Source organism: Halichoerus grypus, chromosome 3, assembly GCF_964656455.1.
Source record: "Halichoerus grypus chromosome 3, mHalGry1.hap1.1, whole genome shotgun sequence".
NCBI classification, from domain to species: domain Eukaryota; kingdom Metazoa; phylum Chordata; class Mammalia; order Carnivora; family Phocidae; genus Halichoerus; species Halichoerus grypus.
Genome location: NC_135714.1, coordinates 3291293 through 4421724, shown reverse-complemented (window position 1 = coordinate 4421724; position 1130432 = coordinate 3291293). Strand labels below are relative to the sequence as shown.

The following is a 1130432-nucleotide window of genomic DNA, read 5'->3' as shown; positions in this document are numbered from 1 at the left end:
ACGCATGCACACACACACACACTCTCCTACAAGCAATTGTTCAACCAACCTTTACTGAGCATGTGTGAATCATGCACAGGCTACACCTGGGGATGCGATGTGGCCACAGCACACCTAGGCGTGCCCTGGGAGCTCACCTGTGTGGAGGACACAGGTGTTCAAGAAAAATAATACGACCTGTGATTTCATCATGATTGAGCTGGGGGCTGTGGAGGAAAGTTCTGGGTGAGAGATGCCTACAGCAGCAGGTGGGTCAGGGAGGGCTTCCAGAGAGAAAGTGGGTCGGCATGCCACAGGGAGGCAGGGAGCAGGCTGGTGGGGGGCGGAGAGGATGTGATGTGACACGTCCACCCCGCCTGTGGGAGCCAGGCCCCAAGGACTCGCTGTGCAGAAACTGTTCCCTTAGCGAAAGACTCTGACCACAGCCCTGCCTCACGTCCCCCTCTATTCCCCATGTCATCTTTTTTTTTTTTTAAGATTTTATTTATTTATTTGACAGAGAGAGACACAGCAAGAGAGGGAACACAAGCAGGGGGAGTGGGAGAGGGAGAGGCAGGCTTCCCACCGAACAGGGAGCCCGATGCAGGGCTCGATCCCAGGACCCTGGGACCATGACCTGAGCCGAAGGCAGACGCTCAACGACTGAGCCACCCAGGCGCCCCTCCCCATGTCATCTTGCAATTCAAGCAGGAAAAGAAAGAGCCAACCTGACCCATGCATAGGAAGTTCAAACACAGGTGGAAACAAATTCATAGGGAGAGGAATCAGAACAGGGGTTGCTTTGGGGAGGGGGAGGGGAGTCTGTAGGAAAGGGACTCGAGCTGTCCTGATTGGAGCAGTAGTTAGGAGCGTATGCAATTGGCCAAACTCACCGAACACTCAGATCTGTCAATTACACTCCAGGAAATTATTTTTAAAAGAGAGAGAAGGAAGGAGAAAGGAAGGAAAGAGAAAGGAAGGAAGGAGGGAGGGAAGGAAGGAAGAAAAATAGGTGACAAAACAATATGAGATGAAGTATCAGAAAGAATAAGTAAAGGAGCCAACCCCGTGACCTCAACAAGGTCGTTTAACCTTTCTGAGCCTCAGTTTCCCCTCCTCTAAAACCAAATCCTCACCTGACCTCAGAGGGCTCTATGAGCCTGCACATCTTGTGCCCAGGGCTGGTGCACAGGGTGGCTGGGGCGTCTGGACCCCTCCGTCTGTCCCTCTCCAGGCTGCACCATCCCACCGATGAGGGGATGGGGGGCCGCCGGCGGCTTGGAGAGGCCCTTGTGGGCTCTAAAAGGATCTCTGCCCAAGACCAGTCTCCGCATCCTGTCACCTCCTTGGCCATGTGTCAATCTTTAAAACATTTCTCAGGGCGCCTGGGGGGCTCAGTCGGTTAGGCGTTTGCCTTCGGCTCAGGTCGTGTTCCCGGGGTTCTGGGATTGAGCCCCACGTTGGGCTCCCTGCTCAGCGGGGAGTCTGCTTCTCCCTCTCCCTCTGTGCCTCCCCCTACTCTTGTGCTTTCTCTCTCTCTCTCAAATAAATAAATAAAATCTTCAAAAAATTTTTTAAAATTAAAAACAAAAAACAACGTTTCTCTTTGTTTGCTTTCTAAAGCACGCATTACAGCAGAGAACTCTCAGCAGCCGTCCCACTGGGACATGCAACCAGTTTCTCCTCTGTGGACGGGTCCTGGCTCAGCGCCTCCACCCCATCTCTGTCTTCTTACTGCTTCTGCCACAGGGGAGGACCTCACAGAGATGGGGACAGCCAGGGCACAACAATGAACAGCCCCACTTTCTCAGTGCCACCAGTAACCCTGGGACCATGCTCGGCCCTAGAAAGCTCACCTGTTCCTTCCCATATACCTTGGCCTTTACCTGAGGTCAGACCCTGGCCAGGGCCCCGAGGGCACCTGAGTGACCATGAGCAGGAATCAGGTCTGGGATTCCTGGAAGGAATGATGTTTTAAAAATATTAATCAGGGGCGCCTGGGTGGCTCAGTCGGTTGAGCGTCTGCCTTTGGCTCAAGTCATGATCCTGGAGTCCTGGGATGGAGCACTGCTCAGCAGGGAGTCTGCTTCTCCCTCTGCCTCTGCTCCTTCCCCCACCCCTGCTCATGCTCTCTCTCTCTCACTCTCTCTCTCAAATAAATAAAACCTTAAAAAAATATTAATCAGATCGTGTGTCTGCCCTGTGGCTTCCCACTGAGCTTAGGAAAGAATCTGCACTGACCCCAAGACCTACCCTTCCACTCTCCCCAGTTTTCAGATGAAGAAACAGGTGTAGCAACGAGTCTGAGAAGGTGGCTCTGTTGGGCCGGCAGATACGGAGATGGTAAGCAAGACATGCAGTGTAGACCCTCCCGGCGCCCCTGGTCTGGGGGGAAACCCAGACATGTGAGCCAGTAGCCGAACCATGGGGCTCTTTCTCTCCTCAGAACCTTCCCACATGCTGTTCCGTCTTGCTAGCTGCTCTTCCCTTCGCTCCCCAGTGAGTTAAATCCTGACCGGTCTTTGGGCCTCCCTCAGAAATCATCCCCCGCAGGGAAGCCCTCCTTGGTTCCTCCAACCCCCCAATCTATGTTAGTCCTTTGTTATATTCTTCTAGCCAGTGGTGTGCTGGAAAGCTGGGGGTGGTGGAGAGGGGGGGGCGGTGCTGATTGGCAGCATTTACCAGTTTCCATAGTGTGGATGCTCTGGGTACAGGCAGCTTCGAGCTACCAGTATGAATGACGCCACTGAACGCAGAGTGAAGACCCGTGCGCGACCAGCCCCCGAGAACTAGCCGAGCCCAGGCTGCAAGTACCAGCGGGCTTCGAGCCAGGGCTCCCCATTCACATGCACACGGCCCTGTCCTTGCGAGTCTTCCCCGCTGGACTGTGCGGTGTCTGCCGCGCCCACCTCTCCCCACCTGCCTGGGTCTAGCACAGTGTCGGGACGTCACGGGCCCCCAGTCAGCTCTCCAGGAAGGAAGGGGAAGGTGGAATGGGGACGGGACGCCCGTTTCCTGCTTTCTCAGCCAGCTTCCACCGGAGAAACAGAGATTTATTTTAAGGAATTGGCTTATATGATTGTGGGGTCTGGCAGGCACGTCTGGAATCTGCAGGACAGACCTGCGAGCCAGAGAGACTCTGCCATCCACGGGCAGAATCTCTTCTTTCTTACGAAAACCCAGTTTCGCTCCTAAAGTCTTCAACAGATTGGATGATGCCCACCCACATTACTGAGGATGATCTTGTACTTCAAGGCAACTGATTATAGATGCGAACCCACTGACAAAAGGCCTTCACAGCAACGCCCAAGTGAGTCTAACCAGCACACCCCCCTTAGGCGAGGATTCTTTTCCTTGCTCTTTGAGGTCCCTGCTGGAATCATTTCTCCCCAGGGCATGTCCAGTGCCTTCAGAGTGAGTGCTGGGGTGGCCAGCCCCCCGCAACCAGGGAGCTTCCTGATGCACCTTGGGGCCTGCATCCCAGGAGCACGCCCCCTCTGGGAGGTCACCGCACCCAGATTCTGGTGTCTGAGTGCAGGGCCCCAGCCAGGAGCCCCTGCCTCGGGACAGACTCAGCTTCATGGCACCAAGGTGGGAGGCCCTGGGAAGCTCCTGGGGACTCACAGGAGACTGAACTGTTAAGCCCTGGGGCACTTCCCGGCCTAGCTGGGCTTCCTCCCACTGGCTCAGGGCCCGGCTGCCTTGCTTTCCTCCCTAGCCGGCCACTGCCCACTCCTTCCCCTGAGACCCAGGCCACCGCCCTCCTGATTCTAAAGGGACCCGAGCAGAGCTGATAAGGGGCAGATGTGGCAGAGTCCAAGGTTCTGGGCTTTAACAGTTACTCTCCCCACGTTCGGCCCCCTCTCTGAGAGGGTCCAGGGCCCATCAGAGACTTCTAGCTCCTCTTTTCGTAGCCCTGAGCTTGTTTCCCTGTCGTCATGACGCCTGCCCTCAGAGAGGCCCAGCAAGACCCTCCCGGGGTCAGCAGGGGCTGGGGGAGCACCAGGGACTGGGGGAGCACAGCTGACGGCTTCCCCCAAGTCCGCGTTGGAAGCCTCTTCATCAGGCAACTCCTTTCTTCCTGGGGCCTCAGCCTGCCCCCTGGGGTCCCTCCACCCCAACAGTTTTCAGCGTCTGTCCCCAGAGCCGGGGGAGAAAGGGCACCCCCTCCTCGGGGATGGGAGGAAGACGTTCTTCCTCTGTCGAGCCCGTCACAGACACTGACTCACCTTTTCCAGGGCCATGTTAGGCCACTTTCCAAAAGAGGAAACAGGCTCAGGAAGCTTAAGTAGCTTGCCCAAAATCTCACAGTGGAGTCAGGACTCAAATTTAGCTCTGACACTCAGGCCACCTGTTCCATACCAACCCCCACAGCAGGCCCGCTCCACGGTGGAAAGAGGCACACGAGACCGTTACCCTTTAGACAGGAGCTGTGCATAAACCCCAGGCCCTGTAGTAGCGGGAGGGTCCTGCAGAGCCCCGTGCCACTAGGCATGAACCAAATTCAGATAAATACAAGAGCCCTGCTGCTCATGCGAAGTTCTGATCATCCTTTGGCTTCCCAATAAAGCCCTCTAATCATGATGAGTAATGGTAGCAAGGTGGGGCTGATGGGCCCCACGGCAAGGATGCAGTGTTCCCATCCTACCCGGGGATCACTGAGGTGCTGTCCTTTCTAGCTGGGAAAAGGGTTTTATGTACACTTTCTCACTTAACATGTCTATGAGGAAGAACTGTCATGCCCATTTTTCAGGTGAGGAGACTGAGGCTGGGGTCATTATTTGTCCGAGGTCCCATAAACAATAATTGACAGAGGCAGGTCTGTCTGGCATCAAAACCCTTGCTCTTTGAACCATATCACACCAACTCTTTACAGAAGCTTGTCCCAAGTGATCTTCCCCAAAGTGATCTCCAGTGGGGGCTTCCAAGTTCTTAACCAGAATTTGATTCTGTCCCGGGGGAGCGTGACTAGCGACATGATTATTCTCTGCTGTACAGACCTGTGGCTCACTGGCTCACTGTATATCGATACTCTGGCTTCCAGAACTGCCATCGGGTCCTTGTGAGTCTGGTCAAGGAAGTCAAGCCCTCCAGAGCGGGGTAAGGGGTCCTCTGGAGCTCGAGCCCATTCCTGTCCCGCATCCTGGGCTCCCTGCCAGGCCTGCAGCCCCCTTCTGCTCCCTTCCCAGCCCAGGCCTGAGCAGCTGCAGCCAAAATGGGCCAGCAGGCCAGCGACATGGGCGTGTCCACTCCCAGGAGCCCAGTGTGGTGCTGATAGCAGGTTCCCCAGGCCAGGCCCCGCCTAGGATGGAGCGCCCCAACTGTTTCGGGATCCCAGTGTGCAGCCTGGCTCACTCCCCAGGTTTGGTCGGTGTCCACGTCCAGCTGGTGGGACGGGTGTGGGGTGGTGGACAGAGCCTGGCATTGAACAGAGTGACTGTGGTTGAATCAGCTCTCTGGATCTGTGCCTTCTGACTGTTAGAGATGGCGTGCTGAGAGCTGACAGTTCCCGGAGCTGCCCTCTGTCCTGCCCTGTACCCGTCACTTCACGGAGACCTCGTGTCTTCTGACGACAAGCCCGTGGGTGCAGCTACTATTCTCACTTCCATTTGCAGGCAGAAAACTGAGGACCAGGGAGCTCAAGTGACCTGCCTTAGGTCACAGAGCCAGTAGGCAGCTGAGCCGGGCCTGGAACCCAGGTAGTGTGGCTCCGGGGCCTGCAGTCTGAGCCCCCCCAGTCCCTGTGGTGGGAGACTGTGGTCATGCCTTAGAGAGGAAGCCGCTCCTACCTGTCCGTGCCTTGGTTTCCCCATCGGCAAGATGCCAGATGTCCCCTTATCCGTTACTGAAGCGAGTGATCATTCAACGGATCTTCAACAGACAGCTCCCACGAGCGAGCCAGGCGGTTCCAGGCGCTGGGGATGGAGTGGTGAACAGATCCGAGAAGCCCCTGACCTCCTGGGCCTGGCATTCTAGCGCAGGGACAACGGACAGCGGACGAGCTAGCGAGCGTGTTCTATGTCAGGCGACTGAGTGACGTAAGAGGTGTGAGAACTCAGAGCAAACTTACAAATGACTCCATCCTCCCCAGAAAGGATCTCGAGAGCCCAGTGCCATGTCTGCACAGAAACGGGGCCCAGGGTGTGTTAGGGCTGTTGTGGGGTGGATATGGTTTTATCCTTATCTGCCAGGTGCTTTAACCGGATCCACCTGATTTTGCCCTTCCCATGACCTGTGCGGTAGGTTTTATTATTTCCGTCTCACAGACGAGGAAACAGGGTCAGAGACATTAAGCAACTTGCCCAATGTCACACACTGTAAGTAGGACAACTGGGATTCAGGGGAACACCCTGATCTGAAGTCCAGGGCCTCCCACTCCCGGGGCTACCTACATAGGACAGAATTTCAACATGCCGAGAGTTCTTATTTTATGAGCGTAGATTCAAATCAGCAATGCCTGATGTCAGAGGAGCAGAATTTTTCATGCATTCATCTGACCTTATTCCAGGCTCTGTCCCAGCAGGGCTGTGGTGGGGGTGGCGGGGACGGGACCGCAGAGGTAACTAGCTGTGGGGGGCCCTGCCCTGCGGAAGCTCGGGGCTTCGTGAGAGGGTTCCAGACCTGGGACTGGGAATCCCAGCGATGTTTCGGGGTACCCTGATAAGGCACAGGTCAGCACCCTTTGCAGCACTGATTAAACATTTCCCATATGACGGGGTTGGGCAGGGCTGGCTTCCACTCTGGCTCTGGGCCTGTCACTCCCTTGCTGTGTGACTTAATGCTAATCCCTGTTCTCTCTGGGTGTTAGGGCATCACATGGGGGAGGGCTGCCTAGCGTGGGTCCTCCAGCCTGACGCTGGTCACTCCAGGAGGAAGATAAGGCCCTGTCAGGTGTGTGGGAGGCTGGGTAGATACACTCCTCCCTATTGATCGTCCAAAGGATGTGAAGCCTGCGCAGGGACAGCCTCGGTGCTCCTGTCATACCTGGAACAAGAGACGCTTGTCCCGAGCACGTGTGGGGTCAGACAGCACAGTGGCCTCAACAGGGAAGCTCAGTGGCTCCGAGCACCGACTCTGAGCTTCCAGACTGGGGCCTGACTCCTCACTCTACCACCAGCCAGCTATGTGACTTTGGCCAAGTCACCCAGCTTCCCTGAGCCTCCGTTTCCTCATCCGTAAAATGGAGATAAGATTTGCAGGGAGCCCAGCACAGTGCCTGGGAGCTGCTCACTCGATGCACAGGAGCTGACCGCGGTGGTTAGGAAGCCGATGATGACAGGCGGGGAAGCGTAAAAGCTACCACTTTTGAGCACCAACTGCATGCCAAAGCACGGGGCGCAGTTCAGGTTCTCCACCGTGGTGAGATGTGTGTGTGTGTCTAAGTATAAACACACACACATATATTCTGATAAACAACCTCCGGCTCTCTGTGTGAGAGAGAGAGATAGAAGGAGGGGAGGGAAGGGGGGAGGGAAGGAGTGAGGGAAGGAGGAGAGCGAGAGAAAAAACAGCCACACTGGCAGACTTTAGGGAAGCTAGCCAGCTGGCTGCCTAGGGATGAGGACTGGATTGGCACTGAGTATAATACTCCTTTTTTTTTTTTTTTTTTGCTATGACAATCCCAAATTATATATTTTTAAAATTAATTCTAGCATAGTTAACATACAGTGTTATATGGATTTCAGGTACAATATAGTGATTCAACACTTCCATACATCACCCGGTGCTCATCATGACAGGTGCGCTCCTTCATCCCCAACACCTGTTTCCCCCTTCCCCACACTCACCTCCTCTCCAGTAACCATCAGGTTGTTCTCTAGAGTTAAGAGTCTCGTTTTCTGGGGTGCCTGAGTGGCTCAGTCGTTAAGCGTCTGCCTTCGGCTCAGGTCATGATCCCAGGGTCCTGGGATCGAGCCCCACATCGGGCTCCCTGCTCAGCAGGGATTCTGCTCCCTCTCCCACTCCCCCTGTTTGTGTTCCCTCTCTCGCTGTGTCTCTCTGTCAAATAAATAAAATCTTTAAAAAAAAGAGAGTCTCGTTTTCTGTTTGTCTCATTTTTCCTTTGTTCCTTTGTTTTGTTTCTTAAATTCCACCTATGATTGAAATCATATGGTACTTGTCTTTCTCTGACTAACTTACTTCGCTTAGCATAATACCCTCTGGTTCCATCCATGTCGTTGCAAATGGCCAGATTTCGTTCTTTTTTAGGGCTGAGTAATATTCCATTGAGTATATATACTGCTGCTTTATCCGTTCACCAATCAATGGACAATGGGCTGCTTCTGTAATTTGGCTCTTGTAGGTAATGCTGCTATAAACATGGGGGTGCATGTATCCCTTTGAATTAGTGTTTTTGTATCCTTTGGATAAATACCCAGTAGTGTGATTACTGGATCGTAGGGTACTTTTATTTTTAACTTTCTGAGGAACCCCCATACTATTTCCCAGAGTAGCTGCGTCAGTTTGCGTTCCCACCAACAGTGCACGAGGGTTCCCCTTTCTCCACATCCTTGCCAGCATTGTTTCTTGTGTTTTTGATTTTAGGCATTCTGACAGGTGTGAGGTGATAGCTCATTGTGGTTCTATGAATACGCCTTTCTAGATTTTGCATTTTGAATCATGTGACTGTTTTCCCTATTTAACGTGACATTCCAGTTAGACTTATCGCCTTATCATTTGATCCTCAGAATAATCTGCAAAAGAGGGCTAGACCCCACCCATCTGGCAGAGGAGGTGACATGCGTGACTTGTTCAAGGTCACACAGCTCTACCTTAGGGGACTCTGCCCAGGCGGTGAGCTGGTGTCTGCGGTCCCTGGTGGCTCTAAGGTTCAGTTCTCCGGCCGAGGTCAAGGCGCTGTGCTCCGGAGGAGGAGCCCCCACGGCCCCTGCGGCTGCCTCTGGCTGGGGCAGCACCCGCAAGTGCCTTCACTCTGCCTGGCTGGTCTCACTGGCTCCGTTTGAGAACCTGCCCTGCAGGCCTCAGCTCTGCAGGGGGAAGAAATAAAAATAGCCGGGTGGAGAGGCCAGGGGCTGGGCTGTGGGCAGCAACGCGTGCCTTTCCCATGACTCGGGTTCTGTAGAGCAGAGTCTTCCCCTGAGCCCGTGCGTGCCAGGCCCTGGGCTGGGTGCCCAGGAGGCAGACCCGAGTCTCGCACAGCTGCCCCGCCCCCAGGAGCTCATGTCGAGCCCAGCACCGTGAGGTGGGGGCCCAAGAGGGGCTAGCATGCAGGGGATGCTGCGAGACAGACCTCTCCCCCAGCCTGGCAGTGGGGGGGTAGCAGGGAAGGGTTCCCAGAGATAGGTCACATGGGAGACACAGTAGTTAAGAAGAGGTGTGGGGAGCATTCCAGGCAGTGGGAACAGCATTTGCAAAGGCAGAGAGGTGTGATGAATATGAGCCACGGAGAAGTGCGAACGGCTGGGTGCATGTGGAGGGTGGGTGCCTGTGGGGCAGGATGTAGGGTTGGGCTGGGGAAGCAGGCAGACCCCATCACAGGAGAGGCAGGATGGGACTGCGGGGCAATGCAGAGCCAAGAGAGTCTGCAGAGCAGGGGGTGAAATGTTGGATCAGCATCTTAGAAAGACTGTGGACTCTGGAACTCAACCAGACAGTCACACCACGGCCTCGATCCACCGGCTCGTCCCTGTGTGCTCCCTCTAGATGCCGTGGAGGCCTCCTTTACCAACCTTCAGTTTCTAGCACCTGCAGCTCTACCTGGTGGCTCTCTCTGGCTGTCAGAATTCATGCCCCTGCTGGTCTCTGCTTACTCCCACCAGGAGCCCGGGCCCCTGCGTTGGGAGGACTGGGCTCCAGGTGCCTCTCACAGAGGAAGCAGCCCGGTTCGGCACACCTGCCCCGCCAGCAGGAGCTCACAGCCGTGGAAGCTTCTAGAGGCTTCTGGCGTTCCTTGGCTCATGGCCCCTCTTCCATCTTCTCACCCCGCAGGTGAAGTCTTCTCCTACGGCATCTCCCTGATCCACTCTTCTGTCCTTGTCCCCCTCTTCCAATTTTAAGGACTCGCATGATTAGATTATCAGATAGATAATCCAGGATAATCTCCCCATCACAGGGTCCATAACCTTAATCACCCCTGCAAAGTTCCTCTTGCAGATGCATAGGTTCCGGGGATGTGGAGGTGGACATCTCTGGGGGCCATTATTCTGCTGACCTCACCTCCATCATAAAACATTGGCACTGAATCTTTCCCCTAAGGCCTGTTTATGGTCAAAGAACCCCAAACCTCAATCCTGATCCCTCACTCCACTGACCCCAGCTCTGAGGGTCTTGGCAGCTCAGACTCAACAGACATTAGGTTTTGCTGACCTTGCACCCTGAATCACCTTCTCCGAGCCCCTGCCCCTGACCAGGCCCCACCCACTACAACCTCAGACTTTCTCTTGAACCAGAACGATTGAGGCAAAAGGCCAGGAAGGGAACGGACGCGACACTCAGGGTGGAGAAGGGGCACATCTTTGGCTTCGGCCAGAGCTGGGTTGGAATCCTTTCTTGGCAGCCTCCTTGCTCAGCAGCCTCGGGGGACTCACTCCCTGGTCCCCTCAGAGCCTCAGTGTGCTCACCTGATAAAGGGGGTGGGGGCCTCGAGGGATCACCGGGCTGGCAGAGAGTGGATGGGTGCGAATACCGGGCTCACAGTAGGCTCGCAAGAAAGGAGAATTGTTGTCAGTGAGCAGGTAGTTCTAGCTCTGTTATCCTCTCCTTTACAGAAAAGAGTAACAAGGAATAAATGCTTCGCTTCCTCCCCAAACTGCCAACTGCTTAGGGGTAAAAGAGGTCTGTTTGTTTATTTGTTTCCTGGATGCAAAGAACCGGCTGATTTCTCCAAGCCTGGTGCAGCTGACAATTGTATCAGCCAACGCGGACGAGGCCCGGAAGGTAGCTGAGACTTCCAGCTTGAAGGTCTGGGGAGGGGAGAGATGGGAGGCCCAGGTCCGTTCTTAGGGCTCCACGGGAGAGGGCTCTTCTGAGGACCCACCGGGACCTCTGCCTCAAAACCAACACCAGTTTCTGGTCCTGTGCCAGCCACAGGGGTAATTAGGCCAGATGGTCTCAAGGCAGAGATTCCAATGGTCCTGGCGCTGCTATAAATCAAGCCACAAATGGGGAGGGTGTCTGATGGACACAGGGTGTGGTCATTTTAGGGCAATTTCCCCCTTCAGGCAAGGTTTCCATGGAGATGCATCCAGCTTTCCCCCCATCTGACTGTGGAAATGAGTTAGGTGATGGGTCCTTTTTTTTTTTTTTTTTAGAGAGAGAGAGCCCGAGAGCGTGCATGTGAGCAGGGCTAGGGAGGGGCTGAGGGAGAGGGAGAGGGAGAGGGAGGTAGAGAATCCCAAGTAGGCTCCACATCCAGCATGGAGCCGGACGAGGGGCTCGATCTCATGACCCTGAGATCATGACCTGAGCCGAAATCAAGCGTCAGACACTCAACTGACTGAGCCACCCAGGCGCCCCTAGGTGACGGGTTCTGATGGTTTGGGTGTTAAATGAACACATCCCTGTGAACATAATGTTTGATATTCCCTTTGATGGTGTCAACTAGACAGAATGTAGGGTTTTCTAGCCTTTTTTTTCCCCAAAGAGATGTATGAAATAGGAGTTTTCACATAATTCCTACATGGGTTTTGTTGTTTTGTTTTTCAGAATATGGGTCGAACAGAAATCTACTTTGCAGGAACAAGTGGGCACCTTCTGGCCAAGTAGATGAACTGCAGAACCTTCTAGCATCTTTCTCCATCTTCCTCCCCAGGACAACTGGAACTGACCCCCTCCCCCCCACTGGGCCTGTGGTGGTGGGTTGTGAGGACAGCCCCCTGTGGATCCATGAACACACTGCACTCGGCAGGTGGGAGGGATAATCCCAGCCACGTGGCCGACCCTGCTTTGGTGAAATGGGATAGTGATGGCACCTGCCTCATAGGACTGTGAAGCATTTGCTTCATAAGTACACGGAGAGCCCACAAAATTGCCCATGGCACGCAGTGAGTCCCCAGCAAATGCTAGCGTTCTCCTCCTGTTTAGAAAGGCCTCCGTGGCTCGTGAAGCAAATAGCAGGCAAACGAATTCATGTAAGCATATGAGGACAGGGATACCATTTCTCAAGTGAGGAATAAGCCTTAAAAAGAAATGAACCATAGCAGCATGATTCACAATAACCGAGAGGTGGAAGCCACCTAAGTGACCATCCGTGGACGCTCGAGCCGATAAACCAAGTGTGGTGTGTCCGTGCGGTGGAATGTTCCTCAGCCCTAAAAAGGAAGGGCATCCTGGCACCTGCAGCACCTTGGATGGAGCTTGGAGACACTGTGCTCAGTGAGGTAAGCCGGTCGTGGAAAGACACATTCCGGATGATTCCACTTTACATGAGGTCTCCAGACGAGTCAAACTCCTAGAAACAGAAAGGAGACGGTGGCTGCCGAGGGCTGGGGGCGGGGGAGGGCGGAATGGGGAGTGTTCCCCTCGGTCAGTTTCCGTTTCGCAAGATGAAGATTATGGAGATGGACGGTGGTGGTGGTTGCACAACATTATGAATGTGTCTAGTACCACTGAACTGTATACTTAGAAATGGCTGAGAGAGTAATTTTATGAGACGTGTATTTTACTACAATTAAAAAAAAGTTTGACCCAATTTGCTCAGGTCCCTTCACTGGCAGGCGTGAGAGGAAGAATTCAGACCCGGGTCTGAGTGGCTTCCCCACCAGCAACTCCCCACCAGAAACCTCCTGGCCAGGTGCCCGTTGAGTGGGTAAAATTCAGGGGGAGAGGGTGGCTTCCAGAAAGAGCCGAATGCTTTACTGGGGGAAGACTCAGAAGGCAACCTGGAAGAGAGGAGGAATCAGTGGGCATGGAGTCAGGAGAACGGGGTGCCAGGTGACTTCTGCTGTGTGAGCTTGGGCACACCACTCACCTTCTCTGGGCTTTGTGTCTCCACTCCTGCATGAGGGTTAGATTGGGAGGGCATCCGGGCCCTTCCAGCTTGAAGGTCTGGGGAGGGGAGAGATGGGAGGCCCAGGTCCGTTCTTAGGGCTCCAACAGGCCTGAGGGCCCTCCCCGACCAGGGACCCTTGCTGGGCGCTGGGAACGGTCTTCTTCCTCGAGCATCTTCTGTGCACCAAGCTCTGTTCTGGGCCGGGTCCCAACATCGTCTTAGGGAGGACAGGCAATAGACAAGCAAACAAACAGGAATAGATCCTGCGAAGAAGGGCAGACCGCTATCGGGTAGGGTTTTTCAGAGGCCGGTCAGTGGAGTTCTTGGTAGAGAGGAAGGCTTCACTCTTCCTTCACAGGCCCCAGAAGGGCATCCTGGAGGAGGTGGCATTTGGGTCAGGCCTGGAGCCTGGTTCCACAAGCCCCTGTGGAGCACAGACATCAGCTGGGCGTGAGGGGCTGGAGATAAAGAGACTTGTGGGGACGACAGACAGGGCAGCTAACGCATCGCAGTACCAGGGGTGGGGGGGTGGGGAGGAGACGGGGACAGCAGGGCACCTCTCGGGAGATTTGCCCAGAGAAGAGGACACATGAGCTAGACTTGGGAGGACGAGTGAGTTCATCAGAGCCGAGAAGCACACCAGGCTTGGGGAACAGCACGTGTGAAGGCCGGAGGACCCACAGCAGAGGCACCACGCAGGGTGTGGTGTTGAAAGGCAGCACTCGCCCGGAGCTTCGTATGCTGGGTGACCCTGCTTCAGGTGACTCACTTCTCTGGGCCTCGGTTTACCCGTTTGCACAATGAATGGGAGTACTTTTGAGAATGCAGCGAGGTGATGTAGGGACAGAGCAGAAGCTCGATGGCATGGGTTTTCTTTCTTGTTCCTCTCCATACTGCCAGATCATAGTGTATCAGGGGAACGGGGCGTGAAGGGCCAATTTGCTGAATTTGCTCCATTCGGCTCCTGCCAAAACCCCTTCACTTACATTGGCTGCCCACCCCTCTGAGTAGAGAATCATCTTCTGGGAGCCCCACATCCCCACGTGGAGCCTACCAGCCCCAACCTCCAAAATCTCCCCCCATTAGAAGCACTATCCTGGATGTCATGCTTTTGGGGACCTTCTTTCTTACACAGCAAGTGATGGCTAAGGGTGAGCGGAGTTCCTGCTCAAGGTGAGGGCTGGACCCAGATCCTGTCCATTTACCTCCAGGGGGATGCCACTCAGCTGTGGAAGTCCCAAGCTCTGGAGAGGCAGTAGAGAGGGTGCCTCTGGTCAGGAGAGGCAGGGCAGGTGGCGTTCCTGCCATGGATTCTCCTGGTCTGAGCCAAAAGGCATGGGTCAGTCGGTAAAGCGTCTGCCTTTAGCTCAGGTCATGATCCCAGGGTTCTGGGATCGAGCCCCTCGTTGGGCTCTCTGCTCGGCGAGGAGTCTGCTTCTCCCTCTGCTTGCCGATCCCCGCAACTAGTGCTCTCTCAAATAAATAAATAAAATTAATTTTAAAAAAGGGCCTTAGCAAGAAAAGAATTTCTTTCTTTCTTTTTTTAATGTATTTATTTATGGGGGGGGAGGCGCAGAGGGAAAGAGAAACCCAAGCAGACTCTGGGCTCAGGGCAGAGCCGGATGCAGGGTCGTGAGATCACCACCCGAGCTGATACCAAGAGACAGAAGCTCAACCGACCACGCCACCCAGGCGCCCCAGGAGAGGAACTTTGCCCGAGGCCCTGCAACTGCCAAGTGGCCGAGTCACCCAGTCCAACTTCTCCACGTTGGCTCTGAGAAGCCAAGCCACTTGCCTCTGTGCCATGAGCATACCTGATGTACCTTCTCACTTCTTTCTGGAAGATGCTAGCTTCCTCCAAGGATACTTAAGCATTGTCATCAGACTATGACATAATTATGGCATACAAACATTAATATCCATTTTAATAAGTATCAATTATATTCATTTTCCCTATAAACACTATAGCATCACGAGCTGTTAGTAACAATTCTTAGGAATGACCCAAACAGAGCTGTAAATCTTTGGCATCCTCTGGTCTTTATTTAGTCGTTCAACAAATCCTTATTTGAGCACCTGCTGTGTGCGAGGCCTGGTTTTAGGGGCGGGGGATACAGCAGCGCACAATGCAGACAGAGCCCTGCCTGCCCTCCTGGGACTTACAGTTAGAGCAGCGGAGCGAGCCAGAGACAAATAATCATGCAAGGAAGCATGCGATGCTTAGTGCTAGGAAGAAAACCCAGGTAACACAGGGGTTGTGCTATTTATGACCATGGAAGATTCCTAGGGACATAATACAATGGATTGCACAGTGGACCCAAAAGATAGATCCAGGGATGCCTGGGTGGCTCAGTTGGTTAAGCGCCTGCCTTCAGCGCAGGTCATGATCCCAGGATCCTGGGATCGAGTCCCACGTCGAGCTCACTGCTCAGCAGGGAGCTTCTTCTCCCTCTGTCTGCTGCTCCCCCTGCTTGTGCTCTTTCTCTCTCTCTTTCTTTGTGTCAAATAAATGAACAAAATCTTAAAAAAAAAAAAAAAAAGATATGTCCACCAAGAATCTCTGAATGTGACTGTATCTGGAAAAAGGTCTTTGCCAATGTAATTAAGTGACAGATCTTGAGATGAGTTCATTCTGGATTTATCCAGGTGGGTCTTAATTCTGATGAATAGTGTCCTTTTTTTTTTTTTTTTTTTTTTTAAAGATTTTATGTATTTATTTGTCAGAGAGGGAAAGAGAGAGAGAGGGAGAGGGAGAGAGCACACAAGCAGGGACCCTGGGACCATGACCTGAGCCGAAGGCAGGTGCTTAACCAACTGAGCATCCCAAATAGTGTCCTTATAAGAAAAGAAGACGAATACCCATAGAAGGCCACGTGAACGCCCCAGTGACCACGGAGGCAGAGAGATTGGAGTGATGTGGCCACAAGCCAAGGAAAGTCTGGAACCAATAGAAGCTGGAAGAGACAAAGGATTCTCCCTTAGAGGCTTCGGAGGGAATGCGGTTCTGCTGACACCTTGATTTCAGACTTCCTGCCTCTGGAACTGTGAGAGAATAAATTTCTGTTGTTTTAAGCCCCCCAGTTTGTGGTACTTTGTTACCGCAGTCCCAGGAAACGAATATTCATAACTTCTGACCCACCTTGAACCCAGTGAGGAAGTAACCACATAGGTATGTGGGGGAAGAGTATGACAGGTAGAGGCAATTCAGGTGCAAAGGCCCTGAGGCTGACTGGGCAGACTTGGGGAAGAGCAAAAGCCAATGTGGCTACTGCAGGAGGCTTGGAGGTCTGTGAGAGCAGGTCAGAAGGAGCCTGTTTACCGGAGGGTTTAGGGTAGGAGGGAGACATGATCCGATGTGGTCCAAAATCAGACCGCTCTGGCCGCTGACATGAGTACAGACTGAGGAGGTGGGGGGGTGGAAGCCCACTTTGCATGCCCCCCAAAGTCACACTGGATTCCAAAAGCATTTTCAAGCTCACATGCTTTACGGAAGGTCTGGTGGGAAAACAAAAGGGGAAGTTACACAGCACACGCTGAGCAAACCCTGCCCTCCTTCCTCTTTAAAAAACTCAGCTCCTTTTTTCTTTTTAATTTTAATTTGCATCCCGAATCCTTTTAATAACAAGCTAGGATCTGGGGTTAGGTTTGTTTGTTTGTTTTTTTTTTAAGATTTTATTTATTTGACAGAGACACAGCGAGAGAGGGAACACAAGCAGGGGGAGTGGGAGAGGGAGAAGCAGGCTTCCCACTGAGCAGGGAGCCCGATGTGGGGCTCGATCCCAGGACCCCGGGATCATGACCTGAGCCGAAGGCAGACACTTAACGACTGAGCCACCCAGGTGCTCCTCGGTTTTGTGTGTTATATATATTCACTCTCTATTTGTAGCTTGTCTTTTTTACTTTCTTTGTTTTCAGATTTTTTTTAACATTTTAATTTTTATGTAGTTTATTACTCTGTATATGGTTTGCCATCTTTTTTTTTTTTTTTTAAGATTTTATTTATTTATTTGGCAGAGAGAGACACAGCGAGAGAGGGAACACAAGCAGGGGGAGTGGGAGAGGGAGAAGCAGGCTTCCCGCTGAGCAGGAAGCCCGATGCGGGGCTTGATCCCAGGACCCTGGGACCATGACCTGAGCTGAAGGCAGACGTTTAACGACTGAGCCACCCAGGCGCCTCTTGCCATCTTTTTATACTTTGTTTTTCATACCTTGTTAAGGTTTGCCCTTAACATCATAATGATAGTCCTTTTTATTTTACCTTAAAGTTATGCTGTTCACTTTTTTTAGTCTACCAGGAGTTTTTGGGTTTTTTTTAAGATTTTATTTATTTGAGAGAGAGAGATTGTGGGTGGGGGGGGGGTATGGGGTGGGGTGGGGTAGAGGGAAAAGCAGACTTCCTGCTGAGGAGGGAGCCTGATGTGGGACTCGATCCCAGGACCCTGAGATCATGACCTGAGCCAAAGGCAGACGCTTAACCGACTGAGCCACCCAGGTGCCCCTGGGGTTAGTTTTTGTAGCGGAGGCTGGCTGGGCCACCCCTGATGCACTCGAACTTCCAGCCCTTGGCTCTCATGTAGGATTTGGTGTGGCTGTGCAGGATTCCTGGGACTTTGCCGAAAGGCCTGAATAATTCTCAGCCCTCATGTGGACCAGAGAGCAAGATGGTGCCACAGCCCTTGGGGGACTCCAGGGCCAACTTCGAAGGCCAGAATCTTGCCCCCAGCTTTGAGGACGCTGCTCTGGGAGGGCCGCCCACTCGCAGCGTGCATGCCTTCCGTTTGGGCACCTTTTGGACATGCACCTCATTGGTTACCTTCCCTACAACTATAGCTGTTTCTCCCCTTGGCTAGGAAGAGCTTCATATTCCCCGTCATCTGGGAAAGGGCCAGAGGCCACCATCGGTGCAACCCACGAACACCCTCTTCAACACAACTTGGTTAAACGTGGAGTTAGTTTGGCCAGAAACCTGTTCAGCTTGACCAACAGTCCCAGGTAGATGTCCTGGCTCTTGGGCTCTTTGCACCTAACCTTTCCCTCCTACTAGTGGCCGATGTCGGCTCCCCTGATGGCCCCTCCTGTTCAGCCAGGTCTGGAAAGATCTCTCAGCTCCTTTTTGAATGCATTACCCATAGAGGCCACGGGTTCTCTCTCCAGTCAAAGTCCGCAGTAGCCAAACAAAGCCTTCTGCGAGCCCCAGGAAATGACATCGGCCTTCCTGAGGATCATAAGCCACATCATCTCCTATGGTTTAGATTTTGTGCCAGGGAGCAAGCATGTTACATAGATTATCCAACTCCCTCCAAAGTCACAACAACCTAGGAGGTGGATACTATTATCCTCATGTACTTTAGAGATAAGGAAGTTAAGTCTCAGAGCGGGGTGGGGGGGGTGGGGGGGGAGGGTGGGAGGGTAGGGAGGAACTTTGCCCAAAGGCTATGCAACTGACCAGTGGAGGAGCTAGTTCTCTGAACTTGGAGTTAACGGTAAATGTAAACTTGGGTGGGACTAGAGGTGGTGAAGTAGCAGTACGTATTCACGCAAGCATGACCTGGCAATAGCATCCACCTGCTACCCTTTTCATCAGGTCTTCACGGTGGCCTTGGGAGTGACCAAGTGCAGCCAGGAGACTCAACAGTGACCTGCCTGGTATTAGGAATTTCCAGGACCCTGGGGGAAATCCCAAAGTGATTGGGCCTTAGGCCTCCAGACTCCAACTGTGATCACAGCCCTCCCTGCCTCCTCCCCAGGGTGTGGCTTAATAAATGCCCTCTTTAGCCACCCTTCAATTCTGTTCCAGACTTTCAGGGTTGGAAGGCTCCTGGGATATCATCCTGTTCAGACCATACCAGGTACTTCAGTATCTCCTACAGGATCTTGGCTAAGTGATCAGGCCACGTACAAATACTCCCCTTGCAAGTTGCTCCTGAGAGGATCCATCCCATCTTGGGGCACCTCTGGCTGCTGGAAGCGGAAAGAACACTAGAAGAGGAGAGATGACCTGGCTCGTGTTGCTGGGCCCAGTGACCTTGGACAAGTTACTTCCTCTCTGAGCCTCAGTGTCCTCACCTGTAGAATGGGAACTTCTGAGGTGGTGGGTGAAGTTGAAATGAAACAATACAGGTGAAAGTTCTTTTTTTTTTTTTTTAAGATTTTATTTATTTATTTGAGAGAGAGAGCAGAGCCAAAGAGAGAGAGCACATGAACTGGGGGGAGGGGCAGAGGGAGAGGGAGAAGCAGGCTCCTCGCTGAGCAAGGAGTCTGATGTGGGGCCCAGCCCTGGGGCCCTGGATCATGACCTGAGCTGAAGGCAGACGCTCAACCGACTGAGCCACCCAGGCGCTCCACAGGTGAAAGTTCTTAGCACAATATCTGCACATCGTAGGTGCTCAGTAAGAGCATTCACTGCTAATAGTACAAATATGTTCGACCTTCCTGGAAGACGATTTGGGGTGTAATAAGAGTCCTAAACCCTCGTTCTCTGTGCAAGGCATGTATGTTAATACCCCTTTACAGATGAGGAAACAGGCGCAGTCGCCACCCAAAGTCAGACGGCCTGAGCCAGAGTCTGGCTCTTGACACTATATAAACTTGCAACTTCACATGAGTCTTGAAGTCAAGGGCATAGGGTCACCAAAGGGATTGTCCTCATTCTCTCCACTTCAGAGGTTCTGAGAATGCATACAAGCACGACAGCTTTGCAAGGAAGGAGGCAAGAGCCCCAAGCAGGGGCACAGCTTGCCCGGAGTCACCTAGCCAGCAAGACTCAGAACCCCAACTCCTCCTGTGTCATTGCTCCTTAGTCAGATGCTAACTCCTGAATGGTGGCCTCGCCTTGTGGACATTTTCCAACTAAGATCTGACCCGGCACTCATGAGACTTGAGACTCCGAACACCCCCAGAGCCAAGAGCTAGTCTTCCTCAGCCTCGAACTGACCGGAACATGAAGCACGTCATGTGAGCTCAATCCAGACTTGCTGAGTAGGTACATGAATTGCTCCACAGCGTTATCTGCCATAGATCCACATTTCCCGTCTGTACTGTGAATCAATTCCAAAGTCCTTGCTTGATCTGCACTCTGTTCACACTTTCACACACACATACACACACCCCATTTTTCCAAAGTCATCTGCCATGCCCAACCTGCTTTCGGTTTCTCGGTGCACGGTGACCTTTCCTGCCACAGGACCTTTGTATGTGCTATTCCTCTGCCTGGAACACTCTGCTGGGCCTCCCCTGCCCTCCTGACCATGAAGAACCTCATTCTTCCCATTCTTTAAGACTCAAACTGGATATCACTTCCTCAGCGAAGCCTTTTGCTGACTAAGCTAAAGTAGCTATAGCTAAGAAGAGCCTCCTATTTGCTGCTGCTTGCAACTTTTATCACAGTTAGTAATGGTATATTTCAACATTTTATAGTCCTCTCCAGCCTCAGATGGGAGGTTCCATGAAGCTATGTTGGCCTTATTTCCCAGTGCCTACGAACAGTCCGGCCCAGGGCCTGTCCCACTGCACTCAGGTTTGCTGATTGGATGGATGGAAGGAGAGAAGGGATGAAAGCTTGGGGTCCTGGTCATGGCACCAGCTGAACCATGGACCTGTGAGAATCACTTCAATTCTCTGAGGCTGAGTTTCCCAATCATTGAAACAACAACAAGAGCCCCTCCCTTCTCCAGATGGTCAAGTGAGGTAGTGTGTGTAATGTGCAAGGTCAAGAACATAGCAGGTGTCAGGGGTTAAACTGTGTCCCCCCAGAAAAAATATGTTGACATCCTAACCCCCAGCACCTCAGTGAACCTTTTCGGAAATAGGGTCTTTGCGGATGTAATTAGTTAAGATGAGGTCATCCTAGAGTAGGGTGGGTTCCTAATCCAATATGATTAGCATCCTTATAAGAAGAAAAGAGAAACAGGAGAGGGATGCCCTGTGCTATGTTTGCAGAGATTGGACTTACACATCTGTGAGCCATTAAGCGCTGGGGAGAGCTGCCAACAGCAGAGGTTGCAAGAGGCAAGAGAGAAGTCTCCAGAGGCTCCAGAGGGAGCACGCCCTGCTGACACCTTGAATTCAGACTTCCAGCTTCCATTGCTGTGAGTCAACACATTTCCGGTGTGTAAGCCAGCTCGTTTGGGGTACTTTTTACAGAAGTCCTAGGAAACGGATCCAGTAGATACTCAATAGATGTCAGGCCAGTGTGCCTTCCTTCCTTTTGTGCTCTCGGATAGTTAGGTCTCTGTTTATGGCCATGTAGTCTCCAGGAGTCAGTGCAGTCCTCAAAGGCTCTGTGTCCGATTCACCCTGGTCCCCAACATGCAGCACAGAGCTCGCCCACGAGTGCTTGTGAAGTGTGACTTGAACACATTAGCTCCTTGCATTGAGGGTTGGGAAGAGAAGGCCAGTTTCCTGTTGTTCTTGCCTGGCTGAGATCTGCCCCATGCTGTGCCCTGGGAAGCAAGGTGCAAGAACTTGTCCAGACTAAGACATGGGGGTAAATGGAGAGGATCTGGGTCCAGCCCAGGTTTCCCAGCGGGGGGACCTGCTTCTCTGCACAGCATTCTGTCCCATAATTTCTCAGGCCCTCCTGTTGGTATGGCAGCTGGGGAGCCTCTTCTGATGGAGAAGAGGGGATGACAGCCTTCCAGATCACGGCTCCAGGCCTTTAAGTATCACCTGGGTGGAACATCCCCTCCTACAAAAGGCCTGGCTGCCGACAAGCTGCTGGTAGGCTATATTCACAGTTTAATATCTTTTTTTTTTTTAAGATTTTATTTATTTATTTGACAGAGAGACACAGCCAGAGAGGGAACACAAGCAGGGGGAGTGGGAAAGGGAGAAGCAGGCTTCCTGTGGAGCAGGGAGCCTGACGCGGGGCTCGATCCCAGAACCCTGGGATCATGACCTGAGCCGAAGGCAGACGCTTAACGACTGAGCCACCCAGACGCCCCCACAGTTTAATATCTTGATTAAAAATCACCTCCAAGCCTTTTACATACCAATCACTCAGACACAGAGTCCTCTTGGGCGTGGAAGAGCAAACCAGGGCAGAGGAAGTCTCATGAATTGCTTCCTGTTATTAATGACAAGCCATCAGGGCTGAGGCAGGGAGATTGGGAGAGAGCTGTGGTCAATGTCTAGCCATCGGCTCCAGTAGCTAGACTTTGGCCTCGCTTCCCACTCAGACTTGCAAGGGGGGTGGATTCCCTAAGTGTCAGAATGGGATTCATATCCTGGGCAGGCGAATCAAGAGATTAGTGTTTGCTCCCCGAGGGTGCTCTGGTTGTTTCTATTTTGGAGATATGGAAGCCAGCTCAGAGAGGGGAAGTAACTCGTTCAAGGTTGCACAGCTGCTGGACTCACACCCAGCCTGACTGCCAATTCATTTCTGAAGCAGATTCAATAGGGCAGTGCATGAGGGCTCTAGCTCAGCAGTGGGGAGAGGGCAATGCCATAACATGGAAATGGGCGAGGGGGTACGGCTTGTGTGGGAAAGGCCACGAGTCAGCTGAGGACACGCTGGGCTAGAGGCCTCACCCAGCAAGGTGATCAAGTGCAGGAGACGAGTCTGGGGCCTCGGAGAAAGGTCCAGGTGCGGAGAGAGAGAGAGGTGTCCTTCTGTCTCCTTGTGAGTTCAGGCTGCAGAGTGGATGAAAGCACCCAGGAGCATGCTGAGTGGCAGGGATGAAGCAGTAGGGTGACAAGGGGTGGAGGAAGAGGGAGCCAGAGAAGGGTTTAGGATCAGGGCAGGAGCCAAGGGAAAAGGGTTGCATGTTTGCTGTGTGCCGGGGACTGGTCTGACCCTCTATGTGGATTTACTTATCCCCTCACTACAGCTCTCTGAGGTAGATACTGTTATAGTATGTCCATTTTACAGATGAGGAAACTGAGAGGCAAAATAGTTTCCCTATGTCAGCAAGCTAAGTGGTAGAGCCTGGGTTCAGCCCAGTGGTCCAGCCTGTGTACTTAGCCAGCATGCCACCCTGCCTATAAACTGATGGTCGCTGGTGATCCTGTTGAATTTTCTGTGAATTGGGGTGGAGGGGCAGGAGTGAGGATAAGGCCATTAGCCCTTGAAACAAGTTTGAAAAAAGATAACGAGACCAGACATTTACGTGGCATCTTTGAATCTACAGAGGACATCGTACCTCTGACTATGTTTGGCCCTAATATACCTGACAGATGAGCAGGACAGGGCCATTATCCCTCCACCATTTCATACACTAGGAAATGGAAGCCCTGTGAAGGTCAGTGAGGTACTCAAGGTCATACTGTGAGGCTGTGTCAAAGGCTTGACCTCAACTCTTTATTTATTTTATTTTATTTTTTTAAGGTTTTATTTAAGTAATTTCTACACCCAATGTGGGGCTTGAACTCACGACCCCGAGATCAAGAGTCGCACACTCCTCTGACTGAGCCAGCCAGGCGCCCCTTGACCTCAGTTCTTCAGATGCTGGAATGGCATTTACCACTCCTGAAGGGAATGCAGGGTTGCTGAGAGGAGAGGTGTCAGGAGGGGTGGTCAGCCTGGGGAGATGAAGGGAAAAAGCCAAGAAGGAGGGGGTTCATTGACTGCCTTGACTGGCAGCATCTGAGCTGAGATGACCAGTCAGAATCCTAAATGAGGGTGTTGGGCCTGTGGGGAGGCAATGGGGGAGCCTCTCCGGGGTTCTTATCTGGGCATCATTCATCTAAAAGCTGACTCAGGAAGGACTTTAATGGAAATGTGTTGCATAGTAGTGAGAGCAGGGCTACAATCAAATCCTGGTGCTTGCCACTTAGTAGCAGTGTGGCCAGGGGCAAGCCACGTAACCTGCCACTTAAGGAGCCACTAACCTGTCCAGAGTCCTCCACGTCTCTAACTGCAAGTGGGAATCACCTCCCCCTGCCGACTATGTTGGGGTTAGGACAACGTGAGTTGAGCACTTGGCTGGCAGCTGGGGTCAGTAAACAGGAGGAAGTATTTTGAGTGTTGGGTGGCAGCTGAGATTGGTACATATTCTTTTATTTTTATTTTTTTTTATTTTTTATTTTTTAAAGATTTTATTTATTTATTTGAGAGAGAGAATGAGAGACAGAGAGCATGAGAGGGAGGAGGGTCAGAGGGAGAAGCAGACTCCCTGCCGAGCAGGGAGCCCGATGCAGGACTCGATCCCGGGACTCCAGGATCATGACCTGAGCCGAAGGCAGTCGCTTAACCAACTGAGCCACCCAGGCGCCCAATATTCTTTTATTTTTAAAATCAGGCTTTTTTGGGGGGCAGTTTTAGGTTCACAGCAAAACGGGGCAGAAAGTACAGACTTCCGGTATCCCTCCTGCCCCGCCCCCCCAGCCTCCCCCTCCTTTTTATCAAAGTTGGCTTTGTTGAAATTTTGTTTCCAAAGTTTAAAGGGAAAAAAAACAAAACAGGAGGATACTTTTGAAATCTTCCTGCTTAAATCCCTTGCTGTGCAGAAGGAGAGACAGCCCCAGAGAGGGAGATCTCATACATACCCGAGGGCAGAGGACGCCTGCCGGTGTGCCGTGCGGCATCCTGGACTCATGAACATGGTTACAAAACCACTGCCCCAGCTGGCATCAGCCCAAATCCTTGCTGGCATCCAGAACATCCAGGTCAGAGGGCACTAGGAGTTGCCATATGCCCCTTCTCACCGCCTCACCCTCATGCAGGGGTCAAAAAGCTGCAGCAGGTGGTCCTGGGGCCGGAGAGCTGAAATGAAGGATTGCAGCGCACACTGAGACCAAGATGCTTTCTCTTTAGAAAATCCTCAAGTGGAACTCCTCTGAATCCACCCTAGTTGTGCCTCAATGCCAGAGTCCTCTGGCCTCCTTTCATTCCCTGCGGATCACAGCCCTCCAGAGCCAAGGAACTACTGTTATTCCGGGTTGAATTCTGCCGATCACTGCTCAAGAGCTTTAAAGAAGTTCTCGGGCGGGGTGGCCCACTAGAGTGAAGGGTTCGTGTTTGAGACGCTGTTCCCAATTGCTCACGTGAGTAAGCCGGGTCGTTTTCTCTCATATAGACACTCGGACTGCATTACAGATGGCCATTCAGTCATTTGCCCACAAACTGGCAGGTCTCAGGATGGGTAGGTGACCACCACGGACAAGATGACAGCTCTCCTGGGATGCAGGTCTTGGGGTTGGAGGGAAGCTGAGTTTATTTATTTTTTATTTTTATTTTTAAAGATTTTATTTATTTATTTGAGAGAGAGAGAATGAGAGACAGAGAGCAGGAGAGGGTGGAGGGTCAGAGGGAGAAGCAGACTCCCTGCTGAGCAGGGAGCCCGACGTGGGACTCGATCCTGGGACTCCAGGACCATGACCTGAGCCGAAGGCAGTCGCTTAACCAACTGAGCCACCCAGGCGCCCTATTTTTATTTTTTTAAAGATTTTATTTATTTATTTGACAGAGAGAGACACAGCGAGAGAGGGAACATAAGCAGGGGGAGTGGGAGAGGGAGAAGCAGGCTTCCCGTCGAGCAGGGAGCCCGATGCGGGGCTCGATCCCAGGACCCTGGGATCATGACCTGAGTCGAAGGCAGACGCCTAACGACTGAGCCACCCAGGCGCCCTGAAGCTGAGTTTAATGACCAAACATACAACCAAGATAATTGCATATACTGATAAGAATGATGAATAAAAAGCCAAAAGAGGGTGGTTGCCTCATGACTGGGAAGGCAGGCCATTCTAAATTGGGGATCAGGGAGGTGTCTCTGAACATATGACATTATAGCTGAGCCCTGAACAAGAAGGAGCCAGCTATGCAAAGATATGGGAAGAGAGAATTTAGCAAGTGCAAAGGCCCTGAGGTTGGAGTCAGCCAAACCTTCTAGCACTTTTATCAAAACAAACAATCTGAAGGACGGAACTATTTTGTTAAGGAAACAAAGTAACCAAGATACTTTCATTCTCTAATCTGTAATCTTCCCCTACCATCTCTAAATCCTACTAATCCTAGTTAATTCCTGCTCAATTTAAATACTTTGTCCCCTAAGAAGCCTTCTGATTTCACTACTTTATGGTTTAGAAAATCTGGTCTGTGGCAAAATGAGAAAAACAAGGCCAGTAAACTCCATGCCTGTGTTGTGTGTGTAGAGCTGTAATATTGCCAACTGTGTTTCCTTCTGAGAATATCTGAGATACATTGTTACTATTTTTGTTTTTTGCTGTTCATAAATTCTTTCACAAAATGATGAGTGTAGATGGCAGCAATGTTACCAATGTAACATGTTGATCACTCTGCAAATCCCTCATATTTGGAGGGAGATTTCACTGGTTTGTGAAATCGAAATCCCCGGGTTTGGGGGCACCTGGCAGTTAGACTCCCAAACTCCTTTATTTGCCTCTCTTTTGCTCCAGACCATCCTGGCTTTCCCACACCCTTTCATCCTCTCCCTCCCTTTTTTTATTTTTTATTTATTTATTTTTATTTTTTATTTTTTTTTAAAGATTTTATTTATTTGAGACAGAATGAGAGAGAGAGAGAGAGCACATGAGAGGGGGGAGGGTCAGAGGGAGAAGCAGGCTCCCTGCCGAGCAGGGAGCCCGCTGCGGGACTCGATCCAGGGACTCCAGGATCATGACCTGAGCCGAAGGCAGTCGCTTAACCAACTGAGCCACCCAGGCGCCCCTCCCTCCCTTTTTTTAAAGTGAGCTCCAAGAGGGCAGGGCCACCTCTGCCTGGCTTGGAGCCAAACCCAGCACAGCTGCTCAGAAGGTGTTGATTGAACACACTGACTTGAGACGAACCTCAGAAAACAAAATAGCCAGCAAGCTGATGAGAAAGAGCTGCCCAAGGGAAGACCCCAGAATTCAGAACCAGAGCCTGGATTCAAATCCTACCTCCTCCAAGAGGCAGTGTGGTTCAGGGGAGTCAGAAGCCTCCCCCCTGACCCCTGCTAGTAGCAAGGCTTCAGAAAAATCACTTTCTCTGAGCCTCAGCTTCCTGACCTGTGATATGGGCATGACAATATCCAGGATTCTTCTGAAGAGCAAAAGAAACGTTTGCAGAAAACCACTTTGTAGGAAGTATGTAAATGATAGTTCTCCGTGGTCGGACCTTCAGCACCCAGCACAGTGCCCAGTTGGCCCCTTCCCAGTCTGTACTTCCCCTTCTGCATGAGCCTGTGAGCCGGTTGACTTGCAAGTTCTGAACAGAAAAGCTCAGTGCCTGGTGGCACCTGGTGGGTGCTAAATAAATACATCAATGGGAACAATGACCCCAGGCAGGTCACTCCCCCTCTGGACGGGTTTCCTCTGGGTTTCCTCTTTGTACGTAGGTAATCTCCCGGGCTTCACCCCTCTGGTGCCTATCATACTTATTTGCTTTTTAAGGACAGGACTAGGAATCACATTTAAGGAAGGTGGGTGTGAAGAGAGACGTTGATTAAAAGGTTAGTGCACATTTTTGGTTCCCACTTTCGAATGTTCCAGAATTTATTTTTGCCTACTTAATAAAAAGAGCCATGTCACATTTCTTTAGCTTGTCTTCTGGGTTTCTTAAAAAAAAAAAAAAAAAATTAAAGTCTTTATTTTAAACCGCCCACTCCAGCCATCCCAGGACGCGGTTAGGAGGGGGCGCAGACAGGTGGAGCTTGCACCCGGAAAGGCGGGGGCTGCACCGGGCGGCTGGTGGGGCGGCGCAGGGCGAGCCGCGCGGCCCCAGCGGGGTCTAGGGTCCGGGGAGGGACAGCCGCGGAGTTCAGGGGCTCTCGCCCAGAGCCGCCCCGCGTGCCCCCTCCGCAGGGGGCGTCTGTCCTCCGACGGCCCGCACGTGGGGTGGGCTCCCACGGGCAACCCTCCACCTCCCGGCGGCACCCAGCGCCCACGCCGGGCCGCTGGGCTCGGCCTAGCCCGGTGCCCTCGGCCCGCCCACTGGGCTGGCCGGCCGGAGGGGCGGGGCGGGCCGGCGCTGATGTAATCCGGCGGCTGGGCGGAAGGATATGGAGCGCGCCGGGTTGGCGGGGCGCTGAGGCCAGTTGCCGGGTAACGGAGCGGAGCGGCCGCGGCGCGCCGCCTCCCGCCCTCCGCCGAGTGGCGCCGGAGCCGCCGCCGCTTTACGTAAGGCGCAGGCCAGGGCCGCCGGCGCTCGGCAGCCGCTTGGAGCCCTCGCCGCGAGAGGAGGCGCCCCCGCCGGCCGCCGCGCCGCCCGGCCACTCGGCAGGTACCGCGGGCCGGGGCCGGGGCCCGGGCCGGGGTCGGGGCGGGTGGCCGCAGGCCGGGCCGGCCGCCGCCGCAGAGGGGCCCGAGGCCGGCCTGAGGGAGGCTGGGCTGCCCCGGCAGGCTCGCGGGTTCCCCGGGCACCCCGGCCGGGCCCGGGGCGTGCGGCGGGCCGCGGGTCCGGAGACCCCCCCCCGCCCCGACCCCCGCGGTCGCGCTCCGGGCGCGCTGGGGCCGGACGATGAGTCCGCACAATGGGCCGGTGCCGCCGCGCTGGGAGCGGCTCGCGGCGGGGAGGCGAGGCGGGGTGCGGACGCGGGGCCGGGGCGCGGAGCCCGGGGGCTGGCGGGCGGGCTGGCGGCGGGGCTCCCCAGCGGCCGGCGGGTGGGCGCTCCCCGCGCTGCCCTCGGCCCGCGCGTGCCTCCGCCCCTCCCCTCCAGCATTGTCCTTTGGGGGCCCGGGCGGGGAGACCGCCGGCGGGGGAGGGGCCGCGCGGGGCGGGGCGGGCGCTGATTGACGGGTGCGCGGGCCTGTGGCGCGGGGCGGGCGCGGGGCGGGCGGGGCGCGGGGTCCCGCGAAGGTTACGGCCGCGGGCGGGAGCTGCGGGCCCCGGGAGTCGCGGGCTCCGGCGCGATGCGGGGCTCGCGCGGCCGCGGCGGCCTTGCGGAGCCCCCCGCGCCTCCCGGCTCGGGATTCGGGGTTGTCGCGTGCGAAGGGCCGCTTGCTGCCCGAGGGCGTACCGTGACAGGTGACAGGGCCTGCCGAGCTCCGGGAGCAGACCCCCCAGTCGTGGCAGAACCCAGTTTTGATTTCTCTTTCGCCGCCTTTCAGTTTGGGGCTTCTGTGGGCGAGGTGTAGAGACTTAACCTAGTAGAAGGTATAGGAGATTAAGCGGGGAGGGGACGTGCAGTTCCTTGGAATGATTTAATTGTGATTCCTGCTAGTAATTACCTGGGTTGGATACTTGGATTCATTGTCCCAAGTTTCTAAGAATGGGTTTTACATCTTTGGGCCTTTGCTTGTTTAAAAAAAGAAAAGAAAAAAACCTGGTGGTAGAAGATGGGTGAGGGGGTGGGGGCAGGCAGTTTTGATAATAGAGGGGGTGATGTTGTGGGTAAAGCTATACGGTCAGATCCCCAGGCTAGATTTCTCCTAAGCAGTGTGAGACCCGGGCAGAACTCCTTGACCGTTTGGTAGACTATGCACTTAAAGCGGGGGAACCTACCAGTCTGCATCCTGAAGGTCAAATATTCTGTCATTCGTTCTTTTGGATCGATCCATTCTTAAATGGGTGTCAGGATCTTTTTATGCCATTTCTTTGTGACAAAAACCATTTCCAAAATTGTGCCTTTGCATACCTTTAGGTAAGCTCTTTGCAATCATGACTTACTGTATATACTAGATGGAATCGCTGTACTTGCTAAATCGTGAATTTTTAATTATTTCAAAAGTTAGTTTACTTCTTCAGTTTGGGCACATCTATCAGTTTATGTTTGCCAGTTTGGCCACTGGAACATTGAATGGAGGGGAGAGTACTACTCTTAAGTATCTAAATCCATAGGGAGTGGAATTAGAGGGTTTTTTTGTTTTTTAAAGAAAAGTACAGGTCTTTAACATGGCATAAACATGAAAGAAATCTGTAATTATTTTAACTGTAATTAGCTTACTTGTTACACAAGCTGCCAACATTTCAGAAAATTATATGGATTTTTGGCATTTCTTAATGGTATATTTAGCATTTCTCTAATAGTATACCTTTACTTCAAAACCAGTAGAATTGTTTTTAATTTTGCATAGTGTGCCTTTTCTCCCTGTTTTAGCAGCATTTGACTTGGAGCAGTTAATGGCCTCTGAGTCAGTTTTCTGGTCTGTAAAATGGAAGGAATGATGATACCTGTCCCACAGGGCGGTTGGGGTGATCAGGTGATGGGGAGATGTGAAATAATTCTGTCAACAGCCCTTTGCTTTTAAAATATTAGATTAGTGGTAGTTTGCGAAGCCGCAAATTCCTCTCTTGGCTGATGCTCTCTCTTTAGACTCCTCCCCACCCCTTCCTGTGCACACTTTGCCTGGCTGCCAGAGTCCTCTGTCCTAAACACAGATCACATTTTGCCAGTCTTTGGCTCAGAAAGCTAAGACTGCCTGTTGTTTGGAGCCTAGATTCCAGACCCACCAGCATCACATTCAAGGCCCCTCATTGTGGCTCGAATCATCTGTAAACTTTACCTGTCTGCTCTGTCACCTTTCCACACTGTCCCACTGAATGGGAGTATGCTCAGTTCTCTAAATGTGCCCACCTACTTCCTTCTTTGCTTATGTCCTTTTCTCTGATTGCAACGCTCTCACTCCCGCCCTCTCGGGGTTTTTAGAAGTCCACACCCGATTTTATGTCCTCTGAGCCCTTTAGAAACCTTGTCAGTGTGAATTATTCATTGCTGCTGTCATAACCCTCTCTTTGGCTTTCATCGTTACCTGTGTCACCTTGCATTGTGTATGTGAGACTCTGGCTGTGGTGGCCATACCAGTATTTCACTCCCACCACCTTGCTCAGGCTCTTAAACATTGAAGTGTTCAAATGTGTGCTAAATAAAGTCAGAATCTGTCATCCACCTTGTGGTATATTATTATGATCAAGTATTTTAATAACAAATATAAGGGTACCAACCACAATGTTCGAAATGCAATTTTACTACATTGAAGGTATTTAATACTTAGAATATTTCTTTTCCATTATGTTTGATGTCTCACATAATACCAGGTGGGATTTTTATACAAAGTAGAAACAAATACCTCTCTCATCTGTGTCTAAACTTCCAGGGTCCATGAGCCTGCACTGCTGACTGGGAAGTCCCTCTCTTGGGTAGAGGGAACCAGAGCACAAGTTTTAAAATATGTTTTTTTAAAGATTTTATTTATTTATTAGAGGGGGGGAGAGAGAGAGAGAGCAAGCGAGCGCAGGAGTGGGGAGAGAGAAGCAGATTCCTGGCTGAGCAGGGAGCCTGATGTGGGGCTCCATCCTAGGACTCTTAAGATCATGACCTGAGCTGAAGGCGGACGCTTAACTGTTAAAAAACACCACCCCGGTGCCCCAAAGTATTACTTACCTTCGAAATAAAATTGCACTCACAGCAGATTAAAGCTTTTTTTTAGTTTTTTTTTTTTTTAAGATTTTATTTATTTATTTGACAGACACAGCGAGAGAAGGAACACAAGCAGGGGGAGTGGGAGAGGGAGAAGCAGGCTTCCCACTGAGCAGGGATCCCGATGCAGGGCTCCATCCCAGGACCCCGGGATCATGACCCGAGCCGAAGGCAGACGCCCAACGACTAAGCCACCCAGGAACCCCATAAGCTTTTTTTGTTTAAAGCTTTTTTTGGGGGGGGGAGGGACATTTGTTATACATATAAAAAGTAACTTGCTTTTTGGGAGGCTTATTTAAAGAACATTAGGCCTGGATTTGCAAGACTCGGGTTGGTGTGTCTTGGCTCATCTCTCACCCCCTGTGTCACAGTGGGCAAGTCGGTTAAATCTCTCTTGGACCTCAGTGTCTTTATTCTGTGAAATTAGAACAGTCTTGTCTGTGCTATTTTTGCTTTGCAGCGTCACTTAAAGTGGTTATACTTTGTGTGCGGCACGTCCTTGTTCAGATAGAAGCTAATAGGATGTCTTCGCCACACATTTGTCCTCCTCATTACCGTTTCCCAGGCTGGAAACTTGTCGAGTCTTCCGTGGCCTGACAAGGTTTTTACCAGGTCTGCCCCCCCACGTCTCTTTTCCATCAGCCTTTTTCTCAGCGGTTCCCCTAGCCAGCCCTTCTAGTCCTCCTGTAGATTGTTACTGTAGGCCTGCTGATGGCCTCCCTTTCTCTGGTCTCCCTGGTCTTCCTGTGTTCTCTTACCAGAATTGCTCAGTGGGTAAATCAAATCCCATCATCCCCGCCCCCAGTATGCAATGCGGAGGTTCTCGGCATTTCCCCCGCATTCCGCCACACCTGAGGGATATGGCCTAGTTCTTTTGGTAGGCTTACTCCTACAAAGATTTTCACCTTAGAGACACTACCACCAGTTGGACCTTAGTGATAGAGAAATCCTGCTAAGACCATGGCTACCTGGCCTCGTATAACTCTCAGCCCCGTCTCTACTGCCCCTCTCTTGCCACCTTGTAGTTCAACACTAGGCCTCTGGCCACTTTCCTGCTTGTTTTGTCCAGTTCCTTTACTCTGGAATGTCCTTTGTGCCTCTCTCTTCCTATCAAAATCCTTAATACTGGGAGCTTGGCTTAAATGCTTCTGCTTCCAGGAAAGAAACTTCTCCCTTGATTTTCAGAATTAACTCTTCGTCATTCTTCTCCCACACGGTGCTTGCCTGATGCCTCCACACTTTTTCCTTATGACATTTTAGTGTGGTCTTTACGTGGAGCCCTTTCCTGGATTATAAGCTTCTTGAGGGAAGAGCGGAAACCTTATCCATTGCTGATTCTTTCTAGTGTGCAGTGCGATCTTTTATGTAGTACTTGCTCATTAAATGCTTGACTGAATTAAGTCTGTCACCCTGCAGTCTCTGATTTCAGTGGAGGGGGTGTAGGGTAGGAATGGTTCTCTGTGAGAGCTCCATGCGTGCATGCACGGGACACACAACAGGGCCCAGCACACAGTAAGTGCTCAGGAAGCAGCAGCTGTTAGCCATTATTTTAAGCAGGTGTAGAAAACACTAGTGGTTGGGTAAGTTGATAGATTGTATATGCTGGTTTACTGTAGCAATGTTCACAGACTATTCCTGGGGGATCCTTCTCTAAGTGTGTGTGTAAAGAAAAAGTTGTCTGGGTTTTCCACCTGCAACCCTGTTCTTTCATTAGTTTGATAATAAACAGAAAAGTGAGTACTTCGTTGGAGAGGGCTCTTGCACAAGCAGATTAGTGACAGTGGTCCTAAATTATTCTGAAGACATGCAGACCTATCTGTAGGTGAGCCACATTTTTTGCATGTGGCTTAAGAAAGTCAGTGGAAAATTGGGAATTGTCAAATTTCACACTGTGTTATTTTTCAGTAAAGCAGATGTTTTCATTTTAATCTTATATGTCTTGTAATTATTAAATTATAGAATTTCTCTATTTAGAATTTGGAGTGACTGTTGAAATTCTGATTTGCGTATTATCTCCAAAGCATTCTGGGTCACTAGGCTTTCCCATAGCTCTGTGTCTCTTCCTTTGTCTGGTCATCACTGTTACCTCCTGGCTCAAGAGGGGGAAGCTAGGTGAGGAAAACCAGCTGTAATTTTGAAACTTTTTTGTTTTAAAGATTTTTTTCCCCCCCGAAGATTTTACTTATTTATTTATTTGACAGAGAGAGACACAGGGAGAGAGGGAACACAAGCAGAGAGAGTGGGAGAGGGAGAAGCAGGCTTCCTACGGAGCAGGGAGCCCGATGTGGGGTCATGACCTGAGCCAAAGGCAGAAGCTTAACCAACTGAGCCATGCAGGTGCCCCAATTTTGAAACTTTTTTTTGTTTTTTGAAGTATTTTATTTATTTATTTGACAGAGAGAGCACGAGATGGGGGAGGGTCAGGGAGAAGCAGACTCTCCACCAAGCGGGGACCCCTCCCCGGGACTCGATTCCAGGGCTCTGGGATCATGACCTGAGCCTAAGGCAGATGCTTAACCAACTGAGCCACCCAGGTGCCCAATTTTGAAACTTTTTTTTTTTTTAAAGATTTTATTTATTTATTTGTAAAGATTTTATTTATTTATTTGACACACAGGGAGAGAGACAGCGAGAGAGGGAATACAAGCAGGGGGAGTGGGAGAGGGAGAAGCAGGCCTCTCGCAGAGCGGGGAGCCTGATGGGGGGCTCGATCCCAGGACCGTGGGATCATGACCTGAGCCGAAGGCAGATGCCCAACACTGAGCCACCCAGGCGCCCCCAATTTTGAAACTTTTAATTAAGTATTTAGTTACTATTTTTTTTTTTTTTTTTAAAGATTTTATTTATTTATTTGACAGGGAGAGACACAGCGAGAGAGGGAACACAAGCAGGGGGAGCGGGAGAGGGAGAAGCAGGCTCCCCGCCGAGCAGGGAGCCCGATGCGGGGCTCGATCCCAGGACCCTGGGATCATGACCTGAGCTGAAGGCAGACACTTAACGACTGAGCCACCCGGGCGCCCCATTTTAGTTACTATTTTTAAGTTTATATGCATTACTGATTGAAAGATGTATCCAGAAACTTTGAAAAGTGGTAACTGTTGGTTCTAACATAATATGGAATTCCCTACTTTGAGCAACATTGGTGTATGGGTTGATTGTTATTTAATTTACATTGACTGTATTTAGGATTATGAGCTTTTTAAAAAGAAATCATTGAAAATCCATATATTCCTTTTTTTTTTTTTTTTTAAGATTTTATTTATTTGTCAGAGAGAGCCCTTGAGGGGGAGTGGCAGGCAGAGGGAGAAGCAGGTTCCCCGCTGAGCAGGGACCCTGATATGGGGCTCCACCCCAGGACCCTGGGATCATGACCTGAGTCCAAGGCAGATGCTTAACCGACGTCCCGGAAATATGTATATTCCTAATAAATCTCTTAGAACCTGCCTCAGAGAATTGTGGATGACAGTATCGCAGTGGATGAACTAGTATCTGTATTAGAAATAATGGCTATAGGATAGTTAGTTTAATAATTACAATATGCTTGAGAATGTGCTACTTTTGTTTCTAGCTAGAGTGCTAAAGAAATGGGAGTTCTGTGAACACAGGCATTGTGTGTGTGTGTGTGTGTGTGTACACATGTGCATGTGTGTGTGCGTACGTGCATTTGCTCCTCCCGTGACTGGAGGCGAGCCAGGCACCGGCTGCAGTCTTCATGGTTTCTGGCACAGGGGAGTGGTTACTCAGTACATAGTGAAATGAGTCCATCACCTATGGAGAAAAAAATCGTGGAGATAAATAAGTATAAGGAAATGTGCCTTAGTGCGTGTTCAGATTTAGTTTTTGGTGATGGTGATGCAGTTGTTACCTTAGTTAAGGTGGTGGAAAGTGAAGAGGGACTTACTTTCCTTTTCAGCCAGGAGTTAGTTTCTAGCTCAATTACATTTTCCAGAGTACCTTTGGAATCTTAATAGCCAGTGCATAGCTATTTCAAAATTGTTTGTGCAGTTTGGGGATTTATTCAAGCCCTTAATTTAATTTAATTTAATTAATTTATTTATTCAGTTACTGCTTTTTCTTAGGTGTCTGATTAACATTTTGTTTCTTAGCATCTTCTGTGAAGATTTTAATGGAGAGAAAGCTGAAATAGAATAGACACTTTTTTAATTCTTTTTTTGGTCGTGGTTATTTGCCACTGTTTTCTTTGGTTACCACCATAGATAATTGAGTACTGATTACATTTTTTTTTTTTTTTTTTTTTGCTAGTACCAGTAAAGGAGTTTCTTGTTTTTATAAATTTAAAAGCTTTTTTTAAAACTGTTAAAGTGGGGGTGCCTGGCTGGCTCAGTCAGAAGAGCATGCGACTCTTGATCGTGCCGCTGTGAGTTCAAGCCCCATGTTGGGTATAGAGATTACTTAAGTAAATAAATATTAAAAAAAAAAAAACCCGTTGAAGTATATTTTGTATGATTCATCAGAACACTGTTCTAGGAGCGTCTGGGTGGCTCAGTCCTTAAGCATCTGCCTTCGGCTCAGGTCATGATCCCAGGGTCCTGGGATCGAGCCCTGCATCGGGCTCCTTGCTCAGCGGGAAGCCTGCTTCTCTCTTTCCCACTCCCCCTGCTTGTGTTCCCTCTCTCTGTCAAATAAATAAATAAAATCTTTAAAAAAAAAAAAACAAACTTGGGCGCCTGGGTGGCTCAGTTGGTTAAGCGACTGCCTTCGGCTCAGGTCATGATCCTGGAGTCCCTGGATTGAGTCCCTCATCGGGCTCCCTGCTCGGCGAGGAGACTGCTTCTCCCTCTAACCCTCCCCCCTCTCATGTACTCTCTCTCTCTCTCATTCTCGCTCTCTCAAATAAATAAATCTTTAAAAAAATCAAAAAGAACAAAAAAAAACCTGTTTATTTTTTTTAAATTATATGTTAAATCTAAAACAATAGATTATAAGATGAAAAGTAAGTCTCCTCTTCACTCTCCTCCCCCTCCTGTACTCATCCTGTATTGAAAAAAACACTGATAAGTTTCTTGGATGTCCTAGGCAAAAAATACGCCAATGTTTCTAAAAAATGGAGTCATTGTTGAGGGTGTTCTATTTTTTTTTTTTTAAGATTTTATTTATTTATTTGACAGAGACACAGCGAGAGAGGGAACACAAGCAGGGGGAGTGGGAGAGGGAGAAGCAGGCTTCCCACGGAGCAGGGAGCCCGATGGAGGGCTCGATCCCAGGACCCTGGGATCATGACCTGAGCCGAAGTTAGAAGCTTAACGATTGAGCCACCCAGGCGCCCAGAGAGTGTTCTATCTTTAAGCAAACCCTGAACTTTGTATCTTGGAGTGCTTTCCATATCAGCACGTACAGATCTTTATGTACAGATCTACTCACTGTGGTTTTTTTTATGTGCCTAGTATTCATTCCATTGTATGATTATGTCAGAATTTATTGAGCTAGTTGATGGGATGGGCTTCCGTGTTGCTGTGAACATTTTTTTAAAAGATTTTATTTATTTGTCAGAGAGGGGGAGAGAGAGAGAGAGAGAGAGAGAGAGCGAGAGTGAGCGTGCACACAAGCAGGGGGAGCAGCAGACAGAGGGAGAGGTAGGCCCTCTGCTGAGCAGGGAGCCCGATGCGGGACTCCATCCCAGGACCCTGGGATCATGACCTGAGTCGAAGGCAGACACTTAACCAACTGAGCCACCCAGGTGCCCCTGAACTTTTTTTTTTTTTAAAGGAAGATTTTTTTTTAAGATTTTATTTATTTGTCAGAGAGAGAGCACAGCAGGGGGAGCTGCCTTGATACTCTTAATAATTTTGATCAAGGGGCCTACATTTTCACTTCGCACTGGACCCTACCAATTATGTCAGTCCTGTAAAGGCTTTTTATTTTTATTTATTTATTTATTTTTTATGGGGGGCTGTGTGTGGAGGGGGAGGAGAGGGAGAGAGAATCTTTATTTTTATTTTTAAAGATTTTATTTATTTTTCAACAGAGAGAGACAGCGAGAGAGTGAACACAAGCAGGGGGAGTGGGAGGGGGAGAAGCAGGCTTCCCGCTGAGCAGGGAGCCCGATGTGGGACTTGATCCGAGGACCCTGGGATCATGACCTGAGCTGAAGGCAGATGCTTAACGACTGAGCCACCCAGGCGCCCGGGAGAGAGAATCTTTTTTTTTTTTAAATGTTTTATTTATTTATTCATGAGAGTCAGAGAGAGAGAGAGAGAGGCAGAGGCAGAGGGAGAAGCAGGCTCCCCGCCTAGCAGGGAGCCCGATGCGGGACTCGATCCCAGGACCCTGGGATCATGACCTGAGCCGAAGGCAGACGCCCAACCATCTGAGCCACCCAGGCGCCCCCCGGGAGAGAGAATCTTAAGCAGGCTCCACACCCAGTGTGGAGCCCAACGCAGGGCTTGATCGCACAACCCTAAGATCATGACCTGAGCTGAAATCCAGAGTCAGATTCTTAACCAACTGAGCCACCCTGGCGCCCCAGTCCCGTAAACACTTTTTTTTTAAAAAGAAGCACCCCTCATCCTCATGCCTCCCTGTGAGTGACCACCACTAACAATTTAGTTTATCAACTTGGAAACTTTCTGGAATGCATAATAAGTGCACATACATCATTCTTGAGTCTTCTTAAAAACTACTAATTAAGTCTATGCAAACTCACTGTGTATTTTCTTGAAAAACTTAATGATCTCGAATGCTAAAACTTAAAAAAAAATTCTTTAAAGGAGCTGTAAAAACAGCAATAGGAAGTTGGTACTGAACTGCAGTTTTAGATTTTGTATTGGTTTTGAAAGTGTGCTTTACTTGAAGCTTTAGGGAGACAGTTTTAAGTTTCAGACTGTTAAGATCCCTATCTCTGGTATTTCATTTTCTAAAATCTAGTAAAATGATGGGGCGCCTGGGTGGCTCAGTCGTTAAGCGTCTGCCTTCGGCTCAGGTCATGATCTCAGGGTCCTGGGATTGAGCCCCGTGTCGGGCTCCCTGCTCAGCGGGAAGCCTGCTTCTCCCTCTCCCACTCCCCCTGCTTGTGTTCCCTCTCTTGCTGTCTCTCTCTCTGTCAAATAAATAAATAAAATCTTAAAAAAAAAAAAAAATCTAGTAAAACAAATCCTAGCCCATCACAGGCAAGTCAGGAATGAAAATAAAGTTTAACCATCAGTTAGGCTCAATTGAACAGGGCATCACGAGTGGGTATATAGGATTATTGGGGGCTTTATTTAGTTAAAAAGTGGTCAGAATTCTTGATGATAGGGAAAGGAGTCTTAGAAACGGCTACGGAGAGTGGGTAAGGAGAGTGAGCCCACCTTGTTTGGCAGCTCCTAACCGGCAGGCCTGGCATGAGGGACCTCAGGTAATTCCTGTATCCTGACAACCCTGCAGAGACGTGGTATCTTCTCCATTTTATAAAGGGTCCAGCTGTGGCTCAGAGGCCTCAAGAAGCTTCCCTAAGGTTACAAATGATCTATGGCAGAGCTGGAGCCCAAATTTCTTTTTTTTTTTAAATTTAATTAATTAATTAATTAATTAATTAGAGAGTGAGCGGGAGAGAAACAGCATGAGAGGGGAGAGGGTCAGAGGGAGAAGCAGACTCCCCATTGAGCCGGGAGCCCGATGTGGGACTCGATCCCAGGACCCTGGGATCATGACCTGAGCTGAAGGCAGTTGCTTAACCAACTGAGCCACCCAGGCGCCCGGAGCCCAAATTTCTATCCTCGCAACTTAAAGTCCATTTTCTTTCCACTGCCCTCCTCTTCCTGGAGGTTTATTAGTCCCCACAGGCCTTGTTGACGCCAGTGTCCGAGGCACAGGTGCTGCGATGCTGAGACGTATGCAGGAGACTGGCCGGGGGAATTGTCGTGGAAGGGAGAGCGAGGGAGCAGGGGTGTGGAGGGGCAGCCTCTGACCCCTGTGCCAGTGGGACCCTGTGCAGGGGTGCGAGGGGAGAAGGGACTGGGTGGGGGTAGCTTCAGGCCCTTGCAGTTCTGAGAAAGGCTTGGCTGGGCTACTAGGGGATCTGTGACAGCCTGGGTGGCCGGGGTCTAGTACCCCCCCCCCAGCATTGCTGGCGGTGGCCGGATGTCCTTGCCCTGGTGACTCTGAATGTGTAGCCGTGGGAGGCTTGGGTCAGCTGGGCTCCCCACAGCAGGTTCTCCTGAAGGGCCGTGAGAGCAGGGCAGCCCCTGCTCACCACACACACGCAGCGCTGCTCTGTCCTGACAACATGAGTAAGCAAGTGGATGTTGTATAGGTGGACAGGGAAGGGCTTGAGCCGAGACCGGAAGGAAATAAGGGAGAGAGATAGGAGCTATTTGAGGAGCAGGGCGTCATCCAGAGGGAGAGCAGAACAGGTGAAAGACCCTGATTCTGGCTGTGTTAGGAAGGGAGAACTGGGGATTTGCTGGTGGGTTGGGTTTGGGATGTGAGAGGAGGATGAGGGGTCTGGATGATGCCAAAGTTTTGGCTTGAGCAGTGGAAGCAGGAGGTTGCCTCGGCTGACATTGGGAAGGTCTCAGCAAGGATGGTGGTGGTGAGAATTCAGTTTTTGTGTTTTTTTTTTTAAGACCTATTATAAGTTGAGATGGCCAATGAGACACCTGTCTAGTAGTTTGATGACTCTAGAATTCCGGGGTTCACGAGAGAAGCAGAGCACAGTTTGGAGTAATCGCTACATAAGTGGTGTTTAAAACCCTGGGACTGGAGATCAGCCGGGATTGTGCTGTTCAGTCAGCTAGCCACGGGCCGTATGCGGCTTTTGAGCACCTGAATTGTGGCTCGTTTGACTTGAGATGTGCTGTGTCAGACATGCACCGGATTTCCAAGACTTGGTGTGGGAAAAAAGAATATAAAATACCAATGATTTTTTACCTCAATTATGTTTGGAGTGATAATTTTTTTTTTTTTTAAGATTTTATTTATTTATTTGACAGAGAGAGCGAGAGAGCACAAGCAGGGGGAGCAGTAGGAGAGGGAGAAGCAGGCTTCCCACTGAGCAAGGAGCCCGATGCGGGGCTCGATCCCAGGACCCTGGGACCATGACCTGAGCCGAAGGCAGACGCTTAACGACTGAGCCACCCAGGCGCCCCTGGAGTGATAATATTTTGGATCTATTGAGTTAAATAAAATATATTACTAAAATTAATTTTACCCATTTCCTTTTTAACGTGGCTACTGGAAAATTTGAAATTGCATACTGGTGACTTACATTTTGCTATTGGATGGTGCTAATGGAGGAAGCCTGTGTTGGTAGAGAAGTCCAAGGACAGCCTGGAGAGCTGGCTGAGGAGGGGAGCTGGAGAAGGGGGAGGGGCGATAATAGTTGTGGTCTGTGGGCAAGTGAGCCTCACTAAAACGTCTCTAGACCTCGTGGAAAAGAATCGGAGAGCAGCTAGGCCTGGCCACTGTACGGTAGATGGGCTTAGCTCTTTAGACCGGAACAGATCTCAGAGACAGTCTGGAGGATCAGGATCTTTCCCTGTAACTTCTTTTGTTTTTGGTTTTGTTTTAAAGTGAGTTTCATCAAGATGAGGATGCAGCCTGTTCACTGAGAGCTTTGATGTAATGTGGCCTTTGCAGAAGAACCACAGTCGGAGAAAGCGCACACGTAGGAACTTTGACGCAGTTAATGCAGGCAGGTGCCTCCAGTGACCCTCAAAACCTTGGTCTCAGGCTCTCTCCCACCTTTCAGCCTTTGCTTGATGCAACTCCCATAAGAATGTCTTAACCTCCCTTCAGCAGAGTACCTTTTTTTTTTTTTTTAAAGATTTTATTTATTTATTTGAGAGAGAGAATGAGAGAGAGAGAGCATGAGAAGGAAGAGGGTCAGAGGGAGAAGCAGACCCCCCGCTGAGCAGGGAGCCCAATGCGGGACTCGATCCCGGGACTCCAGGATCATGACCTGAGCCGAAGGCAGTCGCTTAACCAACTGAGCCACCCAGGTGCCCCAGCAGAGTACCTTTTAACACTCACTCAGGCCTAACCCAGGAGTGGTCTCAGCCACCCCGAGGGAGGGCTTTGTTCCCATCCTTCTTGTCATTCAGTTCCTTTGGTCAGCATGATCTCGTGCCCAGGCCGGGCCTGTCCTGAGCGGCTCCCAGAGACCTGGACCTGGGAGCAGGCGGGGGCCCGTTGCTGACCCCAGGTGGTCGGCGCCACTCGGGGAGCTGCTGCTTCCTGCCTTGGTGGCTCTCTTGCTCCAGTATCAGGCAAAGATTTCTGCCCTTCCACGGGATACTTTTTCCCCCTGCATTTCATTCTCCCATTTCCAAACACACATGCACATTTAGGAACAGTGTTTATAACCATTTTCCCCCTAGCTGTGGGGTAGAAACTGTCATGGAAATTGCAGCTCCTCGAGTAGACTTACCCAGGCCTTGCCAGGGCAGGGAAAGGAGTACCTTGAAAAGGATCAGGTAGCACCCTGCAGTCTGCCGTTGGCTAAAGTGGGGTCAGAGCTGGTCTCACTTTCCCTCTGGCTCAGGGTTCAGGTCTGTCAGCTTCTCAAAGTGTCTCTAGGTCTGTGGGGATGGTGAATAGTTGTGGCCAAACCAAAAGCTCTGATTAAGAAGGATATGGTAAATGCAGAGTAAAAAGGCTTTGCTTTGATCCTTTAAAATTCTGTGACAGCAAGGCTGCAAGTTGGATGAGGGGTGAACAGCAGCTTCCCAGCTGGACCGCGGTGGCCCTGGTCTGCACCCGCCATGGGACCCGGGCCACGTTAAGTGTCTTAATCTGTAAAATGCAGAGGTTTGGTTTAGCTCCGTGTTTTTCCATGCTGTGAGAGCCATGTCTGGCACAGAGCAGGTGCTCAAACGTTTATGGAATGAACAGATGAGTAAAAGGATTCTAGGCATGAGGCAGGAGTGGGTGGGGAGACGGGAGTTTGGGCAGTTCCCGCGCTCCTCACCTGTGCCCCTGGAATGTGTTTCAGGCGTCGTATTGGGGTTTGCTTCTTTGAGAAATGTTTGAACAGCCCTAGATCAGGCGATGTCTCTGAGTATAAAGTCAGCACGCTCCCGACGCTGACGCCCACCCGTTCCTTTCTCCTCACTGTCCTGTCGCATATACTCTTCGGAAGGCGGAAGTTGCAGAAGCGGAAATGGGCCTTCGGTCAGGTGTAAGGTAGGAAGTGCTGCAGGAGCTTCCCCGGGCTGCTGTAAGGACGTGCCACGGCCCGGGCAGCGGACACAGATGTATCCTTACGGTTCTGGAGGCTGCCAGTCTGAAAGGCAGCTGTCAGGAGGCTGGGCTCCTTCTGGAGGTTCTGCGGAAGGACCTGTTCTGTGCCTGTCTCTTAGCTTCTGGTGTTCCTCAGCTCCTATGCACCTCACTCCCCTCTCTGCCTCTGTCTGCGTGTGGCCTCCTCTGTGGGTCTGTGTCCCCGTTTCCCTCATCTTGTAAGGGTATCAGTCATTGGGTTAGCGGCTGAACAGAGGTAGCTTGACCAGTGGTTAGAAGAGAGTGGAAAGGAGCTACTAATTGGAAGTGACTATGGTTCCTAGGACTTTGATTAGCATATCCATGTTCCTAAACCAGAGCGGAAATGTGGATTCTGGTTTATCTGCAGAGCAAATGGATGACGTGGGCCGTTGAGGATGATTTTTTCGAGCATGCATTGAAATCACATTCTCCTAGCTTTAAAATTACTAGAGAACATGCCACCATTGCTTCCCAGATGAAGCTGCTTTGTCACCCCCACTGTGTCTTGCATATTCACCAAATGGTGGTGGTTTCTGATATTTAAATACAATTAAGGGTCACTTGAAACTGATGGGCAGTCCGTTCCTCTCTGAGTCTCACAAGTTTGCGTCTTTGGGAAGTGAGTTCTCTGGAAAGCAGCCGTAGCAGGTTCAGGTTCGGAATGCTGATGTTGCTTAAGAAGTACCCGGGGGGGCAGCACCTGTGTGGCAGTGCCAGTTACGTGTCTGACTCCTGCTCTTGGCTTGGGTGTGAGATCGAGCTCCATGTGGGGCTCTGTGCTAAAGGTTCCCTGCCCCCCTCGCATGTTCTCTTTCTCTCTCTCTCTTTTTTTAAGATTTTATTAATTTATTTGTCAGAGAGAGAGAGAGCAAGTACAAGCGGGAGGAGAGGAAGAGGGAGAAGCAGGCTCCCCACCGAGCAGAGAGCCCGATGCGGGGCTCGATACCGGGACCCTGGGATCATGACCTGAGCCGAAGGCAGACGCTTAACGACTGAGCCACCCAGGCGCCCCTCTCTTTCTTTAAAAAAGGTCTTAAAAAAAGGTCCCTGGAACAATAGCTCACTCTCAAAATTTTGGGGCTTATTTCATGTGAATTTAAAATTCTTTAAAATTTAATCCTACCTTCCTTTCCCCCCATTTGAATTTGTCCTGCTTTGATGATTTGAAGGACTCCTGAAGGGGGATCCTTGGTCAAATGGGACTACCCGAGAGCAGAATGTAACTCCTGGACAGCCGGAGTTAGGTGCAGACCATTGCTGCTCAAGTCCTCCCCTTTGGGGCCAGAAGGACCCCCTTTTTTTTTTTTAAAGATTTTATTCATTCATTTGAGACACAGAAATACAGAGAGAGAGAGCATGAGCAGTGGGAGAGGCAGAGGGAGAGGGAGAAGCAGACTCCCCGCCAAGCCAGGAGCCCGATGTGGGGCTCGATCCCAGGACCCCGGGACCATGACCCTAGCCGAAGGCAGATGCCCAACCATCTGAGCCACCCAGGCGCCCCCAGAAGGACCCTTTGGGTGGTTGCAAGTTGTTACCAATCTGTGGTGGTGAGGAGCTTGACTCTGGAGTTAGCTTAGCCTGCTTTCAGATCCAAACTCTTCCTCTTTCTTGCTGTTTGGAGAAACAAAGTTTCTGTTCTGAGTTTCCGTGTCATCATCTGTACAAAGGGAATAATAACGGTGTCTACCTCATGGGATGTTCGAATGCAGTGAGCATGCATGTAGAACACTTTGGTAGTAAATTCCATAAACATAAGCTGCTTCTTCTGTCACTGGAGGAGAAACAAAATTATGCTATAAGAAAGGAAGTACCTTCAGTCACTAACCCTAGACCTAGGTGACTGAGCCGCTATAGCTATGATCTTAGCAAACTGTAAGTAGAAGGAAATGTTCCTAGCCAGTAAAGGATGTCTACAGAAAACCTACAGAGAACATCAGTTTTAATGAGGAAGTGTGGAAACATTTCCTGTATAGGACAGAGGACACCCTGCTGATAGCACCTGCTGAGGGGACGGTGGGCCAGCGCAGCCAGAGAACAGCCCTGACCTGCCCAAGGATCGCAGCACTAGAAACAGAAAATTGTTGTCATCTGCAGATGTTGATTCTGTATAAAACCTAGGAGAGTCTGTGACCTAGTATCTAGGAATAAATGTGTATGCTGAACATGAAAACTTACTTGAAAGATCTAGGGGGAGACCTAAATAAATGGAGAAATGGTCCTTGTTCATAAATGGGAAGACTCCGTAGTGTAAAGCGGTCTGTTTTCCTCAAATTGATCTATATATTTAATGCATTTCCAATTAAAACCCCAGCAGGGTTTTTCACAGAATGTGGTGGCTGATCCTAAAATTATAAGAATGAACAAAGGGCCAAGCACGGGGAAGACACTGCTGAGGAAGAGTCTCGATACCTTGTGTAAAAGTCTGGTAGTTCAGACAGTGCGGTGTTGGCGTGGGGATGAGTTATGTTGAGCACAGAAGAGAGCCCCAGACAGACGTGTGGTTATGTGGACTTGGGTCTGGTAGAGAAGTGCAGTTACAGATGGGGACGGAGGGCTGATCCATTAGTGACGCTGGCACAGTTGGTTTTCCATGTAGAAGAACACGCAATTAGGTGTGTGCTTCACTAATTCTAAATAAAGGTCTCTCGTAGATGGATTAAGAACGTGAATGTTTTCTTAGATTTTACAAGGTTGCACTGTGGTGACCGAACCCCCGAATCTCAGTGGCTTAAGCACCAGACAGCTCTTCGTGGCTCACATCACACGTTGGCAGCCGTGAGTTCATTGCTGTGGTGGCCTTCCAGGTGTCTTCTCGTCCTGAGACCCATGCTGAGGAAGCGGTCCCGTCTGGGTCCCGTTCTTCCTGTGATAACAGAAGAGGCCAGTAATCCAGTGATCACTTTTAAAGCTGCATGGACGTGGTGCAGGTCATGTCCACTGTGGTCCACTGGCCGCACCAGTCACAGGGAGCAGTGCAGGGACGTGTCCTCAGCCTTCAGGGAGGCTCCGCCAGTACACTTGTCACCTGGGCACCTTGGTAAAATGGAGATTCTGATTCAGTGGGTCTGAGTAAGAGCTGACGTAAAACCTGCCACCACAGTGACCATCTCCCCTCCGAAGCCCTCTCCTCCATTGCTCTTGTAGTAAAGGTCTCAGATCCTGGGGTGGGGGTGGGGGTGGGGGTGGAGAATTGGTTTGTAGGCAGTGATTTCTGCATAAATTACACCGGTCTTTGACCTTGTCTGTGAGGGGCTGAAACATGAGTGTTCAGGGATCTATAAAACAGCTCTGGGCCCAGATCACTCCTGTGGTTCTAGTTACTGGTCGTTAGGTAACACCTGAAAGATGCATCTGGATGAGATTACTCTCGTTTATCAGGTATTTCTAGGGATTATTATCTTTTTTCCCAGAGTTGTCTGATTTCATATTCACTGGAGTAGAATACTTATTACTAACCCCTGAATTAAATATTTCATGTGATAGAGAACTTGACCAGAATCTATAAGAAAAGCATAATAATCAACTTTATATTTAACAGGAGTCATTTGAAAGGTGACTTTTATTCATGTTCAGTGTTTGGATACTTAACTTTTTGTTTATATCCTTTTCTCAGCTGTGCGTGTATATTTCTATTGGGTGCCTATGTTTGCTACTTTTTACTTTATATTTACCTTTGTAATATTTATGATTTGAACATATCAGTGAAATTTTAAAGAGTTTTGACCTCTATAGATCTCTACAGATGGTCATGCCAGTCTATTTTTGGAGGAGAAGGTTTTTTTTTTTTTTAAAAGATTTTAAAATTTTGGGGCACCTGGGTGGCTCAGTTGGTTGAGCATCTGCCTTTATCTCGGGTCATGGTCCCAGGGTCCTGGGATCGAGCCCTGCTTCGGGCTCCCTGCTCAGGAGGGAGCCTATTTCTCCTCCCTCTGCTGCTCCCCCTGCTTATGTTCTCTCTTGCTCTCTGTCAAATGAATGAATAAAATCTTTAAAAAAATTTTTTTTAAATTTTATTTATTTGTGGGGGGGTGCTGGAGAGAAACCAGAAGACTCCTCACTGAGCCAGGAGCCCAACGTGGGGCTCAATCTCATGACCTTGAGATCATGACCTGAGCTGAAATCAAGAGTTGGACTCTTAACTGTGCCACCCAGGTGCCCTGAGAAGGGATTGATTGATTGATTGATTGAGATTTTACTTTTTTATTTGAGAGAGAGAGAACACAAGCAGGCGGAGGGGCAGACGGAGAGGGAGAAACAGACTGCTGAGCAAGGAGCCTGACTCGGGGCTCGATCCCAGGACCCTGGGATCATGACCTGAGCTGAAGGCAGACGCTTAACTGATTGAGCCACCCAGGTGCCCTTGAGAAGGGTTTTAATTAGTGTAAAATTCCAATCCAAAATCTTTCACCTTTGTGTTGTACTTTGCTGGGTATTTTATTTTATTGTATTTTTTGAAACTATTATTATTTTATTGTTAAGGAGTCCACTTCTGTGACCGTCAAGAAGCCCAGGCTGGGTTAATAGTAACGAGTCCTGGAGGTAACTCCACCTGACTCTGGAATTGCTGGTTGTGAGCACTGTCTTCTCTAACTCAGCTGAAACCCAGGCTCATGAGGCCTCAATCCCTGCCTCCCTATTCCTGGAAGATGCTAAAGCCAGCTGTGTAGGAGTCTTTTTCAGAGGAGAAGACAAACCTCTCCTTTGCTTTATGAGGCAGATAGCAACCCCAAACCACAGACAGGTTGGGACCTGTGCAGGCCGCTGGGTATTTTAAAGATTTTGTTTATTTTTAGAGAGCAGGAGTGCGTGGGCATTGAGGAGGTGGGGAGGGGAGAGGGAGTGTCCCAAGCAGACGGCACTGAGTGCGGGGCTCCATTTCACGACCTCAAGATCACAACCTGAGCGGAAATCAAGATGTGGACACCTAACCGACTGTGCCACCCGGGTATCCCAGCCGCTGGCTATTTTAAAATATATTTTTGGTAATATTGCATTAATAATATAAATACTTTAAAGTATTTATATTTTGGGTCTTTAGGAATATCACCGATGTAGGGAGAATTCCATAGATAAACAGTCATATTAATGCTACTCTACTTGACCTCTAAGAGTAGTGGGGCTTCTCAGCATGTTTCTCAGATTCAGGGATGCCTCAAAGTACACTTAAAATCAGTAGCTTTTCGGGCGCCTGGGTGGCTCAGTCGGTTAAGCGACTGCCTTCGGCTCAGGTCATGATCCTGGAGTCCCGGGATCGAGTCCCGCATCGGGCTCCCTGCTCAGCGGGGAGTCTGCTTCTCCCTCTGACCCTCCTCCCTCTCGTGCTCTCTGTCTCTCATTCTCTCTCTCGCAAATAAATAAATAAAATCTTAAAAAAAAAAAAAAAAAAAAATCAGTAGCTTTTCTTTTTCTTTTTTTTTTAAAGATTTTATTTATATATTTGACAGAGACAGTGAGAGAGGGAACACAAGCAGGGGGAGTGGGAGAGGGAGAAGCAGGCTCCCCCCTGCGCAGGGAGCCCGATGCGGGGCTTGATCCCAGGACCCTGGGATCATGACCTGAGCCGAAGGCAGACGCTTAACGACTGAGCCACCCAGGCGCCCAAAATTGGTAGCATTTCTAAATTTTTTAGCAGCTGTACTTGACCCCCGGCAAATGTTCATGAACTACAGGCACTTCTCAGTTAGCTTGCCCTCCCACCAGCCCCTGGAGCATGCCCTCTGAGCGCCATACTTGGCCTTCTGTGCTGTGGAGCCACTGGCCTGCTTGCTGAGTTTCCTCCTCGTGGTGGCTCTGCCGTTAACATCCTAGTAGATCTCTGGCTTTTGAGCCACCACAGAACAGCTTGGTGGTTTTGTGCAGTGGAAATAAGCCCAGGGTCATTTCAATGGCTGTAAGCACCTCCTTGACACCCTGGGTGCTTGCCTTGCTGTTGTGCCTGTGACGGGCGCTGCTGTGACGTGGTGTGCGCCGAAGGCGTTGAGTGCAGGCACAGCTCCTCGAGGGTATGTGCTCCGAGATCATAAATGAGGACGGAGGTGTGCCTAGGAGAAAGGGGGAAATCTGGAAGGTTCTGATCCCACGTCAAAGGGAGTTCTGACTGATGTACTGTATAGCACAATATAATTTATGCGGATTTTTAAAAGAAAAATAAAGGGGGCGCCTGGGTGGCTCAGTTGTTAAGCGTCTGCCTTTGGCTCAGGTCATGAATCCGGGGTCCTGGGATCGAGCCCCAAGTCGGGCTCCCTGCTCAGCGGGAAGCCTGCTTCTCCCTCTCCCACTCCCCCTGCTGCTTGTGTTCCCTCTCTTGCTATGTCTCTCTCTCTCAAATAAATAAATAAAAAATCTTGGGGTGCCTGGGTGGCTCAGTTGGCTAAGCGACTGCCTTCAGCTCAGGTCATGATCCTGGAGTCCTGGGATCGAGTCCCGCATCCGGCTCCTTGCTCGGTGGGGAGTCTGCTTCTCCCTCTGACCCTCCCCCCCCTCATGCTCTCTCTATCTCATTCTCTCTCTCAAATAAATAAATAAAATGTTTTAAAAAAGTTATTTTAAAAAAATAAATAAAAAAATCTTAAAAAAAAAGAAAAAGGAGGGTGTACTTAATGATCTTATTCCTAAATGGTATCTTCAGTTTAACTTTTCAACCCTAGGAAATTGATGATATAAGGACCCTAGATGGTCTAGGTCTTCCTTATAACTTAGGGAAAATGTTAAGGCTTTTCTTTCCTTTTTTTTAAGACTTTATTTATTTATTTGACAGAGAGAGAGACAGCGAGAGAGGGAACACAAGCAGGGGGAGAGGGAGAGGGAGATGCGGGGCTTGATCCCAGGACCCTGGGACCATGACCCAAGCCTTGGCATACACTTAACAACTGAGCCACCCAGGCGCCCCTAAGTCTTTCATAAAAGGTCATATTTCCCAAAGTGTGTTCTCAGGAACACAAAAGAGGTCTATAATTAAATAAGTATGGAAAATGCTATCTACTTTGTTTCCTTCCTGGAGGTTCCAGATTCACATTACCATATTAAAAGTTTTAAGATATCCTAAAATAAATAAGCCTACTTTTGTTTCAGCTCTGGTATTTCCCTAATTAATGCAAGAGGAAGAATTTCTGCAGCAAAAATAATAAATTTTTATATCACCTAGAATAAATACACTTTAGGGGAACTGTAGCAGGTTATACTTTAAAGGATGACGCTATTCATTTAAATAGCTTCCTAGGGACTGTAACTATATCCTAAGAGTCACAGCTAAAGACTTGATTCAATCTTTGAAGCATATAATTAATGGATGAAAAATACATGTACTTTGAACCTATTCTGAGTTCTCAAACGTGTATCTTTTTGCAAAATCAAATAGAGAATTTTATTCTGATCCTTTAAAATTTATAACTAGTAGGGTATGTATCAGATAATTATATAAAAGTTTTATATTGAATTAGGTAGCTCTTATTGAGAGATACAAAATCTTACCAAAATATTGTTTACTACCCAATTTCATTTTGGAGAACTTCAATATGTATTACTTAGCTTATGGCTTTATATTAGTATTTTAAAAATGGCACTGTCTTACCAGTGAGCTTCAGAATTTCAGGTCATTTCTTCCCCCACCTATCGAAACTCAGAAGACCACTTTATAATTTTGAGGTCAGTAGTTGAAAGCTGTAGAATTTAAAAAAAATTTTTAAAAAGAGTATGTGCCCGTGTGCACGCTCGGGGTTGGGGGAGGCTGGGGGGGAGGGACAGAGGGAGAGGGACGGAGAGAATCTCGAGGCTCCACTCTAGGTAAGGAACCCGATGACACGGCTTGATCTCATGACCCTGAGATCATGACCTGAGCTGAAATCAAGCTTAACTGACAGGAGTCCCAGAAGCTGTAGAATTTTTTGCAGAGACATTGGACAAGCAACAGTATTACTTTGAGAAACTATTTTAATACACCATGATCTAGTATCTCTGATAAATGCTTCATCCTTGATTAAATGGGTTTCTTCATGTTAGAGCCTTTTGCATTTTCAAAATTCTAAAAATCTGCTTGTTTAAATTTTTTGTTTGTGAATAAACTTGCTTAGTGTTTTTGAAAATTTTTCTTAGAGTTGAAGGTCTGTTTAGTTTCTCCTAATTGAAGTTTTTAAATTTCTGAAATTCAGTTTTATCACTTTCCAACAATTTTTCTAAAAACTTTTAGGATTTCGTAATAATGAACTTTGTTCTAATGTTTGGATTTTGTTTGGTGGCTGTTTTATCGTTTGCAGGAGGACTATTTCCGATGTCAGTGTATACATTTACTGCCTTCCCTCTGACTCAAAGGGCTTTCCTCATGGTTTTTCATTCTGTAAACTGCCTGACGTGTGGTTTGCCCCTTCCAGGGAAAAACGACATTTTTGTAAGTCTCCAATAAGGACTTTTTTGAAGGCATAAAAACTGCCATTTTGTAGCCCTGCTGATGAAATTCTGATGTCTAATAGATCTAGGTGAGTGATAAACACTGGTTATTGTAATGTGATAACCTGCAAAGAGATTTCAATCTGGGAAAATAGGCCTAGCTTTTCAAACCAGAAAAATTAACAGATGAGAATGAATTATTAAATAACTGGCAGTTGTGGATTAAAAGTTAGAAATAAAACAATGTTACTTTGCATGAGCAGTTTATCTCCTTCTGGTTAGGCCCATTACAACTCTGAGAACTTAGAGGCTGACCTAGACTTTCAGTTCTGTTAGCACTTGGCAACAGCACACCAGCAGGGGAGAATTCATCCAGGCTGGACTGAAAGCTCTTCCCTTTTATTTAGTCTCATTACACACGTGATCTAGTTCCCATTTGTTTTTGCTTTAGTGGGAGTCTATCTTGTACTTCTGATTCTCTGTAGAACCGGGTCCTTTCACCTGTTATCATTAGTTGGTTCTTCCTTTTTCTTATCTTTTCAATTTAGAGATTAACTGGGTCTGTAATGTGTCTGCAGTTTAGTAAGCACCTTTGCTAGTTCCTGTTACTATCGAGTAATACTCTTATCTAGAAGAAGAACCCTACATTCATGAAAAGAATTCATTTTAATTGTCACTGGAGAATATACACTAATCAGTTCATTTCTGATAGCCTGACTAGTAAAAATGGAATTTAATCTCTATGCAGCTCTTCCTATTTGCATGGAAAGCACTCATGTCCCACACTAGTCTTATTGATTATATTGTCTTAAACAGAAGCCTTATTCATTTCCTAGGACTTGGCACGTTTCTAGATGGGGAAGCGACTGTAGGTCAGACTCTCCATATTTATGTCGTTTTTCAGATGCAGAGGCTAAACAGGTGTATATGATCAGCTTTTAGCCTGTCATTCTTCAGTAATAAGAGTTCTGGTTTAGGCTGTAGATTCTCTATGGATTTTCTCTTCTGGCAATCGATTCTCGCTCTGAAGGCATGCTCTCTACTAAAGAAAATGAGCGATCCCTTATGTTCCAAACTGATGCACTGAGAGTGTGTATATGTGTGTAACTACCTGGTTATAAATGTGCCCTCTCTGATTTGCCAGGCAAATATTTAGGATCTTTGTGAAAAGTAGTAGAATCTAAAAGCTAGAGTTTTAGTAGTTCAAACATCTTTCTTTATTATTCTGTTTTCTTCTATTTATATTTTGTATATCCTTTACCCCTCCCCTTCAGAATATTTTGTGTGTGTGTGAAAATTGTATTGATACCGAAATGAGGAATTATGAAAAGACAGTTTCAGGTAGTTCAGGCCCTTGAATATTGAGCACTTTGTCAAATTTATTGTGAAATTTGTAGTGAGGAAGACCAGGTAAAGATCCGTAATTAGTGTGAAGGCATAAATTGCAAAAGTACCAAACTAGATCAGAGGGAAGGTGGAAGGGGGTGGGTTTCATTAGGAAGAAGTGTAAGTTGATTACCGAAGGATAAAGCCCAAAGCCCATTAATGTAGGATGGTAAATACAGAAGGAACAGACCTGAAGGTCATTGATTTTGTGTCACTGACAGCATGTCCACTGCCTGGCACGCATGACGCCTCCAGCACACATTGGGTGCTGGCAGAATGAGCGGGGGCTCCTAGGTTAGGGTTGTTTACCACCTGGCAGCTGAGAACTTGCCTGGGGCTCATTGTCTTCCCACACATGCTTAGTATTTTGAATATTGTATTTCCCAAGGCTGTCTTTCAGAATTTATTCCCCCATTTGGATTTGGAAAGTGTTTAGTTTGACACAGTTTTGCTCACCTGCCAAGGCCTGAGCATTTTGCTAATTAGCATGTGGAATATGTCACAGTTTGGCTTTGGAGAACTTTCAGCCTTGTCCTCACACACAGGAGGCAGTTGGGAGGATAGTGTAGATGCATATGATTGAAAAGCAGAGAGTAGGGAGGACAGTGAGTGCCCTCAGTGACACAGGAAGAGAGCAGTGTGGCCTTAAGTAGTTAGGGATGGCTTCTTAGTGGATGGCAGGGATTGGCTCGTTGCCATTTAAGGTGTTAATGTTTCAGCAGTGCTCATGCCTTCTGAAACCTTCCTGAGCATGTTACTTTTGTCTCTTTTGTGGGTTGTTTTGTTTTTGCAGTGTTTTAATTCATCTGCCTCAAATATTCCACCCAGGTTGACCAGAATGCTGGTTTCAATAGTGTTAGACTTTAGAGTTGTTTCCTATCAAGAGTCCCACATTTTGCCCCTTTAAGAGTCCTTAGGGCTGTTGACACCTGTAACTGCTCTTCCCTCCTCCCTGGCATGGGAGAGGAGTGGTCCCCCCAACCCCTACTGGGAGTGAGGCCATGAGATTTGCTTTGATGGGGGTGAGGGGTGGGGGGGATGTGGGGCTCACTTCCGGGAGGGAGTTTCCAAAGCGCTGGTGCATGCTTTCAACAGATTTCCCTCCACAAGATTTTCTTTGCCCCTGGTTCCTGGACTAGCGGGGTTCAAGCTTGGTGACTGTACTGTCATACTGTGTGCAGAGTCCCAGAGTGGTTGTGCTGGGATCGTGCTGAGCATTCCTGCCAGTCCAGGGTGGACATGGCTACTGTGATTTGGGGATCGTTTGTTTCTGCAGCATAATCCACCCTATTTTGACTAAATAACCTTTCTTCCTGAATTTTGAAAACCTTGAAATTTGGCCCCCATCTGGGTTATTCTCAGTTTTCTTTTTGCTTTGTCAGTAAGCTTCATAGTTCTTGGTGTTCTGCATACAGTTTGACATTGTCACTGAACCTTCCATGATTACTTTCTACTGTAATGACATTTGCCCTGATGAAATTTGAGACCCATCAAACACAAAGGCAGATGTTTTCCACTTCCTCACACCATCCCTCTGGTACATTGTGCTATCTCAGAAAGGCTGTGCTTAGCATCCCATCTTCCGGGTATGAGGAGGAGTGTCTCCTACAGTCCACAGGTACATGGAGGAGGGTACATGGATTCTGTTAAGCCAGTGACTCTTTGTTAAGTTCAACATAGGGAATCAAAGCTAGTTCAGTAGAACTTCTGCAGTGACAGAAATGTCCTTTATTTGCACAGTAGCCACTAGGTACATGTGGCTTTGAGCTCTTGAAATGTGGCTGGTGTGGCCAGTTTTTAATTAAAATGTAAATAGGCACATTTGACTGGTGGCTGCCATATTGGACCCTAGCACAGCACTGGGAAGATGTAATGTTAGGTGGAAAACAGAGAATACAGAAGTATGTATTATTATTTAACCTGCTGAAATAAGAAAACATTTTAAGTTCTATGCAAAAGAAAAAAAAACACTGATAATGACCACATGGAAATACCATGAATTATATTAGGGTAGAGAAATTGTGTGTGGGTGTCCTTCTGTTTTGATATTTAGAAAACTACTTTAGCAAACTTTTGTAATGAAAGTAGATGTGATCCACTTGAGCAGAAAAGCAGAAGTGCATGGAGAGTAGAAGAGTGAGTCTGTCGGTTGAACAGATTTCCCTCCACAAGATCTGCACTTTGCATTTTGCGCAGAGAAGCGCGATTTGGAACTGTTGACGGGTGCTCCTCATGATCAGTTGTGCTGTCACACGACAAATGGAGGACATGCCACAGATGAGAGCTGTGTTCCATGTTAGAGAGAGATGCTTTTGAAATAATTTTAATGTGTTTTCAGCAAACCTAAAAATATATGCACCATATTACAAAAGAAGAAGGGAAACACTTTGACATTTAAATTCAGCTGGTCACTTGTCTGCCTCTGAGCTCCAAAGAAACTGAACTACAGAATGTCTGTTTCTTAGAGCTTATAGGAATCACTGCTGCTTGCACCCTAGATGACTCTTTAGGAACACAAATGGGGCTGTAATTTGAATTACTTCTAGGAATGTGTGTGGTGTTACAAAGAGGACAGAAAGACAGCATTATATTTCTTGGAAAATTGTTACACAAGGGAAGAGATTTTGGAAGATCAGTGAACTCCTTCAAAATGACCCTTTATTCAATACCACAAAAAGAGCCTTCATTACTGCATTACTCATTTGAAACTTGTGGTCATGTCTTAATTATTTGTTGAAAAAGTACTTGGTAATAACTTAAGTTCTAGATCTGTTTTCTTTTTTTCTTAGTGGACAAATCATTTGGGACTAATTATATGACTCTGAAAACATATAGACTAGATAGTTGAAGTAAATGCTTTTATTTTTATTTTTTTAATTAACATATAATGTATTATTTGTTTCAGGGGTACAGGTCTGTGATTCATCAGTCTTACACAACATCCAGCTCTCACAACAACACCTTCCCCAATGTCCATCACCCAGCTACCCCATCCCCCCCACCCCCGTCCCCTCAATGCTTTTTGTTTTTATTTTTGTTTTTATTTTTTTATTTTTATTTTTTTATTTTATTTTATTTTTTTAAAGATTTTATTTATTCATTTGAGAGAGAATGAGATAGAGAGAGAGCATGAGAGGGGGGAGGGTCAGAGGGAGAAGCAGACTCCCTGCTGAGCAGGGAGCCCGATGCGGGACTCGATCCCGGGACTCCAGGATCATGACCTGAGCCGAAGGCAGTCGCTTAACCAACTGAGCCACCCAGGCGCCCAATGCTTTTTGTTTTTAAAATTCAGTTTGTTACCCTAGTCCCAGGTCTAATCCTAAACGTCCCAGGCCCCAGGGCCCTGACTCCTGGAGACCCAGGGTGGTGTGAGGTTTCCTGGGGGTATATCGAGAGTGAGCAGGGCATGATGGGTATCCCCCCACCCTCAGCCCTTTCACTTCCAGTCTCAGATTAATATTAGGCCTGGAGGCTTTGATCGATCCCCAAGCCTGCACAGAGTCCCCCAGTCTTGGGGGAAGATTTTCATTCACCACCAGGGCTATTTTTAATCCTTGATTAGAAATAGAAATTTCTAGAAATTGTATACCAGGCCACAGAAAAAGCCCAGGGTGTGCTGAGCTCCTCTGGGTCTGTGCTGTTTGGGGATGGTGAGGCTTCTCTGTGCAGAGACCGCTCTGCAGGTCTCTGCACGTGTGTACATTTCAAAACAAAAAACTGGGCATCAAAGGGAGCCATTGTATTTTTGTGTTCATCCTCTGCACCTTAACCACTTTGAGTTCTTTGCAGTGTAGCAGAGAACTAACATGTTATCAAGAGGGAAGGCTTTGATGTGACTAGAAACTGGTTCTTATAAATGAAGGAGATTTCATAGTTTGTTGTTTGTTTTAAGGATAGTAAGGAAATCGAGTATTTTTTGTTCTAAAAGGGTAACACAAATACTACTCTTAACATAATCCGATCAGCGAAGGAACATGTAAGATAAAGCAGATATAAACAATTTGAGGAGGGGTAGTTTGTAACAATATCTTCCATTTGTATGACAGTTTATGAAATGCAAAGGCCGCAGAAACATAGATGTACTTCTCCTTTGCTCATTGCAACAACCTTGTGAGAGATTGAGGTGTAGAGAGAGCACGTATTTATTATTCTGTTTTACAGGTGAGAAAACAAAGACCCCAAGAAGTAATGGGCACAAAACCAGCTATTAAGTAGCACAGGTGAGACTGATTACAAAAACCTGGATGTTATGACTGTTAGGATGGTGTACTTTCCTACCTGCAAGAATTAAAGAAGACATAAGTGGTATAGAAACTTCCATGGGCATATAATTATAGCTGTGTATATTTTTTGCATCCTTAATGGAAACCATTTAAAGTTTGTTGTAAAAAAGACAAATATTCTAAAATAAGTGTGTTATTGTGGGACTTTTTTTTTTTTTTTAAAGATTTTATTTATTTGAGAGCGAGCAAGAGAGCATGGAGGGGAGGGGCAGAGGGAGAGGGAGAAGCAGACTCCCCGCAGAGCAGGGAGCCCGATATAGGGCTTGATCCCAGGACTCCAAGATCATGACCTGAGGCAGAGGCAGACGCTTAACGACTGAGCCACCCAGGCGCCCCTGTTTTGGGACCTTTTAAATGATCATTTATGCAGCCCAGTCTTTAGGATGATTTGGGTTAGTTTTGCATGGGAGAAAGATAACTCAAGATGATCCGAAGGTCGTCTTTTCTCTGTAAACCTCTGGAGAATCAGATGTTGAAAAAATTAAGTGAAGCAAACAAAAAGCCTTTGAGTATATACAGTGGTGCTTTTTCTTTAAAACTCTTTGGGAGGAGCACCTGGGTGACTCCGTCGGTGAAGTATTTGACTTTGGCTCAGGTCATGATCTCAGGGTCCTAAGATTGAGCCCCTCGTCAGGCTCCCCACTCAGTGGGGAGTCTGATTGTCCCTCTGCCCCTCCCCCCGCTTGTGTGCATGCTCTCTCTCTCTCAAATAAAAATAAAAAAAATCTTTAAAAAACTTTTGGAGAATTTAGTTAAACCGAAATGAAATTTAACTTCATACTGACTAAATTTCACATTTGGGGAATGAGCATAACAGTTTGAAATTTGGGTGTTTGCCAGCTGTGTTCTTGAACTTGTCAGGCAGACATTAAATGGGTTTTGCCTAGGTTTGTCAGACCTTTCCTCTGCTTTGACCATGTAGTAGATCGTCCCCAAAATAAGTTTTAATTAAAAATCATGAGCCCACGTACCTAGGAGACTCCTTTCAGTTCAGAACTGGAAATAGAGTCTCTCATTTGGTCAAATTTCCCCCCCCCTCTATCGAAGGCTTGCTTCTTAGGGAGAACCAGCTTAGTTATGGCCCAATATTCTGTCCCTGGTTCATCTGCTAACAGTTTGAGGTTCAAATTATGGAGAATGGACACTGGCTCCAAGAACATTGAGACCTGCCATTATGGTACAGGAAGAGCCATCTTGTAGCGCTTCTGGCTCAGACCCTGTTACTAGGATCCACTCAGTTATTACACAGACAACTGCCAAGTAGCCTGACGGTACCAGACTTACCAGCCCCTGCTCTTTCCCATGGTCCTCTGCAGTCCCAACTACAGAACTAAAAACTAAAAAAAAACGTCATAACTGCTAGTGACTCTAGGGATATGGCCCATTATTTAAAGATGATATGACATCAGCTATTGAACAAGTTCGAGGAAGAGTTTTGTTAGGAGTGAAAATGCAAGGGCAGATTTTAACCAGCTTTGATGAGATCTTGGGAGTTCAGTGTACTTCATTTTGCATTTGTATGCTGATTTTTTGTCTCACCCATTTCTTGAATCCTTGCACTTGGCTAAAGAAGTGTGAAATCTCTTAATGACAACAGAGAATCCTATGGTTGGGTTGAAACTTTTTTTTTTTTTTTTCTTTTAGAGAGAGAGAGCTGGGGAGATGCTAGGGAGAGAGAAAATCTCAAGCAGGTTCCATGCCTATCATGGAGCCTGACATGGGGCTCGATCTCACAACCCCTGAGATCATGACCTGAACCAAAATCAGTTGGACACTCAACAGACTGAGCCACCCAGGTGCCCCTGATTAGTTTATAATTTAGTTCCCTGTGGTCAGAGAATATATTTTGTATGATTTGAATCCTCTTAAGTTAGTTGCAACTTTCTTTAGAGCCCAGAATACAGTCTTCATTCTGATTGATGATAATGTTGCTCTAGTTTCCTAAATCCTTATTGATTTTCCATTTACTTCTTTCAGTGATTGAGAGAGGGATTTTGAAATCTAGTACGATCATGGATTTGTTTATTTCTCCTTGAAATTCTATCGTTTTCATGCATTTGGAAACTCTGCTACCAGGATATAATAAATAGGACTGTTACATCCTCTTGGTAATTGACCCCTTTATCATTTTGAAATGACCTTCACCTCTATTAACCCTCTGCTCTGAAATCTGTCAGATATTAATGTAGACATTCCACCTTGTACTTTTTTTCTTTTTTTTTAAGATTTACGTATTTTAGAGAGAGACTGAGTGTGAGTGAGAGAGGGCGAGCAAGAGGGCCAGAGGGAGAGGGAGAGAGAATCCTCAAGCAGACTCCCTGCCAAGTGCAGAGCTCAACACGGAGGCCAGTCCCAGGATCCCAAGATCACAACCTGAGCCAAAATCAAGAGTTAGCTGCCCATCAGACTGAGCCACCCGGGGCCCCTCCACCTTGCTTTTTATCAGTGTTGGCCTGGTGTATCTTTTCCCATCCTTTTACTTTGGACCTGTCTGTGCCTTTATATTTAATGTGGATATTTTTATAAGTAGCATATATCTAGGTCTTGCAGTTTTAAAATCCAGTCTGACCATCTGCTTTTTAATTGGTTGGTTCAACCGTTTACATTTATTGTGATTATTAACAGCTATCATATCAGTCTGTCTCCAAGTGCCATTCTACCATTGCAGGGAGTATGGAAGGAGCGGGTAGTAGTAGTAGATTTTCCCCTTCGGCCTTCGTGCTCTGTTGCCCTCCATTTTGCTTCTACGTATGTTGCAAACCTCACAATAAATTGTTACTATTTTTGTTTCAATAGTGGAATTATCTTTGAAAGATACTGAAATAATAAGAAAAATGTAGTTATACTGTTTCCGGTGCTCTTTGTTCCTTTGAGTGGATGCACGTTTTGTTCTGGTGTCATTGTCCTTCTGCCCAAAGGACTTCCTGTAACATTTCTGATGGCTGCTGCTGCTGCTGCTGCTGGAATCTTCCAGCTTTTGCAAATCTGAAAAAGTCTTTGTTTCACCTTTGTTGTGGAAGATTTTGTGATGAGTATAAAATTCTAAGTTGATGGGTTTTTCTTCCAGTCCTTAAATATTTTTTGCCCGATTATCTTCTCCTTTCCACGTTTCTGACAAGAAACTTGGTGTCCTTATTCATCCTTTGCTCTGTTCTACCTAATGTCTCTTCTCCCCGGTGGCTTTGAGCTTCTTCTCTCTACTGTTTGTTTGGACGGTTTTGCTGCAGGAAGCCTAGGTGTCAGTTTCTTCATGTTTCTTGTGTTTAGAGTTCAGTGAACTTCTTGGATCTGTGTGTTTAGCGGTCATCAATTTTGGGAAAATGTTGGTCATTATTTCTTCAAATATTTCTTTGACCCCCTTCTCTTTGTTCTCCAACTAAACATATGTTAGATTTCTTAAAATTGTCACACAGCTTGCTGAAGCTGTGTTAATTTATTCCTTTCTCTCTGTTTCATTTTTGTATGGTTTCTTTTGCAGTTTAAGACTCTGGACTCTTTCCTTCTGAAGTGGCTGATCTGCTATTGCCCCACGCTGCCTGCTCTGACGTTGTAGTTTTCATCTGTAGATGTTTGACTTTCAATCTTTATATTTTCCGTTCTCTACTCATCACATATATGGCCTTTTGTCATAATAACTGCTTCAGAGTTCTTTCTGCTAAGTCTCACTTTTGTATCAATTCTGAGTTGGTTTCAATGAATTTATTTTTCTCTTAATTTCTACTTCCTTTGTGCTGCTTCTTTGCATGTCTGCTAATTTTTTATTAGGTGCCAACCATTGTAAATTTTACTTTTTTTAAAAAAAAAAGATTTATTTATTTGAGAGAGCACAAGCAGGGAGAGGGGTAGAGGGGGAAGGAGAAGGAGGGGGAAAAAATCTCCAGTAGACTCCATGCCAAGCTTGGAGCCCAATATATGGCTCAATCCTATGACCCTGAGATCAGGACCTGAGCCAAAACCAAGAGGCAGACGCTCAATCGACTGAGCCATCTAGGCGCCCCTAAATTTTACTTTGTTAGGTGCTAGGTATTTTTTGTGTTCCTATAAATTTCTTGAGGTTTGTTCTGGGACCATAGTGAAATTAGAAATAGTTTGGTCCTTCCAGGTCTTCCTTTTAGGATGTGTTAAGCACACTCTGTTCTGTCTAGGGCTAGTTGCTTCCCCTTACTAACTTAGGAGCCTTCTGAGTACCCAGTGTCCCTGAATTAGGAGGTTTTCAAGTCTGGCTGGTGAGCATCAAGTCCTTCCTGGCCATGCTGAGCATCAAGTCCTGTTTCCGCCTAGTCTTCGTGATGATCCTTTCCTGTGCTCAGGGAGTTCCTCATATGCATGCCTTGGTTAATACTCTGCTGAATTCTGGAGGGCTGCCCTCTGCCAATCTCTGGTGCTGTTTGCTGTGAGCTCAGGCTGCCTTAGATCTTTCATCCAGCTCCTTCAGCTATTGCTTCGTCTGCTCTCAGTCTTGGTTGATCTTCATTGAATGAGTACCAGCTTGTTACCTTGCTTTAGGTGATGTCCCCAGAATTCAGTGTATTGTTTACTTGATGATCTGTCTGCCATCCTAAGATCCAAAAATATTAAAGAACTAATGAAAAATGTTTTAATTTTGAGAGTTAGCTGGAAAATTTCACCAGGTGAAAATTACAGAAAAACGTTTGCTTCGGGGCGCCTGGGTGGCTCAGTTGTTAGGCGTCTGCCTTCGGCTCAGGTCATGATCCTGGAGTCCTGGGATCGAGCCCCGCATCGGGCTCCCTGCTTGGCGGGAAGCCTGCTTCTCCCTCTCTCACTCCCCCTGCTTGTGTTCCCTCTCTCACTGTGTCTCTCTCTATCAAATAAATAAAAATCTTAAAAAAAAAAAAAAAAAAAAAAGTTTGCTTTAATTTATCTGTTTTCCATAATTCACACTTTTTTAAAAGTTTTTATTTATTTATTTGACAGAGAGAGAGAGAGAGAGCACAGCAGGGGGAGCGGCAGGGAAGGGAGAGGGAGAAACAGGCTCCTGGCTGAGCAGAGAGCCTGACGTGGGGCTCGATTCCAGGACCCCAGGATCATGACCCGAGCCAAAGGCAGACACTTAACCGACTGAGCCACCCAAGCGCCCCTATTTTCCGTAATTCAGAAAAGACAGTATGGTAGAGAAAATTTTTAAAAATAGAATATACATTAATGACAACTTAATCTAATAACTTATTCCTATGATAGATTTAAACAGTTTTTCTTTATATTTAATGTATGTAAAACTTACTGTGTAGTTATTCATGAAATGAAAGAAATGGAGTCTTAAATCTTTGGTGAAGAGTCTTTCAGACTTCATGTTTTACTAATAATTCTCCTTTAAAAGTCACTTTTTAAAAAAGATTTATTTATTTATTTATTTATTAGAGCGAGAGAGCACGCATGCACAAGCAGGGGGAGCGGCAGGCGGAGGGAGAAGCAGGCTCTCCACTGAGCAGGGAGCCTGATGCGGGACTCAATCCCAGGACCCTGGGAACATGAGCTGAGCCGAAGGCAGATGCTTAACCGACTGAGCCACCCAGGCGTCCCTAAAATCACTTTTTTTTTTTTTTTAAGATGTATTTATTTATTTATTTATTTATTTTTTATTTGAGAGAGAGAGAATGAGAGAGACAGCACATGAGAGGGGGGAGGGTCAGAGGGAGAAGCAGACTCCCTGCCGAGCAGGGAGCCCGATGTGGGACTCCATCCAGGGACTCCAGGATCATGACCTGAGCCGAAGGCAGTCGCTTAACCAACTGAGCCACCCAGGCGCCCTATTTATTTTTTTAGAGAGAGAGTACGTGAGCAGGGTGAGCGTTAGAGGGAGAGGGAAAGGATCTCAAGCAGACTCCCTGCTGAGCAGGGAGCCTGACATGGGGCTGAATTTCATGACTGGGAGACCATGACCTGAGCCTAAATCAGGAGTTGGATGCTTAACTGACTGAGCCACCCAGGTGCCCCTAAAAGTCACTTTTGGTAACCCTCTTATTGTCTGCTAAAATTCATGTAGAAGCTGAGCTGATGAGATTTACCTGTCACTGTGGTAGTTTTCATCTTCTGGTGGCATGAGTGATTTAATAAGGCCATTAGATTAGTTTGACATGTTGAAAGTAGCTTAACTTAAGGGAAAGCTATTAAGAGCATGGCTTCTTTCACACAAGTAGGCAAACTGTCAACCGAGGTATAGTAGAATAAAGCAGGTTTAACCATCTAGCCTGGTGTGGCTATGAGCCAAATCCATGTTTTACCTTAACTTTTATGAAATAATTAGCGAGCAGCCGTGCAAATCTTTTAGCCATACGAGATGATTACCTTTACGAAACCTTCAATTTAAAAGACTACTTTTTAACCATTGTTTAAATGAAATTACTATTTAGCTGCTTGTGTCTATTACACTAAAAAATTGAACTAGTGATTTGTTACCACACAGATTCTTTCAGCATTACCGATGAACAAAATTTTATTAGCCCAGTCTCTTGAGACAGCAAAATAAACATTGTTATGATTGAGCACAAGCACAGCAATGTAAATTTGAGAGTTTTCCTCTTAAATGATATTAAGCTTAAAATTTTGAAATGTCACTTGTTTTAAAATGTCAAACATTACAGCAAAAAGAAATCGTGTTCTAAGACACCAAATTTCAATAAAGTTCATTTGGATTTTTTTCCAAAAGATCAGTAATTTATCATACCTTTTTTTCTCTCTCACTTTTGTAGGTTCTGCCGGAGACTTCCATTTGGCCTCAATGAAAGTAAAGTAGAAAATCACATCTACATGTGTATTGCTGTCAGGATGTTGATTCATTGGTCATGCCTGAAGAGGGAAATTCTGTTCTAATGGCTGACTGCCAGCAAAAATAGATGCTTATCCTAGATGTCAAGCATCTCTCCTTTTTACTGGAGTGAAAATCCCCTCCAGATACCAACAGAACATCAACTGCAGAAAATGCTTCACATTTTAAGGATGTCAGCAACCTAAATTCATGCGCCCTATCTGTACAGTTGTTGTGGATGGTTTACCATCTGAAAGCTCCTCAAGCTCTTATCCAGGCCCCGTATCTGTTTCTGAAATGTCTCTCCTTCATGCTCTGGGCCCAGTGCAGACCTGGCTGGGGCAGGAGCTGGAGAAATGTGGCATCGATGCCATGATTTATACCCGCTACGTCCTCAGTCTTCTGCTGCACGACAGCTACGACTACGACCTGCAGGAACAGGTACTTCCCTCTTGTCATGTTTTGTGACAATTCCTGGTTGTGTCCGCACGTTTGCATTTCTCTTCTAGAGCGCTCTTACGCTCCAGGACGGGCTTGTCGGCCCATCAGGCCACAGACTCCTAACCTGTTGGGCGGCGTTGAGAGAGCTGTCCCGGCACAGCGGTTGGTTCAGCTGCTTTCTCTGTCAGGAGACTTTCTCCATGTGGACCGCGCCCTAGCTCAGATCTGGTCTCGGGCAGGGAGGGTGGTGACCCGCCGCCTTGGAGCAGCGCTGCTCTCTGCCGGTTAGGAGCCTCACACGTGACCACCGGGCCTTGTAATCCTGGGGTCTGTGATACTTTTTAACATTCCAGGGTTGAGTACTTCATTTTCATGTTAAATTGCTGGTTAACCAAAGTGTGTGTTACCAACCAGTGGACTTAGAAGCTGGGTGAAGCACGTAACATTGCTGTAAGTCATTGTAGGTCACCCTGTCGGCTGGCCATTACAGATTTTATCTGAGAAAGTAAGCACATCTAGGTTCTTGAGAGAGAAAAACAAAACAAAACCCAGTTCTAGTCCCACCCTCCCAGAGTTGCTCCTGGAAGCGAGGCCTCCCGAAGGGTGGCACAGTTGTCACCAGTGACCACATGGGCTCTGGGTGCCTTCTGTGTGCAGAGTTCACATTAAACCGAGTGTTCTGTGGCTGCTTTTGTTGTTGTTGTTCTAAACCATTGTTACTAACACTGAAAGCAGGAATAAAGTTTCACTGATAGAGCAGAGTGGCTTCCAAACCACAGAAAAGCCTCCAAGTACTATAAATACGGCATTTCACCGCTGTGTTTAACGTTCCTCACTCATCAGCTATATAGAGTGTGTCTTCTTACTGCTGGTGTTCCTTATCCTTTCCACCTGGACACGGCTGTATTTCCCCTGCTTCCAGTTGCTTGCTGCCTTGGCTGCTGAGAATTAGGTTAGCATTTTCAGGGGGTTGAGATATAACCTAATAATCATGTTGGTAATCACAATTTTGTATAATTTCTTTACTAAGGCTCTGCTATTTTCTATCATCTTCCCAATAAATGTAATATATATATATATATATATATATATATATATATATATATATATGTTTTTAAGGGCAAATAAAATGTTTAATCTACAAACATCAGAATTTTTATTTCCAGGAATGAGGAAGATACGTCTCTTAACTCAAAAATCGTGTACTCTTAGGATTTTGTGTTAACAGTATCTGCCTAGAATATTTTATCAACACCAATAAGTTTATTCACACAAAGTATTTATGTACTGCATGCTCTAGGGCATTGAGAAGGGAACGAAACACAAGGCCTACTATTCGGGTTCTAGTTGACACCTCTCTGATGAGACGTGTTTGCGATTCCTCTGCTTTCTTTCTTGGGAGGGCCTGGGGATCAGGGGCAAGGCAGCTCTCCATGTCCAAGTGCCCAGCTTGATCCTCCTTCCAGAGTGCTGCTTCATCTTTAGGAGGCAGGACAGATAAAGGTTAGCGAAAACAGAACTTGTCTGGAGTTGCAAGGGGAGTCGAAAGGGAAATAAAGGCTCCTAAAATACTCTTCCCCTCAGCCCAGTGCCAAGTCCCGTGCCGATGGGGAAGGTCAAATTGAAAACAATACTTGTTTTAGTAGAGGTGGCCTAGGAGGTCAGTTGGCCCTGATGTTACTTTCCCATGACTCCAGGAGAGGCTGTGCTCACTGTACGCCCAGAGGAGAGTTTGGGCTCAGAGCCGAGGGCAGTCTCCCTAGCAGGGGGTAGGGGAATGGAGGGCCTTGTCCACCTTCTGTGATTCAGACGCTGGCCAGTTGTGGTTCTTGATCCTTGGGTCAGATTGTGGTGGCCTACCTCCCCATCTGGAGGCCAGACGACTCCAGTTTGGGGGGGGGGGCTGTTTCCTTGAGTCTCTTCTCACCCTCCGTCCGTGAATAGTCTAATCTTGACTTGCAGATGGCCAGTTTTAAGGCTATTGCTGCAGCTACGAGCCTTATCTGCCACGTTTAATCCCTCATTTTTCCTAATCTTGGTGAAAACAAACCCATGAAGAGCTCCTGAGTTCTAAGAAACAGATTCTGCACAAGACCTTGGTCTCAGCTGCCCAGGGTGATTGGGTAGGAAGAAAGGCTGACCCGCCGTGGTCCCGGGAGGCGGGACACCCAGCAGAGTGGAGCGCAGGCCTCTGCTTTGAGCAGGGCTGTAAATGCAGCTGTGGCATCACCGGGGTCCCACGCGGCCCTGGAGAGCAGCACCTCTGACGTGTGGATGCTAGGGATGCTCCACAGTCACTTTGTGTCCACAGATTCTTCTCTCTTTCCTTCCTTCCTTTCTTCTTTTGCTTGTGATTACCATGCTCCGGTAAGGGCACTCGCAGCTCCTCAGGAGCTCGCTACCTGTCACTTTCAGATGTAGGTATGAACCCCGGTTCTGACCTGCCCTGCAGGGCCCCCGTGGCTGCACCCTGCGAGTCCTCTGCTGCTTCCCCAAGGACCCGCGTCGTCTGCTTCCATACTTGATGTTTCTAGTGGAGAGCTCTTCTTCGCAGCTATTAGAAAATATTATCTTTCCCAGTAGATCATAATGTCTTTGAGCACAGAAATCAGATATTCATCATCTTTTTTTTTTTTTTAAGATTTTATTTACTTGAGAGGGAGAGAGAAGGCACGAGCAGGGAGTGGGGTAGAGGGAGAGGGAGAAGCAGGCTTCCTGCTGAGCAGAGAGCCCAGTTCAGGGCGATCCCTGGGCCCTGAGATCATGACCTGAGCCGAAGGCGGACGCTTCACCGACTGAGCCCCACCAGGCGCCCCCAGATACTCCTCTTCTTAAACATTTTTTACTTCTTTTTCTTTTCTTTTTTTTTTTTTAGATTTTCTTTATTTATTTGACAGAGAGAGAGAGACAACGAGAGCGGGAACACCAGCAGAGGGAGTGGGAAAGAGAAGCAGGCTTCCTGCTGAGCAGGGAGCCGGATGCGGGGCTCGATCCCAGGACCCTGGGACCATGACCTGAGCCGAAGGCAGACGCTCAACGACTGAGCTACCCAGGCGCCCCAAACATTTTTGACTTCTTCTGAAATAATTTCAAAAAACGTCAGAATGACAACACAGGATGAGGAACTCTTGTGTACTCTTTTTTAAAACCCAATGAAGTATTTTTTTGTTTTGTTTTTCGTTTGGGTTTGTTTTTTTTTTTTCAAAGATTTTATGTATTTATTTGACAGAGAGAGAGACAGTGAGAGAGGGAACACAAGCAGGGGGAGTGGGAGAGGGAGAAGCAGGCTTCCCGCTGAGCAGGGAGTGGGATGCGGGGCTCGATCCCAGGACCCCGGGATCACGACCTGAGCCAAAGGCAGATGCTTAACGACTGAGCCACCCAGGTGCCCCTCTTGTGTACTCTTTACTCAGTCACCTGTTGCTCATATTTTCCTGCTTTTGCTTTATTTCTCCCCTCATTTTGATACTTACCCTGATTAAATCAGCATATGTTTCTTAAGATTGGACTTTCTCTTAGATAGCCATGAGAGTTATAAAATTCAGGAAAATTAACACCAACCCGTTGGTATGTAATATATGTCAGTGTTCCCTTTTTATCCATTGTCCCAATAATGTCCTGCATTACAGCGTTCCCCTCGTCCGGGATCCAGCTGGAGACCACGCACTGACTTCAATGGGTGCTCCTCCTGGGTCCTTTAATCAGGAATAGTTCCGTGTCTTTCTTCTGTGGCTCACGACGTTGACATTTTTGAAGATTACCGACCTGCTGTTTTGCGGCACATCCTTTACCTTCGGGTTCGTCTGATGTTTGCTCCTGTTTAGCATCAGCCTCTGTGTTGATGGCAGTGACGTTGCATGAGCAGTGGAGTCCCCTTCTTCTCCCTGCACCTCAGCAAACGCACATGACGTCGGTCGGCTTCCTGGTGGCAGCGCTGGCTTGGCCGACGTCTGCCGCGTTTCTCCAGTGCGAAGCTGAGCGCTCTTCACCGGGTGACCTGTGACCTGTGCGGGAGACTGGCACTTCTGCTGGGCCTAGGTGACTCCGCCCGGATCACCTGTACCCGGTGACTGCTCTAGCTCTGTTGTCCCTCTGCATCTGCTGGTTGGCAGTCTAGTGTAATGCCTTTCTCCTTTAAAGATCCGCGGCCCCGTCACGTGGAGAGCACCACAGCAGGCCCAGGGCAGCGGCAGCCGCGTGCCGAAGGGCCTGTCTCAGCCTTCCTTCCGTACCTTGAGGGTGAGGAGTATTCTGTCTCCACTCGTGTGGAAGTGGACATTCCGAGGAGGTTCGGTGAGCTGCCTGAGGCCACACAGTAAGGAGTCAGGATGTAAACTCGTGTCTGTCAGACCCAAATCATGTGCCCAGTGTTTATCATTAGAGAGCTTTGTTGTTTCTGTTTGTTTTCAGATATAACAAATAATTATTGGATGAATAACAACACTTTGTTGTAAAGGCAAACTTTAGAAACTAGGTGGAATTGGTTTAATGTTTTTTAATGTACTCGGGGTTTATAGAGGTGGGGAAAAATTCATGCATGTTAGTTCACATTTGAATTAGGAGTTGAGTCCCTGCAAAGTAAAAGTGAGTCCCATGGCAGCACGCATTGCCGGGAACGCAGAGCATAAAGTCTCTAACTGTTAAAATAGATTTGAGTTAAGTTGTTTAAAATACATATATATATTATATATAATATAAATACAAATATATAATGTAATATAAATATAAAGAAATATATATATAACATATAAATATAAGGGGCGCCTGAGTGGTTCAGATGGTTAAGCGTCTGTCTTCGGCTCAGGTCGTGATCTCCAGGTCCTGAGCAGGGAGTCTGCTTCTCCCTCTTCCTCTGCCCCTCCTCACTGCTCCTACTCTCTCTCTCTCTCTCTCTATCTCTCTGTCTCAAATGAATAAATTAAAAGAATTCTTTAAAAAAAAAAAATATATATATATATATATATATATATATGTATATATAAGTAGGCTCCACGCCCAGTGCGGAGCCCAATGCAGGCTTAAACCCATGACCCTTAGATCAGGACCTGAGCTGAAATCCAGAGTTAGACGTCTAGGCGACTGAGCCACACAGTTGCCCCTCAAAAATATTTTATTGTCTTACTTAAAATTGGCTAAAAGGGAAGCTTACGGTAAAACTGTAATTGAAAGGTGGGAGTTTACTTTTCTTGCCTCAGGGTTGTGCTGGGTTGCTGGTCAGCAGCAGATTCCCCATAATCTTTCATGAGTAGGAAGAGTTATTTTAGGAAGAGACGACTGCCTTTCTTTCACTACCCCATTCTTGGAACCCCACACCTTCTTAATTTTCTTTCTTCTATAATTAGTAAATTAAAACTATCATCCAAGAGTTTATTAAAACATTTTTTGTGTCTTTATATATTAATGTTCTCAGCATAATGAAATCTGTGTCAGGGGCGTGTGATGATGACAGAGAGCCGCGCTCGGTCTTGCTCACACAGAAGTGGTAGTAAAGACAAGCACACGCACCCTGTGTACAGTGAGCCAGCCGCGAGTCCGCGCGCTCACTCTCCCTGCCCTCTACCTCACCGTTGGCCCTGTGCTCTCAGCCCCGCAGGTGGAGGCACTTAGACGTGGTGGCAGAGCTACTCGCCCAGGATCACACAGCTAGTCAATTGGGAGCCTTTATGGATTTAAAAACTTCAAATGTCCAGGGGCGCCCAGCTAGCTTAGTCCGTGGGGCCTGCGACTTTTGATCTCAGGGTTGTAGGTTTGGGCCCCATGTTGGATGTAGAGATTACTTAAAATCTTAAAAAAATAAAAATAAAAACTAAAAACTTGAAATGTCCAGAGGCTAGGGCTGGCCTCAGTGGCAGCCTGACCCAGGGCCTTCCATAGAATCTGTGCCCCCCCCATGAAGCTTGCCTTATCTATTGCCTGTATTCTCAAGCATACCCCTGCCTCCCCCACCACCCAGCCCCCTCCACCGCAGCCCCTCCTGGTAGGACAGCTTGGTCATGGCGCGATTCCTGACCCAACTACTAGGACGAGGGGACTTTGGCTGGGCTACAAGCACCTGGCACCATAAGGACTAAGAATTGGAGAAGATGGTGCCCCAGAGGTAGTCTGGAGTGATTAGGGTGCTGAGCTGTCAAAAAGCCGTCCTCCGGGCTCCTGGGTGGCACAGTCAGTTAAGTGTCCAGCTCTTGATTCACCTCAGGTCTTGATCTCAGGGTTGTGAGTTCAAGCTCATTGGGCTCTGCACTGGGCTTGCAGCCTACTTTAAAAAAAAAAAAATCCTCTCAAAGTACCTGCATACAAAGTAGGATTTTCTTCTAAAATGCTTTTCAGTTTGGGGAAATCTTTCCTGGTTGTACTACATTCTGAGATTTGTGTTTCAGACGAATAAACCATTTGCAGTGTTACCTACTCGTCATGATTTTGTTCTCCTTGTTTCTTCCCAGGAGTTTTCTCTTTGCACACCTCCTCCGAGATGGTCCTTTCGTGGTCGTCCCTCAATCTGTGTGATTGCTTTAGGTGTTCTTAGGATGTCAGATTGTTTTAGCTTCCAGAGGTTCACTAACTGTTCCAGATAGGGAGCAACCATGGATTCTGCACAAAAATACAAGAGGGGTTTTTTCCTTATGCTTTTTATTGAGGCCTAGAATTTATACCAATTAGGGTAGTAATGGGTGAATAGTCACGAAGGTCATATCTATGTAATGACAGCCAGATAGACAATTAACACATGACCATCAGCACGGAAGCCCCGGGTACCCTGCAGCTTCACCATGCTCCAAGTGCCCAGAGAGGAACCCGGCAGTGTGGCCTGTTTTCCACTCCCTTCCTCTGGGCTGCTGGCACCTGCCTCACTAGTGTGTTCTGTCCAGGCCTGAGAGGCCGCCCCCCCCGCCCCCCACTGGTTTCTCTGTCTCTTAAAGGGCCACCTTTTTCTCTACCTCCTGTCCTGTGCCTGGAACGGGTACATTCCCAGAGGGGAGAACAGGCTCAGATGTCCGTCCCCTGTGCCACCAGCTGCCCTTGCCTAGGACGGGTCCCCCTCCTTGTCTTCTCAAGGCCTCATGCTTCGACAGGCTCTTAATGTTTCAGCCCAGGTGTTCTTTCTTGCTTTGGTTTTGCATTTTTTCTGGCTTTTCTGGTTAGTGCGGGCAGGTGAGTTGGTCTGCTGCCAGTGACATTTTGGTTCCCAGTAAAATTGAGAAGAAGAGATTTCCTCCCTACGCCCTGCTCCACACGTGCAGAGCCTCTCCCGTTACCGACCCCCCACCCACGAGTACCTTTGTTAGTGAACCTGCACGGACACATTATCACCCGAAGGCCATAGCTCACGTTAGGTTTCACGGTCTGTGTTGAACAGTCTCTGGATTTGGACAGATGCAGAGTAAATGCCATGTATCCAACATCACAGTATCTTACAGAGTAGTTTCCCTACCCCAAACACCCTCCGTGCTCCACCTGTTCATCCCTCTGTCCCCCAATCCCTGGCAGCCTTTGGTCTCTTTACTGCCTCCATAGTTTCGCCTATTCCGGAATGTCATAGAATTGGGGTCACACAGCATATGACCTTTTCAGATTGGCTTCTTTCACCAACTAATAGGCATTTAAGTTTCCTCCTGGTCTTTTTGTGGCTGGATAGCTCATTGCTTTGTGACACTGAATAATCCATCATCTGGATAAATTACAGTTTGTTTACGTACTGAAAGACATCATTCATGTTGTAGCATGTGTCAGAATTTCCTTTTTTTTTTTTTTTAAAGATTTTATTTATTTTTTTGACAGAGAGAGACATAGCGACAGCAGGAACACAAGTAGGGGGAGTGGGAGAGGGAGAAGCAGGCTTCCCGCAGAGCAGGGAGCCCGATGTGGGACTCGATCCCAGGACCCTGGGATCATGACCTGAGCCGAAGGCAGACGCTTAATGACTGAGCCACCCAGGCACCCAGAATTTCCTCCTTTTTAAAGGCTATATAATATTCCATTGTAGGAAAATGCCACATTTTGCGTATCCATCTGTCAGTAGACACTTGGGTTTCTTCCATGTCATAGCTGTTGTGAATGACACTGCCATGAATATGAAACAGTATTTCTTTGAGACCCTGCTTTCAATTTGCGGGGGGGTATGTACTCAGAAGTGGAATATGGTAATTCTATTTAAAAAAAAAATTTTTTTTTTAATTTTATTTATTTGAGAGAGAGAATGAGAGCACGAGAGGGGGTAGGGGCAGAGGGAAAGGATGAAGCAGACTCTCCTGCTGAGCAGGGAGCCCGACATGAGATCATGACCTGAGCCGAAGGCAGATGCTTAACCGACTGAGCCACCCAGGCGCCCTTCTGTTTTAAATTTTTTGAGGAACCTCCAGCAGCTACACCATTTTGCATTCCCACCAACAGTGCACAGGGGTCCAATTTCTCTGTAAAAATGACTCACACTTTCGTTATTTTCTAGTTTTTTGATAGTAGCCATCCTGATGGGTGTGAGGTGGTAGGTATCTCATTGTGGTTTGATTTGCATTCTCCCTGATGATCAGTAATTGCTGAACATCTTTTCCTGTGCTCACGGGCCATCTGGGTGTCTTCTGTGGAAGACCATCTGTTCATGTCCTTTGCCCATTTTTTAATCGAGCTGTTTCTTGCTGTCGTTGAATGTTGGGAGTTCTCCATATGTTTTAGTGTTAATCCCCCCATTGGAGACAAGGTTGGAAATATTTTCTCCCATCCTGTGGGCTGTCTTTTCACTCTGTAGATACAGAGTGCCTTTAACGTACAAAATTTAAAAATTTTCATTAAGTCCAATTTGTCTGTTTTTTTCTTTTGTTGCCTGTGCCTTTGGTGTCCTGTCCAAGAGATCACTGCCAAAACTAATGTCATGAAGCTTTACCCTGTTTCTTCCCAGAGATTTATAGATTTAGCTCTTACATATACACCTTTGATCCACTTCTGGTTAAATTTTGTATATGGTGTGAGGTACGGATCCAGTGTCATTCTTTTGCAGGAGATGTCCAGTCTTCCCAGCACCATTTCTTGAAAAGACTGTCCTTTTCCCATTGAGTGGTCGTGGCACTGTTGTTGAAAATCATTTGACCACGTGCACGAGGGTCTATTTCTGGTCTCTCTGTTCTATTTCTTTGGTCTAATATCTGTCTTTCTGCTAGTACCACTCTGTTTTGATTAGTGTAGCTTTGTTACAGTTTCTTGTAGATCTCCTAATTGAGTTGTATCTTCTACCTCAGAGTCCATCATTCTAGAAATATAGCTGCATTATTGCATTATTTGTATTGCAGGAGGCTAAATAAGAATATCCCAGTACTGACTGCTGAGTGGGACTGATGACTTCTGCATTGGGCACAGCTTGTTTATTCCTGGAACCACTTGTGACATGCTCTTGCGGTCTACCACCATTAGTTGCGCGTATCTCTACCTGGGGAAGCTAGCATCTGCAGTGTTCCCCTGGAAGATTATGGTTGTCTTTCACAGTAACTACCACAAAATCTGACCCGTCCTGGGTTCCTCAGGTGTCTCACCACGTATGCTGAATTTCAGCATACGTTTACTCAGCAGACCGTGATTAAATAAACCTTACACGTAGGGAACATGACAGTACCGTCAGAGTAGGAGTGAGCACTGTGGATGGTACACAAATTCATGTCCACAGACTCCCTAAGACACCATAATAAAAATGTGGGTTTTTCGGGGGGAGAACCTTTTTTTTTAAAGATTTTATTTATTTATTTGACAGAGAGAGAGACAGCGAGAGAGGGAACACAAGCAGGGGGAGTGGGAGAGGGAGAAGCAGGCTTCCCGCTGAGCAGGGAGCCCGATGCGGGGCTCGATCCCAGGACCCTGGGATCACGACCTGAGCCGAAGGCAGACGCTTAACAACTGAGCCACCCAGGCGCCCAAGGGTAGAACCTTTAAATGGAATAGAGAAAAGGTTTTGAATATAAGTAATTGCATTATTTTTTTAATATAAATAATTGCATTTTTTAAATGCACATGTCTGCTCTTTCGCTCACCACGTGGATGCCCATGACGTGTCAGACACTGTGACAAGCACCAGGAGTACAGGGCTGACTAGTGATGGTTCTCCAGAGATAGCTGCTGGTTTTGGGATCTGTGAAACACTAGCTGTGCAGAGCTGGGGGCACTGTGGATGGGGGACGATGGCAGTGGGAATGACAGAGGAGAGACCAGTTGATCAGTTGAAGGAAGGAGGAAGGGAGAGTGCATGCGAGGTCATGGAAACAGGAAGGGCCTGTGTTGTGAGGCCGGAGACGAGCAGGGCAGGGGCGGGAGTGGGGGGTGAGACTGGGAGAGTGAGCAGACCGATCCCAACGAACCTGACGTGCTGTGTCGGGGGTTGCTCGTCAGCCCCCGGGACAGACCAGTTCTCTAGACCCCTGGCACTGCAGGATGGCATGTGCTGCTGGGGAGACTGGTTAGGCAGCTGAGTGTAGGGAGGACAGTGAAGAATTGTCATTGTTGACTGAGGACCTAGCTGGAGTTAACCTGAAATAATGTTTGTTTTTTAGAGACAAGTCGCCCTTCTGTTGAGCAGCGAGAAGTGGATTCATTACTTAGGCCCTTCCTCAAATTCTAGCTGTAACTTTTATTCACAAGCAACCAAAAATTTAGCCTAAATTGGCATACAGGGAGGTGGGGTAGGGAAAGTCTCCCATAACTGAATTTCCAGAAGTAAGGCTGCTGGCCCGAACCTGGTTCAGTTCAGAGCTGTCCCGGTGTCATTAGAACTTCTGCCCTGCCTCGCTGCCTGCCTCCCTCTGGCAGCTTGGTTTTGCAGCCAGCTCCCAGGGACGTGGGGGGCAAGTGAAAATGAGCACAGTTCTGGCAGCCAGAGCGTGTGTACCCCCCCCATTTTTGCTCATTTTCAAGTGCCCAGGTCTGATTGGTCCCAGGCCTGTGTCAGCCAATCTTTGTGGCCAAAGGGATGAAACACGCAGATTTGTATTAAGCCAGTTAGGGCCTGAAGATGGGGGTGGTACTAGACCCATTCAGACACTTCATGATTTTGGTTTTTCAGGGTGCTGTTAACAGGAAGGTGTGGGAGGCAGGGGTGGATGCCGAGCAGCTCACGGCAGACGTCATTATCCCAGCTGTAATTTCAGAATGGCGTGTTCTTTCTCTTCCTCCGGTTCCTAGTGTTTCCTTTTTGACAGAAGGCAGCAAGAGAGAGTCAATCAAAACTCTAGCCTTATGTCACCTCACAGTAGTGTCTGGAAAAGTACTTGGTAATAGATTTTCATGCTGAGAATGTTCTTTAGCTGTATCTTCTTTTGGTACTTGGTAATTTTCTGTCTTTAAGATTACGACTTTGAGAAATCATCCTTGATTTTACTGAGTTTATCGAGTAGATATTTGGCACATGGCCAGTATTTTATGTTTGTGCCTAAGTGGACTTGTAATGAGTGTAGCATAGGGGACTAAAAACATAATAAAATAGAAATATCTTGAACTATCTTTTTATACTGTGTTCTTTTAAAAGCTGATTATTAGCTTGAAGCTATTGTTTAAATAAGTCCTAATACATTCACACAGTACATGAAACCAGAAAAAAAGGGAGCTCTCAAATACAGTAAGTGGAAGAACCAGAATGCACAAAGTGTATCTACTACGCTGTTATGTAACTTTAGCTACACACTTGATAATGTTTCTGAATGAAGTCAACCTAAAATTACAAGGCAAAACAGCATGTATCTGCAAAATTTATAAAGCCATCCTAACAGCTAACATTGTTTGACTCACAAATAACGGCAAGCTGCTTTGTACGTTTTCATTCTGTCAAAGTGAAAACAAGAAGCAAGCTCCCCGCTCCGGCCCGGCTTGGTGGTGGGATTTGTCCAGGGTCACAGTGCAGGACCAGCTGTGGTTTCCCACTTGACACGGTGCAGAGCAGTCGTCTGTATCCTCACATCTGTTCACAACTGTTCAGCTGAGAAGCTTCCACCAAACTTTTACTTGGGGGTGACTAATCTGCACTATAATGACATGTGAAAAGGCAAATATTAAGAGAAGAATCTCACAGAATTTTATAAATGTCTTCTAGGCAATTAACATGCCTGCAGGTTAATATCAGTATTTGGCAGTATCTGTTTGTGTGAAAAGACATTTTCAAAGACGAAAGACACTGTGTCGTCTTATAGATCAGCATGAACAGGGCAGCTAGGTAAGGAAAAGAAAAGACCTCCAACTTGGAAAGGAAGAACTACAACTATCTGTGGTTCGCAGATGACACAATCTTGTATATAGAAAATCGTAAGGAATGAAATTAAGAAAATTCCATTTACAACAGTATCAAAAAGGATGAAATACTTAGGAATAAATCTAACAAAAGAAGTGCAAGACTTGCACACTGAAAACGTCACTGAGAGAAATGAAAGAAGACCTCGTAAATGGAAAGACCTCCCGTGTTCACAATCAGAAGACTCCGTGTCAATAAGCAGCGCCCCGCACACTGACGCGCACCCAGCGCAGCCCTGTCAGAGTCCCTGCCGCCCATGGGGCCGAAATTGGCAAGATGATCCTAAAATCCATATAGACCTCTAAAGGGACTCAGAATAGCCAAAAAAAAAAAAAAAATCTTGAAAAGAAGAAAAAAGTTAGAGGACTCACACTTCTCAATTTCAAAACTCACTACAAGGCTCCGGTAAGCAAGACCACTTGATACGGTGTACATACGCTATAGAAGATGGAAGTGAGCGTCAGGAGTGAACCTGTGTATTTATGGTCTAACAAGACCGTTCACGGGGGAAAGAATGGTCTTTTCAACGAAAGGTGCGGTGACAACAGAGTAACCACCTGTAATGGAAGTTGGACTCCTACTTCATACCACATGCAAATGTGAACTCCATCTGGTCTCTAGACCTAAATGAAAGGAGCTAAACCATGAGGCTCTTGGAAGAAAATGTAGGAGTGAATCTTCATGACTTGGAGGAGGCAGTGATTTCTTGGGACACCAAAAACAAGCAGCCAAAGACCTCAATAAATGAGACTTTATCACAATGAAAAACTTCTCCACCTCAAAGGACATCATCAAGAAAGTGAAAAAAACCTATGGAATTGGAGAAAATGTTCTCAAATCCTGTATTTAATGAGAGACGTGTGTTCAGAATAGATCATTTAAAAATGGGCCAAGTATTTGAATAGGCCGTTGGTATATCTTCTCTGCACAAATGACAGTAAGCACATGAAAGGATGCTCCATGTCGTTAGTCATTAGGGAGATGAAGACCATGATGAGACACACTTCGTGCATGCCGGGATAGCTAAAATAAAAACCCAGGAGATGACGAGTGTCAGTGAGGATGTGGGGGAGGTGGAGCCCTGAGACATTGCTGGTGTGATGGTGAAATATAGCTGCTTTGAAAATAGTCTGACAGTTATTCAAAAGGTTGAACACAGAGATGCTGTGTGATCCAGCAGCTCTACTCCTAGGTGTATAACCGGGAGAACAGAAAATATACGTCCATACAAAAACTGGTATGTGAATGTTCGTAATAGCCAACAGGTAAAACAATCCAAATGCCCATTAATGAATGCATGCACAGATGAAATGCAGTGGAATATTACTCAGTCAGAAAAGGGAATGGAGCACGGATACATCCCACAACCTGTATGAAGGATGAGCCTTCAAGACCTCGCACTGAGGGTTAGAAGCCAGACACAAAAGGAAGTCTGTTGGATCATTTCATTTATATGGAATTTCCAGAATAGGCAGATCCATAGAGACAGCAGGTGAGTAGTTCCCCAGTGACTCAGGAGAGAGCAAAGTAGTGATGGGAAGGAACTGGTAACGGTACAGGGTTTCATTTGGGGGCGACGAACAGGTTTTATTTTATTTATTTGTTTATATTTTTAAAAGATTTTATTTATTGTCAAGAGAGGGAGAGAGCACTAGTTGGGGGGAGCGGCAGAGGAAGAGGGAGAAGCGGGCTCCCTGCTAAGGGGCTCGATCCCAGGACCCTGGGATCATGACCTGACCCGAAGGCAGACGCTTAACGACTGAGCCACCCAGGCGCCCCAACAACTTTTGACTACTAAAGAGTGTGACCTAAGTGTAAGAAAAATCAGAAAATAAGATTCGTTTCCTTCTCCTGCTCACCAAGAGGTAAGCTCCTCAGTGACCTCTTAGTTCATGTGCACACATTCACACGAAATGCGATTGTACTTTTATTTATTTATTTATTTTTTAAAGATTTTATTTATTTGCGAGAGAGAGAATGAGAGACAGAGAGCATGAGAGGGAGGAGGGTCAGAGGGAGAAGCAGACTCCCTGCCGAGCAGGGAGCCCGATGCGGGACTCGATCCCGGGACTCCAGGATCATGACCTGAGCCGAAGGCAGTCGCTTAACCAACTGAGCCACCCAGGCGCCCCTGCGATTGTACTTTTATTATAGACTATTTCTCTTGTGTATGCTGTGGATAGCTTTCTTTGTCAATAAATAGGCTTCATAATCTCCTTAATGGCTGTAATATCTCATCGCCTGGATGAAGCATAACTTATTTAACCAAGTCTGCCTTATTTGGCGTTTAAATTGTGTCTGCATGTTTGCCTTGATTGACAGCACTATTATCAACACACAGTAGCTAAATGTGTGAGCAGAGTGGTGATTATTTTGTTAGGATAAATTCTCAGAAATAGAATTATTAGATTGAAAGTACACGGCCATGTTTAAGATGTGATATGTATTGTCAGACTGCCTCTATAAAGAGCACCTGTCCATGTGAACTGAGTTTTGAAAGTCCCTTCCGTCTGCATAATAAAACTTCATTCAGCCCCTTGAATGTGGGTGACCTCTGCTGAGCCATAACTTCAGTAGGGAAACGTGTTCATAATCTCAAGAAGGAGAAAGAGCCAGTCTGAGCAGCGCAAACAAAAAGGAGTCCTGTTTTCCACTAATACACAGATAACTTCTCTACTTTGTTTTATATGCTATGAACAATAGAATTACAACATTTCTTTCTGCCTTTGGAAGCTTCGAGTCAATGTTGTTACGGTTCTGTCCACTGTTCCTGTTAGAGGACAAACCCTATCACCAGAAGATACCACTGATAAGGAATGTCTGGTTTCAGGTGTAGTCCAGCCAAACCCATCAGATAAATGGAAATATACTGATAGTACTTACTTGGCCATTAAGCACATTTTCCCTTGGAAAATTGGAATTGACACCACTCAGCCAGAAAATATGTTTTTCGGGTTCATGAGATCTGCAAACATGCCTAAGACATTAAGAAAAAGTATGCTAATTATGATGGGTGTGGAGGGAGGGACTGTTCTCCCACTCTTATCTGGTGGCATAAAAGTAATTTTTATGTATTGGATCAAAGTAAAAATTGGGTCACACAGTTGATGGTGTATGATTTGATCTTTTCAAATCTTTTGTGTTTATTATGCTTTTCCTTCTTTATCTCCTCTTATTTATATATTTATAACCATGTCCTGAGGGTCTGCTGTAGGCCACATCATCTTCTAAGTAATTTTTAAAATTTTTCCATTGTTTGTCTTTCTGATCCTTTTTTTTCTTATGTCTGTCCACTGGTTTTAATCGTAATTTGTCAAATGGAAGTCTATTTATTTATTTATTTTCAAATGGAGGGGTTTTTAAAAGGCAAAACAAAGTAGCAAAGCAATTAAAAATATTACTTTAAAGTCCCAGTTTCGTGAAATAGCTATAAACTTACATCTTAGAATATTCTATAGCCAAAGAATTTGTGGTAATGTTGAGGTGATGCTTACAATTTAGTAAGTTAAGTCAAATACAATATTCTATGACTAGCATGAATTCAAATCTGTGATTTTTAAACCATACAGAAAAGACCAAATGAAGCAGACCAAATTATTCTAGTTTTCACTGGGTGGTTGGATCGTGGATGATTTTGCTTTCTTCCCACTTTTCAAATTTTCTTCAGATTTTTATTATGGGCCTATGTAACCAAGGAGAAAAATAAACTTGTCATGCCAACATAAAATTGTTTTTTAGACTACAAGGTAAAGAAATAGGGATTGAACCATTTAACTGTTAAATGTTAAAATCTGATAGTAATATAAATACTCATTATCGAGGAGTGAGAAGCACAGAAGAGAAGACAATTAATTGTGTATGTAGTTTGGAATTTATGATGTACTTGCATTTACATACAATTGTCTGAAGTTTATTAGCACTTACTGAATGTCAGTGGGCCATATTCCTTCAGATCATAAGTAAATCATAAATAATATAATGAGAATCTGGGTAATAGATACCAACCGAACGAATGATTATTCCACAGCGCTCAGACTGACCATGTTCTCTGGTCTCTGAACTTACTAACGTGAATGTACTTGGGAGGGGAATGTGTGAGCATGTGGGAAATAACAGTGCTTGAAACATGCTTCTTAGTCTTGTTCATTGAACTCTGTCTAATCTTATTTTAGGAGAATGACATCTTCCTGGGCTGGGAAAAAGGAGCTTACAAGAAATGGGGAAAGAGTAAGAAAAAGTGCTCAGATCTGACTCTGGAAGAAATGAAAAAACAGGCTGCTGTCCAGTGTCTTCGCTCTGCTTCTGATGAAGTAGGTTCACAGTTCATCTCTATTACTTAACAAAATAGAGGCGGGGGGGATTTTTTTTAAAAAGTACGCAAATAGAAAATCTTGACCAAAGAAACTTAGAAAAATAAACTACTCATTATCTTACCGCTGTAGTGTGAACAGTATCACTTTTTCCTCTAGGGCATTTTAATGCGTAAATGAAGTTGTATTAAAATATATTCTTCTAAAATACTATTACAATTAGAGTATACACCAAATTATATATCCTTTTTTTCCCATTACGTCTTTTTATTACATTATCTTTATTCTTTGTAGTGGCTAAGTTCTGTTTCATCAAATAATATTCCAACAGCAATATAATACACTCTTTATTAGTGGATATTTACTTAGCTTGCTCTTTTTTTTTTTTTAAGCAACCTCTGTGCTCAAACTCATGAATCCTGAGATCCCAGAGTCGCATGCTCTACTGACTGAGCCAGCCAGGCACTCCTGTTCATCTTGCTCTTTATTTTCTGTTATGCTCTCCAGAATATTTTCATATGTGGCTCTTCCATATTCTAGATTATTTCTTTGGGATCCTTTCCTAGAAGTGGGATAGCGGTTTAGTATTTTAAGGACACTACATTTGCTTATGATTCATACTTATTTGTTTTTAGAAAATATTACAAGATTTTTTTTTTTTTAAGATTTTATTTATTTGACAGAGAGAGACACAGCGAGAGAGGGAACACAAGCAGGGGGAGTGGGGGAGGGAGAAGCAGGCTTCCCACCAAGCGGAGAGCCCAATGTAGGGCTCGATCCCAGGACCCTGGGATCATGACCTGAGCCAAAGGCAGATGCTTAACGACTGAGCCACCCAGGCAGCCCAAGATTTTTTTTTTTTTTAAGTAAGCACTACACCCTTGGGGCTTGAACTCATGACCCTGAGATCAAGAGTCGCATGCTCTACTGACTGAGCCAGCCAGGCACCCCATATAAGGTTATTTTATTATATTAATCTTCTAATACTTCATATAAAATATTTGTCATGTCCTTTAGCACCCTGAAAAACAAAATGGTTTTAGAATATAATCACCCATTTAAATTACTACTATACAATTCTTTTTTTTTTTTTTTTTTTAAAGATTTTATTTATTTATTTGACAGAGAGACATAGCGAGAGAGGGAACACAAGCAGGGGGAGCGGGAGAGGGAGAAGCAGGCTTCCCGCAGAGCAGGGAGCCAGACGTGGGGCTCGATCCCAGGACCCTGGGATCATGACCTGAGCCGAAGGCAGACGCTTAACGACTGAGCCACCCAGGCGCCCCTACAATTCTTTTTTCTTTAAAAATTTTATTTATTTATTTGACAGAGTGAGAGAGCACAAGTGGGGAGGGGGGGTGGGAGAGGGAGGAGCAGACTCCCCGCTGAGCAGGGAGCCTGATGCAGGCTCAATCCCAGGACCCCTGGATCATGACCTGAGCCGAAGGTAGACGCTTAGCCAGTTGAGCCACCCAGGCGCCCCGGTACTATGCAGTTCTTACTAACTCACTATAAGATGTACTCTCTGAGATCCCACTACTTTGAAAATTATTTTATTTTGCTTTTACCAGTTATTTGAGATGGTGTGGTTTAAGTACCTTTTATGAAGCAGAGTTGAATTGAAAGGATTCTGTCCTCTAGAACCTTCTTAATTTAAATGGGTGATTATATTCTTTTTTTTTTTTTTTTAAGATTTTATTTATTTATTTGACAGAGAGCAGAAGTAGGCAGAGAGGCAGGCAGAGGGAGAAGGAGAAGCAGGCTCCCCACCAAACAGAGAGCCTGACGCAGGACTTGATCCCAGGATGCTGGGATCATGACCTGAGCCGAAGTCAGGCGCTTAACCATCTGAGCCACCCAGGCGCCCCTAAATGGGTGACTATATTCTAAAACCATTTTGTTCTTTCAGGATGCTAAGGGACATGACAAATGTTTTATGTGAGTATTAGAAGATGACTAAAACAATCCTAGGAGTTCTCTAATGGCTGATGTTGGGGTGACCGGCTTTGCTACATTGGGTAGTCTGTGCAGGTGTCCTCTTGTGGCCACCGCCTAGCGCACATGCCTCCTGAGGCTTGTGCAGTACGTCCCAGCTGTGCGTTCTCCCCCTGCCAGCACGTTCTCAGAGCCCGAGCCCCTGGCACCGTCTCGTCCTGCTCACATCCTCAGTTGCACTGGCTCATTTCTGTCTTCCCTTCGTGACGTGCTCCTTGGGGCCCGAGACCGTGAGCTCCCTGTGTGCTGTCTGGTGCCTGACGGCTCGCGAGTGCCGTCTCGGGGGAGGCGCCAGCTGTCTCTTGAATGCAGTGGTGCACTCGGATGTTCAGGAGTCTCCCCTTGGCGTCCCGACCCTTCCTGTCCTCTCCCACTGGGTTCCTCTCTTGATTGCACGAAACTGCTGCCTCCCCAACTGTGGGAGAGGGATTTGCAAGTTACCGCTCATGTGGCTGACTGCGGAACTGTTTCATCACAAGTGGGAACATCAGGAACCTAGTTTAAGAAAAGGCGGGCATATGCATGAAGGGCGTAGGGTTATCTCCCTGAAACAGGCCTGGAAATGCACAGCCTGAGGAGCGGCCTCAACCGGGAACGAAATAATTGGCAGCTAAAGTCATTTACTCAATGATCCGCAGTCTCTCATTTGCTTCTCTCTCTGCTTCTGGGTCATTCTGCCTCTCTCTCTGAAGTCTGGCTTTCTCTCCTTTAGCACACACAGTGAGAAAACCACCCTGCCAGCCCCATCCCAGCACCACTGCTGAAGGCTAGTATCCACTGTTCAGCTAGGGAGAAATGTCATTGGCTGGGCTTGGGCAGAAGTCCTCCCACCCCCCAAATGGGTGAGCTGCAAGGAGGGGGCAGAGTTGCCTGGGGGTCCACTCCTGGAGCAGGGGCAGTACTGAGAGAGAAGGGGGTGATGTTGGGTAGTTTCCCAAGAGGTATTTTCTACCTGACACTAAAGGGAAAGTAAGTTGGAGTTGAAAATGGCAGATGGTTTTTTTTTTTTAAAGATTTTATTTTATTTATTTGACAGAGAGAGAGAGAGAGACACAGCTAGAGAGGGAACACAAGCAGGGGGAGTGGGAGAGGGAGAAGCAGGCTCCTGGCCGAGCAGGGAGCCTGATGCGGGGCTTGATCCCAGGACCCTGGGATCATGACCTGAGCCGAAGGCAGACGCTTAACGACTGAGCCACCCAGGTGCCCCAGCAGATGGTTTTTTAAAGGAGAGGTTAGTTCAGGTAAATTCTTTGAGTAAAATCCAAAGAAGCTGCTGAGTCATGCTTGGGAGGAAAATGTGAGTCAGGAGTTTCAGTCTGGGAGAGGATCTTATTTCTTTGGACCAAAGTTGCTGAGAAATGCCTCTTGCCTTCGACTCGTGGTGAAGGAAAGCCGAGTGGAAAACCAGGGCGCCCAACGTGAACCGCGGAAGTGAGGAGTACCCGCACCTTCTCCTAGCCTAACACAAGACCCTGCTCCCCCCTGCCTTGTGGCATTCATGTCTGGTTCCTCCTAGCTGAGCATGATGTGTGCTGGAAAGGACTTGGTGTCAAGTAGGAACAGTGCAGGCAAAGGAGAGTGGTTCTTTCCATTGTTGCTTTGGAAAAAATGCATTCCTTTGCCGGAAAGTCAAAGGGGGGATTTTTGTTTTCAAGCCCAGTGAAGTCTTCTTGTTTGATTTGTTCTTCTCATTTCATAAAAAATTGTTGCATTGCTTTTTCCTAACAATGATGGCTTTTAATCTTACCAAATGAAAATGAGCTGAGTAAGTGAATTTGCGAGGCATGTACCGGGAGCTGGGGATGTGCCTGCAGAACGAAGGAAGAGGAAGCACGAAGTTCTCAGGCCTTCTTCAGGGCGCTGCTGCTGTGTGGGCATCAACACACACACTCTTTTTTTTTAAGATTTTATTTATTTATTTGACAGAGACACAGCGAGAGAGGGAACACAAGCAGGGGGAGTGGGAGAGGGAGAAGCAGGCCTCCTACGGAGCAGGGAGCCCGATGGGGGGCTCGATCCCAGGACCCTGGAACGATGACCTGGGCCGAAGGCAGACGCCCAACGACTGAGCCACCCAGGCGCCCCGACATACAGACTCCTTAAGCCAGCTCTCTGGGTTTTGGGGAGTCAGTGGAAAGAACTTAAAAAAAAATCCCTCTTTCCTTACGGCCTGTGACGGTAGAAAGGAATCACTGTGGATGTTCATAAACTGTAGGCTGTATGTCCCCAAGCTTTCCTTTCTAGAATCTGTCTGGCAGCTTCAATGAAAATAAAGGTATGAAGAGGTCCTACATAGGAAATTAGAATGCAAAAGGTTTGTTTTCTGTTTTGGCCACAGTGAGTGTTCGTGTATGCGTATGATGTTCATTTCCTAAACATTGAGGATGGTAAACATGGTGCTGTGCTTTGCTTTCCCACCCAGTCACTACCAACTGGCCAGAATCAAAAGTCTCGAACGAGTTTACAACCCGATTAAAATGTCAGTGATACAAGCACAAGACAGTAACATAAATGTGGCTGTCGTCGTATCAGGTCGGTGGGTAGGGGTGATGTTACGCGTTACCCATGAATTCTTTTCTCATGACTTTCATATGTGTGCGTGTGTTGTACTGTTACAAGGTACAGTGTTAGTTGTTTCTTTAAAAGCATCCATAGCATCAGGCTCTTCACTGCGTCGTGGTTGCAGGAGGATGGCCGACTTCCCTGACTCCACTTTTACATACTTGTGAGGTGACACGGTGTCTCCTCCCACTCTCTCCCTGCAGCAAGTTGTACCCCCACATTGCAGCACATCTCTTTGACCCGCTCAGCCCAATATTTTGTCTAAGGGACGTCTCCAAAACAGTCGGAAACTCCGTTATGTCCAATTTAATTTTAGACATTGAATAAAGTTTAGCAGCACCTGCACAGACTTGACCTTCGTGGGCTTTGCCTTGGTGAGGTCCCGGTGAGGTCCGGGTGAGGTCCGGGTGAGGTCCGGCTGAGGTCCGGGTGAGGTCCGGGTGAGGTCCGGGTGAGGTCCGGCTGAGGTCCGGGTGAGGTCCGGGTGAGGTCCGGGTGAGGTCCGGGTGAGGTCCGGCTGAGGTCCGGCTGAGGTCCGGCTGAGGTCCGGGTGAGGTCCGGCTGAGGTCCGGGTGAGGTCCGGGTGAGGTCCGGCTGAGGTCCGGGTGAGGTCCGGGTGAGGTCCGGCTGAGGTCCGGGTGAGGTCCGGCTGAGGTCCGGGTGAGGTCCGGGTGAGGTCCGGCTGAGGTCCGGGTGAGGTCCGGCTGAGGTCCGGGTGAGGTCCGGGTGAGGTCCGGCTGAGGTCCGGCTGAGGTCCGGCTGAGGTCCGGGTGAGGTCCGGCTGAGGTCCGGCTGAGGTCCGGCTGAGGTCCGGGTGAGGTCCGGCTGAGGTCCGGCTGAGGTCCGGGTGAGGTCCGGCTGAGGTCCGGCTGAGGTCCGGCTGAGGTCCGGCTGAGGTCCGGGTGAGGTCCGGCTGAGGTCCGGCTGAGGTCCGGGTGAGGTCCGGCTGAGGTCCGGCTGAGGTCCGGGTGAGGTCCGGGTGAGGTCCGGCTGAGGTCCGGGTGAGGTCCGGGTGAGGTCCGGCTGAGGTCCGGGTGAGGTCCGGCTGAGGTCCGGCTGAGGTCCGGGTGAGGTCCGGGTGAGGTCCGGCTGAGGTCCGGCTGAGGTCCGGGTGAGGTCCGGGTGAGGTCCGGCTGAGGTCCGGGTGAGGTCCGGGTGAGGTCCGGGTGAGGTCCGGGTGAGGTCCGGCTGAGGTCCGGGTGAGGTCCGGGTGAGGTCCGGCTGAGGTCCGGGTGAGGTCCGGGTGAGGTCCGGCTGAGGTCCGGCTGAGGTCCGGCTGAGGTCCGGCTGAGGTCCGGGTGAGGTCCGGCTGAGGTCCGGGTGAGGTCCGGGTGAGGTCCGGGTGAGGTCCGGGTGAGGTCCGGCTGAGGTCCGGCTGAGGTCCGGGTGAGGTCCGGGTGAGGTCCGGCTGAGGTCCGGGTGAGGTCCGGGTGAGGTCCGGCTGAGGTCCGGCTGAGGTCCGGGTGAGGTCCGGGTGAGGTCCGGGTGAGGTCCGGCTGAGGTCCGGGTGAGGTCCGGCTGAGGTCCGGGTGAGGTCCGGCTGAGGTCCGGGTGAGGTCCGGGTGAGGTCCGGGTGAGGTCCGGCTGAGGTCCGGGTGAGGTCCGGGTGAGGTCCGGCTGAGGTCCGGCTGAGGTCCGGCTGAGGTCCGGCTGAGGTCCGGGTGAGGTCCGGCTGAGGTCCGGGTGAGGTCCGGGTGAGGTCCGGCTGAGGTCCGGCTGAGGTCCGGGTGAGGTCCGGCTGAGGTCCGGGTGAGGTCCGGCTGAGGTCCGGGTGAGGTCCGGCTGAGGTCCGGGTGAGGTCCGGGTGAGGTCCGGGTGAGGTCCGGCTGAGGTCCGGGTGAGGTCCGGCTGAGGTCCGGGTGAGGTCCGGGTGAGGTCCGGCTGAGGTCCGGGTGAGGTCCGGGTGAGGTCCGGGTGAGGTCCGGCTGAGGTCCGGGTGAGGTCCGGCTGAGGTCCGGGTGAGGTCCGGCTGAGGTCCGGGTGAGGTCCGGCTGAGGTCCGGCTGAGGTCCGGGTGAGGTCCGGCTGAGGTCCGGCTGAGGTCCGGGTGAGGTCCGGCTGAGGTCCGGGTGAGGTCCGGGTGAGGTCCGGGTGAGGTCCGGCTGAGGTCCGGGTGAGGTCCGGGTGAGGTCCGGCTGAGGTCCGGGTGAGGTCCGGCTGAGGTCCGGCTGAGGTCCGGGTGAGGTCCGGGTGAGGTCCGGCTGAGGTCCGGGTGAGGTCCGGCTGAGGTCCGGCTGAGGTCCGGGTGAGGTCCGGGTGAGGTCCGGCTGAGGTCCGGCTGAGGTCCGGGTGAGGTCCGGGTGAGGTCCGGCTGAGGTCCGGCTGAGGTCCGGGTGAGGTCCGGCTGAGGTCCGGGTGAGGTCCGGGTGAGGTCCGGCTGAGGTCCGGCTGAGGTCCGGCTGAGGTCCGGGTGAGGTCCGGGTGAGGTCCGGGTGAGGTCCGGCTGAGGTCCGGCTGAGGTCCGGGTGAGGTCCGGGTGAGGTCCGGCTGAGGTCCGGCTGAGGTCCGGGTGAGGTCCGGCTGAGGTCCGGGTGAGGTCCGGGTGAGGTCCGGGTGAGGTCCGGCTGAGGTCCGGGTGAGGTCCGGGTGAGGTCCGGGTGAGGTCCGGCTGAGGTCCGGCTGAGGTCCGGGTGAGGTCCGGGTGAGGTCCGGCTGAGGTCCGGCTGAGGTCCGGCTGAGGTCCGGGTGAGGTCCGGCTGAGGTCCGGGTGAGGTCCGGCTGAGGTCCGGGTGAGGTCCGGGTGAGGTCCGGGTGAGGTCCGGGTGAGGTCCGGCTGAAGCTGCTGTTGCCGATTCCCTTCATCTGCACCAGCACGTGACCTGCACTTCTCCGGGCGCTCATTTTCTCTAGCACGGTTGCATCTGCTTTGGTTGCAGTTGTACTGGGGCCTGTAAAGGGGACGGTGCCCCTCATGCCCCCCACATGGCTGGTGGCATTAAGGGATGCTCTCCTGAGCTGTCTCTCTTTGTCGTCAGTGGACAGGCCATGTGCCTGCTGTCAGTTACATCCAGACCTCTTGCCCCATTTTAAAAACGATAAAACAATGTTGGAGTTTGCCGGCTCTTGTTTTTGGAATCCTCAAGTTTCCGTGCTTCTGTTTTCTCAGTCCCCGGAGTTGGAGCTTTTTGTATTGTTTTTGTTTTCATTTTAACAACGAGTTCTGTTTCTGGTTATTTTAATGGAGCTCCTGAAAGCTGTGTCAAAGCTAGTATTTCGTCGCCCAGTTTGGGCATCAGTGGAAGATGAGGAACCGCAGCAGGCCCTGTTCGGGGAGTAAGTCAGGCTCGCAGCGATGACTTGGTGAGGTTCTGGAAGTAGTGCTGCTGCTCAGCCTGGGCAGTCGCTCGGCCTGAGGCTGCCACGGAGCCTCACGGAGGGATCGATGCCCCGGGTACCGTAGGGGCTTGTTGCAGTCGCTCATATTCCCACATTGACCGAAGCCCACCAGTGAAAGCACGTCGTGCATCTTCGTTGCGCATGTGTTGTTTATATGCCGTATAGGGTTGCGTATACAAAAACTGTTCCATGGCAGTCTGTTGTTGAAGTTAATTTTGACAATATATATTAATTGTGTCTTTGCACACTGACTTTTGAACTTAACTCATTCTGGATAAATAGCATCAAAACAATGATAAGTAACATTTATGGAGCACTTAAAATTAGATTCTGAACATTGCAAGAGGTGAGGCTGTGCTCCCTCTGTAGGCCAGAGCCCTGAGAAGCCGGTCAGTGGTCGCTAAAGCTGTGGAGACTCAGGTGGCTGTGCTGTCCCCGCCAGCCTTGGCAGGGAAGCCTCGGCCGTATCTCAGTGTTGATGGTGGGAGGCATTCAAGGACACCTGTAGGCCTTTGGGAGGATTTTGGCTTTTCCTCTGGGAAGCAGTGAAGTGTTGGAGGGCCTGGAGCAGAGACTAGTGTAACCTGACTTCAAAGCTGATAGGACCCCGTGGGCCGCTGCACTGAGGCAGGACGGGACAGGACAGGGCACGGGCAGACTCTGAGAAGGTGGTGGTCTGGAAGGTAGAGGACAGTGAAAACTAGTGGGATTCTAAATACATTTTGACGGGACTCAATTTGGGGTGGAGAAAAGGAAGGAGTTGGAGAGGATAGCTACAATTTTTGGTCTGAGCAACTGCAAGAATGCAGTTTTCAGGGATGCCTGGTTTGAGGGGCTCAGTCGGTTGAGCATCTGACTCTTAGATTTCAACTTAGGTCATGATCTCAGGGATGGGACATCAAGCCCCATGTCGGGCTCTGTGCTCAGCACAGAGTCTGCTTAGGATCCTCTCCCTCTGCTGTTCCCCCCTGCTCATGCTCTCTTTCTCTCTCAAATCTTTTTTTTTTTTTTTTTTTAAGATTTTATTTATTTATTTGTCAGAGAGATAGCACACAAGCAGGGAGAGGGGCAGAGGGAGAGGCAAAAGCAGTCTCCCTGCTGAGCAGGGAGCCCAATGCGGGGCTCAATCCCAGGACCCCGAGATCATGACCTGAGCCGAAGGCAGATGCTTAACCGACGGAGCCACCCAAGCGCCCCTCAGATAAATCTTTAAAAAAAAAAAAAATGCAGTTTTCATTTCTGAGGAAAGGAAATTAGGGAAAAAACACTAATCTGTGGGTGGAGGTATGAATAGAGCTTTGAACGTGAGCTTGCTGGGAAGAGGGCCACATGGAGACTCAGAAAGGATGGTTGGGTGTGTGAGGGCTGATGGGGCTGCGTGGTTCAGGGAGGATGTGGAATAATAGACCTTTGGCTTGTTTGTGTAGCTCACCCAGACCCGGAGATCTCCTGTCTCCAGGGCCAGGTAGGAGGCTGGATATGTACGACAGTAGAGAGCGGTGAGGCCTGATGGGGCCAGATCTTTTGGTCTCTCTTTAGAAAAAGTGGGAAATTGTGTGTGTGTGTGTGTGTGTGTGTGTGTGTGTGTGTGTGTGTGTGTGTGTGTGTGTGTGTGTTTAAAGATTTTATTTATTTGACAGAGACACAGCGAGAGGGAACACAAGCAGAGGGGGCGTGGGAGAGGGAGAAGCAGGCTTCCCGCGGAGCAGGGAGCCCGATGCGGGGCTCCATCCCAGGACCCTGAGGTCATGACCTGAGCCGAAGGCAGACACTTAACGACTGAGCCACCCAGGCGCCCCGAAATTGTGGTTTTTACAAGAAATTCTTGAATATCAAATGTCGAGAAGTGCGGATATGAGAAAAGGAAAGAAATGGGAACTGCTGAAATCTGTGGCCAAGGGGGCAGGAGGGCAAGCAAGTGGCCTGTGGGGGGTTGTGGCGTGGGCCATAAATCGGGCTGCGTGCACGAGGGGGCGCGTCGCACCCCCTGCGACAGACGAGGCAAAGAGAGTTATCTTTTTCTAAGGCTTCATTCCTCACTTTATTTGATCGTTACTTGTAACAGATGCTGACATCCTCTACTTCTTATGATAAATAACTTTTTTTGTCCATCATTCTAAGCAGAAGTGGATCTTGTCTTCCCTGGCATGTGGTAGGCATTTGATAATATTTATCCAATGGATACGTCTCCCCTTCTCTCTACCATATTCTAGAGAGCAGCTGTAAATAAGAGCTGGAGGCAGCCAATGGGTAGATTTTCGTAGATCTTCCTGTGGTCAGGGATGGGAATCACGACCCTCATGCAGGTGCCTTGGCAGAAACAACTTTTTGTTTGGGTTTTTATTTATTTATTTATTTTTATTTTTTTATTTTTAAGATTTTTATTTATTTATTGAGAGAGAGAGTGATAGAGAGCATCAGAGGGGGAGAGTCAGAGGGAGAAGCAGACTCCCCGCCGAGCAGGGAGCCCGATGCGGGACTCGATCCCGGGACTCCAGGATCATGACCTGAGCCGAAGGCAGCCGCTTAAAACAACTGAGCCACCCAGGCGCCCCTTGTTTGGGTTTTTAAATATATATATATATATTTTGAATGGCTATAGGCCCGAGATGTTTACTCTGTCTGCATGGTGCGTGCTCCCTCCCCCACTGTCTATTGCGTTATAGCTGGCCACGTCACATACTTCTGCTACTTCCATGGCCACTGAAGCAGGAGCTTATGAACCCTGGTATAGATTCTTCAGTTGTGTCACTTGGTGCTCTTCTGTTTATTGGCTTAACATTAACTTAGTTTTGAATTTTAAAAAGTCTTTTAAAATGGAAGTGATCCTTTACAGTTTATCGGCACCAGTCATCGTTCCTTGGTATTTAGTTGGGTTTCCTCCCACTAATCTTCCAACTGTGCTTTAGAAATTCAAGTCTGAGGGGCGCCTGGGTGGCTCAGTCAGTTAAGCGTCCGACTCTTGATTTCAGCTCAAGTCATGATCTCAGGATTGTGAGATTGAGCCCTGCATTGAGTATGCTCTGGGTGTGGAGCCTCTTTAAGATTCTCCCTCTCCCTCTGCTCCTCCCCCCCAAGCTCATGTGAGTGCACTCTCTCACTGTCTCTCTAAAAAAATAAATAAATACAAATAAAAATCTGAGATCTGAAAAATAGTAAATGAGCTCCATCCATGTGCAGGGTAGGAGTATTCGGAAGTGTGTACCTTGGTTAAGTACCCCAAAACTTAATGACTTACACCAACAGTCCTTTTTACTTGCTCACAGTTGTGTGGGTCAGCTAGGACTCAGCTGGGAGGTTCTGTTGATGGTCTTGTGTGGGGTCTTATGCGCTTGCAATCAGATGGCAGCTGGGCCTGGAAGATGCAAGATTGCTCTCCTCACTTGTCTGTGTCTCTGTGGGGATCACTAGCTGTGACCTCCACATGGCTAGTATAGGGCTCTGTGCAGGCAGGTGGAGCCCAGGAGGTAGCATCCCGAGAGCACGGGCATCACACTCGCTGGTGTGCCACCATGGGCGGGGCCTGCGCTGGGCTGAGTGCCAGGAGACATGGCTCATCGGGAGCCCCAAAGCGCTAGGCTTTCCCCGTCCTGACACATACTTTCTGGAGCGATGGAACCAGGCAGGACACCAGGCACCTGAGATGGTGTGAGACGCCTTACTGGAAATTGCAGACTATAAGTCAACAGATTGGTGAATGAATCCTCCCCGTCCCTTTCTTCCGTCCAGCTGCCATGGTGCCGAAGGTCGGGGCTGCTGTGAAGAAGAGACATTCAGGGGACAAAGTGATGTCTTCAGTTCTGAACACATAGCAGAGATGAAAAAGCTCAGCAGAAGGGTTGGAAGGGAGAGTGGAGGGACTCCCCAGGAAGTAGAACAGGAGCACTGCAGAAGCAGTGGGCAGGAGAGAAGTTGGGGGGCTGGTGTAGGAAGTGCAGTAGCCGCCCACAGGAGACGCATCATCCCTGGTGTCACCATTTCCCGGCTGTGGAAAGACAGGGGTGATCTGTGAATGATTTAGGTAGGCTTGCGTGGTGAGCCCTGGCATGACGTTCAAACCCAGGTCTTTTTGACTCCCCTTTTGTGCCCTGTGAATGGAACACCCGAGTGTCCTGTTGGTTAGTGACCACGGGGTTGGGGTGGGAGTGCCCGTCCAGCAGTTAGGGAATGTCCAGTTCACGTGATCTCTCCATAGAAGATGAACCTCTGAGATGGATAGAATAGCGACAGAAACCTTTGAATGTGGAGAGGAGAGAGGATGGGGGACTGAGTGCAATGGCCTTTGTTTCCTTCATGATGACAAGGATGGGTACTGTGGAGAGGCTGGAGAAGGACTGAACACACTGTGGAAAGGGAGCACATGACCGAATTCTCCAGGAGCAGTGAGGTAGTAGCTACCGCATGTGACGGAGGTTCGGGCTCCATGGGCACGTCTGTGTCCTCAGCACCACTCGCGGCCTCCGGCAAGGGAGTGTGGCCGTGCTGGGGCCTCGGAGTCTGGGCAGAATCCGGGGGACTTGGGCTGATCTGGGTCAGGTTAATTACCTTTCTTACTCCTTCAGTTTCCAACTCAAAGCAGAGCAAAATTTAAAGGCATTTTAGAATCAGTGAATCCATTAGTGAGATTCTGGAAAATGGAAAACATACACAAAATCTAGAAATGGCACCAGCGTTTAGGTGACTGATGTGACAGGCACTCTGATGGCGCCTCACACGTCCGTCATCCTAGTTTGCCCTCGCGAATCTCGAGGGGAAAGTGTAGTGTTGTCAGCGTCCCGGATCAAGTTCATTCACCTGCTGCTCAGTGCGTATGTGCAAGGGGGGAATTCAGACCCAGCCCGGTGGGACCCCAGGGCCAAATACATTCCACTCGGCTATTCCCTCTGACCAGCAGGACAGGGCCCTGTCTCTCCGGGGGTCACGCCTGGCCCAGGGTGCTCGTGACCGTTCGTTGACTGAGTGAGTGCTAAACCAGTGGGTGCTCATGCATTCAGAAACTGGCCAGTCCCCACGTGTGCTTCCCCAGTCTGGATTTGGAGGACAGTTGCTTGAGTTTTAGCGTGCTCCTACTGCTCCGGGGGGTGGGGGGCATTTCTACACGTTCATCGGATGCTGGGCCGTGACCGTAGGTGATGCCGCTCGAGAAACAGCCCATGAGTTCAGCGAGGGGTAGCGGTAGTTTCACCTGTAGCGTGTCCTCCCTTACAGTTGTCATCGTTAGTTCATTCCTTTTTTTTTTTTTAAGATTTTATTTATTTATTTATGAGAGAGACAGGAGCAGAGGGAGAGGGACAAGCAGACATGGGGCTTGATCTCACGACTGAGATCTTGACCCGAGTTGAAACCAAGAGTCAGATGCTTAACCGACTGAGTCACCCAGACGCCTCTAATTTACTTTATTTCTTAAGATACGGTAGGCTCCCAGTATTCTTGAATGCCCTCGGGATATGATACACTATGGAAATACTAAAATACCTAATAGTTTATATCATAATTGGGAAAGTAAATGGAATTTCTCATTAACAGCAACAAATTCACATTGTAGAATGCCTGCTGGGAGATGAGCGGGTACAGTGCTGCTTTGGGTACCCCATTTTGTGTCTCAGTTTACGATTACAACCCCGCAGTCTAATGATTATGTGTAATGTAAGCAGGATGCTGCAGGAGTCAGGGAAGGAAGACAGAAGCCTGGTGGGGAGAGCTTGCCTTTATGTACAGAGTTAAGAGCAAGCTCCCTGTTTTGTTGCCATTTATATATGAGAGCAAATATATATACTTCTAAGCTGCATTACTGCACAGAACAACTCAACTTGACAGATGTGTGGACGCAGTTTCCGAGACAAAGCATGAAACATAATATCTCGTCCCTTGGTTCTCATGCTTGTTCCGTGTAGATTGAAACGGCTGGCCGCTATAGGGTCCCGAACGGACTTGAACAGGCGATTCCTAGAGGCTCGGTCTTCGGCACTGGAGCCTGGCACTAGGTTTAGAAACACAGTGACCTGGGCTTGCTGTACCGAGCAGCATGCAGCAAGCGGCGTGTCAGCTGACACCAGTGTTAGGTTCGTGGTCTGGGGGAAGTGCAATAAAACAGCCACGTCGTGCACACCTTGAACGTTATGGTAAGCGGAGGCTTTCTGACGGGACTGTGGCTGCCGAGCAGGGTCTGGGACTAACATCTGCTGCGGGTTTTCTGAGTGGTTTTAAGGGAAGGACGGCTCTTTTGTGGCCCATTTCCCTGTCGCCCTCTGGCCTGTCTCCCCACTAAATGCTGTGATCTGCCGTAGATAGAGTGTAACTGTTCCTGTCTACAGTTAACCATTTTCTCTGTGCTCTGTTTCTTGCTGTTCAAACTGGAGCTGTGCGGTTTCTTCTTTAGGATATCTATAATACTTGTGCTGAGTCATTTTGAGTTCAGTGAATGGGGAAAAGTTCTATTTTTAGCCCCTCAAGAACCCATGAGGGCAGCGGGTTGAGCAGAGTCATGTGCACCTGTCCGGGTCGGGCCCACCTAAGAGAGACTCACTTCCAATTTAAACAGGACTTTTGACCACTGAATAAAGGTTCTCAGAAATATGTTTGTTCTTCTCATACCCTGTGAAGGGTTTTTCTTTCTTCCTTGAGAACGAGAAAATTGTTAAAGTTGAAAAGTCTACATAGTGAAAGCTGATTTGTTTGTGCCAGTTTGCAGTATTCCTCTTTCTTTAACCTTTGGCTCTTCTGGTTAGCCTCCCCATTCCAGGCTCCTGTGTGCACTGTCCTTAGCTGCCCCCCCCCCCCCCGCCAGTGGAGCCTAATGCCCTGCTCGTGACCGTTCAGAGAAAACCGAGCTTCCGTGCCCGCTCTCGGCCGTGGGGGCCGTGCACTGCGCTCTCTGTTGCCGTCATCAGTGTTCACTTCCCATAAGAAAACATTGGCCTTCTTTTCTCTAGACTGTGAGCTCCTAGAGCAGCTGCATGAGATTTGTGTGATTTCCCCCACCCCGTGTATTGAGTCTGATAAAAGACCTTGCTCACGTAGATATCGAATATTGTTTTGGATGGTGACTGACTTGTAGCCGTATGATGGGCACATAGGTGTGTCAGCCGCGCCGCAAGCAGATGGTACGCCCCTGGGAGGCAGGCCGTCCCGGGAGGCACATTAATGTTCTCACGTTTGATCAGTAAGTGCCAGTGACTGTGCTGGATTCGTAAAATACGTCTGCTAGGTCTGATGGGCAAACCTGGAGTGTTCCAGCTCTTGTGTGGTGTAAATATTGCTAACGTATTTCATGTGGAACAGGGAAGATCGGTAAAACCTTTATATTAAACTAAGAGTGTACAAGGGCCTGGTAGTAAACTAACGGGTATTTCTGTTCTCACACAGAGCTCTGGCATCGAGACCTTAGTGGAGGAGCTCTGCTCCAGACTCAAAGACCTTCAGAGTAAGCAAGGTGAGTGCACAGCCTCCAGAACCCGTCCGCACACAGTGGGCTTCGGGCACCAAGGGATTTGACTCAGGAGATGCTAGAATCGGCCAGAGACAGACAACAAGAAGCAAGTCTCTGTGTCCAGTGTGTCGCCGTCCAGCAGCGTGCTGCGCCTGGAGCTGCAGGGGCTTCTTGGTCACCCTCAGCAGTCACTTGTAGATAATCCCTGCTCTCCAAGGAGCAACTCAATTCACAGGTGCCCTCATTGGGGGTGGCGGGGGGTGGTGGGTATGTTTGGTGTCCTCTTCACATTGAAGTACAGGGATCAGGAGCAATATTTTCACTTTCCCATCCTTGCCCCCCCGTTGGTATCTGCCTGTTGACATCAGGGCCTCCAAAGGTTTCGACTCTATTTCAGGCCCAAAAGGAACTTCTGCCTTGGCTGTCAGGTTTTTTTGGAAAGGTGGTCTTGGGGCTCGTTAAAGTCATTTTGACTCATGAAGCCTCACAGCTTCTTGTGGCAACTTTTCTGCAAGCCCTTGGTGAAAGCTACGTATTAAGGTCAAGGGTCTTGGTTTCCTTGTCTTCTCCATGGCCATTTTTGCTCCCCGCCAAGCCTTGAGCCTTCCTGAAGAGTTTATTTGTTTGTAACCGAAGGCAGTCCCGGGAGCTAAGCTGAGAGTTCAGCCCTTCGCTTCTGTTTTAGTTGACACACAGCCCTTGCTCACCTAGATGTTGTAACAGAGCTGATTGTAATGGGTTTTCTTTCTTTCTTTCGTTCTTTCTTTTTTTAAAAGATTTTATTTATTTACTTATTTGACAGAGAGAAAGGGAACACAAGCAGGGGGAGAGGGAGAGGGAGAAGCAGGCCTCCCGAGGAGCAGGGAGCCCGATGTAGGGCTCGATCCCAGGACCCTGGAACCATGACCTGAGCCGAAGTCAGAAGCTTAACGACTGAGCCATCCAGGCGTCCCTATAATGGGTTTTCTTTACAGATTAGTATCAGTCAGGATGAGTCAGTACAGAGTCCATGGGTGCAGAATTTTGTGAGGATCTCAACAGATGTTCTCTCCTTCTGGTGAAATTAATAGAGGATTTCAGTCTTCTAATCAGGTGCCTCTAGAGCGCTCAGTCAGTGATGAGGCGAGTTCTCCCCTCCCAGCCCACCGTTAGTGTGGTTAAGCCAGAGAATTCCCTCTGGGACTGTGAAGAAAAGAGATTTTTTTTTTTTTAAAGATTTTATTGATTTATTTGACAGAGAGAGACACAGAGAGGGAACACAAGCAGGGGGAGTGGGAGAGGGAGAAGCAGGCTTCCCGTTGAGCAGGGAGCCCGATGTGGGACTCGATCTCAGGACCCTGGGATCATGACCCGAGCCGAAGGCAGACGCTTAACGACTGAGCCACCCAGGCGCCCCAAGAAAAGAGATTTTTATTAAAAAGACAGATGGGTCTAGAGTTCTTTTTAAGCCATAAAGCCTATATAAGTTCTGATTAAAGTTACTTGAGAAACTTTAAAAAACAGGAGCATTTATTAACTAGATATAAGACCTATCTTTCTGAATTTTTGTTTCGTAACAGAAGAGAAGATTCACAAAAAGTTAGAGGGGTCTCCCTCTCCAGAGGCAGAATTATCCCCTACAGCAAAGGATCAAGTGGAAATGTATGTAAGATTGTATTCAGTAATAAAGTGTGCATTTGTTAAAATCAGACTAATAACTGCTATGTGGTTTACAGTTTTTGTTTGTTGTCTTGTATTTAATTTTATAATTCAGTAAACACTCATTGAGCACTTACTATGTGCTTGACACAGAATTCAGACGTGAATAAGATGGTCCTATCCTTATCCTACATATTGAATCAGTATTTGTGAAATGAATGAATGGAGCAAGCAAGGTTATTATATACAGTCCATTCACATGCTATCACACCAGTCCTTGGAGACAGCTGTGAGAAAGTGTGCTCATCCTTGTTGTACATACAAGGAGACCAAGTTCTCTCCCGCTGATTACAAAGAAATGTGGGCAAGTCATTGACCTTGTCAAGCTTGTTTCCTGAAGATGCTCCTGGATCTTTCTATGTAAATGGTTAGTAAAATCAGCTACACTATAAGCAGAACTTCCTTATTATACATTTTATTTGAATCTTTGGAACTTCTCGAACTTAAGGTGAAAATAGCTCGTATTGGCTGGTGTGGGCCTGTGCCGTCCAGTCTGGTCTCCATGAGCCACGTTTATTGGCTGGTGTGGACCTGTGCCGTCCAGTGTGGGCTCCCTGAGCCACATGTGGCTATTTAGCCCTTGGTATGTGGCTTCTTCAAATTGAGATGTGCTGTAAATGTAAAATTCTCACCAGATTTCAAAGACTTGGTATAAAAAAGAATGTAAAATACTGCATTAATATCTTTAAATATCAATTACATGGTGAAATGGTAATGTTGTGGATGTATTTGTTTAAGTAAAATACATTATTAAATTCAGTTTCACCTTTTTTTCCTTACACTTTTAATGTGACTCCTAGGACATTAAAAATTATATTTGAGGCTCACCATGTATTTCTGTAGAAAGCTCTGGTAGAGGCTGAAAAGGAGAATCAAGTATAGGCCCTTTGAAAACATGGCCTTTTTTATCACTTCGTGTGTGACCTTGACTGTTGCCTCCAGAACGACAGTCCCCTCGGTAGGCAACCCGACTCCAGATTCTTGCTTTGGCAGTCTATCTTGCTCTGAAATCTGTGATGGCCACCAGCTTCTTGGCAGATTGGAAACAACTTCTTCTTGTTTTCAAGCCCTGTAAAGGCAGCCTCCCCGGCTTCTCCTATCCTGCATTTCCTGTAGTCGCTGGTCTCCTCGGGTCTTGTGTCCGCACGCAGGCGCCCGTCCCTCACAGGCTGTCGTCCCCAAACTCCGTTGCCGGAGCGTCCAGGCTCTGCTGTGGTCCTCTTGTTCTCATGGTCCTCGGCTGCACCAGCATCCTCTCTTTGACCCCTCAAGCACCCTGCATAATCCCTCCTGTTTCCGAGCGCCTGCGGATGCCCGGCATTTCTCCTGAGAACACGTGGTGAGGACAACCACGTAATGTCCTGGCTCCACTTGCACATTAATTCCTTTACTCCTCCCAGCTCTGTGAGGTGGCTAATTATATTCCCCGCGTCTCGCAGGCCATGAAGAGGTCCTGTCACGGGCCTGAGGTCACACAGCTGGTCAGGGCGGAGTCAGGGCTCACAGTCCGGGAGCGCGGCTTCAGAGCTCATGCTCTCCGGCTTTCAGCTCCCTCTGTTTCCCCTGCTCCCAACGGCCTCGGGAGGTAAGTCCTGTCCTCACCAGTTTGCAGCTGAGAGTGTGGACCAAGACATCAGATAATGAGCTGAAAGTCACATGCATAGTAAGTGACCGGAGCTGAGATCCAAATTCAGATGTTTCTTCTCACGATGATGTTCTTAATTAAAATGACAACTTTAAAGATAAAAACTGTCCTCTTCCCTATTTTCTAAATATTTCTAAGTCAGTGCTGACCTCAGTGCTGAACATAAAGGTGCTTGATACATGGGACTAAACGTAAAGCATATTTCACTGTATTGTTCTTTTTTTTTAAGTTTTAGTTTGTGGATGACGTAAATGTTGACCGTTAAAGGGAAATACCCCGTCACTCCACCTGGGAGGGAATGTTGTTTTGCTGTATCTCGTACATCTGAGTGCCTGCTTTTGAACTCTGTCCTCTGTTTTTCAGGTACTATGAAGCATTTCCACCACTGTCTGAGAAACCAGTTTGCCTGCAAGAAATCATGACTGTGTGGAACAAGTCTAAAGTCTGTTCTTACTCTAGCTCTTCTTCATCATCCACAGCCCCACCAGCTAGCACAGACACATCCTCCCCCAAGGACTGCAACAGCGAAGGCGAAGTCATCAAGGAAAGAAGCAACGAAGCACCCACCTCTGTAGACGCGGAAACCCAGAGCAGAAGTAAAGGCGAGAAGGAGAACAAACTCAGTAATGGCACAATGGGAGAGAAGCCTGCTTTGTACAAAAAGCAGATCCGACACAAACCTGAAGGAAAGATTCGCCCTCGCTCATGGTCTTCCGGCTCGAGTGAAGCAGGCTCAAGTTCAAGTGGCCATCAGGGAGAATTAAAAGCATCCGTGAGGTGTGTGAAAGTCAGACACAAGACACGAGAGATTCGAAACAAGAAGGGGCGGAGCGGGCCCAGCAGGCTCGCGCTGAAGCCCGGCGACAGGGCTGAGCGGGGCATGCCCGCGGGGGGGGGCAGCGGGGGCTCCTTCAAGCCGCTGTGCCGGCGCGGGAAGAGGCCCTTGAAGGACCCGGGGAGAAGGGACACTGGGAGCGCCGAGGGAAGAGACCTGTCCCTGGAGAGCAGAAACGACAGAGAATATAAAGAGGAACCACTGTGGTACACTGAACCAATTGCTGAGTATTTCGTTCCTTTGAGCAGAAAAAGTAAACTAGAGACCACATACCGAAACCGACAGGACACGAGCAATCTGACGTCAGAGGCGGTGGAAGAGCTGTCAGAGTCCGTGCACGGTCTTTGTCTCAGCAACAATAATATTCATAAAACATACCTCGCAGCAGGTACTTTCATTGATGGTCATTTTGTAGAAATGCCTGCGGTTATCAATGAGGATATTGACCTCACTGGGACCTCATTCTGTTCTCTCCCAGAGGACAACAAGTATCTGGATGATATTCATCTATCAGAATTAACGCACTTCTATGAAGTGGATATTGATCAATCCATGTTGGATCCTGGTGCCTCAGAAACAATGCAAGGAGAAAGTCGGATTTTGAATATGATTCGACAAAAAAGCAAAGAGAAAACAGATTTTGAGGCAGAATGTTGCATAGTGTTAGATGGAATGGAGTTGCAAGGGGAACGTGCAATATGGACAGATTCCACCTCTGTGGGTGCCGAGGGCTTCTTCCTGCAAGACTTGGGCAATCTGGCTCAGTTTTGGGAGTGCTGTTCATCCAGCTCGGGCGATGCCGACGGAGAGAGTTTTGGGGGAGATTCTCCAATTCGACTCTCTCCCATCTTGGACGGCACAGCGCTCAATCCGCATTTGCTTGCTGGCAATCAGGAGCTCTTTACAGATGTTAATGAAGGATCTGGCCTAAACTCGTGTTTTTCAGTGTTTGAAGTGCAATGCAGTAATTCTGTTCTACCATTGTCGTTTGAAACTCTCAATTTGGGAAATGAAAATACAGATTCTAGTGCTAATATGCTTGGGAAAACCCAGTCTAGATTGCTAATATGGACCAAAAATAGTGCCTTTGAAGAAAATGAACATTGTTCTAATCTTTCAACCAGAACTTGTAGCCCATGGTCCCATTCAGAAGAAACACGTTCAGACAACGAGACATTAAATATTCAGTTTGAAGAGTCCACGCAGTTTAATGCAGAAGATATTAATTATGTAGTTCCTAGAGTCTCGTCAAATTATGTAGATGAAGAACTTCTAGATTTTTTGCAAGATGAAACTTGCCAGCAAAACAGTAGAACGTTAGGAGAAATTCCTACCTTAGTTTTCAAAAAAAAATCGAAACTAGAATCTGTCTGTGGTATTCAGCTCGAACAAAAGCCGGAACACAAAACCTTGGAAACTGCTCGAGGGTGTGGCGAAAGCGGTCCACGTGGAGGCGGCTACAGCTCAGGGGTTATTAAGGACATTTGGACAAAGACGGCAGACGTGGAGAGAATCGACGAGGAGCTGTTCCCGGCGGACGCCAGTGACTGCTGCCGCTGCCTGGAGGCGGAGGCCGAGGGCCTGCGGGCGCCCCACAAGGCCGTGCAGCGGTCCGAGTACCGCCTGTGGGAGGGGCACAAGGAGAGCATGGAGAAGAGAGCTTGCGGTTCCGGGGCGCTCTCCAAGGTGGACGGCGGCGACTATACTACACCCTCGAAACCTTGGGGTGTGGCCCAGGATAAAGAGAACACGTTCATCCTCGGAGGAGTGTACGGAGAGCTCAAAACCTTCAGTAGCGACGGGGAGTGGGCAGTCGTGCCGCCCAGCCACAGCAAGGGAAGTCTCCTACAGTGCGCGGCCTCCGACGTCGTGACCATAGCTGGTACCGACGTCTTCATGACCCCAGGCAACAGTTTCGCTCCCGGTCACCGGCAGTTATGGAAGCCCTTCGTGTCCTTCGAACAGAATGATCAGCCGAGGAGTGGGGAGAATGGATTAAATAAGGGATTTTCTTTTATCTTCCATGAAGACTTCCTAGGAGCTTGTGGTAACTTTCAAGTTGAAGATCCTGGGCTTGAATATTCCTTCTCTTCCTTTGACTTAAGTAATCCGTTCTCACAAGTTCTTCACGTAGAGTGTTCGTTTGAACCCGAAGGGATTGCCTCTTTCAGCCCTAGTTTTAAACCGAAATCAATCCTCTGCTCTGATTCAGACAGCGAAGTTTTTCACCCCAGGATCTGTGGCGTGGACAGAACACAATACCGGGCTATTCGCATCTCTCCTAGGACTCACTTCCGCCCAATTTCTGCGTCCGAGCTGTCCCCAGGAGGAGGAAGTGAGTCGGAATTTGAATCTGAGAAAGATGAAGCAAATATTCCCATTCCTTCTCAAGTTGATGCATTTGAAGACCCACAGGCCGATCTCCAGCCACTGGAAGAAGATGCCGAGAAAGAAGGCCATTACTATGGAAAATCGGAGCTTGAGTCTGGAAAATTCCTTCCCAGGTTAAAAAAATCTGGCATGGAAAAGAGTGCTCAGACATCACTGGATTCTCAGGAGGAATCAGCTGGGATTCTGCCAGTGGGGAAGCAGAATCAGTGTTTGGAATGTAGCATGAATGAATCTCTGGAAATTGCTTTAGAAAGCTCAGAAGCAAATTGTAAAATAATGGCACAATGTGAGGAAGAAATTAATAATTTTTGCAGTTGCAAAGCAGGTTGTCAGTTCCCTGCTTATGAAGATAATCCAGTTTCTTCGGGACAGCTGGAAGAGGTAGGTGGTTGTCTGTGTGTGTTGGTGCTTGATAGAAGTTGTTGATTGGACTTGAATGCAAGAGCAGCCGAATCAGGCAATGAAAGGATAGGGTGAAATTAATTGGGAAATTAGCTTCAGTGTCTGAAAACTTACATGGTTATGATTTTACATAAGGGCTTAAAACGGGTTTGATATTTATAAATTGGAAGTAGACCGTGGACCTTTTCTGCAGAGGAAAGACATTTTTATATCATAAGGTGGAAGATTTTGTCTTAATACGCACGTACCGTGCTGCAAACCGAATACACTGGCATTCCAGCCTTCGAAGCTGATGGATCACAAAGTGGCTGTTTACTCCTCGGAAGGCCCTGCGCGCTCTTCGGAAGCAGAAGCAGAGGGTCTCTTGAGGTAGCAAGCCCATCTCATGGTCTCCGAAATGCTGATCAGTTTAGAACTTAGGTTTTTCATGTAAAATAAATTACATCCTGTACAGAGTTCTCTAAAGCAGATGGTGGTACGTGTAAAAACCCACAATCCTAATGCAACAAAAGAGCTGTTACAGAACCTACGTAGATGGACCTCATCTTATACCAAGTGCCTATTCCTAAAGCTATGTGACTCACACATTAAAATGAGGCTAATAGTGGTAGTTTTGTGAATGGGAGTCATTGTACCCTTTTGACTATTTCTAAGAAGTGGTTTGAGGTTAAATTGAGTGTGCAAGAAATATCACTGAAGGTCATAACCTGTTTCACAGAAAAGCACAGCAATCTGCCCATTTCTCAGCCGTTACTTGGTCAGCGGTGCCTGACCTGTGTCCAGGAGCAGCTTAGTGAAAAGGCAGTTGGAGGTGCTCGGAAGTCATGCCGCCTGTGGCCGGAGAGCAGCTGAATGTCCCCCACCCCCTGGCCCGGTGCACGTTCCCCTCACCTCTGCTACCGCTAAATCCTACCCAGGTAGCAAGGCTACCTTCAGACTGCCCCCCGCTTCTGATCCTTGTCCTAATTCCTCCTCTCTCCCCTCTCTCCCACCCCCACCTACGTCAGAACTAATGCCTCCCTTCTCTCTTCATGCATGATGCCTCTTTTCCTGTTGCAGTTTCCACGTTTCATGAGTCATTATGTACTTTCTCTCGTTAGATTATCCGCTCCTAATGGAAACAGACTGTGCCTTCCTCGCTTGTGGGGCCAGGGCCTGGGGCGACCTGAGTCGTGTGGTGGGAGGAAGCCCCACAGAGGACTCGAGGGTCACTGCTCTGAGTAGCCTGCCCAGAGACCCTTAGGGGGTCTCACCGAAACACTGAAACCGAGCTGCCAGGAATGAAAACAATAATGTTGTTAGCCTTTACCTGTTTGTTTATTGCCCCACTTTTTATCCTTGAATATTCCTTTATGTACTTTGTATTTCACCTGGTTCCAGATTGGGAAGAAAGAAAAAGAGGGAAGAAGCGAGATTCTACATCATACCACTGCCATATTCCTTCGCTTTCTAGTATGTTGATGGATTTATGTGTTATCAGAATTCTGGGTTGTCTTGGAAGGTCTCAGTCGCTAGTAAAGTCCTGAGGGACATTGTGGGGTTGTCTGCTGGGGTCGGCGTAGCCGCTCCTATCAGCTCCAGCCTCTGGGCGCCGGTGCTACGGTGTTAGTCAGGGTGGAGCTCACGTCCTAGATGGATCTGAGGTACGGAAAGGTTGAGTGACCTGAAGGGACAGTGTGGGGACCAGGCTGGGACTAGAGTGTATGCCTTTCCACTCTCACACTGCCTGGGCAGTCTAGGGGAGCTCCTACAAGGGTCTTCTTCTCCCTTTTCCTGAGAGAGGGCACTCTGGGAGCCCTGTTGTAAAGGTCACTGTTGAAAGGCCACCTGGTCCAGAGCAAATGGACTAAAATGTAGGAATTCTAGGGACACCTGGAGGGTTCAGTTGGCAGAGCATCGACTCTTGATTTCAGGGTGGTGAGTTCACAAGCCCCATGTTGGGCGTAGAGTTTACTTGAAAAGAAAACACTTAAAATGTAGGGATTTTAATGGAATTGGTGTCCAGGAGCATGGATTCTTTTCAAAAGCTTAGTTCAGTCAGTTCAGCAAACATTTTCTGAATACCCGTTACATGCCCATCACTAAGGTAGGTGTCCTGTGTGAACAGGTCACCGTCTTTGCGCTGGAAGCAGTCAGTCTAGTTACAAAGACCACCTTGGAAGTAGACAATTTACTTTAATTGAAATAGGTCATTTATTCACATGGCTCAAATTCAGAAGTTACAAGAGGGTGTGTATAGACAGTGAACAGGCTCTCCCCAGCGGCAGCTGTGAGCTTGCGTCCTGGCCCGTCTTTCAAGGGTATTTGTGCATGTAGAAGCAAAGGCATGTTCACATACGTTTCCTCTTCTTTTTTCTCTTTTCACAGAAATGGCACTTTATTATAATCACCCTTCCCTTTTGGTTTCCTGCATCCTCTTCCGTTGTATGGACGGATGTATTAGGATTTACCTAGCCAGTTCCTTATGTTTTAGGGCATCTGGGCAAATGTAATCGTAGGGAACAGGGGAGGTGGCGTGGTGGAGGTGAGCACAGAATGCCTCGGGAGCCCAGAGGAAGCCGTCCCGACAGTGAGAGTTGAGGGAGGCTTGTTGCACACACCTGAGCATCCCGGGGCAGAAGGGAGAGGAGGCGGGGCGCTCGAGGCAGAGGGAACAGCATCAGCAAAGGGGAAGAGGCACCTGCCGGCAGTTAGTTTGTGGCTTGTGAAATATAAAATGGGAGGTGAGGAGCAGCAAAGAGTGCCTCGGGTTCCATTTGGGGGTAAGTTTGTGGCGTAAGTGTGCTCCTTGTCATTGACTTAGTGCCAACCCGGTGTCGTGTGCTCTGGAGCACCGAAGAGCAGCAGAAGGCTTGGCCTGTCTTCAGGAGTTGGCGGTCCTGTCCCAGAGAGGAGGCCGTTTTAACCGCAGAGGGTGTGCGGTGGCATCAGAAGGCTCTGATGAGTAGAGGGGGTGGGGGGGCCATCCTTGGAGTGTGGTACCTGGCCCCCCCGTGCCAGGCGCTGTGCCCACTCTGCTGTCACCGTTATCCCACTGAATGCCCACAGTGACCTTCTGCAATGGATTTCTGTCCCCTCCTCCTGACTACGAAGGCCATGTAGGCCCAGAGGGGTGGAGTCCCTGCCCCTGAGCCCAGCGTCAGGGACAGAGCCTGAGTTCTTTCCGCTGCTTTGCCACGCAGGGTCTCTTGTTGGTCTCAGTGGCCCTCGGCAGCTCTTCATCTACATGGGCTTTCTTTTCCTCTTGTGACCCAGATGGGTGGGAGCTGACTGTGGCGAGGGCCCCTTTTCCGTGCTCTTCCGAGAGTAGAACTCAAAGAGGAACACCAATGACCTCTGTCTTCCCAAACCCGGGAGGACTTAGTAAGAGTTCGGAGAGGTGCCTCTACCCAGCGTCAGATGTCTAAGGACTTTCTGAGTATCCCGTCTTTTGCTGAAAACATTTCTGGTCAGGCTTTCTGGCTTAAATTTATGTCTTCTCTGTTTTTTCACGGGTTCATTCATTGTCGAGTATTTTTGGGGAGCCCTACTCTCGGTGCCGGTGTGGGTGCCGGGGACAGGCGCAGAGCCCCGCCCTGGCCGGTCACATGCAGCAGCGGCACGCTGTCCGTTAGTCGGTATGCGGTATGCTGGTGTACTAGTGCCGTGGAGGGGCCGAGAGCTGGCTCAGGGCTGTAGCACAACGGGGTGCTTGGAGGACTTGCCGCAAGAAGCAGGGGCTCGGGGCAGGCTTCTCGGCAAAGGTGCCATCTGAAGACAGGCTTGCGGGTGAGAAAGCAAGCCAAGCAGCTGTCAGAGAGGGAGAGCGGCACAGTGACAGAGGTGCCCGGCCTGCCCACGGCCGTGTCCTCGTCGGGTTTCCTTCCCTCCGTTCTCCGTCAGCCAGAAGTTGAATCCGTGCATCCAGCAGAGGTTATTTAAGCCAAGCATGGTCATCTTTGCTGTGCAACCTAGAGGTTGGAGACAGTGGACTGGAATGATTTCCTAAGATAATGCAGGTTCATTGAGTGTGTATTCAGTATAGCAAAGAACAGGACAAAGAAGTCTCTGCCTTTGGAATTGACTTTCAAGGGCAGGAAGCAGAAAAATTCCTAAAACTATAGCAGAAACTGGCGTGACTTTAACAGTGGTTTCAGCCCGAGGTGGGGGCGGGGGAGGTGGAGGATGGTGGGCCAGATAATCCTGGACCTGCGTTCGTCCGGGTGGAGCCTTTTCTTCAGGCCAGCAGACATTGAGCATCCCGCTTTGTGTAGGCCCTGTGCCCGGAGGCGCACGGGTAAATAAGACATGAGTCCTGCTCTTAAGAAGCTTCCTGCCTCTCTGCTCCAGTCTCGTCTGGCCTGCTCTCTGTTCATGCTGACGCCTCCAGCCTGCTCTCCCGGCCCTTTCCCACCCTCCGCGATGAGTTCTCTCTCCCTCCCTTTCTTACCCTTGATGGTCTCCGGACAGGGTCGCAGGAATAAACACTGATTGCCCGCAACAGCCTGGGACGTTTTCTTTTGCAGGTAGACACGTGCCGCCTCCGAATCCTCTGCCTTCAGTGGTGCTTTGGGGATGGGGGCAGCTGCTCTGTCCAGGGAGCCTTCTTGCTCCTCCCACACAGCACTAAATTGTCATCCCACAGAGTAGGTGCGCCTTGCAGAGTAGATAAGGCCTTTCTGGAAAGATCTAGGGGTTCTGGGAATTACGTGCCAGATGCAGTTAATTTCCTTGAACTAGCTGTAGACCTTGGCTGTTGTGGCTTCCTTTGCATGAAGTCAGCGGGGTGCTGACTACTGTCCTTGGAGTAAGCTGGGGGAGAGCGCAGTGAAGGTGAACTGGCCACTCTGGGTACCCAGTACCATTTTCCTTCAGTGTCTAATTTGAGAGTATTTCCTTTTACAAAATTATGTTAAGTGAAAAATGAAGGTTGGAGGTGTTTCCCATTAGTTAAATAATAAAAAACACATTATTGAATCAAAAAGTCTTTGACCCATAAGACAATTTACATGTAAGAGAAGAACAAAGTCCCATCAGAGGATTGAAGGTCGTTGGTTGCCAAGACTGCTCAGGCTTTAAGCTTGAACACACGGTGAAATGTCTTCTGAAGCAGTGGGCACATGCAGTGTCCACAGGCCTTACTGGGATTGAGTCCCAACGTCCTCTGGTTCTCAGCAAAGCACATAGTTGAGTTAAAAAGACACGTAGGTTGGTAACTCTGCCTACACAGTTTCCTTCGTCCCGTACTGTCGTCTTCGACTCCCTCCTGCCCGAGTGTGTAAAGGTGAAGAGGGTCCTCTCTCTTCCCTGGAGTGTCTCACACCAGTGGAGACTTGGGGCCACCCCGTCATTTTTCTGCACGTCCCAAATCTAGAAATTTGCCTTGCCTGGGGATATTCATTGGGGATATTTTGCCTTGTAAGGGTTTTATTGTGTTTTTTAAAAAGATCTTCACTCCACTTCCAATATAAGTCCTTCTTAAAAGCTTCCTTTATATGTTATGAACAGTTTGGCTTTTTTTTTTTTTTTAAGATATTTATTTGAGGGGCGCCTGGGTGGCTCAGTCGTTAAGCGTCTGCCTTCGGCTCAGGTCGTGGTCCCGGGGTCCTGGGATCGAGCCCCGCATCGGGCTCCCTGCTCAGCGGGAAGCCTGCCTTTCCCTCTCCTACTCCCACTAATTCTGTTCCCTCTCTCGCTGTGTCTCTCTCTGTCAAATAAAAAAAAAAAAAAAAGATATTTATTTGAGAGAGAGTGAGAGAGAGCACGAGAGCGGGGTAGGGGCAGAGGGATAAGCCAGACTTCCCGACAAGCAGGGATCCCCATGTGGAGCTCAGTCCTGGGACTCCGGGATCGAGACCTGAGCCACCCAGGCGCCCCAACACTTTAGCTTTTTAAATTCACCTTGTTGGGGTGTCTGGCTGGCTCAGTCAGTGGAGCGTGTGACTCTTGATCTCAGGGTCGTGAGTTTGAGCCCCACATTGGGTGTAGAGATTACTTAAAAATAGTATCTAAAAAAAAATTAATAAATTCACCTCGTCTAGAACAGTATTAAAAACAAAAGTCATCAATTTAAAAAATCCTGGATTTGTAGTTCCTAGTTAATAATGTTTGAATTTTCTCCTTTATCCTGAAAGTTTGTAAACTTTTCTGTTATTTGTTTAACCTAAACAGTTTCCCGTATTGAACACTGATGTTCAAGGAATGAATAGGAGTCAAGAAAAGCAGACCTGGTGGGAAAAAGCCTTGTACTCTCCTCTCTTTCCTGCATCAGAGTGTGAAGGTAAGGAGGCCTGTGTTGGGTCATTGGTTCATCCACTCATTCGGATTTCTAATTCATTAAGAGCAATACATTCTTTCACTATGAATAGCAGTCCGAAAAGCACTTACCAAGAGGCTTTTGTGTAGCCAGCATTTGTCAGGCACTGAGGACACAGAGATGAGTGAGAACCGGGGCCCACCCTTAGCCTGATGTGGGGGAAGGCGTGGAGATACACAAAGGCAGGACTGACCTTTGCCAAAACCTGTTCAGGATCGCAGTGAATCGTGAGGGGAGTGGGGGGTGGCGGTGATCAGCTGGGTGGGGGGAACTTCAGGAAGCCGCCCGGGCGGGAAGGGCAGACCCTGTGAAAGGAACAGCTTGCACGGGGGTAAGATGGACTCTGGCAAGTGGGCCCAGCTGGGTTGTCGCTGAGGCCAGGAAGGCCATTGAGAAGATGGCAGATTGGAGGGTGTCAGGTCCGGTGTGTGTTTTAGAAGAGTTCTAGAAGCAGTGGAGAAGGGGTTTAGCAGCTGGGGTTCTGGGCCCCCGCCGCGGCTGTCTGGGAGGCCCAGGGCCAAGGCTTGGCCTCAGGACCTGCAGGGGGAGTAAGGGAGAGAGCAGCACGGAGAGGTCTTGTTGAGGATGCTGGCTCCTCGGGAGTGACTCTCCGTGAGGCGTGGGTAGCAGGAGGGGTTTGGGGGGTTCCGGCAGGGGGCAGACAGAACAGTAGCACATTGGGTGAAGGTGATTTGGGTCTGTGAGCCTCCCGGGAGGACATGCCCAGCAGCTGTAAAAACTCTCGAAGTCTGGGGAGGAGTCAGGGCTGCGGAGGGCGCGCCGCCAACTCCCGGGCTGCCCTGGGCTGTGGCATCGACAGTCTCTGCCGCTGGAGCTGGAAGGGGCACGTACGCCGTGGGTTAGTATTCACACGTTCACGGGTCTGGCGTGTCTCCCGGTTCGTCTGTAATGAACGTGGAGCCTCACCGCTTGCTGCCCACCGAGCCTGGCGCGCTACGGTGCTCGGGTGCTCGGGACGCTGGCGCCCACCTCCCTCCGCAGCCCAGCCTTCCCCACTGGGGGGACGGCGGGGCTGTTTGCTTCTCTCTGCTCTGAGCCCCAACACGCCTTCCCCAGAGCCTGCCTTCCTCTTTCCCAGAGGTTCACTGGGTCAGAAAGAGAGCGTAGAGCGGAGTCTTCGTTTTTAGCATCTTTGTTTATTTAACTGCATTTATTAAAGACCTGTCATTCTACCGTTAGCTAATGTCTGGGTTGCCTTTTATGGTTTACAAAGTGCTCCCAGTCTTTCCTTTTACGTAGGCCGCACCACAGTCTTGTGAGATGTCAGCCTTAGTTTTCAGATGAGGAAGCTCTAAGACTCAGGTTTGACAGTTTGTCCAGAATCCTGCATTAGCCGTCAAGTTCAGGTTTGCATCCAGACTGTCTTCCTGTGGCCAGAAGCTTTGCACTCTACAGTGGCTGTCTGCGCTCAGTGCCCAGGGAGGCGCCAGGGTGAGGGGAGCACAAATCTGGCCTTGACGTAGATCCATTCTGTGCGCCCGGTGAGTGTCCAGTCACTGATGAGTTAACTGGAATACAGGTAAGGGGGGCCGAGGGCCCCAGAGTAGTGCCACCAGAGGGAGAGAGAGTGAGAGGGAGGGAGGGAGGGGGAGAGAGAGGGAGGGAGAGAGAGGGGGAGAGAGAGAGGAGGGGGGAGGGGGAGAGAGAGGGAGACAGGGAGAGAGAGAGAGGGTGGGAGGGGGAGGGGGAGAGAGGGAAGGAGAGAGAGGGAGGGAGGGAGGGGGAGAGGGGGAAGAGAGGGAAGGAGAGAGAGGAGGAGAGGGAGGGAGAGAGGGGGAGGGGGAAAGAGAGGGAAGGAGAGAGAGGGAGAGAGAGAGGGATGTGGCAGCAGGCAGCACCTGGGGTCAGGAAGACCAGTCCCTGTGAGGGTTTAGTCTAGTTTTCTTTTTTTTTTTTTTAAAGATTTTATCTATTTATTTGACAGAGAGAGACACAGCGAGAGAGGGATCACAAGCAGGGGGAGAGGCGGAGGGAGAAGCAGGCTTCCCACTGAGCAGGGAGCCTGATGCGGGGCTCGATCCCAGGACCCTGGGATCATGACCTGAGGCGAAGGCAGACGCTTAACGACTGAGCCACCCAGGCGCCCCAAAGATTTTATTCTTTTTTTTTTTTTTTTTAAGATTTTATTCTTAAGTAATCTCTACACCCAATGTGGGGCTCAAACTCACAACCCCAAGATCAGGAGTTGCATGCATTACCGACTGAGCCAGCCAGGCAGCCCTAGTCTAGTTTTCTGTCATTAGTTAGTAAGGAGTCAGTCCCAACCCTTAGCTCTGGGTCCTGGGTTTCTGTGCAATCCCGGGTTGGTGCTGTAAGGGATGGTTAGTGCACGGTGCTTTTTTTATTGTGAAGTGGCAAATAGAGAAACTCTCAGTGGGTAGATAATGGTAACCAGGCTTTGGAGTGACCTTCAACTCACAACCGTGCATTAAATCCCTGCAGTTGCCTTGTGATGGTGACGTGAGGAGCCTCACTCTCTCAGCCTGTGGGGGTGGGGACGTGCAGTCTCAGGAGCAGGTTGGCCAGGAAAACGAGTAGCCTCTTGCCTTCTCAGCAGGAGTGACTGGAGCCTCTTGTCTCCACCGCTGAAGCTCCCAGCCTGGCTGGTGGTTAATAACAAGCAGATGCTGCTCCGAGTCAGGGACTGACCTGGAAGCTTTTGGCCTCCCTGGGAAGGAGGGGGGCTGTCCCTTTTTACGGTGAGGCAGGAGATGGAGGCTCGGAGTGAGGCGGCTTGTCCAGGCGCCCTGCAGCGGGGCGGGGGGGGGGGGGGGGGGATCTGGCCTGGAAGCCCCGGCCCTGCACTCTGCCACCTGCCGGCCTTGCTCTGCCTTCATAGACCCGTGCCTGCCTTGTGCCAGGCCCTGGGAACACTCCAGCTGAGCTGATGTCCTGGCACAAGCGGAGGGAGTGAGGACGCGAGCCCTGTGCCAGTGGGGCTCCCTGCAGTGGGAGGTGCCAGGCAGCAGCCCTGGCTGGTGCGGGAGCAGGATGCATTTGCTATGCCCCAGTGTGCCTGGCTAAGGGGAACGGTACGAGAGTGCGGTGGGGACAAGGTCCGCCGGAAGCCAGCAGCCGGAGCGCGAGGGCCTTGCACGCTCCATGCCACGACGGGTCTGTCCTGAGTGGCGGTCTCCAAGCTCACGCACTGGATTCTGAACATTTGGAAGGCTCATTGTAAGTGTGTGGGTGTTATTTTAGTCTTATGGAGAAAGCCCTGCAGGGAAAGTGTATAGATAACAGTTAAGGGCTCGGGAGACAACACGGAGCTGGAGTCCAGGGCCTGTGTTGCCAGCTGGTAGACCTGGGGCAGTGACCAGACCTTCTGTGTCTCCATTGTCTGTATTTGTAAAAAGAGGCTAAAGATAATACTTCCCTGAGGGGGTACTTGTGACAAGTAACATGCATAACACAGGCCTGGTACGTGGTCCTAACCTGGAACACAGGAGCTGTCCACGGGCGGATCACGAAGAACGTGGTCTGCAGTCAGCACTCCCTTTTCCTAATGCCTGTGGTGTCCCGAACTTCTGTACATACAGAATCCCGAAAGCAAGGCAGGAAAGTGCAGTAGTCCGGAGGAGGGCTGGATCCGGCTCCACCCCAGGGTGTGTCCTAGTCCAGGAGATAGTTAACCTCCTGACGGTAGCTAGCTGGCAGGGCGCGTGGGGCCCGAGAGAGCTTGATCAGGCGAGCCGAGGCACGGATGGCCGCCCCACGGGGGTGAGCAAGCTGGGGACTTGGTTAGTAGCCAGCGTGCCGACGCTGTTCTGGAGGCTGCCCGCACGTCGTCTCTTTAAACTTGCACGGGGACCCCATGAGGGCAGATGGTGACCCTGTTTTAGAGATGAGGGAGCTGGGGCTCAAAGAGGGTCGGTCATCTGCCGAGTTACATCACAGATGAGTGTCAACCAGGGATCCACTCATGTCTGTGTAGTCCCAGAGCCTGGGTTATTTTCATGAACCTGAGCTGGTAACTTCGAGGTCCTGAGGCAGGCAGAGAGGGCTAAAGATCATGGAGAACATGATGTGGCCAGCACCTGATGGTAGGAGGGCACAGCGGTCACTGAGCGTCGGGCCTGTCCTCCCCGGTGTCACGCCTGGGTAGCATGTCATCTCATTGGACACCTCGTGGTAACTGGACCGCAGGCAACAGGAAGCAGATGCTCAGTTGGGGCATTACAGGACTTGCACACAGTGATTCAAAGCCAGGGTCCACGTCGGGCCTACCGGCCGTCTCTCCTCTCACCGCTGTGTCTGCAGCTGCGTGGGGGGCTGGTCTGGGTTAAGACTGGGGGGGGGTCAGCCGTGGCTGCGCATCAGAACACCTGGGAGCTTTTCAGACCAGTTCAGTCAGGATCTCAGCTGGGCGCCTGGGCTCGCAGACTTGGCTTCAGTGAAGCTCCCAGGGCTGAGCACCTTTGCACTAAATGATTTATTTGATTCCTTCTAATTCCAGCTTCCAGTTCCATCCCCTTCTGCGGGCCACTACTCAAACCACTAGCCTCCTTTCTCTTCCCTGTTCTGCAGATACAGGAAAGATGTACTTTAGTGCGGTGTTGGCTTGGGAGGGGACAAATGAGGTGGTTACCCTGTTTTGTCTTCCCCACGGCACTTCCCGTCTGCAGTCCCTCTGTTTAGTTGTTAGATGAACACACGGTGCATCGTCCGTCTCCCTCCGTACGCTCTTGGGAGCTTGGCCTGTGTTCGAGGGCTTACCCCACTACAGGTGTGACTGTGTTTGTTGAATGAATGTCTCGTGCTGGGATCACAGGCATGTCTGGGTTATGCCAGCCTATTTTTTAAAAACTCGATAAACAGTGTATTAGAATTTTTGAATGGCATAGCATTTTGCTCGTGCGTACTGGCTCGGCTGGTGCTGCCCATGTCTGCTTTTGTGAGTACTTAAAGTCTCCAGAGGGTTGGTACACCTGACTGATCTGACTTCAGCAAAAAAGGAAACAAAAATGTCTGTTTCATAACCGTGTCTTAATGAAATTTCCCCCCCTTTCCCTCTTTTCCCTTCTCCATTCAAAATGATTAAGAATGTTATACAAATGCCAAGGGAGAGAATGGTATAGAAGAGTGTCCAGATGGTAAAGACATACCCAGTAACGAAGAGCGTCTGTTAGATTTTAATAGGGTAAGTGGACTGTCCTCCTCCTTACTAACTTACTAACGGCCACACCCCCTTGCCACTCAGTCTGGAGCCTGGGAGCCCTGGGAGCTCCCCCCACCCGCCTTCCCAGGTCAACCAGCTCCATGGCCCTCAGCCCCCGCCTGCATCGCCTCCCACCCCATCCGCTGACTACCAAGGCTTCCCACGCCCCCGCCCTCACTCCCCCCCTCCCCCGTCCTTCCCAGTGCTGCCACAGGGAGTCTCTGCATACCAGTTGGACCTTGTCACTCCCTCAGAAGCCCTTGGGTGGGCACCACCAGGGAGCCCTTCGGGTGCGCTCTGCGGATGGACCCCACCGTCCTGTGCCCTCACCACGCCCAGTGTGGCACTCTGGTCTCAGCCTTGGCCCCAGGCTGCTTTCGGTTTCTGTTACCACCGCCTCCCCACCAGGCCATTGAGCTCCCGTTAGGCAGGCAGGCGGCTGAATCGAAGGAAACGTGTCTCTCTTCTCTGTGTCAGCTCAGGTCCTGTGAGGACTTTTCCCCCAAAGCACCCTAGGGTGTTGGCACCCACGGTCCTGTCTTTCCCACCCCGGTGAATGGTACCCTGCAGCGTACCCCGCTGCCGCAGCCACGCCTGGGAGCCGCTCTCTGGCCCCTGGCCGCCCCGCCTGTCAGCCGTCGCCCTCCTCCCTCCTCCCGTCTCCCGCACCCTGTCCAGGCTGAGCACCCGCTCGCCGGTCCTCACAACCCCTGACGGGCGCCGTCACTGTGCCATCCTGCACAGACTCGGGACCTCCTGTCTGAGGCCGTGCAGCCACGGCGCAAAGTGCAGACCTGAGCCGTGAGCCTCAGCTGGGACTCGGCGACTCTCGCTCTTCACCATAGTGGCCTTCCGTCACTGCGCCTTGCCCAGGAAGGCCCTGTGGGCTCTGCCGTCACGTGCCTCTGGCCCCACATCCTCTCTTCTCCCCTCCGTCCTTGTGGCTGTCTTCTGCTTCTGCCTCGGGGTCCCAACCAGGGATGGTGCTGCCATTTGGAAATGGGGGGTGTTGGTACTATGACTGGGGGGTGCTGGGTACTCTGAGGATGGGGGTGTTCCTTGTTTCTGTGATGGGGGTGTTGCAGGTTCCTGTGACTAGGGGGGCGGGGGTGCTGCTCGTTACTGTGACTGGGGGGTGCTGGTTACTCTGGGGGGTGGGGACATTGCTCCTTATTGTGACTCGGGGAGGTGGGGGGATGTCGCTGGTTACTATAATTGGCCAGTGGGGGTGGCATGTTTCTGGTCACTGTGAGGGAAGGGGGCTTTGCTCATCACTTCAGGGGTAGGGGGAGCATTACTAGTTGCTATGGAGGGGGGAGAGTGGTGTTGCTAATTACTCTGACTGGGTTTGGGGAGCATTGGTAGTTACTGTGACTAGGGAGGGGCTGCCATTTGCATTCAGTGTCCTGGGGGACAGAGATGCTGACCATCTGGTGTGTGGGGGACAATCCCACACAGTGAAGAGTTTTTAGAACTCCAGTTCTGAAGCCCGGCCCCCCGGCCCCCAGGCAAGCTCTTGGCTGTACTTTGCACAAGGCTTGCTTCTCAGCCTTCAGGTGAGGACGCTTCTCAGAACTCCCTTCCCTGTCACAGCTGTCTGGCGTGTGTGTGTCCTGTCTGCGCCACATCACCTGGTTTACACCGCAGCGTGCAGTTGTGTTGGTTGGTCGGCTTGCTGTGGGCTCTCCTGGAAGGCGAGCCCGGGGAGGACACGGCCGTGCCGACCTCCCTGGGGTTCCCGGTGCTCAGCCCAGCCCCCAGCTGTGGCCAGGCCTTAGACATTGGTTTTGTGCAGCCTTCACACGTGGAACGTTTTGTCCCAGGGACTGAACATACAGAATTAGGATTTGGGACCCTTTATGGATCACGGAGGAGAGGTGGTTGGGTTTGCTTTGAAGCAGTGCAACTCTGAATTCATATTCTTTAGCTCTGCCAAGAAAGCCAGCGATTTGCCGTGTGACCTCTGTATATCAAGAGTGTTTCATGTAGCCCTTTTGGAAAAAAGTCTGGCTTTTGATCTGTTGAAAACTGTTCCTTTAATCCCAGGTGTCTTCTGTTTATGAAGCAAGGTGTGCCGGAGAGAGAGATGCCGGAGCAGAATCCAGTGGCTTCCGCAGAAAGATCTACTCCAGCGCCGGCTCCGGCTCGGAGGGCTCTGGCTCGGAGGGCGGAGGCGAGTGGGCGGACCCTGGCGAAGAAGAGCTCTTTTCTCGAACTCATCTCTAATCCTGCAGAGTAGTACAGATTATTTTTTGAGAGTGATATGTGATGGCAAATTACCCTTTTGTGAGGCCTGTTAATCTAAAGCAACAACTTAGGTTTCTTCTTCAATTAACTGATTCAGATCAGCAATTATCTTTCTCTTCTTGCTTATTTTAGAGTTGAGGACAGCTATCCTGTTGAAGATTTTTTGTTTTCCAAGCTGTTGAATTCTTGGCTATTTGAAATAGACTAGATTGTGTTGTCCAATCAAGAATGGGTGTGCATGTGCTTGTCTAGAAGCATCCCTGCTTTCCGCATCTTGACTGCAGTTGCTGTCTGTCCTTCCAGCTGCAGCCCGGTCTCTGTCACCTTAGCTCCGCGGTGTCCGCAACCACTTCTGCTCTCCAGAGACTTGAGCTTTGGAACCTTTAGGCTTTGTTCTCTCAGAACTGGGATATAAATACCTACCCCTGCAATGGATCGGGGCCTTTCTCAAGGCAAGAGGGAAGCATGGGTGACTCATCCACGGTCTTCATTCAGTCAGATCTCATGTACATTTGACGTAGGAACCACAAGGGTGTGCTTTTAGAGACTTAAAAAATACTGTGTTTTCTCTCTTAGGATTCTCCCCCCCTCGAGTATCATGGAAGACACTGTGGTTTGTGATTTTCTTGCTAACTGGAGGAGCCAAGGCTTTTGGGGTGTGGGCTAGCAGAGGAGGCCGAGTGGGGCAAGAGCGTACCCCCAGCCTGTTCTTACGTTGCAGTTACTTTTACGCCAAAACACCCCTTCAGGGTTACTCGTGGTGAGGGTCTTAGTTGCGAATTATGATTTTCTGGTGACCTCCATTGAATCGAAGCCTCCAGAACTCAAAATTATAAATGTTTGACATGCAGTAAAGGCCACCTCGTCACCCCGAAGCAGCCCTGGCTGCAACAGCTAGCTGCTGTCATGGCCGTGATTCGGTCGAGCTTAGATCGCATTTTGTGTTGGAGAGAATGTTCTGGGCAAGTTCTGTGTGGTGGACTGGGGGCGGGCAGAGATGTCCTTTCTCCCAGACCTTTGTGATGGCTTCAGGGGACTCGCTTCCCGCTTCCCGTGGGGGCCCAGCTGTCAGTCTGTCTCCTACAAGTCCTGTCCGCTCAGGATGGCCGCCGCCTCGGGTTTTCACGCCAGCGGGCAGCAGGTGGAGCTACGAGGAGCGGTGTTTGTGAAACCAAATTGTTGTCCTATTTTTAAAAACAAACAAAAAAACAAAACCTAATGTGTAAAATCAGTTTAGCGTGTCTGTAACACCAGGAACGGCAGAGAAGTCTGACGTGGACGAGACAGCTTCACCACGAATCGTGGCAGGTAGTACATACCATGTCCAGTTCACTAGCTGGAGGCTGGAGCGGCTGAGAAAGCCTGGTTTGCTTCGAGCCCCAGGTGTGGTTGCCTGTCTCGTAACTGAGAACACAGACAACTCCAGGGCTGGGGCGTCACCCCGGGTCGTGTGTGTCCTCCCTGGGAGAAACCTGGTGGGCGGTCGGCTTGGATCTCACCACATGTCAGGGTTTGTTCTTACACAGCACATCTTAAGACACTTTAAAGTGTGTGTGTGTGTGTGTGCACGTGTGTGCGTGTGCGGGTGTGTGTGTGTATGTGTGTGCAAGGTTTATGTTGCTGTTATTTATTTACAGACTTTATAAGGTTTTATGTATTTTTCTTTCTTCCGGAGCTTCCTAAAAAGTGATTAGCATCTGCACTGAAATATAATTTAACAGCAAAGGCAAAAAAGAATTGGAAGTTGTAAATTCCTAAAATCACTACAGTGACGATCCTTCTAGAAATCGTTGCTTATGTAGCAGAGACCAAATAAATATATTTCAGATACAACCTTTAGCTCAGTTGATTTTGGACAGCTGCTTTTTATCAAGACAGGGCTCCAGGTGGCAGAGGCACCGACTTCCTCCCGCACTGGCAGGAAGACGGTGCACCTTCCACGGGGGAAAGGGGATGGATTATAAATGGGCAAGGGGATTAACAGATTATGTATTTATTTGTTTTCATAGCTAAGTGGCTGAAGCCCGGAGGCTTTCAGCAACAGAGTTGAAAGTGTGGTTTTTAGTTTTGTGAATGGATGATCACAAAGAAAAAGCATTTTTTAAAAAGTTGGCAAAACGCTGAAACGCCCTGTGGTATGAAGCGCATTGCGTATCCGTAGCACTGAAGTATCCGTTTTCCATTCCTGGGCTGAGATTTTTTTCCCCGTGGTTGTATTGTTCTGATTTCACGTACACCAGAGTAACTGATTTTTTGTTTTCTTGTGGAGTTAACACCAAATAAAAATTTCGAAAAACAGTTGGTTGTCTTTGTTTATCATAGCAAAGAATCTTTTGTAACAAGCCCCAGCCTTGTCTTAACGACCTGCGTCAGGAGAAGATAGAAAGTGCCCAGGTCACATCATTCCAGATGAAGGGGATTTAGCTCTTACAGGCATCGCTCAAGATGGTGGCATTCTGCTTTGCTGGAAAAGGAGGAGGGGTCCTGCTGATAAACGAGTCGCTCCCCCCCCCCAACCCCAGCTCCTACCTGAATCCTGCAAAGAACACAGCATTTTTGTCCGTAGGTATAGACAAAACTTCCATCTTTTTGTTATGGAAAAAAAAATTTATTAGCAGGATCAGTGTTCATTGTAGAAAAAGAAATCAGTGTGTTTTTAAAATATAAGGGAAAACTGGGGCGCCTGGGTGGCTCAGTCGTTGAGCGTCTGCCTTCGGCTCAGGTCGTGATCCCAGAGTCCTGGGATTGAGCCCCGCATTGGGCTCCCTGCTCGGCAGGAAGCCTGCTTCTCCCTCTCCCACTCCCCCTGCTTGTGTTCCCTCTCTCACTGTCTCTCTCTCTGTCAAATAAATAAAATCTTAAAAAAAAAAATATATATATGTATATATATATATAAGGGAAAACTCCTCTGCGCTGCCGCGGCCGCCGGAGCTGGTGGCTGCTCCCGTTCGTGCCCAGCGCCTTCTAGACGTCTAGCTGAGCGTCTGTAGGCCTAGAGCGCGCGCTGTGGCGGGGCCGTGCTCTCCCTGCTCTTCGGGACCTCAGAACACGGCCTCCCGCGGACGTCTCCTCGGGACTGTAGGCGTACCTCAGTGTTTTGTTTGTTTTGCCTCTGTTGGAAGTCGGACTTCCTTTCTCTCCCCATCTGTAAGCTGATCCTCAGCTTGGGTTATGTCGGGCAACTACTTTCTCCAGTTAGCATTTGTCTTTCATCTGGGGCCGAGGACAAGTGGATTCTATACAGAAGCATTTCAGTGTTGTTTTTATCCTTTTTTTTTTTTTTAATGGTTTCTGGGATGTGTGTGCATGTTTTTAAATGCTTTCTTCACCTTGAAAGAGTATAAAGATACACTTCTGTGTTTTTCTAGAACCCATATATTTCATGTAGAGTAGATTTTTTTTTTATTTTAAGTAAGCTTTTTGCCCAGTGTGGGGCTCGAACTCACGGCCCTGAGATCAAGAGTCACATGCTCCTCCGACTGAGCCAGCCAGGCGCCCCTGTCGAGTTGGTCTTTGAAGCACGTAAATTATACACAAGGAGTGAGGCTTAAGGATTCAGCCTCCCTTTTTCCCGGCTAGTTGGCCAGCTGCCCCAACTTGGTGTGTGATCACGGCTGACTGCCTGCGTGTGGCCCGAGTCTTCCTGGGCACAGCGGCAGTGCCCAGTTGGACGGGGAGCTCCCCTCCCGGAACTGCCTGAGGCAGGACTGGAGGGTGTTCGTGCAAGGTGGCCCCTTGTTCGGGTTCGATAGGTCGTCCATGGGAGGTGTGCCTTGGGGCCACCTTTGACTGTGGTCAGCCTACTTGCTTCGCCGATGCCCACACTAGACCGTTGCTCTGTGCACACGGTCACCTGGAGATTCGGCTCTGTCCACAGGAATTGTGACATCACAGCTAAGTGCTTCTCAGCCAAAGGGGTGTAAAGCCCTCTGTTTTTTAAAAAAAGATTTTATTTTGGGGAGGGGCTAAGGCAGAGGGACAGAATCTCCAGCAGACTCCCCTCTGAGCGCCGAGCCTGACGTGGGGCTCCATGTCACACCCTGAGATTGTGACCTGAGCTGAAACCAAGAGTCAGATGCGCAGCCCGCTGAGCCACCCAGGCGCCCCTCAAGCCCTGTCTGTGAGCCGCTGCTCTGGTGGCTGTGTGTGCCCGGGGCCCGCACCTGCTCCGCCGTCCAGGAACGGGAAGGGGTGCCCAGCCCCGGGTTTCTCTTGAGAGCAGCTGGCGGCTGGGTGGCATCACCGGCCGCACTTGCGAGCACAGAGGCCGGGAAAGGCGCTCCCTCTTGAGAGCCCGCCACTAGCCTTGCGTCACCGGTGTGGGGAAAGAGGATCGCCGGGGACAGTTGCCTCACTGGACTGAACTAGCAGTGACTGGCAGTGACCTCACCACCTAACACGTGGATGGTGTCCGCCAGTCTGCTAGTAACAAGAACAGCGGGCATCCTTCCAGGCATCAGGTCGTGTTAACGGACAGCCCCATGAAGTCGGTGCATTTGCCCATTTTACAGGTGAGAAGACTGAGGCACTTCCCTGCAGTCTCGCACCTGCTTCGAATTGGGGTCAAGATTTGAAGTCCGTGTAAGCGGAGATCGTAACAGGACCTCCTGTAGGGTAGGTTTGTAAAGATAAAATAGCACAGCCAGAACACAGAGTCGGGGAGACGCGGTCCCGTCCTGGGGGTGTCCCGGGGGTGCGGCCAGGAAAGAAGCAAAGCCGGAAGTGCAAAGGAGAAGCTGCTGCACCCCAGTCGGTAACTCTCAGAAGAAAATCACGTCCGCAGGCTGCCCCTTCCTTCCCTCTTCTCCCCCCGCACGGTGGGGGATGGCAAAGGGGGGGGGAGCAGAGCCTCAGGGTCAGGCCCTGCGGAGGCCAGTGCGGCTGCCCTGTCCTGCTCTCTCCCTGACAGGAGGTCACACTGTCCCCCTTCAGACAGGAAACCAGCTGCCCTGGGCGGCTCCAGCTCCGGGTGGTGTCTGGGCCAGGGGGCAGTGGCTGGGGCCACGGCACAACCGGGTGTCCCCTCAGAGCCGCGTCTGGGGTAAGGGGGCAGGCACGTGGCCTGCTGCAGCTCAGGCAGACGCTGGGCCTGCCACTTGGTGTCACAGTCCAGGGGACCTCTCGGGGCCTGTCTGGGGAGGTGGGAGAGGCCCCTCCTTTTGGCCTGCCACCCAGCACGCCCTGGCCTCCCCCGCACCCAGCCTGCAGTCACAGATGGGGACGACCGCCCTCAGCTTCCAGGTCCTCGGCCGTCCCCCAGCCCTGTGACCCTGGGTGTGCATTTCAGGCAAGGCTGGTGACAGGGCAGGTCAGGCTTCCTCCTCACCAGCCCGAGGACAAGCTCCAGAGCGCGCCTCGCCCTCCCCTCTGGCTTCTCTCCCCCCCCCACATGCTTCTCTCTGTCCCCACACGCCCCTGCGTCCTGAGCCGGTCCTGGAGGCCAGCTCCGGCCCCCGAGGGGCTCTTGCTCTGACCCTGCTGCTCCCTCAGCCAGAGTACATTGACCGCGCGCCCACCATCCAGGGTCCTTCCCAGCCATCCGGGCTCGTCCATTGCCCCAGCTTGTGCCGAAGGCCCCAGGCCGAGTCCGCTACTGGCGCCTCGCTCTCGGGTCTGGGGCCCACCTTCCCACCACTGTGGCTTCTACTCTGTCCTTCGGGCCCCCGGGCAGAGCCCCCGCAGGAACTCGGGCCGCTGTGGGCCTGACCTGCTGGGAGAGGTTGTTGGCCCAGCCGGGGGGCGGCTTCGGGCACATTCTCCCTTTGCTGAAGAGGAAGCAGCATCGAAGGAGCCCCAGCCTGAGTGCCCTAAACCCCAGGCTCGAGCGACCTCAGGGCTCCCAGGGGTCACTGAGGACCTTGAGCAAGTCCTGCCCCCTTCTGGGCTTGACTCTGGCCCTTCTCACAGACCTGGGGCCCCAATTCCTGCTCGTCACAGATGTCAAACATGCTCACGGCCGCCTCCCACAAACCGCAAGCTGCAAGCCAGCGATAACGGACAGCCCAGCCCCGTGGCTCCCCAGCTAGGCCGCCTCACTCCAGCCCAGTGATCACAGACCTGGGAACTGCTCAGAGACATTAGGGACCCCCAGCTGACAGAACTCAGCGGTGGCAGACCTGGCCCTGAGCCCCGCGCTGCCCTGTGCTCATGCTGCCCCCTCCCCCACACCTGCACCTGTCTCGATGACCACCCTTGGGAGCTTGCATTTGCCTGGCAGCTCCCCCACCACATAAGGCCCTAGCCAGGGTGCTGGGTGAGCCTCTTTCCATGCAGTTGGGGGGCCCTGGGCTCCCCATCCCCGCCTCTTTCACCCCCTACCTGCGCTTCCCCTTCCTGAGTGGGGGAGGAAGTGAGAGACCTGGACCTCTGGGTGACTTCCTCATGCTGAACCTGGGCCCCCCACTCGCACATGCTTCCCCCAGACTTAATGCCATCACGCGTGACGCTGTTACCTGGACGAGGCTGACAAGCAGTGGAGCCTCATTGCCTACTGATCTGTGCCTTGAGCTTACTGAGTCCTCACAGTGGAAATGGCGACTGCAGGTTGGGGTCTTTTTGGGGCTGGGGTGTCTTGTTCATGTTGGCATGAAGCTGCTAATTAGGAGGAAAGGAGGTCTCTGGGCCTTGGTCATAAGCGGGGTTTAGAAACATTCATTCATTCAACAGATATGTATCAAGATCCTACTATGTGCTAGGCCCTAACCCTGATGCTGGTAATAAATTACTGTTTTTCTAAATCAGTAAACCTCCCGCAGCCCTGGTTCTCTGGGAAGAAAGCTCTCACCACATCCTCTTCCATCTCTCCAGCCCACCTGAGCCACGGCCATTCTTGAGGGGTCTGAAGGGAGGCGTGAGGATGCCTCCAAGTCCAGGCAGCTCTTTACATCTGGAGACTCTTCCTTATCTTAACCCCCAAGTTTCCCTGCCTGGTGGCTGCTCAACTCCAACCAACTCACACACCACAGGAAGACCACACGCTGGGGGGGGGGGCACGCAGGGTGAAGTGGGTGAGGCCCTGCTCTGCCCTGACCAGCTGGGCAGCCTTTCCAAGGTCAAGGGCATCTCTGGGCAGGGCACGGGGAGGAGGGAGGCGCGACCATCGATTCCACACACTCAGGGGGCGTGGCCCTTCCCGCAGGACGAATAACACATTTCATCCCAGAGAGACTGCCGAGCCTCCGTCTCCACCCATCACTGCGGATGGGCTGCTGACGACAACGTGGTTTCCTCCGTGGCAGCGTCTGGCTTTCCGGCCTGGCTACAGATCCCAGAAAGCTGGGCAAGCCGCTGCCTGGGCACGGCCTCCCTGGGCCTGGAAAACCGGATGGAGTGTGCAGTGGGGAGCCTCCACTTACCAGCCGACGGAGGGAGGCCACGTGGCGCAGCTGGAGGAGCCCAGGGCTGGGTCCAGACTGCCTGGCTCTTCCGCCGCGTGGCCGCCTGCAAGCCATTCACCCTCTTGAGCCTCAGTTTCCCCCTCTGTACAACTGGCAAAGCGAGACCGACCGCCAGGCTGAGCAGGAATAATGTACCTGCACGTATAGGGTGGTGGATAGGTGCTAATTCCCTCCATAGTGGCCGCCCAAGTCAAGTGGTCAGACCATCCCAGAATCTCTGGTTAGTTTGTCAGAGTCTGACCGGCAGCGTCCAGGTGGGTATGGCGGGGGTGGGCACCGTCATTCGGGAAGAGATGGAAATAGGGAGGTGGCGGGGGTCAGTTTGTGAGAGGCCTTGAATGGCTCTTGGGAAAGCCTCATCCTGGAGGTAGCAGGGAGCGTGGAGAGGTGTGAACGAGCACCATTTGTGTTGAGGGTACAACAGTGGTCTCTGAGGTTGGGCAGGGATGTCAGAATCAGCTGACGCCCAATACTCTTCTAGAACTTTTATAGCTTTTAAAAGAGGCTCATCACAGCCTTTCCTCCCTTCCCTACAGCTGGATGAGCTCCTTATACTCCTGTGAATGGGGCCCTGGGCAGGTGATGGTGCCTGGGCTTAGCCAGGTGCTGTTGTTGACCTCTGGGGTCTTATGCAAGCCACTTCCCTGGTCTGACCCGTCTCCTCGTCTGGAGAAAATCATTCAGAGATTATCCAGCCCGCCTCCAGCATAGCAGTGAATTTGGCTGTTTCATCCTGGATGGAAAAGCCCTTTGTAAACTGTGTGTGAAGAAGCATTAAAGTCATAACTGCATTATGCTAAAAATAACAGGTCTCACCATTCTGCGGCCCTAATGATGATATTAAGCCAGCAAGGTGACCTCACTCAAGGTGAGGCGAGCCATCCCCTCCTGATGGCACGTGTAGGAAGTACACATTTGGACCCTGGGAGTGACCCCGAGATGGGTTCCTGCCTCCATCCCCCACTCGGAGCTTCCTAAGGGACCCACTTCAGAGGACTTGGCAAAATTGCCCTTGGCTGAGAACCACTGCTTGAGTTTATCGGAAATGGGGGGCAGGGAGGATGAGCTCATTAAATACCACCACCAGGCTACAACCAGCCAAATCCACAAGGTGGAAAATTCTACAAGATAAGGGATCCGGTGTCACCACAAGTATATGGCACAGGAAAAACAAAGGAAGGGGGAACTCCTTCGATTAGAAGAGGCATAAGACGTCTCTCTACCGAGCGCAGTTTGTGGCCTTTGGAATTTGATTTGAACACGATAAAAAGACAGAAGGATAACGGGGCAAACTTCGTGCTGGAGATGGGCATGGGACAAGCTGTGATGCGAGCTGCACTTGACACAGCGGTGTGAGCGGGGAGCAGCAGGACGCGGGCCCGCGCCCCTCCCCTGCTTTGTGTAGATTTGACATTTTCCATCATTAAAACTGTTGGAAAGATGAAAACCAGTAAGCCCGAAGTGGGAAACGTGAGGTTTTCGCTCAGCAGTGGAGCCTCATTCTGAAGGGCCCAGGTCGGGTCAGAAGGGCCCGAGGTGGCACAGCCCGGCCCCTCGCCCTCCGTTGGGAGCGGGCCCCCTGCTAGACGCAGACCCCGTGGACTGCGAGGTTCCCGCACCCCGTCCGCACTGGGAGGGGGCACCCGCAGCACTCTCAAATGGTGCCGCTGCTTGGGGCGGGTATAAAATCGGTGTCCGCGCCCTTACACGGGTCACCCCAAGCCTTGCTGAGCTTCACTCCCCTGGGCCAGGCCGATGCGGTGGAAACAGAGGGGCCTCCCCACCCCTTCAGACCCGGGGCCTCCCACCAGCTGTGTTAAATGCACCGCCCCCATCATCACTCAGGTGTCGTGAGTCCTGGCTCTGAGCCTGGGTCTCTTTCCTCACCGTCCGTGGTCTCCCTGCGTAAGCCCCGGGAGGGGCTGGAGGGGGCCTCTTGTGCTTCTTCTATGTTTTCCGTTCAGACATCCACTTGGAGCCCTGATAGGGAGCTGAGGCAGGCTGGGTGGCCTCTGTGTCCCCCAGAATATGGCCCCGAGTCCATGCGCCCTGGAACCACCCACTCACCTCCTCAGAGTGATGCTGCATGTGCCCCCTCCTACGCGCACACCCCCACCTGCTCCTCCCTGATCCCACTCCAGCCCCCGTCTCTCCAGGGGCCACATCTCCCCAAGTCCTCCCAAGAGCCCAAGATGTGGTGATCGAGGGCATCTCCATTTTACAAGTGAACAAACTAAGGCTCAGAGGGGTGTGAGTCGTGTGGGTGGGGCCTCCCCCTCAGGGACAGGAGGTGAATCCACCATATGGTACAGCGGCCCAGAGCAGGGCTCTGGAGCTAGAGGGCCTGGGTTCACATCCTGCCTGTGTACTTAGCTGCTGTGGGGCCTTGGGCTGGAAGGTCCCCCTGTCTGAGCCTCAGTTTCCTCTCTGCGACACGGGCAGGTGCCAGGATGAAGGGAGTGGACGCATCCATGTTGCAGGAGGCGGTAAGGCTTTGCCGTTTGCCCTCCTCGGGGTGGGTCCCGGGCTGCCTGCTAGGGACCCGAGGACTGTACGGAGACCCGACAAGGCAAAAGGGTATCTGGGAGGGTGGCCTGGGCATCAACACAGGCATAATCGGGGTGGGGATGGTGTGGGTCTGGCAGCGCCTGGGGTAATGTTGGGAGCCCCTGGCCGGAGGGACCAGGAATCCAGGCAAGAAGGGCGTCTGGGAGTTCCGGGTAGCGGGCAGAGCAGGGGCAAAGGCTCATTTGCGAGGACAACCCCAGGTAGTTCTGTGAACCTGGACAGACCTCAGGCACAGTGACAGAGCCTCATGTGTGGCCAGGAGGGGTGCCCCGCAGAGATCATCGCGTGTGGGAAGGAGCTGCCCCTCCCCCGCCCTCCCCTGCCCTCCTCCCCACAGCTTCTAAACCAGGCTTTGCTTTCTGAGGGTGACAGCAGCAGGCAACTGGATGATCCTTTAAAAAACACGGCTATTTGGAACATTCCGCTGTGGTGTGCATGCACGGGGGTGGGGGGGTGGCCTGCCCCCAGGCACTGTTTCCTTTATATCTAGAACCTTTAAGGCCTCCAGCCCCTCTTAAGATTCAGTAAGCCTGAGGGGCGCCTGGGTGGCACAGTTGTTAAGCGTCTGCCTTCAGCTCACTCATGATCCCAGGGTCCTGGTATCGAGCCCCACATCGGGCTCCCTGCTCCTTGGGAGGCCTGCTTCTCCCTTTCCCACTCCCCCTGCTTGTGTTCCCTCTCTCACTGTCTCTCCGTCAAATAAATAAATAGAATCTTTAAAAAAAAAAAAAAAAGATTCAGTAAGCCCGAGGCCACAGGGGGTCCCCTGGGTCTCACCCCCCCCCCCCCCCGCCCTGCCCTGCCCCGCCGCCTCCAGCAAGGCCATGCATTCCTTAATTCAGAGGGTCTGTTGGTTTCATTGTAACTCACTTTGTCCAGCCAATTACTTGGGATGCTCTGGGAATGAGTGACCTTTGATTCTGGGCCAGATCCACCTGGGTTCAAGCATGCCCAGTGAAACGGGGCAACAGTGGTGCATTGTAGAGTCACTGGGGGCCTAGAGACGCTGTGACAGAGGGTGGGCCGCACAGACCGCCGCCACGCGGCTCTGTTGTGCTGCCTGGCTGTGCACGGATCCCTACCTCTTGGAGCGCAAGCACGGATCGTTGCTTGCTTTTTAAGGGCTTTGGTAAGAAGGGGCCCCGGGCACGGAGCCCTCATCGGACGGTTTACCATGCTTCTCGAAGTCTGCCGGTTACCCCTCAGTGAGCATCCTAGCCCATCTGCGTTATAAATAGAGCATATCCTTGTCATGGGGAAATCTAAGTTTCAAAAATATATAGGGACAGAATCAATTGTGTGTTCCGAGACTCATTTCAGTGTTACTTCTTCCTGTTTATGCCTGTGGATGATACGTATTCCATTTTCTTTGCTTATACTTTACTTAAAATTCAGTTATCACTCTTACAACTTAAGCTTTTCTTCTGTGCTATAATAAACACTTTTTAATGGTTGCCTATGAGTCTCTCTGTTTAATCTCCCCTATGATCAGACATGTACGTTATGTCCATTTCACTATTGCAAATAACACCGGTGAACATCTTTTTACAATAGTCTTTGCCTGAAATTTGGGGTAACTTTCTAAGGCTAGCTCCTTTCAAGTGTTTTAATAGACCAAAGAGATTCTGCGTGTTACACTTTTTTTCTTTTGCTTCCTTCTCTGCTGGAGCTTCTTTCGTTCACGAAAGTGTTGCTACGAGGACATCTGCCTCCCTGCATTCAGTGAGTTGAACCTAGTGCAGGTAGGAAACAGGTAAGTGCACCTGTTAAAACTGGGAGTGAAATGCCAGGTGATGGCTCTGGTGTGAGGGTCTGAGGGCCGCTTCTTGAAGCCAAGTGCAGAGGCTTTGTGGTGGCTTCCTTGGTGGTTCACTCTTCCATCTCTGTGTCTCTGGCTGTCTTCTCTGGGCTGAGGCTGTGGGAAGCCTGGCCTCCAGCTTTCCCGGGCTACCCCTGCCTCTGTTTTTATTTTTTTATTTGTTACTTTTATTATATTGCTCAATTTCCAGAAGTAACAAGAGAACCCCAAATTCCAGGCATTTCCAAAAAGTGAGCACTCCCATGTCCGCGGTGAAGGAGGTAGCCCTCCAAGGAATAAAGGCAGAAAAGATGAGTTTTCTGTTGGATTTCGGAAAATGCTTGGGCTGAGCGGAAGCTCTTTTGAAATAAATGAGGGCTGGGCACTCTGCCTCTGCCCCGTGGGGATGGTCTGGCCCTGGTGGCTCGAACAGAGGCTGGGGACAAGGAGGATGGGAGGGGGGATGGCGAGCGGGCGAGGGCTTCTGGGCGGTGGAAAACATGCTGTGAGCCCTTGGACCGGGCAGCCTCACTGCCCAGCGCCTGTCTCCTTACCTGCAAAATTCAAGTCACTGTGCGAGCTTGGCAGGTTGTGGGGCTTGACTGTGATAATGGGGTGAAACAGCCAGGGTGGCACAGGGTGCCTGGGATGGTGCAGCATTGAGCAGCATTTATCCAGCCATTCAGCAGATATTTATGGAGCTCACACTCGGGGGGCTGGGTGGGGAAAAGTCAGGGGCAAAATGTGTGTTTGGGAGACTAGATCCCCGTATCTCCTGAGAAGAGATGCAAAGGGGCATTGCAGGGCAAGAGGCCTCTGGCCTCATCCTATGCCCACCTCCTACCCCACCTGCCCTTTGGGCCTCAGTTTCCCCTCTGAGGGATGGGCTTGAGGATCTGTAAGGGTCCTGACGCCGTGCTTAAGACCCTTCTGGGGTCTGCATCTGGTCAGCGAATCATTTTCCTTGCAAGGAGATGGGGCTGAGTTGGTGAGGTGACATGTCCATCTGCCCCTCGAGACTGGGGATCTGTGAGGGCAGGAACTGTGGGCTGTCAGTCACCCTGGTGTGGCCAGGGTCCAGCACGGGGCTGGTACGGGGGTGGTTTCTGTGGGTGTCTGGCACCTCCTGCTTAGTAAGCCCAGGGAGGCTCGGAGGTCAGGCCTGAAGTCCCTCCGTGGGCTCTCTGAGGAGGTCCACATCCCCCCTCACCTCGGCGGGTTGACCAACACACTTTCTCTGCACCATATTACTGGGGAGGTGCCAAGAGCTCCCCAAACATGCCAGAAACTGACCAAGCCAGACAGTTTTTTACATTTCACCGTCACTGCCACTTACTTTGTCTTTAATCCTCACACAGCTTGGGTGGTGGAGGTGCTACGAGCCTGGTAGATCGGGAAAGGCTTCTGGACACAGCCAAGGACAGTCAGCCAGTCCTGGGCGTGGGACTGAGCCAAGGGAGCTGACGGCCAGTGCTCGTCTACTTCACGCAATGGCTTTGCAGCCCTCAAAGGAACCACTGGGCTGAGAATCATTCTGCGGATCTCGGGGTTCAGTGTGCATGGGGGAGGCTGGATGGCTTTGCCAAGGCAGCCAGCAGTGAGGCCACAGAGCTGGGACGTGGCACGGGCCACCCTAAAATATATACGGATGGGCGCTGGGAGGCGCCTGGGTTCTCACAGGTGACGGGTGCAGGCGCCCACACAGCTTATCTCGTTCCTTGTATTTTTAATTGTTAGGCTCACTGAGGGTGTAAGTGACTGATGGGCCCCAGGGAGGGGGGCTCTGGGCTGGGGCAGGGAGCTGGGGGTGGGTGGCAGGATAGGGAGAGGGTGAGGAAAAGGCAGACAGAGGGCGCCACATGTCAATCTGTGGGCCGTAATTTTTATTTTTTTAGTTCTGGCTTCAGAACAATGGTTCCTAGTCATTGCGGGGTTTTAAAACCCTAAGACTCAGAATGAGAGCAGGAGGGGATTTGGGGGCGTTGCAAGGAACACTGTTAAGGGCAGACTTAGTAATCCTATTTATTAAGTTGCTAATTAAGTCAGGCCCGAAGCAAGTCTGTACTTTCCTGTTAGTGTTTCCTTAAAATAAGCAGGGGAAGGCGTGTTGGAGTTTGAAGGAGACCCAGTGTTTGTTCCTTAAAACCACCCAGAAATGTAAGCATTCGTAAAACTTCTGTGTTGCACCAAGCACTGTAAGGGGTGTTAATATATTCTCTTAAGAGATTGCCTTTTTATTTCTCACCTCTCCTGCCATCATAACTAATAGGCGCTAAGAGTTTTTTGTTTTTTTTAAGTTTTTATTTATTTATTTGACAGAGAGCACAAGTAGGGGGAGTGGGAGAAGGAGAAGCAGGCTCCTCACTGAGCAGGGAGCCCATTGGAGGGCTCCATCCCAGGACCCTGGGCAGGTGCTTAACCGACTGAGCCACCCCGGTGCCCCACGAGAGTTTTTAGACCGAGGACGCAGGCAGGAGAAACAAGCCAGGGGTTCCTTGGCCCAACACTAATGACCTTGGCTCCGACAAATTCATCTTCCACTGCAGTCTTCCAGATAGTCTGTGAAGGAGACATTACCCTTCCTGTCCCTGACTGCTCTGCCAATTCAAGCCCTCCTTCAGATTCAGCTGATCCGTCTCTCGTATGTTTCCTCTCTGGTTAATTCTGCCACGGACAGCCTGAGGGCTCCAAGCCTAGTGTGGGGCCCCAGGCCTCCCGGGTCCCAGCCACTGAAGTCTTTCCTCTGCTCTTGATGTCCCCCGAATATAACAATGCAGCAGGTATTTAAGTGCCAGCTACGTGCCAGCCCCGGGAACGCAGCTGGACACAAGATAACCCCGCTTTGGCCCCAGGAGCCCAGATTCTCGGGGGGAGGGCTTCGCCTGGTCTTGGAAGGCCGTTCCGGACGGGGCACCTGGCTTCTGACCGCCCCCTGCTCCGGCCCCGTTCCGGGACCCAGGGCCAGCGACCTCCTCTCCCTCTCTGCAGGACGGCTTTCACCACAGACCCGGCCCAAGCTGTATCCCACCTCCAGAAGCTGTGATTTAATAGGGCTGGGGCGTGGCATGGGCGTCGGAATTTTCAAAATTCTCAGGCGACACTAAAGTGCAGCCAAGTGTGGGAAGTACGGCGCTAGGCACCGTGAAACAGCTCGGCGAAGGAGAACTACCAGAAAAGCCCGTTTCACAGATCAAGAGACTAAGGCCGGGCCGGGATGACGCCGACCCCAGTTCTCCGGGCCGCACGTCCCGGGCCCGGGCCCGTCCGCCCCGCACACCTGCCCCGGGGCAGGGGCGCCCATCGATGCGCTCCGCCGCTCGGCTCCCCACGCCTGGTCCCTGCCCGCTCGTGCCCCTTCCCCCTCCCGGCCGCTTCCCACTTCCAAGATGGCCGCGGGTGGAGCCGACCAGGTACGGAGGCCCCTGGCGGGTGTCCACGGGGGCTGGGCGGACCCGGAGATCCCCTCAGCCCTCCCCTCGCGGCTCCACCGGGCCCTCGGGAGAGAAAAGGGCCGGCGACGCCGCTCCGGGGCCGGCGGCCGGCGCGCCACCGGCCGAGGAGTGGCAGCGGGGCGAGCGTCGAGCTCGAGGAGCGGCGGCGGCACGGCGGGGGGCGGCAGCCGGGCGGAAGAGCGGCGGCAGCCGGCAGGGGGCGGGGCGAGGGCGCGCGGGGCGGGGCGGGCAGGGGGCGGGACGGGGGCGCGTGGGGCGGGGGCAGGGCGCGCGGGGCGGGGCGAGGGCGCGCGCCGCTGTCGGCCGCAGGCAGCTCGCGCGCACCTGCCTGCCCGGCCCACCGCCTGCGGCGCGCCGAGCGTCCTCGCCGCGCAAGTTGCGGGTCCCGGGGGGCCGGGCTGCGGGCCCGCGGGCTCCGGGGATGGCGTCGGAGCCGCGCTGATTCCGGTACTGAGGGCCTCCGGCGGGGGGTCGGGCCGCGAGGGAGAGAGGGGGGCCGGGGCGCGCGGGGCCGCTGCCACCTGCTGCTGCGTCGGCGGGAGCGGGAGGCGGGCCGGGCCGGGGCGCGCGGGTTCGGGGCCCGCCGGGGCGCCCCCTCGCCGCGCGGCCGCCGCTTCGCCGCGCACCGGGGGAGCGCGTGGGGCACGGGCGACATCGCGGGGCCGGCGGCGCTCGGCTCGCCAGCCCTTCGGGAGAGACGCGCGCGCTGACACGCTTCTTTTCCGGAACTTGACGAAAAGTTTTGTCCCTGAGACGCGCGGGGCTCCCCAGCCCGAGAGGGGCTGGCAAGGGGCGCGCAGCCGCCCCGCCGGGCCCCTTCCACCTCCGGGGTCCCCGACTCCCGGCGCCCAGGACGTCGTTCGCTTCGGGACCATGGACCCCCCCCCCGGGAAGACCCCTCCACTTTGGGGCCCCGACTCCCTGGACTCCCCTCCACCTTGGAGCTCCCGATCCCCTTTTTTCTTGGAACCGCTGTCGCTAGACCGCAGGACCCCCCCATTCTCAGACCTCCTCTTCCGGGCGCAGGGACTCCGCTGGCCTTGGAGACCCCCTTTCTGGGCCACAGACCCCTTCTGTGCAGGAGAAACCTGAGAGCCCGGGCCTGGGGATCCTTCCGCTGGCGGGCGGAGGGGCCGGGGCTGGTGTGTCGGCCGGGGGAGGGAGGGGGTGCTCCGCAGGCGGCCCTTCCTGGGCTCGGAGCTGCCAGGAGGAAGCTTCTGCGGTGAGGCCATGCATGATGTGGAAGCCTCAGGAAGCGGCAGGACTGGCCCCACAGACTCCAGGCCCTGGGCTCGGGTAGTGGGCATTTAGTGGCCAGAGCCCTACGTGGCCAAACCCCCCACCCGTTTTGTTTTTGGTCTTGAGATTGCACAGCACCGTTTTCTCCAGTACGGAATTGAAAGCTTTGCTTCGGAAAGTTCTATGTGCAGGAGGCTCCTGGGCATCCACTTATTTCCTGAGGCTAGTTGAGAAGGGTGGCGTCTTTGGGACCCTACCAGCAGGATGTTAGCACCTCCTTGTTGTCTTGACATCATTTATTTTTAATGTTTTAAAAGATTTTATTTATATATTTGTTTATTTGAGAGAGAGAGAGGGAGATTGCGCGACAGAGCGCGCACATGCACACGAGCAGGGGCAGACGGAGAGAGAGAATCCCACTGAGTGCGGAGCCAGGTGGGGCTTGATCAAGGACCCTGAGATCATGACCTGAGCAGAAACTGAGAGTCAGGTGCTCACCCAGCTGAGCCCCCCAGCCCCCCCCTTTCCTTTACAGATGGGTTATACATCTGCACACTGGTGGGTGCTTTGCCTGGACCACACTGCCTCTCGCCCAGTTTATCTGGCCACTACCAGCCCATGCCTCAAGTGTGGGAATGACTTCTTCCTGACTTCTTCTTAACCCCCCGTCCAGCCTGTTCTGCCTCGCCCCAGGCTGTCTTAGTTGTTGTATATATTTGATCCCTGCAGATTGTGGGCTCCACTTGATCCCTAGCCCTAATGAGAACTTGGCTCAGGGTTATTGAGTGAATATACCCTTTAGGAAACATTAAAGGAGGTAACATAAATGGTCCGGGGTCACCCAGCTGGCGAGAGGCATGGGTGAGATTCAGACTGCGCCGGGTCACTAGGCCAGGTTCAGCTCACCTTAGTGTCCAACACGGTCCCAGCAGGCTCCTGCTCAGCACTTGGCTTCGTGCTGAGCTGGGCTTGCTTCCTGCTTGTGAAACGGTTTTCACAGTGTGCCCCCAGCCCGCCCTCTCACATCCAGCATCAGCGCTGCCTTGCCTGGCCTCTGTTGATCCTGACTTTCCTCTCCATCCGTCCGGCCCACTCTCCTACTCCCCTCTGTGCTCTGTTGAAATCCTCTCTGGCAGTGAGGACCTGCCTGTCAGAGCAGCTTGCTTCAGAATCTGCCTCCCCTGTGGGTCAAAGCTTCTGACCATCGTGTCCACAGCCTCAACACAGCAGATGCCTGCCCAGCATATTGTGGGTGCTCGTGGAGCTCTGGGACCTTGGAGGAGATTTGCCATCAAAATAGGCATTTATACATAATACGTAAAAGAAGATTTTAGGAAAATGAGTGGGTGTCATCTGTTAATGTTTGTTTTAGGACGGTTATGAAATTTCTGGGGCCTGAATTGTTAAGAATTCTAGATTGCCAAGCTGGAAGGACCTCAGGTAGATCAGCTGGACTCATCACCTTATTTTACAGATGGGAAGTTGAGGCCCAGAGCTTAGTGCCACAGAGCAGGTGTGAGGAGAGATGTTAGTGACAGGAAGAAACCATACGGTGAGGCTTGCAGGCACAAAGTGGCTGAGTCTTGGCTTTGTTTATGTAAATGAGTTGCTAAAATAGTGGGCCTGAGCCACCTGGCCCTATCTAGTGCCCAGGAAGAAGTAATACCAGCCAACATCTTCTGAGGTTTAACTCGTGCCAGGCGTGATTCTAAAGGCTTTATTTGCCTAAGGAGATAGGGTCTATTATTGTTCTCATTTTACTACATGGAAGTTTGGGCACAGGGGAGTTAAACTAGTCCAAGGTCACATAGTTTGTAAGTGGAGGAGCCAGGATTTGAACCCTGGGCATTCTGCCTCCAGAACCTGCATTATTTTTCCCCCTTGTGTATTTCATTTTTAAAAACCTTTTCCCTGAATTCTGACATACAGAGATGTGTAAAAATTGTTAAGCCTTTGGGTTATCGATTATCACAAAGCTTAGGGTCTGTTTTCGTAAGCATTCCAGCAAGCTGGTGTGGGCTTTGAAGTCAGACCTGGTTTGAATCCAGTTTCTGTTGCTTTGTGATCTTAGGTGACTTACTCAGCCTCAGTTTCTTTACTGAGCTTGGAGGCTTGTGATGAGAAGAGCATGTGATAGCACTTAGCAGGTTTGGTAGCATGGCAAATGCTCAATAAATGTTTTTCTCTTATTAATAATTAAGATTATAAGTTGTGCTGGTTTTGTTAAGCGGTATGAATATCTTCCTCATCTGTCAGTTGCCTGTCAGTCCCCTTATAGGTACTTAGGATGAGTCACTTTGGAAAGTCACTATATGTAGCTGAAACATTTTGGGGTAGTGGCCCCCAGTGCCCGTGCATTGAAAGTCCTTAATTTAAAATGTCCCACCTGGGGCGCCTGGTGGCTCAGTTGGTTGAGTGTCTGCCTTCAGCTCAGGTCATGATCCCGGGGTCCTGGGATCGAGCCCCGCGTCAGGCTCCCTGCTCGGCAGGAAGCCTGCTTCTCCCTCTCCCACTCCCCCTGCTTGTGTTCCCTCTCCCACTGTGTCTCTCTCTGTCAAATAAACAAAATCTTTAAAATAAAATAAAATAAAATGTCCCACCTGTGCCTTTTTTAACATAACCACTTTGGGGCAGTGAAAGTTACATGTTTTCTCCTTAGGGTTGTGAGGGAGCCTTTGGGGACCCTTAACAGCTTAACCCCAATTTCTGCCTGGCTTGCTAGTGGGCCAAAACTTATTTAAACAACATTAAGTTATGGGGCGCCTGGGTGGCTCAGCCATTAAGCGTCTGCCTTTGGCTCAGGTCATGACCCCAGGGTCCTGGGATCGAGTCCTGTGTCAGGCTCCCTGCTCCACAGGGAGCCTGCTTCTCCCTCTGCCTCTGCCTCTGCTTCTCTCTCTGTCTCTGTGTTTCTCATGAATAAATAAATAAAATCTTAAAAAAAAACAAAACAAAATAACATTCAGTTATGTTATAGGCACCTGAAAGTTGCCATTCACTTTCCAGAGGAATATATTGAACTTCTAGGAAATTCTTTTTTGGGATTGTTTTTATCCTGAAGAATAACCCATTTAAAAATCAAATTACTGTTATGGTTGACTTTTCCATTCTGCATAATGCAAATTGCCCCATTATTTTCGGCCGCTCGAGCAGCAGTAGGGATGGCAAGCCCGTGGGTGTCCTCCCAGGTTGGCCCCGGCCGGCCGCTTCATTACACAGGCCTCTCGAGCCTCGTCTCCGTGTCTGTGCGGTGATAATGCGGGAACCGTGAGCTCTGCGGGTTGTTGTGAAGGTTACAGAGACGCCGGGTGTGGACTTTGAAGGCCGCGCCCAGCATACAACGCACACGTGGTGAGCTGAGGCAGCAGCTCCCGTTAATTGGTAATGCCGAGGCACCCGAGTTCCAGAACATCCTGTGCCTCTCTTTCCAGGGTCCTTTTTTCTAAGCCATGACATTAAAAAGAGAAAGCGACTCAGGAGTGGTTGGTGCTTGTGGAGTCCTCTACAAAGCAAGCTAATTGACATGGGACATGCCCCGTAGTTCAGGGGGTTTTCCTGGGCGGTGGGACCTCGTTTCAGAGGCTGAACTAGCCTGTTTCTCCTGACTGGTCCTGTCCTCCAGGGTCAAGGTGAAGGCCTGGGGTGTGTGTGTGGGGGGGCACCAGTCCTGCCAGGAGGCTGGTGTTCTCACCAAAAGTCTCCCCAGGAAGCATGAAGGACCCTGAGGGGCCTTGTGCGGAATGACGTGGGTGTTGGAGAGAGAAGGGCTGGGGCCTTGCCTGTGTGTAATCACGGGCAGGTCACTGCATCGGGCTTAGCCCGGCTTTGTTCCCATCTGGGAAATGGCAGAAGACAGTCTGCTTTTTCACAGGAGGGATGAGGATTTAGGGAGGTTCTCGATGTCTGTGTTAGGGCCGCGTGAGTAGCAAAGCTGGCCAAGGGGCCTTGGAGTCATGGACTTGGATTCAAGTCCCCGCTGCTGCATCGTAAAAGTGGAGCCCTTGGGTATGCCGTGGGCCTCAGTGTCCTCTGTGCAGTGGGGTAATGCCTAGCACAGAGGGCTGTGCGAAGAATGGCATGGGAGGAGCTTCGAGCAGGGCCTGGTGCTCATATGGTGATGCTCTGGTGTTCTCCATGTTGCAGACCTGGTCCTGCCCTCTTGAAACTTTGGCTCTGGGACGGATGGGTTCTGAGGCTGTGGCTGACAAAGAGCAGTGTCTGTCTTCTCTTAAGATTAAGGGTATGGGGGCGCCTGGGTGGCTCAGTCGGTTAAGTGTCTGCCTTCAGCTCAGGTCATGATCCCGGGGTCCTGGGATCGAGCCCCACATTGGGCTCCCTGCTCAGCGAGGAGTCTGCTTCTGCCTCTCCCCCTAGCTCATGCTCTCTCTCTCTCTCTCTCTGTCAAATAAAATATTAAAAAAAAAGATTAAGGGTATGGAGGAGCGCCTGCTGGCTCAGTCATTGAAGTGACTGACTCTTGGTTTCAGCTCAGGTCATGGTCTCAGGGTTATGGTATCAGCCCCGCATTGGGCTCTGCACTCAGCGTGGAGTCTACTTGAGCTTCTCTCTCCCTGCATTTGTGTGTGTGCTCTGTCTCTGTCTCTGTCTCTCTCTCTAAAATAAATATGTAAAAAATGAAAGATTAAGGTTACAGATATCAGGGGTGGAGCTGGGCGGATAGGACACTTGGCAGCAAAGGCAAGTGCACCCTCCTTGGAAGATCAGGGAGAGCCGTAGTGTCTCTGGTGCTAATGGGGGTGTGAGGAAGCGGTCCCCTGTGGCATCCAGAGAGGAGCCCAGACGGGGAGGGCTACGGGGAGCAAATGCCCGGGGGCAGGAAGCAGCCACAGGCAGATGAGTGCCAGAGGATGTCTTCTGCATGGGTGGGCAGCATTATTTCTCCCTGAAGCCACCCATGAGTGGAGGTTTTCCTGCCAGGAACATAACTAAATCATTTGGATTTGGCCTCATAAACTGCTGATTTACGAAGACTTGGTCAAGACCTTGTCCCACTGCTTTTTTTTTTTTTTTTTTAAAGATTTTATTTATTTGACAGAGAGGGAACACAAGCAGGGGGAGTGGGAGAGGGAGAAGCAGGCTTCCCGCTGAGCAGGGAGCCCGATGCGGGGCTCGATCCCAGGACCCTGGGATCATGACCTGAGCCGAAGGCAGACGCTTAATGACTGAGCCACCCAGGCGCCCCTGTCCCACTGCTTTTTAAAGAGAAGAAAATTAAACTGTTGTTCAGGATGGACTTGTTTTCCAAAGGCACATTCAGAGTCACTGGCAGAGCTGCCGTGGGCTTTCTGACTTGTGTTGAAGGCCTAGTCCCGGCCAGGGGAGGGGTGTGCCGATCTCTCTCGGGGCTCTTACCCTCTCCACTTGCTGCAGAACGCCGGTTTTGTGACTGGTAAATAAAATGCAGATTGTCTTGCTGCCTGGAGTGAAAACAGCCTTCCTCTGATCTGAACTTGACGTCTTGTGTGTTTTTCCCTTGTCGGGGACGTGATGGCTGGTCATCCTGAAACTTGTATCGTGTGGCTGGCCACCTGGGCCTGGAGGAGGTGGGGGGGCCTGCGGGGGCTGCGTGGCCACTGCTGGGGGGTGGGGGTTGTCTCAGGCTTCGGGAAGCAAGTGTAGAAGGAGGAAGTCTCTTACGTTCCCGGACTGTCGCGTGTTGACCGTTCCTCCCCAGTAGTGCGGCGGCCGGCGCGGCTCAGGATGGTCATCCCGGACTTGCTGCCGGGAACTTGATGGGAGGGAGTTTCTTCCTCATCTCGTTATGTCCATGGCTCACCTTGTTCTTGAAGCAGAACCCACTCGCCATGGATGTTTCTTGGACGGACTATCCCCGAAACCTGCCCTCTTAGAACCTAGTTGTTAGTAATAATTAACTCAGCAAATAGATTTTTGAATCCTTAATCCATGCCAGGCATTTGGCCAGGCAGGGGTGTCTGGAACCTGTTAGCCCGCTGCCTGCCCGAAGCTTAGAAACCAGGGGAGGGACGGGAGCAGTTGTCTTGGCCGTGGCCAAAAGGAACCTCAGAGGAAAGAGGGCCTGCAGCTTCCTGGGAGAGTAGGGGACAGCTTCTCAGAGGAGGTGGCCTTGGGAGTGTGCCGTGTCTCCCTGTGGCACCTGCTGCCAGACCCCCAGGGGCGCTGGTGGCCCGGCCGGGGAGAGCACCCAGGCCATGGGGTTTTGAGAGGCGAGGGTGGCAGCACAAGGCTGCTGAGGCTGGCAAGGCTGGGGCGGGAGGGCCCTGTGCCAGCTCGGGGAATTTAGGCTGATCCTGTCTTTAGAAAACGTGTGACTTGGAGGCAGGCCATCTGCAGCTGGCCTCCTGGCAGGCGTCCAGCGTCCACCCTGCAGCCTCTCTGAGAAGCGAGCGCTTTGTGCATGCAGCCCCCCCTTCAGGGCACCGTCGGAAGGCAGGTGCTCTGGCGGGTGCCTTCTGGTTTCATAGGACTGGTGGCCCCAGGCGGAAGGGTTTGAGGACAGGTGGCCTTGGCCCTTGTGGGGTTTGGTTTGAGAGTATGTTGCAAGCAGAAGGACATTTTTGCTTTTAGGTTTATTTCCCTGAAGGCTGACAACCTTGTTTGTGGGGCTTAAGGAACTTCACTTGGACTTGGAACCAGCGGAGGCGTCAAAGGTCATTCATCTTCTCCCTGGAAGAGGCCCTTGTCCTGCTGGCCTGGCCCCCAGCAGAGAGGCAAGAGGAGTGGAGAACAGGCCACGGCCAGGCGGCTTTGGACCCTGTCACACCTGCTTTGCCGCCCTCGTGCTCTCACGGTGGCGATTCTGAGAGGGGGTCCTTGCATTCACTCAACACACACGTTTTGTGTTCTGTGTATTCTAGTATCAGAACTGCAGTTTAAAGGCGTTTTTTGTAGGTCCTTCAGCTCTTCGTGCGGCTGAAGTAGAGGAAATTCACATTTACGGGGCACGTACTGTGCTCAGACGTGGGGTGTCCCGGCACTCTCGCCGAGCCTTGTCATTTCACGTATGAGTTTTGTGGTGTCGCCCACTTTCCTGCTGGCCAGGAGGCAAGTTGAGGTCCAGGAAGGTTCTACTTCTCCCCGTGGTAAGCGGCGGAGCCAGAATGTCAGCTGGGCTGGTCACCTGGCTCTCAGCTCTGTTTGCTGTGAGGATTTCCTCTCGTGTTTCTGGCTTTTTGCCAGTTTGACCTGTCGGACTATTGATGGTGTTTGGGTAATTCTAATAACTCTTGACATTGCGAGTGATTAGCTCTTCACCATGTGCTAGAAATGTTTCTTGCCGTGTTTTCCTTTTAATTAAAAAAATGTAGAAGTCTCCAGTTTATGTGCATTGGAATGTCCCTGTGTCTTCCTGTTGTGAATCCTGTTGTTCCACAGCGTGGTTGAGTTCAGGGATTTCCCAGGGCAGGGGCTTGGGCGTAGGTGGCGGTGACTTTGCCTGGAGGAGCTCAGGGCTGGGGACTCGGGCTGGGGACTCCAGCCCAGGAATTCGAGGGCAGTGTGAACTGTGGCCTGAAAATGTGTTCATGTGTGCTGAGGCGGTGCCCGGATTCTTTGGGAGGATGAACTGAGGTTTGCTCAAGTAGGTTAGAGAAGCACTTGATGGAATACTTGATGGAATTTTTTTTTTTTTTTAAGATTTTATTTATTTATTTGACAGAGAGACACAGCGAGAGAGGGAACACAAGCAGGGGGAGAGGGAGAAGCAGGCTTCCCGCAGAGCAGGGAGCCCGATGCGGGGCTCGATCCTAGGACCCTGGGATCATGACCTGAGCCGAAGGCAGACGCTTAACGACTGAGCCACTCAGGCGCCCCTGGAATTTTGTTTTTGTATTAAATCCTAATTTTGTGTTTTTGTTTTGGCTTAGTACGGTGTGTTTCTACTTTCTAAGAAAAATTGATAATTGATTAATACAACATCATGAATAAATAATCCTTTCTCATTCACTGGGTCATATTTCAAGTTTTTATTTTATTTCTTTAAGATTTTTATTTATTTGACAGAGAGATAGCAAGAGTAGGAACACAAGCAGGGGGAGTGTGAGAGGGAGAAGCAGGCTTCCCGCGGAGCAGGGAGCCCGATGTGGGGCTCGATCCCAGGACCCTGGGACCATGACCTGAGCCGAAGGCAGACGCTTAATGACTGAGCCACCCAGGCGCCTGTCAAGTTTTTATATATAGTTCCGTCTATTTCTGAATTTTGCATTTTGATTCATTCCTTCATATTTTTTATTTTTTATTTTATTATTTTTAATAAGGAAAAGGAAATGCTTTTTAAAAAGATTTTATTTATTTGACAGAGAGAGTGAGCTCAAGTAGGGGAAGCAGAAGGCAGAGGGAGAGGGAGAAGCAGGCTCCCTGTTGAGCAGGGAGCCCGATGTGGGGCTCGATCGCAGGACCCTGAGATCACGACCTGAGCCAAAGGCAGACACTTAACGGACTGAGCCACCCAGGTGCCCCACATTCCTTCATATTTTTATTTTTACTCCAATGCCACACTGTCTGGCTGGTTCCTTCGATTTCTGGGAGGGAGGGAGGGAGATGACCCCCTTCCCTGTTCTTCTAACAAATTTGCTTTTGCTGTGTTGACTGGAGAAGGACCAGGCTTCCTGAAGGGGAGCAGGAAGGCTCAGTGACACCCAAAAGGGAGTGGCTGTCACTGTTCCCAGTGTGCTCCAAAACCTTCACCCACTGACTCTGATGATGGCAGCTACCAGCAGAGCGCCTGCCAGGGGCTACTGCCTTGGGATGCTTTCCTCATGGTACCGACTGAATTCTCCCCAGGCAGTCAGTACAGCTGGGATTAGAGCCCAGGAAAGGTCCCAGGAGAACCCAAGAAAGTGGGGCGTCTGGGTGGCTCAGTCGGTTAAGCGTCTGCCTTTGGCTCAGGTCGTGATCTCAGGGTCATGAGATCAAGCCCTGCACTGGGGTCCCTGCTGGGTGTGGAGCCTACTTAAAAAACAAACAAGAAACAACCCAGGAAAGTACCATTCTTTATGTTGTTCTACACAGTGGATCAGATTTCAATAACCCAACCAGATTTCTTTAGTTTTGACATTTTGAAGGACAATAGAACCTTCTTAAGTAGGGTTCTCCAGCTGCTGGGGGCTGTGCTGTCCAGGCCCCATCGTTTCCACTTTGTCTTAGGCCAGAGAACCATAGGCAGATGTGTGTGTGAGTGACAGCTTTGACTCTTGTCGCTCAAGTCTTTATTGTAGGTTTATTGTCTTTGTTTTTCCTTTTTTTTTTTTTAAATTTTATTTATTTAGAGAGAGAGGACGAGTGGGGGGGCAGAGGGAGAGGGAGAAGCAGGCTCCCTGCTGAGGGAGGAGCCTGATGTGGGACTCGATCCCAGGACCCTGGGACCTCTGAGCCGAAGGCAGATGCATAACCAGCTGAGCCACCCGGGCGCCCCTTTATTTTTCACTTACTGATTATCTGCTTCTCTGAGCCAGCCTTCTACCTGGGTTTTTATAACTCCAATGCTAAGCTATTCATCCACTAGGTATGGCCTATTTTGGGGCTAGTCCCATAGATCCCAGCTGTGCTGCTAAATAACGCTATGGTCTTGGGCCCATTTCTTAACTTCTCTGAGCTTTGGTTTCCTCCCTGGTAAGGGGGATAACATGCCCTACCTTGTGGACGTGCGGAGGGCCATGGCTGACTTGGATGTGGTTGGGGTCATCTCATGCCGCATGGAGTATACACCATTTATCTTGTTTTCCTGTCTTGATGACGACATCTTGATTTTAATGCTGTCTTGGAACAAGTAGAACTCGACTTACATGTGGGTTATGAATTCATGTACTTTTGACTGAGGTGTTCTGTTCATTTATTTTATTTTATTTTTTAAGTAGGCTCCATGCCCAGTGCAGAGCCCAGTGTGGGACTCGAACTCATGACTGCGAGATCAAGAGTTGGCCCTTCCAACTAACTAAGCCACCCAGGCACCCCTTCTGTTTATCATTTTTTAAAAAACATGAAAAACAACGGTTTCTCTGCCTGGCCCTGTCCTCACATCCCCTGTGCCGGCTTGGGGGTCAGACATGTGACTGGTGGGGTGCTGGTGATGATGAACAAGGGGACTGTTTAAGTATTTTTACCCTAGCTGTAGCCTTTGTTTGGGTTATGGTCCTGTTATTTTATATCGTGGTGATACATGCTAAAACTCTGGCTTCTGGTCCTGAATTAAAACTTGGATATGTAGGACTTTTTTCAAGGATTCGTCCCTAGAAAGGGCGTCAGAACATTTGAGCTGTATAGCAGGAGTGTGTCAGGCTTTTAGGACCACTGTCTTAATTTCCATTTTTGTGATTTTTTCTAGTTTCTCCTTGGACCAAGATGACTGATGGAAATCTCTCCACCTCTACAAATGGTGTAGCCTTGATGGGCATTCTGGATGGTCAGCCAAGAAACCACATTCAGAACCTGCCACACTTGAATCTCAAGGCACCCAGGTCCCTCTCATTGCCAGAGTATGGGCCCAAGCTGAAACTTGGTCCTTTAGAAGATCGGCACAGCCTTAAGTCCGTGGACTCAGGCATTCCCACCCTCGAGATCAGTAACCCGGAACCCGTCCCCTGCAGTGTGGTCCACGTGAAGAGGAAGCCATCGGAGTCGGAGATCGTCCCCGAGCGAGCTTGCCAGAGCGCGTGCCCGCTGCCATCCTACACGCCCCCAGCTCCCAGCAGCGCCGAGTGGGAGCAGAGCGTGCGGAAGTCGTCCACGTTCCCCAGGACCGGCTACGACTCGGTGAAGCTCTACAGCCCCAGCTCCAAAGCCCTGAGCCGCAGCGACGATGTCTCCGTTTGCAGCGTGTCCAGCCTCGGCACAGAGCTGTCAACCACACTGTCCATCAGCAATGAGGACATCTTGGACCTCGTGGTCACGAGCAGCTCCAGTGCCATCGTGACCCTGGAGAGCGACGATGACCCGCAGTTTACTGACGTCACCTTGAGCTCCGGCAAGGAAACCGATGAGCTGCGCCAGCAGGACTGTGTGGATGGAACTGAGGATGGGAATAAACTGAGAATTTTGGGACCACTTAGTAGCTTCTTCACCAGGTAACACCGTCTTTGTCTCTACGAGAGTTAGGTTATCCGGACCGGCTGCCCTGTTCTCATCCGAAATGTGCTATGTGCCTCCTGCCTTGCTAAGCAGGCCCGGAGTCATGCAGGCGACTGTCTTCTCCCCGTAGCCCAGAGTCCTGTGCAGTTGTGGGTAGGACTGGTCTGGAGGTGATTCTGCTGTTTGAGCCCTCACCACTCGCCGTCACCTCTGTGTCTTTCCCTGGCTCACTCGCACACTTTGTTGTCATTTCCCAGCCTCTGACCTGCTGTGGCGGGAGGGTGACCCGCAGGTGGCCAGTGCTAATAGATTAGCGGCCTTACTTTGTCAGCCTCGTCCTCTGCAAGGCCCTTTACGCTCATCACTTGAGCTTCTTGGGCCAAACAGAGGGTTAGGAGCCCACGTTCCACCCCAGCCCCCACCGCATAATGCAGGGCTGGTGTTTCCAGGCAGCTCTGCCCTGTGTTCCCGCAGGGCTGTGCACTGGGTCCCTGTTCTGACGCTGGCCCTGCGGCCACCGCTTCCCCTCCTAGGCTGGGACCAGGCCACTCAACTGAGGCCCCAAACCAGGGCCTGTAGGGCCCCTGTGTCTCCCCTCCGGCCCTGGGGGCACAGCTCCCGCACGCCTGCCTCTTACCTGTACTCTCGTGTTTTCGTTCAGCAAGTGTGTGTGTCCCCGGCTCTGCTGTTGGCAGGGAATATGGGAGTAGTATGACCATCGAAGTGTTACAGGTCATGCCTTCGGGTCAGGTTCACGGGCTGGGGACACATCAGCCAGTCATACGAGCGGCCGTGGACGTCTGGGCTGTGCGGCGCTGTGAGGAAGGGCCCAGGGCTGAGAGACAGTGTGCAGGGGCGCGGCGGCCCGTCCCTAGCTGCTCCTCGGGGGCCCCGTTGCTGTGGGCGATGCAGCTGCCCGTGTGTGTGTGCTGGAGCAAAGCCCGTGTAGGACGCTTTGTGGTACTGGGTGTCCCCTTTTTTCTTTTTAAAGATTTATTTATTAGCGAGAGCACGAGTGAGGGGAGGGGCAGAGGGACGAGGAGAATCTGCAGCAGACTCCCTGTTGAGCATGGAGCCCGACCCGGGGCTCAATCCCACGACGCTGAGCTGAAATCAGGAGGCAGACACTAAACCGACCCAGCCAGCCTCTCGGCCCTGGGCGTCCCTTTGCGGTGGCGTGCTGTGCTGGCTGGGGTCCGCTGGAGACTTCTGTGCCTACGGGCACGGAGCTTAACTCACTGCAGCCCCAGCTGCTGCTGCATCTGAATGTGGACATCGTTTCGAGTGAGCCTAAGACCAGTTTTGCGTGAGAAGATCTCTGGTGTAGGCTGTGGTCTGTGGGCCGCCTCTTCTCTCTGATGTGCCGGCAGCCAGGCGTCAGGCTTCCCTAGTCCCAGAACTCCGTAACCCAGGACCGCCTTCAGTGGGAGGAGCCCAGGAGCCCTGGGGGTGACAGTCACTGTCCCTTCTGAGGCCATAGCCCTAAAATAGGTGGTTGTGGTTCCGATTAGTGTGGCCGAGCTGTTGTCTTTTCATAGATCGGTGTTTTCAGCATTTCCTGTCTGTAGATACCACCTGGGTACCTGTTAACCAGCTGCGGGGTCCTCAGGATCCATCCCAGAACTCCAGAATCAGAATCTCAGGGGAAGGGCTTGGGAGACAGGTTTTTGGAACCATGTGGGGGTTCTTGGCAAGTTTGGAAACGTGGTTTGGAATGGGGATGGCTGGGAAGCAGCCTAGAGGAAAGAGCTGAGCTTTGGATTGAACAGACCTGCACCCACATCCTAGCTGTGTGACCTTGAACAAGTTACTTCACCTGTCTGAGTTCGTTTTCTCATCTCTAAAATCGCATTGAGTAAGTGCCCAGCACAAGGTGCCTATTATGTTGTTGATGTACAAGGTCCTCGTACGAGACCTACTGCGTGTGGTGGTCACGGGAATGGGGTGGGTTCACGTGTGAAACAGGATCGACCCAGACAGTGAGCTGTCAGGTCTCAGTCGTTTGGGATCATCATGGCTGCGCCTTGTTTTGTCTGCTGCCTTGTCTCACCGAGTTGGAGCCTCTTCTCCCTTTGAAAGGACATGCCATCAATTACTGTGGATCATTGCTAAAACTGTGTGTTTTTTTTAATTGAAGTGTAGTTGAGGTATGGTATTATGCTAGTTTGAGATGTAAGACAGTGATTGAACTTTCTCATACGTTTACTAAATCATCGTGGAGATGGATCTCAGCACCATCTGTCACCCTACAAAGTTGTTACCTGGTGTTGACTACGTTCTGTTCCCTGTGTTGTACACCGTGTTCTTTTGTCTTGTTTTATAACTGGAAGTTTGTACCTTTCAGTCCCCCTCCCCTGTTTGGCCCCTCCTCCTCCTCCCCACCAGCTTGCTCTTTATATCTCAGTCTGTTCCCCTGTTGTTTTGTTTTTCAGAGTGTGCATATAAGTGAAATTATATAGTATGCTAGAGCTGCTGTTTCTTGAAAATCTTTTGTAGCTTTGTGCCACAGAAATGAAAAGTCTCCTCTTTGTTTTATTCTCTGGTTCTTGTCTCCTTACCCCTTTTATAAAACATTAAAATTTTTTTTAAATTTTATTTATGTATTTAAGTGATCTCTACACCCAACGTGGGGCTCGAACTCCCGACCCTGAGATCAACAGTCGCATGCTCCACTGACTGAGCCAGCCAGACACCCCCTCCCTTACCCTTTTAATGGCTGTGACATTATTTGAGCCATTATTAAGCACTTCGGGGAAGCAGATGGAATGTTAATGACAAACAGATCAAAATACATGATCTCATGAGCTGAGTCTAGTGAGTTTTTTTGCCCTAGAGTCTTAAAGTGTTAGAGGAGAGTTCCAATCTAGAATTCCTTTGAGGGGGAAGGTTCTGTGGCAAGAATGTTTGGAACCCACTACACATTTTATAGGTGAATTACAGAGGGGGCCTGGCTCACAGTAAGGCCTGTATGAGTTTCGTCGAGGGCAGGGCTGGGGCTAGAGCCGGGCCTCTGGGTTTCCAGCCCAGGCTTCTGAGTCCTCCTGTTTCTCCACTTTACCCCCTGTGCCCAGGCAACTTCCTTTACCCTAGTGCCTGTCTGTTCTCCTTGTCCTCACTGAGTCGATTTCTAGGAAATTGCCGGGGGGAGCATGGGCAGTAGTGGAAGGCTCGTTTCAGAGAATGGGGCTCAGAGGAAGGGCTGGACACGGTCACGGAACGAACTTGTGGCCCGAGGGGGCAGACCAGTTGGTGGCCCTGACTGCTTGATGGAGGATGGTCTGGGTGAGACAGGAGCAGAGAAGTGACAGGATGGCAGGCTGGGCCCGACCACTGCCCCGTGGAAGCTGCGGACCCAGCTCCCTCTCTCCCTTTGACCCGCTCTTCATCCGGGCTGTCAGAAGCCCTGTGGTGCAGATTCCACCTTGCGCTGAGAGGTAGTCCTGGGCCTGAAGGGGCTCACAGCTGGTGGGGGAGACCGAGCAGGCACGGCGGGGGAGGGGTATGAGCGTGTGAGCCTGTGAGGGTGCCCGCGCCAGGGCTGGGTTCAGTGTGAGCTCTCCTGCTTAAAAGCTGTGTGACATTGGGCAAGTTACTTTACTCCTCTCTGAGTGTTAAATGGGGCATAAAACTGCTTACGGTTAGAGATCAAATAGGTAAACATCTAGCACACTTCTTGATAAGTAGTAAGTAGTAGCTATCTATGATTCTAACAAAAACGTTATCACTTCTAAGAAATACATTTTTCTGAAGTTTTCTCTAGTTCTTATCCTAATGTGGTGTTTATTTCAATCAAAAGTTATTATTGAAAAAGTTAAATCAGGATTTCTGCACTGTTGACATTGTGGGATGGATAAATCTTTGTGGTGGGGGCCGTCCTGTGCCTTGAATGCCGGGAGCCCTTCCCAGTGGTGCAGCCGGGCATCACCTTCTGTCCTGGGCAGGGAGGGCTGGGAGGGCTGGGCAGAATCACCCAGCCTTTGAGAACCATCCTGCCCGCAGGTTGTAAATGTTGCTGTTTCCCTGAAGGAAATTTACTAATGTAATGTAATTTGAGCAGGATCCTCCTAGTTTGGAGAGAGGGACTATGTTAAGGGATTCTGTTCCACCGGTGTAGTTGAACAGTGTTTGTGTAAACACTTGGGTGGCAAAGACCAGAGGCATCCAGTAACACACGTTTTCCACAGGAGACGGGTTGTTTCTGTGAAGCCAAGGGCTTCAGGCTGCTAATCCGCACGGGCCTGGAAGGTGATAATCAGCTTTGACCTTTCGGCTTCTTTTGGCGGCCCTTTATGTTGCCCTCAGCAGAGATGGTCTGGGTGTCCTGCTGAGGAGCGATGCCTGGGCCACAGTGGAAGCAGGAGGAGGGGCTTGCGGAGGGGAGCTGTGGGGAGCTGCGGGGGAGGCTGGGAGGCACGGTGCCCCGGCTGTGCGGATGCATTTCTCCGGTCTGCTCCCTCCCCACCCCAGCCGAGGGCCCCCGGGGCACAGTCTGCCTGCATTGGGCTCACCCCAGTGGCCGTGAGCTGTAACACAGCGAGGAGTGTGCTGGGTGAGCTGGAGCTGCTCGGACCCAGGTTCGAACCTGGGCTCTGCCATTTTCGACCTCCAGAACCCCCTCTGGTCTGTGGTCCCCTGTGTGTACTGGGTGGCGGGGGTTCATTGCGTCTCTTGTAAGCGGCAGACAGAGTCTTACTTGAGATGCTATGAGAGCAGCTCTGGGCAGAGGTCATCCCCAGCGTGCCGCTTGGATTTCTGGCCCTGCTCTCTGCTTTTGTTGGGGATTCGCATAAGATTCCACAGTTTTTAGGGGTCTGTATAAGGAAAAACGTGAAACCATTGTTTTGAGAAAAACATCTTTAAGGCATTTTGACTTGGTGTGAATGCGTTCAACTACAATTTCTAGGCTTTGGGGATTTGATAACTTGGAAGGTGCCTTGAGCAGTGCTGAGGAAGAAATGTGCTCCTTGCTTTCTTATTTCTCTTCTTTTTTTAAAAGAAACTTTTTTTTTTTTTAAGTGGGGGGGGAGAGGGGAGGGAGGAGGGACAGAGGGAAAGGGAGAGACAGAGAATGTTAAGCAGCCTCCGTGCCCAGCCCAGAGCCCAACGAGGGGCTCAGCTTCCCAATCCTGAGATCATGACCTGAGTGGAAACCAAGAGTTGGAGGCTCAACCGACGGAGCCGCTCAGGCGCCCCCTCCTTGCTTTCTTTCTGGAGAGGTGAGTTTGTTTACCAGCAGGGCAGATGCACTTCGGAGGCACCGGGAGTGACAGGTAGCGGTGGTGGTGGCCGTGTGCCCTTCTGAGCGCGTTCACATGGTTGCCGGACTTGGTCTCAGCCACCGTAGGAGAGAGTATGCCGTGGTAGGTAGGCTCTGCGGGCGGGCTTGTGCATCCTCCAGGCCACCTGCCTTCCAGGGCGTGCTCCTTCCCTGTGTGTCTTCGGGGTCTCTTGGAGCTGGGGTTCTGGGTGGGAATTGGGTGCCATCAGATTCTCCCAGGAGGAGTGATTCGAAGCTAGGTAGGCGGAGACCATGAGGCTGTGTTCTGCCGTCCGGCGGCGTCAGGCTGTGCGGCTCTCCGGCGTCGGCCCCGTGCTCATCCCCTGGCTGGTGCCAGGCTGCTCTGGTGGCTTCCCGGCCCCGCTGCATTCCCGATTTCCGGGGTTCGAGGGGCAGCTCTGACACAGCAGCTCCCCGGGTGCGGGCGGGTGCCTGGGGGCCCAGGTTAGAGCCCGTGACTTCAGCCCTCGTCAAGATTGTGGAATCACCTAAGTCCTTGAGTTGTTAGATCCTTTCTGCTTAAACTTTTTGGAGTGGTTTCTATAACCTGCACTGAAAGCTGATGGATTTGGGTAAGTCCTGTGAGTAATTCTTACTCAGAGGTGGGGAGACTGAAGCAGGGTGTGGTTAAGTAGCCTGCAAGGGATACAGCCATGGCATAGGGCTTGGGTCTCTGAACTTAGGGTTCTCATCTGGAGAATAGAAATACGTGCACGCGTCAAAGGGAGGAAGTGTGAGTGGATAAGCACCAAGCACGGAGGAGGCTCACCAGCGTCTACTTACTGACTTTTGCCCAGATGCGTGCGCGCCATGCGATCCCTGGGAAACAGCCCTGGTGGGTGTTCTCTGGACCTAGCTGTTTGCTGGCATGTGGGCTCAGGCAAGGCAGGCACTCAGCCTCGCTGGGGGCTTAGTGTCCTTGTTCGCAGAAGGAGCCGAGGGCATCTACCGTACAGAGCTGTGCGAAGGAAGAGGAGCTGCGTGGCCCAGGTGCTGAGCTCCGAGCTCCAGGCGGCAGGGGAGGCCAGAGTTAGGGGGCCGCCGGGGAGGGCCCTGTGCGCTGTGATGGCGGCTCCAAGATAGACGTCAAAGTCCGGAAAGAAATACTGGGGCTGAGAGGTCAGTGGGTCTTGACAGTGTCTTGTGTGGGCACAAGGTCGAGACAGTGTTCCTCAGGCAGAAGATCAGCATGTGTGAGGTCATCGCAGGAGAGAGCTCAGCATTTCTGGGAAAGTGCCGTGGCCTGCGGTGCTCAGGATGGAGAGCAGAAGGCTCACGTGCCCAACTCCAAAGTCACCTCTCTTTCTACCAGAGACACCACACTACCTCTTTTAAAAAAAAAAAAAAATTATTTTTAAGAAATCTCTATGCCCACGATGGGGCTCAGATTCACCACCCTGAGATCCAGACTCGTCTGCGGGGCGCCCCGGTGCTGCCTCTGGGAACACGTGTGCCCTGATCAGATGCGGGGGGCGGGGGCTGGGAGAGCAGGAGGACTCGCGCTGCGCTCCGGGGCAGGGTCTGCAGGCGTGTGGCTGGAGCACACGGGGGCACTGCGCACGGTCACGGGGGTCAGCTCTGCGGCTCCCGCTCGGCACGGAAGTTCCTCAGTGCGAAGAGAGCATCGTGTGTGAGCAGGTTGAGAATGCTCTCCCCTCTCACGGTGTTGGAGTTAGCCGAGCTCTGAGTCCTGAGGCCTTCCTGGGCTGGCTGGGGGCGGGCAGAGCGGAATCAGTGACAGGCCCCGGGCGGCCAGGAGCAGAAGCACAGAAGCTTTCAGCGAGGACACTAGGAGGGCGGTTGCCATCGTACTAACCGCACATCTGTGAGGTGTCCCGATTATTCAGAGTCCTGTGCTCTGTGCAAGGGGGGCTTTCACTGGCGTGCACTGACCCTGTTTGGATCACCCCACTCCCGGGTGTTCAGTTCCTCTGGGACTTGTCGTACTTGGGTTTTCAGCAGCTCAGCCCCCGCATCATGGAATGCTTGCCTTTCTTTTCCCACTGCTGACCGACACCGCTGAGCTGCTACCAGCCCTTGTTTCAGCAGCGGCCAGGTCCTTGGTGCCCTGACTCCAGCTCAGGTCATTTCGAGGGGGTTCTCCCAGGTGGGGAGGGTGCGGCGGATGGTGTAGGAGCCACAGGCGGCCAGTGTCCGTGCGGGGCCCGCGCTGCTGCAGGGACCGTTGGGGGAGCCGGGCCGACAGCGGCCCGCCGTGCTCACCGCGAACGGCCGCGCCCCGCTCCGTCGGCTGTGCTTCCTCTGTTTCCTTCTGGCCGCAGATCGCGCACACGCAGGTTCTTGAGGGTGTGCAGTGTGCCACGCGTTGTTCCGGGCCCTTAAACATGCTTCTCATCATGCGGTTTTTCAAGAAACATTAACCGAGGGGCTCATGGGTGGCTCAGTCGTTAAGCGTCTGCCTTTGGCTCAGGTCATGATCCCGGGGTCCTGGGATCGAGCCCCACATCGGGCTCCCTGCTCGGCGGGGAGCCTGCTTCTCTCTCTGCCTGCAGCTCTCACTGCTTGTGCGCTTGCTCTTCCTCTCTCTTTTTCACAAATAAATAAAAAATATTAAAAATTTTACCGAGCATCTACCCTTTGCCAAGGCATTGTGTTAGGTGCTTGGAATTAGGCTGTGGACAAGACAAAGACCCTTGTCCCTGAGGAGCTTCTATTCTAGTGGGAGGAGGCGGATAATACCCACGTAAGTACGTGGAGCACAGACGTTGGCGGTGATCCGGTGCCGTGGGGAAAACGAGGCAGGAGGAGAGACTGGCCAGCGCGGGCTGTAAAACAGGCTGGTCAGCAGCGCCCACCAAAGCAGGGCCCGCCAGGTGCACAAGCGAGAGGGACTTAAGCAGAGACGGAGGAGGTGGGGACGTTGACCCAGCAGACCCCTGGTGGAGCAGAGACAGGCAGGGAAGGGCCCGGGCGGGCCTGGTGAGAGGAACAGCACAGAGGCCGAGGGATGGACCGAGTGGGCCACGAGGGGGTGGAGATGCGGGCCTGTGGGCCATGTAGGGCTGCCTTTGACCCAGAGGCGGGGGGAGCAGCTGCAGAACTTGGAGCAGAGGAGACGTACTAGTCATCTACTAGTTTGCTACATGGTAGATGCCAAGTAACCAAATAGCGGATTAAAAACCTCAGTGGCCCATCATCACACAGCTGGGTTCTCTCTCGGGGTCTTACAAGGATGAAACCCAGGCACTGACCGGCTGAGAGTAAGGAACTGTCGGCTTCCCGGCTCAGTCGGGTCGTTGGCAGAGCTCAGTTCCCTGTGGTTTTAGGACTGAGTCCTTGGTTCCTTGATGGCCATCAGCTGGGGGCTGCTTCTGGTTTCTAGATGCTTCTCCTATTCCTTGCCGTGTGTCCCCGCAGTCTTCAGAGCCGGCAACAGAGAATCCCCCTTGTGTACAATCCTTCTCACACTCTGAATCTCTTGCCAGGGACAGCCCCAGTTGGTTTTTAAGGGCTCACTGATGAGGTGAGTCCAACCAAGAATAACCTCCCTTTCCTGAAATGATCTGTGCCGTGTGACACAACCTGACCATGGGAGCGACTGTCCCGACGTATTCATAGTTGATACCCACACTCGAGGGACACTGGAGGGGCGGCGGGCAGCGGGGTACCCTGGACGCCGAGGAGGGAGTGAGGTGGGGGGCAGCGTCCGTGAGTTCGAGAAAGAGCAAGAGGAGGGGAGTTGCTATCAGCAAGGCAATGGGAGCAAACCAATGGAGGAAGGAGTGGCGTGAGGTTTCTTTTTTCTAAGGCTGGAGAAATGGGTGTTTTTGTTTACTGTTAAGAGCAACCTAGTAAAAGAGCAGCGGCAAACCTAACTAGAGAGAGGAGGACTTGCAGAGCGGTGTCCTTCAGCGGCATCTGAAGGAGTGGGATCTGGTGCTCACGTGGACAAACTGGCTTCAGCTGCGTGAAATTCTCTAGCTTAAGAGGCGGTAAAGCAGAGGATGTGGGCGCAGAGGCTGGAGGACGGATGTGGCTGCGGGGGTCTGTGGGCGTCCTCGCTTTATTTAGTGTAGGTGGACTACTTTATTGTTTTTAGTGCTGTCTCATTGTTTTTCTGTGTGTGAATATAGATTTTTAATTTCAGCATATTTCTTTTTTTAATAGACTTTTTTTTTAAAGATTTTATTTATTTTTTGACAGGGAGAGACACAGCGAGAGAAGGAACACAAGCAGGGGGAGTGGGAGAGGGAGAAGCAGGCTTCCCACCAAGCAGGGAGCCCGATGCGGGGCTCGATCCCAGGACCCTGGGATCATGAGCTGAGCCGAAGGCAGACGCTTAACGACTGAGCCACCCAGGCGCCCCTTTAATAGACTTTTTTAGAGCAGTTTTACATCACAGCAAAATTAAGCAGGCAGTGCAGAGTTGGGGTGTCTGGCTGGCTCAGGCGGTGGGCACGCGCCTCTTGATCTCAGGGTCGTGAGTTCAAGCCTCCAGGTTGGGCGTGGAGCCTACTTAAAAAATGAGAGAGTGCAGCCTCCCCCGTATCAGCATCCTGACCAGAGAGGTACCTCGTTACAGTCAGTGGACCTGCACGGACGCGTCATTGTCAGCCGGAGCCCACAGTTAGAGGCAAGGTCACCGTCGGTGCTGTGCGTTCCGTGCGCAGTGACCCGTGCCCATCGTTATGCTGTCGCACGAGGAGCTGCACTGCCCTAGACGGCCTCCTCCATGCTCCACCTGCTCCCCGCCCTCCCCACACACCCCTGGCAACCACCCATCTTCTTCCTGCCTCCATGGTTTTGTCTTTTCCAGACTGTCGTGGAGCTGGAATCCTAACAGCGCAGCCTTTTCAGATTGGCTTCTTTGGCTTAGTAGTGTGCATTTAAGGTTCCTCCCTGTCTTTTCACACATTGATGAAGCTCATTTCTTTGTAGCACGAAATACTATCTCATTGTCTGGACCGGACCCTTTATTTTACATTCGTCTACCTAAGGACATCTTGGTTGCTTCCAGGATTTAGCGGTTATCGTTAAAGTGGCTGTAGATAACCGAGTGCGGGGTGGGGGGGTGGGGGAGGTGGGAGGAGGTGTTTGTGTTGACATGAGTTCTCAGCTCCTTTGGGTAAACACCAGGGAGCCTGGTGCTGGATCGAATGTAAGAGTATGTTGAATTTCGGAAGAAACTGCCAAACTGCCCTGTAGGGCAGCCATGCTATTTTGCGTGCCCACCCACAGTGAGTGAGTTCCTGCTACTCCAGGAAGTACATGTTCTTGTGAAGCAGGAAGCAGGGTCCTCTGCTGACAGCGAGGCCAGGGATGGGCCCCTGGGGTGAAGGAGGTGTGATGAAGGAAGAAGGTGTGAAAGTCACGATGGGGAGTGTGATTGCAGGGGTGGGGGGGCAGGATCTGGCTGTGCGGTGGGAGAGCAAGCAGTGAGCCTCCTGGGGGGTATGTGTGCTGGGCCCGCGTGTGCGTGGGCCCTGGCTGTCATTGGACTGAGTGAGTCGGGTGAAAGGAGGGACAGGCAGGGGAATCGAGGGAGCGTGTACGCTGGGTAAGGGGTGAGGGATGTCAGGAGGGTGAGCGGCAGCAACAGGAGGAAGGACCAGTGGGGACCTTGGTGGGTGGAGGAATTGGAGGAGCCGGAGGGGGGGAATCCAGGCCTGAGGGTAGTGGGGTGCCTTCACGGTGTGGATAAACGGGCTTAGGTCACACAGCTAGCTGGCTGTCGAGCTTGGAGGGGTCAGTCCCCACCTCAACCCCTGCCCTGCTCTGTCTGCCAGTAAAGCTTGATCAACCCTGGGCAGTCACATGGTGTTCCAGCTGCATCTGGTGAATCCTCCAGGGAGGGTTGCAGAAAGGAGGCAAAGCGCCTTCATTCATCCCCTTTCTGGTGCTGGGTTGGGGGAGGGAGGCAGCAGTTCATCCCAGGGGCATTGTTATGACAGGTGCTGCTTCAGTGGGCTGGCCACGGGCACAAGAAAACCCGTTTATGAGCAGCACCTCGTCCTAAGGGAGAGGTTGGCGTGGGTGCCCTGCTCTGGGCACTGTGCCTTGGCGTGGACACAACCTCATGTGATCCTCTGGAGAGGCCCAGGCCGGGATGGCAAGAGGGGAAGGAAATGCCAAGAGGAAATGTCCAGGAGGAACATGGACCATCACCATGCAGGGCGTGGGCCGTCACTTCCTCTTCTTTAGTCCTTGGCCTTCTCCAGGGGACCCCGTCCTCCCTCCAGCTGGCTGCTCGTGGCCGATGTTCCTTTGGCATTCCCCACCAGACACCAGCCTGGACAACCTCCCTGCTATAGACGGTGGGGGCTCTCTCACTCAGGAACACCTTCTCCGTGCCTCTCTGAGGATCTGCATCCTTGCATCGTTTCTGCAAGTGCTTACCCACCTCCAGCCTCCACATGAGGACCAGCCTCACGGGCCTTCCTTGTGCCCACCAGAGGGGGCGTAGAGAAGACGCTGGGGGTGGGTTTGCGTGTGTCCCAGAAGCTGCCCAGGGGCTGTGGCTTTGGCTCAGCACCCGATCTCCCAGCTGTTCAGGTCCTTGGGTCCCTCCCCTGCATCCGCGTCCCCGGAGCGTCTGTTGGGGCTGGAGCCCCTTGAGGTCAGCGTGGAGTGCGTGCAGGTGAAGATGTGGATGCACAGGGAGGTCCCGGCAGCTGCCGTTGTGCGGGCTGTCGTGGGCTGCAGCCCTGTGTGGGGAGGGCCGTGGAGGCCGCAGTGAAGCCTCCCAGATGTCACAGGGGTGGATATCATCACTCCCTCCCCGCTGCACTGACAGCAAGTTGCCGTGTCCCACGTGTCAAACGGAGAATTGGGCAGGTGGTCGTCTGCAGCAGGAGGAACCTTCCTGAACCAACGCCTCATCTGCTTGCAGCCCTCCTTTCCTCCTCCCCCAGGCTCGGCGACCCCCTTATGGAGCAGGTTGCACTCCTGCCCACACCGTGAGAGAGGAGCCCACTGAAGATTCCCGGAGGAGTGGGGCCCCGGCTCCCAGCCCAGGCAGCCAACATTGTTCGGTGCCGTCGGTGGGCCCCCCCCAGCCTGGGTGCCCCTCGAAGGCCTGCATCTTACCCGTCCCATGCTGGCACCTAGTTGGAACTGAGTAAATGTTTGTCAGATGGTTGAATTGAGACGTCTTCCATGTCCTCGGCGAACACCTACCCAGGACCGAGTGCTGAGGATGCGGCCGCCAACAGCCCTGTCCCCCAACTGAAAGTAACAGGCACCCCTTGTGGTCCACTGTGGGTGCACGGTTGCAAGTGATGCCCATGTCAGGCTTCAGGTGCCGGGAGAAATCGTCCGCAGGGTGTCAGGAGAGGAACGAGGGATGGGGAGGGGCGGGCTTAACCCCCTTGAGAAGCAGAAACCAGTGGGCTCGGGTCCCTCTTCCCACCTGTACGCGCTTCGTCCTCACCTCTTCTGTCATCCGGGGTCTCACTTGGGGTGTGGTTGTCACCTGAGCTGTCCGGCGTGTCAGCCGCTGGCCACGCACAGCAGTTCAGACGGGACTGGAGTTGGAAACCTGACTCTTCAGCTGCACAAGCCACATTACGGGGCTCGGCAGACACCTCAGGGACAGCCCAGATTTGTGCTCTTCCATCCCTGCGGGAGGCTCCGTTGTTCGGCGCTAGTCTGGATGGACTAGGTGACGATCTGGGACTTGACTTTTAGCCTTTGTTTTCGTCGACATCAAAAAGCAGCTCATGCCAGTTGTGAAAGAAGCGAATCCGGAGTGAAGCGAATGGAGCCGCGGGAAGCCTGCAGAAGGCACCATGGGCTAGGACCCCAGGGGGAGGGCAGGAGGCTGAGGCAGGGTGCCCTGCTCCTCGTAAGGCGGGCCCAGGGGAGGGGGGCAGCAGCTGCCTGGCAGGGTGCTGAGAGGCTCCCTCGAGGTCCTGTCTGACACCGCCTCTGAGCTCTAGGGCACATTTTAGCATCCGGGGAGCCGCACACAGTGGAGGTGGGGGTGTCCCGTGGTGCCTCCAGCCCGGAGACCGAGAACCCGGAGGGCATTCAGAGAGGGCAGTCGTAGAGCGGGAGTATCTGTTCTGCCCATCTGGTGGGTGGCTGGGCTCCTGGCTCTGTTTTCCTGAACCTTGGTTTCTTGTCTCCAAAATGGCAACAGCAAGGCCGAGCATACGGAGTGCTTGCCATAGTGATCGCTGTGTTTGCGCCTCACCAGAATTTATTAGGGGTCTCTTTCCTGCTTATTACATGAATGAACGAATGAGTGAGCAAATGCTAGTAAGTGCCAACCTGCCCAGGAGATGAGCAGCAGAAAGGGGAGAACCGAGAAACAAAGGATTTAATCAGTCCCAAAGGGTGAAACGGGATTGACTTCCTCTGTGTGATCGGTGACTTGGGGAGGAGCTGGTCACCAGCCGGGCGTTCCCGTGATCCTGCCAGTTCACCACTAGATGTTGAACTTAAGGGAATGCGAACATGTTCTGTGTCCCATTTGGGTCTGATGATATGTTGTCCTTCCCTTGGGTGGGTTAGGAAACTTCTATTTGAGGAAAGAAACCTTTAAAGTTTGGCCACTTTTCGTTGGGTGTGGACACTGGAATTCCCAATTGTCTCAGGTGGGGCGGGCAGGTGCCTTCACTGTGGGGTGTTAGAGGTGATCGCTTTCGGGAGTGGCGTGAACTGAACCAAGAAAGAACTTCGGCCTGCACATCTACTTACGTGGCCAGATCGTGTTCCTGGTAAACCTCGCAGGCTGTAGTGTTTCTGCCCTGGCTTCTGGGAGGTGCAGGTGTCCTTAGAGATTCCACACCTGGGCGCCTGGGTGGCTCAGTCGTTGGGCGTCTGCCTTCAGCTCAGGTCATGATCCCAGGGTCCTGGGATCGAGCCCCGCATCGGGCTCCCTGCTCAGCGGGAAGCCTGCTTCTCCCTCTTCCACTCCCCCTGCTTGTGTTCCTGCTCTCGCTCTCTGTCAAATAAATAAATTAAAAAAAAAAAAAAAGAAATTTCACACTTGTGAGGTGCCTGAGTGGTGCAGTCGGTTAAGTGTCCAACTCGTGATCTCAGGGCTGTGAGTTCGAGCCCCACACCAGGCTCTGCGCTTAGCATGGAGTGTGCTTAAGTCTCTCTCTCTCTCAAGTAAATGAATCTTTTTTAAAAAAAGAAATTTCACACCTGTAAGCAAGATAGTTTTGGGGAATGGGGGAAAGGAGAATGTATTCTGTGCAAGATTCATTCGGCTTTCTGCGTGTGTGCCCCGCCCTCCGTGTGCTGGCACTACTGGGAAATCATACACTGAGTCTTTATGGGAACTCCCAGATTTCTGTGTTTAGATACTTTGCCAGTCTGCCTTCTTTCTGTCCTTGGTGAGGTTATGGTCAGCCTGGGAGGAGTGATTCGGTAGGAAATGCAGGACACTGTGGGAGCGCAGCAGTTTGTGGGGTTTGGAGAAACCCACAGGCCACCCTGTTCCTACAAAGCAGTTCTCTCGCCACCAGCTGCTTCCTGCTCACAACGTTGATTTCCCTTTGCCCAGGTGGGTGTAGAATCTGTTCTACTTAAAAAATGTTCACAGAAGAACAGAACAATTAAAGCTATCTTGTTCTATTTTCTACCTATCAGTGCCTATTCTAAAGTGTTTATGGATTTATTTTGTTTGAGTATTTGGCATGGGGAACATTAAATTCTCTTATGTCTTCTGTATTTTTCGTGTGCACACAGACCTACCAGATTGCCACATCACATAGGCTAATTCCTGTTGATGTTAAGTGAGCTGAGTTTGTAACCGAAAGTTGTTTTGATTTCAGTTTTGCTGATTCTTTGTTGTGAGTAGTTGTGGTTTATCTCAGGATTCCTGTAAGGTTCTGTAAATGGAAGAGTGATGAGTCATCCAGATTTGCCTAATAGCTGTTCGGAGCCTGCAACGGTCCAGTTTTCCTGTTAATTCCCCGTTCTGTCCAGCCAGAGGCTTTTCAGACCTAGGCTCTGTGTACACACTGTTACAGGAATAGCGCATGTCTGCAGGACTTGGAAAACTAGGCTTGGATTTCAGTCCTAACTTCCTTTAGGTTTCAGGTTTGGGTGTGAGACCCATTTCCCACCAGGAGGGGAGATACGGGAAAGTGGTTCAGAGGTGGAGGGGGCCTGGCCTGGCGGGGGGCGGGGGAGGGGGAAGCGGCTGAGAGGCCAGGTGGACAAGGACACCGGCTGCCGGGTCAGCCATTGTCCTTACACCTGAGGAATCTTTATCCCAGAACGAGCCCCTCTTAGAAGCTGCTTTGAAAACAGGTATTTTTTTTTTTTTTTAAAGATTTTATTCATCTATTTGACAGAGACACAGCGAGAGAGGGAACAGAAGCAGGGGGAGTGGGAGAGGGAGAAGCAGGCTTCCCGCGGAGCAGGGAGCCCGATGTGGGGCTCGATCCCAGGACCCTGGGACCATGACCCGAGCCGAAGGCAGATGCTTAACAACTGAGCCACCCAGGCACCCCGAAAACAGGTATTTTTAAAGCAGAAGAAATTGAGTGGTGGTCTGAGTTGGTGGGGAGGACAGCATGTTTACTTGTGGGATTAGCTGCTGTAACAAACTTGAAATCTCTGTGGTGGTGCGGGTGGATGCAAGTTCACTTGTGGCTGGTGGTCTCCCAGGGTCTTGTCATCTCATGGCTCTGGCAATTGCCCCCCCCCCCAGTTCTGTGGAGTCCTCTGCCTCAAGCCATGAAGGGGAGCGGTCAGAAAGGGGCTGGGGGGGGCCCACCTGTAAGGGACGTTGGGAAACCCGGCCAGTGTCCGGCACAGTGAGGAGGTGGGTTTGGCAAATAGCCGGGAGCCTGGGCCATTTTTCAGGATCATTGTGGTTTTTGTTTGTTTTTTTTTTTACAACCCCCCCCCCCCCCATGAGGATTAAATGCCTGGAGTTGATGAGTTGAATGCATTGTTATTCTCTTGCCTAAATGGTAGTCCCCACCACTTGTGGGAGAAATTCCAAACTACTTGGTGTGGCATAAGGAGCATCCTGGATCCAGCCCTGTGCACCTCTTGGACCTCCCACTCCCATTTTGTGCTGTAGCCATATTAGAGTTCTCTGAACCAGCTGTGTCTTTTCTCTGCACCTCGGTCCATTCCGTTCCCTCTGCCTCGCAAACTCCTGTTTGTCCTTTAGGAGTCCACTTAAGTGACACCTCCTCTAGGAAGTCTTCTCTGATCACCGCAACCCCTTCCAGGGCCTTCATTTGGATCCCACAGCCCCTGGACTTCTGAGACCGCATTGACACCCTTCCCACCCCCTCGAGGGACCGTGAGCTTCTTGAAGGCAAGGGCCACATCTTATTCCTTGTTTTCCTAGCCGGGGCAGACACTTAGTAGGTGTTCAGTAAATAATCTGAAGTGAATGATATAGGTAGACTATACATTTTAAAAAGTAAAAATCTGATATGCTTTTAAATCTAAATATTTTCCTTTTTCATTTTATTATTGTTCTAGATAAAGGGGGAAGACTCTCCCCATCAGTTTGGTCTTCCCTGTCAGGTCACACAGTTTGTGTAGGTTTTGGATTACGTGTGCAGCATCCATACCTGTGGTGTCTGCAAAGCTGGAATGTTCTTCTGAGAGATTTTTGGGATTTTTTGTTTTTTTGGATTTTTTTTTTAGGATGATAAACATTTTTTTTTTTTAACGTATGTTTTCTTAAAGCTTCTCTTTGTTTAAAAATACACAGGAAAATTTTGGTTTTTTTATGTTCATCATTCTATTTTTGCCCTTTCCACTTTTATACCTACTACCAATTTTTCCCTCCTACTGTATTTCCTTAAAGACTTTTTATGAATTTTAAACCTAAAAATGTGTACTGTTTTATAGTTTGGTATCCTTCTTTTTACTCCTAGAAGACATTTTCCCACATAATTAGAATTGTTCACACATTTATTAATGTCTTTGTGGTATTCAATCCTGTGAATCATTTACTGGTTCAACCATAAGGAAATGGATTTTGTACCTGCTTTTGGATGATAAAATTATCTTTGTGCATGTCACACTGTGCGTTATCATCTATTTCCATGATTTCCTGGGACAGAATCCCAGAAGTGCTTCTTGTTTCCATGACCACTTTCCCGACCCCTGGTCAGCTCTGACCTGCCCTCTCCCGTGGGCATGGATCGTGAACCCCCCTGGAGCTCTCGGACCATGGTGTGATTTTACTGGCAGTGAAAATCCAGCCTCTGTTTGTTTTTTTTTTTAAAGATTTTATTTATTTATTTGACAGAGAGACACAGCGAGAGAGGGAACACAAGCAGGGGGAGAGGGAGAGGGAGAAGCAGGCTTCCCACCGAGCAGGGAGCCTGATGCGGGGCTCGATCCCAGGACCCCGGGATCATGACGTGAGCCAAAGGCAGATGCTTAACGACTGAGCCACCCACGCGCCCCCCAGCCTCTGTTTTATGAATGAGGATGGTCTCAATGAGGGTTGAGGGAGTGTTAGAATTTGTCATAGCTCTGGTCGCAGGTTACTGGAAATTGGTGTTGGGGACGATTTGTCTTCCTGGGGACTCCGGTCTACAGAATGAAGAGATGCCTGTGGTTTTCTCCTCTCCTGCTGCGCCCTTGCCTGGGCTCATGAGACTGACCCTGAGCCCAGCACTGCTGGCCCACACTTTCTGCCTTTGCCTGAGATGCCCCCTTCCCCTCTGCCCCATGTCGCCTTGGCCTGTTTCTGCACATGTTTAAGGCCCGGTCTTGCTGACACCTCTTCTCTCAAGCCTTCCTGGCATCCCCAGGACAGAGGGGACCTCCTCCAAGGGCACGCTGTCTGGGCCTACTCTCCTGTGGCCTTGCTGTTGTCTAGTCTAGTTTTGTATGTCCCAAACCTGGTAACTGAGGGGCGGTGACTCTGTTCCACAGGTGGGAAAACTGAGAGGTGGTTCATTTCTTACCCAGAGTCAGACAACTTGCCATGAAGCTGGCATCTGAGCCCAGGTCTGCCTGACGCTAAATCCCACGCATACTGTCTGTATCTTAGGTCAGATCTTATTCCTTAAGGTTCCTAAAATGGAAAGGACGTAGCCGTTCATCCCAACTCTCAACTGTTTCCAGTCCGCAGATGGCTCTTGCTTTGTGATGCTTTCAGGCTGTCGTTAACTAGCAACTCTTCTTTCCTTCTTTTCCTTTCCAGTGGGAGATTAAAAATAAATTTGCAATTTTCCCCTTACAGGCATTTTCGCCCTGCCTTTTGTCTCCTAAGCTGACATTAGAGAATGCGTCCCCGTGTAACTTGTGCCTCTGTGTCTGACTGTTGGAGAGCATTTGAAGGAGGTCGTAAGGAGGTTGTGGTGACACAGGAGAGCACCGGGTCTTGTTTTGGACTCAGTGACTTAGCAGTGAGAGGCACACAGCTGGGGTGCAGGCCAGGGTTAGTTAATGAGTTACCGGTGGTGCCTACTTTCCAGATTTTATGCCAGGCACTGGGGATACAAAGGCCAAGGAGGCCGTGCCTTCCCCGCCCCCAGCGAGCAGGGAAGTGATCACTAAAATAGGATATCCCAGTCCTCTGGCCAAGATGAGTGTAGGAGTGCTCTGGGAGCACGGAGGAGGGACGCGGTGGGGAGGGTGTGTCAGCCCGAGAGGGCCTGGAGGAGTGGTTGAGCCGAGCTGGCAGTGACTGAAGGGGACGCAGAGTCTCCCGTATAAAGGAAGCGCGCTCACGCGCCGGCCCGCAGAGAGTATTACCCGCACCCCCAGAAGTCTCCGTCCTGTGCCTTCCCTGTCAGGACCTCACTCCCCAAGGGCGACCTCTGTTCCGACTTCTGTCACCATAGATTAGATTTGTTTGTTTTTTTTAACTTTAGATAACTGGAATCATACAGCATATCCTTTTGTGGCTGGCTCGCTTTGCTCACCTTCCAGTGACATTCACCTGGCTGGTTGCTCGGCGGCAGTATTCATTTACTTGCATTATGAATGTTGCAGATGTACCCCAGTGCGTGTTCTCCACGGAGGGACATGTGACCTGTTTCGGTTTTGACAATTCGGGAGAACGCTAATCACAGTCCTTTTGCACACATGGTGCACAGATCCCGGGGGTGGGGAGTGTTGCTTAGCCTGCTTTAGTCGACGCTGCTGAGTGGTTTCCAGTGCGCTTGGACGACAGGGTGGTTGTACACACTTCTAGCGTGTGCAAGGGTTCTGGGTGCTGTATATCCTCTCCAGAATTTGTTAGCTTTTTGTTTTTGTTTCTTCCATTCCGGTGATAGGGTAAAGGGCATTTGGTTTTCATTTGCATTTCCCTGATGACTAATTTGGTGGATTTTTTCAAATTTTATTGACCATTTGGAATCTGGTGGAGTATCTACGGTTGTCTCACTGACTTGTGGGCAAACTTCACATGTTCAGGAGAAGAGACATTTGTGAGATGGACGTATTGCAAATATATTCGACACTATGGTTTATCTTTTCATTGTCTTAACGTTTTCTGTTTTCTTAACCAACAGAAGTTCTTAATTGCAGTGCATTTTAGTTTTTTAGAATCTTTTGTTTTTATGATTGGTGCCTTTTGTATGCTGTTTAAGAAATTCTTCGTTCTTTTCCAGGAGCTTTGTTTTGCCAACTATATCCGTGATCCATCGGAATTAATTTTCTGTATGGTGTGAGGTAGTGGTTAATGTTTATTTACTGTAAAGATAATCCTGCTCACTGAACCTTTGAAGTAAATCAGGTGACCATGTATGTTCCATTTTTCACTAATAATAGCTTATATATTAGGTCTTGATATCTCCTAGAGTAAGCCCTTCTACTTCTTTGTTCTTCTTTAGGGTTATTTTGACAATTTTAGGTACTTTTCATGTCCATATAAAATCAGCTTGGTAATTACCACAAAAAAAATCTGCAGTTTTGTTTGCAATTACATTGAATCCAGTGATCATTTTTTACTATATGAAGACTTCTGATCTCTGAATATGGTATTTTCTCCCATTTATTTACATTTTCTTTAATTTCTCCACAATATGTTATAGTTTTTTTTGGTAAAGGTCTTGTGTGTCTTTCATTAAGTTTATTCCAAGATAATTGTTAATTTCTGATGGTTTTACAGATGCCATTCTATAAATGTTTGCTGGGAATCCAGTTAATTTTGTATAGAGAACTTGAATCCTGTGATCTTGCTAAACTCAATTATTCTAATAGTTTATCTGTGGATTCTTCTGGATTTTCTTTATAGAAGATACGTTGTCTGTGGATGAGCTTTACTTCTTCCAGTTCTTACACCTTTCATTTCACTTTCTCACCTTATTGCATGACCAGGAACCCCCAGACAATGCTGCATTGAAGTGGTGTTGGTGGAAACCCTTGTCTGGGTCCCGATCTCTGGGAGAGCTTTTACCATTTCCCCATTGAGTGTGGTGTTTGTTGTAAGATCCCCCTTATGAGACACCTTACTTTTTCTTAGATACCTCTGATCAGATTAAGGAAGTTCCCTTTGATTCCCAGTTTTATGATTAAAAAAAAATCATGACTGTGTTGCATTTTTATCAAATGCTTTTTTTTTTCTGCATCTGTTGAGGGTTATATGTGTTTTCTCCTTTATTTTGTATAGTAAAGAATACTGCATTTTTCTAACATTAAGTAAGCTAAATTTGTATTCTTGGAAAAAATCCCAACTTGTTCGTGATATATCATCCTTTTATACCTATTATTGGGTTTGGTTTGCTAATATTTTATGAATTTTCTGTCTTTATTCATAAGTGCATGACCTGTAATTTTCCTTCCTTTTAATGTCCTCATCACGTTTTGGTATCAGGATTATGCTGGCTTTCTAAAATGGGTTGAGTGTTCTGCTTTCTGTTTCTCAAAGTTTCTATAAGATTTTTCTCTGGTGGTTGAATGAACCTACCAATACGTTACAACTTATAGAACCATACACCAAAAAACTCAATTTTATTGTATATGAATTTGATTTACGTATGTATTTTTAAATTTTTTAAAGTAGGCTAAATCACGACCCTGAGATCACGATCTCAGCTCAGATCAAGAGTCAGACGCTTAACCCACTGAGCCACCCAGGCGCCCCTCCTGTGAAGCCTATTTATTATTTTTTAAAGTTCTTGTACAGTAGGGACGCCTGAGTGGCTCAGTCCTTAGGCGTCTGCCTTTGGCTCAGGTCATGGTCCCAGGGTCCTGGGATCGAACCCCGCATTGGGTTCCCTGCTCAGTGGGGAGTCTGCTTCTCCTTCTCCCTCTGCTCCTGCTCTCTCTCGCTGTCTCTGTCGCTATCTCTGTCTGTGTCTCTCAAATAAATAGTCTTTTTTTAAAAAGACTTTATGTATTTATTTGACAGAGACACAGCGGGAGAGGGAGCACAAGCAAGAGGAGTGGGAGAGGGAGAAGCAGGCTCTCCGCCAAGCAGGGAGCCCGATGTGGGGCTCGATCCCAGGACCCTGGGACCATAACCTGAGGCCGAAGGCAGACGCCCAACGACTGAGCCACCCAGGCGCCCCAAATAAAAAATCTTCAAAAAAGTTTTTTAAAAAGGCTTCATGGGAATTTTTAAAATACAGACACACCCACGTACACAATGTCAAATGATCCCTGTAGGGGCATCAGAAAGTCCTAGTTGAATACATTTTTTTCTTGGTGAACAATGCCTATAAATGTTTTTATTGAATGACCTAATACATTTCCTTGGGGGGTTCAAGGGAGGAATAAGAGGTTTGTTCTCTGCGTTTGTGTATTTCTTCCTTAAAGATTTGGAAGAATTCATCAGTGAGGCCATTTGGACCTGAGTATTCTTTGTGGGTTTTTAAAATATAGATATTTTTGGATTTTTTTTTTTTTTCTGAGATACAATGGATAAAACCCTCATACTGCAGGTTGAGGAAGAATTGGGAGGGACACAGGCACATGAAGCTGCAGGTGGCTAGCGTGGGAGAGCTCAGCGTAATGAGAGAGTGATGGGGAGGGGGGCGAGGGGTGGGAGGGCTTGCCTATTGTGTCCCTACAGCCCCTGCCTGCCTGCCTGGTCAGGAACTCCCAGCCCCAGTCTCCTACTCAGAGCTGCTGGGCCAGACCAGGACTCCTGGGGAGGGGCGGGCAGCAGGAATTTTAAGTTCATGCATTTAGTCAAAACAGTCCTTCTCAAACCCGAGTGAGCATCAGCAGCACCTGGAGAGCTCATTCAGGGCCTGCTGGCCTTACCCCCGAGTGTGATTCAGTTGGTCTGGGCAGGGCTCAAGAATTTGTGTTTCTTGCCCCTTCCCAGGTGATGCGGCCTCTAGTCCAGATACCCCACATTGGGATCTGTGGTGCCAGAGGACATTCGATGGTCAGCACCTGTCCACCATCAGCTGCACTGGGGCCGGCATTCCGTTCGCCATCCCAGAGCCCGTTCCTGTGCTGGGTTGTCTCTCATATTTGATTGTTTTCTTTTTTTTTTTTTTGATTGCAAAAGCAAGACATGCTTTTTTTTAAGCAGTACAGAAATTTGTAAAGTAATTTTCTCTTTGGCCCTCACTGTCTCCTCCTGCCAGAGAGGAGACCTACTGACTTTCTGCAGTCAGATGTTTCCTGTGCCGATGTAAACGCACAAATGCACAGAGCACCCTGGCTGGGGTATGTGGAGGATTGTTTTACCACGGGCGAATTGTTGACACATGACTGAATGATACCCTAGTGACGCCCTAGGGAGAGCCGACCTAGAGGAACTTCTTGTGGGTTTACAGTAGGTCATTTTTGTTGACCTTGAAGTTGTTAGTTAGGTCTTGTCATTTTTTTATACTTAACGGTACTTGAAGTCAAGAAGGTGGGGGAATCCTCTAGTGATGGTTCTAAATTTTATTTTATTTTTTTAAATTTATTTTTGAAAGATTTTATTTATTTATTTGACAGAGACACAGTGAGACAGGGAACACAAGCAGGGGGAGTGGGAGAGGGAGAAGCAGGCTTCCCACTGAGCAGGGAGCCCGATGCGGGCTCGATCCCAGGACCCCAGGATCATGACCTGAGGCCGAAGGCAGATGCCCAACGACTGAGCCACCCAGGTTCCCCTAGTGATGGTTCTAACGCAAGTTTTTGCCAGGGATTTATGGGACAGCGTTTGGGACTCCCCTACATACCTGATCGCTTCTTCACAAAGCATGATGTCTGGCACACAGGAGATGATGTGCCAGATGGGATTCCGCTTTATTCCTCAGGCAGAAGAAGCGCCTGTAGGTTTCGTGGCTAGTTAGCCCACCCTGGCTGGCAGGGCGTGGCTCTGGGTCTCTGCAGAGATGTGAGGGAAGAGCTGTGCTGGGAACCCGGGAACCCGGTCACACAGGCTTTGCTTCCCAGACTGCCCGCCCTCCTCCCTCCCTGTGACTAGCTGGGAGTCGGAACACTGCCCGCCTCACCCCTTGCCTTTCCAGCTGGCCCGCCTCGGCCCACGTTCCTCAACCTTGCAGGCTGTGGATCAGGGCCCCGAAAGGTGCCCATGGTGCCTCCCCGGGACTGTGGCGCCGGCTCCAGGGATGTGGCCCAGGGAGAGTCTGCGCTTCTGGGGCTGGCCTTTCAGAGCCACGTGGCTGCAGTTGACCCCATGGCGGCCTCCCCAGTGCTCCTGTTAATGGACAGGTTAGTGGTTGCAGTCTTGCCTTTCTTGCTTTTGTAATTGGAGGCCTCACTGGAGCGTGGTTTTTGCCGTGTGTAGGGTTTAGTATGGTTTAGCCATCCCCCCGCCCCCCTGGGGCAGAGTTGTTTCTTTGGGTAATCCTCGGTTTGAACTGGGTGTGGTCCCAGGAGCTCTGGGGCCTGCGCTTGTATTCGGCAGGTGGTATCTGATGCTCGCTACGCTCCCCTGTGTTGACTGTTCTTCTCTTTTTAGGGATCAGCTTTTTAAAGATTTTATTTATTTATTTGACAGAGAGACAGCGAGAGAGGGAACACAAGCAGGGGGAGTGGGAGAGGGAGAAGCAGGCTTCCCGCTGAGCAGGGAGCCCGATGTGGGGCTTGATCCCAGGACCCTGGCATCATGACCTGAGCCAAAGGCAGACACTTAACGACTGAGCCACCCAGGCGCCCCTAGGGATCAGCTTTTTAGCATCAGATACTACTTGGGTAACATTTTCTGAAGGAAGAGAGATGCCAAGTGTTTCCAGCTCTTGGGTACTTTTAGTCCTGTGTGGAACTAGGAATTTTGAGCCTGCTGTTTGGTCACAGTAATAACACCTCAGTGTGTGTCTTACTCACCTCGTATTTCCTGTAGGGGAGGAGGTTTTGTCGTGCAGGAGGCTGGCTTTGTAGAGTGCGGTTTTGTGTTTTGTGTTTCTGTGACAGCTGAGTGGGCTGGCCCTTGCCCTGGGGTTTTCAGGGCAGAGTTAGGCCCCGTGGAAGTGTACGTGGCCGTGGAGTGTGCCAGTTTTTGAGGGCTGGAGATGTGGAAGAAATACCTAATAGGCTTTAGAGGAATCATTCAGGAGTTTTGCCTTTTGCCCCAGGGGAGTGCCAGGATTTATATGTTCCTTCGGAGCAAATTCCTTGACCTCACCGAGACTCAGTTTCCCATCTGTGCCATGTCGACTCTAATACTTCTCTGATAGGATTCAGACCCGGGTGGTGTTTCCATGTGATGATGACACGCCAGCAAGGACTTCTGTGCTGAGTTCCGTCCCTCATGTGGAACGCGTGTGACGGGCCTGGTGCAGTATTAGGCACCAGACAGGTGCTCTGTGAAAGGTGAGTGTGGCTCAGAAAACGGTGGAGATGCCCATCTGTTCTCCTGGGAACTGAATGCGAGGTGTGTTAGCATATTTCTGATGACTTTGGAATGAGCTTTGGAAGGTCTCGTTTGTCAGTGGGACAAAAGAGGGAAAGAGCCAGAAGCCCCAGGGAACTATTATTGAATTAGAAGCAAGAGTTCAAATGTACAGTCTTGAAGGAGGAGGACTTTGGAGGTTTATTTTCCAAGATTCCGAGAGAAGTTTTGAGAAATCCGGTGAGTGTGGCTTGCAGAACCTGCTCCACCGGGTCAGGGAGGATTGCGTCCTTCCACTCCTGCTGCCCTCTGCCAGGTAGCAGCCTCGGATCCTCAGGTCCAAGTCTTGGTTCTCTGTTGCTTAGCTGTATGTCTCTGGGCGGGACTCCCCAACCTCCCTGAATCCTGGCTTCCTGTCCTTTAAGTGAAATAATTCTTGTGTGATCGTTCTGAAAATTCCTCCAAAAAGCATGCATTCAATACATATGTTTTCCTATATGCCAGGAACTGTTCTAGATCCGAGAAGGACTACAGTAAATAGAAGAGACAGGATTCACTTGTCGTGGACTTCACATTCTGCTGATGAAAGCACAGGAAATAACAAGCTGATCATTCTCAACTTGAAATACACTGGAGTGCTTGCTCTCTGTAGGGCGCCTGTTCTAAGTGCTTACCCTCAGCACACACTTCAGGGGCTTTGAAATACACTGGCACAGGGACCCAGATCCAGCACCTCATCTTTGTTGTCAGCTAGCCTCTTAGATTGCTCCTGAAATCACCCTATTTTGACTTCAGTAATGTCTGAAAGTGAAGTAAGTGGGGGTGGGGCTGAAAGTAATACCTCACCCCACAGCATCTAAGAAGAAAGGGGGTCAGTCCTTGGAGTATACTGTTTCTTGTCGGAAAGCGGAGAGATGGAACTTTGGGTAGAAGTCCTTGCTGGAGTGCCCTCACATGAGGTTTTGGTTTCAAAAGTCAAAACACGACAGTGTTGGAATTGTGATGTTAGTGATGCTTAGCCTTCAGGACTCCTCACTTGTGCCTAATTTTGTGTTTATAATTAAACATAATTTTCTTTCTCAAGAGGATTCCCTGGGGCACCTGGGTGGCTCAGTCGGTTAAGCATCTGCGTTCGGCTCAGGTCATGATCTCAGGGTCCTGGGATCGAGCCCCGCGTCGGGCTCCCTGCTCAGCAGGGAGTCCGCTTCTCCCTCTCTTGCTGTCCCTGCTTGTGCTCTCTTGCTTGCGCTCTTGGTCTTAAATAAATACATAAATAAAATCTTAAAAAAAAAAAAAGGATTCCCCAAAGTGAATAAGCTTCAAGGCCCCCTAAAGCCCGGATCTGGCCCTGCAGGCAGGTGAGGGGCACGCTGCAGTGGCAGGTACGCTGAAGCCGGGCCAGCAGACGGGCGGCCAGGTGCAGCGTGGCCCACCCGGGAGCCGCGGCTTCACTCCGGGCTTCGCTCCGGCTCTGGTCGTGCGGGAACACGTGCCCATGGGGCCGGATCTTGCAGCCCTTCAGGAGAAGCCAGAGACCCCGGGTTTTATTGTGATTTCTCGATCAACACAAAATGTTAACAAATATCTCAAACTGGAAAACACCGTGTACAGAAAACACAGGCTGCTGGTGTGTCCTCTCTCCCGGTGGTCCCTGCACACACGCCTGCCCTGGTGGTTTGTGTGCGCTTTCGCTTCATCCTCGCAGTGGCCCCAGGAAGATTTGTCTTCTCTGTTTACAGATGAAGAACGTGAGGCCCAGGGCTGCCGCTGCTTCCGTGGGGGGTTGGGGGTGGGGGTGGGAAGCCCTGATTGGAACCCCGTGGGTTCAGATTTGGGGGCCCGCTTGCTAGGAAGGCCGCTGTTCTGCCTCTGCCTGAAGCTGCTGGAGCAGGGGTGGCTACGGCAGTGTGAGGGGACAGCAAGGAGCTTGGGCCCCTTGGTTCTTTCACGTTCCGCCCCCATGTCCTTGCAGCCGTGCTGGCTCGTAGGAGGCTCGGGAGGGAGACGGGAACGTGTGTGCGCTGCCCGGTTAACCACAGTGCTGGCTCTCTGCTCTTCTGGATGGTGGCCGCCCACCAATCTCATCCGTCTGGGGGGAGGGGGCACTGCTGGGAGGCCTGCAAGGGCCGGGGTTTGAGTCCCTGGTGGGTGATCTTGGGAACTTGCCTGACTTGTAGGCCACTTTCCTTGGAGTGCTGTCCCCAGTCTCACGCTGCCCCTGCTCTCAGCTCAGTGGCCTGAAGCCCCACGTGGGCAGGCCCTCGCCCCAGCAGAGCTGTCGTGTAGGCCGCGTGGGCTGAGCACCCGGATCCCTTCCCGGGCATGGCTTGCCATCACTTTTCGCTTCTCTCTTCCGAAAGGCTTCATGTTTTATACCAGTAGAGTACTAACGAGCATGTTCATTTTCTTCTCACCGTTTTGCTCTTATACGGCACTTTCCACCTGACACAGCAGGGGCTCCTGGAACTCGCCACCTAGTGTTGTTAGGACTTCTAGAAAAATCGGGCACTGTTTTGGGGTTTGGTGAAGTCTTACTGATTTGAAAGATGGGGGTGGGAGTGATGCAGAAGCACTGTATTTGTTTACTTATTTATGATTTATTTGAGAGAGAGAGCGAGCGAGCAGGGGAGGGACAGACAGACAGGGAGAGGGTATCTCCAGCAGACTGCGCTGAGCACAGAGCCTAACGTGGGGCTCGATCTCACAACCCCGAGATCATGATCTGCTCGAGCCGAAACCAAGAGTTGGATACTCAACTGATTGCACCACCCAGGCGCCCCAATTTATTTATTTATTTATTTAAAGGTTTTATTTATTTGACAGAGACACAGAGAGAGAGGGAACACAAGCAGGGGGAGTGGGAGAGGGAGAAGCAGCGCTCGATCCCAGGACCCTGGGATCATGACCTGAGCCAAAGGCAGACGCTTAACGACTGAGCCACCCAGGTGCCCCTTTATTTATTTTTTTAACCATCTCTACACCCAGCGTGGGGCTCACACTCAATCCTGAGATCAAGAGTCGCACGCTCCACTGACTGAGCCGGCCAGGTGCTCCTCGCTTCATTTCTTATTGGCAGAAATTCCTAATTTAGCAACGGTTTTTTGTTTATTAACTTTCTTCAATAGGTGATGCAGTTGCGTGGTACAAAATCCATAAAGTACGGTAGAGTATTTGGTGAAAAGTTTCCTGTGCCCTGTGCCCCCCGGTAACCTGTTGCGGGAGCAGCGAATGCCGTTTCTGTCTTCTCCCAGGGGGGGTCTGTGCCGTACACCCCTACGCATCTCGCATTCCTCCTTTAACAACAGGTAGCTCATCGTCTTTCGGACAAGTGCCCCCGACCCATCTTAATGCTGCATATGGATGTGTCATGAACCCTTGGGCTGTTTTCAGTCTTTTTGTGACGTTTTAAAAAACCAGTTTGTTCCAGCTGGAGTATCTCATCAAGATGATGTGCACATTTCTCATGCGTTCAGTTGCATATGTGGCTGGGGGCCCCGTCCTGGGCGGCAGAGTCAGGAGGCGAGGGGTGTGGAGGTCCTCGGGCTGTCTGCTTCCCCACTCCCTCAGCCCCACTTGGCCCCTTGGCAGCCTTCTCTGGGTTTTCTGCCTACGGGGGCGCACTGGACAAGCCTGTGGCTCATAGCGTGGAGGAGGCGGGGGAAGGGGAACTGTGGTCAGGGTCTGTGCAAACCCAAGCTTGACTCTTCTTGGTGAGGACCGGGTCCTGATGGGCCATTTTGTCCTGGTTAAATGTGTTCGTGCCTGATCTTGCTGCTAATTGTGATGAGGCACTTTACTTGTGGCCTGGCGCCCTACAGCTCACAGGAGAGCTGGTGGGCAGAAATTAACACACCATTATTTTTAGCATTACTTTGTCATTGGTGTCCCATATCTCCTCCTCTGAGTTGTTACCTCTTGAAATGAAAAGAATTATTTTGCAAGCCAGGGGTAAGGGCCCCAGTGAAATCTTGACTCCCTTTTCCTGCGCAAGGGTCTTTTGCCCCCACAGGATGTGAGGATTATTCTTTATCCTCGTAGTGGGTGTGGCTCAGTCATCAACCACCGCAAAGTGTATTTCCCAAGGCCTCTTAAGCATTTTTGTAAAATGCGTCTGGATAGGCCTTATCAGCAGATCCCCAGTGGGGCCAGCACCTTTTGAGTCACCTTCCTTCAGCCCACCATTCCCGTAAACCTGGCCTCTGCCCCCCGGGTCCCTCTGATGCCTTCAGGGTGTGGAGTGCTGGCTCAGCTGGAGGGGATTGAGTGGAGGACAGGGCTGTCAGTCCCCTAGAAGAGAAGCCCTCACACGGTGATGGGGACAGCAGCGACTGTCCCCTACTGAGTGTGCGCGCGAGGCAGAAGGCCAGGCCTGTGAGGTCCCTCGCATCGTTTGGTCCTCGAAATGTGCTTCTGATCAGGAGCACATCAAGGGTAGGGGGAACGGCACGTGTGGTGGTGCCACAAATGGGGAAGCCATTGAAGGGATTGGGGGACAGGGCTGGTGGGATCCGTCTGTGCTCTCAGAAGATGGTCCCGCCCGCCGTGTGGAGGAGATTTCTGGGGCGTTGTGGCAGATGCAGTGGGAGTTCCTCAGGGGCCCAGGGCCTGATGGTCATGTCCTGTGCCTGAGGGACACCTGAAGAAAGGGTGGGGTAGGCACATGTGGGGTGTGATAGGCTGTCTGCAGGCCCGTTGTGTGTAGGCCCCGGAAAGACACAAAGAGCAGGGCTGGGGAGGGGGGCCAGACCCTTGCCAAATCAGGTGAGGGCTCGAGCTAACCTGAGGAGAGATGGAAGGTTTCTGAGCAAATAAGACCACCTCTTTTGTTGTTCAGTATAGTTGAGGCCCTCAGAATGATTCCCTGGATGAATGCGGCCTGGCAGGTTGTTGAGAGAGCCTCCTGCCTGCAGGGGGGCTCCTGGGGCAAGGCTCATGAAGGATTGTAACGCCATTGCTCGCCTCTTAGGGGACCTCTTTGGAAGAGTCTTCAGCGGCTTCCTCTTCATTACTCAGCCCTGCCAGCTGCAGGAGGGTGGACCCGAGTGGGCATCACAGAAGAAGGGGGATAGTCAGGAGGAGAGCCATGCCCACTCCCAGGTGGGCTGCGTGTAGGTCAGAAGTGCCAAGTGGGTTTGCGGTTTGCTCGCCGGTGTGGGTGGGTGGGGCTGCAGCCCTACCATCCTCATGGCTCTGCACCTGCCTCCCCTGCAAACACATATGGTCGCTACTCCATTTGCCAGCAAACAGGTATGGGGCACCTGCTGCATGCTGGCCGAGATTCTGGGGTTGCAGAGGGGCCTCTGCTCTGCCCTCCTGGCAACCCCACCCCCAGGGAGAGGTGTGTGGAGAGGAGAGGGGACAGGGTCCCTCCAGCAAGCACAGAATAACTTGGTGAGTGCTGTGGGGACAGCTACTGTGGGAGCCCAGGCCCGGGGGTCCGGCTGGTGGCAGCCAGTCAGGGAAGGCTTTGCAGAACCAGGGCAGACGTGAGGACTTCCTGAAGCTGGTGGTGGGACAGGTGCATTTGAAATAGTTGATGAAACAGGAAGGCTGAATCAAGCAGTCCCCGTGTTTTGCCCCCTGGTGAAGTATCACAGATGGTGTTGATGGCTGGGGGTATGCTAATTCGCTGGGGCCCAGGGCTTGAGAAGCCCAGGGATCCATGGCTGTGTTTCCCTCTGGGCTCTCCTGGACTGGGGAGAATGGCAGCACTGTGTGACTCTAATCCAGGACGACCCCAAGGGTGCCTCCTGGTCAGCCAGACTGCACAGGAGTCAAAGGGCGCGGTTGGGGCTCCTGGGCTCTCCCCACCCCATCCATGTGCCTGGCCTGGGAGTGGGGTTTGGGCACATGACGGGCAGAGGCAGGTGCTTGGCTCTACCTGGCCTCCTGGGCTCAGCGGCCAGCTCCGTGCCAGGCTTCCAGTGACCCACTGACCTGGAAGGGAAGCCAGAGACTGGAACCTTTCTCTGGGCCGCTCCCTGTTCCCTGTGCCGAGGACACAAAGGGCTGAAGCTCGGGCGGGATTTCCTGTCCTTTCAGAGCTCCTCGGCCTCTGATCCACAACAAATAATCCAACCAGGGATACCTCTCATGAGCCTTTCAGAAGTCGTAGCCTGTCATGTATCATGATTTTTGATAAATTCTATCTGTACTACATTTGTACAGACTTAGAGAGCCTTCGCAGGGGATGGAGAAAGCAAGGTTTCTGTTCCTCTTGCTGCTTCTGCTGGCCGTCTCGGTGACTAGCACCACAGGTCCGGTTCGCCTCCCGGGTCACAATCACCCAGTCGCTTCTGTGCGGTTCTCTATCCCAGTCCTTACTCCTCTAGACCCTCAGTGACCTGCAGCTCTCCACATTAGGGTCGGGGTTCATCAGGAGGTGTAGGCCTTGCTCCTGGCCCCTCCCCTTCCAGGTGCATTTAGTTTCCTCACCTTTTGTCCCTCGTGCCCCGTTCCCTTCTCCAGAGGCATCGCTTCTTTAGCAAAATGTAAGCCGTTAGTGAACCAGGCTCTTAGTGCCCTTCTGGGCACCTGAGGTTTTAGCTCGGTTTGAATTGTGTGTCTTCCACCAATGGCTGAGTCTTAGATGTTAAATAGGCTGGGCCTGGGGACAGCTCAAAGTTAATTTCTTACAATGGTGTATAGAATTGCCTTGGGCTATGAAGTGGTTTCTGAAATGGGTTCTATTATAACCACAACAGAAAAGCAAGGAAGAGTACGTGAAACCATTTGTTTCCTTTTGGGAAGTTTTTATACCTCTATTTATTTATTTATTTTAAGATTTTATTTATTTGACAGAGAGAGACAGAGAGAGGGAACACAAGGAGGGACAGAGGGTGAGGGAGAAGCAGGCTTCCCGCGGAGCCCAATGCGGGGCTCGATCCTAGGACCCTGGGACCATGACCTGAGCCGAAGGCAGACGCTTAACGACTGAGCCACCCAGGCGCCCCTATACGTTTATTTTGATATGATTTCAAATTTATTGAAAAGTTGCAAGAAAAATAAGGAACTTCCACGTATCCTTTACCCAGATTCATTGTACGTCTCACTTCATGTGTTGTTTTTTTTTTTTAAGATTTTATTTATTTGAGTGAGGGAGAGCAGGAACAGGGGGAGAAGGAGAAGCAGGCTCCCCGCTGAGCAGGGAGCCCAGTGCGGGGCTCGATCCCAGGACCCTGGGATCATGACCTGAGCCGAAGGCAGATACTTAACCGACAGAGCGGCCCAGGTGCCCCCCACTTCCTGTGTTTTATCTGTTTTGTGACTCTGGTATATATGCCATGTAAGCAAGTAGGTATTTCTTGGAAGCATTAGCAGAACCAGTTGGAGGTACCAGTACATTCCCTAAGAACAAGGGCATTGTCTTACATAAGCACTGTGCAGTTACCAAGATCAGCAAATTTAACGTTAATCTCGAGCCGTTTCCTAGTCCACGGTCTGTATTCACATTTCGCCTGTTGTTTCAGGAATCTTCTCTGATAGTCCGTCCTCTGGTCGCTGCCATCGGCGTGGCGGGCCGTTGGCAGCACGCCGGAGGGGGAGGCGCGTGCTGGGAATGCCGGCTCTGAGCACCTGCCCGAGGAGGCTTGCCTTTGTAGGAACAAGGAATTTGTGGGAGACGCTTTCAAGCTAGGTGGAAACTCTCTTCCTCATGCAGCTGTGAGCTGCCAGGCCGAGCGCCCACTGGCCCTTGCCCGTCACCGTGCGTCCTGTGCTTGTTAGGCTGCTTTCCCTCTTCCCCCGCTTCTTTGTGTTTGCTCGGATCCATATGGGCTCTTGGATTTTCGCTTTATTCAATGGATGAGAATCCCTTGCCCTCATTATTTATTCCGATGGCTCGATTGTTCCAGATTTAGCCAGTGGGAGTCCTTGTTTCAAGCTGGCTACTGTTTGCTTTAAACATGTCCCCGTATTTCTCTGGGCACTTTCTTACTTTCTAGCACAGGAGATGCTGTGGGTTCATTTTATACTTTCCAGTGAAACCCTTTGTTTTTAATGAATGCACCAGCATGTACATTCCAAAACGTAGTTTATTGTGTACTACCATTGGGGATTTATCTGTGTTCTTTGGGACTTTTGTGTACATGTTTTTGGGAGAGAAGACCTCATGACTGTCGCCTGAGTGGCTCTCTCTTCATGATAAGTGGGTAATGCAGATTTACCTTAGAGATAACTTAAACTGAGCTAGAGGTTAATTATTAAAGCAACTCTTATTTTTTTTTTAAAGATTTTATTTATTTATTTATTTATTTAGTGCATGAGAGTTGGGTGGGGGGAGAGGGAGAGAATCTCAAGCACGCTCCACACTGAGCACAAAGCCTGATGCTGGGCTTGATCTCCTGATCCTGAGATCATGACCTGAGCTGATACCAAGAGTCGGACACCCAGCCGACTGAGTCCTGTGGTGCCCAGCAGCTCTTACTGTTTAAGCACTGACTGTGTGCCTGTCATTTTAATTCTTACAAAGACCCTTGTTAACCATAAGGAAACTGAGGCTCAGAGAGGTGAATATACTGGTCATAGTCACACAGCTAGTGAGTAATTGGGCCAGGGTTTCAATTCAGTTCAGTCTGATTTTAAAGCTACCTTTTTCTGAAATATTTTGTTGTGGTATAAGGTATTTCCTTACTCCGAACTGTAGAATTTGTACATGTCACAGTTGACCAACAAAAAGCTTATTTGTGGTTTTAGGGGCTTTTTCCCTACTGCATAATTCTGTGTCTTCTATGATGACAAGTCTGCAGAGTTAAAGCTTGTGGTTCATCACAGTGTTCTCTCAAAGGAAAGGCCCCTTGTTTTCATTAGAGAGTGACTCGGCAGTCCTGGTGTTTCTGTGAATACCCAGAAGTTCCCTAACCCTCTTATTTTCTTCCTATAGGAATTTGCTTGCTAGAAAACAGAATGCAAGACTTGACAAACAAAATGACTTGGGATGGAAGTTATTTGGAAAAGTACCACTTCGAGAGAATGCTCAGAAAGATTCAAAGAAAATACAAAAGGTATACGACATACAAAAACGCAGAAATACGCTGTGCAGCATATATTTATGAACCTTGCCAAAATACCTTTATGGAGGCTTTGAAATTAGAAAACTTTGTGTTGATCTGCATGCCAAGTTCCTAAAATTTAAGTCTGTTTTCAGAAAGTTGATGTCTTTAACCTTTTCCATTCCTTGTTGCTTACCGCATGCGCACGAGAGCGCTGGCTTTAGCTCTTCGTAACGTCACTTGATCGGTTTTTCCACTACTAGTCGCAAATGTGTTTATTGTCAAATTTTTATTAATTGTGTTCCTTATTAAAGCACTCTCCCTCTCCGGTCACCTGGGTTTCTTGGAGCTTAATCCTTCCAGTGCTGATTTGGCCAGGAATGCAGGGGCCATCATTCAGCCTGGCTGTAGTATGACCCCCTGCCCCTTGCTGGCTCGGGAGCTGCCCCCGTGTCCGAGTGGGGGGAGGGCCTGGGGTTATCTCATCACCGGGCTTCCTCGCTCTCCATGCAGGGAGTGACGCCAACAGCTGGAGGCAGGTGCTCATCTTCTCAAAGACGGCTCATGTGCAGACTCCACGAGCCCAGGGGTATCTGTGGCCTCGGACCCTGACTTTTACCGCCTGCGTCCTCCCCTGGGCTCTGAGTCCCAGCCATCCTCACAGACTGCTGTGTGCCCAGGGCTGCAACACTGCCCCCCATCCCCAAGCAGGCTGACTCCTCCCACCTCAGTTTTGTATTCACTGACAGTCGTTCAGTGAATATTTTTGAGGACCTACTACGTGCCAGGCCTCGTGTGTGGTGCTGGGTTTCGAGAACTGACCACGGCACCTTGCTCCAGAGCGGCCCTCTGGTAAGGAGAGGCCTCCAGGGCAGGTAGGGAAAGGAGCACTACGGGTGTGTGTAGGGGTGGGGCAGGGCCTGCTGGGCCAGGCTGCACCCAAGGTCGAGTTCAGAGGTGTGGCAGAGTTAATAATGTGGGGGATCATGAGCTGAGTGATTACCCTGTGCTGGTTTCAAATGAGTCAGCACTTGGGCTTCTAGTTCATGTAAAGCCTTCTGAAGAAGGTACTATTATTGTCCTCATCTTACCGAAGAAGCACTTAAGACACAGGCTGAGTGACTTGGGCAGAGCTGGACCGTACCCCGGGGCCCTCTCTGCTCCTCTGCCGAGGGCCTGTGTGCCGCACGAGCCCGGGGAGCAGTGGGAGGGGCGGTCCCTGGGGCTTGTGCGCTCTGCTGGGCCTGGAACCTGTCTCTGACCTGAGGGCTCGGGGGAGCCCCTCGAGGGTTTTACTTACCTCCGGAGTGATAAGTGCCCCTGGCAGGAATGTGGCTCTTGGACTAGTCCAGAGGAGTAAAGTGGGGTCTGGCCTGGCGCTGTGGTTGTTGTGGGTTGCAGGGGACAGCCCCTTTGAGTACCAGACACGTTGGGTAGAGGGGTGCAGCGTGTGCGGGGAGGCGGTGAGCGCATGTTGGGGCCCTGGCTTGAACAGCATGAGGGATCTGCACGAATTTCAGGTGTTTCTGCCTCGACAAACTGAAGGTGTTCTGAATGTTGTCCCAACATTCCCTGTAGCAGTTGTCTGGGCCCAGGACTCTCACCAAGTTAGAATTCGTTTTTATAGATTGTTATATTTTGAATTCGAATCACTTATTGTGTAGGCTTAATTCAATAGCATACAATTAAAAGGTGATGTGTTTGTATGCAAAGCTCAACTATAAATTCTTAGAAACTAAATAGCCAAGCTGAATTTTTAAAAGAAATCCACGCTTTGAAAAAAGTAACCATTATACTTAAATTTTCCCATGACTCAGCGTGTTTGAATTTCTTATCTTTTTCGTTCCCTTTTTTTTAAGGTAAACATGGATTATGTTCTTGAACCTAAAGAATTTTTGTGAACCAAAATGACTAGGTCCGCTAATTATGTATTAACACAATACTGCAAAGAAGAGGACCATCTGGCTTCAGCCATCAATAATAAAGATGTAATTGTACCTGCATGAGTTACACGATCCTGCCCGTGTCCTGTTCGCTCATGCTTTGTGTCTCTGGCCCTCTATCCCATGTCTCCCTCCCTGGGGCTGGCAAGGCCCATGCGGGATCCAGGGCCAGGGACCTGCCACTGTGGGGATGCTCCTGGGCATCAGGCTGGAGCTGGCTGTCCAATGTCAGCTCACAGCCTTTAGAGAGCGCAGAGCTGGGGCTGACTGTCGGGGCCTGTGATCTCAAATGGTGCCGACAACTCCAGTTAGAGCCGAAGCATAAGGAAGGGTTTAGGAAACTCTATTTCCTTTTCCCATTCTCTTTGAAATGTTTTATCACACAGTGATTGAAGAGCATGGACTTTGGAGTCAGACTGCCAGAGTTGGTATCCCAGCTCTGCCACAGCTGAGCTGTGTGGGCAAGTCACATAACCTTTCTGAGCCTCCTTTCCCTCCTCTCTAGAATTTGGAGAACCATAGTACCAGCCTTGGAGGGGTGAGGATTAAATGTGCGAATGTACATCGTGCTCAGAACAGCGCTGAATGTCGTAAGTGCCAGAAAGCGTTTGCTGTTGTTACTGTGACACACAAGAAACAGAACGCAGTGTGAGAGAATGAGCCTGAGGCCTCCACAGAGCCCTTCACTTGCATGTTCAACAAACACTGCACCACGCTGAGGCCAGGCCTGTGGTTGGGTCGGCACGCTTCAGGGAGCCTGTGGCTGAGCCGAGGGGACAGGTGCACGCACCAGCCAAGGTCTTTGGACTGGAAGACTTGCATTCGATTTCCCACTTCACCTCTCCTTATCTGTATAACCTTGGGCCAGTTACTCCTTGGCAACTAGGGCATTACGAGTCCTACTCACTGGATTGTTATACATTAAGAGATCACGTATGTGAAATATTTTTGTCCCGTGTTTAGCACAGCCTGTGGCCCAGAGTTAGTAGGCAAGGAGAGGCAGTCAGGACTTTTCATTAAGAAATCGGTCCAGCAAGTGGCGGGTGCTACCTCTGGTTTGCCCAGGACATCCTGGGACACATCCAGCATCCTTGTAACGGGGCCAGATTCTCTTCACCTGAGCCTTGTGTGTACATGGCTGCCATTTTTAGGAAATGCTGCAATGTTACTTTCAGTTACCTTTTCAGATTTCATAAAAGTTTTGGAAAGTAATGTTCTCTCAGCTTACATTATTTCAGAGAGATGTTCTAAATAGGGGAAACAAAAATGACCCAAGGATAGCTATGAGAATGACACTAAAGCGGTGGTTCTCAAAGTATGGTCCCCGGACTAATATTATGACCATCTGGGTGTTTGTTAGAAACACAGGTTCTCAGGCCTCACCCTAGACCCACTGAAGGAGCTGTGGGGCTAGGGGCACCACAAGTTGTGTTCTAGCAAATGCTCTAGGTACTGGTCACGTGCATTCACATTGCAGAAGCACTGCTATTGGAGAAGGGGATGCTGGATATTAAGAGGCAAATAGCCATCTTTGCCTACAACAGGTTAAATAAATGGTCCAAAGTACACTAGATACACATTGTGGCAGCTGCTGGTGAACTGGAGAGGTCCCCGAGAATAAAGACAGGGAGAACGCATTTGAAGACAGCTGTCTTCGGGTCTCCTGTCACCGGGTTTGTACGGGCCAGGGCTCTGGCCACATTGGCCCATCGGGGCAGCACACCCTTTGCCTTGTGAAGAAAGAGGAACCTTCCTTCTTGGATTCCACAGTCCTGTGTTCCACAGATTTGAGCCACTGTGGGGGTCTGTCCTGGGATTACAGTGAAGGGCAAGACTTATGTGGCCCCTGCCTTCGTTGGACCTTACCGTAGATCGGGGGCAGAGATTAAAGCACCCTAACTCTACAGGTAATTGCAGCTGTGATAAGCCTTGTGAAGGCAGGTGGCGTGTGGCCATCCTAGAGTTTCTGCACCACTGGTTTTTTCAAGTGACCGCCCGTTCCCAAGTCCAAGGGGCATCCCATGTCTTATCAACCTCTCCTCTGCTCCTTGCGAGCCTTTCTGACCTTGACTTCCAGGTCACCACACTCTCCTCTGCGGGGTGCCCTCTAGATTTTAGAGTGCCTCTCAGGTGCTTCTCTGTCTGTGGTCACCCCCTAGGAGACCTCAGCTGGACTCGAGGCTCCACTGGCCGCCCCCACATTTGTTCCCAGCCAGGACCTCATCCCTGAACTGTAGACTTCGGCCGGGTGCTCCACTGGGTGTCCTCCAGCCACTTCCTGTCTGACTCTTACTTTGTTTTTTTCCGTACCGTTGGGCCTCTTCCTTTTGCATGTTTCCCCATTTTGGAAGGCGATGGACTTAGCCTTCTTCTTCAGGTCTAAAACTTGAGAGTTGTTCTTGACTTCTCTCTTCTCACATCCTCCTTCCAGGCTGACTGGCGTTTTGTTTATGTTTGCGTTCTGTCCATGACTTTGATGTGCAGCCAGGTTTGGGAAGCAGTGATTTGCTGGGGAATTTCGATGCTCCGGTGATGTTGTGAGGAGGAAGTCTTATTAAAAGATCTCACTGCCATCGCCTGGCGTGAGGTAGTTGTGGTTTACTGTTCCTCAGTTGCTCGAACTATTGGAAACGGGGGGTGGATTTGTAAAGATAAATTAGCAATACTTAATTATCCTGGTTATATTAATTGGTAGAAGACGTAGAAGACGTTAGCAAATTAAGAAAAAGAAAACACTTGGCGTCTTATTGCCCTGAAATAACCACTGTTTGCATTTTGGTATTGTTCCTTTCAGTAATTTTCTCATGCACTGTCTTTTTATTTTTATTTTTTTGAAGAAAAGACCACTTAAAAAGTAAAGGTGAGTCTATGTAATTTGAGGAGATGTGGGAGGAGCTCAGGGCTGCACACATTTGGGGGATGCTTCAGAGCAGAGTTTGTGAATCTTTTAGACGTAACACTGGGAACATGGACTTGAGGGATTCAGGCAGTGTGCTGTTGGCAGCTGCTGATGCAGCTGCTGACGGGCAGGGACCACCATAGGGAGTACGGGCTTGCGGGCTTCCTTGTCCTGCGCAGCTGCTGACGGGCAGGGACCACCATAGGGAGTACGGGCTTGCGGGCTTCCTTGTCCTGGATAAAACATGTCCTGTGAGCCAAGAAGCATACATGTGTTTGTATAACCTGGAACGTGTTGGACGGCCTTCTGGAATTTCCAGTCAGCTCTTAGATATGAAAGAGAGAATCCCAGAAGAAGGCAAATCCAGAACAGCCTGAAGTGGTATTCATTCTTCTCACCTCTGGGTTCTGTGAAGTCTGGGTAATCAGAAAAGCATAAATCATCAAAAACTGCAGAAAAGACAAGCCTGGATGGTCAGTGCAGGTGGCTGGTGATGGGCCTGCAGGTAATTCTAAAACAACAATGAGAAAACTTCCTTCATCTTCAAAATGGGTTTGAACCAGTTTACAGAACAGAGCAGTTCCCAGTTCTGGGTAAGGAGTAAGCATACTCTAACCTGTCTCCTGATGAATACAGCTATCAAACTGGCAGGTGGACTGGGGGGAAAAAGACCACAATTCAGAATACCTCTGAGTTGATTGACTTTACCATTTTTCCCCTCTGATATTCCCCAGGCCAAACTCAAGGTATCCTAAAACCCAGAGATGGGTGTTAATGAGCACTAGGTATTAGAGGTGGGTTAGATGGGTGTTGGAGAGCACTAGGAAAGCCTTTCTAGTTCGTGCTGAGGAGTGGTACTCTCACACTCAGAGAGAATGCAGAAACCCTACTTTTCATTTTTTTCTTTTCTCTGTTTTCTCATTCCCTAGCGCCCATGCAGTCTTCTGGCAGCAGAAACGGGCCAGCAGGAGCCTGAAACTCTAAGGAAGGGGAACTGATTAGAGGAGGTTTATTCCCAAGAAGGTGGGGCAGACCCCTGATGCCCTATTCTCTCTCCTCCTACCACTTGGCCCAAGGTTGTGGGAGGTGTGTGTCTGGCTAGAGAACCAGAAAAGTGGTGACCCAGGAAATCTGCAAGTTCTGGAGACATTGTGGAGAGGAAGAGCTCAGGAAAGTGACCTTTAAGGTTGTTATGAACTCCGAGGCTGACTCTCAAGTTGTGGATACATGGATCTGACCCTAACTAGCAACAGTAGACTTGAAAACTGGACTTTGGGAGTAGACCAGGACCCACGCTGGCCACTGGGCGGTGCACATGGGGGTTATAGTCAACAGGTGCTATGAAGGCTTTGCAAAGTCAACTGACTTTGGAGCCATAACCCACAGAAGGCTATTTGGAACATGGGGCTGGAATCCAACCAAATCAATTGTCTATTAAAATAAAAATGTCAACATTCTCCAAAGGGTTTAGACAAGACCCCCGAGTCTTGTAACACAATAGTCAAGATGTCTAGGATGCCATTCAGACATACTAGGAAAATCTCAACTTCCGTGGGAAAAGATAATTAACAGACACCAGTACCAAGATAACACAGGTACTGGTGAATTATCCAGCAAAGACTCTAAAGCAGCCATTATAAAAATGCTCCAATAAATAAGGGGGAACGTTCTTGAAATAGGAAGGTAGAAAGTATCAGTAAAGAATTAGAAAATATAAGGAGGAACTATGTGGAACTTTTTTTTTTTTTTTTTTTTGAGAGAGAGAGAGAGCTGGGTGGGTGAGGGGAGACAGAGGGAGAGACAGAGAATCTCAAGCAGGCTCCACGCCCAGCACGGAGCCCGATGCAGGGCTCGATCTCACGACCCTGAGATCATGACCTGAACCAAAATCAAGAGTCGGATGCTTAACCGACTGAACCACCCAGGAGCCCCTACACAGAACTTTTTAATGAAAAATAACAGTAACAATAAAAAGCTAACTGGATAGCCTCAGTAGCAGAATGAAGATGATAGCAGAAAGAGTGCGTAAATTTTGAGACAGGTCCATAGAAACCATTCCATCTGAACAATACAGAGCAAAAAGATTGGAGGAAAAATGAACAGAGCCTTAGGGACACGTGGGGCAGTACTAACAGGTCAAACGTTTGTGCTCTTGGGGTTTCAGAAGGAGAGGAGAAAGATGGGGTGCAGAAAAAAATATTGGACAAATAATGTCTGAATACGTCCTAAATCCGACAAAAGATCTAAACTTACAGATTTAGGGAGAGGGGGGCTCAGTGAACTCCAGACAGGAGGAAGCCACAGAGGCCCATGCCCAGACACATCATAATCAAACTGCTGAAAATAAAGACAAAAAGTATCTGACAAGCAGCCAGAGAAAATGCGTTACCTATTGGGGAATGACAATTTGAATGATTTTTCGCATCGGAAACCCATTTTTAATGTATTGGAAGAAAAGAGCCCTCAGTCCCAAATTCTGTCGGGCATGATACCCTGCAGGGGTGAAGGAACACAGCGCTCTCAGATGAAGGAACAGTGGGAGAATTTGTTGCCAGCAGATCTAACTCAGTGAGTTGCTAAAGGAAGTTTTTCAGACGGAAAGGTCATTACACCTGAAGGAGACTTGGAACATTTGGAAGGAAGAACAGGAGAACAGTGAGGGTCTAGGTAGGTACAGTGGACCCCTGTTGTCTTAGCGAGCTCTTTAAAACATGTTCTACTGACAGCAAGGATGAGACCGTCGTCTGGTTTTCAATGTCTGTAGGTGTCACATAGAGGGATATATATGGTGGTAAGAGTGTAAAAAAATTAAATATGCATTATAATCCCTAGATCGACCACCAAATTATACAAAGAGTAAAAAACACAGCAAATTAAAATGAAATTCTAAAAAGTTCAAAAAACAAATCAAGGCAGGAAAGAGCAAATAGAGGAAGGAAAAATGTAAAACAGACAAGATGATAAACTGAAACATATCAGTAATTATGGTAATATAAATGGTCTGAACACACCAGTTGTGTGTCTGAATGCCTAATCCTGACAGATTGTCAGAATGGGTGAAAAAATTAAAAAGACCCAAATGTGTGTTGTCTAAAAGAAACTCACTTCACATGTAAAATACGTAGGTTAAAATGAAAGGATGGGAAAAGATACACCACGAAAGCACTAGTCAGAATGAAGATGGAGCAGATAGAGTAGCATAAGAAAAAGTAGATTTCAGAGCAAGGGAAGTTCCCAGGGACAAGGCGGGACGTTACCCAGTGAAGACAGAAGGACTGAATGTGTGTGCACCCACAAGAGCTACGGAATGCATGGAGCAGGGCAGAGCTGAAACAAGTGTACAAGTCCACAGTTATTACAGTTATTTAGAGAGTGTTGACTCTCTAAACAGTGATCCATGGACCACTGACAGAATCAGCCAGGACACAGAAGGACTGACCATCACCCATCGGCCAGCAGGACTGACCTTTGGAGAATACTTCGGCCTCCCGCGAGCGCACAGCACACATTCTTGACAAGCGTGCATGCAACATTCACCAAGATAGACCATAACCTGTGTTATAAAAGAAACCATAAAGCTGGAAGGATTAAAATGACACAAAATAGGTTCTCTAACCACAGTGGAATTAGATCATAAAGCCGTGACACAAAGATAGCAAGAAGCTTCCCCAAAACTTGGAAATTAAATACGTAACACACTTCTAAATAAATCATGGGACAATGAGGAGGTCACAAAGTTAGAAAATATTCTGGACTGAACGAAAATAGAACATACCAAAATTTGTGGGATATAATGCTTAGAAGGAAATTTATAGCATTAAAATGCTTATATTAGAAAAGAACAAAGGTCTCCAGTCAGTAATCTGATTTTCTACTTTAAAAGCCATGAAAGAAGCAAATAAACCCAAAGCAAGCCAAGGGGGGGGGAAATAATAAACATAAGAACAGAAATCAATGAAACTGAAAATGAAAAAATAATAATGAAACCAAAAGCTAGTTCTTTGAAATGATGAAGAAAATTGATCAGAACTGACAAAAAGAGAGGTGAATCAAATCATCAATAAGATGAGTGAAAAAGGGGGATACCACCACAGACCCTACAGAAATTAAAACAATGATGAGAATGTCATGGATAACTCCACATTCTTAAGTTTGATAATTTAGATGAAATGGTCCATTTCTTTGAAAATCACAAATCACCAAAACTCATCCAAGATGAATAGATGACCTGAATCATCCTCTAATTATTAAAGAAATGGAAATCTCCAAGCCCAGGGAGTGTCATTGGTGAGTTCTACCAGTATTTAAAGAAAAATAACATCAATTTTAGAGGAGAGACTACCTCCTGATGCATTTTATGAGGCCTGTATTACCCTGATACCAAAACAAGACAAGTGCAGTACAAAAAAAGCCAATTTCAGACCTCTGTCCCTTACGAAGACACACATAATCCCCAATAGAATATTGGCAAGTTGAATCCATTAATACTTTAAAAAAAAAAAATGGGCAATACACCACAACTAAGTGGCATTTCTGCCAGGAACGCAAGGTTGGTTTGGCATTTGAAAATCACTCAGTGTAATCCCCCATATTGACAATCTTGGGTGAGTCTCAGGGGTATTATCTGAGTGTAGGAATCTAATCTCAAAAAGTTGACAGGCTATACGATTCCATGTATGTGACACGCTTGAAAATACAGAGCCGTAGTGCCAGGGAGGGCCTAGGGTGTGAGGAGCAGGGAGGAGGTTTTGGGGATGGTAGGACGGCTCTGCATCTTGGTTGTGGTGGTGGTGGCTGGAGGAAAGTTGTAGAACTTTATGTTCTGTGGTGGTTGGTGGTGGCTGTTAAAAGTCGTAGAACTATGTACATCAAAAAAGCTGTTTTAGGGGCACCTGGGTGGCTCCATCGTTAAGCGTCTGCCTTCGGCTCAGGTCATGATCCCAGGGTCCTGGGATCGAGCCCCGCATCGGGCTCCCTGCTCCGCAGGAAGCCTGCTTCTCCCTCTCCCACTCCCCCTGCTTGTGTTCCCTCTCTCGCTGTGTCTCTCTCTGTCAAATAAATAAATAAAATCTTTAAAAAAAAAAAAAAGCTATTTTAATGTAAAAAAAAAAATAATGAAGAATGAATGAGTCCATCAGGGCGTTTCCATTTCTAGGGATTCATCCTAGAGATGAATCAGTATGTAAGCAAAATGTTGGTTGCTAAGGGTATGGATTGCAGCACCAAAGGTTGGAAGCAAGCTAAATGCCTGGCAATGGGGATTTGGTTAAATCCCTAAGTGAAATAAAGTGCAGCTCTTGAAAAGCAAAGTGAATAACCATTCTGTGAGTGTCCTCTGTATTTATAAAGGTACATGCATATCTTTGTAGATGCAGAGACTCTCTATGGAAGGATACTTATACGACTGATCATGATAGAATTACTTTGGAGAGGGTAATGAACTGGGGATGTGGGAGATAGGGAGGAGGGCAACCTACTTTCTCTGTATACCCTTTCATACCTTTTGGATTTTGTTCTGTATGTGCATGTCTACTCTAAAAAAGATATTTTTTTAAGATTCTGTCTATCTATCTATCTATCTATCTGTCTATCTATCTATCTATCTATCTATCTATCTATCTATCTATCTATCTATCTATGAGAGGGAGAGGGGCAGAAGCAGAGGGAGAAGTAGGCTCCGCGCCGAGCAAGGAACCTGATGTGGGACTCGATCCCAGGATCCCGGGATCATGACCCAAGCTGAAGGCAGACGCTTCACCAACTGAGCCATCCAGGCGTCCCAGTCCAAAAAAATACTCTTTAAAAATGTGTGTAGGGGGCACCTGACTGGCTCCCTGGTAGAGCATGCAACTCTTGATCTTCAGGTTGTATGTTCAAGCCCTACATTGGGTGTAGAGATTATTTAAAAATTTAAAAATCTTAAAAAAAAAAAAAACAGTTAAAACAATATTAAAAATGTGTGCAGAATGATAGAGGAAAAATTTGAGGAATTTTGGGCACAGGATAGCCAGATGAAGCCAAGGGTGAATGGATGTCCCAAAATACAACCCACGAGGTCTCATGTAACTCCAGAGGCACACTACAGATTTGGCATTGAGCTTCCCAGTGGCCAGAGGAAAGAGGGATACGTTAGACAGCTGTGGCGATCCCTTGTCGGAAGCTGAACCTGTTCTGGAAGTTTGGGCTTGTCAGGGTGCTAGGCAGCATGTTTGTATGCAACAGGGACCTTCTGGTGGAAGGTGAGTCTCAGGAGATGATCACAAAACATGTGCAGTCCCCCTTAATTTGGGTTTTTGGAGAAGAAGCAGGTTAAATACTTATCAAACCTGTACATCATGCCTTTCTGGATGAGAAGGGAAAGGAAGCGGTGGGAAGTTTCTGTAGGGGAAATGGCAAGGTCATTGCATTTGACCTCTGTGTTTATTCTTGGGATAGGTTGTCTCCCACTGTTGTGGTAATGGTTAATTTATTCTGAGAAGTGTAGCTCTTGTACTTCAAGTGCCTTTCAGTGATATAAACTGAAATTCCAGCACATAGTGCCTCTTATGGTTTGCTTATTTTTCCTAATGTGGAAGTGATAAATTCCCCATCTGTCTGCCCACGTGGTTCCCAGGAGGAGAGAGGGATTCTGGAACAGGAGCCTACGTGTTAGTTCTCCTGCACATCTTCCCTGGGGGCCTCTGACAGGGCAGGGGTCAGAGGTCTGCGGTTTGGGAAGGCAGGGGGACCACGAGAGGACTCTGACTGGGATCACGGGTCCCCGAGTATGGTCTTGATTCTGTTGTCCACAGTCAGTTGTGTGGCCCTGGGCCAGCGACTGCCTCCCCAAACTTCGGTTTCCCACTCTGCAAAGATCATGTGCACCTAGCCTGTGCTTGGGAGGGTCAAGTAGGATGAAGGCACTCCCGGGGCAGCGGCTGGCATCCATTGGGAGCTCAGTAAAGGTCAGTGGCTCCTCCTGTTCTGGTCTAACCTCATGGCTACACCTTCACTCTTGTGGGTGATTAAAAAAAAAAACAACAACCAGCTTTGCTGCAGGAATGTTCGATGTGGTTTGGAAATTGCAGTTGGCAAAATCAGCCTTGAATTCCATCTGAAGTGGCTTAAAAAATGTTTTGTTTTTTTTTTTTCAAATGACGAAAATAATTAATGAAAAAAGACCCAAATGATCAATGTAGGTAGGGTAAAACAGGAATGCCCTCTGTACCCCAAGACTTCCCAGCCCCTCCTGGTGGGAGTCTCTGACAGATTAGTGCCCACCCTCCCAGAGTACGTACGTACATTTTTCATCCACGTAAATACAGTTACTACAGAATCATAGGCTGTGTGAGTTGTGCACATTCTCGTCGGTGTGCACACGCCAGGTACTCAGGAGATTGACAAAGAAGCAACTTAAAGATGCCGTAGGCTGTGCTGAGCTGGAGAGCACCACCCGTGTTCTGAAGCCAGTTTCCCACTGACCTTGGGCTCTGGCGATGGCGTCTGCGTTCTGGTGGCCCGTCCTGTCACTGGAACCAGAAAGATGCATTTCATGGTAGCAGCTGAACGGAGGCAGCTTCCTAGGAAGACCCGGACAGATGGCCCCTGGGAGCTTTCGAATGCTTTTGCCCTTCTCTGGGCAGTTCAATGTGTTGTCATGAAAACAGTGACAGCTGAAGAATACTGCTCTTCCACTGATCTAGTTCCCAGTGGAAGACTGAGATTTTCAAGTATTTTGTAATCTCTCAAACACAGTTGGAGCAGCAGGAGAGACACTTCCAGTGGCCGAGGGGCCCAGGTCTGGCTGGCTTGCCCTACGGGTCCAGTGGGGAGTGCAGGGCCCAGTGCACAGTAGGCTGCCTGAGGAGGCCTAATCAGCAGGTATAGGGGTGGAAAATTTTCCCTTCTCCCCTTCTAGGTTCTTTGGTCCGTCTAATAATGAAACAGACATAACAGATTAACAGGAGAAAAACTAATTTTGTATGTATGGGAAACTCAAAGAAGTGACCAAAGCAGGCGGCTTTTAACACCTTTTAGACAAAGAGACAGTGAAATTGTAAAGAATTGACAAGATGAGGGGGTTTGGACTTGGGGTAGTAGATTAGTGAAGACGTAAAAGGTTTGTTTACGCAGCCTTCTTGGCCCTGAATTCCCTGTCTCTGGTGGCAAGGACGCCTCTGTCCCTCCTGGTGCAGGGAGGGTACCTCCCACACGGGAGACTTATTCCTGCTTTCAGGGGGACAGAGGAAGGTCAGAGTGTCCTTGCACTCACTGTTTCTCGAGAAACTTGAATTCAGAACAATCAGTGTGCCAAAGTGGCATGTTTGGGGTGGCATATTCTATGCTTCTTCATAGACGACTGCGTAGGACTCTGAGAAACCTCAGATTGGTGGAGACTGAGGCAATTTCCACACCTCCCTGTAAGTGACTTGTCTAACTTGAACTCAGAGTGTTACTTCTAAAAGACATCTCGTTGGCGTGGAAGCACTTTGGATGGGGCCTTCGTATTGGCACTAGAAACTCCCGTGGTGTTCCCAGAAGTAATAGGCGAGTGCTACATTTATTCCTTGGTCTCATGCCTGGGTCTGATCGTTAATGTGGCCTCGGGCCCGTGAAGGGAGCACCGGTGAAGGAAACTGAAATCTTGGTTCAGAGGCAGCCCACCAGAGAAGTTGGCAGTTAAGAGGCCCTGGAGTCAGACAGCCTGGGTTCAGATCATGCCCTGCCACCTCCCATCTGCTGCTTCTCCGAAGAGGCCCCTCAGAGCTGCAGGTGCTGTGTTTGGGGACAAAGAGGTAGGGGAGGGGCCGCTGTCACAGTGCCACAAACTTGGGGGCTGAAAACACACATTTATTCTCCTATAGCTTCGGAGGTCAGAAGTCTGAAATGTGTCTTCCAGGCCAAAATCAAGGCGTTGGCCAGGCTGGGCTTTCTAGAGGCTCTAGAAAGGGGGGAGTCTCTTCTTTCCCTTCCAGCTTCTGGAGGCTCCTGGCATTCCTTGGCATGTGGCCGCCTCACTCCAACCTCTGTGTCTGTGGACACATGGCCTTTCCTTCTATAGTCACATCCTCATTTGCGTCCCCCTCTTAAGGATACCTGTGGTTATTTTGGGCCCACACAGATAATCCAGGATAATCTCCCCATCTGAAGGTCCATAACCTTAATCACACCTGCAGAGCCCCTTCTGCCATAGAAGGTAACATTCACAGGTGCTGGGGATTCCGACACGGTTTTATGTGGGGGCCATCGCTCAGCCTAGCACAGTCCCTACCTTATGGGATTGTTAGGACTGAATGAGGCTCACTGGGTCTCAGCTCAGGGCTCCCTCCGAGATGATGTTCTGAGAGGTCTTCCCTGCCCTCCTTGTCTGAATAACCACCCAGCACACCCCCATCGGTCATCATGGTCACAGGACTCTGCTATTTCCCATCTTAAGTTCTTGCTCAGTTGTTTCTTTACTGCCTGCCTCTCCACCCCTGCTAGACTACGAACTCAGGAGAGCAAGGTCTAGAACTTGTTTGCTCAACCATTGCTTTATCTCCAGGGCCTGGAACCGTGCCAAGATTTAGTGGGTAGTTAATACATATTTGTTAAGTGGATGAATGAGTGTCAAAATCCAATACATACCACTTTGTAGGCATTTTTCTTCATGTTTTTATGACAACATAGGCATTTTCCCATATCCTTAAATATTCTTTCAGGATCTCATTTTTACTAAGTAAGTGGCCTTCTGTGTAATGTGATTTTACTTAACCAGTCCCCAGGACTGGGAAGTTGTTCCTTTGGTAACCTTTTGATCCCTGCTCGCAGCGGTCTTCGGCAAGGTTGGGTTTGTCAGCATCTCTGCTAGGCTGCTGCATTGAACAAGTGGGTCGGTCTTACCTCCTTGACCTCAGAGGGTAAAGACAACGATGTCATAGATTAATCAAATAAGCAAATCCCCTGTGCTGATAGAGATACAGGAAGCCTGGGAATGAGCTCTGGTTAGCTCAGAACACTTCAGGAGGAAGAGTTCTTTAGGCGGATGAAGGTGGATCTAAAGCCACACTGAGATGGAAAAAAGGCTCTGTTAACTTCTGATTTTTGCTTTAAGTTTCAAAATTTAGTAAAAGGCAACCTGTTATCACATGGTATAATATATAGTTAAAACTTTGTAAGTGGTCCTCAATTCTAAAATAATGCAATAGAAACCTGTTAAAGTAACTTGCAGGCTCCAATCTGCCAGAAGAGATAAGCAGTATGTTTTGGTAAGCATATCTTAATGCATATTTAACACATGCTTAACACGTATCTCTCTCGTATTTAAATTTGGTGAGACTGTGGGCTGAGGTTGGCTGATTACTAAAGCGTATGCGGCCCTAGGTGTCTAGGAGGCATGGAGAGCAGAAAACCCCCTCATCTGTGAGAAAGGAGCTTTATGGTGTTAGTCCTCTCTGGCTCCAGGAACTGCTTCCAGAAAGCCAGCAGTAAGCCCGCAGGCCGGTCCACTGCCTCCTGGGGCTCTGGAAATCTGGGAGGTTTCTCGAGCACCCCTGTGGTATAGTTGTTGTCTGCTTGCTGGTCTGTGAGTGATGCAGAGGGCAGGGACTGTGTTCATCTTTGTTCCTCGGGCCAAGCACCAGAAGTGCGTGGATGGCTGGAGGAAGGAAAGAAGGGAGAAATGACTGATAGCACAGATGCTCCGTGTGTCCTCTGTACCATGTATGTTGTTGGCCTTCAGTGGTGAAGAGACCACCAGAGTCCCCGCTCTCATAGGTTTTCTGGTCCCCTGAAGGAAATACATCTTTTTTAAAAAAATTTTATTTATTTATTTGAGAGAGAGAGAGAGCACAAGCAGGGGGAGAGGCAGAGGGAGAAGCAGACTTCCCGCTGAGCTGGGACCCTGATGCAGGACTCGATCCCAGGACCCTGGGATCATGACCTGAGCCAAAGGCAGACACTTAACCGACTGAGCCACCCAGGCGCCCAGAGGGAAATACATCTTAAATAAACATGTAATTACAAGTGTGATTAGTGCTGTGAGCAAACGGAAGCTGATGCTGGGAGAGAATGATGGGGCCTTGTTCTGGCTCCGGCGGGCAGGGCAGGGGCAGCTTCTGTGCCAGTGACTATTTAGGACATGATCTGAAGGATGGTCACCAGCCATTGCATAGTGTCTTTTGGTGTGAAGAAAAACTCTAAACCTACAGAAGGGTTCCAGGAGTAATTCAGTAAGCACCGTATATACTCCGCTGAGATTGAACAGTCGTTGACATGAGGCTATTCATTTTATCGTGCCTCTGTTTTTTTTAAATGGAATCATTTGAAAGTAAGTTGCAGGTATTGTGACATCTTACCCCTAAATACGTCAGCATACAGGTCTTCAGGGTGACATTGTCGTATATCAGCATGAGGCTGTTACCACACCTAGGAGAAGGATCAGTAATTCCATTTGACCGTGACCGTGTTCCCGACCAGACCACATTCTGCTTTTCCCCAGTTGCACCGAACTGTTCTTCATGAACCAGAATGCAGTCAGGCTTGTGTATTGCCCTTAGTTTTTTGTTCCTTTATTCTCTTAGTATAAAACAGTCATTCTGCCATTTTTTTGTGACATTCACCTTTTCCTTTTTCCCTCCCTCCCTCCCTCCCTCTCTCTCTCTCTCCCTTTCTCTTTCTTTTTCTCTTTTTCTTTCTCTCTCTCTCCCCTTTTCTTTCCTTCCTTCCTTCAACCATGGGTCAAAGATGCATTTAACACATTGAGAAGTTGAGTGAGATGGTAAAATTGATTGTAAGGGCATTCGAGAAACTAGGTATTTATTGGCATAAAAACAAGAAAAGAATTAGAATAAGATTGTTAGGTTAGATTTAAACCAACAGACTGGTGGGGAGAAGAAAATAAAACCTCTGGAGTTTTTTCTATTGGACATCAATGTACAAGTTAGTGTGTCTATCACATTTTCCGGGCTCTAATAAAGTAATAAGTAGCAGGGACACATCCTCCTGGAGGACTGAATAAACTTCTGGTGGATGTGTTAAAAGTGCCCAGGTATGAATTGAAAGGACACCCCACCCCCCAATGCTTTTGTCTTCCAAATTTTGAGTAATTTCTCTTAAGGCTTTCCCTAATCCTTCCATCCAGAATCAACCTCTCCCCCTTTATCCTTTTATTACTTTTTGAAACAGCTTTATTTAAGTATAATTACCATAAAATTCCTCGTTGTCCATGTTCAGTGATTTTTAGGAAATTTTTGCAGTTGTGCAACTGTCCGCGCACTCCAGTGTTAGGATGCTTTTCTCTAGAAAGTTCCTTCAGGCCTGTTGGAGTGGGTCTCCACTCCCTCCTCAAGCTCCAGGCAAACACTAATTTGCTTTCTCTCTAGAGATTTGCCTTTTAAAGAAACTTCACAGACACGGAATCCTGCAGATTATCTTTGGTGGGTCTTCCACTTCGGGTCATGTTTTGGGGTTTGCCTGCATAGTAGCCTGCGTCCATGGTGGCTTCCTGTCCATCAGTGTCCTCCGTTCATGTGCGGTGGCCTTACAAGTATTTGCATCAAGTCTCTTTGCGGACGAGCGTTTTATGTCTCTCGGGCAGGTTCCCAGGGGCGTGGTCGGTGGACTGGACTGTGTAGGGGACTGCCAGACTCTTCCAAGATGGCTGCACCTGCCAGTGACCAAGGCCATTCCAGGTTCTGCACATACACCCCGTTCCTCCTCCTCCTCCGTCTTTCCGAGTATAGTGGGGTGGTATCATAGGCTTCTTCCGAGTGAGGAAGTTTCGGCTGGCGAGTTGAGAGTGCTGTTCTCCAGAAAACCAGCTGGGGAAGGCCCGGTCCTCCTGGTCCGGGCACTTAGAATTTACACCCCAGGGGAGTCTTGCGTTGTCTCAGTGAGTTTGTTCAGCCCTTGGACGTTGGACCCACGGGCTGCCCAGAAAGAATTTTGCCCCTGCGCGGATTTTAAAGATTTCTGTAGATCGATTTACAAACAGTGGGATGCTCTCTTCTGAAACGCGCTCTCGGTTGGCTCGGAGGAGTGCGCGCGGACGGGTCGGCGGTGTCACCGCGCGGAGCCTCACGCCCCTTCCACCGACCCCGGCGCCGTCGTGAGTCCGGTTTCCATCGGGATGGGTTTCGGAGTGCGGCCTGACGTCCGGACTGAACGCATCCGCCTGCAGAAACAAGATGAGCAACCGTACAGAGAATGAAAGTTGCTCGTAGCCCACTACCCGGAGCGTGGTCGTGTGGACGCTTTACATAGCTCCTTCCGGTAATACAGGTTTCTTATTTTATTAAAGATGTTGTTTATTCGACACAGAGAGCGGAATCGCGAGGAGGCAGAGTGGCGGGAGCGGCAGAGGAGAAGCAGGCTCCCCGCTGAGCACGACGCAGGATTCTTACTTTAAAAAGCGTTCGGCAGCAGAGCGTTGCGCGTGCGGGGTTTCGCCGCTCCCTCTGTGGAGCGTGCGGCTCCCAGCGCGATGCTGCTGCGCTGCGGTGGCACGGTCCCTGTCCCTCGGTGCGAGCCGCGGGCCGGCGGGTGTGCACCCGGGGGGGGAGGGCGGAGGGAGCCGGGAGCCCTGGGCCCGCCCCGCCCCCAGCGCGCGCCCCTCGCCCGCGAGCCAGGCCTGACGCGCCGACACGGAGCGCGCGATCGGATAGGCGGCGCGGCATCTGCGCGCCACTGAGCGGCCTGCCGCCCCCGCCCCCGCCCGCGCCCGCGCCCGCCGAGCCGCGTCCGAGCCGCCGCCCGAGGTCCCCGGAGCCGCCCGCCGAGCCCGCCCGGGCATGGAGCCGCCGGCCGCGCGCCCCTGAGCCCCGCGGCGTTCATGGTGAGTGCGGCCGGCCCGCCCACCGGCCCGGGCGCCTGCGTGGGTGCGCCTGGGTGCGTGTGCGTGTGTGTGTGTTGCACACGACTGCTCCGGCGAGCCGAGCCTTGCACGCGGCCGCCGTGCTCCCCGCGTGCCTCCCAGCAGGCTTTGTGTGTGCGGTTTTGCGAGATATTCTCCCAGGGTCGGTGTTAGTGGGGGCCGTGAGAGGCCGAGGGGGCGCCGCCGCGTCCTGATTGTTGTCACCGCGCAGGGGACTGCAGCCTGTTCTCGGCTCGGGCCAGGCCCGGCCCCCCTCTCCCGGGCCCGGGGGGCCTTGCCCGTGGTCCTGGGGGAAGCCTTTGTGCGGGGGGCGGGAGGGGGCAGCCGGCACCGTTTGGGCGGATGGCAGCAGCGGCCGGGCTCGGTAAAACCCACAGTCCACCTCTCACGTTGCATTCGGCAGACCGCACATTAACTTCTGCGTTCTGCGTGTTCTGTAAGGAGCACGACAATCAGAAGAGCTTCCCGAGGGTTGCCTTCCCAAACGCCGTCTCCGGTAAGGTGGAGAACGCTCTCTGGGACAGCGCTGCCGGGGGAGCAGCCCGGGAGGTCCTCGGGGCCTCTTTACTGTGAGTTCAGGCCGCCGTGGCCACCAGGACGGTCTCCCGGAAGGCTGAGCACTTGTGAGACCTGGACAGGCCACTCCTCCGAAAATGTCCAGACCAGCGCCCCTCTCCCCCAGAACTGCCTGTTACCGATGGCAAAGTGTGACACCAGCTGTGGCCTTCCAGGCGCTTCCCTGTCGCGGCATTTTCCCCACGGCCCTGTTGAGTACCCCTCCTAGTGGGAAATACTGAGAAGGGTAATTTTTTAGTAACACGACAACGGAAATAATTCCCAGCCATTTTCTGGGCACCTGCGGCAGCTCTTACGGTAATCTGTTTTCACAGGAAGGGCGAAGGAATGCGCTCAAGGTCACGCTGCCGGTGGTGGTCCTTGAGGTTGAGGTTGAGACCCAGGCCTGCCGCCGCGCCGGCGCTTCCCCTGCAGGCTGCCCGGGCCCTCGGCCTGTGCAGGTGTGGCTGCTGCCCTGCCGTGGACGGTGGCTCATGTGGATCGTATGGGGACCACAGCTGTCTTGCTGGGAACGGCTAACCTTGCCACAGTATACAGTTGAGTCAAGGACTGAAGCACAGGTCTTGGCTGACGGCGGAGTTTTCCAGGCAGTCAGGGGGCTTCCATTTCTGGCCACGCGCTCCTGGCGCTGTCGGTAGCATTGACGACCCCTCCTGCCGTCCTGCCAGGAATGCTTTCTCTTCATCATTTGAGAAGCTTGATCTTCGTCCTTTTAAAACAAATGTCTCTCGAGGCCACCTTTTGGTTTTCCTTTTTAATGGCAAGTTAAACACTTACCTCAGGAGGCTGTCACCCTTATTCTCGCCCTCAGCACTGCTCCGATCACACTCAGGATGTGGATCCCGCGTGGGGCGCATCTAACGGGCTCGTCACGCCTCTCACAGGTTACTTTCCAGCTCTGCACCAAGCCCAGCTTCTCCCTCTTGGGACTAGTCCCACCAGCTCTAGGTAGCTTGCTGTTGAGACTTCGACTCAGCATCATTGCCCACATGACGCCCTTGCCCTGACCCACGGATGAGCCTGCCCGAGTGTGTCCCTTGGCTGCTGCTTGCCCTGTCAGGATGCCTCTCCCGCACCCAGCCCAGATCTTCCCTGTCCTTTGTGCACTCGTATGGCACCCTTTATGAGATGCCTTCCTTGATTCCCGCAGCCGTAGACATCGGTCCTGGGGCTTGCTCTCTTGTGGCATTTTTCCTGATCTGCTCCCATCAGCTCTGCCGGCATCTTACTGCCTCTCCCAGAGCCCTTCAAGGCTGAGGTCTGGGTCTCCTCAAGTGCCGACCCCGTGTGGTCCCTTCACAGATGAGGTCCCTTTCCCTTTTCCTCCTGCCTGCTAAATCTGTTTTGCTTACGGTCCCTGAATGAACCTGGGGCCCTGCTCCTGCCTCCTGGCTTTTTTCCTGACCCTTTGCTGGGTCATCAGACCACACCCACAGCTCAGCCCCTGGTTCCTTGTGGCAGGTTTGTTTGCTGCTCTAGCTGGCGTTCGTCCACGTGGTAAACTCCTCAGGGCAGGGGCTGTGACCTACCATGCTTACAAATGAGTGGCTTGTGAACTTTGTTGACCCCCATCCCTCCCCCCCTCCCCAGACAATTTGAAACTCTGGACGCAGATATAACTAGGATAGAACTGGTAACTAGGATAGAGCTGAAAGAAATTGTCCTTACTATGTGGACTCTGCGTTTTTTTTAAATTGTTTGATTTTTAAAGAAAATGTTGACATGACCACCTAAATGGATTTATCACTGGAACTTTGAAAAACCCTGTTCTCAATTCCCTCTGTGGCTGGGCAGGGTGTTGGCAGGGTGATTTGTACTGAGCAGCCTGCAGGCTCATCAAAACTTGATCCCGTAGGGGTCCCAAGAAGAGGAGAAACTTTGTGAGGATAGATTGGCCTGAGGCTGGGCCTGGCCCACAGAAGGGGCTCACGCTTTAGTGGCAGCTGTGGAACGGGCCTCACTTCACCTCCTCCCAGGAGCCTTCACGGTTGATGCCTTTTCAGAGATGAGGAAGCAGGCTGAGTGAGGAGCAAGAGGACTTGCCCCAGGTCAGAACCAGGCTTACAACTCACTGTTCGCTTCCAGAGACCTGGCTCTTACCCCATCACGTGCCACCCCTAACGCTGATAAGTCATGGCCAAAAGTTGTTTCTCCAGGGATGCTTTATTTGCAGCCCTCCCGCCCATCCCCCCAAAGGATTCTTCTTTTCCTTCTTTTTTTTTTTTTCTGGTTAAACAATGATTTTATTGCTTGAGTGCGTAGACAAATTTATGCAACCAGGGCAGAGGCTGTGGGTGACTCGTATTTCCAACTGAGGGGAAGGGACAGGACTCTCTTGGTCTTACGAATATCAAGCCAACCATTAAACACGGCTCTGGGTCAGAATGAGCCGGAGTTTAGCATCCTTATCCTTTCTGTTCCTCTCATGCTGCTTTCAAACAGCAACAGCTTTCTTTTTTTTTTTTTTAAAGATTTTATTTATTTATTTGACAGAGATAGGGAACACAAGCAGGGGGGAGGGGCAGAGGGAGAAGGAGAAGCAGACTCCTGGCTGAGCAGGGAGCCCAATGCCGGGACTCCATCCCAGGAGCCTGGGACCACGACCTGAGCCAAAGGTAGACGCTCAACCAACTGAGGCACCCAGGCACCCCGCAACAGCTTTCTTAATTAAATGATAGGGATCCTCAGGAAGATCAGGAGCAAGTCCTTTGGACTTCAGAATTCTCCAGGTTTTATTTGCCTGTCACAGAAAGCACTTGGGCAAGGCCACATGAGCCTCTCGGGATCACACCGGTTCCTGAGGGAGTCAGGCCCTTCTCAGCCAGTGTGTACATCTGTTCCTCCGTATCCTCAGCCAGGTGGGGACGCTGGGCGGTGAGGCAGGGCCGGCTGGATCGGGCCCTTCTCGGGAGCGGGTGTGCGGCCCATGGTGGCCGCGGTCGCGCGGCGGAAAAGGGCAGTCAGTCCTTTTTGGTTTCTGAAGTCGGTTTGTCGTATTGGGAATATGAGCTAACTGTTGACACCTCCATGTGAGCCTCTGGAAGAACTAGGTGTGAAGCAAGACCTGCGACCGTTTCCAGTGCCATTTACACCTGCAATGCTGTTGGGAGTTTTGGAAAGGCTTTCCTTTCGCTTTCAAGTATGGGCAGGACAGGCCGCCTCTGTTTTTGTTTTGTTTTGTTTTGTTTTGTCTTAATCATGCAGTGCTCTGTGTGATTAAAACAAAAGTATTTGCCCTACATCTGCCCTTAATTCAATATTACAGGTTTCTGTCATGGTTGAAAGCTTTCTTTAGACAGAATGTGAGTGATTGAATTACTTCCACATCATGTCTGTGAGCGTCTCTCATGCATCCTGGAGAGTGCTGGAAACTGTGGCTGCAGAGCCAGATGCTTGGCTTCTGATCCCAGCCCCCCGCTCCCCAGCTGGGCCATTCGCTGACATCTCTGGGCCTGCACCTTTCCTCTGTGACATGGGGACAGAGGTGGTGGCTCCTCGCACAGAGGGCTGGCGGGAAGGTGACCTGTGTGTGTGTCACGTCCGCGCAAAGCTCTCTGCTCATTCACGGAGCTGTTTGTACTTGTTGTTGTAACAGAGCTTCGGAGTGCTAACTGAAGAGACCTGATATTTTTTGGTTACAAATCAAGGCATTTGGTTAACTTTACTCCTTTTTGTGTTTGTGCTGTTTGTAGACTTTGCAGGCTCCTTGATTGTTTGGCCCAAGAGCTAGCTTGCTTGCTTGCTTGCTCGCTCGCTCCCTCCCTCCCTCCCTCCTTCCCTCCCTCCCTTGTTTCAGGTCTAAGGGTAATGGCATTCAGCAGCCAGGGCTACGCTTTATCAAGAACTTCCTGTACGCCAAGCCTCTCCCTGTTCCTTAGATAGTCCTATCTGGTTGGTATGGCTTCCCTTCCGTTTCCGCACATGCGGACATGAAGCTCAGGGATTCTAAGTAAGTGTTTTGCTGGAGGTCACAGCTGGGTCTTGGTGGATCTGAGTTTTATCCCACACCGATCTGGCTCCAGGGGCCACACCTAACCTGTGTAGGACTGGGCCTTTTCCCTCTAAAACTGCACACGTGTTTGAGTGTATTCACAAAGAGATTGGGCTGGCACAGAGTGGGCAACCCCAGCCCCTTGCTGGCTGTGTACTTGGGGATAAGACACTTCACCCTGAGCCTCAGTTACCCTATCTGTAAAATGGGGTGAGACTTGCCATGGAGATTGTTACGGAGATAGAATGAGACAGTATGTGTAAAGCACACAAAAGCAAATGGAAATGGGTGTCCACATTCTGGGACATTTAACTTGGGGCTTGTCATCTTTGGCCTTGGCATATGGTTCACTAGACCATGGTCAGCAGATGAGTAGCACCTTACAGGGCATTCATTACTAATTCTTGTTAAAATGCAACATGCCTCAGAATCTTGCTCAACACACAGCTTCTGGTAGATTGTCTATAAAATCCAAGACTTTGACATCCTGGTGCTCGATGTGAAGCTTCCAGTGGCTTGGTGCTGTGTTAGGTCACAGCTGAGTGCCTGAAACAGTGTGTGCTCAGGTGTTGACGCGATGAAAAAGGGAGTCTGTTTTCCCACTTAGGGGTAGGCAGAAGTCATTTTGGTATTTCTGTGGGACCATTTCCTGGTAGACCGTGATGGCATCTAATCTTGTGCCCCAGATGCAAGAAACTGCCCCACCCACCTGCTTCTTGGTGTGCCCCTTCTCACAGCCTGTGTGTTTTGAGGAAATAAATATACCTTTCTACTTTTTAGAAGCTTCTATAGGCTCTTGTGGTTGAGAGAATAATTGCTGGCCAAATCATGTTACCAGTAACAACCCCCTTGGCAGTGAGTGTCAACTTAATTCATTTTGCAATTAATTGCTTTCCACTCATGATATTGCTTCTGTTGTTATCTGGAATGGTTATTTAAATCTTGGGTTAGCTATTCATTTGTCTGTCCTGTCTTGCCAATTAGATTGTCTTCCCTTACGTGGGAGGATCCCGAGAGCCTCATCTATAGGCAATAAGAAAGTATTGGTTCTTTTTTTCTTTTTGGCAGAGGGCTAAGAGCGTGTACACACACGCACGCGCACATGCACACGCTGTTTCCGAAGCTAGGCTCTTTGGTCCCAGCTTGCTTGACTCTCCTGAACTCTTCTGGTTGGGCATTTGGAATGTGGGTCACCAGGTGTGACCAAGGGACACATTAGTTACCCAGTGCTGGTGAGGCTGCTCATGGCACAAATATTTATGTAACAACTTGCAGTCATGGCTTCATACAAAGATGTTAAAGAATTTTTTTTTTATGTTTCTGCTTTTAAGAAAATGAAACTGCATTTGCACAACGTGGATGGACCTGGAGTGTGTTATGCTAAGTGAAATAAATCAGACTGAGAAAGACAAATACCATCTGATTTCACATATATGTGGAATGTAAAAAACAAAACAAATGAGTAAACAAAAAGCAGAATCAGATCCATAATACAGAGAGCACACTGATGGTTGCCAGATGGGGGCGGAGGGACTAGATGGTGAAGGGGAGTGGGAGACACAGGCTTCCAGTTATAGAATGAATAAGTCGTGGGAACGAAAGGCCCAGCACAGGGAACAGAGGCGGTGATGCTGTAAGAGCGTTGTATGGTGACAGGTGGCCGCCACACTCGTGGTGGGCACCGGTCACATACAGAGAAGCCGAATCACTGTGTCGTACACCGGAAACTAAGGTAACATTGTGTGTCAACTGTACTTCAATAAAAAATATATATCTGTGAAAAGAAACACTTTTAATCATCTTCTCCAAAAAATGTTTAACCTTTTCCTCATTTCAGAAACTATTTGAAGGGCTAACAAAAATACATAAAATGCCATGAGATAAAAGGAAAGGGGTTTGAAATTTTGGTTGGAAGTGGGTAGGAGCTGAAGCCAGGGGGTCAGATGAATGCTGGAGTTGGCTATTGCTCTGGCTCCAAGCTTCCCAGTGGTCACTGCAGTAACGAACAGAGGTTGACATTGTCCAGAAGCCAGAGGACACCTCTTCCCTGGAGCAGCGCAGAAAGCCTGAGGTGGGACTGCTGGGATGGTGGGCCTCAGTGACCACCCCCTCCCCCAGCAGCAGGGGAGGCCGCAGTCCTCACTGCAGAGCTGTATGACCCCTTTAGTTGCCAGTGTGTCCTTCTGAAAAGGAAGTATTTTGGATGTGCTATCCTCAAAGTGACTTGAAAGATTTCATTAAAAAACTGCTTTCTTGCACTCAGAGAGGCTTCATAATATCAGAACTGGCGAGGTCCAGAGTTACCCCTTGTTTCTTTGTCCCAGGAATATGAAGACAAGGCTGGACGACCTAGCAAGCCACCCTCTCCAAAGCAGAATGTGAGGAAGAATCTTGATTTTGAGCCACTGTCCACCACCGCACTCATCCTGGAAGACAGACCAGCGTGAGTCTTTTTTTTTGACAGAGAGAGACACAGTGAGAGAGGGAACACAAGCAGGGGGAGTGGGAGAGGGAGAAGCAGGCTTCCCGCCGAGCAGGGAGCCCGATGTGGGGCTCTATCCCAGGACCCCTGGATCATGACCTGAGCCGAAGGCAGATGCTTAACGACTCAGCCACCCAGGCGCCCCCCAGCGTGAGTCTTAAAAAGAATCTCTAGAACATTTGCTCGAGTTGATAAGTACAATTTGCTGATCACCTCTGTGTTACAAAAGAGCTCAGGTCACCAGAGGGAAGAAGAGTAAGCCCTAGCACGTATTAAAATCCTCAGTTCCCCATTATTTCCTATAACATGTGTGCTATAATAATAATAATAAAGAATTGATTTGCAAAACCGTCCTTTAACACAGAAGTTTTGACCAAGGTTTTCCACTGAGGTGGTTTTTCATTTTAATTTAGCATTTAGAAATACTAAGTAGCCACTGTAAATTATGGGCTGGCTCCTGACGGTAAGAAGCGCAGGGAAGTGTCCTGCAACGGGGGTGTTGCGGGGGCATCCCAGCGTCGTAGGACAGCTCCTGGCCTGGCCAGCTGGCTTCTTGGGGGTCGGCGGTACGTGGGCTGAGTGATCTTACCAGGCCCGCCTCTCCCTCTAGTGTCCATCGGTGGATAAGATGGGCTTTGATGACTGGTTCACACATCGCCTTTGGGGGTCTCAGTGAGGTGAAGGGACTGCTGCATTGTCCCAGGCCACAGATTGTCTCTCCTTAAGTATGGAGCTTCCATGAACATTGTGTTTGAATAGAAAGATCCTACAGCTTTGAAAAGAGGGAGAAAGAGAGCTTGTTAAAACAGTGGTTCCTTAGGTCCCTGCCTACCCTGAAATCTAAAACTGATGAAATCTGAAGAAGAAATGGGTTTTCTTCTTCCTTTTTTTCTTTTTTTTAGGTTTTATTTAATTATTGAGAGAGAGAGAGAGAGTGCGTGCACATGTGAGTGGGGGGAGAGGGGGAGAGAGAATCGCAAGCAGACTCCATGCCAAGTGCGGAGCCAGAGGCGGGGCTCAGTCTCGTGACCCCGAGATCACGACTTTGAGCAGAAATCAAGTCGGATGCCTAACCCAGAAACGGGTCTCCTAATGTTAACTCGGTCCGTGGGAATTGTGGCCGTGTGGTGGATGGGGAGAGTCCTGCCGTGCAGGAATAGGAAGATGGATGGGGACCCAGAAAGAGCCCATTCGGGACCACCCTCCCAGCACTGTCAGAAGGCTCCATGCCGGGGCGCCGGGGCGGCTCAGTTGGTTAAGCGGCTGCCTTCGGCTCAGGTCATGATCTCAGGGTCCTGGGATCGAGCCCCGCGTTGGGCTCCCTGCTCAGTGGAGCCTGCTGCTCCCCCTGCTTGTGCTCTCTCTCTCTCTCTGTGTCAAATAAATAGATAAAATTTTTTAAAAAAAGGCACCATGCCCTCCGGCAGAAAGCCGGGTGGTCATTCAGAATATGCCGGAACGCGGGCTGCTCTGTGTGAGGAGCACAGCAGTGGGACCTGCCGCCTCCCAGGTGTCAAGCACCCGCAAATTCACCAGCACATTTCTGGAAGAGCCTGTGCATTTGAGTTTTTTTACCCAGGAATCAAATTGGACACCCATTTAGATGCTCAGAACTGTGATGCACATTTGTATGTAAAAGAAACAAAACAGATGAGCTCAATGAGCCCATAGTGGAAACAAAGCTCATACACCTGAGAAACTGGTCGGGGAGCGGATTCATCCAAATGCGCGACACTTGCCGTTAGGGTCCCTACTTCCTGGTCACTGTGACAGCTGGGGTGCCCTGTGGTCAGCGCACGGTTGCCCTGGAGCCGGACTGAAGAATCCTGGGAGATCAGCGTTGATGGGAGCTGTGGGCAACTGTTCCTTTCTTTCTACTAATCTTTCTACTTCAGGGTTTTTTAATAATGAGCTTGTTTTATTTCTGTAAATAAATATTTTTAGTTTATGAAATTGCTGCGTATTGGGTCATCTTAACAAATGTAGTTTTTTGGTCTTTTGAGTTTTTCATTTTTTTTAGTAAATGATTCTTCAAGTTTTATTTTTCCAAGACTTTTATTTGATGTTTATAATAGTGAAAATCCTCTATTTTCTATCAAGAAACCTCCCAGCGAAGCCAGCTGAAGAAGCTCAGAAACACAGGCAGCAGTATGAAGAAATGGTGGTTCAGGCCAAGAAACGAGGTAATGGAATCTGCACATGTTGGTTATGTAAGACGGCACGAGATTTCGTGTCTTTCAGGAGATTTTCTTTTTACCTCCTGGAGCCCTAGATCCTGAACTTTGGTGGATGCCTAAATATTTTGAAATTTGTAATTTTCCATCAAAAGCGTATATTTCCACTAAAACTGTCCATTCCCGGTAGCTTTCTTCAAGGCAATAACACTTTGGTTTTTTTTTTTTTTGAAGATTTTATTTATTTGTCAGAGAGAGAGCAAGTGAGCACAAGCAGGGGGAACGGCAGGCAGAGGGACAGGCAGACTCCCTGCCGAGCAGGGAGCCCGATGTGGGACTTGAACCCAGGACCCTGGGATCATGACCTGAGCCAAAGGCAGATGCTTAACTGACTGAGCCACCCAGGGGTCCCAAGGAGATAACACTTTTAATTTACACAAGAAAAGAGATCACTTAGGACAGAAGTGCTAGGTTGGGTAAAGCTTCAGCCCGAGGTGATGGGCAGACTTCCTCCCCTCTCTGGGCTCCGCTTTCCTCATTTACAAGAAGATGTGATTGGTTTGATAAAATCCATGCAACACTTAAAAACTCTAAGATGGCAGCATGTTTAAAAAGTATACGTAATGAACACAGTGTGGCCCCATGCCACAACGAATATTAAGCGTAAACCGGAAGGACATTCATTCTGACACCTGCTGCAGTGTGGACAGGTCTGGAGGGCATTTTGCTCAGTGAAATCAGGTACTCACTCAGGGACACATACTGTATGATTTTACTGACATGAAGCCCCCAGAGCAGTCAGCATCCTAGAGATGGAGAGTAGAATGGTGGGGAGCTTCAGTCGGGGAAGGTGAGAAAATTCTGGAGGTGGATGGTGCCGACGGTCGCACCACCGTGTGAATGTACTCAGTGCCCCTGGTTGTACACCTGAAATGGTTAGCATGCTACTGTTTGTTTTAGGGGTTTTACCACCGTGAAAGAAATACCGCAAAGCATGGGTAGATTAAGATGCATGGTATTTCCCAGAGTTGCTCCTCACAAGCTAGGAGTTGTGCCTGAGCCGTGAGAGGCGAGGCTAGAGGTTTGATTGGGAAGGAGATCTGGCAGGCGGCACAGGGGGCGTCTGGTGGTTGGCAGTGTTCTGGGTTTTGGCTGGGGTGGTAGTTTATGGGTTTCTCCCTTGTGGTAGTTTAACTGTGTTCTTACTTGTGTACTCTTCTGTCTGTGCGTTCTACTTAAAAACTGAGAGGTAGATGAGGCCTAAGCATTCTACACCCCATGAGGCCTGAAACGGGTGTTGGGAGGGAAGCTTCGTAGCTCCACTTCGGTTGCTTTTTCTGGGGGGTTTCGCAGCAGGACTCTGAGCAAAGTCACCCTGCGTGGAAGCAGCGGGGGTCGGTTAACAGGTGCTCTCTCCTTGGTTGTGATCATGGTTTGCAGAGCTGAAGGAGGCCCAGCGGAGGAGAAGGCAGCTGGAGGAGAGGTGCCGACTGGAGGAGAGCATTGGCAACGCTGTCCTCACCTGGAACAACGAGATTTTGCCTAACTGGGAAACGATGTAAGTTGTGGTGTGGTGGGCACAGCTCGACGGCCGGGTGTTTCCCTCTAGAACCTACCGCAAGTGGCCGTGTAACCGGAGCTCCTGTCATAGGCTTTGGTGGATTTACCCTACACTTAACGTGGCGTGGGGTCTCCCTTCCCACCTTGGTTCAGCCCTGCCTGCTGTTCCTTGCCTGGACACCGTGACATCCTCCATCTGACCCCCAGATTGTCTTTGCTCAGTGTCCTGAGGGATCTTCTAAAGCCTAGGTCTGTGTCCGTCCCCCCCCTCCCCCCAGTGTAGAATGTCCGTGACTTCCTACTACTCTGTATACAGTATGAATTCCTTTGCTTAGCTGGTGGGATCTTTTGTGAGATAACCTGCTCCTTCCTCTCTAGGCTCACAGCTTTCCTGCCTTGATGAGCCCTCTCCTTAGGGAGCCGCAGGACCTTTGCATGTTCTATCCCCTCTGCTTAGCGTGCTCTTGCCCTGTAGCGCCTCATCCAGCTAACCCTTCGTTCTCTAAAGCTCAGGCTTCCTTGGGGAAGACTTTGCTGCCCAGGTGACTGTGGGAGACCCCTGGCTACACTGCACCCATCTGCTCCAGCATCTGTTGTCCTCTGAGGATGGGGACGGGGTCTGTGAGGACACCCCCAGTGGCCAGTACCCAGCAGAGTCTGGCAGCTGCTGTCATCTTAACACCCAAGGGACAGCTGTAGATCTATGCTTCCTGCACGTTCAGAATGGGGGAGGGGCAGCGTGTGGACAGCAGTCCCAGTCCCAGGCCAGGAGCAGACGCGGGTGGCTCCTTCTGGGCCTCAGCCCGTTAGTGGGCCCTGCCGGGGAGCGAGGATGCGAGTTTCCCTTCAGGCTTGTCGCTTTCCACTTGAACTGGATGTTAGGATGTTGGGGAGTTGCTTCTGGCACTTTCCTGGGTGTTACTGGCTCTCGTTACAGGGGTCAGACAGCCCTGTTGAGGATCTCTGCTAGGAAAACAGGCTATTTTTGGAGCCCGACTTTCTAGGCAGTGTCTTTAATAGGCTGGACACAGGAAATACTTTCTCTCAGAGGGGACCCAGGAACAGAGTGGAGGTGCTCCGAACCCCTAGGCTGTGACCCTGTGTGGCTGCAGAACCCCCTGCCCCCGCAGTGCCTCCTGCCCTGGCCGATGCTTGATGTGAGCTAGACGTGGGCGCTTCCACAGCAGCCCACATTTAGGTGCACCGGCCGGGCGCCTCTGTGCCCTGTCCCACTTGACCTTCACAACGCCCTTCTGGGGAAGGGTTTCAGCAGCTGGATGGCAGAGGGGAGAAGTCATCTGCTCTGGGTTCCGCAGGTAAGGGTGGAATTGGGCTGCAGACCTGGTTTCGGTCACAGCAGCCCATGCTCTTCCCCCCCTGCGCCGCGCTGAGAAGTCCCAGGGGAGCCCTGGCACCTTCACGTTAGTCCCGGCTGTTGGCGGTGCGTGAGCATCGTGGCCCGCACACTTCCGCGGTGTTGGGGAGCTCATTCCCCGAGTGACTGGCCTGCGTGCAGTGCGGCGGCCGGCCGCTGGGCTCTCGGGGCTCCCCGGCACCCCCACGCCGCGCCCAGCTGTCCGCGGTTCCTGCAGCGGCCCGGGCTCTTTCTTGCTCCGTGCCTTCTGCTCTGAAAGCCCTTCCCGTCCGTTACCTGCTTAAACTGCTGCCGGTCACTCAGGATTCAGCTCCCGAACAGCCATTGTTGTTGCTCTCCCGGCCTCTGGAACGCTGGGCTGCAGCTCCCCGAGGGCAGGGGCTGCACGTGCGACTCCGTATCCCCCGCTCTTCTGGTCTGGGGCTGGGTGCACAGGTGGCCAGATGTTTCTTATGGAGAACAAACTTCTAAATCCACGCTTCCGTTTTTGTGCAGGTGGTGCTCTAGAAAAGTTCGAGATTTATGGTGGCAGGGAATCCCTCCCAGTGTGAGAGGCAAAGTCTGGAGCTTAGCCATTGGCAACGAGTTAAACATCACCCATGGTGAGTAGCTTGCCTGGTCCTAGGTTTGGAGAATGTCTCCTCTCCCCCTGTCTCCTTCCAGCCCCAGTCCTCTGGCTTCTCCAGTCCCCTCTGCCCCGTGAGGAAGAAAAGTAGCCGCTGCCATGAAGCCGAGTCTTTTGAGAGGCCTGGTAACTGTGTCCTCCAGGAGGGAGAGACAGCGGGGCAGCCAGGGTCACTCCCACGTGCCTCAGTTACCTGGGAGTCCCAAGCACACACCTCCCTTCTTCCTGATACCTGTCCTCTTCCCTGAATAGACAAGGTGGCACATATGGGTTTCAAAGCAGCGGTGGGCTGGGTCACGTCAGGATCTCTTCTCCAAGTGCTGTGGAAAGCCAGCCTTGATGGGGACATGACAGTGGAAGGAAGGTGGGTGTTCTTTCTGTGGAGGCATTCTATCTAGGGTACTGTGGGGTTTTTTCACAACATTTTGTTCCAGGCAGCTTATATATAAGCACCGTAGAAGGACAGTTGCTGTGCCAGGCCCGGGGTCCCTGAGTCCTAGTAGCTGAAGTCCGGAGGAGAGGTTGAGATCTGTACTCCACTTTCTTCGGGCTGTTTGTCTTTCTGGATGCCCCGTGCGGTGTGCAGGTGATCATCCCCCGGCAACCGCGCGCGCCCTGGACTGGCTTCCTGCTCCGTGCCCGGCACCCCACGAGGCTGCGCCCCCAGAGGGAGATTGACACCGGAGCTCAGACACTTAGAATCTAGTGCTTCGTAACTGGTGGTCACTCGTTCTCCCTTTTCTCCCTGGCTGCGGTCTCGGCCGCTGAGACAGGAGCCTCTTCCTCCTCCCGTCCTTTGTGCTCGTGCCCAGCACGCGCTCGTGCGGTTGGTGGTGGCGGTTTTCACCCCGTGGAAGGCGTTCGAGCGGAAAACTGATTTGTATCTTCTCTGTGTAGCTAGGGTTCATATTTTTTATTACTGTTATTTTTTTTTTTTATCTTACAAGACACTGATCTCATCCCATGATGGGAGCCTTGTCCAGGCAGCGTTCTCCATCTTGAGTAAGGTCAGCTGGTTGTGTGGATGGTTACTGGTTTCTGTTTCTAGTGACCTCCTCCAAGCTCCATTTCTGGCTCGTTTTAACTTCTTTACCTGAGAGGATTGTATGTGACATTTAACTTGTAGGACTGGTTTGTAGGGCTTTGGAGAGATTGCTGAGTATTTGCCTCAGTCCTTGTTCTTGAAAAATTTCTAAAGTCTATCAAACAGCTGAACGTAGTGCAGAGAGAGAGAGAGAGAGAGAGAGAGAGTGTGTGTGTGTGTGTGTGTGTGTGTGTGTGTGTGTGTGTGTGTTTCTCATTGATGCCTGGGTTGATTTTAGGGAAATTAGAATCTTCTGTGGACCGTATCCGAGTAGATGGGGCTAAACAGCTAGTTAATCGATTATACATCTTGAAAGTTGTCTAAATGCTGGTATTGGTTCATTTTATTTACGTCGCATCTTTCTGGTACAGTTAGCTGCCTGGTGTCCGTTGCGCCCGCCAGAGCACGTGCTCCGGAAGCTGCGGTCCCACCTGTCCTGCTCTCTGCTCTGTCACCTGGGCCCAGCCCAGCTCTCTGCACATGGCAGGCTCTTAAGAAGTATTCACTGAATGAATGCATGCCACCTTCTTGGGTTCTCCTTAATCTCCGTTTTGCTGAACAATTAAGCCAGTAACGCAGATAGTCGTGAATTCCAGTTGTTGAGGCGGGCATCACGTTCGGTTCTTTACTTACCTGTCTTCTGTAACATCGACAGCCATCCTGAAAAGGTTAGGGACTGCCCCCCACCCTGTTGCGTGCTGGAGTCAGGATTCGATTCTACCCCTGGCTGAGCCGGAAGCCTGCGTTCCAACTTGGGAAGCCCTGGAGATTTGCTCTTAAAGGTTGTGCTTGTGAGATCGGAAGCGTTGTGCTTTTGAGATTGGAAGCTTCTAGGAAGTCAGTGTAGTACTATTATTAAACCTTTGCTCTGTGGGAAGTCAGCCTTGGGCTTTGAACCCGGGTCTGGGAGGAAGGTGTGTTTGCTGTTCCCCTCGTCACTGCAGACACAGCAGCAAAGCCACAGAGATACTTTTAGGACTCCGACACTCTGACCCATTCTTCCCCGAGGCTGCCGGTGTCTGTGTTTGAACTGTCACATACCTCTTACGTGGAGGTGGTTCCCAGGGGTCAGGGGCCATGGGGTGGTTTCCTTCCGTCTTCTGCTGAAACGATCAAAGCCAAGCCCACCTTCTGGAAAGAGAGGAGGCACAGGTTCTCCAGACCCTCTCGTCTAGGGATAATAGTATGAAGTTACATTTCACAGTCGTACCCTCTTCTGCCCTGGTCGACCAGTGTGTTGTGAGTCAGATCTGTAACAAGGCTGGAAAAAGGTCAGTAATCCAGATTTCACTTGTTGGATCACAGTACTGTTACCATAGCTTGGCTTATGCTTTAATAAAATAGCATTCACTGTCTGGGAGGCGGTCGTGCTCTTTTGTATTTTCCAAAATAATGATGGGAAAAGTAAAGTGACAGAAATTCTCTGGGTAGCTGCAGTTAAAGTCTTAGTGATCCATCGGTGCTCATCAGCGACATGGATGTGGATGAGGGACCCGGGGCTGGGGTGAATGGCCCGGGGGCCCTGGGAAGTCTCTGCAGGTAGAGTCTTCACTTTGGTTCCTTCAAGAATGGGGTGTGGATATACCCGCGGAGGGCTGTCTATGACAGCAAAATTTGTGAGCATGAGGTATTATTTCACTGTTTGGAAGCTACTCAAAGAGAAGACTTACTGAAAAAGAAAGTTGTTAGGATGGGCGGGGGAGATTTGGAGCCCACCTTATGGGGGCTTATCCTGGGAATTGGCTGCCAGTAGGAACCCTGGTGTCGTGAAGCCTCTGCCCGTTGTGCTCGGCCCCCTCCCCACTTCCGGTAGCGAGATGAGGGAGCCTGGGCCATGGCGGTAGGGGCTGCCTCTTGTCCTTTTCTGAAACCAGATGAGTTTCTGCTGGTCTTGCTTCCGTCCATCAGTCCGATGTTCGTTGATTATATGGATCTGTGTCAGTCCCAGCGCCCTTTGCTCTAGACACATAGGTGAGTGAGAGACCTTTATGGTCTCACCCCCAAGGAACTCCCAGGCTGGTAGAGGCAGTTAACTCAGAAACAAGTCAGAACAGAGGCCTTGTAGGGGCGGGTTGTGTAATTTAAGTCATACCCGACATCGTGGTAATATTTTATGAATTCTTCCTTAGTATGTGCTGATGTCTTTAGGCCACAGTAGGACCTTCAGGCCATGTTGGGGGGAATTGTTCATGTGGTCTCGTGAGCGTGCGGACTGAGGTTGAACTGTCAGTGTTGGAACGAGGCGGTTGTGTGCTCTCTGCCCATGTGCCCGTGATACTTACCCTGAGGCTTTTCTTCCAGAGCTCTTTGACATCTGTCTTGCCCGAGCCAAGGAGAGGTGGCGGTCCTTCAGCACAGGAGGCTCTGAAGCGGAGAACGAAGGTACACACCCTGCTAAACCGGGTGGGGTGCTTGGGTCAATTGTATGTCATTGTTTATTATACAGTAGACTTTCCTTTACCGAAGTAGTGGTTGGTGCAAATTTATAAAAAGTTTCACGGGAAAAAGGATTTTTTTTTTTTTTTTAGAGCAAACAAGTTGACGAAAAAGCTTACGAGAAAGACCATTTCCTGAGACGCATTTGTGTGCAGACGGGCAGGGAGGGCCAGTCAGAACCAGTGTGGTTTCACTGTTCCCCTGGTTTCAGTAGCCTGGCCCCCAGGACCGGTCGAGTATTGGCTCCTACAGGAGCTTGGTAGCTAGTCCGTAGAAACAGGAACACCACACACGTGCTAGATGGTGCTTTTAGAATGCCCCCGGACGCATGGGAGTGATTACGGCTGGTGCTTAAATAGCGTCTTTTTTACTGATCTTTGTTTATACTGTTCATGTAGTACTGAGGGAATTCCAAAATACAAAACCAGTTATTCGTAAACGTTTGTCAGAAATAGTATGCAGGAGTGTTCCCCCTTAGTAACTGCCATGCGTTCTAAGTTCACACCAGGGAGGTTTTAGGGCAAAGGAAGGTGTGTCTTGTGAATATTTACTTATTCGTCCTTCCTTCCACTGAGCGTTGTTGATGTCAGGTAATATCAGATGAGATTTCGATTTCAGACTCTGGGAAGTCCCTAATGACGATCCAGCCTCAGCTGGTGCTGCGAGGTTTCGCTCTTCAGAAGCCCACGGTGGACTGTGTGGGCTCCCGCTGTAATCCGGCCCGTGTACTTGTGCAGAACGATGTCCCGTGTCCATCCCTGTCACACTTGAGAGCCTTGTGATTGTGTGTGCCTGTCTCTGAGCCGTGTCCTGACTCTTCGTCTTTTGACAGATGCCGGGTTTTCAGCCGCAGACAGAGAAGCCAGCTTGGAGCTTATTAAACTGGACATTTCGAGGACGTTTCCTAATCTCTGCATTTTCCAGCAAGTAGGTGGCGGTCATTTGTTGCTTTAAGTATGTTTTGAGTAAACGTCATAGATGCCAAACTGCACGTGTTTGTAATCAAGTTTGAAAAGCACTAGGGGTTTTGGGCGTGGGGGAGGGCAGACTTATGTCATCACGTTTAGACCTTTACAGACGAGGCTAATTCATCCTTCTGCTTTCAAAGGCAGCTCTGGTTCCTTTTACGATGCATGTACCCAAGCCTTGGAAGGGAGGAAGGGCCTGGTGTGCTGCTCCATCTGACGGAGCTTCCCGGCTGCGACTGCGTTTTCAGGGCTGCACAGAGTAGCACTCCCTCAGAAGACGATCCGGGTGGGGAGCCTGGGGTGCGGGTGGGGGCGTGCGGCAGTCCTCAGCAGCTGCGGGCTGTGGTGAGGGTGGGCTTCTGAGCAGATGGCCCAGGAGAGAGTGGTGACACCCCCAGGTGCAGAACCAGCCGTGGGAGACAAGATAGAGTACCCTCTTCTGGATGGCAGTAAAGAGGACCGTGGCTTCTCCCGTGGGCCTCTGAGCTAGCACAGGCAGGGCTCAGGGCTGCCGCCTGTGGATTTTGGAGTCATCAGAACAGAGGGGTGTGAAGACCTTTTCTTCTGACAGCAGACATTTCCCCGGGGGTCTTTCCCCGTATCCAGTCTGTAACGGTTTTTGCCAGTTCTACTTCTGAAATATCCTTGAATCTGTTCTTGCCCTGTTCCCACGGCCCCTTCTTGGTTCAGATTCCTGTCTTTTTGTGGATCGCTGTGCCAGCCTCCACACATGTCCCTGGCCGCCTCCGTGTCCTCACCTCGGCGCTTGCCAAGCATCTTTGGAATCCCCGACATGATTCTGTCAGGCCCGTGTTTCTGGTGTCACGCATGCACACACTGGGTAACCAGTAAAGGATGGTGGAATGAACCAGAACAGAGAGTTCACCAGCCATGTGGAAGGAGGCAGGCATGCGGGATGCACATGTTAGACACACGGGGGCTTTGCAGAAATGTAGGTGTGTCCCAGCACAGAGGAGCTGGGGCCACTCTGCTGGGAGTCCGGCGTGGGGGCGGCGGGTGTCGGGAATGGGGTTGCTGGGGAAGGGGCCCTCAGGCTGTGCTTGGACTAGGTTTGAGTGACAGTCTGACCAGACGATGGGAAAGACATTCCAGGCAGAAGGAGGACTAGAACAGAAGCATCAAACAGCGGGTGGTGCAGGGGATCCCACTTCCCTCCGAAGGAATGAACAGAGAGCATGGGGTTCAGTGCTGGGGCCCCCGCTTACCGCCCCTGGCCGCTGGGGCCGCACCGGGAGCCTGTGCAGTTCAGCTGTGCCCTGGAGGAAGGGGAGCGTCAGGACAGTGCTGTGAGATACACACCTGCCCTGCAGCCGACAAGGGCAGTCGGGGAACCGGAGCGGGGCCTGAGAGGGTGCTGGCGTCTTGCCGACGCTGAGGACCAGCGTTCCCAGACTGGGGACCCACAGTGACCTCTGTGCAGTCTGTCCTGGGGACTCAGCCTCATTGACTTTGAGATTCACAAGGCAATTATCTTGGTGCAGGGAGATGTGTTCAGAAGAAGAGGAGGGGCTCTAGGGGTCTCTCAGGTGTGGGTGGGGGCAGATGGCAGAGAAGTTGGCTTTTCTCCTTCCCCCTGGGTTCCTTTGGGTGTGTCCCTCAGTCTGTGGTGCCCTCAGCTCTGAATTCATAAGTGGGTAGTACCAAAAAACAAAGTGCAGTGGGAGGAGAGAGTGTGGGGAGATGTCCAAAGCAAGGGCATCTGAAATAGGGGGCCGCCATCCACTGGAACCCTCTTTTCTTCAGAGAAAGGACATTCAGCACATAGAACGGTGGAGAATCTTCTAAGTTAAAAGCATTTACCTTTAAGAGGAGTTCAGCGTGACATTCTAGTCTTTCTCATTCAGTGACGGTCAGCGGTGGTGGTCAGGTGGGCATTTGGCACTCTGTCACCGAGCTCCGTGCCCGTCCCCCTTCTGCCCGCTTGGCACCGGATGCCGTCTTTGTTACCTTCCCGTGTGGGCTTTCCTTCTTTCGTCCGTCTGATTTAGAAGTGTCTCTTCTTTTACTTCTCGTATATGCCAGAATGTGATGGTTTGGGCCATGGCGTTCTTTTGTAAGCCACACACGGTCACGTGCAGAGTGACTTTCTCGTCACATGCCACGTACGCTTTTTATTCCTTAAGTTGACTGTGTACCCTTAGCCGAAGGGTAGCTATGGACAGGGACTGTGGGATCTGGTCACGACCGCCTCTTTATTGCAGCCACCCAGGCGTCCCATATGTATGTCCATTCACGGTGCCTTCAGACACACTGACATCGCGGGAGGTACCTGTGTGCTTGCCTCTGTGCTCACTTAGGAAACAGGAAATTCCAGCACAGGTCTCGGGTGGCAGGACCGGGAGAATGTTAATAAAATGGTCGCTGTCAGGACTCGACACTTACAGGGTATTTCTTAAATCTGCGGTGCTGAATGAAACACACAAAAGAAACAGACGAGGATCATCGGGAGGAGAGGAGACAGGCGGGTCACCTGCTCTGAAGCGCCCTGGGGTAGCTGGCTTGCCTGCTGAGCTGTGGAGGGGAGACACGGTTACGCAGCAGGAGCCAGACTAAGGATGCTTTCCGAGCGAGGTGTTCATGCCTGACCCACCAGCTTTTTTCCAAGCAGCTTTGTAGGCTGAGCTGCAGTCTCTGGTTAACCATGGACTGGTCGTGAACTCGTTGAGTCATGCAGGATGCGTAGAGCTGCGAGCATAATGCTTGGCGACTGGTTCGTCCTCCGAGAGCAGCTGGTGTGACCGGCAGCCGCGTCAGATGTCCATCTGAGCACTAACCAGACTTACACACGTGTTGTTTTTGGTGTGTTGATCCTTTTAGGGTGGTCCATATCATGACATGTTGCACAGTATTTTGGGCGCTTATACTTGTTACCGACCGGATGTGGGTTATGTAAGTGAACCTTTTCAATATCTTATATGTTACCATCTAAAGAGAAAGTCAGAATATTGCCCAGCACAACTTAGCTGCAAATGTCAGGTTGAGTGGTGCCTTCGTTTTTTTGTTGTTGATGTCGGGGGGAATGGAGAGCTTCGTGGTCCGTGAATTGCCTCCGCTTTCTTGTAAAGGGGTTGAACTGACACGGCCGCTCTGTGGCACTAATCACATTGTGATTGGATTTGATTTTCATTTTTTGCATGTGATTCTTTTTTCTTAGCATTAAACCAGAAAAGCTTTTAAGCAGTAACCGTTTACACGCTGCGCTGCTGTTTCCACGGCTTAGCAGCTGTGCGCGCATGATTGGAGCCCTAACGCCTCAAGTTAGAGCCCCATGTCCGCAGCGCTGGGCACCGTCCGTTCTGCAGGGCAGCCTGTCAGGTGCCAGATGCCATCGTTCATGGTCTTCCATGTGGCCGGAGGCGGGGGCTGAGGGAGCGCAGGCGGGGGGCCGATGTGGCTGAGCAGTCGAGGGAGGGCAGGTGGGCGCCGCGGAGGCGCTCAGTTCAGCGGTGGGTGGTGGTGGGTGGGTGGCCCTGTGGGCCCTCCTAGCTTGAGGGTGTTTGGTTCCTCTTTCAGTCCGTGAAAGAGCAGGTCCGACCGTGGTGGCTGCCGTGAGTTTAATGCCCCCTTCTCTCCTTCCTCAGGTGCAGGGCATGTCCTTCATAGCGGCCGTGCTGAGCCTGAACCTGGACACTGCGGATGCCTTCATTGCTTTTTCTAATCTTTTGAATAAACCCTGTCAAATGGCGTTTTTCCGAGTGGACCATGGCCTTGTGAGTATCCCCAGTATGTGTGCCTTCACACAGCCAGGGTTGCTGATCGGTCTGTTTTTTCAGAGGAAAAAGGAGTATGTTTTCCAAATACATGGTTGATAGACATTTGTATGTTTTTTTTTTTTTAATTCATTTATTTATTTGTCAGAGAGTGAACACAAGCAGGGGGAGCAGCAGGCAGAGGCAGAGGGAGAAGCAGGCTTCCCCACAGAGCAGGGAGCCCGACGTGGGGCCGATCCCAGGACCCTGGGATCATGACCTGAGCCAAAGGTAGACGCTTTACCGACTGAGCCACCCAGGCGTCCCATATGTATGTATTTAACACGTTCTTTCAGAAGTATTTCTGAAAACACATTCTTTAAACGAGGAAGGAGGGGCAGCTCCTGCCCGAATACACATACTTGTGTCACAGCAGAAGCTGAGGGGTGCCCTCCACATTTGGGTCCATCAGGGAGAGCATGGCATCACCCACTCTGTTGTTGCTCACTGCCACCCTGGGGCTCTGCCTCATGCAGTGTGCCCCCACATGGGAGAGGGGACGTGGTCACGACCGCCTCTTTATTGCTGTCGACACAGACCAGGTGGGAGGAGCTGACAGGAGTTGCCCTGGGGAGGCCCCTCACGTGCTTCCAGAGGTGGGTCTCCTGCAGGGCGCCGATGAAGAAGCAAGGCCCAGAAATGACATGATCCATCAGGGTACATAGCTGGTGAGTGGAATTGCTGGGATCTTAACCCATTCTGCTTCCTGAGCCCGTGGGCTTTCTACAGCCCGGAGAGCCGCCCACTCAAGGGGCCCATTGTCTGATTTGCTGATAACGGTCACCAGTACTTCAAGGAGACAATCTCAGGCATGTTTCTTCCTTAATATCCTAAGGACTCTGGAGTGTTTTCTTGCTCAGGCAGTACCTACATTTAAAAAAAGTAGTATTTCAACACTGCTGAGAGTGTGGTAGCTATTAGGGGAGCTATAAATTGGTAGAGGCCTTTTGGAAGACAGTTTGGTTTTAACTATCAGTAGTGGTAAATGGCACGGGTATGTAGTTCTGCTTGTGCGAATCAATCCTGAGAAAGTCACAGGTATGGACAAAGATGGTTATTACATAACTATAACTGTAATTATTTAAAATCATTTTTCATCGTAAAGATGAAAACATTTTTAAAATGGGGGTTTAAGGGGAGGCAGATGGTTACTTAAAATCCAGCAGTAGAAACAACAGATGTTGGCAAGGATGCGGAGAAAGGGGAAGCCTCTTACACTCATGGTGGCAATGCAAGCTGGTGCAGCCACTCTGGAAAACAGGATGGAGGGTCCTCAAGGTACTAAAAGTAGAGTTATCCTATGTAGCGCAGTAATCGCACTACTGGGTGTTTACGCAGAGTGAGACAGCACCGATTCAGAAGGATACGTGCACCCTGATGTTTAGTGCAGCATTACTTACAACAGCCAAATTGTGGAAGCAGCCCAAGCGTCCATCTGCTGATGAATGGATAAAGAAGATATGGGGGGGTGTACATACACAGACATACGTATAGTGGAATATTACTCAGCCCTGAAAAAGAATGAAGTCGTGCCATTTGCAACAACATAGATGGAGTTAAGAGAGTGTTATGCTAAGTGAAATAAGTCAGAGAAAGACAAAGACCATATGATTTTTCTTATATGTGGACTTTAAGAAACAAATGAACAAAGGGAATAAAAAGAGATCAAAACACAGACTCCTAACTCTAGAGAACAAACTGGTGGTTATCCCAGGGCAGGTGGCCAGGGGGATGGAGGAAATAGGTGATGGGGATTAGGAGCACACTGAGCACTGAGTGATGTGTGGAGTTGTTGAATCACTCACTATATTGTATGTCTGAAAGTAAGGTATCGCTGTGTGTTAACGTACTGCAGTTAAAATAAGAAAAATAATAAAATCTGGTAGCATATGCGGTGCATATGTGGAAAAGTAAGATTAGAAAGCTGATTCTTTTTTAAGATTTTATTTATTTATTTGACAGAGACACAGCGAAAGCAGGAACACAAGCAGGGGGAGTGGGAGAGGGAGAAGCAGGCTTCCCGCTGAGCAGGGAGCCCGATGCGAGGCTCGATCCCAGGACCCTGGGATCACGACCTGAGCCAAAGGCAGATGCTTAACGACTGAGCCACCCAGGCGCCCCTAGAAAGCTCATTTTTTTTCAAAAGTATCTGAAGCAGAACATGTGCTGTAACAGCTACCATATTTAACAATAGAAGGAAATGAACAATATTAATAGTATTTATGGATGATCTTTTTTGTGTCTATGCTAAAGTTTTCTACAGGGAGCATTTACAGGGTTTCGTAGTCAGGAAAATACTTGTTATACATAATAAAATGATTTCTATTTCAGTATTTCCTAATTGTGAAGATAAGACCCCACCTTTCTCTTTAGACACATATGATAAAAACTGCGCTTGTGAATTTCTGTGGTTCTGGAATTTAAGGCACGATCGTAGAATCGTAGTGTGGAACGGGACCTTCCTGACAGCAGGTCTCCTGACAGTGCCGTGCACGTGGGGGCCGATAGGTGTGGGGGGGCGTCCTGTGCTGCAGAGGAGACCAGCAGCATCCCCAGCCTCTCCCCGCTGAATGCGAGTAGCACCTCCCCGCTAGCGTGTCCATCAGAAATGTCCTCCGACATTGTCAGGTGTCCCCCCGGGAGGCAGAGTCGGGACCCGCTGGTTTACAGTACATCCCTTCGTTGAGTCGGAGAGTCGCCAGTTGCCCGCGTGCATCCAGGTGAACGGCCCAGGAGGGGGCCGCCGCTCTGACGCGGGTCGTTGCTAATCCCACCCCGGCTGTTCTTCCTGTTCCAGCAGCGCTCCCCTGCTCAGTGCGTGCTGTTTTCCTGCAAACCTCTCGGAGCTGAAAAGCATGTGCCTTCACCATAGAGGCTCTGACTGCTTACTTTTCCTTAATATTTTCTCCTTTCGCTGTATTAAAAGGGCTGCGTTTTGGGGCCAGAGTGGCGTTGCCTGTGCCACGCACGTCAGGATGACACTCCCTCGGGACGTGTGCTTTCTCGGGTTCCTTTAGACAGTTCTTCCTTCCTGGTTCTTGGGGAAGAGCCAGCCCACGACCCTCAGCCTTTGCAGTGGGCCAGGCACGGTTCAGGTCCCAGCCTTGCCGCACACCAGGGGGCCTCTGCCGCCTTCTGTGTAAGCGGAGGGAATACGACCATGTAGCGGGTGATGTTGTGGAGAGCAGAGAAGGGGCTCAGGTAGGAACTGCCCAGGCCCAGTGAGACGTGTACGCAGCTGCGGATGACGGTTGTCCTGTCCTGAAAGTGTCCGTATGTCGTCTTTCTGCTGTAGAGTGGAAGTCTGTGCTGATAACTGGGTGATTGGTCTATCTCACGTTGTCTCCCCAGATGTTGACCTATTTTGCTGCATTTGAGGTGTTCTTTGAAGAAAATCTGCCGAAATTATTTGCTCATTTCAAGAAAAACAACTTAACTCCAGACATCTACCTGATTGATTGGTAAGACTGAATTTTCTATGTGTTTTCTCCTTTCCCTGCCTGCTTTTCGTTGTCCTCACTGCTGGCTTCTTTCTGGGCTTGGCCGGACTCCCTCCCACATCCTGTTTTATCGTCTTCCCCACTGCCCTGCGTCTGAGGTGCCCTCTGCTTTTCAAGCTCCTGCATCTGCCAGGCGCTCTGAGGTCTGTTTTACTGTGTCCTTCCTTATTCCGCCAAGGAGAGAAACGGTGTTGTGGACCTATTTGTTTTCAGGGTGCCGTTTATCCGTGCAGTAAGTGAGATACCACTAACCACAGGTCTGTGCTGGGCTCCCTGCTGGGATCTAGTGATGAGCGGGGAGCAGGACACAGTGCTTGCCTGTCCGGAGCTCTGTCCAGAGGGAAGAGCTGCGCCCACGGACAGCTCTACAGTGTGTCGTATGTGTTGTCTCTTAGGAAGGGAAGATGGGCAGGGCCCTGGACCCCGGCTCGGCTCAGAGTACACAGAGGTGACCTGTGAGTTTGAGCCAAGGCGTGACGTGAGCACGTGGTGGCCCAGAATTAGCAGGGCTGTAGCGGTCAGTTTGGTGATGCTGGAGCCTACGGTAAAGGGGTGAGAGATCGTGTGGGACTTAGGTCCCATGCCGCGGAGCTTGGGCAGGATTGCAGGGGCCAGAGGGAACGGTTGCAGGCTTTTGCTCAGGGTGAGGATGGAGGCGGGTTATATCCAGAAGTGAGCTTTAGGTTACTTGGGAGCCTGGAGGCAGGGACACATGAAGGCCAAAAGACCAGGGCTTGAACTGAGGTGTGGGGAGCTGGTGGACGGTAGGGGGGCCAGAGGCCGAGGGAGAGGAGAGCTGCCGGTCCCTGAGGGAGTTTGCGGACGTGTGAGGGAAGGCCGAGAATCATCAGCACTCGAGTGTCCAGCTAGTGAGGGGCTTGCGGGTGCTCCCAGCTGGGAGCAGGTTTGGCAGTGTGCTTCATAGATTGGATTTTGGACACTGATTTGGAAGTACCTGCTGGACATCTAAGTAGACCTACAGACAGGAGGCCCCAGAGAGTTCTGGGTGCAGCAGTAGGCCAGGCAAATCTTCATGCAGAGGTGGATGTGGTCGCCTGAGGAAGGGGTGGGATGTCACCCCCGAGAACACCCGTGTTTGGGGGCAGGTGAGAAGGCTAGCAGCAGACGTGCGGAACAGCGGTGGGAGGAGTATGGTGCTGGAACCCTCAGGCCTGGTCCTCTTCCCTGCTACTTGCTTCCTGCCCTTGGTGATGGGCATTAATCCCCTCCGCACACGTTTTCTCCTCCGTCGCCTGCAGTGATGAACCTTGTCGGGCCTTATAAGGTGATACCCCTGGCCCCTGCCACCCGGCTCACAGAGGGGCTCTGCAAAAAAAAAGATGTCACTCGGCCGAATGGCCCGGTTGGGCCTCAACGGTGCTGGCCGTGACTCTGCACGGCGGGGAGGGTGTTCGGGGGGGTCAGACCGTGACTCTGCACGGCGGGGAGGGTGTTCGGGGGGTCAGACCGTGACTCTGCACGGCGGGGAGGGTGTTCGGGGGGGTCAGACCGTGACTCTGCACGGCGGGGGGGGTGTTCGGGGGGTCAGACCGTGACTCTGCACGGCGGGGAGGGTGTTCGGGGGGTCAGACCGTGACTCTGCACGGCGGGGAGGGTGTTCGGGGGGGTCAGACCGTGACTCTGCACGGCGGGGAGGGTGTTCGGGGGGGGTCAGACCGTGACTCTGCACGGCGGGGAGGGTGTTCGGGGGGTCAGACCGTGACTCTGCACGGCGGGGAGGGTGTTCGGGGGGGTCAGACCGTGACTCTGCACGGCGGGGAGGGTGTTCGGGGGGGTCAGACCGTGACTCTGCACGGCGGGGAGGGTGTTCCGGGGGGTCAGACCGTGACTCTGCACTTTGCACGGCGGGGAGGGTGTTCCGGGGGGTCAGACCGTGACTCTGCACAGCGGGGAGGGTGTTCGGGGGGTCAGACCATGACTCTGCACGGTGAGGGGGTGTTCGGGGGGGTCAGACCGTGACTCTGCACGGCGGGGGGGTGTTCGGGGGGGTCAGACCGTGACTCTGCACGGCGGGGGGGTGTTCGGGGGGGTCAGACCGTGACTCTGCACGGCGGGGGGGGTGTTCGGGGGGGTCAGACCGTGACTGTGCACGGCGGGGGGGTGTTCGGGGGGGTCAGACCGTGACTCTGCACGGTGGGGGGGTGTTCGGGGGGTCAGACCGTGACTCTGCACGGCGGGGAGGGTGTTCGGGGGGGTCAGACCGTGACTCTGCACGGTGGGGGGGTGTTCGGGGGGGTCAGACCGTGACTCTGCACGGCGGGAAGGGTGTTCGGGGGGGTCAGACCGTGACTCTGCACGGCGGGGAGGGTGTTCGGGGGGTCAGACCGTGACTCTGCACGGCGGGGAGGGTGTTCGGGGGGTCAGACCGCACCAGAGCCTTCAGCTTCTGCCTCAGCTGTGTTAGGCCTCCTACTCCGATTCGTAGGATTTCGGGCTAAAACTGAAGTTGGAAAACACTGTCTGGGATAGTGTCTTTCAAACTCTTTCACCCTGACTCGTAAAAGGAAAGGGATTTTATGTTGTGATGCGGTGCACGGCCGTTATGTACGGAAACTTCCTCTGTGTACCCGACCGAGACAAGTTTCAGACAATACCCAGCCCTTGCTTTGTCAAGGTAAAGCATTCTGAAACTTCCTGTTCTCTTTACTTAAGAAAAACTACTGGTGGTCATCCACCCTGGTTGATTTCCCAGTGCAGTAATCTTGACTGGGTCACGAGGGGCAGCGCCAAGAGCACCGTCCTAGAGGACCCGCTCTTCTCTGTTCTCGTCTGGAGACCACTACCATCCAGATGGGGGCAGAGGCCAAGGGCGCCTGCATTCATTGACTGCAGTGCTGCTCACACAGGATCTCCTGCAACCTCAGAACAACCCCTTGGAGTGAAGTGTGACAGCTCCGGCTCCTAGATGGGGAAACTGAGGCTCAGAGAGGCAGAGCGGCTTGCCCGAGGTCCTATGGCTACCTGGCACTCAGCGTTCACGTTCACTCCTCCGGACCTTGTGTGCTTGCCCATGGAGCCCTTCTGAGGGATTTGGTGGGGACTCAGCGTACCCCGAGAGCTGGGTCCCAGAGCTTGGGCTCCAGAGATTGAGTCTACGTGCTGATGATGCTCCTGGGAGTGTGAACCCTGGACCAGACTCGTCCATGATGAAAACTGATACAGCGTACAGGGTGTCTCCATGAAAAGGAAGCTCCAGGGTTCGTGATGGGTCATGGCTGGTGCCTGATGCCTCGTGAATGCTGCCCAGCCTGCTTTGGGGAGGCCTCTGCCCGGCTGCTCTCTGGAATAAGGACCAAGGAGAACACTGTCTACGTTTGCATGGCGGTGGAGGGCTAGCGGAGAGGTGCAGTTGGGCCCAGCAAAACCACGTGCTCCTGGCGCGCTCCTTGCGGCCCAGATTTGTGGATGGTCTGCGCTGATTCGGGTTCTTAGTTGGGTGCTCCCAGGGAACAGCCCCGGTGGGAAGCAGGGCAGGCAGCGAGGAGGAAGCCGGGGAAAGCACGGTCGTGCTCAGGACGTGCCCTGGAAACCCACCGCTCAGAGACGCTCACGGCTGGTTTTGTCTTCACAGGAGCCACCAAGGCCCCTGCCCAGTCACACCCGGGCTGGTCGGACGCCAGAGCCTTTGCTTTATCACCGTGCTACACGAGCCCGAAGCCACATCCACCCTGTTAGCAGGGCGCCGCCTCGGCAGGGCTGGCGGGCGGGCGCGGGGCACATGTTCCGTGAGACAAGGGACATCCCAGGCTTCCGGGTGCTGGCTGCCCGATGACGAGGCCTCTCGCTCCTGTCCCCGGTCCGATGGTGGACAGGTCTGTGTGGCTTGGCTGGCTGAGGGTCCCTGGGGGAGCTGCGTGGGCACGAAGATGACAACAGCTCCTTTCCTGCCTCGTTCCCAGGACAGTTCCTGTGTCCCCGCAGTAGGACAGGGTAGCTTTCTCGGCCCTTATGTAGTTGGAGAGGGGTTCCTGCAGAATGCTCTCATTCCTCCCCTCCACCCCTGCAGCGGACGCTTCCCTCCCTTCACAGCGCTGACCCGCTCTGAGGCTGTCTCTGTTTCTTGCCGTTCCGCTCCCAGACGGAGCTTTGTTGGGTACCTGTGTGGCCTTGGTGTCCGGCCCCACATGTGGCTCCGAGTCCTAGGTCAGGGTCCCTTCCAGAATGCAGCCTGAGGCCGCTCCGGTGCTTGTCACTCTGTGCGGACTGGGGGACGTTGGTGCAGAGACCTCATGGTGGAGAATTAGATCTACCTGCCAGTGCCACCTTCCCGGAGAGAGGGGCGTGGGTGTGGCGTGTCACTCTTCTCTGCGCGTGGAGGTACGAGGGCCAGAGCACGGCCTCCCCAGCAGTGTTCGTCTCCCTGCAGAGTTTTGGGTGTTCAGTCAGGTATCCTGTTTTGTGTGAGGATTGACACGTGGTCGCTGAACTTCTTGAACTCTTTCCCGCTGATGTCGAATGGCAGGATTATCTGGAGGTGTGAACGGGGGTTGTAATAAACGGTCTGGATTTGTGGAAGAGTCCAGCAGTGCGTTCCCTGTCACGCATGGTGTTTGTTGAAGTGAGGTCTGGGGGTCCTTGGCGATCGCACCATCCCACTGAATCTCCACCTTGAAGGAAGGGTTCAGGGTGAAGGTTGTGGTTGGCAGGTTCCAGTTTCTGTTGCATCTCGCTCTCATTTCATTTGTAGGTTTTAACGTTGGGGTGACAGGTCCGCCATGAGCTCCTGAGGAGCAGGGGCTTGTCCTGCCAAGCGCCCAAGCGCCCGGGCTAGCGGCTGGCGCACCCGGGGCCCTCGTCAGCGTTGGGGGAGACGGGGAGGGTTGCAAGCTCGCAGTGGGAAGCCTACACTGCAGTGCCGGGGCCCCTGCACCGTACCTGCTGCCTGCCGGCCCCGCTGGGGCTGCAGCACGAGGGCCCAATGAGAGGGTGCTCTGTGGGCACGGGGGGCGGGGGGGGATCTTACTGCTTCCAGGATTCGGGCGGGGGCTGGACTTGGGAACTGAGTTGGAACAGAGTCATGACTATCTCCCAGCCTTGTCTTTTTTTTTTTATTATTGTTTTTTAAGATTTTATTTATTTGAGAGAGCGAGCAAGCACGAGTCGGGGGGAGGGGCAGAGGCAGGAGACGCAGGCTCCCCTCGGAGCAGGAAGCCTGATGCGGGGCTGGATCCCAGGACCCCGGGATCATGACCTGAGCTGAAGGCAGATGCTTCACCGACTGGGCCACCCAGGCGCCCTGCTATCTCCCAGTCTTAAACGAATGCAGTTCATGTTTGGCATTAATAATTCACGTAGCCCTTGCGACATCTAATCGTCTTACTTAGCAATGTCTGTTCTAACTGCTCGTCTCAGTTTGTGAGGAACACGGGGAGCACGTGGTGAGGGAGGGGCTCGGGGGCACTTCCTAAGCCAGCTGTAGGGGCAGAGGCTCATAACTCTGGGAACATGTGGGCACGGCCAGGAATGGTGGTGTCAGGCCTAGAAGGTCCAAGTCTCTAGTTGTGGCTTCTCCACAGGGGAGGCGCTGGATGGCGCCTCCACCTCAGGCTCAGATCCACTTCCCACAGGCTCCCTTTCTTCGCAGTTTCCTCGTCTGTGAAGCGGATGTGATGGTACGTCCTCGTGGAGTTGCAGCGGGGAGAAATTGGAGAAGCTGTAGAGTGTATAAAGCCGTGTCCAGCGCGGAAGCCAGTTACCCCATCAGCTCAGTTACCCCATCAGCTCAGTTACCTGCTCGGGGAGTGGATGAGGGAAGGGCTGGCTTCTGAGAATGAGCCTTGGCCTCTGTGAAGGCTTTGGGGGCTGTGGAACCCCTTTCTCCCCCTTGGTGTACCCCCTCATGTTCCTGCAAGCTCGGACCATCAGTTACAGCGACGTTGCAGATCAGGATGTTTTCTGGAAGTTGGGAGGGCTTGGCAGGAAGAACCTGACCTGTTCTCCCACACACATGGGGGAAGCAGATGCACACAAGGTGTGTTTGAAGTCTTTTGTAAGCAGATAGCCACTTCCTTAGTTCCGCAACATAGAAATACGTTATTTTGCATTAGTGAATGTGTACCTGAAGTTACCATTTTGACGTAAGGTGCAGTAACCTGCAGCGGTCCAGGGAAGAAGCCTTGAATTCTCTCTTGCTGCCATGGCTAGAAGCCTGCAGCGTCCTGGGCAGGCCCGGGGGCCCTGCCTCTCCCGCACTCACGGGTCCAAGCAGGAGGAAGCCGAGTGCTGAGGGCGCGGTGAGGGCACTGAAGGGCTGGAGCTCTCTTGTTCCTGCTGCTCTGGCAGGAGCCATCCCCGTCCCCATCCCAGGGCTGCCACGGGGCCAGGGCAGAGCCTGGTGGCCGGAGCTGAGTGCTCTCTTCAGCTGCTTGAGTGGTGTCCGCGTGAGCTCCTCCTGGGAGGAAATCCGGGGAAGAGAGGTTCAGTGGCCTCTTCACAGTGGCGGTTTGAATCTAAGTGGGGTTTGAAATGCAGGCAAGCATCCTAAAGTGTGGGCTCAGAAGTGGTCTCCAATGAAGGGGAAAGTGAGGGGTGGGCAGTGTCAGCAGGAGGGGTGGGAGGAGGGGAGCGGACAGAGATGTGTGCCCCGGAGCAGGAGGGGACGCAGTGATGTGACCCTGGGGGGTGAGGGGCTGTGCCCTGGTTGCTGAAAGCCTGAGGAATCTACAGGCTTGGGGACAGTGAGGAGGCAGAGGGCAGGGCCCCGGGCGGCCGTCCCAGGGCGAGCTGCCTTGTGTCGGTACTGTGCTGTCTCAGGGACACCGTGGGCCTGGTTGGTGACTGTTAGGACAGATGTGAGCCTCGGTGCCAGCACTGAGCAGGAAGCCCCGCCGAGCCCAGATTAGAAGGGCTTAAACCTGATAATACAGTCAATCACCCAAGATTCCTGCCCTCCGGAGGGCCGCACCTTTGTCCATTTTGTTTGATGCCATGTACCCTCACCAGCCAGTGGTGATGAGCATGTACCAGTAGGCTTCAGAAGGGAGTTTTGGTGGGTAGACTGACCTGCTGGGCGCCAGAAGGACTCAGGTCTGGGCACTTGTCTCACAGAGAAACGGTAGGTGCCTCGGGTGGGTGTGAAGACCAAGCGGGTGCGTCGAAGGCAGGGGCTGGCGTTCTTTTTCATTTTACAAAACCCAGGACGTTAAGGTAATTTGTGGAGACACATGCGTGAGTCTGAACCCGGGAGCTTCACGTCACAGGCATTCTTTTGCAGTTTTTCTCCCTCTTCTTTGCCTGTAGCTGGGTTTGTTTCCTGACCGTCTCTCACTTAAGACTGCTTTCCAGATATTAAGGGTTTGTGGGTGCCGGGGTGGTGCTGTCGGTTAGGCGTCCAACTCTTGGTTGCAGCTCAGGTCGTGATCTCACGGTCGTGAGTTCGAGCCCCAAGCTGGGCATGGAGTTTACTAAAAATAAATAAATAAACTTTAAAAAAAAATCTCTTGAATCTCTTTGTTTTCTCGGCTGAGCGATGAGATGGTTTTCCATCTGAAATAGCAAGCTCGGGCTGAAGGCTCGTTGTGACTTGTAAAGATAAAGTGTCCTACCAGGGTTACACCGGTGGGTCGCCCAACTCCTTAGAGCGATCCGGACCTTCAGGGCCTGGGCTTCGGGGTCAGGGTCACAGTCTGGCTCCAGCTCTTACGGTGGCAGGACCCGGGGCTCCGTTCCCTGGGGTGAAGTCGGAAGAGCCCGCCTCCCACGGCAGTGCTGGCTGTGGTTCTGGCGTGCCCGGGGTGGGGGGGGTGCCGAGCACATAGTGGGGCCTTCATCGAAGCTCAGCTGTCGTTTCTGTGACGTGGGGCCTTTCTGTGATGCTCGTCTCCTATGTCATCTCCTGAGTTGAATGAAATCTAAATTGGCATGCCTTCCTGAAGTCTCTCATTAGAGTTGGCTGGCCTTGCATGGCTTGGGGTCTTAATTAGCATGCCGTGTTCGGTACATGCCCTTGACTGCATGACACGTCCCTCTGGGTCCCGGAGGAAAGGCTGGGGCCGAGCGTGCTGCCAGGTGAGAGTTCGGAAAGCCGTGCGCAGGAGCCTCGTGAGCACGTTGGCCAGGGTGGCGTGGACTCTCTGGTGGCATCTATTCTAGGAAGCCGGGAGTCCCGCTGTTGAAGGCTGGATGACAGTCCCTCCTGACCAGGCCAGCCCCATAGTCGGGGTCCGACGCCTGAGGCCGGATGCCTTTACCGGCCCCGCGTATCTCTAGAGCTGGGGCCGCGGGCGCCAAGGCAGTGCTGAAACTGTGGACGGGTGATTTTCCAGGAGGAAGGGGGGGTGTCCCCCGGCAACTGAGAATCCCCGCTTCTAGTGAGCGCTGCCGCCCGTGAGGAGGTGGTGAGAACCACCACGTCTAGGACCCCCCGAGCAGATCTGCGGTGCGTCCACCCATCTGCTTCCTCAGCAGAGATTGCCAGGTGCTGTGCTAGGTGCCGAGGTGGAGGGAACCTGCTCTTGGGCATCTCCATGGGGAGGACCGAAGCAAACACGTGTTCTGATAAGCACTGGGGTCAGAGGGAGCATCCGGCCAGTCCTGGGGGTCAGCAGACACCCCAGGGCTGGCACCCGGGCTATGTCTCCCAGCCGAGGAAGGAGAATGGGGTCACGGAGAATCTGTTCGACCTACGTCGCAACCTGGCTTCGCCTCGTTTTGTGATACAAGCACGTTCCAGATTAGAAATGCTTAAACCTGGTAATACAGTCAGCCACCCAATATTGTATTTGTTTTGGTAGTTTGGATGGTGATTATCACAATATTTTAAGATCGTGCCTATCTGCATTTCACTTTTTCATCTGATTGTTTGCATTAAGTATAAGATCAGTTTCTTATCATCTGCATTCAGGTTTATTTGGAAAATTTTGCTTTGTTCCTCTGCAGACCCCTAGTGGGAGAAAAGTATACAGTGTTCTTCAGGAGTGGGGAGTACGTGTGTGCACTGGTTATAGTCCCTGGACTGTTCTTTTTTTTTTTAAGATTTTATTTATTTATTTGAGAGAGAGAGACACAGCGAGAGAGGGAACATAAGCAGGGGGAGTGGGAGAGGGAGAAGCAGGCTTCCCGCTGATCAGGGAGCCCGATGTGGGGCTCGATCCCAGGACGCTGGGATCATGACCTGAGCCGAAGGCAGACGCTTAACGACTGAGCCCCCCAGGCGCCCCCCTGGACTGTTCTTATTTCCCGCAGACTCTAAGGTCTGTGCACCTTACTAACCTTGTGTCCAGCACCTCCTACGGAGTAAGCACATGGTAGATTCTCAATAAATATTTGTCGCATGTATGTGTGATCAGCATCAGCTATTCAGCAATTGTTCAGTGTTTGGGATTCCGCGTGAAAGCCGAGAGATGCTTTCTTACTGAATTGGCCTTCAGAATGAATCCAGGCCTCTTGCCTGCTCCCCCTCCCCTGCCATGTGTCTTAAGTATGAAAGTGACTGACTCCGGGAGCATTTTCAGTGGATTAGACCTGAATTCAGAGCTCTTTGTGCCATCCAAAACCTGAAACACTCAAAACTTTTTTTTTCCCCAGGATCTTTACCTTGTACAGTAAATCTTTGCCCCTGGATCTGGCCTGTCGTATCTGGGATGTGTTCTGTCGTGACGGGGAAGGGTTCCTGTTCCGGACGGCCCTGGGCATCCTGAAGCTGTTTGAGGACATCCTGACCAAGATGGACTTCATTCACATGGCCCAGTTCCTGACAAGGCTCCCGGACGACCTGCCGGCGGAGGAGGTGTTCGCTTCCATAGCTACGATTCAGATGCAGAGTCGGAACAGGAAGTGGGCCCAGGTAAATGGGCCTTTTGTTCTCTTTTTTTCCTGCGGAGTAGCCCAGCCCGGTGGCCTGACTGAGGAAGTCATTACTCCAAGTGCCTTTTGAGAAAACAGATAAAGTCCTTGGACTGGACACGAGGAGCCTGGGTTTGAGGCTTGGCTGTGCTGTGCGGGGTCTTGGGCAGTCCTTCCGTCTCGGAGTTTCAGAAGGAGGGTGGGTAACAGAAGGCTCCCCAGCCATCCGTCAGTGCCATCGGGAGGTCAGGATCTCTTGCCTGCCAGTGCTGTGCTGTCCACACGTTAGAAGGCATTTTCTAAACCAAGCACCCCTCCCCGCCCCCGCTGTGTCCTGGGGCAGGGTGGTGGGATTGTCCCCCATCACTGGTAAATAGAGGAGGCCCACAAAGGTCACTGGAGGACAGGAGACCTGAAGGACGGCTCCTCTGGGATGGGTCGAGCTGGCCCTCTGGTGGCTGAGTCAGGGGAGCAGCTGAGTTGACGGTGTGCGGGTGAGTCCAGCCTGGGCCTCCTCCTTCGAGATTCCTCTCGCCCTTTCTGGGTGTCCTGCATAGGGCTTGGCCCCGTGGGATTGGCCGGTGTTAGCTGGCTCCAAGTTTTTATGGTACGAGAAGGGAAAAATAGCCTTGCTTCTTGACCCTGTATCGGCTCAAAGCTTGTCCAAGCATCAGATCAGTTGGAGACTATCTGTGGAGGCTCGTACTCTCCTGTGACCTTTTTTATTAGTGGGAGATTTCAAATACATACTAAAATAGAGTAAACTAGACAACGGATCCCACGCCCTTGTCAAATATCCAGGCGTTTTTAAATTTCTGTCTCAGGTGTTCGCGGCTTTATAGTTTGTTTGAATCAAGATCCAGGTAAGGTTCACACTGCCATTAGTTGAAAGATCTTGTTAGTCTCTTTGTATTATATGGGTTACCCCACCTCTCTTTTTATCCCTCCTCCTCTATTTACTGAAAAAACGAGCTCATGTGTCCTGCGGCGTCTCCCAGAGTCTGGATCTTGCCGGGTGTATCTTGGTGGTGGTGTTCAGCATGGTCCCCAAAACTCTGTATTTCCTGCAAGGTGACTGTTAGATCTAAAGATTACTTCATGGGCGATCAGGCTGTCTCTCTCTAGCAGCCTGTTTGTTTTTATTTTTTATTTTTATTTTTTTTTAAAGATTTTATTTATTTATTTGACAGAGACACAGCGAGAGAGGGAACACAAGCAGAGGGGGTGGGAGAGAGAGAAGCAGGCTTCCCGCTGAGCAGGGAGCCCGATGCGGGGCTCGATCCCAGGACCCTGGGATCATGACCTGAGCCGAAGGCAGACGCTTAACGACTGAGCCACCCAGGCGCCCCACCTGTTTGTTTTTATAACACAGACAGCTCTGTTGAGATGTGATTCACATACCATAAAATTCACCCTTTTGAAAGTGTACCATTCAGTGCATTTATTAACAGAGGAAAGTTCCCCTGTTACCTGGGTCCTTCATCCTGGCCCTTGAGCTGGCCCTTCCTGTCCTTCCTGTCCTGTTACATGATGTTCTCTTTGGCTGCCAGACTCCCTCCCTGTGTAGGTCTTTGGGGAAGAAGCATGGCTGCTGTATGGGAGCTTGGATAATACTAGGAGGGGGTCCGTGGGGAGGGGCACTGTTTTGTGCTTGGGTGATAGGATTTGCATTTTTGAAAAATTAAATACAATCTGTTGATGAAAGGAAGGACGTCCTAACACGCTACAACATGCATGACCCTTGAAAACATCATTTGAAGGGACAAAGCCAGACTCTAAAGACCACACTCTCTGTGATTCCATTTGTAGGCGAGTCCAGAACAGGGTCCTCTGTGGAGACAGGAAGTCAGCGAGTGGTCGCCCTGGCAGCGGGCGGGGTCAGGCAGGGTGGGGAGGTCGGGGGAAGCGGGAGCATACGGGGTTCTCCGAAACGGACCGTGGCAGCGTCGCACACATCCGTGGATACACTGAAAGCCCTTGAACTGTACACTCTAAATGGACAAATTATAGGGTAAGGAATTATATCTTATAGTGTGTGAGCAGGCCTGGCTGTAGGATTATCAGGGATCTGGCGAGAGGGAGAAAGAGCCTTTCTCTGGTTACAAGTCAGTGGACGGTGCAAAATGGAAATCTGGGATCACTGTTCAGAATCACTAAGAGTTTCAAGAAGGTGACTGCACAGCATTCAGCTCAGTAGGCCCCTCTGGGTGGGGACCCCATGTGACGGCCTGCGTGGCGTGCCTGTGAAGCTGGCGCGTGTGGGAGGGCGCGCTGAGGTCTCCGTGGCTCGCTGGCTTGAGGGGTTTCTGGAGTCGCTGCAGAAAGCCAAGGCCTTTGTCCCACACGTAGCTCGGTCACCACTTGACTTCACGCTTGCAGTCGAGGGTCCGCCGGTCTGCCGCTCCTTGTCGCTGGTCTTTGCGCCCCACCCACCCCGAGCGTCCCCCACATGGGCACACAGAGGGCAGGACTAAACCCGGGTCTGTTGTTGCCCTTCTCGTGTTTTGGGGACAAGGTAAAAATGTTCACTTCAAACTAGGTCAGCGGTTGTTGGATAGCGGGGCATTTCTAATCACGGGGTCACAATGGGAATCAGCCTGACGGTGGGGGCCGGGGGGCGTCATCGGATTTATACGGTGCTGGGCTCCATGGGAACTGTGGTCTGTACACATTCCTCTTACAAGCTCCTCAGGTCGGGACCCCGGAGAGCTTTACAGACGAGTAAGTGAATACGTTTGCTCGGCAGTCCCATCGACTCAGAGGTAGAGAGGGGGACTTCCTTCTGTGCGGTTTGTTCAAAACCTCCCTAAGGTGTTTCTGCTTCGCCCCCCGTAATCTGTAATTCAGTGACAGTGACGTACTACCTGACGGCAGTCGGCGAGCCCCCGGGTTTGAAGTCCCACCAGTCTAGGTGGGAGCACGGGCCCGGCTGAGTGCCGGTTGCTCGGGGGCCTCGCCGCGGGGGTTAGCCCCCCGGAGCCCGTTTGCACTTGGAGCCGCGCGCGGGAGGCGCCGCACTTGGGCGGCCGGTCGGAGCGCACCGCTGTTCCTAAGCGGGCAAAGTGTCTTTAGAAATGAAGGTGTGAACCAGGAGCTGGGCGAGCACAGAGCTGGGGGCTCGGGCCCTTGGGGAAAGCCCGGGCGGGCGTGAGAGCCCACGGCTGTTAGCCTTCGGGGGACACCTGGGTTGCTGGTGCCGCGGACAGAGGGGCTGCGCGGAAAGGCCCAGGGGCGCTTGTTAGCGTCCGGGGAGCCGAGAGCCTGGCTTGGGGGGTGGCGAGTGCCGGGGCTGGAGCCGGACTGGAAGGAGAGCTCCGTAGCCGGGTCCTGACGGTGGTCCTGTGGCCAGTGGGACGGGGCTGTAGGACACTAGCCCAGAGATGGCGCGGTTGGGTTCCACGCTAGGAGGAGGGCTGTGGCCGCCGGTGTGGCGGGAGGAACGGGAGCCGCGGAAGTGGGGGGGAGAGACGCCAGCCGGGAGGCTGCAGGACCCGTGTCCAGTGTGTTTGCAGATCACCCACGGACGTCTCCCCTGTGATTCCCAGGTGCTGACGGCCCTGCAGAAGGACAGCCGGGACACGGAGAAAGGAAGCCCGTCCCTCAGACACTGAGCGGCCGGCGGACTCGCACTCGGCACCAGAGCAGATCTCCGGGGGGCACCTGCGTTGTTCCGGACGGACACACGGACAGCCGAGAACGGGCTCTTTCCATGTTGGAGCCTAACACTGGAGTTGGCCTTAAAACAACTTTTAAAGGACTCAACCAAGGCGTAGCCTTAAGAAGCTCGGTGGCACGATGAGCTGGTGTGACCACGGCCAACGCTGTGTGTTCTGCATGGTGTAGAAATAAGGCAGCAGCTACCCCCCCACCTTATTTCACAGAAGTTAATTAAATTGTCATGCTTTTATGTCACCCGATGAAAGGTACCTTACAATCTTCCGTAGCCAAGGTGCGGGAGGAATGCGACTTAGGAGGTCTGGGAGGTGTCCCCGGCTTGTTGACCTACTTGAGCGAGGAAGGAGTTGTTGGTTTAGTTAACCGGGAGAACCGTTCCGGGGCTGGGGGTCCTGTTTAAAGCCCACCTACCAAAGATAGCACGAAAGGAAAACGGGCTCTCACAGGGTGGTCACCCAGCATGCCCGTGGGCTCCCTGGGATCCGACCTGACCTTCAGGTTGGCCTTTCTCCATTGTCACCTTGACAGAATCCCAGCGTGAGGGCTGAAAGTGGCCGCTTGGGTTCCGGGGGACCCCTGCTCTCCCCTGAGATTGTTCCCTCCGTCTCCTGAGCAGGAATTGCTGCTCACCCAGGAGGCCGGAGACGGGAGACAGGCTCCAGCCCCCACGCCTCCTGTGTGCGGAGGCCGGGGTGGCGGGGCAAGCCTGCGCCCTTGCTCTTCCAGAATGCCGCTCTTCCCTCTGTCACCCGAACAGCAGGATCAGCCCCGAGGACCAGCGGTTCCCTCCCCGCCTTTGGTTTAAAAGATAGACCGTTGTGCGGGCCGAGGAGCGGGCCGCATGCATGCAGTCCCGTCAGCCTCTCCCCGTTTTAGCTGGCTTTCCCCCAAGTTCATCCGCAACTTTCTCGTTCGAGCTTCTTCCTAACTTTAAGAATTCTGTTAAAAGCGCTTTTGGTCATGCACATTCAAAGACGGGAACGGTTTTCACACCGAGGAGCCCAGAGGACAGGCAGATGTGTGGAGACCGGTCCCCACGCGCTGATCCGGCGTGTGCTGGGGTCTGCGAGTGCTCGGGAGACCGGCTCCCCTCAGCCACACTCCCCCCGGGCGGGCGGTGCCCCCCGGCTGCTCTCGGTGCTGATGTGGGGAGCGCCCCGGCTCCGAGAGCGGGCTGGCCACAGGCGGCACGGGATGGGGGCCTCCCTGCGGCCTGGCTCTCCGGGGCCTTCTCTGTCTGCCACGTTCATGGCTGGCACGGGCTGGGGGCCGCGCCGTGGCCGTGGGTCCCGTTTCCTGGAGTTGCCTTTGTCCCCCAGTCTTCTTAACTGAATTCTCCTGGAAGGTTGCGGGGCATCTCGGACCCACTCTCTGCCTCAGCCTGGAAGTGCTGACCCGGCTGCCCTCTCGGAGGAGGCGTCCGCCCGCCCGCCACTGTGCTGCCGAATGTCACCCCGCCGGCCCCAGCCCTTCGCCCACACGGGCTGAGTGTCGTTCCCGGACGTGGGCTTTCTGTTCTGGAAGGTGTATATATTTTCTTACTGTACATACGGATGTTCCTCAGTCGGGACAGGAAGCGCCGCTGCTGCGGGATGCGTTCACGGCTCGTCCGCGCGTCCAAACCCAGCCCTTAACACTTCCGTCGGACAGCCTGACATCCGTCTCTCGGGACTTATGTCACCGCGTATGCATTACCTTTTTAGACGGGATTCCGTGCCGATCCGGAACACGTACCAAATCTCTAGCTCACAAGAGGTTTCCGTGGCCTGTTTGGGGACCGCCCGGGGTCTTCCCGGTTGGCCATGTCTACCTGACGCCGGGAGCTCGGGCCGCGTGACGCACGTGGCCCCTTTCCGCGGGGTCGGGCTGCTCTGTCGGATGCCATCGCTTAGGAAAACGGGGGAGCCCGACCGAAAGGCCGCGCCCGCTGCAAGTCTGCACTTTGCCAGCCCGGGCCGCCGGCTGTCTGGATCTAAGACTTGGGGTTTGGGACCTTGTGCAACTGGCACTTTAGAGTCGAAAGCTGCGTCCCTACCAGTCCCTGAAAGCCCATCTAGAAACAATGTTCACTTTAAAAGGTACTTTTTAACCGCTCAGTTTTTGACTATTTTGAATAGTTTGCTGATAGAAACTTCCTGATAATACTTGCTACATACCACGTTTTAACTGCTTGTACAGTTAACCTTTAATTTTATTTAGTAAAGTCTATCAAATTAGGACTTTTTGAATTGTAAATATGTGGTTTTATTAAATAAAAGTCATGTAAAATTGTTACTTAACGTTCACTGTGGTTTGGTTTAAAATTGAAGTTCTCACCTTCAAGTATGGCAAAATTTGACTTTGAGCATCGCATTATTTTTTTTTTAAAGATTTTATTAGAGTGTGCGTGCGAGAGAGCCCAAAGGGAGAGGAAGAGGGAGAAACAGGCTCCCCACTGAGCAGGGAGCCCGACACGGGGCTCGATCCCAGGACCCCGGGATCATGACCTGAGCCAAAGGCAGACGCTTCACCGACTGAGCCACCCAGGCGCCCCGAGCATCACATTTTGAAACCCACTTGTTATGCTCGGTTAAATAAAAAAGGTGTGGTGGTTATGTTAATTTGGTACCGGGATTTGGGAGTTTAGCGTGGCCCTTGCACGCCCAAGGGGAACCTCAGACTCGCTGACCCCATTCCTGCCCCCGATCCCAGCAGTGAGCCCGCGCTCACCCTGAGCCAGCTGCTGGGCTGCACGCTCACCCCGGCACCTGCTCAGAGCCTGGTCGGCCAGGTGCTGCCCTGCAGGCCCCCCACCAGCCTGCGGGGGACTGTGGGCACCTCCGTTGCCGGCTCCGGGGTGGAGGTCAGTCCAGCCACCCCGCCACGGTGACGGTGAGCAGGATGCGGCCCGAGAGGTCACTTGGCACCGGTCAGAGCGAGTGCTCACGCGTGACGCCAGCCATTCGGCCGAGGGCAGGCGGCCCAGCCAGAAGGTGGGGGGCTGTCAGGGCTGCCACCTCTCTTGTCCCTGGTCCCCCAGGAGAACCCCTTCTTGACCTGCAGGAACAAGACGGTGCTGGCCCTCCTGGGGCAGCGAGGCCGACGGCCTGCGCTGGGCCACCACCCTCCGCCCTGTGACTGCTCCCCCCGCTTCTCTCCCCCAGAGACCGCGCGGCTCCGGTCAGGGTGTTCGCTCCCGTGTCTTCGGCCCCCAGCACCAGGCTCCCATCTTCTCACCAGGGGATCCCATGGCTGCTCTGCTCCACTGTTACCTGTTCTCCACTTGGCCCAGGCCGGGGGGTGCCGTGGCCGACGAGGGTGGCCGTGCTGGACGGCTGTCGTGTCCCGGGGCTTGCTGCCTGTCGCACCCGCGCCCGCCCCAGGCCGCGTTCTGTGAATGGCCTCATTTCTCTCCGCAGCAGCTCTGTCACTGTCCCCATTCCAAAGGTGTGACACAGAAAGCCGATCTGCTTGGGCTGCTGCGGCCAGTTAGCAGCGGGGCTGGGGTTCACACCCTTTCCCTGTGGCCCCTGAGCCCTTGCTGCCCGTCTCCCCAGGGAACAGGTTTGCTCTGCGGCCTTTGGAAGCCTTCCTCCTCTCGCTCTGACCTCAACTCCCCAGTGCAGGGTTTGGGGCGAGGCCTGGATTCACTCACCCCAGTGCCTGTGTGCAAGGCCCCGGCCCACGCCCGACGGCCGGCTCGGGGACGGCCTTGGGTTGCACCAGGCTTGGGGTGGAAGCTGTGGACCGTTTTCCCAAGAGAAGCCAGGGGGCTGACAGTTCAAAAACCACCCCCCGGGGTGTGGAGCCTGCCACCAAGGCCCCGAGATGGAACGAGATTCTACCCCCGTACACGGCAGGGACTGCGTTGGACCTGAGAGGAGCCACTGGTCATCAGAGGAGGGGCGTGCGTGGCCAGCAGAGCTGCGGCAAGTCCTCAGTCGGGGCCCACGCAGGAGCTCGCCGTGCCCGGGTCCTTCCGAGAGGCGGGGAGCGCGGGGCTGGCTCAGGAGCCCGTCTCCCCCATGAGCGGCGCCTGCGGCCAGCGGGCTCTAGAAGGTTGCTGCTCCGTGGGGCCCGGCCGCACCAAGGCCCCTTCTCCCAGAATGCCTGGGCCTGTGGAGGGAGCAGCAGTAGTCTTCCCCCCAGACAGCACGAGTTACCCGCACCCCTGCCCGCCCCCCGCCCCCCGGCCTGAGCCGTCTCTCGGTGCCTAGACGTCGTTCCTGCGGCTTCTCGACCCCGCTCCCGAGCTCCCGGGAGAAGCTGCTCCGGCCAAAAACAACTCCTGTTTCAGATGTCGTTTAGTTAGAGGTCAGATCAGGAGTCTTTAAATTCTCTGAGCCTCATGTTTCTTTTCTGTAACCAGAGCTTAAAAAGGGCACCAGGATCTGTCCACTGGCTTGTGAGGATTAAAATAGGTTGCTGAATTAATTGTGTTATTAAAAGAAACCCATCACCAGAGATAGAATCATGCTCTTGACACGTAAACTTTTAGTATCTGAACTCTTGGGGGGAATTTGGGGATTTTAAAAATCGGTATTTCCCTCTCGTTATTAAAATTGCATGTTCATTGTATACAATTTGGAAATACACAAAATAAAAATGCTAATTTCACCACCTAGGGAAGAGATACTTTGTTCGTATAATGACTTTTATAAATTTTTCCCCCATTTTACGGGGGAGCACACTGAGGTTTAGAGAGGTGGACTGTTGGCCCAGGTCACAAACAGAAGAGATTGGAATCCAGGTCAGCCTGATTCCAAAGCCCTTATTTGCGAGTGCGACGCTGTGTCTTCGTCCTAGATGCACCTTTGTACTCAACCTTGGCATCCTTTGGGTGAAATATTAGAAGGCTGCATCAGGTAAAAAGCTGGGGCAGGTGGAATGTATTCATGCAAACCCACGCCTGTGTAGACAGGGTTACGGTGGGCAAGCAGGAGGTGTGGACCAGGAGCGGTGCCCAGCCTGCGGCCCCCACCAGCCGCTCAGCTCAGCCGCAGGGCCCCCCGGAGTCCTTCCCAATCATGCCCCTTGCGTGACTCATCCTTCTCACGTGAAGACGGTCTTCGAGTTTAAAACCCAAGTTGCAGATCGGGGTTCATTAACTCTGCTATGATTTTATCAGACAGGCATCCCCGACGATTGGCAAACATCTAAATTACGGCTTCAGACCCACTTAACAAAAAAAGAAAGCATGTTTCTCCACTTATGTCATTTAAAAATCTCAAATGCGGGAAGCCGCCAGAAATGACATCCAGCTACCAATGAAAAGCGTTTCCTTCTCCACGCAGGCGGCGCCCGATTCCCTCCTGCCCGCGCTGCCCAGCCACACAAGCGCCTGTGACACGCAGGGGACACTCCCAACTCCGACCCACAGGAAGTCGTGTCGTGTGACAGCTCAGGTAGTACCGTAGCTGCGTTCTGCAGGCACTCTCTTTTGACGAGATGTCAGAGGTCTCGACTTGAGCCGCCACCCGCCCCTTTATCTTCTAGAGGGAGGCGGGCTCCCTGGAGGCGGTCTCTCTAGAATGGACCGTCATTTTCCTCATCGGTTCTAGTTCTGGAAACCTCTTTCTGCCTGTGGTTATTTCTCGAGTCTGATACAGGACTAGCAGCGTCTGCCTATTCTAGGCATTCGAGCAACACTTTTGCCAGAAAATGAGAATGCTATGATGTTGATGTGTTAATAATACAACAGATTACAGAGCATCGATTATGGGCTAGGTAGGCATCGTGCGGGCTCCGAGGGAGGATGACCGTCTCGCCTCCCAGGCGTCTGTCTCCCCGGGGCCCAGAGAACTACGCACACAGTCACAGAGCAGTGGGCCAGAGGCTGCGATGGGGCCCGTCAGCAAGACCGGGGGTCTGTGGCCTTCTTCCTCAGAGGCGAGCTGAAGCAGCACTTCGTGAAGGGGTTGCTGTTTCATGATCTAGAGCTCTCCTGTAATTTAATTAGAAGGAAGCTCGTTGTGAAGTCATCAACAGAAGATTATTTATCTTCTAATGAACTGTAACATCTCTAGCGTGGCAGAAGGTAATTTGGGAGAACACTGGTAACTTAGCAGCTGAGAGCAATGCCAGCTTTGTCAGTCTCTGTATCTCGTGCTCTCGAGAGGCCGGTCCGCCCGGCTCCAGGCTGCCGAGGGAGGGCTTGGTGCGGCCTGCGTAACTGCCGGTGGGTCCGAGGCCGCTGAAAATACCTCCTCTCCCGCTAGTGAGCCCAAGGGACAGGCACTGTGGCCATGAAAACTGCTAGCTGCGGGGAGCCACCGAGCACGACGCCAGGTTCAGTCCGAAGCCTTCCCAACCGCCGGAGACCCCGGTGGGTCTGTGCCGCTCCTAGCATGAGGCACAAAGAACACGAAGGGCTGCTTGCTGGTGATTTGCTACGTCACTTTGGCCTTGATGAACGGGGTAGAGGGAAGACAAGTGTAAAGGATGAGGAGGATGGAAGAGGAAGCAGGAAGTGTATGCTTTTTACTCCCCTCATGGTTACGTGTGTGCGGTGTGACAAGTATGATCCTATAAAAGAGTGTGTCCAAGCTGTAAAAGTTAGAAAAGGAATTTTAATCAGCCTTTATTGGCTTCAAAGGGAACACACCTTAGAAAACAATTGCACCCCCGAAAGCTAAAGTCATCGTGACCTTCTCACGACGAACTGCGTCATCGGCCCGGAGAGGGGTTTCTATCCTTCTTTGCAGGTGTTCGGCACCCAAAACTAGCTCATCCTTCTTATGACCTACTTAAGCTTAGGGATGGGAGAATACTTCTAATCCCAAATCTGCCCAACTCAAAATTCCACTGAAAGCTAAAAAGAAATAAAGCCAAGCCCCTAGCTCCAAAAGCACCAAAGAAAACTGGAAATGGAATCACTGATTCTGGATGAAAGAGGTAGACCTATCAGGTGTTTCTTACATTAACACAAGGAATAGTAGACACTTTAATATTTGATACAGAGTAAAATCACATGCATAGTGAGGGTCCTCTTGCCGAGATCCAAAAATACCTTGCCAAGAACAAAAGGCTTACGGACAACAAAGTTTCATGTTTTTGTATAGATAATTGCGTTTCTTGAGAGGATCCCAGAAAACGTTTCATTAGAATTGCAGACTGTCATTGAGCCAGAAGCAAGCGCTAATGCTCAAGCGGACCGAGCCTCCTCTCGTGGAAAAGGGAAAGAGGACAGAACCTCAGCTCCTTTTCCTATTTATCATTTCTCTCGTTTCCCTCATCTTGTTTATTACCCAGAAGCCAGTGCTACTTACATACAAAACAAGTTTAGATTCATCGAAGGAAACTAGTGAGCTTTGAGTTGAGGATGTGACTTAGAACTACACAGTTTAATACATTCAAAGGAGACTTGATAATTAGCTTAATGCACAGGACATTTCTTGGTTCCGCGCCTGTTTGTTGAACCCTCTGACGTATGGACGAGGAACAGTTTTCCTCAGGATCAGGTCATTGAAATGACGGAATTGCTCAGCTACAACGAGGCTTCTAGAAGTCAGGTACATTAAGTCATCACAGCTGTTTCTTTGGGCCTGTTTTACTTCACCCCGTGTAAAACTGATGGCTAGCCCAATTTTGCTCAGGACTAATTTAGGAGCTGAAAATGATGAGATCAATACAAAATACAGCATCATCCCCAACATTGTAGGCCTTTGAAAGAATGGCCGCAAGTGGTCTGCTGACTCTTCCTATCGTGGGTGTTAAGATGGGAGAAAGGCTTTGGCCTCCCTGATCTTCTGCTTCACACCTCTGCAGGACATAGTAAGGCCAGCATGATGGCGCTTCAGGTACTCTATGCGCTGGTTGAGCACTTCTGTCCTGTCCACCTTCTCTTCCATGTCCCGAAGGAGTAGCTCCTTGCCCAGAAGCCCGCACTTCTGATTCAGCTTGATGTTGTCAGCCCGCAGGCTGTCCCGGACCTGCTTCGTCCTGGTCAGGATGTCCCTCCTCAGGGCCACCTGAGCCTCAATTTCCAAAAGCTGTGTCTTTTTGCACACGTTTTCTATGTCCACGAAGTGTAACTTCTCTTTCACGTGGGTTATTATTTGCACGTTGTTGGTCACCTTGTTGTGCAGTTTTAAAAGTTCCTCGTTTCGCTCCTCCACTTTCTCATTGAAGGTCTGGTTCTCAATCTTCAGCTGTTCAAAATCGATGAGGAGCAGCCCCTCCGTCAGGTCCTCCTGGGCCCTCATCCGCGTTTCAAAATGCACCAAGCTCTGCTTTAGCTGCACGTTCTCAAGCCTCACGGCACTCATCTCCTTCTCCTTCTTCTCCTCCAGCGCCTGGATCTGCTCCACCTCTCGCAGTGCAGCCTGGCGACCGCCGCGCATGCGACAGCTGCCCATGGCCTGCATCACCACCTGCTTCTTGAGCGCCTGGAAGCTTGCCCACTCCTTCTCCACGCTGGAGAGCACCTCCTTGCACTGCGTCTTCAGCTGGTTCAGCTCCTGGTGATACCAGTCCAGGTCGTCTGCCTGTTGCTTCCTCAGCTCCTCCAGCAAGGCCAGATGGCGGAGGTATGCTTGCTCTTTCTCTGGGGCCTCGGGCTCCATGCCCTTGTCGGGCACCTCGGCGGCATCCAGGCCCTTCTTGCGCAGCGCCTCGGAGATCTTGTGCTGCAGGTAGGCGTTGTAACGCTGGTAGTTGCTGCGCTCCACCACCAGCGACTGGTACTGTTCCAGGAGCTCAGCGCGCAGCTGGTGCTCCTGCAGCTTCTTCATCTCCTCGCTCCATTCATCCTCCCCCTCGTCCAGTCTCTCACCTTCCTCCTTTTCCTTGCTTTTCACCGGGCTTCCTTGCACACCCCTCTCCATGATTTCCTCGCTTCCCTTCTCCTCCTTCTCCCCGTCCTCCTGCTCGGCCTCCCGGGTTGGCGCAGCCCCTTCCTGGCCGGTGGTGGCCAGCGGCACAGAGACCGCCGAGGGGGCTTTCTTCCTCCTCCCCTTGACCGCCGCTGCCGCGGCCTCCTCTCCCTCCTCCGACTCCTCCGACTCCTCCCCCTCCTCCTCCTCCTGCGCCTCCTCCCTCTCCTCCGGTTCCGCGGACCCGCCTTCGGGCCCCGGCTGGGCTGTCTCCTCAGGCCCGGCGTCGGCCGGCTCCCCGGGTTCCGGCTCGGTCTCAGCCTCGGCCGGCGGCTCCGGCTCCCCGGGTCCCGCCTGGTCCACAGCCTCCGTGGCCGCCGGCCCTTCCCGGGGCTCGGCGGGCTCGTCCTCGGCGGCGCCTCCCTCCGAAGCCTCTACGGTCCCCGGCTCCGGCACCGGCGGTTCGGCCGGGGAGTGGGGGCCAGAGGTGGCCTTGATCCCGGACAGCTTGGGGGACAGGTTAGCCACATCTCCGTCTTCCCCCCCGGGGTCCCCACGGTGCTCGGAGCTGCGGTCCATCTCCCTCCAGGTCGGCGGGTGCGGCGGATCCCAGACGCCGGCTGTTGGGTTTCCAGGGGCAACCAGGGGCGCGCGCGGTGGGCCCGGCGATTGGCCAAGAGGCAGGCAGACGCCCGGCCCCCTTCTCCCCGCCTCCGGAGAGAGCTGACCAATGGGAAGCCGCGAGCGGGCGACGAGCGGCATTGATTGGAAGGGGGCGCGGGCTCGCGCCGCGCGGCCTTCCCGCCCATTTCCCGGCGCCCGGCCTGGGGCGGGGTGGCTGGGAGGCGCTAGGAGGGGCGGGCGGCCGGCGCGAGGGGCGCGCAGGCGCAGCGCGGCGGACCGGGTCCCCGCGAGGTGGCGCGCGCGGAGCGCCTGCGCGGTGCGGCCGGCTGCGGCGGCGGCGGCGGCGGCGGCAGCGGCGGCGGCGGCAGCCGGGCCGGGCCCGAGGGCGCCTGCGTGCTGAGGCGGGACGCGGCCCGGCTGGCCGGCTCCGGCGGCGCCTGGGCGGGGCGGCGCGGTGGCGGCGGGCGCGGGCGGCGGTTGCTCGAGCGCGGCGGCCGGCGCGGGCGGCGGCGCGCTGACGGCGGCGGGCGCGGGCGGCGGGCGGGGGAAGATGGCGGAGCTCGGTAAGAAGTACTGCGTGTACTGCCTGGCCGAGGTGAGCCCGCTGCGCTTCCGCTGCACCGAGTGCCAGGACATCGAGCTGTGCCCCGAGTGCTTCTCGGCCGGCGCCGAGATCGGCCACCACCGCCGCTACCACGGCTACCAGCTGGTGGACGGCGGGCGCTTCACGCTGTGGGGGCCCGAGGCGGAGGGCGGCTGGACCAGCCGCGAGGAGCAGCTGCTGCTGGATGCCATCGAGCAGTTCGGCTTCGGAAACTGGGTGAGCGGCCGGCACGACGCGCACCTGCTCGTTCCGTGCCCGCGCCGGCTGGGAGGCGGGCGCGGTCGGCGCGCCGGTTAGGCTCAGAGAAGTGGCGCGACATGCCCAAGGGCGCACAGCCAGGAAGTAGCAAGGTGGGGGTTTGGGCTATGGCTTGGCGACCACAGGGCCCTGTTCCCGACCTTAGGAGCAGTTGCACGGGTGCTTGCAGAGTGCAGGCGCTTCGGGCAAGCCCGCGCCGGGCCCGAGTCGCGTTGCTGGACGGAGACAGGTCCGCAGACTTGGCCGAGCAGTAGGCGCCCTGAAGGACTTGGTTCTGCCAGGAGCACAGTGGTGGTGAAGGCCAGGCAGCCTTCGCACACGCCCCGCGGCTGCTCTCCCTTCTCCGTGCGCTTGCTTTGTACGCGGCCCGGTTGGCCCTGCGCCGTTGTCAGGGCGTGTGCCCTGGGTCCCCTGGCAGGGACTTGTTTATCCTGGGGTCCCCGCAAGGCCCAGGACGTCGTGTGAGGAGTGCTCGGTAAGTACTGAACAAAGGAGCACAGACCCGGAGGCGTTTGTCCTGGGCTTTTGCTCTCATCAGAAGGGCTGTGTGGAGACTGAGCTGAGTGGAGAAGGTGAGAGCGGGCTCCTTTCGGTTAGCGGGATAGTGTGCTGGGCCGCCCCGGGGGAGAGTGGGTGCTCTTCTCTGGACAGTCTCTGGGGAGCTCTCTTTCCGCTCGGGAACAGGAAGCTTTCATCCGTGTTAGAAAGGGAAGATCTCTGGCTGGATTCTGGGCCATCTCTGCCAAGAGCTTGTGTCCACCTGCAGGCATCATGAGAAGCAGGGAGGAGTGGGCATGACCCCAGCTCCCTCATCCCTCCAGACCCTTCTACATGAGGTCCTCCTACTTCCCTGAGCCAGTATTTCATCTTGCTGTCATTTCTCCAGCAGTGCACCCCTCCTCCTGGGCTTCTCCCCTTATTCCCAAACCTGGCCTGCTTTCCTTTCCATAAAGTGAGCCAGCCTTCAGGGACTAACAACACCCATGCTGCATCCCGGGGAATCCTTACTCCTTAGAGACACACTGCTGCACAGATTCTCACCTAAGCGCCAACATGGTGATCACCATCCTCTGAAAACCTCATTTTGTCTTGAAGTGCATCGATGTGCGTCGAGCCTCTGCACTGTGCACGTTGTACAATGGTGAAGGACTCTGCAGGGGAGAAAGGCCTCGTCCCTGTCTTCAGGGGCTTAAAGTGTTGTAACCGTTTGAGTCTGAGCCAGGACCTCTTCCCTAAGTTCCAGCCTTCGGTGAACCGCTGGCGGACCTCCTCGCTGCTTATCTCACGGACATCTTGACCCTCCGTGAACCAGCTCTCCTACCACCTCACTCAGTTACTCGGACTGCACTCAGAGGCATCCATCCTCAGGTCCTTCTTGCAGGCCCAGTCCAGCAGCAGCTCCATCTCCAGCATATTTTCAGAATCTAACCACTGGTCACACCCTTAGTCCAGGCTGGTGTTTATCTCTTGCCTTGACCACCTCTGGGGCCTCCCAGCTGGTCTTTCTGCTTCATTCTTGTGCCCTCCAGCCCATTCCGTGCGCCATAATCAGAGTGATCTTTGAAGACATGCCGCATCCCATCAGCCTTCAGTGGCTTCCAGGCCTACTTAGATTAAATTTCATGGCCCACAGGGATCTCAGCTGCTACCCCCCCAACCATTTTTTATTTCTACTGCTTGGAGCGCTTTTCCTCCAGATCATGGCTCGTGACTGGTCTTTCGGCTTCCATATCAGCGCCTCCAAGAGACTCCCGCCCCCCGCCCCCTGTTCTCAGAGCGCTTATCTCCACAGCCATTGCTAAAAATAGCTGAGGTGGACCCAGAGCTTTGCCGAGTGCCAGGCACTGTGCTGGGCAGTTTGTTTCCTGGGACCTCTTCCCAGCCGCCCTGTGCAGTCGGCTTTGAACTGAGGAGTTTCACATCAGAGCCTGCTGCCCGCTGCACTCCTCGCTGGTCTCCACTCTGCAGCACTGTGGGGGACGCCCGAGGACTCGGCCACTTAGAGTGTGTCGGAGGAAGCGTGGGCCAGGAAGGGGGGCGTCCTGACCCAAAGCAGTGCTTTTGGAACTGGAGTGTGCCTAGGAATCACCTGGGGAGCTTGTTAACATGCAGATTCCTCTCCAAGCAAACAGCAATCTCAGCTGTTAGAGGAGACCAAGCCGGAGGAGGGGCTTGGGCCTGGGTGCTGAGGGTCCTCTTCCTGCTGAACCCGTGGGGGGTCCTGGGAGGAGGCAGAGATTCTGCACGCTAACCACACCTGGAGTGCTGCCAGGCTGCGGGCGCTGGTATCCCTTTAGCTGTGCGCTCTTGGGCCACCTGCTCTGCCCACCAGCCTTCACCATGCTTCCCCCGAGGCTCTCTGCAGCTCCGAGACGTGCGGTTCCCTTCTGAGCAGATGCCCAGCTGCGTGCACGGAAGCGACCTGCCCCACGCGTGCCCCGTGCAGCCTGTTCCAGTTCTGAGCGGGGCTCCTTCGTGCACACCTCGTCTCGTGCCCTTCACCACAGGTCTGGGGCTGGCTTTGTAGTTTCCAGCTGCAGAACAGCGCCTCGGAGAATTGAAGATGCTTGTCCGGGATGCCTTGGCTTTTCTCATGGTAAAGCCAGGGCTCAGGTGCAGGCCCGTCTGATTCCAAAGTCTGCGCCTTAAGCTCTGGGTGTAAGAGCATTAAGTACTGCGGGTCAGAGGCTGGGAGCTTACTGCTGCGGCCAAAGGTGTGGCTGGCCTGGTAGGGCTTTTCAGGGGGACGTCGGTCCGTGCCTGGGACGGGAAGTGGGGAGATGACCAGGGGAGGGCGGGAGCTAGGTTTCGCGGGCTGGGTGCGGTGTGGAGAGAGGCAGCACACGAATCAGTGGCAGCTGTGTAGACGAAGGTGAGCCCGGTCGCCCTCATTTTTCAGATGGCACGCGTGATCTGTCACCTCTGGGTGGCACTGCTTTGTGTGGGATTCATGGGGGTGGGGCGATTTCAGCAGATCCTGGGGGAGAGGCCGCTGCTGAAGTCTGGCGCCATTGCTCCCTTTCGTCCTGGGGCTGAGGCACTGGGACCGACGGGGCCGGGGGTGGCTGAGGGATGCTCGCTGTGAGGCCGGGAGGGTTTGGGGGCGAGCTGTGTATCTACGCACTGACACCGGGCCCCTGCCTTTGAGCTTGGGTGGGGAGATGCCTGGGAATGCGACAGCGGGGAAGGGTGGGCAGGTGGTCAGTGACCTGGAGTTACGTCACCAGGGGTATCCAGAGCCTCGAAGCAGCCGGTTTTGTGGTGGGTGCTACTTGTGTTCAGAGTTAGAAGATACAGATCGTGCTGGAAACCGCTGGGGTGGGTGAAGGAATGTGGCAGAGCCAGAAGTTGACCCGGTCCTCTGACTCCATGCCCAGAACCTCACTGAGTGCGGGCAGAATCCTGGATTCTGCGGAGTCCCGGAATCCCAGGGGCTCCCCAGATCTCCTGAGCTGGCATCTGTATGGGTGAGGTCTGGAAATAGGTATTGATAGAGTTCTGGTGCGGCCCACGGTGCCATGTTGGGGAACCATGGGAACATTCACTTCTCGTGGAAGGGTGTTGGTGGGAACGGGTAAGCCCATCCCTTGAGCATCCTGACAATGGGGAGGGAGGAGCCTGGGTGGAGAAAGCAGCTAGAGGTAATAGGGTTCTGCAGGGCAGTGGTTTCAGAACACCCTGGAAGGCTTGTTAAAACGCAGATCGTGCCCAGTCCCCCCCTCCTGGCTCTGCATCAGTAGATCCGGTCTGGGATCCACATGAGAATTTGCATTTCTAACAACTTCTCGGGTGTTGCTGATGAGGCTGGTCCAGGGACCCTACTTTCAGACCATCGATGTAGAGTAAGGCATGCCACTTTTTATTGTAGTGAAATATACATAACATTTATCATTTTAACCATTTTTTTAAGTGAGCTGTATGCCCACCGTGGGGCTGTATTCATGACCCCAAGATCAAGAGTCACGTGCTCTGCCGACTGAGCTAGCCAGGCGCCCCCAGTTTTAGCCGTTATAAAGTGTCCAGTTCAGTGACATTAAGTATGTTCACACTGTTGGGCCGCATCACCACCGTCCATCTCCAGAACTTTCTCATCATCACAGACAGAAACTGTGCCTGTTACACAACATCTCCCCGCTTACCCCCGTCCCCAGCCCTGGGCACCCACCGTCCTGCTTTCCATCTCTGTGAATTTGACTACTCTTGGGACCTCATATAGAGAAATGCTACACTGTTTGTCCTGTTGTGAGTAGTTCATTTCACTCAGCTTAACGTTAGCCCTCGAGGTTCATTCACGTCGCGGGTGTCACACGTCCTGCTAGTTTAAGGCTGAACACCATCCGGCCGTTCGTCCATCCGGCCGGCCGCCAGGGGCGCTTGGGCCGCTCCCAGTTTTGGCTGTTGGGAGTCCGCCGCAGTGAACATAGGTGTGCAAACATCTGAGTCCGCGCTTGTCATCATTTTAGATCAATATCTAGAGGTGGCGGGCCAGGGTCACCTGGTTACTGTTTTGAGGTGTGTCCTTCTGTCCCGCACTTGGTGAAGTGCGCTCTCAGGCTTATCTGACCCGAAAGGCTCCGTCCCCTTGAGGGCCAGTCACAGCCGTGTGAGCTGGTGAGTTCTCTTGAGCTGAGGGAGGAGGACAGGGAACCTGGAACTGAGGCTTGCAGAACTTTGCGTGTGAACAAATCCAACGAACAGGAGCAGTGGCCAAGGGAAATAGGGTCCCTAAATGGCTGGTGACCTGTAAGGACAGATGACAAGCCGCTCTTGGTCCTCGGCCTCTGATGTGGGAGGGGGCACCGCCCACCAGTGTGTCTGTGGCAGAGGCTCAAGCCGTGGGCTGGGGGCCGCATGGGGGGGGGCAGGGTTCGCCCCAGAGCAGCGGGTGCCCAGCCCTTCCAGCCCCCGCGAGGCAGGCGGCTCTTCTGTCCCCTCTGAGGATGACTGAGCGAGGCTGGAGTGGGCGGGCCCGAACCACATCCGAAGCCGCGTGGGGTCAGCTGGGAGAGGAGGCCCAGGTGGCCGGGCTGGCGACTGGTCAGGCAACACTGGGCCCTGTGGGTGCATGTCCCCAGCTCAGGAGGGACAGGTGGGCATCCCGCCGCACAGGCTCATCCCTCCTCTTTCCTCTGGGCCTGAGCGGTCCCTCCTTGTCCTTTGGTCAAAGCCCATCGCTCAGCTCTTCATTCTTCCCTGGCCCCGTGCAGGCCTTTGCTCCCTCCTGCTGGCTTGGGGCTGGGGCTGCCCCCTTGTCCCCAGCTGCTCCTGGGGTCTCTGCTCCCAGGGCGGCTCTGCCCGCAGAACCTGCTCCCCCGGGGCACCGCCACAGGTTTGCATGCTGGGCCTTCTGGCTGCTTCTGTCCCTTTGAAGCTTCTTGCCTTGAAGAAGGAAGCCCCACCTCTGAGTCTGGCTCCCAAGCTCTGGGGAGGAGAGGGTGCTGCTGGTGGGGGAGGGGCCGAGGTGGCACTCAGTGCTCTCTGGGAAGCTCTGGGGAAGGAGCTGGTTTGTACACAAAGACTGACTGTCACTCTGCTCGGGAGGAGAGGGGAGGAGACGGCCAGCACAGTGCCCCAGCCACGTGCCCCAGAGGTTAGAGGTGGAGTGGCCGAGCCACAGGCGAGGTGGTTCTAGGAGCGTGCGGGCCGTGGTCTGGCCTTGCTCTGCCTTTCTAAAGGACCAGGAAGCATTTGATTGCAGAGGTCTCCCTGCGGTGTGCACTGTGTCACCGCCCCACGAGAGGCCCCGTGGTGACAGGGCGAGTGCTCCGGAGCGAGACTGTCTGCTACAGAAGCCCTGGGGGGAGCGTCACCTGAGGTTCCAGGTGCTACATGCAGAAGCACATACCTGTCACTGTGATGAGTTTTATTTCCTCCCGACGAAGCGCTGGCAGGGGAGGGATTACAGGCCCAGAGGCAGAAGGTGAGAGGATAAGAATCACAGGCCACGGGTGGTTGAGCCAGAACCTGCACCCCGCCCAGGGTTGGGGGGCTACGACAGGCCTCCAGAGGGGAGGGGGGCGGCTGCGGGTGCGCCCAGGCCATGGCGCCAAGGGGGGAGCCGGCCGGCACATTGCCGGTGACTTCTCCGCACTGCCCTCCCCTTCCCGTGCTTGCTCCGGTGCTGGAGGCCGCTCCAGTGAGCCATGGAAAGGCCGGGAAGAGACCAGACCAGCCAGAAAAGGCCGTGGAGTCCTGACTCCCTGGGATGCTCACTTCTGTCCCGGAGAGCCAGCGTCCTGGTGGGAGTCTAGTGACCTTGGACAGTAGACTTGACAGCCCGTTCAGTGTCCTAGAGGCGTGTTTTCCTTCATTTCTCTGAGGACTCTAAGGAAGCAGCATACCTATCCTTATCTTTTTCCAGGGGCGGGAGGCTAAAGGACCAGAACCTGGAATTCTGTCTCCGCAGACTGTGGGCTACTCACCCGAGTGCCGCTGTGTGTCGGGGAAAACCAGCTGCAGGATACAGTTGTGGTCCTTGCGTAGTTGTAGTTGCCCCTGAGTTGTCCTTGTCTCTCCACATCTGTCCCCCCAAACCCACTTTTGTTGCTTCTGCCTGCCCACCCTTCTGTTTGCCCATCCATGCGTGTGTCTGTCTGTCCGTCCATCCATCATCTAGATTAAGCAGAAACTTTGACCTTGAGCACATGCTCTGCTGCTGTCATATGTGACTCTGGGGCTGTGACAAGACACTTGGGCCCCTTGCGGGAGGCAGGCAGGTCTCGTGTGACTGCTGACGCGTGCAGATGGGAGAAGACAGGGTGTGCGGGCAGGATGCGGGCATGTGGTGGGGTTCTGCAGCTCTTGCTATTTTTAATCATCTTTTAAGGTATGTTCCTCCCTGTCATTCCTCTGTGGATTCTGGTTAGAACCAGAGCTGTGTCGTCGCTCTTGTTCAGACCGTTCCGTCGTGATCTTCCTCTCTTCCCGAGTCTTTGAGAAATTAGGGTTTTGGTGTTTTCCTGGGCCTTTCTCAATGGTCCTGAGACAAACACAGTGGCCTGGGGGCGATTCTCCTTCAGCGGCAGCTGCTGGCCAGTGTCTGTCCTGGCCGTGGCCTTGCAGCTGTCATCGGGCAGTGGGTAAGGTGGATTGATGACAGAGACTCCTGGGCTCCTGGTGACGAGGCGCTGGCCACTCTGATTTGATTCATGGCTTCATAAATACTCATAACCTGGGTCCATGCGAGAGCCAGAGTCCGCCTCTTTATGTGAAGAGGGTCTGGGCAACCAAAGTGCCAGCGCACGGCTGGCCAGCCTGCACCCGTGTGGCCCTGGGGGGGGTGGATGTTTGTGGAGCAGGACATTGCCCTTGTCACCTGCCTGTGACCATGGAGCCACGCCGCACTCGCCACGGCCAGGGAGCTTGTCCATGGGACAGAAGAGTCCTCTTCTGAGTACTCTGTGTTTTCTTTTCTAATATTTGGATGTCAATCTTAGACCTCTAAATAGAGAATTATGAGGCAGAATTTAACGTTACTTTTTAGGGGCACCTGGCTGGGCTCAGTCCGTGAAGTGCCCAGCTCTTGATTTCGGCTCAGGTTGTCATGGTCTCTGGGTTGTGAGATCGAGCCCCGTGTCGGGCTCTACGCTCAGCATGGAGTTGGCTTGAGATTCTCTCTCTCTCTCTCTCCCTCTGCCCCTCCCCCACCGCACTCTCCCTCTCTCTCTCTCTAAAAAAAAAAAGAATTTATTTTTTAAAAATAACTTTTCTTTTCAATTTACCCAAAAAAGTGAAAAAATAGTATGCAGAGTTCCCGTATATGTTCATCCCATAAGCCTCCTGAAGTGTTAGCGTCTTGCAGAGGTACGACGTGGTTCCAGAAGGCAGGATGCTGATGTGGATTCAGAGCCCTTCCCTCGTGCACAGACCGGCCCGGGGTCCCCGCCAGGAAACCCCAGTGATGTCGCTGACATGTCTCTTGCAGTCACAGTTCTCTGTCTCGTGGCTGACACGCTGGAGGGCTGCTGGCTGCTACTTTGTGGAACGTTGCCGGCCTCTGGTGCCGGGCCCGCCGCCGTGAGCAGCGTGGGACGGGGTCGCTCTTCTGACACTCCCTCCCGTTGGGGGATTTCTCCTTCTGACTTAGAACCGGACACAATATTCTTGAGGATGAGGACAGGCCGTAGGCGGGTGTCCAGTGCAGTGGCCCCTTCCCGCTCAGCGCGGCCGCCCTGGCTGGCCCCTGGTGTCCCGATGTGGCCCAGCAGACAGCGCCCGTCTTCCAGCCCTTTGCACAGCGGCAGCGGCGTGTACTCGCTCTTCTGGGCCGTGCTGCTCGCTGCCTGGCCTGTGAGCGGGAACACTTGCTGGGGGCGGGCGGGCCCAGGTGTCCCTGCCCCGGCCCCCGGCGCTGAGGGCCCCGGCGGTTTCCGGCGCCTGCGCTCGCTCCCACGCTGTCAAAGTTGATGGCAAGAACCTCCAACCGATAACACACCTTGGTTTGGCCAGATACCGACTTGACTTCACTTCTCAGAATCCTTCTGTTTTTCAGGATTTCAGTTTTCTCCGAAATGTGGTGCTCCGAGCATCCAGTCATTTTTGAAAGGCAGGTTGCTGAGGTTCAGGGTCAGCGGACTTTTGTTGGGGGGGGCACCTGGTGCTTCTGCCCACTCACGGGGCAGCCCGCTCTGCAGGTTTTCTCACGGGGCCAGGGCGGGGGGCCAGGCCTGGGGCCCGGCTTCCTAACCAGGCAAGCCTGGATGGGCAGCCCAGGCCCCCGAGCCTCTGGTGAAGGGGCACCTCAGGTCCCTCACACGGGAGGCTCCCTGGACACTTGACTCTGAACTGTGTATGGCTGCAGGCTCGCCCAGAAGCTGCGGTGAGGGGTGGAGAAGCCTCTGGGCCGGGCTTGGCCATACCTCTGACCACGTGGCCGGGCCCTGGAAGCTCAGACCGGGCGCATGTGGGCATTTCCGCTCTCTGGACACCCTCATGAGGATGTCCTTTCCTCCTGACCGGGCAGGTGTCAGGGATGGTGTTTCCAGTGTAGCTCATCAGGGTGGAAGAATGCCCACCGGCCTGCTCGCCCCTCTGAGCGGGACCTGAGCTGGGCCCCTCGTGTGCACGAAGCCTCTGCGCGTTCTGTCCATAGTGTTCGCAGCAAGTGTGGGGTGCGTGGTAGGGCTGTCTCCTTACTCCTGTCTCCCTACTGGTAAGAACCCGAGGCCCAGAGATGGGAAGTGACCAGCTTGGGTCACACAGTGGCCGTAGATGCTGGGGATGGTTGTAACGCGGTGTGTTTTTTGGGGTTTCTTTTTGGGTAGGAGGAGGCAAATGCTCCCTGGGAAAATAAAATGAACAGATTTGATGCAAATAGTAATGGTTTAAAGAAGTTAATCACGTACGCAGTTCTTCCCCGTAAGACCAGAATCTGGTGTTTGCTCTAATCTTCTGGTTCTCAGAAATGGTTCCCCCCCGTTAGGCCCCAGCGTTGCCCTGTCCCCGGGCCTCGGAGCCCCGCCCTCAGCGCTCAGTGCCCTGGGGAGGAGTCCCTGAGGCCAGGCCACAGGAGCGCTTCCCTCCCTCGGTGCCCTGTGTGTCCTCAGTCCGCAGCCCCAGTGGACTGGCTGGTTTTCTGGAATCCAGTTGGGCCTTCGGGGGTGCAGAGACCAAGCTGATCTTGCGGGGGTGAGCGGGCGAGGGCGCAGAGTGGCTGGCGTGGCGCCCCGGCGGCCAGCAGAGCCGAGTGCAGGGGGAGTGGGGGCTGGAGGCAGGGGGCTGAGCGGCTGCCGGGGAATGAGTGCGCATTTTGGGCAGCTACTCTGTGGAGTGGCTTTAGCGGTTGACTGAGGAAGAGGCCTCTTGGCAGAAGGAAAAGATTGGGGGAGTTGTACAATTTCCTCTCGTTAATAACCCTTGTGTTCGTGGGTCACCTTCTGTGGGAGCGCGCGCTCGCAGCCCGCGGCAGGCGTTAGCTACCTACCCGTGGAGGCTGTCATCGGTGACGGCCCCCGCCGCTTTAAAAGGCACGCCTGGTCCTCTGTCCCACCACCTGGGAAGGGGACAGGCTGCCGCCCCCCTACGCCCTGGGGGCCGTGTCCCTTTCGGTTCCTGGAGGCAGGCAGCGTGGTCCAACAGGGTCCCTCCTGTGTCGGGAGCGGAGGGTGGGAGCCCTGGTGGCCCTGGGAAGAGGCGGGGCAGCGGGGGTGGTCCGCCCCCCCCTTCCCCCCCGCCCCGGAGTGCAGGCTTTGCGGTGGGGCAGGCGGCACCTCCCCGGATCGTCCCCGCCGGGCCCGTCTAGTGTCCACAACCGCCGGGTGAGCCCGGCTCCAAAGAGCGCGCCGTCCGGTGCCCTGTGGGAGGGGGGATGCCGTGGACTGGAAGCGGTCCAGGCCGACCTTGGCGAGCGGCGCGCGCCCCCGAGCGTGAGGCCGACTTTCGGAGTAACCTGTGACCCCTGTCGTTGTAGGAAGACATGGCCGCTCACGTCGGAGCTTCCCGCACGCCCCAGGAGGTGATGGAGCATTACGTAAGCATGTACATCCACGGAAACCTGGGGAGAGCCTGCATCCCCGACACCATCCCCAACCGGGTGACCGACCACACGTGCCCCGGCGGAGGGCCCCTGTCCCCCAGCCTCACCACCCCCTTGCCTCCCCTAGACATCTCGGTGGCCGAGCAGCAGCAGCTGGGCTACATGCCGCTGCGTGACGACTATGAGATCGAGTACGACCAGGACGCCGAGACGCTCATCAGCGGGCTCTCGGTCAACTACGACGACGAGGACGTGGAGATCGAGCTGAAGCGCGCGCACGTGGACATGTACGTCCGCAAGCTCAGGGAGCGGCAGCGGCGCAAGAACATCGCGCGCGACTACAACCTGGTGCCCGCCTTCCTGGGCAAGGACAAGAAGGACAAGGAGCGGCCGGCCAAGCGCAAGGTCACCAAGGAGGAGAAGGAGCTGCGGCTGAAGCTGCGGCCGCTCTACCAGTTCATGTCGTGCAAGGAGTTCGACGACCTGTTCGAGGGCATGCACAAGGAGAAGATGCTGCGGGCCAAGATCCGCGAGCTGCAGCGGTACCGGCGCAACGGCATCACCAAGCTCGAGGAGTCGGCCGAGTACGAGGCGGCGCGGCACAAGCGCGAGAAGAGGAAGGAGAACAAGAGCGCGGCCGGCGCCAAGAGGGGCAAGGAGGACGCCAAGGACGGCGAGTTCGCGGCCATCGAGCACCTGCCGGGCTTCGAGCTGCTGTCGGACCGCGAGAAGGTGCTCTGCAGCTCCTTGAACCTGAGCCCCGCGCGCTACGTGACCGTGAAGACCATCATCATCAAAGACCACCTGCAGAAGCGGCAGGGGATCCCCTCCAAAAGCCGCCTCCCTAGTTACTTGGACAAAGTCCTCAAGAAAAGGATTTTAAATTTCCTCACGGAGAGCGGGTGGATATCCAGGGATGCGTCCTGAAAGCGGCGCCGGGCTCAGGGCGCTGGCCAGCGAGCCCCGAGGACTTGGGGTGAGGGAGCGAGGACTTGGGGTGAGGGAGCGGAGCGGCAGGAGATGCTTCCCCCGCCCCGCCCCGTTGTTGCTCTTTTTTAAACAAATTGAGTTCCTTTCTTTTAGGCTATCAATTCTTTTCATGGTCCTCTGAAAAAGAAGCAATAGTAACGATTTTATGTCGGATCGTGGGGGAAGCCGATATATGTATATTTTAACTTAGTCCTAAAGTCATACCTTAAGATGACGATTTGCCTTTACGTGTTCAGTTTGGGGAATATTATGAGATTGGGCCATTTCCTTTTGTGTCTTCCCCTTGGTACGCGACTCTTGGGCTGTGGGTAAGAGGAGCAGCTTCCTGCTGGGCCCGCCAGCCACCAGCTTGACCCTGTGACGTGACCTCTGGCTGGCCGCCGGGGACGCCCTCGGGGGGCCCGCTGCCACCCCCACGGACACCCCAGCACAGCCCCAGCACGCGGCACTTTAGGTGGGGGCCGGGGCGGGGCAGGTGGGCAGCGAGGCTGGAGAACCGCGGGATGTTTCCCGGGAGCCTCAGAGGAGGAGTCGGGTGGCACACCGTGTCCGAGCGAGCTTCCCCCGGATTCCCGGCCGCAGGCAGTCGGAGCCTGCCGATGCCGAGCCCGGAAACCACCCCTTGCCTCACTTACTGGGGGCGGAGCCTGCGGGCTCACGGCGGGCAGGCTCCCTGGTGTGTGGAGGGGGGCTCCGGGGGCGCCGGCAGGACTGGCGTGGGCGCCAGAACTCAGAGCCGGTCTTCCAGGGGGCTGCTGCTTGCCGCCCGTAGGACTTGCAGTACCGAGCACCCCATTTGACTCGGAAGAACTCGTTTTAGAAATTGGAGGAGGGCTCTGAGTTCTGGAGTCCACGTCCTCCAGGATTTCATGGCGGTTGCAATGACCTTTTCCACTGCAACCCTGACCTTGACCGTGCTGGCCTGGCTAAGCGTCCTACTTCCGGTGGTGCCCAGCGCTCTGCGGACCAGAGCTGGACTGGGCTGCTCGCACACAGGCTCCGGCAGCGCAGGAGGGGGCCTCCGGGGCGAGGCCCTGCGTGGCTTCTCTGGGTCCCCGTCTTGGGCCGCTCAGCTTGTGCCCAGCCCTGCTGTGTGCAGGGGCCCCGCTTCCGTGGATGGACGCGGTACCTTCTTCCTGGAACTTGAGTCAGTCATTTGTCTTCCTGCTGCTCAGGGTTGGTTCTCCTGTCTAAGGCCCTGCTTTAGAGTCGGGGTGACTGCAGACCGCAGCACTCCATTCTTCCTGGAGCCCATCCTGCCTCTCCTGCCCCCCCCATAGCTACCAAGAGACTGTTTACCTCCCAGAATGCTGGGGCTTGAAGTTACATTAAAGTGAAGTTATTTGAAAGACGAAAGAAAAAAAGACCCTCATCATTTCCAAGGACTTAATTACGGTGCCTTTTCCTTTCTTTTTACATTCTTCTGTCCCCCAGGGTAAATTTTTCAGCATTAAATAAAACCTTTCAAATATATTGTACGTGGCTTTAGTTGTGAAGTACGTCGCGTGCTGGCAGGTAGTGGTCCCTGTGAGCCGCGCCCGGGACTCCTAGGCCCTAGGAAGACACAGCGAGCAGGGGTGGTGCCCCCTGGAGGCTCACTGCAGCGACTGAGCAGTGACGGGGATGGCGCCTCTCCCCTGCGCTTCCTGGACCAGCGGCTTCTCTGCCCTGGGAACCGACTAGAACTGCAGACCCTCAGGCCCTGCCCCGCCCTGGATGCTCCCTGGACGCTCGGAAACCGTGTCACCGTCCGGGCCTCCGGAGCGCAGGCTACAGCTCCTCCCGCCTTTGGCCTTCACTCAGTCCGTGTCAGGTTCCTGGTTTGGTGAGGTTCTCAATTTGGTATTTTTGTATGAAATGGCTGCCAGACTTAAGCTGGAGAAGCAAAAGATCCCGGTCAGCGTGTGGCCCAGGCCTGCCGAGGGCCGTCCAGTGAACAGTCTGTGCTTAAGCAGGTTTTCAGTATGTGGATCTTCTTCAGTGGTACGAACAATCCATTTAGGCTTGGCTGTTTTAGAACCGTGAACGTGTAACTGATGTTAAAGCACTGGCAGGTTGTCCGAGGAAGAGGCACCTTCATCACTGGGCGCCTCTTACCCCGTCCCCGCCGGCTGTGCGGCCCGTTGGCCCTTACGCGGCCGCCAGCGCAGGGCCCTTAAGCTTCTGTATTTAAAATTCGTTCCCCTCATCCCCTGAAATCAGGGTTTTGCCAAATGTAAACTGACTTTGAGTCCAAAAAGTTAGTTAGTTAATTCAGCCATTCAAAATAATGTTCTCTGGATGGCCCACGTGCCAAGGATGTGTAAAAACCGAAACTCTACAATTTTTATTTTTTTACACAATTCAGCAAGTGGGGAGCAAAGCGGTGTCACTGCTGCGTGGGCGCGCCCGGTCAGGGGACAGCGTGCGCGAGACCCGTCTGAGCTCGCGCCTGGCGTCAAACCCGTTCCTCCTCGCAAGTAGGAGTTAAACTGGCTGTGACGCAGAAGCCCGTTTGCACCAGGCCTCCGTCCCCGCCAGCGGCAGACCGCCCGGGGGGGCACGCACCTTACTCCGATCCCGGCCACGAAGGCCCCTCGTGGGCAGACGGCTCCGCACGGGAGGACGGGGGTGCAGTCGGCAGACCTCACCTCCAGCGCGGAGGGGCGTTTCCCTCTCAGTGGCGACGCAGGGTGACGGGAAACCACGGTGCAGCCCCTCAGCGGTCGTGCCCCAGCTGCCGAGGGAGGGGCTGCACACACGGGGAGAAGTTTGTTTGAAAATTACGCACGCAGCTTTGGGTTTAGAGGAGTTCCAGAAGGTGAGGCGAGATCCTCGCAGAGCTCGGACGCCTGTGGGTTTTCTCCGTGCGCTGCGCTGCCTGAGGTTCTGGGCAAGTTTCTGACCAAGCAACTTAAGACTGCTTCGTGGAAAAGAGGAAAATACTTTGAAACAGTATAAATTAAATTTTTAATTACGGGAACACTACCTACATCTTTCAAAATTACAAGCAAAGTAAACTGCCCCACCTTTTCTATGCCATAAACGAATTTAACAGTGTCGACCTTCAATCCTAGAAACCCCTCTCTGCAGCGGACGGCGGAAGGCTGGGTTTTCTCTGGTTTGTAGCCGCTCCCTCGCTCGACCCCCAGCATGAACGAGGACGGAGGGGGCTGCGGTGTGGTGCGGCGCGGACCGTGGGTGACCTGCCGGGCTCCTGGTGTGTGCAGGCCCTCCCTGGTCCCCTCCCCGGGGCCGTCTGCCCCCAGTAGAGGCCCGGTTCCTCCTGCTCTCCCTTCCCACAGGGAAGCTAACGTGTGTGGCGTGTCTAAGTGTCAAGCCCACGGCTTCAGAATTTGAGCCGAGAGCGGCAAAGCTAAGTCATGCTTAGTGTAGGTGGATCTCCTCCACCGAAGTACATGAAATAGTTTCCAAAAAGTAGGAAAATAAACATATTAGGGCTTTAATCCTCTTAAATAAAATTTAAAAATTCAACATTAACATTTAAAATGTACCAAGCATGCAATTCTTGGATTTTGAGCAAGTCCATCTCACTGGGGATACATTCAGGTCATCAGTAACTAGCTGAGAGAGATCTGAACATTTCTACAAACAGATGAACAACGGGGCAAAAGTGACTGATTTTGTCAAATTCAGTAACTGGCAAAGTAAGGTGGTGAGATCTGTTCAGGTGTGTGTGCTCACTTCCAATCTCCAGAAGGAAGCCGGAAGTTGGGCATTTTCGAAGCTAGACGGTGACAATTATAAATGAACTCATGTATGTTCTTCAGCGAGGGCATGGGGAAACTTCTCTGAGCAGCCGGCTCTCGCCTTCCCTTCACTGGATGAAGGTACGGGCTGAGCACCCAGGACCCCGTGTGCCACAGTGTGCCGGAGGGCCCGGCGAGGCTGGGTGGCCAGCCAGCCCAACAGTGGGGTTCCCGAAGCCATCTGACTCATTTATGGTACTTGGACGTCGCCAGGCTTTGAGCAGCTAGAGCGTGATTCATGACCCTCTAGGGTCCAGTCGTGTCCCGCTGGCCTGTTCTCTAAGCGTGTGGAGCGATTAAAGGTATATTAAAAATCAACGAACAGACTCCCCAATTCAAGTTCATTCACGCATCTGCGCAACCGGCGTAATTTTCTGTTTAGGCACTGGTTACTAAAGCTTTCCAACAAGGACTGGGGAAGGGTCAGAAATACTCATAGAGAAGATGAACCAGCCTCTCAAGAGTTACAGCAAGTGACTACAAAGAGCCCACAGAAGCCCTCGCGAGGCCGCTAAGCCTCCTTCACCACCCCCACCAGGGCGGGCCTCAGGGTGCGCCCGTGCAGCTTGTACCCCACTTTGCTGACCAGCGCCACCGTGCCGGGCTCCTGCCCCTCCACCGGCGCGTGGAACAGGGCCTCATGCTCGTAGGGGTCGAACCTGGCCCCCACGGGGTTCAGCCGCAGCAAGCCGTGCTTCGTGAACACCTTCTGGATCTGGACCTCAGTCATTACAAGCCCCTCGTAGAGGTTCTTCAGATGAGGATTGTCGTCTTTAACCTCCTCCTTTGGGACACTCTGCGTCGCCTTCTCCAAGATGTCCGCGACCTCCAGCAAGTCCTTACAGAAGCCCTGGATGCCTAGACGAAGTGAAGGACACCGTCATCTGCAGTCCCACCGCCAGCGGGGCACCCGAGAGCTGTAACCCCGCCGACCTCTCACACAAACTCCTGAACGATAACCTTTCAAACTATTCACTTGTCCTCAAATTTCAATGGTGTGTTAAAAAACAAAAACAAAACAAAAACAAAAACACACACACAAAAAACACCAAAACCCAAAAAAACTTCTGGGTTTAGATGAGAGCTAATTAGGCATGAAGACAAACAGTTCCCAACGTGCAGAAGCATCTCCCCATCAGTCCTGCCCCCCGCTAAGGAACCCCGCCCCCGCGGCCGTTCTGTGGGGAGGGGGCGGCTGCCCTGCCAGCACCGTGGGGTCAGAGTTCCCAAGACACACCCAAGCCTTAACCCTAATCGAACAAAAGAAATCAGAAGAAAAGTCCCTCCAAATTCAAGGCAGTGTATTACATCAGATTGTTTGTGGTTTCAAGGAAATGCTTCAGATGCTGACTGGAAGTCAGGGGTGACCGCAGCGCCCCGGTGGGCATCTGCTTCCACCCAGGCCCTGACCGGACCCAAGGGCACCAGCCCCGCTCGACTCTGCGGGAGGCAGCGCCTGTGGGTGACTTCTTGTCGCAATACTTTCCCCTCCTCCTGGAAAATGAAATAAAAAACTTTCTACCTATCTGATAAGAACATGGGCGTCTACCATGGATTAAGCTTGTGCCAATTCTTGGGGGATGGTCTGTCCTCATGGAGTGTATGGTCCGAGACAAGCGTCAGATAAGCACACCAGTGACAAACACAATCACAAATCCCACCTCCACGAAGGAGCGTTTCTCGGTGCTGAGCAAAGCTTATACTAAGGGACTTCATTTAGACTGGAGAGTCTGGAGAGGTCTGTGAACCAAGGCCTGAAGAGTTATCCAAACATTCGAGGACTGAAGGGCGCCCAGTGCACAGGGAAGAGGCAGACCCAGAGAAGCTGAAGGTTCCAGACGGGGCAGCCGAATGGGTGGATGGCGTGGTCACACTGTCCAGGCACAGGGCAGAGATACTGCAATTCTAGCTGCAGACACCCCAGCAAGGCAAAGAGCTCAGTAAAGGGAGTCAAATGCGCTTTCTGGTGTCTCAGTGCATATAAAAATTATGTTTACGCTGTAGTCTATGAAGTGTGCAATAGTATTATGTATAAAAAAACACATACAAACCTTAAAAAATACATTTTGCTAAAAAATGCTAACCATCGTTTGAGCTTTCAGTGAGGTGTGATCATAGACCATAACAAATACAATAATAACGAAGCGTTGAAACTATTGTGAGAATCACTGAAATGTAAGAGAGACACGAAGTGAGCAGATGCTGGTGGAAAAATGCTTGCTCAACGCAGGGTTGCCACGAACCTTCAATCTAAAAACCGCATCATCCGCGGAACACGGTAAAGTGAGGAATGGCTGTATTTTAAAATCGCTTTGCCTGGGGCATGGCGGCGCAAGCGCCGGGGCTGGGATCAGGGCAGAGTGGATGGACGGGAGGCCAGCTGCTCAGCGCTCAAGGGCCAGGGGAACATGGGGATGGGAAAAGAGAACTTCAGATTCCTGCCCTAAATAAGCACCAGGAAAGATCACAGTATCATTTACTAAAGTGAGGAAGAACAGCACAGATAAAGGGAAAATGAAATTCGAAATACCCGTGAGGCATCAGATGCCGACGCTGGGGAAACGACAGGACACACGGGACTGGAACTCAGAAGAAACATCTGAGCCACAAGAACCTGTGCGTGGGCAAGTCGCCTGGGCAACCTGGCGAGAGGAGGGGAAGCCTAACCCCAATCCCTGGAGGCCAGGAATAAGCAGATTTCAAGCAGAATCTGCTGCCTGTGGGGGCACAAGATTGGATCTCGGTTTCTACTTGGCCGTGCACCTGCCATCTGTCCTCAGGCGAAGTAGCTATGGTCTCACCGTGAGCCTTAAGAGGCTCTTCCAGAACGCGGGGGAATGGCGCCCGCGGGTCTGTACAGAAGGTTCTGCGAGTACTCGAACTGTACCTGACGTTCAGCGGACACCAGCATGGGCGTGGCGTCGGGGGGGCACTGGCCTCCGCATGGCCACCGCAACTTCCCAGCTTCGTGAGGAGTGCCAGCCATTTAAGCCTCAATGATCTCAAATGTAAAATGGGAAGGACAGCGACAAAGATATCCAAATGCTGACAGTGCAGACAGCATCTTAGATTTTCATGTGTGTGAATGCTGAGCTAGCTACGGAAATGCCCATCCGGGAGGCTGACCTGCGGGGACTATCTGCGGGCTCAGACGGCCTCAGGTTAACCGAGGTCCGCCTGGGGAAGAGCAACACACACACTCCTCACCAAAGGAGTCACACTTGCAGTTCTAAATGCGGGTCCCAGCTGCGACTTCTCCTTGCAGACTCCTCTCCACTGGAGGGAACGCACCCAGCGGCCTCCCCACCTCCTCACCCTGGCTGACCCTGCTGTTCCACACTCACACTGCCACCCCCCCCACCCTCCCCGCCCTTTATTTTTCTAGGATCAGTATCAGATAGTGTCTACCGTTACCATATAATTTTGCCTCCTCCACCAATTTCTGGCTCCTCTGCCTCAAGTTCTCGGTGTCTGCCAAAGCTCGCTTATATTTTTCCTAACAAAAAAAGGGGGGCGGTAAAGAGGAAACATACATGAGTAAAGCAAGGAACAAATTCGTAAGAAAGCAAATCTGATATGAACAAATTCCAAGTCCAAGTAACATGTGTTACGTCTGACATTTCAGAGCACAGGCAGCAGAGCTTAATGGGTGGAAAGAAGTTACATCCGTGTCACTATTTCCAACGATTAAGAGATCAAGGGGTCACGTATCTGTGTAGCCCCCAGTGAGCAGCTGGACAAGGATGAGGAAAAACTCTCATGGTTCTGATGGTCTCATCGCCCCTCAAGGACGGACCACTCACTCCCACAAAATTTCCAACTTCAGGGAGTCCTAGAACGCTGGTTGGGGCGGACGCACCCAGAGCCCACAGTTCCAGGAGAGGTTTAGGAGAACCGCCAGCCCACTGAGGAGAGAAAACCCCATCCGTGAACCTCTGGTGTTTTGACTGCTGCCCGGTGGCCCCGTCCCAACACTTGACTGGGTAACAATCACCGATTGCTGGCGCCCTCTCCATTTCCCACCAATTTTCCTGTTACGCCACTCATCTCCTGAGCACTTCTAGCTCCGGGGCCTCTGTCCTCCAGTTACAGGTGATTCTAGTGCAGTGGTTTAGAACATGGCTCGTGAGGCTCAAACCTGGGCTGTGCCTCAGTTTCCTCGTCTGTAACCAGGGCTCTAACCGTTGACTCACAGGGTGTTATGAGGATTAATATAAATAAGGTGGTTAGAAAAGAGCCAGCATAGATCGTTTGATATATTTTCAAATCCCTAAAGAACCTGATTTGTGCCACCTGTGCCTTTTCACGTGGAGTAATAACCTGTCCTTCTAACTGGTTCACTACACCCCTCCCTCCTTATGAAGAGTTCCACATAACCACATCTCTGGTCCCAACACCTGGCTTCCCGTAAGACCCAGCTTAAGGACTGCAGTGAGTGTGCTTCACTTGTAAGGACCACCTCAAGTCTTAATTCAATATCATCTATGCAGCGTGTGAAGAAGATTCTCATGACAGAACCAGAGCCACAGAGGATTTGCGTTCTAGTCCCTTCTTCAGCAGGAACTTGCTGCAGGACCCGACCGCAGTTCTCGGACAAATGACCCAACTCATCTGGCCAGAGGTCCTCTGAAGAACCTCACCTGAGTTCAGCAGATCACACTTCCCCACGAGAGCCTGCGTGACCTTACCACGGTCTCCTTCAGCTGCTCCTCTAGCTTGACCTTCTCGTCCATGAGTATCTTCTCTGGAGAGGGGGTATCTGTCTTCTGTTCGTTCTGACCCACGTCCTCTTCCAGGTTCCGGCCGCTGTTCTTCTGTTTCGTGGCTGTGCAGAGCAGCCGAGGAGATGGTCTAAAACAAGTCCCCGACACTATGAATTAAGACTGGGCTTTTGCTTAAGAGTCAGATATATCAGTTTAGAAATTTGAGATAATTTAAAATTATTTGCTACTGACCTGTGAGGGAGAAAGAGTTTATCTTAGATCTAATAAAGGCAAAGAGTATATTATGTACAAAGGCTGCTAACTCACATAAAAGCTCCTGTAATGTGTCTAAACTAGCAGGTCAATGTACCAAGGCCCTGGAACTAACCTCTTCTTTCCATTCCAAACACCTCCTTCTGAGATATGGTCGTCTAGACCCATCACATATTGGAGTAGCTACTGTCAGAGGTGAGGTCCAGTGCTGACGTTGATGACAAGGATGGACTGGGCAGAGATCCTGCCCTTAGGGTACTTACTGTCAAAAAAGGTATCTACAGACAAAGTATTATAATTTTGGGTTTAAAAGTGATAAAAGAGGAATCATGCTTTAGGAGGCTCAGAGTAGAATGTTTCTAGCTTTGGAAAAGTGGAAGCCCATGAATGGCTTTGTACAGAGGGGCTCTGAAGGACAGTTAAGAGTTACACATAAGGAGTCGGCACTGGAGATAAAAGCAGGGGGATACACAGAGGGAAACAAAGAGCTCTAAACCTAATACTGGAAGTGACTCAAGACCTCATCCAATCTGATCCCCACATGAAAAAGGTTAAGGGATAAGCCCAAGGTCACAAAGTTATTAATGAAGGACAGAATGGTCTTAAACTCAGACTTCTTCACCAGGACCAGATTTCTCCTCAAGCTTAAAACTCAGACTTCTTCTAAGAGCTCTTCTTAATTGCGCCATATTTCAATCTGAAAATAAACTACAGTCAATTTTCTTCCCAGATTAAAGGAAACTGCCTCAAAGAACAGGCGAGCTAGCGGTACACGGAATGTGTGTACAGGGGTGTTTATGACAGCAGCAAGCTGGGGACAGTGAATACACTGTCACTTCCACAGTCTGGAATATTCTGCGGCTGTGAAGAAGAATGTCGAACTCTCACCTCTGGGACACACTACAGGTATACTGTGCGGTAAGAGGGGCCACTGAGAGGAACAGAACACGAAGCCTCTTCTGTCAGGACAAACCAGAAATCCTGTGTAGGCACACTCGGGTCTAGGCCTGGAGAAGCGTGGAAGGAGCCGCTAGTCTGTGGAGTGCAGTAACCGGTCCATCGTATTTTACTTCTGTGATTTAAAAAAGCTCATAACCTAGCAACTGAGCATGCTGTTGCGAGGCCTGTCTCGTCTCAGTCGTGCTGGTCCCCGGGCGTGAAGTCCCCGCCTTCCTACAGCCCCGCTCCTGGGGCTGAGCCAGAGGGGCTGCGAGCGGCGTGGGGATGCAGCCGGACAGCTCAGGGAGCGCGGCTGCTCTTAGAGCTACGGCTCCCCCCCGAGCCTCCTTCCACAATCAACTAGTTCTCAAGGACAGAAATTAATGCTACCTTGGTGATCGCCTTCCTGGCAATTAATTCAGATAGAAAACCACAAATTACCCGAGAAAACACGGAAGCCCTTTCCCTCAGGGAATCGGGTGGTCACTGCTCTGTTTCCGTGTTTTGGTTTATGTACTTTACGGGGCTAGCAATCCCACCGTCGTCCCCTCCCACCGCAGGTAATCCTCGCCCGCCAGCCGGGTCCCCGGTCCACGTGAGCAAGCTCCTCCGGGGAGACGTCCAGCTCTGGCTCCGCCCAGCTCCCGCCCACCGCCGGGCCCCGAGCAGCTCCTCCGGTAGGCACCTTGCTTCAGAGCCCTTCCTCCCGCAGAGATGCTGAAGACTCGCCGAACCACCTCGCGAGCTAGGACTCTGAATCAGCAGGGGCCGCAGATTGAAAAGAACAAACGGGGAGGGCCCCGACTCTTGCGAGCCTCCCCGCGGACGACTGCACTGCTCTACCTAAATTCCTCACTCCACGGCGGACCTGGGACTCCGGAAGGAACCGGGGCCGAGGCGGACGTGCCCGAGCGGCCCCGCGGCCCCGGCCTGGCGCTGCTCGGGCACGCGCGCCTGCTCCCGCGCGCAGCTGGCCTTGGGAGGGCCGCCGGATCCCGGGCGCGAGCGCGCGTGGGGCCGGTACGCGGGGTCGGTCAGCCCCGGCCGAGGGGCAGGCCCCGGGCGGGAGGGCCGCGCGCCGCGTCGGCGAACCGCGGGACCCACGACGCCCCTCTCCCAGGCCGGAGCCACGCAGGGCTCCCGGCGCGGCCTCGGCCCGAGTAGGAGCCGCACTGAGGATAGCGTCCTTCTTCAGCCACGGGCAGCCGGGCGCCCCTTACCTGAGAGACAGCGCCAAAGCTGGGAGGCTGTGCCGCGCCAGCCTCATGCACCGAGCCGCCATGACTGTCGCTGCCACCGCCGCCGCCGCCGGCACTGCGCACGCACCGGGCATGCGCGGAGGCCGCTGGCCCGCCCCCTCGGGGCGCGTGGCCACTCGCGCAGACTCTGTGCTTCCTTCCCCGCCCAACCACTTCCTTTCAGCCAATCCGTAACCGCTTCTCCTCTGATGGACAGACAGTAGTAACCAATAATTGTGGGCCGCTTCAGAGCACTCTCTCGCCACCCCACCCCCGCGCTTCCCCTCCCGGTGGGCGAGATCTGAGGCTTCCGGCCCTCAGAAGGTGAGGAGGTGAGAGGTGAAGGGAACCGTGGGAGGAGACGCTCGCGGGCGGGGCGCGGTCCAGGGTTGAACCAATGGGGAAGAAGCGTGGGGGGGCGGGGCCGCCGGAAGTGCGGCGCTCGGCCCGCGAGACTGGCGTCGGACCGACCCTTCGGCGCTTCCGCCGCCCTTCGCTCTGGGAGCGGTTTCGGGGCGCCGGGTGTGCCTTCTGCGGCGGTGCGGACTCCCCGGACGCCGGGCGCTGTCAGACGCCGTTTGGGGGGCCGGGTCCGCGGCGGGGACGGAGGGGGACTCCGGCGCCGCCCGGGAGCCCTGTTAGAGCGGGTGCCGGAACCCAGGGGCAGATGTGCCCGCGTGGACGCTGGAGGGTGGATGGAGAGACGGGCGGACGCTGGTTGTCTCCGCGCTGTGCTCTCAGCTGCACGTCTCGATAAAACACAAATCGTGACGATGAGAACCGCACCTAGGAATGCTCTGGGGACACAGAGCTCAGACATCCAGGCGTTTTCGTTGATCTGGCAGAGGCCTTGCTGCGTGGTCACATGCCCTGAAGCCGAGGCGCTGGGAGGGGAGGTGGCGCTTTTCTTAACGCCCCTGGCGGCTGTCCCTCCAGCGAGGGCCGGCTCCTCTCCGGCACTCCTGGCCCGCACCCCGTCCGCCAAGAGGGAGGGCTGGAGCCCGTGGTCTCCCCCAAGGGGGAGGGCTGCCTGCAGGTCACATTTGCGAGGACAAGCCTCTATTCTCTGCGCGCATTGAAAGTGTTGATAATGTTGGACGAACATCTACACTGTGCCAGGGTCTTGTGACACCTGCCGGGGAGGCAAACAGCCAAATCCAGAATGTGGGCTGTTCTGTGGAAGAATGACCCAGTTTATTAATTAATTAAGGGGCTGGGGGAAAAGAGAGGAAGTAGGACTGTTTGACAATTAAAGCTTAAAAGACATAATTAAATGGTGTGTGGACCTTGTTTGGATCATGATAGGACAAACCAGCTGGACACGGTGAGGGGAAATTTGAATATAAACAGTATTATTAAGGTTTATTGACACTTGTTAGGGAGAGAATGTGGCCTGGTGGTTAGGTCAAAATGCCCTGATTGTTTAGAGATGCAAACGGAAGTATTTACACTATATTGCCACAGTGTTTGGAATTTGCTTTATAAATACTCATGTAAAAAAAATGAGGATAGGAGAAGCTCAGTGGCAAAATGTTGATAATGGTTGAGGCTGGATGGTGAATACCATCTGAGTTATAACTCCTCTTTTGTATATTTGAAATTTCCTGTACTAAAATGTAACGCGATAATGTCATGTTTCTCACTGGCTGTGACGTCGGGCAAGCCACAGTCCTTGATCTGCTCACCTGTAAAACTGGGATCATATTTTTTTAAGATTTTTAGTTTTTTTAATTTTTATTTTATTTTATTTCCTCCGCACAGAGGAAACTAGGTTTCCCAGGCTGAGAGACTTGCCAGGACGAGGGACCTGACGTCTGGCAGCAAATCTCACCGCCACTCGTCCCTAGCACGCTGGCTCCAAGCGGGAAGGATGTTCTTGGTAAGAGAATGCCACCAGAAGGGGCCACAGATATTCCTGTTGAAATAATTTTCTGCAAATAAAAGAGCACACAAGCGGGGGAGGTGGCAGAGGGAGAGGGAGAAGCAGGCTCTATGCTGAGCAGGGAGCCCAACGCGATGCGGGACTGAATCCAAGGACCCTGGTATCGTGACCTGAGCCAAAGGGAGACACTTAACTGACTGAGCCACCCAGGAGCCCAAAAACTGGGATCATATTTATTGTGAAGTTTAAAAAATACTCATTTCCTAACTTCTTTGGGCTCAGAGGGAATCAGATGGGCATCCCAAATAGCTCACAGTGCAGCATGAGGACAATCAACGGAGAGGTATAGCCACTGGGTTCCGAGACAGAGACAAGCACGGGTTGTCACAATGCGATGCCACGCTGGGGACACTGAACTACCAGTTGCTCCAGGGTTGCCAGGAAGCCATACCCTGGATCTGTGCCCTGCCCCTTGCAGTCTCCCTGAACAGGGATCTGCCTGTGCTGCCACCTGGTGGCCACATTGGGAACTGCTCCAAAAGGGAGCTGGGGCGTCACAGACCAAGGTGACATTTTGCCACTGCTCTTGGGAGCCTGCTCAGGTAGTTAGTTCCCTGAGATCTTCATCAACTCAGTGCAAGTCCTCTCCTCATGGAGAGGAAGCTGCTTGTATGGGAAGACTCCTGGATCAACCCACAGAACACACTTTTAGCAAAGGGCACGGGTGGCCCGGGGGCAGGGATGCGGGAAAAGCAAGCTCAACAGCGCATGGTGCCCCCAAGAAGGAGGGGCTGACGTTTAAGAAGGTGTCCTCAGGTGAAAGTTGTGCGGATGGCTCAACAGCGTGTGGACCATGGGTGTGATCCTCACATAACAGCCAAGTGCTGGTGGGTGCTAGGCTCTGGGCAGATGTCCTTTTGGATCAGCACACAATACGGTGATGAAGGGACAGAGCCCAGCCAGGTTAGGGGGCTTGTTCAAGGTCACGAAGGCAGAAGAAGGCAGAGCTTTTGCATATTTTTCTCAACTAATCTCAACTTCCACGGTCAGAGGCGAAGCCAGAGGCTGCCTCCGTCTACCCAGAGTGCTGGCCGCTGCCAGAAACTGCATTATTATTATTATGGTCCCTCAGCATGGACGGGAATCTTCCTCCTTTAATCCAACTCGAAATAAGCCAATTAAAAAAATGGGAGGGGCACCTGGGTGGCTCAGTCGGTTGAATGTCCGACTCTTGATTTCAGCTCGGGTCATGATCTCAGGGTTGTGGGATCGAGCCCTGCATCGGGCTCCTCGCTGAGCGTGGAGTCTGCTAAGATTCTTTCTCTCCCTCTGCCCTTCCCCTACTTTCTCTCTCCCTCTTCCTCTCTAAAAAGAAAAAGGCATAATAGGTGTGGTAGACACAATTCTGAAGATGGGCCCCAAGATACCCATCCTCTGGTTATCCAGCCCAACACAAGTCCCAACGCTGCTCTGAAGGCACTTTGCAGATACAACAAAAAGCCCAAGCCAGTTGGCCTTCATGGAGATTATCCGGTAGGCTTGACCTTGGTGGGTGGAGAGGTTCCTCCAGCAGGCGACCCCAGAGAGCCTCAAAGCGTGAGAACATGTCGGATGGCCAGTGCTGCTTTGGAGATGGAGGGGTCGTGTGGGAGAGAAGGCGGTGTGCGGCCTCTGGGAGCAGAGGGAGGCTCTCAGCTGTTGGTCAGCAAGGAAATGAAGATCTCCGACCCACTGTTGCCAGGAGCTGGACGCCACCAGCAACTTGAAGGAGCCCCCCAGGAGCCCAGCCTGCCGGCACCTGCTGTTAGGAGGCCTGGAGGGCACCGAGCCACCGAATAATCCTGTGAGGTGGGCATTACCTCTCTTGGCTTCATTGGATCGTGTTTTGGCTCGCAGCACATGGAATGGATTAATCATAAGCCTGGCTCCCTTTTTCATCACCACTGCTCATTCTTGGCCCACTTCTGATTGTTCCTTTGTTTTGGTGGCCGACCCCTCCGCCCCGAGGAAACCAGGATTCCCAGGCTGAGACACTTGCCCGGACAAGGGACCTGATGTCTGGCAGCAGATCTCACCACCACTCGTCCCTAGCATACTGGCTCCAAATGGAAAGGATGTTCTTGGTAAGAAAATGCCACTAGAAGGGCCACAAACGTTCCTGTTGGAATAACTTTCTGCAAAAAGAGCCCCATCATTTGCACGGGGAGAAGCGAATGCAACAGAAACTCCCGGCATGTCCCCAAGAACTTTGGAAAGATAGCGGTTAGAACTGGCTGCCCCAGGTGTGGTCAGGGGCCTGCCATGGGCACAGTCTTTTCTTCCCGCAGAGCTGGGGAGAGGGTGGCCTTGGCTTGCCCGAAGGACAGGGCAGGAGGGAGGAGGCAGCAAGCCCCTCAGATCCCGGGGAGAGCGTCTTACAAGGCCTGTGGACATGAGAGAGAATTTGTATCTAAGGCTGATTAAATTGTTCACCACAAGCCCCCTGCATTTCGAACCCTCCTGTGTGTTGGTCGAATTCATCATCAGCCAGAAAAAAGTCAGAACCATGAAAAGCGCTGTGGGTGAGGATTGGCAGGAGGGATGGTTTCTCATTAGAAAAATAATGGAGATTATTATAGCGGCGTTGGAGGGCGTGAACAGTAGGGTAGCCCAGGCACATCAGCCTTCCCCCACCTTCTGCGGCTGTCGCGCGCGTCCCCGTGAGGAAGCTGAGTGCCTGGGCTTTGTCTCCCCTTGGCTCTGCGCTTGGATCGGTCATGAGCCCAGGACCGGAGCCAGAAGCATCTTGAGGTGACGGCCGTGACCCTGCGGGACCACGGGTCAAGTGGGTCTCTCCCCTGAGTAATGAGGCTAAGGACACTCGCGCTATCGTGAGGAGCATGTGGCTTTGCCGCACATCCCCCAGACGATGACCTGTCACAGTGACAGTGGCTGCCACCAGTAACGGTGTTCGGGAAAGCGGTGTCGCGTTGGTGATGGATGAGGTGTGTGGTGCCTTCTCAGGAGCGGTGCTCGAGGGCGCAGGGGCTCGGGGGAGCTACGTCTGAAGCTGGGGCGTGCAAGAGCCTCCTCTGTCCCTTCCCCCGCTGCTGGCAGCGGGGGCGGCTGTCAGGGAACACCTGTGCTGATGCGGGGCCCACACGGGACAGCCACGGACGCAGCGGGTGCACCTGCCCTGCTCTCGTGCCTGAGCCCTCCTGGGGCCAGGGAACCAAACAACTGTCCCTGAAGCCAGAGACACTAACCTCCCCCCTGTGCAAACGTCTAGGGGTGGGCAGTCCACGGCTCCCAGGGTGGCTCCGGGGCCCAAGGTTATCAGGGGCCCAGACTCCTTCCCACTTGCTGCTCTCTGCCCTCCCCCAGGTGTGGCTCTCGCCCTCACTATGAGGATGGAGCTCCGGCCGTCACAGCAGCATCCCCAACAGCAGACCCGCAGAGTTGGGGGAAGGGAAAGCCCACACTGTAGCGATCTCTCAGGGAAGTTCTGTGCAGGGGGGCTGTGAGCTGGGGAGCGGGGTGCTGTGGGCCCAGCCTGCCGGCTTGCCCCTTCATATTCTGTCCCGCCCTGGCCTCCCCCTGCATTCACCGATTGGACGGCTTTTCCCTGAGGTGTGAAAACTTAGAAAGCACCTTCTCCAAAGGGAGTTTCCAAAACTGAAGATGTTCCTTCCAGAAACAAAGCCAGTGACCTGAGGCCACAGGAAAGCAAACTGGAACTGGGCCAGGGCCTGCGACCCCAGGAGGAGCCCTGCTGCGCCCCCCGCCGGGGGAAGCCCGCCTCCTGCCGGCCGCAGACAGCAGGGGAGCAGCCCCCCTTGGTGCCACAGGTGGCCGGCGCTGAGCCCGGTTTCTGGAACAAGCAGCGTCGGGGTATGAAGCAAACACACTTCAGTCCAGAACCTGCTTCTTGGAAAAATCGGGTTGCAAAACATGCACAACGTTTTAAAGAGGGTTTTCAGGATGACTCCCCGCTGCTGGGGCTGGTGATGGCTGGGGGAAGGGAACTTTTTGCCTGTCCTTTATCAGGCTGGCGGATGCCGAGGACCCACTGTGCCAGACGCTCTTCCAGAGTGTCGCAGAGCTCTCTTTACGCATCGAATCTTGCAGCCACTGTGGGGCGGGGGGCGGGGCGGGGGGAGGTTGTTATTTTGTGATTGTTTTGCTTTTTCTGTTTGTCTGCGCTCACTGGCCTAAGTTTGATGTTCTTCCTGGGACAGGCTGGGCCCCCACCACCCCCAGCCTGCGGCTCTGCCCATCACCTGGCCTCTTACGGAATCCCATCCTTCGGCAGAAGTGACAGGCCCAGAGACAGGGCATGCGACCCAGGCAGGGCCAATCAGATCCTTCCCTGGACGTGCTGTGTGGAAGCTGGGGGAGCAGGTCTCTCCCGCCAGGGTCCCCACGTGGGGAGATGGGCTTCTGGAGCCCTGCGCCCCTGCCCACCGCGCCCCAGGGGGCGGACCAGCAGAGACACGCGGGGAGGGGAGGCTGGAGACACAGATCCCCATCCCAGAGCCTGAATCCTCCCCCGGAAGCCCTTTCTTCACTCCCGAGGCCCGTCAGCACCCGTCCCTGCGCGGGGAACCAAGTTCCGATTGGCTCCATTTGCCTGCGGGGCTTTGCGTCGGTCTTCCGTCCCTTACCGCTAAGGTTGTCACCACAGTGTCCCTGCACGTCACTGTGACCCCCGTGGACAGAGGAGGGTGCTGCGGGGAGTCCAGGTCCCACCCTCGTGCGCTGGGGACCGCACGCTCTTTCCAGCACCCGCTCTTCTCTCTCTCAGTAAGTCCATCGCGGCCCCCGCACTGTGGCTGTTTCTCCGTAACCTCCATGAGGAATGCGGGGCCCAAGCTTAAGTCAGAGCTGTGTGTGCGCTCGTGTGCGCTCCGGCTCTGGAACCTCGGTCCCCGTGTTACTTCATTCTCAGATCCAACGGACATCTGACCCGCGCTGTGACGTTTGCTGCCGCTGTCACCGCAGGGCCCTTTCCCCAGCACGCTCCTGCTGGGCTTTGCTTCCAGCTGGGTCCGCCGGCTCAGGCAGTGTGAGCGGGGCCTACCGTCCGTCTAACCATGAGACCGTGCGCTGCTGTGTGGAAACCCCCAGGCCGCCCCCAACCGCGACAGCGAGCCTCAGGGGCTCCGTTCCCTCACCTCCCCGGCGGCTCGGGGGAGAGTGAGTGAGGCCGTGCAGGTAAGCCCAGGACGCAGACACCAGGCCTCGGCCTCCCCCCCCAGAGAGCTGCTGAGTTTCCCCAAGTTTACCTCTAGAAATCCATGGCCGAATGTTTTGGGTTCTACCAACTTAGACAATCAGGTAAGATCCAAGTGCATAGTCCTACAGACTTCTGAAAATCAAACGCATCTGGGATGAGAAATGGCACCCCTGGGCATTCCCCCGAGGGACTCGAGAGCGGGAACCGAGACGTCTGTACCCTCATGTCCCTGACAGCACTGTTCCTAGGAGCAGAGAGGTCGGAAGCGGCCCCCAGGTCCTCGGAGGGAGGGTGGACGGCCAGTCTGTGGTACTTTGTTCCATCCCTAGGAAACTCAGACGGGTGGCTTAAAACGACAGAAATGATTTCTTGCTGCTACGTCTGTGTTCAGATTGCCCTCTTCCTTGAAGGGCACCGTCAGAGCGGAGGAGAGCCCCCTCTACTCCATTATGGCCTCAGCTTAACTGATTCCATCTGCAAAGACTTCATTCCCAAAAAGGTCACAGTGACAGGCACTGGGGTTTAGGACTCCAACACACCTTTCGAGGGGATACCATTTAACCCGTAACAGTCTGCCCTCTGGCTCCCTAAATTCATGCCCTTCCCATATGCAAAGTATATTCACATTAGCCCGATAGGCCCCCAAAGTCTTAACCATTCCAGCATCGAAATGCCGTCAGGTCGGACTCAGATCTGGACTCCTCTCTGTGTCTGAGGCCTGCGCGGGGGACACGCTCAGGGAACATTGGGTGGAGAATCCAGATCCAGGAGCCACTCCCGTGCCACTCTGCTCTGGCGCAAAATCCCAACAGCCGCCACCACAAGCATTCTCGGGCTTGCTCAGCGCTCACTGCCCACCTCGGGGGCTGCCCTCGGGATCCTGCGGGGCACCGATCCGACGGAACCCCTGAGGCTGGAGGGAAGCCCAAGACAGAGACTGGTGATCAGAATAAAATGTAATACCTGGCTTCTTCCATCAAGATGCTTAGCACACTCTTTTGTGATTGCTTACCTAAAGCAACCCGAAAAACTGCATGAGACTGCATTTTTGTAAAACAACGTGAAACTGTTTCTACTGACTTTTTGTTTGCTCTTGTGGAGACTTCACGTCTCTCCTCCAGGACAATGTGGTCTTTTGTCTTCTCAGAGCTCACGGAGCTGTATCGTCCGGCTGGGCCTCCCCCTCTTCTCTCCCCCGATGGCTGGGCTCACTGGGGTCCTTCCGCCTGCTCGCCTGCAAGGGTGGCCCCACATCTCTTCTCCTTTATCATGTGCTGTGAATGCCAATGCGAGGCCAGGCCACTGTCTTTGGGGAACAACTGAGGGAATGGGCTGTTCAAGTGCAGGCGGCCATCTGGGAGGGTGGGAAGGGAGGGAACACAGAGAGAAGGTTCTGGAAGGAAGAGCATGTGATGCATGCAGGGCGGTTGTTGGGGAAGCCAGTGAGAAGACAGGCTGGGCGGGGTGGATGTCTGTTTCTGCCTCTGCAGGATGTGCTCTCCAAAGGGGCGAAGGTCTCGGTGGAAGGAGGCAGTGCCACTGGTCTCCAGGGTGACACTCTCTTGACTCTCCAGGACTCAGTTTCCCCATCTGTGAAACGGGACGAGGAGAACCCACTGAGACGTCACACAGTTGTGGTTCATGCATTCGGTCATGTGCTGAGCCATTCCAGGGGCCGGGTGGGTATCGGACGCAGGGGCGCTGCAGGGTAGTAGGAGGGACGTAAGGCTCTCAGTCTGTGGTAGATAGCTGTAGTTATCGGTCGACGTTGTGCCTTTCAAGTCAAGCTTGCATCGTGAACCAGGGCCTGTGGGTAGAAGGGAGGGATTTGGGACCAACATAAATAACGTGATCACCATAGGTAGTGAGCTTGCTGTCAGTGGAGGAAGTCAGGCAGCTGCTGGCTGCCCTCGCAATTACAATCCAAGGTGATGTGGCATGTGGTGAGGACCTGGAGGAAAGGCCCAGCGAGTGAGGGCAAAGTGACAAAGGGGTCACCTGGATCAGATTTTAATTCTACCCCCAAAGTAATGGGGATCTGGAAAGCCACTTGGGCAGAACTTCCAAGTCATCAGGATGGCGGGTAGGTTTTGCGGGGGGATGTGGGGGGGGGCCTGCAGGGCCCCTGGAGGGAGAGGAGGCTGCCTTCCGGCTGGGGGAAGGGAGCCCTGGTGGCCTGGTGAGGCCTCCTTGGTGGTGGGAGAGGGTGACAGCCCCTGAGACAGAATCCCCAGAGGGAAGGACAAACTGTGTTCCACTGGACTGTGGGGTCCTTGAAAACAGGCATGGGGTCTTTTATTTTCATTTCTGTATCCCCAGCACCCAGCAAGGAGAGGGCTGGGCCCACATGAGGTCTTTGGAAACGGTGGCAGGGTGGCCGACTGCCTCGGGACGCACGGTGTTTTGTGATAGAATCAGAGCTAGAACCTTGTGATGGTCAATTTTCTGGTTCAGTGTGGCTGGGCTCAGGGACGCCGCAGAGCTGCTGGAACATTTTCTGGGTGTGTCTGGAAGAGAGGAGCGTTGCAAGCAGGTGTGCGCTCCCCAGTGTGGGGGGCCCCACCCCGTCCACTGAGGGCAGGAACAGAACACACAGGTGTGGAAGGGCGAAGTCGCTCTCTCTGCTTGAGCTGAGACGTCCGTCCCGTGCCCTGGCTGCGTGCACAAATCTCCAGGGTGTGCAAATCCTCAGGGACAGCTGCAGGTGGAAAGCGCTGTGCGGGATAGAGCTGTGGGCAGGGAGTCAGGACCTGCGTTCCCAGCTGGCCCTGTCCCTGACTCAGTGTGTGACAAGGACAGCGTCTATTTCGGGGCGCCTGGGTGGCTCATATGGTTAAGCGTCTGCCTTCGGCTCAGGTCATGGTCCCAGGGTCCTGGGATCGAGCCCCGCATCGGGCTCCCTGCTCAGCGGGGGGCCTACTTCTCCCCCTTCCTTTGCTTCTCCCCCTGCTTTTTTTCTCTCTGTATCTCTGTGTCTCGAATGAATAAATAAAAAGATCTTTAAAAAAAAAAAAAAAAGAACAGTGTCTATTTCTCTCTGGTCCTCAGTTTCCCGGGCTCTAAAACACAGCCCTGGCTTACATGGTGGCTGGAGCCCACTGTCACTCCTGACAACGCATGAGTCCCAGGCATGGTGGGGAAGAGAGCTCGTGGGGGAGGTCTGCTAGCAGGGACCCCACATTGTTCTCTGGGCCCCCTGGCGAAGGCCTGCCCATGCTGGGGAGGCTCAGGGCTCAGAGTGTGGAGACCCACCGGCCAGCAGATAGAAGCCACATTCTCCAAAATCAGCTTCCCCTGCAATGAAGGGAATATTCTGGTTTCCCATCTGCCAAGTGGTTTTCCTGATTTCTCTTCTTGTTCAGGACAGAGAGGAGCCATTGGCTGGGCCCCCGCAAACGTCTGATCACGTAATTCCTCTTCTCTGTCTCCGGGTGGCTCCCTGCTGCTGCCAGGATGAAGCGCACATGCTCAGAAGGCTGGCCCCAGGGACCTCTGCCCTTAGTTCCCCAGCCCCCATCAGCAAACTGAGCATCTTGCAGACCCTCTGTTCTCTAGAGTCTTGGCCTGGAACATTCCTTCCTCTCCTTCTGAATTCCCTGCCCCCAAGTCCTTTTGCCTGGCTAATAGCTATCTTTTGACTCAGGTCCTAACCTGACTGTCACCTCCTCCAGGAAGCTTTCCTGGATTGCCCAAGCTACTTTATCCTTCCTCCATCGGGGCCCTGGTCACACTGGGAGGTCTTTGCTCTTGTCTGGGCTGAGGATGAGGGCTGGGCTTGACTCCTCTTGGGGCTGTTGAGCAGGACAGAATGACCAGAGCTAGCAGCCACCCTGGGACGTCTGAAGGCACTGTTTCCCCCCCTCCATCCTTCCCCCATCACTGTTCCCTCCTCGTCCCTTCCTTCCTCACTGGGTTCCTTTTGTCCTCCACTCTTGGATTCCCTCACGCCCTGGGATAGGGATAGCACTGCAAGGAGGCCTCCTTCTGAGCTCCTGACACCCCCTCCTGGAGCCCAGCCTTCTCTGTGGGCCACCCCCGCCTTCAGTTCCCCGTGTCAGTCTTGATTTACTGGACATGTCGGGCCTGCTTGCCAGGTGTCTGGCCCCGTCTGGAAGTAAGCGTTTGCTTCCAGGTGATAAACGGGGCTCACCGGGGCTGGGCCCTCAGCCAGCACCCTGGGCCAGTCCCCCGCCGCCCTGCTCTTTTCCCCGACTCCGCTGAGTTCAGCCAAGAGAGATGACTTAAGTAAGTTGTCCCCAGTTTTTCTTTGTTCGTTCCTGGAAATATCTTGCACACACTATTTGTGTTTTGAAAAAATCAATGCAACAAATGGCGTTCGATATGCTCCATTGCTGGGAAGGATGGAATCGTTTCTGTCCCTGCATTTCTACTCCTGCCCATAGGGAAGGCATCTTGGCAGATGGATCCCCGCAGGAGAATGCTGGAGGTGTTTGGAATTTGTCTTCACAAAGCTGGGGAGGAGCAGGAGCTCCGATCGCCTTGTGCGTCAGGGGAAAGATCTGTGCCCCTAGCAAAGCTCTAACTTTGTGGAAACTCGTGTGATGAGCTTTGCGAGCTGCTTGGGGCACCGAGCCGAGGGCTGTCCCTGGAAGGCCCGGGGCCTCTGGCCGTGCCCCCGGTGCCAGCCTGACTTCCAGTTGCCCGCACCTGTGGCTCTCTGCCGGGCCCGCCCTGTGGCTTCCGGGCCCAGCTGTGTACATGCACAGTGGCTGCAAATGCCTGGGAATCAGCCCATCCCTGGGGCCGCCCTGACCCAGCGCCAACACCCATTCAGCAGCTGGCTGACCCGCCAGCTCCGTGCCCGGCGCCACCGTTGGAGGTCAGCCCGCTCCTGCCTTCAACATGCTGACTGTGCACGGGTGAGACCATTGGAGCAGAGGTTTGTAAGGGAGAAACCTTCCCCCGAAGACCTTTCCAGAGTCATCCATCGCGGGTAGGGCCAGCCTCCTTTGCGGGCTCATTCCCCAGCGGGCCCCATCTCCACACAATCCTCTTTTCTCCACCCTCTCCCTCCCCACCCCTGCGCCGGTGTCCTGACCTCCAGCCCCCGCAGACTGGCCTCCAGTCCCTTCACAGTTTACAGCGCTCTGGGTTTGCTGTCCATGGGAAACACCCATTCCTTTTGCTTGGGCGCCTTACTCATCCTTTAAGCCCTCCTGGGCAACCTCTCTATGGGTCACGTGTCTCCTGGGCCTCCCCAGACTACCATACTTCTCTGGCCCAGCCCTATCAACCTTCATCAGTGTTGTCTTGTTGCATTTCTGTTTCTACCAGCCTGAGCTTCTTGAGGATGGCTCTCAGCACAGAGGAGGTGCTTAGTATTAAGTTCTTATGGAAAGAATGGATGGTGGATGGATGGATGGATGAATGGATGGGTGGGTGGATGGGTGGATGGATGGATGGATGGACAGTGAATGGATAAATGATGGATGAATGGTTGGTGGATGGATAGATGGGTAGTGGGTGGATGGATGGATGGATTAATGAGTGGGTGGACAGTGAATGGATAAATGATGGATGAATGGATGGAAGGAAGGATGGATGGATGGATGGGTGGACAGAGAATGAATAAATGATGGCTGAGTGGTTGGTGGATGATGGATCGATGGATGGATAGATGGATGGACAGTGAATGGATAAATGATGGATGAGTGGTTGGTGGATGGATGGATGGGTAGTGGGTAGATGGATGGATGGATGATGAATGGGTGGACAGTGAATGGATAAATGATGGCTGAGTGGTTGGTGGATGGATGGTGGATGGATGGATAGATGGATGGATGGACAGAGGGATGCATGGCTGGCTGGCTGGCTGGCTGAATGGATGGAAGGGTGGATGGATGGATGGATGAATGGGTGGACAGTGAATGGATAAATGATGGTTGAATGGATGGATGGATGGATGGATGGACAGAGGGATGCATGGCTGGGTGCTTGGCTGTATGGATGAATGGATGGAGTGATGCTTGAAGCCAGTACATTTCTGAGCGAGCATGCTCTCTTTAGTCTCAAGTTTGCATCCTGTCTAGCTGAGCCATCCCAATCTTCCCCTACTTCAGCCCCCCTCTTCCTTCGAACACCCAAGTCAGGGTGTCTTGCGGGCTTTCCTGGGCAGTGCAAGTCTTCTTCACCATCTGCCCCAGGAGGCCCTGTGGCTCTGCAGGCCTGGAGTTAGCAGGGCGGGCATGCAGGGGTGCTGGTGGGCTCTTGCTGCGCTGTCAGCTGCCACATTTGGTCCCCCACCGAGTCTGGGGGCAGTAGAGAGAGTGAGAAGCCTGGGTCAGTCCGTTTTATTTGAAACATGCTCTGTTTCCTCCTAATGGCAGCCCCAGGGTCTCAGGACATGCCCCTGAGTGGCAGGGTCATCACGTCTGAGGGGTGGAGGGAGCTGGTGGAAACAGGAGGGAAGCCTGGAAGGAGGAAAGAAGGAAGCACCATGACATGGATACAGGGAGGACCTCTCAGTCCCTGGGGAGACCAGATGGCACACGGACAATGGACACCAAGCCGGGAAATTCCTCTGCATCATCCAAGCCCTGGCCATGGCATGCAGATAAAGAGCTTAGAGAAGTGTAGCCTGCAACCCTACCCAGCTGCCCAGGGGCCAAGAGGTCAGATTGTCCAGACCCAGCTTTCAAGTGGTAACAGAGAACATCACTGCCATCATCCCTTCCCCTGGCCCCCAGGCTCGTCCTTGACCCATGGCTGTGAGGGATGAATCAGATCTAAGAGAGTATTCAGAACACCTGCCTCCCTTTCTCCCTCTCCCCCCCCCCACCTCTTTAAAGCTATGGGAGATACTTAAAAAGCACCTTGAGAATTTCCAGGACCTGCACGGGTCTGCCAAGACTCTGGGACTCTGGGAAACAAACAAATGGCAATGATCCTTCAGCTCAACCGAGGAGAGTCTGAGAACAGAGTCACCCTCAGCCTCCTCCCTGACTCCCCACCAAAGACAGAACCCGGCCCCAGGAAGGTCCCAAGGGGGGCCACCAAGGCTGTCCTCAGTGGGGTGCTCGTGGGCTGAGGTTGCCGGCTCCCCCTGGGTGGCTGGGGAAGGCCATATGGCTCTGTGGGGAGGGACCATGAACACCAGAGGGAGTGTCATCGTTCCCAGCCCCGGGCCTCCGGGTCTGATTGCAGGCGGACTGAGGGGCGGCCAGGAGGCAAGCAGAGGCCCACAGGATGTCCGAGAGCCAGGTCACAGTGTGGACGGGAGCCGTGGGCTGCGGCCACAGCCCCTGCTGTTCCTTTAAGGCTGAGCAGGGACACCTTCCCCCTTCCCTCCTCCCTGCGGCACAGAGTGGGTGGTGGCTCTGGGGTGGGACAGCTCTGGGAGCCCCTCCTCGTCAGCCACTTCATTCCCTGAACCCTATGTCCTCTTCTCCACAGGGGATTATGTTCTTGGTGAAATGATGCTGCTGTGACAAAGGACTGCCCAACCCCAGGGGCCTGAAGCAAGGGCTGATTTCTGTTCAAATCCCATGCCCCTCACGGGCCAGCTGATGGCTGCGTGTGAAGTCTTTCTCATTCTGTGTCTCGGGTCGGGTTTCCCAAAAGTCAGCCTGGAGATAAAGCTTTGACCTTGGCAGTCACCTGCCCACACCCTTCCAGGCCTCTGCCCTGCCCTACACCAGGCACGTGGATGGACTTGGGCTCTGGACCCTCGCTGCTCTGGACTCGCTGCGTCTGTCCCAGCAGCCCCTCCCCGCCCCCTTCCCACCCGGCGGGATCAGGCCCCTCTGTGCTTGGCTCTGGCCAGCCTTGCATGCCCACGAGAGGGGGTGCGGCGCCCCGTGGCTGACACGGGGGGGCTTCGGAGCTGGGCTGCCGGCGTCCGGACCCCAGCTCTGCGGGAGGCCGAGCTGAGACTTGTCCGCTCCCACGGTGTCGCCAGAGCCCAGGAAGCGTGTGGGAAAGAGCGGGGACTGTGTCGTCCACACTGCGGCGTCCCTGCATGGCTCTCACTGGAGGGTAGAATCTCCAGCAACTGCACTGGGCTCATTTCCATTCTCCTGCCGCCGCCGAGAACTAATGCTTTTGATGATGACTTGATTTTGCCTCCAAGGACTAGCAATTAGTGATGGATGCACAAAGCCCTTGCTGGGCTTCCCTGCCCAGTCTCTCCTGGGTCAGTACCATGCTGACAGTCATCCCCCCAGTCTCATCCTCTCCCCCCTGCTTTGCCCCTCCTTCCCCACCCCTCCCTTCTTTCCATATTTAGTTAAGCCCTGGTTTTGGTGTTAGGTGCTCGGGCATCCAGAGGTGGAGGAGCCACCGCCTTGCCCCTGTGCTATGGTCTTCTGGGACAATGAGTCATAGAGGTCATCCCCGCTGGCTTTCAATGCAGGCAGAGCGCGGTGTGACGGTGCAGAGGCCCAGCTATGGAGGCTGGGAGGGGGAGGCCCAGCTATGGAGGCTGGGAGGGGGAGAGGCGGCGGGGGGCGGCGAGAGGCCTGGCTCCCGGAATTAGGAAGTGCCGGTGCTCAGCGGGTTCTGGGCTCTGCTGCACGTGGGTTGCAGGCCCCAGGTTGTGCCAGATTCATCCCGTTCTGGCTGGACGGTGACCTGAGTCTCATCAGCACCCCCTTTCCCGTCTCCTGTGCCTCCCGGGGTCATTCTGAAGGCCAAATAAAGCAGCGGCCGTGTAAGGTCTCTCTAAATACAAAAGCCTGTACACGTTTTTGATATTCACAATCCTACCTTCCCTCGTAAACAAAATTTTCTTGTTTAAACATGTTTTTAAGTTTCGGAACTAAATCGCGCGATTGAAAAAACGTTGAACCACACGCTGATCAAATGTGCAATGTGGAACGTGAAGGGTTTCCCTCGATTTCCAAGTTCACCACTGTGAACATTGCATATGCTGTGAACTCAGAAATATCTAGAAGGTAAGAAAGCTCCAGCCAGAGAGGCTGGGCTTGGCTCTGCCCTGCTGCCCCTCGCTGGCCTGTGTTCCTGGCTGGTCCCAGAGCTATGGGGACCTTGATTTTGCCAAGTTCCAGTTGGGAGGAGCATCGTCTCTGCCTCCTTGTGCTTGCGCGGGGATTCCGTGCTGTTCACCAGGCCCAGCCTGGCTGCAGGTGCTGTGAGCTGGGCCCACGGCCGCCGGCCAAAGCCAGGGCAAGCGTTCAGCGGAGCAGGCATGAGTCGTGACTAGAGCGCTGCAAACGCCAAAAAAAATCATGACTCCTGTCATGATTCCAAGAGTGATTTTCATGGCTGGTGAACAAGCTGTGTTGTTGGGCTTCCCTGTTTGGTTTGCAGAAGCCCTTTAATGCGTCCCGTTCAGCATAGTTCAAGTCACGCTTCCCAGGTTTTAAAAAACACTGTGCTAAAATCCACATAACCTAAAACCATCTGAGCCGGTGCCGAGCGGCCTGTCCAGCCACTCGGCACTGAGTGCATTCAGAGGAAAGTGTCGTGGAGCCCTTCCACCCTCCAGCTTTCCAAACTGAAACCCTGTCCCCAGTGAACACGGACTCCCCGTGTCCCTCCCGCGGTCCCGGCAGCTGCCCGCCTCCCCGCTCTACCGGCTCTGGGGCTCAGGACTGGTCCTTCCGACGGCCTCACGTCACCGGGCACAATGGTTCAGCCATGTGGTAGCATGGGGCAGGATCCCCTTCCTTTTCACGACTGTGTAATATTCTGTTGTCTGGAGGGACCGCGTTGCGTTTACCGGTCCATCTGCATTGACGGGTGCTGGGGCTGCGCCTGCCATTGGTTCTGGGGGAGCACTGTTTCGGGCGTGGGTGTGCAGTGCTGGTCTGGCCCCCGCCTCTCACTTCCGTCGGACGCCCACCATCCGGGTTTCTCAGGCCCCTCTGGGCGCCAGGCCCGGCGTCAGCTGTGGGGGCAGGGAGGTGAGGGGGACGAGCGTCCTGTTCTCGAGGGGGCTCTGGGAGAGATGGAAGGTGCCGCTGCTGTGGGCCCTGCTCTATCTGGGGGCCGGGCTGTCCCTGCTTCTCTCCCCACTTTCCTGGTCTGGCCTTCCTCCCTGCCTTGGCTTCACTCTACGGTCTTCTGGGCAGTGAGGGGAGGCTGAGTGTCTGAGATCCAGGCTTCTGTGTCCTCAGAACTTAGGTTCCAGGGCAAGAGAGGGCTCCCCCATCCAGCTGGGTCCAGGCAGCCAATCCGTGGGGTCATTCTCAGGCCCAGTGCTGGGTCAGGAAGACAGGGGTTGGGTCAGCAGGCTCAGCCCATGCCGGACAGACAGCCCAGAGGTCCCAGGAGCAAAAGAGTTGAGAAGCAGGAGGGCAGGAAAGGCTCGGATGTCCTCAGGGGGCACGGAGAGCTTTGATGGAGGAGCCCAGATAAAATGGAAATGAAATACAAAACACACAAGTCAGCTGTGGGCCACGGAGGCCCACAGGCTTTTCATCTTGGGTGCACCCGAACCCACTCTGACGACGGGCTGAAGTAGAAGGAGCCGCCTTTTCGAGTGCCTCGCTGAAGTTGATCATGCAGAGGGATTTCTGTATGAAAACCTTTCATGTTTTGGGTACAATATTTTAACTTTGCTTCTTCGGTGTGCAGATACGGACTGCTGCCAACTCTTCTTTGAGCAGAAGGGGCCTCCCACTTCCTTTACGGAGCGTCCCCGCGGGCTGTGCTGGCCACGTGCATCCCGGCCAGCTTGCGGCCTGGGGCCCGGCTGGCGTCCGGACCGAGCCAGGCCTGGCGCCGGCTCTGTGCCCAGGCTGCTGGTCCGCCTCTGACGTGGAGGTCCTGGTGCTCAGCTCCCTGGGTGAGGTTTAAATCCGATGCTGATGAGAACACTTTACAACCAGAAGATGGTGGGGATTTGGACGCGGCAGATGATCTTTCTCTTTCCCCTCTTCCAGCAGGAGTCCCCCTGCCCCTCTGGGGCTCTAGGTTCTGCAAACCCCCAGTCATTGGAGCGAGGAGAGGAGTTGGGGTGGTGGCAGGGGCGATGGGGGCGTGGATGGAGGGAGGTCTCACCCGGGGACTGTGTTAGGGTTGCTATGGTTTAGCTGAGGGGTGGGGCAGAACCTGGGGGCGGTAGGGCCTTGGCTGAGCCACGTGGGGAAGGGGTGGGAAGCAGGTGCAGGGGAGAGAACAGACGCCCCTTTCTGAGCTGCACATGCCAGGTTTGGACACCTGTGGGAAGCCAAGGGGACCACTGAATCTCTGAGCTCCTCTGTTTTATTTCTGGGGCTTTCAGACATTTCTAGTCATTGCTCTGCTTCTTTTGGGGTGCTCAGGAACCCCCAATCTTCTTCATGCCCCAAACAGGTTTTAAGCTCCGAGTAGGTAGCAGGCGCTGTCATAGGTGGTGGGGATCCATCCATGTGACACCTGCTGTGTGGTGCGCATGGTCCAGTGCGGAGAAGGGACAGCAAACAGCACAGGAAGGGAGTGAGCACATCCTATCCATCGTCTGGGAGAAGACGTGGGGACATCTGTGCAGAAGGGAACATGGAGGAAAGTGATGGCTGGGTTAATGGGAGGAGCTGGGACAGGCCCCCCCTCCCCGGGGCGGGGGTGAGAGGGAGCTAGAAAGCCGGGGGGCAGAGTGGGGGGCTAGCCACGAGGTGGGGGGAAGCTCAGTCCAGGAGGGGATAGGTGGTAGGCAACACAAGGCCGGGGGGGCCAGAGCACACAGCGCTTCCCAGGACTTCTGTCTTCCCCCCTCCAGGTGAAACAGGGTCCATGGCCTCTTTAAAACAATGAACAGCTTTATTGGGATATAATTCTCATGCCATGTAACCCACCCACTTTACAGGCAATTAAGTGGATTTTAGCGTATTCACAGAGCCGTGCACCATCACCTCGGTCCATTTTCCGAACATTTTCATCTTGTCAAAAAGAAACCTGGTACTTTTAGCTGTCAGCTGTGTCTCTCCCGTTCCCCTGCGGTGGCCCTGAGCAGCCACGAGTCTCCTTCCTGTCCCTCCGGATTTCCGTTCTGGATGTTTCGCACGGACAGAATCACACACGCGTGGGTCTGGCTCCTTCCACTGAACGTCGTGTTCTCGGGGCTCGTCCAGCCGTGGCGCGTGCAGGGTTCCGTCCCTTCCCAGGGCTGTGCACCGTGCCCCCGGGGAGATAGTCCACACACCGCTCACGCATCGTGCGCTTGGCTACTGTAAACGGCGCTGCTCTCAACACGCGTGTAGAGATTGCTGTGTGGCCGTGTTTTCATTCACGGCATCGTTCTGATGGGAGGAAGGACATGACAGCGGTTCTTGTTAAAGTCTGTACTTTCATCACACGTTGGTGAAGGAGAAAGGGAGTGTCGGCCCTAAATTCGAAAGTGGAAGCCAGGTGGCTGGCCTGGTGGGGGAGGTCGGGCACCTGTGGGCCCGTGCGGAGCTCTCTGGTTAACTTGGAAATGGTTTCAGGCAAGCTGAACATCAGCTTCCCCTGATGTTAACATCGAGTCTCATTTTTCAGAGTAATTATTTTAGAAATTAAATAAGTAACTCATGTACGTAGCACAAAATTCAGAATGCACAAAAGGTGTGCCCTGAGAGGCCTGCCTCCCTCCCAGCCTGCCCGGCCCCGGGGCTCTCCCCAGGATTCTTCCCAGGACGCAGCACAGCCAGCCCCAGGTCCTCCGCTGACCCCGCACCCCTGTCCTTGGGAATAGGATTGCCGGGGAAGACACAGGACGCTGAGTTACATCTTGAATTCCAGACAGACAGTGAATACTTTTCAGTATAAGTATATCTCAAATAATGAGTGGGACATACTTACACTAAAAAAAAAATTATTTGTTGTTTAATCTGAAATCCACATTTAACTGAGTGTCCTCTATTTTTGTTTGCTAAAACTGGCAAGCCTACCAACGAGGGAAAGAGGCCCACGAGAGATTCGGCTTCGACTAAAACAAGCGACTCATATGCAAAGTCGTGTGTTCCCGAGGATTTTTGTTTGGGTTATTTCATTCATATCCAGCAAATTGTTTCTACGTATCTCATCTTGTTTTCCGTTTGTTCATTCCTTTATTCAACCAAGGAACCTCCTGCGTGCTGGCCAGGTAAGTTCGTAGGACACCCTTGCAGGGAGATGTCTCTGCCGACTTGCCTCTCTCAATGACGCGACAAAAGTCGGGGTCCCTTGCCATTTTATCCGTGAACAGGTCTGCTGTGCCCCAGGGGGATTCTGGAATCTCTTCCATGCAAACCTGTCCTCGTGGGGCCCCCTGAAGGTGTCATACAGCCTGGGTGGTCCCCTTCCCTCACCTCCTGGGGGCAGTGACCTCCACACGGGGTCCTGGGTCCTGAAGGCAAGCCCTTGCCTCACATTTCCAGGTGTGTGGGCCGTGAAGAAAGGCAGAGCGGGGAGCAGGCGGAGTGACCTTTCTTGGCATGTGCACGGAGCATGTGATCAGGGCGGGGACATGGACTGTGCCGTGGGCAGGACACGAGATAACCTGGCGGGGCGGCCCGCACTGCCCCTCCATGTGAGGTCAGCACCAGCAGGCGCCCTTCCCCGTCCTGAGTACTCGGTCGGCCACTGCGTTCTCGGCCTGAACTTGGCAAACATCACCTTTGAGTGTGTGCACGAGGCGAGCTTTCCGGGGGAAATGAGAATCTGGCAGTAATGTGGCCGAGAGGGATTTTTATAGGGCGTGTCCCGTGCGGGCCCCGGCTGCCCCTTCTGCAGACCAGCAAGCCCCCTCCAGGCCCATTTCCCTCCGTGCTGTCCACACTTCCTTCCACACCTGGGTCCAGAAACCAGTCTCTCTGGAGACTGAGTGAAAACCACGAGGCGTGCAGCCAGCCGCCAGCCTGGGGCCACGGTAAGGGCTTTTATTTGGGAGGGGGTGACTGTTGGTCTCTCACAAAAGTGGAGGAGCTAAATGGTGCTCACAATCTTGCCCTACGGGCAGAAAGCCTGTTGTCCCCGTGATGCCCACGCCAGGGAGACAGGGGCTCATCTGCTCCTGATTTGTCTGCCCAGCATCCCTGACTTTTGGGAACTCCCGCACCCTTCCACGTGACTGCAGCGGGGCTGTCAGTCGAGGGGCTGTGACTTCCCCGCACAGGCAGGTCTGAGGGCCCGTAGTCCTGCGTGCAGTGACTGGGCCAAGGCTGAGCGCAGGACCAAAGCAGGGCCCAGCATCCCTGTCCTAAGAGGTGGATTTGAGGCCCAGAGAGGTTAAGTTACTTGCCTTAGGGCACACAGCTAGACTAGAAGCAGGGAGGCCCCCAAGGCTGTGGCATCTACCGGGGAAGAGCCGGAGGCTGAACCCTGGGCCCATGAGCAGGGAGGGAGCAATGGCGGGGTTCGGACTCTGACCTGAGGGTCCTGGAAGTGGGAGATGGGGGGTGCCAAGTGGGACCCCCAAACACAACCCTAACCTTCCGTCAGAGACAGAGGCAGCCCAACAGTTCCCACGGGCCGAGGAGGGCTTGGGCTGCGTGGGGGTTGCTGGCGCGGAGTTACTGCCTGGGGAGGCTGCCGGAGTCACCGCCGGGACCCCGGTGCCTGCACAGGGAGAGGGGCCCACGGGAGGCTCAGCAGGAGAGGAGGGGCCGGCTCCGCCCCTCGCCCCGCCCCTCGCCCCGCCCCTCGCCCCGCCCTGCGTGAGGAGCCCGTGGAGCCGGGAGAGAACGGGGCTGCTGGGTGTGGCCGCAGCAGGGCCACTGGGCCACCGTGGCCAGGATGCCCAGGCGGGGCGGAGATGGGCGCGGGAGCGTCTGCGGTGTGCGAGTACACGTGCACACGTGCGTGAGTTGTGTGTGAGCGTGTGTCCTTTCGGGCCGGGCACGCAGAGGCCCGGACAGGGCGGGGCTGCAGGGGAGATCCTGGAGGGGTAAAGGTGAGCAGGACAGCGAGGGAAACTGAGGCAGGCTCAGGCAAGTGCCCATTAGGATCTCGCCACCATCGAGATCTCGATGGTGGCGTGGGGGGGGCGGCGAGGGGGAGCGGGGACAGGGCTCTGGACGGAGAAGACGGCTCAGTTCTGTGTCCCTGTGGGCGCGGGCGCCACCAGCCGCCCAGGGACCACGCGGAGCAGGGGCCGCCTGGGGGCGGGGGCGTGGGCTGAGAATCTCCCAAACGGGGCGCCTCCTGGGGCGAAGTCTTGGCACAGGCCTGCCCCGAATTTAAACCTGGGAGGAGATCAGAGAAACAGCCCTCCCACCGCAGCCCTCCAGCCTGAGGGTGCTCTAAACCCTGCCCCCAGCGAAGCGAGCCGGTGGGACTTCTGCCCAAGGAATGTTCCCCAGCACCAACCACAGGGCCCACTCCGCCTCCCTGGCCGGTCCTGCTCAGCCCTCCCCACGGGACCCCTCCTCCGGCCCGGGCCTGGGCTGGGCACCAGGACAAGGATGCCTGGGTCAAGCTGGGAGGCTGAGGCGCAGAGGACAGAGGACAGAGGGAGGCTGCTGTGGGAGGGCCCATGGCCCCACAGGCCTGCCTCACAAGGTCCGGGGCCTCGGCTGGGGCGGGTGCTTTGTCCAGCTTGCTCCTCCCACGGACCAGGAGACTGGTGGCCTGGCTGTGTGGTGTGATGGCCTCTCCTCCTGCCCCGAGGCTTTCTCAGCTCTCACCAGGACCATTGCCCTGCTCCCTCCCCGGCCTCCTGCCTCCAGTCTGATCCTCCCATCCATCCCACAGCCACACAGCTGGAAGAGGATGAGTTGCCTACCCAAAATTCCCTTCCCACTTTACATAAGTCAGAACCTGATTTTGTGTCTGGTGGCGCTGTGTCCCGGTAAAGGACAGACTCCCAGGCTTGCTTGCACTTTGGGTGGCCATGTGACCGAGTGCTGCCCTTGCGATCTGAGTGAATTTCTGCGACATAGACTTTGCCTTCCTGCCTGGTATGGTGATGTGGTGCCTGGTGTTCTGGCAGCCATCTTGTGAGTATAAGGAGGGAAACTGTGCTGAAGATCCTAGAGCAAGAAGATAGGAAAAGCCTGGGTCCCTGAACAAATTCTGGGACTTCCTGATGAGCCCTGGACTGCCGCTATCCAGCCTGCTTTAGAAAGGCTGGTGGGAGAGTCTTCTAGAGCCTTCCAGTGGAGGGAACAGCCGTGAAAAGGAATGGCGATCAGAACATTAGCTGGAGAGTCTGGGGGATGGGATGCATCCCCTTATTCTGTCTGGTTCTTTGCCTGAGTCATTCTGCTCTGTTCCCTCTGGCCCTTGCTCTCCCTGACGGAGCCCTGGCTCTGTGCCAACTGCTCCCCTCTTCTCCCTCCCTGCACTGCTGGCCTTGCACGCACCTGGGCTGTACCCTTGGCCCCCGGGACCTGTCCTTCCTGGTCTGGTCTGGTTCCTGAGACCTTCTGGTCTCTTGTGTGGCCCTTGCATTTCTTCCTGAGTCTGTGCTGAGACCTGGCCTTGTTCCCCAAGTGTTCACAATGCACAGCTTCCACCACATTTCTTGGGGTGCAGGTGACACGTCCTGGTGTCCCAGGCTGCGCTTCCTGGGAAGCCAACTCCAAGGTGGAGTGTAGCATGCTGGGAGGGTTTTAGGGAGCACCCTTGGGACTCAACTCCTGGGAAAGGAGGGGAAGGAAGCAGATTCAGCAGAGGAAGGCGGCCAGCTGAGATGCAGGTCCAAGGCCAGCCCTGCTCAGCCCTCTGGAGAGCTCCGGAGCTAAAAGACGCTTCAGGTTGTGAAACGTTGGGTCAAAATGGTCGGGTCCTTCTACCCCAGCCTGGATCACATTTCAGATGTGGCTGCGCCTGGAAGGGTGCGGCCCAGCTGCAGAGCCTCCCAGCGGAGGCCTTCCCTGAAGGGGGTGGGGATTGAAGGCCACCCACCCCCTTCCCTGACGGTGAGTCTGGGAGGTGCATCTCCATTCCACCCCGTGGGTCAGTTTTCATGGTGTAGCTCTTGAAACCCCACCCTCTGGTGGGAGCAGAAGGTCCACACGTCCCCCCAGTGCCCTTCCAGGGGCCGCTCCTCCTCCCAAGGAGGGTCCCAAGGGACTAGAGGTGTCCAGTGGGAGCAGTGGCCAGCTCGGCGGAAGCCGTCTGGGGGCTCCGAGTGTGGAAGATGAGGTTGCCATCTGTGCAGCCGCATGAAGGCCTGGTTATAGCGGATTCTGGTGCCCAGAGGCAGGATGCCATAAGTAACACCACCAGAAACGTGAACTCGGCTGAATGGAAAAGGGAGCCAGGGCGATGTGTGGTGTAGCCTCGTGGCAGGTGGGAAAGCTGGTGACCCGCGTCGTGCAGTGGTGAGGCGTTCCATCTAACTGTCCTCCGCTCGGCTTTGGGACAATGACCACGTGCCGTCGGGGTTGTAGTGCGAGGGGCATGGAGGGAAAGGTTCTGAATATTGGCATATGTGGGTTCCTCGTGGAGAAGTCCCACAGGAGAGGGGGAGCTGAGGCCAGACCCAGGCTGTCTCCGAGGACATGGAGCGAGAGGCCCAGCTGGCATTGCCCGCGACCAAGCATCCTGCCCCCAGGGGCTCTCCAGGGCCGAGAGGGCAGTGCTTTTCTACCCCACGCCGACCAGATGCGAGCAGCCGTGGTGGGGCTGCTGCCCACTCCTTCTCCAGGGCCCTTGAGAGAACCCGCCTGTCATGGTCCAGTGAGGAGGGAGGTGTTTCTCTCTGGAACTTGGTGTCTCGAATTACCCCAGGACAAAGGTGACTGGGTCCAGGCCAGGGCAGTGGGCGGGGCCCAGAGCAGGAGCCGCTCGGAGTCTTCAGGCTTCAAGTCTAAGCTTAGACAAGACTGTTGAGGGTGGATGCATGTGCATGGAAAGGACCGGAAGCTTTCTAGATTTTTGAGGGACTTAGATTGCGAAGAAGCTCCGGACCTGTCTGTTCAACCCGCAAGGCTGTCCCCAGCTCCCCAGGCGCACCAGGAGGAGGTGGGCGGTGAAGGCGGTGAAGGGGGTCGGCCCCCAGGAATGCACGGCCTTCTCTCCAATGCCCAACTTGGAGGTGAATATGGAGATTCGTGGGCCAGCAGGTTCCCCTCTCCACCGAGCACTGGCCCGGGGCCATGGAGGACAGTGGACAAGGGCGGGTCTCCCAGAGGAGGACGGGGGTGGCCAGATTGGCTAACCAAGGAAGGATTACTGTGCGGGCTTGACAGTTGCCTCGGACGGTGTGGGTTTCCTGTTCGGCGTGCTCTAACTGGGGCTGCTCCTGGGACCCCAGATCCCATGCCCCGGTGACAGCAAGCGTCTTGCTCTGCTGTTTCCCTTCTGAGCCCGTGCTCATCCCCGCCTTTGTTCCTTGCCTGTGGTTACTCTATCTGCCTGGAACAGCACCTGACTTTCTCCCTTACTTGATGTCACCTCCTCCCAGAAGCCTTCTCTAGCTGCTTAGGATTTCCTCTGAGCTCTGACGATACCTCCCACCAAGCCGTGGCTGTACCGCGGAATCATTATGTATCAGTCAGTTCTGGTTGCAGTCATACCGCGGAACAAGTCACCCCCACCTCTGGCGGCTTACTACAGGAAATACGTCATCACTCATGGATCTTCAGGATGGCCGCAGCAAGTCTGGCTAAGGCTGCGGGCCAGCAGGGTCTGGCTCCGGGCCTGGGGCCGGTTTCAGGTCCCCTCCACGTGTCTTGTTCTGGGCGCCAAGCTCACGGTGGGTCCCCAGAGCACAAGAGGCCGAGTCTTACAATGCAAGTGCATTTAAGGCCTCTGCTCGCACGACCACCTCTGACACAGCGCTGCCCCCAGCCAAGCTCCGCGGGGCAAGAACTATCTTCCGGCTCGTGCTGTGTCTGCGTCTGGGTCTTGTGGGGTCCGAGGGCCAGTGAAGAGTGGGTGCGCTCAGAGTCTGTGAGGAACGGAGCCCAGCGCCTGGGGCTGCCTGCTTGCCGGCCGCTGCCCTCGCCAATGCTGGGGCTGTCCACACGAGACTCCTCCCGCTGGGGCTGTCTTTCGTTAAGTCCTGTCTCGTCTTCCCCACGCACCTGAGTCCCTCTGGTGGACTACCCCTCCCATCGAGGAAGGAAATTTGTCCGTGTGAGGGGGACAGGAGTCACAGAGGCGCAGTCCCTTTATCCCAGCACACAGTGGTGTGGCGGCCCCAGCAGGTGCTTCATCAGCGTTGGCCCCTGAGAGGTGGGCCGGGGCAGGAAGTGTCATCGGGTTCAGGCAGGCCGCCCGCGGGCATGCCTGGGGTGCGTGTGTGGGGCTGGCACTCCGTGGCGCCACTCTCCTTCCCTCCGGTGGCGCCCCTCAGAGCAGAACCCTTCCCAGGCCCCCTTCCCCCCTTCCTTCTCTGCTCCCACCCGGCTGGCTCACGCCCGCCCTGGCCTCCTTCCCTGCTGGCGGCTGCACGCCTTCCTTCTGAGCGCATCGCTTCTCCTGAATGCTGAGACTTGGGGAACGTGGTTGCCAAAAACGCAAGCTGGAAACCAGAGATATTTTTTTTTCAAGAGGGAAGAGGATTTAAAAATCTTGGCCAGAGAGTTTTGTTCAAGGAGAAAGTGAATAGCAAATCTTCCTTTGCAACTTAGTTCCTCTCCAGCTCCCCAGTTTGAGATGAGTTTAAAAGGGAGATTCGTCGGGGACTTGAAGGGCTCTATTTTGACCTGCAGCTTTGCCCCCACCTCTGAGCCTTAGCTCATACTTTTCCCCTTTCAGGGAAAGACCTTTCCCTGTTCTAAATGCCCCTGGCTCCTACTCACCCTTTGATGCAGAGTGTAAATGCCTCCTCCTCCAGGAAGCCTCCCTGATCACTTCAGCTTCTCTCTGCCCTCAGTGCTTACCGATGAGCGGCAAATGAGTGAACTTAGCACTGGGTTTAAGTCCAGGCCCTGCCAGCCTGCCTTTGCTGCAGCCACCTGCAGAAGCAGAAGTTTCTGGACTCTGCCTCCCTGGCCGGGGTCTAAGATCTACCCTGGGGTTTCCGAGACCCTGACAAAGTTTGACCTTTCTCTCCCCCCCGCTCCCGCCTAGTGGTAAGATTTCTTCAGCTTATTTTATTACACACAGACAGAGATTGTCATCTGGCAAAGGCTTTATTTAAATTAATGTAGCATAAAAAGATGGAATGTCACTTATCAGACTTGGCAGCCGTGAGACGAGATGGCTTTAAAGCTAGTGACCCAGTCCCTGGGTTTTAAGAATTACAGAAACATTTTGCTGGTCGGTGTAGGGGTCTCCCCCTGCCTGGAGCAGGGTGGGTGATTTGGGCAGTATCACACCTGGGTGCTAACTCTCTCCTAACACTTGGGGCGGCAGGATGCAGCGAAACAGCCCGGTTTGGTGTCCCCCTGAATTCCTGCTGTGCTCCTGATCAGCTGGGGGCTGGAGCAGTGGCTTCCCTGATCCGTGCCCCAGGACTCATCTGGAAAAGAGAGCACTCTCTCCCTCGGAGGGGAGCTCTGTGCGCCCGCTGAGACGGTGTGGGCCCTGGCTGGCTCCTGGTGGAAGCTTGGAGGATGCCGGGCCCCCCTCTGGGCCCCCTAACTACCACATCCAGGCAAACCCCCTAAAGTGCCAATTTCATTAGATGACTCTTTTGGTCAAGATCTCGTGACTTTATTTTTTATTTTTGTAAGGAGGCTCCATGACTAGCATGGAGCCCAACACGGAGCTTGAACTCATGACCCCAAGATCAAGACCTGAGCTGAGATCAAGAGTCAGATGTTTGGGGCGCCTGGATGGCTCAGTCGTTAGCATCTGCCTTCAGCTCGGGTCATGATCCCGGGGTCCTGGTTTCGAGCCCTGTGTTGGGCTCCCTGCTCAGCCGGGAGTCTGCTTCTCCCTCTCCCACTCCCCTTGCTTGTGTTCCCTCTCTCACTGTGTCTCTCTCTCTCAAATAAATAAAATCTTAAAAAAAAAAAAGAGTCAGATGTTCAACCAACTGAGCCACCCAGGTGCCCCCAAATCTTGTGACTTTAAAAATACAGTCAACATTCTTCCGCTTGCCATTCCAGTCCCTCTGGGATTTGAGCCCTTCTGTGCTCCAGCACTGTGAGCTCCAGATCTGACCCCGCCGTGCTCCTGCACTGTGACCCCCTGATCTGACCCCGCTGTGCTCCTGCACTGTGACCTCCGGATCTGACCCCGCCGTGCTCCTGCACTGTGACCTCCAGATCTGACCCCCCGGTGCTCCTGCACTGTGACCCCCCCGATCTGACCCCGCCATGCTCCTGCACTGTGACCCCCCAATCTGACCCCGCCGTGCTCCTGCACTGTGACCCCCTGATCTGACCCCGCCGTGCTCCTGCACTGTGACCTCCAGATCTGACCCCCCCCCGTGCTCCTGCACTGTGACCTCCAGATCTGAGCCCTGCTGTGACCTTGGTGTTCCCACCCACGAAGGGAGTGGGAACTTATGTCTTGGAGCCCCAGCCTCTGCTCCACCTTCTCTCTCATCTCTGTCTCCAAGCACTCCCACATTCCTGTCTTGGCACCATTGCTCATTGGCAGGCAGACCTGAGTTCAGGCTCTCCTGTCCATCATCAGGAGTGGAGAGTCTAATGCAAGTAACTGAAACCAACTCTGGCTGGTTTTTTTTTTTTTAATTAATTTATTTGAGAGAGAGAAGAGAGAGAGAGAGAATGAGTGAGCAAGCACGGGGGGAAGGGAGAAGGGCAGGGGGAGAAGCAGGATCCCTGCTAAGCAGGGAGCTGGATATGGGGCTCAATCCCAGGATCCCAGGATCATGATCTCAGTAGAAGGAAGATGCTTAACCCACTGAGCCACACAGACGCCCCTCAACTCTGGCTGATTTAAGCAGAAAATAAGTTTGCTAAAAAGGAGAGTGAGCCGCCATGGAATTGCTGGAGAACTAGCTGGGAGGCCGTCAGGGGCAACTCAGGATGACTAAGACAGTAAGGAAATTCACAGTTCCCTGTAACAAGCTGCAGCCCGAGGGCAGGGCAGCCCCAGGGGTGGTTCATTCAGGGGCTCTGTGATGGACACCCAGGGACCGGGCTTTCCATCTCGCTGCTCTGCCCGGCCTCTTGGTGGACACAGGGTGGCTGGAGCGTCGTGTGCAGACGCAGAGCAGGGCCGTCCGTCCAGTGAGTCAGGGTTAGGGGTTACGGGTTAGGGCTTAGGGCTGGGGCTAGTCAGTCCTGGGATTTGGAGAAATCGCCGGCATCCCCTGGGCAGCTCTCTTCTCATTGGCCACGTGGGCGTCACATGCTTGGCATCGACCAATCACCGGCAGGATGTGGGCCAATCCGGAGGCCTGCGTGTAGCGGGCGCCCTGGCAGGCGGGTGCCGCCCCTCTGGGAGCCGGCTTGGCGGGACCTCGTGCCGGGGGGCGTTCGCGGGGCTCCCCCGGCGGCACGAGCCACGTGGCCGGGTGTCCCAGCAGCTCTCGGCTCAGTCGCTGGGGCTGGGCGCCACCCCAGGGCCCCTCCGCTGGGCGGGGAGGAGCCAGCGACGGCTCGGGCGCCCGCCAAGCGCACCAGCGGGCAGAGCCCGTAGCTCGACAGCGGGGTCTCCAGGGAGCGGGTGTGTTTAAAGGAGCAGCAGGCGCCGAAGCCTGCGTCTCACATCTAAAAACAGATGAAGTGTGCACCTTTCGGCCGTGCCTGCGGACGACAGAGTCCCCCTGCGAAGGAAAGCCGGGGACTGTCGCCGCCCCGGGTCCGGGGGGGGCAGACCCTCCCTGCGGGGCTCCCGTTTCCGCGCTGCGAAATGGAGCCGAGCGCGCCCGGCACGGGCTGGGGGTGAGGATCCAGGGGGGCGGGGAGGCTGGCTGTCCCCCGGGGTCAGGCTCTCAGAGCTCCCCTCCCGGAGGCTCCACCGGACGCCCGCCTCCAGGCCTCCGCGCCGCCTCTCCTCCGTGCGGAGCACCCTGCAGCCATGCGGGCCCCTCTCGGAAGGGCCTCCCCCGCCCGACAAACCCCTTCTCAGCCTTCAGGGCCCAGTTCAGAGGTCACGCTCTCTGTGAGAGACTCGTGAGGGTGCGGCTTGGGATGGGAGGGTCTGGTCTGACTTCGGCTGTTGAGGACAGACCGTCAGGGGCAGTTAGGAGGTGAGGACGGAGTCAGGTCCTCGGCCCGGTGCTCGTGGCCTTGCGGCTGCTGGGCCCCGCGCCCCTCTCCAGCATCACCTCCTGCCCTGTTCCTCTCTGTCCCTCAGCATCTTCACACACACCGTGACTGTCTGCCTCGGTGACAGCTGCTCGGGTCACTGTGTCTCGCCGTCCTTCCTGGTCTTAGTGACCTGGTGAACTTCAGCCTTCAAGGTGGAGTAGGTGCCCCTTCCCGGATGAAGCCTTTCTCAGCTCCTGTGCCTCCTGATGGCTCGCTCACCAGTTCCTCCTCCCAGTGTTCCAGAACCTTCCGTGTCCCTCCACCACCGGGTACCATAACAGCAGTGACCCTTGACTGAGCATTTCCCATGACCGGGTCCCATTTGACTTCAAAACAGTCACACAGGGTAGGTCCCTCCACTGTCCCCATTTCACATATGGGAGAATTGAGACTCAGGCCACCTGCTGAGGGGCACAAAGCCCACAGGTGGCCAAAGCCTCGGACCACTGTGTGTGTGTTCCCTCAGTTAGGCTGGGGACCCCAGGGGCCCTGGGGGCAGGGACCTGGCCCCATTCATCTCTGGGTCCCCAGACCCACTCTGGCAGCTGCTGGGGGCTGTCTCTGGCCTGCATGGATGCCAAGCGGGCGGCCTGTCTTTGGGTCTCAGGGCTGGAAGCGTCCCCTCCGTGCTGAGCCTCATTCTTGCTGTGCTGGGGCAGATGGAGCTGTGTTCTTGCTTCTTTGTGTGAACTCTTATCACATAGCACCTTCTAGCAATCTATTTGTTTTACTTATTTATCTTGTTTACTGTCTCTCCCCTAGAATAGGGCTTCTCCACCCTGGCGCTGCTGGCTTCTGGGGTGGATAACTCTCTGCTTGGGGCCATCCTGTGCCTTAAAGACTTTAGGGACATCCCTGCTCTCCACGCGCTGGGTGCCCGTAGCACCCTGACCCCCCAGGGTTATGAAAATCAAAACTGTCTCCGGATGTTGCCAAGTGTCCTCTGGGGCACAAACTGCCCCTGGTTGAGGCTCTGGGACATCAGCTCCACTGGGGCAAGGAGTCTGGTCTGTTTTGTTCACTGTGGTGTTCACCCCTGCCCACCCCCTCCACCCCCAGCCCCCGCCCCAAGGACAGGGCCTGGAACATGGGGCGGGGGGCGCTAAATGCTTGCCAAGTGCTGCTGAGAGAATGGAATGCTTCTGAGATCCCATGCAGGGGCGGCAGTTACTGTTGTCCCATTTCCCAGGTGAAGGGAGTGAGACCCCGAGGGTGGCGCCTGCCGCAGGTCAGAATGTGGGTAGGAGGTGCCAGAAACAGGTCACAGTGACCGTGCCTTTGGTGGTCCCAGTGCAGAGAGCCTTCCGTGAGCCGATGCCAAGCACAGCGGGGCCACGGGAGAAGGAGGGAATGACTGAGTGTGGTTCTTGGGCAGACGGTGTCGCGGGCGGCCGAGTGCGGCCGAGTTAACAGGGAAGAGTCCGCCTCCCAGTACTGCTCAGCTGCCTGCAGCGGTGGGGACGGGCCTGGGGCGCGACGCCGGGAGAACTCAGCCCCACAGAGAAAGACTAACCCTGCACGGTGTCACTTGCGTGAGGAATCGGAAACAAAGTCCAACTCCTGGAAACAGAGCGGAAGGGTGGTTGCGGGGGCTGGGGGCTGGGGCAAGGGGGGCAGTGGGTCGGAGGGCACGAGCTCTGAGCTGTAAGATGAGTAAGGCCCGAGGAGCTCGTGTAAAAACTATGAGTGGAGCGGATGACTCTGTGTGATGACGCTGTGTTGTAGGATCGACCTTTGCTGAGAGTGGGACTTTGGGGTTCTCACGCACACACACGGGAGAGATGATGGCTGTGCTAGCCCATCTGATGGGGGCCGGGGGCCCTTCCGCCGTGGGGCCGTGTATCACATCTCACCGGGGCGCGCACTTTAAATAGCTTACATGTTGTCTGTTCTACCTCAACAAAGCTGACCAAACCCCCATATCAAGTGGAGGTTCCTGGGGGAGTTCTGGCGAGTAAACCCAGGGGAGGGCTTGGAGCCGCCTGTTTGGTACAAAGCCCCTGCACCCCGGCTGGAGGCGCTGGGCCCCTCGCAGAGAGCCGCCTGGCTGCCCGAGGGGCTGGCGGGCCACGGGGGGCCCCCGCGCTCCTTGACAGGTTCCGGGAGACAGGCTGCCATCCCTCTGAATCATTGTGGGGCCCGATTTGAAATTCAGATCCTGGCTAAACAGAACATTAATATGAATTTGTATTCTGTTATTCTCGCAGGCCCAGCTGTGTGTGTGCCAGGCCGGCCCGGGGCGCGGCAGGCTTCACGGCGCAGGACCCCCGCCGCCTCCCCGCCCCGCCACGGCCCTGCGCCCCGGAGCCGTGGGCGCTGGAGGAGAACGGCTGCTCTCTGCGGATGTTTCTCCCACGGGGAAACAGCAAAACAGAACAGAGAAATGACTGGGGCCAGCCTCCCCCGGCAAAGGTAAAAAGGGGACTTCTGGAATGGGGGGGTCCCAGGTGGCATCTCTAATACTGCCAGCATTTCAGAGCTGCCCGAAGGCCTGGCTTTGAACCCCAGGGTCTCTGGGGAACAGGGAGGAAGCAGCACGGGCCTGGCCTGGCAGGGGGAGCTGGGCAGTGCAGCGGGCCCGGGGGCCACCCGTCCTCATGAGGTCCTCTTGGCGCCCCCCACTATCTCAGGGTTGGCATGTCACCACCATCACTGCAGAACCCGAGTATGGCCTGGCTCTGTGGTCCCTGTGCAGCTCCTTCCTGCAGGGGACCGGGCTGTGCCCAGGACTCTGCCCCCAGCCTCATTCTCCACCCCCTTCCACCCAACCCCACACAGAGAACCAGCCACCCCCACACTCAGTAACCTCCCATGGCTCCCTATTGCCGGAGAGGCATTAGGGCCTGGGCTTGGTGGGGGTGGGATGGGGGTGTCAAATCCTGGCTCAATCAGTGCATTAGTCTGGTGGCCTTGGACAAGTTTCTTAGCCTCTTTGTGCCTCAGTTTCTTCATCTGTGCAGGAGGATAAGGTCACTAACTTCCCAGGGTTGTTGGAGAGTCAGGTGCATGTGTGGGAAGCACCAGGACCCTGCTGGCCTCACCTGGGGTCTGCCCACCTCCCAGCGTCGGCCCGTGGCCCACCTCCTCGCACTCCGCACAGGGCCAAGGACCTCTGGCTCCCCTCTTCCCCGTGCTCAGCTCCGCCCGGCCTTCCCACCTGCTGCTCCCTCTGCCTGCCTCCTCCAGGTCTGCCTCAGTCTGATGCATCCTTCCAGCATCTGTCCTAGGAAGCATCCCGTTTGTATCTGTCAGACCGTGGGCCCCTTGGGGACCGGGCTGGCCCATACTCATCTTTACTGTCTCTGCACCTAGCCTGACCCTCCACTGTTTGGTGAGTCTCTGGACTTGTCCCTCCAAGCCTGGCTCAGCCCTGCTCATCTTCAGGGGGCACCTACCGAGGGTGGGCTGCTTCTGAGCCTCCCGGAAGCCCACTGGCACGCCCAGCGCCCCCAGCAGGGGGATTTGGGCCGGGAACCTACAGCTAGGGTTCCTCCGCGTTGGCCTTGCTTCCTGGGCCCAGCAGCAGAGGGTGGGCATCCTCCTGGGTCCAGATGTGGCTCTGGGCTCCGTCCTGGGCTCCCTGGCGGCGGGAACAGCAGGCTTTCCCAGAGTTGACCGACTGTTACCGTGGTTAGGCCACGTTGGTGTGCGTGGGGAGGGCTGTATCTGGCGCGGCGTTTGTCAGCGTGCTCCGTGGAGCAGGGTCCAGAGCCCAGCTCTGCCTGTCCCCGCTGTGTGCCTGGCACCCGTCCAGTGCCAGACACACAGTAGTGCTCACTGACGGAGGCCAAAGAAGTCAGTGGGCTTTTCCCAGAAGCTGTCCTTGCTGAATCTTACTCTGCCTGAGTGTCCCCGCAAATGGCGTCTGTCTGGGCCTAGCGGGTGGGCACCGTTGGCACCAGCCAGGTGCCTTCCGAGCTGGAGTGCCTGGGCCCTGGCATGCGGGTACAAAGCCGGCTCCGTTCTGGCGCGGTCCCCCGTCTCCTCAGTTGTGCCTCTGGGCTGGGGCTGTTGCCCTGGGGGCCCGCTGACCTGCCTCTCACATCCGTGACCCCAGGACCGGCCTCCCTCGGGCTGGCCACCTGCTGACCGGCCAGTGCTGCGGGCTTCGGCCACCAGGGGGCAGCGAGGGGTGGCTGGCCGTCTGCCCCTCACCTGTCTCTGCCCTGGCACCTCCTCCCGGCCCCCAGTGCTTTGCTTAGGGCCAACTTGTGGGGCTTGCTAAATCCTTCCTGGATCAGGCTCCATTTATCAGCCTCGCCTAATGGGAGCGCTGACCGAGGCCTCATCACTCTCCTGTCCTGCCTTCCTCCTCCAGCTTTTCCCGGGAGGGGAGGGGTGGGGAGTCGGAGGGGAAGGAAAGTTACTTTTCTTAATGGTTGGAAGAACAGTGACTCCTTGAGGGCTCACTGTGCAGCTGCTGTGCATCATCTGTTTCTACCCCTGGCGGACCTGTGGGGTGGCCATGGCCACCCGTTTACAGCACAGAAACAGAGAGGTTGTCGGCCTCCCTGATGTCACACAGCAAGGAGTCAGGGGCTCTGAGATTTGAACCCAGGTGGCCTGGTCCACTGCATCGCTGCTCTGCACCTGCCTTGTTACCAGACAGAGGCCGCGGCGAGGTGACGGAGGCAAAATCCCTCCCCAGGCAGTCACTCGGCAGGTGTCTCTGAGACCCTGGGCACTGGGGACACAGAGATGATACATTCCATTAATCTTTTTTTTTTTTTAAAGATTTTATTCATTTATTTGACAGAGAGAGACACAACGAGAGAGGGAACACAAGCAGGGGGAGTGGGAGAGGGAGAAGCAGGCTTCCCGCGGAGCAGGGAGCCTGATGTGGGGCTCGATCCCAGGACCCTGGGATCACGACCTGAGCCGAAGGCAGACGCTTAACGACTGAGTCACCCAGGCGCCCCTCCATTAATCTTCTAAAGTAATATGTGCATGCGTAAGCTGCTATGACCAGCCCCATTTTACAGATGAGGACAGAGGCACAGAGGTGTTCGGAGACTCGCCTAAGGTCACACAGCAAGGAAGTGGGGAAGACAGGGCTTGGGCCCGGCTGTCTCCTGCCTTGGAGATGGTGGAATCTGGCCATCACCACAGGGCTGTAGGATCCCAGGGAGCACCGAGGAATCTGAACACAGATAGGAGCCCGACAGGCTGACCTGTGGAGGGACGGCTATCCTGGGAGGCGAGGGTGGGAAGTGCCCTGTGTGGAGGCCCGAGGGTGCCCAGTCTCCACCAGTGACACATGCACCCCTCAGACAGGCTCCCCTGCTACCTCACTGGCCACCGGGGATGCACTGTGAGTGGGCTCGACCCCTGACTCTCCGGCTCTTCTGGGACCAGGGCAGTGGGAAGGGCAGGCCTGGCTGCCGACGACCTGGTGCTGAGGACCTGTGGCGCACTGGGCGTGGAGTCCTCCATTCCCCTGAGGACTACCTGCTTCCCCGGTGGGGTGGGCTGGGAACCAGGTACCCCTGCTGTTGGGGACGTGGATGCTTTGGGGGCAGAGCCGGGGACTGAGGCCAAGAGGTGTGGCCCAGTCTTTGATGTTCCCACCCCAGCACCTCGTCCAGCCCGAGGCTTTCCCATGGTTCCCATTTCCACTCACTCCAGCCACTACAGATTTGCTGCCCTGTATTATCGTGTCTGATAGAATTCAGATGTGCCATCGGAGGCCTTATTTCTCTGAACCGTTTAAAAGTCATTCTTCAGTGCTCACGTGATTTCAGCTCTCCCCTCCTCTCCCCTATTACCCTCTGTGCACGTCCTCGGCTCTGGGCTGAAGAGAAAGGAAAGAAGAGTTCATGGTGGGGAGAAGGTGTTTGTGCTGTGACTCTGGACACATAACTTGACCTCTCTGTGCATCAGGGCTCTGGGTTGGAGAAACCTATGGGTGTGGGGAAGGTTATTGGCCCCACTATGTACAGAAATGTTCTAACTTCTCTGCCTGAGAACCTGTGTTAGTTTTTATCTAGTAGGGTCACATTAGTATATTAGTGGAACCTCTCTCATCCATCCTGGCCTCTGTGGCCAGTGACCCTACCCCCTAGCTCAGCCCTTGGTATGGGGTAGTGTTTTCCTGAGTATCATACACATTCCACTGGGTACACAGGACGCTGGGCCCAAGACGACAGCTCCTGGGATGCAGGGGAACTACCTGGACCGATGGAAATGCTCTCTATCTTGACTCTGGAGGTGGTTACATGACCACATATATTTGTTAAGATTTGTACAACTATATACTAAAAAGGGTAAGTTTAACTGTATGTGTATTATACCTCAGTTAAAAATATTTTCCCATGAAAGTCTTGTGCACAATTATTAGAGTTACTTCTAGGTAGTTAATATTTTTTGTTATTATGCATGCTATCTTTTTAGGATTACATTTTCTGTTTGTTGCTGATGTGTAGAAAGGTAATTGATTTTTCTATGTAGAGCTTAACTCTAAAAATAGTTTTGGATTCTCTTAGTACTTTTAATACTTTGATTGTAGATCTCCTTTGGGTTTTCTATGTAGATATTTGTGAATAACCAGAGTTCATTACTGTCTTGTACTTTATTTCTTTTTCTTTCCTCATTGCAATGGCTAGGATCTCTAGCACGACGTAACAGAAGTAGGGAGTATCAACTTCTTGTTTTTGATGCCTAGTAGAGGGACTGTTTCTAGTTTTCACCCAGGAAGGATGACAATTGTTGTAGGCTTTTGGTAGATATACTTTTCCAAGTTAAGAAACTGTCTTTCTGTTTCTCGTTTACTAAAATTTTTTATTTTGCTTTGTTTTGTTCCAAATCATCCTGTTGAATTTCATCAGATTTTCTTCTGCATTATTGAGATGACCGTATTTCCTTTAACCTGATGGTATGGTGATGCACACTTAGGGTTTCTATCGTAAAATCATCCGTGCATTCCCAGGATAAATCCATCATGCTCATGATGTGGTTATATTTCCACTTACTTTGTACAAAAGGTTCAATCCTGCTCATATTTTGTTTAGGATTTTTCCATCTTTGTTCATGAGTGCGATTAGCTACATTTTTCTTTCTCATACAGTTTGTCTCTGGTTTTGGCATCAGTCTTGTACAGGCTTCAGAGACGGGGGATGTGGAATAAGACGAATGATCCAGGCTCAGAGCCTTGCAGCTGAGAGAGGATTGATTCTTACTTTGGGTTTTAAATCCTGGGGCTCTTCAAATGTTAATTTCTTCCTCTGCAAGTTCAGTAAGGAATGTGTCTATTTCGTTTTGTATTAGAGGTATTGTCATTAAAATTTATTTTATTAGCATTTTAGTCTGTGACATATCTATAGTCACACCCATTGTTTATTCCAAATATTGTTTATGGACTCACTTTGTTTTTCTTGATCATTTTTTTTAAAGATTTTATTTATGGGGCACCTGGGTGGCTCAGTCGTTAAGCGTCTGCCTTCGGCTCAGGTCATGATCCCGGGGTCCAGGGATCGAGTCCCACATCGGGCTCCCTGCTCGGCGGGGAGCCTGCTTCTCCCTCTCCCACTCCCCCTGCTTGTGTTCCTGCTCTCGCTATCTCTCTCTCTGTCAAATAAATAAAATATTAAAAAAAAAAATCTAAAGATTTTATTTATTTATTAGAGAAAGAGGGGGTGGGGCAGAGGGAGAGGGAGAAGCAGTCTCCCCACCGAGCAGGGAGCCTGATGTAGGGCTCGATCCCAGGACCCTGAGATCATGATCTGAGCTGAAGGCAGATGTTTAATGGACTGAGCCACCCAGGCGCCCCTTTCTTGATCATTCTTATCAGAGATCAGTGGATGTCAGCTTGGTTGAGTATTTGCATCATTCCTTTTTTTCTGTTTCATTCATTCATCCTCTTCCTTCTTCCTTTGGGTTTATTCAGTTGTGATTTTTGTATCTTAAGTTGGATGCTCAGCTTATTAGTTTTCAGCCCCCTTTTCCAATGTAAAATGTTAAGATTACACATTTTGCTCTAGGAACAACTTTTGCTGTCCTTTGCAAGTTTTTCACATGTGGTGTTTTCATTACCACGTGATTCCAGGAATTACGAACATCCAGGTTTTTCCCTGAGCCCAGGATGAATCTGTTTTCCAGAAGGAAGAAAGTGGGGGAATGGCGTTACCAGCGCCGCCCTGTTGAGGCTTTCCAGAGGCCCCAGAGGAGTTGTGGTGGTGTTTTGTTTTGTGTTTTAATTCAGTTGGGAAGGAGCAAGTTGCAGAATTAGGCTTTAGATCATTCACATGCATTTTGAAAACACAAAACATTGTGAAAACGCATTGTGTTTAAAACCACTAAGTTCCCTATTTTTTTTTTTTTTTTTATGGACACATAAGCAGTGAGAGTGAAGACTCAGGGTGGGCGTGTATCAGCCTCTAAGTCACCACCACCCTGGGACAGGGAGGGAGGAGGTCGGGCCCTGGGGAGGAGCTGGGGGGAACCCCGGGTCTGCGGTGTTTTCTTTCTTCTAACAAGATGATCTCAAGCCATGACAATGACAACTGTAAGAAACTGTAAGAATGTAAGAGCTGGGAGAACTTTCTTGAACTGTAACCTAAAACAACCGTTTTGAAATCTGGACTGGCGAGTACGGCATGGGTGCACCTGGCTCTGCATTTGACTGGAAGGAAGTTGTCATGACAACTTGGTGGGAGTCAGAGTGGAGGGAGAACAAAGACCAGAGCCGGAGACCAGCGCTTCGAGCGGCCCCTGTGGTGCGCCCAGTGGGCTCCCCAGTGGTGGTGGCCGGGGCGTGGCCAGCACCCAGCTTCAGGCAGCCAGAGTTACTGCAAGATTTGGGGAAGTGACTTGTCCCTGTTTGTCAAGAGCCAGTTGGCTTAGGAATTCCACGTTAGGGAATGGAGGCAAAAAAGAGTTTGGACAAAGAGATAAGTAGATGAGAAGATGTTTATCAGAATCGTTTAGGAGAAAAAACATTTGGAGATAGAGGACAATCAGTAAGTCCTGTATTTACATGTTAAAAGATTTTGTATCATCTTAACTAAAGTGATAGTGATGAAAATGTTTAATAATAGAGTAAAATGCTTATGGTTACATTTTAAGTGAAAAAAAAAAAAAGCAAAAGGCAACATTATGCATACCACAAGATGTGCATGTATGGAAAAAATATGAATTAAAAACATCCAGAAGAGATAGACCAGAACGTTATCAGGCGAGTCTCCAGCCGGTGATACCTGCCGCTGTCTACTTCCCCAAACAGACTATTTTAGGTCTAATGTAGGAAAAGAAGAGCTGTGTCCTGGGCAGCCTGGTGATGCAGCAGGACAGGTCACTCATTTCCAGCGAGGTGAGTTCTAGGTGCTGGTGTGTGCTGGTCTTGCTTGAGCTGCACGCCGTCTCCCCTGAGGACACAGGCCCGGAGCATTTCAGTGATTTGCCCAACGTCACACACTGAGCAAGTGGCCGAGCTGAGGCCTAAACCCCGAGTCAGGGGGAGAGAGCCATCAGGTGACCTGGCCCCACGCCTGAGCCCCGCTTCTCCTGGACTGGCCGTTCCCTGCTGGGGCCAGGGTCTGCCTGCTGGGCCGGACTTTCTCCCACATCCCTGGAGCCCACCCCGTCCTGATGGGTCTCCTGTCCGCAAGCCCCCAACCCTCCTATTCCTGCCTCTGCTGCAGTCTGACTACCCGCCTCCTGCGGGAGACCATTCTGGCTCCCCGCCACTCCCGGTGGGTGGGGGCGGGGGGGCACCTTTCCCCATGCTCCCGCCATCCTCCATCACTAGGCGGTTTCTGCAGCACGAAAACCTAGGTCGCCGCCATCCCTGAGCATCCCAAGGGCGGGCACTTGCCTCCACTTCCAGAAGGGAGCCTCGCTCCCATTTTACAGGGGAGGAAACTGAGGATCAGCCATGTCACGCACCAGGGTCTCCCAGGTCTCTAGCCCGGCCACTCTGCTGTGTGGGCCCTCAGGTCCTCCAGGGGTCAGCGTGCCGAGTCCGATGTCACTCCCTGTGGGAGCCCCCTCTGATCCTCCTCACTGAGGTGTAGTATGTAGGGCTGGGGCTGAGCGCCTCATAACCTGTGTCTGAATCCCAGCTGCACTGCTGCTGTGACCCTGGGTGACTCACTTAGCCTTTCTACCTCGGTTTACTCACCTGGGAAATGGGCGTTGTATTGCTGAGAGCATGCGGTGAGCGGTCTGTATGGGACTTAGGACGGTGCCCGGCCTGCAGTGGCTCCTGTTCATGCTCTTTAGGATCTGCCCGTTTGCCCAGAGAGCGGGAGAGCGCTTGGGACCACGCCCAGCCGGCGGGGTGCGGGTGGGGGCCTGTGGTTGTTCAGACCTCCTGTGCCTCTGGGAGTGAGTTTCATTCTGAGGTCTCATCATGGCTTAGTTGTGATAAAGCCCACATTCTCGGTGAGGCGTGCCTAAACCCTGCATCCGGCTCTCATTTGGTCGGGGAGAAGGGGCTGTCTGCTGATCCACGCCCCACATCACGGCAGGGGCTCTCTGGGGGCAGGGACAGTGTTCTCTGCCACCACGTCCCCTACCCAGGGCCAGGCCCACGGGGGACCCTAAGAACAAATGTGCATCGACAGGGACCCCACGATGGTTAATGTTATAGCTGCTGGGCCGCGGCACCCAGGTATTTGGTTAAACATCAGTCTAGATGTCACTGTGATGATATTTTATTTTTATTTTTTTAAAGATTTTATTTATTTATTTGACAGAGACACAGCGAGAGAGGGAACACAAGCGGGGGAGTGGGAGAGGGAGAAGCAGGCACCCCACTGAGCAGGGAGCCCAATGCAGGGCTTGATCCCAGGACCCTGGGATCATGACCTGAGCCGAAGGCAGACGCTTAACGACGGAGTCACCCAGGCGCCCCTGTGATGATATTTTAAAAATGAATTAACATAAAATCAGCAGACATTCAGTAAAGCAGATGACCCCTTCATGATGTAGGTGGGCCTCACCCAATCCGTTGAAGGTTTTAGCCAAAAAAAAAAAAAAAAAGACCAACGTCCCTGGAGGAGGAGGGAATTCTGCCAGCAGATGGCCTTGGGACTCAAGCTGCAGCATCCACGTTTCTCTGGGTCTCTGGCCTGTCTTGCAGACTGTGGATGGGCCGACCCCCACAATCTCGTGAGCCAATCCCTAGAATAATCTTTCTTTCTCCACACGCCCGTGCACACACGTACACAGGCTCTGTCTCTGGAGAACCCTGACTGCTACAGGCCTCTTCGAGGGCTGGGTCACAGAACCACCTGTCACCTCCATTAGGACCCGTGTCCTGTGTCCCCCCACATCCCCACACCCCCCTGGCTTCCCCCACCAGGAGAGTGCACGGCCAGTCCTTGTGTTGAACATCCTGAGCGTGGGCCACGCGTCTCTGCTTCTTGTGCGTGAGTCCCTGTGACCTGGCAGGAAAGCCCATCCCCACGTCAGAAAGTTCCTTCTTCCTTTCAGACTGCATACTCATTTGTCAGCTTTCCTCCTGGTTTCACCCCAGAGATCAGCCCCCAGTGGAGCTCCTGGCTCCTAGCGTCCCCCTGTGCCCCGTGCCCCGGTTCTGACGCTCTCACCCCTCTGGCTCTCCAGATTCGGGTCTTTTTAATCTTTCCTCATAAATCAAATCCCCTGGCTGTTAATCGCATCCGTCTCTCAGAGCAATCCTACCTCTGTCATGTGGGTAACAACGATTACCCCTGTTCCCGCCCCAAACGGAGACTGATGATCTACACTCATGTGCAGGGACGCGAGAGGCACCGTGCCGCGTGCTCACGCGGGGCCGCGCGGGGTTTGCTGCTGGTCCGGCTCCCGTGTCCCTGGCCAGCAGTGACCTCGCATGGCAGAGCCTCAGCACTCTGCCGGGCCCAGGCCGTGCCTGCAGAGGCGATGGATGGGGAGGGATGGTGTCAGCGGGTCCATGCCCCCTCGGCCTCACTGCGCCCACCTTAGCACACGCTTGTTCTTACTGTTTCTCTCTCTTGGATGGCTCTTGTCTCCGCAGCAACCTCCTCCAACCTGCCGGGCCCAGGTTCCCACCATCTCATACCGGGATCCTCGAGAGCCTCCGCCTCCCTCATCCGCCTCTCACATCCCAGTGTGTCCTTCACACTTTAGCGAGAGCGATTCCACCCACAGGGAAATCTGACTCTGCCACGTCTGTTCAAAACCCCGTTGCACTCAGAAGGGCCTCATCCTTCCTCGACTCTGAGGGACTGTCTTTGTCACGCTCACCCGTGCACTCCTGCTGCAGCCGGATCCAGCTCCTGGGGTCTTGAGGGTGCTGCCCCTCTCTCTTGCCTGGGGGCCTTTGCAGCTGATGCTCCTGTTCCTGGTTGAAGTTTCTACTTAGAATAGCAGCAGTGATGACAATGACGGCTGAGATTCACTGTCTTCTTGCCCTGGGCCGGGAGCTGTGCCTGTAAGTACTTTATATTCCTCTCCTTTGCCTCTCACACGACCCCGCAGCTTTGGTGTGACTTTGGGCCCCACTTTACAGGTGAGGAAACCGAGGCTCAGAGGGTTTAGAATGGACCTGGGTCTCGTCACTGGTGTAAGGAGAGCTGAGGTTTCCAACCAGTGTGCCTGGATCTGGAGTCTGCCTTCCTGCCCTGCACATTTGGGGAGCCCCCCTGATGCTGGGGCCAGGACAGGGCCCTTCCCTCTGTCGCGGGCCCCACCACACCTGTGCCCTTGCCTGGTCACCTCTCTCGTTTGCTGACCTGTGAGCCCCCCCAGCTGCAGAGCCTGGCATGTCGCGGCACCCAGGAAGCATTTGTTTGGAGAATGAGAGGAGATTTGGCCACGCGGATGGATGCTGTGCACAAGGTCCGTGTGTTGGAGCCCCGTCGGCACTGGGGAGGGATTGGTCACTGAGCGAGTGTCTGGTCCGTGGGGGTGTAGGACAGCGTTCGGGTCGGCCCCGGGCTGGGGAACCAGGCCCGCTGAGGCAGTTCTGGGCAGTACCATCATCCGGCCATCGTGGGGACCCCACACCAGTGTGGCAGCAGAGCAGCATGTCCCTGTTGCAAAGGCTCATGGCATGCTGCTGCCCTCCGAGGCGTTCTGGACCTTTCTGGAGCTATGGTGTGGAGAGCCAGCCCCTGCTGGGGGAGGGGCAAGGTCAGTGTTGGGGGACTCCATGCCCCACGGTCCACAAGCCACATGGCACGCTCAGCCTGGCTCTCTGCACCCACTGGGACCCCCGGCCCCTGCCGGCCCCACCCCCCTCCCACAGCACCTCTGTGCGCTGCCCTGGGCTATTACGTAAGCCAATTCGTTCAAGTTCAAGTGTATTCGCTGGGGAATACAAGCACCCAGGAAGACGTGAGTTTGTTAAAGGGACGGAGGTGTGGGTGACCGTGGTTTGGGCTTTGGATGAGCAGGAATGGCAGGAAAATTTGGCTTAACCTTGGAGACCCCGTGTGCGCTGGGTGGGAGGCCAGTGTCAGATGAACAAAGTGCAGGTGGGGGCTTGGTCTACGCGGTGCCTCTCTGGGTCTCTCACTGTGTGGTGGAAATTAGGCTTTTCCCCTCCCAGGGGCCCACCTTCAGGTCAGTTCTTCCCGCAGCCTTGCGTTTGATCAGGCAGGCTCTTTAAGGGGGAGAGGTCATCGTTGGGCCGTTAGAAACCATGTGAGCGTTTGTTCAAATCTTAGTGGGCTTGGGTTGGGGCCCAGTCCGGTGGGGCAGAGGAGGGAGTCTTTTGCCACCGGCCAGGTTAGCATTTGGGATGCCCTGGAGGTGGGGCTCTGTTCAGGGGCGGGGGTGGGGGTGGGGGGTGGGCTTCTGCCTGCAGCAGAGCCCCCCTCCTCCCATCCCCAGGGCCTGCTGTGCACTCGACCAAATGCAAAAGATGAAATCCCATGAGGCCTTGGGATTCGCTGAACACACTAAACCCACAGAGGATAAAGTCACCTGCCATGGGCTAATGTCACCCCCAATTCCTATGTTGAAGCCCCAGCCCCCAGTGCAGCTGTTATTTGGAGACGGGGCCTTTGCAGAGGTGGTTAAGGCTAGAGGAGGTCACGAGGTGGGGGGCCCTGAAGGAAGAGACCCCAGAGCTCGCTCACTGTCCACTGTGTGAGCACAGAGCCAGCAGGCGGCTATCCAGGGACGGCCTGCAACAGGGCCCCCACCAGAAATGCGCCCCCGACACCCCGATCTCAGACCCCAGCCTCCAGAGCTGTGAGAAGTGGAAGTCTGTTGTTTAAGCCGCCCGCCGTGGCCCTTGCTACCACGGGCTGGGCTGACCCAGACAGACCCAGGGGCAGAGTGATGGGAGGGGAGGTCCACACCCAGAGAAAGCCGGGCCGAGCCTGGCAGAGCCCGAGCGCCCGCTGTGTTTTCTTGGGCGGAACCGTGCTTTTGCCAGATTGTGGCATGTGTCTCCGGCGGCAGCTTCGTGCTGCTCTGAGCCACTGAAGACGGGGTGCTGGAGACTTGGGGGTGGATGTCCTGGCATGGGCCCGGAACCTCCTGTCCCTGGGTTGTGGCTGGCGGGGCTGACGGGTCACTGCACGGCTGCTCCGGCAGCAGGGGGCTCTGTGGGGCTCCCCGGGGTGGCTGGCGCAGGGCTGTGGATGGAGGAGGTGGGCTTGTTGCCCCCGGGGCGGAGTGTGGACATTTGCAGGGAATCTGAGACAGACCCGGGGGTCCCCTTGGTGCGTCTCTACCCTCTGGAGACGGGGTCCTTTGAGCTGTGTGTCTGTCCTCTGTCACGCCTTAAACTCAGGACCATCTCGTCACGAGGTCCCTAACCCAACTACATCTGCAAAGACCCTGTTTCCAAGAAGGTCACCATGACAGGTTCCAGGGGTTAGGCCGTGGGCGTACCTTTTTGGGGCCACCATTTAACCCATTCCAGAGAGGCATGACAGGAAAGGCGTTAAGGAAGTCCCCGTTTATGGAGCCGGGGTGGGGGACCCACAGGGCAGGTGAGGCTTGGGGAGCAGCAGGAAGCCCCGACTGCCTGCAGTGGCCGACAGCGGGAGGCTGGGACCTGAGCAGGTGGTGGCTGTGGTCACGGGAGAGGGGCTGTCCCCCGCCCGGCCAGAGCTGAGGCCACTGAGTGGAGCGCAGTGACCCTGGTCCACGGCATGCTGCGGGGGGCGGGGGGTGGTGGTGGTGGAGTAACCCCCACTCAGCTTGCTTCCCTCCATCTCCCGCTGGCTGAGCCGTCCTGGAAGCCAGAGGGCAGGGGAGGTGGGGATGGGTTCCTTGGATGAGGTCCAGCCCCTGCGCAAAGGGGAGTCGGGGGCAATCAGCGACTAACCAGAGGGAAGCAAGAGAATTCTACCAGGGGCAATGGGGCACAGGGCTGCCCTTGTTACCTGTCAGGTGACCTCCTACCTCTCCCTCCCCTCCCCTTCTCTCCCCCACTCTCCTCCCCCTCCTCCCTCTTCCCTCCCCTCCCCCCTTTCCTCTCCTTCCCTTCCCCCCTTTCCCTCCCCGCCTTCCCTCCTTTCCTTCAAGAACCACACCTGAGTGCTAATATAGCCAGATGAGAGGACACATTACCCATCCCCGGGCGGGGGGTGGGGCGCCCTTGACCCGATCCGTGGGTGTAACAGGTAAGTGACCCAGTTTTGACCCAGCTACGTCAGGGCCAGAGGGTGGTTTGTGGGTGGGGGCGGGCTTCTCGCCCACCGCAGTGCTGTCTGTGCTGAGTTCTGAGGGGTGAGGAGGGGTCTGCTAGGCGAGGAGGGGCAGGAGGTTGGACTGGGGTGTGCTCCAGACCCGGGGGAGCTGGCTGGCCAAGGCCAGAAGCAGGACATGGGCACTTCAGAAGAACTCCATGCCTTGCAGAGTCTGACTTCGGAATCGCTGATGACTCCCTCGCCGGCGGATCGGGTTAAACGTTTGCCCTGTCTTTCTTGGCACCTCATGCCAGGAAGCACGTGCAGCCTTTTGTCCCTGTAGGTGAGGCGAGGTTTGGTGGCCTGTCCTGGTATGTAGAGGCCTGTCCCCTGACCCCGGGTTGTTGGCCATCTCTCAGCCGTTGGTGGGGCGGGGGGCCGGCCCCCATCAGTGTGTCGCCCCCATCAGTCTGTCACCCAGCGGTTCTGGCGCGTCCATCTCTGGGCCTTGCCCGAGTCAGTGCGTGCGCTGATGGTGGTCAGATGGTGATTTCCTAATGAGATTAGCCTGCCTCCCGTTAATACAGACCCTTCTCCAGAAGGGAGCAGCATTCCCTCCCCTGGCCTGCACCCAGCGTATGGCTTCCCTCCCCACACCCCCAGAGTGTTATCATCCGTCATTGTCACGGTTCATTTCAGAGATAAAGTTATCCCAGATTTGGCCAGCAGGAGCCCCTCCTGTTTTTTCTGACATCTCCCCGTCATTTAAAGACATTCTTCATCAGTTACTCCTCATCACCCACAAGCTGTTGCAGACCCACACCGCCCCTTGTCCGCCCCGGATCTGGAATCGGCCTTTCCCCCCAGCAGCTTCGTTCCTTGTAGATGATGTTTTTTTTTGAAACCCGGGTCTTGGTGCTAGGTGAGCTCATTTATCAAAAGGTGTTAAGCTCCAGTGATTGATCTGTTATTGACGATCCCTCCTTTCTCACAGCAAAGCACCAGAACGAGAGCACTTGGTAGTCGTTGCCGACAGCTATTTCTAGCTGGCTCTGGCCCCCCACGAATCCTCCGCCCCTCCCCAGAGATTCTTCCTAAAAAAGTAGGTTCCCCTCATCCTGGCAGCGATATTGCTGGATTCAAGCTGTCTGTCTTTCATTGGGTTTCCCATCTGCTCCTTCTGGCATCCCCAGCGACTGGAGATGGTCCTTGGTTAGGCTCCAGCCATGCTGGGGCCCCTGGATAGAGTCTGGAGGCTTCCGGGACTCCCAGGCCACACAAGGCGGCCCCACCACAGCTCCGTCCCTGGGCAGGTCACCTCCTCCTCACTCAGGAAGGAAGGAGGGGATTTGTGTGAGAGGTTTCTGGGAACTCTTGGAAGGAAGGGTTCTCCCTCAGAGGTGGGTGGAAGCGTCCTGTGTCCATGATCGACTCACCTGGGCCACGGCAAGCAAGCACTGAAGCTGGGAGAGGCAGGATTTGAAATGAGGTAGCCCAGCTCCCTGCATACTCACTGAGTTGCCTCGCTCAAGCCTTCCGCATGTGTGTGCTCCAGGCACAGAATAAGGAAGCACGGAGGCTTTGGAGTCAGAAATGTTTGTGTTCAAAGCATCGCTTTGTTGCTCGCCTGCTTTGCAACCCCGGGCAGGCCGTCCACGCTCTCGGGGCCTCAGTTTCTTCATCTCATGGTGACGACAGTGGTCCTCACACTTAGGGGTTAGTGTGAGCGTTAGAAGTGAGAATAATCGGGAGGGGGCTTGCCCAGAATCCGGTGTCTAGTTTGTAGTAATAACTAGTGGTTATAATTGTTACTAAATGGAATACTTCATACAAATCCTAAAGTGCTCTATAATTACGAAGAGTCGATAATCTTAAAATCAAGGGTCCGGGGATGTGGAGAACCTGACTCCCAGCCCTTGGGGGATCTCCCCTGGGGCCTGACCCTGCCCACTGTCTGGTCATCATGGAAAGAACATGACGAACTTCCCTTCCCTAGACGGAGGAACTTACCTGTTCACAAGGACAACTAGGAGTACAACAATAAAAACAGCGCTTGTGGGTTTTAGAGAAGCAACAAGACAGGGAATGCCGGGCAAGATCTCAGAGCGGGGTGGTGGTGGAGGGGGGGTGGACAGAGGCTCAGGCAGCAGAGCATGGCATTTGGGGCCATGGTGATCTAAGCATGCTTTCCGAGATGGTGAGAGGTGCCTTGACAGGTTCATACGGCCAGGGGACAGGAGTCCAGGGTTGTGGTCGGCGCAACAATGGCCCCCAAGGATAGCAAGGGCTAATCCGGGAATTTGTGAGTATTTCCCTTCATTGAAAATGGACTTTAGCAGGTATGATTAAGGCTCTTAAGATGGGGAGATGATCCTGGCTTAGTTAGCTGTACCTAAACATAATCCCAGAGGGAGATTTGACACAGAAGATGAAGGCCTTGTGACCACTGATGTGTGATGCTGGACTTCCGGTTTTGGAGATGGAAAGAGGAGCCACAAGTCAAGGAACATGGGCACCTCTAGAAGCTGGAAAAGGCCAGGATTCTTTCCTAGAGCCTCCAGAGGGAGGGCAGCCCGGCTGACCACTTGACTTTGTCCCAATAAAACTAATTTCAGACTTCCGCTCCCCCGAACAGTAAGAAAATCAGTGTGTGTTGTTTTCAGCCACCGAGTTGGTGGTAATTTGTTACAACAGCCTGGGAACCTGACCTGGCAAGCCTGCCTTGTTCTGAGTTAGGACTACAGGGGGCTGACCTCATACGTGAGGGCGAGCCAGAAGCAGACAGACCCCGCGGATGCTGCACTTTAGCTCTACATAACCAGAACCCCTGAAACTGTGGGGAGACCATTCGGACTCCTGGTGCCCCAGATAGCCGGCAGACACAAATGTAAATCCTTTCTGGACAGGGGTAACATCATCCTAAACTCCTATGTCATAAGTCCGGTGTTTGTGCGCAGTAATAGACTACTAGGCACGCGAGGAGACTGGGCAACATGGAAGCTCAGCAGAAACAACAGACCACAGACACAGACCCTCAGGAAACCCAGCAACGGAGTTACCAGATGAGAACTTCGACATGACTGTTTTCTGTGCTCGAAGAGCTTACAAGACAGGGTTGAGAGTTTCAGTGAAGAACTGGGAGCTATAGAAAGCAGCGAAGTGGAAAGTAAGAACTCAGAGTACAATATGTGGTATTAGGAGCCTGGTGGCTGGTTTAACAGCAGGTGACACAGCTGAAGAGAGATTCAGTGACTTGGGAGAAGGGTCGAAAAGAAAAAACCAGAATGAGGTGCAGGGTCAAAGGATAGAAAACACCAGAAAGAGGGTAAGAACCGTAGCAGGTGGGATCCAGTTGGACGTCTATCGTACATACGATTGGCGTTCCAGAAGAAAAAGCAGGGAAATGGGCTGGAAGCAATATTGAAGGGTTGATGGCTGGGATCTGGGGCGAGACTGCCCTCATTTGCTGGGTCCATTGTAACGAAATCCCACCGCTGGCGTGGCGTAAACAACAGAAATCTACTTTATCGGGGCGCCTGGGTGGCTCCGTCATTAAGCGTCTGCCTTCAGCTCGGGTCGTGATCCCAGGGTCCTGGGCTCGAGCCCCGCATCGGGCTTCCTGCTCGGCGGGAAGCCTGCTTCTCCCTCTCTCATTCCCCCTGCTTGTGTTCCCTCTCTCACTGTGTCTCTCTCTGTCAAATAAATAAACAAAATATTAAAAAAAAAAAAAAAGAAATCTACTTTATCGTGGCCCTGAAGCCAGAAGTCTGATCCAGCTGATGGCGGGTTTGGGCTCTCCTGGGCCCTCCGTCCTTGGTCTGCAGGTGGTGGCTTCCCACTGCGTCCTCACATGGTCTCTGTGCACACACATCCCTGGTATCTCTCTGTGTCCACATCTCCTCTTAGAAGGACATCAGGTTGGACTAGAGCCCACCCCAAAACCTCAGTTTCACTTAATCACCTGTTTATGATACGACCTCCAGTCATATCCAGAGGTGCTAGGAGTTAGAGCTTCAACTCATGCCTTTTTGGGGACGTGGAGTGGGGTAAGGCACACAGTTTAGGCCGTAGCAAAGATAGTAAGCCATGGATTCGGGAGTGTCTGTGAATCCAGAGCAGGACAAGTAGAACAAAACCGCATCTCTCCACCCCATGCCAACTGCCAAATGCTGAAGACACAGAGGAGCCTTCCGAGCAGCCAGAAATAAAGGACGTTTGCTTTCAGGAGAGTGACCGCTAGCGCGTCAGCTGACTTCTCAGCAGAAACTGTGGAATCCAGGAGGCGGTGAGCAATATCCTTAATGAGCGGGAAGAAGGAAAGGCCAGCCTGGATTCCTTCAGCAAGGATGTCCTTCCAGCTCCTGGCCAGAGTCCGTGTAGCAGCCTGGGGTCCCGGTGGGTCAGCCCGGAAGTGTGGTGGGACGGACCTGTAAGCTCTGGTGAGTGGCTGTGACGTGGAAGGGCTCTATGTGGTGCCCTGGGGCCGAGAGGGGAAAGACAAGCAGGAAGGATCGTGGAGGGGGCCTCCCCAGGTGGGGTTCAGACCTTCGTGGAGAAGGTGTGGTCCAGCCTGCTGGACAGCGGAGAAGCTTGCTGGGTTTCCCAGATGGGAGCCGGTCTGGAGTCCTGGGGCAGGCGGCCACCCTCCTGTGTGCAGTCAGGGCCCAGTGATCAGCAATGGGGGGGGTGCTGATCGGAGAGGGTGGGGGTCTGCGGTGCAGGTGAGCTGTGTGGGGACTTGCAGAGGGACAGTGGCCTGGTGGGAACCCTCTGTGGAAAGCAGATCAGTGGCTTCCAGGGAGAAGAGGGGATGGGGGGGAGGGAGAGACACATATGTATAATGGGGTCAGAACTTATCATATTTTATGCCTTGAATAAGGACGATTTGTTGCCTGTCAATAATACCACGATAATGCTGTTTAAGGAAAGCACAGCGTTTAAGGACGCAGGCTTGGTGGCAACTCTAAAGAGGAGGAAGTGTTTCACGTAAAAGTCAGGATAGCGTGTTAACTTTGGGAGGGGTTTGGACTGGGAGGGGGGCCCTGGCTTGGGGAGGGGGGGCTCCTGGAGCCCTTGGTAGTGCCCTGTTTCTTGACCTGGATTGTGGTTTCGTGGCTGTTTACTTTGTGATGAATTTTTGAGCTTTGGGACTGGGAAAAAGTAGGACCTGGTATTGCAGAGGAGAGGTCTGTGCTCAGCTCCCTTCCCAGCTGCTCCCTGAGTGCGGGCCTGGGGGGTGCCTCGAGGAACCCCTGCCACGTCTGCAGCCCTCCCCTCCCCTCCCTCGCAGGACAGACACCGGGGAGAGTGTGAGCTGAGAATAGGATGGGGGTGGGGGCAGCGTGGATGGGCCTCTCCCACGAGGAAGTGCAGGTGCAAACAGGAAGCAGGGTGTCAGGGCCGTGGAGGGTCACGTGTGGCAGGACACCAGTAGTCCCCAGAGAGGGGTCGTGGGTCTCACTGGTCACGGTCCACGCCCGGGGAGCTGATTCACTTACAGCTCTGGCCTCTTCCCAGCCCGTGGCCCCTGGCTGGCCATTCAGGAGGCCGGAGCCCAGGCTCCAGATGCGATGTCTTCTCTTCGTCTGCAGGTGCGGGGCCCGGGCACAGGTGGGTGCCCGCTGGGAGGCAGGGGCCCAGGGCTGTGGGCACACACCCGGGCCCGGGCCCGCCTTGCTCTCTTTCCTGCCTTGTGTTTTCCTCGGAGCCTAGTGTCTGACATACTCTAGAGTTTTATTTATTTCTGTGTTTAGTGTCTCCCTCTCTCTACTTGAAAGGAAGCTCAAGAGAGCAGGAATTATTGCTGTGTTTCCTGCTTTTTCTTACTGGTTAGAGCAGTGTCCGCTCCCACATAGGTACTCAGGAAGTATTTGTGGAATGAAGGAATGAAAGCAGATTTCTGTTTGATCGACCCAGAGAGGATTCTCTTTTGAGTAGTAGGTTTAACGCGGTAGGATTCCTTTTTTTCCCTCTCTTATACCGTTTCTTGATTCTGTGCAGCGGATAATATTTATTTAGCCACATTGTTATGAATGAGGAGTATTGGATTCTATGTAATAGAGCCTCCCTCTAGACAAAGTACACAAGACTTGGCTGGGGCTGGGTGACAGAATGTGAGTGTTTAAACCAAGCAGTAGTAAAATAAATAAGTGTGTGTGTGTGTGTGTGTGTGTGTGTGGTGGGGGGCAGATAGCGGGAAGGATCCATGCCCAGTTCATAGTGCTGGGCGGGAGGGGGGCAGCAATTACATCATTGCTTTATGTACTTCTTTCTATACCTCTCAACTGTCGGGTTCTTTTTTTTTTAACAAGCACGCGTTACTTCTTTATTAAGCATTTTGTTTCTAAATTAAAAAAAAAATGTCCAGTTGAGGATCTGGAAAAATGACCCTCAGTCCTGAGTCCAGGCGAGGCCCCTGGTTTCAGAGTGGTCACTCCGGCCTCTCTCAGGTCCCTGGGTGTCCCCGGGGAGGCTGCCTGGGGCCAGAGCTCTGGTTCTTTCTGGAAGGGACATCTTGGAGGCCGGCTTGTTTTCCGGTTTTCGAGGCTGATCGCCGGCAACCTCCCCCCTCTGCCTGTTGTCCCTGCTGTTAACACAAGGCTGGACCTTGGATGCAGACAGTCAGGACGTCTGCGCAGGTGGAGCAGGGGTGACGTTGGACAAGTCACTTGGCTCATTCATCATTCCCTGCAGGTCTGCTTTGCACCGAGCCTTGTGTGTGATGAATAAGACATGGCCATGGCCCTTAGGGGACTCATAGGCTAGTGGGGGAGACAGACACACACCTGGGTTTATTCCCTGCTTGTCTCCCACAGGGTAGGCAATGTGTAGGCACTGTCCTAGAGGGGAGGGGTCTGGAGTCCCACAGGTAGGCTTCCTGGAGGAGGTGGTGCCTGAGCTGAGTCTTTGAGGCATAGCCAGGCAGATGGGGGGGGGAAGAGGAGTGGGGCCAGAGGATCACCTCTGTGTTCCAGAGGCAGAGGACAGGCAGTAAGGGGCCACTTTATCACCTGGTGGAAGGAGGTGGGGTTGAGGGTAAATAGACAACACCTGGAAAGGGGGCCCAAGGTGGGGCTCAGTATTCAGTACCCCATCCCCTTTTGGGAGAGTTGGGGCTGGGGCAGGGCCTCCAACCCTGATCTTGCCCCTTGACGACCTTGATGAGGTAGGCCAGACACCTTTATCCATTGGAAAAGTTGACACTGGTCACGGATCATAACTGGCTGTCCCGTAGATTATGTCGCATAGATCACCAAACCCCATGAAGCGGTATCATGTGTCCTCGGACCCTTGGGACTGCATTATACATAGTGTGCTGCTCTAAGGGAAATCTAGGACTCAGACGCCCGCCCCCCAGGAGGGCGAGGGCGGGAAGGGGGTCGTGTGAGTGGGCTGAGGGGCAGTGGAGGGAGACCTGGCGGCTGGACCACCTGGACGGAGGGACGGAGTAACCCTTGGTGACAGAGTGACAGAAACGAGTACCAGGAGACGTGTGGAGATTTTCTCAGGGTTTAGTCCAAATTCTTGGATTTTTAAATGTCCGTCCCACATATCAGAACCAATTAAGAAGATTTTTAAAATACTGAAAACATGCAGAAAAATTCAGAAAATAACTAAAAAGCATCCATGGACCCCCCCTCCCACTAACGCTATTTACGGTTTTAGATTTCTTTCCAAAATGGGAGACGTGATGTTGCTGGTGCCCATCCCCCTCCCCTGCCCCGGAAGTAACTGGCGCTCCCGAGTTGGCGGTTATCATTCCCACAAGGCTTCGTACTTATGCCATGCTGTGACAGTACCCGGTTAAGGTGGCCGACGTTTGCACCCCAGCATAAAGCTCTCGCACATCCCTGCTGAGCGAGGGGCCGTGCCTCGGTTTCCCGGGGCTGCTGTACTAACGTACACATACGGGGGGCTCACACACTGGGAATGTAATCTCTTGCAGTTTTGGGGCCAGAAGCTCAGAATCGAGGTGTCGGCAGGGCTGCGTCCTTCGGAGGCTCTGAGGGACAGCCTGTCCCGGGCCTCTCCTGGTTCCTGGGGGTTTGCTGGCATCCTTGGTGCTCAAGGACTTGTAGAAGCATCTCCCCCTTCTCCGCCTTCCTCTCCACATGGCGTTCTCCCTGTGTACCTGTCTCTGTCCAAATGTCCCCTTTTTGTAAGGACACCAGTCATATTGAATGACGGTCCCCCTGCTCCAGTATGACCTCAGCTTAATTAATTACTCCTACAATGGCTAGTTCTAAATAAGGTCATGTTCTGAGGTCTCAGAGGTTAGGACTCAACCTATAGTTTTTGAGAGGACACAAGTCTACCCGTCATGGCCGGTTATTACTGTTACTAACCTCACTGTTTCATTGAATTCCCTCTCCATCACACTGCTCCCCCATGCAGACTGGAAGCTGGGATGTCCCCGGTCCCGTGCCTGGAACCCTGGGACGAGTGAGGGAGCAGGGCAAGGCGGGGCTCCAGCTCTGGCCCTGCTGTTCCCACTGTGCCTGGGGCGCTTGGCGTAGCACCCCGTTTTCTCCTCAGGTGAAACAGAGCCAAGCCCCCTTCCTCTCCCCTGGGATGGCCCGGCGTGTCCCCTCGCTGCGAATGGGCTTTGTAACCCCAAGAGTGCTGGCCATGGGTCATTCTGGGTCAGAGGCCACCAGAGCCTTGGTCATTGAGAAGGGGAGGCCCGCAGGGACAGGGGCAGGCTTGGGCGCTAACGGCTTGAGCCGAAGACGCATCTCGGGAGGATTCCGTTTTGGATTCCATTTCGGATTCCATTTCGGATTCTGTTTCGGATTCCCCGTGGTTGCGCAGATCTGAAATGACTGCATGACAGAGGTCAGGAAGGCAGGGAACAAAGCCCACCTTCTCTCCAGGAATGAAGTCTCTGAGATTTCTCCGGTGAGAGCAGCTGCTCAGAGGTTTCCGGGAGAGAGAGGAGTGGTCCCCTTGCTAAGCAGCCCAGCAGTAACGCGCATCGCTGTGCTCCGTTAACATGTGCTCGCGCTGCTGTCTGACCAGGCTTTCTCAGGGGCCTCAGCTGTAAGTCGTGAAACACAAAACACATTTAAATTGCCCTGCGGTTTTAACACATCCGAGACAGCTTGTTGGAGTCAGAACACGGCCTTCGCTGAGGTCCAGGAGCTACTAGAGGGAGGGATCCGGGCCGGGGAGGATTAAGTGGTCTCTCGCCGGTTTAGAGCCAGCCTGCCCCGCGCTGCCCCTCGTGACTGTCTGCTCAGTTCGCCCCTGGAATGAGGCTGTTAGATTTGAAAACTTCTCCTGTTCCCTGGCTTGCCTTTCCTTCGCATTTAAACACGCACAGGGTTTAGCAGTGAACAGGCCAGAGTTCCAGTCTCAGATGTGTGTGTGACCTTGGACAGGTCGCCTGACCCCTTCACCTGTCACCTGTGAAGCATCTCACCTGTGAAGGGGGGCACCTGGACGGCACCTTTCAGGGTGGGGAGGAGACGATGCTCAGTAAAGTTGATAAATGCGTGGCACAGGGCTGACGTCCAGAAATGGCCAGCCCTCCGGGGGACACTGGGAGCCGTGCTCTTGAGAACAGAAGTCCAGCTTCTTCTGGATGTTCTTTTCCGTTCTGCCTGCAATTCACTTTGAGTCAGGGCCAGCTGTCAGGACAGGGCAGGGGGGCACGTGCAGGCCGTTCCCGGCAGCCTGTCTGCAGAGGCCCCCATGGGGACAGCCAGAGGGGACGGTGCTGTGTCCACACGGTGGAACGGATGTAAGCACCGCTGTGTCCACACCGTAGGACCCTCTGGCAGGGGGTCATAAGGGGTCAGCCTTATGAATATGGTGTTACGTGGAAGAAGGCAGACTCCAGGGTATGATTCCGTTTATGTGATGTTCGGCTAACAGGCCAAGATGGGCTCTGGGTTTGGACGTGCAATGGGGGCACGCTACCCAGCCCAGCAAGGCCACCATGACACCAGTGTCAGGATCCTGGTGACCTCTGGGGCTTACCATCAGGAAGGGCCCAGGGGCGCCCGGGGGCCTACCATGTTCTCCTTCTTGACGTTGGAGGAGGTCCCATGGGTTAGAACCGCTGTGAAGCTGGACGCTTCTGTTTCACATACTTCTGTGTGTGTGTATTACACTGTGTCTGGATTCAGATGTGTCCCCCGCTAACTCATGTGCTGGAGACCTAACCCCCAAGACCTCAGAATGTGACCTTATTTGGAGACAGGGTCTTTACAGGTGTTCAGGTGAAAGTGAGGCCGTTAGGGTGGGTCCTGCTCCAGCGTGACTGGTGTCCTTACGAAAAGGGGAAGTTTGGGGCCAGAGACAGACATGCACAGGGAATGCACCCCATGCAGATGAAGGCGGAGGTGTCCAGGCCCAGGAAGAAGGCCAGAGACGGCAGCAAACCCAGCACCTCGGAGGGAGGCCTGGAGCCGATGCTCCCACAGCCCGCGGAAGCCATGATCCAGAACCTCCAGCCGCCAGGGCTGCAGGGCGATAAGGTCCTGTCGTTGAAGGCCCTCAGGGGGTGGCACTTTGTTAGGGCAGCCCTGGGAAATGAATAAACACCGTGGAATAGGAAAGGGGGGAGAAAAGCACCTTGCATTCAAGTGTTGGGCCAGAGTACTTCTGACTTGGGTCACGGTGGACAAGGGACCTGTGCCCCCAACCTGGATCCCTGTGTCATTCTCTCTGCCACCTGTTTTGGGCCGTGAAGCCCTGAAGAGACCTTAGTTCCCCAGGAAAGGGCCACGGTGGGTTTAGAGAGGAACCGTCAGGGTGACTCCTGGGCCAGCGTACCCCAATCACCCAGAATTCTGATCTAGGGGATTAGAAGCTGTTGTCTCCCTCCCCTCCCCATGAAACAAGGGGCGTCTGCTTAGCCGGGAGAGGGGCCATGGGAACTTCCAGCAGCTTGGTGTTGGGCAAATCCCTTCCTTTGACCCATGCTACTTCCCAATGGACAACCCAGAAAGGGTGATGCTCGCCAGTCAAGAGGGGCTGTGTCCCCAGGCCCCCGTGTCAGCACAGGACAGAGACTGGGAGCCATCCCTCCAGGCAGAGAAAGGGGGCTCTGGTGTCTCTCCCTCTCTTACAAGGGCACAGATCCCATCCCGGGGCGGGGGGCCCACTCGCATGACCTCCTGACCTAGTCACCTCCCAAAGGCCCTGCCTCCAAATACCACCACACTGGGGGACATAACTCCATTCCGGACAGAGGGAAAGACCTGACTTCTGGCCCATCTGTCTCTAGGCTTCTCAGAGCACCATGAAATCCACTTTCTCGTGTATTTGAAATTTGCTGATTTTACCAAACATGATCAGCTGCTGGGAAACTCGTGCCCGCCCCCTCCCCCTCTTCTCTCGCCCCTCACCCCGCTGGTCTGCACAGATGAGGGGAATTGTTCACCGCGGAAGTCCTGTGCTTCTAGAGGAAAAAACACCCTCTAAATGCACATTATTGTTATTTTTATTACAGGCATAGAGCAAAACCAGCAGTTCAAAGGAGCTAATTTAGTTAGATCAGGCATAAGTGCTACTCGAGTTAAAAACTCATTCTCCTCTGCGGTATTTTCTTTCGGGTATAAATCAAGATGAGTGCTTTAAAAATATTTTTAGTACAAACGTATTTCAATCATCTGGTCAGTCACCTCTTAGCACACTTAACCACCGGGACCGCCGTGTGATTTCCCTGGTTGAACTTGCCCGACAGCCCTGCCCTCCTCCCTCCGTTCCAACCCTATCAGATTTCGTCAGTTCCAAAAGGGAGCTGGGAAGAGCACCCACTCCATGTGGACCTGGGGAGTGTTGTCCACATTTCCTGTGGGGGCTCCAGCAACGTTCCCTCTCCCCTCGCAGGTGCCTCGCCAGACCGGCTCCCCTGGGCGACATGCATGTCCCGGGTGGTCCTCCAGCAGGATTGGTGTGCAAGCCTGAGCCCTGGGCGCCCATTGCTCCTGGATCAGGCTCTGCCTCCTGCTGAAGCCTGATTTCCAGCGAGCTCCGGGCACGAGAGTCAGCAGGTCCTGGGTGGAAACCCGTAGCCACCCCAGCCTGACCCCGTGATGGGGATGAAGACGAGGATGAGGAAGGTGGGGGAAATGATAAAGGTGATGGTGGTAATTCATAACGTGTAAAAAAAAAACAAAACAAACCGGCAAAGAACACATCACATAAAAATTACTATTGTAACGGTTTTTTGAGTTTGTAGTTCAGTAGCATTGAGTACGTTTGCATCATGCCGTCTCCCCACCCAGCTCCAGATCTCTCTTCATCTTGCAGGATGGAAACTCTGTCCCCATTAAATGACAACCACCCCAGCCCCTCCCCAGCCCCTGGCACCCACCACCAGAATACTTTCTGTCTCGGAGTTTGACAACTAGATTCCTCGTGTCACCAGACTCGCTGGATTTGTCCTTTTGTGCCTGGATTATTTCACTGAGCACCGTGTCCTCTCCAGGTCCAGCCATGTTGTAGTGTGTGTCAGAATATCGCTCCTTTTTTTTTTTTTTTTTAAAGATTTATATATTAGAGAGAGAGAGAGCAGCAGGAGGGGCAGAGGGAGAGGGAGACAAGCAGACTGCCTGTGGAGCAGGGAGCCCGACGCGGGGCTCGATCCCAGGACCCCGAGATCAAGACCTGAGCTGAAATCAAGAGTTGGATGCTCAACCAACTGAGCCACCCAGGCGCCCCTCCTTTTTAAGGCTCAATAGTATTCCATCGTGTGGATTTCCCACACTTTGTTTATCCATCCATCCCTCGGTGGACACATGGTCCATGGTGGTTTTGGACTTTAGCTGGACTTACGAAGCCCCTCACGTCTCACTCGGTCCCACAACAGCCCGCTGGGTGGGCATCGGGAGCAACAGTACTGGTTCTGGTGCTGCTGAGTGGTCACGCACCCAGGCCTGCACGCCTCTAGACGTGCCACGCCCTCTCTGTCTCCATCCCTTGGGACTCCTAGAGCTCCTTGCTCTCCCCGAACTGTCTAGAGCTCCTTGCTCTTTATTGCTTTGACATGAGTGCTCAGCACCCGGATGGAATGTGGGACTCTTGTCGATGCTGGGGTACTGTGCACGTCTGAGATTCAAGGCCCCCGTGGGACACTCTTACTCTTGAATCCAAGTCTTGAGCTCAGGGCCCTTGTGGATGGCCCCTGGAGGAAAATGTCCATCTGGGGAAGCCAAGACATGCGCCATTTACCCATGCATCACCTGGACAGCAGAAGCCTCAGGCAGATTTGCATGGCTTTTGATGTCCCTGGCTCACCTGTCCACGTGGCCCACTCACCTGCCCGTTACCCTAACTGGGGGGTGGTGGCTAAGAAGGGGCTGGACAGAGATGAGTCTCCCTTCCACAGTGGACACGGCAGGGAGCATGAGACTCATTGTCGAGAGAATGGGGTAGAGCTTCTGAGACAGTCAATGCCTTCTTCAAAGCCCCCCGGCGAATAGGAGATTGGTCAGCGGTTTGAATCTTTCAGTTGTAAACATGGACAGCTTGTCCCTGACCGGGACTCAGAGCTGCAGGACATGGGTGGGCAGGTGGCCGGAGGAGGGAGGAAGAACGTCCTGATGGACATCAGTGGGCTCTAGGCAGTTAGGGGAGAGCAAGGAGCAAGGGGTGGCCAGACGGGGGAGTGAAGGTGGTTGTGCAGAGCAGAATAATGGCCCCCCGAAGATGTCCTTACCCGAGTCCCCAGAACCTGTGACCGTGTTTTCTCCTATGGCAAGAAGCTTTGCAGAAGTGGAAAAGTTAGGGATCTTGAGATGGAGAGGCTCTCCTGGATTAGCCCGGTGGGGCCAGCGGGATCACAAGCATGCTCACAAGAGGGAGACGTGAGGTCGCAAGCAGAGGTCAGAGACAGGTGGAAGACGCTGCCCTGCTGGCAGGGATCAGCAAGGAGCCCGGTGCCCCTACGAGTGGGAGAAGACCAGGACTCTCCTCTGGAGCCCTCAGAAGGGACCCGCCCCACCAGCCCCTTAATTTTGGACTTCTGGCCTCCAGAAGTGAGAGAGAATGAATTAGTTTAAGCCCCCCAGCTCGTGGGGCTTTGTGAGGGCTGCCCTGGGATCTAGTATGACCGACCACACACAGGCTGGTCCATAACCGCCGCTGTCCTGTCTGACGTGGAGACCCCTCTCACTTGTAAGGTCTGCGTTGGCCACTGTCCCCCAGATGGTGGGACTCTTCCCAAATCAGGCAAACATGACGTAGACAGCGGGGGAAGCTGTGACTCCCAGCAAAGGGGCAGAGTTTGGCAGGTGGAGCCGGAGAGCCTCTGGGGTCACAGGCAGTTGGCCCGCCAGGTCTGTGGTGTCAGACGAGGAGCGGGCACGGAATGGGGGATCGGCAAGGTGAGCATGAGGCGGGCTCCCCAAGAGGACATTCAAATATGGTCGAGAAAGAACTCTCTGGGGTGGTTCTATTAGCCAGGGTTCTCCAGAGAAACAGAGTCGGTGGGGAGACACATCTAGGAACATAACCATGTGAGCCAAGTCCTTATAATAAATCTCATTCTAGATGTTGGCTCACATGACGTGACGCAGGCTGGCGGTGTGGTTCGAAGGTGGGCCTGAGAGCTGGTGGTGTACGTTCAGTCGGGTCTGTGGTCCTGAGCACAGGGAGACCAGTCGCAGGGTATCAGTGTCTGGGCCCAAGCACAGAACGCGAATGCGCCCTTCCTCTCCCTGTTTGTTCTGTCCAGGCCTCCACTGGATTGGACGAGGCTCACCCATCTGCTTTCTTCAGTCTGCCAATCCAGATGCTAATCTCTTCTGGAAACTCCCTCAGACACACTCGGAAAGAATGTTTAACCAGCTATCTGGGCATCCAGTGGCCAAGTCCAGGTGACACGTAAAATTCAGCATCACAGTGGGGCTGTCAAGGAAAAAGGACACGAGGGACATTGTATCATGCCCTCACAGGACTTTGTTGGAAAAATCACCCCAGGAAACACGCCCCTGTAAGCCTCGACTTATATTTAGCTGGTCCTAAAAGTCAGCACTTCGTTCCAATTTTATCTAAAGTTTCGTTGCATTAGGGTGAAATAAGTTGATGTTCCTAATTCTTGGCTCCACTTGTAAAACTTCTTGCGGCACTAGCACCTACAGGTACTCAGAAGGGCACATATGGTGAGGACACACTGTGCTTTCTCAGCCTGAACACACCTGTGTCACCCGCACCTGGAGCCCGAAGGAGAGCGTTCGGCTCCAAAAGCCCTCTTGTGACTCTGTTTATGCTCAGTGTTGTTTCAAAGTCCTTTCCCACTTGTCCCTACTACTTACCAGGACATTTGATTTCTGATCTCAGGGGATTCATTCTAAGTGGTCTCTCTCCTCTACTGTTTTATAGGGATGACAAGAGCCTCTTGCTCTAAATGTGGCGAGGTGCTTGCCATAAAGAAAGGCAGATGGAGTCCAGTGGATTGCTGCTGTGACATCAGAGTTTCTAGAAAAGAAAAAACCAATCCTCAGACCGCTCTGAGCATGTCAGGGAGGGGCTCCAGGTGATGAATCCGAGAGGCAAGGAGGTTTTGACTCACACATGCTTCTGGTTCATCCAGATGGGGCCAGCCCTGTGTGGGACTGGCAGTGCAGTGAACGGGGCATGGACCTTGTGTGTGTGTGTGTGTGTGCTTAGAGAGAGAGAGTGTGTGAGGAGGGGGAGGGAGAGAGAAAATCTTAAGCAGGCTCCACACTCAGTGCAGAGCCCAATGTGAGACTCCATCTCACGACCCTGAGATCGTGACCTGAACTGAAATCAAGAGTTGGACGCCCAACCGACTGAGCCCCCCAGGCGCCCCTCCACACACACACCGTGTGAGTTTTCTGAGGTTGCCATAACAAATGACCACAAACTGGAATTTATGCTCTCAGAGTTTTGGAGGCCAGAAGTCCAAAATCAAGGTGTTGGCAGGGTTAGCTCCTTTTGGAGGCTCTGAAGGAGGAATCTGTCCAGGTGTCTCTCCCAGCTTCTGGTGGCTTCCGTGGTGTTCCTTGGCTTGTAGACATGTCGCCTGATCTCTGCCTGCATTTTCACGTGGTCTTCCCCTCTGTGTCTTCTTTTCTGTCTCTTATAAGGAGATTAGTCATTGGATTTAGTGCCCCTCCTAAATCCGGGAAGACTTCATCACGAGATCCTTGACTAAGTCCATCTGCAAAGACCCTCCTTCCCAGTAAGTCATATTCACAGGTTCTTGGAGTTAGGACTTGGACATGTCTTTTGGGGGGACATGAGTCAACCCATTACACACTCCACTCCACTGACCAGCCCTCAAGGTCTGGTGGGGCAGGGAGGACAGGCACACCAAGAATCAGGCCAAGGCACGAAGAGGTTCCCCTCCGAGTGGGAGCTGTGCTGTCGGGAAGGAGGAAGCTCAGGGCAGGAGGCTGTGAGAGTGGGAATCCTGCTCCGCACGCCTGGAGAGGGAGTATGTGCGCAAAGGCCCAAGTAGCCAAGGGCGGGGGGGTCTGTCACCCAGTGGGAGGGCGGGGAGCTCCCAGGGTGGAGGCTTTTAGGCTGGCTCTGCAGTGACAAGCTGGGCCCAAGCAGGGGAGAAGGGGGAGGAGGGCGAGCTCCTTGAGGGCAGAGGGAAGGGGGTAGGAGTGTGGGCTGGGCTTGACCCAGACTGTTACTCCCTTATTTTACACAATAGGTACAGCTTCTCTGAGCCTCAGTCTCTCCATCCACACAATGGGGATGACGAGAGCAATACCCACCTCACAGGGACGTTGTGGGGCTGATGAGGGTGACGAGGGCGAGGTGAGAAATGCTCACCTCTCGGTCACCTGCCATTTCACCTTGTACCAGCAGCTGGTACAAGTGGCACAGCGAAGATGCTCCAGACGTGGTAGGTGACCGCATGGAGGATGAAAGGTGAAAGTCCCACTGAGGCACATTTCTTTCTGTCTTAAAAACAGACTTATTGAGGTATAATTTACACATCATAAAATCCACCTGTTGTAAACCACTTGGTGACTTTCAGTACACTTACAGATTTGTGCAACCATCTCTTGACCCCGGTCTCCCAGCCTGTGCCCGTTGGTGGCCATTCCCCACCCCCACCGGAGGCAGCCACCGATCTGCTCTCGGGTTCTATGCATTTGCCTTTTCTGCACATTGCAAATAAATACAATATGTAGACACATGATATGTGGTACTTTGAGTCTGGCTTTCTTTGGCTTGGTGTGTTTTTGAGGTTCCTGCATGTTGTGGCACGATTAGTTAGTCATTCATTTTTCAATAAAACAGTGTTTTATTGCATGAAACAGTGTTTCTTGCACGCGTCTGGCACATTTTATTTATCTGTTCTCAGTTGTGGACGTTGGGAGAGTTTCCAGGTTGGGGCTGTTATGAATGTTGCTGCCATGAACAGCCATGGGTACGTCTTTGTGTGGACGCAGGTTCTGGGTCTCTTGGGTGGATTCTTGGAAAGAGTGGAAGCGCGCTTACGTCCCTGTGAAGTGGGCACTGCTATCAAGTTGATCTCACCGACGAGGAGCGCGAGGCTCCAAGATGTGGAGGGTTGCATAGAGCTCATGAGAACTTTTTCAGAAACCATCAACTTGTTTCCAGAGTGGCGGTGCCACTGGACGTTCCCACAGCGAGGTGCGTGGTTCCAGCTCTTGGTCCTTTCCACCTGTCCTTCGTTGTGGCCCCTGAGTGGGCATGCAGTGCTCTGTCCCTGTGGTTTTGATTTGCATGTCCCTAGTGACTAACGGTGTTGAACATCCTTTCATGTGCTTGACCATTTGTCTGTCTTCCTTGGTGGAATGTTTGTTCATTTCTTTTGCCCATTTTTCAATGGCGTTTCTCCCACCCCCTGTCTTCTTAAGTTTTAAGAGTTGTTTATATATTCTGGATCTAAGACTTTCCTTCACTCCATCGAACTCTCTTAGCACCTTTGTTAACAATCTATTACCCTTAGGTGTAAGGGTTTGTTCCTGGACTTTTCATTCTGTTCTATTGGTCTATATATCTATCCTCCTACAAATGTCGTCTCCTCTTGATTGCTGAAGCTTAGCTGTAAGTTTGAGATCAGGTAGTGTAAGTCTCCCAACTTTGTTCTTCTTTTTAAATCTTTTTTTAAAAAGGATTTTATTTATCTATTTATTTATTTATTAGAGAGAGAGAGAGCAGGGGGAGGGGCAGAGGAAGAGGGAGAGAGAATCTCAAGCAGACTTCACGCTGAACATGGAACCCGATGTGGGGCTCGGTCTCACAACCCTGAGATCATGACCTGAGCTGAAATCAAGAGTCAGATGCTTAACCGACTGAGCCTTCCAGGCACCCCTGTTCTTCTTTTTAAACATTGGGCAATTCTAGTTCTTTTGCATTTCCATATAAAATTTAGGATCAGCTTACCAATTTCTACTAAAAAGCCCAATGAGATTTTGATGAGGATTACATTCAACTTGTAGATCAATTTGTGGAGAACTGCCACCTTGACAATATTGAGTCTTCCAATCCATGAACATGGAATGTTTCTGCATTTAGTCACATCATCTTTAATTTCCCTCAGCGACATTGGTAGACTTCAGTGTAGGTCTTGCACCTCATTTGTTAAAATTATTCCTAAGCATTTTACTCTATCTGATGCTATTGTGAATGGAATTGATATGTTAATTTCATTTTTGGATTTTTGTTGCTAGTATACACAAATACAGTTGATTTTTATATATTGATCTTGTATATCATGTGGTCTTGCTAAATTTGTTTATTGGTTCTATTATTGTGTCTTTATGGGTCTCTGGGGATTTTCTATGTAAAGAACCATGTCATTTGTGAACAAAGATAGTTTGATGTCTTTGAATCTGGATGCTTTTGATGATTACTTTGCTTTACTGCCCTGGTGAGAATCTGTGAATAAAAGTGGTAAGAGCAGACATGCTTGCTTCTTTCTCATCTCAGGGGGAAAGCATTATTTTTCTTTCACCAACACCAATGGTAGCTGTAACTGTGGATATTTGCATTGTCTTCTGCCGGTCTGAGAAGTTCCTTTCTTCTTCTAGTTTGTCGAGAATTTTTATCATCAATGGATACTGAATTTTTTCAAAGACTTTTTCTGCAACATAATCGTGTGATGGAAATCTTTGTTCTATTAATATGGTACATTACATTAATTGATATTTGGATGTTAAACCAACCTTGCTTTCGTGGGATAGATCCCATCAGGTCATGGTGTAGAATCATTTTTCCATGTTGATGGATTCCATTTGCTGATATTTTAAGGATTTTTGTTTCAATTTAACAAGGAATAAATGAATTGGGAAGTGTTACCTACCTACCCCCTCCATTTTCTCAGAGAGTTTGTGAAGGATTGGTGTTCTTTAAATGGTAGAATTCACCAGTGAAGCCAAGTGGGTCTGGGCCTTTCTTGTGGGAAGATTTTAAATTCTTAATTCCATTTCTTCTTTGCAGCTCTGTTTAGATTTCATGTTTCATCTTGAGTCAGCTTGGTAACTTGTGTATTTCTAGGAACATGTCCGTTTATCTATGTTGTGTGTTTTGTTGGTGTCGTTCATGGTGTTCCTTTATAATCTCTTTCATTTCCGGGTGGTTGGGATGATGCCGCCTTTTTCATACTTGATTTCAGGAATTTGTGTGTCTCTATTGTTTTTTTTCTGTCTAGCTAAAAGTCTGTCAATTCTTTTTTTTTTTTTTACCTTTTTAAAGAACCAGCTTTCAGTTTCATTGATTTTCTCTCTCACTTTTCTGTTTTCTCTCTCACTGATGTATGGTCTCATATTTCTTGTTTGCTTTCTTCTGCGTGCTTTGGGCTTAGTTTGCTCTTTGTTTTCTAGCTTCTTTAGGTGGAAAGTTTGATTATTTAAGACCATTCTTTTTTCTGACCTAGGCGTTTGAGGTTACAAACTCCCTGCTAGGCATGGTGTTGATTGCACGCTGCACATTTTTGTATATTGCAGGGATTTTCACCAATTTAAAAATAGTCTCTAATTCTCTTTGACTTCCTCTTGACCCTTGAGTTACTCAGAAGTGTGTTGTGCAATTTTGAAATATTTTGGGCTTTCAGGGATCTTTCTGTTGTTAATGTCTAATTGAATTCCATTGTGGTCAGAGATCATGCTTAGTGTGAATTCAGTCTTTTTATGTTTATTGAGGCTTGTTTTATGGCCTGGTACATGGTGTGTCCTGGAGAACATTCTATGTGTGCTTGGAAAGAAGGCATGTCCCAAAGTCACTGGGTCCACTAGTTGTATGATCGGGTCCTCCAGTTTTCTGCATCTTTGCTGATTTTTATTTTTTTATTTTATTTTTAAAAAATTTTTTAAAAAAGATTTTATTTATTTGACAGAGAGAGACACAGAAAGAGAGGGAACACAAGCAGGGGGAGTGGGAGAGGGAGAAGCAGGCTTCCCGCTGAGCGGGGAGCCCCATGTGGGGCTCGATCCCAGGACCCTGGGATCATGACCTGAGCCGAAGGCAGACACCCAACGACTGAGCCACCCAGGCACCCCCTTTGCTGATTTTTAAAATCTAGTTGTTCTACCAATCATCAGAAGTGGGGTATCAACACCTCTTCTGATGCTGTTGTCAAATTGTCTGTTTCTCCCTTTAATTCTGTTTAGTTTTTGCTTCATGTATTTCGAGGCTCTGAGGGGTGTGTACATTTATAATTTTTATATTTTCCCAATAGATTGACCCCTCTACCATTATGAAATGTCCCTCTTTGCCTCTGGTAATATTTGTTGTCTTAACATTTGTTTCATCTGATACCAAGGGGGTCACTCCCAGCTCTCCTATGGTGGTTGTTTTCACAGTGTGTCTTTGTCCCATCCTTTTCCTTTTAACCCGCTGGCTGGCATCTTTGAATCTAAGAGTTGTCTCTTGTAGCTAGTGTGCATTCGTATCTGGCTTATTCATCCAGTCTGACAATCTCTGCCTTTTGATTCAAGCGTGTAAACTTTCACATTTAATTAAAACTTAAATTAATTTACTTTAACTAATTAAATTAAAATTTCTATTACATGATATTGACATTTTCCATTGTGCTGTTTTCTCCATGTCTCCTGAGGTTTTTTTTTATTGTTGTTGTCTTGTTCTTCTGATTCTCCCTTACTGTTTTCCTTTGTGCTAAATGTTTTTAGTGTCCCCTTTTAATTCCTCTTGTAAAAAACCATATACTGTGGATGATTTTCTTTTTTTTTTCAAGTGTCATAGTTTATTTTATTTTTTAAATTTTATTGTTATGTTAATTGCCATACATCATTAGTTTTTGATGTAGTGTTCCATGATTCATTGTTTGTGTAACACCCAGTGCTCCATGCAGAACATGCCCTCTTTAATACCCATCACCAGGATAACCCATCCTCCCACCCCCCTCCCCTCTAGAACCCTCAGTTTGTTTTTCAGAGTCCATCATCTCTCATGGTTTGTCTCCCCCTCCGATTTCCCCCCCTTCATTCTTCCCCTCCTGCTATCTTCTTCTTCTTCTTTTTTTTTTTTTAACATATACTGTATTATTTGTTTCAGAGGTACAGATCTGTGATTCAACAGTCTTGCACAATTCACAGCGCTCACCATAGCACATACCCTCCCCAATGTCTATCACCCAGCCACCCCCTCCCTCCCACCCCCCACCACTCCAGCAACCCTCAATCTGTTTCCTGAGATTAAGAATTCCTTAAATCAGTGAGGTCATATGATACATGTCTTTCTCTGATTGACCTATTTCACTCAGCATAACACCCTCCAGTTCCATCCACGTCATTGCAAATGGCAAGATCTGATTCCTTTTGATGGCTGCATAATATTCCATTGTATATATATACCACATCTTCTTTATCCATTCATCTGTCGATGGACATCTTGGCTCTTTTACTGTGGATGATTTTCTTAGTGGTTGTTCTAGGGACAGCAAAAATACATTTGAGCTTGTCTCAGTCCACTTTGGATCAACACTAGCTTCCTTCTGGTCAAATGTGGAAAGTGCACTCCATCCTTCCCCCTTCCTTGTGCTGTTATTGCCATACATCTCGTGTCTTTTAATGCTATAAACTCAACAGTACAGCGTTATAATTACTGCTTATGTCTTTTAAAGAATTTAAGAGAAAAATTAAGAAAAATGTATTTTTAGAGTATTTTATATTAACCCTCATATTTACCAGTTCTGCTGCTTTTTATTCCTTCTCATGGATTTAAGTAATCATCTGGTGCCAGTTCCTTTCAGCCTAATGGACTTCCCTTTAGTGTTTCTCACAAGGTGAGTTTGCTAACAATATATTATCGATCTTTGTTTATCTGAGAATGTCTTTACTTCACTTTTAGTTTTGGAGGATAGTTTTGCTGGATATAGAATTTTTTGTTTACAGTTTTGTTTTTTTTTCCTTTTAGCACTTTGAATGTGTCATTCCAGTGCCTTCTGCTGTTTTTTTTTTTTCTTGATGAAAAGCCATCTGTTAATCATAGTGTTATGTTGTTTCCCAATACATGAAGAGTTGGTTTTCTCCTGCTTCTTTCATGGTTTTCTCTTTGTCTTTCAAAAGTTTTATTAGGATAAGTATAGCTGTATATCTCTTTGTATTTAACCTACTTGGGATTTGTTTAGTTTCGTGGATGTTTGATGTAAAGTTATTCATCGATCTGGAAACATATTGGCCATTATTCCTCATGGTTTATTTTTTAGCCCCTTTCTCTCTTTCTTTTGGGATTCACATTATACATGCTGTTGTGCTTGATGTTGTTCTACATGTCTTTGAGGCTCTGTTCAGTTTTGCTCAGTCATTGTTTTCTCTCTCTTCTTTGTAGTGGATAATTTTCATTACTCTGTCCTCAAGTTCATGCATTCTTCTGCTATGTCAAGTCTGCCCCTGAGCCTCTCCAGTGACCTTTCATCATTATTGCATTCTTCAACTCCAGACTTTCCATTTGATACATTATTATTTCTTTTTCCTTTTAGAGAATCTCTATTTGTTGATTTATTATTGTCATACTTCCCTTTAATTCTTTGCTTATGTGTGTGTGTATATAAAATAGCTGCTTTGAAGTCTTTCACTACCAAATCCAACTTCTGGGGACCCCTGAAGACAGAAGAATGCTCTTTTTTTTTGTCCCCCCGACTATAGGTCATATTTTCCTCTCTTTGTATTTCTCACATTTTTTTGGATTAAAAACTGGACACATCAACTCTGGATTTTTATTTTCTTCTAGAGGTTATTTCTGATTTTTGCTTGTTCATTTGACTGTTTTTTGAAGTAATGTACCTGGGCTAAATCTTTGAAATCTATCCCCCTTGCTGTGTGTAGCTGCTGGTGCTGTTTTTTCTTTTTTTAATGTTTAATTTTAATTTTTAACTTATGGCTTTTGTACCCCTGTGTCTGCCTAGCTTAGGGATCAGCCAGTATTTGATCAGAGGTATTCTCAAATAGCTTGAGTTAGTAAACCTTCTATCCGCTGTCAAAGACCTTTGTGTGGGTGGAGGAGCACATTCAAAATTTAGGCATTTTCAAATCTGCCTGGCTTTTGCTTTTCACTGGGTTGCTCATGTTTCTTATGTGAGTACGCATGGCCTTAGAGTCAGCTGGGAGTCTGTGTCTGGCTTGGGCCATTTCCAGAGGCATTCTAAACAACCTCCAAGACGATCATTTCCACTGTGACTGCTGCTAGGCAGGGGTGTCATCCATTGGTCCGAATTGAGTGAGTCCCTTCAGCTCTGGTATTGCAGCTGCTGTGCCCATGGGTACCCTTCCCTGAAGTGCAGCGCTTTTCAAGCATGAACACTTCTAAGATGGTTGCATGCTCTTGGATGATTTCCACCATGTGGAAATGGCTACTTTTGTCAATTTGTGCAGTTTTATAATTGATTTTTGGAAAGAGCATTTGCCAAACTCCTCACTTGGCCACATGTCAAAGTTCTGCCTCCCCAGAGTGCATTTGTGACTGGGAATGTGGGGCAGATCTGAGGGTGCTTAGAGGGATAGAGGAAGGGGAGAAATGGCTGTATATGAGGCTGTAAGTGTTGGTTGGGGTAGAGGAGCCTTCATTTAGCAGAGAAAGAAAATGACAGTGCCCACAGGGAAAGGGATTTTTCCCAAGTTCTTGAAGCTCAGTCAGTAGAGAGTGGACACTGGAACCTGGCCCTCCTGACTCCCAATCCAGTGCTCTTTCCCTTCTGCCAAATTGCTTCAGCAGTTGTTGTTTAGAAGTCTGAATTCCTAGGAGTTTTCAATGTGGCAGATCCATCATCCATCCTTCCATCCATCCATCTTCTTTCCATCCTTCTATCAATCCATCCATCCATCCATCTTCTTTCCATCTATCCATCATCCATCCATCCATTATCCTTCCATTCATCCATCTTCTTTCCTTCCACCCATCCATCCATCCATCCATCCATCCACTTTCCATCCATCATCCATCCATCCATTATCCTTCCATCCATCCATCCATCTTCTTTCCATCCATCTATCCATATCCTTCCATCCATCCATTATCCTTCCTTCCTTCCTTCCATCCATCTTCTTTCCTTCCATCCATCCATCCATCCGTCCATTATCCTTCCTGCCTTCCTTCCATCCATCCATCCATCCTTCATCCATTCATCCTTCATCCATCCATCCATCATCCATCCATCCATCATCCTTCCTTCCATCCATCCATTTTCTTTCCATCCATCCATCCCTCTGTCCATTATCCTTCCATCCATCCATTATCCTTCCTTCCTTCCTTCCTTCCATCCATCCATCCATCCATCCTTCATCCATCCATCCATCCATCCATTATCCTTCCTTCCATCCATCCATCCTTCTCTCCTTCCTTTGGTCCATCCATCCATCCATCCATCCATCCATCCATCCATCTATCCATCCAGTATTTATTAAGTACCTACTGTGTGCCCAGCACTGTGCTGTGCTCTAAGGCAAAGTAGAGAACAAAAACTGATGTGGCCCCAGTGTTATGACCCTCATAGTCTCAGAGTGGGACACCAGCCTCAGGAAAGGGCCTTGCAAGATCCATGTTGAAGAAGTATCCCATGTTTCTCTGTTAGTGTTAGTTAAGGCAATAGCCCTTTCAAGGGAAAACAACAAGTTTTAATTAATCTCCAAGCTGAAATCCCTCAAACCATGATTTCAATCAAATATAATTTGTGGAAAATATTTGGTAGCAAAAATTTTGATTTCTGAAATGAATTTCAGAGGCAAGCATACTGTGGATTCTCTTTCAGAATATTCATTAAAATGGAAAGCTCTGAAAACTCCTCCTCCAGAGAAATCTATAACCCTGAGGCCCTTGGCCTTACACAGAGGGAACGTTGCGGATCAGCATGGTACTTAGACACTTTGCTGCCTGTGCTATGCCAAGGTGCCATATGGAACCTGAAAATTTCAGGAAAGACCCTGGATGCTTTGTCCACATGACCACAAATAATTGGATACTTGGAAATGAGATTTTGGACTCTGTCTTGAGTCATCCTGTGGGAATTCCTAAATACAACCTCAGAGGGATTAATGGAATTTTGTATCTCCTCTTTCTTCCTTCTCTGTTTCTTCCCCCCTGGGTGATCTCGTTCCGTAGTCACGTCCAGGTCTGTGTCTCAAGCCCTGATTCTGTCATGGGCTCCATTTCTCAAGGCCCCTGGAGCCTCCCTGCCGGTGTGCCACCAAATGTCCCTGTGTTCCTGTATCTGCCAGGCTCCCTTCAGCTAGGTCAGGCCGTGAACCCGCGCTCCGGCTGATGGGCCGTGAGTGATGGCGGGTGACTCCCAGATCCAACCCCACAAAATATCCTGTGTGGTTCTCCGGCTTTCTCCTCTGCCACAATGACCTTGCAGGCTACATGTTCCAGATGGCAGAGCTACAAGTTGGAGGGGGACGTGCCTGACCCGCATCAGACTTTGTGAATGAGAGCAATGCACCCTTCTTGGGTGATTTACCCCACTGAGATTTGGAGTTCATTTGTTACTGCAGCCCAGCCTAGCCTAGCCTGACTCATAGCTCCAGGATGCCCCACAGACACCTTGGAGGCTACACGTCCAAAGCTGAGCATCCGCCTTCTTCGAATTTGTTCCCTAACCGTGCAGTGGCATCGCTGTTGTCCCAGATGCTTTTGAGTCTCTTTAGAGAGACTTGCACGGGAGGAGCCCACCTCCCTGTCCTCCTTCCCACTGTGCTTGCTCACATCTCATCATCTCTTACCTGGACTGATGCCATGGCCCCTGCTGGCCTCCCTGTCTCTTTTCCAAGCTTTAGCTTTCAGGAGCTACCAGAATTATCATTCTGAAACACAAATCTGATCGTGTCGTTCCTGTTCTTGAAAGCCCTGGAAGGTTCTCTTTCACCTTGGAAGAAGGCACAAGCCTGGAGCTTTTGGGCCTGGCTTCCCCCCAAGTCTTACAGTCTTGTCCTGCATGGCCAGGCTGCTTGCCCCTCCCTGTGTGGGTGGTAGACCTTTGTCCTTTGTCCCTTGCAGGTCCTACACTTTGTGTTTTACTTCATCCAGGTCCTGGCTTATCATTCAAGACCTGCTCAAATGTATTTTTCTCTTTGCCAACACCTCAGGCAGAATAAATTCTCCCTTCTTCCTTCCGCCGTACTCAGCACATATTTCCATAATAGCCTGCGTCCTCCTGGGTGCTCATGCCAGTAAGCGGGAGGAAAGAACTACAGGGTCAAAAAGGTGGGGGAGAAACTGAATTAGTCAACGTCGAACAGATTGTTAAATCGCAGAACTTTTCCGTCCTCCGTACGCACGCACCACGTGAGTCGGTGAGAGGGGTGGCGAGCCAGCCATGGGGCTTAGAGCACAGATGTGCTTCTGGGGAGCATGTCATGGGGCTCATGTTCTGGGGAAGTCGTAATGTTGTCCTTCCCCTCATTTTACAGGTGGGGAAACTGAGGCCCAGAGCACACGGCTGCCAGAGGCGGAGGCGCGTGCTTGCTGGGGCCTTGGCGCTGCTGACATGGGGCGGCACGTCCCTTGGGCTGCCTGCCCCCCAGCATCCGTGGGACTTACTGCTCAGCCCCCGGGCCTCGCCCTACGAATGAAGACACACCGCACCCCAGCCCGGCACTTGGGGGATGGTGGAAGACTTCCGAGGGGACGGTCATGGGCCATTACCTCAGCGATGGATGAGATGTGCGTCCCACAGACGGACCTACAGTGGGTTATTCTGTCACTGTCTCATGGGACAACCTTCCATCAATGCGGTCCAGGTGCTCTTCTGAGCTTTGTACAGACACTCCTCACCCTGCTCCACAGCCTGTGACTCAGGTGCCATTTCTGTTCTCGGTGGACGTGGGAGACTGAGGCACAAAGACTCTTGGTGACTTACCCAGGGACCTGCAGGACCAGGACCTGCATTCAGGCCCCCGCCTCGCTCCCGACCCCCACTGTGAGCTCGTCGGCCCCCCGGCGCGCACCCGCCCCACACTGACCATGGCAGGTGCTGGTGGACCCCGCCTCTGGGGCCTCAAGCCGCTCCTGAAGCATGACCAGTGGCCCCAGTCCTGCAGATCCACCACTCCCGCGCTATGTGCTCCAGGACAGGTTACTTAGCCTCTCTGGGCCTCAGACGCCTGGCTTCTAAAATCAGAATCTATGTGCCAACACGCTTGGCCCATGGGAAGTAATTGGCGGATGCTGCCCTCCCGCCGCCAGTTCCAATGAACTGTGGTGTATGATGCACGGGGGGAGCTTGCCTTCAGCTCCGGGGGTGAGTCTGAGGAGAAGCGGGGTCCACCAGAGCTGACCTTGGCCTCTTTCGTCCTGTCCCTCACAGACTCCTACTGGGCCAGGGCCTGTGCATTTGGAGAGACTCCTGGCTGCTGCCCTCTTTCCCAGCTCCCGGGAATCCCCAGGGACGGTTTCTGGCTCGTTGTATGCCTCTCCTCAGTCCAGCCCTCCTTTCCTCTGCCCTGCCCGCTGGAGTGCCCAAAGTGGGCTCTGGCCCCTGCAGACTGATGGGGAATCCCTCTTCCCAGGGCCCGTGCGGGCCACTTACTTTCCAGGGCCTTCCCTGGTGCACATCAGATGACCAAGTACCGTAAGGCTCCAAGGAGCTGAGGGCTCACTTCTCAGCCACACTGCTTCCCAGTAAGAGGGGTGGTGCCTGCACTGGTCAGAGCTGGTCACTGCCCCACTCCCTGTCCCCATAGTGCTTTATGTATGTACACAGGTGGGGAGCAGTGGGGCTCGGGGCAGGCCCCCCTGCCTGTGCCTACCTGCCACGGGGGTCGGGTGGGTCACTGTCACTCTGGGAGCCCCGGTCTCAGAGTATGTCAGTGGAGTCGATAATCATCCCAGCCCCGTCCCAGCTTCGCAGGGTTGGGGAGGATGGGTGCACGTGGAAGGCAAGGGAGAGGGGCCTGGCAGAGAGGAGGGCGCCCCAGGCCTACCCCACCCCTTGCCGGGTTCTTTAGCCACATGCTTGGGGTCACGGCCCGCTGACCCCCCCTTGCTGCGGGTGGAACCTTGGCGAGCCCCTCTGCCTTTTTGTGCTGTGCCTCTGTTTCTTCTTCCGGGAGAAGGAGGTGATGATGAAGCCCATCCCCCAGGCAACGCAGGGGCCAGCAGGGTGACATTGCAAAGCGCCCCGGGGCAGAGGACGCTGGGGAAGCCTCACCAACTCCGGACACCCTGCGGTGTCATTGACCCGCCTGCCCCCATCACTACGGCTGAGCTCCCCACGGCCGGTCCCTTGTTCTGGTCATCCCCTGGACCCCAACACCACACTAGATGCTCCAGGGACCAGGATGCCCCAGTTGTCGCTGCCCTACCCCCCCCCCCGGCCTGCACTCTGGCACCCTGAACTCTGTGTCCACGTCCTCACCTGTCCCCCACACTGCCTTCCCCCAGGTCATTACCCACGCCGGTCCCTCCGCCGGGAGCCCTCTCCCGCTCTCTCCACCTGTTCACCCTTCCAGGCATTGATTTGTTCCCTGCCGTCTCCCTGGGGCCTTGAGCCAGGCGCATGATAGGTGCTCTGTGAACACCCGGTGAATGGAAGAGGGACACCAGCCGGCCGCGTGGCATCAGCCATGCCGTGTCTACGACGGGGAGCGACCAGCACCATCCTGGTCTCTGCCCGGTTCCGGCCTCCTGCTTGGTGAGCCTCTCACATCCGGGCTTTGGCTGGCCCACGCCGTGGTGCTTTGGGGCAAAGCACCCCCGCCGCACTTTAAGATGTCCCATCCACAGAACGGCCACCGCCTTCCGCCCTGTCTCCCTCCCTCTGCGCAGCGGAGCGGCCAGACCACTGTCTCACTGTGCGGTCTTTTCTTCCTTCTCCATCAGGACACATTTCCCTTCGGCCTCCGGATCACACTTCTGCTCCTGGCCCAAATGAATATCCTGAGCAGCCCTCCCTGCCGCTTTGCTCCTTCCCCTTGACAACTTGGTAACGAGATCGCTGTGCTTGATCTTTCTCCTGCAAGCCGCCACTTCCAACCCCTTGTCATTTGCTGAAAGTCATTAGGAGACTCCTCTGCGAGGCACCGCAGCCCCCCCCCCTGCACCTGGCAGCTTCCCTACCCCCACCCTGCAGCTTACCCCTGCCCCAGCAGCTTTCCCCCCAACATCTGGCAGCAGCCCCCCAGCTCCCCCCACACCTAGCAGCCCCCCCTTCCTAACCTGGCAGCTTTCCCCCTCCACCTGACAGGTTCCCCACCCCCCACCCCTGCAGCTTCCTCTCCTCACCTGGCAGCCCCCCTGCACCTGGCAGCTCTCCCTACATCTGGCAGGCCCCCTCCCCCCGACCGGCAGTTTCCCCACCCCCCACCAAGCAGGTGCAGACTTCTTAGTTTTGCTGGAGGCCAGGCCAGGGGCACAGTGCAGGGGAGAGGCCCCCCTCTGTAGTCTGGCACCCTAACGGCCTGTGCCCTCAGTCTCCTCCTGCTGGCTCCCCCAGCATCCCCGAGAGCATCGCTCATGGATTCCTTGATGGTCTCTGAATTGGGCCCATGCAGACAATTGCACAAGCTGAGCTTTGTCACATTTATAAGGATAAATTAAAATATTATCACTAGAGACCTTCAATAATTTAAAAAAGCCTGAGACTTTTAATGAGTAAGTGGTCTGATTAAAAGTTGGAGAGAAGAAGTATTTCTCCTCCTTTTTGGGTGGGGAACATTGCTGTGGGATGAGGAAGCCAGTCTGGATCTTGAAGCTAAAAGGCTTGGACTGGGGCTCAGTGGGACCCCCACTCACCTCTCAGGGAAAGCTCCGTTTCGTGGGTCCAACCATGTGCCAGGCACTTGGCATCTAGTCTTTCAAGGATCCTTATAAAAAGCCGTGCGGGGTCAGTGGCTCATGCTTGCTGCTCATGGAACTGCCCAGCAAGTTTGGGGGAGGTCAAGAGGTCATTGGCATTTTTCTAAAGTTCTCCCACGTGGTTCTCACATGGAGCCCAGGCCCAGAACCACTGGGTTAGCACAGTGGCTCTCGAACTTGGGGGCATGTCAGAACCACCATGGGGCGCATTGAAACACAGATCCTGAGGCCCCATCTCCGAGTTTCTGGCTCGGTGGGTCTGGGGTGGGGCCCAGGAATCGGCATTTCTAACCAGTTCCCATTAATGCTGATGCTGCTGGTCCAGGGACGCCCCGCAGAGAACCACCGAGTCCAGGCAGTGCTGGTGGGGCGATTACAGAAACAGAGAGGGGATGAGTCTCCCGTAGGACACCCAGCCGGCACATGGGGACGTGTCCCTTTGAATCTTTTGGGTAAATTACTGAACCCCAGTGTGCCTTCACCTTCATCTTCAAAATGGGAAAAATAGTGCCCAGTCTCTGTGTAGATGCTATATAGGTACTAGATGGATGTGAGGTTCAATGAGGTCTTCCTTCTAGAACAATCCATGGCCCAGAGTAGGCTCAAGTCCTAATCCCGTTTATTTTCATTACTGCTTCCTGAAGGATCAGTTGAAGGGTGTCCCCCTCTGAGCAGCCTTCCTCCCTCAGCCCCAGACGGGGGCTCCCTCTGCCGTAGGGAGCCAAGCAGCTCTCTCTGAGCACCTGCCTCCCCGACGGCGCTGCCTACCGTGTGTCTCCCCCATCCCACTGTGGGCTCCCCACGAGGAGGGGCCAGGTGTGATGGGGTCTGGAGCCCAGTGCCCCACGTGGAGCCTGGAACGAGGAAGCAGCGAGGGAGGTGGCTGGGGCTGCTTTCCCCGTCTTAGGATGTTCCTGTTGTGAATGATCAGAGGTTACAACCCCGGAGCGTGTTTGATATTACCCCACGCACCCGGAGCACGGATGCCGGACCCAAGCATCCGCGCACCCGGGGCCTCCGCCGGTGCTCACAGCCACGCGCCCCGGGGAGCTCCACAGATGCTGCCCCTGTGGTCTCCCCAGGCTTCTCTCCAGCGGGATGCCTGACTGCCACCTGCTCTCCTTACTTCCTGCACGCAAGGCCCCTGAGTCCCTGACTTGGTCGCTAGTGAGCGTGACCGCGGGGGCCCAGCAGGTGCTGGAAGTGGGCTTCCCTCCGTCCTCCCCAAGTCCCTTGCTGCCTGCCCGGGCCCAGCCACCAAGGCCTCTCTCGAGCTGGACAGGAGCCTCCTAAGTGGCGTCCTGCACTGGTCCTCACCCGGGCTGGAGGGATGGCTCTGAAATGTCGCTGGTCTCACTCCCCCGCTTAAACCCTCCAGCGACTGTGCACCAGTCTGTGAATACAAATCAGGCCCGCTGCCCGCCTTCCCTGAGCGGCTGCACCGTCTTGGGGGGATGGTGGCTCTCATGCTCCAACCCCCGCTGGGACAGCTCTTCCCACTCCTCCTCCCCTTCCACTGGCTCAAAGTTACCCGGCCCCTCAGTGACCCCCTCACCTCCATGTGGGGACTACCTTATTTTTTCCGGGGTCCTCACTCCTGTCTGAAATGAGCTTTCCTCAGGACGTGTCTGCATGAGGACAGAGCTCCTCACCCACCTGGGGAACTCTGTCTCCTTCATCACTGTGTCCCCGCGTCCCGCAATGTTTGGGAGCCGAGTGACCTCGGGGAGTCACCACGTCTCTGAGCTTTGGCTTCAGAGAAGGGATGAATCAGTCCTGCTCTTTTGCAAGCCCTGCAGCCTTATCAGGGCAGACAGAGGCATCCTGTCGACTGTTCTGGAAAAAGCACAGGTGAAGCATCCGCCCCTCCACCCGCATTCCAGGTCTGGGCCCTCCCCCCACTCCGTCGCGGACCTTCACCAAGTCACCAATAATGTGGGCCTCCGTGTGAGCCTGGGTGGTGGTGGTGATGTGCCCGCGGCGGAGAGGCTCCGTCTGCGCCTCTCAGGGGCAGCGTGCCCGTGAGCCCAGCCCCCAGACCACAGGTAACGTGGGGCCGTGGAAAGGACGCCGCCGTGGGGCCAGAAAACCTGGGCTGGAATCTGGTCTCTGACCTGCTCTGGCCTGGGGAACTCAGGCAGTCTGTTTCCTCAACTGTGGAAAGGGGACCATCGCATGCACCCCACAGCCTGGTCGTGAGAATTACATACAGTAACCTGCAACGTCCCCCCCTGCCCTTGAGAGCAGACCCCCCCTCCCCCGCTCCAGGCCCCTGGGACAGTGTCCAGCCCAGAGTAGGTGCTCAGTCACTTGTCATGGTCAATTTTTCTTGAGGACAATGCTTAGGGGCTCCCTTTTATTAAGACAAGCGAACAGACGGGGAGAGAGCTCAGAGCCTATGCGGCTGCATCACTTTACAGCTCGGGAGGGGAGGTGGAGACTGGGGTGTTGGGAAGGCCCGTTGGGGCACTGGGTCGAAGCTGGGACTCGACCCACGTCTTTTCTGACTGCTGGCCCTGCCTTCCCCGCCAGCCACGATCTGCTGCATGCTTTGCTTGGAAGCTCCTTCCTGGGCCCCTGTTTGGCCGGCTCCCTGGCTCGCCTCCCTCAGCCCTGCACTGACCGGGGCCTGCTCCTCTCTGCTCCCTGTGCCAGAGCACAGGTTCCCACAGCTGATGGCCCCTGCTTCCCTTCCCGACCCTGGGCCTGGGCTGGAGATTTCGTCTGACAGGTTGGGAATTTACACCACCGAGGGGGAGGGCCAGGGCACATTTCGGGGGAGGAGACTTCTTAGACATCTGCCCCCCCCACCCCCCGCATCCTACCCCCAAGCCTGGGCACAGACAGCAGGGGCCCCAGGGATGCTATCTGTCATGGAATATGACTTCCGGTTGAGCCTGGGGGGTAGGGTGAGCCAGCATTAGAAGACAGGGTGCTGGGTGCTTCTCCTCTTGGGGGCCGGAGGGAACCCCCCACACTCTCTACCCTTCCCAAATGTTTAAGGCTTTGCTCCTTTGCCCCATTTGGCTTTCTCTCTCTCTCTCTCTTTGGAGCGAATATATCCAGCTGGGCGGCAGGTATGACAGAGACCCTGGGCCTGCGGATTTTTACCTAATGCAGAGGCCTCTGGGGGAAGGATGGAGGCAGGCTGCCCGCCCCCGCGCCCCCCAGGCCAGCTGAGGATGCAAAGCTGGCCTGGCCTCAGTGAAGCGCCCCCTCCTGTCCTCCCATTTTCCCTCAGGCCAATACGGAGCACATGGTGGGAGCTCAACAAAGTTCTAGTGAAACCTGCCTAAAGTAGCCCATGACCTTGGGCAGGGACTTCCTGGGCTCTGAGCCTCAGTTTCCGGCTCTAGCTCTCTGCTGTGGCCTGTCAGGCTGTGCCCTGGATGGGACCTTGCCCCCACAGCCCTCTAAATGCTTCTGCACCCAGGTGCCTGTCCTCATGTTCAGAGGCTGCCAGGTTGGTGGCCTCTGGGGTTGGAAACTACACTTGCACAGCCTAGGGCACCGGCGTGGCTGCCCGCGAGTAGGTTGTGCTGGGGGCAGCCTCAGGGCCTTTGCAGTGCCTAGAGAGTCCCCTGGGTGCTGTCTGTACTCTGTCAGCTCTCCGGAGGGCCCTGCAGGAGAACACCTCCCCACGTCCACTCCGTCCTAGTTCTGGCTCTCTGGAGTTATTTTGTCCGTAAAGGCGTTCGCAGGGGCGCCCTCTGTCTCCCTGGTCAGACTGTCGGCTCCAGGGCCTGGCACCTGGCTGTCTGTCGTTCACCCCCGTGCCCCCAGTGCCTGGAACTGTGCCTGGCCCCGAGTAGGTGCTCAGTGAGTACAGGAAGAAAGGGAGGGCGGAAGGGAAGAGGGCAGAGAGGAGGGCGGGCGCAGGGGAGGAACGAGGAAGGGAGGAAAGGGCTCTGTGGCTTGGGGCTCCTGGGGACCTCGGCCCAGGCCCTGAGCCGGGTAGGCGCTCGCTCGGCGGGCGCGGGGCCGGCCGGCAGGTGGCGGTGCGCCCTCGGCTGCGCGGGCGGCGGCGGCGGCGGAGCGGCGAGTCCCCTCCTCCCGCCGGCTCCCTCCCCTCGCCGGCTCCTTTCTCTGCGCTCTCGCTCGCGCTCCCCAGCGCCCTCCCGCTCGCCCGGCCGCGGTCTCCCTCGCCCGCGCCGCCCCGCCGCCGGCCCCGCCGCCGCCCCTCGGCGACCATGGCGCACCGGGGGCCCCCGCGCGCCCCGAAGGGCCCCGGCCCCGCCGCCCGAGCCCCGAGCCCCGGGGCGCCGCCGCCGCCGCGCTCGCCGCGCTCGCGGCCGCTCCTGCTGCTGCTGCTGCTGCTGGCCGCCTGCGGGGCGGCGGGGCGCTCCCTCGAGCCCGGGCGCCTGGGTCCCCGCGCGCTGCTGACCCGGGCGCCGCCGAGCCCGCCCGCGGGGCGCACGCTGCCTGGCGGCGGCGAGGACTGGCAGGCGCGCGGCGCGGAGCCCGGCGCCCCGGGTCTCGGTCCCGCTCCGGGTCCCGGCGGGGACGCCGCCCCCGCCGCGGGCCGGGGGCGCCGGGCGCGGGCGGCGCCCGTGGCCGGAGCGGCTTCGCGGGCGCAGGTCTCGCTCATCAGCACGTCGTTCGTGCTCAAGGGGGACGCGACGCACAACCAGGCGATGGTGCACTGGACGGGCGAGAACAGCAGCGTAAGTGACCTCCGCGCGCCCCCCGCGGCCCCTGCCCCGGACACCTCGAGCCCCCACTTCCGGACCGCCCCGCGGTGACCCCGGGCGTTCTCGGCGACTTGGGGACGCGAGTCACCTCGGCGGCGCCCCTACCGGACTCTGGCCACCGGTTTCTTGGGGAGAGGTCCCTAGATATGTGAGCACCCTGCCTCACAGGGTTCTGGGACCCCGAGCCACCTCGGAGCCGCCCCCTCTGGCCTCCAGATCCCAGGTTACGGGGTGGGGGTGTCTCCCGAGGCTTCGGGACCCTGGTCACCTGGGGTGCCTCCAGGTCCTTTAGGACCACCCCAACTCGGTGTCGCGCCCCGACCGCTCTCAGACTCCACCCGGGATTTTGGCTGCGGGACCTTCTCCACCCAGGTCTACCCGGGACCTCGCTAGTGGTCTACCCTGGAGCTCGCTCCACGGGCTCCAGGAATTCCCCGGTCAGCTCGGCGCCGGATTCTGGGACCCCCCCCCCCTCCGGATTCCCCTAGTGCCACCCGGGGCTGCACCCGGAAGCGCAGGGATCTGCGTACGCACGGAGTTGGGCGCCGCGCTCTCCATCCGCGGCCGCAAACTCCCAGCCCTCCCTTTACCTTCCCCGCCGCTCTGGAAGTTGGGCTCCCCCACCCCCGCCACATCTGTTAGGGTCCTGGGCGCCTCCTTCCTCCAGCGCTGCGCTGTGCTTCCTATCCCTCCGGATACCGGCCCATCCTTTTTTTTTTCGTGGTGCGTCCGGATGGGGGTGTGTGTGTGTATGGGGATGCCCTCAGATTCTTCCCTGGGGAGCTGCCTCAGCCTCGTTTTTCCCCTGGGCATTTGACCAGTGGTCACGCATGGGTCCCCTTCCAGCAGCCCTAGTGGGTCATGTCCAGTTTTGGAAGAGTGCAGAGAGGTGGCAGCTGTTGGGGGTGGGGTGGGGACTGTTGTGTGGGGAGTAGAGATGGGACTCTCCGCTTACTCCCTTCCATCATTGTTCACTAGGGTCTCTCCCAGTGGCTGACCCCCCAGCTCTTCTGGACAAAGTTCTGAGGAGGCAGCAGGGGGCCAGGACCCCTGCATGCTTTGGGAGTGGAGGAGTGGGGATCTTTGCGCTTCCCTAGCCAGGAAAGGGCTGTAACACGGGCTGGGGGCACTTTTTTCCCCTCTCTGTCTAGCCCTGCTGGGCTAATGGGGATGGGGGTGGGGCGGATTCTGCTGGAGAAGGGAGGGGTGGGGGGACGAACATGTTGGACCACCCTATCGCTCCTCCTGCGGAATCCAGGGGCAGCGCATCAGGGGGCAGCACTGGCCGCACTTGATTGGTCCAGAGCCCAGAGCCCTGCCAGTCCCCCTCCTTAGCCAGCTGGGGGCTGCACCCGCCCGACACCAGGTCTCTGGTCTTTGGTCATTTCTGCAGCCTCCAGGCAGACTAGAAACCTTGGGGGAGGGTGAGCGGCTGTTGAGTTGACTCCCCGGAGGCCAGCAGGGGGCGCTCAGGGAGGCAGGTGGAGTGGGGGTGGGGAAGGTGCCTGGCCGAAGGTAGCAGCACCCCGTCCCTAGAAGAGCCCTAGGAGCCCGTCCCCATCTGCGTGGTGAGAGAGGGGTCGGACCCCAGATGAACGGCTGGGCCCGGCCCTTCATCACCCCCATACTGTGAACATACCCTGTCCGCTGTGCTGTAAGCTGACTTAGGGACTGAAAGGTAACCCGGAAACCAACAGCTGGAGGAACACGTGAGCATTTAAGGTCATCCCGTGGAGCCAGACTGTCTCAACTAAGCCCCCACCCCACCGGCTGAGGTGGTTGAATCAGCTGCTGATCCAGTCCCTCGTCATTTTCCCTTCATGGGGTGGGGGAGGTGGGGGTGGCAGAAGGGAGAGAGGGGCAGTCAGGGGTGGGACCAGCACCTTCAGGACTCACTGGCTCCCAGCACCCACCCCAGCATGAGCACAGAGCCAGAGGACTGTGCACCTTCCTTGGGGGGAGTGAGGAGGGGGCTCAGGCCAGCGGGGCTGGAGCTCCGGAGTGGGGGTGGGGAGCAACAGAGGAGCCTCCCTGGCTTTGCTCCCTGGGGACGCTGGCTCCCGATGAGTGACCGCTTTGTAACTAGGAGGATTGAATCCTGGCTGTTGGCAGGTGAATTCCTGGAGAGGGGGCTTGGGAGGGGAGGGGATCTGGCTTCTCTTTGGTGGGGGTGGTGGTGGCAAGAGGTCCAGAACAGGAGGGGAGCTTTAAAGGCTGCATCTCTTCTCCGGCCCCCTGCCAAGGGGAGGGCAGGGATAGCGTGTGCAAAGCAGGGCCCAGCCTGGCACTTAGCACACACTTAGGAGGTGGAAGTCAGAAGTACCTTATTACCATCAGTGAGTGTTGTTGTCGGTGAGGTAAAGAGAAGGCAAGCAGCATTGAAATGTTGACCCAGCCTCTGGAATGAGATGTTGAGGCAGACTGAGTTCTCTCTGGAACAAAACAGGTCATCTTCTGGCCTGGGGAGCAGGTGGTGCTTAGCTCAGGGGGGGAGGGAAAGTGGAACCGAGCACTAAATGAAAATGTGTTTCTAATTGTCACTTGCTCCGCACACAGGTGCGTGTCTGGTGCAGGCATGGCATTGTTTTCTGGGCACGAGAAGCTCTTAGAGATGGGCTTTGCTCCCTCTGTTCTCAGCGGGCGGCCACGGGGCCAAAGATACTAGGCAGCATTCTGCACTTGGTTTCGCCCGCGCTTGAAGCCACCATCTTTTAAGGCTACAACAGGGAAGAAACTAACTCGAGGCCAATTTGCAGAGCGGAGTCTTTCACAAATTTTATTTCGCTTCGTTTGTCCAGGTAGGGCGACCCCGGAAACTGCTTTGCAGATGTGGTCCCTGGGAGCAGAGGAAGAGTTTGCTTTCAAAATTAAAAAAAGCGTTCGCTGAGAGGGGTAGACTTTCTGAAATAGTATTTTCGAGCATCTGCAAGAAGGAGTCACAGGATTGCAAGAGACAAGCCCTTGTCCCCGAGCACTGGGAACATGTGCACATTTTCCTTCCCACGGCCTGATTTCTTCCTGCTCCCGTGGAGATAGGGATGTGGACTTGCCTGGGAGTTCAAATACTGCCTTTCTGTCTGTTGAGCCGTAGAAACAAATCGTTATGTGTGAGATTCATGTTTCATCGAAACCACTGGGCATTGCCTTGGAGGGATCCAGGATGGGCTTTGCCCAGAGGCTCCAGGTTCCGCTTCTCTTGAGCCGCCCTCGAAGGCACGGGTGTGATTTGAAGGTGGAAATCATGTGCTTATTTTGCTTATTCTAAGTAGAGCTCCCCTGTGTGCCTTCCCTCATGGCATTGAACTTCAACTTCGGTGCATTCACGTCACTTGAACGTGAGCTTGCTTCGACCAGACCTAGTTGGTTCAGCATTGTCACTGCTCTCAGTAGATGAGCCCCTCTCCCTGTCCCCTTCCATCCCCGTCCTCACCCCCCCCCCCCACATTTTGCACATTTGCTCTGTGCTGTTGTGCCTGCAGGATTGGGGATGTCCAGGGGAGTTGTATACAAAGGTAATTTTGAGCTGGTTATCCATGTTCTCTGCTCTGGGGTCTTGAGGAACTTGATATTTGTGTATATTTTAGACCCAGGGAGCCAGGGCTCCAAATCGAGGGTATGGATTGGGTCACGACAACTTGCCAGATGTCAAGTTCCTGGAGGGCAGGTGCATTAGTGTGCTTGGGTTTTCGTATCGAAGCAGCCCAGACCGGGCGGCTTCAACGACAGAAGTGTATTTCCGCCCAGGTCTGGAGGCTGGGAGTCTGAGATCCAGGCGTGGGCAGGTTGGTTCCCTCTGAGGCCTCTCCTCTTGGCGTGTAGACGGCCGCCCTCTCCCTGTGTCCTCACGCGGTTGTCCCTCTGTGCGTGTCTGTGTCCCGATCTCCTCTTCTGAGGACCCCCGTCAGATTGGATCAGGCCCACCTGACTGGCCTCATGTTAACTTAATTTGAACCTCTTTAAAGACCCTATCTCCAAAATACAGTCACAGTCAGAGGGACTGGGGGTTAAGATTTTTTGGAAGGGGGTACAATTCAGCTCATAGGGTCAGGGAAGGGGTCTCTGTTATCTTTTCATGCCCCGAGCGTAATGGCGGTGGATCTCAGGGTGGTCCAGTGGGAGAGAAGGGAGGGACACCAAAGCTCGGGGACAAGGGGTGAGTTCCATCTTCCCTGGGGGGGAAATCAGAGGAGGTGCATGGAAGAGGTGGTACCAGAGTGGGCCTAAGGAATGGATAGGAGAAGCGCACGGGAGATGGAGAAGAGCACTGAGCGGGGAGGAACAGCTTGGGCAAGCTCTGGGGGGTGGGAATTTAAAGGTGTGTTCGTGTTGTATAAGGAGACCGTGAATGCACTGTGCATGGAGGCGGATCAGAGGGAAGAAGTTTGGGAGAAATAGGTCGAAGTCAGCTCCTCACGGAACCTAACATGAGGCTGGAGAGCCCAAGATGGCAGCATGAGGCAGTGGTTTTTTTCGTTTTGTTTGAAGGTTAAAAGCTTTTATTTAGAGAGGCTGAAATGATTGTGTGCTAATTGGAACAGCTAAGTTGTGCAAGAAATGACTTGAAAATCTCCTTTTGATACCCCTGAAGAGCTGAATTCCCTTATATGTGCTCTATTCTTTCTGCAGACTTCCGACCTCAGGTGGAGTCGAGCAGAAATAGGGCTTTGGCTCCCTGCCATTGCTGCTGGGCTCTGGACCCCTGAGCTTGTAAACAAGGAGGTTACTGGGGATGGTGCCCAGGGGAGGTTGAAGCCGTGGGTGATCCCAGTTCCTGCCACACGGTCCCCTCTGTGCCGGTCTTCTCACCTCTCAGGCAACCACGTGCTTTCCTGTGTATCACAGTGAGCTGGTGGGATTCATCACAGAAACGGTGGTGGCGATGGACACGTGAGCCTCGGAGCCAGCTGGTCTGGGGTACCCCCAGCCTCATCCTTCCTGGCTTGGAGATCGTGGGCAAACTGACTAAACTGGGCCTTGCTCTCTTGGAGCTGGGCTGTGAAGGCTCGCAGGCTTGCTTTGCACATTTGGGAGGTGATCCATGTCGTGCTCCGACAAGGGCCTGGCCCACAGCGAGCACGCAGGAAGTTGGGGTCCCTTCTGAGCCTCTGCAAGCACCCGGGGGGTGGCGTGCCTATGCGGCTGGTGAGGGGCCTTGGAGGGGAGGCTTCGGGACAGAGGCTCAGAGGGGAGGCTGCTGTGAGACAGGCCTGGGCCGGACCCTGGAGGGGCGGTGGGAGGGATGGCACGTGGGAAGGCTTTCCAGGTGCGGACGGACGGGCCGTGGCGGCCCCCGCTCTGCAGGCCCCTCTCTTTCCCAGGGCCGTGCTGGCTTCACGGCTTCTGGCCGGCCTCCAGCGTACAGAGACCATAAAGGCCTTCTCATAAAGCACTGCAGGTTCTTGAATGAACAGGTCCAAATCCGGTGACAAAGCTGACCTGCAGCCTGTGTCTGATGCTGCGGTTTCTCGAAGGCGAGCTTGGTAGCTCCAGGGTGCAGGTCTTACGTTCAAGCCTGCTGAACGTTCGGTGATACTTTGGGATTCTCAGGCCACCACAGTGCAGGCCTCCCGGCAGTTTGGGGGTGGGGGCTGGACTGGAGAGAGAAGTCTGGTCCACGGGAGGCTGAGCTGTGGCTGAGCGGCATGTAGATGGTGGGCAGATGAAGTGCCCACCCTTTACCAAGGGTGACCAGCGGCCACCTAGGGAGAGGCAGAGGCAGACTGAGGTCAAGGGGTACGGTGACCAGGGCTGAGTACCTGTCACATTTGCTTTCCGGATGAGAGCCGTGCAGGCCCCTCAGGGACCGTGGGCCTGGTGGCTGGACCCAGAACAGTGCTAAAGTGAGGGAAGCCTGTGTTAGGACAGGCGACAGTAAATGGAGGTGTGTACGTGGTATGCAGAGTCTAGGGAAGTGCCATACTTAGGGAGATGCCCGCCCTTTGCCCAGGGTGACCCAGGGTGACCCAGGGTCTTCTGCAGTTCTCCCTGCAATGCTCTCATGGGGAGAGACCCCACGAGTTTGAGAGCCCCAGGCGAAAAGAAGCTTCACGTTAGCTCTTACATCAGCTGCTTTCTCTGGAGGGTTAGGTTCTGGGAATACAGTGATGAGCAAGATCAAACACGGCCACTGTCCTGGTGAGATGTTTGGTCTGGACAAGCATTCATCGTAGGGCATCCCGGTGCCGTGAGAACCTGCCCTGGGGAAGTCAGGGAGGACTTCCTGGAGGAGGTGGTCATGAAGCGGCTCTGGAGGACCAGTGGAGTCCTTGTCACCTGGGCTGAGGAGCAGATTGGGGTGGAGAGTATGAAGGCCCAAGGAGAGGCATGGGGGCCTGAAAAGCCTGGAACACTAGGACAGAGAAAGGACATCCATCAGTCAAGAAGCCTGGCTTGAAGGCAGAAAAACGGCCCTATTAATAAAGTTCCTGAACACGTTGCATGAATCTACTTTTACTTTAATAAAGTGGCTATTTAATTTGTAGTTGCATGAGAGTTCCTGAGAGTATTTTAAAGAGGTCATAAATTAACTCCATCCTTCTGCACGCCCCTTCAGAGCAGAATGTGGCCCAGCGCATAGGCCTTCTGGAGGGTTGCCGTTGTTTTTAATTTTTATCTTATTATTATGTGTCAGAGGCAGGCTCAGGCCCCGGAGCGGGGAATATGGGGTTGGAGGCGTCGGAAAGCACCCTGGGATGTTGCTGAGCACTCTTGTGCTTTTCTCGGTCCAGAGAGACACTGGGGTGGAGCTTATGCGTTGCCCTTTATTTGGGGGCATCTTCTTGTTTCTTGATTCAGCCTCCAAAGATGGAGTTATTTATAGATTCTTACAAATGGCCTATTTCACCCTCACCCCTCCTAAAGCCCAGCGTTTGTGTGGGTGCTTTGTGGAGCAGGGATGCCGACGAGCCGAGACGCGGGGTTGCTACTACCATCCCCCGGCCACCGTCCCCAGGTTCGGAAGCCCCAGGAGCAGGGAAACCTGGCTCTGGAGGCCAGAACCACCAGGCCTCCAGCCATAGCGTTTAGAGGGTTGAAGGCAAGCGTGCTGATCTGTTCACGGCCTGTTCTTGCTGTGGGAATCCTGTGAAAGCCTCGTGCTGGGCAGGAGCTTGGATTCTGTGCACAGAAGAAATGCCATATAAACATGAACGTGCCCAGGGCTGGCGTCCCCTTAAGTATGACCTGCCGGCTTGTACGCTGAGCTTCCTAAATCCACGGCCCTCCCAGTCCCAGGTCAGCAGGTCAGCGGGAAGTGGACGGCAGGGACGGGGGATGCCCTGCGCTCACCGGTCCCCGGCAGGTTGCCACAAGTGCACGCGGGCCCTGACCTGCTCCGGCTTCTGCGGGAGACGGAGGCTTGTTTTCAGCCTCACGGGGAGCCGGCAGTTGGCACATGCCCACTGAGGGCAGCGGCAACATCTTTTTAACTTAAGCCCTGTGGCTCGGGGACCCTTCACACAACGTGTCTCGTGCTCATCATCTTTATCCCGATTCAGTTCCGTTTGTCGGCTTAAAAAATTAATAGGGATCCTTGAACATGAGCTCTCACAGGAGGACTGAAGGAAAAATTAAACCTCGGATGTTCTTTGGAGGTAGAAAAATCCTCCTCATTTTGCATTTCTGTAGCAGTCAGTTGCCATGTTTGCACAGAACATTACAATCTTTTAATTAGTTTCTTCTCACACCACCTCGAAGATCTTAAAATAACACCACTCTTCTTCCTCAGTAATTTTCTTGCAAAAGCAGATAATTTCCTTGCCGCGCGGAGCTCGCCTTGACTTCAACAGGGCACATCCCTTGCATGGCACCATTTCCCAATAATTGGAGATCAATTCAGTTCAAATCAAAGTAAGAAAAGAGCTAGGCCTAGTGTGGCTGCTTCTATTCAGATCAATTTTAATTCAGAAAGGGTTCTTTATGAGGTCTCTATGGTGCGCCTACTTCCGAAGCGTCAGAAGTAGAGATAGCATCCGGCAGGCCCCAGCCGGCATCCCTTGGCTGGGATCAGCTGGAAGCTTCTGCGTCTGATGTAACTTTATCTAATAAAAACAATGCCTTGTCATTTACATAGTGCTCCTGATGAGTAATAATGAAGTGAATAATCCCGGTCCCCACTGATGGGCCCATTGCTGTGCCGGGCACCTCACCTGCCGTCCCTCCGTTAGTTCTGCAGAGTTGACACTGTTATCCTATCCACTTTACGGACAAGAAAAGTCAGGTTCACGGCAGCACGGGGCTTGCCCAAAGCCACACAGCTAGTAAGGGTCTGAGTCGAGATTGGAATTCTTTTCCTCCTAAGCCCAAGTGTTTTTTTATTTTAGTGCAAGAAATATATTTTCTTTTTTCTTTATTATTATTTTGTAATTGTGGCAAATACAAGTAACCTAAAATTTACCGTCGTTACTACCGTTAGATGTCCGGTTCAGGGACGTTAAGTGCACTCGCACCGCTGGGCAGTCACAGCACCCTCTGTCTCCAGAACTCACTCGTTTTCTCAAGCGGAAACCCTGTCCCCAGGAAACACTAAGTACCCGTGTCCCCTGCCCCCGGCCCCTGGCGCCCGCCTGCCGTTCTGCTTTCTCTCTCTGTGAATTTGACTCCTCTAGGGGACCTCACGTAAGTGGAAACATACATACGTGTCTTTTTGTGACTGGCTTATTTTGTGAGCATAATATCCTCAAGGTTCATCCCTGTGGTAGCAGGTGTTGGAATGCTGAATTTTTAAGGCTGAATAATAGTCTGTTGTCTGGATGGACCACATCTCCATCCATCCATCCATCCATCCATCCATCCATCCATCCATCCATCCACGGGCACTGGGGCTGTTCCTGCCTTCCGGCCGTTGTGAATCATGCTGCTGTGAGCCCAGGTGTGCAGATACCTGTTGAAGTCCCTGCGTCCACTTCTTCTGGGTGTGTACCCAGAAACAGGACTGCTGAGTCATGTGGGAATCCCATGTTGGTTTTTTGGTCGAGCCTGAGGTCTTAACTACAGCAGAAATTGTTCTTGCGTCTGCCTTGAGTTTTGCCGGCCTGCCCATTAGTTGCAAGATTGCGATCCCCAAAGAAGCCCACTGCCCTGGGTTTTTGGAGGAGAAATGTCGACAGTGTTAGAGGTGATCCCGCGTCTGGAGACTATGTGTGGGAGTGGCTTTTATTTCTGCTTTCTTCCAATAATCCTGGATTCTGCCAGCGTGACCCAAGGTGGGGGGGCTGTTGCTCAGAGCCCGGGAAAACCAGCTCTGTCTGCGTTGCAAAGTCAGGAGGCTGTTTGGTCCGCTGCCCGGCCAGGGAGGGGGAGGAGGAAGCTGTCCGGGGAGATGCGATCCCAGAGCTGCCGCCTTTCTGAAGGTTGGTGGTGTGCATTTCAAGTTCAAGCTCGTTTCGCTTCCTCCCTGCGTTTAGGAGCTTTTCCCTATTGACTACCTCATTGACCAGTGAAATAATTCAATTTTCCTTCTGTAAAAATAAAGCACTCAATAAAAAATCTCATGTTTTTCTCAATTTATTCCCATCAATACTGCTTAACCCCATCCAAGTTCATTTTCTGATTTATCCTTGGACCATTGGATGGGGCTTCTGGGGGCTTGATTCCTGCAGCAGCTCTTCCTCCGTGATTTGAGGGGCCTGCTCTGTGCCTTGCTTGGTGTCAGGCACTGTGACCTGCCCCCCCGATGACACTGAGGGGCTTCCTGGCTCCGGCGACCTGGCACGGGGGGTCTTGGCTCTCTCCGTGCCGTGGGCTCCCCCACCCCAAGTCTGGAGAAGCCCATGGAACTTTGTCAGGATGTTGTTTTTATAATGAGCGTAAAATAAAATCTACAGGATCCAAAGGAAACCAGTTCTATGGCAATGTAGTTAGCGAAATACTGAAATGAATTTCTTTACCAACACAGCAAAGGGAGCCAGCAGAAAGCAGACATTCGTATGTGTGTAGAAGGAGCAGTGGTGTGAGGTAGGCCGTGGCCCGAGGAAAGAGGGGGGACAGACAGACCCCATGGGAATGGCTTCTCTTTGCTGCCACCCCCACAGCCCAGCGCTGCTCCCCGGGTACCTTGTCCCCCAGGCTCCAGCCCCTGCTTGGCCTCCCAGGTCCTGGAGCCTCTGGGCTCGGGGAGAGTAGGGGCTTTTGTTGGCTTGTTCTCTGCTGTCCCCCAGTGCCTGGCGCCTAGTAGATGCTCAGTAAGCATTTGAGTAGGACAGGAGGGACCATTGGTCCTGAAGGGTGCCAGAACCCAGAGGCCCAGCCGGCTGGCCTGCCCACTGCAGGTGTGGGAAGGATCAGAGCAGGGCCCCGCTGTCGGTCGCACGGCCCTGCCGCACTCGGCTCCCTGTCCACCTGCCTGCTCTCTGAAGCACTAACTACTGCCCACCCCGAGCAGAGAGGGTCATGTTGGCTTCCCGGAGAGTTGGAGAGATCTGTTTCCTGCCTGAGACGAGGCCCAGAGGAGAGCCGTCCAGAAGCTTCTGACTCATGGCAGTGGCTGTGGCCAGGCCTCGGTGCCGCCACGCCTCCTGCCTTTGCCCTTTGCCCTTTGGCCAGGAGCCAGACACCTGCTCCAGAATTAGGGGTTTTAAATAGCGCCCCTGGTTCCAGCCTCATTTCATGCACAAGAAACAAAACGCCCAGGAGATGGCTATGCCCAGCTTTTGGACCAAGACAAACGACTGGGTAGGCTAGGGCGTTGCCTCCAGCAGAGCTGTCCCAGGACGTGGCTCGTGGAGCGGCGGGAGCACCGGCTCTGGAGCGGCGGGAGCACCGGCTTGTGGAGCGGCGGGAGCAGTGGCGGGAGCACCGGCTCTGGAGCGGCGGGAGCACTGACGGGAGCACCGGCTTCTGGAGCGGCGGGAGCACCGGGTCATGGAGCGGCTGGAGCACTGGCGGGAGCACTGGCTTCTGGAGCGGGGGGAGCACCGGCTTGTGGAGCGGCGGGAGCACTGACGGGAGCACCGGCTTCTGGAGCGGCAGGAGCATTGGGTCATGGAGCGGCTGGAGCACTGGCGGGAGCATTGGCTTCTGGAGCGGCAGGAGCACCGGCTCGTGGAGCGGCGGGAGCAGTGGCGGGAGCACCGGCTTGTGGAGCGGCGGGAGCATTGACGGGAGCACCGGCTCGTGGAGTGGCGGGAGCACTGGCGGGAGCACTAGCTTCTGGAGCGGCGGGAGCATCGGCTGGTGGAGCGGTGGGAGCACTGGCTCGTAGAGCGGCGGGAGCACTGACGGGAGCACCGGCTTCTGGAGCGGCTGGAGCACCAGCTCTGGAGCGGCGGGAGCACCGACTCGTGGAGCGGCGGGAGCACTGGCGGGAGCACCGGCTCGTGGAGCGGCGGGAGCACTGGCGGGAGCACCGGCTCGTGGAGCGGTGGGAGCACTGGTGGGAGCACCGGCTCGTGGAGCGGCGGGGGCAGCGGGGAGCCGTACTGTTCTCCCGTCTCTGCGGTCCGGCCGTCCATCTCCCAGTGGCCCCGCACTGAGCGGTCCCGCAGGCCGGCCCCCTGGAGGAGTGGCCTCTTTCCATGTCACTTTCCTGCGTCGTGTGTCCCCTTCAAGAAGGTGCTGTTTTTGGAGGCTGGGGTGCTGGCAGCACCCCCATGTCCGCCGTCGTGCTGCACACCGGGCTGTGGGAGCACGCAGCAGCCCCTCTCAGCCTGGTATCCCGGTCCCCACGAGGGCTGCTGGGACCTGCGCCTGCCCCAGGACACAGGAGGGGAGCGCTGGTGTGTGTGGAAGCTGGGGTCGGAGGGCGACGCCGGAGCCCAGTGAGCAGATGACGGGGGTGCCCATCCGAGCGGGGGGTTTGATGTGGTTATGTTTTCCTGAACGGTTGGCTCAACTACGGCCAAGCTAAGCCCTGCAGTATTCGTGAAACATGGGGCAGTCTGCTTGCACAGAGAGTATTTCTTGTTGATGGCTGGGTTTTCACAAGTTTCTTGATGTGAATTATTGCCTGGAATGTTCTCCTCTTAAGATCAAGTCAGACTTTCTTTCCATCCTGTCCCAGGCGAGCAGAGGCCTAGGCCGGCACAAGGAAATCCGAAACCTGCGCCCTTGGGGCTGGTCTGGCTGGAGGGAGGGTTGGGGCCGGCTTCCCTAAGATCCCTCTGCTTCCTGTCCCCGCCCCGGGCCGGCCCTGGACAGTCAGCAGCGCCCTCTCGGGCACAGAGAAAGCAAGAAGGACGAGCCCCGGACTCTCAGGCGGCCTTGTCCCCGTCCGCCGGGCCTGGCCGCCTCACTCCTCGGGGGTGTGGGGAAGAGGGGCGAGGGGGCCATCCGTGCGGCGTGTTGGGGAAGGAAGCAAATTGCCCTCACTTCTCCAGGCCACAGGGGAGTCCTGCCTTGTGGAGCATTTCCAAATGGCCTCTCAGGGCACGCTGTCCTCTGAAAAGTTCTGGGAGTTGTTGTCAGGGCAGGGCCTTGGCAGAACGGGGCTGGAGGCAGGGCCGGTCTTCTGCCCTCGGCCCCTCTTCTCTCTCCTGCGGGCACATTTCCTGGGCCCCCTCCCTGTGGGCCAGGCTTCATTCGAGGCACGCCAGCAAGGGACGCCACTCTCTGAGCCCGCCGGAGCACTGAGAGAGGGCTCTGGGAGGCTGATCGGCCGAGGGAGCCCACCTGGCCCGCCTGCCCTGGCTTGGGATGGGCAGAGTGGAGGGTGGCTCCATCTGCCTCCCCATCTTTCCCCCAACACAGACAGCGTGGCCCCCACCTGCCGCACGCCCCCCCCCCACCGCCCCTGACCACACTCAGGCCCTCTTTACATGCACGGCCCTCCACGGGGGTGTCCCCTCTTCTCTGTTGCCTCCCAGCCAGCAGCTAACCTCATGCAGTTTTGTCTTTCTCATCCTTAAGGGGTAACGAGACTGCCCTCGACCTTGTGGATGGAAGGCATATGTAAAGGGCTGGGCTGGGTGCTGGGCCAGGCTGCCCCTCCTCACCCCTGCCACGCTGCCCCGTCCTTCAGGGACATGGCCTCTCACCCTGGGCCTCACTGCCCTCTTTCTCCGGGGCTTCTAATGCCTTCCCACCTCTGGGACCCATCCTGGGGTGTTCTATGGGGGTGTGTGTCTGGTGATCCTGGACAGAGCCTGCCAGAGAGTCAGAGTGGGGTCAGTTATGAGGCCGGCTCATGGTGCTTAAGCCCCAGGCTCAGCCCAGATCAGTTGTGTGTTTGGAGGTGTGGAGGGCAGAGCCCCCTGAGAGCGGTGGCCGAGCCTCACCCCTGGCTGGCATGCGGGCACCGATCTGTGAGTTTGGGGTCATTTCCAGTCTGGGGTTTGCTGGATTCCGAAGTTCCCCCCATGCCGATGCCGGCAGATCTTGTTTTCAGTGTGATGGGAGGAAGGCAGAATGCCAGGATGACCCCCCACTCGTCAGCAACTCCAGAGTTTACTGACAGCCATGGGGCTCGGCCTGAATTTGCACTTCCCTTACGGGGTGTTTGAGAGAGTAGGTTTGGAATGGTTGCTTTGCTCATTCGACCGCGAGTCATGGAGAGCCCGCTCCAGGCCGCACCTGCCGCCAGGTGGAGGGGTGACATGGCCGAACGAGGTGTGGTCCCTGCTGATGAGCTGGGGACACAGGGCAGGAGCAGGTGGGACAGTTGCTGTGAAGGAATGCACAGGTGTGTGTGTGTGGGGTCTCTAACTGGGGTGGGGGAAGCAAGGGCCCGAGGGAGTCAGTGGTCAGGGAGGGTGTCCCAACGGAGGGGGTGGCATTTCCCTGGAGGTCTGTTGGGGGGCCGTAGCAGTGCCGTGTGGGGCTGCATGTGGTGGGGGCGTGCTCAGGGCGCGGGCCCCGATGGCCCGTCCTCCTTGGTGCTTATCCACTGACTTCCTCTGTTGCCGGGGCCCTATGTCCTGCTCTGGACTGGGCAGGGGTGTTGGGGGGGTGGGTGGGCTGCTCGTGGCTACCCGTACTCTCCCAGGCAAGCCCCCCGTACAACGGGGGTACACGATGCCCACCTCGTCACACTGTCGTGGCCCGCAGTTGAGACAATTCGCGTAAATGCTGGTCACCAAGTCTGGCCCTGAAGCAGGGGGCCCGGGGACCTGCCACCCGCTGACCACATCAGTCATTCCTGGGCCGACAGTGAGAAAGGCATTTGGGGGAGGTGGGGGAGGGGGCGGTCCGCTAGCTGCCAACACCTCGGGGCCCACAGGACACTTCTAGGAGCTCCTAATGCTCCGCAGATGCCCCGACTTTCTAGCAGGGGGGGGGTCAGGGCGGCACACTCACCTGTGGAAGAAATTTCTCGTGTCTGCAGTTTTTCTTTAAGTCAGTAAATTCTGGTTCCCCATCCTCCTGCCGGGGGCAAAACTGGCCCCTGAGCCTCCCCACCTGGAGAAATTTTGGAACATTTCCCAGAGGTGGTGCTGGGGAAAGGAGAGGAGGGAGGGAGGGAGGGCATCCAGGTGGTGGGAACAGCAGGGCCATGGAAGAGCCTAGAAGGGAGGGTCCGTGGGTGGAGCCAGGAGCGGCTGCCAGGCCTGTCACTTCCCTAACGTTTGTTATGGCGCGTGGGTCTGTGGACGTCCTCTTGAAAATCCACCAAGTGCATACACGTCCCACCCACCGGGCCATTAAGGAGGAAGCAGTGTGAGAGGTGGAGGGGCGTGGGCGAGCGGCTGAGACTCTTGCTGGCTAATCCTTAATCCCTCTTATTCTTGTTCCACCTGGAAGAAAGTATAATGGCATTTTTTTCAGAGTGGTGCAAGGAGATAATGAAGGGTGTCTGTTTCTGCATAATTCTGTCAAGAATGTTCCCGGTCGGGCGCCTGGGTGGCTCAGTTGGTTAAGCGACTGCCTTCGGCTCAGGTCATGATCCTGGAGTCCCTGGATCGAGTCCCGCATCGGGCTCCCTGCTCGGCAGGGAGTCTGCTTCTCCCTCTGACCCTCCCCCCTCTCATGTGCTCTCTCTCATTCTCTCTCTCTCAAATAAATAAATAAAATCTTTAAAAAAAAAAAAAAAAAAAAAAAAAAGAATGTTCCCGGTCTTCTGTGTGGGTAAATCCCCTTCTGTGACCTGAATCTCCAGGGCTCCCCTGCCTGGAGGACCTGTCTCCCCGTACCTGCGCTTGGAGGCAGAAGGCAAAGAAGGGGGCAGAGTGCAGGGGGTCCTGGGGGTGACAGCTTTCGGGTCTTTGCCTCCTCTCCCTTGGCCCTTCCAGGCTTCTCTTCCTACCCCGAGCGGGACTGACCATCCGTACCATGGGGTCCCACCTGACTGTGTTCCTGCTCACTGGTCAGACCTTCCTGCCGAGGTTGAAGGGGATGTGAGGGTGGGGTGTGTGTTCCCATGTCCTCCCTTTCCCTTAGTTCCTGTAATGCTGCACAAGGAAGGGGGTGTGTTAAGCAGGATTCCTGATGACAAGTCGTAGACACCTGACTCCAAGGAGCTTAAGTGAAAAGTAGAATCATTGGCTCACAGATCCAGGAAGCCCAGAGTGCTGACTTCAGGTGTGGCTGGCTCCAGGGGCCCTGATGTTGGCACTGGGCCCTGGCCCTTCGTCTCCGTGTCTGTGTCTGGGCTCTGCTTCCCTGTGTGTTCGCCTCCTTCTCTGATGGCTCACGTGGGTCGGGGCTCCGTGAGAAGCTGAGGCTAGACCACCAGTGCTTCCCAGCAAAATCCGGAGCTCACACGCCTGCCTCACACCCATCACCCCTGCCAGAGGAAATGCTCTGAGTGCCAGGCCCACCCCGTACCCAACCCTGGAGCTGCACACTGAGGCTAAGAAGGAGTGGTTCTGGGGGGGACCCTACAGGGGGCACGTGGGGCGCCAGAAGGGGGCCAGGCTGCAACCTCAAGTCTTGACTGGCTTTGTCGGCAGAGGGTCATCCTCCCTCCTTGGGAGAGCACCCAGCACCATTGCGTGATGTCCCTCCCTCTCCCCCAAAGCTCCAGCCTCCCAGCGGGATCAGTGCGCTTTCCACCTCCAGGGTTCACATGGGCGAGGCCAGGACGGCCTCCATCACCTCACTTTCTGTGGTTTGCTGTCTGTTGAAGCCCCAAACCGGGTCGGCCAGGGCCTCTCGGCTCTGCTTGGGGCCGTGTCCACCTCCACAGAGCTCATGGGTAAAAGAGGGCCCCCTGCGTCTGACCCCGGGATGCCTGTGCTTCTCCTTGGCCACTGTGCCCCGTGGGTTCCCTGGGGCATGGCCGGTGGGTGGAGCTTTGCGGCAACAGGTCGCGGGGTGAAGTGCAGGGGGGGGGTGGGGGCCTTGAAGCCGCAGGCACAGGCCACCGGACGGCCGAGCAGGGCTGGAGGCGGCCCCATCGGATGGTGACGGGGGCTGAAGGCAGTCCAGGGAGGGGTCCCCTAACAGCGCGGTTGTCCCAGCCCGGAGACCCAGGCGCCGGTGGTCTCACCCGTTAGCAGATTTTGGTCTTTCAGTGCCTTTGAGTGTGCCGCCAAAATCTCCGCCCAGAGAAGTCAAGAAGCACTGAGTTGAATCACCTCACGCAGGTGTTGTGAGCAATCTTCGAGCCTGGCAGCCTTATTTCCCAGACAAGGAAACCAAGCCTGGGGAGGTTGAGGGGCTGGGACAGCCCAGCGCTGTGAGTGGGGGTGCAGCCCGTCTGCGTGTTCTCGGGCCCGAGCGCCCGCCGCCCGCCGAGCCAGCCCTGGCTGTAATCTGGGGAGCTGGGGTGGCTGGAGCAGGCATCTGGGGCTCTTATGTCACAGCCGCCCCCCGAGCTGTGAAGTTCCCTCTGGAGAGTGAGTGGAGGGCCGCCCGCACGTGGATCCCCTCTGCTAGGGACTTGGCTGCGAGTCTCTGCCTCCAGCCTCCAGCCTCCAGCCTCCAGCCCCGGAGTCTGACAGGAGCCGCGGGAGAAGGCGAGTCACAGATGGTTTCCTCCGCTCTTCCGAGAAGGAAGCAGCCCCCGCGCGCCGCACCTCTGCCAAGAGGACAGCTGTTGGGTGGGAAGGCTCTCGTGTGGATTCACTCTCCCATTCATTCATTCATTCATTCATTCTCGTGGGCACCTACTGTGTGCAGGATGGTTGCCAAGGAGGAGACCCAGGAGAGACTCACAGGGTCTCAGCATTGCCAGGGTGCTTGGGATCCCTCCAGGGATGGGAGGCTCACCCCTTGCTGAGACAGCACATTCCAGGGTGTGTGGTCTCTGCTGAGAGTGGCTGAGGTCAGCAGTGTGCTGGGGTTGCAGTGAGAAGTCGCTGCCCCAGGCGGGACGGGTCGTCTGGATGGATGTGAGGATGCCTGTCTTTGCTGGTTGGGTTTCTGGGCTGCGAGTCTGTTCGGCTCAGAGAGTGGGGTAGTGCTAAGTCCTGTTGGGGGGCCCAGCTTTGCCTCCATCTGACAGCAAACACTGGAAGGCAGAGGGGAGGGAGTCTTCGTGAATGTGGAGCAGCGCCACCCAGCGGAAGCCGCCCAGCCCTGGCCGGGTCTGTCTGGCCGGAGGTGGGTAGGGGGCAGGGGACCAGGGGGCCAGGGTCTACGGCTGGGCCCTACGTCTCTCTGTATGAGCTCCTGGGTCTGCTGTAACAAACTACCACGCCCTTGGTGGCTGAGAACACAGATGTATTCTCTTGGGTTCTGGGGGTCAGAAGGCCAAGGCCAGTGTCACTGGACTACGGTTGAGGTGTCAGCAGGGCTGGATCCTTCTGGAGGCTCCAAGGGAGGATCAGATCCCTTGTGTTTCTCAGCTTCTGGAGGTGCCCGCATTTCTTGGCCGGTGGCCCCTTCCTTGCCCACCCCCCACCCCCCGGCCTCTGCTCTGTGGTCACACCTCCATGACTCTGGCTGTCCTTGGCCCAGGGCTGCCTCCCCTCCCCCCACTGAGCTCTGCTCTCCATCGCATGGCCTTCTGGGTCACATCTCTTTCTGCCTCCTTCTTGTAAGGACCCGTGATCCCTCAGGGGCCACCCCGATCATCCCGGGTAACCTCCCATCTCAAGATTCTCAAAACCACCTGCCAAGTCCCGTGCAAGGTGACGTGTACACAGCCTCTGGGCTCAAGGGCACCTTTTGGGGCTGGTATCAGCCGCCACTGCCCTCCTCTTGCACCAGCCTCCCCTGGCCCTTATGTGGCACTCTGACCAACTGTTCTTGGGTCCCCCTTCCCTGTCTGTCTCTGGCTTTTGCAAATGGGACCATCTCTACCTGGCCTGGATCTTCCAGCAAGGCCTCCTAACCATGGGCCTCCCCTGCTTTGGCCCCACCACGGCCAGCACTGGAGACCATAATATTCTGCCCTCCATCACCTTCCCAGGACAGTGTGCCCCACCTTGGCCGTGGCCCTCAGATAGAGCGAGTCTCAGTGAACATTTGTGGGATGGATGGTGAATGGAAGTGTCCATACTCGAGTTGCAGATAAATGAGAGAAAGCTATTTTTAAAGTACATTTAACCAGTTTGCCTGATGCTGGGCCTCTTGGCCCATCTTGTCAGTAGACCTGTTTGGGGGGGGGGGTTCCCATGAGTCTGAGTCTGCATGCTTTTCCTGAAGACAAAGGTTTTAAATCCATTTGGGGGCAAAATTTGGCCAACTTCGAATGATAGCAAATCAGCAAATACTTATGGGGCAGGTGCAAATGGAAGGTGGCCCCCCCAGGGTGGGGTGGAGGGGTGCCGTCTGCACGCCACGACAAAATTGCCCACGGCCTGTGGCTTCTGCTCGCGAGAGGCTTACTATTTAGTTGTGCGTGGGCGTCTGTGACAACAGTACATAAGTGAACGAGAAGGAAAAATTCCCTGCAGTTAAATCCTGCGCAGGGCAAGAAGCCATGAGGAAGGTTTATTGGGTGTGTCGTTCCTGCTGCAGGATCCAGAGGACATAGGCAGGGCTCACCGGAGGGGGGCGGTTTCAATGGTTGCCTCTTGTTTTCGGATGATGAGCGTTGAGGGATTTGGGGAGGACCGAGAGCCGTGCAGAGGGGACCGCTAAGCTGGGGTCGGGCGAACAGGGTCCCCGGCCTGCCCGGCCCTGCCCGGCCTGCTTAGCTGAGTGATGGCCAGCAGACCGGGGCACCTCTCCGAGGCCTGGCTTCCCCACACACGCATGCGTGAGTGGCCAGCACGGGCCGAGCCCCTGGACCAGCCGGGAGTCAGGGGGACCCCTCCAGAAGCAGAAGTTCATCTCTGGAGGTCTGTGAGCCGTTGGACTTGGCTGAAGCTGAAGGTCAGATGAAACAATGAAGGAAATCCGCACAAGGAGATCCCGTGCTGGGAATGGTGCTTGGCCCGCTCACCTCCCGCCCAGCCCGGGCTCGCCTCCTCGTCGCTCTCCGTAAATGGATTCTGATAGCTTTCTTCTCCTCCGTCCCTCAAAGAATGGCCTCGGTAGTCAGAGAGGAAATTAGTTTCAGGTGGAGGCCTATTTTTACCGTGGTGGAGACCAAACTGTTAATTACCTAGAAATCACATGAGGATTTTTAGCCTGAAAAAGTGTTTTTTTTTCCTTGGGTTCAACTTTTCATGGATATTAATTATAGATATCGGCTTCAGCCTGCTGAAATAATTCCTCTCTCAAGAGATCGGAAGACTTTTCAAATGCTGTCCCCTTGTTAAACACAATGCATATTCTTTTCTCTGGGTCTGCTCAGTGCCTGGGATGGAAATATGAGATTGGGGCGTTTGAAAATGGATACCTTTTCCGTGTTTAACCGAAGGTTGATTCCGTACCCTGTGTGTGTTTCCAAATCTCTGAAGCCAGTGGGGACTTGATGATAAAGGTCAAGAAGGCAAGCCTTTAAATGTCGTGAATATTAATCCTGATAGAAATGTCACAACTCTTCTCTGATACGGATGCATCTGTCCCCGTTTGTATCCATGAAGCATCATCCGGGGGCCTCTCGGTGCTCATGGCGGGGGGCATGTCCCAGGCAGGCTGAGACTCTGGTGTCCCTTCAAATCAGTTTTCTGGAAATACCTACTCAGCATCCATGTTCTAGCCATCGAGACTTTGTACAAGCTGCCCGCCCACCGTTCCAGAGTGGGCCGTAGGCCAAGCATGAGTCCTCCAAAAAACCCTTCCCAAGCCCAGCCTTCCCAGGAAGGGACTGAAGGGATCAGTTCTGGCAAAGGGGTGGGCTGCTGTCCGGCTCAGGGGGAGAGGGGTCGGTGGAGCCCTGCCCCCCAGTCTGGGGTGTCCCTGTGCAGACACCCGGGGCAGGTGCTCCGTGGTCTGTCTCCAGCCCTGTTTCTGCACCCGGAGAGTGGCCTCCCGGGTGCCCGGATGCCACACTGTTTTCAGGCTCCTTCTCAAGTGCACATTTGGATGCTGTGCAGTGGGAAGTGATTTAGGGGGTGGGTTGGCGTGAGATTTCCGACAAACCGTTTCAGCACACTGCACATTTAATTTCTTTTATGTTTCCAAGTTGCTATAGAAAGTAAATGATTAATTAAGCAGCACCCACACAGTCTTTTTTTAAAAAGGGAATGATTTTTCAAAATAGAGTAATGCCCCAGTGATTTGTCAGAGAGAGGGAGAGAGAGGGCTCTAATAAGCAGAATGCTGTTCAATAAATCATAATTACTTACGTGGGCAAATGCGTCAGCTCGAGGGGGGCGCCCAGTTACACGTCTGATCACACTGACTTTCTCTCTCACACTGCAGAGCTGGCTGCACCCCTGGGGTCGACCAGATGTCCCCAGGCCCTCATGGGCAAATGTTAAGCACCTTTTCTGTTTCTCCCCTGAGTTGCTGAACTGATGTCCTTGAAGAGTTACTCCCAAACTTCGGTGTGTCTCAGACTCTCTTGGGGGAGCTTGGTACGAAGACAGAGGCTGGAACCCACCTCAGATGTCCTAAGCGGGAGTTAGCAGGGTGGCCCCGGCATCTACATCTCTCTCTCTCTCTTTTTTTTTTTTTAAAGATTTTATTTATTTATTTGACAGAGGGAGAGAGACAGCAAGAGAGAGGGAACACAAGCAGGGGGAGTGGGAGAGGGAGAAGCAGGCTTCCTGCAGAGCAGGTTTCCCGACATGGGGCTCCAGCCTAGGACCCTGCGATCATGACCGAGCTGAAGGCAGACCCTTGACGACTGAGCCACCCAGGCGCCCCCAGCATCTACATCTTGAATGAGGTCTCCAGGTGTGTGATCCGCACCTCTGTGGAAGAGGCTTCTCCCAGGCATCGTGACCTCCGTGTGGCTGGGGCTACCCCCATGGCCCTCCTTCTCAAGGTGTGCAGGAGTGGGAATTGCATTCAGGACGGGCGAGAATCACTTGATTCTCTGAGCGTGTGTGGCCTGTGAGAAGGCGGAGCAGTGTCCGGGGGGGCTAGTCAGAGGCAAGACTCACTGGGCATCTACTCTGTACCAGGCCCATGTGGGCATGTGGGATGCAGAAACACAAGCCCTGCCCTCCAGAAGCCCCCCAGTCCAGCGGGCAGATGGATAGGTAAATACCCACCAAGGCTGCTGGAGCAAAGGAGCGGCAGCTCATTCTGTACAAGGATCAGGGTAGGCTTCCTGGAAGAGGAGGCATTTCCCTGAGACTTGGGGAATTGATTAATTCACATTAAATTAAGCACATGTCTATCAAGTATCTTCTGAGTGTCTGGCCCGGTGCTAGGTGGTGGTGGTTCAGTAAAGACCTGGCCACACAGACGCCGGCCTTCATGGAGCTGATATTTTAGCAGGCAAGAGGGACACAAAACCTAAAAAAATCCGCTAAATCAATTCAGATGGCGCTCAGTGCTCCGGAGACCATCACACAAGTGCTGACCTGCAGGTGATGGGGGAGGGGCGGTGGGGGAGGTCAGGGATGCAAGCCCTGGGGGAAGGAAGCGTTGCAGGTCCGAGCCGGGAATGGGCTTGGCGTGTGTGGGGGACAGAAGGAAGGGTAGTGCCACGTGACCCAGCCATCTCACTGCGGGGAGATGCGCACCCAGAGAAGGGACCTCCTCCGTCCACACACACCCCTGCACACAAATGTTTATAGTAGCGTTATTCATCATCTCCCCAAGTGAAACAACCCAAATGCCTCTCCGCTAGTGAATCGGTAAATAATGGCATGTCTGCACAGCGGAGTACCTACCATTGGGTCATTAAGAAGGAAGGAAATGCTGCCGCGCTCTACGACATGGGTGAGCTTTGAGAACAGGGTGCTTGTGTTTTATTGGAAACGGTGGTATTGATCACATGAACCAAATCAGCACCCTTGGATGTCACTCTAGCTGTGTGTCTAATGCTTTTCTAGGACAAATTTGCTGGAAGGGAGTCACCAGGTCCAAGGTAATGAACCTCAAGCAGACTAGCTGTGGATGTTTTCCAGAAAGATCCACTGTGCATCCCAGAATCACGGCGTGTCTCATGTGTGATGAAGTGACAAGCACGGGCATCACGTGGGCCCTTCGGGTCCACTCCTGGGAAGGGCTGGGCTTGGGCGGCTTTTTGGAGGATGCATGTTTGGCCCATGGCCGGCTCTGGCATGGTGGGGTCGGGCAGCTTGTGCAAGGTCTCGATGGCTGGAACGTGGACACCTTCGTCCGGGGGAGGCGAGGGAGCTGTGGGTGCAGAGCTGCGCGGGCCCCTGGACGGAGCGGGGAACCTCACGCGACCTCGGACCTGCACACTTCCCCGCATGGGCAAAACTGTTCAGCTGAGGCCGCATTCGTTAGAGGCCGTTCTTTTGGGAAGCGAGGCCTGCCCGGAGGGGTTTTCTGTGATCACGGAGCGGCTGCGCTTAGCTTACTCCCACCCGCGTCGTTGCCAGCGTTTGACTGGAAGATTAGAAAAGAAATCCAGGCATCTTGGCTTCATTAAGGCTTTTATCGTGCGTCCAGCTGAGCCTTCACCTGTTTTCTCGGGTGCTGTGGAAGTGAGGCGACGGGGCTGACTGGTCAGTGAGGCGACGGGGCTGACTCAGGAGTGGCTTCTCAGGGTCACTGTTGGCCAGTGCCCGGTCCAGCGAGTGTCCTCATCACAGAGGATGCCGGGTCACTGCCAGGGTGCCAGGCTCGGGCAGGCAGCGGTCACGCCGGTGTCCTGGGAGGACTGTGGTTCTCTGGGACCCAAGGCTTCCCCTGGGGGGCTCCCCGGTTTCCATGGACAACTTGACAGTTGGGAAGAAGTGGGCTTGAACACAGGGACCCCTGCTGCAGCCCCCACAGCCGTGTGCTGGGGGATGGGGGGGGAAGCAGGGAGGTGGCGGTGGCCTGGCCGGTGGGCTGGGCTTCCCTGTGTGAGACTCTAGGGGTGACCTCTGGCAAGACAAGCTCTTTGACCACAGGCTGCTGCTTGAAAGACTCGCTACAGCGCAGGGTTCTCTGATCCTCCCAGAAGGGCCTTTGAGCAAGGAGCCTCGGATCCCTCCAGAGGGTGCCAGAAGGTGGGGCATCCGCGGGTGGAGGGATGTGGGGACACGCCTGGATCTGTGGGAGGGTCCTGAGGCAGGAGGCAGAGTGGGATTGCAGGGGTGCTGGGGGCAGAGCAGGGGCTCTCCTCCTCCACCCCCAACATGCACCCACCCAGTGCTTTGTTGCTGCAGCCCTGTGCTAGAGCTTTCCGTGAACGCACTCGCTCCATCCTCATTGCAGTCCTCGGAGGCAGGTGCTGCTCTCGCCCCACTTGCAGATGGGAGAGCCAAGGCACAGAGGGGTCAAGTAACTTGCACTGGGTCACACACTGGCCACCCCTGGAATTGGAGCCCGGCCACCTCACTCTGGAGTCCATGTTCTTAAGCATGTGAGGCGGGTAACTTCCCTGGGCCTCTGTTTTCTCATCTGTTCAGTGGGATCACTGAGGCCTACTAGGCACAGAGTAGGAACTCAATTGCTGTGTGATCTTGTTATGAATCGTTCCAGCAAATTAAGAGAGATGTGCAAAGGGAGTGTGGATGCTGCAGGGGCAGGTCGGGGAGGGCTGCTGTGGCCCCAGGCTCTCCCAGCAGGGAGCCGGTCCAGCCCCACCTGCTGGGAGGCTGGAAGCTTCTGTGAGGCCAGGCTCTGGCCAGGCGGCACTCAGCCCCAGGGGGGGCCCCGGGAGCCTGGCTGAGCTGGCTGGGAAGGCAGGTCTGACGATGTTGATTTTCTCCCCTACACCTGCCAACTCGAGCCTCATTGAGCGTGAAGGCAGACACACTCTTAAGGCACCAAACAGGAAATGTGGAATTGCTTTTAATAATTTGTGATGAGTGGGAGCGGGTGAGTGGTGGGCTGCGAGGAGGGAAGCTTCCCTTCTTCCCCTCCAGGACGGTCCTGAGGCTGTGATCCTGTCCCACCTGCTTGCTGGGGGCCGGGTGGGCACACCCCAGGACCCCGAGCTTCATTGCATGTTGTCTTCATCAATGGTATCTTTATCTCGGGCAAGACATTTGACCTCTTTGCTTTGAGGTTTCCTCTAAATGATGAACAGACCAGTCTTCCCTCCACCTATGGGGAGTGATGTTCGGGTGCTATGTTCCATAAAGTGATTCAAAGAGAAGGAGGCAGGGAGAGAGGAGGAATATGATCCAATTACACAGACTATGTTGGCAGACTCCTGTTCATTCGTTAAAACCCTAATAAGGCATTGCCTCCTCTATGAAGCCTTTCCTGATTCCCCCCGGCAGAGTTGCTCACACTGGTGCTTTGCCACTCACACATTTTCCTCATGGGGGGGGGGCCCTCCCCAACCGTCGTGATGGCTTCACGGGGTCCGCGTCTAGCCTGTCAGACTAAGGAACTCTGGCTGGCGGGACCAAGGCGTCTTCATCCTTGTGTGCCCCACACCTGGTGTTGCTCTTGGCTCAGGATGGGCCCCAGCCACAGTCTGTCGAATCGGAAGGAGTACTGACCACAGGATTGGGCCCCACACAAGGGGCAGGGTGTTCGTGGCTTTGTGTCCTTGAACCCCTCTCTGCTTCTCCTCTCGTGGTGGTTTGAACCGGCATGGCCCGGCCAGCATGGGAGTTGTCGGGGCGGGAACTTGCGTGTGCTGGGTCCGGTCCTGGGAGGGGGCAGAGGTGGGGTGCACTGGCCCCCATTGTGGTCCAGGAACAGTGGGGTGGGACAGCCAGTCGGGGGCAGGAGCTGGGCCACTGGGGCCCACGCAGACGCCTCGCTCTTGGTGGGCTCTCAGGCCTCTCCAGTGTTCCTTGCCCCTGGGCCTGCTCGAGCCCCTCCCGGCATATGGCGGCCTCAGCGCGTGGGGACTGCCCACGAGGCAGGCCTGGGCTCCAGGGCGGTTCCTGCCAGGGAGTGGTGGCCCTTCAGGACGCAGCCTTGGAAGTCACGCCACGTCGTTTGTGCCAACAACCTGTCAGCAGCCGCTCCAGATTCAAGGGGAGGGGACCTCGGCCATCTAGTGGGATGATGGGGGCTGTGTTTTAAAACCGGCAGAGTGAGCAATCATGGCCTTGGCGGGCCTGAGCCCCGAGAGCGACCTGCACCGCCCTGAGCCTCTGGTTCTTCCGCCGGGGCTCCATTGTGCCCGGAGGGTCCGAAGCTTGTGGAGGGTGGGCTGAAGCAGGTGCTGTGCACACAGGACCGTCTCTGCTCCAACCCTGGGAGATGGCAGCCCTCACCTCCTTATGGGGGAGACACGGGGAGGCCACGTGGCTGAGGTCGCAGAGCCCGAGGGGCAGAATCTGGATTTGAACAGAGTCCTCTTGACCCCAGGCCTGGCTTTGCTTGGCCCCCGCATGTCCCTCCCACAGAGGGTCAGGGGGAGGAGGGAGGGGAGCTGGGTTGGATGCAGCACCCGCCCCACAGCCCGGGCCGTGGCGTCCTGTTTGCTGAAGGGTTAAGTCTGACCTCTGAGGGGCCCAGCAGGGGAAGCGCACTAGGGGATTTGTTCCTAACAGGTGGAGTGTGCAGGGCCGTGGTTCTGCCCGCACAATGACAGCCTGCTAGAGGCCGTGCAGCGTGAAGAGAAGCCGCAGCCCTTCCCCTGAGCCCCGCTAATCCAGGCCGCCATCTGTCCCGGCTGTCACAGGCCACCTCCTGCCCGTGGGCACCGCCCAGGCTGAGGCGCAGCAGCAGACCCGCTGTGGGAGGGGGTCTCGCCCGTCAAGAGGTCACGGCCAGGCCTTGCTCTGGTTCCTGGGGGGCCAGACCTACTGTGCACTTTGGAGGACCCCCAGGACGTGCCAGAGCGTGGGCTCTCCCTGTTTCTTACTTCTGGGGCTCCTGGGGCCAAGATCACAAAGCCTCCGGGTTGGATGACACGCTTTCTTTGCTCGCAGGCTGCCTTGCTGACTCGCGGGCTGAGGCTGATGGGTGGCGCCTCGTGGGTGACGCCGCGGTGGCGGCCGGTGTGATGAGTGTGCCCTTGCGTTTTGCACACACAACCCACTGCCCGTGCGCACTCACACGCTCTCGGGCCTCCGTATCAGTGAGGGCAATCCTGAGACGGGAGCTGGGGGCCCGCGGGGGCTTCCGCCTCCTGACATCGCACGATGGGCTCACGCTGGGGATCCCAGCGCCTTGCGGTCTGAAGACCTGCCTGTGATTTCTGGGTACGTCCAGGGCCCTGGCACCCAGGTCACCGCAGGCGCTGGGATCCCCCTTCTGTGTGCTCTGGCTTTGCTCCCCTCTGCACGCACTGGGACGAGAAGCTCCCCTTGGTTCTCAATTGCTCTAGAAAACCACACGTTAGGGGTGCCTTGAGAGCCAAGTGGGCCACTGATGGGGGGAATGGCAGAGGACACTTAGTGTCACTCCCTGCAAACGTGTCCCTCTTGGCAGCAGGACTATGGGTGCGGGACTCCCGTGGCCCTTCCCCAGGCAGCTGGTTCCAGCCTCACCGTCCTGCTCCCCCTTCCCCGCTTTCTCCTCCGTCCTGAGTCTCGGGGGGCCTCCGCGGCGGGACAGCAAGCCTGCTCACATCCCCACGCAGAGGGCCTGAACTACCCTTTTGTCGCTGTGGCGTCTTGCCCAATCTTCCAGAACCTGCTGGTCCAGGGATTTGCTCAAGTTCCTGGAGGGTCCCACGGGCTCCATGGGTGGGGCGTGTGGGGGAGGGGTGACAGCTTAGTTTTCTCTTTCTCTGGGGCCCCTGATCCAGTCCGAGATCTGGGCATGGGCAGGTTGGTTCCCCTGAGGCCTCGCTCCGTGGCCTGTAGATCGTGTCTTCTCCTGGGTCCTCTGTCTGTATCCGCGTCCTGATCCCCGCTTCCTGTAGGGCACCAGTCAGGTTGGTTCAGAACCCACCCTAATGACCTCCTTTAGCTGAATTACCACCTTAAAGGCCCCATCTCCAAATACAGCCCCGTTCTGAGGTGCTGAAGTCGGGGCTTCGACACATGCATTTGGGGGGACACGCTGAGTGCCGGTGCTGTGGGGCGCCCCTCCTGGTGGTGGCAGCCCAGAAGCAGCTCCGACTCTCTCTCTGCGGTGTAACTGGGGCCCGTGGCTCGCCGTCTCCTTCCTCTCGTCTTTAGGATGGGGTGACAGGGCTGGCACAGAGCTCTGTGTGGAGACACGTTGAAAGTGCCGCCCTGCATAGCGCGGTGGTTGTAGTCATTTGGCCGCATGGCTGGGTGCATCCACCAGGGACCCTCTGCCACTGTGACCCAGGACCACCACCAGAACAAGCGAGGGCCCTGTGGTGTCCCTTGCACAAACTCAGCAGCCAGCTGGTGCCCTTCGTGGACGCTGCTGGTCAGGTCAGGGCTGGAACGACCCGTGCTCGTGCTCCAGGCGGCCTGCCCCGGCTGCTGAGTGGACTCCGAGGGGAGGCCTGCTCCACATCGCTCTCACCGCGGCCTTGTCCATGTCAGAGGTCCTTGGGCCCTGTGGCTCCCGTGGTTTTGTCCCTTTTGACTTCTAGGCCCATGCCGGATCTCCCTGTGGGACATTGCTTCTGCTTTCTGGGTGTGGGGGCCGTTTTGTCCTGCTCAGAGCCTCTCCTCCCAGGACGGCCCTGTTTTTTCCTACAGTACTTTCTATCTCCAGAATGTGTCTTTCTTCTCCTCATTCCCACACGGTAAAATCCTTCCCATCCTACAGTGTATGACTCCTTAAAGATTTCCCTGATGCCCAGCTAGCAGGGACTTCCCCAAACCTGGAAGTTTAGCCGCCCCACCACCAGGTCTCAGAACCAAGAGGACCTTGAGGCATCCATCCTCTTAACTTGTCCACGTGGCTCTAGAACCTTTCTAGAAAGGGAGCTGCCATCTTGTTATAATTGGCCTTTCTTCCCAGAGAAAGTCCCTAGTGAAGAGGGTCACCACCTCCCAGCATCGATGTCTATAAGTTCCTTTTCTGATAGCTTGCCCAGAATCCCTCCTGTCATAATCCAAACCAAACCTTACTTGGCTCATTTTCAGGGCATGGAGGACTGTTGCTGGTCACTCACAGGCTGAGAAATGTACTGAGAGCTTCTGTCAAGGCTGCGAGCATTAAATTTACATGATGTTCTCATGGTCAAGTGTGTAAGGGCGTAGGGCAGAGCAGTGTCATCATGCTCATGTAGGAAGAAAACAGATACCTGCTTCATTGAACTATTCCTCTATTTACCCATCTACCCATTCCTCCCTTCCTCCATCCATCTATCCAACATCCATCCATCCATCCTCTATCCAACATCCATCCATCCACCCACCCAACATCCATCCATCCATCCATCCATCCATCCATCCTCTATCCTCTATCCAACATCCATCCATTCATCCATTTATCCAGTATCTGTCCATCTACCCATCTATCCATCTGTCCATCCATCGTCCATCTACCCATCCTTTCCTCTGCCATTTATTCATCCATTTGTCCATCCATTCATGCATCCATCTATCTATTCTCCTATCTATCCATCTGTCCTCATGTTCATCCATTCATACATCCATCCACTCCTTTGTTCACTCACTCAAGAAACATTTCTGGAACCTCTATACTGTACTGTGCACTGGGGATATCCAGGTGACCAAGATAGCCTAATGAAGGAGAAAGGCCCAACGTAAAAACACAGATAGTGGACTATCCTGCAGAAGAGAGCCAGCCTCTCGTGGGGACACAGAGGAGGGAGAGCATCATTGCTTCTAGTGGGAGAGGATCTGAAGGCTTCATAGTGGAGGTGGCCTTTGCACTTTAAGTGTGAGCATGACGCCCATCGTTCGGGTGCTCAGCAGAGAAGGTGCTGTGGGCTGAGGGCACAGCAGGGGCAATGGTGAGGAGGCACGTGTGGAGCACCGGGGGAGGGGAGATGCCCAGGCTGGGCAGCAGGGCTCTCTGGGGGGCACGAGGCTGGCGAGGGGCTTGGGCTGGCTCGTGGGCGGCTGAGGCCTGTGGGTCTGGTTTTGTGCAGCCCCGCTCCTCACAGGAGTTCTGCGTTAGCCAGGCGCTCTTAGAGATGCTGATGCTTGGCCCATCCCCGTCCAGCGCCTGACAAGGCCCCCGGGATTGGCAGCCGTGTTAGCTTGAGAACCAGTGCTGAGGGCGGCCTCTGGAGCGGGTGCTGGAAGAAGGCTGCAGATTTGGGGGAACCTGTGGGGGCTGTGGCCTGGGGGGGCAGGGAGGAGGGTTCTCGCAGGACTAAATGGGGGGGGGGAGAGCCAGGTGGGGCAGCAGTTCTGGCAGTGGAGAGAAAGTGGGGACACCGGGTGACACCGCGGCTTCTGCCTGGGGACGCTGCTGAGACCTGAGCTGACGCAGGGTGCGTTCCCAGGGGAGCTCCCCTCCAGGTGCTGCCCAGACCCCTGGGGCCCCATGGCCTGGCTCCTGGACACCCGAGAGCACCAGTTAGTGAGCGGGGCCTGGCGTGCCGGCCTCATTATGTCACTCCCCACGGCAGCCCGGGATGGTGGATTTATTCTTTTCATCATCTCTACAGCCCCCCAGGGTTCTGGTCCCGAGCTCTCAATTTGCTTCCCTGCCAAGCCTCGTGGTCCGTGACCTTTAGACTCCCGCTCAGCTCCGACATTTCAATCCGGGCCCTCAGCAGTGGGCTTTGCATAAGGGGGGGGCTGCCTGCGCCAGATGCTGCTATTTCTGCGGGGGGCCCCGTGCTGTGCAGAAGCCTGCCTTCTCTTCATCCTGCCAGGGGGTCACCGTGGGCCCCCCCACCGGTGGCCCCCCCATCTGTGGGCAGGGACGCCGTGGGTGAAACCAGGGCATTCAGTTCAATTCCACTTAATGGAGGGCTGTCGGCACCGATGAGGGGCCGGGCCCTGGGGGTCGGGGCCGGGGTTCACCCGTGGGGAACTGGGAGGGGAGATCTCGGCCCGAGGCTGCACGTCTGGAGAGCAGCGGGGCTGGGATTGGATGCAGGAGCCTGACGTCCGACTGCACGGCCCTGCTGCTCCCTGTGGGGGGTGGACAGGCTGGAGACGGGTGTGGGCCCAGCCCCGGGGCGTGAGCGCAGGCTTCCCCAGCACCCGCAGGTGGCGATGCCCCCCAGCCGGCCGGCACGGCGGGGAGAAGGCCTGCAGTGTGCTGGAGCAGGGAGAGCTCGACGGATGGGCCCAGGGGCCGGCTGCCCACTGAGGACTTGATCTGCAGAAGCCGCGAGGGGACAGGAGCCCCGTCAGCGCGTTTGGGGTGACCATGACAGAGTCTGCTGGCTGGTAGTGAGCACTTACTCCACGGCACACAGATAGGCCTGAACGGTGTCACCCGCGGCCCCCGCGGCAGTCCCGCCAGGTTGCTGGTTACCTCAGACCTGCAGGCCAGGACTCTGGGCACGGGCAGGAGCGCACTCGCTGCTTCAGAGCGTGAGCAGGTGCTGACTGCTGGGGGGCGGGGGCCCACAGAAGCCGCTGGTGCTGTGACCCCAGGACGGGCTGGGTGGGAACCCCTCACCGGGAAGATTAGAGGGACGTGCTTGGGTAGCCAGGCCCCAGAGGGCACAGCTTCCGGGGAGGGTGGTGACGAGCCCCTGGGCGAGCCCCCAGTGCCATTGGGGTCCATTCTGGCTGCTTGCGTGGCTGGTGCGAGGCCAGGCCCTGGCTGGGCGTGCGGGGAGACTGTGCCCCTTGGGGTCTGTCAGCGCCGTGCTCGTGAGCACTCAGCAGGTGGAGACTCTGGGATCTGCTGCAAAGCTGAGAGATGTCTCCTGTGTGGATTGTGAGGGCAGCTCATGGCAGGCGGGCCCCGTGCCGTCCTGGGGCTGTGTCGGGGTGGGACTCGCAGGCAGGCGTGAGCCCCTGGGAAGTGTCGGCTGTAAGTGTTGCCAAGCCCTGAAAGAGCCTGCACGCCTTCCCAAGTGTTTACCCGGCATTTTGGTGTGCAGGCCCCCTTCTGGGTGTGTAATAAAAGCAGGGAACAGAATCGGTGGAAATCCCTTCTTCCCGGCATCCTCGTGGAGAGGGGCGTACTGTGCACACACAGATGAGCAGATACACACCCATGGGCGTTCATGCACCTCCACCCGTGGGACGGTGTGCAGTGGAGACAATTGGGTGGTGGGGGAGGGAATGTCTGGAGATGGAGGTGGTTGACATTTTAGGGGAGTGACCAGAGGACCGAGGTGACTTTTGAGAAGTTCCGTGAGAGGGAATGGAGGGACTGAGCCATGTGGGCATCTGGAGCCCGAGCAGCCCAGGCAGGAAGCAAGTGCAAAGGCCCTGAGGCAGGATGCATATCAGTCTGTGTGAGGCCCAGCAGAGCCTCTTGCGGGGAGACAAGGCCGGGAGGTGGCGGGGCGGAGGGGCAGACGTGGGCAAGGCGGCGCTGGACCCCACATCCTTAGAACGGTTGCTTCACATGGTCTCACATCTCCCCAGAGTGAGAGGCAGTGATGTTTTCTAGATGGAGGCCCCATGCCTGGGGGTGAGGGCGGGGGGGGGGGGGTTGTTGGACGGCTCCCTAGGGATGAGCGGGCCGGGCTCTGGTTCTGCCATCCTGACCACGCCGGCCTCTGCGGCTATCCCCTGGGTCACGGCAGCTATTTGTAGTCCCTGGTAGGGATGCAGGAGGAGTCGGGGCCTTGAGTCCAGCCGAGAACGGAAACGGAGTGTGGAGTTTCTGACAAGCAGCAGGTAACGTGGGCAGTTTTCATCGACTCTAGGAAATCCAGCATTAACAGAATTGATTGCAGTAAGAATAGCTGGCCTTTTCTGAGTGCGCCGTGAAAGCTCATCATCCAGAGGGATTCCTGCTTACAACAGCTTTTATCTTACTGGAGGGAGGCCGCATTCTCCCTGTGGCTTTCCAGCCACGTGTACGGAACTCTCCTGCAGAGGGGGACCTCTTGACTCAGGTGTCAGCAGCGACCCCCAGCCGCCCCCGGCGAGGACCCCACCCCCACCTGTCTCAACAGAGTCGCGGCCGGTGAGCAAGGGGCGTGAACCGCACACGCCCGGGCCTGGGGTCTGACTCCGGCGTTTAATAGTTCACTCTTTTCACCTATTCATTTATGCATTCAGCCTTTTTATTGAGCACCTACTGTATACCAGGTGCGGTGCTCGGTGCCTGCACGAGGAGAGCGGGCACGACTCTGTGTCCTGGAGTGTTCAGTCTTGTGTCTCATTCTCTCCAAGCCTCCGTTGTCTCATCTGTAAAGTGGGATTAATAGTACCCGACTCTGGGGGTGTTGGCAAGCGTCCACATCAGATCGTGCGTGAGCGTCCAAGCTCTTTGGACCTGGAAGAACGCGGGGCCCGAGGAAGGGGAGCTTTGTTCTCCTTTTCCTTTTATGTGCTGCACCGTGGACATTCCGTAGAGCTGGATGTCTCTCAGATTTGCACCATGATCCATCTGAAATGTGGTTTTTTTTTTTGGGGGGGGGGGTTCTTTTGCTTCTCAAGTAGAGAACTAGCAAGTGAAAGAACATCGTGCCGAAAGGTTCAGAAGTTTTAGAGATACTAATAGACTGTGGACCAAGAGTATCGTCAAACGTCTGTCACCGGAAACGTGGAGTGCATTTTCTTTTGGAAATAATGCTCTTTTGGATGCACTGGCAATAGAGAGAGAAGGTTGTATTGAACTCGTGGTGGGAGCGGGGAGGCTGTGTTTGCAGAGGCAGAATGAAATTACTGTTATATGACTGTTCGGTGAGCCAGGCGTCCTCAAAAGAATAAACAACGATTTTATCAGTTTTGGAAGCGGGTGCTTGAGGAAAAATCCAGATTTAATTAGAAGAGGCTGCGGGGGCAGAAGGAGGCTTTGCAAGGGGTCTGAAGGGGACCCCTGGGTGCCACGAAGGCTTTAGATGTTGCCAGTGGTGTTCTTTGCCATGGATAACATCAAATCCAGACGGACTCCACCCTGTTTAAAAGTGGAGGTATGTGGCCCATGCTGTGTTAGATTTCTCGGGCTCCTGGGTGGGGAGACACCTGGGCTCGGAGACACAGTGCGTCATGCAGCTCTTTTGCTGGGCGCTGAGCGGCGCTGTCGGCCCGGAACAGCTTGGTTGCTCTCGGGAGTGAGCGTGTGCGTGTGTGCGCGTGTGTATGGGTGGGCATGAGTGCATGCATGCACACACACTCGAGGGGTGGGGGACGGTGGAAGCCGGGCCTGGAACACACATTGTCATGCTTGTGCGAAGGAGCACACGATGATGCGTGTGAGCCTGTAGGCCCCGTGTGGGGTCTGTGTGTGAATTCAGCTCCTCCATCCCCGAGACCAGCTCGGTGCTTTCATCTCCCCGGCCCTGGGCCCACAGCTCCCTGGGCTGCAGCTGAGCCTCTCGGGTCCATCCTGGCCGTGTGGCCCCGTTTCCTCCTCCAGCTCCACAGGCTCTCCCTGCAAACTGTGTCTGCCGGGCCTTCCCAGGGCAGGCACCTGCCGCAGCGGCTCCTGGTGCTCGGAGCCTCACGCCCGACTGTATCCGTGTTGGGCTCACCGTGGAGCCGGACACGCTTCCGTCCCTTCCTCTGCAGGATCCTTCTTGTCACCCTCTGCACTTTGGCGGCCCTTGCTCTTGCTTACTGGAGAGTATCTTGACCTCATGTCCCTCCTTCCCTCCTCCCTGCTCCGGTCTTCTGACCCCCACTCTCTGGGGGGCCTTGCTTTGTACCCGCTGTGGTCAGTGAAAGGGGGCTCTTCTCCTCCCCACTTCAGGGGCCCGGCACGGACACACGGGCAGCTCCTGGGCTTCTGCAGAGGCCAGTGACATGGGACCAGGACAGGGCTGCGGCCACTGGGAGCTCCGGCCCCGTTTTGGGAAGGGCAGAGCCCTCCGCCAAGCGCAGCTGTCCCGCAGAGGTGACATGCCTAATTGGAGCCCTTGGCCCGGAGCGAGCCACCCCCTGGTGACTGGCACAAAATGGCACTTCTTTTTCTGTCTCTCTGCAGATCGTTTTCCTGGAGGGCTTCGGGTTTTCATTTTGAATATTCCCAACTTCCATGCCCTTCTCCAAATGCAAGTTGGCCCCAGGCTACTATCCCCCTGTGGGCTGTCCTTAGTGACTTTCTTGGTCACAGCTTCTGACTCCGAGCGTGAGCTCTCGTCAAGGGACTTAAAGGGGACAGAGTTGGCCATAACCTGTCAGCAGGGCCTTCCAGGAGCTGGGCCCGGCCCGGCTGGTCTGTGGGCATGACCTAAACTTGGTAGCGGGTTAAGCCCTCTGGGTGCCACGTGCCTCCTGTGAAGTGGAAAGCAGCGGTTCTGGATGAGGAGTCCTCAAAAGACCACTTTGCCCTTTCGGATGTTAGCTAAGGGAATAAAAAAGAAAAGAAACAACTCTTTGATTTCTTTGTCTTTGAAGATAAAAGCCTAAGAATTTGTCAAAGAGGGTTAAGGGCCGGATGGTGCCTTAACCCGTCTTGTTGAACTCGTTGGGAAGATGGGTGCTGTCCCTGGGATCACTGGAGGACCCAAGGGCCGCCGTGTTGGTTTCCTCATCCGTGGACAGGGTGGGCATTGAGAAAGGAGCCTGGTCTCCACACCGTGGAAGTGGGTCCTGCTTTCAGCTCCAGCCCCTCCAGGGTGTGGGGACTGGACATGTGGGCTGTGAAAAGGATCCCCCAGTACAATAGGGTTGTCGTGAGCGCTGTGGGAGGTGGTGTCGAGGGGAGATCAATGTAAAGCCAAGAGCAAAGCACCCAGTGTGCGGACTGGGTGCATTCAGATATCTCCGTGCATCTTTGTCCTTGGCGGGCCAGGAGGCTTCCATGTCCCTGTCTCTGGGCCCAGGTCCCCAGTACTGGGTCCCCCAACAGCAGCACTAACACTTCTCCTGCTCTGGAGGAAGGCAAAGGAAGAGAACCCCGGAGAGCATCCTTCTAATTGGGTCTTACTTGTGCAAAAATGTTTTACCAGCAAATCACTGTGAGGAGGCCTTCCTGCGGATTCATAATTTGTTTGATGCCTAATGCAGTGTCATCGAGGGTGTCAGCTGGAACGAAAGATACACTCTAATTTGCTGGGGAGCACAGAGGCTGGAGTGATGGTAATTAGAGCAATTATCTGCTCCTGATTCTGCCACATCACTGCTCCCCTCCTCGTTCTCGAGGTCAGAGCGGGGCGGGGGTTGGAGGCATGAGCCCTGCTCGGAGGCTTGGCCACCCCACGAGCTCTGTCCTGTTGCCTCTTGTGGGGCTGGGCCAGGCTGTGTCACGAAGACACTGCCTTCTTAAGTGGCCTCACCTCCTCAGCCCTGGGTCCTGTTAGAATCCTGAAGCCCGGCCTGGTGAACCGCTCATGAAGAGGAAGCGAGAATGACCATGACAGTAGCCACATGAGGCCCTGCACACGGGGCTGCTCTTTGGTAGGAGCCTCTGTGGACGTGGCTGGCAGCGGGAGGCGTGGCTGTTAGAGCCAGCTTGACCCTCAGTTGGGGTTGCCAGATAAAATACAGGATACTCAGTTAAATTTTGATTTCAAATAAACAGGTAACATTTGGGATATACTTATACTAAAAACTATTTGTTGTGTATTTGAACTTCAAATTCAAATATTGCTTGGGATATACTTCTATCGAGGAAGTATCCGAATAATCTATTGTTTATCCAAAATCCAAATTTCACTGGGGGTCCTGTATTCTCATTTGCTGAATCTGCAGCTGGGGACCTTGGCTCTTTGCGTAACGGCCCTAGGTCTGCACTCTTCTTTGGCGTGGTGGGGATGGCAGTTTCGGCTGTGTTTACTTCCCAGACTGGCTAGAAGCAGGGAGGCAGAGTGATCCCCACATGGATCTCTGAATGCCCACCCTGCTCCCCCTTGCCCTCATGGGCCCTCGTCAGCCTCAAAGGTTTTTCTAGAGCTGTCCATTTCATGCCATGAGCTAGGTTGAGGGGGCCCATGGGAGCTTGGCTGATGGGCCGAAGGCACCCACTTTTGTAAGGTCCTAGCTCTTTCTAGGCCTTGCTGTTCTGCATGTCCACTCCTGGATGCTGGCCAGCGCCATGGAGAAGGCAGCAGACAGTGGCCCAGGAATCAGCCCATCAGATCGTCATCTGGTCTACCACGAATTCTCCAAGTGGTCCTGGAAGGGCCATGTTCATACTCACTTTCCACACCTCAACATGAGAGCGAGGGGCTGGCTTCTGTACCTCTTACGCCCTCAGTGTTGTAGTCAACACACATTTCTCGGGCCACTCTTCTATGTCAGGCACCGCGACAGGCTCTGGGGCCGCAGTGGTGACCATCCAGACACGTCCTTCCCTGCCCTGCTGGTGTGCATGGTCTGAGCAGAAGAGGCGACACATCATGGGAACATGCCAGAGACTCTGAAAGTCACAGCCCCTGGTGCTACTTCTTCGTCTTTCCCTGCTCCCTGGGGTCTTCTTTTATCTTCCATTCGCCATTTGGATGCACCTGTGTGAATACTCCAAAGCAGCGTGTGTGAGTGGTGGACAGAGGGATGGGCATCTTTTTTTTTTTTTTTTTAAATTTTTTTATTGTTATGTTAATCCCCATACATTACATCATTAGTTTTAGATATAGTGTTCCATGATTCATTGTTTGTGCATAACACCCAGTGCTCCATGCAGAACATGCCCTCCTCAATACCCATCACCAGGCTAACCCATCCTCCCAACCCCCTCCCCTCTAGAACCCTCAGTTTGTTTTTCAGAGTCCATCGTCTCTCATGGTTCTTCTCCCCCTCCGATTTCCCCCCCTTCATTCTTCCCCTCCTGCTACATTCTTCTTCTTCTTTTTTTCTTTCTTAACATATATTGCATTACTTGTTTCAGAGGTACAGATCTGAGATTCAACAGTCTTGCACAATTCACAGCGCTTACCAGAACACATACCCTCCCCAGTGTCCATCACCCAGTCACCCCATCCCTCCCACCCCACCCCCCACTCCAGCAACCCTCAGTTTGTTTCCTGAGATTAAGAATTCCTCATATCAGTGAGGTCATATGATACATGTCTTTCTCTGTTTGACTTATTTCGCTCAGCATAATACCCTCCAGTTCCATCCCCGTCGTTGCAAATGGCAAGATCTTATTCCTTTTGATGGCTGCATAATATTCCATTGTATATATATACCACATCTTCTTTATCCATTCATCTGTTGATGGACATCTTGGCTCTTTCCACAGTTTGGCTATTGTGGACATTGCTGCTATAAACATCGGGGTGCACGTAGCCTTTCGGGTCCCTACTTTTGTATCTTTGGGGTAAATACCCAGTAGTGCAATTGCTGGATCATATGGTAGCTCTATTTTCAACTTTTTGAGGAACCTCCATACTGTTTTCCAGAGTGGCTGCACCAGCTTGCATTCCCACCAACATTGTAGGAGGGTTCCCCTTTCGAGGGATGGGCATCTTTCCGAGTGTGTGGGCCACGCTGGTTGGTTCGGGATGCTCACCCTTCTGTTGACGCTGCTGAGTGTCTTCTCTGTACCAGGTGGTGGGGATGCAAACATGGCCGGAGACTCTCCCGCTGGAACCACGTGCAGCTTGATGGCACGAGGGAGGGGCTGCCACTTTGGTTGACGAGGAAGTTACCACCTGGGGATGTCTCTCTTGGTTGTTACATCGCCTGGTGGGCTTCAGCCTTCCACACCTGCCTGGCCGCCATATTGGTGCAGCCGGGCTCTCGACCACCCTCTGTGGGGAGCCAGCCAAGCTCGTCCTTGTGGAAGCGGCTGAATGAGGGTTGTCTGGATGCTCCAGTGCCTTCTGAATCAGCCCCTCAATCTTTAGCCCAATGCACATTGTCCATACCTGCTGGCCCCGACCGGCCTTTCCTCGCCATCTTGGCCAGCTAACTGGGCTTTCATATCCTCTGTTCTCTCTCTCTGGAATGAATTTCTCCACCTCCATCCAGGAGTTGATGACATTTGTCCTTGGCGTGCTGTTCCCGCTGTTCTCTGCCTGGCCCCTTGGCCACCTGCTGTTGCCTACGAAGTGCTGGCTGCCTGGCAGGCCTGCCAAGACCCTTGTCACAACTCATGTGTTCTCGGGGGGGCTAGAAGGCAAGAAGCCGGCACAGGGTCAGACCTCGGCACTGCCTCCCTGGCGCTGAGCACCCAGGGCCCCGATTAGCACCCCTCACAGACCCACCCACTCCCACCCGGCACCTGCCTGCCTCCCTGAACTCTTGTTGAAACAATTAGGGGAAATCCTTTTTGGACAATTAGGAAATGCATGAGCAGCCCAAACAGGCTCCTTGAGCCGTTTTTGTTCTGCCAAGCAGAAGGTTTCCAGAATGTGGGTAAGGGAACCTGTGTGCCTTAATATGCAAGTCAGCAAGGCCAGGGATGCCAAGCCCAGCCAGGCCCTTGGCCTCCTCCTTGGCCGACTGGGTGGGAAGTCAAGGAGGGGAGGAGGCAGCCCTGGGAACCCACAGAGGCTGCTGCCCTGCGCCCCGGGGGACTCAGGCTCCAGCAGGTGTGAACAGGGACGGAGGGTGCAGGGCCCCCTGCCCCCCCCCCCCCCCCCGTGCCCGGAGCAAGGCCTGCTGTGGGGCAGGTGCTCGAGGCTGTGGGGCTGACCTGTGCTGGGTGGAGACATATATCCCAGCCGGGGGTCGGGGCAGAGGTCCGGCTCTGACCCAGGCAGCCATGCGGGAGCACGTGGAAGGGGCAGGGGAGGAGGCCATGGGGCCAGGCCTGGGGCTAGGATTCAGAAGTGACCTGTCTTTGATCTGGACGATCCATTAGGGCCCTCTAGGAGCTCAGGGAGTTTTGGGGTGACCTCACCATCTGCCTGCAGCCCTGCAGACCCTGTGGTCCCCCAAACCCTCCTCTCTGAGGGTCTCCTCAAATCCCAGAGAGACTAGTGAGCCCTCAGCTTCCCGAGATGGCATCTCCCATGGATATTCACCTTTAGTTGCCATGGAAGATGCATCCAAAGACCACCGGGTTGTAGGTCTGGCAGCAAAAAAAGATGAGACTCTGGCTTTCGCTGCCTCTGGGGGAACCCTGGAGCTTGGTGGGCCGAGGGGTCGGAGGCAGGTGGCGTCCAGTCAACTCCAGAAATGCACGACTAATTCTGGAAGGAGCTGAGCAGGAGCAGTGCCCACTGAGCTCCCTGGCACAGGGCCCATCCACACGTGGAGCCCATTACAGGGACCCAGGATGACCACAGTCAAGGAGAATAATGAGTTCAAGGGACTCTGATGTGTTTCTGGGCTGGAGACCTTGAACGGGGTAGCAGGGAGTGGATTGGATGGACAGCCCTGACTCCTAAGTCCCCGATGCCCAACGCAGGAACAGGGCCGGGAAGATGCCGAGCAAGGGCTCTCAGCCCGGCCTTGACCTCAGGCCCTGCTGTTCCCTTCTAGGCCTGGTTGAGCCTCTTGGCTTTGGCCAAGACCAAGGACCTCATTGAGAGATTCATGGGGAGCCACTGAGGGCTCAAGGGAAGGTGGGGGGCTTCAAGTCCCTCATTGTGAGCAGACTCTTTTTTAAAAAGGGCTTTGGAAAGTCAACCAGGAAATGTACTCTGATCCCCGGTTGTGTGCTCAGCACAGGCCAGTGAACATTGACATAGGGTCTCATTTAGTCCTTGGGGTGCTATGGGGGAAGAGGTGTCCCCCATTTACTGATGAAGAAGCTGGGGCCCTGAGAGGCGAGGTCCCCAGTCAGGGTCACACAATGCTCATTACGTGGACGTCAGGAAGGGCTAGGGCAATCAGGGAGGACTCCCTGGAGATGCTGAGGTGCATGGCACAAAGAGCCTGCTCTCTTGGGGCATGCGTCCCAGTGCGGTATCACCACAAACACCAGGTGGTCAGAGAATGCTTACCTGGTGCTTCCTCTGTGCCATGGGCGAATCCAGGAACCACATAAGCATGAGCTCATTTATTTTCACGATAGCCTAAAGTGACAGGAACGAGTACTGTGCCCATTTTACGGACTTGGAAACTGAGGCTCACTTACCCAGACCTGCAAATGGTAAGCAGTGGAGCCAGGATTTGAACTCAGGACATGATCAGGGTGTCTTCCCTGGCTTGGAAGATGTGTAGAGAATATAGAGAAGCCTCCCTATCCCCTGAGCTATAGTTGCAAAGGGAAACCACCAGCAGCACGTCATTCCCTGGCTCCTGAAGGACTGGGGCCCTTGTAGAGCACCTTACCTCCCCATGAGAGATGCCTGCAGTGCGGTGATACCCCGTCCCTCCCACGTGGGCGTGTGGGGTTTGCACACTGAGCTGCCACGTGGTCATGAGAGTGAGTGTCTGGCACTCCTTCCCCGTGGCCCTGCTGTCCCTTCTCACCATCCCACCCTCTCCACAGGCAGGGCCCTCCCATCCTTCCAGGCTCTGCCCACTTGCTTCCTCCTCCAGGCAGTCCGCTCTGATTGCCCTCTCCCCTGCCTTCTCCGTGGCACACATAGCGGGTGCTCAGGACATGCGAGCTGAGCTAGCACTGGCAGGAACCTTGCTCTGAAAGCCAGGGGTATTTGGTAAGGGTAGCAGTGTGCCCTGCCCTGACCCCCAGTTTGCACACTCTCTCTGGGAGTACTGGTGATCCGTGAGAGCCCAGGCCAGTGGGTTTGGGCAGGGGAGTGCTGGGTGGCCTGGATGCAGAGGCAGCCAGGCTTCTTCGCGCGGGTTTTTCCCCACGGAGCCTGATGTGACTAAGAATTACACACTGGAAATGGACTTCTCTGTCTTCAATGCTCTTTGCATTTATTGGAAGCTTTAATGTTTCTGGGTAATGAAATCCATTATCTGGTTTTCAGTGGACTACTTAGGAAACAAAATTATCGGAATGAATAAACAATGTACTATTTGTACCCAAACATTCCTTTAAAATGTAATGAAAAACATTTCTCCAACGCTTGGAGCATTTCAGTTGCTTGGCCAACCCTAAACGGCCTCGTAAAACAAAACGAAGAAGCAGATTTGTTCGTCTTCATAGAGTTGCGTCCTGTCTATTTTCCTTGGAGGATTTGGGACCTACACACAGGGAGCGTTAGACGGGCTGGCGAGGCCGCTGTCTCTCTGTACGGATGTAAAGTCGAGGCCCAGAGAGGGCCGGGGGCTGGGCCTTGTCCTTGCGGCCAGCCTTGGGGTCGTGGCCAGCTTTCCTCCTCCTCTGGGCCTCACGGGCCTCATCTTAAAATTGGATATGCCAGTGATGTCAATGGGGATCCCCCTCGAGGACTGTCGAAGGGTCAAGTACGAGGTGCGTGGGAGAGTGCTTTGTAAGCCCTGTTGACGGCTCCTATTCTCGAGGACCTGCCATATCCCAGGAGGACACACTTCCATCGTGTATCCCCCGCTCCAGTCCCTAAAAAGCCAAGTGCTCAGTCCATGTGCTGCACGAAGAGCCCTCCTAAGGAAGGGGGTGCCCATGCAGGGTGTCGGGAGACCTGGGAACTGAGCGCCGCGGGCTCCAGGAGAGGAGTCACCAGGCCTGAGCTCAGACGCCCACTCTGCTGCTCGCCGTGTGCGGCTGCAGGTGCCAGAGGCCCCCAGAGCCCGGGATGCTCTGTGTAGTGGGGCCGTCCCCTGGCCGTGCAGGCCAGAGGGGGAGGTGGGGCTTGGAGGAAGCTCTGCCAGCTGGGGAGCGACTACGCTGTCCGTTGAACTTGGAGCTGGGCCTCCTGTGGGTGCGGGACAGGCCAGCGTGGGCCAGGGGGACGGAGTCAGACCTCACGGTCACAGCACCAGGTGCGTGGCCCGGTGGTGGGACTCTGGGCCTTCAGTTCTGCACTTGTGGAAGAGGCCACCTTTCCTCCACGATTTCGTGTGGGAATTAGAGATAGCACTCCAGAGTGCCTGGCGTGCCCGTGCGTTTTGTAAATGGTGGCCATGCTGGGGATTGCTAGCTGCGTGGCCTTGGGCGGGCCCCTGGCTTGTCCTGTTCTGTTTCTTCATCTGTGAGAGGGAGGGACCTGACCAATTGATTTTTAAAGGTCCCTGTCCTTTAGGTAATTTGATTCCCTTTCCAGGTGTGATTCTTCCACGGCGTGTGTAATATTTGAAGCCCTACAATTTACTCAGAGTTTCGCAAAACCACCCTGTCCCCCTGGAGAACCCCACTCATGGTCCAGGTTAGGCCAGGCCGTGGGGCGTTAGGGCAGGGCTGTTAGGTCCAGGTGTCTGGAGGGTTGGGGGCTTGGTGGCCGTTGCACGGGGCCAGCAGGGTTTTCGCCCCCCTTCCCAGACTTCTCAGGGCCCTCGAGTTTTGCTGTAAGTCAGGGAGGCAGCGACGTGTGGGATGATGAGGGCTTTTATGAGCCAGGATATCCAGGTCATGCTGCAGTCACAAGCACTCCAAATCTCAGGGGCTTGAAACGGTCATTTATTATCCCCGCTCGCGGTCGTATGGGTTGACTCTCCCCTCTGCACGTTGCTCCTTGGCTTGGCTGCCATCAGAGGGTGGTGGGGCTGGTGTCCTCTCATGGCTCGCCTGGGCTGGACGTCCATGATGAGGCTTCTTTGCTCCCGGGTCAGAGCCTAGGCTGGACTGGCCGGGCCCCCTCCCGGCGTGGTGGTCCCAAGAGCCCGTGTTCTCAAAGACAGACCGTGGAAGCCGCTGGCCTCCTGAGGTCCGGACCAGGCACCAGCATGATGTCACTTCAGCTGTGTTCTACGGTCAGAGACGTCACGGACCGGCCCACGGTCTGGGGACATAGCTTTCACCTCTTGGTGGGAGGGATGCTAGAGTTTGTGGCCATTCTTGATCTTCCGCAGCCACGATCCATGGAAGCTTACCATGTACCAGGCTCCTCCACCGGCTTTTCACCCCACTGAAGCCTCAAAGGATCCTGGGAGGCAGGTGCTGCTGTAGGCCCATTTTACAGGTGAGGAAGGAAAGGTGGAGAGGGCAAGTATCCTGCTCCAGGCCTCACAGGGCGTGCATGGGAGATCCAGATTGAACCCAGGACTCCTTCCCGCTGCGGGGAGATGGGTATGAGCCACAGCAAGAAAGATGCTGGGACCTGCAGATTTCTTCTCTCCGGTAAGAGGTGAACGAATCTGCTGACATTTATTCTGCACGCCCCCGAGCGGGGCCCCCGCGTGCAGGACGGCCCTTGGCAGGCTCAGGCAGGAACGAGTCTTATATAAGAAAGGGGGCGAAGGTCTGCTCCAACCCAGCAATTATCCCATCACCTGGGCCTCCTTGACTTGGAGCGTTTCTTTTCTGTAGGCTGCTCCATCCATAATTAAAAAAACCCCACAGATCCTGTTTAATGGGAAACACGCTGGCTCTTCTGGTGTGGTTTAAAGCAAGTGGCTTATTCCAGAGACATTTCATTGTGAGTATTAATAAAAACAACATGCATTTGTGTGTGTTTCCATAGAGACTTCCCGAGATTTATGTCCCCGAGACGTATCTTTGGATCCCATGGAGTAATTATCTTCCAAACGTCCCTGATCTTCTGCAGGTGTCCCCGGCCACGAGGGAGCATGGACGATAGTTGTGTACGAGGTGCGGCCGGACTGGGCGCAGCTGGCCCGAGGTCTTTCGTGTGCTTGCGGACTGTGAGGCGTGTACAGGGGCAAGGCCAGGAAACATCTGGGCACACAGCGTTGTTGCATCCACACTTGGGGCTGTTTGAAAGTTGATGTGTGTCCGCCAAGAACAGCGGGTTCCCTTTGCTGCCTAATAAGAAAGTTCAGGCTTTCCCCGAAGGCCAAAAGAACGGGGCCTTTTAATATGGATTTGTTGCCCGAACCATGGTGGTACCGGGGCAAGCTGGCTGCCCGGCCGAAAGCCGGCTGCCCCAGGTGGTGTAGACGCTGGGGTGGGGGTCAGGAGTGCAGGGTTCTTGTCCCTGCTTGGCCACCAAAAGGCTAAGTGACTGGGGGTAAGACAGCGCTCTTTACACCCCAGTTTCTTCATCTGTAAAATGGGTGCGTTAAGGTAATATCCTGTTATTGGCAGATGATAGAAGCCCGGCTGGAAAAAGCATAAGAAAAAAAAGGCATATATGACTTTGTATAATGGAAAATTCCAGGGATAGAACTCTAGCTTCAGGTGTGGCTGGATCCAGGGGCTCCAACAATGTCTTCTGAACTCTGTCCTTTTCTCTATCTCTGGGCTCTGCTAAGTGCAAGAATTTGTACTGTGAGGAGGCATCCTAAAATTTTCCTAGGGAATTGAACAAATTTTTTTTTAATTTAAAGAAATATGCACACGCATATAAACAGCATAGAGGGTGGGCTGGGGGACAAGGACTTGTTGCCTTGTCCTGTTGTTGGAAGATCTCCCCTCATGGTGTACAGAAGGCCTCACCCTTAGTACTAACATGCTGCCCTCGGGACTGGGGCGAGCACAGTGCTGTGGAGAAGAAAGTTCTGTGCCAAGATGACCAGCACGCTGAGCCTGGCTCTGTTATTTTCACGACTTCTCTATTTCTCCAGGTGGGAGCCCTCCCCTCCCTAAGCCTCAGTGTCCTCTTCCGTAACCGAGTAGAGGAGTATCTGTTTTCCATAACTGGGTAGAGCACTCTCTTGGCTCCTGGACAGGTAGCTGTGAACGTCCAGAGAGTAATGCGCTAGGGTCTGGAACGTGGCGAGTGCTCCCGCGGTGTTCCTCTCTCCCTGATGTCTGTGTCCTTGGCAGCTCTCTTGGTCCCTCTGGCATCATTTCCAGTTGCCTCTTGTCCGCCTGATGGGAATTTGGTTCAGCCTTTTGCTGCGAGAAGAGTTGGCCAGTGGTGGTTTAACTGGTTAAGCGTGTATTTGTCCCACACTAGGAGATGCCTGGGGTGAGCCTTCCAGTGCTGGCATGGCAGTTCCTGTCCGCCGCTCCTTCTGCCTTCCTGCTCTGCCGTTCTCCATGTGGGGCTTCATCCTCGGTTTACAAGGTGGCTGCCATATCTCCAGGCATCACATTTGTACTCCAGGCAGGAAGGAGGGGACAGAGAGGTGAGGAGCAAAAGGAAGCCTTCGGAGAGCCTAGTTTTTTTTTAAAAATCTATCCAAGGAGCCCCACCAGGGACTTCTGCCTGTATCTTGCTGTCAGAACTGGGTCACCCAGACCTTCTTCTGCCTCCCCGGGGAGGGAAAGCAGGCACTCTGGGGTCAGGCAGGCCCTGCACACCCCGAGCTCTGCATGGCACTGGCTCTCTGAGTCTGAGCCAGTGTCGTGAGATGTTTGGGCCTCAGTTTCCCGTCTGTGCAATGGGAAAGGATTGGGGTGTGTGTGCGCGGAATAGCCTGGTGCCAAACCTCAGACGTGGGACCCTGAGGCTGTGCTTGCTCGGGCTTCAATCTTGGGCACCGTATAAGCCCCTGCAAGCCTGAACACATCCGAGAAGGTCCCATTGCTGGCTGCTTCCCAGCCAGTCGCTGATGAGGATGGCATGAAGCTCCCTCCGGGGGCAGCGTCGTCATAGCTGGCGTGGGTGGGGCAGACTGGAAGGAGGAAAAGAAGAAAGGAGCGCAGGAGCAGGACCCTATCCAGGAATGGGGGGGGCGCTGGAGAGATGAAATGGGTGAAGGGGGGTGCTTGCCCCAGAAGCCTCCAGGGGAGGGGCTTCCCCGTAAGACTCCTAGCAGCAAGGACGAGGGGGCGGGGGCAGGTGCCCCCTGGGGAAGGACCAGTTCCTCTGAGCTGACAGAGGGTCATCACCCTCACTGTTGTCTGCAGAGGCAGGCTGGTGGCTGGGGGGCCTGGCAGAAGCAGGACCAGGAAGTGAGGGGGTGTCCTTGGGAACTGGGGCAGGCCGCAGGGTGAGCCTTCCTTGTTGGGGGCCCCAAGTTCCCGTGAGAATTCACTGAAAGTGGGGGCTCCCTCTCGAGGTTCTGCACACCGTGTGGGGGTCCCAGGGCCCAGCGAGGCCCGTCGGTGAGCCTTCGGTGCCCAGGACTCCAGAGCACGCCTGGTATTACGGTTTGTGTCCAGAACCCCCACATATACTCGGACTGAACTTTTCAGTGTAATGAAGTTCTTGTTTTCTTTTAAGATTTTATTTTTTTTTAAGTGATCTCGACACCCAACGTGGGGCTTGAACCTACCACCCCAAGATCAAGAGCCGTATGCTTCACTGACTAAGCCAACCAGGCACCCCCCCCAACCCCATGTAATGAAGTTCTTGAAAGCAGCACCAATAATTGGGCCAGTGACCAAATACACGTACACAAGGATACATTTCTTGTAACTGTTTATAATGGTGAAAAACGGGCATGGTTTTCCCCAGGGGATTGGTGAAAGGCGACGTCCGCCATATGGCCGGATACAGCATGCGCGGTTTCCTGCACGGGGAACGTACCTCGGGGCGTGACTGGTGCGTGACAGCTGGGTAGACTTGCTCTTTTACGTAAAAGTGTGTTTCTGTACATGTGAGTGTGTGCGAGTGTGTCAGCGTGCGTGTGAGTTGAAGTGTGAGTGTGTGCGAGTGTGTCAGCGTGCGTGTGAGTTGAAGTGTGAGTGTGTGCGAGTGTGTCAGCGTGCGTGTGAGTTGAAGTGAGTGTGTGCGAGTGTGTCAGCGTGCGTGTGAGTTGAAGTGTGAGTGTGTGCGAGTGTGTCAGCGTGCGTGTGAGTTGAAGTGTGCCATTAGCCCTTCAAACAGAGGGCTCCTTGGGATGAGAACCCCACACGTTGCTCTTTGTAGAATGGGACCCTTGCTCACGCAGGTGTGCGGATTGTGTCCTGTGGTCCCTTCGAGATGTGCACGTCCACTGGCCACTAAAGGCCCTGAAAAGGCCTGTAAAGTAACCACTTATTTCAAGCTAACCCTCTGTCTCCCGATCTCCTGTGAGGGCAGGACCTTTCCCGTCACCCCTGGTTCATTCTCGTGGAACACGCTCATGGAACCTGCTCCACCCTGTAGATATTTACTGACCCCCGGGGCTGGGCACTCTGCCTGGTCCTGGGAAGACCAGCAGGAAACAAGACAGACAGAACCCAGCCGGTATGAGAGCTCTTGGGCTCTGCTGAGTTGTCATTGTGGCCTGGTGGAGGGGAGGGGTGCGCGGGCCTGAGCTCCATCACGGGGCCTCCTTTGTTTTGGGGTGGAGGCGGGGAGGGAGCCGGAAGGCTTTCTAGACCAGTGGTTCTCAAAGGCGGGTTGGCATCCCCTGGGAATGTGCTGGAAATGTGAATTCATCTGAGAGGTGCTGGGGCCGTTTGAGGAGCACCGCTCTGGGGGAGGCCCCGGGCTGGCCAGGTGGGGCCTGAGGCAGGAGGGCGGGAGGGGCAGGGGTCTTCCAGGCAAGGGTGCTGCTCTGCAAAGGCCCCGAGGGAGGACAGATGGGCAGCTCAAGGAGCTGGGAGACAGGAGGCAGTGCAGGAGGGCCTGGGTGGGGCAGGGCCGGGCCCACGGGCGCTGTGGCCGGGGCTGCGTGCACCTGTGGGAGCGCGTCCACTCTGGGGGGCTCAGTCAGGAGGGCATTCCTCAACCCCCTCGCCCTTTGTAAAATAGTCCTCTATTGGTGGAACTTGTATTACTTTGAGAATGAAAAAAACAATAAAATTGGTTTTTACTTTTAAAAAAGTCAGGGCTCTAAACATCTCCCCACGTGACTTTGTCGCCAGATAGCGCCTCTTTCTCCATCGGTCCCTCTGCTCACGAAGCCCAGAGTGACCGTGAGATGTACCGCCTGAGCCAGGACGCCCCTGAGGAAGGATGGGGGGGCATTCGTCCTTGCACCGATGACAGGCATAAACGGGGGCCCCTGAGGGAATGGACAGTCCTTCCCCAACCAAACCCCCAACACGCAAGGTTTCCAAACATCGTTATAGACAAACGTCTCCAGCCAGCCTGGCTCTTCAAGCCTGGCAATCCAAAAATAGTTAACAGTATTCTGTTTTGAAATGTTGGAAACAAACAGAAAATCCCCCCCAGCAGACCCTGGACCATTATCTGTTTCCCAGACGGAGCGTCGTCGGGAGGTGGTGTGGCCGGGCCCACTTCAGCGCCGGCGTTCTGGACGAAGACCCCAGCTCGGGCCCCTGTGCTGCCTGGATTTGGCCAGCTGGGCTCAGACCCCCGTGGCCGGCTTCCTCCCAGCCCAAGAGGCATCTGGAAGGCTAAGGGGGTCAGGACTATAACTAAGCATTGAAATAGCAAGGACCTTGGCACTCCTGAGCTGTGGGCTTTCCCCCAGATCCGACTGCCGGCCCCAGGAGCCCTCCCTACAGGTTTGCTGCGGACACACATAGGCCTTGGGCTGGGGAGGGACCGCAGGGCGGCTCTGCGGGTGGGGGCCCCAGGGGTCCACCCTGAATCTCTGTTCCTGTGTCCTGCGTCCCTCCGGCCCCTTGGAAGTGGCGTGTTCTGTTGACGCTGAGTAGTGGGGCAGTCCAGGCTTCACCAGGGGTCTGTAGCGCCTCCCAGAGCCGGGCGGGGTGAACTCCCGAGGGACACCCTGTTCCTGCAGGAGCACCAGGCCTTGGGGCTCGCGAAGACCACCTTTCTTGCGTTCCTTTGTTCCATGGGTGAGCGTGCTGAGCCCCCACTGAATGCTGGAGGCTGAGGAAACCGGGTGGAGCAGGAACAGCTCTTGCTTGGGGGGGGGACACCAGGCGAGGACACCATCAGCTCTCTCCCAGGTGACGTGACAGGTGCCACGGCAGGGCACGAATCAGGGCGAGTTGGGGTCAGAGTGCATGGTGGGTGCTGGGCCGGGACTGGAGGTCGTGGATGTCTGGTTTCTTTCACCTGTGGCCCCCCTGGGCTGCAGAGAGCCACTGTGAGTTGTCCTCTCCGCGTCTGGAGTGACTTGGGGTCACTGGTTGGGGGCACGGTGGGTTGATGCGTGGTCAGGCTGGTCATCCTGAGAGATTCAGCTCATAAACACCCAGACCAGGGGAGAGGCAAACCTACACGGAGAGCTCCCGGTGACTTACGTGGACCCACCCCCCTTGAGGAGGGGAGCCCTCCCCCCACCCAGCCCCCAGGCGTGCATAGTGCACAGTGACCTCCCGACTCAGGACACAGCGTGGGAGGGCCAGGAGGAGGACTGGGTGCTGGGGAAGCCTGGCAAACCCCACCTCGGCCAGGAGGTCAAGGTCACCATCGCAGAGACCGGTACCCGCGACTTCTCCGTGCTCTTTGCAGCTGTCCCCTGAACCTAAGACTGAGCTGACATAAATGGTTTATTTAAGGCAGAACACCCAGATCCGTCCCTTCCATGCTTTGTCTGAGGGCAAAGCCAAGGCCCTTCCGCATCAGAGTCCTTCACGTCCCCACCGAGAACCCCCCACCAAGGATGCCCGTGGGATTCGAACTTGGCTTTTGAGAATGGAAATGTCCTGGCCGAGGTTCTCTCTCCTTTCTCCGCCCCCCTTCTCCCTCTCCCGGCTTTCCCCCAGCGGCACAGACACATGGGCCGTGGAAGGCTCCTGGCATCTAGTGCATGGAGGCCCGGGATGCTGCTGAAGAATCATCCAGAGCAAAACGTCAGTGTCGCCAAAGCCGAGGATTCTTGTTCTAGGACCCCTCGTCCTGGCTGGGCACGATCTGCGTGTTGACATTCCATACCCGCAACCGAATCTTTTTTTAAAAAGATTTATTTATTTATTTGAGAGAGAGAGCAGGGGGAGGGGCAGAGGGAGAGGGAGAGAATGAATCTCAAGCAGACTCCCCACTGAGCCACCCCAGGCGCCCCCAGCAACTGAATCTTTCTAGCAGAACTCTGCCCTGCTTGCAGTTACGAGAAGCTGAGGGAGAAAGAGAATACTGCTAACAGTCACTGAATGTTTAATGTGGGCCAGGCCTTATGGCAAATGGACTCACCTCCTCCTCATACCATCACAACGGGGCAAGTGCTGTTAGCATGATGCTCAAGGCACACATGGGGGAAACTGAGGCTCAGAGGGGTTAAGTATCTTGCCTCAAGTCAATGGCTAGAAGTGGCCGAGCTGAGCTTTGAACCCGGGCCGTGTGGTCCCAAGGCCGTGGTGGTGCCCAGAGTGCCGGTGGGCCCTCCCCGCAGGGGCACCGAGGCTTCCGAGGCCCGCCGATGCTGCTGCATGGGGCTCTGCGCCTGCATCGGGCAGGGGAAGGACGCAGGGCCCGGTCCCCGCTGTGTCCTCACCTGGGGTTCGTCCCCCACCCTTGCTTGGTGCTACCCCCCGGAGGTGGCTCACGGGTCACGCTGTCACTCTGCTTTCAGTGGTGGAGCCCGGGCCCCCGCCCCGGCCACTGGTTTCAGCGCTCTGCACACGTGGGCGTTACTGGTGCCATGGAGACAGCTGGGTCTGTCACCCATCACGCGGTGTCACCATTAATTTACGGCTCCGGGGCATTTGCTGATTTCAGAAGCTCAGTGGGAACTTCTCAGTCCTTCTGCAATAGCATGGGTTTTGGTCTTTTAGCATCTGGGGCCTGTGGGGCGGGGAGGGGGCAGGGGATTATTAAATGTGCAGATCCTTGGCCACAGTCCCTCCAGGCCTCGGGGCGGGCAGCCGGCCAGGGCGCAGAGCGGCGTGTGTGTTCCTGAGAGGAGTGATCTCCCCGTCCCCTCCCATGTGGCAGCAACCGAGCCCACAGCATGGATCCGGAGGTCGGGCCGCACGCCCTGGGCCTGGGGTGCCCACCCTACACTCCAGTGGAGAGCAGCCCTTGGGGTCCGGGAGGCCGGTGTGGTGTCCTGCCCTCCGCTGACAGGGAGGGAGTGTGTCCTTGGACCCGTTTCTTAGCCCCCCGAGCTTCAGGTTTGTCACCTGCAAAAGGAGGTGACACTAAGAGAACCAGATGTGTTGGAGGCTCCCATGAGGTTTGGGCCATCTCTGCTTTACGTGAGTCCCTGTCCCTGCTGACCCCAGATCTACTCGCCCTCCTCCGTGCGCTGGAGGGGGCCATGCTGGCTCCCCTGGGCCCCCTGGGCCCCCCGGGCCCCCCATTTCTGGCCAATGGGGGTGGGGATGGGGTATTTGTCCTGCGGCCATCCCTGCTGGTTCTGACTGTGTTCGCTCGTTCCTCTGCCCACAGCCTCCCCCCATCCTGGGTAGCCCTCTCCACAAACCAAGCTGCCGCCCACTGGGGACCACTGCTTGGGCCTCTTCCCCTCAGTGTTGGGGTGTCCCGCCTGGCCGTTGGTGGGTGCTTCAGCACCCCTGGGAGGCCGCCCACACCTCTGTGAATCCTCCTTCTTTACAGGCCTGTGGTTTCTTGTGTGGACCCAGCGGATACCGACGTGTCATCTCATTAATCCTCGGAACACCCTCCCCAGTGCAAAAGCGCTATTGTCACCCATTTTATAGACGTGGACCCCGAAGTCCAGGTTCCTTGCCTGGGGGATTTGGACAGAGGCTGCTGGGTAGGGATGTCCTCAGGGCCACGTTCACCCCGATGGATGGTGTCGTGGGGCTTTGGGGGTTTATGCTCATAAGGCTTGCAGCGGTAGGAGGTGCTCAGGAGATGGCCGTGTGTTGTGTGTCCCTCCCATGGGAGCTGTGGGCCTTGCCGTCCCCCCCCCCAGTGCCTGCCCAGGCCTGTCCATCCGTCCGTCCTGGGAAGCTAAGCCCTCGGTCCCCGGGAGGTGCTCCAGGAGCCCCAAGTGTCCGGAGGAGGGGTTCATGTGCGTGGCTGTCCCGCAGCTCCTGGCGCATTCCCGGTGGTCCTCTCCTGCACTCTTCACACCCCCTTGGGCTTTATAGTTTTTTGCCCATTGTGCAGACGAGGACCCACGAGTCCAAGGAGCAGTGAGCTCCTGCATCTCTGGAGATGGAGCAGAGGTTTGCTCCTGTGTGGGGCTGACTCCCGAGCCTGCAGCTTCACTGACGGGCTATGCAGCCCGCTGGGTGGGACTAGGGTTTCCCTGAGGGCCCAGGCTCGAGCTGGCAGGGGTTGAGGGTTATTTGGGGGCCCCAGGGCCTCCTCCATCTGTCCCAGTGCCCACTCTCTGAGGCTCCAGGCCCCACTCCCCAGAATTATGAGGAACAAATTGCCTTCATTGATCCATCGATGATTGATGGGCTGGTACAACAGTCATCGAATACTCCACTTGCCTTGCTGGCCCCGGGTCAGCACCCTGAGGGCTGCCAGGAGGACCCCCACCTCCTTGGGCCTCACTGTCCCCCTCTGTGAGAAGAACCACAGATCCTGCCCTCAGGGTGAGGATGGAAGGAGCAAGGGGAGGAAAGTATGTGACCTCCACCTGCCCAGCTTTCATCACTGCGTCCCAGTGCACCAGCAGGTTTTCAACAGGTGTTTGTGGAATGAGTGGCTGGCTGGCTGGCTGGATGGATGGGTGGATGGGTGGGTGGATGGATGGAGGGTGGATGGATGGGTGGGTGGGTGGGTGGATGGATGGAAGGAAGGATGGATGAATGGATGGATGGATGGATGAGCAGATGGACGGGCGGATGGATGGATGGATGGATGGGTAGGTGGGTGGATGGCTGGGTGGATGGGCAGATGGATGGATGGATGGGTGGATAGTTGGATGGATGGATGGATGGATGGATGGGTGGATGGATGGATGGATGAATGCTAGGGTGATAACCATGGGCTATTCTGGAGGCGATGTACCAACATAGCAACCCCAAACCAGGCAGAAAAGCATTCTGCTCCCTAAGAGAGGCACAGAGAGAAAGAGCCAGGAGGGTTTAGGGGAGGAGGCGGGGTGGTGGGGAGGGTGGGAGCAGGCAGAGGAGGTGGCATTTCAGCAGGGCCTTGGTGGAACTGTACTCCCTGTTAGGCATTGGGAAAGCAAGTGTGTGTGGGGGTGACAGGTGGCTTGGTGTGGCTGGGCCTGTGTGCAGGGGACAGGTGGGGGCAGCGGGAACTGGGACGGGGCCACGGTTGGAGCAGAGCAGGGCTAAGCCAGCCGATGTCTGCAGGCCTGTGCCTGGCTGGGCTCCCATCTCAGGGCCTGCGCTGGGAACAGGGGTACCGGCTGTCAGGCCCCCCCCAGGGCCCCCTGTGTACTGGTTCAGGTTGCTTGTCTGGTAAAAAGCTCCAGGTAAAAGGATTTGCCCCAGAATTTCTGAGGACTGACTTTGGTGCTCCTCTGTGTCTCCTCAACTGGGCCATGGGCTCCTCACCTCTGCCCATGACGCGGCATCCAGGAAGCCTCCCTGGGTTCTATGCCTGGTCGGGCCCCATCTCCAGCCCTCCGGCTTCCGCAGCCTCTGTCTCTGCCTCCCCCACCCCATCCCAGCCCCGCTCACAGCTCTGTAAGTGTGGTCACTGCCTCTGAGCTTCTCCGGAAGCTTCCCCGTATACCAGGGATCCCACAGTGTTGGCCGTGTCCGGCCCAGGCTGGCCCTGAGTGGGACCCCTTGATCCAGAGCCTGGCCTGCCCAACAGAGGAGCCCTGGGCTGGCTGTTCATTTTTCAGGCTGAGTGGCCGCAGGCCTGTCCCACCCTCCAGGGAGGCTGGCCTCAGGTGCGACCCCTCAGTTCACATCAGCGGTGTGCTGCCCTGACCTGCCCCCAGGGCCCAGGGCGGGGGATGGAGCTTCCTGGCTTGGCTCCGCCTCGGGTGCCTTCCTCCTTAGAGAGCTTGTGTGTGCTTGGATTCAGTCTGTGCTGACTGCCCACCCAGGTGTCGCCTCTGCTCCAAGCAGAAAGGAGACGCATCACAAATAGCAAGATGGGTCTTCAATGATTTCCAGCTTCCATGGCCTTCCCTCAGCCGAGTTCCAGGGAGCAGTGGGTCTGGAGTCTCCTAATAGCTGTTTTCAGGGTTGAGGAAGGGAAGAAGAGAGGCTGGAGGAATGTCCTGTAGCCTCAGCTTGCCCAGCAGCATTTAAAGGCTCTGACAAGTCCTGTAGTAAAGAAATTGATTCACTTATTTGAGTGTTCCCAAACTTCTTTGATCATGGAACCCTGTTTTTGTTTGTTTGTTTGTTTTTTGTTTGTTTGTTTTCCTCGGGGCACCTATGAACATCTGTAAACACCTTATTTGGGAAAAGCTGACTTCCAGCAGAGAGTCCTAACTTCCCTTCCCTGTCCATTTCCCTGTGTGTGTGCCAGGCACCGTGACAGGTGCTGGGACCAGTTGGGGGTTCTCGTGCGAACGTGACCTGCTCTGTGGTCTAACATTACATTTTTAAGGCAGGCATTTGGTCCTCCCTGTGAAGGCCATGGGCGCTGGCATTCCCCGTGCAGATGATTTACTAGTGGAATTTGGAGGTCCCTCGGAAGGAAGGCTCCCAGGGCAGCTCAGATGGGGCTGTGTGAGGGCCGCCCTGCACTACGTCTAGCTTTGGCCCAGGCGGACTGTGTGCTTCGCTCATAAATGTGCCACCCCTCTGCTGTGGCCTCCACAGCCAAGGCACGGGAGTGTGTTTATTGAATGCAAATCATGCCAGGAAAATTTATTTCCCTGTCTTGCTGTTCTCCCTCCTTTCCCTACATCCCAGATTTATGAAACATACGGATCTTCTCTTTAAACAATCCCTCAAAAGCTCTGACTTGCAAATTAGTGCCTTGAATGATCCACTGTATATATACTGCATTTAATAAATTCAGTTATTAAGGAAGTCGCGATTGATTATTTAATTACAGTAGATCAGGAATCAGGCTCCTCGGCAAACGGCCTGAGACACTGGGTAGAGAAGTAATAGGTGGAAGAAAACACATCTCACCTTCCTTGACAGTAGCATTTCTGGTGGTGACAGAGGGAGCCGAGGCTGGGTCCGGCCCGGGTCCCCGTGGACGCCACCCTGTGCGAGTCCTGACGTGACAAAGAAATGGATGAACTAGCCATCCACAGTCCTTTTCATTTGATTTGTGTGGATTGGACCATTTGCATTATGTATGAAATGCAATTTGCATTCCATTCCAGGAAAAAAACACAACCGATATTGATAAATACGTTTTATGTGTATACAAAATAGATTTGGGCAAGATATAGGGGTCCTGGTAGTGGAGGTGTGTATGAGGAAATTAGCTTTATAAAAACAGAGCTGATGCAGTGGGAAGGTGGTCCTGAAGACTCCAAAAGGCCCCGGGTGGAAATGTGGGATCTGAGTGCCCCTCCCCGCTGCACCCAGCCTGCCTGTGCCCAGCACTCAGGGCTTGCTCACGGCCACCTCCTCCAAGAAGCGCTCCTCCTTTTGAAACCCTACAGCACTCTGCTCTTGGTCTTTGCCAAGTGTGGCAGATGCTGATGATCCCTCCCTCCTCCCTCCCTCCTCCCTTTTTCCCTCCCTCCTCCCTCCTTCCCTCCTTCTTTCCCTCCCCCTCCCTTCTTCCCTTCTTCCCTCCTTCCTTCTCTTCCTTCCATTCATTCATTTATTCATCCTTCTGTCCACCCATCTGCTGCTTGTAGGGGTCCTCCTCTGTGATGGGGCGCGGGGCTGGCAAGATCTCTAGGGGACACTCACCTCCTGGTGTCCCCCAAACCAGGGCCTCACCATCGAGTTCCACCTAGACGTGGAGCAGGAGGTTTGCCGAGCCTGCGGGGCCGCCCCGGCCTGGTTCTGTCTCATTCCCACGTTGGCCAGGCATGTCAGTGGGTTGGCAGAGCACTTCATGTCCTCGTGCACTCACTCATTCCTGACGACCCGGGACGTGCCAGGCCTCATGCAGGGTCCTTGGGGATGCCGGGTCACTGGGGGACAGTCCAGGAAACGGCCGACCCCGGGGCAGCTCGCGGGGGTAAAGGGGCTGGCTGGAGGCTGGAGGACCTGGAGGAGGAGCCAGTGAGCCCCCTGCCCAGAAGGAGGCTGGGCACGACCTTCAAGACCCTACTGCTTTCAGTGAGCAGGTGTTTCTCTAGCAGAGAAACAGATGGGGGGCAAACCGGCTCCTCCATGCCTGGCTGCCTGTCTGGGAAGTGAGGGGTTTGGATGCACGGACCCCATGGTCCCCCGCCACGTGCTTGTCCAGGGCCGTGGGCTGTGAGGGTTTGCATGCGGGGGTGCCCGTCCTCCCGGCTGACCCTGGCCTCAGATGTCCCTGGGAGCGTGATCTGCTGGTGCCGTCACCTGGCCCCCTCCGTCTTCACCTCTGACCCTTTGCTGTGTCTCGTGCTGCCCACTGGGCACAGAGCGCTTCCCTGGGAAGTGGGCACACTTGGTGTTTACAAAGGGCGAGGTGGCACAGTTCTCGGAAAGCACTGGGTGATGGACTTGGTTGGGGGTGTCGATCTCCCGTGACAGGAGACAGGCCTGCTGTGGTCTTGCTCTCCCGTCTGACTCGCTCCTTTCTCAAATGCTGCTGGGGGCCCTGGTGTGGCTCTCTCCAGCACCCCTGCCCCGGCTCCCTGCCCCGGCTCTCCGCCTTCCCCATGCCCCAAGGAGGAACAACGGGGCTTCTGGTTCTGTTGGGAGGTGTGTTTGTTTCCTGGGGCTCCAGGGATCGGAAATCAGGTGCAGGGGGTGCGTGCCCCCTCTGAGGTTCCCAGGGAGGGTCCTTCCCGCCTCTCCCAGCTCCCGGGCTCTGCCGCCCTAACCGAGGCCTCCGACTTTATGTGGCCTTCTTCTGTCTTCCATCTGCGTGTCTCCTATGAGGACACTTGTCATTGGATTTAGGGTCCACCCAGGTCATCCAGGATGACCTCCCCTCGAGATCCTTAATCATTTCTGCAAACACTCTTTCCAGATGAGGCAACATTGCAGGGACCGGGTACTAGGACGTGGACATTTGTTTGGGGGCCAATCACGGACCTCCGGGGTGGGGGCTGGTTCTGCTTTGACTTTGCACTTCCCCAGTTCAGCCCAGGGCCGGGGCCAAGGGTATGGTTGTGGAAACAGATCCCTCCTCGCCCCTGCCCCCACCCCCTTCCGCAGACTGTGGTCCAGGCCCCCCCCCCCCACCACGTTTCTCCCCTTTGCCGGAGAAGCAGGGGGTTTGGCCTGGGCGGGGGCTGGCTGGTACAGGGCTCCTCAGTGGGAGTCGGGGAGGGCTCGGGGCCCCTCGGCTGAAGTGTCTGTGGGCCTTCCTGTCCGAGGTCTGGCCTCGATTTTGGGACCAGCTGTGAATGAACAGGGAGACCAAGGCATCCCTCCTCCTACTGCTTCCTTCTTGCAAGAACCCTTTGTCCTCCACCCTCGATGCCCGGTGCTCTGAGCTGTCTCCCTACCCTCGCTGATCACGCCTTGGGTGTATCTGAAGATGACGTAGAAACAGGGTTCTTGCCCGAGGTGAGGGGCATGGGGCCCTCCGTCTTCTCTCCTTCTGCAGCTGGTCTGCTGTCTTCTTTCATTCACTCCACAAACACTCAGATGCCACCTCCCCAGAGAGGTCTCCCCTGATGGCCTGGGGCCCCTGGGAATGCCCCCTCCCACTCTGCTGCTTGGGGTCTCAGTGAAGACCTCCTTCTGCCTCAGTTTCTCCAATATTGTCACGCTGGAGCCAGGCTGCCTGCTCGCAAGTCCCAGCCTGACCGCTGGTGGTGGGGGCATCAGACAAGGTCATGACATGCCCTCCACCCCCGCCAAGCCTCCTCCGTTCCCCCCTGCAGACACTGTGGCCAGCTGGTCCGGGGTCTCAGGGGTTCCGTGGGAGGAGGCGTGGCAGGCCGGGCCATGCATGGGAGTGCTGGTGAGTGTTGGGGGGGACTGGTGGGGGATGGGGGGTTGGGGGGCATCCACGGTGGCCTGGGGCTGCCCCCCCTCCCCCACAGCACACCTGGTAGTTTCTCAGTTAGTGTGTCCTGAATGAATGAAGGAGCTAAACAGGTGCCTCCCTCCTAATTCTGCTGGAAAATTATTACGCAGGGACAGACCAGAGAGTGTTAGAAACAGGTATGTGTTTCCTCCCCCTGAGCCTTTCAAATTTCGTTATTTTTCCAGTATTATTACAGCTGCTAGCTATCCTTCCCCCCTTTTACCTAAGAGCAGTGGATTCGATTCATGGAGGTCTATCTTCACTTCTTTGCACAAAACACCTGCTCGATCAAGGGCGGAGCAGGGGTCCTTGGAGAAGCCCCCCGTGGTGTGGGGGAGCCCAGGCGCCTTCAGCTCTGAGGGGCAGGTTTGAGGAGGGGGGTCTGTCCCCCACCCCACCCACAGCTGACTGGGCACAGGCTCCCGTGGGTGTCGTCCTGGCAGCCCCCCGTCCCCACTCCACGACCCTAGCCCGTGACTGGCGCTGCTTGGATAAAAGAGAGAGAGCTCAATGGACGGCAGAATGATCAGCCTGTCTTGGGCACTGGGGCTGCCAGTCCTTCGTCGTTACGTCACGAGAAGAGGGGCTCCTGCTAGTGAGGGCTTGGCTGTGTGACACTGTCACCGGGAGGTGACCTGCGTGCTGGAGAGACATTGCAAACCGTGTGCTGAAGGGAGGGGGGAGAGCTGGCTGGCGCCAGCCGAGTGCAGAGAACCCTTTCTGGAGTGATCCTGGTGTGTGTGCAGCATGGAACATGAACCGAGTCGTGGGCCTGCCCCGTGGAGCACCCCAAAACAAGCCTCAGGCCCCTCAGGTCCTCTCCCGCTGTGGGGCGGTCCCCTCGAGGGGGCGTGGGCCCCTACAGAAGGGAGCTAGAGCTGAGGGTGAACTGAAGTGGGCTCTTCAGCAGCTGCCCTGGGGTCCTGCAGCGTTGTCCGGAGTTGTCTGTCTTACCGCCCCTTACTTGGGGGGGCACAGCCTGGGTGTGGGCGTGGCAGGTCATCGCTGAGATCAAGGCGGGGGGCGGGGGGGAGGGCCGGAAGTTAGGATGGATTAGTGAGCTGGAGGGAAGGAGAGGTGCAGGCGTGAGGCTGGGACTCCAGGAGGGGTGAGTGCAGTACCAGGGAGACAAGGAGACTGCTGGAAGCAGAGGGGTGGACCTGGGGGTTGGTAGAGGGGAGGTGGAGGGAGCCAGGTCCAGCAGCTCCCTCTGCAGCGGATGCGGCATCCACCGTAAGGAGCAGGCCCAGGGAGAACCCCAGGGCCGCTGGTCTCATGGAGCTGGGCGAGGACTGGGGGACACGGGGTGCTGGCTGTGTCATTCTCTGAAGCAGTGAAGATCCTCAGGAGGTCACACGGTAGCCAGCCGCACTGGGAGATTCAGGGGTTGTGCAAGGGGCCTGCACTCCGGGCCGGTGTGTGTAGGGGGTGTCTGCCCCAGTGTTGACCAGGGCCTGTGGCTTGCTGGCCTGATGGTGGGTATTGTGGGTTGAATGGTGTCCCCCAAAGAGATGGGTCCACATCCTAACCCCCAGTACTTATGAATGTGAGCTTCTTTGGAAAGAGGGTCTTTGCACAGGTGCTGAGTTAAGGGTTTCGGGATGAAATTTCAAGTGGCCCCGAATCCAGTGGCCCGTGTCCTCATGTGAGAAAGGAAGGAGATTTGAGACACCGATGCGCAGAGAGGCAAGGCCATGTGAGGATGAGCAGAGATTGGAGGGATGCGTCCAGAAGCCAGGAAGCGCCGAGATGGCCGGCAGCCCCCAGAAGCCCTCAGAGCCTCCAAGAGGACCCAACCCTGCCCACATCTGGATTTCAGCCCCACGATCCTGATTTCAGACTTGCGGCCTCCAGAACTGTGAGGAACAAGAAATTTTGTTGTTCTCAGCCACCCAGTTTGTGGTAACTTGTATGGCAGCTGCAGGAAAGTAACAGAATGTGGATTTTCAATCTCATAATCTCATCCAGAGACATCTGTGGTGCTCGGGGGTTCTACCTGCCAGTGGGGCGGGGGGTGGGCCGAGCGGGCTGCACGGGAGCCGGGAGCACACTGGCGTGGGCGGGAGCACTGCAGGCACGCCCTGTTCCAGAAATAATCCTGCTCCCTCCTGCCGCATTCGCCCCAACGGAGGGCTGAGCGGAGTGAGCCACCTGTCCAGGCCCTCTCTCTGCAGCCCCTGAGGCCACGTGACTGCACCGTGGCCTGCTGTCCCGTCCCGCCCCGGCTTGGTGGTCCTGCCCACGCGCTCCCAGTCCCACCCCACAGCTCGGCGGAGTCGGATGTTTTCAGAGTCATGTTCGGGGACTAATTGTTGCTAGGAAGATTGCTGCTCGGAACACTTAATCTAAAATTACCACGTGCCTTTCCACTAAAAAAAGATCCTTGGAAGATCCGACAGTTCTCCTGAAAGCCGCTGTCAGGGAGGTGACGACAAAACAGAGTTGGTTTTCTTTTTGCGAAGTGTGTCACCGACTGTAAGATGGCTGGGAAGGAATCTCGGGACAGGTAGGACATCCAGGAATAAGAGACTGTGGTCTGGGTTAGAGCCGCACACCCCGCTGGGGAGTGAAGGGTGTGCTTGGAGCCCCATACCCTCCGCACCGATGCCCTGGCTCAGCTGGCCTTCCGGGTGGGCACGGAGAGGGGCCGAGGGCTGTTCACCATCATGATGTCCTCTCCAGCGCCCACTCATTCATTCATTCATTCATTCATTCGTTCATGCCTGTGCCTGACCCTGAGCTACGTGCCAGGCAGACACAGAGAAGAATTAGGCACAGTTCTTGCTACAGGAACTGGGTCTTTCCATGACGACCGCAGGCGGAACTCCAAATGATGGGCACTGTAGGAAGCCCCGTCGTGGGGGTAGGTGGTACTGTGAACTCTGCTCTTGCCCTGGTCCCCTCGGCCTACTCTGCACTCAGCTGCCAAAGGGATCCTGTGAAAACCCCATCTTGTGCCCCAAGGATGTCACTCCTCTGCTCTGAGCCCTCCCTGGACACCCCAGCACTCTCAGGGAAAGAGTCAATGATCCCAGTGGACCACAAGGCCCTTCAGGATCCAGTCTCTATTTCTCTTTGGTCTCATCTCTTGCTCCTCTCCCTCCAGATCACACTGGCCTCCTCCCAACTCCTTGAATCTGCCAGGCATGATCTGGTCTCAGGCTTTTGGGTTTGTTGCTTCTACGCCCAGAATGATCTTCCCCAGATGGCCACATGCCTACCCTCCCCCACCTCCCTCGGGTCTAGAGTCCAACGTCACCTTCTCAGCCCTCCCCAGCCACTGTGTCTAAAATGTGAACGCCCCAACTCCTTCTTATGCTTCTTCCCGACGGTTTTACTCCAGAGCCTAACCTAGTATGACATTATCCAACACACTATTCACTTAATCGCCCTGTTTCTCTGTGGCTCCCTGCGCTAGAATGCAAACCCGGGGAGGGCAGGACTCTGCCTGTTTTGTTTGCTGTGGCCTCCTCGGTGCCTGGGACAGGGCTGGTAGATGAGAAGAGCATGACGGTAGCCTGAGGTCTGGAAGGGTGAGTGTGAGTCCCCCAGCTGGAAGGTGGGCATGAGCAGAGGGCCTGGGGCCGGGAAGCATGTGCGTTCAGGGAGCAGAGAGGGAAGGGTCTGGGTGGATGAGGGACTGAGGATGCAGAGCATGATGGGCTCTGCGTGCTTATGGATGGGTCAAGACCTTCCCCAGAGGCAACACGGAGGTCTCTGGGGTATTAAGCACATGGAAAGCGCGTGTGCACGCATGCGTGAGCAGGTGCGTGCCTGAGGACTCTCGGAGGGGGCTGGGGCAGGGCAGGTGCCTTAATGATTTACCAGTGCATCTCTGCTACCTTTTATTAACCATTAAGCACCGTTTCTTATCTCCAGTGAAGTCCACTTGAAAAGACTCTGCGCATTACCAGGAGATAATATTAAAAGCCTGCGGTGAGTTGCTCTGGCCGAGGAGAGGCAGGACGCCAGCAATAAAAAGAGGTGCAGTCTTTGTCGGGGTGTTTGTAACAATTTCAGATACCGTATTTCATCCCACCGAAACTCTCTTAGATGCGCTCCACGTGGCATCATTATTTTATTCACCGTGGAGGAATGTCATTGATTATAAGCCATATTCCAGTTTCAAAGATGTTAACCTGTGAACGAAAATGGCTGGTGTTAGAATCCGTGAAATACGGTAATAATGGAATATACAGACATCTGGGCTAGCACACCAGCTTCTTTTCGTAAATGCAGTCAAATATATGTTCTGGAGAACCGAACGAAACAAGCTAGGACGTGCCATAAATCACTCGGCACGTGTGTGCAAGCAGGCTTCCTCGGAGGTGAAACCTTCCGGCACATTCCAGAGAGCCGGCCTGGGAAGTGTCTCCCGGGGAGGAGCTGGGCAGCCCACCAGTGTGCAGTGGGGCTCGGGGGTTTCCAGGGGATGGGCAATTTAAGACCCGGTGATACAGCCTGTGATAATCGTGGTCAGATCCTGTGCTTCGGGGCATAAGCCAAACTCCCCGGGAGGCGGGAAGGAATGTTTGTTCAATAGAAGCCTGCAGAAGTTTCCAGAGCTGTTCTGCTCCACCTTCCCCCGCCGGCCCAGGCTCTCCAGGGTGGCAGAGTGCAGACGTGGAGGGATGCCACGTGGAGCAGAGCCACGGGTGGGAGGCTACGGGCTCCCATCCAGGGATGCGGGACTCGCTGTGTTCCCAGTGTGTCCTAATTGGCTTTTAGGATCTGAGCTTTCGGAGGCGGAGAGAGGACTTGATTCAAATGGCATCTGGCTAGGAGCTTCCCGTGTCCTCTCCTGATATCCCTTTGGACTATTTAGGAAGACATACATGGATGAGGATGCACAGCCGTGGGAACAGAATAACCAACAATACGGAGATCAGGAGTCGTGGCCTCTCGGCAAAAGGCTGGTAGGTGGATGGAGGGATGCAGGCCCAGCGCCCTTCGCCTGTGTGAGCACGCAGGAAGCACGGTTCCTTTTCTGCCCTGCCCCTCTCCCACCTCAGCGACCCACATCGAAACCCAGCTGAACACCCCGTCCGTGCGCATCTGGATTTGGTTCCCCCAGAAACACCCTGAGACAAGGATTGGAGCGCATGTCGTTTGCGGGAAGGAGGAGCGGGGGGAGGGCTGGGCCTGCAGCATGCACTGCCCAGCTGGGCCCCCTGTGGGCACCTGGGGCTCAGGCCCTCTGGGGACCCTGGGGGATGGTGTAGAACACGCATCAGAGGCCTCCGGTGTGGCCAGGAAGCAGCCTGCAGCGTGTGGGGTGATGCGGGGGGACCCCGGCGGGACACCTCGGGCTCCGACCTTGGTCTGTGCGTCTGTCCCAGGAGGCGTGTGGATGCACAAACCGCGGCAAGCATGAAGTTGGGCTGATGCATGATGCACATCCCAGTCTGCTCACACTCCGATAACTGATGGAGACACGGAGTCCCCACCCTGGCTGCCTGGCCTCCCCCCTTCCCCGTCCGTGAATTGGGAAGATTACTTGCAATATTGACCTTGACTCTGCTCTATGAGGCACAGGGGGCTTCCTGTCCATGGTGGGGGCAGCACGTGTGGAAAGGGGGGTGCTAGCCCCTCAAAGATTCCCCGCTGGCCTCCCATGGGAGGATCTTTCAGGGTTTCCTTCATGGGCTGGGCAGGCAAAGGGTTAAGAATGTGGACATCTCGGGGGGGGGGGGGGGACCTGACTGTGTCCTTTGGAAACTGTGGGACGCTGAGCACGGTCCCAGCCCTTCAGAGCCTCAGTGCCCTGTCCGTGGAAGGAGCTCTGGTACAGTGCCACCTTCCCAGGTTGCTGCGGAAGGTTGGAGGTGTCCAGGGTCCCTGGGCGCTTGGTCACACGTGGGCTCGGTGCCTGGGCAGGGGAGCGGAGGGAGCGCTCTGGTCTACACTGCTCACAGGCCTGGACAAGCACAGACCTCTCCCAGGCAGAGCAGGGCTCCTGCAGCCACCCCGGGGCTTCATGTCCTACCCTCCACGTTTCCAATGAAAGTCAGTCTTCCTCCGCTGCCCGTGGCCTGGTTTTATTAACTGGACAGTCTTCCCTCCTGTGACCTTTCACCCCCTTCCCTCCCTTCCTGGCGTCTAGTTTCTGCCCAGTTGGCCTTAAAACAGCTTCGTGCCTTGGTGTCCTTCCCGTGGGCCGTGGCTGTGAAGAGCGCCCTCCAGAGGGCCTGGGTTTGCATTGTTGGAATTAAGCTGTGCTTCACTTACCTGTCGTGGGGGAGGGCGAGTGTGTTTGTTACTCATTCGTTCATTCTAGAACCTTGTATGCGAGCTCCCCGTGGCTCTGCTGGGGCACAGACCTGCGGTCTGAGGGGCGAGAGGGGCCAGGCCGGCACCACTCAAGGCCCCGCGTGCGGCCTCCCCTCTAAACCTAAGGGCAGCCCTCCTGGAACCAATGCTTTTTCTTTTTTTTTAAATGATTTTTGATGAGAATCTTTCCAAAATGTCTCCTACAGTTTTCTGGGAGTAATGGGGCAGCTTTGTCGGTTGCCAAGTACGTCCTGCTTCTCCCACCAGGTTGAATCCAGTTTCCTCGTCAGGAGAGCGGGATCGGGGTCTCTGTCTGTGGGCCGCTGTGAGCGTTAGGTGCGCAGTGTAGCCGGGCGCCCAGCAGGTGCCCCAGAAACAAATCACAGCGCGTAGGATCCTTGTGTTTCTCGGTGGCTCAGGGTCGCTAAGATGAGCAGGAGGTTGGTCACGATAGCGGGTTCTGCAGACGGCTCAGATCGAAGGGCGCTTTCGGGTCAGATGTATCCAAATAAAGGCGAACGACGAATTCCTCAGCAGTCATTTATCAGAAAGCTAGTGTGTGGGAGGCACAGTGCTGGGCACGGATGGTGCTGATTCACGGGTCTCTGCTCTGTGATGCTCTCAGGGTGACTGGCCCGGGGACAGAGGCTCCTTTACAAATGGTCTAGAAACCTGGACTGCCAAACTTACAAGTGTTGCGAGCCAACTGGGAGTAACTAGGCTTGGAGGGAGGGACTGAAGGGTTCTCCCCCAGCTTCGGGGGCGAATGTTGTGGCATCTCCTTGACAACACTGGGCTCCTCTCCAGGTCCGACTGCCCTGTCCTGTTTATTCACTCGCTCACTCATCGTCAGACCTGCATCGAGCTCCCCAATACAAGAATGCACGAGCAAGAGCCTCCAAACAGGTGCACAAACCACGGTTTGGAGAGTGTGAGGTGGCGGCCTGAAAGCCTCTGCTTAGGGAGGGAGTTACCTCTGCTCCTTCCGCACAGCCGAGGGAGCTTCTGCCAGTGAGTGAGCCGTGAGCTGAGCTGTGACCTTTCCCAGCTTCCTTCCAGAGGCAAGTCCCACTGGGCCAGGCCGGTGGAGAATTTTCCACAGTGTGGCTGAGCTGTCTGGGGCGCTAGATGGTCTGCTGCTGCCCTCCCTGGCTTCCAGGTGCAGGAGTTCGGCCCTGGGGTGTGGGAGGCCTGGGTTCTCTCGCGGGCTGCCCCTGCCGGGGGACGCGGGGGAGGGTGAGCCCCTAGGTCGGCTCAGACCAAGAGTCCCCCCCAACCCACTGGGAGGGGCTTTATGTTCTGTCTGTCTGTCACACTTGGTTCCCCGGACCAGTCGCTTCTGACTCCCTGCGTTTACTCAAAGCTGTCTGCTCCCCGCCAGCCCCTCGGCCCTCATGTGGATGAGGCCTTCTTTCCTGCGAGGCCCCGGACACACATCTGGGACTCAGGTGAGCCTGGTCCTCACCCATGGAACTTACTCTGTACCCGGGGAGCTTCCTAAAACCACTTCCCTGCTTGGAACCTTCCAGCCCGCTGACTTCCAGATGGAGTCGGGGCTCCTGAAGGCGGCTGAGAATCAGGTGCGCCAAAGCTCATACCTGTATCCACCTGCCCTCCGGGACTTTCCCTCGGGCCCCGCCGGCAGAGAAGAGCTCCTCTTCACTGAGCTACATCAACGTCACTAAGCGTTGACGGCTGTGGATGCTTGTGATTTTTTATGACAACTCTGGGGGGAGACTGAGGCACGGAGTGGTGAAATAACCTGCTACAGACCATCCAGCCTGTTAGTGGTGGGGCGGGGATTGGAAGGGAAGCCGCGTCCCCCGGGCAGGCTGGGGCGACCGCCGCCTGTTACCTGCTTTGGGCCTTGGTGAAACCCCTGCTTTCTGTTAGCAGCTCCGGCCTGGACCCGGCTCAGCGGGCGTCTCTTTGTGGAGGTTTTCTGTGTCCTGTGAGGCCCGGCTGTGTGTAAGGTGGGTGGGGGCAGGTGGAGACCTTCCTTTGCTTCCAAAAGCTCAGCTTCACTTTGGCTGCCAGGAGACAGGAGGTGGGACGGGGGCCTCGGGGAGGGAGGTAGAGGCAGAGAAGGGCGCGAGGGGGCCCATGCTCTTACACACGGACATTCTGTGCCGGAGAAGCAGCTCGAAAGCCAGAGGTTTCTGGGCCCCCAGGGCTGAACGTGCTCACCATCGTCCCCCCAGGGCAGCGGGCACAGCCCCACCTGCCGGATAGACAGATTTTACATGAAGAAGGTGAGCAAAACCACCCTCAAAGGTCACCAGGCATCCCAGGACAATGGGGAGCTTCAAGGACCGGAAATGCCCTTTGCGTTTCGGAATTTCTGGGGTGCACCCAGGCCTCGTTAACTGCCCGTGGAAACGTGATTTGCTTGAAGGTTGGAGGGAGAGGTCGTTAGATTGAATCTAGAGCCCTGAGTCGCTGCCTGTGGTCTGGACCCTGCTCCCTCCAGCTCCTGGCTCAGAGCTTCTGGAATTAAAATCGCCCCCTCCACCGCTCCCCACCAGGCAGGCCCACCGTCCACCCCGGGTGCTGGGCCTGGCCGCACACCCACTCGGGTCCCCGCCTGCCAGCCACTCTCCTGATGCCCTCAGCCTCCTGGCACCAGTAAATAAATCCTGTCCTGGGGGAGTTTGTTCTCTGAGATTCCTTTCTTTGTGGAATTTTCCTCTTTGGTCTGGTGTGCTCTCCTTAAGAATCTGACAGGCCTGTCTGAGCCCCCACCCCGCCCATAGGTTCCAGCACCCATCCGTTTCAGGGGTGAGGACACCTGAGGCCAGGGGACTGACTTAAACAGCTTTGCCCAAGGTCACCAGGAAGCAAGCGTTCAGGGCAGGGCATGACCACAGGCAGCCTGACCTGTGGTGTCCAACAGCTGCTCTGGAAACTTCCCTGAACTTAAGAAGCACTCTGCAAGCCTACCTTCATGGCCTGGGTCACATTCATTCTCACTGTGGCCTCTGGGCTGGCCATATAGCCCCATTTCACAGGTGGGAAGACCGAGGCTCGCTCTGGGTGGCTCACCTCGAAGGTGGCAGGTGGCCTTGTCCAGTGCACAGCCCTGCTCTGTCCCCTGCGGACTTAGGGTCCTCACGTCCTCGGCCCCCTGGCCGAGGCACTGACTATCCACGTGGTGACTCCACGGAGCCTCTCGGTGGGGGATTGCGGCCTCCCTGGCTCCTGGGGGAGGTGCAGACGTGTCATCCTCTGGGTCAGTGTGCAACTGCACGCCCGTCCCTGGCCGCCCAGCAGCCTTGTGGTGGTTCCTCTGGGCCCCGCGCTCCCTGCCTGTGCACGGGGCTCCGGCCAGATGTGGGCTAAGAGCCTCCAGCTCTGAAGGTCCGGAGCGGGGCCGTGCAAGGCAGCGCCCTACCCGCTGGATCCACCGTGTGCAAACGCAGGAGCCACCGCCCAGGGAGGTTCAGCAATTCGCCGAAGGCTGTGCAGAAACGGTGGAGCCGGCTCCCACCCGGACGCTGTGGGCCAGGGCTCTGCTGGGTGCAGGTCGCCTTCACCCGCATCCCCGGGCCACCCCCGCAGCCGCCCTCCCTCCCCGGGGCGACCTGGAGTCTGAGAGCTTTGCCGATAGCGGTATTTATCGGGTGGGGCGTTAATTCCCCGGACGTGGCGCGGGGCCTTCATAATCATCAGCTTCTCGGGCAGCACGCTGGTGTTGCATCTATTTTTAGAGGGCGAGGGGGGTGGGGGACAGGACTGTAGCCATGCCCCGAGGCAGCTGTGCGCAGGGCTGGCGATTTCCGAGCGGCGCCAACCACCCGGCGTCCGTCGAGCCCTCCCTTCCTGCGGGTCTCGTCTGTCTGTTGGATAATGTTTTAAACAGGGCGAGGTGCTGGTTTCCTGATGTTAGAGGTTCCAGAATACATCTGTTTCATAGATCCAGGGACGCTCCCCTGCCTTCCACAACAGGCAGCATTGATGTCTCAGCCGGTGGGCCGCACTTGCGTTTCTGGGGCAGCTCTCCTCACCAGGGATGGGGGGGGGCGGCGGTAAAGCACAGAGAGCAGCCTGGCGTTTGCTCTGCCACCAAAGGCTTCTTCTTTTCAAACAAAATAGATCAGTCAGAATGCCGTTGCTGAGAAAGGACACCCCTCTAGTCAGCTTACGAGAAAGGGGATCTAATGGGAATTACCTGCTCTCAAGATCCGCAGAAAGGCTTGAATAGCAGCCTGAAGCTTGGATCTCCAAGGTGAAGCTTCTAGAAAACCCCCAGAGCTGGCTGGGGGCGAGCCGCTTGCCTGGGCCACGAGCAGGAAGCCAGCAGGTGGCCAGTCCCCGTCTGCGAGCCACCCTTGCTGGCCACCACCAAGCCCTGCGAAATAGTGGCCTCCCACATGCCATGTCGCTCCCCACCTCACTCAGTTCTAAAGGTGGCTCTGAGCTTCCTAGCGGCTGGAATGAAGAGGGAAAGTTGAACAGATGCAAACAGGCCTGCTGCTCAGGGGAGCTTCCCTGACCCGAATGCTGACATCAGTGGCCGATATGGACATCATAATCTCTCAGCCAGCACAACGCTCGGTTCATTCAGCTCTTGCCTGGAACAGCTTACATGCAATTTGGTGGCTTAATCCCCAAACCCACTTCACCAGGGTGGCTCTGCCCCAAACCAGGACAGCTGTTCAAGGGCACCGTTCTCTGCATTGTCGAGGGGTGAGGAGGCATTCCTCGTGTCACAGGGAGACACGTGGAGGGGAGGGCAGGAGGGATGCTGAGGGAGCCCACATCTGTGGATACAGACCTGCTGCATTTGGAGACACAGATGAAGGGAGCGTTGTGCGTGCTCAAAACCCTTAGTGGGTAACATGTGTATTCACGGTTAATAGGACAAACTCAAAAATTTGGTTTAAAAATCTATCTCTGGGTCCCTGTCCCCCCCGCCCCGATTAGTCCACCGTGTTGCATCTTTGCAACCCCCAGCTCCCGTGTGGAATCACCGTGGTGACATCTGCAATGCCCAGCAGTCCTTAACCTGTGCATCTCAGGCCTTTGTTTCCGAAAACAGGCTGGACCAGGTCTGCCACAGCCGCTGACCCCTTCAGAACACTGACGTGCTGTGAGGTTGCGGGTCTGGAATTCAGGCCTCTTGCCTCTGTTTTGGGTGGTGTCTCTGTCACTCATTTTCCCTAAGTGCAAACCGGGCAAAACTCAGGTAAAGGAGTAGACGGGGCTCTGGCCATGCCCTCTGCAGCTGCGTGGTCTTGGGCAACCACAGGAATATAGGGGTTCGCCTTGCCCAAGGACATTTTCTCCAATTTCTGCCCCTTTAGGAAGCGGGCCTGTGACCCTGGGCTCTCAGGTGGTGAGAACGCGTCCTTCAAAATGACCGCATTCCCCGGAGGCGAGCCCTGCGGGCACCAGAGCCGGCCTTTGGAAAATTCCAGGGCTCTGGACCTGTGGTTGGCATTCAGGGTGGATCTGAAAGAGTGACTTTTTTCTTAAACTGTGTCCGGGTGAACATCTGGGGACCCCTTCTCCTTCACTTCTTAGAGCAGGCTAACACCCTCTTCCCTTCACGGTCATGGTCTCTCTTGTCCTCCGGGCAGGTCATCCCGGGATGGCCGGTGTCGGGCGCGGTCCTGTGAGCTGGTTTGATATGGCAGCGCTTGAGGAAGCATTTTGGAGTGTTGGGGGCAGGTGCTATGATCCAGTCCCACCTGATGAAGTTACCCGCTCGATGCCTCAGTTTCCCCTTCTGGGAAACACAGAGATGACGGGTAGTGACGGCGCGCCGTGGCGGCGAGCAATCAATGATTTAACCCAAACACAGCGCTCAGCCCCGGGTCTGGTGCGTGCACCGGGCGTCGTCAATTAATTAACCTCTGACCAACTAACAGAGGCCCTTTCTCTCTCAGAGAGCCCGGTGCAAGGGCCTGATTAATTCCGTGCAAGCAGGACGGCCCGCCAGGCCGCAGATGGCAATCACCCATCGCAGCGGGCCCCGTCTGGAGTCCCTCCGACCTGGGACACGGCCCTGGACAGGGGACACGTGGTAGCACCCGGCGCAGGACGACGGGAGGCCTGCGGCGTTCTCTGCGCTGCACAGAACGATTTTCCCTTGTCAGTCAGGCTGATGGAATCGGAGCGTGGGGGTCACGCTCGTGACAGCCTGCGCCCTGTGCTTGAGATGGGACTGCTGTTTTGGCGAGAAATCATTGTGTTTTCGGGCGGAGGGGGGCCGCCTGTCTTCGCTTGTCAGCCGGGCGCTGGTGACATGTTTGCAAACCTCTCTGATTTCTTTGTAGCTCCGAGTTTGGGGCTTGGGCGTCGTCTGAACAGGAGGGTCTGAATCCAGCAGCTGCCCCCCTGCAGGGAGCGTCGTGCCTCTCCCTTGCCCCGTCCTTCTTCCCCTCAGCCTCCGAGCACAAGGGCCTTCTCCGGGCCCTCGGCCTTCAGGCGGGTGGCTCCTGAGTCTGGTGGTCTTACTCTCCTTCTAGAGCCAGAGAAACACCCCCCTCCCTTCTGCAGACCCACTGTCGCACACGCCCAGAGAACTTGGAGCCCCCACCAAGCCACCTGCGTGGGCGGCGGGGTGGCCCGGCCTCTGTGACTGTGACGGCAGCCTGCGGGGCTCTGCTGAGTTATTGTGCTGGGAATGATCGTGTGGGATCCTCCCCCCTCCCCTCCCTCCTCGCGCCCCTCTCTGCTGCCCCGCACCCTCACACATGCTCCTCAGGTGGTCTCAGGTTGCCGTGCCATCTGCTGTTGGGAGCTGGGACAAGTGGTTCCTTCTTACCCATTTACCTGCCAGAGATCAAGGCAGGGGAACCCCATCCTCGAAGACCCGCTACTTCGGGGCCGGCACCCCGACCCCTGCTGGCGCCTCCTTGCCCGGAACAGGGACATCCGCCGTGTCCAGGGGCTCCTGTCAGGAGGGGGACCCGACCAGCCCCTCCTTTGCTTCACACTTGCTCTCATCAGAGTCTGGTTTCACTGCTCGGTCCCCCACGTCACTCAGCCCCCCGGCCCTTCATGGCGCCGTGCCCAGGCCAGGGGAGGGGGGGATGGCCCACAGGTGGAGGGCCATGTGATCACCGCAGGTTGCTGCCACCTCCGTCTCTGGCCTGGACTGGGGGGGGGGGCCTCTGACTCCCAGTCATGTTTAAATACCAACATATAGTGATTCAGGCCCTCTCTGGAGGGCCTAGAGGTTTGCCAGCACTGTGGACATGTTTATGAAACCATCTCCCCCTCCTCCCCTTTAAAAAGTAGATCCTAACTCTGATACTGGGGGGAACATATCAAAGTTTGGATGCATAAGCCCATATAAAATGCCTTGTTAACTCTGAATGCAAAGAGCTGGGGACCACAGGGTGTAAGTTAACGCAGTTTGTGGCATTGGATTGTTGGCACCGTCTGCCGTTTTGACTTCATGAGGATGTGGCTTTGTGTCCCAGGGATCACCAAGGCGGCCCCAGCGTGTGAAGCCTTCTCAGCGCCTCCGCTAATTGCGAGGCAAGCCCGGGTGCGAGCTGGCGGTTAAGGGCAGCGGTGCCGGTCTGTGGGTGGTGCTCGTTACGTCGGTGGCTTAGCCCCCCCGGGTCGGAGGCGTTTTGGTCCCCAGGATACAGATGAGGAAACTAGGCAGAGAGAGGTGAGTCACTGTCCCTGGCAGGCTCCCCCAGGGGCGGGTGGTGGTTTGGGATCACACCCAGGTGGGTCTGCACTGAGCGATGAATGACACAAGGTCCTTGCCTCTGGGATCTTTGTACTCTGGTGGGGGAGACGGGTGACAGGCAGGAACACGTACGGTGTGATGTAAGGCAGCTGTGGGTTATGAGGTTTCTGAGTGCAAGGCGTCCGCTTGCCTGCCGGGAGCGGCTCAGGAAGGAAGCGAGCGGAGCGAGGAGGTGGACATGGGAGTGGAGACGGTTCACGGGGAGCGGAGGGTGGGTGTGAGCTAGACAGTGTGAAGGGGAAGAGCACAGTGTGAGGTCCGGTGATCCCGCAGTTGGGGCCCAGCCCCATCTCACACTCGCTGTGTGATCTTGAGCAATGTCCTCCACCTCCCTGAGTCTCGGTCTCCACCCCCGCCCCGTGGGGTGGCTGTGTTTCCAGGAGGAAAGCGATGTTCAGCACCGTGTCTGCACGTAGTAGGGGCTCAACAGAGCGTAGCCGTTCACTGGGTGCAAACTCTGATTTCTCATCGGATGGACTTGGGGCCAAGCTCGAGGTTATCACCTGGTGGAAGGATGGCCATCGTTTTATCTAGTGGCAGGGCGGTAGGGACAGTTTTTGACACGGAAGTCTTCAGAGCTGGAAGGCCTGAAGGGGTGGTGTTTTCTGAAGCCCGAATCTGAGGTCCGGAGAGTGCCACGCCTTGTGAGATCACACAGTATATTCGTGCCAGCCGTGGTTTTGGAGCCTAGGTACTCTCGTTCCCAGCTGTGTGGGTTTCCGAGGCTGTTGTGACAAATTATCACAAACTGGGTGGCTTAAAACAACAAAAAATGTATTCTTGCACCGTCCTGGAGGCCAGAATCCAAAATCGAGGTGTGGGCAGGGCTGCCCACCCTCCGGAGGCTGCCGGGGAGCTCCTTCCCGCCTCTTCCAGCTCCTGGGGCTCCAGGTGCTTCTGGGCCTGTGGCCACGTCCCTCCATCTGTCCTCTCTCTCCTCCTCTGTGTGTCTCTTATCATCAGGTTTAGGGCCCCCCTGGAAAAGCCAGGACAGTCTCACCTCGGGATCCTTAACTCACATGTGAACATCTGCAAAGACTTTTTTTGTCTAGCTAAGGTCACGTGGCAGGCCCTGGGTGCTGGACATGGACACCTCTTTTGGGGGCCACCGTTGAGCCACCACACCAGCACTCCATCTCACACGCCCTGCAGGGGCTCCATGGAGGGCCTGGCCGGAGGAGGGGCTGGTTTCCAGGGAGCCCTCCCTGCCTTCCTGGTGCTCTGTGTGTGCTTTGCCAGCAGCCCTCCGAATCCCGACAGCTGGCCAAGCTGGGAGAGGGGGTGAAGCCGCTGAGGCCAGGAGGGGTGCCCGGTGGGGGGCTGGTGGGGTGGGGGCATCACCAGGGGCCTCCATCCTTCCTTCCTCATGGGAGGCCAGGCCTCCAGCACAGCCTTCCAGAGTCAAATCCCTTTTTCTTTCGGTCTGGTTCAGACCGCCGAGTCCCAAGGGAGCTAGGAGCACGTGGGCCACTGGTTGTGAAAGCAAAGCTGAGAGTAAATTAAAGATTCTCCCGCTGCGGCGGCGAATTTCTCAGATGTGTGGCGCAGCCCCGATTTAGGAGCCTGGGTGGTGTGGGTGGCACTCCCAGGACCCAAAGCTGGGGGTCCTGGTGCCGGGACAGGCCCCACCATTCATGGTCCCCATGAGCAGGTGCCCTTTTCTGTGCCCCGCTGAGAGCCAGCTGCCCCTCCAGCTGTCCCGGTCCATCCTCCTGGCTCCCCTCCTGGGGTGGGGGGGGTCTTACTGTCTATCCATCCTCACTGCCCCTCCCCCAGCAGATGAGCCTGTAAACAGTTTCCTGGTGTGACCAGCTGGGTCACTCGGACCCTCGGTCTTCTCTATGCAGAGGGGTGGCAGAACCAGCCTGTGCCAGAGGCTGGGACTGGCCAGGAAAGGGGAGGCCTGCAGGGAACAGAGAAGAAGGGGGTGCAGGAGAAAAGATAGGTCCTGGAGAACAACCCAAGAGGTCTGAGGTGTGAGCTGGGCTGTCTGCCCGGGTGGGTTTCTTTCTTCTTCCCAAGGTGCTGCTCGTCCAGGCTGGGCAGAAGGTGGCAGGCTGGCCTGGCCTGGAGCTGTTTGGTGCATGGCCGACCCCTGGACCCAGGCCAGCGCCCACATTCTACTGGGGGAGGACTCAGGCCCAGAGAGGGGCTTGCTCACGGGCGCACAGCTCCCAGAGTTGGGACTGAGTCTCTTGCCTTCTGGCCTGGCACATGTTCACGGGCCTCAGCTGACCAGAGCAGAGCAGGCCTGGGCAGAGCAGGGGATCACTGAGGCAGCATGGGAGGGGCTTGGGTCCCAGACCACAGACCCTGGGCCTTATTGGCATCAGGAGCCGTGGAAGGCTGTGAGGGCAGAATGCTATGAATGAGTTTTGGGAAGGTGAACTTGGCTGCTGGAAACAGGGACTGACTGAGGAGAGACTGGTCCAGGGGGGCCCAGGGAGAGGATTTGGGGGCCTCAGGCTGAGCCCTCCTTGCTTGAGGCTGCTGTGGCTCAGCCTGGGAGCCACCTCTTCCAGGAAGCCTTCCCTTCCCTCCTCTGGGTCTTCGGCTGTCTGTGCTGCCCTGGGTCTCAGCGTGGACTTTATCTGCACACTCCCTGAGGGCAGGAATTGGAATCTTCTTGGTGGGTCTCATGCTTTGCCCAGAGGTGGGCACAAAATCTCCTTAATGACTGACAACCTAGAAGAAGGGAAAATTCCAGATGAGAAGGACCAAGGACCCACTGAGGAAGAAGAACAGGTTCTAGATGTGAGACCCCAGGCTGGGGCGGGGTGAACCTCAGGCCTCTGGTTGATCCGATCCCCTGGCCGGGGTGGGGAGCTGAACCCCTACCTACCTTTCCAGATACTTCTCTTGGTGACCTCCTCAGTGGGTTCTTGGCCAGCATTCACTCCCCGAAAGGGAAAAGTCAGGCATGGAAACCGTTTCCTGGCTGGAAGATAGTGCTCAGGAGGTGGGGGGCTGGGGGCGCACTGTCCTTGGATGGGCCGGGAGATAGGAGCCTCTTCTCCTCCAGGTTGTCCTTCTGCTGTGAAAACACTTGGATTTAGCAAGCACGGGCCGCTTTCCGCCAGCCTCCGGAGAGAAAGTCTAACTTTACAGGTGTAGAGTTCATCCAATAGATTATTTCTCTCTCTTTTTTTTTTTTTTAAGAAAGATACTACAGTACTAGTATTGACTGTCTTTAATTTGACACTTGACTGAGAGGGGACAAAAAATGGCTTCTCAGGAATTCAGGAGTATCGATCTGGTGTTGCAGTTTGAGGCTGGTTTGTGGTCTTCCTGTCTCAGGGAATAAAAGAGTGAGGGACACAGTAGATTTATTTAAGGTGGTTTTCCCCGTGAAGCTAAGGCCACTTCTTCCACTGTTTTTAAAAACGGTTTCTTGTTTGGAGGAAAGTATTTAAACGGGCCGTGTGAAGGCCCGACCAGCTCCTGCTTCCGAGCCTCTCCTGACGGCTTTGTTCGGCGGCTCTGGACGTGTGGGAGGAGGAGAGGAGGCTGTTGGCTCGCTGATCCGGCTCAGGGAAGCAGGGGGCCTTTATGAAAACCAATTCATGCCATTCGGCTCCGTCTGATGATTTCAGACAGCGGTCCCTGGGGTTCTGATGTGGTGCTTAAAAATTCAGAAGAGCAGTATATTAATTAACGAGTTAATCCGCGGAAAAGCTCGATGAATCAGCCAGAATCGTCACCCACGTTCTCAGGATGAGCACCTGAAGGAAAAGGCCGCTGGACCGTGAGAACTTGAACCTTCTACTGCAGGCCCGGGGGGCACCCCCTCCACGGTGAGCGGGGGTCTGTCCCCATTGTCCCTCACGGTTGCCCCTCACCCGAGACACTGCTTTTGTCCTGGAGGCAGAGGGCCTGGGGCCGGGGGACCGAGCAGCACAGGTTGGTGGCTGATTTATGACAGTCTGGGGGCCAGAAGTCCAAGATCCAGGTGCCGGCCGGCCCTGCGGCTGCTGGGGGCCCTCTTCCTGATTTGCGGACGAACCCCTTGCTGTGTCCTCTCGCAGCAGATGGCCATCTCTCTCTTCTTATGTGGACGGACCTGCTGGTTCAGGGCCAAACCCCACCGAGCTCTTTCGACCTTCCGACCTCATACAGTCACACAGGGGGGTAGGGCTTCCCCATGTGAATTTTGGGGAGACACAGTTCAGTCTGTAACAGAGTTGTTAGCATGGGCCCTTCTTGTTCCATGTAGCTGCTGCCCAGCCAACTGCCGCCTCCTCCAGGAAGGCTTCCGTTTTCCTCCTGCGGGTTTTCAGAGCACCCTGTGAGAGGTGTGGACCCACTGAGGAAGAAGAACAGGTTCTAGATGTGAGACCCCAGGCTGGGGCGGGGTGAACCTCAGGCCTCAGGTCTTTGGGTCATGGACAATTAGACTTTTGCCCTCTTGGGCTTGGTACTCAGGTTAGACTTTGAGGGGTTAACGATGGGAAAACACCATCCGTCCAGTGTGGGAGACCAACCAGTGTCTTCCATCCAGAGCACCGCTGGCAATCTGGGGATTATTTCTGGAGATTTGGGTGGCTTCAGGATTGGCAATCAAGCTAATCTGATTCTGTGATTCTCTGGGCACCTGTGACGTTCCAGCCCTTCTAGCCTTCGCTGAGGCCGGTCTCCGCCTGGAATGTGCTTTTTTCCCTCTCTTTGGCCTCTCCTTGGGATTCGGCCTGGTGTTTCCTCCTCTAGGAAGCCTTCCAGGTGTGCGGCTCGGAGCCCACCTCGCTGTCCTCAGTGCCTTGCAGACGGGGCCTGGCCCTCATCCCCATTGTTGCTCAGCGCCTACCACTGAGGGGTGCTCAGTAAATATTTGTCGATGGGTTGAAGCCTGCCCCCCACCCTTGGAACAGTGCCCGACAACTAGTGGGTGCTCAATAAATGTTTGATGAATTGAATTCCTTGAAGTCAGCAACGCAGATTAGCAGCAACTGCCAAAGAGACTGAGCTGCAGTTAATAAAGCCCTCCCAGACCTGGGACATTAGTAAAATATCACAATTTATGTAAAGCTTTTCATTATAACTCTGCGGGGAGTTTCCTCCAGGATTAGCATTTTTCTGACTCTCTTATCAGCAGCACTTCAAGGATAAAAGCCGGGAGCTGCAGAAGGCAGGCACAGAGCACAAACACAGCCTACTTGTACATCCCGGGTAGAGATGGAGGTCGGCGCACGGCCGTCCTCCCGAGATGCCGGGCCTGCCCGGCTCCTGCTTGCACAGGACCTCAGTGAACACATTCCTCATTGCCACGGTCGCTGGGAGCCGCCCTGATTGCCACGGGGAGGGGACGAGAGCCCCCTTCCACTTGCCAGGAGAACAGCCATCGGAGTTGGCCCCTGGCGCTCCTGGGAGCGTGGGGGAGGGCAGGGCACGGGGGTGGGGGAGGGTGGCTCTCGCTGGGGCGGCTGCTGGCTCACCCCCAGGGTGGCAGGTCGTTACCCTGGGAGATGTGGATTTGGTGGGAATTACAGGGAAAGCCAGCCATCGTGGGGAGCAAGAGGAGACGGTCCACAGACCTGCCCCTGCAGGGCGTGAACTGCAAGTCTTACCCCCTCCTGCGACGGACAGTTTAAAAAAAGTCTCATTTTCTGCTGTCATCCTCATAATCGTAGACGCTCACTGGAGAAAAGCAGTCAAGTCCAGACTCTCATGAAGACGCAGGCGATTACCCTCTGGTCGCCGTTCACTGAGGCCACCCCTGTGGACATCTGAACATTTCCCTCCTTTCCAGACCTTTCTGTTTGGGGGTGTGGGATGGGGCATGTCACCTTTTCTGCCCAAGGAGTTTTGGCCCCAAACTTGGGCCAGACTTTTAGGTCATCGGGGCCCTTCTGACACGGGTGGTGGTGAGGGGCTGCGGCTGGCCCCCACCTGGCGGGCGGTGGCTGGGCTGGAGGACTCCACGCACGGAGCGCTCCTGGCCCGGGGCTTGGCTCACGGCTGTGGCAAACGTTGGTGGCTTCAGAGGCCTGCCGTCTGGGACCCAGCTCATTCCGTGCCGGCGCGGGGCCAGTGTGAAGAGCCTCTGCTCTGTCCAACTGGGAACCTTCTTCTTGTGAACCTGGATTCTACTCCAGAAGATGTCTGAGCTTATTCTAATACCTTGACTATCATCTCTTACACACCCGGGTGGTGGGGTAAGAGGGACACCGGGGGAGGACGGCCAGGCTTACCATGTGGCTTGAGGCGAGCCCCCCAAGCTCTCTGAGCCTCAGTTTCCCCATTTGTAAGGCAGAGATGATGGTCTCTCCCTGACAGCACCGTTGCGAGGGTTGAGCAGGGCCAGGCCTGCACAGCACAGAGCGGGGCACATGGCGGGCTCACAGCGAGGACCCGTCGGGGTTCGGCGGCTGTCGCTTTGTTATGTGTTGGGGCGTGGACGCTAGCTGCTCTCATAAACACCTCGCAGCGTGTTGACACAGTGACCACGTGGGTTGGGCAGTGACCGGTGACCTCTTCCGTCGCGTGGCTCCACCGTCCCGGAGCCTTCACCTCGGCTTTTGGACAGGAGGGAATGAGCACAGACGGTCACCTGGGACGCTCAGGGCTGTCAGCTGTCACCTCATCCAAAGGCCCCGATGTGCTACTTGCCGGGGTCGCACACCCCTCTTCACCTGCAGCCAAACCTTGGCTCCCATGGTTCACGTCTCACTGCCGGGGTATCTTTTTTCCTCTTCTCCACACCGACCTAGAGTCCTCCCTCATTCCCCGCCCCCCGTCTGTGTGACCTCTGACCCCACCCATCCCAGAGTCTGTCTCTGGACTCCTGTAGCCTGGGCCAGGGGCGAGGGGGGCAGAGGGGCCCGGGCTGGAGAGCAAGACTCGGTTTCCTCATCTGTACAACGGAGGCGTCGAGCAGCGCTCACCTCACGGGGTCGGTGGCTCTCCTCACTAAGACGTGTCCACGGCCGCCCGCTCGGCCGGCCCTCCTGCGCCTCCTCCCTGTGGCCACTGTTGTGATCCCAGCTCCTGGGGGCAGGGTGAGTCCTACCGGCCGCCTGGGGCCCCGGAGTGCCGCATGCGTGTGTGTAGACCTGTTAGCATCGTTGACGGGCACCTACAGCTGGGAGGCCCTTACGGGTCTACTGGCCCCACATGCCCCTGGGCCAGATGGGGAGGTTGAGGCCCGGGAAGGAAAAAGCCATGTGGAAAACCACGGTGACTCAGTGGGAAGGTGGAGGCTTGAGCCCAGGTCTGGGGACTCCCCAGCCTGTGTTCTTCCCGTGTTCTCATACATATGTGTGCATGCGTGTGTGAGTGTGCATTCATTTGCTCACTCATTCGTCCATTCACTGGCTCAGTGAGGGAAGGCTGCGGGCCGGCTCTGAGCCCAGGGGTACACCAACCATGGGCCCTACTGTAGAAGCACACAGGTACTGGGAGAGCATTTCACCTGGGGGCCAAGGACAGATCTCTGAGCAGAGATCCCAAGGACGGACAGGAGATGGCTAAATGAAGGTGGGAGGAGTGATCCAGGCCGAGGGGCAGCATGTGCAAAGGTCCTGGGGTGGGAACGAGCATGGGTGTGGAAAGCAGAGGCTCTGGAACACATCTGGGCAGGGCACATGCCCAGATGGGGCAGGAGAAGGGGCGGGCAGAGCACGAGGGCCACGTAGCCAGTGAGGGGGTTTTTGAGCAGAAACAGAGGACGCCAGGAGAGGGTTTAACAGCTGGATGGGCATACGATCAGCCTGGCTTTTTGTAAGACCCCTCTGGCTGCAAGGTGCAGGACCGGTAAAGTGGAAGCTCAGAGGAGGCTGGAGCCCTGGGTGGGAGGTGTCCGTGCTGTCCAGGCAGTGCCAGGGCCAGGACCACCTGGAGGCCGGGGGTCTGGAGCAGAGTCTTGGGGACTGGTGATGGACTGGAGCGCTGGGAGGGAGGAGGCTTCCAGAATAACTCCTACGTTTCTGGCTGGATGCTGGGTACACGGTGGTGCCTTTCCTGGGAGAAAAAAATTGTGTGGGGTTGAGGACCCGGGCTTCTAGGGATCCAGGCCGTGTTCCTTCTGGGCAGGGGAGCTGCCTCAGTATGAGCGAGAGTGCTGCGGGAGCCGAGTCCAGGAGGGCGTAGGGATGGGGTCAGGGCGGGTGTCCCCATGCCTGTCCCACGCCCTTGCGCATGACTCTCCCCAGAACCCGGAGAATGCCATGTTCAGTTCAGACTTTACAGCCCGGGGGCCAATGCGCTGGGAGGAAGGCCATGCGGGTTTTCTGAGGCCTTGTGTCCACAGAGGGACGAGCCACCCAACTTTAAGCGCCTGCGCAGGGTGGAGGAGAGTGGCAGGAGGCCGTGTGTGTGCGGATCGCGCTTGCCACCGTGCCTGTGGTCTGGGGAGCACCTGGACCCGGCCTTGAAGGGGAACCGGACCAGCCTTGCAGGCCCCTGACCCCGGCCCTCCCGCCTCCTGCAGCGACAAGCCGGCTGACTCCCTTCCTGACAGTAGGTGACCGAAGGCCGCCTCCCTCCAGCATTTCCTGTCACCCCAGCGCCTGGCTGACGAGCCCAGAGGGTCAGATGTGAGGCCACGGTGACAGTCTCACCGGGACAGGCTCGAGGGGGGACCCGTGTGTCTTCAGGATGCTCAGGAGAGAAAGTCCTGTTTGTTCGCAATTCTCCTTACTTTCTCTCTTAACATCCGGAGCAGCTAGTAAAAGGGAGAGGCCGGTGGGCTGCTAGCTGTGACAGGAGGTGCTGGGGACTCGGTCCCATCTCTCTGTGTCCAGCTGCGTCTGTGGGGCCGGCCAGCCTCGGGGAGGGCCGGGCGGGGGCCTGGGTTGGCGGTCTCCACTTCTTCCTGGTGCCGTCAAGGAAGACGAGGTCAGTGCCGGGCCCACGCTCGGCCGTGAAATTGGGCCACGTGCTGAATTTTTGTTTTCCAGAAGACACTTACTAATTAAAAAAGAAAAAGAGTGTGTGCTTATTGGGAAATACGTAGAAGCAGAAGGGAGGAGGATTGCCAAGGTGGGGGTGTGTGGTCGATCACCGTCCGGCCACCTTTGGTGAATTTCCCTTTCATCTTTTTTCTGTTTGGGAGTTTGTGGCCTTCTGCTCGACGGTTGAGGTTTTCCTCGCACATTTGAGCCTTGATGTATTTCTGACTTCCCTTTCTGTCGCGCACGGTCCCCTGTTGTCTCACAGCCCTGGTCCATACATACTGTTTTTAAGAGTGGCCTAAACTTCCACCGGGCGGATGTTCCAAAATTTATTCCACTGTTTCTTTGCAGTTGGTTATTTTCAGTTCTCCACAAGCCGTTTTTGGAATTTAGGATTCTTCCCTTAGGAGCAGAACCTCTCGTCAAGGGGGGGAATGTTTTTGGATCTGCGCAAAGCCGGCCTCTTGCTTCCAGGGGGCTCTGCTGGTGGGAGCAGGTGCCCTGAACGAGCCGCCGGAGGGGTCAGCGAGTGGCCCCCAGAAGGAAGGCCTTCCGAGACTGCTTTCTTTGGCCGAGACGGACAGGCAGGGCACCCCTATGTTGGCTCCTTTCAAAGGAGCGCCTCCCACCAGCACGGGTGTTAACTTTCTGGTCAGGCCTCACCGGGCTGAGCCTTATGGAGGAGGTCACATTTAGAACAGCCTGGCCTGCTGGGATCTTAACTTCCTTCCAGAGGCATTCTGCGTATCCTCATTATTCCTGCTAATTTGCCATTTTGTTTTTGTTCCTGCTTTCTCGAACTTCCAGGGCCTAGCGCTGCATTCTGCCTTCCCGTCAGGCCTGTCAGGCCCGAGCCTAAGGCACCCAGCCTTTGAGGAGGATTGGCTGGGGTTAATTTAAATTCTCATTAAGCAGAGAAGGTCTGAGCATGACACACATGCACATACGCACGTCACTGGTGTGTGACAACTAAGGTCCCCTGAGTGGTGTGGGGTGTGGGGAGGGGCTGGTCTGGGAGCCGTTGTGCATGAGAAGGGGGTTGAGTGGGCAGAGAAGCGGTGGGGTTTTCTTATCGAAGCCAGGGTCTCTGCGGGGGCGTGGGGCAGTGACAAGGGCAAGAACCGAGTGTCCTCTGGGGTGACCAGGACAGGGGCTGGGAGGCGAAGGATGGAGGGAAGGGGAGGCAGGGGGTGGGGTAGGACCAGAATCTGACAGTCCCTAATGCCCGGTGCGGGGGTGAGATTTTATCCTGTAGGAGCTAGGGAGCCATTGATGGTTTCTGGACCGAGGGGGTCTCTGAATTCGACTGCAGCTGTCAAAGAAGCTATCAGGGAGCCACCTGGCCTGATTGCATTGCACCCCCCAGAGATTCATTAAAAAAAATTCAGCCCTTCCCCGGTTTCTTTGTTATTTATCCTCTAAAAACACTCGGGTTCCTTGGGCTTTCTGGCCGCCTGGACTCTGGGTGAATGGAAGTTGTTCTGGTTTTTAATCGTGAGCTGTCCCGGACCACGCTGTTTGCACACAAACCCTGCCAGGGCCAGAACCGGGTCTCCCGCCCCCCAGCCCCCCAGCCCCCCAGCCCCCCAGGACGGAGACCCCGGGACATACCACTGAGGCCTTCCAGGAGGGGGAGGAAGACCTTCAGATTGGCAGCGTGGCCTCTGACAGGGGATACCTTGGCTGGGGAGTACCGCCACGCCATCTTCATTGTGGGGGCCCAGCCAGCATGGCGTGGGGGTGGCGGGGCTCCTGACTTGCTCCCCCCTTCTTCCTTCTTTTCCTCCCACCTCCTCCCCATCCCACCCCTCCTCCTCCTCCCTCATCCTCACCTCTCTCTCCCCCTCCCCCTTGCTCCTTCTTGTCTCCCACCCCCCTCCCCCCTCCTCCTCCGGAGACACCATTATGGCCACCCACACAATGAGGCGATTGTGAAGCCAGCCCCACTGAAGCTCAGGAACATGGCGGAGGCCTGATTTCCATGAATAATCAGAGTCCCGGCCAGGTCCTCTGCGGGCAGCAACCTGAGCTGGGGCGGCCGGCCGGGCGGTTTGCTCTGGGGCTTTGTCTGGAGATGAAGAGCCCCTGGCTGGGTGCCACGTTGCCTTGGCAGTGGGGGTGGGGCAGCCTAGGGCCAGATGCCCAGCCACGGGGTGGTCGGGGGCCTGGGAGCCCTCGTCAGGAATCTGTGGGTGGGAAGTGTTGAGGGGGGCTGGCCTCGTGTCCCTCGAGTGAGAGTCTGCCTGCTCCGGCCAGGTGCACGGGGGGCACCCGGACAGCCGCCCTGCTACGTGCTGTGGACAGGACACAGTGCTGCTCTCATCCTGGTTTGTTATTGTGACTGGGGGGGGGGTCCCTGAGGTTAACAAGTCTGAGCCCCAAGGGGATGGCGCCTGTGGGGCATTGGAACCCAGTGTCTAGCCCTAAAGCTGCAGGGACACCTGCTGGCTGGCCCTGGACTGGCCCCATTGTCCCGCCTTCTTGGGGGTGCTCCCTCCCATGTACCCCCATCTCCCTGGTCACCCTGGAAAGGCCCGCTCAACCTCTGCAGTCACAGCTTCCAGGAGGCAGAAATCTCTGTTCCTCTCGGGCAGACACAATTTCTCTCTCTCATTGGTGTCACCAGTGAGGCTGTGTGAGGAGAACACACTTGTGTTGGTAGTGGGGATTGATGAGCCAGGATGGGGCTCCCTAGCAGCCTCTTCTCCAAAGACCGGGCCCTGGGGACACGGCTGTATCCCAGAGGGGCCCCTGGAACCTAGAGTGGCCCCCTCTCTTTTGCCCCTTGAGGACGCTCTGCCCCGATGACTGTGGATCTCGGACAGACGACCACATCTCCCTGAGCCTTAGTTTGCCCACCTGTCCAATGGGAATCAGTGTCCTGGCCACTGGGCTGTGGGAGGGGTGGATGAGTTAGTATTTGCAAACGCTAGCTCAGGGCCAGACCCACTCCTGCAGGTCAGCGTGGAAAACAGCAAACTCTAGGAGGAGAGCCCTCCCCTCTGTGTGCCCGTCTGTCAGAGACAGGCCCACGTCTCAGCTCCTGCTGGACAAGTCCACATGCCTGGCCTGGCGTCCCGGGTGCCCAGAACCAGCCTGGCCGCTCCCTAGCCAGACGGCTGTATCTTCAAGCCCCTGGATTCGCATGGGCAGGTGACCCTCTGGGTGTCCCCGCTCCACTGTGTTCTGCCTTTGATACCCCGCTGACGGCTCCTGCTCGGGGGCCCGGGGGGCTCTCTCTACCTCCTTGGATGCCTGCGGGCCCCCTGTCTGGGCCTCTGGAGTTTCTCATAGCTGCCCCGTCCCGGAGGGCAGAGGCCCTGAGTCACTGGCATCCCCAGTGCCCGTTGCGGGGTCCCATGGGGCACTCAGTGGCTGTGAGAGGCTTCGGTGGATGGCTGCCCAACCCGGGCTGGAGGGAGAGACCAGGCCACCCTCTGCCCCTCTGCGGTCATCAGGCTCCCTGCGTGAATGCCACTTTTGTGTTTGTTCTGCTCTCCGGCCCCTCCCTGGGGATGGTGCTGGGTGGGAGTTCTGGCTCGGGAGTGGGGAGCCTGGCTCTGCTCCTGCTGCCCACCGCCGAACCCCGGGCAGGTCACTGCCCCTTGCTGAGTGGTGGGCGGGGCTTGTGCTACGTGACTCCACGTCCCTCTGGCCCTGGCATTCACGGGCATTCTCCCAGGCCCCCGCTGGAGGCTCCTGGAGGGTTAGAATCTGTGGTTAAGCTCCGTGACGGAAGAGCTACCATAGAAAGGGATTGGACGTATCCTATGTGACTCCAAGAGCAAGGCCCGCCCAGACTTAGGCCCAGGCTGGGGAGGTGCCCGGGACCCATAATGCTGCTCGAGGGCGCGGTCCTGGCCCCACATGTCAGAGGGCCCAGCTGTGGTTTCCTTCGGCCGTGACCCATTGTGAGGCCCAGAGAGTCTGTGGGGCAGAGAGCATGAGCCCCTGGAGCTGCCCACCCCTCCCCCAGGCCATATTCAACACCTGGGACCCTGTAATTCTGTGCCTAAATGTCTCCAGCTTGCTTCCAGGGCCTGAGAAATCTCTTCTCCTGGTCTGTCCTCCCAGAGGACAGTGTGTGCCCCCCGAAACTGGCAAAGGGGGGGATGGACCTTGGATGAGCACACTGGCACCCACACGTGTGCGTGCAAGACTTCTGGGGTCCAGGATGGGCCTGTGGCAGGAAGAGAAAGAGGCACTTTGGGGACATCCATATGAATTCAAACCCTGGGCTCTGTCCATGCAGGAGGCAGGGGTGAGTTCTGGTCCCGGAGGGGCTCCAGCAGGGATGAACGAGGAAAGGGTTCAGTGCTGGAGAGGATGCCACGGGAGGCGAGAGGGTCAGGCCCGTCTCCCCTGGGCTCTCAATCTGGCTTCTCGGGTGAGTTCTGAAGCCAAGATGCTTTGCTTGGAGTTGCGGGCAACAACGCAGACTCTTCCGGGGAGGCCGGCCAGAGCCTTCTCCAGCTTCCTGACGGAGCAGCGGCCTGGCCAGGACGCCCTAGTCGTTGTGGAGCTGCGTTCTTCCTGGGGTGTGTTTCTCAGAGCCACTGGTGGTTACAAAGGCTGCAGGTGGCTCGGTCCCGTGGTGGACGGTGATGGCCACTGTGGTCTCCAGCCTCAGCGTCCACACCCCATCACAGGCAGGGAGGAAGGAGGGAGGGGCCGTCTCGCTGGAGTGACAGGGAACGGGGGCCGATGTCTTCATTAACCAAAGACCCAGCCGGGGCCAGACGCAACCCTTTGTGGGCTGGAGCTGCCCAGGCCGTGGCCCTGGCCTCCCCGCGCCGTGTGGACCCTCGCACGGCGTCCGGAACCCTGCGGTGGAGACTCTGGAGGAATCGGCCTAGATCCGGCTTCCGGAGCCTGCCACCCTTCACGGGTTTGTCCCCCTCTGGGAAGGGCCTCGTGGGAAGATTGCTCAAAGTGACCCACGCCATGGGGTTGTGCAATGGTGGGATTAGTGGGGTGTTAGCAGGAGACCTCACAAAAGGGCCCCCCTGGCCCCTGCCACCCCTCCCCGGCTCCCTGTCTGGGCCAAAAACCCTGGTGGTGGTGGTGACGCGTGTCGGGGAGGTGGGCAGATAAGACAAGAAAGCAGGAGGAATCATCAGTGCCCTGGGGAATTCACTCTCCGACACTTGGCAGACAAAGTGGGCGGCCTGGCCCAGGCTGGGGGGCTGCTCGGGCTGATGGAAGCCCGGTGAGTGGGGGCCGGGCTGTGCGTCTGAGCGGATGGCAGGCTGTGCCCTAATGAGACATTGGGGCTGCCAACCAGGCGTGGCCTGCCAAGGGCGGCCCAGGGCCCCGGATCCCAATCAGCTGGATGCTGCTTGTTTCCCCTCCGAATACGATGCTCTCCCCCTCTGCAATGCTAAGTGCCTTTCGGTATGGATTGCGCGGCCCTGAATAAATCTCTCTGAGACCATCTGGTCTGAAACATCAAAGAACAGCTAGAGATAACTTTTTTCCCTTCCTTTTTAAAACAGGGCAAAAGCACCCACACGTCTGTCTGTGAAGTGAGTGCCTGTTAGATCCTGGAGAATTTTCTACTCGGTTGATTTTTGTGGTTCTTTCTTCTTAAAGGTATAAGGGAAAGGAGCGGAGGGTCTTGGTTCTAAAGGCCTGTGCTCTCTCTGGTTGTCTTAGCATCTGAAACCAGGAGGGACAGGAGGGACAGGAGGCCCTGGGCCAGGCTCCTTCCCCTCCCCGCAGCGTTCTCGTCCTTCTCCGGCACAATTCTGCTGCCCGGAGCTCCAGGCACACGCATCCCTGAGCTCCCTAGGGTCCCATCCCACTATCCAGCCAGGCACACACGCCAGAGAGCTGGTGTTGACCTTGACTTGTCGTCCTCCCAGAGCCCCCAGACACCGGCCTTGCCTGACTTGGCCGCCCTCTGAGCTGGACGCTCAGGAGTCAGGGCCTGATGGAACTGGCCTTTCTCACTGGGGCTGAGAAGAGAGCTATAGGCTGGCAGAATCAGGACAAGAGAGACGACATGCCCTCCCCTGGGCCCACGGACCGAGACCCGGAACAGGCATTGCCCCGCCCTTTGAGCCGCTGATAAGTTGGTTGAGCAACAGCTGAGTGGATTCTTGGGGTGAGGGGACAGTGAGGGCGTAGTCACTGCCCGGAGAGCTTCCTGGAGGAGGGGGCCCAGCAGTGGGAGCACTGGGGGGAGGACAGGGTCCTCTCCAAGCCATGCAGCAGGAAGCCTTCTGGGTGGAAAGTGGGGGCCCCTTTCCTGAGGACCCAGCAGAGTCTGAGGGCTGGAGGCTGAGAGTTGTAGCATGGGGAGAGAGCAAGGGAGGACTTTCTGAATCTGCTGCTCCTTCCTTCCTTCCTGGCTCTCAGCACTGTTGCCTAAACCCTGCTGAGACCCTCCTGGAAATGAGCCCTCCCATCCCCGCCTCTGACTTCCAAGAATGAAATAATTTTATCCGTGGCACATCAGCGCTGAGGCGGGCACTGTTCTAGCCACTGGGTACATGCTGACTCTGACCTCCAGAGTGGGTGTTGGTATCAGTGTTTGTGGATGAGAACCCTGGGCACAGAGAAGGGAAATAACTCGCCAGCCTTTGAATCCAGGGGGTCCAGCATCCCTGGACCACCACGTGGAGTGCCTGGGGGGACCCTCCCTGGCCTACCTCCTGCCAGCCTCCTCGCTGGCCTGGCCCAACCTGTCTCTGCCACCTGCCCTGACCTGGCATGGGAACTCCACCCACTCACAGAGAAGAGCCTCGGTCTAGTCAGTCTGGCCACTGGCCCCCGTGACTTCTACAAGATCCAGTGGCCTAAAGCCACCATGCACCTGTGTGCCTCAGGGCCTTTGCATAAGTAGCTCCTTCCGCCCAGATGTTCCCCGGGGGAGTCGGCCTTTCCTCCCTCTGCAGTACTCAGTTTGGCTTCACCTTCCTGGGGAACCTTCCCCAGCTGCTCAGGCTCAGCTAGGTGCCACCCTGGGCCGGTGTGGTCCCTCTGTTTTCCTCTGGCCGGCCCTCTGTCCTTCTGTCCATCCCTGGGGCAGGCATGGTCTGGTTTACTCCTGGGTCCCACAGCACAGCCCAGAGCTTGGCATTCCCTGTCCTCTCACTCATCTCATTCGTTGGTCCCACGGATGTTTGTTTTGCGAACCTATGTGCCAGGGGGCCGTGTAGACACGGGAGAAACAGCAGTGATCAGGACTGAGAAGGCTGTGCCCCTAATGGGGCTTGTATTCTGGTGGTGAGGCAGGGAGCGAGTGCTAAGTGCGCATCCTCAGTCCACCCTACAGAGACAGGACCACTAATACTCCTGCCTGAATGAACAGATGAGTGGATCAGTATCACTCCCGAGTTCTCAGCGGCTGGTGCGGGCTCAGGACCGGGTCTGGGACTTGGGGGGCTAGGCTGACACCTGGTCTGTGGTCCCATGCCATGACAGGGATGCAGGCTGGCTTGGGGAGCACTGTGCCTGGCATGTGCCGGTCCCTGGCTGGCCCCAGCTGCCGCCTGAGCTGCGGGCGCAAATCCCCCAGCCGCCTCTGCTGCCCAGGCTCAGTGTTGGGGGCCTCACAGCCCCAGAGGAGAGCTTGTTTCCGGAAACCACGGGCAGTTTCTGTTCTTTTTCCGTTAGCTGGGCCCATCTCCCAAATGGTCTGTGCCTCTGCACGTGTTTCTGGATTGCATTCTTGCTGATCTGGAAGGAGGTGGTTCACGCCTTGAATTGTTTTTCCTGCCGATTCTTTCTCGGACAAATCCAGTAGGCAGGGCACCATGTAGGTGGCTGTGGTAACCTTTCCTCTCCTTCTGTCGCTGCCCCCCTCCCCTCTCCCCTGCAGTGGCTCCTGTGGCCTACCTGAGAGCCACGGGCAGCATGGAATGGGGGTGGGCAGGCCCACCATCTACACCTGCAGCCCATTTTTCCCAGCTCAGCACCTAATTACACGGCATTTTGTTTTGTTTGCTATTTCTCGTCTCTGGTCTCGTCTCTATGGCCCAATTGCAGGCACCATCTTGTATCCCGATATTTATGGGGCAGGCTTGCAAGAATGCCAGATGCAGATGGGAGCCAGGTGTGCTCCCTGCCCTCAAAAAGCTTGCGTGTTGCTGGAGCAAAGACACATGAATGACTAATTGCTGTGCAGTGGTTCCCATTTCAGAGAAGCCAGCTGCACCGCCCCTTCTCCCTGCCTCATCTCCTATTATAACTTGCTCCAGCACACGGACCTCCTTGTTGAGCACACCCCTGCCTCAGGGCCTTTGCATCTGCCATTTCACCAGATGTCTGCTCTCTACCTCCCCCTTCAGGCTGTGCACAGCTCTCCCTTCTCAGCGAGGTTCCCCTGACCACCTTCTTTAAACAACCCCAGGCCCACCCCACACGCTCTATGCCCCTACTTGTTTTTATTTTCCTCCAGATCATTTACCAAAGTCAGTTATAACATGTATTTTACCTCCTTATGTGAGCTACTTTGCCCACTTGATCCCCAGCTTCTAGAACAGTATCTGGCCTGTAGTGGGCAATCAATAATTATGTGCTGTGTGTGTGCGTCTGTGTGCGTGGGGACACCTGCATCCTTTTAGACACTATAATGAGGATATTGAATAGCATTTTATGATGTCAATAAACATAAGCATATCATCTGATTAGCACTTCAAAGTTTCCCCAGTCTTGCATTATTAACAGTTGAGGTCTGTGAGCCCCGAGCTGTGTGAGCCCCAGCAGAGCACGGACTTCACCACCCAGCCTTGCTGGGCCGGGACCTCGGAGCACCTGGGGGGCCGTGTTCACGATCGGATGTTAATGCGGCGGGTGCTCCCAGCTGATCCTCCACGTGCACAGAACAGAGCTCAGACAGGGTCGTAAAAAGCAAATCTAATTTGATTTTTCAGAATTAGTGCCCCCGGAGGACCTTTTCCAAAAACGAGCAGGCGTGGGGTCAGGGGGAAGACCGTCAGAGCACGGGAAGCGAGTTCCCCGGGGACGCGCAATATCCAAATCAATGAGGCGTCCCCAACTTCATTAAGTACCTTACGGCACCTTTTTAATTGTGTTGGGAACTCAGGCTTCGAGGAGTTATTAATGGGTCATATCTGCTGGTGATGAGGATGTCTCGTCCGCTTGCTTCCTTTGTGCGGCCTTGGCTTCTCTCTCCTTCAAGAAGAAAGCCGCGTCTCTGCACTCTCTGTGGCCTCAGGCTTCCAGCCCGCCGTCCGGGTTCCTGACACGCAGGAGGTGTGAATTGGCGCCATCTGAGATGCCATCAGATTCTGTTGGCCACTTCCCCTTCTTTTTAGTCATTGCTTTTTAAAATCTGAGCCGGCGTGATCTAGTGTCAGTACCAAGTTTACGAGACTTTTTTAAAAAAAGGTTTTATTTATTTATTTTTGAGGCAGGGGAGGGGCAGAGGGAGAGGGAGAGAGAGAATCTCAAGCAGACTCCCTGCTGAGTGCGGGGCCTGACGCGGGGCTTGACCTCACGACCCTGAGATCATGACCTGAGCTGAAATCAGGAGTCGGACGCTCAACCGACTGAGACACCCAGGTGCCCCACGAGGCTTCATGAAGGTTCATCTTGGCGTTCGGGGTGGCCTCAGTATCCCCACAAACTCTTCTGGGAACTGAGGGTTTCTTGTCCTGAAGTCCAAGTCTCCCACTGGCCTGCCTTATTTCCTCTGGCCATGGTTGGGGGCCAGCACGAAGGTGGTGCTCAGCCATCGCTTCCTGAGTCATGGATGAAGTCACGTCTCAGACCGGCCAGGGTGCTGGGTGCAGAGCTCAGCAGGCCTCTGTCCAACTGCACAGAGCTTAGCATCCAGGTGGGGGACAGTGGCCTTTGCTGGGGGACCCGGGGTGAGAGTGTCCTGAGCGGAGGAGGCCAGGGGCAACAGGGCGAGGGAGGGCACCGCGGTTGGGCGTCCTGCTGAGCCAGCCCTGCGCCCGCATAGCTTCATGGGTGCTCCAAGAGCTCAAGCAGGCCTGAGCAGCTATCTGCCTCAGTTTACGGATGGAAAACCAACGATCAGTTCTTTTCCAGGACTTCATACATCTTGGGGTACCTCCTCTATGCCCGGCATGGTCCCAGTGCTGGAGGGAGATCGCAGCCAAGAGCAGAAGACCAAAGCCTGACTTCCTTTCTCGTTAGGAGCAGGGCAGGTGTGGTCCATGCTCTGGGGAGAGCTGTCCCTCCTCTCTCTCCCTCTTCATCCCGCCCTCCACCTTCCGCCCCTTCGCTCCCGCATGTATGCTCACAGACAGCCACTCAGCATCTCTTCCAGGGGCTGGCGGTTCGAGAGCTGGTGGACAGGAGGTGGAGTAGGGGTGGCCGGGCGGCCTTCGTTTTTCTCATCTGTCCAGCCGGCTGGCTGAGCAGGCATGTCTCAGGGCTGGGTTGGAACAGGGCCTTACCGCTGCCCTCCAGGACCATGGGAGCTGGTGGGAGTTCGTGACACACCAGGAGCGTCCCATACAGACCCGTCCCCTCTTAGCTTGCTTGTGTTCTTCCAAGACCCAGACCTTGGGCTGGGTAGAGAGTGCGAGCCTGGGAGGGAGCGTGGCTGGCACCCTGGAGCAGGGACGAGGGGGTGGGGGGCAGGGCAGGGCCTGGTGGACACAGGGGATAGGGAGGCCCAGCCCTCAGCAGAGGCCTCCACCTGCAAAACCAGTTCGGCCTTTCTTCTAGTTTCTTCTTCAGAAGAACCACAGTGAAGCAGAATGTTTCAAGTGTCCAGCACGTGGGAATGCAGCTGAAGCTTCCTGCCGGGGGCTCCTGGGGTTCCTGCCCCTGGGAATGTTCTGGCAGGGATCCTGTTCCCACTCCCGTGGTCCTTACTCACTCGAACTTACTGGTCATTCCTGCTCTCATTTCTCCTTTGATCTTTTTTTCCTCAGCACATTCTTCTGATGGAACACAATCCTTGCTAAGGAGGGATGCTTGGCCAGTTCTGAAAATAGAGATGGGGCAAGGTCCTCCCCCATCCCTCCCACACAGTGCTCAGCTGCCTGGGGCTCCAGCTTCCTGCTTCCTGCTTCCCTTCCTGTGTTCTCTGCCAGCCAGTCCCACCTTTATCCTGGGGCGACCGGAGGCCTGGAATAATTTAAGCAGGGATGTGTGTCTTGATCAGATTTGTGCTTTGGGAAGGTCTGCTTAGGCAGTAGCGAGGAAGGCAGACTCCAGTTCGCTGGACATACGCTTGTGGGTACAGAGATGGATGGGGGCGAGGCTGGAGGCGGGGAGTCCGGCGGGAGGCCGCGGTGTGACAAATGAGGAGGAGGAAAGCCCCATCGCCCTGTGTGCTCACGCATGCCCCTAGTTGCAGGATGGCAGAGGGGGCGGCTACACAGGGCCTCCCAGGACACTCGGGTCCCTCCCTGCTGGGGCTGCTCCCCATGGGGGCTCCCATTCCTGAGTTTTTCCCTTGAGGTGGGATGCTGCCGGTAGCCGGGTCCCTGGTCCCTGCCCCAGCCCTGCTGCTCCCTGAGCATTAGTCGTGTTACTCATTCACCAGCCGGCCGGCTGCACGGGAGGCAGGGGGCTGGAGCCTCGGCGGGGGGAGCAGTGAAGAGTCACAGACGCCCTGCACTGGGCTCTGCCCTCCGGGAGCCCGCAGCGGGCCGGCGGGGTCAGGGCTGTGGGCTGGGGCGTGGGCCCTGGGGCGGGGGCACCCAGAGCTGTCCTGTCGGTGCGGGTGGGTGGGGAGGCGCTGCGGGAGGCTTGTGGTCTGGAGGTGGAGGGAGAGGGAGGCATCTGGAATGAAGGGTGCCCTTCTGGCTTCTGGGGCATGTAGCCCGGTGGTGGTGAGGTGACTCAGAAAGAGTGCTGGGAGCAGGGAAAGGGAGGGCAGAGCAGGAAGGGTGACCTTGGTCCTGCTGAGTCTCGGGGAGCAGGGACGTGCCATGACCACTGTGTTCACTTCTGAAGATGAAGTAGTTGGAGCCCAGCGGGGGCGGGGGGGGGGGTGTGAGGGCGGTGCAGGACCAGAGGGCTGGATGGGGGCATCTGACACTGTCACTTGAGAACCCTCCAAGGACTGTAGCGCTCAGGCCCCGAGAAGGGGGCTCCCAGGGGCTGGGAGTCCCCGGGGGAGTCACCTTCACTTCCCAAAGCTCACGCTGGGGAAGGTGGGTAAGACGTGTCCTGTGCTGGCCTGGGCCAGCTGGGGGTCATCCTGCCGGTGGATCTCTGCTCCATGAACCGCGCCCTGCTGCCTGGAGGTCAGGGTGGCGCCGACCCTGGAGGGGTGCAGCACCGCGGCCAGGAGCCAGTGACCACCAGCAGGAGAACTTGCAGGGGCCCCTGGAGGCGGGCTGGGGCTGGGCAGGAGGACCTTTCCAGCGCCCAGGGTCAGCCGTTTGACAAAGAAGGGGGTCTGTCTGACCTGCACCCTTCCCCCCCCCCCCCCGGGGGCTCAGAGCTATTTTGGTGCCTGAGAGGATGTGGAAGGTCACGCTGTCCCACTCCTGGCTCTCTTGAGAAAGTCCAGTTCTTGGGGGGGCCTTCTGTGTTTGGGGGATATTGAGGCGGGTCAGGCTCCATGCCTGAGCGCAGATTCCCAGAAAGGGGCAGAGAAGCCAGGCCAGCCAAGTCCCAGGCGGTGTGAACCCTGCAGCCCCCTCCCCTCCCCTCCCCTCCCCAAACCCAAACCACTTTCAGAGCCAGACAAAGGCAGCCCTGTGCCTGGGAAGGACGCTCACAGGCCCCGGGAGGGGATTCCGGAAGATTCCATGCATGACTCTTCTTCTTCACTTCTAGGCAGCCTGGAAGTTTTTTTCCATAACGAATTCATCCAGAAAAGAAGAAAAGCAGCCACTTGGATGTGCACAACTTCCTGTCCATTCTCTCCGACAACTCCCGTGCTAGCCCGGGGCGGGGGCGGGGGTCCCTCAGGCTGTAGATGCGGAATGGGGGGGGCAAGTGCCTGCCCCCGGCCACCCCGGCTGGGACCGCGCGGTCCTCCGCCACTGTCTGGGCCCCGTCCTCGCAGGGAGCCGCGGAGGGTGGGCGCTGATAGGTGCTCTGTGAACACCGCGAACGGCGTGGGCGGGGCCGCGGGCTGGGCGGGAAGCGCACAGTGTGGGTGTGCCGTGGGTGGGTGTGCGACTGGGCGTGCGTGCGTGCACGTGCCCCTGTGTGCACGGTGTCCTGGGAGGGGGCTCTGCCTTTTTTCTTTATCCACAGCCATCTCCGGGTCCCCTCGGGCCCCTCTGTTCATGCAGCTGGTGCAGTTAGGACATGGGGACCCCGCTCCGGGTCGGGGGGTCGGGGGAGCCTCCCTCGGGCCGCTCTCACCCACCCCCCACTCAGGGTTCTTCCTGGACTCCGGCCCAGCCTGCTCAAAGTCCTCAGGGGCTCAGCGCTCCCCACCCCAGGAGAAAGGCAAAGGCTCGGGACCCCCGGCCCACCTCACCTCTTCCCTCCTCTGTGCCGGCCTCACCTGGTGACCTTGGGCTCTGTCTGAGTGCTCCCCTTGCCATCAGCACCTCCTGGTCACCTTTAGGGGGCACCACGGGCAGCAAGGGGCTCTTCTGACCCACAGACTCGGGGTTAAAGAGGTTGAGCCCTGTCCACCTGAGGGTGGGGGAGCCAAAGCCAGGGGTGGGCCTGGGTTCTGCATTTGGGGTGGACCCCTGCTCTTCCGTGCATCAGGCTGGCCCTCGTGGGAGCCCACTCTCTTCCTGGGTTTCCAGCACGACATCAGCCTGGCCTGTTCCCCGGGATGTTGGTGGGTTTGGCGACCTACTGACGAGGGTGGCATGGTTGGGGTTGAAATCACAGACACACCTCGGCAGCTGGTGGCATCTTGCTTTCCAAAGGGGGCCATGCTGCCCCCCCCCAGCAGTCCCCACTCATCGCCCCACCGGCGCCCATCATCCTCAGGCCCCGGCCCCCTTCCTCCTCTCTCTGCTTTTCCTTCTGCCTCTCTGGGAGAAACCCACACGGCCTGGCCTGGGTGCAGAGCAGCTTGGAGTGCACACGCCTACGGCATTGTGCCCTCTACACCAAGGCCTCCTGTTCCCCAGACTCCTTCTGAGCCTGGGCCTACTGGGCTCGTCACGGTGCTTGCTCCCCCTTACGCACGTCTCACCTGGTGGCCTTCTACTTTCTGGAGCTTTTCTGGAGCCCCCGGCAAAGCCGCCCTCCCTCCCTCACGCTCCTCCACCTGGCCCTGCATGCTGGATTGCGGGTGGGGCTGGCCTGGGGGGCCCTTGGTGGGGTCTAAAGTACCGTGTGCACTTGGGTGCACGGCCACGGCCTCCCTCGGACTGTGGGTGCTTATCTCCTGCATGTGGATGTTGGTGGGATTCGAATTCAAAACGTACAGCTTCCCCACCCTGTGAAGTGGGGAATGCTTCTTAGAGAAGGCCGAAGGAGGGGTGGATCTGGGGAGCTCCGAGCCGGGGAGAATGGCGCCGGAGGCCCAGGGAGCAGCATGGGTGACGGCGGGAGGTGGGGGCATGGAGGCGTGAAGAGCCACCAGCTCTCCGGCCCCACCCCTGCCTGGCTGGGCCTCTGCTCAGCAGTGTGGTTATTGTGTCACATTGAATCTCAGCGACTCATGGGAGTAGCGGCTGTCGTCAGCCCCGTGTTAGACATGAGGAAACTGAGTCACAGAGAGGTTAAATCATTGTCCGAGGTCACACGCTCAGCAGTGTGTGAACCGAGGCCTTGAATCCCGGCCTCCTGGCTCCCTCAGAGGGGCTGAGGGCTCGGCTGCGGCAGGGGCCCTGGTCGCCTTTGAAGGCCAGGTTCCCGGTCCTGCTGCCAGGACATCAGGCAGGTCCCGGGGAAGGCACACCCTTCCAGGCCTTTGCTGCCCATTGCAGAGTGGGGCATTCAGATAAAACGTGGGTTCTAAACCTGGTTCCTGCAGGGGACCTCAGGGGTGCCACAAACATTGAATTTGAATTTCAGTTTAAAGTTATTTGACTAGGGGCGCCTGGGTGGCTCAGTTGTTGGGCATCTGCCTTCGGCTCAGGTCATGATCCCAGGGTCCTGGGATCGAGCCCCGCATCGGGCTCCGGGCTCCGCAGGAAGCCTGCTTCTCCCTCTCCCACTCCCCCTGCTTGTGTTCCCTTTCTTGCTGTGTCTCTCTCTGTCAAATAAATAAAATCTTAAAACAAAAAAAACAAAGTCATTTACTAGGGGTGCCTGGGTGGCTCAGTCGCTGAAGTGTCTGTCTTTGGCTCAGATCATGATCCTAGGGTCCTGGAATCGAGTCCCATTATCGGGCTCCTTGCTCAGTGGGGAGTCTGCTTCTCCCTCTCCTCCCCGTTCATGCTCTCTTCTTGCTATCTGTCTCTCAAATAAATAAATAAAATCTTAAAAAAAAAAAAAGAGTCATTTGACTAAATGCTGATGAAGAGAAGGCGTACCCTGACCCACTGGGGCCCAGACACCTTCCCTGGCTGGCAGGCTACCTGGTTTTTGTAGGGGTCATGCAAGATCTCCTCCTGCCATTGGTGTATGTGTCTGAGCCCCTGCAAATGTATGTGTCTGCAAACAAACACACTGCAGATTCCAGGCCTGTGTGGGTCTCTCGCGGAGGGGGGGGGTGTTCTGCAAGTGATGCCCCTTTCCTCTGTGGGTCAGAATTTCTCCCCAGTAGAGGGTGTTGCCCCAGATGTGGGGGCGCCGCCGGAGAGCCTCGGAGGTACGTGTTCCCGGCGGCAGCTTCTTCACCCACCTTGATTGGCCTTAAACACGGAATTGACTCAGTAAATCTGCATACTATTAATAGGCACACTTTCCATCCACCTTGTAAGTGGGCTTTTGCAAAGGATTTCATTCTAAAGTTGTTTGTGAGCCATCGGATGAGGACACTTGTTTGACTCGAGCAGACTCCAGTTCCAGCAACGTGATGATGTGGCCCCCGGGACCCCTGGGCCTCCTGCAGGCTCAGCTCAGCTAAGGGGCAAGGGACAGACACAGCTGGGTGGGCCTGGGGGGTCCTGCCTGGCCTCGACCTTAGACCTAGGTTTGCCGTGCCCTGGTCGGTGAAGCTGAATTTTTAGCAGGGAGGCTTGGCGAATTTACAGAGAATGACTGGCTCCTCTGAATTCCTAATGCTGCACAGCGCATTCCAGAACAAACCGCCCAGCACGAGCTAGAGCCACACGCCAGCCTTAGGCCATTTAAAAAAGGCTTTATTGGCGTATATTTGATGTGCCATTAATTGTACATATTTAAAGTGTACAGTTTTGGTAAGTTTTGACCCATGTGAGCCCCCGAAAAACCATCACCAGAGAGGGCACATTCATCACCCCCAGTCCTTCCTTGTGTCCCCTCGCCGTCCCCCCCCATCCCCCCCGCTCCGCAGGTGACGGCTGCTATGGTCGCCGTAGACCGGTGGCTTTCCCTGACTTTTCCGTGAGCACCTGCTCTCTCGTCTGTGCTCTTCCTCCGCAGAGCTGTTTGGAGATTAACCCATGTCCCCGTCACGTGAGCCGATCAATAGTTTGTTTCTTTTTATCCCGCTGTTTGGATAGACCGCGATTTGTTGATCCACGTGCTGATGGACACTTGGTTTGGTTCCGGTTTGTGGCTATTACAATACAGCTGCTGCGACCATTCCTGTACGAGTTTTGGGGGGATGTGCGCTGTCATTTCTCTTGGGCAAATACCTGGGAGTGGGGTGGCCAAATCACGTTTAACTGCCAAACTATATCACTTTATGTTTTTGTTAAAGATTTATTTATTTATTTTAGAGAGAGAGAGAGAGTCCCAAGCAGATTCTACATGAGCGTGGAGGCTGAATCAGGGCTCGATCTCACAACCCTGAGATCACGACCCTGAGATCACACTCAACCGACTGTGCCACCCTGGCGCCCCACCATTTTACATTTTCACCAGTGATGAAAGTGAATCCTGTCCCCACCCCCCCCACCCCATCCTTGCCAGCACTTAGAATGGTCTGTCTCTTTAATTCTGGCCATTCTAACAGGTGTGTGGTGGTACCTCATTATGGTTTTGATTTGCCTTTCCCTGGTGACCCTTGATGTCCCACATTTCCTAATGCTGATTTACCATCCCTTAATCTGCCTTCATCGGTGAAGTGTCTATTAGAATCCTTTGTCCATTTTTTAAGTTGTTGCTTTTGTCATTGTTGTTGTGTTGTGAGAGCTCTTTATATAAGCAGGACCTTCCTCATTTATATGATCTGCAAGTGTTTTCTCCTAGTCTGTGGCCTGTCCTTTCATCCTCTCCACAGTGTCATTTGAAGAGCAGAGGATTTAATTTTGATGCAGTGCAATTTGTCAATTTTCTCTTCTATGCGTTGTGCTTTTGGCAGCATAACTAGGAAATCTTGTCCTTACGCTCAGGCTCTGCACAGTACTCAGCGGGATACCTGAGAAATTCCCACTCTGGCCTGTGGACTTTGGGCCCACACCACCAGAGCCGGGGTGCCCGTGTGGATTTTCCCTGGGATGTGAAAGGACGACCTCTTGGACACCCTCCACCCCTCTCTCCTTTGGCCCCTTAAGTCCTTGCTCCTCCTGCCTCCTCCTCCCTTTTGTACGTGTTGGCAAGACCCAGGCCTTCTTTCTCGGGTTCCGTGGTCCCCAGTGTGGGGGCCACCATCCTGGGAGCTCGTGCTCTCGTCTGTGCTAAGATGCAGGGCGTCTGTGGAGAGTAACCTTATGCAGAAAAGGTCCCCATCTGTCACCTCAGGAAGCCCCTTCCCTACCCCTTGCTGTAGCCCTTGGCTTGGCGGATGGGGTCTTCCCATTTCCACGCAAGAAGAACTTGCTGGAACTGGGCTTGCATGTCCTGGTTGCAGGGGCTCCCGAATTACCCCCCAAAGCCCCAGATCTGTTGGGGACACTCTGGGCGGCTGTGGGAGGGCTGGCCAGGGGCCTCGGCTTGGGAGGCCTCACAGAGCTGGCTCGACCATGGTGACGAGGTGCATCGGTTCCAGGGAGAGTGACAGATGTGAGCAGCTTCCTCCCCTCCAGATGTCCCGGAAAGTTCCAGATGCCGTGGGTGGACGTGGATGCCACCGAGAGTTGCCAGCTCTCTGTGGGAGCCTGTGCGACCTCTGGAAAGTAGGCCTCTGGAGCTGAGCTCTGGGAGGGAGCAGACGGAAAATCTTTGTGGGGAGCCCGTCAAGCATGACTGAAATGAGCTCACCGGCCATGGAGACGCTTCTGTTTTCCACATGAGCGGTCCAAAATGGAGCAGGGCGGCCTCGGCCCCGTTTGCTGGCAAGTGAAAGGATCACGTTTGTTCAGGGAAGCAAGGCGTAGTGGGGGAAGGGGCAGCGTGGATTTGGAGTCAGCCTGAACTGGGGTGAACAGTGTCCCGCCAAATTCATGTCCACCTGGAAGCTGTGACTATGACCTCATTTGGAAATACGGCCTCCTAGATGTAATCCAGTGAAGAGGTGGTCATGCTGGTCAGGGTGGCCCTCCTCCAGTGACGCCGTCCTTAAATAAAAGGGGGGGTGTTGGACACAGACACAGGGTGGAGGCCACCTGAGGACAGAGGAGACACGGAGCGGTGGGGCCACGAGCCCAGGGACACCTGGAGCCCCAGGAGCTGGAAGAGGCAGGAAGGGCCCGGGCCCTGTGAACGCCTTGATCTTAGACTTCTGGCCTCCAGACTTGGAGAGAAGAAATTTCAGTTGTTATAAACCCACAGTTCGTGGTGTTCAGGTCCTACAATTGCAGGAAAGGGATATGGTGCCTGAAGCCAGGCTTGTACCAGCTACGTCTTGCCTGCATGCCTTGGGCAGGTGGCTCTGTGTTTGTGAGCCTCAGTTTCCAAAAGCTGAGATCATGATGCCAAGCCCATGCAGACGTTGTAAGAATCCCATAAGCTAACCCGGGCAGGGCATGGAGTCGGTGCTCAGTCCACACGGGGTGGCCCCTCCGTGGCCTCTCCTGAGTCTGTGGGGCTGATGACTGTTCCACTAAGCAGGTTATCTGTGGGGCAGACATCCTACTGTGGGTCAGGCACTCTGGACTGCCTGGAGGCCCCATGGGGCAAAATCAGGGCCCCTGCAGGCTCTCGCCACAGTCCAGGGGCAAGTTCTGAGCTGGCCTCTCTGCAGATCAGGAGCCCCTTTTCTATAGCGTGAAGTGTGCTCAGATAATCGGGCATCATGAGACTCCCAGCACCAGTGAAAGGTCCGCGGTGTCCAGGCGTCTGGCTGAACCACGGTCACCTGAGCAGTCGGTGTCCTGCGCAGCTGGGCCCTGGGGCTGCCGACCAGCCCCGGGCCTCGTAAATGGGATGTGCAGCTAGGTAGAGGCCTAGCAGGGGCCTCGGCGTCGCCTCCCAGGGTGCTGTAGTGATCAGACCCCTCTTCTCTATTTGTGGATCCCTACTGTGTGCAGGGCCTGGACTGTGGAAGGACAGGACGGTTAATTTCACTAAAGCGAAAGAGTTTCCTTGGTGATGGATTAAATTTCCAGTGCATCAATCTGGCACCAATAGGGGGAAAGACAATGGGGTATGAAGGTGACAGATTCAGGTAATATACTCTGTGGCACCATCTGGGCGGGACGTCCATACATCATTCGTTCAGGTGCGAGACTCACTGAGCACCTACTGTGTGCGAGGCCCAGGGATACAAAGACAGTGAAGACACGGGCCTCCTCCTGCACGGGGGAGACAGTCCCAAAGCGGGAGCGGCAGACACCAGGCTGCCTGGTTAGCTTGGCGTAAGAGGCGTGCTGGGGGGAGCAGACGGGGCAGATGTCCTGGGTGCACCTGCAGGGGAGGGTGGGGGGATGGCGAGGTTAAGACGGGGAGGAAGGAGAAGGGGGTGAGCCATGAAGACAGACAAAAAGACTGCGTGGCCCAAGCCAGGGGTCGTGGAAAGGCAGCAGATAAAACTGGCCTGGACTTGGCCTCTTTTCTGGAAACTTCCGTGCTCTTGTCCATTTCTTTGGAGCAGCCTCCCCACTGTCTTTGTTGCCTCTGGTTTCCCCTGACATCCACGCTGTCCCAGAACGATGTTGCCCAGGTGGGTCTGACGAGGTCAGTCCTTCGCTCCACAGCTGTCCGTGGCTTCCCAGGGCCGTGGATCGAGTCTGGGCCCCGTGCTGCGGTCAGGACGCCTCCCCTCAGCCCCTCCGCGTTCCCCGGCCGGTGCCCCCGTGCCTGCTCCCTCAGCCCCGATGCCCTGGTCTTCCTCTTCTGGCCGGCGCACCCCAGCAGGTCTTCCCGACGCCCCTCCAGCAGTCCCTCCCCCGTGGGCCGTCCTCCTCTGCCTAGCTGGGTCCTCACCGTGTCCCCAGCGATGGGTCCCCACAGCTCTCCGTGCACCTGTCACCGAGGTCAGCTGTGGATCTCTGACTTGTCGCTGCTGCCTCCCCCCGCCCCCGGCCACACCTCTGTCGGGGACTCAGTGTTTGTGTCCTCCCAACACTCACGTGTAATGATCTTGGTGATTGACGCCCTAGCCCCCCAGTGTGATGGCGTAAGAAGGCAGGGCCTGTGGGAGGCGCTTAGGCCATGAGGATGGGGCCCCGCGCACGGGATTTGTGCCCCCATACCAGAGGCCCCAGAGAGCCCCCGCCCCCCGCCGTGGGAGGCTGGGGCGGGATGAAGGCCATCTGTGAGGAATGGGGCCCTCGCAGGACGCTAGGTCTGCCGGCGCCCTGGTGATGGACCGCCCGCCTCTGGGACCGCGACAGCGAGTGCTTATAGCGTAAGCCCCCCGCTGTTGGTAGCCATTTTGCTGTGATGGTTCGAATGGACCAGGACGCCCCCTTGAGAGCAGGGACGGCAGCATCTTCCCCTCCTCCAAGCCCACCTGGCGGGCGCTCAGGGAATGCAGGAATGACATTTGGGGGACACATGGGTCGCAGCAGGGATTTTAGCCAGGAAGATTCCAGAAACTCAGGTGGAAGCTAGAGAACTCAGAGCCCCCCACTGTCCTTCCCCAGTGAGGCTGGTCCTCTTGGCAGTATGGCCACCTTCCTTTTTTTTTTTTTTTGCCTGGAGTCGGACTCCTTCATACAGCCACACTGTGGGGTGATGGGGAGACGGCTGCTGAGCCGGCCTGCCGGAGTGAGGGGAGGGACCGGGCAGGGCGGCCTTGCCCCTCACCCACCTCCTGGCCTCACCCAGGTGAAGAATGAGGCAGCAGAACTCAATGCACGGCCCCTCCCCCCAGCATCCTGAGAATAATGGATTTTCCTAATGCGTCTTGACGAATTGTTAAGAAATAAGCGGAGAGCAGGGCCCCTAAGATCTTGTAAATTGACTGCTGTGCCAGACAGGGACTGGTGTCAAGGCCACGTGTGTGTGGTGCCGGGGTCTTACCCCTGTTCTTCTTGCTCCTCTCTTGCCCCTAATGGAGAAGGTGGAGGCCTTCCAGCCAGCCGCCTGGGCTGCATCCTGGTCTCTGCCAGCCCCTGGCTGTGTGACCCTGGGCACGTCTGTCTCCACACTGTGACCATGACCAGGTCGTGCCCAGGGTTACTGAGATCATGCATGGTGGGCATCTGGTGCCTAGGAGGTCAGTGCTGGTGTTGTGACAGGAGAGAGGGACACGGCTAGCCCTTGACCTCCAGGAGCTCCTGGTCTCAGGAGGGAGCCAGGTGGCATTAGCGACTCCCAGGTGGCACATTGATCACCTCTCTCCCACCCTGTCACTTTGCTCATGCCCTCCTTCCTCCCAGGAGGACCCTTGCCTAGCTCTCCCATTCACAGGTCAGTCCTAGGAGCCTTTTCTTCTCCCCAGTGAGAGGGACCCTCTCTCATGTCAGCATCTCCCTTAGGCCCTCGGCTGCTTCTGTTCTCTGCTCTGTCATTCATGTCCGTAGCTTCTGTACTCGACAACTTACTGCGGGCTTGTGTCTTCACATCACTGTCCTCCCCAGCACTGAGGAGGGGTCTCATCCATCCAGTCATCCATCCATCTATCCCCTATCCACCCATCCATCCATCACTTCATCCATCCTTCCTTCCATCCTTCCATTGTCCACCCATCCATCCTCTATTCATTCTTCCTTTCTTCCATCCTTCTATGATCCACTCATCCCACCATCCTTCCATCCATCTGTTCATCCCCTATCCATCCACCCAATCCATCTATCACTTCATCCATCCTTCTTTCCATCCATCCTTCCATCTTCCACCCATCCCACCATCCTTCCATCCATTCGTCCCCTATCTACCCATGCATCCATCACTTCATCCATCCTTCCTTCCATCATCCACCCATCCGTCCATCCTCTATTCATCCTTCCTTCCTTCCATCCTTCTATTATCCACCCATCCCACCATCCTTCCACCCGTCCTTCCATCCATCCACCCACCCATCCATCCATCCATCCCTTCATCCATCTTTCCTTCCATCATCCACCCGTTCCACCATCCATCCATCCCCTATCTATCCATCCATCCCTTCATCGATCCTTCCATCATCCACCCATCCCACCATCTTTCCATCCATCCATCTATCCAGCCATCATCTATCTTTCTATTCTTCCACCCATCCTTCCTTCCATTGGTCATCCTTCCATCCTTTCTCTTGTCCTCCCTTCTTCCTTTCCTTCATTCTTTTGCTCTTCTACCCACCCAAAGAATAAATATTTATTGAGCATCTCCAGTGTTAAATGTCTGGGATGCAGGAGAAAATACAGAGAGGACCATTCAGTAAGCTTTTGTTGAGCACCTACTACATGCTAGTGTAGCCCTGGCACCAAGCACAATGTGTCTGGATAAACTAACAGCTGAGGATGGCACCTAGTAACTGCTCTGGAAGTGTTGGCCTGACTGGTTCTTGCAACATGACCCTGGACAAGTTATCCAACCTTCCTAAGTTTGTCCATGGATTAAATGAGATAAGGAATTTGAAGTACTTGGCTTAGAAAATGTTAACTCTTGTTATTAGCTATTGAGGATGACAGGGTGAATTATGGGAGAGCACAGAATATTCTGTTCATACAAGAAATAAATAGGGACCCAAAGACCATGTTCTTGTACAGTTTCTAACCATTCCAAACCTGTTAGCAGAAGTCCCAGCCCCCCTTGGGGAGTCACAGCTGGGTGAGAGGGGTGCCCACCTCCTGTGGAAGAGAGGCGGGACCCCAGGGGCCCGTGAACCCCCCCCTTCCACCACCCACCAGATTCCTCAGGCTTTGAATGAGGGAATTTGGATCTCTCAAGGCTTCCTTTTTCATCACTAGAACCGACTCCCTCCTGAAGTAGACAGACTTCCTCAAGCCCTTCATAAGGGCCCCCAGGGTCAGGAGGATGCACAGAGACCTTTGCCACTCTCCCCAAGCAGCCATGACCCAGAGACCCTTAGGGGCCCCAGAGCAAAGCGTCAGAGGTCCCCGGTGTCCTGGGGAAACAAGGTTTACAGATCAACTTGCTCATTCAACAAATATCAACACACCTACTATGTGCATGGCACGGTGCTGGAGGCTGGGGACCCGGAAATGACAACACTGCTTGGGGTGATAGTAACATGCAGAGTGCCTGGTGCGTGGGGGCTGGAGGGTGGGTGGGGGGGCTCTAAACTGAGGTCACATGGGTGAACCAGGAGTTGGCAGGGGCCAGGCTGGCACAGGAGAGGGTCCCTGTGGTGAGGGTGGTGGGGGTGCTGGGAGCAGCACGCCGGGAAGGCTGGGCATAATCACATGGTGGGTGTCTGTGCAGACATGTGTCGTAGTCCCAGCCTGGGTGGGACTGGTGTGGGGGTGGCGTGCCAGCAGCGTGCCCGAGCAGGTCTCTGTGCGGGGCCCGGCCTGGCCCACACCTCCGCCCCAGCCTGCCTGTCGCTTCTTCCTCGGGCGTGGCAGCCCCTGTGAGGCCCCCTCGGCACACACCATAGGGGTTGTGTGTCATCACCCCCATTTCTGGGGCTGAGGGCTAGGACGTTGGGGGCCCGAGTTTCCTGTTTGTCTTGACCCTGTATGTTCCCAGGTACGCTGTTCTGAAGGTGAGGTGGGGGCTCTCATAGTCATGGGACCACGCACCCCCACCATGGTTCAGCTGATTAAACAAATATACAGAGACTCGAGGTCTCAGTGGGGCCCCGGGACCAGCCGGTTAAGTGCTGACAGGTGCCCAGCTGTGCAGGCTGAATGGTGACCCCCCTCCCCAGTCCATATGTTGGGGCCCTGAACCCAGAACCTCAGAGTGTGGCCTTATGTGAAGCTCAGGTCTTCATGGAACTCATCGAGATAACATCAAGTCGTGGGGGCAGCCCTGATCCAATCTGCCCGGTGTCCTTAGGAGAAGAGGAGATCAGGACACGGACACACAGAGAGACGAGCATGCGGGGACACAGGGAGGGCCGCCATCCGCAAGCCAAGGAGGGAGGCCCGAGGGAACCACCCGCTCATGTCTGGATCTTGGGCTTTTGGACTCCAGAGTCAGGAGACTGTACCTTTGTGTTGTTGAAGCCCCGGGTCCATGGCACTTTGTGGTGGCAACACTGACATGCTAACACCCAGGGCCCCCCCGGGCCACGCTCTCACGGGACAGCCGGGCCAGAGCCACAGGCGCCCTGGACCCAAGTGGGACCGGCCGGGCCACCTGGAGTTGAATGCTCCCTAGCTGTGCTCCGGCCTCTCTTCTGGGATCTTTACCCTGATTCTCCCCTTCCTCTGCAGAAACGGAGGCACAGAGAGGTTGAGTCACTTGCCTAAGGCTACCCAGCGAGTGCCCAGGGGAGCTGGCATTGGAGCGCACGGCCCCAGGCTCCAGCGTGCCACCCTCCACCCCAAGCCCACTCCCCAGTCCGAGATGGCCTGGCCGGACAGGCTGGACACCGCTGGGAGGGCGGGACCTCCTTTGGGTGGGTCCGGGGCCCTCCCTCCCCTTCCTAGGTGCTGTGATGAGAACGCGGGTGAGGACGGGAGGGCCCCGGCCCCCGGTGCGAGCCCAGACACTGCAGGTGGGTGCTCCGTGAAGCTGCTCCCTGAGTGCACGTGAGCCCTCTTGGCTTCGGGACAGAGTTTCTGGCGCCCTTGACTGCCACAGGCGGATTCACACATCTCTGCCTCACGGAAGGCGGAGGCCTGGGACCCTGGCAGAGGAGGGGATCCCTGACGCACCTGACCTGCACCCCGTGTCTGCCCACCCACCCAGAGCGAGCTGTCTGGCTGCTGGTGGCAGGAGCTGCCGGGCGGGAGCCTCACCTCCTGGCTGGGGGTGGGGGGGCCATAATTTCTAAGTTTGCACACATGCAAGACTGCGGCGGCTCGCCTGTCTGGGGTAATTGACTCCGGAGGTGGTATCGCTCAGGATGAAAGGTCATGGCCATCCAGCATGATGCGTACTGTCCTGCGGCTTCTCTCCTGTCTCAGCCCTGACGGGGAATTAACCCTTCCGTCCCTGCCCGAGTCTTCCATGTTTTAGGGCCTTGAGAGTCAAGTATTTGCAATTTTTTTGCATCTGTAACAAAGCTCAGAAGCCTCAGTTGGCATAAATGCCCAATCAAGGAATCCGAATACAGAAGCTGGAGGACAAGCCGTTTATTCAACAAGTATGTCTGGGCCACCTACTAAGTGCTAGGTAGGCTCTGGGGAGACTCAGCAGTGAGTTAATCAGAAAAACCCCGCGCTCACGGAGCTGATGTTCTGGGTGGTGGGGAGGCAGGCAGTCAACAGATAAGCAGGATAAATATATAGTTTGCTACATACGTGCCTAGGAAGGGAGCTCTGGAAGGAGCGGGGTGGACAGGTGGGCGGGGCATGAGGACAGGTGGGGACGGGAGGCAGAGGGCCAGGCAGCGGGTCATGAGCCTGGAGGTTGGGAAAGAGTTCAGATCATTTTGTGCAGGAATGCATTCCCTTCCCAGCACCTTCATTCCACAAGCAGCTCATCACCTTGCACACAGGACAGAGCCTCCCAGAGAGGGCCAGCCAGCTGTGCTGGGCCCCTGGCTTGGGTAGCAGAGTCAGGATTCAAACCCAGATCTCCGGGGGCCCTGTCTGGCTCCCTTTCCCTCGCCCCAGGGGCTGGGGGGGGGGGTATCTCCTGCAAGCACACAGTGACAGACCTGAGTCCGGTCTCACTGGCCCGCTGACTCTCCCTCTATGGCCTGCCTCCCAAGGCTCTAACCCCAGGGGTGGGGACAGGTTTCATGGTGTCGTCTTTGTGTGGGGTTTGAGGTTTCGAGGGTCCAAGCATGTATGTGGGAGCCTGGTGGTCTTGGGGAAGGCAGCACAGAGCCCTCTGTCAGGATTTTGGAGCCCAGGGTTCACTGCACACACAGTTGGCTTGCTGGGTGTGAAGGGTAAGGTCACCTCCCTGCCACAACGCTCGCCTCTCCCTTCCTTGGTCTGATTTGTGGAGCTGGATGCTGGCCAGGAGAGAAGGTTTTGTTTGAGCTCGCCTTGGAGTGTGCATTAAAGTAGGGAAGGCTGGTGGGGTGGCATGTGGAGTGGAAGAAACTTCTAGCAAGGGCTTGGAGGCGGGACCAATGAATACGGGTTCAGAACAGGGTCCGGACTGCTGTGAAGGGAACAGGGAGGACAGGGGCTAGTGCCGTGCTAGATCTAATAACAGCAACCATAACCACATTGAGCACCTACTATCTGCCACACACTGGCTCTTCATGGTGGTTATACATTTTGTTTGGTCCTCAAGTGATCCTGTCAGTAGGTATTATTGCATTTTACAGACAGGGAAACTGAGGCTCAGGGAGGTAGGTAGGTAGGCCACCGAGGGCCATCCAACTGCCTAGGAGCTGGCTGACTGTATTCTGTGCCATGGTCATCTGGTCCCAAGGTGCTGGTGCTACGATGGGGCTGTTTGGTGTATGGCCTTTCATAGGATCAAGGCGTTACTGATGCCCATGACTCTCGCAGACCTCACCTCGCAGGGTCTCGGCTTGGCATTGGCTCCCCCTGAGCACACACTGGGGTGTCACCCGTGCCTGGAAGGACCCAGCTGTCTTGCTCACTGCTGTGTGGGCTTGGGCAACCCCTCTTGTCTCTTCAGTGCCTGATTTGGTCTGTAAAATGTTGATGGAATCTACCCTTTGGGTTGTGAGGAGATCAGATGAATCTTTAGTTCAGTAACTGGTGCAATTGGTACCTACTCAGTGGGTGCAATTATTATTATTATTATTTTAAAGATTTATTTATTTATTTTTGAGAGAGAGAGAGAGAGAGAACATGAGCGGGACGGCCAGAGGGAGAGGGAGAGAGAATCTGAAGCAGACCCACGCTGAGCACGGAGCCAGATACAGGTCTCAGTCTCACGACCCTGAGATCGTGACCTGAGCCGAAAGCAGGAGGTGGCTGCTTAACCTACCGCACCACCCAGGTGCCCCTCCATGGGTGCAATATTATTAAGCTACTCCCCGCAGAGCCCCTCACCCATGGCCTGACCATTCTTTTTTCCCCTCTGGGTTTATTGAGATGGAATTTACATTCTGTACAGTGGACCCTTTTAGGTGTGCAGTGCTGCGAATTTCAACACACATATATGGTGGTATCACCTCCCCTCAGTCAAGACCTAGAACAATCTCTTGTCCCCCAAATTCCCTTATGTCCCTTGGGGCCAGTCCTCTCTGTTGCTGCAGCCCCTGACAACTGATTTGGTTTTCTCTCTATAGCGTTGCCTTTTCCAGAATGCCACGTGAGTGATTATGCGATAGTGTGCATGATCATGGTCCATAACCTTTTGAGTCTGGCTCCTCTCACTTAGCGCAATGTATATGAGATTCATCCACATCCTAGCAGGTATCAGTTGTCTGTTTTTGTTGCTGGGTGGTGTTCCATTGTATGGGGAGACCACAGTCTGCGCTTTTCCCTTCACTGTTTGGGTTGTTTTTAGTTGTTGTTTTTAATGTGTCTTGTAATTTTTGATTGATTAGTAGACATTGTTGAAGACGGGTGGTAAACAGTATTACACTTGGAAGCAGACCTGCCTCTCTTTTATCCACGCTGCTAGTGTAGAGGCTTTAGTCTTCCTAATTATGAATTAAGCTGGGTTTGGGTTTTATTGTTTCAAGATCAAATCGGACCCTCTGACTTGTCTTACCTGGCTTGCATGACATTTTCCAACACCTAAAAGGCATGAGATTTAATATAAAAATCTGAATTCTAGCTTCTCTTGAAAAATCAAAGTTTTGATAACCCTGGTTTTGTGTGGCCACCTGTCACCATTTGGCTTGTGTGGAGTAGTGGCTGCCCCACCTTGGCGGGGGGAGGGAGGCGCTCTCTCAACTTGGCCGTAGGCCCCCTACTTCCTAAAAATTCACCGCCACCATGCTTCCCCTTTATGTTATCTTCCTGGCTCACAGATGGTTGAGTTTGTGGTGTCAGATACTGAGTGATAGTGCATTCTTCTTGCAAAGATAGGGAACTACATATCACTTAACAGTGGATTTCCCCTCCCAGTGGTTAAACCAATAATCAAAGAGTTTTATGCTGGAGATTTTTAGGAAACTCTCTCTGGGGAGCACTTCTTTCCATACTAGTGGTGGTTCAAGGAAAATCTCACCTCTCTTGAGTCCATGTGGGCCTGCTTGGCGTGTAGGACAGGGGATCGTGCACCCTCTGCCATCTGGAGCTGTGGTTTTAGGGATGGATGCTGGATTCCCCAAAGAAGAAAGAGCTTTTTACTGACATCCTGAAACAACAAACACAGAAAAGACCAGATTTTTCACATCTACCTAAGGTGTGTGATATTACCTGCTGGGCAGACTCACATTTGACAGTTTATTTAGAGGACACAGCTTTCTGAGTCTGCTGCCAGATGGCCGAGGCGGCAGCTGATGCACGCCAGACGGCTATTCATGAGGGATTTAGAAACGCAAATACATCCGCACGTTTGGATGAGCCGCTGTTTCCGGATGGAAGGGCAGGGCCTCATGACTCTTTGATGATGTTGGCTGGAGTTACCCTGTGCACCACGGAGACGGGGGCCCCCATGTCCCTGTCACGTGCCCATGGAAGGCTGAGGAAGGTCAGGCTGGACGGGACAGGGTGAGCTCCTTGTGCTACTCAGGTCCACTCAGTTTACACGAAGTGCCTGGTGCTTCCCGTTCTTGCAAAATGGTGAATGAAACCAAGTCCCTGCTTTCATGGAGCTGACGTTCCAGCAAGGGAAGAGACAGTAAGGAGTAGACGAGTCTGGAAGCTAGGTAGTTTCAGATGGACGTAAGTGCCAGAGAGACGGAGAAGCAGAGCTGGGATGTGTAGGGGAAGAACATTCCAGGCCAGGCGGGGGGAGCGTGTATGTTCAGGGTCAGGGAGAGGGTTGGGGGCTGAGCCGGAGCGTGAGGAGAGCTCCAATCACATGGGGCCTCGTAGGCCTGGGAGGACACTGGAATTGACTTCCGGTGCGTGAGGAGGGTGTGGGGGAGTGGCGTGATTTGATGCACATTTCACACCGTGGCTTTGTTCACCTGTGTTCGCTCTCAGCTGAAAATGATACAGTGGTTGAGGCCACATGGCTCGTTCCTGATGAGATTCCACCAAGAGGCAGGCCATTTCCCGCTGGAGCCGTGAGGGCCATACAGAGCCCATGTAGCCAGACGTGGAGCAGACTGTGCACTGCGGGCTGGTCAGACCAGAGGGGGCGAGGTCTGAGGGCCAGGTCCCCGGACACCCAACACGTGTCGTCATGGCCAGGGACGGACCTGCGTGCACTGGCCCAGGCGTGGGAGCAGAGGGGGCGAGGAGGACGAAGGAGGTGTCATGAGGGACGCTGGGCGGTGGGCCAGACCGCAGCAGAGGAGGGGGCAGCATGGAGCCCCGAAGGTGCTGGGCAATGCAGAGGGGTCAGGGGAGCACATATGGGGTGGCTGGGGGGCAAGCCACATGGGCCACGATGGGGACTAATCCTGACCACATTATTCATTTTCTTCAAGGGGGTGCTCTCTGTTGCTGACGGATAAAGCTGGTGTTTGGTGGAGCGGCCGGGCCAGCCCCGTCCCTCTCCCTGCTGCCCTGTCCCCGTGCCCCATCACAGCCTCCTGTCCTTGGCCCTGACTCATGCTGTTCCCTCCCTCTCTCCGCCTGGCTGCCCCGGGCTCCGTGTGGCCCGCCCCTGCCATCCTCAGTCTCCGGGCATGGGCGTCCGTGATGTGCCCAGCCCCCTGCCGCGCCGTGGGCTTCTCCGGGGAAGGCTGGGTCTGGTTCATCCCAGCTTTGTCATGGGCCTTATGTACGGGGCTGGAGTTGTGCCCAGGAGTGTCACTGAAGGACTAACATGGGGAGGAAGCTGGACATGCAGGGGCTGTCCTGGGAGAGGCAGTGACCCCCCCCCATGGCTGCTTGTCCAGTCCCTCAAAAGTCACAGGTGCTCCCCAAACCCTCCGAGGAGCTCTAACTTTGCAGACCATCTGGATTCAGATGCGGGAGGATCTGTTTTGACTTTCAAATAAGGTGTGGAAAGGAGTGGCTGGAATTCTGGTGCCCTCTGCAGAGAGAACCTGGGGCTTTGAGAGCGTGGCCCAGCAGCAGCCTGCTCCCACCCACGCTCCACCCTGAAGGCCGAGGCTTCCGTTGCTCCTGAAACCTGCCATGTCCTCGAGGACCCCTCTTCATAGATATATATTCTATATACATATATATAATGCTGTGATAGTTCTAGTTCTCGTAACTGCATTTGCTGGGTATTGTAACACGTGGGAAAAGTCTATAAATCTCGCATTATTATGCAATTGTCACTTATCAGTGATGTTGAATGTTATTTATATATTCATTCATAACTGCCTATAGTTCTACAAACAGCTTTAGGCGATTTTCTTAAAGTACTTACCTAAAATCACTAATAGTTGAGGGAATTCATATGAAAGGCACATAATGGTAAGAAAAGGAAAAAAAAAAAATCCCAATGTTAGATGATTATCCTAGCAGCCAAAACAAAAAGGGAAACTGGATTAGTTACAATGATCCTGGGGTAAGTCCGTCCATCGATGAATCAAGGGGGATCAGAGCTTTCTTTAGATACCGGGATTGAGTGAAATGTAGCCTGTGGGCCTCCTGAGGGGGCCTCCGTGAAAGATTGCACTGTTGGCCTAAGGGATCAAGATGTAGTCCTTTGAGGAGGTTGGTTCCGATTCCCTCATGTGCGGCTCTGGAACTGAAGGCAGGTGATCAGGGCAGAGCGTCCGGGGTCTGGGGAAGCTGCTTGGAAGGGCCGCCGTGCCCAGGTCCATGGAGGAGAAACAGGCTGGGAAGAGCTCAGTCTTGGGTTGAGTGGCTGGATGGAATCCTGGGTAGTCACGAGAAGGCCCGCTGCCAGGAGCCGGGGAGTCAGTCCTGTCCCTCCTGGTGTCAGTCCTGGTCTGCTTCTTTCAGGTTTATTCACCCTCAGAGTTCCAGTCTTACCATCTGAAAAATGGGAGCACAGCTCCATTCTCATGGGGTGGCCCTGGGGACTGGGGAGCAATGTTTTCAAAGCTTGAGGAGACTGGAAAGTGTCATTTAGCTGAAGTTGTTGTTGGAAGGACTGCACTCTTGACATAGGTGTGCACCATGCATCCTGTGGGAGGGGACGATTGCCGAGGACCCACTGTGTGCCCCATGCTCTGCCTGGCTCCCGTCATCAGAGGCTCACACCCTCCTTGTGTGGGGTATCTTCCACGGGACTCTCCTGTTTTATGCAGGGGTCCTCTGTGCCCAGAGGGGTGGGCGCCCCAGACCCCACCGCCAGCAGGTGGCGGGGCTGGGATTCAAACCCAGGCAGTCTGGCTCTAAAGCCCATTCTCTTTCCACTAAGCCAGGCTGCCTCGGCGGAGTCCCCGGCAAGATGGCTTTGGGTTTTGCTCTGCTCCTTCTCCCACCGGGTGTCTCCGCAGTGATGGCCTGTCACGTGGTCGGGGTGAGGCAGGTGGCTTCGGGGAGGAATTCAGAAGTGCGGAGCCTCCTGGGGTGGGTGAGCAGGACTCACAAACACTCCCGCGGGCCCACGGATGTGCCTCTGCAGCTCAGATGGCTGGCGGGTGGGGGCGGGAGGGCCGTCAGCCCGCGTCATCAGCAGCCCCCCCTCCCCACCCCCACCAGGAGAGGATGTCCGCTCCCAGCCGCAGGGCAAGCCCTGGACAAGTGGGATCTTGATTCATCGCTCCCGCCCGCTCCCCCTGCTCCCTCCTCCCTCTCCCTGAGCCCTGGGGCTGGGGCTGCTGTCGGCCTGCCTGGGCAGGGGGACCTGGCAGAGGCCCTCCCACCTGTGCCCCTCCCTCGGACGGAGGCCAGGGGAGGCACTGGGTAGGGGTGGGGGGTGGGGTGCAGGGGGAGATGGGCGGAGCAGGCATTTCAGGTGTGGCTCCAGCACCTACTAGTGGGCAGCCCGTTTCACCTCCATGGGCCTCAGTGACTCCAGCAGTAAAATGGGACTTGTGGCTGGTCATTGTGAGGTTTCAATTAGATGATGTGGGCGGAGACCCTCTCGTGGTACCTAGACCCCAGGAAATGAAAGAACAGATGAATGACTGAATGGGCGAAAGAATGAAAGAAAGAGAGCAGGCAGGTTGGAATTGCTGGAGAAAGAAGCTGGTTATCTGTATCTCAGAAAGGAGAAGTTCTAGCAGTCCTGCTGGCCTCACACACCTGCGGGGCTCCCATGATGCCCCCAAAGCTGGGGTGGGGCGGGGGGGACAGCTCCACTGAACAAGAATTTCAGTTTTAACCGTATGGCTATGGACCAGGCTTTCCCGGAGAGAGGGAGCTCCCCGTCCCTGGGGGCATTCAAACAGTCCTGGAAGGCCACGTGGCAGGGCTTTCTCAGGCACCTTCCTTTTCAGGTTGGGGGATCGGGTGGTGATTGCTCAGTTCACTCCCAGCCTGAACTCTGGGCTTCTCCCTAGGCCTTCCCTGCTCCTCAGGGGCAGAGGTGCGGGTGGGCCGCCCATCATCCTGCAAGCATCTACGGAGCACCTACTACGGGCTTGGTGCAGCCCTCGGGGGCTGAGGAGCCCCAGCGCCCCCCAGTGGAGGGCATGAGAGTGGCAGGGAGTGCTTCTCAGAGGAGGTGTTCTTTGTTAGCCAAGCAGATTTCATGGGATGGGGAAGCAGGGAAGGGTGTTCTGGATAGAGGGATCAGCATTGGCAGAGGCTCAGAGGCTGGTGATGACGGGCTGTGTCCTAGGGCTTCTGGAGCAGAGTTTGACCGAATCATAAGATAAACAGTGGGGGCTAGGAAGCTCAGGAACGTTAGGGTCAGGTTATGAGGACCTAAGACAAGGGGATCTCGCCCTGCACGCAGGGGTGCCCGTCACAGGGGTCTGTTTCACAGAGTTCTTCTTGAGCAGACCCTGGGCAGACCTCCCTGCTCAGTCTCCTCACCTGCCGAATGGGCACAGCCGCAGCCCCCGTTGTCATGAGGCTGCAGTGAGGCCCAGCCATCGATGGCCCTTGACCCTCCTGCCCCTCCCCACGCCAGAGCTTGGCACGTCACTGCTGCCGGAATGGCTGTGTAAACTGACCCTGGTGCAACCTTGTCGCTCGGGCTGGACACCGGTGTCTTTGTCCAGGTCGATTTGGAGCTGCTGCCAGTCTCCTGAGGGGCATCGAGGCTCAGAGGGACCCTCCCAGCCCAGCCTTAGGTTCCCCAGATCTAGTAAGGGGACGTGGGGGGCCCGGGTAATGGGGTGCAGGCTCCATGCTGGGCGCTGGGGCTCACGGAACTGTGTGCTCAGCATTCGAGGCTTCAGAGCCAGGTGCCCACCGTCACCCCTGTGTCCCTGTACCTTTGGTCACCTGTGGCTCCTCCCCAGGGTGTAAGGGATCAGAGCTTTGCCCGACACGGGACCGGCCCCAAGTCGGGGGCCCATATACTCCGAGCAGCCGGGTTTGGGGCCCTCACCGCAGATGCTGTGCCCTGAACACAGACTCATGGTTCTTAGCATAGGCATCCGCCTTCTGGACAGGGAAGGGCGGCTACATAGAGCTTCTGGAGCTGAAAGCCGGACGGGGACCACGGGGCCATCATCCCATCCCCTCCACTCGGGCTTTACAAGTAGACACTGAGGCACGTGGAGGGAGGCCCTTATGTGCTGGGGAGGAATTATCCTTTGCCGTCCACAGGGGACGAGACACGGGTCCAGGCTCCCTTGGCCGGGGGGCACCCTTGCCCATCACACGCCGCACCCCTCTGCCTGACCCCACCTCATTTCTTTTTCTCCAGCGGGTGCTTCTAATGCTTCCCAGTCGTGGCGCCCAGGCAGGCTGTGGGCCGCCCAGGAGCCAGAAGCCCACCGTGGTGACAGTCTGCCATCCTTGTCACGCTCCAGTCACCCTCGCAAGCTCCGGCCAGGAGGGAGGCTGCAGTGCCGTCCCACTAGGCCTGGCTGGAGGCCAGCCGAGCTTCCGCGGGGCCCAGCGTCCGGCTGCAGGAAGCGCTGGCCTGCGGAGGTGGAAGGGCAGGGCGGCTCCGGGGCAGCGTGCCCTCGCTCTGAAGGGCCCCATTGAGAGGTGGGTGGCGGGCAGTCAGGATGCGGTGGCCTTCCTGCTGTCCCCCGGGCCCCGTGGCTGAGGGGCCCGTGGCCTCCGCACGGCTCACAGCTGCTTGGCAAGTGCTCTGGCAGCTGCGTCACCGGGCCAGGAGGCCGGCACGTCCCTGTCCCCATTCTCAGCTGGGCCGCTTGCGAGCTGGGGGCCTGCGGAGTTGCCAGGGCCGGTGACCAGGCCACAACGGCGGGCTCGAGACGACAGGATTCCTTCTCTCCCGCTTTCAGAGACGGGAAGTCGGAGAGGCAGGTGTGGGCAGCCTGCGCGCCCTCTGAGCCTGGAGGAGCGAGGCCGTCCTTGTCTCCTGCAGCTTCTGGGGGCTTCCCGGCCACCCCTGGCGTGCGTACGTAGCCTTGTAGTGGCATCCAGACCTTCCGTCCTGTGTGTCCCTCTGTCCAAACCCCCTTTCCAACACCAGTCGCTGGATCAGGGCCCACCCTAATCTAGTATGACCTCATCTTACCTTGATGACATCTGCAAAGGCCCTATTTCCAAGTAAAGTCACCTTCTGAGGTTCTGGGTGCACGTGAATCGTGGGGACGCTGGCCCGCTGACTGCGGGTAGCCCCCCTCACTCAGCTTCCTGGTCCTGGCCCAGCTGCTCCTCCAGCCCCCAGGACACGTCCTGCTCTGGAACCACCCACCGTGTGCTCCAGCATCCTCCACGCCTCCGTCCGTGCCTTCCTCCCGGGACGCCTTCTCTCTCATGTTGGCCCCTGGAGCCCGTTCTGCTCATCAAGGCCCAGCCTCCATGTGGCTTCCTCCATGGAACCTCCTTCCTTCCCCAGGTGCCCGAGGGCCCTGCCCGTGTGGGCTCGTCTCCCTCTGGCTCCTGAGACGGGGACCCTTCTCTTCCCCATCCTCAGAGGTCGAGCGCACCCTCTGTGCCGGGCATCAGGCCAGACTTTTGACATATGTTCACCCCAGAATCCTCTGGGCCACCCCAGGAGGCAGGTGCGTTGCACTCCCATTTCACAGATGCAGAAGCTGAGGCTCTGAGAGATTGAGTGGCTTGCCCAGTGGGATTGAGCACAGCTGGGATTGAGGCTGTGGGATTCGTTCGGGTCTGTTCCATGAGTGATCCTCAGGGGTTGTCCGGGGACTGGTCTGGACTTGGGTCATTCATCTGAAAATCATTTTTTGAGTACGTTCTCTGTGCTCTGCATTTGGGCCCTAGCCGTGGCAGGCACCCCCTGTCCTGCCCTCATTGGACTTACAATCTCTGTAGACAGAAATACAAATGCCTAATCACAGCTTTGAAGGGTGCTGGGGACCTAGTCCCGGCTTTGCCACTGACCCCTTCTATGACCTTGGCCAAAGACAGCCCCTCTGGTGGCCTCGGTTCCCCCACGTGTAGGGGGTATCTCTGATCTCCATGGGCCCTTCCAGCCTGACAATGAGCATCCTGTGTCCAGCAGCCCGGCTGGCCGGCCACACCTGTCAGGTAGCTCGGGGCGGGGCCTGGAGTCCTGAATCCCAAGAGGCCCTGGATGGACCACCCTTGGCCAACAGTGGTGGTCAGGTGGGATGCATTCTCCCCAGGTCACGGGCAGGCTCGGAACCCTCACGCACAAAGGCCAAGTTGGAGCAAAAGTAGCTTTTGTGTCCCTCTGGGCTTGGGTCTTGGCTCTGGGGAAGAATCCGGAGCCCCTCCTGGGACCTCATCCCTGCCCTGGAATGCAGATTTCACCTTGCCCAGATCAGGGAGAAATGGAGACTCAGAGGGAAGGGAGGAAGATTCTGGAGACCTCCTGGCAAGTCCATGGCGAGCTGGGGTGCTCGCCCCGGCCCTCCCATCACGTTTATGTTGCAAGACTCAGAGGGGTGGCACCTGCGAAGGCCCAGGAGAGTCCATGCTTGCTGCGGTCCAGGGACAGAGGGAGTCAGGGGACCGCGTGGCCGGGGAGAGGGTGGAGAAGGGGGCCCCTCGCCCCCGTGGAGCCATCTGGGTTCCATTCTTCTTGGTCTGGAAACTGCCAGGGGTCAGCCTGGGACTTGTGTGACATGAGCCCTATTACACTGCCTGGGCCTTGGGCTTGAGAAGGTTCTTTGGGCAGGACAGGCATGGGCCAGGGTCGTGCTCCTGGAGGCCCAGCCGTCCGAGGCTCATCCTGGCAGCTCGGAGCCATGGCTAGGAGTGTCCAGTGGGTGCCAGGCTGCTTGTTAGAACCTGCAGTGTGTGCTTGTGTGAAGCTGGGGAGTGACGGGACCCGTGGGAGAGGAAGGTGGGGGTGGGGGGGCTCCATCCAAACACAAGTGGGAGGAGCGGGCTTTGGAGGCAGAGCAGGGATTGGGTTAAAAATCAAGCAAGGTGTGGGAGGGGAGGGCCCACCTTTAAGATCCTCCAAAGCAATCCTTCGCAGGTTTTCATACGCCCACGGTCCCCTGGGACCTTGTTAAAATGCCGGTTCTGATTTAGTGGGTCCTGGTGAAGTCGAGACTATTTCTAACAAGCTCCCAGGCGACCGGTGAAGTGGGTCCGTGGAGCTCTGTGAGTGAGAGGCAGAGGGTCAGCGGCTTTAATCCTTCACTTCGTGTCAACCTCTAGACCCCTGCCGGGGGGATGTCGGGAGCCCCGTGTGACAGATGGGGACACAGGCTGTAGGAGGGGGAGCGAGTGGCCAGGATCTCACAGGAAGGGCAGGGGCGTGGACGCAGCTCTGTCTTCAGTGTCCGCCCTCCACTGGGTGGCTGCCCCAGTCTGGCAGCTGGTCTCCGTGGGGCCAGATGGGAAGCCCCCAGCAGGGGCCCTTCCTGGGGAGAGGGAGCTTGGGGGATGCGGCCTCCTTAGGAATGAACATCCACAGGCTCATCGTGGCTCAGAGGAGGAGGGAAGAGAGCCCATGCTTAATGAGCACCTACTAAGCACCAGGCACCCGGTGCATTGTGGGATTCCTCTTCGTTACAGGACAGCAGCTTTCTCTTGGCTTCCTCAGCACTCGGCGCACAGTACGTACTCAGGAAAGATCTGGCATGCGGCTTTGGGGCATCTCAAAGCCAGGCCCCGGATGACCAGAGCGCCTGCTGGACGTGGCAGCAGCCTTGGGGACTCGGTCCCGACGTTTCCTGCCCCTGCCCGTGACGCAGTGCCCCTGCGGATGGCGGCTGGTTTCCAAGTGAAATGCTATTGCCCACCAGCTCTCTCGCTAAACCTGCCTCCGCCTGGACTCAAGGGGAGAGCCTAGGAACCTCGAGACCTTGGCTTCCCCACCTGCTGTCTGGCCCGGGCCGGAGCCCCTGGAAAGCACGATCTGTGATGTTGCAGTGGGACTCTGGGCAGGCCCCTCGAAGGCAGATTTCGGGCCACCAAGGTTCTAGAAAGACGGTGGGGAGAGCCTATTTGAAGGACTTCAAACTCAGCCCACTCATGGGGCCCGACTGGATGGAGGCAGATGGAGAAGTCAGACCATGGGTGGGGCTGGTGCTTCCAAGGGGACACGCAATCCCAGACACAGACCGTCACCCTCCTGGTGACCTGTGGACTCAGAACTTGGCCTTAGCCAGAGCATGGGGGCCCGGCCACCGGCCACCGAGGCCTTTGGATTCTGATGCACCAGGTTCAAGTCCCAGCTCTGCTTTTTACCGTACGTGGCCCGTGGACCAGATGCTGCTTCTTCATCAGACGGGGAGAGAGTCACACGTGGGGGGCAGGGTGGCGCCGAGGGCCGGAATGACGCGCTCCTCGCCGAAAGCACCCAGCGCCCGGTAAAGTGCTAGGGCAGGGGTTCTTATTTGTACAGGGTGCTATCTTGTCTACTGTGGTCCTCCCGCCAGGACAGGAAGGCACAGGGGATGGGACGGCCGAGGCCGTGCAGGCAGGAGGGCAGCCTGTCTCTCGTCTCCCCCCAGCCCAGGGACCCCACCAGCGGCTCCTGTTTCCAGCTTGCTGTGGGTCTAGAAGGAGCAGCCCGGCGAGGGCCCTGGTGTCCACCCCGCCTCCGGGTCAGGTATCAGCTCCCTCTGCCCCTCTGTGGGTGGAGTTCCTGTGATAGCCGAGGCCCCCTCCTGCCTTCTGCTTGCTCTTCAGTCTGACCCCAGCGGAGATCAGCAGCCTGCAGGGCCCATGTCCTGTTAGCCATCTGGTTGCCAAACGTGTTAAGGGAGTTCCTCTGTGTAGTGCCAGTTTTCCTGAGTTGCCAGGCCTCCCAAAGCAGGCCGGTGCTCCAGCCCGGGGTGGGAAGTCCTCCTCTGCTCTGGTGTGGGTGCTGCTGGGACCCACATCTGGGGGGTGGGGGGAGGCATGCCCTGGACGGCACAGGGCCTGGCTTGTGGTACGGGGCTGAGCTTGGAGACCTCTTGGTCCGGCCACTGTGTTCAAGATGGGGACACTGAGGCCCAGAAAGGCGCCGCGAGGTGGCAGGGCCCCATGTGCCCCCACCCCGCCCCGGGGACAGAACTGGCGCTTTCCCGAGACCCAGATTCAGTCCCCGCCTCGGTAGCCCAGGCTTTCCCACAGACGGCTCTAAGCCCACTCTTTCAAACCATCTGAAAGTAATAAGGAAGCCGCTTATGGATGAAATGCCTTCAACATGAAGTTGTATCTTGCGGTCAGTATTTCTTGCTGTCAAAACATTTCTCCTCGCTGAGCTGGGCTGGGGGGAGGGCCAAGGAAACCCCGTGTCTCCACCAGAAACTCACAGAGGAGCCAGCTCCGCACCTCAGGAGGTCGGCATGGCAGGATTGGTCTTTGTTTCCCTGTCCCCCATCTCTGTGCCTTTGGTCCGGCCTCCACACAGCCAGGGAGCATCCTAAGACCACAGGTGACCGGACACGGTCCAGCTCCAGCACCTTCTTTTTCTCCCTACCGTTTTTGGACTGAGGTTTGAGATCCCCATTCTTATTCCTACCACTTCCCACCCCTAGATCCTGACCAGGCTGAGCCGTCTGGGACACAAAATCTAAGCGGGTCCTCCCTTGGATGGTGCCAGAGAGTGAAGCTCTCCTTAAATGTCGTGCCCGAGCTGCCTTGCCTTCCACACCCTAGACCCGGCCCTGCTCGCCCAACAGCCCTGCAGCAGCCACCTGGGGTTCCGCTCATGCTCAGCCTCGCTCGGTGCTGTGCTGTGCCCCTTCACCTGGGACCCCTTCCTCCCCTTTCCCTTGGCAATAATGACTCCTGTTCCTGATCCCCCAGATTTCATCAGACTCCCACGGTGGAGTCCCTGCAGACCCTCATCACACCCTCAAATACCTTATTTGGTGTCAGTCAAATCCTTAAGACTGTGAGCTCTGTGAGGGCTGGGCTTTGGATGTTGTGTTCATTGTATCCTTGGGCCTAGCACAGGGCTTGGCATATAGTAGGTGCTCAAGAAACATTTGTTGGATGAGTGGGTAGGTGGGTGGGTGGATGGATGGATAGAAGGAAGGATGGGTAGGTGAATGGATGGGTGGTGAATGGATGGATAGATGGATGGAAGGACAGGAGGGTGGATGGATGGATGGATGGAAGGAAGAATGCGTGGGTGGATAGATGGGTGGTGAATGGATGGATGGATGGGTGGAAGGACAGGGGGGTGGATGGATGGGTGGATGGAAGGATGGGTAGGTGAATGGATGGATGGAAGGATGGGTGGTTGGGTGGGTGATGGATGGATGGGTAGATGGAAGGATGGATGGAAGCATGGATGGGTGGATGGATGGAAGGATGGGTGAGTGAGTGACCGTCTCATGGCTGAACCTTTATTTGAGGGTAATTTGAAGCCCTTAGCAGATGCACAGGACTCCTGGGTTCAGCCAGGTAGGACGATCTGGACCTTGGTGATTCTTACAGGAGGCCACATGGCCCAGGGCTACAAACAAGGGATTCAAAGCTGAGATGTGCCCAAGGCCCTGGGGACACAGAGCAGAGTTGGAAACGGTGGCTGCACTCTTGGAGCTCACCATCTGTTGTGGGAGGTGGGGCAGGAACAGACCCACTGTGATTAGGCAGTGATGGTGGCCCGGACAAAGTGCCCTGGGGCACACAGCAGGAGGGACTTGTTCCTTAGGCTGCTCTGGGGAAGGCTTCATGGAAGAGGTGACATTGAGCAGGCTTTGTAGGATGAGTGGGTGTTGGCTGGTGGGGCTGGTGGGGCTGGGAATTCCTGGTGGAGAGAATAGCATGAGTCAGACTGTCGGCATTTTCTGGGAAGAGAGAGAAGTGCTCTTTGGCTGGGGGTTAGGAGCCGGGGCTGTCGAGCGAGAGGAATAAAGCTAAGGAGGTGACTTGAGATGCAATCTGCCAAGGGCTTTGAACGTGACGTGGTGGCAATGGGGACGACGTGGAGGGTTTTACAAGGAAGGCGCCTCCTGCTCTTCGGCTGATTCTGCAGCAAGTGGTGCCAAGGTCAGGTCCAATTTCTTGCTCACAATCCTAGAATTCCTGGAAGTTCTTGTGCAGAGCCGCCCCGCCCCGCCAGGTCTCTTCTCCGTGCTCTTGGAGTTCTACCACTGGAAGTCCCAACAGAGGTCTTTGCACGGGTCTCTTCTTAGGCCATGAGAGGAAAAGAGAAACGTGTTTTTATTCTGCACCTTCCCTGGGGAGGGACAGGAATTTTAAAGGGGGGGGGGAGGCTTTGATAACCCAAATGTTTTGTAGAAAACCAGAGCATGAGGGAAATTCCTCCTCCAGGCTCTCTCAGACCCCCAACCTGCCGAGAGCTGCCCACTCCCGCGGCGCCCCGCCTCCCTGGGCCTCCCCGCTCTGCCTCCCTCCTGTTCTCACGTGCATGCTCATCTTCCCCACACGGGCGGCTGGCGGTTCAGGACAGCAGCTGTGTCTTGCCCGAGGCAGGGCCAGGCAGAATTTCCAGAACGGTCCATCAGCAACCGTCATCCTGAGCACAAGCAGCCCCTGTGGCTTCTGAGGCCCGGCCCGACTCCAGGCTCACGCCAGCCCATTTCACACGTGGGGAGGCTGAGGCTCAAGGCCCAGAGGGGTTCCCAGCCCGGTGGGCTGAGCAGCTCTCCTGCTGCAGGGGGGAGGCCTGGTGTGGTGTGGGGCTCTGGACAAGGCCCCGGGCAGGCGGGTCTTGGGGACCTGGCTCCTGTCTCCGCTCTGCCCCCTGCTGGCCGGGTTGGCCAGCCTGGCTTCCTCATTTGGAAGGTGGGGCCGTGAGGACCAGGGTAATTGATAAGTCAGCATCCCCATGACGCTATGGGTCCACGTCTGAACCCAGCGTCTCAGATAGGTGACAGCTGTCTGTTCTGTGTCCTGATCCGTGATGTCATCTCGGGGTGGACAGCAACCTCCGAGGCAGGCAAAATGTCCTCCAGTCCAGGAGGGGATGGACCCCTCCCAATCCTGGAAGAGACTAAACAGTGTGAGGCCCCACCCCCCTCCCTTCTGGGGACTTCCCTGCTCTGTAGACAGAAGGGAGGTGACAGTGTCCCCCGCAGGTGGCTTAGTGACATTTACTGGCCCTGGCTGGGTGGGGGGCTCTCCGGGGGTGGGCAAGCCCGCCTCCCTGTGACGGCTGTGCTCCCCCCGAGGGGACCCCTCATGCTTGCGGTTCTTTATCAGCACGGGGTGGGGAGAGGGTTGCAGGGCTTGTCCTGGGCCGAGAAGATCCAGACCAGCAGGCAGAATCATCACTCTTATGGCATAGTGCAGTAGTGAGGTGTGTCAGAGGGCTGGGCATACAGTAGGGGTTTAATTAGTACTCGTGACTGAGACAGGGAGACTGGCTTAGTTTGACAAGGTGTAGTTCCACACATCGGAGCCCCCGTCAGGCCTTCCCTCCCAGCCTCAGGACTCCCCTAGGGCAGACGTCCCTCCTTGGATTCTCAGCACGCTGGGAACAGAGGGACTTTAGAGCTAAGGAAGTCATTTGCTCATGCATTCGTTCACTCACGAGGATGTCCTAAAGGCCTGCCCTGTGCTGGGCCTGTGGGAAGGGCCAGCAACACTGTCCAGGAGGATAATTGGTAGCTCAAATCAAGTCCGGAGGGGGCGTTCTTGGCAGCAGGAATCACCAGTGCAAAGGCCCTGCGGTCGGAGGGAACCTGGCTCCGTGGAGGACTCAATAGGTCAGGCAGCTGGCCAGGTGGGGCTTGGGCTTTGAGGACAGAGGGGAGCCCCCGGAGGGCTCTCCACCTGTAGTGACAGGGCCAGCTTTGCACCCTGCCTGTGATGTGGAGACTGGTTGCCACGGTCACTGGATGGAGGATCGGGGACCCCAGCACCCTCAGCGGAAGCTGAGCCAAAGCCTGCATTCCTTAGCAGGGTTTGCGTGGCCACCTGTGTGAGCTGGCCCTGCAGCCTTCCCTCCAGTCTTCCCGTCCGGCCACCCGGGGCCCCTCCGCGTTTCCAGAGTAAGCATATCTGCATTTGCTCTTGCTGGTCCCCTGATGGAAACACCTTTCCTACCCCTGTAGGATCAGGGCTCACTTCCTGACCCCACTGCCCTTTTGTGGGATCATGTGTTTGCGTCTCCCTCTGCACTCCCATCACCTTGTACTTGGGTCCCTGTTGGGTTTTGAGTTCACTAGCTTTGTGACAGAGCCTGGCACCGGCTGGGACACTGTACTTGCAGGATGAATGAATGAATGAATGAATGAGTGAATAGCATGCTGGGCTGTCGAAACTATGCTGAACCAAGCTCGTGCACTAAGAGGTTGTCTGGTCCACGTCCCTCTGTACTGGTGGGGAAACTGAGGCCTGGTCACCAGCAGGGGCCAAGGTGGGGCCGGAGGAGAGGCTGTGGAACTCCTGGCCCAGTGATCTTTCTGTAGCCCCCCGCCCCTCGCAGTCCCATCTCTCAGCTAGCACGTAAAATGTTAATGCCCTCATTTATTCTTTAAAAATTAATTTTAAAATATTTTATGTGCAGCCTCAATCACAGTTGGGAGCCATTTAATTAATCCCAAGTGGCAGGACCCCAGACAGCTGCCGTAATTGCTTACAGTTCCTCTGGCCCGCTCGGCTGGTTTGGAGCTGCTGCCTGGGCAGGCACTAGGAGCTGTTCGTCTTCACGGTAAACATGCGGATTCCCTCCCGGCCAAGCGCCCCCCCCCCGCCCTCCCCCCCGGCTTTCTGCAAGGCGGAGTCCGCCAGGCGCACCTGCCGCCCCTCAGCCAGCACCCCAGGCAGGACGGGCTTGTTCGGCCTCTCTGGAAATTCATGGAGGCCCTGCCGGGAGGGGCCTCACAGCTCATTTCACTTTTGTGCATTGGGTGCCTCGTGCGTGACCCTGGGGGCCATCTGTCATCTTGCTGTGGCCTGGATGTGGGTTGTGGGCCGCATGGGGCTGGGGGCTGGAGTGTTCCATCTACTGGGGAGAAAACCCAGGCCCGTGCTCCCTGTTCTGTCCAGATGCTCTCTTTGAGAAGCAGCCATCCCACGGGCGGGGAGGTGTAGGGCGGTGGACCCGGCAGCGGTCACATGGCCCAGGAACACCGACCCAGGACCACGATGTGCCGGGTTGGATCAGCGCGCTAGGGCGGACTAACAAAGCACCACACACTGGGTGGTTTAGACAACAGACATCTACTGTCTCATGGTTCTGGAGGCAGAAGTCCAAGGGCAGTGTCTTGGCAGGGCTGGTTCCTTCTGGGGCTGGGAGGGAGAAGCTGTCCTAGCCTCTCCCCGAGCGGACGAGGGCTTGCTGGCAACGTTGGTGTTCCTTGGCTTGTAGAAACGTCACCCCATCTCCACCTCCGTCTTCACATGGTGTGCCCCTGTGTGTCTTTCTCCAAATCTCCCTTCTCGTGAGGACGTCCGTCATGTGGGGGACCTGACTGCCTTGGTAAGACCCTGTCTCCACATAAGCTCACATTCTGTGGCACCAGGGGGTGAGGGCTCTAAGAGGAGTTTGGGGGCACAGTTGAACCCATAACAGGAAGAAATCAAGAGCAAACTCAGACATTTCCATTTGCAAATCTTGGGGCGGGGGGAGGTCTTGAGATGAATGTCTCCTAAGGCCCAAGGGTCTAGAGCAAAGATTCTCAGGGAGGACCTACCCTGAGCAGAGGCCAAGCTCCAGCCAGAAACCACTGGGCTGGTGGCTGCTTCTCACCGTGCCTTGCCAGAGAGGGATGGTTATCCCCATTCTACAGAGAAGCACCCTGAGGCCTGGGGAGGGGAGGGCTGGCCGCGGCCAGAGATGACAACCTGTATTCCAACCTGGCCCTCAGCATGAGGGCAGCCGGTCACAAGATGGCGGGGAGCAGGGCTGGGGCCATGGAGCAGCTTAGGGCCAGTGACTAGAGACAGACCGGGGTGGTCAGCAGGGGACAGTAGGTGGCCTGTGTGCGAGGCCAGCACAGGGCTTGGGTGGGCCCTACCGGGTTGTGTGTGAGGCTGCCACTTAAAAAGGGCCTGTGGGGCTGGGAGAAGCAGATATGCAATGCCCATGGCTTCACAGTAAGAGAACAATCCGGACTCGAACCCAGGCCTGCCTGACCGCCAAGCCTCACATAGAGTGTAAATGTGCCACCCAGCGTCGGCGCGGCTGGGGGACGCTGGGCAGGGCTGAGGGCACCAGCTGCTGCGGTTTGTCCGGGACTGAGGGGTTCTTGGGAGGCAAGACGTCCGGTGCCAGACAGACAGGGATGGTCAGCAGAGCTGGGGCAGAGCCTCGTATCTCCCAGTGTTTGTGAGGGGACCCAGATCTCAGCCTGCATCCGTGCCGAAAGGTGTCAGTTTCCTCCTCCTTGGAAGGTGTCTCCTACTTGGGTTTCGTGAATCTGCTCACTGGGCCGAGCAGTACTTGCTGCTGGGTCCAAAGGCAAAATCTTCCCGAAGAAACGGGTTTGATTGTTCTTCTGTGGCTTTGCTCTCGGGCACCTTGCCCCTCCAGCACTGTGGATGTAAGCTACCCGTGCCTGGCTGTGTGTCCAGCTCAGAGCCAGTAGTGAGGCCAGAAATAAGATAAGGAAAAGGGGAACATGTTGATCCACAGGAAATGTGTGGTCCCGGGGCACCCAGCGACAGCCCCATTCCCACCCAGAGCTCAGGACCAGTTGAGAAATAAGACACGGGGGCAAACCTTACATTAGATGATGGCTTTATGACTGGCGAAGTTGGCTGGGGTGATGCAGTCTGAGGTCTGTAGCCAAGAGGAGTTGCTCATCCCTCCTGAACCCTGTTGCTGGCAGAGCTGGCCCACTGCTACCCTTATCCCTACTCAATGGTCAGAGTAGCTGGAACAAACTTTGCCTGCAGGCCACAGCCATGAACACCAAAGGAACCATGAGGAGCGAGGAGGAAATGATCCCACTTCTCAGAAAGGAAAATAATGCACAGCTTAGGAGGATGGTCTTGTTGACTCTTGGGTTGAGTCCCCGGCTCCTGGCCTAGCACACGGTCTATGCATAGGAAGCGTTTGCTGAATGGAGGCAGGTCCGTGGCATGGGGTTGACCTCCGGGAATGTTTGTGGGAAGCTGGTGAGTTCTTCTGCATAGACTGCTCTGTTCTAGCCTCTGGACCTTTGCACAAGTGGTCCTTCTCTCTGGAGTATCCTTTGCCCCTCTGCCTGTCCAAGGCACCTCCTCCGGGAAGTCTTCCTGATCCTGCAGATGGAGTGACTCTTCTGCCCTGAACTCCCACAGTGCTTTGCCCTTCTTCTCATGTTGGCTCTTCTTCTCCTCATGTTGGCTGTTTGTGGACATATTTTGTCCTTTCATCTGGATTCCAAGCTTCCTGGGAGGAGAGTTCATTTCCTACCCGCTTGATCATCCTGTAGGAGGGCCTGGCACACAGGTTGTGCTCAGTACCCACATGCTAGCTGAAGTTGAAGCAGGAGGGCTCGATAGGAGCTAGCCCCCGTTTCCTGAGCCCAGGAAGTGCCGAGTCCTCCACGTGCACGATGTGGTTAATCTTCACGGTTTATTGAGGTGCAATTCACAGAACATACAGTTAACTGCTTGCAAGTGAACGATTCAGCGGCATTTAGCGCATTCAGAGCATTGGGCAAGCACTACCTCTCACTAGTCCCAAAACGTTTTCATCTCCCCAAAAGGAAACCCTGTACCCATTGAGCAGCCACTCCTCACTCCCCCTTGCTGCGGATTGCACTGCGTCCCCCAAATTCCTGTGTTGAGGCCCTAACCCCCCAGTGGGGATGATATTTGGGGGTGGGGTCTTGGGGAATGATTGGTTTCGAGGTTGTGAGGCTGGCGCCCCGTGATGGGATTAGGGCTCTCATAAGAGACGCCAGAGTGCTGTCTGCCTCTGTCACGGGACGACACGGGGAGGGGGGCGGCCATCGGCGAGCCCCGCCTGCGCACACCTCGATCTCAGAGACTTCCAGCTTCCAGAGCTGTGAGCAAATGGACGTCTGTTGTTCCCCCCGCCCGGTCTGCGGTGCTCGGCTTTAGCAGCCTGAGCGGACGGGCAGACCCCTCCTCCCAGACCCTGCCAGCCACTGAGCGGCTGGCTCCAGAATTAGCCCATTCTGGACAGGTCACGTGCGTGGAATCGCATGGCGCATGTCCTTCTGCGACTGGGCTCTTTTCCTTGGCTTGATGTCCTTGGGGGTCACCCACGGTGTAGCGTGGGCCAGCGCATCCTTGTCCTTGTCCTGGCTGAGTGACCTTCCTTTGCGTGGACGGCACACACGTGGTTTATCTGGTCACTGCTGGTGGACATGTGGCTTGTTCCCACCTTTCCGCTGCTGGGTGCAGCTTTATTCTTAAACGAACTCAGAGCAGTTTAGTGGCCTGTCCCAGGCCAGCAGCTGAGCTGGGACCTGTCCCGTATGTGGGACTGTGAGCTGGCGTGCGGGCCACCATGCTCACGGGCCTTTGTTAGCTCCTGCTATATACCTGCCCGGCCGTGAGCGCTGTCGGGGCTGGCTCTGGGGCACGCGGTTTCTGTCTTCGAGCTTTGAGTCCCATGGAGGGTGAAGCCCCAAGGAGGGGGTGTTGCACCCTGGCCGAAGGGGTGGGCGCTGGAATCCCACCACTGACATGCTGGCTGGCCTTGGGAAACCAGCGGACCTCCCTCTCGCGGGGGTGGCATGGGGTCCGTGAGACAGTGCGGAAGCGTCCCATACTCCACATGCGGAGGGCAAGTCTGTCGCCGTCAGCTTCTCTGACAAGTCTTGGGGAAGCAGTGCACTGCTTCATGGGTTCATGGTCTGTAAGGCGGGTGTGTGTGTGTCCTTCGTGTTTGGAGCGGGCCCAGCAGCTCTGATGTGGAGTTGGTGTGGTGGGTGGCCCGGGTTGCATGCACGACGGCTCAGCCTCCCAACAAGCGAGAGCCAGACCCAGCTCCTCCCAGGTGAGCCTGGGACCCGGGGAGGGCATGCGTGGGTCTGGCCTGCAGACAAGGCCCTGTGTGCTTTGACCCCGCAAAGCTGCATGATGACCGGCCCCGTGCCACATGCATGAGCCCTCGGCCAGGGTAAGGCGCCTACCCTTCCCCCAGGGTCTCAAGACTGAAGTCCAGAGCCCGTTGGCTGAAATACCACCCCTCTCTTCGAAAGGAACTGCTTTTGGGGCCAGAAAGTCATTTTCAAACTAAAAAGCAAAGCATCTACTGAGGGCCCCCCTGAGGGTGTCCTGGCCCCTCTAACATGGGCATTGGTCCCCCAGCTGGGGTCCAGGCAGCCACACGCAGTCACGGCCCGGCAGGAGCAGGCCCCTGGCCTCCCCTGGTCCTCACATGGGCTCTCTCACTGCACCCTCCACCGTACCCCCAAACAGCGGGGTTGGGGGTGAGATCTCCTCCGGTGGGGCCAGCAAGTGGCCTGGGAAGGACCATAGGGCTAGAAGGGCAGAGCTGGGGTCCTGGGGCCCAGCAGGGATGAGGAAGGGAGAAGGCGCTCTCCATGAAGGGCCGCCTCTGTTCGTGGACCTGAGCCTGGCCAGCCTCCTGCTGGGAGCAGAGGGCTCACTGGTCTCATGGGGCTGAGGGCAGTGAAGGACGGGGAGTCGCCCCCTTCCTGTGCTGCTCTCTCCCCTCCGTCTGTCTGTGGGAGCTTCCTCGGGGTCACCGACCGAGGGGCCTCTGCCTCGCCACGGGCCCCCTCTATCCCTGGCCCCTGGCTGAGCCTTGCTCACGATGATTTTCAATAGCGCTTTCTCAGGCTTGGGGATGGGCCACCCACTTGCAAATGTGGGCCAAGGCACTGTGACCCAAAGCTTTTGCTCCAGGTGACCCAGCCTCGAGGGGCTACTTCCTGATCCACTGTCGGGGCCGCTCGTGCGGTGCCGACAGGGCGGTGGCGCGGGGCCCTGAGCTCCGGGGGCCCCACGTTTACTTTATCGTTGCTGCTGCCATCTTGACTTTCTTTGAACCAGGAGCCCTGAATCCTCATTTTGCGTTTGGCCTCACAGATTCTGTAGCCGGTCCCCCATGAGTCCAGCGGGGAGGAGTGACCTCCGTCTCTTCCGTCGTTCAGCGAACAAGAAGAGCTGGGTGGCCGTGTGCGGGCCCGTGCCGAGGGGCTGCCTTTCTGCCGGGAGGTGTCCCGCTGCCTTCGGGGGACCCGGGGGCCCACCTGCTCGGCCTTCCCGAGCCCAGCACCCGAAGCGGCCCGGGAGAGATTGTACTTGCTCAGACCCCTCCCTCCGGGGTTTCTGGAGCCAGGGTAATGAAGTGTGCCCTATAAAGTTTCCCATACACTAATCTGCCTTGAAGAATGGCTCCAAGTGGGGTAATTGGCTGCTGACGTGGGCAGTAATTGTAATGGTCGTTAACCCCCAGCGCCGCGAGCAGGGAGACCGAGCTACTTTGGTATCTTCAGTTGTAAATTGCAGTTACCAAGGCGGAAAGAGGAGGTGGTTACCTTGAGGGTGGCGCCTCTTCCTGGGTGCCAGCCAAGCTCTCCAGCCAGCTGCGGGGCCTGTGGCGGCTCGGGGTGGACGCCGAGGGCAGGTGCGCGGAAGGGATGCTGGGGATGCGGGCACAGTGATGTCTTCCAGTACCTTCCAGTCATGTGTCTCTGCCCTGAGGACACCGTGACACGGAAAATGAGAGGAAGCCAAGGGTCTGGCCCGGGCTCACCCAGCTAGTACGACGGTGCCCGGCGTGGACCCGCGGCTAACGGCGCCATTGGCAGACACGCCCGGGCGCCGATAGGAGCTTTGAGGACTGGCCGATGGCGGTCCGGGGGGATTCCGGAGGCCTGCAGCTCCTGAACGGTGGGCAGGGGGATGCCATAGAAGGGCACCTGGGACTCTGTAAGCAGAGTGTGTATGTTCGGCTCCTAGAGCGTCACTCAGCTAAGCCATGGGACACTCCGGGAGTGAACCTCCAGTCGCTTAGCCGAGTGACACCAGGCAGAGCAGGTGACACGTCTGAGCCTTAGCCTCTACGTATGTAAGGTAGACACCGTGGTCCCAATACCTGGAACTGGGCAGGTGTCATGTGACATGGCCTCCACAGCCCAGTGCCTGGCATGGGAAAGGTATCTGCAGGTGAGTGTTCCCTTTTCTGCTCCTTGCCCCTTCTGCAGAAAGACTTGACCTACATAAGTGACGGGGGCAGAGCGCAGGAACTGAGGGCCCAACTGCCTCAATTTCCCCATCTGGAAAATGGGGCTGATATGAATAGTACTTACCTTATTGGGTGGTCTGGAGGATCAGTGAGCTGATACACAGCGTAGATGAAGTATTCAGGGGATGCTGCTCTCCACGTACAAAGCACCTGCCCTTTCCCATCTGCGTCCCACGAGGGGGCAGACTGGTCTCATGGGGGGTGGATCCTGAGGTTTCCAGGTTCCGTGGAAGGTCCAAGGCCCACAGCTGGGAAGTGGCAGTGCTGGGATCCTTTTAGTGGCCCTCTGTAAAGTCCGGGAGTGATGTGTGTCTTTCCCGGGTGGTGGTGGGAGTTAGCAAGCCTCCAGGGTAGCCGCCCACAGCTGTTCATTTCCTGGGGCCTGTGAGTAGAGTGTTGGGGGTGGTGCAGTTTGGACATCGGGTCCTGACACCCCCTGCCCTGCCCTGCCCTGCCCCTGCATGTAAAGACAGCTGCACCTGTCTGCAGGCGTGTGAACTTCATCGCCGGCCTGGGATCTGAGGTCTCCAGGAGCGCTCTCTGCTGAGTCCTGAGTCATCAGGCCCTCAAAGCAGATGCTGAGCATTCTCCAGGAGACACAGGGTGAGGAGAGCCACAGTCTCCCAGGAGGGGGGGGGGTGGCTTGTTATCCCATGGAACATTCTAGAAATGGAGGAAAACTGAATGACCTGCCTAGCACCTCTGGGCTTTTACTGCCAGTGGTAGCTGGAAGGAATAGGGTCAGGGTCAGTGTGCTATTTCTGGGACAGCAAGGAAGGGGAGGACAGCTGAGACAGGTGCTCCTGAGCTGAGCAGTTTGGGTGGTCCTGCCACCCAGTGGGCAGGGGTGGGGGGTGGGAGAGTAGGAGACAAGGGGCAGAAGTGTGTCTTTGGCTAGCGAGTCTTCCAGATCAGGCAGCAGGTAAGGAGGAGGCACCATGCTATATGGGAAGTTGGGCAAACAGGTTTGGGTTTGGAAATGAGGCTGAAATGGCAAGCTAATAAAACCCCATTCCACATATGCCTGGATCCCCCCACATCCTGACTCATCATTTATCCTTACAAACGGATTCAGGATTCTTCTCACGAGGAGCCTAGTGGAACTGAAGGTGGGGTCCAGGATTCCGGGAGGTTGAAGTGTTTGGAAGCTGTGCCTTCCAGCTCTGGGGGCCACCCAGACCCCCCAACACGCCGACACTGTGGGAGGTGGACAGCATGCTGGCCCCCCTTCTCGGGGCCCTCCAAGCTACTCTCAGCTCGTGGGGACCTGGGAGGCCCCGCTTGCTCTGCTTCGTGTCTCTGGCCAGGAGCGTGGGCTGTGCACTGGGATTTTCCTTCAGGGATTTGGATGGATTCAGTGGGGATGGGCGGGGATTTTGTCCTGTGATAAAAATGTCACACCATGTTGGGGCCCAATTTTCAGGGGAAATCTTGGAGCCGTAGAAGCATGTTCCAAAGAGCAGAGTCTGTGGTATTTATTTCTGCTTGGCATTTGTTTTGAAAACGTCACAATGTGCGGTGCAGGAAAGATTGACTTGTGGGGTACTTGTAAGACCAATATAAAGTCGAAAGAGCATAGATTAGATAGGACATGAGGACAGCAGAACCGTAACCGCTCTGTCTAGAACACACATGCCTCTGTTGGAAGGCACTGTTTGGACGGAACTTTGCCATTAGCCCCATCAATTTACAGCAGCCTCCAGTGACAGGCGGTGATGTGGGGGGTCTCTCCTGGCCACCCCATCCAGTGTTCTGTCCAGGATGATTGGGTGGAACGGCTGAGCACTGTTCCAGCAATGTTGCTAGCCTTAGGCAAGTCCCAAGATCTTAGGCAAGTCCCAAGACCTCTCCAAGTCTCTGTGTCCCATCTGTGAGCTGTAAGGGCCCTAAAAACCTCTGACCATGGTGTGTGTTTTCTGCTTAAAAACTTCAAATGATGGCTTGTTGCCCTAGAGACGGAGCTCCAGCACACTGACAGAGCACAAGATCTTTGGTGACCCTCGCCCAGTGGCAGAGCCAGCCTTCTCCCCCACCCCACGCCTCCATGTCCCCCATCCTCTCTTACCTCTGGGCTCTCACTGTGGTTGGTCCTTCTGCCTGGAACACTTTCTTTCTCCTTCTTCCTTCATCTTCATCCTGCTTTCTTTTCTCTGGCCAGTTCTTTCTCTTTTTTGCAAGTCAGTCTAGCTGAAGGTGTATCATTTCTATTTATTTTCTCAAAGAACCAATTTTTGGTTTAATTGATTTTTCTCCATTATTTTTCTGTCATCTATTTTATTTATTTCTGCTCTGTTCTTTATTATTTCCTTCCTTACATTTACTTTGGGTTTGATATGCTCTCCTTTTTCTAGCTTCTTGGGGTGGAGCTTAGATGATTTTAGGTCTTTCTTCCTTTCTAATATAAGCATTTAAAGCCATAAATTTCCCTCTTCACACTGCCTTAACTACATCCCATACATTATGATATGTTGCATTTCATTTTCATTCAGTTCAGGTTCTTTTCTAATTTCCCTTGTGATTTCTTTTTTTGATCTGGGTTATTTAGAAATGATTGTTTATTTTTCAAATATTTGAGGGTTTTCCAAATTTCTCTCTGTTGTGATCTCTAATTTAGTTCTGTTGTGGTCAGAGAACCTAATTTGTATGATTTCAACTCTTATACTTGTTGAGACTTGTTTTACAGCCTAGCATGTGATCTATCCTGAAGAATGTTCCTTGTGCTCTGGAAAAGAATGTGTTTTTTGTTGTTGTTACGTGGAGGGTTCTATAATGTCCATTAGGTCAAGTTGGTTGACAGTGCTGCTCAGGTCTTCTGTATCCTTGCTAATCTTCTGCCTAGTTGTTCCAACCATTATTGAGAATGGGACGTTGAAATCTCCAACTGTAATTGTTGAATTATCTTTTTCTACTTTCAATTTTGTCAGTTTTGCTTTATGTATTTTGGGGCTGTGTTGTTAGGTGCATATACATTTTTACTTGTTATATCTTCCTGAAGGATTGAGTCTCCTTCTCTTCCTTCAGCCTCACTTCAATGTCCCTTCTTCAGGGAGGTCTTCCGAGATCTCAGATGGCATTAGTTTCCCTTGTCATGAGTTCCTAAGACTTCTTGTATTTTCCTCATCATAACATTCATCAAACTATATTATAACTGCTTGAAAGTTCCATGAGGCCAGGGATCATGTCAAACCTCCTCAGCTCGTCATACCCAGCACCTAACACAGAACTTGCATGGAGTAGTAGGTAATCTGTAAATATTTGCTGGTTGAATGAATAAGATCATGTCTATGAGGAATATTATATTAATATTGGTTATTATTATTATTCCTGTCATGCAGCACTGTCTTTACCTATAAACATTTGAAAAAAATTTAGTGCTGGAGGACAGCTATGACTCAGCTCAGCTAGGCGCCCCATAAATGCTTCTTGAACAGAATTGAGTTAGGATAAGGTCTTTTCCCTGAGGGAAGTATCAGGGCAGCTCCTGCAGGTTTCCTCTGTTTGGGACCACTTGGGGTCACCTGTCTGAGGTGGCATCTGCCCCCATTTCCCCCACTTTTGGTTTTGATTTGGCATTGGCTTATCTGTTGGTGTTGTCCATCTGGTTCTTCAGATGGGAAGTCCTTAGTAACCCTGGATCCATTTACAGTGGACTTCCCATGTGCCACACTTCGTGCCAGCTCTTGAGGATGTGATGGTGAATAAGAATTAAAAGCACCTACTATGTGCCAGGCATTCTACTGGGCCATCTATATACCTGTTTCAGCCTCATGACAATCCAGTGAGGTAGGGGTTCCCATAGCCCTTTGCAGATGAGGAACTCAAGGACCAGAGAGCTTCAGCGTTTTGCCCAAGGTCATACAGCACATAAGCGCAGAGCTGAAAAATTCACCTGAGTGGTTCCAAATCCCATGGTTATTTCCACTCCTCCCTTCTCCTCTGAGAGGTGAGGAATGCCTCTTGGACTCTGTGGGTATGTATGGACACTTCCCTCCCAGTTCAAAGCACCATGGTATTTCAACCACAGCCTCTAAAATGGAGATGAAAAATTATGGAGTAACTACATTTTAAGGCAAATTAACCTTGATAAGATCTTTCATGTCATGTATTAGACTATTTTCCCTTAGTAATGCATTAAAACTGTCAAACCTGATATGATCGTACAATTAATGAGATTACACATGATGTAAATTTCAATTCATTATTACAGTGTCTGTGCTAATAGGCTTGTGATCAACACCCAGAAACCATGCTAGTTCAAAAGGACAACTTTTTGTGAATCCCATGAAATGAACAGGCAGAGGCAGCTACAGTTCTGACAACTGACGTGCGGATGGTTTCTGCAGCCAGCTGACGATTTACTCAGATTAGCCGCAGAGATGGAGTTAATTGACAGAATCCTTTGTGTGGGGCCAGTGAGCCCGAGGAGCTGGCGTGAGACGAGCCGCCGTGTGGACGCCTCCCTGGTGCTCTTTGGGGATTCCTGGGGAAATTACTCACCATGAAGTACACGTCCTTCAGACACCTCATTCTTCCAGTGCTGCACGCTGGCTTTCTCGCAGGAATTAGGAAGCTGGAGTTCATTCAGAGAAAGCAAATTGTGGGGGGAAGTCTTCCGTGAACTTGAGGAATAATAAAAATAACTCGTATTTCTTGAGTTCCTACAACATGTCAGGCACCGTTATTAGATGCCTGTCATGCGTTCATTTATTCCCCTCTCCCTGCGGCCTGGCTTCCGCCATCAACCCCCACTTCACAGATGGTGAAACTGAGGCTTCCAGATGCTGGGTAACTGGGCCAAGGCCACATGGCTAGCTGGGGGTGGATTTCAACCCCGTGTTTTCCCCAGTTGTCTCTTTGTGCTACAAGCAAGTGAGCTGTCACACGAGGGGCCTCACATTGTGGGAAACCCATCTGGAATCTCCTTGGTTTTGGAAAGACGATATGGAGACACTCCACCCCCTACACGCCTGACACGTATCAGCCGCCCCAGAGGGGAAATCCGGTTTCATGGAACAGCTACCTCATGCACCAGTTCCTCAGCTGGGTGCCACAGACACAGTCCACACTTGGTCCTCCCTGCAAGCTCTCGAGGTGGGTGGGTGTGCAAGGAGACGGAGGCCAGGGGCAGTGCCGCTGCGTGGGGCTGCTGGGGTCTAGGCTCCAGGCTCCAGCCTGTTTCCCTCCAGCACTCTGACCCCTCCCCCCTGTCCCGTGCCAAGGGCCACCCTGCCCCGGTGACACTTCTGGACCAGTGTAGGTCATCCCTGTGGGTGGCTCAGCATTTCCCCTTTAAACATCTTGCATGGGGGCCTTTGCAAACCCACAGCAAGTCCCTCCACCTTCCCCATACGTATCTTCTAAACACCTCATTGTTTTCTTGGGTGCCCCGGTGGCAGCGTCTCCCGCATCCCTCCCTCCCTGCCTCCGTGAGCATGTCCTCTGCTGCTGTGGCTTTATCCGGGAAATAGCCGGCAAATATGAAAAGCAGGGCAGTGAGCACATGAGCAGGAGGTCTTGTCTGATACTAGCAAAAGTGCAAGGAAAAGGGCATTTTCGGGAGCGCCTGGGTGGCTCAGTTGCTTAAGGGTCTGTCTTCGGCTCAGGTCATGATCCTGGAGTCGCGGGGTCGAGCCCCGTGTCAGGCTCCCTGCTCAGCAGGGAGTCTGCTTCTCCCTCTCCCTGTGCTCCTCCCCCCGCTCGTGCCCATGCTCTCTCTCTCTGTCTCCCTCTCAAATAAATAAATAAATTTTTTTTTTTTTAAAGGGGATTACCATGCATTTTTTTGCAGTGTTGTAAACGGACATAGTCTGTCTCGTTTTAAGACACGTACTTGCTCTGTGGTTTGAAGAATCCCACTCTGGGAGTGTCTCTGACGCCGGCGGATCGTCCGCAGCCAGGAAGACACTGCGCTCGCCCGTGTTGGCGACAGCATTCTGTACAGCGAAGCAATTAAGAGGCGTCACTGGCCCGCCGTGGGTCTGTCGTCAGGTCAGCCAGGTGACTTCTCATTATGATCCATGTTAAATCATTTAAAGTGATCCTTTGGAAGATCGCACAATGAAGAGAAGAGCTTAGCGATACAGGGACAAGAGGCGAGAACTTAGGTGGGTCGGAGGGGGCGTCAGATGCTGCCACGCTTGGGAATTTTGACCCTGGGGGGTGGGTTGCAGGCCCCGATCCCTGCTGCGCAGTGCAGTCCTGAGGGGCGGACTGGCTGGGCCGAGATCCCGGCCCCCCTCCGCCAGGGGGTCGGAGGGCCACCAAGGCTGTCAGGTGGGGGTGTTTTGGAAGGAGCGCGCAGGCTGCTGGGTGGACCCAGTGGATGTCAGGCGGGAACCCGAAGGCCGGTCCTGAGAGGCGGGTGGGGCGGGGCCTGTGCCAGGCGTGGCCCGGGCCACGGGGATGGCTGGGCTGAGATTTCCACCACGGCCCCACGGCATCCCTTCTCTCCTGCCTTTCTCATTAAATACCGTTGGTCACAAGCGTGTTTTAAATCGGCTCTGAATAATTCACATCTATTAATTGCTACTGTAAGCGCTAATCTCCCTGTTAGCGTCTGGCTCACTTTGGAACCTATCCCGGGGGTCGGCTCCCTTCGTCTGTGTTTGCTTTTTACAACTTCTGTTCCTTGCGCTCCTCTCAACACCTGGGCCCGGGGGGGCACGTCTTCCTCTGCTGCTGTGTCTGGGGGGTGCGGCGGGGAGCACGGATGGGGGGCCCTGGGGCCGAGTGGGGGTGTCCCAGGTGTTGTCTCACGGTGTTCACTGACCGCGCGGACCCCGCTGCCAGCAGGGTGGGCAGGTGCTGACCATGCCGGCCCCCTCCGCATGGCTGGCACGTGCCACCCCCCGCCCCAGCCCCTTGCCCGTCCTGACATCCTCTGGGTGGGCCGTCCGCTGGGAGCCCCAGCCCTCTGCTGCCAGAGTCACTGTGACTGCAGTGTTGCTGGGAACACGGGCTGGGGGTGTCTTTGCCGTTTCCTGTTGGGCCTTCGGAGCGCCACGCGCCAGGGGCCTGCTTGGCGTGCAGCCCGGGGATCAGCCGGGCGCTGTGGGTTATCATCGGGTCAGTCACGTCAGCCGTGGGCTGTTTTCTGTGTCCCCGTCCGCTCGCCCCGCCACACACGCACACACACACACCTGGTGCTCTCCCCTCATCCGCGCTCTGTCTGTCCTCGTCACTTTGTCCCTCTGCTTCCCGCTGCCCCTTCCTGCCCATCTCTCTCCTCCCTCGCCTTTTTTCCCTCTCTTCTTGCCTTCAGTCGTTGGCTGATCAGTCTCTTTTCCCTGATCTCTGTCTGTCTTGTTAAGTGGGTTCTGGACACTAGTTCTCTGGGCCAGGCCCTTGCTGAGTGAGCTTCTGTGGGGGCCACAGACGAAGGGGCAGCTCACACTCCTGTGAAATGTGACAAAGCTCCCTGTCCATCCTTCCATCTGCTATATCCCATCTATCCTCTCTCCTACCCACCCATTACCCACCTACCCATTCACCTGCCCATCCACCCATCGACTTAGCCACCCATCCAACTCACCCCTCTATCCTGTTACCCACCCACCTTCCTACCCATCCACCATTCACCCATCTACCTGTCTATTCACCCACTCATCCCTCATCCATCCATCCATCAACCCATTCATCCATCCATCCATCCACCCACCCACCCACCACTCATCCCTCATCCATCCATCCACCCACCCACCTATCACTCATCTGCTCATCCATCCATCCATCCATCCATCCAGTCATCCACTCTCCTACCCACCCACCCACCCATGCAGTCACCCACCCACCAATGCATCTAACCATGCACCCAGTATTTACTGAGCTTGCCCTGTGTTAGGTGCTGGGTACACAGTGATGGACAAGTCAAGTGGAGTTGGTTGCTTCTTTTTTGTCTCTTCGAAACCTCCTGTGTATCCACATGTCACAGTCTTAACTACTCTGAACTGTGAAATGTTTTGTGTGGCTTTGTCTCCCTCCCAGACTATGAATGCTCCCGGAGCTTGGGTCAGGTCTTATTTATGTCCTTGCCCCCAGCACCAAGCACAGAGCTTACCTGGCATATCACAGGCTCTCACTGGATTCTAGTTCGAATGAATGAAGCCGTGGTCTGGTCCAGCAGCTCAGTTTTGTAAATGAGGCCATCAGTGTGGGATGTAGTGGGCCTTCTCCAGGGCCTCAGAGCAGGTTTGGGTGGGGCCGGGGCTCACCCTGGCTCCCTGAATCCTGTTCTGATGCTTTTTCTGCATCCTGCTGTCTCTTACATTGTGAGCTGGGGAGGCGGTGTGTGTTGGGAGGAGTCTCTGCTTGGGCCCAGTCTCTGGGGAGAAAGCCAGCGGGCTGGGCTCCCAGTGGGCGTCTGGTGGGCTCTGGAGGGTGAGCAGGAAGGGGGCGCTGGCTTGTGTGCATGAGTATTCATGAGGCCGGGACAGGTGAGCTCGCAGGACTCACATCTGCCCCATTTGGAGTGTCAGGAAGGCAAGTCTGAGGGATCTGATGACATCCTTTTCCAGATTTGGAAACTGAGGCTCAGAGAGGCAGGGGGCAGGGTCTTCTGCTCCAGTAGTTGGGCTGAAAGCCATGCCTCCCTGATTCTGGAGCTCTTGAGGCAGCTCACAACGGAAGGACAGCTGCTAGGAATGAGAGCCCCCGTCTGCAGTGGGGTGGAGAGGACAGGGCCACCATGAGAGGTGGGAGCCAGGAGCAAGGGGCCCAGAGGTGGGTGCCACAGTCAGCAGGGTAGTCATCCGGGTCACGGGAGCAGGGAAGTTCCCGCAGGGGTGTTGGAGCAGGGCATTGGGCAGTGCCCGGGGTGACCGCCGGCTGGGACGGCAAGGTGGGGAGAGTCTCAGGGCAGGCCCAAGGGGGCTGCCACAGTTTTCCCAGGGCCCAGAGGGAACTCCAGCACCAGCCTAGGCTCCAGTGTGACCTCCGACGAGGGCCGGGTGTCCACTGGAGCCAGGGTTGGAAGCTGGGGTGTAGATGCCTGTGCTCAGGACGTGGAGGGGCCCGGGAGAGGGGTGTGCTGTTGGTTTGGCCACGACCGTCCATCACCTGGCATGAGACCCTGCTCAGTAGATTGTGTAGGATTCGGGTGCCCATTCCATTCCAGGCTCCCTGTCTGGGCATCACCCCGAGATTTCCTCAACCGACCAGTTTGTACTGGTGAGACCGAGTCCCCGGGACAGCTTTGGGAGGCAGCCCTGCTGGGCCATTTTCCCTGTGGGCTGAGACTGGGGGGGGCGCCTGTGGGGCGGGCTAGCTGGGCACAGTGGGGATGAGGCGGGCCTGCTGTTTCCTCTGCTTTGGGCGGGAAAGTCCGACCCCTTCTGTCATTTTAGCAGAACTTGGGGTAATGAATTTTTTATTAGGGAGGCCCGATGGCTGGTGAGGGTCTCTGCGGGGGAAGCTTAGTGATTTCAAAGATCCATGTTGGGAAGCAGCCGCTCTCCCTGCTGCGCACACAGGTCTTACCTGAACCCTGGCCCTCTCTGTCCACTTCTGGAATGTATAGCTTCGAATGTGCATGTCTCCTCTTTCTGGCTAAAATCAGTTCTCGGCCCTGGCTTTGTGCCCCATCAGAGGCATGAGTCGAGGCCCCAGGTTCTGTTTGATTCTGTGCACAGGCCCCGCATGGTGACATTGCAATGACCTTGGGCAAAGCCCTGATCCCGCACAGCCTGTCCTGTGTTCAGAGTCCCTGGGGCATGAGAGGGCAAAAGCTGGTGTGCCCCGTGCCCCAGGCCGCGGTGGCCAGACTGGGCTGGGCAGCTGAGCAGGGAGAGCCCAGCCACCCGGGCTCGGGGAGGCGGCCCGAGGTCACACGCATGCCTTGATTGGACATCTCACCCGTGATAAAGAAAGTCATGTAACCTCCGCAGAGGCACCCTGGTCATCTTTACCACAGGAGCAGGGAGGAAACATGCAATTAAATAAGAAAGCGGGCCTAACGTGGGTTGCAAAGCAAGTGAGCCTGTGGGTGAAGGGCCTCAGGGGGCAGACACGGCCCGGGAAGCCCGAGGGCCAGGTCCCCACAGCCCGTGGAACCCGGGGTTGGCGTGGGAAAGCTCAACTCCACAGTGGGCGAGAACTTGATCTGACCTCGTGAATTGGCCCAGCATCCATCTCCTCTGGTCGTGTGATAGGGGCAATGTTTGGTGCATCTCTGCGTTCCCCAAATGTGAGGTGGCTTTTATTGATGCTTTGTTTACCCAGATCTCATCTTGTGTTTCCAAACAACATCAAGTGATTAGAAAAACACAAACACGTACAGGAAAAAACAACCCACACTTTACTGACAACATTCAATCTGTTCTATTTCTCCGTCCGGCTAATGATGTTTTTGTTTGTCATTCTGGAATTGGGAAGGAACCCTGGGCTCGGTTGGAGGAACTGAGCTGGGGCCTGGGGAGCCAGCCCTGAAAGACCTTCCTCACTTCCCCATCTCCTCCCCAGACTGACCTTCCAGTTAACCCCTTCATGCCCTGCCCCCCGGCCTTATAGTGTCCCCAGCCCTCCTTCAGCCTCAGGACACATCCCTCTGGCTTAGGGCAGTCCTGGAAGGTCTTTGGATCAATAATTCTGCTACATGATCTGTGTTAGAGGAGGTTCACTGTTATAACAAAAATCTCCCCCCAGATTAATGGCTTAACACTATCAATGCTTATTTTTTTGTTCATGAAGCACGAAAGTTGGGGGTTCTGGTGGGGTGGATCCAGTGTAGGCTGTGACCCGGGGCCCAGGACCCCTCCTTGCAGCCCTGCCACCTCCTCTGGCCATGGGGTCCCTCAAGTCCCCTGCATGGGTGGGAAGCGGCCAGCACAGGCCCATGGAGGTTTGAAATGAGGGAGTGAAGGATCGAAGGGATAGCAGCTATGAGACCCAGGGCCGTGCCCTCAGAGTGCAGGGAGCTTGAGGCTAAATGTTGAAAATAGGAACTCCAAAGCCCAGGAAAGCCACCATCCTGTCCTTTCTACCCCAGGGCTCAACTTGACTTCAAAGGACACTGGAAATGTGGTTTCATTGTCAGTCCACGGGGAAAAGGAAATGGCCTTTGGTGAACACCTAGCATTTCTTTGCTCCCAGTCAGTTCTCGCCTGGGGGAGATCAAGAAATCCAGGGGTTTTGGGGTGCCTGGGTGGCTCAGTTGTTAAGTGTCTGCCTTCGGCTCAGGTCATGATCCCATGGTCCTGGGATTGAGCCCCGCATCAGGCTCCCTGCTCCGTGGGAAGCCTGCTTCTCCCTCTCCCACTCCCCCTGCCTGTGTTCCCCCTCTCACTGACTCTCTCTCTCTGTCAAATAAGTAGATAAAATCTTAAAAAAAAAAAAGAAATCCAGGGGTTTTGGGGTGCCTGGGTGGCTCAGTCGTTAAGCGTCTGCGTTCGGCTCAGGTCATGATCTCAGGGTCCTGGGATCGAGCCCCGTGTCGGGCTCCCTGCTCCGTGGGAAGCCTGCTTCTCCCTCTCCCACTCCCCCTGCCTGTGTTCCCCCTCTCACTGACTCTCTCTCTCTGTCAAATAAGTAGATAAAATCTTAAAAAAAAAAAAAAAGAAATCCAGGGGTTTTGGGGTTTCCTGGCCGAGCAGCAGGCCAGCCCACAGGAGGCAAAGCTTCCTTCGTTGGGATCCCTCCTTACCCCACCCACTGCCTGACTGCACTTTCTTCTACCCTCCCCCGGTTTCTTGGCTCCAACCACTTCGGCCTTCTTTCTGTCCATGAGCTGCCCAAGCTTGTGGCTGCCTCAGGGACTTTGCACTGACTTTCTTGTGTTCAGAACTAGTCTTCACAGGGCTGGCTCCTTCCTGCAGGTCTTGACTGTCACCTCTTCAGAGAACATCTTTTTCTTTTTTAAAGATTTTATTTATTCATTTGACAGAGAGAGAGACAGCGAGAGAGGGAACACAAGCAGGGGGAGTGGGAGAGGGAGAAGCAGGCCTCCCACTGAGCAGGGAGCCCGACGCAGGGCTCGATCCCAGGACCCTGGGATCATGACCCGAGCCGAAGGCAGATGCCTAATGACTGAGCCACCCAGGTGCCCCCAGAGAACATCTTTCTTATCAGACATCCCAAAGGGGGCCCTTGGGGCCACTCACCCAGCAGGACTCTCCATTTATTATATTTCCCCCCACAGCTTATCACTGTCTGACACAGGATGTATTGCTCGTTTATTTGGTTTGTTTTCTGTTAGGCCCCTGTCTTAGTCTGCTCCAGCTGCTGTAACAAAATATCACACAGACCTGGGGCTTGAACAACAGACATTTGTTTCTCAGAGTTCTGTAGGCAGGAAGACGGAGATGAAGGTGTTGGCAGATTTCTCTCTTCTAGGCTCGCGAGCAGCAACCTTCTGCTGCGTGCTCAGTGCTCACGTCCCTTTCCTCCTCCCAGGGAGAGAGCTCTGTCTTCCTCTTCTTATAAGGACGCTCATCCCGTCCCCTGGGCCCTGCCTTCATGACCTCATCTAAACGCAGTTGCCTCCCTAAGGCCCCACCTCCTGATACCCTCACAGTGGGGGGCAGGGCTTCGATGTATGGATCGTGGGGGGGACACACACATGCAGTCCCAGGCACCCCCCTCTTTACACACTAGGATGACAGATCTACAAGGGGAGGGATGGTGTCTGTCCTGCTCAGAGCTCCATCGTCAGGGACTGCATAAGTGAGTGCCTCGAGGAATGAACGGTCCCAGGATTTCGGAAGATGCCTCCGGATGGGTCCTGCTGATTGGCCCAGGTTCCTCCCGGAGGTGCCTGGCCAGCCCCCTGCCCTGCCCTGGCACGTGTCAGATGTTCTATATCCATCGCCTCATCCGATCTTCCCAGCGAGCTGAGAAGGCGTTCTGAGCCCCGTCGCAGAGGTGAGGGGCCCTGGACCCAGGCCCTCCCTCCCTTTACTCCAGGCCCCGGGCTGGAGCAGTGGCCGGCCCGGAGGATGTGGCTGAGCTCCCTCTGTCCGTGACCTTGGGCGTCCGCCTGTGTCCTGCATGGGGCTTTTCCAGCTATGTGTCTCTGACTGCCTGGCCCTGGGACTTGGGAAGGTGCCAGGTCCAACCTGGTTCAGGGCTCAGCCTTTGCTCTTTGATTTGAAAGATCTAATTAAAATCTATACAATAGGACCATTTTGGCGTGACGATGGGTTCCTAATCCCAGTGGTGAAAATTTGAAGACAGCAGATAACAGACTCACATATCCTGGAAGTCTGTCTCAAACTTCAGCTCATGGTTCCGTTGGCTGAGAGTGCCCTGAGCTGCCTCGTGCCAAACTCCCGGGGTGGGACATTGGCTAAGGAACTGAATTTGAGGAGGTGCTAATTACACACCTAGAGTGCTAATAATCTCTAATCTCAACAGTGCTAATTGAGTGATAATTTCATCCTTTCAAGGTGACTTAGCCTTTCAAGAGGCTCAGGTTTTTAGGAAGATTATGCAAGATAGTACAGCTCTGTTGGGGGGAAAATAGAAATAAAAATCCTTTCTTGGTTTGGGAGGAGAGGTTTAATTTTGGCAGGACGCCTGATGTAGTCACTTAGCTCCGGGCCCAGCTGGGAAGGCCTCCTTGAAATCGCAGGGCCTGTGGGCCCTCTCCCGGGCCTACCCTTCCTCTGTGGGTGGGGGCGGGGCCTCTGCGTTCGGTGCTTTCTGTTAACATCGGCTTCAGGTGAAGACGGATGGTGGTGCTCGTGGTTCCTCTGGTTGGGGATCCTTTACAGGTGAGCCCCTTGGGATTCTGTTTGCTCCTACCCTGCGTCCTTCTGTACGAGGGAGCCCTGTGGCTCAGTGGGTTCTCCCGCTCCCTAGGAGGAGTGTGAGCAGGTCAGAGAGAAAATCCACCAGCGCTCACTGGGGTGGAATGTGTTGTCTCGGGAAGGGCTCCAGAGACGAGTTTTCCTAACATCAGTGCAGTTTCAGGCCTGCCAGGTGGGGATGGTGATAGCGTGGGTCAGGAGGCAAGTTGGTGTGAGCTGGTTAAGAGGAGAGGTCCCTGACTGGCATTTATGAAGCACCTGCTCAATCACACAGGCACCTGATGTACGGTATCTCCGATCCGTTGGGTATTAATACTCGTATTACCCGTAACCCCATCTTGCAGATGAATCGTAATTGTCATTATGGCTCTGATTGGTCCCATTGCACAGATGAGAAGACTGAGGCACAGAGTAGTGGATTGGCCAGGTTACCCCGCCCCCAGTAAGCTCCTTAGGCTGTGTTCTTCCTCTTTTTGAGGTTGACTCAAATTTTAAATTTGAAACTGTTTGCTTTTAAGCATGAAGCCTTTCAACCAGTCCGCGTGGGCTCACGCCGTCCCGGAGTTACCCGTGTCCGCAGAAGGACAGCTGTAGAGCTCACCTGGCCACCCGCGGAGGGGAGGGGCCGGCTCGAGGGCGGTGAAATGAATTTTTCTAAAAGGAAATTTTGGAACATACAGAGGTTTCCTTCATGGCCCAAAATATGGCCCGTTTTTGTGGTTGTCTGATGGGCTGTAGAAAAGATGGTTTATTTTCCTTTAAGTTACAAGTCAGTGGTGTATTTTTAGTAATATCGTTTAGGTCTTTCGGGTTCTTCTGTATTTTCCCGTTTTTCTCATTTGTCAGGAACTACAAGCAGGACGTTAGTAGGTGCCCCTACGGATGCACTTCTGCATCTCCTCCCATCACTCGTAGTTTGTTTGATGCATTTGGGTGCAGCATCATTGGTGACAAAATATTCATGACCGCTGTACCCTCCCCGTGAATCATACTATTAGCATCGTACGATGCACCCACCAGGTAACGTGCTAGGCACTGGGCACGATGCGTATCTTCCGATGTCGAAGCAGTCGGAGCTGTCTGCCGATCATCTGGAAAATGCCGAAGGTACACAGAAAAAGACAAAACAGGCGCATCTCTGTCTTGGCTCCGTTGTCACAACCCCGAGAGGTGGGCGGCTTGGCTGTAGTCGCCTCCTTCCCTTATAAGGGAGGAGGATGCATCTGAGATGCTGGTCGTGGAGGGGCTTTTCCAAACTCGGGGGCCAGGAGGTGGCCCCAGAGCTCAGGTGGGTGTTTGGCTGAGGACTTTTTAGGTTTATGCACAGGCGGGTCTGGGACTGGTGTGCCCGCACGTGGGTGAGGCCCTGACCAGGGACTTGGCCTTGTTCTCCGGAAGTCTCCTCGTCACCCTCCTAAAGGGTAACCCCACTCATTAGGCCGGGATCCCTAGTCCTGGCAGGCAGGGGAGGCTGCACGGCAGTGGCCCACAGGCCACGTCCAGGCCACCGTGCTGCTCTTTGTCACCCCCAGAGCTTCGGACATTTGGGAATGAGATACTTTGTTGGTTGGCCAGGGCGGCTTAAACAACAGAAAGTATCCTCTCCCAGTTCTGGAGGCCTGTCCGAGGTCTGGGTGGGGGCGGGCTGACTGCTCCCCGGCCCCGAGAGCCACGACGGAGGACAGGGCCCAGGCCTCTCCACCGGCTTGTAGACGGCTATCTTCTCCCCATGCCCCTCCGCCCGGTCTTCCCTCTGGGCCCGTCTCTTTCTTTTCCCGCGGCGCACTGTGTGTCAGGACACCGGTCAGACTGGATCAGGGCCCGCCCCACGCCAGTGTCACCTCATCTGAACTAACGACATTTGCAATGACCCTGTTGCCCAGTAAGGTCACGTGCTGAGGTCGGTGGGGGGTTAGGACATCAACATGTGACTTTGGGGGAGATGAAATTCAACCCGTAATAGTCACCCACTTTTAAGAAGTGTTGGAGACGCTCGAACACTCACGAAATCCTGGAAGTTCCAGCCACGCTGGGCACCACCACAGAGCTGTCACTGGCCCTGCCACGCGTCACGGTGACCTCCGGGGCACTGACTGAAGGCACAGGCTCTGGGGTCTGATGGATCTGGGTTCAGGTCCCGGCTGACCCATGTCGCAGCTGGGTGACCTCCAGTGAGTCCCAGGACCTCCTGGAGGTTCCTGGCCGCACGGGTGGAATTCGCATAACCCTCGCTCGTGGGTTGGGTTGGAATCTCACGAGCCGGGGCTGGGTGCACACGGAGGTCACGCAGGAGAACATCGCACGGGCTCAGTGCGCCGACCTTGTTCAGCAGCGTGCCCCGGGCCCGGGGTGGGGGCAGAGAAGCAGGGAGCCGGCTTGTGCTCAGGACGCCCCACGCAAGAGTCCCCTTTTGCAAACGCACGCGTGGAAGCTTCTCCACCAAGATATTTTATCTGACAGTTGCTGGCGCTCACAGAGGCCAGGCTGTGCCATGCCAGGTAATTTATTTTTAGGAAAAACCACTCAGGCTATGTGCTCGGGGCGCTGCTGTTGCTTTAATTGGCTTTGTGTCCGCAGGGGCTGATCGAGGCAGGATCTAAAAATACCCAGGCCGAGGCCCTCATCGGGGCTCGTGCACCGGAAGGACCCCTCAAACTCCTCCAGGCCCGTGCCCGAGATCCCAGCAGCTGCCAGAGAACGCGCTCCCTCTCTGACCTTTGTCGGCTGCAGTTAGAGCATCATCTGTGCGCATGAACTTATTTTTCCCCGGAACCTATTCCATTCCATGGCCGTAGGCACGAGTGTAGCCGGGATTAAAATCGGGTCAACAGGATTGAGAATAAATAGCGCTTTAACCTGAGGAATTGGCAGATAGACCACCCAGGGGCCCGCCGCGGCCAAGGGGCCGCTCTTTGGAGGTCAAGATGGTATCCCCGAGCGACTGAGCCGCAGGAGGTGAGCGAGGGACAGGCAGGGAGGGCCGGCTGGGGCCCGGGGGGTCTGCTGTCCTGGATGTGGCTGGGCACGGGGCCAACAAGCGAGGCGCGAGGCGCGAGGCGCTGGGGCTGTCACTCGGAGAGCTTACCCTCAATAGCCAGTGTATTGAAACGATTACGGGCGCTAGTTTATAACGAATGCCCCATGAGGTGGTTAATCATCTTTTTAATATTCTTACCACTGACTGAACATGAGCTACCACGGATCTGCTGCTTGTTTGCCTGGCAGAATGCGAGGCATTGTTGTTGGGTTTTTTTTGTTTTTTTTTTGCATCAGTTACCTGATCTCCGCTTTGCAGATGAGGGACCAGGCTCGGAGAGGTGAGGTGACGGGGTCCATGTTTCACAGCAGGACAGCAGCAGGGAAGGGATTCTAGTCCTTTCTCCCCAGTGGTCCCATGCAGCACCCCTTCCCCCGGGAGGCCGGTCCATCCCAGGGCAGCTCCCCCTTTCAATTCCGGCTGAGCCGGGGGGTCCCACAGAGCCACGTGCATCCTTTCCCTCAGGACAGCGTGGAGGCCGGCTGACCTTGGCTGCTCCTCCCCAGCCCACACCCTCCCCCAGATACCTGCGGAGGGCATGCCCAACCCTGAAGGGCTCCCAGGCGTGGTCTGACCAGGCCCAGAGGAGCAGGCCTGTTGCCCCCCTCCCTCCAGCATGGCCACGCCTTCGGGTGCATCGCCCCTCCGGGACACCCCAGGGAGTGACCTCTCAGACCAGCTGATGACTGACCCCTTCTCAATGACGACGAGGCCACGACATTGTGCCCTGGCCCTTGGCTGACACCGGGACCGGTCGGTAGCATCCTGGGGGATCAGCTGTGGCTCCAACCTGCCTGGATGGGCGGGCCCCCGAGGCTCCCTCGGAGATGCTGGGCCCAGGCCCGTGGGGACAGCATGGTGGGACCTGTGCCATGAAGAGCTGCGCCCCATGTCTCTGTCAGGGGTGAGCTGCCATATTGGAACAAGGTGGGAGCTGACCCTTTGCTCAGGGGACCGTCTGCAGCCCTGTGGGAGGGACTCCTGCTACTTGGCCGTTGGGTGGAAGGTGTCAGGCAATGGGACACGAGATGCCTCACACTGATGTGTGCAGGAAGACTTCCAGCAGACTCTCCAGCCTTGATAGGGCTGGGGGCAGGCCCCCCATGGGGCTCTGTAGGTAGGAGGCCGTCAGGATCGGGACCCGACACTCCCCTCTGGAACCTAACAGCCAGCCTGCGTTTCACGAACTGTTTGCGGGTTATAAAAACAGCAAAAAAGAGAAAAGAGATTAAAAACCCTCGAGGGCCCAGAGTACTCCAGACTCCGTTTGGAGTTGCCATTTGAAGATGAGGAATTTGAGGCTCAGAGAGGTTAAGTGGTTTCCCCAAGGTCACCCAGCTCATAAGTGATGGATGGCTGAGTGAGCCAGCGCCTGAGGCGAGCAAGTGGGGGATGAGCTCAGGTGTGTGTGGCTTCCGGCCCCTGCCTGCTGAGTCACCGAGACTGTGTTGATTTTGGGTCCTGCCTCTGATTGCCAAGTGGCACTACAGGGGTCCCCTGGGCCACGTGGCCAGGAATCCACGGTGAATACCACAGGGAATCGTCTTGGTAGTCTGCTGGAGTATCCTCCTGCTTCTTCCCTCGAAGGCAACGCTGGGTTTGATGGATTTTTGGGGAACTTGTCTTGGCAAGGTGCCACGCGGTAGACAAAGATGGCGGAGACAGATCTGTGCCTCGGTGGCCACAGCGCAGGCCGTGTGCAGGTTCTGTGGTTCCCAGGGCATCTGATGCCACGGGCACTGACAGCCACTCAGCCTGTGGTCCCCTGACATGCTTCAGAGGGCACGGTTCTTGGCAAAGCCATATTGGTGCCTCCTGATTATCTCCTGAATAGCTCAAAAGCCCTGCTTTAAATTCATTCCGTTATTTTGCTGGGAATTAATGCTAAGCTCATGAGACTGTTCTTTCTGGATTCAGATGTGTCCTCTTGGTTTTAAAAAATGGGGACATTTACCCCTCTCTGGGCGTCTGGCAGCCCCCCAGCCTCACGGGAAGGGTGTGGCAGCCCACAGGACCAGCCAAGCCAGTGGAACTCCCAGAGCACCTGATTTTGGCCCGAGAGCCCAGAGGATCAGTTTCCCCATCTGTGAAGTGGGTCCAACAGCACCTACGCCAGGGTGGACGGTGAGCCTTCAGTGAGTCTGGGGAAGTGACGGCTCACAGATACGTGTTCTCCCCCAGCAGCCCTATCTCCTTCTTCCTGATGTGGCTCACTATGGTTGTTCCACACTGTCCTGGTGAGGCGGGGTGAGTCCTCTGTCCCTGAGGCCAAAGGTCCTCCAGAGTCCTTGCTTCCTGTTTCCTCTGCCTGCTGGAAGACCTTGGTACCAGGCTGAGTTGGGCCGCCCGGGAACCGTGATGGCTCCCTGGACCCTCCTGGTCCCTTCTTCACGCATCTTCTTACTCCCATGGATGTTAAATGTCCTCTAGTTTGGAGACAAGCAGATCTTGGCCCCCTCCCAGTTTCTGTTCTCCCGAGCCCTCTCTAGGGGTCCCGGCCTCGTGCTCTTACAGCCCTGTGCTCTCAGGAAGGCCTCCTCCCTGCCTTCTCCTTCGCGGTTTTATCAGACTCTTCAAGGGGCGCCGGCCCGTCCCGCTCTGCCCCACGTTCCCCATCAGCAGCGTCATTATCGTAGTGAGCACAGTACGAACTTTGGAGGTGACTTTATTAGGCCTGACTGCACCCCATGGATGCCAAGCGGGTTAGTAAAATGCTGATGGCCTGTGAGTTCCCTCGCGGAGATGTGGTCAACACAATGACGGGAAAGGAGCCTGTGCCCCCGAAGGCCGCTCCCCCCCTGCAGCTGTCGCCCAGATCAGCAGCGCCTCCTGGGAGCTCGGTGGCAGCCGGGCGGGCACAGCGGCGGGCAGAGCGAGGACCACCGCCCGATGGCCCCAATGGCAGCCGGCCCGCCTCTCGTATTATAATCCCGGGGACCGGCGATTATGAATAACATTATTTTATAAAGGAAAAAAATAGAACCTGCTCGCCTGAGTGCAAAACAATAGGCGGTGTCCCCGTGTGGCGAGAGGGGGTGCCAGGGGCACCCGGGGTGCTGGGCCCTGCTGCGGGCAGCTAGACGGCTTTTATTAAACTGACCTTCACACAACGGCTGAGGAAGAAAAGAGGCACAGGTGGAATGCTAATGAGTGCAGACTTGGCTTTACTGCTCAGGCCGACAGGGACTCCAGGGCCCTCCCGGCGCCCAGAGGCACTTCTGCGGGCAGCCCCGGGGAGCAGGCTGAGTGCAGCCCGACGGGAGGGAAGGGGAGGGTGTGGGGGAGTCAAGGACCCACGGGATTTGGCGGTGACGGGGCCCTGGGGTGGCTGGGGGTGGGTGGCTGTCAGAGGACCCCTAGGCTCTGGCCCGGGGCACCTGGGCGGATGGCGGCACAGCCAGGGCTGGGTCTGGGCCGTCCATCCGGTGCCCTCAGACGTTCCTTCGTGGACACAGCGGCAGTGGCTTTGAGATGTTTTCGAGGCCCACGACCATTTCTTCAAAAAGGATCTCAAACAGAGCCCTGATTTATAAACCAGACGAGCAGGGTCCCCCTGCCACAGCCCATCCTGGTGCATGGCGATCGGCGTGGGGCCCCAGGCCTCCCGGGGGAGAGGGGCTACCTGAAACCCCGGTGCGGGGCCGGCTGTGCGCACGCGGGAGCCCCACGTGCCTGCTCTTTACTGTCGCGCCCGCAGCCCGGGCTGCACGGACGACAGCAGGCGGATGGTCGCTCCAGGATTCCCCAGGGCAGAAGGCCGTCCCCTGCTTTGCAGAGTGCCACGTAAACTCACAGCCACCCTTGTCTGCCTTACTTGGCTGGGACCAGAGGTGCCACCGCCAGGGCTGTCCCCGCGCCTCCCCCCGCCCTTAGATCAAGCAAGCCCAGGGCTCTCGGCGTGGCTCAGCTCCACGGGTACAAGCAGCGGGCTCTCAGTCCCTGTTTTTGTTTGTCGTGGTGACATTCATCAGCAGGGCACACAAGTCTGTGCCCGAGACAGAGGCAGAGGGTAGGGCTGGGGGGGCGCCTCTGAGCATCCCCGCACCCTCACACCCCTCCTCCTCCTGGGCTTCTTCTGACTTGTGATGTGGAAAGATAGGCGGGAGACTTCCATTCCTTCTTTCTCTCCTTCATCATTTCCCCTCCTCTCCCTTCCCCCCCTCCCCTCCCCTTCCCCCTCCCCTCCCCCTCCCCTCCCCTTCCCCCTCCCCTCCCTTTCCCCTCCCCTTCCCTCCCTCCCCCTCTGCCCCCCTCCCCTCCCTCCCTGTCTCTGAGACACTGTCCACGCCCCTCATGTGGGCACCATCCACAGTTTGCCACCAGCGATGGGCTGGTCGCCTGCCTGCCCCGAGAGGGCCAGCTCCCCACGGACAGAGAGCTGCTTTGTTTCCTGCTGTGCCCCCAGCACGGAGCCGGGCACACAACCCGTGCTCGGGATGTCGTTGTTGGACGAAAGCATGCCTTCCTTCCTTCATTCATGTGTTCTCCCAGCATTTACTGGCCGTGGTTGGGCAGCCACTCAGCAGAGCCCTGGAATCCATTTGTATAGTGGAGGAAACCATGGCCCAGGCCATTGGGAGGTGAGGGGAGGACCTGGCTCAAGTCCCCGGGCAGGTCAGTGGCAGGGCCTGACCTGGCTGGAGGGACCTCAGTCACAGAAGCAATCTGACAGGGACAGATGTAACTTGTGCATCGAGGTTCCCAAACCAGCCGCCCCAGAAGCAGGTGCTGGCCCCTTTCCTAGCAGCAGGTGTTAGGACGGCCCCGGGGTCTCCGTGGAATACGAACTCCCCACAGGGAACCATGCGACATGGTCCCCACAACGACACTACCACCTCAGGCTGCATTCACAGAGGTATTGGGCCTACAGCAAGGGAGGTGATAGTCTGTTGTACTTTGCAGGGACCTGACCGCACCTTGAATACTCTTCAGGTGAGGTCATGCTTGAAGAGGGGAGGCCACAATCTTCAGTGTGTCCAGAATGGAGAACCATCAGATTCACAGTCAAGCATAGCAGTGAGGTGCAGAGTGTCGGACTCCGACTCTGCCACTTGGGAGCTGTGTGACTTCGCACCAGTTCCCGAGCCTCTCTGAGCCTCGAGTTCCTCCTCTGTGAAGTGGGAATGATCTGTGCTGTGGGTTGTGGGAGGATTGATTAATGACCCTTGCTGGGGTGGCTGTCACAGGGACAGTGGGCAGGGCGTGTCCTCAGAGCACGCCCCGACTCCCCCCGGCTCAGGCCAAGCAGCTGCGAGCCACCAGCTCGGGTTGGTGCCCGCGCTGACACTCGCTAGGAAATTGCTCATTAAGGGGCTCTGAGAGCATGCATTGAATTCACGCAGTTTATTTTTACATAAATTTGGGGGAGTGGGAAAACAGAAAGACAATTTGAAAAGAGCATTCTCCGAGCATAATGAAGGCTTTGGCAGGGGCCCAAACCTGACCCCAACTCCCAGCTCCAGGGTGCAAGCTGGTGACAGACACCCTGCCTGCCGCCTTCCCACAGGCCCAGGCTGTGTCAGCTGGATTTTCAGCTTTTGCCTCTGAATGGCTGAGCTGCCTGTGGCCCTAAATCCTGCGCTCTGGGCTGTGGGAAGACTTTCAGAGATGGAGAGCTGCTTAAATATTGCAGGAGCCTTCTTTCTACAAAGGGCTTGCGAGCTGGAGCCGTCACTCTGCCCGCCCCGGATTACACGTCCTGGCTCGCACGTGCGGGGGCGGGGGGGCCCTTTCCTAAAGCAGGGGCCTGAGCCTCCTGGGGAGGTTTCAGACTCACCTTCAGGGCTCGGCCCTGCTCACACCCTTGGGTGCAGCCCCTAGGAAGGCTGCCCCATTGAGGACCCCCTGGTTTGTAATGATGGGCCAAGCCATGTCCCCCAGGTGTTTGAAAAATGTGACTCTGGGTTGCTGGAAGCAGCTCGTAAGGGTAAAACTGGCCAAGTGCATAACAGAAAGCAATACTTAAAGAGGTGCCTGCCATGAGCTGTCTGTCCTAAGTCTGCCTCCACCCTCATAGCTGCTTTGGTTCACAGATGGGGAAACTGAGGCATGGAGAGCAGCATTTGTTTGCTTACCCCAAAGGCTTACGGGGAGGAGGCGGAGTGTTTAGGTGGAGTGATGGGACCCTGGAACTCGGGCTCAGCTGGAAGGGGGTGTTGAGGGATGGGGCCCCAGCTCTGCCACCTCCCCTGCAGTGCCCCCTCCACTGCGGCTTCTCAGCCCCTGGGCTGTCTGCCCTCTGTCCCCCATGTCTGGTTTGCTTTGCAGTTTCTGCCCCATGGATCTTAGCAGCTCCCCAGCAGCCTCCTGCCAGTGTCCACTCTGCAGGGCAGCCCCCCAGCTCCTCACTCATATCAGCGCTTGCACACTTTGGGGGTTTGCACACGCTGCTCCCCGAGCAGGAGTCCTTCGCTGTCGCCCCCTCCCCGCAGCTCTGCCCCCTCCCCTCTAGAAGGCAAGGAAGCACGGGAGCTGTGTGACCTTGGGTAAGTTAACCCCCCTCTCTGAGCTTGTTTCCTCATCTTTGAAGTTGGGATGATCATAACAATACTGATATCCCACCAAAGTGCGGGGATAATGTGAGGAGAGCCTTAGCACACCCAGCGTTCACGGTCACTGCTCTGCTCACACGTGGAGCGGCTGCCGTGTCGCTGGCCTCTGCGGGTGCCTGGGACATTCAGGGGGAACCTCCTTTCACGTCATCCCTTCAACCCCCAGAAAGGGCCAGGGGGACACGGTGCCCAGGAGGGGCACAGCTTCTAATGCGGGAGCCCCTGACCTCCAGCCTGAGCTGTGTTCTCGGCACCCGAAGGGCCCGGAAACGCTCAGGATTCGGCAGGTGTTTTTCTTGTATTTTGATGTCTGAGCCTGGGCAGAGGAAGAGGGGCGATGGGTGCCTGGGCTGCCTGCTCTGCGTGTGCGGGCTGGCGCGGCGTACGGTGCGGGAGACACAGGACAGACGCGTCGGTCTGGGATCTCCGTCGTTAGGATTCTCGACAATTGGTTGTAACGAAGCTGAGAATACACTTAACAACTCGAGTAAAACTATTTAAAATTAGGGTCCTTGGCCATTTGGCTGACTGATTTATGATTGAAAAATTACACATCAGCACTAGCAAAGCTTTTCCAAAAGGAAAGAGGGTTGCCTGTCATTGCCATGCGTCTGTAGGCCCTTCTGGCTGAAGCCTGGGGCTGCGCCCTTTCCTCCGCTCTTCACGTGGGCGAGTCCCTGCACCGCGCACCCTGGCCTGTCGCTTCCCTGCTCATCGTCTGGGCTTTGTTCTTTCTTCCCCTGCCCACCTGCCCGGCACAGTCCCCACCGTGTTTCTAAGCACTGCTGTTGCTGCTCCAAGCCTCCAGGGCCCTGCCCCTGGTCCTGGTCTGACTGGGAGCCTCCGCTGGGCCTCTGCCGGGCCTCCTGGCATGGGATCTGGTCCTGTCTTTCTGGCTCCTGGCTCCGAGGGCTCCTGGAGGGCAGGGACAAGGTTTCTCCTGCACAAGTAGGAGCCGGGTATCTGCTGAATGTTTGTGGGGTGTTTCATGCAGAGTCGGGGCCCGGGCTATTTGTCCAGAGGTCTACAGTGTCCCCGTTGGACTCTTCCTGCATTTCTTTTTTTTTTTTTTTAATATTTTATTTATTTGACAGAGAGAGAGACAGTGAGAGGGAACACAAGCAGGGGGAGTGGGAGAGGGAGAAGCAGGCTTCCCGCTGAGCAGAGAGCCCGATGTGGGACTAGATCCCAGGACCCTGGGATCATGACCTGAGCTGAAGGCAGATGCCTAACGACTGAGCCACCCAGGCGCCCTCTTCCTGCGTTTCTGTGGGGGTTTGCAGGAGCCTGTATGCATGTGCGTGGCTCCCCTTCCCCCCACCCCCGCGCAGGGGCCCCCATCCTGGGCTTGAAGGGACTGCCTCCCCCCTACCCCCCCGTGAGGAGGTGCTGCCCAGAAGCTGAGGCGGTCAGGGTCCCGTCCTGGGGGGCTGCCTGTGCCCCATGTCCGGGCCGATCACTCACTGTTTCCATCGTGGAGCACGGTGAACATGCCCCACCGAGTCCTCCACAAGAGCCTCACCACACTTCCCTGGTTTCCATGGCGATGTCAGTTTCCTATTCCGACTGCTCTTCAGAGGGATTATAAATTCATTATTTCATACTTAGGTCTTGCACTCTGCTTTGTTTGGCTTCCAGACTCTGACGTCTTGATAGGACACTATTCATTTATTATCTGATGGGGAAAAAAAAATGAATTGAGTTGGTGCCTGAGTATTTCCTTCTCCCCGGGGCCCGAGGACAGCCGTGCTCACAGAGGAGCTCACAGAGGTGCTGGCCGTTTGGAATCCCCGTGGTGCGCCGTGGGCTCTGGAGCTGGAGATTTTAATCACTGTGGATACACCGAGCTGCTCAGACGAGCACTTGCACACAGACCACCGGGGAGCGGGGCACGGGGAGTGGGTGGGTGTCTTCTGCTTGTGGTGGGTCCTGGTCCCGGCCAGTCACTGGGTGGCTGCCCACCCTTGGACAAGCGGTGGCAGCGATGTCTGAGCCTTCACCCCCTCATCTTTAAAATGAAGTCCACTTTGCAGGGCTGGAGGCTGAGCAGGCAGAGCCCAGCACAGAGAGAGACACAAGCATGTTACATATGACAGCTGCTGAGTGAGCCATCACCCATCCTTCTCTTAAGAAGCCACCCTACACCCTAGCCGGGGGACGGGGCAGGGGAGCGGTGGTGGTTCTCAATCTCGGCCATTATTGGGTTTTTGGACCTCGTCATTTTGCTGTTGTGACTGTTGCAGGGGCCAGCCCGTGCACTGGAGGGCGTTCACCATCTCCCTTGAGCTCTTCCCACCAGATGCCGATAGAGTCAGTCAAAAAAATACCAGATGTTGCCAAGTGCCAAATGCCTGCTCTCTGAGAACCACTGCTCTGACCTCCGGGGGCCTGGCCCGTGGGAATGTCTGTGCCATATCCACCCCCTGTGCCCTTCTGGCTTCTCCTGTCACTGTGACGACTCTCCATCCTGCATTCTAGCCACGCGTGCTCATGGTGATGATGGGGGTGTGTGTCATTTCCCCAGGGAATGTGGCTGTTGGTGCTCTGTCTTTGTGTGGACATGCATGTGTTTATGTTTCTCTCGGATAGATGCCGAGGAGTGGGGTAGCTGGATCTTATGATAGTGTGTTTTAACTTTATAAGCAAATTGTTTCGAGGGAGCTGTGCCAGTTTGCCTTCCTTCCGCCAAGGTGCCAGAGTTCTAGTCGCTCCACATCCTTGGCAACACTTGGTAGAGTCAACACTGAAATTTTAGCCATGCTCATAAGAGTGCTGATCTATCTCATTGTGATTTAATTTGCATTTCCCTAATAACTAATGATATTGAGCATCTTTTCGTGTGCTTTTTTGTCATCCATATCTTTTCTTTGGTAAAGCAAATGTTCGCTGTTTCTGGCTATTTTCTGTTGCACTGTTTGTATTATCAAATTGTTAGAGCCCTTTTTATATCCTGGATTCAGATCCTTTGTTGGATGTGTATTTTGCAAACATTTTCTCCCATCTGTGATTTGTCTTTCTGTTTCTTAACAGTGTCATTTGGGTGTAGATTTTTAGTATTCGTGAGGTACAATTTATCCATATGTATTTTTTTATGGACCATGCTTCTGTGTCTTATCTAAGAATTTTGACCAGAAGTCAGAGAGATTTTCTTCCCTGTTTTATTCTAGAATTGTTATAGTTTTAGAGTTTACATTTAGGTCTAGGACCCATTGTGAGTTGGTTTTTGTCTATGGTGTGAGGTAAGGGTTGAGATTCGGGTTTTATTTTGCTTTTTGTTTCTCTCCAGATATACGTTCTATTGACTTAGCACCATTTGTTGAAAACACCATGATTAATTGATTAATTAGCTATTAATTTTAAAGGAGTGGAAAGAGATAAGGGGACTTTCTTGGAAGAAGGATGGAGTTAGTTCATTAACACCTGTGGTGTGGAAATAATCTTAACCCAACTGAGAGAGGAAGGAGGGAGAAAAGCAGAGGACAGCTGAGCCTTCACAGGGCTCCGGGTCTGTGTGGCAAGCTCATTTCACCCAGATTTCTCCCATTGCAATGGAAATTGGTTGCCACATAGGCAGAGGCAATGGGATATCTCCCAGAGCCCTAGGCTTTGGTTTTCCAGATGGAGTGGCTCGACCTGCCCACTTTCTACCCCTCTATTCACACTCTCTGGCCAAATTTGCTCTGACCATGCATGGCTCAAGGCCTGATGAGGCCACGGCATCTTGGTGGCTGTCAAGGGCTGAGGGCCCTACTCGCTGAGAAGCCCACACATTTGCAGGAAGTATTCAGAGGTGGCCCCTGCAGCTCCGTGTCATGTCCTGATGGGGACACAGGCTCAAGTGCTGCCATATCACCCTGATTCTGCAGCCACCTTATGCTCTGCCTGCCTCTCTGCCTGGGTGCTCAGTAGGCAAGGGCGGGAAAGGCCTTGAACTGGGAAAACCCACCCAGAGCTCACCTCTATGGTGGGGCCTTCTGTGTTTGGTTTGGGATTTTGTTGCAGAAAAATTAACAGATCCCCAGTCTGGGAAAGGAGTGGTCCTCAAAAAGAAATATCTGACTGACTCCATCTATCATCAGGGCTCCGGGCACAGTGATGAGAAAGGCAGTGTGTTGGCTAATTCGTGGTGTGTGAGAGGAGTTGAGGGCCCATAAGGCTACCTTGTCCAGCTCCAGCTTACATGAATCCCCTGCAACATCCCAACCAGCTTGCCCCCCACTGCTTGCTTACCCTTGGTGATGAGGAGCTCACTACTCTGATCAAGGGGAAACTCTGCTTCAGATGGAACGACTGTGTCTTTTCTAACTCCTTGAGTCAAGCGTGGAGATGCAGAGTTATCAAATAAGGGTATCAGGCATTTATATCAGTGTCTTATTGAGATGAGCACATGGAAAATTCCAGGAGCACCAAGGCCAGCCCTGTGGGCCATTCTCACGGGGCATGAAAACCCTCCCGTTCTTACCTCCTGCGTTGGGCCTTGCGGCCTCGGGGAGCCATCAGCGGGCACTGCCCCTGGGTTTCTAAAGCAAGGGCTTGGCCAGGCCAGCCAGTGGGAATAGTTGCCTCACACGTATCCAGTTCTCATGTACAGTAGTGGTGAGCACGAGCGGGAGGCCAAACCCCACTACCTGGGTTTGCACGGAGAAACATCTCGGGTCAGGCTGGGCCCCGCAGAACCAGCCTGGGCCAGCCTCATGGAAGTGGGAGTAGTAGCTGGACTAGAAGTAAACACAAAACCACATACCAGATTGCATAGGCCGCGCTGCAGTGGTCACTCACCCACCTGAGTACCCTTAGAGGTGACTGTGAGAGTCACAGGGTGTCCCCAGAGGGGTGGCCAGGAACAGACGTGTTTGGTTTTCAGTAGGCCTGTCTCCTCCACCGTCTTGTGCAAGCTCCTTTCTCCCATCATGGGCCGCCAATCAGCTGTGTGCAAGTTCCTTAACTTCCCTGAGCACCAGCTGGAAAACATAATTGCACCGAATCACAGGCTTGTTGTGGAGATCAAAGCAGGTGAATACTTGTAGCTTGGAAAGTTCCAGATAAGTGCCGTGATGGAAACACCTAAGCCAGGTGATCACGAGGTTCAGCGCGAGAACACAAGGAGGCAAGTCTCGCACGTAGCAGGAGCCCCACGGAGGATGGCTGGCCGTGTGCGTCTGGCGGCTTGAAAGCCCATCTGGACAGAGCTCGGTACTGCGTGCAGCTATAACAAACATGACCTCTTTATCGCAGAATTTCCCCCCGAGGCTGTAAGTAGAAAGCATTCTTACTATAGAAAACCTGGCAAGTGTGCAAAAAAGGAAAGAAAACCATCACTGCACCCAGAGGTCACCGGTTCTGCATTCAGACTCTTTCCTTCTGGTCGGTTTCCTGCATGTGTGTCTGTGTATCTGTCATCTGTCCATGTGTTTGTTCATATTTGTGTATAAACTTAACAGTCACAACGAAGAGAAGGTGGGAAACGTGCCAAGTTAGTTTATCAGGTGTTTACTGCTCCCCCACTGGGTGCTGGTCCTGCCCCAGCCTGGGGTCCGAGTGTGGGTATGAGGCATGGTCGTTGACTTCAAAAGCAGACAAAGACATAGATTTTCAGTGTCGTGTGGAAGCGCAGGGAGGACCTGCTGTATATGAATTGCAAGTATTTTTTCACGTAATACTGTATCATGAGTATTTTCTCAGATCATTGTTTGTCTCCTCCCCCCGTGCTTTGTGTTTGCTGATTGAGTTAAATGGCTTTGCTACAGTTGATGGAAACTTTCGCTCAACAGGCATTGCTCCCCGGCTTGGTATTGTAAGTAAACAGCGCCGAGATGAACTTGGAATGTTGACAAGCAGATGTGTTAGCCCAGCCCCAGAACCGGGGACAGAGGCGGGGGTGACAGATCGGACCTTCTGCCAAGGGTCTGATTCCGGAGAAGGGGACAGTCCAGAAAGCTGCACGGCTGTGGTCTCAGCTGGAGCCCGGCAGACATTTATCACTTCAGCGTCCCCTCTGAAAGCCGGGACCACATCGGGATGCGTGTTGAAATAGTTCTGCCAAATTTGCTCCGTCATTAACTTTCCATCACTGTTAATTTTAGACAGAGCTCTTCATTCACGCTTTTTGTCTTTATCAGGTTGGTGGAGATGGGTCTGTTTTCAGCCTGACGTGCTGGCGGTGGGGCGTTCCTGCACCTGGGATGGCGGGGCGGTGCCCTCCGCCACGGCTGGTCGTGACACACCAGCGTTGTGATTTAGCTGCATCGGCTCGGGACGCTTACACGGGGAGCCTGATTTGACAGGTCTGTTGGATAATGCGTCACTCCGGTGAAGGGAGCATTCTGTCTGATGTACTTAATGTACAGCTCAGCCATATGTTCGGGTCCCAGCAGATTCATTCCCATCCTTGTCCTTCGGAGGGAGATGCACTGACTTCACCCTGGGGGGAGTGTCTTTGCAGAGATTTCAAAAATGAAGTTCCTGTTTGGGTCCGCAAGTCCAACCCTCCCATCTTTTTCTTCTCTCCAACAGGTGACAGATATACCCCAGTTTTCATGACAAAGGAGATATATATATATATATATATATATGTTTTTTTTTTTTTCCCTTTGCTTTTAGCCAGAATTCCTTAGGCTACCCTGAAATATTTAGAGAAGCCAGGGTCATGTTTATCTGTGACAGGTGTATTTATATCAAATACAAATTTGCGAAGATGGGGTCACTTCCCTCCCTGCTAATGTTTGTCCTTGCGGGGGTCTGTTTGGATGATTGAAAGCACCTGATAGGGTGCCTCCCTCCTCACTGCTGGAGAACACCTGTGTGCTGGGCTTGGTTCGTGGCATCGCCAAGCTGCTGCCAGTCTCTACCACACTCTCCAGGCCCACTGCCCATTCAGATGGTCCCTGGGGGCTGAGAATTAACCCGGGTCTGTCCAACCCGGGCGTCGGCTTGAAGGTCACATGTCTCCTCTTGCCCCGCTGTCCACCATGGACACAGACTATTCTTGGCATTTCTGGCTGCCCTTGGCTGAGACAGGCAGCAGAGGGGAGCCCGTTGGCCGATCCTGCTTAATTCTCCAGTAGCACACGCAGCCTGCCTTTGTCTGATCTGGTGCCCTCAGTGGGTCAGCGTGAAAACAGAAGTGTGCGGTTTTCGTGGAATTCTGTTTCCCTCTGGGGCCCGGTGCCTGGGAGGGTGGCTGAGGGTGCCGGCTTGGAGGGGCAAATCCAAGAACGGGCAGCTCTCCACCTGGACTAGCTGTGAAGATAAGGATTTTTTTCAGGAATTGCACGCAGGCTGTGGTTTGCCCCCCTGCTTTATTGGTTTGTACAAGGTCAGCAGGAGCTGGGTGACATGACCTTGGGCAGGGGAGAGGTCCTTGGGCTGCTGCTGGGTCTGCAGAGTGGCCGTGGGGAGCAGACCGGCATGCGTGGCCCCACCAGGCAGAGCTAGGATCGACTCGGGGGATAGGTCCAGCTAAACCTGCAAGGGCCTTTGGAAGGTGGGGAGCGCCCTGTCACAGGGGCTATGCAAGCTGAAAGCCTGCCGGCTGGGGTGCTGCAGCTCTTGCGGTGACGTTTGAATGAGGCCGCACCATCCACAGGTGAGACTTGCATGGCATCAGGATGCCCACCAAGCATCCTTCTGGCGGGCGTGGGGGCGTGACTGGTGCCCTGTCTTACAGACGGGTGGCTTGCCAAGCCGGGTAGCAGGACTGGGGCGGGACCCCCCGGGCCCCGAGGTCTTGGGACTCTTTCTAAGCAGGAGGCAAGGGACTCCCTGGGAACATGTCCTTTGTGTGTCAGATTTACACTAAGACCTCCAGGAAAGTCCCGAGGTCCCTTAGATGGGGGTGCGCTTAGAAAACACGGTGAGGACAGCTGTAGAAATCTGCTTCTTAGAAATCGCCAAATGTTATTTTAAAAGCGCTTTGCTCGAAGTACTTCATCTCCGACATTCACAGCATGACTGTGACGACAGGCCTCATTCCGGGTCCCTCCCCAGTCTGCCGGCGGCACCCTGCCTTCCCGCCGGGGACAGGCTTAGGAGACCGGGACACCTGTCACAGGCCACCAAAGATTTCTCCCAGCGGCCACTTCTAGAAAGGGCACGAGCCTTGGAGGATCCTCAGGGAAGCGGTTTCTGAAGATGTCACCGGGAGAACCCCCTCCCGGGTGCAGTCTCCACAAGGCCAAGGCCGTCATGGCTGTTTATGTGTCAGAAAGCCCAGATAAGGGCCTGCAGAGGCCACGGTCACTGTTCTCAAAGACAGCTTAACACCCGCCTGGGATCCGGGGCCCCACGCAGGCCTCGCTCTATTCGAGGAGAATCGCTGAGGAGAATCGCTGCCCATGTTTACGGCTCTCACCTGTGAGCCTCCACGGCTTTTTGGCTTTGCAGAAATAGCATCCACAGGGACGGGCTGGGTTTTGTTGTCCCCCTGGTTTTGTATAGAAGCTGAAGTGGCTGAGAGCTTTCGACAATCTCCCTGATGCATCCTGTCATGTGGGAGCTGCATTTGTGAGGTAGTGAGCTCCCCGTCACTGGATTCCTGCATCATCATTGGGGCTTGGGGAGGAAGCTGAGGTGGGGCATTCTGCATTCAGAGAAGCTGGATGTTTTTCCAAGTCTTCTGCTTCCAGGGAGGAGCCAGGACAGGAGCATCCAGTGACCCTCAGGGCCTGGAGGGACCCTCCCCCCATCTTGTTTCCATCGTCTTCCATGCTGACAATAAGGACAGCAGCCTGAGCAGGGGCGAGCACGCTTCCAACAGCTCTGTGGTTCCCTTTAACAAAGCGAGGGCAGGCCTCAGGCCCTGGCTCACTCATCTTGGGCGGACGGCGCGCGTGTGAGGTAGGAGGGAATGAACTGTTTTCATCATGCTAGCTTTCCACTTGTGGAAACAGTGTGAAGTTTTCTGTTTAAGTAAAAGAAGTGAATTGATTAAAAAAAAAACACCTTAATAACATAGCCTCCTGAGGGGTGATTCTGGTACGGATGGCGCACATGGGCCCGGAGTGATCGACACTGGGCAGCGGTCCCTGGTCCCGTGCCGATGGGATGACCATTGACCTGTGAGCCCAGCTGAGAGCGTCTGGCACAGGGGCTCCCAGGCGGACCCGTGGACCACCGCGCTGGGAGGTGAGTCCCCAGGGGGGTCGGCGGTGCCCAAGGCCGTGTGGCATCAGAGGCCAGCCTTTCCCAGGAGGTGACATCAAGGGCATGTTTGCACTGTGGCAGCTGTACCTGAAAGAGCCTTTTCTGCAGAGAGCCCACGTTCCCAAAGCCGCCCTCCTCCTCCCCCCACTTCCTTCTCTCTCTCTCTGTCCCAGAACAGTAGACACGTCTACTTCCAAGCCTCCCCAGATGTCCCTCGGGAGGGGCAGGGTCATTCCTGCCCACTTCTGCAGTGGCAGCCGGACTCCAGGGCACAAATTGCGGCCACGGCCACATGCAGCCCGAGGACCTACTGCGTGCTGGGTGCTGGGGAGGCAGGACAAGCGAGTCCTTGTACTCCAGGAGGCTTCAGTGCAGGGGGGCAGACCCCCAAATGTGAACCGTCAGAGGAGGCAAGATGTGATGGGGTCAGTGGCGGTGACGGGGACGAGCCTCCTTCCCTGCACCAGCTCCTCGCCATCCCAGACGTGTGGGCGCCAGGCTCAGAGCTGGCCCTTGAGGAGCCCCCATGGGGAGAAACAGCAGATGAATGGGGAGTCAGGGGTACAAGGTCAAAGGACACGGAGTCATTGGGAAGGTCTGAGATGGGGGGGCTTTGAGTCCCCTGGGGGACCCTGAAGGGTGCGTGGTATCAGTCATGGGGTTGGGGGAGGAATTTTAGGGTGAGGAATGGGGTGAGCCAGGCCCCAAAGCAGGGTAGAGCTGGAGGTGCCTGGAGCCGGCGGCGGTGGGTGATGGGCAGGTCTTGACTGCCCGTGAGGGAGTCTGGGCAGCAGGGGACACCATGGTGTTTGTGCCTGGGGCTGGGCGTCATCCCCTCCTGTGTCTTTATGTAGCTTTTCCGTTGGCGGTCGAGTGAGTTCCCAAGTGACAAGTCCGGGCGGAATCCAGATTGGATGGCCTAGCGAGGCCCAGAGAGCAGGCCCCTCCAGAGAGGGCCCGAGGCCGGCAGTTTCACGGGGATGAGCCCGGCCAGGGGAATGGGAGGCGCTTACTGGCCCCATAGACTGGTTGGGTCCCAGGCCGGTCTGTAAACTCCAAAATGGGGTGAACAACTCTGCTAATGGGCCTGTCTATACATTTATGGGTTTCCTGGGATTCTTCACAGGGCCTCGTATTGGAGGAAATGTCAGAGTCCGCGTCCTGGGTTGAGGGGAGGAGTATTGTGACCCATCTGCACTGGGGGTTTTCGGCTGCAAGTCTGGCCTGCAGGGGGCGGGAGCTGTGGGGTGAGGAAGGGGAGAAGGGGCTGGCCCGTGGTGGGATGGTGGGGAGGCCACGGGGCCGTGTCTCCTGCAGACTCAGGGCTCCATGTCAGGGCCCACAGGACACTGAGGCACCCACAAAAATGTTTTAATTTCCTTTAGCATCAGAAGAAGAAAATCTTTAGGTCAAGGAAATGTTTCGATATATAATACAAATCTATTCTTTCTTATGCCCGTGCAGCCATAAAATATAATTGTTCATATATTTTTTTTTTATGGAGGAAGTAGCCCATGAAATGCTGAAGTGCCTCAGGCCCCCAGAAGTCATCTTGCTCCCCAGATGGCTAAGAGGGGTGGATTCCAGAAACGGGGACTGGGTTTCATTGTTGGTCTCTCCCACCGGCTTTCTCAAGAAGATAAATTAGTCCTTGCAGAGCTCAGATGGGTCCCAAGTGGCTTCTCTCCAAGCTGGTATCTGGCCCACCAGGCCCCCTGCTTCCCTGAGAGACAGGCCTCTGGGGGTGAGCGGCCTGTCTGGATAAAGCCACAGGGGCTGCTGTGGCAAACATCTCGGCCCTCCCAGTTGGAGGCGGCCACGGGCTCCCCTCCCACCACCTGCCTTTCCTTTGTTCTGGGCCCCTCTGCTCGGAGGTGACAGCACCATTTGCAAAGAGAAATTCTTGGAAGTGGTGAACATATGGTTCTCGGGCTGGGGGCTGGCGGGGAGGAGGGGCAGGGCGTTGGAGCCTGGGGAGGGAATTTCTGTTTTAAAAACAGGAGTTTAAAAACAGACCAGCAGTTTCCACCCTCCTGCAGGAGACGCCCCGGGCACTTTCTATGTTGAGAGAAGATGCATCCACGTGACCGCATTTTCAGTGACCTTTTATGGCCACGTCCAGCTCTGAAAAATGCCAAGTCGGCCAGGTAGGCAGGCAGGAGCATTGTTCCGAACAGCTATTGAACAGCTATGAATGGACGAACGAATGAATGAATAAGGATCTTGCAATTTCACTAATAATTTTCCTTAGGGTGACTTAGGAAGGAGTGACAGGTGGGATAAAGGCCAATTGGGTGGTTGGAAATGGAGAGTAAAGAGTATTTTCAAAGCACAGCCGGGGTGGGAGTCTACCAAGACCCATCTATTAACATACACATCATCCCTTAAACAGCTTAGATATAAAATGCCGTTTTCCACAGAGGGGTAACATTCTCCATTTATTTTCTGCTGACTGCTTTTGATTTATAGGAGTCCTTTTGAAGCTTACTTCTCAACTCCCTTTTTTTAAACATTAGGTTTGGCGCCCGTGAAGGGCGCCTGATTGATGGGTGCTGGGCTCTTACGGGCTCTTACCTGCTCTCTCTGCTGGCGCATGCGGCCAGGGCGGGAGCTAGAGCTTTCGGAGGCAGGAGCCCGGCTGCCCCTGGGAGCCCCCCGTTCCTTCCTCCCGCCTGGGGCGGTGGGAAGGGCACCTGACTGTGGGGTCAGGTGGGGCCCCTGGTGGAGACCGCAGCCCTGCCAGGTCCCAGCTGTGTCCCCTGCAGCAGGCTGAGCTTCTGTGTCCTCATCTGGAGAACGGGCGCGTGCCTGGGTCGGTGTCCGTGGGCTGCCACGACGCATCTGCGTGGTTAAACGGCAGAAATGTATCACCTCGCAGCTCTGGAGGCTGGAAGCCCAGGGGCGAGGTCTGGGCAGGTTGGTTTCCTCCAAGGGCCCAGAGGGAGAAGGGTTCCCAGCTCTCTCCCAGCGTCTCGCGGCTTCAGGCATTCCTTGGCTGTGGACGGGCATTTTCAACCTGTGTCTCCACGCTGTCTTCCCTCCGTGTGTGTCTGTGTCCAGATGTCCCCTTTTTGTGAGGACACCAGTCATGTTGGATTAAGAGCCCCCCACTGCCACCCAGGATCTTTGGTAATTCCTCTATTTCTAGAGAAGGTCACACTCCCAGGTTCCAGGGGTTAGGACCTTTTGGGGGGACGTGATTCGACCTATAACCTGGTCTCTGAGGTGCCACCAGAGCTGGGCCTGGGGAGGACATCTTACTCAGCACCCCCCACCCCAGCAGCTTCTCTGTCTGTCCTGCCTGGGGACTAGAGACAGAGGGACACCAATGGCCCTGCCCTTAGGAGGCTGCCGTCTCTGGGAGGAAAGAATAGGACATGCCGATGAGCCACGTTTGTGGGAGATCCAGCGTGTTTGTCTCCTGGGGCGGCACCAACAAAGCACCCCAGGCTGGGGATGGGGTCAACAGGGGTTTGTTCTCTGCCGGGTTCTGGGGCCGGGCATCCCGGATCGGGCTCGTGCGCAGGGCTGGTTCCCTCCCAGGCCTCTTGCCCGGCTTCTGGGAGTTTGCTGGCCATCCTTGGTGTTCCTGGACTTGGAGACGCATCGCCCCGGTCTCTGCCTTTGTCTTCACGTGGCCTCCTCCCTGAAGACCATCTCTCCTTTTCTTTGTAAGGACACTTGTCACTGGATTTAGGGCCACTCCAGGACGATCTCGAGATTTTTTTTTAAAGGTTTTATTTATATGACAGCGAGAGAGAGCACACAAGCAGGGGGAGCAGCAGAGAGAGAGGGAGACGCAGGCTCCCCGCTGAGCAGGGAACCCAATATAGGACTCGATCCCAGGACTCTGAGATCATGACCTGAGCCGAAGGCAGACACCCAACTGACTGCGCCACCCAGGAGCCCCTCATCTCGAACTTTTTAATTATATCCTAAAGACCCCTTTCCCAAATAAGGTCACATTCAGAGGTTCCAGGTGGACGTGCTTTGGGGGGGCCGCATTCAACTCACCACATCCAGGCTCTGTGGGGACCCAAAGGGGGCCCCAGCCTCGACTGGAGGTGGGCAGAAGGTTCCGGAAGTCTTCCCAGATAGACGTACCTGAGGGAGTCCGTCTAGAAACGCGGATGTGCCCGATGAGGAGGGGCGGGGGAGGCCAAGCCTGGCCAGGGAACCCGAAGCTGAGTGGAGGGAGAGCAGGGGCGAGGTGAAGAACACAGGGGGAGTGGGCGGGGCCTATTCAAGGTGCGAGGCTGTGCGTCCTGCATGTCTGGAGCGTCCTGTCCTCGCCCTCGGTCATCCCTTCCTTCTCCAAACCCTGCTGAGTGTGGCTGCAGAGGTGGGGACGACGCCCTGGTCCCCGCCCTGGATGCTCCTGGGAGTTGGTCAGTTTGTGCGGTGGGCTGAGGCCTTGTGAATAAATCCTTCTTAATGTGGCGTTTGGGTTGGACGAGGGCTCTCGGAGGAGTGGTGACAGACGGCCAGGCCACGGTCTGAAATTGGAACCGTAAAACATCCACGCAAAGCCTGACGGAAGGCCTCGTGGGGACGTTGCCCTTCACTGTGAGCTCCTGGCAGGGGAGGGGCTGCCGCAGATGGGCTCAGGGCGGGACTCGCCAAGGCCAAGGACAGCCCTCTGCCGGCCCACCGTAGGGGAGGCAGCTTCGGGCACCTCTGGAGGCCAGACCCGGGACCGGAGTCTGGCTTTGGAGAGGCACGCTTTGTTGCCACCTGTCCCTACATTGTCCTGCTAAACTGGGGTGCATGGGGGTGGGGGGAAGCCCTTCTTTCTCTAGGCTGGTCCCCTGAGGCCCATGGCTGAGCTCCAGGCCCAGCCCTGCGACATCTGAGCTGTGTGACCTAGGACAGATAACCTCCCTCTCTGTGTCTCAACGTCCTCATCTGCAAAATGGGGACGGGCTGGTTCCCAGTGACCAGGGCCATGGGGAGGATTACAGAAGATCACGTCTGCAAAGATCTTAGTGGGGGACCGGGACAGAGTGACTCGGTGCTCTTGTAATGAACGGTGGTGACAAAGAGGAGATTTTCATGGCGCAGGCATGCATGTGACGCACAGTGCCCCTGCCACGTTCTGTGGATTCTGGGGTCCAGAACCGAGCCTCAAAGCCACACCTTCCAGGGGAGGCTGAGGCCCATCGTGTCTCTGGAATGGGGAGGAATAGGGCTTTGGCGACACGGTTCTGCGGACGTCTGTACTTCAGCTGCTCTGGGTAACCAGGGTCCCACCAGTGTGGACACTGCAGGGACCAGGAGAATGCCCCCAAACCTACCCTGTGGGTACCGCATCTTATTGGCCTCTCCCAGGGAGAAAGGCCAATGGCCCCTAGTGGGCAGGGTCACGGGTTCAAGGCCATGGCTCATGTGAGATGTTCTTTCTTGCTTTGTCCTCTTTCAGTTCTTATATTTCTGCTCATTTCTGGTTCCCATGTGCTGGGGACACCCGGACAGGGCCTCCCTGTCATGTGGAGGGAACCTGTCATCACTGTCATCTTTATGTGTGTGTGATGGGCCTTGGTCTCAGTCCACGGGGCTGGCTGGGGAGTGGGCTTGAGTGTGGCTGCAGGCCCAGCCGTGTCTCCGGGGACTCTCTGTGATGCTCGCCCGAAGCCCCCAGGGTGGGGAAGGGCGAGGCTTTGCTTTGTTTTCTCTTGTTTGCATCTGGGTGACCTACCTTTCAAGTTTCTCTCTTTCTTATTATAACATTTTATTTTAAAATAACAGCAAGGAGTCACAGAGATAGTGCGGAGAGCTGGGTGTGACCTCCCCACCACGTGGCCAGAGCCAGGACCCTGGCGTAGACCCCCGTGTGGAGAACGTTCCATTTGGGCTAAAGCTGGCGCTTCTGTCCAGGACGCCCCACCTGCCTTGTTTGGCACATCCTTTATGTACATTCTCCTTCATTCTTCCTGGAAGGGAGGGTTCGAGCATCCTCCCACCCCAGACCCTTCTCAGAGACCCTCCTGCCGGCTCCCCAGGCCACCAGAGTACTGTCCTGGGACCCCCTCGTTGTCTGGTCAAGCGCTTCTGCAAGCGAAGGGCCTTTCTAGAGTGGCCTCACGCCTTCTGCTTCCAGAGGGCACTAGACTGGACCCTCCCAGACCCTCCGCTGCTCCCGGGGGCGGCAGCTTCTTGGTGGGGGACAGGGAGGAGGTTGCACGCGCACCACCAGCGAGATGGAGTCAGGTCCAAGTCTGGACTCGCCGGGCAGCCCCCGACCTCTGTTCCTGCACTTGGGCGGCGGCAGGGCCCCGGCAGCTGGGAGATTCAGAGCGTGACACGGCGGCACCGAGGGCGGCCCGGCCCATCTCTCACTCTGGTCGTGGAGGAGGGACGGGGCAGTCATTTGCCAGGCAGGGCGCCAGGCCCTGTGAACATGGTAGCACACTTAAGATCCTAGCCTCTCAGGGATGTGTGGCCATTATCCGCCAGTGTTGCCCTTAAGGAGGTGACGCCAGAGCCAAGGGGGACGCCACGCAGCGTGTGAGGTTCACACTCAGGCTCGGCCAGCTCCAAGGCTATGTGCCTGCCCCAGCAATGGGCCTCATCGGGGCGTGGCAGGTGGTGAGGGGAAGGGGCCCGGCCCGGAGGATGTAATGCTGGAGCAAACGCCGGCACCTTAGTCTGGAGACATCCTGGAAGGCTTTCTGGTGGAGGTGGTGTCTCTGCCGAGCCAGTGAGAAGGACCACCGGCTGAGTGGTGGAGAGGTGCAGGGGTCTGTCCGAGGAGAAAGGGGAACCAGCACAGAGGGGGGCAGATGTGTCTGAGGCGGGGCGTCGGCCAGTTGAGCAAACTCTTGTGGGCATTTCAGTACACAGAGCGGCTCACCTAGACTGCCTCACGCGCCTTACTAACGGGTGCTCCCCAAGCCACCCCCCAACCCCAAGTGCTGTGCTCACCGTGGGCACACCAAACTCCTCTTCTCTGTCAGCTCTGGAAGCCTGCATCATCATCCCCATGGCATAGACGAGCAGCCTGAGCTGCCCAGGGGCCAAGCCAAGGAATGCACGGCTCTAGGCTGCAGAGCCAGGATCCAGATGAGACCCTGTGGCCTCCAGGAACATGGTCGTCCCCTGTGACGTCCTTCAAGGCTCTGCAGAGGAGCCTGGAGCCAGGGGGCTGGGGCGCTGCATCAGGAGGGCCCTGGCAGGTGGCGGGAGCCGGGCTCTCTGCCCTGCAGAAGGTTCTGGTGGCGCGAGATGCCTCATGCTAGCAGCAGCTTTGGGAAGTGGGCCTGCCTGGAGCGAGAACCTCAGGGAGCCCCTGGGGCCTGTGGGGATGCCACCAGGCACGGAGAATCACGGAGGCATCATGGAGTAAGTAGATGGAGAGGGGGTGAGGCTCCTGGGGTGGGGGGCAGACGTGGATGGGGGCGGGCCTGAGCTAGCAGCCCTTGGTGCCTGCAGGGCGGCAGTGGGATTGACCAAGGCCTGGCCCTCGGACAACCAGCACCTGCCGCGTGGCTCTCTGAGCCAGCGGTTTCCTTCCCCTCCCCCGCGCGGTCTTGGGCAGAGAGAAACAGGGTTCATCTCCCTGGTAGATAAATGCAGAATTGGCTCCCTTACATGGACTGGATTTCTTCACTGAGGAGCCTCTTGGGTAGAAGGTGTGCAGAGCCGAGCCCTGCTGCCTTCCTGGGGCCGTGGGGTGTAGGCCAGCCCCGCCTGCTGGTTGAAGGGGAAGGCCAGCATGGTGGGTCAGCAGGAAGCCCCTCCTCTTTTGTTCAGGCTGGGGAGAGCTCCACAGGGTGCTGCTCTAGAAAGAGCCACGGTCTTGGTTTCAGACCAGCCTGATCCCAGCTCTCTCGAGCGCATCCTTGGGGTCGTCACTGCCCCCGTCTACACCTCTGCTCCCGATCCAGGTGGTGGGAATGATGGTGCTGATCTGCAGGGCTGTAGGGGGAAGCAAGGGAGGGGAATGTGTGTTCCCTCTCGCGCTGCGCCGTATCTGTGAGCATCGGGACGAGGCCCCTGTGCTTGCACGGGCGGGGGGAGGCGGGTGGCGTCCGACGCCCTTCCCCTGCCGGGGCTCACAGCCGGGTCCGGTTAGGGTGATGCTGCCTGACTGCATTGTCACCTGGTCCAACACCTCCACAGCCCAGCCACGCCCCCGCTCAGGATCGGGTTTCTCGAGTGGCCTTCACTGGGGGAGAGAGGTGACGGACATTTATTGAGTGCCAAATGAATGCGTTCATCAGGGTCTAGTCTTCACCCTGCCACGGGCACCCGTCCCCCCGGCATGAAAATGAGCATCTTTATCGTGTTTTGAGGGCAGGAGGGAGAAGGGTTCCCCGATGTGAGGGCCGGGGACCATCAGTCTCAGCTACCTGGGGTGACTGCTCGCCGGGGCGGGTGTGTGGACCGGTGTGCGCACACGCGGCCGAGGTGTGAACACCCAGTCGGTGACTTAGCCCCGGGCTCAGTGTTAGCAGCAGGAAACGGTCTCCGGTGAGAATCTGCTGCTCCTTCCCGTGCCCCCTCCGCCACCTAAGAGTAGCCCCGTTCCCGTCCAGCACGCCGTCGTGTGGCTACGAGGGAACACGACTACAGATCCTAAACTCGCTCATTTTTTCAGTTGAGATAACACTCAAGTGACCTGAAATTCACCATTTTAACCCTTTCAAAGTGTACAGGAGTCCAGTGATTTTTACATCTCCCGTGTGTTAACAGAACGTGGTGACACCGTGCTGTTCATCACGTGGCTTCCTGCACCGAGCACACATGCTGGAGACCCGTCCGCACCGTCCGCGGAGCTTCCTCGCTCTTGTACGGCTGTGTGGTGCTCCCGAGGGTGGCCGGGCTGTGGGCCATCTATCCCGGCCTGTTTCCGCTCTCTGACTATTACGGTGTCGCAGGAAATGACTTTGGACATCCATCATTCCATATGCACAAGGACGTCGACAGAATAGCTCCCTAGGAGCAGCCACGGGGTCGACAGGCTGTGGTTTTGTGAGCTGTTAGGCGTCAGCTTCACCGTGGGTGTATCTTTATACCCCCACTGGCAGCGTGTCGAAGGTCCTGGAATCTAGGGGCTCCTTTGCTAGCCGGTTCTATCTGCCCTGGACTGGCATCCTTCCAAGTACAGGTGGACAGTGACACCAGGGCCCATGGGCCTCACACAAAGGCCAGCCAGCAAGCTGCCACCTCACAGACGTGCCCTGGCCAGGCTGGGGCCACCAGCCCGGGGAGCCTCCGGGAGGGACTGCCGTCGCTGATTTGCCAGGAGGGAGGCCATCCCGATGTCCCTCACCTTCCCTCCCCACCAGTTGTAGATCAGCCTCCTTGACCAGCGTGGGATGTTTGTGCGGCCGACGAGCCTGCGCCGGGAATCACGTCCCATCTGTAGGGCCGAGTCATGGGCCTCATTCCGGGGGGCGGCGGTCAGCATCTCCGGAGAACTGGTGCAGCCTCAGAGCGCTTCTGCTCTCAGAAGACAAACTGGTCAAATTCCCAAACCGCTGTGAATATTTGGGTGGGTTCTCTTTCAAGTAACGGAATAAGAGTGATTCCCTCCAGTGATTTTGGTCATCAGCCCCATCCCCCCGGGAGAACAGTTGACAGTTTTTAAAGTCTTTTGATCCCCATTCTCCGAGGCACCTTCACCTCCCGGTGAGGTTGGGAAGGATGGAGCAGGGACTTTTTCCTCATTTTTTGACAAGTGCTGGGGCATGAACAGTGGTGGGGCAGGTGAAACCAGCCGCCACCGTCCACAGCCAGGGCCGCCCTCCTGCTGGGGCCCAGGAACAGCCCACGGCCTCTCCGAGAGTCTCGTCTTTTTTTTTGGAACAGGATGTAAGATGTTGTGGCTGGATCAGGCCCCCACAAAGACACACCCAGGAGGGCGCCTTAGCTCACAGCTCAGGACAGAAAGCATCCCTTTGTGTGCGCAAAGATCCCTGAGTGTGGGTGGCCTTCCCCCCTTCTGCGCGTGAACGTGTGTTTACAGACCGCGAAACACACCTTGGCGTGCTCTCCTGAGCATCCTGGAAGCCTGAGTGTGGAGGGAATGTCATCATCGACGGGCCCACGGGACAGTGGGTGCCTGTGCTGCTGGGACCCTGGCTGTTCCTTCTCTGTGGATCCTCATGCCCGCCAGAGTGAGCGATTAGACTGTTGAATGAATACTTGAAGTCACCATAAAACATCTTATTCTCTGCCTTCTTTTTTGACCTCCCTTTTCTCAGCACTTGATGCCTCATTTATTCTGCCTGTTCCCATATCAGATGCTAGCTGTATGATCTTGGGGCCATTGTTTTATGTCTCTGTTCCTCAGTTTATTCATCTGTGTAATGGACACAGTTGGTGCATGGTGGAAGACCCTGACCTCCTTCCCATCCTCAGCATCTCTCCTATGGGGCTCAGTGCATCATGGTGCAGAGAGCCAGGAGTAGGGTTCTGCAGGGGTCCCTAGTCTGGACCCCTCCCCTCTCTGGGCCTCAGTCCTAGGTGGGCTCCTAACCCCATGTGTTCTGGTGTTCTGAGAGGATGGAATGTTGTACACATTCTGGCATCAACTTCTACACCTGGGAAAGTGGACAGGTGGGGTGGGGTGGAGTGAGGCCACATTAGGAGTCATTCCTGGCTTTTTGGAGCTGGTTTGCTGCTGATGAATTCACTAGCAGTTATTTATCAGACTCTCCCTATGTCTGGCACTTGGCTAGGCTTGGGAGAGTGCTCATACAGGTGGACTTGGTGCCTGCCCTCCTGGGGCTCACAGCCTGTGGTGGCTGGGAAGCTTCAGGAGGAAGTGGTTTTAAGAATGAGCAGGAAGGAGGCAGAGCAGAGGGGCAGGAGGAGGGCAGTAAGCACAGGAACCAGCATGTGCAAAGGCCCTGGGGTAACTGAGAGTCATGGTGGTGGGTGTGTGCCTGAGGGTGGTGTGTGTTTTTTGTTGGTCAACAGGGGACAGGTCAGCTGCATGAGGATGGAGAGGATGGGGCCGTCTTGAGTGATAGGAAGAGATCCAGCTTCCGATGGGGGTGAGCAGATGGGGACCCAGGGCTTTTTTGGGTGCAGAGATATGCCAGTGTGGTTTCTTAAAAATTAATGTTAAAACACAGATTCTGAGTGAGCAGATCGGGGGTGGGGCCACATCCAGATTCTGCACTTCTAGGATCTCCGGGGCAGTGTGATGGCTGGTCACAGAACCCACTGGGAGCAGCGAGGACCTTGCCTCACCATGCCACGGGCCGGCTCTGTCCCGATTGGCCGGGGGGACATCAGCGTGCAGGGGGGGCCTTCTGGGCCCTTAGAGGCCTGACCCTTGTGGGCCACCTCTGCATTTTCCCTTTTTTCTGAGGGGAAGTCCATTTGCAGAGTCCACAGTTGAGCCTGAATTCTTGCTGTTTTGTGTGTGTGTGTGTGTGTGTGTGTGTGTGTGCAGTGTGCTCATTGATGGACAGCTGAATTGAGCCTGAGTATTTGTTACTTTCCTTGGATTATTCTTGAGCCCTTGGAAGGCACCCGGCTCAGCGATCCGCCCGCACGGAGGACTTGTGTCTCCACTCATGACCGCGCTGTCGAAGGGGGCCTGGCCGCGGGCAGAGGCCCAGTGTTTCACGGGAGGCTGCAGGACCTCTGGTCAGTGCCGCTGTGGGGACTGCCTCCCCAGGATGCTGACCTAGACACGTGCCAGTGGCCGCGCAGGGGGAGGGGCCTGGGCTCCAGGCATCTGCGCTCTCATTCCTGGCGTAAGCCCGTGTGGATGGACAGCACCCTCCCAGCAGCCTTGTGAGGTCCTACCTGAGTCCGCTCCGATGCACGGCTAAGGAAACTGAGGCTCAGAGGGCCAGGCTTGTCCCCATGCCCCGCACCCTCCTTGTTTGTTTTCTTCCATCGGAGACGTGGTACCAGCCATGCCAGGGGCACCTGATAAAGGTGGACGCCGTTTGTAGGTGGAGATGTTCATTGTTGTGCTGCGGGTCTCCGCAGCCCTGGGCCCCGACACTGCCCCTGAGCCAGCCTCCTCTCAGACTGGCAGATCTGCTCGTGCCACGTAAGGGTCCCCTGCTGGTTGGTGGCTCTGCTGCGTCCCCCAGCTGCAGGGCTGTTTCCAGGAGCTTTGAGGGACAGACCCGCCGCCTTGTTTCTAAGTGCGTTGTGCAGGCTCTTCGCAGAACAGGGGAGTGAAGGGCACGTCAGGTGTCATGGGGGCAGCGACTCACCGTCTGGGTCTGGAATTGGCTTGTGGCGGCGGGGGGAGGCGGGCTCGTAGTGGCCGAGGAGGGGGCTCAACAACCCGCAGAGGGTCTCTGCATGAGTTAGGGTTTCTTTTCCTTCTTGGGGAGAGAGCCCTGGACTGCCTCTCAGCAGAGGACCAGGCTGGTGAGGCCCACGGCTCCCGTCCCCGGACGCTTACCCCTGGGCCCCAGATGGGGCTCTCAGGAGACCCGGGCCTGCCCCTGCTGAGCCCCCTTCCCTTCTCTGAATCTGTTTCTCCATTTCTAAAGGCAGGCTTTGGATGAAGCCGTACCAAGTTCCACTGGGCTCCGGCGTTAAATCTGATGCCTTCTTCCAGCCCCCATCAGCCTGTCCTCCCGCTTCCCTGAGCCGGGGGTGAGATTCAGCAGGGTCGGTAGGACTAGGTGTCCACAGACACACTCCAACCCCATGAGGGGCTGGAGGGGGATTCAGACTGGGCCATGTCAGGCCCAGCTATGCTATTCACAGGGTCCAATGCATTGTGAAAACATAGGGCCCTTTGTTCAAACATTTTTAAAGAATTTTAAGATGGGGACAGCAGAGCAAAACCAAGAGCAGGCCCTTCTGAGTGGGAGGCCCTGGGGGGCTGTCGGGTCACACCCCAGCCCACTGGTCCTGGCTACCTGGCACACTCCGGCTGGGGACACCTCGTGTGTGCTGTCCCTGGGAAGGGGGTGGGCTTCACCCCACCAGGATTCTTGAGATCCCTCCCCTGAGGCTTGGGCAGGGATTGCTGTGAATGAGCTGGGGGTCTCAAGAACGGGGCAAGTTCTGGACCCTCAGGTGGTGTTTGTTGGTGTCAGAAAGAGAGGGTGGTCCAGGGGGATGGGCTCTGGAGGGTTTCCCCCCCGACTCCCTGGCAACAGGGGGTAGCGGGGTCAGCTGGGGTTGGCTGTGGCCATGGCCTGAAGGACTGTCTCCTGCCTGGATCTGCTTCTGGGCAGGGATATTCATTCATTCATTCAATGAATATTGGTGAACTCTTGCTCTGTGCTAAGCCCTGGGAATTCGGGTGGAACGAAGTGGATCATGTCCCCTCCCTGATGGAGCCCATAGCTGAGCAGCCTCAAGGAGGAACAGGGCTGGGAAGTCCAGAGAGCTCGGCTTCTCTCACTGGAGTCACGGGTTGGCTGGACCTAGGGGACGGGTCATCTGGGGAGTCAGGAGCAGCACCCCCACTATGATCCCACCCACCTCCTGGGCCTGGGGGGGGGGCTGGAAGTGAGGAGAGGAGACACAGGGCTGACGTGGGACCCGTCCTCCCTCTGCAGGGGCAGTTCTCAATCCTGGTCTCCTCCTTGGGCATTCCTGACTGTCTGGAAGGAGTTGTGTGGGTGGGCGGTGGGCTCAGGGGATGGGAGGAGACCGTTGGCGACGGCTGGGGCACAGAAACCCCAACTCTCGTTCCAGATTTTTCTCCCACCTGGATCAAAGCACCCCAGAGCCGTGGGAATAGGCCAGCCACTAGAAAATGGTTCCCGGGATATTTCATTTCCAAAGCTGTTAACAGAGGACCCCCAGATGGGCAGCCCATAGTTTTTAGTTCTTTGAACAACTCTCAAAAAGTAATGAAAACATGGGGCCCTTGTTCAAACACTTGGGAGAATTTCAGGACGGTATCCGCAGCGCAGATGGTGGAGACCTGGCCTTGCCCCGAGCGCTGAGGAGCATCGCCCGGGCTCCCAGGTGGGCTCAGGTGCTCGCTGGCCGTGCGCACGGCGCTTACGCTCTCTCTGCTTTCGTTCCTTCATCTGTCAGTGCGGATGATACCTGCAGCTGCCCCCTGGGTCCCCGGTGTAAAGAGGGTTGATGTGCGTGGGCTGAGTCACCCGGGGCGGTGCGTGGGTCGGGGACAGAGCTGACACCAGTGAGCGTGAGCGAGAGCGTGGCCCCTTCTCGGTGGCTGCTCGCTCCGGCATCCTCACCATCACAGGGAGCTAGGTATTACTTCCTCTTGGCAGGTGGGGAACTGAGGTACGTCAGGCTTGGAGGGGCTGACCGCAAAGCAGAGGGCTCCTTCCGCCACCAGCTGCAGAGTCAGGGGTGCGTGCCGGGCTCCCCCAGGGCTGACCCCTCTTGGGGGGCTCCTGGTCTCAGCCCTGGGCGAGGACGGGCCCGGTTCCTGGCCTCCGGAGCCCAAATGCTCATTCAGCTTCCTGGGTCATGGTGGTACCAGCAGAGCGATTCTGTCCCCTTGCACGAGGAGTGGATGGTGTGTATTCTAGATGGCAGAGGGTGGCTTGTGAGTAGATGGCCAGGGCAGGGGGACGGGGCCCTGGCCCGGGGCACTCGTCTCTCCTGGCTTCATTGCCTTAGTCATGTCAGCAGGAGCCGCGCCCAGCGCTGGGACATGAAGCAAGACACAGCCCCCTCCCCCAAAGGGCTCATCATCAAGTGGTGGAAACCGGCCCCAGGAACGGTGCTGGAGGGGAGAGCGCAGGGTCTGGGGAAGTGTGGGGGGCATGGACCAGGGGAGGGGCTTGGAAGACTTCCTGGAGGTGCTGTTTGTTAGACTGAGGTCGGAGAGTCCAGGAGGAATTACCCAAGGAATTTGGGCGGCAGGAGGAGGGTGGGCCTAAGTGGAGAGCCCTGCCCAGAAGGGGGTGCGCAGGGACTAGCCCCGCCTAGAGAGGGGCCCCAGGGCAGGAGTCCCAGCAGCAGAAACCACTGGACAAGGAGCTCAGCCTGCAGAAGGGCCGGAGCGCCATGTTAGGGGGTGAGCTCCCCATCCCTTGAAGTGTGTGGGCAAGGCTCCGATAGCAGGGGCGTGATAAGGATATTGGTTGAGGATTTCACCCTGGAGGGGCTGGATTAAACAGACTTTGAGGTCCCCTCCAGCTGTCACCCTCTGGCTCCTCGAAATCCCCTCTGGGAACAGCAAGACTATAAAATATAAATCAATAGGTTAAAAATACGCTTGTCTCCTACACGTCCAGGCCCTGTCACTCTGCCTGCCTCCCTCGGTCTTTGGAGGATTCCTGCTCTGCTCGGGCAGCCCGAGAGCCCGGCAGGAGAAAATTGCTTTGTTCCCAAGTAGGGCAGGGCTGATCGCGCCTCCGCGGACGGGGCCTCGAGTTTGTTTTTGATCATCGCTGCCTCCCCGCCTCATGCCTTCCCTGCTTTCATCACCGGGCAAAGGAAGATCAGCCAGACCGCGTGTGGGGGCAGCCGCGCCCCCAAACCCGAGAGCCCAGGAGGTTGTGCTGACCCCAGATTAGCTGGGCTAAGGGCTCTGCCGGGAGCAGTGGGGAGGGTGTTCCCCGGTTACCTCCCGGGGTTCCCATGGCAATGGGAGTGTTAGGAGCAGCTAATAGGGACTGGTAAGGAGTGAAATGAAATTTGATGTATGGGAAAATGCATCAGCCAGTGAAGTAATTGGGGAGAAGGCGCTTCTCCCCCCGGCCAGGCAAATCCTCACTTCCTTTCTGTTGTTCTTGTTCCTCCGCGTGTCTGCGAGAACTTTTGGGTGCTCTTAAATACAGGTGTTGTCATGAGGACGAGCAGTTGCCTTCGCTGCAGGGGCGTGAGATGGGACAGGCTTGGTCACGCGGGGCCCAGTGCGTGTGATGAGTCGTTCAGCAGCCTCGAAACTGCGTGGGCGCCGTCGATGGTGTGGGGCCCACCGCCGGCCTGCTGGGCTGTTCTCGGGCCTTCCACACCCTGTGTCTGGCTCTGCCATCAGCCAGCGCTCAGAGGGGAGTAACCACAGCCCGCCCTTCTGGGGCCTCCTCTTGTCTTGGGTGCAGCCCCGGTGGGTGTTCTTGGCTGTTCTCCAAGTCCCCATCTTCAGAAGCCTTGTCAGATGTGTTCTCTGCCCAGCCTGGGCCACCCCCGCGGCTGTCCCTTTGGCCCCAGTTTGAGATGGTCCGGGGCTGGGTTTGAATGTTTCCTGGCAGCTACCAGGTGGACCTCACGGGATTGGGATGTTCCCAAAGTCACTGTGAAGAGCGGGGTGAGGTTTCGGAGCAGACGGAAGCCTTGTGTCTAGGCGCTCTGCTGCAGGGTGGCTGGAGACCCCGGGATGCCTGACAGAAAGGCCTAGGCAGCTGAGGCTTGACACAATGCCCCAAATCCTGCGTGGTGGTCGGGGGGTGTCATCATATTCCTTTTTCAGAGCCTTGGAACCCACTGATTTCTGTCTTTCTGTTGCCACCACAGGTGATCTTGATCCTGACGAAGTATTACCATGCAGACATGGGGAAGGTTCTGGAAAGTTCTCTGTGGCGGTAAGTCACCCTGAGGGTGGGCCTTTCTCCTTATGCACCTGCACGTCTCCCTGGGCCGAGGGCCGAGACCCCCACGCCCGGCTAGAGCATCCCTCTGAGTTGACGGTCTCCCAACTTCCTTTTGGCTACACAATGCGTGTAAGAGACATGGAGGGCGATTGAGGGTTTCGTCGGTGGGCACACACAGCCCTGGAGAAGAGACAGCCCTTTAGAAAGCGTCTTTGCTTGCTTTTCTTTCCGTGTTTCCTCCCCCCTTCCTTTTCTCATCCCCGGAGGAAGAGGGTTTGCATTGTGAATTCAGGTCAGTGCACAGATGCCCTCCATCCATGCCCTGGGCTTCAGACGCGGCTCCCAGAGCCCACCAAATACGCTGATTACCCTCGTTGTTCAGACATGTTTTTTTCTTCCTGGCTCAGCTGAAGACCTTGGTAAATAAATAACCCACCGGCGTCGGGGGATATCTCTTTATATGAGAGACGTGAATTCAGCCCAAGAACATTAAGCAGCCCCTTTGATGTTTTAAACGAGGTGGGAGAGAAGGAGGTTTTGAGAAATCATTTCGGTTACTATCATCTTCGATATTTACACCTGCTCTCCCGGGAAGGGGGAAGGGAGGCTCCCAGCGTCCCGGGCTGTCCTTTCAAAGCTTTTCTCGGGCGAGGATTCTGTTTCCTGCAAGCGCCGTTCGCCGCTCCCACGTTCACTGGGTGTTGAGCCGTTTTGGTTTTCAAGATGTGTTTCTCAAGTAATAATTAATTCATTTTTCTATTTGAAATCCATAAACAACACCCAAACCTGCTCATCAGGACTCCTGTGTGTGTGTGTGTGTGCGGCCCCCTCGAGTTGATTTATTTTTGGCTTTTGGCTTTGCTTCTAGGGCAGGAGCATGATGATTGATTCTGTTGGCTCTTGGGGGATTTCCGTGATGCTTTGGGAAGGTGTTGAAATGGCACCTCGAGCTGGGTCCTTTCCTTGTTGTATAAGGGATGGTGTCGTCTTGGGGCCAGCTGGCCTGGTCGCTGGGGGTGCTCATGGTGCTGAGTGTGGGGAGTAAGCCACTTGTACTGCCCTGCGTTCTTCTTACCCCTCTAGCCTGAGCACCTCTGCTAGCTGGCTCCTCTCAGCCGGGCTCACCCCGTAGACGCCCCAGCCTGCCCCTCAGTTCCCCCACCAGCCTCAGGGAAAGGAGTCCGCATCCTGCAAAGAGGACAGATGTTGTCCTGCCCGCCCCCCCATGACCTCATGTGTTGGTGGACTTTCATCTTGTGCCTCAAAGCAGCTCGCCCACCAAGGAGAGGTAGGAGGGTTGCTTTAAAAAATGCCACTCAGTGTCGTGGGAGGTGCTCGGCATTTGGGATGAGGGTGGAAATGGCCTGAGAGCTACAGTCCCAGTGACGTGTCGTTGCAGCCCTTCGAGGGTTTGTGTTCTGGGACTGGTTTCAGGCTGAGGCCCCCCCCCGGGAAGGGCTGGCCCGTGGAGGGCGTTTCCCCTCGCTAGGTGGGTGGTCCAAGGACGGGTGCCCGGGCTACACAGTGAACAGAGGCACCCGAGTCTTCTCTTCTCCCAAGCAGATTTCTGTAGCCCCCTCGTCGGCCCGGCCTGCCGCATGCTGAGTCCTGAAGTGGGGGCTCTTCCTTCCTCTGCACCCGCTGACCATCCTGAGTGCCGGGGGTCCTCCATTCTCTGCAGCATCTCCGCGGGCCGCACACGGGGGAGACGGGGTGTCGTAAATGTTGTTTCGACAGTGAACAGCCCTCCCGGTGTGATCTGTGCCCACGGGACAGAGCTGCCCATCCTCATGGGGACACGGTGGGGACGGCGGATTTGGGCCAGCCCCGTGGCGCGGGGGCCAGGCCTTCTTGCTTACGGGCTCCAGACTCAGATTTTTCAGATGCAAGTAGAGAAGCCGAGAGAAAGGCCAACCACCCACCTCGGGGATGCTCCGACGGGGGCTCCCTCCGCTCTGCCCTGAGCCTCGGGTCCTGACCTGCCCCTGCCTCGGAGAGTGTGCACCCAGTCAGCCGAACTGAAACGTCCCTAGAAGGGTGCACAGTCTCGTTGGAGGTTTTCTCCAAAGCAAATCAACAGACTTTAATTCTCCGTGTTCTCATCGCTGTCTGTACGCAGATATTTCCTCTCCCTTATTAAAAAAACATGCAAAGGCATTAGTCATGTCAGGATCACCCCCGTCTCCGTTCAGCGCCATTCCTTCCTGTTTATCTGTCTCACGCAGACGTATTTATAGAGTCAGATGTGGAATAGCGTCTCGTGTTCTCCTTTCTTCATGCATCTGTTTCCAGTTTGTCCCTGTGGGCCCGTGTCCGTATCAGCGCGCTCTGGGGCCGCAAACTCACGGGGGAGTAGGTTCCTTCCAATGCTAAGCCACGCCGCCACCATAAAGCATGTAGACGTGTGGTTTTCCTCCTCATTTTGTTCCCTGGGCGGAATCTCGGGGAGTGACAACTGAGCCAGAGAGCGAGCCAGAGGGTGAGCGGTTCCCGGCGGGCTGGCCTGCACTTGCTAGGCCCCGCGGTGCGAGGCCGCTCTCCTTTGTGTCCCTTGGGTTCTTGGCGAGGGTGAGCAGCTTCTGTGTTTACCTGCCACTCACACTTGGTCTTGTGAGCATGATCGGCTCATATGCTCTCTATCTGGGGACCTGGGTGAGCGTCTTTAGAAGTGGAAAGATTGCCACTGGTCTTGCGTGGGGTGCCACGGCTCCGCCATCTGCCGTACAAGGCCCGCGTGGATGGGGGCTGGCAGAGCCCGTGCCTGGAGCGCGCGTATTAAAGCCATGCTCAGTGGACGCGCCCCCAGCCTCCCAAGGATTCTCCTGTGTAGTCGCCAGCAAGACATTTTTTTTTTAAAGATTTTATTTATTTATTTGGCAGAGAGAGAGAGAGAGCGAGAGCACAAGCAGGGGGAGCAGCAGGGAGAGGCAGAGGGAGAAGCAGGCTCCCCGCTGAGCAGGGAGCCCGATGCGGGGCTCTATCCCAGGACCCTGGGACCATGACCTGAGCCGAAGGCAGACACTTAACCGTCTGAGCCACCCAGGCCCCCCGCCATCAATACATTTTTAATGACAGGTATGGTATTTACATTCTGGAAATGGCTCCCTGAAATCTAAGCTGAGTGCATCTTTCATTGTCCCACATTTCATGGGCCGCACGTCAGCAGCATCTGCCCCCAGTGGGCTTCGCTGATCCAACAGCCTGCCCCTTTCTTCGGGGTGGGGCCGCAGTGAGCCCGTCCCTGGGAGAGCAGGTTGGCTTCAGAGCTGGTCCCCACCAGCCCCTTCCGTCCCGGAGCCCCAGGGCTGAGGGCAAGAGGAGGAGCACTCTCGCTCAGACCAGCCTGCCCGGCACTTGCCTGATGTCCGTTGTGGGAAGGCCCTGGGGCCACTGGAACAAAGGATGAAAGCAACAGGAGTTTGTTCTCTCGCAGCCCCCAGACAGAGGTGTGGGCGGGGCCGGGCTGCCCCTGAAGCTCCAGAGCAGCGTCCTTCCTGTCTCTTCCCACTCCTGCGGCTGAGGGCACTCCAGGCCCTGTCCCCGTGGCCTCTCCTTTGTGTGTCCTCCTCTGTGTGTGCCTTACGAGGACACTTGCCGTTGGATTTAGGGCCCACCCGGGTGATCCGGGGTGATCTCATCTCAAGAGCTCTAACTTAATTACACCCACAACCAGCCTTTTTCCACATGAGGCCATGCACCGTCTCTGGAGGTCATGGACACATGGGCTTGGCTCTGCCGTTCAGCTCACTGCCCGGTCATCACCCCTCTGGCCACACCACCCAGATCTGACTTCCTAAATGGCTCTTGCACGTGTCCCTCGTTCTCCATCCTCAGCTGTGCTCCCTTTCCTCAGCTTCATCCTTGGTGGGGCCCCGTAGGCCTTCCCAGCTCCTCCCCCTGCTGCCCCTCCCATCCTCTCCCCTTGAGGTGCGCACACGCCCACGGTCTGGTCCTGCTCACTCGTCCCTGCTGGCTTCCCAAGGCTGACACCCGTGCGTCCCAACCCTCCTTGTCTGGGCGCGGGGGATTTCAGCAGCCAGAGCCGGAAGCTACAGAGGCAAGCGTGGAACGTGGGCACTCACGGGCCAGGGGAGAGTTGATGTTCAGTTTGTGTCTACTCCGGGGTAGAGCCGCGGCGATTTCAAGGTGAAGATAAATAGTGTTTGGAATAGGAAACTAAGAACGACATGATCTGTAGAGGCTCCTACGCCCCTGCTCCCAATACCCTGCCTGTAGGAGGATGTCGTTCAGTTAACAAGGGGCTGGGGGACACGGGGCGGCCCACGGGAACTGAGGGGGTTCCCAGGACGCTGGGCCAGCAGCTTGAAAACTGAGACCATTCCTGGGCAAACAGACGAGGGGCACCCCTGAAACAGAGTGGAGGCCACGTCCCCAGCCGAGCCCGCCCGGGATCCGCAGCTTGGAGTGGGGATTCTCTGCTGTCTGCGTGACCAGCCTCTGCAGGAGGTCTTGAGACATTGTCCTCCTAGATGCTCCTCTGCCCACGACGGTTTGTCTGTTCAAGTTCTGTATGCGATCTGGGCTGTATACGTAAGAATGTAGGATTGTTCACACCCCTCAAGAACCGGTTTTTGCCCCCTTAAGGGTGATTTTGTCTCCAGCTGAAAATCCATCTCCTAAAGAAGAGCTTCCCTCACATTCTCAGGTGCGTGGGAATCACTTGGGGTCTTGTTAAAATTCGGATTCTGATTCCTGCGTCAGGGCTGGGGCCCGAGGCTCTGCATTGTCCACAGGTTCCGGGTGATGCTGATGTTGCCGGCCCCTCGGGCACACTCGGAGGAGCAGGGCCCTGCTGGTTCTGGGGCCACCGGGGAGGTCCGCACTGGGCATGGTTGGGGCTACGGCAGGGCAGAGGGTTGGGTGCTCCCACATGGTGCTGTTGTCCAGCTCGGGCTGGGTCCTGAGAGGCCCATTTGGTGTCCCTGCAGCTGAATCCCAGATGGCCAGTGAGGCTCAGCTGCCTCATAAACGCTCTCAGGAAGGTAGATGCAAACCACCGAGGTTTGAGCAACATACGATGTGTAGATAACGGGGTCATCAGTGGGAGGTATGAAGGTCACTTAGAAAGCTCTCAGGAGCTACGGCCACTCTGGCCAGGCCTTGGACGATGCAGACTCAGTGTGGAGACTCCCTGGAAGCCCCCCAGGTGGGATCAGCCCCAGGATGGGTGGACTTAGAACATCTCCTTGCAGGCTTCGCTGGGCACTGGGGTCTGCCGGTCTGCGTCTCTAACAGGTGCCCGCAAGCTGCCATGGTTGCTGGGCCAGAGACCACACTTAGAGTAGCCAGGGGTTTGGCCGCTTACGAGTGAGGCTTAGCATCCTGCGGTGGCTTCCCTGGGCACTTGCACAAGCCACGTCCCCTGGCTCCTACCCCCTCCCCGTCCCGGCTCCTCCCACTCTCCCCCTTGCTCCTCTGTCTCCAGCCGGCCTGCTGCCGGAACCTTCGGGATGCCCGGCTCGGTCCGTGTGAGGGGGCAGTGCCTGTTGGGGCTGCCCGCCTGGCATGCACTTGGCACTGACCCTCAGGTACTAGCCCCTTGTGGACATTTAGTCTCAGTCTGAGCCTCTTTTCTTCAAAGAGACCAGCCACCACTCAGTACAGAGCAGCCCCGGACATTCTTCATCACATCTCTGCTTGCGTGCGGGAGTTCTTGTGTCTGGTTTGTCCCCTCTCCCCGCACCCAGAATGTGTGATTATTGAGGATGGAGACCAGTCGGGTCCACCTTGATGATCACTGGATGCCCGGCATTTATCACAGATCTGCCACAGGCTGGGCATCGGATGCATGGATGGACAGATGGATGATAGGTGGACAGATGGACGTGTGGATGGGTGGATGGATGGACACGTGATTGATGGACTGATGGCTGGGTGGATGGGTGGAGGTATGGTGATATTGTTCTTGGGAAATACATGACCTAGAGAACCTTTACATCTACAGGGCCATCCTGGGGAATGGTGTGGGGGCCAGGAGCACAGAGTTGGCTCTGAGGCTGTCGTGCAGAGTAGGAGGGGACTGGGAGCATCCTGAGCCAGGGAGAAAGTGGACCTCGGCCCACCTTTCCCTGCCCTGCTGCTCTCTGCTGTGGCGCAGCCCCTGGGACTGCCTGCAGCCTCACACGGAGCACGGCCGTGGGCAAAGCCACGTGAAATGGCAGCCCCAGGCCCATGGCCCACTTGACATTGTGCCAGCCTCATCTCTGAACCGGGATGTATGAAGGCCACGCCAGCCCTACTGTTCCCCTGGCACGTGTGACCTTGGGCAGGACCTTCAGCCAGAGGCAACCTCGGGAATACTGGGGTGGGCGTGGGTCTCAGCTTTTCTCCCAGAGTGACTTGGTGGCATCCCCTCCCTTTGGTGGTTCTCTTCCTTCTATGTTGAATTAACCATGCGATCTTTATTGTATACAAGAATCGTAGAATGGACTGGGTACCATGTATCAGAGATAGTCCAGTGCTCACCAAGTAATCCAAGCATTTCCTTCCTTCCCCAGCCTCCCTGGTAGTTATTTTGGGGTTGTCTGGTTAGTGTGGGCCAGTGGACGGTGAGCGGGAACAGTATGGGTGAAGCCACGGAAATTTAGAGCAGAGCCTGGGCTAGCCCAATACCGGTCCCTCACTGTCACAGATGTTAATTTTTTTCCTGCCTGGGATCTCTATCTCTTCAAGAAATGCACCCTTCCAGATTCTGATCAAGCCTGGCTCTCTCCTCCCTCCTCCCATCCCCTACACCCCGCCGTCGCCCACCCAGAAGAAACCACTGTCTTGGAATTGGTGGGGACCATCCCTGAGTATGCGTTCTATAATAACTACACGTGTGTGTGTTTGTCCACAATCGATATGTTCTACTGTTTAGCGTGTTTTAAAAATTGATATAAATGGCATCATGCTGGCTTTTGAAATCTGATCTGTACTCCCCACTCGGTTTTGGTGATTTATCCGTGCAGCACACGTAAGCTGGCTGATCTGTGCATCCCCCCGCTGTGGGAGCGTGAGGATTTTTCTCCCCCCAGATTTTGTTATTCCCATCAGGGCTGCTGTGAGCGTCCACACCTGCGTCTCCAGCTTCCTTCTCCTCTCTCTGCTGCCAGCCTGTCTGCGGAGTGACTCCCGCTCTGCATCTCTGGGATCGTCGTCAGGCTTCATAGGTCTGCACTCAGGCGGGCGTGAGAGTGTAGTCCGGTGTGGTTTTATTCCGCATCTTTGTGATTCTTCATGAGCCTCGACATACTTTCCTTTGTTTATTGGCTAGTCAAGTTTCCTCCCCTGGGATTTACCTGCTTGTGTTGTACATCTTTTTCTTTTGGGTTGCTCAACTGTTTCTTAAACCCTGCCTCTCCGCTGCAAATAGCCCAAGTGCTCTCCAGGACCCTTGATTCTAAGAGGCACATCCTCAGAATGTGTCTTGAGCTCCCAGCATGTGCTGTTCATTCTTTCCCAGCAGCTTTTTTTTTTTTTTAAGATTTTATTTATTATATTTGGGGGGGGGGAGAGAGAGAGAGAAAACAAGTGGGGGGGGAGGGGCACAGGGAGAGGGAGAAGCAGGCTCCCCACTGAGCGGGGAGCCCGATGCGGGGCTCCATCCCAGGGCCCCAGGATCATGACCCGAGCAGAAGGCAGATGCTTAACTGACTGAGCCACCCAGGTGCCCCTCTTTCCCGATAGCCTCTGAGAATGGTTCCTCTTATGAATGGTTTTCTTTGCCATGTTATTTTGTGTGCAGTTCTTAGAAGAGGAATTCTGTGGGATGGTGCATTAGTCAGCTACGGCGACAATAATGCTGTGTAACAAGTCACCCCAAACTCAGGGGCATGTACCCCATACTTATCCTCACACCCCTGGGTTGACCGGTCCGGCTGCCTTGCATGGGACATGCATGGGGAGCTCTACTGGTGGGCATGGCCTGCTTCATCTGTATTTGTTCTCGGACCCAAGCTGACGGGACGGAGGCCACGAAGATGTGTTCTTCCCGCGTACCACACTGCAGCTCAAGAACCAAGCGAACCACACAAGCATGTTTATGGCTTCTACTCACCTCACATTTGCTAGAATTCTATCGCCCAAAGCAACTCACAGGGTCTAACCCCACACCAGTGCGGGAAGGGAGAGGAGCAAGGTCAATATTTGCTGAATGACAATTGGAAGTATCACGCAGGGCATGGCTGTTTCTAGAAAATACTTATTTTGTGGTCCTATAAGCTTGGTAAACACTCTTAGGTTGAAAATCAACCAGATTTCTTTGCAGTAGGACTTTGGGGATGTCTGACACATTAACGCACATTGTTTGTCTCCAGGAGGAGCTTGGGAGGCATTTCTCCATCTCATAGGAGACCATAATCTTCCATTTTGATTTTATTGAACTGTCATTTCATTTTAAATTTAAATTAAATCAAATTAATTTTAATTCCCTTTTATTTATGCATTTTAATATTTATGTATTATTTTTGTTCTGCTGAGCATTTCCTGGGATTGGTTTTCCTTGGCACCAACTTTGGGAAGCTCTGTTTCATAGATTTTGCATTCTGGTGGCGTTGGCATTTGAGATTTTCAGATCACTTCTGTTTATGTATCACGTTACTGCATGGTTACCCCATCCTATTTAAAATCAGATTTGGTTCTGTGGTCCTATGGTGTCTCCCTCTCTCTCCATTTTTCATAGATAGAATTCTAGCGTTCTGTGTTGTGAATGCAGGGTCTGGGGAGTTTGAGCCGTGAACCCCAGCCGTCCGAGGGCCTCTCGACGTGCACCAATACAAAGTAGCATCCAGTCCTTCCCTGCAGAGGTGATGACAGCCGGGGGTGGGGACGTCCATGTGGCTCAATGTCCAGGGTGAGGTGGACAGGGACGGTGTGCAGAGCGCTTCCCGAGCCGATGGCAGTCCCTCAGGGGCCCCGAGCGTCAGGGCGAACAAGGACCCTCTGTGCCGATGGAGTCTTTCCAGGCAGGTGGTGTTGGGGGTGCGCAGCCAGAGTCTCCACAGGAGATTTATAAACACAGGATGTGCTTTGCCCTTTGGTGGCCCGGAAAGAGTGGGGATTTTGGAGAGGCAGTCTTAGACTGCAAGGGGCTTCACCCTGAGGCTAACCTCGGGCCCGGCTGCTGCGTGGTCCGTGCCCCGCGCACATCCTGCTTCCGTTCGGGCTCCGAGACTTCACTGCCTCGCATCCTCTCCTGTCCAACCTGAGCTGGAGATGGTGACAGTGAGGATGGCAGCTAATGCGTGGACGCCGGGCACTTAGCAGGTGTCCTTCCTCCCCCCGGGGGCTTCCCCCCCCCCCCCACGCCTCTCCAGGCCAGGGCTTCAGCATCACCATGGAGGGCTGAGTTTGATTTAATCAAGACACAGAGCAGATAGGGATCAAGACGGGCGCTGACTTAAAAGCTTTCAGGGTTTGAGTCTATTCAATAAATAATTTGATTTGAATCAACAGTTTGATGAGGTCAGGCTCAGAGGCCTTGCGGTGCCTGTAAAATACTCCGGAACAAGATTCGGGGTGGCTAGAAGGTCACAGGATGTTTGAGGCAATCCCTCAGCATCCCTAGCCCCAAGCCTCTTCTCCCTCCCTCTGCCCTCACTCAGGTCCTAGCTCCCCCTGTTTCAGGCACCCCCCCAAGGACTCCTCCCAGCTGGTGGTGACTGTCTTCTCTGCCTGCTGGTCCCTCCTCCTTCCTCCCCTCCCCCAACCTCTCCCTTGTTTCCTCCATGTCTCCCCACCATCATCCACTCATCCATCCATCCCCTTCTGTCTCTCTATCCTTCATCCATTGATCTATTCATCTCCTGTGTATCCATCCCCTGTCCACCCACCAACACCCCATATCCATCCATCCATCCATCCATCCATCCATCCATCCTCCATCCATCCTGTATCCATCCCCTGTCCACCCACCAACTCCCTACACCCATCCATTCATCCCTTCATCCATCCTCCACCCCATGTGTCATCCCCTGTCCAGCCACCAACCCCCTACACATCCATCCATCCATCCTCCACCCTTCCTCATGCATCTCCTGTTCACCCACCAACCTCCATCCATCCATCCATCCATCCTTCTATCCCCCCATCCATCTCCTGTCCACCCACCAACCAACACCCACATCCACCCATCCTTCCATCCATCCATCTTCCATCTCCCATGTATCCGTCCCCTGTCCACCACCTCCCCATCCTCACGTCCAACCATCCAGGCTCTAGGTTTGAGTAAGGCGTGGTAAAACACCCCCAAGACCCGCAGTTCAGTAACAGGTAGAGATAAGCAAAGACCCGGGGTGATGACATGTCATCTGTACCATGATGAAGCTGAGAGAACCAGGGAAGCACTACGTGTCTGCACTCAGTTGGGTAGAGGGAGTGGTGGTCAAGGAGGACTTTTTGGAGGAAGATCCCATCCTGGGGTACCACCAGAGTGTCCCTGTTCTTCCAGGGCAGCTCTCCCTGCACCGCGCCTCCCGCGTGGGTGTGCTCATCCTTAGCAGCCCCAGCACCCATCTTCCCCCCCACCCCCAGCTCTGCCAGCCCCTGTGCAACACGCCTTAGCAATCCTTTGGCGACCCGAGGCTGTGTTAGGGAGTACAGCTGCTGGCCCTGGCAGGTGACAGGAACATTCCGGTCCTCTGCAGCCTGGTCAAGCCTGAGTCCAGCTTCCTGGGTGGAGCCTGCCCTCGGGGAGCCACATCCCACCTGGGCTCACCCCTCGTCCTTCCTGTGGTTTCCTCCCTCCCGCTCTCTCCTGTGTCCTGCCCCTGCGACCCCATTCCTGTAGGCTGGAAAGGCCAGCCCCAGGCTCTGGAAGAGTCCAGGGAAGGAGCAGATGTGAACAGACCGCACACAGGTCCCCAGCTTCTTTGGGAGGGTCCTGCGGCATCTGCCCTGGGCAGGACATTTCTTCTGAGTGGAGCTCTTGCAGCGATGGTGACCAACAGCCACGCCGTGAAGGCCACCCTGTCCATCTGAGCCCACAGCACAGCCTCCCAATCCCTAGGGTCCTCCCAGAGAAATGGCAGACAGGTGCTCATTGGGGAAGGGCAGCCTGTGAATTTGGGGCCATGATCTGATTCTTGGTCCTGCATTTAGCCGAGGGCCGTCTCTTTGGTCCTCCGGACACTTGTAGATTCTCCCTCCAGAGCGCTTCCCCAGCCCCATCGGTAAAGGGCCTCCGTGGCCTCTGCCCTGCCCGGCCTCCCTGGGGATAGCCTCCATAAGAACTCTCCCCAGCTTCCCCGGCCCTGTCCCTGCTGTGCGCAGATGTCCCCTCCCCAGCTGGGCCAGGCACCTCCCCTGGGCTCTCCCAGACCCTCTCCCACAGCCTGCTGCTCATCTCCTCTTGGGATCAGGATTCCTGTGTTCTCCACGTGGTGGAAACTCTGGAACAGACTCAGGCCCCGGGGTTTACTGAGCGGGATAAGCGTCTGCGAAACACTGTGCGCGGGTTCCGTGGTGGTCACTTCACTTTCCCTTAACCGGAAGCTACGTGCCACCATTGACCCTCTGAAGGATGTTCTTGAGGGGCGCCTGGGGGGCTCAGTCGGTGAAGCGTCTGCCTTCGGCTCAGGTCATGATCCCGGGGTCCTGGGATCGAGTCCTGCATTGGGCTCCCTGCTCAGCCGGGAGTCTGCTGCTCTCTCTCCCTCTGCCCCTCTCCCCTGCTTATGCTCTCTCTCACTCTCAAATAAATAAAGTCTTTTTTAAAAAAGAAAGTTGTTCTTGATAAGGATGTTGCTAAATTCTTCTCCAGAAAATTCTCCCTTAAAAAAAAATCTTATTTAAAAAAATTATAATCTATGATTATCATAGAGATTTTGGAAACCATAACATGCATGAGGCATAAAAACAATCCCGCGTTCACCCACCTTATGAGGTTACAGCTGTTAATATTTGAGATCAGTGTTCTCTTCTCACTAGTCTTTTTTCAGATGCAGATATATACATGTTTTATAAATCTTAGATCCCAATTTAATGTTATGTCTTAAACATTTTCCTATGCTCCTGCATATTTTCAAACTGCTGTTTTTAGTGGCCGTGTAATAAACTCTTAGCAGAAGGAGGTATTATTTATTTAACCAAATACTCGTTTTCAGACATCGGCGTCATTTTCAATTTCCAGCCGCGTAAAGATGTAAAGCAGACTGCGGTGAGTGGCCCGTCTGCACGTTGTCCCCATGTCTCTGAGGACCTTCGTAGGGCCAACTCTTGAGCACGGGCTTCCTTTGGTGCCTGTTGGATCTCAGGGAGCTGGGATCCCAGCGTGTGTCTGAGCCTGGAGGTGCGTCTCCGAGGCTGTTGTTGGTGCCAGGCGGGAAGCCGGGGAGAAATCAAAGCACCATTTAGGCAGGAGGTGATGAGATGCACGCTGGGAGAGCTGCGTCGTCCTGGTGCAAATGTTCCTCCAGCTAAGGAAAGCCAAGGCGGCAAGGCCAGGGTGCACTGTCGTCCTGCGCACCCCGCGAGTGGATGGAGGCCTTTGGCCTTGACCGGCCCGGGCCCCGTCACTTCCCAGGTGCTTCTTGAGGTCCTGCGGTGTGTCAGGCACCGTTCTAGGTGTCAGAGACTCAGAGCGAGTGGAACACAGGCGTCTACCCCCTGGGACATCACCGAGCCGTGGGAGAACAGGGGATCCGGGGTGGGGCCCCCCGGTATGTGAAGCTCTGTGAGGCCTGGCTGAGCCTCAGGGGCTGTGGTGTCCCGGCTTGCTGGACATGTGGGGACAGCGTCCCATAAAAGGGACTCTTGGAAACAGGTTCTGAGGGATGAATAGAAGTTCGCCCGGCAGAAAGGGGAGGTGAAGCAGGCGAACGGAATCAAGGCAGTAGGAGAGGCACGCAGTGGCGTAGAGTCTGGGGATGCCCAGGGCTGGGGAGAGCCCCCCAAAAGTAGCCAGCCTGGTGCACTCCATACATTCATTTTCTTTTGCTGAGGTAACGAGTTATCACACACCTAGTGGCTTAAAACAAGCCAGATTCATTACCATGTAGTTCTGGAGGGCACAGGTGTGATATGGGTCCCACTGGCTAAAGCCAAGCCTTCCCTTCCTGAGACGTTAGGGGAGAGTCTGTATCCTGCCATTTTGCAGCTGTTGGAGGCCCCCTGTGTGCCTTGGCTCGCAGCCCCTCCTCCGCCCTCGCCGCCCAGCATGGCCTCTCTCTGGCCGGTCTTTTATTTCCCGTCTTTCTCTGACCATAGCTTGGGCAGGTCCTCCCTTTCAAGGAGCTATGTAGTTAGATCGGGCTCTCTGGGAGAATCCAAGAAGATGGCCCCATCTCAAAGTTCTCCACTTAATCGCATCAGCAAAGCCCGTTTTGCCCGTAAGGCGGCATTTGCTCAAGGATGTGGATGTGTTTGGGGGTCCATTTTTCTGTTAACCACGCTGGGCATGAAGGCATCCAGAGATGATTGTCTCTGGGTCTCTGGTCCGTTGAAAGCCTGACTGGCGCACCCTCATGAACACAAGCTACTAAGACACATTTTCAGATCATTAAATTCTGTATATATTTCTTGAGCATCCTCTTGGTGCCAGCACGTTGCCATGCTTTAGGATTGGCCATGAATGAGACACCAGCCTTGTTAGGGAGGAAGGGACTGATGGGGGGGGGACCCACATCTGCTGTGAAGGAACCCGCAGGAGAGGGCAACTGGCCATTTCAGAGGAGGTGATATCTGCACTGGGCTTTGAAGGATGAATAGGAGTTTTCTAGGCAGACATGCAGGGGAAAGGCATTCTAGACAGAGGAAACATTTCCTGTGGAAACACGGAGGCATGAACCAGCCTGGTGGGAGGAATCTTAGGAAGCTGGGAGGGGCTAACTGTGAGGTGGTCAGAGGATGGTGGGAGACGAGGTTGGGGGGCCAGTGAGGGTTGGACCCAGGAGCCCTGTATGCATGAACAGGAGGACCAAACTCTGTCCTATAGGTGATGGGGAGCTAGGCATGGGGTTGTGGATTAGATTGAGCACATGGCTGCAGCATTGGTGGGGACAGTTGGGGGGCAATCACAAGGTTTGGGGATGCCCACCGGCAAAGTGGAATGTGGAGAGGGGGAGACCATGGGACCCCTAAGCCTCATCCCTCCTCACCCCTCCAGGACCCATTTGCGTGCAGAGACCCGGTTCCCCATTCTTTCCCCCACTCGTATCCCGCACCCCTTCCTCCCCCCGCCCCACTCCTGCCTTTCCCTGCGGTCTACAGAAGAACAGAGCTGGATCCCCTGCCCTTTGCATTAAAATTGCACTCTGCCCTGGAGATTTATTGCATTTTAATAAAACTCCCTGAGTGGGTAACATATGAAAACGCTATCTTTGTTTTCTATTATGTAATAAACCTCGCTTGAGTGTGCTTTGAAGGATAGAGCCATAAACCTGTTTACAGGGCAAACGGCGTCTGGGGGACATGCTGGTGGCCGAGTGGCATCCCGGGGGTTCTCCAGCTCTGCCATTATTAGCTGGTGCTGGGGACAGTTAGTCCGTTTCTCTGAGCCCTGGTTTCCTCGTCCACAAAGAGGGAGTTGCGGAGGAGTCGAGCACGATACTCTTGGTAAAGTTTACTGAGCACGAGGGTCCAAGATTTAGCTGTTTTTATTTTGCTGTGAATGTTATTTTGTTTGGAGGTAAACACTCACATTTGTTATATTTGAGAAGTATGGGCACTCCAATTCTGGATGTCCCAGCTCTGCCATTCGCGAACGAACCTGGGCAAGTCACTCGCTGTGTCTGAACCCGTTTGCCCACCTGTAAAATGGGTCTCTTTCCTCCAGAGCTCTGCTGAGGAGGGTGGCAGTTACTGGGGGGGCACTTTGCAAGGGACCTGATCTTCCTGGCCATGACCCGTGACCTCTGTTACAACTCCTGATGTCTGTTCCCTGCGGTTCCTGTCCTCAGACTGATGCCGGCCGTGGAGGATTCGAAGAAGGAACATCATCTTTCAGTTCAACGGGGAGTGAGCCAGAGGGCGGCCCCTGATCCAGCCTTGGGTGAAGAGGGGTTGGCAGAGGCTCCCCAGGGCAGGTGGAGAGGACTGGGGGGAGAGGCCTCTCAAGGGTTCTGGTGCTCAGCGCATCTTCGGTTGGTGGCATGGGAACATACAGGAATAAGTAAGTGGATGGGGAAAGGGATTGTGGAGGAAGCTGAGTTTCAGGACTGGTGTCACATAATCAGACATGAGTCGGTGCCATCAGCTGGAACCCTTACTGATCTGAAACATTGTCACTCCTCCTTCCTGTCCCCTCCCTCCTGTCCTCTCCCTTTGTCCCCTCTTCCCTCATGTCCCCTCCTCCCTCCTGTCCCCTCCCTCTCTCCTGTCCTCTCCTTCCTGTCCCCTCCCTCCCTCCTATCCTCTCCCTCCTGTCCTCTCCCTCCTGTTCCCTCCCTTCCTCCTGTCCCCTCCCCCCCCATCCACTCCTCCCTCCCTGTCCTCCCTCTCTTCAGCAAGTTTTTTGGAGCACTGAGCACATTCTGGATGCACTCCTTGACTCTGGGAACTCAGGACTGAATGAGAGCGGCTCAGGGCCTCTGCCCTCATGGGGTTCCTGCGCTTCTGCACTTCCTCTCTTCTTCAGGAGATAGTGTGACAGGTGGCCAAGAGCACAGGCTTCTCAGAGTGCCGAGGAGTCCCTCTTGGCTCTGTCTTATTAGCTGTGTGGCCTTGGGAAAGTCCCTCCCCCTCTCTGAGCCCAGGTTAGCTCAGCATCGGTCAGATGGGGACAACAGTATCGCCTGGGTCGGCGGGTCCAAGGACCCTGGAAGCGTCAGGGAATGCGGCTGTCACTGTCTCCACCTTTGCTGATGGCCTCGGGGGCTGGGGTCACTGAATTTGGCCTGAGTCCCTTTGTGTAGCGAATGTGGTCTCCAGGCCACAAGCCGGCGACTTTCTCCACCGGGCACTGGGGACAGCAGAGTTTGCCACAGGCCTGGCCCTCGAGGGGCTGGAGGCTCTGTCTCCATCTCCTGTCCCCACCCGGGTGATGCTCAGTGCTGCATTGCCCCTCTCCTGGATGACACGCCAGACTCCGAATTGGCAGGGAGTCAGGTCAGCGCCTCCCCCTCAGAGCCACGTCCCGACAGACTGTGTCACGAGCCCTACGTGTTAGATGCAACTTCTCTGTGCTATTTTCTCTGTTATGTTGATCATAATCTCTCAGGAATTAAATGCAGTATTTGTAATGCTGTTATGTTAATCAAGTTCTCATTTCCAAACCTTGGTATAGTTTCTTCCTTTACGGCGCGTCTGTGCGTCCCACCAGGCGCGGGCGTCAGGGGGCTGTGTCCTTGCCCGGCTTCACTCTTGCCGCAGGGCCTAGAACAGTGCCTGGTGCCCAGGAGCTCTCTGCCCGTGGAGTCGAAAGCAGAGACTGGACGTTCTGCTTGGCTGGTCTGTGAGCTGCTCTGGGGGGCGGGGGGCAGGTCAGTTACCTGCTGGGGACCAGACTGGGACCAGAGCCCAGCACCTGGTGTGTCTTCAGGCAGAGTCCGTGCTCAGGAGACCCAAGCCGCCTTCTCAGGGGTGTGAGCTCTAGGAACAGTGGGGTGCTGGTAAATGTTAACAACCAGCACCCCAGGAAAGAACCCTAATGTGTAGTGCTTACCAGCATCCATGGCGTACGTTCTCCCACCACGGCCAATCTCCAGCTACAGTGGAGTTTGGAGGAGACGTGCATCATTGGCTCTAGCTAGCGGGTGTGAGCTGATCTAAGCTGGTGTGAGCCAGAGTAAGCCGGTGTGAGTTGGGGTGAGCTGATGTGAGCCATTGTGAGCTGATGTGAGCCAACGTGAGCTGACGTGAGCTGGTATGAGCCAGAGTGAGCTTGTGTAAGCTGATGTGAGCCGGTGTGAGCTGATGTGAGCTGGTGTGAGCTGATGTGAGCTGGTATGAGCCAGAGTGAGCTGATGTGAGCGAGTATGAGCAAGAGTTAGCTGGTGTGAGCTGATGTGAGCTGATGTGAGCTGGCGTGAGCTGATGTGAGCCAACGTGAGCTGACGTGAGCTGGTGTGAGCCAGAGTGAGCTGATGTGAGCTGATGTGAGCCGGTGTGAGCTGATGTGAGCTGGTATGAGCTGATGTGAGCTGGTATGAGTTGATGTGAGCCAACGTGAGCTGATGTGAGCTGGTGTGAGCTGATGTGAGCCAACGTGAGCTGACGTGAGCTGGTATGAGCCAGAGTGAGCTTGTGTAAGCTGATGTGAGCCGGTGTGAGCTGATGTGAGCTGGTATGAGCCAGAGTGAGCTGGTGTGAGTTGGGGTGAGCTGATGTGAGCCAGAGTGAGCTGAAGTGGCGAATGTGAGCTGACGTGAGCTGGTGTGAGCTGGTGTGAGCCAGAGTGAGCTGGTGTGAACTGATGTGAGCTGGTGTGAGCCAGAGTGAGCTGGTGTGAGCTGATGTGAGCTGGTATGAGCTGATGTGAGCCAACGTGAGCTGACGTGGGCTGGTATGAGCTGATGTGAGCTGGTGTGAGCTGATGTGAGCTGGTATGAGCCAGAGTGAGCTGGTGTGAGCTGATGTGAGCTGGTATGAGCTGATGTGAGTCAACGTGAGCTGACGTGGGCTGGTATGAGCTGATGTGAGCTGGTGTGAGCTGATGTGAGCCGATGTGAACTGACGTGAGCTGGTATGAGCTGATGTGAGCCGGTGTGAGCTGATGTGAGCTGGTATGAGCCGGTGTGAGTTGGGGTGAGCTGATGTGAGCCAGAGTGAGCTGATGTGAGTGAACGTGAGCTGACGTGAGCTGGTGTGAGCTGATGTGAGCCGGTGTGAGCCAGAGTGAGCTGGTGTGAGCTGGTGTGAGCCAGAGTGAGCTGGCATGAGCTGGTGCCAGCGTACCGTTGTTCAGGAAGATTCCCAAGTCCTCCAGCCTTCCAGGAATGAGCCGGTCTGTGAGCAATTGGCTGGGAGGACACTGCTAACCCTAGCAGAACAGCTGGGACTTTCCCAGGAAACTTGGCCGCCAGTAACCCTGGCACCTGGCGTTTTTCCTGGCTGTGTGTCAGGAGGAGGTGACGCGGCCTGAGAGGTCGGACAGTTCTCTGTTCCTCTTCCAAATAGCAGGATAATAGTCACAGCTCCCTTAGCACCCCAGAAGCAGAAGCGCCAGGCGGAAGGGTTGGAGAGCCTAGGAGATCCAGGCCTGAGCCATGTGACCCCGAGATGTCTGCGCCTTTGCCCCTTAGCTTCACTGTCTGCCCAGTGTGGACACTGAGCCCTGCCTCCGGGCTGTGAAATCCGGGTCTGCATGGCCCTCTGAGTCAGCTGGGGAAGGAGAGGCTCAGAAAGATCCAGCGGCTTGCCCAAAGTGACCCAGCATGTTGGTAGAACCCCCTCGTGGTGGCAGGAGGGGGGTCCCAGCAGGGCTGGCTTTTCCCTGGAGGGTCTCAGCAGGAGCGGGACGAGGGACTGACGAGGGACTGTTGCTTCCTGGTCGGTATGGGGTGGTGGGTGCTGGGAGGGGCGTTGTGTCCGCAAGTCCCGGCAAGTCTGCTGAGCTCGCCGTCACGTAGATGGATATCCACTCACCCCTGAAGGTCACCCGGTCAGGCCAGTGTGTGTGGGAGCCAGCACTAAATCGGGGTGGGGGACCTCAGATCCCGCGGCCCGCACTCCCCCAGGCTGCCAAGCCCACCACCTCCTGGTGGGGCCGGCTCTCTGTCCCTGGAGAACCACCAGGGGCGCGGTTCCCCTTGTGGGGTGCGGGGTCAGCAGGAGGGTGAGGCGGATCCTGCCCTTCCCCTGACCTTGGCCCCCTGGTGGGCTTAGCTCAGGGACTGGCCCTGGGAGCCTAGGGGCCGCGTGGGCAGGTGAAGGTGGAGCCCCCCGTGGGCCTGGATTCTGGAGGCTTGCAAGTGACCCTGGGGCGCCCTCTGCATTCCTGCACGTCCCGGCTGTCGGATTCTTCACACTGAGGGTGCGTGCAGCCGGCATGGTGACAGGAGAGCCTTGCGTTTTCAGTTGGATGCCCCACCCCCTGTCCCTTGCCAGCTGCCGAGTCCCCCAGGACGGCCCGGGTGGCCATCTCCTGTTTCCAAACGCGCAGGAAGCCCCCTACCTGAGGCGCTGGTGACATTAAAACAGGAGAGCCTGTCCGAGGCGCCCTGTGCTTTCTGCTGCTGGTTTAGCCACCGAGTGCCTCCCCCGGGGGCCCAAGCTGGGAAGCTGGTGTGGGAGGGGGATTGGCCCAGCAGGGAACCGACTGCAGAGTGAGCCCGGTGCTCCCCGGGCTTGGTGAGGAGACAGGAGGCCTGCAGAGGCCATGTGCTGGTGGCCTACGGGCAGGCTGAACCTTTGGGCATGCTTTGGCCAGAAGAGGACTTGAGGAGAGTGTTACTGAGCTGCGAGCACTGAAGAACTTTGAGGTCCCCCAGGAGCAGCCTGGGGTTCTGACCTTGGAAGCAAGGAGAGGGAGGGGAGGCAGGGGCTGCGTTGTCCCGGGGCCGCTGCGCTGTCTGCCAGGAGCCCAGGGCTGGTCATCGTCGTGCCCGACCCCAGGCCCTGGGGTGTTGGTGCTGGGCCCGCATCGAGCCCAACCGCCTCCGGTTACAGGAGGGAAGAAGCAGGTGCGTGGGAGAGGCGGTGTGACCTTCTGCCCCCTCGCCACGCTACCCCATCATGGGGTCTTCCCCGAGGAATCACACTTCGGACCCCCCGGTGGCCGTGGCGTTGGGCCGCAGATGTGCCAGGCCAGCCCGGGAGCTGCAGCCGCGTGCCAGGGCCCATGTTTATCTCGGGAAGAAGGCCCTGCGTCCGGGTCCGCCATGCCTGACCCAACGTTCCTGCAGTCAGCGAGCCCAGAGTCAGCAGCTGGGGCCTGGCCGGTGGCCCCGAGCCCGGTGGAGAAGCCACCGGCTGGCCTCACCAGCTGGGCCTTTGTGTCCAGCTCTGGAAACACCCTTCCTGGCCCATGCCACTGACCCGAGGGCGGCTCTTGGGGTCCGTTATTAAGCACCATGTTGTAGGTGCCCCTTTCTGGAGGGAAAACCCAGAATGGCTTCGAACAGAAGGGAAGATCCTCTCTCTCCCTCTCTCTTCTCCCCGCTCCCTCTCTCTTCTTCCTCGCTCCCCCCCCCCCCCCCCCCCCCCCCCCGCATCTCTCAGATTCTCCCCTCATAATATAGATCTGAGTAAGCAGGCAGGTGCTTATGGGTCAACTGGCCAGGGCACTCTTTCAGACGCATCTGGTGAACTCGGGCCCTTAAGGGCTCCCTCTGGGCGGTGGGCCTTGGGCCAAGTTTCCGGGGTTCTCTGGGCTAGAGGAAGCTGCAGACGGGCAGCTCAGGAGGGGGTTGGTGTCCTCAGATGGATAGGATGGCACAGGGAGTCTGCAGTTGTGTGTGCCCGGCACGGGGGCAAGCTTGGACGTGGTTACCTTACTTCATTCTCGGACGGATTCCATAGGACGGGGTACCTTTGTTGTCCACATTATCCTCACAGGGGAACTGCAGCTCAGAGTTGTGAAGTAACTTGGCCAAGGTCACACAGCTGTGAGTGGCGAAGCCTAGCTCCGATGTGCCTTTGTGCAAAGCCTATCCCGGGTTGCCAGGACTCCCAGTCTATCCCAGAAAGGTCCCATCGTGTGGAGTCAGGCTTGGCCCCTGTTAGCAGTGGGGACTCGGTGAATCTGGGGTGTTTCAGAGCAATGGGGTGATGAGGGCAGCCTTCCTGGGGCAGGCCATGGAACCTGGGCCGTGCAGACCAGGAGGGGGCAAGAGTGGGGCAGGGGCCCTTTCTGGGCCTGGGGTGATGAGTGCAGTGAGTATCCGACACAGGCTCCTCTGGGCTACAGCCTAGGTTTGGGGACTTCCGGATGTCCCGAGGAGAATTCTGGCACAGTTCGGGTCTCGAGGGTAGCATGAAGGTGATCATGTCGGTGCAGGGTGGACACAGCACTATTCTGGGGGCCTCTTGCTGAGGGACGAACAAAGCCTTGTGGGGAGAGGGCTCAGGCCCCTGCAAGTCCCTGAGTGATCAAACGTGGCTGGCTGCCTCTCACCACATGCCTTGCATTGGAGCCGGACCCGAAATGCAGTCTAAGCTGGGGCTTGGGGCTTCAGGCAAGACACTGTCCCTCTCTGGGCCCCAGAGCTTGGGCACATCCTGAGCTTGCTGGGCTGGGCATCTCCCACATCCCTTCCTGACCAGGGTTGGGTGCCCGGGCTGGGATTGAAGCGGAAAGAGCAGTCCTGGCCTTCTGCCCCCAGGATGCCCCTGCTTGTGTGGCCAGAGCGCCTGAGTGGGGACAGCAGTGGGGTGAGGTGGAGTGTGCCCCTGACTTGGGAACGGGTGTGACGCTGCTTTGGACAGCGAGCACCACGGTGGGGAGGAGTCCAGAGGTCACAGAGAAGGCAAGGGGGCACTTGTCCCGGGTCTGCTCGCACAGCTGTCTGGAAAGGCCTTGCACACCCAGGCCCCGACCAGCTGAGAGCTGTGGGTCCCCGGGGGCGGCCCACCAGGCCACGAAGGGTACTCATTTGCACAGCATCCCAGGGAAGGCAATTGGAAGTAAGCAGAGCCAATTAGCTTTCATTTCTTGAGGGATGGGGTGTCCATATTGTATTCCTGGGGGTCTGGCATGGCTCAGCCTTCTCAGGAACATCTGACGCCATGGAGCTGTCCGGGCTGCGGGTCCCTGCCAGTGAGCCAGAGGGAGATGATGTCACGCAGAGCCAGCGTTCACGAATCCATCCCACATGCACTCACGGGGCCCTGTTTGGAGCCGGCTCTGTGCTAGGAGATAGGAACGGTGGGGACCCCTGGGTCACAAATCTCTGCCCTGCGGGGGTTCCTGACGCACAAGGGAGAGGACCACAGACGCCTGTAAGAAGTGGCATCAGTAGTGGGCTCTGTGGCCATAGTGGCTGAGGGAGGAGGACGAGCCAGGAGCAGGGCGGGTGGCATCAGGGCAGGGCCCTCCCTGGGACGTGACATGGGGACAGAGTTCTGCAGGAGGGAGAGGCGGCCCCTCAGAGAGGTTGGGATGAGGATGGACTGGGAGGGGTGGAGGAGGCGGGACCAGGGAGGCACTGGGGTGAGCCCAGGGCATTGTAGGAAGGGCTTCTACTTCCAGAAGTAGTTTGCGGGTTGCTAGGGCTCTTTGGCAGTGGAGGGAGAAGGGAGAGCGGCAGGGCTGGGCTGGAGCTGGGATTGGTGCAACCCCGTCCTTTGACTTTGCACAAACACTTCCGTGCAGATGGGAGTGCGTGCACACACAGTGACACACCCACAGTCCGCATGCCTGTGTCTAGAGGTTTGGGTGAAGCCAGGCGCATCCCTGCTGAGCGAGCGGCTCCCCAATGCCCTCCACTCACCCACGGAGGCCTGGCGGGGCAGGGTGGCCTGGGCGCTCTCCCAGGGGCTCAGCTCCAGCAGGCAGCTAGTGGACCCGGCCCCAGCTTGCCAAGCTGAAAGGAATTTGGGGAGGGAAGCGCTAGGAAACAGCAGAGCGGTTAAGATGCTCACCCGGGGAAAGCTAGTTAATCAGCCGTATCAGACCCAGAAATCACAGTGTGTCTTAAGAGGAAGATATGCAAAAACAAAACCAAGCCGTGAAAACATGTTTGAAGAGGCAGGCTGGACTCAGAAGGAAAGATGCTGGATGCGGGAGGGTTTTGAAAGGCCCCTCACTGATGGTGTGCGTACCGAGCTGTCCCCTCCCCATACAGTCATGAATCCCGCTGCGGACCCCAGGAGGTAGGGATCGTCCCATTTACAATGGGGAAGATGAGGCAGAGACCATGGAGCCGGGGAGTCAGGACTTGAACTCTGGCCTCTCTGGTGCGGTGGGTTGGGAGGGTCAGGAGCGCAGACCCTGGAACCTGCTCTTGCCTGGACTGGACTCCTGGCTCTATTGCCGGCTCGCTGTGTAACCTTGGGCCTGTTACTGAACCTCTCTGGTCTCTGTGAAATGGAATGAGAATGGTGCCTGCCTCATGGTGGTCGTGGAGGGTAAGGAGTGATGCCAAGCCGAGCTCTTGGGGCAGGTGGGAAGCCCTCCCTTGGGAGGTGACCGGCAGCCACTGTCCAGGGCATGCTGGGCCAGGTGTGCTTGGGAAGCTTTTCTAGGCTTCCTTCCCAGGGTAGGGGAGATTATTTCATGCTTGGAGGTCAAAGAGAAAGTCAAAGAAGAAGGAAAGACTGGGCCGCGTGGGGGTCTCCCCCGCGTGCCTTCCCCAGGCTCAGGCGCCCGCATTCCCGCTACGGGCAGGTGGTTGTCCCCCGTGAATGCCCTTCCGCATTTTCCGGCCCCAAATCTGTATTCATGAAGTCTTTGCAAAAGAGGGGACACTGCTGGGTATGTCAACATCTGGTGCAAAGTTTCTACCAATAGATCACTTTTCTTCTAAGATAAATCTCAAATGAGTAATAACCAAACATATTTCTTCCCCCAAACCCTTTCTCACCCTGCCTGGGACAGAGAAGCCTGAGGGTCACCCTCTGCAGGTTTTCCTCTAACTTCGGATGACACGTGGAGGATGCCCAGCGCCCACCTGGCGGAGTCCCAGAGGAAGGGTCTGGCGCGTCCCTGCGGGACGCCACCTGGGGGTGGGGCAGGTGGTCACACAGGCTGCCGCGATGGTTTGGTTTGGTTTTCTGTTCCTCTGATTTTTTTGTTGGTGCCGTTTCTTACAGGCGTGCCTCGTTTCATTGCCGTCCCCAGACAGGGCGTGTCTTAGGGATTGCACGGCTGTCGGCCCCACTTTCCAGCAGTATTGGCTTACTTCATGTTTCTGGCCCCATCTCGGTAATTCTTGCGCTGTTTCAAACTTCTCCACTCTCATCCTAGGAGGTATGGTGATCTGTGATCAGTGATACCCACCCACTGAACGTTCTGATGATGGTTGGCATTTTTTAGTAAGAAAGTGTGTTTTGGTTAGGGGGTGCACATTGTCCTCGTCGACACATGCACACGTGGTCGACTGCAGTGTAGTGTGCACGTGACTTTTCTCTGCACTGGGAAACCAAAATACTCATTTGACTTGCTTTGCCGCGGCGTTCACTTCATCACGGCGGCCCGGGACGGGACCTGCAGTATCTCCAGGTGGAGGTGTGTACAGAACGGTGGAGGCCGCGAGTGGAGCCCCCGTGCCCGTGGGAGGCATGGAGCTTGGAACCAGGCCCCCATCCAGCTGGAGCTGGAGCTGGGAGCTGCGGGGTCATCATCAGCTGTGCTCCAGGGCACGTAGGTCATGGATGACCCTCCATGTGGAGAGCACTGGCTGGGCCCACACACAGTCCCAGCCACACGGTGGGTCCATGGGAGCAGCTGGTCCCCAGACCCAGGAGTGGGGGTAGCAGAGGGAAGGGGCATTTGGAGAGCCTGCCCCGCCATCCTGCTGTGGGCAGCTTTGCACAGGGGGAAGGGGCTGGAGGGGCTGGGAGGCACCTCGGCTCTGATGGCTGGGTCACCCGTGTGGCACTCAGCCCCTCCTGCGCTCTGGAAGGCCGGCCATCTGCCACCAGTGAGGTCTTACGTAGCTGTCAGCAGGTGTATCCCTTAGACAGGCCAGAGGAGGGGCCGAGGCTGTGTCCTGTTCCAGAGGGGTGAGTCTTGGTCCCCGGTGGGGACACCGACGGGCTGACATTCTCTAGGGCCATTCCTGGAGATGGCGGTTCATGCCCGGTCCCATCATTTGCAAATCCACCCATCCCGAGGTGTCTGTTTCAGAATCTGACGTGGAGCTGCCCTCCCGTGTTCATATCCAGCCCTCAGATTGGTGGTCCCTTTGCTGACCGGGGGGCCTAGGCCTGCCAGCCAGCGAGTGCCAATGTTGAGGGGTATGGAAACTCAGGCTAAGCATGCCCGTCTCCCTGGGGCAATGGCTAGGGCCCCGATGTCTACCTGAGGGCTCGGTATGGCATCTTGGAAAAGAGAAACCACTCAGGTCCCTGCCAACCCAGGTCTGGGCCCTTCTCTTGTTCTAGGGGGATTCATTGGACGGCAGCTGTGGGGCCTCACCTGGCCAGGCCTTGCGTGACACACGCCTGTGTGTGTGTCCCACAAATATTCGAACATCTACCGCTGCCAGCCCCGTGCTGGGCCCCAGACATAGCAGGAGTCATGTCTCATGTCTGTCCCCAGGGGCTTGTGGTACCAGGGAGAGCACAATGACAATGCAGCATGGGAGGGAAACAGTGGGTGCCCAGATGGCCTCGAGGGCATCAGGGAAGGCTTCCCGTGGGAGGGGACACCCGGGGGAGGCCAGAAGGAGGGCAGGTGTGGTGGCAGGTCCCGGACCGGGGCTTCCATGAGAATAAAAACACAGCAGACAGCGCTTGGAGAATGTGTTCGGCTTATTCAGTACTTGCACGGCTGAATTCCTCTGGGGAGCCCTGAGCTGGTGTTGCTGGTCCCAGCAGACCGACTGGGCTCTGCGGGGGAAGAAGCTCATGGGCATCTCCTTGAATTGTCTTAACACCCCTATGACACAGATGTGGTCACCCTCATTGTACAGATTAAGAAACCGAGGCTCTGGTGGACAAAGGGCCTTGTTTACCACTGCGGGCGGCTGTTGGTCCCCAGAGCCCCACCCCCAGGAGAAACTCTGCCCCTCTCTGAGGGGTACATAAAAGCAATTCTAACCCCCCCTTTTTTTTTGCCAGAAGATTAAGTGAACCTAAAGGCTGGCCAAGTGCCAAAGCTGTTGTTCCCTCCATTTCGCCTTAAAATGGTGTGTCCAGCCGAGTTCTGCCCTGGGCTGTGGGCCGCTGTACCACTGGGGGGAGATGGCCTAGTGGAGCTTCTCGAACTCTGGGACTGAGAGCGCCCATCCACCTCCCGGGCCCAGTCAGCTACCTCCTTCTGGAAGCCTGGCCGAGTGCGGACTGACCCACAGACACAGAGACGTTGGTTACAAGTACACACACACTGACCTTAGTTTTTCTTCCTTGGTTTTGGAAAGTGTTCTGAAGCAAGAGAGTGAGCCCTGGGTGAGTCACGTTCAACTAGAGAATTCCAGAGCCAGCCTGCCTGTGGCCTGGTTTCCACCTGCTCGACACCCCCACTGGGCCCTCTCTGGGGCGGGTGGGCTGGGGGCCCGATGGTAGGGGGCTCCCCGGGTGCACGTGAGCCCCTCGTATGGCACCCTCACTCAGATTCTGGGGTTTGGAGGGCGCAGTGGGAGCATCCCGTGCCCGCAGCGTTGGCCGCGGCCTCGGTGGAGGAATGCGGGCAGGGCTGTAGACAGCGGGCTCTCTCGGCTGCAGGGGCGGCAGCTGGCATGGACTCCATGTGCAGAGGTGGGGCTGGGCATGTCAGGTGTCCTTATCTAGAGCCGCCCGGGGCAGGCAGGTGTCTGTTCGTATCACTTCTTATGCACCTGCTCTTCATTCTGTGCCTCATGCCGTGGAGCCCCCACGCCCGTCCTGTAGGGACCGCAGGTGCGCGGCCGGGGCAGCAGAGGGCCTTGCCCGCCGTGTGATGGGCCTGTGCCAGCCTCGCAGCTGAGCCCCACACTGCCGCCTTGCCCTCCTTCCCTGGATGCTGCACTTCCCGGAGGACCTAGAACGTTCTCCTCCTCTTTGTATGCACAGTGCCCTGCCGATGAAATGCTGAGTTTGTTTTTTTATTTTTAATTTTTAAAAAGATTATTTATTTGGCAGAGAGAGAGAGAGAGAGAGAGAGCACAAGCAGGGGGAGTGGGAGAGGGAGAAACAGGCTTCCTGCTGAGCAGGGAGCCGGATCTGGGACTCGATCCCAGGACCTTGGGATCATGACCTGAGCCGAAGGCAGATACTTAACTGACTGAGCCACCCAGGCACCCCTGTTTTGTTTTTTTTTTATACATTTAGAAGCCTCTTCTTTTGGACTTTCTAATTTTTATATTTTTATTGAAATAGTTCACGTATCCAGGAGAAGGCACAGATTATGTGGTTAGTGTGGTGAAGATCCACAGACCAAGCCAGCACCTGGATCCAGACAGAGTGTCCACCACCCCCTGGCAGCCACCGTGCCCCTTCCGGTCGCTCCGTGCCCCACCGCCTGCCTGCAGCCCCTGCCCTGCCTGTTTCGTGTCTGGCTTCTTCAGTGCGGTGTTGTGTCTGCTCTCCGTCCCGGCGGTTGTGCGGAGTTGTGGGTCTGGGGTTCTCAGCTCTGGGCAGGATTCCCCTGGGTGAAGGCACAGGTTCTTGATCTGTTCTGCCTTCAGTGGGCATTTGAGTCATTTCCAATTTGGGCCTAGCGTGGACGATTTCTTGGCACGTCTTAGAATGCACATGTCCCCCACCCCGTCTCTGCTGGGTTTTATCGAGGAGCAGAACTGTCGGGGTCAGTGTGCATAGTCACTTAAGGACTGAGTGTTTTCCCCAAGTGCTGTGCAGTCCCCACTGCCCCTCACTGCTTGAGTTCAGGTTGCCCCATATCTTTTTTGGGGGGTATGTTTTATTTTGATATAATTTTAAAGATTTTATTTATTAGAGCGCACGCGCAGGGGGAGTGGTAGGCAGAGGGAGAGGGAGAAGCAGGCTCCCCACTGAGCAGGGAGCCTGATGTGGGGCTCGATCCCAGGACCCGGAGATCATGCCCTGAGCCGAAGGCAGGTGCTTCACCGACTGAGCCCCCCAGGCACCCGATTTTGCTGTAATTTTAAACTTAGAGAGCAGTTGTGAAAATAGCGCAGGGAACACCCATCTGCCCTTTACCCTCTGAAGCCTGTGCGCATTGCTTTGTGGTCCCTCCCCTCTCCTCTGTCCGTCCATCTGCACGCTAGATATTTACAGACACTTTTTTCCTGAGAGTCGGTTGGCAACACTGAGTCCCCTTACCCCCAGTTTCCTGAGGACAAGACTAGTGTCTGAGATCATCACAGCAGGTTTATCTACATCAAGAACTGCAATCTTGCTACGATCCTGCCGTTCTAACCCCCAGCCCGTGTTTAGACTTTACGGCAGCCCCGGGGCTCCTTTTCCCAGACCCAGCTCCGGTCCAGTCCGGGGCCCCACGCAGTACTGCATAGCTTCCCGGCTGCCTTCTTCTGTGCATGTGGGCCGGTTATCCAGAGGATGCTGTCCCCCTGGGTCTGTCTGGGCTTGCCCATCGTGAGATGCCGTGGGGTGTTCTTGGCAGGAATCCTGCTGGGGGGCCTGGTGTCCTCAGTGCATCATATCAGGGCGTGTGGGGTGGGCCAGGCCGGTGTTGCTGGTCTCCGATGACTTCTTGGCAGACCTCTGTAAAGTGACTGTCTTCTTGTGATTAGTAAGTAATAATTAGAAAGGGGGCTCTGAGAATAGGTCAATATTCCATTCTCATCAAATGTTTACCCATTCCTCATAGCATCTACAGATCAATGGCTAACCCCTCTCTTTTCTGAATTTATTAGTTGGCATTCTTCTGTACAAAAGAGCTTTTCCTTTCCCTCCCTCTCTCTCTTTCTTCCTTTCTCCTTTTTTTTTTTTTAACAACATGGACTCATCAGTTTTTACTTTATTTAACAGTAACTAACTAGTATCATTTGTTTTCATGTCTAAATGAGTCCAGATTTGGTCCACGGGAGCCCGTGGGCTGGCCTTATGTGTCTCTGACTTGTGCCCATCATGCTTGGAGCACTTCCATACTTCTTGGCACAGGAATTGTTCCAGGCTCATCCTCTGCTTTGCTTGAACCAGGTATGGAATCAGCCTGCTCTCCAAGGGAAATGGTGTTTAGAAACCAAAACCCAGACCCTAGAGATGCCCACTGTTACTGTGACGTCATTACTTCTAGGCTGTCTTGGTGAACAGGGCAGTGAAAAGCTTATCTCTTATTGACGGGGATAAAGGAGGCAGGAGGGAGGAAGGATATATATGTAATAGAGAGGCACATGGTCACAGATGGAGAAACACGCATGTATATACATACAGATACACATGTGCGTGTAACCCTCATATCCATCCATCCACACGTCTTTATAAGACTGAGTCCATATGGATGCTTCCAGCAGCTTGGAGCATAGTCAAGTGTTCTCTCTTCCCATGTTTATGATCCTCCTGCTCAACAGGGAGGAGCCTGGCTTCCATTATCCTAAACGTATCCGCTCATTTGCTCAATCCTAAAATGTGAAAAAAGTCGTTTCAGAAATGCTGACCTCTACCACTGTGAAAAGCAAACCCCACCAACTTGACTTCTATACTTGTGTATATTTCTCTTGGTCCTACCGGGAGAAAACATACACATATACAATACACACACCTTAACTGCAATTCACTGAATTTTGGCAAATATGCTCACTGTGTAAACCACATCCCATCATGATGCAGAACGTTCCCGAACCTCTTCCTAGTTGCTCTTCAACCAGAGTAAACACTTTTCTGGTTGTCTTCACCATAGACTTGGTTCACCAGTCTTGGATCTGATATCGGGGGGACCCAGCAGGATGCTGTCCCGTGTGTTTGATGCTTTCACGCACCCATGCGGGATCTGTCCGCGCCGTCCCTGCAGCTGTCCTGTGTCTTCACTGCTGGGTCATGTTCCATCGTGTGACTATACCACCATCTATTTTTCCCCTGTGGGTTGGCATTGAATGACTTCCACTTTGGTGTTATTGCAGTACTGCAAGGCTCTGTACATTCTGGGTGACATTATATGGTGGGCAGAACGTGTGTTTTGGTTGGGTGGGCACCTACAGGAGGGGTGGCTGGGGCATGGAGCTTCTGTGTGCTAAGCAGATGTCCCCAAAGACTTCTTGAAGTGGTGACACCAGGTGCGGTCACCCCACCAGCGTTGCTCCACATTGCTGTGGTTTCAACCCCAAGAAGATGCAGGGAATGATGTGGTGACCATCCATTCGCCACCCATAATTGAGCAAATGGTGGCATTCGCTGTATTGTTTGTAAATTCCATTTGTTTAAGAAAGTTATTTTACTTTTTCTTCCCAAGCAAAGATAAGCCTGGTCACAGCAGGATTAAGGGGTGTGTGTGTGGGGGTGTGGTTTGTGGGTGGTACCCTCATCGGGACCTTGGTCAGTTGGGGGGGGCGGTGAGAAGCAAAGCAGCTGGGGATGGGGGAATATCCAAGAGGGAGTCGGGAAGGTTTTGATGCCAAGCGGAAACCACCACCCACTTCTCAGCACTTTGCTGGTGCTCTCCCACCACTCACTGCAGTTCACCCTGCTTGTGGGGAGCTGCCCCTATGGACACAGCTCGCTCTGCCCACACAGAGTGTCCGCCTCCAGCCCCAGCCTGGCAGAGCTTGCCCACCTGTATTCCAGAATGTCCGATCACAGAAACACTGGCATTTCTGTTCTTCCACCAACCCTAACCCTGATCCTGACCCTTCCACTGTGGTCACGTCTGACATTCCCTCACCCCTGCTCCTGGGGCTGCCTCTCTCTTCCCCTCTGCCCTTCTTCTGGGGGATGCTCCTGTCCCCTGCCCAGGATGCACCTGCCCCGCCTGGCTATGTTGGGACCTGAGGATGGGATTCACACAATTGCTCATTTCACCCATATTTTTGTGGCTGCTGCTGTGAGCAGGGAAGAAGACAGATGAGGAGTGGGTGTTCTGGTTCGGGGGACAGACCGTGAGCAAGTAAATGCCAAGTAGCCGTTCTAACGCCAGGGAAAGACGAGTTCTACAGAGTGAAGGAGAGCAGGATGAGGAGTCGTGCAGGGTGGGGGCGAGGTGGGCACTCTGGCAGCTGGGTGGCCCGCACGGCCCCTCTGGGAAGAGCTAGTGAGGGCACTCGGGTACAGTGGGTGGCCAGCGTGGGTAGAGGCCCCGCGGCACGTGCTGCCATCCGGGCAGCAGGGAGGAGGCCAGGGAGGTGGGAGCACCTGGGTGTGTGGGGCCGGGCAGCCTTCCTGAGCTGCTGAGGCCCCTGGAGGAGCCATCTGGTGCTTCTGAGAAGGTGGGTGCCCCCTTTATCGAAGTACCATCTCTGTGAGGTCTGCGAGAGAGGGTACCCCAGGGGAGGCGCATGGGTGGAACAGCCCGAGGGCGGCCAGGACCTCCTCCAGGACAGCACCCCAGCCTGCTGGAGAGCCGGGGAAACTGAGCCCGGCCACGGTGGGGCCTGGGGTCTGCAGCGCACAGGCCCCGTGTGGCCTGGCAGGGCCGGGAGTGAGGGGAGGTGGCCCGCCGGGGAGCTGGCTGCGTGCGAGTCTGTGACTCAGGCCTGGCCAACAGGTGTGGGTGAGGCGGGGAGGCGGGCAGTGTTAAGGGGCGGGAGCGGGGGCAGTGGGATTCCTGAGCAGGGCTTCAGGGAATGAATGCTGGGAGCGCCCCATCAGACCATCTTCTAAGCGCGAGGTTGGTGGGGGTGGGAGTTCACCACCAAGCCCCACTGGGACTGGAGCCGTGAGTCGGCCGAGTGCAGGTCAGCGCCACTCACGCTCCTCCCTGTGGACCCGGTCAGCTCACTGGTCCCTGCCCTCATGCCGAGACACACGTGCGCCCGGAGGCACGGAGGGGTGGTGTGTGCGGGGGCTCAGAGGCCACAGGGGGCCTGGCCATTTCACAGGTGAGCGCTCTGTGTGCTGGGGACTGGTGGGGGACCCTCTTCACCCCCCTGGGGGCCCCTTGGCCTCTCCCGCGCCAGCTGAACCTGACGCCCCCAGCTGGGACAGGCCAGCCTCAGAGGTCAGCCTTGAAGTCTTGGCTTCTACCTGACAGCTCCTTGGTTTATGGTGAGGACCCAGGACAGAGAGTCTGCCCCCAGGGGCCTGCTGATCATGAAGGGGCCACCCTGGCAGATTCGCACACGCAGGGGACTCCGATCACAGGGATTTATGCTCTCACAGTCCTGGGGGTCAGAGTCCGAGGCCACGGTGTCAGCAGGGCCTGCTCCCTCCGAAGGCTCTGGGCGGGGGGTGGGGGGGTCCTTCCTTGTCTCTCGGGGCTCCTGCTGTCTCGCGGCCGCATCGCTCTCTTGCCGCCTCTGTCCTCATATGGCCTCTCTCCGTGCATCTGTGTCCAGATTTCCCTCTTCCTGTGAGGACACAAGTTGGATTTAGGGCCCTCTCTAAAGGCAGACCTCATTCCTTTGTCCCGAAACTCAAGGCCGTGGGAGGCACGGAATCTTCCAGCCGTGCTGGTCTGCAACTCCAGACACTGGGAAGCCGTATCTTAGGCTGTGAGGGCGTAGAATCCCAGGGGCTGCGGGGCATAAGGCCCGGGGGCCAGAGGAGTTAGGGCACAGGTCTTTGGGACTCTGAGGATCTGGGGTCTCAGGATGCCAGCCCCGCTTCAGCACCCTGGGTGGCCCTCTGCCGCTTTCCTCCTCTGAGTCTGGGCTTCCTCACAGCCCACCTGAAAGCTCCCAGGTGCTTTCCTGCCGGTACCCTCCCTGGGCCAGCTGCAGCTCCAGGAGCATCTTCACAGAACAAGCCCCACTCAGTGCCCCCCGCCCCCCACTCCCAGAGGCTGCCTGTGGGAAAGCACCTGGGGGAGTAGGTCGGGCCCCAAAGGCGGGTAAAGTAGGCCACGGGCGAAGGGAGAAGGCTGGTGACAAGGGCAGAACTCCCCCCTGCTCTGTTAGAAGGCGGGGAGGAGGTGTCTAGGGTCAGTAGTACCCAGAACCTATCTGCTGTGATTGGAGTGAACTGTGTCCCCTAAGGCCCTAAAGGCAAATGCCTGCACTTCGTTTATTTGCTTTTCTTGTATGCATATATCAGCAGTTATTTATTGAGCACCTATTATGCGCCCAGTGCTGTTCTAGATTCTGGGGATATTGGGGTCAGTGAAACAGACAGAGCCCTCGTGCCCCCGGACATAGTGGGAGGAAGCAGAAATTAAACAACAAATGCACTGAATAAGTAGGTGCTGTGAGATGGAAGAAGGTGTTGAGTGAGGAAGAGAAGTCACATGGGGGTCCGGAGTGGGTGGGAGGTCAGGGAAGGCCTCAGTGATTCAACTGTGTTTGAGTAGAAATTTGGAGATGGTATGGGTGCAAGCCAGGTAGGTGTCTGGGAGAGGTGTGCTCCAAGCAGAGAGACTGGCCTGTGCAAAGGTCCTGGGGCACATGAGTACAGGGATAGCCAGGGTGGAAGCAGGGAGAGCTGGTGACGGGGATCTGAGTAGCAAGGGTGGGTAGCAGGCTGTGGGTTCCCATTCTACTTGAAGTTAGAGCCAATAGGAGGCACAGTTGGTTTGGATGTGGAATATAAGAGAGAGGAGTTAGGGACACACCAGTGTTTGACCTGAGCAACTCAGAAGCTGGTCGGGAGGAGGGGATCCAGGCAGGCAGACCTGTGTGCTGTTGTGCAGACATCCAGGTGAGAGGCAGGTGCCTGACCCCGAGCATGGCACTGAGGATGGAGGAGGGACACTGGGGACTGGGCCATCACCATGGGCAGCAAGAGGTGGGGGGCAGGGGCCCAGAGGGAACCCAGTCTTGCATGGTGGGACCCAGGAGGGGAAGAGTGGGTTGGGGAGGGCAAATGGTGACCTGTGGGACAGGCACGCAGCTGTGCTGGGACAGGCATTTGGGGCTCTGGGGGGGCGTCCAGGCCGGGTGAAAGTATGGAAGCGTCAGCCTCTGGGTGGTCTCTGAGATTCAGAGGTCAAGAACGGTTGGGAAACAGTGGGGAGATGGTGGAGAGACGTGGGAGGGGTTTGCTGCCTGGGGAAGGATTGGAAGATTCGGACCACTGGGACGGTGCTGGTGGTCTTGAGGAGGGCAGTTTCCAGAGCAGGAGTCCGCGTGGACGCAGCAGGGACCCCCAGGGGCTGAGGGTGCCAGTGGGGAGAACTAGGGCTCTTGAAAGAGGATGGATTGGGGGCTCGGGGGTATGGGAAGGATGCAGGAGGAAAGCGAAAGAGGTCCAGCTCCCCACTGCCCACCCTGGGGACCAGCCCCAAACCACTCACAGTGGGACTCTATTTCTCTCGTCGGAACCCAGCCTAAGCCGCTGTCTCCATCGGAGCCCCTGTCAGTGTCCTGGGGCCCCCTAACCAAGCACCAGACTGGGGCATTGCACAACAGAAACGTATTCTCTCGTGATCTGGAGGCTGGACGTCCAGGTCCAGGTGTCGGCAGGGCTGGCTCCTTCCGAGGCTCCGTGCGAGGCTCGTCTCCCCCGGCTTCTGCGTCCATGTTCACGTGGTGCTCCGTGCACGTGTCTGCACCCAGATTTCCCCTTTCTGTAAGGACACCAGCTGCACTGTCTTCGGGCCCATCCTGTTGACCTCAGACTGGCCTCTAAAGACCTTGTTTCCCAATGAAGTCACATTCTGAGGTCCTGGGGGCTGGAACTTGGACATATGAATTAGGGGACACATTCAGCTCACGACAGCCATCACTGTTGAAGATTTGTGGGCATTGAGTCACGTGCAGGGGTGCTAGAGGGTTGTTCTGATGGACTCGGAATGCTGGGGACACCGCCCAGGGGTCATGTAGCCCTCCCTGAGCCCTGGGGGACGGCATTTCCCCCTCTGCCCTCCAGCTTGGCACTGAGCATTGTGTAGAGACAGGGACTGTTTCCCCACCCGGAGTCGGACCCGGCACATGGGGGGTGCCCTGGTGTTCGCATCGACTGTGCCAGGCATCATGTGCGGGGACCCCGTGGGACATCACGCATGCAGAGCTGTGGAGCCGGCCTGGGACGCAGAGATCAGGGCCTGTGTCCTTCCTAGAGAAGCTGCCAGGCCAGGCCGAGGGCTTGGGGAAACTGAGGCATGGCCCAGGCTGTGGCAACTAATTGCAGTCTGAGGTTTCCCTGAGCTTCAGCCGGGCTGTCTCTGTGGCCCTGCAGCATGAAGCAGCTGGGTGAACCTGTCCTACCTTTACCGACACTCTCAGTGGTAAAAGAGAGTTCTAGAAGGAACCCCCCACCTCCCAAGGGGCTTGGGTTCATCTGAAACAACTGTTAAGCATCGGCCTCATATGAATCCCCGCAGGGAGGTCACCAGGATACACAGGTGGAGCGGTGTCCAGGCTGACTTCTGTGCCCATTCCTCGCCTCATCTAGAAGGGGGATCCTGCTGGTGCCTACTGAGCACTTACGTAAGTCCCTGGCACATGGTGAGCCCTCCACATGGCCCCCCGTGCCCCCATTTTATAGACGGGGACACTGAGGCTTAGGGAAGTTCCGAGCGGGATTCAGTCCTAGCTCTGCTGACCTTGGACTCTGCCCCCTTGCCCACAGCCTGGTCCTCTGCATCACGCGGCTGCCTTTCATTCCTGGTGGGCTGGTGTTTTCCACACGCTGAGTGTCCCATTTTACCCCTGTGTGCTGTGTAAACTGTCGAGTGCTAAACAAAGGTCACAGGGGGTTGCTGTTATTCACAGACCCGGGGGGACTCCATCCCAGCGCTCACTTCTGTCACCTTGGAGTAAGAGTGCGCCTTGGTTCCAGCGAGGCCTTTGTGTTGTGAGCGACCGTGGAAACGGGAGAACCCGGTGCTGCTGCCCGGAGGGCGTGGTCTCGCCCCCTTGGAGCGCGTCCTTCCCACCCCTTTGCAGATGTTTCTTTCAGCGGCTCTGGGTCCCCCGTTCCCATCTGTGTGATTTCACCTGCTCCTCGGGCGGTGGCGGCGAACTGACTGTTCGCCCTAGTTGCTGGTGGCCTTGTCCCAGAGGCCAGGACCTGAGCCCCTCAATGGGCTGCGTCACTCCGTCCGGGGGCGCTGGGCCTGTGCCCAGGCTGCCCGTGGGGTACGGGGTGGCACCTGGCCGGCCCACCCCTCTCCGAGAAGGGCGGCGTGACGGGTGGCCGGGCAGCCTGGGCAGCTGTGGCATCTGCGGGATCAGCTACCCCAGGGACGTGCGGACGGGCTCAGGGTCTGACAGCATCTTGATTTTCCTCTGTCCCCGGCCACAGGCTTGTCCTTGTGACAGAGGCCACCCCCACCTGCGTTTCAGCTCTGCCTCTCCCTGCCACAGCCGGCGCCAAGAATTGCCAAGGTCCCGGGCACTGCGGAGGCCGCCCAGGTGCGCCCGTGTGCGCTCCTCACCACAGCCTGGAGGGGGCACTGTGCTCTCCTCTTTCAAGGGGAGCACCTGCAGCTGGTCACAGAGCTTGTGACACCCGGGGCCAGGGTTTAAACCAGGTAGCTGCCCTCTGAGTCCCCATGCCCCGCGGCTTTGGCTCTCTGGGGACCCTTTGTCCTCATGTCTGTCCACACCTGGATTGTTTGGATCCTGTGGCAGCCCGGGGGGCGGGGGGACTATGGTATCCTGGTTCTGCCTATGAGGAAACCCGGCTGAATGCTCTCAGGACTGGGCCCCACCTTCCCCATCCAGATCACGTTCTCCTCCCTCCCTCCCGAAGGACCTGGAAGGGCACTGGGGACTCTTACGAGGCAGAATCACAATGCCCATTCCCACTCAATCCACAGATGGGGAAACCGAGGCTCAGAGAGTTCAAACCACTGTCCCCAAGTGAAGCCAGTGCATGTGCGGCAGTCACCCTAGATCCTGTCATTTCTGTTTGCTGGCTGATCCCATCCTGGAAAATGTTCTATTTTCCGTGGAGGAATAGATACGCAATTTGCCAATAAATCAGTCCACATATTGGGAATGTGGACTTGAAAACATGGCAGTCAGAGCGAGCATCTGGTGTCCTCCAGGCTCCCCAGTGAGGGTGGTGGCGGGCTCAGGACAGGAACCCAGCTCCTGCCACCTGCCACCTGGGTCAGCTGCTGCCCAGCGAAGATGAATCCTAATGGTTGAAAAATTGCCATTGTGAAACTATTTAAACGGGGGAGACAATGTAACTGATCCCATGGATATTAGACAGATGTGGACATTTGGCATATGTGTGTGAGATGTTTGAAAGAAGTGAAACATTACAGATACAGCAGAGACATTTCCTCCCTCGCTCCCCGCCCTCCCCTGACGTGACCTCCATACGCGCACGAATGTATTCCATTCTCCGCCGTGTTTGCACGGTGTCGGCCCATCTGTCTGTGTCCGTAAACAGTGCATGCCATTGTGTCGTGGGCTTTAAACCTGCTCGGCTGCTTCCGTGATGGACATCTCTGCTTGCGGCTTGCTCTTCCATGCTCAATGTTGTGTTTCTAAAATGGGTCCCTAATGACAGGTGGGATTCCACTGTATGAATAACCCCGCAGTTTATCCATTTCCCTTGGGAGGGGCCCTTTGTGTTGTGTTCCCCCACCTTTTTGCCATTACCGCCAGTCCCATGGCCAGCATCCTGGTGAAGTCTCCCGGGGCACGTGCTCGAGTGAGTGGGTGTGTTTCCGGGGAGACCCAGCTGGGGTCTTAGCACATCTCTCGGGTCACTAGGTGTGGCCAAGGTCTGCTCCGGTACCCTGTGCCGGCCAGGCGGAGCAGAAGAGTGGATTTCACGTGCCTGCATTCAGAGGGAGGTTTTTGCCTGCCTGCCTTCCTCCCTCCCCTCCCTCCCCTCCCTTCCCACCTGCCCTCCTCCCCTCCCCCTCCCCGGGTACCTTTGCAATAGCACAGACTGTGGGCTACTCTGACCTGGAGTTTTGCTCAACAAGTGATGTGTGTGGCACCCACGTTCAGTAAGTGCTAGGTGTTGTCATTTGTTCATTGAATCGTCGTGCCATCGATCTGACTAAACCTCTCGCGGTCATGTGGGCAGGCTCCGGGCTAGGCCTGCTAGAGCCTCCCCAGCACCCTCCTCCTCCATGCCCCCTTCCTCAGCTGGCCCTGGCGGTCAGGCTTCTCGGAGGTGGATTCTGTGTTGTCTCATGTCGTCTTTGGCCTGGGAGTTCCCTCCAGTTTTCCAGGAATCCAGCAGCCTCCTCCCCATGGTCCTTCACCAGCCAGACATTCCACCACACCCAGGGGTCCCCATGGGAGCCACCTCCTCGCCCCCAGAGGTGAGCTGGTTGGAAAGGAACCTGGGGCCAGGCAAGAGGGAGGGGCGGGAGCTGGGGAAGCATCTGGAAATTCTTGATCCTTGAAACTATTAAATACCATTCACTCTCCCCATTACGCCTTAAATAAGCCAAAGGATGGGGCCTGCGGGACACAGGGACATGGCATCTTCTGTTCACGGTAAGGGTCTTAAGTGATGGAGGGCCCCAAGATGGATGTGGGCAGAGTCTGCGGTGCGAGTCAGACCAGCTGTGACCTCAGGCCTGTCTGCCTCTCTCTGCGGCCTCAGTTTCCTTGTGTGTGTCTGGTGGGAGTTGATGGGGGGTCTTCTCTGACTCATGAGGGAAGTCTGCCTGGAGATACTGAGTCCCCCAGGGACACACTAGTGGGTGTCACCCTCTGTCCACGGGGAGGGATTAGGGAAAGCAGAGGACCCATGTGTGCCACCACTGGACTGGTGGGCCCCGCCTCAGCCCCCTCCCCCCGACTGGCCCTTCTGGGGAGCCTGCGGCTCCAGTAGTCGTCGGGTTTTATGAACAAGCCTTCAGCTGAGACCACCACCTCTTCATGCTTGCTCAGGAGCGGGCTGGTTCACTGTACCTATGCATCGAGCCCACCGCCCCAGGTCAGAGCCCCCAGCCCCACAAGCACCAGCTCCACAGCCTGGAGGCCCCTCGGCCCGCTCTGTTGTGCTCACCGCAGCTGTAAGTTCTTTGCTTAATGATCCAACGAGATGGGCTTCTTCTCCCCCAACAGACGTGCCCCAGGCATCCAGGGCTCTCCTGACTTGTGCTCAGCATCTGGAGGGGGCCCGGCACATGGGAGGTGTTCATCAGCCACAGTGTGAGTGAGTGAGTGAGTGAGTGAGTGAGTGAGTGAGTGAGTGAATGAGTGAATGCATGAATACATCGAGCAAGTGAGTGAATGAGGGATGAATGATGGAGTGAGTGAATGAGTGAGTGAATGAATGGGTGATGAATGAGTGAGTGAATGCATGAGTGAATGAATGAATGAATGAGTGCATGAATGAGTGAGTGATGAGTGAGTGAAAGCATGAGGGAGTGAATGAGTGAATGAATGAGTGATGAGTGAGTGAGTGATGAATGAGTGAGTGAGCAAGCTTGTGAATGAAGAAAATGTCCTGGGGCTCAGAGCCAGGTCTTCAGCAGAAGACGCAGTGGGTCCGGGAAGCTGGGAGGCCCCCCCGCAAACCAGCCACCGCCTGCACTGGACCTCCTTTTCCCTATTAGGCAGAGGGGAGTAGATTCCAGGTTTTGTCCATCCCACCTCTGACGGATGTGCACAGGGCATGCCTGTGTGCTGGCCCGGGGCAGGGTGTCGGGGGCCCCAGCTCCCAGGCCTGTCTGTCCCCCACCCTGAGGGTGCGAGCCAGTGGGGGCACCCGGCATCTCCCACGGTGGGGCAAGGCCGTGTGCACACAGCGGTCTGGGCGGGTGGGCACGGACTGGGTCAGGAGTCCGCACCCACCTGGGCTTTGTCTCTAGCGCAGTGAGGGCCATGGAGGGCATGGAGGGCATGGGAGCAGGAGTGTGGGGGTCGGCCTTATGGTCCCAGAGCCCGCTCCTGCGGGGCCCTGCCGGTGGTACGGCTGTCTGGGCGGGGGGGTGTGCCAGCCAGAGAGACAGAGGGGCGGAGATGGAACAGCGAGACGGGGAGAACTGGCTGCCGTGCCCCCATGCCCGCCGCGGCTGGGCCTTCGAGGAGCTCCGTGCTTGTGCCGGCAAAGCTGGTCCTGGCAGCCCCCGCCCCGGGTGGCCTCCAGAGAGCCCCTCTTCCCCCGGAGCGTCTGCTTCTCAGCCCAGCAGTGGGCGGCTGGGAGAGACTAGAGTAGGATAGAAAGTTCTCGGGCGTGTGCGCAGTGCCGGCACCGCTGCCCTCACAGGCCTCACGCCCAGGGGTGCTCGTATCCCCGTGTTCGGTCTACCTCCTGACTTGGGGTTACTGCCTGTCGGTACAACAGCGGGCGCGGGTCACCCTCCTCTGCTCGGAACAGCCCGATGGGCTTGGATCAAGGCCCTCTGTCACTCTGGGCCTCACTTTGCTCATCTGTAAATGGGGCCCGCAGCACACAGGCGGTCTGGGCCCTCGGAGCTGCTCTCCTGGGGCCAGAGTCCGGTCCGCCACACCCACTGGTTTTGATTTTGTGTTTGGCTACACCAGTTCCACCTGTGGCTGCCATTGTAAGAGTCCTAGGAATTGGGACCCACGGGGGGCTAGGGGGGCAGTTCCCAAGAGTGCGGGCTCTGGAGGGACAGCACCGGGAGTTGCCGAATGTCCTGGGCGGCACTGGGGTGCACAGTGTTTAAAAGACCCCCCAAAAAAGCTGCCCACAGCTGTCCAACTAGGAGGGTCTCAGGCTCATCTCAGGATGCCCCCTCGGATACTTGGGTGGCCTCACCTTCAGACAGCCATCGGTCTGGGTTTCCCCTCTACCCAGGCCTCTGCCTCCCTCAGATCAACATGTGCCGCCACCACCTTTTACTCTCCCCAAGGAGCCAGCAGCATGGCAGCAAGGATTGACGGGTGGGGAGGTTCACCAGAGCTGGACCCATTCTTCCCCATAGGGCTGAGAACATTCCAGGCCTGGAGGTGGGGGTTGAAGCAGGGCATCAGGGAGGGAAGAGTCCCAGGGCCCACAGAGACCCAAGTGGGGGGGCCCTTGGGGGTCTCTCCTTCCTTAGGACAGAAGAAGCTCACCTAGGCAGCAGTGAGAAGGCCCTGCCACCTAATGCTGTGTGACCTCCTACGGGTGACTCAGCCTCTCTGAGCCTCCCATTCCTCAAGCTAGAGGAGTCGGTGGAAGGAGCTGCTTGCAAGGCCCCATCAGCTCTGACAGCCTGCTCTCCTCTCCAGAGCCTCCTCTCCCCCTCCTTCCCCTGCATGGACCATGAGGCCAGGGTGGAGCCCTGGGCAGCCCCTTGCCCACCCCTCCCCTCCAATCCATGGGCCACGAAGCCTGTCATTCCTGCTCAGCTCCAACCCTTGTACCCGGCCCCCCCTTCCTCCCCGCCTGGGCCATGGCAGCACCTTTCTCCTCGCCAACAAGAGAGTCTCCTGTGGTTCTTGGGTGAGCGCACACTTGGCCAAAGCATTGAAGGCCCTTCTCAGTTGACCCCAAGATTTTATTCTTTGGGTTCCTTCCTGCATCTTGCCCTCAATGCGCCACACACGCAGTATTGCTGAGCCTTAGCTCCTGCTCTGCCTCCATCTGGAAGGTTCTTCCACTCCTCCCTCCTGTCTGCCTGCTGAGAGCTAAAGTGTGTTTCCTGGTTCCGCCCACACAGGGGCCCCCACCTTTGCAGTTTCTGACCCCATCCCCGAGCCTCTGCCGGGTGTTTGTTCATGGGCTGGACTCCTGGACCACACACTGAGGTCCTCCAGGGTGGGGGTGATGGCATGGCCATCGCTGTATCCCCAGTGCCTCCCAAGTGATTTCCCTGCTCTGTGCCTAGTTTCTACTTCTGCAAAATGGGTTAATTCCAGGACCTGTCTCCTAGGATTGCCGGAAAGATGAAATGAGTTCACACAGGGAAGCGGGCCAAGCGCACATCCCTGTGTTAGTTTCCCGGGGCCACCGTAACAGAGCGTGGCCCAGAGATGACTGTCTCACAGATCTGCAGGCTGGGAGCCCGAGACCAAGGTGCCGGCAGGGTTGGTTCCTTCAGAGGCCTCTCTCCTTGGCGTGTGGTCGGCGGTCTCTCCCTGTGTCCTCCCTGTGTCCCTCTGTGTGTATCTGTGTCCGAATCTCTTCGTACAAGGACACCAGTCACAATGGATCCAGGCCCATCCCAACCACCTTATCCACCTTACTCACCACTCCAAAGACCCCACCTCTAATTGCAGGCACATTCTGAGTGCTGCGGTTAGGGCCTCAACCTATGGATCGTGGGGGGACATGTTTCAGCCTGTAGCAGGTGCTCACAGATACCTGTGAGGTGAATGAGTGAATGAATGGATGGAGTTAGGCAGATGGGATGCTTCCTTCTGCTCAGGAAATCTCATATGTGAGGGGTCCAGCACACGCCTTAGGGCTCCTAGGAGCTGCTCCACAGAAGTATTCAATGCTGGTAACAAGAGGAGCCTTGTGTGGAAGCTTCCAGTTTATAAACGCTCTCCTAACCATTCTCCAGCTTTGGCTCGACTGCCATCTTGGACGGGAACCATACCCTTGGGAGCCCACCACTCGATTCCAGGGGCTATTCGCAGAGCCTTCACACCACCAACCTGGAGCTTGAGGACAACGGCAGTCGTTCTTGCAGGGCCCAAGTCAGGCCCATTTGTAAGTGAGCCTCTGGTCCTGTCCATCCAACACTCATTCATTCATTCATTCATTCAGCAAACATCTACTGTGGGTCTCTTGTGTGCCAGGCACTGTGCTGGGTGCTGGAACCGAGAGGACACACAGTTATCATCCCCATTTCACAGAAGGGGAAGCTGAGTTCCACAGAGGCTCCCTCACTTGTTCAGGAAGGCGGAAGGAAGGGCCTCTCTGGGCCACGCTCAGTCACGTGAATGCCCCCTCTGAAAGCCTGCCCTTTCTCCTCCCTTCCGTCCACCCAGGGCATGTGCCCTCCTCGGGGCCACTCTGGATCATCCTTGTCTTTGGGGGCCTGCCTTCCCCCTCAGCCAGTGGGTCTCGGGCTCCCAGGCGGGGTGAGGCACGGTCCAGGCGTTCCACGGCACCCAGTGCTCTGAGTTCTGCTCCGCGGGGACCCCCTGGTGCCAAGCAGCAGACCCCAGGCTGTGGCCAGCAGCTGCGAGGCCCCCATGCACACATCTGAGGCCCCGAAGTGTGGGTGCCAGCCCCACTTGGGAGCCCCCTGGTAGATAGGCGGCCAGAAGGTGCAGCGTGGAGTGACCCATAAAGGGTGTGACATCGAAGGCTCTTTCCCCTTTGGCTCTACCGAGCCCCGTTGACCCCTGGACCCAGAACTGCTTGGTGGCAGCCTGGGCAGCTCAGACCACTGGTGCCCTCCTGCGTCCATGGGGTCAACCGTGGGCTTGTTGGAATTAGCTGCGGAGAGCCATGGAATTGGGATTTGGCAAGATGAGCTTCCCGTATGTGGGAGTTTGGAGGGAAGTGTAAAGAAGATAGGGCTGGGTGCTCAGATCCAGGGAGTAACCCGATGTACTGTTCCCCAGTCGTGGCCCAGCCTGGCGTGGCCTTTTCACATCTGTGGCCGTGACCTGAGGGCTGGGACTGCGCATCCCATACACATGCTGACTTGGTTCTTTGAGTTTTTCATGGTACCGCGCTTGAGAAAAGGCACTGTGTTTCTGTTAAGGGTTTTGCCCCCCACACTTTTCCATACTTTTCCACACGCTTCTCCCTTCCCGCCACCTCCCACAGGGAGGCGGAAGGCGTGGCTCAAGTTTGCCGGAAGCTTCCTCAAGGTGCCCACCCTTCCAGAGATGTCAAAAGAAAGGAGAGAAGGTGGTGTCTAGGCCTGAGGAAGTGACAATTCTGTCGGGGGTGCAGGTCTCTCCTCAGATTAACTTATTCTCCCTGTTCTGGTCCTGCATGAAATAATCACCACCTTTGTCTGTCCCCGACTGGGAGAGGGCTTGCTCTGTGTCTGAAGCGGGGAGGCCGTGGGGGACCCCAGCCCAAGAACTAGCACCCGCCCCTGCCCACGGGGCCTCACCCACCGCCCGCAGTGGTCGAGCGTCCTCTGGCCCCCGGTGCCACCTGTCCACACCAGCGCTCATCTGCTGTGTGATTGGGGGGGCTTCTGAGCCCTGGCTGGGTTGTCCATCCAGCCCCATAGCCCGTCCCTCCAAGTCCCCTCCGATTACAACCCAGACCTGTCTGGAAGCTTCCCTGAGGGATGGCCACCCCCTCGTGCAGGGGTCACCCTTCTGCAATTTCCCGGCCCTTGCTCTGCTGGCCAGGACTTACAGTCCCCTCCTCCCTGGGGCTCCGTGACAGTGGGACCATGATGCCCTGGCCAGGAGCTGCCCTGAGTAAATGCACCATGATGGGAACGACCAGCATTCATGGGCTCCTTCTTACCTGCCGGGCCTGGGCTCGCCCCTGATGCTCAAGGTCTCATGCGGTCCTCTCAACGCCCTTGGAGAGGGCTGCTGTTAGCGCTGCATCTGCAGGCTGAGTGACACGCTTGGGGCCTCGGGGCTGGCAATTGGCAGAGGGGAAACCCACACTCGGGGACCCCGGTTGGGTCCAGGCCCTTACCCATGACTCGCTATGCCACCCGTGTGCCGAGACGCTCTGACAACGTACCTCTGCTCCCTCACGGCGGGTCTCCACTGTCTGGTTTTTGGAGGTCCGGGTCCGAGTGCGGCAGGGGCCTCCATCCTGGGAAGTCCACTGCTTGCGTGGCGGTGGTGGCCTGAGAAGGGGTAACCAGCCCAACGCGGGTCCTGAGTTCACAGAGGCCACCCCAGGCCCCCAGGACAAGGATGCCGATGTCACCACCGCTCTGTTTCTTGCTCTTCCTGCTTGGCCCGGGGGACCAATGATCCTGAGACTTCCCTGGGGGCTCAGGAGCTTCTTCAAGTATGTTTGCACTCTGCTGCCTTAGCCCCTTCCTTGGAAGCCGGGTGCAGGTGTCACTCGGTGACCTCTATGGGAGACACTGTATCGGTCGGTGGGAGACTCAGACAGCTGGGCTCAGAGGTGGCCTCGGCCATGAGCTAGCCCAGGCCTTGCAGCACAGGGCCCGACTTCTGGGTGAGTGCAGGGACCAGAACCACATCTGTGGGTGTCGTGGCCTCGTGGTTGGGGGGACACGGAGGTGCCTGGAGATCGGTGATTCCTGAGCCGGCTCTGCTTCTCCTCACACAGTAACCCTCACACCAAGAGGTGTGTGTTTCCCATCATCATCGTGCGGGAGAGGACCCTGAGCAGTGGGTTCTGTCAGCAGCCTTTTGAGTCGGGGGGAGAGACAGCCAGCAAAGGCGGACTCGAGGACGCCATGGGCTGGCTTTGGTTGGCCCGCCCCCAGGGTCCCCCTTTCTCCCTGGGTCTTTGAACTGACCTATCTGGGAGGAAGGAAGAGGAGATGGAGCAGCCACTTAGGAACTAAGGCCTATGAGCATCTGTTCTCTGTGTTCCAGAACCTTCTCTCTGGCTCTTGTTGGTGCCCCGGTGAGGGGAGGTTGCTTCCTAGCCCCTCTGGATGAGCAAGGGTCCCCAGCGTGTTCTGTGTCATGCTATGAAACTCCCGTGGAAGCAGAGAAGTCAGGGGGCCCACCTCCTGCTACCCCTTTCCGGGCGGGGCCCCATCTCCTTGGCCTTCGTAAGACCCCCTCGTAGTCTCCCCAGGAACACGGGTCAGTAGGGACGCCAGCGCTCAGACCTTTTCCACGGGGCGTTGCACCTGAGAGCATTGCGTTGTGGTTCCGAGTTGCGTCTCCTTGATTGTGAGTGAGTGACGTTGAGCATCTTTTCATCTGTGTGTTGGCCACTTGTATGTCTTCCTTGGAGAAATGTCAAGTCTTTTGCCCATTTTTGAACTGGATATTTGTGTTTTTCTGGTGTTGGGGCCCTGCACTTTATAGTTTATAAAAGGCCATCTACATCCTCAACTTACTTGCCCGGGAGACCGGGCAGGAGGTCCTGGTTCCCCTTTCACAGGGGAGGGCAGTGAGCCAGGGTGAAGCGGGCCCACACCCGGGCGAGTGGCGGGGGCTCTGAGCCCGGCACGCCTTCCTCACATGCGCTGTGCCCGCTCGCCCTCCCCGCTGAGTGGGAGCTGACCGGCTAGCCCTGGGTCCTTTTTTGGAGGGCGAGGACGTCACCTGGCGCAGCAGGCCGAGGGGTGAGTGGGACTTTGTGTGGGTGGGAGGTGTGAGGAGTTCACCTGATCATTACAGGTTGCCCAACAAGACCACCAACACCACCAAACGCACCCTCCTAGGCCAAGGGGCCCCTGACGTACAGGAAACCAGACGAAAGTTGGAGAATACATATACTCTGTAAACGCTTGTGCGCATGGGATGGACATCCTGGGCCCCTGCCTTCCTGGTGCTCACGGCCTCACTGTGGTGGCCGCACACATCGTCAGCATGTGCGTGGCTGTGGTCTGTCCCTACAGTGGCCTTCTCCAAGGGCGGAGCTCAGACCTCGGGATCAGTGCGGGGTCTGGCATGGAGGAGGTGTGAATGAACGCCGGAGGCCCGCTGGGGGTGGCCCCCCTCTGGAATATGTCCAGCGAGGAGCTGAGTGCGGGCTGCATGCCTTGGTGCTCCCTGTGGGCTGGGCTGTCTTGTAACCACTCTTCTTATGACAGTCCTTCCAGGGGGGTCCCGTGGTCATTCTCCCCACTGTCCAGGTGAGGAAAGCAGGTCCCCCACAGGGTGTCACCCAGGATGCACAGGGCAGAGGCAGGGTGCCGGCCCAGCGGTTCTGGCCCTGAAGGCCCGCTCTGACCACCACGTTGGGGAGCCTTCCTGCATGATGCCTGGGGGAACGAATGGGGCCTCTGATGCCGTCAGTCGCACGTTAATAGCACTCGCTGGTGGCCTGTCAACAAAGAGAAAACGGGGCTCTGATGTCAAGAGACCTGGTTTTGAATCCTACACATATTCCAACTCTTTGACTTGGGGTGGGGGACGGGTGGGACTATTTACTTGGCTTTCTTGGAGCTCAAACCAACATATTTTGAAAAGTGGGTTTTGAAAGAAGATAGCAGCGCATAGCGGCTGCTTAGTAAGCGTTTCCTTCCCAGAGCGGAGGTGTGTTCTGTGCTGCATCTCCCTGGACGGGGCGCCTGGCTCCAGGGCCTCTGGGGAGAAGCTGGGTCCACTCGTCAAAGTGCCGTTCTCCACGTCCCATTAGAACAACAGACACTGGGAAGTGGCAAAGCAATTTGTTGTTTAAGTCTGGGAAAAAAATCAGATGAGTGATTTATGCTGATTGAATTTGGAAATCGCGAAGGAAAGTAGAGCAGATCTGGGGGCCCGCGGAGCCGCGTTCCGGAGCCGCGTTCCGGTGCTTCGGAGCACAGAGCTGCGCATGCAAATGGCCCCGATGAGTTTCTCAGCAGGAGCCTCCACAGTCCGCATACTGATGCGCACCCGACTAGCATGAAATTGGTTTCCCAGTTGTCACACTGGGAGCCTCGATAACGGCGGCCACTGAGCTCCAACAGGTGACGCCGAGCCCCCACGCTGGTGGGCTGTGGGACACGGAATCGAGAAAGGAGAGTGCCTTATTTGACTTTTGGAAGCAATCTGTGAGCCGCAGTATTACTTCATTCCATCGTTCACTCAGGAAGCACGTGTTGAGCCTCTCCTCTGGGCCAGGAGTGAGCAAAGAGCTGGGGGTGCCCCGGCCAATGGGACATAGCCCAAAATCCAGAGCTTTCCAGTCTAGAGGAGCAAACAGACCCAAACAGCTTCACTATCCTGAGATATCATACCACGGGGATGCAACTCAGAACCTGCCTGGCCACCGGTGAGCTGTGCCGTAGCTGGGGGAGTCAGAGAAGGTTCCTTGGCAGTGGGACAGGTGGGTTCTTTCATACTGGTCATTGAGGGATGCGTAGAAGTTCACGGGGTGGCGGCAGAAGGGCCTTATAGGAGAGAGCCCAGCCTGAGCTCAGGGTCCCCTGAGGGGCTGTGGACGGGTCAGGGAAATGGGAGCAATGTGTGGGACAGAGTCGGTGGGATCGGTGGTGGGAGAAAGGAGTAAGGAGCAGCGGCGAGAGGCCTGGAGTGTGGTTCTGAGTCCTCATCCTTGTCCTCATTGGGCAAGTCTGGGCGGAAGGGGAGCCACGGGAGGGATTGAAGCAGAGGAGAGCCACGTGGTCCGATTTGTCCTCTAGGAAGGCCTGTGCTTCATCAACAATGGCTAATTTTTGGGTCTGTGTTTGTCCCCATTCAACATTGGTGAGGGCGGGACTGGAGGACTCACACTCTGGGAACCCCAAGAAACAGTGTACTGTGACCGTTCCCATTTGAGATCAGTGAGAAATGGGAACAGCACGAAAGCCCATCCTAAATTCACTCTGGAATCTGGACTTTCTGGAATTCCAGCACGCTCAGATGTGGGTGTGTGTCGTGCCCCGGGAGGAGGAGCCCAAGGAAGGTGTATGGGAAGGGGGGAGGCTGGCAGCCCCCCCCCCCCCGGTCTAAAGGCTGCTGCTTCTCCCTGGCTTCGGGCTGAGGTCTGGGGAGCTCTGTGGGGTGTGGCCCCAGGCTCTGGGTGTCCTGGCTGGGTTACTTGACCTCTCTGTGAAAGGGGGGCTGAGAGTTCGCCCTGGCACCTTCGGAAGGTGTGATGAGGCTAGTTACTGGCTTTCCTGGGGAGGCCAACAGTCCCCGTGCTGATGTCAGGTGAGAGAACAGATCGTCTGTGGACCCCGGGTGCACAGGTAGCCTTGTGTTGGTGGCTTTTCTGCTCAGCAGATGTGTTCTCCTACGTTTAGCCTTGAAGAGACCCCAAGGCATAAAAATTTAATTGTAGTGGGTACGATTTAGCTTTGCACTATTACTCTTTTTCTTTTTAATTGAGCAGAACAGTACGAGTCTTGCAGGTTTCTTCACCAGGTAAAGTGTGGCACGTTCTGGCTGCTCATCAGCTGTGTGCGGCCCGGGGTCCGGTGGAGGGGAGGCAGGAGACTCCACACCGGGCACGGGATCCAGAGTGCGGCCGCACGAGGCTCTGTCTCATGTCTGCCGCTCTGGATGTTTATGGGGACACGTGTACCCCCTCCAGGGAGCTGTGCTAGAGATGTGAATGCAATACTCCTGCTATTGGCTTTTTTCTCCTCTATAAAAACACGGAGTCGTTAGAGAAAATGTTGGCGAGAAAGGATTCACACAGAATCTGACTCTCCAAGGCTTCATTCCTATTAGCAAGGCAGTCTTTTTAGCAAGGCAGTCTTAAGTAGGGTTAATAGATAATTAGAAAACGAGGCAAGCAGAAAGCTTATGTAGTCAATGGTCTCAGGCTCCTGTTAACGATAATCCTGAAAGGCAGGTTCTCTAACCACTCCCATTTTGCAGATGAGGAGACTGAGGCTCAGACAGCCCAAGAGACGTGTGCCAGAACAGCAGGCCAGTGGCAGGGCAAGGACGGGAGCCCAGTGGGTAGACTGCAGGCACCAGCTCGATAGAAATTTTTAAAAAATGGCCCCAGATCTTACAACTGGAAGACAACCACTATCAACATGGGGTGCCTTCCTCCAGGCAAATGGACAGGAATCCAGACATTCTCTTAGGGCGATTCCTGCTCTGATGAACAGCCCCAGACCTGGAAGGGGGCCCCCTGGTCTCGCCAGTCTGCCGTAGCCGGTGGGGGTGCAGGGACTGTCAGGTTCTTCCCCTGTCCTGCAGGTGTTCAGGGGTCCAGGCTCCCTCTTTGGGGGGGCTCTGCCTTCCGCAGGTCCTCCTGGTTCTGGGGGGGGAGGAGGAGGGGTTACACCTGGGAGGGTTCTGTGGGCCAGGGGGGCGGGGAGACACACATCAGCCAGGACTCAGTCACATGGCCGCTCCTCACGCAGGAGAGGCTGGGAAATGTAGTCGGGTCGTGTCAGGGATTGGAGCATAGTGAGCAGATTAGGGAAATTACATCTTCTGTGACCCCCCCCCCCCGTTTGCAGACGTTGAATCACGTGTGTAAGAGCACCCTGGCTACGGTGGATGACAGCTTGGAGGGGTCAGTGTAGAAGCATAGGGTTTTTCAGGAGGCTGTCACCGGGGGTTGTGTTGGGTGCTCGTGAGACCTGAACGGGGAGCAGGGGACGGGAGGATGGGGGAGATTCATGACCTGTTTAGGAGGCAGAACCAGTGGACCACCGACCCATGAGTTATGGGGTGAGGGAGAAGGAGACTCCAGGTGAACTCCTCATTCCTGGTCTGGGTGATTCCTGAGACGTGGCCCGGGGTGGGGGGGCACTGGGGGTTCCTGGCGGGGGCGACCCTGGCCAGACACTGCTGCCCGACTTCTGTTTGCGGTGAGCCTGGCCATGTCTCCGACGAGGAAGGAGCTGAGCAGCGAGGGAGAGCGCACAGTTGCCTTTTCCTTTTGAGGCTCACGGGGCTTGTGTATGTGGGCGTCAGTGACTTCGTGGTGGGGCGTGCAGCCCACGCGGGACAGTGTCTGGAGGGATGGCATGGAGGCATGGCTGAGTTTCCCCACCACATCTGGAGGCCCTGGCCCTGGCTAGCCTGGCTCCCATCCGGGTGCTCGCAGCTATGGCTCTCTCAGCCACAGCGGGTCCCACACTGTCCTCGGTGTCTGTGAGGCGGTCTGGGCATCGACCAGGCCTGTGAACGGCTGTTAGAAGCTGCCAAACCTGGCTCAGCGGGGTGTCACCCACGGCCCCCTGCATTGCCACCTTAGTCCACGTGAACCCTTGCCAGGGATGGTGGTAGTGGAATGGGCTGGAATCTTCCCCATTTGGATGAGGCCTTCTCTTTTTCTCAGGACTCTGGGATGAGGAGACCATGGTACTCTGGCTGCCATGGCCCTGGAGCGTGGCCAAACTTCCACAGCATTCTGGGTAACTTCCCACCACTCCGTGCTCAAGCCCAGTGGCCCCCCATCACTGGAGATGGCTACAGGGTTGGTTAGGAGTGGGCTCCTGTGTGAGGGGCTGGTTCTTCCCTCCTGGTTCTTCTCTGACATTTAGGAATTTGGGTCTAGAGATTATGTTTGATCTTCCCCTTCCTATTAAAAGCACCAAATCTAATATCAGGCAGACCTGTGTGGGAATCTCCACGTCACCATGGTGGCTGGGTGACCTTGGGCAAGTCGTTTAATGTCTCTGAACTATGACGTGCTCATGTGGAAAATAAGGAAAACAAACTGCAGTACTCTGAAAAGTTGTTGTGAGTGCCAGACGTCAGCAACACTCGTAAAGCACTTAGCAGAGTTTGACAGTAAATGTTAGATGTGGCAGAGATATGGATGGTGGTGATGGTGGTGATGGTGAAGGTGGTGATGGTGGTGGTGGTGGTGGTGATGATGGTGATGGTGATGGTGGTGATAATGGTGATGATGATGATGGTGATGATGGTGATAGTGATGATGGTGGTGATGGTGATGATGGTGGTGGTGATGATGATGATGGTGGTGATGGTGATGATGATGGTGATGATGATGGTGTTGATGGTGGTGATGATGGTGGTGATGGTGATGATGGTGGTGATGATGATGATGATGGTGATGATGGTGATGGTGGTGATGGTGATGATGGTGATGATGATGGTGATGGTGATGATGATGGTGATGGTGGTGATGATGGTGATGGTGGTGGTGATGGTGGTGGTGGTGATGGTGGTGATGCTTATGGTGATGGTGGTGGTGATGGTGGTGATGATGATGGTGGTGATGGTGACGGTGATGATATGGTGATGATGGTGGTGGTGATGATGATGGTGGTGATGATGGTGGTGATGGTGACGGTGATGGTGATGATGGTGGTGATGATGATGATGATGGTGATGATGGTGATGGTGGTGATGGTGATGATGGTGATGGTAGTGATGATGGTGATGGTGGTGGTGATGATGATGGTGGTGATGATGATGATGGTGATGATGGTGATGATGGTGGTGATGGTGGTGATGGTGGTGATGATGGTGCTGATGGTGGTGATCGTGGTGATGGTGGTGATGATGGTGATGATGGTGATGGTGGTGGTGGTGATGGTGGTGATGCTGATGGTGATGGTAGTGGTGATGATGGTGATGATGAAGGTCATAGAAGGGACCAAAAATAAAATGACAGAGACAGAGATTATGTGATTAATCTCATAGACAACTGTTTGTTTCTCCAAGAAATTCCGTGCTCTGAGAGCCCACAGTTGGCTTGGTGAAGACCCTGGTTCTAAGCTGTGTTGTTCATTTTTCTTCCCTTGTGCTCCCTGGCTGACTGAGAGCAGGAGGTAACAGATAAGAACCTCCAAAGGGAATCCTGTTTTTTCAGATCCCTGCCCTTGCAATGCCTGTTGAGTCTAGCTTTTTCCCAACCACTGAGTGCTTCTAAGTCTCTGGCTGACTGGTCCCCAGTCCTGGCGGCACATGAGTCTCTTGGAGTGCTGTGAAAATCATGAGTCTGGACCCCACTCCAGAGATTCTGATTAAATTGGATTACAGTGGGGCCCCTGTGTCTATCGAAAAGCTCCCCAGGTGATTCCAATTTGCAGCCAAGGCTGAGAACCCCACAAGGGATTTCATTCTTTCTCATTACAGGGCTGTTTAAAAACAATCTCCCACCTGGCATCTCATGGGGAGGTGAGATTAGAGCCACTGCAGGAATTTGTCACCAGAAAGAGGGAGGCGTCTGTTATCAGACAGTGGGTTCTCATGGTCAGCCATATTGAAAAGAAAAAAGAGGAGGTCAGAGGTCACAAAGGAGGCAGACAAATGTGCTGAAGTCACGGGACCAGGGAGTCCAGTCTTCCTCAGGCGGGTTCGTGGCCAAGGAAGAAACATTCCTTCTGCTCCTTGAGCCTTATCTCTTCTTTCCCCCAGAAAAGTAAATGGGGCTCAGATTGGCTAAGAGACCTGCTCAGGGTCACACAGCAAGTTACCATGTCTGTTCATCCAGCAATGCACCCCTCTGTCCATCCACCATCTGTTCATCTGTCCACCCATCTCCCCATCCCCCCCTTCCCACCCCAGCCTTGTTATAGGAGAAAATAAAGAAGAAGAGCTCTAGCATAGGTAGGAGGCCTCCTGTGTTCTAGCCCCCTTAGGGAATCCTATTCATTGGCACATGTGCTCTGTCCTGGCCCCTGGACTGGGCAGTTTGGGGTTTAAAAGGAGTCTAAGAAAGGGTGCAGCCCTCAAGGGGCTTACAGCTGTGGCCGGGAAAGAGCGGACACTGGTCGATGGGCATAGACGGGGTGTGATCAGGGCTGTTGGAGAGATGCAGAGCAGGAGGCATCCAGGCAGGGAGCTGGGGCAGAGTGTGAGGCTAGGAACACACAGCCTGCAGGATTGCAGCTCGCCAGTCAGGGCTCTGTGGCTCTGGGCACAAGCCCCAACCTCTCTGGACTGACATGAGGCTGCAGATCCATCCCTGGGGAATTCAGGGCAGATGTGATTATTTTAGGTGCAGATTAAATGGCAGCTGGGTGTTTTTAAGTAGTCCTGCCTGCGTGGGTCTCAGAGATCACCATTGGTAGGTAGCATTTGAGCTAAGTCTGGTTAGGTTTGCAGGAAGGGGATCACGGGTAGAAGGAACAGCATGAGCACGAGCAAGAAGGCAGGAGTGTTGGGGGCCGTCCTGAGTCCTGAGGGCAGTGGGAGCAGGAGGGCAGGTGAAATGAGGCTGGACAGGTGCATGGGGACTCCCTAGGGGCATTGGCTGCCAAGGGGAGGTTGGCTCTGCCCTGGGGCTGAGAGGAGCCACAGGCTGCTTTGGGAGGGAGACCCTGGTAGCTTTTGTCATGGTCTCGACACTATGACTGGGGATCCCCGGTGGGGGGGGAGGGCTGAGGTTGGGGAGGGACCCGTGGAAGAACTGTCGGGACTGAGCATGTGAACACAAAGCCCCTGCCACTCGGAGCTCATGTCCCCATGGGAGACAGACAGACCAGTACAATAGGGAAGACTTTTTGCTGGTCCAGGTGGCCCCGTTTCATTCCCAGAGCCCACGACAGTGTGCGGCCCCTCGTGGGGTCTCTGAAAACACTGCATGCGTGGAGAAAGGCCATGTCAGAGGGAGGAGGACGACAAAGCAGGTGGCAGAGGGTGGAGGGAATGGAGGTGCTGTTTTAGTGGTGCCGGGAGGCTCTCCGAGGAGGCCCCATGCGAGCTGAGCCCGACTGAGGGTGGACGCCAGGCCTGGAAGGATCAAGGGAAAGAGATTTCTAGGCAGGGGCACAGCTGAGGCAAAGGCTGGAGACCTGGGGACGTTGGTTGGTAGCCTCAGGCTGGGGTCCACAGGGCAGATGAGCTTGGAAGGGAAAGGTGAGCGGTCCACGCCCGTGCCGTGTCTCCTCAAGCCTCCTTTTCCGCTGACCCCACCCTCGTGCCCCGCACCTGCTGGTCCATCTTCGGGATTCCCAGAACAACTTCAGACTCCCAAGAGCAATCCGGGGCCTTCTCCTTCATGAAGAGGGAGCCTCTGTACTCCCTTGTGACTATCTTTTCAAAGAAGTCCCCCACACTGACAGGGCTCCATTACGAATTCATAAGAAACACCCTCAGATCCCTGGCTGCCGTCTGGGCCCCAGTTTGTTGTAAATGGCACCTGTGAATGGTACGAGGTGGGCCAGCTGCCAGGGAGGCTGCCCGGCGGCCCGCATCCCACCATCACCCAGCACATTGACTGGGAACCTCGGGGAGGGACGGTCGGAGTGGGTCCCGTCTACCACATCTGGCTCCTGGCAGAGGCTGTCCCCGAGCCGTGGGTGTGTGTAGACCAGGCGGGTCCTCAGCGCTGTTCGCCTCGGTTGGCAACCTGGCGCCTTCCTCCAGGTCTGGAAATGTGTCTCACTTCTCGGGTGACGTTTGTGAAACATGCCCGGCTGGATGGCCCCTGACCAGTGGTCTTTGCACAGGCCCTGCTGACATCAGCTATGCTGGGGTGGGTCCTCCTGGCCCCGAGGAGGAACCCGGCCTCTGGAGAATGGCTGGGACATCCGTTCAGGTGTCCTGGTCCCCTAGCTCCAGACCCTGCCGTCTTCGAGGTGTGGCTTCCTCCTCTGCAGAGCAGGGATGGGTGACCCACACTGGGTTGCTGGGACAACAGCATGGAGCCCGGGGCACACAGGATGCTCCTGCCACTGGCTCTGCTCCCCGTGCCACCCTGGGGCTTCACGTGCGAGGCCCTGAGCCTTTGGCCTGGAGGGGACAGACAGGCCCACCAACGGTGCTGGGACAGAGGGAAGGGCCCGGGGCTGGCTGCAGAGCGAGGCTTTCCTTGCCTGCTGACTTGGGGAAGGTTCAGGGAAGACATTGGGAAGTGGTGGCGGTGGAGTGGGAATTCACTGGGTGGGGAAGGGGAGTGGAGCAGGGGGCGAGGGAGGTGTCCTCCCCACCTCAGGGGGATGAGGGGACATGGAGCCTGCGGAGAGCCCACACCTGGCTGGGGGAGAGGCCGCATAGAGGGAGGCCTGATCAAGAAAGACCTCGACAAACTCAACACCCAAAGAACAAAGAATCCAATCAAGAAAGATTGGGCAGAAGACATGAACAGACATTTTTCCAAAGAAGACATCCAAGTGGCCAACAGACACATGAAAAAGTGATCAGCATCGCTCGGCATCAGGGAAATCCAAATCAAAACCTCAATGAGATACCACCTCACACCGGTCAGAATGGCTAAAATTAACAAGTCAGGAAACGACAGATGTTGGTGGGGATGCGGAGAAAGGGGAACCCTCCTACACTGTTGGTGGGAATGCAAGCAGGTGCAGCCATTCTGGAAAACAGTATGGAGGTTCCTCAAAAAGTTGAAAATAGAGCTACCATACGATCCAGCAATTGCACTACTGGGTATTTACCCCAAAGATACAAATATAGGGATCTGAAGGGGTACGTGCACCCCGATGTTTATAGCAGCAATGTCTACAATAGCCAAACTGTGGAAAGAGCCAAGATGTCCATTGACAGGTGAATGGATAAAGAGGATGTGGTAGATATATACAATGGAATATTATGCAGCCATCAAAAGGAATGAGATCTTGCCTTTTGCAATGATGTGGATGGAACTGGAGGGTGTTATGCTGAGCGAAATAAGTCAATCAGAGAAAGACATGTATCATATGACCTCACCGATATGAGGAATTCTTAATCTCAGGAAACAAACTGAGGGTTGCTGGAGTGGGGGGTGGGGTGGGAGGGATGGGGTGGCTGGGTGATAGACACTGGGGAGGGTATGTGCTCTGGTGAGCGCTGTGAATTGTGCAAGACTGTTGAATCACAGATCTGTACCTCTGAAACAAATAATGCAATATATGTTAAAAAAAAAAAAAAGATAGCAGGAGGGGAAGAATGAAGGGGGGAAATCGGAGGGGGAGACGAACCATGAGAGACGATGGACTGAAAAACAAACGGAGGGTTCTAGAGGGGAGGGGGTGGGAGGATGGGTTAGCCTGGTGATGGGTATTGAGGAGGGCACGTTCTGCATGGAGCACTGGGTGTTATGCACAAACAATGAATCACGGAACACTACATCAAAAACTAATGATGTATGGTGATTAACATAACAATAAAAAATTACCAAAAAAAAAAAGACCTCGAACGTCCATGCCAAGCTCAAGTGCTTGTTCGCTGCCCTCCAGGAGGGGCCTGTGGGGGAGGCTGAGGGGTGGGCCGAAACCTTCTCCCTCCCCTTACTTTCTTCATGCCCGCCACACTGGTCAGAAGGACACGGGAGCCCAGACTGGCCTCCGGGCCCTGGGCGCAGAGGCTGGCCCCACACCTCCCTGTCGGCCCCGTTAAGGAAGCCTCCCTGAGACTGGTCGTGGGACGGGGCTTCTTCAGGTCTGCAGTTGGCTCTCACCCTCTGGAACCCGATTTGATGGGGGGTGGGGGGGCAGATTAACTGAACAAAACTTCATCAGCTCAGACCGTGAAGAGGAAAGTGCACCTGAGTGGGGCCAACGTGTTAATGAGAAAAATAATCCTTAGCCCTTGAGACCCGTGTTGTCGGTTCTGTATTTTATTTTGTTGGTTCCTTTAACAAAACTGGCATGAGCCCCGGGTGTATGTGGTTTGGTGACCTAGACACGGCAGAATTTGCTAGATTAAGACCTTTAGGCTCCCGATGCTAGCCAACATTTGTTCTGGGCTTTGATGATTAATTTTTTGATATTGAAGTATCAAAAGTAGGAACCCATTAGGAGGGCGAGTCCTACTGAGTAAACTTGAAAACCCCTCCCAGAGCACACGTCCTGCCAATGACTCATCAGCACACAAGCATTCGCTAAGTTGAACGTGAGGGATGGGTCACAGTCTACAGCCTGGGGTGACTGCCGTTCCTGGAGGTGCCGAGATGCAAGGGACAGCCTGTGTCCCCAGGTGGCCCAGAGGCCGGGGGGGTGACTCAGATACAGACAGGGACAGGTGTCCTTGTCAAGAGGAGGAGGAACACAGAGGAGACATGGAGGAGGAGGCCACGTGACGATGCAGGCAGATCGGACCGCTGTGTGTACAAACCGGGGAACACTGTGGAGCTAGAAGAGGTGGCAAGGACCCACCCGGGGGGGCCTCCGGAGGGTGGGAGGCCCTGCCTGCACCTGATCTTGGACTTCTGGCCTCCAGACCGTGAGAGGCCATCTGTGTTGCTTGAAGCCTCGGTGTGCGGTGCTTGGTTGAGGTGGCACCAGGACCCGATGGGTCTCCGAGCCGGGATTGCTGAGCTGTCACGGGCACTTTCCTGGCGTGTGCACCTCTGCGGGAGGCTCAGTTCCTTCCCGACGGTGGGTCTCTTGAGCAAGACGGTGCTGCCCGCCCACCAGCGCCGGGCCACTGATCCGGGTGTGAGGGCAGACAGTGAGGCCCACTTAGCCCACTCTTCGTCAGTGACGCCCACCAACCCCTGTGAGGGTTGGGAAGTCAGGGAGTTCACCGCTGAGAATGTGCCCGAAGGACGGCAGAGTGTGTGTGTGTGGGCGCCGGGGAGGGGCTGCTGCACTCACAGGGCTAGAGGGTGGGAGCCGCGTGCGGGGGCGCTCACATCACGTGGGGGTGTTGGTACCACCGTCCTGGCAGGCCCGTCGGCGCCCGGCCTCTGTGAGGAGGTCTCAGAAATGGGGCGGCTTGGCTGGAACCTATTGTTCGATATGCTTGGGGGCTGGGTCTGATCTGCATCCTGTTAGATAAAAAACACCCAGCACCTTTGCCGTGAATTGGATCATACGTTGTCTGGGGGGGGGGGGGGGTCAGTGGAGGGAGCAGCTGGCCAGCTCCCACCAGGGGTGAGGCAGGTGCCGGGGGACGGTGGGCAGGGAGGCGCCCCCACACCAGCGCTCTGCCCGGGCACAGACCTTCCTGGGAAAGGCGTGCAGGACCCCCGCTCTGGGCTTTGGGCCTCGTCTTCTCCTCGCACGGATGCTTTCCTGCAATCCTGGAGGTTGGCAGCTGACGCAGTGATCGTATTCGCTCGCTCATTCAAAACCAGCCCTGGGATAATACAACCCATGGTTATCTGTGAGGGCAGGAGCCCACAGAGCGATTTAATTTAGTTCAGACAGTACTTTTGGAGCACCTACAGCATCCCAGGGCCTGGTAGGCCTGAAAACCCTAATACAGACAAGAGACTTACCCTCTGCTCTCCAGGGGTTCCCAGACTACTGAGGGGCTGCCGAGGAGTCGTGCAATGTCGCCGTGCTTTATGGTAAACTGGAGACCAGACGAAAGAGCAATCGTTGTTGGCTGGGGTCATGTGCTGGGGAGCCTCAGAGAGGGCCACCAGGAGGAAGTGACATTTGAGAAGGGTTTTGGAGGATGTGTAGGAGTTTTCCAGGCCAGCGTGGAAGCTGTGAACTTTGAAGATGGGAGAGAAAACATGAGCAAGCGCACGGAGGCTAGAAATGCGGGCCGGGCGGTTGTTGAGGCTGCTGGCGTGTTGTTTGGGCGTGGGGGTGTTGCAGCCATAGGCTGGCTGAAGTCAGGTGAGATTTGTTACAGTAAGCAGACCTGCTCCTAAACCCACAAGCAGAAAGCCCCGGTGGGTGAGCATAATGAAGTGGGGAGCCGGGGACCTTGGATGTCTGGATTGGCCCGCTCCATTCTCTCTCCTTCTCCCTCCCTGCTTCCCTTTGGGGAATTAGCCTTCTGCTCCTGCAGGTGCCCCATCCAATATGGCAGCCTTGGACCATGAGTCCATATCATGGTATAGTTCAGGGACCTGCTCAGCCAGGTTCTCCAGACCTGTTTCTGAGTTCCCGGGAAAGAGAATGTGATGAGCAAACCGAGGGTCAGTGCCTGGGTCTGGCCCTGGAGCTTCTGCCCCCTCAGCTGGAGCCCTCAGGAGGGGGGAGGGTCTGGGAAAGTCACTTGCATCTCTGCTGGGCTTGGGCATGAGCGTTCAGAGCTCTGAGCCTCAGTTTCTTCGCTGTGACACCCAGGGATAAGGACGTGGACCTCCTCCTAGAAGAAATGAAATATTCCGTTATGGCCCCCACCAGTGGGAAAGCACTTCAGTCCCCTGCAGCTCTGTGTCTGTTCTCTGGCCCTGTCCTACTCAGGCTGCTGTCCCAGCAGGAATACAAGCACGGGGACTCAGGTGCGGATAGCCCAGCTTGGTCCCCACGCTGAGCTGGCCTCGGGGCAGCTTGCTAACTCCCCAGGGCTGCCGGTGTATCTGGGAATTAGATGTTAGCAGCCCTGCTGGCTTCCCAGCATTGCGAGAAAGGTCCAATGGGAAAAAGGGTTGAGAAGCGCCAGGCATGTGGTAGGTCCTTGTTAAATAAGTGGGTAAATGAGAGTGAAGACATTTCTGGCCATGTTCTCAACTAAGGTAGACACGAAATAACTTACAGTCAAGCCTAAGCAGGTTTTCCCGCCTGGGTTCTTGGGGTTCGGGGACTCTGAGGTCATCTAAACCTGGCTTCCCATTTGTCGGAGGCGGGGCTATGGGAAGACAGAGGGAAACGCCCGCGGTGGTCCATAGGCCTTCTCTTCTAAGGGGTGACATCTCCCCCTGGGGGGACGCCACCAAGTCCCCACACTTCCTTGGAAAACTGAAGCCCAAAGAATTGAAGCCGTGAGTACTCAGCGGCATCTCCGAATTCCCAAGCCCAGGCTGTTCCAGACCTACACATGCTATTTTCCGACTTAGTATTTCAAGCATTTAAGGGTTTTTATGTTTCTTTGCTTTCCCACCGTGTCCTAGAAAACACAGCGCAGTAAAAACCAACATGCGTTGAGAGGCATCGTAGCGTCTGTCCTCCCAGAGGCCTCTGGGACCTGCCCTCAAACCTGGCGCGCTGCCTGTGGCCACCCCACGGGCAGGTGGCCGTGTGTCTAAACGTGTTCTCCGAGGGGGTTGATTGAGGCGTGTTGACAACCGCGTCCCCGCCTTCCCCACGACGGCCACTGCCTCTGCCGTCCAGCTACACGTTTCTGTGTTTCTCCGGTCGGGGGACCGAAGTGACCGCCGGGCATCGGGTCTGTCTCCCTCGTATTTTAGGAGCTCCCTTTCTGACGGAGCGGGGCGGGGGCAGCTGGATGGGTTGAAGGTGTTGCCACCGGGGAGGGGAATGTCGCAGGGGAGGCCAGCTTCCGCGGGATCTGTGGGACAGAGCGGAGCGTGGCCCCACGAGGACGTACAAGGCTTTTGGCCGGAGGTGCTTCTGGGCGTGGCTCGAACCCGCGTCCTCCACGCACTCAATTCCTGCAGGTTTTCCCTCCACTTTCTTCCTCCTCCACTCGGAGCTTATTTAAAAGCAAAAGCAACATGATCCTATCTTTAAATGAGAGAATTCTGAGCTGGAAGGGACGTAGCAGATTAAATGTCTCCGGTGTCATCACCAGAGAGCTGCCTTCATCGCGCCCAGCCCTGCCTCCCTCTGGCGCTTCCCAGAGGCCAGAGTGTGCACACACGTGTGCGTGAGTGTGCTTATGTGTGTGCATGAGTATATCACCCGCCACCCCGACTGGAAGGGGAGCCCCTCCCAAAGTGTCGGGACCTGGCCGGCTGGTTTCCTTCGGGGCGTTTGTTGAATGAATGAGTGAGCGGGGAACAAGTCTGGCCGTGGGTCTGACCTTCTTGTGTGCAGACTCCTCGGACAGGCCTGTCAGAAGTCTGCGCACACCCCCACGGTGTTCATTCACGCCCAGCACCCCCAGCCCCCCTGAGGCTGCCTGCAGATCCGTGTGGCCTTTTATTACCATGGACGGGCTTGTGCAGAGCGCCTGGGTCGTCCCAGCCCAGGGCCCGGAGTCTGCCCGCTCTGCTTCTTCATCACACCAGGGCTTGGCTTTGGCTCTGCGGAGGCCGCTTCATCCTCAGCAGGGGTTCAAGGCCCCTGCACAAGGCCCGGCTTTCGCGTCTGCCAGGGCGCCAGAGGCTGAACGGTCCCTCCCGGCCCAGCTGAGGAGCCCCTGCCGACTTTCAGCCCTGTGTCCCTGGCCTGCAGCTGCCCTCACAAGCGAGCACAAACTGGGGGCTTACAGGAGCCCGTTTCGTCTCAGTGTCCGGAGGCCACAAGTCTGAAACCGAGGCGCTGTCAGGCTGTGCTCCCTCCAGGGGTTCTGGAGGGGATCCCTCCTCGCTTCTTCCATCTTCTGGGGCTCCAGGCACCCCTGGGCTTGTGGCCATATCCCTCTATCATATCAGAGAAGGCTCTGCCATCACATGGTCTTTTCTCCATGTCTGTGTCCCCTCTTCTGTGTCTTATGAGGACACTTGTCATTATAAGGATTTTAGGCCCACGGACGATCCAGGGATGGTCTCATCTGCAGACTCTTCACTTACTGATGTCTGCAAAGACCTTTTTCCCAAATAGTTTGCATCTCCAGGTTCTGGGGATTAGGATGTAGACATACCTTTCCGAGGGTCACTATCTAACCCACTACAAACCCCAAAGGATGGAGCCCGGACAGCGTGTAACGTGCCCAGAACTACCCCCGCCAGGGAGCAGCAGAGCATGGTCCTGAGCCCGGGATCCCTGCCCCTGGTCCAGGCTCCCTGACGAATCACCTCCCGCACTGATGCCTGGGTGGTGCTTGTTGGCCGCAGTCTAAATCGCATGGAAAAATATGACAATGAAGCTGTTAACGTTCTCTCTCACTGCCTGTGCCGGGGAGAGCAAGTTGCGTTCTGCGGGCCTCTGTGCTCCCCGCTGCCTAAGGATTACCCGCCTGCAGGGAGGCTGCATGCTCATCTGGGCTCCCACTAGACTCACAAAGCGGTGATGGGCCAGAGCTCAGAGCCACCTGGGTGGGGGCTCAGCTCCACCCCCGCCCCACGCTGCCGGGCCATCTACCTCTTTGCATCTTTTTCTCTCAATTAAGCCCCAGCCGCTACGGCACTGGGCTTCTGGCTGTGTGCTCTCTGCACCTTAATTAGGGGTCATAGCGAATGGTATTATTTCCCAGGCTTGCTGTGATTCTATTAAAATTTCTCTTTGTAGACTTCAGGCAGGACCCGATTCCACCCACAGACAAAGGAGACAGAAACCCAGGGCAGAGCGGCTCTCTCGTCAGCAAGCCCCGTGCTTCCTTCTTGTGGCTGCTTCTAGCAGTTGAGCGTGGAGACGGTCCGTAGTTTGGCATTTAAGGTCATTCGGATCTTCTGGCACTTAGGCTCTGGGCTCTGAGATTCAGACGGTCCCAGCAGTACAGAGTGCGGTGATTAATTAGTAATGTCTGCCGCGGCCTCCGGAGGGGGCCGAGGGGCCATGTGCCCGCTGGTTGCCTTGTCCAGCTGAGTCTTTCAGGTCTGGCCAGCTGGGTTTGCCGTCACCCAGGGTCACCCACACTAGTAGCCACGGCGATGCAGTCTTTGAGGGGGGTTCCAGCCCTGGCAAAGGCAGGGACCCAAAGTGCGTCACGGGGCCCTGATTGGGGCCCATGGCCAGCTTCAGCCTCGCAGTTTGAGAAATTAGGCTGGAAGAAGGAGCAACGGTTCTCATGTGTCCTGCTTTGTGCCCCCACCCCGCCCCCCCGTGTGGTACAGAAGCCCCACCTGCATAGACCCCGCCCGCCAGCCCTACTCTGGTATAGACCTTGCCTCCGTGGACCCTCCACCCCATGTTCCTGGAAACCCCATCCTTCACACTGCGCTTTGCCAGACTTCCCTGCCTTGGTCCCCACACGGAGCCCCTGCAACTCACCAGGACGGGCATGGCCGCCTCGTCTACGGATCAGGAAACTGAGGCTCGGTGTAGAGAAGCCACCCAGAGTGGCCAAGCCGAGCCACGGACACACGCGTGCCCCGGCCAGCAGACGGCAAAGCGTCAGTGCCCCGTGGTGCAGGAGCCTGATCTGAGGGGCACGTACTTGCTTTGCAGTGAATGGCCGCTGGCTTCTTTCACGTGTCCGTGCATTTCCTGTTCGTCATTCACTAATTCCTCAGTGAGCATTTCCCGCCATCCAGGGCTGGGGGGACCTCACAGATGACAGTCTAGTTGGAGGGACCATGCGACCACATAATTGCACACACAGGGATGCAGAGCTCCTGGCGCCCCTGCAGCCATCAGCGGGGAGGGGGGCCTGGTGGGGGGCTTCGGGTCACCCCTACGCTCCCCTCCCCGAATGCCTTGCACCCTCTCACATGCAGCCATCCCCGAGCACCCTACATCGACTTCGTAATTTCCGGCTGCCGAATCCCCAGTGCCTTCTCGAAGCCACTTCCCGGTCCCCATTTCGCGTGTGGGGGCTTGTCAGGGGCCGGCGTGGGCGACCGTTGCTGCTGTCCGGGCAGTGTTACGGGTTGACAAGGTCTCACAAGTGGGCGAATCCTTTCTCAAGACAGCGCCCTCCTCTTGGAGGTCAATAGTCCACACAGTGGGTCGCTGGCCTCCTGGGCCCCACAGGTGCTGTCCTGTGGCCGATGTTGGTGTTTGAAATCGTCCCCAGCCCCTGCCCACAAGGCAACACCGAGTGTGTTATTTCGGGTGTGAAAAGCCCATCTGTGTATGAAAATCGAGGCCCCTGAATCAAAATAATCCCCCGTAATTCAGGCGAACCCTCCATTTCTGTTCGCAGACAGAAGTGTTCTGGAAAACACAAATGCCTGCCCGAACCCCAGTCAAAAACCTTCATCAGGAAACCACTTGTGAGCTAATGGTTCCTCTTTCCAGGGTGCTCCAGCTCTGGGGGTGCTGGCCACTGAGTGAGTGGATGGGACAGGCATCATTGCAAGGGGTGTCGAGTGGAGGGCAGCAGCCCGTGGGGTGGGGTGTGGGGGGGACGCTGGGACTGTGAACCAGGCTTACAGTGAAGTTCCCGGCCACCCCGGGTCTGTAGGCGCCCCCGCAGCAGGAGAAGCATGGCACAAGGCAGCAGGATGGGAGGCAGGTCCGAGGGGGCGGGCTGGCCAAGACCCCAAGGGCCACGCCAGGCAGCAGGGGTGAGAGGGAGGGGCCGTGACCCCAGGGGAGCAGTGGCGGTGGCTGGGAAGTGCCCCTGACCTACAGTGAGCTCGGCAGGAAGATCCAGGGGCCGCCTCGCTGGGTTATGTATTCTCCTTCTGGGCTCTTCTCTTGCTTCCCTTCTGACTCTGTGGGTACCCAGACTCCGCTCAGGGCTGGTGGGGCCCCAAGAGTGTGTCCTTCTGCTCGACCTGGCAGTGCCAGTCCCATCCGGGAGGGGGGAGACTTCATGCAGCTCTCCTCACGGGGCAGGCAGAGCCCAGGGGGGACATCCATGGAGGCCACAGAACTTGCGCACAAGAATGCTCCTCACATTGGTCTTTTAAAGCGGTCATGTTGGGGGCTCAGGATTGCCACGGTTGGGGGGACATGCCTCAAAGGCCACAGCGCCTGGGAGAACCCTGCTCAGAGATCGCCTTTCCCTGGAGGAGGTAGGGGGGTGGGGTGACCAGCAGGGGTGAGGTCTGCAAACACGCAGGGGAAGACAGCTCCACAGGCATCACCACGCTCAGAGCTTGAGTGCTTCCATACTCAGTGTGCTCTGCCCTGGTCAGGATCCACTGATGGGGGCCAGGTTGCTGGCCTCATTCTCACCAGTGCCCCAGTTGCCCATCTTGCCTCTTTGTTTCATCCTCACCATGCTGTTCTGCTCTGGAATGCTCTCATTGGTTTCCCTTTGCCCTCCTGTGGCTATAAACCAAATCTTTCCCTGCGAGCCCTCCAGCTGTTTCCCTCTTCTCTATCCCCTAATTCTGAGTTCCTCCCACCCTGCACCTCCTTGACATCCTCTGAGCACACAATGCTTGTCTTCCCTTCCAGGCTTTGACACATACTGTTCCCTGCATCCTCTTACCTGAGTAACCCGTATTCACGCTCCAGTCCTCCATGTAGATATCCCATCCTCCAGAGGTGATCTGTGGCTCTAGGCGGCCCCAAGGCTGCGTTGGGGTGGGGCACCCTCACCTCCGTTCTCATGGCAGCTCTGCACGGGCTCTCAGAGCTTCCTGCACCGTGGACCATCCCCAGGTCCCTAAGCAAGGACCCCCCCCCCCGCCCTCCGAGAGCAGGTGCAACAGTTTTCACGCTGGTCTCCCGGATACGCAGGGGCTAGCCCAGGGATGGCACCCAGTAGGTGCTCATTTCATGCTTGCTGACTGAATCGATGCAGAGGGACTGCCTTCAGATCTATTGTGATACTAGCCGTGTGACCCTGGGCACATCACTTAACCTCTCTGCGCTTCCGTGTTCTGCTCTGTGAAAGGTGGTGACAGTAAGAGCTGGTGTCTCAAACGCTTACGAAGTCCGCGTGCCACGCACTCCTGCAAGCCCTTCCGCCCAGCAGCGCCCCCGCTCCTCACAAGCCCCATTTCAGGTGGCACTGCTGCTACTGTCCTGTTTGTCCCTGAGGGCCGGGGTCCCGGGAGGCCAGGCTGGCTCGGGGTTCCTGCAGGTCAGGGGCCGCGGAGAGGTGCCAGGGGCCAGCAGCCGGCTGCCGGGGCCTCGCTCCTTCACGGTGGGTAGGCCCAGAGCAGGGAGTGCCTGGGACTTCTGAGCAGGGGGCCGCGCTCTGGGCGACATGGGACAGGGGCTGGCTGCCCTGCCTGTCGGTCCCCCGGCCTCCGTGGAAACAGCCCCTTGTGCCTGGCTTTGGGTTTGCCCGGCTGCAGGCAGAGGGGAGCGGTCGTTCGTACTTTGCTCCGGGGCTCTGGGGCTGGGCTGGGGTCGTCAAGGGGGAGGCGAGGACGGGGCCAGAGCCAGACCCAGCAGTCTGGAAGCGGAGCTGGCGTGGGCACTGTGTGGGCTCTTGGATCGGAACACCAGCCTCAGCACCGTGCCGTTGCTGGCCCTGGGTGACACGCTGGACCAGGTGGAGCCTGCTGGGACTCTCTCCTCAGATGTACCTCGACCCAGAAGCTTCTTGAGTCCCGCTTGGAGTAGAGGAGGCTGCAGCAGAGAGCAACGGCGTGACCCCGTGTCTCACTTCCCTGAGACTCAGTCTGTCATCTCTAAAATGGGCTCAGTCGCGGCTTGCTTGCAGAGATGTTTGAGCGCCCAATGCAAGATGTACAACACACAGTTTGGGGTCGGTGGGTGTTACCTCTTGTCCCCTTCCCAAAAACACATGGACCCTGTACTCATGTCTTCCAAAGGTAACCCCCCACCCAAGTCTAGGATGGGGCTGGCGGTCAGCTGAGGCTGGGGAGAAGGGGGTTCCAAGCGCCATCGGCCTCTTATGACCTGTTTCCTAGCGGGGCCGGTGTGGTGGATCTGGGCCAGGTCTGTGGGGCTGGGGCCTCCTCCAGCTTTCTCTGAGGCCGCCCCCCTTCAGAGACCCTTTCCTCCCCCCTGGCACTGACCCCACTCCTGCTGTCGCTGGGAATGTGCTCACCGACTCTGGGTGGCCTAGCTTGGTGTTTGGAGGGCCCCCGACCCAAGTTTAAGCCCTGCCATAGCCCTGACCAGCTGGGGGCCTGGCTGGGCAAGTTACTGCCCCTCCTGGGACCTCAGGATCTTCATCTGTGTGCCCAGACGGTGAGGCTGGCCCTGCCTGTTTCATAGGAGAGGTCGTGTGTGTGGACACATCCCGTGGAGTGGAAAGTGGCAGGTGCCTGGTGACCCCAGTGGTGCACGCACATCTCAGGGGGCCTCCTACCTCTGGGGCCCACAAAGGAAATGCCAGCTTTAGAAGAATGGTGGATGCCATGGGCAGTGCTGTTCACTGAGCCCGTGGTCTGTGCTGAGGTCATGTTTTAACCCTTGCGGAGCCAGGGAAGGGAACGCTTACATGCTGAGAACCTAGGGCATGCCACACCCTGAAGTGTGCCAACCCCCTTTGGCCCCGAAGCGGTGTCGTGAGTCCTGCAGGGGGAACTGAGGCTCGGGGCGGGGCGGGGGGTGACTTGCCCAAGGCTGCACCGCTGCATGGGGGCAGAACTGGGACTCAATTGAATCTCACTCAGTCTGGCTTGGGCGCTGGTGCTGGTCCCGGGACCCCAGGCTGCCTGCTCCGTCAGGCCTGTTAGTGGTGGAGAATGGTCGGCTCCCTTCGAGGACTCCTCAGTGCAGTGGGCCAGCAGGCGCAGCAGCTCGGCGTCCAGGATGCACGGAGGAGAGAGGAGGCTGCCCTCCCCGAGCCTCACAGCAGCCCAGTGGGCGGTGGGCTGCCAGAAAGGGCTCCTGGTGGAGGGTGACCTTGAGCTGACCTTGAAAGAGATGGAGGATGGGACTTGAGGCAGGAGAGAGGACCATGGGCCAGCCAAGGGGGTCGGTTGGTGCCCTTTGTAGCTCAGGGCTTTGTGACTTTCTGGGCACCCCCTTGTTTGCCCCACACATCATGCCTGTCCTTTCCTGTGTCCTTAGCACCGGCCCAGGCCTGGCAGCACCAGGTGTTGGGAATGTTGCATGAGGGAGGGAGGAAAAGGGGACCCCGGGGCAGAGGGAGGCATCAGGCCTGGCCATGGAGGGAGCAGACCCAGACTCCGAGGGGCTTAGGAGGTATAGTTGGTGCCGAAGTCGTAGAGGTGAGTGGACGGGGAAGAGAATTTGGAGCTTTCTGGTGAGTGTTCTGGAAAGTTCTTCTGGTGCCTTACCCTGTTCATTGCAGGAAGGAAGGGGGGAAGCAGAAGCAATGGGACCCCCTTTGTGCCAGCATCGCTGCCCCTCTGTGTGTGCTCACATGACACCACAAAACCCTCCAGGACACTGCAGAGAACGTCTTCCCTGTTGCTCAGGTGAGGGACCTGGAGCCCAGAGAAGGAGACATTGGCCCCGGGCCACCCAGGGAGCAGGGGAGTGAGACTTCCCACCTGGCTCAGATTCCAAGGACCCTTCCCATCACACCTGACCCCCAGGAATTAGAACTTTCTGGAAAGTTCCTGGGGCCCTTGAACCCTTCCCTGACCCCACACTCAGAGCAGCGAGCCTGTGGCACTCGGCATGGAGGCTGTAAAATTAACAACTTGAATTTAGCTGTCAGGAAATCAGTTGAGGGAAAAACGTATTTTCAAGGGATTAGTTTTCTTACAAACCAGCATGATAAAAATAAAGAAAAAGGCCAAGTTGTGGGACGCAAGGACGTTTTCTAAATTTGTAACAGGGATCCATTATTCATGGGCCACATTTGAAAATGCCACAGCTCCAGAAGGGAACTAGGATTGAGTGGAAAGGGCCATGGGTGGGAAGGGCCTTACCAGGTAGCTGCCAAGGGAATGCACCTGCTGATCGGGGGATGCACCTGCTGATCAGAGGGGATGCACCTGCTGATCAGGGGGGACGCACCTGCTGATTAGGGGATGTACCTGCTCATTGGAGGGGGGACATACCTGCTGATCAGGGGGACGCATCTGCTGATCAGGGGGGACACACCTGCTGATCAGGGGAATGTACCTGCTGATCGGGGGATGTATCTACTGATCGGAGCAGGGGCATGCACCTGCTGATCAGGGGGATGCACCTGCTGATCGGGGAGATGCTCCTGCTGATCAGGGGGTATGCACCTGCTGATCAGGGGATGCACCTGCTGATCAGGGGGATGCACCTGCTGATCGGGGAGATGCTCCTGCTGATCGGGGGAATGCATCTGCTGATCAGGGGGCACGCACCTGCTGATCAGGGGCACGCACCTGCTGATCGGGGGAAGCACCTGCTGACCGGGGGAATGCACCTGCTGATCAGGGGAATGCACCTGCTGATCAAGGGTGGGAGCAAGGGGGTCCCACGGTGGTCAGCACAGCTCAGCTCTGTCCAGGAGCCCAGAGCTGCCTCTCCGTGCAAACACCGGGCTGTATGAAGTGTATACAAAGTCCCTGCACATAGTAGGAGGGCAAAATGAAACCGGGCTGCGGGCCTTTATCATTATGTGTGGGTCCTAATTTACTCTAAACAGCAATGCTATGAATGGATATTGGCCATTCTGCAGAAGAAGACACTGAGGGTTAGAGTGGTGGAGAGAAATAGTAGTGGCGCTTGGCTGGTTTCAGTGGCTGAGGCCTCAGGCTTGGAGAGTCCACACCCCACTGTCTCTCCCTTTTCCTTTGGTCTGTTGGGACAGTGAAGAATGGAGATAAAGGGCACTCCTGGAAGGCCCACGTGTGCCTCTCACCAGGCCTGAGTCCCCATGAGGAGGGACCCATTCAGCCTTCCCCTGGCCCACTGGGGTTGTTACCATTGTCAGACGAGGAGACAGAGGCTCTGGGAGGTCTGGGGACTTGCCCGGGCTCTGCAACTCATAAGCAGGGCTCCTCCCTTTGCTAGCTGCCAGCACCCCTGGGTGAGGGACAAGGCCGTCCTGATGCGGGGACCATCCCAACTCCTCAGCACGACTGACCCCGCTCAGGCTCCTCACCTGGCTGGGTCCCAGCCAAGACTCATAAAAGTCCTACCTCCAAAGAATCCCACAGTTCAGATTTCTCCGTGAGTTTTAATCTCTGCCGCATGTGAGAGCTGGCCCTGTGCTGGGCCCTCCCTGAGGAGCTGTCACCCAAGGCGGGAGGTGCCTCCATGATCCCCTGCACAGATGGGGAAGGTGAGCATCACAAGGGTAAGGGACTAGGTCGTGAGAGAGCCAGGTCCAAGACCCCACACCAGGTTCTTTCCAGAAAATTCATTGCCATGAAATGCAGAAGCCAGAGGGCTGCCAGGCACCCTGTAGAAAAGGCAGGTAAATGCATGTAGGAGGAACAGTTTTAAGAAGTGATTTTCCACTATGGCTCATCTCCCATGGTTTGACCCAGCTGCAGTTTGGGGCTCCTTTGCCTTCATTTCAAATGGCTGCACTTCTTGGGGGGGGTGGATGTGTCTGGGGTCGTGGAGATGAAGGGTGGGGCTCCCTGCCAGCTGAGCGTGCTGACATAGGTGGGATATGCTACGTCCCCATGGACCCAGTGACCCAGGCCCTTACCTGGACCAATGTGTCACTGTGCATATCTCCACCCCATGTCACAGGGGATGGGAAGGCCCAGGTGCTCTGTCCACTGCCGGGCTCCATAGATCGGTGCTGGGGACGTACCGCATCTGCTTCCTGATGAAACTGGGCAGAGATCCCACCTGTTCCCTGGTTCTGGGAGCTGCGTCCACCACACAGAGCTGCAGAGAACATGCTCGCCGGGTCCCATCTAATGGCCGCTGGGATGGAGCCTTGCCTCAGGGGGACTCGGTCCTGGATGGGAAGGCGGCCGGCTGCAAGTGCGGGCTGCCTGTCCAGGTGTTCTGAGCCTCATCCCCTCATCTCTAAAAGGAGAAGGACGGACCTCCATGGTCATGGGCAGGAAATGCAGTAACACAGACAGCATTGCTGGGGCACAACAGGGCCCGAGTTCACATAGCGCTCCCTGCCTTGGTCAGCACAAAGCCGCACATGTGATCAGACCCCGGTCCTGCCTCCATGGCACCCTTGGAGTGCAGCAAGGTCGCAATGGGACGAGTGTCCGGAAGCAAGAGGGAGAGCCCGTGAGCGCTGGGCAGGGACAGCGGGCAGCAGGGCTTGGAGTGGTCCCCTCGCTGCGGTGCTAGGGATAAGCCTGAGAAGCAACCCCCCTCCCCCCCCGGCCCCAGCCTCCTGGCTTCTGGCATGCTCTGTGCCACCTCTCGGGACCCTGCAGGACTGAGCCACTCTGCCCGCAGCCATGACTCTTCCTGAGCATCCTTTCCCGCGCCCTCCCACCCTGCTTTTCCTCAGGGGCCTCCTGGCATCACCCTGCAAGGAAGCTTCCCGTTCCTGCATCCTCGTCTGCTTCCGGGGACACTGCCTTAGACTTGTGGGGAGCACGGGCTGTCCTGGGGGCACTGAGGGTGGGACAGGGAGGAGCAAGTCCAGGGGATCCTGAGGAAGGACATCTGACCCATGCAGGGTCCTTGCTTGTCTCAGTAGCTAACTCAGAAGACTAACTCAGTGGCGCTGGGGGGCAGCGAGGGAGGGGAGGGGGCCCCTGGGGAGGGGGCAGAACCCCAGTATCTCCCCCATGCCACCAAGGGCCTCTGTTTGAGGCTGGAGTGGAGTGGGCCCTGTGGCAGCCCGAGCGGAAGGAAACCCTTCCGTGGCCGAACCTCAGGGCCCGTCAGTCCCGACTCCTGCTACGGGCCCTGGGGCTTTGGTCTCACCAGCACTCCGCCGGCTTAGCCCAGCGCCCACCCTCCCTCCCCGTGACTCTCTGGAGGGGGCCCGGCCTCCTTCTCCGGGGCGCTGAGATTTGTGCCGCTGCGGGGCCCTTCCCTCCGGACCACCTGCTGCGCCAGGCTGGGGCTCTGCAGGTACCATCTGACCTCACGCAGTGTCCCCAGCAGGGCTCCCGCAGCCCACATAGCGCACGGCCCCTTCCCTGGCTCTGTCCTGGCTCCTTAGCTACTCTTCCCCTTCATCTTTACATCATTGTCTTTTTGGGGGATAAAGCAGGGACACCTCTGGGATGATGTTACGGTCATTCACGATGGCCTGGTTCCGTCCAGGCTGGCATCCCTGCCTGCTGCGGGAGGTGAGGCCGGGAGCGCCCACCGAGCGGGATTTGCGTGCCGCGGGCTGAGCGGCTGAGCGGGCTTCCCGGCCGAGGCTCAAGGGGTCAGGCCGAGAACCAGCCTCCTGGGGTTTCCTCCGCACCAAGACTGCCCAGACTGGACCCAGGGCAGCAGTCTTCTCCGCGCCCTGCTGTCCCCACCTACAGAGGGGGACTGTTGGTCTTTTTGCTGATCTGCCTGCCTCTCTGTGCCTCTCTGGAGGTGTATCTTCCCTTCTTCCTCGCTTTTAAAGTACGTCCCGACCGGGGAGATCCTCCCCCGCTAAGACACAATTAAGTTTCTCAAATTAATTATCCACCTGACAGCAGGGTTGTTGATTTTCTTAATTTCCACTGTAATTACATCGCGGGAGCAGTCACCCCTGCTCTCCCAGGAAGGAGGCGTGGGCTCCAGCAGTGAGCACCGTGTCTGTGGAGCCTGCAGTCCAACTCCCAACGGCGGGCCCGAGGTGCTTGGACCAAGCGCACTGAGCATGGCCCTGCTCGGTCCCTCGGGGTCCCGTCAAAACAAAGAATGTGTGCAGCTGGGACCGAAGGGTCTTACCAGGGAAAAAGGCCTCACGGGGCTCGGCAAACAAAACCTAGTGCCACTGTCTGAGACTGACTTCTCCTAGGTGGGGAAGAGGATTCTGTGGTCATGGTGGTCCCTGTGGGGCTGACACTTCTGAACCCCGGGCTGGGCTGGGATCTCTGTCCTCGAAGGGGTAATTTGTGTGAATGCAAAGGAAGGCCATCGCAAGGTGGCGAGGGGGGTATTCAGGAGTGTGATCAGAAGGGCCACTGCTGTTTATTCAGAGGAGCCACCGTGGACTCTGCTGGTCCGTCTGCAGGCACCACACCCAGGCAGCCTTGTCGCTCCTCTTGTCCCGGCCCCACAATCACCGCGTCCCTCCCCATGGCTGCCACTTGCAATCTGTCTGTCTTCCGGCCTGTGGCACCTTCGGGACAAGGGGTACTTGTGGGGCGCAGAGAGTGGAAGCTATGGGCCAGGGCCTCAGGGCTGGGAGAGCTGCAGCTGGGGTTGAAAACTGGCTCTCTGGCTCTCAGCTCCATATGGCCTTTGTGCTCAGCGTCTGCTGGCGGGGGGACGGAGGCTGGCCTCTGCCTCCGAGGCGTGCCCGTGGATACGCTTCCCTGAGATTCACATCTTTAGCCTCAGCCGTTGGGGGAGAAAATATTCTAAAACCAGGAGGGTGTCAGTGACCCACGGGCAGTAGGACCTAGGTAAATGCTAGCTCGGTGTTTTCGAGAATCTGGGGGCTCCTTCCTCCCCCAGTGCATTTATAGGACGGGTTCCACCCCGGTCCGAGCGGTCTGGGCCACGACAACAGGCTGTCATTTAGATCAGAGGCGCCTCTCTCTGCGAGCCCAGGCTCCTCTGAGGGGTTGGGAGATCAAAAATAAGAACAAATTAAATATGTATTCTATATCCTACATCTTTGTCATCTTTTCAGAAGCCCCAGTAGGAAAGTTATTAATTTGTAGAGCAGGGAAAATCCAAACTCAGAAAGAGAAACGCCCCACTCCCAGAACATCACCCATATTCATGGCCCTGGGGTGCCGGGCCTTTTACAGACAGCGGTGAGACCACCTGCGTGGAAACAAGGGAACTGGGTGTTCTGTACAAAATGTGTTAGCTCCTAGGAATACAAAATGGGCATTGACCTTGACTCAGATCTAGTCTGTGCAGGTTCCTCAGCCCCAACCACATGGAGATGAGAGGACATAGAGATAGAGAGGGATAGAGCTGGGGGCAGGGGTACCAGGAAGGACATAGAGACAGCTGGGGGCAGGGGTGCCGTGGAGGGGATGGATGGAGGGACAGCTGGGGGCAGGGGTGCAGTGGACGGAAGGACATAGAGACAGCTGGGGGCCGGGGTGCAGTGGACGGAAGGACATAGAGACAGCTGGGGGAAGGGGTGCTGTGGACGGAAGGACATAGAGACAGCTGGGGGAAGGGGTGCTGTGGACGGAAGGACATAGAGACAGCTGGGGGCAGGGGTGCAGTGGACGGAAGGACATAGAGACAGCTGGGGGCAGGGGTGCCATGGAGGGGATGGATGGAGGGACAGCTGGGGGCTGGGGTGCCATGGAGGGGATGGACGGAGGGACAGCTGGGGGCAGGGGTGCAGTGGACGGGATGGATGGAGGGACAGCTGGGGGCTGGGGTGCCGTGGAGGGGATGGATGGAGGGACAGCTGGGGGCTGGGGTGCCGTGGAGGGGATGGACGGAGGGACAGCTGGGGGCAGGGGTGCAGTGGACGGGATGGATGGAGGGACAGCTGGGGGCTGGGGTGCCGTGGAGGGGATGGATGGAGGGACAGCTGGGGGCCGGGGTGCAGTGGACGGAAGGACATAGAGACAGCTGGGGGCAGGGGTGCAGTGGACGGAAGGACATAGAGACAGCTGGGGGCAGGGGTGCAGTGGACAGGATGGACATAGAGACAGCTGGGGGCAGGGGTGCAGTGGACAGGATGGACATAGAGACAGCTGGGGGCAGGGGTGCCATGGAGGGGATGGATGGAGGGACAGCTGGGGGCTGGGGTGCCGTGGAGGGGATGGACGGAGGGACAGCTGGGGACTGGGGTGCCGTGGAGGGTTGGGCGGAGGGACAGCTGGGGGCAGGGGTGCAGTGGACGGGATGGATGGAGGGACAGCTGGGGGCTGGGGTGCCGTGGAGGGGATGGGCATAGAGACAGCTGGGGGCAGGGGTGCCATGGAGGGGATGGGCGGAGGGACAGCTGGGGGCTGGGGTGCCGTGGAGGGGATGGACGGAGGGACAGCTGGGGGCAGGGGTGCAGTGGACGGGATGGATGGAGGGACAGCTAGGGGCTGGGGTGCCGTGGAGGGGATGGACATAGAGACAGCTGGGGGCAGGGGTGCCGTGGAGGGGATGGGCGGAGGGACAGCTGGGGGCTGGGGTGCCGTGGAGGGGATGGACGGAGGGACAGCTGGGGGCAGGGGTGCCGTGGAGGGGATGGGCGGAGGGACAGCTGGGGGCTGGGGTGCCGTGGAGGGGATGGGCGGAGGGACAGCTGGGGGCAGGGGTGCCGTGGAGGGGATGGGCGGAGGGACAGCTGGGGGCTGGGGTGCCGTGGAGGGGATGGGCGGAGGGACAGCTGGGGGCAGGGGTGCCGTGGAGGGGATGGGCGGAGGGACAGCTGGGGGCAGGGGTGCCGTGGAGGGGATGGGCGGTGGGACAGCTGGGGGCAGGGGTGCCGTGGAGGGGATGGGCGGAGGGACAGCTGGGGGCAGGGGTGCCGTGGAGGGGATGGGCGGAGGGACAGCTGGGGGCTGGGGTGCCGTGGAGGGGATGGGCGGAGGGACAGCTGGGGGCAGGGGTGCCGTGGAGGGGATGGGCGGTGGGACAGCTGGGGGCAGGGGTGCCGTGGAGGGGATGGGCGGAGGGACAGCTGGGGGCAGGGGTGCCGTGGAGGGGATGGGCGGAGGGACAGCTGGGGGCAGGGGTGCCGTGGAGGGGATGGGCGGAGGGACAGCTGGGGGCAGGGGTGCCGTGGAGGGGATGGGCGGTGGGACAGCTGGGGGCAGGGGTGCCGTGGAGGGGATGGGCGGAGGGACAGCTGGGGGCAGGGGTGCCGTGGAGGGGATGGGCGGAGGGACAGCTGGGGGCTGGGGTGCCGTGGAGGGGATGGGCGGAGGGACAGCTGGGGGCAGGGGTGCCGTGAAGGGGATGGGCGGAGGGACAGCTGGGGGCTGGGGTGCCGTGGAGGGGATGGGCGGAGGGACAGCTGGGGGCTGGGGTGCCGTGGAGGTGGGGATGATGGGACAGAGGCAGATGTCCCTCCTTGAACAGTAGCAGACGCAGTGGGTGAGACTGGGACCCAGGGACAGGCACAGTGCAGAGGGACGTCGAGGGCCGGGAGATCCAGGAGGGAAGGACCCCGTGTGCCCAGTGGCTAAGCCGAGCGCAGGCCCAGACACAGTATGGATGCTCATACACGGTGCGTGCATCTAAGCGGACCGGCTCAGCCCCCTGGCCTGCTAGATACCACAGTTCAGGATTTCTCGTTTTAGAAGTCTCCACGGACCGGGGGCTGGAGGCCAGGTGTGAGCATTGGGGACGGGGGTGGTCTTGAGTCCCCTGGCTCATTCCGGGGCCCTGAACAGAAAGACCTCCCTTGCCAGCCCCTCCCTCCCTGACTCTGCTGTGTGACCTGTCCCCTGGCCACAGGCAGGCGGGGGAGCTGGTGTGGCCCCAACTCCATCTCTGGCCCTGAACTCTCCCAGGCCGCACCCTGGGCCCTACTGGGTGGTCTCACTGCTCTCCACCCGCAGGGGTGGGGGTGGGGGGCGCGTCCCAGTGCACCTGTCATGCACAGCTTGGGGTCTGCCTGGAGCCCAGACAATCGGACGGCATTGGCAATGCCACGTGGGGGCCTCAGGCTCCTGTCTGAGGCTCTTTCTACCACATGTGTAACTGAAGTGGGTGCTCAGGTGTCCGCTCACCAACGTAGCTCAAACCCAAATGCCTTTGCTGGGACAGCCTAGAGCATAGTCAGGTGGATTCGGCACTCCACTCGGTGCTTCTCCTGTTCCCCCGACTCGGCCAGGGCGCAGAGTGAAGACATGGGGGTGTATTAGGTATCCCCTGGGTGCGGGGTGTCCCACTAGCTTCTCTGATTCCATCAGTCCGTTTCATAACCCTTAAGTACTGTTCATTTTAGAAACTGGGAAGCCAAACCCAGAGGGGTGAAGAAACTACTGACACCATTTAATTAATAATAAGTGGGGGCGCCTGGGGGGTGCAGTCGCTTGAGCATCCGGCTTTTGGTTTCAGCTCAAGTCATGATCCTGGGGTCGTGGGATCGAGCCCCCTGTTGGGGGGGGGTCCCTGCTCAGCGGGGAGTCTGCCTGAAGAGTCTCTCCCTCTGCCCCTCCCCCTCTCTTAAATAAATAAATAAATAAATCTTTAAAAACAAATAAGTGGTGGGATGTCTGGGTGGCTCAGGGAGTCTGCTTGAAGATTCTCTCCCTCTGTTCCTCCCCCTGCTCTCTCTCTCTCTCTCAAATAAATAAATAAAATCCTTAAAAAAAAAAAATAAGTGGCTGTGCTGGGATTTGAACCCACACCCGCCTGGCTCCTGGCTCCAGCAGGGCTGGTGACCTGGGCCCCACATGCAGCAGGGTTCTGTCTTTGCTAAATGATCTCCTGTCACCATCTTGAAATTCCCACTAAGTTTTGAACAAGGGGTCGGCATTTTCATTTTGCCCTGAGCCCTGAACCCGTGATGTTTCCATCACGACTTGGCCCCTGCCTGGTCTGGTCTGGCTGGGGCCTGGCCGTCAGGGACAGCGAGAGACCGGTGCTAAGAAGGATGCTTGGGGCCATCTGATGGCTGTGGCTATTTCTCCTGCAGACCTGTTGTGCACAGCTCCTTCTAGAAGTGGAAAAATTCCACCCCGGAAACGATCCACGGCCTGAACCCCCTGCCCCTCACCTGTAAAGCAAGGTAAACAGGGTTCCAAAAGACGGACGTCTGGAGTAAAGGAGGGAATGAGAATCAGACTGTGAATCCCATGGCAGACACAGGATGAATCAAATGTGCTGAGAAAGACTAATATCATGGAAACTTCCAGCTGAGGGATCGATGATCAGGTTTCCTTTCATGGTGATCTACTTATTTTAAAGATAAGGCATGACAGCCCCAGTGGGAAAGCCTACTTTATTTTAAAGGAGAGTTGCTGGGGGCGCCTGGGTGGCTCAGCGTCCGACTCTTGGTTTTGGCTCAGGTGGTTATCTCAGGGTCGTGGGATCGAGTCCCGCGTCGGGCTCCATGCTCAGCAGGGAGTCTGCTTGGGATTCTCTTCATCTCTCTCCCTCTGCTCACCCCCCAAAAATAAATAAACAAATCTTTAAAAAAAAAAAGAGAGAGAGAGTTGATGTGGTATGTAGGGGATCCAATATGGCAGCAGGGGTGGTCTTTGGAGGGAAAAGGAAGTGAGAGCTGCCACTTCTCTCTCACTTGCTGGGTGTCAGGGGGTGCCTGGGGCCTGTCTACGGAAAGTCTCATTGAATTGTCTCATCAGCCCCAAGAAACAGGCCTTGTCAACCCCATGTGCCCATGAAGACAGCTTGGCCCACCCTGCTCTGCTGGACCCTGGCCTAGCCTCTTCTTTTCTCCCTGCCCCCCTGTGGATCAGGCCCTGTAGGCACCACTGTCCTAGACTCTCCCCTGTACCCTGGGACTCATTCCCGAAGGCAGCCCCTGGCCCCCAAGGGCTTCTAGGCCTGCTTTTATCTTCTCACACCTGACACCTGAATGGCCCAGGTTGACCAGCCCACCTTGCTGGGGTTGGAGAGAGGAAGCAAGTAGCCCTACATGGAAGCGGGTAGCACCGAGAGCTTGGCATGGGGAGGACTCCCCAGCGCCCTGTCTCCCAGCGGGTGGGACAGCGAGAAGGTGGGCAGCAGGCTCTGGAGAAAGGCTCCTTGAGTCAGAAGGCGTGTCCTACTGGGTGACCTTTCTGAGTTAATGAACTTGTAGGAGAACTGGGGTGACTGACGGGTGATTGTACTCCTGCAGCCAGGGTCAAGATTCGGTGGGGCAGCATTTAGCAGAGAGCCTCCGGGAGCGTCAGGCACCCTGATGCCTCTGAGCCTCGGTTTCCCCATCCGTGACATCATAGCACCTTACGTATTCGTGGTGAGTTCCCAGGCAGAGGGAGTGGCCATGAGGCACCCGGCTAAGGGTCGGATCCCCGCTCATAAACCACCTCCACCAAAGCGCAGCGGGCTGTGATGGTCCGCACTACGGAGGCTGTTGCCTACGGTAAGCCCTTGGCATCCGATTCCACTCGGGATGCTTGTATTTGCTCCACTGGGGGAAGAGTTAACTCCCTGTGTCCCATGGTAATGGATTCGTCTTTCTCCACGTAGAAGGTTCCAGCAGCTGCCGAAAGAATTGCTGTATCTGTGCGTCCATCCATCCATCCATCCATCTACTCATCAGCTAATGTTACTGAGGTCTGACTCTGTTGGGGCAGCAAGATGAACAGTAGAAGGAGGAAGGCACAAACTGGCTCTGTGGCCCTGGGCTAGCCATTTGTCCCCTCTGGGCTTCAATGGTCCTATCTCTGAAGGGAGAGTCCTTATTTCTGACCTCTTAGGGATTCTTGAGAGGCATGAGTTAAATGTCTATAAAATGCATGGACAGTGCATTGAGTAGGAGCCCAGTAAACTTTCCCTGAGACTTGATGTAGTCTGGGAGGGCTTCCTGGAGGCGGCAGAGCCTGAAAGAGATCTCAGGGGATAAATAGACACTCAATCCCCAACACACAGTTACAAACCAACCCAAATGAACACAAGGCAGTATAGGGACATGTTATAAACATAAAACCATATTAATCTGTGTGTGTAAAGAGTTTGGTAATATTTTCTCCAAGTATAGCTGGTTTTTACTGGCTCCCTTGAGCCAGTGAATGAACCAGCATCTAACGGCCAAAAGAAACCCCCGTAATAATTGTCAGGGGGTCAAGTGTTTCTAGGTGTGTTTCTTAAGTGTGTTTCTGAGCACTGATTCAACCAAGTGTGTTTCTGAGCATTTTTGGTTTAATCAAGGATTGTAGCATTTTAGAGCCAACATTTACTTAACCTTAGGCTTAGCTTTTTTACTGTGTACAAAATGAAAGTGGATAAAATTCTCTTAAACTTTATGTAGAAGGATAGCTGCTCAGGAATTGCAAGATTTTCTAAAAATAGAAAAAGAAACCAAAGAAAGGGGATTTGTTTAGAAACTCTTAACAATTTACCGCGAAGTTGCTGCCCTCGGAAATAGTGTGTCAGGGAGGCGGGTGCATGCACTGATGTGGACCCCAGCCAACCTACCCACACGCATGGCGGAAAATGAGAATTAACAGTGAGAAAGGTGGTTTTCTAGATCAGTGTGGAAAGAGGCCATGGGCCCGTTTGGTACTTTCAGTGGAAAATAGAAGGCTGTGCCTGGTCTTTGGTGAGGGATGAGGCGAGAATGTGGGGTTGGGTCTCTGGGTGGAAACCTTGTGCCAAAGTAACTGTTAGATGTGCCAAGGAAATAAAAGTAACAAATCCAAATCTAGTAAGAAAAGTCAAGAGAATATATGCAATCATTTCAGCCAGATCGGAAACCCAGAATTTCTAAGACAATGTGTAGACACATTCGATGTATCAAACATAACTGCGTGTGAGGCGAAAATGCTGCAAACCCAAATCAAAAGATAGCAGGGATTGACCAGAAATGCTACACATCGGACGAGTGCAGGATTAATGTGCAGTGACCGCCTCTGGTGTGTTTCTGGAAAGCTCTTGTACGTTGGGAGTGGCAGGAGGTGAAGAGTGGAAGGGCTGGGGGTTTGGGTGGACGTTCCCAGAATAACAGCCCCCGCACTTGTTAACTGGCGAGAAGATGCTCAGCCTCGAGGAGGCAGAGTGGGGACGGGGCCACTGTCTCAGCCCGCAGTGATGCGTAGATAAGACAGAGAGACAGAGAGGCTCTTCTCTGAACGGGAGTGAGCGGGCCCCGCGGGTGGGTGGGTGGCCGACGCGTTCCTGGTGCGGTGAGCCAGCCGGCAACGGCCACCGTGAGAGGGACACTGTCAGTGAGCCTGGAGCAGTGTCCATGTTGTAGTATCTTTTAAATGCAATTTATTTAAGCTAAAAACAAAACAAAACAGTTCACCCACTTCTCCCACGTCCCCACCCTGGGTGGCTGGCCTCCCTCCCTCCCTCTTTCCCTTCTTCCCCCTTCCTTCCTCCCTCCCTCCCCCCTTCCCTTCCTCCCTCCTTCTTTCCTTCCTTCCTCCCTCCCTCCCTTCCTGGCTCACCTATAGGTAAGATAATACTGTATTTGTACTTCTCTGTTTGACTTATATCACTTAGCATAATGTCCTCAAGGTCCATCCATATTGTCAGGAATAGCAAGATTTCCTTTTCTATGGCTAAGTAGTATTGGGGGGTGTGTGTGTGTGTATTTGTCTATCCATTCATCTATCGATGGATGCTTAGGTTGCTTCCATGTCTTGGCTATTGTAGATAATGCTGCCATGATATCTTTTCAAGTTAATGTTTTTGCTTACTTTGGATAAATACCCAAAAGCGGAATTGCTGGATCATGTGGTATTTCTATTTTGAATTTTTTGAGGAACCTTCATGTTTTCTCACGGCCACACTACTTTACTTTACATTCCACTGGTAGTGTACAAGGATTCCGTTTCCTCCACGTCCTCGCCAACACTTGTTATTTCTCATCTTCTTGATACCAGCCATTCTGACGGGGGTGAGGTGATATCTCATTGTGGATTTGATTTGCATTCCCCTGATGATGAGGGATGTGGAGCATCTTTTCATGCACCTGTTGGGCATCTGTGTGTCTTCTTTGGATCAATATCTGTTCAGATTCATAATTTTGTGTGTGGCTGTCCAATTTTCCCAACACCATTTATTGAGGAGACTGTCCTTTCCCCAGTGTGTATTCTTGGCTCCTTTGTTGCAAATTAACTGACCATATATGCGTGGGTTTATTTCCGGGCTCTCTATTCTGTCCCGTTAATCTATGTGTCTGTTTTTGTGCTGATACCATATTGTTTTAATTACTGTAGCTTTGTAATGTAGTTTGAAATCAGGGAGTGTGATGCCTCCAGCTTGGTTCTTCTTTCTCAAGTTTGCTTCAGCCATTTGGGGTCTTTTGTGGTTGCACACAAATTTTAAGATTGTTTACTATATATTTTTTAAAAATGTCATTGGAATTTTGATAGGCATTGCATTAAACCTGTAGATTGCTTTGGGTGGTGTGGACATTTGAACAATATTAATTCTTCCGATCCATCAACATGATATATCTTTCCATTTATTTGTGTCTTTCTCAACTTCTTTCATTAATGTCTTATAGTTTTTAATAAGCAGGTCCTTATACCACCTTGGTTGAATTTATTCCTAGGCATTTTAATCTTTTGGGAAGAATTGTAAATGGGAATGTTTTCTTAATTTCTCTGATAGTTCATTATGGTGATAGAAATGCAACAAATTTTTGGGTATCAATTTTATATCTTGCAACTTTACTAAATTCTTTTATTGGTTTTAACAGGTTTTTTTTTTTTTTGGATGCAGTCTTTAGAGTTTTCTACATATAACATCATCTGCAGATAGTGAAAGATTTACTTCTTCTTTCCTAACTTGGATGTCTTTTATTTCTTTATCTTGCCTAATTGCTCTGGCTAGGATTTCCAATACTAAGTTGAGTAAAAGCGTCGAGACTGGGCATCCTCGTTTTGTTCCCGATCTTAGAGGAAAAGGTTTCAGCATTTCACCATGGAGGATGGGGTCAGCTGTGGGCTTGTCATATATGGCCTTTGTTATGTTGAGGTACGTTCCTTCTATACCCACTTTGTTGAGATACATTGTAGTAAGTGAGAAAAGCAAGATAGAGGGTGGGAGATAATGTCATCTTGCTTAATATGAAACAAAGCCAACCAACAGCAAAACAAGCCTGCCGTACTGCGGTGTGTGTTTGTGTGTACAAGTATGTGAGCTCGGAGAAGGATCTGAACGGGTTCTCCCTGGGATGTTTGGTTGGGTTTTGTTGTCTGGGTGGGGATGGAGGGAAGCCTTGTGGGCGGGGGCAGAGGGCGTGATCGAATTTTATAAAATTTATAGAAAGGGAGTGGGGAGGAGGAGGGAGGGGAGCATAAGGATGGTCACCGGTCTGGTCACCCCTCACCAACTCGCCTACAATAGTCAGTACATCAGGCTGGTGGGATTTCACACCGTTTACACTTCTTCTGTTATATATGTAAGTATCACTCAGGTTTCTATAGTGCACAAGTGTGATTTATATAATCAGAAATAAAACAGCAAAGCTATTTTCATTGCATGAAAAAAATGGCAATACTGTGCCTCTGAGGAGAAGCCCAAAGGATTGAGATACATATATATATATGAGAACATTGTAGAAAGAAAGCAAAATTGGAAAGGAAGAAAAGGTTAACAGCAGTTGGACCAGCGAGAAGTGAATCATCATGAAGCTGTGTCCTGGGGAAGAGCATCATGTGCATAGTGTGTCTTGTACCATGAGCAGGACAGTGAAGGACCCTGGGACGGTGGTGTGGACACAGAACACACAGTGGCATGTTGTGGGTCACTGTGAATTTCACTGGAGACGACCTATGTCAAAACCCAAGCAGGCAATCTGTACTGTGTGAAGTACGCAGTGCAGACTGGGTTATACAGAGATTGGCGAGGCCGAGGGGCTCGCTGCCACCTCTCGGGCAGAGGGGTGAAGGCAGATGGTCGCTGTCCTGCGGCTTGGGGTCCAGGTCCCCCGGGCAGGAGCCAGAATCAGGGTGGGCCTGCCAGGGAGGAGTCACAGTCTCTATTGGAGACGGGACCGGAAGCAGAAGGGAGTAGGTTCTACAGGATTCTGCCTCCCTGCCTGGCAGGGTGTGTCTGGAGAGCCGGGGTTCAGGGATGGCCTCAGGGCTGTGTCCCGGGTCTCAGGGGACAGGGACAGACTCAGGGGGAGCTGCCCGTGTTGGGAGGGAGACGAGCTGCCCTTCCAAACGCTGTCTCTGGCGGCGGCTGTCACTGCTTCGGGGACCGCGAAATTACATCTCTCTCTAAATGTTCCTTTCTTTCTTTCTTTCTTTTTTTTAATTGCCATGACTGGAATAATCCCAGTTTATCTTCTCTTTCACCCTTGACAGTGAATTTAATTTAATAGGCTTTAACTGCGCTGCCTCTGATCTTTAAATGCCGTGTTTATTTGCCTTATTAGCATGGATGCGATGTTTGAAGGAAGCGCACAGATGTCTCGCATTGTGGGGTTTCACCCAGGGGCTGGATTGTTGAGCAGCCTTGCTGTGTCCACAGCCCCAGACCGAAAGGTCTGCTGTTCGCCTGGGGCCGCAGGAGCCCGCCATAGTGTGGGGATGACAGGGGAGCTTGAGCAGATGGAAGGAGGCCAAGGCTGTCCCCACTGAATGTTCCGGAGCCCTGTCTGGGAGAGTCCTGCTTGAGGCCCCAAGACAGGAGAGGTGCCTCTGCCCACCCCAGCTGTCCCAGCTCGTGTGTGTGTGTGGCGTCCTCCTGCTGACTTCCCCCAGGAAGGCCTCTGGCCCTGTCAGTCACCAAGTTGGCCAGACCAGAAGTGGAAATCTGAAGTGTCCCAGCTTCACGACACAGTCCAATTCCAGACCCCTGGAAGCCAGTGGCCCTGCACAAGGAAGCCAGTGAGGAGCCATGTCCTGTTCTACGAACATCCTGCCCAGGAAAGGCAGCTGGGGTGTCCTGCCTCAGGGCCTTTGCATGTGCTCTTCTCTTTCTCGGATGCCCACATGGACTGACTCCTCAGTGCACTCCAGTCTCTGTTCAAATGTCACCTCAGTGGGAGAGCATCCTGTGCCACTCTGAAATAGCAACCCCTTACTCTCTGCCCCTTATTCTGTGATTCATAGCAAGCACTACCTGACAATGGACGTTTGTTCTGCTTATTACCTGACCGCCCCTCTGCAGCATCAGCTCCCTGGGATCAGGAGCCCTGGCATCCGGTGACCCCCACCCCAGGAAGGGGGGAAGCCAGAACCAGTGGCCTGCTTTCCTCATGGCCCCAGAGAGATGGTCACACATTGTCCCCAGACCTTTCTATAATGGGACGTCTCCTCTTGAGATGCTCTCAGGAGAAAGGGAATGGGAAAGGTGGAAGGGGAGAATGAAGGAGAGGATGGCTCACACAGAAAATCAGAGACATGTGGAGAGAGAGAGACAGACAGGCCAAGAGACACAAGGACAGAACTGCCCCGTGGGAGAACTTTCAGAGACAGAGAGATGGAGAAAGAACGCACACAGAGATACCAACACAGAGAGAGACAGAGACAGAATCCGAGGTGCATAAGAGGCCAGAGATCCATGCCCAGAGAGAGACAGAGAGCGCTGGGGTCTGCAGACACTTGCTGGGAGCGTCTGCAGGTGTCCCTGGGGGCTGGGCGGCAGCCGGAACAGCCCATTTCTTCATGTTGCTGAAAAATCGAGCTCTTCTCCTTCATTCTGTCTGGAATCCCACCGTCAGCTGTCTGCCGCTCCCCCAGATGCTCAGACACAGAAAATTCAGACAAGCTTTGGGCTGGCCTGCTTCCAGTTAAGAATCTGTCCTCAGGAAAAAAAAAATCCTTCCATGGGGAAGGAAAGAGAGGACTGACATCACCCTGGGGCCTGAATCGTACACGCCCGTCTTGAGCAGGTCCTTGCAAGGTGGTGTGTTGTTGTTGAAGATATATAGCGTCCTCCCGTGTGGGCAGCACTGTCGGCCCCGTGGATTCATTTGCATGCTTCCTGTGAAGAACAGCACAGTGACATCCTGGTGTTTTTAAAATAGAAGTTGAGTCACATTCTGGAATCAAGCCAGTAACGGGCCCTGGGATCTAGGAGACACATGATGGCATCAACAGGCAGTGCAGTTACTGGGAGAGCATCTTCAGGGCTCACTCAGTCACTCATCAAACGTCTCTTGTGCTCCTGGTGGCGGAGCCTCCCCAAAGCATCTCTGTGTCCCCCTCTCAGAGCCCAGCCCAGGGCCAGACATGCAGCAGGTACCTGGGAATGTGTGGATTATGAGTTGGATGGGTGGAAGGAAAGAAGGAAGAATGGATGGATGGACAGACGGACAGGCAGGTGGTGGATGGGAGAATGGTTGGGTAGATGGATGGACAGACAGGTGGGTGGTGGATGGAAGAATGGATGGATGGATGGACAGATGGACAGGTGGGTGGTGGATGGAAGAATGGTTGGGCAGATGGATGGACGGACAGGTGGGTGGTAGGTGGAAGAATGGATGGGTGGATGGACAGGTGGGTGGTGGATGGAAGAATGGATGGATGGACGGACAGCCGGGTGGTAGATGGAAGAATGGATGGATGGACGGACAGGTGGGTGATAGATGGAAGAATGATTGGATAGATGGATTGATGGATGGGTGGATAGTCATTAAGGGAAGCAGATGGGAAGTGTCAACCAGAAACAAGCCCAGAATACCACAGGGCACCACTTACTGGTCTATAGTGGGGACCCACAGGATCGCCCTGCCCCTCAGAACTCAGCTCCCTTAGACTCCATCATTACTGACATCTTCATACCCACCCCTAGCTTTCCAAAGGCAGGACCTCTCCTCCTCCTCTCCCTTCTCCTCTGAGACCCACTTAGGCGGGTGGTCTCTGCACTCGTGCACGTTCCCATGGAGGAGTAGGCCCCCTCCTCTGCTGATGGGCATGCACACAGGTGTGAGTGGGACCCCCACTGGAAGGGTGGGACCCCACATCTCCAGAAGGACAGAACCCCAGCTGGGGGGGAGCTGTTCTCCAACATCGGAACCTGTCCCATAGGCATTGCCCCTCAGTGACTGTGGGGCCTTGGCTGGGCCATTTCAGGTGCTAGAGCCTCAAATTCTTATTTTCCTTGGTGGCTTCTCGGCCTCCCTGAGGGCTGCTGAGGAAGTGAGAGTGTGTGGGGAGAGCCCATGGTGCCGTTCCTGGCCCCGGGGGCCCCTCCGAGCACCAGAACCACCACTTTCTCTGCAGGTGGACGGGGGAGGTCGTGGGCTGTAGGATCTGACAGACCTGGGCCCACCTGCCTCTCCACCTCTTTGCTGTGGGATTCTGAGCAAGTCACTGAACCTCTCTGAGCCTTGGCTTCCTGGTATCTGCAATGGGGCCCCGTGTTCCCAGAGGGAGAGCACTTGGAGAAGTGGGACCTGCACTATGGTGCAAGTTGCATGACTTCTAAAACTGCTTTTGCGGGGGACGCGTGGGGGTTCCAGCCACCACCTGCTGGCCAGCGCCTGGCCGGAGACCCGCACCCCAGCTCACTGAGATGGCTCCGTGGGAGGAAGCACCCCCAGAAGGGGGACCACGACTTCAGCTTGATTCTAGGAGTGACGTATGCACAAAGGGTCACAGTCCCCCTTCGTGTGGCCTGGAGGTGAGGAAGTCCACTTGCCACCCAGCCTGATGCTGGGACAGGTCCTGCCTGTGGGGTGAGAGTCCCCAGCCTCCGAGACCCCCACATGCTCCCAAGGAGACACGGATGGCAGCCTGGCCCAGCGCTCTGCAGTCCCCCCCCCCCCCGCCCCCGCCTCTCCCAGCTCCTTGGACCCGTGGTTAGAACAGTCAGTCCCACATGCTTGCTGAATGATGCGCCTTCGCTGAGAAGGGCTTGACTCATAGTTTTCATGTGCTTAAAGGCATCTTGTCCCTGTTGAACTCTTAAATGAGAGTCTTAAGAATTGGGAGAAATATGTTTTGCTCATTTCCACCCGCTTTGGTTCTCTTGCCTGGAGAGCAAGGTGCATGAAGTTATTATTGTGGGGTGCCTGTGGGAGGAGGCAGAGTGACAGGGTCTGCAAGGGGCATAGGCGGGCGGGCGGGCGGCTCCCGGGCCACATTTTTACTGCGGTTTGTGCCGTTATGGAAGTTGTTTGGGCATTATTCGGTCATTTCAGCAAACTTTCACCGACTGGCTGCTGGGGCTGGGAGCGGGAGATGCAGAAGTGGGGGCCACGCCTTGCAGCTTCCACAGTGCTGCAGGGCTCAGGGCCAGCCCAGGTGCCCAGACCAGGCCACCCCGATGCGCCCTTGACCTGTGACCCAGGTTACTGCACCGGGTGTGGGGTAAGGAGGACTCTCAGCAGGAGGGACAGGCACCAGTGGGCGTCCCTTAGGGAGGAGGAAACATGAGCCTGGCTCACACCTAACACAGAACTGCAGGAGATTGTCAGCAATGGGGTCTTCGGGGAAGGGATGGCTTCCCAGCATGGAGGGTAGCCAGACGCCAGCACTCTCCTCCCAGGAGCTGATGTTCTAGACAGACAGAACCTGCACAAAACACGTGTATAATGTCAGGAAGCAATGTGTGCTATGGACAGAAGTCACGTGGGAAACGGGGCAGAGAGTCACGGGAGAGTGGCCCAGGACACCGTCCTCAGGGAGGGACACCTGAACCGAGCCTGGAACACAGTGGGGAGTCAGTCCCTGTGCGTATCTGGGAAGGAGAACAGCACGTGCAAAGGCCCAGGACGGACTCCACGCCCAGGCAGTGTCTCGTAGGCCACGGGGACAGTGCTTAACTCTTCAAGCGGTGACACGGGACAGCACAGCCCAAGTACGGCCAACCAGGGCGCCTCACCTGAGCCTTGGTGTCCAGGGTTTTTATCGAGGTTGGTCATGGAGCCCTGTGGCTGACCTCAGTCTCCAGCCCCTCTAGAAGTAAAGGGGCCCCGGCTGACCCGAGACCCCTACTGTAAATCACATCATCGGCAGGGACTGGCGCACTGGCTGGGGGCCCCCGGTGAGCAAGGCACGCTTAACAGGTGGGACCTGCCAGGGCCTTAGAGGTGACCTTCAGGGGCCAATCAAGGGCCTAACCTTTCTTGGAAGGTGCAGAGTTCAGACAAGCCGGACCCACTGAGCTGACCTCTTGCCGCACAGTCGCCAAACCTTCTGTTTCGAGGAGGAAGAGGAGGAGGAAGGCACTCCCTGTATTCCGGGCCAGTCGCTGTGCTGGGAGGTTCATGTCTGTCCTTTCATTTAACACTTGTGAGGACCGTGAGTGGAAGGTGTGTTCCCATTGTACAGAAGGGACACCTGAGGTCGGTAAGTCGAGTGACCAGCTCAAGGTCACAGCCAGTGGTCTTAACCTGTCAGCACACCCCTCCACCTGTGATGTGGACCGTGGCTGCAGGCCGCTCTCTTTGGAATAATGCTGTAAGCATGGGGCTGTCTCGTAGGAGATTGGCTGGGAGAAGCTGGGGCGCTTGTTGGGGCTGGCCACCTGCTGGGCCTAGAAGGGGCTCTGGAGGGGGTCCGAGCTCTGCGGGGTCTGCTGGGCACCCTTGGAGAGCCACGCCCTTGTCAGAGCCGAAGCCTCGGCCCCAGTGCCCTCTCCCCCGGGGCCCCTGCTGCGGTGGGCTGGCTGGGGTTGACCAGGTGGTCCTGGAGCTGCTGAAGGATGGGCGTGTGTGTGTCTGTCTGTCCTGCCGGTTCCGCACGTGCTGCAGGCAGAAGCCGTCACCACTGCTGCAGGCGGCCTGTGCTCTGTAGCCGTCAGCCTTCACTTATTGTTTGTTTTCAGTCTTCAGAAACATTCACCTGACGTCTTTGTCACTGGCTTGGTCTGAGGGGTTGGGTTCTGTTTCATCGTCTTGACGGTGGGTTGGAGTGAGGAGCGATGGAGACCTCTGCCCTCCAGCGTCTGCCTAGGACATCCCGGAGTATCCTGGACACAGAAGCTCTGCTTGGGGCCAGGAGACCTCAGTCAAAGTCACGCCCCGGGCCACTCAGCTGCTGTGTGACTTTGAGCCAGTGACCGCCCTTCTCTGGGCCTGTGTCCTTTCCATGGGAGGGGCGTGGGGGAGCCTGGAGGTCTCGGGCCCGTGGGGCTCTCACAGTGGGGTCGGGTGCTGAGGGCTCGCATAGGGCCTGCGGCAGGCTCTGGGGGAGGACTGGCTTGTGGATTCATCTGTGCGCTCCTTCGCCAGCATTCACTGGCCCCTGCTTCATGCCGGGCCTCGGGCGAGGGGCTGGCCAGAGAGCTGGTCAGACACAGGCCTGGCCTGGAGGGGCTCTCGGGGGGATCAGGGGAACAGAAGGCCCTCCGGTGGGATCAGGTGTCACAGGCAGCTGTGGGCGGGTAGCAGAACAGCAAGGAGACTGCGTGGTGGGGGGGCAGTCACCCAGCAGGCCATGTGCCTCCTGTCTTCACCCTTCAAGGCTCTGCCCTGACGGAGCCAGGCTCTCCTCGCAGCCCTGCTTCCCTCCTGTGCAGGTGGGGGGCTGACAGCACCCCTCCCTGCGTGCCTTCCTTGGCCTGCCCGCCGGCCCGCTGTTGTCAGGGACTCCGCGTTGATCCCGAAGGTGTTGGGGACCCACTGGAGGTGGTTCCGAGGGAGCTTCGCATCATTTGGAAGAAGAGGAAACTAACTTAGGTTCAAGGAGCAGAGAACTGGGGCCTCTGGCCGGCACCATTGGCAGGCTCTGTTAGCTGGAAAAGGCAGGTGATCTGGTGCCCCCCGTCCTCGGTGGAGGCCCTGTTCCTATGTGCGGGTGATGGTTTCAGGGCCCCGCAGGGTGTGTGAGCGTGGAAGAGGCTGCTTCCCCGGGAAGGAACAGGGGCACGCTCCTGCCCTGCCCTCTGCCGCGCTGTGAAGGGAAAAGGTTGGAGACGGCTCTCCTCTTACACCGTCCCGCCTGGGAAGTGGCTCCTGGCAAGGTGCGGGGGCTGCATGTGCTGGGGCAGAGCTCACGGGCGGGGGCCAGGCTGCCTCGGCCACCCTCAGCTCTTGCGCTCCCGGCCTCAGTCTGCTGCTCTGGAAAATGAGACAGTGCTACTCATCTTCACGTATTGGGAGGATTAAGTGAGCTAGTACGTGCAAAGCACTTGGTTAGCGTGGAGCTTGATATATGGGGGATACCAATGATGTGTTCTTGTCACCAGTACTGTTATTGTCCCCTGTTATCACAGACAAGTTCAATCTCAGAGATATGGACCGACTCGTCCAAGATCCAAAATTGGGAAAGGATGGAGGTGTCTGCAAGCCCAGATCTCTCAACTTCAGCCCAGAGACTGTGTCTTTAGGGACACGGTTTGGAAATGGAAATTTGTAGGCTGTTGGCTTAACTATTCCGTTTTGTATGGCATCAACCCTTTGTTTCTATTCCAGGAACTTTTTGCCATAAAAAAGATTTTTTTTTTTCCAATCAGATATCCCCAGTTTCATGACTTAAAAAGTTCTTTGGCGTTTACCAAGATGGAGAGGTGTTTGTGTTGCATCTTATTTCTTACTTAGTTTCTGCACTTTGGATTAAAATATTCCTCATAACTTTTAAAAATAGAATTTCCTTCCAGATTTCCCGGATCTCATCTGCTAATGCCTCTTCACATTTATTCTTCTTTAAGATGCTTAATCTGTCATTCGGGCTGCCATTGGCAGAAACTGAGTGTAGTCAACAGTCATTCAAAAAATCAATTTAGAGCGTCAGATTCTATAATTTGACACATTGGCATAGAAAAGTGTTATCGGTTTGTGCCAAGACCCCCTAAGAATAAATGAGGCCCCTAGTTTTTAAGATATCCAGTTGTAAGATTTTTCTCAGATCTAAAAAACACATTTTTTAAACACCACATGGAAGCTTCGAGCTTCACAGAGGAGCCCCGCTCCTGGGGCATCACCCTCGGGAATAATCCAGGATGTGTTCAAGTGATGAAGATGTTGTTGATGACGGGCAGAGGGGCTCAAAATAGCAATCCATGGAAAAAAGTGATTTTCCAAAGCGCTCGGCACATAGGAGGCCCTCGGTGTTTGTGGAAATGCCTGGCATAGTTCAGCCTGAGGAATGGCCCATCAGTAATGCCACGTGGCCTGGATGGACTGTCACGCAGCCAACAGGAAATGCCGACCATCCTAAACTCAGAATGGAATTTTGTGTACATGCTGTCATTGAAATTCGATCAGTGTGATCACCTTTGGACAAGGGCTGGATGGGCGTAGAGGATAAAGGGGCCCCGTTGATGGTTGAAGCAGAAACTTCTTTTCTTGTTACTGTTGTAACCACTTCCTGTTATTTTTGTCCTATTATCTTTAAATGATTCCAAGAAGAGTGGAGGATGTGTTGGCATATTGAGAAAGGAAATTTCATTGTCAGTGGATTGGTAAACTTCTGGAATTTTCTTAAGGATGGATTCCAGGTCCCAAGGGGAGCCTAAGCAGGCGCATCCCCCAGAGCCAAGCCCGGACCCTCTGACTTGGCAGCTCACACTCCCCCCCGCCTCGCGTGGCCCTTTTCTCCGTGGCGCTGCCAACCCTCTTCCGTGATGAAGTGGTGACTGGGTTGGACAGCTTTTCAGAGCCGCGTTATCTGGTCTGCAGCAAATCTTTCTGTGTTATTATTTGTCTTATTCTATTTGGATGTTTTCTATTTGAAATGACATTTCTGGGCTTCAGAGGGGCTTGGCATGCTCCCAGGTTGGTTGGTTCCCTGGGAGAATGCATGCGTCTGCGTGCTTCACCCTGGGTCATGGCAGAAGGAGGTTGGCCGTGGGCAGGCCTGGTCCTGGCCAGTAGCTGCCCCACCCCGTTCCTAGGAGATGCTCCTTTGTCATTCCCGACAAAACCCGGAGTGCCCCACACTGCCTCCCCCAGCCCCTCCACGATCCCACCACGTCGGGATCATCAGAGAGTCGCCTCTGCCCGGACATAAACCCAGCCCCTCCAGTGACCCATGAGATACAACTACCTCAGTTAACCCAGAAGACACAGCGATGTCCTATCTGGTCCCTGGCTTGCTTCTCAGGAAATCCCACCTGGTGTCAGTCCCAGCGACAGCCTGTCACCAGCCTCTGGGGTGAGTGACACCTCCCCTCCCCGCACCTGCCACTGCTCCTGGCCTGTGGCCTGGGCTGGGGGTGGCTTGGTCACCTATCGCGGCCCCTGGAAGCGTGCCCAGCTGAGGGCTTGCAGAACAGCTGTAAAAACAGGAACATCTGCGGGAGGTTGACGGGGTCTCATGTGCCAAGGTGAGCAGCAGGCCGCCTTGCCAGGTGACCGTGGGGCCTTTCCAGGGACACAGGCCTCATTTAGCCCCGATGGTTAGAAACCAGCTCTAAAGACTCCCCGCCCTCCTCAGTTGGAAAGAGAGCTATTGCAAAGGTCCTACCGTGTGCCATGTTCAAACCTCCAGAAATAAAACCAGCCCCGAGCCGTGGGTCCCGTGGTGTCCCCTTCCTTTCCATAGAGCCAGAAGCTGGTCGAAGGGGCACGCATTATTGAGACCTGGGGTCACCTAAGCCTAGCTTCGTCCTTGTTGAGTCCCAACAAATGACCACCCATTTGACTCTGTTTCCTTGTTTGTACCAAGAGTCACTGGCCGGAAGGAGATTAGATGAGGGGGAACCACCGAGTGTCTTTACCCGGGGGCATGCGCGGCCCGGCCGGGACGAAGGCTGTAGTGTGTTACTTGTGTTTCCTCTGGACTCCGCTGTCTAAGGCTGTGGGCCTCGGCCACTCTCGCTTCTGCCTGGAACTGGGGCCTTGATTCCTTCCCTGCCGCTGCATGGGGCACCCAGCTCCCCTGACCAGCGCTCAGGGCCGACAGCCCGGGGGCTCTTCCTGAAATGCCTGATCCCTTGTCTGGGGCCCTCTTCCACCTCCTCCTCCCCCTTCCAGCTCCCCCAGATTCTCTGCGAGGCCCCCCAAGCCCCCTTTTTCAGGCTTCCGTGAGAGCACATAGACCGACCTTTTCAGAGCTCCGTGCAGGCTTCTAGCACCTTCTCTGGGCTCCACGGGAGCGGCCAGCACCCCAGGCTCTGAGAACTCATAGAAGCTACTCTAGGCTCCAGAAGCTCATCTTCGGGCTGCATTTCATGCTTCAGCCCCCCACACTGGATTTTGGGCCCCCAAAGGCAGCACCATGTGCTGTTCCACAAAGATGTGGCAAGGGCATTGCTCCCTCAGGGTGGACATGGGCACAGCCCAGAACAGGGTCCCGGAGGCCCCCTGCCCTGGGGGGTTAATCCCATGCTGCTGGTTTGTGAGGAGCTCTTGGGAGGGTTGGCATGCAGGAGGAGGGGCCCGGGCAGCAGGGGGGCGCTCCTGGGGTCAGGGGCACTGCCTGGTGACTACCTGGTGTGGGATCGTTTCAAGATCTGAGCGGCTCGTATAGACCGGCTGCTAGAGGCTAGCTAGTAGCTGGCACCACCCCCTGCCCAAGCCCCCTGCCCAAGCCCCCTGCCCATCCGGGTCTCATGCCACGCCTAGCACAGAGCCTGCATGTAACTGACGCTCAGGAAACGTTTGTTGAAAAGACCTCTCCCACTGAGGGCATTCACTTATTTTTTTGGTAAAGATTTTATTTATTTATTTGACAGAGAGAGACACAGTGAGAGAGGGAACACAAGCAGGGGGAGTGGGAGAGGGAGAAGCAGGCTTCCTGCTGAGCAGGGAGCCCGATGCGGGGCTCGATCCCAGGACCCTGGGATCATGACCTGAGCCAAAGGCAGACGCTCAACGACTGAGCCACCCAGGGCCCCCCCCCCTTTTTTTTTTTAAAGATTTTATTTATTTATTTGACAGAGACACAGTGAGAGAGGGAACACAAGCAGGGGGAGTGGGAGAGAGAGAAGCAGACTCCCCGCGGAGCAGGGAGCCCGATGTGGGGCTCGATCCCAGGACCCTGGGATCATGACCTGAGCTGAAGGCAGACGCTTAACGACTGAGTCACCCAGGTGCCCCTGAGGGCATTCACTTATGTCAGGAATTTTTAAGGATAACACAGGGCCTCATTGGAAAGGATGTGATGCTCATTATGGAGTAATGAACGCCCGTGGCCAGAAGCCAGCCTGAGCCGAGGTATCGTGTGAGCTGCCTTGCAGGGGAATCTGCTCCCAGGCCATGCACCAACTCCCGTCCCTAAGGTGTGGGGAGAGCTGCCTGGCCCAGCTTCGTTCTGGAGAGTTCCACTAGCGAGTGTCACAACACCTGACACCGGTGGGGGCAGAGGACCAGCACCGCCGGGGCGGGGTGGCTGGGACCCCACGTGGAAGGGCTGGTTGGGAGACGGGCCTCGTGGGACAGACTGGGAGAGGTGGGCTCCGGCACCGTGTGGCCGTGGGGACACCAGCCCTCCTGGCCTGCTGGGAGCACAGCCAGGCGGGTGTAAAGTGGGCTTGCGTTGAAAGAGCCGTGAGAACCAGAGATCACAGTGGCTCGGCCCCCTGACTGGGACGGGCTGCCATCCGCGTCCAACCACTGACCGTTAGCGAGGGTCGCCCACCAGGCTCCTCCAGAGGATGGAATCGGAAAGTCCAGCCGCGTGGTGCCACATGAACCCCTCGGGGGACATCACTACTCCACTCGGGACAGCCTGCGTTTTCTGTAGTTGCTGTGATTAAGTACGAAGAAGTCACTTCCTCCTCCTGAGCCTCGGTCTCCTCATCTGTAAAATGGGAAGGCACGCTCCTGTTCGAATGTGGCCTTCCTGTGTCGGCGAGTCCGTGTGTCCGTCCCGAGCATGGCGTCCAGCGCGGGGTGAGCATGTGGTTTCACTAACCACCCCCTCCCCCAGGGCCTTTCACGTCAGAGGGGCCCGCTCTCCAGATCCTGCCCAGCAGCTGCAGCAGACTGGGGTGACTCCCTGCCCCACAAGGCTTTGCGCCCCCTGGGGACGGGCCTGCTTTTTTCCCCCTCAGTTCACCCACCTAGCTGGCCCCTGACTTTCCACTTCACATCAGAATCTCGAGCCACATTCTGGAATTTTCTTGAATGACTTGACCAGCCCGAGAAGTGCCCAACACTGCCCCGATTCTCTTCTGCTCACCCCGAGTCCATATATTAACAGACCCGGGCAGCAGATCAAAGCCTACTGTCTGTGGGTCCCCTGAGGGGTCAGTGCCTGAGACCTAGAATGGCCCCGGCATGAAGGCGGCTCAGCGTCCGTTCCCTCTCACCACACCGCACATCACTCCGCTGTGCCCGGCTGGAATCCCACCCAAGCTCAGACCCACGTCAGCCGCGAAAGCATGCCTCTCATGTGTCACCTTGTCTGGTGGGAGAGCCCACGGTGGGTGCCTGGATCCCCGTACAACTCCGGACAAGTCGCTTTCCTAGCCGGGCCTCAGTTTCCCCATGGGTCAAGTGCAGGTGGTAATTCGGACCCTCTGGACTGGCTACAGGGTCTCCTCGGGATGCTCCGCAAACTGTCAGCATCCTCAGCGTCTGGGCAGCCGCGCTCCAGCAGACTCTCAGCCCAGGTGGGGTGGTGGTCTGGTGAGGCCAAAGAAAAGACCCAGAGACAGCGATCGAGACACAGGTTTACTGGGGGGACTGACATACAGGGAGTCCAGGAGCGGCCGACTGGGCCGAGCATCTGCTGCTGGGATCAACGTGCAGCAAGTTTTCATACCAGAGCCACTTAACCTAGCAAGCATCAGCGGCCTTTCCCTCCTGCTCGGAGATCGGGGCCTGCCACCTGCACACTCTCCGTTATAAGGGCGACGCTCTGGGTTGGCACCCCCGGAGCCCCCGGCCTTGAACACTGAGCAACCCATTTCACGGCACGTCCTGCTTGGTGGGACTCTGGGGGGAGGGCAGGATCTCTACGTTCTCAACAGTGACTAACGGGCACCCGGGGTGGGCTTGCACAAACTAGCTGTCCAGCCTCATACTCACTGGACACGCGGGTGTGTCCACACACACCTGCACCTTCCGCCAGAGAGGGGCCCACGTGGAGTTGCTGTGACATCTTGCCCCGGGGGGCGCAGAGAGGCGGGGACTGCACCTGCCACGACCGCGAGCCTACCTCGTGCTCTTTCCTCACGCAGGTGTGACATCAGTGTCATCAGCCCCTTTTACAGATAAAGAAAGTGCATCTCACGGAGTCCGGGCCTCACCCGGGGCTGCGCACCTGTGGGAGCACCAGCCACGCAGGTGGGCGCCCCCTACTCACAGCTGCGGTGGTTTTCCGAGCTAGCCGGGGGGAGGAGATGGGTGGGAGATAGGGGCTCATCTGCACGACGGGGAGGGGCAGGAGCCGAGCATATGGCCCTGCCAATGAAATAATTATAGAGCATGAAAATGGCTCAATTAAATCATTTTTTGAAAAGTGAATATGTACAAACACTCAGCAATTAAGCAGCCGATTTGCAAAGAGTGACTTTCCAACTGAGCTTGCCTTTCCTGTTTCTGTGTGCCCAGTTTTAGAGTTGGGTTTTTTATTTTTAATTTGAATAAATGCAGATTGGCATAATCACTCCCTGCACTCCCAGATGCACTTAAGGAGAACTTGGAGGTGGTGGGGGTGCAGAGCGCTGTGGGGAAGGTCACCCCGGGGGAGGGCACAGCAGGGAGGGGCTCAGGGGTCGCTGGGGCAGCTCAGGAGGGGCGTGTGGGGGTAGGGCCATGGAGGCCGCCGCTGCCAGGGCTCAGACATGAGCACATCCCATCCCCACATTTTTGATGGGAAACTCATTGCCCAGAGAGGGAAACCTGCTCACCTGAGGTCACAGAGCCTGCAGATCTGCCCCCAGAGCACCTCCATAGGAATCCAATAAGCATTTGTTGAGTGCTCCCTGTGTGCCCAGCCTGTGGATTCCTGCAGGATCCTGGTGACCGCCGTCCTCACTGTGTGATCTGTATAGGACTTCAGGAGGAGGCAGCGTTAGGTTCCGGGTTGGTCAGAAGGTCTGGGTTCGGACCTGCCCCCACTGACCAGCTGGTCACTGAGGCCAGTCAGCCTCTCTTTCCCGGACTTATTCACGGTGATAAATTCCATTCTCGTCCCCCGCCTACACTGGGGGTCCACCGAGAGACAGGCAGTCAGAGAGGTGGGGATCTGGTGGGGGCCAGGCCAGCCCATTGCGAGGCGAGCTGGTCAGGCTGTTTACTGCTGGCCTTGGCGGTCGGCATTCTTACCCGCCGAGTGTTGGGAGCCCGTCTGGCTGCGTCCTGGCGCCTGGCATGCAGCTGGGAGCCGGCAGACACTCAGCCAGCGTGGGGGAGAGATCGGAGGGACACGGACGGGGACGGGACCCCGATACTAGGGTCGCGCGCAGCATCTCAGTCTCCCCTGTGTTCTTGTTCCCTGCTTCCCACTCTCTGAAGAAACTTCGCCCCGAAGCCTGTGCCCCTGAATTCCAGCCATGCCCCGAACTCTTCCTGGGGGCACAGCGAGGGGAGGGGCAGACTCCAGAGGAAGGGGATGTGACAATGAATGGGAGGTGGGGGGGATGCCCTCTGAAGGTGGAGGAGGGGCCACCAGCCAAGGAGAGTGGGTGCCTCTAGAAGCCGGGGAGGTGAGGAAAGGAGCTGTTTTGGACTTTTGACCTCCCAAACTGTAAGATAATAGATCTGTCCTGTTCTAAACCACTAAGTTTGGGGTAATGTGTTACATCAGCTGCAGGAAACTGCTCACCGGTCCTGATGAAGCCCGCCCAGCCTTACCAGCCTCCCCCTCCTCTGAGCCTGTAGCCCACGGAGGCCCCTCGTGGACGGCTGCGAGATGGAGAGGGATGGCGAGGGGGCATGTTGGCACCAAATGTGAATGATTCTGTAGGAAGAGTCGGCAGGGTGGGGTGGGTGGTTAGAGGGGCGGTGGGGGCAGCTGGGGGCAGGGCAGTCGAGGGTGGCCCCTGGCCAGGTCGGTTTCACGTCCCCGGAGAGTCTCCCAAGATTCTCTGGACATGTCCATCGGCATCACTGCTTACCTGGAAACGCGGGGCTGCTCTGTCTCAGCAGCCAGCCTGTCGTCCCCATAGGGCAGGACAGTGTCTGTCCTGCTTACGGCAGGAGGAAGTGACCGGCACGTGGTAGGTATTCCGTAAACACGCGTGCCATGACCGAACTTGACCCAGGGAACACATTTGAATTCCCACTTGGAGTGTGAAGCTGGAAGCTTTAAGGAGCTAAACAAATACTGGACAGAGGAGTGAGTGAGTGAGTGAGTGAGTGAACTGAGGGCCTCAGCCTCCAGCAAGAGGCCTGGAGTTTGGGGCTCATGACTAACGGGAACCGGATTTGCATTGTCCTGCAGCGTGAGCAGTTGCTGGTGCCTCAGTAGCTGGAAGCAGTGGTGGACTGGTTCAGACAGATCCCTCCTTCCCTGTCCCAAGAGCAGGAAGGAGAGCTAGCCTGTCCCCAGGGCCTTTGCACCTGCTGCTCCCTCTACCTGGAAGGCTGTGTTAGTTTCCTAGGGCCACCGTAACAGAGGACCACACACTGGCTAGCTTGAAACAACGGAAATTTATTGTGCACAGTCTGGAGGCTGGAAGTCCAGGGTGAAGGTGTTGACAGGGTTGGTTTCTTCCAGAGGCTCTCGGGGAGGGTTTGTTCTGAGCATGTCTACCAGCCTCTGGCTGTGGCCGGCAGTCCTTGGCATCTCTTGTCTGCACTCTCCATGTGTGTTTGTGTGTCTGTGTGTCTGTGTGTCCCTGGGTCCAAATTGCCCCCCCTCTTATGACACCAGTCATTGGATCAGGGCCCGCCCTACTTCAGTATGACCTCCTCATAACTTACATCCGCAAAGCCCCTGTTTGCAAATAAGGTCACATTGCCAGATTCTGGATGGACACAGATTTGGGGGGGACATTACTTAGCCAGGTACAAATCCCTTGCCAGGCACATACTCTTTTCCTTCCTGTCTCTGCCCAAACATCACTGCGTCCGAGGGGCCTTCCCTGCCTCTCTGAGACAGCAGTCCCAGTGTCCCCTCCAGCCTAGCGCTGATCACACCTGATACTGTTATAGTTTTCTTATTCATCACCCTCGCCCCCTCGCCCCCCTAGACCTGCTCCACCTGCAGGCCCACACTAGCAGGTGCCCAGGAGTGAGCAGGTGTGAGCAGGCTCCTGTGACCGGGAGGGGGAAGGGTGGTGGTGGGGGTGGGGGGGGAGGCTGGATCCTCGAGAAGCACCTGGGCTGAGGCAGGTGGGTGTCAGGGATGGAGGGGAGGGGTGGGTGGCAAGGTAACTGGGAGGCAGAATCCACGGGCAGGTCTTACACTCAGCTTGCTGGTGGTGGTAGGGAGAGCAGAGGGGCCAAGAGGCTCAGAGGACCCTTCCATGTATCAAGCTCAGAAACACAGCCATTGGTTTCCGTGGGGACTCGAATTCCCTGGGTCTCTGGATCACTCTTCTGCTAATGGGCCTCTGGCTCCCTCCTTCCCAAAGCAAATCAATTCTCTGAGGTTTGGAGACTAAGTGCGTCCCTAATCACCCCTCCAGGGAGGCTTTCTTGGTTTGCTGGAGCAGAGTCTCTCTGGGGAGGCCAAGGGCAGTCAAGGACCCACCTTGGGGAGGGGGCTGGCCCCCACCAGAACGCCCTGGGAGTCAGGGGGCAGGTATTGCTCTCTGTCGTGGTCTGGGAAGGGTCTTGTGGCCCTGAGGCTGGTAAGGGACCTGGCCTCCAGGGACAGGTGGACAGGTGGCCACTAGGCACCAAGACAATGAACACAGCCCATCTTCCCGGAGCTCCGGTTTCTCTTGAAGATTTGGGGAGGAAGTCTATGTGTGCAGAAAGCACTAAAGATGTACTGGGGAAGGCAATGGACACGTGCCGGCAGGGCAGGCATTTATGCTGCGCGGCCGCAGGCTGGCCCCCAGGCCCTGACAACACTGGGCAAGCCTGAGAAACACTGCCTCGTCCAGCCCCAGAGGGGGAGGGTGCTGCTGGGGCCCCAGGACAGGCTTCCAGCCAACTCCCGCCCGCGGCCCTGGGGCTCGGCTCGTGCAGGCGGCTCTCAGCTGTGAGGACACACAAGGTGATCACAGGGAGGCCCAGGCCCGAGGGGTTCCCGCTGCTGGCCCTGCCCTCGGTGGGTTGACTCTCCTGACCGCTCCTGATGGGGAAGCTCAGGGACGGCCCTGAAGCCCGACATCCTGGATGTTCCGCTTTAGGGTCAGATGGGCCTGGCCACCCCGGGGCTCACGGCCAGCCTTACTCTGTAATCACAGCACATGTTAATGGGGTGATAATAAGGAACATTGATTTCAGGGTCACAGAGGTTTTAAGCTTCCACGTGGAATTAATTCCATGTCCCGCTGTATCAGTTGCTTCCAAACCACACATGTGAAATCACTCTGATGACCCCTCCCCCTCTCGCCCCGGTGGGCAGGGGGTTTAGAGCCAGAGATTCCGTCCTGCACCCCTCATGCTACGGCCAGGAGAGTGGGCCCGCAGGCGAGGAGGGGCCAGCCCCTGGAATGGAGCCAGCGGTGGGGGGGCTCGCCGGCAGACCCGGGGGTTGGGGGCCTGCTTTCCGGGGGCACCCGGAGCTCCGTCCTGCCTGCCGTCCCCTGCCGTCCTCCAGCTCTGTGTGGCCACGGGGGGAGGGTGCGGCTCCCCGGAGCTGCTCAGGGTCCGGAGAGGGAAACGGAGAAGCAGACAGGCCGCTGGGAGGCCTCAGCATGGTGAGGGCCGTTCTCCAGAGCGAACACGGTGCCGGCGTGAGTGGCTCGGGCCAGCTCGCACCTCCCGAGTCGGGCACTAGTCAGCTGAGCGATCCCAGGCGGGAAGCTGCCTGCTCTGAGCCATCCTCCTCGTCCTTGGGGCCTCTGCAAGGGAGACACAGTGAGCTCGTCTGTAAGGGCTCTCGAGGAGTCGAGAAGATGGAAGGACACAGAAGTGCCTGGCACACGAGGGGCCCTTCGCAAACAGGCACGCGTGGGGAGACTGGCTGGCGTTCGCTGACTCCACACCCCGCGCCAGACCCGAGCGAGCGCTCGAGACCCAGGGAGCCCCGTCTCCTCCCTGTCGCCTGGGGCATGCTGCTGCCGGGGGACGTGGTCTTGGCTGCTGTGCCCACACCGGTGTGCGGCCCGTGCTGGCTGTCATGTGGGCTGGACCCATCTGCACCTGGAGGGACCCCTTGCTGACACCTGTCGTCCTGTCCCCCCAGGTCCTCGGACTTCGGGACGTCCTACACCAAGCTCACACTCCAGCCCGGTGTCACCACGGTCATCGACAACTTCTACATTTGCCCGACGAACAAGAGAAAGGTAAGGGGCACGCCAGGGCGGCTGCCCACTCCGCGCTGCTGGGCTCTGGCAGCGGGCCTCCGACCACGGTGTGTCCCGCGACACCCTGTCCGGTTCCTCCGGGGTCTGTGCTGGAAGGCCGTGTGTGCTTGTGCGGGTGCCTCTGTTTTCTCCGGGCCCCGCGGACGGCGGCCAGGGCCGGTGGGCGCTGCGGACCGAGGAGGAATCCCTGTTGGGTTCGGGGTCCTTGGAAGGCCGCGTGAGCAGCTGCGCTCTTGGGCAGGTGTTTTTATTTGGTTTTGATCTGGATTCGATTTTTCATCCGAGCTGTACTTTCTGTGTTCCTGGTCTGGGCATGTCCCCTGAGTGCCCTTTGCCTGGCTGTGGAATTGGGACCCTAGCTCTTCCCAGGCGGCCACCACCAGCCAGGTTCTGTGCGAACACCCATTTGCAAACCTGTGCTTGCTTCCCGGCCACCTGGGACCCCAGCACAAGGGCAGAGAGGCCTTGTGTGCTTGGCTGCGTCCGGAGGAGCCACTCAGTGTCACGGGAAGGGACTTACTTGGGCGGATCAGGTGCCTCGCGGGAAAGGGGAGGTAACCCCGTCTGGCACAGAGAATCGTGACATCAGGGATCAGAACCCACAGCCTGGCACTCGCTCGGCGTGAGCCTGGCCCACAGGCACTGACAGTTGCTCTGGGGACTTTAAACCAAAGGTCAGGGTGACACAGCCCGGGACATTCTCTGTCTGTCACCGGCCAGGAGGGTCCTCAGGTGCCCGGGAAGGTGCCAGGGCCGGCCCCGCAGGCTGTACCCACCTTTGGAAGTGAGAAGAGCAGAAGCAATGAGGGAAGGTGCAGAACGGGGTTTCTGAGGCCGTGAAGTCAGGGAGGCCTTTACTGGAGGCCGGGTGGGTTGGTGGTGACAATAGCCAGGGATGTGGCTCCTCTGAGCCTCAGTTTCCTGGCCTGTAGAAGGGGTGGATAGGAAGGTTAGTGAGATGATGCATGTAGTGGGGGGGGGGAAGCGAAGGGGCTTCTAGGTTGGCTAGGGCCGTTGGGACAGGCCCCAGGTGACATCTGTGTGGGCCACCGGGAGATGCGTGGAGCCCTGGGGGAGTGGGGCACCCGGTCGAGCCTCCTCGGCAGGCAGTGCAGGGACGGGGACACAGGCAGGGAGACGGCAGCATCTCTAACGCAGATGGGACCACCTGGCCCGTGAGAGGTTACCTGAGGACTGATGTATCGATGGGGTAGAAGACTGGGTCTGGTGGGGGCCTGTGGCAGCCCCGGGGCTAGGCCGACATTGAAAGAATGGAATGAGTGAATATATGAGTATGGCAGTCAGCAGCAGTGACCCCCAGGCTGCCTTCCTGCTGAATGAGTGACCCCCAGAGCTCCCCTGTACCCGCCAGAGCCCCCCCAACCCCCTGCTCAGGGCCTGTGTGCGAGGAGCCCGGGGCTCCTTCCTGGGGTTGCTGTGGTCACCCTGCATTTGCAGGGGGCCTGAGGGACAGTGCCTGGGCTGGGGTGTCCTTGAACTCAGTCCAGCTGTGTCATGTCCCCCAGTAAGGGAGGGCACCTCCCTGAGGTCCCCTCACTTCTCTGAGCCCAGGTGTCTCATCTGTGAATGGGGCTGACTGGTCATAATTGTCACTGTGGGGGGCGGGGGCTGCACAGTACATCCCCAAAGGTATCCTCTTCCCAGTCCTGGAACCTGGGACTGTCACCTTACATGGCAAAAGAGACTAGACAACTGCGGTTAAGGATGTTGAGAGGTTGTCCTGGATTCTCCAGGTGAGCCCATGTCATCATCACCTAGGGCCCGCATCAGAGGGAGGCAGGAGGTCAGAGTCAGGTGCGAGGGCAGAGGCTGGGGACGGAGGAGGGACACCTCTAGAAGCTGGAAAAGGCCAGGAAGGCATTCCCCCTGGAGCCTGCAGACAGGAACACAACCTGCTGACCCCTTGGTTTTATCCTTCTGGCCTCCAGACCGTGAGGGAATACATTTCTGTTGTTTTAACCCACTCGGTTGTGGTAACTTGTTACGGCAGCCACGGGAACTCCCACCGCGTCCATTTGGGGGGTAGACTGCAGGGAGGCCAGCTCCCCTTCTCCCCCTTCCCAGCGCATTGCCCTGCCCACCCACATCCCCTCTGGATGGAATCAGTCTCCCCGGCCCCCTCCCCGTGGCCCCCAAGGGAAGCCCACGGGCCCTCCTCCTTCTAGAGCATGGACCTTGCTTCCCGCTGGACCCCAGACAGGGAAGCCAAGTCATGGATGCGGGCAGGGTCCAGGCTTACAGATGGCTCCGGCCTCTGTCCTGTCTCTGATCTCTCACACAGCAGCCCCTCACCCCACACACTTTAGGACCGAGCTGACCCTCCCGCTGGTGGGGCTGAAGGTGCCGATAGGCCCACTGAGGCACGCACTAGCCCACGGACGGGCGTCTGTCTTGGAGGCAGGCAGGGACAGCAGGGAGGGCAGCTGCCTGCCTCTGGGTCGCGGGAGCTGGGCAGCGTGGGGGTGCCAAGCAGGGCAGACTGGGAGCGCTGGGAACCAGAAGGAAGTCCCGGCACGTGTGAGCTGGGCAGGAAGGCCGCCTGGAGGCTGACGCCTCTCCTTCTCGTGCTGGAGTGTCGGGCCTGGGTCTGGGTCCAGCTCCACAGCCCACCAGCTCTGTTCTGAACCTCTGGCTCCCCGTTTCTCCTCCTGGAATGGGGGTAATAGTAGTAGTGTCTACACTCTTGTGGTGATGGGGTGAACTGAGGTGCTTCTTGTCAAGTGCTCAGAACAGGGCCTGGCCCAAGCAGACCTCCCCCCCTAGGTGTTCCTAGGACCGTTGTCCTTAGAAAGAAATGCTGGAGGCCCTCTCATTACCACCCCCCTGAGACTGTGAGGGTAGGAACTGGTTTTGGGGTGATTTATCCTCACACGGGGTGGCAGCTATCAGCCGTGTCTGTCAGGGAACAAGACCTGGCCCGGGGAATGAGGGCCCCGTCAGGTGTCTGTGACAGGTGTCTGGAAGGGGCAGGTCACTGCCTTCTCCCCACACCTCCCTGTGTCTAGAGAACAAGTTAGTCATTCGTCTGGGGAACAAGGTGGCCTGAGCCTCAGAGTCTAGAGAATGAAGTGCCAGCTTCTCTGTCTGAAGAGGCGGGACTGGTACCTAGTGGGGCTGGGGACAGATCCCACTGTCTGGAAGGGCACGGCCCACTGGAGGCTCTGGGTGACCGCGGGGCTGGGAGGCGGCCAGCAGAGGCCTGAGCTCGGGCAGCATGCTGCACCGCTCACCAGCAGGACAACCATGGGCACTTATGTCCGCTGTTCCTGCCTGCGTTTCCAAGCTGTCACGTAGGGTCCAACAGCTGAGCAAGGATTGCATGGGAACTATTTAGATGGGGGCCAGGAACGTGGTGTCGCTGGGCCCCCGGAGCTGCCCCTGCAGGAGAGGGGCTCCATGTGATGTGGATTTGAATGCACTGAGAGCAGGAAAGTCCCATGTGGGGAACAGGCTGGGGAAGGTAGAGGGAAGAATCGGGGAGCCACTGGCTGGTCTCGGGACTTCTGCAGGAGCATCATAGGAAACAGGGCAGCCTGGGCAGATCACTTGGTGGAGACCGGATTGTATTCACCTCCAGGTGCTCAACCGGGCACAGCCCTGAGCGCTCAGCCAGGATTCGGGAAATACGGACGTCGTGGCTGGGCTGGGGTTGGGGTGCTGCCCTTCAGGGGAAGAGATTTCTAACTTCCCATGAAGCAAAATTTTCCTCCTCACTGCACTGCATGATTCATTCACTTACGGCTGCCTGATTCTTCAGCCATCCCCATGGTGGGAGGAAAAGAAACGGGGCTCAAGTCAGCCTCCAGTGGAGAGGATTTGTCCTGGGGTGAGTCTGATCTGGGAGAAGATCAGGCCTTTATTTGCAGGGGCGCCTGTGGGTACGCGTCTCCCTCTTCTGTTAGGGTAATGGATAGACTTTGCAGGAAGATGCGAATACTATTAGGAGTCCATTTAGCAACAATTAAAGACCAAGCAGCACTTTATAGTTTCTTAAGAGACCACTTTGTAACCTGTCTTACAAAATGAATTCCCTTTTATTTTTGTCTCTCCTGCAGTAAAATCAGAGCTCCATGGCCTCGCTGCCTATGGGTAGGGCCTTCTACTATTGTCTTGGCCTGACCTCAGGCCCTCGGGGCCCTGACAGTCCCCAAACATCCCCCATGGGCCTTCCGTGCTGTCTGCAATCCCTACCTTAGGTCGGGATAGCTGCGTATTTCTAACTGGGCCACAGACACCACGGCCCACGGGGCCAAGGCTTGAGGGCATGGCCTGTGGGTGCTGCCTGGGGCATGGGATGGCTTTCAAGCGTCGTGCTTTATATCAGAAATTCATATGAATGTTCATTTTGCTCCATGATGCATCAGTGTTGGTGTGAATACTAAAATGACGCACACATGCACATTTCCAACAAAAAGTCTTTGTCAACCTAATGACCCAGGAGAATGCTCCCATTTTAAGCGCTGGGACCCCCTGGCCCAGCCAGCACCATGCCCCCCTCCCCCGGCCCCTGCCTCGTCCTGGGGTGCACATGGCTTCTAGTTTGAGAAGCACTGGGTTGGGACAAGATGTCCATCAATACGTCCATATGCTCATTCTGCTCACTCACCTGAGATGCTTTGTGGAATTGCCGTGTGCCACGCACTCAGGATGGAGAGATGAATCAAAACAAAATCTTGCCTTCAAGAAGCTCAAGGTGTCTCAGAGAGCCAGAAATCCACTCAGCAGAGGAAGCACCGATAATGACCAAGAACACCCGAGTTTCCGAAGGCCCTTTACGGGTCGGCTCTGGTATAAGGAGCTTCCCGTGTGTTCTCTTGGAGCATTGCCCCAGCCCTGCCACGTAAGGTTTTGTGCATCTCGCGGGTGAAGGGAAGCGAGGACCAGACGGGTGCGGTGGCCTCCCACACCACCCAGCAGCGAGTCAGGATTTGCCCCCAGGCCCAGGTGACCCTTTCCACTTCGTACTGCCCTGCGCGGCCTCTGAGCAGCCTGTCCTGGGGGTCAACAAGGCTGCCCCCTCCCGTGGGAGGGAACCTAAGGGAGAGGGCGCAGGCCTGGGGCTGAGTCAGATCCTGGTGCTGCCGTTCAGGCAAGCTCTCTGGACTCAGAACTCCCGCCAGGAAGACCGGGCAGTGCTGCCTCTGGCCCTCACCCCCACCCCCCCGGCCTCGTCACCTGCGTCCTGTGGCCAGGTGAGGCCCAGGCTCCTTCATTGTTCCACAGCCTGCACCTTGTCTGCTTCCTCGGGCAATCACAGTGTGTTTAGGACAAAAGTCACACTGTGTTCTGCTCTTTGCATCTGGGTGTCTTTTCTGGTCTACTTGTGTAGGTCAGCCTTTCTTGCTCGGATCTCAAATTTGGCTCCAGGAGCTCTCTTGCTGTCTCTCTGTCTCCCCCTCTGTCTCTCTCTGCCCTCCACTCAGTTCCTGTGCCTGCTAGCCTACAACCCTGGTCTCCAGCTCTGAGGTGCAACTGGGGTGGAAGCCCTGCCCTTCCCTGGGGTGGAAGTCCCACCCCTCTCCGGTGTGGAGCCCCACCCCTGGTATGGAGGCCCCGCCCTCCCTAGTGTGGAGCCCCTCCCCTCCCAGATATGGAAGCCCCGCCCCTCCCTGGGGTGGAGGCCCCTCCCCTCCCTGGGGTGGTTCCCCCCCCCCCCCCCCGTGTGGAGCCCCACCCCTCCCTGGCGTGGAAGCCCCTCCTGATGCGGAAGCTCCGCCCCCTCCCACCGCAGACCTCTTGGCCCACCCCTGCCTTGTCAGCCCATCTGGGGCCCTGGCAGGGGCGGTGGTGGTTGGCGCTCAGGAGGGAGGTGAGGTTAGCCCAGGTCCTGTGGACACGGCCCCCGCAAACACTCTTCTGCGCTCACAAAGCGCCTGTCTCACAAGCGCCTGGTGACCTCTGGCCGGTCCGGCCCGGGCTGGAGAGCAGCTGCCCTGCATCAGTGTCGCCCCGGGCTGTATCCCGCGGGGTCCTCAGACGCCCGCGTCCAGGGTCTCGGGAAGCCCGGCGTCTGTTCATGTTTCCAGTGTCCTAAGCAGCAAGGAGTTAGTTTTGTCTCTATGCTTTGGCCAGCCAGCTCCTTGTTCCCCGGGCCCAAGCAGTGTCCGAGAACGGGTCAGGAGGAAGGGGCCTGGGCACAGAGTGGGGAGATCCAGGGTCCCCCCTCTGCTGCCCACCCCTCCGGGCAGGTGAGAAATGCTGAGTCCGACCCTGGGTGTGCGGGGATGTCATGGCATGGGGCAGGGACAGGGTCGGAAGACAGTTGGGATTAGGTGGTGCCCCCAGCCTTCTGGGATAAGCCGTGGGTCAGTGGGGTACCATTGCCCGAGATGGGGGGCCCTGGGGAGGTGGCAGACCTGGGGTAGCGTGAAGGCCCAGGGGAGGCAGATCGGGTGGGGTATTGATCCCCAGTGTCCCCAGCTCTCTTAGAGCAAAGCGGGGGCCCCTGGAGCACCCTGCTGTTCCTAAGCCTCACCCCCACCCTCGGCTCACCACTTAGGCTGAGCTGGATCCTTCCAGGTCTGTGACTTACGAGGGGAGGGGTGGGAGCCCCTGCCTGGTGGGGAGACGGGCCAGAGAGTGGAGCCCTGCCGGGAGCTGGGAGGTGGGCATGGGGCTAAATGGGCCTTTTGTTCCAATCACTGAAGCTTTCCATTTCCCTTGAGAGCTAGGCATCCTCCTCTGTCCAGAAGAAAAATGGCTCAATTGGGCTTGTTGATGTAACGGAGGCTTTTGTCTCAGAAATAGAGTGAACCCCTTGAAAGTTCAGCTAATGCGTGGAAAATGACTCCCTCTTAAAGCCCATAGGTTGTTGTGGGAGAGGGGAGAGAAAGGGGCCTCGCTTCTTGGAAAGCCAGTCTCCTGGGCCTCGGGCCTCTGGAACTGATAAAGCTAGAGGGAAAGAGACTCTGGATTCCCCCTCTCTATTGAAGATAGTGCAGAATCTAACACCCCGGGGACCACAGCCCCAAGCGACTGTGTCACCTCACACGGCAAAGGGGCCCATGCAGGTGTGATTACATGGACAACGTGGACATGGGGAACTGTCCTGGGTTGTCCGGTGGGCCCCGTGTAGGCCCGGCAGGCTTGTAAGAGGGAGGCAGGAGGGTCAGAGCAGGGATGTGGCCCTGGAAGCAGGGAGTGGGACGTGCGGGGGGTCGGGGGGGGGAAGGAGATACCCCATTGTGGGCTGTGACAGTGGAAGGTGCCGGGGGCCAAGGGACGCAGATAGCCTCTAGACACCGGAAAACACAAGGGATGCTGGAACCTTCAGCCGTGCCAACACCTTGTCTGCAGCCCAGGGAGACTGCTTCTGGACTCAGACCTGCGTCACCGCGAGAGGATGCATGTGTGTTGTTTTAAACCATGCAGCGTGTGGTCTTCGCCACGGCAATCACAGAAGACTTGTGCACAGCCAGGGTCCCAGGGCCCCAGAGCTGGGGGGTCTGAGAATAGCACACTGGGGGCCCCAGAGCTGGGGGGTCTGAGAACAGCACGCTGTCTGTGGCCCCTGGAGAGCTGGCCACCACCGGGTTCCACGGGGCTGGGTGGCCTCTCCGCTTCGGCAGTTCCATTACCGTCCACAGCCGGAAGAACACACAGGGCTGCAGGGCTTCTCTGGGGAAGGGAAGGAGCTTAGCACCGTGGGAGCCTGGGTGGAGGGCAGTGGGGCAGGGGTGCCGGGCGGAGTAGTGCTGGCCTGGGCAGCAGGCATCACTGGTGGCCCGGGGAGTGGAAGGTGGGGCTCAGAGCACGGCCACGGGCTCCCACTCCCGCACATCACAGGGAAGATGCAGGTCCCGGGACAAGACAGCCCTGGGACTCAGGAAATTTCCCGAGTCCCTCTGAGCCTTGTCTATAGAGGTTGAGTGAGACGTGCTATCCGTGTGCTGTGCACGGATTCGGGCACCGAGCCACTGCCGACTCGGTGACCGATAATGACATTGTTGCTGATGTCATCGGTCATCATCCCACCGAACCCACAGAGCAGCCTGGTGCCACAGGAGTCCTTGTCCTACAGGAGAGCTGCCTGCGGCTCAGAGATGACGAGGCTCCCAGCGTCAGCCTGGTGGCGGAGGTGGGGCGGGGCTGGGCCCCCACACAGGCAAGGGTTTTTACCCACCCTGCCGCCCTGGCTCTTTGGAGGGTTCGGGGAAAACACAGTGAGACAGAGGGAAGCCACCAAAAGTCCTTTGTATGTATATTCTTAGCATTCATTTGTCACTAAACTTGGGCAGTTGTATTCTTTAATTTAAAAAGGTGCTGACCGTGCCCCCTCCCCCCCCGTACACGAATACCCCGATATCCAGGAATTCGGCAGGTCCTATGGCTTCTCCAAGAGGTATGGCTGCCCATACTGGGAGAAATCATCAGATACCAGGGAAGGCATGAGTCAAGGACTGTACTGTGTTGAGTACTCCCGTGGGTGAGTGAGGAGGCTGGGACAAGCCACCTCACCTCCCTCTGAGTTAGTCTGGTTGGAAATAGGTTTATCACATCTACCTGCTCCAACAGTTGGTCTTCACTCCATGGAGGTCAAGGGAAGAATGTGGGGGCCGTGTCAGTTCACTGGGAAAGAATGGCTTGATTGATCGGTGCTGTTGACCTTGGGTGCCAGAGGGACAGAGAGGCAGTGCCCGTGTCACATAGTAGCTGTCCGTCCTCATGTGGGCTTTGAGGGGCCTTCCATTTCTAGTGTTCTCTGTTCTAGTTGTCTACCTTTAACAAACCGGCCACCACGTCAATATGCACCCTAACACCCCATGCTATGTTAACCAGGACTCTGAGGATTATAGGCAACATAGACTACTCAGACAAGAAGAGGAACATCTTGACATAAGCCACAGTGATGGCTTATGTCTGATGATCAGGGGTAGCCTCCTTCAGGCACAGCTTGATCCAGGGCTCTCTGTCAGTGACATGGGACACAGTCTCTCTCCTCCCATCTCTCTCCAGGCTCTCCTATGTCTTGGCTTCGGTCTTGGGCACGTTTTTGTTACTGGGTTGGAATGATGATCTCTGGGAATCCCAGACACACTTGATCCTTAGCACTGGGATCTCAGAAGGAGCGGGGGGTTCTTTTCCCAATAGGTGCCGCACACAGATCTGGGGGAGGGCTCCCGATGTCCGGCTGGGTCAGGGTCCCTTTCCTGAAGCCTCAGTGTGGCCAGAGGGAGCTGATGCTCTGATTGGCCAGGCCTGGTCACATGTCCTCTGGGGGTGGGGTCAGCCCACCCTAATGGAACTGAGTGAGCGGAGGCTGGTTCCCGAAACCAGATGACAAGATTCCCTGAGCAAGGGCAGGTGGAAGCAAGAGCAGCTCATGTGCCCACATCCACCGGCATCCGGAGACACGCCGGTGACTGATTCTGCTACTGCTGAGTTTCTTCTAAGTTTGTTGTGAGAAAAAACCCATTCCTTATTTGAGGAATTTGTTTTGAATCTCAAACTCCCTCTTCCTGCTTCTTTCAACTCAGCAGCCAGTGTGTATCTTTAGCTTGAAAGAAGGACCTCACAGCTGGCCCGCTTTCCTGTGAAGTGCCCCGCCTCGACAGTGGGGGTGCGGGGAGCTGGGGGACTGTCCGCACTGAGATGGAAGCTTTCTGCAATAGTGCTCACGAAGGGCCAGCATCAGGCCCGAGTGTGTAGTTGGTGTGCAGTTCATGCTGGGTCCTTCCTGTGCCCGCACAGATCTCTTCTGAGTGCGTGGGACTCCCGGGTGAGGGGCTCCAGCACCACATCGTATCCAGCTTTGTCCCCCGCGTGCCTGTGAGTTGACTAGCACGAACCACATCAGCTCACAGCTCCGTAGGGCTTGTGGGAGCCCTCCCTGGCTGGTGGGATGGGTTCGGGGAGAGGAAGACGGGCTCTAGTATTTGCTCCTGGAGACTGAATTGAATCCTGTGTACCTGAAGCACGAATCCACTGGTGGACGGTTTCGGCAGGGCTGGGTAAGGGCTGCAGGCAGTGGGAAATAGAAGCTCTTCTTTATACCCATGGGGAGTCTGCGTATTTTTGTTTCTCGTGTGTGTATGTTTGCATTTCAAGCAGCCGAGGCTGAAAATGTTTGATTCCCAACCACAGTGACTCCCTCACTGTGAGCAGCTGTGGGCTGTGTTGGGGGGGGGGGACTGGAGGTGAGCGTGCCTGGGGGAAGTGGGCATCTCTGTTCTGGGCCAGCCCCTGCCCTACCCTGCCCTGCCCTGCTGGGGGGCTGTCTGCAGACTACAGCACTTCTGTGGGCAAAGGAAGTGCGGGCTCCTGCAGGTCCGAGCTTCTCAGCGCCACTGCTTTATGTGGCCGTGGGTAAAGTAGGGTAGGTGGCAGCCACGGGGCTTTGGTGGCCATCAGCAGAGGCCACTGCAGGCCAGCAGCCGCAGAAGAGGTCTACGCTGGAAAACCGTCGGGTAGAATCAGGACCAAGCAGGTGGCGGGCAGAGGGCAGGAAGCAGGGAGTTTGCAGGGACCTTGCTAGCCACACAGCTGCTGAACAGGAACCCCAGTGACACCCTCCCTTGGGTCTTCGGTAGATCATGAACTTGCCCTTTTGAAGTAAGGAACCTTTTTATTTTCATTTTTTTGAGAGAGAGAGAGAGCACGAGCGGTGGGGAGGGGCAGAGGGGGAGGGAGAAAGAATTTTAAGCAGGGTCCACACCCAGTGTGGGGCTGGACGTGGGGCTTCATCTCACGACCTTGAGATCACGACATGAGCGGAAACCAAGAGTGAGACGCTCACCCGACTGAGCCATCCGGGCGCCCCTGAAGGCAGGAAGCTTGATGGGTATTTCCAACAGGACTGTCTGCCCTGGGGGATTGGATATTCTGCAAGAGGGAAGTAGATCATCTCACCGAATAAAGAGGGAGTGGGTGCCAAGTGACCACACACCGATTACAAGGGGGAAACAAAACGTCCACGTGTCTAAGCCCCTTTGTCCATCTGTCTGATGGGATGCCAGGGTATGGTGAATCGGGCAAGGTTTGGGAGGCCCGGTGGTCCTAGGTTCAAATCCAGCACTCTGGCTTATTAGCCAGTGTGTCCCTGAGCCTGTCGTGAGACCTCTCTGGGCCTTTTGCTTCCCTCCATGAACTGTGGTAGATGGTAGCAGGCTTGGATGCTTGGTCACTCTGTTCACTCTTGTGCACCGTGGCGGGCTGAAGAACGCTCCTCCCCGGGGGCGTCCGTGCCCCAATCCTGGGGAACCTGTGAGTGTTACCAGTGCAGGGGAGACTAAGTTAGGGATCCTGAGATGGGGAACTTCACCTGGGTTATCCGCGTGAGGCCAGTGTAATCACAAGGCTTCTTTTAAGAGGGAGGTGGAGAGTCCGCGGGAGAGAGAAATTGAAGATACTGCGCTGCAGGCTCTGGAGACGGAGGGGCCTCGGAGCCAAGGCATGCGGGCGCCTCTAGAAGCCAGAGAACGCAAGGAACAGATTCTCCCCTGTAGCTTCCAGAAGGTTCCAGCCCAGCCGACACTTTGGTTTTAGGCCCCTAAGGTTCGTTTCAGACTCTGTCTTCCAGAACTGCAGGATAGGATGTCAGTGCTGTTTTAAGCCAGTAAATTTGTGTTGATTTGTTGCAGCGACCGTAGGACACCAACCCACACTCGTGGGGCTTGCTGTCACCTCCCTAGCCCTTCAGAGACTGTCCAGGCACTGTGGTGGGGAGAGGGACCCCCTCGGAAGCTTTGAGGGTCTGTGCCCACCGCGGGCTCCACTGAGAAGAAAAGGCTGTTGGCCTGAGACACCCCCCCTGCCCCCCGCGCCGGGGTATTAATTCAGCAGCTGGTGTCTCGGCCTTTTCTTTGCCCCCAGGCCATGACTGCGCTTTGCTTTCTCGCTGTGTCTGTCCTGTTTGGAGCGTCTTGTTGCAGGTTGTGCTTTCTGATGTCACTCACAGTCACACTGGCTGCCAGGGACTTGGCCTCTCTTTCTGGCTACTTTGTTCCTGGAATTTCTGGTCACCCCTATGATTGCTTTTAGCTTGCCTCGCAAGATCCGCTGGATGGACCTGTAGGAAACGGGATTGCCATTCTCCAGGGAAGGTAACTTTGATGTCGCTGGTCCGGCTCATCCGGCTCTATAATTGGGATTCTCTGGCCAGGTCTCCATGGGGCCTGTCCTTCCAGCCTCGTTTGGCAGGTGCATGAGAGTCCCTCCTCTGGCTTGGCATCCACCCCTTTGTGCTACCAATAGAAGTAAGACCCTCGAGGCTCCTGCCACGGCGAGATGCAAAGTCCGGAAGGGGAGACAGACAAGAAAACAGGTGGTCCTGACACAGGGTGGGTCACGGTGCTGGGCGCCGGGCGGCTGAGGGCTGTGCCCGCGAGAGGCCCCCAGGGGAGGCGGCAGAGAGCCCACCGAGTGGGGATGGCTCCCGCAGCAGCCTCGCGGCCAGGCTGGGTGGGCTGGCCGTCACCACCTTGGTGTCAGGGCTGAGTTCCCGCGTCCTCACCCAGACCTTGGCCATCTCGCCGTGTGGCGCTGAACGCAGACAGCCCGGCACCCGAGCTTTTCATCAGATGACTTTTATGTTAGTTTCAAAAAAAAAAAAAAAAAGAAATTGCTACACGCCTCCTGGCCGGGTCCCAGTTTGTGAAAGGAGACTGTGATTAGGTATATGAATAAATTGTAATACACAGATAATACGGCCGTGTAATTACTCGGGTATAAGAGAATAATTGCACGGGTAATTATGCTCTGTAATTGTCAGTGTTCGTAATGGTTGCCGGCACCGTGGCCGTGCTCCGTGCGGCCCGTAAACAGACACCTAAGGACGGGGCCACGATACGGATTCTAATTGTCATGTAATTAGAGAACAATTAAATAGTTATTTGTCCCATCTAAATCAGCCATTATGTGTCCTCCAAAGTCCTGCTATACTTTTTAATGAAATGTGGCCATCTCCCTCACTAGCAAGGGACATAAATACCGTTTCTCCCCGAGAGCGAGGGCCTGCTTGAGGCGGGGCTGGTGGTGTCCTAAGGATCCTCTGCAGCGTAACCTCTGGGGTTTCTGACCTCAGAGCTGACCAGGGTTTCTGTGCCGTCACATGGACGATGACGACCCCCAGGACGGCGGCTCTGCCTCCTAGGCCCCGGCACTTTTCCGGAGGCACAGGGTGATCCTGCTCTGAGACCCGGACCCGGAGAGTGAGGGCCGCCGGGCAGGGCTCCTCTGTGGGACACAAGAGTGTCGGCCCCGGCCCCACGCCTCCTGGAGTCCCCGTGACGCTGACTGTGAACACAGAGCAGAGAGAAGCTGCCAGGCAGAGCCCACGCTAGGAACCAAGCAGCCCTGCCCACCTGCGAGAGCACGGGAAGACCGTCCATCGGACGCCCAGTCGTGTGGGCATCTCTGCAAGGGCACCCTGCTCCCAGGGGCCACAAGCCAGCTTTTCCTTCGCACCTTCCCGCCTCCCCACTTGAGCCCCCCCCCAAGCCCCTGCCTCTGCACAGTCTATAGGGCGGGAAGTGAGGCGTGCGGTCCCCTAGTGGCACCGTCGGTGTGGGTGATGGACGGAGGCGAGGAGGAAGAACAGCTCCCCGTGAGAAAGGGAGAAGCGGTGGGGCTGGCGGGACCAAAGCTCGGGTGCAAGACCCTGGGAATGTCAACGGCAGGACTGAAGGCCATGTGGGAGCAGGAGAGAGCAGAGGAGCAGGAAAAGCACATCCACTGTGTGAGGGTGAGCCTAGGGTGTTCTCGAAAATGGGGTGGGGGCTCGAGGCACAGGGATGACGGTAAGAAGGAAGGTGCCAGTCAGAGACAGAGGGGGAGGGAGAGCGCAGCTGGGGACCCCGGCGTTTCTGAAGCAGAGCCCAGGGCAGGCGAGCCGGGGCAGGTGGCAAGACGGGCCTGTGCCTCAGGAAGCAGAGGAAACTCGGAAGCCGAACGCACATCCTGAATTTTCCTTCTCTACTCATGACGGGAAGAGGAACTTGGAATACTTCTCAGAAAAGAGAAATGATCTGTAAGAGAAAAAGAATCGGGCCAGTACAGACATGTTTCCGGTGTTAAATTTCAAAACAATAAGATGGACTCCGGTGTCCACACACAAGTGTGGGAAAGTCGGGCTCTCCGCGTCTGACGTCCGATGCAGCTGTCGTGTGCAGTTTCAGGGAAGGCAGGGGCGTCTTCAGAGAGCAGAACGTCCTCAGTTACACAGCCAGGTTCCTGTCTGAAAGGAGAAGCTTTTGAGAAGATGTTGTGGCAGCAGAGAAACGGATATCGCTCAGTGCCGGGGAGGCGGAGAAGGCCTGGCATGGAAGCAGATGGGGAGGACCGCGGCCAGATGCACCTGTTGTGGAAAAATGGATAGAAACCAAATGCACGTGTCGAAAATAACTTTGTGGAAAGGAAAGCTTCTCATGCAAATGTTGGTTAATGCTACTAAAGACTGCGATGTTGGGAGGGGGGAGGACACAGATGAAGGTGGGGAGGAAGCTTCTGGACTCTCCTCCAGACATAGAGGGAAGTCAGAAGATGCCACTTTGTTCCTTACTTTAGCAATTCGGAAAAAATATAAATTGAAGAATATTTTTAGGAAACTTTGAATAATCTTTAGCTAAATCCAGTTAGGTCCATTGCCCATGTGCTAGAGAAGGTAAAATAGCCATATGGCCAAACACACAAGTGCATGGAACAGCAAGGAAGTGTATAGAACAGGGGGACAAGTGTTAGACGCAAACCGCTCATGACCTAACGCTGAAGCTGACTTCCTGCCCTTGATGTCCTAAGGGGAGCACGTGACATCCTAGTGAGGGAAGGAGCAGGGCAATGGGCACCAAACAGGGACTGCCCCTTTTTAAAAATATCCTGGAGGTTCTCACCTGATATGCACCTGATGCCGGAGGGTTGAATATTGTGAACTCAAGGTACTTTGCAAAACGTAAAGTATGAAGGCTGTCTATCATTGTGAGTGGATAGGGCCATGTGGCAGTGTAGAGCACATGAGTGAGAGACAGTGTGCTATATTTGAGGGGTTAGGAGAGGGGACTCCCCCCTCCCCACACATCATGTCTTCTCCACACTGACCCACCCCGGCCCCACCCCACTCGCCAAGAATATTTTTCCTAGGAGGTGGCTCTGGTGCTGGATATTCCACCAGTAAGGTCTCAAGTCCCAAAGTAAATTTAGTGAACACCTTTGAAGTAGTTAGAGGTAGAATATTTAGAATATGCAGACAGAGGGAGATGAAAAAGATGCCTGCCTGGCTGGTATCCAAGATCTATAAAGAACTTCTCAAACTCAACACCCAACAAACAGATAAGTCAAAAAATGGGCAGAAGACATGAACAGACACTTCTCTGAAGAAGACATACAAATGGCTAACGGACACATGAAAAAAATGTTCAACATCATTAGCCATCAGGGAAATTCAAATCAAAACCACATTGAGATACCACCTTACACCAGTTAGAATGGCAAAAATTGACAAGACAAACAACAAATGTTGGAGAGGTTGTGGAGAAAGGGGAACCCTCTTACACTGTTGGTGGGAATGCAAGTTGGTGCAGCCACTTTGGAAAACAGTGTGGAGGTTCCTCAAAAAGTTAAAAATAGAGCTACCCTATGACCCAGCAATTGCACTACTGGGTATTTACCCCAAAGATACAGACATAGTGAAAAGAAGGGCCACATGCACCCCAATGTTCATAGCAGCAATGTCCGCAATAGCCAAACTGTGGAAAGAGCCGAGATGCCCTTCAACAGACGAATGGATAAAGAAGATGTGGTCCATATATACAATGGAATATTACTCAGCCATCAGAAAGGATGAATACCCAACTTTCACATCAAGATGGATGGGACTGGAAGAGATTATGCTAAGTGAAATAAGTCAAGCAGAGAAAGTCAATTATCATATAGTTTCACTTATCTGTGGGACATAAAGAATAGCACGGAGGACATTAGGAGAAGGAAGGGAAAATGAAGGGGGGGAAATCAGAGGGGGAGACGAACCATGAGAGACTATGGACTCTGGGAATCAAACTGAGGGTTTTAGAGGGGAGGGGGGTGGGGGGATGGGTTAGCCCGGTGATGGGTATTAAGGAGGGCACGTGTTGAATGGAACACTGGGTGTTATATGCAAACAATGAATCGTGGAACACCACATCAAAAACTAATGATGTACTGTATGGTGACTAATATAACATAATTAAAAAAATTATAAAAGAAAAAAAATGATTAAATGTTACTGAGACATATTTAAGGAGATGCTAGTAAATGAAGAATATACTGTTAATGAGTGGGGGAGGAAACCAACTTAGCAAAGAAGTCAGTTCTTTTCAAATTTACCTGCAGACAATGTAATTCTACGTTATGTGCCAATAACTTTGGGGTGATTTTGTTTGAACTTGATGAGCTGATTTGAAAGTGTATATCAAAGAGCAGGGACCAAGAATAGCTAAAACACTCCTGAAGAACAAGTTGGGTATCTTGCTTTACCAGAAACACATCAAGAAATTACTACATGATTGGCATCCTTTGGAAAGACAAATTGACCAAAGAAAACAAATCAAATGCCTGGAGACAGACCCAAATACATGCAGGAACTTTAGGCACCGCTGGTCACTGGGCAAGGGATGGACTATTTTAAATGATGTCAAGGCAACTGGTGATTCACTTGAAAATAAATGAGACGGGACCCCTATCCCCACCTCGTAGCAATCCATTCTAGCTGGATTCTACACTTATATGTGAAAGGCAAAGCCACAAAACTTCCAGAAGAAAAAGCAGAATATTTTTATGACCTTGCTATAAGGAAGGATTTCTTCAACAAGACAAAGATCAAACTTTGAGGAGAGGATGGAACAACTTGAATTAATTACTTATATATGGCTTATGGGTACCTCAGGGCACTTTGGATAACTGGCAGAGACATGAGGATTTTAAGTTAAATGCTGATGTGGAGATTTGCCGAGAACTGTGGGAGCCCAGAGGAAGGACATCACCCTAAGAGAAACACTGTTTGGGCAGAGCTGGCCATGCAAAAGAAAGCAGGAAGGACAGGTGGTAGGGTAGGGGTGTTCGAGAAAGGCATGGTGACATAAATTGTACTGGTGTCCTCACATCAGTGTGAGGGAATGGTGTGAGGGACAGGTGAGGGGTTGGGTGAGGGACAGGTATGAAGGGACTGGTGTGAGGGACTGGGTGAGGGACCGGGTGAGGGACAGGTGTGAGGGACCGGGTGAGGGACAGGTGTGAGGGACCAGGTGAGGGACAGGTGAGGGATTGGGTGAGGGACAGGTGAGGGACAGTGTGAGGGACCAGGTGAGGGACAGGTGTGAGGGACCGGGTAGGGACAGGTTCGAGGGACCGGATGAGGGACAGGTGTGAGGGACTGGGTGAGGGACTGGGTGAGGGACAGGTGTGAGGGACCAGGTAAGGGACTGGGTGAGGGACAGGTGAGGGATTGGGTGAGGGATTGGGTGAGGGATCGGGTGAGGGACTGGGTGAGTGACTGGGTGAGGGACAGGTGTGAGGGACTGGGTGAGGGACCGGGTGAGGGACTGGGTGAGGGACCGGGTGAGGGATTGGGTGAGGGACTGGGTGAGGGACTGGGTGAGGGACAGGTGAGGGATTGGGTGAGGGACAGGTGAGGGACTGGGTGAGGGACCAGGTGAGGGACAGGTGAGGAATTGGGTGAGGGACCATGTGAGGGATTGGGTGAGGGACCGGGTGAGGGACAGGTGTGAGGGACTAGGTGACGGACCTGGTGAGGGACAGGTGTGAGGGACCGGGTAAGGGACCGGGTGAGGGACAGGTGAGGGATTGGGTGAGGGACCAGGTGAGGGACTGGGTGAGTGACTGGGTGAGGGACAGGTGTGAGGGACTGGGTGAGGGACTGGTTGACGGACAAGTGAGGGATTGGGTGAGGGACAGGTGAGGGACTGGGTGAGGAGCCGGGTGAGGGACAGGTGTGAGGCACTGGGTGATGGACCGGGTGAGGGACAGGTGTGAGGGACCGGGTAAGGGACCGGGTGAGGGACAGGTGAGGGATTGGGTGAGGGACAGGTGTGACGGACTGGGTGAGGGACTGGGTGAGGGACAGGTGAGGGATTGGGTGAGGGACAGGTGTGAGGGACCAGGTGAGGGACCGGGTGAGGGACTGGGTGAGTGACAGGTGTGAGGGACTGGGTGAAGGACCAGGTGAGGGACCGGGTGAGGGACCGGGTGAGGGACAGGTGTCAGGGACATGTGTGAGGGACTGGGTGAGAGACAGGTGTCAGGGACATGTGTCAGGGACAGGTGTGAGGAACAGGTGTGACGGACCAGGTGAGGGACCGGGTGAGGAACTGGGTGAGTGACAGGTGTGAGGGACTGGGTGAGGGACAGGTGTGACGGACTGGGTGAGGAACAGCTGAGGGACTGGGTGAGGGACAGGGTGAGGGACTGGTTGAGTGACAGGTGTGAGGGACTGGGTGAGGGACCGGGAGAGGGACCGGGTGAAGGGACAGGTGTGGAGAGACTGGGTGAGTGACTGCTGTGTAAGGGCAGGTGGGAGGGACACACGCTGGGATCTTGGGGAGCTGCGGCATTTGGCTCGGGTGAAAAAGCACAGAAGTCACCCCCACATTGACTCCCTGGAATCTGTTACTCAGACGGACCTCTGTTGGCCCAGCGCCCACGGAGGCCCGGAGAAGCACCGTCCAGGTGGGTGTGCTTGTTTAGGCCTCTCCTGGAACCCGGAGTTCAGATCTCATAGACGCAGATGACCTCCAAGGACCTCTTCGGGATAAACACCCCCTATGCATGAAAGTGATGGTAATTGCATGAGACGGATCATTCCAGAACCTCCGGCTGTGTGATCGGGTTGCTATTAAACTGTCTCGTTTTAACGGCCACTTTCCCAAGGAGCGGTTTGGCACAATCCCCCTCGAAATTATCTGCGAATGACTAACCGCGGGCAGCATTCTGATGGCACTTCCCAGGGGGCCCTTCGCCCCCCGCCGCAGCCCCTGCTCGCCCGTGGGAGCCACCAGGGCCCAGGATGGCGCCCGAGTCCCCCCGCTGGCTGCGCGGGCCGTGAGGAGGGTCTGCAGTCCAGGCTGTTCAGCGGCGCCCCGGCTGATCGCCACCTGGTGTCAACATTTCGGGAGAAGCACCCAGTTTTCGTTCACCCGAGCAACTCCTGAGTGTTGGAGAGGGAACGAAACAGATGCCGTCCACGCTCTCGTTCCCCTGAGGGAAAGCGGCCTTGCCCCAGACATGCGTGGGCTTAGAAGTCCTGGGGGTGTTAGGAGAATGCGTAGCTTCAAAAGTCACTCAGGAGGAGGGTTGTGGGAGGTTTTCCCTGCAGAAGTGGCGCTTGAGCCTAAGTCTGAAGGTAGGAGTTGTGTAGGTGGGAAGGTCAAGGGAAACAGCAGGTGCAAAGGTCCAGGGGCTGGAGAGGCTGAGGGGGAAGTGAGGGTGGTGGCAGGCAGCTGAGGCAGAGCCCTCTGGGCAACTGTGCGAAAGGAATAGATGAGGAAGATTTGCATTAGCGTGGCAAGCGCCCAGTAGTAAAGGGTGCATCTGAGGTGGGTAAGGGGTCCTGGGCCCAGCCTATATATTACACACCCCATTAACATCTTCACACTCGACTCCCAAGGAGGGGATATGGGAAGCTAGCAAAGGGCTTCCCACACAGGATGAACACTGGGGTTGTATTTCAGAAGGTTAAATGGTGGGGTAAGAGGAGGCCCAGTCGGGGGTCCCTGCCATCCAGGTGAGGGGTGACAGAGGTCTGGACTGTGGTGGTCGGGCTTCAGCAATGGGGAGAGTGGGGTTATCCCTCTGGAGGGGAGAGGCGATGGGGGCAGGGTAAGTTTGTGGTAAGGAGTGCCCTGAGATATCCTGGTGGGGTGCAGGCATGTGGGTATGTGAGTGAGGAGCCTGGATGAGGGGCTGGGCTGCACCCACTCCTGCGGCCCTTGTCAGCTAGCGCCTGGGGCAGAGGACTTCTCCCTGAGGGGACGTGGAAGCAAGAAGAGAAGGGGGCCTTGGTCCCATCACTAACGGGAGCTGAGCTAGACACTGTGCAAAGAGAGGGCACAGGCCCAGTCCTAGCTGGTGGGAAATCTGCACAAATTCCAGTTCTTACAAGAAGACTCTAGATATGATCTAGAACATGCAGTCAATTAGGCTCTAGAATTTGCTGTCTACCCATCCACATATCCATCCACCCATCCACCCATCCACCCATCCACCCATCCATCCACCCCCCATCCATCCACCCATCCATCCATCCACCCATCCATCCACCCATCCACCCACCCACCCACCCATCCACCCATCCACCCACCCATCCACCCATCCACCCACCCATCCACCCACCCATCCACCCACCCACCCATCCACCCATCCATCCATCCATCCATCCATCCATCCATCCACCCATCCACCCATCCACCCATCCACCCATCCATCCACCCACCCATCCATCTACCCATCCATCCACCCATCTACCCATCCATCCACCCATCCACCCATCCACCCACATCCATCCATCCACCCATCCATCCACCTATCCGCCCATCCATCCATCCATCCACCCCCCATCCATCCACCCCCCATCCATCCACCCATCCATCCATCCACCCATCCACCCATCCATCCATCCATCCACCCATCCATCCGTCCATCCACCCATCCATCCATCCATCCATCCATCCATCCACCCATCCACCCATCCACGCACCCATCCACCCATCCACCCACCCACCCATCCACCCATCCATCCATCCATCCATCCACCCACCCATCCACCCACCCATCCATCCACCCATCCACCCATCCACCCACCCTCCTAAGTATAGGTACACTCGGGAACATGTGGGCTCCAGAATATGCCCTCCTTGCTCCACCCATTCTCCCATCCATCCATCCACCCATCCATCCATCCACCCATCTATCCACCCATCCGTCTGTCCTCCCTTCCTCCCTGCCTTCCATCTACCCTTTCTCCCACTTCACCTGTGCCAGGCATACCACCAAGGCGCCCTCTGCTCAGTGGGGAGACAGGTGTGCAAGCTTCACAAACAAGGAGGGCAGTTGTCACAATGCACACACGTCCCGTGGGGACACAGAGGAGGGGGCAGTGTAGTCCACCTTGTCTGTCAGGAAAGGGATTGGGTAAGAGGCTTCCCAGGTAAAGGACAACTCATCGGGAGTGTGAAGGATCCATGGGAGGCGGGGCTCAGTATCCCCTGGGCGAGGTGTGATTCTCAGCGTGGGTCTGGCTCAGCGTGGCAGGGTTCCACGAGCAGAGAAGAACAGTCTGGCATGAATTTACCAATTGTTCATAAGTACATTGGTGCTTCCAAAGTACTAGCAGGGACTTGAAACTGTCTGTATATTAAACTTCTCATTTACATCCTTACAGCCATTCATTCATTTAGTTCAACCAACCAACCAACCGATCAATCATTAATCTGTCATTCTTCCTAGAAAGTGCCTGAGGCCATTCCGTCTTCCTCTTACAAGGATCTTAGATTCATTGCCCCATTGCGCCGGGTGGGGGAGGAAGGGGAGGGCACGGATCAAATTGTTTCTGTCTCTGAGCCTCAATTACTTCATCTGTGAATTGGGGTTGGTGACACCATTGTGGCTTCTGGCTGTTGTGAGCTCCCAATGACAAAGATAGGAAAAGGTTGTGAAGACCATCTGTGCTTTATAGGCGGTGCAAGGATTCATTGCTCTGTATTACACTTATTAACTAGATGGAGATTAATCACCAGGCATGGAGACTGAATTGGATTAATTGCTCTGGGCTAGATTCTATTATCATAAGGATAATCATTTGTTCATCCAATGAATATTTACCAAGTGCTTTTCCTGTGTCAAGCGCCTTTAAAAAGGGTCTGTCCTCCTCTGTATGAGCCATTGGAAGCATTTTGCTTTCCAGATGTCTCTGGGGAACGCGCCCAGGGCACAGCAGATCCCCTGCAGGACCTGGTGGTGGGGGCTGAGACAGCCTGTGTGATGCAACCCCCCCCCCCGCCTTATGATAACCTCACTGGGGGAGGGATGTTGCTGGGAGCACAGAGGCTGGAATCCAGGTGAAGAGCAGCCTCAGTCTAAGCTCTAAGTGCCTTGTATCCATTAGCACATTTCACGGTATAGCACCGGTTTTGCAGACAAGGAAAACGAGGCTCACAGAGGTGGAAGGATTTTCCTGTAGACTCAGAGGAGATAAGAAGTGGAGCCGGGGTCCAGCCAGACCAGTTCTGCAGCGAAGCCCCTGAGGTCTCCTAAGTATAGGTACACTCGGGAACATGTGGGCTCCAGAATATGCCCTCCTTGCACCCATCCATCTACCCCATGCATCCACTCATGCAGCAGTGGGTGTTGGGGAAGGAGGGGTGCTGCCTACCACCTCCCAGAGCTGTCCTGGGTACTGTGATCCCTCCCTTTTCAGCTGGCCAAGGTGACAGAAACACTTAAACAGGAGAGGGATGGACAAACAATTGGATTGGAAACATTTCTTTAGACCAGGCTGTCTCCACCATGACATTATGGACATTTGAGCTGGATAATTCTGGGTTGTGGGGAGGGGGCTGTCCTGTGCACTGTAGGCTGGTTAGCAGCATCCCCATTAGATGCCAGCAACACCCCTCCTCCCAGTTGTGACGACCAAAAATGTGTCCAAACATTGCCCATGTCCCTGGGAGTGAAACCACCCCCGGTTAGAACCAGCGCTTTAGACTGAGGAAGACCCGGGTGCGTTGTCCCCTCCCAGTCAACAGGGGAAGGATCCTCTGAAGCCACAGGGATATCCCAGCTCCCCAGGCCTGGCACCATGACCCGGGGCATTCGACAATGCTATCGGCACGAGCTGACGCAAGGGTGGCGTCCAGCCTGGGCTGGGCAGCTTTGGGTCTGGCCCAGGAGGCCAGCTTGTGCACCCGCACGGATCCCTCAGCCGGATGTCTGTGCTGGGGCCTCTGGCTTCCCCCGCTGAGCCCACCCCTGAGGTCTCCGGGATGACTGTCCTGGCCCCTCTTCATGGCCTAATCCCAAGCGCCCTTTCCATGTTCCTCTGCCCCACCCTGCCCGCAGCCTCGACCCACAAAGTGTCACTCCCCCTTAGCTCCTGACGTCAGTTTTCCTGGCCTCTACATTTTGAACCACATCTCCCTCTGTGTCTTGCTTTTCCAGTAGTGCCATGGGGAAGGGGGTCTCTGGGCTGCTCTACCCTCGGCCCTCACTCTCCCAGGCAGGCGCTCCCTCTGTCTGGAAGGGGCTCTCCCCTTCTCCCCTTGCTGAACTCTGCTTTGCCCTCAAAACCCAGCTCACATGAAACTCTCCAGGCAGGCACCCTAGGCTCCTGTGGTCTTTGTTCAGGACCCCTCCTGTGGCCCCGTGAGCACCCCACAGACCTGGCTGGGCCTGGTTCCTCTCTGGCCCCAGTGAGACAGTCAGGGCCTGGCCTGGCTCTGGAGCTGGACTGAATTGGAGTCATGCTGCGGATGGCCTGGGGGACACCCTACACCACCGTCCTGCCCATTGGTGATGTGGGCACCTCGAGAGGGACAGACAGAGGACAGGGCACGCCCAGAAGATGCTGGAACCCTCACAGCTGGGAACCGTGCAAGACTTCTTGGTGGCCAGGCCCCGAGTGGTGGGATGCGCACCCTTGGACAGGCAGAGGCCCCGAGGATGGCATCAGCAGAGGCCCGGATAGGGTGATCACCCCCCACACTGGGCACTCTGGTGCCTGAGCAACTCCCCTGGCTGGAGTTGAGGGGCTGGATCCTGGGTTCAAACTCACTGTGTAATCTTAGACAATTCCTGTCCCTCCCTGGGCCTTAGTGTCCTCATGTATAACATGGAGATGCCTGTAGGTGGTCATAGGAGATGGAGGAGCGGCCCCACAAGGGCTTGTCGCAACAGCTCATACCCCGTGCCCACTCCCGAATCTCCATCACCAGCACCGGTCAGGGGGTCTGCCCCACAGCTGTGCTACAGAGGGCCAGGGGCAGATGCTATGGAGGCGGGACTTAATTCCCGGCCATTCTATTTGGGAAGCAGGTACAAGCCCGGCCGGAACTGTCCTTTAGATGGATGTCCATGACGTGACTGCTGGACCGAAGGCAGGGAGCCTGCTGCAGAGGCCGTGGCCGGAATTCCAGGGCCATGCAAGTCTGACAAGTGCTCCTGTCCTTGCAGCTTTGAGCAGGAGAAATGCCGGCCGCCGAGCCACTGGAATGGCTTGTAATTACCTTTATTGATCTGTTTGTTCTGTTTCACTCATCCCTGTCCGCGGTGGCCGGGGCTGGGGAGCTTCAAAGACTGTCAGGGGTTTGGCAGTCTTTATTTACTCCCCTCGTGCAAGGAGCAGCCAAGAACACACCATATTCAGGGAGTGGGGGTGGAGAGAGCGATGGATTGATTTTCTCCTGAAAGGTAATTTCTGGGGGAATTCTTTGGCTGGAAGCAGAGTGGTGGGTGGGAAGATAGAAGACAGACTTTGCTGTTGTCAGATGGGGCTGTCTCTTCTCCCTGGTGGCCTGGCTGGGCGACTGGGCCTCCCACTTTCTAGCCGACTGGGGTGCTTATTTCCTGGGCCATCAGGAAGAGCAGTGGAGAGAATGCAGGGCCAGGGCTCCCCCCACCCAGCCCCGGGCACAGCCAGGTGCAAAGGAAGGTGAGGAAGCCACGGGGGCTCTGGACATGAGCCACCTGGCCGCGGCGGCCACTCCACCCCGGAGACCCACCCCATGGTCTTCCTCATGCCTGCTGCAGAGTGGAGAAGTGTTTGCACATGTCACTCTTCTTTGGAGCTTGGTCCTTTTAAGACTGCATAATGGGGTCCATTAGCAGGTTGATAATCTCTGAGAGGTAGACCCTGTTTCCCCACCCACGGGGGCTGGCGTGCTGCTTTGATACGTAGTTTGCCAAGCAAGACGCAAATGGGGAATTCTAGTTGGTGGCTTCAAAAAGCGAGACGGGAGTTGGCTCTGGGGACAGTAATTAATGGGCCGCGGCAGTGCGGGGGTAGGGGGGACCTAGACTTGAACACGGACTCTTTCTGCGGGAGAAGCCGCCTTCCCTGCCCACCCCGTGAACCATTTGGGTGTCGCCTCATCTCCAGAGCCTTCCCGGATGGCCTCAGGCAGTTCCAGCTGCATCCCCCACCTGGCATGGGTGTCTCCTGAGCAACTGGCCGGTGTCCAGTGACACCTCCTCTGGGCTCCCATGGCAGCTTCTCCTTGTGGGGCCCTGGGCCAGAGTGCGGGCCTCATGCCACTTTGTGCAAACCCACCCTGTTTTCGATACGGTCAAATAGGGCCGCCGGGGCCCGGAGCTGGAGCACCCCATGAATCTGAGGCCAGACGGGTCCCCAGGCCAGGTAGGAACCCAGGACTAAACTACGCACACAGAGGGGCACCTGGGTGACTCAGTCATTAAGCGTCTGCCTTCGGCTCGGGTCATGGCTCCAGGGACCTGGGATCGAGCCCCACATTGGGCTCCCTGCTCGGCGGGGAGTCTGCTTCTCCCTCTCCCACTCCCCCTGCTTGTGTTCCCTCTCTCGCTATCTCTCTGTCAAATAAATAAATAAAATCTTAAAAAAAAATAAACTACACACACACAGAGCTCTTGGAATTAGGTTCATTCATTCATTCATTCACTCATTCCTCCAACAACTATTTCTAAGGACTTTATTGATCCGCACGAGACACTGTGGTGGGTCCTGTGACTTAGCCCCAAGCCCATGGAATCTGACAACCCAGGGTGGGAGCAAGCATTGAGGGAATAATCACTTGATTGATTACAGGTAACTGTTGATTCTAATTAACGATCACCAACTGTTCATTGTACTTGGTTACCCCTGTGATGGTGTTGGAGAGGAGCTCAGGCGTCTGAAATCGGGCTATCTGGGTGAAGGCTCCGGGAGGGCGAGTCTCCCCACCTCTTTCAGTTTCTGGTGTTGTCAGCAAGTCTTGGCTTGGGGCCCCATCTGTCCAGGCTCTGCCTCGGTCATCACATGGCCTTCTCCTATGTGTGTGTCTAGGTCCAAATTTGCCTGTTCCTCTAAGGACACAGCATTGGATGAAGGCCACCCTGTTCCAATGTGACCACATCTTCACTGTTTACATCTGCAAAGACCCTGTTTCCAAATAAGATCACATCCTGAGGTTGCAGAAAGGACGTGAATTTTAGGGGGCACTATCCAGCCCAATACACAATCCTTTAAAAACGTAAAAAGAATTCTTAGTTCCCCAGCCAAAACAGGCCACGGGCAAGATCCATCCTGCAAATGGCAGTTTGCCAGGCTCTGGTCTAGAGAAATAGGATGCCGTGGATGGGAGCCCTTCCTTCTGCATTGGTGTGTGTGGCGGGGTGAGGGATGAGACTGCAGGGTGGGGAGGAGAGGGAGGGTGAGGGGGGCCCATGCCAGGCAGGCTTGGACCTGCAGGGCTCCTTCTCATCTCTCTATCTGGGGATGAGGCGAACAGTAGCTGTGCCCCATAGGTTAGAACTTGGGCCCTTCCTTCCTACTAGATGGGTATCACTTCCGAAAGAGGAGAAGTGACCCCAGAACTCCAGCATTTGGAAGGGAAACTGATGCCATCTGCCCGCCATTATATACTCCCACTAATGGGGGGCTCACTGCCTTGAATGCAGAGCTTGGCTGGGGAGCTCGGTACCACGGGTTCTAGACAGTGCTTGTTTACCTCTGTGCACTTACACGTCACGTCCTCGGATCCCAGACGGTCCAGTCATTTATGTAACTTTGTCAATACAGAGGGCTGGTTGCTTTTGACTATCGCTAAGCAGCGCAAGTGGGAATAATTTGGCTAAAATGTAAACAACCTAATTCCAGTGAAATGGCATTTGTTAGAAATTACTTTATGAAACGTAAAATGTCAGGTTAATTTATCTGATAACATGTTTCTCTTTTGTTTTCCCCAAGCTGGGTGTTTTTGCAGTTAGCACAAAGTAACCGGCCGGGGAGAGCTTGTAGGATGCTTGTTGGCGGGGGACGGGAGACCCTTGTCCCCCACTTCTCTGAGACCTTGGTGGCCGGGCTGTGTCCGGGTGCGGTGTGGGCCGTGGGGCTGTAGGCCCAGCCTCCATCTCTGTCCTCTGAATGTCTGGCTGCAGCCGGGCCGTGGGCCAGTCACACAACTGAGGCCGTTTGCCCACCTGTGAAACGGAGATCGTTCTGTCTCCTGCTCTGGGCCGCTCGAGGCTGAAAGGGGATGAGACCATGTAAAATCACACGTTATGGTTCCTTAAACAGAGTCAGTGCTCAGCAAATGCTCTCCTTAAATGTTTTTGGATTTGTTCTAATGGATTATTAGCCTTCGAAGGGTAGGAACATGATTTTTTCATCGCTGTGCCTGGGGGACGCCGAGCCGTCTTCAGCATGAAGGGGGTCTCCAGTACGTACCCGGTGAGTGAATGGACGCCTCCTTTGTCAGAGCGCTGTGGGAAACCCAGGGCCATCGCGACCATGGCATGGCCTCAGCGATCAGACCAGTTCCCTGCTGCATCTCAGGCAGGGCTCGAGCAGGAGCCCAGCTGGGGAGCACGGGTGGCCAGGCCATCTCCTCCTCGGGAAGCCCCACCCCTTCCCTACCCACCTGCCTCTGAGCTGATGCCCGTGACAATGAGCCAGGTGCCATGCGCAGAGCCCTCGCTGGGGTCCTCCTGAGGAGAGTGCCCGCACTTTCTCTCCCTGTGACGTGTGTATCCCCACTGCTCAGAGCAGGAAGCCGAGGCTCAGAGCGTGAAGTCCACTCAAGGGGACTCAGTGGGTCCCAGGAAGTCAGGCTCGAAAAGGCCTTGTTGGTCACCAAGAGAAGTGGGGCTGGCCTGGAACGGCAGCTCTGCAAGGGCTCCAGTCGGTAGAGTTGTGTTCACACAGGCTCAGAGAAGTGGCCCCCCCACCCCAGGCAGGAGTGGGGAAAGCCCGCTGGGCAGAGCCACATGGGGAGCGTGGAAGAAGGAGCAGGTGGGGGACCGGCGGGGCGGCAGGGAGCAGCCTGGGCCGGGCAGGCATGTTCACGGATGGTCATGTGCAGGGGAGGATCCTTGCAGCCCTGTCACCCACGGAGACCCCCCGCTCCTCCTGGCTCCCTCCACACCCAGCCCGCCCGCTCCTGCCCCACGGGCCTCTGGCCTCCTCCCTCTGCCTGGTCCCGTACCACAGGGCAGGGTCTCAGGGACCTGGGCCCAGACTCCTGGACTCCGTCACCCTCAACCCCATTTCAAGACAAAATCTCCCTTGTCGTCTCTTCCCTGAGCCTGAGACGGCCCACCCTTCCAGCAAAGGCCCCATTTTCAGTTCCCAGACCCCTCCCTGTCTTTCTCATCCACCTCCCCTTGGGGGACCGAGTGTCTGGGGGGTTGGGGGGGCAGAGCCGCCTCCTGCCTGTGTGCCCCTGCCAACAGCCGCCTCTCACAGCTCCCAGCTGTGCAGGGGGGTGCCACTCCTTCTGTGCCCAGAGTGGTCTCCTTCCCTGGGCCCCTGCAGGGGGGAGAGGGGCTTCACTCTGTGACAGGGCTGTTCTCTGCCACGGCTGGAGGGGGGTGAATCCGGAGACTGTGCCGGTCTCTGTTTTCTCTCGCCGCTCTCGGGTTTGGTGCTGGTCCTGGGAGTCTTTCTCTGGTTCCCTGCTGGTCACCGATGTCCAAGACCAGCCCGGGGCTCCTCCATCACCTCCTCCAGGAAGCCTCTCTCTGCCAGAGCTCTTGGGACTCTGAGGCCCGCCATCGTCTGCCGGGCTGCCTCCCTAGTTCTGTCCCTCGAGGAGGGGGTCATCCCTTCCCAGGGGAGGCGGGCGGGAGAGTTTTCAATGCACCCCTAGACAATCAAACATTTCTTCTGTCTGTTGTATTCTGAGGTACCCTGCCCCTGCCTGCCTGCACACAGCAGAGCTCCAGAAATCTTCCTGGTGGGGAGTGAACAAGACAGGAAGGAGGAAGACGCGCTGGGAGGGAGGGCAGGACAGAAGGAAGGGGGCAGACCTGGCCGGTGGTCCTGGGATCCTGGGGCTGCCGTAACATACCACCACCGACTAGAGGTTTAAGCAGCAGGGATTTGCTCTCTCACAGTTCTGGAGTCCAGAAGTCCAAGACTGAGGTGTCCACAGGACTGTGCTCCCCCTGACACTCTAGGGGAGGGTCCTTCCCCACATCTCCCCCAGCTTCTGGGCTTTGCCGGCATCCTTGGTGCTCCCTGCCTTGTAGACACGTCCCCCGGTCTCTGCTTTCACTTCCCACGGCGTTCTCTGTGTGTCTGTGTCCACGTGTCCCCTTCTCACAAGTACACCTGTCCTGTTGGATCTGGGCCCACCCCTAACGACCCACTTTAGCCTGATCACCTCTACAAAGACCCTGTGCACATCAGGTCACATTCTGAGGTAGTGGGGCTCAGGACCACGTGTGAATTTGGGTGCACGACTCGCAGTGTTGTAGCTCCTGGTTGACGGCTCTCGCTTTGTGTCTGAGGACCCTGGGGGACCTTGGGGAAATGAGGAGCCTTGTCTGAGTGCCCAGGGGGAGTGGCCGCTACCCTGCCTTCATCCTGTACCTGTGAGTATTACAGATATTGGATTCTAGAGAAAAAAAGCAAACCGTCCCAACAGTGAAGAGAAAATACCCCAATTTCCCGGCAGTTGTCTGGCCTGTTCTGGGCGGGCACTTCTTGCTTGCATTCCTGGCATCCACGGCTCGTGTGACCCCGCACTTCATCACAGGGACTGAGCTTCCGCACGGCCGGCCGGCTTCTGAAATTAATCTCCCCTCCTCTGATGCTCCTCCTCATGTCACTGCCATGGCTGGCTTGTTAGCGACCGAGACCTGGGAGGGAGGGGGAGCCGGGCCAGGGCTCTGGATTCTGTGGGGACACCCACTTGCTCTCCACACTTGTTTCCCCTGACTGGAGATCGATGAGACATGATTTTAGAAATAACTAACTAGTCCTGAACCACTGTTTTATTTTATTTATATTTGAGAGAGAGAGAGCGCGCACATCTGAGTGAGGGGAGAGGCAGAGGGCGAGAGAGAATCTCAAGCAGGCTCCCTGCTGAATGTAGAGCCTGATGCAGGGCTGGATCTCGTGACCCTGAGAGCACAACCTGAGCCGAGTTCAAGAGTCGGAGGCTCAGCCGACTGCGCCACCCAGGCGCCCCAGAAGAGCTGCTTTAAAACAGCTTCCTGGACTGGCCTGGACGGTACGTGCCACCCTCCTCCCGGGCTGACAAGCAGGGTGCGGGCTGTGGGCCCCATCTCAGGAGGCGGTGGTGATGGTGAGGGAGAGGACAGTGTTGGGGTGATGATGATGATGATGATGGTTCGTTCATCACACCGCAAGGGGTCGTTTCCCCCTCGGGAATTCCAGAGGATGTCAGGGGCTCCCCTCTGTCTTGGGGGAGGCACTTGCTTCTTTGCTCCTTTGGTCAGGAGGTGACTTGCCCGCTATCACTCGGTCAGGGGGCTACAGCCAGTCACGCGAGAGACTGGGAACCAGGGGCACGCGGGTGTTTGGTGGGCGCTAACCTCTCCGCCACCCGAACTTCGATTTGGACTCAGATCTGCTGACTTCAACACCCACATTTATTTCTCAAGTGTATGGTTTCTTAGAGTTCTAAATTTTGTAGCAGTTTTAGATTTACAGAAAAATTGTAAAGATAGTGAAGAGAGCCCCTACATACCTCATGTGCAGTTTCCCAAAGGAACTGATACCGATACATTATTATTAACTATACTCTCTTCTGTATTCAGATTTCCTCCGTATTTCCCCAATGCCCACATTCTGTCCCAGGACCGAATCCAGAACCCCCTAGGACACTTAGTGGTCACGTGTCCCGAGGCTCCCCCACAGTGAGGCGGTTCTCGGACTTTCCTGGCTGTCGATGACCTTGACATGTCTGAAGAGCGCAGGTCGGGTGTTTTTTAGAGGGTTTCTCAGTTAGGATTTGTCTGATGTTTTCCCTGTGATTAGACTGAGGTCATGGTTTTGGGGAGAGGAAGACCACAGAGGTGAAGTGCCCTTCTCATGACATCATTTGTGAACGTGACCTGTCACCGTGGTGTTGACCTCAGTCTCCTGGCTGAGGTGGTGTTTGTCAGGGTTCTCGACTATAAAGTTCCGTTTTATTCCCCCTTCACACTCTGTGGCGAGAAGTCATCGGGGTAGTCCCCAGCTCGGGGACAGGGGAGCTATGGCCCCCTTCCTGGAGGGCAGAGTGTCCACGCCAAGTATTTAGAATTCTTCTTCCCAAGAGGTTTGTGCCGTCCCCTACCCTCCGTGTATTTATTTATTCCATCGTTTCTTTACATGAGGATGGATGTATGAATATTTATTTTATGCTTTGAGTTATAATCCAGGCCTTCTGTGTTTATTCTGTGGCTCAGATGGTTCCAGCTTTGGCCGCTGGGAGCTCATTCACTTGGATCCCGCCCCGTTGGTGCACTCCCGTCGTGGTGATTTTTATTTTGTTTTTAACACTTCTTCACTTTCTGGTGATGCTCCAGGCTCACCGTCCACGTTTCCCACCCAGTCCCAGAATCGGCCCCTTCCCCACTGAACCCTGGCTCCTCTGTTGAAGGCTGACCATAGAAGCCAAGTTCGGAGTGCCCTGCCCCCCGCATGGGCTCCCAGAGCTCCGCAGCTCACAGGGCCCCTGGTGTCTCCGTGGATTCTGCACCATGCACGAGCAAAACAAAACAAAGTCTACAAGGTCTGTTTTTTCAGTAGTTAGGTCCACATAACCTAATAAGTGTGTATGTCCTGACAACATCACAGTCATCTTTAAAAATCCATATAACCTGAAGGAGTATATTTTTGTTTCGTTCTTCACCATGACTTGTTGATGGGACGCACGCACCTGTTGAACTTCGGGCTCCTTCCGGAACCCTGGGGTCACAGCCCGGTCACACGTCAGCACCCTCATCTCCTCTCCTTTTTGTCATAGCACCCACCAGAAACACGACTTGGCAAAGGTAGGGTGTCATCGAAAGGGATGTGGCATGATCTCATGTTGAAACTATGAACAGCCCAAGCTGGAAGTCGGTGCAGAATCCAGATGTTGAACCTCACTGTGTTTTTCTCAAAAAAAAAAAAAAAAAATCCCACTGCGTCCCTGTGAGCTCACTGTGGTGCCCTCAGGTGCCTTGGCCCACAGTTTGGGAACCATGGCACTCCACGGTAGCTGTCTACTGCTACGAGAGGGTGGCAGGGGGACATTGGGCCAGAGTGGCTGAGTAGCTCGTCTGTGCCCACAGGGGTCAGGACGGAGCTTGCACCAGGTGTTGCAACCTTGGCTGGCACGTTTAGAATGCTCCCTGGGGGTCCTATGGGAATGGCTCAGAGCCCACCCGCGTCCCGGATCTGTGGGGGCCGAGGCACCCTGCCGTCCCGCCGGGGTCTTACATTTCTCACCAACATGTGCATCTGTAGCTCTGTGGTGAGCAGAGGAGTCCAGGAGGCTGTCCAGCTCCCAGTATTTTCAAGGACGACACTGTCCCCTGCTTCCTGCACTCGCACTGCTGATGAGAAGAGGTGGAAGGTGAGGAGGCGTGTGTCGCGGGCTGTGCGCAGGCTCCGCGCGGGTACCCCCTGCCGACCTCTTTGTATAAGCTCCTGAGCAGCCTTCCGGGAGCAGGGCAGCCTGGCGTACAGGCGAGGGGCACAGTTTCACATGGCCTTGCACGGTGTGCTCACAGTGGCCGGGCTAACAGCCAGCCAGGGCCAAGGCCAGCCTCGAGGGGATTCTTCGGTGTCCCCAGAACTGGCATTTGGGAGAAACAGCGGCGGGACAAAGAAATGTGAAGACTGGTCTCCCAGGCGCTTTCTGGCCTGAATTCTACCTGCCCTCTTTCCAGCAGGTGTGACTCCCCCTTTTGTGGTGGGGGAGGCGGCATCCAGACTCTCCTGCCTATCTGCTCCCTTCATGTGGTGCTTCCAGATCAAGCCCTGGGGTGACAGCAGAACCCGGGAACACCGAGGGAAGTGAGCGGCCACTGAAAGGGACCGGGGGCTGGGCAAGCTGGAGTCTTCGGTTAGGGCTGGGCTCTGCCACTTTCTGATTGTAGGCCCTTGGCCACGGGTCCCTCTGAGCCTCAGCTTACTTCTCTGCAAAATGGGTAGCAGTGTGGCAGCACAGGGACTCAATCATGTGCCCACGGGGGTGAGAAGTATGACAGCAAGCGTGGCACGGCGCGGGTTCTGCCCACCCCCCATGTGGGGGACAGGTGCCGCAGGGCGTGCGTGGTGGGACACCCCGCGTCTCTGCGCTCAGAGCCCCCCAGGTGACTGTCACCTGCTGAGTGTGAGGCTGGAGCTTGGAGAACCCACGTGGTCTGGTTCTGTTCACAAAAGTACTCGTATTTTATACTGTCTACCCTGCATACATCATCCGTGTGAGCACATGTACGCCGAGACTCGGTGTTCTATCACTCGTGGACATGTGCACCAGATATAATGCCCCATTTGTAAAAGGCATGTGTCTTGCACACACACGACGCTCCTCATTTTGTGGAATTTTAACGGCTCTTCAAGGTCGTTCTGACTTTCTCAAGACAAAGGGCTCCACTGTGCCCCCGGGGCTATGGCAGGGCGGGATACATGAGGGAGAGGGTCCTTTAAGTACTCTCAGCCCCAGTAAATGGTCCTTGCTGAGCCACTGGATGGATGTGTCTGCGCTGGACCCTCCTGCTCCCCGCTGACAGATGCGGCCTTTAAAGACAACCGGGGCAATCTGTTAGCAGGGGACAAGGTGCTTTGTCTCCAGGCCTGCTGGGCACAGACAAGGCCAAATAGCTTATTCCTGCTGCTGCAGAGGATGAGACCAGGGGCCCCCAAATCCGGCCCTGGCTCTGAATGCTGATTGCCCGGTCTAAGGTGTTATTGATAAAGGCGGCCAGAGGGAGCGGGTAATTCATTATTTTGGGTTGTGATGTCCGCGGAGGGGATGGCAGTGAGTAATGGATTGGGAGACCGTCTGCCTGCTGTGGAGTCCCAATTTATGGGCCCGTGAAGGAGCGGCTGTGGACCCTGGGGACAGACGGGCTGAGCGTGCGTCTCCACGATGTGTGGGAGCCCTGGAGCCTCTCCAGGACACGGCAGGTGCGTTCTGAGACTCGAACCTTCAAAAGCCGCTGCTGGAGGCTGCCAGAGGACCCTGCTTGTCACATCAACGCCCGTGCATGGTCTCCTCCTCTGACACCCCCCATCGTGTGCAGGCCGGGCAGCACCGCCACAGAGCCTGTGGGCCCTTCCGTGTCCCCCACATTTCACTGTTTCCAGAGGGAAGTGAATTTGTTCCCATGACCTGCCCCCGCCCCGCCCCGCCCCGCCGTGTGAGTCAGCCACCCCTTCCCGAGGACCCGGAGGGGGGTGGGGGCCCCAGGGATGCGGGGGTGGATATAGCACTCAGGCACCCGACTTGGAGCGTGGGTTCCTGGCACAGACTTAGCCCTTTCCTCCGTGCCAGACCGCATCTGCCATGCCTTGGCACCAAACCTCTTGGTCTCCAGCTTTCTTCGAGAAGGGAGGTTGTCACGGGTGTAGGAGGCCACGCTCCATGCAGCATTTGAATATGGGCGGGGTGGGGGCGGTGGCGGGGCGTGTGTGGCTCAGTGATCTGGGAACAAAATTCCTGGCGGGTATTATTCTGAGAAAACAATTCAGTGCGTTTATCTGCGAAGTGGCTGCACCGTTGGGAGGAGGGGCAGTGTCCCCAGCTGCCGGCCACCCCCTTGTCTGTCCTGCGTCGGCCCAGAGAGATTTCAGAGGCAAGGTGGGGCACTGCTCTCCATGGGAATCTGTGTCTGCAGCTTGAATGAGAATCTTGCCACGCTGGCCCCATCTTCCTGCCTGGAGCATCCTGTATTTATTAAATAATGAATCCTGGGGCGCCTGGGTGGCTCAGTGGGTTGAGCATCTGACTCTTGATTTCAGCTCAGATCGTGATGTCAGGGTCATGAGATTGAGCCCTGCGGGCGGCTCTGTGCTCAGCGGCGAGTCTGCCCGGGATTCTCTCTCTCTCTCCCCACCCTCCCCCCCCAGCACATGTGCTTTTTCTCTCTCTGTCAAATAAATAAATAAATCTTGAAAAAAATAAAAACTAAACTAAACTAATGAATCCTGATAGGCAGTGCCCAGCCCCAGACACCCCTTAATGCCAGTGTTTGTTCCAGAAGCTGATAGAATGGCAAGGAGCTTCTACATATTTGCTTGTTGGATTTTTCGGCAGATGCTCTCCTTGCATCACCCCTGGGCCTCGGGCTGGGGGCTGCAGACACAGAGGGCCCAGACGTAGCCCCAGCTTTGGGAGAGGCAGACAAGAGGTCTTTGTTGGCTGGAGAGGCCTTGAAGCTGGACCATGAAGCAGGAGACTTGCTTCTCCGAGTAGGAGGACCAGGTGGGGACTAAAGGAAATGCGTCCCCGGCAGGGGCAGAGGCACGCACAGAGCTGGGTAACCGAGCGGCAGGTCCGGGGCGAGCCTGGGCCTGGAGCCTCTGCTCACCCCCATGTTTGCTGATTGCAGCCAGACTGGTGAGGCCGGAGACACTGGGGCCCCCAGTGAGTTCAATGTGATCTGGAAGGGGAGAAGGAGGTGACAGGGACTGGGAAGGGGGGGTCAGGGTGAGGAAGGGGAGGAGCCCCGTGGCTGGGGGTCTGGGCCAGCAGGACCCGTCAGGAGGGAAAGGGCCCCCGAGGCAAGCTGCTTCGGAGCCTTGGCCCCAGAGCATCACAGCATTAAATTATGAATATTACTCAGTGTTAATAATGGTGATTATCATCAGTAATGGAAAGGGACAGATGTATCCTGTTAACAAGACCAGCTAGTTGGCTTCCTGGGACCTACCAGCCCCCGCGCGGTGACGGAGCCTGCACTTTAATTGCTCTTCGGAGAGAGACGGTTGCTGGGCGCATTTACTGGGCGCGGGGAGGACGTGCCGGGAGCCGCCTGCCCGCTGCTGGGGGGCGCCGGGCACCACGCGGACCCCAGCGGGAGGGACTCGGCCGCATCTCACGTGTTCAGATCTGATTGCATGTCACTCGGGGCTGGAGGCGCTGCGATGCTCCCCACTGCCCCCCAAACCAACCTCAGGCCCCTCTGCCTCAGAGCCTCGACCTGCCTGCCCCCCACCCCCATCCCGCCCTCCAAGCTCCTGACCTGTCCCTCCCCTTTCTTAGCTCCTCCCCATGCATCCTGATCTCCTCTCAGAACCAGCTGCCTCCTCCAGGCGGTTTTCTGGGCCCAACCAGGCCTGGTCTCCTTTCGGGGCGACGTGGTCTTTCATCTCTTGATGGGACAACGAAACTCTTTTCTGTGTCCTCCTCCAGCCCATTTGCCCCCTGAGGGCAGGGCCTGCGTTGGTCTGGTTCACGGTTGGTCCCCATTGCTTGCCAGTGCTTGGAACCTGTGTGGCTCCATACCTGGCCGTCCGGGGACCACAGCCTGGAGGACCGGGTGGTGTCCGCCCACCCCAGTCCCTCTGCACAGCAAACTCACTGAGAGATGTTGCATTTTTCATGTTTTTAACAAATGGGCTCCAAAACATACCGAACCCCTTTAGAAGATTTCAAAACAAGCTAGAAGTTTTTGTTTTCCAGAATTTATGGTCTGCACGTTTGAGAGATTTCGTAAGCGATGCACATTTCCTAACACTGGCAAGACTGCCAAACATCCATTTGCAGAGTACTCCCTCCAGAACCGACATCTCTTTGGAAAGGAAGGGTTTTCTCACTTATTATTAAACCAGCTCTTGATCGGAGGGGACAAGTTGCATGTGTTGATTCTCTGCGAAAACATAACTGAGTAGCATTTGAGTGATAACAGCTTGCCTTCGGTTCCCATTTGGAGCTTGTGTCTTTTGGTAAAAGAAAAATGCATAATTCATCTTCCAGCTCCACAGCGCGGAAAGCACCTTGTTTCGGAGATGCGCACCTTCAGCAGGGTCACGGGATCTCCGTGGCCGCGCCCCCTCTGGTGACAGAAGTCTCTTGTGGAAAGGTGTTGTCCTTATAAAGGCAGCCACCTCAGGGACACCCCCAGGCAGGTGAATGTCGCCAGGTCACGGTGGCCGGGCCTTGGTGGAGCTGCGGTGCCCGTGTCAGTCTCGCTGCTGAGTAGGTGAAGCCAGTTGGCTCCGCATTTTTCGGATCAAATGGAAGCACACATTGAATTCTGCTAGTTACATGTTGCACATCACGCTCCTGCTCAGCTCACGGGACTGGAAGGACAAAGGCGAGCCTCATGCAGAGCATGCCCGGGAGGCTGTGTCAGAGCCCTTGGCCTCCGCCAGGCTGCAAGGTTCTCGGCCCCTTTATGGTAACTCACACGTAGGGTGGATTTCAAACCGCTGTCCCGGCCCCCCGGGGCCAGGCTCTGCATGCGCACGGTGTCCCACCGGCTTCCGGGCTGTTCCTGGGAGGCGCCAGCCTTCCTCTTGCTGCCCCAGCCCGTCCATCCAGAGCCCTCTGTCCCAGAGATTCCCCCAGACCTCCCTCGGTGGCCAAGCTGTCCAAACTGGCACACCTCCCCTCCGCCAGGCCTTCTCTTTTCTCTTGCTTACTTTTCTTCAAAGCACCTGTCACCTTTGGAAATCCTCTTCCTTGTGTGCGAGCCCCTTGTGTTCTGCCTCGGTGACAGGACGCCCCTGTGCAGTTCCCCCCTTCTCCCCACGGTGACCTTGATGACCTGCGTCACCATCCGCACAGGTGGGCTGGGAGGAGGGCCTGTCCCTGGGAGGGACAGCGTGAGCTTGCTTGTTCAGAGCCAGATGCCTGTCTTTACTAGAGAACAGTGAGTTCTTGGTGTCCAGGTCTTTAAGAACGAGATGAAATTCTGCTCCCCTACCCCCCACCCACACCCTACAGTTGCTCCTCTGACAGTCCCCCCCCCCCCATTTCTGACACCCGCATGTTATGCAGAACGCCAGGGCAGGGCAGCAGATGGGGCTGTTCTCATTAGATGGGAGGGGGAGAGGAACAGGGGAGGGGGAGGGAGGGGGAGAGGGACACGGGAGGGGCAGGGAGGGAGGGAAGCCGGCCACTCACCGAGGAAGCAGAGTGATCCTTCTCCCCCAGGGCAGGACTTTTAAAGGTCAGCCCACATCAGCCGCAGACCCTGTCGCTTCCCTGAGTCCGTGGAGATGCCATGTTGGCGTGAGAGATGTCGTGTGCCACGCTGCCGTTGGCCGTCCTCAGCCATGCCCTGAGTGAGTGTGACAGTCCTCAAAGGCTTTCCCATCCGAGGGCTCGTTTCATCTTACCATCGCCTCCTTGTCCAGTGGAGAAACTGCCACCTACTGACCTGACTTAGGTGGCTTTTCCTGTCCTGGGCCTACTGCCTTGGACATTCCAGAAGCTGCAGGTCCTGTGGTCTGACCTTCAAGTGAAGGTGACAGTGAGACAGAAGATGAGGGTTCCCAGTTGTAATGGCACACAGTGAAGGTTCTGGGGGCTGGAGGCAGGAGACCATAGCAGGGGGTGGCCACGAGGGAGGGCGGCCACGGGGGAGGGCCGTGGTCCCTGGAGTCCACCACAGTCACGCTCTTGTGAAATGAAGAGTCCATGAGAAGACCTCATGCAGCTTTCCCCCTAAGTTCTAGGCTGGTTCAGTGCATAGAAATACCATGTGAGCACATACATAATTTCAAGGTTTCTGAAAGCCATGCTCAAAAATTAAGGAGAAACAATGCAGTTGCTTTCCACAGTATATTTTACTTAATGCAATATTATGCTGTAGGTGAGGAGAAATTTTCCTCTATAGATTCTTCCGGCTGGTCTAAGATTTAAATTGACATGAGGCAGATTAACAGAAGAAAATCAAATTTAATTTCGTACATTTGGGAACCCCCCGCTCCCCCACATGAGAGGGTCCAAGTCAGAAAGGCACAACACGGTATCGGTGCCATCCTGAGCTAGGGAATGGGATGGGGGCCTGGGGCTCCAAAGGGGAGGAGGGCATTCACAGGGCAGTCAGGAGCAGGTGTCTGGTGATTCCATGTTTCCTTGCCCTGCACGTGGGTCTCTCAGATTTATCTCTGTACTAACTCTCTTCCTGGGGAAGATCCTCCATTTAGATTCTTCCAGGTAGTTAAGGGAGGGGCCCTGGAGTTTCCCTGGAGCCCACAGGGTCTCGATTACCTTCAGCTGAAAAGAGTCGACGTGCTAATGTGGCCCGTGTTGGGGAAACTTGCTCCGAACCCCTTCAGCTGAGCTTTTGAAACTCGAAGGAAGTTCCGTGGTGCAGAAGTTGAGTGGGTGGGTTGCTCCCCGTCCTGTTCAGAGCCTCAGTCCTGAGAGTAGGTCAGGTCAGTTAAACTGGTGTGACCAGTTTCACGAAATGGTCTTGCAGGTGGGTTCCCAAAGATAGGCCTCGATTGTGCGAGCAATTGGGTAATTAATAAGAGGTATTTCTATGGAAACGAAAGAAAAACACCAGTTTGTGGATCGAGTTCCAAACCCCGTGTCTGAATGCTGTCGGCGGGATTTCTAGACATCAGGCTCAAAGCAGCCGCGGATGGAGCGAGGGCAGACGGCGACAGTCGAAAGGATGGGAGAGAGTTGGAAATGTAAGTTTGGAGAGTCATAGGCAGATATTTGAGCACATCAGAAGAATTCAGGATCTCATCCAGTTTATTTTAAAGATTTTATTTATTTATTTGTCAGAGAAAGAGAGACAGAGAGAGAGAGAGAATGAGCAGGGGGAAGGGCAGAGGCAGAAGCAGACTTCCCACTGAGCAAGGAGCCTGATGTGGGACTTGATCCCAGGACCCCGGGATCATGACCTGAGCCGAAGGCAGACGCTTAACTGACTGAGCCACCCAGGTGCCCCGGGTCTCATCTAGTTTATAGGCAAATAACAGCCCCTCAAAGACCATTCATCTGAACTAGGATCATCTACTACCCAGCACGGTATGTTGCAGAGACATGATTTTTCTCTATAAAACCTACCCTCATTTCCACCAAAGATAGACAAATGAAGACTAATTTGTTTGCAAACTAAGTCTGGTTTCAAACAGACTTGGCCTGACAACTTGCAGAAGTGCAGCGAGAATGGTGATGGGCCACATAGGCTCTTTTTAAATCCGCTTTGCTGGAACTTTCCATAAGGAATCTTCAGACTGAACCTTTAGCAGCCTCTGGAGAGAAAGCCAAACTGTGACCTTGAGCCAAGTGTACTTGTGGTATTAAAGCTCACTGACTTGATTAAATTCATTCCTGTCTTGGCCAGTCCTGATTGTGCATGGAACCCCCTTCCAAGGAGTCCTTTCCCACAAGCCTTCTACAACTTTCTTTTTTAACATTCAGACTCTGTATTTTCCCTTTTTAAATAGCCAGACTTATTTTAGGACAAAATTACTTTCTTTTCCCTCAACCACAAAAAAAAAAAAATCATTTCCATTCCTCATCCCGTTTCTTAGCAGAAGCACATATCTCAGTCTCTTTGCATACAGAGATGTTTCCCTTATTATTTCTGGGAGTTTAAATTCTTCTTTAGCAATTAATGTTTCTGTACTTTCTCTTCTTTGGAATTGATCTGGATCTGCAATGAATTTAACTTCACTCATCACTTAAAAGCAACATTTGAAATTTCAGGTTATTACCAGAAAGATTTGGGGAAACTGTTTTAGAAATGTGCATCTATTCAACTTACTCGCTCTTAACAATTGTGTTTTGATCAGTCATGAAAATTTTACAAAGCGTTAAACAGCTCACCGCTATGCTTATGTTGTCTTTCCGACTGACAAGCCCTCTAACAGAGATGACAGGAGCTGATTTTACTTTTAGTAAAGCTAAGTAGCGTAAAAGGATTAGATTTAATGCTGAGGACTCTAACGGCATGCTGATTTCACTACACCAGCACCCTTCAACTAGCTTTTATTTATTAGAGATTAATCCTAGATCACGTGAACTTGAAGAACACTTGGGTTTGTTTTTATAATTTCTGAGAGTTTTAGAACAGCCACGCCTTATAAGCTCGTGTCTCAAGACAACTCTGTGGAGGTATTTTACAAATTACTTCTGGTGGTGCCATCCAGAGGTAGGAGACCAAGCACACACCCACAACACATGGGTGTGGACACACATGAACAGGTGCAAACAGAGATCTTACACTTTCTAATGTATGCGCTCATTTGCCCCATTTCCAAAGATGTCCTCTTTCCCTCTATCTGTCTGTCTCTCTTTTCTGATAAGAAAGAAATCTCTTGGGGTGCCTGGGTGGCTCAGTTGGTTAAGCGACTGCCTTCGGCCCAGCTCATGATCCTGGAGTCCCAGGATCGAGTCCCGCATCGGGCTCCCTGCTCGACAGGGAGTCTGCTTCTCCCTCTGACCCTCCTCCCTCTCATGCTCTCTGTCTCTCATTCTCTCTCTCTCAAATAAATAAATAAAATCTTTATAAAAAAAAAAAAAAGAAAAGAAAGAAATCTCTCCCTAAAGTGTGTATTTCAAAGAATGACTTTTGGGTCCTAGAGAAGATATGGGTAGAAAATCTCTATCACAAAGGCATTCAGTTTCTCTAAGAAGGACTTTGGATTCCTAAGGACAATACTTACAAGGCTTTTGAGATAAAGAGGAAGGGTTTTGGGATTGATAAAAAGGACAGGTTAAACGACTTTGAATTATTTCTGAGGCTGTATTTCTAGTTTTGCAAAGATTTGCAGGATAAGGACAGTTGCCTTTAATCCCTTAAGAAATCCCTCTGGTTGCATCCCCTAGGTTGATCTCCCCGCCCAATTATCTTCAATTTGCTTCTTTCCCATTGGATCCATAGCTCTAATTTTAACTTAGGGGAGAAGGCCTTAAAAAATTCCAATCACGTTCTGAATATCAGCTTCCAGTATGGCTAACTTTTAACTACAGGGCTACTTAAAAAATATATTCTAAATATCTTGCCAGTTTTCAGCCAGGCTAAACAGCAAATGTTCTGGCAGTGATGAATAACCCCTCCCTCCTCTTTGGGTATAAGAGGGGTCCCCAAAGAGGGTGCAAAGGGTACAACCTTCCCAAGATCCAGAGTCACTCCCGAAGGTAGCCAAAAGAAAGAGCCAGCAACCTACATGCCCAAGGCAGGCATAGCCCAAGCCAGGTTCTCAGGATACAAAGTGAGACCATCAGCAGGGCCATAGCTATCCCTGGGAGGGAGAGGATCAGTAACAGATGGGTCTGGAATTGGAAAGGAGGGGGCATCATGAAATTTTATTTTCCTCTTCTGCCAGTTTCTGAGCATCGCCTGGTCATGTGTAAGAGAGCCTAGGAGAAATTCTGGTCATGCGTTTCCTCTGGGCAGGGGGAAGAGGGGGATTCGTGAGCAGCTACCAATCTTCTCTTTTCTTTTCCTTTTGTTTCGTTTCATTTCGTTTCAGAGGTAGAGTTGAGTGATTCATCAGTTGCATATAACACCCAGTGCTCATTCTATCATGTGCCCTCCTTAATGCCCATCACCCAGTTACCCCATCCTCCCAGCCACCTGCCCTCCAGTTAAGAGTCTCTTATGGTTTGTCTCCCTCTCTGATTTTGTCTTATTTTATTCTTCCGTCCCTTTCCCTATGATCCTCTGTCTTGTCTCTTAACTTCCGCATATGAGTGAAGTCATATGATAATTGTCTTTCTCTGACTGACTTATTTCGCTTAGTTCCATCCATGTCATTGCAAATGGCAAGGTTTCATTTTTTGATGGCTGAGCAATATTCCATTGTGTGTGTGTGTGTGTGTGTGTATCTATCTCACATCTTCTTTATCCATTCATCTGTCGATGGACATCTGGGCTCTTTCCATAGTTGGGCTACTGTGGACATTGCTGCTATGAACATTGGGGTGCACGTGCCCCTTTGAATCTCTATGTTTGTATCCTTTGGGTAAATACCTAGTAGTGCAGTTGCTACCGATCTTTCTAATCCTTCTCCAAATTTGGTCGAATCTCCTGAAAAAGATCTGCTGCTGTCCAGGGGACATTTATTCTTCCGGTGGGGGTCTAGGCTATATCCGCGAAGGACCTTGCATAGGAAGGCTGGAAGCTGGCGGAGCCTGGTTACAGAGCCCAGTGCGGGGAGCCTGTCCCACTGCCTCTGCTAAGCCCACCTCTTGGCTTTCAGCTTGTACATGAGTAACCCATGGATGCCAGGCCTGGAGACGAGGCTGCGGCACTCTCTGTAAATCTCGTAAGAAAAAAAAAAAAAGAAGCTGAAACAGGCAGATGGGGCCAGATGTTGAGAAGGGGACTTTATGTTGAATTTATTTTTTGTTCCAAGTCTAATTTCTCTTCTTTCATCATGTTAAGGGAGTCCCTAAGAGTAGTTATTGTATTTCCTTGTGTCCTCTTTTTAATTTGTTTTCTCCACAGGTGCCAGTAAATTGTTTAGGATGAGAGCTCTCTAAAATTTTTTTCTTCGCTCAAATAACAGCCAATTCAAAGGATCTGTCATCTAGCCATCGAGGAGTAGGATCTGTCAATAGTGACTCAAGCCAATAAACCTTTTTATGGAATGGCCCGGAGGTAACTTTCCAGGCTCAGAATAAATCTTTATTTACCGTGGATGCAAGCGGCATCCCTGGTGTGGGTGCAGATGATGCAGCCCCCATGATCCCAAAAGTTTCTTATCAAAGCCAGTCTCAGAAAGCAAAGGCCTTTGTCCCCCAGGTAGTGAGGGGTCTCCAGTCTCCCATGAAAATGGGATGCCTCCAGTCTCAGACCCGCTCATCTTTGACACTGGGTAGGTGCTCCTGCACTGGGATTTTTCTAGCACTAACAGTGAAGGTCAAGACAACAACAGTTTCTCATGGACTGGGATCTCTGATCCTGACACAGTCAGACAAAGACTGTCAGATCCACAGCCTATGGGGCTGCCCACCAGATGCATGCTGATACCCATCCTCTGCCCAGCAGATCAGAGAGGGCATTTTTCCAGGCCAGAACGCCAAGCGCTCAGCACATAGAACAACACAGCAGACAGAAATAATGGCCATTTCTGGGAGGAAAAGGATGGATAAAAACCTTGAGTACTCATACGAAATACTGGAGTCACGTAGCCCAAGGAGCTAACTCCCCCAACATTTTCTGCTTCTCTAAATTTTAGAAAAGGGTCAAAATGACCCTCACCACTCTGTTTCCTCTGGACTCTGCAGGTAGAGACCCAGGATCTGCTGTGGGAGTTCTGACCTTTGGCCAGCTGTCAGAGATTCAACGTATTTCTACTGTAGCCGCCGTGGGGTGAGCCGTGCTCAGCAGGCTGGGCTCACCAGAACTGTAGGGGAGGAAAAATTTTACTTGACCCCTCAAAGGTTCTTCTGGCTGGTCTAAGAATCAAATTGACATGGGACAGATTAATGGGGCACCTGGATGGTTCAGTCAGTTGAGCATCCGACTCTTGATCTCACCTCAAATCTTGATCTTAGGGTCATGAGTTCAAGCCCCATATCTCTACTATACAGAGAAAACAAAACCAAACAACAACAACAACAAAAAGAAACTGACATGAGACAGATTAACAGAAGAAAATCAAATTTAATTTCGTACATTCGGGAACCCCCTGCCCTGCCCATACATGAGAGGGTCCAAGTCAGAAAGGCACAACACGGTATCGGTGCCATCCTGAGCTAGGGAATGGGATGGGGGCCTGGGGCTCCAAAGGGGAGGAGGGCATTCACAGGGCAGTCAGGAGCAGGTGTCTGGTGATTCCATGTTTCCTTGCCCTGCACATGGGTCTCTCAGATAGATTTATCTCTGTACTAACTCTCTTCCTGGGGAAGATCCTCCATTTAGATTCTTCCAGGTAGTTAAGGGAGGGGCCCTGGAGTTTCCCTGGAGCCCACAGGGTCTCGATTACCTTCAGCTGAAAATAGTCCACATGCTAATGTGGCCCATGTTGGCAAGACTTGCTCCGAACCCCTTCAATGTTGACAAATAATTGATGTAAAATTATCAGTGAGATCTTTTACACTTTATTTTCATACTGAGTCTTTGAAATCCAGTTTCTATTTTGGTCTTATAGCACATCTCAATTTCTTTAGCCACTAAAAGTTCTTTGGGAGTACTTGATCGATATTTAGAGTTATAAAATTTACAGTTGGAAAAGTGGACCCGCGTGCCCGAGTTGTTCCAAAGATACTTGTTTTCTAATAAGCGAATCAAAATAGTTTTTAAAATTAAAATTAACTTAATTACAATTAAGTTAAATTATAACATAGCAGTTCCTCCTTCACACTGGTGCATTTCAAGTGCTCAGCTAAGCCGCCTCCAGATCAGACGGCGTTCTTCTCGTTCCTCGGTCATCCAAGGCCTCATTCACCCGTGTGTTTATACATTGCAATTGGGACGGTGAATCCACACTGCCCTCTGTTTCCTGTTCTGAGGGGAATCAAGCGGAAGTCCGTGTTTGACTGGTGAGGTGTTTGTCGAGGGATAAGGAACGGAAATTATTTGATGTTTCTGTTTCTGTTCAGTAATTTGACAAATGAATGATCTGAGTTCATAATTAAGAAATTAGTTTTTTGAAAAGCTCCGTTGGCTCGTGAATTGATAAAGTTAAGACTGTCACATTTCTGGGTGGGTGTCGGCGGGGGGGTAGTCACATTTCAGTGAACAAACAAGATTTTAATGACTGGTCCACAGCTGTGTGTGTTAAGAGGTGGCGAGTTGAAAGGACAGGGGGAGCTCCAGCGTCAGAATATTCTCCCAGAAAGCAGGATTAATGGCACCAGAGAGTTCCACTCCAGCAGTATTCCCCCTCTGACCAAAGCCACCTACCTACTCAGCTGAAATGTCATTGTAGCAAAGAAAAAACCTTGTCTCCTGACCCCATGGATCATGGGGAGGAATTGGTTGCCTACATACAGTAATAAGCCAGTAGGGCCCTATTAGTGAGTCCTTTCATCCTAAAAATATGAGCTTACTCTCAGTAATCATTTTTTAAAGATCTTTTTACAAGACAAGTTGGCATCTCCTTGGATTTAGCAAAAGAAAGCAGTAGGAAAGGGCCAGTCAGGTGAGAACAGCCTTTGATGCCTACTGAGTGCCAAGCACTATGTACGTGAGGAGGAGTCGTACTCAGCCTTGTGTGTCTTACTACAGAGGTGACTTTTGTGCTGGGCATTGAGGAATGAATAGGAGTTGGCTGGAAAAAGAGATTTGAAGAACTTGTGTTCAAAGATTTGCTTATTTGGGAACTGGTGACAGGTGTAAGGCATGGAGAGAAAGAGCAGACAGAGAGAAATAGAATCTGGAAAATGAAGCTTCTGTCAGAGAAGAAGGTCCTGGAGCACGGCCTCGAGACTGTCATGGAGAGCTAGAGGCTGCAAACTCCAGAGGCTGCAGGGGTGGGGCGGGGGCTGTAGGTGAACGGAGCTGGCCCAGCTGTGGTGCAGGCCAGGCCCGTGGCAGGGGAGCGCGTGCCCCACCTGAGAGCTGGCAGCTCCTCAACTCCGTTTGGGGATGCGGCTTGTCGCCTCAGGCTTTTGAGAACTGTGGGTATTCCTATGAGATGTCACAACTGGCAAAACCTTGTGAGGGCAGATGTGGTCTTCCGGCAGCCCGTTTGCCGTGTCTGTTAGAGTCCAGCAAGGAGAGGCCGAGGCAGGGTCCCAGCAGAGTTGGGTGGCGGCTCTGGAGGGACCCCAACCACCGTGGCAAAAGACGAAGTAGAGGGCGTGGACTTCCAGTGGCTGCAGGTGGGAGATCGTGGCATTTGTCCAGAGCAGAAAAGGGGGAGATGAGGTGACAGGTATAAGGAAGGACGACAGGGTGCCTCAAAGACGGCACCTTATACTTCTGACATCAACTTTCTGGTAGGCAAACAGGTAAGGCAGGTGGGCAGACAGGTAAGGTAGGTGGAAAGACAGGTAAGGTAGGTGGAAAGACAGGTGAGGGCAGGTGGGCAGACAGGTAAGGCAGGTGGGCAGACAGGTAAGGCAGGTGGATGGACAGGTGAAGGCAGGTTCATGGACAGGTAAGGCAGCTGGGCAGACAGGTGAAGGTAAGTGGGCTAACAGGTGAAGGCAGGCGGTCAGACAAGGTAAGAGCTAAAGTACTAAAGTACTTTGAAAAGTACTATGATCTGAAGTACTTTCAAAGTTTTTCTACTGAAGTGCAGCTCATGTCTGCCTCTGTGAATTACAACCAAATTACCCATCACAATTACTTCCAGTTAATTTGTCCTGCTAAGCCTGAGCCAGTTGATGAGTTTTCTTAATTTTGATTATATGCTCAAGGGAGTGTTTAGTTCCTGTGCATCTGAAGTGTGTCTGAAGGCAAACAAAGCCAACAATGAGTGCCGGGCACCTCAGAAGACATCTGGGCTCCAGTTCCAACTCCAGGGCTAATGACCTTGGTTAAGACCTGTGAGCGCTCTGGGACTCAGTTTCCCCATCTATAAAATGGAACAAGTGGAATACCTGGTCTCAAAGGTTCCCCCAGTCCTGGAATCCTATTCAATTTCCTACTTTCTGTGAAATGTTGGTGATTTAACCCTGACATCTCTGTTTACTGGATACAAGCTCACCTCACCCCTAAGTTAACCCCTTGCTAACTCTAAAGTCCAGTTGAGGGAGATGTCAAGGCTCTTTGGGACGGACTTGCTGCCATTCCATCCACACACAAGTCTCTGTATCTCTCCCGTGGTGAAATGAATGAATGAATGAATGAATGAATGAGTCAGTAGTTGCAATTTCAGTGCTTATGGATCCTGAGCATGCCCACGTGTCCCACCAGCACCCCCAGCACCCCCAAATCCTAGACTCTATCGCGTGGGTTTGCACCCCTCAGTGAGGAGCTCCCTTTTCCCATCCACGAGTGATGACGTGTAGGTAGTTTTAATGTTTACTTGTATTACGATTTTTAAAAAATGTTTATAAGAGTGGCCATACACTGAGTACCTAGAAAGTTCTATGCACTTGGCTAGGCCACCTCCACCCCGACACGCATACCTGTATGTAATTCCATGACATTCTCACAACATTTGGAAGTGGGCATTGTTATCCCCATGGTATAGCTGGGGAAACTGAGGCCCAGAGAACTTATTTTGCCCACATAACTAATTTTTAGAGGAGCCAGAATTAGGACACTGGTCTTTATTCTTTTGACCTCCCCAGGCTGCCCTTTTGGATCCCATTTATCTTTTAGGACTGCCTCAAGTGTCCCCAAGGTCCAAGGACCAGTAGGACACGGGCTGTGTTTCTTCGTATGTCTCTTACGTCATGTTGGCTCCCAATGGAATGCACTTTTGACAAGCACTTGATCTTTCCTGGGCCTTTGTGAAGCACTGAGTATGCAGAGGTGAATGAGGCCTGGCCTGTCTTCGGGAGCTCACCTTCTAGGAGAGGAGACAAACCAGTGCAAGTCTGGGGCTCCCAGAACACAGAGACACAAAGTGCCAGGAGATTGTACAGAAAGATCCCTTCTACCTCCTGGAAGAGGAGGCATCTGTGCTTATCGTTAAGAGCTGGGTGTGATTTGTCCATGCCAGAGCAGAATGGCATGATTCCAGATAGAGGGGAGAGGGCGAACAGAGGCAAGGAGGAGGGAACATGCAGTTAGATGTGTGTGCTCCTGAAGGTATGTATGTAAATGGCTGTTGGGTTAAACCAGCTGTGCAGCCAAAACTCAGGCTTCATGCAAACCCTTCCAATTTATGGTACATTAACTTGTCATTTTCTACACAAATAGACAAAAAATACTTTTTTTTTTTAAGCTGGTAGAAATTGCTTTGCGTAGTAACCTACTTCTTTACAAAATTATTTCTTGATCTTTAAAATGTTTCCCATAGAAAGTCTCGAGGAGGAACTGATAGTCTTTACTGTCTACCTGTTTAGGAGCTATTTGGGGCTACAGCAGATGCTCTCAAATAGCAGGGGGGCTTGGGGAGATGTGGGAGGGCTTGGGACAGTGTCTGGAGAAGGAAGCCAAGTATGTCAAGGGTATGAATCCTGAATCCCGAGTAGGGAGAAATTCCTGCATTATGCAGAAGTTAGAGACCTGTGGGACAGAATGTCGATCTCAATTTTAGGAGGTACAGAACAATGGGAGACCACTCCCAAATTACAGTAATAACTATATGCTGGGTTGTATTCTTTTTTTTATACTAAAATTCTTACAACAGCCTTACAAGGAAGACACATCATCATTTTACGGGTGAGGAACCTGCATCTCAGAGAAAAGAAGTTGTTGCCCAAGTATATGCAGCTAGAGAGGGTGGACTTGAGAATCAAACCCAGATCAGTCTAACACAAAAGACTTCTGGCCTTCGTATGTCCTTAATTAAAAAAAAAAAAGTTAAAAGAAGCATTTTTAAGGGAAAAAGGAAAAAGACATTTAAAAGGCATTGTACAGAAAAATAGCAAGTTCTAATACAAATTTTAATAAAGAAATGAAAAGATGTTCAGCCTCTTAATGAAAAGCAAACCAAACAACTAGATACCTTTTACTCCTTACATTGGCAAAAAACTAAGATAACAACAATAATGATACCCAGTTTGACAAGGATGGGAGGGAGTAGAGGTTTTGTCAGTATGTTCTGCTGTTCACCTGACTGCCTATGTTACTGTTACTTTGTTAGAACACAGTCAGTGCCTTTTCAATGAAACGTTATAGCAGACCCCTTCCTAAAGAAACAACAAGGCATCTGCCATCTTCTTGGCTGGCGTGACATCTGGTGCTGCGGGAATGTGGGAACCTGCCTAATAGTAGCCGGGCCTGGTCTTTGCGGCCCCCAAAACCCCACAGGGCAGGAGCCCCCATGCAGACCAGGGCATTAGCCACCCTGAGCGCTGTCCGTGGTGCTGACCCAGCTGAGTCTCTCTGGCCGCCCAGCTGGTGCCCTTGGGAGCTCCAGCCAGGCCCTCCTGAGCCCAGCATGGACTCCTGCTGCCAGAAACCTGCCCAGAATCCGAGTCCCGGATCCCCCCTCTACAGTAATGCTTGCTCACTATAGAGAGCTCAAACACTGAAAAACAGAGCTACCTGTAAATCTGCCATCTAGAGACCGTCTCTTGTAATGTTCTGATGTATTTCCTTCTTGTCTTTTTTTCTGTGAATCTTGATTATATAGTTGAGACACTTTTATAGTCTTAAGTTTCATCATGGAAATATTCTCCCACATTATTCAGAATGCTTTGTAAGCCTCATTTTAATGACTTCAAATAATCTGTGATTCAGTTAAAGATAATGTAGCCATTTTTGTAGTTAGCTACTGTTTATTTGAGATGTGTTATGTTCTTAGCATAATATTAAGCTATTTACAGACACTGCTTCTCATATGCAAAAATGACTTTGAGATGAAGGTGTTATTATCCCCAATTTTGCCAATGTTGAAACTGAAGTTCAGAGATCCCCAAGATCACACAATTCAGTAAGAGGCAGAGATGGTTTTGAATTGATGAATGTCTAATGACAAAGGCCATGATCTTGCCATTGCACCACACTGCCTCCCACAGTTTTTACATAAAATGGTTAAAAAAAAACCATGCATCTATCACAACTTAATATCCATCCCCAGATACTTGGACATCTAGATGGCTTTGCCTGTCAGATAGAAGGTTGTTAAAATTGAAAAGATCACAGAAGATTGAGATTGGGATACCCTCAGGCAATGTTGGTGCTTTCCAGCCCCCCTCCTTGGGCACACCACATCCTGCAAGAAAATGTGCAGCCTCTACTTGAATGCCCCCTTGCACTGAAAACTCACTACCTGGGCCAGACAGTTGTATTAACAACGACAGCCACGGTTTTAGCCAAGAAGCAGTCTGAGTGGCCCAGTTAATCAGGGCCACTTCACTGCCTCCCCCCACAACCCCACTGATGGCAGGTCCCCATCCACTCTGGGCTCACTGTTGAGCATGGATGAGCTGTGGCTTCAGGACCTGTCACGTAGCAGGTGCTTGATACACATGTGTTGACGTGAAGATGAATGGCTCCAGGTTCCCGAGGACCTTGGCAAACTCACCAGTTCCAGCATTTGTCCAGAGATGGCTCTGCCCAGGTCAGCCTTGGGTGCAGCTGCCTCTGTGGGGAGGTGCAGGGCCTGCAGAAGGGCCCAGCACACCTGCCCCTCATCGTTCTGACCCCACCTTAGGTGATTTCTTTTCCCATGACCTGAGGGGCGCTGCCAGAGAAGATGCCTTAGAGGACAGGCATCACCGGCAGCTTGCTCTGGATAACATGCTGAGGGCCATGCATCCCAATGTCCCCCCGTTCCCTGAGGCTCAGTCCTCCCAAGCCACCTAGCCATGTAACAACAAAGTGGGGCTACAACTCGGCCTCATCCTCAGGTCAGGGCTCTTTGCATGCAGAAGTTCCCGTGTGGTTGATCTCACTCTGAGCCTCAGCACGGCACAGAGAGCCTGGGCTCTGGGTCCGGAAGACCTGGATTCAGCCTCTGCTGTGCTGTCTCATGTGTAGCCCTTCCCCTTGTTGTCTTAGCTTCTTCACCCGTAAATAGGATTCAGAAGACCTGCTCCGGGGGCTGGACGCTCAGGACTGAGATAGTATCTGTGGCCGTGCTCTGCGGACTCTAAGCTGAGAATGTTTTGTGTTACGGCAGCCTCGCCATCTTCATCACCTCCCACGTGCTGCCCCCTAACATCGTGTCTGTCGTGTAGCAGGTGTCCATAAATGCTGGCTGAATCAACTGTTGTTATTAACAGTAACCAATAAGAATGGGCGAGAATGGGAATGCCACTGGTGTCCGAGTCCAGGCGCAGAGGGGGTGCGGATAGAACGGAGAGTTAGGGATCTTGGAGGTGGGGTCGTCCGGACACTCTGGCTGGGTCTGTGTCCAGCAGGACTCGGGCTTTGGAAGCCGAAAGAGTGCGCGGAGAAGAACCAGATGCTTCGGCGCATTGGTGGGCTGAAGGAGATAGAAAGGCGCTCAGACACTCTCTGGAGAAACCAGAGTGGGTAAATCTGTGTCTGGGTAGGTTTGCAGGCAGAGTTCCAAGAGCATCATAATTCTGCAGCCTGCAACAGACTGTGTGAGTTTTCCACCGTGGAGTAAATGCTGCCATTACCCAGCTGAACCGAGAAAATCGATGTCATTAGCCTAATTACGTGGGCTCTGTTTATAGACTCTGATGCTAGGCGCTAGGGGGTGTCATCACAATAAGGACGGCATGTTGCAAAACCCGGAGGGAGGTGGGTGTAAGTAGCCTGTTGTGATTCTTGGGGCCCCTTGGTTTCTCAGTGTGCCCACATTGACAGGGAAAGGGATGACATTATTCTGGTCTGATGTGTCATAGGTCTTCAAAACCGCTTTGTTAGACAGACACGAAGAAGAGGGAGGGAGGAAAGGAAAGATCTGAGACAATCGCTTAAATCTGGAGAATGTCATTTCCCCCTTGGGGCCGTGTGATCTTCAGCAGGAAATGGACATAATGGGCGTGAAGGCTCTTGCATCTTCCCGAAATGCCTCCTGATGTGGAGGCCTGGGCTCCCTCGGGGAAGAATGGGGGTTGGGCTGAATTGTCACCCCTAATGTGGGCTGCAATTCTGCCCCACACCTCAAAGCCACCGGACTTCAAAGGAACGGTCTGGGCCGGCACGTGGGAGGGAAGATGGATAGGATGGATAGCAGCCGGAGGAGGAAGGTCAGCCTGGCCACCCCTCTGGATCCCAGAGACAAAGGGGAGCCTCCCCTTCTGCATCGGGCGCTCATTTCTCTGGGCTTCTGTTGACCTCCTGAGCCAACAGCAGAATGCCGGGTCCTGTGTGTCCTACCTCCTCCGGGTTGTACAGACACAATTCACAGACAGTGGTCATTACACGACTACTTCCTTATCCTGGATCTCTGTGCTCGAGAGTGAGCTGCAGCATGTTCAGTGTTTAGAATCCCATTTGCTGAGACTGTGAGCCCCACACGTGAGCTCACTGCCGTTTGATGTGTCCGTCCCCCTCTGGGTTGGTAATTGTGGTTCTCCCGTCAGCTGGCTAGCAGACATCTTCAAATGCTGATGCTGCGGATGCGTGAGGGCAGTACCATGAAAGCTTCAGTGGTAGAAATGGGGACGAGGTCAGGTTTTTCTGACCCGGGTGTTGGTCTTGCATTCTGGGATTCTTCTTTGACTCTAGCACGGTTGATGACGCCCGCACGGGATATAGAATTTCAAACATCTGGAGGGGGTGATGTGGTTGCCTAATATTTAAGATTAGAGAAGTGTCTTTGGCCGATGTGATTGTTCATTCATTTTGCCTGATTTTCTCTCTCCTTGGAGTTAAATATCTCCCCCAGGTGGGTCTGAGGGCCGGCGTCCCCTTGGGGACTTTGTCTGGGATGTGCTGAGCTCCTTCCTGTGCAGACTTCATTCTGTGTCTCTGACCACCTGTGGCTTCTTCCTTGGGAACACTTACAATTTTGAGGATAGATCCCTGTGCTCTAATCTCCGACGACACTTTTTTTTTCCCCTCCTGTTAATTTTATTTCTTTGTTGTCTTCTGCTACCTTCTGGGAACATTCCACAAGGATCTCTGTGCTGTCCCTGATTCCTTTTCTACACATAAACTCTGCCTTTCACTGCCCCCATGCCCCAACTCTGGAAATTTTAGTTCTGCTCTTACCCTGAGATGTTCCTTTCACGTTTCTCTCTCTCTTTCTCTGAAAGCCCGAAGAAGCCAGCCATGAGTTTCCTTACATTTTCTTCAGGTTTCAGGGGTAAGTCCTTTTCAGAGAGGATGCTTTTCTCTGAATCTTGAGGGTAATGTTCCTTTCAACTGGGCTGTCATATCCCTTCACAAGCACCATGCTGGTGTTTTCTTCTGTTTTCTGTTTGCCCATCTTTAACAAAGAAGAATGTTGCCCACAGCAGAAAGAGGTGTAGATCTTCTTAGCTCCCCCGCTGTCTGCTTGGGCTCGGATGCCCCCCCTCCCCTCCCCGTGGCCCTGGCAGAACGGTCCCCGCAGATGGCGCTCTGTCACAGGGTGTCCACAGCACCGCTGGACCAGCTCAGCTCTTCTCCTTGATGAGTCCCTCCCTCTCTGGTCTTAGAGAAGTGATGAGAAGTCACAGACACAGCATGCCCTGCCCCTGGGGGGCCATCTGCCTTGGGCCAGGATAAAGTGGTCCCCTTGCCAGACCCCCCAGCCCCTGTCACATGTGCACAGAGAGCTTTGGTCCCTGAAGAGAATGCCCAGGGGAGAGGCTGACGGGAGGGTCCTGGAGCAGGGCTTGGGTCACATCAGTGGCCACGCTGCCCAGTGGTCCCGGCTTAGGTCCCAGTGGCAGACGGTAGGCAGGATAGGGCTTGCCTCTGCCTGATGGGCCAGAGCTGTCCGTTCAGCTTACATGGGAGCTGCCCCCACTGTCCCCTTGATCCAACTCTCACGGCGTCGCCGTCGGTGGGCTTTTCTCTGGTGTTTCGGCAGTGGGTGGGCTGTCTTCAGGATTCCTGTCCAGGTGGAATTCATCATTTCCTGCGCCGGCACCCGTGCCTCTGAGGGGTGCGCATCTGCGGGCCAGGTGCGGCTCTCGCACGGGAGGCCGGGGCAGAGGTCTGGACTCAATACTCTGTGTGCATCACCTCTGTGTGCATCACCGCAGGAAGTGGTGTTTTCATGACCTCTGGAGCTGGGCAGGGCAGGGCGTCTTCTGGTCCCCAATTCTCCATGAAGAGACAGAGACTCAGAGACACTCACAGCTCGGTGAGTGGCCAACCAGGGGTTCGAAGTCAAGAGTGTCCCATTCTTAGTTCTCGCTCTTTTCCCGGCAAAGAAAGGAGGAAAAATCAGATCAGCCTCTCTCCCGTTGGCCTCGCGGTACTTACTGTTTTGTGCAGTTCCGGGTAATTGCAGGCGATCAGAAAGTCACCAGGCCCTTCCACCACATATGACGTCACCCTCCCCCCTATGACAAACTGAGGCCAGGGAGGACTGTGGGAAGGAGCCACAAAACTTGTCTGTCAGTATTTGAGTGTGAGCATTGTTCCAAATGCAACAATGGGCTCATTTTCTGTGGTCTTGTGCTATTATTCCCTACAGTGGGGCTGCTGCATGCAGCCCCATGGCCTCCCCTTAAACTTGCCGCTGTGTGACCTCGGGCAGGTCACTTCACCTCTCTGGGCCTTCCCCTCTCTGTAAAATGAGCATGATGGTTCCTATCTCCCCGGGCTGTGGTGGCGATTAAATCAGCTAGTCCCGTAGAACGAAGCAGGAACACCTCCAGGTACAAAACCAGTACTGTATTATCAGGAGAAATGGCTCCTTATGACCCAACACAAGGGCAGACCCCCCACCCCACATAGTAGGGCCTCGTTCTCCCCCCCACATGCCCCTACATGTCCCAGGGGAAGAACTGCAATGCACACTCCACCCCACCCCTCTCCTGGCTGCTCTGTTCATGTCCCCAGAGCCGGCCAGAGCATCCTTGGGGCTGAAATAAGCACATGGCAAGTGAAACTCAGCGGGGCCGTTTCAGTCCTTGGATACAAGAGGTGCTCAGAGATTCAGACCTTGCTCCTTCCCCCCAGATCTCAGGGGGACAGGGGATCCGATGAAAGGCAGGCGAGCGGCTTGCCTGGAGTCCCCAGTGCATGGATTTAGGTCCCTTTCTCAGAAAAGCCTCCGTGACTGTGAAGAGGGACCCAGCTCGCTCAGCAGACCCAGGTCCCCACTGCCTGCTCCTGGTAAAGTGGCCTCACCACACTTCCCCACCCTGGGGAGGAGTCCAGGTTTTGGGGGCGGATACGGAACACAGAGGGGAGGGACTGACTCCAGGGGGGCTTATATCCTCCCCCGGCCACCTTGCTGGCCGTCCCTTCCACCTGCCTCCATCTCCTGCAGACCCCCACGCCCTCTCTTCGGAGCCTGCCATCCCCTACGGCCTCCGACCCTTTGTTTCTGAGGTTCTGATGGGCCAGAGCCAAAAGCCCACCGACGGCAACGCCGTGAGAGTTGGATCAAGGGGACAGTGGGGGCAGCTCCCATGTAAGCTGAACGGACAGCTCTGGCCCATCAGCGGCCAGCACTTTGTCCCCTCCCTCCTCCGTAGGTCACCCTGTGGGTGACAAAGTGGCTTGTGTCTTGTGCGGGCGGGGAGGACGTGGGTGCTGGGGACTCCCGCGTGCAAGGGCCTTTGTCAGGTTCTGGCCACAAAGCAGCCGTGGCGATAAATACGGGTCGCATTAAATCGTGTGTGGTGCATCCACACGAGGGCCAAGTATTCAAATGCTTAAAAGCATGATTCCAAAGAACATTTAAGACTACAGGAATATACTTGCGTGAAAAGCTGGTCCCCAAAAATATGCATGTCAATCTCCTAATTTTCTGAAAGTAAAATGTATGCACAGAGAATACATCTCATTTTTATTTTCTTCTTTACATTTTTCCTATACTGTCACTAATTAACATGTATTTCTTCTACTTGAAGAGAAAGGACTAGACTTATATCAATGTCACCCTCTCTATGCAGTAGCTGTTTTTTTTTTTTTAATTGAGGTGAAATTCACATAACATAAAATTAACCATTTGAAAGCGAACAATTCAGTGGCATTTAGCACATTCACAGTGTTGTGGACTGACCACCTCCATTCGGTTCTGGAACAGTCTCATCTCCACCGAGCCACCCCTCCCAGCCCACCTCCCACCAGCCTGGCCACCATCTGGATCCTTCCTCTCTGTGGATTGGTCTGTTCGGGACATCGCACATAAATGGGACCTTTGCATCTGGCTTCCTTCCTCACCATGCTGTTCCTACTGCAGCCTGGGGCCCAACGCCATTTGGTTTTATGACTGAATGATGTCCCACTGGGTGGATATGCCACAATTTGCTTATTCGTTCACCAACGGATGGGCATTTGGGTGATTTGCACCTCTGGGCTGTTGTGAACAGTGCTGCTGTGAAGTATCTGTTGGAGTATCTGTTTTCTCTTCTCTGGGGATATACATCGCGGATGTCCATTAAGAACCTGGAGTCCTTTCCTGGAGGAAAGGAAGAAATGTCTGATAACAGGGCCTCTGTGATGGATGTTGGCCTGGCTCTAAGCACCTACGGGAACGTGTTCCGTCCCTGGGATGGCCCTGCCAGGCAGGGACCCTGATCATCGCCATCCCGAGATGAGGTTGCTGAGGCCCTGGGGATTTTAGCTAACTCCCTGAACCTCAGTCAACCAGTGAGTGGCAGAGGCAGATCTAGACTGAGCGTGCTGGCTGGTTGATGAGGACCCAGGCGGTGGCCCGTGGGGTTTCCAGAGAGACCCACCCTGGCTGGAGTCACCTGTACCGGGCGCCCCACGCGGGCGCTCACAGTGCGGAAGGGCGGGGTGCAGCTGCGGGCTGGGCTCTGTCGTGTTGGCCTGCCTCCCCATCACCTGGCAAATATGAACTGGTGAGTCGGGGACAGTCTGTCCTGCCACCGCCCCCCTTTCTGCAGAGGGACCCGTCCGATGGCATTGGCTTTGCGGCTGGGGTCTCCTGGAGCAGAGCTGGCCTGTGCTGAGGGCGCTTCCGGCACCCTCCCTGGGGCACCGGGTTCTTACCAGCAGGACGATCCTCAGAAAGCCGGCGCCGGGATATTTTTTTTAAAGAATCAATTTGTCATCTCAGTAGCAACAATGAAGTAAAGATGGATTGCTTTTCTGGAACAACAGAACACTTTATCAGGCCTTTAAAACCAATTTCTTTAACTGTAAACAGTGGCCCCACAGGACTTGTCACAGCGCCTGGGGACAGAGCTTTCCTGTCTGTCTGACAGCCTACAGCGTCCTCTGTCCTCTGTCTTGCCTTGCCTGGCCCACTGACTCACGACAGTCCAGGGAAGTCCTTGCGGAGGACTTTTGTTTTCCATCTTGGAAAACTGGGGTCGGACACGCCTTCAGTGAGGAACTAGTCTGGGCTTCCACCCTGGAGGAGGGAGGGGGCTGTCAGGGAAGACTGACATGTGCCGGTCATTCATTCGTTCATTCATTCATTCACTGCACAGTGTGGTGAACGCTCAAACAGTGTGGCCAAGGCTTCAGTGTTGTTTTGCCTTTTGGCTTCTTTGTTCTGTTTTTGTTTTTTTTGTTTTTTTTTTACCTCCAAGCACAGAGGAGATGGCTGCTAACTCAGCCCAGGTCAGGACACTTCACAGAGGACGTGGAAATCGAGTTGGTTCTCAGGGTGCCTGGGTGGTTCATTCGGTCCAGCGTCATACTCTTGACTCTTGACTCTTGGTTTCAGCTCAAGGCACAATCTCAGGGTCGTGAGATAGAGCCCCGTGTCAGACTCCGTGCTCAGTGCAGGGTCTGTTCTCCCTCTCCCTCTGCTCCTCCAACCCCCACTCATTCTCGCCCTCTCTCCCTCAAATATATAAATGAATAAATAAATCTTTAAAAAAAAAGAAATCGAGTTAGTTCTCTAGGGGCCATTGGTAATTCAGAGCAAAGAGAATAAGCATTGTGGGCCCAGGAAACACAGAGGGCGGGGAGTGTGGCCTGTTTGGAAGAGGGCGAGCCTCTCAGTGTGCCTGGTGCACGGGGCGTGTGCGATGGAGGCGTCGGGCAGGGTAGGTGGGATCATGGGCGCCCCTGAGCGCCGCGGCGCAGAGGCTGGGCTCCCCTTGGCAGGAGCCCACGTGTCCCATCTCGGGGGGCGCGTTGCAATAGCAGGTGGTGAGCACAGCCCGGAGAGTGAGGACGGGGCGGTGGGGCTGGAGGCTGTCCGTGCTGGTAATGAGAACAGCAGTGGCACGTTTCTGGGGGCGCCCTTGCCATGAGCACCCTTGTGAGCCCCGTGCTCTAGCGCTGCCCACAGTGGCCTCTGCAGTAGACACTACTGTACCCCCCTTCTGCACATGAGGGACTGAGGCTCAGAGAGGCCAAGGAAGGTTGCACAGCTGGGAAGCGGCAGAGTCACATTTGAACCCGGACCATCTAGACCCTCACAACTGTGCAGATCCGGCGGATCTGTGTGTGAACCGGGCGGAGGGATGGTGTCGCTGCAGGGGCTGGGGGCACAGGGGTAGGGGGACATTTGTCCAAGAAAGGGGGAATGGTGTTCGCTGCTGTCTCCAGGGGGCATGCCTTCAGCATGAATAGAAAAACAGAAAGGAACGTGTTATCGGAGCATGTGTACCCCGCCAGGGAGTCAGCCTCGCTTATTAAGAAAAAAACATTAAACCAAAAACATGACCTTCTCCGGCGATTCGTCCCAACATTAAATAATGACTAATTTGAATTTAAATATGTGGCAGAAAATTATGCTCGGATCCCTTCTTCTGGAAAGGATTCGGGGTGTTTGATTGCTGAATGAGTCATGCATATTCATAACTGTGCTTTAATCTTGCCAGTTGGATTCCCTGTGTTATTTGCTAACTTGGACAGAAAGGCCTGTGGAAGCTCAGTGCAGGGAGGTGTGAATTAGGGACGCGACCCGGCGTTCCTGCAGGACAAGCAAGAGCACTGGGCCCGGAGTCCGGGGACTGGCTTCCCCTCTCAGGAGCTGGGGTGGGGGCACGCGGGGCACCTGTGGTTCACTGTGGGTCACTCACGTGCTTGGCCACATTCATCTGCACAAAACCCTGTGGATGAGGGAGCTGGATAGATGGACCCATTCTTGAGGTGTGGAGACTGAGGCACAGAGGGAAACTGGCAAGGTCGAACCTCTAATAGGGAACAGGGCTGGGCTCAGCGCGGCCTCATCTGTGGTTGCTTCCCTGCCCCTGGACACCTCCATTCATTCCTACAATTCATAGAGATTGCTGAGCTCCTACCAGGTGCTCAGCACAGGGACGGAGATTACCTAACTGTGTCCCCGGCGCGGTGGCCTCAGCCTGCAGTGGAGGTGAGCTGGGTGGCTTTTAATTATGCTCTAAGCCCATTTTCCCATTGACGGGGAGGGGGTGGCCCAGATGAGCTGTTTCCTGCACCCCTTTCCCTGCCAACAGTGTATGAGCAGGTAGTCAGCCTGAGGAGAGCTAGAGGTGCTTGGCATTTGGCTTCGTATTTATACTCTGTGGGCAGAGCCCCTCAGGGAAGAGCAGTGTCCCTCAGAGTGGTCCGGGTCCTCATCCCGGGACCTGCGCATGTGTTACCCGACAGGGCGGAAGGATGACCCAGGGGATCCCGGTGGCCCAGTCTGATTGTGTGGGTCCCTAAGCACAGAGACCCTTCCCAGGCTCCGGCAGGAGGGAGCCTTGGCTGTGGACCAAGGGCAGAGGTGTGCGACTTGGCCGGCTCTGCAGGTGGAGGAGGGGCCCAAGTTCAGCCTGGCCCTTTAAATGGGGGCTCAAGTTCCTGGGCCTGGCCTGGGGGCCCGCTGTGAGGCTGACCCGTGCCCGTGGGACCCTCGCCCTCTCTCTCAGGCTCTTGCCAGCAGCCCCTCGGGAAATCTGGTTCTTGAGGATTAAAGGCGATGCTGGGTGGGGTTGGCTTTGGAGGGAACCCTTCCCCATCCCGTGGGCCCCTCAGGAGCAGCCCCATGGCACCGGCCTGGCCCACAGAGGCCTCCGGGCCGCGGGTCTGTCGTCAGAGGTGGCCGCCGCCGCCGCCGGGGTAGAGGGGCCTGTGTCCCTCCGTAACTGGCTCTTCATCTGGGGGACTTGTGAGCGGCAATTATGCTTCCCTGGGCTTGTGTGTCAGCCTCCAGGGCTCGTGCAAGGCGCCTCAAAGGAGAATATGGGCCCATTTCAGAAAACCCCAGTGGGCCATGGCAGAGGGAAAAAAAGCCCCTTTCAACGGGCAAAGCAGCCAGGCAGGCGGCGTGGCTTTCATGCGGCCTTGAGCTTGTCCCCTTTCTAGTTCAGAAAGATCAGCCTCTGGTTTCGACCGCTCAACAAAGCTCCTTTCATTTTCTCCAGGGCTCTGCTGTTTACAGAGCCCCTTCCTCTGCGTTATCTTTGTGCGTTTTACCAACAGGCCACTTGCATCCCGCTGTGGCTACTCTCATTATTATCTTTAAAAAAAAAAAAAAAAGGCAGGGGCACCTGGGTGGCTCAGTTAGTTAAGTGTCTGCCTTTGGTTCTGGTCGTGGTCCCAGGGTCCTGGGATCGAGTCCCGCATCGGGCTCCCTGCTCAGCGGGGAGTCTGCTTCTCCCTCTGCCTCTCCTCCCACCCCAGCTCATGCTTGCTCTCTCTCTCTCTCAAATAAATAAATAAAATCTTTAAAAAAGGGGGGGGCATAGTCTGTCCCAGGATACGCTGGTATATTTGGAGGCAAATGGGTCAGTCCCCCAGCTGACATGGCAGCCCTGTGATGGCAGCAGTGAGCCAAGTCTCCTCCAGCCTGGGCTCACCCACATCCAGGTCCTCTTCCTCTGTGGCTGTGTGGGTGAGCCCACTGCCCGGCCCCCTTACAACAGGTGTGGCCGCAGGGGAGAGGAAGGGCCGAGGGTCACTTCCAGCCCGGGACCGTGAGAAGCTTCGCTCTCTCTCCCCATCTCAACAGCTGAGAAGGCCAAGGGCTGCAGAGGGCAGGGCCTCTGTTAGCCTGGATCCTGAGGGGCCGTGTGGAGCCGAGCCTTTGCTGGCCCACCCCAGTCACACAGCATGGGTGGGTCGGGATCCGCTAACGTGTCCGGGGGCCTGGGCAGCAGCGGAATTTGCACAAGGCCTGGCCTATCCTTCCTAAAATAGAATCCCTATTTCATAATGTTGTGAGATTTGTTGAATGAATGAATGAATGCATGAACGAATGACACACACCAGCAAATAAAATGTCTGGCTTCTGGTAGGTGTATGACAAATGCTAGTAATTTCCCCGCTTGAAAGTAAATACCAGTGGGGGGCTACTCTGGTTACGTACCGCTGCATAACAAAGCAGCCCAACCCGTCATTACCCCCGCGGTCCTGTGGGTTGACCAGGCTCGTCTAGGAGGATCTCAGACGTGGTTGCAGTCAGATGTGAGCTGCATGTGACCATCTTCTGAAGATGTGACGGGGCTGGTCCCTCGGTTGATGTGGCAGTTGGCTGAGGGCCCAGCAGGGTCTCCACTGGATGGAGCACCTGGACACCTCCGTGTGGCTTCTGCATGTGACGTGGGAGTCCTGGTGGCTGGGTTCTAAGAGGGAGAGTTTCTGGGCGTCCTGGGAGGCCGGCGTAGAAGGGCAAGGCTTCTTACGATCAAACCACAGAAGTCCTGGGACATCACTTCTGCCGTATTCCTTTGGCCACGGAAGCCAGCAAGGCCAGCCCCGAACCAGGGCAGGAGGTGGGCTCTGCCAGCTCGGGGGCGGGGGGCGGGGGGAAGGCAAGGTCGCAGTGCAGAAGGGCAGGTGGGCTGAAGAATGGCCACAGTCATGGTAAGAAAATGCACCCTGCATCAGGTGCCTATGATCAGGGTGCAGAAACGCCTGCTAGATCATAGCAAGTGGACTCTTCGTGGGGGGGCACAGAGAGCCCAGGAGTCCCGGTTCCCTTGCGGGGCCCTCCGGGGGTTGGCTCTGCCCTCCTCACACCTGGCCAGGCCTCTGTAGCCCAGGGACTGTTCCAGGCGACGCTCCTGCTGTTCAGAGTCCTGGCCAAAGCGTGGCCCCAGTGAGGCGGGGGCGGCCCCAGGCGGACCGTGGACAGCAAGAGCAGAGGTCGGCGGTGACCGGCGGGGCTGTCATCCCCAAGTCGTTCCGGAGCGCTGGAGCCCGGCAGTTGCTAACTTAATGTACGGAAACCGCCCAGTTTTAAGCGGGCGATACTGTCATGATGGTGGGCCTCCCTCCCGCGTTCCCTGCCCCTCCCGGGAGCCGGCGCAGATCAGCGGGCCGCTCGGGACGCCCTGCTCGTAAATCAAAGTGCTCTCATTGCGGGAAGCGAATGGGTGTTTACTGAAACCCTTCCCGACATTCTCCACTTGGAGGCTGTTTTTAGTTCATTTGTCCGGCATCTCTTGAGTGTGTTTGTCTGCCTGGAGCCGAGCGAGATCCAGCGATCAAATAACGACACGCAGTTCCTGCCTTCAAAATGTCCCCGGTCTCTAGAGAAATACAGCAGGAGAGAGAAGGGCTGGATTATCAAGAACAAGGGTGCCGGTCCCCCTGCCGGTGCTGCCCTGCTGGTGTGTGCGGCGGCCTCGGAGCCTCAGTTTCCCTCCCGGGTGTAAGATAAGGATGCTTGTCTACCCGGGTGGCTGTAGGGTTCACGATCGTATATGTTCACCTCCTGACGCACTGTCTGCACGTGGCCTCGAGTGGGAAGTAGACGGGAATGCGTTTTCAGAAATGACAGCATGAACGAGGCCTGCTCTTCTTTCTGCCCGCATGCAGGGTGGCTGCCCCAGCGGAGCCAGATCTCCCGGTTGGCCTGAAGCCCCAGACCAGGCCTTCCCTTGCATGGTTCTGCCCTGCCTGCTTCCAGGAGGGGCTTCGGGTGGGCGAGGGGTCAGAGATCAGTGGGTGGGACGGAACTGACCTCCGCCCGCAGGAAATAGACCTGCCCGGGACGGCATGCTGGGTCTGCCATACAGAGGCTGTGGGACTTCGCGCAGGCTCCTCTCCCTCCTCTTCTCCCTCTCCCTCTTCCTCTTCCTCCTCTCCCTCTTCCCCTCCTCTCCCTCCTCTTCTCCCTCTCCCTCTTCCTCTTCCTCCTCTCCCTCTTCCCCTCCTCTCCCTCCTCTTCTCCCTCTCCCTCTTCCCCTCCTGTCCCTCCTCTTCTCCCTCTCCCTCTTCCTCCTCTCCCTCTTCCTCCTCTCCCTCTTCCCCTCCTGTCCCTCCTCTTCTCCCTCTCCCTCTTCCTCCTCTCCCTCTTCCCCTCCTGTCCCTCCTCTTCTCCCTCTCCCTCTCCCTCTTCCTCCTCTCCCTCTTCCTCCTCTCCCTCTTCCCCTCCTGTCCCTCCTCTTCTCCCTCTCCCTCTTCCTCCTCTCCCTCTTCCCCTCCTCCCCTCCTCTTCTCCCTGCTCCCCCCTCCTCTTCTCCCCTTCCACCCACCTCTTCTCCCTCCTCCCCTCCCGCCTCCTCCTCTCCCTCCTCTTCTCCCCCTCTCCCTTCTCGCTCCTCCCCCTCCTCTTCTCCCCCTCCCCTCCTCTTCTCCCTCCTCCCCTCCCTCCTCCTCCCCTCCCTCCTCCTCTCCCTCCTCTTCTCCCCCTCCCTCTCCTCCCCTCCCTCCTCCTCTCCCTCCTCTTCTCCCCCTCCCCTTCTCCCTCCTCTCCCTCCTCTTCTCCCCCTCCCCTTCTCCCTCCTCCTCCTCTTCTCCCCCTCCCCTTCTCCCTCCTCCCCCTCTTCTCCACCTCCCCCTCCTCCTCCCCCTCCTCCCCCTCCTCCTCCCCCTCCCCCTCCTCCCCCTTCCCCTCCCCCTACCCCTCCTCCTCCCCCTCCCCCTCCTCCCCCTTCCCCTCCCCCTACCCCTCCTCCTCCCTCTCCCCTCCTCCTCTCCCTCCTCCCCCTCCCCTTCCCCTTCTCCCTCTCCCTCCTCCCCTCCTCTTCTCCCCCTCCGCCCTCCTCTTCTCCCTCCTCCCCTCCCTCCTCCTCTCCCTCCTCCCCCTCCTCTTCTCCCTCCTCCCCCTCCTCTTCTCCCTCTCCCTCCTCTCCCTCCTCTCCCTCCTCCCCTCCTCTCCCTCCTCCCCTCTCCTCTTCTCCCTCCTCCCCTCCTCTTCCTCCTCTCCCTCCTCCCTTCCCCTCCTCTTCTCCCTCCTCTCCCTCCTCTCCCTCCTCCCCTCCTCTCCCTCCTCCCCTCCTCTCCCTCCTCCCCTCTCCTCCCTCCTCCCCCTCCTCTTCCTCCTCTCCCTCCTCCCCTCCCCTCCTCTTCTCCCTTCTCCCCCTCCTCTTCTCCCTCCTCCCCCTCCTCTCCCTCCTCTCCCTCCTCCCCCTCCTCTCCCTCCTCCCCCTCCTCTCCCTCCTCCCCCTCCTCTCCCTCCTTCCCCTCCCCTTCTCCTCTTCCTCCTCCCCCTCCCCTTCTCCCTCCCCCTTCTCCTCTTCCTCCTCCCCCTCCCCTTCTCCCTCTCCCTTCTCTCCCTCCTCCCCCTCCTCTCCCTCTTCCCCCTCCCCTTCTCCCTCTCCCTCCTCCCCCTCCTCCCCTCCTCTCCCTCCTCCCCTCCTCTCCCTCCTCCCCTCCTCTCCCTCCTCCCCCTCCTCTTCTCCCTCTCCCTCCACTCCCTCCTCCCCCTCCTCCCCTCCTCTCCCTCCTCCCCTCCTCTCCCTCCTCTCCCTCCTCCCCCTCCTCTTCCCCCTCTCCTCCCCTCCCTCCCCCTCCTCCCCCTCCTCCTCTCCCTCCTCCCCTCCTCTCCCTGCTCTCCCTCCTCTCCCTCCTCCCCCTCCTCTTCCCCCTCCTCCTCTTCTCCCTCCCTTCTATGCTTCACCGTCAGCGTGCAGAGCACTTGCTGTGTGTCAGGTGCCACAGCTACAGAGGTGAGGAAGGTAAGACAATATCCGACCCCCAGAGCTTCCATCACACAGAGAAAGATGGGCCCATGGAGCTCAGGAATGGCCTTGAGAGGCCAGGGACTAGCCCCCATGGGACATGGTGGAGGCCCTTGACTTGGGGTTTTGGGGGGCTTTCCTCCTCAACACGGGCCCTGCGTGGGGGTCTGAGGTGGAGTTCTGAGTGTGCAAGAGTGTGTGCCCGCAGTCTGTCGCTCACTCACTAGCCACGTATCCCTGGGCATCCATCCCTGCCTCAGTGCTCTCATCTGCAAAACCAGGACAGTAACAGTAGCGGCTTTGCTGAGCTGTTTTGAGGATGAAAGGAGATGGTGCATGGACTGCACCAGATCGACACTGGTGACCGTCTCCTCCAGCCCCGCCTCTCAGCTCCGATCCTGGTGGTCACCTGACAGTTCCGCTCGGTCCCGATGCTGCCTACCTGGACTCAGCATCCAGCCCTGCAGGCTAAGGGCTCAGGCCCACAAGACTGGCCCCCTTGAGAAGCCAGTCAGTTATCACCTGTGCTTCTCACAGATGGGCTATAAATTTGGGAGGGGGTTCCCACAACCCCTTCCCCAGGTTTGGTAATTTGCTAGAACGGTGCACTCAAATAAACAGCTTTAGTTACTCTTCCCGGCTTCTTAGATAAAGGATACAACTCAGGAACAGCCAGACGGAGGAGAGGCGCAGGGTGAGGTGTGAGGGGTGTGCAGAGCTTCCACGCCCTCTCTGGGCACGCCACCCTCCTGGCACCTTGGTGTGCTCATCAATCAAAAGGCTCTGGAGCCCCGTTGTTTCAGGGGTCTTACGGAGGTTTCCTTGCATGGATGTGATTGATTAGATCATTAGTCACTGGTGATGGAAATCAAGCTCCAGCCCCTCTCCCCTCCTGGAGGTCAGGGTGCAGGGACAGACAGCCCTCCCAGCCTTGGTCTTTCTGACCACCAGCCCCATCCTGAAGGTCCAGGGCCTCCAGCCCCCAGTCCTTCCATTAGCACACCGAAGACGTTCCTATCGCCCCAGAGATGCGAAGGGCTTTAGTTGCAGCGTGCCAGGAACAAGGGACGAAGACCAGGTGGAGACTTCCTATGATGCCACAGTACACGATGCCTTGGCACAAGGCCCGGCACTGGCTACGTGCTCCGTCCCGATTTGCTGCCATGATTCTGCGACGTCCTGTCTGTTGGTTGTTCTATACGTGGGGGGGGGGGTTCTGTTTATTCTAGTATTCGTGCACCTGTGCGTGTTTATTGAGCACCTGCTAGGTGCCAGGCACCGTGCCTTACCTGGCTGATGCCAGATGGAGCAACCAGCCCATCTCTGCCCCGGGAGGGGTCCCAGCCTGGCGCCTGCGCTCCCCCTCGGGCCCATGGGGGGACCTGGAAACACCCTGCAGCTGCCCCCTCCCCACCATGTGGTGGGCTGCAGAAAACGGGAGACACTCACTAGGGCCGCACAGCTGCAGATGAGGTTTTAATTGGCACGAGGTAGCGCTCCCCCCTCACAGATGGGACTCGGCAGCCTGCTGCGGGTTTTGTTGGGCTGTCTGCTGACCCAAAACCAGTCCACTTCGCATGAAGCAGAAATAAGACTGTCAAAGAGTGGGTTTGTAGCCTGGCACGGTGTGTACCTACAGGACGGCTTCCTGCTAGGGAAGCGGATTCCTGAGGGTTCCGGTGAGGTGTCTACCCGCCAGCTTGGTCAGTGTGGCGGCGGAGGCCCGGTGACTGTCTCCTCCCTGGGAGGAGAGCCTCGCCTTCCGGTTGCCGCACAGACTAGGTGCTAGTGACTGAGGCTGCTTTTTACAGGGACTCGCCAGACCCGTGTGTCACACTCTGTCTGCAGAGTGCCCTTCGGGTGCCAAGACTCAGCTCTTTGACTCGGGGAAAATGCTGCTTAATTAGCCGGCTCAAAAAGACACCCAATTATGAGGGAAATTGGGCTGGAAGAACCTGTGTTTTCAGATTTTCTCTCATTCTGTGCTGAAACCCATTCCATCCCTCTAAGACCAGCTTGTTCATTATTTAATGTAATTTTAAGAGGATGTTCTCGGAGGAATCCGCATTCTTTTGGAAATTGGTTGAGAGCCGTGTGCTTGCTTCAGCACCTCACGGCTCACTGGGCTTGGTGGTGTCTCCGTCAGGGTCTCTGTGCTCCGCCGGCATTTGCTGGGTTAGGGTCTCGGCTGCCCACGCCCACATGTCCAGTGTTCCAGAAAACTGTCTAATGCTGCTGGGCCCCCCTGTGGCACCACCTGCCTCTGCTGAGCTCTCATTGTTGTAGGGAAGGCGGAAGGAGGGCTCCCTTGGCTGGAGCAAGGGGGGTCACTTTCTCAGAAGGTGCCCAGGGAGGGGACTACTGCCTCCACCCTCATGGAAGGGCCTCACTGTCATGGTGCCCCTCCGTCAGTCTACCGGGGCCACCTGCTGTCATGCCCACCCCGGGCAGCTGTGCAGACAGGTATGGGTGGTCTGAGAGGCCAGTCCTGCCACTGCGCTTGGTAGACTGGTGGGGACTTGGCCACCAAGGGAAGAGACCCCCTAGGCTACCATACTAAGGTGGTGAGGAGCTCACGGGACACCCTGGGGGTTTTAGAAGAGGAGGGGCTTAGCTCTTTGACTCTGGAAAAATCCCAGCGGGAGAGCCCAAGGACCTTGGCATGGTGTCACCTGGAGAAAGAGGCACTGTCTGCCCTGTGCTTGGGGCTGACCCCTCTGTCACATACAAAGCAAGCTGCACTCGGGGCGCCTGGGTGGCTCAGGTCGTTGAGCGTCCAACTCTTGATCTCAGCTCAGGTCATGATCTCAGGGTTGTGAGATCAAGCCCCAGGTCGGGCTCCACACAGAGCGTGGAGTCTGCTTAAGATTCTCTCTCCATCTCGGGGTGCCTGGGGTGACTCAGTCGTTAAGTGTCTGCCTTTGGCTCAGGTCATGATCTCAGGGTCCTGGGATCGAGCCCCGCATCAGGCTCCCTGCTCGGCCGGAAGCCTGCTTCTCCCTCTCCCACTCCCCTTGCTTGTGTTCCTTCTCTCGCTGTGTCTCTCCCTGTCAAATAAATAAATAAAATCTTTAAAAAAAAAAAAAAGATTCTCTCTCCATCTCTCTGCCCCTCCCTCCCCTTATATATATGTACACTCTCTCTCCCCCGGCCCCCCAAAAAGTAAGTCTGGACAAGGGAAGGAGAGATTTGATTTGAAGACTATTGCAATGCGGGAGGGGCTCTCACAATAGGGGGAGGGGCTATCACGTCAGGAGGAGGGGTTACTTCCATAGAGAGGACCTCTGCTCTGTGATCTAGAGCATCTCCAAGGTAAGGAGAAAGGTGTTTCCTTTGGGGAGGAACACAGGGGGTGAGGGACTGGCCGGAGGCACGAGCAGGTGGCAGTCTGCTTTGTGCCCGCTGGTTTGCAGGAGGGCTGTGCGGTGGGCTCGTTCTGTGCCCGGGACTGGCCCACCGTGGGGCCAGACACAGTTGGGCCTGTTGTGGGGAGAGAGGCCTGACTGAAGTCCCTCTGGCTGACAACCAGCGTTTTGTCCAGCGTGGTCAGTGGGGGCCACAGTCTGGCTAATCTTCTACAAGCAGAGAGTGGGAACTGGGGGTCCATGTCTGATCTCGTCACAAGGAAACAGGGGGCACCTGCATGACTGGTCCAAGTCCATAGGGTGGGGGCTTGTCACGATGGCTCTCTTCTGGAGCACACGCTGAGGGGACTTCCCCTGGCATGTCTGAGAGCACGGGGCTCAGGGAACGTGCCACACTGTCAACGCAGCGCAGGCCCTAGCCACTCCTGTCCTGACTCGGATCAAGAGGGCTCCTGTGGGTCCAGAGGGAGAGCTGTGTATTCTCCTCGAAGGCCACCACGGAGCCAGCCCAGCAGACCGCAGTGGGGGCACCGTATCGAGTCCCCCTCAGCACCGGCAGCTCCCCAGATCCGTCTGGGGATCAGTTCGCTCTCCACACTCTGTTGTGATCATGTCTCAGGCCGGGTTGAACCAGGCCCAGTGCAAAGCAGGTGAGCAGAAGATGCCGGGGGCCGCACAGGTCGGCCAGGGGAGCCCTGCTGCACGCAAGACGCAGGCCGGCTGTTGGCGGGCTGCGGAGCGGCGTGCTGGGAAGCGAGAAGCAGCCAGAATGCTAATTTCCCTCATTTCTGCTTTTCTGGCGCTGAAATGTTCTTCCTGCCAAGCTTGCTTAAGCTTTCTTCATGAAAACCTCATGCGATGGTTTCTTCTACTCTATGCGAAATTCTTGAACTTCTCAGAAGCTGCGTGTGGAAGCCGCAGTGCGTCCGCCCAGACCAGACTGTGGTGGGGGGGCTGGTGGCAGCGTCCTCCCCGAGCCGAGTTCACATTGAGCTGCACGGTGTCCCACGGTGACGGTCATTGCCGTGGCCCATGGAGCCCCTGCGACATGGGGGCCCCGGCCTTCTTGTTGCTCTTGATGTGCTCGGCATTGGCGCTCTTGCAGGCAGCGAGACCGAAGCCAGGGTCCCCGAGGAAGGGCGCGGAGAGGCTGCTTATGCAAGCGGGGCCTTGTGGAGACCCGTCCTCCAGGAGCCGGTCCGCTGCCTTCTGCGGAATAATGCTCACGCGCCCTGGAGACAAGGAGCCTGGCTCGCACCGGGGCCTCACAGCTCCGGACTCCCCGATCTGTGTCAGCTCCCTCCAGAGGGTGACAGAGAGGATCTCAGCAAGACACCGGGCACGGATGGCTCCCTGGCAGCCTCAGGAGTGGCCCCATCCTCACCCCAGCCTCCCAGCCTCCACTTGGAAGTGGGTCTTGGGAGGTGGGTCTCAGTGGAGGGGGTGCTGTGAGGCACCAGGGGGACAGGCGTGCTGATGGAAGATTGGATAACCCCAGGCCCCACACCATCCACCACGAAGCTCCCCCGGCCATGGACTCCTTTGCTCCTCTTGCTGCTGCCACCGGGCTGCCCCCCCAGATTGCACACATCTCCTCCGTACACGGTTCCATTTGGACCTGTGGCTGTGGTTGAGGTACAGCCCAGGAGCAGAGCATCCCTGGGGAGAGAGGAGGGGGCGGGCCGGGGCCAGGTTGCGGCGGGAGGGCGGTCTTTGCTCTGGTGCTCAGACATCAATCTCAGAACCCTGGGGAGAGCCGGGGAAGGTATCCCGACTGTTTAAATGTAGGCGGGTTTTTGTGAGAACTTTCTTTAATTAGTTTCTAACCTGATTGCATGTTGTACTAGGTTCCGTTTTCCGCTGTGACAAATTAATACCAAGTTGGTGGCTTAGACCAACAGGAATCTGTTCTCTTACGGTTCTGGGGTCAGCCGTCTGAAATGGGTCTCACTGGGCTGGAATCCAGGTGTCTGCGGGCCTGCGCCCTCCTGCCGGCGCCACGGGAGAGCGTGCTCGTGGCCCCTTCCGCCTCTGCACAGCCTGTCCTTGTGACTCAGGCCCTCTGCTTGCCTCGCCACACCCCCCGCCACGCTCTGACCTTCCCGCCTCCCTCTTGTAAGGACCCTGGATTCCAGGAGGCCCACCAGATAAGCCAGGGTCATTTCCCATCCCAGGATCTTTAATTCCTCACAACTGCAAAATGCCTTTGGCCGTGTAAGGTGGGATATCCACAGGTACTGAGGATCAGCGCATGGACGTCGTTGGAGGGCATTATTCTGCCAGCTACACAGGTGCTCGAGGAACGTGGCCTGCTGAGTCCTTTAAATCAGTAGAAACGGGCTTTTTGACAGAGTGCGCGGTGTATTATCCCGAGCGTTCCCGAAGCACCTGGAAAAGCCGTGTGTTCTCCAGCTCTCTGTTGGTTAGAACGCTGCAGGTGTATCCTTGGATCGGGCTCGTTAAAACCGTGGTTCCAATCTTCTATATTCTTACTGACTTTGTCCGCTTGGCTAGTGTCGAGAAAGGCGTGTTAGGATTTCTACACTGGGATTTGTGAATTTTTTGCTTGAAATTCTGTCAACTTTTGGGTTATTTGTTTTGAGGCTTATTCTCTTACAAGATGAGAACCTTTTATCATCAAATTAGTGAACTTTCACCCATCTAACAATGATTTTGTGTGTGTGTGTGTGTGTGTGTACTTTTCTCTTCTTCCCAGAGACAAGGTAAAGATGGGCAGGTTTCCTTCTACACTGTGGATTTATCTTCAGTTCACACTTGTACCAACCATGTGGGTCTCTGAGCCCCAGCTTTAGGCAGAAGTCTTATTATAAACTTCCTTTCTTGGCTTTGTCCCCTGACCCCCAGCTCTCATGCAGCCATCAAAACAGAGATCCAAGATCTCCTGTTGTATTGGGATCCACTTTAGCCATGAGTAACATAAAAACCCAAACCAGGGTGGCTTAGTTAAGATAGACGTTTATTAGCTTCTTTCTTTCATATGGGCCACAAGTCTGAGGTGGTCAGTGCAGGGCTGAGGGTTTTTTATGCTTCAGTCGGTGTGGCTTCCATTTCCAGGGGCCTCATAGTGCAGAATGGCTGCTGCTGTACTGGGCATTGTGTGCATATTCCAGTTATTAGGAAGGATGAAAGGGGTAAAGAACAACGTGCTTTCATTTCTAGGACACTTCCCCGGTTCTTCACACAATACTTATGCTCACATTCTTGGGCCAAATTAGTTACACGAGTTTCAGGGGAGTTCCAGGGGAGTCTGGGAAGTATAGGCTGTATTCTGTAGGGTCACATGACCAGCTGAAAATTGAGGGTTCTGTTATTAGGAAGGAGAGGAGGATGGCCCCTGGGGGACCCCGGCAGGATGCGGTGGAGGCGCTGAAGGCAGCTGACTGGAAGCTGGCTCCCTGCTCTCCATCTCCATGACCTCATTGGGTTTTGACCCCGAAAGATTCCTGTTTCCTTAACAGCTCAACGATGCACGTTCAAATATTTTAAGATACATTTAATCAAGTTCTATTGTGGCTTCTGCAGAAAGGATTTCAGTGTCACTGAGTGTACCATCCTGCCGGTAAAAGGGAGTCTCCCCAGGCGGACTTTTCTGGATGACGTGCTATTTCACACCTGCCTCAGTTCTCCCGTTCAGTTCCAGTCCTTGTGCGTTTGGCAGCTCACGTGCTGCTCGGTGTTGGTCCTGGTGGGGCCTAAGTCAGGGTGGGGGCGGGGCAGGGGGCACTGCTGGGAGCGGGGAGGGGAGGCTGCTGCGCCTGGGAGATCAGGCAGTGAAACAACCTGGAAAGCCCACGCACAGTTCTCCGGGTGGTGGTCTCGGTGGGGATGGTCTGGGGACCTGCCGGGCCGTGGATGCAGAAGGGACACACGTGGGGCCCCCCGGGCTGGACAGAAGGACCTGCTGACTCAGGCAAGCTGCGTGAGGCGCTCCTTCCCACCACGGAATGAGTTGCTCTTTATGACCTGAGAGGCTCGGGTCCGTTTAGCCAGGGATAATATCCGTTCAAACCCATGTGACTGTGGATTGCATTTTCTAAAATTATTTATTAAGCGATTGTCTCTGTCGCCTTGAGACACCAGTGACTGTAATTGGAGCATTGAAAGGGTCCCCTAGCTTTCTGGCATCTCACTCTGACCCCTCGCTCTTGGCTTTTTGCTGGGTCTGGTTGCTTCTCAGACCTGGAAGATTCATTTTCCCGGGTGGAATTTTCCAGAGTGCCTCTTCTGCACCTTTCTGCTGGACCTGGCCCCTTCGTGTCCACCCCCCGCCCCGGCCTCCTGCACAAGGTCATAGTACATGGCCGTGTCACTAGGAAGGTGAGAGCAAAGCCGTTGGTGATGACCCCCAGTGTGGCCTTCACTGGCACATGAATGTCTGCAGTCATACTGTCCGCTAAATGTCATGGGGGCCCCTGGGGCTGTTGGGGATCCCTTGACTGTATTCCTGAACAAACGGGGTGGGGCTGGGGCTGTTTTTGGCCCCTCATGAATCACACATTTCCTACTGAGCTTTTCCTTTGAAAGATCGTTGAGCTTAGAGCCCCAGACCCCCAAGACCAGAATCAGTCTTCCTGCCACCTGGTCACCGACAGAAAGCCCTGCTGAGAGCTTCTTTTTGACATTTTAATTGACCATGTGGTGCAGCCGCAGAGGCGGGCTGCTATCCTCAAAACCCAGCTCTCTGTGTTTCTGGGATCATTATGTGTCTTTTGTTGACTTTTCTACAATGGAAAGAAAAATTTTGTCCAACATTTGAACTTTTGGATTTGAGGCAGGTACTCCTTGTGTGCCTTTATGGAGACGTGCTCTGATCTGGAGGCAGGGGTCCCCATGGTGAGATGAAGGGGTCACTTGGAGAAATTCTGTCCCTCCTCCCCACTCAGCCCATGTCACTCGTCCTCCACGAAGCCCTCCGTGAACCACGGCTCCATCCTCCTGCCCCTCCGGCCTTGGTCCCGAGCACTTCCTGGACGCCAGGCATTACAGAGGCTGGCTGGCGTCATCCTTAACGACAGCTGCGTGGGCCAAGAATCCCAGCCCCGTCTCACTGACAAAATCGGGGCTTGAAGAAGGAAGTGACTTTTCTCCCAGGCAACCGCATCACAGGTGGATTTGAGATTTCCACGAAGTCTCTTTGGCTCTGCTCTGGGCCACCCTGTGTCACCAGGATTTGGGAGCATATGGGATTTCAAGGCGATATAGGTCCCCATGCTCAATTAGGGGTCAAGGCTTGAGCCTGCCCACTCCTGGGCGCAGACAGAGAAGACCAGGCAGGAGCCCTTGCCCCCTTGGCCAGCAACCCCGGGCCCTAATCCAGCCTCCAGGACCAGACCTGACCACATCCCCACCCTGCCTCAAGCCCAGTGGACTTGCCCCTTCCCAGCTTCCCCCTTTTCCCCACACCTGGGCAGGAGCTGGCCTCTGAGGTCCTCCAATGCCCTCTCCCAGGACAATCTGTCCTTTATCTGAAGGAGGCTCCTTCCTACTCTGGGGGTACTAAAGTGTCCTTTCTTGGGGCGCCTGGATGGCTCAGTCGGTTAAGCGTCTGACTCTTGATTTTGGCTCAGGTCATGATCTCAGGTTCATGAGATCGAGCCCCGCATCAGGCTCCACACTCAGTGGGGAGTTGGTTTGAGACTCTCTCTCCCTCTCCCTCTAACCCCTCCCCCTGCTCGTGTGTGTGTGTACGCGTGCGTGCTCTCTCTCTCTCTCCAATAAATAAAATAAAATATCCTTTCTTCTATGAATTGGTGGCTGAGGATAGTAGTTTTCTTTTAATAACATCCCTTGGAAAACTAAGAGACTACAGCCTGGTGGGCCCCACTTTGATGTTCTTGTAAATTGTGATGGTGGCCCGTGGGGGCTGGAAGGGGGCAGGACTCCTCTGGCCCTCCAGCCCTGCGCGGGCGCCTTCACCCTGGCAGGCCACCCTCACGCTTGTGGGGCCTGCCCACCCCGCCCTCTCCCCTGCTCCCCCTGGAGAGGTCTTCCACATTCCACTCAGCTCCCACCCCCTCCAGGAACCCTGTCTGATAGTGCCCTGCAGGCTTAGATACTCCTCCTCTGGGCTCTGCCCCACAGGCCCCGGGGCTGCTTCTTTATGTCCTTTCCCCACTTTGTCATCAAGGGCTTTTCCTCTTCTGTACCCTGAGCTTCTGGAGGGCAGGAACCGTGTCCTGCCACGGGTCCTTGGTCCAGGGCCGCGTATAAATGACCAGCATGTAGGCTTCAGGACCCGAGCAGCGCTGAGAATGGGTGTGGGCTCCAGGGCACGGGCTGGGGGCTGGTCAAGTCACCCCCCACTCCTGTCCACTCGGACAAGCTTTGGGAGGTGGATGGGGCCGAGCCGGCGTGGGGGGCTCTGGGGGTCGGCCTCTGGCTGACTGTGTCTTCTGCGCGTCCGCACCCCGCCAGCCGGTTTGGGCAGACGCTGCCAGCTCCGAGCACAAAGGCGATCTGCCTCTCGCTTTGTATTTTATTTTTGGCTAATGCAACTTGGCATCTTATTTTCCTTCATTATTTGGCAATTGTGCTCGAGGCGATCAGCTCCAGTAAATTTGTGACCATAATCATCTGCGGGCCTGTTTTTCAATCTGAGGCCGATGATTAGCCCACTAATGCCCTCTCCCCGACTGCCTCCTCGGGGCCCCAGACTAATTACTGCAAGACGTGCTAAGTGAAGTCCAGTGTTGGGGACTGTTCTGGAAATCCTTCCAGCTCTGAAATGGCAGGACATCAAATGTATTCAGAAGATGCAGTTAGCTGTGGTCGGTGGGGATTGCAGGAGAGGGGGCCTTACAGGTCAGGGACACTCCCCCCGCCTCAGCCCTGCGTGTGTGTGTGGGGGGGGTGTGTGGTGAGCGCCGTGTGTGTGGTGTGTGGTGCGGGGTGTGGAGCGGCGCCAGCCACGCCCACTTGCCCCAGGCAGCCGCTCGTGCTCCCATGAGCCCCCGGAAGCGTTCAGGCCTAGCAGGGTCCGGCGCCACTGGTCCCACAGAGGCCCCCAGTGAAGAGACGCGACGCGTCAGGATGTGGCTGTGCTGGGATTGGCAAAGCCCCGGGGAGAGAGCCCCTGCCTGGTCCTGAGGGAGGGGTGCGGGGAGCGGGAAGCGGGGAGGGGTGTGAGCAGCTAACCCCAGGTGCGTAGGACTTGGTGCCGTGGGAGGGGGAGGTTTGGATGCGTTCTTTTGTTTCTGTTCCTGACGTTCATAAAGATTTCCAGCGGCCCACCCACAGGCCCCCGCGCCCCGTACCTGTGCACACACCTGGGTGCGGGAGAAACGGGGGTGGTGCGCCCACCAGCCCCCAGAATTCGGTTAGACAGTGTGCTCTCAGCACTCAGCACAGCACCCAGCAGCAGTAGGGGCCCACTGCGGGCAGCTGCCCGAGATAGAGACCCTGAGCTCCTTGGCACCTTGCCCCGTGGCACCTGCCACGTAACTGGTGCTCCGTGGCATTTGGTGGAGCGTGGCCTGAAGCCAGAAGCTCGGAAGTCAGCAAAACCTGGAGGAGCGTGGGCCTCGGAGCTATCAACCCGTGGGGGCTGGGGGGTGCCCTCGTGGGAGGTCCCTTGCCGCTGCTGGGCCCCTCCGGAAATCCGACACGAGCGCCCAGCTGTGCCTGCCTGGGGGCGTGCGGGACGTTTCTCCCCTGCCCTCCGCCGCTGCGCGACTCACGTTCACGTGCACATTTGGAGCAGAGACACCACCGCCCTGACCATGCGGCTCGCGGACGTCCACGAGGCTTCACCCGCGCGGGGCACAGCCGTTTGTCTACAAACTGCCGTGGCCGCACTTGGCTCCACGGCAGAGTGGCGTGGTTAGGACCAGGGCCCGTGGCCTGCGGGCTAACAGGTTGACTCTGCTCTTTTCAGAGCAAGGTTGCCAAGCCTGGTCCCCCGAGGAGACAGGTGAGGCAGGAGCAGGGGTCCCACTTGCCATAGGCTCTGGTTCTTCTTTTTTTTTTTTTTTTTTTTTAAGATTTATTCATTTATTTAAGTGAGAGAGAGAGCGCGTGCAAGCAGGGAGGGGGCAGAGGGAGAGGGAGAGAGAATCTCCAGCAGACTCCCTGCTGAGCGCGGAGCCTGGCTCGGGGCTCAATCCCATGACCCTGAGATCATGACCCGAGCTGAAATCAAGAGTTGGATGCTTAACCCACTGAGCCCCCCAGGTGCCCTTGGGCTCTGCTCTTTGTTCTGCCCTTCATTTGTCACGTTGGGAGCACATGCAGAACAGAAGGGCATGCGGGGATGGGATGTGCTTGGCTTTGCACCGGCGTTTGGAGGAGCCCGGGGTGTGGGGGCGTGGGGTGCCGGCGCCAGAGGGCTGCCAGGCTGCTGTCTGGAGCCCAGAGGGAGCCTGGCTGGAGGAGCGCTGGCTAGATTGTTGGAGTTTTGTTATAACACAATGAGGTCACCCGGACAGGACAGAATAGGGATCCAAGATGGTTTCTTAGAGGCCTTGGGGTGAAGGTGAAGGTAGGGTGGCTCAGGCCTGGGAGGGAGGAGAGGGCGTGGAGACAGGGATGGGGCAGGGGTGAGACGCCTCTCCTCCTGCGCATCCCTAGGGCCACAGAGCGATGTCTTCCTGCGGCCCTGTCCCCCGTCTGAGGCCAGTGTGGGGGCAGGAGGGGTTGACTGGCCCATGTCCATCTCTCCAAGGAAAGGCCTCTGCCTGAGCCCTTCAGTGTCCCCAGCAGGTGCTTGCAGGTGGGGAGGAGGTTGTCATCTGCAGCCCACGGGAAGTCCTAAGAGCCAGGCCTGCTGTGCTGTCCTCGTCCTCCCTCTTGTGACTGGGCGGAGTGTTCAGGTCCCTGCAGGAACCCTCCCCCTGCCCCCTGCTGCCAACCCACACCTCGGCTCTCCATCAAGGGCCCGGTGTGCTGGGAGAAAGTGCTATCAGTAATAACCCTTCACATCGCTACAGCGATTTCCAATTTGCCGTGTACTTTCACATCCATTATACCATTTAATCCCGCCCCACGGGTAGCTGCCAGGACGAGGGAGATAATACAAGCTAAGCTCTGGGACAGAGCCTGCCCCACAGTCGGCACTGCAAGAAAACACAACTGTAACTCGGGGGGTGGGGAGAGGGAGGGGAGGCAGGGGAGGGGCAGCTGTTCTCCAAGCTGGGCTAGGACCCAGGCCAACAGCACCGGCTCTCAGGCCAGTGCCCCCTGCACCTGAGGGCAAGGCTCTTCCTCCACACGCCTCCCTCCCAGAGAGGAGCCACAGGTCCCAGGCCAGCCAGGCTTGGAGACATTGCGGCTGCTACGCTCTGAGGGGGAGCCTAACATTCTGGGCAGAATGAGTGTTTGTCAAATACATAACAAGCATTGGGGATCCCAGGCATGGTCAGCTGCCTGAAAAATAGACCTTTATTCCACACGAAGGATTAAAATGTATCAACTGGTGCCTCCTCTGTGTGCGTGTGTGTGCACACGCATACGCACACACACAGTGCAAGGGGACTTCTAAGATGACCTGAATAACCCGATGAATAAGACAGAGGAGAGGATGGCAACAAAGGAGGCAGTGGACAGCTGCTCCGTGGGGCCACTGAGTCCAGTCATCTCTGTGCTGTCCCTTGGAGGCTTATGTCCCCACTCGCAGGAGGGTGGGAAGTCACATCCACCAACTAAGGGACAGTCTATCCCCAATATACACATAACTCCGAGGTTAGCCTCAGAGAAGGGGGCCCACTAAAGACCAAAGGAGCACATGTATCCCACACATTTTGCCAGACATGACTCTTAGGAAAACTGCTTGTGGAAATATCCCAGGCCCTGGAAAATGGGAGTCCTTCCAATTTCACCGCTGTTCCTTGATTTCCTAGTGCAAGCTGCTGCTCAGCACCTAGATGTGAGGCCCTGGATGGTGGGTCTGAATCCTGCCATCCTGGAATTTGCAATTCATCCATCCGCTCAACCACTCAACCCATCCCTCTTTCCATCCATCCATTCATCACCCACCCATCCTTCTCTCTATCATCAATGTATCCATCCATCCATCCATCCATCCATGCATTCATCATCCATCCATCCATGCATCCATCATCCATCCATCCATCCATCATCCATCCATCATCCATCCATGCATCCATCATCCATCCATCCATCCATGCATCCATCATCCATCCATGCATCCATCATCCATCCATCCATCCATTCATGCATCCATCATCCATCCATCCATCCATCCATCCATGCATCCATCCATCCATGCATCCATCCATCCATGCATCCATCATCCATCCATCCATCCATCTATTCATGCATCCATCATCCATCCATCCATCCATCCATGCATCCATCATCCGTCCATCCATCATCCATCCATGTATCTATTCATCCATCCATGTATCCATCCATCCATGTATCCATGCATCCATCCATGTATCCATCCATCCACTCATCCATCCATCTACTCACTCTCACCCACTCAATACTGATTTATCAGAGATTTATCTGAAATTGCTGTAGGTTCTGGGAATGCAGCAGTGAGCAAGAGAGACAAGGACGCACCCATGTGGGGCTTAAAATCAGGGCCACCACACATCATTGGGCAGGCTGTGCACTGCACAAGGGCACTTCACTGTGGGTGAATGGAGTTAAAATCTACTTGCCAGGCTATGAACTCCGAAGTGAGCTATCTTGGCCTGGAGGAAGGGGAATCTTTTTCCTGGTATAAAGACGCTAACCATTCCTCAAGGAACATGCCCTGGGGGCTACTTCCACCTTTTAAAATGTGCATAAAGTCCTTGGTCAGGCAATAACAGCCATATTGCATCCTGGGCAATCTCAGAGGGAGGGTGTTATATCTCCCTGCCCCTTCTCAGTCCCAATGCCCCCCGACTCCTAACATATCAGTCAAGTGTCCTTGTGCCCCCCAATGTTACTTTTCCAGCACCTGAAATAACTTTCTCCTAAAATAATGTTCCCAACTAACTCATTCTTCCTTCAAGGACACCTCCTCCAGGAAGCCCTCCTTAACTCCCCTAGGGAGGCTCGGTGACTCCTCTGAGCTGCCACAGATCCAAAGAATTTTCCTCATCTTGGTGCTTACCACTGCTGGCCTCAGGGCTGGCCAGAGGTGAGCAATGGGCCTATATCATCCACTCCAGTGGCTTGAGTCCTTCGCAGGGTTGCCAGATTGAGCAAAAACAAAACACACTTAGTTAAATTTAAATTTCATATAAACGATAAATTATTTTCAGTATATCACAAATATGGCATACTTATACTAAAAATATGCAACATAGGGGAAATACTAAAAGCTTACTTATCAGAAATTCAAATTTAGAATAGGCATCCTGTGTTTTCTGTCAACCTTCACTTCGGCTGGACTCCAGCCTCCAGGAGGAGGCCTGGAGCAGAATGAGGTCGAACGTGCTGGATGACCCCAGGACCACTGTGTCACATCCCTGCCCCACAATGACAGCCCCAGCTAGAGAACAGCCTTCATCTGGAGGCTTCCTTGACTCTCCCCATTCAGGCTGGGTGGGATGCCTCCTCTGAATGCCCCCGTGAACACCTACTTGCACACACTCACACGCGCACACGCACACTCACAGCCCGCAGCCCTCGCCATCCCTCCAACCCAGCCAGGCTGCCCTGTGCATCATCCGTCACCCTCAGCACCATGAACCCCAACAAGGCTCCTGCCTGGGTCAGGTCCCGAGGGAGCCCCATCTCTGTGAGTTGGTTAGGTCCCACCGAGCCAAAAAGTGAGTTGGAGAAAGTAGCCTCAGCCCTGGATAGATTTTTCTTCTGCCTAATTATAAAATCCATTGCAGTAGAAATCACAAAACAGAACGACTTGGCTATTATAGGGACATGCTTTATACTCAAAACTTAAAGAGCTTGTTTTAAAAACTGACTGTAAAACCACTTAATTACTTGGTTTTAAAGCCAGCCATGTGGAAATTATGTCCCCTTGATGTACGTTTTGGAGATGATTTCTGGCAAAGAGAGCTCCACAGTGGAGCATATCGTGCCAGGCTCCTGGGGCTGCCTTATGAGTCTGCAGCCCCGTGCACTCCCTGAGCTGCCCTCACGGCCACTCTGAGCCTCGCAGAGTCCCAGAATAGACAGCTGGTCACCCCTGAAGGTGAGGAGCCCAGGGCCCAGCCATAGGGCTCTTCTGGTGCCTGCCAGGCAGCTCCCATAAGAGTGAGGCTAGGACCAAGTTCTGAATGTTTTGACTACAAATCTTACCATCTTTCCACCATTCCTACCTACCATCCATCTATCCAACCACCCACCCAAGTGGCACCCAATGGCACCCAAGTGCCATTTATCTGTATATTTAGCTGTCTGTTGATTGTCCCATCCATACATACACCTGCCTACCCACCCATATGTCCATCTATATATACATATTTCCATATTTCCATATTTCCTTCCTTCCTTCCTTCCTTCCTTCCTTCCTTCCTTCCTTCCTTCCTTCCTTCCTTTCTGCCTTCCTTCCTTCCTTCCTTCCTTCCTTCCTTCCTTCCTTCCTTTCTGCCTTCCTTCCTTCCTTCCTTCCTTCCTTCCTGCCTTCCTTCCTTCCTTCCTTCCTTCCTTCCTTCCTTCCTGCCTTCCTTCCTTCCTTCCTTCCTTCCTTCCTTCCTTTCTGCCTTCCTTCCTTCCTTCCTTCCTTCCTTCCTGCCTTCCTTCCTTCCTTCCTTCCTTCCTTCCTTCCTTCCTGCCTTCCTTCCTTCCTTCCTTCCTTCCTTCCTTCCTTCCTTCCTTCCTTTCTGCCTTCCTTCCTTCCTTCCTTCCTTCCTTCCTTCCTTCCTTCCTTCCTTCCTTTCTGCCTTCCTTCCTTCCTTCCTTCCTTCCTGCCTTCCTTCCTTCCTTCCTTCCTTTCTGCCTTCCTTCCTTCCTTCCTTCCTTCCTTCCTTCCTGCCTTCCTTCCTTCCTTCCTTCCTTCCTTCCTTCCTTCCTTCCTTTCTGCCTTCCTTCCTTCCTTCCTTCCTTCCTTCCTGCCTTCCTTCCTTCCTTCCTTCCTTCCTTCCTTCCTTCCTTCCTTCCAACAAGCCTTATAGAGCTCCTCATGTGCCAAGTTTCTGGGCAAGCAGGGAGGTGGGGTAGGAATAGAACACATTTCCCTGAGGAATGTGTGAGCTCACAGCCCACTTAGACCACAAACTTGCTCTCCTGAGGTGGAGTAAGTTCTAAAACGGAGGTGTGTATAAGCTTCAACGAACTGCGATGGGGGATTGGTCACCATAACGCAGCAGGGAGGGTTTCATACGAGGGGACACTTGGTGGCTTTTGAAGGACGTACAGGTGTTGGCCACGTGTAAGAGGGAAGGGTGTTCCAAGCAACACTTCTGGTTCTGAAGTTCAAGGTCAAGAACCTGGAGCTCAAAATCTGGCCCCACCCTCGCTGGCTGTGTTTCTGGGATGAGTCTTTTAAGCTCAGTTTCCTCACCTGTAAGAGGGGGAGGATTATGCTTACTCTGTGTTGCCCACTGTCCTTCCGTTCTGTCTCATCTTCTCAGCTGGGACTTTCCCTCCGGGGTTCACAGCTATGAGGGTGGGATGTTCACCAATCCCTGGTTTTCCCCCTCTCCTCATGACCCTACCCAGTCCCATAGCTTCACATACCCCGGACACACCCCAGTTAACCTGCCAGCCCTGCTGTCCCCCTCAGCTCCACACTCTGGTCTCCTGCTGTCCCCGAGATGCCGGGAAGTCATTACTAAAGGGCATCTCAGAGGCATCATGCTGCACTCAGAACTCTCCAGAGGGAGGCACCACGCCCAGGCAGGCTGAAAGCCTAGAGGTCACCCTTGACCCCACATCAAGGGCACCAGCAAGTTCTGTTCTGCTACATCCCAACCACACCACCCTTGTGCCCGATCAGCACCCCGGTCCAGCCACCCCACGTCCTCGTGGTACATCCCAGCAGGTACTTCTCTTCAAATAGCCTAGAAGCCTTCTGGCCAGCAAAACCTGCCCTGGACTGGCCACCTCTTCAGTCCGTGCCCAGGGACAGGAGGGAAAGTCTCCTGTGGGAGGGCCTCCTGTCCTGCCGTCGGTGTTAGCCATCCAGAAGTCCCAGCTCAGGCCCCGGGGGTGTGGACTGTGGAGAGGTGGCTCTCCCTACTTGGACACTAGTGTCCCCAACAATAAAGTAAGGCATTTGGACTCGGTGACTGCCCTCCCTGCTCCACGTCCTGATGAGGAACCATCTGGTGCGCTCTCCCTGCCTGCTCTCCTAAGGGGCATCTAGAAGCTCTGCCAAGAACAAGTGTCAGTCTGCTACTCATGTCCCATAATGCACTTGTGTTAGGGGTGCTTTTAGGATCGTAACTGTGTGTGTGTGTACATGTGGATGTGTGTGTGTGTACGTGTGTGTGATTTAAAGCACCTCAGGATATTGCACCATGAGAAGTGGTCTTGGCCCGGATTTTGTCAGCCCTCCCCCCACCAGGCCCAGACACTCCGTTCCCCCCCACTTTGGAAGCAGGGCTGCATCTGTAGGAGTCTCTCACCAGCTCCTGGTCCTCTTCCTCCTCTTCTGTGTCCTGGGCTGGGGAACCACTGGGCATTTCTCAACCCTGGTACCTCTTTTCCTGCTAAAAGTTTTGCTCCTGCTGGAGAAGAACAATACAGGGTCACCTGCTTGCCCAGATCAACCCCCTCCCACAACATCACTATTGATTGTTTTCCTTGGTCTTAAAAATAGGGCACAAATGGCCCTTGTTTTTGCTGAGAACAGAGTTTTGCTTTGTTACATGGCGTGGCTCACTGTGTGGCTGCTAGTCTCCAATGGACCAAGGTGTTCACAGTGGGTCCTCATCCTTTCCCACAGTGCACACTATGGACTCCTACCTGCCATGTCCAGACCCTGGGGACACGGAGTGGCCGAGACAGCCAGAGCCCCTGCTCTTCAGGAGCTTCCCGCTGCCTGGGGAGATGGCTGCTTGGAGAAAATGAAGCAGCCTGAGGTCAGGTGCCCCAGAAGCAGAGCCTGAGGCAAGGATTTGGTGCAGCTGATGTGCTGAGGGTAAACACTCAGGAGGAGCCTGAGGGAAGAAGCAGCCGAGGAAGGACATGCTCTCAGGCAGACTCAGACCTAGGCCTGATCTGCAGCAAGTTCAGGAGCACAAACCAGAGTTGCCCTCTTTGAGGCAAGGAGGCCAGCCTACCCCACCCCCATGGAGCACTGACCATGGACCACCAGGGGAGGGTATAACTTCCTGGGTGAGGGGCTCCTGTCAGCTGAGGCAATTTTCTGGGAAAGGGGTCAGCTGTGAGATGTTGGTGGCCGGGGCCGACGGTAGAAGGGGCTGGTACTCACCACAATTTCAGCCTTGAGGCAAAGGCACCCCCAGCCTGGCGTGTGTTACAGGTGTTTGATGCTGCTGATGAAGCTGGGCTCGTCTTGGTTTCCGTAGGTTGGCCTGCAGATTGGCAGAAGAAAAGTTATTTGCTCTCTTCTTACAGATTGGACATGGCAGGCCTGGGGGTTGGTAAGCGGAAGGACCTGGGCTGAGGGTCCCACGGCAGGGGTCTCTTCCTCACTGCTTTGCTGCCGTCTCCCACCTGGGCAGGCAGGCAGATCAGTCTCCCCGGCTCTCCTGCTTCTCGCTCCCGGGGATTCCAGACTGTCCTGAGGGGCCCACCTCCAGCCGTCCCTCCCCTGTCTCCCTGTCTGCCACCCCCCTCGTTAATTCACCACCAAGAGGCAGTAGCCAGCAGAGAGGGGGTGGTGCCTGGCTGTGAATAAGACAGGCACAGAGATCGGGGTCCCATCCAGCTCTGGCTGCGTGAGGTGGGGGCTCCCGGGTCCTTGGTGACCCTCAGGCATGTCCCCTATTGGGTGCAGTTCTGTCTGCCCTGGGCAGTGTGGCCAGGCCTGGAAGGGGTGTGGGCAGGCTGCCCAGCCCAGCCCCAGCCCAGACCCAGCCCGTGGGCTGCACTTGGTTAACAGGAGCAACAGGAGCAGAGGGATTTTTCCTTGGTCTCCAGAAGCCTTCCTTTGACCCTCTTGCCTCTCATTTGCAAAATACAGGGTGTGTGTGTGTGTGTGTGTGTGTGTGTGTGTGTGTGTGTGTGTGTTGAGGGGGGTGGTGATTGGATAAAATCAAAGGTGGTGAAATATGTTCTTTAACATCAAATCCTTTTGCCAAACAATCTTATATAGAAACCCAATCAATACATCAGATCAAAGAAAGCCTGCCGTAGAGCCTGTCCATCGCAAGCTTGGCCTCCTACAAGCTGACAGACTTTTGGGCAGGGTGTTCACCTCTCAGGAAAGCGGGGGTAACCACAGAATACCCTCTCGGGAGGAGCCAGTGAGTGAGCACGCACAGAGCACTCAGAGCAGCGTCTGCCCTCCGTGAGTGCCCCCCGAACGCACGGTATTCCTATTACTGTTGTTTCTGTTCGTTATTGTTACTACCACGGTCAATGTCATTGCCGTGATGACCGGCTGGCCTGGTGAGTTCTGCACATGCTCACATCTGCACAAGGTCACAGCAATCTGTGCGTTATTAATCAGTACATCAGGGACGGTGTGGGAGTTTAATGGCGTTCTGGTCTGAGTAGGGTCCAGAAATACCCTTGTCCTGTCCCAGATGCAGCCCCTCACCCAGGTTGGCTCCCAAGGGGGACAGAGCCGCCATCGAGGAAAGCCAGGGACCACCACCAGTGCTCCTCGCCAGGCTGCAGGGGCCGCTTCCACCTGAGGCTTGGTAGAAGAGAGAGGCCAGAGGGAGGAGCGGGGGGAGGGGGGGATGGTGCCCCCACTCCTTCTCCAAGGGTGGGATCCAGGCTCCAGGGACCACTGAACTGAGTCAAGGTCACACTGCTGTATGCGCATGGCCAGAAGTCAGTGGAGGTCTGCCAGATTCCAAAGCCCTTTTTTCTGTGCCTTGCAGAGTTGAGCTTGTTATAAAGAAAAATACTGATGCTGTCTGTGAGGTAGGGAGCCCCTCGTCACTAGAGGTATCCAAGGGACACTGTTGCAGCAATGCCAGCATCAGAAGTGTGCTGGCCTGGCTGGCACCAGCTGAACCTCTGCAACTGGCCGGCCACCTATTTCGGGGTGTGACTGTCTTGAGTGACAGGAGACGGCTGGACCTGCCCCGCTCCACCTCTCCAGCCCCACCTTCTCCTTGGTCTGTGCCTGTGGGAGGGGGGACAGGCCTCCACTGTGAGTGCTGTGGGGGTGGGGTCCTGGCCGCCTGCATGCTGGGTGCTTGTCCATACTTCTCCATCTGGGAACATCCACACTGATGGTCCTCACTGGAAACCAGAGCCTCGGTTCACACTGGTCTCCATGTGACCGCCGAGAGCCCTTGGGAAATCTCCTACTCCAGAGCTCTTTCCCCAAGAACTTTAATTAAATCATCATTCATTTTTGGTGGAAGGATGAGAAGGAATTGACAGAGGAGACTACTCGTCTCTCCCATTATCGCGGTGTGTTTGTTCAGTTCCCCACCACTTAGGAGGCGTCTGTGCCGACCCTAGGGCTACTCCCTGACCCTAAGGAGTAGACGCCACAGGACTCACTGGTGACTGATGGCACGTGGCTAAGAAGACAGAAAGAAGGGATGGAAAAGCCCTTACCATCCTTCACACCATCCTTCCCCAGGGACACCAGTCCCCCACCTTTGATGATCACACCAGTCCCCCACCTTTGACGGTCAGTGATGCTCGGGGACACCAGTGCCCACCTTTGACGGTCAGTGATGCCCGGGGACACCAGTCCCCCACCTTTGACGGTCAGTGATGCTCAGGGACACCAGTCCCCCACTTTGACGGTCAGTGATGCTCGGGGACACCAGTCCCCCACTTTGATGGTCAGTGATGCTCGGGGACACCAGTCCCCCACTTTGACGGTCAGTAATGCTCGGGGACACCAGTCCCCCACCTTTGATGATCACACCAGTCCCCCACCGTTGACGGTCAGTGATGCCCAGGGCACCAGTGCCCACCTCTGATGGTCAGTGATGCCCGGGGACACCAGTCCCCCACCTCTGATGGTCAATGATGCTCGGGGACACCAGTCCCCCACCGTTGACAGTCAGTGATGCCCAGGGACACCAGTCCCCCTCCTCTGATGGTCAGTGATGCCTGGGGACACCCAGCCCCCCACCTTTGATGATCAGTGATGCCCGGGGACCCTTGTCCCCCACCTTTGACAGTTAGTAGCACTGCCACTGGCCGGTGGCTTCCCTGGCAATGTCCTCTCTGGTCCTCCTCTCACCTTCCTGCTCACTCCTCAGTCTCCACAGGCTCTTCTCCAGCACCGGGAGGCACCAGGCCCATTTGGTTTACTGCTTTCCTCCCAGTACTGCAGGCAAGAGCCAGACACTCCTCCAGACTCCCAGCTGCCTCACCCAGCGGACATCCAGTCCTGCTACCTCCACCGTCCTTACGTCTGCAGCCCTCTCGCCTGCCACGGCCCCCTCATCCTCCCGCTGGATCTGGCCCGTCTCACTCTCTCCTTGGTCTTACCAGTACCTCGTAGACAGACCCCCAAATTGTTAAATGTTGGGCCCTCGTTAGGGTTCATGATTGTCTGTTTATGTGTGTCTTTGGTCATGGTGTCACCACAAGACTGTGGGCTCCAGGAAGCCAGGGACAATGAGGGTGCCCCCACTCTGTCCCCAGCACGAGCTGACATGGGTTCCGTGGACGCCCGAGTGAACAGTGACGGGAAAAGCACTCTGCACCCCTTACCCCTCTCTGCAGGTGCAAGGAAGAGCCTGGACACCTTGGCGGTAGCCTGTCTCCAGCTCACCACTGCGTGTGGTTACTGCCCTCCCTGGGTGTTCTTGCTTCATCCATCAACAGGGGCCACGATAGTAAATACCTCATTGGAGGGTTGTTCAACTATGTATAGAGCATTCAGTGTAGTTCCCGGTATACAGTAAGTGCTCAATACATGCTATGTATGAGCATGTTATGACCCATGCTGTTATCTACTCTATATAACGCAGAAGCGTTTCAATCAGGTGAGCCGTGATTCAAGGTGATGTCAGCTACGAGACCTTGCCGGGGCTTGCCAGGAGAGAATTCGGGTTCCTCACCGAGATGAGGCCTGTCTGCTCCCTCCTTACTTGCTTCTGTGACCACAGAATGTCAACAGTCCTCACACTGATGACCGTGGCCTTGACCACCCGCTGTAGACATGGGTTCATGTCAGACATTCACCTCCAGGGAAGGTGAGGAGAGTGACGGCTAGTTGACTCTCATGTGACGTTTTCACCCACCTGACCGGCGCATGCAATACTATCTTGGTCTCTGTTCTCAAATGTTTCGAGAGAAAGCCTCCAGAGATCCCGCAGTTACTTCCGAAAGCCACCATCTTCCCTCGGGAGGTTGCCGGGTCGCCGCTGAAGAGGCGTGGCAGATACTGACATACGTCCTCTAGCTGCTGTTCAATTAGGGGGCAGATGAATGAACAAATTGTTCACAGATCTAATCGTACATAGTTAATACAGCCGTCCTGATAAAAGACAATCTTTCAGAACCAGTCACTCCAGAGAATTAGCCGTCTGCCACACTCCGCCCCAGCAAGCAGGCTTTTAGCTTTGTCTGCAAAATATCTTTAGACAGCCAAACAAAACACAATTAGAGCATGTTCACTCCAAAGCCTCAGTGTGAGCCCCTTTAGAGAACAGAGCTCATCAATAATTATGGGGGAGGGGCCGCAGGGGCCTCTCATTTCACAAATGTGGCAGACAAGATTATTAATAGATGAAGGCTATAAAATAGTGGTGATGAGCTATTTTTTATGGCCTGAAATATGTTTGCCTTATCTAGTTACTATCGATCAGACGCAAGATATTCCAAGTCAGCCTCTGGCCAAAGGGAAAAGGTTTGCCTCTCTGTTAAATTTACAAATGTTCTCGGGGACATTTCCTGGCATGTGAGTGATTGTCAGGCCAGTAATTAAGCCCGAGCCCGCGCTTTCCTGACAATCCATTCCATAACTGTGTTTGTGTGGACGTTTTCCTAAATTGTGCTGGATGCCCGTCAGCTCGAGTGTTGACACGGAGGCAGGTGGAGGTGGCCAGAGTGGGGGCTCGGTCCAGTGTCACGGCTCTCAGGCTGTGTGGGCCTGAGCAGGTCCTTTCCCCCTCTTTGCTTCTGGGTGTTGTCTATAAAATAGAGACAGAAACGTCCCCCACCTCGTCGCTCTTGTAACAGAAAAATGAGAAGCCATGTGCCGGGGCCAAGTTCAGAGCCACTTTGGGGTCTTAGCAAGACCCCTGGATGCTGATAGGTAAGGGCTGAGAAGTCCCAAGACCTGGGCTGGAGCCTACTGAGCAAACTTTCTGACAAGACAGTGTCTGGAAGTAGGGCCTGCCGTGGGTTGGCCTGAGGAAAAGGGAACGAGGTCAGCTCCTTATAGTGGGTGGAATAGTTCCAGATACTTCTGAGGGTCAGGGCTGGTCCCGAAGCACTTGGGACATCTGAGCAGGGACTGGGAGGCTGACAGCTGGTGGGGGAACTGCGGGCGGGGGTCGGAAGGCTCAGTCCCAGGAGGCGGGGTTGGGGGGGGCTCAGAAGGGCTGCTATCAGCACACACACCACGCCTCCCTCCCTCATCTGTTAAACATTTTCCAGAAATGAGATTTCAGTATATTTGGTCAAGAGTGTTCAGCACCTGTCGGCTGAGCACCTGCCATGTGCCAGGTGGGGGCTTGGGATTCAGCAGTAAGCAAGATGGAGGATGTGTTCCCGATAGCGTGGTCTCGGGGGGGGCAGAGAGTCATGGGGGGGGACACAGAATGTGAAGGGGGGGCATGGGACCTGGTTGGGGAGCATGGAAAGGCGCTGGGACCGATGGCTGGTGACACCTTGATTATGTCTAATCCGCTGAACCGTATGCCCAAAGGGTTAAAATGGTAAGTTTTGTGTTATGTATCTTTGCCACAATTAAAAAAATGATACTATAAATGGATGTCTTCAGAGAGTGTTAATAATTGTTTTTAAGACCACAGAGAACATTGGCGTCAGGGCCCGTTTAGGTGCATGTCCAGGAAGGGTCCCCCATGCCCCCAGAAGGTGGTCTCTGAGCTGAGGGACAGCCCTGTAGTCAGGAAAGCGCCCCTCAGAGCGGGAGCCCCAACAGGAAGAGCCTGGGGCCAGCAGGGCTGAGTGAGGGAGGGCTGGGGTCTGGGCCTAGGCTACACACCCACGGGAGGTGGGCAGGCAGAGGTGCGGGGCAGGAATCGGGAGGGGGCTCCCCTGTTGGCCTGCAGACGTTTGCCTCTCCTGCTGCCTCACCCCCTCCTCATGGGCTCCTCTTGGCAGGGCTCCCCATCCCCACCCCAGCTCAGCACTTGGGTCACTCCCAGGACCCCCAGCCCATGTGACTTCCAAATACCTGCCCCCAGTGCAGATTTCCAGGGAGCTGAGCTCACCCCAGATGTCCAACCCCTGCACCCCTTCCTCCACCAGGTGTCCCTCAGGAACCGCCGCCCCAGCATGAGGCTCCAACGGGCCATACCCCTGTCTGCCCTAAGCCAGCTCTTCGTTTCATGCCGTCCCCTCTATCAGCTGGGCCAGAAGCTTGGGCGAGTTCCCACATCTCCCCATTCTGTTCATTCTGCACCGAACCCACTGAACTCCCGGCTCAGCCGTGTGCTGGAATCTGCCCTCTCCTCTGCGACGTCACGGGGCTGTCTCACCTGGATGACCTTCATGGCCTCCACGTCAGCCTCTGGTCTGCCCCAGGCCTCAGCCTACACTGCAGTGGGAGGGAAGACGACCAAGGGCATCTGGGCAAAGAGGGAAGCATTCTAAAGCTGAGTGGAAGTTTGGGGGACTGGAGGCCATTCACGAGGGCGGGAACTCAGGCCATGTGATGATGAGGTCAGCAGGGTGAGGTCATGGGACAGTGTCGTGAATGCCATCCCCAGGAGCGACACTGAAGGGTTTCCAGCAGGCTTGCGTTTGTGTAAACTCAGATTATCCTTGACTTTTCCAATGATAGATCTTTCTGGTTTAAGAAAGCATAAAATAATGATCAGCCCTTGGGTATTTCTCCAACACCTTCAAATAGTGTACCTAATTTGGGATCTCTGCACAGAAGAGATTACCGCCTCCAATTTAAGGTCCAGGAGAGTAACTCGCCCAAGGTCATGGAACACAGAGATGGCAGAACCACCTCAGAGTCAGGCTCTGTGTCCGGTGACCTCTTCTGTGCTCCTGGTTACCCACACCAAAACCATCGTATGAAGTGATTAGCTCCAGCGACTCTGGGTAGCTGATCCAAGTGCGTGCTGAATATCCCAGCAGGATGCATCCATCCACAAGAGTGCGGCTCTGGGCAGGAGAGTTATTTTTGCTCATCATGACTCACACAGTCGTGTGTGAGATGCTCTGCACCGCTTCTAATTTAAGACCGGAGGGTGGATGCCGCTGTACTTGTTTGTCTCGGCTGTCTGCCTCTTTTGGTGTCAAAGCCAAGTTTTCTGTGTCCCTCGCTGGGCACATCTGTCTGGCCAGGAATAGACCAGGTAATTGGGTTTTAAATAGGTAAATGCAGATGACACGGATCCTGGGGGCCAGGGTGGGGACCCTTTTAGGGATAAACTTGGGGAAGGGCAGACTAAAATAAAAAGTCCTCTCCTGGTTGGAGTTCTGAATGGAAACCAGAGATCTGTTGCACATTCAAAGGGAGCTCTAGCAGAGGCGAGGAATAGTTTCTGGATGCTGTTTGTTTCCCTTTTTAAACTCGGAGCTTTGAGAGCTGTGATGTTCGAGACTGCCTCAGCCAGGCAGGCTGGGAGGTTGGCACCACCTTTCGGAGGAGAGGAGCCGGGAGCCCTGCAGCCGCAAGTCTTGGCCCAGGGAAGGCGACCTGGCGCCTGAGTGGGGCGGGGCCCCACGCGGTTCCTACGGGCGGGGATGGTTCAGGCGGGCAGGTCCAAACCGGAGTCCAGGCCAGCGGAGATGTGTAGAAGGGTCAGATAAGGGCGTCTGGGCCCCCAGATTCAGGTAGGTCTCCTGACCGGGTGGAGAGGGAGACATGAGTCCCGCGTCAGGATGGCACACGGTCTACCCTGTCTTCTCGGGGCGTCTTTCTGCATGTGGCCCACTCCGACCCATCCCCACCGGGATCCTGCAGTGCATCTCCTGTAGAAACTTCCAGAAGGCTCTTGTCTACTCCAGTCCAACCTAGGGGAGGGCTCCCCACCTCAGGGGTTGCCTGCTTCAGCGTACCCCTCACACCGTTAAACGCCTTCCGCTGTCTTCTGTGAGCTCCCCCACTGGCACGGGTCCTGGGGGGCTTGTTTCCCTGCTGGGGTCTGATGTGCAGCTCAATGAGTCAGTTAATGCTTTATAAGAATAAGACCAAGAGTGTGGGCCAAAGGGAAGAAGGAATGGATGAAGAAGGTCAGAAAGCCCCCCTGCCCCTCCCTTCACATGGACAGAAGTCCATCCCCAAAGCCCTGGGTGGACCTGCAGACCTCCGGAAGCTACTCCTGGTAGCCCTTGAAGGTGGGAGGGTGTCTCTAGACCTCCCAAGTGCATCCCCCTGGGAACCCTGGTGTTTGCTGCTGCTTCCTGGGCAGGGGCAGTTGGGTCGCTGGCCATGATGTGTGCTAGGGGTGCGGGCGGGGGATGTCGGGAGAGAGGAGGCCATGGACCCCGGCCGGCAGTGTGACCTTCCACAAGGCACTTGGCCTCTCTGGCCGTGCCCCAGCCCACGCCCCAGAGAGAGAGGGGTCATTCCCCCCCGGGGCAGCTTCTCTGCCCTCTGCCCACATCTGTCCTGGGGTCTTACAGTGCAGGGGGCCATACGCTTCCTGCCCCTCGCACCACCACCTATGACCTGCCTCAACAATGTGACCCTGACTCACAGCGGTGCTTGGAGAACTTCTGTGACAATAAACCGAGTTGTTCTGTATGGTGTGCTCCCACATGTTCGGGATGCTCATTGTGTCCCAGGCACTGGGCGAAGTCTGCTACACACTTTGTGCATTGACTCTTCTGGTTACCTCTGCCACGGGGATTCCCCTCTACAGAGGAGGAAACGGCAGCCCAGAGAGGTGAGGTAACTTTCCCAAGGCTGCACAGCTCACAGCTCGCGGGGGCAACTGAGGCCTCGAAGCCCAGCTCTGCGTGCCCCCAGAGCCGGCACTGTCCCTCGCCCCCCTGTGCTTGTGTCGTGACCTCGCCGGACTCCTGGTGCTGTCATCAGTGTTCTCCCCACCCTGCGGAGCATCGTCAGAGTGGCTGCCGAGTGGCGCCGTGAGCCATAGAATCCCGGGAAGGATGTGGCGAGGGATGTGGGTCAGCCAGCGTGCTCAGAGGCCCAGAGCTGGTGGGCTCAGAGCTGAGAACCAGCAGGAGCTATGGCCTAAAGCAGGTGTCCAGCGGCAGGGCGCTCGGGGCTCACCAGGGACTTCGACAAAGTACAGATTTCGACCCGGGTGGGGCGGAGGCACCACACTTCCAGCAGCCTCCCTGACGCTGGGGCTCTAGGTCCCCGAGTTTATTAGCTGAGTTGCTTTGGGATGATGGGGGTGGGCGTCAGGGGTGTGCGACCCACACCTAGTGCTTGCTGTAATGGTTGCCTGCGCCGTGTTGAAATTCTTAATTCTTTTTGAGCACTGAGCCGCATTTGGGGCCCCGCAGGCTACACGGCCAGTCCTGGGACCCACGCTCAAAGGGGCTGGCCGCTAGTCCTCTGAACCTGTCCCATATTTCTCTCCAACACGTGGCCTCTGATTTCAAAACACCCAGCCTCGTGGGCCCCCGGAACCCAGTGCAGATACCATATGCTGGCCCGGAATAGTATGCAGTAAAAATACACCATTGGAAATAGTCTGGTTCCCAATTTGGAAGAACAATCTGCCAGCCTCCACTCAGCACGGTGCTAATTGATTTGTTTTCTTTGCTCCAATAATCCTTTCCTTGTCAGCACTTTTTTGTCCCCCATCTTTCCTGGCTTACTTGTCCCACTCTGAGGCCTAAAATAGCCCCCGATCCAGATTGCTGGGCCCCCGGCCAGAATGACTTCCTCGGCTTCTTGTTTCTCCACCGTGGTGCCACTGCAGGGGGGGCCTTGGCCATCACGGAGGGCTGGGATGGAGAGGCAACCCCGTAGCCGGAACCCTAATTCTGTGTGGGAGTAGCACCAACGCTTGTTTATTGGGACGTGGTACCCAGTCGGTGCCAGGCCGTGTGCTCTGGGCTGCAGGCATGGCCATGACAAAGACACAGGCCTTGCCTGGAGGGGGAGGTGGACTCCCAAAGAGAACACTAAGAGTGTTGGGCTGGCGCAGATGAATGCACAAGATGCTAGAGGAAGGGGCGGAGGACATATTGGAATAACTCTGTTGGAGGACATGTATCATGGAGGGCTTCCTGGAGGCGGTGACGTTTGAAATGAGCCTCAGTGGATGAGGAGGTATTTGACAAGCAGATAAAGAGGGGAAGGGCATCCCAACATAAAAACAGGATAAATTCATGCTGCAGGCACCTGCAAAATTAAATGAGAAATATTCAGCTTTGTGGAAGCGGCCCAGAATTGGGGGCTCCGAACATTTTTAAGAAGCTGCTTTAAGTTCATCACATGTGGATTTTGTATCATTTTGAAATTGTAAACTCTGATTCTGAATTATCTGCGATGAGGTTGGGGTTGTCTTGGTCCCGCCGCGCATTCTAGCTAGAGGGAACCGTGCACGAAAAGGCGGTCAAGATGTGAACAGTCTCGGTGAGCTGGAGAAACACAGCAGGGCTCTATATGGCTGAGATATGGAGCCTGAGGAGGGGGCGAGAGGCGGGGCAGGGACCCCACCCTCCGGTCATGCTGTCCTCTCTGAATGAAACACCCTCCCCTGGGTCTGCCAGTCAAATTTCCATCCATTTTTCAAGGCTCATCTGGGGGTCACCTCCTCTAGGAAGCCCTCCTTTTGGCCCTTTCCCCCCAGCTCTGCTGCCACAAAGCCGTGTGCACACCTAAATCTTTGCTTGACTCTGTGGTTTTAGTAACTATGGAAGAATGAATGAATGAATGAGTCTTCACTGATGTATGAAGCTCTGAGTAATGGAGAGAAGTGAATGAGATTTGTTATGACGTCCAGTCTCCAGGCTTCTTACATATCCCTAGGAATATTTTCCTCCCAAAGGAGAAGAGTGAACGAGCAATTCCTTTCGGAATCACAGATTGAGATGGACTTACTTATTCATTCATGCGCGCAAGCATTCAGTCAGTATCCCTCAGGCGGGATTAACGCACAGCGCCACGTCAAGCCTGGGCTGTATGCTGGCGGAAAAACAGGAGTTAAGTCGCTATCGTGCGCTCAAGGGCACAAGCTACTGGGGGAGGTGGGTAAGTCAATAGTTGCAGCCTAAGAACATTTAGAAATTATCATCATGAGAAAGCATTTTGATGAGTGACATTTGGGCTTCCCTGGCCGGATGGCCCTGAGGAGCATGGCGTGGGGGTGGCTGCCCTGGGGTGGGGCACAGAGTCTGGCCTGCGTGTTTGGGCGGATGTCGAGTGGACCAAGCTGTCTCCAGTACGATGTGTGAGAAATCTGGGTAATCTGTTTCATTCCTCCTGATTATCCGGGGAGGCCAGGTGCAGCGCAGAACAACATTTAGAAATAGAAGCAGGGTGTTATGGCAAGGAGAACGCAGGAGCCAGAAAGAGCCCCCACTAGCCAGAGCTGGAGCATTTGGGCAACGAAATAACAGAACAGCCTTGAATTACAACTCAAAGTCTAACATAAATATGCATGAGTTCATAGTGACGTATATAAGTGATTGAGTCAGTAAGTGCGGGAGAAGAGACCAGTCTCGCACGCAGAAGAGTTCACGAGAACGCTCGCAGCTCCAAGGCCCTCAAGGAGGGGAGCCGCCCTCCCCACTGCAGGTGTGGGCTGTGCGTGGGGCTGTCCTCCGTGGGGACAGCGTGGACGTGGGGAGCAAAGGAGTGCCGTTCCAGTGGGGAGCCCTGACCGGCACCACGCGGCCAGCGAGCCCAGCACCGGGGCTGGAGTCTCCCCTCGATGGTGTGCTCTCTGGACCCGCTGCGGTGAGGAGGGTCCTCACCTCCGTGCCCTTTCTTCCCGAAACCCATGACCTCGGTGTCACCACGAGGAAAGCGTAGATAAGCCAAAATCCAGGGGCAGTCTGCAAAATACGCGACCAGAACTCCTCAACACTGTCAAGGTCAAGAAAAACAAGGCATGTCGGAGAAAGTCACAGGGGACGGGACACCTGAATGTCATGTGGGGTCCTGGATGGGGTCCCGGACCGGGAAAAGCCGCTCGTGGAACGTAGCGCGTAGCTCAGACCATACCCACGCGTGGATGCTGTACAAATGGGAGCTATCCTAGCCGAGGAGTCTGCGCCGGGGGTTATGGGACTCTGTACTATCTTTGCAACTTTTCTGTAAATTTAAAATTCTTCTAAACTGCAACATTTATTTAAAATAAGAAAATCAATGACTTCTAACTCCACCACTTAAAACCAACCACTATTAACGTCCTCCGTGTTTCCTTCCATTCATTTTTTCAAAATTGAGCTGTAATTGACGTATAGCATTACCTGTTTCGGGTGTACGGCATCACGATTCGGTATTTGTATTTATGGTGGAATGAGCGCCGCCGTACGTCTGGTTACCCTCCGCCACCACACGCCCTTACAGCGATGCTCTCTCGTGATGAGATCGTTTGGGATCCTCTCTCTCAGCAGCGTTCGGACATGCAGTCCAGTGTGTCACCACTCTGGGCACCCTGCAGCCCGTGACCCGCTCACTTTGTATCGGGCAGTTTGGGCCCTTCTGACCCCCTTCACGCCTCGCCTACCCGCCGCCGGCACCACCAACCCGTTCTCTGCATCTGTGAGCTCAGGCTTTGCTTTTGTTTGGAAGATTCTACCTGTAAGTGCGATCACGGGGTATTTGTCTTTCTCTGACTTCACTCACTGGGCATGACGCCCTCAAGGTCTGTCCCTGTGGTCGCAAGTGACAGGGTTTCCTTTTATCTTATGGCTGAATAGTCATCCCTCCACTCTTATTTCTCTGCACCCCCGCTGACACAATCACGCTTACTTTTATACAGTAACCATTGACAAAATTGTCATATGCTTCCTTAGGATTTTGTTCACAGAAAATACGTAGTTGCTCCTAAGTTTGCACTCGCTACTTTTCATGCGTGGGTAAGCTCCCTTGCCATGAAACATCCGGGGAAGGGTTTACATGAAGCGGGCTCCCTGGCTGTTCTTGGCCCCTCCACTTCTCCTGTGTGGAAACCACACCCAGAGGGACACCTCCCACACAGCCTCCTCTACCTTCCGGGAGCACGGCTGCCGAGGGTCAGGCTCTGGGGGCGCCCTGCCCTTCTCCTTCAGACCCTGGGTTGGCTGGCACGGGCAGGATCCATGCCGGAGACCAGTTAACCTGCTCACAGGGCTCCTCAGGGTTCCCTGGAAAGAGCACATCAGATTCTCATTTGTAAAGACAGGAGCTTGTGCAGCTTATTGATTTATGTCCCGTGTGCTTCATCGTCTTCTAGAGCAATGTTGAGATGTGGGAAGCCCATTGCGCTGGGGCGTCCCCAAGAAGGGGGCTCAGTGCCCCACAGTCTCCCCCCCTCCCTCCGGGAAAGCTGGGCTCGTCTTGGGCTGGGCTGGTCCCACCCCCCTACCCTGCCAGCACCCCTCCCTGCATGGACTCCCTCTTAGATCCAGACCCTGGCTCCATCTGCGTGGTGTGTGACCTCAGGCAGTTTGCTTCCCCTCTCTGTGCCTCAGTTTCCCGACCTCTCCGTGGGCACCTTGTCTGCCACTTTCCAGGATGATCTCATCCTGAGATGGTTAACTTGATCCCATCTGTGAACATCCTGTTTCTAAGTGAGGTCACCTTCATGGGTACCAGGGTGAGGACGTGGGGACATGGTGTCTTTCTGGGGGACCCCGTTACACCCCCACGGTGGCCTCTAAGGTCTCACAGAACTGGACCCGCTGCTACTTCTCCAGTCCTTCCCCCACCCTTGGCCACCTCACATCCGAGGTCCAGCCCTGGCGCCCACTGTTCTGGGTCGCCTCCCACCTGGTCCAGTGCTTGCGGCCCCCACCCCGACCTCCCCCGCACCCTGCTTTGTCTCCATGGGCCGCCGGGCCGCCACACGATGGTGGACGCACTGACTTGTCTTGTGCTGCCCCCACAGAATGGATCATTCACAGCAGAAAAACCCAGCTCGTGGTCAGGGCCTCACCGTGTGGACAGTGCCCAGCATGGGGAAATAGTTGTGGAGTGAGTGAATGAGTGACTGGTTAGCATGAGTGGGCAGGGGTGGGGTGGGGAGGGGGCGGCCCTGCAGTTCTTGCTGCCCCCTCCATAGCTTTGTGCAGAGTGGAGGCTCATGTCTCCCCTGCTTTGTGTTTCAGATCGTCCTGGTGAGCTCCTCGCTCAGCGACCGGGACCAGAGTCTGTTCCTCAGCACAGATGAGGGGGCCACCTTCCAGAAGCAGCTCATCCCCTTCTCGGTGGAAACGCTGATTTTCCACCCCAAGGAGGAGGACAAGGTCCTGGCCTACACCAAGGAGAGCAAGGTAAGCAGGCCCGGGGCTGGTGTCTGGGCCCGAGGCGTCCGCCGCGGCTCCGTTGGGTGGGGTCATGGGGAAATGCAGGCTGCTCATCACGGGGTCCCAGGAGCCCTTCACCCCGAGGCCTGGTGGTCTGGGCGCCACCATCAGCCGTGCGGTGTGGGAACTGAGTGGGCAGCGGTGAGAGGTGCACTTGGCACAAATAAGCACGTGAGACAGGATTGAAAAACAGGAGGTTCATTAGGGCTTTTCCTCTTGGCCTCCCCTTTGGGTGCACCAGCCATAAGGCCTTCTTCCACTTCCAGAATATTCCACACACCCTCCCACGCCGGGCCTTGCCAGCGTGGGATGCTTTTCCTTTCTGCCAGCCTGGAATGCTTTTCCACTTCACTAGGAGTGACTTGTCCTTCAGATCCATGTCCGTGTCCTCTCCTCTGGGAACTGTGTCACCAGGGCCCCACAGGAACCCAAGGGCCCCGCCACAGGGTGATCGAGAGAACGTGGTGGAGGGTTCTTTCCAGGCCCAGGGGGTAGGAGAGCCCAGGGCTGGCACCGGCAGGTGCTGAGGGCTGGGGAGGAGGGTGCGGCAGGGCGCGGAGAGCGCTGGAGGACGAAGGGCTGCCCTAGCTGCCCCGGAGGCCAGGATCCGTTTCCTGTAGAGCTCTAGCCAGTGACCACAGGGGCTCCATGACTGGCCACTCCAGAAGTGTGGTCTCCCACAGTTTGGGCGACCAGAAGTCCAAAATCAGTTTTGCTGGATCAGAATCGAGGTGTCAGCAAGGGACACGCTCCCTCTGGAGGCTCCAGGGGGGACCTGGCCTTTTCCAGCTTCTGGTGTCCGGGCAGCTTGTGAAGGAGCCTCTCCAGTCGGCAAGGGCTGTGCCTTCCTCTGTGTCTCTGCTCTGTGTTCACAGAGTGTGAGTGTGTGTGAGTGTGTGTGAGTGTGTGTGAGTGTGTGTGTGTGTGTGTGTGAGAAATCAGAGAAATTGCTCTCTGTGCCCCCCGGGGGATCCAGGACCGTCTTCCCGTCCAAAGATTTTCACTGAATCCCATCTGCCTTTGCCCTATAAGGGTCGCTTGCACAGGTTTGGGGACTGGGACGTGGCTGCCTTCTGGGGGCCACGTTTCAGCCTACCGTTGTGCCCAATAGGAGGTGCAGCCCCCGGAGTCTCCAGAGGGGGCCCAGAAGGAGGCCTGGCCTGGGACGGGGAACCCAGCCAAAGTGGGGTTGGGCAGTGGATGCCATCCTCACAGGCCAGCCCCCAGGGCGGAGAAGGGCGAAGAAGGGTGGAGAAAGACAGGGCATGGTCCAGAGGCAAATGGAAGCTGTCCGCTTCAAGGTCTTCCTCTGCACCCCCAGGTCTGCTTGGGCCCCCTGTTCCACACTCCTCTGCATCCCAGCACCTCTCTTTCCCAGGGCTGATCCCAGTGTGCTTATATGTCTGTGACATTATTTGATTATGTCTGCTCCCTGCACACATGCTCTGGGTAAGCTCCTTGAGGGCAGGGACTCTTCTTAGTTTGTACAGCATTTCATCATCTCAAGTTCCTGGCTGACAATATTTGTTGGATGGATGGATGGGGAGGTGGGGATGGATGGATGGGTGGGTGCCTCTCAAGTTCCTGGCTGACGATATTTGTTGGATGGATGGATGGGGAGGTGGGGATGGATGGATGGGTGGGTGCCTCTCAAGTTCCTGGCTGACGATATTTGTTGGATGGATGGACGGGGAGGTGAGGATGGATGGATGGGTGGGTGGGTGATGGATGGGGGCTAGGGTGATGGATGAATAGATAGATGGGTGCCAGTCGGTTGGATCAGTTGGTGACGAATGATGGATTTCTCCCACGAGGGATCACCTAGGTCAAATGCCTCCAAATGCAGACTTCTGGCTGGTCTGAGCCGTGGCTCGCTGTAGGACCTGGCCTCCTTGCCAAGGTCTGGTCCTCGCTGACTGGCGTCCCCGGGTTCCCCCGGCCCTAGGGACCACCTCTTTGCTCCCGGCGCCTTCCTTTGGGACAGCATGTGCTTCTGGGTATTAATAGCACTACTTAGCCTTCCATGTAATTAGACTAAAGCACAATCATGGAGACTTATTTTCCTGCAGAAATTGACTGCGTTGCAATTGCTCTTTAATTTATGATGCCCTGAAAAATTAATGGAGCTGAAATCTCAGTTATTTTCCTTGGTTCTTTCCTGTGACTCTAAGGAAAGAAAAAGGGGAGGAAAAATGGTTTCGTGGTAGTTATGAAAGGAATGAGGAATTTGAGGGAAATTAATAATGGACAATAGGGCCTTGGGTTTTGTTTTTTTGTTTTTTTTTTGTTTTTTTAGGGTTTTATGGTTTTCAAAGCTCTCTAACTTCGAAGAAGTGGGATGGTGTGGTGGCACCGCACCGGCTCTCGATTCCCACAGACCCAGTGTGTTAGGCTGGCATCTGCTCACCTGAGTAACACACAGCCCCAGACCTCAGTGACGCCCAGCAACAAGCGTTATTGCTGGTTCTCAGGCCTGTGAGTTGGCTAGGGTTCTTCCACGTGCTGCTGGGACAGGCTATGCACGGCTCCTGGCCAATGGTAGGGTTCAGGTCTCCACGCCTCTCTTGTTCTGGAACCTGAGGTCCCCGGGGGACAGGCTGTTCTCATGATGGAGGGCGGAGGCCCCGGGGTGGGGAGGGGGGCAGGGAAAACCACCCCAGTAGAGTTGGCATGTCTGCTTTGACCTGGATCACACACTGTAGGCCAAAGCAAGTCACCTGCCAAAGTCAGAGTCAACAGGGATGGACACCAGTATTCCGTTGGGAAGGACTTGCTGACTGGGGCAGAGGCAGACGTTCCCCTCCGCTTTCCTCCCAGGTGCCTGCCCCTTCCCCCAGCAAACACTCTGTCCTCCCACCCTCAGACCTCCCTGTCCCCCTGCTTTCACTTCCCCCCTTCACCGGGCCATTGTAGCCTGGGGTGCTCTGAGGCTACCTTACTCAGAGCCTGGGCAGCCTTCCCAGGTGAGACCCCGATGCGGTGGTTTTTCTTTCAAGGCTCAGCAAACTGCTGGGGTCCTGGGATCAAAAGGATGTGAGAGCCGAGCGGTCCCTTCCCACACCAGCTCTCTGGGGACCACTGGCGCCAAACTGACCTGCCTGGTTTCCTGTGCTCTGGGGCCTGCTTGCAAGCACGGCCCTGGACACTTACCTCTAACACTGTTATGTGTTACTCTGCTCGCCATCAAGAACCTCCTCTGTTTCCCAGCACTGTGAGAAATTAATCTGAGCCTGGGACTGCCTTCCAGAAACTTAGTAGGGAAGAAAAGACACCTTGGATGACCAATCTGGGAAGCCTTCCTAGAGGAGGGGGTTTGAGAGAGGTGTAGAGAATGGATCGGGAAGTACATTTACTTTTTAACACAACTTCAGAACAGTAGAGAAGATTGCACAAGCGATTAGAGAAAACCGAACACTCACAATCCTCCAGCCTAAGTAAAACTGTGTTTGCGTTTATCCGCGGTGACACAAAGTAGAGTGGCTGTCAAGGCAGGGAGGGGGTGGGGGGCCGGCAAGGGTTCCCCTAAGAAGGGGCGGGCAGAGGTGTTGGTTCACAGCGGCTGCCCTGAAGGTCAGTCAGTAGCTGAGGATTCCCCACAGGGCTCCAGACGTCAATGCCCCGCCTCCTCCCTGACCTCAGACTTCAGAATTGGGCAGGAATTGGGCAGAAATCGGGCTTCTCTGAGTAACAGAACAATCTCATGAGCCAGGAGAATCTTACACCTCAGTGTGTGTTCCTGTTTGCCCTGATCCTTGTCTGACAGAGCTCAGGGCAGGAACGAGACTCCATGCTGGATAATTTAAGCAGAAGAAGGATTTAGCCTGGGGCACTGGGTGTTCTCTAAATTGTCCAGGGTCTAGGGGAGGGACTTCAGGCTGGACCCCCAAGGATCCCTCCCCAGAGACTTAGAGCTCTCCCACCTGGGGAGCCTCTACCTCCCATGTCATGAGGGGCAGGACCGGGAGCCCCACTGGACTTACCAAGGTCAGGGACACACAGCAGATGTTGAGACCCAGGCATCTGCCTGGCAATGTTCATGGAGCCTGTGGCCGGCCAGTGGGATGCAGGGTCCGGTTGCTGCCTCCACCACAGCCGTCCCTCTAGCCTCCAGAGCTGAGGATGGATGCTGCAGCATGTCGCCGTGACCTTGCTGGCCAGCAGGCATGGCCCTAGGTAGCCACCTTCACCGTCCAAACCTCCCACGAGTACATCTCTGACCCAGAACTCCAGCTGCAAGGGAGTCTGAGCGGGGCTGGATTTTCACTTTCCAGCCTGTGTGTGATGAGGCGCCCTACAGCGAAGGAGGGAAGGATGCTGAGAGCCGACCACCATGCTCAGCACACCGCTGAGAGCCTGGGCCGTTGGCAGAGGACAGCACCTCTAATAATTGCATAAGACCTATCGGCACGCATGTCTGTGAATGACCTTCCTCCGACCTCATCCTGCTGCTTCGCCTTTGTTTCTCCCTTGCTCTGACTTTCGAGCACTTCATCTTTGTGCCAGAGTAGCTCTGGTAGGCCACCTCCACTCCTTTCCTGGACGAGCCACCTGGAGTCAGTCAGCCCTTCCACAGGACATCAGCGTGCGGGGTCCGCTGCAGCAGCTAGGATGTCCCCCATGTGTTTATTCTTGTTTATTTGCTGGTGTTTGTCTTTTATTAAGTGGAAATATTCTATTTCTGCAGCAATTGATGGTGCATTATAAAATCACCTCCCACGAGAGCAAATTGGAAAGGCTCCAGCACGTCCCGGGGTGGGCGTCATCAACGCAAGTACATCAGTGGGGACGGCAGCCATGATGCCATCCATTAGCGCGGAGGTTTTATTACCAGCCTCCCATAAATTGATGGCTGCACACCCATTTTTTATTTGCTTACTATTTGAGGATGGGATCTGTTCTCTCCCGATCTGTAGATGGGTAAATTAAGGCATGAGGTGGAGGGGGTCCTGGCCTGGTCACTCAGATGGCCCAGAGAAAGAACTAGAGGTGACGTGGCATCCTTCCCGGGGGACCCCTCAACCACTGGGGTGTCACACTCAGGTCCACAAGCAAACACTGCGTGGCCTCGAGTGGCTTACTTACCTCTCTGAGCTCCCATTCTTTCATCAGTAAAGGGGCAACGGCCCATCTTATGGTGCATGCACGTGCGTGTGGAATAAGTGAGCAGCCTTTGACAAGCTCTTAGCTCAGTACCTGGCTCCATGAACAGCCATACCTGCTGCTAGGCTCTCCCACTGAGGCCCTTCCAGAGATTCAGTGCCACCAGCTGCTCGAGCCACAGCTATTTATTGAGCACCTACTGCGTACGTGCCAGGCATGACTCCACGTGCTTAGTAAGATGGATGAGTTCCTCGTGCTCCTGAATCTTACGTTGCAGGGGATGAAAACTTTCCAAAAAGCCCCTTTTAAATATTAAAGTGATAATTTCATATCGTGCACCCAGCAGACATGGCCTGGCACCCGTTTTGTAGATAAAGCCTCACCGGCACATAGGCAAGCCCATTCGTTTCCATGTTGTCTCTGGCGGCTTGCTTGTTCCAGGGGCAGAGATGAGTAGTCAGAACAGACACTGCATAGCCTACAAAGCCAGAGATATTTACTGTCTGGCCCTTTCCAGAAAAGTTTGCCAGCCCCTGCCCTAGCATCAGATTTGTCCATCCGTTCGGCACACCCAGCGGCGATCAGTCCGGGGCTAGGCTGGGGGAGAGGTGAGCTGCACAAACTTTTGCAGAGGAGCAGGAAACAAAACCACCAAGACGGGGAAGAAACTAAGCAAACAGCTCTGGGGTTCAGGGGGTGGGAGTTCTCTCAGCAAGTGTGAGGCTGGGGGGTCAGGAGAAGCTCCCAGAGATGCAGGCAGCGGACCTGGGCCTGTGGTAGGGAGGGAGGGAGGACACCAGAGGTGGAGGTGGTAGGAGGTGGGCTTCTGGCATGGGCTGTGTTGTGTCTCCCCCAAAAGCTGTATGTGGAAGTCCTCACCACCCCCCCAGCACCTCGGATGTAACCGTATTTGGAGATGGGGCTTTTAAAGGGGTATTTAAGTTAAAATGGTTCATCTGGATGGGACCTGGTCCATTAGGACAGATGTCCTTACAAGAGGAGGAGATCGGGATACAGACACACACAGAGGGATGACCACATGAAGACACGGGGAGAGCATGGCTGTCTACACCCCAAAGAGGGCAGCCTCAGAGGGAACGAACCTGCCATACTGTGGTCTCAGACTCCCAGGCACCAGGACGGGGAGAGAATAAGGCTTAGGCCTTAAGCACCATCCACGGTGCTTTGTTCTGGTGGCCCTGACACCCACGATGCTGACAGATGCTCAGCTTCCTTGTGGAGCAAAATCTCATGGTCTTGGGCATTCTCTTTGTGCTGCTGACAGCAGGGCATGGTGGCTTAACACAGGAAACCCCCACGTTTGTTAAGAACAGGGACAACGCTCACTGTTACCACGGGCTCACAAACTCCGGAGTCACAGCCATGCAGCACGACTCTCTCCAGGGTCTGTGGTTGAGTGTCCGGCAGGGACAGCCGTCCTGAGGTGGAGCGTCTTCTCATGGGACACAGTGGTTAGGACGCCATGGTTAGGATGATGTGGTTAGGACGCCATGGTTAGGATGATGTGGTTAGGACGCCATGGTTAGGACACCGTGGTTAGGATGCCGTGGTTAGGATGCTGTGGTTAGGATGCTGTAGTTAGGATGCTGTGGTTAGGATGAGGATAGCTCACTGAGGTGGGATGCACCAGGTCTTCTTTCTACAGCTGTGGGGAAGAAGGAGCCACGAAGAGAGTCTACCAAGGGTGGTGGAAGAATCCAGAATGTGGGACTTGAACCTGTGGCCTCAGAGGTAGGACGTCTACTAGAAGCCAGGTAGCAAGGACGAGGCCCCAGATGGAGGTGGAAGTGGGCTGAGGAGCGCAGGAGGGTCCTGGAGATGAGGAGCAGAAGCGCCAGGGCTCCCGGTGCCAGGTGGGTGACAGCACTAGGGGGCATATCCTAGGGCACCCCTCCTCCAGGCCAGAGTGGGGCGTACAGCAAAGGGATAGCACTGTAGCCCAGTTATCTCCTGGGCCTTGAGCCCTGACACAGGCTTCTCGACCCAGTGGACTGGGTTCTGAGCCTGGCTCTGCAATACCAGGGCCTCTGAGCATTGACCTTGGCCAAACCTTGACCAAGAGGTGACTTCAGACGGAGTCTTGAACACTGAATGAAGACAAGGAAGGGCATTCCAGCGAGATCGAATGGCAGGTGCAGATGCTCAGAGGACCCCATGAGACACATTAGCAACACTGTCACACAGGAGCCCAGACCCGGGCGTGACAGGGACATGGGAGGTATGGGGGGGATATATGGGCCGGGCGGCCCAGGCACCCTGAGTGCCCATGATAGGAGTGTGGGCTTTATCCCAAGGAAGGGCTTATGGCATCCCCTGGAAAGTGGCAGGAGAGTGACGTGGTCAGGTGTGTGTCCCAGAAAGATCCCGGTGGCTGTCTCATGGAGCAAGGGCTGGGTGGGAGGGCTGAGGACTGCAGGCAGGAGGCCCAGAGGAGGGGTGCAGGAAGCCACAGAGACACGGGTGGCTCAACAGGGTGGAGAGGGGTGCAGTAGCTATGGGTTAGGTGGAGGACGTTAGCACATTGGGAGCCTGTGACTTACTGGGTGTGGCATTGGGGTGGTGAGGACAGGCCCGGGGTCCTGGCCTTGGGAGCTGGTGGGTGACTGGCACTAGGCAGGGCTGGGGTGGGCTTCCGGGATGGGGGTACCTCTGCCCACACTGAAGGCCAGGACGGCACAGGGCTGACGCTTGAGGAGCCCCAGTTTCCCTTCTGAGATTCCACAAACCCTTCCTTCGTGAACAACAGCAGGAATGACACTGTGACCTCACTTGCTCTCCATTACTTGGGGCCCTGATGGGGACAGGCTGGGTCAGATGAAGGCCAGCAGATGTGGGCTCCAATCCGGTGACTGTTGTCATGGTTATTAGACCCACTTCACAGATGGAGACACTGAGGTCCAGTGGCTGGCGTTGGCCTTCCTTCATCCTGAGGTCTGGCCGTGAAATTGCTCTGCTTAACTGACTTATTCTAGACACGTCTTGAGTGCAGAGGAGTACAGGAAGGGGCATTCAAATCACAGAGAATCCAAAGCTGGCCTCTGCCAGCGAACAACCCCGGGCAAATCACTCAGCTGCTCTTAGCTGCCATTCTCGATCTGCAAAACAGGTTGATAAAAGCATCTGATTCACAGAGATGTCATGAGATGGTCTGAGAGGGGACATGCTTGGCCCGCGCCCACGCAGTCAGCTCTCAGCAGCTGCCGGGGGTTGATGATGACATCCCTACATGATGCCGACAGGATTCGTGGGGCACATAATTAGTCCAACCGCTTTGCAGTGCATGGGATCAGCGCACACATCCCAGTAGGGCCGGGCTCTGGATCCCCGTTTTAGGAAAGTGGGGGACTGAGGTTTAGGAAGCTCTGGGAAGTCACACAACTGTGTACTATAGAGTCTCTTGGGAGCCAGGGCTATGGGACCCCATGATCTCTCAAGTCACAGACTCATCCCTGCAAAACATACCATCTTATAGCTGGGGAAACTGAGGCAGGCACAGCAACTGTAAGCCAGGGCTCAGGGGAACCAGGTCTCCTCTGCCCCCAAGCATAGCTGGCCTCTCAGCCCGGGAGTGACAGCGGAGTGTCCCCGCCCAGCCCTGCCTCTGCAATGGAACGCTCGGGTCTCTGCTCCATGTGGGACGTGTAGGATTCCTGCGTGCATCCTGCTTCATGGGTGCAGAGATCCCTTAACACCCTCATGGCCCACCCTGCTCTCAGGAGTGGAGTGGGTGCTTCAGCGTTCCCATAAACCCCACCCTCTGACACGGGAGGCTGGCCAAGAAAACTTGGCAAAATCACAAATGAAAGATGCTGGGGACCTCGATTGTAGACCTGCCCACATCCCAGCTTGGGGGGAGGTGGGGGACAGCGTTCGTTCTCGCCCCCAGGCTGACTCGGGACAGAGCTGGTGGGAGAGGGGTGGGAGGGACAGACAGGGCTCCTGTGTTCCAGGACCCCCGCCCCCACAAGTGCCTCATCTTACCAGCCACGTGCAGCCTGGCAGGCTCGGCTGGGCCAGATGTGTGCTCTGCAGGGTCCAGTGCGATATGAGGAATGTTTGAGAGTCAGGACAAGCCTTCCTCCTGCAGTCTCTCTCAACCTGGCCTGGTGGGCTTCTTTTATTGCTGGAGTGACACACAATGTTACCTTAGTCTCCAGTGTGCAACACAGTGACTGGGCAAGTCTCTGCATTATGCTATGCCCTCTGCAAGTGTAGCTCTCACCTGTCACCAGGGGACAGTGTCCCAGTACCCCTGACTGTGTCCCCTAAGCTGTGCCTTTCTTCCCCACCAAGGTGGGCGCCCACAGGGAGGGGTGGGGGGCAGGCTGTCATGGCGCTTTTTATGAGCTATTTAACATCACACAGCCCTGTGCCCGGGGACACTGGTGCAGCGAGTGCAGACCCTCCCAGGCTCCCACGGCCCCGCCTCTGGACTCAGCCCGCAGGGGGCTGACCCTGACCCTCCCCAGCCCAGGCCCAGGCCTCCTCAGAGTCTATCCCAGGAGGTGGTGGGAGGAAGGACCTTGCAGGACCCCAGGCTCTGAGCCCCCCAACCCCACCGCCCGCCAATAAGCTTATTGTTTCATCGGGTTTCACTTACAAAACTCAGATTCAAAGACACATATATTAGGAAGTTCAAGTTGGTGGCCACAGAGCGTTAAACCCAAGCACAGGGCCCTTGTGAGCAGAGGCCCCGTGCTCTTGCCGTGACCGCAGACCCCAGGCACCGAGGGCTCTGCTGTTCCTGCGTGGATGTGCTTTCACACTGCCTGCCCTTTGCAGACCCTGCGCCCTCCTTCTCAACACACACCCGGCCTCCAGCCTCCCACACCCCCATCCCTGCCCCCCCCCAGCAGCGTGTCGTCAAGTCCCTCCTGGACAGTGGGGCTCGGGGCATCTCCTCTCGGGGGTCTGCCCAGCCGGTGTCTCTCGGTTCCTACCAGCTGGCCTGGGGGCCAGAATGACTCTTTTTGGAACCCCTACGCCTGACCCTCGGCCTCTCGGCCTCTCGGAGGTTGAGTGCGGGGCTTGCCTGGGGCATATTCGTCATCCAGGGGAGATCACCCCTGACTCAGAAGAGGCTCATCCTCAAAGCATGACTTCTGTCTCTCTTCTCTCTGCCCTGAAGCTCTACGTATCATCGGACCTGGGGAAGAAGTGGACACTTCTGCAGGAGCGAGTGACCAAAGACCACATGTTCTGGTGAGAGCCCCCCCCACTGGGGACCCCCAGCCCTGAGGGCTGGGGCTCCCCTCTCCTCCCCACAGCCCCCAGCTCAGGGCTCCCACCTTCTCCTGCCTCTGACCCCAGCCATGGACCTCCTCACCCCAGGGGGACCTCCAGAGTGCTCTTTCCGCTCTGCTGAGACTGGAGGAAGTGGTGGAGAGTCGAGGCTTGCTGTCCCTCAGGTCACGTGTGCACCCGTGAACCAGCTGTGCGCCTGACACGGGCGCTGGCCCCTCTCTGAGCCCCCGCTTCCTCCACAGAACGAACAGGTGCCAGTACATCAGGCTGGCACAGTGCCCAGCACACAGTAGGCCCACCACCCGTCTCCCCTCCCCACCTCCCCTGCCTCCCCTGCCTCCCCCTCCTCGCCTCCCCTGCCTCCCCCTCCTCACCACCCCTCCCGCTCCGTCCTCGCCTCCCCTGCCTCTCCCTCTTCACCACCCCTCCCACTCCATCCTCGCCACCCCTGCCTCCCCCTCCTCGCTACCCCTGTCTCCCCTCCTCACCTCCCCTCCTTCTCTCCTCCACACCTGCCCTCCCTCTCTCCTCCACACCTTCTTACCCCTCCCCCTTCCTCCTCCCCACCTCCCCTTCCTCGCCACTCCTGCCCCAGGTCCTAACTCAGCCCCCGACTAGCTGTCCCCCTCCCATGTCCCGTGGCTTCCTCACCCCTGCCTGCCTTGGCCCCGCTCTCCTGCCCTATCCAGTGCCTGGGCTCCCCTCCCACACTTGTGTTATCTCTTGGGAGCCACTCAGTGATCCCTCTGAGCAGTGTTCTAGCCTCATTGCACCAGTGAGGAAACTCTGGTGCTCCAGAAACGTCAGCGGGCTGAGTGGAGCTGGTGGGGGATGAGTACTTGAGGGGCCCGTGGGGGGTGAGTACTTGAGGGGCCCGTGGGGGGTGAGTACTTGAGGGGCCCGTGGGGGGTGAGTACTTGTGGGGCCCGTGGGGGGTGAGTACTTGTGGGGCCCGTGGGGGTGAGTACTTGAGGGGCCCGTGGGGGGTGAGTACTTGTGGGGCCCGTGGGGGGTGAGTACTTGAGGGGCCCGTGGGGGGTGAGTACTTGTGGGGCCCGTGGGGTGTGAGTACTCGCCCACGGTGCTCGCGGGCAGTGGAGGGGGCGGAAGCTGGGAGAACCGCTGGCTCAGGGCCCACGTTTGCCGTCCACCAGCCATGACCATGGTGCCTTCTTCTGCCTAAACTGCCCTTGGAGAGACGTGGCTTACACGTGTGTTCTTCCCACCAAATGGCTCTTTCTTGCACTCGTGCACACACCCTCCTAGCCTTTCCCCTTCTTAGCTCATTTGTACAACAGACTGCAGACAGGCCTTCTCAGTGGGCCACAGTCCTGTCCCCCCGCAGAGAAGCACCGTGGCAATAGTTCTCCTTTCCCTCCCTTGCGCTGTGTGTCGCTAACCACACAGGGAGCTCCTTTCCGGGCTTATGGCCCCGAGGCTGGAGGGAAGCCCGGGTCGCTAAGCCTGGATACCAGCTGCTGGCCTGTGTGCCTTCCGCGGGTGGGGGAGGGCCGGCTTCCTGCCTTGGAAACCCGAGTGGTCACTGGCCTTGTCACTGATGCCAGCTGTCGGCCCCCAGGGCCCCCAGGAGGTGGGGAGGGGCGCAGAGGTGGGATTTCCGGACAGCGGGCCCGAGAAATTGGCGGAGTGGCCGAGCACTGCGGTGCCCCGGGTCCCAGGCCGGGCTGGGTGCTCCGGAGATCCCTCGGGCCGGAGAGGCAAACCTGCCCGCAGACAGTGTGAGGTAAACTGGCACTAATTCCAGCATTTTAGTATCTCGGGCAAATCAAATGATTTCTCCCCCAAGTTGCTCAAATTGCCCTGAGTTGTTACGCGTGAGAGATAATCAGGCCAGACACTTGGCCCCTGGGGCCCGGGAGCCTGTCCTGGAATGCGGTGACAGGCAGCCATGGGTCGCCTTCTTGGAAGCAGTGAATAACGCTGTTTTGACAGCGTTTCTGAGGCACTCTTTGTCCTTGAACTGACAGCAGGAGTGGCCAAAGCCCGCGTTCTGTCTGAGGCTCGGACCCCTTCATGCTTTGGGAGGCTAAACAGCAGGCGAGCTCCTTAGCGAGATCTTGGGGGCCCCCGGGAGGGGCAGCCCGGGGGCAGGAGGTCGGCTGCGTTCTGGGCCCACCAGGGGCACTTGCTAGCTGCCCTCCCTGTGGTGTCTCAGCGGGCCTGGAGCAAAACCATAACAGCTCCCCCCACCCCCCGGGAGCTGCCATGTTGTGGACATTGACCATCTACCAGGCCTGGGGGTCTGCATGTGTCGTCTTCTCAGACCCTGATTGTCTTCCCCTCACGTGACAGCGGGGGAGACTGAGGCTCAGGGAGGCTCAGGCACGTGTCCGAGGTCATGCTGCCCATGAGCAGGGGGCTGCCTCTGCCTGGGGCTGGGGCCGAGCCAATGGACGCTGGGCCGGGCGGTCTGCTTGCCTGCTTTCTCCAGCCACCCCCGTGTCTGCTTCTCCACCCGGGCCCGAGCTGACCCACAAAGCCTCAGCCTCCCTCTGCCTTCAGCTCAGCACCTGCCCAGGTGTGGGATGAGTGGCAGGCTGTGGAGGTGGGCTGGGGAGACAGCTCATCCCACTCCAAGCCCGGGTCGGTGCAGAGTCTTGGAGGGTTTATCAGAGCTTCCGGTGGCATCCAGCAGGCCTGAAAGCTGACTCCCCGTGTCCCCAAAGCACTGCGCTCTCCAGAGATCTGCCTGCCCAGGGGTCATCTCACACGTCTGCTATTTCTAAGCAGTAGACCAAGGACCTTCCCCACAGGCCATCTTTGGGGACCCCAACGAACAAGAAGGTGCAGGGGTCAACACGTGTCCTTCCCTGCAGGGAGCCGGGCTGTATCTGCGGGGCTGGACACACAGCCTTGAATGGTCTTCAAAACCCATGACCAAGGGGGTCTGGGCAGGGACCCCAACCCACTGGGCCCCTGTCTGGTCCAGGGCCTGGCGTGGGCTGCTGGGGCTCAGTCGTGGGGTGCTCCAGCGGGAGAGCCAGAGGATCAGGGGGCTGGGGGCACTGCTCAGTGGGGGGCAGGTGCAGACCGAGCAGGCAAGTGCGTCTATGCAGGGGTGAGTGGGTGAGTGAGTAAATGAGTGAGTGAGGGAGTGAATGAGTGAGTGAGAGGGAGGGAATTAATGAATGAGTGAGGGAGGGAGTCAATGAATTAATGAGTAAATGAGGGAGGGAATGAATGAGGGAGGGAATGAATGAATTAGGGGGGAGTAAAGGAGTGAGGGAGGGAGTCAGTGAATAAATGAGGGAGGAAATGAATGAATGAAGCAGGGAAGGATGGAGGGAATGAGTGAAGGAGTGAACAGCAAGCCGGTGTCACGACCGCACCCTGCAGATGACCGGTGGTCACACTAAAATCCCGTTGGCCGGCTGAGGACCCGTCAGTGCCCCTGGTAAAGGGAACAATGTCTCTATTCAGAAAAGAGAGAAAAAGGTCAGGCAGGTGACCTCGTTCCTAGGAGCGCACGGGTGTTCTGTTCACAAAAGCCTGAATCAAACCTCACCTTGAAGCAGAGACTACTTCGGGGCAGAGTGGCTGGTGCCTCGGGTTTGGAGCATCGGTGGACTGCAGGGGTGCCCCACCCCTAAAGTTTCTCTCAGTTGGAGAGCGTGCACTTGACTCGTGGGCACAGGACGCTGTGCTGGGTGGGTGCTGGGGTGGGCCCTGAGCTGTTGGCCCCGACCCTGCCTCCCCGGGAGGATGCTGCCCACGAGCTGCGACCCTAGCATGCACCTTCGTCTGTTCTTCTCGGGTCTCGGTGAAGGCTCCGTGGGCGGCCACAGTCCCCGCTGAGTTCCGGGCGCTGCCTGAGCCCTGGGCCCATGTCGGCAAGGGAGGGGCCTGCGCTGTGGCATCTCGCGGGGCAGGGAGCAGCGGGGTGAAGGAGAGGGAGCCTGGTGTGAATCCCGGCTCTGCACTTAGAGCTGTGCACCCCTGGGTGGGGCTAGGGGGTTGTTTTGCTCCTCTGAGCCTCTGTTTCCTAATTTGCAAGATTAGGGTGATATTCCCAAGGCCTGCCTAACCTCCTCAGAGTATTTTGATCATAAACAAAACAAAAACAACAGTAAAGATGCAAGGAATGTGAAGGTCTTTGGTAAAGGAGGGTCTTCTATAGAGAGTATCATAAAAAGAAGAGTACCAAGTGAACCCTCGAGTTCTGGCTACCTCCCCAGGAGCAGGTGGGGAGGACTGTGCCCTCAGACCCATGCAGTACGAGCGGCCCCAGCCCCGGGAGGCCATGTGGCTACCTGGGGCTCGGGGGCTGACGCAGGCACTGGGAGGGGGCTTGGGGACTCAGGTCCCAGCGCCAACCCCCATGCACTCTCTTCCAGGGCTGTGTCTGGGGTGGATGCTGACCCTGACTTGGTCCACATGGAAGCCCAGGACCTCGGAGGAGGTAAGCCGGGAGGGGTGCATGCACCCAGTGTCCCCTGGTGTCCTTACATGCCCCTGTTCCATTCCTCGGCTGGCCCCGCACAGCCGACCTCACTATGTTGTGATGTGGTGTAACTTTAAATGTGCTTGTTTTCCAGCTGGGGATAAACTGAAGTCAAGGAGCTCTGCTCCAGTGGAAAAGTCCATTAAGAGGGTGACTTATTCTGGCCCCTGAGCATTGAGTGTTTCCTGCTCACTCTGCCCCCCACCTCCATTGCTAGTGAGTGCGGAGGCCAGGTGGGGGCCTCTGATGGCTTCCCTTTAATGGGGCAGGGGCCTGGCCACCCCAACCCAGCTGGCTTCAGGCCAGAATGCGCCCGGGGCCTTGCATGCTATGAGAAAGATCCTCTGTGCTCCTGACGGAGGAGCACTGGCCCTAGAACTATGGAATATTCTAGAACCATGGGGTCTTCCAGGACATCAGAGCCGAGAGGACCGTTATTCAATAAGTGCTTGCTGAGTCCCCTGTGGACCAGGCCCAGTGCTGACCCTGCTGGGGACACAGGTGAACAAGACACAGCCCTTCCCTTTGCCTGGTTGGGGACAGCACAGGTGCCGTCCACACTAGAAGCCACGGGACCGAGTAGCAAGGGGGGGAGGAGCACGGAGCTGGCCACCCCAGGGCTGTCTCTTCTCTGACCGCGTAACCCTACAGTTGCCGGGGCCGTTAAGCCTCCTCCTGCTGGGTTTCTCTTCCAGTGAGACCTCTGTAGGTGCACATTTAACAAATGGTGGGACTTGACAAGTGCCAAGCAGTAGAGCTCCTTGGGTAGGACATACTACGTGGAAGGCAGATTCAGGGCCAGGCCACGGAGAGGCCCGGCTGAGAACAGAATCACTGGCGTCGGCTCCCAGCCTGCCATGGGCCAGCTGCACGACCCTGGGGAAGTCACCTCTCCTCCCTGCTCCTCGGTGTCCTCATCTGTGAAATGGGTCAATGCACACATGGTGCTCAGTGCAGGGACGTCATGGGCGAGCGCTTGCTGGTAGTGGAGGGAAGCTGCTATGGGTCCCTTAACCTTTTCCAAGCCCTCAGCTCTTTTCAGGATCCGCTATCCTGTGGGGAGGTGAGGCAGGTGTTATGGTCACTTGCTTCTGCTTCACCAGAACAAAGCTCAGAGGAGTTCCGGGCTTGCCCGTACTCATAGGGTCATAGGCCGGTGTAGACCCCAGCTCCCACCATGCTCCACCCACAAATCCGAGAACATCCCAGGCCTCGCTGAGGGTGCTATGGGGACTGACCCCCATCCCCACCACAGGGCTCAAGGCAGCAACAACGGGGGTGGTTGTCTCTCAGGGTACACCCACATCCAGCGAGGAGAAGGGACAAGTCGGCACCGTGGATGGGGGGGCCATTTTCACACAGTGATGATTTTCCATGACCTGCCCTCCTTGGGGGGCGGAGGAGCCCTTGGCTCAGCAGCTGCAGACCCCCCAGAACTGATGTGCCACTGGAGTGGTGTCCCCTCCCCTAAAGACCACATGTGTCCCCCTGCTTCCCGACACCTGGTGCCCCCACCCCAGCCTGGGAACCCCATTAGAATCCAGTCCAGCCAAACTCAGTGGCATGGCATCCGGACCTTCTGGTCCCTCCGCCGGTTGTCACTCACCTACCCCTTACCCTGCCTACCCTAGCCAGCCTGAACTATGCGGTCACTCCCCAAGCTCACTTTGCCGGCCCTCACCCCCTACTGGGAATACTCACCCCATCTCTCCATCTTGGGTTTCTTGTTGTCCTTGGACCACCTTCCCTGCCAGCCACCTTCTCAGTGCCTGGGCTGCGGTCACAGCTCTGCACACCGCGCCGCACCTGGAGCTCTGTGGGGCTGGGGTGGGGCCTGATCGAGTCACCTCTGTGTCCCCAGGGAGCTGCTGAATGAACCAGCACGTGACCAAATGCCAGCTCCCCTGAGGCCAGGGCCATTGTGAGTGAGTGAGCGAGCGAGTGAGAGAGCAAGCGAGTGAGTGAGAGAGTGAGCGAGCGAGTGAATGAGTGAGTGAATAAGTGAGTGAGCGAGCGAGTGAGAGAGCGAGCGAGTGAGTGAGAGAGTGAGCAAGCGAGTGAATGAGTGAGTGAATGAGTGAGCGAGCGAGTGAGAGAGCGAGCGAGTGAGTGAGAGAGTGAGCGAGTGAGTGAATGAGTGAGTGAGCGAGCGAGTGAATGAGTGAATAAGTGAGTGAGCGAGCGAGTGAGAGAGCGAGCGAGTGAATGAGTGAGCGAGCAAGTGAATGAGTGAGTGAATAAGTGAGTGAGCGAGCGAGTGAGTGAGTGAGTGAGCGAGTGAATGAGTAAATGAGTGAATGAGTGAGTGAATGAGCGAGTGAGTGAGTGAGCGAGTGAGTGAAAGAGTGAGTGAGAAAATGAATGCGTGAGTGAATGAATGAGTGAGTGTGTGAGTGAGTGAACTAATGAATAAATGAGTGAATGAGTGAGTGAGGGAGTGAATGACTGAGTGAATGAATGAGTGAGCGAGTGAGTGGGTGAGCCGGTGAAGGAGCTCGTGAGCAGATTGTTGACTTTGAATCAGGCTGGGCGAGTCTTCCCACCCCTGCCCAGCAGGCGAGCCCAGGACAGGAGAAATTCAGTGCTGGCCGCAGGGAGTGGCCCGGCCGTTTAGCGGGGAAGCGGACGGGCTTCAGGAGCGAACAGGCACGGCCGTGCTGACTGTGGGCCTCCATGCCGCTCTCACTCGGTCCTCACCAACTCATGGAGGTGGCGTGATTACCCATTTCACAGCAGAGCACGTGGGACCGAGGTTATCCTGCCACTGAACGCGGGCGTGGGTCTTCTGGCCCCGAGGCGGCCCTTCGGCACTGTCCACGCCGTCCAGCCAGCCGGGGCTGTGGGCAAGACGTGCTCCAAAGGCGCTGATGACTCAGAGTGCCTTTGTGGGCTCCCTCTGGTGCCCGAGGTTAAACCCTGCTGCCGCCCCACAAGCTGGGAGGAAGAGTTGCCTGCGTGGGTAATCTCGCTCCCCGCCTTGCTCAACTTCCCTGGATCCCCCAAACCCTGGGAAAACAGGGCTTGAAATAAAAACAGCGGCTGCCTGCGAAGTGTGCTTTCCATTTTGCCTGGCTGTAAATATTTGCAAAGGAATGAAAGCGTTTGCCAAAAGTTAGGGGAACAAAGGACATTCGAGTCCCACCCACACCTGCCCCCGTTTAGGTAGACGAGACTCCAGGGGGTGGGAGGGGTCCCGTGCTCTGATGGACACTGTGGGTGCCCCCCCGTGGCCCTGTGCTGTCCGTTCTGTGGGTGATTGCACGCACCCGGCACAGGCCACTTGGCTGGTGTGGGGTGACCCGCCCACAGTCCGTCTGGGTCCCTCGCAGATCCCTCTCCCAGGGAGACAGAGCCTGGGTGTGTCGCCTGAGCTGAGAGCGAGGTGTGGCGCGGAGCCGTGGGCAGAAGGTGGATGAAGTCCTGTGCTCACATCCCGCTCTCACCGGCACGACTTTGCCCAGGGTCAGTGGCCCTTCCCCATCAAGGGCCAGCTACTGGATGCTTCCGGCGTGGCGGCCCTAGGGTCTCTGCCGCAGTGGACTCTGCCGTTGTCATCGGAGAGCGGCTGTCCACGACCCCCAGAGAAGCAGGTGCAGCTGTGTGCCCCTAAACCTCCCTTCACAAGAAGCTGGCGGCTGGGCAGGTGACCCGGCTTTAGACACGTCACCTGACCTCTCTTGGCCTTAGTTTTACCATCCAGAGGATGGGACCACGGTAGGACCGTCCCGAGGATGCGACTGGCACATCGCCGCCACGGCTCGGCGGCAGGTGCGATCACGGGGCAGGCCCTTTGAGCCTCAGCCGCAGGGACAACCCCGCCGCGGCAGTATCCGGCCGAGCCCAGAGCGGGCCGGCGTTTCTCGGCGTCCGAGGCTGTGTCTGGCTCCTCCCGCGGCCACAGTCGGAGTGCGTGAGATTTCACGCGCCGAGTGCTGGCTCTTCTCTCCCGCAGGGTTTCGCTATGTCACCTGCCAGATCCACAATTGTTCCGAGAAGACGCTGACGGCTCCGTTCCCCGGCCCCATTGACCACAGTTCTCTGACCGTGCAGGACGATTACATCTTCTTTCAGGTAAGGCTGCTTCTGGGCGTCTTGGCGACGGGCAGTAGGCGATGTGGAGAACAAGCCGTGCCGGGGAAGATGGAATTGCTCACACAGGAGGCAATAAAATGGCTCTTTGACTTTCAAGGGTTACTCCATTCGTGATTTCCCCCTCCGGGGTGGTGGTGGCCGCAGGTAACCCACAAGTCCCCGCCAAACCACAGCCTCGAGGCAGGGATGCTCCTCCTCCCTTCTGCCCATCAGGGACCTCCTGTGGCTTGGGGCCCCCAAGCCTGAACCCAGTTTGCTCCGTTTTGTTTCACTGACTTTGGAAATGATAGGGGCTGTCTCTGGTCATTGCCCTTGGCGGCCAGGCACCAGCTGGGTACAGCCCAGCGGCCAGGACCCTGCTGCCTGTACACACAGGTACTCAGGTCCCAGTTGGGACCACCGTTAAATGACATGTGGTCTGACCATTCAGAAACTCCAGTGAATAGCTGGTCATACCACTTCTTGATTACTTCCACTGACGAGGAGCTCACTCCTTCCAAAACAGCCTATCCATCTCCTGGATAGCTCAAATCTTTAGAAAGTTCATCCTGGCACTGAGCCAGAGTGTTTCCTTTCCTCCTATCTGGTGGCCCCTGTCCTGCCTTCTGGGACCCCATGAGACACGTCTAAAAGCTCCTATGGAGAAGGCTCCCCACCACTCCCGGCCTCTTCTTTGCCCTGTCTCAGGAATGTTTCATTATGCCAGCTGTCCTGTCCACCCGCGAAATAACACCAGGCCCTCCTGGGGAACTGGCAGGGGCATCACAGCCCATTAGAGCAGGCCAGCCAAGAGGATCTTGTCCCTGTTCTTCTTTGGCCTCTGTGATATCCCATGGTTGCCAATCTCCTCTGTGTGATTACACACTCTAGTCCCTGTCCTTGGGATGTCCATGTCTCTTTCTCTGCCTGGCTAACTCCCGCTCTCCTTCCAAGACTTAGTCATGCATCACCTCCTTCAGGAAGCCTTCCCTGACTTCCATCTCTACTTCAGGCCCACTGGCTGCCTCCACAGAGCCCTGTGTCTTCCTTGGTCACAGCCAGGCCACATGGTGTCATCCTTTATTGTCTACACCAGACTCTATAATCAGGGGGTGGGCTCTACATCTATACTAGAGGGAGGATGTACACCAGGGGAGCCAGGGGGCGGCTGGGTCAGAGGCCTGATTGTAGGGTGGAGCGTGGGAAGAGATGGGGGAGCATGCAAGGACGCAGGGCTCTCTGTGACTGAGCATCTGGTAAGTCTGATCTGGAAGGAGCCAGGCTCACCGAGACCATAGGCAAGGCTGGGACAGGGCACCTGGTCATTTCTGGGGTTTGCTCTGTGTGTGCTCAGACAGGGCTGTGGTGTGCCCTCGGCTTTGTCTCCAGCCTCACGGTCACAGAGGCCTGGTCTGACCTTGGACAGGCATGCCCCACCCCGTGAGCACGGGCAGCCCCCAGCACCAGCTCATGCCATCAGGGGCCACGGGTCTCCATCAGGCTCCTCTACTTACTTGGTCCCCAACTTTCTCAACAACTGCCCAGGAACGCTGTTCCTGACCCCCAACTCAGAGGTCACCTGGGGGCTGCTCCCCTGCAGACCCTTATCTTGGGCGGGTTCCCTGCAGGGAGCCCACAGGAAACACTGGGAGGTAGTCCTGCCTGCCCTCCTCCCTTCCCCTCCTTCCTGGTCCTCGGAGGATCCCGGCCCAGTGCCCACCGACCCCTCCCGCCGCTCCTCCCCACCAATGCAGTATGCGATGAACCCGGAGGTCCACTTCCCGGGCCCCCAGTCAAGGCGCCGAGTGGCTCATGGTGCTGGTTTGTTGGCTGAAGCCAAGCTGTGGGCCAGGGATGGGACCTCACCCTCCAGAAAGAAGGGTCTGGGCCTCGGGGGACAAGGGGCACACAAGCGGGGGTCTGAATATGATGGTGCCACCGGCTGGCTTGGGGAAGAGCCATCGTTCCACCTCTGAGCCTCGATTTGCTGACCCATAAAATGGGCCTGATAAGCCCTGGCCACCCAGAGGCCCGGATGGACGCCGGCTGCATTCACGGCGGGGGAGAGGCCCTGTGAGATCCGGCAGAGGACCTGCCGTCCTGGGAAGAATCACCGTGGTTCAGCCTTCTCGGCCTGCTTCTACTGGTCAGCCCGGCCGGAGGGGCCAGGCGGGCGGTTCTCAGGAGGTAGGCAGACTCCCCTGTGAAGGGTGTTGCTGGGTTCAGCGCGATCCTCTCCCCGGGCAAAAGTCGCATTTGCGTCTCAGGGATGGCAGCGTTTTTGCTCGCCCCGCAGCCTCGGGCCTGAACCACGAGCCCCCTCGTCCCGTGGCCTGCCCTTAGCAAGGCTGGCCCCTTAGAAAGGTTTGCAGGCTTCCTCCCTTCTGCACCACCAGCTTCCTTCATCCCCAGCTCCTGGCAAGAATGGACCTGGCCTGCCCTGGCTGGCTGAGCATCTGCCCAGGGCTCCCCAAAGAACACGATCTTCTCAAGGCTGAGGCCAGGAGGCTGCCCAGCCTGTCTGCACCTTCAGCACCATTCCCGGAGCTCAGCTGCTGGCAGGCGGTGCTCTGAGAAGGGGCACCGACTTATCTCGGCCACTCTTTCCAGCGTCCTCCCTGACCTGCTAAGCAGGTCTGTCTCTGGGCTGCGTGGCTCTTCTTTCTGAGGAAGCAGGGTGCCCCCTCCTCCAGGAAGTCTGCCTGGCCTCTCCCACCCCAGGGTGCTCTCTTTGAGCTCCCAGGAGCCCCGTGCTTCCCCCATCCCAACACCACCTGCTCAGGGCCGCCGAGGGCCAGACCGCACAGACCTCACAGTCCCTGCCCTCGGGATGGAATTACCTAGAGAAACCTGGTCAGCCTTGTAATCGCAATGCTTTGCACACTGTGGGCCTGTTGTAGTTTGTTGACTTGTAATAACAATTCCTACTGGGGCCACGTGCTGCCCCACGTGCTTCCCAGATGCTAATCCCCACAACTGCCCCATCACTTTGCTTCTGATCTTGTCCTCCCCATTTACCGGGGGTGGGGGTGGGGGGGACTGAGGCTCAGAAAACTCTCCCAAGTCCACGTGGCTCCTGATGGCGGAGGTGGAATCTGAGCCCAGGCAGTGACGCGTGATGGCCTGTGCTCTTAGGCACGGCACTGCGTTGCCACGAACACACATGTGTACGCACACACAAACACACAGAGGACTCCTTCTCACACATGCATGCATAGAATTCACTCCCACGTGCATGCACACAGTGGACACACACGTGTGAGGTTACGTGTTCACTCACACGCGTGCATGGTCCGCACACCCACACACATGCATACACATGGTGAGACACAGAGGTCATCCATCGTCCCCCCCACACCGGGCTACCGCCCTCCCCCAGCCCCTGTTGGCTGCCCCCTTGTCCCTCTCCTCCCACTCTCTTCTCCTTGCCCCATCCAAGAGAGAGCCTCTCTTTTCCTGGCTCGTCTGTTATCGCCCACGGAAGACGAGTGACTCATCTCCATGCTCGGTATTCTCATCTTTACAATGGAAGCGATTGCAGTTTGTGGGGCTGGTTGTCGGGAGACCAGATGAGCGGCGCTCAGGACAGCGCAGCCACGTGGACCATCTCAGCACGGGTCGCCTCTTGTCTCGATTCTCATGCCTCATGGCTTGATAGTCGTCTTTTGTGGTTTGAGTTTACCTTTGGCCAGTCTCTTCCTTCACCCAGTGCTCTCCCTAAGAAAAGTTCTGGGGAGGAGAACTTCCCACTTTGTTCTGTAATGTGGATGTAGGGACACAGGTGCTGAGAGAGCATGGGGACAGAGGTTGGTTCTAACAGAGACATGGAAGGGGAGGGGCATTTGGTGTGGGGCTTTGAAGGATGAGTAGGAGTCTGTCCATTGCAGGCAGAGCAGGTCTAAGCAAAGTAAAAGGGCATTCTCACCAGCTGAAATACAATTTCTAGTTTTTCATTTGTGAGGACCTGGCTTGACTGGAAACTCGCTTCTTAAAAATGTGTTTTTTCCCTGCTGTTAGGCAACCTCAACAAACCGGACCAAATACTACATCTCTTATCGTCGCAGTGAATTTGTCCTGATGAAGCTGCCGAAGTATGCACTGCCAAAGGTAAGAGTCGTTTCCCCTCCCACCTGACCCCGTGGCTAGGTCCCGAGCCCACACTGACTCGTGCCCAGTTCCATCCGGTCATAGGGCCTCGGCCATACTCTCCCCTCGGCCCGGTCTGCCTCTTCCCCAAACCCCTGCACACGAGATGTTTCAGACAAGACAAATGTCTCTTATGAGGGCCTCTCCAGGCCAATCCAGGCCTTGGTTTCCCTCTTGCACCCTCATCCTCCTCCTTCCTGACACTCGGGGTGCTGGCGATCCCCTGTATCCATCTCCTGCTTTCGTCTGGGGTTTGCAGGGGAGGGGCAGTTTCTGTTTTATTCACCTCTGCATTCCAGCTGCCTAATATGGCCACGGACGCATAGTAGGTACTCAGTTAATGCTACTTCCTTCCCCTTTGTTGGGCAGGCAGAGAAGGGGGATGTGGGGGCTGCCCAGACCCTGCCCTAGCCCTGCCTCAGGACCAAACTCCACAGTGCCCTCCCTGCTGATGTTGTTCCCAGGTCCCAAAGGAGGTGATGGACATTCAGAGAGGCTGAGTAACCTGTCTGAGGTCACACAGCTAATAAGGAACCAAAGGTGGTCTGAGACCAGCCTCATGCCACATCTCCCTCCAGAGGATCTTGGATGGCCCACTTCCCAGGACTCCATCCCATGTGCTTGTGATTGAGAAGCACAGATGGGAGTAGTCCTTCCACCCCCACATATTTATTGAGCATCACGTATAAGCTAGGAAGCATGCTAGGATCTGATGCTACAGCTCTGGATCAGATACCCCAGTTCCTGCTCTTGGTGGGTTTTCAGCAAGGAAGCAGGCGGAAAACCAAGTAGACAGACAAATGTATGAAATGATCTCAGGTTGTGCTTTTCTCTGTGAGGGAAGGAGAGGTAGAGGCCGGGGGTGATGGGGTTGGGGGACATCACTGAGGGAACGTTTCCTCTGAAGTCTTAAGGTGGAGGGAAAGCTGTGCAGGTGGAGGTCTGGGCTTGTGCAAAGGGCCTGGGGCAGGACGGAGCCTGGCTGTAAAGCAGCGGGTGGGGGTGGGGAGAGGAGATCTTTGCTCTGGGCCCTGCAAGGCCGGGGGCCACGCATTGTTGTAAAGCCCCCCACACCCTCGCCCGTGCTGGGCTGCCCTGGGCAGCGGCACACCTCTCCTGAGCCAGGAACAAGGCAAGTACTTAAGGGTTTTCTTTAAAACTTCAAGAAAACTTTTTAAAACTTCTCCTTAAAAAAAGAAAAGGAAAGGGGATACAATGGAAAGGAAAAGAAAGAAAGAAGAAGAGCAAGTTGCAGAGATTAACTCCAGGCTTGGCTGAGCCAAGAAATGAAAAGCTAATGGGTTCATGTAGGGCAAATGCATTGGTGTCCCTGGGGGTGAGGGGTCCTTTCAGCTTGTAGGGTTTTCCTTCCCCCCAACCCCGGGGGGCTGCAGCATCAGAAGCGCCCTGTGTCCTGGAGTTGGGGAGGGGGACACCTGGCACGGGGGCGGCTGGACCAGCAGCCAGGCCATTTCTGAAGGAGTTCCAAGGAGCCGAGGGCCCCAAGTCATGACCTCTGTGGCCTCGAGAGCTGGCCTCATTTCCCTGGACCTCAGAGTCCTCGTCTGCAGAGGGGATGAGGTGGCGGTGCGTGTTTCTCAAAGTCACCGGTGCTGTTTGCGGAAAGCACCCTGCGTGTGGCCCACTGCAGCTTCCTTCGTCCCCATCTCTGGGGATAAAGGGGGTCATTGAAAAGAATCTTGAGGCTCTGATGGAAGACACAGCCTTTGCATCATCAGTGGGTGGCAGGAATGAGACTCCTACAAGTCCCCATGTCATCGGTTTCAAGGGAAGACCAGGCCCACATTCGGATCGTACATTTGCGTGGGCCCTAAGTGCGCTCGCCTGGGGCGGAGTCTGGGACCCAGTGACAGGCAGCTGGGGACGATGGGCAAGCTGGGCTGCTCTTGGGAGCACTCCCCCGCACCCCTGGAGACCATATATCATCTTGCTGAGCACTTTGCCCAGCCACACAGCAGGTCTGCTTCCTCTCCACCAAGTTCAGGGGAGCGGCCAGACTGCAGTGTTTCCCATCAACAACTGTAGAACTGGCTAGTTGAATTTCCCAATCAGATTTTGCTGTTCTTCGGTGAATTTAAATATTTGTGTAGCTTGGCACCTCCCACCTCGCCACTGGCCACGTTAGAACAGATGGGTGTCAACAGAGCTTTGCCCGATTTCATGTTGGATCCATTCTTTCAACATTCCTTCTACTTCAAAAGGCATGATTCGTACCATTCTACTGTTTTAACTCACCTGTCTGTGGAAGCTAGAATAGGTGAACAGGTTTTATTATATTTGCCAGCATCCTTTGCTTGAATTACTTACTTGTAATGATTTTTTTAAAAAAATACCACCTTCCTTAACAGAGAAAAAAATTGGCAAAGCTATAAACAGACAAAAGGAAAAAAATCCAAATAACCATCAATTATATGAAACCATTCATACACATAAAGTAAATGCAAATTTACTTTCAAGTAAAATATTCCTTTATTTGTAATAACCTTTACACAATAAAATGAAACCCATAAAACATAAGAATGAAGGAGGAAGGGGCGCCTGGGTGGCTCAGTTGGTTGAGGGTCTGACTCTTGGCATCGGCTCGGGTCGTGGTCTCATGGGTTGTGGGATTGGGCCCTGTACTGGGCTTCCCACTCAGCAGGGAGTATGCTTGGGGCATTCTCTCTCCCTCTGCCCCTCCCTATGGGCGTGCTCTCTCGCTCTCGCTCTTAAATAAATAAATCTTTAAAAAAAAAAGAATGAAGGAGGATGGGACGGCACGGATGGTGGTGGAGCGTGCCAGCCCCCCATCTTCTCGCTTAGGCAACAGTTGCTTCTGCAGAATCAGTCCAAATCACCTGTTTTAGAACTCTGGAGTCTATTCAAGGGCTTGCAGCCTCCAGGGGAAGGTTTGGACAGTAAATCAAGGTTAATTTCCACAATTTTAGCTCTTCCCATGATAGCCCCAGCACGTGCCCCCCCCCCGCCCCAGCCTTGTGGCAGACAGCTGTGCTCATGGGCCCGGAGCAGCTTGCAAATCACTTGCAGGAGCCAGGGTGGCTATGGGGACCTTTTTCTCTGAATACTGGGGATCTGCACTGGGGGTAGATTGCTGCTTCTGCTCACGACGGTACAGACATCCTGGTGGGCCAGCACCAGCCGAAGCAGTTTCTGAGGGATTTAAAGGACCAGAGCCTGCTTCCACCCCCCCCACCCCCTTGGACATTTAGGGACCATGACATTCAAAAGCAACCAGTCGTATGTTCAAATTTAGAAAAGGCACCATGCATGCCCAGGGAAAAGCTCAGGCTCACTTGAGTTTCTACCTCAGACTGATCCCTGGTACAGAAACAAAAAACAACACACCCTAGGGAAGGGAGAGAACCAGATTTCCAGAGTTACCACATTATTAGATTACAGTGTCCACTTTTCAACAACAACAAATTATAAGGCATAAAAAGAAAATATGATCCAATCAAAGGAGAAAAAGCAACAGAAACTATCCTTGAAAAGACCAGATGGTGAACCTACCAGACAAAGACTTTAATACGACTCTCCTAAAGATGCTCAGAGAGCTAAAGCAAACTGTGAAGCAAGTCAAGATAACAAGGTACAAATGACCAAAATAGAAGTAGCCAAGACATAGATTGAAAACATAAAAAAGAACCCAAAATAAATTCTGTAGCTAAAACAAACAATAATCGAAATGCAAAATTCCCTGGGTGGATTGAAAAGCAGGTTTGAGCAGACAGAGGAAGGACTCAGAGAACTTGAAGGTGGGACCATTGATGTTAAGGAGTCAGAGGGACAGAAAGCCAAAGGATTGAAGAAGAGTGAGCACCATCTGACGGGCCAGCGGGACAGCAGCAAGTGAACGAACACATGCATTGTGGGCATCCCAGAAGGAGAGGAGAGAGAGATGGGGGCAGGGGGATTGTTTAAAGAAGCAATGAGGTGGCTCAGTTGGTTAAGCGTACGACTCTTGATTTTGGCTCCGGTCATGATCTCATGGGTCGTGGGATCCAGCCCTGTGTCAGGCTCTGCACCCAGCACAGAGTCTACATGAGTTTCCCTCTCCTTTCCCCTCTCTCCCTCTCTCTCAAATAAATGAAATCTTTTTAAAAAAAGAAGCAATGGCCCAAACTCTCCCAAATTAATGAAACACATGAATATAAATGTCTAAAAAAGCCTGATGAACTCCAAGTAGTGAAACACAATGAGTTGCACACCAAGATGCATTGTAATCAAACCACTGAAAGACAGAGAAAGAATCTTGAAAGCAGCAAGACAGAAGCAGCTTGTCACATACAAGGATCCTCAATGAGGTAACCAGCATATGAATCACACTTGGGCAAAGGCCCCAAGGTACACATTTTTAAATGTTAGTATCAGGTCTCTCTAGGGACGGCATTGCTGGCTACTTGTAGCTGGACCTGAACAGTCTTTCCTGGTGACAAGCTTCTTGGTTCCAGTCACTTCTGCATGTTAGATTTAAGTCTATAGACAAAGGGCCCCAGCTCGTGCTGCCAGGGGCCGCCCTGATTGGGAGGTGCATGGTCGGGGCTTCACAACACCGCATCCCTCTTCTGCAAGGCCCCTTCTTTTGTCCGTATAACACAGGGGAGGGGCGAGGAGGGTAGGGCAGGGGGGCATCAGCACTGCGTCCCACCCAGGCAGCCAGTCCTTCCCTCTGCTGGAGGCCACGCCCCCCTGGACAGAATAGAGACTCGGTGTGTTATTAGAGAAACAGGCTCACCTGTCCACCCCTGCCCTACTACCAGGTGGGAAGACATAGGGAGAAGCATCCCCCCAAAGTGCAGCAGCCCTGCACGGGGCGGGGCCGGAGGGGACCACCTCTCCTCTGCAGGTGCTGGCTGGCATGACCTGGCCTCATGCGTCCATCCTCAGCGCCTGTGTCTTGGCAGCTGTCTTGCCAGCAGGGCAATAAAAGTTTTGGGGTGATAGAAGGGAAGTCATAGACGCTGGAGAGGAAAAGCTTGTTATGGCTTTGAAATGGGCGTGTTCACGGGCCTCCCACACAGCACTGGGCGCTGGCTGGGAGAGAAAAGGAAAACGGAGCAAGGATGGCCCTGGGTTCCTTTTTCTTCCTTTTTATGTGATTAGGTTTTGTTCTGCTTCTGATTGTAAAATCTGGAACCAAGCCCCGAGTCTTGAGAGGACTGCCGAGTGACTTAATCCAGTCCTCCCTCCCCCAGGGTATGTTCCCAAGGGCAGAGCCCGCCTGTGGTCCCTGCTGAGTCCTAGTGCCTGGTACACAGTAGGTGCCTAATGAATGCATGCTGCGTGAATGAACCCAGAGATGACTCACCTGATCCTCAGGATGGGCCTGCAGGGAAGGCCCGTCCCCTGCCTCCCAGAGGTGACCGCTGGGGGTGCATGGAGGAAGAAGTCCTCCGCACATGCAGGGACAGACAGGCAGATAGCCTGACGTGGGGCTGGGAGGCGGAGGCCTCAGCGTGCCCCGCTCCGTGCCTGGGCCATCCCTCCCACAACCCCGTACTGAGGGCCAGATCGTCATCCCCATGTTGGAGGTGGGAAAACGAGAGGTAAAGGGACGTGTCCCGGGTCACAAGGCTGAGGCAGAATCAGGATGAAACTCGAGGTCAGCCTGACTCCCAGGGAGCCGTGACCAGCCCCCCGCAGACCTAAGCCCTGCCCCAGCCCGTCGGGGCTCCGTCTCCCACCCCCGCCTCCAGCCCACCCTGACGCTGCGCTCCCCCGCGTGTCCGCAGGACCTGCAGATCATCAGCACGGACGAGAGCCAGGTGTTTGTGGCGGTCCAGGAGTGGTACCAGACGGACACCTACAACCTGTACCAGTCGGACCCGCGCGGCGTGCACTACGTCCTGGTGCTGGAGGACGTGCGCAGCTCCCGGCAGGCGGAGGAGAGCGTGCTCGTCGACATCCTCGAGGTGGGGCGCCAGGGAGAGATCGGGGGCCGCGGCCCCCCGGTGCTGGGCGTCGGGTGCGGGGCCAGGCCTCACCCGGTCCGGGCTCTCCCCTCTCCCCTCCCTTCTCCCCCCACCCCCCACTCGTCCCTAGCACTCTCTCTCAGGTCTGTGACTGTTTCGGGAAAGCACCACATATTTGAGGCTTTGACGGCTGAGAGGGTACGGTGTAGATGCTCTCAGAGCAAGAGAGAAAACTTCGTCCTTTTGATGAAATTCCAAATTTAATATTGGAGTACGATTTCTCTGTGATACAGAGCTACCACGGAGAAGGATGAGAGTCTTTGGGGAGTACTATTTTGCTGATTCGGGGACCCGTGTTAGCGGTCCTCATGGTAGACACGATCGCCGGCCACCATCTGGGAAGCCGTTCCTGGCTCTCACTCCGAGGCACGAAAGCGGGCACGGTGGGGTTTGGCCTGAGGGACAGAGGCGGCGACTCTGAGCATCCTGCCTCTCCACCTCTCCCCCTGCACTCGTCCCTGCCTCAGCTGTCTCCTGCGGAAGCCCGCACTTGCTCTCCTCAGACGCGAGGGCCCGATCGGAGGCTCAGAACCGGGGCTCCTGACTCCCAGGCCAGGTGCCCCATGCACCATCTCGCTCTGTACTTGGATTCCACGGACATCCATGACCCTGGGCCCCGCCTGGACTGGGTTCTCATGGTCACCACCTCTGTTCCGGTCCACGCCAGAGCCAGGGAGGGGCCGCTCAGCCCATTTCCAGGTCAGGAGCCTGAAGCTCAGAGAAGGTGAGCAACCTGCCTGGACAGACGCAGGAAACCAAGCAAGGAAACCAGAACCAGCCCAGGCCTGTGTGCCCTGGGCTTGGCTCCAGACTTTTAGCCAGCACTTCCCCGCTCCGTCCTTCACCTTTATGCTCTCCCCTCATGCCTTGCCTTCGGGGAGCCCCCGCCCGTGGGAACATCAGCAAGTGCCCTAATTGCAGTAAGTGCTGGGGTGTCTGTGGGTGCGAGCAGAGCCGGGGGCAGACAGCTGTGTTCATCAGCGTGGAAGGCAGCCTCCCGGAGAGACCCGGGGATCCAGCCTTCACCTCTGAGCTGCTAATGAGCAGCAAGGAACCATTTTCCCCAAGAAAGTAATGGATGAGATCACTTGTTTACAATGAGAGCCCATTGGTCGGTGCTCACTTCCCCGCTGGAGGACCCAGAGGAACACGGCCGGTGGCCCCCTGCCCTTTGCTGGAGGCGGCCTCATCCTGCCTGAGGAAGCCCCACACCCCGGGCCCTGTTCTGCAGAATCCCCAGGGGGGCCACTGGGCCCGTCCCAGGCCCGGCTCTGAAAGGTGTCAGCTACTGCACCACAAGCCGCTGGGGACAGGGCACAAGTGACAGTGGCACAGGAGGGGTGACCAGGACGAGGGGGCCGCACACCAGGCTCCGGGCCCCTCCCCAGGGACGGGGGGGAGCAGCCCACCCCTCCCAGAGCTGCCGGCCTCCGTGAGAAGACCAGCTCCCAACGGTCGCTCCGATCCCGTGTGCCAGCACCCAGGGGACACAGTGAGCCGCGGTCGCCCAGCCCAGGGTGGGAGTCAGGGAGTGCTTCCTGGAGGAGGGGGTGCAGACCGAGTCGAGGCGGAGCAGAAATCAGCCAGCTGGGGAACCAGGGAACATCTGTGGACAACGACCACGAAGTGAGAGGACATGAGGAACCAGAGGAGGTTCACAGTGGCCAGGTGCAAAGGTGACGCCTGCCGCCCACCCGCTGGGTGTCGTCCCAGGGGACGTCTCTTCTCTGAAATCCAGCTCACGGGGGTCACGGGTGGTGCTTACAAGCACAACTCTGGAGCCGCACTGCTTGTGTTCAAATCCCAGTTCTGGTATGTGTTTACTGTGTGACCTTAGGCAGGTTACTTAACTTCTCTGTGCTTCAGTTTCCCCACTGAGAAATGGGGATGGCAGTACTACTTTCCTCATAGGATTGCTGTGCAGTTTCAAGGACATAGTCCTCCTTAAACATGGAGACCAGCGTTTGGTACCAAGTCAGCACTCAGCGAGCTCTCCACTGCTCACCCGGTGCCTGGGGATTAGCGCTAATGCACAGGAAGGACCTGGCCCAGAATCCGGCTTGTGAGGTCCCACACACGAGCCAGTTATTGTCATGGTTATTGTTCTTCCTATGGCGTGTCCGGCAGCCGTCCCAGGCAGATACTGCCCCAGAAGGCCTGGACTTTCACGTGCCCCTGAGCTAGGACCTCAGCAGGGTGCACCCCGGGTTCAAGGCAGGACAACAACCCTTTTCTGAGTGCCTCCGTGCTGGAACTTGGGTTAGGAATGGGGGTTCAGGGGATTCCAGTCTTGCCCCTGCCCATGAAGGGCCCTGGCCACAGTTTGGAAGGCAGCCATTGTCGTGGCCTGAATGGGGACCCCCAAAAATATATGGCCATATCCGTCCCTGGAACCTGTGACCATGACCTTATCTGGAAAAAAGGTCTTTGCGGCGGTCATTAAGTGAAGGACCTTGCGATGAGACCATGCCGGATTGTCCAGCTGGGCCCCAGATCCAATGACAAGTGTCCTTCAGGGTCGGAAGAGGAGACGCAGGGACGTGAAGACGGGGGCGAGGTTGGAGAGCCGCGGACACAAGCCTGGGGCCCCTGGAGCCACCAGAAGCTGGAAGAGACAAGGGAGCGTCCTCCCCGGGGACTCTGGAGTGAGCGCAGCTCTGCCTACACCTCCGTTTTGGACTTCCGGCCTCCAGACTGGGAGAAGAGATTTCCGGCTGGTCCCCCGGTTTGTGGTGCTTTGTTACCGCAGCCGCGGGAGTGAACACCGCCCTGAAGATCGGGGCCGTGGGTGAGCACGCTGAGGCTGCGGGCTGGTGCGCCTCAGCTCAGAGCCTGCAGAGGGCACGGCCCGCACCTGTCATCTGCCGGCGCCCAGACGTGAGGGTCCGTGCTCTTGGCTGCTGGGTGTTCACGGAGACCAGCGGGATAGGAAGTCGCCACTGCGGAATGAAGCAAGCCCGCGCTGGGCAGATGCGCATCCGGCCTGCCCTGAGCATGTCGGGGAGGCCCCTCGAGCCAGCGCTGGGCCCCAGGTGAGCAGGAGGCAGAGGATGTCACCATGTGTGGCGGAAGGGGCCGTGGTCCTCCACGCCCCGGGCTGTCACCGCGGGGGGACCAGCCCCAGCTTCGTCGGCGGACCGGGCGCTGGACACCCTTCCCACCCAGAGCGGCAGCCTGAGCAGACACGCGTGGCACGGGGCAGTTAGGGTTGGCGGGGCCCTCTGTGATCACGGGGGTCCCTGAAAGGGGGGCAGACAGGGAGGGTCAGAGAGACACGTGTGATCACGGGCTGCAGGCCAGAGAGACGCCGCCCCACCAGCTTCGGGGGTAGAGCTGGGGCCTCCAGAAGCTGGGAGAGGCCCGGACAGGATTCTCGATTCTCACCTGGAGCCCTCAGGACGAGCCCCCAGGACGAGCCAGCCCTGCGACCCCGGGGACACCCGTACGGGACCTCTGACCTCCAGAACTATAACTGTGTTACTCTGTTACGGCAGCTGCAGGAGGTGCGTCCACCCTCCACTCGTCCGTCTTTCCTTCCGTCGCCGCGCTCTCCCCACGGGGCGGGGGGAGGGTGGCACGTGGCAGGCCTGTGTGCTGAGCGTGGGGGAGGGCCGGCCCCAGGCGTTGGGGGGAGCTCGTAGGTGGCCCGCCACAGGGAAGGCGCTCGGGAACCGTGCATCGTGACCTTGATGTAAGCAGATTCCTCGGCCTGGGACCTTGGGTAAATTCCGTGGCTCCCGGAGGCTCCGCTTTCTCGGGCTCACCTTGAGAAGCAGTGACATGCTGCCCATGGGGGGCACACGGGAGGCCACGCGGACGGGTCTCGGTAGCTGTGGCCCCGAGGCCCCTGTGTGTTCGTAAGGAGCTTGCGGGAGGGGCCGCCTCTGTGGCGTCAGCAGGCTGACCTACGGGCATTTGCTGGTATTTGACCTTGGTCACGGGCCCGCTCAGTAGCCGGCTGGTGGCTGTGTCTGGGTCACTGCACGGGCACTTGGGAAACTCTGAGAAAGGGGACAAGGTGAACCTGAGCCCCTGGCCGAGGCGGGGCTGTGGTAAGCACCCACCCCGTGTCCTCACTACCTGGTATTTCCACATGGGGGGCTGAGCTGAGCGAGTCTGGAGGGGAGTCCACAGCAATGACCCAGGCCCTGGGGGTCCCGTGGAGGGGGGCAAGGGCTCTGAATCGGGAGCTCTGGAGTGGAGACGGGGTGACCGTGACACACAGGCCTGGTGCGACCAGGGCTCTGCTCACTGTCTGATGGCCAGTGTCTGGGCCTGGGAAGACAGCTCCGTATCATGCGAGCACCCAGGCTTTCGGGGCCATAGTCGGGGATCCCTTGCCCCCCGAGCCCCACGCACCTCCAGAGTGTTCAGTCAGCCTCAGCTCTGGGGCTCTTGCCAGCGTGAAACACGGCCCTGCGGGCAGAGCGCTGAGCAAGCGGCTGGCACATGGCGGATACTCCGTCGTCAGAGGGCTCCAGGCACGTGTTTATGACACTTCTTGTATTGCTGTCCCAGGTCCGAGGGGTGAAAGGAGTCTTCCTGGCGAACCAAAAAATCAATGGGAAGGTGGTGACACTTATAACCTACAACAAGGGCCGCGACTGGGCTCACCTGAGGCCGCCGAGCACGGACATGAATGGAAAACCCACCAACTGTGAGCCGGTAAGTGCCTCTCCTATCCCGCACCTTCCCTGGGGTGGCTCAGGTAGGGACGTCTGAGAAGGGCCATCTGAGAGCCGGGGGCCACAAACATCTCTGGGCACGGCAGAGAGGCTCCCGTGAAACCCCTTGCTTTACGGAAGGGTTACCTGGAGGTCAGAGAGGGAAAGTGCATCAGTCAGCATGGGTCACAACGTTGCTGCATAACAAACTGCCACCAACAGTCCCACATCCTCCAGATCTGGGCTGGGCTCATCACAAATGTGGGTGTTGGCTGATGTCGGAGGGGGTCTGCTCCCTGTATCGGGCCTCCTCCTCCTCCTCCTGGGACCAGCCCTGGCTCCCTGTCATGGCAATGGCCGAGGTGCCAGAGGGTGAGCAGAAGCAGGCAAGCACACGGCAAGCCTGTTACACCTGCTAAATCCATGGGCCCGCACGGAGGGAAGTGCACGCTGCTGTGTGTGTGGTGTGAGGACTGGGGTAAGCGGCCAGGCTGGGCCACAGCCCACATGTCCTGAGCTCTAGGCCGGTCCTGCTATCCCCGGGGTCCTCTCACATGAACACCCGTGCAGGCTGCCCCAGTACGTTGACTGCCCTGGGGGGCTTGGCCCCCGGGAGGTGTGGATGGCAGGTAGGCCCATGTCTGTGAGGATGACAAGATGGAGCACTAAGGAGCCCTGGCTTGAGGCAGGCTGCTCAGCGCCCCGCAGACCCACCTCTCCTTGCTCCACGGAGAGCTCACCACCAGCACCAGCAGCCCTAGCAGGGGGCTGCTCCGAGTGGGATGGGGTGGGGTCCGGAGTTAGAGTGCATAGAGCAAGCAGGCAGGGCAGGGCACGTCCCTTCCCGTTGGGACTGCCCCCCTTCTCATGTTGTCCTGTGGCCTGGAATGCCTTTTCCTTTTTCTTCATCCATCAAACTCCTATTGACGCCTGAAAACCTTGCCCAGATAGCCCCTCCTCTGAGAAGCCTCCACTGGGCATGCTTGCTTCTCTGTTTTCCACTGGCCTTGACTGTAAGTCCCGGCAGGTAGGGACCACGCTCTGGGGATGACCTGAGCCCATCCATAGCTCTGTCCCTCTGCAGTACAGAAAGGAGGACAGTGTCTGTTTTACAGGGATATTCGTCCAACAAAGATATACGGGTAGCTACTATGTGAGGCGCTGTTCTGGGTGTTTGGAATACATCAACACACCCAACCCTGCCCTCCCGGGATCCTGCCTGGATCTCTCTGCAGGGCCTCTGAATATGGTAGGCCCCCGGCCCACTGGCCATGGTGTGGAAACAATCCAGGAAGAATCTGTGCCTCCCTCTTCCTCGGGGACGCTGACCCCCAAGAGCCCTCCCTAGGGCAGCAGCCCCAGCCTGGCAGGGATGGCCCTTGCTCAGTGAGCCCAGGCCTGGGCTGCCCCTCACCCCCCACCCAGAGGCCCGTGCCCAGCCTGGGTGCGATGCCCTCCCACCGAGACCCACAGGGGGGGCGGGGAGTAACACCTGTCGACCTGCGGGAAGAAGTAATTTCCTGCTGCTTGTACAAAGTCTTCGGAGAACGGGAGTGCTGTGAAGGGCTCATTTTTGTATCATCATCAGCAAAGTTAAGCCATATTAATCTGTCAAAGCAAGTTTTTTGCTAAGAATAGATTCGTCTGCAATTATGCAGCTCAGTGAGGAGATACCGTTCGTGAGATTCATGTCCTCGCTTTAAAAAAGCACAAGTGGGAGCAGGCTGGTGGAGTGTGTGGCCCCAGCAGCCCGCGGAGAGCCCGGTGACCTCCAGGCGAGAGAGAGCGAGGTCCAGGCCTGGCCACTCACCTGGGTCTCTTGTCTGCAGCCTTCACTCGGCTGCACGTCCTCTGCACGAACAGAGGGTTCACTTCTCCTCGAAAAAGGGGTTCCCGCTTATTGCAGAATATGGAAATGTATAGCCAGGGAGAGAAGGTACAGCCATCACCGGGTCACCCAGAAATAACAGTAATCGGGCATATTCCTGACAATCTTTAGCTTCCGTGCAGTGGAAGAGTCATCACGGGGACCCCAACGCACGTGTGATGTGTCTTCTTTCTCTTAACTCCGGGTGTTTTCTCAACTCTGGCTCTCCGCTGGGGCAGATTTCCTTCCGAGAATGGGGACTGGGGATGTAGATGAGTGTCGGGATCAGATCTGTTTCGGGAGGATAAATCCTCTTTGGAAGTGGTTTGAATTTGTTTATGTCTTAATTCAGAATGAAAACCCATTCGCTCTGCAGCCCTTCTCAGACCCGGGCTGTGTCAGGAAGGGGCCAAGAAGGGGGTGCTGGGAGTGTTGTGCGCCTCCCCTGCATGGCCCGCCTCGCACCCCCCAAGCCCTGCAGGGACCCAGGCTCACCCCTCTTAGGACAGGATGTTCAGCTGTGACACCAGCTTCCCCTTGGGGCTCCCGCCCTGGCCCCTCTGTGACAGCCCTCGCCCTGACTGCAGGGGGCCTGAGTGCCCTGGGCTCGGCCCCCCCAGTTCTGCCTCACCCTGCCCACCCAGCCCTCCATCAGCTCAGCCCACATGTGGCTGGTGGGCGATCATAAGGCCTGTGTCGAGCTGTCAGACTCCAGCAGAGCACCCCAGCAGCTCCAGGACCCCCGGGAAGACACTTGTCAGTAGGCCCTCCGTGGCTCCAAAGGGGACCCCAGCTCTGCTCGCACCTACCAGCATCCTATGGGTCACAACTGAGCGCACAGAACCCTGAGGAGGTTCCACCTCTGGCCCAAACAGATAGCTGGCAGCCGGGACAGCCCCCAGCAGCCGGGGAGGGGGGGCGGCCAGGTTCTACGAGGCAGGACGCTCTGCCGCGCTCGGCTCACTGCCCACACAGTGGTAGCGTATGCACAGCGCATCAGGGGACATGGAAAGCCTGGTGGCAGCCCAGGGAGGCCAGCCCGGGAGTGCAGGCTGCTCCAGGCCCCACCTGGCCCACCAGGAGACCAGGGGCAGCAAAGCAGGGATGTGCCACCTCCCCTCTCTGCCTCATCCCTGGTGAGGCTCCTTTTTCTTCTGACTTAGAGCTCCCTTGTACCCCCGGGAGCCAGCCCTGCCCACAGAGGTCACGGGTGCCGGGGTACCCCTCCCCGGGAGCCGGCTGTGCCCACAGAGGTCACGGGTGCCGGGGTACCCCTCCCCGGGAGCCAGCCCTGCCCACAGAGGTCACGGGTGCCAGGGTACCCCTCCCCAGGAGACGGCCGTGCCCACAGAGGTCATAGAAATCTCCCTGCCCCTTAGTGTCTGATCACGGGGCGGGGAGGGGGAGAGAACTGAATGGTCTCACCAAAGATACTGACTCACCAATCTGCTTTTCAGGCATAAAAAGTCAGGAATAAACCCCAACAGGCAAAGTCTTACCCCATGGGTTTGTGGGGAGGGTTTGTCCTGTTGGATCCAAGGGCTCCTGGACTGGGCGTAGGGCTCTCCTCCGCTGACTCAGTGACTCTGCGCTCACCTGCAGCAGGGGCTCCCCTACCCCACGCCCAGCCACCCCATGACCCCCCACCCCACGACCCTGTACCCTACGACCCCACCCCACACCCAGTCACCCCACGATCCCCACCCCATGACCCCCACCCCACGCCCAGCCACCCCACGATCCCCACCCCATGCCCCCCACTCTGCAGCTCCCCACTCCGTACCCCCACTCTACACCCCCACCCCACAACCCCATGCTCTCCACCCCACACCCAGCCACCCCACGCCACCACCCTGCGTCTACCCACCTCACGCCCCCCCACCCCACGCCCCCACCCCATGATCCTCAACACCACGCCCAGCCACCCCACACCTCCCCACCCCACAACCCTGTACCCCACGACCCCCCACCCCACGCCCAGCCCCTAGCCTGCACTAGTTGGCTTCCTGTCTCTGCAGAGACTGGACCAGGCCCTGGGGCTGCCACCTGGTGCCCCCTGACCTGGGCCGACGTCCAGTTTACTGAACGGTTTCACTTGTCCCTTAGGATCATCTAAAATGTGCTCTGTCCATGGGCCCGAAGAAAGTGCCATGAAACATAGAAGGAGGAGCAGCTGCATCTCTCAGATAGACGTCAGCAGATGGTAGAACGTGGTCCTGACAGTGGGGTCTGCAGGGTCGCTCCCACACCCTGGGAGGTGTGCGCGGCGGGCACCGCTGCCTTCCTGTCACCATGAGGAGACCGAGGCCCAGAGGTGTCCATAAAATTAGTGGCATCTCCCAAGTTAAAAGCGGGCTCTCTGGGGGCTTGGTGCCACGGTAATTCTAAACTGGAGATTTTTCCAGGAAATAAAAAAGAGGGCCAAAGAAACTAATCCTTTTCTTATAAGTAAGCCATTAAGCAAAACCCTGTCTGGGGTTGGGCTGGACCCCGATGTTCTCTCCAAAAGCTGTGCTGTGTTAATCCAGTAATCCTGTGAAGTGGAGAAAGAAACAGAGACTCAGAGACGCTAAGCGCTTTTTCCAGAGTCACACAGCTTTCGGGGGGTATAAGGATTCAAACCCCAGCCCTCTCTATGGCCCCACATATTCCAGGCCCCCAGATGGGGGCCTCTGGAAAGACTGACCCCAGAGTTGTTAACCAAGACCCCCTCTGAGGCCTGGTGTGTGGCGGGGTCTCTGGTGGCCCTCCTGCTCCCTTTCCTGTGTTACCGAGGTGGGCTCGGCCAGTCAGAACCCCAGGCTCACGTCCCAGAAGGACGAAAGAAGCAGCAGGTGCTGCGGTGCTCTGTGCGGGCAGCCCCTGGGCATGGTTGACAGGTCCCTGCCCCGTGCAGTGTCCAGTGCCCCCAAGGTGCTGTGTGGAGGCCTGGACCTGGTCCCATGGTTCTGTAGTCTGTCATGGGGGTGTCAGAGGATGCAGGCAAGATTGCGACCTCGAGCCCCTGAGGTCTGGGGACACTCGGGGAGGCCAGAGTTCACAGGACACGTCCTTCTCAGCTCACCTGTCCTCCCTGGACCCTCAGTCCCTACCCGGTGCGGGTAGGAGACCTCAGGCCACCGATGGGAGGGAAGGGAGGACGAGCCATTTTGTGGCCAGGGTGAGCTGGGGTGCAGGCAGCCAGGAGGAGACGGGGGGGGTGAGGGGTATGTTCCTGCCAAGTGGCCAGACAGGAAACTGCTCCGCTCATTCTTCTGGGAGGCTCCTGGCCCAGTTTGGCCTGGAAGTGCATCCCGTGCCAGGGAGACACCCGCAGGCTCAGAGTGTGGACCCTGGGTCCAGGCAGCCTGGGTCATAGCCCCAGCCCCACTACTGCCCTTGGGCAGGTTGCTTAGATGCTCTCTGCCTCAGTTTCCTCAACCGGTGACACAGGGATGTGGAGAGCGTCAGTGACGTGCAGTGCTGAGCTCAGTGCTGACACATCCATGTGAGTCACCACTGAAATGATTATAATGACTGGTTTTCCTGCCCCTCCCGCCAGGGCACCCCCCCCCAGGGCTGCCCTCAGGGCACACATGATGCTTGCCAGTGGGCTCTTCACTGGAGGTGCAGGGCTGCGGGCGTGTCCTACAGCTGGTCCCTGCCACCTGGGCGACCTACCGCCGCCACTAGGAGGCCCCCAGGAAAGGTTCTGGATGGATGGATGGATGGATGGGTGGATGGATGGATGGACAGATGGATGGATGTGGCCAAGGGGTGTGCAGGCTCCAGGAGTCACATTCAGTGACCGGGCACCGCCCGTGGGAATGTCCACTACATGTTGGGCGTGCTCTCTCGTGCTGGGAGGACCCTCCCTTGGAAAAGCCCGACTGGCTTTGTCCACAAGCAGTCCCCCTGGACCCGATGGCCTCCACCCTGCAGTCAGCTCCAGAGCCTCCTTCCTGCCCTCCACCCCCTCCTCCGAGATGCTCCTGGCCCTGCCTTCCCACCCGAAATGCCTCAGTCCTACCTTTCCTGGGAACATGTCTCCCCCCTGAGTGCTGACCTTGGCCCCCTTTTCCCCCACCCCTGCAGCCGGACTGCCACCTCCACCTGCACCTGCGATGGGCAGACAACCCCTACGTGTCGGGCACCGTGCACACGAAAGACACTGCCCCGGGCCTCATCATGGGTGCAGGTAGGAGGTTATCATCAGTGCCTTCGGGGAACTCCGTCCTCAAGGGGAAAGCTGGATGGCTGTGGGCCTGGGGCCTTGCTGTGTCTTTTGAGGGGCAGGCGTGCAACGTCTCCAGGGAGCTCAGCCATCATGGCACAGCTCCAATGCGTGGCACAGAGTGGGCACGTGGTACATGTTGCTGCTTGGGAAAATGGATGGATGGATGGATGGATGGATGGATGGATGGATGGATGGATGGTTGGCCAACGAATGATGGGGCAGGGGTGAACGGTGGAGGGTGGGCAAAGGGATAGGTGGGTGGCTGGAAGAATGGGCCGTTGGATGGTCGGATGGAAGGACAGATCACAGAATGGTGAATGGATCAAATGAGGGAGGGATGGATGGATGGGAGAATGATTTGAGTCATGGCTGACGTGTGTTGATTCCTGAAGAGGATTCTAGTTTAGTCAAGGAGAGAGAGAGACACATACAACTAACATGAGAAAAAAAAAATCAGAGCAAAGTCGTACCCGGGGCTGTCAACACAGGTAAACCAGAGCCTCCTTCGGGGGTGAGTACGTGTGCATGGATAGGACACGAGCTAAAATTAGGTTTATTTGACTTCAGAGAATCTTCCAAAATTAAAAGCATGTGTTTTGAAAGCACATTGCCAGGCAGCGGCTGGCATCTTACTTTCCTTGTTGTGTTCAAGGTTAAGGGCCATCCTGCGCCCAGCGCTGGGACAGCCCCCACCTGCTCCCGCTGCTTCGGTGCGGGTAGGAGACCTCAGGCCACCGATGGGAGGGAAGGGAGGACGAGCCGTTTTGTGGCCAGACCTTTCCTCCATCCAGACACTGAGCTCCTAATCACTGCGCCAACCCTGAGAGCTTTACCCCGTCTTCACAGGAAAGCAGGCGGGAGCTGGGGGAGTGGGATTACCTGCCCCACCTGCAAGGTGTCACTCAGGAAGCCCGAAACCCAACCCAGGCTCCCGGGGGAGCAGACACCCACAGGGCGCTCCTGCCTCTCAGCCCTTCAGAAGCACTGTCCTGATGGGCTGAATCCCCAGATTCTTGACCAAAATAACAAAGGCACAGTTTTAAATGTTTCCGTAGCCCAAAGGTCTCACAAACCCAGAATGAACTTCCTGGCTGCCCGAACATGCCGTGCAGATCTGGAGGGGTGTCATGCACCGCGCTCCATCTCATGGAGACCATGGAGCCCAGCCGAGCTGCCAGACCCTGCAGAGAGAGGGCATGCCCATGGCAGCCTCCCTGCCTCTCCCTTAGTCACGTCGCCCCCAGACCTCAGTTTCCCCATCTGTAAAATGAGGGCACCGCCTCCATGTTTCTCAGGCCCTTCTGCCCTAACAGCCTGGGGACACATTCTGTGAATTTCCCTTTAGTTTTCCCCAGTGCCTGTTGGGTGACTGGCAGCCTGACAGCTCTGGTAGACAGAGCAAGGAAAACAGAGAGCGTCCCTTAGAAGACAGACATCTGCGCCACGAAATCGCAGACAGGGAACTCGCCTGCCGAGTCTTGCTGACACCACAGCATTTGCTGCGCCGCTCTGCGTGCCATGCGTGCGTCCCGGGGTGTCTGCTGGCATCCGCAGTGCTCCTTCCCACCCCAGTCATTCCATTTATTCATTCAACTCCCTCCTTGCCTGCATTCATGGCCATCTCTCAGCGCCGTTTGTTTGCCAGGCGGGGAGAGGGGACCCAGTTCAGCACCTGCCCCTCCGCCCCTCCCTCTGCCGCGCCTTCCCACCACCACGCCATTAACCCGGCCGGTCCCTCCACCTGGCACGCCCTTTCCTTCTCCCTTGGCCAGCGTGCATTTGTCTCTCTAGGCCCAGCTTGGAGGTCACTCCCTGCGGGAGTCTCCTCTTGATGGCCTTCCTTCCCGGGTCCATCAGCTGTCCCCTGTCTGCACTCACGATTCCTTGGGCTTCCAGATATCCTGGCTCTGTGTGCAGTCGCATGGCACACTTCTTCCCCAGCTGGGTTGAGAGGTCTCTGGGAGCCGGGGCTGTGGTTTATTCAGCTCAGAACCCCCACAGCTCAGCACAGGGGCTGGGCAGAGAGCAGGTGCTCAGCAAATGCTGTTGAGTAAGTGCAGGAATGGGCGAGTGGGTGGGATTGATGATGAAGAGAAATGTGGGGATGGAGGGATGATGGGTGGGTGGATGGACGGGTAAACTAATGAAGGATGCATTGATGGATGATGGAGGGATGCATGGAGAGATGAGTGGATGGATGGATAATGGATGGATGGATGGTGGATGGATGATGGATGGATGATGGATGGTGGATAATGGATGGGATGGATAGATGGATAAATGGATGGATGGATGGATAGATAATGGATGGATGGATAATGGATGGATGGATGGATAATGGTCTGGTCTCCCCCGCCCCCAGCCCCGGGGCGCTGGCTCCAAATGCAAACCCAGCTGTGTCCTGCCCCAGTGTAAATCCTGTCGGGGACCGCCACGACCCCACACCGGCCCACCTGGAGCATGGCCTCCTCACCAGTCCCTGATCGGCCCTCCACAGTTGTTCTTGAACCGCTCACTCCCCGTGAACCCCTCAAGTGCCTCGCCCTGCCTGACGCTCGCTTTCTTTGCAAAGTTAATCCCTTCCTGCACAAACTAGGATGCAGGGCCCAAGCCCAGTGGTTCCATAGGCCGGTCAGTGTATGGAGAATGCAGAGGGGGCATGCGCATGGGCGGCTTTGGGTGTGGGACATGTAGACCCAGGGCCCACATCACTGCTGTGTGGCATCTGTCTGGACACATACCTTGGTAAGGCCAAAGCGGGCTGATTCTAAGAGCAACCCTGCCCCTATTCTTCCCGACCAGGTAACCTGGGCTCACAGCTGGTGGAATATAAAGAAGAAATGTACATCACGTCAGACTGCGGCCATACCTGGCGGCAGGTAAGGAGGCTGGGGGCCTGGCGCCCCCCACACAAACCCATGCTTGGACTCTCTGGTGCCCTCCCCTCCCAGACGTGTCCCGAGACACAGGTCTCCCCCCTGCAGCCTGCCGGCCTGGCTGGACAGACAGCTCCCTGCAGCCGGTGCTAACGTCGGCCGCACAAGCTGCTGCTGGGGAGTTAGAGATCTGACACGCATCTTCACATGCTCAGACCTGTCACCGTGGGGGTCTCAGCAATGGGAGTAAATGCTAGGGCGGGGGCTGGAGGTGCCGTCCCGGCGGGTGCCACACAGAGTCTCGGAAGCTGGGGCTGAGCTCTCCTGGGGCTCCTCCCCGAGGCCAGGAAGCGGGGACCCACGGGTGATCCCCAGGTTCCCGGCAGGGGCGATTCTTAGGGGGGAAGAGCCGAGACGTGGAAGAGAAGGAGAATATGGGGGAGGGGCCGGCCGGGGGGAGCCTTGCTGAGTCTGGGCTGGGGGGCCTGGGAGACATCCAGGGGGGATGATTCGAGGTCGAGGCGGGGCCCGAGAAGAGAAAGAAAGCAGAGAAGCTGTTGTGCAGGAAATGGTTGGACCTGCCAGGGTTCCTCAGTGCCGGGCCCACTTGGAGCTGACATGCCCAGCCTGGAGGGCGGGCTGTGGGCTGTGGACCCCGGCGTCCCCGGGCAGTGCAGTCACGTGGCTCGGGAGCTGGCCCAGGCTCTGTCCCAGGAGAGGCCAGCCTCCCTCTACACCTGCTGTTTGTTTCCAGCCCCAAAGCCCTCGTCAGGTCCACCAGCTCCCTGGAGTGACTGTCCCTGCTTTTAACACTTAAGAAAATGCACTAAACTTTGATGTGCATCTCCCCTTCCAGTGTCAGGAGCTCTGCTCTGGGGCAGGTTATACGTGCCCGAGGCCCCACTTGCAGCCCCTCCCCCAGGTCGCGCTCTGGACAAATACGTTAGCCCCGAAGGTACCCCATTTACCTGCAGCCTGGGTGTAAGGCCCTGACATTTTTAATAATATGCAAGAAACCAGGAATTTTGAAAAGGGCAAAAGAGACTTACTGTGTTAGAATGTTTCTATTTTCCTAAAACCTGTGAAACATGCCTAAACTTCCTGAAAGGTCACCATCTGTGCGTTTATTAGGGAAGCGTGCCCCCCGTTAGATTAAGTAGGCCAGGGTGAAACAGACAAGGTGTTCTTATTTTCTAGAAACCGACTGTAAAACACTCACAGTGGCCCCTGTAGTCCAGCAGTTTGCTGGGATTCCACGCTTGGGAATGAGGGAATTGGATGGGGGAATATTGGTTCCAGTGTGGACGGGGGCCTGGCGTTGGTGGGTGCGGGTGGGGGCGCCGGAGCCGGGGGAGGAGAGGAGGGGCACTGCATGCCTGAGTGCAGAGGAGGAGGGGACAGAGGACAGGCTGGGACAGTCACCCAAGGCAGGGCAGCCTACTGAGCACGGGCAGATTGTCAAGGATGTAATAACATGTGTCTGAGAGGAGAGTTCTCAGAATATGAATTACAAATGGCAGTGTGTGTCCTGCTTAATGGACATAACCTTTTAAAAACACGAGCTCCCTAGGATGATAAAAAAAACAAACCAGAAAACATTCAAGGAGTCCCCTCGGAGCCTGGAGTGTGGGGAGGCGGGGGGTGGGTGGAGAGATGGGAAGGGGAGGCTACCTGCCCCTGGGCCCTGCTGCCCAGGGGCTGATCAAGCCACAGAATGACTTGTTGGTGGGGGTCAGACCTGAGTCGCCTCTTGCAGAGTCCCAGGCTAATGAGAGTAGAGTCGCTCTGGGGGTGCCCTGGGGTGGCTGGGAGGCACCCCATCTTTGGGGTGAGGGGGCATGGTCACTGCCCCTGCCTGTCCTCTGGGGAGGAGCCCCCAGCCACGTGTGCACAGAGCTGTGCCAGAGGGCGGGAGGCCCGGGCCTGGGGCTCTGGGGCAACCAGGCTCTGAGAACCCACGTGTGTGGTTTCATTGCCACACCCCACCGCCCCACGGCCTGATCACCCCGGAAAGAAAGAGGAGTAGGCCCCCAGTGGAGCAGGAATGAGGGTTCCCTGGTGCGGCCAGAGGCCCCTGCAAGTTCAAAGCAACAGAGCCGACAACGGAGCCCTGCGGGCGCAGGGAGGCAGATGCCTTTGCGCGAGGCATGCCCTACACAGCACAAGGACCCAGTGTGGTTCTAATGCTGTGCCTGGCAGCCCGGGGTCCCGGAGAGGAGACTAGCTTCTCCTTGGATATTCCCTGGGACAGGGAGCTCACTCTTCCCTGGAGGAGAAGCCCGGCTGTTTGGGAATTCATTTTCCTCGGTGGGCTTCTGCCCCTCTGGTCTGTCGCCCCCCAGCATCCCAGGATTCCTGGGCCCAGACTTTCATCTCTCCCCCTGGGCTCCACCACCCAAACAGAGAGGACCTGGAGCACCGATCCCAGGGCCACCAGAGGTGTCTCCTCCTGTCTGAGCCCTGTCCGGGGGACAGTGACAGTTCATTCATTCACTCGCTTACTCATTCATTCATTCATCCCCCCACACGCTCCCCGAGCACAGGCACCCTCAGCTCTCTGAGCTGAGCCGTGCTGGGCCACAAAAGAGGACTCAGAGGCAGGCCCTGCCTGGGAGGAGCTCCCTGGCTGGAGCAGACAATGACAAATAGTGTAGTAAGTGCTCAGGCCCAGAGCCCAGAGGCACTCCCCACCCAGCCTGGCTTCAGGGAGGGCTTCCTGGAGGAGGCGGCACACCTGCTGGGTAGTCAAATAGAGGTTTGTTGACTTCCATGATTTCTTTCTCACCTTCACGTCGTCTGCCATATTGGTGTGCGGGCTTTTCCTGTGCAGAGGGCTGCCTGTGGCATTTATTCGCAACGTTCTCACGCCAGTGGTCTAGAAACTGCCATGCTCATTCACTCATCCCTCGCGCACTGAGTCTGGGTGGCGTGGGAGAGTATGGGGAGGGCCTGGGGGACACGGGGAGCCCTCAGGCTGGCCCTGCCCCAGGGAGCTGGCCTCTGCTGGTGGCCCCCAGCCTGTGTGTTGACGCCTCTGCCCCCAGAGAGTGACCTGCCCTCAGAGTGTCACCTGCCCCCTCTGCAGGTGTTCGAGGAAGAGCACCACGTCCTCTACCTGGACCACGGCGGCGTGATCGCAGCTATCAAGGACACCTCCATCCCCTTGAAGATCCTCAAGTAACGCCATGGGGGCCCGGCATGGGGGGCGGGGGCAGGGTGGTCAGGGCTCCGCCACCTGGGAGCTGTTCCAGGCCAGGCAGGGGGACACAGGGAATAACAGCACAGCATGGTCGGGGGGCTGGAGGGAGGACTTCCCAGAGGAGGTGACGTCCAAGCATCAACAAGTTAGTCAGCTGGAGGAGGCAGGGCCAGGCAAGGAAGCCAGAGGGATGTGCCCAGGTGAGAGGGCGTTTGGATCAGCTTCAGACATCTGAAGGGCTGTTGTGGGGAAGTGAGGGCAGGTGTGAACTCTGGACTCAGAAGGCAGAGCTGGGAGAGCTGCCGGGAAGCCAATATCACTTTAGTCTGAAAAAGAGTTTTCTGCACTACGAGCTGGGGACACCGTGATATGATGCCTTTGGGAGGCAGTAAACTTCTGTCCCTGGCCTGGCAACCCTTAGGCTAGGCTCAGGCATTGTGTGGGGCTGACCTGGATGTTCCAAGGTCCAGATAACTGCAGTCCAGGGGCTGCAAAGCAGCGTCACGGTACCTAGACAATGCGCCCAGAACTCCTTGGCTGTAGTGTTACTAAGGAGATGCGGAGGCCACTTGGTGCTGGCGGGCGGCTGCTGTGGGCCCCCAGCCCCCTCAGCTGGGCAGCGCTGGCGCCGGGGCTCGGGCAGGGCTGGATCCAGGAGGGCAGCAGGTCCGGGACACGGGCCGTGCTCCCACCTGCCTGCGGTGGTGACGCCCCGTCTCTCGGCAGGTTCAGTGTGGACGAGGGCCTCACCTGGAGCACGCACAACTTCACCAGCACCTCCGTGTTTGTGGACGGGCTGCTGAGTGAGCCGGGGGACGAGACGCTGGTCATGACGTGAGTGCCCACGGGAGGCGGGCGGGCAGATGGCCTTGCTGCTCCGGGGTGCACTCAGCACTGGCCTCCCCCCCTCCTTCCCATCTTCCTCACTCTCCTCTCCAACCTCACACCTGCCTCCTCATGTCCTCCTGTCCACTGGCCCCTGCCACGCCTGGGACGTCCGTCACCTGCCCAGGATCACCTAGGTGGTGAGGGCTGGAACCAAGTCAAGGGCGGCTCTGGCCCACTGCCCGAAGCGGCCTTGGGAGCTTTCCTCACCATCATCATCACCATTATTATTATGAGCTCCTGGCCCCTGGAAGGGCTCCCAGGCCCGCTGCGCAGGGAGGGCCTATGCAGGGCGGAGCCAGGCTGTGGCCGGGGCAGGCTGGGCTCTGAGGTTGCAGCTCTGGGCCCCTGAGCCCGAGGCCTTTTGCCAACTCGCAGGGGGAGCCAGGCCTCACTCTGGGCCAAATGCTGCCCTGGGCACGGTGAGGAGGGGGCACAGGGGCATCCTTCTTGGGATCTGAGAGGGCGGGAGTTGGAACAGGGTGCACAGGGCTCGACTGCACTCCCCAGACACCGGGGAGAGGGGGTCCAGCTGTGGAAGGCTCCTTCCTGGCCAATCTGCCCTCCTGGGGGCTTGTTCAGGCTGATCCGCGGGCCAGGGTGGGGCCTGACACTCTGCATTTCTAACAGCTCCGCTGATTCTCTGTATGGCCTGGCCACATTGCACAGCCTGCCTTTTACTGATGACGCCTGTACTGGGGAGACCGTGTTTCCCAGAATGCACACGTACCCAGAACCCATGACTTTATTGGGAAGCAGGGTCTTTGCAGATGCGATCAGTCAGGATGAGGTCACACTGCCATGGGGGGTGCCCTAATCCAACGTCCTTATAAGAAGGGGAGGGATGCAGACAGACATGGGGAGAGAGTGACCCGAGGCGGAGACTGGAGGCGGGGGCACAATCCGAGGAGTGCCGGGAGCCCCGGGAGCTGGAAGAGGCAGGAAGGACCCTCCCCTAGAGCCTGTGGACGGGGCCCTGCCCTGTGAACACCTGCATTTCAAATTCATGGCTTCTAGGACTGGGAGAAAATAAGTTTCTGTTGTTCGCAGCCCTCAGTTTGTGGAAGTGGCCGGGGCAGCCCCAGGAAGCCATCACAGGGCCCCACAACCTTCCCTGCTCCGCTAGGCCGGGGGCTGCTGGTGGTAGGTGGGGCGCTGCACTGCGGCCCCCCGGTCTCTGCGAGCGGTCAGCCTCTCTGCTTGCTCTTTCTCTGGGCCGACTGGGCGGAAGCTTCCGAAGGCCCAGACGGGGCCCCCAGACTGCGCCTCCCCCGCTGACCGGGCCCCCCGGCTCCACACCGCAGCAGAGGCCGTGGAGGCCAGCGGCTCTCAGACTTTCCAGCACGGCCTCAACGTGCCGCCCGCTGTTCTGGGCACCGAGGACCCCGAGGACCCTCAGAGCTGGCGGTCCGGTGGGCGGACCTCAAACTTAAGTAAAGAGCGGCCCCCTTCCTCGCTAGTGTGAACGATGCTGGTGTCCCAGGGCCCACCGGTGGGGTGGAGAAGGAGCGGCTGCTTGCCCCCCGTCAGGATGCGGACGGTCCTCCTGTTCTGGTGCCATCTTTCCGGGAGCCGACCGGCCTGGCCAGGACAGTGGTCAGCAGCGGGACCAGTCATACGGCCCAAGAGGGGACACACGGGCACGCTCTCCCCGCGGGCCCGGCCTGGGGTGGCTGTGTGCCCTGCGGCGGGCACGGCTTTCTTGCCTGGGAGCCATTCCCTGGCAGGGCCCCGGCAAGAAGCACCTGGTTAAGGGACTCACACTGCTGTGCGCCCTCCCAGCTCCCAGTGGGCCTCCACGCCACGGCCCCCTCGGCTCTGTCATCGGCCGTGCTGGGCGAGGGGCTCGCATCTCTGACCGCCCCCCTCCGAGATCCACGTGGATGAGCCCCCAGCCTTAAACCCAAACTGGCAAGAAACCTTCATTAGTGGGGACACCGGGGGAAGGGAACCCTGAGCTGCTCTGGTGCCTGGGTGGGGCTGGGAGCGCGGCCTGGACAGCCCACCACCGCTGACCACTGCTGACCACCCCCACTTTGGTGCCCACCTCCTAGGCTTCTGGGGGCTGCAGATGGCGCGGGGCAGGACGGGGAAACAGTGAGTGTGGGCTCCTCCCTCGGACGTTTGAGATGACAGGGGCGGGCAGCCGTCTGAATTCCCTGCAGACTGAAATTCAGCTTAGTGTCCCCTCCCCGGGGGGCCTTCCCTGCCACCAGGACGGAGGCAGCCTGGTGTCCTCCCTGCCTCTTCGGCAGTATGGTCCCTCGGACAAGGGCCCTGGGGACGCCTTGCTGAGGACCTGCTGCAGGTTACGGGTCCATTTTGCTACGTCATCTCGTTTTGTCCTCATAAGAAATGTCCACGGAAGGATGTATTGCCCCCCCTTTCTAGAGGTGCTAAAATCTCAATAATTCTGCACCGAGGGAGTGGTGGGCAAGGGGCCCCTGTCACCTCAGCTCGGCATGGTCCCCAGAGCTGGAGAGGGAGGGGACCCGGTGATGTCGTCCTAGAGACCCTGGCTGGGGCGCTTCCCCTGGACACCCAGTCGCTGCCATGCCCCTGCCTGGGGACACGTTATGTCCCGTATGGCTCCGTGTATGTGTGTGGGCCTCATGCTGCCGCAGGCTCGGGTCTGAGACGGGAGGGCCGGTTCCTCCTGGGGCTGCAGCAGGGTGTCAGCGTGTGTGGGCAGGGGAGGGAGGGCTCCAGCCTGGGGTCCAACGCAGGGCTGTCCGTCTGCGGTGTGGCGAGCAGGCTGGTGTCCATCGAGCAAAAATGCCAGCACGGAGGGTGGTGAGCCCGCCGGGCCAGAGGCCTCGGCTTCCCCAGCTGAGAAATGGGGACACTTTCTACCCCAGAGCATTGGGCTTGGAGCCAAGCCCCTGGTCCCATGTGTCACAGCACCAGGGCTGGGTTTGGCCCCAGAAAAAGCAGGTGCTATAACCTTTTAAGGTTTTAAAGGAGGACAGTTCCTCCTTCCTGGAGCTGCGTCTCCACACGCTGTTCAAATCCCAGGTGACATGGGAGCCAGTCATACGGCCCAAGAGGGGACACACGGGCACGCTAGAACAAAACGTGTATGTCTCTGGGCCGTGGGCGCATCCTCGCTGGGACCCGGCGGCCGTCCCCCCCCCACCCTGCTCCTTCCTGTCTCCCTCTCCGTGTCTCTGTCTCTCTGTGTCTCTCCCCTGCTGTCCTGTTTCCTGCACAGTTGAGAACATCTTCTCAGGTGATTTTTTATCCAAATCTACCCAAAGGTCATGTCACAGGTGACCACCACCGCCTTCCAGGATGTGTCCCCCAGGCTGGGTCACCGAGGCCCACCCTCCCCTCCCGTGCCACGCCCAGGGTCGGGGGGCTGTTTATGGGGCGGGGGGCTCCTGGCCCACCCTGCCCCGCCTGGCCCCTTCTCTCCTATTAACTGTGAGGTGATCCGCGGGCTGCCTTTGGCATGTTCTTCCTAAAACTCAGAATGAACCAGGTGACAGATACTTCTGCATTTCAGCTGAGGCTTTAGGAGGCAGCGGCCTTGGCTGCGCTGTCCTCGGCGGGTCCCTTGTCAGCCTCAGTTTCCTTGTCTGTAAAATGGGAATGACAGCAGTATATTCCTCACGGGTTTGGGAAAGGAGAAGATGAGACGCCGACCCAGCGCCTCGCACAGTCAGTGGGTCGTGTCAGGACGTGTCCAGTGCGCGCTTGCTGTTCTCAGGATCACGTGCTTTGCAGGAGGGGGCAGGCCTGCTCTGCCTTGGGGGCGCCCTAAGTGCTCCCTGAAGAGTGTCCCTATCGAGATAAGACCCTCACTCTCTGTTTCTGTAACCAGCCCAGCGGGGTTTGTTTGGGAGACAGGACACAAGGCTGACCACAGGGGCAGGTCAAGGCTGAGACAGAGGGAGGCTCAGGGGCCTTGAGGACCTGAGGAGGCCCATGGCCAGCCTGCAGAGGTGGGGGATTTCATCTGCAAAATAAAGATAACAGTATCTACTTCGTGGGACTGTTTTGGGGAGCAGAGAAATTGTTGCGTGTGCATGTGGATGAAGCCCCTAATGTGTGCTGGCACCGCACACAGACCATTGCTAATCCGCCATCAATCCTGAAAGGCCAGAACTATCGTCCCCGTTTTAAAGCTAAGGAAACGGGTACACAGAGGGAGTGAACCTGCCCGAGGTCACAGACATAGGAGATGGGGCATCAACCCAGGCCTGCCTGGCTCAGAGATGTCCCATGAAAGCAAAACTCCTCTTCAGATATTAGCCTCGGACATTCAGAGCCAGCCATCATGTCCCCTAGAAAACAGAATGAGCCAGGTGACCTACCATCCTAGAATGGGGTTAGGATCTTTTCGGATCCTGATTGTCCTTCCCCAAGTATCCTGTCCCTGTCAACATGCTTGGAAGGGAACTGAGTACAGCAGGGGGTATCACCTCCTCTATCCAGATGCTCAACCTCTGGTGATATGTCCGGAATGCTGCAGGTTGGACTCGGGAAGGACCAAGGACATGCTGGCTGAGCCCCTCTTCTGTGGTGGTTTTTGGAGCCCCTGAAATAGCAGTCCTTGCAGAGAGGGAGGGATCTGGGTACATGGTAGGTGTTCAGCAAATGACTGCTGCATGTTGAGGAAGATGAAATGGCCCAAACAAGCTGTGTGGCCTGGGGCAAGTTACTTAGCGTCTCTGTGCCTCAGTCTTCCTTTCTGTAAAATAGGGGTGGACTTGTCTCACGAGGCTGTGGTGGGGATTAGACCAGACAGCATAGATGGGACCCCCAGCACATCATGGGTGCCCTGTACACGGCTGGCCTTTCAAGAGCCCCCGTGGTGCTCCATTCCCCTGCTTCCTCCACTCACCCAGGCTGGGGCCACACGGCGAGCAGGAGGTGAGCACAGGCTGAGGTCCTGCCGCTGTGAGCCCGTATGATGACTCGTTACCTCTCTTTGGATTGCTGGTTGTGCCGGGAAAAACAGCCGGTGGCCCAGCTCCGCAGAGCTGGGTGTTCGCGGGGCAGGGTTCCGGCACGGTGAGGCCGACCTGGGTGTCCGCGGGTCAGACCCCGGCGCAGTGATGCTGACTGAGGCGGGAGAAACACCCCGCATCCAGCTGACCCCCCCGACATTCTGCGGAACAGAAGCAAGGACCGTGGAAGGCTATGGAAGGGCCCGGGTGGCAACTGGGAGGCCCGGGCTCCTGACACGACTGCGCCCACTTCCTCGTCCGTTGAGGGGGGTTGTGGGGGGAGACCCCCACCCGTGCCATCCATGAGCCGCAGACGGTGTGTGATCCTTATGGAGACACCACCACCAGGACCACACGCCTGCAGCCTGCTGGGCACAGTGTGGGGGTGGGGGCAGGACTCTAGGAGAGGCCAGGAGAGCTGCCACTGGGCCCGTGAGGAGGGGGCGCTGAGGCCCCAAGGGGAAGTGGTTCGCACCATGAAGCAGGCCAGGCTAAGGTGATTTTCCTTCCCTCCTCTTCTCTCCCCAGCGTCTTCGGCCACATCAGCTTCCGGTCCGACTGGGAGCTGGTCAAGGTGGACTTCCGGCCCTCATTCTCCAGGCCATGCAGGGAGGAGGACTACGGCTCCTGGGACCTCACTGACCTGAAGGTGGGCGGGGGCCTAGGCTGGGGGGGGCAGGCAGCCTTCCCTGCCTGTGCATCCCCCTTCCTGCGCGGCACCAGGAGCCTCACCTCCAACAGGGCTTCCCAGAACCCCGGCGGCCCTGACACGTCCGGTCCTTCTGCTGGATTTTCTGGCCACTTCTTGGTGTCTGGGCTGCTCTGGGCTTGGGTCTGCCGCCACACTCAGGGGCACGGGGCCATGCGCCCTGACCCCACTGTGCAGTCCAGTGTGCTTGGGGTCCGGGGCTTGTGACATGGTAGGCGGGCAACACGGGCCTGTGTCATAGATTACTTAACACCCCCGGGGGGTTATGGCAGCCCCGCCCCATAACCTCAAACACATAGATGTTTCTAGAACAAAAGGTAGACTAGTCACACCATGTGAAATAAATAAGGGAGGAAGCAGCCCGCCTGCAGTGCAGACCAGATTGTGCTGCCGAAGCTGTGATGAGGAGGCTCAAGGTTTCAGAATGTGGGGCTCTGGAATTGCTGGGGTCCCTGCTCCTGTCACTGTCCCCATTGTGGGGCTGGGCGGGGGCTGCTGCGAGTGCATGCCGAGGACCTGCTGTGTGTCCCCATGCGCCCCGTGGGCCGTGGCTCCTCCAAGCTCCTGCACAGGGTGTCTACCCCGGGGACAAGGAGAAACATAACAGGGACCTGGGTTCCAGCAGCACTGTGACCCCTCAGGGCCAGGGGGAGCATGTACACAGTGGGTGCTCAATGGATGCTTGTGGGTCGGGATGGGAGGGGGGCTGCCCCAGCTTGACCTCAGGCATGCCACTTTGTCTTCTGGGCCTCGGTTTCCCCATCTGGGAAAGGGGATTCACCCCCTGCCCCACGCAGCTGCCTGGGGGTTGAGAATCGGCTATTTTTGGGGACGGGCAAAAGCAGCAGTCCAAGCCACCGGAGGGCAGTGGACCCTTCTCGGCCGGCTCTTCACCCCACGTTCCCGCTGCAGGGCGACCGCTGCATCATGGGCCAGCAGAGAAGTTTCCGGAAGAGAAAGTCCACGTCCTGGTGCATCAAGGGACGGAGCTTCACGTCGGCGCTCGAGTCCCGGGTGTGCAGGTGCCGGGAGTCGGACTTCCTCTGGTGAGGACCGCGCCAGCCACGGGCCTCCGGGGCGCCCTGAGCAGCTTCATGAGCCGGCAGCCACCGCCCAGTGTGGGTCTCAGACTCACAGTCCTCCTGCCGCCTTATTCTATGCCTTAGAGCCAGGAGCGAAGCCCAGGGCGCTCCCGGGAGGATCGTCGGGGAACTCAAGGGCGCGTGGGCACAGCCATCACAGTGGCCTGCTCACAGCGGGGAGGGCGCTAGGAACTGGGGAGGGTGTCTTGGGGGCAAGCGGTGCCCACCCAGCCCTCCTCCGAGTTCCAGAGCCTGGTTCACGAAGCCTCTGGCCGCCGCCTGCCTCCCTAGCCATCCTCAACCCTTGCCCTCCTGCTCCCCCTTACATGCCCAACACCTCCACCGGTACCTCCCTCACCAGCGTTGAAGGGGCCCCTTGTACAGTGCCCCTCCCCTCTCTTCCCCCCGGCTGTCCACTGCCTTCCTTTGAGATTCAGTGCACCTCCTCCAAGCAGCCCTCCAGGATATCTGGGCTGGGCTCCGTGCTCTCCTGGGAATTCCCAGAATCCCCTCTGCAACTCTTCTCACCTGGAATGTAACCCTGATTTTCAGGCTGGACGGGGCTGTGTGTCCCCACAAACAAGGTGCATCGCGGGCCCTTGCTGTGAGGCCTCCGCCCCAGACCAGCTCCCATCCCCACCCAAACCTGTCTTCTGACCGCTCTTCTGCCCTCCAACAGTGACTACGGATTTGAGCGCTCCCCCTCCTCGGAGTCTGATGTCAGCAAGTGCTTTGCCAGCTTCTGGTTTAACCCCCTGTCCCCGCCAGACAACTGTGTCCTGGGCCAGACCTACAGCAGCAGCCTTGGGTGAGTGCGGCACGCGCCTCCTCGCGCCGCTCTGGGGGCAGAGTCGCGGAAAGAGAAGTCAACCAACGACGCCCTATTGGCTGGGCTCCTGAGAGTCACCCCGGGCACCGATCCTGCAGGGGCTGAATCTGAGCCCACATGGGCAGCATCAGGGACAGAGTGTGCTTTGAGCTGGCTCTGAACAAAGAGCGAAAGCATCAGGTGTATGAAGCTGTGAACCCATAGCTTCAGGAGGTCCCGAGATGCTCTATCTTAAGGTCTCTGTTTCCCTTTGAGGCAGTTTTGAGAGGGGAGAAAACATCAGTGGACTTTTTAGAAAATCCCCATTACTTCCCCTGGGGAAGGGGCAGGGGCAGAGCTTAGGAAGCAGGACCAGATGGTGCAGGTTTTGGCCTCAGCAGTGTAAATTCCATCCATCCATCCATCCGTCCATCCATCTGTCCATCCATCCGTCATCCTTCCAGCACTCACCCATCATCTGTCCATCATCCATCCATCCATCCTTCACCCATCATCTATCCCTCCAACCATCCTTCATCCTTCCATCCATCTTTCACCCATCATCCATCCATCCATCCTTCATCCTTCCATCCATCATTCACCCATCATCCCTCCCTCCCTCCCTCCATCCATCCATCCTTCACCCACCACCCATCCATCCCTCCATCCATCCTTCATCCTTACATCATTCACCCATCTCCATCCATCCATCATCCATCCATCCATTCTTCCATCATTCACCCATCATCCCTCCCTCCCTCCCTCCTTCATCCTTCCATCTATCATTCACCCATCACCCATCCATCTATTCCCCCTTCCATCCATCCATCCATCCATCCATCTTCCTTCCATCCATCATTCACCCATCATCCATCCATCCATCCATCCGTCCACCCATCCATCTTCCTTCCATCCATCATTCACCCATCATCCATCCATCCATCCATCCGTCCACCCATCCATCTTCCTTCCATCCATCATTCACCCATTATCCATCCATCCGTCCATCCATCCATCTTCCTTCCATCCATCATTCACCCATTATCCATCCATCCATCCATCCATCCATCCATCTCTCTTCCATCCATCATTCACCCATCATCCCTCCAGCCATCAGCCACAGCAGCCTCTCTGGTGCACTCACTAGGGTGTGGCAAGCAGGGACACTTGTCAGGAGTGTCAGAGCTAGGGCCCACATCAAGAGTGAAGGGTTGCACATTGGACCATGTGCACACTCTGGGCACCAAGGTGCCGTGGGGGGTAGCTCTTAGATTTATTTTCTTCTGAATTAATCCAGTGTGTTTTGCATGATAAACCCCTGAATGTGTGTCTCCGTGGCTGAGCTCTGGGGGCAGGAGGGGGCTCCAGGCTCAGGGAGGTGGGCAGAGCCAGGCTCTTTGGCAGTGATGCGAGTCTTATGGACCCAGGGTCCCTTGTAGCCTTAGGGAGCTTCACAATCGGCAAGTCAGTTGATGCCAGCCCCGGCCAACCTAAAAGGTCCATCAGAGCCATGGTCTCTGCATCCCAACCCCTGTCCAGCCTCCTCCCAGCCCTGCTCCCCACTCTGGCTCCAGCTGCCCACCACAGGACCTTTGCCCATGCTGGTCCTGCTGCCTGGGTGCCCTTCCCTCTCCTGCTCGCCCTTCCGACTTCAGCTGAAAGCCGCTCTCTCAGGGACTGATTCCCAGAGCTTGTGGGCGGTGATTTTACCTTGATGTGGGGGGTAGCGTGGCGCAGTCTGCCTCCCGCACTGGGCCATCTGCCTGGCAAGGGCAGCGGCTATACGTGGTCCGCCCGTCCCCCAGCAGATACGCGGTGGCAAGGAGTCGCTGGATCAGGTGTCCTCTAGCCGGGTGGTGAGGAAGGGAGCCCCGGCCCCTCTTGGGCACGTTTCTCAGCGAGGCCCCAGCATTCAGGCTGCGCCCAGTCACACCCTCGCCCACAGGAGGTGTTAGGGTTGTCGTAAGTCCTGTGACTGCACAGGGAAGCGGCCGGCCACCCCCCACCTCTCCTGGCCTCTTAGCTCCGACATGGGGCAGCAGTGGCTCTCGGTGGGGCCGGGAGGAGGCCGGGAGGCCAGGAGGAGGCCGGGCATCCGTAAGGAGGCTGCCAGCCGGGAGCCACACCTTGCCACCGGCGAGTCCCTGCCAGGCCACGGGGCCCGTGCCCTCCCCGCCGTCTGTGCAGACCCTGACCCACCCTCTGGCTGCAGGTACCGGAAGGTGGTGTCCAACGTGTGTGAGGGCGGCGTGGACCCTCGGCAGAGCCCCTCGCAGCTGCAGTGCCCGCTCATGCCGCCCCGGGGCCTGCAGGTCAGCATCCGTGGCGAGGCGGTGGCCGTGCGGCCCAGAGAGGACGTCCTGTTCGTGGTGCGGCAGGAGCAGGTGAGCGCGGCGTGCTGTCCCCGCGGGGCCACTCCCGCCGGACAAGCAGGGGACGGGGGGTGGGTGGGTGTCCCCTCTGCTTCCAGGTGGTTTGGAGCAGAATCATCTAGGTGGGCGTTTTCCAAGCTGAGGGGGTAAGAGCAGGTCGGAAGCCCCCTCCCCAGGCCCCGAGCAGCATCCGAACTGCAGAGGACAGTGGAATATGGGGGGTCACCGTGCAACCAGCACACGCGGCAGGGACCCTTCTGTGCATGGCGGAGTGTGTTTACTGGACTCTGACGCTTCCAAGATTTATTCGTTCCTGTGGGTGGCAATTTGTTAAACCTCTAATCATATTGATTTAGTTAATCTGGAATCTTAAGAAAAGCAGACAATTTTAAAAAAAACAACACACACTATTACTTATAATCCCAGAACCAAAGATAAATCCTGAAGGTAGATGATAGACAGATATGGATTTAATTCTATATAATATATACGAATATGTAAATCCCCTCCCAGTCTTCTACTTTCTCTCTTTTTCTCTTTAGTGCAAGTGTTACGTATTTTTCTGACTTAAAAAAAGAATTTATACTCATGGTAGAACATTTGAAAAACACCTAAAATGTCAAGAATATAAATATCACTAAAAACCCTGTTCCGCCCCAAGGTAACAACTGCGAAGTTTTGTATTTTCTTCTAGTCTTTTAAAATTAATACACAGCATGCTTATTTTTCTGATTATAGAAATAGCAAACTCCCTGTAGAGCATCCAAAAACAGAAATCAGAAAATCTTACTGACATGCAGGAAATTCAAAGCCATAGAATGGCACAGAGGAGAAGCCAGCTCCCACCGGAGGGAGACCCGCCCCGGGACCACCGGCCGTCTGTGCACGGGGCTTCGTGGGTGCTCGGATCTTTGGTTAACAAATATGCCGAATGAAGCGAGTTCAGCTTTATAACTGTGTGTGCATTGTTTAGCACACGTCCTTCCAAATATGGTGCCCAGATGATGACAGAGGTCTTTGATGTCTGCTGTCATGCAGACAGGGAGACTGAGGCCAGAGGGCACGGAGCTGTATGTGTGAGCGCCCATGTGCCCAGCTGGGAAACCCTGGCTCAGAGAGGTGCAGTGGCTCACCCGAGGCCACACAGTAACAGGTGACAGAGCTCCGCATGGACATTGCCTGGTCTGTGGTCCCCTGTGCTGATGAGCCTGGTCCTGACATTCATGCTTGGGGCCTCGGGGGTGGCCCCGGGACAGTGGTTGGGCATCTGACACAGCTTGGTGTGGCGGGAGGACGATGCCCCCTCCCCAGGTGGGGCCCCTGGACCCTCAGAGTGGACCCACCTGCTGCCCAAGTTCCAGCACAGACTTCCAGGAAAAATGGCCATCTGCTGCCCCCTAGAGCCTTCCATCTGGGCAACATGGTCCATCTGCTGAGTCCCTAGCTGAAGCCAGGACAGGACAGGCCAGTCAGCCCCACCGCCCCAGTGGTCCCCAGCCTTGATTGCATGGGGTCGTTGGAGTGACCGAAAGATGCTCTCGCAAGAGAGGTCTCCCAGCACACTCCCCTATCCAGAAGGACTGCTGGCTTCCTCATGGACGGGGGGAGAGCTTGGGAGCTTGGGTGGGGGGTGGACACACACTCATGCACGCTCACACACACTCACATTCTCACACACTGACTACAGAATTCAGACACGCCCTCACCATGTGTTCACACACTCGTAAGCACTGACACTGACGCACAAGTCACACCCACCCGCCCTCACGCACAGGCCAAGCTGCGTGCGGAACTAGCTGGATCTGGGGCGGGGGCCAAGTTCTGTAAGCATCTGAGATTTAAAAATAAGAGCTGATAGAGAACCCAGAAATAGGCCCACATAGAAGTATGCAGCTGATTTTGACACAGGAGTGAAAGCATCTCAGGGGAAGGAGGACGGTCCTCAGCAAACGAACTGTCAGTAAAAATGAGCCTCGGCTGGAACCTCACACCTGATCCCAGATCAGCTCAGAATGGACCACAGAGGTCAATGGAAAGCGGAAAACTATCAGTCCTTTGGGAAAGAGATAGAAAATATGCAGATCTAGGGCTAGGCCAAGCATTCATAGAGTGGACGCTGAAAGCATCACCTGTAGAGGAAATTTGGCAAGTCGGACTTTGAGTCAGATACCTGCGTGCTGAGGAAGACCCCGTAGAGAAGGTGAAAAGCAAGCTACGGAGGTAATATTTACCCAGCATGCATCCGGTGAGCACTGGTACCTAGAACACATAAAGAGCAGGAAGAAAACAACGCCCCGTGTAGGAAGCAGGTCAAGGACACAGAGGGACGGTTCACCGCAGACGACGGGCAGGTGACCGGCGAGCCCACGAAAGTCGTTCAGCCTCACTGGCCGTTAGGGAAATGCGAATCCAACCCCAATGACGGGTCACTGCACGCCTACAACAGTGGCCCAAATAAGACACAGCGACACCACCAAGTGCTGGCGAGGATGCAGAGAAGCCGGACCTCCCATGCGCGGATCCCTCATACGCGGGAGCCCAGGATGGGACCACCACGCTGGAAAACAGTGGGGCAGTTTCTTAAAAAACTAAACATGGAACCACCCCGTGACTCAGCACGTGCGCTCCTGGGCGTGTGTCTCGGAGAAATGAAGACTTGTGTCCACACAGAGCCCTGCACGCGAGCGTCCACGGCAGCTTTATGGCAGAAGGGCCAGGAGCTGGGAACACCCAGACATCCTCCGAGGGGCGTCTGCCCGAACAGTGGTGCAGCCACCGCGTGGGACACGACTCCGCAGTGAGAAGGACAGGTGACTGCTACGCGCCACGACCCGGTGAGTCTCCGGAGAGTTAAACTGAATGAGAAAAAGGCAACCCCAGCGACTCTGTGCTGTCGGATTCCATTTATAGGATGTTCTCGAGACGACATGAGTGCAGAAATGGAGGACAGATGAGTCGGGGGTGTGACGGCGGGGCGGGCGGTGGCTCGGTGGCTCGGCACCCCGGCTGTGTCCATGTCCACGTCCTAGCTGTGACATTCTGGTTTCGGCAGGCATTAGCTCCGAGCGTGTGGTATGGGGCACACGGGATCTGTCTTGGTCCCTACAAACCACATGGGAACTGGCGGTTGTCTCAGAATAAGTCGTTCACATCTTGACAGCGGGCATGAGACGCAGCAGGGCACGGGGGTGGGGTTACGGGGACGGATCTCCCTGCCTGCGTGTTTGCTGTCTGTCGCGTGGTTGCTGGACTATGTTCTGATCACAGGGAAAATGACAAGTTATTTTAACCAAGTATAACGTTTAAATCGTTCAACGGGTATCCGTCAGTGGCCCACCGGCAGGAACACGGGGTCCAGAGGCGCACGGTTGTGCCCCGCACAGCTCGGAGCCACCGGGCTTCCCAGGTGCGTCCATCTTGCACAGAGCCCCTGCCCCCCAGAGCAAGGTGGGCTTGAGACCCCGCTCCCGTGGTCCCCATGAGGCCGCATGTCCACAGGGCCCTGGACGGTGAGCCAGTCTGCCCCGCGGTTCTAGCCCAGCACGTGGGGACAATCGGATGCCATGTAAACTGTTGTCCCAGGGACCACGTGCTGTAGGCACAAGACAGCATGCGGTTCTCTCCCGGGTTCGGAGGCTGGAAATCCGAAATTAAGGCGTTGGCAGAGACTGGCTCCCGCTGGAGGCTCTGGGGACGGAGTCTTCCCTGTCTCGTCAGTTTCTGGGGCACTGGTGTCCCTTTTCTGTGGCTCTGTGTGGTCTCTGCCCTGTCGCCACGTGGCCGTCTCTTCTGTGTCCCAAGCCCTTGCCTCTCCTTATAAAGACATGGCCACTGGCTGGGAGCCCATCCTACTCCGGCCTGACCTCATCTTAACTAATCGCTTCTGCAAAGACCCTATTTCCAAATAAGGCCACATTCTGAGTTCTGGGGGCACGTGGATTTGGGGGCACAGACACTGTTCCATCCACCATATCTGTGGAGAAAGTTAAGTGAACGTAATTTATGGGAAAGGGCTTTGTCAAGTTTTCTCTGCAGGCATAGAATGAGAGGATCATAAATGGTCAGTGCGAATCCTGTGTTGTTCTGGGTCAGCAGGAAGTGGTTTTCGGGGCGTTCCTGCAGGGACAGGGCGGTAGGAAGGGGTGATGGGGCAGGGCAGAGGGGAGAGGGGGAGCTCGAAAACACTTTCTTGCTGTGAAGTGGAGAAAGATACTGTTTCCTGTTTCCTACCCTCGATTTCCCGCGCCTCGGTGAGGAAATGGTGGTTTGTGGGGGGGCTGGCTCCCCAGCCGGGGGGCGTGAGGCCGTCAGACAGCCCCGTGCTGCTCAAACCCGGGGAAGGGGCAGCAGGTGCAGGGAGCATCATTCTGCATAGACCCTGCATGTCTGACCGGCACCCCAGCTCCGCAGAGAATGGGATCAAAGAAACACTCAGGAGGCAACCGAGAAGGGAAAACAACGTTTTCCCAATTTTCAGGGAAACCCCTTAGGAGTCTTCCCATGTGCGATCTTCCTGGCCATGTTCCTGACACCCTGCAGCCTGTGCGGGGGGCCTCCCTCCCTCCGGCTCCAGGCTCAGGCCTTAGTGGCTGTCCCCGCCGGCCGGCCCGCCACCCTGAGCGCTCCCTCTGCAGCCGGGCACACCTGGCCCTGGGCCCTGCCCCCATCCTCCTGTGTCTCTGTGGCTCCCGGGCCCGTCTGCCCTCTGCAGCCCTGCACACCAGGCTGGCTGCCCCAAGGGCAGGGCGGGTTTGGTTCCTGGGGGCCCGGGGCCCGCGCCCTTTGAGGGAAGGAGTGAGGGGGTGAAGAGCACGCGAGCCACCGCAGGCCCCTCGGCTTTGCCGTCCCCCCTAAGTGGCCTCGTGGGATTTCCTGCAGGGAGATGTCCTGACCACCAAGTACCAAGTGGACCTGGGGGACGGCTTCAAGGCCGTGTACATGAACCTCACGCTGAGCGAGGAGCCCATCCGGCACCGCTACGAGAGCCCCGGTGTCTACCGCGTGTCCGTCAGGGCGGAGAACGTGGCTGGGCACGACGAGGCCGTGCTCTTTGTCCAGGTCAACTGTAAGTCCGTCGCCCCTTTGAGGCCCAGAGTCCGCCCCTGGGGCAGAGAGAACCTGGTCCTCGGGGGAATGCAGGGAGTCCCCTGGGGCAGCGACAGGAACCCAGGCTGGCGAGCCCGCAGGTGGGGAGCAGGCAGGCGGGCTCAAGTCCACGCCCTGGCAGTGTGTGCGGTGGTAGGCTGGGGGGTGATGCGGGGGGAAGTGATGAAGGTGACCAAGAAGCCCCCTCTGAAATAGCCAGGGCCTTGGTGTCCCCTAACCCCGGCCTTTCCCGTGACCCGCAGCCCCCCTCCAGGCCCTCCACCTTGAAGTGGTTCCCGTGGTCGGCGTCAACCAGGAGGTGAACCTCACAGCCGTGCTGCTGCCCCTGAACCCCAACCTCACCGTCTTCTACTGGTGGATCGGCCACAACCTGCAGGTGCGCAGGCCCCGGGACCCACGGCGCAGCACCGGCTGAGAGTGGGGGGCAGGGCCCTGCCCCGGGGACTGGGCGGAAGGACACAGGGTATGGCAGCGTGGAGTGGAGGCGAGCACACACCAGCCTTTCTTCCGGAGCCCTCGCTGCTCGGGTCCGCCTCTGAGTCTGGCAGACGCAGAAGAAAGCGGACCAGACCCGGCCTTTTCCTGGGGAAAGAGATGTGAACAAAGCAGGTGACCCGAGTTGTGATAAGCGTCACAGGAAGGGGATGGGAGAGGTGTTGTGAGCTCCAGGGAAGATCAGGACGTTTCTAGTCTTGGTGTTGGGTGTGGTCAGGGAAGGCTTCATGGAGGAGGGGGCCACTGGGGCTGGACCTGATGTCAGAAGCCTCACCCAGAGCCCTGGGTTGTACCCTGTAAGCAGCGGGGAGCCGCAGATGATGGCTGGTAGCAGGGCTGGAGGGTCTCTGTGGGCAGGGATGCCCATCCTTAGCCTGCGGGCCCTCAAGACCCACAGGGGGCCATCCTTCCCTCATTCAGTGGGTTGCAGCCCTGCACCCCAAGCAGAAAGACCCCAACAGCGGCTGAAGGCCCAGACGCAGAGGCCCCAGGCTGTATTTCTCTGGAATGTGGAGGGTTGAGGAAGGTGCTACGCTCTGGGTTCAAACCACAGCTCGGCTTCTTCCAGCCCAGCAATCCGGGCAGTCCAGGAGGAAGGGGACACCGGGACACTCGGCCCAGGCTACAACGGCTTAGAGCCAGTGGCTCTGGGGGTGGGAGCGTCCTCCCCGTGCCCCCCGGTGCTGCCCCCATGTCCTGACCAGAGCAGGGGAGAGTGCGCGTTCTCAGTGAGGCCCTGGGCAGCGGGAGGGACCATGGGTCCGGCTGTCCCATGTGGGGCTGCCCGCCACCCCCGGCCCTGACCCCCACTCGTGTCCCCTGCAGCCCTTGCTCTCCTTGGAGAACTCCGTGACCACGCGGTTTGCAGACACAGGGGACGCGCGTGTGACGGTGCAGGCGGCCTGTGGAAGCTCAGTGCTGCAGGACTCCAAGGTGGTCCGCGTGCTGGGTGAGTCCCCGTGCCCGGGTCGGCAGCGCGTCTCGTCCTTCGCAGGAGCCCCGGGTTTGGGTGACGGGGGGACTGTAAGCCGCAGACACCTGGTTATGCTGGGCAGCCGCAGGCTAGAGAGAGGAGCCTGTGAACACAGCCCGGACGCTCCCCGGCTCCTCGGCCTCAGTTTCCCCGTCTGTAAAAGGAACACGGACACGTGTCTGTGTCCGTGGCTGGTACTCATGGGCCTCACACACCACAGACGGGGGCACGGCTGAGTGATGTGTCACGGTCACCCGGTGATGCCTCCCAGGACCCTGACCTCTCCCGCCACCTGTCCTCTGGGCCCTGTAACACAGCCTTTGTTGAGACTCAGTTCTGAATCCGCACCCCATTTACTGGTGCTCACTGGGGGCCCCAAGGCCCTCGCGGGAGACATTTACCGTAGGAGATTCATCCTAAGCCTGGAAGAGACCCCGCCCCCCAGCCTGTGTGCTGTTGGCCTCGTCACACCAGTGAAACCTCCTTCAGGCTTTGAGAACAGCCTCTCCCGTGGACCAGAGCCATCAGTTAAATATTTAGCCGGCCTGCCCTTGGAACTCCCTGTTCTTGCGTTCACAAACACATGCGCGCAGGGTCCTGAGCTCAGAGCTCGGAAATAGTCTCCCCTACCCCGCTGTGAGATGCTGAGTTCTCTGTTCACAAAGCATGTGTCCCTCGGGCCGCTCATCCCTGCAAAGCCTCCTCCCATTTCCCACGTGAGAAACCCGGGGCTCGGGAGGAACATGGAGAGAGTACAGTGAGCCCCGAGGCTGCGGGTGCAGGGTCTGCTCACCAGCACCAGCAGGTGGCTCTGGAGTGGGCCTCTGAGCTGGGGACCCCGGGACACGTGCGGGAAAGGGAAGGTGCGGCCTCTGCCCTCGCGGGACTCTTACTCTGGTGGGGGGACCAGCCCAGTGAAGTCCATGGATCCCTGGGGGATGGAAACCCAGCCTCATGGGGCGTGCACGTCCTTGAGAGTGAGAGGGCAGATCTTACAGTGTGCGGGCCAGGCCCTCCCTCCCCGGTGGGCACCGTTCATCGTTGTCGTCGGTGGGGCAGTGATCACTACTTGGTGCCGGTCGGTGAGGTGGGCCCTGCCCGGAGCAAGCAGCTGCCGTCACAGGGAGGACTCTCGTTTTCCAAAAGCGGGCCACCGGGTCTGACTGTGGGCAGTCCTGGGCCATCCAGGACGGGTGGCCTCCTGCGGCGGGCAGAGCCCCACTGCCCAGGACTGACCCGCTCGCCCGTCTCTGCCTCTCTCCAGACCAATTCCAGGTGGTGCCTCTGCAGTTTTCCAAGGACCTGGACGCGCACAATCCCAATACCCCTGAGTGGAGAGAGGACGTCGGCCTGGTGGTGACCCGGCTGCTCTCCAAGGTGCCGCCCAGCACCTGCAAGGCGCCCCGGAGAAGCAGGGGGTGGGGGAGCCTGGACCCCCCGGCGGGGCGAGGGGGTGGGGGGGCTGCCCTCAGTGTCAGTGACCCAGCCTCAGGCTGGCTGCCCAGGGGGTTGGAGGACGCTTGGGCCCGCTGCCCTGGCTCTAGGGGACTTGTGGCTGGAGCGCCACCTTGCAGGGGAGGGACAGGCCGGCCTCCTCCGTGCGCATTGAGTGAGCCCCAGCTGTTTGCCCAGGACACAGTCACTGTCCTCTGCTGGCCCAGAATCTCCTGATGGGATTTTCATTTATTCACGGAGTTTCTCTTCTGGGCCGGACACTGGAGACAGAGAGAGGAATCAGTGTGCTTACCCCCGGGGAGCTCACCGAGAGCAGACAGAGGCCTCGGGGTAGGCAGGAACACCGGCCCCTACAGTCATCCATGGCTGCCACCGGCTGAGGCCAGCTCTGGCCGTGACTCCCCTCCATCCGTTAATAATGCTGGTGATACTGTCCTGAATAGGAGTTTGCCAGGTGAAAGTGCACGGAGTGGGGTTCTCAGGAGGCAGAGGGACCTGCAGAAGCTGAGCTTTGTGGGTTGAAGGAGTTGTATGATCAGGAGCCCTGACATCTGGAAGGACACTAGCCAGAGAGGGGCCAGCTCAGTTACCCTGGCCACGGTGTGAGGAGCAGACTAGAGGGGACAGGCCTGGCCCAGGGGAGGCTGGTGTCGGGGGTGAAGGGCAGAGGCACCAGGAGGGCTGCAGGAGGTGGAATGTGGTCACGGGGTCCTGGGGCCATCCCCGTGTGTGCAGGGGGCAGGAATAGCTCGCAGGACAGATGGCCAGGACTTGGACAGGCCAAGAGTGGAGAGAGGGTAATCCTGGGGGCCCCGGAGTGCAGCAGGGGACAGAGGAGGCAGGTGGGTCAGAGTGGCTCGTCTGTGTCCCCACAGGAGACCAGTGTCCCTGAGGAGATGCTGGTGACCGTTGTAAAGCCGGGACTGCCCACCTTGGCCGACCTGCACGTGCTCCTGCCCCCTCCCAGGCCCACAAGGAAGAGGAGCCTCCCCAGTGACAAGGTATCTCCTATGTCCGCGGGACCCAGGTTCTCTCTGCACCGCCTGGGCTTCGCGGCCTAGTGCCGGGGGCTTGGGGGGCACCCACAACCAGCACGGAAGTCTCAGCGGCCACGGAAAGGCCCATTTCTCGCCGATCACTGCCCAACACAGGTGGCTGGCTGCCCCCCTAGGACCCGGGTGGTCTCCAAGGTCACTGTTTTGGGGATTGGGGAGGCACAAGGGCACCGGGGCCAGACCACCCCACAGGGGGACGTGCGTCACCTCCTTTCCCATTCTGCTGGCTGGCGCTGGTCACCCCGGCCCGAGCTGACTGTGAGGGCCATGGACTCCCACGGCGTGGGTCTCAGGACTCAGCCCCCATGTAGTCAGCAAATGTCTTCACTGCGTAGCCCAGCTTCCAAATAATAGCCCTCATCTGGAGGGGCGGAGGACCCGCTGTGTGGCGGGCATGGGATGGGGACCCAAAGATAAGTCGGAGCCGCTTCATGCCCCCAGGGTAGCTGTCACTGTTCCCAAAACAGACAGCCAGCTGGGTTGCGTGCAGAATCGGGACCCCTCCTGCGCTGCCGAGCCCCGCCGCCGGCTGCTCCCCGAAAGGGTAGACTGAGTTAGCAGATGACGCGGCACTCCGCCCCGTGGGGCGCGGACCCAGGAGCCCCGCAGCTGTCCATCCACGCGCACGCGCACAGGGAGGGTCACAGCGGCCCAGTGGCCACACGTGCCTCAACGGGGTGGGTGAACGAGATGCGTGCCCGCGCACCACCGAACCTTCCTCAGCCGTAAAAAGCAAGGGAGCTCTGACACCTGCTACCGTTTGGACGAAGCCCGCGAACGGGATGCCGAGGGAGGGAAGCGGGTCCCGGAGGCCACCCGCTGCACGACCGCGTTGATGGAATTGTCCACAACAGGCCGGTGCACGGAGGCGGAAGGCGGAGGTGGTTGCCAGGGGCGGGAGGGGCGGGCACCTGGTTTCCGGAAGGAAGGATGAAAATTTCTGGAACCAGATCGTGCTGATAGTCGCACAGCTGCAAATATACCAAAAACTGGAATTGTGCGCTTGAAGAAAGTACATGTTATCTCAAAAAAAAAATATGAGTCAGCAGCTCAGCTACCCCCGGACTAGTCGTGAGACAGATGCTCACGGAGGCCGTCTGGAAGACGGACCAGCACTGCGCAAGGGCAGCAAGGCCCCCGGCACCCCTGAGGGTGGGCGGTCGCATCTCCTTCTACAGGCGAGGGAAGGGAGGCTCGGTGGGGGGCGCATCAGGAAGGACAGAGGGGACACGGAGCCCCACGGTCGCTCTGGCTGCAGGCCCACCATGCCCAGGCTGCCTCCTAGTAGACACGTAACTGTGTGGGCCTGACCCCAGCATTTCCCAAAGGGCATCTGCATCCGCACCTGGGGGCGCCCAGGCCTGCCAAGCCCCGGGCCCTGCCGATGCGGGGTCTCTGGAGGTGGGACTGCAGAGGCTAGAGAGGGACTGTACCCATTTCTCAGACGGGGAGCTGACCGTAGAGGCTCGGCAGCTTGGGGAAGGCACGGCGGGGCTCGGGGGCCTCCCTCACTCTTGCCCCCCGAGTTGGCGAGCAGATGAGCTAATTCTGCAGTAGTCAGGTGTGGGCGCTTAGGAGAGATTTGGAAGGAGGCGGAGGAGGGACCGAGGGGCACCCCCACCCCCGTTGTCCTGAGTGCTGAGAGTAAGCCGCGGGCCGAGGTCGGTGAAAAATCACAGGGACTCGTCCTGGCCACGGACGGCGCGGCAGCCCCCTGGCCCTTGCTGGGCGCTGGGCACGGGGCCGGAGGCATCCCACGAGGTGTTCCTCTGAAGCCTCGCATCGACCTCGGAACAGAGAGGTGCTGGGGTCTCCAGTGGTGCAAAGCCACGTGCCTTCAAATCCGGGGCGGTTTTGGCTTGTCGTTGTCACGGTCCCTGATGTGGGCTCCTCTTTCCCAGGGAACACCAGGTGCTAAAACGCTGTGCGTGGAGACTGAGTTTGGCCCCCCAAGGCACCTGGGAGGGGGGTGCTGGGGACTGCCATCCCTTGGGAGGTCCCCTTCCCCAATGCCTCTACACCCACGTGTTGGAGGAATGACCTCTGAGCACCCACAAGGGCCAGTTGGTTCCCTTCTGAGCACCAGGAAGACGCCCCCTCGTGAAACGGCAAGCCAGCCCCATCTCCCACCCCTGCGGCCTCCACATCACCTCCTGGGATGGCTCTCCCTCATGTGTGGGGTCACTTCCTTGCCTGGGTCACCTGTCCTGTCCCCATCTCATTCTCTTCTCGGTCTTCCTCCTCTGAGAAGACTTCCCTGACCACTGCCAGGCCTGAGGGCCTCCTGGAGCACCCCTGGGTTCCCCAGCTTCACCACACTCTGGTCCCGACCAAAATGAGAGCTCTTAGGCCCCGGCTGGGTCACCTTTGTGCCCCATTGTAGGCTCTTGGTGAAAGCTGGCTGCTGGGTGAGTATTTCCATGTTATAGATGAGGAGACTGAGACCCAAGGAGGCTGAGTGCCCCCCAACCCCTTGGCTCTGGAGAGTCAGAGCGGACATCTGCCCAGCTCCCCACTCCCTCCGGTGGGTCCCAGAAGACCCTCTTCACTCTCCCCCTCCTGCTTTCAGAGACTCACGGCCATCCAACAGGTGCTGAAGGCACAGAAGATCAGCTTCCTTCTGCGGGGCGGGGTCCGCGTCCTGGTGGCCATGAGGGACACGGACACAGGTGAGGGGCCAGGCGCTTCCCCCGGCCTGGCCCGGGCTTGTCCCTGCAGGGTGGGGTGGACGTGCATCCCGGCCCCTGTTACTTCGGGGACTGGGGGCAGAGGGCTCCTCCTGCCTGGGTGGTCGCCTCCAGTTACGACCGGGTCAGGTCCAAGGGCCTCGCTCTCTACACACCGAGCACTGGCTTTGATTTACATGGACATTTAGGGTCTCAGGTGACCTCGGCCCCCCGCCCCCACCGGTCGCAGTGTGACCTTTCCCATTTTGGGCAAGCATGTTTGCAGAAGCTGAGGAGCTTCCCTCTGCTCTGGAGAGACATGTGCCCATCGGGAAACGTGGCAGGCTTGCCGCACGCCAGCAGAAGTGTGCCCAGAGGGGTTCTGTCCGCTTCCAGAAGGAAGGCCCAGGGCCCCGCGGGTACACAGTGGGAGTCCAGGGGGCCCAGGGGCCGGGGTTCCCCGAGACCTGCCCACGCCGCTCAGCCACATCCGGAGGACCTGCCAGACCATCTTCCTGTCCCGGGAGACCGGGGAGGGGACGGGTGCCCCCCCCGACCCGACCACCGGCTGCTTTGCTTGCAGACTCGCAGAGGCTGGGAGGCCCTGGCGGCTACTGGGCAGTGGCGGTCCTCTTGGTCATCGGACTCTTCGCGGTGGGCGCGTTCATCCTCTACAAGTTCAAAAGGCAAGGCCACCTGGCAGGCTGGGCGCGAGGTCAGGCCTTGGGCAGCAGCTGCAGGGGACGGGCACTCGTGTAGGCTCGCTCTGGGTTCTGAATGGCCCCAGCCCCAGGAGGGCGGGTGGGAGACAGCGGCTCACGAACCTCCGAGCATCTTCCAACCCCACCTTCCTCTCTGCGGGCATTCCCAGCTTTATCTCCCTCAAGTCCACCCCGCCTTGGAGGGCGGCCCCTCTGAAAGCAGGATTTGTCACAGCTCAGAAGTGGCATCTGAGACCAGGATTTCTGGTGCTGAAGCCGGGGCCCCTCCCGACCCCAAAACAGCGTCAGGTTCAAGCCGGTAGGGACCGAGCCCCAGGACTGTAACTGCAGGTGCCCACTCTGCAGCTCACTCCGGGCTGGGGCAGAGGGGCTCCCTTGCTGGCCAGGCACCTTCCGGGCCCCGCTGAGCGGCCGTCTTCAGATGGATGAAAGATGCCCCTGGCCCTCGAGAGGCAGGTGCACGCCCCCTCTGCCTCCATGGCCTCTCTGGATCACCTTTGCATGGGCCAGGTGGAGAGCTGCGGACCACTTGATTCTGACTGAGGCAGGGGTCCCCGTGATCTCCATTTGAAGAATCTGCTCTCAGCCTCAAGGCTCTGTCGTCTCCTCCTGCCCCCGATGTGCATGGTGCCGGCCGCAGCCCCGCCATCCGCATGGGTATCCGGCTGATCCCCACACACAGGGCAGCCCCCCCCCCAGTGAAGGGGCATCCCTGATCCCCACCCCACTCCCTTCTTACTGCTCCAGCCTGTTCCAACACTCAGGTTCCCTCAGAGGCCACAGGGGTGTGGCCTTACCAGGTGGGACTTGTGTTATGGCCTCGGTTTCCCGCACTGTGGAATGGGCGCGCTGGTTCTCCCTGGGGCGTTAAAGGCCAGCGTCCGGCCAGGCCTCCCCCTACTGTGCAAGTGTGTGTGGGAGCCTGGCATCCTGTGTATTTGCAGAGATTAAGCAAAAGGGAGAGCCTTCTAGCCGTATCTGCCCCGTCCGGGTCTCTGCCCTGGAGCACCCTTCACCCTGAGCGCAAGGCCCCATCCAGACTCCTGCCCTGCCGCTGAGCAGCTCCGCGGCGTCCCCTCCCCAGGCCTCAGCTTCCTCATCTGTAAAAGGGGACTAAGGAGGGGGTGGGAAAAGGGAAGGAGGAAAAGAACAGAAGGAGAGGGAGGAGGAGGGGAAGAGGAGGAGGAGAGGAGAAGAGGGAGGAGGGGGACGGGAGAGAGAGGAGGAGGACAGGGAGGACGCTGAGTGGGCCCAGAAGGTGCCCCGGACAGGGGTGAGGGTGTACGTGCTGGTCCGCCGCCTGGCACGCTGAGTGTTGTTAGCGAACTGATCGTGCTCCCTGGGTGGGATGGGTCGCCATGGAAACAGTGCAGCCCGGTTCCGGGGGCGAGTGTGCACCCCCAGAGCGCCGATCACACAGGGAAGGCGAGCACAGCAGACAGGTGCCAGGTCGCAGGGAAATGCCCCGCTGGTCCCGAGGCTCTGGGGTCGGACGTGGCCTGTGGGGGTCTGGGGAGCGGGCTCGGTTTCTGGCGGCGGCTCGGCTGCTGTAACAAAGAGCCCAAGGGTGACTTCCTGCTCGTGCTGTCCCCTGCAGGGGCTAGCCTCTCGTCCTCCCTCAGGGTCAGGGCCTTTTCGGGGTACAGGAGCCACAGCAGAGGGAAATGAGTTCTGGGGGAACGAGTCATCCTATAAGGGTTCCAGCCGGAGGTAACGTGTCCCCTTCAGTCGCCCTCAGCGGTCTGCGCCCTGCACTCCTGCAGGACTGGCCGGGCCTGGCGAGCAGTGTCGGAGGGAGCCTGCTCCTTCTCGGGGACCGTGGGCTCTTTCGGGGTCTCAGACTAACTAGGCATCAGACGCGGAGGAGCCTGGCCTGGGGACCCCGTGCCCAGTCCCAGCACAGGCATGGGGGCTGTGCTCGCAGTCTCCTCTCCCTCTGGCCCTGGAGGGACAGGAAATCGGGACCGCACAGCCCCAGGACCTGGACAGGACTCAGCAAGCCCCTCTCAGAGCCGGGTGGGCATCCCGTGTGCCATGGGAATGCATGTCCCACCCACCCTGTCAGCGCCCAGGACGCTGCTTTCCCACAAACCGGATGACGGGGGACTAAAGACAGTAAAACACCCCCTCCCTGCAATACGACCTCAGTCCAGTCCCCGGGGGAGCCAGACAAGGCACACCCATGCACTGGGGCCCAGGGAAATCCAGGGCTGTGGGAGCTCACAGGAGGGAGGGCTTCCTGGAGGAGGTGGTCTGCAGCAGAGAAGGGGCAGGAGGAGAGATCCAGGAGTGTTGTCTGCACCATGCCCAGGAGTGGTCTGGGGCCCAGCGGCCCGGGTGGGACAGCCCCCTGAGCCCCTCCTCTGCCCCGCAGGAAACGCCCCGGGAGGACCGTGTATGCCCAGATGCACAACGAGAAGGAGCAGGAAATGACGAGCCCCGTGAGCCACGGCCAGGGCGTCCAGAGCGTCATCCAGGGTGAGGAGTTTATAGATGATGATCTCGACTCGCAGACTCTAGGTAACGCCCGCCCTGAAAACCCCCCTCCCCACCCTCCTGCGGGTCCCCGCCTGGCCGCCTCTGGCCAGCTAAGGGCACAGGACCCAGGCCCAGGCGGACGGTGGTGCTGTCCCCTCCGGCTGACGAGGGCACGGCCGGAGCTTAAAGGGGGGTCTGGGGGCACGGGGCACCGCCCTCTGCAGCTGACACGGTGCCCTGTTACTGCGGCCTCACCCTCGCGGCCCGGCGCTTCTCCCCCACGTCTCTCCCGAGGTGGCACTGAGGGTGGCCAGAGTCACCTCCGGGCTTCCGTGCTTGGCCTGGGCCGTTGACAGCGGTCAGCTGTGCCCTCCGCAGGGCTGTCCCCCGAACGCCTGCCGTGGCCTCTCCGTGTGGCTCGGGCTCCCGCACAGCGTGGTGGCCGCGTCCTCAGAGCCCTGAGAGAGCCCAGTCAGCCGCGTCACCCTCCATGACTGTCACCCCGGTCACCTGCGTCTCTATCGCTCGAGGCAACCAGAGTCTGTCCATCTTCAGGGGAGGGGACACGGTCTCCACCCCCGGGGGGGAGGCCCCGGGCCACACTGAGGAGCATGACACGTCCCGCCCGTACCCCGTCTCTCGGCGGCCGGTCCCCACCTCTCCCAGGCCCGCAGCCAGGGCCCGGCGGCACGGAGGTGCCGTGACAGTGTCGGTCCCGTGCGCCCCGCGGCCGGCACTGGGACCTCCCTCTCCGCGTCTGGCGTGCCCTCAGAGCTGGGAGAGGCGGAAATCAGAGTCCGCCCTGTCAGTGGTTGAAGGGGAGGCTCAGAGAAGTCATTCACCCCGGGGTGGCCGGAGAGAGGACCCCCACCCTTTCTCCAGCCCCCATCTCGGCGGGGTCCCTGTCTGTTGGCACAAGGGCCCATTGTCTCCCACTCCTGCCAGCCCCGCCGTGCTCCCCGGGAGCGGTGTCTCTGCCCCTTCCTGGGACATCGCAACAGCTCTGACGTCCTGAGCGCCGGCTCCGTGCTGGGCCTGGGCTGAGGGGCTGCCGTGAGCCGGGCCATTGGACAGATGAGAAAGCTGAGGTTCGGAGTGGTCACTCAGCCTGCCCAAGTCACTTGGCTGATGAGAGAGGGATTCAGGCCCAGCTCTGCGGCTCCAAAGCCTGTGCCCTCCCCTAGCACTGCAGCCCCCAGGCTCGGGGTGCGATCCCTGTGCACCCCCAGGGGCCCCCTCCACCCATCTCTCCCCTGCCTGGGGCTCCACGCTGCCTCCCATGTCGCCCGGTCCCCACCTTCATGCGGGTGGTGTCTCAACCCCACGACCGGCCGCAGAGGCTCTGAGCGGACCTGGGGCTTCCCAGGCTCGGACGGAGGGTGTGGGTGTCCCTGGGAAGACCCGAGCTCTGCTCCCCTGCCTGTGGCACCTGTTTGCGCTCAAGCTCCTGAAGAACAATAAGAGCATAATAATAACAGGTTATTTTAATCGAGCACTTAGTATGCGCCAGGTGCATGTTCCCATGGAATCCCCACGTGGTCCGTGAAGGGCGGTGCTCTGATGCCCACGTTCCAGATGGCAAAACCAAGGCCATAAGGTGATGGACCTTGACGAGGGTCTCAGCCAGCGGGTCCGGCTCATGACCCCGCACGCTGCGCCCGGCAGGTGCCGCTGTGGGCCGCCTTGTCCCCGAGCGCGGGCGGCGCTGTGGGCCGCCTTGTCCCCGAGCGCGGGCGGCGCTCCAGGGCAGCCCCTCCCCTCTCCCAGGCTCCCGCTGCAGCCCCCCAGGACCCTCCCAGCTAAGGCCTGCGTTTCTGACGTCACCGCGCCCCTTCTGTCTCCCGCCTCTCCGGACCTCCCCACGCCGTGCCCTGCAGCGCCCACTGCCCGGAGGCCCGCAGCCCCTCCCTCAGCCCCCTGCGGCTGCCGCCCCAGCCCGCCCCGCCGCAGGTCAGCCTTGGCCTCCCCTCCCGAGGCCCGCCGGGGTCCACTGCTCGCGACAGCCCTGGAAGAACCCGCCCTGTCACGCACGCAGGAGATGGAGACCCCACCGCCCCGCGGCGCGCTCGGGCACCAGCCGCATGGGGGAAGGACCCCGGGATGCGGCCGCACGGTGGCTGCGTGGCGCCCTCTGCGGCGGCGGCGGGGGCCTGAGCTCACGGGCGGGCCTGTCTGTTTCCTAGGGAATCACTCCGGCGTGGTCCTGAGTATCAACTCCCGAGAGATGCACAGCTACCTGGTGAGCTGATGTCCCCGGACGCCCGCGCCCGGGACACTCTCCTCTGCGCCGTCTCATCCCCGGAGGGCACAGGTGCTGGGACCCGCGTCCCCTCAGAAACCTGCGGAAGCACCACTCCCTCCAGCTGTCCCCACGCCCGGTGACAGACGTCCCCTGTCTTCAGCTCACGCCCGCCCAGCCCACGAGACGCACGGGGGCAGCCTGCGGCCCCCCGCCCCCAATCCCCCGGACACCAGGCCCACGGCGCCCCCACCCCGACTCTGGGCACTTCTCTGCCCCTGGCCCCCTGCGTGGCTGGCCCTGTTGATGACACGTCGCCCCAGCCCGAGGCCCGGCCGCCCCGGAGCCGGGGAGGCGAGCCTGCCGGGGCTGCCCATCACTCTGCACCGTGGGCCCTGTCCCCGCACAGGGCGCCCGCAGAGGGCGCCGGAGTCCTGCTTTCTTGCTCATCACCCCCAGGAGGGCGGCTCCTACCCGCATGGCCTCCTATCTCGGGCACCCTCCAGAATCCAGAAAACCTCCGCCCAGGCCCCACCCCCGCCCCAGGCCCTCCCAACACCGCCCTCCGCGCCTCTCTCTGTCTGCCTCCTTTTAAACTGCAGATGATGTAAACACCTCTCTAGGCGGGCAGCGGCCATCCGCAGAGCCCCCTTCTCGGAACCGTTTCTCGAGGGCCCAGCTCCCCTGCGTCTCCTGGCTCCGCTCCATCCCTGGGGCCCAGAGGGCCCAGCGCTCTCCCAGCTTGCCCCCCCCGGCCCCCTGGGGCCCTCACGCTTCCCGGACTCCCTGCCCACCACCAGGGTCTCCTCCTCCGGCGGGCGTGGCAGGGCCCCCCCCCAGAGATGCGCCAAGGGTCCTGTGCTTCCCAACAGTTTGAGGACCCCGGGTAGGAGCCCCCAGACCAGCCGTGGTTTCAGATGGCAGACGGGAAGGGCCATCCAGGGGTGCGCCCCTCATTCTGAAAATGGAGGAGTTGAGGCCCAGAGAGGGCGTGATTTTCCCCAAGTCACACAGCAAGACCATAGCAGAGGTGCCCCAGGGACTAGCCCTCTGCCCCCCTCACACCCCCCACCCCCCTGTGCAGCGATTCTGCTCACTCACAGATGCCTAGAATCAGGGACGCTAGCCTCAGTCTACACATGTGAATATATGGGGGGAGATGTTCACCTTTTGCCTTGAAACCGGAAGTCAGTATTCTCCTCCCTCCCTCCCTCTGCCCCTCTGCCTCTCCCTGTCCCTCTCCCCTCCTTGCCCTCCCTCCACCCCTCCTCCTCTCCCCTCCCAGGCAGGGCTCTCCGTGGCTCAGGGCCTTTCCCTAGGACGTGGGGACACCAGAGCCCCGGCTAGGTGCTCCCTGGCTGCTGGTGAGTCCAGAATGAAGCCTAGCAGGGCATTACCCACGTCCCCTAGAAGAGGACCATGGCCTGCAGGAGGGGAGGCCCAGGGATGCACCCTCACACCCACAACAGCCCCCTACATGCAGGAGTCCCTCAGTCTTCGTGTGTTACAAATAGGGACTCAGACTGCGGGGAGGAAGGGGTCACAGTGTGTCACATGCCAGGTGGAGGAGGCCACCTGCTCACCAGCTGGGGCTCCTGGGCCGCACTCCAGAGGTCACCCTGTAAGTTGTTCTCAAGACCCTCCTTGGGGAAGGGCTGGGGCCCGAGGACCCGGGGACATGTTTGCTGGTGCGGTCGGTGTGGGAAGAGGCCGGGGTTCTCCGGACCTCTGCCACCACCTCCCCCAGCCCGTTAGTCTCCAAAGACAAGTTAGGGAGCCCTGTGTCCTGCCGTCCGCCCCCACCAGCCTGCCCCATGAGCATCAGACACACAGGGTCAGACCCCTGTCAGCACCATCCAGGTCCAAGGTCAAGGTCGGCATGGAGCCCCCCCGGACACAGTCCCCACCCCCCCCCCCAGCTCACCCGTGCCTACGGGTGACGACCCTCTGACCTTCTCTGGCCACTTGGCTTCATTCTCTCTGCTGTTTGGGTAGGGGTATTGTTTTCTTTTTCTCCCTTAGTTATTTGTGTTTTTCTTGTATTTTATTATTTCTATTAAGAGTATTTTGAGTGTGTGGACCCAAGAGCCCGGGAATCAAGTGGCATCTGACCTAACCTTATACGTGTCCATCCCCATAACCGTATGGATCAACATGTAGGTCTATGGATGATCTGGGTGTACGTTTGCGGTCCTGCACATTTGCTGGACAGGTGTCTACAGCGCCTGGGACCACGGTGTGGTCTGCCGTGGGCAGCTGACGCTTCACTCCACCGGGCCAGACCTGTACTTGGTACATGCACATAACAAAGATGCGAAAAGTTCTTTCTTATTTTTCCTTTATAAAATCAATAAATCATTTGTGATGCTTTTAACAAAGATTAAATGAATATAATCAGCTTTTGCCTTATTATGAAGCTCTTCTTCCACATTTGCCTAAACACACGCACGCACACGGGGCCCCTAGAGCTGTGGTCTCAGGGACGCAGGCGAGGGACTGGGGCCGTTCCTGACACCGGGGGCAGGTGGCAGGGACATTAACCTTCTCGGTCCCTGGATCGGGGACCCACTGCCTGCGAAGCAACAATACCCCCATCAGCTTTCGAAGTCCTTACACGCGGGCTGGCGCACCTCCTGCTCTCGAGGCCAGTGGAAGGGCCTGGAAGCATCAGCCCGTCTGCCGGCTGCGGAGCAGAAGCCCCGGGAGCTGGAGGGCCAGGGGATGGACAGCCTGGCACAGCGCCCTCCGGGGCCAACGGTCTCGATCTCTGAAGCGCCATTCGGCCCATCTTTGATGAGCCAGGAGGCCGCGCTCACCCGCCCTGGCCAGGGCTCTGGCCTTGCCACCGTGCCCCGCTGGCCGTGGGGGCCGAGCATCCACAGCTGCGCGGGAACTCCAGCTGTGAGCACTCGTCGAGAAAACCCGTCCTTCCCGCTCTCGGCCTGGGTCAGAGACGAGGAAACACGCCCCAGGCGACCATGTAGGCGCGTGCACGTGTCCTGCCTGGTCCAGCAGGAAGCGAGGTCCACGCGGGGTCGTGGGCGGCAGGGGAGGAGGGCCGGTGGGCGCTGACCGCCCGACGCTCATCATCGAGAGGCTTCGCCCGGGAGCAGTGGCCCCAAACCTCGAGCTCGAGTGCTCAGACAGGGCTCCCTCCCCACAGGGCGGCGAGGCCACGGTTCTGTTTCTGGCCTTGGGTCTGGGCTCCCGCGGGTCAGGGGAGGGCGCTTGGCAGCCCCCCAACGTGTGGTCGCTGACCCCGCCGGACGCGGCCACATTCGCGCACCTGGGGCCACAAGGGTCAAGAGAAAGCCGCGTGCACGTGGCAGCCCCGTCCGCGCACAGAGAGGACAAGCCCCGGAAAGGACTGGCGCCCTGTCCCCGTGGCACAGAGCGGGGGCTGCTTCCTATCCCACCTTGCCTGCGTCCTCACCTGTGGCCTCGCCACGGCCCACGCTACAGTCGGGCCTCCCAGCCGCCCCCAACTCCGTGGTGCGCGCCCTCCGACGGTTGTTAGACGTGCGGACATCCCACAGGCCTCGGGTTGCGGGGATGGCCGCCAGGCGCTGCCGGGACGGCCCGACGCGTGCCCAGCACAGCACCCCCCTTCCTGGGCCGCGGCCCGTGGGCTCCCCGGGGGCCTCGCCCACCAGGCGTGGTGGTGCTTGCCGCCCAGTGCGCCCAGACCTGCCGGTTCCCAGCACTAAGCAGGCCGGCCCGGGCGTTTCCGGAACACGTGCCCATAGCCCACTGGCACCGCGCAGTGTCGCCATCGGACTGTTAATCACAGTTCCCGGGCTCGGCAGATGGTGCTTAGCAGTCATTCTAGAATGTGCCCTGGCCCGGTGCCGGGCAAACAGGATCATTGGTGCCGTTTGCAGCTTACACGATTACGGCCCAAACGTTCAGCTGTGTGAACGATCAACAGTATTCTGGCTGAGGAGGTGGCGGAGGGATGGTGCCTGCCAGCCCGGTGCGGGTGACACGTCCCGCGTCGTCTGGCCCGTGCCACGTCCAGTGCGGCTCTATCCCTGTGCTCCGCAAACCCTGCAGGCCGCAAGCCCACAGCACGGTGCCCCTGCCCCCGGCCCACCGCCCAGGGCCGCACGCCGCACAGAAACCACATCACTGAACGTCCCTGAGAGTCGCCGGGCCCTCCCGGGGACCGCTGAGCTCCCACCGGAGAAGGATGCCACAGAGCGGAGGTGGGGGGCTGCTCCGGGGGCCGCGGAGAGGGCGAGCAGGTGAGGACGGGGCACGGCCAGTGGAACCGGCCAGACGCAGGTCCTCAGGGCCGTGTGGGGGACCAGGAATGGGCCGAGGACATCACGGAAGGCGAGGAAGCAGACAGCCAGGGTACATATGTAGTCATGTTTCCAGAATTTTCCTGTGACTCAGTGGAGAACTGGGACATTGGTAGCCATGTGGAAGTGAGGTTGGGGGAGGGGAGACGGAGGGAATACCACAGAGCCCGTCCCCGGGGGGAGCAGAGGGCCTGCGCCGGGCGGGAACAGGAGGGCACCGCAGCACCTGGCTCAGGAGCTTCTCTTCCAACTGCTCTGTGTTCTCAGGGAAGCAGCAAGCGAGGCCGACAAGGGGCCCAGGGAAACAGGAGAAGGTGTGAAACTGTCCTCCGGGAGCGTGAGGAAGTTAGTGAGGAGGCCCCACTGGGGATTTGAGTCACAGGGTTATATAGAGAACGTCTGGTGTGGCTCTGTGTCTCCCAGCCACATTCCCCTGCTCAGGTGCGGTGGCACATCATTGTCCTCAGGTCACAGAATGGCTGCAGTAGCTCCAGACTTGGCATCTTCGTCTCATAAAGTCTGGAGTCCCCAGTCAGGTCCCATGGCCATCCCAGAAGGAATCCTAGTAGTTCACTGTCTTCCTCTTGGCTCACACGCTCCTTTACCCTCACCCCGAGCCAGAGGCAGGGCCACTGTGTGTCCCTACACCGGGGACAGAGAGCAACCCCGGAAGGCTGATGAGGATGCCGAAGTAAACGCTCGTCCTGCAGTCTTCACATCGGAGCGTGGGATCAGGCACCCCACGTCCGTTCTGGGGGTGCATACACGGCGACGGTCTGAGAGGTGCCCGTGATTCATCTGGGGCTCTAGGAAAGCCGCAGGCAGAGTCGGGGGGACGGGACACCACCCGTGACCCAGAAAACGCGTGGTCTGGAGGGAGTACTCCTCGTTCAAGGATCAGTAAGTGGAAAGAGAGGTGAGCACAGCACCGCGGGGCTGGGCAGACGACCCCACTGGCCGAGGCAGCAGTGGATTCACAGAAAAGGCCCATTTTTCTGGATGGTTTATAGAGAAAGCTGGAGGAAATTTTAGAAACTGCATGCTTTGTGACTTACTGTCACCTGCGAGAAAAGTGGAAGTGTCCAGGCCGAGCAGAAAGGGGGTCCCTGCAGCAGACTTTGTGCAAGCCGGCTGCAGACGCGTGAGCAGGATTTACGTCTGCGTTAAAGACGACAGAGATCGGAACTCGGCCGCGGGAAGCAAGCGGTGAGCCCGGCCTGGGACGGTGGAGTGTCTGTCAACCAAGAGAGGAGTAAGGGGCAGGCCGGGGAGGGACTGGGACGCGGGGCCGCCGGGAGGCCGGCCATGGCTCAGCCCGGGGGGCGACCCCTTGGCTGGGAAGTAGAAGAAAGTCCGGGATCTGCAAACGTGCCCAAACGTACAATGTGCGCGCCTCCCAGGAGAGGACAGGTCAGCTCTCCTGTCAACCGCGGGGCGGGCGGCCAGCGCTCCCGCAGCGGGTGGTGGGCCCTGCTGGTGTCCCCGCCACGTCACGGATTTATGTGAGTCATCGAGGGCTGCAGGAGGGGAAGAAGTGAGGAATCCCTGTGCACCTGCCTGAAACCGAAGGCTTGGGACCTGCGGCCAGGCGGCGGCGGGGTGAGACGCTGCTGATTCAGCCGCCTCCTGGGACCCGAGCTTGGGTCCCGGCGATTTCCAGGAGGGTCCCCGGCCGTCCCGCAGCAGCCGGTCAAGGTCGGGGGCGCTGCCCTCTTCAGAGCTGACTGACGGCTGAGATTTTCACGGCGGCTTCCTGCCCTCCTGCCCCTGCTTCCCTCCGTGGAGGCTCTCCCGCGCGGAGGGCCCGGAGTGGCTCCGTTCTCCCGACCTGGCCCCACTGACACGGTATTCAGGGTCCGGCACGGTGGCGTTGTGCCAAGGCTCCTGGGGGGGGGGGGTTGCTTTCTCCTCGGTGGTCCCGATCAGCAGGACGCGGCCGGAGGCTCTGCGGCGTGCACAGGCCTCCGCGCCGACGGGGAGTGGAGAGTTTACCTGGCCCCGGGAACACCTGGGCAGGTGCGCTGCCGTTCGCACCAGGTGGGAGGGCCGGCTCGCGGGGCCTCCGCTGGGGGGTGTGCAATGGAAGGACGCTCGGCAGGCCGCGTGCACCCCACGCACGGGGAGCGGGCTTCATTCCCGTGAGCCTGGAACCGCAGCTGCAACTGCTCACGTCGTCCCCGGGTCCCGCGCTCTACCCGCCGATCCCGGGAAAGTAAGGAAGGGACGGAGACTTGACGGACTCACCGGCCCTGCGTCCTTCAGGCCCCGCGTGGGGGCGGGTGGTGCTAACGGCTGCAGTTCTTGCAGTGAACTGAGGTGGCCTTTGTCCACTAACTTAGTAAGAAGGTGACGTCCCAGGGGGCCTTCCTACGTGGTGACCCCCTGGTGCTGGAGACCAAGGAGGGCTGGTTCTTCCTGTTGCTAAGAATGGTTTCCACCTGCATATTCAGAACCGAGGGAGTCATTGTGCGGTGGGCTCAGCACACAGGCTGGGGCCAGACCACCGACCACCACACACTCCCTGCTCTGGTGGGTGGCCTCGCTGGCACTGGGGTCCCCGGGAATCTGCCTGGGGTGAGAGCCGTGTCCGTGAAAGCCCCAGAGGGAGGATTTTTCTCTCCCTGGTGCACGTCTCTGCGGTCCGTACGTCCGGAGCCTGTTAAGAGGAAATCTACCTTGTAGATTCGGGTTGGCATCCGGCCTCAAGGGGGTGCAGCGCCCTCCTCCCCCGGGTACAAGGGGCTCGGGGATGTGACCCGCCAGGTCTGGGAAGCAGGGAGGGCCCCCAACTACGGTGGTGAAACAGCCACCCTGGTCACCGTAACTGCCAGGTCTGGAGTGCACTTGCTTTGCAGGGGCCGAGTTGCGACTTCAGCGGGCGGCCCACCTATTTCAGTCCTGGGGACACCGTGATCCGTTCCTTAGTCCCTGTGCACACCTCTGCGGGCTCAGTCACCACCGTCACTGCTGGCACCGTGCTTCCCGCCACACGCGCCAGGCCCACGTGTCTCCGGAAGGTTCCAGCTGCCCTCCAGACTCTGCTGCCCGGGGTCCCACATCCCCTTGGAATTCGGGGACCCAGGCTCCGCGGTGACAGCCCTATTCTCAGCTCTGACCTGCAAAAACCAGCCACTACACGGTTTTCCAGAATGCTCCCTGGACCAACAGCCCTCCTCTGTGTCCCCAGTGAAGGGCGTGTCCCCTGGACGCCCTGGGTTCGAGATGATGGGGGGGGAGTCGCCCACATAAGTCCCAGCCTTGGGTTTCTCCCCACAGAGCACGGTTCCACGGTCCTAGCACGCTGCAAACAGAAGGCGGTGTCATTCCTCGCGGCTCCCAGTCTCTGGCTGCACGTGTATTTGCGGGGTCACCCGCTTCACCTCCGTCCCCAATACCCAGCGGCCGCGGCGAGTTCTGACCCCTTGTTCCTCGTGTGTCTGTAGCGCCCCCCACACGGCAGGTGTTCAACAAATGTGTCCTTAATGGAGAAATGAATGAAGGATTCGTTGAGCAAACAGTGTCCATCCCGCGGAGAAGACACCCCACAGCGAGGGGGGTTTCAGCTCCATCGAAGCCCCGCAGGGGCGGCAGGGGGGCGCGCGGGCCAGCGGCCTGCCCTGGGTGCTCAGGAGGCAGACGGCCGGGCCGACGTTGAGAAGCGCGGGCGCAGCGAGCAGGGGCGAGTGTGGCGGTCACGGTCACCGTAGTGATGCTGTTCTCACATGGTGCTTCTGGATCCAGGCAGCAAGAGGCAGAACCAGGCAGCCCGCGGCTCCCAGCCTCCAGAAACATGGAACGTGTTTAAAAACAGCTGTAACAGCACATGGGGGCAGCGACGGAGGGGCAGGGCACACCCCCGTGTGGCGGCCCGGTCTGCAGGGAGTCCCGCATTGTCCTGGGGACACCGATTCCTAGTCGGGGAGAAAGGAAGGGGACAAACGGGAGGCTCGGCAGCCACGAGGGACATTTCCTCGTCCTTCCTGCCGGCGGTGACCCCGACCAGGAGTCGCTGTCCCTGTCCTACGACGGCTTGCGGAGTGCTCCGGGACAGGGCGGCCTAGGGGAGGGAGCCCCCGGCGCGGGGTCCTGGGGCAGAAGGCCGTAGCCCCCCAGGCGGGCGGGCATGAGGCCCTGCCAGTCAGGCTCCTTCTACGGGCCCATTAAGGCCGGCGGTCGCCGGGGTTGGCCCTTCCCAAGGCACCGCTCCTCGCGGTGGCATGAGGAGGCCAAGGGTCTGGAGGGGAGAGGCGGTCCTGTGGGGACAGCGGGTCACGTGCCCACCGCCGTAAAGGGGAACCGGACACAGTTTCTCAAGGGGTGCTCAGGGAACATTCCCCGGGCCACCCTGGCCACCACCCGCTGCCTTCGCTGGCCCAGCCACGAACAGCCGCTCCGGTCCCCAAATGACTTCACTGGGTCCCGCGGTGCGCAGCTCACACACGGCAGCCCCGGGGCTGGGGTCCCTGGCCCGTGGGTGGGGGCGAGGGCGGGAGGGCGCTTCCAAGGGCGGCGTGGGGAAGGCCCAAACCCAGGGGCGTGCGGGCCCAGAGGGGCTGGCGCGAGGCCGGACCCAGGTGTGGCTGCCCTGGAGTCCAGCCGGCCTCCCCGTGGCCGCCACCACCTCCCGTGGCCAGATCTGCACGGGGGCGCCAGAGCTTGGAGACATGCAGAGAAGGCCACGCCCCTTCCCTGCCTGGAACCTTCCAGGGGCTTCGCGCCCAGCAGGGCAACCTGAGAAGGTGCTCAGGAGAGTTTGTGAGACGAAAATTATCTTGAGAACCATGTCGGGGCCTGGAGCCATCATGCCAGAGGCTGTGCTCGCTCGCCCAGCCCGCCTTCCGTGGCTGGTCAGCCGCCCCCGGAGGTACGGGACCCCCAGCGCCGCAGCAGCTCAGTCCCTGTCGGCGGGACTCTGTGCATCGGACTCCCAAGTCCTTCGCAGCAACCCCCGTGGTCAGCCCCTTGCTGATGGAGGCTCCCCCTCCAAGGGAGGCGGCAGCCGGGGCCCCTTCTCCCTGAGCCTCACCGTCCCCATCTGAAGCGCGAGAGAAGCCGGTCACCGTGGTGGGAGAGCAGGGCGGCCGCCGGGCTCTCCTCGTGGCCCCCGGGGTGCTGGGGGAGGGGGTGGGGCAGACGCCGTGGAGCACCTGCCAGGGGCCGAGCGTGCCTGCGATTTACACGCCTCAGCCCACTGACTTCTCGGAGCGGGCCAGCCAGAGGGGTGCTGCTGTCCCACTCGGTGGGGGTGGGGAATCCGAGAACGCGCCCGAATCCCAGCCGGAGACCGGCGGACCTCGGAGTCCCTGCCCGTTGCCTAGGACTGGGATGGCTTAAAATGTAGGTTTTATTGTGACTCAGAATGGAGAGTCCAGCAGATCAGGGGCGGGCTGCCACGGATCAGCTAAGTGTGTTGTACTCACAGTTCTCAAGAGGACGGCCACGCCACGCCACATGTGGGCCACGCGGGGGAGGGCAGTGATCGGACAGTGTGAACAGGAGCCTTTATTGCAGGTTCATGGGAAGGAGTGGTTGGGCAGTGCCGACAGGATTGGCTAGTGTGAAGAATTTCAGGGGGCTCTGGGCCGGAGGGGTGACCCCGGTTGTCTGGCACCTGGTCCTGCGGGGATTAGGGAAGGGGGTGGTGGCCCAGAGCATGGGGGCCCCATGCTGGAGGTGGTTGGGTGGTGGGCTCCAGATGGTTGGTCAGCACGTGCAGTCATGCCTGTGGGCGAGCCCCTCACCATCTCTAGGAACTGGCCTGGGAGGGCAGTCTGTCTGTCCAGGGGTGAGGCCGGCCACCCCTGTGGATAGCTCCGGGATAGACCAGCCCTCTCGGTGGTCAGGACCGGCTGGAACCAGCCCCCCTCGTCAGGAGGTGAGCGTTTGACCCGCTGCCCTGGGTCAGCCTCCCTCCTGTGTTCCCCACCCCATTTCTTGACTATCTGGTCCCTTTGTATGAAAAGATAGCCATTTTTAACAGCATCGTAAAACTGATGAAGCTTCCATCATAACATTTCTGGATCACACACATCAGCTAATGTTTTCCCTGCTTCCCATTAAGGAAGCTCCTGACTTATGCCGGGGAGGCTTCGTGTCGCCGGCCCCCAAAACCACAACACGCAGGACAAATATCCCCGAGTCGTCTCCGTGGTTTGAAAAAAGCAAAGGTAGGAGCTCTGGCGTCTTCTAGAAATCCAAGAGGCAGTTCCCGAGCCTTCGGCAGCCCGCCAGGATGTGACCGGTATTCAGGACCCGGGGAGGGGCATGGGTTAACGCAGGTTGAATAAGCCTCCTGGGGAGACCGCTGCCCCCGTTGAACAGCTGAGGCTGGGGCTGGGAAGACCCTGCCCCCGGCTTCTGCGTCTCTAAGTGCACTGGGTGCGCTGAGAACCCCCCGTCCTCTAGGATGGATGGAGAAGGCCCCCCCTGCTTCCCTTCACCATCTGTGATGTGCCCAGCCCTGCCCCCCACCACAGGGAGACAGAATTCGGGGTGAGGGGGTCCCACAGGGCCATCTGGCCCTAGACCCCGGAAGGTGGGTCTGGGTGGGCACTCGTTCACCCGGACATCCCTACGTGCCCCGCAGACACACCTTGCCCCGGGATCAGACCTGGCCTCTCCCGCTGGATGACCAGGAGTCCTGCAGACTACGGTCCGTGGGCCCACTCCGATCTCCCCACCCACGCGGCACTCGCCAAGGGCCGCTCCTCCGTGTGTTCTGGCCGATGCCAGGCCAGCCCAGTGGCTCGGGCCGGATCCTGCCTGTGCAAGCTCCTTCAGCTGGGACGGGCCAAGGAGGGCCCTGGGGGAAGGGCCAGCCCCTTGGGGCTGGGGGGGTGCTCGCTCGGCTCGGACTGGGCGTGTGCCTCTCTGGACGCCCGCAAGCGTGGCCGCAGGGGCCTGCCATGGCTGTCACTCTGACCCATTCTGGTCCTGGCCGGCAGCGGTCTTCCCCAAACCAGAGCTCGGCCATCCCACGCCCACGAGGAGCCCCGGACGCGGGCCCTCCAGTCTGACCCCAGCTGCTCATCCAAACTCACCTCCGCCGCCCGCGGCCCGTGTTCCGGCTTCGCCCCCGCGGCCCTGGTCCTCAGCCTCCATCCCTCTGCTCCTACCGTTGCCCGCCTTGCCCTGCTCCCTGCTGAACTCCTGTTCCAGCCCCGGGACTCGCTCCAGGCCCCCCGCTCCTGCACGGCCCACCCACCCGTCCTGAGGGCGGCTGCATCTTCCCCTGGGGTACGGATGTCTCCACACAGGCCTGCGCTCCCGGGGACGCCTGAGAGCGAGTCCCATCTGATTCACTCCTGTCTCCAGCACCTGGCCCGGAGCCTGGCCCTCAGCAGGTGCGCGGACATTTCTTACATTGAATATTCGGGTCTGTGGACTAAAAGCCACTGGAAAACACAGTAGCTGAGGCTCTTTGGTGGAAGAAGATCCTTGGTCAGAGAAACAAAGCACAGCCCCCACCTTCTCCCTCACCTGCTCCTTCTTACCCTCCCGCCCCCGCCCCCGGGGTAGGTGACCTCAACAATGTGCCCCCACTCAGCAGAAAGGAAGGCCAGAGGCAGCAAGACAGGAGGCCGGCTGGAAGCGTACAGCTTTATTGAGAACACACAAACGAGGCACGCCGGGGGCGCCAGTCCGCGGGCTACACTGCGTGAAACAGTAGAAAAATCCGTTAGTAAAGCAGAAAATTCAGGTGCAGTGACTACAACATGGAGCAAAACGCCTGAAAACTGGTATTTCCGTTGGAAGTTTCCTTTGATAAAAGTTCCCTATGAATTAAATATGTTGAGAAACAGAGTGAAAATATATTTACAGTCCTTTAAAATGGGCACCGCCAACATATTTAATTAAAAAAAAATCTTTGCTGTTTCTTGCTTGTTTCTTTCAAAGAGAATTTTAAATACAAGTTTAGTTTTTAAAAAATACAGTAAGGAAATAATTACAATCTTAATATGAAAACACTTTACAACTTAGAGCCGTGGTCAATGAGTGCTAAATATCTATAATTTAAAAGTTGGTGTTAAAATTTAAAGTCACTGTTTCCTTTCTTGTTAGAAAACCAGATACAAAGATTATCTTATTAAAAACACCTTTGGTCCCTAAGAATCGCGATCTGATGATCCCATGTCGGAAAGGCCTTCCCCGGCCACACCCCGGTCCCAGGTCACAGGCAGGAACACCTGCCGGAGGCGGGAGGGAGGGAGGGAGGCAGCCCTCGCAGGCCGGGGCCTTGGCGGGAGATGAGCTGCCTGCAGGGGGCGCTCGCGGGGGAGGCTGCGCCCACCGTGGGCCACGGGGTACAGTCCACCTTCGTGTATTCACAGTATGAACCCAGCCATGAGCCAGCAGTGACAACAGCAACAAAATAAGAGTAAGAATGATTCTCTTTAAAACGCCTCGGATTTGAAAAATTTCCCGGTAAAAAATTATTTTAGAAAAAAAACAACAAAACGAGGAAGGCAACAGTTTAACATCTGAGCGATGCCCCCTGGCCGAGCCGGGGGCGGTGGACACTGCGGCCGGCCGGGAGAGGCTGCCTGGAAGGGGCGTCGGGCTGGGCCGCAGGGGTCTTCGCTGGCGCCAGGGGCCCCGCTCCGGGCACCCACCCCGCTGCCCACCCTCGGGAGGGCCCGTCGCAGGACTGGGCGAGCAAACCCAGAGCACCGCCTGCTGTGAGGCCGCGCCCCTCCCGAGAGCGAGCCGGCAACCCCGGCCCCCCCAGACTCGCGCCGGGCCCCGTGCAAACCCGCCGCACACTTTGCAGAAGGTGGCACGTCTCCAACCTGAGTGGTTTGGGGTTTCTGGAACTCGGACAGTTGAGGTGAATGAGGAGACGATCAGGTTTGGCAACACCGAGGTGTGCAAACGGGGGGGACAGGATGGGTTTACGGCATGGCGTATGCACGGTCACCCAGAGAAGACTCCGGAAAGATCCACACCCATCTGGACCCTTCACCAGACCCACACTGGTTACTAGGCGGTGGAACCATCTGGAAGCCCGGCGAGGGCGGGGCTGGCTGGTCTGATGCGCGCAGAGGGCCTTGCCCCACCCCCTACTGACTCTGAAGACGGGCAATGTGACCGCTTCCCCCATCCCACGCCGCAGGTGACACAGCGAGCCCGTAACCACCATTTTGTTTCTGTGCAAGAGGTTGGTGAGTGACTTTAAAACATTATCAACACACAAAACTGGAGGGGATCTGAAGGTTGATGACAGCTGATCAAATACGGCGGAGGCAGAGCCCCGGGGCTGGTGCTGGGGCAGATGTGGCCCCCGGGCGCGGCCACCACGCTCCTCCACTTGGGGTCAGCATCCTGTCACGGCCTGGCCAGCGCTCGGCGGACAGGTGACCCCTCGAAGGGAATGGCACTCCTCCCCCTGGGGCGGCCTCCCGCGGCTGCCGGGCGGGGAGCTTCGGGGCCGTGAAGGGACATCGCCGCCCGAACCCCGACAAGACGTCTCGTGTGTGTGTCTATTATGTACAGATATAAATTAAAAACTCTATTTATTGAACATATACAAATAAATAACTTATTTTGAAGCAAATCCTTTCACCTAACTTTCTGATCAAATCTAAGACACCGAGGGGAACACGTAACATCGTGGGAGCCCCCAGGGGGCGGCCCCGCCCTCCGCGCGACCCGCTGCCAACTGCTCGGTGGAACCAGCAGGATCCGTCTAAGCTTGCGACCCTCTTTCAAGGGCTGATGGTGAGGAAAGCGAATGTGAAACCTGGGGCCTTCAGACATGGAACGTGTACGCCAGGAGTCTGAGGACCAGGGTCCAAATCCCGGCTCCCGCAAACCCACGGGGTGAGGGTCCCCAAGCTGCCTGGGGCCTCCCCGGCTGTGCGGGGCCGCAGTCAGGGGCACGGGCCGCTCACGTTTTCCCTCCTAACAGTCGAAACCTGCTAGCTGCTTGGGTCAAGTTGGCTGTCAAGCAGGGTGACCCGCGCGCCTCACTTTGAGAAACCTTATTGGACCAGAAGGCAGCAAAAATCTACGGTGGATCAAACTGTTTCCTTTTACAGAAAATCAGCTTCGTAGAATGCAAGGCGGCCGAGCTTCCCACGCAGACAGACAACAGGACAGGACTCCTCCCGACAGCACCAGGAAGATGGGCCCGGAGGCTCTGGGGGGCGTCCTCCCTCCATTTCCTGGGGGTGCTAACGTGGGAGGGAGGCCCGTGTCTCTGCTGGGCTCCAGTCCAGCCCCCGCCCCCTGCTGGAAACTGTCCCCTGCACGGGAGGCTGCTCACCCGCTCTACAGCCAAAATCGCACGCGGCCACGTGGGCCCCGAGGGCCCTGACTGACGCTGGTTGACTCCCCGCCTAAGGAAGGCCTGCAGGAGAGGGGCCCAGCCCAGGAGGGACTCTGGAGGCGTGCCGGGGGAAAGCATGGAGACCGTTTCTCGCCTTCTATCCCTATAGTTGGTAGGGAAGCTTCTGGATGAAAGGCTCGCACCACTAGGCTCCTGCATCTCAGCAGGAGGCGCCCCCCACACGTGTGTGCCTTGTGCCCCCGAATCCGTCTGCAGAGGGACCCTGGCGTGACCGACTCTCATGTCATCCAGGGTTGCATCTCCCCATAGCTGAGAATCCCTGAGAGGGTCCCTCTGGAGGCCCAGCAGAGTTAGGGTGCGGAGACCCGGCCTCGGCGCGCCGGCCTGGGAGCAGCCCTGGGGCACCCGCGCTCCGGGCCTGGCTTTGCAGGCGGGGGACGGGGGCCCGGGGAGCGACTGGAAGCTCTTGTCCTGCTCGGGATGCTACGGTTCTATGGCCGAGCGACTTCCAGAACCTGCTTCCCTCTCTGGGGATGGGCCCTCCTGTGAGTGGAAGTCGCACCGTCATCCGGTGAGGCTGCCCATGCTCCGCGGGTCACCTGCAGGTTCTGAGGGGCAGGTGGGGTCGGGGACACTGGGGAAGGGGAGGTGGGGACACACACTAGTGAAGCAGCAGAAACACTCTGCCGCCTTTCAAAAGCAGTACAAATAATAAAATATGATACAGAATCTCTGAAAAACCCTTAGAGCTAAGTGCAACACACGCTAAAAAAGAGAAGTTTTTAAAAAGTGTAAAAAGAATGGCAGCTTTTCACGTCATGGTGACAAAAGCATTTGTCCAGAGAAAAGACAGTTAAAAGGTAACAGATGCTTCACAGCTCGGGTTTCTCACGCGCCCGCCTCTGGTGACATGGGGGACGGGCACGTGGGGAGGGGATGCTGAGACACAAGGAGGGCGAGCCGCTCGGGACCCCGGCCCTCTCTGCAGACGGGCAGGGGGCCCCGGGGCCTGCGAGGGGCCTCAGCGGGGGGCACGGGCCGGTGACCTGCAGTCCGGGGGCGGGGACGGGGGGACACTGGGGAAAGCACTCACTGAGCTCGGTAAAAAGATGCAGCTTCTCATCTGCCAAAGGCCTCCTCTACCTCCCTTTCTGCTCCTCAACAGAGAGAGGTGGAAACCCAGGGGTTGCAAGTGAATTTCTTTAGGGGGGACAAGTACAGTAGCAAGAGGACGCGCGGGCGGGTCTGGGCGCTGGTGGCGTCGGGGCTCAGTCACAAACCCTGGCGTCCTGCGCGGTGGCCACGCGGGCGGAGCTTCCTGCGGCGGCGGCGGCGCCTGCGAGCAGGGCGTCCTGCCGTCCCTCTACGTCCCGTTCTTCAGCTCCCATTCCTAAGTGTGGCAAGAGGAAAGGCACGGGTCAAAGCGCAAGGCGCCAGGAGACAGGGCTGCACCCGTGGGCCGTGTGCGAACCGGTACGGCGGCCGCTCAGAAGTCTGGGAATCACCATCTGAGCCGGGCATTAGATCAACGAGGGGACCACTGTCCCAGCGCCGAGAGGCCAAGCCCCGCCCTGCCCCCGCCGCGAGTCCCGTCACTGTTCTCAGGAGTCCCTTCCTGAGGCTGTGGGCACGGTTCCTGGACCCGCGAGCAGGGACGGCTAGGTCCCTCTGGGAGTGTGGCCGGCCTCGGCGTCGCCGTGCGTGAGCCTGCCGAGACCCCGCACCCCGCGTTTATCACAGAGAGTGGCAGGAGCTGCAGTCCCCACGCCGGTGGCCGCCGAGCACCCGCGGGACACACAGCTCGTGCAGCGGCTGCAGCAGCTGAACCGTAGGTCTGACTTGACAGGAAAGAGACCAAGTAAGTGAGACGCTTTTCCTGCCCTTCTCATCTGCCAACAGTCGGGGGGCTGCACTGACAGCTCCAGCCCAAGACCCCGACAGGCAGTACGCGTCCCCGCACGCGTGCTAACAGGTACAGGCCCAGAATGCCCCACGCCTGCCAAGAGAAGGAACAGAAATACGCGGCAGCCCTTCCTCCCCCAGACTTGCCAGTACACGTGGGCTTCAAGCGCGTGCCGGGGAGGACACGAGGTCTCGGACGCGTCTGCGGCCACGGCCTCCAGGGCCACCCCGAGAGCGCGCCAGGGCGCTGCGGGGCTGCCGCTCACCGTGCTCCCCGACACGGGCCGCCTCTGCGAGAACCACAGGCTTCTAGCCAGTTTGGACCCGGTTCTGAAGCGCTCCGGGAACAAAGGTAACGACAGCCATGCAGGGCCCGGAGGCAGTGGAGGGAGGCCGCCCGCCCCCATACCCATCAGAGCAAATTAAATTCATCTGATGAATTAATTCTTCCGAAGTATGATTTCTCTGTATGACACGCTTGCAGTTACTACCGTCAAGTGTTTGCTTTGATAACTATAAATGGTTTTTAAGTTTTTGGAGCGCTTTAAGTTCTACATCAAAGCTTGTCAGGGCCGATCCCATGCGGAGCCTGGAGACCACAGGGGCCCGGGGGGGTCATCGTGCGCCCCCAACACCACTGACAAGGCGGGGGGCAGCACGGGCTGGAGGAGAGTCTAGGCCTGGACTCTCTGTGAAGAACCCCACTCCAGCAAGGAAAACCCAGGTGAGCCCAGAGCTGCTGCTTCCGCTGACGCCACCCGGTAAGCGCCTTGCTGTGAGGTTCCGGGCTCTTCGCCTTTGAAAAGGAGGCCCCCTGAAGGAGGCTGGGACTGTGGGGACCTGGGAGACAGCACACGGCATCTCCCCTGTCCCTCCCACGGTGGCCAGCCCGCCTCAGGGCAGGCGTCCCCACCGCGGGAGAGCGAGCTCACCTTGGCCTTCCGCAGCACGTGCCCCCGGCAGGGGGAGCCGCCCGCCGGCTGGCTCTTCCTCAGCACGGCCGCGCTGTTCACCGGCACCGGGCCCTCGGCATCGCTGGTCTCGCAGCTGGACATGGGTGAGCTCTCCAGAGTCCGATGCCTAAAAACTGGAGACTGTCGATGCAGAGAGACCCCGTGTGAGGTGTGGTCTCCAGGCCCGCGGCGTGTCCCAACGGGACAACTGCTCATTTTAAAGAAAACACACGGGTTTGGGGAACAGGCAAGAACGGTAACAATAATGACCCCACGTGGTCAGCACAGGTTCTGGGAGCACCTTCTACTGGTCGGTGACAGACCGGACGGCTGGTGGTGCTGGGGGGTGGACAGGGGGCCCCGCCCTGTCCCCTTGCACCCTCTGCACCCTGCTTTGTGCCCACAAAGAGCTCTGTGTCTGCAGCCACCCTCGACCGCCGGGCAGCACAAGTCTCTGGGCCCGTGGCCCGCGCAGCGTGGCCCAGCCCGACGATCCTGAGGCTCCCAGCCGTCTGCAGCACATGCGGGGCCCGGAGGCCAAAGGAAGACATTTTCTGAAGACTTGAAGTGGAGCGACAAGGCCCGCCCTGGCCCCCCCAGGAAGGTGCAGGCTCCCGCGCAGGCAAGAGCACGGGCAGGGAGCCGGGCCGCCCGATGAGGCCCCAGGACCACACTCGCCGTCACTGCTGCACAGCGTGTGACCCGGAGACGCGGGCTGGGTTGTACGGTGCGCCGTTGAGCAGAACATGACAGTGGGTCACTTAGGGCCCCTACCGGGGGCTGCTGACCCTGAACACCAAGCAGCCAGCTTCACCCATGTTCTGGTTTACTGGGAAATGCTTCTGGGAAGGAGCTGGCTGGGAGGGGGTGCGGGGCGGAGCTGCTGGCAGGAAGGAGAGACCTCCTCTCCCTCTCTGGCAGAGGCCGCGCTGGGTCCGCAAGGCAGCGCGTCCGATGAGCCACGTTCCGGGGATGAGGTCTAGGCGGGAAGTGCGGGGAGCTGCCCGTCCCAGGGCAGAAGATGGCAACGCAAGTCCCAGGAGGGCCTTCCCACGAGAGGGAGCCGCCAGGCCCCACGGTCTGGGTGGGGAGGCTCAAATAGACCCGTCCTAAGCCTTCGGAAGGACAAGCTTGGCTATTTGGGCCAAAAGAGAGAAGACCTGACAAGTGGGAGCCAAGATGGGGACCTCAGGGGATACGGAGTCACCACTGGAAAGAGGGGACCCCCGAGGGAATGTGGGGTCATCACTAGAAAGGGGGACCCCCGGGAGGATGTGGGTCACCACTAGAGAGAGGGGACCCCCGGGTGGATGCGGGGTCACCAGATGAAGAAAGTAGGTAGCTTGGAGAGATGCCTGAAATCGGAGACAGGGGTGAGGTAGGGGATTTGTAGTTTGGAGGTGACCTTCGGGAAAGACGGCTCAGCGAGTGGAGGAGAGAGCAGGTGAATAGGACACTGTGGGAACTGACAACAATCTTAAAAGATTAATTCGGAAGGGGAGGGGTGGAAGGTAGGAGGGTGGCTGCCGGGGGTTGGGGGCGGGGCCAGAGTCCAAAGAGAGCCTGGGATGGCAGGAGACCCCCAGGGGGTGGTGCGGCCACCCCTGCAGGAGGCCAGGGTCCGTGGGGTCCACAAGCCCATGTACCTGCAGCGCAAGCCCCACCTCCAGTTACAGCGGACCTCACTGTGCCCGGTCCTGTGCAAGCAGGATGCGGACACGCCGGGGGGGCCAGCCCTTGCACACCGGCTCCCGGCACACCCGCCCACCCTGCACCCCGATCTCACAGCGGGAATCCACGTGGACACTCACGTAACCTGCGGCCTCCTCCCTTGCCAGAGCACAGGCTCCACGGGGGTGCCCTGTGCCCGGGAGAGTGCCCGTCACCCCGCAGGTGCACGGCCTGGGTACGTATACATAAGTTGTTGAATGAACAAACGAATGAATACACGAGCTAACAAATCCACGGATGATGAACCCACACGTCTTCGGCCAGACACTGTGCCAGGAGCTGTTACAGATGCAGCAATGTCTTTATCCCCATTTTGCAGATGACCAAGCGAGGCCTCGGGAAGGGAGGTGACCCCAAACCCTGCCTATCTGACCCCCGAGCCTGCTTTCCTACAGGAAAGCTTGTGTTCCAGGGTCTGGATCTTGCTGCTAGATCCAGCTCTGCCAGGCGACGGCCGACTCTTCAACGTCGAGGGATGGCCGGTGGAGAGGGACGGGGGTTGGAGTTCCCGAGCAGGACAGGTGTAAGGCGGGTGGCAGGATTTCAGGGAGGTGGGGGCGGAGGGCTGCAGGGTCCCCCTGAGACCAAGCCTGCGTCCAGGGCTGCCCGGCTGGCCGCTGTTTAGGTGGCTTCCCATCACTTCTCTGGGCCTCCGCCTCCTGGTTTGTAAGATGGAAGCGGTGACATGTGACTCCCCAGGCCCCAGGGACTGTGATAGCATTGTCACGAGCGAAGGACAGCAGTAACTTCTCAGTGACCGTTAGTCCAACGAGAGCGAAGGTTAAGTCACTGCAGGTGGTAATTCGTGCTGGAAAGTGATTCCCCCTCGTTCTGTGAGATCCGAGGGGGAGGCCGTGTTTCCTGCCTGTGTTTCCCGGCCCCTGGCAGGGTTCCCAGGACGTGCTGCACGTCTCAATAAAATCGGCTACATTGGATTAAGGTCTCTAGCTAATGAACTGGAATCGAATCAGGACATGTTTCAAAAGGGATAAGAAGAGCTGTGCCTCTGATCAGCCGATCGGAGGAGGGAAGGGAAACGGGCTCATGTGCCCACCATCGTTGCACGCACGGAGAGAAGCAAATGCGGCGTCGGCCGCTCAGAACACAGCCGAGAGCGTGTCCGAGGCCGACACGTGGCTGGGTATTTGCTGGGCGGGCGCAGACCTTACCTGTGGGCTCGACGTCCCCGACCTGGGCTCAATGGCCAGCCCCAGGGTGACCCCGCCAGCCAGGGCCTTCTTCAGGCTCTCCGTGACCTCCGTCAGCTCGAGCTCTAGGTTGACGCGCTCTGCCTCCTTCTGCTTACACTCCTCCTCCAGCCTCTTCAGCTTGTCTTCCAGAACCACCTGGGTCTTCCTGCCTGAAACCCCACAGACACACTGTCGCTGCAGCTGTGGGCGAGGGTCTCGGGACGGAGGACACACACTGGGCCCCCTCACAGGACCCCCGCGGAACTCTCTGGCTTGAGCGGCCCTGACCTGGGCCCTTTCTACAAAACTCAAGTTCAGCTGTTCTTTACAAGAGCCAAGGCCCTTCCTGACCACTCCGCTCTCCCGCAGCTGGAAGACTTGACCTGGAAGCCGGAGCCCTTGATTCTCACAAATCCCAGAATTCTAGGCCTGGACCTCCATACGCTCACCTGAACACACGGACTCTAACCAGATGGCCTGCAGAGGCGCTGGGGACTTGAGAAGTCTGGCTATTTTCCTGTTCTGATGTTCCCACCCGCTATTCCTGAGTCCTCGCTCTCTCTTGCCCGTAGTCGGCTACAATAAGCTTGCACCCCCAGGGCTCCACAGCACACTCACTGCATGCCTGTTATTTGAAATGTGTTTCAGTGACGCAAGGAGGCAGGTCACGTACCCACTGCACATGCAGGAAGACGGATTCCGAGGGGTCGCCTGACTTCTGTGCGTGGCCCTGGCCTCTAATGCTCACAGCACGGGAGCTGGTCTAACCTCTCTGCATCTTTGCTATCCTGCAAACTTGAAACAGAAGAAGGAAGAAACCCTCCTTCTGTCTTGTTGGCCTGGAAGGTCTCTAACTCGGCCTTTGGTCCCCCTGCGGGTGGCCGGATGCCACGTCCCGTCCCTCCTACGGGTTATCTCCCACCCACTCAGCCTACACCTAACCTCCCAGACTTCAAACTCCAAAAGCACTTCCTGTCATAAAAGTCACTGAGGTGCAAAGTCCGGAAGGACCGGAAGCGCTGACGGACTGTTTCCGGTGCAGGTGCACAAACTCCTCCTTCCTGGTCCTCTGCACCCCTCTGAGGCCCGCCTAATCCAAGCCTGAAGAGTGGGTCTTGCCCAGGATAAGAGCCAGTCTTGAGCTGAGGTGACTACATTAAACAGGTCCATCCCCAGAACCAGGAATCACAGCCCCAGCTCCTGCCGGCAAGAACAAACAAGCCTGAGCCAGAGACACCCCTCTGGTCCCGACTCGGTTCTCCGACGGCTGCCTTCGGCCTGACTTCCCCTTTGAGAGCGTCTCTGCTAACCTGGCCTATTTCCCCGCTCCCTTCCCAGAATTCAGACACTGTCCCTTCTCGGGGCTCGGAGGGCTCCTTCTGCCCTGCAGAGACCTCTTACCTGGGCTCCTGAATCTTACTGTCCCTGTGGACTGTCCTCCTGCCAACAAGCCCCCAGCTGCTTCATCAGACACATGACCTGAAACTCCTGAGCATCTCTGTGTTGACACCTGAGGCTGGGGCGGCTCCCAGGACCGCCAGCTCCACAAGCAGGCGAGCAGGCTGAGGGGCAGTCCCGGCCTCCTCTTGCCTGTTCCACGGTCCCCCCGCCGTGGCACCTGCCCCGGGCTTACCCGCGGTGCTTCCAAACGATAAGCAGCACCACATGGGGAGATGCGGTCTTACTGAGGTGAGAGGCCATGGGCAGAATGGGAGGAAATCGAGGCGCTAACCCAAGGAGGTGCCCAGGCCGGCTGGAAGCGCACCCCCCCACCCCCGTACCAGCGTTCACTTCAATGGCGGCTCTCAGGTCTCTCCTCTCTTTCCGGAGCTGGGCTAGCCTGTTCCGCAGGGTCTCCTTCCGCTTTAGCAGCTCCTCTTCTTTACTCTGCAACCGCTTGGCATCGGCTTCAACCCGGTTCTTGCCATATTTGTACTGGTCAGCATCTTAGGGGGGAAAAAGCAGCAAAAGAAAATTAGGTTTAACCACATAACAGGCTAATTCATAAAGCCTGTTTAAAATCAGCCAGTGCAGAGAAAGAAACTCTAATCTGGTTATTTCACTAGTTCAGTAAGAAAAAGAATGGGACCAGTTTGAACACAGTAGAAAGGTGAGTAGTTCAAATTTCCCAGTGCAGTTAAGAAAATGAGAACAGAACATGAGGACGTCCCTTTAACTCCCTGTCCTCTGAGGCAGTGGGGCTGGGATGAGCACCCTATCATCAACATCAAGGGTCGCCTCTTTCTCTGTTATTTTTCAGAACGCTTCGGTAACGTGGCCACCCCGGAGCCCGGCGCCCACACAGTCTGGCTCTGGCCGACCCGACGGCAGCTCTGCTCTGTCCCCTGCGCCGTGGTCGGTGCCCCCCTGCAGCGAGCGCTTAGACATCCAGTGAGTGAGCGAGTGAAGAACGGAGAGCTCGGGGAGTCCTCGCAGGGCGGCATCCGGGCCCGACCGGCTGGGTCAGAGCCCCAGCTTGCCACGTTGGCCGCGTGACCCGCAGCAAGGCCCCTCGCCTCTCTGTGCCTCAGTTCCCTCATCTGTGATGCGGTCATTCTCAGGGCTGTGATGAGGGTCAACTTAGTGTTTACGAAGCACTCGGAGACAAGCACAAGATGGGGATGCCGCCGCTGCTCATTAAATAAAAGGAATGAGTGAAGAAGAGGAAACCAGTCCTCAGGAAACCCCTCTGAGATTTGGCCAGTGTCACACCACTAATTGATGTCACCTTAAAATCCCCACCCCAAGCTCCTCTCCTCTAATTATGTTGGCCTCTTGATAATACTAAGTTAGAAGGACCCTCTCTGGAAAAAGACCTTGAAGAGATGAAGACATCACAGGCGTGACAGAGGCCCACCAATTTCGGAGCTTCCACTGGGCAGAAGCGTGGGGTGAGGGTTCCCAGTGGAGGCATGGGCCAGGCAGGCAGCCATGGCTCTGGGCCGGCAGCTAATCTCCTGAGCCTCAGCTTCACCCTCTATAAAGCAGAAGTGGGAAGGCCTACCTTGAGGTTTAAAGAAACGTGCTATTTGTACCTAAAACCCATCTCAGAAACCATGCGATGCCTGGGGCAGGGTGGACCCTCCCTGGCAGCTCTAATCACTGTCGGTGACAGCTGAGTCCCCAGAGCGCTGTCCACTCAGAGACCACGGCCAGCCACTTCCAGCACCCGTCCTAGATGAAGTCACCGAATCCCGCAACGCAAACCGTCATGATGGCGATGCAACCCTGTGTTTATGAAGGCAGGTGCAAAATCTTCTGTCCCCAGTGCACCTCCCTTCACTAAAAACAAACAGAAAATGCACACACAGAGCATGATGTTAAAAGGATCCCAGCGTGGGGATAACAAAAGGAACAATTTGAAACAAAAGCACTGCTATTAGCAGCCAGGGTAAGGATATGTTCCATAGACGATGTCCAAAACCTGTTCACCTCTTTCTGATTGGAGATGCTTTCCCAATAAACCTGTATGTAATAACCTATAAATATTCACATCTTTTAGTCCCCATGCAGTCAAGCCCATCCAGTCTACAATGCAACTGGCTGAATTCAGCAAAAACACAGAATGCAATTATTTTTCTCTTTTGTCACCATTAGATGTCACCAAAGTTAATAAAGATTCCCTATAGAAGGTCTCATAAAATAAAGGAATAAATCACCTAGGAAATGAAATGAGCACAGTAACTGGGAGAGAAGCTATGGAGAAGAGATCCCGTGAGGTTCGGGTTCTGCGTAGCAGAGCTTTTGGGCACGAGCTCTTTCCTTACCCCACCCGGCCCTCCCCAAACGCATGGCACTAAAATTTTAAGTGACTATAAATATACCCAATTGCATCAGGGAAATAAGATTTGCCAGTAAGATAAGGTCAAAGTAAGTCATCACAAAGTAAGTGATCCAACTAGCTTCCGACCTGTCTGCTTGAAATACATGTTTGAGGACGAGGGAAGTGTAGACAAGCGCATGGACGGAATACAGGTTCCCTCGGGGCGGAGGTCCAAGGCTCGCCCGTGCGTGTGGCCAAGGAAAAGGCCGGCCCCTCCATCCCCACGTGCTCTCAAACTGAATGCCCACCACGGTACCAGCGGGCCAGTAAGTCAAGGAGGGGTGACTGACTGCAGCCAGCTGGCTGGCCTCATCTTCACTGACGCGGAGACTGGTCTACCGGCGACATGCCGCCAGATTCAGGAAGTGTCGACACGACTTCCCCAGAGATCCTATCAAACCCATCACCGGAGTCTAACTCACATCCTCCTCCCAACCCACGGAGCAGCTCCCAAACCTCGTAAAGGCCTGCGGCTCTGCCTTCTCCGTGAGCCCAAAGCAGCTCGACGCCAACGGCCCGCCTGCCTGCGCAGCCCGAGGGCAAGCCGAGTGCCTCACGCGGGGTCCGTGCTGCCCGGCCGGCCGAACGACCGGGCCCCGCCACCGGGGCTGAAGCAAACACACCTGCGCGCAGGGCTGTCACCTAACACGATCCCATCTGTGGGGCAGGAAGGGCACCGGGCGCTCACTCGGGCGGGCCGCGTCCTCACTTGCGTCTTGCTGCTTCTCTGCTCAGCCCCCTGCCGGACTCGGGGCGTGAAGCCGGGTCGTCCCTCCGGTTCCGTCACCGGCCGGCTGTGAGGCGCGGGGGTACCTCGGCCTCTCAGAGAGGATTTCTGCCCTTGCACGATGGGGCAGGGGTAACACCTGCCTGCTCACGAGGCTGGACAAGGAACGGGAGCCTGTCCAGATCAGCTCGCAGACCGCAAGGCGCGCCGGGATCGCGCGCCCCTTCTCGACCCTTACGCTGCTCTCGTGCTTGGAGGCCCGTGTGGCGCCTCGATTCCTCCAGTCCCAGAAACCACAGCGGCCACTTGTCTACACCTCCCACACGGGGAGCTGAGCTCAGAGCGTTTACACGGCTCAACAGAAGTCACTAAGTCACCAACAGATCAGGGACCCGAAGCCCCGGGCCCCCTGCACCTTTATACAATGGTCATAAAGGCTGGGTTAAAAACCGTCACCCTTCTTCAATCCGGCAAGGAGGGAGGGTGACGATGAAGAGTCCCCTCTGACGGCCTCACCTCTGCAAACCACGCCTGAAACCAGAGCCAAGAAGCTGAACGATAAACTTACTTGAAGATGTTCGCTTCACGCCGGCTGCCGAATCCACCTTTTTTTGCTGGCTGCTCAGAGTCTTCCCTTTTCCCGGAACCCCATTGGAAGCTACTGGGGGCTTTTTACCCTTTAACTGTTGAAATAAACATGTAAGAAAATTAAAAACCAAACAATAATAATAATAATAAAAAAAAACCTTTCTTTTTTTTCAGTAAATTGTCTCAGTCCCTGAGTCTTTCATATAACTAGCACACACAGGAAAAATGAAGGGAGTAGGAAACCAGCCTGGTTTCCAAACACTGAGCTGCCGTGGTTTTGCTGCGCAGGTTAGGCGGGTCTAGCACTGAGGTCCAAGGTAGGTGGAACTTGGACGTCTCCAGCTGGGATGCAATGAAAGTTATCTAGATTTCCATCGGGAGATCATAAATGCTCACCAAGAAATTAGCACAGGCAGTTGGGTATCCAAGAGCATTTGGTTGAGATTAGTAAAAGTCTGTGTTTCTAAAAGTGAACAGCTTTTCCTTCCAGGGGATGCTCTTTAGGGGAGCAGCATGGCTGAGCAGCTCTGCAGCTGACTGATGTCCTCCCGGGACAGAGGACTACCTTCTGATTCCCTGACGGGTCAGAGGAGGGAGGCGAGGCGAGAACACAGGACCAGTATGAACGGGGTTTGAAGTAGCCACAGGTTCTTAAAACACATGCGATAGCACGTCTGCCCCTCTGCGGCAAGCCGACAAATGCCTGTGTACCCGAGCTGTGCCATCAGTCGGGCTTGGTGGCAAGTGTTGACGGTTGCTGTTGCTGTGGGCCTCGCTCTGGGGAGCCAGACCTGCATTCAGATTCTGGCTCTATGAGTTGGGACATGCTGAGCAAGTCCTTAAAACTTTCTGAGCTTCCATTTGCTCATTAAAAAATAAATAAATAAATAAAGATACCGAATCCTCCCCAGAGCATTCCTAAAAAGGTCAGGTGACACGCCAGACAGGTGTGGCATACTGTAGGCGCTCAATATTTGGAAGGTGTCTCCATTAAACAACAGGTGCCCTATCAGAATGGCCGAATGAGCACAGGAAAACTAAACGTACTATAACTCATCTTACAAACACGTTCCTACTTAAAATAGTAAAAATGAATAAAAACAAGCACGTAGAAACAACATATCAGATCATTCCAAACTAATCTGGGGACAATCCAAGAATGAGGTGGCATATTTCGTTCCATGATTTCTACCTAAGAGAACCTCAATGCCAACAAAAAAGTAAGTACGTGTTCACTTAGTGAATCTTCAGAGATCTGAGCAGCTGTGGTTAAAAATCAGAAACAAACAAATCCTGTGCTGTGGTCTGATGGAGTCCATGGGTTGGGGGGAGTCCATGCGTCGGGGGGAACTGCCGTAAGCCACCACTATGTGAAATGCTAGGACCCTACCAGGCACTCAGTGTTTCCTAAAATTACCCAAGAAACGGAGGGAAAAGAGTATAATTTAAAGTGTACCCATCTGCTTTATGTTTGCAGAGTATTCTCATGCTGTGGCACTTGGATTTGTGGGCCAAGCACACAGCATTCTTTGGTGGAAAGTGCGTGAACACACAAGATTAGCATTTACACGGAAACGTCATTGTTTGCCGTAACTGCAGGGTACAGAGCAGATGGCAGTTCAACCCCAAGGTTATTTATCATTCAATCATAATCCAAAATCCTCATTACCGTCTACTCGGTTTTAGGCATTCCACTTTCAGACTCGATACAGAAAAACCCTGTAGTACCCTGAAAATCCTGCTTAACGTGTGAAGATCGAAAGCAATTACTACCTGGAGTCCAGCATTGCTCGTGTACCTGTGACAGAAACATTAAAAAAGCTTGCGGTGCAAGAATCTTCTGGAAGGTTTTATTGTCCCTGTCCTTTTTTTTTTTTTAATCTTTGGCTTTAGTCAACGTAACGCACCAAATTCACTGGGGAATTTTCCAAGAATAGAAAGAGAGCCAGATTTAGGCCAAGAAATACAGTGCTTCAGCCACGAACTAGTTAGGGGAGCTTCATAAGCTCCTGGGTAGCCCAACGTTGATTGCATTTGCAAATTCTATTCTGGTTGAGGCAAAAATCCCACCGCACCCTTGATGAGTCTCGTCTGCTACGGGCAGGTGACTACCCCCTGCGGGAGGACCGTGATTCCGACAATTCTAGAACAAGACGGAAGGAGATGCTGTACCTGAGAGCTGAGCCCGAGAGGCGCCCTCCCCAGAGAAGAGGGGTTAGTGGGAGGCAGACTGCACGAGGGAGGGTATTTGTAATGGTTACAGGACAGTTTGTCCGGAGACAGCCTAGAAGCCTTTCTGTCAGCAGGCGGGTAGCGCGCAAAGATTTTCGGAGACGGCAAGTTATCGTACAGGACCGCGTGATCATAAAGCACCTCTTCTCCCAGGCCCCTGGCACAGGAAGCAGGAGGGCGGTCTTCGGGGTCCCACTGCAACACACAGCTTCGTCGTTAGTGCTCTTGGCCACAGAAAGCAGAGGTTTTAGCATATTGAGACATTATTAGTACCCCCAGAACACGTGCATGTACCCCACACTGGTACCGATAAAACGCACACAAATACACACACACAACAAGTAGGTGGACAACAGTTCTACTTGGAGAGACTTCAGCAAAGGTTTCTTTTTTCCTTAAATCATTCCCAGGGAAACTGGCTTAGGAAATTTTTGTTTTGTTCCATTTTATTTTTAAGGCAGAGGGAAAAAAAAAAAGAACTGATTTGACATTTCTTTCCTTAAAGAACCAGAGTTTGGAAGTCCTAATCCAGACAGCAGAAGCCACATGATGTAAGAAGAGGCCTGCCAGCCCGGGGGCCCCCGAAACCCAGCGCTCTGGCTGTCCCCAGAAAGCACCTTGCTATCCCGGCAAAGCACTTTCATTTATGGTCTTGACTACGTCCTGGATGCTGTTTGAGGCGCTTCACAGTTGTTGACCCATATAATTCCCACGGGAATCTCAAGAGGCATGGGGAAACTGAGGCAGAGCGGGGCTCCTTACCCCACAGTGCGTTGCCTCCCAGCTGCAGGCCCCCCCAGGGGAGAAAGCACCTCCTGAGCCTCCCCGTCCGTCATGCAGGCACCGGGGATTGGGTGGCAATGGGTGACTATCAGCCTGCACCCGGGGGCCACACTCTGATGCCTGAACAAAGTGCAGCGACCCAAACACAGTCGGTTGAAAGAAAGAAATGCAATCATCGTAGAAAAGAGGACGTTTGGGCATATAACTGATATAATGGCATCGTCTCAGCAGGAAACCTTTTTACAAAGGACTAGAATAGCTACAGGCCACTTCGGAGCATGGACTTTAAAGCATAAATGAAAACCTAAAGTCACAACCACAGCCAGAGCCCTTTCCATTTTAAAGGTCTTTCTGAATTGCTTTGCATTTACAAAAAAAAAGAGAAATATTAATTCCTATGTTATGCTTATTTTATCCTATTTTTATATCCTTCCGGCCGCGTCTCCTTCTGCCAGACTGTAATTACAGCCTTTTGTTACAAAAATAGGAACGGTCTGAAATCTCACGGGAGGAACACTTCTGTCCCTTTGCATCCCCTTAGAGGTGTCTATTTTTGTGATATGGGGACCCTCCTACCATCTGAACACAGCGGCCCACCCACACAAGCCCGGATGGGACAGCCCCATGCGGATGACCCGCACACGGCTGTCCAGGGTGATTTCCATGTTCTAGATGGACAATCTCCTCCCCAAAACCAGAGGATCAAGTCACATGGAACGCTTAGAAAACAGAGACTCCGTAGAGGTTTCTAGATTAAAAGCATGGAAGGAGATCCTTTTGGAGACTCACTTCAATCTGGTGCTGGCATCAGGGGGACCCTGGGGGTAAGGATGACTGAAGTCGATACACTGCTGAAATGTCACGTTTGGGCTCAGAAAGTAGGAACTTCATAACACCGAGAAAGGAGGCCTTGCAAAGGAGGGACTGCCTGGAAACGGAGCCCGGTGTGCACGCGCACGGTGGGAAGACAGGCCTGAGCTTCAGGGAAGCCCTCACCAGGCCAGCGAGCCACAGACGCTGTGCACAGGAGCTCACATTTTCGACACCGCCATCGTGCGCAGAAACAATCGCTCACAACTGCTAAATGCAAAACCCTTCCAGGATGGCGGGGTTTTATCTCTGAGACAGAGGACGCTGTGGGTGCGCTAAAGAAAGCTCATTCCTGGGGATGGCCTGAACCCGCGTGACCCACACCTAGGGCATGGGTGGGTGGGGGGAGTAGTGCCCGTGTGGGCCTGGGGCTTGTCCAGGCGCTCAGCCCGCCCTGCGGCTTCCGTGTTGAAGGTAAGGAAGAAGGGAGAAAACCCTTTCAGGAAAAGGGGCACGAAGGGGCCTTCGGGCAGGAAGGGCCAGAGACAGGTTTGTGTGTTGTCTGTCCAGCAGGGCTGGTGGCAGAGGCCGAGGGCCCAGAGCAGCAGAGCGCTCCGTGAGAACGAGTTTGGTGGCTGGGCCTACAATGAGGGCAACAACTGCTCAAGAGGAACTGTGGTCACCCAGAACCAACGGAAGCCAGGGCAGCCAGGGCCCACCTTGGACATGGCTCGTGCCCAGGAAGACGCACAGAGACCGCTCGAGATCCTGCTCTCACAGAGGTCACCATGCGGCCTTCCCTAAGTGGGTGGGCTCAGGGGAGGCAGGCTGGGGCTACGGTGGGCACCAGGAGCCCTTCAAACTCTGGAGACCCCGGTGGCGGTGGGGATAGGGGCCAGGAGCTCACGTTTTTTCACTGGGGCAGGACTCATCCCCCACCCCAGCCCTGATCACCCCAGCCTGAGACAGGAAACCATCTGAGGGACTTGTAGCCAGGGGGGGTTGTGCAGTGGCTCTGCTCTGACCCCTCACCCACGTCCTAGCATGGGCCCTAACATTCATGTAAGCCTGCCAGGCCTGGTTCCCGCTCTGCTCTTGCTCCCCTCCGCCCCTGCCCCCACACCTGCAGCCCTGCTGGACTGGAAGGCCATTATCCCTAGTCCAGAGCCCAGGTGCTAGGGGACGTGCAGAAAGTCGGGAAGGAGGGAGAGAGGATGGGCAGGTAGGGATGAGGCAGGCAGGGAGGAGGGGCTGTGTGATGAGGAGAAATTCCCTTCTGCAATCCAGTAAGGAGCCTGCAGACAAATCCCGGCAGGAACCCCAGGGCAGGCCCAAGAGGGTGGAAGGAAGAACACCCATGACAAGATGTCCAGGACCCTGAGGACACATGACATACAGCGCACGGTAACTGGCTGGCTACCTCTGACCCAGACCACAGAAACCTTCTTTTCAGTCTGCTTCTATTTCTGAGCCCAGGGAGTCCTTGCTTGACCCCCGCACCTCCTTCAAGAAGTCTGTGGTCTCCCGGTTCCTGCCTCGGGCAGGTGTGGATTTTATGACCATGGAAAACAGGGAGCTGATTGGGGACATCCCTCAAAGTACTGAGAAAAGAATGGGTGAGCAAAACAGCAAGAAAAAAATCTAACATACTTTTCAAGTTTGGAAAAAACCAACAATCAACACATCCTATGCCAACCTTTGAAATAGATCTTGACAGATGCCCACTTTTATTTTTTTCTAATTTTATTTTTTAAAATTTTGTTTTATTTTTTTGACAGATGCCCACTTTAAGGCCACCCAATACCAGGGGACCAATGGTAGGCTGGTTTCTCAAGAGCCTCCCCACGAGCCTGCGGACTCGGTGGGCCTCACGCCTGGTGGCCCGGGGATGGCATGGGGCCTGGCCCGGGGAGCGTGCGGTACGGCCTTGGCCGCAGCAACACGCCCTCCGTGATGTGAGTTCTCTGAGCTCTTCTGCAAGCACTGACTGCTGGGCGATAGCCTCTGCGTGCTCTCTCTGGATGTGTCCGAGTTACAGACCCTAACGTGCTACCCTTCACTCGTATTTTGGGCCGTGCAGAGATACCTAGGTGATGACCAGGACGCTGAACGACAGTCCGGGTCCTGGCGTCCGGTTCCCCACTTGTGCAGATGTAGATGAACAACTGGTCAAAACCAAGCGCAGGAGGGAGGGCGTGCAGGTTTCATCCTGCCCCAGAGCATGGCGAAAGCCCTCGGGCTCCCGGCCTGAAGTCGGGGGTCCCGGGTTACAGGCAGGCTCCCACCGCCCCCCGTCTAACGCACCCGAGCCCGGACCGGTGTAAGCAGGGCGCACTCACCGAGCCGTTAATGCACGGGACGTCGTCGTAATGCAGCGCCGTGCCGCTGGGGTGCGCGTAGCCGTTGGCGGTGCTCCCCAGGTACGGGTTGGCAGAGATGCCGCGCCTGTTCATGAAACTGCGGGAGAGGAAGTGCGTTAGACGCCCCCAAGCAATCCAGAGCCTTCCGGGAGTCCAGCTGGACGCTCAGGGCCCGGCCGGGGGTGACGGGGGACAAAGCAGCAGCCGGCACCCTGGCAGAAGCAGGGTGTCCGGTGAGAGTGCCGAGGACGGCGCCGAGAGCAGCCGCCCTGCAGGACTATGGCAAGGACGGCGGTGATGTGCGCTGGACACGACGCGCCGCCTGGCTGTCCTTCCGCTCCTTGTGTGTACTGCTCACCGCCACCTGACGTGTCGTCTGATTAGCTCATCCCCCAGGACGTCAGCCTCAGGAGAGCACGGCCGTGGTCACCCTTGCTCGTTCTGGACCTCGAGTGTCGGGCCAGGAGGCTCTTGGCCAACGCGTGCTGGATGCAAGGACGCGCCAGCGGCTGACTCGTGAGGTTACGTTTGTTACAAGTGGGGATGTAAGCGCCCAGGGGAGAACTCAGAGAGCATTTCCTCTACACTAAATTAAGAAGTAAATAGCTAAACTAAAATAGTCTGGAATTATATAAACTTTTTTTTTTTTAATGTAGGCTCCACACCCAGCGTGGAGCCCAACGCAGGGCTCAGACACAACCCTGAGATCAAGACCCAAGCTCCAGTCCAGAGTTGGAGGCTTAACCAACTGAGCCACCCAGGTGCTGCCCGCCCCCCCAAAATGGTATTTTTAAAAAATTGTGTTTCTTTGCAGGATCTTACATTTCTGTGATAACTAGATGCATAAAAATGGGAGGAAACGAAACTGGTGAGGGCAGGACAGGGAACGAGGAGGTCTCGGGGCGAGCCCAGCCCCTGGTTCCCTGGAGAAGCAGAGGAACCTGCGGTCCAGGGGGCCTCTCCCCGCGGTTCCGAGTGCAGGCGTGCCCTCTGCTGGGCGAAGGCAGGCACAACAGTCCTGCCTCACACAGGCTCTTTCATGTGTTAACAACGGACAAAAACTTCCAGGATTTTTCTGTACTCACAGTACAGATAATTATGTACAGGAAAAGGGAATGTGTAGAAAAGGAGCATACGGGGCGCCTGGGTGGCTCAGTCGTTAAGCATCTGCCTTTGGCTCAGGTCGTGATCCCAGGGTCCTGGGATCGAGCCCCGCATCGGGCTCCCTGCTCCACGGGAAGCCTGCTTCTCCCTCTCCCACTCCCCCTGCTTGTGTTCCCTCTCTCGCTGTGTCTCTCTCTGTCAAATAAATAAAATCTTTAAAAAAAAAAAAACACAAAATATTAAAAAAAAAAAAGAAAAACATGCAAGAAGGAAAGACAGAAAAATTTAATCATGTAAGTCTTCTGCCACAACAGGATTTTTTGTCTTAAAATATATATTTAAGTTTTTCTAACGTGAGCATCTCGTTTGAGGGGTTTTGGGGCTGAGGAACCATGTGCACGGCTGCCACACCCCCTCCCCCCCATGGGCGGTCCGTGCCCGGGCGTCTGGAGCCCCAGCAGCAGAGGCCGTCACATGCTTGCTGTGGGGCACCGTGCACACTGCGCAGGGATGGCAGGACGGAGCAGGGCCCACCAGCGAGGGGCAGGACGGAGCTCAGAGCGGACACCAGCAGGGTGCTGCGTGTCACGGGGCGTGGGGATGAGCGAGGTCATAGACGAACGGGCGCCCCAGCTGGAAGCGGCCCGGGCCTTCCGGGGAGGGACCCACACCCCAACACAGGGGTCCCCGTGGGGCCCTGTCTGCGGACCGGGCCCCCGTCCTCTGCTGCATGCAGCAGAGGCTTCAACCACATATAAAAGTGGAAAGGCAGTGAGAGAGCCCAGGCCACCCGTTAAAAACGTAAGCCCCTCAGAGGAAGCACACGTACTGTGTGAAAATACAACGTAAGGTCTACCATCTTACCACGGCCGAGTGTATGGTTCTGCGGCAGTAGGTGCGTCCACGCGGCTGGGTGGCCGGCACGGCCCTCCACCCCCAGCGCTTCCCCACCCCCCGCCCCGCCCCGGGCACCTGCCCACACCTGCCTCCTGCCTCTGTGCATCGGCCACAGGAGTGCACAGACAGAACGCGTCCCCTTGTTCCTGCCTCGTTCACCCAGCACAACACCCTTGAGGTTCCTGCCCGTTTTAAGGGGTTCCCGTGAGAAGGCGACTCAGGTTGATGGGTCCCTTCTGGTCTGTCCGCTGCCCTCTCTCTGCCCACACTGGTCCACGGCCTTTTAGCTCTACCACTATGACTATAGCCTGCTCACGGGCCGCTTGAAAACAGTTTCAGGGAAAAAAATTCAGAATGTTTCCCTTGTGTCATATAATCTATGCATCTCATTTAAAAATAGGCTAGGTCTTGGGAAAATAGATTCCAGTGTTTACCGTTATTGATATTCCTAAATACACTTCTCCCGGGAGAATTTAAATGACTATTTCTTCTTTCACTGCCTTCTTCCCAAAATACACCACTGTCCTCTCCCCCTGAGACATATCTAGCACACAGACACTTCCCCCGACGACCTTGAAAGGATTCATTAACCAGCTGCCAATTTGCATAAAAGCAAAAATTAATTTAATCTCAGGACATTTATCACACTGGCAGCTGCCATATTTTATATTTTGGACATCATTTGCTTGTTAAAGCTCTTCTCTCAAGTTTTATACACGTTTAGCTAGAGAACTGGAAAACGAAAATAACCTTTATTGCTAACTAACATTTATAAAGATTTTAATTAGTAGCAAAAATTCCTGTGGCCGAAAACTCCTTATGCACGTATTTTTAATAAATAATTTTTCAATACTGCAATCTATGCTCCGTTCTCAAAACCAGGACCTTCCCACATTTGGTTTAGATTAATACTCATCTGGAAAGCGGAGGCTGAGTTTTGTTCTAGGGGAAATCCTGTTATTTGGGCTGCTCTAATGTGTGGTTATTAGTTGGCTGATTACAGCTGAAGACACACGTGCATGAGGAGGGCCTCCATGATCTAATAAAGTTCCAAAGGAGCAGTTAAAAACCACAAACTCCTTTCTTTCATGTTGCTCTAGATGTGGAGATTTTGCAAAACCCGGTTTATGGATATTACATTTCTTAAAAAGCCGCTTGATTAAATGTGCTCGTTTACTGTGTGTGCTGAATGATTAGGGGGTTCACTGCAATCCACGTGCACATGGCCGACGGGATAGGGTGTGTTTATGGAAAAATAATGAATAGGAACAGAAGAGTCAGTACTTGACTATGTCACCCTGATTCGACACAAAGGACAGTCCGTAAGCAGTACAGGGAGTCTAGACTTTAGGAAAACTCTAGTGTCACTGGAGATTTTCTGGAAAGAGTCGTACAGACATTAATCTATGTTGTCAAGGCTATTCACCTGAGCTGGGCATAACATGGGGCTCGAGCCCTCCTAGGAGCTCATGTTCCTCTGCTGACCCCAGAGCATCCCAGCCAAGCACTAAATGTTCCTTCTACGGCACCGCTCGAGAGACACACGGAGACTGCTCGAACTCCTCCGCACACCACGCTCGTGTGCAAACTAGATGGTGGAGCTCATGGTAAACAGGCCAGCGTCGCTGTGGACACTAGGTCTCCCCCTCACAGAGCTGCTGGTATGTTCATCATCACAGGCGGACGAGACAACTCAATCACCTGCTTTGTTTCCAGGCGCCTGTCCTCGGCTTCAAGTGCAGACTCTGCGGATGAGGGTAGCAGAAGCAGGGGTCCAGGGATTGCAGACAGGAGACCAGAGGAAGCTCCAGATGCTGCCCCAGATCCTGCCAACCTTAGCCTGGTCTCTACAAAGGGAGCTGAGGCCCTGAGAGGTTATAGATCCCTTGTCCAGACTTTCCACTTAGTAAATGCCACGCGGGACCGGAGCCCGAGTCCCCTCCTCCTCATCCAGCGCCCCTCCCTCACAGCCCCAGGGCACAGGCCTTATAGACCGGTACTATTATGAAACCAGTTCTGGCCTTTTGGGCCGCCTGAATCTCAAATGCCCTCAGGGTCTGTGGACCTAACCTTGAGAACTGCTGCTGTCATTATGTTCGTTGTCATTATGTTACAGAAATATGGTTCAAAACAATGTTTTCATACAAATAAGCCTTTTAAAGAAAATAAAACCACAACTTAAGTTTTAAAAGTACATGACTGATGACCTTGAGAATTCAGCCCTCCTTACAGCAGATGTAAATCATTTGTTGCACAGAATTGTCCCCTTAATACAGGGGTCAGCGATCTAAGGCCACGGGCCCCATCCAGTCTGCGGCGTGTTTTTGCAAATAAAGTTTTGTCGGAACACAGCACACGGGTTCCCTCACCCACGGTCTGTGGATGTGATGGCAGAGTGAGTAGCTTCAACAGGAAACGATTGGCCCCCAAAGCCAAAAATACTTACTGTCTTGCACTTTACTGAAAAAGTTCACCACCCCTGCTCCAATAGAAAACATGGAGGGAGGAAGTGACAAATATTTCAGCAGAGTTTGAGTCAACATAATACAAAAGGGAGAGTCTTTAGTTGTTCCCCCCCGCCCTAGTCTATGCACACAAAAAGTTAAAAAATTAGTGAAAGAAGAGCGTTGTTTGGCTTCAGGGCCACTTCACATGGGTCTTACCAAAAGGTCTGTTTGGCCGTCTGGATGACGTTCGCAGACGTCTCCACGTCGATGTAGTCATAGTGCAGGGCTCCGGGGTCTGTGGAGGACCCCGTCTCGGCCAGCAAAATCCCAATCCATCTGCCCATGTCCTCAGAAGAGGAGGCCTGGGGAGGAGAAGGGAGAAGCGTGCGTGCACTTAAGTGACGGTAAGGGGCTCACATTCCCCGCACGTCTGCATAGACACCGTGTAGTAGCAAAGCCAACGCGACCGAAAGCACATGAGGGCATAAAGAGGCACAGAGATGCCGTCCCAGCCTGAGCGATGCGCTCATACTGCATGCACGCTAAGTCTCGATGCAGGAAGTTACGGCATGATTTCCACCCAAGGAAACAAAATCTGAGTCTACGGTGCCATCCGATTACTTTGGGGAAAGGCAGCGGGCGTGAGGTGCAGGAATTGCTGCAGGGAGTTAAATCTCAGCTGAAGGAAGTTGCCTAGAAAGCGTCATTAATTTGGCAACAAATTCTGGCCAGAAGGAGGAGCCCCTCCAACCTGGGCCTGGCCTGACCTAGAAACCCCATGGGACCCACACCTCTGTGGGCTCCAAGCTCTGTCCCCCACCCCGTAGCCCTTGTTGGGGCCTCCTAACCCGGCCTGAAATGGCAATCTTAATTCTCTTGATGAGATGGTACAACTTTCTTTCCTATCTGCTGTGTTTATATAAGTGTAATCATGCTTTATAGTCCCTAGCTGCTTCATGCATGACATTTTTAAGATATTTGAAATGGTCGCCACCCCAAATTTGATCTGCTGAATGTGCCAGTCTGAAATATAGCTTTAAGATCCTGTTCATTAAATTTTTAAGTCATCCTTGTGACGTGATTTAGAAAATCAGAAATTTTACATTTATAATGGTATTCAAAACATTTGATTCATCAGACTATGATGTTTAAAGTTTAGGGCACATTGAGCTATTAAGTGCATGAGTTAATGGAATGTGAAAGATAAAATAAATATTTTCATTAAAATTACTAATTTTCAATATAAAGAAAGATCTATTTTTTAAAGATTTTATTTACTCTTTTGTCAGAGAGAGAGAGAGAGCACAAGCAGGGGGAGAAGCAGAGGGAGAGGGAGAAGCAGGCTCCCCCCTGAGCAGGGAGCCCGATGTGGGGCTCGATCCCAGGACCCTGGGATCATGACCTGAGCCGAAGGCAGACGCTTAACCAACTGAGCTGCCCAGGTGTCCCAGAAAGATCTATTAAGTTTAGCTTAAAGACTTAAAGAAAATGCTGGCATATAGTTGCTCATAATATGTTCTTATAATTGTCTGTATTTCTTTGGTGTTGGTTGTGATCTCTCCTCTTTCATTCAAGATTTTGTTTATTTGGGTCATTTCTCTTTTCTTTTTGATAAGTCTGGCCAGGGGTTTACCAAAATGAGGTTTTATATTTACAGCCTTGACAAGTTGAACAGAGATCAGAATACATGTAATTGTAAATATTCCCAGAGCCGTTAACATGAGAGAAGCTATTTTTCATGTGCTCACACAATTGGCTAGTAACAAATCCCTCCTAGCCAGTACTGAGTGAGGCCCCAGGACAAGCTGCAGGGACTCCAGTCATGTGCCTTGCAGAGGGAGAATGTAGCCAATGTTCATGGAATGAAAATGAACTCATTTGAATACTTGGGTAAATAAAAGTCACAAATGTGTTATCTTCACTGGTCTTTCTGTCCTTCCCCAACAAAATCTGCAGCCACGATGTATCTATGACTAAATGTATACTAATGTGTCTGTTACTATCTTATCTAAGCATTTTTAAAAGTATTTTAACACACTATGTAACATGGGATTGATACAATTACACTAGAGCTCATTAATTGTTTTCTTCATAGTTTATAGAATTTTCTCATAGGCTTGTGGAAAAAAAACCCTGTGATGTTGAACTGAAATTAGAGGTTATTGGTTATGATCTCATGGTTCTTAATACAGAAATAGATACGGATGTGGATGTGTGAATGCACATACGTGTGTATATGTATGTTTACAAATACGTACACGTACATAACATATACATGTGCGTGAATACACACACGCACGCACACGCACACGCACACACACCTATTTCTGAGTCCCACCTGGAGGAACCCACTAAGAGCTCTCTGGAGAAATGGCTGAGGACCAAGGAAAGGTACAAGATGAGCCCAGGACATCTTATCAAAGAATGGCGGGGCCCGTGGTGTCCTATCCCAGGGACATAGCAAAGGCCGCAGGGGTGAGTTTGAAGGGCCTTCTGCTGACCAAATCTGGGATGATTCCACCAAAGTAAATCATGACAATAAAGCATTATAATCACTGATTAAAACAATATTCTCTGAATCCCCACTGATATACATACATAAAGGGATTAATAATTAAATGGGAGGAGCGGGAAACCTTCCTTACAGTGGATGTGAACTAATGTGTATAGAAGGAATGATGGGGATTCAAAGTCCCTATTTAGCACCTGTCATTATAACGACTGTTTCAGGGAAGCGTCATCAATGGACGCTAACATTAGCAGGTGCAGCTGTGAGTGATAACGGGGTATTTACATAGACGGCCTCAACATACCTTCCCATATGATGCTTTTAAAGACAAAGGGAAAGCCCAGTAAGTGTGCAGCGGGGAAACCGCGCAGACACCCTGCCCACGGGGGAGAAGTGGACACTATTGGCCGTGGGGGGGCGTGACAGGTGCGACTGCCGGTGGGGTGCGCTGTGACACCCACCACCGGCTCCGGCCGGGGAGCCCACCTGGAGCCCAAGGCAGGGAAAGAGCAGATGCGCCCAGACTGGGGGGCGTCTACGCAGTAACTGGTCTGTACCCTCCGCATGTCTCCACGCCACGAAGCCAGCCAGCTGGAGAAAGAGACAGCGGCTGAGGCGACACACAGGCTGGGGTCTCCTCCTGCCTGCAAGGGACACTGTCCAGCTCGGAAAAGCCGGTTAAGATCTATGGATCAGATTACAGGGGTGTGTGAATGTTGATTTCCTGATTTTGATAATTATATTCTGGTTTTGGTAAGGGAATGCTTTTGCTTTTAGCAAATTCGCAATGAAGTATTGAGGGAATAAAGGGGCGACACAGCTGTAAAAGGTTCTGAAACTTCACACAGAAGGAGAGGAATGGGGGAGGGGGAGCGCAGGAGACCCCACACACAGGAAAATGTTATTGTTGGGGGATATGGACGGAGAGTGCATGGAAATGATTTCTGATATTATCATGACTTTCCTGAAATTATCTCAAAGTAAAAGTTAAAATGACCTTAGAAAACATACAGATTACATTTCCTGGCTGGTGCACTGCATTTCGTGACTGAGCGAGGCAGGCTGCCTGTGTGTGTTGGGTGGTGTGTGTGTTGGGTGGTGTGTGTGTGTGTGTGTGATGACCGGGACATGGAGGAAGGGGCTGCCCTCCCTCACAAGGACTGGGGGCCCTTCCCGCCTGCGGGCCAGGCCGCCCCCGGGTCTGCCTCTCTCCCTTCCGGGATCAGGCATGCGCCAACTCAGACGTCCCCCACCGCGCCCCCTCCCAGGGCTGCTGCCGAAGCTGGCCCAGGAGACCTGCCTTGTTTCACATCAAGGCCACAGTTTCCTCCTTTGTGTTTTTAGCTGTCTCCCCTGCACCCACCCTACAGTTTTCAGCCTGCATAAATCTTACTAAGTACAGACTCCGGCCCAATGCTCACATTTAATAGGTGAATCAAAAAGCCCAGGGAGAAAATAAGACATGGCGTGATCCCAGTGGGGGCAGAATGAGGACAGGGGCCCAGGAGTGTGGACCCCAGGTGGTCCCAGGACCGCGAGTCCACAGCCGGCCGCCTTCCATCCTGGCCAGCCTCGCAGGTTACCAGCCATGGGACGAAGAACCGTGTTAGTCTTTTTCTGCCCCTGCCAAAAATAGTCGTTTCTGTGAAAAGAGCCTCTGAAACAAACTATCTCCTATCAAGACCTTCTAGACGGCCTCACGGGCCACCTCGATCCTGGCCCCAAGCCCTGGGCTCGCTCTCCATCCATCTAGCACCACGGTCGTTTGGCCTGTGGGTCTACACCTGAGTCACGGAGCGCACCCGACCCTGTGCAGCAAACCTAATGCAGCCTCGTTTCTGCCACCGACGCAGCCCACGTCCGCGAGCTCTGGACGTTCACAGCCCTGGAGCTTGCACACAGGTGCGTGTGCACGCGAGTCTGCGTCTTAGTCACCATAGTGTAAATGAACAAAAGATAAAGAAAAGGAGGTCTGAATTCATAGTGGGCAGAAAATAAATTGTGTAATAGGTGGAAAGTAAAATTGGCAGTTTTCAGCAGATAGCTAAGAAACCAGGTTCAATTGCTTTTCTGCTTTAGTGGAGAATTTGTTCCAGAAAAGCAGGCAGACACGTAACAGATGCACACAAAGCTGAGGGCGCTTCAGAATTAAAGGTGTTCTTTCGGTTTCCATGGGATTGGCACGTGAGCCACGGTCTATAGGGTTATCTAAAAACACCTGTTTCGTCTGTAAAGAGGAACATTCCAAAGGGCAAATTAAACAAACACCATCGATTCACAGGTGGGCCATAGGGGCAAAACGAGTTACTTTTCTGCCGCCTTTAGGAAGCAGTGCGCCGTATGGAGTCGCGTAGCTCATCTCCACGCAAAGGCACGCGGAGGAAAGGAAGCCGGGCGGTGGGCGGGCGCAGGGCGGCCTGTTCCACCAAGTAAGAATGGGCACTGGCCTGGGGAGGAGGTGACAGAAAAGGCCAGCAGAGGCCACCACGGTGGGCAGGAAGGACACAGCCGGAAGCCACGGTGCCCCGGGGAAGGGTCTCGGAGCGTGGCCACGGGCGGCACCTTACCTCCAGCACGGCCACCTCCTGTCCATTGCGAAGCAGTCGGAAGGTCAGGGGGTGCTTGGAGTCCAAGCCCGGGATCACGTCACAGCCGCGCAGAGGAATAGAAACGATGTGGGTCTTGAGATCGGTCCTGTCCTTGTGGAAGATGAGCTTGTTATCCTTGACTCGGCACCAGCGCTCCCGCCAGCGGCTGTTGGAGAGCACGTTGAGGTAGCCTGCGAGGGGGCCGAGGGCAGACGGTCAGCGCGCAGAAGCCGGACCCCCACACGCCTTCAGCCAGCTCTGCAGGCTCCTCGTGAGGCAGACAGCCCACCCCACAAGCCCCTGAGCTCCTGCAGTTTGAGGATTTTGTCGGACGGGTGAAGCCCACCCAGATGGGATGGAAAGCCCATGTCTCTGACCCTGCACGACACCTTTACCGCTCTGGGGAGATCTGTGTACCCCTGCACGTGGGATCGAATCGTAAGAACAGTGATCGTCGTTTCTAAAAAAGGAAATCTCAAATACGAGAGAAATGGACCGCTCTCGTTTGCCACAAACCGATGAGCAGACGAACATACACAATGTGAGCTAATGAGGCACGGGAACCAAATCTCACAGGGCGGCTGCCCCTCGTACCGTGAGGAGAAGAATGCCCCCTGCCTTTGAGACGGAGGGAGGCAGTGATGTGGCACAGAAAACTCAGGTCAAAAGGGAAGGAATAAAATGAGGATGTCTTAAGTCATCAGCCACTTTTTCAATTCACGCATGCGTGCGCACATACACACACGCCCAAAGGGTTTGGGAGGGTGCGTTCTGCTTCTCTCCGTGTCTCTAACACACTTAGTTTCTGCGTCTTACACACGTCATTAGCAATGGGTAAATGCTATGGAATGCCATAAAATAAAACCCTGAACACGCAGGTAAGTTACAGGGCTTAAGGATGCTTTCTACATGACAGATAAATATTTGCTCAATGAATTCCCGAGGTGAACACATAAAGTGGAAGTTTTCATTTGGCTCGGCGTGACATCCGTTCTACCAATAACCCCTAAACGCAAGGTGCACTGCTTCTCCTGGAACAAAAGCTTTCATCTGGGGCCTATGTTGCTGTATTTATAAAATAAGAGAAAAAGGGGAGAAGCCAGTCCACTGGCTCAAGTGCCTGGGACCCAAGTTCCTTGTATTTTCTAAGTTTAGGAGGGAGTGCAGGGAGAAGAGAGGCTGGGGTCCAATCAGGGAAGGAGGTTACTCCTGACGTGTGACTGGTCAGGCCACCCAGCAAAGCCTGACCTGAAGCTATTTTATTTTATTTTTAAAAGATTTTATTTATTTATTTGTCAGAGAGAGAGCACACAAGCAGGGGGAGTGGCAGGGAGAGGGAGAAGCAGGCTCCTCACTGAGCAGGGAGCCCGAAGGGGGGCTCCATCCCAGGACGCTGGGATCATGACCTGAGCTGAAGGCAGACGCTTCACCGACTGAGCCACCCAGTCGCCCCTTTGTTGAGGAATTTAAGCAGTAAGACCTAAGAGGATAGCTGACTTCTCGATAACAGTGACCAGGTTCCTTGTAAGCTTGCACGTGACTTTCCACTGGAGAACTTGGCACTTGGGGCCACTCTGGCTCAGGTGCACCCCTTCGCAGCGTGGAGGGGGCAGCGACCGAGCACGCTCCACTAACCAGGGGGATGCTAATCTCTGGAGCAGGCTAAGGCACTCTCGGGATATCTTCTTCCCTGACTGAACCCAGCCCAAAGTCACCAATGCTATGAATTTCTTGACATTTGAGTCACAAAAGGAATGATTATATTGGACAAACCCTCGTTTTATTTAGAGCATGACATCATAGGAAATTACCATGTCTTAATGCCTTTCTCAGATTTATTTTCAGTTCCCAAAAGGGAAAAGCGAAGAGAAAGTCACAGGGGATGAGCGGCCCGTTTCTATAAACAGGAAAGCCCACGGTAACCGGCCTCCAGTGCCAGGCTCACTCCGCTCTGCTCCTCTCTGAGAGGGGTGGCCTTACATTCCCATCTTCGGGGTGGGGAGCACAGGGAAATGACGGACAGCCATCGAAGGCATCTGGAGTCACAGGCTAGGTTCCCATGCCCCTGACTCTGACGGGGCGGGTGCAGCACTCATGCCGCTGGGCCCTGCGCATAGTTCAGCCGCAGCACACGGCTGCCACCAGGTGGTGCCCGAGTGCAGCCCGGCCTGCGTGCTGCAGGGACAGCCGGGTCCTCCAGGGGTCCTCTGCTGAGAACCGCACCCCCCACGCCAGGCTCACCCGCCCGCCCAGGGCAGTTCCACCAACTGCATGAGACAATTTCAATGCAATTTGATTTCTTTTTAGATCCCACCCATCATGTTAAGTGAGATGTTACCGTATCTTTGCAGTTTGGGAACGTCAGTTAGATGTTTTGAGATGATTCTTGCTCTGAATTCTAAGATTTCTCGCAAAACCATGGCAAGAGGCTCAAGGTTTCATGAGAGCTGTAAAAGTAATGTTAGAGACCCATTATAGCCTCTGCACAGCTGCTCCCGAGTTCAAGCAGCTGCAGAAGAGCCGGCGGAAGTGGGGCCAAGTGTCCACGGAGTTCCCCTCTGTAGGGCGGGAAATGTGGCGTCTGCCTGCCAGGCTCTGGTCCCGCTCTTGAGAGGCCTCTCATCCCAGTGTGACGGCTGGTTTCATTCGCAGGCCTCGGTTTATAATCAGCTGGGAGGAGACATCCCGGGGAGAGGGAGGCCAGGGATACCAAAGGTCACGATGCTGCCACCGGCCGTCCCCCCGGTGCCCAAACCCCATCTGACCATCTTAGGGGCCTGTCCTCCAACAGGCGCACGTGCCCAAGAACGAGGATGCCAACGCCCCAGGGCGGTGACTTATACCAAGAACGCTTTCTGCCCCCTTGATTGAAGTCGCCTGATTTTTTGTTGGGTAGATTGTGAAAGAAGGTAAGAGGTACAGAACTTCCCTGTATGTCCACTGAAAAATGCTACTGCCGAAAATGTCACAAAGTCACAGAACAATCGAGCTAGGAGGGCCCTGGAATCACCCAGCAAGGCCCTCAAGCTAGCTCAGCTTATGCTTCCTCAGGGAGACCTCCACCCGAGACCTGGGTGCGCTCCTTCCACCCAGCTCCTGTGCTCCTTAGGACCCATGCCACGCTCCCGCACTGCCCTTACATAGCCTGGACTATGTCTGTGTGCTCAGGTTTCTTAAAAATAAGCACGTTAGGTGAACCAACGAGTAACAACAGCAACCGCTTACTGAGCATAAATTATGGCTTAATTATTAAGCACTGAGCTTGGTGTTCATGATTTTATCTTTCAGTTTCCTTAGGAAAACAAGGTAAGTACGAGCCCGTTTCACAGAGGAAGAAGCTGAGGCTCAGGCAGGTAATGCAATTTGCTTAAGGTAATTCATTCCGCCAGTGAGCGGGCTGAGCTGCTCGTCTGCCAGGCCCTGTGCTGATGGGTGCTGGGGCGCGGCTGGGGTGCAAGGTAGTTCTGAGTCTCATCCCGGAAGGCGGGAGAGAGCTGCAGAGTCGGGCTGAGACGAGACTGCCAGAGGCTCTGAGCTGAGCCGCACAGAGACTCGTGTTTCAGCCTAGGACCCTGTTTTCATAGCCCCCCCGGTGGCCTGGAGGGTGCAGAGAAGGCGGCCAGTCAGGAGGCTGGTGCGCTGGCCCAGCAGGGGACAGACGGGGCAGAGAGCGAGAGGACACGCGTTTCCTGACAACAACCGCTGGGTTTGTAGAGACACTCGTGGGCACCAGAGAAGGGCAAACAGAAGATCCTTCTGGGGCCTGGTGCACATCGCAGACCACGGCATGCCCGTGGCTGTGCGCAGCGCTCACCCAGCTGACGCCCCCATCACGCTGGGCGTCGGGGCAGGAAGGAGCGGTGCTACGGGGCTGGCTGGGCTGACCCGGTCGGCTGGCTGGGGGGCTCACTGCCCCTCCCCGCTCCCCTTGGGGGTGTCTGCAGAAACCATCTCCTACCCCCAACAGGATTTTTATCATGCATCTGGAGTCCCAGCTGCCACATTGCAGGGAAGAGTGGATTTGAACCCAGGTCTCGGTTGCTCCCGGGAGCTCTCTTCTGCCTGCCTAGCAGCATGGCCCCTCCTGCCCAGCCCGCAGGGCTCTGCTCACAGCACAGGGACTGGGGCTGCATGGCCCCAGCTTGGCACGGCGGGGGTCTCGCGCCTTTACCCAGCTGACATTTTCTGCCTACAACTTTGCAGCTGTACCAAAATCACTGAGAACAGTCATCTCCCCCATCCTTCCTCTGCCCCTTCTCTGGCCCCTGGACCCAGCGAAGACCTAGATGACGGTCTTAAAATCTTGTGGGCAAAGGAAGTTCTCTTAACAGAGGCAAAAGATGTCCCCTGAGCTGTTTGGTAGGAATCCACACATGTGTAATTATAGGCTCCAGATTCCCCCCTTCCTGCCCTCGGAGCGTCCAACTGTGTTTCTGAGAAAGTGCCAGCAACAGGATTTCCTGCAGGGCCTGAGCACCAACACAGGGAGGCTGTTTATGGGGGCTTATGAGAGGGCAGATGCAGAAGGAGGGGCAGAGCTGGGTCAGCTTGTAGGGGCTCAGTGTTCTGGTCTGTAACGAGGGTCTGGACCCCAGTGTCTACCTTGCCTTCCACATGAATGTTGCTTTTCATGAAAGAATTTCTACTTCTTCCACTGACCTAGAGCGGTTTAAACGACAAAAACGAGGGGCTCCTGGGTGGCTCAGTCGGTTAAGTGTCTGATTCTTGGTTTTGGCTCAGGTCATGATCTCAGGGTCCTAAGATCGAGCCCCACGCCAGGCTCCACCCTCAGCAGGGGGTCTGCCGGAGAGCCTCTCTCCCTCTCCCTCTGCCCCTCTCCCACTCATGCACGCATTCTCTCAAAGAAATAAACCTAAAAAAAAAAAAAAAAAGCCAAAAATGAAGCTAAAAAAGTTGTTCCCTTTGTTGGATAATTCCCCCTTTCCATTTTTAATCCCTAACTCTTCTGCAGGGCCAACCCAGAAGGAGAAACAACCCCATGCCACCCAGTGCTTCTTGCTGCACCAAGGCAGGCAGAGGCGGACAGGAAATTGCACCTTGGCATCAGCAGATTCATGTTTTTCCTTCTGCCGCTTGGTGCTAGAGCTTTGTGTGGTCTGCTGTTGTTCTGCCCCTTGGTGCACCCCCACCCAGGGTGGCCAAGGCTCGACCAAGGACGTGACTCTACCGGGCCCACTGAAGTTTCGCGTGGGGCTTCCTAGAAGCACAACCGTCAAGGCCAGAGGGAGCTGGGACCTGCCCTCAGGGCGCAGCCCACGCCTGGCTCCTTCCCCCCCCCGGGCACCCATCCCCTCTGCGACCCACCCCCTCTGCCCGCCGCAGTGCCGACTCTTCTGTCGTCCTGGCACAGCTCACATCCCGGGACATGACGGCTGGTGAATTACTTCATCATTGTCTGTATGACCAACTTTGGACACTTGGGGCAGCGTAGCCCCAGATAAGGCCCATCCCCTGGGCAGGTGGATGCTCACCGCCACACAGGGGTGAGCAGAGCGAGTCTGCAGAGGGAAGCGACTGGGGACCTGCTGGCAGGACATGGGGCACCTACAGCCCATCCTCAATTCCTAATAGAGGCCGAAGCCCCGTCGCCCAGCTTCCAGGGCTGTTCTCCCGCGAAGGGCTACACGGTGGCCAAGGAAACGGTATGGGTGTGCAACCTGACCCTCCACCCCTCCCCAGCAGCCACCCTGCCCGCACCGCCACCTCGCTCGGGTCCCTGGGAGACGCTCCCGTTGCCCTGGTTTCCCTCCTCTCAGTCACCGGGTCCCACTGCACGTCCCTCCCTGTGACCGCTCATTCAGACCCGTCTCTGCCATGTGAGCGGAAGCCCCGGGAGGGCCGGAGCCGCGTCGCGGGCACCCACCCCGTCCTGGTGGGGGCAGCTGCTCGGAAAGGACTCCAGGTGACAGACTGACGATGGAGTGGTCCAGCAGGCTGCCCTTGAAACTGAGGTCTGAGACACGCAGTGCTGCCAGGACGGTTGGTTTGCCGTGTCAGACCAGGGGAGAGCGCCAACTATAACCCCACACGCTCCGCGCTCCTTCCTTTGCTCGCCAAGGCACGTGCGTGTGCCCCAGCTTAGAAACGGTTAAAAGGAATTTGGGAGCACTTCATAGGATCAAAGAAAGAATTTGTTTTTCGTCTTGAAAGAACCTCAGAGATCATGTCAAACCCCTGCGAGATCTTTTATTAATAAGCAGTAAAGATGGAGTACACCTTGCACCATCCTGAGGATTAGTAGCCTGACTCGTGCGAGCCCACGCGAAGCAGAGGCCACTCTAGGAGAGGCCAGGCTCCCTCCGTCTTACCGCAGGTGGGGACGTCCTCCTCCGCGGATGAGGTCTGCTCATCTGTCGAGGGCTTCTTCTTCCCCAAGCCGATGATCTTGGTGATCTTCTTCCCAGTGACTTTGGACACGGTTCCCTTGGCCTCTGATTTGGAACTTTTCTTCCTCTTAACTGTCAAGAACAATGAAAACAAGAAAGTGTGTTTCAATGATAGACTTTAACTGAGAAAAAATAAAAATAAAGCATAAATCATAGTCAATTTTATTTTCCTCATTTTTTACTCATTGGGCACCTTCTCTGTGCCAGCTATTGGTGTTGACACAGAAGACAGCAAAAAACAGGTATTCTGAGGGAGCTCCTGTTCTAAAGTAGGCTGAGAGCATGCACACGGGTGGGCGCACACGTCCACACACGTGCACGCGTGCACACACGGAGCGGCCCAATGGCGCCAGGCCCGGGCAGAGAGCTACGGTGGGGTGACACGGCAGAGGTGCTGGGTGGCGGGGGAAGCCTTCCGGGGAGGGCGACTTTGAGCCGGGAGCTGGGTGAGGAGGAAGCGGCTGAGAAGAACCCAAAGAAGAACCTTCTGGGCAAGAAGAGCATCAGCCAACACAAAGGCCGTGAGGCTGGGGGGAGCTGGATGGGTGTGAGGAACAGAAAGAGGCAGTGCGGCCACACCTTGGCCAGCTCGGGGAGGGGACGAGGGAGGGAAAGGGGGACGCGGGTCTTCCCCAGTCCCGGGAAGCCCTTAAGCAGCCCCTCACCCGTCCCTGAGACATGCACGTAGCTCTGCGCTCTCCAGAACTCTCGGCCCATTATGGTCTGCTTTTGCCTGCAGGGCATTAAATTATGAAGTCATGCCCAATATATCAAATTCACAAACACTGTGCCTCAAAACAATTTCTGGCTTCCTTTGGGAAACTGGAAGATCTGGCAACTCTGGACACCCTTCTGGGATTTCGTGGAGATCAGAGGTGTGTGAGAGAGCGCACCGAGGACTGGGAGGCAAGATCCTTCCTCCCACAGCAACTCTGCAAAGGGACATGTCACTCATTCCATCATCCAAGGGCCATGATGTGCCTGGTCTTGGAGCCAAAGGGGAAAAGGCAACTTTCCAGACTGCACAGGACACTGGGGCGCTGGGAGGGTCAAGTGCAGCTTCACAACGGAGTGGGGTGGGATGAGAGAGGGGCTCCACAGCCCCCAATAACCCTCCTGGTGTCCCCATCTCTGGGGTGACTCCCACCTCCCAGTCTATAACCCCCAGGGGGTCATAACCCCTTTTGAAAATGTCATGAGGCAGGAATTCCTTCTCCTGCTCAGCCCAGCACAAGAACACACCATAAATAGCCACAGGATAATTTCAGAGAGAGGGGACTCGGGACGTGGGATTACAACCCCGGGGCCTCATTCCTAAAGCCCCCTGTAATACCGATGACTCATTCTCTCTCGGCGGGTGGGGCAGTTCTCTCTCTTCCTGTCCCACTCCACCACCACCGGCGGGACCCCAGGTGCAGGCCCACATCCCCGCCCCGCCCCAGTGTGTTCCCTGGCCCCACAGACTCAGTGCCACCCCGAGCTCAGTCACTTGGTTTTGACCCTTATTGCCTCTCTAGAAATGACAGTTGAAAGAAAAGAAGCCATGCCAAATTTCTGGGTAAACACAGTGTTTTTTCCAGACTGAATGAGGTGCCCCCCACAATCTCTGCGTTGAAGCCCTAACCCCAGCGTGGCTGTATTTGTGATGGGGTCCCAGGAGGTCGTAAGGGTGGGGGCCCGATCTGGCAGAATGAGTGTCCTTTTTAAGAGACTGAACACAGAAGAAAGGCCATCGACATGAGGACACGCGGGGGGAGGCGGCCGTGCGCAGGCCAGGAAGAGGCCTCCCAGGCAACCAGCTCCGACGGCAGTGCCCTCCGGGGCTCCCGGCCGGCCGAACCATGACAAATAAACGTCTGTTGTTTAAGGGCCCAGACTGGGGTGTCTTGTGAAGGCCTCGTGTGTGATACAGAAGCGGGAACGCAGGAAGGCCACTCCCACCCCTCCTTACACTCTCCCAACAGCCACCACCCCCTCTTTTCAAAGAAAGCCCCAAGAACCCGTTGTAATCTTAGCGGGAAGGCCCCTTCCCCCCAGTTACCACCAGGCATGGGGGTGTGCACCGTGGCCACACCAAAGTGAAAGCAGCCGTGCATGACCCCTCTTAGCTGTTTCGAGAGAGCGGTGAGACCATCTGTGACCACAGTCCCATTCCAGCTAAGCTTTGTGAGGGTGGCACTCCCAGCGTGCCCTGAAGGCCCCCTTTCACAGAGCTTGTGGGGTGCGCAGTGTTCTTCCCCGTGGCTCAAAGCAAAGAGGTTACGTTTACTTCCAATTCTACTCGCATTTGCTCCTGTTGGGAAAGTACCTGCGGGACCCTGACTACAAAGAAAAGAGATCATGCTTCTAATTCCTAGAAGGAGCCCTGATTAATTCTTTGCAAAAGCAGAAGCAAGGGACTCCTTGGAAGAAAAAGCCAAAGTATGGAGGAACTTGAGAATACGTCCCTGCTATTTTACTACACAAAGGCAGAATTCGGGACATGTAATAAAATTATGAAGAAACCCCCAAAACTCAGAACTCTCAACTGAAGTCAGAGCGCAGGAAAGCCACAGGGGTCCACACGTCACACCCCACGAGCGCGGGGCAGGCAGGGAGGGCGGGGGCCACCGAGGCAAAGCCCACTCCCAGCATCCGTAGGGCCATAACCATCGTCAGCGCAGACGCTGACGTAGCCCGCAGAGAATCTGAGTCACAACGTGGCTGGGAAAAGGGGAGCCGTGCTGAACTCTCTCACGGCAAATAGCTCGAGAGTGAGCAGCGAGGATAGAAGCTAAGGTCGAAGCCAGGATGCACTTAAACTATCCACTTCCTTCAGCAACGACTTAGTGTCTGCGAGATGCAAAGCAGAGCACTTGTGAGCCCAGGGTCACCTTCCTTGTGAAAAGGAAGCAGGGGAATTCTAGATAGAGGTGTGTTTCCTGACACAGACCTCCAGACATCTGTATCGTTCTGTGAACCTGATTTCCAACAGGGAGCCAGGGAAGAAATGGCAAATGAGGAAGGAGACCGGCCGAGGCCGTGTCTGCCACGCCCCACGTCTGAGCAGGGACCTGAGATTGTAGGTTATTCTATTGCAGGGCAAAACTTAAAGATAGCTTTCCTGGCTTTGATTACACATTACGTGCCCACAGAAGACACAGATGATGCCTTCCCCTGAGTAACTTCCGATGGAGAGAGCAGAAATTGCACTCCGACACGACCGCGTTAGGGAATCACACGGGCAAAGGCAGAGACCATGACCTTTCGGGGTGAACCTTGTCATGTCACAAGAGTCCAGCTTACTTGGATTTCAAGATTCTTAGTGGCCTGGCTTGCTGTCTGGTTGAAGGGGACCTCATTTCAGAGCTGGGGGGTGTCTGTTCTATTCTAGCAAGAGAGCACAGATGAGCTGGGTGGGCAGACCGCTCCCCCGGGAAGCCAAGGTCCCAGGGCCACGAGCATATAGGCTGTTAACTCTGCACAAAGAAAACTCCACCACGACCCGCAAATCCTACCTTCCTCTTGGCCCACACCCTGGGAAGGAAAGTGAAAGTCAAGCCATGGACTGGGAGAAGCTACATGCAAGACACAATGATAAAGGACTTGTATTCAAAATATATCAAGAGCTCTCAGAAGTCAGTAAATATGAACAAAATCCAATAAAAATATGGGCAAAGATTTGGATAGACATTTCATCAGATACATGGTTGGCAAAAAAGCACATCAAAAAGGTTCGTCGTTAGTCTTTAGGGAAATGCAAGTTAAAGCCACAATTACAGAACACTATATACCCATTAAAATGGCTGTAATTTATGCTCGGAAAGCTGACTTAGAAAAAAATAATTCAAAATCCGAAAGCCCATGTTCACAGCAGCATCATTCACAAGGGCCAGAACGTGGGAGAACCCAAGGGTCCGCTGATGGATGGACAGATAAACACAATGTGGTTCATCCAGAGGATAGAATGTTACTCAGCCTTAAAAGGAAGGACATTCTGACACCTCCTACCACGTGACAACCAGCTCTCCCTGCTGCAAATTCCTTTCAGCAACAGATCAGGTAAGGAAATGAGCTGCCGGGAGCCCAGCAGTCAGGATACATGCAGGGCGCCCACGCCTGGGGCCGGGGTTCAGTAGGACGGCGGGTGAAGACATGTGGGGCTCCTGTCAACCAAAAGGGCTTCTCTGCACTTCCCATGTGCAACTTGGGCCGTGCCGTCTACGTCACTGAACTTCCAAGGAGACTTGTCCCACAATCAGAGCCCACGGAGCTGGCCACGGCTGATTTTTGTGGTTTACTCTTGTTTTTGTGTTTCGGTGTTTGTGGTTTGGGCACGAGTAGAACTCACCTTGTTCTTTTCCTTCACACACAGCGACTCCATTCTCCATAACGCCCTCCCCGTCCGAGCTGGGTCTCTCAGAAGACAGCTTCTGTGAGGGTAAAAAGAATTAAGTTATTCTCACCATGGTTCGCACTGGCCACATGATGTCTCAGGGATCAGTCCCCAGTGGTCCCCACAGTGGAAGGAAGTGTGGCCAAGTCCGTGGCAGCGCTGGGAGGCCAGGGCTCAGGTACAGATGAGCGGCCGGCCGGCTTGCGGATAAAGCTTCAGGAACAGCAGAGGAATGGAGAACATGACACACACTCTGGTACCCCATCGCATCCAAATCACTTTTACTTGCAAGTAATTTTGAAAAAATATTAAGATTATAAAAAATATGCCCCTCACCAAGCCATGTTATCCTTCCAGAAGCAGAGGGGCCATCATCCGCTCAATTCCCTCCCGTTGCCAACCAGTAACTGGGTGAGGTCCGACATCTGCCGTAACAGACACCCTCCGAATGTATACGCAGGGACAAGCTACGGTCGACACCGTCCAAGGGCACGCCCGCGGGCTTGGGATTATTTTAGCCCTGATATCTGGATATAGGGAGCATGATTAGGAGCCTGAGCTGGCATCTGAAGAAGAGATGCTGCTTAGAGCTGAAATCCTCCGTTCCGGCGGGAGAACTGTGGCATCAGGGTGGAGGAGGTGGACTTGAACTCACCCCTCCCGGTCCCGCACATCATAGCCCAGCGCCACGGAGCCTGGCCGGGCGCTAACAGGACAGCCTTAGAAGCAAGAGATCAAAACGGCCAGTGCCCGTGGGGAACGGGAGCCCTGACGTGCTCAGCAAAGAGGTATGGGGGCAGCCGGCCTGGAAAGCGGTGTGCTCAGCAGCACCAGTCAAAATCCTGAGAGAGATTTCTACCATTTGGTCTAGTAAACCAACTCCTGGGAGTCTCTTCTCAGGTAAGAGACACAGCGAAGACTCATGTGCGGGACACCAAGGACTGTGCTGCTTTAAACTGTCTGCAGAAGGAAGACGGGCCTGAGATCAGTGGACTGCGAGCAAGCAGGCTGCCTGCTACAACGCGGGTGGGCCTCGCCCAATCAGGCGAAGGCTAGAACAAAAAGACCCGCCTTCCCCCACAAGAGGGGATTCTCCAGAAGATGCCTGCAGACTTCATCTGCACCATCGGCTCCCCTGGGTCTCCAGCGCAGACCTACAGGGTAGATTTCAGACTTGCCAGCCCCCATCATCACATAAGCCAATTCCTTATAATAAATCTCTTCAGGGGCGCCTGGGTGGCTCAGTCGGTTAAGCGTCTGCCTTCGGCTCAGGTCATGATCCCGGGGTCCTGGGATCGAGCCCCGCATCGGGCTCCCTGCTCAGTGGAGAGTATGCTTCTCCCTCTGCCCCTCACTCTGCTCCTGCTCTCTCTAATAAACAAACAAAATCTTTAAAAAAATAAATCTCTTTGTATGTATATATATGTGTGTACTTGTGTGTTATCTGTATATATACTTACATAACTTTGCAATGTATTTAACATTTTACACTTAATTGTATGTACTTGATAACACACACACGCCCTATCAGTTCTGCTTCCTGGAGAACGCGGACTAAAACAAGAACAGACACAATAATTCTCTCAGAGAACGTTATCAGAACATTGAGGGAGGCCTAAATCAGCTGCAAGGGCACTATTCCTGGGAAGAAAGACGCCCTTACCTTCTCTAGCTCTGTCTTGTGCACTGGAGAGATCGAGGGGGGAGGACCTTCTAAATCCGCCGGCCCGCTGCAGCCGCTGTAGACGTCTCGGATCACCTACAAGAAGTGCAGACATGCTTGAGGGCTCTCGGAGGCCGAAGCCGGCATGAACCGGCAGGCATATGGTGTGGTGGGAAAATCTGTGGGCTCAAAAGCACCTGGTTTAAATCCCAAGATGCCAGGTGCTCCTTCATTCACTAGCTCACGCGTTCACTCACCAAATGTCTCTCCGATCCCGGTACTGACACAGGTTTTAGGATACAGGGAGAACACAACACCTCGCTTTCATGGGGCCTGCGTTCCAGTGTAAGTTAGATATCACGGTGAACAGTACCACCCAAGCACGAAGGTAAAGTAAGACAGCAGTAAGTGCTACAAAGACCGGAAGGTTGTGTTTAAGGAACAGGGAATGGCTAATTGACAGGATCAAGAGGCCTCACTGGGATGACAGGTAGGCTGGGAGCCAAATGTCCAGAAGGATGCAGCCACATGAGGAACCAGTGGAAAAGGCTTCCAGGCAGAGGGGACAGCTGGTGCAAAGGCCCTGTGGTGGACGTGAAGTGTTTAAGGATACCACCTGGTGCCGTGGGGCAGGAGGCAGGGGCAGGCCACCAGGGAGGGTCACATAGGCCCGGTGAGCAGCTCGAGCCCTGGAGCGACAGGAGTGACTTTCTGGGAGGTGGTACAGTGCAGAAGCCAGGAGCACGGGCTGCAGAGCTCTACCGCCTGGACTTTCACCCCGGTCTTCACCTTGGGCAAATTTAATTAACTGCTCTATGCTCCAGTCCTCCCGCCTGCAGAGCAGACGCAGTGGTCCTACCTGTGGGACGTACGTGGCCTGAGACAGTGCCTGAGACGTGGGGGGCACGCCACTGTCAGAAGCCGCAGACAGCACTGGCGCCGTTGAGGGAGGACAGCAGACAAGAACTAGAAGGAAAGGAGTCAGGCCGTCCTGTACTGGCCCGGGGGACAGAGGGGGGCAGTGAGGGCTGGGGCAACAGCAGGAGGGAGCGAACCAGCGGCATGCGGAGGATTCCGGAGAAGAATAGGCGGAGCAGGAGGGAAGCACCACCTCCTAGGCAGCTGGGTGCTGCCATTCAGAAGGAGGAGGCAGACAGAAGCAGCGGGAGGGGGAGAGGCAAGGCAGGTGAGTGCGGAGCAAAGCAAGCTTCCAGGCAGGGCTGGAACTAAACTAGGCAGTCAGGGGAGAAGAGGCTCGCTCACAGCCCAGGAGGGGCTGAGTCCTCACGTGCCCTATACAGAGGGAGGGCAGAGAGAGCAGAACGCAGGTCCAGGACAAGGACCAGAGCCGGTCGGTACGTGGAGCAGAGCCAAAGGGGAGAGGCCAGTGCAGGAATGAGCCAGAATGGCCCAGGAAGTGGGGGCAAACCAGGAGGGTGCAGCTCCCAGGAGCAGAGAGGAGGAGGGAGAAGCAGTGCAACAGCGCAGGGGCACTTCTGAGAAGCCCCTCTGCTGCAGGGGAGGGGTGGGGGGGTGGGGGTGACTGGAGGGGCTCCCGGAGAGATGAGCAGAGGAGGAATTTCCAGAGGCGGCAGGGGGTGGGATCTGGAGAAGGCCAGGGTGTTTGGTGGCGGGAGTCTGAGGACGCTCCTGTCTGGCCTGTTCTGCCTCCTCAGTGAAAGGCGAGGCCAGAACATCAGCGGCTGGTTCAAAGCCCCAACCCTGCTGAGCCTCCGTTTCCTCACCAGCAAAGGAAGGGGTGTCCGGATGACCTGTCCTGCTATGTCAGGATGGTGACATCCGGAGAAAATGAGACCCTCTATGCAAAGTGCCTAAGCCAACACCTGGCATGTACAGCTGCTCTGGTCCCCAACACCGTCTACACTGAGGGTCCTCACCACTGATGCCGAGGGCTCAGAAACGATCCCGCCCTAGACTGACAGGTGTGGGGGGTCCACGGCACGTAGGTAGTGATCCTTGGCCCTGCTGGTGCTCACAGCGCCCCCAAGGTCACCCACTGTCCCCACTGTCCCCACTGAGCTCCTGCCCTGAGCAGGAGTGGTTCTGATCACTGGGGATGTGCAGTGAACAGGACAGAGTGGGATCCGGGTCGGTGGAGTGTGCATGCTAGCAAGGGAGGAGTTAGGCAGTTCCTTTAAAATGTCTTCTCTTCTTATTGGAACGAAGCTGCGTCCAACCCTTGCGTCTTCGGGGCAGAACTGAAATGCTGAAGTCCCAAGTACCTGGGTAGCAGCTCTGCAATACGATCTCGGCAGACGTGCCCAAAGTCACTGGCTGGCGCCGCTGTTGGGATTAACGCCAGGAACTGACGGGAGCCCAGGACGGTGTTTGCAGCCATTTTGCTGCTCAGCTGTTTTATGAAAAAGCTACAGAGCAAAGTCCACATTTGAGACTAAAACAGGACAAAGGGAAAAGAAAGAAAAGCCCACAGAGCTTGCTGCCACGTTGTTCTCCCTGTCGATCCTGAGGAGGGAAAGCGTCATCAGAGTGACATCCACCCAGTGACCTGGGCCTTCCGGACGCCTGAGTCTCTGTCCACGCCGACTCCGCTCCTGTTGCTCTGTGTCCGGCCCCTATTCCCACGCCTCCCCCATGGCGTTATCAGATCTTTAGGTGATGAGGCAAACTCTTATTTGATCTAAGGACAAGAGTCTGTCTTTTCTCTAGGGAAAGAGGACGACACAGGGAATCTCCTGGCCTCTTGTGTTGAACAGAAATGGGGTTTCAACCCTAATTCTACGGCCTCCTGCACAGGTGAGGCTGAGCGATGCAGACTTGGGCCTGACGTCCTCGTCCAGAACACGCACAAAACAAGGCCTCTGGGCCACAGTGGAAAGCAGGATCATGAAACGTGAGGGGTCCAGCCCAGCTTCTCCCAGAGCAGGCACGAAGCACGCGTGCGCCCCTTTCCTGTGACGACAGCCTTAAACAGAGAACGCATCACACGACAATCACGCAAAGGAACCAGAAACTTATAAGCCCCTCATCTCGCACCAGAAGGCTGAACCTCACAAAACATAACCTGCAGAAACCTCTCTCTGGCAAAGCTTTTCTTCAAAAAGCAGCTGTCCTCTTTCCTTCTTTCTTTTTTCAAGGGTGGGCGAGTCATGTGAACCGGGGCTTCAGGGATGGATTGGGCTCGCTGGGTGGGGCTTGTCCTGCAAGCCTCAGCCTCTGTCTCGTGTGCCCTGGAAGAGGGCTCTGTCCCCCAGGCGGTGCACGGCTCGGCTCCCTCTGCCCTTGGCCGCAGCCGGCCACGTGATCCTCATGTGCCCTATACGCCCACCGGTCTCTTTCTTCTCTTCGGCTGGGCTTGCTTTCAGAGACAGGGATACGCCTTGCTTATGTGGGCATTCCCAAAGTCTAGCACATAACAGCAACCTAAACAGTGTGATTAAAGAGAAAAAGGAGGGAACAAGGAATCAAACTGGACTTGACATTTTCTCCAGGAAAGAAAGATGAATGAAGGAATGAAATCCAGAGCGAAAGAAACCAGGCCAACACATCAAATAAGTAAAGCCTCAGCACAACTTTCCCCCAGTCCTCTGCATCAATTTCTGAAATCCTTGAAGGAAAAAAAGTGAAAAAAGGAAAAAAGAGCATGCAGCTAAGAGCCATGCCTGCGGCACCTGGGCAAACTTCCTCGCCCTCTCCTGGTCACTGGAATATCTCCTTCTCTCTCCCCTGTTCCACATCAGTGCCCGATCTGCCCGCAAACAGAGGTTCAAGGAATGGCGGACTCCCTGAAGTGGCCAGATGAGGTGACCTGGCCATCGAAGCGAAGCCGCGTCCTCGACTTCCCTGAGAAGTCTTCCCTAATAAACCCAACCCATGTATCTGTGCGCTTAGAATTCTGTACACAGATAAAGGATACATTTTGTTCTCTACGGATGTCCCCCCGCCTGACCTTCAACTCCTTACGCAGAGGGCAGTGTCTCCCACGGTACTTAGGGAAGAGACGGGCATTCGGCAGCCCACAGAGACCCAGACACACCTGGGGCCAGGCTGGGGCTTATCCCTGCCATCCCCACAGTGGGGGACAATTTCTCTTCCCCCAGACTGAGCCATAATGACATCCCGGGCACAGAGAAAGGCATTGTTGAAAACATCGAGGAGTGTAAGCCCGTCTTTACTTCCATGCGTTTCATCCACCAGCTGGTTGGATTATTTCAGGTGACTTTCATGAACTGTCTTTCTCCTTTCATCTTTATTCATTGCCAAATTGCCCCCACTGAGTTAATTTGGAAGTAATCAATAAAGGGTTTATCACCCAAATTCTTTGAATAGCTGCAAATGAAGATTCTGTATTTATATATAATGTGTGTGTGTGTGTGTGTGTATATATATACATATATATTAAAGAGCCGTGTTCCATGAGAAGCTCAACGTGTATTTAAGAGAACTGGATCCAAATTCGGAATCACAAATCCTTCAAAAAACAAATTGTTATATATTCTGTGGTATTTTTGTTTGCTTTTTAACTTGAGCCCTCGTTGCCAGAAACACAATCTCTGCACATTTTTTAAGGAAACCTGACCACTCCGTTTCTGGGAATATTGGCTGTTGTCTTCTGACTAACCCCTACAAAATGGCTCATGTTTTCAGCATCTGTACACACACACACACACACACGCACACACACACACACACACACACACACACACACACACGCACACGCACACACGCATGTGCGTGCACACACGGAGTCAGTTAATTTTGGCAAGAGCTGCTGGTAATGGAAGTTGCAGACCGAAGGAAGAGCAACAAATCCGGCCGTGATTCTTGAAGAAGCGTGGGTCCGGTCAGGTGCCAGCCACACACAGCCCTCCTGCTCTCCACGCCGGACAAAGGCCGTGACTCACTTTGAAGATTGTTAGCTCTTACATTAAAGCCACACTTATAACGGGATAACAGCAGTTTATATTAACAAAGACTTGGCCCCTGTTTTACGAAACAGTTCATGTTAGATAGTTGTTCTAGGGTTTTTACAAAAGGAATCCTATGGGGTGATATTAATAAACCACTAATATTCCAACAGTTTATTATAGTTCTAACAGCACATTTGTGTAACTTTCTCATTCTGCCTTTCTGATAATTCTGTTCAGTAGTATTTCCATCCGATAAATGGGAAAGAGTTTGCTGACCCCAAACATCCTGATGAGTTAGAAGCCTTCCAGGACTCTCTTCCAGATTTCTAGACCCTTCATTCACTGTCCGTCACTGCAGCACGCTATCACCAAGATAAATAAGGGCTGTCCCTCTGATGACAGTAGTTCTTTAATTTGGAAAAAAAAAATCTACTTCAATCATAAAGATGTGGGCTTGACAAGATGACATAACAGGCCATGATGACAGCATGGACTTATTTGACAGAAAACTGTCATTTCAAAGCTTTAAATCATTTGGAAAAAAATAGAACACAGTTAGAAGGCACAGGCTGGCTGATTCCAAGCCTCTCTGTAAAGCTGCAGCCACCAGACGATGTGGCGTTGGCACGGCCATGTAGACGCAGACTCGTGAAGCAGACAGGGGCCCAGAGATGGACTCACATGTGTTTGACTGATGGATTTCCAATCAAGGCAATTCGGGTCATCAATGGGACTGAACCAATTGACTACCCATATGGAAGAAAATCAATTTTGACCCCTCCATTCCATCCTATACACAAAACCAATTGTATGAATCAGAGACCTGTCCATGAAGACAGAGCCATAAAGATCTGGAAGAAGACACAGGTGCTATCTTGGTGAATGGAATATGATAAGGTTTTACGGACAGAAGGCAAAAAGCATTGACTATAAAAGCAAAGACTGATGTAATGGATCTCAGAATTAACAATTTTGTCTCATCAAAAGGCACTCTGAAGGAAGATAATTCATCTGTGGATTAATCAGAGTCATTCTCGGAGGCAAAAAACTCTGACATAAACAGGGACATTTCATATTCTTGAAAAGGTTCCAACTACCAGTAAGGTATCGCCATTTAAACTCTGTATGCAACCAATAACAAAGCCTCAAAACAAATTGAACAAGAACTGACAGAAATAGAAAGACAGATAAATCCATAATCAAAGAGGTAGATACGACCACATCTCTCCCTTCGATTAGCTGACAAAATGAATTAGTAGAAGATCTCAAGATGACAGGTAATAACTGTGATCTGATAAACCCGCGTAGACATGTGCACTGAGCAACTGCAACATGCATGACCCTCGGTGTGCACAGGAGCATTTACCCACCCTGACTACATGTTGAGCAACAAGTCAAGTCTACAACTCCCTGTGATGTGAAATCATATCAAGTTCTGACTATGGTGAATTTAAACTAGAAACTAAAGGCAAATATATTATTTTTAAAAACCTGAATATTTGGAAAGTGAGCAATATATCCCAAATGAACCATTAGTCAAAAAAAGAATCACAACAGATTCTAGGAAATATTTTGAACTGAATGACAATAAAAACACAAACATCAGAACTTACAGGACACAGCTAAGGTTGTGCTCAGGGGCAATGGATAGCTTTTTTTTTTTTTTTTAAAGATTTATTTATTTATTTGAGAGAGAGAGAATGAGAGAGAGCGAGCACATGAGAGGGGGGAGGGTCAGAGGGAGAAGCAGACCCCCTGCTGAGCAGGAGCCCGATGCGGGACTCGATCCAGGGACTCCAGGATCATGACCTGAGCCGAAGGCAGTCGCTCAACCAACTGAGCCACCCAGGCGCCCCGGCAATGGATAGCTTTAAATGGATGTGTGTTTATAAGAAAAGGACTAAGAAACAATTATCTAAGCATAAACTCCAAGAAGTTGGCATAATTACAACAAATTAAGCCAAAAGAAAGTAGGAGTGAAGAGGAGAACTGAGAATAGAACACGACAGTACTACAGATAAAAACCAAGGGCCTAAATTCGGCTTTTTGAGAGAACTAGTACAGTGGGTGTACGTCTGGCAGGAACGCTGATGAAGTAAAGAAGGACAGGTGTCTCCATTCTGGTGACTGTGTACTCTTATACTTTAGGTCGGTATAATTAAAAACTCAGAGCAGTTTTTCAATCAGAGGATGAGGACGCAAAGAAACCTGGACACGCTATGTCCGCACAGGGGAAGAGCCCTTTGCAGGAAAGAAGTGACCAGGCTGCCTCCTGGCTGGCAGGGTGGCGGGAGGCAGGGGTGCCCACCGCAGAGGGTGGGGAACAAATCAGCCACATTGTAGGGGCGTACGCGGCCTGGCGTAATGGTTGAAACTTCAAGGAGCCTCAGTGACACCACGAGCCTACGCCCACCCGCCAAGCCCTTCCCCAGCGCCCTGAGGGCACACAGCAGGCGTCCTTGTGGTCCTGGTCCAGGAGGGTGGGAGGCCGTGCTGTGGACACCCCTAGCTCTGGCCCCTAACCCATCCCACTGTCATCTTGGTTTTCAAAGTGATTTCAGCCGGAGCTTGCGAGTTTATTGAGACCTAGAAGTGGTAGCATAGTGATAACAAGAACCAAATAACACAGTGAAGCGGCTTATGCTTACATATGTGCTCACTGCGTGCTAGGTGCTCTTCTAAATGTTTCTATCTTATTACTTTACCCTCATGACAAGTCAGAGAGGCAGGCACCATTATGACCCTCCCTCCCATTGCACAGAGGAGAAAACAGAGGCACAGAGGAGCTAAGTAGCTCATTCAAGACCATAGGAAATGCAAATTCAACCAGAGGGAGACCCGCCCTTCCCCATCACACTGGCGAGCTCCCCACAGCTTGCTGACCTACGGCAGGCGAGGCTGTGGGGGAAAGGCACTCTGACACGTCGCTGGTGGGAGGCTGAGCTGGCGGACCTCCCGTGCGGAGTGACGTGGCTGTGCATCAAAATCACAAGCGCCTACAACCTTCATGCAAGCAAACAGCCTCTCTGGGAAGTCAGGCCACACACTAGCAAGTGTGAGATGATATATGCACAGGGCTGATTGTTACAGAGCTGTCTGCAAACCCAATATCCATGAATCAGAGAATATTTTTAAAATTATGGTCTATTTAAACAATGAAATGGTATGTCCTGTAAAAAAAAAAAAGCAGAAGGAAAGGCTCCATTCTCTAAATTGGAAAAATCTGCAAGACACTTTGTTTAGGTGTAAAAAGCAAGAGGCGGAACACCACATCTTGTCTATGGGGGTGGGAATTAAAATCTGCATTTCTCCTTGCCTGCATATATATATGTATAATCTCGGAAAGAACACTTACAAAATGCTTGCTCTCGTATGTTGCTGGAGGACGTATAATAGCACAAGCAAGCCTGGGAAGCCATTTGTCAAGATCTAGTTGTGTTGAAAATGCGCACGTACTGAAGTCAGCCATGCCAGAGAAGCCATGACACCCGAGACCAAGGGACATGCATGAGGACGCTCACTGAAGCGTTCCAGGACAGCGAAGGGGGATGGGCATCAACCCCAGAGCAGACATAAAACAGTGAGTGGAAAATGCGAGGGGCAGGATACGTGCAGTCTGAAGCCATGTACATGGGCATTTTTAAACATAAAAAAAAAAAATCACTTCTGACTTATAAGTACATACATAAGCGAAAAAAAGTATCTTTAAAGCATACCTCGATGATAATATTCAGGATAAAAGTTACCTTTGAGGAGGGAGAGAGAGTTAGTAGGGGAGGCCTGTTCCAGTTCTAGCTGCAGCATTTGAGGTCTTGAACAAGGAGATATGGGGCAAAAAGGAAAAGGAAGAGATTCTTAGAATCTTCATGAGTCTGAGTCACTGGGAGTCTATGTTTCTTAAGTTTCTAGGTGATACCGATAAGACAGCCCATCTAATAACAGCACTGAGAAAACACGACACCAGACCCTCTCCGGTCTCTGCTGGTTTTAAAGAAAGAAAATTCTCTGACTGACTGAAACTAGTTTTGTCTCTGTCATTTCCAATCAAGACTTCCTAGCTTCTCACGTGTTACGTGGGAATTACACGTAACAGGAGCAAAGCACAAACATCAAACCGAGAAATTAATCAATTCAAACTCTTTAGAAGAAGGTAACTTACCGTGTATTATTTACTTCCCTTTTAAGAAATATCAGCAAATGCTAAAAAAAAAATCCTTGCAGTTAAGCTTCTGGTGACAAATACAGTCATCGCTGTATAATTAGTACAATTAGCTGAGCTCCTCTGATGTGCATCTCACATCTGGAGAAACAGGATGTGAGACCATTCCGTTCCATCACTGCCTGACATCTTGGAAAGGTTTTCTAAGTGTCTACTTGCGAGCTGCACGGTCAGCTCAGTGCCACGTCCCAGGGAGACCGGAGAAGCCAGCGATGCTTCCAGCAGCTTCATGCGGAGCGAGTCATGAAGAAGGGACAGGGGAAAGAGGAAGCCCAGGGCTCAGGGCGGCCCTTCTTGCTTCTCCGCTAGGGAACAGGGGAACCCGAGAGTGCAGGACAGACACAGCTCACCCCGCGTGGGACCAGGCCAAGAAAACAGAATCACAATGGAGGCTCCTTACTTCTTTCATCCTTTTTCCCTCCTTCCTGAAGGGAGGGTGCTGGGACCAAGCAAGTAGGAATGAAGGGAAAACGGCCAAGTGCCAGGCGGCCCGGCACAGGAAGGCGGAATGCGAAGGGGAAAAATACGAGGTCGGCTCCTGGCTCTGGCACCCGCCGGCCACTGTGTCACCCACCTCCCTGGGACTCGGCCTCTCGCCTGTACGGTGACGCTGTTCACGCGAACACCTTCCTCAGGCGGCCGTTCTGTGCCCTAGGACATAATGATGGTGGAAAAGCATTTTGTAAACGTGAAGGGGCTTCGAAGAAATCGCTAACAGAGGTGGTGGGTGGGCAGCATACTCAAGTTGTGTGTGGGAGCCAAGCACACGGAGCGGCAGGAGGTCCTGCACACAGGACTCCCAGGAAGAAGACAAATGCTCTGTTCAGTCTCTCCTGGGGCAGCCACGGGAAAAGCCACGTGCGCCTTCTGACCGGCGGACGGACGCGAGGGTGGTATACTCTCCGGGGGGGGCAGAGGGCAGTGTGGCTCAAGGTGGAACGGACACCGGCATGTTGTAGAGCCACTGTTAGGGAAGGCCTCCTGGGGTCCTCCCAGCCCTCCCACCCCGTCTTCCAAAGCAGGTACCGGCAGGCAATGAGGGACTAGATGGTCCAGACTCACCTTCCTGAGGAAGACCGTCAGGAAGGCCAGAGAAAACAGACACAGCTTCTTCCTACAGCAGGAAGGAGCTATGATCGCCGTGAGGACTGGGCCACAATGCGGAGGAAGATGGAAACGTGGAGAGGTAGGCCAGCAGCGGGGATGGCTTCGGCCTCCCCGAGACCAGACAGCGCCTCTGCGGCTCTGGAGGGCTGGGAGTCAGACGCTGGAGTGCACGGCACGCCAAAGACGAGGTCTCTGGCAAAACCCCCACAGTTCAGCTGGGGAATCCCAAGGAACAGATCTCGGAGTAACAGTGCAATGAATATAAACCTGCCCTTGAATGAATCGCAGGCTGAATTCAAGTTACCTGGGTGGCTCTGAAAAAAATCTCAAGCCCTGAAATTATAAACAGATTTTGGAGAGCTAATGCCCTCCATACGCATGGCAGAGGCAAGTGAAAATGCTCTCCCATAGAGGAAAGCACTGGGCCAGGAATCAAATTATTTCTACAGGGACAACTGGATCCCTGCAAGAAAAAAGAATGAAATGGGACCCCTATCTCATGCTACAGGCAATGATGAAATCAAAGTGGACCACAGATGAAATTTAAGGCCTGACTTCATAAAATGATCAGAAGAAAACATAGGCGTACCTCTTCGGGACCTTGGAATAAGCAATGGTTTCTTAGATATGGCCTGAAAGCGATAAAAAGTAAGGAAGTACTGATATATTTTACAACACGGATGAACCTGGGAAACACGCCAAATCAAAGCAGCCTGTCACAGAAGGACACAGCGTGTTTATACGAAATGTCGAACACAGGCAACTATAGGAACAGAAAACGAAGTAGTGCTTGCCTGGGGCTGGGGGTGAGGCTGGGGCGGGGGCGGGGGCGGGGCTGCTCAATGGTGCGCACGGAGTTTCTCCTCGGGGAGATGAAGATGCTCTGAAAGTAGGTTATGGTGAATAGACTCACAGCCGCTGAATCATTATTTAAAAGGGCGAACTGTACGGTATATGACTGATACTTCAATAAAAGCTGTTATATAAAAATTACTGAATTAATTTTTTTTCCCCACGTAGAAGGAGCAGCGTAATCATCAGAGAGCCCGGCACGCGGGAAGGACAAAATGACAGGAACAAGAACATCAACGGATGAGGTGGCCAGGTCCTCACGCCACCCAAACCGCAGTCCAACAACCAAGCCTGTTACCTGCTTGTTGTGGAGATAAGTGACAAACACTTCTACGGGAAATTTAACACTTGTAAAAACTGGCATTCCCAGGTTGAAAAAGAAATGAGTAGAAATACTAGAAGTCCATAACCAACATTCAGAACCCAGGGAATGGGGACAAATTTAACAGCAGATCTGGCATAGCCGGAAAGAGAAAGAGTGGGCCAGAAATTAACAAGAAAACATTAACCAGATTAGGGAGAAAAAAAAAGGATACTAAGATATAAAGAGAAGATAAATAGAATATAGTGAAAACTACTAAGATATAAAGAGAAGATAAATAGAATATAGTGAAAACGTCTAACATATATTTAAACATAGTTGGGGGGGAATGAGACAAAGTTATATTTTTAAGAGAAATGGCTGAAAATTAGTTTTCTAAAACTTAGAAAGATGACAATCCACAGATTTAGAATCCCAGCAAATTCCAAGCAGAATAAATAGAAAAGAATCCACCTCCAGACACATGAAAAAAAAAAAAAAATCAAAGGAATCAAAGGAAAAGAGAAAGTAGTGAAACAGCCTGCAATCTTGAGGCCCACTGCCTTCTGAAGACCAGGGCTGGAGTGATTAGCTGCAAAGCAATCAGAACACTCTGCTCGCAAAGACAAAACTGCCCGGGTTCATCCCGTTTCGCCTACGCCTGAGAAACAGACAAACTGAACTAAACACAGGTCTGGGAGAGAGGCCTGGCCATGTAAAGGGCTCAGAGGCCAGGCGAGTGCCTCACCTTCAGCCACTGCTCGGCCTGCTCCTTGCTCTGGACTGCAAGAACCAGCGGGTCTGTGCCTTGCTGGGTGATTTTCAGCTCGTGCTTCTTCTTCTTGCTGTCCTTCGGGGTGTATGTGATGTTGCAGCCTTGGAGGGGCAGCTCCATCTGGGGCTGCTGGTCCTTGGAGCTTTTGTAACACTGCATTTAACACGAGAAAGCAGAGTTAGGTTGAAGAGGGTTCGAGGAGAGACACGGATACAGCTCTGGCAGGACGGAAAGGCCAGCACCTGCGAGGCTCCGAGGTCTCTCGAAGACCCTGGCGGGTGGGTCTGCAGACGCACACGCGTCACCTGCGTGGGGCGCACTCCACACGACATGTCACCCCCACGTATGTGAAAATACGTCTACTCTTTAGTTCGGCAAAGTTTACTGAGCATCGATGACATGACTCAGCAGGAAACAGAAACTCCCTCCTCTGATGGGGATCATGGACCAGCGGAGCTTCCTCACTAAGTCACATGAACGTGATATATTAGATTTGCTGAAAAGCACAGCCCTCACGTGGGAAATCATTTGGATGCCTTCTTCTACAGCCTATGTCATTTGGTATCTGCCGGTCTCATCTCTATCCCCTTTCCGAGGACAGACGAAGGACTGCATCAAGAGTATACACAGCAACACGTCCTAGGCAACGTGTCTGCAAAGGTTTGCTTTCCAGTTGAGTATGGGATCCAAAACTCAACGCTACTCCATTTACACAGCAGATGCCCCCTCTAAAGAGTTCGGTGCCATGGCAAACACTCAGATTTAGTTCACATCACCGGTGCTTCATCTGCATCTGTGAAATCTAGATCAAATCTTGTCCAAATCTTGTCTCCCCTCTCTCCTTGGGTCTAATCCTATGACTTGGGACCAAAAGCACACATCTTCATGGGAATGGACAGTCTGAGGGTGCAGACATCTGGGTCCTGGCTCTGCTACGAATTTAATCTGGCTCCTGGGAAGTCTCTCCAGCTTGCTGAGCCTGTTTCCTCATTTGTAAAATGAACTATTGCTGTGATCATCATGACTTTATTGAGTCACACTAAATGATTAGTTACACCTGCTACCAAGTACGGAATGTCAACATCCGTAGGTGTTTCACACTTTCACTGTGCCGTCGCCACAGTTGTCCATTTTGCAGATGAGGAAACTGAGGCTCAATCGGTTATGTGGCTTGCCCAAAGTCAGACGTGTGAAAAGCAGTCGCCCCCAGCCCAGAGGGTTTGAGCGCACAGCCGGCTCTCTCCACTGGGCGCCATCTACTGAGGAGGGAGGGAAGGAAGAGACGCCTGTTTTCAGAGGTGACTTCCAGAGTCCTCTCCTATTTTAAAGTTCCAAAACCTGGGCTCCTGAGTGCCACATGAACATATCCACGTTTTACAAAAATCCAAGTGATGGTTGCCCTGTCTGAAATGGAAGGAAAAAACACACACCAAAACCAACTAACCCCAGATTGCTATGAACATTCACCGTTTGGCAGTTTTTTGGATTCTCAGTAAGTGCAAGAAAAAAACAGAATAGGAAAAAAGGAAACAGCACAGTGGATGGAGTAAGACAGGAAATGCCTCAAAATGGGTCTGTCACCAGCCCTACATTAAAGTGCAGGCTGAACATCCTTGCCTTCGGACTCCGCGGGGAGTGGACTCTCAGACAGAGGGGGCAGCATGCGCCCTGAGAGCCAGGCCTGCAGGAGAGAGGCGCATGAAGAAGCTGAGCTGCTGGCCTCGGGGGAGCCCATGCATCTCTGGAGCTGGAAGGCGCTGGCAGGGTTGTCCTGATGCAGACCCCGGGTGAGGGAGTGTGACCTGGGCGAACTGTCCTGATGGGTGTTCTGGCCCATCACTGTGTCCACCGCAGGACCGCCTGGGCCTGGAAGGGCACAGACGCCAGACGCGTACCCAAAAAGCCTCGGATGGTGGTGCCCACGGGAAGACAGGCTGGGAACACGTAGGCAAGAGCCTGGCTTTTGGTTTTCCGTTTACAGTTTTCTGTGCTGTTCAAATTTGGAAAGCATTTATTTTTTTAACACTGTTAATTTTTTCTCAGTGTTAACGGGTCATCTGGGCAACTGGATCTTTGGGGATTTTTGAAAGAAAAAAGCTTCATAATAAAAATAATTAACTTTGATTCTGCATTTTATCAAAGACAGTGTTTTCACATGGTTTTCCATTAATTTCTTCTGAAATGTTTACCACTACTCTAAATGATAGGTGTTTTCATCCTGGTTTTGAAGACAGGATTCCCAGAAATCAGGAAGGAGATGGAAGGAATGAGAGGGGCGGGGCGGGGAGAGGGTGGAGGAGGACTGTGGGGGAGGGGGTAGGGGAGGGACGCTGATCCCACCACAAACCCACAGGTTTCCTGCCCCGTTCCAGAACTCCTCTTGTACCTGAGAGCCCACTGCAGGTTGTTACAGCATTTCCATAACACACCCACATCTTGCAGCCATTATGTCAGACTGTAAATAAGGACCACATTAGTCCTTTTCATCTTTTTTTTTCTCATTCTTTACTTTAAAATTCTCCCATGGCATCATTTTTTGGAATATTCTAAATTTGGGAGATTTTCAGGCCACACATGTGGAAAAAATATGTATTCTCACTGTTTAAAAAATTTTTTTTTGAAAACCATTAATTTAAAACATCCTAAGACTCTAGTAAAAGAACATTCCCATAACTCACAGATGAAAGAATAGGGTTACCTGCTCCACTAAAGAGGGATACACAGAATCATAAACTCTCCTGGGTCTGTTTTAATGATATCATTCCATGATTTTCCCCCCAAAGTTAGCTTGAAGGAAAAACAACATGCAGAAATGCGCTCTGAAATTCATCATCCCAATAATCAACCAGGGTTTCTAAAGCAGGCAGGACTGAAGGAGGAGGGAGGAGGGAGCATCACACGTGCTCAAGGGCTCCGGCTTCCTAACGGGGTCCCTTGTGGGAAGGACAGCACAGCAGAAGGCCCGCCTGTCCCTGCACCCCGCGGCTCTGCTACTTAGTCCATCTTCCTATTCAGCCCCTCGGATTAAACAAAAAAAGAATCTGTCTCTAGCTTTCCAAAAGAATTTCCTTTCCTGGACACTCTTCTCCCCAGCCGCGGCTGGCCTGCCCGCCCCACTCGATGACCTGGCTTTGAGGAATTCACTGACTCACTACAAATGAGAAAATCCATCCTGCGACTTCTGGCAAGTTAAGGCCTGTGCATTTCCACCACCACTGCAGACACTGGCCCGGGATGGGAAGGACTCTGCCTGCTGGTCACTGCGGGGCCCAAAACCAAGGGCATTCAAGGCTCAGCAGGCACCTGCGCTCACCGCTCGGGCACCTGGCCGCGGGGAGCTCCGTGTCAGGCCGCGCTGAGGCCGGAGCGCCTCCCCTGCCCACCAGCGGATGCCCGCCCTGCCTGAGTGTCGGTGCCACCCATGAGGCTGCCGGCAGATCCCACCGACCACACAAGCACAACCCGCCCCCCACGCGTTACCAGCAGCTTGGTGTCCTTGACGACACACAGTAGCTTGCTCCACTGCCCGAAGCGCTTCTTCCTCAGCAGGAAGGCACAGATCTTGGCGTCCTTCACCAGGTCCATGGAGGCCTCCTCGGACGGCCACTGGTGCCGTGTCTTCTTGCCCTTTCCGTCCTCCTCCTCCTCATCGTACGACTCGTAAGAGCTACTCATTGCATCCGAGTCATAATCTGTCAGAAGTAAGGAAAGAAGTAAAGGTAAAGGGCCTGCCTACACACACCTGACCTGGAAGCCTACCTGTGGGCTCAGGAGCGCGTTCGTTGTACCAGGAAGGGGCCTCTGCGTTTGGGGTGCTGGGGAAACGGTAATTAGTAAAGACTGGGGAAAAATAACCATGACAGGCAGTTCAAAGTAACGCCAAGTTCTAACTGAAGTGTCTTAGAATTTTCTCTGTGAGAACCAGTCCTCGACTGTTCAGTGAGCGCTGGGCTATCTGCAGACCCCACATCATCGGAACCTGGCCACGCCACGGCCAGCTGAGGGGACCCCAGCCAATGGGCTGCCGCCGAAGGGTGCAGCTCTCCCATGCCACACCTCTAGGTCAAGGTCCTCTCAGGTCTGCAAGGTCCTGCCTGCGCACGTTGGCATACGCAGGCCCTCGCTAACGTTCCCGGCCCAGCCCAAGGCCTCCCTCTCCTCAGGGGTTCCAGAGAGGCATTTACACCCTCCTTCTCTTTCTACAAGGCAGGCACAATTCGTATCAGATTGTCTCCAGTCTCCGGAATGCAGCACATTCTCTCTCACTGCTGGGGCTCTGCGCATGCTGTCCTCCCACACAGGCTTCCTGCTCATCCCACTCAACCTCCTGCCTTTGCCTGAATAAGTGCTCTTGCCTATCAGGGTTCAATTTATGGACACCGCCTCCATGACGCCCTCCTTGAATCACCAAAGCTGGTGGCTGTGGACTTGTGTGCCCCCTAATTCACCCCAGTGAGACTGTATTTGGAGACGGGACTTCTAGGAGGTAACGATGGTTAAGTGGGGTTATATGAGTGGGGTCCTAATTCGATAGGACCGGTGTCTTTATGGGAAGAGGGAGAGAGAGATGTTGCTCTCTGTCCACCACGTGAGGACACGGGGAGAAGGTGGCTGTGTGTGAGCCAGGAAGAGGCCCTCGCCACAATCTGACCGGGCCAGCACCCAGCTCGTGGATGTCCCGCCTCCAGAACGGTAAGGAAGGGTCTGGTGTTTTGCCACCAGTCTGGCACTTTGCTATGGCAGCCTGTGCCAAGGCACAGGATGAAATGCCACTCGTCTGCTTCCACACCACCCCACACAGCCTGCCCCACTGTGCTGTCATGGCCGTGTGTCCGTGAGCCTCCTGCATCGGGCCGGAAGCCCCCCGAGGAAGTGAGACCATCCCAGCCCATAACAACGTACCCGGCGCGGGGCAAGAACAAAGACCTGCAGGAGGGCAGGCTGCTCGGCGAAGCCGGGCTCTACCTGCAAAGCGCTCTGGCTGAGGGCTGGCACAGTCAGACGTTCCAGCAACACCAGGGGCTGCCCATGATATTAATTTCATCCCCGTTGGATGATACGCTCCTTGAGACGGGGTCTGACTCATCTCTGCCTCCTCCTCAACCCCCAGTCGCATCAGGAACACACTCACTTCTCAAGACAGGGATGAGCGATGAAGACCTATGTGATGCGTGACCGAGAAGGGGAAAGCACGGCTGAAGCCGCCGGCTACACAATGGAGTAGAGACACGGCAATGGCAGACCTCACGCAGAACGGAATTCACCTTCCTCACTCCCTGGGAACCGGAGTATGATCCATACGGTAGTCACGCCTACATTTCCATGACGTCAGGAAGAATCATTACTAAGAGGGGGGACGGAGGACTAGGGCTCAGGTTGAGTTTTCAATCATGACGAAGCAGTGTGGGACGGGTTTTCAGCAAGAGCCGAAGCGGACAGACAGCACTGTGAACGGGCGGAGCCCTGGGGCGTGGGCTGGTGGCCAGGAGGTCCCTGCAGAGGGCTGCCCAGGACGTGCCCAGAAGACCGTGTTGGGGGCCAACTCCAGGCCTGGGAAAGGCCCGGCCTGGACTGCCGTGGACAGTGCACGAGACGGAACCGTCCATTCCTGCGTGTGCTCCGATACACAGCCGACCACCCGCAGAGCCCACATCCCCCCACCCGCACACGCACACACCGCCGCCACCCCGTTTTACGGGCTACTTAAAGTCAGTTCTAATTAGAGTCAGATAAAACGATCTGTTCAGTTCTCTGATGGCAGGAACCACACCTCTAGCGCTCAGCGCTCACTGGTGGCTAAGTGGATGTGACGCTGAGGGCACAGACAGGGAACCTCTCAGCCGCTGGAGAAGCTCTCCCAGCCTGTGCTGAGGGGCCGACACGGACCAGGGAGTGCGGTGTAGGCCGCGGGAGATGGGCTGCAGGGGCCAGCACACATGGGACAGGGAACACTCCAGATAACACTTGATCTAGATCTTTCGTGAGTCATTGCCAACCAGACAGTAAAGTCTAGAGGAACACAATGAGCAAAAGCACTGAAAAACATCAAACATTTAGAGAACACAGTGGATCTTTTCATTTTCCAGTAGCATTTTGGTGCTTGCCACAGATGCTAAGTTAGTGGTTACATCTGTGGGGAGGGGACTGTGACAAGGAAGCGGCCCGCGGGGGGCTTCCAGGGCGGACGTGTTCTATTCCTGACCAGATGGTGCTTACATAGATGCTCCACGTTATAAGTCAGTAAGTCTACGTTCATATTTTGAGTACTTTTTGGTAAATACATTACGTTTCACAATAAAAGGGTTTTAAAAGTTTAGCGTGGCTAGAATGTAGCTCACGTGGTGGGAAGAGGCAGGCGGCCAGACTTCAAGAGCGCATGCCACTCGGAGACCCAGTGCAATCTAAGGTCTCAGAAGGGCGATGTGCAAACTCAGATTTTCATTTTAGGAAGGTTTTGAAGGACCATGAATCCCTCGGTGCTTAGCTTATTTTCTAGAGCATCGAATCCAGTAAACATTTAGCTAACAGATGAGCAAAAGCATTAATAAACAGTTGTAAATGGAAGAAATACCTTTGATTTCATTCATTCAGCACGTATTTATTGAGGGCTTACTATGAGTTGGGCAATCTTTTTCACGCTTACACAGCTGGCCTGGAACACAGGTTTGAACTGCACGGGTCCACTTAGAAGCAGATTTCTTTTCAATAAATACAGGACAGTATTTAACTGCCTTAATAACATTTTCGTTTCTCTAGTTTGTTTTACTGTAAGAATACGGTGCAGGATACACAGGACATATAAAGGATGTGTCAACAGACTGTGTCATCAGTAAGCTTCCAGTCGGCAGGAGGCGATTAGTAGCTAGGGTTTTGCAGAGTCCAAGCGACACGTGGATTTCTGACTGTGCGGGGCGTCAGTGCCCCGACCCCGTGGTGCTCCAGGGCCAGCCGTACTTCGATGCCAGGTGCCACCGATAAAGTTGTGAAAAGACCAGGCCTGCTTCACCTTCACAAAGGCCTTTGACACCCGCGCTCTCGCGGGTCCTCTCAGCCAGAGACAAGCGTGCGTCAGTACGGTGGTCCCGCCTTATCCGCGGTTCCACTTTCCGCGGATTCAGTTACTTGCAGTCAACGGGTGTCCAGAAACAGGAGATCCTCCTGCTAACGTAACATCAGGACAGCAGCGGTACCCTGACGTTGCGTCACACGCCCACGCCACTCACCCTGGCATCTCCTCAAGCGGGCCCTTTACCATGTTACGTCATCGCAGGAAGAAGGGTGAGTGCGGGACAGTAAGACGTTTTGAACGAGCGAGGCCACCAGTGCGTCCCTCGACTCTGCTACTTTTGTGACAGTGTATTGTTACACGTGTTCTACTGTGGCCCATATTCTCCTGTGCCTCACTTAGAAATTCTACTTCATCCCAAGGTGTGTGAATAGGGAGAAACACGGCACATAGGGGTTGGGCACTGTGCACAGCTTCTGGCATCCACTGGGGGTCCTGGAACGTCTCCCCGAGGAGGAGGAGGAGGATGGCTGACAGAGCCCCTGGCATGTCCTAGCATCCCGTGTAGACGTCTACACTTCTTACAGAACAAGGAAGCAAAGCAAAGAGCCAGCAAGAGATCTGTGTGGATGTGTGTGTTTATGGGATGTTGCTGGTTTGGAAACGTTCTTCACACCAGACACTTTTCTGCGGGCAGTTCTGACGGAACTGAAGAACATTCCAATAAATGATGACTTTCAACTATAAAACGTTACAACGTGTATTTTAGACATATACCCTTCCCCACGAAATCACAACTTGCATTTCAACCAATTGACCTTGAGGAGGGAGAGGATGAGGAGAGAGGGCAATCAGAAAACTGAAAATAACATGAAATGTAGGTCGGAACCCAAAGCCCCAACAAGATCTATAGTGATGGTGCCGCCGACCCAGCCCGGCTGGAAGCGGCTGCCCAGACTTCCCTGGCCGGTATGGCCGGGGGAGGTCAGCAGCAGGGAGCGCTGCGGACAGAGAGACTGGACAGCGGAGCTGCCACACCCGAAGGTCGCTGGGGGGCGCGGGTGCTGCTGGGGCTCAGGCATGTGTCGTGGTGCGTCAGCCGCCCTGCCGCTAGGCCCCCTCCTTGGGCGGCGCAGATCCCTACAGGAACCTGCACCGCAGCTGAGAGCACCAGAATCTTCTGTGTCGCCGAGTGCGTGTGTGTGTGTGTGTGTGTGGGTCACGGACAGATGGGGTGCAGTTTGTCCTCGTGGATGCAGCTCCCTCGGCCTCTAACAGCTGCCATGACTGCGTGAGGTCCAGCCCCTACAACAAATCTTCTGTTCCACATCACAGTGGCTCCGCGTCTCTGATCACACCCTGTTCTCGACGGTATCGGAAGCCCATGGCAGCAGGCTCCTCGGGGGAAGCTCAGCAGAGAGCTTCAGGATTTCAGAGCCCAGCTACATAAACCTCCGGAAACAATTATTTTACCCTGAGAAACTGCTTTTGGCTCTCTGACACCCAGCAGCGTCTAAATGCTTGGTCGGGCGCCTCAGCTGCCCAACGTGGGCTCTCGGTCACCTGGCCCACCGCAGAGCATCTAAGCAGTCTGCATCCGTCGGGCCCATATGCTGTAAGTAACAGGTGCGAGCTAGTGGTTCAAGTGCACGTGTCCCCGTGCCTGCTACATGGGCTCCTTCCCCCAGCACGGACTCCTCCGCATGGCCTGACGGTTTAGATGGATGGTCAAGACTGGGGGGAACTGGCAGCAAGCAGGGACTGCAGAAGGGACTGTGAACGGACCTCCCAGATGGGCTCAGAAAGTGAAGAGTAACACACCAGGTGAGCGCTTAGCAAAGCCTCAGGAGATTTTCACAATCAGGTACATAACGCGGCCCATTACACAGATGCCCGGCAGCCTCTTTCCCCAGACTTCCCGTCCAAATGGACTCCCGTACGAGGGGCTGGCGCAGGGATGGACCTCCACTCGGCAGGATAGTCTGACTCCTGGCCCTTCTCAGTGTCCTGCCCGCACACGACATTGTCCCCTGGGGTGTCAGCCCGCCACCTAGTAACTGCACCACCTCCGTCATGGGAGGGGCAGCAGGGCATTCACCTTCCCTGTCGCAATGCTCCTGCCAAAAGCACCATCCACAGTCTTGCAGAATGCCTTATTCACCAGCATGGGATCCCGCAGCATGGCTTCTGATCAGAGAACTCACGTTACAGCAAATGAAGTCCGCACTCTGGGTCGTGCTCATGAGAGTCACAGGTCTTGCCGTGTCCCCATCACCGGAAGCAGCTGACCCAAGAGACCAGTGGGATGCCTTTTGAATATTCAGTTCCAGGACCAGCTTGATTGGCCACCCCTGGGAGACTGGGGGTGCTATCTTCCTGAATACCTTCTTAGCAGTATCTGCTCTGCCCCAGTGGGGCTCTTTCCCCTAGATCGGGGCTCACAGGTCTGGGAACCCAGGGCTGAAAATGGTAGTGGCTCCTCTCACTGTTACCCCAGGGACCCACTGACAAAATTTCTGCCTCAGGCCTCCAAGTCTTAGTTTCTAAGGGCAGAATATTCCCTCCAAAGGACACGGTCATCGCTCTATTAATTCGGGAGTGGGGTCAACAGGCAAAGAGGGGGTTAATGGCAGTGGCTGCGGTGACCAGTCATGGCCACACCAGTGGGGAGGAGGAGGTCCCTGGGGTGGCTCTCAGTACTCGCATGCCCCATGAGTGAACCATCCAGTGCAGCCAGACCTTTCAGGAAGGAAAGATGAGTCATCTCACCGGGTGATCGACCAAGGTGCTTGCTGAGGGCGATGGGAGCATGAAGTTGTAAATACACGGTATGACCACTGGCTGGCTGTAGAAATGAGGACGGGACTCGTTATGCACCTTCCCTGTTATCTGCGTGTGTATAAACAAGTTCCCCTCCTCCCCTCTCCCACTCCCTACGACCCAACCGCAGCTGGCCGTGGATCTCCACGTCGAAGCTACAGGCTCTCCAAGGGGAGAGTAGGGCTCCGCTGGAAGAGAATGGGTGTCACCCCAAAGTCGATAAAGGGACTCTGTATCCCCTGGGGCAGTTAGGGGGTTTTCCATGATACAGGCGAGAGTGGAATCACATTAACCTGCGCTGTGATTCTGCTCGTCTTTACTTGGAAATTCAGTGCGGTTAAGAGAGGCGCACTCGGCCGCCAAATGGACACAGGAGAAACGGTGGCAGCTTTACACCGGAGCAACTCGGCACGGCTGGAATTACATTTCCCCAAGTTCCCTTCCACGGATGATTCTGGGTGAGGGCTGGCCACGGGAGAGATCTGTGAGCGAGCTGGAAGGCGGGAGGGAAGCAGCCGCCAGTACGCGCTGAAGGTTGGCGCACGTGCCAGGCACTCCTGCGGCTCACACCCGCCATCGCTTGGTGGCCGGCCCTCTGCTGGGCCCGCAGCCCCGGCAGGCCCCCCCGCACCGCCCCCCCCGGCATCTGAGGCCCGGCCAGGCGCATGCAGCTGTGCCGAGGCTCTGCATCTCCCCCCGACGGCCAGCCCTGCTCCACGGCCTTCTCCACCGGTTTCCACGGCTGCATCAGGTCTTCTTATCATGGACCCTTCATTCCTCTGCTAGAACCACACCTGACACAGGGCTCGACAGAGCTGTCGCCGAGGCCCTGAGTAACCCATCTGGAAGTCAGCTCCCTGCATTGTTCCTCGGGAGGACGGCGAGGCCCTCACCGCCCACTGCTCACCCACAGACGCCTGACTGAGGGAGCCTCGCGTGCTATCCCCGCTGACTCGCTGCCCCGAGCCTGCATCCTTCTGTTACCCTCTCCTCTGGACTTGGTTCAACAAAAGCTGCCCACCTGTTGGCAACTACGGGTGGCTTCTCTGAAGAACAGGACAGAACACATCACTGAGGTGAGGCTTCTCAGACTGAAAACGGCCTCTGGCCCCCAAGTCAAAGGAAATTACTCTCAGTCTCCAGCTTTGCAAGTGTGTGGGTGGGAGTGGAAGGACGGTGGGAGCAGGCTGGAGCCGGACAGCCCCAGTGCTGGGAAATACCCTCGTGGAAAAGCCGGTTTTCCCAGACTCGCTGCTGAGGAGGAAAGGAAGCCAGTGAGGTTCTGAATTACACCGAGCCACTTCAGGTTTGGTGTTTTCTGATTAATCTTCTGACTTCTGGAAATGGTGGCCACTTAGAAATTGCCTGAGTGCATTTTCCATGGATGGTTTTTAAATAACAGAGAAACTAAAACACTTGACTTCGAGACCTCGGAACCCAGCACGTCCTAACCCCTGTACCAGACCGTCCCTTTCCTTCCCCGAATGCGACTGCTCCGGAGGCTGAGCAAACAGGCCCCTGTCGTCGAGGGGCCCCCGTCCGGCTTGCATGCAGAAAGCACTCGCAGGGAGGCCCTCCGGGGACACACCTGTCAGCTGCCGGGGAAGACAGAGGCAGAGACGGCAGACGACAGGAGGACAGCCCTGGGAGCTGGCGTGCACTTCTGTCAGAAGACACATGATGGGCCACCACGTGCCATGAATATTAATGTGCCCGAAGCCTCGTGACTAAAATGACCAATCCCCAACTTTCCGTTTTATCTTTTATGAGAAAAGCAAGGATCCCTTGTCCACAGGGACTCGGACACCCTCCCTCCACTGCACTTGGAGACACAGCTCCCCGCCTGACAGAGCATCAAGGGAGGAATGAAGCCGGTGATCCAAAACCAAACCGCAGAGGTGCTTGTGAGGGAAGACCAGAGCCGGGCCAGGACAACTCTAGCTCGGCAGGAAGGTTCTAGTAGAACCCATATGAAAGCAAGAAGAGACAGACGGGCCGGTTTTGTACCCTCCTTTAGCCTCCTTGGCACAGGAAAGCAGCCTTGGGGGGCCACACCCCAGGCAAGGGGCACCACAAACACATGCCACACAAGTCTCTGCCTTGTGACCAAAGGGGACACATTTCACTGAGACCCACGCCCCACAGCAACAAGGTCGCACCCGGTGTGAATCAGAGAAAGACAACATCTTGAGTTCCCAAAGGCACTGTGGGCTTTCGGAGCCCCTTCTCTGTTCACCCCTTCGGGGTCAGCACTGCCTGAGCTCCACATGTCCCCGGTGTCTGGTACCACCCTGATTCCCCTCCACACAGTCCAGCACTTCAGGAGGCCGGCGGGGACCAGGCAGACCTGACACTTACTTGACGTGATGTATTCTGGAGCTTTCCCAGGGCTCAGCGGCACGGCTTCCTCGTAGTAGCCTTCCGGGAGAGATGATGTCGGTAGCGGCGGTGGCCCACTGTCAGGTGGCTGAGGAGAAGAAGGAAGAAACGCCATAGAGCTCAGAGCCATGACTAGAAAATTCTGTAGTTTGAACTAGCAGGTGCTGACCAGCATTATCCATTTTCCTTTGTAAAGTCCACGGCAAAAGAGAGCACTGACCCATGGAGAGGTTCTGAGTTCCGTTCCTGACTGATCTCCTCTGCTTCCTTGCCCACGTCCACCCCCAGCCCGGCCGTGGCTGCATGCCACTCAGTCCACATCGGCTCGCCGGTGGCCAGCAGCCGTGAGCGCCCCGGCATGGCCTGCTTCTGGGGCAGGGGCTAACTCACAGCCCTCTCTCGGGCCCTGCCCAGAGCTGAGATGGGGGTCTCCCTCCTCTGTCCCCACCCTGCTGACCCTCCCGCATCCCCTGGACCCACACCCCTGCACGGGGGCTCTGGGGTACGGGAACCGTCCAGATTCCCTGCTGTTGCACCACGTGAGCAGTGGCTGGATAAAGGAATGTGGCTTGTCCGCGATCTCACCATACTCCCAACGTAGCCAGGGACACTTTTCAAAACTTAAAAAGAAAATCCCCTCTGAGCTACTCTCTAAAAGAAACTTGTGCCGAGAAGGAATCTGCTTGTGGCAAAAACCAAACACATCACAGTTTCCTGTCGGACTCTGGGACTGAGGCACTCAGGTTTGGAAGCCATGACTGAGAACACACAAGAGTCGGCAGGACTGTCCAAATGTGAAGCCCCTTCTCCTCTCACTAGAGGAGACGCTGACCTCTTGTCCCATGGACACCTAGGAGCCTGCTGCCCCTATCACGCTCTGGCCCTCATGCCAACAGCAGGGTTAGAAGGGAAGGGCAAGGAAAGCCAGCATTTGCCAAACACCTGCTACCCGCCTGGCACTCTACGACGCACTTCTGCATTGGCCCCAGGTGGCGCCAGGAATCCTGCACGGCACACATCACCTTACCTTATATGTCACAGACAGAGTGTGAGCTCGGGGTCTGCAACAGCCTCCTGAAATCAGGGGCTAGTAAATGACAGAGCTGCCTTCTCCAGCACCAGGGCTGTCCACTAAAGCCCTCTTTCTGCTCCTATTTGCCCCCTTCCTTTTGAACTAGCTCACACAACCTATGTTCTATACACAAATTGGAAAGACGTCACTGAGAATGGAACAGAACAGCAACCCCAAACTGAAGATCTACCAAGTTCTGTTTCCAAGCAGAACACTGTTCCAAAGAAATCAGAAGGATTTATACCCACATAAACTCTCTAGGATGTGAAACAACTCAGCTCCGAATCCAAGAAGCCCTTTGTGAATGACTAACCACCCTCTGTGCATCCAACCCACTCCTTCCTCCCGCCAGATGAAGGGTCATTTACACAATTTTCCTCCATCTGCTGGAGCCCAGTTATCTCCCCTCCGCCCCCAGGCCTGTGCCCCGGGCTAAATAACCCCGGCCCCTCGCACGCCTTCCACCAGGCTGCCTTCCCGACTATCGTCCTTCTGTGGTCGAACTCTGGACGGTACCCAGCTCCTTCATATCCTCCCGAAGAGGCAGTGCTTAAAACGGAACCTGATACATGGTGCTCGGCCCCAGGCAAGGTCTGAACAGGAGGCCGTGCCCGGGTTAAAATCTCTGCTTGTTGCTTTTGGAAAAGAGCTGCTCGATTCAGTGAGTGTCTTTATTCATGAAACAGAGAGTGCTTCAGCTTCCTCCTGGTATGTCGAAACAGTCCAATTATTCCTGTCCTGGGAAAGCATTACGAATTGCTGAATCAGACAGATGTTTGTGAAATAGCACAGACCCCCTTCCTAGGGCTACGGGAAAAGCAAAGGTGCACCGGGGGAGGCACCCGCGCCCTAGCGGATTGGCTCTGGGACCCTGCTGGTGGCCGTGCGTTTGGGGCAGCTTTTCAATGGGTACGCCCTTAGATCCAATAAGTCTACTTCTGGAAACACATGCCGAGAGGGCAACTGGTCAAGTGAGCAAAAACGTACACAGATGTTCAATAAAAGATGGTTTAGCAAAATCTAAAAACAATCTAAATCTTCACCGAGAGAAGAAGGTGTGCGGACTCCTTCACGTGCAGACGTTGGAAAGGACAGTGCTTCCGCATTGTCGTCGTTTGCGGGAAAACCCTCCACCAGACACCGTTAAGTGAGAGAAAATGGGTACGCTAGGAGCCCTTGATATAACTGTGTGTGTTTAGGCTCAAAGACAGGAGGTCATCCAGCAAAACATTAACAAGAGGTTGCATATCCTATGGCTTGGCTCTCCTGCGTGATACTTGTCATTTTTAAAATTTAAAAAATGTATCATTTTTAAAATCAGAAAAAAATTAAACTATTTTTGCTTTGAAGTAATATCCCTCAAAAACGAATTCTTTTTTTTAAATAGATTTTAATTTTTATTTATTTGCCAGACAGAGAGACAGAGTGCATGTGCACAAGCAGGGGGGAACGGCAGGCAGAGTGCATGTGCACAAGCAGGGAGCCCGATGTGGGGCTCGATTCCAGAACCCTGGGATCATGACGTGAGCCGAAGGCAGACGCTTAACGACTGAGCCACCCAGGCGTCTCTCAAAAATGAATTTTTATAGAGGAACACCTTCTCTCTCCAAAAGAGACCCACACTCCACTCCCAAATACCACTTACCCTTGAAATTCTGGGTTTTAGAGATTTAAGCAGAGGAATTGCAGCTTGTTAAAGGCAAGTGGGGGGCAGGCTAAAAAAAGGTCCCCGAACTGTTAGTACCATTTCTTTCAGGGGAGAAACTTCTTTCAGAGCCTTTCTAATAGGTAAGAATTCACTGAAATCACCATTAACAGGAATTTTTAAAAGTACAAAGCAGGGAAGACAGAGTTCCAAAAGGGATCATGGAAAACCAGAGAAAGCAGAGGACAGGCAGGAAGCAAGAGTGTAGCATGAAGAGGTGAAGCTCGATTCCCCCCACACGCTCGCTGCGTGCGGAGCCAGTGCCATCCTGGGCGGAGTGACCTCCCCGTAACTCTGGGCCCCGATGTCCTAACTGGTGAAGAGGGCGCCTCTGATGTCCATCCCAGCTCTGAGATTCTTGTTCTGCTCTTCTTATCAAGTTGCTGCTCAGCAGGCCACAACGCCAACTTGACCAGTCTTGAGACCTTAGCGAGAGCTGATGTTGGGGCCTCGTTAAACGGTAATGACATGATCGCCATTGGCCAGGGCAGGTGCTGCAGTGTCCTTCTCCCGATGACACTGCACACCAGCGTGGCACCACTCCCGCTGGACTGGGCGACTCCCCCTCAACACCAGAAGACACCGAGCCTGCACACGGAGCCTGACCGCTGTCCTGCTCCTGTCGCGTTTCCTGCACTGGCTCCCACAAAACACTCCAACCACCGCAGCCTCTGAGGGGACCGGAGAAGAAACGTGGGGAACCAGCCTCCCCGAGGAAGGACTGCTGGTGGCCCAGCTGTGCCCTAGACATAAAAGACGGGAACGGCACAGCGCCAGTCACTAGGCAAGGTCAAATGCACCGAACACTTCGGCAGATTCTGCCGTCAGTGGAAGTAACTCTGTGTTTAGAGACTCTTATCTGCCCTAAGCGGAGCTTCTCCTCCCAGGGGCCCACGTGTCAGTAGAGAAGTCCGCACCGACAACTGGGTAGGAGCACAACCTACAGGTGTATTGCATTGGCCGTAACCGAATTCCCATCTTTTTGGAAAGAAAACCCCACTGGTATTTGCCTTTGCCAATTTAAGGAGAAGCCGGACAGAGACGTATTTTCCCACTGACAATAATAACTGTTATGTTTATATAATTATATGGCAGAAACATGATTATCATTGTCATTACGACTATTTGAGCAACAGAACAACGATGCCTAACGTTTACTGTTTGCCTGCCGTGTGGCAGACACCGCTCTGGGATACTTTATGGAGATTTTTCTCCTGTTCAGAAATTAACACCAAGATGTTGGCATTTTGATTGATTTTACAAAGGAGGGAACGGAGGCCCAGGAGGTGAGAGGCCCCAACACCGTCACACGTGTGCAGAGCTGACTGGTGGAGGAGCTGGAAGTCTGCCAGAGTGGCCTGGGTGCTGAGCTGGAGGCCGGGGAACTGCACGCACCGCATTTCTGTGTCACGACTGTATCCTGCAGCACCTGCTGCTGCACCTGCTGCGTCTGCTGCTACATCTGCTGCTGCACCTGCTGCTATATCTGCTGCTGCACCTGCTGCATCTGCTGCGATCCCTGCTGCTGCGCCTGCTGCGTCTGCTGCTATCCCTGCTGCTGCGCCTGCTGCGTCTGCTGCTGCACCTGCTGCGTCTGCTGCTATCCCTGCTGCTGCGCCTGCTGCGCCTGCTGCTATCCCTGCTGCTGCGCCTGCTGCGCCTGCTGCTATCCCTGCTGCTGCACCTGCTGCTGCGCCTGCTGCGTCTGCTGCTGCGCCTGCTGCGTCTGCTGCTATCCCTGCTGCTGCGCCTGCTGTGTCTGCTGCACCTGCTGCTGCGCCTGCTGCGTCTGCTGCTATCCCTGCTGCTGCACCTGCTGCGCCTGCTGCTATCCCTGCTGCTGCACCTGCTGCTGCGCCTGCTGCGTCTGCTGCTGCGCCTGCTGCTGCGCCTGCTGCGTCTGCTGCACCTGCTGCTCCTGCTGTGTCTGCTGCTATCCCTGCTGCTGCGCCTGCTGTGCCTGCTGCTATCCCTGCTGCTGCACCTGCTGCGTCTGCTGCTATCCCTGCTGCTGCGCCTGCTGCGTCTGCTGCATCTGCTGCTCCTGCTGTGTCTGCTGCTATCCCTGCTGCTGCGCCTGCTGCTACATCTGCTGCACTTGCTGCACCTGCTGCGTCTGCTGCTGCGCCTGCTGCTGCACCTGCTGTGTCTGCTGCTATCCCTGCTGCTGCACCTGCTGCTGCACCTGCTGTGTCTGCTGCTATCCCTGCTGCTGCACCTGCTGCGCCTGCTGCTATCCCTGCTGCTGCACCTGCTGCTGCGCCTGCTGCGCCTGCTGCTGCGCCTGCTGCTGCGCCTGCTGCGTCTGCTGCTATCCCTGCTGCTGCGCCTGCTGTGTCTGCTGCACCTGCTGCTGCGCCTGCTGCGTCTGCTGCTATCCCTGCTGCTGCACCTGCTGCGCCTGCTGCTATCCCTGCTGCTGCACCTGCTGCTGCGCCTGCTGCGTCTGCTGCTGCGCCTGCTGCTGCGCCTGCTGCGTCTGCTGCACCTGCTGCTCCTGCTGTCTGCTGCTATCCCTGCTGCTGCGCCTGCTGTGCCTGCTGCTATCCCTGCTGCTGCACCTGCTGCGTCTGCTGCTATCCCTGCTGCTGCGCCTGCTGCGTCTGCTGCATCTGCTGCTCCTGCTGTGTCTGCTGCTATCCCTGCTGCTGCGCCTGCTGCTACATCTGCTGCACTTGCTGCACCTGCTGCGTCTGCTGCTGTGCCTGCTGCTGCACCTGCTGTGTCTGCTGCTATCCCTGCTGCTGCACCTGCTGCTGCACCTGCTGCGTCTGCTGCTATCCCTGCTGCTGCGCCTGCTGCGTCTGCTGCACCTGCTGCTCCTGCTGTGTCTGCTGCTACCCCTGCTGCTGCGCCTGCTGCGTCTGCTGCTGCACCTGCTGCGTCTGCTGCTATCCCTGCTGCTGCGCCTGCTGCGCCTGCTGCTATCCCTGCTGCTGCACCTGCTGCTGCGCCTGCTGCGTCTGCTGCTGCGCCTGCTGCTGCGCCTGCTGCGTCTGCTGCACCTGCTGCTCCTGCTGTGTCTGCTGCTATCCCTGCTGCTGCGCCTGCTGTGCCTGCTGCTATCCCTGCTGCTGCACCTGCTGCGTCTGCTGCTATCCCTGCTGCTGCGCCTGCTGCGTCTGCTGCATCTGCTGCTCCTGCTGTGTCTGCTGCTATCCCTGCTGCTGCGCCTGCTGCTACATCTGCTGCACTTGCTGCACCTGCTGCGTCTGCTGCTGTGCCTGCTGCTGCACCTGCTGTGTCTGCTGCTACCTCTGCTGCTGCGCCTGCTGCTGCACCTGCTGTGTCTGCTGCTATCCCTGCTGCTGCACCTGCTGCTGCACCTGCTGCGTCTGCTGCTATCCCTGCTGCTGCGCCTGCTGCGTCTGCTGCACCTGCTGCTCCTGCTGTGTCTGCTGCTACCCCTGCTGCTGCGCCTGCTGCTACATCTGCTGCACCTGCTGCTCCTGCTGTGTCTGCTGCTGTGCCTGCTGCTGTGCCTGCTGCGTCTGCTGCTATCCCTGCTGCTGCGCCTGCTGCGTCTGCTGCACCTGCTGCTCCTGCTGTGTCTGCTGCTATCCCTGCTGCTGCACCTGCTGCGTCTGCTGCACCTGCTGCTCCTGCTGTGTCTGCTGCTATCCCTGCTGCTGCGCCTGCTGTGCCTGCTGCTATCCCTGCTGCTGCACCTGCTGCGTCTGCTGCTATCCCTGCTGCTGCGCCTGCTGCGTCTGCTGCATCTGCTGCTCCTGCTGTGTCTGCTGCTATCCCTGCTGCTGCGCCTGCTGCTACATCTGCTGCACTTGCTGCACCTGCTGCGTCTGCTGCTGTGCCTGCTGCTGCACCTGCTGTGTCTGCTGCTATCCCTGCTGCTGCACCTGCTGCTGCACCTGCTGCGTCTGCTGCTATCCCTGCTGCTGCGCCTGCTGCGTCTGCTGCATCTGCTGCTCCTGCTGTGTCTGCTGCTATCCCTGCTGCTGCGCCTGCTGTGCCTGCTGCTATCCCTGCTGCTGCACCTGCTGCGTCTGCTGCTATCCCTGCTGCTGCGCCTGCTGCGTCTGCTGCATCTGCTGCTCCTGCTGTGTCTGCTGCTATCCCTGCTGCTGCGCCTGCTGCTACATCTGCTGCACTTGCTGCACCTGCTGCGTCTGCTGCTGTGCCTGCTGCTGCACCTGCTGTGTCTGCTGCTATCCCTGCTGCTGCACCTGCTGCTGCACCTGCTGCGTCTGCTGCTATCCCTGCTGCTGCGCCTGCTGCGTCTGCTGCACCTGCTGCTCCTGCTGTGTCTGCTGCTACCCCTGCTGCTGCGCCTGCTGCTACATCTGCTGCACCTGCTGCTCCTGCTGTGTCTGCTGCTGTGCCTGCTGCTGTGCCTGCTGCGTCTGCTGCTATCCCTGCTGCTGCGCCTGCTGCGTCTGCTGCACCTGCTGCTCCTGCTGTGTCTGCTGCTATCCCTGCTGCTGCACCTGCTGTGTCTGCTGCACCTGCTGCTCCTGCTGTGTCTGCTGCTATCCCTGCTGCTGCGCCTGCTGCTACATCTGCTGCGCTTGCTGCACCTGATGCGTCTGCTGCTATGCCTGCTGCTGCATCTGCTGCTATCCCTGCTGCTGCACCTGCTGCGTCTGCTGCTACGCCTGCTGCTGCACCTGCTGCGCCTGCTGCTACGCCTGCTGCGCCTGCTGAGTCTGCTGCTGCGCCTGCTGTACCTGCTGCTGCGCCTGCTGCTGTGCCTGCTGCTACGTCTGCTGCACCTGCTGCACCTGCTGCTACGCCTGCTGCTGCGCCTGCTGTACCTGCTGCTGCGCCTGCTGCTGCGCCTGCTGCGCCTGCTGCTGCGCCTGCTGTACCTGCTGCTGCGCCTGCTGCTGCACCTGCTGCGCCTGCTTCTGCACCTGCTGCGCCTGCTGCTGCACCTGCTGCACCTGCTGCGCCTGCTGCTGCACCTGCTGCACCTGCTGCGCCTGCTGCTGCACCTGCTGCACCTGCTCTCCATGCTGCTGCACCTGCTGCACCTGCTCTCCATGCTGCTGCACCTGCTGCACCTGCTCTCCATGCTGCTGCGCCTGCTGCTGCACCTGCTGCCCCTGCTACAGGAACCAACCAGCCCACTGAGCCCACTGGGTCCAACCTGAGCGCTCGCATGACAAACACCGTCATTCCCTCCTTCTCTTCAGGACAGCGGGCATTCCCCCCGCCCTGTGCTCTTCACGGCTCCCACTCTCACCACGGGCATCTGTTCCTCTGCTGCTCCCCACCCCGTTGCATCACGCAGCCTCTGCACCAGAATCACCAATGAACTCAGAGCCCTGATTCCAGCAGAGGAGAGTATCAGCCCAGAATCAAATCACTCTCTGACTTGAATTCTGCCTATACGGTGGGCTTCCAGACTGTTGCTCTGGGTGCAGTGACTGAACTTCCACAACTGACACAAGTACTTTGGAAGCACGGCAGGGCACCCGTGCGGGAATCCAGACCTCCTACGGGGCGGGGCATCTTTAGGATGGTGGCCACGCCGCTGAGCGAGGCCGAGGAGTGCGGAACAGAATTTTATAGTCTCAGCGGCAAAAGGGGCTCAATACTAACAGCACGAATTTTGAGTACTTTTCCTGGCAAAATGAAAGTTTTTATCCAAGTCACCCTGCTCCCCTCCGCCCCCTACTGAACTTGCATTCCACAGAGCACGTGAGTAAGCAGCAGGCACCTAACCGTGCTGTGAAGCTCCCGCTGGCTCCACTCAGGCACGCGGAGAGTGGAAGCCCCGCGGGGCCGGGTGGTCTCCCCGCCTCCGCCAGCAGGAAGCCATCCGCAGGGAAGGTCAACGGCCCGAAGGGAGTGTAAACAGGATACGTATCTGGAGGGCAGCCACAGATTAAAAGTTTAAAAGATGCCGCAGGAATTACACATGAGACTGAACTCCTCCGAAAGACAAGAGGGGGAAAAAAGAACACATGATTCACATTCACTCAGAGGATCACATCTGATTTCACCAGGAAACAAACGGTTTTCTTGTTTTAAATCTTGGGCTTTCGTCTCAACTCCGCAACTGGAAAAATACTTAATTTTGTCATTTAGTCTCGAAGAGCCTCATAATCTCATCTGTCCGACAGAAGGCGGTTGCCGTGAAAGTGCTTTAGGAGGTCTCAGGGCAGGCAGCAGGCGACGGGGGGGCCCCCATGCTCACAGTTCCAGAGACAGAGGCAGGAAGCAGAGTGGGGGCGGGTGGAGGAGGGGCAGTGCTCATGGGGATGGAGTTTCAGCTGGGAAGATGGAAAAGTTCTGGAAATGAAGGGTGGGGGTGGCTGCCCGACACTCTGAAGCACTTACTGCCACCCAACTGGACACCTGGCAGTGGTTAAGATGGTAAAGCTTATGTTATGAATATCTTACCACAATTAAAAAAAACCCTTCATTATTATCTGCTGACATAATAAGTGATCACATTTATATAAACTCTGGCCCTAAAATATCAAAGAGCTTAGTTGCTCTCCCACACCCCATCCGAACACCATATAAATGCCCTGCCGTTAAATGATCAAATAAAAATATTTCTAAATGCCTCAATTGGGTAGCAGAGACCCAGAAGGAGTCCACCTTGCTCTCTCCTCTCAACCGTAAAGATCCGAGAGACCCCTGGCCTGGGCTCGGTGCTGTTCTGAGAAGAGGGGGAGGTAGGAGGTACGACAGGGGCTGTGGCTCCGGCCCCCTGGGAAACCGCCACCTGAGCATGGGCACCGGCTGGCAGTAACGTCCACACGGACGGGATCCGTTCCCTAGGGAGGGGGCCGCTACTCACACACGCTCCACACCCGTGCTCCACACGGAGTACAGCAGCGGGATAGCTGCGCACTCTCGGCGTGAAACAAAACAAACCTCTTCCCAGACAGGCTTTGACTAAACACACGCATATCTGGGCCTATTCCAGTCTCCCATCAGAAAGCGCGGGAGCTCACCCAGACGGTCAAACATGTCGTGTACCACGCTTGCCATTTCCAGGAGTCGGGAGAAGTTCTGCACGCACACACAGCACATAACCCCACACTCCTGTGAGCATTTGAAAAGGCTGGCCACGCTGAAGGGCCACCGGGTCTCATGGGACACCCTCGGCTGTCACCACGTTCACTCCCAGGCCCGGACAGAGAAGAAACACTCCAACGTGCCCTCCGTGCATGGAGGCATCATCAACGTTACAAGACTGACGTTTGCACATGCTCCCCACCCTTGACAAGCCGTCAGCGTTTTCCACTGCCCAGCTCGAGGAACACAAAGCAGCACAGAAACAAACACCATCTCCAACAGGTGAACATTTAGTTGAATTAAAAGAATGTGAAAATGAGGCCCTGTTGTTAGGTCAGTGGGTGTAAAGTCTCTGTTACCAAGATGAACAGATCTTAGAGATCCCCCGGGGAGGAGGGATGGCAGGAGATGGTTAGTGGTAGTTGCATGAAGCCTCATTGGCAGACCCTGCCCGAATCCCATTCCCCAGCACAGAGCCGTGGCGTGCCCAGCTCCAGGCCGCCCGCATCTTCCTTCGTGTGCCCTCCCCGCCTGGTCATGCCATCTCTGGCCCAGCGCATGTGAATTCTCCTGAAAGTCAACCTGCCGACAGCAAAGGACTGACCGGCCACAGCCAATTCACCAGTGGCAGAGTGAATCTACCCAATGACCACCTTACTTGCTGAATAATGAATTCACTGAAAACTATCAGAAAACTACAGTAGAACCATCGTAACCAGTCTCTGCTTCCCTGACTTGCTAAAGTGACAGATGTTCTTCGTTCCCTCTGCAAAAGCCCTGACGGATGTCCGTAAAATGCTCAACATTCATGGTCAACGACAGGCTCCCCTCCAGAGTGCCCTGTACAAAGAGTCCCCTCACCTGAGCTGCACATTAACCAAGAGTCAGCCTTGTTCTGTAAATGCTTGTACTTATTATTATAGTTACTTACGTTAACTTGATTAGCTATTACATAAATAAACCAGTGAAATAATGAGTGCAAAAGGAGAGGTGATAACTCTCTGAGATGATTCTCTTTAGAAAGCTTCAGTCAAGGGGCGCCTGGCTGGCTCAGTCAGTAAAGCGTGTGACTCTTCACCTCAGGGTCGTGAGTTCAAGCTCCATGTTAAGTATAGAAATTACACAAAAATAAAATATTTTTTAAACAAAGAAAAGAGGGGCGCCTGGGTGGCTCGGTTGGTTAAGCATCTGCCTTCGGCTCAGGTCATGATCCTGGGGTCCTGGGATTGAGTCCCATGTCTGGCTCCCTGCTCAGCGGGGAGTCTGCTTCTTCTCCCTCTGCGTCTCCCCCTGCTCATGCTCTCTCTTGTGCATGCATGTGCTCTCTCTCTAATAAATAAATAAAATCTTAAAAAAAAAGAAAAGAAAAGAAAAGAAAGCTTTGTTCAAGACAAACCACAAAGGAAGAAAAGAAAATCCAATCAGGGTGGGCACGTCAACTAGGAATGAACAGCACAGCACTCAAAGCTTCAGGGGCTCCAAACTCAGGCGGGCTCACGAGTGTCTACGTTTCACTTCACTTTAAGGAAACAAAAACTGGAAATCGCTAACTGCCACAGGTATATGCAGAAAAGAAGCAGAATACAGTGCGGAGACCCATACTCAAGGAACGTAGCCCCTGGCCCCACATCGGAACCCCAGGAGTTTAGGGGACAGGAAAGCTCTCTAGATACTCATGTATCAGGCACCAGTCAGGAGAAATTACCTATTGGTCAGACTCCTACCCAAAAATTATTTGTTTAAACTTAAAATATTTAAGTATTTAAATATTTAAATATTTAAAACCAACATTTTTGCCAACCAACTACCATCAGTAGGAGGGCTTCTCACGTTCCTTAAACCAGGACACTCTGCCATGTTGCAGCCAAAGGCAGGGACAGAGCATAAGCCGGGCACAGCGAGAGATGAGGACAGGAGAGAGAGAAAGGAACACAAACAAGTGAAGGAACAGCAAACTGTATTTGAGGAAAAATCAGTGGAAATGGATTAACTATTCAGGGGTCAAAAATGGTAGAAAATGTTGGCTATTTGATGAGTACGCTTCATCTGAGATTGGCACTGAAAGTGACAGTCCCTGCACCCGGCCCAGACCGTATGGGACGTGCGTCTCAGTCCAGACCAGGTACATGGCACTTGACAAGGCACCAGAGGGTCCATGAAGTTCACAGAAGCCTCCCCACTCTGCTGGCTACCCCCAGATGTCTGCAGCCTGGAAACCCCTTTCCCGACGTGCACTACGGGACGCAGCATGCTGAGACAGTAGGAGGGCCGTGGGCTCAGGCAAGCTGAGGAGGGAAAGCACGGGTGAGTCAGAAGATAAAACCCAGAAATGAATGAACTGCTGTCCGCTCACCCCATTCTTTCACTTTCAGACAGACAATGTTTGTGAGGGTTTATGTTGTGCATCAACACTTCTGGGCTACAGTTTTGCATTGTATTTAAAACAACGGGGCACCTGGGTGGCTCAGTGGTTAAGCGTCTGCCTTTGGCTCAGGTCATGATCCCAGGGTCCTGGGATCGAGCCCCGCATGGGGCTCCCCACTTAGCGAGGAGCTTGCTTCTCTCTCTCCCTTCTGCTCTTCCCTCCTGCTCATGAACTCTCTCTCAAATAAATAAATAAAATCTTAAAAACGATTAAAAAAAAAGTTTAAAAAATAATAATACAAAAACAAATAATGCATGGAAAAAATGAAAGCCAATCAAGTCAGTTTCTATAACAAACAGGATGAGTTAAAAAAAAAAAAAGGAAAATAATTATAAAGAAGCTTTTATAAAGAGGGAAAAATACATAATAATGTTAAAAAAATAAAAACAGCATATAAAAATCATATATTCAATATACTCTCAATTGCAGACAGATTAAATGTATAAAACAACAAATAAATAGTGAAGGTCTCCTTTTCCTCATCCCCAGCCTTGCGAACCAGTGAACAGGCGGCACTCAGCACATCTCCATTCGGACCGGAGGCCCGTGGCCCTGCCCCGGCTCGGCACAGGTGAAGGAAGTTGGTGGCTCTCCCAGGAAGAAGGAAACATAGGTGACTTTTATGTACTTTTAGGGCTTCCCCCCCAATTTTCTACAGTGATCTTGTTGAAAACGCAGCACTTACGGCCCCACGCAGACCTAGCGGATCAGAAGGTTCGTCTTCACAAGACCCCCAGGGATTCGGGGAACGTGAAGGTTGGGAAGCGCTGCTCCACATAGTAGCAGCCAGCTCTCACGCAGAGCATCGATCCGCAAGGCTCTGCTCTAGCACTCGAGGTCCTCACGGTTACCCTGGTGCATGGCCCCACCATGACAGCCTCTCAGGAACGTCGCGTCTGCAGCGCAGACACACTATGGTAACCGTGCGCAGTCATACAAGGACGTGGCCGAGCGGGTGGCAGCTGAGCTCTGTGTCCTGCCGCCTCCCCGGACCCCGGCTCGGGAGCAGACTTCCGCTTCCTGACACAACCTTCTCTGATCCGCGAGGTAGACTGGCCTCGGCTTTGCGGCCACACCACCAAAGTAGTATTGTTGAGAAAAGACTGCATTTGAATCCAAAGAAACTGTGACAATTTTTGCCTTTTCCTGCCTATCGTATGATCTTGAACAAATTGCGAATATTCACTGATCCTAAATTTCCTTGTCTGGAAACTGGGTATTCATACTCTTCACATGTAGGGGCTCTCTGAGTTCAAGCTGTGAGGATTACATGAAATTACAAGTGAAAAAGTAACAAGTCTGGTGTGTAATACACGGTAGGGGCCCAGTGAGTGCTAATGTCCTCTGTCCCCCTCTGAAATGATAATTAACGGGTATCTACTGGACACCAGCCACCATGCTGGGGCACAAGCAGAGCTAGAGGTAAATGGGACCCGGCCCTGCTCTCCTGCAGTCCTTGTCCTGGCGGCGAGATGAAGAAATGACTCATACAGGGGGCGCCTGGGTGGCTCAGTTGTTAAGCGTCTGCCTTCGGCTCAGGTCATGATCCCGGGGTCCTGGGCCCAAGCCCCACATCAGGCTTCCTGCTCAGTGGGGGTGTGCTTCTCCCTCTCCCCCTACTCCTGCTCTCTCTCTCTCTCGTGGCGCTCTCTCTAATAAATAAATAAAATCTTTTAAAAGATTTTACATACAGAAAGCAAACATTACAAAGAGAATTTCCAAGTCACTGAGTTTGTTCTGATTTTGAATGAAAGTCAAATTTTCCAGAGTAAGCAAACGAGCCAACAGCAAAAGGCAGAGAAAGCTAAATGGCACATGTGAGCATCCCAAGACTGCAAAGGTGGCAGAAGAACTCCAAAACACATTTTGAACGCATAACATCACATAAAATACACATTCCTGGGAATGTGTATGTATGTTTTATCCCAGAAGAAGCATAACAATGAGCATTAAAGTTGTAGACTACAGTATTCAAATCCAGAGTTAGCCCAAGAGAGGGTCAAGTCCCCCAATGGCTCTATGCCATTGTTGTGCCTGCTAAAGCCTCTGGTTGAAAAAGAAAAAAAATCTAACTTAAGAACAGCTTTCCATGGACCTGTAGCTCCAGCAATTTTCAAGGAGACACCAGCCTCCCACTTGGCTATTACCAGCAGCCCTAGAAACCCACTCAAAGGAGAGACTCTAGCAAGAAACGGCCTCCTTTCCTCCAGATCTGGGCTGTTACCACCTGCCCGGAGCCCCGAGTGGCCCAGGGGCCCAGCAGCTCTGTAGGACCGTGCACTCACCAGCCACGGCTGAGGGATCTCCGGCAAAGGCATCTGGGGAGGAGCCGGCAGGCTGTTGGGGGTCTCTTGCCTCTGAGCATGGTCCTTCACTTCGAAACCTGTAAGCATGAACCAAAACCACAGAACTGGATGAGGAGGAGAAGGGTGTGGACGGTGCCGCCGGCAGCCATCCCGCCCTCAGCCCCATTGTGAACGCTGGGCCAATATCTGCTTCCTCTAAGACTGTACAACAATCCTGTTATTCTTCTCCAGGTGGGGAATCTATGGCTGGAAAAAACAAAAAGATTGCAGAACTAATCGAAACACTAGCGTTGGAAATGATGGAGCCAGCACGGAAGCCTGCATTCCTCCAACGCTGCGCGGCCTGGCAAGGGTGAGCTGCCCTGCCTGAACTTCCACTCCGGTCAGGACTTACCCACAGACAGACGGACTAAGGGGCGGGCGCGGCCCCGGAAGCAGTACGTTTGCATCAGGCGCCCTCTTGAAGTCAGATGCTGGGAACCCACGGGTCCCTGCGTGTCCCGGCTGCCTTAAGCTCATGCTCCCAGCGCAGCCGTATTCAAGTTGAGAAGACAAGTGTGTACCCAAGTAACTTAGGACACGTGGTGAGCACCGTGTCAGCAAAGGCAGGAAAGGAAGGAACCGGCTTTAATCTGGGTGCAGGACTATTTCCAGGCCAGACCCCCCCTGGAAAGACCCACCAGAACAACCGCTCAACAACAGTCACCTGTAATGGGTCACGTGTGATACGCCGGCAGGGAAAGGGCTATGAAGACACAGAGCCTGACTGCCAGAGGCGCAGTGGGGAATTCTGGCAGAGAACTGGGCACAGTAAAAAAGGAAAGAGAGAAAAAGAACAGATGGGAATTCTACCACCAAAAACTATCAGCGGACGGGCTCAAAGCTAATGAAAGAGCTCTGAGGAGAACGAGTGAGTTGGAAAGCATCGGGAGGCACGTGCAGAGAGACAGAGGGTGGGAACCCATCGGGCAGAGGCAGAGGAAAGGGCCCCCGGGAAAGCCAGCAGCAGACCCCGAGGCCAGAGGCCCGAGCGGTGCAGTGCGTCCAGGCCAGCAGTGGGTGCTGGCCGAGCAAAGGGAAGAGGCCGAAGGCGGGAGGCTGGGAAGGAGGACCACCTCTACTAACAGGAGCAACAGGAAAGAGGAACAGTCGTGCTGACCGCAGGTCGACCGCGGGTCAGGCACTGTTCGGAGGCACTTTCTGTCGTCTCCTCCGACCCCCAAGACATCCCTCCAAGGCGGAAGCTCCAGGGGAGGAGAGGAGCAGACGGAGATGGAGTAATTGGAGCATGATCCCCCACTATCCCATCAGCTCCTTAAAGGCTTTGTCCTCCTGTGCCTGGAAACCGCCAGCACCTGGCATGCGGGGAGACCCTCGGGGACAGTGGGATGAACAAGTATGTTAATGAGCAAATGAATGTGTCTGAGAAAGATGGTGGATTCGGGATGGTTTAGAGACAAAGGAGACTGGAGGAAGAAAGAGCAGACGCACCTTTGGATGACTGTATCCTCAGCAGGATGTCGGTGATCACTGCCTTTTTCTCCCTGACGGTTGACGTTAGATATTCATGGTCCAGGAGCTCCAGAAAGAGACGAAGTTCAACTATTAACTCTTCCATTGCTGCAAACGGAGGAGAGGGAAAGGGACTGTTAGACCCAGTGGGGTGCAAACGCCACAATATAAATGCATTTCACTTTAGCTTAACTGGATACGGTATTCCAGCGTGAAGAGCAAGTTTGCCGAAGCCAGGTCGACTAAGATTCATGCGTCATCTTCTGGACAAATGCACTGCTCCTTTGCTTTTGCTCTGAGGCAGTCATTTTCATCTAGGAGACGCTCCAAAGCCATGCTGCCAACAGATGGAGTCATGACCCAAAAGCCTGACATCATCATGGTGTCAATTGCACGATATTAAATTTCATTGTCGAGAAGGAGATGGAAGTTTAAAATGCCAAATAGTTTTCAAATAACCACCAGGACGTGGTTTCAGAAACTCAACACCCAACTCTGCCTTTGCAGGGCTGGCTCCATTCCCAGGAAGGCTGTGAGCATGTTTGTGCAGTTACGACAAAGACGCCGGATGCCGAGGAGGACTTGGGTGCGGACTCCTGACCATGTCTTTTCCTTCTAGGATCACGGCCGACTCCAGACCCGACTACGCGGCTGGAGTCAGCAATTTACAAATCATGGTGTGAACCTTTCGGGAACCCCGAAACCCTTTTAGGGCATGCAGGAGGCCCAACTACTTTCATAACACTGAAGCCTTATTCTCCTTTTCCTGTGTCAGTGGTTAGGGGCTAAGCTGCCAGCCTCTTAGCACAAATCAAAGCAGGGACACCAGACTAAACTAGCAGTCACTGTATTCCTCACCACGCACTGACAGTAAAAATGAAAATGTCACTGTCACTTAAGAGTGTCTTCAATGGAGCGGTACAAAGCGCTGCTTTTATTAAATCTCAGCCCCGGAGGATGCACCTTTTTGGGATCCTGTGTGAGGAAGTATGCAAACCGCCCCTCTCCTGCCGACCGACGGACAATTGCTGTCAGAGGAAAAGCAAGTGTGCACTGTTTGAAGCACACGTCAGACTAAGGAGCTTTTCTCATGTGGCCCCAAAGAAGAAATGATACACAAACTACAAGGACGTGCACTGAGTGTATGACCGACATCCTCCCAAAAGGGGACGAAGTGACCTTACCCTGTTAAGGTAAACAATGACAGCACTGGTTGCCAATGATAAAATTTGAGCTTCCAAACGGAAGTGAGAATTTCGAACACTTGTACCCACCACCGTGAGCATGACAGCTTCTCAGCAGAGACTTTCCTGATCAGAGGGGACAGACACTGGCCAACAGGCTTTTCGGATCTAGTTTAACGCAGTATGTCAGCTTTTAGAAGATCCGCACCACTCCGTGAACAGTGAGGTCACAAAACCACACGTGGGCGAGGATCCGTCTAATGTACAAAATAAGCGGAAATATTCTAATGTAACAGAGGATGAAGCATTCTATGATGCAGCTTCAGATCCCAAATTGCAACTAACTTTTAAGAAACTACCCCCTGCCAGTTTTTGGTGTAGTATCAAAGAATATTGACAGTTTTCTGAAGAGGCACTGAAGTATTCTTCTTTATGTATCTGTGCGAGCCAGACTTTCTCTACGTGCTTGCTCTAATCTGAATGCAGAAACAGATACGAGAATCTAGCAATCTTTATCAGACCAGATACGGGAGATGCTTGCAGAAATAGAAAACACGCCACTCTCTCACAAATTAGCTTGTTTTGGGAAATGCAGTTACTTTTCATAAATATATTTTTTAATGAATAAATACCTTAAAAATCTGCCACTTTTTAATTCGAATATGAGAAATATATACAGATACACCCACATAAATAAAAGCTCTTTGGAATGTTCAATATATATTTTGAGACCAAAAAGTCCCAAGCAAAAAAGTTCAGTCCATGGGATTCTTTCCAAGTCTACAACACTCTTCAGGACTAAAGATATTAACTGAGGCCATGTTGCTGTCACTACCAAAGCTCTCATAATTTTAGGTAAGTCTAGGACAGAGAAATGGCAAATGAGTCCAAAGTAGGCAAGGTGTATTCCTGAGCTGTTCACTTGTCCTAACTGAATGAGTTTTGCTCTATGAAATGAAGAAGTTGGATTAAATAAGTCTTTAAGGTCCTTTTTCATTAGTAAAACATGTACATGCCGGAGGGAGGAGCCAGGACCAGAGGAGGAAAGGATCCGGTTATCAGCACATGGGGGAGCACAGGCAGACATGCTCAGGCGCCAGAGACCGGGTGAGGCAAGAGGAAGAGACAGACAGACAGACTCTGACGGGCTTCCCGAGACCTTCCTGGGCTCTCCTTTGTCACCTGTGCACTTCAACTGCACAACATACCTGCATCGTTCTAACAAATGTTCATTTCACTGATTTTTACTAAGCTGCCCTGGATGGTTTTCTTTTCACTGAAATCTCAGACCAAGACCGCAAAGTACAGACAGCTCTCCCCACCGTGGGGTGGAGAACCTCCCAAATCAGAGAGTGTGATTGGTCAGAAAAGTTACTCCTTTTCAGGATCTTCACAGACGAAACAAGCCACATTCTACCCTTAACTGTCCCTTCAAACACTCAAAGCCCACAGCACCCCCTTTCTCCCAGCCTGCTCTCATTAATCACCCCCAACTGGCTCCTCTCCACAGGGGTCTTCCTTAATTACCAAAGTTCCTTCGTCTTGCAGCAGCCAAACCGATAACCGGGTATCGAGTGATCTGTGGGTCGGTTTTTGTTTTGTGGTACAATGCACACAGAAAGCTCGCGAGTCCTGACGCACAGCTCACAAGGAAAGAACTGACACTTTCTGATGACCCACTACCCACAATGCCCCCTCCTCCCGGGAATGCTGCAGAGACCCCCTTGTCCCCATCTGCAGGGGCATGAGAAGCAAGCAATGGTCTGGTTACCTGTCTTTGAGCAAATGCTCCCCAAGCAGCCTCAAGTGCCCGCACTGTGCTCGTCCCTGGACAGGTGTGAGTTCACTTTGCTCCCAGAGACCCTGATGGGTTACATGGTGTTATCAGCCCCGGTTTACAGCTGAACAAACAGGCTCAGAGGGGTCACCAAAGGCTATGAGACAAATAAGTGGCTAGGTCTCTGCAGCTAATAATTTACTCACAGCCACACAGCAAGACCACAGCAGTGAGAACCTGAGCGCAGATCTAACTCCAAAGGCCCTGCTTCAACCATTGCGTGATAATCATTCCATGACTGCTTTCTGAGATGACCCTGGCCTGGTGAGATGCCACGGCCATTTTTTTTAAGAGCGATAACATGGTCAGATAAAATTAAGAACACACATCCTAGAACAAATTAGGAGGGTGATCCATTTCACCAGAGCCTCCACGGTGCCCTGTAGAGTATTATAATCATGTACTGAGCCACCTACCTCCCCCAGTGTACTGCCCGTCCTGGTGCGCATGGACAGCGTCCCATCATCATTGGGTTCCTTCTGGTGCCCATGCACTCGGCAAATGCATGTTGAAGGTAGGGCCACGACCCATAGCTCACAGACATGCCACCAAGGCAAGGGAGGAACGAGAAGTTCCTGTACCCAGGCGCCTGGGTGGCTCAGTCGTTAAGCGTCTGCCTTCAGCTCAGGTCATGATTCCAGGGTCCTGGGATCGAGCCCCACATCGGGCTCCCTGCTCCTCAGAGAGCTTGCTTCTCCCTCTCCCTCTGCCCCCCCACTTGTGCTCTCTTTCTCACACTCTCTCTCTCAAATAAATAAATAAATAAATAAAAAGAAGTTCCTGCACCCAATTTTCAGTTTAAAATTCTTAATACGAACATGCCTGTCCCGTAAGTCTAGTAGAGTCCAGAAGGTGCTGGAATGCGTATGCTTACGAAGGGGGTGGCGCCGCACGACTCCGGTCTGCAGGACACCCAGGAGGCATGAGGAGCCCGCATCTGGCGGTGCCCTCCATGCTGTCTTGCCAGCTCTGAGCCAGCCCTCGTAGGACAGGCACAGCGATCCAGCGTCCAGGGATTCAGGTGAGGTTTTCAGAGACATACCCTAAGTGCCCTTCACCACATGCCACCCAGGACTTACCTTCCCGATACCCAGCTTTTCCACTACCTGACACCAGCTCCCTCCTGCATCTCCAGGGTCAGGAGAGACTCACAGGTGCCCCCTGACCTCCCCCAGCACTCCCCAGCCCAAGTCCTCATTATGATACAGGTCTATGTCCCCCCGCAAGGTTCATCGCTCCCTAGAGACGTCACATAGAGAATGAGAGCTGCCACCAAGCGCTGACCACGTGCCAGGCAACACACTAAGTGCTTCGTGCACATTACGACAGATGATCACACTAGCCTTTGACACAGGACTTATTTTCACCATTTTACAGATGAAGAAACTGAGGCTGAGAAAGGTTATGTTCTGGTTCAAGGTCATACTGTTCAAAATAAGAGGCTGGATGGGTGTCAGAACCAAGTCTGCTTGGTTTTCGTGCCTCTGCTCGCGACACCACCACACTGCACATTTCGCTCGTGGTGGACGAGGACATTCGTTCTTCTTAGGTTATGTTCCTCGGTGTTCGCGCTCAAATAACCGCTTTCCCATGACACGGAGCAGGCTCTCTACACAATCACATCCTTCAAGGACATGGCTCAAATTGCGCCTTACAGGGTTGTTTCACCAGTGGTTCTGATATTAAAAAATAGCATCTTACGACTGTAGATAATTCATCCAACTCCCTCAACCTCCTGATGAAGAAAGAAGGCTCAGAGAATCGGAGACTCACCAAGGGCACGGTCAGCTCCATCACTCCCATCTGTACGCCCGGAACTCAGGCCAAAGGGCTTTGCGTTCAGAGTAACCACTACTTATATTCTACCACATAAAATACTCCCGGTGTATTTTATCCCTTGATCCTCACACTCCCGTTACCTCTGAAACATCACAGACGGCAGAGATAAAATGAAGAAAGGTGCAGAGCCTGACCCAGGACAGGAAGCAAAGCAGGGACACATCCACCCTAGACCCAGGGCCCCTACCGCCTTTGTTTGACCCCCTAACCCTCACACCCGTTATCCTCCTCTGGGCAGAATGGGACTCACTGAACATAGACTGGGATCAGGACACAGGTTGTAAGTCAGTAACTCCCAGAAAAAAATTTTTTTTTCCTCAAATGCCTACACCACACAGAAGATCTGGCTACAGAATTTATGATTCCCAAGGCAACAGGGAAATCAACTGGAGGCATTTCAGGATATATTCTATGCATCTGAAAAGCAGCACTCCCTTCTCCCTAGCCAAAGGATTTTTGCACTAAATTAAGTGACTCTGCTCTGTCTTACGTGGTCAGTGTCTTCCACGGTCCTACGTAAAGAGGGAAAGTGTGAGTAAAGGCTAGACAGCACGGCAGGCCAGTAATTCAGTCCAGCAACACGCTTCCTCTGTAATCAACCCCTCTACTCTTGAAAGCAAACCTCTGACTCAGGTTGGGCAGCGGGTTCATTTATTTCAACAACATAAAAGAAATGGGCTTTTGTTTCTGGGACCCAAAAGCCACTTCAAAGGAATTTGATTCACCTGAGTGCCTAGATCACAGAATTTGAAAGCCAGAAGGGCCCATGGGGTCCAGTGCCTTTATTTCACATGGGAGGAAGCTGGGGCCCAGAGAAGGAAAGTGACCTACCTGCTGAAGTCACACGGGATTTGGTAAAAAGGCTGGAACCAGGAGCCGGGAGGCCTAACGGCCAGGCAGGAGTGTCCTGGTCTGCACGGAACGGTCTTCCTCACACGCCTCCTCCAGGGGCGAGCACGGAACGCCCAGGGTCCACCTGCAGTTTCTCAGGAAACCAAACCACTCTTTGAGAGCAAATCCTGCAAACAAGAAGAAATGCCTGCTATGACTGGCTCTGGGAAGACACAGTTCACTACCCAGAACTTGCTGCTGCTTGGTCAGAAAAGGGAAGGACAACGGTCCGCAGATTCACATCACTCCATGGGTCACAGGCACCGACTACACACATGGCCACGTCCACGTTCTCTGCAGTTGGCAAACTTCAGTGACGAGCGAGAGACCTAGTGCTGTCTGCGTCCTCAGTTCTAGTCAGTGTCACCAGACAGCACGAGGGCAGGGGGGCGTCTTTCCAACACCAAGTGTTCATCTGAGATCCCTCCCAGGTAGCTCTTCCTTTCGGGGTCCTAACCTAGTGCACAGAAACTAGACGTGGGTAACTTCCCTCACCTAGTCTCTGCTGAAAACAAGTACATGCTTCCCCCTTACTCCCCAGTGCCCCTGGCTCTCCTGCTCCCAGCCACACACCCCCAGCCCCAGGTGGTGCCCCGACCTGCCAGCCTCCACATGCCCTTCTCACTGTGTGATCCTCTGGGGTTCCTGCCTACTGTAGCCAGGGTTACCTCCTCTGCCAGCCAGCCCACCCGGATCACCTGGCTGACTCTCCTCCCTGCCCCTGCAATTGCTGCCAGTCCCCTAGAGTGGAGTGCATGTCTAGAGTGCAGTGGTCATTCCATCCACCCTGACCCCTCCTTCCCAGAATCTCTCTATGCCTCTACTCGGTCCCTCCTCATCTGCTGCTTCTTAGAAGGAGCCCAGCCTTTGCAGCCACACAAATCAGGCCCAAATCCCAGTTCTGAGTCTTCCTAGTTGTGTGAACCTTGGTTAAGTGAATAATTCCCCCAAATTATCTCATGCTTAAAATGAGATGCTGATTATGCATCTCAGTATTGTAATGAGGATTAAATGAGCTGCTCTACATACAGAGCCAAGTATTTCACAAATGGTAGCTATTATCATTATGATTAGCATATGCTCGTCTTACTAGAACTTCACTGTATGACTTGGGATCAATGAACACAGTAAGTGAACACTGCCCACACACTTCTTACCTTCTCAACTATGGCATCCTTAAATATCTGCCCCCCTCCCTTAAGAAAAGTCAGAAAACACTATTCTGTACAACTCTGTGCAAATACATTTGAAATTAGGTGAAATACATAATTTCACAGATAAGAATACAATATACCAAATTGTTTTAGAAAGCATACACAGATCGATTTTCCATAGAAGAAATAGAGAAAGTTGTCAAAGAATTAGCATCACAAATAAAAGCCCCAGGCCCAGATGGTTTTACAGGGGAATTCTACCAAACCTTAAACGCCAAACCTTACTACACAAATTCTTCCAGAGGGTAGATACACAAAGTTTTCAAATACTTTCTTTTTTTAGAAGTAAGTACAAAAGTGATGCCTAAACCTGATAGAGACCACACCCCCCCCCAAAAAACCCAAAGACTATTGTTACTTACAAATATCAATGCAAAAATCCCAAATAAAATATTAGCAAACAGAAATCAACACAATACATTAATAGCACACCATGACCAAAGGGGGTTCATTCCAGGAATGCAAGGATGACTCAACATTAGAAAATCTACTAATATAATTCATCGTATTAATAGATCTCATGAGAAGATCATGATTCTCTCCACAGATCATGAAAAAGCCTTCAACAAAATGCAGTACTCATTCCTGCTTTTTTAAAAAAGTCAATAAATGGGAATTGATATATACTTTCTCCACTTGATAAAATACATGTACTAACTACTATAGGCTGAATGTCTGCGTCCCCCCAAAATTGTTGATGTTGAAACCTAATGTCCAATGTGATGGTATCAGGAGGTGGGGCCTTTGGGAGATGATGAGGTCATGAGGGTGGAGCCTTCACAAAGGGTATTAGTGTCCTTGCCCCTTCCGCCTGTGAGGATGAAAAGTAGGCAGTCTACAACCCAGAAGAAGGCCTTCACCAGAACCCGTCCATGCTGGAACCCTGCTCTCAGACATCCAGCCTCCAGAACTGAGAGAAATAAATTTCTGTTCTTTACAAGCCACCCGATCTATGGTATTTCGCTATAGCAGCCCAAAAGGAATAAGACACAGAGACAAACAAAAACAAGAACAGCATCCTAGTCAGGGAGAAAGACTTCAGGCATTCCTGGTAAGGTCAGAGACAAGTCAAGGAGGCCCATTTGCTCCACTGTCTTTAACACTACATTGGAAGTGTTAGCCAATGCAATTAGAAACGAGTAGGCAATAAGAAACTTAAGGATGGAAAAGAAAAAATAAAATGATCTCTGTTTGCAGCTGATATGAAATTATACATAGAGAACCCAAGATAATCAATGATAAAACTACTATAAATAATTAAAAACTTGAATAAAGTAGTAGAATATGTAGAAACTACTGCTTTTCACATATTAATTTTTTATCAAACAATAAATACTAGAAAACAGAATGAAAAAGAGTATCTCATTTAAAAGCAATTAAAAAAAGGTAAAACACTTAAATTTAAAAAGAAATGTGCAAAACTTCCATACAGAAAACCTAAAATATTCCTGAAAGACAAAGAAGTAAATCTGAACAAATGGAAAAGTGTCCCTTGCCTATGGAGAGGACAACTTACCATCAGAAAGATGTCAATTGTCTCCACGTTCACAAATAAATTTAATATACCAGCGATATTTAAGAACAAGGAAGAGGGACTGGCCCTCTCCCCTATCAAAACATAATATAAAGTTTATATCATTAAAAAGGTGTGAGGGGCCCCGGGGTGGCTCAGCTAGTTGAGCATCTGACTCTTGATTTCGGCTCAGGTCATGATCTCAGGGTCCTGCGATGGAGTCCTGCATAAGGCTCTATGCTCAGCAGGGAGTCTGCTTGAGATTCTCTCTCTCTGCCCCTCCCCCAGCTCATGCTCATGCTCGCTCGCTCTCTCTCTCTCTCTAAAATAAATAAGTAAAATCTTCAAAAAAAAGTGTGATACTGGCACATAAATTCTCAGTTGGATCAATTCTACATAATAGTCAACAAACAGGCCTATATATTTCGACATGTGGCCTCTGATAAAGGCAGTGTCTCAAACCCAATGGGGAAGAGACAGACCTCTTAACTGGAGTTAGGACAACTGGTGGTCACTTGGGGAAAGAAGAAAGATAAATTTAAATACTTAACATCATACACCAGAAAAAACTCCAAAGATACTTGAGAATCAAGGTATTTTTAAAAAGTAAGACCATTCAAGTCCTCGAAGAAATAGAAGGTGAATTCTTCTATAACCCTGGTGGCGGAAAAGATTTCCTCCCTAAGACTCCAAATCAGACATCACAAGAGAACACGGGGCAGGGTGGACTGCACTGTGCAGCTCACGGCCGCCTCCCCCCCGCTCGGGGCTCCCTGCGGTGCGCCCACCGCCTGGCCTGCACACCTCTTTTCAAGCTGCCCATCTCCAGAGGCTCAGTCACTGCACATCTGGGGAGCTGATTTCACGAAAGCCCCCTCCTCCCACTCCCTCAGGACCACTGTGCTGGATTTGAGGGTCCAGTCAGGAAGCAGTTGCTAAACCACGGCTGGTCCCAGGACAAACCTGCTTCTCAGAAAACGCCCTTGTCCCCTACCTTCTTCTTTTCAGTGACTTTTCCTGATGTTGTATCAGAATCTTAACTAGCCTCTGCTTATTCTGCCAGACTCCTCTCTTTCCACTCCCATGTTGTATTTCACACTGCAGCAAACGGCGTGCTTTCGCACACGCATCAGGCTCGCTGGAGCCCGTGGACCGCGGCGCGCACGGCTGCCCTCGGTGGTGGGCCTCATCCCTGCATGACCGGCTTGCTCTCCCACTGCCACACCTCTTACCTGGCTGCCTCTTACGAGCCCGCCCTGGGAGGCAGCTCCGTCCCCACCAGGCGGGCCTGCCTCCATCACAGCCCCTGGCTTCTGCTGGAATTACTGGTAAATTTGTCTGTCCACTCCAGCAGGCAGCCAGCATCTGAAGTCAGGGACTGTTGCCTCCTCTCTGTGCCTAGCGCACCCAGCAGAGCGCCTGACGTGGGAGCCAGGACCCAACGGACACGCGCAGTGTGTTTGGTGAATTCATTCACTCATTTGTTTCTACGTCTCCATAACAGACAAAATTCCTGAGATTTGTTTGGAAGAGAAAGTTGCAGAGAAAAATACCCCGGATTGTCCTCATAGCAACCATGTCTTCTGTGATATTCTTAGAACACGCACATCAAAAGTGGCAAAAGAAGGATTCTGACAAGGTCACTGTCTCGGACAGGTTGATCACCGTCTGGTCGGGGCCCTTCTCTGTCAGCAGAAACACCGAGGAGACTATCTGGGGGTGCGCTCAGGACAGACAGAACTCATGTGGCACTGGAGCAAAGGAGCTGATACTCAAGCACAGCGCTTGCATATTTTCCCTTATAGGGTTACAGTGAGGACTCTTCATGCAGACTCTTGCAAATATTTCCACAGGCCCCTGCAGATCATCTAAATGGGCTGCCGCAAGGTTGGGCTGAGAGATCTCAGGAAAAGCAGCATAGCTTTAGACGCTGTCTGGTTGGAAAGTTCCCCTCAGCTAGACCACATCTAAAATTCCTCAGAACTCAGATGACCGGGAGTTGAATGACCGGATGGAGGGCTTTGAGCACAAGCCACCAAACTCCTTTGACTCCCAGTGCCCTGTCTACACCGCAGGGATAATAACAGTTATGTGCCTCGCAAGACTGCTGGAGATCCAAAGAAGGCTATAAATAAAAGCCTGGGATTTTAGGGGCATTCCATTAAGGCTAGTTCAATTTGACTCTGAAAAGTTAAAGTAAATAAGGTTTCTACTTGTCACTCTCGCATCTGGACCCCTGACAGTGATGGTTAGTTCTAGCACTGACTGAAAATTGGATCTTTGAAAGATTTATCAATATCCCAGAGGAAAGCCTGCATTTCTACAAGAGTATGCATATATATGCACGTTCTAAGTCCTGAGAATCTTCCTTTCTGGATTATAGAGAGCAAAAAGCCCCCAAAGGAATTATTGTAAAAATCTACAGATCATATTCCTTCCGACAATCATCATGATTCACAAAAATCAGATTAATACATGGATAGAAAAAGCAAGCCCTAAAGGAAAGATCCTTCTATTATTTCATAGAAAGCAAAAGAAGGACAAAACCTAGATCAGGCAATGTCTTTTATAATCATAATGATATATGTAACCTGACTTCCGGGTTCCTGAAGCCTCATTCCTAAGTTGGGAGGAGAGACTACGGATAAAAATCAAGCTGGTTGCAAAGAAAGCTTTCAGTATCCTGTTGAGAGCACAGTATTTCTATTCTATTTACGCCAGTTCATTTAATTCAGGAGTAAGTTGTGAAACACCAACTCTGCTCAAGACACTAGCCAAAACTGAAAGCAAGCCCGACTTCCAAGGGTTCATGATCTAGAGCAGCAGATAAACATTTGTCTGTGGAAGGGAGAGTCGCTGAAGGTTTTCAGAAAAGGTGGCATTGGTGGGTCCTTGTCTCTGCAAAGGTGATTCGGACAGTGGCATTCAGGAGGACCTGGCGTAAATGGGGCTGGTGCAGGAAGAGGCACGCTGGGCAGGGGAATGGAAGAATGACAGCCGCAGCAGGATGGAAAAGGAAAACGCAAATCTGTGTGCTGTTCACCGGACTGGATTTTAAATATTTACAAAAAACAACCTCGGTGCCCAGTACTTGGGTACCTAAGTGTGGGATATACAATACTAAGTAAAACAAACATGATCTCTTACACTCAAGTTAGAGAGACAAACAGTTCGCACGTTAAAAAAAAAAAAAAAAAAAAAAACAGCCAGAAAAGAGGATGGATACTATGAATGAAGCATCTAGCCAACCATTTTATGTCAAATTTTCTAGCTCCAAATCCCTACTTCATTTCTAAGGTCCTTTGCCCTTAAGAATGGTTCTATGTAACTGGAATCTGAAGTTTTGAAAAAGAAAAAAAAAAAAAGAATGGTTCTGTCTTCACAATGGTCAGAAGATGGAAGCCACCCAAGTGTCCATCGATGGATGAACAGATAAACAAAGTGTGGTCCATTCATACAACAGAATACTATTCAGCCTTAAAAAGGAACGAGACCCTGACACACACTAGAACATGGGTGACACTATGCTAAGTGAAGTGAGCCGGTGACCGAAGGACAAATACTGTAGAATTCCACTTAGACGAAGTCTTCAGGGAAGTCAGATCCATAGACACAGGGTGCACACGGGGGAGCCAGGGGCTGGGGGACAGATAGAAGGTGAGTTAGTGTTCAATGGGTGCAGAGTTTCAGTTTGGGAAGATGGGAAAGTTCTGGAGATGGAGGGTGGTGATGTACAACAGTGTGAATGTGCTTAATGCCACCGAATTCTATCCTTAAAAATGGTTAAAATGGTAAATTTTATCGCAATTTTTAATTTGTTGAGGTGCAATATTATATATGTTATATATATAATATTTAATAATATTGTATTAGTTTCAGGTATATCACACAATTTATAAATGAATGAATCAACGAGTAAGAATGGCTCCATGTCCCCCGCTCATAAAGCACCCGAGCGCCCCTGAGCGGAGTGTAGCGTGTCCAGCAGCGAACCCTTGTGAGTGAGGCCCCAGCATCCTCACAGATGCCCCACCTTCCACACCCTGCCTCTCTGTGTTTCTGGGCCGCCCGGTCCAGCTACTGTTCCTTCTTTTCAGAACATTCCCATGTTCCTGCCTCCAACTTGGCTCATGTGTTCTGAAATAGGCCTGACCTGGTGCTCAACTTCTCTGCCAACCAAGATTTCTGTGGGTAAAACCAAGTGCCACGGGGCGCCTGGGTGGCTCAGTTGGTTGAGCGACTGCCTTCGGCTCAGGTCATGATCCTGGAGTCCCTGGATCGAGGCCCGCATCGGGCTCCCTGCTCGGCGGGGGGTTTGCTTCTCCCTCTGACCCTCCCCCCTCTCATGTGCTCTCTCTCATTCTCTCTCTCTCAAATAAATAAATAAAATCTTTAAAAAAAAAAACAAAAAAAAACCAAGTGCCACCCCTCTCTGCAAACCCTTCCCAGACCAACTCAGGGGAGGTTGGATGCCCTGGTCTGGCTATTCCTCTGCCAGTTTTTCTACAAAATCATCAGCTTCTCACTAGCAATGAACAATTGAAAAGTGAAAGAACAAGAAAAACTAGTTCCATGTATAATGGCATTAAAATACATGAAATACCCACCGAGTTTAACAAAATATGTGAAAGATCTATACACTGACACCTATGAAATGTTGCTGAGAAAATGTAATGAAGACCCAAATAAAAGGAGAGATACCATATTCACAGATTGGAAGATTCTGTACTGTTAATATAGTCATTGTCCTTCCAAATTATTCTAGAGACTCAACACAATCCCATTCAAGATCCCAGCAGTGTTTCTGTGAAAAGAAAAAAAAAAAAAGGCTGATTTTAAAATATATGAAAATGAAACAAACAAGAATAGACGCACGGGGAGAGAAAAAGCAATGTTGGGGGACCTCACCGAGCTTTAAGACTTACTACAAGGCTACAACAACCAACCCCATGTGGTACTGGCATTAGGATGGACAGTGAAACAGAGCAGAGTCTAGAAATAAGCCCACACAAATGGCCAACTGGGTTTTGACAAAGATGCCAAGGCACCTCAATGCGGAAAGAAGAGTCTTTAGAACAAAGGGTGCTGAGCAAGTGGGTAGGGGAAAAAGTGAACTTGACCCCCTGCATCACACCATATACAAAAATGAACTCAAATGGATCAGAGACCTGAATATAAAAAGACCATAAAACATCTAGAAGAAAATGTGGGAGCAATTATTTGTGACTTTGGAGTAGCCCAAGATTTCCTAGGATAGCACAAACTACTAACATAAAATTTAAAAATTAATAAATTGGACTTTTTGAAAGAACTCACTAGGAAAATATTTACAATACACACATTTGACAAAGCACTTACGCCTATATGTTGAATACTGAGAATGTACAAATGACGCAACCAAAACACCAAGCAACGGAGTCAGACGTTTCATACACAGGAAAAGACAAATGGCCAAGACACACATAAAGACGTGCTGGTATCATTAGTCGTCAGGGCCAAGCAGGTCGAAATCACGGCGAGATACACCTCTACCGGCAGCACAGTGACCAGAGATTTCTAAGGCTGATAACATCAAGCTCTGACAAAATGCAAGCAAGCAGGGCCCTCCGACCTTCCCGGGGGAGCCTCCATGGCACCAGACACCTGGAACAGTCGGACAGTTTCTTGTAAAGTGAAATGTACATTTACCACGGTCCAGTAATTCCACTCCCCGGTATTTACCAGGAGAAATCACTGCATGTGTCCACACATACACATTAGCAGCTTCACTCATACCAGCCAGGAACGGCACGCAGCCTAAATGACCATTAGCAAATAGGGGGATATGCAAATTATGATGTATTCACACAACGGAATACTTCATCGCAATAAAAAGAAACAAACCATCCACACGCGTAACCTGTGAAAGAAGCATGGAAAGGCACACCGTATGATCCCATTTTTATGAAATTCCAGAACCAGCAAAGCTGATGTATAGTGACAGAGGGCAGATGGGTGGTTGTCCCGGTCTGAGCGGGCAATGACATGTCCTGTTGGATTCGCAGGACTCGGACTCTGGGGGTTGAAGCTGACCACGTTAGAGGCAGACAGTTCAAGGTCTGGGGGAAAACCCTACCTAGTCAAGACGAAGTCAAGCTAAACAGGAGACATTCTGTATATTATATCTGATAAGGCCAGGCAAATGTAATTTTGAGAAAATCTAGGTAAATGGGATTTTAAAAAAAGATTTTGCCGCATAACAACAGACGGAGTAAGAGCATTGGACTGGCTTGGCATGTCAAGGGCTAATTCTGCTCTTATAAGGAAGAAAGAAGGTTCCTAAATCACAGGCACAGAGAATCAGAAGGCTCCGGGGAATGAGTTCTCTTCATTACCATAAAGCTGCACTGCATCTTTATTCATGAATGGCTGCTTCTTCTAATCAAAGGAAGGAATAAAAACAAACAAAAGGGGAAAGAAAGGCGGACTGAACTTGTAAACTGGGTCTCATTCAAACAACCATGGGCTACTGCTGAAGCCAACGGAGGTGGGAGGGGCTCAGAGCCCACATGGCAGGACAGGACAGGAGCAGCCTGCACCCAAACCAGCTCCGCCTTCTCCCAAGGGGGACAGGATCCGGCTGAAGTACAAAGCCCTGCAGCGGGCCAGGTCAAGGCTCCGTGAAAAGCACCGCAGGGCTGGCTGACCCGCCTCTCCACCAAGCGCGGAAGGCCGCCCGGCTGGGGAGGGAGGGCCAGGCCAGGTGCAGGGGGCCGGGCGCCCGCCTCCCACGCCGGCTGCTGCCTCCTCACCGGGCCCTAGGGAGCGGAGCCCACCCTCTCCGGGCACATCTGTCTTCCTGCTCACTGAGCTCTCTCTCCAGGAGGGAGGCTTCTAAAGTCGAGGCAATCTAGAGCAGTCTAATATCTAGTACTAGGGTTTCACGAATGCAGACCCTGGAGCTCAGGGAGGAACAGGGACCTTCGGACCAAGGCCACAGAAAGGACTAAGAGGCAAGTCTGGGTGCCCGGAAGGTGCTTTCTCTGGCCCGACCCTGCCTCTAAAACCCTCGGGGACGGTGCTAATTCAGGGCACGAGGGAGGCCCTGGCACCATCTCTGAATGGAGAAGCATCACTTTAAAAAAACACCAAGGCCTCTCAACACAGAATGAAAGATGAGCCAGCAGCCTGCGCGGCGGCCCCCAGCTGCCGGGTGGGAGAGCTGAAGGCTCTGCAGATGTCCAGTCACTGCTGGGACAGCAGCTTTGCGGGGGAGGAAGCAGTAAGAGATGCCAGAGTGGGAAAGCTGCTCACAGACTCCACACTCCCCGAGAAGAGGGGGGAAGGGGATGGGGGGGCAGAGGGAGAGGGAGGCCCGTTAAACGCCACCTCTCACACTTCCAGCCACATTATATTCACCCCTGCAGCCACTACTTTATATGAATTAAAAGGCCTAAGCTAACTAAGTCATCTGAGACGGCGGCTTGGGGTCGGCGGATGGGGGTAGGCAGGGCCCTCAGACTTCAGACTTGCCCCATGGGCAAAGCTTGCTCACCTCCGACAATCTTGGAAGTGGCCCTCCCCACGTTTGAGCTTTTCCTGGCCTTGGTTCTGAAGCCCCACAAAGACATTTCAGGTAGCTCCCGCGGCCGAGCCAGATAGCCAGCTGTGCCCAAACCCCAGACCGCAGCCAAAGGCGAGCAGGGAGGAGGGGTGACACAGGATGACGTGGAAGGAAAGCATCCTCCTTTAGATGGCAGGGCAGGAGGACAGGATCCAGGCACATGGCCTGACAAAGATCAAACAGAATCCTTGCAACCAGTGAGAGCTTTGAACCCTGCTGTCACCTGCCTCTCCTATCGTACTGGGGAGACTGAGGCACAAGAGAGCAAGGCAGTGCGCCCAGTCACGCTCCGAGGGACAGAAACTTCTGCCTCGTCCTTTTTAGCCAGTCTAGCACTTCTGACGCCACCCCCATGAGTGGGCCGGACAGCCCTTTCTGTCAGGAAGACAGCACTCAGTGCCGGTTCTACAAGACACGGCTGCCTTCTCAGCAATCCAGTTCTGTCATTACACTTTAATGTTCAACAGCTGGAGATAAAAGCATTTTCAAAACGCTTCCTCTCTGTCCTCCAGACCGGAACCCCCCAAATCTGGGCTTCTCAAACTTCCATGGGACTACTACTGGGGGGTGCTTATTAAAATGCAGATTCTGACTCAGCAGGTAAGGGGGCCCTGAGGGTCTGCATGCCTAACAAGCTTCCAGGGGATGCGATGCTGCTGATTCCCCGGGACCCCAACCCACAGAGTCTGACAGACCAGACAGACTGGCTGATGGGCATCAGGGCTCCTTGAAGAAATAGTGACCGTCTGCTGCCAGGAAGCACCTTCCCACCCACAACCCACGACCTCGGGGGCCCCACGGACCTTCAGTGCAAGCTGGATCCAGACCTCCAGCGAGGTCATCAGCAGAGGGGACAGCTGATAATAACACTGCCCCCAAAGACATGCTTGGCCTCTGGCTGATGTTCTCCAAATGGTCAGGTTCAAGCAGATCTGAAAGGTCTTGGTAACAGGCTTCGATCTGCAGCCTCATCCATCTCAGTGGGGGGGCGAACAACAGCCATGGGCCCCATCTGGCCCGAAGCCTAGGTCTGTAAACATGGTTCCGTTGGCACGCAGCCACACCCACTCACTGGCTAGCCCCGGCGGCTCACATGCTACAGCAGCAGACTAGAATGGTTGCCACAGAAGCCTAAAGCCTAAGATCTTCACCACCTCGCAGGCTTGCTCACCTCTGCTCTGGGGGTCCGGGGAAACAAAGTCTAGAAAGGCAAGCCTGAAGGCCAAGACCCCACATCCAAGGTCAGCAGAAGTGGTTGGGACAGGCCCAGGGCTGGGAAGGCAAGTCTGCTAAGAGCTGAAACACAGTTGGAGGGGCACCTGGATGGCTCAGTCGTTAGGCGTCTGCCTTTAGCTCAGGTCATGATCGCAGGGTCCTGGGATCGAGGCCCGCATCGGGCTCCCTGCTCCGCGAGAAGCCTGCTTCTCCCTCTCCCACTCTCCCTGCTTGTGTTCCCTCTCTCGCTGTCTCTCTGTCAAATAAATAAAATCTTTAAATAAAAAGAAGAAGGGGGCGCCAGGGTGGCTCAGTCGTTAAGCGTCTGCCTTCGGCTCAGGTCATGGTCCCAGGGTCCTGGGATCAAGCCCCGCATCGGGCTCCCTGCTCCGCGGGAAGCCTGCTTCTCCCTCTCCCACTCCCCCTGCTTGTGTTCCCTCTCTCACTGTCTCTCTCTCTGTCAAATAAATAAATAAAATCTTTAAAAAAACAACAACAAAAACACACAATTGGAAATGGGAGGCCAAATCCACTCCTCCGGCTCACTGTCCTCCCACCACTCGTGCGGAGCCAGCCTTACAGGGACACAGACTGAGCATGATCCCAGCCCCCCCCCCCCCCCCCGTTGCTGCTCGGCATGTACGTCTGACTGCACAGACTCCGAGGGGAGGGGCCCACCAGCGGAGAAGCTGACGTTAGGCCTCGGCGGAGTTTGGTTCCTACCCTCTGGTCGTGGTGAAGTGTCAAGACCCTGGGCTCCGCTTCCATCCAGGTCCCTCCGAGAGCATAACAGGAAACACCTCTGGGGCTCCTGATGGCAGGCACAGACCCGGGGCTCAGACGGCACGGGGAGCGTGGAGCTGATGGGCTTATCTCCAGGGAAGGCAGGCCGAAAGGCCGTCTGTCGCTCTGTCCCTGGCTCCCCTGGCAGATGGGGCCCCCACCATGCCCATGTGGATGGGGAGGGCCGGTGGGCACTGGGGGCTGGGTAACATATGTCCGTGTGTCAGTGGAAGCAAATTAAAGAGGACGGTTGGCCTCCCATTAGCTTCTCAGGGCTTGGAGCCTCCACGCTCACAGAACAGACGAGACCCGGGTTCCCAAAGAACATGATGATGGACTTGTGCTCATACATCGAACGAGCAGACTCTGGAGTTGGAGCAACTGGGTTGAAATTCTGCCCCTGTACTTCCTAGCTGGGGCCTCGAGTACACAGCCACGTCACTATCCTCTCTCCGGAAAAAGGACAATGACAGAGCTTGTCAACACGTTTCTTTTTAAATGTCCTCATGTGAAGAACTTAGCACAGGATAAGTCCTCAATAGATTGCGACGGTTACCCTCATCCTCATCAGTATAATTATCTGTAGAAAACATTTTGTCAAGTATAATCTCTGCTCTAAAGGGTAGGTATAAGGATTAAACAAGATGCTATGTAACTTGCCTAAAACAGAGCATCATCTCACATAGTGGGGCCCTTGGTTTGGAGAAACCAAACCTCATCTCCTCTGTATATTTCATGAGACACCTCCCCAAACTTAGTGAGAACCCCTCTTCCAAACAAGTCTCTAACATTGTTTAAATAACAATCTGTGGAAGAGATGCTATCATTTCAGAGAGGAGAAAACGCCCCCCCCCCAGAAGGTGACTCACTCCCTCAAAGACACAAGGCTCACACGTGACAGACCAGCATCTCCTCAGTAACAACAGGTACCTCGCAGAAATGCTAGCTAGCAATTTTAGCAATTACCAGCTCAATAATCTGTGCTTTAATAAAGCAGAAAACAATTCTGGCACTTTATCATTTCTGATGAAAGTGTGTGTCCCTCTCAGAAGTACTTCTTTTCAGAGTTGATCCAAAGGGCCCTATTTCCATAGAGAAAATGTCCATCGTAACGTCCAAAATACAGCATAAGCCACAATGAAGAGTTTTTAATACACGTTTAGTTTTCCAGCTAAAGGATGTTAATCCGCTCCCCTGGATAAGGATCCAGAGATTACGATATAAATTAAGTACTGCTCACACCATCATGACAAACCATCTAGAGCAAACCTGACTTCACCAGCCTTCTCCCTCCAAACAGAGGTCGGCACTGCCCCCCAACTCCCGTCCTTCCCATCCTTGGGCTCCCTCGTCGTGCTGCCCCTCCTCTGACCGGCTCCTGTAACCTCAGTGACATCTGCCCCCACTGGTGGGGCAGCGTCTGACCGTACCCCGTCACACACCCCTCTGGACACAGTTTCTCCGCATGCCTCCCAGGCCTGGCCTCCTCTGCTGTTCCCGCTCATCTTCTTGGACCCAGGGCTTCTTCCTCATAAGTACAGTCATCCCTGGGTCATTTCCTCCAACTCCGTGACTCTACCTACCATTTATACAGTAATCTCCCCTAAATTCCCATCTCCAGTTGAGACCTGGTCTGCACTTCCACCTGCCGTCTGTGGGGAAACGGAGCTGAATCTAGCCTTCCCAAGGAATGCTGGAGAGATAGGGTCACATGTGGGAGACACCCGGGGGCAGGCGACAGGGGTGGTGACAAAGAGCTGTGAAAGCAAAGGCCAGGGGACACAGATGGCACATTACGAGAAACAGGACATGGGGGTGAGCTCCGTGCGCCTGCAGATGAAAGCCAGCTGCTTCCACCAGCGATGGAGACCCTGTAACACGAGCAGGCTCAGCCCCGTACAAACGAGCTGGAGACACCTTACACCTTTGCGGTCTCTTTGCTTATGAATAAAATCAGCTAATTCTATCTTTCTGAATTGCTCACGTTCTTTGAGGTCTTGCTTTCTGCTCTTTCCCACCAATGCTCCAGGGCCTCCATGCTTGGGCCTCAGTCTTAGCCCTACAACTGCCTTTTGATTCCTCCTGCCGAAACCCACTCCCCCCGGTCGTCCCCGTCTCAAAAACGGCACCTCTAGTCTTCCAGCCACTCAGGCCCAAATCCCTGAGGCCTGTCGTCCAACCTGTCAGCAAATCTTATAGGGTCTCCTTTCAAAACACAGCAGACGGACCACTTCTCACCTCTCCTGTCATTTCCCACCAGGCCAACCACTGTGTTCTCCAGCCCAGATTGCTGTGAGAGCTCCCAAACCACCTCTCCTCTGCCACTTCTTCACCTCACCCCTGCAACCCAGCGTCCACTTCAAACAGTTTGGTAATGAATGAATGAGTGAATGAGTGAATGAGTGAATGAATACACACACACACACACACACACACACACAGAAGAGAGCGAGAGGGAGGGAGAGAGAGTGAAGTACCAATGTTGTAAAATGTTTGGAGTATCCGGTGAAGGGCATATAGTAGTTCTTTCTACTATTTTTGCGACATTTCCCTAAGTCTGTGTGATTTCAAATCAAAGTTGAGAAACAAAACCCACTCCCTCCCTCTGTGAGCCCATCCTGTCTCCCCCGCTCCCCAACCATGGGGACCCCTCCTTCAGCCCATCTAGTTTCCATGGAACGGTAAAGAGTCCTTGTCCACCTTTTGTCTTACCATGCTGGGCAATGGGAATATAAAAATAATGGGTACATAGCCCACAGCGTGTCCTCTGAGAGTTCTCCATTTAATGGGAAGGGCAGACATATAAGCAGAGAATCTCAAAGCAGCGTGGCGAGTGCTCTGGCGGGGACGCAGAGCGATGGGAACGAGCTGCTCAGGGAGGAAGCACAGGAGGTCAGCCCCGCACCTTGCAGGCACCCCATTACAGCACTCTCGAAACGCTGCTAGTTCTGCACATCCATCTGCCCCAGGCCACCCTGGGGATGGCTCCCTGCAGGGCTAGTCCCAGGGGCCAGCGGAGAAGCTGCTACAGCTCACATACATACCCTGCTCCATAAACCGTGGCTGAGGGAATGAGCAGCTCAAGAACAGCTTGTCTGTCAACACTCAATATCACAAAATGAGATGATCTGCAAGTCACGCTTTTCCCGTTGGAGGCGAGGCTAGGTTCACAAACCATCCTTTGCTAAGAAGGGTGGAAGTCAAAGCATTCTTTACCATTAAGCACACTCCAAGTTGCCTGTGCCGGAGAAAATCCCATCATCATCAAGCCCGTAAGCCTCAGCCTCTCCGCCATCCCCAGGGCCTGATAAAACAAGGTTTGGAAAACCCTGGAAATTGTGAGGGTGCCTCCCAGCCCCAGGAGGCTCCAACACCAGGAATGAGGAAGACAGGCTGACTGGGGACAACAGGTGTCTGGGCAGTAAAACAGAAGGGGCAGTGGGCTGGGAAAGTGCTGGAAGCAGACATGGCAAATAAAGCTGGGGCTCTGAAAGCAAACGTGCGTATGGATGGGTGGGAGGGGGTGTGAGTGTGGGTGGTGTGTGCACACGCGCAGGAGGGCTCAAGGGAACCTCATCAAGAGTCTGACCGGGAGGCGGAACCATGATTAATAAACAATGTGGCCGACAGCACCTGGCTGTGTTTCGCTTACTCATGGTTTAAACGGATTCAAACACACATCGCTCCCTCACATCTGAGCCCTAGCAAACACCTCTAATAGCCCTGCCAGGAGAACATCTGACCTTCACACGTGGCCAAAAACAAAGCTGCCGCTATCAAATGAACACGGAATGAATCCTGACTGCCTACAGCCCTCATGAATGCCATCCTCGGTGCTCCAAGTTATGCCGGAATCCTCCAGAAATCTGTAGTGCCACCAGGCGGGGCCGTAAATAACACGCCACACACCGGAGCGCTTCCCACGCTGCCCGTGCAAACCATCTCCATTCTAGGTTACTTAGCAAACTGTCCTTCCAGGGTATCTCTGGGCCAGATTTGGCCACTCTTTTCCGCAGCCTTGGATCGTATACTAAAAGAACGATCTCAGGAGACCCACGTGCTGCTGGCCACATGCCGATGCCAGAAAGCCAGGACACCCCGAACAAGCGGGAGAGCGCACTAGGGGCCCCGCCCTGCCCCCCCACCCGCTCGCTCTAAGTGGGCTCCAACCCAGCTAGCCCTGCAAAATAAACACACGTCAACACACCGCACGGAATTTGCCTCCGAAAGCATGTCTCGCAACCCACAAGAAACCGTAAGAACGACTTTTAAAACGGCCCAAGTGAAAACCTCAGAAATGTAGACACGGGGCCACGTGTGGATGCGGGCGCGAGAGCGACGCCGCGGTGACTCACCGACAGCAGACAAGAAGGGCGGGACAAATCTAGGCAGGCACTGGAGGAAGCGGGACCTCCAGGTCAGAGGGGGTGGTCGGGGAGGGGCTCGGCCGGGGGGCGGCAGTGAGGGGTGGCCTCGCCCAGGGGCCGTGACTTCCCTGCCCCAGCGCTGTAGCCGACAGCGCTCTCTGCCGCAAGGACACCTCTGTGTTGCAAGCGGCCGCAGGCCTCCGGTCCGAGGAGCAACCACGTCACGGAAGAGGAAGAACATCACGGTGGGAGCTGAAACACGACTGCAAGGCGAGTTCCTAAGTCACACGTGGGAGGCAGCCCGCGTCCGCCGGTGCCCGTTACACCTTCACCTCCCTGCTCCGCTGTCACTCCACACAGAGTCCCTGACTTCCCTCTGACCCCAAATTTTAGGAATCACATATTTTAACGTGGCTTTCCACCCCCGATCAAAATACACCGAGCATCCTGACGAAGAGATCGGTCCTGCCATCATTTTGACATCTGGTTTTGCAGAACTATATGCTTTTGGTGCCGCTCGATGACCAGACTGTAGCACGGGCAAGATTAACTCCCCATGGGACAGCAGGCAGTGACCCCTCTCTTCTGGCCACGGTCCCATGCAGCCTCGGGAAAGCCGAGGCGGGGGCCACTCCCTCTGCAGAGAGCCCAGAGGAGGTGGGACAAGTAGAGAAGGTAGGCAGGAGGACAGGTGCACAGCCTGTGAGGAGAAAGGTAGGGAGCACGCCCTCCCTGGAAGCATCTTTGGATTTTATAAAGGGAGGAGGGAGGGGCTGGGCCAGTTCTATGGCTGCATTTCTAAATACTGATGTAAAATCCGAATTCAGACAAAATAAAAGGGTATCTCTTTAATAAGTATACGCTCCGGTGCTCCATGTCACTCATTTGGAAAATCATTTAGAAAGTAATAATCATTTAGAAAGAATTCACGTTTAGGTGATCATTTAGAAGATCCAGGTTACGTTCTAAGGCCCACATCCTTGTGCAAACAAAGTGCGAGGGGCTATGCCGTGGGATACACCTCTTCTGCACATCAATCAATAATATATTCAATTATCTATTGACGAAGACCTTAATTAGCTCACGTAGACTTGAGATACAGATTTGAAAGATCTGAAATACAAACAGAAGACAGCCTTTTGGTAGCTCTGCTTCAGAATTTTGGATGGTGCGAATAACCCTTCATGATTCCAAAACAATCAGCAGTCCATCTTCACTGACTGTAGGAGGGCAATCCTTCTGGGCCCGGCGTGATAAAGAGCCCAGCTGGCGAGGGGACAGATCGTAATCAGTTCTCTGTGGGCCCAGCCAGTCCCAGGTGCTGATGTAATGCGTGGAAGCAAAGGGCTGTCAACGACCAAGCATCTAAATACTTGCCCCACCTCGCCATCTGCTGCTTCTGTCATTTGAATTTAAAATTAACCAGACCACCGTCAGAGGGTAGAGTCGGCGCCTGCGATGCTCTTCTACCATGATGGCTACTGCCCGGCCACGTAAGGGCTCAAGCTGTAGCACGGATAAGAGTCCAAAGCGCTTAAATGCTAGGCTGAGAATAAAGTAAAAATTGCAATTCTCTATTTTCCCCCTTTCTCATCCCCCTTTTCTAAAGTCGCTATTCCCCAAACTCATTCTATTGTCTTGTTTTATCAAACGTATGAGAAAATGTAAGGTACTGTGAAATTTAAAGGTATTGTAAAAAATCACCACTTGCTCTCAGTAGAAGACGTGTCAATATGATTTTAAGCTGCCGGGTTTTTCTCTGTGCCTGTGGCGCTGGGGTACATTTTCTCCCCCGTTCCTGCATATTCAGAGTCGAGGAAGACGGTGTGAGCAGGAGAGAGGGCGGTGAGGTGAGCAGTTGAAAGGCTCTGGGAGGGACACAGGTGGGCTCTGGTCCCACTCCACCCGGGTGATGCTGGGCAGCGCGCTTTCTTGTGCCTCGGGCTCTATATTCTACCTGCACCAGGATAAAAGCCCTCGGCCCACGCGTGCGCGCACACACACACTCACACACACACACGGGGCAGCGTCGCTCACCTGTGTGTAACGCTGTGACCACCTGCTGATTTCCCGAGGAAGTGGTCTGCACATTTTTACTCAAGACCTGCACCTTCTTCCAGGTTAAGTATTTGGGCTGATGAGACATCCCGCAGGGACCCGTGTGGCCTCCCCGCCCACAGTCCCCCACTCCCTGCTCACGCAGCTTCTTCCACAAGCATTTTTCATGACACGGCTGTCTCACCCTGCCCGTTCACTCAACAAATACTAATCGCTGTGCCGGGGCGGGGGGCGGAGCAGCGACTCGAGACAATAACCCGGCCTTCGGGGAGCCCATGTGTGTGCTGGTGCGCACGGACAAACCGAAACGCACGCTAGGGAGTGACAGATGCCGTACGGAACCGTGCCGCGGAGGAGGGGAGAAAGAACATCTCCACCCGGCCTGCTGTGATGCTGACATTGTGCCAGGTCAGCAGGGAAGAGGACAGTGACGAGAGCCACTGTAAAGTGACACCGTCCTCCCTCCATTCTTCTCTCTTCATAATGGAAATAAAAAGGGAGGGGGCATAAAACTGTTTTAAGATGGTTTCAGATTTCAGACGTCTGGGCACCAAACCCGCTGCATTTCAAGGAAAAGCTGATCAACCATATGGCCGACGGCTGACTGTTTTTAAGAGGGACTCTTAAATACGGGCAAATGTGTCTGTTTATGTGGATGCTCGGGGCCCGCGCTCGTGCAAACCGTGCTCACGGAACTGTCCGTTTTGCCAGATTTGCCAGCTTGCCACAAACAGTCTTCCACGCCTTTTCTAACTGTTTATAAATAGCACACACACCCAGATATGCAAATCGAGGCGAGCTGTCCCTTCTGCCGCTGCAGCCATGACAATGGGGCCAAATCCACAAGCACACACCGCACACCGGGGCTGTCGGGCCGTCCGACGGGTGGATTCCTCCACCGGCCTGCTTTCCTTGAAGGTGGCAAGGAACAGAGGAGGAGCCTTCTCTCCGCACAGGACAGACCGCACTGGGTTCTCTGGATGCATTCTGCTCCCACATCCGCCTGCCCCTCCCCATCGCCCCCCGCTTCCCAGTTTGCTGCAGGCCCTGGAAGGCTCCCACGGCCCTGCAACAGGAACGTGCTATGGCTCCCATCACACACGGGAGGAACAAGGAGCTGCTGGGACGGCATGCTAATCAGAGAGCCCCATTCACAGCTGGAGTCTCTTGATGCCCAAATTATGCTTTTCCATCACACTGTTTACAAGGAGCTGAATTCAGGTTCTTTCTACAACAGCCCGGAGGTATTTACACGACAGAAACCATGATGACCTGTTAGTATTCTCTTTCTTCTAAAATGTTGAAATAATAGCATTTATTATGCACTCGGAAGGTGCCGGGCTCTGAGTTTTCTCTCACTGAACTCTCGGGACAACCGCATAAGATCGGTACCATACCACTCCTCAACAGAGGCACGGAAAGGCTGAATAGCTAGTCCACGGTCACAGGTTATTTCGCATTTTTTTCAAATTTTCAAAAGTAAATATTGCTGCCGTTACAAATGTTATTAAAGTGTAAACATAATTAAGATGCACTAAATAATAAAATAGCAAAAATTTTTAAATTCAGATTTATGCCAAACAGGGAAATTCTCCCTCCACTCTAACCTCCGATCCCAGCCCCTCCTCTGGGGCAACCAGTGCTACCAGCATGTTACCCAGCCCTCCAGAGCGCTGCCATGGGTGTGGAAATAAGTAGCCACACACACGTGAAATACTGTATACATCACCGCTGAATCCCCCCAGGGCCTTGAGCGGGCGTAGTGACTGCACGCCCCTGCTCCATGAGACACCTTCCCTGCCACCTCCTCTAAACAGTCAAGGTGAAGGGTCAGCTTGTCACACAAACACAGCTCCTGGCTGCCGGCTCCCCTTCCCCGCCCTGTCCCACGTGCAGCCGTGTTTTCGGCCAGCAGCCGGAAAGAACTGGCAATCGTCATGGTAGACACGAACGTGCCACGTGATTGATTCCTCCTCGAGCAGGGACTCAGCACACAGGGACAGAATCCTTCTGTGCCTTTGTGTCCCCACGACCATCCCGTGTTGCTTTTGCAATCACATGGGGTTAGTTGGCTTATTAAGGTTTTCACATTCTGAGTCTTTTTCTATTTCATGAGAAAGACATGGATACGTCCTGGTGGAGATATTCATACCATTACGGAGAGTGATAAACAGAGGCCCCTCATTGCCACTCTCCCCCACAGAAATAGCTGCTGCTATCCCCATCCTCCGTGGGATGCCATGGCATCCTTCCCATGGTGCATATCGATTCCAGCGCACACATCAGGGCCTTCTTTTAAGGATGCACCTCATCAATGGGCAACGGATGTCATGCTTCCTGCCATAAGGAAAGCCCACTTCTTCAATGCACACCGTGGCAGAGGCCTGGGGTGGGTATGGCAGAGTGAGGATACAAGGCTTTGCCCTGGGAGGTCATTATCCCGGCCCAGAATAGTCACAAAATATCTGGGCAAAGGATGGGAAACTGTCAATCCAAAAGACATGAGCAGGCAAGTCAGAAAAGAAAATCAATCACTCAAACCTCACTAATAATGAAAAATGCAAATTAAGGGGCACCTGGGTGGCTCAGTTGGTTAAGCGTCTGCCTTCAGCTCAGGTCATGATCCCAAGGTCCTGGGATCGAGTCCCACCAAGCAGGGAGCCTGCTTCTCCCTCTGCCTCTCCCCCACCCTGCTCCTGCTCTTTCTCACTCTGCGTGTGCTCTCTCTCTCAAATAAACAAATAAATCTTTTTTATAAATGCAAATTAAAATGATACCATCTATTATTTATCCAATTGGCAAATTGCTTTGACTGGTAATACTTAGTATTGGTGAAGACTCGGTGAGGCGGCTGCCTTGAGCACGGCTGAACCGTACCAGTGGAAACCACCTCTCTGAAGGAGAGTTGAAGGTGTCTGCCAAGATCAGCCACACCACCATACCCTCTGTCACCCCACCCCAAGAACAACCTGCGCTGAGATGCACACTGAGTTCTGCAAACGAGGGTCTTCGTTACCCACAATAGCACTATAAACTGTAAAACCCAAACATCCAACATTACATAAACATTTAAGGTATAATTTAAGTATAAATCGTGTTTTGAAAGAATATTTCGTGATGTGACAAAATGCTCATTTATATTTGTGGAATAAAAAAGAGATCTCAGACAGATGTAACGCCCATTTTACTAAAAAAAAGAAAAAAAAAGAAAAAAATCTATGCTGAGAAAAAGAAAAGGAATAGGCCTTAGTCAAGGGTCTCCAAGACCTTGCCCCAGCCCCAGCCCCGAGGTTCGATGACTGGCCAGGAGGACTCAGCACACAGGCAGACTCGGAGCTAGACTTATCACGGCGAGAAGAAACAAAGCACAAGCGGCAACAGGGAAAGGCACAGGGAGCGGAGGACACCAGCTGGGAACCTCTGGGGTCCTCGCCCTCGCAGTTACTCAGGACAGCACATGTGAAGCGCTGTCACCAGGAAGCTCGTTAGAGACCCTGCATCAGGGGTTCCACTGGGGGCTGGACACATGGGCCCCCTTGGCCAGGCTCCGGGAGGAACTCAGGTGTGCTGGCACGAACCGTGCTGTCTGCACAAAGAGCTCAGGCTCGGTGAGCCGCTCTCACCAGTCAGGGTGGTGGGAACCGTCCCCACATCAAAGTTCCAGACACCAGCCAAGGGCCAAGCTTGCAAGCAGGCCTCCCAGAGGATGGCAGTCTCTGGCCTGCCGTGGTAACACTTTTCTGCACGAGGCCAAAACGTTCATACTGCTGATGTCTGCTGGTGAGACTTATTTTCTTCTCTATCCTCTCTTATTTCCAAACGCTCCCCAATGAACATGTATTTCCTTTACGAGCGGGGAGGTGTGTTACACGCTTCTAAAAGTTCTGTTTTGCATGATGACAATTTTCAGATTAGACACAGGGGAATTCTGATATTCACAAATGCCATAAGAAGACAGGCCAGGGAGAGAGCTGAGTGGGGCTGGCGAGGATGCGGGAGAGCCACCGTGGGATGGGCGGTCCTGGGTGAAGAGCAGGGATGAAAACTCCACCTATGTCCTCAGGACTTCCAGCTTTTCCCCCAACCAAACAAGCCAGATCGTCAGACTTCATCTCTGACATGGATATAAGCAGGCACTATCTTGGTTTTAATGCAAAGACCTCTATTCCGAGCACCCCCAGCAGACAGTGTAATGGCTCTTGTTGAGACAGTTTAATTTCTTTTAATGCCACTGAATTGGAAGATCATGAAATCTTCTTACCTGTGCTTCCTTCTGATGATCCTCACCAAAGAAAGAATTTCAGAAGAATCTAAAAGGTAAAAAAAAAAACAAAACATGTATGAACTGGAGATACATGACCCAGAACTCAATCCCTGACTCTACGACATCATTTCCTTATGGTAAAAGCGGAGGGAAACACAGCCTGCCTCACAATTCTAAGGATCAGGTGAGAAAACAGATGTACGAGAATTTTAATGATAAGATGCTAATATCAGAAACCCCTCACATCATCATTCCACAAATGCCTACTATGTGCAGGCTCAGGCCCGGGCAATACGGTGGTAAATAAGACAGACATAGGCCGATAGAGCTCAGAGGGCGTGCGGCTCACTCAAAGAAGAGATCGTGAGTAAGGTATGGGGGTGACAGGAGGCAGCCTTCTAGCAGGGGCTCTGAGAAGGCCTCTGGGACTAAGGCTTGGCTTGCAACCCCAGAACTACCACGCGAGAGCTCTGTGACCTCGGGCAAGTTGCTTCAGTTTCCCTGGGCCTCAGTTTCCTTATCCGTACGATAAGGATCCAAAGAGTAGCATCACAATCCTCCCGGGGCTGTAATGAGAATTTAATGATTTCATGTCTGTGACATTCTCAGAACCATGTTTGGCCACAGAAAATACTTAAACTGTGGAGATAATTTTTATAAGATAAATATATAAATTTTAGGGGCTTTGAGAAGATGTAAACGAGACCCTAACCTGCTCACGGCAAGATGAGCAAAATTCTCCCTGACCAAATACTCCTATTTCCCCCTCAGCAAGTCTAGTGAACTTTATTCCAGTGGTATTCCCAGGAAATTAAGGTTTTAGATGCTACATCTGGGCAGTATTAAAAGTGTGCCAAATACCCAGTAAATGACTAAGTTAAACATATTTCCAAAATAATTACATATGTTTCCAAAACACATATAGGCTTGAAATTTTCCAAAATTTAAAAGCACAAAGCACCTTCACATATACCAGCTCACTGGCAAAAACCCTTCGACAGAAGCCGAACAGAGAAGGCAGGGCATTCAGCGACCCTGTGAGGCCTGGCCGCGGTCCGAGAGCCGGTCGGTGGGGAGAAAGCAGACGGAAGCAGAGTGTCCCTTTGTTAACACCGCTCTTCTCCCTCCACACCGTAACGTGCACGTACCCGCTTAGCTCCTAAAACTCGACAGAAATCCCAACGTAGAGACTTGAAATAGCATTCGAGAATTTCCACGATGCACACACGCATCTTGTTCTCTGGCTTTGAGAACTACTTCGCTGCCCTTCGGCCGCGGAGGCAGAAACCAGACTGCATTCCCCGGAGCCGAAAGCAGAGTGTTTGCTTCTCAGCAGGTAATCTCTGGGGTTAAATGAACAGGAGATCATTCCACAAAATTACTGTTACGCTTCTCAAAAAGCAAGTGTGACTTTCATAGAAAAATCTATTCCATTTGGGAGAAAGGTCCACGAAAGCCACAAAAGGATAATACAGTCATACAACAACAATTAAATTCATCTGTCACACAGTGAAACCCCAAAGCCCTCAGGCACCCAGCTGCTTTCTGAGCTGAAATTAAACTCCAACTGAGAAACAGGTCAACTCTCTAAAATATTCTTTTGCAAACATCTTAAGTAAAAATTCCTTTAGCTTGCTTGTCGTTTTCCAGACACAAGACCTCTGCTGGCCTCACGTGAATTTCCATGGTCCCGATGCCAAGTCAGCCACTGCGGTGACAACACGGAGGGACACGACATGGCCACACCTTCGAGGAGCTCACACGGGGAAGGGAGGCCACCCAGCCACAGTCTTAAAGTAGCACACTCATTGCTATTACCTATTTCAGCCATGGCTCTAACTAGCTTGAATTTAAAAAAAAAAAAAGAACCCAGCACACACAGCACATCCCATTCTAGAAGGAAGCGATCAGATCTGAACAGTAAGTGAAGCTCAGAGTGTGGGGGGCAGGCAGACGCAGTCCCTGTAGCGTGAGAGCTCATTCGCAGGGGTTAACAAATGTACCACGTGGAGGCGGAAGAGGCCCCCAAGCACAGGGGCGACCGGGGGCTTCAGGAATGTCTGGGCATCTGGAGGCAGGAACAGAGGGTGGGATATCTAAAGCCTCCAAACTGAACAGAAATGCCCCCAAGAACTCCTCCCCAAATGGGTGAGGGGTTTAGAGGAGACTAAACATAGCACTGTCCCAACCAGAGCATGGAGCCCTGGTGGAGCGGCGAGGAAGACACAGGGCCACCCTAACTCGGTGTGTGACCTTGGTTAAGCCCCTTCTTTATTTTTTATTTTTTAAATTGAGGTGTAATTGACACACTACATTATGTGAGTTTCGGGTGTATAACATAACGATCTGATATTTGTATATATCGCCGATGATCACCACAATAAATCTAGTCAACATCCCTTACCACACAGTCACAAGATCTCCTTTCCTTGTGATGAGATCTTTTAAGATCTACTCTCTTAGCAGCTCTCAAATATACAAAACAGTATTACTAACTCAGGTCACCATGCCGTACCTGAGAGCCCTTGGTTAAGTCCCTGATCTTCTGGGAGCCCCAGTAAAATCACCAGAAAGACAAGAGATGTGAAAACCCACCCACCTTTTGCACAGAACTGCTGAGAGAATAAAATGAGACAATGGATTTTAAACTTCTTTGTGAACCATGAAGCAACACACAAATGTGAGAAGTCATTACCACCATTGATAACAACCACGTAAAACTGAGGTCCTCCCACGTTCTCCCGACCAAGTGCACCGTGAGTGCGGGTGATCTAGCGGGCAACCCCAGAGCCCAGGGCTTGGGGGGCCCCAGACAGCCCAGGACTTGAGTTGTATCACTCCTCCGAGGGGTCAGGAAGCTCTCTGAGAGAGAGAACCAAACCGACGTATGAGACCACACTTTCTCGCATGGGCCTGAGGTCATCCCAACTCTCCGCACAGCTAAGCCACCTGGGGGGTTGTCCCCTGCTAAACTCAGAAGCTGGTGTCTGTACATTTCTACAGCAGAGGCCAAAGAGCGTTCAATGTCACATGATGATACTAAGTATCCCAGGCCTAAACCATAGAAATCACACGAAGCTGGAATTCCCGAAAAATGTATTCACAGAAGAGATTCAGTGAATTCCGCTTCAAATGCATCCACTATCATAGACCTGTAGCGCTCAGTCCTCTGCCTCCTTCCGACTGACTCCACTGATGCTCTGACCTTACCCAAGCTTTTACTAACACCACGGAAAATGATACACCTGCGTGCTCCTCACAGCGGAGCACCAGACGGACCACCAACACTTCTCCCGGGGCGTTCCCCAAAATCACGCTGCAAAGTCCCAGTAAATGCAGGTAAACAACTCCTCAGTTGCTATGTTCTTTCTCCACTCCCCAGGAAGATCGGTTGAGATGATGAGTCTTGAAGTCAGAACTAAAAGAGGCCACAAGCATCATCTACCCCAACGCTCCTGCCACAGCGCAGCTCCCCAACACCCAGAAAACAGCAGAACAGGAGAGCCAAAGCAAAGCCCACTGGCCCAACCTCGGGCCCAGAACTCCTGCAGCAAAGCTGCTCTGGGAAGGAAGATAAAGCACGGTCCGGGAAAAGCCACCGATCCACACTACGGCCATTCAAGAGTTTACTTAGCACTTCTGTAGGCACTTCCAACTGCGCAAGCATGAACGCGTAAAGAGTCATTTCGGCTGCATTTCGACTTGCTACCTGTATTCATAAAGCACACACTGCTCTGTGGTCCAAGTGCACACAGTGTACCCCCTCATCATAATGCTCACCCTATTTACCCTGTAGCCGCCTGTCCACCCACCGCCCTAGACCGCACATCCATGAGAGCAGGGATCAGCTATAATCACCTCTCTATCCCCAAAGCCCAGCCTATAAGACACCCACTAAGCGACGAATGAACTAAGGTAACTGCTCGAACATTTTAAACTTTCATTAACAAAACTGATTTACTAAGTTTTATTGATGTAGATTTCGTACCACACAGCTTAAACCTTAACTTTTAGATTTATTCTGTGCTCTCCTAGATTTCATCTGCTAAGTATTTAATGAGCACCTAATACATGCTGGACATTGCCGAGCGCAGATGGCCTCGCAGTGCCTGGAACCAGGGTCCTTGTTCAGATAGAGCTTGGAGTCAGACAGGAAGCAGAGGAAGACGGGACGAGGTTTGGTGGAAGAGCTGAGAAGAATGAGCCCCGGCCACTGAGGGACGCACTCACTTGGTCCGGCTGGCGTGCAGATAACACACACTTCCTACAGCGTGCGATCGCGTCCCCTCGGCGGCTAACGGAGCCGCAATGTGACGACCCCCTGCGTGCCAGACGTCACCGCAGAGCCGGGTTCAGGAGAAGAAACCAAAGGAACAAACAAAGCTCCAGGACTGTGCGTGAATACAGATCGAAACCAGCTTTTTTAGGGGCAATGTTCCAATTAGGAAATCCCCTGGCTACACTGGCTTGAAATTCAAGGTACTCTAGAGGCTGATATTCAAGTGATGAATTAACCCTACTGGTTCAAACCGAAGAAATCTTTGATTCAAGGGCTAAAGATGAATTATCTTTGGCCAATTTATTAGCTCTGAGTATTTCCACTAAGAAAATGATGAAAATTACTGAGCACTTACCATGTGCTAGGAACAGGCTTCAAGCTACACGCTTTATAGACACGTTTGTATTTAAACCTCAGGACAATCCTGGGAGATGACAATGACTCCTCTCATCCCATTTCACAGATGAAGAAAGCGAGGTTTACACAAGTTTTAATACTTGCCCCAAATTACACAGTTGGCAAAACCCAGGCAGCCCTCCTCCACAGCCCTGCGCGAAGCGGTGGTATTTACAAGCTGTCCGGCAGAGAGCCCATACAACCGGCTACAAGAAATACCAACAGAGCACTTCAAACCCAAGATCATCTTGTGCCAGTCAAACCAGACTTGCTGTCACTCTGCACAACTAACCGCCAAATGATTCCGTGAAGAAGTAGTAGAACGGGTAGACACTGGAATAAACTGAAGGAAGGACAGACATTCGCAGGATGTGGCATTATTGGCACGATATTCTTTAAGCACAAGAACCTCCTGCCCCGCAGCACCCAAAGCCATCGTAGGCTGGTGAAAGCAGGAGGTTCTCGTGCCAGAACTCCCACTCACCTTGGACTCTGGTTCGCAACCTTCACCGTCCATTAGAATCACCTGGGCAGCTTCTCAAACCTACAGATGCCCAGGTTCCAATTCCTGGAGATCCTATTTGAACTGGTGTGGAGTGAGCATGCCTGATTTTCCCAGAGCCCCCCACCTGGCCCCGGACGCAGCCAGGGTTAGGAACCGCTGCTCCAGATGCTCACACCCTTCAGCCCAGTTAGCCAAACGTTCACTGGGACTCTAAGCACTAGGGGTCCAGCTTGGGTAAGAGGAGTGACCACCTACCCCCCGAAAAAAAAAGTATTTACAGTTTTCTCTGCTTTTAGGATAAACTAAGGTCAGAGATTTATTCCAGTTCAAACCAAATAAACCCCCAGTGAAAAAAATGTTCTTGTGTAAGTTTACGTACAAACAACTTCCTTTATCCTCCCTGTCAGTAGCCGGAAGATTAACTCTGAGCCACAAGAAGCCTGCAGAAATGAGATATTCAGGTCTTGGCCGTTTGCCACAGTCCGCGTGCACCCTCCCCCAGAAGGAGGGCTCAGCCACGTGGTAGATTTACCACTTTCTCGGGAATGGAAACAGAAAAGGTCTGGCTACCAGCAGATGGGAGGTAAAGCACAACATGCAGGGGTCCCTGCAGGCTCCAGGCTCTATCAGTGATAAATGGGATTTCTGCCACCAACCAGGTAAGAAACCAAAGTTCCTTTTCCCATTCCTTAGAATCAAAAGTGGGAGCAGAGAGCGCAGCGATGGTCCGACCAGGTGCACCGGGCGCAGAATCCAGGTGACAGCCGAGGGGACAGGATCAGGAGTGCCGTGGGCGGTGGCTCCCTCGTCCACCCACTCACGCATTCATGCCACAGACACGTGAAGCACTTTCCACGCTACTCACCCCACCCACTTTCAGCTTCCGTTGACTGCGGCCCCGTCAGATGCCACACGCGTCACGTCTAACCATCACCGACCCGTTTGCTGTCGGCCACCATGTCACAGACGAAGCTGACTGCAGCACAGAGAGGCCTCACTGCCCCCTCGGTGATGCTCCCAGACGGCAGCACAGGGAACGCCCTTCCTCCTTGGGGTGCCTCCCGCCCCTGGCTGACCCGGCGTCCCCCAGATGGCTATCCTGTCCTGGCAGCTGTCGCGGGCTGTTCTGAGGCCCTGAAGGCCACAAGTGTACGGGGCTAAGGCAGCCCATCTGTCTCTGGCAGATCTAGTGCTTGTCCTGCTGGTCACTTCTGTGGGCAGATGGGTCAGGACAGGCTTTGGCAAGTGACCACGGAGTGACTCCCCTCCGTTCCTCCCCCGGGGTATGCGGACTGGCTAGCTAGCGGTGAGGACAGCTTTCTTCTCTACCTCTCACTGCACATGTCTGCCCTAAAGCACTCAGACCATGCCACCAAATGTAGGCAGGGAAGAGCCTCCTCTCTCCAGGCCAACGTATGGGGGCGGGTGGCCTGGGGCATCTCTAACTCAGCAATAAAACAGAACCCCCCCACCCCATGACATAGGATGTATAACACAGGTGCTCACTGCTGTCACCAGCCAGACCACAGACGTGCTTTAAAGAGTTTCATACAATTATTCCCGAAGTGCTGCTCACACAGCATCACTCCCCGTGTCCGTGATGCTTTACGGACGGCAAAGCCTCCCCACCGTGTACCGCCTCTGTGCCTCTCAGCAACCTTGTGTGGTATGTCGAGTGTATTTCATTATACCCACTGTCTAGATGGTGACACCCAAACTCACAGCAACTCAGTGACTTTCCCAAAGATATGCAGCTAGCGTTAGACCCGGGGCAGGAGGCCTCTGGATCCCAGAACTTGCCAACATCCCACACGGTCCCTCTGGGGGACGCTCGCCGGCTCTCAGGAGTGCAGAAAGCGGGTCTGTCCCCAGAGCCCTCACCATGCCGGAGACAAGGGGGAACCAGCTTCTGATGGAGAGCACTTGCTTACTCAAGAAGGTTACACAGTACAACACAGTCCATCTGCACTTTGGAAGGACGTGCACAAGGTGCTCTCTGACCAGTCAGAGGGAATGAAACTGCAACAGGCCGGGGCGCTGAGCTGGGGCTGTGAGGTTGAGACTGGACGCAGCAGACATGCCCTAGAGAGCAATGTGCGTAAAGTCCTGTTAGACAGCCGGAGGGAGGGAGGGGAACAAGGAGGGGGCTTCTAGTCCGAAGGACTGATGAGTAAGGATGTCATTACCCAAGTAAAAACAGGGCAGGAGAAGCAGGCTTGGAAGAGAAACGTGCGTATGCTTCGAGAAGCATGAGCAACCCAAGGTGAGGATCGCTGAACTATCCTGGATTTTCAGAGTCTAGCACAGACTACACACGTGGGGGGATGTCTATGGAAGAGACAACAGGAGGAAGGAAAGTAAAGGAAGCCGGGTGGATATGACCACTGGGTCGCTGGTGTCTGGATCCTGGAGGCGGGGACAGAAACCAGGCAGTCATCCATAACTGTGCTCCGTTCACAGACTCATTTACCTGGCCAACAGCTAGCTGAGTGCCCGAATGTGCCAGATGCTCGGTCAGACACTGTAGGGCCCCGCTAAACACCCCGAAGCTCCGAGTGAACAGGGCAGGCATGTGGCACAAATGAGCAGGCAATCCGTGAATTAAGACAGACACGAGGACTGCGAGGGAACAGCAGAAACAGTGGCTGATGCGTGCCCAAATTTCCTGGTTTTCAAGGTGCCCCATCCACGGCTCACGCATCACTGTGATGACACGGCACCTTCCACCCTCCAGAGCATCATAAGAATCATTCGGAGGGCTTACCACACAAAAAATTCTGATTCCAAAGGCGGGGGCGTGACAACGTGCATTTCCAACAAGTTTCCAGGTGACAGTGGTCAGAGTGGCCAGAGGACCACGCTGGGGGACAAGGGAGAGGACTGAGGCAGGGCAGGCCCCAGGCAAGGTATTAACAACGCCTAGGGCTGGTTCTGCTTCTGGACACTAACTCAGTACCTGACCTTGATCAAGACACACGAATTCTCCAAGCTTTGGATTCCTGATGCCAAAATGAGGACAAGCACTGCCATGTGCGTAAGTGCGACAGTCTTTAGAAGGAAAGAACAAATTAATGTGTCACAAAGGAAACACTACTGTATTTTAAAAATTTACCTTTATGGTAATTTTCGAAGGACGAGTTTTGGGTGATTTATCTGTGTGTTTTTCTGCATCATTTGATTTCTTTACAAGGTGCATATAACATGTTTTACAAGAACATGAATAATTTTTTAAACAGCAAAAAAGTTCACATTTAAATTCTCTAGAAGAGTTTTCCAATGGATAACGAAACCAACAAAGTGCTTCAAAACTAGCATCTTTCTCATAATTAAACTTTTTATTTCAAAATAACTGTAGCTTTACATGCAGTTGTAAGAACGAATATGGAAGAATCTCGTGTACTCTTTACCCGACCTCTCCCAGTGGTAATGTCCTGCAAAACCACAGTGCAATGTCACACCAGGATCCTCAAACTGACACAGGCAAGATACAGAACATTCTGCCCCCACGGGCACCCCCTCCTGTGGCCCCTTCAAACTCACGCCCACCTCCCTTCCACCTCATCCCTGCCTCCTACGCCCTGACCTTACTCTGTCCTCCATTTCTGCACTCATGTCGTCTCGAGAACATCCTATAAATGGAATCCGACAGCACAGAGTCGCTGGGGTTGCCTTTTTCTCATTCAGTTTAACTCTCCGGAGACTCACCGGGTCGTGGCGCGTAGCAGTCACCTGTCCTTCTCACTGCGGAGTCGTGTCCCACGCGGTGGCTGCACCCCTGTTCGGGCAGACGCCCCTCGGAGGATGTCTGGGTGTTCCCAGCTCCTGGCCCTTCTGCCATAAAGCTGCCGTGGACGCTTGCGTGCAGGGCTCTGTGTGGACACAAGTCTTCATTTCTCCGAGACACACGCCCAGGAGCGCACGTGCTGAGTCACGGGGTGGTTGAGTGTTTAGTTTTTTAAGAAACTGCCCCACTGTTTTCCAGCGTGGTGGTCCCATCCTATGCTCTCACGTATGAGGGATCCGCGCATGGGAGGTCCGGCTTCTCTGCATCCTTGCCAGCACTTGGTGGTGTCGCTGTGTCTTATTTGGGCCACTGTTGTAGGCGTGCAGTGACCCGTCATTGGGGTTGGATTCACATTTCCCTAATGGCCAGTGAGGCTGAACGACTTTTGTGGGCTCGCCGGTCACCTGCCCGTCGTCTGCAGTGAACCGTCGCTCTGTGTCCTTGACCTGCTTCCTAATTGCATTGTTTGTGTGACTGCTTTTGAGAGGTTTTTTTAACACATCCTGGACATGGGTCCTTTTTCATATACATGGTTTATAATGTCTCCTCCTGGTCTGTAGCTCGTCTTTAGAAGAACAGAAGCTTTTGATCTTGATAAAGCCAATCAACCAGCTCTCCCTTCCACGGTCTATGTGTCAATGTGCAGTACAAGTAAGATCTCTTTATAAGCCCTGCTTCTCAAAGGTTTCTGTGTTTTCCTTCTCAAAGTTTTATAGTCTTACATCTTACATTTAAGTCCACGATCCACTCTGAGTCGACTTTTGTTTATGGTGAGACTTAGGTCCAGGCTTATTCTGTTGCCCATGGATCTCCGGGTGCTCCAGGCAACGAGGTCCACTTTGTAACAGAGAGAGAAGCGGGCCAGCACAGCACCCCGTCACAGCCAAGCCTTGTTCTGTGAAACTTTAATTCCAGTTACATACTGGGCAATGTAAAACGTCCAGTTCAAAAAAACACAGCTCTGAGTATTCGTACCTTAAAATTCTGATTTCTGCCTATGGTATCAGATACTATGGTCATCGATATCACAAATAAAGCCTAAACAACAAGCTAAAACATATAATAAAAACAATTAGCACGTGTGTCTACTGATTAGGATCTTATTTCCCATCTGTTGGGGGAAAGGTGGGTCGTCACTGCAGACCCCGGTGGCTGGACAGAAAACGTGTGTCCTAGAACAAACCTGAAGTGTACTTCTCTCTCCTACCAAACGTTAGGGCTGAAATTTAGACATTAAATATTCAAATACTTCGTATTCATTGAAGGCAGGATCGTTGAGTTCAAACTAATGTCTAGGGTCAATGACAAAGATATGCACTTCATGGCCACTCCAACCCAAGTTCGGCTCTCTGACCTCCAAGAGTTAAGGGCCCGTGGAATCAGGACGGCTGCCTGACTCAGATAATCTGTGCTTGGTTCTGCTTTGCCACTTTCCAGCTATGTGACTTTGGGAGGCTCCCTCAACCACGTGGAGCTAACGGCCCTCATCATTAATGGGGGATAAACACCACCTCTGTCGCCCAGTTAGCCGGAAAGCGAATGTGCGCCAAGCTGCCTCCCAGTGCCCGGCACGCGGTAAGCCCCTCCATTAGAGTGCGTAGCCTCATCATCCAAGGGAAGGAAAAACTTTCTTTTTCACTTTCCCAGCCTCACCCCACATGCGATCAGCAGAGAACAGCAAAAGAAAGAAACAAAAACACATGCTCAATTTTTAATAAGAAATGTTTAAAACAAAACACAGTGGGGGAGGAGAGGGGAGAGAGGGAGGCCTCAGAGGGAGAGATGCCGGGACAGCCCTCATTACTCCCCTCCTCCTCCCAGGCGACCATCAGACCCCACAGCTGGGGGGGGGTGCCCCCTCTGCTCAGAATGGCCTCTCCCCAGGTGTTCGGAAACCGGCAACACCTTGAGACGGGCTGGCGGTGGGCTTGGGGTAGGAGAGCTGCAACTTAAAGAAACCGCAGCACAGAAAATGACCCACATAGGAGGTACCGACTGCTATAAATACTTGGTGGCAGAAGCTGATGTCACGCCTTCTCTACAGGAGACACCCAAATCAAACTCGCCCAAACAGCCGAGAGAGCGTGGAGCAGGCACCCAGCGCCGTGGCCACAAGTCCGATGCTGCTCTGTCCCCGAAGCATGTACGACCCAGCCACGGTGACCTCCAGCACCCGGCCCCGGCGCTCTGTGCTCTTCCCACATCTCACAAAGCCTTCTCACTGCACTGGCGTGACGTGTGTATCAACCAAGGCACTCCAGAGCCCCCCTGCTCTAACCCCCGGCCCCTCAGCAGCACTCAGGGACGAGTGAAACGGCTTCTTCCAAGTGGGAAAGAGCAAGAGCGCCTGACCCACAGTCAGCATCGAGCCCTCTCAGCTGCTTGTAGGCGACCAGTCTAGTCCCGGGTGACTCCCCTTCCCACAGGGTTGGGGTGACGGCTCACCAACTAGAGGGGCGTTAGCACGGACCTCGACTCAGGTGGCTTGAAATCAGTGTCAGATGAGCCGTCATAAAACCAAAACCGAACCTCTGACAAGTGTACAAGAGGTGGACAGAGAGTAGCGAAAATGGCTATCCCACGGGCCACCCAGTCACCTCTCTGTGCCCCTTCTCCCTGACAGGGCCCGTCCCTCCCTGCACTGGCGGGGCCCAGCGTCTGTGCTGGTCTCTCCTCTACCCCTGTCCCAAACATGCTTTCAGGAAAAGCTCCTCGGATGGCGCCCCACCCAAAGTGTAGTCAATAAATGTTTCCTGCAATGAGTAAATGTCCATCACTTTAACTTAACAGGAATCCTTTCGAATGTGTCATCCCTCTTGGAAATAATGCCGTGAGCTGGAGCAGGCGGCTTCTCTCTATGACGGTTTTCTCATTTGTAAAATGATCAACGCTAACAATAACCACACTCACCCACAGGGTTGTTGTGGAAAATCACGTGACCCAGGTCGTGAAACAAGCTTAGCATACAGGACCAGACACATTCAAATGCTCGGTAAAGGTCAGTAATCATTAGCTACGATTACCTAGCCCTCCACGGGCAAAAGAGCCAGTTAGATCTACACATATCATCACAGAAGGATGTCTGTCTACTGGGGTAGAGGTGTGAACAGTGTGTATCAAATACTATTTGTTTTTAAAAAAAAGTACCTCCAAAATGTACATTTATATTTGTATGTACACTGGAAAAGGTCTGGAAGGAAACACACCAAATATTAATACCGGTTACCCCAAAGATAGTGAGGAAAGAATCATTCCCCTTTTGCTCTTTGTCTCACTTAACTGTCTATCTGAATTATTTTCAGGGAGCATCTATTCCTTCTGTGGAGTTTCTCAAAGGAATTCACCGCCACTTTTCTGAAGAAGCAAGCTGCATCAGGAGGGTAAAGAGAAGCTGAACCGGATGAACCTAAGTGTCAAGTCCAAGCGTGGTGTACACGTGTGCACCAAACTCCCGCAGACACAGACCACCGTCCCTCCACCTTCTCTTTTGTGGCCTGATCCAAGACTCGGAGATTGAGATTGTTCTAAGCAGCCTCATGCTTTTTGCATGTGTCTTCCTCAGAGCAGTCGGGAGGTTTGGGGCCCATCAACCACCCTGAGGGACTTGGCACCAGCCTTCCAAACTCCTCCAGTGTGCGCACCTGCCCAGCGTCACTAGCTTGCCCCTTTGTGTCCGAAACTGGACTGCAATCCCTCGTGGCCGCAAACACACCTGACGTTAGCTTGTCATTCCCAGCACACTCGGCCCAGTGCACACAATACAACAGAGAATAACTGTGCTAGGAGGCACCTTAGAACATATGTCATCACCATTCTACTTACAAAGGGACATGGATCCGGGAAGGGACATGACCTGTCTTTGGTAACTCGGCGAGTTATCGCTTGAAGCAGGGCAGAGCCAGGTCTCCTGACTCCCAGAAGAGTGCTGCTGTGCAGTCCCATAACAACTCTTCATGTGTTTTGCAGGCCTTGAAAGTCCTCACTGCTATAGAGGGTAAGCACGATTTCTCTGGGACTGCTCAGCCCAGAGTCCTGAACGCCCATTGCTGGAAAAAGGGTAAAGTCCCGTGGCTTATTAAGATGACCCATCAGAAAGACAGCATAGCTGACAGGGAGGGGAACTCACACAGATTGTAATTAGCTCAGTGACCCAAACAAACCAAACCAAACCAAAACAATCTACCTGAGTAGAAAACGTAAGTCTGATGACAAATTCAAGACAGATCCACAACACTGGGAACGTGATGGCTAAAACACAGAGCTATCAGATAACTGGTTGTACGTAAGTATGGATCTAAAATTTCCATACTTTTGGAACAGGAGGGCTATCTGGAATTTGTCAGAAAGGCCCTTTTAAACAGTATTATTTGATTCCTACCACAAAAATAAATAAACGTACATTTATACATACATACACAATTCATGTATGAATTATATTGTTCAGTTCATATATTGGGAAGTTGGACAATATCAAAATTGTTATGCACAATCGTTTTAGACTAAATTCATAGTGTGGTATGCAATGGTCCATATTTGGGGGGGTCACCTTTCTCCAGATGACAGCAAAACCCAGGGGCTTTATAGGCAGATTTTATGCTGTCACTAGACTGGATAAAAGAAAGAAGGAAAGAGAATTTAATGATCAAGGGAGCAAATTTAATTACTCAACTGTACTTGCTTCCCAAAACAATCTTGTAAGTCACATGGAAAATATAATTTACTGAACACAGACAGCTGCTACAAATTGAAAGTGTTCCTAACAAGGTTTCCTTTCTCTTACCAAAAAGCTGGAATCCCTCAAACACAAATGGCCTAGACTTTGCCCTTAGAATCAATCCATATCAAATGGTTTGAGAAGTCAAGACAATTTATCTTTTTAAAGAATTTATTTAAGAGGGCGCCTGGGTGACTCAGTTGGTTAAGCGACTGCCTTCAGCTCAGGTCACAATCCCAGGGTCCTGGGATTGAGTCCCGCATTGGGCTCCCTGGTTAGCAGGGAGCCTGCTTCTCCCTCTGACCCTCCCCCCTCTCTTGCTCTCTCTCTCTCAAAAAAAAAAGGTCTTAAAAAAAAAAAGAATTTATTTGAGAGAGAGAGACAGAGAGCAAGCGAGCACGAGGTGGGCGAAGGACAGAGGGAAAGGGAGAAGCAGACTCCCCGCTGAGCAGGGAGCCTGAAGTGGGGCTCGATCCCAGGACCCCGGGATCATGACCTGAGCCTAAGTCAGACGCTTAACCAACCGAGCCACCCAAGAAGTCAAGACAATTTAGGTATGTTTTGAGATATAAAAGAATCTACTAACGTTATTTTACCATCTGCACTGCCTTTTGAGGACTATCCCTAGACTCAATAAAAAATTCTCTTACTCTGAAAATTCCCTCTGCACACACGCACATGTGCCCACACACACACACACACACACACGCATGCACACACACACGGCCTGTAATTCCAGGAGAAGGAGTAAACAGTACATAATTACTGTCAAAGGCAGTGTGTATTTTATGTCAGCTTGCCTCCAAAGAAAACAGATTTTGAAATTTAGAAGGCTAAATTCAGGTCATGGCTTACCTATCTCTAGGAGACTAGGCAAATTCCCTAATCTCTCTTAGCTTCAGTCCCCTACTCCTTAAAATAGACACAATTTTTTTTAACCTAGCTATAACACTGTCAAAGAACAAAACACGTGAAGACTTACTGTGTTGTCAAGGGGAGGGAAAACCGGCCCCTTAAATGATGACAGGGAGAGGGTTAAATGGTCCAACCCTGATGAACGGGATCCCAGCAACACCCAAGCAGAATTTCAAGCGTGCACACCCTTTGACCCAGCAGCCCCACTTCTAGGACCATCTCACGAACATACTCATGCACCTGCACGGGAGTTACATAAACACAGCACTGCTTCTTACTCTAAAAGACCGGGAACGACGTCAACATTAAATAATAGTGTTCATACTACGCCTACCTCTGTGTTTTTTCAAGAAGACACAACTATCCCTAAACGCTTGACCGTGCTCAGATAAGCCTCAAGGATGCAAACGCAGCTGGTCACGTGGTTACGGGAGCTGGACCAGGGACCAGAGTGGGGCCCCCTTTCACTCTCTAGCGCCCTTTGAATGTCGCCCCACTGCTCATGTCACATGGTCAAAATACAGTACTGAGGCAAGCATTTCTAACCTGACTATAGAAGAAATAAGGTAACTAGTAACAGCTACCTCGCAGGATCATTGTGTTAATTACATAAGGCACAAAATGTCAGAGTTCTAGGGATGACAGCGCAATTTTGATCGGGGTGTCAGAGAACGGGTCATGGAGAGGGAGTACTTCACACCTCAAAGGATGGGCAAGGTTGGAAGAGGCAGCCGTGCGCAGAGGAAGCGTGGGAGAGCATAAATTGTACATGCAGCTCTTACGTGGGCTTCAGGAAAGGGCTCACACGACTAGCTGGAGTGCAAGGTTGGTGCCAGTAAGAGAGAAAGGAACCCAAACCTACAGATGGCATCTAGATCACGAAGGCCTGAATGCCGAGCCAAGGAATTGGCCCTGTCTTAACAACGGAAAATCGCAAAAGGGGTTTGTATAGATGGGGAATGCTAAAAGCAGGACACCATACGTGATTTATTCCTGCCATGGGGTAGGGTGGAGAGGGCTGAGGAAGCTATCCTAATACAGACAAGACGCCATTGGGAGGACATGAGCAAGGGTACTGGCCCGGGATCACGGGGCTGTCTCCACATACAAAGTACCATGTCTTTATTTTTATAGCACTGCCAACTTATATACAGACTACAGTATTCTAGAACCATGTCTCTATTAAATTAATCATCTCGGCCATAGACCACAGACTGGGGGTGTAAACAACAGAAGTGATTTCTCCCAGTTCAGGAGGCTGGAAGTCCAAGATCTCAGCGCCTGTCGATGCGGCTCCTGGGGAGAGCTCTCCCCTGGCTTGCAGACGGCCACCTTCTCGCGGTGTGCCCACACCATGGAGACGCAAGCTCTCCACTGTCTCTTCTTCCCAGGAGCCTCCTCTAATCGGACCAGGCCCTACCCTCACGACCTCATCTAACCCCGTGTACCTGCCGAAGACTCCACTCTGGTACCATCACACCGAGGTGAGGGCTTCACCAACTGAACCTGGGGGGGCCCACAACAGTGTCCTGTCAATCATGTTGAATCAGCAAAGGAAGGAACAGGAAAAAAGGTAAACTATATGTCAACAAGTCAATATCGTTTACATTTATAACACGCAAAGGCCAACTTAAAATTTCTGTGCTAAAAAGAATGAGAAGCAGAGATAAATGAAAATCAGTTAGAAAAATATTTCATTTTGGGCCGCACATTTACTTTCCTGTGGCAGGTATGTGAGCTTTTACTCCCAACTTTGCCACCAAAAACGCTAGAGCATTTCCCTGCGTCCTAGTTTATCAGTGCGATCAGTGGGCTGACCCACAGTTCAATACCCCGATGTCAATAAAGGTGACAAAACTCACTTTCACTGACCAGGTGGACAAGCGGAGACCAACCACGAAGTACACAGGAGATGAGAAACTCAGGGATTCGGATCAACCACAAAGTGGATGACAAAGACCCAGCCGTGGACAAAAGCAGATTTTTGTAATGATGAATGAAACATGTAACCACACCAAGGGGATATTACTGAAGCCTTCCTATTTTAAACCTTGGAGGTAATGGCCCTATGGTTTACAGTCACTCTGATGTAAATGTCAGTGTGAAAAACTTTTTCCAGCGGCCACATGAAGCCACAATACCCAGAGCAACCTAGCCCCTTACCCACAGCAATCCACTCAGGGAACTGGCCCCTTACCCACAGTGACCCTCCCAGGGAACTGGCCCCTTACCCACAGTGACCCTCCCAGGGAACCAGTTCCTTCCCCAGAGCCACCTGCTCAGGGAACTGGCCCCTTACCCACAGTGACCCTCCCAGGGAACCGGTTCCTTCCCCAGAGCCACCTGCTCAGGGAACTGGCCCCTTACCCACAGCAATCCACTCAGGGAACTGGCCCCTTACCCACAGTGACCCTCCCAGGAACTGGCCCCTTACCCACAGTGACCCTCCCAGGGAACTGGCTCCTTACCCACAGTGACCCTCCCAGGAACTGGCCCCTTACCCACAGTGACCCTCCTAGGGAACCGGTTCCTTCCCCAGAGCCACCTGCTCAGGGAACTGGCCCCTTACCCAGAGCAACCTAGCCCCTTACCCACAGCAATCCACTCAGGGAACTGGCCCCTTACCCACAGTGACCCTCCCAGGGAACTGGCTCCTTACCCACAGTGACCCTCCCAGGAACTGGCCCCTTACCCACAGTGACCCTCCCAGGGAACCGGTTCCTTCCCCAGAGCCACCTGCTCAGGGAACTGGCCCCTTACCCAGAGCAACCTAGCCCCTTACCCACAGTGACCCATCCAGGGATCAGGAAGACAGACTGCTATCTAAGAAAAGTCCAGCAACCCAACCATAACCCCTGTGACCATCAGCCAGGACCGGATCGATAATGGACACCTTCCCTGATTTCTGTCCTGCTTTGGACTCAGGACCAACCTGAGAAAGCCAAACCCGCTGAAAGAAAGGAACCCCCTTCCAGCCTCCCCAGGCCCCCAGTCCTCGTCAGGCTCACCCAAGAGCCCCCTTTTCTCCTCTGGGAAGCCCCCCCCCGCTCTGCCTGCCTCTGGGTCTCTGCCAAGTGTGGGTGGCCGACCCCCTGCTCCAGCCAGCGCTGGGTACACAGCTTTGCCTTTCGCATATATTTGTTCCTCATCTATTTCTACAAAGAAAAGTCTTAAACCAGGGGCTTTTCTCCAGGTGGTCACTCCGTAACTCTACCATGACGCAGCTTGTCCAAGTCTGGAGACATCATCATATCCCCCAGGCTCTTTCCACAAAGCCCCATGTACTGGGGTTCTTAGTCCTTCCCCCCACCACCAGGGAAGTGACCGGGTATTAAGGAAAGTTTAAGGGCTTTGGGGCTAAACCCCAGAGTTCATCAGCATCTCACTTTTCCACTTATAACCATACGATGTTGAGCAAGTCCCTTAACACCACTAAGCCTCTGTCACCATCTTTAATAAAAATAGTATTTACTGTTCAGCTCGTATTGAAGGGGACGTTGTACATAAAGTGGTTCACACATACTCCCAGCTGTGGGCACCCCCGTCCCGGCCCTCTCCCCCAGGAAGAACAGCAAGATGCCTCAGGATGAGGCTGATGGCCCCTCACTCGGGCCCCTTTCAGTCAACCACATGCGATGGCACCCAGACTCTCGGAGGGCCACGAAAAAATGTTTGTTTCCACTTTTCAACTTAGGTATGGGTCGTTCTAACTCGCACTCAATGATCCTTCGTTAGGAAGTGATTTTTCCACGCTGCCCCTCACTTCCACTTTTAGCAGACTCGGATGTGCCCTATTCACTCACTCCTAAATCTGCTTCAGAATCAGAAACAAAACTTTAATCGCCCACACCGTTCCGAGTGCCTTCCCTGCGGAGCTAGAACCCGGACGCCGAGCCAGGCAGCCCAAGCTCCCTCCCACAGCCCGGCCGCACCGTCCCGCCGGCAGCTCCGGGAGGCCGCGCCTGACCCAGGCAGCCTCAGGTCCACCAGGCCTGTGGCTGCAAACCAAGGATGCAAATTTCACCGCCCGACAGCGACCGTGACAGATCCCGCCCGCGTCTCCGCGCCGCCACTCCCTACTCAAGCCAGAGGCTCCCACACCCGCCCCTTCGCTGCGGCCGCATGTACCCCCAGGCTGGGTGCTGTTCTTCACCAGGGTGCACCTGAGTCAGAGCTGACACTGCTACGAGTAGCCCCGGGCGTGCTGTTCCACTCAGGAAGCCTCGCGCACGCTCCACGTTCGTTACCTCGCACGCCCGCTCCCCTGACCAAGCAGGCAGTGTCTCCACGTTGTCCAAGTGGCTCACAGAAGTTACCAATGAGCCCAAGGCTGCACACTGCTAATCACTGAGTGGCAGAGCCAGATGCCGGCCCGGGTCTGGGGGGCCCGTGTCTCCGCCCTCAGCCTGGTTGCTCTCCCCAAGCGCCGTGGGCAGCCGACAGACTGCCAGGATCCGGAGGCTTCAGAAATGCCCTCCACGGTGGTACAAGGGGTGGTTCGTCATCAGGGAGGCAGGGTGTGGATCAGTAGAACCCTTCTGTTCTGTGGGGTTATCTCAACCCAGAAGACGGACGGGCTGAGTGTTACGTGCGATGGCCCTCACGCACAGTACAGAAGCTTCCTTTGCACTCCCCCAAATACAGGTGGCACGCGGGGTCCAGGCACGATGACACCCTCTGGGCCTCGCCTGACAGGTGTCCAACCGGGTGGGAGGCCCAGGCTCTTCTCTCACGGCCCAGGTTGGCCCAATCTGTCCCACATCGAAGACGTAACACATTCATGGCAGATAGACAGCTCCTTTGCTGTGGTCACTTCCTGCCCTGCACTAAAAATACCGTGAATTCGGGAAAGGCCATCCAAGGGGGACCGCCTGGAATCTTTGAAGGGCCGAGAAAGCCCCAGCTGCTCAGTTTCACCCTGGGAACCCCTCTCCTCCTCCACAGTCCACCTCCAAACCACGTCCTCTGTGGCGCCATGCCCCCACGCCCACTAACGTCCCAGAGCATCTGGTTCCCCGCTCTGCCTGCATTTGTCACAAGCCCAAGCAGCCAATGAACACACAACACGTCTGCCCCCCTCCCCGCACAGCTGTCCGGGCCACCTGGGCTGGGACTCCCGCTCCCAGACGAGGCGCTCTAACTGCCGAGTGGCTGATGGACGGAGTGAGCGCGGGGGGGCACGGCGCACGGACCCTGAAGACCCGCCCGCACCACAAGGAGCGCCCTGCAAGAGCCACCGGGCCGCCAAGCGAAGTTGCTGGCGCTGTGAAAAGCTCCATTAAGACAGTTCCTGGCACACCAGTCAACTCAGCACCGAGACACCAAGAAGTCCGAGCAGATAAAGAGGCCAGGGTAGCATGGAGTCAGGAGCCCAGGCTTTGGCCTTAGCAGTTGAATTCCGCTTACCATGGGATCTCGAGCAAGTTATTCAATGTCCCCTCCTCTCTGGTTTTTAAACTGAGATACGGCTGACATCCGACAACGGACTGCTTTGAGGTGTACAACGTCAGGACTCCATACACGTGTATGTTGGGAGGTGATCACCACGGTAAGTCTGGCTCACACGGATCATTTGTAAAGCATTACCGATTTTTCTTCTCGTGATGAGAACTTTAAATACACCACACAGACTGCTCACTCTAGTCCCCAGGAGTCTCGTCTCGTTCCGTCACCTGCAAAATGAGGACATGACCTACCCCACGGAGTGGCTGCAAAGGTGAAGAGAGGTGTGGACGTGAAGTGCTTGGCACAGTGCCTCGGGCACGGTAAGCACTCAACCCACAGATGCAGTAGTGATGGGGGAGGTGATACAGGACGCCGAGCTTCTCAGAAGGTCCTACAGACAGAATGTTGGGGTTCCCTCAAAATCCCTACGTTGAAACTGAACCCCCAAAGGGATGGTCTTAGAAGGTGGGGCCCTCAGGAGGCCATCGGGTCATGAGGATGCAGCCCCCCCTGAATGGGATTAGTGACCTTATAAAGGGGACCCCAGAGAGCCCCATTATCCTTCTACCACATGAGCACAATGCAAGAAGACGTCATCTGTGAGCCAGGAGGGCCCACGCCAGACACTGAATGGGCCAACACCTTGATCTTGGACTTCCGGCCTACAGAACTCCAGATATAAAATTCTGGTGTTTACAAGCCACCTGGTCTTTGGTATTCTGCTACAGCAGCATGAACAGACTGACACAGAGGGTCGCTCTTCAAGAGCAGGAAAACTGAAATAACCCATCTGCAGAAAAAATTCAAGTAACTTACCTATAACCTCCCAACATACAAATCTGAATTGATTGGGAAGAGGGGATTTTCACAAGAAAATATCATGCCACATGTCCTCAAGATTCATCCTGATTGTCACTTTCACTTTTGTTTCCATATCAGAGAGTTAACGTAACTGAGAATTGCATGCTGTACATGTTCCGGAAAACCATTTACTTTTCAAGAGCCATTCTCGATGTAGGGTTCCATGCGTTCTCCTTTCCTCTTTGGACATCTGTCACGCATGTCTTCATCAAACACCCCCCCAGGAGGCCTGTGTCCTGCTCCCAAGAAGCCATTTCTGTTTACTACTTCTGGTAGAAAGTTCCAGACTAGCTGACAGCCCCAAACCTAGCTCCACCCACCGTGGCTAAAAATACCCCTAGTATGTGGCACCATTACCTAGTGTCCAGAACAAGAATCCATCATTACTACTACTACTTTTTCCTTTTCCTAATATTTTTTATGGTTAAAAAATGACCCCAAAAAGGAGATTTCTCAGTGCTGCCTGCCCCCAGCAGCGCTGCATACATGCGTATGGGTACAATCAACTAGGAGTGCGCCAGGTCGAGTAAAAGGAAACAAGGATTTCCAAACTCTGAACTCACTGATGGCAGCCACACACAGAGTACCGAATGGGCACTCTTAGATTTACAAAGTGGAGGGCAAAATTTAGCTGCGACATGCATGGATGGGAAAGAAATGTGTTTGAGGAAGGTGTCTGGAAACACAAACGCTGTGTCTCATGCCGCCAAGGACGGAGAGGTAACCTTTTCTTTTCCATATTGAAAAATAGATAATGGGCTGAAAGGTAATTTTTCTCGCAGACTGCAGTCGTGCCATGAAGCTACTATCAAATATTTCAGACTTTGTTAGATAATCAAACTGAGAAACCATATTAAAATAAACCTTTCCTCCAGGAAGCAGAGCGCAATAAAACCACATCTAACCACATCCTCAAAACCAGAAAGGATGGAACTGTAAAAAATATGTATTTTCAGGGACTATAAACGAGTTCCTAATATTAAAAAAATATGTATATAGCAATAAAAATTCATAGGAGGGTTTAGAGAAAAGGCTGGAGAAATCTTCCAAAAAGGAAATCAGAGACAAAGGAGTGGGTAAAGAGAAGAGCGCAGAAGACCTGTAGGGGGATGTGTGCTCAGAATAAAGGACAGGAGTCCACGGATGGGGCAGGGCCCACCAAGTGCCCAACACAAGGAACAAAAACAAGACCCACATCATGACACGACCATCACAAAATTTTCAAACACCAGGAACAACAAAGGCCTAAAAGATTACGCAAAGGAAAATGTGGGTCACCTACAAAGAAAAGGCTTTGGACACATCAACTGTCACACTGGAACTTGGAATTCTGAGCAGTGTCTTCAAAATTCTGCAGGAAAATTATTTCTAGCCCAGAATTCTATACTCAGACAAATGGTCAATTACATGCGAGAATATCAACATTATACAAGATCTCAAAAAATATATATATTTCTTTGACAGCTACTGGTGTATATGCTCCACCAGAGTAAAAGAGAAAACTAAAAAGGAGGAATCTTAACCCAGGAGAGAGTGAAAGAAACTCTCAGGGTGATAGGGAAGATCTAGGAGGACAGTCACAGTAGGCCTAGCAAGGAGGCACTGGAGAGGAAAGGCAGCAGGATGAGAAGTTCAGAAGAATTATTACCTGGTGGGTGTGGATGTACTGAGAGGAGACTGACACTTCTGGGGTGAGGGGTGAATAAAGGACAGATACAAAGAAAACAAAGCAAAACAAACTCTAGGAAAAAAGAAAGGAAATGTAATCAAAATAGACCAAACATCTCAGCTGTGAATAATATCTCCACAGTTGTCGTAAGTGCTGCTGAATTCTTCAGCAAAACCTTTAACATAATCACACAGAGAGGACAGGGCAGAAAGAGGTGGCAGTGGGAGAAGGCGGTAGGATAAGTGACCTAAATCGGCTTCTTAACAGTAGGATGTTTCACACACACAAAATCTGGAGGAAAGAGCTGAAATGTTAAAATGATGGCCACTGAGGAGCAGGAATCAGGGTGGAGAAGGGCGGGGTAGGTGATTGCTGTGTTTTTGTTCTAAGTCTCACAGAACTTTTGACTCTTAAAACTGTGTTCCTGTAGAACTTTGTTCAAAATGAGCATTAAATTTTTAAACAAAATCTGATACTTGACTAGCAGGAAGATCACATTGAGTGGTGTGTTCAACCTTCTGGAACCCAGCCCCGTTGAAAATGAATGGCAAGCTGGAACTCCTCTCCCCACTAAACACACACACGGGTGCGGACACACAAAATGTTAGCCCAGGATCACAGGCAGTTCATAAATTCCCGAAGGCCAGCTTTAAAGCCTTAGAATTCTAGATTCTGCTTTCTTACAGGAAGTTTATTTCAAATCGGAGCTTGTCATTTGTTGTAAAGGAAAAAAAAATCCTTATGAAAAACGATTAAAAACACCTACATGATCAAATGAGGTCATGCTTGGTCTTAAATCCTTGGTGATCATCACCTGTTGTTTCCTGGACCACGAAATGCACCTCATTCCTAATCATCAATGAAAGTGAAAACTTGGTTTTATTGGGCTTTGCCTCAGCCTTGAAACAGACTCTCTAAAACTCAGGAATGTGAATCCCCTTTGGGTTGACTCAGCTGTTTCCATTCTAGAAATGGACATGGAGTCCTGCACTCTCTACCCCATGAAGACAGAGTCCTTCATGTAAACCTTGAAAAGGCAAGGCCCTAAATGCCCACCACCACCTGCCCCCCCAGCTGGTTTTTCTAATTGAGGAATTACTCTAATGACTTCTTAGCAAAACTTCTCTAATCAGAGCAGACCATTTAAGTAGCCCAAAGCACAAAAGTTACTCTGCTTTTGATTGAGGGTCTCTCACCCCACCCACAGCTCAACAGCGAATCAGAAGTACTGTCTTGTCATTTAATAGAGATCTTAACGGTCCTGCCGATTGGCTTAAAATTCTGGTGCCTTCATTAACTTACATATCAATTCAGGTAACAGTAACAACTTCATCGGTCACTGCTAAATGGATCTGCTAATAGTGGAAGGCAGAATAATGGTCCCGAAAGATGTCCAAGCTCCAATCTCTGGAAGCTGTGACTATGTCACATTACATGGCAAAGGGACTTAGCCTTATATGGGGAGGTTATCTTGGGTTACCTAGGTGAGCCACATCTAATCACATGGGCCCTTAAAAGCCAAGAACTTTCTCCAGGTAGAAGAAGAGATGTGGCAGAAGCAGAAGTTGGAGAGCTGGAGTAGGCTTCAGTGGTCCCTGCTGGTTCTGGGCTCATGGGGGTGTGTGCAAGGACGAGAAAGAGGTCTCTAGGAGCTGTGGGCGGCCCTCCGGCTGACAGCCAGAGAGGAAACAGGGGCCTCACTCCAACAACTGCAGGAACTATATTCGGCTGATAATCTGCACAAGCTTGGCAGCAATTCTCCCCCAGATTCTCCAGGAAGGAACGCGGCCCTGCCCACACCTTGTTTTTTGCCCGGTGAGGCCAGAGTCAGACTTTTCACCAGGAGAACTGTGAGATGACAGATCTGTGTTGTTTTAAAGCTGCTGAGTGTGGGGTAATTTGTTACAGCAGCCACAGGAAGCCCATACGGTGGCAGATGTGAAAACACCCAGCAGGGTGCTGTCACCTTGTTGACATTCGAAAAGAGTAAACCGACTGAAGTCAACAGACAGCCATGGCCAGCCAAACATTTAGAGATTTGCTCTGACAAATGCAGATTTGGGGAATTACCAAGTGCCCAGAACATTCTACAAATTTTAGGTTTCGGGTAATCCACTGCCCTTCAACTTAGAAACCTGGGATACCTGTCTTGCCCGATAAACTCTAAGTAGTATGTAGGGGAATAAATGCTGGATTGTGTGCACCATCCCGGCCCCCAAACTCTCCTACGGACCTCTGGCAGCGCTTACTGCATGATACTGAGATCATACCCAGGTTTGCTTCTCCCCCTGGACCATGGAGCCCCCCGCCCTTCACGCAGGAGTCACGGCGTCCCACCTCATATGTCCACATCTACCATAGGATTTGGGCACGTCGCAGGTAACCTGTATAAAGGTTTGTTGAGTTGCGTGACAGTATAATTTAATATCTGTGTATAAAAGGTAGATTCTTTGAGGACTAGTGCTGTGTTTTATCAGCCGTTGTATCCCTCCCACTGGGAGATGGGGGGAGCTCGGAGGCACTGAGCAGTGGGTAGAGAGGAAGAAAAGGCAGGAGGGAGAGAAAGAGACACTGGGAAGTACTGCAGTCTCCGGAGCAGGCTGGCCTGTGGAGGGGAAGGCCCGAGAAACCCTGGAGCTGATGCCCGCTGCCCACTCGTGCTGGGTAGCTCCGATGTGAGCCGGCGAGTGCTTGCTGACCTTGACCTCAGACTGCCTATTGCCTTTTCCTACGGCAAGACAGGTCACTCAGGAACTGAAATGTCAAGAAAGTGTGCTTCGTGAAAGGAGCATCCATGGGATCGCACAAGCCTGAAGAGACAGTTAAAGGCTACGTTATACACACGCCATCATCTTGCTTACAAAGGATTAGTGGTGACTCAACACGATGTTTCCCCACAATGCTGAAGTGTCAAACAGCACTGGCCAATTAAAGGTAAAAATCCTAAATGAAGTTGCCTGACACAGCTCACACTAAGGGCCATCTGGACGTTAAACATTTAGAGATTTGAAGAACAACCTGGATTCATTAAAGTGTTAATGAAGTAATTTTTTTGAAAATCCTTGGCAACATCATATTTTACAACTTACAAATTGCACTACTTCCCTGATTTCATTGCGTCCCCAGAACAACCTCTTGAGCTACACGGAAGAGGCATAATGAACAGCTAACTCCATTTTACAGCTGAGGGAGCTGAAGTCCAAAGATGCACTTGGACGTCACGAAAGCCTTACTAGGACCGAGGCTCTAGTTCATGTCTCCTGTCCCAGAGAACCAAAGGAAGTAGTCTTCACGGTGTCACTTGTCTTTACATCCTGCCGACATCCAAAAGGATCCTGGGTGAGGTAGCCTGTGATAACAGGCACATACATGGTGAGGTAGCCTGTGATAACAGGCACATACATGGTGAGGACTTTAAAAAGAGAGAAGAAAATCCATTTGGTGGGTGATATGGGGTTTGGGGTGGAGGTTAGGCTTGAACACCAAAGACTGACTTTGAGGCATATAATACGTAAAAAAAAAAGGTGATTTATAGAACATCGTAATCTCAAAAAAAAAAAAAAAAAAGGAAGCACCATCAGTCCTTGAAAGCAGGGCGAATGAGGCTTTGTGTTTGGGCCCCTGGGTGGGAGTGAGGGGTCCTCTCTTCCTTCAGTAAAGAACAAGAGAGGACAACTTTGAAATGCAGAGTCCAAACTCTACCATCTCTAACCCCAGGCATTCCATTCCATGGGAGACTCCTTTTCATTGGATCCATATAAAGATCCAGCCGTCTATGAATGAAATGGTCATCTCGACACAGAATAAGCATTAACTAGTTAAGTTTCAGTGAGAATATCAGTACATCCTAAGAAAACCACAAAGAAGATCCAGATGAGTTTCCGAAGGCCCCTCCTAAAATAAAATCACTAACAAACCACATGTAGCATGTAACAAAGCACTTTCTTTTTAATTAGGAAAGGATGCAAAACAAAAAGGGACAAAACTCCTACTGAGTTAAGTGAAAATCCTAATTCACTGGCATTGCTACCAGACGGCTTATCCTATTTTTAATCCCGGTTTATCCTATTTTTAATCCCCAAAGAAGACTAGCAGAGAAAACTATGTATCCTTTCTATAGACAGACATGTGGCTTTCAGGAAATCAAGCACACCAAATTCCCATTTTACTAAACAGATAAATTGGAGAGGAGATTAATAGTTTAAAGGATTAATTACTATATTCCTTAGACTTGGAGTTTCCTTACAGGCCATTCACCATTGGAGATAATTTTTTGCAAGCAACAATTTTAAACTGTGCTTTAAGCCATTATATAAAGTCACACGCACCTACTCAAGGCACTCTCCAAATTCCACTTATTTCAGACTCCCCAAATTAAAATCTCTGTGAGAGACTGGGACATACAGAAGCCTACAGTTGGCCGCCTTCATATGACACTCAAAAGATCAACGAAATGCTCCAGACAAGAGTTCTGCACCCAATGACTTCATTAAGGAAAACATCAAACCAATCTGATACGATGCAGATGTTGCAAGGACAACATAATTATAAAGAATATGCAAGACAATATCAAAATGTTGCTTCAGTTTCCTTCATAGACTCCTGTCCTTAAATCTGAGACAAAGGATACACCCATGCACCTAAACTTTTTGAAGAAAAAGAAAAGAACTGCCACTTTCGAATCTGTATTTTTAAAGATCTCCACTTGTGCTAAGAGAGCTTTCCTCTGCTCTATTTGGTTAAAAGAATTAAAGGTTTAGGACTAAGAAGATTCTTCCCCCGTGTTAAGACTCTCAAAGGTGAAGAAAGTCAAGCCCAGAAGGGGTAGCTTTGCCGGAACAAGCAGTAACTTACTTCTGGAGGCAGAATTAGACCGAATGAATGCTAATCAAGTACCCTATACTCACTTGTGCAGCAAACACTAGGAAGTAACAGCAAATATTATTCTAAAAACCCTTTGGAGAGTTGAAAAATTGCAGAATTGTGAAGAAATAAATCACATGAAATATCTGGAACCATGGTACAGGAAAAAAAAAAACACCTCCCATTTAAATACGCCTCTTCTCAGCTCTGGATACAAACTGTGCGCATCTCTATCAGAGCATTTATCACACCATACTACAGCTCACCGCTCTGTCCTAGAAGACCTCAGCTCTAGAAGGCAGGACATAGGATTCAGGGAAGGCTTCCAGGAGGAGGAGTCACCTAAACTGACAGGGAAGAATGGGTAAGAGGAGCTGCAGGTGGGGGAGAGGGGTCTGCATGCTGAGTTTGGACTGTGTAAGAGCAACAACTGCATTATTACCACATTTTCGTCCTGTCCTCCTGTTATTTATACACCATCTTGTTCACAAAGAATTTCAGTTTGGATATTAGAACTACTTCTGCCTATGCCTCAGTCTTCTGCCTTGGACCAGAACAAAACACTCCTAAAAGGAAAAGACTATCTTGTTCAACTTTGCATCCCCCAGAGAAGAGAATTATCCCTGGGACATTGTAGGTGTTTCCACTTTATTTAAGTGGCTGAAAGATACAGAGCCTGAAGGTGGCATCAAGTCTTGACATCAGGCTGAAATCTGAGTTTCTCCACCCACAACCTCACCCTCCCTATCCCTTTGTCAACTTGACCTCTAACTGTAACTGCTCTGGCCTCATTCCGTGGGTGTGGATTCTCCTCCTTCAAATGCATTTTCCAGCCCGCCAAGAGAGTTTCCTCCACTCTCCAGGCGCTGAGCGCTACAAAGTTAAATCTGGCTTTAAAGATTTTTTTTCTTCCCAATCCTAACGGAAGAAATCAAGGAGCACCGGGCAGAGGGGCTCAGCTCCCTCCAATCAGAGCCAGCTCTCGCGCTGGAGCAGGAAATGGGGCGGCCTGACCAGGGGTCCGGCAAGGTGACAGCCCGCGTTCCCGCGGGACCCGGGCCACGGAGAGGGGTGGGTTCCCGGAGAAGGGCAGCCCTGAGATGCCGCTCCCCTTTCTGCTCATTTGGCAAAAAAAAAAAAAAAAAAAAAAAAACAATAAACAATAAAAGAGCGAGTCAGCTGTCCTAACCAGGCCAACTGCGCCCCTGGTGCACAACCCGCTACACCCCGCCGGGCTCCCCTACCCGCACAAGGACCGCCTCACCACACAGACCAACCCGCGCGCCAGGGCGCACGCGCTGGGGTGGTGGTGGTGGGATCACACCCCTACAAGCCCCGAGACGGGGGAGGGACAGGGCAGAGTCTCCCAACTCGCTGGTGCCAGGACACCAGGAGCCCGCGTTGGCAACGCATTCATTTAACCAGTCATGGGGGTGGGGAGCGAGAGAAAGAGCCTCTCACTCTCAGGGTGAGCAGGGCCCCCACGATCAGAGTCCATGCAGTCATCCTCAATGAGACACAGTAACCCGGTCACACCATGGGGGGAGGGAAGACAGAAACAGTCTCTCCCACTGGCAGGCTGTCTGGGATTCCCCACGCGCAAGGGCCCACGCAGAGCTACCTTCACAGACACACCGAACCAGCCAAACCGTAAGGGGAGCGGGGACCGAGACAGTGTCCCCACTCTGATCAGAACCCCCGCGCGCGCATTCACGCGCGGGTCCACAGAGGGTCGCAGCAGGCGCGGAGCCCCCTCGGTGCCCCCCAAGGCGGAGACAATGCCCGGGCGCCCAGATGCGCGACGGCCAGGTCAGTCCTGGTCCCCATCCTCCTAGCGCTCAGGGCGGCGGCCGCCACCTCTGGCAGCGACCCCGCGGTGGCCCCGCTTGGACCTGCCACACCCGGCCCTGGGACCCCCGCCGCCCCCGGATCCCTGCCGCCTGGGACCTCCACCGACCCAGGACCCTCGCCCAGCCCCGGGACCCCTGCCGCCTGGGACTCCGTCCAACCCCTGGACCTCCACCCAGCCCTGAAACCCCAGGCGGGTCCGCGGACCCCCACCCGGCCGAGAACCTCGCCCAACTCGAGACCCCCGCCGGGCCCGGGACTCCAGCCACCTGGGACCTCCGCCAGGCCCAGCCCGGCCGATCGGCCCTGGGACCCCCGTCCAGCTCCTGGACCCCCACCGGCCCTGGTCCCTCCCCCGGCCCCGGAACCCTGACCGCCCGGACCCTGTTCAGCCCCGGGACCCCCGCCCGGCCCTGAGACTCCCGTCCAGCCCCTGGACCCCGTCCGGCTCCGGGACCCCCGTCCAGCCGCTGGACCCACACAGGTGCTGGCCCCTCGCCAGCCCCGGACCCCGTCCGGCCCCGAGACCCCCGTCCAGCCCCTGGACCCACACCAGCCCTAGCCCCTCGCCCGACCCCGGAACCCTGCCCGTCCCGGACTCGGTCCGGCCCGGCCCCGCCGCCGCCGCCTCACCTCAGGCCACCGCCTCGGCGGCACTCGCTCGGGGCCGAACGAAACAGAGCCAAGCAGCCGGAGGAGCCGCGGCCGCTGCAACAATGGAGCCCCGGGGCGGGGCCGCCTCCGCCGCCGCCTCAGCCCGACTCCGGCTCGGGCTCGGGCTCGGGCTCCGGCTCCGCGCGGAGCAGCCGCGGGCGCCAGGCTGCGGCCGGCTGGAGCAGCGCGCAGGCGCACACGCCCCGCCCGCGCCCCTACGCTCCGCCCCCAGCGGCGCCCAGCGCTCGGGGCCCGCCCCCCGGCCAATGGGGAGGGAGCAGCGAGCAGGGGGCGGGGCCGGGGAAACAAAGGAGGGGGCGGGGCCGCGCCGGGGCGGGGCGGCGGGGCTGCGGGGCTGCGGGACAGCTAGCGGCCGAATCCAAGGCCCAGCCCGGGAGGGCCGAGCGTATTGTCCACTCGGAATCTGCTCAGCAGGCTGTGCTCACCCCAGACCCCAAACTCAGGTTTGTAGGGTTGGCCTGCATTACAGAAAGGGAAAATGAGGCCCAAGGAGCGAGATCACCTGCCGCCCCAAGTCACACAGTTCTCCTGTTCACTCATTCATCTTTTATTCATTCGACAAACATTTTCGCAGCACAGAGGATATGCGTTAGGAATGGCGTAGAGGCAAACTTGGCCCTACCCCGCAGAACCAGAGATATCTCGGCGTCACTAACTCATGATAGAGTCAGGAGCTGGGACGCCTGGGCGGCTCAGTCGGTTAAGTGTCTGCCTTTCGCTCAGGTCATGATCCCAGGATCCTGGGATCGAGTCCGGCACTGGGCTCCTTGCTTAGCAGGGAGCCTGCTTCTCCCTCTCCCTCTGCTGCTCCCCCTGCTTGTGCTCTCTTTCTCTCTGACAAATACGTAAATAAAATCTTTGGGGGGAAAAAAAGAGCCAGGAGCAAAGTTGTTGTCCTTTCCCACCTCAAAGCCTTTGTGGTTTTGCTATTTTGCATCTGAAATGCCCTCCTTTCCTCTCCTCTCACCCCCATGTATTCAAGTGTGGGTCATCTTGAAAACCTCCGTCCTCACTGTATTTTATCTTTCAGCATCATCTGACATGCATTCTGGGTTTCTCTCTACCTCACGAGCTGCTCCTCAAGTCTCCAGGACCCATCCCCCTGCTCTGCTCAACCCTTACATCTTGGGGTGCTAGGGGAGCCCATGGCTGGGGCCCGATGCCCTTCTATCCACCATGGACTCTCTTAACCAGGAAATCTCATGCTCTTCCAGGTTCCATACTGTGGTGATCGCCAGGTCTCTATCTCCAACCCTGCCTGACCCCTCCCAGATCCCCAGCTGGATGCCCACGAGGCATCTCTAACTTCTCATGGCCAACACAAGTGCTTTGTTCAACACCCCCAACCGGCTCCTCTGCATTCTTCTTGTTCTCAGTAAATGGCTTCCATCCACACAGTTGCTCAGGCTAAAATCTGAAATCCGTCCTTGAGTGCTTTATGTCCCTTGCTCCCTGATGCAATCCCACTCTGCATTCCCACCTCCTTCACAGCACCAGCTGGAGTTTCCTGTCTGAGTGGTTCCCCCCACCACCCTCAGTGAAGTGTGACCTCTCCAGGACGAGGCAGGACTCTGACTCACTTCTTTGCATAGAACGGAGCCTCGTGCCCTTAAGGTATTCAGGGGATGGTGAGAGAATACATGGATAAATGGATAAGGTCCCATTTCCTTGCACATGCAGATACACACACACACACCGCCCACTGAAAGCCTGACTTCCAAACTTCCAAACAAATTCCTCCATGAATATAAGAAGCTTCCCTATTCCTCTCCAGCCAGGCCCCCACTGTGGTTTGGGGATGTCTTCAGAGACCAGGAAGATACCATCCCAGGGAGTAAAGTAGTTACTACAAAGGAGGGTCACTCCAGGCTGCAGACCTTTGCACATACTGCCCTCTGCCTGACACACTTTCTCCCTGTTCCATCCAACTCCTACTGACACTTCCAGCTTCTCCCTAAATGTCACTTTCCCCAGGAAGGCTTTGTAGCCACCCCTACATCAAGCACAACTGTGACAGACACACCATCAAAAAGCTAGGCCCCCTATCATGCAGGCCCACAGATATAAATTCGACATCAACCTGAATGAGCTTGGGAGTGGATTCTTCCCAAGCAAAGCCTCCAAGTGAGGATGCAGCCCGGCCAACAGGTTGAGTGAAGCCTGAGCAGAGGACCCAGCTAAAATGTAACCCAGAAACTGTTAAGACATGTGTGCATTGTGTTAAACTGCTACATTTGTGGTTATTTCTTCTGAAACAATAAAAAACTAATACCAGGACCCCTCCCCAATACAGACATTCACAACACCCTGTACGTCTTTCTGGCATTCATCTCAATTACACATGTTTGTTTAAAGCCTCTGTCTTACCACTAGAGCTTAAAGGCCCGTGAGAATAGGAATGGGATGTGTCTTGCTCACCCTGTGCTCCAAATGTCCAGCACAGTTCTGTTCCAGGGCAGTCGGTTGGAGAAAGACCAATCAGTCTGCTTGTTGGCTGGCCCTCCCGTCCTTTCCAGCCCCTTCTCCCTGGCCATATCCCATTCTATAGACCTGAATAGTGTCTTGTCTTCCCGGCCTCCCTCAAGCCTGCCTGCGGTGGCCATGTGACTTCGTCCTGGCCAGTGAGACGTAGTGGAAGTTGGCTGAAAGGTTTCTAATAGTGGTGCCCTCGAGCCAATTTGGACCAGACCTTGAGAGCTGATTGTGTAAGAATTCTGCAAAGTCACTTCTTAAGCACAGTCATTACTCAAAAATCAAATGATATAAACTTACAATTAAAAGTTATATTAAAAATAAAGATAAATACTCAAAATTCATTACTTCATAGTCATTTTACTACAGTGTACAATTACCTATGCTATTGAGGATTTTACATCCTAATGTAACTGTATAATAGAAATGCCAGGTAATGTGCTCCTGGCATCTCTTCCCATAACCACAGCCAGCAACGTCCTGTTGGTAGCTTGAAATTCGATGTGGTAGGAGAATTCATAGCACAGAAATTGGTAACGACTCTAGGTCAGGACTTTCTTCCTTGCTCCCATCCCCCAGAAAGCCACGAATTGAAGATTTACCAGCATACCCTTAATTTCCAGGGAAGGTTTTCCTCTTCAGGAAAAGGAATCAGCACAGCTGATGCTGCCTTTTCTCAGCGGCAGAGATCATTACCTTTGGATGCGCATGTGATATCTGGATCCATAGCAGCCACTTTACAACCAGAAGCAAAGTCAGAATCAGAGAGATTCTGGCCCATGCTCCCTTGAGTCACTGAATCAAGACAAGGAATCACCTACCTCCAGATTCCATATTAGGTAGGAAAAAACAAATCCCTAGTTGTGTAAGCCAGCGTTAGTCAATTTTTCTGTTACTTACAGAATTCCTAACTGACACATAGAGACATTCAACGAATGTCTGTCACATGGAGTAACAGCCTGACTCTCTTTCTTCATCCGTGGCCATCCTGTTTGGGCCCCACGTTCACTGACAAAGCCACCAGCCAGTGAACCAGTCCAGGCAGGTTCCACAGCTCTGACTAGTAGAAAGGTTTTTTCCGATATGAAAATGAATGTTGGGACCTCTTGGCACCTCAGAAAATGAGCCCAGTCCCTGTTTGCCCCCAAAGTCCTCCTGATGTAAAGAGAGCATTCATTCAGTAGGAAAATAAATCAGAGTTTATTGACCCCAAAGTTAGACCAACCCTCTTTGCGGAAATTCCTGACCCGGTTTGATACTGTGAAGGGCCCCTTGGTGGGGCTCGTGACCTGAGACCGCTTCCCAGATTCTTCTAATGACATGTCTCTCAAGGAAAAACATAATTACAAACTATCAGATGCCAAGGTAAGCTGCATTTCCATGGCACTTTTGACTCAGTCTTCCTAGATTCTGGGGCCGAGAGGGAGCAAAGACCGTCCATGGCCGCTGGGCCCAGTTTAGGATGGGATGTCAGTTGAGCAGGGCAGTGAACGCCGACAGGCGGCCGCACCAGCCATCTGTGGTCATGCAACAGGCCACCCCCAAGCCCAGCAGCTTAAAACAACGGACATTGATCATGTCACGGTTTGTGTGGGGCAGCCATCCGGCACGGCTTGCCTGGGGAACCTCTGCCTCCAGGTCGCCCACAAGGCTGCCATCCAACTGTTGGCTGGGGCCATGGTCTCACGGGAAGGCTTGGCCGGGGACGTTCTGTCTCCAAGCTCACTCATACGGCTGTTCGCGGGCCCCCCTCAGCTGCTCACTATGTCAACCCCACACAGGGCAACTTATATGGCAGCTGACTTTTCTCAGAGCAAGGAAGGTGGAAGCCACAAATGTTTTGTACCCAATATCACAGCTGCTGAAAACCAATGGTTTAAAAAAAAATCCTAAAAGCAGCCATAGAAGGGCGCCTGGGTGGCTCAGTCGGTGAAGCGTCTGCCTTCGGCTCAGGTCATGATCCCCGGGTCCTGGGATCGAGTCCTGCATCGGGCTCCCTGCTCAGTGGGGAGTCTGCTTCTCTCTCTCCCCCTGCTCCTTCTCTGTCTCTCTTGCTCACTCTCTCTCAAATAAATAAAATCTTAAGAAAATTTAAAAAATGATTTAAGAAAAAAGCAGCCCTATAAAACAAACATCATATTCTGGTGAATGACAATAAGAATTAGAGATGACTTCTTACCAGAAATAAATGAAGTCAAAAGACAACGAAACAGTCTTATAATGTTGAAAGAAAAAGGAAAAAACAAAACAAAACACCTGTCGATCCATCTCCTCCAAAACCTACCAGCACTTACGTGCACTGGCCGTGGTCCCCACCCACCGTCGGCCTCCTCTACCCCACACAGCTTGGTCCCACCCAACCGCATCTCACCTCACCCTCTGCTCTGTTACTGACCCTCTCTCCTCTCCCCTGCCTCAGCTTGACCACACCCACTTGGCTCCCCTCCCTGTCCTGCTGCCCTCCTTGGTTGCCTCTGTCCTCCCCTCTTCCTCTGCCGGATGCAGGAAGGCCAAGTGTTCAAAAAGCCAGTGTTCCCCTGGGTGCGCTCCACTGGTTCTGCACCGTCCCTAGGGATGGTTCATATTCTGGTGAAACCAGAAACATCTTAGCCGGGGCACCTTCCCCTGGGCTACACATGGGCACCTGATCCATGACATGCAGCAGCTCAGACCTGCCTTCCACACCCCAGACCTGCTGTTCCTCTTAGGTTTTGTCACTCCTGAGTGGCTCCAGCATCTGTCCCATTGCCCTGCCCGGGAGCAGGGTCCCACCCTCTTCCCCGTCCCCCACCCCAGCCGCCAGGTCCTGCTGGCTCTCTTTCTGGAGTCCACAGCCTCCACCCCCCAGGCTTTGCAGCTGTCCCCGGAATTATGGCAAAAGCATCCCTCAGTCTCCCTCTCCCAGGCCTGGCCCCTCCAGCCCCTCCTCCACGGGAGAGCCCATGGCAAAGAAGGAGGGACAAACCTCACAATTCCTTTCCTAGAGAAAAGCATATGGGTTGGTCTGGGAAGCCGCTGGAAGGGAAGGTTACAGGCAAGGAAGACGCAGATGTTTGCATCCAGGCCTACACATTATGTAGGCCATGGGTAGATGGGCTGAGGCAAAGAAACAAACAGAGCTGTCCTGCTCTGAACAAGAATGGACTGGCAGGCGTGTCTGGGAGTACCCCGAGAAGGGGGTGACCCAGTGCCCAGAAGCTGACCTCTTGATTGTAAGCCCACTAAGGGCTGCCCCTTAGGAGAGCCGGGGGTCTGGGAGACGTCATAGCTGGTCAGCACCGAAAGAGATGAAGATACAGATGGAATGGTCTTACCCCCCAAAAGTGATGGGAGATGTCTCCCCACCCCCCACAGTGCGAGGGGCTCTCTTTGGCCTGTGGGAGAATATCTGAGCCCAGAAAATGACCATAAACCCCAACCAAAAGGCTGTCCTTTTAGCCACTTCTCTAGGGCAGAAAAAAACTCTTGGAGACATTTGAAGGACCACCAAGCGTTTAGTGCAGAGAAGGTAAGAAAGCATTCAGGCAGGTGAGAGGCGCTGCTCGACCTGCAGCCTGGTCTCCAAAGCCTCATAGGACTTGTAGGGAGCATCTTAAGCAGAGGGCCATACTGGGGGGCTGGTAAAGCGGGTTCCTGGCAGCCCTCGCATGCCTGAGGCCTTGACGTGCTGAGGGCCAGGACTGCAAGCTGGCAGACCACGGGGTCTGTGCATGCTCAGACTTGCTGGGGCCAGGGGTCCTGTCGGGAGCCAGCCTGGAGCTGGTGACCCAGGGCAGCTGGACAAAGACCCCCTTGAGGGAGGGTGGGCCAGATGGAACCCAAGGCAGAAGGTCAATGGGAGAAGGGATTTCAGACAGGACAGAGGGTGTAGCTGCTCGTCCCGCTGCCAGAGGGTCTCAAGAGAGAGCTGTAGGTCCCTGCAGACCAGCAGTTTCCTGTGGGCATGCCATAAAAATCCATCCTGAGATGCAGAAAGTGTTTTCCGTAGGCTAGAGAGAGAAAGAGCCTATCCCAACGCTTCTGGGATAGGCAGTGGGGCTTCGACCATGGGGTAGGGCCCCTGCCTTATTACAGGAGCACGGTGGTGATCACCCACCCACCTTGCATGGCCCCAGATGCTATTGCCAGACAGTTGTGTTTACTCCTGGGCTGGCTGTAAGAACAACACCTTTCTACCCCCTGTAGGTGAGGCTGGGATGGGGGGAGGCAAGACGGGCATCCCCAGAAGTAGACCCAGAAACCAGGACTGAGGACAAGCCATTTAAGTGGGAGGAGATCCCGGGAAGCACGGGGACAGAGGGAGGAAGGTCGGGGAAGAAGGGAAGGAACCCAGGGAGGTGTGTCCATGAGCAGGTGGTCGCGGTGGGCAGCGGGGGCTCCATCCCAGTGGGGGCGAGCTCAGAGTTGTCCCGATCAATGAGGGAAGACCTGGGATGCGTTACTGGTTGAGAGCCGCTCCCGAAGCTGCATTAACTCCCTGGCGTTCCGGGCCTGCCCCTCACAGAGGCTGAGCGGATCCCACAGCCAGAGACGCAGATGTTTGCATCCAGGCCTACACATTATGTAAGAATGGTGTGTGCCAGGCGGCTCCAGGCAGGGCATGGCAGCATCTCTCCAGCGGAGGGTACAGGTAATTATGAGCTGATGGGGCAAGTGTCCTAAGCCAGGTCCAGCCAGGCTTCTCGGCGTGGAGCACAGAGAAGGGAGCACGCCCTGCCCCAGCCACGCTGGGCAGCTCCTGGAGGCGGCCGGCAGCTTCCTGTCCTCTGACCTTGGCATGGGCTGTGTCCTTGGCCTGCAACGCTCCTTCCCTCTTTCTCACTCTGACTCCTGCTCACCCTTCTGGACTCAGCCCTAGTGGCACTCGGTGCAGAAAGCCTGCCCAGACACCCCACCTGCTCCCGGCTAGGCTCCTGCCCTCACTCTCATGGGAGCTGACTACGTGTGCTGCCATGGCCTGGTCCTTTGACCGTCTTGTATCAGTCAGATGAGCTGTGTAACAAAATACCACAGACTGAGGGCTTCAACAACATTAATTTGCCCTCACAGATCTGGAAGCTGGGAAGTCCGAGATCATCTGCCAGCAAATTTGGTTTCTACTGAGAGCTCTCTTCTTGGCTTATAGATACCCACCTTCTCCCTGTGCCCTCACATGGCCTTTTAGGAAACTTTCTTCCTCTTTTTATAAGGCACCAGCCCTATCAGACCAGGGCCCCACCTTTATGACCTCATTTAACCATAATTATCTCCTTCTAGACCCCATCTCCAAATATAGTCACACGGGGGGTTAGGGTTTCAATGGGCGGATTTGTGAGGAACACAATTCAGTCCATAGTACATTTCCCCCGTGGGTTTGTGATCAGTCCTTGAGGTCAGGGACAGTGTCTTTTTCATCTGTTTTGTCATGCATGCCCAGCTCAGTAAATATCTGTAGATGAACTAGGCTATCTGGTTGGAAAGAAGACTGCTAACAGTTTGGGAAGGGGGGGGTCATATCATGGAAGTCTTTGCAGAGAAGATAGTGTCTCTGCTGGGTATTGAGGGATGAATAGGAGTTTGCTAGACGGGGCATTCCAGGCAGAGGAAAGAGCCTTTGCAAAGGGTGGCACTGTGTGTGGGAGGGAAGAGGGAAGGGCTGCTTAAGAAACAAGGGTAATCGGGGAGGAGGAAGGAAGAGTGTGTGGAGGGAGCCGGTGGCCAGGTGATGCTTGTGAAGGAGTCAGGGAGCAGCCACGGAGGTCTCCCCCCAGGGGGGTCTCCAGGCAGGGGATGGCATGGGCGAGTGTGTGCTACAGGCAGGTCGACAGGAGGGACCAGAGGGAATGATGGGGCACATCGTGTCAGAACAGAGAGATGTTCGGGGGGCAGAGTCAGAAGGGCTATCAGCAGGCAGGGCTGCTGAAGGGAGCTCTCGGGAATGACGTCCAGCTGAGGGATGCCCTTTGGACCTCAGGATTCAGGCAGAAGGAAAGGGAGCCTCTATTATTCATGAAACCTAGTTCGGTAATCGCCCAGCAGCCTCTGGGGGCCACCAGGGTGGCACTGATGTCCTTCTTTGTTAAATTCGCAGCAGGTGTGCTGGCTAGGGACGCGCCCCCCCCCCCAGGAGGGCAGTGCTGGGTCCCAGAACGCCTAGCACAGGTGGGCTACCTCCCCGGCCCCAGGGTTTCTTCCACCGGAAGGTGGGGGTTGGGGAGGGGGGATACAACGGGGATGGAAACTAGCTCTGCAGTGATCCAGCTCTCACTTAGGTAGTAGATGGGTTTCTCCTCTGGAGGGCAGCCTGGGGACTAAGGACCAGGCTGGGGTCAGCACAGCGTCCAGACAGGCCCCCGTCTCATTACCAAATATTCCAACCCCGTCCCCAGGTTGCAGAGCACGGCGATGAAACCGTCAGCCCTCTCAGCTTTACAGGTGGTGGAGGGAAAGAGTCAATAGAGGCCAGTGTGGGGACGGCAGGTGGGCGCGATGAAGCCCGGCACAGCCAGGGTGCGGATTTCCTACAGAACCGGCGAGGGGCTTGTGTGACATGGGGACTTCTGAGCTGAACCCAGAAGGTAGAGAGGGGCCTTGCCTGGGGGGGAGGAGGATGTGTCCGGTGGGTGGTCCTTGGGGGCTGAGCAAAGTGCGCCCATTTCCGACTTGCATAATGGAGGGTGCATAGAGTTGTGCCATTTACCAAGATGGGCAGACGGTGTATGTGTGGCCCGGCTTTCGGGGGGGAAACCCCGAAGTTCACAAGCGCCATTACGTTCACTGGGGTGAGACTAGAGAACGCTATAGTCTGAATGTCTGTGTCCCCCAGATTCGTATGTGGAAGCCCTAACCCCCCATGCGATGGGGCCTCGGGGAAGTAATAAGGCCACGAGGGTGGGGCCCTCGCGATGGGGCTGTGCCCTTGGTGGGGAGGGGAAGAGCGGAGAGAAAGCATCTCTGTCCACCAAGTGAGGACATGGTGAGAGGCAGCCGTCCGCAAGCCAGGAACAGGCTGTCCCTAGAACCCAGTCATGCCCACACCCGGGTCTTGGACTTCCAGACCCCACAACTATGAGAAATCAATGTTTGTTGTTTAAGCCACCCATTTGATGGGATTTTGTTACCCTAATCTGAGCAGGCTAAAACAGAGATTAGGAAACATTTAATCCCAGAACAGCATGGGTAACTGTGGTGGGGCAGACCAGCCGGGCCCTCCCGCATGGGAGCCCTACCTGCATTTTCTTCCCTTCCTGAGCCCTGTGCTCCAGCCATAACCAGCTACGGAAGTTTCCAGAACCTGGGAAGGCTTTATCTGGGGCGCAGTGTGTCTGCTCCTACTGTTCCCTCAGCCTGATGCCCTTCCGTTCATTGGCCGCTGGGAATGCTTCCTCATCTGTCAAGACTTAGGTTGGGCAGCACTGTCTTGGAAAGCCTCCCGTGACCTCTGGGGTGTATCTGGGGCCTCCCCAGAGGGCAGTGGTCAGTCTTGCTGTCTTTGTCTGTTTGCTGGTCGGTCTCCCCAGCCCGACGGGGGCCGGCATTAGCTCTCACGCCCCTCTCTACCACTGGAGTGTGGTGCTGGCTGGGACGTGCCCCTGAATTGCTGCCTCCCAAGAGAGGGGCGTCCTATGGCGTCCCCATGCAGGTGGGGGTCCCGCCCCTAGCAGCACCCCCCTGCCCTGGGCACTGCTTTCTGTGGACGCTCTCCCCAGGCGTCATCAGCAGAAGGGGGCCCGTGTGCTGAGAAATGACACACGTCGATGAGAAGTGGCTTTCACCTTCACAAGTTAGGATACACCGTCCTTTATTTTTCCAGGCTCCCCTGGGAGCTGACAGGACATTGCACTAATGAAAAAACCAGGGGTTTCCAGTTGCTCAGGGCTCAGATTGCTAAAGGGAAGGAAGTGCATTAGGTGCTAGAAACACGCCTCCCTCGCTGAGCCGGGCTGGTCGGAAGCCGGTGCGCAACAGGGTGCGTGGTGGGGCTGGAAGGATCTGAGTCACGCTGACTCACAGACGGGACGGCCAGGACACACAGAAAGACACAGCTCCACAGAAGACAGGGGAACAAACTTTGGTGACACCTTCCCAGTGATTCATAAACCTCTCAACCCACATTACAAGCTTCCTGGGACAGGCACCAGCCCTACCCACACCTAATTACAGACACGGACACCTTTCAGCAGGGGGCCTGGCCAGCCTTCTGCTGCAGGACCCTGTGCTGACCTTGCAGGCCAGAAGAGGGTGGCGTCTCCCTCCTCCTTCCCCAGCGGCCAGGTGCCTGGCTCAGGACCACACAGTCATGCGGAAGGCTTCAGCCCAGGGGGCTACGTTCCACCGCAGGAAAGACGGGCACAGCAAGGGCTACGTTGGGTATTAGGCTGGATGCGTGGAAATCCTCTATTCCGGGGCTTTGGCCATCAGAAGAGGATGTTCTCTCTCCAAGACGTGGAGAAAAACAGCGAGGCAGACTGTGGTGGCTACACTTCACACATACTTATAAACAGCATTACGTGGGCGTTACGTGGGCGTTACGTGGGCATTACGTGGGCGAGGGCTGCCCTTAAGGGCACCCGGGTGACAGGTGAAAAAGAAAAAAAAAAAAAACAACGGAAAGAAAACCGACAAGGAGCTCTAGGTGTTAGGAACACACCAAGAAGCGAAAACACACAGATCCGAACAGTGGAGAATAAGGCTGGAGGCGCTCCCCTTCCGCGGGACCGTAAAATGGAACTCTATATATGTCGTCTTATGTTTAAGTAGGCTATGCTCTTTAATAAAATAAAAACTTCTGTGTTACTTTAAAGATATCATTTAGGCATCTAGGGGATGATTTGGAAGAAAAATGCAGTGCACGGAGGGCCCTGGCCAAAGGTACCCTGTCAGGCTGACGTTTGTCCCTAAAAACAGACTCGTCACAAGCGGATGCAAAAATCATGCACCCCGCGCTTGACTTCATGCAGTCCCGGGTGCTCTGTGGCACTCTCCCTGGCCTGGCCTGTCTGGGTGCAAGGCTGTGCCTCCCCAGGGCTGAGCAGGTTGGGGGGTGAGCAGACACTGGGAGCCAGATGCCCACCCACCCATGATTGTGTCAGCATCTGTCATTGACAAACCTCCTCCAATCCCGAGTCCCAGGCACCTCTGTGCCCCCAGGGCCTAGTGCGGGGGGGTGGGGAGGCCGGGGCACTGCACGGGGTCGGGAAGGTGGGCTGCACATCGCGTAAGTGTTCCTTGATCTCCTGGGACAGCTACTTTGCAGCATCTCCCTGATGCCAAGCAACAGCGGGGAAGGAACAGCGCAAAACAAGGCTTCTGGGCTCTGAACCAGGGGCAGGAGCGTTGCCGGCGGAAACAGAGGTCGCACCTGCTCTGGGACCTCCTCCTGCCCCCGCCTCCAGCCCAGCCCTCTCCAGGGGCCCACCACCCGCCCCCCACGGACACAGGGAAGCCAGAGCCAGGTGCAATAGGAGGGGTTTTCGTGGTTCTCTCCAGGTGTCCCGGGCTCTGCCGCGGTGCACACGGTCATACAGCCCGGCGGCCGTCAAAACAACAGGGCTTTCTTCTTGAGGTCATTCCTTTTCCAGAGGGCCAGGCGGTCAAACTCTTCCACGCTCATCCCAAACACTTCCTGGAAATCCTCGGGCGACAGGTGCCTCTGCAAACAAACAGGGAAAGCCGGAGAAGAGCGGTTAGCAATGCCGTAACCCGCGCGGCAGGGCGAGCTCCGTGCTGCTGGGTGGTCCAGAGGCGGGCTCGGCGTCCAGGAGGCCGCGGGCTCCCCCTGCGCGCCCTCTGCATCCCTGCTGTTCCCACGCTGCAGCGCACGGCACCGAACAAAGAGACTCGACTAGGGGCCCGACCGAACAGGACTCAGGCAGGTACGTGCGCCCATGTTCAGAGCAGCATTGTTCCCGGTGGCCAAAACACGGGCACAACCCAGCTGCCTAAGCGGGGTCCGTGCACACAGTGGAGTGTCGTCTGGCCACGAGAAGCAGCGAAGGCCTGACGCACACAGTGACTCGGATAAGGCGTGCGACAGGAGGGCCAGTGAAGGAGCCTGGACGCAAAGGGCCCACAGTGTGTGGTTCTGTTTCTGCGAAGCATCCAGAAGAGGCGAGTCCACAGGGACCGAGAACGGAGAAGCGGCTGTCAGGGGCTGGGGACGGACGGGGGTGGGGAGTGACTGCTCAACGGGACAGCATTTCCTTTCGGGGGCATGGGAATGTTCCGGAACTCGATCGAGGAGGTGGTCGCACCACATGGGAATGTGCTGAAGGCCACTGGTTTCTAGACTATAAAGTGGCTAACAGGGAATTTTATGGGAATTTTACAATTAAAGGAAACAATTCTTGGCCCCCTCCCCCAATGTGGTTTCCTTGACTTTAAAACAAAACTACTCATACTAAAATTTGTGAGGGTCCGGAGAGAAACAGAGGTGAAGACATTTGGTGAACTATGAAAAGCATAGACACCCGTCATTACTGTTCATGCCTTCACAAAAATCCCCAAATCTGCGTGGCGGGCAGTGGGTTTTGGAGCCCGGTTGTTGGCATGATCTGGAGGAGGGAACACAGGACACCCCTCAGTCTTGTGTGAGTCACCAAAGGCCCTCCTGGTTGAATCCGGGCCCAGAGTACTCAACACGTGCATGTGCGTGCGCACCCACGCGTGCACACACACACAGACACGGACACACACACCCACGCATGCACACACACCCACGTGTGCACACACACCCACTTGTGCACACACACGGACACACACACACGGACACGGACACACACACGGGGACACACACATGGACACACACATACACAGACACACACACAGATACACAGAGACACGAATGCACACACACACACACACACACACACACACACACACGGACACACACACAGACGCAGACACCCCATCAAGCGAGTCTCTGCCAGGAAGGCGCCGGCCGCCGCTGCTATCCTGAGCTTGCACGCAGGACGAGAACCCGGTGCTCGCCAGAAATGAACCCTCTGCACGGCGTGGACGCGGGTGTGCTGGGGAGTCCACGGCCAGTCCACGGAGACACGGAATTGTCGTTGGACAACATCACCCCTTTTCCAGGCACTAAATCACAACCTTCCCAATCACTGTGGGGCAATCGAGAGGTGAAGAAGGGAGGGTAAGAGGAAAACTGTTTCCAGTGCTCTCAGCGCCAACTGGCGGCCTGGCCGGGCTGGGGACACGGGCCCCTGGGGGAGTGGACGGACGTGCAGCGGATCCAGGGACCGTCCAGAGCCCGAAGCTGGCGCGGGGGCAGGCGTCCCCCTTCTCCATGCTGTCCTCAGTGGACAGTGGTCCTGCAGAGCAGGCAGGGATCCCCATGCTGAGCTTTGAGGGGGTAGCCAGGCTGGGGATACGTGGAGGGAGACGAGGCGAGAGGCATGGCGCCCAGCGGTGGGGAGGACGGTGCCGAGGGGTGACTGTGTGCTCAAGCCTGGGAGCCCCCCCAGCCAGGGCAAGGGGGACAGTGGCAGCCGGGAGGCCTGCCGGGGGAGCCCGGGGGTACTCGCGGAGCCACAGAGCCCTGTCACTGTGGGTCCCACGCAGCTCACCTGCACCCTCGGGACCAAGATGCCCTGGGAACTTCGTCGGAGAGCTGCACAGAGCCCAGGTCCCGTGGCCACGGAAATGTGCACCCTCAGGACTTGTACCCTGGGGACACACGGTGGCAGGAGAGAGGCAGGCAGACCAGAGAGTGGGGAGAGCTGGTGTGGAGCTTGTCCCCCGTGCCTGAACACAGCCAGGCTGCGAGAGGCAGCTAACGCATCCTTGGGTAAGGAGGCCCGACCGGGCCCTGAAAGAGATCCAAGGCTGCTTCCCTCCTTTTTGGCTCCTTGTGGGGGTTACAGAGCTCCACCTGGGGATGGGATGTGGGGAGCCTGAGGCAGGTGTTCTAAACCCTGATGATGCGGTCCTGCGTCCAGGAGCCCACTGCAGGGCAGGGAAGACAGGGTGGGATTAGGAGAGAGCGGGGAGGATGCTACCTGGGGTCCCAGCTGAGTTCCCAGCCCCACAGGCCTTGGCAATAACCCGGGGCGCTTGTCAGAGCTGACGATCTGGGCCCACGGAAACCTACCACGGTAGGCTTAGTGGCCCAGGCCTCTCACAGCCGGTGATGGTAGCTGGGTTTGGGAATGCTGGGGTAAGGGGAAGTCCCAGAGGCTAGCAGGGCCCCCATCCTCATGTGCAGAGAGAGAACAGAATTTGGCTGTCTGAGGACTCTGGAGGGCCAGGCAAGGGTCAGATGAGGAATGCCCGGCAGGGTATCTGTTCACCACCCCCTGGCCCCAACCCAGCTCTAGCTGTGTGGTCCTACGTGTTGGAGCTTGCCCCGCTGAGTCTCCACTACCACCTAGGTGAGGAGGAGCTGAGTTCAAATTAACTTTCAAGATAAACTCGCTCAAGGTCATGTGGTAGACTCAGGCGCCCTCCTTCACCCTGTGCCCTGTAGCAGGCGGGACACGTGGGGCACAGCTCCCCCCAGTGGCTGGAGCCAGCTTTCTGACCCCGGGCCTACTCCCCTGGCCCTGGCTCCTGAAGGCTCCCCGGGAGGCAGGGCGGCCCGACCCCCAGGTGCCCGCCAAGGTCAGGCACAGCCAAGCTCCTTCCTGAGTGAACAGGGAGGAAGCCCAGGGTGTGGCGCCTTTGTAGAGGGGTGGCTTGGCCTCATTCTGACACAGCCTCACTCCTGGGGTGCCCTGGGCTCCCCAAGATGTGCCCCTGGGGAGGAGGCCATTTCTGCAACATGGCAGGGGCCCTGCATGCTTTGCCGGGGGTCTGCTGACATACGACCCTCCAGGGCAGCATCGTGCAAAGACCTCCAGCCCAGGAGCCAGATCCCCCAGGATTCCGGTCCCGGCTCCATCCCGGTCCAGCTGCACCGCGTGACCTGACCTCAGTTATGATTCTGGAAAATGGGAATAAGCACGGCTGTGCCTTCATCCGCTCTTCCACCCTTGGAACGTCAGCCCCTCCCGCTCACTGCTCAGACCTGGCCGTGGATCTCGGCTCCTCCGGGAAGCCTCTCCTGACTGCACCCTCACCGCAGGCTCCCAGAGCCCCCCGGCCTCTTTCTCACACCACCCCCCATTTCAAGCTGCCAACGCGATGTCACCGAGGGCGGAGTTGGACAGAGAGGCCCAGTAGCACGAGCCCCAGGACGTTTCTCCTTAGAGGTGCGGTCGGTGTCGGCAACCTCGAGAGCGCGGAGGGTAGTAACTGTGGTGAAGGAGTTAGGCAGGGCTGACTCTTGAGTAGTTAGTACCTTTGCTTTAACTCTAATTTATGTCACTGCAGGTTTACTCAGTTTTCAGTCGCGGCGGGCTGCAACAAGCAGCATGCAGAACTCCTGAAAACCTAACAGTAGGAGCAAGCCCACTGCCGCTGAGGGGCCTGAGCTGTGGTTCCTGAGGTAACGGGCATCCCGGGCAGGGACGGGGACCCCCATGCCTGTGCCCCGGAACCAGTGTGGGGCGCTCGCAGGCTGAGCTCTGCACCTGCTCTCCGCCTCCATTCACGGGCCGGCGGGGGGGGGGGGGGGTCCAGGACACAGGACTAAACCTGACCGGGCCACCCTCACCCCACAGAGATCTCACTCAGAGGGGGAGGCAGCTCAGAAAGCAGTTTGGTCCCTGTGAGGGCTGCGGGACCAGCGATGACCCAGGAGGGCCTTGTCAAGGGGACACCGTGACCCAGAAGCCTCATTGCCTTATAAAGCGTTAATGATCTTTCTGCCAGCATCTTGCGGCCAGAAGGGTGTTTTCCAGGGGAAGTGAACCTCTGGCTTCACTCTGTGACCTGGACCCCTCGGTGGAGGCTTCCTGAGCGTGGGACTCATAAGGACTGACCCCCTGCTCGCGGCAGGAGCTCGTGGGAGGCGCTGCTCCTGGCCACCGACCCGCACACACCTTCACACAGAGAGGAGGACAGTGAGTGGTCGGGGTGGGAGGCACAGGGCGCTCCCACACTCACCTCCTTTCTGCAAGGCGGCAGACCCAGCTGCAGACGGGGGACGCCCCGGTGTGGCGCAGCCCGCAAAGGGCACGTCGGAACCCCGAACTCCTCCTGGGGTTCAGCACCACCCCGGAACCACAGCCTGCCGCATGCACCTGCAGTGCTCCCAGACCCCTGTGCGGCTCAGCCAGGCAGGTGCCCAGAGCTTCCCTTGGAAGAAGGGCCCAACTCGGGCCTCCCGGCCTCAAGGACTGGCCATCCATGCTATCCTTTTGGTGGCAGAAATCCCCAACTTTTTCTGGGTCACGTTGGTGAAACGGCCCATCCCGGTAGAAAAACACTCATACAGTCTTGGTGTCTAGTGTCAGGGAGCTCCGTGGACACCGTGAGGCCCATGTCGGGACCCCAGTTAGGGAGGCAAACCTCACAATTCTCCTGCACCGACTGAGGACCACGGGCCAGGCTGGGGTGAGAGCCTTCACGGCATCTGCCACCATCCGCACATGTTGAGATTCTCCTCATTTTATGGCCCCAGGAAACCCTGGCTCAGGAGAGGCCATGGGCCTCGCCCAAGGTCACACATCCAGGAAGCCACAGGGCTGGACCTGGGAGCCTGGAGCCAGGCCCAGGGGCCGGAGAGCACCCTCGGGGCTAGGCTGCCTCTGCCCTAGCAGGGCTGGGCTACCCTGCTGGGACCAGCCTGCCCCTCCTCCGGCCTTCACCCTGCAGGGCACTTCCAGCAGCCCCTCACTTCTCCAAGCTCAGCTGTGCTCCTGGGAGGGGCCTGGCTGACCCTCACCCGCTCCTTCCACCCGGCCCACTAGGCACTGCTGGGCCCTGCACTGGTATGGGCTGCCTGGGTGGGGCTCAGGCCTCAGGTGTGCTCAGCCTGCCTCTCCTGGGCCAGAGAGGGGCCGCTTTTCTCTGGAGGACTGGGCTCCACGGTGCGGTTCTGCTCGCTCACATGGCTTAGCTTGCAAGGAGGGGGGGCCTGCTGCAGAGGCGAGTCCCACTGAGTGGGGCCCACATTTTGAAGCTTCAGCCCCTTAGCAGGAGGCCCCTGCTAATGACATCATCGTATCGTGGCCTCGTGGTCTCCGCGACATCACCATCACAATGACATCATCGTCATCACAACGTCATTGTCATCACATCACCAGCACAATGACATCATCATCACATCATCATCATCATGGGATTGTGGTCACTACGACACCACTGTCACAATGACATCATCATCATCACGACATCATTGCCATCACGACATCACCAGCACGACATCATCATAACACCATCGTCATCATGACACCATCGTCAGCATGACACCATCGTCAGCATGACATCATCATCATGACATCACCATCAGCATGACATCATCACGGCACCATTATCATGATACCATCGTCATGACATCATCATCGACATCGTCATCATGACATCATCATGACATCATTGTCATCACATCACAGCACAATGACACCACCATCACATCATCGTTATGACATCATCATCAATATGACATCATCATGACCCCACCATCGTGGCATCATCACGTCATCATCGTCATCATGACATCATCATCATGACATCATCGTCGTCGTCATGACACCATCGTCAGCACATCATCGTCAGCATGACATCATCATGACATCACCATCAGCATGACATCATTGTGACACCATTATTGTGACATCATCATCATGACATCACCATCATTACATCGTTGTCGTCGTGACATCATCATCGCATCACCAGCACACCATCGTCACAACAGCATCATCATTATCATGACATCATTGTTATCATGACATCATCAGCATGACATCATCATCATGAGAGCATCACCATGACATCATCGTCATCCCAACACCATCATCATGATGACATTACTGTCGTCATGACAATGGCCACCATGGTTTTTAGAGTGTTGGTCTGTGCCTGGGGGTGCTGGCAGCGCTCCACCTACAGTCCCGTGAGCTCTCCCAGAGCCCATGCGGTAGGGAGGGGATGCAGGCTCTGCCAGGCGGAGTGATGTGGCCGTCAGGTGGTTTGAGGCCCTGTGTCCTTGCCCACCTCTCCCACCAACACTGCTCCGTGATGGGTTCTAGAATATGCCGGGTTCTAGAATATGCCAGGTTCTTTGCCACCCGCAAGGCCTGCAATGCTCTTTCCCTCACTTCACACAAAGTCTCCTCTTCATCCTAGGTCCCAGCTCAAATGTCCCCTCCTCCAGGGGGCCTTCCTGGGTTGCCCTAGCCAATCAGGCCCTTGCTGATCTGGTCCCTGCTGACCTCATCTGGCTCCCAACTCCATGAGGGTGGGCACGGGCCTGCCTATTCAGCTTGGTCTCCCACCCTCCCCCAGGGACAATCTCTGTTGGCCACGTGTACCCCTGAATCCAAATCTCTGCTCCCATGTCCCTGTCATACTGCCTCCCCGCTTCCTCCCCTCTCCATGTGGTCTGCTTCTACCAGCCTACCCTACTCTCCCCTGTGGTTCCCTCCTCCCTCCCCATCCCCACCCCTGCAATCCCTGCTACTTGGCCTGGCCTGGGAGGACTGCTCATGCTCGGACCTGGGGGCCCCCGAAGCACTGGATTCTCGTGCAGCCCCGTCTCTCAGAGGCACCCATGCCCATGCGCTGGGCACACACTCAGCTGCTGCCATCAGTCTATCAGATTCTCACCAGACCAGTTGGATGGGTTTAAACAAAGGAAGTATTCTTAACCACAGGGTCCTTTTTTTTCCCAGGCACTTTCTGACTTGAGTTCTTACTGTTGGAGCAAAGTCAGGTGTGCATTTAGATTCAAGGTCTGGTGGGGGCGGTCCAGAAACCGCAAGACTCCTCTGCAAGGGGACCCTCCCTTCCCACAGACGTGAGCACTTGCAAACCCTGGAGGTGTCGAGTCTGGAGGGCTCTGAGCTCCAGGGCTCTCTGTCTTAGAGGGTCTGGGCCCTGCCCCCAGGGCCTCATGCGTTGGAGGAGCTCTGGCCCTTCCTGCATTTGGCGGTTACCCTCTGAGGGTCTGCTTCCAGGAGTTTCCAGGAGCAGAAGGAGTCCTAACTGTCCCTGGGCAGAAGCAAATATCCGGAGGCCACTCCCTGCACCTCTCTGACACTTAGAAGCAGAATTTCATTCCAGGAAAGCGGCCGGTTTTGCTCTTAAGGCCTCCAGCAGACTGGATGAGGCCCCTCCGTTGTGAGCCTCCCAGACAGTCTCCCTGCCCCCACACGGCCAATCTGGGCCTCACAGTTCAGCCTCACTGGTGTTTTGAATTACAAACCTAATCAGGGAGTCCCTCAACTTAAAAACCATTGTCCTTAAGACTAAAATCCGAACTGCTTACCATGGCCCAGGGCCCTGTAAGGCCTGGCCCCATTCTGACCTTCACCCCGCTCAAGTACAGCCACCTTAGCCCCTTAAAGTGCTTCCTCAAATAGCCCCGGCTTCCTCCTGCCCCAGGGCCTTTGCATACGCAGTCTGCTCTTCCTGGAATTCTCTCCCCGTGGGCCTCCCTCACCTTACACACATGCACAGACGTGCACACACACATGTAAACACAACACTTATTACACCCAGTTAACTTTTACCCATTTTTAATGGCCCATGTTCCTCCCCTTTAGAGCCCTTATCTTGGTATACAATTCCACACACTCGTTTGGGCTATCAGGTGATTGATTCTGTCTCCCCCATCAGACTGAGCCTGGGAGGGCAGAGCTCATGCCTGTGTTTGCTCATCACGCATCCCAGGACCCCCACTCAGTGCCTGCACATACTCAGCAAATGAATGAGAGAGTCAGCTAAGCATTCTGGGAGCAAGGGTGGAGAACTCAACAGAGCAGTCCTCCTTCCAGAGACTGACCCTACAGAGATGAGCTGGGCTCACCAGCTGTCCACCCAAATCCATCCTCTCCTCTTGCTGGCCACACAACACGCCCAGCCTGCCTTGCATGGAGCTTTGACGTGTGACCAAGGTCTAGCCGGTGGGGCGTGAGCAGAGGCCACGTCTGCCACTCCACAGCTTGGCCTTTCAGACCCTCCCAAGTGTGGACGTGGGACCTTCACACAGCCATTAAAAGGATGAGCAGATCCATATTAACTAGCGTGGAAAGTGTTCATGTCAAACTTAAACGAAAAAAAGTTGATTATCAGGGGCGCCTGTGTGGCTCATTTGGTTAGGCGTCTGCCTTCGGCTCAGGTCATGATCTCTGGGTCCTGGGATCGAGTCCTGCATCGGGCTCCCTGCTCAGGAGGGAGTCTGCTTCTCCCTCTCCCTGTGCTACTCCCCACCACCACTCATGCTCTTTCTCTCTCTCTCTCTCAAATAAATAAATGAATAACACCTTTTTTAAAAAGCTGATATCAAACTACATAAACTGTGAACCTACACATCAAAAATCAGATTCAGCAATCTTGGGTATTTGTGCAAAAAGAGATTTCCGGAATCATGTCTACCATGGTGCTAACAGAAGTTATGACTTGGTGGGGGAATTCCGTGTGATGTTTGCGTTCTTCTTTGCATTTTTCTGGAGTTCTACAAGAGTTATAAATTGTTTTGATATTAAAAATAAAGCTCTCTCCCTGAAATAAAAACATCAGGGGCCTCCTGTCCTGCTGGGATGCGGCTGGCCCCTCCTAGGCCACTCCTGGCTCACCTCCCAGCTCCGAGCCCCGAAGAATGTGGGGCGTGCCCCACTGCTGGTAACATTCCCAGCTTGCCTCCCGGCTCGGCGGAGATGAGAGGAGAGTGATTACAGAGACGCACCCGTGGGTGTGTTCTTGGAGAATGGATGATTAAACCCATTACCCAATCCTCAGAGTTTGTTCAAAAGGAAGTATTTAGAGGTATTAACCACTATTCATCTTTCATTCGGTATTTAGCAAAAAGAAAAGGGGGTGTCATTTAAAGGGTACCCCAGTCCCAAGAGGGAAACCTGGCCCCGGGGCCGTCGCTGTGCCGGAAGCTCCAAGCATCTTGTTCTGAGCTCAGCTCTTGGGACGAGAGCAACCAGCCCACAGGGCTTGGCCCTATAAGGAACCAAGGCACACAGCAAATAGGTGCCCTCCAGGCTGGGGACATGACCACATGATTAACAAGGACTCCACTTAGCAGGAGCCCAAGAGCACATCCCCTGCAGAGAAAGTGGGGATTGTCATACCTGAGCCCATGAAGAGGCCGCCCAAGACCCTATCTACTCTCCCATGGCAGGCACCCTCGAAGTGTGAGGCGGCCCTCCTGGTTCCTGGCGTCTGTGTGCACACGTGCTCTCTGGCCACCTCCACGTGCCAGGAGCTGCACCTGAGGCTGAGCCCCAGGGGCCCCCTGCCCCCCTAGACTCGCACACCTGCTTCCCAGCTGGCCTCGGCTGCCCCGGCCTCCCCAGACCCCACGGACGACCTGCGCTTATCCCAACAGGTCAGAACTTTTCGAGCATCTTTCCTTTTCTGTGGGGCAAGGTCCAAATGTCCTGCTAAACGGACAGCCTCCTGAGCAAGGCGCTCGTGTGTCCTCCGCCTTTGTGGTCCTTTGCCGGGCACGATGCCCTCGTGTCCTGGATGATGGCAGGATTTGGCGGGTTCACGGCACTGCCTTCCCGTGGCATCTGTGGGCTCACTGGGCCATGCCGCCCCTCCCCCCCAGGCGCAGCACCCCAGCTCCCTGCAGGTCCCAGGTCCCGGAGCTCCGAGCTGTCCCCTGGCTCCAGGAGTACCTGTAGCCAAGCCTGGCCAGGTGGGCATTGCAGTCCCCCGCCAAGCTGGTTGACTCAGGGCTGATCAGGGGACCCACCCAGAGGTGGAGATAAGGCAGGGCCAGGACTTCTGAGAGAGAAAGAGAGAGAGAGACCGGGCGCACGGGATCTCTTCTCTGCAGACTCTGAGCCTGGGAGAGGTGAGGTAGAAGTCTGTCTCTCGACGAGGCCGACACACACACACAGGACGCACAGCCAGGAGACGGTGGGAAGGAAGTCCTGAGGCAGGACCGAGCCACCCCTGTGGGGACCCATCAACCCTATGGCTGGTGATGTCCTTTCTGCTTGAGTCACTTCGGGTCAGGCACCCACCACTTGCCACAGAAAGGGTCGACACGGATGTGTCTCCGTGCAAGGCTGTCCCACACCAGCGTCCCCGAGCCCTTCCCCGCCACCACTATCCCCCTGCCGAGGGATGTTGTCCCGGGCCCTAGGCGAGGGGCCCAGGGACCCACGTGGTAGGCAGCTGTATGTCCACCCGAAGGGCGCACGCAGCAAGGCCAATTAGTGCAGGGAAGTCGGGTCCCGACCAGCATCACCGGGAGGGCTCCCTTCTTGCCCGGGCACATCCTGCAGGTCCCCCCGCCGAAGACTTTACTTGCGGGTCCCTGAGCCTGGAAGACCCTTCAGTGCTCTCCCTTCTTTGCTGGTGAGAGTCCCATCCCTCCTTCAAAGGCCAGCCCCATGTTTCTTGCTGCGCAGTGGACCAGCCCCGCTCCCTCCACCCCAGTGCACCGCCGGGGCCTCCGTCCATCCCGTCTTAGGCGGCAATCCTATACAGATGCACCTGGCCTCCCGACTTCTCCTGGCAGCCCTCCCGCGCTGGCTGGGTGCCCCTCGGCTGTGTCCGCGCCCCTACGGCTCCCTCCAGGTGGGCGGTCGGGCAGCTCCAGCGCTGGCTGGACACACACTCTGCGTCAGATGCTCCCCGCACCTCCCGTGTGCCCAGCCCTGGGGCACGGATGGGGCAGGGCAGCCCTAGGCCTTCAGGAGCCTCCAGACCCCGCAGCGCCCAGCAAAACGGTCATTAAAAGGCAGTGAAGCATCCGTGACAGGGCTCAGGAGGTGAGATCTAGTGCATGGACATTGATTACTCGGTAGGGTGACTCTGGGGATTAAGTCCTGCACGTCAGCCGTGGGGACCGCGGCTCCTAGCGAGTGCTCAGCCAAGTCCTTGTGGTCAACAAGTGTCATCCAAATACCTACTCTGAGCTGACATCCTGTTGGCCTTTTAAGCCTACACGTGCTCTCCAGAGATGAGTTTATTATTCTCACTGGGTGTAAATGTGGCCAAACGAGAGGCCACAGATCGTGACCACCTTCCTAACACCAGTCCCCAGGGGAAGGACAAGCACCACCGACCTGGCGCTGTCACGAAGCCCTTCCTGGCCAGACACACACAGCAGAGCCCTCTGCAAAGCCACCTGTGTTGCGGGACGCTCCCACGGTTCTCAACCCTCGAAACAACGCGGGGCCTGGGCTCCGAGCCCGCCATGGGCCTGGTGGCGCCCCCGCCGCCCGCGGGAACACTCAGGGGTGCTGAGTGCTGACGCCGCGGACAGGCATGTGCCAGGGACCTCCCAGCCAGAATGCACACCCCCTGCCCCCAGAGATGCCCTCCTACCTCCAGCCGCGTCCGGTCCACATCCTTGGGCAGTTTGACGCGAATTCGGTTGGTGACAATGAGGGCGTCATAAGGATAGACCTGTGGGGAGGGGAGGCCGCAGGTTGACCCCAGGAAGCAGGCGTGTGCTGCGACCAAAGGGCTGAGCCGAAGGCCAACGAGAGGTACATACTTGCGCCGGCATCGGACACACACATTTCATAGGAAACCACAACAAAAGGAACTTTTAACCTGGGCAGGTGCATGGCGGCGGGCAGAGGTCGGCGTGGCAGCGGGCGGCCCCTCTTACCTTGTATTCTGTAAGAGAGAGAGCAGAAGCCACGCATGGCAGTTTAGAAAGCGCGGGAACGCGGCCCAACGGCGGAAGCAGTCCCGTCCTGGGGACCCCCTGCCCCGCCCCCGGCGGCCTGCACTGGGGCGCTAGTCCTCGGGCAGCAGATTCCCCAGGGGGAACCCGAGAGCGGGAGGCATGGTCGGGAGGCTGGAGGCCAGACTGGGAGCCGGACGCAGCGCTGTGTTCCTCGGGCGTGATACTGTCTCCCTGGTGGTCCGGGCCGCCCTGAGAAAGCGGCCTGCCTCAGTTTACCCACCTGCGGATCGGACATTCCAGGGCAGTTTTGGGGGCATTGCAGAGACTGACAGCCGCGCAGGGTCTGACCCCACGGCTCTTACTCTCTCACCTTCTTGGCCTGTAGTTCCTCCTTTATATTCCTGAGCCGCACATGCTTACTTTTCAAAAGGCTTTTTTGCCAGACTAAAATCGTCATGTCAGAAAATAGACCCGAATGGATCAGAGGGCCTCTGTGAGCATGTAGAACCCTCCAGAAAGCAGTACCCCTAGGACCTGGGCCACAAGCTGGCCTTGGGAGGGAGACCCTGGCAAGGGGCCTGGGTGACAGGGGCCGGTCCCCAAATTTCCCAGCGGGCCACACACAACATCCTGATGACTTGGAGAGCCAGGTGGAGGGAGCTGGCTGTGAGCCCCCAGTGCTCCATGGCCCAGCGTGAGCCAGCAGCCCATGAGAACATGCTCCCCGCCATCCGGGGTGACAGGGGTGAGTGAACACCCCATGCAGGAGGGGCTCAGAGCTAGCAGAGCCCCCCCCAGTCAGGCACCTGCCATGCGACCGGGGTCATGCCAGGAACACCAGCCTCCCGGCAAGCAACCTTCCTGGTTTGAAGCCCAGGAGGCCTGCGTGACCAGGAGGGGTGGGAGGCAGGATGGGACCCAAATTCATTTGACTCGGACCCCAGGGGTGTTATGTTGCCACGAAATGTAACCGTGGGTGATTGGGTTGGCCTCAGTCCTGGTACGGGATGGCTATTCCAACACACATCTCTCTCCCCAAGTGACCAGAGTGACCAACAAATCAGGACAGGGTCGGCTGTTCTCAAGGATGAAGGGAAGGGAGCACCTCAGGCAACATAAGAACGGAGGTAACGGGCTCCTCGAGACGAAATGAGCACCCCAACGCTCCCCCCACTGCGCGATGCTTGGAGCCTTCACCAGCCGGCCCTGGAGGGGCCCGTCCCAGAATGAGACTCATGGAAACGCGTAAGAGACCCCTGCCCCAGCCGGAGACCCACGGAGGTCCCCGCGTCTTGTACCTCGCGTGCCCCAGCTGGCATCCGGGTCTGCTCCACAAGGGGCCAGATTGGCATTCTGGAAGAGAAAGAGAGAGGGCGGCAGGCGGCAGGTTGCAGGGGCGGGTGGTCGCGCCTTGGTTTTGCCCGGCTCCGGGGGTGGGGGTGAGGGGAGGAAGGTGGGCTCCCCAGAGTCCCCGGCGCCTCGGCTCTGGAAGGGCCATGCTGGGACACACTTGGCGGGTTTGCTCGCGTGCCTCCCCCCTGCCTTCCAGGCCGGCGGGGACCCTGCCTGGCCCAGCTCTCCTGCCCGCCTTTCGAGCCGCGCCCGCACACCTGCTCCCTGCGCCCCGTGGTCCCCTAGGGGTGCAGCCCAGCCCGGCGCGGAGGCCGGCCTGCGGGGGCCGCTGCTCCCCTCCAGACCCCATGGGCCCCAGGCGCCCAGGAGAGCCGGTTCGTACAGCCCCGGGACAGAGCCCCGCGTGCCTGAGTGGCCGTGACAGAGGATGGCCCTGAGGTGGGGACACTCGAGGGAACAGGGGCCACCGTCGCGTGCCTGCCTCCCCTGTTCACGGCAGTCGTCAGCAGACTCCGTGCATCTCCACCATCCACACTGGGAATTCTCTTCCCTCCGCCCGCCTGAAAAAATCGCCCCACACACCGCTCAGGAGGGTCTGGGCCCCAAAAGCAGGCACCGAGCCCCCGTGTCTCTACCCCCACTCCTGCGCCTGGCATGAACACCACGAGTCAAGCTCTGCCACGGCCTGCGGTCCACGGAGCCGCTGGAAGAGCACGGTTCCCGCAGGCCCAGCACCTGCTCTGACACAGGCTCGGCGCTCTGGGCTGGCATTTCTGGGATCCCGGGAGGGGTTTCAAGGGAGGCCTGCAGTCCCAGGGGAGAGTCGCGCCTCGCCCTGCTCGGGCGACCGGGAAAGCGCGGTCAGCAGTATTTCTTGCGGTAGAGGGGCGACATGCAAGGAACAGGTGTAGTTCCAGAGAGTGTGCGGGCAAGGGACGAGCCAGAGAGCCCCGCGCCCAAAGTCCTTCATCCCAAAAAGGGGAGACAAGGGTGGTGAGTCGGGCAAGTACGTAAGTGGAGGGCTGGAGCCAGTCTCTATTTAAATACTTGGTGTTTTGTTCATCACGAATTTTCTTGCATTGACTTGGGCTTTAAAAAAACATTGCATTAGAACATTATTTACTTTGATTATGGAGGCTTTTGGCAAGTGCCTCACTCGCCTCACCTAGTCTCAGCCCCGGGACCCTGAGCCAGGTGCCCTCACCCCCACCCACTCTCATGACCATCACAGAATAATTCTCCTTAGGGGTTTGCAAGAACAATTTTTGAGACATTTTCTCAGGACGCTGAGAAGCAGCCCCAGGCGCACCTGTCCGGTCTGGAAACCTCTTCCTGCCTAAGGCAAGGCAAACCTGCCCTCTACTCGTCTTCTCCCACCGGGCCGGTCGGTGACGCGGAAGAGACATGCCTCCCCCTAGCGCCCACTGGCCTGCATCACAGGCCACTCAATCTCGGGCGACCGCCACCTCGGGCAGTTAGAGACGCCTTTCCTAGCAGCAAAACCAGCCTCCTCTGGTCTGGCAGTCTCTGAGGCCAGACAGAGACTCCCAGGAGAGAGGGTAGGGCATCTTTGGAATGGACGCGGGGGCACCAGATCAGTCCAGAGCAGGGGAAGAACAGCCCAGCCCCCTCTTGGTCCTCTAAGTGCCTGAGATCTTCAAGACCTCTCTGGTGCGAGGGAGCCTTGGGGTCACTCCTTAACAGGTGGGGTGGCCAGGGGAGCCCCACAGGCCCAACCCTGGCTGATTCCCTTGCAGTTCTCAACAGAGGCACTGGAGAATTGAAAAGCAACAGATTATTTACCTCTCCCATTGGTTTGGAGTTTACTAGGTGTCTGTTACCCTACAGACACATTCTGCAATCTTCGCTGCGAGCCTAGGAGGTGGGCATCATCGTCACGGTTTTATGGACGAGGCTCAGAGAGGTTAAGGAACGAGCCCAAGATCATACAGCAAATACACAGAACTGTATACATTGTAATCCATGTCTTTTGCTTCTCAAAAATGATACTGGAATTGTTAGTAGTAGGAATGAAATTGTGGCTGTTCACGGCCCATTGTTACTGTCTTGCTAAGACTTGCGTTGGAATATGCCACTTAGTAGCCACCACTGTGGAAGGAAGAAGGGGTAGGAACTTGCTTTTGTAACAATTACTCTTGTGGGAACCACTCTATAGAGCTTACAAGAAGATCTCACATGTTTTGACTGTTATTTGTCCTCACAATGATCTTAAGAGGTAAGGATAACTTTTTTTAAAGACAGGAAGTAGAGACTCAGGAAATGTAAGTGACTTGCCCGAAGACATACAGGTGCCTGGTGGCAGAGCTGGGATTTGAACTCGGGGCTCAGTGCGGCACGTGTTCTTTCCAGAGTTACCGTTGGAAAATATCAGACTTCTTTAATTTATTAAGGTTTTCTTTGTACATAGGCATTTTTGCAAATGCTTTATGGACATGTGAAAACCTGATTCAAAAGATACAGATTTTTCTCATGTACCTAGTAGATGGTTTACTGTTTGCACTATTAATTGCTCCCTACGTCTTTTATTATTTTTTGTCCACTAGATCCACATGTCTGATTCCAAATGCCACATTCAAATTGCCTCCCATCTTGTATCTTATCAGGGTCCCTGGCACGGCCGTGCTGCTTGGCGCAGTTCCATGTGGGAATGCGACACCTGCTGGATGACGTGTGTCATCACAAACTAGTGTCCCCTCTTTAGGCTATTACTATAATCTGGCAGGCTCTGTCCTCCAGCAGGAGAATTCAGTCTGTCCATATTTGCCCTCAGGGTTTTTCTGTCGCTGGCCAGAGGTCGTTCTCTTCCTAATAGACCAGGTGGCACACGTTGGGAGCCATGCTGCCTCATCTACAGGAATGCCTGTGACAGGTGGTTACTGCCCTATTTATTCCATAAGAGGAGAGCATCTACCAGGAGTAGGCTCTGTGGCAGGCTGGTTAGCAGGACATTTTAATGAGCTCTGGGACTCAGGGTGGTGGCCCCTTGTGACAAATCCCTCTCAAAGCAAGAACTAGAAACCTCTATCCCCTGATGAACTGATCTTCCTTCCATCGGACGAGAACTACATAGCTGGTCATGTTTGCCCCTTTGCCTTGGCTACCAGGAAGCTCAGAGCTAAGCTTCAGCGGTTTGGCTCATACAATGTTCTTTTGTTTGATATAATTCTGATATATGATTTCTTTTAGAGCTTCCTCTTCTGCTCCTTTGTGATTTGGGCTTTCTGGGCTTCCGGTCTCAGTGCACCTGTGTTTTTACTTCGGGCCACCTAGAATCCTTTCTGGAAGTGGAGACACACCAAAAAACAATCTAACAAGTGGCTTGTGAGCACTGTAGGCCACGGACAGTAGTGGGTGACCACGTCTGGGTGCTGAGCATGGTCGCACCATAAAAGGCTGGTCATTCAAAAGCTCAATTATCTGGTCTTCCCACTGAGAAATAGGCATAAAATTACATAAAAGTCTTAGAAAGTCTGAAAAAACAGGAAAGAATCTTCGCAGGGAAAAAGAACCCCAAAACAAAGTCTCCAATGCGAGTCACCAATCTCCACATAAGCCACGTGAAAAGCTGAAGATCTTCCCACGAGGATGCAGCCCCCTTTGCCAACCCCCCAGCATCTGCAGGACACACAGGCCTCCCCCGCCTTGAGGCCGGCAGGAGAAACATTCACAGAGGCTCAGCTCTCGACTCTACAGCTCTAGCCTCTACTCTCACTCGATCTGGGAGAGAGAGTGAAGACGGTGTCCATGATGAAATGTCTGGGTCAGCTGTTCCCAGCTTTTGTGGGGGTGGGGCGTGTGAGGCCGTGGCCTTCTCTGCAGGTGCTGGGGGCATCGATCCAAGTCATTCCAGCATGAACCAAGGAGGGCATCTCCCCAGAGGACACGTGGCCCAGGCACCAATGAAGCAAGGCTAGAAATGCTGAGCATTCCTCCCTGGTCTTCCACATATCGAGGGACAGTCCAGGATTTGGCTCGAGGGGTGGAACACTGCCGCCCTCATGGGCCCCTGAGTCCCAGAACAGCTGTTCCAGGTACTCAGAGAACATTCTGGACCGTTTTCCCACCCCCCTTCAGGACCCCTAATCCTGAGCCCAAGGATTGACAATTCCTGGTGCTGTGGGGGACCCGTGGACGTTCCTGCCCCCCGTCCCGTGCCCGCCCGCTGTCCACTGAAGATGAAGGGTGCAGAAATCCTTAGAAGAAAATCGAGAGGAGCATGCGGCATGCGCGCCCTGACTCGGCCCATTCCAGAACTGGAAGTGAGATTAGTGGGAAGGGGGCTTCACTAGAGTCAAACCATGCAGAGGTGCCTGGGCCCCGGACGGACACAATGGCAGGTCGGACAGGGCCCGAGGAAGACGAACAAGGCCGAGAAAACACCTGCCTCATCCCTGTTCTTAGACGGGTCCCTGCAACCGGGCCCCTGGATGCGAGGTGTGCCCTGGGGGCTGCAGAAGGCTGTCCCGGGCGTTACACACTTACTGCCGAGAACCCTGCCGTGCAACACACGGGGGTTCGACCTCTGAGCACCTTCTCCAGCGGAACGACTCGCCCCGGTTTCAGACAGCAGAGAGGCTGCCTGAGAGGGGGTGTCCTGGGGCTGTGTGTGTGTGTGTGGGGGGCTCTGGTGTCATCACACCCGCCCCACCCCAGGGGTCCTCACTGGGGACTAGTGAAGCTGTGGGAACAGCAACAGAAAGTCGCCCAGCCCCTCCGTGGGGCCAAGGCAGGCGCCAAACTCTCTGGGCTCACATTCCAATGTCCCGGATTGGGAAGTCCGGCCAGCCTTTAGCTGGGAGCAGCCAGAGAAAGCCAGCTACGGAGTGTGGGATCCAGGGATAATTACGGGGCAAGTGGCAGCACTAGGGGTGACGGTAATAGCCACAGATGTTAAAGGTACCGTTCATGGTGACAGTCGTGAGGGGCCGGGGCACCCCAGGAAGGAAGTGGATCCGTGGCTCACGCTGCCCCCCAAGTAGCTGATCCTTTAAGCCCCTTATTAGGCTCCAGGTCACAGAAGAAGGATGAGGGTCAGAAGGGGCCTCAGGGGGTCAGGATACTCTGCGTGGCCCTGTCTCCCACTCCCCACCACACTGAGGTCTCCTTGGGAGCTGGGGCTGGGGTTAGACGGGAGGAGGGGCGGGTGTCCCAGTTCTGGTCTGGCCCTGGTCTGCAGAAGCATCCGGAACAGCCCCTGGGGCAGGGGCAGGGGGAGGCGCAGGCAGAGGCAGTGGGCGAGCGGGGTCCCCGGGCCCCTCCTTCCGGCTGTGTGGTCAAGAAGCTGTGGGCACCACGCTCAGGCTCCCGGCGGGTGATGGTTAGTATACCGCGAGCCAGGGAGGGGTCGAGTACCTACCCGGTGGTCCAAGCCATTCTTTCCGTGTCCTGGGAGAGGGTCAGATTTGGAATAGGGGGGTCCTGAAACAGACACAGCAGAGCTCTGTCACGCACGCACAGAGGCCGGGCCCCGGCCGGAGGGGCTGAGCTCGTGACACCCAGAGGGGCCCCCGAAGATCACGCCCTGCCTCCGTCATGACCTCCGTCCCCAGGGTGCTGGCTGAGGAAGAAGCCGGCAAGGGTGTGATGCCCCTGAGCCCGCCTAGGACACCGGGAACACCGTGGCACCCTCTTGGGCACCTGTGTTCTCCGGCAGCCTCAGGTCTTGGCATCACCTGTCACCTAGGCCGAGCTCCTCACCCGGCAGACCCGGAGACCTGGGACAGGGGCAGGAAGGAAACCCCGTGGGGGGTTAGGGCTGCGCCATCCTGTGCCAGGGTCGGCTCACGGGGGCCTGCCACCAACCAAAGGCGGCATAGGAACTATTTTTTATTTTTTTAAATGATCTTGAGCTACTTGCCATTGGGGGATTTCACATTAAGATCCTAATTTCTGGCTTCTCTTGAAACAAAAAAGGCTGGTCTGAGACCATGGGGATCCCGCAGCTGACCCAGCTCTGCCGCTCACGTCCCTGGCTGCCCTGCACGGGCCCCAGGCTTTGAGGTCTCCCGGTTAACCTCTGCAACGGGTCTGGAGAGAGTGGCGTAGAGGCTCTCTGCTACGGCCTCCTGGCTCAGGGGCAGGACACGCGGCAGAGCCTAGCCCCCCGGAGGGGCAGGACGCCCCCGCCCCTGGAGGGAGCTCCGGGGCTCCTTGCTCCCAGCACCGGCTGGCCACCAGCAGCTCGGCGACAACACATAGCACGAAACGCCGGCACCCACCGCGGGAGCCAGCGGGCTGCCTGTCAGGGTGTTCACAAGGCCGTGCGCGTCCATGCGACCGAGCACCGAGCCTCCAGAGGTGAGGTGGGTGCCACGCACAGAACTGCCCACCCACCCCTTCCAGGAGGGCCAGACGGAGGCTCATCCAGATGCCTTTCATCTCAGGGGGTCCTCACAAACTCTGGGGACGGAGACGACATTCTGCACGGCTCACATGTGGACCCAGGAAACCTATCCTGGGCACATGTTTGCCCCCATGCGGCCTGTCGGAAGGTCCCGGATGGGGGTCAGAAAGGGCCTTTTGCCACATCAAGGTCAGGGTTCTCAAACTTCTTTTAACAAAGGCACCCTCTTGCCACACGAGAGTTTATGTAAACTCCGACCTATGAAAGGGGGGCAGGGGAGCGGGACACAGAAGAGGGGCGAGGGGCCGGACCTGCTGTGCCGCCCCTGTTCCTCCCAGCCTCTCCGAAGCCCATTCTATAGAGGGAGAATTGAGGCCCCGAGTCGGGGGGTCTGCCTGAGCTCACCCAGCCCCGGGATGCCAAACAAGGCCCCCTGACTCACAGTCCTGGGGTCCCTCCTAATTTACACACAGAGCCAGGCACACTCCGCGACGTGAGGCTGTGCGGTTGAGGACCTGAGGGACCCTCCACTGAGACACAGGGGCTCCCGATCGACCAAAGATGCTAGAGCAGTGGTTCTCAAAGTGGGGTCCCCAACTAGCGGCATCAGGCTCATCGGGAACTGGTTAGAGAGGCAAATTCTCAGGGCCCGCCCCCGATTTGCTGCATTGGATTCTGGGCTGGGGTCCCATGAGCTGTGGTAGACAAGCTGTCCTGATGGACATCCTGATGGACACGAAGGTTTGGGGCCTTGAGAACAGCGGTACCCTCACCTCTGTCCTGTGCCCGGAGGCACCGTTGTCACCCGGATGGCTGTCACAGGGCCCCGTGCTCAGGCTGCCACCTGCGGTCTCCGCGTCTGACCGCTTCGCATGAAGCACACAGACCCTACTCCACGGAACTGTTCTCCTGACTTTCCAATGACAATTGTCCTGGGTGTCCCTTCTACCTACCTTGAGCTCCCACATCACATAACATCACAAATTCTGCTTCAACCATCAGACAGGATTTCATAACCTCGTGGAAAGGAGAAGGGTCGATGATATTCGCCCCGTTTTTACCTCTTTGATATCCTCTCCATTCTAAAGCCCCGAGTCTTCTCTTACCATGTCCTCCTCTCTGCTTGAACACCTGCTGCCCGTGATTCTTTAAACAACCTCTACTCGTGAAAAATGCTTAGTGTTGAGAATTTCTTCATTTCCCATTCATTCCCGCGGGATAGGCTCCCCCGGTGCAGAATTCGTGTCGATGGCAACCTTCCTTCGGCACACGGAAGGCACCCCCTTTCCGCTGGCCCCGTGGTTTCCGCAGAGAAACCTGCTGTCTCCAGTTGGCCTTGTCCTCCAGGGAGTCTGTCTTCTGTTGTGGATGCTCTCAAGACCTGCCATCCTCTGTCTTCAGATTTTAGAGGTTCAGTTATTGTCGTAACTGGTTTTGGCATGAACTCCTTTGGACTTGTCCTATTTGGGGTTCTCGCAGTTTCCTGAACCTGTAGGTTTAGGTCTTTGACCACCTTTTGGAAGTGTTTAGCCATATCTTTGAATGCTTTTTCCAGCCCACTCTCTTCTCTCCTTCCGGGACTCCACCACGACAGATGTTGCCCCACAGACCTCTGAGGCCCCGTTCATCTTTTCCCTGCTGTTTTCCCTCTGTCGCTCAGACCGGATCATTTCTGCTGCTCCATGTACGGGACGGCTGACTGCTCTGCCGTATTCTGCTACGCTGTTTCTGAATCCATTGGTGACTTTTTAATTTGGGTTATTTTATCTTTCAGTTCTATAGTTTCCATTTGATTCTCTTTTTTGGGGGGTGGATAATGTCGATTTCTTTGCTGAAATTTCCTTTCTTTATTTTCGGGTATTTGTTTGCTGAAGCATTTTTCGGGTGGCTGCCCTAAACATCCTCGTCCGGGAACCCCGACATCCGGTTCTTAGTGTCACATCTCTCTCGTCTGCCGATTCAAATCGTTATCTTCATGGCTCCTGGTGCGGGGGAGTAATCCTCCATATCGTCTCCTGGACGTGACGTCTGGGGACACCGGATCCTGGTAGAGCCTTCTACTGAAGGAGCTGCCGCCTGCTTGAGTTGGCACATGGGGCCTGGTGTGTTACGGCCTGTGGTTCTGAGGACAAGCTGGTTTTCAGAACATGGTCCTCTGGTCTGCCGAGCCCGGCTGGGGTTCCCGGGATCAGCTGTGCTTCCCCGGTTGCTCTGTGCCCCGAGGTGGGGGTGGGAGGCACCGGCTGCGGTGGAGAGGGTCTCCCGGGCCCACCCTCCAGGCTGCCCGTGCCAGTAGGCCTCCTGTTTCATATCTGCCGGTGAGGCTTGGGGAGGAAGATGCCTACCTGGCCGCCTGGTGCCACTGCATGGGAGGTGGGAGACATGGCTCCTGTGTTTTTCCTCAAGTCCTGGGGTCCTTAGCCAGCCCACCTTCCTCTTTCCACCCTTGAGATTTCTGTGATGTGTCTGCTCTATTGTTTTGGGGGTGGGGTGGGGTTATACTTAATGGGGATGAGCAGGGAGAGAGGAGGCTCCATTATCTGCCCCCCGCCACCCCCAGCTGCCATGTAGACCCATCACACTTGGCCTCTCTGGGGCTGGGATGAGCCATCAGTAGACTCTAAAGGTCCCAGTGACCCCCCCTGCCCCCCATGCAGCTAGGTTTGATAGCCACTGGCTTAAAAAGTCCCTTCGCACGTGCAGAGACTTTCCCTGACCCTCGTAGGCCTCTGCATGACAGAGGACCTCCTTTTACAGGTAAGGAAGCTGAGGCCCCGTGAGAATAATGGCCCCTACAAGGTCAACGTCTGCTCACGAAGAGGATAAAACGAGGGCCTAGGACTTCTGGCTTCGGGAACCGGTGGGCCCATCTGTGCCAGCATCTCTGCACCCTGCGGGTTGCAGGTGTGGGCGTGTCCTGGGCACCTGCGTGTCGGATGGCATCAGGTGGCCACGAGAGCGTGCGCTGCCTGTGTGCACGGTGAGAAGGCAGGTCTGCTGGACCTGGGGCGAGGTGGCAGCTGGCCCATTGTGAGTCCCATCAGCCCTGCAAGGGCTGGACACCAGCCATCCTCATGTCCGGGCTCAGTGCAGACAGGCTCCCCTGCCGCCTCCTCTCAGAAGCCCACCTGTGGTAGCCTTGTCTCGGCATTCTGAGCACTGTCTCCTTGGGTCTGTAGCTCTTCTGGGCTGGCTGGTCAGAGGTTAGGGGATCTGCTGGACATGCAAGGAGAGGCCCAGCTGCCGCTGGAGACAAGCAGCTCGTCACTGCCCCCGGGGATGCTCTGTGCACAACTGCTCAGCAAGGCACTTCCTTGGGCGCATCTTCCACCAACGCCCGGACAAGGAACTTGGCAGCCGCATGGCCCTGCAGGGGTTTGGGTCCAGGAGGGGGCTGGAACTGCCTTCAGCCCTGAGTGCCTATGAGCAGGAGGCCCTAGGATGACCCAAGCTCCAGGCTTCCGGAAGTAAGCAAGACGGGCTCACCGCAACCAGGCCTGTGGACTTAACCACGCTCTGCTGTGATATCCCCCAAGGCTCAGGAGATAGGATGCCGGAGTGCTCACATGTGAGCCCCAAAGCCCAGATGCTTCCTGCCAGGAGGCCTGGATCATGCCCATTTTTACACATGAGGCCATTTTAAACAGACAACTTTGCTCTTATGCCCGAAGTCACACAGCAAGTGACAAGCTGGGATTCAAGCGCCAGTGGACCAGCACCCAGACCTGGCGCTCTCTCTGCTGGCCCATCCTGTGATCTCGTGGACACTGTTGCTGCCCGTGTCAGCAGCGGTCACTGTCATCCCCTCTACCCCACCAGGAGCAATGCCGCTTCCCACGAAGGGAGGATGGTGCTGCTCTGAGAAGGCCCAGCTCCACCAGTGCTCTGGGGAGCACTCACTGAGAAGCTGCCACATGCAGGTGAGGGAGGCATGGGGGCATCCTCATGGGACCCTGCTCCCCAGGGGCTAACAGTCCACAGGGGAGAAAGGACACAGAGGGTTATGAGGAGCCCCCGGGCCTGGGTTGAGGAAGGGGAGAGAGCTTCCAGCTGGGCGGGGGGGATCTCAAGAAGGCAGATTTGGAGGGGAGCAGAGGGGGCCCTGAAACATTGGCTCCTTTCTACGAACATCGCATCGCCTGTAGCCTGTGCCCCCGCCCACAGATCAGAGGCCACACCCTGTCCAGTCCCAAAGGGCAAGCCTGCTGGAAACAGGGGACACAGGGAATTTTGCTAAAATTCCCCCACCAGATGGTGGTAGGCTTTGCCCAAGGGTGCCCCACTCTCACAGCTGGGGGTGGTCTCTCCAATGAGGGGCCAACAGTGTTTTTTGGGCCAGTGTCCCCTCCCTGATATCTGGAGTGCCCACTGCTCTCTCTGGGGACTGGCCAGGAGCAGGGGCAGAGAGCAGTCTGTCCATCCAGCGGGAGGCCACGGCCTCGCAGAAAGACCTGGATGGCCACGCCCTCCCCAGCAGTCCCTGCACCAGGGGACCTAACCACCTGCTGAATGCCAGGGTGCACCCCCCACCCAACCCTGGCCCACTCCCATAGCCCTGGCTCTCTCCATCCCTGGCGGCTCCTCTGGGTCCCCTCCTGCCCCAATACAACACAGCCCCTCGCCCACCTGCTCGCCCACCTGCTCACTCTTTCTCTCCCCTTTCCTACAGCATTTGGCAGACAGGAAATGGGAGGAGGAGGACCCAGAGTGAGCTGGGAAAAGACCCAGAGAATCACACCTTCTTTGGGCCTCACACACTTTGGAGAAAGTCATGTAAGCTCAGGAACATGTTTATCAGGCAGAAAGTCCCAGGTCTCAGGTTACCCACTTGCCTCTGGGAGCTGAGGACCTGCAGGGACTCTGCTCCCCGCCCATCCATCCAGCTCCAGGCAGCGCGGCCTGGATGTCCAGGCTCCCGACTCCACGCGGAGAACCACCCCGTTCTTTCCTTATCTCTGAATAAAGGTGCCTCCATCTACCTGAGCCAGAACTATCCCGATGTCATTCCTGATTCTGCACCCCCCATGCACCCCTAACTGCTCACACATGCTCCTGCCATTCAGACCACTCAAGGGGCCTCCCTGCCGCTTATGTGGACACCCCAATCCCTTGTGCTTGGCCCAGCAGCCTCCAGTCTATCCTCCGTGAAGCTGCCCATCCTTATTTTAAATATGCAGAACAGACTGCCTCATCTGCCTGCTCACAGCCCTACCCTGCTGACCCGTTCCCTAACAGACAGAACAGCTTCCTAGCATCGTACACAGACCAGCTGGGTCCTGGCTAGTCCCTCTTCTGCCAACCCACTGGCTTCCTGTTGCCCAAATGGCTGCCCTGCTTCTTGCCTTGGCATATGCTTGGACATGGTGTTCATGCTGCTTAGAACATCTCCCGGGGACACCTCCCCCTAGCAGCCCCCGAGGATGCCCCTCCAGGGCAACCCCTCAGGACACCCTCCTCATAGGACACTCTCCCCAAGGACACCCCCCAGGACACCCCTTTAAGATACCTCCCCCAGCAGAGCCGCCCCAGGACACCTCCCCCATAGGAACCCTCCCCCCGGACATGCCCCTAGGACAACCCCTCTAGGACAACCTCCCAGCACACTGTCCCCCAACCTGGATGATGGCAATTGCCTCCTATGGTCTTTCCTGCCCCCACTCAGGCCTGTCGAAAACCTGTATCAGACGAGGTCGGGCTCTGCTGGGATCCCTCCGGGACCACGTCGCCATTCGGACGCCAGGCTGGAGTCCTCCCCAGGTGACCCAGTCCTCCATGACCCTGCGCATCGCTGCCTTCACCCCTACTACGCAGGCCCCCTCGCCGTCCTGCAAACCCACCAGGCTTCCCCCGATCATCCTCACTGTTCGAGCCTATACCCCCGTCGAGTCTTGCTCAGATAGTCTTTCTCCCCCGACTGTATTGACAACTGCCCCCAGCACCTCCTGGCCTCCTTACCTGCAGGGCACTGACGTATACTTCCTAACTTTGTTTTGGTCTCAGCCCCCATCCCCCTAGCACGCCGGCCCCTCGGGGCAGGGGATGTCATCCTCTGCTTGACCCCCAGCACCCGCAAGAGTGCGGTAACACGGAAGATGCTCGGGAAGTATCTGGTGAGGTCTGGGCCTTGTCCTGCCTGTCGTGAACGAGGAGATGGACTGACGTGCTTCTTCAGGCCTGATGTTGGTGGAGTTGAGCCCTCGGGGCCGCGGGGCAGACCTAAGCCAGGCGCGTGGCTGCCCACCGGGTATTCTCAGAGATCAGCACACAGCAAATCACGGTGTCTCGTGGAGCAGGAAATGCGGGAAAGATTTTGTCACCGCTCCAGAGGAATGACAGGGGACGGGCCCTTTCTGACCAAGCCTCACGCCCCGCGAGCGCTGGGAGGGAGCCTGGGCCAAGATCCTGAGCCTGGCCCCAGGCCAGGCCCCCAGCCATGGTGGGCAGCAGGTGAAGACAAGCATGTCCCATCAAACACAGGACTCCACAGGGAGGGACACACAGAAGGTGACACGAAAGCCAAAGCCCCGGGACCACCATCTGGGCTGCCTCAGTTTCCAATGCAGAGCTCTTCCCAACCGGCCCCCTCCCCCATTCCTCTCTGTGCTGGGGCCTTAGGAAGGGTCTGTGTCTTCAGAAACCCTGGGCTCTTTCTAGGGGTCACTGAGTCCTCTAGGCGGGGTCCCCAGCCAGCTGGGCCTTTGTCTTATGGGGAGGGGGGCCTACGTCACCTCGTGTTCTTCTGGGGACGGTGAGTCTCATCCTGTGAAGCTCAAGACCCTCTTCGCATAACAAAAACTCGACATCACCCCTTCCATGTGCAGAAATCGGGCGCGTTGGTAACGGCACATTACGCACAGAGTCCCGATAAGGCCCGAGGTGTAGGACAAAGGAGAGGCTCAGTCGTCCATAATACCACGTGTATTTCGGTCAGACCCTCTTCGGAGTAGGCGGCAGCGGGCCAGAAAGAAGGGTGCCACGGGGTGGCTTGTCGCTGCTCAGTCATCTGCTCCTCCTCTGGGGAACGGAGTCTGGGCCACACTCACCTCCGCCTCTCCGCTGCCTAGCACCGTGCCCAGCACATAGTAGGTGCTCAACCAATGTCTGGTGGAGAGATGGATGAATGACCGGATGATGAGTTCAGCCCCGGGTGAGATGTGCCGATGGGGTCATGAATGGGATGAGACGTGCCCCCGCCCCGTCAGCCCTCGGAGGCCCCGGGCGGGCGGTGGCGGGATGCGCGGGTGCTCGCTCCCGTGGGCGTCTCTGCCTCTCTCAGCTCCCTGCGTGCTTCTCCGGGGCAGGGGCTGCTCTTGTCTTCTTGGTGTCCCCCTTGGCGCCCCACACAGCGTCTGGCACAGAGTGGGTGCTCAATAAATACCCGTTGAATTTAATGCATCTCAATTCAACAAACATTTATTGAGCGTCCACTGTGTTGAGTGTCACAATCCTACCTTCCTTGGGCGCCCTACAGATGGATGTCCCGGGGATGCAGGTGGGGTGTGCCTTGCCGCGTACAAATGCCCTGCTCAGTGAAAGTTGCTTGCAAATGGGACTGGTGTCTGTGGGCTCACTTCGGGAGCTACTCGGGGAGAGTGGAAGGAGCCCCGAGGAAAGGGGGTACGTAACCCTCCGTTTAGGAGCACTGCCCACCCCACCCCCAATTTCTCAACGGGCTAGCACGCAGCAAGGCACGCGTGATGGGAGGCACGACCAGTAGCCTGGGTCCCAGAGGCTGTGCCCATGCACGTCGGGAAAGCAGGTGAGGTCTTCAGGACAGAGGTAAAGACACGGTTGCCCCAGGTGCACGGTGGGTTTCCCGCTCGGCAGAACCAACATCGGACCACCGTAGAAAGCGGAGGAATGACAGAACTGTCATAATCGTCATGAGCAAGCGTTTGTGAAGAGGAAGGCCACGCGTACGTGCACACATACACACACCTTGCTTCTACTGTGGAGGAATCTCCCCCGTTAGAGCCTGGATTCTGGCACAGGCGAGGTGCTTCCTGCCGGCCAGGTACGCCCTGGGTGACAAGCACCGGGACCCCCACCTGTGGCTGCCCGTGGCCCCCGTGATGGGGAGACAACAGTGAGGACGAGGGGACGGAGCCAAAACAAGACCTTGCAGGTGTGTGACTGGCCAGTCAAAACAGCACGCACAGCCTAGGGGCCTCGCGGGGGATCTCCCGCCTACGGGGCTCCCAGGATGAGCCGGGGGCCCCTGGTCCCAGCACGTGCGGGCGAGGGGCCAGTGCACCGGGGTGAAGGCAGCACACACCGGTGACAGGGCAGGTCAACGGCACGGGGGGGGGGACCGTGGCCAGGCTTCTCCCCACGTGGTACCCCCCCACAGGTGGGCTGCAGACATAAGTGGGGATCCCGGGGTCAGCTGGAGGTGTGTCCTAGCACCACCCAGCAAGGGGAGGATGGGAAGCCATAGAAGGCCACCCCGAGGTCCCCAGACACTCACTTCCTGAGAGCTCCTGGGCCTCGTGGGTATCACGACGACACCCGGGCGTGGGAGGGCTGCGGGGGGGGGCTGGAGGGCTGGCGCAACAGGATCCCACCACCTTCCAAACCAACCGCCATCAGGACAAAGGGAACATGGAGCAGCAAGGCCCATGGTCAGGTCCTGCAGCACCCGGGGCAGTGGGTGCCTGGGAGCAGACAAGGGCCGGGGGACAGATCGCAGCTGCTGGGCTGGTCCGCGCCGTGACCTGCCGGTGGGGGGGACGGGCAGCCCACCGCGTCCGTCCCGCACCTGCCCCGGGAGGAGCACGCCACCACCTTGGACGAGTCACTCTGGGGGACTGCTCTGACGTGGCCTTCCTGTGGTGGCATCCACCCATGTGTCGGCCCGGAGAGCCCCACGTTTAGAGCGCTGCACCCCCGGCGGGGCCAGATGCATGGGGAGGGGTGGCTCACGATGTCTGCTTGCAAAGATCACACACAAAACAATGCGCCTTTGCTTTGCTTCGAGCTCTTCTTTAACAAACGGCAATGCCCGGGCCGCCCCTTCCATGTGTAAGACAGGTTACAGTTCAGAGTCATGAGCATGAGGATGACAATGACAGTCTGTTTGCTGAGCACCTACTATGGGCCAGGCAGAACGCCGGCTGTGGACGTGTGTCACCTCCTCTGGTCTCTACTGGCCTGGCCAGGCGGACAGGCGGAACGGAGGCCCAGCGGTGCAGTCGCGGCCCAGGGTCCCACGGCCCATCAGGCGTGAGCCCGGATTTGAGCTCGGGCCGGGCTCATGGCCACACCAGCCTCTGTGCTCTGCCTCTTCACACCCCTGTCCACCTCTGCGTCCCAGCTCAGCCCCACACGTGCCCACAGGAAACCACCCGCTGGGACCGAGGCACGGCGTCCAGGTCTCCTGCGGGCATCACATCCTAGCTGTCCGTGCTTCTCACCCACAATGTACAATTCTAGAGCTCTATGTGGAGCGTTGCCCTGCATCTGAAAATCCCCCCTAATTCAGCCCTCCTGACCCCCAGAGTCAGGCAGCAGTCACTTGTCCCCGTACTCCCTGCGGACAGGATGTCCCCACTCCCCGGTGCCTTGCTCAGGCCGAGCGCCGGGTGGCTGTACCCTGTCATCGACTCCCAGTCTGGACTCACCCGCCTGGACCATGCTTATGGCTGCTCTGGAGGGAAACGGGCCCCCCGCTTCCCGGCCTGATGGCCCGGGAGATGTTCTTTGCAATAGAACCCAGGAGACCAGTTTGGCTTCCTGGGCTGTCTCCAGCCCTGGAGCATTCTAGGAGACATGCCGCGTGCCCACGGGCCACACGCGAGCTCACAATGTCCAGGGGAACTCACACGGAAAGGGGGTCCGCTCTCCTACCTGGTTTGCTCCTTAGATTTCTTAACGAGCAAGGCTCAGTTCTGGGGGATGGGTTCCAGATTGTGGGGCCCCCTTGCTGCGAGGCATCTCATGCCACAGGTACAGCTCCTTGCTCAAAAGAACCACTCACGTGAGTAAAAGTTGTCCCCTTGCATTGTTTGGAGAGGGTCTCTATCGGTCCCGCTACTGTGGGACAAAGACTGGCTGTCTAGGTCTGGAGAGTTAGTCCTAGTGTCTGCATCCCCCTTGAGAAGCAGCCAGCTGGTCTTCTGCTGAGGGAGGAAAAAAGCCACGTGAATGCGGAGGCCATCTGCATGGGGCTGCCCTGTGTTACAGAGGAGGAAATGGGGTCAGGGAGGTGAGGGGCCCAAACTCCTGGGGGTGCACGGGTGAGCCAGGCGTGGGCTCTCTCCACGCACAGCTCCCTCCCTTAAACACAAGCCAGGGGCCCTCGGCCTCCCTGGAGCCAGGGCGGGAAACTCTGGGGGGCAAACCCCCCCAGAGAGGCGCGCCCAGGCCTCCACGCATTCCCCGTGGCTGCTTTTGTCGCCGAGCCGCACAGCCCCCGGAGCCTCACTCTACCCTCGGACCCTTCCCTGGGACCCCCTGCCCAGCCTGTTCTCGAGCCAGCACCCCAGATGCCTCCAGAATGCCCTTGGACTAATTTTCCTTTCTTTGCTTAGACATGGCCTCGGTGACAGAGCCGTAACCAGGTTACAGGGGTGCGGCAGGAGGACTGCGGCAGGAGGCGTGCTAGTCTGGGTGGGAGGTGGCGGTGGGCGGGGCCACCTCTGAAATCTGGTCCCTGCCGCGTGGGGCCTCGTGGGGCCCCTCCGGAGCAGAATGCGGGAGAGGGAGCCTGAGCTTTTGGCTGGGGAACCCCCCTGAGCCAGACTGCCTCTGGGCAAGGCTGCTCCCGCCCAGACCTGCCCCCGCATTACCTTCCTGTTATCCTGCTCGAAAATTCCATCCTCTCCATCGGGTCGCCTGATGGCTGGAAGGGAAGGGGGCGCTTGTCAAGGAGATACACCATCTCGTCTGGGTGTCCCCGCCACGGTTCCCACTTCCCATTGTGCTCAGAAACAGAAAGGAATCAAGCCAAGGTCCACGGCACGAGAGCCTTTGCAGGGCCGGGGAGCAGGACGCGCCGGAGAAGCCTCCCACGGGAGCCCCGCGGGCGGCGGCCATGCACCCTCCCTCCTGACGGTTCTTCAAACCAAGAGCAGGGGTGCAAAGTGACGCGGTCTTAGAACTCCAGCCAACCCCACGCCGCCGAGATCGCGCCACGTGTTTGGATGCAGCCACTTGGCATTCTGAAGCACGCACTCTACTTTCCCAGTTTAACCCTAAAGGAACAGGAGGGTTTGGTCCAGCAGGGCCTGCTGTGTCCAACCTGGCCGGGTGCTTCACCGGCGCTCCTGAGGATCCCCACGCCACCCCATTCACAGATCGGGAGACTGAGGCTCAGAGACGATGACATGCACAGGGCATGGCAGAGGCTGATATGTGAACCCAGGTGCTCTGTCTCCAAAGTCCCCCCCCCCCGTTTGTCCCCCTCACTGCCTGCCACCCACGAAACGCAGAACGGTCAGTGAACTCTGCCACAGGAAAAGTCTGTGAAGAGAGGTAAAGGAGGTACGACATGCAGCCAGAGGTGACCTCGGTGGACTGGAAGGAGCGAAAGCTCACTTTGCCACAGTGTGTCCACCAAGAACGCTATCTGGGGCTGAGAAGGCAGGTGTCCATATTCTCCACCGGCCTTTTTATTTTTGGTGGTGGGGGTGGGGTCATCTCCAAGCGAGTATGATCAAGTACATCACGCAAGGGCATATGACAGTGCTCAGCACCCAACTGAGGACTTCCTGTACTAAGCCACGGACCCCATGCATGGAACAATGAAAGGAAAACCCCAGGCTCCTTTCCCACCCGCCACGGAGACCAAGGCCACAGTAAGGACACGCCAAGGGTGGGCTCCTTACCTGCAGCCTGCGGAGGGCTTGGACCTTTGAGCCTTTTGGAGCACCCTGCCTTGTGCACCACCAAGGACAAGACTGACATCAGGCCCGAGAGCTTGGAAATTGGGGATTGGGCTACAGGACCTTGACAAGATAAGGTCACAGTTGAAGAGCGTTCTGGACACATGGACGTTTTGTTACTCCCGATGGCTGTTTCTCCTTCTTCCAGGAGAGACAGTGATTTTCCAGTGTGAAAATAAAAACCCTGCTCTCTCCACGGGTGGAGGCAAATTTACAGCGAGCCTACGCGAGGGGCGCCATGGTGGACAGAGGCAGGGGCAGGAGGGACGCATGCCCAGCGGCCCGGGCTCGCCTGTTGTCCGGACAACGGTGGCCGCAGGACAGCAGAGCCCTGAGGGTCTGGCCACACATCTGCCATGACTCTTGGCGGCCGCCCAGCAAGCTCTGGGGATGGTCAGGCCAGCGGGGACTTGGAGCTCCAGAGCATAGCCACTGTCCCACCCAGAGAAGCCTCCAGGGCTGGGTCCACCAGTGAAAGTCAGTGAGCGCACCCCCCACCCCAATGAGCCCTCGGTGGCCCCCAAATGGACCACTACAGTGGGGGTAATTTACAAGTACAAAGACAACAAAGGGCTCTTCAGGATATGAAATCCCAGCCCTTGGAGTTCAGGCCACGGGGCCCAAAGGCCACCCTGGGTTTGAGGACTGCGCATAGCTGTGGGTGACCGGGTGGGTCAGATGCGTCTGGCTGTGGAGCCACCTCGGGGCTCAAGAAATGGCCCCACCACCTGATGAGGAAGCTCTCCCACCAGGATTGAGCAAGTTTCCTCTGCAAAGGCTCAACCAGGAGCGTACGACTCAGCCACACTCAGTCACCAAGGGCTTTCCAAAGGCCAAACGTGCCAGCCCACAACACATGCGACGGGTGCCCCGACGTGGGAGCAGGGGTAGGAAAATACAGGTGTCCGGCACTTTGTATTACATGCCTGCTTCCTGAACAGCTCTGAGCCTCAGTTTCCTGATCTGTAAAATGGGCAGATGACACCCACCCCCCCCCCCCCGAGTTGCGAGGATCCCATGAGCTAATGCATGTAGATGCTGTAACACACCCGGGAGCCCAGGTCTGAAAAATGAGGAATGAACAAGAGAACAGCCTTGAGGCGAGTGGACAGCCTTGTGTTTCAGAGTCAGGAGAAGACAGACCGATTAAGGACGACCCACTGTCTGTCCCAGCAGACAAGGCAGTGCCCTCTAAACCGGGAATGTATCTGCCATAAGGAGCCCTCCGGGGAGAGCCCCGGGGGACTCTGTTGGAGGCATCCCCAGGAGACTGGCTGGCCTCTGATGTTCTTTCTGGACCCACAGCCCGCCTGCCTTCCCTTTCCTCCCGTCCCAAGACAGGACTCCAAACCAAAATGAGACTTGGCCCCACCACGGAGGAATCCCAGGGAGACACGTGAGAAGGGGCTGCCTCCTGTCTTATACCAGGGACCAGACGAATAGCATGCATGCCCCACGGGGACCCATCTGCTGACTGGTCTGGGGGGCAGGATGGAGCGAGCACCCCGCTGCTAGCAGGCGGCTACAGGTGCGGGGCTGAGCTGCCATCTCCTGAGTCCGGGGCCCGGGCATCCACTCCCATGGCTGTCGCAGAGCTGCCCTTTGCTTACAGATGACACAGCTAGCCCTGTCCCTGCGTCTGGACGCTCAGCTTCCTGGGAGGTGTGGGGAGACATGTTCCGTTCTTCCCTGGAATTCATTTTGAGCAGTCTAAAACCTAGCAGAGTGTCGCTCCATCGAGGCGACCTACCACTGGAATGACCCTGCTCCACGCCCCACGTCAGCGGGGCTTCACCCAACTCCCGCAAAGCCCGATGGCGAGGCAGCCTTGACCCTACTCTCAGAGTGGAGACGGGGAGCGGCCGTGGCAGGAACCACGCCTGCCTCACCAAAGTCAGGGGCACCCCCCGCTGCGAGCGCCTGCAGACGGCTTGGGAGCACCGTGGCACCCCGGTCCCATCCACTCTCTGTGTCCCGCCGCTCCCCGCCTGTCCCACATCGGTCCCCCGCTATGCAGGAAAGGGCTCTTCCGCTCCTGTCCTGCCCCCAGCTGTTTTCAATTTTCCACTCACTGCCTTTTGCTTCCTTTCTATTTTTTCTTACTATTTTTTTAAAAAGCCATAAAATCATAACCAAGTAGAGCTGAAACTAATAGAGTACAAAACATACTGTGGGGCACTAAATGCTGTACAGTGAGAACGGAAGGGTCAGGGGCCAGAGGTCAGGGGTCAGGCAGATGAGCACCAGCTGGGCCCCAGAGCGGCCACTTCTCAGCCCCAGCCTCAGGCTCCTCATCCACAGTGGTGCCAACCTCACTGGGGGCCCGCAGGGGACATGCAGGCAGCTGTCGAGTGCCCCCCAGAATGGGGGTGCCCTCACCGCAGCTGCTCGGGCGCGGGCCCCCCTCGTCCACAACACCAGCGCCCCACTGCAGGGCCGGCGGGCTCACCGCTGGAGCTCGCTTCCCCAAACAGGAACAGGATGCGAGCACCAGAGAAGAGTGATGCTCATTAACAAACACTGTGTATGAGTTGGAGATAGGGCATCGAAAGGTAAATGCATTAATTAAAAACTATGCTTTTTAAACTGGTTAAGCATACTGTCTTAAACTAGCTAAATGGTCCAGTAATGCAACATCATCACCCAGAGTGTCTCGAGACAGGTGGAGGTCAACGTAGTGGTTTCTCAAGTCTCTCCCCCGAGAGATGACTGGGTGGTGACTTTGCTGAGTGTGTGTGTGGGTGCACAGGCACATGCATGCTCACACACGCACGCATGCTCATACATGCTCACACGCTTACACACACATGCATGCTCTCACACGCTCACACACACATGCATGCTCACTCACACATGCATGCTCTCACACACTCACACATGCATGCTCACACTCACACATGCATGCTCTCACACGCTCACACACTCACACATGCATGCTCACACTCACACATGCATGCTCTCACACACTCACACACTCACACATGCATGCTCACACTCACACATGCATGCTCTCACACGCTCACACATGCATTCTCACACACGAGCTCACACGTGTGCTCACGCACACACACGTGTGCTCTCACACCCGCTCACACACTCACACATGCATGCTCACACTCATGCATGCTCTCACATGCTCACACATGCATTATCTCACACACGTGCTCACACATGCATGCTCTCTCACACACGTGTGCTTTCACACCCGCACACACTCACACATGCATGCTCTCACACACATGCTCACACACACTCACATACACACGCTCACACATGCATGATCTCACACACACATTCTCTCACAATGCTCTCACACACGCTCCGACACACTCATGCATGCTCTCACACATGCTCACACACACATGATCTCACACTCACGCTCTCTCATACACCCACACCCATGCTAACGCATGCATGATCTCACACACACGGTCATACACACATGCTCTCACATGCATGATCTCACACACACATTCTCTCACAATGCTCTCACACATGCTCCGACACACTCATGCATGCTCTCACACATGCTCACACACACATGATCTCACACTCACGCTCTCTCATACACCCACACCCATGCTAACGCATGCATGATCTCACACACACGGTCATACACACATGCTCTCACATGCATGATCTCACACAAACTCACAGTCACATGCATGGTCACACACACATGACCTCACACACACATGCTTGCACAGGCATGCTCACATGCACTCACACACACACACTCTGACAGGATGTGCTCCACCTGGATGGGGGAAATCTTGTAAAATCAAAACATCTCAAATATATCAGGAACCAAATACATGCTAACACAAATGTTATTCTTGGAGCATTCCCTAAGGAAACCTGGTGAAGGACAGTACACACACATGCTGAGACCCCCGTGCACAGACCATTCCCATTCACAAAGGGACAGGCTGTATTCACGTTTACCCCTTGAAAATGGCCGGATGCTGGGTGGAGAGTAGGTACTCTATAAAGTCTATTTGCTAAAAGAATCAGTATGCCAGATTTCTGAAACGGGAAATCAGCTTCAGTCATTGTTCAGCATTCAGTCCTACAAGAATTCCCTTGCCTTTGGATGGGAGGGACCTTCGTATCCAGTTTAAAACCAACAACGCAAGGATTCACGCTGATAACAGTAAAACAAAATGTCGATTGGTCAAAGGACTTAGGGTTGGTCGATTTGGTCAAAGGACTTAGGGTTGGAAGCTCTTTGTCCTAGATCTGGCTTGTTCAGAAGCCGCTGAGTAATTTCATAATCTGCTTCACTGCCTCTTCTGCTTCCTAAGAGGCTGGCCCCTCTTATACCACGGGTGTTACCCACATGTTTGAGGTCAATAAAAGGCCAAGTCAGCCAATGCCACTTGTGACAAGCTCAGAAAACACAGCTTTCCATGCAGGCGTGAACATGGGCGCCATGATGGGAAGACAGCACTCAACACAGCTGCTCCTGCCTTCAGCTGGGCCTCAGTCTCCCCACTTGTAGCAACAAGGGGCTAGTCTGGACAATCTCTAAGGGCCCTAGGATCTAACTGGCCCAGCCCTCTCTGATCCCTCCAGAACATCTGTGCTCCAAGCTTCCCCGGCTGAGAGGGAATGGTAAAGCCACCGCCTTCTGGGCACCCGAGAGCTTAACCCATTCCTTTCTTTCTCGGGAAGAGCAAGAAATGCACAGAGCAATAATCACAAAGCCTACTGTACTTAAGGAAAAATCAGAAGTCTTGTTTGTATAATCAGACCACTGATTTATCAGTAAGCCACAGAAAGCACGCTTTGATAGGATTCCACCTAACAGCGATGCAGTGGTGGACGGGGGACGAGGCTGTTTTCTTTGGGTGCATCCGGACAAGAACTTTAAATATGGGAATTCCTTTTCCCACCTCCCCACCATGTGCACAGCACTTCACAGTTTAGACCGTATTTCCACGTTCATTACTCCATCTGGTCTCATAACCAGCCTGTGAAGAAGGCAGGGTGGATGGATCAGTCCCATTTTGCAGATGAGGAAACAGAGGCTCAGGATGGTGAAGCCACATGCCCCAAATCACCCAGAAATTCCATCAAGAAACAGAAGGAGACCTGGAGCCTTCTGCTTCCTGCTCCATGGCTCCGGCCACCTGCAGCCCGTGCACCTGTCCCAGGCCAACTCAGGCGGAGTGGAGGTGGGCGGTCCCCTTGGAGAGGGAAACCAGGGGCTGAGAGACGCCCTCACTGCTCGACCTGTCCAGCCCCTACTCACTGATGCAACAAAACTCTCTGACTGAAGGCTGGCTATTCACTCTCTCCTCAGAAATTCTTAAAACACAGGAATGAATGACTAACTCTGGTTGGTTCTGTTTTCCAAAATTCCAGCTGGGTTGGGTTGGGGTCCAGGAAGCCTTTGTACCTCGGGATCTCGGCTGGCGTCAATCTGGCTGCCTCCCTCAAAGTGGCATAACCGAAGCCCCAGAAACCTGCCGTCGGTGATGCCTCCCACCCGAAGCCCACTGACGTGTGTGAGCCTCAGCTTTAGAGCACACAGAGGCATCCTCACTCAGAGGTGCCCTCCGCAGTCTTCGATGCAGAGGCTCCTGGGAGCCCGCTAGTGAATCTGCCCTTACTATTCAGACAGCCCCTGGTGCCTCCCCATCCCCGACCGGAACACAGCAAAAGGAAGCATCCAGAAGCAAAGGGGTGCAAGAGGCATGCAGGGAACACGGCAGCAGAGGAAATCCGACTGTACCATGCTGTTTGTAGATAGGGGGTTTCCTATAGATGTTATCTTTTACGCCAGTGTCTGGGAAAGAAGAGAGAGAAGAGGAGAAGGGCAGGGTGAGCGAGCACACTGGTTTCCACCCCTCTGCTTCTCCAAAGCAGGCGTCAGGCACCAGATTCCAAGTGGCCAGAAAGGCTCACAAGCGACTGACACCCGGGGCCCACACCTCAGACCAAGCGTCGCCCAGCCCGAAGCCAGAACCTAGTTCAAGGGGCGCAGGGAGGGAGGCAGCTAGAGTGGGCAGCCGGCCGGACAGCGCCTTCTCTCCAGCACATTCCCGGGAGAGCAAAAATGTCTCCCTGGTGTTTGTGTGGCTTTGGGGGAAACTCCAACGCACTCCAGCAGGCGGATGTGCAAACCCTCAGAATTGGGGGGGCCGAGAGGCTTGGGAATCATAGCAATCCCGTGCAATCAGACGCTCTGCGTGGCAAGCCCAATCACGCGTCCTGGGTGCCTACCTGGGACGTGGAAGTGGCGAGGCGCCTGCTGGTAGGTGCAGGGGGGAGGCTTGCTGTCTGAGAGCACTGAGAGGCTGGGGGTGCTCCGGCCACTTTCACTGCCTCCAGATGGAAGAGCAAAGACAAGTAGAAGGGAGGTAGGGGAAGGTAAAGGACAGTATGTCAAGTAGGAATGCTGGTTCCCAGTGAACCCATCTCCCCTGGCTGGTGGAGCTCCGCAACACTCTGCCCAGGGGAGGGTGCCCTCCACCGACACTGCCAGACTGCGCCCCACGGCTTGTTAATCCAACCTCCAGTGGACCCCTTCCAGTGGCCCCATTTGCAAGGAGCAGTGGCCCCAAGGGCAAAGGGCTTGCGGGTTGCTAGTTCATGGGAATGTCGGCTTGGCTCGGCTGACCCCCACTCTCCTCGGGGTGCACAGTTGGTCTGCCATTTAGCACCAGCTGGGGCTTGAATCCAGCAAATCGCAAATTCACCAAAACTAAAGCCTCCCTCCCTCAGTATCCTTGTGTAAAAAGATGCCGCTTTCTCGGAGAATCCACAAATCATTCAGAATAGGATTACAAAATCGGTTCCTAAATGCCGCTGAGTAACATTTTATCAGCTATAGGAGGATAAGAGCAAGTTGATATTAATTAGCTGCCATGTTCCTAAATAAAGCTACTTTTGGCAAATTAAATGAAAGGAATTCTCCAATTCTGGCTTCAATTTCATATCCCATCTGGATTTATAATTTCTGTGTTCTGAACAAGGTTGGATTATCAAGTCACAAATTTAGACAGTCGTAGTTTCCCCGGGTGACCCCCTTGTCCCCCCTCCCCACCCTACACATACCTATTTAAGGAATGACATGATAGACAGAATGCAATGGGCGTTGAACACTTTGGATGATGAGGTTTACGGCTCAGTTTACCAAGACACTCCTAAGGCACACCTCATTTCCTCTCCCATTAGCCTCAGGAAACCCTCTGCCGCCTTGGATCATGGCCTGGCGAAGGGAGGGGCCCACCAGACTTGGAAGAAGCCCCTATGAGGTGCAGCTGTTCAAAGCGGCAGGGCCCTGAGGTGACCCGGCAAAGCAGCAGCCCTCCCACGGGGTAGACGTGGACGGGAGGGTGCAGCAAGCATGGGCTCCGAGCACGCTGTTGCCTGGGTCGGGTGCACCGGGAACCCGGGAGGGCTCGTAGGGGCAGAGGTGGGCACTCAGCCTGAGCAGGCCACCACCCCGCAGCCCAAACCGGACTGAGACCACAAAGGGGGCTGCTGACCACAGCTCGGAGCATCCATCCCCCTGCGCCTGGGCACCAATTTCGCCCGTTAGTGCTGATGGAACTTGGGGCCCATGACTGCCCCCCATCACCACGTGAACCCTGCCTTCCCCTGAGCCACACCCCCCTTGCAGCACAGACTCTTCCAGAGCCCCACACCAGTCCAGGCTCCTTCCCGCTGCTCCCTGGGGCACAGGAGCCTTCAAGCCATTGCTGAGTCCCCAGGCGAAACCACCGCCATGTGCACATAAAGGAAACTCCCGATTGCCGATTGGTTCTACCAATGGTGGCTTGTGACGGGGTACACCCCAAGGACAGAGAAACATGGCAGAAGTTTAAACAGTCTCCTTGCACAGGCTCGGGAACCGCCGAGGACGGCCCACTCCGGGTGTCATCACTAAGTCTGCTGTGCTCCGGGCACGGCCTGGCGGATCCGGGAGGCTTCGAACAGCTCACTTCCTTCTGCCTAGACGCCCTCGTGCACCCAGCTCCTGCCCAGGTGGCTGCAGATGATGGGACATGTGGCAGGGCTCCTGTCCCCCCAGGCCCCAAGCCTACAGTGCAGTGTGTTCCTACAGCACAAGCAACAGCCTGTGTGTGTGTGCTGATCTATCTGGGGAGCACCCACAGTGCTCAGCAGGTCCTCACGGGGCCCGAGACCCTGGGGCAGCTGGGGACACAGACCCAGAAGCAGTGGCCCATGACGCCCATCCACACCTACCATCCAGGGGTACAGAGATCACCAAACTCTGCCCCCTGGTCCCAGGCTGAGACGTCTCTCCTGGCATCCCCTCCTCCCAGCCTCCCTTCCCCTCCCCACCCCCACTAGAATCCCCTTTGCAATCCTCCCCACTTGTCATGGCCCTTCCTGGGTCAAGGCCCCAGTGCAAAGCCTCCCTGGGAGACCCAGGCCACCATTGACCATTCTCCTGTCTGGACTCACTGGGTCACCTCATTTTCATAAGACACTGCTAACATCACCCCCGCCCCCCGAGGGTCCCTTGTAGTGCTTTGCCCACAGAAGCTCACAGAAATGCCCACAGCAGCCCTGTAGGACTCGTAACTCCCTGGCCGCCTTCTGCAGGAGGGACGGGGCTGAGAGGGCCCGGGGCCAGGGTCCCGGTGAGGCCCAGCTCCAGCTGGCTCACCATGCCACCCCCGAGCCTGCAGTCACTGCCCCGGGGGCCGGCTTCCTCCCTGGGTGTCAGCAGTAAAACCCCAAACCACCGACGTCTCCACGGATGTGGGAAAACGAGAGGAGGCCCCGGCCTGACTTTGAGAAGAGGCCCCTGCTGACCAGGCTCTCGTGGCCTCTGGAGGCAGTTTGGGAAGGAGGTCGGATTCTGACCTCTACTGGTGGTGGTGGGGGAGAGGCTGCTTCTTCCTAAATTTGAAGCAAGCGGTCTGCTCTGGAGCACGCTGCAGCCAGTCTCCCCGCGGGGTAATGGCTCCTGTCGCCGCGGGGCATCGTGCGTCGCTGCCTTGGTGTTGGCTAAAGGCCACTCTTCAGATTTCACGTCCCCTCCCCCGTCCGTGGACCCCATCCGGGACATCACGTGACACGTCTTCCCGTCTCCCCAGCCTCCTCTGGGCTGCGACGGCTTCTCAGACTTCCCTGGTTTGCCATGATTTTCGTGAGGAGTCCTGGGCAGGTGTTCTGCGCGGCGTCCCTCCATGAGGACTGGTCTGATTACTTCTCGTGATCAGACAGGGATCGCAGGTTCTCGGGAGGAAGACCCTGGGGGTGCAGTGCCCTCCCATCCCATCAGGTCAAGGGCACCTACCATCAATGTGACCGGTCACTGGGATGGTGACCTTGAGCCCCTGGCCAAGTGGGGTTTGCCAGGTTTCCTGAGCAGTCTCCCTCCTGGCCCTCCAAGGCTGTGCCCTGAGCAGGCCATGCACCGTGCACACCTGGGGACTGGGGGGGGGGGGGCGGCGTGGGTTCCGTCCTTGAGGGTGGCACGTCCACGTAAGTCACTGGGAGCTCTCCTGCTCGGGAGATCTGTCCCTTCTCCCTCATTTATTCATTTGCTCATTTATTTTTGACAGCATGGACTTGCAGGCCCTCACCTCACTCGCTGGGTGACTGTCCAATGTCCTGTCATTCATTCTGCTCTTCGATCGTCCCAGCTTTGCCCTGGGTCGGCTCCTGTCGAGTCCTCAAGGTGGCTGGAAGCAAAGCCAGCTCCCGTCTGCGTGAAAGGGCGTGTTAAGGACGATGAGCAAGACGTGCGTGGGTTCTCACATGTGCAGCGCTCCACCAGCCGTCTGAGTAAGGTGCATGGCCCGGGGACTGGGGCCAGATGAAGAGGTGCCTCTGGGGCACAGTGAGTGGGTGGGAAGCAGGCCCTGACCTGAGGCTCTGCACCGGCAGCCCCTTCCCGCCCCTCCTGCCACAGGGGGGAGGAGGCTCGCTGCTCAGTAAGCTGCAGCTGCCCAGTGAAGAGGTGCCGGCAGCACCACCTCCCCTTGACCTGCTCCTTAACAGGTGAGAGGTCAGGCTTAAACCTTACGCTGCCTCAGGAGACATCCCCGGGTCTGAAATTCATACTAAAGTGCAAATGACTGCCACCAACACAGATGCGGCCTGCCGGCCTTGGTAGAGGGTGGCCTTGGGCATTGAGACATGGGGGGAGGAAGGTGTGTCTGGGATAGGGGTCCAGCAAGGAGAGAGAAGGAAAGCAAGGTGCCCCATCAGCATCTAGCTGGGTCAGGGCAGGTGGTGGCCGGGGTGGGGCATGCCTCTCCTTGGGGAGCCCTCCACCCACAGCAGCACTCAGAGGGTCATCACCCAGAGGAGCCAAAGATGCTAAGGATGCCATGAGGAGAGGCCAGGAAAGGTTTTCCCGGGGAGGGTGGGTGGACACGGGGCCATGACCAGCTGGGAGGAGGACAGGCCTTTGACACAGCTGAAAATTGAATGTCCATAGGCTGGGATGCACTAGAGCATGCGGCTGAATGAGAGCATCAGGCAGAGGACAGGCTCCCTCGGTGTGGTCTCTGAGGTGGACTCAGGACCTGTGATGGACATGGCCGGTGAACAAGGGCCCGACTCAGCTCTGCCCCACGGAGCTTCAGGATCTCAGGCCAGCATCGTCTGTCTGAGCCTTGGTCTCCTCTGGGGTGAGTCCTGTAAAGAGGCTGGGCACTCCCAAGGTCACAGATGGCCCTGGAAGTTGGGTATGGGGCAGAGACATGGCGCCAGGACTCCCCTGCATCTGACCCAGAGAGGAGAGCAGGGGCTTTGTCTGATTTCTGACAAAGGGGATTGGTGGCCAGTGCAGCCGGGAGGGTCAGGGCAGATACCGCACCAAAAGCCGCAGGACCCACAGGCCCCGTGCCTGGGCCCACCCGGCAGGCCGCATGGGGACCGTGCTCCTGTCCCCAGGAGATGCCCTTGGCCAGGCTCTGAAATGGTTTCCGAATCCTGTTTCAGTGGGCAGGGGCTACAGCCTGTCTGCATGGTCTCCCCCACCATGGGGTGGAAGGAGGGGCCTAGCTGCTCCTGCCCAAGGACAACACGCTGTCTCTCCCTGTGACCCCCCGGCCCTCCCGTACGGGGCTGAGGAGGGGGTGCTGCTCCCCCTGACCCACCTGGAGCGGGCATGCTGCAGGTCTGAGACACCGCCCCAGGGCCAGCCCTTGGCTGAGGGCGCTCGCTGGCTTTCCTCACCCTGGAGGGCTAAGAACTTGAGGGTGGAGAGTCAGAAGGGGGCAGCGGAGGACAGGGTCACAGGGTCTGCTCTGGCCGCAGACCCCAGCCTGGACTCATCTCGGCCAAAGGGGGTCCCTGCGTGGCCCGGCCAGCTCACGGGGGCTGCCGGGACAGCAAGGCCACCGCAGCAGACACAGCAAGTGCCCCGTGGCCGGGCCTTGTCTCCGGGCTACCCCTCTTCCAGAGCCCTCAGGGGGACAGCCCCACCCAAAGCAGGGCCACGGCGGGTGGCGGTGGGGGGGGGAGCTGTGTGGCCAGGGGCCTTTGGACCTGTGAGCGAAGGGAGAAGAGGCATCTCCTTGGTGACCTGCCATGACCCGTCTACTGGCCAAATTCCCCCTGGTTTGCAGGGAGTGTGCTGTCTGCCCACAGGACGCACACGGGCCACGCGGCTGCATGTGGCAAGGCCCTGCTGGCTGCTGTCGTGCTCACGGGAGGCACCATGTCCGGCTTTGCTGCTTCTCAAGAGGGACGGCATGTCCAGAAAAGTCAGACGGTGAGCTGTGAGCACAGGTCCCGATGCTCGGGGGCTCTGCTCTCTGTCGACCCAGGGCAGACACGCAAACAAGCGACGGGGACGCACGTAGGGAACACACAAGTTCCAGCAAGCCCCATCCGAGACCATCAGATGGGGGCACGATCCCGCTGAGCTTGGCTGGCCTGCCAGTCCCAACAGGAGGGCCAGGCCCCACTCTGCAGCTGTACAGAACGGGGGGCTCAATGCCTCTCTGGGGGATCAGCAAGAACATCACCGCTGCTTCCTCTAACGCCCGGAGCGCCCTTCTACAGTCTTGGGCCGCTAGGGCTGCATCCCAAAGTGCCGGACATTGTTTCTTACAGTTCTGGAGGCTGCAAGTCCCAGACCGAAGCGTGGCAGGGCTTGGTTTCCGGTGGGAGCCCTGCTCCTGGCTGGCAGATGGCCACCCTGTCCTCACATGACCGTGAGGCCCCTCCTCTGAGCACACGCAGAGAGCAAGGGCTCTTCCAGTGTCTTTTCCTCTTCTCATAAGGCCACCAATCTTATGGATCAGGATCTCATCTTAGTGACTTCATGCGACCCTGATGGCTTCCTGAAGATCCCATCTCCAAATGCAGTCGCATGGGCAGTTAGGGCCTTCACATATGGACCTCGGGGACACAATCAGTCCGTAACACACGGGAAACGAGCTTGGCCATTTTCCTGGTGTGACTGGCATTCGTTGTCTGTGTAGGGATGTGGATGGTGGGGGGGTCTGCGCCCTGGGAGGAGGCAGGAACTAGGGCCCCCGCAGGGTGTGCGTCCTGCCCCAGCCACCATGAGCCCCGAGGCCACGGACAAATCACAGCCCCCTCTGCTTTGGCCCCTGATAATGGCTGTGGGGGTCCCCGTGCCCCCGCGGAGCTGACATGGGACATCAACAGGGGTCATGGGGGAAAGGCTCTGGGAACGAGGCCCCAGGCTGGGCACGGGGGAGATCCTAGCCTCCTGCCCCTGCGGCTCTCACTCGGCTCCTCACTCCTCACTCCTTCCCAGTGCAAGCTGCCTACGTCCTTATCCCAGGAACATTGACACACCGACAGAGACGGGGCTGCACCCACGAGACACACAGCAGGGAGCACGGGCAGAGACACAGGGCTCGGGGAAGCCATGCGGCGGACACAGGACAGCAAGACACAGACGCGTGGCCGGACGCCCTGCGAGTGCCCGCGGCCCGCGGCCCTGCGCACCTTACCTCGGAAGTAGGGGACGTAATGATGTCTGAACACGGATGTAGGGCTTGGGTGTTGGGACAGGGACAGGCAGCTACTGGTACCAACACTCACAGTACCAGCTGCAGGCAACAGAGAGCAAGTCAGAGTCCGCCCCGGGCCCGCTAGCCGCAAAGCCACGACATAGGCCTAGGCCCCACTCCGCTAGGAACATTCGCGCGTCCTCTCCCGAAGAAGGCGCACCTTTGTGAGGCCCCTGACGGGGAGTCACCAGATGCGCTTCAGACCAGTCTGCTCCAGGCTCTGCGTGAGGCAGCCCGGCCCGCTGAGGGGCAGGGTGGCAGCCCCGGGCTCCAGAGCCCTGCCTGTCCCTCCACTGGGGGCTCCTTGGCTTCAAAGGCAGGTGGAGAGCTGCTGGCTGGACCCGGGCGAGCGTGCACCTGATGGGCACCTGGCCCCATCCCGCTGAGATATGCATCTTGGCTCTGAGGTGAGCACCTGGCTGGGCACGGCCAACAAGCCCGGGTGACCCAAAATACGGTGCTCGGGGGTCGGGAGAGGGGCCTTCGGAGAGGGCGCTTGGGGAGCCTGACTGCCCTTCACCCCTCACTCGCCTGCTCACCTGCTCGCTCATCAGTCACTCATTCATTCGTTCACTCACACACTCATTCACTCACATACTCACTCACTTGCTCACTCATTCACTCACTCGCTCACACACTCGCTCACGCACTCACTCACTTGCTCACTTATTCACTCACTCGCTTGCTCACTCAGTCACTCCCTCACACACTCGCTCACTCACTCATTCACTCACTTGCTCACTTATTCACTCACTCGCTGGCTCACTCAGTCACTCCCTCACACACTCGCTCACTCACTCATTCACTCACATACTCATTCGCTCACTCACACACTCGCTCATTCACTCACACACTAACTCGTTCACTCATTCAATCGCTCATTCATTCACTCGCTTCCTCGCTCACTGGCTCATTCACTCATTCATTCGCTCACTCACACACTTGCTCACTCACACATTCATTCACACACTCACTCACACACTCATTTACTCAGTGACTCCCTCACACACTAACTCGCTCACTCATTCACTCACACACTGCTCACCCACTTGCTTGCTCACTCACACACATTCACTCACACATTGATTCACTCACTCACACACTTGCTTACTCACTCATTTACTTGCTCACTCACTCATTCACTCACACATTCATTCATTCACTCATTCACTCACTAATTCACACACTCACTCACTTATTCATTCACTCACACACTCACTGGCTCACTCATTCACTCACTCACACACTCGCTCACTCACTCATTCACTCACTTGCTCACTCATTCACTTACACACTTGCTCACTCACTTGCTTGCTCACTCAGTCACTCCCTCACACACTCACTTGCTCACTCACTCATTCACTCACACACTCATTTGCTCACTCACACACTCGCTCATTCACTCACACATTCATTCACTCGCTTGCTCGCTCACTGGCTCATTCACTCACTCATTCATTCACTCACTCCCACACTTGCTCACTCACACACTCGTTCATTCACACACTCACTCACATACTCACTCGCTTACTCAGTCACTCCCTCACACACTAATTCGCTCACTCACTCATTCACTCACACACTCGCTCGCCCACTCACACACTCACTCATTCATTCACTCACACATTGATTCACTCACTCACACTCTTGCTTACTCATTTACTTGCTCACTCACTCATTCACTCACACATTCATTCATTCACTCATTCACTCACTTGCTCACTCATTAATTCACACACTCACTCACTTATTCATTCAGTCACACACTCACTGGCTCACTCATTCACTCACTCACACACTCACTGGCTCACTCACTCACTGATTCATCTGATCCATCCACTTTCCACTTATTGAGCAGGATGTTCCAAGAACATTGCAGGTAGTCAATGAAAATAACTTTGCAAATGAATGAGTTGATTTTTCCACAAAGGCTGCGAAAATTAGAGCTGTAGCCCATGGATGTGGAAATGGAGTCATGCAGCAGCTGGCCAAGGAGGAAGCAGCTTGAAAAATCCCTCATAAAGGCAGTGTGTGCGTGGAGTATCCCTGGGGCTTTGACACACCGAGGGTAACGATGAGTTTTTGAAGCTAAGGGTGAGCAATACACAGCTGGGTGCCAGGCAGGAAAGGAGGCGGGCTGGGGGTAGAGAGCACCCTGCCCCGGGTGTCTCCCTGCCAGGAGGGTGCAATAAGCCCTCACCAATGTTCCCACGGGGATGGCTGTCTGTCTTCAGGGCCACCATCCTAGCTACAGGTGAAGAGGGTCAATAGATATTCTCACTACTTTTTGGCCATTGACGCTGCTCTCATAGCTCAAACCCCCCCAGACCCACATGAGCCTGGGACTCACGGACCTCTGGTCTCCCACATTTACGCTCCTTTAGCTTCCTGACATCTCCTGCGACTGAAACATTTCTAAGTGCTCGTGTGTTTCACCGGACGGCTCCTCTAACCAGCAGGGTAACCAGCTGCCTCTGCAGCGGTCCTCCCCTCCCAGACACGAGGGGCCAACCTTCCTGGACAGGTGACCCGGCCAGGCTCTCCCATCACCCGCTGGCCATCCCGCACCCGGCCCGTCATTTTCCCGGTTGTGTAAAGGAAGAGACAGAGTCAGAAGAGGGAAAGCAGCGAGAGGTACAGCTTCATCCGGGCTCCAAGAAGCCACGGGGACTAAGTACCTGGACGGCTGTAGTGCTGGGGTGACCGTGAGGTCGGGGTGTAGCGCCCGAGGCTGACTGACCCAGTGGAGCTCGGGCTGGAGGTCCGGCACTGCTTGCACGAGCGGTCATCCTGATCCCCCTGGGAGGGAAGAAGGCCGGTGAACAGCAGAGCTGAGGCCCTGCCCACCCCCCACGCATTCCCCCTCCTCCTGGCGGTTGCCCTCTGGACTGGAGAGGCTGACTCAACGTGGCCCCAGGACGAAATCCTCTGCATCTGCCAGGGCACCCGAGCAGCCAGGTAGGGGTCAGGCCTCGTGGCGACACTCCCTGTGGCCTGAGCACGGCCCCAGCACCCCCAGATCCCAGAGGGCAGAGTCTCCATCAGCCCCTCCCTATGGCTGGGCTCTGGAAGAGGGGCGGTGGAGGCGCGTGGCTCCCCAGCACCCCTCAGCGCCCTTCCTGCCCCATCCTCCCCAGCACCCAAGCTCCCTACAACCACGACATTTTGAGATCTTCGAGAACCATAAGATTCTGCATTCTCCCCCCGCCTACCACCCAAGGGGGGGCTCCTACATGTGGGACATAGGAAGGCACCCCTCCCAGGCCCAAAGGCCCAGTTGAGTCAGACCCACAAGCACTGGCCCACGAGACTCCATTCAAGCAGCATGAGCAACGGTTGGGAGCGGTCAGAGCAGGCGGCAGGTGGCATGAGATGGCATGACACCGTGGCACGGGGGAAGGGCAGGCTGTTGGGCCCGCCACGGCAGGGCACGCTGGCCAGAGTCCTGGGACGGCCCAGCCCGGCAGCCCGCTGTGGGGGGGACGCTCCTGCTTTGCCCCTGAGGCCAGCATGGGAGTAAGCACAGGAGAGGGGAGAGTCTGGGTTTGGAGCTCACAGCTCTCATGCTTTCTGAGCCGACCTTCTGCCTCCGAAGGCTTGTCCTTCGGCAGAACCCACTGAGCCACTGTCCCTAACACCTGCCCATGCCCCCACCTCCATGCTTGGCTCAGGCCAGTCCCCGGGCTGGGATCACACCCACCAGCTGTCACCTGGCTTCGTCCTGAGCCCACCTGGCCCGTCCCACCCACGGCGATGGGTGCTCTCTCCCTGGGGTGGCGGCTTCTCTGGGCATCCTCCACACAGCCCCACTGGCTAGTTTCTACCCCACGGGCATCCCTTCTCCTTGCTTAGCCTGTCCGAGGGCCTGGCCGGCCATCCTGTGGTTTTCGAAGCGCGGCACTGATGGCCACTTGCCCGGTCTGGTGGGCGCATTCCTGGACCTGAGGGTTCAATGCCCATGCAGACGGGAGTCTGGGGGGCACCTGTCCATACCACTGAGTGGCTCTGGGAAACAGGAAGACAGAGCTGCGGACTATAAATGCTATTTGATAGAAAAATGCTCTCGGAATACCCATCTGCGAGGATCTGGGTGCTCCATATGTCCCACTCAGAGCAGCGTGAGGTGGGCCCGGGCTAACCCAGGCTCCTGGGTGTTTTCTCTACAGGAAGCCACCAGCCAGACCTCAAGAGAGCCATGTCCCATGTGTCTGCCACTGCAGGGCCGACAGGTGCACCACAGAAGCATGCAGATGAGATGTGATTATAAAAATAACCAACACCGAGGACGGCATTTCAGGCCACCGAGGACCACGGCCCCATGACCCAGATGGTCAGGAGCCACAGAAGCCCTTCTGGGGGTGCCATGGGCGGTTATGTTTATAACCCGGGCGGCAGCACCATGAGCAAGAGGGGGCGTTGGCTGGGGGACAGGCGGTTACCTCCGTCGGCGTCGGCGAGAGTACCTGTGGGGACTGTGGATACAACACACAGAGTGGCCTGTTAGGTCGCTGGGAGTGGGGGGGCAGAAACAGCAAAGGGCACAGACACGTCCTCATGCCCAGACCCTCCTCCAAACGGGAAAGGAACCCCACCACGAGACATGACGCAGGATTCCAGAACCTTCTTTTTGGAGAAATACAGTCAATGGCACCCTGAGAAAGGGGTCCCCAGGACACTTCTTTGGGCCAGCCCTGGAGTGCGCCTCCACAATGGCCCACCCTGACGCCCACTGCTCCCTCACGAGGACATATTTTCCAAAAGGAAGACCATCAGTTTGGGGTGGGGGATGACAGCATCCTCTGAGCCCGGCAGCCTTGGTTTTCCCCAGAGAGGAGAGACAAGCGGCCCAGAGAAAGGAGGGCAGTTCAGGGCCTCGGGGTTTGGGGATTCCCCCTCTCTGCAGAATGGAAAGGGAAAGTGTCCCCCAATCCTCCCATTTCATGGAAGGGGAGACTGAGGCTCAGAGAGGTGAAGGCAGGTCCCCGAGCGTCCAGCGTGCTGTTTTTTTCCCCGCTGGACTCCCGCTCTGGTGGTCAGGTCCGGCTCTGGTCGCCGGAAGGCTGCCATTCCAGAGAAGCGGGCAGAGCCGTCCAGCCCTGAGGCCAGTGTCTGCTCAACTCAGTGCCCCGACCCTCCTTCTGGGGCTTCCCTGTCCCCACCCCATCATGTGCCCACAGAAGGGTCCCCACGGAGACCACCACCACGCAGGCTCCCAGCCAGGGTGCGGCAGGGCCTGGAGAGGGGAGAGCCCTGGGGCGCTGAGATGGGGGAGCAAGGGGACTCTGACACCCCCGGGGGATGGCGGAAGCCGGCGTGGAGGCCACGGTGACTGGGGCTGGCTACCCCGGCCCAAGTCCCACCTCTGCCTCGGTGAGCTGCACGGCTCTGGGCCAGCATGTCTGTCCCCCGAGCCTTGTGCCCTCATCTGCATCCTGGACACTCACTCCCGTGGCACGGGGCCACGGGACATGGATACCCAGGAAAGCCCAGTGTCCGTGCAGAGTGAGCAGGTCAGAGGGGTGGGCGGCGACCCGGGTGGTGGTGACACGGCTCAGCCACAGCAGCGTGACCCGCCAGGGGACGGAGGGAGGCACCCGTGGTTCACAGCACGCGACTGGAGGGGTGCGGCGTGAGACTGTGTGGCTCAGACTCTGCATTTGCCCCGCACTGCTGTGCTCTGCTCGTGTGTTTGCCAACACTCCCGGACCCGTGGGAGCAGGACTGAGGGTGATGACGCCCCGCACCCACGTGCCCACCTGGCCCTCCCCGGCCCAGGGCTCCGTGGCATTCTCAGCAACCCTACGCACAGCTGAGGCCCTCATGAGCCAGTCTGCACAGGAAACCTCAGGCTCCAACCCGGGAGGGTGGGGTGGCACAGGGCTGCCAAGGGGGGCGGGGAACTTGAACCCAGGCCTCCAGATCTGGCTCCCGTGTCTTAGAGGAAGCATGAGGGGCAGCTAAGGAAACAGCCAGCAGGTGGTCTTTGGGGCAGAAAGGCCTGGATTTGTCTCGGCTCTGCCGCTCACCGTTTGGGGGAGCCTGACCAAGTCGGTGGACCTCTCCGACCCTCTTCAGCGCTGTCCACCAGAGCTCAGACCAGATGCTGGGTGATAAAGCCCCACGCACAGCTCGGGTACATGGTAGGTGGGGGCAGGTCGGGACCCCTCCCTGTCCCGCCTCTGAATGGGGCACGTCGCCCACATCCTCAGCGTCCCGGGTGTCCCCTGCGGCAGAAGTCAGCCAGGAGGGGCGCCTGCTGGCTGCTGAGCAAGCGAAGGGGTGTCCTTGTCACCCTCCCACCCTGCCTTGTGTTCAGCAGCAGCACCCAGCCTCTGTGACTGCACCAGCCCGCGGAGCGTGGTGCCCCCGAGCCTCAGCCCCTCCCAGAGAAGCGGACAGAAGGCTCAGGGAGATGTGTGAAGGTCCTGGGTTCTCCTGCCCCGGGGCAGCACCCGTGCCAGGCCACCCACATGTGGACGGTACACACGCTCAGGCCACCAGCTGGCAAATCGCTCTTCCTACCTATCCTGGGCACCCATGGCCACACTCGAGTCTCAACACCACCAAAGAGCAGGGAAAATCAACAGCAGACTCCACGTGAAATGGAGAGGAGCCATGAGAACCAAGTCACCGGCGAAGGACACGCCCGAGGGACACCAGGGAATCCACCGTGTGTGGTCCAAACAGGTGGTCAAACCAGCACAGGGGGTTCATGAGACGGGGGGGCAGGAGCAGGCCAGCTGCTGAGGGCGGCAGATTGCCTCCACACCAGCATGTTTCTTAATTCCTCCCCCAGCAAAGGAGACCCTCCGCGAGGGTGGGGGCAGAGCCCCTGGGGACTCTTGAAAGGGGATGCGCACAGGCCATCGGAGGGGATCACAGGAGGCCAGGGGTCAGAGGGGGCGGAAGCGGACGCGGCCCTTGCCGTGGGCACACCACCCGCCGCGGGGGCCGTACCTCGTGGCAGCTCTGCCTGCCCGCCGCCGAGTGGCTGATGTACGGCGAGTAGGAGATCATGTCGGGGCGGTCGATGTTGTAGATGGCCTTGCTTTTAGGAAGAGCAGCCAAGTCCCTGTAGTCGAGAATCTCATCGCCCAGCTTCGCCTGAGAGACAGAGAGCGGAGGGCATTGTAGCTCCAAAGCCCAGAGGGCAGCAGGTGCTCTGGCGGCCGTGGGGACAGCGGGGCCCAGCCCAGGACCCAGGCTCCGTGAAATGGGGTGAAGGGGCAGAGGCACATGGCCAGGGAGTCCTCACGGTCACGTGGGCCTGGGTCCCTCGGCCCCCCCACGGAAGACCACAGAGTCCTAAGGAAGTGTATTCTCTGAGCCCCTACTTCTCTTCCTGCCAAGTGGGACAGATGGTTGCATAGGACAGCCCCAGGGTCAAAGAGGTAGAGCCTGTCACCTGTCTGGCACAGAGCCCAGCAGACCCCGAGACTCAGCCGAGGGCCTAAACATACCTACACACATCTCTGTGTGCACACACACAAACCCATACAAGCACGTCAACCACATATGTGTGCATAGAGGCAAATGCACACACATTTATATGAACATGCAAATACCTGGATGCACATGCATAATGCACACCCACAAACACACATAACATGCATGTGTGCATGCACGCACACCCATGTGTGAGCACATGCAAATGAAAACACACCCATATACAAACACACATGTGCAACAAACACGTGCACACACAAGACACATGCATAAGCAAACAGGCGCATGCAGGCGCTTAAAGTCACGCGCACACATACACGTGTCTGCGTGCAAACACACAAGACACGCACATGTGCGTGTGCATTTAAACACACACCCAGTGGGTGCACGTATGTATGCACACGTGCAAGCACTGGGCATCCACTCCTGCACACGTACGCACGTGCACAGAGGACGCGCCTACGGCAGAGCTCGTGTACGCACTCACACACCTCTGCCCACTCACTCACTGCCACTGCCAAACACTAGCACACACACTCGCACGCCCCCTCACACGCCCACACTTGCAGGCACAGCACACACTCACTCCCTCACCCAGCACACACACTCACACGTACACTCACACACGCTCACACACCAATCCACATTCACACCCAACTCACACCCACACATGTAACACATGTACACGCACACACTCCCGTGTAATAGCACACGCTTGCACACACAATCACACTCGTGCAAACCACCGCACACTCGCACACGTCCTTGCACTCACACACTGGAGATATAGCAGCAGAGGGCCTGACACGACTGGCCGGCTGCGACAGGACTGCGGTGGGGCCAGGAGCGCACCCGGCCCGCAGCAGGTGCTCACGGTGATGCACGTGGAGCCACTGCATCTGCTCAGGTGAGGGCCACCTGACCACCCGCTCTCCGGCACCGCCCTCCCCGGCATCACCCCACCGCCCCTCCCTGCTCCAGGGGGCTGCAGAGGTCACGCGGCAGGCTGAAACAGGTCCCCGAGCGGGGCAGGGCCACACCCACACAATCCTCAGGTGTCACAGCAGGAACCATCATCTGTGTCGGTCCCCGTGTTCCTGCTGTGGGTGCCAACGTTCCCCTCCATCCTGGAGCGGACACACGTGGTCACCTCTTCCCCACCATGCCCCCTCTCAGCATTAATCTCAGCCTGGCCTTACCGGACGTCAGGCTGCCCCCACCAGCTCGGCTCTACCTGAACCCCGAGGGAACCTTCTGCTCAACCCCAGTGTCCCCCAGTGACCGGGCCAGGGCCAGCGTGGGCCCACACTCCTCTCTGTGGTGGGACTAGCTGTCCCTTTCCAGCCCAGGCGGCTCTGGTCCAGGCCCTCGGTGCTCACATCTAGGCCCGGCAAGAGCCTCCGGGGGCATTCCTGCCGCACTTGCTCTGAACAGACATCGCCGACAGAGGCTGCTAGCACTGTGAGCTCTTCCCTGGGATGGCCTTGGCCTAAGCCTTATCTGCTCACCAAATACTCACGACAAGCCCGTGACGGGGGACACCCACAGTTCCTTCACTTCATAGATGCAGAAAGCAGAGCCCAGAGAGGTTAGGTAGCTCACCCAGAGTCACACAGCCAGGGAGGTATGGGGTGGGAAGAGGCCCGGGTCGTCGGGCTCCAGAGCCGGGCTCCCCACCATCGCCCTCCCCTGGAGCTCCAGCTCTAGCACACTGTCCTCCAGCTCAAATCCTCCGGCAGGGTCTCCGGGTGGGCGATGCAAGCCCTCACTGCAGTCCCCAAACGCAGGTTGACATTCCTGGCCCACTCCCCCTGAGGTATCTCCTCCCTGTGCCCCCAGCATGCCAGGCTCAGCCCTGGGTTCAGTAGCCCCAGCCCACCTCCCCTAGGAAGCCTTCCCTGACCACCCAACTCCAAGGCTCTCATGAGCTGGTGGGTGCTCTTGGGGTGAATGCTGCCATCTGTGATGTAGTTTGAGAGAGGGAATGTCTGATGTCTCAGACCTCTGACTCCTCCCTGTGGAGCCCTGGGCAGGGTTCAGAAGACCTGAGTTCAAATCCTAAGTCTGTCGTTTGTAGTCAGGATGGACACTGATCAGAATTTCTGAGCCGTTCCCTAGGGGCTCTTGTGCACCTGCTTATCCTAGTGGCCCACTCCTCTGCCCATACTGTCCACCACGCTGAGCTCCTTATGGCTCCCCGGCCGTCTGGAGCCCAACGGCTCAGCACCTGCTGCTCTCTCTCCCAGGCCCCTTTGCCTGCTCAGCCGCTGGTTCTTCTAGACTCAGTCCAGGTCTCCCTCTCTGAGAGACCGTCCCTGCTCCCCTCCACCATTTGGGTTGGATGCTTATCTCCTTTAAGTGAAGGTGCCGATGTTGGTTGGTGCACCAGTCTCCCCTTCTCTGGGACTGGTGGTTTCTGGGGGTCCATGACTCAATCTGTTTCATTACGGAGTCCCTCTCCCTAACTCCGTGTCTGGCACGGCAAGATCCTTGGGACATGTTTGCCAAATTGAAGTAAAATCCATGGGGCATTTGCCAAAATCAGGTGGATTCTCTGGACCATTTTACAAGACGAGACTACCAGCTACATCTTGCCCACCCTCTGGATTTCATGAGCCTCAGATTAAAGCTGACACTGGAATGAGGGGCTGGGTGAGGTCTGCATTCACAGGTCCCTGCACAGGTGGACCCCCTTCCCTGCCTCGGACCCCGCTATGATCAGAGCATCGCCCGTCTGCGGGTGTCAGCCCGCTGCACACGGGTCAGCGAGCCCTGGGTTAGCCCCTGCTGATCCCCGAACGGCACGGATCAGAGAGGTGGCCTGAGGGCACCCACACCGCTCGCGCCTGCCCTGGACAAGTGGCTCTGCTCCCGGCTCCTCAGCATCTGCCCTGCGCAGCAGGTGCACAGATCCGTTTCCTCCCGCTGCTGGCCTTGGGGCGGTTGCTGTGACAACGGGCTACGCTCTAATTGGCGGAAGGCCACTGGGACGTGTATATGTTCCTGTGATTTCTCCTTGCTTTTTTCTCTCCATACTCCGTCCAGCATGATAAACGATAATAACATATGGCCATCGACGACAGTAGAGTTACAATAAGCTCTCACTAATAATACACTGTAATGTAATAATGCTGATTTTCGGCTTCGCCTAGTTACTGATTCACTGCCATGCTGAAGAAATGTTACAAACACAATATTCAGCATGACCTCATTTGGGTTAAAAAAAAATACAGCGCAAAGAGACCTAGGGGCGTGCTGCCCAGTATGAGTGGTGGCTACTCTGGGTGGTCAGATAGCGCATGGTATTCATCTTCTGCGCCGCTGGGCTGCCCGGCAGCTGGGATCCTTCCAAGCTGCAGCAGGGATCGGGGCCCCCCTCTCGAGGCCCAGCACCGAGCACGGTGTCAGGCACACAGTAGGCCCACTGCAGATCCCAGCAGAGAGACGAGAGAAAAAGCAGGGCAGAGCCCTGAGAGAGGACTCACGCCCCCTCGGTGAAGGAGTTCCGTGGATGTGCACCGACTGGGTGCTCACACCACCCTGGTTTGGGGGGAGGAGCGGACAGCCAGGTGCTCTGGCCCATGGCCTGCCTGGCTCCCAGGAGGGCGGACGTGTCCAGGCTGGGCACTGGCCACGGTGCTTGGAACCCACATGTGGCCACAGGACATGTGTGCTCTTGGGTGGGGGCTCCGAGGCTTCGCACTGTGATGCAGACGACTTTCTGCAGGTCTCTGAGCAGCATCTGAGAGTGGCTGCAGCGACCCGGGGAGGGAGGGGGAGGAGGAGGAGGAGGAGGAGGAGGAGGAGTGCGGGGTGCGTCGAATGCTCCACTGTGCACCGTCATGGGGCCTTTCAAGGAGCCATGACCACAGTGGCCAGCGTCACTGCTCAACACACGGTCCCGAGAGTACCTCGGTCCTTGTCAAACGCCAGATCGTTTAAAAGAGGAGCTCACGCCTAGCGAGCAGTCACCACATGCCGCGCAGCCACAGCGGCCACGGAAGCCGGGCCCCCCGCTAAGCGCTCCACTGACCTTGTCTCGTTGAAGTAACAGGAATCATAGTTAAGATCTCTCACGACACTGACGGCACCGTGGCTGCATTACGTCCTGCCAAGTCCGTATTTTGAAGCCCTCACCCCGGGGACCTCAGGTGGGACTGTGTTTGGAGATGGGGTCTCTTTACAGAGGTAAGTGAAATGAGGTCACGAGGGTGGACCCCGATCCCATCAGACTGGTGACCTTAGAAGAAGAGACTAGGACACAGACATGCACAGAGGGATGACCCCGTGAGGACGCAGGAGAAGACTTCAAGCCAAGGAGGGAGGCCTCAGGAGAGCCAGCCCCGCCCACACCCGGATCTCAGGCTCCCAGCCTCCCGGATGCAGAGAGAACGCATTTCTGTGGTTGGAGCCACCTGCCCTGCGGGATTTATTTGCTACGGTGGCCGAGCTACGAGCGCAGATCTCATACTGATCATCATCGCAGTGAGCATTTGCAAAGTCCTCCCTCTGGCCCAGGGCTGCACTCAGGGTTCCCACACTGTCCCTCCGCGGGCCCTGGACAGCAGGTACTGTGGGTCTTCTCTGGTACAGGTAAGCTCTCGGAGGCTCAGAGAGGTTCACTCCTCACCCAAGGGCACACAGCTGGTCTGATGACTCCATCCCCCCTTTCTGAGCCTCTGAGTGCACATTCACTAAGGGCCACGCTGCGATTCATCTTCGGGGCTCGTTCCCCCGAGGACTAGACTGCATGGTATTGTTACCCATCAGAATTAGGGTCAGGAATGACTCTGCATCCAACTAGTATGAGATTCAGGGCTGAAAAGGCGTCAGGAAGAGCAAATCCAACCCCACTGTGTGAGAGAAAACAAAGGTCCTGGCCGGGTGGGAAGGGGATGGGAGAAGTGACGTGCTCTAAGACACCTGCTGTTCCTTACAGTGGTAGAGCCAGGCCCAGACACCCAGTCCAGGGCTTGCCCCTCCCCCAGCCTGCACCTAGAGCCTCGGGCTCTTCCTCAGACAATGGAGTTTGGTACTCACAGGTAAATTAGCAAAAGTACTAACCTCCCACTGCTGAACCTGCAGCCCAGAGGTAGTTGCTATTTTTATACTTGTATGTGCACACACACACATCCATATGCACACGTACACACACACATACACCCATATGCACACACACCCCTACACACACGTCCCCATATGCACACGTACACACCCCCCACACACATGCACACACATCCATATGCACACACATACACCCATATGCACACACACCCCTACACACACGTCCCCATATGCACACATACACACCCCCCACACACATATGCACACACATCCATATGCACACACATACACCCATATGCACACACACCCCCACACACACATCCCCATATGCACACGTACACACCCACACACACACATGCACACACATCCATGTGCACACACATACACCCATATGCACACACACCCCCACACACACATCCCCATATGCACACGTACACACCCACACACACACACATGCACACACATCCATATGCACACACATACACCCATATGCACACACACCCCTACACACACGTCCCCATATGCACACGTACACCCCCCCCACACACATATGCACACATCCATATGCACACACATCCATATGCACACACATACACCCATATGCACACACACCCCCACACACACATCCCCATATGCACACGTACACACCCCCACACACACATGCACACACATCCATATGCACACACATACACCCATATGCACACACCCCCACACACACATCCCCATATGCACATGTACACACCCACACACACACACATGCACACACATCCATATGCACACACATACACCCATATGCACACACACCCCTACACACACGTCCCCATATGCACATGTACACACCCACACCCACACATGCACACACATCCATATGCACACACACATACACCCATATGCACACACACCCCTACACACACGTCCCCATATGCACACGTACACACATATGCACACCCACACCTGCACACACACCCCTACACACACCCCTACACACACCCATATGCACACACACACTTGTACACACATGTACCCCTTTTCGCGCACATGTGCACACACACACATACACATACGCTCTTTAATGAAAATGGGATCGTGTAACATACTATCTTTAACATGCTTCTCGCAGGAACACGTTGGACACACTTCCCAGGGTAACACGTGCAGATCGGCACCACTCTGACAGCGCCCGCCCAGTCCTACGTGAGCCTGAGTATCAGTTACCCAGACAAGCCTTAGCTGTGGCGCGGGGACGCAATACTGATTAGACAGCCCTGTGGACAACAGTTGCGAGCACAGCTTTCTGGGCACCATCGCTGTGTAACCAGGCAGTCCCCGGGTGGCATGACAGTCCTCACCGAAGGCTCCCAGTTAACCTCCAAAAGTCTGCACCGGCCTGTGCCCCATGGCAGGGCTGAGAGGGCCGGCCCCACACCCTGACACCTGAGGACACCCCAGCCCCCAAGGGCACCCCAGCAATGACCCAGGCCCGGACCGTCCCACCAGCAGCTTCCCCACTCTCCCACTCACATAGATCACGCGGCTTGGAGACCCCGAGGTGCTGGAAGCAGGTACAGAAATGATGCTCTCGGAAGAGCTTCTGGTTTCCTGGAGAGGAGACAGGAGGAGAATGAAAGCAGAATATGTCGATGCCGGAAGTTTCCAGATGCAATTACCACAGGTCACACTCCAACAGAAATGCCAGTTATGAGACTTTTTTTTTTTTTGGCAGGTTGAAAGAATTCTTAAAATAAACACGCAGGCTTGAATGAGCCGCTGGAAAGCTGTAATCAGACCGACACAGCGGGTGACACGGGCTGCAAGCATGGCAGCCAGCGCTCTGCACGGCTGGAAACGCTCCGATGATCACCCGGCTTGCACGCACGGAAATCATCTGTGTTCCCGAGGACAAGAGCAAGTGATGCATTTTCAAGTGGTTCTGCGTGCTCTGGTAGCAAAGGCCATCCTTCTACCCAGAATGTTGCTGCTCAGAGGTGTTATTTTCCGCCTAGATTATGGGGGTGGGGGTGATTGCTCATTCTAGCAGCCCGGTCCTCCGCTGTCGGACTCCGCGGCCACCACATCTGTGACCTGCTCCTCGAACGTCCACCCCATCCTTCCTCTTTCCCCTATCACATCTCCTGCTTCGCCCCAGGGGATGGTTTCCCTGGCCCCTCCTCTGTCCCCTACATCGGGGCCGCCCATCCCTGCATGGACACCCTCATTCTCCAGCTCCCAACCCACTCTCTATGCCTGCGTCTCTCCCCACCTGTAGGGCGTGACCTGGCGGGTGCCCGCACCGCCTGATCCAGCCTCCACCCCTGCCTGGACCACCCACCGCCTGGCTTTCCCATGCCTCCCTAGCCAAGGACGCAGACCTGCCTCCCCACCCCGCGGACAGCTCCCCCTGGCTGCCTCCTCTCGGTGGCCCACGCCCACTGCAGGGGTGTCAGCAGCCTGGGAAGGGCCACGTCACAGACTGAATTATGTCTCCTGAAACTCATATGTTGAAGCCCTCACCCCTAGCACCCCAGAATGTGACCCTGTTTGGAGAGAGGACATTTAAAGATATAATTAAGGGAAGATGAGGTCACTAGGGTGGGTTCTGATCCAAGCTGGGAAAAGGGGATCAGGACACAGACACGCACAGAGGGACGCCCGCGTGAGGACACAGGGAGAGGGCAGCCGTCTACATGCCATGGAGAGGCCTCAGAAGGAACCAACCCTGCCCACACACTGAGCCAGGACCCTCAGCCTCCGGGACTGGGAGAGGATACATTTCTCCTAGTTGAGCGACCAGCCTGCAGCATGTTATGCGTGGGCCCAGGACACTATCACGGGCCGTGGAGCCCTCCCCTCCCAGCTAGAGGACCCCCAGCTCCTCCTTCACTCAGCAGGACAGCAGCGAGGACAGGACAACATCAGGAGCAGACGGGAGGCCTCTAAGGCCTGGGGAACCTGATTGCAGCCCTGGTTGTGCATCTGGGGAGGAAAGAGTAGACGGAAAGGGTGCGATGCTCGGGATCACCTCCTCACTCGCCCACGCATCAGTGCTGTCACGTGGGGCCTCCCACGCTCCCATTGACAGCCAGCTTCCTCCAGGACCAGGCATGGGGCCGCCCACTCCCCTCGGGGCCTGCCCTGCCTCCCAGGGCCCTGGCTGTGCCCCAGGGCTGGACGGGGTACTGACCCAGGGCTTCCGAGGGCCAGTGGGACACAGCCTGACCCCACTGTGCAGTCTTGAGTCCTCGGCCTCCCCCAGGCACAGCATCCCATACTGTTTGCAGAGAAGATCCTGAGACAGCTAACGGGTGTGGGTCTCTCCCTGGCCCTGTGTGCAGGTGGCCCATCTTGCCGGGCCCAAATGAGGTCCGTACACATTTTATACATTTGGAAAAAACCCTTTCAGTCTCTGCTTCCTTCTCTATAAAAGGGAAAAACCTCCCTAAAAGGCACTTGCCCTTTCTGAGGCTGCGACTAGAGCTATGACATGCTGGGGGCCGGGTGCCGGCAAATCATCTTTGCTGTTACTTCAGCTCAGCTTGGGCTCAGGACAGTCTGTAAAGCAGACTGACTCCGGGTGTTTTAAAGGAAGGGGTGCCTAAGCGGCGTGACCCAAGGACTGCCCCGTGCCCGAGGAGCACCTCCCGCCCAGGGGCGCCACCACCATGACCAGGGCACTTGGGCTGCCTCAGTGCCCCCGGGGGCTGGCTGTGCTCCAGCTCCTGCAAGGTGTCCCCAGCGGGCAGCCCCTCCCTCTGTGCCCTGTCCCCAGACGGGAGGGAGCCGAGTCCCGGGAGCTTCCTCCAGGGCCCAGAGACCCGGCTTCCTCTCACTTTCTATCTGGACTCCAAACGCCCAAAGGAGCCTCACAATTAATCAATACCCAGTTGTGTTCTCAGGGGCTTGTTCACACCCGCAGAGACAGACGGGGCCGGGCTGCTCGCCGAGCCCCAGCACCATCCCCAGCCTGGCCCGGACAGACACTGTCCTGTAACAGCGACTAGGGCACCTAGCGTTAAATGGAGAGGAGCGGGTGTTGGACCCCCTGCACCGTGTCAGTGTGACTTGTATGTGACCCCGTGAGAACCAGGTCGCCCGTCTCAGGCATCTCTGTGTTCCACCAGCTAGCCAGAAGGTGCTCAGCAGGAGCTCAGCGGCTAGCCGTGTGTGCAATGATCACACGACCCAACGACCAAGGATGCACCAGGTCCGCACCCTCAGCGGACACCCAGGAGCCATCCTTGTCCTGGGGAGTGGCCGTGCCCCCGGGGGATGCAGTCAGGGAGGACAGAGGGCCCTCCCTCTCCTAGCCTGTCCTGGGGGATCCCAGCGCTGGCCTGGCCTGCTGGAGAGGAACTCGGAGTCACGGACCGACCTGGTCCAATGGGTCCCGGAGCCTAGCAAGGAGGGGCACTTGTTAAATGACTGGTTATTGGTCAATTAATGGTGAGTTAGCTCTTGTCTGGATTACCAGGTAGCAGTAGATCCAGCTCCACCTGGGGGCCGCTTTCAGAGAGAGTTAGTGATGCCCGCACCACCTCTGCTGTGTTTCTCAGGGGCTGGCCTCGGCGAGCGGACCAGGGGCTGACCCGGGGCTGACCCAAGGCTGACCCAGAGCTGACCCGGGGCTGACCCGGAGCTGACCCGGAGCTGACCCAGAGCTGACCCAGGGCTGACCCGGGGCTGACCCAGAGCTGACCCAGGGCTGACCCAGGGCTGACCCGGAGCTGACCCGGAGCTGACCCGGGGCTGGCTGTTTCATGCTCCTTAACCGGCTTGCACAAAATGAACAGTACAGGAAAGTACAGCTCTGTTGTCCTGTCTCGCAGGCCAGGAGCAGCCAGTCCGGCCAGGAGAACTATCTGGAAGGGGACCCGTGTGCCAGCCCCGTCCGCTCACTGCCGGCCCCGCCCCGGGTCTGTTCTCACTTCTCCGAGACAGAGGAGGCTCTGAGGGGCCGGAAGGAGGGAGGGAGGGTGAAATGCGGGACAAGCAGGCATGACCGGGGCCTGGATCCTGTCCCAGGACACAGAGGGCAGGCCCTGTGCGCACCAGCCTCGGGCACGGCCCCAAGGAGGGAGCTCTTCTCAAGGGACGGCCTTGGCACCAGACGTTCGCGGGGCGTCTGCAGAAACACGGCCCAGGAAGCCAGGCCTGGCTGGGCAATGACCCTTTCCTCCTTCCCCGTCCGGCATTCAGACAACCTCCCTACCTCTGGGCCAGTGGCCGCGGTCATGGCGGGCTGACCTCTGGGCTGAGAGCAGAGGGGCCTGCTGCTGCCAGGCCTGGCCGGACCTGGGCTCCCTGCAGGCCCCGAGGCCAGCTCCACGGCCGGCTCCAGAATCCAGGGGCAGGGCTGGCCGTCCCGACCTGTCCTTGAGTGGGCCGGCCGCGGGCTGACTCCCCCTTTCTCACCCGGTCACTCTCAGGAGACGGGCCTGGAGGCTTCTCAGCACGTGGGCTCCCTCCAGGTCCCTCTGGCAGGCCTTCGGGTTGGGATTTGGGGAGGGGCCCACCGACAAAGGTCAGGACCCTGCGGTCACTTCTAGGTCAGGGATGCTGCCTGGCTCATCTCTGAGGCCTGGAGTAGCCCAGGGGCGGTTACAGAGGGGATCGGGAGCTATGTCAGCCATGGGAGACCAGGGTGCCCCTGCCACTTACCGTGACCCGAGTCGTGTACATGACCAACTGGGCGTTCCCTGCCCTCCACGAGCACACGAGCATGCCCACGCCTGCGAACGTATTACCACGTGCGACCACAGGGACTCCGAGCCTGATGTGCCTAAGGGGCCTGGGTGGTAGGTCACTCCCGGTGCCGTGGGTGGACTCCCTGGGATCTCAGGTGAGGAGGGCACGGGGGAGGGGGTCCGGGCACAGGTGGTGACAGAGGCGGGGTCAGGAGCAGACCGCGCGGCCTCCAGACCCGGGAACGGAGGGGGAGAAGGCTCTCCCTAGAGCCTCCAGAGCGAGCACAGCCCTGCCCCCCATCCTCACCTTCTGGCCTCCAGAGGGAAGGGAGATGTCTGTGGTTCTTTAAGCCACCAAATGTGTGGTCATTCGTCACAGCAGCCCCAGGGACAAATACAATCAACAGCTTCCTCCCGTAGTCTCCACGCTCTGCGTCCCTGGAGCTGGGAGGTCGGCTATCACGTGGATCTGCCCCCCAACCTCATGTTCGCACAGCTCCCCCTGCCCAGTGCTGGGCCTGGGACGGGCCTCACCCTGCACATGCTCAGTGCGAGCGCCCTGGGCCCCCTGGCAGTGGGGGCCCCCGGGGCCCAGGCAAGTGGCGGCAACTGTGGTCCTAGAGATGGAGGAGCAGGGGCAGGGGGAAGGCGGGGCAGCGCTCCCGGCCCCAGTCCCAGTGTTCTAGAACTTGGGCTACAGTTCTGCGAATTCAGCCGAACTGGTGGCAGGGGTCATCTGTGTGCCTGGGGAGCAGTGGGCCTGGCCACTGGATCCCCCCGAGGTCCACTCCCAGGCTGTGGGGCTTCCTGTGCCCCTCGCTTCCTTCTGCACGGCCTGAGAGGACGCTCGGGTGACGGAGGAGCAGACACAGGTGCGGCCGACCCCAGGGGGCAGGGGCCACACACCTGCCCTAGGGCGCCTCGCCCCTGCACTGCAGCTCCTGCCACTCCCTGTACCCCGGGGCTGGACCCCTGGGCCTCTAACCCTCAGGGCCCCTCCCTGTCTGCGCCCCCAGGCCCGCGGCTTGAGCAGCACCCAGCTGGCGGTCTGTGCCCACCAGGGCTAACACGGGGGCTCTCCAGGCCGAGCGCGCCTCCTCTCTGTGGGCGTCAAAGGGGACCCTCTGACCTGGATTAAACCAGAGGCCTTTGTAGACACTTGAGGACTCTGAGCAAAGCAACCGGCACCACTTGAGAAACAAGGTCACAGATGAAGGGCAGGGCCGGCCCTAGAGAGGAGCCCAGGGCGCAGTCCCCACCTTCGGGCCCAGCCCGGCGTCCACAGAAAGGGGTTGAGCAACAGCGTGAGGCTGTCGCGGGTGAGGGGAGGCCTGGGGGACACAGAGGAGGTGCCTCTTCTCCACGGAGCCCTCCTACCCCGGCCCAGTGCCCCCTGTGCTCGGGTCCCCGTAGCCACCAGACATGACGTGCACGTGTGCCCCCCCATGCCCAGAGCACGTGGGGGCAGGACTCCATCACCTCTGTGCCCTGGGCCAAGAGCAGGGCCTGCCACAGCCAGAGGCTTGGTGAGGTTGTGCTGAATGACTGAGGGTGAGCGTGAGAGATGCGTGGGAAGCGGGGGCTTCCAAACCCACCAGAAGCAATTTCTAAGGGAAATGGGGGATTGTCCCTCTGCTGGCTTCCTTCAGCGCAGGCCTATCGAGAGTTTGCCGCACTGGGTTGGGGCCCACCCATCTGCGGGGGCCGGTGTGGGGAGGGTCTCCTCCACCAGCCAACATCCCTGTGAAGCTCAGAGGCCCAAGTCTGTGGGGTCTCCCTCCAGCCCCACGAGAAATTCCCCAAACCTGCAAGTTCTGGGGATGGGACCAGCTTGGGCTTGCTGATAGGGCTGTGTCCACACTGTAGAGCTAAGGGTGAGGGGTCTGTCCGCCCTGCCCGGGGCCCTGCCTCCAGGACCGCCAAGTCTCAGCCTGCAGACTTAGCTCTGACCCCATTTCCTCCGGAGGCCGTTCCTGACCATGCGTCCTGCCTCCCCTCCTCCCGTCCACTGGCGTCCTCGGTCTCCCACCAACAGCCTTCGCTGCAAATTTGCTTGTGTAAGGGTCAATTTCTGTCTCTCCCTGGAACGTCAGTCCCGAGAGGACAAGGTCCGTGCCCACCTCCTTCCTCACCTGTGCCTGGCGCCCAGCTGGGCCTCTGAGCGGTAGAGAATTTGGCCTCGCCCAGAGAGAGGTCCGGCCTGCACCCTTGACCCTGGAAGGTGATCTGTGTCCACTGTCAGAGTGTCCGTTCAGGGAGGGGGTTAACCACACCCAAAAGTCTTAGGATGGGGCCCGGCCACACTGGAGACACCAACCGTGTGATCTGGGGTGGTCTAGGGTCATGCCACTGGACCTAGTGAAATCACTATGTCAATCAGTCAGTCAGTCAGTCAGTCAATGGAGCCCCAGTAAGATCTCTGGACACAGAGCTCCCCTGCTGGGCAATACTCCGGGCATGTGGTCCTACACAGACCGGCAGGTCCCCCGTCCAGTCTCCAGGGCAGAGGAGCAGCTCTGTGTCTGCCCCCCTCCCAGACCCTGTGCCACGTGCCTCTATCTTCGGCTCATTCCACATGTATCCCCTCCTGTAATAAACCCCAACCGTGACTATCATAGTTTTCAGGGAGTCTGTGAGTCCTTCCCATGAATGACTGAGACTGATCACAATTTGGGGCCCCTCAACCTTGCAGTTGGTGTCCCAAGTGTGGACGATCTGGGGACTGTTGGGAGACCCGCTCATGTCATAGCTGTCCCCAAGCTTTTGCAGCCCTCATGCCCTCTGGACCCATGGAGAGGTCTGCGGGCCAGGACAGGGAGGCCCCGAGACGCCCCGCCCCACCTCGCACCATCCTCAGCACCCCCAGGCCTCATGACACCTGGCCCGTGGCCTGGTGTGACCAGCCAGGGAGCCATCAGACGCGGGTGACGGCACACGGGCCCCGAAGAACACACCGGAGCAAGTAGTAAATTCCACCAACCTTGTTTTTGTCTTCAGTTCTGGCTGCTTGTCGGCACGCCGGGTGCCAGATGGAGGAACCTGCGGACAGATCCCCAAGAGGGAGGGCTGTGTTACTTCCCACGATGCAGACGCTGCGCAGGGAGTCAGAAGCGGGGAGCTGGTAGTCCACACGCGGACGCTCTGCTGGAGGGGATGCTGGGCCTGGGGCAAGCAGATGGCTGCCCGGCCCCAGGGGCTCATGGCCCAGTTTGGGGGGCCGGGGGTGTACAGTGAACGGGAAGCGCACCACTGTGAGCACTGGGGACACCCGGGGTGCCCAGAGGAGGCTTCTCGGAAGAGGGGTGTCAGGTGGCTTCTCGTTCAGAGGCGGGGGAGAGAGGATGGGCTGCCCATGGGTACGGGGGTAGCAGCCCGGCCCAACCACGGGCACGGCTGGGGCTGGGGCCAGAGCTGGGGTGGGAACCAGCCTCGGGAATGGGAATGAGGCTGGGGGGCAAGAGCTCTCGGCCGGGAGGCAGGAGGGGGAACCTCAGGTGGGAGCCGGGGTGTGGGGTGAAGAGCAGGGCCAGCCTGACTCTCTCACTGACTCCCTGGGTCCTGAGACCGATCCTGCCTCAGTTTCTTCAGCAGCCAGTGCGGCCCCACCACCCACGCCAACACCCAGCACCATCAAGGTAACAAGAGCACCACGGGCCCCACGTGCTCGCCCTTTCCTCATTCGAACTCAGGTTCTCCAGGTGTCAGATTCTCCCCATCTGCAAACAGGGCTGATAACGTTCCTCGCTCATCAGGCCAGTGGGAGAATCCGATGAGGTTAATCTGGGGTAATAACACACCGGAACGGTGCCTGGTGAGCCGTGGCATAGGCGTTCGCTGTATTACCGCCGTATGTCCAGTGCGGGTGGGCTCGGTGCGTGTCCGCCCTCCCTGCGCCCCAGCTTTCAGGGCCCGGAGCACCTGCTCTCCCTCCGGGGCCTCCCTGGATCTCAGCCTGGCCCCCTCGCCCCCTTGGCCGCCGCAGCTCTGTGTCTAGGTTCATACCCCATCAAGGAGGGGGCTGTGTCTGTTCCGTGCCCCTCCCTGCCGCCCAACAAGCCACACAGGGCCTGGCGCGTGAGAGGCACTTAAAAGTGTGTGTGAAGGAAAGAGCGACGTCCTATTTCTGGCTTGCAAAGGCTTCCAGGTCACATGAACTAATGGCCGGGGGGGCAACTTATTACTGCCTCGCTCTGGCAAAACGTCTGCATTAGCCTGGAGCTCCTGGGGAGACCACGACTGAGGGGGTGTGTGTGTGTGTGTGTGTGTGTGTAAAACATTCATTTTTGACAGCTATGATTACCAAAGTAATAGGTAAGTCACTGATATTCCTTATTAAAAATTAAAGACACCCAACAAAGTATAAATAAGAAAATTAAAACCGCCTATAACCCCTGAGCCCCTCTGCTCGGGCAGCTCTTTAGCGTTCCCGTGCGTTTTTCAGAGAATGCGGATAACGTTGTACATAGTCTTATGTCCTACGATTTTTGTTTAAAGTGTCTAGAATGTTTCCCCACGTAATTAAATATCAGAAGCATAACCGTGAGGGCCGTGCAACATCCCACATGGAGAGGAGGATTTATCCGTCCCTCGCCCGCTGGTTGCAGTGTTTTATCTCTAAAGTCACGTTGTTGGGGGGCTTCCGTGGCACGCCAGTTCCAGCACACCCCTGCATTCACTTAGGGACTTCCTAGAAATGGAGTCGTGTGGACATTAAGGCTCCTGATGCATTCTGACGATTTCCCAGTTTTGCCACACCAGCCAGGTAAGAGGCCCATTTCCTTGATTCCTCACAATGGGGACGCGACCCTCCTTTCAGTCCTTGTCAACCCAATGGGGGAAAGTAGTATCTAATTATTCTTTTCATCTGGGTCTCCCTGATCATTACTGAGCATCAACAGCCCCTCCCCTGTATTTACTGGAAAGGTGTGCCCCATGGTAGGTGGTGCTGGTGGTGGCAGGGAGGGGGTGGGCTGCCCCGTCCTCCTCGAAGGCTGAGAGGCTCACTGGGACCCCTGCTTTTCAGAGCTTCGACTGTACGGGATTCACCTGTCAGCACCTTCCTGGAGCCCCAACATCCAGGTGGACCAGGCAGAGGGTCTCAGGGTGTCCAGGCTGGGCGGGGGCCAGACCCCCCCCAAAGAGGCCCTGGCCGGTGCTCCAACCCGGGTCCACCCCTTGTCACACCGACTGGGAAATTTGAGGCTGGGAGAGGGGATGGGACTGGCTTCCATATCCCACAGAAAGTCATGGCAGGACTCGCTTTAGAAACGGGGTGCCAGCCACAGCCCAGAGCCATGAAGAGCGCCTTTATTCCCTGAGACTGGGTCCCTCTTGATGGTGAGCTCCTGTCCCCATGCTGCGGTCCCAGCCCATTGTGCTGGGCATCAGAAAGGCCTGAAAGCACTATTTACGGTGGGGGTGATGCTGGAGGGGGCCCCCTCCCACCCAGACGTCCCAGCAGCAGCGGGGGGGCGCAAAGGACCCCTTTCATGGGCTCTCAAGCAGAGACTCAAGGAACAAGAGGGGACACCGGGGACAAGGCCAGCCTAGCGACGTCACCCCACGAGGCTGGGCTCAGAAAGGCAGGCCTGTGTGACACACAGCCCCAAGACGACCGGCCCATGAGGTCATGAAACAGCCTGTGTGTGGCTCTCCCATCCGCCCAGCCCTGCTCGGCCTGCCTCCGGGGTCACTGGACACAGACGGATCATTGAATAGAAACAGTGGCTGCAGAGATGGGGTCTCCAGACCCAACCCATCGTCTTGGGGAGGGGCCGAGCAGCCCCGGGCCGTCACCATGTCCCGTTTCTCTGCCTCCCACACGTTGCCACTGGGCTGGGTGGGGGGCTTCCCGGCTAGAGAGGTGACACAGGCCACCCACCAGTTCCCACCCAGGACGGGGCACGGGCCCAGGGCATGTTCCTGTCTTGCCCTAGGGGATGGGGCAACGCGGTTTTGTCCTTACCTTGAAGATACATCTCCTCGCCTTCCGCAAACATCCGGCCGCACCGGACGCATAGCGCACACAGTGGGTGGTAGTGTTTTTCTCCTGCCTGTAAAGACAACGAAACAGAGGTGTTTCTACCGAAGCTAAAGGGGCCACGGAAGCAGCCACACTTGGCTGGGGGGACAGTGTGCCCACATGAGGGGTCCTCAGAAGATGCTGCGTGTGTGCTATGTCCCATATCCATCGGGGTCTCAGGACGGCACCCGAGAGAGCCTGGGTCTACTGGGTGCTCCTGGGCTGTCCAGGGCACTGGGTGTGGAAGCAGGCCACATGCACTGGGGCCACGTGCACCAGGGGCCACATCTGGGAGCAGAGACCCAGCTGCACCACCCGACCTCCAGGCGAGCAGGGGTGTCACCCAGCTCCTCCGGCTCAGTGGCTGATGGATCTGCCTCCCTCATGGGGCAGGGGGGCCAGGTCCTGTCCGTCTCTGTACCGGAGTTGGGGGGGGCAGCGGGAGAGGGCAGAGGGGAGGCCGAAGCTAACGTGACTCTCCAGGTGGAGGCACCGGAGGTGTGGGCTGTCTTACGCATCTCCCTATTGCTCAAATTTCTCAATTAGCATTTACTGTTTTTATAATCCTTAGCATCCATTAAATTAAATGCAAAGATTAATACAGACATAATGTCAACTAATCACATTGGCTGGCGTGGCGTAGTTCTGGATGGCACAGAAGAATCGCCCCAAACTATCGTACTCAGCACCCCTCCATGGTAATATCGTTAGCGTTGGGGTAAGGCGGGCGGCAGCCGGCTGGCAGCCGTGGTGCTAATACCACGTTTCAGTCTTCCCTGACGTGGGAAGGTCCGATGACCGCTTCCTGAATGTGAGTTAGTAACAGCACTTCCGCGGATGAGCACGGGAGGGGCTCAAATGCACACACGCATCTCACTCTCCTCCCTCACCACCGAGCCGTCGGAGAACCCCTGCCCCAAGCTGACCCCTGTGGCAGGGAGGAGGGATCCCGAACACGCTCCTCTCCCGCGTGATGTGCCCCGTGGCACGGCCCACTGATGCATCCAGGCGAAGGGATTCTTCCCGGGGAGCGTGGGGATGCTGCATCCATTGTCCTCCCACCTGCTCTGGAGCCTCCTCCCGATCCCTCCGCTGGGAGCACCTTCCCCCGCTCCACCTGCCCGGGCCCTCCCTGTTCTTTATCGCAGCTCAAATGCCGCCTCCTCCTGAAAGCCTCCCCCGCACACATCCCTGGTCTGGGCTCCTGCTGGTTTCTTCTTCCCCACTAGACAGGGAGCCCCTCGGGGGCCACGCCTACCCAGGGCCACTTCAGGAACCGCTAGTTGGCGGGTCCTCTCCGAGTAGAGGGTCACAGGGCAGCGCGGGCCCAGGCAGAATGAGGGCGAAGCAGTCATTTCGGTGATTTTAAACATTGTGACCTCTGACCTGTCCTCGTGCCCGCATCACCCAGGCCCCCTTCCCACTGGTGGGGAACAACCCCCATGATCTCAAACAGCAGGAGTTCTGCAACACCCACTGAAGGAGATAGACCCTGGCATCTACACGGAGCATCTACACCTGAGTAGGAGGAGAGAGAAAACCGTGGGGACGGTTTCTAAGACGACAGGCTTGAAACCCCAACCGCACGGATGAGAATTAACACAGAGTGGAGAGGCAGCCCCGGGCCGCTGTGAGGGGCTGGCCCTGCATACACAGTCTTCGGCCTTCGGGGACGCACTCCCACCCAGACCTGGCAAACGTCCTCAACCCCCCAAAATAACAGCAACTCCACCACCGTTTCCATAGCTCGAGCCGAGGCCCTTTCACATGCTACCTTGTCTTCACTCTCCAGAAGCCCTATGAGCTACATTATTATCCTCATTTTCCACATGGTGCACAGAGAGGTGGAGGGAGCTGAGAAAGGTCACACAGCACAGAGCTGGTGGAGCAGGACTGGAGCCCAGGAGCGTGGCCCTTTGTGGCCTCCCAGCCCCCAGCCTGGCGGTCCCAGCTCTCGGGTGCTGACCCCAGCGTCACCTGCTCCCCAGTCCCTGCCCTGGACAGTCCACAGGGAAACCCTGAGACACCCAGGAGGGAGGAAAGAGGCAGACACTGGAGAGCACAGATTACATTCACATGAAGTGCAGAACCAGGCCGATGAGTCTCCTTTATTAGAGTCAGGGAGGCGGCCGCCCTGGGGTTCCCGGGGGCTGGGCACGTTCTCCTTCTTGATCGGGGTGCTTGTTACACAGATGTGTCCGGTTTATGGACACCGATCAAGCTGTAGGATTCGTGTAGGATTCTGTGTGTGTGACACGTCAGCAAGACCCACAAGGTGGATTGATGACTGAAATTAAGAGCTAAAACTACAAATCTCTTAGGAGAAAACAGGGGTGCATCTTCACCCCAGGTTTGGGAGTACCTTCTTGGATTGGGCACCAAAAGCATGAATAGCAATAACAAAATAGGTATGTTTTTTCTCACAAATATCAAACTATTGTGCATCTGAGGACATGGTCGAGAAAGTGGAAAGACAGCCTGTGGAATGGGAGGACAGCTCAATGACAAAGAGACAAACAGTCCACTTAGAAAGTGGGCAAAGAGCTCGAATAGACATTTTTCCAAAGAAGACACACAAGTGGCCGAGGAGCACATGCCAGATGCTGGATGTCACCGTCACGGAGGAAGGGTAAGTTCAAACTGCCACGAGACGCCACTCCATGCCCATTAGGGTGGCCGTAATTGAAGTGAGACCCAAGGGACAGTGCGTGTCGGCGAGGATGTGGGGAGAGCGGGGCGCCTGTGCACCTGCTGGGGGGAATGTGCGTGTGGCTGCCGGCGCCTCAAAAAGAGACGCAGAGTTACCACTGGACCCGGTGGTTCCACTCCTGGGTTGGAACAGAATGGAGGCGAGAGCACAGCAAAAACACAGGTCTGCACAATTTGGACGCGAGTGTCCACGGCGGCCATTTTCACAGCGGCTCCAGGGTGCAAACGGCCCCAAATGGCCCCCGGGGGGCAAGCAGATAAACAAACTGTGGTCCAGCCACACAGTGGAATATCCTTCAGCCTTAGAAAGGACTGGAGTCCTGACACATGCAGCCCCGAGATGTCCTATGAGGACGTCGGTGTCCTGTAAGACAGGACACCAGAGTTCTGTCTCCACCATGTGAGGGCACAGGGAGAAGGTGGCTGTCTGCAGTGCGGGCAGCGGGCCCTCCCCAGGAACCAATGGACGGCAGACTTGCTGCCCCCAGCACGGACAGGAACGCTGCCTGGGGTTTCAGCACCCAGGGCCCAGAATGGCTGCAGCAGCTCCGGCAGACTAAGACCCACTATAGAGTCCAAAGTCAAAGCGCCCTGGCTCCTTGTATTGGGCCCCACAGTATCTCCTGTCCTCTCCCCCGGTGGCCACGGTGACCGGATGTTCCACGTCATCCTGAGGCTGCTGCAGCCCCTGCCCTTTCAGAACCTCTCCTCCCCATTCCCGTGCACTACGGGCCGGGAGCGTCAGCACCTGGGGTGTGGTCTGTGCAACCACCCAGCCCCCAGCTGGGCAGATGGCCCAGCCCTGCGCCAGGTGGGTCTCAAGATGGCTCGGATTTCTGAAGAATATTAAAAGCTCATGAGCTTCTGCAGTGCGTGGTTTTAAAGTGACGTGTGTGCCTCCGACAAGTGGCTGTCATCTTGAATAAGACAGAACAAGGCTCATGAGGAACGCAGGAAGGCGGGCTCCAGGGGCCTAGAACAAGCGCAGCTCCTTACTCAGGACCAAGTCAGCGCAGGGGACTGGAGCATGTCCCACCACCGACACGAGGGCACAGCCAGCCCCGGGGACTCGGGCAGTGTCTCTGGGCTCCAGAAGCTCCCGCCCCGCACCCGGCCGTGGGCAGCACAGAGGGATAGGCCCCGCACATGGGAGGCAGGCGTCCCCTCACCCCTGGCCCCTTCTGCTCCCTGGACAACAGGCTGCGCCCCCGCGGCCCTCTGTGTGCTCCCCTGGATGCCAGGCTGCGGAGGGCCGCCCGTGCCACTCCCGGGCCTCCACCGGCCCGAGGCACAGCTCCAGTGTCCTTGTGGAGTGGCCAGAACGGACTGCAGGTCGAAAAGACCTCATCACCAGCATGCGCCGAGATGATGAAATGTACCGTGAAGCTAATGAAAGCCTTCAGCGGAGTGTCTGGCAGCCGCGCAGACTTCCCGGATCGGCTCCGCGACCTACGACCCCCCAGGAGCTACGTCCCCCCGGGAGAAGAGCCCAGCTCCTCACCATGCAGGGCCCTGCAGGCGAAGCCCTGTGTGATCGGCAGCCCCCTCTCCAGAGCCCCTGACCTCACCCCTGCCACTGTCCCCCCATCGCTGACCCCACGTGTTCCCTCTCGGCTCGGGGTCTCTGATTTCTAACTGCTAACAGTAGTTAGTCTGGGTGGTGGTGTTTATTATGGATGATTTTTCCGTTTATTTTATGATAAACAGGTATTGCTTCTGAATATGTTTTTTTAAGTAAACACATTCATCAAATTACAAAAAGAGAGGGAGAAGTGGGGCCTTGGGAAGCTGACTTGGTTTCCGTCCTGAGGAAATGGTTTTATTTCTTTGGAACATATTTTCTCCCATTGATACAAGTCATACCTGCTTAGGAGGGTAAAATGGAGCATGCCAAAGGAAGACGGGGAAAGCAAGTAACGGATGTCCTGTAGCCCCAGGGGATGGTTTATTTGAAATGGAGAAATGTTTAGGGGCTGCCTGACCCAGGGCGGGAGCTGCCTGCGAGGCCCCCCTCCCACCAGGGCTCCTGGGCGGTGGGGGGGGGCAGTGCAGGCTGGCAGCCCAGCCGCCACCAGCCTGGGACAGGGGACACAGGGAGTGTTCGGAGGGTCTGTAGGTGAGTGGTGGGTTAAGGAAGAGAGAAGGGAAGGCGGGCAGGGGGAGGGAGAGAGGGAAGGAGGAATTAATTAGTGGTCCCAGAGGGACCCTGGGCTTCTCGTTACCATGGAGACAGGCGGGCTGCACCATGCAGGTGGGGCTCAGAGAGCAGCACCAGCACCGCAAGGGTTAAGGAGGGCAGGGCCCACCCCCGCCCCCGCAACTCCCACCTGTGCAGGGAAGCACTCCAGCCAGCAGAGAACAGGGCAGGGGTGGGGCGAGGGCGAGGACTGAGCCAGGGACTCCCCTCGCCCCCCTCACTCAGCCCCCCCTTATGGAACTCTGGGTCTAGTTGGTCTGGTCACACCGCTGTCCCCGCAGACAGTCCCGTAGCCACCTCTTAGCTCTCTCCGTGGGGGATTCCAGCCATGCAGAGGACCGCCCCAGGCCCCCCACCTCTGCCCCCACACCCCAGCCCTCCCCACACCCCCAGCCTTCCGTCCATCTCAGCAATAGGGTGGGGGCAGACAGCCCCTCCCACGTCCCCCCCAGACCCACGAGGCTCCTTCACCTGCTCCCCAGCATGGAGCAGCCTCCCCGAGACAGACACCCCGAGACACGCAGGATCGGGGAAGACACCGGGAAGACGATGCTACATATTTAGGAGTAACTAAGGAAGGGGGAGGGAAGGCCCCACGGTCGCCCCGGGATGCACATTTCACAGGGGGACGGGCAGGCGTTCTGGAGCCCGGCGTCAAGATGGCACTGTGCCCGCCGCACACAGACGCCGCACAGATTGCTGGCTCCTGCTGTCGGGGAAGGGGGCCTGGGCTGCTCCCCTGCTCGGGCTCTGAGGACAGGAAAGCTCGGAGGGGGACGGGCATCTGGTGGGGACAAAGCGGGGGGGGGTGACAGGTGCCCCAGGGAGTCTCACCTGGCTGATCTGTCCCAGCTCCCCGCAAGCCCACCCACCTGCAATCCCGCATGGCTCCTGCAGCCTCCCCCTCAGCCCTCCGAAGCGCCTGGCCAGGCCTCCTACCTGCACGGGGTCCTCGCAACACAGCCCAGTCCGATCGGCCAGCCCCCACAGCCCCTCTCCAGGGCCTGCTCCCCAGGCAGGTCGGCTGGAACGGGCAATGTGACTGTGAGGACGGGCACGCTCAGCCTTCAGCCAGAGGTCTGGATCCTGTTCCTTCTTTTTCAGATCCTGCCACCTACTGCCACTGAGAGCCCACTGCCCGCCCAGCGGGGCGCCGGCACGCCCGGGGCCAAGTTCAGGTGGTGGCGGGGGGGGGGGGGGGGGGGGGCGGCGGCTCCCCGCCTGCGGAATCGGGCTCGTCTCTGCCCGCCTGCAGCTGCCGCCTGGCAAAGGAGGATGCTCAGAGCTTTGCAGAGCCCGCCGCCGACTCAGCCACGCCAGGGAACTCGCAAAAACAAAAGCATTAATCTTCCCTGGGAGGCCTTTATCCCCCACCACTGACAAGGAGGAAAATCCAGACCTGTTTTTCTCCTGTTCTTCGTAACTAAGACGGTCCCTTCCTGACGATAAACTGGAGTGCACTGGAGGTGCTCCGTTCGCAGACACCGAACCCCCACATTCTATATTTGGCCCAGCATTAAATACCAAGGACACACAGTGCACATGGGGTCACCCATCCAGGGGAGGCCCGCTGATTACCTGGTGATAATAAGGAAGCCCCTAACCCCCAGTGTTTACCACGGGGCCAGCACTGAGCTGGGGGACACTTCACAGACCATGTCTCATTCAATCCCTGAGGTACTGGAATGTTCTCTTGCTCAGCACAGAGCTTGCTGAGGGCAGGCAGCAAGGTTGGGGTCAGGTCTCCACCCCCGCCCCCCAGGGTGCAGGGGCCGATGCCGGAGGGTGCCAGGAAGCAGGTCAGGCTAGGTCCACACACCTGCAACAACAGCTCAGCCCACCTGAGCCTCAGATGCACCCCACTCTCGGCCATCACATGCGGCACGGTGCTAAAACAACACGCAAACCGGCGTCTACACCCGGGGAGAGGCTGCACCGTGGGGAAGGAACAGGAGCCAGGAGCCCGGGGAGCCCGGGTTCAAGTCTAGTTCTGCCACCTGCTCGGGGTGGCCGATGGTCCAGCACACATGTGTGGGAGCCCAGGAGAGAGTAGAAGGTCTGACGGGGAACAGAGACACGTGGTTTGAACCATTGGCAGTGGGGCAGGCGGGTCCCTGTCACTAATATTTATAGCGCCATGGCGTCCTGGAAGAGGGTCATAGTCTGCGTCCACATATTCAGAGGATGTGGGTATCAATATTACGTCACCACCCAAGACGATACATACAAGACGCCCGCAGACTAACTTGGTCGTGTGACCATAAGCGCAGATGGAGCTGACGACCATGAAGACCCCAGCCCATGAAGACCCCAGCCCCATGTGAGCAGGCAGCACGTGGGAAGTAGCTAATGAAGGCGCTGGGGTCCACTCAACCATCAGAGGGACCGGCATCAAGGGACAGAAGGAAGTCACGAGAGCGAGTGAGGACCCACGTTCTCAGCTGCAGACCGGCTCGGATTTCATAAAGACTACACTCCCCGGGGGGGGCGGGGGCCCCGCACTCTCCACCTATATGAGCTATGTTCCAATACAGCTGCTTAACAAAAAGGCCTAACGTACCCAAAACACACAAAAAAACAAAAACAGGGGAACCTGCTAACTAGGAAATGCGAACTGGACAAACTCAGAATATAATGTTGTACCAACGGTTTGGTCTCAACTAGAATTACGTGGAGACAGAAAAAACTGGAAGGAAACCAGCCAGAGTTCAGCTACCTATGATCGCATTATCTGTGATCTCCCCCCCTCCGATTTGTGCTCTGTACACTCTCCACAGACCATGAGTGTGTAGTCACACCCCCCCTCAGGCCCCTCTGCAGAGCCTGGGCCCTCCCACTGGGCGCTGGCCTGAGGGGGGGTTCCCACCCTGGGAATGAGGGGAGAGGCGGCCCTGCCCTGGGGGGTGGGTGGGGCACCCCCCTCCCCTTTGCACTCCTGGGGTGGAGGGGCAAAAGAGCCCTAAGAGGGAAAGTGGGTGGGGCTGAGGCCCTGGAGCAACTCTGTCCCTGCTGCTCGGAGGGACATCAAGTGTAATTTCGAGAAAAGCAAACCAGCGCTCAATGTACAATTCTGCCGCGGCACCGGGGACGACGATTATGTGCCAGGCACTAGGTGTGAGTGCAGGCAGGGCAGGAATCCTTGGGGATTTGAAGGGCACCCCCACGCATCCCACTGTCCCCAGCCTCCAGCCTCTGGCCACCAGCACCAGCCTCCAGCCTCGGCAGCAGCCCCACACTCTTTAAAATGCCAATATGACCCAGGCATTCCCTGGCTCAGAAGCCTTTGTCAGTGTCACTGCCAGGTGGGGGCCCGACAGCCTCATCCCCCAACCTACCCTCCCAAACCCAGAGGCCCCTCTGTGACCTGGTGGGAAAGGCTCCCAAGTCCCTTACCAGGGTCAGGGCCCCCTCTCGATTCCCTGAGGTCCTCTGTCACCTGTGCCTTCCCGGGGACATGGGCAGGCCCCAGCACAGAGCCAAGGAAGGGCTGAAGAATGGGGAGAGGAATGGACTGGGTCTGACAACCCGGTGGGTGGGGTGTGGTCATCCCATGGTGTTTATCTTACTGAGCAACTGTACCAAAGTGCATGCTACATGTGTTTTTCATAGAGACAGAGCCATGAAACTCCCACCCCCCAGAAAGCCCGCCTACCCCATGACTGCTGTGTGACTGGGCATGCCAGGCGACCACTCTGGGCCTCCTTTGGGCACATGGTCCTGCCTCCTGGGCTCACTTTCACTCCTCCAGGCCTCAGACCTCCATCTAGACATGGGAGGGCTGGACCCAGGATTTCAACCCCCATCTCTCCAACTCTATCAGCTTATAGAGGGCACGGGAGAGACAGTGTCCAGGGAAGGCTTCCTGGAGGAGGTGGTCCTCACCGAGCAGGTCCTGGAAGGCTGAGGAAGCTGTCCCCCGGCAGAGCTGGGAGGAAGGGGGAGGCAAAGACTCAGGGGCACTAATTCTTGCACAAACGCACACGAACGTCAGACACCCCCAGAGGCCTGGGAGCAGGACCTGGCCCAGAGGGCGCCCAGCGGCCCACTCACCTCCAGCACGTGCCCCGTGATGTACTTCTCACAGCCGTCACAGCGGATGCCGAACTTGGTGTGGTAGTCGGCCTCGCAGTAGGGCAGCCCGTCCCTGCAACGAGACAGGCCGTCAGGATGCGCACGGGGTTCCCCTGGGGGCCCAGCGGCTGAGCGAGGGCTAGTGGCCACCTCCCAGGCTCACCCGCGGGAATAAGGGCTGCATCTGGGAAACCAAAGATGTTTCCACTGACGACGTGGCTCTTCCTTCCGGTTCGTTCTGTCCCACGTGGGGCGTGTGGATGGGAAACAGCTTATTTACTCACCAGGGGGTGCTGAGTAAATAGAATCCCTCCAAAAGGGGTCTGGGGCGCCCTACAAATCATGAGCCACAAGGTGTGTGTGACAAAGGTGCCCATGCCAGGGGCCACGCAATGTCACGTGCCATAGGTGGTGGGTGGGGACTGCGCCTCTCTGTCCCCGGGTGTGGCTGCAGAGGCATCTGGCCTCGCGGGAGGGGTCAGGAGGGCCGCGGGGGACGTGTCCACTCTGCACGCATATTTACAGCGTGCGCACCACATTCGTGGCATGGGGAAGCAGTGACGAGCGACACATGGTTTCGGGTGCCCCTCCGAGGCTCTGGGCAGCCCGGGGCAAGTCGCTTCAACGCTGAGCCTCCCCTGGATGCACGGTGAGGGAGGCAGCTGGTTTTCAGGGTTGCGGACGGGAGGACAGTATGGGCACACGGCCAGGCACAGCACCTGGCCCGTGGCGGGAGCTGATTTGAAAGTGACCGTAATTGTTACTACAACAGGACATGGCAGGGGGACGGCCCGGAGGAGGTGCCAAGGTTCCTGGGTTGGTGGCCGTGCTCCGTGTGGGGAGGAGCTGGTGGGCAGCCGCGAAGTGAGCAGGCTAGCGCTCACATGCCACCACGCCCCCGCTGTGTGCCCCTGGGCAAGTCGCATAACCTCTCTGAGCCTCGGCTTCCCCAGCCATAAAATGGGAGAAATTATAGTAAGGTCTAAAGACGAGAAGGTGTGGCCTAGCACACGGCAGGCACTTGCCAATTGGTGGCCGAGGCCATTGTCATTGCTAACCAGGCCGCCCCCCGGGTGTGGAGGCCACTGACAGGCAGGGGTGCCCGCTTCCCCCGCACACATCTCTCCTCCCCCGCACTGTGGAAGTTGCCCCGTTACTCCCGGTTGGGTTTTGATTTTTATGCAGCTGCCAACAGAAGGTAAGAGTTCTCGACTTTTGGAAGACCAGGGCTAATGCAGCCCTCTGGACCTTCTGTAGGACGTAGGACGGGAAGGCTTCCTGGAGGAGGTGGCCTGCAGGACGGGAAGGGCAGTGGGGGGTTATGAGCCCCTGGGGTTGCCGTGGCTGCAGGGTATGTCTCTGACCACAGCCCCAGAGAGGATGAAGCCCTTCCTTCCCGGAGAGGAAGAGATAAATTGAGACCTCAAGGTCTACTTTCAAACGCCACTGACCTCAGGGCCCCTGTTATTCCCACCATGGGTGTCTGTGCCCCAAATCCCGGAGGCTCAACGATTACGTCTCCATGGCAACACCAACGCACCCTCCCTGTCACTTCTGCGACCGTTCTGGAGGCTGCTGAGTGACAGGCGAGCCGTGTGGGTGAGCTACCACGGCAGGAAGCACCCTGGGGGCTGGGCACGTTTTAGTTTATTTTAAAGTGCTCTGTCTCCTGGGGCTGCCTTCAAGGGAGTCACTCTCCCCTTCCCTTTACTATGACAGAGGAGTGGCCAGGACCTTCCCCTGCCTGACCCAGCCTGGACAGAGGCTCGTCTTGGCTTGGGGGCTTTAACTGAAAACGTTTTGTTTTGAGATGAGTATGGACTCACATGGGGTTGTAGGACCCCCACTCCCGTCACCCCGTTTCCCCCACGAGTGGCCTCGTGTACAGGGAAGGTACGAGAGCAGCCAGGAGATGGACGGGGCACATCGGCAACCTGGTCTGGATGCCCTGGGTGTGACATGTACTCATGCATGCGTGTGCATGTGCGTGTGCATGCGCGTATGAGTGTATGAATGTACGAGTGCGTCCATGTGTATGAGCGTGCACACGTGCGCGGGTGTGTGTGCATGCGTGTGCGTGTGACTGTGTGCAGTTCCTGGGACGGTTCTGCTCCCTCGGCGTCAAGAACCGGCAGGCTCTCCCACATTAGCTGCCCCTGGAGCTCCCTAACTTGCAGGAAGGAGCCTGCTCTGCACAGTTCAGCTCACCCCCAAACTCTGGGCCGTAGGGGGGCTTCCCTGACGCAGTCCCCGATCCCAGGGACTGAAATGCACCCCTTCCCGGCAAACCAGCTGCTGCTGCTCAGGGCTAAGATCTCCAGAGGCTCCGTCTGCACTGCCTTCTGAGATGTGCTCTCCGACCCCCACCCAGACCAGCCATCACTGCCTCCTGGCCGCACGTCTGCAGTCTGGGGACACGGGGTCGTCTGCGGGAGCAGCGGGATGGCCAAGCACTGCAGAAGTTGGAGCTGGGGCTGAGTCATCTCCTCTGTGACAGGTGAGGCGACTCAGCCCTCTTCCCCTCACTCCTGCTGCTGGAGTCAGCCGGCATCCACCGTGCATTCTGCAGGTGATCCGGGCACCACGGGAGGGTGACCCCCAGGGACGGGCAAGGGGAAGCATTTACAAAGGCAAAGAGCACTGTCTCTGTTTCGATCCACAGAAATGGAGCTGTGGTCTCTGCGGACCACGCTAAGGAAGCCAGGCTGGTGGGAGGAGACCGCCAGGTTGGGGGGGGGGGGGGACAAACACGCAGGGCCCTGAGTCCGCACGGGAGACAGGACGGGCGTGACCACAGGAGGGACATGGGAGGAGCCTGCCACTCACTTGCTGATGTACTCCGCGTCCAGTTGCTTCCCGCATGTCTCACACTTGAAACAGCCCAGATGCCAGTGTTTGTCCAGAGCCACCAGGGACTGGCCATTTTTTATTTCTGTGCCACAGCCCCCACAACCTGAAAGAAAGAGCAGGATACGGACATTGTCACTGTGAGCCAGGAGGCGTGGGGGCCCGGACCACTGGGTCTCCCGACACAGAAGTGCCTAGAGCCGCCCTGCGGGAGGGAACAGAGGGGACAGTCCGGCTGGGTGTGCTGAATGGTGTGAACGTGTAGAAAACAAATCACAAAGTTCACCCTCGCGGGCATTGAGTGCTGACTGCATGCAGCCTAGGCTGGATGATGACAGAGGCCGCACCTGCCAGAGGATGGGCGCCAGCCTCGGACAGCTGGGGTGTCCTCGAACAAGAGCGCACTGCAGGGCGGGGGCTGCCCGGGGGGGAGGCAGCAGGTCTGGGGGGCCCCATCTGTCCTCCTCTGTCGACAAGCAGACTGTGAACCTAAGTGGCCTGACCAACGTGCACCCCCAAGGAGATGTGCCCCCCCCGCCACTCCTTCCTCCAGCAGCTCCCACTGCCCGGATGCCCCTTCCAGGAAGCCCTCCTGGCCCACTCTCGTCAGGACCTCCTGTGGCCGTCTGTGCCGCATCCCAGACACAGACCGCCCAGTCCCCCACCCGTGTTCTGCTGCGAGTGTCAGCCCACGTCGGAGCCGGGCCCCAGGCAGCTAGCCTCGGGGCTTCCTCCCTTGGCAAACCCCCCCCAGATGATGCATGCTCCTCATCCCGGGGCCCCCACCTGCTCTGGAGCCCTGACTATCATCCCCGCACCAGCCCGTCCCTGCTCGACAGCCCCTGGGTCCCAGGCCCTCGCCTTAGCACTTGGGCCTCCTGGCACAGCCCAGCTGCCTCCAGGCCTTCCAGTGTGGGCGGCCGCACCAGGGCCCCCACAGCCAGTGTCCCCTGCGCTGAAGGATGATGGGGTGCAGCAGGCCAGGGGAACCCCGGGTGCAGGGACCGGCGGCATGACCTGCCCGGGGTGCGCATGTTTGAGTGTGCTGAGTGTGAGAGTGTGCACCTCTGTGTGTGACCGCGTGCATGGATGTGTGTGTGTGTGTGTGTGTGTGTGCATGCGACTATTCACATATGTGCGTGTGTTTGTGTCTGTGTGTGCAAATGTGTCCGTGTGTTTCTGCATGAATGTGTGTCCTTGTGGGAGTGTGTCTGTGTGTGCGTCTGCGTGTGTTTGTGTGTCTATGTGAATATGTCTGTGTGTGAGCACATCCCTGTGTGTCTGTGTGAGCATGCGGGGGGTGTGTGTGTCTGCGTGTGGCGGGGGCAGGACAGGCAGGGCCTCGGGGACCCACAGGGTCCTGAGGAGCAGAGACAAGGTGAAGTCATCTGGCAAACAGCCCCCCACGGCCCACAGGAGCCCCTGAGCAACACTACAGTCCTGGGCTCAGCCCAGGGGCTCGCAGGCAGAGTGGGGACCCCGCTCCCCAAGATGGAAGAATGTGGCCTGGCTACCAGTCCTGGCCCCTACCATTCTCGGGGTCACACTGAGCCAAGCTCTGTCCTCTGCAGGCCCCCATTTCCTCACTGGTGGGGTGAGCGGTCCCATTAAATGACAAAAGGCGAAGACCACACTCGCCACGCCCGCGCCAGGAGGTGCCGCCCACCAGGACGGAAGGGGAAGGGGACGGGGCTCGGGGCGGGGTCAGAGATGCTCCTCTGACCCACGCTCCTGCCCTTCTCGGCAGACAGAGTGTCATACTGTTCTAAGAACAGAAAATACTTGACGCCCACAAGACTGTTGGTCAAGTTCTGGCTTTCCTAAATTCTCACACTGTTCAAATCCACATGCAACTCTGGAAACCACCCAAAGATCGGACCACACTCCGAGATCCAGGGCCGCGAGGGAAGAGGGCGGCTTGTTCATCTGGGGACCCTGGGGGCCCAGCGTGGGCTGGCAGCTCGGACACCTGCCGAAGGCATGCATGCGTGAGTGAATGAACGGGGACCAAGAGAATGCCCGCCCCTCTCAAGTTCAGGAGGCGTCCAGACCCCCTCCCCAACCCACTACCTCCATCGGTCCCAGCAGCCCAGAGACAGCGCAACACGCCCGTTCTGGATTCGAGCGGGCTGGCTTTGAGCGCGGCTCGCTCCGTAAGCTCCAGGTCACTGCCTCACGACCGAGGACACTGCACTCCCCAGGGGACACTTGGCAATGTCTGGAGACACTTCTGATGGTCGCAGCTGGAGGGGGCACGCTCCAGGCACCTGGGGGCCGAGGCCAGAGATGCTGCTCAACATCCTCCAGTGGACGGGACGGTCCCACAGCGGAGAATCATCTGGCCCCAGCTGTCAACGGTGCCAGAGTCGAGTACCCGGCTCGGAGCCTTAGCGTGCTTCGTACACTCCCTTCGTACAGGGAGTTGGCTCCTGGGGACAAGGCGGAGGAGCACGCTACGCCGCGTTGCGCCAGGGGCTGGTGGAGAGGCAGGGTGAGCCGTGGTTAGAAACACGGCCCTTGGAGCCAGGCTGCCCCATCCGCTGTGTGACGGCGGGCAAGTCACGCCGCGTCTCTGTGCTCGGCACAGTGGGGATAATAATGGTCCAGGCTCACACACGTGTCTCAGGGCTGAGGAGAGCTAACAGCCACAGGCCCACGGGCATGCCTGACAGCCGACTCGACGCACACGAGGCCGAACGCTGTCACGACAGGAAGACCCGGTGGCCCAATGCCCCGCGGTAGCCATCTGAGGACACCTTGGACGGGACAGTCTGCCTCCTGCCCGGCCCCAGGGGAGGGCCCAGAGGCTCCGGGTCAGCATGCCAGCTGAGGCTGCAGGGGGATGTGGACCTGACACCCGGCCCCAGCCCCTCACTCATCGCGGCGAACTTGGGGCAGAGTCTCACGAACAGCAAGCCCTGACCTTGGAGGCAAGAGCAACATGCACAAAGGACCGTTGTCGTGGAAACAGCAATCATCACTTTCTAAACACAACTGGAGCTCAGCGTCACTTTGTAGGGCTTTGCAAAGGACAGCACAGAGTCTTGTCGTGAGTCCTGACGCCAACAGTCATCAGCAGAGGGCATGTCCTCGGGGGAGTGTGTCCCCACTGCCTGGGGCAGAGGTCGTGGGAATCCGCCCACTCACCCACACACCCTGGACTGGCTCATCACAGCAACGGGGATGGGCCTGGGCTGCCGCCCCAACACGGCCCTTCTAGAAAGTTCCAAACAGTTTCCTGTTTCCCCCAGAGTGCTCCCTCCTCTAGTAGATGTGGCACGGATCTCCAGCTCTGCCACTAACTTGTGTGGGACACAGGACATGTGGGGCGGCCTCTCTGCGCCCCAGCTGTGAACTGGGGAAGGTGGGACCCACCCTCGCCCCTGCCCTCCAGGTCAAACCGGGTCGGGGAGCAGGGGAGGGCTCTGAGTCGAATCTGAGACTGACTTTGGAAAGCATGGAGCCCACCGAGGTCTAAAACGTGAAAATGCTGACATGTTATGAGCGGGGCCTGTCATTTCTCTGAAAGCCCCAAACTGAGTGGAAGAGCCGGGAGCAGCTGGGAGAGAGAAAGAGCGTTCAAGCGCGCCCCACGCACTGGGGCTCTGAGCTAAACCGGAGACACCCACCCCTGATGCAACACAGGGGCGTGAGGCGCACGGCTGGAAGGCGGCCGGGAGTGGGAGTTGCCTTCTGCGGGCTGCAGCACCCCAAAGGGCAGGTGCCCCCCAGCCGTACAACCCACAGGGCATATAACCTCACAGCCTCACTGCCCCGTTTCCTAGGCAGGAGTGGGCCAGCGAGGGGTTTAGGGGAGCCTCTCTCAGGGAAGAAGACACAGAAGCTCCAAGGGCCACAGACCAGCTGGTCTCAGAGGGAAGGGCTGTGGACCCTTGGTGTTGTCCCCCTTCCTGCTGACTCTGGAGGGGCCTCCAGGCCTCAGCCCCAGGGTGACCCTGGGTTCTGGGTGTGAATCCATCTATGCCCTGGTAGGGCTGAGCCCCAGCCGGAGAAGCACAGAGCCGGGGTGGGTGCGGAACGGGTGGCCAAGCCCAAGAACAGGCCCCAGGGCCCCTCAGCTTGGACAAAGCTGCTCCCCACTCCGTGCCCCCGAGGCCCCACATCCTGCCCGCCCTGCCCCATGCCCACACGCACTTCTGACCCCACGCCCAGTCCCAGAGAGGGGACACAGCTTGCCCAGGGCACTCAGGGGTGATTGGGAGGGTTCACCTGGGGCAGCCGGGCCCAGAGCTGCGCCTGATGTCATGGCGCCAGGCCCCCCAGGGAGGGCTGCCCTGTGACAGCGAGACCAGCAACCAGGTCAGAGCAGGAGGCTGGGGGAGGCCAGTGAAGGGGAGCCGGGAGGAGGAGAAGCAACAAGCCCTCTCGGGGAGGAGACCCTCCCCCGGGCGGTGGGGGAGGCGGCCCAGGGCAGACACTCTTGTGCAAGCCTCAGAAGGAAGGGTGTGCTCCTCCAGGGATGGAATGGCGTGGGCGTCCAATGCCAAGCGCTTATCTTGTTCCTAAGCAACAGGCTCCGGGCCAGAGAGCGGAAGAGGGACTCTGAAGGATGCTCAGGGCCCAGGACTCCAGCTGGACTCCTACCTCCACAGCTGCCCCAGGGGAGGACGGCTTTCCTCCTTGCACCCCGCTGCAGGGGGCCGCGGCCCCTCCCCAGCCCCGCAACCTGCAGGCAAACCACACTGTCGGGCTCCTCCCAGCATCCCTCACTCAACAACCATCTACGGTTCCTCGTTGCCTCCGGGACACGCTTGGGACTCCTTGGCATGGCTTGGCCCTCTGGTTTCCATCTCTCCCGTTTCCTTCTGTTCCCTGTCCCCACGCAGCAGCCCCCCTTGTCCACTCACAAGGGTCTGGTGGTTGCCCACGGCACCTTCCACTTTCTCCCTGTTCTGTAGTGCCTTCCCTTCAATGCCCACCTACCTGAACCTCTGTGTCAAGTTTCAGAACTAAGGCCACCTCCTCCAAAACATCTGGTCACAGCAGGGTGAGCTCCCCGGCTTTGGGGTTTGAAGGCCTTGGCTCAAGCCTCAGGTGCACCATTCTCTAGCTGGCCACGGGGCGCCTGGCCCACAGCCACCATGCCACCAGACCGGGGCACTTCTGCACCTATAAAAGGAGAAGAGGCTTCCTGCCTGGCAGGGCTGCTCTGGGCACAAAAGGAAGCAGGAATTCGGAAGATTTTTGAAGACATCCACACAGGAACCAAGAACTGGTGATGAATGTTTAACACTTTCTAGGCACAAAAAAGGTGCTAAGCTGGAGAGTCTCACTGTGGACCAGAAGAGGGGGCAGGTCACATTATTAGACCATCTGAGGGTCAGGGGAGCATTTGTCCTCTGGAAAGGTAAATTGGGTATTTTAAAATAAATTTACATTTGGAAAGGTCAGAGCCTTTTAAAACTCTCACAATATTCCCAATGAGTCCGGGTTCAGGCATATTTCCCTTTTTACTCAGGCTGCCGGGGAGCTCTGGACAAACTGTTCAAATTAATCTCACCCCCCTTTTAGATTTTGCTTGTTAGAGTTTTTGATTACTATTTCAGATTTAATTATAACAGTACTGATTGCAAAGCAAATTCTCAGAAGTTCAAGCAATCCCGTCCTCAGTGGGAGAGAAAGTTTTGAACGGAGGGCTCTCCCAGCAAGCCCCAAAGCCACAGCCTGACCAGCTAGCACTGCTGTTAGCTTGCCTCCCCAGGGGATGAAGACTTTGCCTCCTTTCACAGAGCAAAACTACTCCCAGACCCCGAGGCCAGCCCTGAGCGTCTAGAAGGCTGCAGGTGCAATCTCCCCTGGAGAGACTTTCAACACAACACCTGAGGTGGGAAGAAGGTGCTTCACGGGGACAGGGAATGAACTAAGAGCGAGGGGCTGGCTTTGGAGGTCAGCAGAAAGCCCTCCTCTGTCGAGGGGCACGCGACCCCAGCACTGGGGTACACCGTGACCACGGCACGCAGGGTGGGCTCTGAAACTCCATTTCTGCCCGGGGAGCCTGGCAGCAGCGGGCCCTGGAGCTCCGGGTCCCCTTCCCGGTCCCCGCGTCCCACGTCCGGCCCAGAAGAGCCGCAGAAGCTGCGGAAGGCAGGCTCCTGCCTGCCCCGCCTTGCTTTCTCGCTGCCCTGCACACTCAGTGACACTCCAGCCCACGTTTGTTCCATGACAGTCTGCTTCTGCATCCAACAAGCATCTATTGAGTACCACTGCATACAAACCCTGGCCTTGCTCCCAGGGCCTGGAGCAGTTAACCCAGGAGCTCTCGACCTCGGGAGCCCAGAGTTCAGTGCTCTCCTAATGGCTCCCCCAAAGGGCTTCTGGAAGGTCTAGAATTATCTGTGGAGCTGAATGTGTGTGTGTGTGTGTGTGTGTGTGTGTGTGTGTGTGTAGGGGGGAGGACCAGAGGAGGCCAGGAGGCTTCCTGGAGGAGGCCGGCTAGACCAGGCTGGAGGGCACAGCCCCCTAAAAACTTCTGTCCCTGGTTCCCTTCCTGTGTCTGTCGTCCACAGTCACCCTTCACTCCCACCGCTTCTGCTTCGGGTCCGTGGGGTCAGGCCCCTCCTCGGGCCCTGAGGAGGCCAGCCCCCCATGTCCCTACCCCACCCCCGCGCCGCTCGGTGCCCACTTACTCCAGAGGCCCTGGGACAGGTGCACGCTGCTGCCCGCTGTCTTGGGCAGGGAGCACTTCTGACACATGCATTCCTTCCCGTTGAAGGTCACTCGGTCCCCCGGCGGGAAGGGCAGCCTGCAACAAGACAGCACGTGACCAGCCAGGATCACCTCCGGCTCTTCTCCTGGGTGGGGGCAGGAGGGGCCAGACACCCCCCCAATATACCACCACCTCCCCCGGGGCCTTGTGGGGACAGGCGCCACAGGCTGAGGATGCAGGGCCTCCCCACCCAGGCACCCCTGCGTTCCTGCCGCGTGAGTCCCGCTCGGCCCTCTACTGCACAAACAGGCAGGATGGCAGGGCCCTGGTGAGGAGCAGGGAGGGCCAGCCCCGTGTTTGGCACGTGGCAACGAGCCAGGCAGCCTCAACCGCCCCCTCCTCCATCCCCCTGCCTCCTCTGACCACCCAGGATGCTTTGTCCATATCAGTTCAACAACAATGGCAACAGCTAGCATTTACTGAGCACCTACTGTGTGCTAGGTGCCACGAATTACGGTAGATACCCCACATGCACGCCTCATGTAATAGCTTCGGGACATTTGTCCAAGCTGGAATTTCCTTCATTTTTTTCTCTATAGGTGAGAAAACTGAAGTTCAGAGACAATAGTTAACTTTTCCAAGGACGCACAGCTGATGCAAGTCAGAACCAGAGTCCAACCAAGACCCGTCCAGGCTCCAAAGCCCCATGATTTACACACCTACTCGGGCCTCTAAGAAGTCAGTGCCTCGTACAGCAGGCCTTGTAGACAACAAGGTATCGCACGTTATATCCATCTCTATTTAAGTTGGGCATTTTGCTTATCATGGATGTCGTTGCACTAATTTTTAATTTTTTAAATACCACATTAAAATATCATTTACCTTGATTGCTTATTTTTTGGGCACTCGCTGAAATTCTGCATCCAGAGAGAGTCCCAGCCCCGGTGCAGGCTGGGTGGAGGCAGAAGAGAGCCGCCTCGCCTCCCTGCACCAAGGACGTCCCCCCCGGTGCCTGGGAGATGGGTAAGGTGGCTGCCCGTCGGCAAGCGAGGGACAGGCCCCCTGCAGTCAGGGGCTGGAAGACCGACTTCAGTGTCCTGCCGGTGTCCATCCCAGCCACCTGCTGCCACTGAGCTCCCAGCTGCCCTGGGGCCACTTTCCTTCCCCTGCTCAGCCCAGCCAGAGAACCTGAGCTCTGGGGCAGTAGCCTGCAGAATTCTCCGGACCAGGACATGCCCTTTCCTCGGGTTAAAACTTCATGTCTCCCCTCTGCCTTCTCAGGGCTGACAATCCATGGAGCATCCGGGCACTCAGTAGGTACTTGCTAATGAGTGAATGAGTGAGTGAACGAGTGAATGACTGAAGGCCTCCAGGGGGGCCTAACGCAGCACCCCCTCCTGCCTGGCCTCCCCACGCAGCCTGCCGGGTCACACCAGCCCTGGGCCAGGCCCAAGCTGGGAGCATGCCTCCCCCCAACGGAGCCTGCCCTAGCCCCCACCTTGTACAGCTGGCATTCATCCAGACAAATACAGGCTGAGCTGGCCCACCTGCCCAGGCTTGTGAGACAGCCGTGTGCACCTGGCTTCTTGGGGCCCGGAGCCTTGCAGCTGAGGCCTTGAGCGGTATCACCTGTGGCCAATGCTGTGCTCTGCCAGGCCTTCTTAGAGTCTTACAGCTGGCCTGGTAATGTGGGCTGTTGGCATAGAGCGGGGGGTCCTCGCCTTCCCTGCATGTGCTCTGACAGGGTCTCTGGCTCTGTATCCCAGGGCAAGTTACTTACCCTGTCTGAGTCCTGTTTCTCACCTGTAAAGTGGGACTGGTAATACCTGCGGTATGGTCAATCTCATGGGGTTGTTATTCATCCCTCCACCCCTCCATCCCTCCATCCATCCCTCCTTCCATCCACGCATCCATGCATCCACGCATCATCCGTCGATTCATCCATCCATCCATCTCCCTTCCATCCATCCATCCATCAGACAAACTGCATGGAAAGCTCTAGCATACTGCCTGGGACCAGGAGGGGCTGAATAAATGATAGCTATTATTTTGTTAGTTCAACTTTATTGAAATGTACATTGACAAATGCACGCATTCATGTTATCAACACCACAGTCATGATACGGGACATTCTGTCCACTGCAGAAAGTCCCCTGTGACTATCCATTATCACCCCCCCGCCACCACCCCTGGCCCCAGGCAACCATGGTGGGCATTCTGTCGCTGTGGATCGGAAATGTCTTTTCTAGAACTGCAACTGCATACATATGGAATCACACAGTGTGTCGTCTTTGATGTCTGGTTCAGCGTCCTGCCCCTGACATTCACTCACATGGCTGTGTGTATCAGTAGCTTGCCCCTTGTTACGGTGGAGTAGTGCTCCACTGGACAGATGAGGGACAACATGATTCCATTCACTGCCGAAAGATATTTGGGCTCTTTCCAGTTTGGGGCTGTTACAAATAAAACTGCTAAGAACGTTTGGTGACAAGTCTTTCCATGGACGTGTGTTTCCACTTCTCTTGGGTACATACATACCTAAGAGTGGAATCACTGGGTCATAGGTTAACTCTATGTTTATAACAAACAAACTGCCAAACTGATTTCCAGACAGGTTGTACCACTTTGCATTCGCCCCAGCAATACATGAGCGTTCCTTCAGCTTCATGTCCTCACCAACACTTGTCATTACCCACCTTTTTAGCTTTAGCCATTCTGGATAGATGATGGTAGTCCACCACTTTAATCTGCACTGTTGCGTGTGCTTATGGTCATTCATGTCTATTCTTCTGTGGAGTGTCTGTTAAACTCTTCTGCCCATTTTTTATAGGGTTTTTGTTTATCTTCTTATTGATGACTTGTAGAAGTTCTTTATGTATTTTGGATGCCAGTCCCTCATCAGATATATCTTATCTACCAGTTGATGGCTTGCTTCTGTACTTTACCGATGCCTTTTGACATCATTTTTCTTCTTCTAATTTTACTGTCATGTAGGTGTGCTGGCAATAAGTTCTCTAGGCTTTTGTGTGTCTACAGAAGTCTTTATTTCGCCTTCATTTTTCTTTTTTGCAGGGGGGACACATTTATTCATGTTATTCTAATCACATACATCTTGGAGATACTTCAGTTTCAGTTCCAGACCACTGCAATAAAGCAAATATTGCAATAAAGCAAGTCAAATGGATCTTCTGGTTTCCCGGTGCATAGAAAAGTGATGTTTACGCTGCAGTCCATTAAATGTGCAATAGCATTAAGTCTAAAAAACGAAGTGCATACCTTAACAAAAAGTACTTTATTGCTAAAAAACATGCTAACCACCATCTGAACTTTCAGCAAGTCATAATCACTGATCACAGACCAGCATGACAAATATAATCATACAAAAGTTTGGCATATTGTGAGAATTACCAAAAGGTGACGCAGAGACATGAAGTGAGCAAATACTGTCGGAAAATGGCACCGACACACTTGCTCGATGCAGGGTGGCCACGAGCCTTCAATTGGTAAAAAATGCAGTATCTGCAAAACTCAATAAAGTGAAGTGCAACACAACGAGGTATGCCTGTACATAACGTTCATACCATTCAATGTGTATGATCAACGGTTTCTAGTGTATTCAGACTCGTGTATGTGTCCCCATGATCAATTCGAGGACTTTTTCATCACCCCAAAAAAGAAACCCCATAGTCTTTAGAGGTCTTGCCTTCATTTTTTGAAAGTCTTTTTCTTCCTTTTTTTTTTTCCGGCTTGGTATGAAATTGATTTTTTTCTTATAACTTTTTGAAGATGCCATTCCATTGTCTCCTAGGGTGCATAGTTTAGGTAAGAAGTCTGCAGTCATTCTTTCATTCCACTGTGTATGATGTGGGTCTTTTCTCTTGCTCCTTGTTAGAGTTCTTATTACTATTTTTCAGAAATTTGATTATGAAGGACTTAGTAGGTTTCTGTCGTGTTTTTTCTGCTTGGGGTTTATCAAGATTCCTGGATCCATGGGTTTATAGTGTTCATCCAGAATGGAAAATTTTCAGCCATTATTTCTTCAATTATTTGGTTTTCCCTTACCTCCCGGGTTTCCTCCTCCCAGCCCAGACAGGCAGAAAGATCCATTATCCACAGATCCCTGAATCTGATTTCATGTTTTCCAGTCTTTTCTGTCTCTGTGCTTTAGTCTGTATAGTTTCTGTTGTTATGTTTTCAGGTTCACCAAGCCTTTCCTCTGCAATACCTAATCTACTCCTAATTCCTTTGAAGGGATCTGTCATCTCAGCAATTGTCATTTTCATTTCAAGAATTTCCATTTGGCTCCTTTTTATCCCTTCTGTAAGCCTTCTCTTACATTCACATTTTCCTTTAAATACCTAAGCATATTTTCAATACTATTTCAAAGCCACCATTTGCTGGTTTCACATCACTCTCATTTCTGGGTCTATTGCTATTGACTGGGTTTTCTTCTGGCTTTGGGTCTCATTTCCCAGCTTCTATGACTAGTAAGATCTGACTGGATGTTGGGCACTGCTGATGCTATGTTGCTGAGGGCTGGATTTTCCGTCTTCCTATGAAGAGTGCTGGACTTGCTCTGGCAGGCAGTTAGCTCATTTGCAGATCAGTGCAAACTTTTGGGGGTTTATTCTTGTACTTCATTTCAGCAGCTGCTTGTAGCCTTTGCTCTAGGGCTATTTTATTTTATTTTATTTTTTTAAAAGATTTTATTTATTCATTTGACAGAGAGATAGAGAACAAGTAGGCAGAGAGGCAGGCAGAGGGAGAGGGAGAAGCAGGTTCCCCGCTGAGCAGGGAGCCCGATGTGGGGCTTGATCCCAGAACCCTGGGATCATGACCTGAGCCAAAGGCAGACGCTTAACCAACTGAGCCACCCAGGCGCCCCTGCTCTAGGGCTATTTTAGTCCCACCAATAAGGCACGACTTTTTTGGCATCCCCATTGCGTACCTGGGCATTCAAAAACCTGGTCACAACTCGAATGTCTCCCAGCCCCAGGAACCGTTCAGCTTACAACAATCTAGCCATCCTTTGTCCATCTTGTGAAATGTCCTCTATGCCTATGTGGCTTTGTGTTCAGTGAAAGGCTCAAAGGTGCCCCCATGTTGCTCTCTGCGCTTGCTCTGTGTGGCTCCCCCCCCCCGGAGCACAGCCCCCGCTGCTCGTATCACCGCCTCCTGACTCATCTCTCCAGGAACTGCCTCCGGGCACAAAGCTGGGTGGTTGTGGGCTCTGTTGTCTTTGTGGTCCTGGTCTTAGTCCCACACAGACTGCGCCCCAATGCCCCCAAACAATTGCTTCATGTAGAGATTTGCAGTTCTGTACAGAGGCTGGTAAGTCCAGCCCAGTTACTCCAGTGTGACAGAGCTGTCTGCTGTTATTTTAAAAACAGAAGATTATCCAGAGGTGATCTTTCAAACTTATTCTGATTATGTCCCCTTGTCTCTAAGCTGTTTGCACGGAAATCAATCATTGGATCATCCTTGCGGGAACTCTGAGACCCACACTAGCTGCAACAGCACAGTGACTGTCGTTAGAAATACTCCCCGTCATTGTCCCTCCTCTCTGCATCCCTCTGGCGGAAACATCCATTTTTGTCCAGCACACATGCCATGCCCACAGATAACACTCAGAAAGTCCCCTTGAAACTGGGTGTGCCGAGACAGAGAAAACAGAGCGGATAAACTCTGGGTCCTCTTTGTTCTCTGTTTCCTAGACCTAGAACGTCTCCCTGGGAGCAGGGTGTCTAGGGCAGGGGGTTTCTTAGACCTAGAACGTCTCCCTGGGAGCAGGGTGTCTAGGGCGGGGGTGGGTGCAGGAGGGGGCTGCTCACGTGGCAAAGCTGCTCCCGGGCTCCCTCCTAAGTCCCCAGAGGTGCGGGGCACACCGGGGAGCCGGCTGTGGCCCTGCTGCGAGGACTGGGCTCCCGTCTAACGCCAGCCATCCTCCGCCTCGTCCCTGCTCTGGGCCGGGCACCTGGCCCCACGGAGGCGGAGGAGTCAGACCCAGCCCCTGCCCGCACGGAGCTCACATCAAGCGGCTGCCAGGGCGGGGGGGGGGGTCCAGGAGAGCAGCTGCACCGGGCACAGTGGGTGTCCCGAGGAGGGAGAGAGCTGTTCCCCGGGTAGGAAAGGCCCTGGGCGGGGCACCCTCATACTTCAGTGTCTCTAGGTGCAGAGCCCTGTAGAGTCTGAGCCAATGCGTCTCCAAGCCGCCGGGGCCAGCCCTGTGCCAGGCCCGCAGAGGTGCTTAACGGGCCAGGCTGAATGAATGAGTGAATGAGTGAAGGAGGGAAGGAACGAGAGCAGACTGTGAAGACCGTCTCAGCCAGGCTGAGCGGCTTGTACTTTCTCATGGATGCCAGGGGGCAGCGGGGCGGAGGGACAGACAGAGGGGAGGCAGGGACCCCAGTGTGGAGGCCGTGGCAGGACCCCAAGCAGGCACACTTTGAGACCTGAGCGGGGCTAGTGGCTGGGCAGATGCTAGAAAGGGAGGGACCCTTCCCCAAATCTGGAACCCGGGGGGATGGGTGAGGGGCCACCCACAGATCAAGGACTCAGGACAGCTGAGGGGTGGCGGTGGGTGGGCAAGGAGGGCTGAAGTGTGGACACAGCAGGCGCCAACACGAGAGGAGGATGCTGGGAGGACAGGAGCTCACCAAGGGGGCCGAGGAGGGCGGGCAGGGAACTCCTTCCCAAAAGCCCAAGGAGGCCCCATGTTGGCAGCCTCAGAACCTGCTGGACTCTGGGCCCCCCGGGAAAGAGAGCCCCGTCCTGCACATCGGGCAAGGGGTGGAGGCCTGCGAGGTCTGCGGTTGGACAAAGGTGTCCCTCGGTGCATAGCCATCCTGTGTCCACCTGCCACCCCGGGGTTGTGTCCTGCCTCCCCTCCCAGCTGTGGCCCAACAGGAGGGAGGAAGGAGGGAGGAGGGAGGAGGAGGGAAGGAGGGAGGAGGACAGAGGGAGAAGGGAGGAGGGAAGGAGAGAGGAGGACAGAGGGAGAAGGGAGGAGGACGGAGGGAGGAGGATGGAGGGAGAAGGGAAGAGGGAAGGAGGAGGAGGGAGGGGGGGAAGGAGGAGGAGGGAGGGGGGAGGAGGGAAGGAGGGAGGAGGAGGGAGGAAGAAGGGAGGAGAGAAGGAGGGAAGGAGAGAGGAGGATGGAGGGAGAAGGGAGGAGGACAGAGGGAGGAGGATGGAGGGAGAAGGGAGGAGGGAAGGAGGAGGAGGGAGGATGACGGAGGGAGGAGGGAAGGAGGGAAGGTGGGAGGAGGGAGGAGGATGGAGGGAAGGAGGGAGGATGAGGGAGGGAGGGGGAGGAGGGAAGGAGGGAAGAGGGAAGGAAGGAGGAGGGAAGGAGGAGGAGGGAGGGAGGAGGAGGGAGGGAGGGGGAGGAGGGAAGGAAGAGGGAAGGAGGAGGAGGGAGGAGGAGGGAGGAGGAGCAGGGCAGGAGCAGGGAGCCCAGCAGGCCCGACTCACCGGCACGTGGCGCACACGAAGCAATCGGGGTGGTAGGTCTTGCCCAGCGCCGACACCACCTCGCCCTCGATGAACTGGTCGCAGCTGAAGCAGCGGGTCCCGTACAGCCGCTGGTAGTCCCGCGTGCAGATGTACTCGCCCTGCCGCACGAAGAAGCCGCCCTCGGCCAGGTCACAGCCGCATGCTGGGGGGGGGGCAGCGGCAGCGTCAGCGGGGAGCTGACCGTCTGCCAGGTCCCCCCACACACAGCTCCCCCTTGACACAGGTCCCGGTGACTCGCCGAACCCCTGCATGGGGCCAGGCTCCAGGAACAGACCTCCAGCTCTGGCCCTCAGCCTGGTGCTGGGTGGACTTTCTTGGGGAAGCTTCCAGAAAAGTAGCACCGACCCGGGACGAGAATGAGGCTATGCTAAGGGGCCCGCGTCCGTGAGCCCAGTGGGGGTGGAGTGCTGGTGCCCGTGAGCCGCTCTGTGACCCCAACCGGGCTGTTCCCAGCATGGGATACAACACACCGGCAAGGTGCTCTGTTCTGGGCGGGAAGATCCCGTGTGGTGGAGGACAGATGTGTCCCGTGGTTGCCCCCAGGCCACAGTGAATCCCCCCATCCCCCTCCCTGACTCCTGCCCATTTCCATGTCCCGATGTCTGTCTCCCACAGTGCGGACAAGGCCAGACCTCCCACAGGAGGGAGAGAGACCGTGAACACTCAAACACGAATCCTTTTTGCACACTTTGCCAGGTGGGGAATGGGGCGACTTTCTCAGGACAGCCTGCCAGTCTGAGTCCGGGACACCCATGCCTCCACCCCACACACTCCCCCTCCAGCCCAGGGGCCCGTGGGAGCCACGCATGGTTTTGGAGGGAGCCGCCTATGCCCCCGCCACCCCGGCTTGCCCAGCCGCTCCCCTTGAGAGGCGAGGAGGACACCCTGCAGCCCCGGCCCTGCCGGCCGGGTCAGTCCTGGGTCCTCGTGGGTCCCAGCCCCCAAGCAGAGTCTTGAAAACCATGTCCTTCCTTCCTGCCTGCCTTCCTTCCTTCTTTCTTCACCGTGTTTTTGAATCAACACTGAAAATGTTTCATCAACACATCAACTGATTGCAAAGGATGCTGTTTCTGGTGAATTCTAAGTATTGGCATCTTGAAATTTAACTCACGTCATCCTTTTGAGCACATGCAGTGGAAGGTAGATGCCAAAGCAAGACCACCAACATCTACTTGCAAAACCCACAGCCAACTCACAGTAAGCAGAAACTTCACCTTGTCCCTTTTCTGCCTGGAAAGTCTATGTCCACTCTACTTCCCCAAAGCACCGTACGCAAATGTAATGCACCCCGATGTTCATAGCAGCGATGTCCACAACAGCCAAATTGTGGAAAGAGCCCAGATGTCCATCCACAGATGAGTGGATAAAGAAGATGTGGTTCATATCTACAATGGAATACTACTCAGCCATAAGAAAGAATGACATCGTACCATTTGCAACGATGTGGATGGAAGAGGGTATTATGCTGAGCGAAATAAGTCAATCAGATAAAGACAAATACCATATGATCTCACTCATAGGTGTAGTTTAAGAAACAAAACAGAGGATCATAGGGGAACAGAAGGAAAAATAAAATAAGACGTAATGAGAGAGGGAGACAAACCATAAGAGATGCTGAAATCTAGGAAACAAACTGAGGGTTGCTGGAGGGCAGGTGGCTGGGGGGATGGGGTAACTGGGTGATGGGCATGAAGGAGGGCACGTGATGTGATGAGCACTGGGTGTTTTATGCAACTGATGAGTCACTGACCTCTACCTCAGAAACTAATAAAAAAATAATAACTAATAAAAAAAAAAAGACTAGAAGTGCCCCATTGTGCTCTCTGCAACAAAAAATTCCAGAGTCAACGTGGACATTGATTTATTCAGAATTTCTTATGGTCACAAGGCTCTAAACATTTAATAAGTTATTTCTGGATTGGGGTCTCTTTTTTACAAAGATTAGTAGAAAGCTATCAAAATAACACATACATGATAAATGTTGGTAAATCAGTTTGGATACATAAAGGAAAACCTTCCTGCGTCAGTGCTTGGTGTCACGGGCGCTGGTGACCGAGAGGAGCCCCCAGTGCCTGGTCAAGGGAGCCCCGACCGTGCAACCCCTCCTTGGCTTGGTGCCCTGGGATTCCAGGAAGCGAGGGAAGCCTGGCAGCCTTCCCCACCCCCAGGCGCCTTCTCAGGCAGGTCAAGTTTCAGGAGAGCATCTGTGGAAGTCTAGAGTCTGGAGATCGAATCTCCAGGGAGTCGGGGTCCCCCAGGGCCCGGTCTGCTTGGCCTGGTCAGCGGGGGCCCCCTCAGCTCATGCGTCACTACTCACCTGCCACCCGAGGGTCCAGGTGGCCCTGCGGGGAGGGATCCCCCCTCAGCTCAGCCCCATCCCCACACAAGGTGAGGGCGTGGGCCGCTCCAGGGTCCCCGTCCCCTCGCCAGGGCCACAGGGTGGCACGCGCTGCGCACTGGAGCGGTGCTCCGAGGAGATGTTAGCTCTGCAGACAAAGTGAGACCGAAGCTGGGCAGCTGAGAGCCCAGAGGCTGGAGCGGCCTGGCGCTGGATCCCGGCTTCACCTGTGCACTTGGCTGTGTGCCCCGGGCAAGCTCCTGAACCTCTCTGGGCCTCTGCAGCCTCATCTGGAACACAGCCCACTTCCAAGGTAAAAACAGCAGCACAGAGAAGCATTGTCTGAGCCCTGAGTTACGCGGGGCCCCAGCAAGGCTGCAGCTGCCCTGACATCACTCATCCCTGGAGGCCGAGGCTGTGGCCAGGCCTGAACCCTCCACTCCCAGCAGGAGAGTGCAAACCCTTGGTGTCGTCTTGCACCATGGTGCACGCCCAGCAGGCATACCCCGACTTGGGAAGAACAGCCTACCCGGGGCCTTGCCGTGGAGCGCCAGGATGGCCCAAGGGTACCCGCACTCTGGCGTCTGGCTGTCTCCCTGATCTTTGCAAGGATCTGCTAGCATATCCTGGATCCAGGAGAAGAATGTGCTGACGCACGTAGCGCCCCGCTGAGACCACGTGAGTCAGCATCACAGGCCCCTGGGAGCCCATGAAGCCCTTTCCAGCCACGCCTGTCCCTGCTGGTCACCCCAGCTCCTGGCCGGCCTGCAGCTCCCCCAAGCACGTCAGGACTGCAGCTCCGGACCTCCGCCCGCTCAGAATAAAAGCTGCAGATAATCAGGACAATCATGACATTCTCTCTTACCTGTCAAGTTACCCAACACTGATACGGGGAGTGGAGCAGCTGTGGGTGACCCTGAGGGTCGGTCCCCCCTTCCCTGTGGTCATTCATGAGAAACGCTCAGGAGCGCGGGCAGTGGTGGGGAGACACTTTCTGGAATACCGTTCGGCGCTGACTCTAAAGAACGTGAAAACCGCTCCTACCCTTTGACCCATCGATCTCCTTTCCGGGACTTTATCCCCAGGAAAGGACCAGGAACACCCACAGAAGTTCTGCGGCAGCATTACACACCCTGGTACACTCAGGCTGGGTTCAGAGTCGGGCACCTGGCTTTGAACCCTCACTCCACTGCTTCCCCACTGTGTGGCCTTGGGCAAGCCACGTCACCTCTCTGGACCTCCGAGTCCTCGTCTCTAAACTGGGGTCAAGCACACCCATATCTTGCATGGTTGTCTTAAGAAGTCAGTGAGATCGGGTGCGGGCGACCACGTGGCTTAGCGCCAGGTTGGAATGGATGTCGGCATCCAACAGCAGAGGGACGGCCAAGTTCACCGTGGGCCTCGCACGTGAGGGACTTGAGGTTGAAGCCCTTACAGGATGGGCTCGTGGGCGGTGAATTAGTCAGGACACAGAAGTAGGGCTACAACATGACTTCCAGTTAAAGAGACTCACAGAGCACAGGATGGGGAGGCTGCGTACCGAACCCGACAGGGGTCCCCTCGGGTGGCCCCGGAGGGATGTGACCTACTCTCTCCTACGGCTCTCTGTGCTGGGGGGCCGAGAAGGGAGCAGCTAACGTCAGAACACAAGGAAACCACTGCAGGCGACCCCCGCGGCCTGATCGGAGCCAGCCGGCCCGGGGCTCATGGCCACGGCCAGCCAGCACTCACCCGATCCTTGTCCCCTGGAACCCTCTTTCTGTACCAACGGCCCCCTGTTGCCAGAGTGCCTTCCTGCCACGTGCCGCAGGTCCTGGAGCACCCTGCGTGGGTCAGGCTCTGCAGAAGGACACGTGCGCTGGGCAGGCAGACGAGGCCCACGTGTCTGAAGCTTTCCTTTGGTTCTAGAAGCCCTTGGTCGGTTTCTCATGAATGCCCCGGGAATGCCCCAAAGGAGAGAATGCAGGCATTTTGCACTGTTCCCTTGTCACCCCCAGGTGCCCAGAGTGGCTCTCTGGTGGCTATTTATAGTCCCAGATGGATGTGTCCTTGCCGTACACCCCGTAGCTGCCACCAAGCTACCAGCAGAGCTGGGGGGCTTACCTCCCCATCACACCCCCTTCCCTCCCTGCCTGGCTCGCTCCACAATCGTGGTTCTGCTCAGTCCCATGGCTTCCCGGATCAGGAACGCCCGCTTTCTAGGGGTCACAGGTGGATGTGGCCTCCCGTGCTCAGCATTTCAGACCGGGGCCATGTTTCCAGGGCATTACCAGCGGGGTACAGAAGACCACAGTCAAAAAACCCTGTTTTAAAGGCGCAGGACTTGGCTGCACATACACGGTCAAGAGGTTTTTCGAGGCAAATTTCACGTTGTTTGTAAAAACGGCAACACTTTCATTTCATCTTGAGGACCTACTATGTGCTGGGTGTTTGACACATTTCTATCTTATTTTGCAGCGTGAGAATAGAGCCGGCCGGATTTCAAGTCCCAGCCAGAATCGCACGTCCTCCCAGGGCGGACACCATGGGCTCTGGCCCCGGAGCCCTTCCCCGCACTCAGCTGCGCCCCTGCACGGCACTGCAGAGCCCTCCTCTGTCCTTCGCCTGGACGCCAGAGCCAAGGGCCTCACAAGGAACCCGTCCCCAGCGCTCATTCTGCTCCGGCCTGTCCCCGGGTCCACCAGGCACACACCCTGCTTTCCTGTCTTTGTCCCAGATGCTTGCTCAGGCTGCAAGGCTCTTCCCAAATATCTCTCAAGTCTTCACTCAGGCCATCTCCTCCGTGAGGCCCACCCTGATTACCCAATTGAAAATAACAACTCCTCCCGAACTCCCATGCCTGCCTTTCCCGAGCCCCTCTTCCACCTTTCCTGTACGGCACCTAAATAAAATGTATGTATCCTATCCAGTGTTTATGGTCTGTCCCCCACATTAGAACACGATCTCCACGAGGACAAGCATATCCATTTTGTTCACGGATGCATCTCAAGCACCCAGAACGCTGCTTGAGATGGGCACACAGTAGGTGCCCAAGAAATCACTGTTGCATGAACCCTGAGGTTAGGAAACGTGTCTAAGACCCACATGCACAATGGAGTGGCAGGGGTGGGATTTGCACCCAGACCTCCGGGCATCAAAGCCCAGGACTGGAGCATCCATGAAGGAGAGTATAATTACATGATCATTTCATGGATTTTCCCAGGCAAACTGAGGCCCATCCAACAAGTGCCAAGGTGGCAAGAACCCTCACACTGGGGCCTCTGGTGAGAAGCTGTGCGAACAGACCCTGCTTTGGTTCACCTGGCAACATGCCCACCCAGGGACAGACGTGACTGGTCTCAGTGAGTCACCGCCCTCCTTTCTGGTCCTCTGTGCCTGCGTGGGTGGGCCTGGGACCCAGTTCTAGCCAACAAATCAGATTTGAAGTCTTTGGGGGACCTTGGGGAAAGGGTTCTCCCTGGTCAAAGGGAGAATCACGTGAGGAGGGAGCCCTTTGCCTGTGCATAGCACCCCCCCACCCCGAATCCCTTCCCAGGTTGGATGCTACCCTGTGAGGATGTGATGCTTGGAGCTACAGCAGCCACCTTGAGACCATGAGGAGAGGTACTGCTGCCATGCACAGGATGAGGGAGGGGCAGAGGGGACAGTGGGGGTGGGGAAGTAGAAAAAGAACCTGGGTCTTTAACGACCTTGTTGAACTGTTAAGTTAACCAACTCTGGGGGGTAAAGGGGCCACCTCCAGGCTTTAGGTTAAGACAATAAACATCCATGTTGTTTAAGACACTATGAGTTGGGTGTTCATTTTGATTCATCCAAAAGTACCCTCAATGATTCACAGGCTTTGCATTTTCATGAGAACCTGGATAAAAGACCAGTCTGAGACTGTGGGATCTTCATGCTTAAACAGACACAGCTGTTTCCAGCTTGCGCTCAGTCTTAGCTGCCCCACCTCGTTCCTCAGCAGGTGAGGCTGAGATGCCCCACCCCCAAGTGCAGGGGCCTCGCTGATCCACACGGCCGTGGGCACAGCTGCCTGGCGCGGGGTGAGGCTCTGTAACTGGCTGTGGGTGTGGGCTGTGGCCTTGGAACGGGGCTGCAGTAGCCGCGGGGGGCCAGCCGCGGTCACACAGGGCCAGTCCCAGGAGCTGCCCGCCGCCCACCGCCTGCCATGAGGAAGGGGCCACGGCTACTCTCACGCCTGCTCAGGAGCTGGCTCGGAGGACAAAGTGATCTGGCCCAGGTGACACTGCGGGGGGTGCTCCTGGGGCAGTCCCCGCCTCCCCCCAAATCCTGTGGGTCAAACCAGGACTCGATTCTGAAGTCTCATGCCTTCTATCGGGTTCCTAAGGTCTGTGCTTACAGACAATCCTTTTAAACATGGTGGCCGCTTCCCCTGTGTTTTTAAAAATAACCTTTTAAAAGAGCATTTTAATGGATTTTGCTTTTCAGACACAGCAAATCTGTCTTTTGGAGAGTAGAGAAAATTAAACCAGATAAATCCCACAGTGGTCTGGGAAGCTCTCATGAAAAGGAAGAGATGCTTCAGGCAGGGTGAGGGCACTGACCAGGATGAGGGCACTGACCATGGTGGGGGGGTTGGGGCACTGACCACGGTGGGGGTGGGGCACTGACCATGGTGGGGGGGGCACTGACCACGGTGGGGGTGGGGCACTGACCACGGTGGGGGGGTTGAGGCACTGACCATGGCAGGGGTGAGGCACTGACCACGGTGGGGGTGGGGCACTGACCACGGTGGGGGGTGGGGCACTGACCACGGCAGGGGTGAGGCACTGACCACGGCGGGGGTGGGGCACTGACCACGGTGGGGGGGCACTGACCACGGTGGGGGGTGGGGCACTGACCACGGTGGGGGGTGGAGCACTGACCACGGTGGGGGTGGGGCACTGACCACGGTGGGGGGTGGGGCACTGACCATGGCAGGGGGGCAGCATCATGGGCAAAGGCAGTGTTTACAGGATACTAAAGGCTTGTTATTCTCACACCCCCACCTGGGGCTGCTCCATCCATTCCCAGAAAACAGGCACCTCCAGGCTGTGCCCCTCTGAGGGGCAGGGTCAGTGTCACCCTCAGACTGAGGGTCCCAGCGCACTCCCACCCCTGCCAGAGACGGTGCCACCCCAGAGGTCCCTGGGTCTCCCCTGGGGGTCACTGGCCCCCACAGGGCCCCCATGTCTCCCACGGCACTCTGCCCCCCTCCAGGGCCAGGGGGCTTCAGGGCCATTTCTGGGGTGTCCCCTGTCACCGCAGAAGAATCCAGGCCAGTGGTTCTCAAGTTTTCTTTCCAAACAATGGGACTGGACATGCAGTCTTCACAGAGGGCCCGAGGCCATAGCGTGGCGACGGACAGAGCTCCTCTGGGGTCGGGGGGCTCACCTGCGGCCTCGCACCCCCACGCCCAGGAGGTGCTTCCCAAAAATCTCCAAGGGACTCAGCCAGGGCCACACCCAGGTCTGGAATCCAGCTGGGGACAGGCTCCCCGTCCCCAGGCCACAGCTGCCCCCTCAGCTAGCTGCTGGCACGGGGAGGAGGCTGGGCCCCCAGTCTCGCCCCTCCCCCTCCCGCTCGGCAGCACTCTGTGGTCAAACCGCAGACGCGGGCTCACACGGCACGCCCCTGCCCCTGCCCCCTGGACCGGCCCAGCACCCCCTCCGATGGCCGGATTCATCCTTACTCCAAGTTAGAGCCCAAACACCACCTCTGCCGAGCAGCCCTCTCTGGAAGCTTCCGGATCCTTCCGTGCTCCCTCCCCCGCAGCAAGGGCAAAGACCAGAGACCAGGGATGCTCACCTTTGCAGACGAAGCACTTGATGTGGAAGTACTTGTTCTGGACCCTTAGCACCTCCCCCTTGCACACATTCCCGCAGGTGTTACACAGGATCGCGGTGCTGGGCGGCTTCTCCAGGGGGCTGTGGGCGGCCTGGGGCTCCGACACTGCCAGGGAGGGAACAAGGAGCCACGTTAAAGGTGGGACACACGCCAGGCCCAGCGGAGCAAAGCAGCAGCGGCATGAGGCCTTGGGAGCCCCCGTCCCAGCTCAAGCCCCATAGGGTGTCAGGGGACAGACAGGTCTTCTTTCCTGGGGGACCAGAGGGGACTGGATAATGTGAGAGGCCATCTGGTCAACCCCCAGTGAGGGGGGGGCTCCTCTCTATGGCAGCCCCACCCAGTGGGCCATCTGTCCCCCATCCAGGTGGGCATCCCTGCAGTGGTGAGAGATCACAACCCCTCCCAACGGGCAGCCTATTCTCTTGCTGCCTTGACCTGGCACGTCCTTGGCCCGCAGGGCCTCCGAAGCAAGGTCCCCCACCATGAGCTTGGCAGCCCTTCTGCAGCCAGGAGACCCGGAGTCCTCTCTTCTGCAAGTACAATAACCATGGTCCTCTTTTGAGCTTGCTTCAAATTCCCTCTGCGTCCTGGGGCCATTGACCTGAATATTGTTGCTGACCTCCTTAAAGCCAGCCATGGCCTGGGATGTTTATGGAAGCACTGGGAACCCACCGAGGGCCAGGTCAGGGCGGACGGTGAAAAGGCCCGGCCGTGGGGCTCTTGGGGTCTGGGCAGGGTCATACGCTCCTCATCCACGTCCTCCAAAAGCACCTACGGAGGCCAGAACGCAGGATGCCGTGGCCCACGGCAGGTCTGCCCCTTTGAGCTCTAGCCGGGCAGTGGAGACACCCCCATGGTGGAGCTGGGGCTGCGGGAGGCCCAGGGGCTGGGGACCAGCAGGGTCACTTGAAGCACAAGGAGGAGCTGGTTGGATGGTGGAGTTGGAGGCTGGCGTGGAGGCCTGCTGGGCAGAGAGCATGGCCCAGGCAGGCACCCGAACACGCTGGAGCCTTCCGACTCAGGACCGACCTGAGAAAGCCAAACCCGCTGCCTCACCAGCCACGTGGGACGCCCCCTTCCAGCCTCCCCAGGCCCCCAGTCCCCGTTGGGCTCACCCAAGAGCCCCCTTTCCTCCTCTGGGAAGCTCCCCCTCTGCTCTGCCTGCCCCTGGGTCTCTGCCAAGTGCAGGTGGCCGACCCCCGGCTCCAGCCAGCGCTGGGTACACAGCTTTGCTTTTCTCGTGGGGCGGGGAGTGTCTTTTCTCATTTCCACATCGTCTAATGCCACCCTCCTTTTTTGGTCTGGGGTCCCCTGCCTGATGCTGAGACAAGGATGGGCTGCAGGTGTGTATCTGGGACCAGCAGGTGGCAGGAAGGAGTGAGGGGGACCTGAGGCAGGAAGTCTGCAGGTGCCGGTGAGTGTCCACCTGGCTGCAGCTGAAACCCCAGGTGGGCCCGGGGTGTGGACTGGCTGAGGAAGCACCTGCCACGCTTTGTTGGGGGGGTCAAGCTATTTGTACTTACACACACACACCCCATTTACACAATTGTCTAACACTAGCTTTGAGCAAGCACCAGACCTCAAGGTCTCCTCAGTCCTGTCGTAAACATCAAGGAGGTCCCTCCAGACAGAAGAGGACATTTCTCCACCCGATTTCCCACCTGTCCCCCACCCCCAGCACCCCGCGTCCCAGCAGCCCCTGATCTGCCAGAGCTGGGCTCCTCTCTGCTGCGGTCCCTGCCCGAGGTGCAGAGTTTGAGAGCGGGTGGCACAGAGTGGGGGCTGGGCCATGCTGGGGACAGCGAGCTGTCTGAGGAGGAGGCTGTGAACACCCCAAGGGTATCAGGGTTCCAGCTGCCTGGGAACGAGAAGGTGCAGGAAAGGAGGTGAGCAGCTTGAAAAGTAATTCGGTGTCACTCCGGGTACCCCAGACCCAGAGTCAATGCCTGCCTCGCGTTTCCAGAGGAGTCAGGATCCAAACAGCAGACTGGAGGGTGCAGAGCTGGGCGGGGGGCCCCGTGAGCTCTGTCTGCCCTCCTACGGCCATGGTGACATTGCCCACCCCAGGTTAAATGCCAACAGCAGGTTTGCCCTTCGCTTCTTTTTCCTGTAGAAAAAGTGCAGAGATTGCCTTATCTATTACTTAATAAAATTGGTGGAAGGCGGCATTTCCCTGGGCTTGAATTTAAGACTCCCCTGGTGGAATGAGCCACTGGAATCCAGGTTTAAAACCTGTGAACAGCCCAGGGCCTGGAGGGCTCCTGAGTCACCCTGTCCACCTCTGAGGCTCGGTGGAGATTGTGGGGGGTGGGGGGTGGGACACAGATCCTCCACACTGTTATCTTCTCATCTGTCAGGCAGACAAAGAACAATAGCCTATCATCTGTCCACGAGCAGACAAGCAAGTTTTTATACTACTAGAATCTGGCTCAAGTCCAATATGAGGGAAGGTCAAACCAGCCCCCCTGGGGGTCACTGTGAGCCCTGGGGGAGCACAGGATACAGGGGCAGACAGCCTGGGTGCAGCCCCAGCTTCACCTCCTGCGTGCTGTAAGCTGGAACGCCCAGCCTTCCGTGTGTCTGTCCATCTACGCATCTGCCCTCTGCTCACATCACCTGCCTTGGGGGTGGGGTGGGGGGGCTTGCTAAGATGATGGGCTCAATACACAATGGCTATTGTCATTTGCAAAAACACAGAGCCTGACACCGCCAGTTTCCTGGCTACTGGAGATCTATCTGGTATGGGGCGGGGGAGAGCTGCTTTAAGATAGGTTTTGCTGGGGGGGCCCCAACTCTGCCCACCTGGAGCATCCTCTAAATCCTCCTGGGGCAGCTGGTCGTGAGAGCGGTGGTGCTGCCCTCTGGTGGCGGAAAGCAGACACTGCGTGGTGGGGACGGGTGGGCCTTCTGCGCAGGTGTCAGCCTGGCCCTGGGATCCCATCTGTGATTCCTGCGCATTTGTGGCGGGAGCATCTAACCTCCCAAGGTGGACTCATTCCTTGCACCCCCACAGAGGCCCAGTTGCAAGAAATCCCTGCATGTGGACTCTGATGGGGTGTTTCTCCTCGGGGAGCTGTTGTCCCTGCTGCTGAGGGAGCTGAGGCCAGGAAAGGAGGCTCAGGACCCGCAGGGGGCAACACCCGGGGTTTTCCCCAGGTGGCCCCAGGACAGGGACGGGCTGTTCCTGCCAGCCCTGGTGTCTGGTGCGTGGGTCTTACGTAAAAAAGGATAATTATCCAGAAACCAGATATCAAGCCACAAAACAACATGGAAGACACCCAGATGCATATTACTGAGGGAAACAAGCCAGTCTGCAGAGGCTGCGTGCTGTGTGAGTCCATCTACAGGACATTCTGGAAAAGGCAGACCCATGGAAACAGTAAAAACAATCAGCAGTTGCCAGGGCTTGGGGGGAGGGAGGGATGAGCAGGTGGAGCCCGGGGCTGTTTAGGGCAGAGAAGCCGCTCAGGTGGGGCACTGTGATGTGGACACACTTCATCACACACTTGTCGGAACCCACAGCAGGTTCAACCCCACGGAGGGAACCCTGATGGAAACCTCAGTTCATTACAATGTATCAAAATGGGCTCATCACCTGTAACAAACGCACATATTACAGGGGAAAGTTTGTGGGAACTCCACTTTATGCTCAGTTTTGCTGCAGACTGAAAACCACTCTAAGAACTAAAGTGTGTGAAAAATGTTAAAGGAAAGAAACAGAGGTCGAGAGCTACCACACCCAGAGGCCCAGCCACAAATGCAATAGGCTCATTTGGCTACAATTGCAAGATGGGCTCCAACCTTTGGTTTCATGAGTCCCCAGCTGTGATAATAACTTAAAACATAAACTCAAGTGGTGAGAATCGATCACGTGGGGCTGTGACCATTTGACCTCCCTGTGATAAGGAAATCCCAGCACTGGGGAGCCTTGCCAGGAACAGGAATTATTCCCGGAACCATCAACCTGATCAAGGGCCGGCCCCGCAGTCCCCGGTGACGCCCTAGAGTCCCTCCAGGCTGTGATCCTGCTCTCTCTCCAGGAGACAGGAGCTTTGTGCTGCTGGGCCCAGGACAGGAGCTGACAGGGCTGGGTGTGGGCCCTCATCCCCATCCGGGGGTAGCTATGTGGCCTTGGAGAACTGACCAAACCCTGACAAGCCTCAGGTTTCACATCTGTGAGCTGGAGCTCGGTCTCATGAGGCATTTTGTGAGACTCCATTAAAGTAGAAAAAAAAGACCAGTGCAATGTCTGACAAGTGTTGCGGACCCCAGCTGCTGGCCTGGTCGTCCCCAGGCCCTCAGATCTCAGGGTCACCCCGCACCTGGGGACGGGGATGGGAGGAGGCTATCAGGAAGGAGACCAGGAGCCTCCCAGGGGGGTCGTGCCTTTGCTTACTCGCCCGCCTCATTGGAAGATTGTCCTAGATTTGCCGCCACGCTTTGCCACCTCGTGACGTGGCAGGGTAGGCGACAGGGACACCTGTCCTGATCCCAGCTACGCCCCCCCCCACCCTTGGGCGGGTCACATGCCCTCTGGAGCCTATTCCCTCCTCTATGAAATGGAGACAAGTGTTCCCGAATGTGGGACCCTCGTGCTGATCAGACCAGATGATGCGTGTGTAGCTGGTGACCCAGCTGAGCACCTGCTGCGTGTGCGGGCACAGGAGGCAGTGACTGTGACGGGGGGCCACGGACGGTGCCCTTAGCGACCTCCGGCAGGTGGGGCTCCTAACATCGGCCTCTGCTCCCAGGGCCTTGCCCAGCGGTGCCCAGTGCTGATGTGGTGAGCGGGGCCAACCCAGACCAGTGCCGGGCCTTGCTGGCCCTTGGCTTGGGGACAGGGACTGTGGCTGAACCCCACCAATGCCACTGCTAATGTCAGTGCCACGCTCGGCTCCCTCGCCTGTGTGGCCGGCGGGCGGGCCTCCTGGGCACTGGGCAAATGGGCCTCTTTACCCTGATGAGTGGGAACACGTCTCTGGCCTCTTCACCCAGCAAATCCTCCCGTTCTCCTCTTGGCTCTGTCGGCTCAGGCCCGACGGGGGCCACCTCCCACTTTGTTCATAGAAATTCACCAACCTGACGTCACTCTAGATGCCGTAGCTGAATGCCCCCTCTTTGTTCCTGTCATCAAAGCTGGGGGCCCGCGGTGATGCCCTCGGAACACGTGCCGGGCGCGGTCTCCCTTCTCCCCTGGGGTCCTCACCAGGGCAGGTGCCGCTGTGGCCCGGCCTCCTCCGGCCTCGGAGCATCTGCCCTGAGCCTTCCCGGCGCCCTGAACCCCTGGAGACCACCGCGAGTCAAAGCACTTCATTGTGAAGTCAGAACTGCAAGGCGCTCAGCCAAAGTGCGCTCAACTCCAAGAACTCAAACAACAAAGCTGTTCTTCCTCTTACTATTTGCTGATTCAGTCATTCACCCACCCAACAAATGCCCGAGGACCTACTAGGTGCCCGGATTCCACAGGAACCAAACAGGCCCAGCCCTGGCCCCCTACCTGCAGGAATGGTCTGTTACCCCCATTTTACAGATGACGACCCTCAGACTTAGAGACAGGTGGGGGTTTTCCCAGAGTCACCTGGCTAGAGGAGGGACTCGGCTGGGCCCCAGCTCAGGGGGGTGTGATGCCCGCCCATCCTCGTAGCCACCTGCTGTTCTGCACGTCCCGGTCAGGTGCATCCTCGTTCAGCAAACAGGGGAACAGAGGAGTTTGTGGGCATCGGGGAGCCAGAGGCACACACTGGCTGGCCCACCAGATGGCAGGTAGCAGGAGAGGGGACATGCCAGGCCGAGGAGGCACAGGGGTGAGGAAGGGGAGAAAGGGGGAAGCAAGACGCCTCTCTTGGTCCAGCAACAACGCATCTCTCGCTTCCCAGACAGGAAGGCACACGTCATTTGTGATCCTCAGGGACATTTCCAACTGCTTCTTCTGCGCTTTCTCAGTGGCTCGGCGTGTCCTGTCCCCCTCCAAGGGCCCAATCCGTGCTGGAGCCCAAGCTGGTGTGCCTGACGTGGCCAAACACCCACATTCCCTGCTCATCTCGTTGTCCAGGGCTTGTACTGGGGGTACATGTACCGCGGGACCACACGTGGGGGCCCTGTGTGCTCAGGGTCTGACTGGTCCCCACACCCCATCAGCCGAGCACTTTGCTGCGCTCTCCACTCTGCTGTTTGCATCACGCAGACCGCTGGCTAGGGCTCCAGACCGCACGACTCTGCTCTAACCCTGCATAAGCCATATAAACCGTGCATGCCCACCCAGGCCTGAGACTCCGCTATGTCCAGGGCGGGTCCCAGGCACACAGTTCCCATCCTCCCCCAGGCCTTCACTTCTAACCATGACAATGAGCAGAGAGCCACAGAGAGAAGCACAGCAGGGAGATGAACCTGTGTGCAACCAAGGAGGACTTCTGGGGGGAGGTGACATGAGGTGGGCAGGTGCCTTCTGGTTCAGCAAGTACCAGTCACCATGCTCATCTCCACCTCAGTACTAACCACGCTGGGTGGCCCTTGTCCATTGGTCTGTGTGCCTGCCTCCCCTGGCCTGGAAGCTCCCCCCCAGGGCCAGGGGCCAGCTCTGTGAAGGGTGTCTCCCTCAGGCCAGGTTTGGAAGAGACGACTCTCACACACCACGTGGCCATCCTTGTGGCTGGTGCATCCCCCAGCACAGGTGTTCCTTCGGGCTGGTTTTCTCAGTGTGGAGTTGAGGGCCCACCCACCCCATGCCTCAGAGGGTCTGCCTGTCCTCGGGGCACACTCTTCTGCGGGCTGTGTCTCAGGTCAGGAACAGGTCCCGCGCTCTTTCCTGCTGCCCTCCCCAGAGCTGCGTGTTGGAAAATCACACCAAATCGCATGAGAGCGCTTCCTTCCCTAACCTACTTACGGGCTGAGTGCTAATTATAATCACAAACCGGGAACTGCTCTCTGGAGTGGCAGTTCTTGCCGCGGCCGTCGGCAGTCTGGGCCTGGCAAGCAGGCTCCCCGCTCGGCCAGAGAGGCGACCTCTCTGACTCTTCAAGTATGTCGTTCACCCAGGACCTCCATCCAGCGGAGATGCGGTGGGCTCCCACTCCCTGCCAGGCCCGGGGCTGGCCCAGGGGCCTAGGCAGAGCAGAGCAGGCCCTGCCCCCAGGAGCTTGCGCTCAAGGGCACAGAGATGGGGGACAGAATCCCCCCCACAGAAGTTTGTCGCCCCAGATGCCTGAACTCCCAGCACCCGCCCCCACGCCCATTCCCATAGTCACACCGTCAAACTGCAGGGACTCCATCGGGATGCCACATCCACATGAAGTGGTCATCCTGTCACCCGGGAAACAACCGGCCCTCTTCCGCTTCCCCATGGATGTGGTCCCCGGTTTCTCCTATGGAGCCAAGTGGGCTCATCCGAGCCCCTGACCTGCCCCAAGCCCAGACAGTGGTCAGTTGTCCGCAATCCGCTCCGCTCTGCCGGAGTTCTAAGCAGTGGATGCCGGGCTCGAGCTCCAAAGTTTGCAGACAGAACTGATTATGTGAAAACGCTTCATAGTCCCTAACTGGCCAACTCCTGCCTGCATCTCGCAGCTTCTCCATCAGCCCTGGACCAGGACGTCCGGGGGGCCGACCCACCGGCGGTCCTCTGTGCCCTGCTCAGGGCCGGCCCAGGGCACAGCAGTGAACGTCTGCTGGGTGGGTGAGCCGCCCCTCCTCTCTTGTTCACCCCCCTGCACTGAACGTCTTTCTGAAGTTCTCTCCTCTGAAGGGGTATGGGCTCCACGCCTGGCTCACTGTGGGGGCCCAGCACCCAGCCCAGCACCCGGCACCTGGCAGGTGCTCCATAAATGGGACGAATCAACACATATCACACTGAGCCACAACCTTTGTGGGCACGTGCCGGTCTCCCCCTGCACACCGCATGCCTCAGCATCTGGCGATGTGACCGCCGCTCTTCTGGAGACCTTGGGACGTTCATCCCTCTGAGCTCCTCAGCGGGCTTCTGAGCAGCCCCTGGACGCAGACGTCCGTCCCACAAGCTCTTCTCCACTGTGGCTTTAACACGCCTTCCATAAGCGGCGGGGCCTGAGGCCCCCTCCCCAGGAACATGGGTGGACGTTCGGACTGCCTCGGCCAACGATGTGATGGGAGCGACACCATGGACTTCCAAACTAGATCATAATGCCATAAACTGCCTTGCTTTTAAGGGCGCTCATTCTTGGAGCCCAGCGGCCATGTAGTGAGGAAGCCCAACCAGCCCAAATACCAAGCGACCGCATGCAGGGGGCACGTGGATCTGTTCTCCAGAGGTTCCCATTGTCCCCGGCTCTCGGGTCACCCCTAGCCTTTAGATCTTCCCAGATGAAACCAGAGACAGAAAACATCCCTGCCGTGCCTTTCTGAATTTCTGACCCTCAGAACCCGTGAATATAACAGAATGGACATTTGGTGCCTAAGGTTTGGGGCAGTTTGTTATGTAGCCATAGAAAACCGAATGCCACCACAACCAGACCCCAGAGTCCCCTCCCCAAGTCCTGACACGGTGTCCCCCCTACTTCTGCACACAGCCTGCCTGAGGCTCACTCGGGACCTCTCCGGAGACAGGAAAGTCACTCCCTCCATAGCCCAAGTCCCACGAGGAGGTGCTAGCCGCCTTGATCCGGGGAAGGAAATGCCCAGAGTCTGGCCTGACCTTGCCTGGAGTCTTCACCACCACCCTGTGGTAGATACTCTTGCACCCATTTGGCAGAGCTAGAAACCAAGCTCAGAGAGGTACGCTAACCAGCCCAAAGCTGTGCAGCCAGGAGAGGCAGAGTGAAGATTCAACCCCAGGTCTGTCCTCCTCCTGCTAATCTACCTGGCGCCGAAGTCCCAAGTGTCTGAGTAGGTCCCCATTTTGACCCAGTGGGAAAGCGTCCCCTTGAACCCAGCGAGCTCACCACAAGGGGACAGCCAGGACAACGGAGCCCCCAGGACAAGCTCTCCCAGCTGGCAAGGGGCAGGATCACGGAGAGTGGCCTCGAGCACAGGCACCCTTTGCTCAGGTCCCTGCCCCGCTCAATCACCTTCCATGGCTCCCCACAGCCACCAGAACTCAGCTCAGCCCGCAGACGGACCCCCACGCCTCCAAGCCCTTTGCCCGGCTGGTTCCCTGGCTTACCTCCCACTGCTCCCTGACCCCGGACTCTTTCCCAGAGTTGTTGTTGATCGCCCCAGCACCGGCCCTGGCTCCCACCACCCCCTCTGGGGAGTGCTGTCCTCGTCCCCCCTCCACCTATGAAAGCCGAGCTTCTTCAAGGCCCACGCCCGGTGCTGCCCCCGTACTGACGGCGCGTTCACAGGGAGCCCGTGTGCTGAGCCCCGTGCTGGAGCTCTGGGCACCGCACCCCTCGGTGCCCCAGATCCCGTAAGAATGCTCCACCTCCTTGACAGACCTGAAAACAGGTATGCGGGGGCGGGGGGCTTGCCCAGTGTCCCCCTGGACCAGCGACAGCCACCTTGCACGAGTCATATCACCTCTCCCCAAACGGTCAGTGACCCTCTGGCCCCCTCTGCTGGAGACCCCACTAGAGGCTCCCGTGCGCTCTCCAGGGTCCCCTAAACGCCAGTACAGGGCTGGGGACAAAGGACCCAGGTCACCTCAGAGCATCTGGGTCATGCTCGCTGTCCCAGCGCGCCTGGCCTCCGAGGTGCCTCAGTGTAGGTGTGAATCCTGGGTCACCCCGCCTCAGGCAGGGCCCCAGATCCCCAGCACTAATGCGGGGGGTGAGTTGGGGGGCTTCACAGGGTTACACCCCACTAGACCCAGGGAGGTCAGGGAGTCAGAGATTGGTCTCCATCTGAATGAGAACAGCTTGGCCTCTGGATCCCAGCGGACCGAGTGCAGACCCCCAGGGCCCCATGGGCCAGCGGTCAGGTCCCCGGGCCCCGTGGTTCCTCCTGTCCTGGGATGGGGGAGCACGTTCCGACAAAGTCGCTCTGGGCCACACACAGCTGTGGGGCCCCCAGGCAGCCCCACGGAGCCTGGAATGAGCCTCGAACTTGATGGGGGAGGCAGGAAAAGGAAAACCCGCCCAGCCAGCTGAGTCTCCCTTCCTCCAGACGGAGTGTGCGAGCTGTCCAAGGTTGGAGATCCCGGGAGGCCACAGAAAGAGCCCATCTGTGACGGCCGAATTGTGTCGACCCCTAAGCCCCAGCACTTCAGACTATGACCTGATTTGGAGACAGGGTCTTCACGGAGGCAGTCAGGCTAAAGTGAGGTCGTCACGGCTGTCCTTACACACAGGGGACGTTAGGACATGGAGACAGACGCACAGAGGGGACCACGTGCAGATGCAGGGAAAGGCCCACCATCTGCAGGCCAAGGACAGATCTTCCCTCACGGCCGCCAAAGGAACCACCCTGGTGACACCTTGATCTTGGGCTCGCGGCCTCCGGGATGTGAGCAGAGGTCTGCTGGGTAAGCCCCAGTCTGCGGCACTTTGTTACCGCGACCCCAGGAGACCAGTCCGTGGAAAGAGCAGGAAGCCAGGCCTAGGATGTGACGGTGTCCCTCCTCCAGGCCTGTTTTCCATCCGCAGGGGGACAATGATGTGGCCCCACGCCGGGCTTTTTGAGGAGGTGACGGGGCAGGGGCGGCTCGTGGTGGGGGCTCAGTGTGCTGGGGGTCGGGGGGCCCCTTCTGGAGGCAGAGCTGGGAGCCACGCGGCAGTGGGCCACAAGCTCAGGCTGGCCACCGGGCTCAGTAGACTCCAGCTTGAGCTTCTGGCAAGTCCCAGCACACATCACGCCTGCAGCAGCTGGTCCAGGAGTCCCGGCCACCCACGTCCCTGAGGGTGTCACTTCATGGCCGGAAGAGCGGCTCTTCCTGAGCGGGGAGGCATCTAAGGATCTCCTGGGTGGCATTCCGGAAGGTCAGGGCGCAGCGGGCATCTGGGCCCCTCCTCACACCCGCACTCCCCGGGGACACGGCCGACGGCAGAGAGGGGCGGGCCCCGCCCAGGGCACACACACAGTCTGGCTGGGCTGGGCGCAGGGCTCGGGGCTCCAGGCCTCCAGGCCAGTCCCTTGTCCCTCTCGTCACACCGCCACGGACCAGAGCAGCCACCCTGGCAGCAGTGAGTGACCTTGTCTGGTCAGGCCCACTACCCGGCAGATGCCCAATAAACGTTCCTTAAATCCAATGGGAACAGGACACACGTTTGACGACTTGAAGCAGTGCATGGTGCATCAGCACGGTGACAGTGATGTGTGTGACAACATCGTCTTTCAGTCCCTGTGCCCGGGCTAAGTGCCAGGTGCTACACTCGGGGGTTTCCATTGGTGACCATCACAGAGCAGGGAACGCGGGCGAGGAGCATGGCTGGGGCTTGAACCCAGGCCGCCCCATCGCAAGCCCCAGCTGCGGACTCCCACCGAGGGGGTCTGGGAGGGCCCAGTTGGTCCCGTCAGGCCCTGCCTCAGCAGGCCAGCTCCCGTGAGACCCCGCCAGTGTAGGGCCCGCGGCCAGGGGCCTGCCAGGATGCCCCCAGTGCACGCTGGCCAGTCAGGATCCCCGGCTGCCCCCCTCCTGCCCAGGCCTCTGAAGACGGGCCTGCAGTATGACCTGGAGACACTGCCTGGACGGGGCCCCCGCTACCCCACCATCCATGGTCAGCAAGTCGGATCCAGCAAGGATGGCCACGGGGATCTGAGAGGTCACTGCCCCCCCCCGACCTCTCCTCCCTGCTTGCTGCCCAGCAGGACGCTACCCACAATCCAGATCCTGCTAAGCACCCGTCACCTCTACTCCACTCATCCTTTCATCCTGCACAATTGGGAACTGGCCTCTCTTGACAACTTTGCAGATGGGCAGACAGGTTCCCAGGCCAGGACTGGACCCAGGTCTCACCAGCCCTTGCTCTCCCCCATGCACCGTGCTGGGTGGGAGGGGCCAGCTCTGGGGAGGCGAGGCCCTCCCAGACCTGATAGGTGTGTGCGGTCTTCCAACAAGACAGTTCACCTGCCTCCATGGGGCCCCTGCTCCTCAGACCTCCCTCCCAGCTGCCCTGTCTTTACTGCTCGGAGCAGCCTGGGGACCGGGCAGCTCAGGGTGCTGGGCACGAGCGCCCATTTAACCTCAGGACCCGGCTCTGGCTTCCAGCGTGGCTGGAAGGACCCTCCTTTGCCCAAGTGGGATTCGAGCCCTCTGTTTTCTTCCCTGTCAGCTGGCAGCCCTTCCTTGTGGTCTTTAATCCCTGCCTGACCCTCCCCAATGCCTGGCCAGGTCATCCCCATACTCCCGCTGCCCCAGGGGCTTGCATGGCACATGGAGACCCTGATCCCCCCGCGTCTAAAAACAGCTACTTGCGCCCGAGCCTCCAAATCCCACGGCAAATTGATGGGTCCACTCCAAAGTTCAATTTAAAATTCCCCCACCTGGGGCGCCTGGGTGGCTCAGTCGGTTAAGCGGCTGCCTTCGGCTCAGGTCATGATCCTGGGGTCCTGGGATCGAGCCCCACATCCGGCTCCCTGCTCAGCGGGGAGTCTGCTTCTCCCTCTCCCTCTGCCTGCCACTCTGCCTACTTGTGCTCTCTATCTATCTGTCAAATAAAAATAAAAATAAATAAAATCTTAAAAAAAAAAAATAAAATAAAATAAAATTCCCCCACCTGCTCCCTGGGGCTCAATGCCGTGTCTCCTCTGTCCACCCAGGACGCAGGGGTGAGTCTGTGGAGGGGGTGGGGAGCCTGCGGGATGTCTGGCCGGGGCTTCCAGGCCCCTGCTCTCCCTTCCTCCGTGGGATCGCCAGGGCCTGGCGAGGGTGACACCATCTGCCAGACAGACGGGGCTGGCCTGTGGCTTGGTCGGAAGGCACGGGCAGAGTCCGACCCCAGCGCCCGCCCAGGAATCCCCACGCTGCCCTCCCTGTGCAGGCTCCGTGTCCCACCTGCCGGCACCCACCTTCCGTTTCTGAACCCCACGCCTGCCGTGTCCAAGAGCAGAACGCATCTGGGAACGTGTATGGCCACCTGGGGCCACACGACGTAGCCCTACTTCGCCTGTCACGTGGGGCTCCTAGCACACACCCAGGCCTTCAGCTGCATCGCTGGGGTGCCAATGGGCCCGTCCCCCAAAGGCAAACATACGTGAGCTTCCCGTGCAAAGATTTCTCCTTCCTCGAGACACAGGTGGCCCCTCCCAGCCCGGCAGGGGTCTGGGGGTGAGGCTGGGTGGCCCTGTGCCTCCCGGGGGGGGGGGTGGGGCTGCCAGCAGAGCTGAGCTAGAAGGGGCAGTGGTTGCTGCTGAGACAAACTACAGCCCCTGTAATCTGGTAGCTCTGGAAGTACACAAGCAAACGCAAGCCGTACAACGCAGGTCGGTTCGGGGCGGACGTGACGATGCCCTCCATCCGTGACGTGTAGACACACCGGCTCTAGGCCTTCCGTGACCACCCCCGACCGCAGAGAAGGAGCCCGTGGCCCGGAGACGCTCAGTAGCCTGGTGAGATCACACAGCCCCTAACTGGTGGGGCCGGTTTGTCCCTCCAGGCCTTTGCCCCTGCACGATCTGTCTCCTCCTGCGCCGTCCTCCCACTCGCTGGTCCACGGAAGGCTGGTGGCAGGGGAAATATGTCCTGAGCGTCTAATTAAAACCGGGCATCCAGAGTGCTGGCCGGGCGCCCAGGGAAAGCTGAGACGCGCAGGAGGGTTCAACACGCACACCATGCTCCCACTCCTTCTGCCAACCCCACGTCCCCCGGAGCATTTTACTTGTACCGACGGGGCCCCTGCGCACCAACCGACGTCTGTGGGTCCCATCTGGCCTCCGAACTCGGGCGGACTGGGGTTCATTTACGCCCGGTCCCGCAGCCCGTTCACGGTGACGGGCCCCCTGCTCCGCCTGGTCAGGCCCGGAGGTGTGGCCTCCGGATGTCACCCAGTGCTGTGTGGGAGCCCAGCCCCCGCCCCCCCCCCCCAGACAACAGTTCCTTAGGTTTCAACAACAAAAATAGCTGCTTTGGGGGGACAGAAATAATACTATTCATTGCCACAAACCCAAACAGCACCCAGAAGTCGAAGAAGACTTAAAATCCCCTGCTAATCTTCAACCCTGAGGTTAACCACCATTCAGCTCGGTGGCCATTCCGGGCGGCAACTCTGTGCCACGAACATGTTATGTGCATGCATGTACCACGCAGACACACGCCTACGACATGTGACGTGACAGGATCCACGATACGACTTAATAACAACATGATCTTTTCAGGGAGCAGAGCCTGTCCTCATGTCCTGTGTCTCCAACAATCTCCTAAATTCCTGAGCAGAACCTACCCCGCTTGGCAGAAGGGGCTCGGTGTGCTCTTAGAAAAGTTTATCAAGATATAATTCACAGGCCATACAATTCCCCTATTTAAAAGGCACAGTTGTATGATTTTGAGTGTAAAGTTGAGCCCCGAAACACACAGGGGTTAGATGCACCAACCAGTTGAAAATCCAAGTATAACTTCTGACTTCCCAACACCTTAACACGACTCGCCTCCTGTCGACCAGAGCCTTACTGAGGACGGAAACAGTCGGTTAACACATATCCCGTATGTCACATGTACGATACACTGTATTCTCACAATAAAGTCAGCTAGAGAAAAGAAAGTGCTGTGAAAAAGAGCATAAGGAGGAGAAAACACATTTATGGTACCGAACGTATATGTCTGAAAAAATCCACGTCTCAGTGGACCCACTCAGCTCAAACCTGTGTTGTTCAAGGTCATCCGTACTTGCAGAGCGGTGTGTCAATCAGCACAATCAATTTTAGAACATTTTCATCGTCCCGAAGAGAAACCCCTTGCCCAGTGCCGTCCCTCCCCATCCCCCCCTCCCCCTCCCCTGGTGACCGATGATGTACTTTCTGTCTCTACAGATCTGCTCCTTCTGGACATTTCACACACATGGACCTTCTGCGTCTGGCTTCGGAAGAATGCAGAATGTTTCCATGCTTCATCCACGTTGTGGCGCGAGTTGGGCTCTCCAGGGCCACTATTATTCCATCATGTGACCACGCCCCATGGTCCATTCATGGGGTGAAGGGCTCTGGGGCTGTTTCCACCTGCTGGCTATTATGACGACTCAGGCACAGCCCCTTCGGGGTGGACATGGGTGCCCCTGTCTCTTGGGTACCTCCGTAGGGGTGGACTGGGACTTGGCCATTCATACGGTGACTCTGTGTTTCAGCACTGGAGGACCTGCCAGCCCTCTTCCCGAGTGGCTGTGCCGTCAGCCCTTCCCGCCAGCCGTGGCGGGTGAGGGTCCAGAGTCCCCGCATCCACGTCTGGATGACCGGGCTGTGGAGCAGGTGCACGGTGGCCGCCCACGGCAGTCTTGATCCGCATCCGGGACGACCAGGGGTGCTCATTCGTGCTTGCGTGTCTCCTTCAGAGACTCGTCTGCTCAGACCCTCGGTCCACGTCCTGTGGCCATCTCTCCGGGCGACAGAACTGAGTCCTAAGGGTTGTTTACTGTTCTTGGTGAGAGTCCCTAATCCCACACGAGGTCAGCAAACCCCATCTCCCACTCTACCAGCTGCTTCCGTCTTCTTCATGACGTTCTCTGCAGCAGAAGAATGTTCAGTTTTCATGAAATCCAATTGATCTGTGTTTTCTTTCGCTGCTCGTGTCCTTGGCGTCGTGCCTAAGAAAGCGCTGCTTCATCTGAGGGCGCCGAGCTTTCTGCCGACGTCGTCCTCTACGGTTCCGCCGCGAGCTGTCTCCGCCTTTACTATAATTTCACAAAAACGGAATCACCCTTCCTTCGCTGCCGTTTCTTCATCTGTGAGGCGGGAACAGCGGCGCTTGGTGCCACTTTTGATGACTGCTGTTTGCCCTGTCCCGTCGGCATCACTGCCCACCGTCCGGCGGGAAGGATACGGTGTGCCCGGCCGAGAGCCGCCCCGCCGCCGGCCCGCAAACCCCACTGCTGACGTGGACGTCGTGCTCACGTGCCGCAGGTCTCGGGACCTCTGGTAAGCGCGGAACAATCCGGGACGCGCTCCAGGCCGGGGGGTGTTGCCGGCCCCCCAGCCGGCCGGTGCGCCAAGGCCGGGGAGGGGAGCCCCGCACGGGGCTGCATATGGCCAGCCGGGGGGGGTGGCCATCGCTTTGGGGAAGCGAGTATTAGGCATCTGCTATGCCCGCTCACAACAGCCTGGGAAGAGGAGCCTCAGGTCACCCCGGGTTACAGAGGGGGTTCCTGAGGCCCCCAGGAGCGGTGAGGTGCCCGGCCCAGGGCGCAGTGAGGCCAGGCCGGAGACCCTCGCAGCTCACCGGTCGGCTTCTGGGCAGCCCCCACGCACCCCGGCTCCCAGAGGCTCTCCCCGTGCGCCCTGGCCTCCCTCTGCTCCTGGGGTCCAGGCTCCCTCCCCAAACTTGCTCCCCCGTCCCCATGTGTCTCCTGTGTCTCCCCGAGCCCCCTCCCAGCTCCTCCTCCCCCCACCCTCGCTGTTGGCCCTGTTGCCAAGTCCCGAGTTTGAGCCGGTGAGGAGATCACTGTTTGTTATCTAAGCGGGTGACGGCCCGACTCTTCCCATCAGCGCCAGCGGAACTGAGGTTCTATGACCACCCCTTCAAGCAGGTTGCCCAGCCTGGGCTCACCTGACATTCTGGGTTGGACAAGTCTTTGCTGCGGGGGCCGTCCCGTGTCAGGAGCACCCTTCCCCCAGGTATGACAAACAAAAGTGCCTCCAGACATCGCCCAATGTTCCCGGGGAGAGCAGAATCAGCCCTGGCTGCAAGCACCCCCTTACAGGAGAAAAGAAGGAAGGGGAGGAGGGCGCAGAGGGGCCGTGGGCCCAGGGACTCTGGCCCAGACGGTGGGGTCTGAGGGCCCCAGAGCCCACCACTGTGTGATGTCGGACCGGAGTCTCCCTTTTCCCGGATCTTAGCTTGTTCATCTGTAAAATGGGTCATTCCACAGGGCTGTCATCGAGCCGCCATGACAGTGAGCCTCCAAAGCCTGGCAAACAGTTGGCGCTCACAAGTGCTGACCCCTCACCACCTTTGTAAACAGCAGAGCTCAATCAGACTGCCTCCCTCCCTTCGTGTCAGACCCCCAAAGCTTATCTGTGGGACTCAAGGCTCCTAGTTGGAAAAGCAAGCCTCCCCCTCCAGCCAGACGGTCTCGGCCATGAGGGCAGTTACCTGTCTCTCCTCCTGGCATCCCCATGGAGCATGGCCTCCACACCAAGGACCGGCGCCCGTGGAGGCCGCGGGCAGCAGCTGAGCAGGAGAGCCTCTGCGGCCCACACGACTCCAGATGGACGCGCCGGAGGGTCACGTGGGAGCTGCCACCCTCCTGCCCCAGGAAGGGCAGGGCCAACCCCTTCCTGACACACTGAAATAGACTCCCCCACCCCCCCAAGATGCACCTGTTTCCCAGCCGTCCGGGAAAGGGACTTTGGAAAGACACGCGGCGGGGGAGGAGGGGCGGGAGGGCCAGGCCCACGGCCAGGTGCGGGCAGCAGGTGCGAGCCCACCCCGGGGCGGCGGGGGTCACAGCCTGCGCCCACAGCTGGAGCCGCCTAGCAGAGCCCCACACACTGGGGGCTTCACAGCAGACGTTATGCTGCCGCGGTTCTCGAGGCCAGGAGCCCCACGCCGAGGTGTTCCCAGGGCCGCACGCGCTCCCTCCGAAGGCTCCGGGGAGGATCCTTCCCTGCATCTTCCAGCTCCTGGGGCTCCAGGCGCTCCCAGGCTTGGGGTCATGTCACAACCCCCTCTGCCTCTTTCTTTATGTGGCTTCTCCCTGTGCGTCCGTGTGTCCTTTCTGTCTCTGGTAAGGACACCAGTCACTGGATGGATGACCTCATTGCTATCCTTACCTTAATCACATCTGCTAAGACCCTTATTACAAATAAGGTCTCATGCCAAGGCTCTGGGTGGACACGGCAGTGGGCGGACCTTTCTACCCCTCTACACAGCCCCACCGTGTCGTGGGGAAACCGAGGCTGGAGGAGCTTTGGCCGCACATGTCCCCGTTGTCCCTCCACCAGCTTCGGCTTTAATGTCCCAGCGTTAGACCCACCAGCCGCGCACATGGTAAGCGCTGCTTGGACCCCGAGCAGCCGCAGAGAACGCACGGGCGTGGCCCATGCGGGCCCAGTAACCGGCGCCGGATACCACGGTCGAGGGGCGAACCACAGCTCGGGGTGGGCCCCGTGACCCCTCTGCAGACCCCCAGCAGAAACCGCCTCATCCCCCAGCGCTGAGGAGCCGGGAGCAGGTGCCGTCCGCCGGGGTGGAGCTTTCCTCATCTGTCATCGGCCACGATGGTGTGACACGCCTACCTCGCCACCCAGTGAACAGGACTGGTGACCCGCAGCCTCCTGCGGGAAGCCCCCGGGGCATGTCTGCAGCATTACTACCCGGGCCCGTGGGACCCACGCATGGGCACAAATCATGCATCCCAGGCACGGAATTATATCCTCTTTGGCCCATAAATGAGAGGAGATTCCGCGATCCATGCCCTGCATCCCCGTGCCCAGCTTGGGGCAGAAACCAAGACGGTGACAATGACATCAGCTCCCCTCTGAGCACTCAGCGAGTCCCATATGCTGCCCCATACCCAAGGCAGGAGCCATCCCATCCCTATTGTCCCTAAGAGGAAACCGAGGCAGAGAGACAGGTGGGGTGCAGCCAGCTCTGGTGAACAAGAGGGGGTTGTGGGCTTTGAGCCTGAGGGTCTGGCAGGGCCCTCTGTGTGTGGCCAGTGGCCTAGAGGGCGCCCGGGAGGAAAGGACCGGCAGACATGCAGAGGCCAAGGGGCAGCTAGCCTCTGGACCCCAGGAACGGCCTGCGTGAGGTTGGAGGGGAGATGTTCCCGGCAGGCGGAAGACCCCTGCTGCTTGGGCCTGGGGTGCTCGGTGGGGTGGGAAGGCACGCAGGGATGAGGACATCCTAGGCCCCCAGTCAAAGAGTGGGTTTTCCCTGGGGACCGGGAGCAGCGCTGAAGGATTTTGCTCAGGTGGCAGAAAGACAAGTGTCCCGAGAGTGGCTTTGGGTAACAGCTCTTCCCTCCCACAAGCAACACCCCCACCCCAAACCCAGCAAGGAGCTGGTGGCGGCGGGGGTCCCATGAGCCTTTCCCCTCCCCAACAAGTGGAACCTGGGGCTCCCAGCCTGAAGACACAGCAGGAATGGACCTGCCCACTGACTCCCCCCAGGAGAGCGTCCAGCAGGGGCCAGCCCTCTGCCTCCTGGCCCCCCCCACAGAGCCTCCCAGCCCAGGGCCACACCCTCCCCAAGGTCCCCAAGGGTTCCCCAAGGCCTGACACCTTCAGTCCATCTCGGCTGGAGGCCAGAACACCCACATCTGCCCTAATGCTGTCAGATGAGCCTCCCGAGAGAGGGGCTGCATCACAGTGGGGGGCTTCTTGGACTCTGGGACCCTCGGGCAGAAATCACAGTGCAGGCCTGGCTCTGGGTGCCTTCCTGGGCTCCGTTCTTCTCCAGGTGTCTGCCCCAGCCCCCAGCTGCCTGGTGTCTGGCATGGATCCTCCCACAGAGTCCCAGCCCCCCTGCACCATGCTCCCCCAACTGCAGTGGCTGTCAGGTCCCTGGGAGGCTGCCCCTGGCTCATGGGGACACTGGGGGTAGAGGCATCCCTTACCCAGAGGCCCGGGGTTCAGAGACTCCTGGCTTCCTCTTCTATAGCCTCAGGTGGTTCCCAGGGCCGAGGGGTGGAGGGGTGCCTGCACCCTGCGCCCATGGGGAGGAAAGGCTATGGATTCCCAGCTTCATGGGGGATTCCCACCCCTTGGCCTGGGCCTCAGCCTTCAGCCTTCAGGGTCACCAATGTGGTCTGAAGGCCAGGGACCAGGACCCCCATGGGCTTATGCTAATTTGCAATTTGCACATCCATCTTAGAGCTGTGATCCGCAGGGCTTTGGGGGAACAACCCTCTCCCCTCCCCAGACCCTGCAGGAGGAACCCCTCTTTTGCTCTAAAGATGTGGGGTGTGCAGAAGAGCTTCCTGCCCCACCTGGAAACTTCTGGGCAGATGCTCAGGAGAGTCAAGAGAGGCAGACCCAGCACCATGAACACCCATGGGCCTCAGGGCCGAGGGCACTGAAAGCACAGGGCCGGGTTCTCTGTCCCTGGTGGGTGGCTTGCCAACTGTTCCCACGGCAGCACCTGGAAAGGGACGTGCCCATCAGAGAGTGGCCCTGTGGGGACAGGTGGGCACACCTGTGGGAGGACTGGGTGTGGAGCATCCTCAGCCTTGCTAGAGTCTAGCTCGGGAACAGAGCATCCTCCTGCCCCATAACTTCGTGTTTGCTCACGTGGCTGGTTGTGGCCAGTGACACTTTGGAGGCAGTGACAATGTGCCACAATGCGCCTCACGTGTTCTCCACCTGCCCTACCATGCTTCTACCCTTGAACAAGGAGAACATTCCTGGGCCAGCGCTCTGGTCCCAGGAGGCAGATTCGAGAAGGAGCGGAGCCGCCACACTGAGCCCGGCCTGCTCAGCCGAGCCCCAGCCAGCACGCGGGCCCCCGTCTACGCCTCTGAGCGCTGGGCTGTTTGTCTCGCGGTGTATGCGTCTCACACACTGCTGTAACAAACTGCCACAAGTCAGTGGTTTACCACAGTTCTGGAGGCCTCAAGCCCAAAATCAGTGCCACTGGGCTAAAATCAAGGTGTCCTCAGGACTGCCTCCTCCTGAGGCCCCGGGGAGATTCTGTTCCCTGCCTCCTCCAGCTTCTAGGGGCGGCTGGCCCTCCTCGGCTGTGGCCACGTCACCCCATCTCTGCCTCCGTGGCCACGTGGACTTGTTTTCTGGGTGCCTGCCCCTAACCTCCCTCTGCTCCTCTTCTAAGAATAATTGTGGCTGCATGCAGGGCTCACGCGGGTAACCCAGGATGATCCCACCGCTACGTCCTTCACGCAATCCCATCTGCAAAGACTCTGTTTTCCAAATAAGCCCATGCTCACAGGTCCCGGGGATGAGGACCTGGTCTATTTTGGAGGGGGTCGTTCTCTAGCTGCCACGTGCAGCAACAGCTTATGGGCAAGTACATATGGAACAATTCTTTTCGCCAAACCAAACCCGCTCTCCTTACTCACGATGTGCCCTGCGGTTTTTCCACTCAGTTCCACTTCTTACATAACCAACGTGGCTCTGACCCACTGAACTGATTTCGTGCCCACAAATGGGTCGCCACCAGCAGCGTAGAAAGTTCTATCCCAACTTCCACACCTGCCAGGGTGGGGGACCCGAGCGAAACCGAGTGATTTAAAGCACAGAGAGAAATGCGTTCTTTCTGCACAGCGAGGGTGGGCGGACGGACAGGCGCCCAGAAGGATACCCTCCACACACACACACACACACACACACACACACACACACTCGAGGACGTGGTCCCGGCCACCCTGCCTCATGGACAGTCCTCCCCCTGCCACCCACGCAGCAGCCTGCACCCCAGCAGCAGTGGGGCTCACCGGGTGGCTTGGGAAGGGGCTCTGGGCGAGAGGAAAGGAGGGCATGGTCCCAGGCGGCCCCAGCCTCTCCACCTGCAAGGATCCCCCGCTGCTTCCTCGCCCTCCTCCCTGCATACCCCTGCCCCTGCCCCACATTCCAGCGTGATCCTTCTCTCCCCGACAGCCCCACGCTGCTTCCCCCAATCACCGCTCCGTCAGGGCATTCACTCACATCCTTACCAACACTAATAAAAGAGAGAAACAAATGAGATCAGGGCCTGGAACTCTCCAACAGATGGTAGAGATTTTCAAGGTCACTGTAAAGCAAGGAAGATGCCAACACTTTTTTAGGGGCATAAAAACTTAGGTCTGCAGGAATGCACGACATCATCCAGGCCCCAGGCAGGGATTCTTAAGGCCTGGCCCTGGCCTCTGTGGAGCACTCAGCCCCCACACCAGCTGCATGCTGGACGCCTCTGCCTGGAAGCCCCCCATGCAACTCATAATGGGAAAAGAGAATGCTGAGCCCTTTGTATCTGCCCCCACCCACCACTACGCTCACCTCTCCTTCTGCAACTCAGGCAGACCCCGGGTTTGCAACCATGGCTCAGCTGCTGGGTGACCTTGACCCAGAGACTTAACCTCTCTGAGCCTCAGTCTCCTTTTCTGTAAAATAGGGATGCCTACTTATCGGGCTGCAGGGAGATAAATCACAGGTTTTATGTGAAAGCACCTGGCGCCCAGCCTGGCACGCAGTGGCCCTTGGCAAATGACGTCTGTCTTTCCCAGCTAGCCATGGCATCGTTTTTCCACAGCTGTGGTCACAAATGACCCCACACTGAGGGCTTAAGCAGCAGAAAGCTATGTCTTCACTGTTCTGGAGGCTGAGGTCCTGAATCGAAGTGTGGGCGGGGCCACGCTCTCTCTGGAATCTTGGGGGGGGGGACCGCCCCTGCCCTCCAGCACCTGTGTTGCTGGCCATCCTGCTTCTCGGCCTAGAGCTGCAGGACAGCCTTGTGTCCGTGTGTCTGTCTGCCTGTCTGTGTCTCTGTTCTCATTAGGACGCCTGTCACCGTGGATCGGACCCACCCTGCTCCACCACGACCCACCGTAACTAGTTACCTCTGCAACAGCCCTACTTCCAAATAAGGTCCCATCCCAGGGTACCAGGTCCCAGGGTTAGGACTTCAGCATATCTCTTTGGGGACCTTGTTTGACCCGGAACACAGGCATTCCCATTTTCAGCAAAATCATCCACGGCCTCGGAGCGGCCGGCACAAAGCGTGGACATCCCCTGTCGTGTTCTCCCCTGCACTGCGAAGGGCGTCCCTTCTCTCTGCCCCCTGCCTCCCTGCCTCCCCCATTTCTCTCCTGGTAGAGACCCTGCCCCACCCTCATTGGTCCTCCCCTCCCTGGTGGTCTCCCTTCCCTGCCAGACCCCCAGGGTTCCAGCACTGAGTGCCGACTCCGGGGGCTCCTCTGGCCTCCCAGATGGAGACCAAACTCCTTGCTCCGGAGCTGGACACCGGCCCCGCTGGGACCTCTGCTGTGTCCAGGGGCCCGGGGGGCCTCCCCGAGGTGACACAGAAACTAAACTCTGCCGGCTTCGGAACAAGACAGAAAAATCTTCAGAGCAGGTGGGGGTGGGGAGGGGGGCATGTCCAGCACAGGGATCAGCAGCTGTGAGGACCCTGAGGCCAGGAGGAGCCCAGAGCAACAGGAGGCTGTGGGAGGCCCAAGGGACGGCCCTAGCTGCGGGGCAGGCACCTCGGCGGCCCCCAGAGCCACCACCAGGGCAATCCGGCCAGTGAGAAGGCTGGGCTGGGGGTGACCGTTGCTGCCGCCCCCGTGGCTACACCCCACGACGTGCCCGCTGCGCCCCTCCCAGAGCACTCGCCCTTCCGGCCCGTGGGGAGGCCATCCTGCCCTGAGCTCAACAGCGATTCATCTCCCCGCCTGACAAAACACAGCCCACACACCCATCTGCCTCCTGAGTCCATAAAGACAGACAAGCAAGCGATAGAAAAATAAGCAAAAAAGAGGGAACAGGAAATCCGCAGAAAGACAAGTGGCCCGGAAATGTAGAGAATGCTCTCGGCGCCCCAGTACCGGGGGGGGGTGACTCAAAACTGGGAGGAGCCCCTTCCTATTTGCTTGGCAAATGTGAACAGATGGACACTGTCCTGCGCTGGGCTAGGAGGGGACGGGGATAAGGGACTCACATGCCCCTTTCGGTAAAGGTACAATGCGGGACAGCCTCTGGGGAGAGCGGTTTGCCAGAAGATACTCCCATTTAGCAACTGCATTCCCGGACCATCTCCCATGGGTCTACCTGCGCGTGCGCGCAAAGGTGCACAGGGACGCATCCTCACCTCCACTGGGTGCTGCAGATCTGATCACACGTGGGGCCAACGGGCCTGCGCTCCTCCGACGCAGGTCGCAGGGCTTGCCAAAACGCTCAGCCCGAGCCCCCTCGCCAGTCACCTGGCCTTTCCTCTGTGTGAGTCAGGACGGGGCCCCACGCACCCCGTTCGGCCAGCCCAGCTCAGGGCAGAGACAGACCCACCTGGGGCTCAATGAGCAAACCATCGAGCAAGAGAACGAACACAGACAGGCCACTGGGTGCTCCCCAGGAATCGTGGTGATGTGCGTGCCACACGTGGCTGGTCCTCCACCCAGCACCCATCTGTGCACTGGGGACACAAAAAGCACCCAGCTACGGTAGGGCCGGGGGGAGGGATGAATGGAGAGTCACATGTAACGTGCTCTGCGAGGGCCTGGCGCCTGGTCCCCACTCGTGGCAGGGCCACAGGACCCGCCGCAGAGCTGCTGACAGGACCACTAAAACCAAGACCGCACATGATTCACCGCAGCCGAAATGGGAGCAACCCCAGCGTCCACCACCAGGATAAACAAAATGTGCCGTGTCCGGGCAATGGGGCATTGTTCAGCCTCAAAGAGGACACGGGCCATGACATGGATGCCACGACATGGATGAACCCTCCACTTACACGAGGGACCCAAGCAGTCAAATCCACAGACAGAACCAGATGGTGGGGACCAGGGGCCGGGAAAGAGGTGGGGAGCTAGTGTCCCCTGGGGACGGGTTCAGTCTGGGAAGACGACACAGTTCTGGGGATGGTTGGGGATCCCGGCACAACACCCTAAATGCCACTGAACTGGACATGTAAAAATGGTTAAAATGGTAAATTCTGTGTTGGATAGGTTTTACCACAATTAAAACAAAATGTGTCAATAGACGCTTCCTGTGCCGAAGGCAGAGAAACTACAAAGCCCGAGGGAGAGGGGCTGCCCCTGATGTCCCTCGCCCACCGGAGGCCCCGTGTCCCCGTGTCGTCTGAGCAGGGCTTACGACAGGGGCCACCCTCTGAATCACGCTCACAGGGACAAAGGGAAGTGAAGGAAAGAAAGTGAGCACATTTTCCAGCTCAGTGCGGCTAGGTATATACCTTGGTGTCTGGAGTCGCGTCCTGGACTGTGCAACTTTCCCAAGTATGGCTGTGTTTCCCAGCTGAGGCCTCGGGGAACCCCAGGCTGCCCCGCTCTCATGCAGACACTTTCCCAGGTCCTGGGAGCCGTGGCCCTGGGTCACTACCCCCAAGCCGGCTCAGGCCTTTAGGGGCGAGCAGGTGCACGCTGGTTCTGAGGATTCTGAGGCGGAGGGGTGCGGGGGGCCACGATGGGGGTGGACAGGGTCAGTGAGAGTAGGGGGAGACAAAGGGCCTCCTGTGGAGTTCCTGGTTGAGGGAGGTGGACAGGAAGGGCACAGATACGCCCACCCAAGGGGACAAGCATGTACATCAGCAGGGGGAAGGGATCAGGGGGAGCCGGCTGGAGGTCGCCCAGGGAGCAGACACTGGCTGATGGAGCAGGGCAGGGGCAGCGGAAAGCAGGTCCCCCGGGGCAGGAGGAGGAAACCCCAAGAGCTTCAGCACGGCCTGGGCACGGACACTCACGAGGAGGTGACGGACCCTGCGGTGGGGAGGGCCCGGGTCTCAGCCCCTCAGCCAAGCCCAGGAGTCCGTCCCTTGATCCGGCGATCCCGCTTCTGGATTGTGCCCAAAGGAAGGGAAAGCGAACAGATCTGGACGCCCCTGGGTTCACAGCGGCATGATTCACAACAGCCAAAAGCAGCCGGGTGTCCATCAACAGATGAACGGATACGCACATGCGGTCCACCCGGCGGAATGTTACTCTCCACCTAGTGAAGGCAAGAGAGAATGGGTCCAACGAAGCACAGAAAACCCGCTTGGAGCCACCACACGTAAGGTTAGGGGCAGACTCCACGGGCGGTGTGCGGGGAGGAAGGCATGGCGTGCCAACCGAGGGTCCACGCAGAGGGAAGAGCAGGGAGAAAATACAGCAGTGGGACCTGGGGGTGCTCCTGGGCACTGGGAGCCCCAGACTGTTCCTTTCCGGTTCATCCATCGGCTTTTGCAAAAATGCACGCGTGTCATTTGTGATACTATTATTCTGCCACTGTCCGTCCTCCTGGGGATGACAAAGATAATAGATCAACTCTAAGAAACACGCGTGAGGAGGACACCCCCGGAAGAGCTTGGGGCCCCTCGGTGAGGTCCTTACTATCCGGATGCATGTGGGAGGAAGGAGAGAGCTGGTGGTGGAGGTTAGCAAAGGAAGAGGTTCCGGCTGGTCAGTTGGCGGGGGTCAGGGAGCGTGCTGTGAGCACCAGGGTGTTCGAATCAGTGCAGATGGGGCCTGGGTGTGTGAACGTGTCCTTCAAACCTCTTTTCTCACTGAAATGGTCGGGGGACACCTGATGCCGGGCGGACACTGCTCCTCCAAGGGGATTCAACCTGGCTTGGGGCTCAGCTGACCGTCACCCGGCCCCGCCACCTTCTACACACCCCCGTGCTCCCAGAGCCATCTGGGGGCGGGGCTGGGGCCCGGGGCTGGGGGACAGGCAGCCCTGACTCCCTCTGGCCAGGTGACCTCGGCTTCCTGCCTACCCCACCCCACTCCTGAGGATTCTGGGAAAACTAACGGCGTCACAAACACCCCAGAGCTCAGAAGAAGCAGGGGCTATAATCTTATGGAAGACCCGCGTGGCCCCGCCGGTCCGGGCCCCAGACGTGCCCTGCCGTTAATCACCAGCCCCTCGTCCTCCTGCGCAAGACCACAGCCCCCCGGGCCGGGTTCAGAGCGTCCCCCCTGCAATTCATTTCCCTTCGCCAGAAGCTCGTGGGCACCCAGGGGAACGGCCTTTCCCAAACACGAATGCGATTCGGGTCTATTTGTTCAAGTAGAATCGAGTAATCGATATCTGAATAATTCAGCTTCCACGGGTGACGCTACGGGGGAGGGCAGGTTAGACGCGTTTAGTATGCGGAGCGGATCCCCTTGCAGGTCTGTGCCCAGGAGACCTATTTGGAGGGTGATTTCGAGCGCTAAGTAAAAGGACACTTGTCAGTAACGCGCTCACAGTACTGGCTGGCCACGCCGTCCCCAGGGTTCCTCCTCCACACGCGCTGGCCCACGCATTCCAAATCTCCAAATGTTGGGCCTGAGCGCCGAGGGGATCTGTCACCTTGGACAGAGAACGGACAAGCGTCTCAGCAAGAGCTTCTGCTCACGGGCTCCCCGCAGGAAGTGACACCAACGCCCCGGCACATTCCGCGGAGCGCCCCTCCCACCCCAGCACCACCCTCCGCGGAGCGCCCCTCCCACCCCAGCACCGCCCTCCGCGGAGCGCCCCTCCCACCCCAGCACCGCCCTCCGCGGAGCGCCCCTCCCACCCCAGCACCGCCCTCCGCGGAGCGCCCCTCCCACCCCAGCACCACCCTCCGCGGAGCGCCCCTCCCACCCCAGCACCGCCCTCCGCGGAGCGCCCCTCCCACCCCAGCACCGCCCTCCGCGGAGCGCCCCTCCCACCCCAGCGCCACCCTCCGCGGAGCGCCCCTCCCACCCCAGCGCCACCCTCCGCGGAGCGCCCCTCCCACCCCAGCACCACCCTCCGCGGAGCGCCCCTCCCACCCCAGCACCGCCCTCCGCGGAGCGCCCCTCCCACCCCAGCACCGCCCTCCGCGGAGCGCCCCTCCCACCCCAGCACCGCCCTCCGCGGAGCGCCCCTCCCACCCCAGCACCACCCTCCGCGGAGCGCCCCTCCCACCCCAGCACCGCCCTCCGCGGAGCGCCCCTCCCACCCCAGCACCACCCTGCTCAGAGGGAGGACAGGGAGGGGCCTGGCTCCTCCGCGGCAGTGCTGGGGAGGCGTCCATGCTGGCCCAGGGGGCCGTGTCGCCTGCCAAAGCTGTCCTGTCGCTGCCACGGTGGCCAGTGACTGTTCCTACCCCCGCAAGCCACAGAGCCCGGCGGCTAGAGGCAGTCCTCTCCAAATCGCTGTGGCCCCAGAGTCAGGCACGCTGTGGGAAATAAGAGGTTCTACTCCTGGCCTAACCCTCTTTCCCAGAACTGGGAAAGCCAGGGTCTCGGGACTGGCCTGAGACCCGTCCCCCAGGGTCCCTGGGTCTCACTGGTCTCTGGCCCCGAAGCCCCGCCCCCGCGCTTATCTGCTCCCTGGCCAGCCCCCCCCCCCCCCGCAGGACCGCACCCCAGGGGGCAGGGATCCCGTGGGCCTCGTGCGGCTGCCCCACCAGCCCCCAGCTGGGCCCGGGCACCGAGGCCCCAGCAGCCCAGGCCGAGCCCCTCCGCCGTTGCCATGACTCTCCAGCTCCGACCCACCGGGCACGCCCCGTCACCGGGCTTCACGGATCGCACACACCACCCCAGGACCCGAAGAGCCACAGATTCAAGATGTGTAAAGCCTGAAAAGAGGCCACTTCTGCTATTCTTAGGTGCGCTGACCAGGACAGCAGGGCTGTGGCCAGGCTGCGGTGCGAGTCCTGCTGCACGGGAGGGGGGCCTCACCTGCACCCTGGCCTCGCTCCTGCCCAGCTGCAGGCAGGTGCCCCCTCCCGCCCCGAGGACAGCGCCCCGTGCCTGAGCCAGCTTCAAGGGGTCCCTGGGCCCTCAGAGGAGGTCGACCCCACGTGGCCCTCAAGGAACCCCAGTGCAGGGGGCGAAAGGCCAGGAAGACAGCTCGGCAGCAGGAGGGGAGGACAGGCCCAGGGCCTCGGCACTGCAGTCCTTTGTCACTCCCACCTCCCTCTCTCACCCACAGGGAGCTGCAAGCCCTCCCTGGCCCAGGCCACACCAGCTCTCGGGCTTTTCTCTCTTGCAAGGGATGTGACACCAACAGGCCCCAAATCTGGCCCCGAATCATCGTCGGAATCACCGGCACACTCGTGGACCCCACCAGCATTTTCAGAGTAGCCAGGAGTCTGTACTTTGCAGAACCGAGTCCCCAGGTTCCCTCTCCTCCTCTCCTCTCTGACTCATCAGCTCCTCACACGGTCACTGAGCACCAGCTGCCAGCCAGGTGCCCCACGGACGACCACGGCGCACGAGAGGCAGACGGGCTGTGGGGCCAGCCATGTGCCCAGCGCCTTACCCGGGCCTAACCTGGGGCACGGACAGAAAGAAGTTTCTCCAACACGCCCTCCACTCGCTCCTCTAGGGCTCTGTACCTGCCGCTGGACACCCTTCTCCCACTGCTTTGTCTGAGGGTACCTCTTTCAGGAAGCCTGCCAGGATTTCCCTCTCATCGCAGGTTCACCAACCACCTGTCTCTGTCCCCAGAGCCTCCCCAAGAAGTGCTTTCTTATGGTGCGTTTTCATCACGCACTGTCTGCCTTTCTCTCAGGCCTGGAGGAAGAACTGAGTCAGGGTCACCTCCAGCACCCGGCCAGCAGATCGATGCACGCAAGTGAAACCGGCACCCCTGCCAGCCACCTCCCCCCACGGATGCCGGGTTGGCTGGCGGCGTGTTAGAAGGTGTCGCTGTCCATGGGACCCAGAGTGGGGCCCCACCTTTGAGGCAGAGGGAAGGGTCTTCTGTGAAGGGGGTGTCCTTCCTGATGTCAGTCCCCCCCAGGGAGAGGCAGGTCCTCACAGAGAGAAGTTGGCAGGAGAGGTCCAGGGAGAAGCCCTCCTCCTTCCTGTTGGCCCGTGCTGTGGCTGGGAGGCAGGCTGAGGCCGGGGCTTGCCACCCCCCAAATCCAGAGCAAAGCCCTGCTGAGATCCCCACTGGGCCGCAGGGGTACCCCACAGAGTGAGGGGGAAAGAGGCATCCGAGCCCAGAGCAGGGCATCCGTGGGGGAGCAGCTCCCCAGGCCCCTGGGGCCCCCAGGGGCACAGGTGGCTCTCAGGACCCCACTTTCCAGCAAGATGTTCCTTCCAAGGTACCCAGCTTGGAGGCTGTGGGTCATATTTTAAGAAAAACAATGATTTCTTTATAAGACCCTCTCAGAATGCTTCCCGCCCCCACCCCACGGCTCCAAGTGGTGCCAGCAGCCGATGGGGCCCCAGCCCAGCGGCCGAGCAGCAGTAACCCCTGCCCTCTGCAAGCTGGGGTGTGGCCACACACACACACCCTTGCACTGAGCGCAGAGAAGGGCCGCAGAAGCCCGCAGGGGGTCACAGAAGTCCTCGGGCGCCGGAAGGCTGACCCCCATTTAATGCAGATTCCAGAAGGAGGGAGGTTGCTGTTCAGCAGAAGCCCCGAATCTCGAAAGAGAATGCCCGAGTTCAAATGCCGGCTCTTCCGGACCTGCTGGGTACCCGGGGCAGCTTTCTCCCCCTCACGTGGCCTCCATGTCCCCACCTGGAAAGGGCAGTGGCCAGGGCGCTCAATGACCAATACTCGCCCAGAGCTGCTGCAGCTGGGCCACGCTCGGCCACCTGCGAGCACCACTTGGGAGAAGCAGAACACTCAAGAACTCAGGAGGAGACACACACGCCGGGACAGGCGGCATGTGGGGTCCTCGAGAGCCAGGCAGGCCCATCTGAACCCCACCTCCCCCCCCCACCGTGTAAGCAGCCAGGTGACCTTGGGTACGGTGGCCTCCCGCGTGGGGGATGCGCGATGCACGGCGCTGGAGACAAGCCGGGACAACTTCTCCACCGCGCCCCGCGCTCCTGGATGCGCAGCAAATGGCAGACATTGATTTTTATTAGAGGAATCAAGGCCTCCCTGAGCTCCGGTCCCAGGGGTGGGGGCGGGGCTCCCGGGGCCAGCACACACCCGGGATATATTTAGCTCCCCACCGCAACAGGCCAGGGGCAGGCATTCCAGCCGAGGATGAGGACGCACAGTTTCCAACCGGCTCTCAGGCCCCCCCACGACCCCGGAATCCGCTCCGGTGCCGCCCGCCCGCTCGTTTGTAGTGGGAGCCTGTGTTATCCTGAGTACACACACACACACACACACGCACACGCACACACATCGGATGCCTGTGCCCGTAGCCTGCGGGCACCACTCACCGCCCTAGTTCCACTGTGAAAACGCGCCTCCCAAAATAGAGAATGCCATCCCTCGAGCCGGAGCTGGGGAGCCAGGCAGCCGCTCCCCAAGCAAGCCTCCTCGAGCGAGATCCTGTCTCTGGCAGATCCGTAAAGTCAATCAGCAGGAAAAAATAAAACAGTGCAGCATTAGGAGGAAAGACATAAGGGCCCATAGCCCTATTGCTTTTGGATGTATTTTCTTCTAGGGGTTTTTTTCTGCAGATTTTCTAGAAACAGGGTATAAAATGCCATGTCCCGTATTCTTCATTCATGGCCAGCAGCGATGCCCGAGGCCCACTGATCCTTCATGGTCATCTTAATGGCCGCGTACTCTTCTGCCTTTGTTAGCAGCTCCCCAAGACCCGGGGCTCCCCAAGACGCTATCAGGGGGTCGCAGGGTCAAAGCCATTTCCGTAATAAGACTGAAATGTGATTTCCCCTCTCCACTTCCACCTGCTCCCGAGAGGCAAGTTCTGCAGAGGCTGGTGACACGTGGAATGGATGATTGAACCCAGGCCGGACGTGAGAGCCCAGCTGTCCCCTATTAGGCCGGACACTAACGAGATTTGCAAAACTGCAGAGTGATGCGTCTCTGGTCACTAAAAATACGTTCACACACAGAGGGCTGTGATCCAACAGATTAGCAAAGATCTTAGAGTTTCCTCCATTTTAATTTCTAACTCAGTCAATATCGATAAATACAATGTGCTCAGAAGCTCTTTGGGGCCCTCAACAATTCTGATTTGGGGCCCTCGAGTCTGGGCGCCGCCGCTGCGGATGGATAGTGATCTACGTGCCCAGCGTCCCGGGGCCGGACAGCCATGGGGCAGACTGCACCAGCAGCCCTGCGGCGAGCGAGGCTCCGCGTCTACATCCGAGTGTGTTCCAGAGCCTTTGCAGAAAGATTCCCAGAAGCAGCAGTTCCTCCATCAAAAGGCAGGAATGCATTTAAGGCCCGAAGCGTGTGCCTCATTGCTCCCCTAAAGCTCGTACAAACTGATGCCCCAGTCGGCAGCCTGTGACAGCACCTAGCTCACGGGGTCTGGGGTGTTTAAACTGAGCCGAGTTAAGAGTAACATTTGTTTCCTAGGAGCGGTCATTCTCTCAAACCCTTGGCCAGGCTGGAGGCCCCATGGGGAGAGGAAAAGGTGTGGGTCCCAGAAGCGGCATGCTCCAGAGGCTGCCTGCTGAATGCTGGGGGGGGGTGCCCTCCCATCGCAGGTGTGATCAGGTGCAGGGTCTGGAGATGGGGAGCATCCCGGAGGGTCCAGGAGGCCCTGATGTGGTCACGAGCATCCCTGTGGGCTGGAGGAGAGGGAGGCTGGACACACACAGAGGGGAGGCCTGGGGGGAGATGGGCAGGGGAGGGATGTGGAGTCGCTGCCCTGGAGGCTGGAGGAGGCAAGGAGGGCGTTCTCCCCGGAGCATCCAGAGCAGGTGGCCCTCGGGCCGAGAAGGGATTTGGGGTGGCAGGAGATAGGGGCTGAGGCAGGAGGGGGAGAGGCACCATGGGCGGCAGGACAAAGCCTCACACGGCAGCCCTGGGCCTCTGCAGGGCCTGCCTTGGCCAGAGGGGACTAGAGGGTCTGCGAGGAAGGGCAAGCACGGCAGCACTGAGTACCAGGAAGCGCTGTCCGAGGATTCCAGGGCTGGCCTGCGGACTGTTGGGGGTGGCACCCTCTGTCCCTCAGCACTAGGAGCCCCTGCCCACCCCGGGTTGCACCCCGGGCCCACGCTGTGCCCTACTCCCTCCCCCCAGAGACAGGCAGGGAGGTGCCTAGCCCGATGTGTGGCTTCTGGCATACAGATCGCATTTCCTGATTTCTGCAGCACCCCGGGGTGCGTGTAATTCTGCACCCCACAGCTACTCCTGAGCACTTGGCAAGCCAGGCCTGGCTTCAGAACTGCAGGCGGGCCTCTGGGTCAGAACCACAGAGGAGAAGCTGGATCAGAGGGCCCTGAGGGCCCGTGAGTGCGTCCGGGCTTGAACAGAGGAGCCCTGGGGCTGCAGCAGGGCAGCAGGCCCCCCACTAGTGTTCACATCGGGTCACCCATGCTGACTTCTCCTCCTCGCTGCCCGGCCCGGCTCCTCGCGTGCGGCTCACCCACTCTGGCCACACTGGGCAGTCGGCTGATTAGACTATGCCAGACCCCTCCCCACCCACCGGGGGGACAGACTGTGCCAGACCCCTCCCCACCCACCGGGGGGACAGACTGTGCCAGACCCCTCCCCACTCAGCAGGGGGGACAATCAGACTGTGCCAGACCCCCTCCCCACTCACCAGGGGAGATGATCAGACCATGCCAGACCCCTCCCCACCCACCAGGGAAGATGATCAGACTATGCCAGACCCCCCTCCCCACCCACCAGGGGAGATGATCAGACTATGCCAGACCCCTTCCCACTCACCAGATGCCAGACCCCTCCCCACCCACCAGGGGAGATGATCAGACTATGCCAGACCCCCCTCCCCACTCCCCAGGGGAGATGATCAGACTGTGCCAGACCCCCCCCTCCCCACCCACCAGGGGAGATGATCAGACTATGCCAGACCCCTCCCCACTCACCAGATGCCAGACCCCTCCCCACCCACCAGGGGAGATGATCAGACTATGCCAGACCCCCCTCCCCACTCCCCAGGGGAGATGACTGTGCCAGACCCCCCCTCCCCACTCACCAGATGCCAGACCCTCCCCACTCCCCAGGGGAGATGATCAGACTGTGCCAGACCCCCCCCCACTCACCAGGGGGGATAATCAGACTATGCCAGACCCCTCCCCACTCACCAGATGCCAGACCCTCCCCACTCCCCAGGGGAGATGATCAGACTGTGCCAGACCCCCCTCCCCCCTAGGGGGGACGATCAGACTGTGCCAGACACTCCTCCCCACTCACCAGGGGGTGTCAGACTAGGCCCCCCAGAGCTGGAGAAATGCATGGCTCCAGACCCCGCAGATGTGGACCCTTTAAACCTGCACAGAGGTTGCGGTTCAGGTGTGACATGACCACGAGAGAAAGGCTAATGGAGGTCCAAGAGGGTGACATGAGTAGGGGTGATGTGGGTTTGGAACCAGGAGCTTGCCAGGCTCGAATCCTGGCTGGCGAGTTACCGGACACACCACAGATGTTCAGCCGCAGCTTCCTGCATAATCAGGAGTCACGTTCGGAACATGTGCCACTAGCACCGGCCCCACCCAGCCCGTGTGCTGTGCGCCCCGCCAGGCGTCCGGAGCCTGAGGCATGACCCCCTGCCTTGCGCACAGAGAACCCACGTTACGAGCCCGGAGGTTCTCAGTGAACACAGACCCCTCCTTGCCCCTCCTCCCTCGAAGGGCAGTCCTCCCTCGTTCCTTGTTCATGAAGGTGCTCCCCGAACCCCACGAGCAGCAGGAGGCCCTGGTGGCGTGCATGTACGATACGACACAGCCTCACACCACTGAGGGGTCTGGAGCAATCTCACTCTGCAAGACGCCACCGCCCTCCTGTCCCTGGGCCTCCCGGCTCCCGACCCAGCAGTGGGGAAGGCGGGGAAGGTGGGCCATCTGTCTGAGCATCAGGCAGCTGCTGTAACAAATGGTCTCAGACGTACAGGCCTAAAGCAGACGTAAGCCCTGACAGGTCTGGGGGACGGAGCCTGGAATGGGTCTGCAGGGCTGGGTCCTCCTGGAGCCTCCAGCGGAGGATCCCTTGCTGGCCCTGGTTCCCAGTTCGGGGCCTTCCTCCATCCTCCCTCCTCTGAACTCTGCTTCCGCCCTCCTGCCTCCCTCTCCGGAGGGCCCCTGATCACGAGGGGCCCACCGGGTAGTCTCCCCAGTGCGAGGTCTCTAACTGAATCACATCTGCAAAGCCTCTTTCCAGCAGATGCACAGGTTCCGGGGATAAGGACAGGGACATCTTCGGGGGGCCAGTACCCAGCTCCCCCCACCATCCGAGATGAGGTATTCGGGGAGGGGCAGCACCTGGCCCTGGGTCACACCACAGCCAGAGCCAGACCCTAGTCCCCAACAGGAAACCCCAGCTCTGTCCACTGCCCCAGCTCCGAGGAGGGCAGGCTGCATCACAGGCCGTCTGAAATCCTAGTTAGAAGCTGGGAAGACTGAGGAGGAGGAATTCCAGGATCGGGGGCAGGGAGGCAGATGGGCAGCGCAGCAAGAAAAGCGCAAGCGATCGGGGCGCCTGGGTGGCTCAGTTGGTTAAGCGACTGCCTTCGGCTCAGGTCATGATCCTGGAGTCCCTGGATCGAGTCCCGCATCGGGCTCCCTGCTCAGCGGGGAGTCTGCTTCTCCCTCTGACCCTCCCCCCTCTCATGTACTCACTCTCTCTCATTCTCTCTCTCTCAAATAAATAAATAAAATCTTAAAAAAAAAAAAAAGAAAAAAAGAAAAGCGCAAGCGAGGATGTTTGGGCATCAGGAGCAAGGACAGCGTGTTGCGCACGGGAGGTGCTCAATAAATAGTCGTCAAAAGACTCCAGGAGCATCTGGAATGGCTTTGAGCCCTTGAGGGGCTGCTGAAGGCTGGGAACAGAGGTGGCCTCAACCCGGGCTGAGGCTGGGAGTGGCAGCTGGGGTGACACCTGTCCTCATCCCACCTCTAGGTCTCCTGGGGCAGATGGGGACAGGCCCTCACTGACCCCTCCACACCACAAGCCCATAGGTCCATCACTTTGCAGCCCAAGGCCTCCCCAGCCCGGTGGACCCTTGCTCACCCCACACAGAGCAGGGTGGGACTGTGCCCCCCAGGACTGGCCCTCTGCCCTGGAGGTTAAAGACCCCAGCATCCCACTGGGGATGGTTCTGAGGAGCAGGCCCACCGCGACTGCCCACCCATGCAAATGCCCCCACTCTCCCCGCCCCCCCATCTCATCCCCCATCTTCTCAACTCGTGCTTCCTGGGGGCGCTTCCCCGGCAATCCACCTGCATCCATGTCCTTGTCACTAGCGGAACCTGAACCCAGACCACCGCAGGGCACAGGGGTGGGGTCACCCTGAAGCCTCTGAAACTGAAGTGGGGGCCATGGGGAAGGTCCTGGCCATTCCTCCTTCTTGAACTTCATGCTGGACTACAGCACCAACTGGGACTTGGAGACATCGTGTCCCAGTAAGATGGTGGCTGCTGAAGTTCAAGGAGAAGCAGAGGGTCGGAGAGAGGCCCGGCTGGGAACCCTTAGCCCAGGATGATGGCAAACCCTGGGGGAGGCTGAGCGCGAAGAGGGGCCCCAAGGTCCATCCTCCATTCACCCCTCCACTGGCCAGATGCTCAGGGAGCACCCATCACAGACAGTCTGTGGGGGCTCTCCGGGCGAGCATCTTGAGGTCTGCCCTGAGCTTTGGAGGATGTGGACAGCTGGGACAAAGACCACTCCACCTGCCTCCTGGGGCCATGCACGCCCAGGGCCCTCGAGCAATCATAAAGAGCAGGAGGCACCATCTCCACTCTACAGGTGGGGAAACTGAGGCAGAGAGCAACGACGCAATCCAGTGGCCGGGACACACCTAGCAGGTGATGCCTGGGACTGGAGCCCAGGTGAGCCTGACCCCAAAGCCACGGCCGTACTTTCCAAGCCATCAAGACGGCCTCCCTCATTGCTTAGAAATCTTCAGGCAAAGCAAACCGCACAGGAAACCCCCCAACACACCATTTTGGGACAGAAGCTGTTTCGTACATGCCTGGCTTGCCCCTAGCCTAGAAGCCCACCGAGGGCAGAAGGCGCCCAGGACCAGCCCCGGCACCCAGTGGGGCTTGCTATTGGCTACGTCCAGGGGAAGTGAGCGCCACGGGATTCAAAGCACACCTTCCACGCTCCCCAGTCCTGCACACGGACAAGGAGGATTCAGGACAAGGACAACTCAGGTCTCCCGGCTCAGGCACCAGACAGACACTCACAGACGTGGCTTCCCTGGCAGGCTGCGGAGAAACTCCCTTATATCAGGGAGCCTCCACGTAAAGGGCGAGAGCTTCCTGCCACAAAACTGTCAGATGGGGTCTATGTGGCAGAAAAGGATGATGGGAGGCCATGATTCCCTGAAATGCTGGCTTGGCCTCAAACCCAGAAAATTGCTCTGGGAACAGTGGAAGGAGACAGGGTTGTCAGAAGCAGATCACACCCCTGAGGATGGCGGTAGCCCCTCTCTTTACAGATGGGGACTCTGAGGCCCAGAGAGGGAAGACAGCCTGCCCCAGGTCACACAGCAGTCCGGGTGGGTGGGGCTGGGATTCCCAGGAGCTCAGCCACCAGCAGTGGGGTGACTGCTGCCTTGCAGGGGAAACGGGCAGCTCTAGAAGACCTGGAGGACCTGGTGGAAGGGAGAGCTGGGGCCAGAGGGTCAAAGTTACAGAGAGGCATGCGGGCTTGACATGGTGAAACTGTCTCTCATGGTCGGAGCTGTCTGGAAGTGGACCCTGGGCTGCGCTATGACCCCAGGCCGGAGCCCCTATAGAAGGCAGAGGAAAGAGCATGCCCTCGAGGCAGACAGAGCCGGGTGTGAGTCTGGCTCTGTGCAGGCAGGTGCCACACCGGGAAGATGCAAATATGCTTCACGGCCCAGGACAAAGCATTACCATGATGTCCCAAATGGTCAAGCCTTATCCATCCCACTCAGCCCCACACTACGAGGGGCCGTGAATCGCCCACAGAAGCCGGCTCATGCAGGCACGGGGGGGCGGGGTGGGGGCAGACTGACGGAAGCCACCCGGCCGGGAAGATGAGCATCTGGGCACACCGGGGTTCCAGTCCAGCTCTGCTGTTCAGGTGGTGTGGCGTGCTGCCGGGCAACGGACAGCCCCTTCTGGGCACCTGCTTCCCCGCCCGTGAGTGGGGACACCCCAGCAGCCCTACGAAGTGCTGTGAGGGTTCAGGAGCATCAGGCCAGGCGTGGGGCCCCGAGGGAGCGTCCCCTGAGCCGTGACTGCCGTGACACTGAAGTAGGGTGCAGCCCGACACCCTAGAGACCTCGGGGATGGAAACATCCCCAAGTAAACAAAGACGCTCCGCTCAGGTTGCCGTGTGCTGCGTCCTCGCAGCCTCGAGGCCCGCTGTTTGCAGCCCGTCTGGGCTGGCCCGCATCTGGCTGGTCCCCTCAGCAGCTCGAAACAGGATCGTCTTCCAAAAATGGGCTGCTACCTGAGTACCACCCGTGTGCTCCTGTTGCAGCTACTCTGCTTTTGCAAGCCTCTCCCGCATGTCAGGACCTGCACCCTCGGTCCCTACGGAGACCCCGGGGGGCAGCCTCAGAAGCGCAGAGAGGCTCGATGATCCAGAATGCTAGCAGGGGCAGAGCCGGAACGAGCTCAACAGACCCGATTCAGGGGAGGCCTTACCACGTCCTGCCGAGGCAGGTGCAGAGCAAGGGGTGCGAGGAAGCCCCCAGGTCGGGGCAGAGGAGGGGCCAGCGTCCTGGAAGCTGCTGCTGTCAGCCACTGTGGCTAGTGCCAGGACAGACCCCGCCGGCTGGACCCCTTTCCACCCTCTCCTCTCATTACCCGGATGTGCCCATCTTCTCTGGCCAGCTCGCGGCTCTCCCACGCTCCAGAGGACGCTCTGGAGGGTCAGCGCATCAGACGGGTGACTTCTCCATGAGTGAAGGTCACGCTCCCTTTTCTGGGACAGTAAGACTGGACTCGCCAAGAGTTCATCAAAGTCAGAGCTTGATTCCAGAAAATATGCCATCTCCCCCCAAACTACCTCATTGACAGAAACCGTAAAGAATCAAAGGGTCTTGGGTGGCGGGTTAGGGAATAACCCTGAACCTCAGAGGAAACAGATCCGAGCTCAGGGATGCCCATGCTGAGCCAGGGAGCACCAGCTGGGTCTTGGGCAACAACTGTCCTTTTCCAATGCAATTTCAGATGAATTTCTGGGTCAGGATGATTTGTCTTCTGCTGCATCTGATTCAGATGGAGTCACGCAGGGGAACCGGGCACCAGTCCCCTGCCTGTGGGAAGCTCCCGAGCCAAAGGACAGTGGCCCCTGAGGAACAGAAAGGTCTGGGCCTCCCACCGAGTCATGGACTTTCCACGAGCCCGCCTTAGACCTGGCAGCAATGTTTCCTCATTTTCACTGGATTTTTAATTGCAAGAGAGAAGCACGCACCACGAAGAAAATTCGGGAAAGTCGCAGAAAGGATAAAGATGCAAATGTGGGAAAAACCTCTTTCTCCTCTTTCCGCTAGAGAGGGAGACACTGCTGACATGTGGATGTGCGTCCTTCCAGATTCTCCTCCTTTACTGCACTAGCAGACTCGAGATCACACAGGACGTATGATTCTGCCGTCCGCTGTTTTCGGAGAGAAGCTGGTTTGCTTGAGCATCGCTCCTCACGTTAGAATCTCCTCACACACTGTTGGCTAGAATGCGCCCCCCACTCCCCTGACCCTGAGAAGCTTCGGCAGGATGTGGACTGAGTCTGTTCCCGCTGGGCTCACGGCGCGCGGGTGGAAAGCCCTTGGCCACTGAATGAGGGACAGCCCTGCTGGCTGATATCCGTCACCCCCCCACACATTTGTCATACTGATGTGAACATCTTTGCGGCAACATCCTTGTCCACCCTTGGGTTAGGTGAAGAGATGTGTCCTGTTCCAGAGACCCAGGGCTGTGCCAACCAGAGTAGGGGACTGGGGCTCAGGTCCTGGCTCTGTCACACTCTCTCCTTGACCCTGGACAGTTGCTTTTCCTTCCCTGGGCCTCGGTTTCCCCTCTGTGCATGTCAGTGGGTTTGGACGGCAGTATCCTCTAGGTCCCTTCCAGCTCTGGGATCCTAACCGGGCAGCTGTGACCACAAGACAGCTGAGCCAGGCTCCCAGGCTCTCCACCTGGCCCTGCGCCCGTTGTGGGCTGAATTATGCCCCCCTCTAAATTCACATGCTGAAGTCCTAACCGCTAGGACCTCAGAATGTGACTGTATTTGGAGAGGGGGACTTTACAGAGTAATTAAGGTAAAATGAGGCCAGGCAGGTGGTCCTAATCCAATATGACTGGTGTCCTTACAAGAAGAGGAAATTTGGACACAGACACGTACATAAGGAAAGCCCTGTGGACATAGAGAGAAGACGGCCATCTACAAGTCAAGGAGGAAGGCCACACCTTGAACTTGGACTTCCAGGACCTGGCACCCATCGGGGGCAGGGCTGGCCCTGGAGCCCCTCCCAGCTCAGGTCCCCTCCTCCACCCCACCTTGCCCATCGTGACTCCAGAGGCTGCCACGTTATGAGGTCACCGCCACAGGCCTCATCTACTGGGCCCCATACGCGTGGGCCAGGACTGCAGGCAGAGCTAAGGGCATTCCCTCCATACAGTGGGGAAACTGAGGCACAGGGAACCCATAGTGAGTGCACTGGATTTGGATCCAGTCCTGACACAGAACGCCCTCTGACAATTCCCCCAGCCACCCAACATCAACGAGCCACAAAACAAGTAGGCACGTATATGGGGCCCAGAGGCCACACCTGAGCCGTCTCCCAGGATGTGCACAATGGCCAGACGAGAGAGCCAGGTGCCAGGCACAGGGACCACGCTCTCCCCCACTGCAGGGTGGCCTGGGGACGCATCTGGGGCATGAGCCACAGGCAGATGTGCAGCAGACTCTCCGGCAGTTCCGAAAGGCTGAGCTAACGCAGGGAGGCTGAGGGGAGCGTGACCCTCCGGCAGTGACCACCACAAGCCACTGAGGACCTACTATGTGTGCAGTTTCCCACTCGAATCTCGTCCTCTCCAGGCAAGGCGCAGTGCTGCTTTCATACCTCAGGAAGCTGAGCTCGGGAAGGTGCCACCATTTGCCAAGATCACAATTTGCCACCAAGCAGATGTTTAAGTCAAACCCTAGGCCCCTTGCTTGTTCGAATCATGACCCCCCCCCACAGCCCCCAGTGCCCACATAGCCCTTCTCCCAGGACGACCACAAATGCCAGTGCTCCTTCCAGGGCTCCTCCTGATTACAGGGGGGACCGGAGGTAACAATTATGATCCCAGAAAGCCTAGAATTACCCTGTGTGCACCCTGCCATTATCCCCACCTGCCATTAGATAAACGTGTCTGGAGATTCTGCCAGTCTCAGGGTCCCCTGCTCCCCGGCCACCTCCAGATAACAGGCTGGACATTTCAGAAATCCTCTTCTAGAGAATTCTGTCTCCCGATGCCTGCCATTTGCTCTCAGCCACTCTCTCAACGCCCACTGCCAGTGTGGTCCCTCCTTCCTGGGTTGGAGGGGGAGGAGACGATTTCCCCTGCGAGGTGGGTCCCTGGAAACAGCCCTCCTAAACCGAGAGCAGGGAGCAAGCACTAACCAAATGCACACTACCCCCCCCCCCCAGCCAGTCTGATTTTCCCCCAGCTTGTCCAGGCTTTTTTCTGCACCATGGCCAAGGGCCATACTGCAGTCTGTGGCCAAACAGGCTCAGAGGAAAGATCACAGGAGTCAGGGAGCACACGGTTCGAATCCCCACCCCGCTTTGTGAGCTGAGCAAGTGACTCAAGCCTGGTGAGCCTTGGGCGCACCCTGAAAAATGGGGTGACGGCCCCTCCCTGCCAGGGAATGTACAGAGCAGCCCTCTCAGCTCAGCTCAGTGCGGGGCCACAGGAGACTCTCAAAACCGGGCTCCTCGCACCAGACTCTTCATGCCAAGGTCTCCCTGCTGTTGGTCTCAGTTTCCCCAAGTGCAATAGGCCCGGCTGGCTTGTGACGATGTGGGATTTTCCAGGGCCGGCACAGAGGCTGTCAGATCCCGTGGGTGCGGCGGGAGGCAGCAGTGGGGATGCGCAGGGGGCGCCGGAGAGATACTGACTGGAGGGAGATGGGGCGAGCCCAGGGCGCTGGGGGTCGGCCTGACGACACCCCCACCCCCCGCTCAGGCGGAGTGAGCGCCGCGCAAGGGCGGCGCCCCCTGCCGCAAAGCCCCCGGTGTGATCACACCTCTCCGTAGCAGGGTCTGCGGCGGCCCTGCGCCCCTCGCCCGTACCGGTCGCCTTCTGCAACCTGCAGCGACCTGGGACCCGTGAGAAGCAAAAAAGTGGCGCCTTCCAGACAGCCCGGCGCCTGACACCCTGGCCAGCGCGGGGGGAAGCGGGTCCCCAGACCGCTCTGCGGAGCTGCACGCGCCCCGGGCGCAGGGGCAGAGGGCTGCGGACAGGCCCTAGGGTTTGCAAGACCCTGGGGGTAAAAGTTGGGTGGAGCACCGGGTGATTTCCCCTGTGCAGCAGGTGCAGCCCCAGAATGCCTCCACAGCCCTTGCTGCGCCGCGATCCAGCTCGGGGACGCGCCGGTCCCTCGGTCCCCGCACTCACCTGCACTCATCTCAGCAGCAGCTGGGGGACGGGCTGTCCGGCGCTGCGGCAGCCAGACGCTCTTGCCCGCAGGTGCCGCGCCCGCGCGATCGCCCGCCCGCCCGCGGATCAGCGGGCCCTGGGCAAGGTCCGCGCCCGCCCGCAGCGCCGCCGCAGCCCCCTGGAGCTCCGGCCCCGCCCCGCCCCGCCGGCCCCGCCCCGCCGGCCCCGCCCCTGAGCGCAGCTCCGCCCCGCCCCGCCCCCGCCGCGCCGCGGGCGGGACGCACCCTGGGAAGTGTAGGCGCAGCACCCCCGCCGCTCCGCCTTTGCGGCCCAGCCGCCGAATGGACAGACTACAAGTCCCGGCAGGCCGCGCGCCCCGCGCACGCGCAGGCAGGAGACGCCGCTGCGGCCTCCCGCAGCCGCCGGCAGGTCTCTGCGGGGTTGTGTTCGGGGCCTGGCTGGCGTCCTTGCTGGCGCCGGCTCTCGATAACCCGGAGTGGTGCGGAGGGATGCCCAGCGACAGAAACTTGGAGCAGCTCTTCTTGAGTCGTGGAGCTGCAAGGGGCCCGAAGACCTTCTGGGCCAACCCACCACCTTCCCTAGTTTGCAGACAGGGAAACTGAGGCTGGGCGGGGCGCGGGCTGGGAGTCCGGCGCCGCTCCGGGTCTAGAACGGCGCACCGCCGGCTTCCGGAGCGGTGCACTGGCTGGCGCCCGAGGAGGGAGGTGCGTCCTACCCCTTGGCAGTCCGGGGCCCCAGCCCCTCGCTGTCGCCGACTGCCCTCTGTGACGTCAGGCGCCTAGCACAGAGTGGGGTCCTGTACGGGAGAGGGAAAGAGTAGGGGTGGGCGTCAGGAAATCAGGGGGAGCAGGCGGAACCCGCCTGGTAGTGACAAAAGGGGACTTTGGGGTGCAGGCTGGACTGGGGGAGCATTCAGGAGGCAGAGATCAGAACCTGGCACTGCGGGGAGAGGTGGCAGGAGGACATTTGGCTTGGGCCAAGGCTTTTGCGAGATGCTAACAAGAGGAGGGCTGACCGCTGGAAATGTGGACTCTAAATGGAAAAAGGATGCAGGAGCAGATACTCTAATCTGGTCCTCAGCAGCATCCATCTACCCCAGACGGGCCCCAGGAACAGCCCAAGTCCCGCAGAATCAGCCATCGGCCAGGCCAGTCCGTCCCGGCCCCACGCGCTCTAGCCTGTGGCGGTGGCTGGGCCTGCAGCTGCAGGCTGTAATCCCTGCCCCCTGGGGCCTTTTCCCCAGAACACAAGTGCACTGTGATGGAAGGAGCACTAGAAAGGATCAGATGGCTTCTTCCTGACCCAGCTTCCCCTCTCAGTGCGACCTTGAGCTAGACCCCTCCCTTATGTGGGCATCAGGACCCCCGAAGCTGAGTGAAGGAGCCACCCTTGGCTGAGAGCATTATATTTGCGTTGTGGGTCTTGGCTAGGGCAGCTGCAGCCCAGCAGGGGTGGGGGCCCCGAGGGGCCTGACCACCTGGTGGGGAGCCTGGCTTCACCTGCTGGTGCAAGGTGCCGAACTCTGCCTCAGTGTTCATCCTCCAGCTGGACAGAGTTCTCACCTTTTAGGGTGGTTGTGAGGATTACACTGGCTAATGCACGCCATGTGCTGCTCAGAGTGGAGATCAATAAACAAGTTTGACCTTATCCTGCCTTTATTATTTCGATTTTCGGCCTCGCACACAGCCTGGTCAGGGTGGGCGCTCCACAAATACCTGTTGAATGAAGGGGGAGAAGGACGGAGAGAGGGTGGGAGGGCGCCTGCCACCACTCACCCTCCGCAGGGAGCTCTCTGCCAAGCCCCACAGTCCTGCTTCCTCCCCGGCAGAAGCAGAAGCGTCAGCATCCTCCCCGCCCCCCGCCAGGTCCCCAAAAGTTCCTAAGAGCCTCCTGGAAGCATATGATTTCCTCCACAGAGCATGGTCAGGATGGCAGGGAGGTCACCGTCGCACCAATTGGCCGTGGGAAAAACCAAGGTGTGGACGGGCACTTAGTCCTGAGTCCCCGTGAGTCAGAGGGTGGATGTGGGTGGCCCGGTGCTAGCTGGTCCCAGAGCTCAGCCTGCTGTGTGGCCGCCCGGGCCTCCCCACGGAGCTGGCCTCGCCTCTCGGAGCAGCCACTGTGAAAACAGCGGCGACGGGGGAGTCCCAGCGGTTCTCAGCCTGGAAGGGTCTCAGGGTCATGTGATTCTGGCACATTCTTTCACGAGGGCAGAACCTAAGGCTCAGGGAGGTCCTGCCCAGAGGCACCCAGCAAATTAGCAGTAAGGGAGGGGCTTGACTTAGGTCCCGTAGCTGTGCCACCACCGACCCTCTGCCCTCACTCGGCGGGTCCCTGAGCAAGGGGGGCTCTCACGGGGGCAGGCCTGCTCGCGTGTCCTCGCCTCCCGCACGCACAGCGCCCGCTGACACTGGTTGACCCACACTTTGCTTCTCATCCCTGGTGCTCTGAACCAGGTGTGACCTCGGGCAATTTGCTTGCTCTCTCTCTGCTTCATTTTCCTTATCCTTCAAAGCACAGTCTCAACCCCAGTAGGACTTGTTAAAGGATAACGGAGTAATAGAAGTGCCTGGCAAAAAGTCATAAATGATGGTCATTATCTTTACTGTTATTAAAACAGACTGGGGAGAAGTGGGTTCCATCACTTCCCCCAGACACTGTTTTCTTTTCTCATGTGTGTTTCTTACATCCATCCATCCATCCGTCCATCATCCGTCTGTCCGTCTATCCGTTCACATTTTTTTAAAAGATTTTATTTATTCATTTGAGACAGAGAGAGAGAGAGCATGAGGAGCAGGGGAGAGGCAGAGGGAGAGGGAGAAGGAGGCTGCCCGCTGAGCCAGGAGCCCGATACCAAAGTCGATCCCAGGACACAGAGATCATGACCTGAGCCGAAGGCAGACCCTTTACCATCTGAGCCACCCAGGTGCTCCTGTCCATCCACATTTATTGGACACCTTTAGTGTACTGGGCACTGTTCTAGTGAAGAAAACAAGAATTTGTTTCTCAAGTCATGTGATTCACTGTAGAAAATGCTGCCACCTGAGGCCCCGAGGCAAGGGGTATCAGAGGGCCTTCAAGCGGCTCCTTGACACAAGGAGGTCCCAGACAAACAGTCAAACCAAGACCCTTTGATATGCATCAGAGTATGTACATTCAGAGGGACAGCTGGGCCTGGGTGGGTGCGGATGCAGAAGGGGCCATACATAGGTGGGGGAGCTTGCCCTCCTCCTGCCAGGCTCACACTCCCTGCAGACAGAGGGACACCCTCCCAGCCCAGGCCCCCCGGCAGGTAATGTAGGGGCCTCACCTGCTCCTTGGGGCCCCTCCCAGCTCGACATTTCATTGGGGGTTCCCTTCAAACCCCTCGCAGGAGGACGCCCCAGGCAGTGGCCCCGCTGGCCCCCCACCCCGCCCCGGCCCAGCTCTATACCCACTCTTGCCACAGACGCCTTTGCCCAATGGTTCCCACCTAAGAACTCACACGGTCCATTTGGTTTAATCCTTCCACGACCCTTGAGGCAGGGCTGTGGTCTTCTACCCTAGAGCCTTGGGAAGGGGATAGAGCCTGGCCAGGCCTCCCTCAAGGGAAGCGTGGAAAGGGCCGAGCTTTCCAAGGCCCCCGTGGACTAGGTTGGAGCACCTGCCTCTGTCCCTCCCGGATGGGCCTTGGGCGCTGGGCCTGCTGCCTCTGGGGCTGCCACGGCCGCCTTGGGGTCAGGAGGCTCTTGGGTGTGGACGCTGCTCTGTGGTGGCACTTGAAGGAGGACGGCCATGTAAGTGAGCCAAGATGGCAGAGCCGGGCAGGTGCCAGGTCCCACAGGAGGCCGGGAGGGGACAGTAAGCGCCCCCGGGGAAAGGCTCTTCTCTTTTGGTGACAAACACTCCTGGGACAAGCACAGGCACCTATCACTGTTCCACAGGCCTACAAATTGCTTCAAAATTAGGGGCATTTGTCCTGAGAATGTGTATTGCCCTTTTGCAGAGCACGAAGGCCTTGGGAAGTACAGAACGTTGCCCGGTGGGGCGGGCCTGGGCACGGCTGGGTGGCAGTGCTGACCTCAGCAATCGGAGTCAGGTAGAGATTTGGGTTGGGTTTCTTGAGGCCAGCCCAGGAGGGGCTGGGAGGGAGAGGGGCCAGCGACCCATGGGCCAGGGGGCTACTCATATGGAGCAGAAGAGCCCGGATAGGGGTTTTCTCTCACCCCCAGGGGGTGCTGGCCTCATGCTCAGGTGCTGGGCGCTGAGGGTCGGTGGAAACTGCCCCTGAGGAGAATGCCCAGGGCCAAGCCAGGGGAGGTGAGCAGTCAGGACCTGGGATAGCTCAGTGCCAGTAAACCCATCATCACCCCCATTTTGTAGACAGGAAAACTGAGGCTTTAGCTTACCCAATTGCCAACTATTCCCAAGTGGAAGAGCTGGGATGCACCCCCAGGTCCTTCTGAGGAGGCTGTGGGCTTTGGCACAGTGCCCTCTGGGTCTGGCATCACCGCCAAGAGGCATTGGGAAGGCCAAGTGACCAGGCTGAGCACCTTGGGCCAAGGATGGGCTGCACGGCCCAGAGGGACCAACCCCTCTGGATCCAAGCCACACCAGGCCCGCTGCCCCCTGGGCTGCTGGGAATGCTCCCACCCTCACCTGGATAGCACAGCCTCACTCCTCTGGACTTCAGTGGAAATTCCCTCTTTGGAGAAGCCCCCCTGATTTAGCCAGAGGCCACCTCTGCTCCCTGTGGTCTTGCCGGTCTCTGCCACATCACTTCCCGGTCTTGCCATCTGGCTCCTGTCTGGCTCCTGCACCAGATGTCAGGCCTGCCAGGCAAGACTACATCATCCTGGGGTCTCCACAGAGCATCCCCTGGTCTCCAGAGCATCCTGGGGCCTCCAGAGCATCCCGGGGTCTCTAGGACATCCCAGTGTCTCCAGGGCAACCCATGGTGTCCTGAACATCTCAAGGTCTGCAGAACATCCCGGGGTCTCCAGTGCAGAGGTGAATAGCCACTGACCTATGGGATCAACATGCTCCCCACTGTGGTCCCCCTTGCCACCTTTAACTCAGCATACGGAAAGGAAAAGAGGTCATACTCTCCTGAGCCCCCTCCCAACATTCCCGACCTGGCCCTGGGTCTGCTCAGGCTTCCCACAAGTTTCTTCTGCAGAGAGCAGCACGGGGTGGCTGGGCTCCCCGGGGGCCTGGTCTAGAAAGGTATTGCCCTGAAAACCCAACTGTGCAGAAACCCCCCAGTCGAAGTCACACAGTCGGTGGAAGCGGACCGAGTCCGGTGGCCCTGGATGACAACGGGGCCCCTCCAGCCACGCTCTCGCCGAAGCTGTAGGTTCTCTGTCCTTCCTCCACCTCCAAATACAGCCCGAGAATTGATTTCCTCCACAGCCAAGTGGGGAAACAAATGAAATATGATTTCATTGTGGGCTCTTTCCAAATACTCAATAATTTAAAAGCATGCCATATGAAACCCAGAGTAAAAATAACATGTGACTCACATCTTGGAGCCTCGCTCTCTCAAATGCACATCCACACACCTGGACTGGCCAGCCCGACCCCGCCATCACACACATATGGCTCACCTGAGGTCCCAGGGCAGGTGGCAAGGGGACTCGTGCTGGCGTGGGTCACAGATGCCCTGCTCATCTGCAGCGGGGCGTCATCCCACACTTTCAGCTGCCCGGTTCACTCTGAGTGCTTTGGTGCACCGGGCAGTGTTCTGCCGTCACGGAAAAGTCTTGAGAGCTGGCTGGTCGTGGTGATGGAAGGAAGTAGGAGACATGGGCCTAATTCTGGAAATGACTCCGTGCAAGACCTGCCAATCAAAAAGCCTTTCCTTGAATTAAATTCATGTGCTTGTGCAGCAGACCCAGACGAGGAAAGTCAGGAGTGAGAGAGAGAGAGAGAGAAGAGCGAGCTCAGAGGCAGGGTTGACTGAGCACCTACAGTATGCGGGGTCCTGTGCTTGAGGCCAGAGAGCAGAAGAGCTGGTCTGGGCCCCGGCGAGTAAGGGGAGTGTGCGGCTGGAAAGCACCCAGTCCTGTGACTGTGTAACAAAGTACTACAAAGTAGCAGTTTCAACAACAGAAATTGTGGGGTGCTGGGCGGCTCAGTCAGTGAAGTGTCCGACTCTTGATTTCAGCTCAGGTTGTGATCTTGGGGTCCTGAGATCGAGCCCCAGGTCAGGCTCTGAGCTCAGCTGGGAGGGAATCTGCTTGAGATTCTCTCCCTCTACCCCTCTCCCTACTCATGCGTGCACGCCCTCTCCCACCCTCCCCCAAATAAATAAATAAATCTTTAAAAATAAATAAACAACAGAGATTTGTCCTCCCACTGTCCTGGAGGCCAGATGTCTGAGATGCTCCCAATTCTCAGGGAGGGTCCTTCCTTGCACTTCTCCCAGCTCCTGGGGGCTCCCAGTGATCAATCCCTGGCGCCCTTGGGCTATGGTGGCCCCACTCCAATCTTGTCTCCCTGTGTGTCTCTCCTCTTCCTGTAAGGACACCAGTCCTTGGGTTTAGGGCCCACCTCCAACATGGCTTCATCTAGTCACACCCATGAAGACCCTGTTCCCAAATAAGCTCACCTCACGGGTCCTGAGGGTTGGGACTTGAGCATCTCTTTGGGGGGCCCCATAAAGCCCAGCATCATGCCCCATGAGGGCCTGGGAAGAGAGCTTTGGGTCTAAGGCCTCCCAGTGGGAGAGGAGGAAACTGGGACTCAGAGGAACAAGAGGAATGAGGTCACCCTGGGAGCCAGGTCCCAGCAGGTCGGAGTCCACTGCCATTTTCAGCTTGCTGATGACAAGGTGGGCACCTGGACGCGCAGGGGACAGACAGGGAGACCAGCTCTTGTTTTAGGCAGTGGAAGGCTCCCGTCTGAAGCTTCACGCAGCACCTCCTAGCCTCTGGTCCCACGTCACCACTGACCCCAGGCCCATCAAAGCCAGACACTCATCACCTCTTAACGCCAGGTGCGCGGGCTTTGAGGGACACTAGTCATTGCCTCACCTCCTGCAGGGTCACCAAGCATTTTGCTCTCACCACCTCTGGCTCTAGCACCCCTTTCCAGCCCTACACTGAGCACCACGCTGTGTTACACACGGGGGGCCTTGGGTCGCCAAGCCTGAGCGATGTGCGGAAGTCACCCAGCGAGGACAGGCTTGGCTGAGGCCAAACGTGGGTCCCTCCAATGACCAGCACAGGACACGCACCACTAGAATTTTTTCAGGGCTCTGATGAAGCCGATGTGAGCAGACACAGGACTGCGTGGTTCGATGGCAATGCCAAGCCCCACTGGCTGGGGGATGCTGAAACATGCACGTTCTGGTATCTTCGCAGTACAAATGAAAGCCCCCCCCCACGAACCTCGCCTGCCACCGCATGACCTTCTTAGTCATGTTTCTTGGAAGAAGTGTCTACACTTGCTGTCTGCACCACCTCACCTCCCGTTCACTCAAAAACCACCTCCCGCCCCCACCCAGCCGCTCTCAGTCACACACCGAGGACCCCCCACTGAGGCCCTGTCTCTGCTGATACCTGATCTGCTATCTCTGCAGGTCCCTCATCAGCCACCTTTCCTGAACACTCCATTGTCTCCTGCTCTCACTCCTCCCAGTCCCCATCACTGGTTTATCCCTCCCTGACCCCCTCTTGGAGAGTCTCAGGACACCCCCTCCTCACTGTGCCCTTCCTCCCTCCCCAGGCAAAGTCACACCCACCCACTTCTGTGATGGTCAGTTTCATGGGTCAACTCAGCCCAGCCGTGTTCCCTAGTATCATCCATCCACTGACCCATCCATCTGTCCATCCATCCGCCAACCCATCCATCATCACCCACCCACCCATCTGTCCACCCACCCATCCATCCATCCATGCATCCTTTATCCATCCATTCATCATCCATCCACCCATCCATCCATCAACCCATCCATCCATCCATCTGCCCATCTATCTGCCCTTCCCTCCCTCCATCCCTCCATCCCTCCATCCATCCATCGATCCGTCTATTTGTTCTGTCCCTCTGGAGAACTCTCTGACACAGCCTCTGACTCTGTGATAGCTCTGGGGCCCCAGGTACCTCAACTGCAGGCCCCAAGGTGAGCTTGGTCCTCAGTATCTCCCACCTCTTCCCAGCTCCAGAAATAGCGCTTCCAACTATGCCGTTGCTCTCTGACACCCACAAATCCTTCTGAGGGCCTCCTTCCCTGGCCTTCCCACATCTGTCCTGCCTCCAAATCCTTCCCCTTACACCAGATCCTTGTGGGGCCCTGGCTTAAGCCCTCCCTCACCTGAACAGTCACAGCCATCCCCTCCTAGTCTTCCACTCCCACCCCAGCCCTCAATTCCTTCCCCTGCAGCCAAGGCGTCTGGGGATGCCTCCACTTGTGGCTTCCTAGTGGTCTTATTGGAGCATCCTCATGATCTTACTGTAGCATTCTCAATACACCCTCCACGGCTGCCCGGGCATATCCTCTGCTCCTCCACCAGGTCGCAAGCTCTGTGAGGACAGGGACTGTGTATCCTGTTTGTTGCATTTATAGCCCCAAACACAATGTTTGGCACAAAGTTGGTGCTCAGTTAAATACTTTGAGTGATCAAGGAGCCAAAGCTTATAAAAGCAGCGAGGGTGTGGGTGGAGGAGTTGTGACAGCTCAGGATGTCACCTCACCAGGGCAGCCTGGTGACAGGGAAAGGACATTTTGTCACCATCATGGAGGGCAGGAAGGGAAAGGGCTTGGCTGTATCTCTGAGGAGCAGCATACCTAATCCCCCTAGGGAACAACCCCTTTGCCTCGGGCCTCAGTGAGTCATGGCTCTCCAAATGCTCCACTCCTCACCCCCTTCACCCGCCAGCCCTGTTCCCATCCCATTGCCTCTCACCTCTGGACCTAGGTCCCATCACTCCACTGAAAGGCTTCCCTCTCCTCCTCTGTCTGGCCAACTCCTATCAATCCATAAGAATCAGTCCAGGCATCACCTCCAGGAAGCCCTCCCTGACCACTGAGCTGAGCTGGGTACACATCTGGGTTCCCAGCATTGCTGGGACTGCCTGATTATAGGTCTGGTCACATGAGATTGCTAATGAGTGTCCTTGTGTTCCGCACAAGATGGTGAGCTTTGGATGCTGCGAGATCCTCAGAGAAAATCTGGGATCTCAAGGACGAGGAAGGACAGGTAAAGGATGGGGCCGGACAGTCCAGGTAGGGGACCGTGTTTGATTTAACTCCAGTTCCTGGAGCCCTAACTTGTTCTGGATAGTACTTGGGGTGTCTTTCAGGGAAAACCTTAATAGAGAAAGATTTGAAAGCAGTGAGTAAGAAAGTGGGGTTAAGGGAAACTAGGTAGAGAAGAATAGAAGGAACTTGGAGCTGAGGCCCCGCCCCTGACCCCTGTCCTGGGTGGGGACACCAGCTGAGGGCAGCCCCACCTGAGCCCCAGCCGAGAGAGGAACCGGTCGGTTCCATGACGCTCTCCGACCACAGGATTAAAAACAGTTTCTGAGAAGAGGTGTGGCTCTCCTGTCCTTCCAGATCCCGTGGGGTGAGGAGCCTGGTTTACCCGCACCCCACAGCAAAACGCACCATCCCTTCCTTCCTGTCCCCTTGTGGGGCCGGCGCACAGAGGGCCTGGCACATGGTGGGTGATGAGCAAGTGTTTCCTAGAAGGAACTTAGCTGTGCTCAGGAAGAGGCATATTTTGTAACAGAAGAGTGACACATATTTTCAAGGAAAAAAATTGCTACTGATAACCTTAAGAAGTGAAACTACCGGTTATTTTAGCAGCAAAAAAGGGTTCATTTGGGTATAGCAGAGAATCGCAACCCAGAAACAACGAGGCGTGACAAAACCATCTGTGAGTTTAGGAAACAAAGTACGGGAAGCTCTTTTATGCAGGGGTGGGGTGGGAAAGGGCTGTTGTAAACAGAAAGTCCATTGGATGAAACTAGGAGTTCAAAGCATAGTGGCTTCTCACTGGCTGGGCTGTGGCAGTCTCTCATTGGCTGGGCTGTGACGTCTCATTTGTTGGGCAGTGGCACTGCCTGGACTGTGGCTATCTCTCATTGGTTGGGCTATGACAGTGTCTTATTGGCTGGCCTATAGCAGTCTCTCATTGGCTGGGCGATTGCAGTTTCTCATTGGCTGGCCTACGGCAGTCTCTCATTGGCTGGGCTGTGGCAGTGTCTCATTGGCTGGACTGTTGCTGGGGAAGGAGGAAACCTTCACAAGGTGCATCTCTTCCTGTTGGGTCTGCAATTGAGCAGGAGTGACAGGGCTGGGAGCTGCCCGTTCAAGGCTCCCAAACCCATTATAAAGGAGGTTTCCTTTTAATAATTTTCACCCTAGCATCCACTTCCCAGGATACTGTTCTGGGGGAAGCCTTACTGTTTCGAGGCCCATCAGTCTGTCTGCCCACTCCCCCCTACCCTCGTGGGGGGGTCCTCAAATTGCAGGCACACCAGCAGGGAGCCCCGAATTCCTGCCCTCCCAGCTTTTCCTGCAGCCCACAGAGGGGGACAGACAACGCCCCAGCAAAGAGCACCCAGGCACCTTCAGCCTTTGGCCAACATGAAGGGACAGAAAGGAAAGGACAATTTCACGCAAGGTCTTCAACCATACCCCACCCCTTACCGATGGTTGAGGTCAGTTTGTGATCGTGATCTAATGAAGCCTGTGCTCGTGCAGAGAGAGCACCAGTCCGTCCGGAGCTCCTTGGTCTCTGTTTCCTGACTGCGGTTTATCTAACTGCTCTTCCCCTTGCTCCTGCTCTCTCACAGTGCCCGAATTTCTGTTCAGAGGACGCCATTCCTCCCCCACGCAGCCCATGGACTTCCCAGCAGCTGGCCCCTGCTCAGAAGGTTCCGAAGGGTCTAAGATTGACGAAGATCAGCGACACCAATCAGCACCCAGCACTCCCTGGACACTGGACTTTCTGTAGGAATGGCACACGACCCAGATCAGACCCCTGGTGGGTGAGCCGTGCCTTGTTGAGGAATGGAGGAAAAGATGTTCCTGACCTTAAGGACAGAGCTCCCGAAGACCCCCTCTCTCCTGGTCTGGATATGGTGGTGGTAGATGTGCACCAGTGACAGTTGTTTCAATTCTGTCCCCACAAGGGAAGTCAGCCAGAGGCAGTTGTGGAGAAGTGGGACCAGAGTTCCTGGATCAAGTCAATCCTGAGGCCCACCTACCTCTGGAATCCAGGTCCAAGAGCCAAGGAAGACCTTTTCGTTTGAGCTACTTGGATTTGAGTTTGTTGTTGTTTATAATATCTCCAAGGCCCTAAATCATCAGTGTTTGTGATATCACTGAAATAAACAGGTTTAGAATGGTGACAGGATCTCGCTCCAGATGGCACAGTGTTTGGATTGGTTCTGACTTAAGTGGCAGAATCGTCGGGGAGGCCCTCACCGCTCACCTGCCCTCTGGTCTGGCTGCCATGCTTCGGGAATTCCGGAGAGCCTCTGGCTTACCTGACCCCTTGTCAGAGCTGGAAAGAAAAGTGACACCTCTCGACTCTACTCCAGACAAGACTCAGGGAGAAAAGGCTATCCCCCCGTATGTCAGGGAAACCCCTTAGAATTGAACTCACTGAGAAAAGAATGGAGATTTGTGCTACATGGGTGCTCCCTGGGTGCCCAGTTCTCCACCCAGGGCGGTGGGTAGAAAATCATACAGACCAGAGTCAGCGTTCCATTTATGAATAATTGGCCAAATTGTCCATATAGGCTCCTGAGGAAGAGCTCAGACCAAGAGTCCCATCTTGCAGCAAGGAAGGTGTGACACTGAACCCTAGGCCGTAGGATCCACTTTTTCTGCCACTAACTACATCTCCGGGAAGCTGCAGCTGATAGAATGACCCATCCAAGCCTCGGTGTGGGACCGTCCACTGTGTTTCCCTTTTCCCAGGATGCAGTATGTGCCCTGAACCGACAGGCAGCGCATGGGGCCAGCGACCGAAGATGAAAGTGTGACCAGCCCCTGCCCCTCATTCTCGGGGACCTGCGTGTAGAGTGCGTGCTGCCAGCTCTGCGGTCTCGGCTGGACCGGCCGTCCTGGTCCAGGGGGGCAGAGGGGGTGGTGATGCTTCCACCAGGGATCAGAGCAAAAGGCCTGTTGAAGTTGACGTGGACTGCTAGTGAGCACCTCCCACCGACGGACAGACGGCAGGCGGTTCCTCTCATTGGGGTGGGAGTGCCTCGTCCTGAGGAGCCAGGGATGCCCCGCATGGTCCAGAGGGCAAGGATGGCATCACTGGGGCGTCTCACGGTTCTCCCGTGCCCAGGGACGGCGGTGAGTCGGGGCGGACAATAGGGCTGCAGGGGAGTCGGGCCGAGAGGGCGTGGAGCCCGCGGTGGCCGGGGGGAGGGAGGTGGGCGCCCACCACGGCCTCGGGCACCTGCAGCAGCGGCAGGCGGCGGGTGTGCGGAGCCTCCCGAATCGCTGCTCTGGGGACGTTTGAATTCTGCATCTGGATCATCGCTGCTTCTTGTTCCCGGGGCCCACGGCAGGCTGTTGGGAGGGAGGGATGGGAGGAATGGGGGAGGCTTGGGAACCTGCTGCTGATAGTGCATAACCCCACCTCCCCTCTAAACAGCAAGCCCTCTGCTTCTTGCACTCAGTGGGAGAGAGATGAAGAGAGACAGAGAGACAGACACAGAGAGAGACAGAGACAATGAGAGACATAGAGTGAGAGAGACAGAGTGAGAGACAGAGGGGGACAGAGAGGGACAGAGAGACAGAGTGAGAGACACAGATGCAGAGAGAGACAGAGACAGAGTGAGAGACACAGAGAGAGACAGAGACAGTGAGAGACAGAGACAGACACAAAGAGAGACAGATACAGAGACAGAGACAGAGGGACAGAGAGACAGAGGGACAGAGTGAGAGACACAGAGAGAGAGACAGAGAGAGTGAGAGAGACAGAGTGAGAGAGATAACAAGAGACAGAATGAGAGAGACACACAGAGAGAGACTGAGAGACACACAGAGAGAGACACAGAAACAGAGTGAGAGAGACTGAGAGACAAAGGGACAGAGAGTGAGAGAGACAGAGACACAGACACAGAGACAGAGAGACAAAGGGACAGAGAGACAGACACAGATAGAGACACAGAAACAGAGACAGAGACAGAGAGACAGTGAGAGAGCCAGAGAGACAAAGGGACTGAGAGACAGAGAGAGGGTCAGCACGGGGCTCGGGTCCGAGGGGAGGGTTCTGCAGTGGGCAGTTCTGAGAGCAGCCGTGGGGGGTGGGCGTTGTGGGTGGAGGGACCTGATAGGCTCCTTGCTGGAGGCAGGACCGGGGCAGACATCACCTGGGGGCCGGGAGTACGAGGAATTTGACTGACTTAGCAGGGCTCTCGCTCTTGAAGACACGGCCCTGGGACATGGAGGAGACCAGCTATGGTTGGTGAAGGAGGGTCCTCATCGCGCACCCCGGAGTCGGATGCGATCAGCACGGGCTGTGGCCTGCAGGCCGCATGGACCTGCCCGGCGGTGTAGGCCCGGGCACGGCTGCCCGCCTCCCGACACAGTCACTAAGCCCATGGTTGAAGAACCTGGTTTGGAGAGGTGATGGAGTCACTTCGGATTTTGTGGGGTGGTCACGTGGTGTAAAAATTCATAGAACTGTACACCAAAGCAAAGGAATTGTTTTCTGTACGTAAAATTTGTAAAAGTAATGAAAACGACAGCAAACAGGCGTGCTCCCTGCGCTGGGCACACATCCTTGATTTATATTCCTGCGCTATTGTGATGAGCCCGGTGCACAGGCGGACAAACTGAGGCTGGTGGAGGCAGGGGCCTTCCCGGGGTCGCATCTCTGGAGGTGACAGCGCTGGCGCCAGAGACCCAGGCCCACCCTGGTGCCCCACAGGGCCTGGCACAGACAAGGCGCACATGGCGTCTGTGGTCCTGCCCATCCTCCGCGGGACGGTCGGCGGAGAGCGGAAGCGCCTGCCTGCTTGTGTCTGTCCCTCCTGAGAAGTCCCTCCCGCTGGCTCATTGACCAGGGGCTTCTGCCGCAGAGCTTACCGGCTGGGACCGGAGCCGCCCACAGCTGCCCAGAGCCAAGGGGGCCATGCCCGCCCCCTCGGAGCTTAAGGCGGAGAGTAGAGGTCCCAGGAGGCCTGGCGAAGGTGGCCCAGGCATTCGGACCAGAGCGAGGGAGAGCGGCCAGCATGCCCCAGGGACTCTTCTCCCCCCTGCCTTTCTCGGGGTCTCCCGGGCCCCCACCTCACCTGTGGCCTTGCTGTGCTGGGTTTCCTGAGTCCCTGGAAGAGGCAGCACTTGGGAGCGCCAGAGACCCGGGCTCAGCCCCCCAGGACCCCGGCTGTGCTGTGTGACCCAGATGAGCCTCCTGATCCTTCAGAGCCTCGGTTTACTCATCCATAAAATGGGGATGATAACAGTGCGGTTGAGGGGGAATAAGATAGAAGAAGGGAAAGCTGCGGGAGGCTGAGCAATCAGGCAGGACCTGCCCTGATGAGCAGGACCTACAAGTTTTATATAATTGATTTTATGTAATTGATTGATTGATATAAAAAGTCTGGGACTCAGGTGAGCAGGCAGATGAGGGGCCCGAGGGCTCCCAGGTAGACTCGCAGGGGCAGGCGGGGGTGGGGAGGAGAGAACTAGGGCAGAGCTGGGGACACCCAGGCTCAGAGAGGGTGAGCACCCTGCCCGAGGTCACACAGCCAGCCATCAGCAGAGCCGGGAACACCACCAAGATCAAGGGATTTCTACTCCCAGGTGTTTTTTTAGTGGACTGTAAGGACCGAGGGGGCCTGCCAGAGCATTTATGAGGTCACTCTCTTTCTCGTCCTTCCAGAAAATCAGGTCCCATTTCTCATTTGCTTTACCCAGGGGCAAACAGACCTGTGGCCGTCCTGTTTCTTTCTTCAAAGGAGGAGCTGACTTTCCAGGGCGACAGGGGGAAGGGAGCAGACGGTGATGAGGCCCCAGAGCAGCGAGCGCCCCCGCCACCACCACCATGGGCATTGCCTGTGCCCTGCTCTGTTCAGCCTGTCGGCAGCCCTGAGGTTGCTGGTTCCATTTCACAGATGAGAAAACCGAGGCACGGGGAGGCTGTGCCCTCCCCCGGGGTCAACTGGAAGCCGGGACGTGGCTGAGTCAATAGATGCACAGAGCCCAAGTGTGCCTGGTGCCACCGCCGTGGTCTGAACCACCTCTTGTGCCTTCCCGCATTTAAGCACCCTTCCAGGGTATGGGGGGGGGCTGTGATTTTTGTGGCTTATGAAACACACATTTACCACAGTTTCTGTGGCTCGAGCGCTCCTGTGGGGCTGCAGTCAGGCCGTCGCTGGGGCTGTGGTCCCCTCCGAGGTTCGCCAGGGGAGATCGCTTCTGAGCTGGCTCATGCATGAGCCCCATTTTTTAGATAAAAAACAGAAGCTTAATGGGGTTAAGGGTCTGACTCAAGAAGATACAGCCTGAAGGGTCAGAGGCAGGTGCATTCACCTATTTCCACCCCCACCCCACCTCCTCTGCAAGGTGGGTGCAGCCAAGGGGTGGCTCGTGCTATCCAGGTGGGAAGGACACCTGCTCTGTCTCTGATGGCAGGTGCCACCACTCCACAGATGTCGCTCTGCTGAGTCCTGGCACGGCCTGGCGTGGCCGGTTCCTGCCCTGACTTCACACATGTCCCTTAGGCCAGGAGGGGACATCAGCCTGGGTGCCGGCGGGACTCGAGCCAGGTCTGCCGGCTGAAAGCCCCTCCTCTCTCTTCTCCATCCCTCCCTCGCCTGTCTCCACCCGCTGAGAGCTAGTGCAGTCAGCCGACGACCCTGTCATCCTGAAAAGCACACCACGGGCACAAGCCCTTTTGTGGCTGGCCCCACGTCCTGCCGGTGGGGCTGGAGGCCCTGGCCGTCTGGGTGCTGGCCCCTCTCGCCAGCTGGGAGCTTGGGCTCGTTGCACCCCCTCTCTGCTCCTCACTCTTAGGAGGGTGAGGCCAGAAGCCCACCTCCAGGGGGACTGTGTGGTCAGGTGAGGTGAGCCACGTGAGCAGTAACTACCGCGGGCGCAGGCTGAGGACAACGCCAGGTCACTGTAAGCGAGCCGCATCCTCCTCATCCATCATTAAGTTAGCCGTGCCGTTGCGTGACTGAGTTGGGGACCCAGCGTGGGGAGAGAGCCAGGCGGACCCCAGCTCACCGCTTGCTGGGTTAGCCATGGCTCTCATCTCTGGAAGAACGATTATAACCACAGGGCCTCGGGCAGCCCCCTGGGGGGAGGCCCACCGGGACCCAGAGCCAGTGACCAAGGTGGCCTTTGGGCTCTGGCTTCTGCTTTTCCACTAGAGGGCAGTGGTGGGCGGGAGCCGCCCCTCCAGGTTTGGACCTGCAGGGAGCTGGCCGGATGCCTCCGTCTGGATGGGGGAAACCGAGGCCCAGTTCTGGGGGGGACTTGCTCAAAGCCATGCAATGAGGGAACCACCCCCCCCAAGCTCCCTGGGCTCATCCGTGGGCTTGTTAATAATGGGGGCTTCTGGGCAGACACACCACAAGCTGGTGACACGTGAAGGAACCAACATCTGGGGGGAGGGGGCGTCAGGGGGTCTCAAACCTGGGATCCCTGGCACCACCAGCTCCAGGAGCCCGAATTTCAAGGGCCTGCTGCCAATCCTGGAGCTCACCGACTTGCTCAGAAAAGCCTTCGTTCATAAACTTGCATCCAAAAGATGGTTTTTATTACCACACTGATGGCATTTTTTCTGATTACAGAAATATCACCTGCAGGTTGTGAAAGCGATCCCCAGAACCCATGGAGCGTCATGAACGGTTTGTCGCTGACGCCGTCACTTTGATGGCCACAGTGAACGTTTCTTTCCCCCGTTTGATTTTGCTTCTCTAAACATGTTCAAAAGCAGGCACGGCTCCGGTCTGTGGTGTGTGGAACCCCCACCCCGCCCTGGAGGCTGTGTTGAGAATATCTTCACGTGCTCAGCCGCGGTCCTGCCACGACCCAGCACCCCCCTCCGCCCCCATTCTGGGGCCACAGCCCCGGAGGGAGTCCTGGCCACCTCGCAGGAATGGGGTGAGGACAGCCCCGTGGCCCAGTCAAAGAAGCAAGCTCAAGTCCATGGCCATGGGGCGTGCGTGACCCCCTTTCAAGTGCAGAGCTGGGATGGCGGCTGCTGGGGGCACCCGTGTCATCCCCGGTCCCGGGCCTGTTCATGTCTCGCTCCGGTCGCAGGCAGCACTGTGTATCCCAGAAGGGAACAGACCCAACGGTCCTTTCTCCACACACATGCTTATGTTCTGGGATCTCCTAGCCTCTGTGGGTCCTCTTCACTCAGACATGGCCGTGCGTGCCCTCAAGGCTCCCCCACGCGGCACGAACCTTGTCTGAGAAGCGGCCTGGTCCAGTCGTGTCCCCTCGGGTGATGGGTGGCCAGGCCAGCCCTTTCGGGTCATGCTGCTGAAAGGAAGGTGCACTTGGCTTTATTTTATTTTATTTTTTTTAAGCAAGATTTCTAATAGGGTCTCTAAAAGATGAAGACAATACATTTAGGACTTAGGTGCCTGTTTTTCCGTGAATTCTGGGCTCCATGGCGAGACCACCTCCCACTCACCCACGTCAAGGAAACCCTGGGGCTTCCCATACTGATTCTTAGCCCATCGACATTAGGTTAGAGACGGCAGTGTGGGAGGGCTGTATCACTGAGAGAATTCTCAGGGCCATGCGCGGGGATGCGGGGGAGCCGTGATCCCTGCGGTCTGGCAGCTGGGGGAGCCACGGCTCCATAACTGTGACCCACAGAGCTCTCAGCACAGCCACTTCTAGCTCGCACACAGGGAAACTGAGAAACTGAGGCCCAGAGACAGGTGTGTATGGTCTGCAATGGAGCTGGGATTAAAAACACAGGGGCCCTCACCCAGCTCGATCCCATGAGAGAAACTGCCAGGCTGGGGGAGCAGAGCTTCTAGACCCCAAGTCTCCAGCGGTGGGAAATCCCACAGTAGAGTCCCAGCCTGGGGACTCTCAGGATCAGACTGTGTCCACAGGGCTGTGGGGCCTGGGGCCTTTGTCGTCCCACCTGGGAGCAGGGCCACTACAGACCTGGCTGGCTGGTCAAAGCCTTTGAAATCAAAGGTGCAGGGGAAGCCTGAGTGTGTGGGGCCCCCTGCAAGGCCCTCGACCTAACCACCTTGAAGCCCCCAGTTAGTGACCAGCACACTTGCCCTGGGCACTGGGCGGGGCCCTGGAGGTCAGCCCAGGCCTGCGGCACTGTCCAAGAGCTTGGAGAGTCCCTGGGAGCCCCAGGACGCAGGGGAACTGGCTCGGGGAAGCGGGGTCACAGCTCAGTCCCTGCAGGGCACCCACTAGTGAGCCCGTGGAACCGCCGGTGTGGCCGTGGGCATCGGAGAGCTCCCCCCACCCACAAGTGGGCCAGGTGGGAATGCTGCCCCATGTGGCCAGGCTCCTGGATTTTCCAGAAGAGCTGGATGTCTGGCTTACTTGTGGAATCTCTACCCCCTGAATTGTTGAAAGGGATTCAGAAGAGTCTGTAGGCTGTGCGTGCTGAGGGCAGCTAGTGGTGGGTGGTGCTCAGCGCAGGGGAGTGGGAGCTCCAAGGCCCCCCTCCTCCCTGGAAGAAGCCACGTCCTGGGAGCGTGCGGGACACACGGCAAGCGTGTGAGGCTCTGGGGAAAGCCAGCCCACGTCTCTAGATGGAGGGATGGTGTTGGGGCTGCTCCACCTGAAGAAGCCCATCCGCCCAGGGAACGGGAGCCAGGCGCCCAGCCCCGAGGCCCGGCATGCCTCCCGACTGAGCCAGCGGTGCAGCCCCAGCACAGATCACCCCCTGTGGCTGAGAGTCAGTCACAGGATGCCTGGTAAAATACACATCGGGGTGCTCGCGGGCACTGCCTTGGGCCCCCCACACTCGCTGACCCGCTCATCCTCACGAACACTGATGGGCTAGGCCGAGTGTCTGCCTCGTCCGTCTCAAGGACGGGACAGGAAGCACAGAAAGGTTAAGAAAGTTGCCACCTGAGGAGGGAATGGCCCTGGTGGGGGGGCTGGGGGGAGGTGACTCTGCACACCTGCCTGATTATCTGAAGGAAGACATGCCCTTTGGGACCGGGGTGCTGCTCAGACTTGCCTGAGGACCAGGGTTGCTTGGGAGCTTGTTAAAAAATCCAGATTTCTGGGCCTGACCTGGGAGATCCTGACATGGCGGGTTTGGAGTCTACAATCTAATTTTAAGGACAGCCCAGGTGACTTATCACGAGCAAATATGGGTCACGGGAGACCCTGCCCGTCTTCACTGACCCACTGGGCCCTGCACACAGTAGGTGCTCAGTAAGTGCTGAGTTCCCCGGCCAGTTGCCTCCAGGCCCAGCTACAGAAACCAGGCCCCTGTGAGTGGGGAGCTCTCCTAGGCCCAGCGAAGGAGTGGCCCTCCCAGCCTCCCTCCTCCCTGGGGCACCCCAAAGTGCCTGCACCCCAGCGGGGGTCTGAGAGCCTCTGCGATCCTGCAATTCCTGGCAGGCTGCTCCCCCCGTCCCAGCTCGGGAATGCTGACCCGGGACTTCCGATACAGATAAGGAGGAGGAAGGTCAGGGAGGAGACTGGGCCCCTTCCAGGCAGGGCGGGCCGCAGCTGTGGGCACGACCAATGACCTGGGCGGACTGCTCGGGCCACCTGACTCGAGCCTGGAGGGCCTGGCTGGCTGAAAACGTGCGCCTTCCTGTCCCGGCCGGCGCCAAGTGGCAGACCTTCCTGAGAGGCCCGGACAGCCGCGGTGTTGGTGTCAGCCACAGGTGAGGGGCCCCAGGGAGCCTCCCTCCCTTCCTCGGCCGGTCTGCTCCCTGGCAGGGTGAGTTCTAGGCCCCTGGGCTGGATCCGCACCAGGAGGAGCTGCCCCTACACTGCAGCCCCCAGTCCCGCGCTCAGGGTCACCCACTGGTGGGGCCGGGGAGGGTGTGCGTGGGGGGTGCACCCCGAGAGCAGCCTGGTCAGCCTGGGATTCAGGCGGCCAAGGAAGGGCCAGCCTGGTGTCCTCACGTCCGAGAGAGGGGCGGAGAGCCGGGCGGGTGAAGCTGGATGTCCTCACGGTGGCCACTGTGAGGGGGGGATATGCCTCCCCACAGGTGGGGGCCCCTGCAGCGCTCAGGGGCAGTGGCCCCAGGGGTTCTGATCCTGGCCGAGCCCCTGGGGGCAAGTGATTCTGCCCCTCTGCACCTCAGTTTCCCTGTCTGTAGGGTGAGAGCGTCCCAGGGGCCCAGCACGGGTCCACACTCGGTCAACGGCCGCTCCCCGGTGCTGATGACCGTGGAGCAGAGCAGGAGCCCTGGGCTGGCGGCGGGGGCCAAGGTCCTGGCCTTCCCTCGCCTCAGTGCTGCCCTGCCCCTCTTTGGACTTCAACACCGGGCTCTCTGCTCCCCTCTTCCTCCAGCCCCCAGGGGCCAAAGTCCCTGCAGCCCCAGGGACGGCCGCTCCTTCCTTCAGGGAACAGCGAAGGGGCAGCGGGAGAGGGGCAGGATGTGGAAGGGACAGAGGAGAGGCTCTGTCCTCACCGTCCCGAGACCCCGCGGGGGAGTTTGCACAGGCTACCCCGAGTGAGGGGCCTCTCTGTGAGCCCGGGCCAGGTGCTACTCCTGTCCGCACCTCCGTTTCTGCACGTGCACGAGGAGCCTCGTGACCGCCCCCCTCCGCAGTGGTTGCGGGACTCTCATGGGGCCCGTGGAGGGGTCCTCGTCCTTGATTTACAGAGGCCCCGGGCTGTGGGCAGCACAACCTGCCCGAGGGTAGCGCTGGACTAGAATGGTCTTCCCAAGGCCTGCCTGGGTGGCCCCGGTGCTTTGGCTCTGCCCCTCGCGTCCTCCTAGCCCCGCTGAGCGAGGCCCCTGGGCTGGCCACAGCCAGCAGACCTGGGACTTCGCCCTCGGCCGGCGGCTCCAGGCCTGGCTGCACCTGCCGA

General features: G+C 55.6%; 8 protein-coding genes, 5 long non-coding RNA genes and 2 pseudogenes across 53 annotated transcripts; 8 read left to right on the top strand and 7 right to left on the bottom strand.

The window, feature by feature from the left end:
• Positions 1–17432: 17432 nt before the first annotated feature.
• On the bottom strand, positions 17433–19943 carry LOC118533023 (large ribosomal subunit protein eL18 pseudogene; annotated as a pseudogene).
• Positions 19944–27833: 7890 nt separating this feature from the next.
• KIAA0232 (KIAA0232 ortholog) lies at positions 27834–118552 on the top strand. Of its 7 annotated transcripts, none has more exons than XM_078068352.1 (11): positions 27835–28085; positions 56350–56408; positions 63182–63678; positions 80104–80241; positions 95499–95565; positions 97122–97203; positions 99269–102512; positions 103914–103985; positions 108684–108792; positions 113892–113989; positions 116054–118552. In XM_078068352.1, the coding sequence occupies exons 3-11, from the start codon at positions 63448–63450 to the stop codon at positions 116231–116233; spliced, it is 4221 nt and encodes a 1406-aa protein (XP_077924478.1). In that variant the 5' UTR covers positions 27835–28085; positions 56350–56408; positions 63182–63447; the 3' UTR covers positions 116234–118552. The 7 variants fall into 7 exon arrangements, with proteins under 7 accessions (XP_077924483.1, XP_077924478.1, XP_077924481.1 ...); XM_078068355.1 differs by lacking the exon at positions 56350–56408 and adding an exon at positions 40732–40852; XM_078068354.1 differs by lacking the exon at positions 27835–28085 and adding an exon at positions 28811–28829.
• Positions 118553–131760: 13208 nt separating this feature from the next.
• TBC1D14 (TBC1 domain family member 14) lies at positions 131761–236658 on the top strand. Of its 4 annotated transcripts, XM_036086208.2 has the most exons (14): positions 131761–131916; positions 143030–143768; positions 177583–177703; positions 203256–203374; positions 205514–205596; positions 207028–207145; positions 209018–209124; positions 212533–212613; positions 213500–213594; positions 216474–216545; positions 217238–217366; positions 220757–220866; positions 230452–230710; positions 234255–236658. In XM_036086208.2, exons 2-14 carry the CDS (start codon positions 143047–143049, stop codon positions 234318–234320), a joined length of 2082 nt encoding a protein of 693 aa, XP_035942101.2. In that variant the 5' UTR covers positions 131761–131916; positions 143030–143046; the 3' UTR covers positions 234321–236658. The 4 variants fall into 4 exon arrangements, with proteins under 4 accessions (XP_035942101.2, XP_077924475.1, XP_077924476.1 ...); XM_078068349.1 differs by lacking the exon at positions 216474–216545 and having other exon boundaries at positions 131784–131916; XM_078068350.1 differs by lacking the exons at positions 131761–131916; positions 143030–143768; positions 177583–177703 and adding an exon at positions 180203–180224.
• LOC144381318 (uncharacterized) lies at positions 158842–165504 on the top strand. The gene is made up of 4 exons (XR_013446256.1): positions 158842–159122; positions 159322–159488; positions 160152–160301; positions 165312–165504. It is a non-coding gene; the product is annotated as an uncharacterized LOC144381318 (long non-coding RNA).
• On the bottom strand, positions 193297–196104 carry LOC144381319 (uncharacterized). Its single transcript, XR_013446262.1, has 2 exons — positions 194698–196104; positions 193297–193918 (listed from the first exon to the last, which is right to left on the bottom strand). It is a non-coding gene; the product is annotated as an uncharacterized LOC144381319 (long non-coding RNA).
• On the bottom strand, positions 199186–199868 carry LOC118532184 (small ribosomal subunit protein uS15-like; annotated as a pseudogene).
• A 4635-nt stretch (positions 236659–241293) lies between the features above and the next one.
• CFAP184 (cilia and flagella associated protein 184) lies at positions 241294–243866 on the bottom strand. The gene has a single exon (XM_036086321.2). It carries the CDS (start codon positions 243753–243755, stop codon positions 242076–242078), a length of 1680 nt encoding a protein of 559 aa, XP_035942214.2. The 5' UTR covers positions 243756–243866; the 3' UTR covers positions 241294–242075.
• Positions 243867–244286: 420 nt separating this feature from the next.
• TADA2B (transcriptional adaptor 2B) lies at positions 244287–257599 on the top strand. Its single transcript, XM_036086438.2, has 2 exons — positions 244287–244620; positions 255071–257599. Exons 1-2 carry the CDS (start codon positions 244351–244353, stop codon positions 256061–256063), a joined length of 1263 nt encoding a protein of 420 aa, XP_035942331.1. The 5' UTR covers positions 244287–244350; the 3' UTR covers positions 256064–257599.
• A 1452-nt stretch (positions 257600–259051) lies between these two features.
• Positions 259052–267152, bottom strand: GRPEL1 (GrpE like 1, mitochondrial). The gene is made up of 4 exons (XM_036086529.2): positions 267011–267152; positions 264564–264726; positions 263290–263371; positions 259052–260733 (listed from the first exon to the last, which is right to left on the bottom strand). The coding sequence occupies exons 1-4, from the start codon at positions 267121–267123 to the stop codon at positions 260387–260389; spliced, it is 705 nt and encodes a 234-aa protein (XP_035942422.1). The 5' UTR covers positions 267124–267152; the 3' UTR covers positions 259052–260386.
• Positions 267153–267233: 81 nt separating this feature from the next.
• On the top strand, positions 267234–277146 carry LOC118532262 (uncharacterized). Of its 6 annotated transcripts, XR_013446258.1 has the most exons (5): positions 267459–268352; positions 268790–268907; positions 270284–271033; positions 272274–272780; positions 273838–277146. It is a non-coding gene; the product is annotated as an uncharacterized LOC118532262 (long non-coding RNA). The 6 variants fall into 6 exon arrangements; XR_013446257.1 differs by lacking the exon at positions 272274–272780; XR_013446260.1 differs by lacking the exons at positions 267459–268352; positions 272274–272780; positions 273838–277146 and adding an exon at positions 267234–267352 and having other exon boundaries at positions 270284–271387.
• An 11567-nt stretch (positions 277147–288713) lies between these two features.
• On the top strand, positions 288714–342694 carry LOC118532342 (uncharacterized). 6 transcript variants are annotated; one of them, XR_013446253.1, is made up of 5 exons: positions 288714–288842; positions 299318–299522; positions 300297–300441; positions 309085–309501; positions 339481–342694. It is a non-coding gene; the product is annotated as an uncharacterized LOC118532342 (long non-coding RNA). The 6 variants fall into 6 exon arrangements; XR_013446254.1 differs by lacking the exons at positions 300297–300441; positions 309085–309501 and adding an exon at positions 317017–317097; XR_013446251.1 differs by lacking the exon at positions 300297–300441.
• Positions 342695–347055: 4361 nt separating this feature from the next.
• Positions 347056–801918, top strand: SORCS2 (sortilin related VPS10 domain containing receptor 2). 2 transcript variants are annotated; one of them, XM_078068347.1, is made up of 27 exons: positions 347056–347529; positions 526681–526748; positions 627390–627489; positions 725468–725632; positions 735915–735988; positions 740386–740450; positions 744445–744563; positions 748581–748670; positions 754463–754642; positions 759221–759367; positions 765308–765410; positions 768252–768328; positions 771411–771502; positions 772251–772358; positions 777890–778010; positions 778983–779116; positions 779832–779960; positions 782173–782344; positions 787211–787397; positions 787681–787814; positions 788759–788882; positions 790171–790283; positions 791237–791362; positions 793986–794085; positions 794666–794768; positions 797179–797282; positions 799466–801918. In XM_078068347.1, exons 1-27 carry the CDS (start codon positions 347056–347058, stop codon positions 799528–799530), a joined length of 3474 nt encoding a protein of 1157 aa, XP_077924473.1. In that variant the 3' UTR covers positions 799531–801918. The 2 variants fall into 2 exon arrangements, with proteins under 2 accessions (XP_077924473.1, XP_077924474.1); XM_078068348.1 differs by lacking the exon at positions 347056–347529 and adding an exon at positions 409974–410097 and having other exon boundaries at positions 797179–797324.
• Positions 801919–811410: 9492 nt separating this feature from the next.
• On the bottom strand, positions 811411–952453 carry AFAP1 (actin filament associated protein 1). 4 transcript variants are annotated; one of them, XM_078068343.1, is made up of 20 exons: positions 952244–952453; positions 922329–922377; positions 899255–899442; positions 893543–893671; positions 892031–892128; positions 877530–877638; positions 868826–869037; positions 865319–865498; positions 853203–853298; positions 851495–851576; positions 847087–847236; positions 840737–840948; positions 835877–836022; positions 831192–831309; positions 827200–827454; positions 825008–825122; positions 821671–821835; positions 819869–820059; positions 816948–817109; positions 811411–815503 (listed from the first exon to the last, which is right to left on the bottom strand). In XM_078068343.1, exons 4-20 carry the CDS (start codon positions 893667–893669, stop codon positions 815477–815479), a joined length of 2445 nt encoding a protein of 814 aa, XP_077924469.1. In that variant the 5' UTR covers positions 893670–893671; positions 899255–899442; positions 922329–922377; positions 952244–952453; the 3' UTR covers positions 811411–815476. The 4 variants fall into 4 exon arrangements, with proteins under 4 accessions (XP_077924469.1, XP_077924470.1, XP_077924472.1 ...); XM_078068344.1 differs by lacking the exon at positions 952244–952453 and adding an exon at positions 923480–923613; XM_078068346.1 differs by lacking the exon at positions 827200–827454.
• A 10067-nt stretch (positions 952454–962520) lies between these two features.
• ABLIM2 (actin binding LIM protein family member 2) lies at positions 962521–1109635 on the bottom strand. Of its 18 annotated transcripts, none has more exons than XM_078068341.1 (22): positions 1109477–1109635; positions 1067357–1067504; positions 1059169–1059352; positions 1051676–1051791; positions 1045008–1045134; positions 1042161–1042254; positions 1033148–1033235; positions 1030163–1030221; positions 1023023–1023100; positions 1015949–1016095; positions 1013431–1013463; positions 1011670–1011790; positions 1008932–1009030; positions 1002234–1002335; positions 1001743–1001796; positions 994911–994963; positions 994100–994241; positions 983137–983198; positions 977705–977759; positions 976386–976393; positions 976097–976177; positions 962521–964388 (listed from the first exon to the last, which is right to left on the bottom strand). In XM_078068341.1, exons 1-22 carry the CDS (start codon positions 1109483–1109485, stop codon positions 964275–964277), a joined length of 1974 nt encoding a protein of 657 aa, XP_077924467.1. In that variant the 5' UTR covers positions 1109486–1109635; the 3' UTR covers positions 962521–964274. The 18 variants fall into 18 exon arrangements, 2 of the variants coding, with proteins under 2 accessions (XP_077924467.1, XP_077924466.1); XR_013446236.1 differs by lacking the exon at positions 962521–964388 and adding an exon at positions 995949–996068 and having other exon boundaries at positions 976269–976393; positions 1067357–1067500; positions 1109476–1109635; XR_013446235.1 differs by lacking the exon at positions 962521–964388 and adding an exon at positions 995949–996068 and having other exon boundaries at positions 976269–976393.
• Positions 1109636–1109850: 215 nt separating this feature from the next.
• LOC118542357 (uncharacterized) lies at positions 1109851–1111125 on the top strand. The gene is made up of 2 exons (XR_004920543.2): positions 1109851–1110182; positions 1110722–1111125. It is a non-coding gene; the product is annotated as an uncharacterized LOC118542357 (long non-coding RNA).
• Positions 1111126–1130432: the final 19307 nt, after the last annotated feature.

Bases quoted from the DNA above. Each gene is read 5' to 3' on its own strand.
- KIAA0232 (XM_078068353.1), top strand. From the start codon at position 63,448: ATGCGCCCTATCTGTACAGTTGTTGTGGATGGTTTACCATCTGAAAGC. The intron at 63,679-80,103 runs GTACTTCCCTCT...ATCTTATTTTAG, and splicing joins ACTACGACCTGCAGGAACAG to GAGAATGACATCTTCCTGGG. The intron at 103,986-108,683 runs GTATGTTGATGG...TAACCTAAACAG, and splicing joins CCATATTCCTTCGCTTTCTA to TTTCCCGTATTGAACACTGA.
- TBC1D14 (XM_036086208.2), top strand. From the start codon at position 143,047: ATGACTGATGGAAATCTCTCCACCTCTACAAATGGTGTAGCCTTGATG. The intron at 212,614-213,499 runs GTACACACCCTG...GTCTTTTGACAG, and splicing joins CTCTGAAGCGGAGAACGAAG to ATGCCGGGTTTTCAGCCGCA. The intron at 220,867-230,451 runs GTAAGACTGAAT...TTTTTTCCCCAG, and splicing joins GACATCTACCTGATTGATTG to GATCTTTACCTTGTACAGTA.
- CFAP184 (XM_036086321.2), bottom strand. From the start codon at position 243,755: ATGGACCGCAGCTCCGAGCACCGTGGGGACCCCGGGGGGGAAGACGGA.
- TADA2B (XM_036086438.2), top strand. From the start codon at position 244,351: ATGGCGGAGCTCGGTAAGAAGTACTGCGTGTACTGCCTGGCCGAGGTG. The intron at 244,621-255,070 runs GTGAGCGGCCGG...CTGTCGTTGTAG, and splicing joins AGTTCGGCTTCGGAAACTGG to GAAGACATGGCCGCTCACGT.
- GRPEL1 (XM_036086529.2), bottom strand. From the start codon at position 267,123: ATGCCCGGTGCGTGCGCAGTGCCGGCGGCGGCGGCGGTGGCAGCGACA. The intron at 263,372-264,563 runs GTAAGGTCACGC...TTTTTTTGTTAG, and splicing joins AGCAGCTGAAGGAGACCGTG to GAAAAATATAAGCGAGCTTT. The intron at 260,734-263,289 runs GTAACGGTAGAC...CACTTCGTCTAG, and splicing joins GGAGGAGGCAAAATTATATG to GCATCCAGGGCTTCTGTAAG.
- SORCS2 (XM_078068347.1), top strand. From the start codon at position 347,056: ATGGCGCACCGGGGGCCCCCGCGCGCCCCGAAGGGCCCCGGCCCCGCC. The intron at 759,368-765,307 runs GTAAGTGCCTCT...CCACCCCTGCAG, and splicing joins AACCCACCAACTGTGAGCCG to CCGGACTGCCACCTCCACCT. The intron at 778,011-778,982 runs GTGGGCGGGGGC...TTCCCGCTGCAG, and splicing joins GGGACCTCACTGACCTGAAG to GGCGACCGCTGCATCATGGG.
- AFAP1 (XM_078068343.1), bottom strand. From the start codon at position 893,669: ATGGAAGAGTTAATAGTTGAACTTCGTCTCTTTCTGGAGCTCCTGGAC. The intron at 892,129-893,542 runs GTGCGTCTGCTC...TCATGCTTACAG, and splicing joins GAGGATACAGTCATCCAAAG to GTTTCGAAGTGAAGGACCAT. The intron at 836,023-840,736 runs GTAAGGTGCCGC...TCTCCTCCCCAG, and splicing joins AGGAGGTGGCCGTGCTGGAG to GCCTCCTCTTCTGAGGACAT.
- ABLIM2 (XM_078068341.1), bottom strand. The intron at 1,013,464-1,015,948 runs GTACGGCCCCCG...TTGTATCCACAG, and splicing joins GCAGGCAGAGCTGCCACGAG to TCCCCACAGGTACTCTCGCC. The intron at 1,009,031-1,011,669 runs GTACTTAGTCCC...TGTTGCCTGCAG, and splicing joins CCAGCACTACAGCCGTCCAG to CTGGTACTGTGAGTGTTGGT.